Source organism: Lithobates pipiens, unplaced genomic scaffold (genome assembly GCF_037356315.1).
Source record: "Lithobates pipiens isolate NorthernLeopardFrog02 unplaced genomic scaffold, aLitPip1_a1.2 Scaffold_16, whole genome shotgun sequence".
NCBI lineage: Eukaryota > Metazoa > Chordata > Amphibia > Anura > Ranidae > Lithobates > Lithobates pipiens.
The window spans coordinates 460,599,213-461,752,645 of record NW_027507748.1 but is presented as its reverse complement, the minus strand read 5'-3'; the positions used below and the strand labels follow the sequence as shown (position 1 = coordinate 461,752,645).

The 1,153,433-nt window shown below is 42.0% G+C and overlaps 6 protein-coding genes across 10 annotated transcripts; 3 read left to right on the top strand and 3 right to left on the bottom strand.

The window, feature by feature from the left end:
* Window positions 1-353,653: 353,653 nt before the first annotated feature.
* Window positions 353,654-569,485, bottom strand: COL4A1 (collagen type IV alpha 1 chain). Its single transcript, XM_077482895.1, has 52 exons — window positions 569,272-569,485; window positions 481,976-482,032; window positions 463,329-463,418; window positions 463,202-463,246; window positions 461,829-461,873; window positions 461,676-461,738; window positions 458,379-458,432; window positions 456,899-456,925; window positions 455,162-455,233; window positions 451,297-451,359; window positions 448,072-448,107; window positions 447,948-447,989; window positions 447,128-447,199; window positions 445,918-445,962; window positions 445,702-445,761; window positions 441,878-441,922; window positions 440,306-440,359; window positions 439,311-439,352; window positions 439,071-439,164; window positions 437,842-437,877; window positions 436,134-436,289; window positions 430,387-430,482; window positions 429,089-429,178; window positions 422,698-422,768; window positions 421,745-421,936; window positions 406,501-406,669; window positions 406,306-406,398; window positions 405,908-406,012; window positions 403,088-403,185; window positions 398,812-398,962; window positions 393,233-393,346; window positions 390,251-390,418; window positions 388,700-388,789; window positions 384,774-384,920; window positions 384,380-384,478; window positions 384,135-384,224; window positions 383,803-383,942; window positions 379,237-379,363; window positions 379,072-379,152; window positions 376,873-376,971; window positions 374,406-374,456; window positions 367,952-368,137; window positions 366,892-367,025; window positions 366,726-366,798; window positions 366,267-366,338; window positions 363,784-363,912; window positions 363,589-363,687; window positions 363,263-363,475; window positions 361,775-361,952; window positions 361,221-361,335; window positions 360,961-361,133; window positions 353,654-358,254 (listed from the first exon to the last, which is right to left on the bottom strand). Exons 1-52 carry the CDS (start codon window positions 569,338-569,340, stop codon window positions 358,173-358,175), a joined length of 4,992 nt encoding a protein of 1,663 aa, XP_077339021.1. The 5' UTR covers window positions 569,341-569,485; the 3' UTR covers window positions 353,654-358,172.
* A 74-nt stretch (window positions 569,486-569,559) lies between these two features.
* On the top strand, window positions 569,560-839,039 carry COL4A2 (collagen type IV alpha 2 chain). The gene is made up of 49 exons (XM_077482894.1): window positions 569,560-569,699; window positions 581,871-581,946; window positions 584,517-584,568; window positions 635,087-635,167; window positions 723,868-724,002; window positions 724,106-724,150; window positions 726,176-726,292; window positions 727,481-727,552; window positions 728,900-728,935; window positions 730,426-730,488; window positions 733,836-733,871; window positions 735,142-735,183; window positions 740,859-740,906; window positions 744,130-744,216; window positions 749,302-749,346; window positions 752,727-752,786; window positions 754,885-754,929; window positions 755,904-755,957; window positions 757,969-758,035; window positions 760,685-760,795; window positions 760,876-761,022; window positions 761,640-761,732; window positions 768,136-768,299; window positions 769,411-769,483; window positions 777,199-777,305; window positions 778,339-778,522; window positions 779,587-779,634; window positions 782,821-782,907; window positions 785,340-785,447; window positions 789,195-789,416; window positions 789,814-789,975; window positions 792,078-792,248; window positions 795,075-795,218; window positions 799,984-800,109; window positions 802,886-803,067; window positions 807,982-808,045; window positions 808,129-808,203; window positions 808,776-808,883; window positions 809,420-809,527; window positions 813,123-813,194; window positions 813,282-813,407; window positions 817,008-817,124; window positions 818,854-819,015; window positions 819,105-819,203; window positions 822,616-822,762; window positions 823,217-823,333; window positions 823,971-824,162; window positions 828,813-829,099; window positions 831,637-839,039. The coding sequence occupies exons 2-49, from the start codon at window positions 581,876-581,878 to the stop codon at window positions 831,889-831,891; spliced, it is 5,214 nt and encodes a 1,737-aa protein (XP_077339020.1). The 5' UTR covers window positions 569,560-569,699; window positions 581,871-581,875; the 3' UTR covers window positions 831,892-839,039.
* Window positions 839,040-847,906: 8,867 nt separating this feature from the next.
* RAB20 (RAB20, member RAS oncogene family) lies at window positions 847,907-893,794 on the bottom strand. The gene is made up of 2 exons (XM_077482898.1): window positions 893,421-893,794; window positions 847,907-850,202 (listed from the first exon to the last, which is right to left on the bottom strand). The coding sequence occupies exons 1-2, from the start codon at window positions 893,593-893,595 to the stop codon at window positions 849,685-849,687; spliced, it is 693 nt and encodes a 230-aa protein (XP_077339024.1). The 5' UTR covers window positions 893,596-893,794; the 3' UTR covers window positions 847,907-849,684.
* A 190-nt stretch (window positions 893,795-893,984) lies between these two features.
* On the top strand, window positions 893,985-897,229 carry PDCD6IP (programmed cell death 6 interacting protein). Its single transcript, XM_077482897.1, has one exon. The coding sequence runs from the start codon at window positions 894,128-894,130 to the stop codon at window positions 896,723-896,725; it is 2,598 nt and encodes an 865-aa protein (XP_077339023.1). The 5' UTR covers window positions 893,985-894,127; the 3' UTR covers window positions 896,726-897,229.
* A 74,277-nt stretch (window positions 897,230-971,506) lies between these two features.
* NAXD (NAD(P)HX dehydratase) lies at window positions 971,507-1,018,456 on the top strand. 5 transcript variants are annotated; one of them, XM_077482891.1, is made up of 11 exons: window positions 971,516-971,581; window positions 988,545-988,913; window positions 996,719-996,869; window positions 996,973-997,018; window positions 997,781-997,869; window positions 1,001,655-1,001,763; window positions 1,005,099-1,005,149; window positions 1,005,225-1,005,329; window positions 1,006,440-1,006,560; window positions 1,011,072-1,011,192; window positions 1,016,940-1,018,456. In XM_077482891.1, the coding sequence occupies exons 1-11, from the start codon at window positions 971,554-971,556 to the stop codon at window positions 1,017,088-1,017,090; spliced, it is 1,341 nt and encodes a 446-aa protein (XP_077339017.1). In that variant the 5' UTR covers window positions 971,516-971,553; the 3' UTR covers window positions 1,017,091-1,018,456. The 5 variants fall into 5 exon arrangements, with proteins under 5 accessions (XP_077339019.1, XP_077339017.1, XP_077339018.1 ...); XM_077482890.1 differs by having other exon boundaries at window positions 971,573-971,684; XM_077482889.1 differs by lacking the exon at window positions 971,516-971,581 and adding an exon at window positions 983,039-983,826.
* Window positions 1,018,457-1,024,659: 6,203 nt separating this feature from the next.
* CARS2 (cysteinyl-tRNA synthetase 2, mitochondrial) lies at window positions 1,024,660-1,152,582 on the bottom strand. The gene is made up of 15 exons (XM_077482888.1): window positions 1,152,236-1,152,582; window positions 1,146,045-1,146,095; window positions 1,141,698-1,141,815; window positions 1,123,454-1,123,525; window positions 1,114,071-1,114,176; window positions 1,064,167-1,064,250; window positions 1,061,999-1,062,128; window positions 1,060,678-1,060,811; window positions 1,054,440-1,054,507; window positions 1,049,494-1,049,560; window positions 1,046,719-1,046,857; window positions 1,044,605-1,044,728; window positions 1,043,556-1,043,654; window positions 1,030,992-1,031,237; window positions 1,024,660-1,024,826 (listed from the first exon to the last, which is right to left on the bottom strand). The coding sequence occupies exons 1-15, from the start codon at window positions 1,152,442-1,152,444 to the stop codon at window positions 1,024,776-1,024,778; spliced, it is 1,698 nt and encodes a 565-aa protein (XP_077339014.1). The 5' UTR covers window positions 1,152,445-1,152,582; the 3' UTR covers window positions 1,024,660-1,024,775.
* Window positions 1,152,583-1,153,433: the final 851 nt, after the last annotated feature.

The following is a 1,153,433-nucleotide window of genomic DNA, read 5'->3' as shown; positions in this document are numbered from 1 at the left end:
TGGGCTAATTAGACTGCACTAATGTTACACTATACAACATCTCATTATCCCGACATCTTGCAGATGACTTTTCTGACCCAGATCTTCATTTCCTTTCTCAATTACAACACGTATTCTAATACTGCATATAGAGCATATGCATATACAGCATCAACTTGTCACATAAACTGCAGCGAGATCCCCTTCCCTTGCTGAGGACCCTCCCTCTTCAAATACATGCCAATCTTGCCACTTTAACCAATTAAATAGAAATTTGATATATGGTGGACTAATTGCTCCACAGATAAACAATACACATTTGTATCTAAACCTCATCAAACACATACTAGAATTGACTTTTTCTTCATTAACATCACAGCCTTAGGTACGGCAAGACAGTCTGCCATTCTCCTTTATTAGTTAGTCTGGCCACACAACCTTTACTCTCACCTTGGAACTACAATCACACCCACCCAGGAAATGTTGCTGGTGTTTTAACAGTTACCTGCTTAAATACAGACCCACTAGACTTAAGCTACAACACTAGAACTATACTTCATTGAAAATATAAATATGGTACTTCTACTATGTGGGAGGGCCATAAGTCGGCTTTAGGGGGCCAATGTGTACAGGAGTAATTGAACCCCAAAAATATATACTGCCTTTTAAGTTCCAGCTGGGAACAAAGCTTAGCCTTAGAGACTGATATGCATATCCACTCTTCAGTCCTCCCTCTACATGAAATTATAAATATTCGCAACAAGTTAAAAGAAATAAGCCTTGAAATAGTAAAAAAAAAAAGCTGCAGCAATGCAATTATGACAAAGCAGACTCCCAATTAGCCAGCACATTATGGGATAGAAACCATGATTCCACACTTTACACCATAAGGGACCCTACAGGAAAAAGCTTTGACAAAAATAAAAAAACAGAAATCTGCAGGGCTTATTACAAAATCCTGTACAACATGGGTAATAGCGGACAAAGGGTTTGCGACCCCTATCTACAGAACCACCTCCAAAACTTCCTAACAAACAGTGGCATCCCTATATTGTCAAAAACAGACAAAGCCACACTATAGTCCTATCACCCCAGAGGAAATTAATAATAAAATATCTACCACATCGCAAAGCCCCAGGCCCTGTTGGCCTGCCATGCCTTATAGCATATCCCCACCTAACTTCTTTATTTAATGAGTTCCTTAAGGACAAACAAAACTACGTAAGGACCTTCAAGAAGAGGCTGCTGTCTTGCCCCTTTTATCTAGGAGAATCAGTATGTGGTGTAATATTAAACCCCAAATGTGCTAATGTCAAAACACTTGCAGAGAATTTCTACTGTTTTCCTTCTTTCTGGGGCATGTCTGCAAGTAAATAACCTGACAAGAGACAAGCCTGACAGGGGCATGAGCAAACATGCTTGAGAGTTGCTTTTAGTGTTGTGCCTCTCCGTCCAAGGGAATGATGTTGTGTGTGTTGGTTCTCGTGTCCACTGTTTCACTGTTTAGGTGATTAAGAACATGTGTACTTGTGTCTGGCAACTTGAGGGCAGTTGAAGGTTGAACAGTCTCTGTGTCTGGTATTATTTGACTCAAGGTAAAGGGAAGACCCCTGCGTAAGTGCTGAGGTTCTATTCCTGTGTTTTAAGAAAGGTCTCTGATCCCTTGAAACTGTGATAGGGAAGACTGGTCAGCCTGGTGCTCTAAATGTTTGAAGCTGGTGCCCCTTTATGAGCCCACGTACACCACTTAGCATTATGGGCCATATAATCATATTCATACATGGACTGGACTGGATAAATTGCGGCTATCCTCAGTGCATCCAAACTCAATACTATGGAGCTCAACCTATAATGTTTCAGACATGGACACGGACACAGGGGACACTTTCAGCTACCATTGTGCTTTGCCGGGCTTCTGGTTTGTTCCTGTGCTTTTAAAGGGGTTGTAAAGCTTTGTTTTTTTGTTTCAAATATTTTATTGAAAAGTCAAGCAGGGTAAAATAAGCAAAACAATTTACAATAAGAATAGTGACGGAAGATAATCAGGTACGCTGTTACCTAAGCATTGCAAGAGTGAATACATCTGAACAATCTCAAGATAGGCCCTTAGTTCCTACATGCGTGAGGTAGGATGAGGTTAAAACAATTAAAAGGGGGGCCAGACAAGAGTAGGCCAACGAATTCCGATGAGAAAAAATCAGTAAACAATAATTTTTACACCAACAATCATTGCTCAGGGTAATAGCGAAGAAAAGTAGTTCCGCTTGAGGTATTTTACCATATATAGAAAAGAAAGTAAGGAAGAAAGGGTGTAGAAAAGAAAAAAGGAAAGAAAAAGAAAGAGAGAGATAGGGACACAAGGAAAAAGGAAAAGGATGTGAGAGGGTAGAGGAGAGGAGGAAAGGGGGAAAAGTATGGTCGGAAGGCCCACAGGAACCACGGACCACGAATCATTGACCGTTCTGAATTAAGGGGCCATAAGGCGAGTATCGAAGTCTTTCGGTAGGAAATGGTCCACCCAAGGTTGCCATATTTTAGTAAACAATGGGATCCTGTCTAACGTTATTGCTTCTATCTTCGCATGTATCATTGCCTGTGTGATTCTGTGTTTGGTTTCAGCTATATGTAAGGTAGGCGTCCTCCAGGCTCTCGCGATCGTTTGCTTAGCTGCAGTTATTACTTGGAGGGAAAGTCGAATTTGAGCTTTAGTAAAAGTAAAGCTTTGTTTTTTATTTTCTAAATAGGTTCCTTTAAGCTAGTGCATTGTTGGTTTCGCTTACCTTTTCCTTCGATTTCACTTCTAAACGTTTTTTTTCTTTGCTCGAATTTCTCACTTCCTGTTTCTCCTCAGTAAACCACACACCATCATCCGAGCGGTGTTTAATCAGCCAGAACAGCTTACTGAGGAGGAACAGGAAGTGAGAAATTCAGACAAAGAAAACAAAAAAAAAAAACATTTAGGCTGGATTCACACCTATGCATTTTTAGTGCTTTTTTACATTTTGCAGATTTGCACTACAGTCCAGTTAACATTGTTTCCTATGGAACAAATTCTGTAGTGCAAATCTGAAAAATGCAAAAAGCACTAAAACTGCATAGGTGTGAATCCAGCCTTAGAAGGGAAATCAAAGGAAAAGGTAAGTGAACCAACAATGCACTAGTTTAAAGGAATCTATTTAGAAAATAAAAAACAAACCTTTACAATCCCTTTAAGGAGGAATGGAATACATTTGTAATTGTTCTGCATCTAAAACCTCAGTTTAATGCAAATTGTTATGCAGTGTAATTTGTCTGTGTTGTCTTTTTTTTTTGGGGGGGGGGGGGGGGTTTGCTGGCTAGCTGGTAAGTATGTTAGGAAATATGGATTGTTTTGTTTGCTTGGTACAAAGCCCTTCCACGTGTACCTTCCTCTGAAAGCTATAGCAAAATGGGGCAGTTGCCATGTGTGTTAAGCCTTATTTCTGATATCTATAGAACACTTGAGGCTACACCCTGAAAACCCATTGCTGAGACATCCTTAGATGGGAGGCTGTTTCAGCTGGTGAAACTCAAGTGAGATAAATATATCACGTTCTATGAACCTGCACAGGTGTTATCCCATTTTGCCATGAGGTAGATAATCTTCTCTTTGACATTACTGTCCACTTTATAAATTAAGATCTAATAACCCATCTTCTAGGCCCACTCCATAACCAGGCTATCTAAACAACTGAAAAAACTCTCCACACATATCCTCGCAGCAGGCCAATACTGGAACATGAAAAGTCATCTATCCCCCAACCTTGTGTGATCTTTTCCACCAGATTAATGACATGAAATTGATGGAAATGCTGACTATTAGAATACATTTCGAGCTGGACAAATTTTAGGATGTATGAAATTACTGTGAGGTATATACTGTATACTGTACATCCAAAGTAAAAAATGTACCCTTACCATCTGAAATCATACTGGCCTCCTCCCTGCAGAGATTTTTCTCTGGGTTGGCCTCCATGTACTATTTACCCTACTCCTCTTCTTCATTATTTCTCTTTATATTGTTTTTTTCTCTAATGCCTAACAGCCTCCCTCTCTTATCTCCTTATTATGTATAATCTCATGTTAATCAGAGAACATTTTTGCTCTTTAATATTAAAGAAGTACTGTCACGAAAAGATAAAACTTCCATTTAATCCCCCAGGGGACTAAATGCATATAGTACTTGTTGCCATTCTGTTTGGTGGCTCTGTGAAAGCACCTATTTTGCTTTCTGTAGCTCTACTCCTGTGGATGGGGGGGGGGGGGGGTGTACAACCAGCACTGAACTCCACCCCCTCTTTAATCTTACTATTCTTTTATTCTTATGAATGAAAAATCTGAGTTGCAAACAATCATTCAGCTCTCTGCGTTGGTCAGCATACAACCATTATGCTCCAATAGAATAGCGTAGTATGGCTATCTTAAGGAAAGCATTGGTATGTTTTATATTCAAGGGATGCATTTAATTGCTGTTTCAGGATTGTAGAAGTCTGTTCTAAAAGATTAATGGTGAACTAGACTGTGTAATGTTAATTCCTGAAACTGAGTGGAATCTTTATAAGATAATACTTTAATGCTTGCCAAATTAAAGTACAAACTTCAGCAGGGTCACCCCTGGCTGCAATACCTTTCATCCAAATCTGCAGTTCTCTCTACATGAAGGCTGTAAAATAAATCATTTACAAGCCACCTTTCTTGAAATTCCTGATTCTGCGAAAATATGAAAAGACATTCTTTATCTCAAACCATAAAATCCTCTCTTCATAAAGAGTTAAAATAAACATATTGTATATCTCCTAAGAAAACATCTTATAACCACAAAGATCAATATATTGCAAAAAAAAAATGTGTGAACATCGACACAAAAGAATACATATACTGCCTTTCCATCATGGGATACATTACTTACAATTCACAATAATTTTAGTTTTGCTGATTCAGTTGTAAAACAACCCTCACAATTTCATAGGTATTGTAAAAAGACCATAAAGTAAAGTAAAGCACTAAAATAGAAATCAAATTGTATTCTCTCAAAAAATCACTGCAGTGGACAGAACGACATATAACATGGCATTCTGCCTGCCAGGAATGCGGATGGGTTAGATGATTACATACAATAATTCACCAGCCCTTTACTGCTTACTGATCACAGACTACAAACTATATGACTCCCTGCAGAATTTGTAATGTGTAAAATGGACCCTCGCGCCACTATGTACTAGACGTGAAATAAATCTACGTGCATAACAAAATATAATGTAACAATCTGTGGAATAACAAAAGTGCAAGTGCTACTAAATGAAACAGAAAATGCAGCGGGACAAAATAGTAAACACAAACTATCACTTGAATAATTAAAAAAGAGTCCTGCGCAAATAATGCCACAAAAATAAATAATGTATAAAAATGTGAAGAAAACAAGAGTCAATGTAAATATTTCAAAAATAAACACACCAATAGTGTAAGTGTGTAGTGAAAAAGCACTGGAGAAAGAACAGGACCAAATGTTCCAAAAGATCAGGCTCCCAGAACTCTCACCTCAGAGATGGAATAATAAGGCAAAAGAAAGTAATTCCAATGGACTTCTCCTTCACTTCTCTGTGCACAATCATCAAATGGTATAAACTTCTACCACTAGAGGGCCGATTCAATCTCTTATGAGTAATGCTGCAGCATATGTATCCTCGTGGTATGAAACTTAAAGAAAACACAGAGGGGAAGGGGGAAGGGAGAGAAAAAGGGGACTCCAATAGTGTAGTGGTTTCCAAAACTGAACAAATTTATTTAAGAGAAAGCAAATGGACTCTCACATTTAAAAAGAAAATATCAAACAGAAAGAGATCTGGCGTGTACAGCCAGTCTTACGCTCGTTCCGGTATTCCTACGGCCACTCCCTACGCGTTACGTCACCACGTGACTTCTTCATGGGGATGACGCTAGACCGTTCGTAACGTACTTATATACGAGAAAACCGGAAACGATCGGACCGGAAACGTCCGAACGACCATTTTGAAAGAGGTAAAAAACGTCCGAACGACCATTTTGGAAGAGGTAAAAACAGACATATTGGCCGGATATAGAAACTCCGCCATCTTGCTCCTCCAAAATGATGAAAGGGAAGTGTATGTACACCACCATTTTAGACCGGAAATGATTCTTCGGCCATTTTAATACAATATGGTGTACAAAAAAATATGCATTCTCCCTTTAAAGAGCAAAAAGGATCCGAACACAATATAAAATCCGAACGAAATATAAATACTACAAAATATAAAGCCTAAAAATCGAAAAATAATAAAATTGAAAAATAATTCAAAAAATAATATATATCCAGTAATTTATATTAAGATCATCAAAAAGTTATATATAAAAACCGCAATAGACATGAATGTATAAATAGCATAATATACAAAATAGGAATATATAAACCATGTGGATAAGGAATAAAATATCCTAGGGATTTAAAATATTCCGTCACCGTATAGAAAATGTATATATATAATATAAATAGCGGCAATAAATAAAATATTTAAAATATTTAAAAAAATATAATATAAATATATAAAAAATATGTAAAAATAGTAGATATAGTCAAATATCACTCAGACTGTTCACCAATTAAAGTGCCAAAAAAATATACTGGCATACCGGAAATAGAGCAAGACTTTACATGAAATATCCCATCATAATAAAAATGTATACAGTGTAATGCCATACAGAAGGCGTGGTATATTGTTTACAATGTAGTTGTAAATTACAATACATTGGAAGAACAAAAAGAGCACTTAAAGTAAGACTAAAAGAACATATACAGAATATCATAAAGGGCTTTCCACAACACAGTGTCTCCAGACATTTCGATCAAGTTCACAATAGGGACCCTTCCCATTTAGAATTCTGGGGTATTGAAAGATTTAATCCTTCATGGAGGGGTAGCCATAAAATTAGAACCATCAGTCAGAAGGAATCTAGGTGGATTTTTACTATGAGATCTTTTTATCCTGATGGTTTAAATGTTGATTTTGATCTTAACTGTTTTTTAAATAATTTTTAAATATTTTTTATGCATTACACTGTATACATTTTTATTATGATGGGATATTTCATGTAAAGTCTTGCTCTATTTCCGGTATGCCAGTATATTTTTTTGGCACTTTAATTGGTGAACAGTCTGAGTGATATTTGACTATATCTACTATTTTTACATATATTTTATATATTTTTTATATTTTTTTAAATATTTTAAATATTTTATTTATTGCCGCTATTTATATTATATATATACATTTTCTATACGGTGACGGAATATTTTAAATCCCTAGGATATTTTATTCCTTATCCACATGGTTTATATATTCCTATTTTGTATATTATGCTATTTATACATTCATGTCTATTGCGGTTTTTATATATAACTTTTTGATGATCTTAATATAAATTACTGGATATATATTATTTTTGAATTATTTTTCAATTTTATTATTTTTCGATTTTTAGGCTTTATATTTTGTAGTATTTATATTTCGTTCGGATTTTATATTGTGTTCGGATCCTTTTTGCTCTTTAAAGGGAGAATGCATATTTTTTTGTACACCATATTGTATTAAAATGGCCGAAGAATCATTTCCGGTCTAAAATGGTGGTGTACATACACTTCCCTTTCATCATTTTGGAGGAGCAAGATGGCGGAGTTTCTATATCCGGCCAATATGTCTGTTTTTACCTCTTCCAAAATGGTCGTTCGGACGTTTTTTACCTCTTTCAAAATGGTCGTTCGGACGTTTCCGGTCCGATCGTTTCCGGTTTTCTCGTATATAAGTACGTTACGAACGGTCTAGCGTCATCCCCATGAAGAAGTCACGTGGTGACGTAACGCGTAGGGAGTGGCCGTAGGAATACCGGACCGAGCGTAAGACTGGCTGTACACGCCAGATCTCTTTCTGTTTGATATTTTCTTTTTAAATGTGAGAGTCCATTTGCTTTCTCTTAAATAAATTTGTTCAGTTTTGGAAACCACTACACTATTGGAGTCCCCTTTTTCTCTCCCTTCCCCCTTCCCCTCTGTGTTTTCTTTAAGTTTCATACCACGAGGATACATATGCTGCAGCATTACTCATAAGAGATTGAATCGGCCCTCTAGTGGTAGAAGTTTATACCATTTGATGATTGTGCACAGAGAAGTGAAGGAGAAGTCCATTGGAATTACTTTCTTTTGCCTTATTATTCCATCTCTGAGGTGAGAGTTCTGGGAGCCTGATCTTTTGGAACATTTGGTCCTGTTCTTTCTCCAGTGCTTTTTCACTACACACTTACACTATTGGTGTGTTTATTTTTGAAATATTTACATTGACTCTTGTTTTCTTCACATTTTTATACATTATTTATTTTTGTGGCATTATTTGCGCAGGACTCTTTTTTAATTATTCAAAGAATTTGTAATGTGTTGCAGTATTTCTATAAATGGGATATCCTGGAAAAGACTGGCATATGGGAACTGAGAGCATTCTTTATGTGTATTTCTACATTATTATTTAATGTGACTGTTTACATACAGTATATACTGTATAGATATTAAACTCTATAACTTTGAGCTAATAACCCAAAGCATGTAAGCAGTTGAAATATAGGTAAAAACTGATACAAATATATAATACAAATTTGTACACAAAGCAGTTTTTTTATTGAAGAAATACTGAAATCTTGCCTATGCATGTCAAAAGTGACCATATTTCTGCAAAGGGTATCCTTAGCCTTATACTCTCCATACTTGAACTCTCTCGCAAACTCCTTGTTCTTCTTCAGATGACAAAAATACCTGGCACTTACAGGTATGAGCAAACATATAACTCGCTCCCTTGTGATGGTGCCTGAGCCACAAGACTGCTGAAGTGGCATCACTGTTCCCCTGTATCACCCAAACAATACCACGTTTTTTAATTAGCAAAAAATGTAGCAAAAACTGAGATTACCTTTGGGTGCCTACTTAGAGCAAAGGGTTATTGGGGGGGGGGGGGGGGGTCATCTTATACTTTGAGTAGATATTTGTTACAGGAAGAACATGATAATGCTACTACATGATCATGCTACTGTTGTATGTCTATTTGATATATATTCTGGGATATAAAGAAAATGGCGTCCACTGCTAAAATCACTCCATTACTAAATGGGCACATTTATAGGAAACATACATTTGAACCATTTTTTTTAAAAGAGAAAGTAAATGCTATCAGAGAAATCATTTGTAAACCAATTAAGGTTTTTAGTTTTTTAACTGTATTAAGAAATCTTTTGTATTCTTTGGGATGCAGCTATTTCTTGCAATTATAAAGGTTGGCGTTTTCATGTTATTACTTACCCACCCAAGCAGGTTTACTGTAGTAGATGGCTCCTAAAATAAATAACCAAGGTCTCTGAACTTTTTTGCTTATTAGGGTCCATTATTGCAGACAGTAATGGAAGCAAAAAAGTGAATTGCCTTGAAGTTGATTTTGTGTTTGTTTACATCAAATGCAAATTTCACATATTAAAGTGACACTAATCCTTTAGGTTAAGAGGCTAAATTTACTCAAGTCCCAACAGATTACTATAGTGCTTGGTCATGTAAAAATAGCCCCAGACAAGTAAAGCACATTATATAGATCAACTTAAGCTAATCACTCCTAAAATTGCTAAGACGATATTCTTTAAAACAAAGCATATTAGACAAATGCTATACCATTGCTTCATTCATTAAGATATGTCTATTGAAAAACAAGGAATATTTTTATTAAAATAGAATTAATTTATCTTCAGCAGTTACTATTGGTATTGGTATTAAGATGTGCCAATTGCAGCAGCATTTCCTACCTTTCTTTCCCTGCCCTGCAATATCAAATGTTTCTCATCTGTCCTTACACAAAGGAAATTAATGGCTGTAATGGTGCTTGCTGTGGTGCACTGTTCCCTACCCTCCTGTAATGTGTCCTGCTGTGTGCCCCACGTTGTGCCCTGCTTTATGCTCCATAGAATATGCCCTGCTGTGTGCCCCATGCAATGTGCCCTGCTACGTGACTAGTAATGTGCCCTGCTCTCATGTAATGTGCCTTGCTTCCATGTAATGTGCCTTGCTGTGTTGCCCATGTAATGTGTGCTGCTGTGTGCCCACTAATGTGCCCTTCTCTCATGTAATGTGCCTTGTTCCCATGGAATGTGACTTGCTCTCAAATAATGCGTCTTGCTCCTCCGTAGTGTTTCCTACTCTCATGTAATATGCCCTGATCTCCATCTCCATGTGTTCCACCCCCATGTAATGTGCCCTACTCTCATGTAATGTGCCTTGCTCCTGTATAATGTGCCCTGCTCATGTAGAAGACCTTTCTCACATATAATGTGCTCTAGCCTCAATTAATGTGCCCTTCTTCCACCATGTAATGTGCTCTTCTTCCCCCATGTAATGTGCCCTTCTTCCCCCATGTAATGTGCCCTGATTCTATTATTTAATGTGATTTCTAAAAATATTTTGTTGTTCTATCAACAGTTATCACACCAATGTTTGGTGAGCTGTAGATGTGAACATTACTTCAGGGGTTCCCTGAGAACTCAATGATTCGCTAATGGTTCCTCCAAGGTAAAAAGGTTGAGAAACCATGAATTAGATTATTATTATGTTATTTTTCTGACACATAATCTAAAAATTATACATATTTGCTGCACAGAATCTAAGTCTTTTACATTTAAGTCAATTCAAGATTAAATAAACCAGGCAGACTCCATCTTTTATTTAAAAACAAAAATAGATTGCGACAAAGCAGAAAACATTTGAACAGATTATCAGCATGTAATTCAAGAATGTTTTATAGACCACAAGTTTTAGAGGTCATGAATGAGACTGTATGGTTTCTAATTAAGGAATTACTGTTAGGCTACTGCTAGGTTATCACTGTAAACAGAGTGTATCCCCAAAAATGTGAGCTCATGCCAGTGCACTAAAGTAAACTCAAAAGATCAATACACACAGAGTGATGTAGCCTGCATCATTAAAGGCAAAAAAAAATCATCTGAGGAGCAGCATGCAGAAAAATGAAGTGCTGTAATGAAAACAAAAAAAGGTAAAACCGCTTAAGAACTTTTCACAGCTTAAGGCTGGGTTCACACTGCTGCGGGGGGGAGATCCGGATGTGATTCGCACCGCACTGCAGTGCAAATCACATCGGATCTCTGTAGCGATGCAAGTTCAGCCATACAGATAGTATGGCTGAATTCGCATCACTCCCGCAGCAAACTCGCACGGGACCCTTTTTTTGGTCCGCAGCAGAATCGGATCGCATGGGTGTTCACACCATGCGATCCGATTCCTGTGCGAGTGTGCAGATCGCACTGCGATATGCGGACGGATCTGGGGGTGTCATTAAGATTTCATTGACACTCCCAGCAGTCCGCATAGGGCAGTGTGAACTGCCGGCGGGAGTCATGCGATGCGGGAAAATGCCACGGATTCGCGGCGTTCCCGCATCGCTATAGTGTGAACCTAGCCTAAGGGCCAATTCCTGGAAATTTTCTCTGGAAATTTCAGCTAGTAGATCTTTCATAGTGCTTGCCTACTTTACTTGTCTTTATGGTCCAGGTCCTACACCTGAAAAGTCCACCAGAGTGGGCACTGTTCTCTCACTCCTGCTTCAGTCATTCAGGACAGCTAAAAGATGAGCTGGATTGAATCAGCATTTTTAATAGTCTGAACAATCCAATCTCCTCAAGTTGGCTACGCTGGGAGCACACAGAAGATAGGGGATTACCATCCCTCATGCCTCCATCTGAGATAGATCATAAGCCTCTAGATATCCCTGAGAGGATGCAGCTACCAACATCACCAACAGGCCAGTCTACAGTCTATTGTGGATCCCCAGATAACTTCCCTTGTAGTTTCTTATTAGGTCAGTTGTCAAACCAGCATCAGTTCTCAGCTTACTTTGGCCCTGTTGGTTTCACTTTTTCAAGTGTTGTTATTGCTTTCCGAGTGTTATTATTACTGTTTTTGCAGGTATTATAACCCTCTCTTATGCCGTGTACACACGATCGGAATTCCGGCCAGAAAAAGACAGATGAGAGCTTTTCATCGGAAAATGCGACCATGTGTATGCTCCATCAGAATTTAGCTATCCGAATTTCTGCTTCATGTTCTCAATTTTGAAAAACTGACAGGCGGACCTGAACGGATCGGTAGTGTGAAACTGGCCTAGTATAGATTGGTAGTAATGGATTATCTCACTAAAATGTTGCTATTCCTTCCAATAGAGGGTATTTCTTTTGACCCCTCTCACTGTCTACATCTTCTTAAAAGAGATTGTAGGCTTCCAAGTGACATTATTTTAATTTCCCCTCCACATTTTGTCAAGAACTGTACAAGCAATTGAAGATTCAGTCATTTTTGTCATGTGGCTACCATCTGCAAATGAAAGGTGAAATGAAAAGAACAAACCATACTCTAAGGGCTGGTTCACACCTGATGCAGTCCAGTGCATTTTTTTCTGCATCAAAACATATGGAGATAATATGAGTTCCAATGGCCTAGTTCACACCAGTGCGGACAGTGCGGTCAGCTCTAGTTTATTCCAGTGCAGGAAAAAAACTGAACGTGCTCCACTTTTTCTGCACAAAACTGTACTGAAACGCAGCAAAATGCTTTAAAAGCACACCAAAATGCATCTAAATGCATACAAAATGCAAGAAAACCTCCCAGGAAACTGAAAAAAAAGAGAGGAAAAAAAATGCAGTGAAAACACATCAAAAACGTTCATGCAGAAGCGCATCTGATATGCACCCGGAATACATTTCTGTAGTGTGAACCAGCCCTCAAACAAAATCTCTTCCACTACACAAAATAGTACAAAATAAATATCAGTAACACAAAGTGTAACTGATCCCAGCGCTCCATTTATTTAAGAGTCACGCACTATAGCAGCTATTATAAAAGTACAAAATATTAGAAAAAAATATGCATATATAAAAATCGCAGCGTTAACCACTTCAGCCCTGGAAGGATTAACCCCCTTCCTGACCAGAGCAGTTTTTGCAATTCGGCACTGCGTCGCTTTAACTGACAATTGTGCGGTCGTGCTGCGTGGCTCCCAAACAAAATTGGCGTTCTTTTTTTCCTCATAAATAGAGTGTTCTTTTGATGGTATTTGATCACCCCTGCTGTTTTTATTTGTTTGCGCTATAAACAAAAAATAGTGTCAATTTAAAAAAACGCATTATTTTTTACTTTTTGCTATAATAAATATCCCCAAAAAATATATAAAAAAACATTTTTTTTCCTCAGTTTAGGCCGATATGTATTCTTCTACATATTTTTGGCCCAAAAAAAATCACAATAAGCGCTTATTGATTGGTTTGCGCAAAAGTTATAGCTACAAAATAGGGGATAGTTTTATGGCATTTTTATTAATAATTTTTTTTACTAGTAATGGCGGCGATCAGCGATTTTTATCAGGACTGCGACATTATGGCGGACACATCGTACAATTTTGACACATTTTTGTGACCATTTGCATTAATACAGCGATCAATGCTATAAAATTGCATTGATTACTGTAAAAATGTCACTGGCAGTGAAGGGGTTAACCACTAGGGGGGTGGGGAGGGGTTAAGTGTGTCCCTGGGGCGTGTTTTTAACTGTCTGGGGGATGGGCTGTGTATGACGTGGAAACTGATCGTTGTTCCCGACTACAGGGAGCAGAAAATCAGGGTCCTGTCATTAGGCAGAATGGGGAGATGCTGTTTACACAGACATCTCCCCATTCTTGAGCTCGGTGACACGATCGTGGGTATCCTTGCGGCGATCGAATCTGCGCGCACAGCGGGTATGTTACTTTACCCAGTCGTGCCATTCTGCCGATATATATATGCCGACAGCGGTCAGCAAGTGGTTAACAGTGCTTGCAGAATATCCTAAAATATTCAGTGCAATATGATAGCATTCTGTGGGCTAAAAACATCAAATACACATAAAGTGAGCGACATGCAAAACTCCATGCAAAAGGCCTTAGATCAGTGTACGATGCCGTGTCCTATCAGACATGTTAAAACTTTATTTTCCTGAATACCGTCACCGATCCAGCATGTGAACTCCCCTTGATGATGCACTCCCCACAATTAAAAATTAGATAATCCTGGTATCTCCACAAGGATATTTGATAAAGCTGGCCCCTCTCCCAAGGTCACCAGAGATCTTTTCTGGGACGGCTCAGCTCAGCAGGTGCAACTGAAAAAATCTCCTTTCGAGTTCTGCCTGTCTGCTGATCATCTCTTTCCACAACTTCCTAGATTCCCTGCATGCTTTCCAGTTTCTCCTCTGATGTTTACTTTCAATTTCTAAGGACTACATGAAACTCCTCCTCTCAGCACCTCTTCACTCTATCTGTCCAGCCCCTGTCCAGCACCATTCTGCACACAGGCGGGAATGGCGGCTGCCGTAGTGTGCGCTCTCCCTATCACTCTCCTCTCCTCTGTGAAGCCACAGCCGGGCACCCACAATTACAATGCCAGCACCGTGGAGAGGAGGGGGAGAAGAGCGAGGCTTCCTGCGCCCGCATCACTGGACCGTGGGACAGGTGAGTGTCTGTTTATTAAAATACAGCAGCTACACTTTTTGTAGCTGCTGACTTTTAAATGGGTTCAACTCTGTTTTAAAATTGAAAACCTTTTATCACATATGAATGATCTGTGGTGCTTTTCTCTTTACACGTTTCACAAGGTAAAAAAATGCTTCCTCGGGAGAAGCACAATACATATCTGGAGATAGAAACAGTGGTAAGTAAAAAAAAACACCCCACACATATCTGACCAACCAATCCAGCCTTACAGTTGAACGATAATGACTATAGACCAGTGTTTATCAACTTATTTTCAGTCAGGGCATCCTTTAAAATTCCACACAATCTCGAGGCACCCCATTCTAAATATAAACAAATATTTTTGCATAATGTAGCAACATCCACATCCGTGGGACACCCAACATTAATAGTGATTTTTTCTTCCAAAGCAAATATACTTTATACTGATTAGTATTCCAATGTTTCTCTTCTAACTCAGTTTCACCCCCTCACTCAGATAATGTGACTCTGGTGCTGATTGAGAGGGGCAGGGAAGGGGCAAACAAGGATGCCGTGGAGGTGTCTGACAGCCTCCTTTTCAACCGATAACATTATTGATTGTTAGGACACTGGTGGCTAGACGGTTGCTGACTTGTATACAGTTTTTTGCCAATTTCATAGCATGTTGCCAAGGCACCCCTGAAGACACCTGAAGGCACCCAGGGTGCCTGGACACCCTGGTTGCAAAAAGGCTGCTATAGACACAGGTGCACATTGAAAGAAAGATAGGGGAGATTGTTCCAAGATGAAAATCCCTTTTTAGATATTTTTCATTATAACAAGTGTCTCTGTTGGAAGATTTACTCTATTCCTATGCTGGTCACCAGAACAAAGAGTGGGTGAATCAATTAGTGGGCACACAAACAACAATAAATTATGTTTGTTCTAGGTTAGCTGTTACGCTTGCGCCACCTACTGGCCAAACATTATTATAGTTTATAAGTGATATTATCCAGCCACTTGGGAAGTGATGTAAAAAACGTCATATCCTCTTTAGTCAGGAAGGGAAACAGCCACAGGGATAAACATGTTCAATCTCATGGTGGCAGCCTAGATGCTATCTCTCCCCATCGATGGCATCGGAGGTAAGCAATATTCTTTTTCCTCCTCCACGGGCTATAAGGGAAATGAGTTAGTCATTTTAGTTATTATTTGATATGACATTTACTATTGTATGGTAATGTTATATTATTCTTGTTTTTTTCAGTTTTTCTACATATCACATGTGTCATTCACGTGTATATTAAAATCTGCAACGTGCCAATAAAAGACACAGACAAGAAACAGCAGTCAATTATTGTGTGCGCAGAAAAAGGTTATCTGCCTGGATAGCTACCCATAGACTCCGGGAGTACAGGGGGGGGGGGGGGGGGGGCTAGGCCAGGACAAATAATGTAATAAAATGATGACGTCTGGTTTTGTTTTGATACAATGCAAAGATAATATGGGATCATGGATAACATGTTTCTATCATTGTTTTACATTTAGTTAAAAATAGACTTAAGCTATTCAAACTATGCATATACAGCGCTGTTTTTCAGACAGGCAGTAATACCACATGTTTCATCAGTGCTATAATTTTGCAATAAAATAGGAACAATGCCAGATTTTTTTTTTATACAACTCTTGAATGAAAAAAACAATCCACATCCCCACTAGAGTGTCTACTGATGAAAAAGCTGGTAATCTCCAAAATATATTTGCTAATAAGCTTGTTCATGAATCTGCAGTTACTTTGTGAAAGGTTATTTGTCACCTTTTACCTACAAAAGGGGAAAGATGAGAAGTAAAGGAATCTCCGCATTTTGCAGTCTGATGAAGGTAGAAATAATTCCTAACAATTATCTTTACAAAACTAGTGCATGAGAGGTATTATCCTCAGACATTTAATCTATTTTTATACCACATTGATATCTGATAACTGAAGCTGATTGCAAAGATTTGCTTTTTGGAGCGAGGTATTAAAAATTTGCTCATCTCTACCAGTGACAGAAGACATTTAGCACTGATATTCTATTGATTCAATTAATAGACTAGTTAGCAAACCATTATTAAACTCGTGTATATAATTACAAAGAAAAAAATCATCACCAGTGTGTAATCAGTAAGATGCTTAATTTGCAAATATGTTATAATGAAGCCTGCAAATAGATTACATTCTCTTGCCTAAAAACCCCGTTAAGATAATCCCAGTTTGTATTAGTGGAATTTTTCATTTTCTTAGAACATAGACTTCTAGTAAATTGATGGGTTCATACCAGATGCAGCCAAATAAAAATCCCTCAATCCGTTGCTTCTATCTGCCATTGGAAGCGTAAAAATGTGTATCAATGTTTTTTCGTATTTTACTTGTGGAAATGTTTTGCTTCAAAGTAGTAATTTACAAAGTAAAATAGAATGTATATTAAGATGATTGTGTCATGTAGAATGTATATTAAGATAATTGAGTTATGTGAGAAAAATTTAAAAAGTAACAAATTAATAAACTGAGAAAAACAAAACTTTAACAACTTGACCTCCCTTCACGACAAGAGGATTTTTGGCTATTCAGCACTGCACTGCTTTAACAGGAAGTTGCACAGGAATGCAACACTGTACACAAATTAAATTGTTATTTTTTTCACACAAATAGAGATTTATTTTGGTGGTATTTGATCACCACTGGATTTTTTGTTGTTTTTTGTTTATATAAACACTAACATTTTGAGAAAAAATATTATTTTCTACTTTCTGGTATAAAACATATCCAATAAAAAATAACATTTCTTCATGAATTTAGGCCAAAATTTATTCAGCTACATAATAATAATAATAATAATAATAATAATAATAATATGCCCTGTTTGATAGTTAAGGGGAGCACTGAACCAAAACCCACAGGGATGAGAAAAAACTATCACACATTGGCAACTGGAGATGGTAACAAGTGCCAAGTGTCTCTTCTGTCAGTTGTTGAATGTACTTCCTGGACACATCAAAGGTGCCTTGCTAAAGACCGGTTAGAAGATCTTATTCTTCATCAGCCTGGTAACTAACTGAGGTCACAATACTATTTAGGTTGCGGCACAGTCACAGAATCCAGAATTAGAAGAGCTATATATATAGCATTCTGTGCTTATTTAATAAGTAGTGCACTCATTTCCTGCTGTCTACACTTCCTGATTGTTTTCTTAATTAACTCAGGATTCCATAATGGGCAAAGACAATCAACATGCTAGTTGCCATAAGTCCTATGAGGCATTGCAAGGCTGACAGTTACAATCATGACTCCCAAAGGCAGAGTCATGATGAGACTTATAGTTCCACAAGGTTAAAGCAGGGGTAGGCAATCTTGGGTCCTCCAGCTGTTGCAGAACTACAAGTCCCATCATGCCTCTGTGAGTAATTGTAACTGCCAGCCTTGCAATGCTGCATGGTAAATGTAGTTCCACAACAGCTGGAGGGCCCAAGATTGCCTACCCCTGGGTTGAAGTAATAACTTCTGCACTATGCAGTGCTCTATAGTGGCTCTCTTCTATGTCTTTCAGTATATGAGTGCTCCACTCTTGACTACAGGGGCAGTGGCATTTTATATAGGCTTTTAGACCCCCCAAGTACAGCTGTACGTGCTGCATGTTCAAGACTTTACAACAGTAGCAGCCAGCTAATTAGGGGCACAGGGGCACTATCCCCCTAATCCATGCATCTGGCTCCTAATCTACATGTAGGGATGGATGTATTTTAATGGGGTTTTTTTAAGCACATTAACCACTAGCAGACCAATTCTTCTGCGGTCAAATCGTTGTCCGCTGGCGACCCATGATAGTGGTGAGGAGAGGCAGAACGGGGAACTGTCTATGTAAACGAGGTGATTCCCCTTTCTGCCCAGTGGCATGACAGAGATCTACTGTTCCCAGTGATCGGGAACATTAAATTCTGTCATGTTCCAGTAAACCCATCCCCCTACATTTGGAACACACCTAGGGAACACACTTAACCCCTTGATCGCCCCCTAGTGTTAACCCCTTCCCTGCCAGTGTCATTTTTACATTGATCAGTGCATTCTTATACCACTGATCAGTGTAATAATGTCACTGATCCCCAAAAAGTGTAATTTGGGGTCAGATTTATCTGCCGCAATGTCGCAGTACCTCTAAAAATCACAGATCACCACCATTACCAGTAAAAACAATAAAAAAGTCCCTAAATCTATTCTGTAGTTTGTAGACGCAACAACTTTTGGACAAACACAATCAATATATGCCTATTGTGATTTTTTTTTACCAAAAATATATAGAAGAATATATATCAGCCTAAACTGTTAAATACATTTGTTTTTTTATATATTTTTTTGGATATGTGCTATAGCAGAAAGTAAAACAAAATATTTTTTTTTTAATACAAATTTAATTTTTTTTTGTTTATAGTGAAAAAATAAAAGATACAGAGGTGATCAAATACCACCAAAAGAAAGCTCTATTTGTGGGTAAAAAAGGACTCCAATTTTGTTTGGCTACAGAGTGGCATGACTGCACAATTGTCAGTTAAACCGACGCAGTGCCATATCGCAAAAAATAGCCTGGTCATTAAGGGGGCAAATCCTTCTGGGGCTGAAATGGTTATTTGACCCTGAGGCTCCAATTGGCTTAATAAAAGGCTGGACTTGGGGTGACAATTGTGTGATAATAGCGAATTAATATTCTCTATCGTCTTCCTGATTCTCCTCCCGGCCAACCAGGAAGCGGGTCTTAAGAACCAATTGGCCATGAGGAGAAGCGATCGTATTGACAACCGAGAAAAGGAGGAGGGAAGCCGACATGAAGCTGGAGACGCAGGGTGAGATGCTAAGGAGGAAGCCACTCCTGAGGAGAAGGAGATGCAGGAAGGAGCTGAAGCTGCCCATAACCTAGATGGGGTAACTGCAGGGGTTGGTGGGGGGACAAGCGAGCGAGAGGGGGATGAGGAGTTTGACTGAGCATCCAACCGGCCGAGGGGGAGGTGGGTATCTTGTTTGCTGCCCCCCCCAAAATATAAAGCTCCAGGCACCACTGCTTTACAATATTTGTGAAAATCTATTTGAGTGCAGTCCTAAAATGTAAAAATGTGTGTGTCGGTCCATGTACACACTTCACATTATAGTCTGTATTCCTTTCATTGTCACCTTACGTGTCAAATACCTGGTTGATCCTACCAATACCCTATTTATTTGAAGTAAACTGAGCACAGCGAGCATGAAAATTGATTTGTGGTTCTGTGGTCAGTTTGCATCCGAAGGCTTGCTGTAAGGAGATACAGGATGCCATGTCAATGCATGGCATGCCTGTATCTACCCTAGTTAATTTCTCAGCCATGTCCCCACCATTCTCCCATGCATGGTGGGGACATAGTAGTGTACACAGATAGGGAGTGTAGTTCCTTATCTGTGTGTGACATAATCAAGTGCCCTTCACTAGGGATGAGCCGAACACCCCCCGGTTCGGTTCGCACCAGAACTTGCGAACGACCCCCGCGTTCGGTACGAACGTTAGAACCCCATTGAAGTCTATGGGACTCGAACGTTCGAATTGGAAAGTGCTAATTTTAACGGCTAATATGCAAGACAGTGTGCTAAAAAGGGTTTGGCGACCTGCCTCCTGCCTCAGGGGACATGGGTCACTGCAAAAAAAAGTTTTAAAAACTACCGTTTTGGCGGGAGCAGTGATTTTAATGACGATTAAAGTGAAAAAAAAAAGTGAAATATTCCTTTAAATATGGTGCCTGGGGGGTGTCTATAGTATGCCTGGGAAGTGCCACGTGTTTCCCGTGTTTAGAACAGTCCCTGCACAAAATGACATTAAACGGAAATAACACCATTTAAAACTGCTTGCGGTTTTAATGTTATATCTGGTTCCTGCAATATGGTTGAAAATCATTCAGAAAAATGGCATGGGTAGCCCTCCCTGCCCATTACCAGCCTATTTGGGTCTTGTACACATATTAAGGGGAACCCCGTACCCATATTAAAAAAAGGAAATGCGTGTGGCCCCCAGGCCCTATATACTCAGAACAGCAGTATACAGGCGGTGCAAACAAGACAGGGACTGTGTAGGTTTGTTGTGTTAAGTTGAATCTGTTTGTCATTTTCAACCGGTACATTTTTAAAGTGTAGCTCCAGTCAAAAAAAATATCTTTAAGCTTTTTGGAAAACATAGGGAAGGGTTATCACCCCTGTATAATTTTGTTTTGTCGTCCATCTTTTTTCATCTCACTTGCTGCTGTCTCCTTGCGTTTGCAAGTAGGAGATGTTTGTAAGTTGGATGTTTGAAAGTAGGGGCCTGCCCTATATTATAGCGGTATGTACTGGGTACAGAGCATGCAGACAGCACGCACTATCTCCTAACACTACTGACTGCAAGCTCTATTATTAACCACTTGTTAGCCCAATGTTTGCATAAAGTGAAAGATGAAGTTATGCTGAGTAAATAGATATCAAACATGTCACTCTTCAAAATTGCACATGCCCGTGGAATGGCGCCAAACGTCGCTACTTAAAAAATCCCCATAGGCGACGCTTTAAATATTTTTTTACTGGTTACATGTTTTGAGTTGCAGAGGAGGTCTAGGACTAGAATTATTGCTCTCGCTCTAACATTCTCGGCGATACCTCACATGTGTGGCACATGCGAGCACATGGGGACATGGGCGCTTTAATTTTTATTTTATTTTTTTATTGTTCATTTTACTTTATTTTAGTTTGACATTTTTTTTCCCAAAAATATATTTTTGATCACTTTTATTCCTATTACAAGAAATGTAAACATCCCTTGTAATAGGAATATGGGATGACAGGTCCTCTTTACAGTGAAATCTGGGGGGTCAATATGACCCCACATCTCACCTCTAGGCTGGGAAGCCTGAAATAAAAAATTAAAAAAAAGATTCTGGCTTTGATCGTACTGGCGAGTTGGTAGAAGCACCAGAGGGCGGTGAGGGGTGGGGGGCGTCTATGGCTGGGTACTTCAGGGTATCACCGAGTATGGCTGGGTATCTCTGAGTATGGCTGGGTATGGCAATTTATGGCAGGGTATTACAGAGTATTGGCGGGGTACTACAGAGTAATAGCAGGGTACTGCAGAGTATTGGGGGTACTGCAGAGTAATGGCGGGTACTGCAGAGTATTGGGGGGTACTGCAGAGTAATGGGGGTTACTGCAGAGTAATGAGGGGTACTGCAGAGTAATGGCGGGGTACTGCAGAGTAATGGCAGGGTACTGCAGAGTAATGGCAGGGTACTGCAGAGTAATGGGGGTTACTGCAGAGTAATGGGGGGTACTGCAGAGTAATGGCGGGGTACTGCAGAGTAATGGCAGGGTACTGCAGAGTATTGGGGGGTACTGCAGAGTAATGGGGGTTACTGCAGAGTAATGGGGGGTACTGAAGAGTAATGGCAGGGTACTGCAGAGTAATGGCAGGGTACTGCACTGCAGAGTAATGGCAGGGTACTGCACTGCAGAGTAATGGCAGGGTACTGCACTGCAGAGTAATGGCGGGGTACTGCACTGCAGAGTAATGGCGGGGTACTGCACTGCAGAGTAATGGCGGGGTACTGCACTGCAGAGTAATGGCAGGGTACTGCACTGCAGAGTAATGGCGGGGTACTGCACTGCAGAGTAATGGCGGGGTACTGCACTGCAGAGTAATGGCGGGGTACTGCAGAGTAATGGCGAGGTACTGCAGAGTAATGGCAGGGTACTGCACTGCAGAGTAATGGCGGGGTACTGCACTGCAGAGTAATGGCGGGGTACTGCAGAGTAATGGCGGGGTACTGCAGAGTAATGGCGGGGTACTGCAGAGTATGCACTGGTATCGCAGAGTATTGGCAGGGAATTGAGGGGTTAAATTCGGTGAGCAGCGATGTGGGCACTGCAGATGCAGCCCACATCGCTGCTGACACCGATCTCTTTCCCCTCTGCTGTACCGATCGGTACAGAAAGGGGAGGGAGGAACAGGCGTCATAACATGACGCCGGTTTGTTTCCAAGTGATCACTCCGTCATTTGACGGAGCAATCACGTGGTAAACGGCCGCTATGAGCGGCCGTTTACCGTGATGCGCCGGGTCCTATGGACCCGGCGGTCACGGATGCTCTCGAGTGCGCACACCTCGGGGCACGCGAGAGCAGAATTCTGGGAGGCCGTTAATTAACGGCCTCTCTGAGTTAAACAACCGCCCTGAAGCCGTTAATCGGCAATGGGCAGTTGTTAAGTGGTTAAAGCTAGATCACTAGCTATATAGGTGAGGTGAATATAGTGGTGTATACTGCAGTCAGGGCACAGACAACAACCACTACACAGCAGCAAGATAGGAAATCAGCCAAAAACGATTGGTGTGTACTGTGTTGAAGGTACACAGAACACCCACTGCTTCAGATGCAAAGTAACACACTACAGGAGGCCGCCTTAAAGGCGGCCTTATATAGTGTGGGGCGTGCACTACACAGTCTGAGCTATGATTGGCCACAGGCAGGATGCCTGTGGCCAATCATGGCTCTCCTCGCTGCCGGCGCTGCGATTGGCCAAGCATGCGGGGTCACAGTGCATGCTTGGCCAATCATCGGACAGCAATGCACTGCGCCAACGCAGTGCATTGTGGTCCGCGCGCGCGTCACTCGAATTTTGACGCGAACGGCCAAAACGTTCGGAATTCGCCGAACGCACGAACAGCCAATGTTCGAGTCGAACGTACGTTCGACTCGAACACGAAGCTCATCCCTACCCTTCACTTGCTATGCAGAAGGGGAATTAAAAATAGTGTGGTTATGTAAGCAAGCAGTAAAATAATTAAAAGGTTAAGAGGGATTGCATTTTTAAAGCAAGTATTAATATATTCCCCATATTTGCTTATTCACCATGTGTCTTAACAGTTGTGTGTTCGCATATACTTAATTTTTTTCCTTATTGGTGGTTTCCAATAATCTACACTGGGGTCAACCCATAATATTTGTAGATTTTTGTTGGTACTTTTCTAACCTTTTCTTCTTTATGTATTTATAAATGATTCCTTTATCCTCCTTTTTACATGCTTTGAGCTCTTGGTTTAAACAGAATATTTTGCTAATTGTACCCTCCCTGCTTTTAGAACACTGAGAATTAGTGGGAGGCACGCTCTTTCTTTGCCTGTCTCCACCAGAATATCATTACACCTGACACATGAAGTACAAGAAGAACAGCTCTTATTGATTCAGGAGAACAGAATATTTTATTAGCTTAGTTTGTTCTGCTGAGCTCTGCGGCACAGAAATTGCAAAACACACATGCTAACACTTAATTTTTGGTCAGTTGTCTTGGTATTTTGACATAACAACCAAACCTGCATAGCAGCTTCAAGCAGGGCCGTCTTTAATATTGATTGGACCCTGGGCGTAAATTTTCTTGGACCCCCCCCCCCCCCCCGCCCCACTCCATGTAGTTTAGCTCTCCACCTGCTCTGAGACATACAATAAATAGCAGCTAGACTCAAAATCCATTTACAGAATCAGATCAGGCAGTGAGGTTACAGTGTATCATTACCGCTCACTAACTGGTTGCTAGAGGTTACAGCACACATTACGGCTCACTGATTAGTTGCTAGAGGTTACAGCACATGATTTCTGCTTGTTGTTTGGCTGCTAGAGATTACTGTACAACAATACTGCTCACTGATTGGTTGCTAGAGGTTACAGTACATCATCGCCTCACTGCCTGCACACCATGGACTGCAGAGGTGAGGGGACCCATTAATAGACAGGACACTCTTAAGGATCCTAGAACTCCTGGGATCAGTGGCAGTGCTGGGGGGAGGGGAGGGTATGTTCAATGGCAATGCTTATTTTTTTTACCGACTGCCAATATAAAGAGGAGTTTCAACACTAGCCACCAATATAATAGGGGTTTACGCTGGCCACTAATGTAATAAAAGGATTCAAAGTAACCACCAATATAAGGAGGGATTTACACTGACCACCAATGTAAGGGGGACCTTCACACTGGCCACTAGTGTGAATGAAAGGATTCTACACTAGGCACCAATGTAATAACAAGATTTACACTGACCACCAATGTAACTGAGACATTTGGCTTGCGTTCACATTTGTGCGTGTTGTGTTCAAGCATGCTCCTTTATCTCCCCAGTGGACAGCATTCAGTATAGGTGATTGTGAATATGACCTGGGGGGGGGGGGGGCATGATATACATATGAATACCTCCTAATTTTACATTTCAATGCTGCCAGTCTGCCACTATTTACATATGAATTCCGCCTCTTATTTACATATCAATGCCAGTGCTTACATGTAAACACAGGGTCTGCAGGTAAGTCATCTGTACACAACAAGGTAGAGCTGGGCAGCATTAGTAACAGAACTTCACACTGAGATATCAGGACAAAGCACGGGACTAAAACCTCAAGGTACAAGGGGATTTAAACTTCAATAGTTGGCAAGTATAAGGCAGATGCTTTGAGCCCCACAACAATGACAGAACCCAGGGAAGCTGCCCCATTTGCCCTGCCTTAAAGACAGCCCTGGCTTCAAGAACATCACATTAATGATAGGTACAGTTTGCTTGTGGTTGACTTTTAATCACCAACAGTCTTCTCCATACCCTAAATAAATCCTTTAAGTTAAACAACAACTCAACACATTTGCAAAATTCTTTCAGTTCCACTTGTCATATAATGACAAATGAAAGGCTCTCCTGTTGATAGATGTATGTTTTAACAACTTTACAGTTGTAACAGCATCAGCACATGATGCCTGATATAATGTACATATTTGATCTTGTTCTCTTCATGGTTTTGGAGAATGCAGTATCAGTCATGAGAACAGTATGTAAACCATTCTTCACTATGCTGAAGCGGTTATTTTTCTGGGTGTGAAATATCTGGAGACTTTCAAAACATCACAGACTGGATGAACTGAACTGACATTGTGTTACCAGGCCAAATATTTACACGTACATAGAGAAATAGTCCAGAGAACACTCTAGGGATCTGCATTACAGAATTATATTGTCATTTGCAAAACACCCCAGGAGATAGAATTTAGATGAGGAGGAAGTGTTGATAAATGCACGTACCGTATGTGAATGTCTGTCACATGCTAGAAAAATAGAGCCTTGTACACTTGCCCTACAAAACCAATAACATTACAAGCAGCCCTCTTCAGGCTCTTCAATAAAGAAGACATAGATGAACATGGCTGTATGAGTATTGCTTTTATATGGTTATATGTTCTGGCAATGACCAGTCTAATAACCTTCCCAGGCAAATCAGCCTCTGCAGACTCTCCAAAGGGGAAGATGTGGAGGAACATGACTGTGTGAATCTTGCTTTGATTAAGCAACCAGAGATGAGGATAATGATACCTAACAGGTTGTCTTATTTATTAAAAAAGTGACCAATACACTCAAAGGAGTTATTCCCACTTACCCTTTGAAGGGGTTAAATTCTCTGACAAGGAGCAGTCTCATAGATTTCCCAAGCAAATCATCTCTTTTCAGACTCTATAAGAAGAAACTCGGATGGGCATGACAGTATGTATCCCACTGGCTCAAGCAGCCAGGGATAAGGATGACACCTAATAGGATGTCACATTCAATAAACACATTGTCAATACACTCTAAAGGAGTGGTTTCTGCTCACACTTTGAAAGAGTTATTGGCTCTGGCAATGAGAAGCTGCCTAGCCATACCAGGTGTAACGGCCCATTTTCCAAATTTTCTGATTGACATGACTGCATAATTCTGCTTTGTTCAAGCAACCAAGAATAAGGATGACGATACCCAACAGGTTGTCACATTCATTAATCCTGTGGTCAATACACTCTAAAGGAGTGTTTCTACTTTCCCTGTGAAAGGGAAACCAAGCAGTCAAAAGCCTTCCCAGGCAAACAATCTGCTTCAGATTCTTCCAAAGAGAAGACAGATGAGCATGACTGCAAGAATGTTGCCTTGTTCAAGCAACCAAGGATAAAGATGACAACGACAAATAACCGGTTGTCACATTCATTAAGCATGTAGTCAATAAACTCTAAAGGAGTCGTTTTCACTCACTCTATGAAGGGGTCATTTATGATGCCAGGGAGTAGTCTCAGAATCTCCTCAGGCAAATTAACCCTTTTCTACTTCTTCTCAAGTAGAGGTGTCATGGTTATTCAGTTATCTTCCTCTGTTTACTTAACTCTCCTCATGTGTTCTAACTAAGAGACCAGCCACTTCCACCTGGTGGTTTTTATAACCTCTCCTCTAAGCGTGGCTCCACCCTAGGCCCTATCAGGGAACCCTATATTAACCTGTGCACTGCAAGCCAGCGGTGCTGATCAACCATTGTGTATCATTGTGTGTTTGGCTTCCTGTTTCCTGCTTGCCATGTGCTCTATGTTTGACTCTGTTACCGACCTTGGCGTGTTCTCAACGATTCCTGTCTGCTTGCAACCTTGACCTTTTGCATGTCCCCGACCATCCCTGTCTGCCTGTGACCCTGAACCTTTGGCATGTACTCTGTTGTTCCTGTCTGCTAGTTGCCCTGACCTCTGCCTTATCCCCTTACTATCCTTGTCATTCCAGCCTGCTGCTTCCTTCTCCTGTAGTCTACTGTGAGCATGAGCTGTGAGACCCTAGGGGCCGCGACCTGGAGCCAGACTGTGGCGAAGTCCATCCTCACCACTGGAGGCTCTGTTGAACACCCTCTGGTTCTTAGACTCCGCGCCCTGGGGAATCTATGCTCCAGCTCCCCTTTTGATCTGTGTTAGTGATCCTGCAGACCTGTGTCCTGAATCTCCCTGGGTACAATCCGCTGCAGTCAGTCCTAAGGTCCACTACCTAGCGGTGCACTTCTGACTCCTACGGAATGCATCTGTCACCTGGTCTCAGGTGACCTGACAAGAGGTGAATGAACATGTGATTCCCACTTTGTTCAGGCAGGCTGTGATTAAGATGATGGTGACCAAATTGTCACAAGTAAGCATATGGTCAAGACACTCTAAAGAAATTGCTGAATTCATCTTCTGCAAGGGCCATCTATTCTGGCAATATCCAGGCTTCTATTCAGGGCCTTCTCAAGCCAATCAATCCTCTTCAGTCTCTTCTGAACAGGAAGATGAGGACGACCTTTGTCCAGATTGGTAAGGTTGGTGAAATGCCTTTAAATAGCAGTTACGCTTCGGAAGTAATTGAAGTACCTCCAGAGGACAGTTTGACAATTCCCTTATGTTGGATGGATCAAGTGCTCGTTCTACAAGATTGGAGTATGTTGTCACAGCAGGATGTGAAAGTTATCCCCTTTTGAACTGAAAGATGTTCAGGGGTTCGGATCGCCCCTCTGGACAGTGTGTGTCCCTTGTGGGATTGGACATATATCATGTACATGTCCTTACCATCAGAAGATGTTGTGGCCTTCAAGGACAAACGATATCACTGCATTTTTCCTGATCGTAGAAGGGCAAGCCTAAATATATTCGTGGTCAGTTTGGCTTCCTGCTTCAAGATGAATGTCTGCTGAGTTAAAGGAGACCCGAAAAACTCAAGAGTCAGTTTTCACGCTCCCTCTTGAAGGGATATTTAGCTTAACCGCTTTCATTCTTTAAGAAATTCGGTTTCCATTTTGTGTCTCTCTAACATCCACTTCTCAAATAGATATGCTCAAGTTTTGCTAATCTAGCTTCGTTTCTCATGTTACTGTTATCTTCTTTAGTTGTTTTGTTTCTTGGAAAGCACATGATTTTTGAGAAATCACTGGTTTCACTTTTGTTGTAGGCTGTACTTGTATATGATTGGATAATCTGTATGACGCGTTCAAAGGGCGGTACTTTCTGAAAGCCCCCTTTAAATATTCACACCAAATAATAAAGATTAAATTTGCTCGGAGAGACTTTGTTGTTTTGTGTTATTGTCTCAATGGGCTGTGGGGATTGGAAATCACACTTTAACAGACATCAGGGGGAAAAAAACACCTGTAGACAATCTACATTCACTTCAACTCTCACTCCAGAAAGGTTAGCTTCTGCATTTCTGGCTGGAAGTCCAGGAAAAACTGGGAAGCCAATTCATAAACCAAGAAGTCAGTAAAGAGTTCCATGTCAGGATGCTTTCTGTTATTTTGGAATTATGCCTTCCAAATACATGCCTTGGGGCATTATGTGGCTCCTCTTTGTACATAGGTACGGCTTTGGTGATTGACATGTGATCCATTAAGGCAAGCATTTTAGGCCATATTTGGAGATCTTTTATCCTTCACATCTCAGATTGAGCCATTGAAATTGCCTCGCTCCAGCAGCTCAGCAGCTCAGGTAGGCTTAGTTTAACTCTCGCTCCCATTCAAGTCGGGTTTCTGGACCAGTGGCCTAAATTTGTAGTTAAAGAAACTAGATCATCTGCAATGTTCTGGGGTAAGCCTGTCCTGGTAAAGTTGGGTAGTGCAACGACTGTGGTCTACATCTAGAAACAAGGCTCAGTCTCTCCCTTCTGAAGGAGATTTCTTTAATTCTGGAATCTGCCCAAGTCAATCTTCTGCAGCTATCTGCAGTCTATGTGCCCGGTCAGAAGAATCTTCAGGAAAACGATTTGTATAGGACAAGTCTGGATGACAATGAATGGTCCAGACTACTGTGAGTCTTTCGAGAACTAACAGAACTTGGTATTTTCCCCAGTCAACACCAAGTTACTGAAGTACCATTCCAGGGGCCCAGATTTTGCAAGCAATCGGGGTGAAGGTGCTGACTGCAGGGTGGATTTCCAAGACAGCTTATGCCTTTCTGCTGCTCCCTCTGATTCTTAGCTTCCAGGTGAGGCTGTGGCTGGGGAAGGTGACAGTTCTGGTGATGATCCCAGATTGGCTGAAGGGGCCTTAGTACCCTTTGCTTATCCTTATGAGTGTCAAGGATTGACTCCCTCTGGATGTAAAATCAAATCTTCTCCAAAATCCCATTCATCCAGCATCCGACAGGCTGAGGCTGATGGCCTGGGTCTAGATGATAGAGGCTAATGGATTTTGAATGCTCTGTGAAAATTGTAAATACTCTTACGAAAACAAGAAAGGACAGCGCTAACCGTGCCTATAGTAGAATATGGCATAAATTCCCTGTATTATTGCTGATCAAGATTTAATGCTGGACTCTTCAGAAGTCTGTTCTGAAATACCTGCAGGCATGGCTTGATTTAGATCTATGCGTAAGTATGCTATAGGCACGCATTTCGGCTATCTCTGCCTTCACCGGCATACAGTGGGGATCTAACAAGCATCAAGAGGCAATTTGGTTGAAACCTCGAATTGTTGTTTCCGAAATGGAATCTCCCATTGCTGTTAGAGGTTATTGCATCAGATGCCTTCAATCACCCTGTGGTACCTCTCACTGAAAACTGCTTTACTGGTGGCAATAACATCAGCCAGAAGAAAGTCAGCATTGGTGGCCTTGGGGTTTAACCACTTCCATACAGAGAATTTTGACCCCCTTTCAGCGCTGTCACACTTTGAATGAGAATTGTGCTGACATGCAACGTTGTACCCAAATAAATTTTGATCATTTTTTCCCCCCCACAAATAGAACTTTCTTTTGGTGGTATTTATCACCTCTGCAGTTTTTATTTTTTGCCCAATAAAATAAAAAAGAGCGACAATTTAAAAAAGTTTAGGCCAATATATATTTTCTACATATTTTTGTTAAAAAAATCGCAATAAGTATATATTGATTGGATTGCCCAAAAGCATCTACAAAATAGGGGATAGAATTATAGCATTTTTATTATTATTTTTTTTATTAGTAATGGCGGCGATCTGCGTTTTTTTTTTAATTGTGACTGCGATATTGCAGCGGACATATCGGACACTTTTGACACAATTTGGGGACCAGAGACATTTATACAGTGATCCGTGCTATAAAATGCATTGATTTTGTGCCTTAACTGACCTTCAGCGTCCATATCACACAAGAGATTGTCCTCATATGTTCCTTTTGGGGAGTACTCAATAAATTAGCCCATTGGATGTGGGCCAAGGTTTAAAATGTTTAATCAAGGCGACTTCTGCCATCAGGAAGTCAGAGCATCTGTTTGTCATTCCAGGTGGAACACATAATGATTTTATTGCTTCCAGAAAGATTATTGCCTCTTGGTTGGTAAAGCTCATCTCTTTGGCCTATGAGTTGAAAGGGCTGGTTGTACCAGGAAAATCACATCCCTCTTCAATAGAAGGGTCTCAAGCTTGAAAGTGGCAGCAGGCAGAGTGTCTGAAACTATCTGCAAGGCAGCTACGTGGGAACCAAAATAATCATATTCATGGCTTAATGACAGTTGAGTTTGGCAGAGGCATCCTGGCTTCTGTTTTTTTAATCAGAATTGAGGAGTGTGTAGCATTATCCCTCCCCTGTTTTCTCTAGTTAGTTCCCAGCTGTGCTGATATGGAGCGGTCAGGAAAACGGAAAATTGAATTCAAATACTTACCGTAATTTTTCTTTCCTGACGAGCTCCATGGCAGCACAGATCCCACCCAGCTGGGTAGGAATAGTTACAGAACGCCGAGGCTGTAGGTGGGCTCAAATTTATGAGTTAAGTCCTGGAGGCATGGGGGGCAGAGCCAATAACCAGCTGTGCTGCCACGGAGCTTGTCAGGAAAGGAAAATTACGGTAAGTATTTGAATTCCATTTTCGGTTTTTATACACAACTAAGACAAAATAATGCTCAGTTTTATAATTGCATGGAACTAGAGGCTCCATGCACACTAGTGTGTATTTTAAGCTAACAAATCTCTGGAAAATATGCTGGATAGAAAATGCTGGTAATAGCTCTTTAGACATCTTTTTAGGAGCGTTTAAGAGCATTTAGGAGCGTTAGAGTTTTATTAGTGTTTTTGCAGTAAAAGGGAAAAAAAACCGAAAAAAACGCTATAAGTAGCACTTGAGTGTTTAGCAGTGTTTAGGAGCATTTCTGCCTCAAAAAACGCTCCACAAAACTCTACTAAAACTATTTTTTTTCTGCTCCTAGATGCTGAAGCTCAAAAAAAGTTAATAGCTCAATGTAGTGTGCATGGACATATGGAATAACACTATATAGATTCTAGGAGCAGGACAAAAATGCTAATAACAACTTCTAGGAGCTTAAAAAAATGCTAGTGTGCATGGAGCCTGAAAGTCTTATGTTGCATACCTAATAAAAACACTGTGGGGTTGATTTACCAAAACTGGAGAGTGCAAAATCTGGTGCAGCTTTGCATAGAAACCAACCAGCTTTTAGGTTTTAGGCCTAGCTCACACTGGTGCAACATACGCGCTGACCTTGGGAGCACATGTTGCATGACATGTATAAATCAATGCTTCCCAATAAGAGCCATAGGCTTCATGTACATGGGATGTTTTCACAACCTCTCCTGAACTATTTAACTTGACAGATAGTAACCCATGTTTAAAACATCAGTTTCGCAGTGTTTACATGCTGCGCTTAGCAGTGTTTTGCTGCTTTTGCATTTAGAAGTGTTTAAAAAATAATTTTTTTTTACTTTTTTCAAAATAGCCAAACATGAAAAACGCCTGTAAACGAAACTCGGTTAAACATGAGTTACACCGTTTAACCACATTTGGAAGTGTTTGGCGCTTGAAATGCCTCTAAACTCAACTGCTGAACCCATTTATTTGCGCTCCAAAAAAAGCCACTAAACTCAACTGCCTATAAACGACTATAAACAACCCTGTGTACATGTATTGATAAGAAAACATAGAGGAGATTTCAGGAGAAGTTGAAAAAAAATGCCCAACTGCTCCTAAACATCCATTTAGCAGCAGCAGTGTACATGAGGCCTTAACTGGTCTGACACAAGTTGGTATGACTTTGAAAAAGATTCCTGCACTACTTTGTTCCAACTTGGGCACGATTTCAGCCCATTGATTTGAATGTAAGTCGCATCCAAGTCGGATCATCGTCTTAACTGATCCGCCTTGTGGCATGTGACTTGTGCTCTGAGGATCTTGAGGGTGGAACCCCATGCCAAAATAAAAAATAAAAACCTTTTGGAGTCCCCTCCCCCAAAATACATACCAGATCCTTATACATGCATGCAGACTGCATGTTAGGAAAGGAGGGACTGGACCAATACCAGGACACATGCCCTCAACATGGGGTTTGGGTGCTTTGGGGTAGGGTTAGCTCTCCATGTTGATGGGGACAAGGGCCTCTTCCCGACAACTCTGGGTGGTGGTTGTGGGGGTCTTCAGGCAGGGGGCTTATCAGAATCTGGAAATCCCCTTTAACAAGGGGGCCTCCAGATCCCAGCCCCCCACACTATGTGAATGAGTATGGAGTACATTGTATCCCTACCCATTTACCCCAACAAAATCAAAAATAAATAAAACCAGAACTCAGGTTTTTGACAGTCCTTTATTAAAGTAGCTCCAACGTGTCTTCTCCCTCCAGTCTTCTCCCTCTGCTTCTTCCCTCTCTGGTGATGTCTTCTACCTCTATTTCTTCTTACTCTGCTGTCTTCTTCCTCTGGTTCATCTGCTGGTTCTTCTCCCTCCTGATGTCTTCTCCAAACGCTAGCTCCCGCTGTTGTGTTAGCTCCGGCATGTGCCATTACTTATATAGCCTGGGGGCGTGGCCATCCAGTAATGTCATCCGGAGACCCTGCTCCCTTGTGATGTCACCGCCTGAGGCATGATGGGGCAGTGATGTCATCAGGGGGCGGGTTCTCCGAATGATGTCTCCAGATGCCATGTCCCATGGCTATATAAGTGATGTGTGCAAACCTGGTCACCAACTACAAGAAACGTCTTACCTCTGTGCTTGCCAACACAGGTTTCTCCACCAAGTACTAGGTCATGTTTTGCTTGGGGATAAAATACTTTTCTTGATCATACATCACGGGACACAGGAGCTCATTACATAGTGGGTTATATAGTCACCTCTGGTGATTGAAAACTGGTTAACCCCAATTAAGGAGAATTCCTCCCCTATATAACCCCTCCCATATGGGAGGCACCTCAGTTTTTTCGCCAGTGTCTATGGTGGTTGGTCACGTAAAACATGTGCTATGAAGAAAGCTCTGTGCAGGTCCCTGCGGGGGCCTAAGGGCTACAACAAACCGGATCCATATCTCGGGCCGATATTTGACTCCCAAGATGGTATGGTACCCGGGCCTCGTCAGCCGAAGAAACAAGGTTTGGCCTGTAAGTCCTCTCCTATTGGAAGACTGGGCTCTGGGAAAACCAGACTTGGTGTACTGTTTACACAGAGCGCACGAAAGTTTCTGGCAGAGTCTTTTACAAGGTCCAGTTAGGAGGCTCTTCTGAGAAAGAGCCCCAGATAAACCTGAAGGTTGGCTAACACTGCCCGCCGTGATGGGTGAAGGCTGGAATTTGTCTGTTTCAGCAATTCCTACGGCGAGGACAGGTAAGGGAAGTTAATCCTATATATAATTATATGATGGATTTCTTCATTTTGAGTAGTTGTATGTCTTACCTGGTTTCCACCATTAGAGGGAGTAAGAGCAGCTTGATGCATACTTACATGCCTTTCAATACACATGCTCAGTGAAGCCTGGTTCTCCAGAGGTCTCACGTCTCCACTGCAGTCCCTGCCACAACAAGGTAATACAGGGGTCCCTCGTAGTCTGGGGGTCCCACGCAGCTCTGATGAGACTCCTTTTCCCCCCCTGGATTCCGGCGGTCCTCGTGCATGTGCGGACACGTGCACGCGCGCCACGCACGCTCCCGGGCTAATGGAAGAGGGGGGAGTGTGGTTGTGAGCCGTGCACGTTGGTGTGCACGGTACTGTACTTCGCATGGGGCCAGGCAGCAGTTTTAAAAGCCCAGAGCGTCAGGGGACTGTAAGTGAGAGATACAGGAGCTGTGGGCAGTAAGCATCCCAGGGGATTGGATCCAGGCAAACCTTAGACACCTACTCAGAATCAGGTTGTGCAGTATTAAGCATATATATACCACATTCAGAATGCCTGCTGCTGAAGTCGCTACGTCCTCTGTTTCTTCCCTAGGAGTCAGGAAAATCCCACAGACTGCTTTTTCCTTCCCAATTCATCCCTTAATGGATAAATTGATGTATGAGGATTGGGGACATCCCGATAAACTGTTTACTCCTCCTAAAAGGTTTTCTATGCATTATCCTCTGGAGGAAAGTTTCACCAAGAAATGGGGGGTCCCATCTGTCGATGCGGCTGTTTCTTGTGTGAATAAAAACCTGACCTGTCCGGGGGCGCATGCGCGGAGCTCACCATGGCGGACGCAAGTCGTTAGAGCTCCGTACTCACCGCTGCTGATCCGGGACTTATAAAGCCTTATTCCGCCGCAATCGATTCCCTAATTTGCTCCGATCCTCGGACACCCCGCTGCCCCTCACCCGGGATGGTTCTTACGGGACAAAGAGGGAAACAGAAGCAGAAACCCATTAAAGAGGCCTTGGCGCGCGCTTCCACTAAAATGGCGGCGAAGGCCCTCGCTGCCGCGCAACAACACAGCCTCCCTCGAGACCGCGATAGCAGTAGCGAGGATGACGGAGAGGGACCTGAACCACCGGCCTCCCCAACGCTACCAGTCTCAGGCATGTCACAGGCCGATTTTTTGGCACACATGGACTTAATGCTTAAAAAAGCGCTGAAAACAACGTCGGATCAGATAACTGACAGACTTTCCCGAGAAATACGTGAGCTGGGCCAACGCACAGCAGACCTAGAAACCAGGGCCGACGACACCGAGCTCAGTTTACGTGAACTAGCACAAGAACAAGAGGCTCTCCGAGAGGAGAACACCGCTCTGCTCTCCCGACTAGAGGATGCTGAGAATCGTTTGCGAAGGTCGAATCTTCGTTTGAGAGGAATACCTGAATCAGTAGACGATCTTCAGTCCTTTACGACGGCTTTGTTTCAAGAGCTATCCCCCTCCATTCCGATCGAACGATTGGAATTCGATCGAATTCATAGAGCACTCACCAGACGTCAAGCAGATGGCCCACCTCGAGATATCATTGTTAAATTGCATTACTTCCGAACGAAAGAGCAACTTATGTCTACAGCCCGTGATAAGAACAACCTTCAATTCCAGGGCCATACCTACCAGTTATTCACGGATTTAGCCCGATTGACAATTGCGAAGAGACGTGCTATGAAGCCACAGTTGCTAATCCTCCAACAACACCAAATTAAATATGCCTGGCGGTTCCCATTTGCTCTCTACTTCTCATATCAGGGACAACAACATACCTGTTCCACACCAGCGATTCTTCAAACCCTCTTGGAAAACCTCCAACTAGCTCCGTCAGCCCCACCTCCTCCAACTGGTGATGTGGTGCCTCGAACCCCGGCACGGGCTGCACCCCATCCTTACATGGCTACTCCGAGGAGGAATCAGCAAGACCTCTCTGGTTTATCTGTGCCCCGGCGAGGCACACCCAAGCGCTCATCTGGTTTGGGCTTTCCAAGCCCTAAGGTATTCGTACCTCGCTGATCCCTTTTATTTAGTTACTTGTTTTTTGTTCTCCCCATTTTTAGTGCCGTAGCCTGAACGTATCGCAAGATCTACATTGACAGGCTTGCACACATTTAATGGTCCCTGCTGGATGCTGAGGTTATCCCTTCCTGGACGCTTCCACTTTCTTCGAAGTACTTTAACCATATTTTTACCTCTCAAACCATTTGTCCCCCCTTTCCCTTTTTTCCGCCCCCCTTTTTCTTCCCTACCATGAGTCATTTGTTAACGCTGTTAGCTAAGATGTGTTTTACCTTACTCTCTTGTTTTGATGCCCTTGACCTTTTCTTTCACATTGTCCGGCCGCATTATATGCTAAATTTGTAATGCTTTATACTTTTCCTATGCGCCAGATAGTAGCCCAGCTTGACCAGATGAAGTTATACCCTCCAACCATCCTAGATATTTTCTCGCGTGCTGATGATTTGGCCAGGACTAGCGAGTCATTGACTCGTGGGCCTGATCGTCCCCTCGCGAGTTAATTATTCTCAGTATGGTAGCGTTATACGATGCTTCTATAGCCTACGCTTGCACCTATCCTCCTGAAATCCATCCCTAACCTCATTCCGTTTCCTTTTTCCTCCTTTCTCTTCACCCTTTTTTCTGTTTCTGTCCCTAATCCCCTCCTCCCTTCTTTACTATCTGAGGTATTGTTGCCCCTCAAAATTCAACTCGTCCATAGCAAGGTTACATTGTCCTACACTACTTGATAACCTCAATGTTTCACTGTTTGTTTCCCTGGATATATTCGCTTAGTTTATGTTTGAATCGTATTCTGTTAGTGATACTGTTTTCTAATCGCAAATGTATGTGTTTATTTTACCGGTTCGCAGCGGTGAATTGTCACTGCTCCCCCTTTTGATGGTACGACCCCCTGTTGACTGGCGAGTTAACGGGTTGATTGTCGTTCCCCTTAGTTGTTTGGTTCGGTTGGTTCCGTTCCATGCAACGCTCTTTTTCTCTTTTTTCTTCTCCTTTCTCTTTCTCCTATTTTCTACTCTATCCCTAGTTCTCCCATGTCTTTTCCCTTCGTTTCTTCTTTACTCCTATGGTCGATCGGTTCGTGCAGCCCAGGGTAGGCTAACGTTCGCCTCTCCTTACCAACTCCCATGGCCCCCTTGAATATTTTATCACTGAATGTGAAGGGACTCAATTCCCCCAATAAACGAATTAAGGCCTTCAGAACTTTTGTCTCCTTGAAAGCCCAAGTAGTCGCTCTTCAAGAAACGCATTTTGCGGCCCATACCACACCTAAGTTTTTCAATACCAAATTCCCCCAAGTTTACACAGCTTCCTCCTCCACGAAGCATAGAGGAGTCATTTTAGCCTTTCATCATTCCCTTCTATTCTCTTTCTCGTCTGAAGTAAGAGACCCAGAAGGCCGCTATCTATTAGTCTTGGGACATATACAAGATACGGAGGTTACCTTTGTGTCATATTACGCCCCCAATACTAATCCTAACCCCTTTTTCTCGCACCTATTGCAGATAATCCAGACACATGCTAGAGGAGCGTTGTTTGTATGCGGCGATTCTAACCTAGTTCTACATCCGCACTTAGATAAATCTCCATACACGTCGGAACACTTTTCTCTCTCGAAACGACTAAGCAAGCAACTCGCTCATGCGACACTCATTGATACATGGCGTGAGTGTAACCCCCTCAAGAAGAACTACACTTTTTATTCAAACCCGCACAAATCCTTCTCGAGGATTGATCACATCTTTATCCCACTAACTGCTGCACCCACTCTTTTGCATTCCTGCATCCATCCGATATCCTGGTCTGACCATAGCGCGGTGATCACGACAGTTTCATCAATAATTCCGCAGAACTCAGATAGAACATGGTCCTTAAATGAAATTCAGCTTTCAAACCCATCCTACTGCCTGGATATTCAAACGGCTTTAAATGACTATATATCTCTCAATGACACCCCGGGAATATCTCCTACCCTTCTCTGGGAAGCCCATAAACCAGTTATCCGGGGTACATGTATTTCGGTATCTTCTCACCTTAAAAGATATAGACAAGCCCATCTACAACAGCTAGAAGACGATCATCAGCGTTCCTTTCTTCTCTTTCAGTCTGACCCCACAGAGACCAATAGACTTGCTCTAGATAAAGCCAAGTTGGCCTTGGATCTTGTGCTTGCTGAAGAAGCGGAAAAGTCAATTCACAAATCAGCGCATACAGTTTATACAAAGGCGAATAAGCCAAATACTTTCCTAGCACTGCGTCTACGGCAACCTTATAGATCCTTCAAACCTATTAAGCTTCGGCTAGCACAAGGTGGTCTGACCAATAACCCTGTAAAAATTTTAGCAGAATTTAGTACCCGACTGTTTAAACTGTATGAACCCGGTACTCCCTTCTCCAGCTCTCAGGCGAATTCTCTTCTCCACACGATATCTCTCCCACACCTTTCAGACACTGACCGTGCAACGATAGAAGCACCTATATCCAATGTAGAAATCCTTGCGGCTATTAAGTCCCTCAAACCCAATAAGAGGCCTGGCCCAGATGGTTTACCGGCGTCTTACTACAAAAAATTTGCCCACACCCTCTCCCCCCTTCTAACTAGATCTTTTAATTCTCTTCTTCGGCAGCAATCCTTTGGCAGAGATGCGTTAACGGCTATTATCTCAATGATTCCTAAACCAAACACCGATCCCACTTTATGGTCCAACTTTAGGCCGATATCATTACTTAACGTTGATATCAAAATTCTGGCCAAAGTCTTAGCACTACGGCTAAATCCAATTATAGGGAAGCTGATACATAAGGACCAGGTTGGGTTCATCCCCAAGAGACAAGCCAGTGATAATGTCCGGAGGGTCATTTTACTGCAGCATATTGCTAAAACGCGTAAGATTCCCATGCACTTGCTCTCATTGGATATACGCAAGGCATTTGATACAGTGTCTTGGCCGTATCTACAGTATATACTTCAATATTGGGGATTTGGTACTCACTTTCTCAATTGGATAGGAGCCCTATATACCCAGCCTCGTGCTTATGTATGCTACGCGGGCTTTAGGTCAGAATATTTCCCCATACAGCGCGGAACGAGACAAGGTTGTCCCCTCTCCCCCTTGTTGTTCGCGTTAGCTATCGAACCCTTGGCTGCACTAATTAGAGCGGACTCGAACATCCGGGGATTGGAGATAGCAAACACAACGCATAAGTTATGCCTGTTTGCAGATGATGCACTGCTGTTTGTCACGGCTCCCCATACGACCTTACCTAATTTATGTAAGTTATTGGAGAGGTTTGCCATTATCTCAGGCTTAGAGGTTAATCAGGCCAAGTCTAGAGCTCTAGATGTATCTCTGCCGAGGGATGAGCTTAATCTTCTTCGCAGCAATTTCCCTTTCCAATGGTCCTCATCCTCTATCCCATACCTTGGTATCCATATAACGAAAGACCCGTTACATTTGTTCCAATATAACTATCTCCCGTTAGTTAGGAAATTGACTGGTCTCCTTTCTTCCTGGCAGCCGCTTTGTGTATTGTGGCTGGGTCGAATAGTGGCAGTCAAAATGTCACTGTTACCTAAATTACTTTACCTATACCGAGTCCTCCCGATTCGAGTCCCACTATATTACCACCGCCTGGTTCAAGGTAAAGTATTCAAATACATTTGGGGAGCTATTAGACCCAGAATCTCTAAATCCACCATGTACCGCCACAAATCATTAGGGGGGCTAGGAGTACCAAACTTTAGATATTATTACTGTGCAGCCCAGCTTGCACAACTCACCTTGTACCATGCTAAAACGGAGGTACCGATTTGGGTCAGCCTCGAAGCTATAGACACTTCCCCGATAAATATATCCAATCTCCTGTGGCTCTCCCCCACGCAGAGAAACAGACTCAGTAACCCGGTCACTCTTCATTCCCTCAGAATCTGGGATGAGACCCACAAGTCTTTTCGACTTAAATCTCGGCATTTACCTTTACTTTCCATCATCGGCCACCCATCGTTTGTCCCAGCCTTTTCTGAGCCTGGCTTATTTGCGGCTTGGTCTAGGGCAGGGCTTGATCGAATCTGCACCCTAACAAACAATGGACGTATCAGGCCTTTCCCTATGCTCCAGGCCCAATTCCATATTCCTAACGGCGAGTGTTTTCGTTACCTACAAATTGCCCATTTCCTCAATTCGATACTGAAACCTACTAGCCCGCATGATTGTAACTCTGTTTATGAACAAATATGTGAAACAGACCCTCATGCTTCAGGCATTATCTCCCAACTGTACACCCATTTCTCCTCTCCCCCTACTACTCTCCCATCCTATACCAGCGGTTGGTCTACAGACCTCAATTTAGACCTCGATGTAGACACATGGACCACAATTTGGACTAACACTAGTAAAGCAACGCAGAATGTTATCGCCTCTGAAGCCAATTATAAAGTTCTCATGCGCTGGTACTTGGTCCCAGCCAGGATAGCCAAGTTTGTTCCGGGATATCCCGCCACATGCTTCAGGGGCTGTAACACTGCAGGCACACATATTCATATATGGTGGTCTTGTCCAGTAGCGCAACGTTTTTGGATAACTGCCTTTCAGATGGCATCGACCCTTGCGGGAAACTCTATTACACCGGACCCATCGTTGGCCTTACTCAATTTTACACCCCACAACTATACTCGTAGTCAATTGGCCCTGTTTCTACAACTAACCACAGCAGCTAAACAAACTATAGCCAAGGCCTGGAAAACCCCCACGCTCCCGGTGGCAGAAATGAAGAATAGGGTTACACGGGCCATGATTCACTCCAAATTAGAGGCGAAGCACCTGGACCGTATGCCCCAATTTTACAAAGTTTGGCAACCTTGGATACAACATTTTTTACCCCCGGATTTTGACCCCTATTTACTTGAGCCCTAAGTTACTCACCAATTTGTGGTGGTCTCCAGCTAGTGAAGGCCTGGGTCTGTGCGGAACGATTGACCAACTCTTCTTCTTTCCTTTCCTCTTACTCTTCATCTCCCCTCTTCTTTCTGTCTTACTTTACTGCTTTTATAGCTGTTGTGCTCTAGCTGTTCTTTCTTTCTTCTCTCTTCCTTTTATTTGAAAATTTTGTCCACGCAGTACCATTACTCTTTTACTCACTACTTATCTTGAGGTTGAGAGTAGCTTAACTCTTTGACTCCGATATTACCGGATTGTCTTACTTTTTGACTGTATGCTTAAGCAATTACTCTCCTAGCAGTTCTATGCGGCATATCCTTTTGCTTGTCTGTAACCGCATTATTGTGTATGATGTCGCTAGTTGTATGTTCCAATGTTTTATGTACTCTGCTATACCCAAACCCTGTTTGCAACGTACTGTGTACTCTGTCTGTAAACTGATAATAAAAATATTTGAAAGAAAAACCTGACCTGTCCGTTGGATAATGCTCAGGTATTTAAAGATCCAACTGATAAGAGGTTGGAAACATTATTAAAAGCCTCCTTTTCCATGACTGGCGCTGTAGTGCAACCTACAGTCGCAGCCGTGGGGTTGTGTCAGTTCCTCAAGGAACAGGTTAAGCGGATGCTTGGCCTCCTTCCCAGTGAGGAAGTGGAGAATTATGCAGAAATACCTCAACTCGCCCCTGCTCGGCCGAGTTCAGGGGAAGGCTTCGGCAGTTTGCGGAAGAATGGCGGGAAGAGATCCGGGACAAGTGGGTGATCTCTTCGGTGTCTCTGGGCTACAAGCTAGAGTTTCAGGAGATTCCACCTTCTCGCTTTCTAAGGTCAAGGATCCCCAGGGATCCAGTAAAGCAAAAAACGCTATTTCTGGCCTTGGATCACTTACTATCCCAGCGGGTGATAGTAGAAGTGGACCCAAAAGAACAGGGTTCAGGGTTTTACTCGAATCTCTTCACAGTTCCGAAGCCAAATGGAAGTGTCAGACCTATCCTGGATCTGAAGGATCTGAACCGTTTTTTACGCATCCGGTCCTTCCGAATGCAGTCAATTCGCACTGTGGTCTCCTCCCTGCAAGGGGGAGAGTTCATGGCATCAATAGACATCAAGGATGCATATCTCCATGTGCCAATTTTTCCCGCACACCAAAGGTATCTAAGGTTCGCGGTAGAGCGGCGCCATTTTCAATTTGTGGCCTTGCCGTTTGGGCTCGCTACGGCCCCTCGAGTCTTCACAAAGATTCTGGACCCTCTCTTGGCAAAGCTAAGAGCTCAGGGTATAGCCGTCATGGCTTATCTAGACGACTTGCTTCTCATGGAGAAAACAGTAGCGTTCCTGAACCACAGTGTTTCCAGAACACTAGAACACCTGGAACGCCTAGGTTGGATTATAAACGTAGAAAAGTCATCCCTACAGCCTGCTACCAGATTGGAATACCTGGGTATGTTTATTGACACCGCTCAGGGCAAGGTGTTTCTTCCAAGGCCAAAAGCCTTGGCCATAGGGGATCTGGTGCGCCTAATTCTGGGCAGGAGATCTTCCCCCATTCGGTTATGCATGAGACTGTTAGGGAAAATGGTCGCCTCCTTCGAGGCCATTCCATTTGCCCAGTTCCACTCAAGGCCTCTGCAAAGTTGCATCCTTGCGGCCTGGAACAGGAAGCCCAAATCCTTGGATCTTCCTATGAGTCTATCCCCAGAGACACGCAGGAGTCTCGTCTGGTGGTTACAAATCAAGAATTTGATGAAAGGCAAAACCTTTCTTCCTCTTCCATGGAAGGTTTGCCAGCCTGACAGGCTGGGGAGCAGTGTTAGAGGAGACATCCTCGCAGGGGAAATGGTCTGCGATCGAGAGGCTATTGCCCATAAATGTCTTGGAGATCCGGGCAGTTTATATGGCTCTCATAAGGTGGTCTTCCAGACTACGGGGTCTCCCTGTTCGGGTTCAGCCCGACAATGCCACAGCAGTAGCCTATATCAATCACCAGGGTGGTACCAGGAGTTTGGTAGCGCAAAAAGAGGTGAATCACATACTTGTCTGGGCAGAAAAGCATGTTCCATGCCTTTCTGCAGTCTTCATTCCAGGAATGGAAAATTGGCAGGTGGATTTTCGGAGCCGCCAGCAGTTGTGCCCAGGAGAATGTGCTCTGCACCCCGACGTGTTTTGGAACATATGTCGCAGGTGGGGTACTCAAGACGTAGATCTGTTTGCGTCCAGGTTCAACAGAAAACTGGACAAATTTGTGTCAAGGACAAGAGATGCACTTGCTCAGGGGTCAGATGCTCTGACAGTTCCCTGGGATCAGTACAATCTGATTTATGCCTTCCCCCCGTGCCGCTTCTGTCGCGGTTCTTGGGAAGAGTCAAGAGGGAAACAAAGTCAGTCCTTTTGGTAGCCCCAGCTTGGCCCAGGCGACCGCGGTACGCAGAGATCATGAAGTTGGCCGTAGGCAGGCCATGGATCCTCCCTCTCCGGCCAGATCTGCTCTCACAGGGTCCAATCTACCATCCTGCTTTACACAGTCTGAATTTGACGGTTTGGCTGCTGAGACCCACATTCTGAGAGACCGTGGGCTTTCAGGGCCAGTCTTTTCTACTCTGGTTAATGCCAGAAAGCCGGCCTCCAGGCTTATTTACTACAAAATCTGGAGGGCATATGTTTCCTGGTGTGAACTCAGGGGATGGCATCCTAGAAAGTATGTCATTAGCAGGATCTTGGCCTTTCTCCAGTCAGACCTAGAAATTAATTTGGCCGTAAGTACTATCAAGGTGCAGATTTCGGCCTTGTCAGTATTTTTTCAGAAGCCACTTGCATCGCATTCCCTGGTGCAGGCTTACATCCAGGGGGCTATGCGGATAAGCCCGCCAGTCAAACTTCCGGTATGCCCATGGGATCTAAATTTGGTTCTCTCGGCTTTGCAGGGGCAACCTTTTGAACCTTTGCATCTTGCTTCATTAGTTCTTTTGACCAAAAAATTGGTTTTCTTGGTAGCCATTTCCACGGCTAGAAGAGTGTCAGAACTAGCAGCTCTCTCCAGCAAAGAGCCGTATCTAATTGTTCATAAGGACCGGGTGGTCATGCGCCCCAACAGGTCCTTTCTACCTAAGGTGGTTTTCGGGATTCCATTTGAATCAAGATGTAATCCTAGCATCCTTTTTTCCGGACCCACAGTGCGCAGAAGAAGAATCCTTGCACACTTTGGATGTGGCTAGGACAATCAGTATCTATCTTCAAGCAACGGCTCAGATAAGGAAAACTGATTGCTTATTTATTTTAGGAAGGGCCAGGCAGCATCAAAATCCACTCTTTCAAGGTGGATCAGACAGATTATTTCTCAGGCCTATAGTGTTAAAGGGAAAATCCCTACTTTTCAAGTGAAAGCGCACTCTACTAGGGCTGTTAGTGCTTCTTGGGCAGTGCATCACCAGGCCTCCCTGGCTCAGATCTGTAAGGCTGCAACTTGGTCATCAGTCCACACATTCACCAGATTCTATCAGGTGGATGTCAGAGGGCAAGAGGATATCGCCTTTGGGCGCAGTGTACTTCAGGCTGCAGTTTAGGTCCTCCGGCCCATGGCGGTCTATAATTATGATCTGTGTCTCCCTCCCCTCAATCTGAGCATTGCTTTGGGACATCCCACTATGTAATGAGCTCCTGTGTCCCGTGAGGTATGATCAAGAAAATAGGATTTTTATATACAGCTTACCTGTAAAATAATTTTCTTGAGAGTACATCACGGGACACAGGGCTCCCGCCCCTCTTGGGTTTTACGTGGTTTCCTATTGCTTTGCTACAAAACTGAGGTGCCTCCCATATGGAAGGGGTTATATAGGGGAGGAATTCTCCTTAATTGGGGTTAACCAGTGTCCAATCACCAGAGGTGACTATATAACCCACTATGTAATGAGCTTCTGTGTCCCGTGATGTACTCTCAAGAAAAGGATTTTACAGGTAAGCTGTATATAAAAATCCTATTATTTTACTCACTGAACTGCAGATCAATTTATAACATTTGTATCATGTGTTTTTCTGGATTTTTGGTTGATAATCTGTCTCATTTAAAATACACCTATGGTAAATTATAGACCCTTAATTTCTTTGTAAGTGGGCAAGCTTACAAAATATGCAGGGGATCAAGTAATTATTTCCCCCAATGTATATACATAAAAAGCATATGAAAGGAAAGCTATCAAGGGAGTTACTATAGAAAATGTTGATGTAAAGTTCTCATTTATTAATAAAAAAAATTTTTTTTCTTTTTTTTCTTTTTTTTCTTTATTTTTTTTTTTTTTTTTTTAATTTTACTTTCAAAATATTTTATTTTACGAAAAAGGCACTTACATACGTATAACAGTATATAAACAATCTGCAGCAGGGAGGGCCTGCTGTCACAATGTAAGTAATGAAAACAGGAGACATCAGTGAAAGACAGAAAATATCAAAAGGGTACAGTCGGCATGCCCTTCCTCATCGAGGGGCTAAATAAAAATAGAGGTAAACAGAAGGTGACCCCCTAGGGAGAGCCCACCAAATAGAGCCAATAGGGATAGCCCCCAGGAGCCCCCATCCCGACACCCCTAATAGGGAACTTGCTGTGCCAGGATGGGGGAGTATCCTCCCAGGCCCCCCCCTCTCAGAGGGATAAAGCAGTTGGAGGACCGTCCGCAGTGGGCACCGCAACATTAAATTGGACTGTACGGTGAACCTGTCAATTACAGCTCTGTTGAGCAAACCAAAACCTTAGAACGACTAGAAGGACAGAGAAAAGAAGAGAAGAGGAGAAGAGGAGGACAGAGGGGTAAGGGGATGTAAGCTATGGCCTGAAAGGGTGGGAGGTTATAGCGGGAGAATGTTTAGCATTTGATGTAAGAGGGGCCCATGTAACGGGCCCAAGGGTCCCACACCTTTCGGAATTTAGGTGTGGTATCTGACAGAATACCTGACAGTTTTTCTTGGGACATTATCCACGATATCTTTCTCTTAACTGCGAGGAAGGAGGGTCTGGGTTGCTTCCATGCGGAGGCAATCGCAATTTTGGCTCCTAATAGGATAAAATAAGTTAGTTTCTGAGTGTTACCAGACATCAAAGGAACAGGGGTATTGAGTAACGCAACCCCTGGAGTTCTCGGAACCCGGCAGCCTGTGACTAAGTAAATCAAGTTGAAGATTTTAGTCCAGAACGATCGAAGTCTAGGGCATTCCCACCAGATGTGGATCATGGAGCCACGAAGTTGGCACCCCCTGAAACATAAGGGGTTAGCCGTGGGGTATATTTTGGCTAGCCTGACTGGAGTGAGGTACCACCTGGTTATCAATTTGATGCTAGCCTCCATCAGTGAGGTGTTTTGGATCCCACGAAAGGATCTGGCTAGGGCCAGCTGCCAGGTTTCAAGACTGCCAGAGGTCTGGAGATCAGATTCCCATGCCGTCATATAGGGGGATTTGCCCGTTGGGGAAGTGAGAGCCGCGTAGATCACTGAAATACCACCCCTCTGCTCCCCGATCTTACCACACCAGGCTTCATATTCAGTAAAGGAAGGAGGAAGGGGTTTGTCTTTCCAAAGTGAGTTCAAGAAGTGAGATATTTGTTGGAAGCGGAACCTCTCTGTGTCTGGTAGCTCTAAGTGTTCGATACAATAAGCTAGGGAAATCGGACCCCTGGAATTGAAAAAGTGACCTATCCGGTATAGTCCCTTGTCCAACCACCATCTGAAGGCTTCAATGTCCAGACCAGGGGGGAAGTCATGATTACGGAACATGTGAGCAAGGGGTCTTAAAGTGGAGACTAGGGAAGGCTCTTTGCGAAGACCGTCCCATAGGGCGCAGGAGTGAGATAGGGATGGGGACATGATGGGCGGCCTGGCTTTGGGCGGGCACCATAATAGATAATCTAGTGTAAAAGAGGGTACAGAACAGCGTTCTATGGACTGCCAATCCGGTTTCTCGTATTTGGAGTAGATCGAGGAAAGTTGGGCTAGGCGAGCTGCAAGGTAGTATTTGTGGAGGTTAGGCAAACCCAACCCCCCCCTGCGTCTGTGCAGGAAGAGCGTGTTTTGCGGTATGCGGTATCCCTTATTACCCCAGATATATTTCAGTATTTTGCTTTGCAGAGAGCGAAGGTGGTCCTTCCGAACTGGTATTGGCAGGGCTCGAAAATAGTAGAGGATTTTGGGGAGAAGGGTCATTTTTATGGAGTTAATCCGGCCAAGCCAGGATAGTTAGTGTTTAGACCATGAGGAGAGATCAGTTTCCAGCTGTCTGTATAATTTGGGGTAATTGTGGGCATACAACATCTCTATTTTAGGTGTAAGGAAGATACCCAAGTATTGGATGGCAGTGTCACTCCATTGGAACGGGAAGGATTGTTTGAGTGAGAGGACTTGGTGGGTGGGGAGAGAAATATTCAATGCCACAGACTTGGAGTAATTAACCCGCAAGCCTGAGACCTTGGCAAAGTCGTCCAGTACCCGGGATAAGTTGGGCAGGGTTGTGAGGGGGGAAGTGAGGAACAACAGTATGTCGTCCGCGAAGAGTCCACATTTGTGCGTTTGGCTACCGCATTGGACACCTCCAATGTCTATGTTGTGGCGGACTGCGATCGCCAGTGTTTCGATGGCTATTGCAAATATGAGGGGGGATAGGGGGCACCCCTGTCTGGTCCCCCTGGTGATGGGAATTGGCTCGGAGAGGTATCCCTGCATTCGAATTTGGGCCCTCGGCTGGGAGTATAAGGCCCGTAATAAGCCCAGGAAACGAGCCCCAAATCCCCACCTGTCAAAGAGCTGGAAGATGTACTGCCATGAGACCGAGTCAAAAGCCTTCTGAATATCTAAGGAAAGGAGGAAGCCAGATTGTCCGGGTCCCCCTTCCCAATTAGACTGCAAAATGGAGATAATATCAACCGCCCTCCGAATTTGATCAGGTCCCTGTCTGCTGGGGATAAAACCAACTTGGTCCTTGTGAACATAGCGTCCGATGAAGGAGGCTAGCCTATTGGCCATAACTTTCGTGAGAATTTTGAGATCATTATTAATAAGGGAAATCGGTCTGTAGTTGCTGACATCTTCCAAGTTCTTGCCAGGTTTGGGGATGACCGTGATATATGCCGTGTTAAGGTGGGGATCCAGAGGGCCTCCATTAGCTTTATGATTACCGAGATTGGCCAGGTGAGGGGCTAGCGTGTTGGCAAAGGCTTTATAGTAAGGGATCGAGAGACCGTCAGGTCCAGGGGCGGAGCTTTTGTTAAGATCCTTTATGACTCCCAGTATCTCCTCTGCCTGGAAGGGGGCTTCCATAACTTGTTTGTGAACGGCCGATAAGGCAGGGATGGGGAGTCCCTCCAAAAACTTTGGAAGGAGGTTATCTTTGGGAGATGGGGGGCTACTGTAGAGAGAGGTGTAAAAGTTCTGAAAGGCATTCAGAACTGTGACCGGATTAGACGTGGGCGGGAGTCCTGCGCTTCTGATCCGAGGGAGGGTGCTCAGCTTGGTTCTAGGGGAGAGTCTATTAGCCAGGAGTGTGCCTATTTTGTCCGCCTGTGAGTAAAACTTGTGGCCAGACCACCTAACCGATTTTTCTGCTTTCGTGGTGAGGGCGAGGTTGAGTTCTAAGCGAGTCTTGTCTAGTATGGAGGTGGGGGTGCGGAGGGGGTCCTTTTTGTGAAGGGCTCTGAGTTTAGAGTATTCCTCTTCTAGCTTCAGGATGGTTGAATGCCTTTCCCGTTTTATTTGAGAACCTAATTGCATGAGTTTTCCCCTAATAAATGCTTTGTGCGCCGCCCACAGGGTTTCGGGAGAGACATCAGAAGTCGCATTAATAGAGAAATATTCCTGCAGTGCTTTGTCGAGATCCATAACTCGTGATGGCTCCGAAAGGAGGGATTCATTTAACCTCCAATGCCTGGGGTGTCTCCCACTCGAACCCCCCAGGGCCGTCACAATTACCAGCGAGTGATCCGAGACCACTGTGTCAGTGATGGAGGCTTTGAGCATCCTGGGAAGGAGCGAGGAGGGGACAAGTATGTGGTCTATCCGTGCATATGATTGATGTGGCGCTGAGAAGTGAGTGTAGTCTCTCTTTGTGGGGTTTAATTCCCGCCAGACATCGGATAACCCATGAGCGTGAAGCAATTTGGCGATCCGTAGGCTTGCCTTCGTGGGCCTGGTTAAGCGGGAATGTGAGGGGGAGGATTTATCAAGTCCTTGATCAAAGGCGACGTTAGAGCCCCCTCCGACAATAACCGTTCCCTCTAGAAGAGGTGCTAAGGTGCGCAGCAGGGATTCGAAGAATTTGGCCTGACCCGTGTTCGGGGCGTAGTAGGAGACCAAGGAGTAAAGTTGGTCCCCCACAGTGCCCTTTACAAGTAAATACCTGCCCTCCGGATCCGCTTTTTCAAGACTTTTATTGAATTTGCATGTTTTGGCAATCAAAATGGCCACCCCCCTGGTCTTGGACTCCGCGTTGGCTAAGAAGAACTGAGGGAAGTGGGCATGTAGGAACTTGGGACTATACCGGATAGGAAGGTGGGTTTCCTGAAGTAGAATTATATCTAGTTTCAGGGATTTGTAGTAATCAAGGGCTTTTCTCCGTTTGATGGGGGAATTAAGACCCTGAATGTTATGGGAGGCTATCTTAAGCCTAGCAGCCTGTGGATCAGCCATGGAGCAGAGGGGGAGCCCAGCATCTGAAAGCGACCTCACTTACCCAATCCATAGCGGGGTTCTCGGTAAGGGCATTGGGATCGGTGGCCCGAGGTTGTCTCCCAGGATACCATGCCGACTGGGTTGGCTCAGCCCAACCTGAGGAGAAAAAAAGTAGTGTTATGTAAACATTCAACGGGGGTAGCTTACCATCAAGGGGGAAGAGAGGAGGAGAAAGGGCAAGGAAAGAAAGGGTTCCTGAGAAGAGAAAGAGGAGATCAGGGCAGGAGACACCCCCCGAAATCCCAAGAAAAAACAATGTAGACAACCGACCCATAAGGTCAGAAGTCCCGACCCTCAGACGCCTGGGAAAGGCCGAGGGAGGGAGAGTTACACATGTGGTCCCTCGCGGAACTGGGGACCCCTAGTCGGGTAACTACCCGAACTGTGATTTCAACATTAAATAACAGTAGCATATAAGCAGCAATATATAAAAAAAAAAATTTTTCTTGAGGCACGGCTAAACATAATGAGTAGAAGACACTGGGGCTAAACAAGGAATGCTGTTCTTTAGGCAGAAGGTAGGATGGTATATCCAGGGAGGGTGCTGGGGAATGCAGCCCCCTGGAAAATCCTCAGAGCAGCCTTAGGGCCCATTTCGAGGGGACGCAGACAAATATGAGGGGTTACGGGCAGTCCAGTAGATGAACGAAGTACTGCATAGCGTCCCGGAATATTGAAGGCAATGGGGAGAAGGGTAGCACAAGTCCTAGGCAAGGGGAGGGCAAAAAGGGTTGGAGGACCAAACTTTCAATGTTTGGGGAGCAGTCCTCCGGCCCTCTCCAGGACCTCGGACGGTCAGTCGCAGAATGGAAAGTCTGAAAAGGGGTCTGGATGTTACTCAGGTGGGTGCATTATCCTTGACCTTCTTGGCTCTTCCGGAGGTCCACAACGGGGATTGTGGGCTGTTAGGAGTTGGCCGTTTGTTGGAGCCTTGGCTAGGGTTAGAAGTGTCCATATCAGCTTCTTGAGAAATGATTTTCAGCCTGGTGAGGAGCTTTTCCCCCTCGGGGAAAGTGGAGAAAGCAAAAGACTTCCCTTTGTCCGTGAACCTGACCGCAAATGGGAATGCCCATTTGTATTTTATGTCTTTTTGTGACATTGCAAGCAAGAGGGGTTTTAGAGCTCTCCGTCTCTGTATAGTGGAGGGGGAGAGGTCCGCAAAGATCTGAACCTGGTGGCCCTGGTATGTGACGTGTTGCAGGGATCTGGCTCTCTTCATAACTTCTTCTTTCACCGAGAAGTGATGTGGCTTGGCCAGAACATCGCGCGGGGTGCCATCCTTCCTAGGGGGGCCGAGGGTTCTATGGACCCGGTCAAGTTCAAGCTTAGTAGCTGGGATGTCAGGGATTAGCTGTTGAATGAGGTCTTGCACCGCCCTGGACACTTCAGTAATTGATTCTGGAAGCCCGCGAATTCTGATGTTATATCTGCGTGACCTATTTTCGAGGTCATCGATACGGGCCATGGCTATGTCCAATTGCTCCTGTACTGAATAAATGTGCCTGGAGTTTTGGACGGATCTGGCTATGGTATCCTCCATTTTATGTTCGATCGTTTCGATCCGGGAGCCTAGGTTAATAAAATCAGCTTTCAATTCCCCCGTGATTTGCAAGGCAGTTTGGGAGAGGCCCCTTTCTAATAGTTCAGAGAATTTGCCAAACAGGGCATCCATGTGGGAGACTGGGTCTGCATGAGCAGCCTCATGGGGGGCCCTGGCGGCCTGGGTAACCCTGTAAGTCCCCGCTGGGGAGGGGGAGAACTCCTGGATGGTGCGTTCCAGCAGAGAGACCGTGGAGGCCGGGGACGGTGTGGCTTCCTTGGGGAGACCTCTGGGGTTGCCTGGGGTGGCGTGGAGGGGAGGGAAGTCTGTATCTGACCTGAAATCCACTGTGCCTGCGGATCTGTGATCCTGAGACAGGAGCTGTGCTGCGGTGGCCATCTTGGATTTCTCCCTCACGTCCAATGAAGCGAACAGCGGGCCCAGATTGCGTTTAGCCAGTCCACCGGTCATTCAGTAATGTGCCCCAACACTTCAGGAGTCCGTCCCTATAGCTCGGGGAGCGGAAGGGTAGCCGTGTCGTGCGGTAGGGGTTCCGTCGTTCCGCGAGGCAGCGGAGCTTTAGATGATCGCGGCCATCTTGGAAGCCTCGCGCATGCGCACCCCCAATAAAAAAATTTTTTATTAGATAAGTCACACATATAACAACTGCCCTGCTGCCCTGTGGATTAGGTGAATAGCACCTCCAAAAACCATTGTAGAACCATCTTCTTGGGAGAAATATTGTACCACATGTCAATAGTGAAAGACATTGATTTTGGATCACAGATCAATTCATCAAGATATCATCAAGGTATCAGTTACAGAGCTTTCCATGCCAAATCAGCAGAATTCAGGCTTTAGTGTAGCCAAGTGTCCATTTATTCACTATGTTCAGGTGCAGATGCAGGTTCTTTTAACTCCCTATGTTCCTGGACATGTCTTTTGGTAATTTGGTAATTCCTCAGCATTCCTCCCTCAGCAGCTCAATGATACCACACCTGATAGAGATAAAGTAGCTGGGCAAATGAGCTGCAGCCAGGTAGGGTGGTTTCCACTATGGGAACCTGCATTCAGTCCAAAGCCTAATAGCATGTGGCTTCTCTAGAAGACCCAACCAGAGTACTCTAGCTCCAGTGGATTGAACCCCCTGTGTTCTCCAGCCTCGGATCTTCCCAGCTACTCACCTGTGTTAGCAGAGCTACCCTGGACTTCACTGTGAGGATCATCACATGTAGCTGTTTGTGTTTTCTGAACTGGTTTACTGCAGTAGTGTTTCTCAGCTAGACTCTGTATTGTTATAGAGCAGTGATATGCAATTAGCGGACCTCCAGCTGTTGCAAAACTACAAGGCCCATCATGCTCTGCCTCTGGGTGTCATGCTTGTGGCTGTCAGAGTCTTGCTATGCCTCATGGGACTTGTAGTTCTGCAACAGATGGAGGTCCGCTAATTGCATATCCCTGTTATAGAGCCTATGCTATTCAGCCACAAATTACCCTAATGAAGCCATAGAGGCATTGCTGTGAAGAGTCCACGTTTAGGCAGCTTTCATAGTCTGTTTTGGATCATTCTGCTGTGCATGCATGCTTTTTGCTATTCTTACCCTGTTTTACAATATTGATTTTAACTACGCACCTATTTAGTAAACTGCCAGTTACAGTTGTTCTTTGTCTGATTATTTGTCTGATTACTCATCCTGTGACATTAGCAAAGGCTCCATTCACTGCAGTGCTTGTGGTGTTATGCGACCGGCATACTTACACATAATGAGCTGCATTACTATTGTGCAGAGGTGAAAATATTCATAACCAAACAATACATATTTTAATGGGTATCATTAAAAAAATGCAGTCATGTTAGAAAAAACCCAATAATTTACCTCTTATATAAGCCTTAAAGTGGATTAAATGAAAAATGAACAAAGCATATCTTTCTATAGAGTACACTTGCCTTGATCTAAAGCAACTATGATTGTGATTTCTGTCTCCTTGTTCATTCCTCTGTTACCGGCATTAGTCACTTCTGACAGTCTATACCAGTGATGGCGAACCTTGGCACCCCAGATGTTTTGGAAATACATTTCCCATGATGCTCCACTACACCGCAGAGTGCCAGAGCATCATGGGAAATGTAGTTCCAAAACATCTGGGGTGCCAAGGTTCAAGGTTCGATTTCAAAAGATTGCCCTGCCCCCCTCCAGCACACAGCAGGTGACTGACAGCCTCAGCTGTGCATGTTTGCCTATGGGACTGTGTAGAGGGGGATGTCCATTCCCTCAACTAAAAAAAATGCCTGGAAGGAGCAGTTACTCCTATGCCTAGGGGTCCTTGTAGCTGAGACAGTTGCTGTCCTTTACCTCTATGCCCTCCCTCATTGGTTCCACCTTTGGGCCCAACATGGCTGCACAATTCGATCTGTGAGACCATTCACCATCATATTTCCAGTTGTAGCAACTATTTGTTTATTTTGTAAGCACAGTTTCGATTGCTGCTAACTTAGATATGATAAGATATGTGCACCTTTTTTTAAATATATTTATACATTGATTACTACATCACTAATATACTATATATCTACATCATAGAACTTTCATGACCCAATGACATAAACCTCTGAAGAAGGACTACATTAGGTCTGAAACATGTCAGGTGTCACTGCCAGTATTCACATATGCTAGCCCACCAACTTTCCTCAGGGCAGCTTGTCTCCATACCGATGCGTGTATTTGGGTATATTGTATCTTGTGTTTTACAATGTTACTTCTTCCTATTTTACTATATTGAATGTTCATATGCAATAAAGTTTATTATTATTTTTACCTATTTAGCTGGTCTGCCTATTAAAAGCTTGAGGCGTTACACCGTACCTTGAGCACTAGGTTCTTTTTTCTGTTTCATTTTGGATTGGACAGACCAGGTTTTTGAATATACACCTACCAATTCCCCTGTTTTGCAATATAATCAGGCTCACCACCCACTTATCCCCTCAAATTGAGGTATTGGTAATGTGTATACACGTTAAAATTTATTTTATTACTAATTTGGGAAAGTGCCTAATCATTTGGTTTAACTATTATTTGCTTGACTATTGCATTTGTTGTCAGTCCTTCCAGTTGGAGTATTATTTACCATCCACATGGTGGTCTTCTTAGACCTCCTTCGGACACTGGTTTCATTATGGCAGATTACCTTGGAGATAAGTGGAAAACCTTGATGTCTAAAACTATTAAACAATTTGATACAAACAAATTAGTTGAGTCAGAGATCACATTTTCCTTTTCAAACCTCACTCGGTTGGTGGAGAAAAAGGCATCACTTTTCTGGCATATTACATTTTTCGAAGATTACAAGAAGTAAAGTATCAACCCTTTTGGTCTTTGAGTGCAGATCTTTCCATCGTTTGAGAAAATCGAACCTGATTTCAAAATAGCGTGGAAGAAAGTAGTAGAACAATGCTCTGCTGACTTAATGGCATTACTAATACAGGAGTACCATAAGAGAATGTCAGACCTTGATATTAGAATTGATTCTCTCAATATTCAGCTGATCAAGTTCAAAGCACATGCTTTGTATGATCAGTTGGAGAAAAAATTAAAAGACCACTTTGAAAAATTCAATAAGGAAATATCAATTAAAAAAGACAAACCATTTTTTCGGGACAAAAAAGCATTCCAAGAGGAATCAGCATATAGATCACTTGATGGCCCAAAATCATTTAGTAGGAACAATATTCACCCTATGGCACACACATATTCCACTAATATATCTAATATGTTAAAATCTGCTTCTATGTCTTCCATTTCCTCCCCACCTATGCCCATGCCAACGGACATAGATGTCACAAGCGTCATCGTCATGGTAACACCTCCAACGATGACGCTTCTGACATGCAAGACTCTCCTTCTTCGCACACCACTGGACACTCCAATGCCACACAGATCCCAGCCATCACACAACAACACTAGAACCTCACTACAATCTAGCACTTCCATACCCAGCCTACAACCAGGTACATCACAACGGAGAATTTTTAGATCGTATGCAGGCACAAACACAGAAGCACCAAGAATGCATCAAGAAACACACTCACAAATCCAACAAGACTCAGCCACCCAAAATTTATTAAACATCATCAATCTGTCTAACCACCCCTTAACACAAGCCGGAGTGGGAGTCCTCGAGAAAGGGCTAACATTTTGCCCTTTTACACAGATTGACAAATTTGAAGCCATCAAAGATATACATTTATTTGTATGTAATTTACTATTAAAAAGTCTATATGCTAAGAAACAAAATAATCCGGGCTCTACATATTAAAAAAAAAAAACTAAGAAGCTATTGATAATCTAACTGCACTGCTCGAAGAGAATGAACCAGATGACCTAATCGATTCTCTTGATCTCGAGACTATTCTAGCCAAAGTAGATGTTATTATTATGGCGCCGCCATCGCCTAAACCTAATAAAGTTGGTCTCAAATAGAAATCCAGCCTTTATCCAGTACCCAATTCTAACTCCAATGCTGCAGCATTCTTAAAACTAGTGTCCAGACATATACAAAACCTAAAATACTCTTCCAAATGCGAGGGAAATCTCACTAATCATAAACATAAAACATTACAATATCTAACACTTTTACATTTCCTCTGATCGCCACTAGATGTCACCATTCAGTTCCCACTGATTGGTTTCTATCTCTGGTGATCTATCCATACATCGAGGGTACAGCCATGACCCCATCTATGGTGAGGTGTTTCCCTTTAGGGCTTTGCCTCCCTGCCCAGAGCGCATGGGTCCCCTGTCAACCTTTTGGCCTCTGGGATCCGCGTCGAGGGACCCCGTGATGTACATAGTTGCTCCTATCCCTAGGGGTCCTTGTAGCTGAGGCAGTTGCCGCCCTTTTCCCTTACGCCCTCCCTCCTTGGTTACACCTTTGGGCCCATCATGGCTGCACAATTCGATCTGTAAGACCATTCACCATCAGATCTCCGGTTGGTTGTATCAACTATTTGTTTATTTTGTAAGTACAATTTTGATTGCTGCCAACTTAGATGTGATAACATATATGCACTTTTTTTGATACATTTATACATTGATTACTACGTCACTAATATACTGTATATCTACATTAAAGAACTTTCATGACCCAATGACATAAAGCTCTGAAGAAGGACTACATAAGGTCCGAAACATGTCAGGTGTCACCAAAGTATTCACATATGCTAGCCCACCAACTTTCTTCATGGCAGCTTGTCTCCATACTGATGCGTGTATTTGGGTATATTGTATCTTGTTGTGTTTTACAATGTTACTTCTTTCTATTTTACTATATTGAATGTTTATATGCAATAACATTTATTACTATTTTTACCTATTCACCAGGTCTGCCTATAAAAATCCTGAGGGGTTACACCGTGCCTTGAGCTCTAGATTCTTTTTTCTGTTATTTCCTCAACAAAGTTCTTAGATTACAATCAGCCACCTGCGCAGTGTTTGACACCCACCCCCTGCTTAATGAAGCTCAGAAATACTGCATAAATGGTATTCTTTAGGAGGCGGTAGAGGAGGGAGTGCCGCAAATAAACAAGTACAAATTATTTAAGAGGATTTGTTTCATCTTTTGTGTCATCACCTGAGGCTAGTTACTTCAGTGAGCATATGTATAGGTTTACAACCACTTTAACATGTTTATTTAATTTTAGACATAAAAATAAAGTTTTAGACATATTTTTTTTTTTAAATGTGAATCTGCTAACCTTAAAATAATACCTGATGATCCAACCGCAAAGGTCTTTGATTGGGTACTTCCTGTTATAGAGTGACCACTCTCTGTCCCTCTCATTCATGTGTTCTTATGTTGTCACCCTGCCACATTTGAGACTATAAGTGGTTGTTTTAACCCACATTACACAGACATGACCCACTGTTGTGAAGAACAATTCAGGGTGCAATCTGAATGTAGTATATTAACAGATAGTGCTTTGTACACTGGTGTGCAGTCATGTTGGAACAGGAAGGGGCCATCCCTAAACTGGGAGCATTACATTTTCCAAAATGTCTAGGTATGCTGATGCCTTAAGAGTTCCCTTTACTGAAACTAAAGGGCCAAGCTCAACTTCTGAAAAAAAAAACCTCACACCATATCCTCCCCTCCACCAAATGATTTGGACCAGTGCAGTCCTGACCTCAAACTGATCGAACACTTTAGGATGAATTAGAGTGGAGACTGCGAGCCAGGCCTTCTTGTCCAACATCAGTGCCTCACCTCACAAATATGCTTCTGGAAGAATGGTCAAACATTCCCATAGACACACTACTAAACCTTGTGGAGAACCTTCCCAGAAGAGTTAAAGCTGTTATAGCTGCAAAGGGTGACCTAACTCAATATTGAACCCAACGGACTTAAGCCCCATACACACTATGAGATTTTCTGCAGATTTTTTCCTTCAGATTTACCAAAACCATATAATATTAGGTCAAACCTTAGGACTTTCAATTTGTATGCAATCAGGCAGGCCCTTGCACTACATGGTTTTGGGAAATCTGATGACAAAAATCAGCAGAAAATCTGATAGTGTGTATGGGGCTTAAGACTGGGATGCCATTAAAGTTCATGTGTGTGTAAAGTCAGGCGTCCCAATACTTTTAGCAATATATTGGACTATTCAGTTAGGGTCAACATCTGCTATAATGAAAAATGTATGCACTACTTCTCATCATTGTCTATGTCTGATTTTGAATGTGACTGAGTTGTTCACTTGTCCTCTGTTTAAAAATCCTTTCCACAGTCTGCTTTTCTTTAATAACAGAATTCACATCTTTAAAAAAGACTGTACTGATGTACTGTGTATTACTATTATTGCCAAAGCAGCAGGAATAGAGGAAACACAGAAGAACAAAGATGACGGTGTCTCAGATATATTTTATGAGTTGCTGAATTGATTCTGTGTCATTTTGGAGGCATTATGACATTTACAGGAAGATAAGGAACACTCATGAAAATAAAGCGAGGCGCTACAGTGCTGACCTGCACAACAGCCAGTGATAATAATCCTATAATAAAAGGAAACGTGCTTAGTGCTTTCATGGTACTCTGTGTACTACTTAGACAGAGCAGACAAGAGGAGGCGGAAAATTTTAAATTACAAACCTACATCTAACTGTAACACTTTGTACCTTAATTATTGCAAAAACAGCTTTTATGTTCACCTGCTGCCACAGACATTTCCACTTTTTTTTTTTATTTGTGCTACAATGCTTACCTTGAAATACACAAGAACCTCATATGGTTTTCAGACAACCTTTTTGTATTTAATTTAAAAGGGATTAGACAGGATCCTCTGTAGAACAGTTGTTTTTTATGGGTCTCACTTTTCTTTTTAATATCTGTATTGTGCATTTAAACCTGCTTTGTGAACAAGCCATAAATGAACATTTGGTCTATATTGTTCTTTAACCACTTCAATACACCCCCATAGTCATATGATGTCCGCAGATGGGCTCTCCCATCCTTGGCGGGTGTCATATGACGTTCCCGGTGGTATATGGGGCCTCCTGTGTCACTGGGGGGCTGCTGCGCATGCCCGCCGGACCGCGATGTCCGCCGGGCACCTGCGATTGCTCGTGACAGAGCAGGACCGTGGATCTGTGTGTGTAAACACACAGATCCACATCCTGTCAGAGAAGAGGAGACCGACCGTGTGTTCTTATTATATAGGAACACCGATTGGTCTACTCCCCCGTCAGTCCCACCCCCCCACAGTTAGAATCACTCCCTAGGTAACACATTTACCCCTTGATTGCCACCTAGTGTTAACTCCTTCCTTGCCAGTAGGGATGGGTGAACGGTTTGGCCCGAGCATAAGTTCGGGCCGAACTTTAGTTGTTCAGTCTTTCGGCAAACAGACAAACAAACGGGTCATTCAACCATTTGCCCCTCAAACCGACCACAATGCATTGCGGCTCTTATCAGTGCATTGCAAGCCCTGATTGGCTAAAGCAGTGCAAGCTTCAGCCAATCAGGCACAGAGCATTGTCAGGGTCATGATTGGACCCTGTCATCATGATTTTATCCAATCATGGCTCATTCCCGTCCCACAGTGTAAACGTATTCCTTCAATGTCAACCATTTTTTAGCATGATTTTGGCTTGGAGAGTGATAGAACAGGACTCTGTTCTGTGCTATTAGTTAGTTAGTGTGCTATACTGTGCTATGTTGCTTCAGTTGTCAGTGTAGAATATTCATTTAGTGTCAGTATAGGGATAGTGTGAGTGTAGTGATGAGGACCATCATTCTAGCATCATAGCTCAGGTAGTTTCACTGTAGTGTAGTGAGACCGTGTCATTCATACATTCATTAGTGTAGAGAAGGGACAGCGTCAGTAATCTTTACATTAGTGTATAGCTAGAGTAGGGACAGTTCAGATAGCGTCAGTGTATTGACGGTTGAACACAGTCTATTTGATTGTGTTACTGCCAGTTTAACACCATTTTCTTCTGTGTGCGTTACTGCCAGTTTAACGCCGTATAGTTTTGTGCGTTGCTGCCAGTCTAACGCCATTTATATCTGTGTGCGTTACTGCCAGTTTAACGCTATGTACTTCTGTATGCGTTACTGCCAGTTTTTTTTTCAAATAACGTTTTATTAAAGTTATCATAAAGCAGTTGAACAAAGCCTGAGCATTGTGACATACAGGTATTGTTAGAACAAAGATTTAACCAGTACAAACTTAATAACAGCATAGGGTGTTCTGAAACGTAAGTGCTTGAATTCGTGGTACTGCATAAAGTGACTCGTTTAAAAGATGAACTATCAGCTTCCCTCTCCAGATCAAGAGAGATCAGGGGAGTGGGGGCAACAAAAAAACAGGTATATAGAATAGAAAGAAGGAAAAGGAAGAAAGGGAAGAGTGGGGGAGGGGTGGGTGGGGTGTGAGGGTGGAAGTCCCCCCTCTGGCTCACGGTGGATCCTCATAATGGTGCCATTCGTCCCAGATCATATTATGCATTTCCAACCTGTCCTGCAACCTGGCCGTCATTTTTTCCATGACTTCTACATCCTTTAGTACAAGTCCTCCTGAGAGGGGGGGCCTATTTCTTCCAGTGTATAGCAACTAAACATCAGGCGGCTGTAAGGATGTGTCTTAGCAACTTTCTGGAGGGTTTAGAGATCCTAGGAAGCAAGGCATCTAGTAAAAATAGTTTTGGGGACATGGGGACCTGGACTCTCAAAGAGACGGGTCAGCAGGAGCCTGGGTTTCGGTCCAAAATGGTACAATTTTGGGGCAGCTCCAGTACACATGTAAGAGAGTGCCCCTGTCTCTGTGGCAGCGCCAGCACCTATCTGAGCAGGAAGGGTATATAGCATGGAGTCTATCCGCCGTTAGATACCAAAAGTACAACATTTTATATGCATTCTCCTTGTATAGAGTACAATAGGAACTTTTTGCAGTCTGAGTCCAGATCCCCTGTCATGTTGCTTCCGGGAATTCCTCCCACTGCGCCCTCTCCCAACGGAGCATGTATGCATGTTTGCCCTCAGTATCAATAGAGTAGGAGTTAAGCAGCCGGTATATATCAGATATCAGGCCTCGGCTTGCTTTTCCTGCTAAGATTATGCTCTCGAAGGGGGATGGTACCGAGAACTGAAGGCTCGGGGCTATGGATTGTGCGTAGTGCCGTATTTGCAGATAACCATAAAATACCTGGCGAGGCAAGTCATATTTGTCACATAATTGGGTGAAAAATAACAATTTACGGGATCTAGGGTCTAACAGGTGACCAAAGTGAAAGAGTTCCCATGTTGCCCAGGGAAGAGACATCTAACGTGTGAGGCCCACAGGCATTTTTGGATTCTATAGAAAGGAGGTTAGAGGCGACATCTCCAAGCTGAGCCCATGGTTTCGAGAGAGTTTATGCCACAATGATCTAAGTAAGGTCATCGACCCCAGGAGTCTTTCTGGATCCACCTCTGCCCCCGCACTCCAGAGTAAGCTATTTGGACGTGTGTGTGCTAGCCATATCTTCTCTATCTCTGCCCATTTGTTGTACGGTCTTTGGGGGAACCAAGAGGTAATTGCTCTTAGTTGGGTTACTTGATAATATTACACCAGGTCCGGGAACGCCAGTCCCCCCTCTGATCGGGAGGCCACCATCACTGAGCAGGGCACTCTGTGTTTCTTATAGTTCCAGACAAAGTGCATCAGGTCTGCTTGGAGTTTCCGCAGTTGGTCATAAGGGACTGGGATGGGCAACGTCTGGAACAGATACAAGAGTTTGGGGAGGATAGTCATTTTTACTGTTGCTATTCTGCCCAGAAGAGAAATGTGGTGCATTTTCCATTTCTGTAAGAGGTCTCTGATGTGTCGGAAAAGGAGGGGGAAATTAGCTTGGTATAGGGATGGGCAAGATGGTGTAATTTGGACCCCTAGATATTTTAAGCCTACGGACTTCCAGTGATATGGGAAGCATCGCTGTAAGTGTTGTACCTCCGCACTCGGGATATTGATTGGGAGAGCTTCCGATTTGGATGCGCTAATTTTATATCCAGAGAGAACTCTGTATCTGTGTAATTCAGCATGTAGGTTGGGTAGTGAAATCCTAGGTTGTGTGAGGGTAAGTATAATGTCATCTGTGAATAGCACTAGCTTAAATTCCCTCCCTCTGACCGATATACCTCAGATGTATGGGTTTCCGCAGATGGACGCCGCCAGGGGTTCCACGCATAATGCAAATAATAAGGGGGATAATGGACACCCCTGGCATGTTCCATTCGATATCGGGAAGGAGAGGGAGAGGGAAAAAGGGGATTTGACCTGTGATGTTGGGTTAATATACAAATGTTGGATAGCCCGTAGAAAGGGCCCCCTAAATCCCATGTATTTCAACGTGGCGAACATGAAGGGCCACCCTAGGCGGTCAAAAGCCTTTTCTGCCTCCAGACCCAAAACCAAAGATGCCTGACCATCCCTGTTTGCCACATCTATCAGGTCGATGACCCGTCTAGTATTGACGAAGGGGAACGAAGCCCACCTGGTCTTTGTGTATCAGGGATGGCAGTATTGCGTTTAAACGTATGGACAGGAGCTTGGTTAAAATTTTCAGGTCTGAATTCAGAAGTGCGATCGGCCTATAGCTCACACATAGGGAGGGGTCCTTATCCGGTTTCGGAATCAGTGTGAGATACGATCTCTGAATGTTCGAGGGTATGGGCGTTTGGTGAAGAAAAGCGTTGACAAATGTTTAAACATGTGCGGCAGTAGGATTGGGAGGAAGGTCTTGTAATACTCGTAGGGGAAGCCATCTGGGCCCGGAGATTTGCGTGCTGGCATGGTTTTGATGACCGCGGTTAGTTCCTCCTCGGATATGGAGGAATTGAGGGAAAGGAGGTCCGAGGGCTGTAGCCGGGGGGATCCCACTATGTTCCAGATACTGGGTTAGTTGGCCAGTCAGGTCAGGAGAGGGGGGATTTTGCGGGATGTCAGGGTTATTGTATAGCGTGGTATAAAAGTCCTCAAAAGTCTGTGCGATGTCCTGGGGATGAGAGACCAGAGCCCCCTCTTTGTCCTTAGTTTGGTGGGGCGAGGATAGGTTCATTACTGCCAGTTTAACTTCATATAATTTTACGTGCGTTACTGCCAGTTTAACACCATTTACTTCTGTGTGTATTACTGCCAGTTTAACGCCACATCGTTTTGTGTGCATTACTGCCAGTTTAATGCCATATAATTTTGTGCATTACTGATAGTTTAATGCCATTTACTTCTGTGTGTTTTTTTGGCAGTTTAACACCATTTACTTCTGTGTGCGTTATTGGCAGTTTAATACCATATAGTTTGATGTGCGTTACCCCCAGTTTAGTGCCATATAGTTTTGTGCATTACTGCCAGTTTAACGCCATTTACTTCTGTGTGCATTACTGCCAGTTCAACGTCATATCGTTTTGTGTGCGTTACTGCCAGTTTAACACCATATAGTTCTGTGCATCACTGTACATTTGGCACATTATATTTCAGTATATTATAGTGTATCAGTGGAGTGTGAGTATTCAAATTAAAGTGCACCAAACAGAAGGAGAAGCTGGCATCGGGACCATGATCAGGGAGGGCCGTGGGTGGATATACTTCCAAAGGCGTGACTGGTCTGGACATCTGAAACTGTTGTGGCTAAGGAGAAGACCAAAGAGTACAGCTGGGAAATGGCCCTGGAGATGGATTGCAGGGATGCCTGCAGGGTGCTGGGCCCAGCTGAAGCTGGAGGCGGGAAGAGGAGCCTGAAAAGGGAAGAGAATGGGAATGTCCCTGCGTCTCAGCTCAGCTTTGAATTTGGGGATGGTCCATCCCCTGAGGGACTGCATGCTGCCACACCCGGAGCCCATGGAGGGTAACAGAAGGGCGGGAGTGAAGTCCTCGCTGCCGGCCTGTGCCATGGCTCCGGCTATAAGACAAAATGTGGGGCGTGGCCATGTTAAGAGGAGTCATAGCTGTGGGATAGAAAGCAGAGTAGAAATCTCAGAAAGAAGAAAAGGAGAAGTACAGAAAAGAAGGACAGGCATAGACAGGAGATGACTGTGTTCTGTTGTGGCAGAACAATATAGTATGGAAATTTAGAAAACTCAGGAGAGTGTGAGGTGACCGAGGCTGACCAGGAGGTGACTGGTCAGATAACAGATAGCCCGGGTGCCTGTTTGTGGCAAGCAAAAACTTGTAGACCAGAAACCCAGGGCATACTGGGGCAGGAAGCTGAAGTCTGCTGTGGCCTACGTAGCAAAGTGATGGTCTGTAGTCGGTGGCGTATTCTTGACCTGCTAACACTTGCACTGTCAGCAAGCTCAACATTAAGCCACCTTGTCTGCGAGATGAAGGGTTGTTCTTTGAAACAGAGTGCCATGTAGAGACATATGTGGCAGTAACTAACGCCTGGAGAGCACATCCAATGATGTATGTGAAGTAACGGTATAGTGAAAGGGTGCTGCAGGATAATGTGATAGAGGAACCCATTAACTACGCACCTGACTGGCGCTCTAGTAGCGAGGTCCTGGTTAGGATCGAAACTCGGTCGACCAGAAACACCTGCAGTAAGGGTGACATAAGTGCAATAAGATTTTTATTTTTTTTTGTTTGGAATGAGCTGTCCACCCTGTATGTGACTGGCCCTGGTGAAGATGCAATTGTTATGTTCTTTTTTTTTTAACCTGAGAAATAACGTTCAACCTGGTGCAAGATGGAACCTGACCTCAACTGACCTGAAATGACAGACAAAAAATAATGAGTGGCTCGTATTTAAGGGCCACTGGAGATGAGTGGCCCATTAAGTGCCACTACATGAAATGTGGCTCTGTGTGAGTGCTACTGAGTGTGCTTGAAGTGATAGCAAGAAGTATGATGTAGAAGTATGATGTAATGTGAGCTTGCAGCTATTGCAAGGAGTTTATGTTTGAGGTGAGTGTTTTGCAATGATTGCAAGGAGTTCATGCTGTGACATGAGTGCGCAGGGATTGCAAGGAGTTTGGACTGTGATCCGTGTCTGCAGTGCCAGCAAGGAGTTTCATGAGATGCGTGCTTTCAGCGACTGCAAGAAAACATACTGTGACATGTGCTTGCAACAATTGCAAGGAGTTTACATTTGAGAAGTGTGATTTCAGTGATAGCAAGGAGTCTCATGTTTAAGATGCGTGCTTGCAGTGACTGCAAGAAAACATGCTGTGCTGTGTGCTTGCAGTGATTGCAAGAAGTTATGCTGAGATGCATGTTTGCAACGATTGCAAGAAAGGTAACCTACTGATAGGTGAAAAAAAAGAGAAGGATAGCAGAATTCTATGTGTAGGAATGTTCTGTGACCCTGACAGCTGTGTCTCGTGAATGTAAAAAAAGCTTCCGACATAAATCGTTGTGCCGCTGATGCGACTAGACCCAAAAGGAGTGTAGTGGGTGTGCAATAAACCCGACACCACTTGGTAGTGGCATAAGAACTGATAGAAATTGGTGCGAGACACACCGATGCAAACCTCTGTGTCGCCGATGTGACTAGGTTTGAATCTGACTGTGATGCGTTTCAATGTAAATGTGACCCGAATCGGTTAGTAGAAGTGACATGGATAAGGAATCGTAGGGTATGGCAAGAACCGCTATGAATCTGTGTGTGGGATATGACCTCATGCGAACCACTGTACCACCGATGCGACTAGGTTCGAATCGCACTATGATGCATGTAGCTGCCAATGTGACACTAATCAGTTAGTAGAAATGGCATAAATAACGAATCGTAGGGTATGATAAGAACCACTACGAATCAGTGTGTGGGATACGACCGATGTGAACCGTTGTGCTGCCGATGCGACTAGGTTTGAATTGGACTATGATGCATGTAGCTGCCAATGTGACAGGAACCGGTTAGTGGGGTACGACAGGGACCGATATGAATCAGTGTGCAGGATGCACCCAATGTGAACCATTGTGCTGCCGATGCAACTAGGTTTGAATCTGATTTTGGTACATATGCAATGAATCCGATGCGAATAGGAGAAGAAAACAATAAACGGGCTGTGCCTGGCCAAGTGGTGTAGAGCCGTGCATGACGCTTTTAAACAAATATCTCTGGGGTTGGTATGTTGGTGGACTAACGACTGCGTAGTTGAGACCTACGAATGATTCGTAAGTTCCACAGTGGAAAACCGAACACAAGGAAATGGGAAACCTAACGAGAATTTAAAATGATTTGAACATGAAACGAAAATGGCGTTATGAATCCTACCTGTGACAGTGAGCAAGACAAACCACGAATAAACAACCGCAATGTACTGTATTCGGAACAACAGACTCACAAACACGCAGTGAGCTGATGAGTCGGTCTGGTGATGTAAAAAATCATGCACTGGAACCGACAAAGAGCAAGAGCGAGTGGTTGGCTTAGATACCCTCTGAGCTCCTCCAAAAAATTCAGGCCACCATCCACCATACTGGCCTTCTAATATATATAGGCTTTTCTTACTTTATTTTCAAATAGTAATCCTGCCATTAACATAATTCCTGTCCTAGGGTGATAACCCTCACTTACTGTGCTGTATCTATAGAGGACCCGTGTTGTCTCCCAAGGACAAGTAGAGGGTTAGGACCATAAAACACCTCTTCTTATCACCATTTCAGTAACCTGGGGGGGAGCTTTAACTACAAAAGTGAACTGAGCAGAGCTAATAACACTGTTTGGGATTACAGTGTAGCAGAAGCAGAGTGCATAGGGAATTTGGGTTTTTGCCAGGATCGCTAGGTGTTCTGTCTTTTTACCCAGTTTGATGACATCAGAGAACTTTAGACCAGTGGCCACTGGTCCACAAAGGGTGCCCCCCCCCCCCAGCCAGCACCATCTGCATGGCCGTGCACTGTGCCGGGCACCACACCAACAGGTCTCTACCAGGTCTGTCATCCCCTTACAGGCACGTGGCCACATCCCTAAGCCCCAATTAGCCATTTCAATATTGTCCTTGGGGCGCAGTACTGTGCTCCCCGAGAACACCCACGCTGCGATACCAGTGAATACAAGTGGCTTCTGGCTTTCTGGCTAATCAGGATGGGAAAACCCAGAAGCAGGAAATAATACCAGGTTAAGACAGAAGCCGTAGCACCGTGCACCAGGGGAGAGGAGCCATGACAGCTGGAGGTCTCCACCGTAGGGTGAGTGCGGACCTGGAGGGGCCCACCTGCACCCCCCAAAATCCTCCAGCATCAGCTGCCACTGCTTTAGACCGCTAGAGTTCAGGGAAGTAAAGGCTGTGAGGACTAGTCTAGTAACAGAGAGCCTACTGGAGTTGAGGACTGGGTAAGTTACATTTTAACAAAAACAATGAACAGAGAAAAAGATGTAGAGGATTAGACATATTTCTATTCACTAACTCACTGTTTTGTTTACTGGTTTAGTTATGTAAACCTACCAGGTTTTTGCAGTCTTCGGTTGTCTGTTTTACAGCCAAGAAAATCAATCAGAAAGATGATATAGTGAAGTAAAGGAAACTGATTGACTTTTCTATGAACACTCAAATGTCTGACTAATGACTGATTTATTGCCTATAAAAAATATAAGCAAGCTGGATCTTAAGAGGTAACTGCTTTAACCAGTTGTCGACTGCCGCACGCCGATGTACGTTGGCAGAATGGCACGGGTGGGCAAATTGGTGTACCTGTGGGCCGGGGGGGCGCAATTGTGTCCCCCCCATGCCAGCGGCGTTCAGATTGGTTAGGGGAACGATCAGTCCCCAAGGCCAGACCAATGATTTATGGTCTGGACCTGATGATCGCTCCTAACAAATGGAAACCTTCCCCTGTCTGTGTAAGTGTAAACACAGACAGGAGGAAGTTATGTCATCTCTCCTCGTGGGATCTTTTCGATTCCAGTGAGAGAAGAGATAACATCTAACCGTGAGTTGCACAACACTACACTAACACCAGTACACATAGGAACACTTGTCACCCCCCCAATCACCCCCTGATTGCCCCTTCCCCCCAGTTAACCCCTTCACTCCCTGTCACTGTGTCACCAATTGCAGTTTTCAGATTTTTCACTGATTACTGCATTGGTGTCATTTGTGACTGAAATAAGTGTTAGGGCAGTTAGTAGTAGTGCTGGTGACGTTAGTTAGCCAGTTAGTTGATTGGTTTCACCGTCAGGTTTTTATAGCGTCAGGTACCCCCATATACTACCTTTATTAATCTATTTTAACCCTCTGATTGCCCCCTAATTAACCCCCCCCCCCCCCCGTCGCCAGTGATCACTGTGTTAGTGTTACGGGTGACGCTGGTTAGTTAGTTTGTTTTTTTATAGCATCAGGGCACCCAACATATATTACCCCATAAAGATTTAACCCCCTTGATCGCCTGATATCAGTCAGGTTTTATCATCAGTCAAGGTCTGCATCGCCCCAAGCATCGTCAGATTAGGCCCAGTGGCGCTAACAGCCATGCACGCACCATATACCTCCCTTAGTAGTATAGTGCCCCCAGCAGTTTAGGGTTCCCAAAAACCCAGTGTTAGCGGGATCAGCCCAGATACCTGTTAGCACCTGTATTTAGCCCCTCCGCCCAGTCCAGCCAAGCCTACCCAAGTGCAATATCAATCGATCACTGTCACTTACAAAAACACAACATGCATAACTGCAGCGTTCGAGTCAGGCCTGATCCCTGTGAATGCAGTTTCTTGGTAGTGTTTGAATCAGTCGCTGACAGTCAGGAGCTCTTTTTCCTGTGAGTTTCAATAGTGTACCAGTAAATTTAGAGACCAATATGTCAAATCGACGGTGCACTAGTGAAGAGGCCTACACGTTTCTGAGCATGACAGATAGTGAAGAGGAAGTCACTCATCTGTCAGATTCAGGTTCAGAATACAATCCTGAAGACAGCAGCGGCACCCTGACAGATAGCTCTGACGACACAGTTGTGGTCCCTGCCAATGTCAGGCATACCAGACCCCATTCTTCTGCTGTCACTGAGGTGCAAGAACTGCAGGGCTCTCATATGGAGCAGAGAGCGAGTACTACTGCCGCTCATCCTTCTGGTGAACTGGCAAGCACCAGCGGCCTAGTACACCCTGGTTGTTGTCAAACCAGCACTGCAGTAACACGTGGTGACGTGGTGAGTCCCATAAGTGCAGTTCAAGCTGGTGAGGTGGCTAGCACAACTAGTATCCTGCAGCCACCAAGAAGACAAAGACAGGCCCATTGAGCCCATAGTGCCCTTCCTGCTGCATTTGCCAATCATAATTGGGAGCCCACCACTTCTGCAGCACCTGTACTTCCCCCATTCACTAGCCAACCTGGAATTCAGGTGGAAACAGTTAATTTTACGTCACTTGATTTTTATTCACTGTTTTTCATAAAAGATCTCTATAGATCTATTTTGGAATAAATTAATTTGTATGCTGGTCAATTCATCGCTGCTAATCCCCATTTGACCCTTGCTAGAGATTGAAAACCTATTATGGTTTCCAAATTTTAGACCTTTCTGGGCCTATCCCTTCTCATGGGCATAACTAAAAAAAGTGAGTTGCAGTCACATCGGTCCACTGACCCAATTCACCATATGCCCATGTTCTCTGCCTCCATGGCCAGGGCACGATATGAGCAGAAATTGCGGTTCATGCACTTCAGTGACAATGAACTCTGTTGTCCTCGGGGTGACCCTGGATACGATCGGCTCTAAAAAATTCTGCCCCTCGTAAACCGCTTCAACCAACAGTTAGCAGCCTTGTTTACTCCCCATCAAGTTGTCTGCATTGATGAGTCACTGATTAAGTTTTCTGGCCACTTGTCTTTCAAACAGTATCTTCCAAGTAAGCGCGCCAGATATGGGGTCAAGATGTATAAGCTCTGTGACAGGGCCACAGGCTATACGTATAGTTTTATGGTATACAAGGGAAGAGATAGTCACGTAGAGCCGGAGAACTGCCCAGATTACATAGGGAGCCCTGGTAAGATTGTGTGGGACTTGGTGTCATCCTTATTAGGAAAGGGGTACCACTTGCGGCTTGTAGATTTCCGTCTTAGGCTGGGGGAGAGAGCCTGCTTGAAGTGTAATAATTTGCTCGCTGTGAAGTGGAGGGATAATCGGAATGTTTTCATTCAGTCCTCCCTTCACGCAGATGCGACGGTCCAAATTCCTACGACGACTTGTGTTGTGGAGAAACCCCACTGTGTCCATGAATATAACCTTAATATGGAAGGGGTGGACCTTAATGACCATTTGTTGGCGCCGCACCTAGTTGCCCATAAGGTCAGACGCTGGTACCAAAAAGTTTTTGTATACTTATTTCAGTTGGCTCTGCTGGATGCTTTTGTGCTATACAAAGCTTCAGGACAAACTGGATCCTTCCTTAAATTCCAGGAAGAGATCATCACAGCTCTTCTATTTCCAGACGGTACTGTGGCCCAACTTCCAAATCCAAATGCAGTAAGCCAGGAGCATTTGCTCCCATGATACGTAAATCAGCGACTCCAGCGCTGTCAGAGGTGATTTCACTACCACGGTTAAAAGAAAGAGCATATATGCCGAAGCATGAGGGCAGGAGTGGAGGAGCGATTTGCTCCTAACATTAGGGGCTGATTGTCCCCATGATTTGGGATATATTTTTTAGGCACAGATTGCATTAAAAAATGTTTTATTTTTACCATGTTTTATTGTATTTGCTTTGCAGGCATGGTAAGTCTTACTGTTAAACTGTAATGTTACTTTGTTTTATTTTTAACCATCATTTGGTTAGCAGGTACGCCATTCAGCTTCAACACTGACTTATTTATCTTGACAGCAACAGTGTTTGCTCCCACGATATGTAAATCAGCGACTCCAGCGCTGTCGGAGGTGATTTCACCACCACAGTTAAAAAAAATTGGTGTATGTATGCCCATCATTAGAAGCAGGTGGATGAAGGGCGGTATTCTAATGGTGGGCATACCCATCGATCAATCTCTTTTTTTGTTCAGCCCACAGGCTGCATGAAAAAAAGAACATTACAATGTATGCCCAACAAGGACCAGCAATCTACTGGTATGTTGCTGGACTTTGAGTGGTTATACCAGAATGATGCCAGCAGGTTTAGGTATCATCTTGGTATCGTTCTTATCAGCCAGCGGTCGACATTTATATAAAAGCAATTCTAGAGGCTAATTAGCCTCTAGACTGCTCTTACAAGAAGTGGGAGGTACCATCCCCCCTCCCTCTATCTTCCATGGTTTTCTCGGGCTCTCTTGTCCCAATAGGGAGCTGACATAGAGCTGATCAGAGACCAGAACGGCTCCAATCATCTCTATGGCCTAAGCAACTGGAAGCTACGAGCATTTCATGACTTAGATTTCACTGCATATAAACAGCACCATTGCAAAATTGGCAAAGCATTTTATCACACTAATCTTGGTGTGGTCAGATGCTTTGAAGGCAGAGGAGAGATCTAGGGTCTAATAAACCACATTTTTAAAAAAAAGAGTATCTGTCACTACCTATTGTTATCATAGGGGATATTTACATTCCCTCAGATACAAATAAAAATGATACAAAAAATGCAAGGAACTGTTTAAAAATATAATAAAAAAGCATAAATAAATAATAAAAAAATATTTAAAAAAAGCATCCCTGTCCCCCTGTGCTCACGCGCAAAGGCGAACGCAAGCGTCGGTCTGCAATATGTCACATGTAAACAGCAATTGCACCATGAGTTGTCCCTAAATGATATATTGTTCAAACATGGCATGGTAATATGTGGAATTACACCCTAAAATACATTTTGCTGCTTCTCCTGAGTACGGGGATACCTCATGTGTGAGACTTTCTGGGAGCCTAGCCGCGTACAGGACCCCGAAAACCAAACACCACCTTCAGGATTTCTAAGGGTGTAAATTTTTGATTTTACTCCTCACTGCCTATCACAGTTACAGAGGCCTTGACATGTCCAGATAGCACATAACCCCCCAAATGACCCCATTTTGGAAAATAGACACCCCAGGGTTTTGCTAAGAGGCATGGTGAGTATTTTTCAAATCTCATTTATTTTTGAAAATTAAGAAAGAAAAGAAAAATGTATTTTTTTTTCTTTTTTTCAATTTTCAAAACTTTGTGACAAAAAGCGAGATACTCAACATGCCTCTCAGCAAATAGCTTGGGGTGTCTACTTTCCATAATGAGATAAAGTAGGGGGGGGGGGGGTGTTGTGCTATATGGGCATTTCATGGTCTCCGAAACTGTGATAAGCAGTGAGGAGTGAAATCAAAATGTACACCCTTAGAAATCCTGAAGGCAGTGCTTTATTTTGAGGGTCCTGTACACAGCTAGTCTCCCAAAAAGTCCCACATGTGTGGTATCCCCATACTCAGCAGAATATATTGTGGGGTGTAATTTCACATATGCCCATGGCATGTTTGAGCAATAGATCATTTAGTGACAACTTTGTGCAAAGAAAAAAAAAATTGTTATTTCCCACAATTTGAGGCAAAATATAAAATATTCCATGGACTCAACATGCCTAGTAGCAATTAGCTTGGGGTATCTACTTTCCAAAATGGGGTCATTTGGGGGGATTTTGTGCTATCTTGGCATTTTATGGCCTTCGAATCTGTGATATGTAGTGAGGAGTGAAATCAAAAATGTACACCCTTAGAAATCCTGAAGGCAGTGCTTGGATTTCAGGGTCCTGTATGCGGCTAGGCTCCCAAAAAGTCCCACATATGTGGTGTCCCTGTACTCAGGAGAAGAAGCTGAATGTATTTTGGGGTGTAATTCCATATATAACCATGGCATGTGTAAGCAATATATAATTTAGTGACAACTTTGTGTAATTTCTTTTGTTTTTGTAATCACTTGTGACAAAACAAAATCTAATATTCAATGGGCTCAACATGCCTCTCAGCAATTTCCTTGGGGTGTCTACTTTCCAAAATGGGGTCATTTGGGGGGGGGGGGATTTGTATTGCCCTGCCATTTTAGCACCTCAAGAAATGAGGTAGGTAGTCATAAACTAATTTGCGTAAATTTCCCTTTTCCCGTTTGTAGACGCTATAACTTTTGCGCAAACTAATAAATATATGATTATTGACATTTTTTACCAAAGTCATGTGTCTGAATAAATTTTGTCCTAAATGTATGATTTAAAAATTAACTTTATTAAAAAAATGTTATAATGTTATAAAAAATGTTATAAAAAAAAGTAGAAAATATAATAAAAAAAAAAAATCTGTCTTTTTGGGTACAGCATTGCATGACCACGAAAATACCAGTTAAAGCAGTGCAGTGCCAAATTGTAAAAAGTGCTCTGGTCATTGATCAGCCAAATCCTCCGGGGCTGAAGTGGTTAATATTGTGCCTTTGAGTGACTGATATGTTGGAGCTGCACCCATCAGGTGTGCTTCTTTTTATCTGAATCAATAGCATCTTGGCAGGGGACCATCAGAACTACCACTGTGCAAATAGTGTAAAATAATCCTGGTTTCCCACAGAGGGTGCAATACATGCTGCAATAAAATATATATATTAATAAGCACATTACAAAGTTATCTGCAATAATTATTTTCGTATTTATCATCTTACATTTCTACACTTTGCTGAGACAGCAGCAGGTGCCATTAGCCCCCACTACTGCCAATTACAGCCAGTGAGCCAATGGAGAGAGATTGGGGCAGGGCTAAGCCATAGATCCACCAGTGCCCCCAATGCAAGCAGCTTGATCTGGGGGAACTGGTCAAGGGTGAGAAGCCAGGAGTTCTGGGGGGGGGGGGGGCTGCGAAGAGGAGAACCAGGGATGCTCTGTGCTAAACTATTGCACAGAGCAGGTAAGTATGACATGTTTGTTATTTAAAAAAAAAAAATCAATCCTTTAATGCCACTTTAAGCACTGATCCTTTGATCTTAGTGAACCAGCATTTTTTGTTATTGCTTTACCAGCTTGTTGCATGCCATTATAAAAGGTGACAGTAATGGATAAACTTTTCCCTGGTGTGTCAGTGGTCAAAATAAAATTCATCCATGCCTTGCAGTGTTCTATTCAGGCTACTTATTCTTTTTTAGCCAATTACCAGGAAGATAATTATCGCTTTAACCCTTTCATGACTAAGCCTGTTTTTGGCATTTGGTGTTTACAAGTTAAAATCCATATGTTTTGCTAGAAAATTACTTGGAACCCCCAAACATTATATATATATATATATATATATATATATATATATATATATATATATATATATATATATATATATTATTAGCAGAGACTCTAGAGAATAAAACGGCGATTGTTGCAATATTTTATGTCACACGGTATCTGCGCAGCGGTGTTTTAAATGCAACTTTTTGGGGAAAGGGATACTTTCATGAATTAAAAAAAAAAGAAACAGTAAAATTAGCCCAATTTTTTTGCATAATGTGAAAGATAATGTTACGCCGAGTAAATAGATACCAAACATGTCACACTTTATAATTGCATGCACTCGTGGATTGACGACAAAGTACGGTACCTAAAAATCTCAATAGGCGACGCTTTAAATTTTTTTATGGTTACCAGGTTAGCGTTACAGAGGAGTGCTAGAATTATTGCTCTCGCTCGGACGATCGCGGCGATACCTCACATGTGTGATTTAAACACCGTTTACATATGCGGGCGCAACTACCGTATGCGTTTTCTTTTCTTCGCGAGCTCGCGGGGACGGCGGGCGCTTTAAACATTTTTTTTTTTATTTATTTAATTTATTTTAAAATGACTAAATTGTTAAAAAAAAAAATTGATCACTTTTATTGCTGTCACAAGGGATGTAAACATCTCTTGTGACAGTAATAGGTGGTGACAGGTACTCTTTATGGAGGGATCGGGGGTCTAAAAGACCCCCGATCCCTCCTTTACACTTCAATGTATTCAGATCGCCGAAAACAGTGATTCTGAATACCGTATATTTTTTTAAAACCGGCGCCATTGGCAGCCGAGTAAACGGGAAGTGACGTCATGACGTCGCTTCCGTGTTTACTATGAGGATACTGGAACTAAGCCGATTATGGCTTCGTTCCAGTTCCTCCCCAGCAGCCGGAGGCAGCGGATGTGGTAACAGCGGCGGGAGGCGGCGGGAGGGGGGGTCGTCCCCTCCCGCTCCTCCGGCATAACAGCCGAGTGGCTTTTAGCCGCATCGGTTGTTATGGCTGGATAGCCAATCGCCTGCTGGAAAAAACGGTACTGGGATGATGCCTGCAGGTGCAGGCATCATCCTGATGTACCCCCCGGAAGCCGAGTACGCACATCTGCGTACGCTCGGCGGGAAGGGGTTAAAGGAAATATATAATAAGAGAAGCATGAAGGCTGTCGTTGATTTCTTCTTCTGAAAATGCTGGTTCCTGGTTGTGAAATTTAATATCCTTGCTATAATAATTTGACCTGGAATATTGACTGACTTTCTCATCTGCACACTTGTTCCAAATCAATCACCCAAAAAGTATTGAAACCAGAGAGGTCAGTATAACAGCCAAGCAACAATTTTTTAGGGGGTCAGCAATGGTAGACCTTGATTTTTCTTGACATGTTTAGAACACAACAGAACAGAAAAGAAAACCTTTATCATGATTTTACAATAAACATTGAAAAATACAAAAAAATATGTATTTTGAGCTGCCAATGCTTTGGTGGCTCCACAGTTGTTACATTATTCACATATTGGTATGTTATATTTGAAATGTATATCTTTTAGCACTATAGAGAACATTTGTTTGTCTGTCAAAATTTTCCTACTTTTGCCTCATGTATTGTACATCTCTTATTTTAGTTGAAAACTGCTGTACCAGTAGGAATATGAATTCTGCTATGGTTCCAATGCTTTAAATCACTGTTGACATGCAGTATAGGGATCCCCTACTGATGTTCAAGAACTAAGCGAATACAGAAGTTCAACATGAAAGAACGTGACCTTGACTTGCTATGCTTACTGTAAATTACATAGCACTAAGCTTTGATCTGTCACTAGGGAAAATACTATTTTATGTTCACTTTCAGCACTTCTTAAACCACAGTTTAGTATCACAAGCAGGAAAGACAGCAATCTTGTCAACTGTAGGAAATTCACAACATGACAAGTGCATTTTAAACACAGCAGTTTAAGTGTTGAAAATTAACCTGTAAAAGGCGAAAATACACAAATCAAGAAAAATAATCGAACAAGCTATATTATTCTTCCAGAACTTCAGAACTTCATTTACTAAAATGGAAACGCTACCAGATTTTTTTTTTCTGCTGCTGGAAGCTACATATTGATGGTATCTACCTCAAATTTAACTATAAAGAGTTTTTTCTACCCACAGACTACTCAGCATGAATAAGGAAAGGATAATAGACCCTTTGGATTACTTCTCAAAAACCAGTGTCAGCCCCTAAAAATTCACCTAGCATCAAGTTGAACAAGGTATACAATGGATGCTTTAAGTAGATGCATTAACTTTCCACACAAGTCCCAAACCCAGTTACTATATAATGCAGAACCCTCAAAAAGTTAATAAAAAACATCCTTTACCTTCCCTAACGGAGCCAAATCCTCCTATATTTGTGTCTCACATGCTGCCCTTCCAGACACTGCAGCTCACAGTGGGAGGGTTTCAGTACAAAGGCAGTGCTGTCAATACAGAAAACAGTAGGCAAGACTAGGTTGGGCCAGGTGCAGGCAGACAAGCTACAAACTTGTGAATCAGCATTGCCAATGCCGATAGCTAGGCCTCCTGCAACATTTTTTCATCCCATAGTAGTGCAATCAACCCCACTGAAAACAATGGCTTGTCTCATGTGCATTTTGCTTGTGCTGGAAATTGAAGCAAAATGCAAGACAGTTCAGGAGATTTACTAAAGCTGGTGTACACAGAATCTCATTCAGCTGTACATAGTAACCAGTCAGCTTCTAGGTTTTATTGTTAAAGCTTAAGGCCCCGTTCACACGGGCTTTCCGATCAGGTCCGTCTGTCAGTTTTTCAGGCGGACCTGATCGGAGATTCAATTCACTCCTATGGAGCGGTGGATGTCAGCGGTGGCATGTCCGTTGACACCTGCTGCGATCCGATCCTTTCTGTAAAATCCAGATGGATGGTGATCCTATTTTCCATCTGTCTGGAGGATCAGATTGGATGAAAACAGACAGGTGGTCCCTTTTCATCTGATCTTCTAAAGGAGAGCATGGCTCTGGCAGGTCCGTCTCTGCACAGTGAGCAGAGATATACCTGTCATCTGCCTGCTCCGTGGGTATCAGCGGAGCAACCCCCCCCCCCCCCCCACGCTGAGCAAAGCGGAGTCCGCCAGACGGACCACCCATGTGAAAGGACCCTAAGTGAGAAAGCTAAAGTTAGAAGCTGATTTTTTACAATGCACAGCTGCACTTGATTCTAAGTGCACCAGTTTTAGTAAACCTCCTCCAGTGTGTCTACTGTGAGTGTGCTCCCTTCCTGTCTAACAACTTCTGATACCTGTGTAAATTAGTCTAAGGTGGCAATACACTAGTAGAATTTTATTCACATGTTTTCATTTTTGAAACATTAATTTGATTTTCTAATCTTTAGTGGGGTCAAATCAATGTTTTTTTTTTCAACCAGAATGATGGAAAAAATTGAAGCAGCAGAATGGGAAATTTTCTCAAATAAATACATTTCTAACAGTATGTGTTTTTGTTCAGGAAATTATATTCATTTCAAAATGTAATGTACTTTTGAATGGCACTCCTGAAGTTGAATGTTCTGATGAGATTTTTTTGTAGGAACATTCATATGAAAATCTACCTGTGTATGGCCTGCTTAAGTAGAGTAATGGTGCTTACCTCTTTTTATAATGCCGGACGGTAACATAAACAGTCATTATAGTAATTATTGTAGTAGAAATAAATGTGAGAGACAATAGTTGAAATATATATTACCCTTGCAGCTTAGTCTTATAAATAAAATAAAACTTGTTTTAAATTCAAAAAGGATGTCTGTGCTATCTTTTGCTATCTTCCAAACACAGTAGATCAGCTGAGTCAATTAATGTTAATGTTCTAATTAGGCTACTCTTGAGATTTTCCCGAAAACACAAGACATGGTTCTTGCTCAGATTGGAGTTTCTTTTCTTTTTTTTTGCTCTTTAAAAGGTTTTTATTAATTTTTCAATAAAACATCATTACAGAAAGAAAAATGACATTGACAAATTCAGTTAAACAAAAGACAGTGAAACAAACTTGTATTATAGTAAGCACGCTAACTATACAGGAGATATAATTTAACTTGATAGATGGAGAGGAGAGTAAACTGATAGTATGTTGGTGACCCTGACCCCTTCCGACGACACCCCTATTGGGTACACACTGTGTCATGGGGCAGTGGGAGAGATCACCAACCTTTGTCAATGATACTCAACATTACTCCATACAGTAGGGAGATATTGAGAAGTCTAGTGTGCTAAGTGAGTAAATAAAAATTACAGAGAAGAGAAAAGAATAGAGAAAAGTAGACGGAGGATCACCAGCTGCCAAAATGTTCACCCCCCTGCTTAAGAACAGCTGATACCTGGAAACCAGACTGTAGTTTCTAACCCCCTCTAACCTCTCTATGGTTAATGAAGAGAGCACACATCTCCAGGTATACAGGGACATTTTCATATAAGGTCAGTTTTTTCTTTCATGTTCCCTTACATTCATGGAGCCTAACAAGACCATTTATTTATAATTTTTTCCTCTTTGAAAATAAGTGCACATGTATATGCATTAAAATACCTAGCATTAAAATACCTATCTAATGGGCTGGACGTGTATGATTTGATCAGTGATATACTGGGAAAACAGGTGAAAACAGAAATATTAAATCTTCTTTAAGTGGTTTCACCAGTAAGAGTGCAGGTGCATTTATTGCTTAGTGTTCTATTAATTAATGAATAATATTCAGCTAGTTATATAGTAGTATTTTGGCCTATCTTGGCACACAAATAAATCCATCACTTAGTCTGCAAGTTTACAATTTTTGCCTGCTTTGTTTCTGCCTGACCATAAGCAAAATGCTAATTTTCCTTTATTCTTTCAGCTGTCAGTAGTTACCATGGAAACATTTATGTGTGGACATTTTAAAGCAGCAACCCCATCCCCCTTCCCAAAATAACATCAATTTTGCCTTGTTTGTAAGGGTTTTATTTCCTGAACTTAATTTTATGGCAAATTATTCAAATCTAGAGTGGTTGTTTTGTTGTTAGTGGTCTCTTGCTCATGTTTGTTCTTGTTCTGGACATATTTTCTTGGTAATTCTTCTTATTCTTAACAAAATAAATCCACATTAAACCTTTACAACCACTAATTTGTTACATTGTATTGCATAGGCAGACAACTAACTAGCTATATAAAGGTCAATTTTAATAAGATAGTATTCATTTTTACACTGAATGCCCCAATGGTCAAATTATCTGAAAAATAAATAATTTATAATAAAAAAAAAATTCAATAATAAAACATGAAATAAAAAGAATTGCAATAGAAAGCCTTATTTGCTCATACATGAAAAACTATAATTATGTGTTTTTCTAGCAGTATATTTGATAATATAATAAATATTTTATGATTCAAATTAGATTTTTACTTTAACTTTCAAGAAGTATGTGAAAGCACACTAATGGCAATTGCATTCACTCTCAATTTACCAAAATATTCTGTGGTCACAGGCATTCAGTAAACAATTTTCATAAACAGTTTAAATGAAGATGATTATCTATAATTAGAAACCTATAATAAACCCCTTACCAGCAACCGTATGCAAATATGCAGGCCGACTGGACTGGGCTTATTTCCGTGGGGCCGTATATTTGCGTATCTTCCTTTCTGCTGGTAGCGTGCTGCATGCCCCACTTCAAGCACAGAGAACAGGGTCTCACCGACAGCCCTGGGCCCCGTTATAATGATCAGGACCAGGAACGTCCGGTTCCCGGTTACCTGATCGCTGTAATACCCTCTGATTGGATATCGCAGTGATCAGTCTCTGTGAAGCCCGCCCCTGTATTTTCTATCTCTGTGAATGGAGGAGAGAGATACATTGTATCACGCGCTGTCCTTGCAGACATAGAAAAAAAAAGAAGTGTGTTAAGAAAAAAAAATTGAATCAAATAGAAAAATACCCTGATCAAGGTTTGGTCTAGGTCAGTGCCAGGGTTAGTATTTGAGTCAATGTTAAAGGTCGGGGTCAGTATTTTTTGGGCAGGATATATATATTTTTTTAATTAGTATTGTTGTCAGTGTCAGTTTTTTATGTAGGTTTAAAAAAAAAACACTAATGTTTCTGGGCTGTACTACAGGTACAAACAACAACTAACTTATACATATAAGGAGCAGGATAATTTATTTTGCGTTGTTCTTTGGTGGTAGGTTAAGGTCGTAACAAGAAAAAATATTTTTTTTTTTACTATTTTGGGACAGTTTTCCATTGATAATAAAAAAAAAATTATCAGGAGATATCCATTACAATTTATGACCAAATGAAAGCCTAATTTGTCCTGAAAAAAACAAGGTATAATCCATCTGGATACCTAAAGTAGTTGTGATGATATGTAGGGTTTTACTAACACATGTAAAAAATGCTAAATTGGGCTTAGGCATTTAGATTTGTTTTACCCTTAGGCACGAAGGGGTTAACCTTATAAAAAATATGAAAACTATTTACTGAATTAGTGAAATATTCCAAGTAGAGCACCCCATATTTCTCTCATCTTTATTAGAAAGCTAAATCATCTTTGTTTGCTATTGCTTACATACAGTACTATAGTTGAATGTTTACTGTATATCTACGTTCTTATTTGTCTTCATTTTCTTTTATTCTCTCTAAAATGACTCCCTAAAATTATCCTTTTCTCCTGGCTAGGTCTGTTTTTGTATATAAGGATCGATTTATGGATTTGTATATAAGAATGGATTTACTAATTCCCACAGTTATATAGCACTAACATATTACTAACATATTACAGAGAATGTACTGAAGAAGTATTTTTCACCTGTCCATTTCTAAACAGCTTTTTCCAGGAATTTACCGTTGTTTTATGGTTGATTCACATACCAGAATTATATTACTCTTATATCTATTCCCATGTGTCTTTCACATTTTCCACTCATTCTTTTTCTATGTAATGACATTGTAGTTAGTACTTAGTCTGCTAAATTGAAGATCAGACACGTGTAAGCCAGAAACAATGTTCTTGATCACTGTCAAACCAGTCACAGTGTCTCCAGACCAATGTAAGCTACCTCTGTCTGCCCCCCGAACTGACCTTGGCCTGGTTATAGACCATGTTTCTGCCTGCCACCTGGAAAGATCCTTTGCCTGTTTGCTGACCATGTCTCTGCCTGCTGCCTGAACTGACCTTAGCCTGTTTCACCACCACATCAGAGCCACTGTCACTGCCACACTAGTCCCAGTGTAACCAGACCAAGGTAACCTAGCAATAGTGATTCTGATCACTAACCACATCAGTACCAGTGTCACCAGACCAGTCTAACCAGCACCAGTGTTCCTGATCATTGCCACATCAGCCCCCATGTCACCATACCACTGTACACCAGCAACAGTGTTTCTGATCCCCAACACACCAGCTCCTGTGTTGCCAGACCAGTGTAAGCCAGCAATCATGTGGCTGATCACTAGCCACACCGGTCCCAGTATAATTAGTCCAATGTAAGACAGTAACAGTGTTCCTGTTTGCTAGCCACACTAGTTCCAGTGTCACCAGGCCAATGTAATCCACCAATAGTGTTCCTGATCACTCCCACACCAGTTCTAGTGTTGTCAGACCAGTGTAAATGAGCAAAAGTGTTCCTGATTACTGATGGCCCGAACGGTTCGCCCGGCTGTCGTTTCGCGGCGAATTTCGGTCGTTCGCGGTCCGCTCGTTCGCTCGCCTTTTTCCGTCGTTCGCCCCGGCGGACTTACGTGTTTAATGTGTAAAAGAACTTTGACCTATGATGACACGTCTATCATGGGGTACAGGACAGCCAATTGAGACATGCCAGCACATGGACACTTGGACATTCCCCCTAACCTATAAATACACCCGATCCGGTGGCCATTTTACATTCTTTCTTCTGTCACTATAGGGAAAGGTTGCTGTGTGGAGTAGGGACAGATAAAACGCTAGCTATTTGGTACACAAAAGTTCTTTTCAGGACTGGTATAGGTGTTAGGTGTATATAGGTTTGCTGTGCTACTGATTCTTGCAGCAGCCTGAGTGTCTTTTGTCAGTTTAGAGAAAGGGAAAGGACGGTGTGTGCTACAGGGAGAGTCAGTTTAGTCGTCATCATCATCATCCTCATCATCATTAGCTGTTACTATCAGGTCCACAAAAGATCTATTCCAGTAACCACTAATTGTTCCAGGCTCCTCTTTTTTGCCTTTTTGTATAGGGACAGGAAGGAAGCAGTGTGTCAGGCAGTGAGGGTCAGTTTAAAGACTTGCTGTTACTATTAGTTCCACAAAGGTTCTTTTCAGGACTGGTATCAGTGGTATGGTAATAGGCTTGTACACGTATAATATTCTTTCTTCCAAATATAGAAAGAATATTATACTTGACTGCTGCCCTTCTGCTGCAGTCTGCTAATCATTCACAACTCACTTGTTCCACAAAGCTCTTTATCAGGACTGGTAACTTGGTCTGTGTAGGGTGCTACAGTACATAGGGTTGAGTGAGGTACAGTCTGCTGTTCTGTAAGGACCGCTATCGGTCCACAATAGATAGGGTTGAGGTGCACCACTGCTGACCGCTGCCCTATACTGCAGCAGTCCTTCATTGGTATAGGGACTGACATACAGTCTGCTAATCACTAACACACAACCTGCTTGGTCCACAAAAGTTCTTATAAGGACTGGTAACTTGGTCTAGGGTGCTACAGTACATAGGGTTGAGTGCGGTACAGTCTGCTGTTCTGTAAGGACCGCTATTGGTCCACAATAGATAGGGTTGAGGTGCACCACTGCTGACCGCTGCCCTATACTGCAGCAGTCCTTCATTGGTATAGGGACTGACGTACAGTCTGCTAATCACTAACACACAACCTGCTTGGTCCACAAAAGTTCCTATAAGGACTGGTAACTTGGTCTAGGGTGCTACAGTACATAGGGTTGAGTGCGGTACAATCTGCTGTTCTGTAAGGACCGCTATCGGTCCACAATAGATAGGGTTGAGGTGCACCACTGCTGACCGCTGCCCTATACTGCAGCAGTCCTTCATTGGTATAGAGACTGACATACAGTCTGCTAATCACTAACACACAACCTGCTTGGTCCACAAAAGTTCCTATAAGGACTGGTAACTTGGTCTAGGGTGCTACAGTACATAGGGTTGAGTGCGGTACAGTCTGCTGTTCTGTAAGGACCGCTATCGGTCCACAATAGATAGGGTTGAGGTGCACTACTGCTGACCGCTGCCCTATACTGCAGCAGTCCTTCATTGGTATAGGGACTGACGTACAGTCTGCTAATCACTAACACACAACCTGCTTGGTCCACAAAAGTTCTTATAAGGACTGGTAACTTGGTCTAGGGTGCTACAGTACATAGGGTTGAGTGCGGTACAGTCTGCTGTTCTGTAAGGACCGCTATCGGTCCACAATAGATAGGGTTGAGGTGCACCACTGCTGACCGCTGCCCTATACTGCAGCAGTCCTTCAGCGGTATAGGGACTAAGAGTTTTGTCACAGGGTGATTTAAAAAATGACAGGCAGAGGAAGAGGCAGGCCCTTCCGCAGGGGTGGTAGGGGTAGGGCAGGAGCAACAGCCTTGAGCCAAAGTGGGACTGTGCTGTGCTGACTTCCTCCTGGGGGTTCTTATTATGAGGGGATCACACCATCCCTGTGCTGTGCTGACTTCCTCCTGGGGCTGCTTACGGTGCTGCTGTCAGTGCTGTATATCACGGTGCTGGTGTGAGTGCTTAATGTCACGGTGCTGCTGTCAGTGCTGTATATCACGGTGCTGATGTCAGTGCTTAATGTCACGCTTCTGATGTCAGTACTCTCTATCACGGTGTTGCTGTCAATGCTGTATGTCACGGTGCTGGTGTTAATGCTTAATGTCACGCTTCTGATGTCAGTACTCTCTATCACGGTGCTGCTGTCAGTGCTGTATATCACTGTGCTGATGTCAGTGCTGTATGTCACGCTTCTGATGTCAGTGCCCTCTATCACGGTGCTGCTGTCAGTGCTGTATATCACGGTGCTGATGTCAGTGCTTAATGTCACGCTTCTGATGTCAGTACTCTCTATCACGGTGTTGCTGTCAATGCTGTATGTCAGGGTGCTGGTGTTAATGCTTTATGTCACGCTTCTGATGTCAGTACTCTCTATCACGGTGCTGCTGTCAGTGCTGTATATCACTGTGCTGATGTCAGTGCTGTATGTCACGCTTCTGATGTCAGTGCTCTCTATCACGGTGCTGCTGTCAGTGCTGTATATCACGGTGCTGATGTCAGTGCTGTATGTCACGCTGCTGATATCAGTGCTCTCTATCACGGTGCTGCTGTCAGTGATGTATATCACGGTGCTGATGTCAGTGCTTAATGTCACGCTTCTGATGTCAGTGCCCTCTATCACGGTGCTGCTGTCAGTGCTGTATATCACGGTGCTGATGTCAGTGCTTAATGTCACGCTTCTGATGTCAGTACTCTCTATCACGGTGTTGCTGTCAATGCTGTATGTCAGGGTGCTGGTGTTAATGCTTTATGTCACGCTTCTGATGTCAGTACTCTCTATCACGGTGCTGCTGTCAGTGCTGTATATCACTGTGCTGATGTCAGTGCTGTATGTCACGCTTCTGATGTCAGTGCTCTCTATCACGGTGCTGCTGTCAGTGCTGTATATCACGGTGCTGATGTCAGTGCTGTATGTCACGCTGCTGATATCAGTGCTCTCTATCACGGTGCTGCTGTCAGTGATGTATATCACGGTGCTGATGTCAGTGCTTAATGTCACGCTTCTGATGTCAGTGCCCTCTATCACGGTGCTGCTGTCAGTGCTGTATATCACGGTGCTGATGTCAGTGCTTAATGTCACGCTTCTGATGTCAGTACTCTCTATCACGGTGTTGCTGTCAATGCTGTATGTCAGGGTGCTGGTGTTAATGCTTTATGTCACGCTTCTGATGTCAGTACTCTCTATCACGGTGCTGCTGTCAGTGCTGTATATCACTGTGCTGATGTCAGTGCTGTATGTCACGCTTCTGATGTCAGTGCTCTCTATCACGGTGCTGCTGTCAGTGCTGTATATCACGGTGCTGATGTCAGTGCTGTATGTCACGCTGCTGATATCAGTGCTCTCTATCACGGTGCTGCTGTCAGTGATGTATATCACGGTGCTGATGTCAGTGCTTAATGTCACGCTTCTGATGTCAGTGCCCTCTATCACGGTGCTGCTGTCAGTGCTGTATATCACGGTGCTGATGTCAGTGCTTAATGTCACGCTTCTGATGTCAGTACTCTCTATCACGGTGTTGCTGTCAATGCTGTATGTCACGGTGCTGGTGTTAATGCTTTATGTCACGCTTCTGATGTCAGTGCCCTCTATCACGGTGCTGTTGTCAGATGCCTCTATCACGGTGCATGTGTCATTGCTGTATGTCACGCTGCTGGTGATCATCTCCTGCACCCTCTTCTTTGCCTACCCTGGTCCCTGACCTTCCCTCTCCTCCATTGCCTTCATGCACTCCACAGTCCTGAATTGTCAGAACAATTTCCCATATAAAAAAAGAATGCTTGTAGTTATCGATCCCAAATTCACCTCATACATGTATTATGTCATTGGCCATGTGGTGGGACTATGTTTTCCCTGCTAATAATTACCTCGTGGCTGCAAATTCGACCTAAAGGTTTGAAACGTTCGCCTCCCATTGAAGTCAATGGGGCCCGCCGCGAACGTTCGGTTTCGCGAACGGTCGGCCTCGTTCGCGGTCCGCGTTCGCGAAATGTCTCGTCGGAGGTTCGGGCCATCACTATTCCTGATGATCACTACACCAGTCACAGTGTCACTGGACCAATTTATTCTAGCAACTGTGTTTCTGATTGCTGCCACACCAGTCCCAGTATCACCAGACCAGTGTAAGCCAGCATCACTGTTCATGGTTGCTAGCCACAGTCCCTGTGTCACCAGACTAGTATAGGCCAGCAACAGTATTTATGACCACTTGTCACACAAGTCCCAGTGTCGCCTGACCAGTGTAAGCCAGCAACACTGTCCATGATCACTGCCATGCTAGGTACATTGTCACCAGTAGGGATGAGCCAGACACCCCCCCGGTTCTGTTTGCACCAGAACCTGCGAACGGATTGAAAGTTTGTGCAAACTTTAGAACCCTGTTAAAGTCTATGGGACTCAAACGTTCGAAATCAAAAGTGCTAATTTTAAAGGCTAATATGCAAGTTATTGTCTTAAAAAGGGTTTAGGGACCCATGGCATACTTCTGTTCTGCCCCAGGGGACATGTATCATAGACATGTGCATTCGTTTTCGTCCGAATGCATTTTCGTCCGAATTTCAGCTATTTTCGTTTTCGTTTTGACAAACGATAACGAAAGCACAAAATCCGAAAAAAGAAAGATCCGACATAAATAAATGCTTTATTTTCGTTTTCATTAATACAACAGTTCGATATAGAATAGGAGATTCGACATGACTCTGACAATAACAATCTATCTATAGAACCTGTGGTCGAATGTACCTAACCTTACCTCTATTAGTCCAAGATTATATAGAGAAAATATTCGACAGAGAAAAAAGATTTGACAGAGAGAAAAGATTCTGCAAGTTACTGTCCTAAAACGTGTTTGGGGACCCGGGTCCTGCCCCAGGGGACATGGATCAATGCAAAAAAAAGTTTTAAAAACAGCCGTTTTTTCGGGAGCAGTGATTTTAATAATGATTAAAGTGAAACAATACAAGTGTAATATTCCTTTAAATTTCGTAGGGGGGGGGGGGGTTGTCTATAGTATGCCTGTGAAGGGGCGCATGTTTCTGGTGCTTAGAACTGTCCCTGCACAAAGTGTCATTTATGCAGGAAAAAAGTCCTTTAAAATCACTCGCAGCTATTATGAATTGTCGGCTCCCGTAATACAGAGAACACTCATTGAAAGTCATTGATAAAAAAATAAATAAATAAATTTAAAAAAAAGCGTGGGGGTCCCCCAAATTCAATTACCAGGCCCTTCAGGTCTGGTATGGATATTAAGGGGAACCCTGCCTCAAATTTAAGAAAAAATTTGACGTGGGGTTCCCCCTAAATATCCATAACCAGACCCTTCAGGTCTGGTATGGATATTAAGGGGAACCCCGCGTCAAATTTAAAAAAAAATTGACGTGGGGGTCCCCCTAAAAATCCATACCAGACCCTTTATCCGAGCACGCAACCTGGCAGGCCGCAGGAAAAGAGGGGGGGACGAGAGAGCGGCCCCCCCTCCCTCCTGAACCGTACCAGGCCACATGCCCTCAACATTGGGAGGATGCTTTGGGGGTCTGTGACCCCTCAAAGCACCTTGTCCCCATGTTGATGAGGACAAGGGCCTCATCCCCACAACCGTGGCCGGTGGTTGTGGAGGTCTGCGGGCGGGGGGCTTATCAGAATCTGGAAGCCTCCTTTAACAAGGGGACCCCCAGATCCCGCCCCCCCTGTTTGAAATGGTAAGGGGGTACAAAAGTACCCCTACCATTTCACAAAGAAAGTGTAAAAAATAGTTAAATAAGACAAACACACTTTTGAAAAATATCTTTATTAAAAAAAAAAAAAAGATTCCAGCGGTGGTAATCCACTCTTGCTATCCAGCGACGGACGGTCATCTCTCCAGCGATGTCTCATCTCATCCAGCGCAGCGAATACATCCTTCTTCTGTCTCCGCTGTGGAGACACTGCAAGGATTCCGGCGGCCTGACGTTTCTTATATACGGAGGGCGGGGCCACCCGTCACCTGACCCCGCCCCCCTCTGACGCAAGGGGAAACCCGGGGTTCCCTGTGACGTATGGGTGACCCCGCACCCCTCTGATGTAACACAGGCAGGTTTCCGTTACATCAGAGGGGGGCGGGGTCACCCATACATCACAGGGAACCCCGGGTTTCCCCTTGCGTCAGAGGGGGGCGGGGTCAGGTGACGGGTGGCCCTGCCCTCCGTATATAAGAAACGTCAGGCCGCCGGAATCCTTGCAGTGTCTCCTCTGCGGAGACACAAGAAGGATGTATTCGCTGCGCTGGATGAGATGAGACATCGCTGGAGAGATGACCGTCCGTCGCTGGATAGCAAGAGTGGATTACCGCCGCTGGAATCCTTTTTTTTATTTTTTTTATTTTTAATAAAGATATTTTTCAAAAGTGTGTTTGTCTTATTTAACTATTTTTTACACTTTCTTTGTGAAATGGTAGGGGTACTTTTGTACCCCATTACCATTTCAAACAGGGGGGGCCGGGATCTGGGGGTCCCCTTGTTAAAGGGGGCTTCCAGATTCTGATAAGCCCCCCGCCCGCAGACCTCCACAACCACCGGCCACGGTTGTGGGGATGAGGCCCTTGTCCTCATCAACATGGGGACAAGGTGCTTTGAGGGGTCACAGACCCCCAAAGCATCCTCCCAATGTTGAGGGCATGTGGCCTGGTACGGTTCAGGAGGGAGGGGGGGCCGCTCTCTCGTCCCCCCCTCTTTTCCTGCGGCCTGCCAGGTTGCGTGCTCGGATAAAGGGTCTGGTATGGATTTTTAGGGGGACCCCCACGTCAATTTTTTTTAAAATTTGACGCGGGGTTCCCCTTAATATCCATACCAGACCTGAAGGGTCTGGTTATGGATATTTAGGGGGAACCCCACGTCAAATTTTTTCTTAAATTTGAGGCAGGGTTCCCCTTAATATCCATACCAGACCTGAAGGGCCTGGTAATTGAATTTGGGGGACCCCCACGCTTTTTTTTTTTTTTTTTTTTTTATCAATGACTTTCAATGAGTGTTCTCTGTATTACGGAGCCGACAATTCATAATAGCTGCGAGTGATTTTAACCACTTCAGCCCCGGACCAATAAACACCTTAAGGACCAGAGGTCTTTTTCCAATTTCGCACTGCGCTGCTTTAACTGGTAATTGCGCGGTCATGCAATATTGCACCCAAACGAAATTTGCGTCCTTTTCTTCCCACAAATAGAGCTTTCTTTTGATGGTATTTGATTGCCTCTGCGATTTTTATTTTTTGCGATATAAATGGAAAAAGAGCGAAAATTTTGAAAAAAAAAGATATTTTCTTCTTTTTGTTATAAGAAAAATCGAATAAACTAAATTTTAGTCATACATTGAGGGCAAAATGTATTCAGCCACATGTCTTTAGTAAAAAAAATGTCAATAAGCGTATATTTTTTGGTTTGCGCAAAAGTTATAGCGTCTACAAACTAGAGTACATTTTCTGGAATTTACACAGCTTTTAAATTATGACTGCCTATCTCATTTCTTGAGGTGCTAAAATGGCAGGGCAGTACAAACCCCCCCAAATGACCCCATTTTGGAAAGTAGACACCCCAATGAAATTGCTGATGGGTATGTTGAGCCCATTGAATATTTTTTTTTTGTCCTAAGGGATTGAATAATGACAAAAAAAAAAAATGTACAAAAAGTTGTCACTAAATGATATATTGCTCACACATGCCATGGGCATATGTGAAATGACACCCCAAAATACATTCTGCTGCTTCTCCTGAGTACAGGGATACCACATGTGTGGGACTTTTTGGGAGCCTAGCCGCGTACCGGACCCCGAAATCCAAGCACCGCCTTCAGGATTTCTAAGAGCATACATTTTTTTATTTTACTCCTCACTACCTATCACAGTTTTGAAGGCCATAAAATGCCAAGATGGCACAAAACCCCCCCAAATGACCCCATTTTGGAAAGTAGACACCCCGAGCTATTTGCTGAGGGCCATGTTGAGACCATTGAATATTTTTTTTTTGTCCCAAGGGATTGAATAATGATAAAAAATAAAAATTTTTTTTTTTTACAAAAAGTTGTCACTAAATGATATATTGCTCACACATGCCATGGGCATATGTGAAATGACACCCCAAAATACATTCTGCTGCTTCTCCTGAGTACAGGAATACCACATGTGTGGGACTTTTTGGGAGCCTAGCCGCGTACGGGACCCCGAAATCCAAGCACCGCCTTCAGGATTTCTAAGAGCATACATTTTTTTATTTTACTCCTCACTACCTATCACAGTTTTGAAGGCCATAAAATGCCAAGATGACACAAAACCCCCCCAAATGACCCCATTTTGGAAAGTAGACTCCCCGAGCTATTTGCTGAGGGCCATGTTGAGACCATTGAATTTTTTTTTTTTGTCCCAAGGGATTGAATAATGACAAAAAATAAAAAAAATATTTTTTTTTACAAAAAGATGTCACTAAATGATATATTGCTCACACATGCCATGGGCATATGTGAAATGACACCCCAAAATACATTCTGCTGCTTCTCCTGAGTACAGGGATACCACATGTGTGGGACTTTTTGGGAGCCTAGCCGCGTACAGGACCCCGAAATCCAAGCACTGCCTTCAGGATTTCTAAGGGCATACATTTTTTTATTTTACTCCTCACTACCTATCACAGTTTTGAAGGCCATAAAATGCCAAGATGGCACAAAACCCCCCCAAATGACCCCATTTTGGAAAGTAGACACCCCAAGCTATTTGCTGAGGGCCATGTTGAGACCATTGAATATTTTTTTTTGTCCCAAGGGATTGAATAATGACAAAAAAAAAAAAATGTTTTACAAAAAGTTTTCACTAAATGATATATTGCTCACACATGCCATGGTTATATGTGGAATTGCACCCCAAAATATATTCCGCTACTTCTCCCGAGTATGGGGATACCACATGTGTGGGACTTTTTGGGAGTCTAGTCGCGCACGGCACCCCGAAAACCAATCACCACCTTCAGGATTTCTAAGGGTGTAAATTTTTGATTTTACTCCTCACTACCTATCACAGTTTCGAAGGCCATAAAATGCCAAAATAGCACAAAACCCCCCAAAATGACCCCATTTTGGAAAGTAGACACCCCAAGCTATTTACTGAGAGGCATGTTGAGTCCATGGAATATTTTATATTTTTCCACAAGTTGCGGGAATATTACAAACTTTTTTTTTTTGCACAAAGTTGTCACTAAATGATATATTGCTCACACATGCTATGGGCATAAGTCAAATTACACCCCAAAATAAATTCTGCTGCTTCTCCCGAGTACGGGGATACCACATGTGGGGGACTTTTTGGGAGCCTAGCCACGTACGGGCCCCCCGAAAACCAAGCACTGCCTTCCGGATTTAAATATAAAAAAACTGTTAGCGATCGCAGGGATCAGGCCTGACTCTGCGATCGCTGCAGTTATGTGTTTAGTGTTTTGTAAGTGACAGTGATCGATCGACACTGCACTTGGGTGGGCTGGGCAGAGGGGCAAAACGCAGGTGCTAGCAGGTATCTGGGCTGATCCCGCTAACAATGCGTTTTTTTGGAACCCTAAACTGCTGGGGACGCTAGTATAGATCTGATCAGATCAGATATTGATCTGTTCAGATTCTATACCACTACGGGAGGTTTATGCTTTGCGCGTGGGTGTTAGCGGTACTGGCACTAACCTAGCGCTGCCTGGGGCGACGCAGACCCTGACCCTAAAACCTAATTGATATCACCCGCCGGGTGATCAGGGGGTTAAACCTTTATTGGGTAATAAATGGTGGGTGCCCTGATGCTATAAAAAACAAACTAACCAGAGTCACCCGTTACACTTATACGGTGATCAGTGGTGAAAGGGTTAACTAGGGGCAATCAGGGGGTTCAAATTTTTATTAGGTAGTATATGGGGGTCCCTGGCGCTATATAAAAACCTGACGGGGAACCTAAATAACTAACTGGCTAACCAGCGTCACCAGTGACACTTATACTGTGATCGCTGGTGAAAGGGTTAACTAGGGGCAATTGGATAGTATATGGGGGTACCTAGCACTATAAAAACCTGGCGGTGAACCTAAAAAAATAACTAGCTACCTAGCGACAGTAGCGACACTGATGCAGCGATCAGAAAAATGATCGCTAAGTGACACTGGCAAAAGGGGGTGAAAGGGTTAACTAGCGGCAATCAGGGGGTTAAAACCATAATTGGGTAGTATATCGGGGTACCTAGCACTATAAAAACCTGGCGGTGAACCTAAAAAAATAACTAGCTACCTAGCGACACTAGCGACACTAATGCAGCGATCAGAAAAATGATCGCTTAGTGACACTGGCAAAAGGGGGTGAAAGGGTTAACTAGCAGCAATCAGGGGGTTAAAACCATTATTGGGTAGTATATTGGGGTACCTAGCGCTATAAAAACCTGGCGGTGAACCTAAAAAAATAACTAGCTACCTAGCGACACTAGCGACACTGATGCAGCGATCAGAAAAATGATCGCTTAGTGACACTGGCAAAGGGGGGTGAAAGGGTTAACTAGCGGCAATCAGGGGGTTAAAACCATAATTGGGTAGTATATCGGGGTACCTAGCGCTATAAAAACCTGGCGGTGAACCTAAAAAAGTAACTAGCTACCAGGCGACAGTAGCGACACTAATGCAGCGATCAGAAAAATGATCGCTTAGTGACACTGGCAATAGGGGGTGAAAGGGTTAACTAGCAGCAATCAGGGGGTTAAAACCATTATTGGGTAGTATATTGGGGTACCTAGCGCTATAAAAATCTGGCGGTGAACCTAAAAAAATAACTAGCTACCTAGCGACACTAGCGACACTGATGCAGCGATCAGAAAAATGATCGCTTAGTGACACTGGCAAAAGGGGGTGAAAGGGTTAACTAGCGGCAATCAGGGGGTTAAAACCATTATTGGGTAGTATATCGGGGTACCTAGCGCTATAAAAACCTGGCGGTGAACGTAAAAAAATAACTAGCTACCTAGCGACAGTAGCGACACTAATGCAGCGATCAGAAAAACGATCGCTTAGTGACACTGGCAAAAGGGGGTGAAAGGGTTAACTAGCGGCAATCGGGGGTTAAAACCATTATTGGGTAGTATATCGGGGTACCTAGCGATTTAAAAACCTGGCGGTGAACCTAAAAAAATAACTAGCTACCTAGCGACACATGCAGCGATCAGAAAAATGATCGCTTAGTGACACTGGCAAAAGGGGGTGAAAGGGTTAACTCTAGGGGCAATCAGGGGGTTAAATCTTTATTGGGGGGTGATAGGGGGCTACCCTGGACCTAACACTAACTGTCCTGACAGTTTTTACTGTCACAACTGACACTAAATGCAGTGATCAGTAAAGAAATGATCACTGCAATCAGTGACACTGTGACTGGGGGGGGCGATCGGGGGGGATCGGGGGGGGGTTTGTGTGCCTGTGTGTACCTACATGTCAGTGTAGTGTTGGTGCACACTTACTTTGTGTCTTCTCCTCGTAGTCCGGTCAAAAAGACCGCCCCGAGGAGAATGACATCACTTCCTCCTTCCTGTGTAAACAATACACAGTGGGAGGAAGCTTCTCATTGGCCAGGAGCGATCCAGAGGGGGTGGCCGAAAACCAACGGCCATCCCCTCATCACGGAACGCTCCCGGAGGGAAATGGACCGCCGTATCCAGCGGGAGGGGGTCTGATCGGACCCCCCACCCGCTGGAAGGCAGGCACGTACATGTACGTGCTTGTGCCTGCCTGTGCCATTGTGTTGACGTACATTGGCAATACGGCGGTCCTTAAGTGGTTAAAGGACTTTTTTTCCTGCATAAATGACACTTTGTGCAGGGACAGTTCTAAGCACCAGAAACATGCGCCCCTTCACAGGCATGCTATAGACAACCCCCCCTACGAAATTTAAAGGAATATTACACTTTTATTGTTTCACTTTAATCATTATTAAAATCACTGCTCCTGAAAAAACGGCCGTTTTTAAAACTTTTTTTTGCATTGATACATGTTCCCTGGGGCAGGACCCGGGTCCCCAAACACTTTTTAGGACAGTAACTTGCAAATTAGTCTTTAAAATTAGCACTTTAGATTTTGAATGTTGGAGTCCCATAGACTTTAACAGGGGTTCTAAAGTATGCTATATACTAGCTCCGTCGAATCTTCTTTATACATTCGACAGACACCATAAGCCTTCAAAGACAGATTCGACCGTAATTCATGTGGATTTTCGGACGAATGCAATTTTTGAACGAAAAACGAAATAAATAAAAACGAATTTCGGGAGTAACTAAATAAATTAAGTTTTCGGACGAAAACGAAATTCCGAAACGAAATATTTTACTCTGCACATGTCTAATGTATCAATGTAAAAAAAGTTTCAAAAACTAAAGTTTTTTCAGGAGCAGTGATTTTAACAATGCTTAAAGTGAAAAAAAAGTGAAATATTCCCTTAAATATTGTATCTTGGGGGTGTCTATAGTATGCCTGTAAAGTGGAGCATGTTTCCCGTGCTTGGAACAGTCCCTGCACAAAATTACATTTTTAAAGGAATAAAAGTCATTTAAAACTGCTTGCAGAATTAATGTAATGTCTGGTCCCGGCAATATTGATGAAAATCAGTAAGACAAACGGCATGGGTACCCCCCCAGTCCATTACCAGGCCCTTTGGGTCCCCGCACCCAAATAAAAAAAAGGAAATGAGTGGGGCTCCCAGGCCCTATATACTCTGAACAGCAGTATACAGGCGGTGCAAACAAGACAGGGACTGTGTAGGTCAGTTGTTAAGTAGAATCTGTTTGTAATTTTGAACTGGTACATTTTTAAAGTGTAGCTCCAGCGAAAAATATATATTTTTAAGCTTTTTGGAAAACATAGGGAAGGGTTATCACCCCTGTAACATTTGTTTTGCTGTCTGTGCACCTCTTCTGTCCCAATGACAAATGTTTTTTGAAAATCTGACAGAATCTGACGGAATTCCGCTCAAGCTGTCTTGCCTACACACGGTCACACCAAATTCCGATCATTTAGAACGTGGTGATGTACAACACGTAGGACGGGACTAGAAAAAGGAAGTTCAATAGCCAGCAGCCAATAGCTTCTGTCTCGTAGTTGAATCTGAGCATGTGTGATTTTTGGCGTGTCGGAATTGCATACACATGATTGGTATTTCCGATAGAACGTTTTTCAGACGGGAAAATTGAGAACATGCTATCAATTTTTGGCTTGCGGAAATTCGGACAGCTAAATTCCGATGGAGCATACAGAAGGTCGCATTTCCCTTCCATCATTTCATCTCACTTCCTGTTGTCTCCTTCCGTTTGCAAGTAGGAGTCGTTTGTAAGTTGGATGTTTGAAAGTAGGGGCCTGCCCTATATACTCTGCAGAAATTTGGGCCTTAGGTTACACAGTTACTCTTGGTGGGCGATGGAACGCCCTGCTGTGAACTATTATATCAAGAATTGTAATTACATGCCATTGTTGAACAGTGGTAGAAAAATTGGGCCTTTGGTGGTGGTGGTGCTGATGCCACAACACTGTAAGCCCTCACAGTTACTCTTGGTGGGAGCAGAAATGGGCACTGCTGTGAAATATTAGATCAAGAATTGTAATTACATGTCCCTATTGAACAGGGGCAGAAAAATTGGGCCTTAGGCACTGGTACTGGTGCCACAACACTGCAACCTTTCACAGATACTGTAGTTGGAGTGCAGAAATGAGCCCTGATGCAAAGTATTGCATACAATTTTTTAATTACATGCCCCTGTTAAACAGGGGCTGAAAAATTGGGCCTTAGGCACTGGTACTGGTGTCACAATACTGCAACCCTCACAGATACTCTAGTTGAAGTGCAGGAATGAGCCCTGCTGCAAAGTATTGCATCAAAAATTGTAATTGCATGCCCCTGTTAAACAGGGGCTGAAAAATTGGGCCTTAGCCACTGGCCAGGAGGAAGAGGATAGGCACTCAGCATCAGCATAGGCAGTCTTGAAAAGAATCTGACATTTAAAAAAAAATTATTCGGTTACATCAGCACCAGGTGCCTGGTAGCTGGTGGTGATCCAAGACGGATTCATTTTTATGAAGGTCACTTGATCAACCGAGACAGTGGACAGGCGCACCCTGTGATCGGTTACAAAGCCTCCAGCAGCACTGAATGTGCGTTCTGAAAGAACGCTGAATGCAGGACAGGCCAGTAGCTTAATTGCATACTGTGCAAGCTCTGGCCAGTGATCCATCCTCAAGACCCAGTAACCCAGAGGATTTTCGGTGGGAAAAGTGTCCGAGTCTGATCTTGCCCCCCTGATGCTGGCAATAGTTTCTGGAACTGATCATACCTTGGGGCTGCGACTAAAAAATTGTCTGAACACATCGGTCAGACGGCCACCTTCTCCACCGCTCCTTCTGTGACTGACCAAAGTCTCAGCAACACATTGTCCAGGACCAGGAATTTGTAACCTCACAGTTTCTGGGAATGCGTTGCACAGACCTTTCTGCAAGGCCTCCCAAAGATGTTTCATCCTCTGCTCCCTCTGCGAAGGCAAGATAAGGTCCGCAACCTTACCCTTGTAACATGGATCAAGGAGGGTTGCCAGCCAGTAATGCTCACCCCCCTTGGTCTGACGAATACGAAGATCCTTCCGCAGGCTTTTTCAGGATCAGGGAGGCCGTCTGGAGTCCTCTGGGTCACTAAGGACGACATGATCAGCAGCCACCTCCTCCCAGCCACGTACAAGTCCATGGGTTTCTTGGGACTGTAAATGATCCCTTAAAGACTGATGCTGAGTGCTAGGCTCCACCTCCATGCTTACTCAATCCTCCTCCTCCTCCTCTTCCTCCTCCTCTTCCTGTGTGATTGGCGGGCCAGCAGGAACACTGTCTGGATAAAGGGGGCCTTGAGAAGTAAGGAAGTCCTCCTCTTCCTGCCTCTGTTCTGTCTCAAGTGCCCTGTCCATTATGCCACGCAGCGTGTGCTCCAACAGGTGGACAAGAGGGACAGTACCACTGATGCATGCACTGTCACTGCTCACCATCCTTGTGGCCTCCTCAAATGGTGACAGGATAGTGCATGCATCCCTAAACATGGCCCATTGGCGTGGGGGAAAAAAAACAAGCTCCCCTGACCCTGTCCTGGTTCCATAGTCACACAGGTACTCATTGATGGCCCTCTGCTGTGTGTGCAGCTGCTGCAGCATGGCCAACGTTGAATTCCACCTGGTGAGCATGTCACAGAATAGGCGGTTCTTGGGTAAGTTAAATTTCTTTTGGAGGGTCTAAGATGGACGCTTGAATACACAGCTCTGCAGTGAGGGAGAGAACTGGAGCAATTGCTAGACACAGCGGATTCACGCCATCTGTGCTCCAGGACATCAGCACAATCCGGCCGACGATGTCCCGTAAACGCATTGGAGAGCACACTCCTAAAAAACCTACCACCTTCATGTTTCCAACGGAGGCCCAGGTCAGTAACATCCATGATGGCGGCAGCCTCGTGGCACCGCGGGAGGCCTATACGGACCTCCCTGACGATTGCCAAGATGAAATGGGCATAAAAAATATGCCCCAGTCCCCCACACAAGACACAGACTCAGATCCCCTCCCTAACAGTCCGGCAAAGGCCAGGATGAGGATGGATTCACCGCTGTCGTGGCCGCCTCAGGCGCCATTATCAGCCCAGGCCTTCATCCCATTCCAGTCAAATCAGGCACTTCACAACTCCATGGCATCCTTCCCTACATCAGGGCAGCCAGTCCTTGACACCACACTAAAGGACATGCGCATGTCCCTGCAGACATCCCTGATGACAGACCTCTCCTCCCTGTTTCATAAGATCCACAATGACATGAGTGCGATGGGACAGAGGGTCAATACTATAGAAAGGGGCATGGTGGAATGCACAACTACTGTTAATGACCTGATTGACACATATGAAGATGTTAAGGATGAGCAAATATGGGTCCGGGCCAAGCTGGCCGATTTGGAAGACCGATCCAGGCGCAATAATTTGAAGCTGAGGGGGGTACCTGAGACCATACCATCATCAGGTCTGCAAAAACACACCAAAGACCTTATACACACCATTCTACCTGATGCAGCGCCCAGGGACATTGTGGTAGACAGAATTCACAGAATTGCAAAACCCTCCCACTTAGCAGCTTCAGTGCCAAGAGACATTCTCATGAGAATACACTTCTTTCAGATAAAAGAAAGACTGCTGTATGAATCACGAAATAAATCACCTTTGCCTCGCCCATTTGAAGAGGTTCAGATATTCCCGGACCTCTCCAAGTACACGCTCCAGCTCAGGAGAGATTTGAACCCCATCACAAAAGGCTTCCACAACCATAAAATCCTTTACAAGTGGCGATATCCTGCGACTCATCACTAAGAATGGAGCTACCCACACTGTTAATGATCTGCAGAAGGGAATGCATCTTCTACATGAATGGGGCATCATCCTAGAACCTCCAGAATCCTCTGCATTACCCCTACCACAACGCAAATCACTGCATCCTGCCACAACGAGGGAAATAAAGGGCACCACCCGAACACCAGCACCTGATCAACATAGGCTGCCACTACCAGGGCATTAATAAACAAAAAAAAAGATTCTCCCTCACTGCCCAATGCTCATAGTTGAACACTCAACACTTATACTTCACTAACTGTTTCCCCACACAGCTGCTTTGCTTTTTACAGCTTGCGTTTGAGTTTATTCACACCACACCTATTCCTACATTGTGTTACCTGCACCTAACAGGCTAGTTCCCCTGGTTTATTTGTTATTTTTCTCTCTAACGTTACTCTGACTTGTTGCTTTTTTCATAAGCTCCAGCCCTGAGTTACATAGAATAGGATCCCCCCACCCAGTGGATACTCCGGCTCTGGATAAGTGAATTCCAACTCCAGCTCGCCTACTACCATCTAACTGTAATGTCGCGTACACACGATCTGAGTTCTCATCGGAAAAAGCTTTGATGGTTTTCCCAACAGAATTCTGATGGAATTCGGCTCAAGCTGTCTTGCCTACACACGGTCACATCAAATTCCGATCGTTTATAGGGCGGTGACGTACAGTACAACGGGATTAGAAAAAGGAAGTTCAATAGCCAGTAGCTTCTGTCACGTAGTTGAATCTGAGCATGCGTGATTTTTGGCGTGTTGGAATTGCATACACACGATCGGCATTACCGATAGAAAGTTTTTCCGTCTGGAAAATTGAGAACATGCTATCAATTTTTGGCTGGCTGAAATTCGGACAGCTAAATTCTAATGGAGCATACACACGCTCATATTTTCCAATGAAAAGCTCTCATCTGTCTTTTTCTTGAATTCCGATCGTGTGTACGTGGCATAAGTGTTTACTGTTGTGTTTACCATCCACACACCGGCACCCAGCAATGACAATCAACATTTTATCATTGAACGTCAAGGGACTCAATCATCCTGCTAAAAGACACTACCTGTGGCTCACTGCTGAAAAACTCCATAGTGATATCCTCTGTATCCAAGAGACACATCTACTACCCCAATCGACAAAACTTTGCTCTAACACCAAATATTCTCATATCTACCATTCCACATACTCCTAAAAAAAAAGAGGAGTCCTCATAGCTATCAAGAACAACATGGACTTCCACCTGACACGACAGATCTCTGACCCTCACGGCAGATTCTTAATTTTGATCTGCACAATCAACAACATCAAGTATACATTGTTGACAGTATACGCCCCCAATACCCGACATATTATTTTTCTTTGAAAGGCCATAAAGACGGTGCAAGAAGCCAGACATGGCCACCTATTGATCTGTGGAGACTTCCACTCAGTGATTGATGCACATATGGACATTACTTCCGCAGCAAAGAGGAAGGAATCTCCCCTGAGACACCTCCTTGTGTCACAAGATCTGTTTGACATGAGGAGATGCCATCATGGGTCCGAAAAAGATTTCACATATTTCTCTCTGTATCATAAATCATACTATAGAATTGATATGTTCTTAACTGACAAGTGGCTACAGCAAAAAATTTGTATATCTGTTATCCACACCGTGACATGGTCAGACCCCACACCAATAACAATATCTATCGCTGACAGTAAACGCCTGCAAAACACATTCCTCTGGAGAGCCAACAGCTATGTAATGCAACAACCAACCCGTTCTCAAAAAATTTAAGAAAGCTTAAAAGAATACTTTGAGTTAAACACTGGTTCAGTGGGGGACCCCGTCATGGTGTGGAATGCACATAAAGCTGTCATTAGAGGTATCATAATGAAATTAAGCCACCTATGTAAAAAGAAGAGGACGCAGCGTATAGATGACTTGACATCCATGATCGCCCGGGAAGAGACTCTTCATAAAAGTGACCCAGACCCAAAGAGTCTGGCCCAAATACTAACCTTAAGACAGGAGTTGAGATGACTACTCCTCAGTTCCTTCGAATGCATTCAAAGGAAACTTAGAGCCACATCCTACTCTACCTCCAATAAGGCAGGGAAGAGACTGGCACAACGACTGAAAGGGAAAAGGATTAAATCTAAGATTACCCAACTAATTCATCCCCATACCAAACAAAACCTAACCAACCCTCAGGACATAGCCAATGCGTTTAGTGACTACTATGGAGACCTGTACAACATAAACAAAGATCCATCCACACCACAACCTTCTCATACAGACATTGACATTTTTGCAGCAAATCTCGCTCCCCAAATTGTTCAAAGAACAACTGACCCTTCTAAATGAACCCTTTACTGAACTGGAAATTCTAGCCACAATTAACTCACTCCCCCCTGGGAAAGCACCCAGACCGGACGGCCTGACTGGGGAATATTACCGACAGTTCTCCTGTCAGCTACTTCCATAAATACTACACACATGAAATACCGCCACCTAGTGTGTCAACACTGCGCCAGCACCCAGCCTCCCCCCCAGCTGCCACTTAAATAAATATCAATCAAATAATTGGAAGGTGAATATAACCTCACACCTACACTGTGTTAAATCACTATCACCTTGTGGCGCTAAAATGGGTAAGATCACTCTCTCCGTAGTACATACAAAATTATATAATGGAGGTGTACAGAGTAGACTATCCCACCCTCAAATAGAGAATGTAAGTAGAAAATCAACAAATCAGGTGTATAAATGCAGTATCGAATGACCTGATTCATTCGATCATTCTAAGTGCAAAGATGTTTACACACCATATCGATGGGGTTACAAATGGCAACATCTTGTGTAACCAGCTGCGGATATTAAGAATTATTTAATTTAATATTTTTTTTTTTTAATTTTTAAAACAATTTTTTATTTTAGATTAACTTTCGGACAATGATGTGATGTACATATAATGATTGTTAGTCGCACTTGGGATTGTATGATTCTAATGATAGGATGTACACTGTGTAAACTTTAAGGCAATGGCAATACAGAGACACTGTGGGCATCTTAATGGGGATAGGGAGATGGGAGGTATGTCATAATCGCCAGTATCCTGGTATTCACCCTTATTACAATAGTCTGGGTAATACTGGGAGGAGGGCTGATATATGGTTTGGCACAGCCACCTATATGGGGGTGGTAGGTGCCTCATTACTGTACTACATGAATGCTGATTGATTGGGATGCTGGTATAGTAGCCTTCCTCCCTTAACTCGAGTTAAATGAGTTTCATATGAAAGGGAATTGAATGTGGCGATAGCTCCGTGATGTGTGAGATGCTGCATAAGACTGCCGTCTGTTGGGCGCGTGCGCGGTGACACAGGAGGGGTATTTCGGATTTCTCAGCAGGAATACGAGGGGTTGGGACGATGGGTGTCATTGATATCCCACTCTGCTCTGCGAGTGTTGACGCTTGCGCAGTAGTGGCACAGCCGTCTCTGACCTGGAGAACCCCTGTGGTGGGTGGAGCGAGAGGCTGGCGCCTACCTGCTGACGTCGCTTTGCGGTAGGAGAGGGGGATAATATCTGCGCATGCGTGAGTAAGATGTTGACGCATGCGCAGTGGTGGCACGGTCGGCTCTATCGCTGAGAGCCCCCGTGGTGGGTGGAACGAGGAGCGGGAACGTGTGTGTTGACGCTGCTCGATGGTTGGGGAGGGAGTTAACATATACGCATGCGCGGACATAGGAGTGTTTAGCGTCACACCATGCGCTGTAGTGGGGGGCGGAGTTCAGTTTCGGATTATGCGGTTGAAGGGGGGAGGAGAATAACACTCGCATAGGACACCCTATGAGGTTGAAGGGAGGAGGGGACTAACACTCGCACAGACACCGCAGGACTCATATGAGCTGAATTATGTTACAGCTGCTGGCCCGTAATCCTCGGATATCATGCAATCTGATTGGATCTGCATGGTGGAGGAGGACTCTGGTGGAAAGGTGGGTGTATCTGAGTGTTGAGATTGGTGTGATTAGAGGAATGGGAGTCACCATTTGAAGAGCAGGTGTGACTCGCATTAAGGGATGGTTGCCATTTGAATAAAAGGAAGCATTAAGATCCAGATAGCCAATCCCATGAATAAGTCCTAGTGACGAAACATGTCGGGGGCGTGGCTATCTGGCAACCATTGATTGAATCAAACTCTGCAAGCAAGGCGGGAGTGTGTGTGCCTCTCATACGAGGAACAGGATTGATTGGAGAGAGAGAGTGTCATTGAAGGTCTGGCTGTAGGGTACCATACAGCAAAAGGAAGGGTGAGAGATATCACTGACACCTCTAACTGCTACCAGTATCCACTGTAACCACCAATGCCTTAAAGTGAAGTTTTGCTGATGTGAAGCATTGCAGTGAATTTGAAGTGCCCTTTACAAAGTTTTTTACATGTGAGTGCATTACTGAGTGGTTTTTTAGTGTGCCATTAAAGTTATTTTATAGTATTACACCATGGGAAGCCTCTGCTTTTCTTTTTGAGGAACCTTGGGAGATAACTATATTGGAGTCTACAAAGAGGAACTAATACTCTCTGGATATTCTGTGTTGGATTTCTGTGATTCCTAATTGAGCAATTTAAAACGCCTGTTGAGCCTGGTGCGAGAGTGCTAGGCAATCCGTCTGGTGAGTGCTCCATCCAGAGGGGGTCACTGGTGGTGTGGTGAAGGAGTTTTTTTCATCGATTGGGGACACTGATAAGAAGGCATATATGAGAAGGATGTGCTGATTTTTTATTTATTTTTTTTTTCACTACCTGATGTTCTGCTTTAGGACACTTTTATTTGAGGACGTTCTTTTTTATTTTTTATTTTTTTTTTTTTTGTTCATGTGCTAAGAAATTGTGTTGTTTCACTTAAAAAAATGACCTGTTTTTTCTGGATGTTATAAACACATGTGGAGCGGGTATACACTTTTTGCACACATTTATATTATTTTCCCTTTTTTTCAATTTTTCACTATATTGTTTTTTTTGAGGGATATGCACATATTTTAAATGGATATGTAATATGCACATATTTTAAATGGATATGTAATTATTTGTTCATCTTTGCACTTAGAATGATCGAATGAATCAGGTCATTCGATACTGCATTTATACACCTGATTTGTTGATTTTCTACTTACATTCTCTATTTGAGGGTGGGATAGTCTACTCTGTACACCTCCATTATATAGTTTTGTATGTACTACGGAGAGAGTGATCTTACCCATTTTAGCGCCACAAGGTGATAGTGATTTAACACAGTGTAGGTGTGAGGTTATATTCACCTTCCAATTATTTGACAGCTACTTCCATAGCTAACACAATTCTGTAACGATGCTGCCTCCTCTTCTACGTTCTCTAAAGAATTGTTGAATGCTATTATTGTAACAATCCCAAAACCAGGGAAAGATCCAACCTCCCCCCAAAACTTTGCCCCATCTCCTTATTAAATTTGGATGTGAAGATATATGCCAAAACCATAGCTAGACACCTACTTGACATAATGCCAGATCTCATTCACTTAGATCAGTCCGGCTTCACTAAAGGAAGACAGGCCCCAGATGTCACGAGGCGGATGATCAACCTAAGCCCTTGTACACACGGTCGGACATTTCAACAACCAAATTTGTCTGACGGATTGTGTCCGAAACTGTTGCATACACATAGTCAGACAAAATCCGATCTTTCAGAACGTGATGACGTAATTTTGTTACGATGGGACTACGTTCAGGCTAGTAGCCAATAGCTTTGATGTAGGAATTTGATCTGAGCATGCGTGGCACTTTGTCCGATCGGAATTCTCTACACATGATCGGAGTATGACCAGTTTGTCGGAAAATATTTCCAGCAAGTTGGAAAATTTGGTCCGATGGATATTCCGACGGAAACAGTCTGATGCATACCACACCCAGTCGGATTATCCGACAAAGCAGTCCGATAGGACACATTCCGATGCATTCTCCGACCGTGTGTACAAGGGCTAATACACCATGCCGAGTCTAGTGGAACGCCTTCTCTGCTGCTCTCACTAGATACAGAGAAGGCATTCAACAGAGTCCATTGGTTGTATCTCCAAAAAGTACTCCTTAAGTTCGGGTTCAAGGATCATATCTTTAGGGCAATCATGGCACTTTACACCAACCCATCAGCACAAGTATACTCTGCCGACATGCTATCCCAACCGTTCAATATAACTAATGGCACACGCCAAGGTTGCCCCCTGTCATAACTGATTTTTAATTTACTGATGGAACCTTTAGCAAAACACATACGATCGAACCCCCTAATTACTGGCCTGCAGATAGGCAAAACCTCACACATAATAAGTCTCTTCGCAGATGACGTCGTCCTGATCCTATCCAATCCAACCACTTCTCTAGCGGAGGCATACAAACTGTTAGCCCACGTACACACGGTCGGAGATTTTGCCAACCAAATCCGTCGGATTTTGCCCGTCGGATTTAGTCCGACGGATTGTGTCCGAAACTGTTGCATACACACGGTTGGGCAAAGTTGGCGAAAAATCAGATCTTTCAGAACGTGATGACGTAATTTCGTTACGATGGGACTACATTCAGGCTAGTAGCCAATAGCTTTGATGTAGGAATTTGATCTGAGCATGCATGGCACTTGGTCTGATCAAAATGCTCTACACATGATCGGATTAGGTCCGTCCGGCCCAGTTGGTCGGGAAATATTTCCAACATGTTGGAAAATTGGGTCGGACGGAGATTCGGACGGAATCAGTCCGATGCATACCACACACAGTCGGATTATCTGACGACACGGTCCGATAAGACTCATTCCGACAGATTTTCCGACCGTGTGTACAAGGGCTGAGAGTGGTTCGGTAGAATCTCTTATTATAAATTAAACTCATCTAAATCTCACATATTAGATATCAAATTAGACATCATGACTAAATATTTGCTACAAGTCAAGCACCCGTTCTCCTGGCCGGACAAAAGTATTCCCTATTTAGGAATTCATCTCACCAGATCGCCCAAACACCCTTTCTTGAAAAACTACAAACCACTCCTGACAAAACTACAGTCTGACACTCAATCGATAACCAAACATGAATTATCTTGGTCCAGGAGGCTTGCGGCATTTAAAATGCTTCATCTACCACAAGTTCTCTACCTATTTAGGACTCTCCCATTCCCAAATACTTCTTTAAATCTCTTCAAATCCTCCTTAATAAATGCATATGGAAAGGATCTAAACCCAGATGTGCACATTTCAAACTACTAAAACACAGAACTGCTGGGGGATCAGGCACCATAGACTGGTGATGGAGTAACATTGAAAACATGTCAATGACCCACCCGAATCTAAAATGGTGGTTAATGAGTATCCCATTAGGAAACAAAATACCCTCATCACTATCCCCTACTATCTCAGCCACTGCTAAAGCATGGAAAACCCTGATCCATGAAAGCCCCACACATCCTACCAGCCCAAACATACCAATCCCTATAGAGTCCCTCCAATATTTTTTGCTGAATTTATCACTGACCCAATGACCCAAACATGGAATCCTACATGTCCACAATCTTCTCGAAGACTCCCATATAAAATCCTTTCCATCCCTCCAAAAAGAATTCAAACTACCCCCCACTGATCTTTACACCTATATTAGAGTTACACACTGTATTGATCAAATCCAGTTGCCTCTCTACACAATCCACCCAAGAGCATGGCAGCAATTAAATGACACCACGCACAAATCGAAAGGCATATCTGTATTTTATAACATTCTACACCAACAACTCCACTTTGTCAAGTCTTCCCCCCCCAATCACTGGAAAAAGGACTTAGGAACTACGTATACTACCCACCAGTGGCAACAAGCATTGCGGTCTATATACAAAGCCACTAAATGCTCTGCACTTTGGGAGCTTACACAAAAATTGTCCCTCCGTTGGTATTTGACCCCATCAAAACTGGCCTCGTTCAACTCGAGCACAACCGATAAGAAGTGCTGGAGGTGCAACTCAGCCAAGGGAGACATAATCCACATAATGTGGCACTGCAACCTTATCCAACCATATCGGAAGACTACCCTCCAAATATTGTCGGACATATCCAAACAACACATACCCCCCACACCCGATCTAGGAATTCTGAACCTCAATATAGGCCTGATACCACCACATGCTAGACATGTGATTACACACATTCTATTGGCCGCGAGATTAAGTATAACCAGATTATGGAAAACAAGCAGGACCCCATCTATAGAAAACATGTTAGATTTAACAAACCTCCATTATGGATATGAAATGACTATGGCATCTAGTGGTGGCTACTTGTCCACAAATCAGTCAAAATGGTTACCATGGGAAAGGTGGGCTGGAGCCGCAAAATTTCTTTGAAACTTATCTTACCACAATTGACTAAGTCATGACACAGCAACTAGTTAGACCTTATTTCTTTTTTTCTAACTCTGTTTGAATGTGGGTTATATACCGTGTATTTGTGGCATTAAGAGTTCCCATTAGGGGTCCCTGGGGGGAGACAACTTTGTGTTCATGTATATATTTGTATTTAGATGGCTTTCCCATATTTCCATTTACTAATCTCACCATAAGAATACCCTGTTAGTAGACTCATAATATGTTTATGTTTGTTTACCAATGTGCAAATCTCAAAGATCGAATACAATGTCTACATTGTATGTACATGTATCTGATGTAAACCAATAAAAACCTATTGATGAAAAAAAAATCCTGGAGGTCAGCCAGCCGAGCACTGGCATTATATGACCGGCGGAAATGCACACAGACTTTCCTGGCCTGCCTCAGGACATCTTGTAAGCCCGGGTACCTGCCCAAGAACCGCTGCACCACCAAGTTAAGGACGTGAGCCAAACAGGGAACGTGTGTCAGTTGTCGGAGGGCGGAGAGGAGGTTGGTGGCATTGTCGCAAACCACCATTCCTGGCTTAAGCTGGCATGTCGTCAACCACCTCTGAGCCTGCCCCTGCAGAGCTGACAGAATCTCTGCCCCAGTGTGGCTCCTGTCCCCCAAGCACACCAGCTCAAGCACTGATTGGCATCTTTTTGCCTGTGTACTTGCGTAGCCCCTTGAACACCTACGGAGCACCGCTGGTTCCAAGGACAAAGCACTGGAAGAGGCCATGGGGGAAGAAGATGAGGTGGGGTGGAGGAGAGAGGTGTGTCAGAATCACCAGTAGTAGCATTTTGGAGGCGTGGTTTCGGAACAACCTCCAACACTACTGCACCTTGTCCTGCATCCTTTAGACATGTGCAAAAGGAAAAAATTTGTTTAGTTTAGTTTCGTTTTAATTAGTTAATTAATTAATTTCGTTTAGTTATATTCGTTAAATTCGTTAAATTCGTTTTTGTATTTCATTTCGTTTTCTGACGAATTAGAAAAATCGGTCACATTCGAAAATATTTCAACCAAATTCGAAAATATTTCTACCGAATTTGAAATGATTTCAACATGATTCGAAATTATTTCAACCTCATTTGAAACTATTTCAACCGGATTCGAAAATATTTTGCGACCCGATTTTAGGGCCATGTATCTTGGGGTCACTTGGTGCTGTACAGCATATGACATACAGCATATGCACTTGCCTTGCGATCGACATCTGTGACTTCTTCAATCAGGCATGCTGACAACTTCATTGATACTATAAATATAAATGAAATAAGATGTGTGTGTTTTTTTGCACTGGTACACTGCAAGTATGAAAAGTTGATGTGACAGATATATATATAAGTAAGTATAAGTAACTAACCATCTTCCAATATTTCTAATTCAAATCGAAAAGATTAGAACAAAATTTAATTTAATAGAATAAAATAGAAAGAATATACAACCATCTTCTGAAATTCAAATTTGAATAGAATAAATTTGAATTTCGAATAGTATGAATTAAAATTTTTAAATGAATTCATTTTAAATTTGGATAGAAAAGAAAGAAAATAGAAAATAGACTAGAAAACGATAGAGCAGAACAGAATAGAATATATTATATTTTATTCTGTTCTGTTCTATTGTTTTTTCTAGTTTATTCTTTTATATTCTATTAAAATCTTTTCTATTAAAATCGAAATCATTATATACTAAATTCGAATTTCGGAAGATGGTTATATATATATATATATTTCCGACATTTGAATTTTGTATAGAATGAATTTGAATTTGAATAGAAAAGATTAGAATAGAAATAGAGAATAGACTAGAACAATAGAACAGAATAGAATATAGATACTATCTATTTAATTTTTAATTTTTTTGCAGATTACCATTTGTTTTAATAAGATCTCCTGCCGACCTTTTAGCATCTATTTAATTTTTTGCAGCTCTCCTGCAGACTATTAGTATCTATTTCGTTTTTTCACCAGATCTCCTGCAGACTATTAGCATCTATTTCATTTTTTTTGCAGATCTCCTGCAGACTATTAACATCTATTTCTTTTTTTAGTAAATCTCATGTAGACTATTAACAGCCATTTCACTTCTTTTTTTTGCAGATCTCCTGCAGACTGTTAGATTCAATTTCATTTTTCTTTTTTTTTTTGCAGATTACTATTTATTTCCATCAGATCTCCTGCATTATATTAACATCTATTTCATTTTTTTGCAGATCTCCTGCAGACTATTAGCATCTATTTCATTTTTATTTTAATTTTTTTTGCATTAGAACAGCCATTTCCTTTAGATATAGATGCTAATAGTCTGCAGGAGATCTGCAAACAATGAAAGATATGTTATTATACTGCAGGAAATCTGATGGAAATAAATAGTAATCTCCAAAAAAATGAAATTGATTCTAACAGTCTGCAGGAGATCTGCAAAAAAAAAATGAAATGGCTGTTAATAGTCTACAGGAGATCTGCTAAAAAATAGATGCTAATGGTCTGCAGGAGATCTGGTTAGAAAACAAAATAGATGCTAATAGTCTGCAGGAGATCTGAAAAAAATGTAAATAGATGCTAATAGTCTGCAGGAGATCTTATGGAAACAAATAGTAATCTGCAAAAGAAATTAAAAATTAAATAGATAGTATCTATATTCTATTCTGTTCTATTGTTTTTCTAGTCTATTCTCTATTTCCATTCTAATCTTTTCTATTCAAATTCGAATTCATTGTATACGAAATTTGAATGACGCAAAGAAATATATATATATTATAAAACCACCATCTTCCGAAATTCGAATTTAGTATATAATGATTTCGATTTTAATAGAAAATATTTTAATAGAATATAAAAGAATAGACTAGAAAAACAATAGAACAGAACAGAATAAAATATAATATATTCTATTCTGTTCTGTTCTATCATTTTTCTAGTCTATTTTCTATTTTATTATAATCTTTTCTATCCAAATTTAAAATTAATGAATTAAAATTTTTGAATTCATACTATTCGAAATTCAAATTTATTCTATTTGAAATTTGAATTTCAGAAGATGGTTGTATATTCTTTCTATTTTATTCTATTAAATTATATTTTTTTCTAATCTTTTCTATTTGAATTAGAAATTTTGGAAGATGGTTAGTTACTTACTTATATACATCTGTCACATCGACTTCTCATACTTGCAGTGTACCAGTGCAAAAAAACAAACACATCTTATTTCATTTATATTTATGGTATCAATGAAGTTGTCAGCATGCCTGATTGAAGAAGTCAAGGATGTCGATCGCAAGGCAAGTGCATATGCTGTATGTCATTGTCCACTTGCCAAAAGTTGTGTATTGTATTTGTCCACTTGCCACATCACCTGCCACAAGTTGTGTATTATCCACTTGCTCTTATTTCATTTATATTACTTTTCTGCAGAAGAGAATGAAATTTTGCGACCCGACTTTGGAGCCATGTATCTCGGGGCCACTTATAGCTAGGGTCGCATAATGTCAAGCATTTTTCTGTAGCAGAGAATGACATTTTGTGATCCGAATTTGGGGCCCCGTAACTCGGGGTCACTTGGTGCTAGAAACCCCAAATATATGTTGATATGTTGTAGTGCTAGTTATACTGTGTCAGCATACTAAATTTAGGGTTCATAGCTATAGGTGGCCCCGAGATACATGGCCCCAAATTCGGGTCGCAAAATGTCATTTTTCGAATTTCGTTTGAATTCGTTAGCATTGTAATTTGGTAATTCGGATGCATCCGAATGTCTAAATAATGAAAAATTGTCCGAATTTCGATTCAGAACGAAACAAAATGCACGTCTAGCATCCTTCCCAGCTGCCAGCAGAGTCACCCAAAGCGCCGTGAAAAATAGGTAACATCCCTGTCCATGCCTGCTGGACCATGAGTCGGCGGTAATATGCACCTTGCCGCTGACCGCCCTGTCCAGCGAGGCCAAGACATTGCCATCCACATGTCGGGAGAGAGCCAGAATCACCTTCTGTGAGAAAAAGTGGCGTTTGGGAACCTGCCACTGAGGAACCGCACATTCCACAAACTCACGGAAGGGGGCCGAGTCTACCAACTGAAAAGGCAGCAGTTGAAGTGCTAGCAATTTAGCCAAGCTAGCATTCAATCGCTGGGCATGTGGATGGCTGGGAGTGAACTTCTTTCGGCGGTGCAGCAGCTGGGGCAGGGAAATTTGCCTTGTACAATCTGACGTTGGTGTACGGAGAGCAGAATGCCCACAAGTACTTGGCTGTGACACGCCTAATTCTACACCTTCATTCCTCTCAGGGCAGGTTTCAGAGAAGTCTGAAGGTATAGTGAGGTTGGAGATCCCAGCTGATGAGGAGCAAGGAGAGGTCTGCTTTGTTCTTTGGTGTCATCATCCCCTTCCTCCTCATCACCGGAGCAAACCTGGCAGTATGCTGCAGCTGGGGGAACATGACTGCCAGATTTCTATCCCTCTTGGGCACCCCCTCTCTCTGGGCTAATGTTACTGCCTTCCTCTAACTGGATACCATCATCAGAGCCTTCAAAACGCTGGGCATCCTCCTACCCAACACTGTGGTCAAACAGTTCGGGGAACTCCTCTGGAGGACATGGTGGGGATAGGGAAGGAGTGACTGATGCCATTGAGCCGAGGGAAGAGGCTGCGTTGGTAGCTGCTTTGCCAGACAAAGTACCCTGAGCCTGGGTGTGAGAGGATAAGGAGGATGAGGACGGCTTTGTCATCCACTCTACCAAGGCATATTGTGGTTCAACACGGCCAGCTGCCGAAAAAAAGGACAAGCATGTCCCATGGCCATGTGCTGATGAGTATGCACCATGTCCACGACCAGCACTGTTGCCTCTAGACACAGAGCCTGATTTCCCTCTTTTATTGGCTTGTGACTGTCTGCCTCTCCTTGTTGGCCTTCCAGACATACTAATGGCCTGCAGGGAGATGTAGGTGCACAAAGCTGGGATGTATATATATATATATATATATATATATATATATATATATACTGATTATACTGCAGCTAGCAGAATCAACTGCCTGCCTGCCTGTAGTATTATTAGTATGAGAACAACAGCAATTGTCTTCAATTAGATTTAGTTGCACACTTTGCAGAGAAAACAGTACACTAACTGAAAATACTGCAGCTCCCTGCCTGTGGTATTAGTATGAGAACACCAGCAATTGTATTCAGGTAAGCTTTAGGTGCACACTGTGAAAAGGACACTAAAACAAAATACTGCAGCTCCCTGTCTCTATTTGTATGAGAACACCGGTAATTGTATTCAGGCAAGCTTTAGGTACACACTGTGCAAAGGACACTAAAGCAAAATACTGCAGCTCCCTGCCTGTATGTGTATGAGAACACCGGCAATTGTATTCAGGTAAGCTTTAGGTATACACTGTGCAAAGGACACTAAAACAAAATACTGCAGCTCCCAGCCTGTATTTGTATGAGAACACTGGCAATTGTATTCAGGTAAGCTTTAGGTGCACACTGTGCAAAGGACACGAAAACAAAATACTGCAGCTCCCTGCCTGAATTTGTATGAAAACACTGGCAATTGTATTCAGGTAAGCTTTAGGTGCACACTGTGCAAAGGACACTAAAACAAAATACTGCAGCTCCCTTCCTGTATTTGTATGAGAACACCGGCAATTGTATTCAGGTAAGCTTTAGGTGCACACTGTGCAAAGGACACTAAAACAAAATACTGCAGCTCCCTGCCTGCATTTTTATGAGAACACTGGCAATTGTATTCAGGTATAGTGATGGACGAACTTCCGACGGGACGTTTCGCGAACGCGAAATGCGAACGGACCCAAACGTTCGCGAAACCGAACGTTCGCCGCGGGCCCCATTGACTTCAATGGGAGGCGAACTTTGCAAACCTTCATGTCGAATTTGCGGCCACGTGGTAATTATTAGGGGGTAAAACGTAGTCCCACCATCTGGACAATGACATAATACATGTATGAGGTGAATTTGGGATCGATAACTACAAGCATTTTTATTTTATTTGGGAAATTGTTCTAACAATTCAGGACTATGGAGCTAATGAAGGCAATGGAGGAGAGGGAAGGTCAGGGACCAGGGTAGGCAAAGAAGAGGGTGCAGGAGATGATCACCAGCAGCGTGACATACCGGAATGACACATGCACCGTGATAGAGGCATCTGACAGCAGCACCGTAATACAGAGCACTGACAGCAGCACCGTGACATACAGCGCTGACAGCAGCACCGTGACATACAGCGCTGACAGCAGCACCGTGACATACAGCGCTGACAGCAGCACCGTGACATACAGCGCTGACAGCAGCACCGTGACATACAGCGCTGACAGCAGCACCGTGACATACAGCGCTGACAGCAGCACCGTGACATACAGCGCTGACAGCAGCACCGTGACATACAGCGCTGACAGCAGCACCGTGACATACAGCGCTGACAGCAGCACCGTGACATACAGCGCTGACAGCAGCACCGTGACATACAGCGCTGACAGCAGCACCGTGACATACAGCACTGACAGCAGCACCGTAAGCAGCCCCAGGAGGAAGTCAGCACAGCACAGGGATGGTGTGATCCCCTCATAATAAGAACCCCCAGGAGGAAGTCAGCACAGCACAGGGATAGTGTGATCCCTTCATAATAAGAACCCCCAGGAGGAAGTCAGCACAGCACAGGGATATCATAAGCAGCCCCAGTAGAAATATGACACCGCTCAACCTCTTCAAAGAGGAGGGTAGGGGCATATAGTACGGTGTGCTTTTTTGGGTCAAGGAAGTGAGCCAAATGAATTAAGAAGGTCTGTGTGCTTGATTAAAAAAATAGTTTATAGACATATACATGGTCTACTGGTCACATGTGTTGAATTCCTCCGAGATCCATGCCTCATTCATTTTTAGAAATGTGAGGTAGTTAACACTGTGGTGAGCTAGGCGAGTACGCTTATCGGTCACAATCCCCCCTGCTGCGCTGAACGTCCTTTCGGACAGGACACTGGATGAGGGGCAAGCCAACAGTTCGATTGCAAATTGGGCAAGCTCTGGCCAGAGGTCAAGCCTGCCCACCCAGTAGTCTAGGGGTTCATCACTCCTCAGAGCGTCCACATCGGCCGTTAACCCAATGTAGTCGGACACCTGACGGTCTAGGCGTTCCCTGATGCTGGATCCGGATGACACCTGTCGATGGGTCGGCTGAAAGAATGACCTCATATCCGAAGTCACCAACACATCTTCAAACCGGCCTCTTCTTGCAGGCGCTGTTGGATTGGTACCCGCAAATCCTTCTCTGGGAGTGGGAATTGCTCCTCTGCCAGCGCACGCAAAAGCAGAATGCAGCATTTCTCGAAGCAAGGCCTGGAAGTGCTGCATTCTGACAGCCCTCTGCGACGGCGGTAACATTTCCGCCATTTTGTGTTTGTACCGGGGGGTCTAAGTACGTTGCCACCCAGTACTGGTCCTTGACCCTCATGCTTTTTATACGGGGGTCCCTATTAAAACACTGGAGCATGAAGGCCCCCATTTGCACTAAAGTGGAAGCGGTGTGGTGGCCTGGCTCCTGCTCATCATCCAGGATAATGTCGTCCTCTTCATTCTCCTCTCCCCATCCTCGCACAACAGGGATCCCAGAAAGGTTTAAAGCATGCTCTTCTTGCTCCTGCTCATCCGCCCCGGCACCATCCTCCTCTGACTCCTCATCAGACTCCTGTTGTTGACTTGTCTCAGATAGAGTAGCCCCCCCTGGGAATTCATCCAGCATTGCGACTTCCTCATCTTCCCGCTCCTGCTCCTCCACAGCCTGATCAATGACACGACGCAATGCACGCTCCAGAAAGAAGGCATAAGGTACCATGTCACTGATGGCGCCATGGCTGCGACTGACCAGTTTGGTGATCTCCTCAAATGGCCGCAGAAGTCTGCATGTGTCGCGCATGAGCAGCCACTGGCGCGGTGAAAAAAAACCCAGCTCCCCAGAACCGTTTCTTTCGCAGAGTTCATACAGGTAGACGTTAACTGCACGTTTCTGCTGGAGCAGCCTATCAAGCATATAGAAGGTTGAGTTCCATCGCGTCGGGCAATCGCAAATAAGACGTCTGACCGGCAGATGGTGTCGCCGCTGAATGTCAGCAAGGCGAGCCATGGCCGTGTAAGATCTTCTGAAATGGGCCGAGATTTTCCTTGCCTGCCGCAAGATGTCCTGGACCCCAGGGTATTTGACAAGGAATCGCTGCACGACCAAGTTTAAGACGTGTGCCATGCACGGCACGTGCGTGATTTTGCCCTGTTTCAATGCGCTAAGCAGATTGGCACCGTTGTCACACACCACTTTACCAACTGTCAAATTGAGCGGTGTTAGCCACTCATCTGCCTGTGAACGCAAAGCTGAAAGGAGTGCCGGGCCAGTGTGGCTCTTTGCTTCCAGGCACAACAGACGCAGCACGGCATGGCAACGTCTCACCTGGCATGTGGAATAGGTTCTGGGGAGCTTGGGCGGTGCAGTGGAAGAGACGCTAGCAGCGGAAAAGGAGGAGGCAGCTGAGGAGGAGAGGGAGGAGGATGGAGTAGGAGGAGGAGAAGAAGAGTCAGGCCTGCATGCAATCCGTGGCGGTAAAACCAAATCTACACGGGTGCCACGGGTTACATGCTTGACGGCCGTCAGAAGGTTCACCCAGTGGGCAGTAAAACTGATATACCTTCCCTGCCCGTGTTTGCTAGACCACGTGTCTGTGGTCAGATGTATCTTGGCACCGACACTGTGTGCCAGAGATACATTCACTTGCCGCTGAACATGGCCATATAGCTCTGGGATGCCCTTCTCTGAGAAATACTTCCTTCCTGGGACCTTCCATTGTGGTGTTCCAATGGCCACAAATTTGCGAAAGGCCTCCGAGTCCACCAGTTTATATGGCAGTAGTTGGCGGGCTATGAGTTCTGACAAGCCAGCCGCCAACCGTTGGGCAAGAGGGTTATCCGGCGTCATCATTTTTTTACGCTCAAACATTAGGCCCACGGAAGCCTGCCTTTTTGCAGAAAAATGTGAGCTTGGCGTGATGGAAGGTGGAGTGGAGGACAATTGTGAGGAGAGAGGAGAAGGAGAAGTAGAAGACGAGGCTGGACGGTGAGAGCCTGCAGTGTGGCTTTGTGTGTTCCGTTGCTCCCACTGGGCTCGGTGATGGCTGCTCATGTGCCTTCTTAAGGCGGTCGTCCCTAGGTGAGTATTGGGCTTACCGCGACTAACGCGTTGACTGCAAAGATTGCAGATGGCAACGCTATTGTCAGCAGCGGACACGTTAAAAAAAGCCCACACTGCGGAGCCATGTGCCGGTGTCCTGGGAGCGCCAGATGTGACCGTACATGGTCGATGACTCGCTCCTGATACATTTGCAGTCTGCTTTGTCCCTGCTGTGCAATGTAAGTCATTGCTGCTTCTCCTCCCTATCTGCTGGTCCATATCTCCCTCTGAACTCCCCTCCTCTTCCTCTCTTGTGGGCACCCACGTGACATCACTAGACACGTCATCATCAACGTCACCTTCCCCACCGCTATAAGTAGAGATCTCGGAGTAGGCAGCAACACCGGGGACCAACCTCCTCCTTGGGCTGATCTGGGTACTGGCGTCAGACTGCTGAGTAGCGCTTGTTGCTACCTCCTCTTCCTGATCCAATACCAAGAGTGGCTGCGCATCAGAAATGTCCTCTTGATATGGATCGGAAAATAATTCCAGTGACTCAAGCGGAAGGTATGTGGTGGTGGTGGTGGTGGTCGTGTTGTTGGTGGTAGTGTCTTTGGGGGTGCACATAGCAGAGAGTGAAGAAGAGGGTGCAGATCGAGAGGATGAGGAGGGTGCAGAAGAGTAAGGCTGAGCGAGCCACTCAACCAAGTCTGGTGCATCCTTTAAAGTAATTGAACGCACCTTCTGCAACTTCCCACTTTGGCTCAAGCCTGTTGCTCCTGCCCTACCCCTACCACCCCTGCGGAAGGGCCTGCCTCTTCCTCTGCCTGTCATTTTTTAAATGACCCTGTGACAAAACTCTTAGTCCCTATACCGATGAAGGACTGCTGCAGTATAGGGCAGCGGTCAGCAGTGGTGCACGTCAACCCTATCTATTGTGGACCGATAGCGGTCCTTACAGAACAGCAGACTGTACCGCACTCAAGCCTATGTACCGTAGCACCCTATACCAAGTTACCAGTCCTTATAAGAACTTTTGTGGACCAAGCAGGTTGTGTATTAGTGTTTAGCAGACTGTACGTCAGTCCCTATACCGCTGAAGGACTGCTGCAGTATAGGGCAGCGGTCAGCAGTGGTGCACGTCAACCCTATCTATTGTGGACCGATAGCGGTCCTTACAGAACAGCAGACTGTACCGCACTCAAGCCTATGTACCGTAGCACCCTATACCAAGTTACCAGTCCTTATAAGAACTTTTGTGGACCAAGCAGGTTGTGTATTAGTGTTTAGCAGACTGTACGTCAGTCCCTATACCGCTGAAGGACTGCTGCAGTATAGGGCAGCGGTCAGCAGTGGTGCACGTCAACCCTATCTATTGTGGACCGATAGCGGTCCTTACAGAACAGCAGACTGTACCGCACTCAAGCCTATGTACCGTAGCACCCTATACCAAGTTACCAGTCCTTATAAGAACTTTTGTGGACCAAGCAGGTTGTGTATTAGTGTTTAGCAGACTGTACGTCAGTCCCTATACCGCTGAAGGACTGCTGCAGTATAGGGCAGCGGTCAGCAGTGGTGCACGTCAACCCTATCTATTGTGGACCGATAGCGGTCCTTACAGAACAGCAGACTGTACCGCACTCAAGCCTATGTACCGTAGCACCCTATACCAAGTTACCAGTCCTTATAAGAACTTTTGTGGACCAAGCAGGTTGTGTATTAGTGTTTAGCAGACTGTACGTCAGTCCCTATACCGCTGAAGGACTGCTGCAGTATAGGGCAGCGGTCAGCAGTGGTGCACGTCAACCCTATCTATTGTGGACCGATAGCGGTCCTTACAGAACAGCAGACTGTACCGCACTCAAGCCTATGTACCGTAGCACCCTATACCAAGTTACCAGTCCTTATAAGAACTTTTGTGGAACAAGCAGGTTGTGTGTTAGTGATTAGCAGACTGTACGTCAGTCCCTATACCGCTGAAGGACTGCTGCAGTATAGGTGAGCGGTCAGCAGTGGTGCACGTCAACCCTATCTATTGTGGACCGATAGCGGTCCTTACAGAACAGCAGACTGTACCGCACTCAAGCCTATGTACCGTAGCACCCTATACCAAGTTACCAGTCCTTATAAGAACTTTTGTGGACCAAGCAGGTTGTGTATTAGTGTTTAGCAGACTGTACGTCAGTCCCTATACCGCTGAAGGACTGCTGCAGTATAGGGCAGCGGTCAGCAGTGGTGCACGTCAACCCTATCTATTGTGGACCGATAGCGGTCCTTACAGAACAGCAGACTGTACCGCACTCAAGCCTATGTACCGTAGCACCCTATACCAAGTTACCAGTCCTTATAAGAACTTTTGTGGAACAAGCAGGTTGTGTGTTAGTGATTAGCAGACTGTACGTCAGTCCCTATACCGCTGAAGGACTGCTGCAGTATAGGTGAGCGGTCAGCAGTGGTGCACGTCAACCCTATCTATTGTGGACCGATAGCGGTCCTTACAGAACAGCAGACTGTACCGCACTCAAGCCTATGTACCGTAGCACCCTATACCAAGTTACCAGTCCTTATAAGAACTTTTGTGGACCAAGCAGGTTGTGTATTAGTGTTTAGCAGACTGTACGTCAGTCCCTATACCGCTGAAGGACTGCTGCAGTATAGGGCAGCGGTCAGCAGTGGTGCACGTCAACCCTATCTATTGTGGACCGATAGCGGTCCTTACAGAACAGCAGACTGTACCGCACTCAAGCCTATGTACCGTAGCACCCTATACCAAGTTACCAGTCCTTATAAGAACTTTTGTGGAACAAGCAGGTTGTGTGTTAGTGATTAGCAGACTGTACGTCAGTCCCTATACCGCTGAAGGACTGCTGCAGTATAGGTGAGCGGTCAGCAGTGGTGCACGTCAACCCTATCTATTGTGGACCTATAGCGGTCCTTACAGAACAGCAGACTGTACCGCACTCAAGCCTATGTACCGTAGCACCCTATACCAAGTTACCAGTCCTTATAAGAACTTTTGTGGACCAAGCAGGTTGTGTATTAGTGTTTAGCAGACTGTACGTCAGTCCCTATACCGCTGAAGGACTGCTGCAGTATAGGGCAGCGGTCAGCAGTGGTGCACGTCAACCCTATCTATTGTGGACCGATAGCGGTCCTTACAGAACAGCAGACTGTACCGCACTCAAGCCTATGTACCGTAGCACCCTATACCAAGTTACCAGTCCTTATAAGAACTTTTGTGGAACAAGCAGGTTGTGTGTTAGTGATTAGCAGACTGTACGTCAGTCCCTATACCGCTGAAGGACTGCTGCAGTATAGGTGAGCGGTCAGCAGTGGTGCACGTCAACCCTATCTATTGTGGACCGATAGCGGTCCTTACAGAACAGCAGACTGTACCGCACTCAAGCCTATGTACCGTAGCACCCTATACCAAGTTACCAGTCCTTATAAGAACTTTTGTGGACCAAGCAGGTTGTGTATTAGTGTTTAGCAGACTGTACGTCAGTCCCTATACCGCTGAAGGACTGCTGCAGTATAGGGCAGCGGTCAGCAGTGGTGCACGTCAACCCTATCTATTGTGGACCGATAGCGGTCCTTACAGAACAGCAGACTGTACCGCACTCAAGCCTATGTACCGTAGCACCCTATACCAAGTTACCAGTCCTTATAAGAACTTTTGTGGAACAAGCAGGTTGTGTGTTAGTGATTAGCAGACTGTACGTCAGTCCCTATACCGCTGAAGGACTGCTGCAGTATAGGGCAGCGGTCAGCAGTGGTGCACGTCAACCCTATCTATTGTGGACCGATAGCGGTCCTTACAGAACAGCAGACTGTACCGCACTCAAGCCTATGTACCGTAGCACCCTATACCAAGTTACCAGTCCTTATAAGAACTTTTGTGGAACAAGTGAGTTGTGAATGTTTAGCAGACTGCAGCAGAAGGGCAGCAGTCAAGTATAATATCCTTTCTATATTTGGAAGAAAGAATATTATACATGTACAAGCCTATTACTGTACCACTGATACCAGTCCTGAAAAGAACCTTTGTGGAACTAATAATAACAGCAAGTCTTTAAAATTACCCTCACTGCCTGACAACACTGCTTCCTTCCTGTCCCTATACAAATTGGCAAAAAAAGAGAACGATTAGTGGTTACTGGAACAGCTCTTTTGTGGACCTTGATAGTAACAGCTAATGATGATGATGATGATGATGATGATGAAAGACTAATCTGGCTGTCCCTGTAGCATACACCGTCCTTTCCCTTTCTCTAAACTAACAAAAGACACTCAGGCTGCTGCAAGAATCAGCAGCACAGCAAACCTATCAACACCTAACACCTATACCAGTCCTGAAAAGAACTTTTGTGTACCAAATAGCTAGTGGTTTATCTCTCCCTACTCCACACAGGAACCTGTCCCTATCGTAACAGAAGAAAGAATGTAAAATGGCCACCGGATCGGGTGTATTTATAGGTTAGGGGGAATGTACAAGTGTCCATGTGCTGTCATGTCTCAATTGGCTGTCCTGTATCACATGATAAACGTGTCACCAAAGGTTAAAGTTCTTGTATACATTAAACACGTAAGTCCGCCGCGGCGAACGACGGAAAAAGGCGTTCGAACGTGCGGACCGCGAATGTCGGAAATTCGCCGCGAAACGACCGCCGGGCGAACCGTTCGGCCATCACTATTCAGGTAAGCTTTAGGTGTACACTGTGCAAAAGACACTAAAACAAAATACTGCAGCTCCCTGTCTGTATTTGTATGAGAACACCAGTAATTGTATACAGGCAAGCTTTAGGTGCACACTGTGCAAAGGACACTAAAACAAAATACTGCAGCTCCCTGCCTGTATTTGTATGAGAAAACCGACAATTGTATTCAAGTAAGCTTTAGGTGCACACTGTGCAAAGGGCACTAAAACAAAATACTGCAGCTCCCTGCCTGTATTTGTATGAGAATACTGGCAATTGTATTCAGGTAAGCTTTAGGTGCACACTGGGCAAAGGACACTAAACAAAATACTGCAGATCCCTGCCTGCATTTGTATGAGAACACTGGCAATTGTATTCAGGTAAGCTTTAGGTGCACACTGTGCAAAGGACACTAAATCAAAATACTGCAGCTCCCTGCCTGTATTTGTATGAGAACACCAGTAACTGTATTCAGGCAAGCTTTAGGTGCACACTGTGCAAAGGATACAGTACACTAAGTGAAAATACTGCAGCTCCCTGCCTGTCAGTATATTATGAAGAGAATAACAGGAACGGATCTAGCTAACCTGAATACAGTGTATAAATATATATACAACACCTGGGATGCATATATATCCTCTACACACTGTAAATGAAGCTAACTGACACGCCTGCCAACTCTAACTCAAATTAAATGACACTGTCTCTCTCTCTCTCTGTCTTTAACCACCGCCACAACACACTACACAAGGCCGCCATGCAGGCCGCCTTATATAGTGTGGAGCATGTACTAAACCCCCTGAGAAATAATTGGCCAAAGCCACCCTGGCTTTGGCCAATTATGGCTCTCCATTTCTTCTGAGCTGTCATTGGTCAAAGCATGCAGGTCATTATTCATGCTTGGCCAATCAGCAGCCAGCAATGCACTGCGATGCCGAAGTGAATTATGGGCTGTAACGCGCCACTCAAATTTGGTGCGAATGGCCCATAATGTTCAGAATTCGGCGAATAGACGATGTTCGAGTCGAACATGGGTTCAACTCGAACTCAAAGCTTATCCCTAGTCACCAGACCAATGTTAGGCAGAAATAATGTTCCTGATTACTATCAGCACCAGTGGCAGTGTCACCACTCCAGTGTAAGCTGGCAACAGTGATCCTGATAGCCACCATACCAGTGCCAGGTTTGTCAGACTAGTGCAGTCAGAAACTGTGTATCTGATTGCCACCACACCAGTGCTGTATTACTTCTGCATGCCCTCTGACCTGACCCTGGCCTGTGTATTGACCACCTTTCTGCCTGTCGCCTGGACAGACCCTTTGCCTGTTTACTGACTACTTTTCTGCCTACACCCTGGACTGACCCTGGCCTGTTTATTAATCTTGTTTATGCCTGCCGCCTGGACCAATCCTTTGCCTGTATGCTCACCATATCTCTGTGTATGCCCTATACTGAGCCAACTGCAATTCCCATCGATTACATTCCTGTGAGACACCAGTCCCAGTCATCCTCCTTAGACAACTGCACTCCTGGAACCACAGGAACTCCTATTTCACCCTTTGTTTTGCCTCCTGCTTGTTTGGCTTAAAAGAACAGGGACTGCTATAGGTGACACTACACTAAGCTATATTCTCTGAACACTAATACAGAGGCATGCATTACAGTAACTTTTCATACAATATTGGTTGATTTGATGACACACAGATGTCATGTCAAGTACATAGTCAGTCTAAACATTGAAAGCATTGAGAAAGACTCACACATGTGGTATCCCCACAGCAGAATGTGCTTTGGGGTATAATTCACTGCCATGTAAGGTCATTTTGTGAGTGATTCTTATGCTCTGGCACTCCAGGGCCTCAAACATGTGATAGGTAGTCAGGAAATTTGTTATATAATTTATGCCCCCGTAAAGATTAAAGGTGCTCCTTGGATTGTGAGCCCCTTAATGTGGCAAAGCTGCAGGAAGGTCTCAAACATGTGGTATGTCAAATAGAGTATGTTGTGTGTGAGACATATCTTCTTAAATAAATATTTTTTTAAAATTAACTCCTTGGGAGGAATGAAAGAATGTATTTTGGGGTCTAATTGTAAGTATTTTTATGCTGTGCAGACATGTACTGGCTATCAGGACTACTGGGTGTTTCTCGGTGGGCTGATGGCTCAGTGAAGCGGTCAGGCGCAGTCCTTGAGCTTCTCCTCACTGAGAGAAATTATCGCGATTTCATTCCTGTCACCAAGGAATAGCTGCTGACATTTTCTGGAGTGAGGAGTAGGCTTTCTGCTCCCTCCAACCTGCAGGGGAAGAGAACTAATATAACTAATATAGATGAGGAGATTGTTAAATTTAGAGAGAAACTAGATCCATTTAAAGACCAAGCGGACTATAAAAAAAGATCTGATAAACATAGGAAGCATTTAGGAAGAGACTGAACAGAAAATTTAAAAGAAAATAAATATATCTGAGATATGGAAGACTATAAGAACAATACGGTTTTTAGATAGCAATGCAATGAGAAAGCCAATACCATTGGTAATAATGGGAGCAGTCACTTTTTGACCCCAGATCTCATATTTAAGAGGTCCTGTCATGCTTTCTTTCTATTACAAGGGATGTTTACATTCCTTGTAATAGGAATAAAAGTGACACAATAAAAAAAAAAAAAGAACAGTGTAAAAATAAAAGGTAAAATAAATAAGGAAAAAATAAATACATTTTTAAATGCGCCCCATCCCTCCGAGCTCACATGCAGAAGCAAACATATACGTGAGTAGTGCCCGCATATGAAAACGGTGTTCAAACCACACATGTGAGGTATCACCGTAATCGTTCAAGCGAGAGCAATAATAATAAATAGCTTAGCCCACCTCTGTAACTGAAAACATGAAAAACAGACAAGCAGCGCCAATTTAAATGCAGCAATATTGTAACATATTTAATTAAGTAGTAATGCACTCACTTGAAAACTGGTAAAAGCAGGCACATCATGGTAAATGTCATATAGACAGCAGGGTTCCAGAACGATCATCCAGGCAGCGCTGTGGTCTTGCTCAGCGGTGCAGTGGTTTCCGGTGTCCCGGGCTAGAGCGTACAGGGCGCAGGAGGAAGCCGTCACTCAGAAAGTCCCTGGTCTTAGTGGGGGAAGCTATGACGTGCATGCATTCAGAGCATGTGTGCTCCTTCATCAGGTGTAGTCGTCACCCATCTTAGGTGGGGTATATAGAGCTGGCAGGGTGGGCGGGCCAATCAGATCACAGGGCCGTCCCCCTTTTCAGTAATCACACACATCAGGGAAGCCAAGGGGCGGGGATCAGGCGTGAATAATGCAGAACATTTGGAATTTTTTTATATCGGAAGGGAGAACACATATAGACAGTGTAAGCCCTTGTACACACGGTCAGACATTCCGGCAACCAAATCCGACGGATTTTGTCCGATAGATTTTGTCGGAAAATCCGATTGTACATAACGTGATGATGTTATTTTGTTAGGACGGGACTACATTCAGGCTAGTAGCCAAAAGCTTTGGTCTAGGAATTTGATCTGAGCATGCATGGCACTTTGTCCGTCGGAGTAGGCTACACATGATCGGAGTATGTCCGATCGGAGCATTTTGTCGGAAAATTTTACCGGCAAGTTGGAAAAGTTGGTCCGTCGGATATTCCGAAGGAAACAGTCCGATGGAGACCACACACAGTCGGAATATCCGACAAAATGGTCCGATAGGACACATTCCGTTGGAATATCCTTACTTGCAAATTTTTTATTCACCATCAGAAATCATTCACTACCAAAGAAAAAACATGCCTCCTAAACAAATTTTATACTTGTTCTTCTGATTTTGTAATATATTGTATCTCCTGCCCCTATGGTCTGCTTTACATCGGTCATAATATCTGGACGTTACAAAAAAGGTTTGGTGAACACCATAGGTCAGTAAAAGAAGACTGTAACCTAAGTATCCCTAGACATTTCAAAGAATTCCATCAGGGTTCTACTGACGGACTTTCAGTCTGGTTGAAAGAACAGATACCCTTGCAAAGCATTTTAAATGTCTCTGTGAGAGGGAAACTTTCTAGATTTATACCCTGGATGCTCTCGTGCTTGGAGGCCTAAACAAAGCCATAGAGATCAATTTTGTCATATAAATTATGTTATCCAATCTCTCCATCATTGTACTAATATTCCCTTCTTTGTCCACCCCCCCCCCCCCCCCCATAAGGTCATCTCCAATTGCTCCTCTTTTAAATTTTCATTTAATTACAAGCATGAATATTGCTTACTAATCAATTCCGATCATATTTTTCACAGGATCCTTATAGTCTTAAGACACTATTGAATCCCACACATAGAAACAGCCCAAGTAAGTACATTTACTATATAGTATAGTTTACCTTTTATGACATTGTATATTCACAGATGCATGTGTTTATGCGTGTATGTGATGTGTGTATGCATGCATTTATATGCATGCACACATATATAGTTTTTTTTCTTATGTCTTTTTCTCATGTCTTAAAACTTCAAACTCCCCCTTTTTTTCTTCTTATTTTATATATATATATATATATATATATATATATATATATATATATATATATATATATATATATATATATATACAGTGGTGTGAACAAGTGTTTGCCCCCTTCCTCGTTTCCTGTTCCTTTGCATGTTTGTCACACTTAAGTGTTTCGGAACACCAAACCAATTTAAACAATAGTCAAGGACAACACAAGTAAACACAAAATGCAATTTGTAAATGAAGGTGTTTATTATTAAAGGTGAAAAAAAATCCAAATCCTGTGTGAAAAAGTGATTGCCCCCTAAACCTAATAACTGGTTGGGCCACCCTTAGCAGCAACAACTGCAACCAAGCGTTTGCGATAACGTGCAATGAGGCTTTTACAGCGTCCTGGAGGAATTTTGGCCCACTCATCTTTGCAGAATTGTCCTAATTCAGTTACATTAGAGGGTTTTCGAGCATGAACGGCCTTTTTAAGGTCATACCACAACATCTCAATAGGATTCAGGTCAGGACTTTGGCTAGGCCACTCCAAAGTCTTCATTTTGTTTTTCTTCAGCCATTCGGTGGTGGACTTGCTGGTGTGTTTAGGATCATTGTCCTGCTGCAGAACCCAAGTTCGTTTCAGCTTGAGTACACGAACAGATGGTCAGACATTCTCCTTCAGGATCTCTTGGTAGACAGCAGAATTCATAGTTCCTTTTATCACGGCAAGTCTTCCAGGTCCTGAAGCAGCAAAACAGCCCCAGACCATCACACTACCACCACCATATTTTACTGTTGGTATAATGTTCTTTTTATGAAATGCAGTGTTCCTTCTACACCAGGTATACTTGGACACACACCTTCCAAAGAGTTCCACTTTTGTCTCATCGGTCCACAGAATGTTGTCCCAAAAGTCTTGGGGATCATCAAGATGTGTTGTGGAGAAATTGAGACGAGCTTTGATGTTCTTTTTGCTCAGCAGTGGTTTTCTCCTTGGAACTCTGCCATGCAGGCCATTTTTGCCCAGTCTTTTCCTGATGGTGGAGGCATGAACGCTGACCTTAACTGAGGCAAGTGAGGCCTGCAGTTCTTTGGACGTTGTTGTGGGGTCTTTTGTGACCTCTTGGATGAGTCGTCGCTGCGCTCTTGGGGTAATTTTGGGCGGCCGGCTACTCCTGGGAAGGTTCACCACTGTTCCATGTCTTCGCCATTTGTGGATAATGGCTCTCACTGTGGTTCGCTGGATTCCCAAAGCTTTGGAAATGGCTTTATAACCCTTTCCAGACTGATAGATCTCAATTACTTTCTTTCTCAATTGTTCCTGAATTTCTTTGGGTCTCGGCATGATGTGTAGCTTTTAAGGATCTTCTGGTGGACCTTACTGTGTCAAGCAGCTCCTATTTAAGTGATGCCTTGATTGTGAACAGGTGTGGCAATAATCAGGCCTGGGTGTGGCTAGAGAAATTTAACTCAGGTGTGGACAACCACAGTTATAGTATGTTTTAACAAGGGGGGCAATCACTTTTTCACACAGGGCCATGATGGTTTGGATTTTTTTTCACCTTTAATAATAAACACCTTCATTTACAAATTGCATTTTGTGTTTACTTGTGTTGTCCTTGACTATTGTTTAAATTGGTTTGATGTTCCGAAACACTTAAGTGTGACAAACATGCAAAGGAACAGGAAATGAGGAAGGGGGCAAACACTTTTTCACACCACTGTATATATATATATATATATATATATATATATATATATATATATATATATACATACATACATACATATAGGTGTTTTATATATAAAACACCTATATATCACAAAATAAAAATACATTTTTATAAAAGATAGCTAGAAAAATATAAAAAAGGATAAAAAAGGATAAAAAAATGGCAAATATAAAAATCCATATATATATATATATATATATATATATATATATATATATATATATATATATATATATATATATATATATACATACATACATATAGGTGTTTTATATATATATATATATATATATATATATATATATATATATATATATATATATATATATATATATATATATATATATATATATATATATGGATTTTTATATTTTCCATTCTTTTATCCTTTTTTATCCTTTTTTATATTTTTCTATCTATCTTTTATAAAAATGTATTTTTTATTTTGTATTACTCTTTGTGTGCCCTGTCTTCTTTACACTGTGTGTGTATATGTTTTCTCTCTTCCTATATATAAAGTTCCAAATGCATTATTCACACCCGATCCCCATCCCTTGGCTTCCCTGGTGTGGATGATTACTGAAAAGGGGGATGGCCTTGTGATCTGATTGGCTCGCCCGCCCTGCCAGCTTTATATATGCCACCTAAGATGGCCAACGACTATACCTAATAAAGGAGCACACATGATCCAAATTTTTGCACGTCATAGCTTCCCCCCTCTGATTCCAGGGACTTCCTGAGTGACGACTTCCTTCTGCGCCCTGTAAGCTCTAGCCTGGGACACCGGAAACCACTGGCGCCACCAAGCAAGACACCACAGCGCTGCCTGGATGATCGTTCTGGAACCCTGCTGTCTATCTGACATTTTCCATGATGTGCCCTGCTTTTTTTTTTTTTAAACATATTTTTTATTTTGGAAAAAAGCTCAAAAATACAGACGAACAAATATTTCCAACAACAGGTTGAATACAAAATCAGCAGAGTCACATAGTAATAGAGTGCACATAATATGAAAACATAATGAAATTCACAGGACCAGATCTGTGTGGGAAAAAGAACCAACTAGGTGCACATCCGGTGGATAAGCAGACTACAAGCTATCAGGTGTGGTCCATAGCATATTACTCTGAGAGGAATTGCCCCAAGGTCTACTGGATGATCAATTGGAGGGAGGGTCAAGGGACTAATAATATAGTATGGTGGGTCAACCCTCGCGAGAACAAGGGGCCAGCGCGTGTTATGGGACATCGCAGGGGAAACCCCAAAGGGGGTCTACCTAGGATGGGAAGGGCTACGTGTTGTTGGGGGTGTGTGGTATTTACGAGAGATAACATGTGTGAACGTCTGTTTTGGGGTGGTCTGGTATCGGACTAGGATGGGGGAATGGAGCAGGGGGAAGGAAAGAAGAGGAAGGAGGAGAGAAAAAAAAAAAAGAGGGGGGGGGGAGGCATGAAGGGATCAAGTGAAGGGGGGAGGAGGGGTCCCCCTTTCCTATGACCCCCTCCCGAAGCAGAGCAATGGATATGTATCTTAAATTCCTACCCTTCTCTCGGTGTCCGTAACGAAAAGTTCAATATTGGAAAAGTAGATTAGGCCCCGTAGGGTAAAGGCAGCAAAACTGTGGACCTGAGGCCTTCATTTGTATACCTCTGCGTAGGTTGTGGTGGTCTGGAAGTGTTTCCAGCAGGCCCATTTCGTGCTAAATTTCGAGGGGGTGTCCTTGGAAATATGAATCAGCTCTTCCATTTCTGCTGTTTTGTTGATTCTGGTGAACCATTCTTTAATGGAGGGGACTCTGGGCGACCCCCCAGTGGATTGGGATACACTGTTTAGCCACGTTGAACATATGCATTGCCAGGGAGCCATAGTAGACTCGTTTAGATAAGGGCGAAAGGTGGAGAAGGCATTGGGACGGTGAGGGTTCAATGTTGTAGGTGGTAATTTGGGAGGGGATTCTACATACTTCTCTCCAGTAGTCCTGAAGGAGGGTACAGGACCACCAAATATGCAGTGGCGTACCCTTGTCCAGGAGACATCTCCAGCAAATGTCGGTGGTATTAGGGGTGAATTTGTGTAAAAGAGAGGGGGTGCGGTACCACCTCGATTGGATCTTATAATTATTCTCCTGAGTGCTAACATTGGAGGAGCCTCTGTGGATAGTCTGGAAAATGGAGCTCCATTGTTCGTCGGTTATTGACAGGGAGAGATCTTCCTCCCAGCGTTTGCAAGCTAAGGTGGATCCGGGGTGTTCTCCATCCCATATCATGTTGTGGGTGAGGGCTATTACATGTCTTTGGGGGGTTGCTTGAGTGCAAAGCTTCTCAAAAGGAGATAGTGGTCTGGAGCATTGGGAGTCCCTGTTTAAAGATTGCAAAAAAAATACAATTAAAAGGTAAGTCCAAGGGGGAATAGGTGGTCTAGCTACGGTGCTGGCAAGGGTTGGGGCGGAGATGAGTTTACCTCTGTTGTACATATGGTAGGCGTGTAAACTGTCCCGTGGCCAGTGTACCGACAAAAAGTCGGGAGACAAGCCGGGTGGGAAGTCTGGGTTACACTTGATTGGAGTTAGGGGCCCGGGGATCGAGGAGATTTTTGTACGGGAGCAAATTTGTTGAAAGCATTTCAGAGTGGGATGTAGAAGGGGGTGTAGGGTGGCGGAAGCAGGAATGTGGGCAGGTCGTATCCAGGGTAGTGAGGCGAGTGGTATAGCTGAAAAAGATGCTTCCAACGGAACCCATTCTTTACAGGGGTCCTGGACATTCCAGTCTACAATCCTGGTCAGGTGGACCGCTCTGTAGTAGTTAAGTATATCTGGGAAGCCCAGGCCTCCCAGATGTTTTGGGCGAGAAAGAGTCTTAAGTGAGATTCTGGGTTTCCGGTTTCCCCATACAAATCTGGAGCAGATGCTATTATAGGTTGTGAAAAAAGATTGGGGGACTTGTATGGGTAAGGTTTGGAGGATATATAATAAGCGGGGTAGAACGTTCATCTTGAGAACCGCGATCCTGCCAAACCAAGATAGAATCTGTTTGTTCCATCTCTCAAGGTCCGTCGTCAATTTATGTAGGATGGGGAGATGATTTTTCAAATACAGGTCAGTTAGCTTCCGCAGGATTTGGGTGAATAAATAAGTAATAGAATCATGTATAGGGGAGTGGAGAAAGCACAATAAGGCAAGGAATTATCAACGCACCTCATCCCAATTGTAACAGATAAAGAAAAGCGAGAAGAGACAGGCGGGACTGTTACGGTGCTAATACTAGTAAGAGAGGAGTATATAAATGTATAGATAAAAGAGAATATTTTATTAAATGTAATAAAAGCGATCAAGAAAATACAATAAGATCAAATTTAACAAAATTGCATATATTAGCTACCATACAAAACAGTATACAGAATCCAACAATTAGTTTAGATAACCATATTCTTGGCAGTTCAGATGGAATATTCCCGACATGTTTCGCCTATCATTAGGCTTCTTCAGGGGAGCCAATAATTGGTGGAAGAGAAATTATTTTGTTTAGAATACAAAAAGGGTACACTATAAATGGAAAAAAAAACAAAAAATAAAACAAAGTTAATGGAGCCGGTCACATACAGAAAAGCACACTCTTAGTCCTTAACATCGCCCAACTGTCTCCAAGGATTGGTGGATATAAAATGACACAAAAAGTATATGTATGTCTTTGGAGAGTATAAACGAATTAATACCTACCAATTTAAAACAAATGCGTCTAGTCCCTAAAAGGAGGACCCCACCCGGGATTGGAGAATGGACCGATCACAGACAACCGCCAAAAAGGTGACTGCAGGAGACAAATCAAGCGAACAGACAAGTCTAGTATTCAACAAACTTCACGGGGAGCTTGATAAAGCTTCCATAGGGATTATTGGTTAATCAATGAGTTTAGAGAGTCCATAGCGATAAAGAATAAATTTAAACCATACCTGTGCTGAATTAAATGTAAAGTATGTTGCACATGAAAAGTTGAGGATTGCACAAAGGGAGGTCCTTGGAATTGTGTCTAGAGGCCCGTGAGGTGATCTTGGTTATAATAAGGTAGTTTAAGAAGAACACAAGGATAGAAAAAATGTTCAAAAAAATATAAAAGAAGCCCTAAAACAGAGCAAGAGAAAAAAAAAAAACAGAAGAAAAAGGTCAACTGGGCAGTGTGCTCAAGAATAATTTTTGGTCAATTAAAATAGTTCTTGCTTACCAAAAGCATGTAAGAAGTGCAGTCACAATTGTTGCTGTATCACACAAACGGCAGCCCAAGCGTACCACAAAGCAGACAGCACCAGAGCCACAACATTCAGGCTCTGAGCAGAGCCGCCAAAAGAGTCAGTCTAAGATCTAAAAATGACCAGAACAAGTTTAAATAAATTAGGCAAAAAGAGAGGAAGGAAAGGTTGGAACAGCAGCCTAGTCTGTGTGGACAGACTATGTGCTAGTTCAGTGAACTGACCTTGCGGCGAAAAACATCTCACGTGGACTCGGCAGGGCGGACATGCCTGCAGCATTGATGAACGCTTTTTTATCTCCCTCACCACCCGGCGTCTAATCAGCGACGCCGGATGTGAGCGGACAATGAGTGCGGAACTGCGCATGCGCGCGCCCCCGCGTCACACAGGAAGCCTACAGTCCCCATAATGCCCTGCGGCGGCGTCTCCGTGACCTAGGAGACCAGGAAACCGCGACAGGCAATAGCGGGGAACACGGGAGAGACACTCGAGAGGGCTCAGAAGAGCCCTACAGAGACTGTCAATCCGAGGACCTAGTGAAGCGGACGCGCACGCCCAGCAACCCGCATGTTAACAGGTCCAGCATATTTTTTTAGTTCAGACTCCGGAACCCAAAACACACCCACCTTCACTACCTCACGTACACATGCACTGAATCTCGAGGTTGTGAACTTATCCTCGGTCTCCTTAACTAAGGAACAAATTGAAGTTCTGAAATTTGGTTTATCCTTTTGTCCATCTACTGATTTAGACAAATTCCAATTTGTTAAAGATATACACCTCTTTGCCAGACGTCTTCTTTTTAAGGTACTTTATGATAAAACTGAACACACAACTGATCCCAGTATCATCTCTGTGGAACCATCATCCAGTGAGCTTCGGGCTATGGAAGACCTGATGTCACTGTGGGATGATGGAAACACAGATGTTGAACAGTCTTCAGAACTAATCACTCCTCGTGTATCAGTTCTGGGAGTATTATTCCCTGCCCCGGCTATGTTTAAACCAATATCAAAAACATTCCCTTTGCTCCAAAGCAACCCAAACATTTGGGCTTTTGTAAGCCAATTAACTCTTGAAATCAAGCATCTAAATCTGAAAACACAAGAACCCCACAATCTTTCTTTTAAACATCGACAGGCACTTCAAAACCTTCAAAATAACCCTGATATAATCATTAAACCTGCTGACAAGGGTGGCAATGTATGCATTATGGATGTGGGGGCATATAAAAAAATGTGCCTAGACATCCTTAACAATAGGGACTGGTATCGTCCAATATCCCAACTCATCATTGAGAATTCTACCACCAAGTATTACCATCTTATCTTTCATGCGTACCGAAACGGTACCATAGATCTTAACACATGGAAGTACTTAAATGTAAAAAACCCACAAACCCCTACATTTTATTCGTTACCAAAATTACACAAATCTTTAGTTAATCCACCGGGTCGACCCATAGTATCCGGTTGCCAATGTTTGACTGAGAACGCCAGTGCTCTTATTGACAAACACCTTTTTCCACATGTACTATCCCTGCCATCCTACGTGAAGGATACGATTGATCTATTACGGATTTTAGATGGAAAACAACTTCCCCCAGGCACATGGCTAGTGGCCCTAGACGTTGAGTGCCTTTACAATTCCATCCCGCACTCAACAGGCATCCAAGTCATGTACTCCTTCCTTCGGGAACGGGGTTCTATTTCTCAGAACTATGACAAATTTGTGCTTCAACTTTTGGAGTTTATTCTGACGCACAATTATTTTATGTTTGATCGTTCCCACTACCTCCAGGTGCAGGGCGTAGCTATGGGCACCAAATGTGCCCCTACCTACGCCAATCTGTACCTGGGGGGGTGGGAACGACACATTTTCTCAGGTGACCAACCCCGGGATTGGAGTCAGTTCATCCTGGGCTGGCACCGTTACATTGATGACATTTTGTTATTATGGACGGGCTCTCTTGATGAACTACACGAATTCTTTGATAATTTGTCCATCAACCAATTTAATCTTAAATTCACGATGGAATTCAGTCAGACCCAGATCAATTTCCTGGATATATACATTAAATTGGATAAAAATGGCGTCATTGATTCAGCTCTGTATCGTAAACCCTCTGCGGGTAATACCATTCTTCATGCGGAAAGTGCTCATCCCAAATCACTTTTAGATAGTATCCCCTACAGCCAATACCTTCGTTTGCGTCGCAACTGTTCTCAAGACGCAGACTTTGAATTGGCTGCACGGGATCTTACCACACGACTTTGCCAACGGGGCTACAGTAAAACATTACTAAAACGCACCTATAATAAAGTATTAAAATTGAACAGAAACCAGTTAATTTACCCCAAACCTAGATCTACCTCTCATACACCCATACGCATTATAACACAGTATTCACGTCAACATCATCAAATGCGAGCAATCCTAGACAAATATTGGCCTCTATTAACTGCGGATCCAATAATTCATAAATATATCAAGCCTTTTCCCCAATTGACATACCGCAGATCCCAGTCCATGAGAGACCGACTAGTTACAAGCCACTTTAACACCCATCGATCCGTCAAACCCAATCGCACTGGCACCTATCCTTGTGGCTACTGCGATATGTGTCGTTTCATTCTAGGATCAGCACAAGTCACACTGCCCAATGGTTCCATTCGTACCATTAAACATAATGTTACTTGCAAAACTGTGGGGATTGTCTACATTGCTAATTGCTCTTGTGGATGTTTCTACATTGGAAAGACTAAACGCCCTTTTTATAAAAGAATTAGAGATCACATGTTGCCTTTATCTAAACGATTATGCACCACAGCATTAAACAGACATGTGGGCAATTCCCACAATTTTGATTCCAACGCTGTACGTTTCGCAGCTCTGGAGCATGTGCCTACTCATGCTCGGGGTGGTGAAATAGACACGCGTTTACTTCAATTGGAAACCCAATGGATATATACTTTAGAAGCCACTAACTATCCAGGTTTAAATGAATACATTACATTCAAACATTTTCTCTAAAAATCATTATCTTCTATACTATTTATTAATTAACATGTTCAATCCTGAACCCATGAAATTCTCCATGGGGGGCCTAATCCTTTGGAAATAGGGCTACCCACTTTCTGCTAAATTGTCAGTACTTTCACATTCTTACATCTTTGTTTCCCCCCCCCCCCCGTTTTTATTTATTTATTTTTTTTTTTTTTTTTTGTACTTATCCTGGCTACTTTTTATTTTCAGTTTTCATAGTTTAAATACAAAATTCTATATACCTACTCTATAATGGTCAGATTGTTCATTTCTCATTCATTTTTCTTCTGTTTATGCATTAATCCACTGGATCCATTTTTCTAATATTATTGATTTTTTGTTTACACTCTCTAAATAATGCAGTTATTTTTACTGATGTTCTGCAATGATATATAAAAAAATGTAATTTTTTTTTTTTTTTTTCTAATTAATCACAATCTGTTTATTATTTTTTGTACATTTATGAATCTGTATGGTGTCGGTCAACAAGCACAGTTCTTTCTCCTTATTTTTGTCCATATGTCTCATGAGATTTAGTTGAATTCAGATTAAACAGCCATTTTCTGACTGTTAGTCACTTAGACTAAGTTACATAGGCTCCAATATAGTACATTATTTTTAAATTCTCTCTTGGTCCTTTTGTTCCCCTTTGGAAAGGCCCCCCCTTTTTTTTTTGGGATACGTCCGATCATCTTATTTCCGCACAGTTTTGGGTGCCTGTACGGACACACAGGTCCAGCTATGTGGAAGCTGGACCTGTTAACATGCGGGTTGCTGGGCGTGCGCGTCCGCTTCACTAGGTCCTCGGATTGACAGTCTCTGTAGGGCTCTTCTGAGCCCTCTCGAGTGTCTCTCCCGTGTTCCCCGCTATTGCCTGTCGCGGTTTCCTGGTCTCCTAGGTCACGGAGACGCCACCGCAGGGCATTATGGGGACTGTAGGCTTCCTGTGTGACGCGGGGGCGCGCGCATGCGCAGTTCCGCACTCATTGTCCGCTCACATCCGGCGTCGCTGATTAGACGCCGGGTGGTGAGGGAGATAAAAAAGCGTTCATCAATGCTGCAGGCATGTCCGCCCTGCCGAGTCCACGTGAGATGTTTTTCGCCGCAAGGTCAGTTCACTGAACTAGCACATAGTCTGTCCACACAGACTAGGCTGCTGTTCCAACCTTTCCTTCCTCTCTTTTTGTCTAATTTATTTAAACTTGTTCTGGTCATTTTTAGATCTTAGACTGACTCTTTTGGCGGCTCTGCTCAGAGCCTGAATGTTGTGGCTCTGGTGCTGTCTGCTTTGCGGTACGCTTGGGCTGCCGTTTGTGTGATACAGCAACAATTGTGACTGCACTTCTTACATGCTTTTGGTAAGCAAGAACTATTTTAATTGACCAAAAATTATTCTTGAGCACACTGCCCAGTTGACCTTTTTCTTCTGTTTTTTTTTTTTCTCTTGCTCTGTTTTAGGGCTTCTTTTATATTTTTTTGAACATTTTTTCTATCCTTGTGTTCTTCTTAAACTACCTTATTATAACCAAGATCACCTCACGGGCCTCTAGACACAATTCCAAGGACCTCCCTTTGTGCAATCCTCAACTTTTCATGTGCAACATACTTTACATTTAATTCAGCACAGGTATGGTTTAAATTTATTCTTTATCGCTATGGACTCTCTAAACTCATTGATTAACCAATAATCCCTATGGAAGCTTTATCAAGCTCCCCGTGAAGTTTGTTGAATACTAGACTTGTCTGTTCGCTTGATTTGTCTCCTGCAGTCACCTTTTTGGCGGTTGTCTGTGATCGGTCCATTCTCCAATCCCGGGTGGGGTCCTCCTTTTAGGGACTAGACGCATTTGTTTTAAATTGGTAGGTATTAATTCGTTTATACTCTCCAAAGACATACATATACTTTTTGTGTCATTTTATATCCACCAATCCTTGGAGACAGTTGGGCGATGTTAAGGACTAAGAGTGTGCTTTTCTGTATGTGACCGGCTCCATTAACTTTGTTTTATTTTTTGTTTTTTTTTCCATTTATAGTGTACCCTTTTTGTATTCTAAACAAAATAATTTCTCTTCCACCAATTATTGGCTCCCCTGAAGAAGCCTAATGATAGGCGAAACATGTCGGGAATATTCCATCTGAACTGCCAAGAATATAGTTATCTAAACTAATTGTTGGATTCTGTATACTGTTTTGTATGGTAGCTAATATATGCAATTTTGTTAAATTTGATCTTATTGTATTTTCTTGATCGCTTTTATTACATTTAATAAAATATTCTCTTTTATCTATACATTTATATACTCCTCTCTTACTAGTATTAGCACCGTAACAGTCCCGCCTGTCTCTTCTCGCTTTTCTTTACAAGTAATAGAATCAGGTTTCCAGCGTATCTGGAAATTTGATTCGCATTGTGTCTGGAGTGTTTCTGGAAGGGAAATATTAAGAGCATACGACTTGGAGAAGTTTATCTTTTTTTTATTTTTTTATTCTTTATTTAAATTTTTCATTTAAGTTGCGTACAAAACATAATCAATTGGCGCAGGAACTGGAGAATCCAATCTCAGTCCAAGAAGTAATACAGGCAATAAAAGAGACCAAAGGAGGAAAGAGCCCAGGGCCTGATGGCTATATAATAGAATATCTAAAAAAGTTTGGAGACATACTAGCCCCAATTTTATGTGCATATTATAATGGACTAGGTACAAAATATGGACTGAGCGAGGAGGCCTCCACTGCGACAATCTCCACGATATTGAAAGAGGGAAAAGAGAATACAATATGCTCAAACTATAGACCGATCTCACTACTCAATACGGACGTTAAATTGTTCGCAAAAATATTGGCCGCTAGAATAAAGAATCAGCGTCATCGGCGAAAGCTGCGTATTTAAACTCTTTTAGTGGAGTGTGGACGCCCTTGATGTCACTATTCAAGGTGAGGGTCTGGAGGAGAGGTTCTAGCGTAAGAATAAATAGAATCGGGGAGAGGGGGCATCCCTGCCTCGTTCCATTTCGGATGGAGAAGGCGTTTGACAGAGTGCCGTTGACCCTTACCCGTGCTGTCGGTGTGGAGTAGAGGGACATGATCATATTGGTTATGTGAGGGCCGAGTCCTAGGGGGGTGAGAACTGCTTCCATATAGTCCCAGGCCACTCTGTCAAACGCCTTCTCCGCGTCCAGGGACAGGAAGAAGGCTTTCTGTTTAGATTGCGTGATCAAATGGTGAATATTGATGGATTTCAGGGTGTTATCCCTTGCTTCCCGTCCGGGGACGAAACCTACCTGATCGGGGGATATAAGGGTCGGGAGAAACGGGAGGAATCTATTGGCGAGAATTTTTGCAAATATTTTCACGTCCACATTAAGTAGGGAGATCGGCCTATAGCTACTAGTGAGTGTGAGGTCCTTATCTGGTTTGGGTATAACGGTAATGTGGGCTTCTAAAATACCGCCGGGGAGGGATTTCGAGGTGGGAGTGGAATTGAAGGCCTTCAGAAAGGGTGTTTGAAGCGTCTCCGCAAATAATTTATAATATACTGAGGTTAGCCCATCGGGGCCAGGGCTCTTACCAGGTTTCAGTTGTTTTATGGCTTGTGACCATTCTGCCGAAGAGATAGGGGCTTCAAGGGATTGGAGGGTATCCGAGGGGATAGTCTTAAGAGGGAGCTTAGAGAGATACGTCTGGATGTCACCTTAAGTCGTTTGTGGGGGTCTGGAGTTTGTGGGTTCGAGAGGTTGAGGTTGTAGAGGGAGGTATAATAACGTTCGAATTCCAAGGCTATATCTGTATTGGTATCGAGGACCGAACCCGTGGGAGAGTGTATACGATGGATTGTTCGTTTAGCTGTTTTAGTTCTCAGGGCTTGGGCCAGAAGAGGGCCTGACTTGTTCCCATGCTCGTAGAAGAGCTTCTGGGATAGGGCGAATCTCTTTTTCGTCTGGTATCCTAAGATATCTTTGATCTGGGTGCGGACGCTCGTTAGTTCAGCATGCGTGTCCAACGCAAGAGTTCTCTTGTGTTGGATTTCAAGGGACCTAAGTTTCGAAAACAGTCCCGTTAGCGTGGCAGCTCTTTCTTTCTTGAGGGCAGCAGCCAGGGAGATAAACTTTCCTCTTATGACACATTTATGTGCCTCCCATTGGGTAAGGGAGGAGACATCTGGTGTATCATTTTCTGAGAAATAGTTGGTTAAACAGTCTCTAATTTCGTTTGCTCTGAGTTCGTCTGTGAGAATGCTAGCATCCAACCTCCAGATGCTGGACCGGTCAAGCTTTTCAGGGAAAGTGAATAGGGCTGTGATGGGGTGATGGTCTGAGATCGTCATAGGTTCAACTGAGGCTTTGGTCAGATTGTGTAAGTTCTGTTGAGAAACCATGAGGTAGTCAATGCGGGAATACCTATTGTGCGGGATGGAGAAAAAGGTGAAATCCTTGTCTTTGGGATACAGTGATCCCCATGTGTCATGGAGTAGTAGTTCCTGGAGACTTTTCTTGATTTGTTTAAGGGCACGGAATGTCAGGCTGGAGGACCCTGAGGAGGTGTCCATTAAGGGATCCAAGGGGGCGTTAAAATCGCCACCGAGGATCAGCATTCCTTCCATGAAAGATTGCAGTTTGTGCACCACTTTCCGAAAGAAAGGTACTTGAGAAGAGTTGGGGCTATATATATTAGCGAAGGTGAACATTCTATTTTTATATGTTCCTTTGATGAAAAGGAATCTCCCATCATCATCTGCTAGGGTACCCGAAAGTTGAAGTTCAAAGTGCTTGGAGAGGAGTATGGAAACACCTTTGCATTTAGCAGATGGACATGTCGCGTGAAATTCTACAGGGAAGGCATGGTTGGACAGTCTGGGGGTAGATTTAGCACTGAAATGGGTCTCTTGAAGGAGGACCACATCTGCCTTCAGTTTTTGCATTAGCGACAGCGTCTGGTGGTGCTTCTCTGGAATGTTTAGGCCTTTGGCATTTAGGGAGACAAGCTGCAGTGACACATTTTTTTTTGTTCTGTAGTGGCGGTATCATTGTGAGAGAGGTAAGTTTAGCTAAAGAGCTTCCGGGAGGGGGGCCCTAGGGGAGGGGGAGAGAAGAGAGAGAGAGAAGAAAAAAAAAAGGGGGGGGGGAGAGGAGGGGACAGGAGAGGGAGGGGGGGTGGCAGGGGGAGAGTGAGCCTGGGGAGAGGTACTGGGGGTGTGGGACCGGTGGAAGGGTTGAACCTGTCAACCCCTCGGAACTCCGAGAGAGGCACCGGCCGGGTCAACTCTGACTACCAGCGTCCGTTGTTTGGGGGTGGCGGGCGAGGTCACACGAGAGGTGGGAGATCTCCGTCACGGAGAGACCTAGGGAAGCAGAAGATCGGCAATTGATTAAGGTAATGAGTGGGGGACCAAGAATCATCAGTAGAGTAGCCACAAAGGGAGATCTATGACGAAGAGATAGGACGGTTGAATGTGAATGTGCCATATCTGGTCAGCGAAACCTGAGGGTCAGGGGCAAGCGATAAGGTCTGGGGTCAGTGAGGAGTTAGGTGGTGATGGTAGATGGGAACAATAGTTCAAGGGAATCCGAGGAGGTAGGATCAAGGGCTCGTGCGGGATGTGCTGGGGGATTGGCCATAAATTGACAGTTGAAAGGGTGGAATGGGTTAGACCTTCCGAGTTGTGTTTCGGGGGGAATGCTAGAGCGGGGTACAATATAGGTGCACGGACATAGCTACTGGTAGGTAAACGATAACTTAACAAATTTTATAAACAAAGGATCAGAATAACATAACATAATGCATGAACAAGTGAGACAGACACAAGGCAAAGAGGGAGGGTCATGTAATGGCAACTATAACTACACCCGTGTTATATGTAACAAACACCCGAGATCATTAAAAGGGAAGGCTGAGTACATGGAGTCGGGAGTGAGGGTTTGGCCAAATCTTATGGGTAGTGAATAACCCTTTGGGGAGTACACATTATAGTGGGTAATGTCAAACAATTACCAGTGGTCACTGCCAGTCTTTTGTGTATGGTCCCCGTACTAATGGACCTGAGCACTGCTTTCAACCCCCAGGCACAGAGGAGAAGCCTCATGAAACCGGTCATGTTGTAGGAAGGTTATCGATCAGGAGACTGGGTGACGACGTGATAGCTACAGGACAATGGGGTTAAAGATCCAATCTTACACGGTGCCTCACTCCCGACTCGCTGGGAGGTCCCGACTTAGTACGACTCATATCATAGTTATGCAGACAAATCTAAGTTTAGAGACTAATAAAGAAGAGAAGTAATGAAAAAGGGAATAGGGAGAAAAAGAAAAAGAGGGGAGGAAGGAAGAGGTGAGAAAATGATTGGCAGATATACCACTCAAGGAGAAGAGAGCTCCGTGACTACGTCCGTCTGAGGTGAGCTGAGGTGGGCACAACATGATGGCAAGCGGATGCCTGATGAAGTAAAGGTTTACGAGAGTCTCATGGGGCACTCCGAAGCTGTTGTAAGTAGGAGGCATCGCAGTAGTATAGTGGAAGTCTTTAAGGCCTCAAAGCAGGAACATAAGGGAGAAAAGTCAGGGACGGTGCAAGGCGTTCCAGGCATCACCACAAAAGTTGAAGAACAATGCGGCGGCATCCAGGCTCGATACGGGGACTGTCCAGTGGAGGGGACTAATTGTGTCTTCGCATGTGTGGGTGGAGTGGGGAGTCTTTGGGTTGGAACTGGGGATTCGACGATAGGTGGAAGTATCCGGAGAGTAGTCGCCAAGCGAAAGTTCTCGGTGGGGGGCAAAATACTCCATGGGTGTAGAAGTCAAATGGGTTGTGTCTGCAGGCCTATATGGCAGCTGGGTCCAGCATTATGAACAGTGGGTATCATTCAACAAATGGAGGAGGGTGTCAGAGCTCCCTCAACTATGGCGGGGTCTGCGGTGGGCAGGCGAAGCTGTGGGGCTGCCGTTTCTTGGCGGGGAAGCATTCCTCTGAGGTGAGTGAGGGAGAGGAGGTCGGTGTTCAGGTCTTCGGCGTCTCCCGATGGCGTAGTTGCCAGCTTTGTCCACCCCCTCCATGGAGGTTACTCTGCGGAGAGTAGGCAGTCTGAAGTCGCTGTACCAGTCAGGGAGGTCAACGGAAGGAAGGTCAAGTGCTGTACAGAAATGGTCAAGATCCTCCGGGACTCTCAGATTTTCTACGCGGCCCTGGTGAGAAACAGAGAGGCAAAAAGGGTATTTTCAACGGTATGGAATAGCTCTGTTTCTCAATACTTCCAGCAGTGGTCGGAGTTCCCGTCTGCGCTGCAGGGTTATGTTAGAAAGATCCTAGAAAATTTTGATGTTAACTCCTCTGTGGGTAATCTGGTTCCTTTCTCTCGCTTTACGTAGAATGTCTTCCTTCAGAGGGAAGTCTACCAGGCAGCATACCACGTCCCTCGGGGATCCGTATCACGGCCTCTGGGGCGCAGGGCTCTGTGCATACGCTCAAATACCACTGGGGTATCTGGAGGTCTTTCCAGGAGGTCATTAAAGATATGGGTAACTCTTTGGGACAGCAGGTTGGGGTCCAAGGACTCAGGTATGCCTCTCACCCTCAGGTTTCGGCGTCTCCCTCTGTTGTCGAGGTCTTCCAAGTGCCTGTTGATGTCCCTCAGGTGTATAGCGTGGGATTCGGTAAGCTGTTGAACTTGGCAGAGGGAGGCATCATGGCGGGTCTGCACAGCTTCTATTTCGTCCACCCGTAGCGACATGGAGTGGATGTCAGCCCTCAAGTCAGATATCGCCACGGACAAGGTATGTTTAATGTCGGCTGCTACACTGCGCAAGTCTTCTAGGCTTATCGCCGGCTGATCCCGGGAACTTGCATCGGGTCTGGTGCGCAGCGGGCTCCTGCTGTGCGAGCGTGACTCACTCGAGGCCGCGGCTCGGGAGCTGCTCGTAGGCCGCGACCGGAAGATCTCCGGAATTTGTCTATGTGGGTGAGCTTCAGGCTCCGAGGGTGAGCGGGGTCTAGCCGCCGACATGTTGGAGTGACAGGGGGCACAGTTTGGGGGTAAGGAATAGATTGTCACTTGCCTTTGCTAATATAGCAGGGTCTCGTGGATGGGAGCTCAGGGATTAAGCGGCCATCTCGGATCAGCGTCAAGCCACGCCCCCGATGTGCCTGATTTTATCCGTTTTCGAGTGAGGGCATTACTACTTAAATAAACATGTAACAATATTGCTGAACTTAGATTGGCGCTGTTTGTCTGTTTTTCTTGTATTCCCCCCAGAGGTTCTTCTACTCTTCAGTGTGCTGCCTTCCATGTGCCAGCTATACTCCCTATGGTAATCACCCAGGCTATGGACTGTCCTTAAAAACCCTGTACCTCTATCAGGAGTCATTCCAAACATAATTTTTATTTATTGACTCTCTGATGCTCATTTGAACTTTGGACTAAATATTCAGGATCCTGACTTTTTAACCATTCCCTCACCACCCCAGACAACACAGCTTTGTCTGTTGGAAATACCTTAGCGCAACAATCGTGTGTTCTCCGTAACCCAAAACATGCAACCTGTAGAATTTTTTTAAACATCGCCTATGGAGATTTTTAAGGGTAAAAGTTTGTCGCCATTCCATGAGCGTGCCAATTTTGACATGTTGGGTATCAATTTGCATAACATTATCTTTCACAATATAAAAAAAATGGGATAACTTTACCGTTGTCTAATTTTTTAATTCAAAAAAGTGCATTTTTTTCCAAAAAGTACGCTTGTAAGACCGCTGCGCAAATACGTGTGGCAGAAAGTACTGCAGCGATCACAATTTTATTCTCTAGGGTGTTAGAAAAAAATACATATATATAATGTTTGGGGGTTTTAAGTAATTTTCTACTTAACAGCTTATTTCAATTAGTAAATCAACCCCAACGTGTCTAAATCTTACAGAATGCACATGTATGTGGTTGAGCAGACTTAATGCACATTTCCGGGTTTTCCTTTCAAAGTGAAATTTCAAGAAAATTCACTAAACTCTGGAAAGCATTCCCTTGCAAAGTGCAACTTCCCTTGAAAAGCAAACAGCCTAATTGACTTTAGTAAATTAACCCCAATTGCTTGCATGTATATAGTCATTAGACTGACTTAATTATCTATGCATGACCATGGACCATTAGGATGACTTATTGAAGGCAAATAAGCTGTTCAGGATAATTTCCCTTACTTTAGTAAATGTCGTGAACATATATGTTTGCACATGACTGGATGATGGAAGTCAGCAAAGCTTCACCTCAGTCACTGAGCTAAGGGAAAATTCCCTTGCAACTTGAATGGCCTATTTGCCTTTAGTAAATTAACCTCCACATCTATGACTCCTACAGAATACACGTCTGTATTTGACCAGCTCTAATGCATTTCACTTCTATTGAAATGACATTAGTCACACATTTAATTCTATAATTAAACATAGCTTTTTGTCTGTGAGCATAGAGGCCATTGGTTAGTGCAGTCGGCCTAATTAACTGAGGTTATATGTTTGCTTTCAAAGCCATTGGCCTTGGGAGATGCAGTGACAACTTATGAATAACAGATGCAATGTACATGTATATCCTTGTGACATGCAAACACCCTTACCTCTTTCTATATCTATTTGCCTTTAGAAGAGCAGACATTCATGTATTTTAAAATGAATCATATAGAGGATTTTTTCAATGATTTAATACATATTATTGTTGAATATGCTTTTCCAGTTTGATGTACTTTTTGGGGATTACAAATTTGCCATTAGTACAGGTTAAATACAAATATCACATATTTACCATTACTTATTGATTTCTACTTATATAATAAATGCCCTTATTCTTAATAATATGTTATAAAAATCAGTCAAAGGGATTGCTGCACATAAAAATGTATTAAACAATTACACATTACAACACATTACAAGAATAATTTCCCTTACTTTAGTAAATGTGGTGAACATTTTTGTTTGCACATGACTGGATGATGGAAGTTAGCAGAGCTTCACCTCAGTCTGATGTACTTTTTGGGGATTACAAGTTTGCCATTAGTACAGGTTAAATACAAATATCACATATTTACCGTTACTTATTGATTGTTACTTATAGAATAAATGCCCTTATCCATAATAATATGTTATAAAAATCAGTCAGGGATTGCTGCACATACAATTGTATTAAACAAACTGTTCATACAGTTCAAAAGTTTTCCATAATTACAGTTTGGGGCTTACAAGCTCACTCCCTTTTTCAGATCAAAATACATCTAAATAACAAAATACATTCTACATCTTAAATATACTTCAAGACATTTGGAATTAATTATTCAATTATCAATTAATTATAGTAGCTTCCGTTATTTGTTAATTTTTTCTACTAGTAGGGAAATGGTTAACAAGACAGGTGCCTCCCCCGATATCTCTCCTGAAGCATCCAGTTATTTGCCTATCATCCCAAAATTAAAAATTTATCAAAAACCTTATGAATATAAGGACCCCTATAATTACATCTATATACAAATACACACATATATCTCAACAATAATAATCTCAAACTTTGCAATATCATATCCTTTATTCAGATGAGAGACACATTTTCCCCATATCATGGAGTTACATTGTATACATGACAAGCATGGATATGAACCTGTGTTCCTAGGTCCTAAAAAAGTAGTGACAGAATTAGCTGGACTATATTGATCAGTTTTAACTAATCTATCATGTACCATTTTAATAATATCTGTTATAAAGTACTTTATAATGCTCAAAATTTAAATGTGACTGTACATAGTAGAAAAGCCAACAACTCTGTTTATGTCACCTAAAATTATAACTGTGTGATAGGTGTCCAGGGAAATACAAACAAGTAGTGACTTTCCATAGAGGGAAAGTGAAGCCCAACTTTACTAAGTGAAGTCAAATGTTGTTCTCTTGGTATAATTCTCTTTTCTAGTATCATCACTTTGGGATTCTATTTTCCAATATATAAAGACTAGGTGAGGACATGTAAAGATGAGATGTCAAACTGGATCAGATAGCAATCTCTAGAACACTGTGAACAGCTTTCAGTGTCAAGTGTTTTTATGACGTCAAGGATTATAAAATTAGAAAAGAATGTGTTTTCACCCGTCTGAAATGTTGCATTTCCTCAATACCAGAGCACATACTTACCGGTAACAGTACATGATGTTTCAACTTGAGTTAGAAGCCTCTACTATTAGCTGTGCAGTGGAAGCCAGCCATTAACAAATAAATACTGGTGAATTCTGAACATTCTTACTACAAAAAAAATTAGTGGGGTTAATTTACTAAAACCGGAGAGGGCAAAATCTGGGGCAGCTGTGCATGGTAGCCAATGATCTTCCAGGTTTTTCTTGTCAAAGCTTAATTTAACAGCTGACATTAGAGGCTGATTGGCTACGATGCACAGATGCACCAGATTTTTCACCCTCTAATTTTAGTAAATCAAGCCCAATACTTAGTGGAGTTTGGTCCCTTTTTGCTGTCTGTATTCCTAAATAGTGTGCTACAATGTTCCAGTTTATTCACTACTGATAGTGTTTATGTTACTTTGCATTATTGCCAAACAAGGTGCAGACAAAAACAAGGGCTAATAATTAAATGATAGTAAGTGAATGATACAGTATGTGCAAAGCATTGGAATTCACATGGAGCTATTGCAAATCTACACATAAAAATTAAATCAATAATTAGAGTGTTCTGAGGGGCTGTGGGGATCCTGCAGTCATTTATATATGTTTCAGATATAGATAACTCACTGATGAGTGGTACCATCTACATAGTGAGTATTAAACCCCCTTATTGGGACTTTAATAGACCACCAACACCACCAAAAGTGCAGATAAGACATATATTTTTATTTTTACAGTACAAAATGATAAAAAGAGACACACAGAAAGAAAGTGTCTCCAGTATAATATACAGTCAACAAGTACAAGAAAAACATCTATACAAAGACCACTGATACTCTCATAGGTATCCCAAACCCGGCGCGTTTCCAGTTTCTGTTGTTACAGAACTTTCATCAGGGGTAGAGAGCAGGAAATAACAATATCGTGCTAATTCTACAGTAAGAAAAAAAAGAGATATGAGGAGAAAAAAAAGGGGGGGGGGGAACCCCAACAACAACACACATATATGCCCCTGGCATAGACTACTTCAGCAACATATTGGCCTAATACCCACTTTAACAACAGCGCTCCTCCATATATGTAAGATGGGAATGATTGAAGGTGCCAAGATCACTTAGCTGCAATTAAGGGTCTTTTGCTGAAATAATAACTCACAGCACAGTCCTCTAGAAGTATTTCAAAATAGAGGATGTAAAATATACATCCACTTCCCTGTGACAAAGAAAAAATGTAAATAGAAAACAGGACTAGTATAAGTACTCCCTGAAAGGAATTCTGAGAACGAGTATTCGACTTTTAAATCTACTATGTGAATAAAGAAGGCACACACTTGTGGCTTACTAGGCACTGTGGGGTTGATTTACTAAAATTGGAGACTGCAAAATCTGGTGAAGCTCTGCATAGAAACCAACTTCCATGTTTTGTTTTGTCAAAGGTTAATTGAGCAAGCTGAAGTTAGAAGCTGATTGGCTGCCATGCACAGCTGCACCAAATTTTGAACTTTTCAGTTTTAGTAAATCAACCCCTGTGCTCTAAGCTGTACACCCTGTGTCTGTAGCAACATCCCAAGCACCTATGTACACTGTTCCCATGCTTGTATAGGCTTCCATATATCCAAGTGGAAGTTGAAATCATTAGAAGTCAACTTTTCCAAGCTTTGTAATATAGACAGGAAATGTTGCACTCATTCAAATTTAGTTCCTAGAGACAGTAATCTTGGTGGTGGTACTTGGAGTGATAAATATTTTTTTGGGAGAAAAAAGGAGACACTCCAAATATGCCACTAAAAAAAGAGGAACAGATAGGAGAGACCTTATAGTAAAATACAGATTTTATGTTGATGGCAAAAAAATGATGGACAAAGTTATGATAAATGATTAATTTCTCCACAGAGTGGGTGATGGAGGTCATTTTCTATGCTTTGGATAAAGCCCAATCCTAGGTCTGGTATGAAGCCATCAGGACAGTTAAAACAAGTGGATATTGAAGAAGCTAAAAATCCAAACTAAGCCTGTGTTGCAGAAAACATTAAATGGCAAGAATATCTGACAAGAAGCAATATTCTTGATAAAACTATTAATGTAAACACCAAGAATAGCTTTCATGACCAATCATCACCTCATCCTTTCTTGAGTTTTAGGTGTGGCAGAGGTTCTACAATAAATAAAATAAGATGCAATAAAAGGGTCAAGGTTCATATATCGGTATATCAAGGTGAATATATCGGTATATCAAGGTGAATATATCGGTATAAGAGAAATCTGAAGCCAAACTTGTATACTACAAAAGGTAAATGGCAGTGTAAAAGGTTATCAAAATTAGAGTTAGGTGGAGTATAGACGTGCAAATTTGTTTCGGCACGAAAACAAATTCAGACACATTTTTGGTTTTTTGGAGAATCAGATGTATCTGAATCTCAGAATGAAATAGTAACTAATTTGACTGACCATTCTGGTCTCCAATAAGCTCTATGATCATCTGGTGGAACCACCAGCTGCGTTCTCGAGTTCCCCGGTGGGACCGGAGAGCCTGAGAAAACCATGGAAGGCGGGGGATGTCCTCTTCCACTGCTTGTGATAGCAGTCCAGTGACTAATTAGCCACTAGGATTGCTTTTATATGAAAACCGACCGTCAGCTAAAAAAATGATACCAAGATGATGTGTAAACCTGCAGGCATCATTCTGGTATAAATACTCAAATTTCAGCAACATAGCAGTACGTTCCTGGTCCTTGTTGGGCATATACTGTAATGTTCTTTCTTTTTATGCAGCCTGTGGTCTGAACAAAAAAAGAGAACCTAACACATTCCTCCATTCACATTGATCGATCAGTGTTATGCCCACCATTAGAATACCGCTGGCATCCACCCACTTCTAATCATGGGCATACATGCACCGTTCTTTTTTTTTTCATTCAGTCTATGGGCCTTATATACAATTATGTACGGCGCCATCATCTGGTCATTGAAGTCCAACCCTCCCATGTTAAGGTTGTATTCGTGGACACAGAGGGGCTTCTCAAAAACACCAGTCGCCACTGTAATTTGGACAGTCGTATCTGTGTGAATGGAAGACAAAACTAAAACATTCCATGTGTTCTTCCACTTCACTGCAAGCTATTTATTACACTTTGAGCAGGCTCTTCCCCCCGTCTAAGTCAGGCATCTACAAGCCGTTGGGAAAGCAGCCGAGCCACCTTGCCGCAGTAAAACTGTGGCAGGTGGTCGGCAACTGGTTAAAGGAATTTTTAATTTTTATTGTTTCACTTTAAGAGTCAAATCACATTTAAATTGACTTACGGTTCCAATTTTGTACCAGGCCCTTAGGTTTGGTATGGATTTTAGCAGCAAAAATTACCTTTTTAAGGAAAACAAAATGAGTCAAATCACATTTAAATTGACTCGCTGCTGCAAGGGGTGAGGCACTCGTGGGGGGAGGGAGGGAAGGCTGCATGCTTGGATAAAGGTGATCCCATGCTTTTTTTTGGCATAGGGTTCCTCTTAAAAATCATCCCGGAAGGACTTGCGGTTCTGGCGCGGCATTGAGAGGAGCTAGGAGAATTCAGTTCTCGCTGCGCTCCTTCCCACTGCTAAGCCTGCCAGCTCCGAGGTACTCCCCTTCTACTTCCCTCTCACCTATGAAAGCACAATGGACCACTTTGTGGAGCGATCTGCAGCCCGAACGGCCCCCAATCAGGGGACACAGCTCATGCTGCAGCCAACATGGAAGGCAGTAGACCATGTGGTCCTTAAAGGGCTAGAGCACCTACATAAGGAACTACAATTTCAAACCCTGACCAGGCAGAGGTGCGGATCTCCTCCATGGAAGACAAAGCTGCTGCAACATCTGCTGCTGTAGCCAGGCTCTCCTCAGTCCAAAAGGAACTCCAGGATAAAGTGGATGATCCCGAAAATTGCTCCAGACGCAATAATATGTGCATCATAGGACTCCCTGAATCTTATTCCTCCTCACTCACCTCCCTCTGCTCCACCACCATCCCGGAGCAGCTGGGGCTATGTATCCCTTGCCTGGTGGAACAGGTGCACCGTATCGGACAGCCATTGGAATCTCGCTCCAAACCCCATCCTGTAATTGTTAGGTACCTAAACCAAGCGGATAAACAAGCCATACTTCAAAAATTCCACCGTAAACGCAACCTCTCTGTGGATGACCACCCATTACTACTATTTGCTGACTACTCCCTCAAAGTTATTTGACAACGTAAGGCTTTCTCAGGGGTCTGTTCATCCCTCTACAACAACCACATCAAATTTACTCTGGCGTACCCAGCGATCCTGCACATCCAACCTGCCACGGGTGAATGTGTTTCCTTCACCTCTCCATCTGAAGCGGAGCACTACCTCAACCTGACACAACCTTCCGACATGGAACAGGAGGACCCTTCTGCCTCTGTCTTCGCTGTACAGGAAATCCCCTCTGTCCTCTAGGGGCCAGCAAAGTCCCCAAAATCCCCCCTACAAAAGTGTACATGTCGGCCTTCCAGGGGACCGCTGTGATTGCCGCTGACTACATGCTTCTGCTAACTCACACAGTTTGCTCCTTCTCTATTTGAGCCTGAGGGTTTAGGCCCTCTCTGACCTAGTGGTCCTAGACCACCATCTCTGAATTACCTCCTCCGGTGGGCAATAACAATAATAATAATTTTTGCCATATCTGGCTACTCCCAACTTGCTTAATACGTGCATGGGTCATCCTTATTCCCCTTTCCCTCCCCCCATGCCGTTTCCCTCCCCCTTTCCCTCCCTGGTCTCCTTCCTCTTTCCCTTACCCTCTCCCCCCATGCCCTTGAACCCCCCTGTTTGGAGCTACCCCATGTCGGCATACGCTGAGGAGCCGCTCCTTGGCAGGGGTGCTTTAGGTGGTGGCTCCATAGGGAAAAAAGGGAAGTTCACAGAATGTTTTTGGAGGCCTACCCTCCTGTTTGTTATTGTTTTATGTATCTGGTCATTTAATCTTTTATCTCTCAATTTATCTCTAAGATTCTGCCAAGATTACAATTGTTCTGGATCCGACGGGGTGATGACTATGGTAGCACCACCCTTTGGATGATGGGAATCACCTAAAGGTAATCTCGTGGATTGTCAAGGGGCTACGCTCCCCTCATAAGGGTATGTAGATTTTAAGACACCTTAAGTGTCTGCGAGCAGATGCCGCTCCTTTACAGGAGACCCATCTGGCCGCAGATGACTTCTCTCGCCTGTGCAAATTATGGGTAGGTGATGTTTATGGCTCACCAGCTGTGGGACATAAAGCTGGGGTAGCAATTTTACTCCACAAAAATCTCCATTATACCATTCGCTCCTTCGAGACGGATTTAGAGGGCACCGCATAATCACTCTCCACCTGACGGTTGCCTCAAGGCACATCACTATAGCTAACATATATGCCCCTATTTCCCCTGGACAGCCCTTCTTTAAAGATCTTGCCTCCTGGGTCTTACAAATTCCTGAACACTTTCATTTTATTGGGGGAGGACTTTAATACTGTCATGCATATGGCTGAAGACCGTACCCTGGGCCCTGCAAGCCGAGTTCACATGGGTGACACTCCCAACATCTCCCAACCCACTGATCATGAATTTATCTTTTTCTCCCCTCCCCATAATTAATTTTCCTGTATAGACTACCTTTTCTGCTCACCGGGTATACTCACCTGTATTGTCTCCTCATCGATCATCGAAGACATCTCTGACAACTCCCCTGTTAGTGTCCAGATCTCTGGGTTTTTAACCCCCTACAACACAGGCACCTGGCTTTTCCCATCTTTTTTTCTGACAACACTGATTTCTTACACACCCTATGCACCGTCTGGGAAGAATTTGTAGAAACCAACGGGGCTCATCTCTCCACCCCCAATTTGTTTTGGGAGAGACGGGGAAAGCTTTTCTAAGAGGATACATTATATCCTATACAGCTCAATTCAAGAAACAAACTTGTCTCCAATATTTGAAGGCCAGTGACTCCCTACGCCTGGCACACTGTGCCTTAACATTAAACTATACTGTAACCAACACGCTTGCATGACAAGCAGCCAACTGTGCCTTTGACCACTGGTCTGCACAGCAAGAGATCACTAGACAATCTTACACTGTTCTCCATTTTTATAGAGATGGCAATAAGGCAGGCTGCTCTTAGCAAAGCTATGCTCGGGATGCCCACAGGTCGACTCATATTGGAGCTCTATGCTCCAAATGGAGATATTACTAATGCGCTCTCTGAGATTAGTGCCATCCTTACTAAATACTACACCATCCTCTATTCGGAAGACCCGATCGACGTAGAATCAGCAAAAAAATTACTCACGACAGGTAAACTACCTACCCTATCTCCTGACCAGTTGGAGACTTTAAATGCCCTCATTTCTCCTGAGGTGAGGACATCTGCTCTACTTTTAAATCCTTCTCTAATGGAAAAGCCCCTGGTCCAGATGGCTTTTCAGCAGAATTCTTCAAATTGACATCCGAGTCCATTCCTATTACCCTATCCCATGTCTATAAAGCAATGTGGGCTAATGGCCCATACCTTCCCTCGGGTGCTCAGGCACACATCAAACGCATCATCAAAGAGGGTAAAGATCCCCTTCTACCGGGTTAATTTAGGCCTATATCTCTAATCAATGTTGACGCCAAAAAATTCTCTCCAAAATCGCATCCCGTCTAGCGCATATCCTTCCATCAATCCTCCATCTGGCCCAATCAGGTTTTGTCCCGGACGGTCTGCTACCCTCAACATTCGTAAAGGTCCTCCTGGCCCTTGAATTTGCTAAGACGCATCCTGGTCTTGACACAGTCATTGTCTCACTGAATGCTGAGAAAGATTTCGATAAGCTTTTCTTGGCTCTTCATGGTCATGAGCGCAATCAGAATGACTGGCCCCATATTACAATTTGTCCAAAAAATATACTCCACACCAATGGCCTGCCTTGGTACTCCTAATTTCATGTCCTCTGACATACCACTCACTAAAGGCACATGGCAAGGCTGCCCCCTGTGCCCTCTTCTTTTCAACATAGCCATTGAACCACTCTCCGGACTTCTAAACTCACCATCAAGGGTCAGTGGTGTCACAGTAGGCAACCAAGTCCTACGTTGGGCTCTATTAGCTGACGATGTTCTTTTATCCTCAACCAACCCTTCCTCGAATATTTCACTCTTCCGAGACCTGTTTGCGACCTTCCGGGCCTGTTCGGGGCTCTGGGTTCATTTTGACAAGAGCAAAATTTTGACTTTCTACCCAAAGCTGACTAGAGTATGGATGGGCTCATCCCCATTCATAATAGCGAAACATCATATTACCTCCCTGGGCATCCGCTTTGGCAAGGAATCCTCCTCTTTATATAGCTTGAACTACCCCCCGTGATAGCCAAGATTGTGCAGGAGTTTGTAGGCATGGGCAAACCTGCCCCTTTCACTATTTGGGAGATGCCACCTCTTTTAAAATGGTCTCATTCTCTAGACTATTGTATCCATTACAGACCTTACCTCTATTACTGAAACATAATGATGTCCAAAAGATACACACTGCACTGCTCGCTTTCATTTGGCACAGCAGACAACCTTGCATTGCCCTTCAAAAACTCTGTCTTCCGAAGGGTGAAGGTGGAGTGGGTCTGCCCAGTATCAGTTTCTATAATCTTTCCTGCCTATTGAAAAAAGGTATCAATTGGTTGTCCAAAAACTCTTGTTACTCTAACTACATGCTGGAGAGCGCACTTGTGTCTCCGTTTAATCTCCAGGATCTCCTTCACTCCAGGCTACAGGCCCTTCCCAAGCCCCTGATATCCAACCTCTTGATTAAGATACTGTGATTGCCTGGAGAGAAATATGGAAACTCCTGGGCCTACCCTTCACCATCTCAAACCATCTTCCTATACTTGGCAACCCAATGTTCCCCCTTCTATGGATCACAAGCCATTTGCTCAATGGTCATCCTGAGGCATAACAACCATCTCTAAAGTCATTGATCCTGCCCAAGGTTATTTTAGACCCTTTTCAGAACTGAACAAGCAGTACTCCCTCATGCCATCACAGTGTTTCACTATCAACCAGCTAAGTCAGATTCTGGTTCAGCCCACGCCAAAACCCTTTTCAATGCTCTTTTATTACTGCCCTAATAGATTGGGACCAATAGTCCATATCAGAGATATACTCCAACCTCATCACCCATCAGGTTTCAAAATACCACATTGTTCCCTTCAAACCCTGGATCTATATCTAACAAGATGCACCAGAAAAGATCCTTGCGGGATATCAAAAAATCAGCTGTCTGGTGATAACGTGATGAGAAACCCAGTTCAAAATCGCCCATCGGGCGTACCTCCCATGTGGCCATAGCAAAATTGACTCCTCTCTCTGCATGCCGTTGGTGTACTACTCCAAGGCCATCCCTGTTCCACAGATTATGGACCTGTCAAGCAGTCTCCACCTTTTGGGACCAGGTGTTTAAATACATTGATAAGACCCTGCATTTTCTCCTACCTAAGGGCCCTCTGCTATGCCTTTTCAGCTGTAACACCTCACAAGCTTCCTCTTCAATGCCTACCCGTGCTCTCCTCCTAAATTGGTCCATATGTGCCTTCTGACACCTAGTAGGGCAATAATGCAAGCTTGGATCAACTCTTCCCACCTCAAATTGCCTCGGTAGAACAAGCACTCTTAACAATATTTCACAGAAATTAGACACTATCACCCAACATTCTACATCACTGAAATGCTTCATTACAAGATGGCACCGCTTCATTGAACACTCGTTCTCTCCAGAAGAAATCTCTTCTCACATGACTCCCCTCCGCTATACGGACTGGTACCTGCATGCAGATCTTGCTAATACATTGGGAAAACTTAGGATCCAGGACACCTCCAACGCCTTAACCCCTCATATCCCCCCATACAACTGAGAGATCCCCTAGATCAGAGGTCTCAAACTGGTGGCCCTCCAGCTGTTGAAAAACGACAACTCCCATGAGTCATTGCAAGTCGGACAGTTACAAGCATGACTCCCTCAGGCGGAGGCACGATGGGACTTGTAGTTCTGCAACAGCTGGAGGGCCACCAGTTTGAGATCCCTGCCCTAGATGGTGCCAACTCTGCACACATCCCTGGAGAACCCCTTAGCAGCAACAGCAGGGGAAACCTACATAGAACTGAATCCACACCAGATGGCATGGTTCCCCAGGTGCACTCAATACCCATAGTGAGTTCTACTCTGACTCCCCCACACAACACAGCCCTGTCAAACAGAAGCAGAGGAAGGATGTGAGCAGAGGAAGGATGTGAGCAGCCAGATCCAGACAGCAGCAAAATCACTTCAACACAGCACCTTACAATTCTGTACAGGAAGGGATACCTGACTAAGCTCTTATACAAATGACAAGGGGAAATCATTGTTATCTTCTCCTTGGAAGCAGGTATGACTATTAAAATAATGGGGCTTTTTACCAAAGAACACTTCAATCCCCAAACAACTGAGCCCCCTCTAAAGTTACCTCTGATTGGCACTTACATTTTCATAACACCTACTACTCCGAGACTTAGCATTGCATTGTTATGAGAATGAGTTCACTTTGAGTGAGCTATGCTGAAGTTCTATGTCTATCATATAGATTTGATGTTACCCCACAAAGCCTGCAGCTTAAGCTGTACATTCATCTTGAGATTTTCTTCAAGAGATCCTTTCTGATCATTTGTACTCTCCTATTTTGCAACTAGTCTTAATACCATAGAACACTACAAACCAAAAATCCATTACATTGTCCCTCCACAGACTATGGACATGCAGCTGTTGACCTCTACCTAGCCTTGGGCTTCTGCCGAGAAGACCCAGAAAACCTTCAGCCTTTTATGTTGAATCTGTTTTATTAAGTTTTAAGCAAGATTAAACAATACAGACTGAAAGCATGGAAGTATCAACCCGACTCCAACAGATATACAAGTCCTACAGTGATATCACATCAATAACTATAGAACAAGTACGATAAAATATAGGTATTTAAGGCAAGGCTAAAATGAGCATACTGAATGTATTATTAATTAACCTATAGTCCACCAATAACAGTAAGTTTTAGAGAACCAGGCTCAACATACATGGCGTGTAAATATTGTGGTGCTGAAGATGACCATGACCTTATGTATATATAAGTGAAAGAAAAATGAGGAAAGAAAAGAAAAGAAGAAAGAAAGAAAAAAGAAAACAAAAAACACACATACATGCCATTTACACATGAGAGGGCCCAGGAGAAGAATCAGTAACTGTATCTGCTACAAAGTCATCAAAACTGGAGCAGAACCTGAAGTGCAACCATACAGTTGACATAATGTGTGATTCACTCTTCTCAGTATCCCACGCAACCATAGGCTCTAGGTGTTCAATCGTGTCCATTTCACAAGCTCAATCAGCTAGAGAAGGGATCGCCATTTGGTGCCACAATCTAGCAATAACTGAGCGAGAAACCATGATAAAATGAAGAATTATGCTCCTCTTGATTTGCTTATAGAAGCCTGGCAAAATAGACAGTATAGTTATGTGAGAATCATGTGATAATTTGTCCCCCACAAGCGTATCATAGACATGGAGAATTATATCCCAGAAGGGTTTACTTCTTAGGCAAGTGCTGCATATGTGTGTCATGGTGCCGGGGGGGGGGGGGGGGGGTCCGTAAACATCTTCAGCAGGTATTTGGCACGTTAGGATCAATTTTATGTAGAATAGTGGGGCAGCGATACCACCTAGACACGATTCATTCATTTCATCCTTGAGCATAGACATTTTAAAGGAAAGCGCCAATATTTTGCCCCATTTCATATCATCAGGAGATACATTAAGTTCCCATTCCCACTTTGAAAGGAATGGTGGAGGATCTGGGAAAGAGATCAGAACCAGAATCTGTTATATCTTGGATAATGCATGGTCCAGTCTGCTAGATTGGGACAGCAATGACTCAAAGGCTGTTTGTGACCTATTCAAGTTGGTGATGTTTGGTATTTTGTCCAGAAAGTGTGTCAATTGAGTGTGTTCAAGCCAGGCACTAGTCGGATTATGGCATGCAGGGAGCATGCAAGACAAGGGAATTCGTTTGCCAGCTCGGAGTGTATGGCTCAACAGAGGAGCATCAGATTTTTGCCATGAAAGAAACTGCATTGCCATAAGACCAAATCACGATATTCAGGGTTTTTCTATCAGCCAACCTCAATATAAGTTATCATTCTATGCAAATGACCTCTTATTGTATGTTTCTAATCCACATATATATATATATATATGTAAGCCATTGTCTAAGCATTTACGGAGTTTGGCTTAGTAAGTAACTTCAAAGCAAACTACGAGAAAACTGAGGCCCTCAACATATCTTTGCCCAAATATTCTTTATCGCAACTTCAGTCTACATTCATGTTTAAATAGCAGCAGAAGGCTATTAAATACCCTGGAATTCAGATTTCTACTTCCTTGTCTACCCTGACAGATCTCAATTATATTCCCCTAATGCGGACGATTCATAAATGGCTTAAAACATACGATAAATGAAACATCTCTTGGTTTGCCTGTATGAATGTCGTCAAGATTGACATTCTGCCTACATTTCTATACATTTTCCAGGTGATCCCCATCCCCCTCCATGAGTCTTCTTCCAGATGGTCAATAGGACTATTCTTAATTTTATCTGGCAACATAAGAGCCCTAGGGTTGGCTCTTCCACTTTAGCATTACCAAAGATTAGAGTTGTTGCTCTTCCTAACCTCTTGCTCTATTTCCATGCAGCATCGCTAATCAGGATAGCTGATTGGTATCAAGGTAAATCCACTAAGTTGTGGACATCATTAGAAAACTACCTGATTTCTCCCGATCTCATGTTGTTACCATGGACGGACCCGACACACAGACCCCCTACTAACCTACTGCCCCTTATGACTAATGCTGCACTACGAATTTGGGACCGTTACCTTACCAAAGGTTTGCTGTCCTCCAGATCTACCCCCCACTTTGGACTCCATTCTTTCTTTTCAACTTGTATTAACTCAGTGCTGAACTTTCTCCATTTATAGACAATTTGTCTCACCATAGACTGATGAACAGCAAGGCTTTTGGAGATACTTTTATAACCCTTTCCAGCTTCATGCAAGTCAATAATTCTTAATTGTAGGTCTTCTGAGAGCTCTTTTGTGTGAGGTATCATTCACATCAGACAATGCTTCTTGTGAAAAGCAAACCCATAACTGGTGTGTGTTTTTTATAAGGCAGGGCAGCTGTAACCAACACCTTCAATCTCATCTCATGGATTGGACTCCAGTTGGCTTACACCTACACACTCCAATTAGCTCTTGGAGATCTCATTAGTCTAGTGGTTCACATACTTTTTCCACATGCACTGTGAATGTTTACATGGTGTGTTCAATAAAAAGCATGGCAACATTTAATTCTTTGTGTGTTATTAGTTTAAGCAGACTGTGATTGTCTATTGTTGTGACTTAGTTGAAGACCAGATCACATTTTATGACCAATTTGTGCAGAAATCCATATCATTCCAAAAGGGTTCACATACTTTTTATTGCAACTGTAATAGGACATCTTTCTGAATGCTTGTAGCTCCCTCAAATGCCAGTCCCCTCCAAAAGTCGCTGTCCCGGTTGTGTCTATCACACCACCTATATATGAATGATAGCCCTAAACCTTTTTCGGTATAAGCCCAGGAATACTATTACTTATCCAACCGCACCTTTAGCGTTTCTTACAACTCTACTTCCTCCTCTCCTCTTCCTTTCTCTGTTGGGGTCCCCCAAGGTTCTGTTCTTGGACCACTATTATTTTCAATCTATACCTCCTCCCTGGGTCAACTGATAGCCTCCCACGGCTTCCAATACCACCTCTATGCTGACGACACCCAAATCTATTTCTCTACCCCTCAGCTCACTGCCTCTGTCTCTTTGCGTATCACTAATTTACTATCAGATATATAAGTCTGGATGTCACATCACTTCCTCAAAATCAATCTATCCAAAACCGAACTTATAATTTTTCCTCCCCCATATGCCCCTTCCCCTGATCTCACAGTCAAAATTGATGGCACAACCATAAGCCCATCCCCTCACGCCAATGTTCTAGGTGTAGTCCTGGACTCTGAACTCTCCTTCAAGCAACACATCCAATCACTGTCCAAATCCTGCCGCCTCAACCTCCGCAACATCTCCAAAATACGCCCCTAACCAATGAGACAACAAAGCTCTTAATTCATTCGCTGGTCATCTCCCGCCTCGACTACTGCAACTCCCTTCTCATTGGCTTACCTCTATATAGTCTATCACCTCTTCAATCCATCATGAATGCCGCTGCCAGACTCATCCACCTTACCAATCGCTCGGTGTCTGCTACTCCTCTCTGTCAATCCCTCCACTGGCTTCCGCTCAGCCAAAGAATTAAATTCAAAATACTAACAACTACATACAAAGCCATCCACAACTCTGCCCCCAGTTACATCACTAGCTTAGTCTCTAAATACCAACCTACTCGTTCTCTTCGTTCCTCTCAAGACCTCCTGCTCTCTAGCTCCCTCATCACCTCCTCCCATACTCGCCTCCAGGACTTTTCCAAAGCCTCTCCAATCCTATGGAATGCCCTACCCCAATCTGTCCGCCTATCTCCTACTTTATTAGCTTTTAGACGATCCCTGAAAACACTTCTCTTCAGAGAAGCCTACCCCACCCACACCTAATTCTATTTTCATGTTCTCCATCAGCTCATCCCCCCCACAGTTATTACCTTTTGTTTCAACTTCTAGATTGTAAGCTCTAACGAGCAGGGCCCTCTGATCCCTCCTGTATCGATTTGTATTGTAAGTGTACTGTCTGCCCTCATATTGTAAAGCGCTGCGCAAACTGTTGGCTCTATATAAATCCTGAATAATAATAATAATAATAATATCACTTATCACCAACAGATCACTTTATGTATACCCAGGGGTCAAGTCCTGGAGAAAAAAGTGTAGGAACTCCCACTCAAGATCCACTCCCCACCAAAAAAAAAATGATATGCTCATATGCACAAACACTTCAAAAAATTTATTTTTCATCCAATTTTCGTATTGTGTGTATGAAGCTTAATTGTACATAGAAAAAAAAAATCCTCAATAAACATAAATACGGTAATTCTCTGAATAATCAGCATTCATTCAATTGTGCTTCCTTACAAATGTGAACATCATTTTCTGATCTTTATTGGGGAATTTGATTTTGTATATAGAGTGTTTATGTGGTGGGTTTACACTTTTCATTGAACAGAGTTTGGATAACACAGGCTTAAATGGAAAGGTCATAAATTAACTGCACATTATCTGGACAGAATGCTTGGGGAGATAGTGATGTGTTCCTGCTTAGGAGATGTATGTTAACTTGGGGGGCTGCAAACTCTTCAGGGCTCCAACACACACTCGCTGCTATTCCAACTCTTCACATATTTCCACATAAACTACCCTCCTGGCATTAAACTTTGCCAGGTATTGTGCTCAGCTTATCACCCCAAACTGATGTTCCTGCCTCAGCTCACCTCTCTCCCTGCATGGCCTGTGAGCAGAATAGCTGTGCTCCTCCTTTGGGTTCTCTCATGATATGGCATTGAAGATAGAGGAGGGGGAGATTCAGCGGGACACACAGAGCAAGTATGCAAGAGACTGGGGGGGAGGGGAAGATGAGGAGACAGAAAATCAGGAGGGGCCGGGGGAGGAGCGCATCACGAGAGGTCTGACTAAATACAATCTCTTAGCAGCAGGGACCTGATCTACCTGTCAGCTAGCTGTGATTGACAGGTAGATCGAAGCAGAAGCTGTCACGGGTCCCCCTACTGGCAATGCCTGAATGGTCAGGTGTGCGGCACTTACTATTGCAAGCTGTGTCGGCAGCTGCTGGTATAGCACCTGCCACACAGCTCGCATACTTCAAAGTCTTGCAGGACACGGCTGCTAACGGGAACTGAGTTCCTGTTGTGGAAAAAGTACAGGATCTCCGTTCCCATGCGTTCCCGCAGCACTTGAGTCCTGTGCATAACTGAATCTCTCACTTATCAAATTCTGATCATGACCTACTTTCATAAACACTCAGTGTTCAAATAGACTCCTTTTTAACGACATTTTAACGAGCAAAAAAAACACTAAAACATGCTCGCTATTCTACCACACCTTAATGGGTCCCTTTACCATCCTTAAAACCATTACTATGTGTAACCGCTTCCCAACCAACCGCCGCATTCATACTGTGGCAGGTTGGCTCCCCCGCACGAGCCGTCACAGCTATACGCCGGCTCAAAGGCCAGGATAGCAGGCGTTTCACGGCGGGGGTGCCAATACTCGTGGCTAACGGTCACCATGACTGTTGGCCACGATAAATCCTGACCAGGAGACACTGAACAGGGACGAGTGTGTGTAAACACATACTTCTCTGTTCTGTTCTAACAGGAGTGACAGATTGTGTGTTCCTATTAGCTAGGAACCATGATCCGTCACTTCCTCTAATCAGTCCCCTCCCCCTTCAGTTAGAATCACCTCCCAGGGAACGCGGGTAACCCCTAGATCGCCCCCTAGTGTTAACCTCTTCACTGCCAGTGACATTTTTACAGTAATCAATGCATTTTTATAGCATTGATCGCTGTATTAATGCCAATGGTCCCAAAAATGTGTCAAAATTGTCCGATGTGTCCGTCATAATGTCACAGTCATGATAAAAATTGCAGATTACCATCATTACTAGTAAAAAAATTATAATAAAAATGCTATAAATCTATCCCCTATTTTGTATATGCTATAACTTTTGCAAAAACCAATCAATATGCTTATTGAGATTTTTTTTACCAAAAATATGTAGAAAAATACATATCGGGCCTAAACTGAGAAAAAAATTAGCTTTTTAAAAAAAATGGGGATATTTATTATAGAAAAAAAGTAAAAAATGTTTTTCAAAATTGTCGCTCTTTTTTTGTTTATAGCGCAAAAAATTAAATCCACAGAGGCAATCAAATACCACCAAAAGAAATCTCTATTTGTGGGAAAAAAGGACATCAATTTTTTTTGGGTACAACTTCGCATGACTGCGCAATTGTCAGTTAAAGCGAAGCAGTGCCGAATCGCAAAAAGTGCTCTGGTCAGGAAGGGGATACATTCTTCCAGGGCTGAAGTGGTTAAATTTAAACAGGAATTAGGGAAAATCTTTACAGAAACCTAGTGGCTAATTTCCATTAATACTACTTCTAAAGTGTCATCATCCATAGGTGGTAGATTATGCCCTACCATATGTCAGAATTTGCTAGCACTTTGCTTGCTAGTGGTCTTATAGGTTCCCTAGTACATATGTTTTTGACGTGTAAATCTCTGAAATCATATTAGAATGATGTCTCCAAACATGTCTCTGAGCTGGCATGTCACATTGTGGACCTTACAGTTGAGTTAGCCTTTTTACACATTGGCATAGAAGCATTTCAGCCATTCATCAGAACATGCATTGTGCAGAACATTTACTGTTAGCAGCAAAACTGACTACCGTATATTTTTTTAGTTTACCAGCACACCCTCTTTCTGAGATAGTAGGAGATCTTAACAGTGAAAGCTGGCATACAAGAACAAGAACTACAAAAAATCCTTAATAGTCTATGTGGACGCAACACAATGATTTATATTTTACTTTAAAGCGGAGGTCCACCCTAAAATGGACCTCCGCTCATCGGAATTCCCCCCCCTCCGGCGCCACGATTGGCACCTTTCAGGGGGGAGGGGGTGCAGTTACCTGGATAATCCAGGTAACTGCACCCACTTCCGGGATAGCTGTCTGCGGAAAGGGGCGTAGATTACGCCCCTTTCCGCAAGTGCCCGCCCCTTTGCGCAAGTGCCCCGCTGCCTGCTGGGAAACACACAGATCCCAGAGGCAGCGGGGACCGCCCTGATTGCACCGCGTGCCTCGCGCATGCGCAGTAGGGAACCGGGAAATGAAGCCGAAAGGCTCCATTTCCTGATTCCCATACCCAAGATGGCGGCGGCAGCACCCGAGTGTCGATCTAGAGATCGGCTTCGGGTGCCGACATCGCGGGCGCGCTGGACAGGTAAGTATCACTATTTTAAAAGTCAGCAGCTGCAGTATTTGTAGCTGCTGACTTTAAAAAAAAAAAAAAAACGCGGAGTCCCGGCGGACTCCCGCTTTAAATAAGAAGACTGTTTTTTAAATGAATGGTTACTAATATTTATTTTTTATTTTTTTGTTTCTTTTAAGAAATCACCTCCAACTAAACAAGCTCTAACACGGTAGATACTATCCACTAATGCCGCGTACACATGGTCGGACTTTCCGGCAGAAAAGGTTAGACAGAATCATTCAATCAGATATTCTGATCGTGTGTGGGCTTCAGCTGACTTTTTCTTTTGAAAATTCTGATGGATCTAGAAATAGAACGTTTTAAATGTTTCCAATGGAATCAATTCATATCGGGAAAACGTTTGTATGCTATTCCGATGGACCAAAAATGATGCAAGGGCAGCTATTGGCTACTGGCTATCTAACTTCATTTTTCTAGTCCCGTTGTATGTGTTGTACATCACCGCGTTCTAAACGATTGGACTTTGCTGTGATCATGTGTACGCAAGTCCCTTTCAGCGGAACTCCGTCAGAAAAACCATCAGAGTTTATTCTGATGGAAAAAATGGTCACGTGTACGCGTACGTGGCACAAGTGTCCATAACTAAATGGAAGACTTGCACATATATTATTCTGAAAACAGGTATATATGGCTTCCTACAATAATACTGTTTGTGAATATATGTTCTGTAAACTCATGGAGCTTAATGTTCCCAGTTGGATAATAACTGTGTATCTAAGTATTTACATTTTTGATTTCTTATAGATAAGATGAAAATTTTTAATTATTGAATAAAAAATAAATACCGGTAAATAGATTTTAACATTACATGGACCCCAAGCAGAGTTAATTGATAAATAATTAATAGTAAAACAATGGAAACATAAAAAGGACTCAGGAGCACACATGGTTCCCCATGATTAAACTCCAGTGGGCGAAGTGAAACCGCATTAGGTACATGGTGGGGGAGTGTAGGCTGAGACTGCCTTTCATTGTCATACAGCAGGTCTTGACTTGATGTGCAGCTCCGGGGACATCTAGTCACTCTCTACAAGTTTACTTGTTTTTTTTTATCTTTATTGATATCCAAATGTTCCTGGAGAAGCTACTTTGGTGAATCTCACATCAGATCCCCCGTGTCTTCTGACTCCGTATAAGCTACTACAACCTTCTCGATTAGCTTTTGTTATTTACACTCATAGATTTGGGAGCTGATCAAAGCTATTAATAAATAGCAATAATTTTAGGAACATTTTATACTGCAACTGCCAATCCTGTTCATAGGCTTTCCATTTCACAGGGAATATACAGAGCCTGTTTCGCTGTCCTGCAATTTTTTTGTCACTCTGCTTTTACAGATTGTTAAGTTTAATTTGTTTGTCACTGACGTAAAGTACCAAATAAAAAATGTAGACATGGATTTCATTGAGCCTCTGCCTTCCTTCATTATCTCATAATTAATCTTTTTTTCTGTCGTCAGAGACTGTTCTCCAGATTTTCCATGTAGCAGGTATAATTAACTGTGTAACCATTTTAGGTTGTGTCATCGTGTTTTCAGTGCAGGCAAATTTGTATTTATTTGCATAGATATTAACTGCTACCACTTAGCATAAGAACACTCTGTTTCTTTGGTTCATTGTAAATGTACCAAGGGGCCACTTTTTATTGCACCAGCTGCCTATAATTACAACAGTACATGAGATCATTTTATGCTGCTGCTGAATGTTTTGGCAAGTCATGTAATTGTGAACAATGTGGCCCGTTCACTGTGGCTTGTTATATGTAAGTCAGTAAGGTAGAGATGTCTTGTTACAGTTATAGAGAAAACCACACAGTTTATGAAACACTAGATGGATTTTATCCCTAGTAAATCCTCACAGTAAATTGATCCTGGCAATTTGGTAAATGTGGCCATCTGTGTGAAATTGTGCTTTATTGAATTCCATTAAACACTCCATCCTGTTGCCTTGAGAGGTTATGTGCTAAGCTCGCAATGGCTTCCTTTATGTCCATTTGTTTGCTATTGCGCATGTTTTGTATGGTAGAGACATGGGAAAGTCTTATGTTTTAACAAATGATTTCCCAGTAAATTACAGCACAGTGTTGATGCTATTGATTTTCTCTTTTTGAAAAATACATAGGTAGGATAAGGGAAAAACCAGCTGTCAGTCTAAAATATATACATCGAAGCTACATGGAACATTAAGCGCTTTCTAACTATTTGTTATAGAAAATGAAAGCTTAATTCACCAGTAGCTCTAAGTAGCTCAGTGTTAAAGTTACCCAGTGTCAAGACACATTGAAATATGCACCTCTTATATATAATGATTTATCTGTTTTGCTCCAATGTAGGTATATATTTCTTTTAAAAGATACAGAAGGTTGTAATAATCCAGTAAATAAATCTAGGTTGACAATGGCTTTTCTAGCTAAATCTGTTCACACTTGCATACATACAGCAATTTCAGCAGCTACTGTCACAATGGTTACAATTTTGTCAGAGCCATTGTGCCAGGGAGGACAGTACTTTCCATGTAACTTATTTTCTTGTAACAGAGAGTGCTGAACTTTGGTTTGCCATTTAGATGAGTTAAGCAGCTCAGAGGGCAGCAATGCTTTCCCATTTCATCCCTGCAAATGGCATTAGTGATGACCTGACCAAGGGATTGGATGGCACCTCTCTGTTCAACAGACTCTGTGCAAAGACTGGGAAAAGGCAAAGCTGTATTACAGGGGCAAAAAATGAAGGGCAAAACCCACCTCTTCTGCCACTACACCACTGCTACTGATGTCATGTTCATTGTTTATTAATAAAAACCATTAGACTATGTAGTGCTACCCCCGGAGGAGCCATATAAGTATACTTGGTTCTGTACTCTGTCTCTCAAACCCAAGAACAGTTTCAGCCCCCCGGCACACCCGGCAATAATGTTAGTGCAAACACCGCCAATGAGAGACACAAACTATAGTGAACCAGAAAATTTGTTTACTGGAAGACTTTCCACAGTCAAACACACAATAAGATAGTAACCCAGTAGTTAGAGATAACAAAACTCAGTTCTATAACAGTGTAAATCAGGACTATATGAAGATTTCAAATAGCACCGTTAAACACCTTAAATGGCTCTAATGTTGCCTATATACTCAGGCATGAAAGGAGAGAGGATTGACTTGATGTCAGTCTGTTTCCCTAAAATCCTGAGACCCCAGACCCAGTTGGTAAACACATAATACAATAGGCATAATGCAAGCTATCAACATTAAAATTAGGGTTAGAGCTCCTCCATAGTGAGTATAACTACTGTATTTCCACAGAGAAAATGTGGATGTAGGGAGAGTGGGATTATTGCGGTGCCAATTTAAACATAAAATGATGTCATGAAATTGCCAATAGCTCAAATGGTTAGATATTATACATAGAGATTTTTTTTATACAATTGAAAAAACACATTTTTTGGATTAAAATATTCTGTAGAATAACAGACGTTTTACAGAAAATACCACAATACAAGGATAAAAATTCAATCCACTCAGTTTAAATTGCTGGTCAAGAAAGGCCCGACATGTTTCGCCATAACCATGGCTTCTTCAGGGGATTTCAGTTCTTTAACCCAAAGGGGAATGAATAGCAACTAAGGATGGCAATAAACAATACATGATTATTTACATAACAAAAATGCAAAGTAACATACCGCCCAATTCCCCCCACCCGAAGCAGTCTACACCGATCAATTGAAACAAAGGAAATCACTGAAAATTAGTTATTCCAATTAAACTACAATTAGATACATACCCCTGGCTCATCCACAGGCCCACAGTTGGTGGAGCTATCCCACAAAGGGGAAAAAAGGAATGGAACAGCCAAGCCTTAAGTCTCACTTATAGTGACTGCCGGGGGCAGAGAGGAGGCCAATCAATATAAATTGTAAATGGATATTAATTAGAAGGTCAAGAGGAAAAATCTATAATATTACAGCTAAGGCATGCAAAAGAGATATACGTCTCATATACATACCGATCAAGGTTGGTATAAAGAAATTCGTATCGGGGACGCTGAGAGTGTTAGAACAAATTTATAGTAAAGAGGACATGGTGTCAAAATAACCTAGATGCAAATAAAGTAGAACAAAAAAGATTGTATAGAAAATAGTTCCCAAAAAAAACAAAAAAAAGGGAGACTTCAGAAATATGCTCATCTAAATCATAACCTAGGGATATTTAAGAATCTTCACCAATCAAAAACAATAGTTGGTATCCGACAACTGAGCCCAACCACGACAGGGCTAATTAGTAAGCAATTTTGCTTAATAGTATGGCCCCTAATGATAAAAGAAGGAACAAGAAAAAATAAGACATATATGTATGTAGATTGCATGTAATAGAAATGCTAAGAGGAAGGCTAGATAGGTGTGGAACACAATCAGCCTAACCGTGCAACTAACCTTGCCTGCCTGTGCAATAGACATCAGCGCCCCCAAAGAGCCAGCAACCAGCCAAAAGCTGGAGGGTCTTATATACCCCCCACCCTGTGGGCGCTAACACTCTGACGTCAGCAGCTTGTGACGTCGACGTCAAACCGCGCATGCACCGAGCGTGCGTGCCAGCAGAGAGCGGACAGAGCACTTTCCGCATAGGGGCCCGCCACACACAATATGCCTACAATCCCCAAGATGCCTAGCGGCTAACAAAGCGTCAGCATAGTGATGCAAGAATTGTCAGAGATGACTCAAGCGGGCGAAATTAGATGGTATGTTCCGGAATATAATACCGGATAGGGGACAAAAAGATAGGACAGATAGTAAGGGGCGTGTACCAAAGCTGGGAGTGTTACAACGGGCGCTGTTTCCCCAATACAGAGCCCGGGGCATCCATACAGGCACTGAAAGGCAGGAGCCAGGCTGGATCACCCAAGGGGGAAAGCAACACCATAGCGGGGCACAGGGGAACGAGCCAGGGGCAGCCATACCAAAAAGTAAATCCATAAAAATATCATCATAGACAAAGGAATTAACGCAATTTTGTGAGATTGGAGCGGTAGGGGGTTAGGCAGTATGATAGAGACTAAGTTATATCAATCAGTTTAAAGGGAATTACAAATATATGGACAAGATAAAAAAAGAAAAAACTAAAATTTATAAATAAGTTTTTTTACCAAAGTATTACCAATAATCATAATGGGGACATTAAATCATATATCCAAATAAAAAAATATAACCACATTAAACAAATTATAAATTAGATTATAATAAAGTATTCTAGATAGAAAATAATATTAAACAAACTTACAGTTTAATATATATAAAAAAAAGAAGAAAAAAAGAAAAAAAAGGGGAAGGAAAGTGAGTCATGGCGGATAGTCAAGTTGGGCAAGGTCCAGATATGGCCGAACGGACTAGATTATAAAAAATGTTTAAATGTAATATACTCATTCAAACCAGGATGCTGAGTAGCATCCAAGTTATGTATCCATTTTGTTTCAAGTTTTAATAGTGTGGAATCTATTTCCCCTCCTCGTGCATGCATTGGTACATGCTCAAGGGTGGAGAAACGTACCACATTTACATCAAAGTCATGATGATAGCCAATGTGTCTATTCAGTGCAGTGGTACATTGACGTTTCAGTAAAGGGGACATATGGTCTCTAATCCGTTTTAAAAAAGGGCGTTTCGTTTTCCCAATATAAAAACAACCACATGAACATTGGGCCAGATAAACTACACCAATAGTTTTACAAGTAACATGATATTTAATGGCATGTTGGGATCCATTAGGTAAGGGAACATATGGAGAATTAGAAATAAATTTACAGACGTCACATGATCCACAACAGAAGGTACCTTTTCTCGTGGGTCTGGTTGGTCGATCTGACACAAAATGACTGGTGACCAAGCGATCCTTCATGGATAGGGATCTGCGATAAGTAAGTTGTGGATAAGGTCCAATGTATTTCTGATTCGTCTGATCTGCCAAAAGGAGAAGCCAATACTTGGAAATAATTTCTTTCATTTGGGAGTGTTGTCGCGAATACTGAGTAATTATCCGAATAGGCTGATCGGTTGAAGCAATATTTTTGGGAAAAATAAGATCAGTTTGGTTACAATTAGCAACTTTGTTGAAGGTGCGTTTTAGAAGCGACTTGCTATAACCTCGCTGCTGGAGTCTAATAAATAGATCCCCCGCAGCCTGATAAAAATTAGAGTCCGAGGTGCAGTTTCGTCGAAGGCGGAGATACTGACTATATGGAATGCTATTAAGTAGTTGTTGAGGATGGGCACTTGAAGCATGCAGGATGGTATTTCCTGCTGATGGTTTGTGGTATAGTGATGAATTAAGTCTACCTTCATCATCAATCAGTATTTGTAGGTCCAAAAATTTGATCTGGGACTGGCTATATTTCATAGTAAAGCTCAAATTGAAGCTATTGATGGACAGTTGGTCAAAAAACAGCTTCAGCTCATCAATAGTTCCTGTCGAGAACAAGAGGACATCGTCAACATAACGATGCCAGCTCAAAATATGTCCGGTTAAGCTGGCTAACCGGTCATCAGAAAAAATTACCCCCTCCCACCCCCCCAGGTACAGATTGGCGTAGGAAGGGGCACACTTAGTGCCCATTGCTACGCCCTGTACCTGGAGGTAGTGGGAGAAATCAAACATGAAAAAATTATGGGTCAAAATAAATTTCAGGAGTTGAAGGACAAATCCATCATATACTTCAAAGGTGGAGCCCCTTTCACTTAAATGATCTTGAATAACTTGGAGTCCTTTTGCGAGAGGAATGGAGTTGTATAGACATTCAACGTCCAAAGCCACCAACCAGGTGTTCTTAGGTAGTTGTTTGCCCTCTAGACTCCTTAGTAGGTCAATAGTATCTTTGACATAGGAGGATAGAGAGAGTACGCGTGGAAAGAGATATTTGTCAACAAGTGCACTGGCATTTTCCGTTATACCCTGGCAGCCAGAGACTATTGGTCTTCCAGGTGGACTAGTCAGAGATTTATGCAATTTAGGCAGAGAATAAAAAGTAGGTACTTTGGGATATTTGACATTAAGATATTTCCAAGTATTGAGATCTATAGTGCCCAATTGATAAGCCTTAAAAATTAATTGATAATACTGTGTATTGGAGTTATCCACAAAAGATTTAGAGACCGGGCGGTACCATTGTCTGTTTCCAAGGATGTCGAGGCACATATTCCTATATGCCCCGACATCCATGATACAGACATTCCCTCCCTTGTCCGCGGGCTTAATCACTAACTCAGAGCTACTTTGAAGGTCTCTAAGAGCTCGGTGATGTTTGGGAGACAAATTAAAAGGTTCATGTTCGTCCAATTGAAGGTTCTTAATTTCTAGTGTAATTTGTTGAACAAATGCCCAAATATTGGGATTAGTCTGCAACAAAGGAAAGGATTTAGACTTAGGTTTGAACGATGCTGGGGGGGGAAAGGAAACACCAGAGACGGAGACCTGCGGCACAGCCGCAATAGTTAGGTCGTCAGTATCCGTGTGACCCTCCTCCCACAAGGACATCAAATCATCCATGGCTTGCAACTCATTAGAAGAAAGTTCAGGGGGCACGGATTCAAGCTCCAATGCATTTCGGGGTTTATCATACAAAACTTTGAACAATAACCGCCTTGCGAACAAATGTATGTCTTTAACAAATTGGAATCTATCTAAATTACCAGAAGGGCAGAAAGTCAAGCCCAACTTTAATACCTGAATTTGTTCCACCGTGAGTTATTGTTAAATGAAGAAAAACAGAACAAGGTCCTCACAGTGGAAATGTCTAGTATCTTCTGCTAGCCTTGCATTGGTGCATTTGGTGTCCTGTTTGGCATCATGATCAAAGTGTATTTAAAGGTATTTCGGCAGACAAAGTGATGTACAGTGTGCTGGTAGTATCTTGGAAAGTAAGATGGATAATGTGACTGCTCAGTAGGGTGTAAGTGTTCCTACAAGTGTGGGCACAGTTAAGGCAATGTTGTCTGCATGTGGTGACTTTAAGGTTGGCAAGTGCCCGCTCACTAATCCATGACCCAGGGCCCAAAAAAGAGATAATCTGGCTGGCAGTCTCTTCAGATAGCCCGATTGGCTACCCCATAACTGGAACACTTCACGCCTCAGGAATGCACCTGGAGATGCACCGGGGTCCCTCTCTGGTGGGATGTCGGTAAACTGCTGTGGTTGGCAGCACTCCTCTCCACCGCCCAGTCTTCTCCTCGCCTCACGGTCTTTACCTGTCACCCGGCAGACAAGATGGTGTCCTAACTTCTCTTCCCCAGAGCATGCTGGAATCTGTGGTCCTATTCCCATAGAAGGCTATGGGACCGCATTTGTGCCACTATCCTTTGCTGCAATCCTGCTGGCTGGTGATTGGCTCCCTTCTCCCTGCAAATAAGGAAGCAGGGGAGGGAACTTTGAGCAGGCGGCTGGGTCCCTGTGAGTGCTGCTTGCTGTACAGAGAGAGAGGAGGAGAGGGAGGGGGAGAAATCCCCCAGAGCTACTAACAGGCTTCTCTCCCTTGTGAGAGCATGTGTGGTTCCCGGAGGTGGCCGGTGGGAGATGCGGGGCCAAAAAACAGACTGGGAGGCACCCGCTACAACTACATATACATATATACAGTATATAGATCAATAGATAGGTAAATATTTATATTTATTTATATCTTAGTTCTAGATTATATTAATACAGAAATAAGAGCAGATTCAGCTAGTATCATTCCTGATTCAGTTACAAACAAACGGGATCAATCACGTTTATGTTGTAACATAATACAGAGTATTAATGATATGAAAAACATATATATTTTGGTTTTACTGTACTAAGTTAGTCATTTCTGATCAGATTACTTTGATTTGCATATCACCATTGTTCCTTTCATTACCATACTGAATAAACCTGTAAAAGTGTAATATTTAATTTATAGAAAAGTTTTGACTTTGCTTACATTCTGGCATTAAGAGATCAAATTCTAAATGTTAGAGTAATAATCCTTTTCTGCATAAAATAAATAAATAGATGCGGCGCTACCTAAATATACATAAATAATGAATAAAGCTAATATGTCCAAATAGGACTAAAGTGCAAATGGGATACTAACCCACTATGATATAAATGGTGAATTTACAAATAAAATATGTATTATGCAATAAATGAGAACCTACATAAATATTCCAAGTACATAAAAAGATTCAAAATATAAGTGAGTAAGTGAGAACATATATGAACCAATCCAGTGATTGTGTGCAAAAATGCAATATTAGCAAGTGATTGTCCACAAAACCATGCACAGATAATTATGAACTAATAAAAAACAAAGTCCATGCAGAAAATTGTAAAGTGATTTCCAGAGGTGACAGTCCACTGCAAACTTCAGTGCCTATTATGTGCACCACCTATTTCCCCCAGCCTCTCACCTCCAATATATGGCAAAAAAGCGCTGTATGTAATCAGAAATGCTGCTGAATCCTTATTCATCCAGTCTCAATGTTCTACCGCTGTTTAGTGTATCGCTGTATATAAGCAGTTAACATCCTCCCAATTTCTCCAAGGTATCCAGTAAATATGGAATGGAAGAACACAAGGGGGCTTTCATGTGTAGTAACAGGTAACAATTTATTAAATAAAAGATATCCGCACTTACATGAAAGAAAACACAGGAATACACTCGGCAGACGTGAACTTCCGGTTTCGGCCGTAACCGGAAGTGGTATATGCGACACCAAACTCCTTCCCTGACGCGTTGCGTCACAAAGGGTGAAAAAGTCACGAGGTGTGACGCAACGCGTCAGGGAAGGAGTTTGGTGTCGCATATACCACTTCCGGTTACGGCCGAAACCGGAAGTTCACGTCTGCCGAGTGTATTCCTGTGTTTTCTTTCATGTAAGTGCGGATATCTTTTATTTAATAAATTGTTACTTGTTACTACACATGAAAGCCCCCTTGTGTTCTTCCATTCCATATTTACTGGATACCTTGGAGAAATTGGGAGGATGTTAACTGCTTATATACAGCGATACACTAAACAGTGGTAGAACATTGAGACTGGATGAATAAGGATTCAGCAGCATTTCTGATTACATACAGCGCTTTTTTGCCATATATTGGAGGTGAGAGGCTGGGGGAAATAGGTGGTGCACATAATAGGCACTGAAGTTTGCAGTGGACTGTCACCTCTGGAAATCACTTTACAATTTTCTGCATGGACTTTGTTTTTTATTAGTTCATAATTATCTGTGCATGGTTTTGTGGACAATCACTTGCTAATATTGCATTTTTGCACACAATCACTGGATTGGTTCATATATGTTCTCACTTACTCACTTATATTTTGAATCTTTTTATGTACTTGGAATATTTATGTAGGTTCTCATTTATTGCATAATACATATTTTATTTGTAAATTCACCATTTATATCATAGTGGGTTAGTATCCCATTTGCACTTTAGTCCTATTTGGACATATTAGCTTTATTCATTATTTATGTATATTTAGGTAGCGCCGCATCTATTTATTTATTTTATTCACATACTTTTGGTGTTGAGATCACCGTTTTTTTGCTGGCTGCTTCCTGTGTATATTATATTAATTTATTTATTTAGTCGTATAGTTAACTACTAGGTGGAGCGCATTAGTATTTCTTAATATATTTGAATCCTTTCCTGCAGTCCACATGGTTAAACCAATTTTATCATTTTCATATAAACAACAGTGAATGACCTGAAAGCATTCATTTGAAGGCAGACAGCCCATTATAATATTATAAATATTGTATAATTAAATGTGAAAGAAGAAACTGTATAGCATTAAAAGAGTTCTAAGGACAGAGCATACACTTTTATTTTATAACATCAACATTGCATTAGAAAAACAAACAATGGTTATTTTTGACAATCCAAGATAAATTTACTTGAAAAATGTCCGTTTACGTTGTGAGTGCTGCCTGTCTGCTGGCCATTCCTTTACACAACTTCCTAGATTCCCTGTATGCTTTATAGCTTCTCCACTGCTGTTTCCTTTCAATTTCTAAGAACTACATATCCCATGGTCCATTGCTGTCTACAAGCACTGATTCCTGTACTGATTCCGCTTTCTAAAACTCTTCCTGTCAGCATCTCTCTAGTTCAGAAGGCAGGCTCTGTGAATTTTGTGACACAGCAGTGCCTATGACAGGGCATAGTGAATAAGTGTCACAGAATTCAAGGAAGTGAATATGTGGGTATCTTGACAAAGTAAGTGTAGCGCCGGCCCCTGAAGAGCACGCGCTATGTGTTTTTGAAATTTAACAGTTTAATCTGAACCGCAGTTTGGTTTGGGTTTGATTACTTCAAATTTTGACCTCAGCATCAGTCTGACTGGACTACAAGGTGTTCTACTTGGCCATGGGGGGCACTGTCACTTCTGGCAGGTATGGTAACACAGTCTGGTTGGGTGCTTTAAGGTTACTTTCTCTCTGAGTCAGCCCAGTGGGAGTGTCACTCTTGTTGTGCCTCCTGGGAGAGGGTACTTAAGATGCGGATGTCACGTGTTTCGGGGTTTCCGGTCCAGAAGTATGTTCTGACTGCATGGTCCTGGTCCTCCTGACCAGCCCCTAGGACGCCTATGGCCTGGGGTGCGGATCCCCCTGATTTTACACCTTGGGGCTAGCTAAACTAAAGGAAGGATTCAGAGGTGGTCCGGTGCCATCTCAGGTTGTGGAGAAGCCCAGCAACTTCGAAGTTATCCAGGGGAGGACTCTTCGGGAGAAGGCCACGCAACGACTGGCTTCTCAACAACAGCCTGGAAAAGCTGAAGGACTTAAGCGAATCCAATCTCGCTGGACCGGCTGCAAGATACTGGTACCACACGAGCGTTCTACAAGTTTTCAAGTTTCCTTGTCCGTGTTCTACAACAAAGTCTGTGGCAGAGAATTGTTCCTGACTAAAGCACCCTGTTGGCTGCTAGGCCTGGTGAGAGAAGGACTATCCAATCGGGGTGAAGATCCAGCTGTGAATGGCTATTCTCTGGATTTATTCAAAGTAAGAGAGTTCTTTTATACTGTCTTTGACATTAAGAGTACCTGGGCTTTCCACTTAAACCCTCTGATCCTATACTGAGAGACTGTTTGTTAACTACGTTTTTTCAAATAAAAATCCCTCTAAGCAGATCTGTCGTCAGTCTCTATAGTTCTTGGGCCATCTACCACGGGAAACCCCTAGACGCAAATTGAGGTGAAGAAGGTAAGCCCATTAAAACCAGCCGCTCATTCTGGAGTCAGAGCTACATAAGTTTACAAACTTTGACATTGTTCAGATTTATAGGAGTAGGCTGGAAATAACTGATATATGTGGAAATTAATATATGATTTAAAATGTTCACTATAGATACGATTTAAGACTTAAAGAGGAGTTCCAGGCTGCTTCAGAGAAAAATAAAAGTCAGCACTTTTAATATTAGGCCACTTACCTGTCCATAAATCCAGCGTTTTCCTCACCCAAGCTGATTTTTCAATCAGGTACTGGCACCGCCATCTAGACTAAGGGAAACCGGAAGTGAATCCTTATGGCTTCACAGTCAGTTTCCCACTGTGCATGTGTTTTGTGAATGGACTGGCTGCGGGGAAAGATTGGGCTGAACTTTTGGCTCAGTTTGCCAGGGGTGAAACCAGGTAACCCCTCCCCAAAAGGTGCCAAATGTGGCAGCAGAAGGGGGGAGGAGGCAGACAAGCAGAGCTTCCCTTTTTGGGTGGAGCTCTGCTTTAACAACGATATTTGGACATAGCATAGTGTTTGCTTATTAAACAATAAAAGAAAATGCTCAAAGCTGTAAAAAGGTGACTTTAACTGACCATATATTTGATAATCTGTACAGTTTGCCTTAGATCAAGCAACAATTATGTAATGTTCATGTTTATTAGATATAAACTAAATTGATTGTTAACCCCTTCATGATGGAAGGTAAAACAGATCTTTACATCTGAACACAGTTTTGCAACTTTGACATGTGTTATTGAAGCTGTACATATCATCGCAACTACTGTATTTAGGTGAATTATACCTTTTTTTTTTCAACTTTCATTTGTTGGCAATTTTAGGAAACCTGGCACAAAATACAAAAAAATTTATTTTTTTAAATGTCTCTATTTATTTCACACATTACCATAACCTAACACCAAAGAACAACCTGAGATACCACATACTGTATGTGTATATGATTTGTTGTTTGTAGCCATAGTAAGGCCTGAAGCAATAGGGTGCATTTTGCTTTTATTAATCCTATCTACTAACTGATACTGATACTAAATTACTTTTTTCTTTATACTTCCTAATATACACTGACTCTGACCTTTGACCCTGACCTTTGACCTTGAAATTTGTCTCTGATCATGATCTTTCATCTTAACCTTTACCCTAGCTCTAACTTTGACGCTGACCTAGATCAAACCCTGATTTAGCTATTTTATATTTATTTACACACAGGTTCCATTGTTTACACTTTTCTCCTCTAGCAAGGAGAAAAATATACAATGTATCTTTTCCTTCATTTAAGAGAAAAAAAAACAGCGCCAGGCTGTACAGTGACTGATCAGCCAATCTCGGTGACAGCTCTGTCTATGCTAGTGCTAGTAGTGTTCTGTGCAGCCTGCTGTTAACACAATTGCAGTGATACATACTGTATATGCGGCCCCACAGACCCACTTCCATGAGGCCACGTATATGTCCACTCACGTATATGTCCACTCAGCAAAAAGGGATTAAGAAGGTCCTTGCATTAAATAGTTATGGTGGACTAAAGGAGAATGCACAATTTATGAAAAAAATATCTTAAAGTGTAGTAAAGACTAAAATAAATACAAGGATATGTACTACGTGATTTATGTAGCTTATGGGATTTATGTAGATTTGTGTATCCTAATAGTAGATGTATGTGTGTTTTTTATTATTCATTACATTTTTTTTGGTTCTACCGTCTTTTTTTATTTATTTATTTATTTTTTTTGCTTTTGGCTTACTAAGGTGAAAGGTAACTGCTATGACTTCATTGAGATAATTATTACATCCATGGCTGCACAGGAAAAAAAACAGCCATTGTGTATCTATTAAATTCACAACAGAGAAATGGTCATGGTAGAAAACCTTCAATACTTTCTATGCATCAGCATTTTAACACAAGAATTTATGTAGGTTTTCTCAACTAAAAGAGTAATGAGTAAATGTTTTGTACAGTGGGGAAAATAATTGCCCACTTACAAAGAAATGAAAGGTCTATAATTTTTAGTAAAGGTGTATTTTAAATGATAGAGACAGAATAGCAACCAAAAATTCTGAAAAAAGACATAAAACAAATGCTATAAAATAAGTTGCAGTTCAGCGAATAAAATAAGTATTTGATCCCCAAGCAAAATATGACTTTGTGGAGAAACCTTTCTTGGCAAGCACAGAGGTAAGACGTTTCTTGTAGTTGGTTGCCAGGTTTGCACACATATTAGGAGGTATTTTAGTCCACTCTTCTTTACAGATTTTCTCAAAATCCTTAAAGTGGATGTAAACACGAACATGAAATTTGAGCTGGGTACATAAATCTGCAGTGTTTTCTTAACTCTCTTCAAAGCACTATGTCCCGTAGCTGGCTCCTGCTCCATTCTTCTGTTATCAGCATCTTAACTCCTGACAAGTTCTCCATCAACTCTGATAAAATAACCCTGAGATTTGTGGTGGGGAGGATGCTATAACTAGATTAGCAGAACCTTAAATGATTCAACGAACAGAGCTGAAAGTCTCTACCTATGAGGAGGGGGGCGGTGTAACTTTCCTCCAATTAGCTCTCTTGGTTGTATGCCCAGGCTTCAATGCAGTGTTGAAAAGGAAGAGAAAATCTCCTAACATGTGCACTTTCTAAACAGTATAAAAAAGCTGAAGACAGAAGATATACATGTACAATTTATGTAGGGAGATTTGTTTCATCCCTGTGTATCATCAGAGGCTATTCACTACACTGGGCATATGTGAGGGTTTACGTCCACTTTAGGGTTTCTTGGCTGTCTCTTGGCAACTCAAAGTTTCAACTCCCTCCATACATTTTCTATAGGATTATGGTCTGGAGACTGACTAGACCACTCCATGACCTTAATGTGCTTTTTCTTGAGCCACCCCTTTGTGGCCTTGGCGGTATTTTTTGCGTCATTGTCATGTTGAAAGACCCATCCACAACCCATTTTCAGTGTTCTGGCTGAGGGAAGAAGGTTCTCATTAAAGGTTTTATTAAAGGTTTCTCATTAAAGGAAGAAAAATGCTAACTATGACCCTAAGACTACCATCCCTACAGTCAAGCATGGTAGGTGAAAACATTATGCTTTAGGGCTGTTTCTCTGCTGAAGGTACAGGCCAACTTTGCCACATTAAGCGGCCAATGGACGGGACCATGTATTGTAAAATCTTGGATGAGAAACATATCACCAAGTAAAAATATTCTAACACTGATAAACACTCAAAAATGTTGCTCACCAGCGTTTTTTAATGTTTTTGATCTATTGAAAAAAAAAAAATAATTATATATTATATATATATATATATATATATATATATATATTTTTTTTTTTTTTTTTTTTTTTTAAAACGCTTAAAAAAGAACGTTGAGAAACGCTAAAAATACTACTAAATGCTAAAAAAAACATTGAAAAAAGTTGAAAGAAGTTTAAAATCTAACTGCAGGCATTTTTTTCCATTTCAAGTTTATTAACAGTAAAAGATAAACATATAAGTATACATTTGTTCACACGTGTGAAAGCAACTTTACAGGGTTTACATGTAAAATAAAGTAAAAAAAAAAAAAAGAACAATACATTTGTGGTTTCTTAGGATTCGTTCGTTATTCATGTATACTTCATAAGCAGGAAAACCATTAAGAATTTTGTTCCAAAAGCAATATATTCCTGTATTGATGGTTGATCTAGAGTGGTAATACTGTATGCATTAGATAGAGGGGGTCTAAGAGTATGAGGGGTAAGGGGGGAATAATTAGAAGTGAAAAGAGATATTAGGAACTTAGGAAGGTAGTGGTTGTGCTTCCTTGTGGCATATCGTTTGCCCTGTTTTAAAGGTTTATTAAACCTGCTGTGTTTTCAGTATGTTTCTTGGGATTCAGGAGAAGAAATGTGTTAGTCCTACTCACAGAGATGTTGAGATGCTCATTGGTCAGATCTCAATCGTTTGGCACATGTGGGAGACCTGAAGAGAAGGGATGGGGACATTAGGATTAATGTCACTAACTAAGACGAAGATCTAGTGCAAGTTCTTCCAGTCAAGTCCTCATATTTTTGTGAATACCTGAAGGTGAACCACGGTGACCACGTTGCATGGTATCTTTCAACAGAATCGTTGGATTGCACTATCGTTTCCTCCATGTCACATATATCTTTAATTTTGAGTAGCCAGTCTCTGATCGATGGGGTAATTATAGATTTCTAGTGCAGCGGCACAAGAGATTTAGCAGCGTTTAACAGGTGTTTACATAATGATTTCCTACACCGCTAAAGCAGGAAGGATGTGACATGGAGCAAGCAACAAGCCGCATCAAGTCTCATTGAGATTTCAGTAATGTGGCTTATCAAGTCTTTCACCTCAGTCCAAAACCGAGCTATCATGGGACACTGCCACCAAATGTGCAGCAGGGTTCCAGTCTCTCTTTGACACCGCCAACAAATATCTGAGGATTGAGGGTACGCTACAGCCATTTTTATAACATTATTTTAACGTCCAGTGTGCGTGAGGCCTAATAGAGAGACGTGTCATGTCCAATCAATTTAATATACCACAGGTGGACTCCAATCAAGGTGTAGAGACAGTAACAATCAAGAGAAATGTGAGGCACCTGAGCTACATTTCAAGTGTTGTTACAAAGGGTCTGAATACTTATGTCAATGTGATATTTTATTTTTTCCTTTCTTATACATTTGCAAACATTCCTAAAATTCTATTTTCATTTTGTCATTATGGGGTACTGAGTGTAGAATAATGAGAAAAAAAATGATTTAAGCAGTAGTATCAGGCTGCGAAAAAGACAAAGTTGAAAAAAGTGAAGGGGGTCTGAATACTTTATGAATGCACTGTATTCATTCCCACATTGTATTTCAATTATCCCTAAGCCTACTCATATTAATCTGAATTATCTTGATATTTGTAAATCTACTGTGTGAGAATCCTCACATTTTTACTTCCTTAAAGTGATTGTAAAGTCTTTTTTATTGTTTCTATAAAAATAACAAACGTCTTATTATTACCTGCCTTGTTGGGTTTGCACAGAGCAGCCCAGATCCTCCTCTCTTTGCTGCTCCTGGCCCCTCCTTCCTGTCAAATTCCCCCACAGCAAGCTGCTTGCTATGGGGGCACCTGAGCTTCCTGTGTGTATTCAGCCAATCAGGAGGGACTGTCTCGGGCAACCAAGACACTCGTGGACATCACTGGACAGAGATGGGCTCCGGTAAGTATTGGGGGGGGGGGGGGGCTGCTGCACACAGAAGGCTTTTTTTCTTAATGCATAGAATGCATTAAGATAAAAAAAAAAATTCTGACTTTACAACCCCTTTAAATTCTGTGACATGTATTCACTATGCTCAGTGATTAGGTACTGCTGTGTCACAGAATTCACAGTTTCGGACTTCTGACCTACAGAAGTGCTGAGAGGAGGAGTTTTAGAAGGTGGAACCAATACAGGAATCTTCGTTTAGAGGTATCAAGGTACCATTGGCTATGTAGTCCTTATTAATTGAAAGTAAACAGCAGAGGAAAAGCTGAAAAGGAGATTTTTCAAGCAAGCTTATATTGGATTGTCAATAATACTTATTGTTATTATCAACATTATTATAATAAATTGTTTCCATTGTTATTACATTGCTGATGTTATAACGTGAAAGTTTATGCTGTGACCATAGAACTCCTTTAACAAAATGAATGCTGCCGCTTCTCCTTTTCCTTGGCTATAAGTTAGCATGGATAAAGTTACTAAGCTTGCCAGAAGTGATTTTTCAGATGAGAAAAGTGCAATGATATTTAGCTGTGACATATGCATTAGTCAGTCAGGGCTGCGGTGCTAGGCAATTTGGCACCCTAGGCAAGACCAGCTACGTGTGCCCTCCCCCTCCCAAAAAAAAAGAAAAAATGTCCCTCCTGCATCCTTTGTTTCACTGAAAAAAAAAAGTCCCTTCATTGGTGGTTTCACTGGAAGGACGAATGTCCTTCTGTCCATGTTGTTAAGAAAAAAAATTGTCTCTGCGTCCATCATATGTGATGTGCACCAGTAAATTTAGGGGGTGGGGTGGTAGGAAGCTGGCAGTGGGGGATGAAGATGACCGGGGGTATGTTGGTAGGAAGCTGACAGTATGATACAGGGGGTTGAAGATGGCAGGGGGTGGTAGAAAGCTGAAAGGTAGGATGAAGATGACAGGGGGTGGTAGGAAGCTCATGGGGGGGGGGGGTGAAGATGACAAGCCTGGGGTGGTAGAAAGCTGACATGGGTGGTTTAAATGACAGGTGTAGGGTGGTAGGAAGCTGACGGAGGATGAAGATGGCAAGGGTGGGTGGTAGGAAGCTGACAGGGGGATGACGATGACAGGGGTGTGGTGGTAGGAAGCTGACAGGGGGGTGAAGATGACAGGGGGTGGGTGGGAGGAAGATGATGGGGGGATGAAGGTGACAAGGGTGGGTGGTAGGAAGCTTACAGGGGGAATGAAGATGACAGGGGGTGGTAGGAAGCTGACCGGGGGGTGAAGATGACAGGGGGGATGGAGATGACAGGGGGGTGATAAAATGTATGACAGGCCTCAGAGGTAAGGTGGTGGGATGCCAGATACAGGGGGATGATAAGGAGCATGATGATGACAGGGGACAGTAGGTAGAATCATATCATTAGGGCTGTGTGTGAGGTCATCACGGGCGCTGGTAACAGGAATGTTCTGGGCGCCCTTCGATCAGGGAGTGACATCACGAGATGCTGTCAGTGTCAGGCAGCGGACCGTCAGGTCTTCCACACTACGGCCGTTCATCCTGGAGAGGAGGTTAAGGAGCTGCTCAGCGGCGGCGGCAGCCATTATCCACGCTCTGCACATGGTAGGAAATCCAGTGGCAGAGACTACTAAGGGCTACTACTGTCACACACTAAGATAGGGAACCAGCGGCCGTGGCTGCACCCTAGGCAGCAGTGCGCCTTAGGCGGCTGCCTAGTTTGCTTAGTGGTAGCGTCGGTCCTGGCTATGATGACATCATCTTGTGACAGCTTTAGTGATGTCATTTTCAAGCCAGGTCCTTGAGCCTAAAGATCTACCTGTAGGACATACTGTATCTATCAACTGCCTGTTAGATTTTTTTAACAAAAATAAAAATATTCCAAATTGTACAGATATATAGAATCAGTTACTAAAGTGTGGTGTCATTTGAGATTATGCTTAATTGTTTAAAGCCCAACTGCAGCTGGAACTTTCTTTTATTTTTAATAGAATGGGGGAGGGTTAAAATTATTGTCAGTTTTTTTTTAATGTAGTCTGTGTCCCCAATGAAGAGATTTTCATTGCGGAATGGAAGCAATGGGAACTTTCCCCTCTGTGGAAGTGTAAGTGCGTTGAATCAATGTGAACATATCTATCTTAGATCTCACTACAAATAACTGCTGCAAGCTGAAATCTGATTGGTTGTTAGGGACACCGCCTATCTCTGTATTCATATTCTGATATTAAAGATAACTTGGAGTTTTTTATGAGTTATAGCACTTATGATAACATGTACAATAACCCTCTGCAACCAAAAATATTGCAGCTTGCATTAATTTAGACAGTGGCGTAACTAGAACCTTCAGGGCCCGATGCAGAAAACCTTGGAGGGCCCCCCCGAGGGCCCCCCCCCCGACCTCCGGACAGGGCTCTTTTCCCAAGTCCCAAGTGGGTGGCTTTAAAGGAACCGATTTAAAAAACATCAATTATAGCCACTGTGCCCATCAAACGCCACCACTGTACCATCACACGCCACAACTGTACCATCAAACGCCACCACTGTACCATCAAATGTCACCACTCTGCCCATCAAAATCTGCCGCTGTGCCCATCAAACTCTGCTGCTGTGCCATCAAACTCTGCTGCTGTGCCCATCAAACGCCACCACTGTACCATCAAACGTCACCACTGTACCATCAAATGTCACCACTGTGCCCATCAAACTCTGCCGCTGTGCCCATCAAACTCTGCTGCTGTGCCATCAAACTCTGCCGCTGTGCCCATCAAACTCTGCCCCGTGCCCATCAAATGCCACCGTTGTACCCATTAAATGCTGCCACTGTACCCATCAAATGCCGCCACTGTGCACATCAAATGCTGTTGGTGTGCCCATCAAATGCTGCCACTGTGAATCCCCACCACCCACTCTCTGTCTGCCCGCCACTTACCCTGTCTTGGTGGGGCAGCGGGTAATGGCCATGAGCGGGGTCCTCCATGCATCTCCTGCCATCCTCATCTCCCATCCTCTCCTCCTGATAGGCGTCCAATAGCTGCACCTATCATTTCAGCCAATCAGGTGATGGGTAACAGACCCGCACACCTGATTGGTGGAGAGGCGGTTTAGTGTTAGGAAAGTGTATATTAATTCACTTTTCTAGCACACCTGGGTTGACTGTGAGTGTCAAGCATGGCGCTCGCAGTTCACCTATTTTGAAGCCTATTAGAGCCCATGGCTCTAATCAGGTGCTGCAAAAACACCCCCCGCCGCTGTAATTCAGGCGCCCGGCACCCCAAAAGGGAGCAGACACCTAAATATGGGGGTGGCAGCGGTGGCCATGGATAGATTCATGCTATGCTATGCATGAATCTATCCATTGGTCATAGAGGGTGTGGCTGGAGAGAGGGGGCGGCACCTGTGCACCCTTTTGGATGCACCGCCACTGATAAACACATGCACATTCACATACATACATATGCATACATGCGCACACACACACATGCATACATACACAAACATATATGAACACACACACACACATACAAGCATGCTCGCACACACACACACATTATCACACACATACATGCTCACACACACACATACATGCATGCTCACACACACACACACACACACACACACACATGCATGCTCACACACACACACACACACACACACATACATGCTCACACACACACACATACATGCATGCTCACACACACGCACATACAAGCATGCTGACACACACAGACACACATACAAGCATGCTCACACACACACATACATGCATGCTCACACGCACACATACAAGCATGCTCACACGCACACATACAAGCATGCTCACACGCACACATACAAGCATGCTCACACGCACACATACATGCATGCTCACACGCACATATACAAGCATGCTCACACGCACACATACATGCATGCTCACATGCACATATACAAGCATGCTCACACGCACATATACAAGCATGCTCACACGCACGCATACAAGCATGCTCACACTCACGCATACAAGCATGCTCACACACACATATACAAGCATGCTCACACGCACACTTACAAGCATGCTCACACACACACACATACATACAAGCATGCTCACACACACACATACAAGCATGCTCACACACACACATACAAGCATGCTCACACACACACACACACACACACACACACACACACATACAAGCATGCTCACACATACACATACAAGCATGCTCACATATACACATACATACAAGCATGCTCACACACACACATACATACAAGCATGCTCACACACACACACACACATACATGCAAGCATGCTCACACACACACACACACACACACATACATACATACAAGCATGCTCACACACACACACACATACATACAAGCATGCTCACACACACACACACATATAAACACAAATGCAGTAGCTAGTCTTATAAAAAAAATGGCAGACATTTACAGTACCTTGGCTCTTCCTGCCGGGTACTGCACTGTAGGGGGAGACAAAGAGCACAGCACTTTACCCTAATGTGAGGAGCTCCCGCACAGTGCCGATTTCAGTTCGGCTGATGATCGAGGAACTCTTCTCAGCCTCCCCTCCTACGCAAGAGTACAGGGGGCCCGGTCGCCATGGCTTTCTTGGCGACCCCTATAATTCCGCCACTGAATTTAGAGCAAAAGCTAAAGTACATTGATTGCTGTTGTCATTGATGGCTATTAGGGATTTCTGCACATTGTTTCTTGCCATATTAAATTAGCCATAATGTGGTTTGAATTAATTTTAGGCTCTAGTTTAGAAATGCAAAATAAAGAGGCGCATGCGCAAGGCTGACTAGGCAGTATATGGCTATTTAGCGCTCTGCATCTACCGGGACCCGACGGCCAAGATACACCGAGCCACAGCAGTTTTCCATATATCCAAGGTATCTGATACACTACTCTTTCACTGGGGAACAACATACAAACATGTACAGTGGAAAAAAAGCTAAATTTAAGCCAGTAAAGAGCCAAGACACTCTGACTAGAACCGCAGCTAAAATGGCTGCAGCATCAGCTTCCCGCTCCACTCAGTCACTCACACAGAGAAGAAATTCACCTCCCCCTCCACAGAATGATTCTGAATATGATTTTGGAATAACAGCCATTTGTTTACAAAATATCTCTTCTGGAACTGACCTTATTAGTCAATTTGAAAGGATACTACAAAAAGCTTTACAAAATACCTCAGACGCCATTACTGAGAAACTGACAAGAGAAATCCGTGAGGTGGGCTGCCGCACATCTGTTCTGGAACAAAGGATGGATGAATTAGATGGCATTACCACAAATCATAATGATGAATTGGAAGCACTCAGAGAAGAAAATTCCTCATTACATATCCGCCTAGAGGATTTTGGAAACAGAGCCAGGAGATCAAATGTTCGTGTCAGAGGTATCCCTGAAAATATAGAAGACCTTCAATCAACCATTACAGTAACTTACCCCATACATCCCTATAGAATGCCTAGAAATGGATAGGATTCACAGAACATTGGCACCCCGAAAAGAAGATGGACCCCCCAAGAGACATTGTTATTAAACTACATTATTTCCGCACAAAGGAACAATTGATGGAAGCAGCCCGGAAAAAGATTCACTCATTTTCCAGGGCCACCGTTATAAAATCTTTAATGACCTCTCGCAACATTCTCTCATCAAAAGGAAAGCGATTAAACCATATTTACTAATCCAACATCATCACATCTCATTGCTGGAGTTTCCATTTGTAATCCGTTTATCATATAAAGGCACCTCTTACACCTGCAAATCAGAAGATAACTTACTAACCACAATTCAAGATCTACACCTATGACTTCCGGAAAATACCTCAGAAGGATCTAAACGACGAGTGACATCAAACTCCCCCAAAAATCATCAAGATGCACTTAACTATCAAGCCCACTCCAATATTCATAAAAGGAGCCGTTTTGCCTCTCCACCACCAGCTACAGAAGAACAAATGGACTGATGCTCCCTTTTCTTTGGTGATATTAATCTTCAGATGATTAAATGTTTTTCACACTACATTACATTCTAGACCAGTGGAATACCGATCACTAAGACAGAACTTTTACCCTGTTTTATATAAGATCCTATTCCCCAAGGTCAATACAACCATATTTATGACAAATTTACCAAATAAATATTAGAAAATCGAATACCCTCTCTTAAAACTATTAAATTGGATACTGAACCTTATGCTCTCTATACATAGGGACACAAAGTTCTAAATTAAATCGAATTTGTTCCAAAACCTATATCATGACCTCCTATGATGAATTGCCCCCCCCCCCCTTTTTTTTCTTTATTTATTTCCCATACTAACTTGATACCTCCAACCAAATACTACAATCATCCCTCATTTTCTATAATACCAATTCATCAACAGGATGTCAGTTTCACTAAATCAATTGAATTACACCCCACTGGATCTCACTTGGGTGTTATTCTTGTTTTACTTTGTAATTTATACGATTTATCAAATATTACAATATTAAGTGACTCGTTTTGTTTTAATGTTTAAAAACTATTTAGAAATTGTGTTGGCTGTTGTTGTCCCAGAAGACAGCTCACTGCTCCTCCCAGTAGTTCCTCGAGTGACCGGCATTGCTATCCAGACACTCTTTGGACTTATAGTATCCATCGATTGGTGACATATCATCAACCCTTGGATACTAGCTCCATATAGGAGCCACCCACTCCTGTCTTGCAAAACAGCTTCTCCCTCTCCACCCTAATTCCAGAAACTATTTTCTAAATCTAATTTACTCCTAACTATATCTACATCCCTCCTTCCCTAGTTTTCTTAACAGCTTTACCCCCCCCCCCTTTTTTTGTAAAGATTATTGCTCCAGAATTTAAGAATATAAGCTAACAACTAAATCATACTAACTCATATACCTCTCTAAAAATGTAAAAATACTTTTTAACTCTTAAGGTACAAGGCCTCAATTCTCCTCAAAAAAGAATTAAGGCCTTTCATTCCTTTTCCTCACTCTCAGCAGATGTGGTATGTCTACAAGAGACACGCTTTTCTTCACAATTTTCTCCCAAAATGTTTAGCCGTCAATATCCCCAGATCTATAAAGTCTCAGCCACAACAAAACAAAGAGGGGTTTTGATTGCATTCCAATTCAAAACACATTTTGCACTTCATAAAGAAATTATAGACCCAGAAGGACTCTATATATTAGTAACAGGTCTATTACTAGATTGTGAAATAACTATAGTTTCATACTACACCCCCAACAAAAACCCACTATCTTTTCTTTCACACCTATTTTCAGTTGCAGAATCCCACAAACAAGGTACTCTCATAATATGTGGGGGCTCAAACCAAGTACTATACCCAATTCTGGATAAATAATCTACATCTGAATCTACACATCGACCCACCTACCTACAACTACTCAATCAACACTCTCTTCTAGACTCATGGCGTGAACAAAACCCTAATAAAAGGCAATACACTCACTATTCCTAACCCCACAAACAATTTTCACGCATTGATCACTTAGTTACAAACATCAGTACCTCACCTCTCATACTAAACTCCCTAATGATCCCATGCTCCTGGTCAGATCACAATGCAGTCATGAAAACATTCTCCTCTTTAATTCCAAGATCTAACAATAAAACTTGGTATATTAATGATAATCTACTATCCAATTCAACATACAGACAAGATATAGAAAAATCAATCCAAGATTATATAACAAATAATACCTCAACAGACATAGATCCTCTGACAATATGGGAAGCTCTCAAACCATCTATCAGAGGGGTCTGCATCAGTCAAGCATTCTACCATCGCAAACTAAAACAAAAACTTCATACACAACTAGATGAAAACTTCTCCAAATCCTCTGAAAACTTTCAAAATAAGCCCTCTCCAGAAAATAAACTGGCCTATGATAAAGCAAAGCTAGAACTGGATCTTTTTTTAACAGACTCAGCAGAGAAGATTTTACGTAAATCTAAACATGCTTACTATATGAAAACAAATAAACCCAATACCTTTCTATCTTTATCATTACGCAGGGCTGATTATATACTAAAACCAATTTGACTTAAAATAAATAAAAATACCTACTCCAGTAATCCATTAAAGATCCTAACTGAATTTCGCAAAAAACTCACTGACCTTTATCAAGATTCACATACATTCAACCAAACACGCCTAGATAGTTTACTAACTTCTATTCAGCTCCCCTCTCTATCAACCACACAACAAGAAATTTTTGATAAACATATTACAAACTCAGAAGTCCAAACAGCAATTAAAGCTCTAAAACCACACAAATGCCCAGGCCCGGGTAGCTTTTCAGCTAAAATACAAACATTTTACAAGTTTATTATCACCCCTTATGACTGAAGCATTTAATTCTATCCTCAAAGATCACTCCTTTCGTATGGAATACCTTCTAGTATCCATTTCTATGATTCTAAAACCAAACTCTGAGGACACATCCTGGTCAAATTATTTACCAATATCTATACTCAATCTAGACATTAAAATACTTGCTAAGATCCTCTCCAACCGACATAATCCTATCATAGGAACCTTAATCCATAAAGACCAGACTGGCTTTATTCCTTACAGACAAACAGGGATAATATTCGTCGCACTACCCTTCTAGCCCACATTGCCCGTACCCGGAACATCCCCACCTGCTTCCTCTCCATCGATATTCAGAAGGCATTTGATTCCTTATCTTGGCCTTATCTCAATTCAATCTTGAACTGATGGGGATTTGGAACGCACTTCCTAAAATGGATCTCCTCTCTATATCATAACCCAAAAGCATATGTCTCATATATGGGATTCCGCTCCGATCCCTTCCCTATTGAAAAAGGAACCAGGCAGGGGTGTCCCCTTTCCCCTCTTCTCTTTGCTCTAGCAATTGAACCCCTAGCGCAACTCATAAGCTCAAATACAAACCTTAATTGCCTTGAACTAGGTGGTCACCAACAAAAATTATGCATGTTTGCTGACGATATATAAATATTTCTCACCTTACCTCTTATATCAGCTCCAAACCTTATTGAAACATTTACTAAATTTGGTATAATATCTGGACTTAAAATAAATCCCCAAAAATCTAAAGCCCTCAACATCTCACTTTCACATGAATTACAATCACAACTACAAGACTCCCTGCCTTTTATCTGGTCGACAACACAAATTACTTTCTTAGGAATAACATTAAAGTCTAACCCTGCATACCTATTTAAAGCTAATTACCCTCAACTACTAACTCAAATTACCTCTCTATTGAAAAACTGGTCTTCTCTACCATTTGCCTGGATGGGTATAATCACAGTAATCAAAATGTCAATATTACCCAAGATCTTATACTTGTTTAGAGTACTCCCTATATAAGTGCCAGCATACTTCATGTGCATCCTTCAACGCAAAACAGCTCAATTCACATGAGGCAAACTTAAACCCGCCTATCACAACACACTTTATACACACCCCGAACCCTAGGAGGACTGAGTGACTTTTCAAAATATTACTATGCAGCTCAACTAGCCCAACTACCCAAGTACCACGCCACCAAAGAAATTCCCCTCTGGGTTTCGAATGAATCAGTTGAATGTGACCCACTTTCCATTGCAAACCTACTATGGCTCTTACCTTCCCAATGCCATTCAATCAAGAATCCTATCACGAAACGTAGTCTCTCAATTTGGGATCGACTCAAAACATGTTTTAGCCTTCAATCACAACATAATCCCCTTCTCTCCTTCCTTAAAAATCCCTCCTTCTACACAGCCTGGATCTCTCCATCCTCCTTTGCTGTCTGGACAAAAGCAGGACTAACAAGAACACATCACTTCTATAAAACCAATGATATTACACCTTTTTCTTCACTTTGTGAAACACATGGTATACCTCATAATGAAACATTCAGATATCTACAAATAAAACAATTTCTGATTCAAAATGCTCCTTCACATTCAACAACCCCTGAATATACAATCTTTGAACAAGCATGTAAATCAGACCCCCATAGACGAGGACTTATCTCTGATATATATACTCAACTACTGTCACACACAACCACCACCCTCCCATCTTATACTACCAAATAGGAAACTGACCTAAACCTCCAATCAAACACACTGAACTGGCCCTAATCTGGCAAGCTACTGAATCAGCAACGCCTAATATCACAGCCCTTGAAACTAATTATAAGGTACTTACCAGATGGTACTTATTCCCGCAAGAATTCCTAAATTTCACCCTCAATACCCAGCACATTGCTTCAGAGGCTGTAGGGACCCTGGTACTCACTTACATATTTGGTGGACCTGTCCCATATGACTTACCTTTTGGTCTGAAATATTTAACATACTCTCATCCATGTTCGAATGCTTCATACCCCCTGATCCAATGATAGCTCTTCTAAATAATAAACCACAAACCTTGACACAACGTCAATTCAAACTTTTATTATATGAAATCAACCACACTATGCATAGTATCGGCCAAACACAGAGTGACACAAGCAATGATTCATGCTAAAACTGAAGTGATCTTACTAGATACATTTTCCAAATTCCAACCATTCTGGCATCCATGGATAAAACACCGCCTACCACCAGGTTTTGATTGTCCACTTTTACTACCCTGAAGATGTCTGATATTTACTATTACTTGTTTCAATATAAAACAATATATGATTAACCAAAGTATCAACTCCCTCTGGAGACCTCTCCCTTATTCCACCCCCCCCCCCCATTTCCCTTATTTTACATCTACTCTTAAAATTTTCTTCACATCAAAGACTTAATGATATTTTAATACAATGTAATCTAATCTTAATTTATCACAAATCGAATATTTTTCCTCTAGAACAAACCTACATTATACATAATTATTGAGATAGTCAAATCTTTTATTTGTTTCATTATTTTTTTTTATCTTTTTTTTTCTTCTCCAGGATAAGCCAAGCCATATAGCCAGATCTTGGCCCTGTTTATATTAAACCATTATCTAACTATCTCATTATTTACTAACTTATAGACTAATAGATTACATTGTTGTTACTCAACTCAATCTAAGGTTATCCTATAAACAATTAATTACTTTCTTTATTCAACTTTATACTAAATGTGTTGATTGTTTGAAAGATATTGATTAAAATCATATATGAATAATATCTATTATATTAAGAATTATAAAGAAAATAGCAAATAATATATGTTCATCTATATATATTGTTCGAGAAGCCTTTCACACATATATATTTACATATGTCTATCTTATTTAACTTCAAAATTTGTACTCATAATATGTACTGTATTGTTATCAATAAAATATTTTAAAAGAGAAATGCAAAATAAAATATTGATCTCAATGACCAGAAACAGATTGGTAATCATGGTTTACATGAGAAAATGATTACATCTCAAATAGCTAAATGATGCGACTTAATGAAAGTAAATGACATCAGTGCTTCTTGTTGGATAAGATCAGCCAGCCTAAACCAAGCTTCATTTGCTAGTTGTTTTTTTTTTTATTTTAGTCACACAAGAGTCTGAGAAGACAACATTTGATGTAATCCTCTTATGCTCCTTCCAGGAATTGGCTAGGTAAAGGTTGTGTGTAATAGAATGGTGCTGTACTTTCTATCCCTGGAAATCCTTTTAGTGTGATGGCAAGATAAACAAAGCAGACAGACATGTGTGTATGAAAATAACCAATGAACCATGCTAAACTGCTTTGGTTAAAAAGATCTAATTACTAGGCTTTGTCTCTATATTCCATGTGGGTGACTCTGTCAATTTAGGTATTATTCATTTTGGCTCATCAAAAACTCTAACATTTTATAATGATGCAATTGATGTTGCAATTGAAAAAAAAAAAGAGGACAACTTTCAGATATTATAGTGGGGACACATTTATTATAAAATAGTACTCACATTTTTATTTGAGTTTACATTCATTGTCTTATGCTGCGTACACGCAATCGGAATTTCAGCCAGCAAAAGACAGAACTTTTCATCAGAAAATGCGACCATGTGTATGCTCCATTGGAATTTAGCTGGTCGAATTACCGCCAGCAAACATTTGAGAGCATAGTCTCACTTTTTCCGACAGAAACTATCGGAAATTCCGAACGTGTGTATGCAATTCCGACAAGCAAAAACTCACACATGCTCAGATTCAACTTACGAAATGGAAGTTATTGTCTACTGAGTATTGAACTTCCTTTTTCTAGTCCCATCATATATGTTGTATGTCACCGCATTCTGGCCAGTCGGAATTTGGTGTGACCCTGTGTATGACAGCTTCAGCAAAATCCCGTCGTAATTCTGTCGGGAAATCCATCAGAACTTTTTCTGACCAAAATTCCGATTGTGTGTACGCTCCTTCTACTGGTTATCTTTACATCAGACAGATGTCATAGACATAGATTTAAAACGTGCTTAAATGTAGTGCAAAGATTCTACATAATGAGACATGTATCCGATTAAATCCCATCTCTGGGCAGATAAAAATTATTATAATTGTTTCTTCCCCAGCCTATGCAGAACATAATGTTATTTTCTTTCAGTGACTGATATTGCACTGAGAAAAGCTTACCTTATTTTATGGACCCAAACTCTTGCTTCAGTAGTGACAACCAGTCACACAAAGCCTCTCTTCTTGCTTGTCTTTGATTGGGCATGTTGCCACTTATCTTGCCAATGTCATCATGTACAATGTAGGCCACCGCTGGTTCTGGGTTGTATGTGATGAAGTGCTCACCCACATTCGATGGCAGGTGCAAAGAGGACCGGAGCTCCAGCTGGCACGGAACTGTGGAGAAACTGTGGAGAACTGTGGAGAAAATGAAGGGTCACTCATAATTTTAGGGGATAAAATTATACATGAAACATGTAACTTGGAGTTGAGTAATGTTTGAATCTAATGGATTTTATACCTCATTTGCTTTAAAACACAACAATAATGTTTTCTATAATTGCTGTTCCATACTCCCCTCTGGCCTAAGGTGAAGCTTGTCCATTCCAGCTGTGCTCCTTTTATGTTAAGGTGGATGGTCCATATATGTGTGGGTCTTTGATCTCCACATGTATTTTTTTTTATTTTAAATGAATAATGCTGTATATCTTACCAGTATATATTTATATTTTGTTAGTATCCTATATGCATATTTCCTGAAGAAGCCAAGTGTAGAAGAACATGCATAAAGGACCTTAATAACACCATTAATTCCAGAGGATGATGCAATGTATACTTTTTTGTAACTCATTTTGGATTTTAATATGAATTTGTAATAAATGCTATAAATTTTAACAGTAACAGTATGTCTGGATAATTCACCTTGAAAATCCCTATCCTGTTCAATGTTTATGTATGTACTATTACTTACAGGGATGTGGTGCTGATAAAATCCTCTCTCTTCAGCCGCACTTATATGTCTACTGTATGTAATACTGAACAGTTGACTTATGTGCTTTAAAGTATACCTTTCCTGAGCAAAAATATGTGGGTTGTCATTGCTTACTCCCTGAAATTGTTGGCTACCCAACTATTATGCATTTCCAGTGACTTTTTCTGTATGAAAAGTGTTTTATGAAGTTCTTCTTTAGGTTGGATCAAAGTATTAGCTGTCTGAACAAATTCTGCAGAAAAATATATCTGTAATAAAGGGGTTCAGTTTTAAAAATTAATATCTGTGCTAAGGTTTATATATTTTGTAAAACGTATTCATTTTTGCCACTGTTATTAAAAGAGACATCATCTTGTGACAGCTTTAGTGATGTAATTTTCAAGCCAGGTCCTTGAGCCTAAAGATCTACCTGTAGGACATACTGTAGCTATCAACTGCCTGTCAGATTAAAAAAAAAAAAAAGTATTCCACATTGTACAGATATACAGAATCAGTTACTAGAGTGTGGTGTCATTTGGCTTTATGCTTAATTGTTTAAAGCCCAACTGCAGCTGGAACTTTCTTTTATTTTTAATAGAATATTAGTATTTTGTGAGTACAAGGACTGCGGCATATGTGTGTTGCATATACACGTGTAGGCTCCGGCTATGTTAAGATACGTCCAATATTCTGCATAGTTTTTACCATGGTTCAGGTCTTCATAGGTTCACAGGTTCTTAAGTTGGGAGGTATATTATCATCGTCACTTATTAAAAGGAAACTTAAACTCAAAAAGTAAAGATTTGCTGTTACACATGGGAATATCTTGGTCTATTTGTCTGGAATTCCTTCTGAAAAATAGTAGTGCACTTCAAGGTATGTGGTAAGTGCCAAGGCCCACTTTTGACCGCAGCCTCATAGCTGTATATCTACCGTGTGATATCATAGGCACTGCTGCCTCTGACTGCTAGCCTCAGGATATTCGAAAGGAGAATTGGTGATCTCATTATTGTGTTGCCCGCTATCGTCGTTGTTGAATTCTTTCACATGAGGAAGCAAAGATTCTTTCACATGGCGGAATCCAAGATGGATTCCACCACAAAGTACAGAACCTTGGTGAGCAATGGGGAATGGTCAGCTGCTGGGAGACCACAAGCAAAATCAGTGACTAGTTCCAATACCTTTGTCTGCCTTTTTTGGACACAGCTTCCAGAGTTCAGTTGTTTTTTAATCAGCTTCCTCGCCTGGTTAGAGTCCAGACATTCTCAAATTTGCGCTCACTGAACTTCTCCCCTCATCCAAGAGAAGTAGCATATTGCTCTGTAGCTGCTGCCTCACTTCTTAACAACAGCCAAATCACTTACAGCTCTACGCCAGTAATGGAGGTCATAATAAATGTAAAAAATGCAGCGTCATGCAGATAAATCGGAAAGAGCAAATGCATGTATGTATACTTATTACTGTATCTGAACATTACCAAAAAAATAAGTAAGACTGCCCATGCTGTAAAATCACAATTACAGCGCTGGCACCTTTACTGAGCAGAGGTGCTCCGCAGTCTCATGCATCAGTGAAGAGAAGGGAGTTCTCCACTCCTCTGCCAACACCAATGCAATCATCCACTAGCCCACCTACCAAAAAGTAGTGAAATTTGAAAAACCTCCCCCAAGAGCCATCCCACTGAATACACCAGTGCTGAGGGATCCTGAATTGAGCACTGGCTGGACATATGCAAGAAAACATGCAGAGCACCCTGCTGGTGCCTCCCACCAGCCCTAGGGGCTTCAAGTGTTCAAAAGACCCAGTGAAGATGTTAATGGGTCTAAAATAAGCTTTAGCTTCTAAATGTGGCTTTCTAGGTCTAATTTTTTTTCAGCTTCTTGGGGGCCTACTGGTAAACTGTTAAATTTATGATTTTAACAGACAAGACTTCAGCTTTAATTATTAGTCTCAGGAAAGGTTTTGATCTTTCCTCTCCTACTAGAGCAGGCATCAAAGCAGATGTACTTTAGATGGACATTGGTTAGAATATGATTTAATCTATCCCATTAAAATGCAGGATATATTTACTAAGATTACCCGATTCATATTAATATATACTATCTTCAATGCTTGCTTTGATAAATGGGTGTAATAAAGCAAGGTCATTTACATTCACCCCCAGTACACACTATCAATGTAAAGCTAACATTGCTTCTTTTAGACTTCAAGTTCATATTTTATAAATAAAGATCATGTATCCTATATAAAAGTGTTTAGACAAAATCATGTCTAGAATTCTTAGTTACTAATTGATTTTATCCAACATGATTAAACAATGTACTGCTGTAGAGTCAGTATATCTATTAACACCTGACCTAGAAGAGCAAAAAGGTTAATGTAACTGGGAAATAAGGTCTATAAATCACCTAGAAAGAGGAAACATTTTGCTGAAATGAAGCTGAAGCAGAGTTAGTTACCTGCATTAATATCTGTACAAGAATCTATCTATGCTGGTAGAGTAGTCAAATATTTTACTGGTATGACATAATTATGTAATATAGATTTACCTGCAAAGGTGTATACAGTGATTATAATATGGGCATATAAAGCTTACACAGTAATAAAGCATAAAAAAATAAAAATAAATATTTCTCTGATCTGATCTTCTAGCTGTGAGAACTTGGTGCCACCATTATAAGGGTTTGACTCAGGAAACTAGAATAAGCATTTACTGTTAGGAAGGCTTAGGTTCTTCAGGTGAAAAAGGGTTAAAGTATATCTAAAGCCAGAACCATTTCAACATGTAGAGAATGGGAGGTTAAAGGAATCTCTCCAAAGTTTGGGTACTCTCCTCCCAGATAGGAGTATCCCCATTAAACGATCATTCCCCCCCCCCCCCCCAATTCATGTTCTTGTTTAAAATTTGGCATTTACCCTTTCTTTCAGTCTTGGTAACAATGGTCATTATGACAAATAGAGAGGCCTAATCTCACCAGTGAAGACACAGATATCACTTAAAACCAAACTGGGGTTCTTACCTTTCCTAGCCTATTGGAAAAAAAAAAGGTTTTGGCTTCAGATACACATTAAGGCACTAGTTTAGGGGTAGATTGTTGTTTTATCCAAGAGTTGAACCACGGTTTAAAAGTCAAATGTTGGAGGTGACTAAAAGTCAAGGCAATCGTTCCGAGGTTACATAGTTATATCAGCTGCTGGGCGATACCCGGTTTTTAACAGATAAAAGACAGTCTTTTTAACCAATCTGGTTTGCCTGATGAAGTCACGTGGGCATGACGTAACATGCAGGGTATCCTGGACAGAAAGTGATGTTGGAGATATTGTTTTTGCTGAGTATATGATATATCCAAGGTGTTTTTACTGATACTTTGATGTAAGAGTTACTCTTTTAATAAAAATTGCAATACTACACTATAGGTCACTTTGTTTTACCCTAACATATAGACAAGCGCAGTGGAGGGAGCCTTAAAGGAATCATCACTCTAGTTTTATAAAACTAACTGAAGAGGGCCAGGATCAGAAAGACATTGATGGAGAATTGTTTCTATTTGTAATCAAAAGCGCAATTGATTACTCACTAAGGTGAGAGCACTGGGAGAATCCAGGTGTCACAATGGGAGGAAGTACACCATTTATTATATAATGTTGTCACACAGCTACCATAAAAGGAATTGAACTGTGCATGCTATAATGTATTTTGGATATGACCTATTATGCACTTTTAACACATGTGCACCTGATTATGGACAGCACTAATGATATATATATTTTTGTAATATATCTATTTATTATTTGAAATCAAGCATTTGAATGAGTGGTTAGATCACTGAGGTAGCATAACACCATTTTCATTAAAGCGGAGGTCCACCCTAAAGTGGACCTTCCGCTCATTGGAACCCTCCCCCCTCCCGCGCCACAATTGGCACCTTTCAGGGGGGAGGGGGTGCAGGTACCTGTGCAGTACAGGTATCTGCACCCACTTCCGGCGTAGATTCTGCAGAAGGTACGCCCCTTTCCGCGGAATCTATGCCCCTTTCTGAAGGTCCCCCGCTGCCTGCTGGGAAACACATGGATCCCAGAGACAACGGGGACCATCCTTATTGTGCAGCGCGACTCACGCATGCGCAGTAGGGAACCGGGAAATGAAGCCGAAAGGCTCCACTTCCTGATTCACATACCCAAGATGGCGGCGGCAGCACCCGAGAGACGATCGAGAGATCGGCTTCAGGTGCCGACTTTGCGGGCGCGCTGGGCGGGTAAGTGTCATTATTTTAAAAGTCAGCAGCTGCAGTATTTGTAGCTGCTGGCTTTTAAAAAAAAAACGGCGGACTCCCGCTTTAATATTTGTTACTATCTGTCGGAAAGCAGTGGGTGCTTGCAGCAACTTCACTTATAGTTATTTGAGTTTTCTTTGTTTGTTTATACATTTTAAAGCACCACATACGTATACACTTATACCATACTTATACCACTGTACATATTTTGCACAAAGGTAGCACAGAGGTATACCCCACTACCAGTATCACTACATAGTTACATAGTTGACAAGGTTGAATAAAGACCCAAGTCCAATCTATGTGGGTGTTTACAAGAAAAACTAAATTGAAGGTTGGTACTCACAAAGTGCAACATTCTAAAATAACATAAAAACAAATAGTGTATGGACATGTGCAGGACCATAATATGGGGTAGAGCAGATGTGTTTCGGGCCACCCTCCCCCCCCAGAGCTAGGCTAATTAGGTCCACCATAGGCAAGCTCTTTTTATTTTTTATTTGCTATAAAAGTGCTTGCCCATGGTGAACCTGATTAGTCTCCCCAAAACACATCAGCTCTACTCCGTGTTATGGTCCTGCACAGGGCTTTTTCTTCAGCTGAAACGTGTGGGAACGCAGTTCCGGCACCTCCAGCACTAAATGTATGTAAGGGGTGTGATGGAGGGTCTATTGATGCTGGCTGCTGGGGGAATCTATTGTTACTGGGGATCTATTTTTGTGTGAGGGTCTATTGTTGCTAGTGGGGGATATATTGTTGCTGGGGGGTGTTTTATGTTGCTGGTAGGAATCTACTATTGAGGGAGAGGTATATTGTTGATGTATACTGATGGGTCTATTGATGCTGGCTACTGGGAGATCTATTGTTGCTGCTATGGGGGGGGGGGGGGGTCTGTCTAATGTTGCTGGGGTGGATCTTTTGTTGTTGGTGGTGATATTTTGTTGTGGGCGGTCCATTGTTGGTGTGTGTGTGTGTGGGGGGGGGGGGGGTCTATTGCTGCTAAGGGTGTTTATTGTTGTGTGAGGGATCTATTGTTGCTGTGGTGAGGTCTGTTGTTGCTGGGGGGACCTATTGTTGCCTGGGGTGGGGTCCATTTTTGCCAGGGGAGTCTACTGTTGTGCTAGCGATCTGTTGTTGCTAGGGTGGGATTCTATTGTTGCTGAGCAGACCTATTGTTGCTGGGATGGGGTCCATTGTTGCTGGGGTGGAGGTCCATTGTTGCTGGAGAGAGTCTATTGTTGTGTGAATGATCTATTGTTGCTGGGATGGGGTCCATTGTTGCTAGGGTGGGGGCCCATTGTTGTTGGGGGAGTCTATTGTTGTGTGAAGGACCTATTGTTGCTGGGATAGGGTCCACTGTTGTTGGGGGAGTCTTTAGTTGTGTGAAGGATCTATTGTCGCTGGTGTGGGTTCTATTGTTACTGGGGGATCTATTTTTGCTGCTTTTCTTGTTATTAGATAAGAGCAAATTTCCATACAAATTATTTAGCACCACAAAATGATACTGCGGGCAGTACTGAGAGGTGGTGGGTAGGAGGTGGGACCAAGGGACGGTGCTCAGAGGAGCATAGGGTGCATAGGAGCATAGGGGCAAAGGGGGAACTCAGAAGGGGGAGTTCCTGCACCTATTCTCTGACAAAAATAGAGAGTTGCAGTTTGTGAGTACCCACTTTATGAATTACTATTAAATTATCATTGGTAATGCACTAGGTGTGCACGCCTTTCATTTTGTTTTCCTTGTAGTTTCCATCGGATTACCCCATCTGAGGAAGGCAGCATCCACCCAGGCTTGGGATACCATTTAAACATTTTCCCTTTTGCCCTCTACTTCAGAAGACCCCTTAGCACTGGAAGTGACTGTGTTTTTTGTATCTCTATGTGGGTGTTTGTGTGTATGTGTGTGTGTGCACACATACAGTGCCTTGCGAAAGTATTCGGCCCCCTTGAACTTTTCAACCTTTTGCCACATTTCAGGCTTCAAACATAAAGATATAACATTTTTATTTTTTGTGAAGAATCACCAACAAGTGGGACACAATTGTGAAGTGGAACGAAATCTATTGGATTTTTTAAACTTTTTTAACGAATAAAAAAATGAAAAGTGGGGCGTGCAAAATTATTCAGCCCCCTTGTGTTAATACTTTGTAGAGACACCTTTTGCTGCGATTACAGCTGCAAGTCGCTTGGGGTATGTCTCTATCAGTTTTGCACATCGAGAGACTGAAATTCTTGCCCATTCTTCCTTGCAAAACAGCTCGAGCTCAGTGAGGTTGGATGGAGAGCGTTTGTGAACAGCAGTTTTCAGCTCTTTCCACAGATTCTTGATTGGATTCAGGTCTGGACTTTGACTTGGCCATTCTAACACCTGGATACGTTTATTTGTGAACCATTCCTTTGTAGATTTTGCTGTATGTTTGGGATCATTGTCTTGTTGGAAGATAAATCTCCGTCCCAGTTTCAGGTCTTTTGCAGACTCCAACAGATTTTCATCCAGAATGGTCCTGTATTTGGCTGCATCCATCTTCCCCTCAATTTTAACCATCTTCCCTGTCCCTGCTGAAGAAAAGCAGGCCCAAACCATGATGCTGCCACCACCAAGTTTGACAATGGGGATGGTATGTTGAGGGTGATGAGCTGTGTTGCTTTTACGCCAAACATATCATTTTGCTTTGTGGGCAAAAAGTTCGATTTTGGTTTCATCTGACCAGAGCACCTTCTTCCACATGTTTGGTGTGTTTCCCAGGTGGCTTGTGGCAAACTTTAGAGGAGACTTTTTATGGATATCTTTGAGAAATGGCTTTCTTCTTGCCACTCTTCCATAAAGGCCAGATTTGTGCAGTGTACGACTGATTGTTGTCCTATGGACAGACTCTCCCACCTCAGCTGTAGTTCTCTGCAGTTCATCCAGAGTGATCATGGGCCTCTTGGCTGCATCCCTGATCAGTCTTCTCCTTGTCTGAGCTGAAAGTTTAGAGGGACGGCCAGGTCTTGGTAGATTTGCAGTGGTCTGATACTCCTTCCATTTCAAAATGATCGCTTGCACAGTGCTCCTGGGATGTTTAAAGCTTGGGAAATCGTTTTGGATCCAAATCCGGCTTTAAACTTCTCCCTAACAGTATTATGGACCTGCCTGGTGTGTTCCTTGGTCTTCATGATGCTCTCTGCGCTTTCAACAGATCCCTGAGACTTTCACAGAGCAGGTGCATTTATACAGAGATTTGATTACACACAGGTGGATTCTATTTATCTCCATCAGTCATTTAGGACAACATTGGATCATTCAGAGATCCTTGCTGAACTTCTGGAGTGAGTTTGCTGCACTGAAAGTAAAGGGGCCGAATAATTTTGCACACACCACTTTTCAGTTTTTTATTTGCTAAAAAAGTTTAAATTATCCAATAGATTTCGTTCCACTTCACAATTGTTTCCCACTTGTTGGTGATTCTGCAAAAAAAATTAAAATTTTATATCTTTATGTTTGAAGCCTGAAATGTGGCAAAAGGTTGAAAAATTCAAGGGGGCCGAATACTTTCGCAAGGCACTGTATCTATGTCTCTACCATTTCTCATAACCCTGTATATTGTGTCTGCTAAGATGCCCATCTAAAAGTTTCTAGAAATTGTCAACACTCCATGCTGAAACCACCAATTGTGGAAGGGAGTTCCACATCCTTAGAAAAATCAGGAGATGGAGATGGAGAGCTCCACTTCCTCATCTAAGCTTTCATCCAGCCTAACATCTGGACTTTCCAGGCTGTAAGTTGTAGGAAAAAGCCCCTCATCCCAGATGCATGAGCCGACCGCTCACGGATTACATGCAAAAAGTGCCATCTCTTTTTCCCATATTTGGTCTGACAAGTTGACTGCTTCTGAGGACTGCTTCTCTGTTATATCTCCTGACCAATTGGACCATCTTCAATTCTGATCTGGAGCCCAGATGTGGAGGTCCTATACACTGGTGATTACACCACCTGCCTTGTTGACTCATTGAGCATATGCCCATTTGAGTCCCCCGATCTGTATTGAGAAGCGGTGAGGACACAAGAAAGATTGAGGCTCCTTCCCTGGTTCCCCCTTTAGGAGGCTATATACATGCTGTGCACCTTACAGCTGTAAGGTAATCACCCAGTGTGCTCAGTGAACATCCGGATACCACCGCTATTGCTTTGGATACTATGTCACATATGTGTGTTTCACTATTGTGTGGAGGATGTTATCCACTGTTTTATAGATCTTCACTTTGAGTGATACTATCACTTTGATTATTTATTTATTTCACCCTTTCTGCACTATATAATTCCATCTATTTTTATTAGCTTATATATATTTTTATGATATTTATAAGTGGGAATATCGATTGTATTTTGTGGTTTGTTTTGCACATTAGCACTTTATTGGTTTTGGACACTAATATAATAACCACATAGGTAACACGTTTGCTTTTATATTTGAGATTTGACTTTTTATTAATGATCGTTTTTTTACGTCTGATATTTATATATACATTCACGTTGGGAGCGCAATACCCCTTTTTACTATCACTAGTTCCACATCCTTACCACTCTTATGCTGCGTACACACGGTTAGATTTCTCGACGGGAAATGTTCAATGGAAGCTTGTTGTCTGAAATTCCGACTGTGCGTAGGCTCCATCAGACATTTTCCGTCAGAATTTCCGACAATCAAAATTTGAGAACTGGATCTCAAATTTTCTTTGTTGCCCTTTGCAGGACTGTCTACAGTTCAAGGATAACCTTCTTGAGGATCAGTGACCAGAACTGGAGGGCATACTCAAGATGTGGCTGAACCAGAGTTTTGTAAAGTGGTAGAATTATAGTTGTATCTGTTGAGTAGATACCCTTTTTAATGCATGCTAAAAGTCTGCTAGCCTTTCTTGCTGCAGCCTGGCATTGCATGTTATTGCTGATTCTGTGATCTACTTAGACCCCCAAATCCTTTCCCATCCTTGATTCTCCCAGAGATTCTTTCCTTGGCAAATAACTTGCACTTGTATTTTTAGCCCCCAAGTATATTGTTTTACATTCATCAATATTTTCAATATAGGGTGGCTACACTAGCTCTAAATTATCTCACTGTGTGTGTGATGTAGCCACCCTCCCCATTCCTGATATGGACTACATTGCTATGTGCCAACACATCCAGTGCTGTCACATAAAACCTTTTCCTATGCAAAATCTGCCTATTCTTCACAACCATACAGCATGCAGGTAATCTTCATAGGTATAGAAATAGAAGAGTAGTACATTGTACCCCTTACCCATTCACCAAAAAGTGTCAAAAACCTCTGACTCTGGGCACCTGGTAGAGCAGGAGTGCAGAGTTGCACAAATGCTGGTAAACATGCTTGCTGTTGGGCTGCTGATTCAGTCGTCCACCAGATGGCAGCGGGTCTCCGTGGGCAAGAACAGACTGGTACTTAGCTGAAGAGCAAGTCCAAAAGGTAGCTGGACAGGTGCTTGCAACTTGGTAGCTCTGGAGGGGCTGGAACGTAAGCAGAGGCAGACAAGCTGGGTCATGCACAAAATGATCAGATCAAGTACAGATGCGGAGGCAGGGGAATGGTCAAAGGACAAGCCGAGGTCGATGCAAGTGGAAAACATAAATAGTCAGGAACAAGCCGGGTCAATACTTCAAGAGCAGATGCAGGTAACAGAAAACAGATAGAAAGTTGTAGACGAGACAGCATTGATCATGGGTGCTGATCCAGCTTAAATAGCCTATTTGCCGCCTTTATCTGTCACGGAATGCACCACGCACATTCGCACATGTACATATGTGTTTGCATCTCCGCTAATGCGCATATGCGTTTGCACATTAGCACATGCTAATGCTCCTCTTATTCCAGCTATTCAAGGAATAGGGATTCTTCTGCGGCTATTATTCTGTCCTCTGACAGAGACTTCCTGACACCCACGATGTACATCCATCATCAATCACGCCAATCTGGACCCGAAAAATAGAAGAAAATATATATATTTTTTGGTGAATGGATAGGAGTACAATGTACCCGATACCCCTACCCATTCACATAGGGGGCGGGATCTGGCGGCCCCTTGTTAAAGGGGGCTTCCAGAATCCCATAAGCCCCCCCGCAAACCCCAAAACCAATGGACAGAGTTGTCAGGAAGAAGCCCTTGGGGTACCCCAAAGCACCCTCCCCATGTTGAGGGCAAGTGGCCTGCTATGGTTCAGGAGGGGTGACACTCACTCGTATCCCCTCCCCTTTCCTGGCCTTTCCAGGCTGCTTGCTCGGGTTAGGGTCTGGTATGGAATTTCTGGTGTAGAATTCCCCTTAAAATCTATGGCAGACCCAAAGGGCCTGGTATGGAATTAAGGGGGACCCACACTGTTTTTTAAATTAATTCTGTGATAGAGTTCCCCTTAACAACTTCAATGCACTTTATTATATACTCTGCACTAACTGCACTGAATGCACTGTATATATAGACTACACTGAATTGACTATATATATATATATATATATATATATATATATATGTATATACTACACGGTATATATATTAATACATAGTCTGTATAGTGCGTGGGTGCTAACAGGTTAGAATTAGGTGAAATTTCCAGTGTCTTACCCTGTTTGTTTAGGCCTGGTGGGTTAATTTGGTGGAGTAGTAGAATAGAGGGGGGTGTGACCACCTGTACTCTACCCTGGGAAACCCTCCCTTGCTTTCCCTAAGAATGTTCTGGAAAGGAGGCAGGTCAGGGACTGGAGTGCAGGCAGTGTATATGGCCTTGGCCCAATCATTAATTTGTATGGGCAGGGGCAGGACTGATATATATTCTGAGGTCACATGCTTCCTGAAGAGTATGGGAAGAAACTGAGTCCAGTGAAGCAGCCAACGTGTAACTCCAAGGAGCAGGCTTGAAGGCCTGGGGTTTCAGAGGCACCAGTGCTGGATGGTCTAAGCACATCAAGTCACCCGAGAAATCCTGGGGGATCAAACCAGGCATCCCGGCTGGGATGGTCCTATTTTCAAGAAACGGGAAGTAGCTGCAAAGCAGACGGAGTAGACCAGGATATCATCCGGACTTTCCTGAACTGGCCTGGGGAGGATCAACGGAGGCGAGATGGGCAGGTGAGGCCTGGGACTTGGAGATCCCACCGAGATATTTTACTGTACTGCTAACCCGTTACCCCTAGCAACAGCTAAAGACTGTCCTGCTTTAACAGATGGAAATGTGCTAGGAGTGCGCATGTTGCTGTAGCCCGTGGATAAAACATGGACACCAAGGGAGGTACAGCCGGGAACCAGGGAGATATTGGTTTCTTACAGTGAGGCATCGCAAGTGACATTTTCAACTGTGCTTTCAGTGATTGCTGCTTGACTTGAAGTTTCACAGTGCCTGCCACCAGGGGTCGCTGGCGCGCATTGTCGAAATGAACGGTTACAGTTCCTCACGCGCTGGACCAACAAGACAAAGAGCTGAGCCGTGCCCAGGAGAAAAGGGCATCACTCCAGCATCCTGCGTGCCACGCGATGCTCATACAGCGGAGGAAGGTGGCGCGGAGTGGTCAGAGCACACCCGCCGTTCAGCAGAACACTGATATGCAGGACCAGATCCTCAATGACACTGGTATTTGCCTGGAACCTACCGGTGGGCTGGCACTAGGAGTCATGGATGGAGTGGAGAGACTATGTTTGCTCTGTCCTGGTTGGCGGAGGCCTACTCTGGGGGTGAACGCCTGGGCACGGTGTGGCCATTGCAGCATGCAGCTGATGAGACTGGGACCTGCACAGCAGGAGGTGAGATACTTCTATGCCAGTATCACCACCGGACTCTGCCTGCCTCAAGTCCGGATGGCTCAGAAGGCCGGAGAGGGCTATGTAACATCTGGGACAACCGCAGGGGAGATCCAGACTGATTCTCAGGAGTCTGGAGTACCAGAGGTCCAGGTAGGATCTGTGGGGGAGGCCTGCGGCCTGGCCAGGCACCAGGAGACTGTGGAGGTTGTTGGGCAGTCCCCAGGGAAACCCCCAGAAGAGCCGGCCACCAGTAAGCCCATTGTTGAGCCTGTTCAGAAGGAGCCACCAGTAGTGGAGGGGGACCCCTCAGGTGAGCTGGACAGGGGAAGCAAGGGCAGGGCCATAGATTGGGGTTCACCAGAAGTGCTGTATTGGTGTGGATCACTGAAACATTTATTTGTGTGGTTCTCTTCTGAGGATGGTGGCTCAAGTGGGGAGGATGAGTGGTACCTGGAAAGCTCCACGTCATTAAGTGCTTCAACAGGGGCTCCGGAGAGCATAGCCACCTTCCCTGCACCCCCAGTACCACCTATCAAACACTTTTCGGGCACCCCCCAAAACAGGGCGCCCACCTTCCAGCAGAGGGCTGTGAGAGCCTCGGACGCATGTGTTCTGCCTGGGCGGGGAAGGCCCAAGGAGATGCCATGGCTGTCACAGTTTCAATGGGATGTCCAAAAGAGGGTTGCCAAAGAATGGGGATTAGACTTTCCCTATGTGCCGGACAAGGTCATAGAGACAGTGGAGGCATCCCGTGAGCGGTGGGAGAGTGACTTTGTCTGGGAATACCTACATGTGCCTAAACCCCAATGAACATCTGATCACAAGATGTGGGTGAGATTCCAGGACATCTTTTGTGAGTGGCGGCATGGAAGGGGCAGCTATAAAGACAGAGTCCTGGTTCAAAAGCCCGGCCAGCACACTAAATCTTACTCCATCTCAGTCAGAAGAAAAAGGGACACACGCAGAAGTTTGCCAGACCACCGGTATTACTTGTAATGTGATCTCACAGGTATGCTAGGCATGCCATGGACTGCAGGTATGCAGACGGGTTAGGGTGGGCTATCCCAATGTGACTTTCTACACAGGGTAACAGCATCAGTGCCTAACTGGCCAGTTACGGACACCATCACCTGCTGTCCCTGTTCATCCCTTTGTTTATTTTTGTTAAAAAGTTCTGGACTTCTGTTGAAGCCAATTAGAAAATAGTCTGGCTTCTTCATGTACAGTATACTGGCGTGTCTGCTCAGGCTGCATTCTGCAGGAGTCTACCTGACTCCTTTTGAGGGGATGGCAGCCCTGACAGGATCACACATGCCAACTAATGGTTGATTGGTATAGATAGTTTGTAGAGCAGGATGTGTGTTTATTTACAGGTACCCTCAGATGAGAAGACAAAAGAAAGAAGACCTAGAGTAATTGAAGTATTTCCCCCTAGAGGGCAGGGCTTCAGTTCTCTCTGTATTATTCATTAAGTATAGGAATATATAGTTAGGGTGTAAATATTGTATCGTGATCTTTTGTGTATATTTTTCAGATGTTACACACACATTACACTTTAGGGGTTATGAGATGCCTCATATTTAGGAGGTAGGTTAGGACTGTTCCTGGTTCATGGATTCCTTTTCCACTACTGGGGACAGTTGTGATTCTAGAGGGGGGTGTATGTAGCGCCCACCACCCTTAGGTGGGTACTAACAGGTTAGAGTTAGGTGAAATTGCCAGTGCCTTTCCCTGTTTGTTTAGGCCTGGTGGGTTAATTTGGTTTGGGAGGAGTAGTAGAATAGAGGGGGTGTGACCACCTGTACTCTGTCCTGGGAAACCCTCCTTTGCTTTCCCTAAGAATGTTCTGGAAAGGAGGTGGGTCAGGGACTGGAGTGAAGGCAGTGTATATAGCCCTGGCTCAATCATGAATTTCTATGGGCAGGGACAGGACAGATATATATTATGAGGTCACATACTTCCTGAAGAGGATGGGAAGAAACTGAGTCCATTGAAGCAGCCAAAATGTAACTCCAAGGAGCAGGCTTGAAGACCTGGGGTTTCAGAGGCCCCAGTGCTGGAAAGCAGGAACCTAACCGGAAGGCCATGGGTTTCAGAGGCCCCAGTGCTGGATGGTCTAAGCACATCAAGTCACCCGAGAAATCCTGGGGGATTAAACCAGGCATCCCGGCTGGGATGGTCCTATTTTCAAGAAACAGGAAGTAGCTGCAAAGCAGATGGAGTAGACCTCGCATCATCCAGACTTTCCGGAACTGGCCTAGGGAGGATCGCAGGAGGCAAGATGGGCAGGTGAGGCCTGGGACTTCCAGCATCCAATTACCAAGGTGCTTTTCAGAGGGGCACTGGTCAGTTCATTAAGGGAAAGGGATCTATCTACTCAGAGGAACTAGAAGGAGGAGGCAGCTCATATTTCTCACCATCACAATTAAACTTGGACTGCAGCAGAAGGAATAAAAGTTATCTGTTCAACCTTTATTGACTGTGTCTTTTGTGAATCATGCATGCTAGCAGTACTGTATGAACTACCCAGCAGCTCCCAAGGGAGTAGTGCGCTACATATATATATATGGCCAAGAGTGGGCGAAAGCTGACGAGAATGGCCGAAGGCGGGGCGAAAGCTGACGAGAACGGCCGAAGGCAGCCGAGAAATACCGAGCGCCGCCCAGATACACAGGACATCCGGCTCTGCATCTCGGCGGCGCCATTTAAAAAAAAAAGCTGCAAATAAAACTGACAAGGGTACAACGATGGACAAGGCTGCATGTCAAAGCTGCAATGATGGACAAAGCTGCATGACAAAGCTGCAATGATGGACAAGGCTGCATGACAAAGCTGCATATGACACTGACAAGGGTGCAATGATGGACAAGGCTGCAGATGGACACTGACAAGGCTGCATTGATGGGCATTTAAATGTAAGTTTTTTTTCCTTAAACCTCCCTCCTAAAAGTTTTTTTCCTTAAAATTCCCTCCTAAACTTGGGGTGCGTGTTATACGCCGTTGCGTGTTATACATCGATTAATACGGTATATACGGTATATATATTAAACTGCCTGCACACCACTAACTATCCTGTCTAATCTAGCTCAAGTTCTCAATCTCCAGGTATCACAATACATACGGCCACTGTGTAAGCAGCATTATATAGTGTGTGGCGTGGAATTAGACCCCTGAGCCAAAAGCACCCTCATGGCTCTCACAGCAGATCGCACTGTGATTGACCAAAGCATGCAGGTCGATCTTGCAGTGTATTTTGGGGCGCTCTACGGCGCTCAAATTTGCCGTGAACCTGCCCTATGTTCAGTTGGTTTGCGGAACAACTAACAACCGATGTTCGATTTGAACTTACATTAGATTAGATTAGATTCAAATATCAGCACCATCCCTACCCAGTGCTTGCCTTGTCAAGCAGCCGCTTTATTTAGTGGTAGGTGGCCATGTAGCAGTTCTGTTTAATTTTCCTCTTTTAGGCCACTCCCACTATTAGACGCAAGCTGGTCATGCCCATTGTTCTCTTTGGCATACATAACAGAACTTGTATTTCAACTGTATCCCAGCAGAGTGGCTGATAACTTGTCATGCTGTGTTGACTCTTTAAACAAAGTTACAGATTGTGTTTCAGTTTCAGTTTCAGTTCCAGTACTGAACAATGAATCCCCCCAGCCAAGACACAAATAGTAAAACATCCTAACAAGGCTTCTAAACCTTAGCTGCTCTTAACACAAACAAAAACTGTTTTTGCTTTAGATACACGTTAACATTTCTACACTACCCCTGCACACTTCCCTACCCACCTTTCACACACCTACCTGCTTGGAACAACAGCTCTTGTATATAGAAAACACATATCCAATGCAACAATGAAGACACTAAAAAAATGTGGCTCATGCTCAGCTTACTATGGAATAGTTTTAGTATCTCTATAGCTAATAATTACCAATTGCCGGAACATTTTCAGGAACCATGGCAGTTATAGTAATGATACTATTTAGGTTCATACCATACAATTCTTTAGCCAGGGAAAATAATGTTCATCAGTGAGGCAGTTTTCCAGCAGGGTTATGAAGTATACTTACAAATCACAAGATGCCAGAGGAGCCTTTCTCCTGAAGAGGCTATGCTATTATTGCATCACATTGCGATCCTTGAATGGCCCTGCAGATATATCTGGCTGCTGGTGGGAGAATGTTCCAAGAAGCTGACAAAGGAGACACCCTATAATAGAAAGCCTGTTATTTTCCTCCTTGGTGGCTACCTCTGCCTAATGTTACGCCTTCTCACTACCTAACCAGCAGGACTATATCCCTATCTTACTCCCACACTGCAGCAAATTGAATGGTGCATCATCTCCTATTTCAGGACTTCTGTGTTAAGATGGCTGCCCAAATCTTGTGGGATTCAGGCATCCAATAGAAGATGCTGTCCTCCACAAGAATGCAGCCTGGATCCCCCAACAGAGGATAGATTAGTCCTCAATGGTCTACTGCCAGCTTGACAAATGGCACAGTGAATATAATGAAGCCTACCTTCTGCCTACACTCATAAGAACTCCCCAGGCCAATCTTCTATTAAGGTGGACACTTCACCATTACCTAAAACCAGACTGTCACTTACCTGGTGGAGATTAAGCTGGAGAGTGCGCTACTCTTGCTCCTCTTCTCCAGCACCCTGGTAGTGCTGACAGAAAGTGTGAGGACACAGAGTAGACACGGGTCGATGTAGCGGGCAGCGCCAGCTGTTGGATGCAAGACATAGATGACCATGGCTCATCAGACAGGAACCAGAGGCCTGAACATGGTGACACTTGATCAATCAGCAGACAGGAGCATAGCCAGGACACAAGCTGTACACCACTTCCTCAAACTCAAGCTATCCAAAACATATAATTTTTCTTCCCCCACGTGCCCCTTCCCCTGATCTCTCTGTCAAAATCGATGGCACAACTATAAGCCCACCCCGGTATGCCAAGGTCCTGGACTCTGAACTCTCCTTTAAGTCCCACTTCCAATTAATATCCAAATCTTGCCACCTCAACCTCTGCAACATCTCCAATATACGCCCCTTTCTAACCAATGACACAGCAAAGCTCTTCATTTACTCCCTGGTCATCTCTCGCCTCGACTAGTGCAACTCTTTTCTCATTGGCTTACCTCTACCCTCTACATAGCCTATCCCCCTTCAATCCATCATGAATGCTACTGCCAGACTCATCCACTTTGCCAATCGCTCTGTGTCTGCTACTCCTTTCTGTCAATCCCTCCACTGGCTTCTGTTCACCCAACAAGTTAAATTCAAAATACTGACACCTACTTACAAAGCCATTCACAACTTAGCCCCCAGCTACATCAATAGCCTAGTCTCAAAATACCAACCTAATCATTCTCTTCATTCCTCTCAAGATCTCTTACTCTCTAACTACCTCATCACCTCCTTCCATGCTCACCTCTAGGACTTTTCCAGAGCCTCTCCAATCCTATGGAACTCCTTACCCCAATCTCCTACTCTATTAGCTTTTAGATGATCCCTGAAAATCCTCCTTTTTCAGAGAAGCCCATCCTACCCACATCTAACAATTGTATGTTTATTTTTCCATCAATTCATCCTCCACAGTTATTACCTTTTTTTTCACTTGACCCTCCCTTCTAGACTGTAAGCTCTCATGAGCAGAGCCCTCTAATTCCTCCTGTATTGAATTTCATTGTAACTGTACTGTCTGCCCTCATGGTGGAAAGTGCTGCGCAAACCTATGGCACTATATAAATCCTGTATAATAATAATAATAAGGTCATTAACAGCCAGGCAGTGAAGTATAGGGACACGAGGCAGAGACAGAGTCAGGATACAAGCTAGTATAAGTTCAGGCAGCCAGGTACAGAAATGTAAAACAGAGAGTCGGGGCGCAAGCTGAGGTTATAACAAGTAGGCAGGGATCCAGAGACAGGTCAGAGTCAAGCTGGATCATACACATTAAGGAAAATATTACAGGTCAGGTGACAGGTAAGCTGGACCTAGCCGAAGACCATTCAGCAATCTCTTCATGGCACAATCCAGCTTAAAAAGGTTGTTTGGAACCAACACCAGTGCCAAGTGTGCATGTGTGCATGCGCCACTCAGCGTGCACGCTAATACCTTTGCGTGTGTGTGCTAATACACGTCCTGCAGTGAGTCTTTGCTCAGAATCATGCGCATGATCATGCAACAGTCTTCTTGTGCCAATACCTATTGGGCTTTTGTTATACAGGTTTACGGGTTCTAATCTTCAGTTAATTTTACATTCTGCAGCAGTTTACTGCCATGTATATTATAGTCCCCATTTGTTTCTTAAAATATCAAGAGGCGAAGAAAAAACTCAGAAGAAGTAAAAAAAAGTGTTAAGGCATTCTATTTTGTTATTTCTAGTATCTACCAATGGGATAAATACATGAGCACTTATGTGAAAGGTAATGCTTGTTCATTTGACCGATTTCCAGAATTCTCTAAGGTGGAGAGCAGACACACACAGAAAACTACTTGTAACACATTCATGAGGTCTACTGAAAGCATATACTATGGAACAAATTGTCACTGCGTATTCCCAAAGATTACGATGCTGTTCTGTACAGTGTGCCACTATGTTGTTTTATGTCTCCAGGCAAGAGTGTAGTAATTGAATTTATTCAGCAAATTAAACATGTTATTCACTTTACACCTCCCCCTCTTTCCTTACCACTTTCCATACACCCATACAAACACACAGTGCTGTCATGCTCTCTTCCAATGCTTTTATGTCATTGGTTTTCTTATAACTCAGGAGGAGTCTTTCTGTCTAAACTTTATATCCATGTAGCCAAATGAGCCAGACTGGCACCACTATGATATTAACAACCAAACAATTCAGAACTGGGTAACATGAATGATGTGTTTTCATTAGAGAGCCACAGACAAAACATTAATTGTTATAACATTACTTTTTGAGAATGTTGTCTGCCTTGCATGATGCCGTCAGGGAATCCTGGCAGACTTTACTGACTTTGTTGCCACCAAGAGGTTGTTTGTGGAATTTTTACTATATCAGTTTCTGTCTGAAATGTCTAGACATACAAGGGTTTTTTTTATTAAAGGAGTGGAGAGCATTCACTTTGCAAAGTGAATGTTCACTTAAAAGATAACTAAAGCCAAAACATTTTTTTTTGTTTTGATAGAGTGGAGAGGGGTTAGAACACCAGTCATGTTTTAATTGCTGTGTTTGCCACCTTTAAGGAGGTCCAGATCATTTGGTGGGGAAGGGATTATGGTGTGGTGTTGTTTTTTAGGGGTTGGGCTTAGTCCCTTAGTTCCAGTAAAGGGAACTCTTATGCCCCGTACACACGAGCGGACTTTTCAACATCCAAAGTCCGACGGACTGATTCCGTCAGACTATTCGATCGTGTGTGGGCTGCAACGGACTTTTGATTCACCAAAGTCTGACGGACTTTAGAATATGGAACATGCTTCAAATTTTTCCGACGGAACTCCGCCGGACCCAGTCCCTTCGAAAAATTCGCTCGTGTGTATGCTATTCCGACGGACTAAAACCGACGCTAGGGCAGCTATTGGCTACTGGCTATGAACTTCCTTATTCGAATCCAGTCGTACGTCATCACGTTCGAATCCGTCGGAGTTTAGTGTGATTGTGTGTGGCCAAGTCCGCTCAGCCGAAAAGTCCGTCAGACCTCTGTCGGAACTCCGGCAGAACTCCGGCAGAACTCCTTCGGAAGTCTGTCGGACATAAGTCCTCTCGTGTGTACGGGGCTTTAAGGTGTCAGCATACCAAGACATTTTGGACAAATTTATGCTCCCAACTTTGTGGGAACAGTGTGGGGATGGCCCCTTACTATTCCAACAAGACTGCGCACCAGTGCACAAAGTAAGATCCATAAAGACATAGATGAGTTTGGGGTGGAGGAAATTGACTGGCCTGCACAGAGTTCTGACCTCAACCCATAGGGAAACACCTTTGGGATGAATTGGAGAGGAGACTGCGAGCTAGGCCTTTTTGTCCAGCATCAGTGCCTGACTTCACAAATGCTCTTCTGAAAGAACCGATACATTTGTAAATGCCAAAAATATTTGTTTTATACAGCATATTAGGTTCCAAACTACTATTTCATACAATTCAAAATGAAATTATATTACATAGAGGATGAATGCAGAAGAAACATGCTTTTTGATGCAGACGTGATGAGCACTTATTGGCAAGACAATTATGTCAACCTACTTTCTTTTAAATCACTTATCTTGACAGACCTCCTGGCACATCTCCTGGTTACTGCCTTTAGCAATCTCTTAATGGGTGGGACATTTCACCAGGAGACTCTTACAGCCACCATTTCTATGCTTCCAAAGCCTAATACCGACAGCATAACATGGGCAAATTACAGGCCGATCTCCTTATTGCATCTTGTTGTTAGGTTATTGGCTAACACTTGCACACTGCGCTTGAACTCCATCGTAGACTCTTTGATACATCAGGACCAGAGTTGGGTTTATTCCCCTCTGTCAGGCGAGCGATAACATATGTCAGTATGTCAATGTCAATAACATACTTCATTATAGAAGCACTACAGAGGAGGCAAATACTTAATGTCACTAGATAACAGGAAAGCCTGTGACTCTGTCTTGGGGCCCTATTTACACTACACACTGGGTCATTGGGGATTTGGCCCACATTTTCTCTTCTGGATCCCCTATTCCCTATAGTGCTGGGTACACGACAGGCCTGTCCCCTCCCCCCTTCTTATGTGCCCTCCCTATTAAGCTTTTGGCATAATTAATCCGGTCTTCCCCTGATGTCAAAGGTTAAACGGACATCACCGCAAATTTAGCATGTTTGGTGATGACGTTCTTCTTTTTATCACATCTCCTCATGTTACCACTCCTAACCCCTTCCAGATCTTTAATACATTTGCTGCTATCTCCAGCTTGGAGATTGAATCAGGCTAAATAAAAGACCCTTAACTTGACCCTCTCCCTACAACATTTTGCATCCCTACACCACTTACCTTGAACAAAAACTGACCTGGAATACATTAAAATGTTTGTAAGCAATACCAATATACATATTTCTTTCCTGTCAATCCATTTAACCACATTTGATCTGCCTTCACCACTATGGATATGACAACATTATTAAAGGAAACTAATACTAATAATGTGATATGTTGACAGTACCTGGTACTATATAAAACCTATAAAATAATAATAATACAGGAGCACACTTACAGTGCCTTGAAAAAGTATTCATACCCCTTGTAATTTTCTACATTTTGGCATGTTACAACCAAAAATGTAAATGTATTTTATTGGAATTTTATGTGATAGACCAACACAAAGTGGCACATAATTGTGAAGTGGAAGGAAAATGAGAATCTTGCCTCAGATTATCAATTGTATTTCGGTCTGGACTTTGACTGGACCATTCTATCACATGAATATGCTTTGATCTAAACCATTCCATTGTAGCTCTGGCTGTATGTTTAGGGCCATTGTCCTGCTGGAAGGCAAACCTCCACCCCAGTCTTAAGTCTTTTTCAGTCCAGTCTCAAGTCTCTAAGCCCTTGTAAACACGGTCAGAGATTCTGACAACCAAATTCGTTGGATTTTGTCTGTCGGATTTTCTCCGAAACTGTTGCATACACACGGTCGGACAAAGTTGTCGGAAGATCCGACGTGATTGCGTTATTTCGTTACGAGGGGACTACGTTCACGCTAGTAGCCAATAGCTTTGGTGTAGGAATTTAATCTGAGCATGCGTGGCACTTTGTCCGATCGGAATTCTCTACACATGATCGGAGTATGTCCGATCGGAGCATTTTGTCGGAAAATTTTACCGGCAAGTTGAAAAAGTTGGTCCGTCGGATACTCCGACGGAAACAGTCGGATGGAGACCACACACAGTTGGAATATCCGACAAACCGGTCTGATCGGACACAGTCCGTCGGAATCTCTGACCGTGTGTACAAGGGCTAAGAGGTTTTTTCTAAGATTGCCCTGTATTTGGCTCCATCCATCTTCCCATCAACTCTGACCAGCTTCCCCGTCCCTGCTGAAGAAAAGCATCCCCACAACATGATGCTGCCATCACCATGTTTCCTGGTGGGGATGATGTGTTCAGGGGGAGGTGCAGTGTTAGTTTTCTGCCACACATAGCATTTTGCTTTTAGGCAAAAAAGTTAAATTTTGGTCTCATCTGACAAGAGCACCTTCTTCCACATGTTTGCTGTGTCCCCCACATAGCTTCTTAAAAACTGCAAACGAGACTTCTTATGGCTTTGCTTCAACAATGGCATTCTTCTTGCCACTCTTCCATAAAGGCCAGATTTGTGGAGTGGAAGACTAATAATTGTCCTGTGGGCAGATTCTCCCACCCAAGCTGTTGATCTCTGCAGCTCCTCCAGAGTTACCATGGGCATCTATGTTGCTTCTCTGACTATTGCTCTCCTTGCCCGGCCTGTCATTTTCGGTGGACAGACCTGTATTGATAGGTTTGCAGTTGTGCCATACTGTTTCCATTTTCGGATGATGGATTGAACAGTGCTCTGTGAGATGTTCAAAACTTGGGATATCTTTGTATTACCTAACCCTGCTTTAAACTTCTCCACAACTTTATCCCTGACCTGTCTGGTGTGTTCCTTCATGATGCTGTTTGTTCACTAAGGTTCTCTAACAACCTCCGAGGGCTTCAAAGAACAGCTGTATTTATACTGAGATTAAGTTACACACAGATGGACTTTATTTACTAATTAGGTAACTTCTGAAGGCACTAGATTTTAGTTAGGGGTATCTAGTAAAGGGGTCTCTATATAAATGCACGCCACACTTTGCACATAAATAAAAATTAGGATGGCACTCGTCCGAGGCCTGCATGGAAAATATCAGGAGGTCAAGCGTGAGGATGTAGCTGCCAGCAGCATCTATGGTGAACTTTCAGAAAGACTTCCTGAGCCAGGACTCTACCCCTTATGGACTCTCACTTTTGGGGAAGGTACTCACTGGGCAGCCTGGGTCTAGTTAGCAAGGATTTTTAGTTTTTAAGGGGTTCGGCGCCACTGTAAATAGGCTCCAGTGGAGTGTGTGTATAGACTACAAATACACGCCCACCACTAGCCTTCAAAGACCACTCTAGGTATCAGGTAAGTAAACCCTGTCCAAAGGGGTATGTATATCAATAGCAAAGGAGGAGAAGGGAGGTATATATAAAACAGCTCTCAAGATACCTTCTACTACTGAAAGGAAAAAACACCAATGGTGTGCACCCATCCCTGTAATCATCCAATAAGGTGCTCCAGGTGGTTAACTATACGTCCATAGGGCTTAGCTAAGCATACACAGAACTAAACGCATGCGTGAACATCAAGGGTAATTAGTATGGTACATAACATACAGTTAAATGCATATCCTGCAAAAATGATGGATAGTGCAGTAGTGATGCACTGTGTAAAAAAAAAATGTAATAAGATTACCACATAAAAATGAAATAAAATAGCACAAGCTAATGGAAAACCAAAAAGTATATATATATATATATATATATATATATATACAGTGAGACACACTCCAATATATTCTCAAGTGAGTATATGAGAAAAATGTTATGAAAAAGATCTATTGTAAAAAAGTATTAATTGTGCAAACTGTGAAAAGGGGAAAAATGATATATAAATGAATAAGGAATATAAGATAAATGTGATATACAGTTCAAAAAAATGCATAATTCATATAGAACTCAGCAATAGTACATATAAACCCAAAATTTGCAATAATCTATGCAGTGCAGTCCAGAAAGTGAATAAACATAATTGATAAAAATTATTAGTAAAAACTTAATGGGAACATTTTTTTTTTTAAATAGTAGTCCACAAATTCTTCAGGAAAGTGCAATGGATGAAAGTGACAAGTGCCCGGAAACAGGAAAATTCAGGTGACTTCCGTGCTCACCCCCTTTTACTCCCCACTCACCAGAGCTATAAGCCCACGAAGGGCAGTCAGGCCCGTAGATATCACACAGCACGCGTTTAAAAACCATAAACTTTATTCACACATCAATGTCCAACCATAAGATGTGTTACAAAAATATATATTGACAAAAAATATATATGTTGACAAAAAATAGAAAATATAAAAGCTCACAAAAAAGGCTACAGGGAAAACCCTTGAAGGGTAGATAGTGCGACTTCTCAATTTAGCATAAATGGCAAGTGATCAGTGCCAAGAGATACAAATTAGTTTAAAAAACCAAAAAATTTAATAAAACCAAAAATATGTAAATAATAATGTTAAAAAATAAAAAATAAAAATCAATATCAAAAATATATAAGTCTATAAAAACTTTATATATGCGCAAGGTATAAGTATATGCACCTCTTCACTGCCGGAAGTCCTCTTGTGAGACCTAGTATAGTGCTCACTAAGGTGCTAACTCAAAAAATATATATGTATATGGTAGTAAGCAGGGTGGACAGCGGGGGTTCAATACATCTATCTAGTACCCAGATGTACAGTCCGCTATGTCCGAGGAGCTGCAGGCTGGAAAGAGAAAAACAGCTCCGCCGTCAGTCCTCACACGGGGGAAATGGATCAACCGTGTGGAGGATAGCAATGTCCAACCTCAGCACGAGGATAAATAAGAAGGCAACCGTGCCTAGCGTGCGGTCCTCCCTGCATTCCACCTGCTACAGCTGATAATGCGGAAGTGGCATGCGTGATTGCGTCATACGCGTTTCGTCATAAGACGTCCTCAGTGACGATATCACGCACTCACACAGCCACAGTATAAGAATCAATGGGCGGATCCACCCCCAGGCTTCAATAGGTCACTCTGTTTGGCAGCCCGCCTCCCATGGATGTTACATCCTACGGAGACGTTACAGCAGGAATGTTTATCACTTAACCACTCGGGTAGGGAGTCAGACAATTTTATGGAGGCATGTGTCCCGTTATATAGCCCAGCACAGAGACATATATACTGAGACAGGCAAAAAGAGGGATTTCAAAATTAAGAATGGAAAAAATAAATGAACATAAACAAAAAGATCATTGGGAGTGAAACATAATTTCCTTCAACCCCATAATATAAACACTACTACAGAATAGCCCACCTCACCAGGCGCCCCTCTAGTGGCTAAACCCCAGGCTGCGGGTTTAAAAAATAGTAAATAAAGCCAGTACAAAGCCAGCTATTGCCTAGTAAAGCTATCCAACTACGCAAAAAAATTGCCAAAATAACTTACATTTTTTTATATGTAATTAAGAGAAAACTACTCCTACAAAATCTAGAAGGGACTATGCCACAGAGCCTCATTAGAGGAATTTGCATATAAAAGTATCTATTTAGAAAAAGAGAAGTACTAAAAGATTATACTAGAGAAAAGTGAGGTTTAGGTGCATATATTAGGTCCTATCTTGATATCACCATCAATGGGGCCACCGTGAGTTCAAGTGGGTTACGCATGGTGGGACATAGGGGGGACTTGTCCAAGTTTTTGTCTAAAAGGATGATATATATATGTTTTGGAGGTTGGTATCAGAGAAGAAGGAGAAATTTAGTCTTTATGGCCAGGTGGGCCCCTATTTTGCAGGGGAGACCCCCAAGGCTAAACTATTTAAGGGTTGGCTATAAAGCAATTTAGATCAATATCCAAATTCAGCCCCTTAGGGGCTATAGTGTCAAGGCAATATATCCAGGCTGTTTCGTTTTGGGATATAAGTGTAGTGTTATTGCCACCCCTCCAGTTGTTCATAACGCAGTCTATCCCGTAGAAAATAAGTTTGGATGGGTCTCTTTGGTGGAACTGATCGAAATGTCGGGAAAAGTTATGATTGGGGAAGCCCTTTTTAATATTATTAATGTGTTCCCTTATCTAGACAAACAAGGGGCGGGTGGTTCTCCCCACGTATTGTAATTTGCATGGGCATTCTATCACGTACGTGACATGTGTACTTCTACATGTGATAAGCTTGCGTATTTTGTGCTCTTTTTGGTTCGTCCGGGATTTGAATGTGTCCCGTTTGCGGGGTTGGGCCTTGCTCACTCTACACGGGAGACACCTATTGCATCTATAAAAGCCCTTCAGATCGTCAAAAATCTTAATGGGTCTAGGGGGGTCAATGACATTGTGTTCCAGCAAGTTACGGAGATTAGGCGCTCTTCTGTATATGAAGGAGGGTTTCTTAGGGAGAATGTTGGCCAGAGTTTTGTCTTCTTGCAATATGGGCCAATACTTTTTTACGATTTTCTCCACATCATGGTATTGTGTATTGAACCCAGTGATGAAAGATAAATCCTTTGTTTGTTCTTTTTGTTGTTTTTGACAAAGAGGGATTTCCTATCCATAGTTGCGATTTTATCTTTAAGTTTGATTAGTGTCCCTCGGTCATACCCCTTTTCTATAAATTGTGTGATAAGCCTATCTGCCTGTACCTTAAAGTCCGCCACAGAATTGCAGTTCCTGCAAATCCTTATAAGTTGCCCTTTGGGGACATTTTCTTTCCACCTTGGGTGGTGGCAACTTGATTTAGGAATATAGCCATTTCGATCCGTACTTTTAAAGTAAGTTTTGGTACTCAAAATGTTCCCTTCTTTAAAAATTTTGAGATCAAGGAACTCAATTTTTTGTATGTCGGACTTTCCGCTGAAAGTTAGCCCATACTTATTCTGGTTCAGGCTATGGAGGAATTGGTTAAAGGACTCAGCTGTGCCCTCCCACAGCACAATAAGGTCATCTATGTATCTTCTTAGATATTTCAATTCTGGTATATTTCTGGCATAAATATATTCCTCCTCCCATAGGTCCATGAGCAGATTTGCCACACTTGGGGCATACCGTGCTCCCATGGCTACCCCCTTTGATTGCACATAGTATTGTTGTTTGTACCAGAAATAATTACATTCCATGGCTAGACGTAGGCCCTCAATTATGAACTGTGCCTGGTCTTGTCTCATGTCAGTCCGTTCGTGCAGCGCTTTTTCCACACCAAATAGCCCGCCACGTTGTACAATACTCGTATACAGGGAATTCACATCAATAGTTGCTAGCAAGTAGTTCTGGGTCCCGGAGATGGTCTGGAGGTCTTCTATGAGTTGGGAACTATCCCTAAGATATGATCTCCCCATAGGCACCATCGGTTTCAAGAATTTATCCAAATATTCACCTAAACGTGAGAACACGGAATTGATTCCGCTAATAATCGGCCTACCAGGGGGTTTTATCAATCTCTTGTGAATTTTGGGGGTATAATATATGACAGGGGTCTTGGTTGAATTAGAGACCAGATATTCCGCTTCCTGGGGGCTAAGAATGCCAGCGTCTTTGCCTTTTTGTACAAACGCTCTCAATCTCTGCTCATACTCCCATTTAGGGTTTTTCTTCAATACCCTATAGGTGTCCTTAATACTCAAAAGGTTCTCCATTTCCTCTTGGTATTCTCGCTTCCCCAAAATAACAAGGCCACCACCCTTGTCAGCCGGTCTAATGACCACATCCTTTTTCTTCCCTAGTTCCTTAATTATCTTCCACACTGCTTTTTCCTTCTTATCTCGGTTCTTTTCAAGCCTCCTCAGGTCATTTTCCACCATTTTGCAGAAGGCTCCCATACATTGGTTCCCTGGGGTGTTAGGGTTGAAAGTAGAGTTATTTTTCAGATTAGTTTGAGCGTAATATGTTGTAGGAGGTTCCCTGATGTCTGTATTGAGCGCAAAGTGTTTTTTAATGTTAATTTTCCTCATAAATTTTTTAAGATCGATGTAGGTTTCAAATTTGTCCAATTCTTTTGTATGGGCAAATTTCAACCCAAGATCTTTTACAATAGATCTTTTTCATAACGTTTTTCTCATATACTCACTTGAGGATATATTGGAGTGTGTCTCACTGTATATATATATATATATTTTTTGGTTTTCCATTAGCTTGTGCTATTTTATTTTATTTTTATGTGGTAATCTTATTACATATTTTTTTTACACAGTGCATCACTACTGCACTATCCATCATTTTTGCACGATATGCATTTAACTGCATGTTATGTACCACACTAATTACCCTTGATGTTCACGCATGCGTTTAGTTCTGTGTATGATTAGCTAAGCCCTATGGACGTATAGTTAACCACCTGGAGCACCTTATTGGATGATTACAGGGACGGGTGCACACCATTGGTGTTTTTTCCTTTCAGTAGTAGAAGGTATCTTGAGAGCTGTTTTATATATACCTCCCTTCTACTCCTTTGCTATTGATATACATACCCCTTTGGACAGGGTTTACTTACCTGATACCTAGAGTGGTCTTTGAAGGCTAGTGGTGGGCGTGTATTTGTAGTCTATACACACACTCCACTGGAGCCTATTTACAGTGGCGCTGAACCCCTTAAAAACTAAAAACCTTTTGATACTGGCTGCACCCCTCCGGGGTTGCGACCTTTAGGGGTGGCGACATTGGCTGTGAGTCCTTCTATTTGTGCCTGTACCTCATTATAGCCTCCGCAGCGCGGCCTGGGATCTGTAAGATCCAAGCTTTTTTCTCTACTAGTTAGCAAGGAACTGTCATTGCACTTTGAAACGGTTGTACAGTAGTGCAATTTCAACTGCTTCATGCATGGTCTGATGCCATTCAAAGGGGTATACAGAGGTATAAAGCATATTGAAAGAACAGGGCTTGCAAAGTACGTTTGGGGTGAAGAGGAAGGAACAGAAGGCCATCACAAAGAGTTAACGCACCCAAGGATTTGGTGGGACCACTGGGAATGAGATGGCAGAGGAAAGATGGACTGGTGGAGCGGGACATAAGCTCAAAACTGTCCCCTTCTAAATGCTACATTCAGAGGACAAGATAGGCAGTGATATGGAACAGAGTGTTTCACAGTAGGAAAATGTGTGTTAATATACAGCTATGCAAGGTGTATAGCTCACTTCTAAGCTGGGGTTCTGCTTTAATGTTGAGTTCACATGACTGCGGCCTTGCCTGGTCCTAGGCATTAGTGAGCATGAAGAGGAACCCCTATGTGCATGGCAAGTAGGCCCTGCCCATAAACTGTCAGAAAGTGAAAAAAAAAAATCTACAGCCAGCTTTAGAAGTTTCCACAGTCACCAACCAGATTCAAGTCAGCCTTCATAGTTTGATTACGATTGCTGTTACAGGGAAAAAAGGAAAAGGACATTACACATCATCAGGCTCCAATAAATACAGTCCTTCTGCTCTTCAACTGAAATTGTTAGCCCCTGTACACACGGTCGGAGATTTCCACAACCAAATCCGTCGGATTTTGCCCGTCGGATTTTGTCCGTCGGATTTTGTCCGAAACTGTTGCATACACACGGTCGGACAAAGTTGGCGAAAAATCCGATCTTTCAGAACGTGATGACGTAATTTCGTTACGATGGGACTACATTCAAATAGCTTTGATGTAGGAATTTGATCTGAGCATGCGTGGCACTTGGTCCGATCAAAATTCTCTACACATGATCGGAGTATGTCCGACCGGCCCAGTTGGTCAGGAAATATTTCCAACATGTTGGAAAATTGGGTCCGATGGATATTCCGACGGAATCAGTCCGATGCATACCACCCACAGTCGGATTATGCGACGACACGGTCCGATAGGACACATTCCGACGGATTCTCCGACCGTGTGTACAAGGGCTTAGATGGTCTGTGAAACCTTGCTACAGTAGACTACAGAGACGTCTGTAGTTTTGCTGAAGTGTTTACTGCATAGCATTTATACTGTTATGTCATTGTTTATCTTCCACCTATGTAATCACATAGAACTTAAGAAAGAAAAATACACAGTTAAGATCTAATAAAGCGTTACAAGGTGCTTTTGAAAACGATGTCAATCTATTACTCAATGGAAGATTACTTAACTTTACCAGTAAGTAGACAATTCTATTGTTGATGCATGTTCCAGTGTTTCTAATGGAGTCATTCTAGCTCAATGCACAGGTGTATCATATCATATCATATCATATCATAATTCAAATAGCATTGCAGTGTAAAAAAAAAAGATATATATATATATATATATATATATATATATATATATATATATATAGCATGTATACAAAGGAATTCTCCCACTTTAGAAAACAAAAACCTGCTGATGGGTAAACGTGCAGGCACTCAAAGGTTGCTGAACATACATGCAGCAGCTTTCAGTACATCCTGCCTTGCCTGAATTACAGGCAAAGCATTGACACATCCGGGTAGGCTGCACTTGTGCATTGGATCCCAAAAATAAATATAAATATTTCAAGCTGAATTGAAATTCATATTAGGTTTTTTTTTTCTTTTTTTGTTTTTTGTCACAGAAACCATATCTCTCCATTCCCATTAGAAAAGCTCATTAAAAAATTCTAGCACCCTGATCCCCCCTCAATTTATTTCTGGCAGTGTTGGAGGATTTATATAGCATGCTTTCATTGTTAATCTTTGCAACCATCCCTGTCCTAGAGGCTCCTCTTTAGCTTTAGGAATTAAGTTATTGATAAGCATCAGCTTTCCAGTCTCCCAATATATGGCATGCATACATGTCTCAACTATTAATTAGAAGTAATGCCTAATGTGAAATTGAAAATCCATTGAGCCTTTTTCATTCCACCCTTTTGTAAAAGCGGTTATCCTGAAAGAGGTCAGAGATTGCTGAGCAGGTACCAGCAGTAGAAACTCAGGAGAACACAGTGAGAGGGTGGGACCAACAACTGCATGAGACTTTCTAAACCCTGTTTGCCAAAACAGACAAAAACGTGACAGTTGTTAGCCCCATTGTTTCTGTAAGAGTCATTAAGGCTGGCCCCAATTAATTCCGTTCACACACTCAATGTGATGGGGGAATCCCTCCCACTCTGTCATTATATTCTACCAGTGTGGAGGTTTCCCTGCTGTCAGAATGCACTGATCAACATCTAGCCGGAGAAGCTGATCGAGAGAACATTTTCTAAAAGGTTAGTTGTGCACAAGTCATACAATAGATTGCCTTGTGTGCAATCAGCTCACCCATACATGGATCGAAATTCTACCAGTTCCTGCTGAACAAAGCAAATATCAATCCATGTATGGCTGGTTTAAGAGGTAGTCTCTCAAGAATGAGGCTGATGTATGAGGGAAGTAGGGTGTTCGTTTTACCCTTCACTACAAAAAAAGTGCAATAGCGCAGTCAGTGTGATGAAAACGTCTAGCTGAATTTGGTTCAGAGAAGAAAGATTGATGCTACTGCTACTAATAAACTGTTTCAGTTAATCTGTAAGTAAAGCTGACTGCAATCTCCTGCAATAATAATAAGAAATGTCAACATGTAAAGTGAGTCAATTTGTTTAACTGGCCAGTATCTGCTTTCTCTGGCCTTCATATTTCTGCATATGTCAGACATCTATGACCTTTCCACAAGCTCACCAAAACCCCACTACTGTCCTATATGTTTACAGCTAAAAAAGGATTAAAAGAATTTAAACTCCCACTTGCAGTCAATGACCATATACACTCACCAGCCAATTTATTGGGTACATCTTGCTAGTACTGGTTTTGACTTCCTTTTGCCTTCAGAACTGCCTTAATTCTTCATGGCATAGATTCAATAAGGTGTTGGAAACATTCCTCAGAGATTTTGGTCCATATTGACATGATAGCATTACTCAGTTACTGCAGATTTGTTGGCTGCACATCCATAATGCGAATATCCCATTCCACCACATCCCAAAGGTGCTCTATTAGATTGAGATCTGTTCACTGTGGAGGCCATTGGAGTACAGTGAACTCATTGTTTGAGATGATTTGATCTTTGTGACATGGTGCGTTATCCGTAGCCATCAGAAGATGGGTACACCGTAGTCATACAGGGATGGACATGGTCAGCAACAATACTCAGGTAGTTTGTGGCATTTAAACGATGCTCAGTTGGTACTAAGGGGCTCAAAGTGTGCCAAGAAAATATCCCCCACACCATGACACCACCAGGCTGAACCATTGTTAACATGCTTTCATGTTGTTTATTCCGACCCTACCATCTGAATGTCGTAGCTGAGACTCATCAGACCAGGCAACTTTTTTCCAATCTTCTATTGTCCAATTTTGATGAGCCTGTGCTAATTGTAGCCTCAGTGTCCTGTTATTAGCTGACAGGAGTGGCACTCAGTGTGGTCTTTTGCTGCTGTAGCCCATCTGCTTCAAGGTTCATGCGTTCAGAGATGGTATTCTGCATACCTTGGTTGTAATGAGTGTTTTTTTGAGCTACTGTTGCCTTTCTATCATCTCATACCGGTCTGCCCATTCTCCTCGGACCTCTAACCTCAATGTAGCACCCTGTACCTTAGGTAGGTAGGTACTACGGTAGTGTTTTTGTTAGTACAGCCAGACAGGAAAATTTGGGCAGGCATGGCTGTGAGCTAGGCCTGTTTGTTTTTGATCTGGAGGCTGGGGAGGGGTTTAGTGTAGCAGCAGGTGACTGACATGTACTTTATCCCTCCTTTGTTTTCAGAGGGTTCTGGAAAAGAGGCAGGGCGGAGCCTGAGAGTGACATGGCAGGTAGCCATGACCAATGTCAGGTAGCCATGACCACTCCCCAACTAGGATTGGCAGGGGACAGGCCTAATATATATACTCATGGCCAGCCTACTGGTGGAGGAGTGGTAGGGTGGAAGAACTTAATGATGGCATGTTAGACTGTCGTGGCCCTTGAGGAAACCCACTTTATGGGTAGGGGTGAACTCGGGTCTGGCGTTCAGGAGCTGGGAGAGAGCCTCACTCTACATGGTCATTGAGAGGTGTCCTGAAACAGGAGTAGGAGGAGTACAGTTGGGAGCATTGCTGACCAAGTCATTCAGGAGGTATCCATGCCGAGGTCGGTAAGTGAGAGGCACAGTGAGAATCTCTGGGAGAGACATGCCAGGATTTGATATGGAGCCAGAGGGAGAGACTGGTGTTGTTGAAGTCAAGTGTGCGATATAAAACCGGATGTTGCCTGTTGGTGACACTAAAAATGGCCACACATTCATTTCCGGCCATCGGGTAAACGAGATGCGGCCTGATAACCAAAAAAAGTGGCCGCACGCACACTTCCGGCGACCTGATACCGGAAATGGCCACCGCCGAGGTACTTCCGGGTCTTCACCAAAATGGTCGCTATATAATTAATTGCTCCTTCTATTTAAAGACACTTCCAATAGCACTAGTCATCCCCTGATGAAGTCACATGACCCGTGACGGGACGAGAGCTACCGGAAGTGAAGCATACCGAGCTCGTTGCTCGTTTGTACAGCGTTTTTAAATAACTTATGTTTGTGAGTACTTCATTTATTTTTTTAATAAAACGTTTATGGTTGAAACTACTACACTATGGGGCATCCTTCCTCTACATCTTTTTAGCCCTATACATATACCACTCGCTGAGGGACCCCCAAGCTGAATACTGCTGAGCTACCATTTAAAGGGGCCATACAGCGGAATAGGCAGGACACTAACGCCAGGATCTGGGGACACCACAGCGGGACCTTAAAGGCAAAGAGCACCAAGAACTCAGAGGATATACATGTCACATGCTGTTACCTTACAGCTGTAAGGTAAGGGGACATCCATAACCAGATCACACAGGATCACGAGGGATATACCCACCACCACCAGCATCCCCACCGATTGCATTCTGTTCACCACTATTTGCACATGTTATATTTAAGCACTGGCACTTTATGCGACTTTTTGGATGTAACCGCCACATTTTGCACAGTGTAACAGACATTTTGTTAATTTAAATTTTTTGGGCTTTATTTGCATTGTTTCAACATTGTATTATGGTGTAGAGGGATTATTCACTTGCATTATATTCTCTAGCACTGGCACTTTATGCGATTTTTCGGCAGTTGTAACAAATCGCATCTGGAATTGTTTGCTTCACATGTTTTAAGACATTTTATATATTTTTTTTTTTCTTATATCAGTTTTTGCCTTTTACCTGTAATGAATGTCACAGTGTTTTTGAGGGTTTGCATTATTCCCCTATAAGAGCATATGCTGATTAACATATACGTTCCGCATATTTTACAAGCAGTCTTTTATGTGACGTCAAATTAGCATCTGAATAACCTCCTAATGCATAATATTATTTAAGTGCCCACACAGTCCACCACCCCGTGAGGTTGGACCACCCCTGTCACAGTACAGCGTACCACTACCTCCCGTTAACTAGTTGAAGTCAAGTGCTGCAGCCAGGAGGGCTGGCAGGATTTGCATTGGACTTTCTGGTATCAGTAGTCCACCAAGTATCAGTTAGCACAGCTATTCTTTTCATCTAAAATGGTTTCTGCAAGGGAACTGCAGACCCCTGCCTGTAAATGGGTACTAGGAAGATGTTGGGACTTATTCAGAGTGAGGCCTAACCATGTGCTAACGGTGACAGAAATCTAATGCCGTGTACACAAACCGGACTTTGTGACAGACTAGGTCTGATGGTCCTTCCGACTGACTTTTCAGCGGAGTTCCAAAGGACTTCGGAAAGAACGGACTTGACCACACACGGACGGACTAAGCGTAATGCCGCGTACACACGAGAGGACTTATGTCCGGCAGACTTCCAAAGGAGTTCCGCCGGAGTTCCGCCGGAGTACCGACGGAGTTCTGGCGGACTTTTCGACCGAACGGACTTGGACACACACCATCACACCAAACTCCGACGGAGTCGAACGTGATGACGTACGACTGGATTCGAATAAGGAAGTTCATAGCCAGTAGCCAATAGCTGCCCTAGCGTCGGTTTTAGTCCGTCGGAGTAGCATACACACGAGCGGATTTTTCGAAGGGGACCGGGTCCGGCGGAGTTCCGTCGGGAAAATTTGAAGCATGTTCCATATTCTAAAGTCCGTCAGACTTTGGTGAATCAAAAGTCCGTTGCAGCCCACACACAATCGGATAGTCTGACGGACTCGGTCTGACGGACTTTGGATGTTGAAAAGTCCGCTCGTGTGTACGGGGCTTTAGTTTTGAACATGATGACCTAAGACGGGACTAAGAAAGGAAGTTCAATAGCAAGTAGCCAATAGCTTCCCTTGCATCGTATTTGGTCTGTCGGACAAGCATACAGATGAACGGTTTTCCTGATAGGAATTGTGTCTGTTGGGCAGATTTGAAATATGTTCTATTTCTAGGTCCATAAGATTTTTATAACGAAAAATGATTGAATTAGCCCACACACGATCGAATTGTGATCCCGTCGGACCTAGTCTGCTGGAAAGTCCGGTCGTGTGTACGCGGCATAAGATTACAGTGTGCTGGAGGAGATGTGAAGGTTGGGAGACTGTCAATTTAGATTCAACCATCTTTACTTCAATCAAGCAAGTTTATTCATTTGGGCATCCCATGTCCCTTTTCCCCATCCAAGTTTAATCCCCTAATAAAAACAACAAAAACACGTGAAAGACTGTTCATTGACTGACAAAGTGTATCTAAAATAGATGTCTGACCAAGCAGGGTGATGTGTGGAGCTAGAACATGCAGCGACCCTATGGGGGCACCGCTACATCAACAATGCATTTTCGTCTACACACCTGCCGCTGCTCACTGGATATTTTCTCTTTTTTCAGACCATTCTCTGTAAATCCTAGAGATGGTTGTGTGTGAAAATCTCAGTAGATCAGCAGTTTTTGAAACACTCACACCAACCTGTCTGGCAACAACAACCATGCCACTTTCAAAGTCACTTAAATCCACTTTCTTCCCCATTCTGATGCTCAGTTTGAATTTCAGAAAGTTGTCTTCACCATGTTTAGATGCCTAAACGCATTGAGTTGCTGTCATGTAATTGGCTGATTAGCAATTTGTATTACAAAGCTGTTGAAAAGGTGAACCTAATAAAGTGGCCAGTGAGTATATATATATATATACTATACATATATATATATATATATATATATATATATATATATATGCATTCTATTCTATAGTTTAGTATTTCGCGCCATCAAGCGGTCAAATGCAGGAAGTGGACTGGGAAAACTTTGGTTTTTCAAGCATTGAATACAATACAGGAAGTGACTAATTATTTACTTTGGAAGGTTGACTTTTACCCAGGATGCTTGGTGACCCACCCATGGACACCTTCTCTGACAGTGCATGCTGGGTAGGACATAAAAGTAGCCAGAGTGACCATTTTTGGTCTCTTGGGATCGCATGACCTGCTTGTGAGGATCTATGAGGAGGTCCTCCTGGAGAAAGCGGCCTACAGCTAGTGCAGAACGAGAATCCAGCAGTTTGTGTGAGTGATCTGACGGTGCCAGAGACACAGTGACTGGATTGGAGAGATCCAGAGACACTCATTTGGGCATCGGAGGACCGGACTCGATGGGCCCAGCTGAAGGGAGAAGCAAGCTGCAGTCACCAGACCAAAGTTACTACACGGAGCCCCGATTCAGTTGGTGAGCGGGTCACGGCCCACAGTTTTTTAACTTTCACATGCAGTTAGACTCATACACAGGTCTCACTGGGATTTATAGTTCCACGGAGGAGGAGCAGGGCAACTGACACTGAGCAGGCTTGAGGCCTATCTACTCTGACGTCCTAAGCCTTGTAATATAGTTACTGAAGTTACACCAGGAGCCCCTTTAACTCAACTTAACTTACTTTAACCTGTGGATTACAAATCACAAGGAGTTACTTTAGCTAGCGAAGACAAGAAGATCAAAGTACTTTACGTGAGATCTCACACATAGCTTCAAAAGTAGGGGGAGCTCCCGGGTATAGATATATATATATAATATATTGCAATTGTTTATGTTGAAATCCATTGTACTGTTGTCTTATGTTGGGATGACAGCACAATTACAGTAATCACCTTTTGAAACATATTCACAGTAAAATATATTTGGTTAAGTATCCAGTTATGTGGAGTGTTGTTTTCTCCCAGCAGGTGGAGCCAGTGAATCCTGAGGTTACAATACGGGTATATTGTATTACATTATATTGTACTGTATTATATTGCACCACAGCTGTGTCAAGGGGACTGAGCCAATTCAGGGAGGGTTCATTAGCAGAGTGCAGGCCCAAATCAAATTTCAGCAGCTCCTTCGGGGGTCAGTGCTACATATATATATATATATATATATATATATATATATATATATATATATACATTACTTTCTGGCAACCTATAAACCACCACCACACCAAGTACATCCCTTCCAGCAACCTGCATTCACTCCCAGATCACAGCACACCCTCCCGACAACCTGCATTAGGCCCCAGCTCATAGAGCATCCTTTCTAGCAAAATGCATTAACCACCTCTGAGAGTGCATCCCTCCAAGTAACCTGTACTAAGCTCTTGCTCACAACATATTCTTCATAGCATTGCCACCCACCCATCCTCCTCCCTGATTACAGTGTTTCCCTCCCTGAAAACCTGTATTGATGTATAAAAGAGATTATGTATGCTTTCTAACTTTCCCTCCAACCCCACACTTTACAGTGCATCTCTCTTGGCAACTTGCATTCACCAGCTCACAGTACATCCCTGTGCAAATAGTAAAAATCAATAAGATTTTAAGGGTTCATGTTGAAAGGTGTTTTTGTAAAGCCCTGTGTTTTAAATGTAAATGCATACAGTTGCATTTCAGTGAAAAATGCTGCTTTTTGCAAGAAAAGGTTGCATTTGACCTGCTTTGCTTGCAGTTCTCAATAGGACATGCTGCATCCAAAGAAACGGCAAAGAAGTGCAATGCAAAGCAGATTAAACTCAGCCTCTGAACTATCATGGGAAATATGTTGACCTGTGTTTCCAATCATGGCAAAAACCTGTGGACATGAGCCCTAAGGTAAACGAGCTTGAAGAAGTAGAAATAGATATATAGTCAGTGGCAGCCTGTCCATAGGGGGCATAGGGGCGCCACCCATAAAATAATTTGCCCTTTAAGTGTGATATCTGCACAATCACATGATTGTGGCTGAGGCGCTTCATTGGCTTTTTTGGAGTGTCTTCAGGGCGCAGAGCAACGCGACCCAAACACTCCTACTCTAGCATTATTCTGCCTGTGGGGTTTGGGATTGGCGTGGTCCATAGGACATGGGTGGTGTACATCCTATGGACCAGCCACTGGATGGAACACAAGGCCTGAGCCTCTTCTCTGTTTCTCGGCTGGACTGGTAAGCAGCGGAAGCGTGAATTACAAACTGAGAAGATGTGTGACCTCCCCACCCTGTGATGTGAGGCGGGGAGCTGATCACTGATGAGGATCACACTGATGCAGTGAATAGTGGCAGAGCTGGCAGTGCAGAGCCCAACACTGAGCGCAGTGTGGCCAGAGCCTGGAGGAGAGTGCAGGGGTCGGTGCAGGGGTCGGAATGCTGCCCATCCAGCCGGGGGGATTAGGCTTACCTGAAAGTGAGAATAAGAATAATCCTTATCATTGCATGGCCAATGACAGATCATCCTGGTAGGACTTGCTACAAGTGATATCAGGATTTAATTACAGTTTGCCTGTGTCCACATCTTAGGCTGCATTATATAAGAAGGCTTTAATGAACAGTATTGCTGTTTTTACATATTGGCTAATCGGAAACAAAAGGTTTTCTCTTGGCGCACTCTCCTCTGTTATTAGGGACGGCTCGCTGAATGTCAAAGCTTGCAAAACTCTTCTGCGTTTTAATGAGATAGACGTGATTAATTTCATTTATTGTAAGCAGTGCAGGAGACCCATAGCATCCCTCATAGCATCCAATCACAGAAAAAGGTAACATCTGATCCAATGTCTACATGGCATGTCATTGCTGGTTGTATTCTGAATTAGGAATAGAGTCTCAGAAATATTTTGTTTTCTGTTTCCCTTTGAAAGTAGTCATCATGAAAAGTTGATGGTTTGTAACAAGGTAATGTACAGTATATTGGATGAGACCTGATATATTCAGAGGCAGCACATGTTGAAGAAATTAGTATTAACTGATCGTATCTCAGCAGACTTCCACTGGAATCAGCAGAAAGCCAAAAATTAGACTTGTGAAGCCTTCTCTTCCAATTCCCCCTCCACACCTCCTCACCTCTCTATCATGTCCTTTGATGGAAACAGTGAGGCTGAATTTGATGGGCACAGTGAGGCTGCAATTGATAGGCACAGTGAGGCTGTGATTGATGGGCACCGTGAGGCTGCATTTTATGGGCACAGTGAGGCTACAACTGATAGGCACAGTGAGGCTGCAATTGATGGGCACAGTGAGGCTGCATTTGATGGGCACAGTGAGGCTGCAATTGATGGGCACACTGAGGCTACATATGATGTGTACAGTGAGTCTGCATATGATGTACACAGTGAGGCTGCATATGATGTGCACAGTGAAGCTACCATTGATGGGCACAGTGAGGCTGCATTTGAAGGGCACAATGAGGATGCAATTGATGGGCACAATGAGCCTGCATTTGATGGGCATGGTGAGGCTACAATTGATGGGCATAGGGAGGCTGCAATTGATATGCACAGTGAGGCTGTGAATGATGGGCACAGTGAGGATGCATTTGATGGGCACAGCGAGGCTGCAATTGATAGGCACTGTGAGGCTGCGATTGATGGGCATAGTGAGGCTGCATTTGATGGGCACAGTGAGGCAGCAATTGATGGGCACAGTGAGGCTGCGTATGATGTGTACAGTGAGGCTGCATATGATGTGCACAGTGAGGCTGCATATGATATGCACAGTGAAGCTGCCATTGATGGGCACAGTGAGGCTTAATATGATGGGCACAATGAGGCCACATTTTATAGGCACAGTGAGACTGCATTTGATGGGCACAATGAGGCTGCTTCTCAGGAAAGGCTTGCTGGGAGCAACAGTTCTATGCGGGTGTGTGCGTGCGTGTGTGTGGGCTATTTAAACTCTGCCATGACAGGAGAATCTTGCTGCTTGATCTACAGTGTTTCCTGAGAGATTCCTGTGTTCCTGATCTGTTCCTAAAATTATCGGCTTACCTTGTGACTATCCGCTGCCATCCGCCTGCACCTGACCTCAGCCTGTCCACGACCTCGCTTCTGTCTAACCCTTTGGCTTACCTGCACCAGTCTGTTACCAACCCGGCTTGTCCAGTGACCTTCCCTCAGCCTTTTGCATCTGTTCCAGTACTGCTCTCCTGTGCATGACCCGGCCTGCCTGACCTTCCTGTGTCTCATGCCTGGGACCATCCACCTACATCCTGTGAAGTGCCTGCCTTCTAGCTTCCAGTCTGCTATATCCCACCTGCTGTTCCAGTGTCTCAGCTGCGTCTGGAGCATCAGTCCGGCCTATCAGTTGTTGATCCTGCCAGGCACTTGTGCTGTCCTGTACTCCTGTGACTCCTGTCTGCTCTACCAGGGGCCACGAGTCAGGATCGTAAGGGAGGCCTCCCTCTGCATATTGAGCTCAATAACCAGATACATGACACTGCTTATTATGTGCACAGTGAGGCTGCAATTGATGGACACAGTGAGGCTGCATTTGAAGGGCACAGCGATGCTGCATTTTGAAGGGCACAGTGATGCTACATATGATATACACAGTGAGGCTGCATATGATGTGCACAGTGAGGCTGCATTTGATGGGAACAGTGAGGCTGCATTTGAAGGGCACAAAGAGGCTGCAATTGATGTGCACAGTGAGACTGCATTTGATGGGAACAAGGAGGCTGTAAGTGATGGGCACAGTGAGGCTGCAATTGATGGGAATGGTGAGGCTGCATATGATGGGAACAGTGAGGCTGCATATGATGGGTAGTGAGACTGCATATGATGGGCACAGTGAGTCTGCATATGATGGGCACAGTGAGTTTGTAATTGATGTGCACAGTAAATCGGCATATGATGTGCACAGTGAGGCAGAATTTGATGGGCACAGTGATGCTGCATTTGATGGGCACAGTGAGGCTGCAATTGATGGGCACAGTGAGGCTGCATTTGATGGGCACAGTGAGGCTGCAATTGATGGGCATAGTGAGGCTGCAATTGATGGGCACAGTGAGGCTGCATTTGATGCCTACGGTAAGGCTGCAGAGGATTTATTTTAATTTATTGCATTCTTTAACAGTTGACTTAACATTAAAAATGTCAATATTTTATCTGGCAGTAATGATACATAATCACCTGATAGATGGCCTTTTACAGTCCTGCATTACTAACAGTTTAATTTTTTAATTTTTTGTGCCCCCCCCCCCCCCCCCCAAAAAAAATTAAATAAAATAATAAATTTATAGTAGCAGATAAAATCTTGCAAGCAATGGTACAAAATTCCAATATGTATATATTGACTAAGTCGGCGGCATTAAACACACATTCAATAACAATGTGCAAGACAATATACTAATATAATGTGAAAACTTTCACTTATAGCGCAGCATATTCTATTTGTATATAGAAATAGATATATACGACAAAATATTACAGCAAATACATTGATTAATGATACAGACGTTGATGCCATTTTAACCAATTCTTTGGGTTTTGAAAGTAAAATTCCTTACGCTAATTTCAAAATGTTCAAAATTTCTTTATAAGCGATTATATAATCCTAGGGCATTCTAAAACTCAGCGCATACCCTACCTACAATATTTCTCCAATTTTATGTGACACTTTAATGGAAGTTTGTTTTTTTCTGTTTAGGGAAGGTGAATTTTCCATGCTGTAATAAGGTCAGCATGTGTATGTGTGGGTGGTGATTGGATGTAGGAGTATTATAAACATCTTGGAATTGAAACTATTTAGGCTCGCAGATTTCCCAGATGACCCATCCTCAAGACTTTCGTGCCAATATTTGCAGTAAATGTGCCAACCTGACACAGAGAGCTTTTTTTCAGCAACCTTAGAAAACTTATGTTTAGTAAAGTATTCTATAAAATGAAACTCAAATTTAAAATTCAGAAGGTTGACAGCTACAACGTACAGTGCCTTGAAAAAGTATTCATACCCCTTAAAATTTTTACAACCGAAAACTTGAATGTATTATATTAGTATTTTAGTTTCAATAATTTTTATTGAATATCACATGTTTATACAATGGCACAATATCGTACAAAAGTCAGGTATTTATACAGTCAATTCTTGCAATTAACCAACATGGAGTAAGAGCTAGTGATATTCGGTAACACAAGAACAGTGAAAAGGAAAAAAAAAGGAAAAGTAAAATAAAATAAGATAACTGGATGCCTTTTTTTTTAAAATATATACACTATACTATGCGTATATGTATTTTGACAAAGGATATCAGCAAAAACTTTACTTCAAGATTTATAAGAAAATATTTTGACCCTATTGTATTCAATATTACTTGCAGGAAGCGGATTTACCCCAATCTATCCAGGGCTGCCATAAAACTTTCTTGGTCGCTAGGTTGCCTTGAGAAGCTGCAAACATTAATTCGTATCGTATGTGTAAATCCACCTCTCTAATGATCTCGCTTAGCTGCGGTACGTCTTCAGTTCTCCATCGTCTCGGTATCACTAATCTAGTACTCGCTAATATGTGAAAGACTACCAGCCTGTATTTTTTCGGGAATCTGTCTATCCCTAGTGTCAACACCGCCAGACCGGAGTCCCCACCCGTAAGAAAGCCGGTTATTGTGGAAATCAAGTTGAACACCTGGCGCCACAACTTATTTAATTTTGGGCATATCCAAAGTATGTGACCCAGCGACCCCCTGTGTCCGCAAAGTCTCCAGCATAGCGGTAAAACATGGGGATGAAAACCCGTCAGCCTCACCGGAGTTAGATACCATCTTAGAAGGATCTTAGTAGAAAGTTCCCACAGATTCACTGATTTAGTCGCCAAGTAGACAACCTTTATAGATTCTTCCCATTGTTCCTAAGAATAGGGAGATCCCAGCTCTAGTTCCCAAGATCTCATAGATGGAGACCTCCGAGACTCAGATTTGTGATTTAAGAGGTTATAAAACAATGGTATGCCTTTAATTTTTGTCTGATCATTTCGGTAGTACATATATACTCTTGCCGGGAGGGGTATTTTGGTTGTAGGGACTGTACTAAGTAGATGTACTATCTGCATGTAAGTGTATTGATCCCTAGGCTCCAACCCAAACTCTAGTTGTAGCGCCCTGAATGTTTTAATAGCTGGTCCTATCATAATATCTTGCACTGATAAGATCCCCCTCCTCTGCCAGTTTCTAACGGATAGTTGAGGGATGAGGAGTCGCAGACTTGATAGTGTTAAAGGGATTGCCTTGGTGGGTTGATCTGGGCTAGCATTACCTAGAAGTATCTTACAGGCCACCAGCGTGGCTCTCATAGGGGGAGACAAAATACCCACCATCCTCGGGATGAGTGAGCTCGTTAACAATAGATCTGCAATAGAGTGCTGAAGGCATTGAGCTTGTTCTAATTCTATCCATCCAGGACCCTTGCCCTGTACAAACCAATATCTTGCCTGAGCCAAGATAGCCGCCAGGTAGTAATCCCGTAGCAAAACATGTCCCACCCCTCCCGCTCTTTTCGTCTGAATCAATTTCTTGAAAGCGCACCTAGCTTTTTTACCTTGCCATAAAAAGGAATTGATCCTAGATTGTGCCTTAGAGAAAAAGCCATTCGGGACTGGAATAGGAAGGGTCCTAAATAGATATAAGATTTGAGGTAATATCATCATCTTAAAAGCAGCTAATCTGCCTGACCAAGTCAATTCTTTTTTAGAAATAGACAACAGTTTGGATTCTAGACCCTCCAGGAATGGCACATAGTTGTCATTGTACAATTTACCTATTTTATCAGAGAGCACTATGCCCAAATATTTGATACCAGTGGAGCTCCAAGCATAAGGGAAGATACGCTGCAGTCTGGATTTTGTTTCATCATCTATCCCCAGTCCCAATATCTGGGATTTACCCTCGTTTACCTTGTAATATGAAACCCGATTGAACAGTGTTAGAGATCCATGTGCCTCAGCCAGGGAAGTCTCCACATTAGTCAACATCAATATCACATCGTCAGCAAACAGGCTGATACTATGACTCCCCGCCCCCACCCTGAATCCTGCTATACGTGGATGAGATCTAATGTGGATGGCCAGGGGTTTCATCAGTAGATTAAATATCAATGGAGAGAGAGGACACCCCTGCCGTGTCCCATTCGAAATAGGAAACTGGGAGGACATAACCCCTGATATAAAAACTCTAGCCGAGGGTTTAGAATATAGTGCCTTAATTGCCGAATCGATGCCGCCCTCAAATCCGAAAGCCCTCAGAACCTCACTGAGGTACTTCCAGTGAATGCAGTCAAAGGCCTTCTCTGCATCCAGTGATAGAAGCAGAGAAGGCCTTCACCTCGTCTCGGCCAGATGGATTAAATTAACAAGTCTACGAGTCGCATCTGAGGCTTGCCTATTTTTCGTGAAGCCCGTCTGGTAGGGGTGAATGATTGTAGGTAGTATATCCACCATACAAGCAGCAATTATTTTGGCATATAATTTTAAATCACTATTGAGTAAAGAAATTGGCCTAAAGTGTGGCGGAGATATTGGATCCTTCCCAGGCTTAGGCAAAGTTATGATCAGAGCTTCTAACATCTCTGGCGGGAAAGAGGCAGAGGCAGCAGCTTTATTGAAAATTGTAGTAAGGTGCGGGGTGAGAGTGTTTTTGAACATTTTATAGTATTCACCACTAAAGCCGTCCGGTCCAGGGGATTTATTGGGCGGTAAGGAATTAATTGACGTCTGGACTTCAGCATCAGTGAATGGGGCATTTAGCAAGTCCAGTTGCTCCTGAGTCAGTCGCAGGATTGTGAGTTGGGAGAGGAAATCAACAATGTGTGCCTGATTTGGCTGGTGAATCGTGGGGTCGTCTTTAAGGTTATAAAGCGAGCTATAATAGGAGCTAAAAGCGTCCGCGATTTTCTTAGGGTTGGTTTCCTTTATGTTAGAGGTAGGGTGAATGATATATGGAATTTTAGTTCTATACCTGTGACCTTTGATTTTATGGGCTAAGAGTTTACCAGCTTTATTGTCATAAGCATAAAACGTCATTTTCCTACGCTTGCTGTATTTCTCAAAGTTTTCAAGTAGTAGTATGCGCAGATCATGTCTGTGCTGAGCTAGTTTTTGGGATAGGAGGTCTGTCGGTTTAGACTTGTTGAGCGACTCTAGCTTCTCGATGTCCGACAATAAGCCTGTAAGTTTGCTTTGCCTCTGCCTCTTTAACCTCGCTCCCATTTGAATGCAAATTCCCCTCATAAACGCCTTATGGGCATTCCATAACACAAATGGATCTGTAACGGAATCAACATTGTCATTAAAAAATTCAGTTAGATGCTTCTGGAGAACCTTTCTGCACTCCTCCCTCTGCAGCACGTAGGTGTTGATTCTCCACAGTGGGCTTGCATTAACAGCTTCCGAGCCCACCATGGAGAGCACCACCGGTGCATGATCAGACCAAGTCATTGGTTTAATGGCCACCGAAGATGTCCGCATCAGAGTCTGCTGGTCAACCAAAAACAGGTCTATTCTAGAGTAGACCTGGTGTGGGAGGGAAAAGTAGGTAAAGTCCCGCTCGTTTGCGTGCAGGCATCTCCAGGCGTCATATAGTCCGCGTTGATGTATAGCGGGCTGCATAGCCGGGCGCAGCCTTGTGGACTGTGACGTAGAGTCAAAAGTAGGGTCTGGGGTCAAGTTGAAATCCCCACACATTAACAGCAAACCTTTTTGGATTTTCCGTATTCTTTGCATCAGGCTATTAAAAAATCTCATCTGGTGATTGTTGGGGGAGTACACGTTCACAATTGTGTAGGTAGTCAAGTTCACATCACAGATCAATATCAAGAATCTGCCATGGGGATCACTAATAGCTTTGTGTAAGTGAAAGGCCACAGAGTCCCTAAAAGCTGTTAGAACCCCTTTCCTTTTGGTGGCTGCATTAGCTGTGAATATGTGCGGGAAATTTTTATGCGAGCACTTGGGTGCTTTGGCAGTTACAAAGTGGGTCTCCTGGGCACAAACAATGTCGCATTTGTGTAGCTCCGCTTCTTTCCAGAGCGAGTGGCATTTCACGGGGTGGTTAAGCCCCTTAGTGTTGATAGACAAAATATTCAGAGCCATAGGGGGAATGTGTGCATGGAATGCAGAAAAGTGTGCTGATCAGCCCCGCCAAAGATGGGCTCCCCTCTCCATGGGGGTTCCGTAGACCCTCCGAGTACGTCACATGGGCTGCTAGGAAAACAGTACTCAGTATTGCGAAGAGGAATTCTCCGATCCTGACTCCGTGTAGGCTCTTTGATTCCCTCTATGGCACAAGCTGTGGTGTCTGTCGAATCACCCATCCTCCATATGGTAAGCAGGCTGCAGTTATCAAGTGGTTCAGCATCCAAACAACAAAAAAAAAAAGAAAAAAATAAGAAGACGTAATAGAAGAAATTGAAATAGAACATCAGTTAGTGAGTGAATTAGTAACGACCGCTCTATGAGCTCTAGAGCTGGACTAACAGAATAAAACCGTGGGCAGCGGGTGCTGCAAAATTAACTAGGGGGAAGAGTTCAGCCTGAGGCTCCTCAGTAACAGTGACAATGGGATCTCAGATTTAGATGAATACATCCGTCCCAACTCACGAATGCGACTTGGCGTTCCGTGACGTGACAGTTTTCCATTCCTGGTCTACCAATTTCGGAGCAGTAGACAATGCTGCGCTCACTTCCGATTCCGAAAGTATTCCCCACTCTCGTAAGAGGGTAATGCCTTTGTCCAACGAGGTGATGGAGTATGTACGATTGTCCTTAGTCACAGACAGTTTCGTAGGAAATCCCCACTTGTATACAATTTTATGGTTTCTCAAAGCTTTGGTAATGGTATTCAGGTTTCTTCTCTTCTGGAGAGTATATTGTGAAAGATCTGTGAAAAACTGCAAGTGCTGAAGTTGTGGCAGAATACGCTCTTTTTGTTGCATGGCTGCCATAAGGTCCTCCTTCACATGGAAAAAATGTAGCCTTAAAAGTACATCCCTCGGGACCTGATCAGACAAGTGAGTCGGCTTGGGAAGACGATGAATCCTGTCGATCGTCACATCAAGATCCGACACTGCTGGCAGTATTTGTTTAAACACCTTCACCACATGTGCGTTTAGGTCGGCCTGTAAGATCGTTTCGGGGATTCCCCTAATTTTGATATTGTTTCTTCGTGATCTGTCTTCCAGGTCCGCTAATTTCTCCTTAAGCTTCTCCACCTCCCCCTCCCTCTCCTCATGTGCATCCACTAGATCGTTTATGGTCCCAGCATATTCTCCCATCTTTGTTTCTATATGATCCACTCTATCTCCAATAGCATTAAGATCGTTATGAAAACCGTGCATGCAGGCTGCCATGTCCGACTGGATGGTGCTGCGGAGCGATAATAACATGTCTTTCAAAACAGTATCTACCACCGGTTGGTTTTGAGTGGGATAGGATTCGATGGGTTCGGGTAACTCCCGGGTGTCATCCCCTGAGTCTGTGGACGGGCTGCCCTCCCCACTCAATCCGCTGCCATCCAGCCTGGGTTTCGACTTAGCTGGGCTGCTAGTGGAAGGGGAGGAGGGGTAGGAGTGCTGGCCAGTGGTGGAGGCCTTTTTATGCTGCCGGTTACCTGGATCTGCTCCCCTCGTGTGCGGTGAGGCTCTCTGCAGAGAGTAGGCCCGGGCGCCATCTTGGGACTCCCTGTCAGGAAGCCTGGAGTAGAAGTCCGTAAGCCGTTGCGGTTTATCCGCACCTCGGCGCTTACCGGGCATGATCCCGAGGGGATGGGAAGACTGTCCGCTGCCAGGCGATGCTTCCAAAAGGCACGAATGGTGTCGCTTTTAGCCGCTTGAGTCCCCTGTCACCGGAGCTCCGGGATTATGCGACCATCCGGAACTCGCGTCAGGCCACGCCCATTTTATTGGTATTTTATGTGATAGACCAACACAAGGTGTCACGTAATTGTGAAGTGGAAGGAAAATGGTTTTCAAGTTTGCAATTACAGCTGCAAGTCTTTTTGGGGATGTCTCTACCAGCTTTGCAAATCTAGAGAGGGACATTTTTGCTCAATCTTCTTTGCAAAAATGCTCTGTCAGATTGGATGGTGAGCATCTGTGAACAGCAATTTTCAAGTCTTGCCACAGATTCTCAATTGGATTTCGGTCTGGACTTTTACTGGACCATTCTGGCACGTAAATATGTTTTGATCTAAACTATTTCACTGTAGCTCTGGCTGTATGTTTAGGGTCGTTGTCCTGCTAGAAGGTGAACCTCCATCCCAGTCTCAAGTCTTTTTCCAACTCTAAGCCCTTGTACACACGGTCGGACATTCCGACAATAAAATCTGTCGGATTTTGTCCAATGGATTTTGTCCGAAACTGTTGTTGCATACACACGTTCGGACAAAGTTGTCGGAAAATCCGATCGTTCAGACCGTGATGACGTAATTTAGTTACGACGGGACTACGTTCAGGCTAGTAGCCAATAGCTTTGGTCTCGTAATTTGATCTGAGCATGCGTGGCACTTTTTCCGATCGGAACTCTCTACAAACAATCGGACAAAGTCCGATGGGATCATGTTGTTGGAATTTTTTTTAGCCCACCTCTAAAACATTGTCGGTCAGATATCCCAATGGAAACAGTCCGATGGAGCCCACACGCGGTCGGATTATCCGACAACACGGTCCAATCAGACATTTTCCGTTGGAATGTCCAAACGTGTGTACAAGGGCTAACAGTTTTTTTTTCCAAGATTGCCCTGTATTTGGCTCCATCCATCTTTCCATCAACTCTGATCAGCTTCACTGTCCCTGCTGAAAAAAAAACATCCCCACAACATGATGCTGCCACCACCAGGTTTCACGATGAGGATGGTGTGTTCAGGGTAATGTGCAGTGTTAGTTTTCTGCCACACATAGTGTTTTGCTTTTAGGCCAAAAAGTTTCATTTTTGCCTCATCTGACCAGAGCACCTTCTTCCACATGTCTGCTCTGTGCCCCACATGGCTTATCGCAAGCTGCAACTGGGAGTTCTTATGGCTTTATTTCAACAATGGCTTTCTTCTTGCCACTCTTCCATAAAGGCCAGATTTGTGGCATGAATGACTAATAGTTGTCCTGTGGACAGATTCTCCCACCTGAGCTGTGGATCTCTGCAGCTCCTCCAAAGTTACCAATGGCTTTTTAGCTGCTTCTCCGATTAATGCTCTCCTTGCCTAGCCTGTTCGTTTAGGTGGACGTCCATGTCTTGGTAGGTTTAAAGTTGTCCCATACTCTTTCCATTTTCGGATGATGGATTGAAAAATGCTCCGTGAGATGTTCAAAGCTTGGTATATTTTTTTATAACCTAACCCTGCTTTAAACCTCTCCACGACTTTATCCCTGACCTGTCTGGTGTGTTCCTTCTCCTTCAAAATGCTGTTTATTTTCTAAGGTTCTCTAACAAACCTCACTGGTGGACTCTATTTAAAAGCATAAATGCACTTTGTTTATGGGTTCACTGCAAATCGGGTGTTCCAAAATAGATATTTAAAGCACCCATATTGGGGTTTTTGTATGTGCCAGCCGCCTCACTATAAAGGCCATTTGTAGGTATGAGTTGGAGCAGTTTAGGGAATGCAAACAGTCTGTATAGGGAGAGATGTGCTGTGCTATATGGTGCTATTTTGTGCACAATTCGGCTTGATTCACACTACTGCATTTTTGATGCATTTTGCAGAAATGCAGGTACATTTTTTAACATGGGTTTCTATGGAACATGTTCACATCAATGCATTTTAGTGGAAAGGGTCGGGGACTTTTTTCCCACAAAATGCATGTAATAGAATTCTATAGACCCGCAACCAAATCGCAAGTACTGCATTTTTACCACAATTTACTGCGATTTTGCTGCGATTTTGCCACAGTTTGCATTTTGCATTTTTTTTTACACTGTATATAGCTGGTTGCTAAGGAGAGGGCTGGGAAGCCGGCCGCCATATCATTAGTGACTCCCCGCTGAATGTAAAAAAAAAAATGCCGGCTAGAAAGAAAAATCGAGAAAAAAAATGGCATGGGGTCCCCCCAGGTCCATACCAGGCCATTGGGTCTAGAATGGTTTTGGAGGGGACCCCTACGTCAATTTTTTTTTTAAATGGCGTGGGGTCCCCCTAAAATCCATACCAGACCCTTATCCGAACATGCAGCCCGGCAGGTCAGGAAAGGGAGGGGACGAGCAAGCCCTCAACATGGGGGGATGAGTGCTTTGGGGTGGGGGGAGCTCTGCGCCCCTTGTATAACCCCTCTGTTCACAGTTCAGAGACCCAACAGTCTTTTTTTAGGACTACCTTTTCATATGTGTCAGTAACTGCTGTAGTTGCTGTATAACTCCTGGGCCCCACCTAATTTTATTTTTCTGTTGTTGTTTTGTTAGGGTCTTTTTATTTCACATTTATCCATATTTTTGGATTTTCTGCTAGATTAAAAAATGCACTTGAGGTTTAGGGCTCCATAAAGCATATTGCATGCTGTATTTAGGTGATTTGACAAATTTTTCCCACATTTCACCTGGGATGCTGAAAATGTAAATTCCTTATCCCTTTGCAGTATTTATCTCAAAAACCAAAACCGCTTGTTAAATACCCCATATAATGTCATTACAGTCAATTCACTAAAGGAAATATATAAATAAATGGATGCGATAAATTAGTAGTGGTTCAATCATGTGATATTTAAGGAATGTAAAAATATAATAGCTAATTTGGAGTAGTCTTTTCTTTCTTAGATCAGGAGTATCTCAACAGTAATACATTGAAACCTAAATATGGATAAAAACACAGAAGCACTGGGATTGATTTACTAAAGACAAATAAACTGGGCACTTTGCACATGTAGTTGCCCCAGAGCTTAGTAAAGGGGGAAGGTTCATTTTACAAAGATACCCAATCACATGCAAGCAAAATAAAATAAAATAAATATTTTCTTGCACATGATTGGACGATGGAAGTTAGCAGTGATCCCCCTCATTTACTAAGCTCTGGAGCACTTATGCCTTTAGTAAACTAACCCCATTACATGTTTTGAAATATATCCATTTTCTACTTAATTTTTTTTTTTGTGTGTATATACAAGCATATACATAATTTGCGGCAAAAACCTCCCAATCACTCCAAACAAATACATTGTACATGCAATTACAATGGTCTAATCCTTAGTTAGAACATATGTCATATATAGTGAGAATACGTTCACAAATATTTTTGGAGATATCTTTGGCAGAACATTTCACAAGACAGAAACACTTTAGGAATAGACAAGTATTGTAACAAAGGTGTGAGACTTGAGGCGTTAGGAGAAGGGTATCATCAATTTAAAGGTTTCGCAGATGGATACCAGAGTGACACTTTCAAGAACATCAAAGAATTATGACAAAACGGACATGTCCAAAGATATAGCAATGACTGCCACAGATCACATAGCAAAGTATGTAACTAAAGACATACTTTATTTTTCATTTTGGATAGAGTAATGCAGGGTTAGAACTCTTGTCAGCTTTTTTTATATCTGTATCCCCTTGGGGAGAGTTCCCCACTATTAGCATTCAATGTCAACTAAAAATGGGGAATTTATTTTCCTTTTTTTTTCATTGATAAGGAGAAACAGTAAAAATAAAGAGAGTGAATTTCCCTAATGGAGGCACAGACAGGCAATAAAAACTGACAAGTGTTTTAACCTTTTTGCTGCCAGAGCCATTTTTGCATTTATTGCACATTTGTTTAACCCCTTCCCGACCAGCCACCGCAGTACAACTGCGTCAGGTTGGCTCCTCTGGGAAAACCAACGTAGCTGTATGTCGGTTCGCCTTTTGACCACTGGGGGCTCGTGCGCTCCGAAGGAGCTGATGCCCGCAATCGCTCCACACAGAGACAGAACAGACAGACAGACAGAACATGATCAAATACCACCAAAAGAAAGATCTATTTGTGGGGAACAAAAAGACACCAATTTTGTTTGGGTACAGTGTTGCACGACTGCGCAATTGTCAGTTAAATTGATGCAGTGCTGTATCGCAAAAAATGGTTTGGTCATTGAGCAGCCAAATCTTCTGGGGCTGAAGTGGTTAAAACTTTTTTTTAGGGCTGAAGATGACACAAAATCTTCAAACATTATATGCATTCTAAAAGCAGAGAACCCTAGAGAATAAAATAAAGGTAGTTCCAATTTTTTATGTCACGCGATTTTACCACAAAGGTCTAGGAAAGGCAAAATTTCAGTAAAAAACACACCAAGGTGAATTTTAGGGCAAAAAAATGAAATAAGCTATCCAAATTATTGATAAAATATAACAAAAATTGTCAATACTGTAGATACCCAACATGTCAAACCAAAATTTGTGCAGCAATAAAATGGGCACAGACTTCAGTACCCTATATTTTCTCGAGGTAACGCATTAAAAGCTCCCTATAAGGGGATCAGTTTAGTGTTACAGAGGTGATCTGGTGCTAGATCTATTGTCTTCTCTCCGGTGTGCACGGAGATATGTAACATGTGTATCGCAATCACCGTTTTCACGCATAGGCACCCAGAAACATTCATTTAGCTTCATACATGCATATATGCGGGGGGGGGGGGGGGGGGGACTCACATTTTTTTGGGAAGGTGATTGTATATGCCTGGGTGTAATTTTTTTATCACATAGGGGCAAAAAGTCCCATATGTGATGAATTTTAAGTGACAGGTTCTCTCTAATAAGACATGCAGGGTCACACTGTTGACATCCCTAGAAACTGTCCCAGAGGAGACTCCTACCAGCCCTTTATACATAGCTGAGTGTTCTCGGCTCGGCTCCGCTCACAGTCACGCCCAGTCCCACCCTATGATGGAAATAACACAGAGACTAGGCGTGACTGTGAGCTGAGCCGAGTACACTCGGCTACTCTCGGTTCCGCTTGGGACTGCGAGAGGACCCGAGAGCCGCCAAGAAGACCAGAGAGCCGCCAAAATACAGAGTTCTGTGTATCTTGGCACCATTTTTAAACTGCAAGACTGCAATGACAAGGCTGCAAATGACAAGGCTACACTGACAAGCCTGCAAATGACTCTGGGGCAAGACTGCAATGACAAGGCTGCAAATGACAAGGCTACACTGACAAGGCTGCAAATGACACTGGGTCAAGGCTGCAAATGACAAGGCTGCAATGACAAGGCTGCAATGACAAGGCTGCAAATGACACTGGGGCAAGGCTGCAAATGACAGGGCTGCAAATGACACTGACAAGGCTGCAGATGGACACTGATATGGCTGCATTGAAGGGCATTTAAATGTATTTTTTTTCCTTAAAATTCCCTCCTAAACTTGGGGCATGTGTTATACACCGGAGCATGTTATATGCTGATAAATACGGTAAATGGGAACTCAAGTTCCACCTGCCAATACACTTATCAACATTAACTCCTATTTTCCATCTAGCTGGACGATCAATCAGTGCACTGAGGCCTGCTTGTAAGTTGGAGACATCTTGTAAGGACACTATCTTAATACATTTAACCTGAAACTCTAATTTAAAAATAGGTTAAAAAGTAAAGGTCCTAACACTGAACCTTGGGGTACACCACTAATAACCTTAGATCATTCAGAGTATGTATTATTAATCACTAATCCTTGAATCAGTTTTTTTAACCCAGTTTTCTGTCCATTTACCCTCTAACAACAGAGGGTTCAGAGGCTTAGGATATGTCACATCAAATGTGAAAGAGAATTATTGGGCCAATTGTGTAAAATCAAGAACCACACCTCTGCAGCATTCTCCTACAGCCATCCCACCACTCCAGCAACATTCTTTCCAAGTCAAGTATCTCTTCTGCAGCTGCTAGAGAGAAATCAACTGGCATATTAATGCCAGATTGGCAAAATTGCTGGCTTTGCAGCTGCTCCTATTCCAGCTCATAGAATCAGCCACCCACCATGTTTCCTTCTTGGCTAATTGTCTCTTCCAATTACCCTGTCTCCAATTCCTCTTCATTTTTCAATACTCCAGAAGTGCAAACCACTGGCATCCTTAGCATGGTGGCTGGCAAAATGTTTGACACTAAATGTCCCTCGAACCCATTTTTTATATTGCAAAGATGTTCTCTAACCCAAACCCCTAATCTCCCTGAGGTTCAGCTCACATATTGTAAACCACAGGGGCATTGAAGTAGGTATATTAACCCCTTCAATATTATAAGAAATAAAAGCATCAAAAAAGAGAAGTTTCTTTTATTTCAAGAATCATACTTACTCGGGTTGATACAGCATTGGTCCGAGCTCTAAGACTGAGAACTGAGAAATTAGAGACCACTGAATGCTCAGTTCCCAGTGCTCTGACCATCAGTCACCAGATCTCTGCTCTGAGCCCCCCCGAGCAGTTGGCTCAGGCACGCTGAGAGTCTGAGCCAGGTGCTGGTCTAGGCTTCTGGGTGGATCCCAACCATATGATCACTATTCAGCCCAATGTTGGCAGAAAATGGGTCACAGTAGTGCAGAACGAACTGCACTCCTGTGATCCACAGGAGTAGTACAGGGAAACAAGCTTTACCATAACCAGCTCTTGTCTTGTCACCTCTTCTGTCCTTTTCTGGGGCTGTGGGGTAAGTTCTGAAATGTGTCTCAAAGTTTGCGTTCTGCAGCTTGACTTTAGCTGTACAATTTCTAATGTTTCTAATCTTACCATGCCTTCAATTTTGTTTAGGCACAAGGTAAAGGTACAAAATTTCTAATGATTGCTATAGAGCAAATTATGCTTCATGACTCAAGGTTTGCAACCTATCTCTGTGCTCTGGCACTCTTTCCAAGTCTCGACCTCAGGTGCAAAATTTCTAATGTTTACTCTAGAGTAAATCCTGCATTGTGCTTATGCTGGTGCTCGGGTTCTATCCTGCCACTCAAACATTTGTGGCTTTTGTCTCAAAGGTAATACAATCTAATATTTATTTCCAAAGAAAATCTGCTTCATCTAACTGTATTTCATATAGCAGTATTGCCCAGCTGCTTACTTATTGTCCAGCCACTATAAAATATGTGTGGCTATTGTCTCTCAGATAATACAATCCAATTTTTATGCAAGATAAAACCTGCAGTGTATTTGCAGTCTATTAAACCACTCATGTACTGTCCTGATGCTGCCCAATTTCTACCAAAAGCATACCTGAAGTATGCTAAAAGTGAACTTTCACAGTACAAATGCAGAGTAAAGTAACAGGATTATTTACGTCTCTATTGCTCTGTTTGTCCACCAGAAAAGTGCTCGGTGTCTCAGTGGCCAATCGAGAAGCACCAGCACTGTAAGGTAGAAAGTCAAACTTGAATTGCGTGCTTCTACTAAGAAGCACTGAGTATTTTTTCACCTCCAGAAGCACAGTAGAATGAATGGGAGTTAAGTAGAGGTGAGTATATGCCATTGGTAGGGTCATCATTGAAGAGAACCTGTTGAATTGCCTTAAGGTTCTCTGTACTAAAGAAAGATACTCTATAAAGTATTCATACAATATTTCATGGTGGAACATCAGGTATCAATGTGTGAAAATACGTGACCAGCAAGTAAAATGATTGTTTAATATGCTGATAGCCCTACGTATTTTCTCTTACAAACTATATTGGAAAAGGATCTGTATTAGAAAAATGCTAGAAGGAAAACATCATGCTGTGTTTTAGCTGAGCAGGCATCAAGTATTCAAATAACTGATCCACAAGAACTCTCCTTGCTTCTGATTTTCTAATGTTTTTCGCTGTCCTGAGTATTATGAGAACTGTCACAATAATAACTTAACCAGACTAAAAATGGCAAGCATTTCTACAATGATCTTAGTTTTAACAGAATTGTGGCTTTGCTTGTTTTATTTTTTTTTGAACGTACTCATCTAATACCTTTTTATATAATAATTAAGGATTCCAACTACAGTTTGAACTTGTGATCATAAATGTCATTTAAAGAAACTGGTTATATATTTGTCCCTATAAATAAAATGTGGGCACAATGAAGAAAGGTATTTTTGAATATTTCTTTCGGATTGCAATGGAGCTATCTGTTATATTATTACATAGGTACAGTTCTGGCAAGGTATTAAATATTTATTTATTTTTAAAAAAATGGACCGGTTATTCCCCTTGATTACATCAAGAGTAAACTCAGTTGGATTGTGGTTAATGATAAGCTCACTCATATACTTCCCAACAATTCTAAAAGGTTTGATAAGATATGGGATCCGTGAATTTGTTATATCTCGGTTCCCCAATAAACTCTGGGTTAACCTTCTTCTTCTCTATTTCTTTTCCCCCTTTCTCTCTTATCTACATTTTACATATATTTGGTTGTCTTTAGGGCCTTAAACAGTTGTGTGCCCAACTATACACTCAGGGATTAGTCAGGGGTTTTGGTGCCCTTCTTTGGACTCTCTCCAGTTCCAGCACATCCCTTCTGAGGACTGGTGACCAGAACTAGACAGAATATTCCAGATGTGGTCTAAGCAGAGTAAAGTGTAAAGTGGTAGGATTATCATTCTATCTCTGGAGTATATCCCTTTTTATGCATGCTAATATTCTGCCAACTTTGGTAGCTGCAGCTTGACATTGCATGCTATTGCTCAATCTGTCATCTACTAGGACCCCCAGATCTTTCTCCATCCATGATTGCCTCAGCAGTTCACCCCCTACTGAGTAGTTTGTTGGATTTTACTTTTCCTTACGGTTCATACCTTTATTACAGTGGATATATTGAATCTACACACCACTGTTAAAATGTGAGGTTTCTGTGATGTAAAAAAAATTAGACAAAGATAAATAATTTCAGAACTTTTTCCACCTTTAATGTGACCCATAAACTTTACACTTCAATTGAAAAACAAAGTGAAATCTTTTAGGAGGGGAAGTAAAAAAAAATAATAATAATATGGTTGCAAAAGTGTTCACAACCTTAAACTAATACTTTGTTGAAGCACCTTTTGATTTTATTACAGCACTGTCTTTTTGGGTATGAGTCTATGGTTGCATAAATGTGCACACCCTCTTATAACTTGGGATGTAGCTGTGTTCAGAATTAAGCAATCACATTCAAACTCATGTTAAATAGATGTCAGTACACACCTGCCATCATTTAAAGTGCCTCTGATTAACCCCGAATAAAGTTCAGCAGTTCTAGTCTTTCGTGAGATTTTCTTAGTCACATTCTACAGTAAAAGTCATGGTCCGCAGAGAGTTTCCAAAGCATCAGAGGGATCAGAGAAGGGTACAAAAAAATTCCCAAGGCATTGGATATACCATGGAACACAGTGAAGACAGTCATCATCAAGTGGAGAAACAATGGCACAACAGTGACATTACCAAGAACTGGATGTCCCTCCAAAATTGATGAAAAGACAAGAAGAAAACTGGTCAGGGAGGCTCCCTAGAGACCTACAGCAACATTAACCACTTGCCGACTGCCGATTTAATGTTGGCAGAATGACACGGGTGGGCAAATGGGTGTACCTGTACGTCCCTCCCTCCCCGTGTGTGGGGGGTGCGATCGTGCCCCCCAGTGCCTGTGGCGGTCGGATCTGTTAGAGGACTGATCAGTCCTCAGGTCCCAGCCAATGATTAATTTCCTGGACCTGCTGATCAGTCCTAACGAATAAAATCATTTCCCTGCCTGTGTAAGAGTAAACACAGATGGGGAAGTGATGTCATCTGTCCTTGTGGGGTCTTTTCGATTCCAGTGAGAGGAGAGAGAACATCTAACAATGAGTTGCACAACACTACACTAACACCAGTACACATAGGAACACTTTTCACCCCCGATCCCCCCGTTAACCCCTTCACTCCTTGTCACTCAGACTCAGAATATGATCCTGTAGACAGCAGCAGCACCCTGACAGATAGCTCTGACAACAGAGTTGTGGTCCCTGCCAAGGTCAGGCGTACCCGACCTCTTTCTTCTGCAGTGCTTGAGGTGCAAGAACTGCAGGGCTCTCGTATGGAGCAGAGAGCCAGTACTGGTGCCGCTCATCCTGCTGGTGAACTGGCAAGCACCAGTGGCCTAGTACACCCTGGTCATAGTCAAATCAGTACTGCAATATCACATGGTGAGGTGGTGAGTCCCATGAGTGCAGTTCAAGCTGGTGAGGTGGCTAGCACAACTACTATCCCACTGCCACCAAGAAGATAAAGACAGGCCCGTCAAGCCCAAAGTGCCTTTCCTTCTGCATTTGCCAATCCTAATTGGGAGCCCACCACTTCTGCAGCACCTGTACTTCCCTATTCACCCAACCCAGAATTCAGATGGAAACAGTTGATGTTATGTCACTTGATTTTTATTTTCTATTTTTTTCAAGGAAGATCTCTATAGATCTATTGTGGACCAAAGAAATTTGTATGCTGGTCAATTCATCACCACTAATCCCCATTTGAGCCTTGCCAGAGAATGGAAACCTATTACGTTTTCCGAATTTAAGACCTTTCTGGGCCTATCCCTCCTCATGGGCATAACTAAAAAGAGTTATTGGTCCACTGACCCTGTGCACCATATGCCCATGTTCTCTGACTCCATGGCCAGGGCACGATACGAGCAGATCTTGCGGTTCATGCACTTCAATGATAATGAACTCTGTCGCCCTCAGAGTGACCCTGGATACGATCTGCTCTACAAAATTCTGCCCCTCGTAAACCACTTCAACCAACAATTTGCAGCCTTGTTTACTCCCGATCAAGTTGTCTGCATTGATGAGTCCCTGATTAAGTTTTCTGGCCGCTTGTCTTTCAAACAGTATCTTCCCAGCAAGCGTGCCAGATATGGGGTCAAGATGTATAAGCTCTGTGGCAGGTCCACAGGCTATACATATAGTTTTATGGTATACGAGGGAAGAGATAGTCATGTAGAGCTGGAGAACTGTCCAGATTACATAGGGAGCCCTAGTAAGATTGTGTGGGACTTGGTGTTACCCTTATTCTGAAAGGGATACCACTTGTATGTGGACAAGTATTACATGACCATACCACTTTTTAGTCACTTGTTTTATCACGGAATTGGTGCATGTGGCACCATGCGATCTAATCCCCAGGGGTTTACCCCAGCGACTTGTATATTGTGGTCTTAGGCTGGGGGAGAAAGCCTTCTTGAAGTGCAATTTGCTCGCTGTGAAGTGGAGGGATAATTGGAATGTTTTTGTTCTGTCCTCCCTTCACGCAGACATGATAGTCCAAATTCCTACGGTGTCTGCAACTGATGTTGTTGAGAAACCTCTCTTTGTCCACAAATATAACCTTAATATGGGAGGGGTGGAGCTCAATGACCAGTTGTTGGCACCTTACCTAGTTGCCCGTAAGGCCAGACGCTGGTACAAAAAAAGTGTCTGTAAACTTCAATTGGCTCTGCTGAATGCTTATGTGCTATACAAAGCTTCAGGATGAACTGGATACTTCCTTAAATTCCAGGAAGAGATCATCACAGCCCTTCTGCTTCCAGATGGTGCTGTGGCCCAACTTCCCAATCCAAATGCAGTAAGCTGGCTGCATGAGAGGCATTTTCGTAATGTCCTCCCGGGTACCCTATCCAACGAGCCCCCCAAAGAAAATGTTGTGTCTGTAGAAAGCGTGGATATAGGCTAGACTCACACTATTATTGTCCCTCCTGTCCTGACCATCCTGGTCTTTGCCTTGGTGAATGTTTTGAACGCTACCACACACTAGTGGAGAATTAGCGTAGGGCACAGCACTGCACAGACTGGGATACACATTCACAGGGTGTCCAAAGATGCCATCACATTTTTGGAGACCCAAACCTGGAACTGAACTGTTACAACCACTACAACCATTACAGTTACAAATAAAAGTGTAAAAAAAAATAAAAAGAAAGTAAAAAAATAAATAACAATATATAAAATGATTTTTTTTTTTTTTTATCTAATAGACCCCACATTTTTCAAAATCATAGGGGATATTTACATTCCCTGAGATAACAATAAAAATGATTTAAAAAAATTAAAGGAGAAGTTTAAGAATGAAATAAAAAAGCAAAATAAATAGGGGCGGCACAGTGGCACTGTGGTGTAGTGGGTAGGACTCTGGCCTAGCAGTAAAAAAGGGTTGCTGGTTCCAATCACGACACTACCTGCCTGGAGTTTGCACGTTCTCCCTGTGCCTGCGTGGGCGGGCTTCAAAAACCCCAGAAGAAGGAAGTGGACAGAAAATCTTAGCTACATGTCCTGTCAATACTGCTTAACCCAAGCCAGAAGGGATTGTTATGCAATAATCCTATGTTTTAATAGTTGGACTGTGGCTGCTGAGTGTTTATCAGAATCCTTGTCACATGGGCAGTTCTAGATAGCTTGGTCTGTGCTATTGTATGTGTGTAGGGGCTCTATTGCAATAGGAACAGCAAAAAAGGAACCCTCTGATGGGACTTTGAAAGACAATAACTCCAAAATTGTGTATATAGACAATAAATGTAAAAATATATATACGTTTAATAGTACAAATTCTAAAAGCATAGATACATAGAGAGTTTGTATCACAAGTTTACAAGTACAATAGTATATATCCACATAAAATCATAGAAAACCACTTAATTTACATCACTCTTGTGCAAATATACAGAGTGAAACTCATTTCAAGATTATACATCAGTCATCTTCGTCAGAAGAAAGTGATATAGAAGTTTATGATATCCACAATTAAAAAATTACAATGACTGCAATATATATATATATATATATATATATATATATATATATATATATATATATATATATATATATATATATATATATATATATATATATATTCATATATATATATATATATATATATATATATATATATATACACAACTGTTTAAAAAACAATTTCTTAGTTTAACAGATATGCACCTAATTGCAGTTTGATAAGCATGTCTATTAACCAGAGATGTAGAAGCAGGTATTTTGGATACAAAGAAAGGGTTGAAGACAGCAAATAAGGGAAGAATTTGGCTGCGTTGACCCCAATGGTAAGCAGGAAAGGCCAGACAATAATGAAGATCAAAAGGGGGAGCCAAATGAGAGGGGAGAGACTCGACCCACAGCCAGACTGCCTGCGGCAGGGGTGTAGCTAGCCCAAATCTGAATAATCATATGGAAAACATGGATAAGGTAAAAATTTACACTCAGTCTTTACAGAGAGAGACATGCACATGAAGGTCAGTGCATGTAAGTTTAATCAGAAAAGACATGATATATTCAAAGGATGCTGGTAGCTAGACCTACCTCACTTTGGAGTAATTAATATGCTGGACTGAAGGGTGTCAGAGTGGGTGAAAAAGAGGCAGGTCACCTGGGAGTGGGCCCTAGGCTAGTGGATGGTATGATGACAGGTTTAACCGGACTTTTGGGTTTTTGGGGCCCGGTTTGGTGTTCGGTGATGTAATGGCTCTTTTTTAACAGCTGCAGGGCATCCAATTAACATTAATTTAACTTGTGTGCCCTTAGAAGCCATCACAGCCATGCCTACTAATGGCATGGCTGTGATTGGCCAGTGCAGCATGTGACCCAGCCTCTATATAAGCTAGAGGCACACAGCACAGCACGTCACTCTGCTTTAGATAGTGTAGGGAAAGGTTGCTGCTGCTGTTTTGAGGGAGAGAATTATATAGGAGTCCTGCTTCAGAAATCAAATTACTCAGCGATCTTCCTTGATTTTCTTGTGTGGGGGCAGTGCACAATCTTTTTACACTGCCCTGAGCCCAGTGCCAGAGAAAAGATAGATAGTTTAGGGAAAGGTTGCTGCTGCTGTTTTGAGGGAGAGAATTAGATAGGAGTCCTGCTTCAGAAATCAAATTACTCAATGATCTACCTTGATCTAGTTGTGTGGGTGCAGTGCACAATCTTTTTACACTGCCCTGAGCCCAGTGCTAGAGAAAATATAACTTTTATCCATCTGTTAGTTAGGTTGGCGTTGGCAGGCATTTTATGGAAGCTCAGTGCACCAGCACTGCATATGTTACTGTGAGATACACCCTTTAGATACTGTTGCTATATTCGGCTATTCTAAAAACACCCATTTAGGGCAAAAAAAATATTTTACAGTGTTTTCTTCATATCTGTATGTGTGAGATACACACTTTAGATACTGTTCTTCTAGTGTGCTATTCGAAAATATAATAATTTAGGGCAAAAACAGATATTTTGCAGTGTTTCCTGCATATCTGTACGTGTGAGATAAACACTTTAGATACTGTTGTATTGTGCTATTCAAAAAAATTATAATTTAGGGCAAAAATGTTTTTGTTTGAATAGCATTTTCTGCATATCTGTATGTGTGAGATACACCATTTACATACTGTTGCTCTATTCTGCTATTCTAAAAACACCCATTTAGGGCAAAATAATATATTTTGCAGTGTTACCTGCATATCTGTACGTGTGAAATGCACACTTTAGATACTGTTGTTTTATTCTGCTATTCCCAAAAAAAAAATTTAGGGCAAAATTATTTTTTTGGTGCGTTTTCTGCATAGCTGTACATGTGAGATACACCGTTTAGCTACTGTTGCTCTATTCTGCTATTCTAAAAACACCCATTTAGGGCAAAAACAGATATTTTGCAGTGTTTCCTGCATATCTGTACATGTGAGATACACACTTTAGATACTGTTCTTCTATTCTCCTATTCAAAAAATAATAATTTAGGGCAAAATTATTTTTTTTGAATAGCATTTTCTTCATATCTGTATGTGTGAGATACACCCTTTAGATACTGTTCTTCTATTCTGCTATTCAAAAACCACCCATTTAGGGCAAGATCCTAAATTTGAGAAATATGAGGAAAACGTCAAATAAGGGACGTGGCCCCCGGTCATGTTGCTGCTGGTGGAGCTCCTGTTGCAGGGAGAGGACATGGTCGATCTGTGCCAGCTACATGAACAAGTGAAACACCTTCCTCAGGTGGTAGTAGGTGACAGAGCCTGCAGTCGTATTTGGTCTGGCTTAATGCGGCTCTACGAATGTTGAGGCCAGGTCCAAGGAGATCCCTAGCGTGGCAGTTCTTCAGACAATGCGATGATGACAAGACACAAGTGTTTTGCACACTGTGCAATCAGAGCCTGAACGAGGCATAAACATTCTCAACCCGAGCACAACCTGCATGACCAGGCATTTAAGTGCAAAGCACGAGCTGCAGTAGACACCTGAAAAACCAAGAAAGGTCTCTGGCTCCTCCTGCTTCCTCTTCTGCTGCAGTCTCGGCCTCTTCATCCACCTCTGTAGTGACAGTGGCACCTGCCAAACCGCAAGCAGAGGATCTGCCAGCAACACTACCACCTGGGTCACCAACCATCTCCACAATGTCCCATGGAAAAACCCCACACCACGCAGGAGTTGTGGAGGGACATGGAACAACAGACCGATGAGTGGTTGGTGGCAGTGATAATGGGCGAAATCTCGTAGCACCTCTGGGCCTATCCGGTTTGACGCACATTCCTTGCCTGGCACATGTGCTGAACTTGGTGGTCCAGAGGTTCCTTAAAAATTACCCCCATATGCCAGAGCTGCTGCAGAAAGTGTGGGCCGTCTGTGCGCACTTCAGGCATCCTCGCCCTGCTGCTGCTCGCCTGTCAGCTCTGCAGCATAACTTCAGCCTTCTCACCACCTCATATGTGACATGCCCACAAGGTGGAACTCCACCTTGCACATGCTGGCCAGGCTGTGCGAGCAGCAGCAGGCGATAGTGGAGTTTCAGCTGCAGCATGCGCCGCTCTGCAGAACAGCACCACTTCATCACCAATAACTGGGCCTCCATGCAAGACCTGTATGCCTTGTTGCACTCTTTTGAGTACCCCACCAACGTGTCCAGTGCCGATGATGCAGTTCTCAGCGTTATTATCCCAGTTCTATGCCTCCTTGAAAAAACGCTTCGGGCGATGATGAAAGAGGATGTGGCACAGGAGGAGGAGGGAGAGGGATGATTTCAAAGGCTTTCAGGGCAGTCATTCACAAGTGGCTCTGAATGTGGGTTCCTGCACCAACAAACACCAGGTACACAATTATCCAACAAGGGCACAGTTCTGGAGGATTACGAGCTGGAGAATGAGGAGATGGAGGAGGAGGAACCATGTTCACAGCAGGGTGGCACCCAGACCAGCTCATGGCCATCACTGGTGCGTGGCTGGGGGGATACAGAGGACACAGACGATACACCACCCACAGAGGACAGCTTTTCGTTGCTTCTGGACAGCCTGGCACACATGAGCGATTACATGCTGCAGTGTGTCCGCAATGACCGCCAAGTTGCCCACATTCTAACTGGTGCTGATTACTGGGTGGCCACGCTGTTGGATCCCCGTTACAAGGACAACATACCGTCCTTAATTCCCTCACTCGTAAGATGAGCAAGTACAAGCGCACGCTGGTAGATGTGCTGCTGGTGGCATTTCCACCTGACAGCGGTGGCACAGTGAAAGCAAAAGGCGTAGGCAGAGGAGGAGGAAGAGGTCGCCACCGCAGCCGGGGCACCACCAGCACCTCAGAAGCCAGGGTTAGCATGGCCAAAATGTGGAAAAGCTTTGTCAGCACGCCACAAGAACCAGCACCACCAGCTGATATGAAACGTGTTAGCAGGAGGCAGCATTTCACCAACATGGTGGAACAGTATGTGTGCACCCGCCTACATGTACTGAATGATGGGTCTGCCCCCTTCAACTGGGTCTCCAATTTGGGCACATTGGCTGAGCTTGCCCTTTACACCTTGGAGGTGCTGGCCTGCCCTGCAGCCAGTGTATTATCTGAATGTGTATTTAGCACGGTGTTATCACAGACAAGCACAGCCGCCTGTCCAGAGCCAATGTGGACAAGCTCACGTTCATTAAAATGAACCAGGCATAGATCCCACAGGACTTGTCCGTACCTTGTGCAGAATAGACATGTATACCGGCCTTACCCAGCCATTGTTGTATTTTTGCTCTTTCTCACTCTTTTGGGGTGTACCCTAATTTAAAGAAAAAAATAATTAAAAACAAAAACCAGTGTTGGCTACCTCGTCCTCCTCCACCGCCGCTTCCACCTACACCACCACATTCACCGCCATCTCAACCTCCTTCTCCATATGGACCTCGTCCTCCTAGGTCAAGATTGTTATTTTTTTTTTTTTTATTTCAAAGTATTTTATTTTGTATCACAACAAGAATAATGCATTTGAAAGTGACATTCAGAATATCGATTCAGTCAAAACAGAAAGGTTACAGGCAGCGCAACAAGGTGAATCGAGTGTAACACGTCAGATATAAAATGTAAAATCATTTTAGACAGACATGATAGTGTTAGAGTGAAGGGTTGGTATTCCTGTTAGTGGTCAGAGGTGTACATCCTCCCTGGACACCCCCAATGGGAGCTAGCTGTGCAGAGAGGAGGAACTTAACCACCGACCCCTAGGTGTGAATGTAAGGAGAGGGACGGAAATGACCACATGTCTTTTTCCCCAATATAGGAATCCATGACTAGGCATCGTGTTTGTCGTCGGCAAACAGGCCACATTTGTGAACCTGAGAGCCACATTGAACGCCTTGTATGTTGGGGTCCTGGCGAATGGAGATGGCGAACGTCTCAATTGCTATTGCAAAGATTAGCGGAGATAAAGCACAGCCTTGTCTGGTGCCTTTGGCTATATGTTTTGGTTTGGAGTAGTGGCCATGAAGCTTAATATAGGCTTTAGGATTCAAATAAAGAGCTTGGATCAGGCCCATAAACTTGTCGCCAAAGCCCCAACCTTCAAGGATTGTAAAGATGTATGGCCAGGAGACTGAATCAAAAGCCTTTTGAAGGTCCAGTGATAAAAGCATGCCTGATTGTTTTGGACCTCCTGGTCAGTTTGTCTGGAGGATGGAGACTATGTCTATGGCTCTTCTGATCTGATCAGGGCTCTGTCTGCCTGGGATGAACCCCACTTGATCCTTATGAACATATCGGTTAATAAAGGAAGCTAGATGATATGCAAGGAGTTTGGTAAGGATTTTTAAAGTGGTTGTAAACCCTTACAAACCACTTTGACCTACAGGTAAGTAGTGATGGACGAACTTCCGACGGGACGTTTCGCGAACGCGAAATGCGAACGGACCCAAACGTTCGCGAAACCGAACGTTCGCCGCGGGCCCCATTGACTTCAATGGGAGGCGAACTTTGCAAACCTTCATGTCGAATTTGCGGCCACGTGGTAATTATTAGGGGGTAAAACGTAGTCCCACCATCTGGACAATGACATAATACATGTATGAGGTGAATTTGGGATCGATAACTACAAGCATTTTTATTTTATTTGGGAAATTGTTCTAACAATTCAGGACTATGGAGCTAATGAAGGCAATGGAGGAGAGGGAAGGTCAGGGACCAGGGTAGGCAAAGAAGAGGGTGCAGGAGATGATCACCAGCAGCGTGACATACCGGAATGACACATGCACCGTGATAGAGGCATCTGACAGCAGCACCGTAATACAGAGCACTGACAGCAGCACCGTGACATACAGCGCTGACAGCAGCACCGTGACATACAGCGCTGACAGCAGCACCGTGACATACAGCGCTGACAGCAGCACCGTGACATACAGCGCTGACAGCAGCACCGTGACATACAGCGCTGACAGCAGCACCGTGACATACAGCGCTGACAGCAGCACCGTGACATACAGCGCTGACAGCAGCACCGTGACATACAGCGCTGACAGCAGCACCGTGACATACAGCGCTGACAGCAGCACCGTGACATACAGCGCTGACAGCAGCACCGTGACATACAGCACTGACAGCAGCACCGTAAGCAGCCCCAGGAGGAAGTCAGCACAGCACAGGGATGGTGTGATCCCCTCATAATAAGAACCCCCAGGAGGAAGTCAGCACAGCACAGGGATAGTGTGATCCCTTCATAATAAGAACCCCCAGGAGGAAGTCAGCACAGCACAGGGATATCATAAGCAGCCCCAGTAGAAATATGACACCGCTCAACCTCTTCAAAGAGGAGGGTAGGGGCATATAGTACGGTGTGCTTTTTTGGGTCAAGGAAGTGAGCCAAATGAATTAAGAAGGTCTGTGTGCTTGATTAAAAAAATAGTTTATAGACATATACATGGTCTACTGGTCACATGTGTTGAATTCCTCCGAGATCCATGCCTCATTCATTTTTAGAAATGTGAGGTAGTTAACACTGTGGTGAGCTAGGCGAGTACGCTTATCGGTCACAATCCCCCCTGCTGCGCTGAACGTCCTTTCGGACAGGACACTGGATGAGGGGCAAGCCAACAGTTCGATTGCAAATTGGGCAAGCTCTGGCCAGAGGTCAAGCCTGCCCACCCAGTAGTCTAGGGGTTCATCACTCCTCAGAGCGTCCACATCGGCCGTTAACCCAATGTAGTCGGACACCTGACGGTCTAGGCGTTCCCTGATGCTGGATCCGGATGACACCTGTCGATGGGTCGGCTGAAAGAATGACCTCATATCCGAAGTCACCAACACATCTTCAAACCGGCCTCTTCTTGCAGGCGCTGTTGGATTGGTACCCGCAAATCCTTCTCTGGGAGTGGGAATTGCTCCTCTGCCAGCGCACGCAAAAGCAGAATGCAGCATTTCTCGAAGCAAGGCCTGGAAGTGCTGCATTCTGACAGCCCTCTGCGACGGCGGTAACATTTCCGCCATTTTGTGTTTGTACCGGGGGTCTAAGTACGTTGCCACCCAGTACTGGTCCTTGACCCTCATGCTTTTTATACGGGGGTCCCTATTAAAACACTGGAGCATGAAGGCCCCCATTTGCACTAAAGTGGAAGCGGTGTGGTGGCCTGGCTCCTGCTCATCATCCAGGATAATGTCGTCCTCTTCATTCTCCTCTCCCCATCCTCGCACAACAGGGATCCCAGAAAGGTTTAAAGCATGCTCTTCTTGCTCCTGCTCATCCGCCCCGGCACCATCCTCCTCTGACTCCTCATCAGACTCCTGTTGTTGACTTGTCTCAGATAGAGTAGCCCCCCCTGGGAATTCATCCAGCATTGCGACTTCCTCATCTTCCCGCTCCTGCTCCTCCACAGCCTGATCAATGACACGACGCAATGCACGCTCCAGAAAGAAGGCATAAGGTACCATGTCACTGATGGCGCCATGGCTGCGACTGACCAGTTTGGTGATCTCCTCAAATGGCCGCAGAAGTCTGCATGTGTCGCGCATGAGCAGCCACTGGCGCGGTGAAAAAAAACCCAGCTCCCCAGAACCGTTTCTTTCGCAGAGTTCATACAGGTAGACGTTAACTGCACGTTTCTGCTGGAGCAGCCTATCAAGCATATAGAAGGTTGAGTTCCATCGCGTCGGGCAATCGCAAATAAGACGTCTGACCGGCAGATGGTGTCGCCGCTGAATGTCAGCAAGGCGAGCCATGGCCGTGTAAGATCTTCTGAAATGGGCCGAGATTTTCCTTGCCTGCCGCAAGATGTCCTGGACCCCAGGGTATTTGACAAGGAATCGCTGCACGACCAAGTTTAAGACGTGTGCCATGCACGGCACGTGCGTGATTTTGCCCTGTTTCAATGCGCTAAGCAGATTGGCACCGTTGTCACACACCACTTTACCAACTGTCAAATTGAGCGGTGTTAGCCACTCATCTGCCTGTGAACGCAAAGCTGAAAGGAGTGCCGGGCCAGTGTGGCTCTTTGCTTCCAGGCACAACAGACGCAGCACGGCATGGCAACGTCTCACCTGGCATGTGGAATAGGTTCTGGGGAGCTTGGGCGGTGCAGTGGAAGAGACGCTAGCAGCGGAAAAGGAGGAGGCAGCTGAGGAGGAGAGGGAGGAGGATGGAGTAGGAGGAGGAGAAGAAGAGTCAGGCCTGCATGCAATCCGTGGCGGTAAAACCAAATCTACACGGGTGCCACGGGTTACATGCTTGACGGCCGTCAGAAGGTTCACCCAGTGGGCAGTAAAACTGATATACCTTCCCTGCCCGTGTTTGCTAGACCACGTGTCTGTGGTCAGATGTATCTTGGCACCGACACTGTGTGCCAGAGATACATTCACTTGCCGCTGAACATGGCCATATAGCTCTGGGATGCCCTTCTCTGAGAAATACTTCCTTCCTGGGACCTTCCATTGTGGTGTTCCAATGGCCACAAATTTGCGAAAGGCCTCCGAGTCCACCAGTTTATATGGCAGTAGTTGGCGGGCTATGAGTTCTGACAAGCCAGCCGCCAACCGTTGGGCAAGAGGGTTATCCGGCGTCATCATTTTTTTACGCTCAAACATTAGGCCCACGGAAGCCTGCCTTTTTGCAGAAAAATGTGAGCTTGGCGTGATGGAAGGTGGAGTGGAGGACAATTGTGAGGAGAGAGGAGAAGGAGAAGTAGAAGACGAGGCTGGACGGTGAGAGCCTGCAGTGTGGCTTTGTGTGTTCCGTTGCTCCCACTGGGCTCGGTGATGGCTGCTCATGTGCCTTCTTAAGGCGGTCGTCCCTAGGTGAGTATTGGGCTTACCGCGACTAACGCGTTGACTGCAAAGATTGCAGATGGCAACGCTATTGTCAGCAGCGGACACGTTAAAAAAAGCCCACACTGCGGAGCCATGTGCCGGTGTCCTGGGAGCGCCAGATGTGACCGTACATGGTCGATGACTCGCTCCTGATACATTTGCAGTCTGCTTTGTCCCTGCTGTGCAATGTAAGTCATTGCTGCTTCTCCTCCCTATCTGCTGGTCCATATCTCCCTCTGAACTCCCCTCCTCTTCCTCTCTTGTGGGCACCCACGTGACATCACTAGACACGTCATCATCAACGTCACCTTCCCCACCGCTATAAGTAGAGATCTCGGAGTAGGCAGCAACACCGGGGACCAACCTCCTCCTTGGGCTGATCTGGGTACTGGCGTCAGACTGCTGAGTAGCGCTTGTTGCTACCTCCTCTTCCTGATCCAATACCAAGAGTGGCTGCGCATCAGAAATGTCCTCTTGATATGGATCGGAAAATAATTCCAGTGACTCAAGCGGAAGGTATGTGGTGGTGGTGGTGGTGGTCGTGTTGTTGGTGGTAGTGTCTTTGGGGGTGCACATAGCAGAGAGTGAAGAAGAGGGTGCAGATCGAGAGGATGAGGAGGGTGCAGAAGAGTAAGGCTGAGCGAGCCACTCAACCAAGTCTGGTGCATCCTTTAAAGTAATTGAACGCACCTTCTGCAACTTCCCACTTTGGCTCAAGCCTGTTGCTCCTGCCCTACCCCTACCACCCCTGCGGAAGGGCCTGCCTCTTCCTCTGCCTGTCATTTTTTAAATGACCCTGTGACAAAACTCTTAGTCCCTATACCGATGAAGGACTGCTGCAGTATAGGGCAGCGGTCAGCAGTGGTGCACGTCAACCCTATCTATTGTGGACCGATAGCGGTCCTTACAGAACAGCAGACTGTACCGCACTCAAGCCTATGTACCGTAGCACCCTATACCAAGTTACCAGTCCTTATAAGAACTTTTGTGGACCAAGCAGGTTGTGTATTAGTGTTTAGCAGACTGTACGTCAGTCCCTATACCGCTGAAGGACTGCTGCAGTATAGGGCAGCGGTCAGCAGTGGTGCACGTCAACCCTATCTATTGTGGACCGATAGCGGTCCTTACAGAACAGCAGACTGTACCGCACTCAAGCCTATGTACCGTAGCACCCTATACCAAGTTACCAGTCCTTATAAGAACTTTTGTGGAACAAGCAGGTTGTGTGTTAGTGATTAGCAGACTGTACGTCAGTCCCTATACCGCTGAAGGACTGCTGCAGTATAGGTGAGCGGTCAGCAGTGGTGCACGTCAACCCTATCTATTGTGGACCGATAGCGGTCCTTACAGAACAGCAGACTGTACCGCACTCAAGCCTATGTACCGTAGCACCCTATACCAAGTTACCAGTCCTTATAAGAACTTTTGTGGACCAAGCAGGTTGTGTATTAGTGTTTAGCAGACTGTACGTCAGTCCCTATACCGCTGAAGGACTGCTGCAGTATAGGGCAGCGGTCAGCAGTGGTGCACGTCAACCCTATCTATTGTGGACCGATAGCGGTCCTTACAGAACAGCAGACTGTACCGCACTCAAGCCTATGTACCGTAGCACCCTATACCAAGTTACCAGTCCTTATAAGAACTTTTGTGGAACAAGCAGGTTGTGTGTTAGTGATTAGCAGACTGTACGTCAGTCCCTATACCGCTGAAGGACTGCTGCAGTATAGGTGAGCGGTCAGCAGTGGTGCACGTCAACCCTATCTATTGTGGACCGATAGCGGTCCTTACAGAACAGCAGACTGTACCGCACTCAAGCCTATGTACCGTAGCACCCTATACCAAGTTACCAGTCCTTATAAGAACTTTTGTGGACCAAGCAGGTTGTGTATTAGTGTTTAGCAGACTGTACGTCAGTCCCTATACCGCTGAAGGACTGCTGCAGTATAGGGCAGCGGTCAGCAGTGGTGCACGTCAACCCTATCTATTGTGGACCGATAGCGGTCCTTACAGAACAGCAGACTGTACCGCACTCAAGCCTATGTACCGTAGCACCCTATACCAAGTTACCAGTCCTTATAAGAACTTTTGTGGACCAAGCAGGTTGTGTATTAGTGTTTAGCAGACTGTACGTCAGTCCCTATACCGCTGAAGGACTGCTGCAGTATAGGGCAGCGGTCAGCAGTGGTGCACGTCAACCCTATCTATTGTGGACCGATAGCGGTCCTTACAGAACAGCAGACTGTACCGCACTCAAGCCTATGTACCGTAGCACCCTATACCAAGTTACCAGTCCTTATAAGAACTTTTGTGGACCAAGCAGGTTGTGTATTAGTGTTTAGCAGACTGTACGTCAGTCCCTATACCGCTGAAGGACTGCTGCAGTATAGGGCAGCGGTCAGCAGTGGTGCACGTCAACCCTATCTATTGTGGACCGATAGCGGTCCTTACAGAACAGCAGACTGTACCGCACTCAAGCCTATGTACCGTAGCACCCTATACCAAGTTACCAGTCCTTATAAGAACTTTTGTGGAACAAGCAGGTTGTGTGTTAGTGATTAGCAGACTGTACGTCAGTCCCTATACCGCTGAAGGACTGCTGCAGTATAGGTGAGCGGTCAGCAGTGGTGCACGTCAACCCTATCTATTGTGGACCGATAGCGGTCCTTACAGAACAGCAGACTGTACCGCACTCAAGCCTATGTACCGTAGCACCCTATACCAAGTTACCAGTCCTTATAAGAACTTTTGTGGACCAAGCAGGTTGTGTATTAGTGTTTAGCAGACTGTACGTCAGTCCCTATACCGCTGAAGGACTGCTGCAGTATAGGGCAGCGGTCAGCAGTGGTGCACGTCAACCCTATCTATTGTGGACCGATAGCGGTCCTTACAGAACAGCAGACTGTACCGCACTCAAGCCTATGTACCGTAGCACCCTATACCAAGTTACCAGTCCTTATAAGAACTTTTGTGGAACAAGCAGGTTGTGTGTTAGTGATTAGCAGACTGTACGTCAGTCCCTATACCGCTGAAGGACTGCTGCAGTATAGGTGAGCGGTCAGCAGTGGTGCACGTCAACCCTATCTATTGTGGACCGATAGCGGTCCTTACAGAACAGCAGACTGTACCGCACTCAAGCCTATGTACCGTAGCACCCTATACCAAGTTACCAGTCCTTATAAGAACTTTTGTGGACCAAGCAGGTTGTGTATTAGTGTTTAGCAGACTGTACGTCAGTCCCTATACCGCTGAAGGACTGCTGCAGTATAGGGCAGCGGTCAGCAGTGGTGCACGTCAACCCTATCTATTGTGGACCGATAGCGGTCCTTACAGAACAGCAGACTGTACCGCACTCAAGCCTATGTACCGTAGCACCCTATACCAAGTTACCAGTCCTTATAAGAACTTTTGTGGAACAAGCAGGTTGTGTGTTAGTGATTAGCAGACTGTACGTCAGTCCCTATACCGCTGAAGGACTGCTGCAGTATAGGTGAGCGGTCAGCAGTGGTGCACGTCAACCCTATCTATTGTGGACCTATAGCGGTCCTTACAGAACAGCAGACTGTACCGCACTCAAGCCTATGTACCGTAGCACCCTATACCAAGTTACCAGTCCTTATAAGAACTTTTGTGGACCAAGCAGGTTGTGTATTAGTGTTTAGCAGACTGTACGTCAGTCCCTATACCGCTGAAGGACTGCTGCAGTATAGGGCAGCGGTCAGCAGTGGTGCACGTCAACCCTATCTATTGTGGACCGATAGCGGTCCTTACAGAACAGCAGACTGTACCGCACTCAAGCCTATGTACCGTAGCACCCTATACCAAGTTACCAGTCCTTATAAGAACTTTTGTGGAACAAGCAGGTTGTGTGTTAGTGATTAGCAGACTGTACGTCAGTCCCTATACCGCTGAAGGACTGCTGCAGTATAGGTGAGCGGTCAGCAGTGGTGCACGTCAACCTTATCTATTGTGGACCTATAGCGGTCCTTACAGAACAGCAGACTGTACCGCACTCAAGCCTATGTACCGTAGCACCCTATACCAAGTTACCAGTCCTTATAAGAACTTTTGTGGACCAAGCAGGTTGTGTATTAGTGTTTAGCAGACTGTACGTCAGTCCCTATACCGCTGAAGGACTGCTGCAGTATAGGGCAGCGGTCAGCAGTGGTGCACGTCAACCCTATCTATTGTGGACCGATAGCGGTCCTTACAGAACAGCAGACTGTACCGCACTCAAGCCTATGTACCGTAGCACCCTATACCAAGTTACCAGTCCTTATAAGAACTTTTGTGGAACAAGCAGGTTGTGTGTTAGTGATTAGCAGACTGTACGTCAGTCCCTATACCGCTGAAGGACTGCTGCAGTATAGGGCAGCGGTCAGCAGTGGTGCACGTCAACCCTATCTATTGTGGACCGATAGCGGTCCTTACAGAACAGCAGACTGTACCGCACTCAAGCCTATGTACCGTAGCACCCTATACCAAGTTACCAGTCCTTATAAGAACTTTTGTGGAACAAGTGAGTTGTGAATGTTTAGCAGACTGCAGCAGAAGGGCAGCAGTCAAGTATAATATCCTTTCTATATTTGGAAGAAAGAATATTATACATGTACAAGCCTATTACTGTACCACTGATACCAGTCCTGAAAAGAACCTTTGTGGAACTAATAATAACAGCAAGTCTTTAAAATTACCCTCACTGCCTGACAACACTGCTTCCTTCCTGTCCCTATACAAATTGGCAAAAAAAGAGAACGATTAGTGGTTACTGGAACAGCTCTTTTGTGGACCTTGATAGTAACAGCTAATGATGATGATGATGATGATGATGATGAAAGACTAATCTGGCTGTCCCTGTAGCATACACCGTCCTTTCCCTTTCTCTAAACTAACAAAAGACACTCAGGCTGCTGCAAGAATCAGCAGCACAGCAAACCTATCAACACCTAACACCTATACCAGTCCTGAAAAGAACTTTTGTGTACCAAATAGCTAGTGGTTTATCTCTCCCTACTCCACACAGGAACCTGTCCCTATCGTAACAGAAGAAAGAATGTAAAATGGCCACCGGATCGGGTGTATTTATAGGTTAGGGGGAATGTACAAGTGTCCATGTGCTGTCATGTCTCAATTGGCTGTCCTGTATCACATGATAAACGTGTCACCAAAGGTTAAAGTTCTTGTATACATTAAACACGTAAGTCCGCCGCGGCGAACGACGGAAAAAGGCGTTCGAACGTGCGGACCGCGAATGTCGGAAATTCGCCGCGAAACGACCGCCGGGCGAAACGTTCGTCCATCACTACAGGTAAGCCTAGATTAAGGCTTACCTGTAGGTCCAAGAAATATCTCCTAAACCTATACGGTTTAGGAGATATTTGCCTGAAGACAGGCACCGCTGATTTGAGGTTCTTAATGACTTCCTGTACCTCTTCTTCTGAGAAGGGAGCCTCCAGCATATTATTTTTTATTTTTATGTATTTTATGTTATTTTAAGTTATATCCATGTCCATGCTCTTAACAACATTTTGCTGCCATTTGCAGCCCTCTAGCCCTTTCCGTTTCCTTTTTTAGAGCCATTTTAGTCCTCAAAAGTTCAGGTCCCCATTGACTTCAATGGGTTTCGGGTTCGGGGTCAAGTTCGGGTCAACTTCAGGTCTCGAACTCGAACTTTTTTGCGAAGTTCGGCCAAACCCGTCGAACCCGAACATCCAGGTGTCCGCTCAACCCTATTAGTAATCTATGATTGAAAAATATATATGAATAAGATATTTTATAGCTGCTACCCATATGAAGGTATATTTGCACCAATATCGGTCAAATATGAATATATGGAAAATATGCTTACTTATAACTTACTGTCGCAAAGGTGCGATATCCAATGGGATGAACGTCAGTAGATGGGATCACCCAAATGGATCAGTATGTAAACCTTGAGATGGAAAGCATAAGCCTAAAATCAAGATAAAGATAAATATAGTGAATGTCAGTGTATAAACTATAATAGTTAAAGACAATGGATGAGCACAAGGGTCGATATGAATACATAAGGGGCATGGACTTACCTGGTATCTTATCTTAGTAGGATGACTATAATCAATATACGGCGGATATCCCCACTTAGAAAACCACAGCATGAACAGATATACCAAAAACTGACCTTATATACCCCCATAAGGTGGGAGGGGTCAGAAAGGTGGGAGGGAAGATGAGGTTGGAGGGGGGGAGCAGACACACCCACATCACTAGACCAGAAGGGGGCATTACACTTGAGTGCCACCCACAGTGAGAGTAAGGGGCGGGCATCTACAGGTTGCTCCACCCTGGTTTGGCGGCATGCAAAACTGCCACATGGTGAAACGCAGAGACCACACGGTGGTGGATATCCATGGAGGAGCATGGATATCACTGGGTGGGTGAGGCAGTGGAGGCCCGCGTCAACCACCCACCAGCGTACACAGATGCCAGCACTACAGGAAGGAGATCCCGGCATAATGACGTGGTCATTTGACGGCCTTGTGCAAGCGCCGCCAAAAAAATGCAAAAAGAGTATATTAGCAAGCATGTCAGGATGGTATATGGTGAAAAAAATACCATCGAGTCATGTAGGCATAAGAGAGATGGACAAGAAGAATAAACTCCAGATGGCAAACAACCAGGCCAGTCATTCAGTGCCTGCCGGAAAAGAAAAGAGAGAAAAGACATAACAAAATAGAACATAAAGACAAGCAGATTAATACCACCATAAACATAGAAATAATAATTTTATATATATATATATATATATATATATATATATATATATATATATATACAGTGCCTTGCGAAAGTATTTGGCCCCCTTGAACTTTTCAACCTTTTGCCGCATTTCAGGCTTCAAACATAAAGATATAAAATTTTTATATTTTGTGAAGAATCACCAACAAGTGGGACACAATTGTGAAGTGGAACGAAATCTATTGGATTTTTGAAACTTTCTTAACTAATAAAAAAATGAAAAGTGGGGCGTGCAAAATTATTCGGCCCCCTTGCGTTAATACTTTGTAGAGCCACCTTTTGCTGCGATTACAGCTGCAAGTCGCTTGGGGTATGTCTCTATCAGTTTTGCACATTGAGAGACTGAAATTCTTGCCCATTCTTCCTTGCAAAACAGCTCGAGCTCAGTGAGGTTGGATGGAGAGCGTTTGTGAACAGCAGTTTTCAGCTCCTTACACAGATTCTCGATTGGATTCAGGTCTGGACTTTGACTTGGCCATTCTAACACCTGGATATGTTTATGTGTGAACCATTCCTTTGTAGATTTTGCTGTATGTTTGGGATCATTGTCTTTGCAGACTCCAACAGGTTTTCATCCAGAATGGTCCTGTATTTGGCTGCATCCATCTTCCCTTCAATTTTAACCATCTTCCCTGTCCCTGCTGAAGAAAAGCAGGCCCAAACCATGATGCTGCCACCACCATGTTTGACAGTGGGGATGGTGTGTTGAGGGTGATGAGCTGTGTTGCTTTTACGCCAAACATATCGTTTTGCATTGTGGGAAAAAAGTTGGATTTTGGTTTCATCTGACCAGAGCACCTTCTTCCACATGTTTGGTGTGTCTCCCAGGTGACTTGTGGCAAACTTTAGACAATACTTTTTATGGATATCTTTGAGAAATGGCTTTCTTCTTGACACTCTTCCATAAAGGCCAGATTTGTGCAGTGTACGACTGATTGTTGTCCTATGGACAGACTCTCCCACCTCAGCTGTAGTTCTCTGCAGTTCATCCAGAGTGATCATGGGCCTCTTGGCTGCATCTCTGATCAGTCTTATCCTTGTCTGAGCTGAAAGTTTAGAGGGACGGCCAGGTCTTGGTAGATTTGCAGTGGTCTGATACTCCTTCCATTTCAAAATGATCGCTTGCACAGTGCTCCTTTGGGATGTTTAAAGCTTGGGAAATCTTTTTGTATCCAAATCCGGCTTTAAACTTCTCCACAACAGTATTATGGACCTGCCTGGTGTGTTCCTTGGTCTTCATGATGCTCTCTGCGCTTTCAACAGAACCCTGAGACTATCACAGAGCAGGTGCATTTATACAGAGACTTGATTACACACAGGTGGATTCTATTTATCACCATCAGTCATTTAGGACAACAGTGGATCATTCAGAGATCCTCGCTGAACTTCTGGAGTGAGTTTGCTGCACTGAAAGTAAAGGGGCCGAATAATTTTGCACACACCACTTTTCAGTTTTTTATTTGCTAAAAAAGCTTAAATTATCCAATAGATTTTGTTCCACTTCACAATTGTGTCCCACTTGTTGGTGATTCTTCACAAAAAATTAAAATTTTATATCTTTATGTTTGAAGCCTGGAATGTGGCAAAAGGTTGAAAAGTTCAAGGAGGCCGAATACTTTCGCAAGGCACTGTATATATATATATATATATATATATATACACATATATATATATATATATATATACACATATATATATATATATATATATATATATATATAAATATATATATTGTATTAAGGGTGGTCAATTTAGTATAATGTCAGGGCTGACTTAGCCCTTCCTCCTCTGGGCTGGCTGCTCAGCTGTTGGCTAATTGCCAACTCTCATCTATCTCCATAGACACCCAGCTGATGCTGATCCTACTCATCTCACCTGCCTACTTAAAGCTGTCCAGCTCACTTCATCTCTGCCTTTGCATTGGTCACATCACAAGAAACCATCTCCTGCAGTTCTGTTTAAAGACTGGCTTGCTGACATCCCTTCTGGCTCCTTACCCTGCTTGCTGTTGCTCCACTTGGATCCCTGACTTCTGGCCTGGCTGATTACCCGATCTGGTTATTGAACTCTGGACTGGCTGACTTCTCGATCCGGTTACTGGACTCTGGCTATGCTTTGACTACGCTTACTCTATTTACCTTTTTATTTTTTATTAATAAACAAGTGTGATTTAATTGTACTTCTGTCTTGGTCTGGTTTCTGACATATAATTGCAGTCAGATGAGTAAAACAAAATAAAATAAATTAAACATAATTGACAGATGAAATCAAGAGACTCTATGGTAATGACAAAAAATAGCAACAATGGGACAGAGATAATGCCAGATACACCAAATATTCATTTCTGAGACCCCTTATTTAAAACCTTCCAAAAAGGGTCTGAACATAATCATTTAATCCTGAGGGGGAGGTGGCATTGAGATTGAATATCCACTTCTGCTCATGCTGCAGCAGAATCTTGTTCCAGTCCCCATCATGAGTCCCAGGATGGACTCAATCCAGGATTAAAAATGAGATCTTAGGAAACCGGCCCCCATGCACTGTCTGACATGTCGCCCTAGAGGGAGATCGGGATCACAAGTCTTCATGGCATGAATGTGCCTATAAGCCCGTTGCCAAAACTCCATCTTGCACTTACCCACATAGAAACAAGAACAGTCATAGAGAAGCAAATATACCACGCCTTTTGTTTTACAGTTGAAGTAGTGTTTTGGATGGTATTTTTCACCATTGGGCAAGACGATGTGGGATTTAGTATGCATATACATACAATAATTGCAGCCTCAACATGTGAAGGTGCCCCATCTTTTATAGGAGTCTTTGCCTGAAGAGTCTTTAAACTCACTTGACACTAGGTTGTCTTTAATCAAATGAGCTTTCCTGAAGGTAAATGCTGGGGTAGAGGTGACAAAAATACCAGCAATAGGGTCCACAGTGAGCATGTGCCAATATTCACAATCCTTTTGATTTCTTTATGTTGATTGAAGAACTGGGTAATGATCCTGATTGGACCGGTGGTTTTGGGTATAGAGGTTTTGTTAAATAGAAGATTGTGGCAAGTAATGACACATGCATGTTTGAAGGCCCTTTTTAAACATGTATGGGAATATATGCATGCCAGGAGTCAAATTTTTAGGGCATCTGCCTCTTTTTTGAAAATAGTATCATCCATACAGTTGCACCTGATCCTCAGGTAATGACTATGAGGTATTGAGCTAACAAGAGGTCTGGGATGAAAGCTGTCAGCATGTAAAATACAATTGCCGGTTGCAGGCTTGCGGAAAAGGCTGCTGATTATGAGGCCATCACTGTCCTTGTGTATCTGGACATCAAGGAAAGTGATGGAGTCACTATAGTAGTACATAGTGAAGTGCAAATTGAAAGTGTTGTCATTAATGGACTGAAAAAAGGAGTGAAGTAGCTCAGAAGAACCATTCCAAACCAAAAATATATCGTCTATATATCTGTACCAGAGCAGTGTACAGTCATGGAATGCAGACATACTCTTGAACACATTTATCATAAGTTCCCACTCCCCCAGATACAGATTGGCGTAGGATGGGGCACAGTAAGTTCCCATCGCTACGTCCTGTACCTGGAGGAAGTAGGAACCATTAAATGAGAAATAGTTGTGTTGTAAAATGAAATGCAGTGCATCAATGACAAATTGGTTCAATGTGTGATCGTCCTTACTGGTCTGTGAGATAATCCGGCTAATGCAGGCTAGACCCTGCTCATGGGGTATAGAGCTATATAGTGCCTCAACATCAATGGCAACTAGTAGAGCCGAGGGAGGGACATGAAGTCCATCTATTTTTTGCAGAAGGTGTATTGTATCCCATATGTAGCTGGGCAGATTAAGTAGGTATAGGTATACGTCAACAAATCTACTTAAATTCTCTGTGAGATCTCAGTTCCCTGAGATAATTGGTCTACCTGTCAGGTATGGAAGACTTTTATGGATTTTGGGCAATGAGTAGAACGTTTGAGTACGAAGGAAATCTGTGCGTATGAATTTCCAATCACTTTTGGGTGTTGCATTGTTGGCGTGTACATCATCAATCAATTGGTAAAATTCTTTTTGAAAGCTGGCAATTTTGGTACTCGAAATGCAACAATACCACTCTATTTTTGGAAATTTTTTCACATATATCAATATATTTTTGATGGTCCATAATCACGATGTTTCCCCCTTTGTCGAAGGGTTTCACCGTGATTGTGGGATTTGATGCCAGTGATTGAAGAGCATTCACCAACAGAAAGATTATTGGGACTCCCGAATTTTACTGTTAATCTTTTGATCTCTTTGCATGTTAATTTGATAAATGACAGGACATTAGGATTGACATTGAGTGCTGGAAATTTGTCAGATTTTTTCTTGTTAATGGGTCTTATGAGGTGCATGTTTCTTTTAGGTTGATCCAAGTTCTAAAGCAAAAGCTCCAAGTCGATTCGAACGTTTCAGTCAGGGGGATAATTTTCCTTCAGTAGGGCAGTCAGGGAGTCAATGACCTGTAATTCCTGAGGTTTAAATTGGGGATTACTTAATCCCTCTTTTGAATATAGTTGTTTGAGGATAATTTTCCTTGCAAATAGTTGGAGATCTTTTATCACCTCAAATTTATCAAGGTCATTACTAAGACAAAAAAATTAAATCTTGTGCTAAAACTGCAGTTTCAGCTGATGTGAGGGTGTATGTGGATAGGTTAACAATATTAGGTGGTTGCATCAGTGTGTGTGCAATGTGATCTGAACATAATTCAGTGTTCGATCCAGAGGGATCCCTTCATGATGATGTAGAAGGTGTTGGAGCCTCTGTGTGGGGTACAGTAGATTTCAGGAATGCATTAAAAGATATGTTAGTAGCTGAAGGAACTATAGAGGTAGAGTGCATAGAAACCAAACCACCAGAAGAGTTACCTAGCACCATGTGTGCACTTTTGCTTGTGCTGCTCTTGGGATGTTGTTCCTTAATGTGTTTTTTATTTTGATTTGCATTGGTCCTGCCGCCCGGTGACTTCCTTTTGTTTTTTCTTGATTTAATAAATCTGGATGACACTCTGGAGGAGATAGAAAGAGAAGACATAGATGAAGCATCTGACAAATCCTGCCCCTTGTTACTGTAATTTGGTCTGATTTTAGAGTGTATATCTTTCCAGGAATAAGCCTTATTTTCTTGAAATGTAATCCTATCTCTAAGGAATTTTTTCTCCTTGGAGACTAGGATATCATGGTTAAATTATTCTAGATGTTTGTTTAAATCTTTTCTCTGGGTGTGCCAGATGGCCTTTGAAATTGGCCAGCTGGAAGTATATCAGATCAATCTCCCTATCTAAATATTTTAATCTTCTCTGGTATTCATTGATCAAAAAAAATATATCTATGCTTTTAGAATTTGTACTATTAAACTTATATAAATCTTTACATGTATTGTCTCTATACACAATTTTTGGAGTCATTGCCTTTCAAAGTCCTGACAAAGGGTTATTTTTTTGCTGTTTTTATGCTTTATTAGGGATGTGGGAAATTTCTCAGCTTCCCCACTAGAATTGAGCTATTCTTTATATACTCTATTGCAATAGAGGTTATATACTGTACTGTACAGCACTAGTATAGTGATTTTAGTTAACCCTGTCCCTTCTGGTTTGGGATTCTATATCTAGTTTTAGATAAGAGCTAGATAGCCAGCATAGGCTAGAGTGGTCCGGTTGCATGATAGACAAGAAACTCCTAGGGAGGAACTAAAGTGCAGAGTAGATAGGCTGACTCTGAGTGCTGGTTTCTGTCTGTAAAAAGCTACTTGCCAGGCATGGGTAGGCAATGGCTAAAGGGTCTCCCCATCAATGCAGATCTTGTCTTCAAGTCTCCAACACCAAGATGAATGCCACATCATGATCACCCTCTGAGGACCCTGCAAATGGACTTTCCTGCATCATTCATCAAGTTAGCTCTATTAATTGCTATATACATGTAACGGATGACATTTGGGACCAAATGTCACACGCATTGTAAATTTAGTTTTTGCCTCAGGACCCTACAGTTCTGAGGGTTAATTGTGTAGGTAGGCCTTGACACCAGTCTGGCCGGCCCATGTTTGAAGTTCTGCCTGGTCATGGGGGCGGTGAGGTGAACATGACAGGCTAGAACCTGGCCTGGTTGGATGTTTGGGTATGGCCCTCTCGGAGCCAATCAGCCAGAGTGCCGGGCCCACTGAGGAGTGTGGGAGGGGGTACTCAAACAGGTGTGGGTCATGTGTTCGAGGTTCTGGAGTTGTTTGTGAGACCAGTGTGGTCTGTTCTGGTTACAGGATCGGGTAGCCCTGTGAGGGGTCCCGGTCACGGGGTGTTCGACATCCCGCAGCATTTGGGCCATACCCAAAAATCCAACCAGGCCAGGTTCTAGCCTGTCAGTGGCTCCTGATAGACCGGTCTGGTCTGGGGTAGGCATCAGTCGGTTCCTGCGTCTCGGAACCTGCTGGTCCGAGGCACTGTAACTGAGGGAGGATTCAAAGTGTCTGGGTGTGCTCTCGGCTTGAAGGGACACCACAGCTCGTGGAGGTGACTGGGGAGGACTCTTCGGAGGAGGGCTGACAAGTGGCATCCTGAGAAGTGCCTGATTACTGAGTTGGGAAGGACATTGATGAATTCACACTTTTCCAGTACCTCAAAGGAAGCGGGAAACGTTCCAGGTGCAGTTGGAAAAAGGTTCCTGTTCATCTTTAGTTGATTGTTCAAGTTTTGAGTCAACGTGCTGACTGCCATGATCTCTGGCTAGAGACCTGTTCAGCCTTGAAGTGCCCATTTGCAAGTGGCTACTCTCTGGGTGGAAGTAGAGACTTGTTAAACCTGCAGTTCAAGGTACCTGACTTCACCCGTGCCCTCTGTTCCCTAAGAGACTGTGTTTTGTGAAAGTTCTACTGCAAAATAAAACCTTTTGAAAGGACTTTATCTGTGTCAGTGTGCAAGTCGTTGGGTATCAACCCTGGGAACCCCTAGACGCGGAAGAGCAGGCCAGGAGAAGGTAACCAGTAAGCCCATTCAGTCAAGGCCGCCCTCCAACGGGTTATGGCCGCTACATACAGTATACCTGGTTATATGTGCACAATTCCACCAAGACTCTTGTTGGGCCCTTTGCTGGTAATATTCAATTGTACATTGGATATAATGTATGTACAGTTATTAAACACTTGCCAACCTGCCCACAGTACTTTTACTGCGAGCAGACGGCAGATGCACATGGGCACTGACCCACTCCCTGGAGCACACAGTAGCACAATCTCGTGACCACAGTGAGCGGTTGGAGTATCATATGATCACTATAATTGGCTTCCATTCATGACTGTTTTGCTTAATATTGTGATGCTGTGATTGGCCCTCAGCTATCACATGGTACTTGTGCCAATCACGGCACCCAGTACTATGTGATTAGCTGTAGCCAATCACAGATCACAAAAGTAAGCAAGCTGTCATGAGTGAAAGTCATTCATGACAGCTAAAACTATTGCTTATAACAGTGATCATCACTGTTATAAGCAATAATTGTGTTAAATCCCTGATCACCCCCCAGAGTAATACAGTGTCGCGATCACTCTAATGAGAGTATGTAAAAAATCTAAAAATGTTTTTTTACATACTATCACCTGATCTAATGCGACAATTGTGACAAAAAAAAATCACAACTTCATAAAACCCATCATACCTCTTACTAAATACCTTGGATTGTCTACGTTCCAAAAAGGGGTCATTTGAGGGGTATTTGTACTGTCCTGGCATTTTAGGGCCCCAAGAAATGAGGATTAGGCAGTCAGAGCATTATGACTGATCAATTTTCAAATCATAGTTTGTAGACTCTATAACTTTAATACAGGCTAAATAATATATACCAATTTGGGTTATTTTTACCAAAGAAATGTAACAGGCTACATTTTAGCCTAAATCTAAGAAAATATTTTTTTTCTGCACATTTTCTTTTTGTTGTTGTTAATATAGCATATATCTTCTGTGTCATGAGTCACAGATTCAGTGAATCCAGTGAGGGCATAGGGAACTCTTCCTCATTGGGACAAGGCACAGGAAGAAGACAGGGCATCCCTGCAGTGAAGATTTCTCAAGGATCCAGCAGTCCACATGGTGTGAGATATACTTAATTACAGAGTTTACTACAGGCAGACTCCCTTCTAACGAAAGGAGGAGTGGATGCCATATGGACAGAGCTGGTGCAAGGATTTTTGACACCCTAGGTGAAACCTCATTTTGCCACCTCCCCTTAGCTCCACCCCTGACTCCACCCCCTTTTCCCTGCGCATGTAAACCCCGCTTTTTTGAATGAAGCGCCCATCAAATGCTGCCTCTCCAGTGCCCATCAAATGCAGCCTCTCCAGTGCCTATCAAATGCAGCCTCACCAGCGCCCAACAATGCAGCCTACCAGCGCCCATCAATGCAGCCTACCAGCGCCCATCAATGCAGCCTACCAGTGCCCCTCAATGCAGTCTCACCAGCACCCATTAATGTAGCCTATCAGTGCCCATCAATGAATGTTTGCTTGCTTCCATTCATTCAGGAGTTGGGACACAGATACAGTCCTCCGCTGCTGCTGTGCCTCTGACAATATGTGCGAACGGAGCAGCGGTAGTCTGCTGATACTGAGAATTAGTTGCTTGCTGCCGAGAGAAGAGAGTATGAACACCAGTGGCTGGGTGCCCTAGGCAGCAGAGCACCCTAGGCAGTAGGGCGCTCTAGGCAGGAGGGCGCCCTAGGCGGCTGCCTAGTTTGCCTAGTGGTAGCACCGGCCCTGCATATGGAAAACGGAATATTGGCCAATTGGAGATGTTATATTTCTTTGTCCGCTGGAAAAACCCTGGATGTATAATTCATATTACCTAATATTATATAGCCTCAACATGGAAAAAAAAGGGTCCTACTGTTTGATCGCTTCATGTGTCTAATGGACTGAGTTATCCTGCCTGCCTTTTGGTTCATCACTGTGAGGTTGACCTATCACTGCATTGCCTACTGGATGTCCAATGATTTGCAAGCTTGTATAAGCTTGCCTTCTGGTAAGCGTGTATTTTATGCAGGCCTGTATTGGCCATCGGGACTACCGGAAGTTTCCCGGTGGGCCAATCGGCTCAGTGGGCCGGTTGTCAGACAGTGTGTTATGTGTTTGAATCACTGCACTCTCCCTGGACTCTCCGTGTCTGTCCTGTGTTACAATAAGGCTGGTGGCGGCAGCTCCGTTCCTGCATTCGGCACACAAGCACCACCCCCTCGTGACGCTGCCATTTACTCCCCTAACATTACAGGCTGCCTCCTTGTCCCGGCGCCATGATGTCACTCACGGCCAGAGGGCGGAGGCGGCCCAGGGACATGGGAGGAGCCAGAGCATAGTAAGCTGCTGCCCAAGCTTAGCTGCTTGCGACTGCAACCAAGTGGAGCCAGCACCGCCGAGGAGGAACCTGGAAATTCCTTGCAGCAAGTCCACTCCAGACAGCAGCACAGACAGGGTCAGGGGACAAAGAAAAGTCGATCAGTGTAATTCAAGTAAGCACTAAATAATCAGCTAATCGGATGCTATATGGGATGCCGGCTGCATGGCAGCATGATTAATAATAAATTGAGAGTCTGACTGTTACTGTCAGTGTCTGTGATTTCTGTAATATGCAGCATGGCGGGGGGAGGGGGAAGGGGGGGAAGGGTAAATGTACTGCCACTGGTCATGATAACTGATGAATAATTTAATGTCACTGGTCATGGTAACTGATTATTATTCATCAGTTACCGTGACCAGTGACATTAAATTATTCATCAGTTACCAATCCCAGTGCTATTAAATTAATAATTGACCAGTGGCATTAAATAATAATTAGTTACCGTGACCAGTGACATTAATATTAATTTAATGCCACTGGTCAATTATTAATTTAATGTCACTGGTCATGGTAACTGATGAATAATTTAATGTCACTGATCACGGTAACTGATGAATAATAATCAGTTACCATGACCAGTGCCACTAAATTATTCATCAGTTACCGTGGCCAGTGCCATTAAATTATTCATCAGTTACCGTGGCCAGTGACATTAAGTTAATAATTGACCAGTGGCATTAAATTAATATTAATGCCACTGGTCACGTTAACTGATTATTATTTAATACCACTGGTCAATTATTAATTTAATGGCACTGGCCATGGTAACTAATGAATAATTTAATGGCGCTGGCCACGGTAACTGATGAATAATTTAATGGCACTGGCCACAATAACTGATGAATAATTTAATGGCACTGGCCACGGTAACTGATGAATAATTTAATGGCACTGGCCACAATAACTGATGAATCATTTAATGGCACTAGCCACGGTAACTGATGAATAATTTAGTGGCACTTGTCACGGTAACTGATGAATAATTTAATGGCACTGGCCACGGTAACTGATGAATAATTTAATGGCACTGGTCACAGTAACTGATGAATAATTTAATGGCACTGGCCACAGTAACTGATGAATAATTTAATGGCACTGGTCACGGTAACTGATGAATAATTTAATGGCACTGGCCATGGTAACTGATGAATAATTTAATGGCACTGGCCACAATAACTGATGAATCATTTAATGGCACTAGCCACGGTAACTGATGAATAATTTAGTGGCACTTGTCACGGTAACTGATGAATAATTTAATGGCACTGGCCACGGTAACTGATGAATAATTTAATGGCACTGGCCACGGTAACTGATGAATAATTTAATGGCACTGGTCACAGTAACTGATGAATAATTTAATGGCACTGGCCACAGTAACTGATGAATAATTTAATGGCACTGGTCACGGTAACTGATGAATAATTTAATGGCACTGGCCATGGTAACTGATGAATAATTTATTGGCACTGGCCACAGTAACTGATGAATAATTTAATGGCACTGGCCACGGTAACTGATGAATAATCTAATGCCACTGGCCACGGTAACTGATGAATAATTTAATGCCACTGGTCACGGTAACTGATGAATAATTTAATGCCACTGGCCACGGTAACTAATGAATAATTTAATGGCACTGGCCATGGTAACTGATGAATAATTTATTGGCACTGGTCACGGTAACTGATGAATAATTTAATGCCACTGGTCACGGTAACTGATGAATAATTTTATCTTATTTTTTTACGCAATTGTGTATAGTTTACATACTGTTTTTGTGCGTGTTTGCAAAATTAAAGTGGGCCAGTCTGAATGAAGTCCAGGGCCAAATTTCTGTCCCAGTCCAGCCCTGATTTTATGCGGTGGTGGATCACATCATATGGTGCTATCTGATTTTTATTCACTTCACAGAATAATGATCGTATTTCTTTCCACGGATTTATTTCATTTATTTCTTTTTTTGGGACGTTATATTTGGGACTATTCACTTTTTTTCACTTATAATAGGGGGTTATTTACTAAGGGAAAATCCACTTTGCACTGCAAGTGCACTTGGAAGTAAAGTCGCTGTAGATCCGAGGGGGACATGCAAGGAAAATAAAAAACAGTATTTTAGCTTGCACATGATTGGATGATAAAATCAGCAGAGCTTCCCCTCATTTCCCATCTACCCCTTAGATTCAGAGAGACTGCACTTCCAAGTGCACTTGCAGTGCAAAGTGGATTTGCCTTTCGTAAATAACCTTCATATTGTCACCTTAATTATTTACTACTATCAGTTGTAGTATTATTATCAATGATATTTGTCTTTTTGGATTTATTATGGGTGCCTCACGGATTTCTTCATTCAATTATTTTTTGTGTTTTGATTAATAAGCACAGCTTGTTTTTTCCTTTCCATATCTGTTATTTGTGTATATCTCACAATTTTGAGTTGCCGCTATTTATGTACATTTTTGTTTATTTTTATTCACTAGGGAGTGTGATATTTATTTTCTGTTTTTTCATATAACTTTATTATCAAACCCACTCTTCCACTTAGCGTAGGTTCTGGATATCTTATTTACCTTCAGGCTTAGCGCAATATCCTGTTTGGGGAGGGTCCTTTCTTATACCACCCAAAAGAGGGCTACATTTGTTTCTAGTTTTATTTGTATAATATATGTTGTATTTTTCAGGCTGCACATGATTAGTAAGTATAGACAGTCTTAATTATATGTTGCATTTGTACATCACTGGGCAATAAGTATTTTACTGAATCAGCATCTCCAAGTCACTAGTAAAGGTGAAATGGTAACCCTATGACTGTGAGAAACTTGTGTTTTATTTCTATGCTTATTAAGTGTCATCTCTGCTTGTTGAATTATTTAGACAGAAAACAAAAAGAACAAGGCTTATTATGTTGCTTCTTGTATCTGATCGCTACAAGTTCATTCAAGTTCTGGCAAACTGCAGCTTTCTTTAAGGCAGTGAATGAAGATGAGTCATTGGCAGCTTGACTAAAATGGATAATCCTCTTCTAATCTTAATGAAAAACATCCTGTCCACATTGTCATTTTCTAGGAATTGTTCTGTCAGAAGCAATAGTATTAGCTGCTTAATCCAACACCACTGGGTCGTGTTTATTGTTAGGGAAGCCTATGAAAAGATCCAGGCTTATTTGAAAATGTGTAAAGTGAAAAGGTGCAGTCGTTTAGTCGTTTTTCTCTTCGCTTTATGTTTCTATAAACATTCCACATGAATCACTAAGAACATACGGGTTCAATAATATTTGTATTTACATTAATTAAAATGTGTTCATTGTATTTCTGGAATGCACTTTTACCGTAGAGATTAAAAATGTTATGTTAGCTCAAAACTTTTTCAAAAAGGTATTTGGCACCAATGAGTGTGATCTGGGCCTGGACTATGGGTGGGTAGAAGGGACAGGCGCCCCAGTCACAGCAGCTAAATGGTGAAGGGGTGCAATGTACCTGTTAGGAGTGCTGCTGCTACAAAACTGCTTTTAAATTTTGCCCAATATAACACTAGGGCAGAGAAATATTGGTTACTTCTACGCTACTATGTGTGATCTCCTATATAGGCATGAATAAACAGTGTAAAAGATTTACCAAAACAATATAATGTGAAAAATAAGTGCAACAAGGTTGCTGCTCAACATCAATTGTGTTCCCATTCAAATAAACCTATAATCAAAAGTGAAGCGCTACCTCACCAAATGATATATCCTATAATGAAGTACCCAAATGTTTAAACAGTTTACTGGTAACAGTGATCCCTGCTGGAGTCTCAATTAACTGCAAAAATTACATGCAGCAATACATTTATAATCAAACTATAATATTGTCCATAAAAAAATACTAGCCTGAAATAAAAGCTTCAAAACATAATTCGTCCAGTCCATTTATATTGTGGATTCATCTGTACACATCGTGCAATCCTTAAAGTGTCCAATCATGGGTAATCAATTTGCAGGTAATTGGGCACTTCAATATAGGATATCATCAGCACTGCATTAGTGACCATTGGTGGCATTTATTACCCCTTCATGCTGCATTAGTGGTCACTGGTAGTGTTTATGACCCCCTTTAAGTATTATGGTTAAATTAATGCTTTCATCAGTGGAGAGGGATGCTTTAAATAGCACCAATGTGGGGGGTTATTATTACACAAACGGACAACGATGCTGGGGGGTTATTATTGCATAGACTTGCAGTAGTGCTAAGGGTTAATATTGCAAAACCTGGCACTAATACTGGAGGTTATCTTTGCATAAACAGGTACCAATGTTGGAGGTTATTATTCAGTAAACTGAAACCAATGTTGGAGGTTGTTCTTCAGTAAACTGTCACCAATACGGGGTCGGGGGTTATTGTGGAAACTGGCACAATGCTGGCGGTTATTTTTGTGTAACGTGGCACCAAAGCAATGGGTTATTATTGCACAAACTGACAACGATGCTGTGTTTTTTTTTTTAAGAAACTGGCACCAGTGCTGGGGGTTATTACTGCATAAACTGTCACCAATGCTGGGGGTTATTATTGTAGAAACTAGCACCAAAACTGGGGGGGTATTTTTTCGCAGAAACTGGCATCAATGCTGGGGGTTTATTATTGGGTAAACTGGCACCAATGCTGGGAGATGTTATTGCAGTAACTAGCACCAATGCATGAGGTTATTGCTTCTACTGACACCAATTTTGGAGTTATTTGTATGTCTGCTGACATCAATGCACGAGTTATTTGTATGTCTACTGACATTGATGCTGGGGGTTACTATAACTGCAACAATGGGGCGTATTTTACTCCTACCATCTCTTTAGTGTGCTTTGTGGAAAAAGATACAGCAGAATTGACATTTTACAGCATATTATGCACCCAAAAAAGTAGAGCAGTGTTAAACAAAACGTCAGGTAGTGAGCCCACCATTTTGTTTAACTCTGCTTTACTTTTTTTGGGAACTACTAAAATAAATATTGTTAAAGTGTATGGTTATGAGTGAATTGTTTTAAATGAATGAGTGAATTAATTCAAACAAATGTACATATCATTTTTTAAATACTAACTTGTAATAAACCTGGGAGGGGTAGCAGTTTAGCATTTTTGCCTTGGTCACCGGATGACCTTGTCCCAGCAGGGAGTGTGACACATTGTATACAGGCACTGAAGTTTTCATTATATGGCATTTCAAATGTGATGTAACGTGGCCTCTTGGTACTGACAAGATGATTTTTATAACTGTGAAGTAGAAGTCATGGGACAGCAGGAGGGAGAAGAGGTCAATGATGAAGGATCAAGCTGGAACAGGAGGAGGCAGTGTGGATCAATGATGGATTTGAATAGAAGGGCTGGAGGCTTGTGCAAGATATTCCTGATTAGTGATGGACGAACTTCCGACGGGACGTTTCGAAAACGCGAAACGCGAACGCGGCTGAAAGTTCGCAAACCGCAAAGTTCGCGGCGGGCCCCATTGACTTCAATGGCAGGCGAAATTTACAAACCTACAGGTCATATTTCCCAGAACCTGTTCTGCCGCAGAGTTCATACAGGTAGACGTTAACTGCATGTTTTTGCTGGAGCATATAGAAGGTTGAGTTCCATCGCGTCGGGCAATCGCAAATAAGACGCCTGACCGGCAGATTGTGTCGCCGCTGAATGTCAGCAAGGCGAGCCATGGCCATGTAAGATCTTTTGAAATGGGCCGAGATTTTCCTTGCCTGCCGCAAGAGGTCCTGGACCCCAGGGTATTTGACAACGAATCACTGCACGACCAAGTTTAAGACGTGTGCCATGCATGGCACGTGCGTAATTTTGCCCTGTTTCAATGCGCTAAGCAGATTGGCACCGTTGGCACACACCACTTTACCAAATGTCAAATTGAGCGGTGTTAGCCACTGATCTGCCTGTGAACGCAAAGCTGAAAGGAGTGCCGGGCCAGTGTGGCTCTTGGCTTCCAGGCACAACAGACGCAGCACGGCATGGCAACGTCTCACCTGGCATGTCGAATAGGTTCTGGGGAGCTTGGGCGGCACAGCAGAAGAGACGCTAGCAGCGGAAAAGGAGGAGTCAGCCGTGGAGGAGAGGGGGGAGGATGGAGTAGGAAGAGGAGGAGAAGAAGAGCCAGGCCTGCATGCAATCCGTGGCGGTAAAACCAAATCTACACGGGTGCCACGGGTTACATGCTTGACGGCCGTCAGAAGGTTCACCCAGTGGGCAGTAAAAGTGATATACCTTCCCTGCCCGTGTTTGCTAGACCACGTGTCTGTGGTCAGATGTATCTTGGCACCGACACTGTGTGCCAAAGATACATTCACTTGCCGCTGAACATGGCCATATAGCTCTGGGATGCCCTTCTGTGAGAAATACTTCCTTCCTGGGACCTTCTATTGTGGTGTTCCAATGGCCACAAATTTTTGAAAGGCCTCCGAGTCCACCAGTTTATATGGCAGTAGTTGGCGGGCTATCAGTTCTGACAAGTCAGCCAACAACCGTTGGGCAAGAGGGTTATCCGGCGTCATCATTTTTTTATGCTCGAACACGGAAGCCTGCCTTTTTGCAGAAAAACGTGAGCTTGGCGTGATGGAAGGTGGAGTGGAGGACAATTGTGAGGAGAGAGGAGAAGAAGTAGAAGACGAGGCTGGACGGTGAGAGCCTGGAGTGTGGCTTTGTGTGTTCCGTTGCTCCCACTGGGCTCGGTGATGGCAGCTCATGTGCCTTCTTATGGCGGTCATCCCTAGGTGAGTGTTGGGCTTACCGCAACTAATGCGTTGACTGCAAAGATTGCCGATGGCAACACTATTGTCAGCAGCGGGCACTTTAAAAAAAGCCCACAGTGCAGAGCCATGTGCCGGCGTCCTGGGAGTGCCAGATGTGACCGTACATCGTCGATGCCTTGCTCCTGATACATTAGCAGTCTGCTTTGTCCCTCCTGTGCAATGTAAGTTATTCCTGCTTCTCCTCCCTATCTGCTGGTCCATTTCTCCCTCTGAACTCCCCTCCTCTTCCTCTCTTGTGGGAACCAACGTGACATCACTAGACACGTCATCATCGGCATCACCTTCCCCACCACTATAATTAGAGATCTCGGAGTAGGCAGCAACACCGGGGACCAACCTCCTCCTTGGGATGATCTGGGTACTGTCATCAGACTGCTGAGTGGCGGTTGTTGCTACCTCCTCTTTCTGATCCAATGCCAAGAGTGGCTGCGCCTCAAAAATGTCTTGATATGGATCGGAAAATAATTTCTGTGACTCAAGCGGAAGGTATGTGGTGGTGGTGGTGGTGGTGGTGGTGTTGGTGGTAGTGTCTTTGGGGGTGCACATAGCAGAGAGTGAAGAAGAGGGTGCAGATCGAGAGGATGAGGAGGGTGCAGAAGAGTAAGGCTGAGTGAGCCACTCAACCAAGTCTGGTGCTTCCTTTGACGTAATCGCACGCACCTTCTGCAATTTCCCACTTTGGCTCAAGCCTGTTGCTCCTGCCCTACCCCTACCACCCCTGCTGAAGGGCCTGCCTCTTCCTCTGCCTGTCATTTTTTAAATGACCCTGTGACAAAAGTCTCTAGAGAAGTGCAGTATGTATGTGGAAGAAGGTATGTAACACCCCGCTTCAATCTGTTGTTTTTGGGGGCCACTGGTCTATCACACCAGTTACAATACTTTTTTTTTGTATTGCGTTTGTCACTCTTTGTAGTATCGCTGCAGAACCGCTCCGCAGTCACAATGATGCACAGTGGAAACGCACTATACTATGCTTTCTATATGTGCAAGTATTTTATACGTGTATTACACAACTATATACTGCACACCAAATAGTACACCTATACCAATCCTTAAGGACCTTTGTCGAACTAGTAGCTAGTGTCTAGCAGACTGTACCTCACTCAACCCTATATACTGTACTACGCTATACCATACCAGTCCTTATAAAGACCTTTGTGGAACTAGTAGCTAGTGATTAGCAGACTGTACCTCAGTCCCTATACGGATAAAGGACTGCTGCCGAATAGGGCAGCAGTCAGCAGTAGTGCACCTCAACCCTATATATTGTGGACCTATACCAGTCCTTAAGGACCTTTGTGGAACTAGTAGCTAGGGATTAGCAGACTGTACCTCACTCAACCCTATATACTGTACTACGCTATACCATACCAGTCCTTATAAGGACCTTTGTGGAACTAGTAGCTAGTGATTAGCAGACTGTACCTCAGTCCCTATACTGATAAAGGACTGCTGCCAAATAGGGCAGCAGTCAGCAGTAGTGCACCTCAACCCTATATATTGTGGACCTATACCAGTCCTTAAGGACCTTTGTGGAACTAGTAGCTAGGGATTAGCAGACTGTACTTCACTCAACCCTATATACTGTACTACGCTATACCATACCAGTCCTTATAAGGACCTTTGTGGAACTAGTAGCTAGTGATTAGCAGGCTGTACCTCAGTCCTTATACTGATAAAGGACTTCTGCAGAATAGGGCAGCAGTCAGCAGTAGTGCACCTCAACCCTATATATTGTGGACCTATACCAGTCCTTAAGGACCTTTGTGGAACTAGTAGCTAGGGATTAGCAGACTGTACCTCACTCAACCCTATATACTGTACTACGCTATACCATACCAGTCCTTAAAAGGACCTTTGTGGAACTAGTAGCTAGTGATTAGCAGACTGTACCTCACTCAACCCTATATACTGTACTACGCTATACCATACCAGCCCTTATAAGGATCTTTGTGGAACTAGTAACTAGTGATTAGCAGACTGTACCTCAGTCCCTATACTGATAAAGGACTGCTGCAGAATAGGGCAGCAGTCAGCAGTAGTGCACCTCAACCCTATATATTGTGGACCTATACCAGTCCTTAAGGACCTTTGTGGAACTAGTAGCTAGGGATTAGCAGACTGTACCTCACTCAACCCTATATACTGTACTACGCTATACCATACCAGTCCTTATAAGGACCTTTGTGGAAATAGTAGCTAGTGATTAGCAGACTGTACCTCACTCAACCCTATATACTGTACTACGCTATACCATACCAGTCCTTAAAAGGACCTTTGTTGAACTAGTAGCTAGTGATTAGAGGACTGTACCTCACTCAACCCTATATACTGTACTACGCTATACCATACCAGTCCTTAAAAGGACCTTTGTGGAAATAGTAGCTAGTGATTAGCAGACTATACCTCACTCAACCCTATATACTGTACTATGCTATACCATACCAGTCCTTAAAAGGACCTTTGTTGAACTAGTAGCTAGTGATTAGAGGACTGTACCTCACTCAACCCTATATACTGTACTACGCTATACCATACCAGTCCTTAAAAGGACCTTTGTGGAAATAGTAGCTAGTGATTAGCAGACTGTACCTCACTCAACCCTATATACTGTACTACGCTATTCCATACCAGTCCTTAAAAGGACCTTTGTGGAACTAGTAGCTAGTGATTAGCAGACTGTACCTCACTCAACCCTATATACTGTACTACGCTATACCATACCAGTCCTTAAAAGGACCTTTGTGGAACTAGTAGCTAGTGATTAGCAGACTGTACCTCACTCAACCCTATATACTGTACTACGCTATACCATACCAGTCCTTAAAAGGACATTTTTGGAACTAGTAGCTAGTGATTAGCAGACTGTACCTCAGTCCCTATACTGATAAAGGACTGCTGCAGCATAAGGGCAGCAGTCAAGTATAATATTCTTTCTATATTTGGAAGAAAGAATATTATACGTGTACAACCCTATATACTGTCCAACTCATATACCATACCAGTCCTGAAAAGGACCTTTGTGGACCTAATAGTAACAGCTAATGATTAAACTGACTGTCCCTCCCTGCCACACACAGCGTCCTGTCCCTCTCTACACTGACAAAAGACAGGCTGCTGCAACAATCACTTGCACAGCAGTGCACTCAAACCTATATCCTGTACTACCCCTACACCATACCAGTCCTTAAAAGGACTTTTGTGGACCTAATAGCTAGCGATTTGTGTCACTGCAGTCTCTCCCTGCTCCACACAGCAACCTCTCCCTATAGTGACAGAAGAAAGAATGTAAAATGGCCGCCGGATCAGGTCTATTTATAAGTTAGGGGGAATGTCCAATTGTCCATGTGCTGAAATGTCTCAATTGGCTGTCCTGTACCCCATGATGGATGTGTCATCATGGATCAAAGTTCTTTCACACAGTAAACACGTAAGTCCGCTGGGCGAACAGCGGCAATAGTCCGCCGATCGGGCAAATCGCGAACAGCTGAAATTCACCATGAAACGACCACCGGGCGAACAGTTCGGCCATCCCTATTCCTGATTAGCCAAAGTAATTCAGTTTTAGGTAATACTTTTTTGTCCAACAACTGAGCTCACAGTTTTGAGTGGAGCTTTCACATAAAAGAGATTTAACTGTAGGTGTACATATAGTATATTTTCAAGAAAGCTTCCTCATATTCATACTGAGCCCTGCCAAATGTCAGGGATTTAACACCTAGTTGATCTATAACTTCAGTGTGGCAATTCTAAGTAGCCGGCTAAACTGTAAGATGAAGGCCAAAGAACAACAAAAGTAGGATACAGATTGGGGTGTGAGAAGAGTGTGAGAGATGATCATAGAGGAGAAGGGGTGAGTGCAGTTGATTGGAGTGGGGTCTGAACAGGAGACAAGGGAGGGGGAAATGTGCTAGTAAGAACATGATATGGAGCGTGGAGGTGTGGGGAAATTGAACTAGGTGCAGGCAATAGGGTTTAGGAGAGGAGAGGCATGTGCAGGAGATAAGGGTTAGAGGAGAGCTAAAGTGATTGCAGAAAATGCGAAGTGGAGGAGAGTAGGGGTGAATACAAATGAAAAATACACTCATTTTTCAGTGGGCAGGAAAAGGGGATTTATGGGAGAGAGCAGCATGGAACAGGTGGTGGAGGCTTCTAAACAGGGCATATGCCAATCCGCTATGCCCCAATCTCTCAAAAAAGATCTGAATATAAAGGATGGGCAGGTACCTAATTGTAACAAATACTGTATTCTAACAGCTATTTGCTGTTGAAGAGGCCCTGTCATTCAGGGCAAATTAACAGGTTCTTTGGTGAGAACAACATTTGTCTAGGCCAGTAGTCGCTTCACATGGAGGCAGGCTTGGTCCCTAGATGGGCTGTATGAGTTTAATGACACACATAGCGTGGTTTGCCCTGTACCCTGCTCCCTCCAACCTGGATTTGATTGACAGCAGCAAGAGCCAGTGGCTCGATCCACGAGTCAGGTAAGTGAAATATGAACAAAGCACAATTGGGATTGTAGAGATCAGTATGTGTATGGCAAGCATTGGTCTGTCAAATCCAAATGAATACACGAACAAAAAACACCTGGTACATATAGCACAGTAAAACCCCTCATGGATTTTTTGACAGGCAGACCAAAATGTAGGTAAAAAATATATATATTTTATTATAACAACATGATAAAGAGTACAAATCAACAATGAACATCATATAGTATTAATGCAATTGTGAATATAAGATAATGATACAGAATACCCAAAATAGCGCATTCTGTATGTCTGGCACATACTGCCCATAAATACTGATGGGCTAGCTGTCGTAGATACTGGCGTAGACACCTTACATGTTTCAGATTAATATTAGTCCTTCTTCAGAGGTTTTATGTCAAATCCGTGGTAGTAGTTCTACAATATAAATATATCATATTAGTAACCAGTGATGTAAGTAACTCAGTTAAAATAAACAGAGTTACTTAACGCAGTTACTTTAGAGGGTAAAGAGTAATCTAACTGATTATTCTATCCCTCATGGTAACGCCGTTTCCATTACTTGGGCGGCGTTACTGCAATTACATCCTGTCTTGACCGCCTCATCCTGCCCTGCCTATCCAGACCCCCGGACAGTGGCGGCGATGAAGGAGAAAGCCAGGCTCCTCCGCTAGTAAAAGAGCTAGCAGTGAAAGAGCAGAAGATAGCAGAGGAGCCCGGTGAGAAGACCCTCGAAGTCGGAAGAAGACCCCCGGAGCTGTCTAATAAAGTACTTTAAAAACCTATGTTGTGTTTTTTTTTATTAACACTTTTTTCCCCAGGTGAATGGGTAGGGGTACATTGTACCCCATACTCATTCACATAGGGTAGGGGGCCAGAATCTGGGGGCCCCCTTATTAAAGGGGGCTCCCAGATTCTGATAAGCCCCCCGCCCGCAGACCCCGACAACCAATGGCCAGGGTTGTCGGGAAGAAGCCCTTGTCCTCATCAACATGGGGACAAGGCCCTTTGGGGTGGGGGCCCACCTTCGCCAAAGCACCCCCCATGTTGAGGGCATGTGGCCTGGTAGGGTTCAGGAGGAGAGCGCTCGCTCGTCCCCACCCACTTTCATGACCGGCTGGGCTGCCTGCTCGGATAAGGGTCTGCTATGGACTTTGAGGGGACAGCCACACCGTTTTTTTCGCCGTAGGGGTTCCCCTTTAAATCCATACCAGGCGACGGGGCTCGCAAGGTGTCAATCTCTGATGTGTTTCAGACAGTCGCTACACCTGGCAATGTGGCTAAGTTGGCTACTGCATCAGTTATGCCAGTCCAGTCCATGCCCATTGAACTTCCTGTTTTTTCTTATTTAGGACTTTCTGGTGATGCGATTCAGACAGTTGCTGCTCTTGGCAATGGGGCTTGGTCGGCCACTGCATCAATTGTGCCGGTCCGGTCCATGCCCATTGAGCATCCTGCTTTTTCATATTCAGGGCTTTCTGTAACCTAGCCTCACCCTACTTCTACAACATCCATTCTATCCAGTCTAAGCCCTTGTACACACGGTCGGACATTCCGACAACAACATTTTGACAGATTTTGTCAGATTTTGTCCGAAACTGGTGTTGCATACACACGGTCAGACAAAGTTGTCGGAAAATCTGATCGTTCGTAACATGATGACGTTATTTCATTACGATGGGACTACGTTCAGGCTAGTAGCCAATAGTTTTGGTCTCGCAATTTTATCTGAGCATGCGTGGCACTTTGCCTGATCGGAATTCTCTACAAACGATCGGATAAAGTCCGATCGGATCATGTTGTCCGAAAATTTTATAGCCCAACTCTAAAACTTTGTCGGTTGGATATTCCAACGGAAACAGTCCGATGGAGCCCACACACGGTCGGATTATCTGACAACACGGTCCGATCGGACATTTTCCATCGGAATGTCCCACCGTGCGTACAAGGGCTTAGAGATTCAATCCACCCTTTGGATAAACTGCCTCATTCAGCCAGGTGGGGCTTTCCAAATTTTTCCCAGTGCTCTCTGTATTCCGTATTTCAGCTGTCCAGCTTGATCCCTGTGACACGTCCCCTGCTAACCAGCCTGACCTCGTGGATCCACAGACCTCTGCCCAGTCTGATGGTCCTGTGCTGGATGTCCAGCTTGTCTTTGATTGTCCGGGGGTCCCTCTTTAGAGGGGGAGTAATGTCAGGATCACTTTAGTGCTCCTGCTCCTCATTCCAGCATCTGGGTGTTGGCTGTTACATTCTCCCTGTCTGTCACCTGCAAGATGATTGATGGTCATTCACCTGTTAAAGCAAACCAAACACTCTATCCTTGCTTGTGATAGAGACAGAGTTACCTGCATTGTTCCTGATCAAGCCTCCCGTTTGTCTGCGCTGCTTTGCTGTAGGATTATTGTAGGATTTCCCTATGTATGACCTGGATCGGATATTGGGCTATTCCTTGAACCCAGCCTGCCTTTACCTGGACTGTCATGGAACCACGCTATCTGTTTGCTAAGCTGAAAGTAGTCTGTTGTTTGCTCTGCTCACGTCTGCCCTGGTGTTGTGGCCAGGCACTATAGCATTGTGTATAAGTCCTGGGGGCAACCAAGTACCGGTAGGCCTGCTTGCCTTAAAGGGGCTACAATAGGTGAAGCACAGAGTTGCTAGCTATAGTGCACCTGCACCCACCATGTATTACCAAACAGACAGTTAGTAATTGGTCATTGGAGAGTTTATTATGATGCTCATCTGTATAGATAAGCAGGTATAGAGAGTTGTTAATATGATGTACAGGTATGCAAGGACTTAGAGACATTTAAATTGTAATATAGTCATAAGCAAAGTACTTACATATCTAATCTGGCTAGTATCCAGTTATATATCTCATGATTAAAATCAAAATGATCTTCCTCATAGTTCAGCATACCAGACCTCCACAGTCCGCTCCAATGCAACCTACTCCCAGTTGTGGCAGAAATGACCACACAGGAAGGAGCAGATATACCCAGCTGGAGGACTTGATGATTCAATCCCTAATTGAATAATAGGGGACAGCTGATAAGATGGAAACGGTGCCGTAATCTGGGCATCCAGCGTCCATCATGGATCCCTTTGGCAGCATATGAACCACGCATATACCTCTAGTGTGTGCTTGTCTCAATCCAGAACACTAAGTTTAATTTCTGTCCGCTGCCTTGCTCCTCTGCTATAAGCATGAGTCCCCTCTGAAAAGTTTTCCTGACACCAAGAGAAAAATAGTAACAGGGGAGGGAGCTCCAGGTGATTGACAGCCTCAGCTCTGTTCCTGTGTGCTGTGTAAAGGGGAATGTGTCCCTTCCCACCAATCAGCTCTCAGAGGTACAGGGTGTAACTTCAGTTCTCTCCCCCCACCTCCCTTGCTTATCAGAGCTATGGGATTCTGTGTAAATTCTGTGCTTTGAATAAATGTAGGGGAATGATTGGTGTAGATAAAAAAGTACAATTGATGTAGGTGGATTTGTTTAATCTCTGTGTATCACCTGAGGCCAGTCACTTCCCTGGGTATATGTAAGAGTTTGCAACCACTTTAATGCCGGGAATGCATTACGTTAAAAACATTTTAGTTTTATAACTACTTTAAGAATAAAATATTTCCTTATTAAATTTAAAATAGAAGAGCAGGGCCTCAGGAGAGCTATGTGAAAGCATACATTTCCAATACGGTTCCCAAAAATTGTAAACCAGTTGCAAACACAGAGAAAAGGGCAGCCGAGAGACTGATAAAATACTGAAGCTGAGCAATGGAGGAGAGACCACTGCATAAGATGGTAACCTCATTGATATGTGGCACTGGTGAGAAGCAAACGATCACATGGGGAAATGTTAAGAGCAGGAAAAGACTGAGGATTTTGGAGATCTGACCTGCAGTGGCACCCATAATCCTACTAGAGAGTCTCAGTGGCCACTCAGGGTGCTCTGGTTAGGTGATGTGAGGGTTTGCATAAAGGAAATTCCAAAGGCAAAAACTGAGTGATATATTCCTGTTTTGTCTGCTTTAAGTACTTATAGATAAAAAATAAAATAACAAATCTGGACATTTTTTTCAAAGAGGATATGGCAAACATACCAAAAGTATATTTTGTTCAAAACAAAAAAAAATCGAATTGGCTTTCTTCATTGCCATAATATGAGGCATAAACAGTTCAACAGCTGAAGAATTTCCTATAACAGCAATACAGATGTAGCTACATCTGCTTTAATGTGATAAGCAATGATGTGTGCTCTAACCAAACCTTTCAAATACAATTTCAAATTGAATTTTATATTGACAGCATTGACTAAATGCATATACTCATTCTTTAACCATGCATGTTTCATGATTCGCTTTTGTGAAATATTTCATCTTGAGCTTATTGATTTTATTTCATTTTCTATTTTTGTCTAATTCCTCGTTTTCCTGAATCGGCGATGTATGATGCAACCGATTGATGTCATTTGGTTATTTAGTGCAGATCAGAGACAAACAAATCTGACAGTACAATAGCTAGGTTCGCCATTATGTTTTTCGAGTGATGTGTGCAGCAAGGCAGGAGACATGTTTGTATAGGATAAGCCAGTAGTTTGAGCTGTTGTATCTTCCAATTATTCCATGTCTCAGATGACTGAAGGTTTGATGTTGATCTTTTGAAACATTTATTGGTGAATAGCTATATCCTGCCAACTACATTCTTACACAGCAATACAGGGCAGAGGATATTAGGATGTAGCCACAGGAAACAGCAATTGTGTATCTCTAATTGGATGTACAGATTTTTTTCTGTGTTCAGTACTGGTGTGAACATGCAGCACACACATTTAGCTCACGGTCCTGTGCTTGCTAAGAATTTGAGGGAAAACAAGAAGGCCACTGAATAAAACTATAAAAAAAAAAAAAAAAAAAAACTGAAAAGTATACGGCATGATGTGCTAGCACTTTGCTTAATATTTTTTAAAATATCACATTTAGTTATTTATAGAGCCAAACCTGTCTCAATAGCTCCCTACAGAGAACATTAAAGCATTCTCCAAAGGAGAATTATAATTAATTGCACCAACCAGTCACTTATGCAATGGGATGACCTGCGACTGTTAACATCTTTAGGGGGTTGTTCACGGATAAAATGTGTCCCTGGATGTGCTTGGAGAGAGGAGGAGGGATGGAGGGGTTGGATAGGGCTGAGGCATGGAAACAGAGTGCTTGGATGGGATGGCAATGGGTAGAATTGGACAGGGGGAGCAAGCTTGTGCTTTCATATCAGTTATATAAGTGAGTCATTGTGTTCTGTTTGGAACTGCAATATCTCCTCTGTTCCTACTTTGTACCTAGTCCCCTCTTTGTCCCTCTCTTGTGTTCTAACCACTTACCTCTTCATACTTAACCTATTCAGCTACCTTCTCACACCTGACCTGTCCAAATCTCTCCTCATACCTGACCTGTCCCGTACATCCTCCTAACTGACCTATCCACCTACTCCTATACCTAGCCTATCTACCTATTTCTTATGCCTGACCTGTCCACCTACCTCTTCATATACTGGGGCGTTGCAAGAATTTTTGTATACACAGGCGAAGGTGCATTTTGCTGCCCCCCCCCCCCCCCCCCATCCTCTACGATGCAAAGAAGTGAGTGTGGCCAAACTGTTAACAGTGTGAAGGGCTTAAGGGGCACGGTTAAACAAAACCCCATCTTTCTTGTACCTACAAAATATGCTTTGATTGCTGTGCCATAAGCCAGAGTCTCATAGACACATATAAACCTCAGCACAATAATTAAAAAATAAAGCAGAGCTTCCATTACATATGGCTTTGCACAAACTAAAAAATAGACAAAGAGTTAACACTTTGAGCTGACCTTAAAAAGAAACTACATTAAAATAGTCAGGGGCTGCTTAGCAACCAGCAACTGTGGAGACAATGAACACTGGTGAGAAGTATGTCATGTACAATATACTGTATATAGTGCAGGAGTGTGTAAGACAGGAGTCAGTGGTGTGTAATTCAATGTGTTCAAGGACCAGAAGTATGTAATGCACAGAGTGCTATCGTCATTGTTGGGTTTAGCAATACAGAATGCAGAGTGCAGGGGTTCAGGGTATGTAATGCACATAATGCAGGGGTCCGGAGTATGTAATGCACAGAGTGCTAAAGTCTGTAATATGTTAATGCACAGAATGCAAGGGGACAGGAGTGTGTAATGCAAGTAGGGTCAGGAGAACAAAATAAAAAGTGCAGGGGTATGTAATGTACAGTGTAGGGGTCAAAAGACTGCAAAATCCCCCACCCCCCGCAAGCAATACTGTCCCCCACTTTACACTTTCTGCAAAAATATTTACCCTTTCCCCCCCCAAAAAAAATCAAGCACTAATCTACACAGGATAGATAATCTTCATCCCACCCCCCCCCCCCTCCCAGAACAATTGCCCCACTCAAATCCTCTTACATCCCTCCAAATTCCCCTTCCAGTACAATTCCATTTCCTCTCCAGATCCCCTCAGCAAAACTCTCTCCCCAAAATACCCCCTCTAATTCACCCTTCCAGCACAAATCCTCCCTCCCTCCAAACCTCCAAACTCTCCTTCCCAGTAGAAATTCCCTTCCCTTTTCAGCACAAATATCCCTTCTCATTTCCCCCTTCTAGTATGAATTTTCTTCATCCTCAACTTATCCCCACAGCACAAATACTCCCATCAATCCCTCCATCTAACACAAATCCTCTTATTCCCCCTGCCTAAATTTCCCAATCCTAGCACAAATCCCTCCTCCCAGCAAAAATCTCCCCTCAACATAAATCCTCCTCCCCCAAACTCCTCCTTCTAGCAATAAAACTCTTACCCTTCCAAATGCCCCCTCCCAGGAAAAATCCTCCCCTCAAAACCTTTCCTAGTATAGATAATCTTATTTTACTCCCCAAATTCCCTCTACAAGAACCCCCCCCAATACAAATGTCCTTGCCTATAAATTCCCCACCCCCAGCACAAATCCTTTTAGTTTCTCCTAGCATAAATGACCTCCACCCACCTTCGAGCAAACTTCCTCTCATTCCCTATTCACTAAGCACAAATCCCCCCCCCCCCCCCAGTGTAAATGCTCCTACAACTATCCTCCCAGCATGAATCCTCTTATTGCCTCCTCCCCAATGTCCCCTCCCAGTGCAGATCGCAGATGCTGGAGCCTCAACATTAGAATATCTCTTTCCACCTAGGCTCCTCCTTCTGTTATTTTACAAGCCTATTACATACAGCTATTACATGCAGCTTTCGGGGATCAATGCTGGCTATTCCTGCACTGGTGACCCGGGGCAGCCTGCAGAAGATGTGAACAAATGCCCTGGGTGATTTTCATTAAATTAATTGTCCACCTACCTCCTCATACCTGACCTGTCCACCTACCTTCTAACACCTGACCTATATTTATTCATACCGAATCTGTACACCTACCTCCTCATACCTCATCTGTCCATTTACTTTCTCATTCCCCTGGTCTATCCACCTATTGCCTCATACCTTACCTGTTCACCTATCTCCTTATACCTGACCTATCCACCTAATACCCCAGACCTGACCTATCCACCTACCTCATCATTTCTGATCTTTCCAGTTACATCCTCATAGCTGACCTATCCACCTACCTCCTCATACCTGACCTATCCACATACCCCCTCACACTTAATCTGTCAACCTACCTCCTCATATCTGACTAGTCTACCTACAGTATCTCCTCATAGGTGAGCCACCAAGGGACCACAGCATATCATTATAACCCCCAATCTCCCCTGTATTGTCACATATACCTGTTTGATGGGTTGTAAACAGTACTCATTTGTTGTCCATGTATTCTAGTATAGTTAGAATAAAAAAAAAAACACTGGTGGTTGTGGCATTGGGACCCAAGAAACTCACCAGCAGATGAAACCAAATGCCAAGGTCGATTTAGTGCAATGCAGAGGAGGGGGGAATTTTTGTGCTGGAGGTTCTTTTGTCATGGGGATGGAGGGGGTTGTATTGGGGGGAGATAGTTTGTTTGGTAGGCACTCTGCTTTACCTAATTCTATTCTTCTATGCATGACTTACTCTGATCCCTGCACACTATAGAAACTACCAAATCTCTCTCTTTATCCTTCAGATCACCCCTTCAGTCCCATTGTGCATCACTCAATTACTAACTGACATATTTTTATGGATGTCACACCATTTTCTAAAAATCAGTCTTTCCAAAACCCCGCTCATTATGTTGCCTTCTTCCCATATTTTTCTATTGAGCTGAATAATAAAATTATCAGTCTCTCTTTTCATACCTGGGCAATAGGTGTGATCTTAGACTTGGACCTATCATTTTAGCCCCACATCCAGTTGCTGTCCAAATCCTGCAACACGCATCTTTGTAGCACATAAAATGTCCCTTACTAACCAATAATACCACCAAGCTACTAACTCAGTCCCATGCTATCTCTTGCCTCATTAGCCTATCACTAAAGAGTCTATCCCCATTCATTTTACCTTGAACACTGTTGCCAGACTCATCCACCAGCTGCTCAGTATTCATCACCCCTGTCTGTCAATCTCTCCAGTGGTTTCTGCTTGATGGCTGAATGCGAAAAGTTGCCTTTTGTATTTAGTCTAATATAACAGCTGATGAGAGGGAATTTTACCCTCTGCAACGTCTTGTTTTTGTTGGTTCTTAACTGAGAAGTGTGGGAAAACAAAAAAATAAACATACCCTGTTTCCCTGAAAATAAGACCTAGCGTGATTGTCAGTGATGGCTGCAATATAAGCCCTACCCCCCAAATAAGCCCTAGCTAAAGTCCTTGTAGGTCTTATTTTCAGGGTAGGGATTATTTTGGGGGGGAACAGGGTAGGGCTTATTTGGGGGGTAGGGCTTATATTGCAGCCCTCACCGACAATCACGCTAGATCTTATTTTTGGGGAAACAGGGTACATACTCACCTCTCTGCTGCAGCATCGGTCTGATGCTGCAACTGTCCCCTGCCATCTGTAAGCCAAAGAACTAAGTGATCATCTGACTGCTGATTGATCAGTTGTCTGTGCACTCTGAGCAGAGAGTGGTGTTTGTCAGTCACCACTCTCTGCTCTGCCCCTCCAGTGCTCACTGGAATGTGGGGATTGGGTGAGATTGGCTTGCTCATGCTCTCAGTGATGTGCTGAGAGGCTGAAATAGCTGCCGATTAGGCATCTGAGTGGATCCTGCCATTATTGGAAAGGCTGATTCTGGAAAACTGGAGAGCACTCCTATGACCCATAAGAAAAGTACATCTCTTTTAAATGACTGCAAATTCACATTTGATTGCAGGCTTTTTACTGGTCAGCCTGGACATTTGCCAAAGGGCTGCTGTATCCGACTGTGTTTGTGGATTGTTTTAAACTCTTGTGATATGCTTAGCTCTAATGAGCATAAAAGAGACAGAGAGATATTGAAAAAAGACTGAGACACTCATGTTCTTTATAGTCAAACTCAGTGTACTCTACTAAATAGTAATCACCTTAAAGCGGAGGTCCACCCTAAAATGGACCTTCCGCTCATCGGAATCCTCCCCCCCTCCGGCGCCACAATTGGCACCTTTCAGGGGGAGGGGGGTGCAGTTACCTGGATAATCCAGGTAACTGCACCCACTTCCGGGATAGCTCTCTGCGGAAAGGGGCGTAGATCACGCCCCTTTCCGCAAGTGCCCGCCCCCTTCCGCAAGTGCCCCGCTGCCTGCTGGGAAACACACCTTATTGCGCAGCGCTACTTGCGCATGCGCAGTAGGGAACCGGGAAATGAAGCCGAAAGGCTCCATTTCCTGATTCCCATACCCAAGATGGCGGCGGCAGCACCCGAGTACCGATCTAGAGATCGGCTTTGGGTGCCGACATCGCGGGCGCGCTGGACAGGTAAGTGTCACTATTTTAAAAGTCAGCAGCTGCAGTATTTGTAGCTGCTGGCTTTTAAAAAAAACGCGGAGTCCCGGCGGACTCCCGCTTTAACCATAATATTGCTACATAAGCAATTGTTGTTAAAAGGACTTCCTGTCCCAGTCTTCAACTAGCAATAGCCTTTCTTTGCAAACCATATCAGCAGTATTCATACTAACTGTAAAATGCCTTACCCATTGTTTCTATCATTTACACAATGCTTCTTCTAGAATTATATGCAAAACCTTGGATCAATTTACATGCAAAGTATTATTATAAACAAGAATAAAAAAAATCCTTTCAAAGTTACTGCTTTTCTAGAAAGTCAGTAGTATTTTAGCCATAATTGAATTTAGCATTCAAGCAATACTGCGAGAAACATATTTACCCTGTGCATTACAGTAAATAGTAGAGCTAGTGTCTCAAAATTACACAATAACCACCTTGTGATATGTGAGAATGACAAATAAATATATACATTTTAAATCATAATCCGTGATTAAATAGTCCATAAATAAGCCATAATGGCACATGTAGATTATAGTCTTCAAAATCTTCCACCACACCACATGCACTTGGTGATGCCAATCCCTCTAAGAAATGCACTCACCAGATAAAGATGCCTTGCATTCTCATGCTCAGCAAATAAACATCAACGCTCCCAGGGTTAAATCCTCCACCGATATCCAATCGTGCATCAGATGTCAGATCTTCTCCACATAATAATGAAATAAAGTGCTCGGATAGTGCATTACCGTTATGATAAATGCATTAAATAAAATTAAAAAGCCTTCAAACATTGCACTCATATGCAATCAATAATAAACAAGCATGTATCTTATCCAATAGTCGCAGCAAGAACTGGCATATGTGGTCACAGCAGACCCAACATGTGTGTCCTGTATCTCACCCATGCAAGATCATCAACCTTGGAGCGTTACTTCCTGGTTTAGCATCCAACTGGTTGCCATACAGCCACGTCCCAACACATTTCGTCATCACCACTTACTCATAGGATTGCGTTTATCACATTTAATTTATGTAAAGGGACAGCTTTTCATTTATTGCATTATGCTTGGTGCAGTGATGGTACTTCAAGTGCAGGTGTTCATATCTTGTGGACCATCTGCTTTTATAATATTCAAGCAATACCTGCTAAACAAATAAAGCAGAGTTCCACTCTTTAACCACTTGGGATCCGCGCTATTGCAAAATGACGGCAATAGCGCGGACCCACATTTTCGGGACTACGTCTATTGACGTAGTCCCGGTTACGAGCGGCCTGTGCGCCCCCTGAGGGGCGCGCGCGGCGCGATCTGTGATCGGCGAGTCCGTGAGACTCGCCTGATCACCGATCCGTGTAAGGGGTCGATCCCGACCCCTTATCACGTGATCAGCTGTCAGCCAATGACAGCTGATCATGTGATAAAACGGAGCCGGTAATCGGCTAGTATTCCTCCTCGCGCTGACAGCGCGAGGAGAAAAAAAAAAAGCCGATCGCCGGCGGCCGTGTTCGGGACATCAGTCCCGATCACGGCCAGCAATTTAAAAGGACACCTGCCCCCTGCCAGTGCCCACCTGCCACCCGCAGTGCCATCCTGAAATAAAGTAAGTGCCCCCCTGTCAGTGCCACCCAGCAGTGCCCATAGTGCCCACAGTGCCACCAAGCAGTGCCCACAGTGCCACCCAGCAGTGCCCACAGTGCCACCCAGCAGTGCCACCCAGCAGTGCCACCCACAGTGCCACCCAAAATCTGCCTCAGGTGCTGCACCCCAGTGCCGCCCATCAGTGCCCAGCAGTGCCGCCCATCAGTGCCCAGCAGTGCCGCCCATCAGTGCCCAGCAGTGCCACCTATCAGAGCCACCTATCAGTGCCACCTATCAGTGCCCATCAGTCCCATCTATCTGTGGTACCTATCAGTGCCCATCCGTGCCACCCATCCGTGCCACTTATCCGTGCCACCCATCCGTGCCATCTTATCTGTGCCCATCTTTGCCCATCAGTGCCGCCTTATCTGTGCCCATCGGTGCCGCCTTATCTGTGCCTATTAGTGCCGCCTTAACTATGCCTATCAGTGCCCACCAGTGCAGCCTATCAGTGCCCACCAATGCAGCCCATCAGTGCCCACCAATGCAGCCCATCAGTGCCCACCAATGCAGCCTATCAGTGCCGCCTAATCAGCGCACTTCAATGAAGGAGAAAAATGACCCGTTTGCAAAATTTTATAACAAACTATTAAAACATGATTTTTTTTTTTTTTTTTTGCATCTTTTTTTGTTTGTTTAGCAAAAAATAAAACTCCGAGCTGTAACTAAATACCACCAAAAGAAAGCTCTATTTGTGGGAAAAAAATGATAAAAAATTCATTTGGGTACAGTGTTGTATGGCCGCGCAATTGTCACTCAAAGTGCATCAGCGCTGAAAGCTGAAAATTGGTCTGGGACTGAGGGGGGTTTAAGTGCCCAGTAAGCAAGTGGTTAAGTAATCTTGACCCCCTGACATGCCATATTTGGCATGTCATTTTTTTGGCGGTCAGGAGCGGGTACCTAGTTTTCACAGGTACCTAGTTTTCACATGTACCCAGTTCCCACTTCCACTCCGAGGCACCACCTAGGCAACTCCTCCTCTCCCCCTCCCTCCCAGTAATCTTCTGGGATATGTCACAGGTCCCAGAAGATTGCCTGTCCAGTTAGGACGCGCAGAACAACTCGTGCATGCACAGTGCATACCCGGCTGTAAAACCATAAGCTGTCACAGCTGGGTGCCTACAGTAGTGATGCTGGCGTTGTGGAGAGGAGAGGAGCGAGAGGTTCGGGCGGCTGCATTGTTGGACCGTGGGACAAGTAAGTGTGTGTTCATTAAAAGTCAGCAGCTAAAAAAAGTATGTTAACATTTAGGACTAAGGCCTGATGCACACTAGACGTTATAATAATGTTATAAAAACATCAAAAGCTTTGAAATGAGTTTTCCAACGTTTTTCAGCGTTGTTTTGCAATAGTGTTTTTTTAGCTTTTTTCAGTGTTTTTTAGTGTTCTGTTGTTTTTTTGTTTGTTTTTTGAGCGTTTATCAGCATTTATCTGCATTTTTTGTTGTTAGATCATTTTTACAGCTGAAAACTCCTATTAGAACCCACTAGTTTTTTGTTTTGTTTTATAGCCAAAAAACGCCCCAGCCAAAAACAAATTGATAACAGTCTATGTGTGCATGGACACATAGGATAATATGCTGGAAAGTTTGACTGTAGAAAAAAAATGTCTGAAGCCAAAAACAGCAGCTGTAAAAATGTCCAAAACGTCCAGTGTGCATGGGGCATTATGCTTTACCCTAACAGGTTTACTTTTGCACAAAACCTGAGCCAAAGCAGGATATTGTCTGTCTTTTTCTGAAGCATGGTTCGAAATGTAAGTTGTGTTTTGGTTTTCATGACATCTGCCATAACTAATCAGTGCAGAAAGTACAGTGAATTACAAAGCTGAATTGGAGCTAACCCTAAACCCTAAGGCTGTCCTTTAACCTTTAACGCTATCTCTTTCCCTTGTTATTTCCCTAGGTTTTGTCCCTTGTATTCTCTATCTACATCTCTTCCCTTGGTCGGTTGATAACCTTCCATTGCTTTCAGTACCATCTTCATGCTGATGACAACTCTATCTCTCTAATTCTCAGCTCACCCCTTCAGTCTCCTTATGAATCCCTAATTTACTAACTAACATATCTATATAGATGTTACATCATTTCCTAAAATCTTTCCAAAACTGAGCTCATGATATTCTATAATGATATAAAAAACAATAAGAAAAAAAAATTATTTTCAAAGCTATTGTTTTTCCTAGAAGGTCATTCGTATTTTAACATTAATTTAATTCCACGATTCAACCAATTCTAATGTGAAAGGACTAAAGGAAACTAAACAATTAAGCATGTTATACTTTGACCTTTTAGACTTATCCTTTACCCTAACACAAGCAGGTTTACTTTTGCACAAAACCTGGGGCGAAGCAGGAAACGATCTATCTTTGTCTGAAGCATGGTTCTAAATGTGAGCTGAGTTTTGGTTTTCATGACACCTGCCATAATGAATCAATGCAGAAAGTGCACTGAATTGCAAGGCTGAACCTAAGCTAAAAGCAGCAAGCAAGTGAAGATAATTTCTCTGTGATTGTCAGGGTTAGCAAGATGTAAATCTATCAAAAGCTATTAAAATACTGGAGTATTGACAATCATATCTCAACACAAAGAAATAACTCATTATCCAAAATTAGAAGGACTGAAATCATTTAAACTGAGAAGCTCTGTTACAGGCAGTATGTGTGATAGTACAATACAATGCCATAAAAATGGCCATTCAAGATGGTCACATAAAGTATATTAGATTAGGTTCCATGTGTACAGAACTATAACCCACCAAAACATTTATATTTGAGGCTTATAAATCCATAGAACAATTTTAGGCTCTATTTGTCATAACAACTTCAGTTTTCATTAATGATCTCCATTGAGAGTTGACAATCAGTCACATTCATGAAAATAATGATCGTTATGCGACATATCATAGACATTATAACTCATTAAATTTGTTTTTTTTTGCCTGTCTTTCAATACTGAGCATTGGGTTGTAAGTGGTGTGTCTAAAAAGTTTTACTAATGGTCCGATATCTCAACAACATGGGGCATGTGTGCACATGGCTATCTGGAGACACGTAGAGAAGTGCCACCTATCATGGAGTACACATGACCACCATTGTAAACCCGCTGCAGGTGGTAAAATGTAGTCAGTATGAGAGGTAGGGTCACAGTGCAATGGAGCAATGAGTGAACATCAAATCCTGCCACAAATTGTGGAAAACGATGACAGACGCATGAAATGTTGGTAGTGTACAGGACAGGATCCATGAGCAGCAAATGTGTTTACAACTGGTTCAAATGCATTTGCGATGGGAAGGAAATGACTGAGGATGAGCCACATTTGGGTCAGCCGTCGACAAGCAGAACCCCAGACATGATTGAGCAGGTGTGACAAATTCTGGCAGAAGATTGATGATTGATTCTACAATTGATGGCAGAGGAATTGGACATTAGCAAGATCACGGTGCGCACCATCGTCCGCGAAGATTTGGGTAAATGGAAGATCTGTTTCTGGTTTGTGCTGCACAAGCTGACAGATATACAGAAAGCAAAAGGGATGGAAACCTCTGGAGATTTCATTACCATTTGTGACCAGGATCCATCCTTTCTGTGCAGATCTGTGTCAATTCTTGGCTCAGCGCAGTGTACCTGTTCTCATCCACCGTACTCCCTTCATCTGGTGCCTGCAGACTTCTTTCTGTTTCCCCATCTGAAAAGCGCCTTGAAAGGAGCACGTTTTGCGGACATGGGGGCAATCCAAGCATCTGTGACAGACTCAAGGGCTTTGCTGACAATTTCCAGAAGCTTTATGAATGTTGCTAAAAGTATGTTGTGAAGGATGGCAATTATTTTGAAGCCCAATAAAGGTAATTTGTTTGTATCTTCTGCTTTGTTTGTTTTCTAATACCATTCACCAAACTTTTTAGACACTTCATATATTAAAGCAATGACATGTATGAACTGTACTTCGAAATCAGATTCACATGTATAAAACATGGTCATTTTAAATTTGACCAATTTTTACATATGTTAAAGATATATGTTGCACTGGCTCTGTAATAGACCCGGTAAGTTAGTATGGTGAATATCCTGAAGGGTCAATTTAGCTAAGTCTCTGCACTCTCTAGATAAGGATACCCTTGACTCATTTGGATAAAACCGTTGGCAGACTGACAGCTTTTGGCAGCTGTCAAACAGATGGCATCAACCCAGAATTAGCATTTTATGCCTATTAAACTAGCTAATGAGATATCCACTGATAACTTTGGTTCAAACATAACCTTACTGAGACCTAGCCTTATCGTTTTTCACTTATTTTAATATTTATTAAATATGCTTAGAAGAAATGAATTGTGATTTTCATAGTTGATGTATTATATCTACAGTAAATATAATTTTTCTATATACTCGATATTGGATGGATAGCTGTAACCAATTCAGAAAAAAAAAATAGTTTTAAATTTATATACAATTCCTAAGACATATAAAAAATAAAAAAAAATGGATCAACTAATTTTTAATTGTTCCATTGATTCTTATATGCAGCTCAAATCGCATCTTTGATATTGTGTGTCAGTTCCCCTTCTTCACGTGTATAAAGTTTTGTGGGGGCTGGCATAGGCCTATACATTTATTGTGAGCTGAAATACCTTCTGGCCTCTCTGGCAGCAGAATCTGCTCTCTATTCTCTCATTTGCTGCCTGATAAAACTACAATATTGTCAACAGGACAGAAAGTGAGAGGATATTTCTGTTACTGAGCCCTAGATAGTAGTAAAATCCCAACAGAGGCTATAATATTTCACTGCTATATCCCAACAAAATTTTTTTAAAGACTGGACCTATATTTTAAGGGCCCAATTGAGGTAAAAAGGCACAGCCTGTGCTATTCATTATAGTGCAGTGAAGGGGGGAGGTTTTTCTGCCTATTGACTGGGTATAGAAAACCATTTGGAAGCGATAAGTCTATGGAGTTGTATACAGCAGAAGTGTGGCATTCAATTTGTCCAACAGAGTCGGGACAAGGGGTGGACAAAACAGCAGGAGCCCCGGACACAACAGCTAAATGAAGAAGGTGGTGCATTGTGACCACTTGGAGTGAAAATGCAGTGCTTATACTATACTACCAAAATTCTGATAAAGTCTGCCTTGATGATGCCCATAATATCATAAGGGTAGACTTTAGCAGCGCAGCATCTTACAGAGTGACAGTGGGGTGCCAAGTGCTGGGGCATGCTCTGTGCTCCTGCTACCGGAACTAGAAGAAGCTTCAACACTGTCAGTCGGAATGATCTTTGCTCAACAAATGAAGGTTGGTCCTGGCCTGCTTCTCTGACATGACAGTCAAAGGCCAGGAAGAGAGCAGTGCAGTATAGATGTAAAGTGAGCTGAGGATAGTATTTAACAGTAGTTAGTATTATTATATAGTATTTATTGTTATGCAGTCATGCTACTCAAAACCTAATTTGCTCATATGCAGCTTTTTGTGAACTGGCACCAATATTGGGGGTTCTATTCAGTAAACTCTCACCAAGGCTTCAAAGAAAACCTGAAAAGGCACTGACTAATTTGTGATAAACCAGGAGGGAGGGGGTTAAAGTTTATAATTTTCACCCTAGGCACCAGGTGACCTTACCTGGCACTGCCCCCCACACTGCAGTTTTAGATATTAAAAAGGTATAAAGTATGGTTTAGTAAGTGATACATTACCTTCATGCTTTCAAATATTACATTATCTTCACTTTTAAACCTGAAAAAAGAAATACGATTCTTGTTCCATTTAATACGAACATGCCTTCAAGTTATCTTCTGAAATTTCTAATGACATTTCAGTTTTATGAGCCTTATATGGATACTTTTTTGCTAATGATGATTTATTATGTCATTTACTTAATGATAACTGCCTTTGTCAATGCACTAAAATGTGCATCACGTATGAATCACATATAGTTCTCATATCCTCAGTTGCTTTATTCTACCCTCTGATTATGAGTGAGTTGAATGCTTTTGTGACTTGATGAACGTGTTAAATGAATCACTGTCTAAAATAGTTATTTCTGTTTGACAGGTATATACAAAGAACCTGTGTCTTCTTGTCTACAGTGCATAAGAGACATTTTTTGCATTTCATTGTTTTTTTTGGATTACCAAAGGATAATTTGGTATGTCATAAGTAACTGGAAACTCCAAAAAATGGAAGTTAATTCATGCCCAGTCAGAATGTATAACCAATGAATGGGGAGATTTCACAACCAGTTTTACTACAGTACCATGTATAAATAGCTGAGATAAGCTAAAGAGCCTTGTTATGCTTTATGCAAAACGTATGTCCTCACAGTTCATGCATATGGGATCCGTATTTCTGTCTTGTTCAGAGGATTTTAAAGTTAAATACAATACCATAAGAATTTCCACAGCACAGGTACCTCCATATACATAGAGTAAAATAAAAATGCTAAGGAAACAACAAAAACAAAATGTTTGGCTTCCAACAATGGTATGCTAAAAGCAGACAAGGATAATAGCAGTCTGTCATGGCACATCTGTGAGATGCTAAATTTATCCCTAGTACTCAGAACACAAATAGAAGCTAGTTACAGCCCCCTGTTCTCAAGCACAGGAATGTAGAACATTTCATCACAAAATGTACTCACGTTCAAGCTTTCATAGTACTAAGACATGTAGCTTAAAGGAAACATTGACGGAAAATGCTAGTTTAAGATCCCCAATAAAATGTGTCTTGTTGTTCTCAAAAAATTACTTGAGACAGTGCCTTGAAAAAAGTATTCATACCCCATTGACATTTTCCACATTTTGGCACGTTACAACCAAAAACGTAATCTGTAACCTTTTACGACTGCGTTTTGTCCAGCTTGGATTAACAGACTGTACTCTACTGTTCATTAATATATGTTCATTAATATATGTACATGTTATTTGTTCTACAACAATGTTTTTCTTGCCCTGTAAATGGAAAATCTAATAAAAATATTTTGAGTAAAAATGTAAAATGTAAAATTTCCTATCAAATACTTACTGTAATTTTTCTTTCCTAATGGACTCCATGGCAGCATTGGGGGGTGGGGGGGGGGGGGGGGAGTTGATTCTTGCTGCCATGGAATCCATCAGGAAAGGAAAATTACGCTAAGTATTTGATAGGAAATTTTCCGTTTTCCAGACAGACTCCATGGCAGCAAACGTATGGGAAATAACTAGCCATACACCCAATGGGCAAGCAATGCTATCCCAAGGCTAAGACTCTACACAATAATGACTCAGATATGTATTGATTGAGGACCACAAGGCCGCCCTACATACTACTTTGAGAACCACAAGCTGCAAAGCTGCCCAAAATGTAGACCTACTCCTGGTGCTAGTAAGCAGACACTACCTCCAAAAGGAGCCCAGCCCTTGGCTCTCTGAGCCTGTTTGATGGCGTAGGCAATCTGTGCCACAATCATCCTAGATGAGGCATGTTACATAGTTACATAGTAGGCGAAGTTGGAAAAAAGACACAAGTCCATCAAGTCCAACATATGTGTGTGATTTTATGTTAGTATTACATTTTATATCCCTGTATGTTGTGGTCATTCAGTCGCTTATCTAATAGTTTTTTGAAATTATCGATGCTCCCCGCTGAAACCACTGCCTGTGGAAGAGAATTCCACACCCTTACTGCTCTTACAGTAAAGAACCCTCTAAGCAGTTGAAGGTTAAACCGCGTTTCTTCTAATTTTAGTGAATGGCCACGTGTCTTATTAAATTCCCTTACACGGAAACGTTTTATCCCTATTGTGGGGTTACCAGTACGGTATTTGTACATTGAAATCATATCCCCTTTCAAGTGTCACTTCTCCAGAAAGAACAAGTTCAGTGCTTGTAGCCTTTCCTCATAACCAATGACCTCCAGTCCCTTTATTAGTTTTGTTGCCCTTCTCTGGACTCTCATCCTTCATGAGGACTGGTGCCCAGAACTGGACAGCATACTCCAGGTGTGGCCTGACCCAGAGTCTTGTAGAGTAGGAGAATTATTGTTTTATCTTTGGAGTCAATCGCCTTTTTAATGCATGCCAATATTCTGTTTTCTTTGCTTGCAGCAGCTTGGCATAGCATGCCATTGCTGAGACTGTCATCTAGTAGAACTCCCAGGTCCTTTTCCATCCTATATTCCCCCAGGGGTTCTCCAATCAGTGAGTAGATTGCATTCATATTTTTGCAACCCAAATGTATTATTTTACATTTCAACATTAAACCTCATTTACCATGTAGTTGCCTACCCCATTCATTTGTTCAGGTCTTCTTAGAAAGTTTCCACATCCTGCGGAGAAATTATTGTCCTGCTTAGCTTAGCATCGTCCGCAAATACAGAAATTTAACGGTTTATCCCATCCTCCAGGTCTGCATATCGGCGATGTGTAGTGTATTCTGCCGATAGAGAGAGAGTGTCATTTAATTTAATTTAGTTGAGCAGACAGTTGTTTCATTAGCTCCAGCATATTTAGTACATATATATATATATATATATATATATATATATATATATATACACACATTCCAGGCTTTGTATATATATATATATATATATATATATATATATATATATATACTGTATACAGTTTAGCTAGATCTCTCTGCAGAGCATTCCTGGACTGGTGTACTGTTCCTAATATACTACAGGCAGTTGATTCAGTTAGCTACAGTATATTCAGTACTGTATCCTGTGCATGCAGCTAGATCTCACTGCAGACCGTTCCTGTTGTTCTCTTCCTAATATACTACAGGCAGGCAGTTGATTCAGTTAGCTGCAGTATATTCAGTATATATATATATATATATATATATATATATATATATATATATATATATATATATACATATACACACACACATACACACACACATATATATATATATATATATATATATACATCCCAGCTTTGTGAAGCTACATCTCACTGCAGGCCATTCCTGGTGTACCCTTTCAAATACATTACAAATACATCAAATACAGTATGTTTGGAAGGCCAACAAGGAGAGGCAGACGCTCACAGGCCACTAAAAGAGGGCAAGCAGGCTCTGTGTTACAGCCAACATTGCTGGTCATGGACACGGTGCATCCTACGCACGTGGCTGTGGGGCACACTAGTCCTTTTTTTCGGCAGCTGGCCATGTTGAGCCACAACATGCAGAAGAGTTGGTAGAGTGGATGACCAAGCTCTCCTCATCCTCATCCTCTGTCAACCAGGCTCAGAGTACTTTGGCTGCCAATGCAGCTGCCAAAGTGGCCTCTTCCATTGGCTCAATATCATCAGTTACTCCTTCACTAGCCCCACCATCATGCCCTGAGGAGTCCCCCGAACTGTTCAACCACAGTGTTAGGTACATGCTGCAGGAGGATGCACATTGTTTTGAAGGCTTCTGTGATGGTACCCAGATTGAGGAAGGCAGCAACGTGAGCACAGAGAGAGAGGGTGCCCAAGAAGGACAACAAACTGGCAGTCATGTTCCCCCAGCTTCAGTATACTGCCAGGTTTGCTGCAGTGACGAGGAGGAAGGGGATGATGAGGTCACTGACTCTACGTGGGTGCCTGATAGGAGAGAGGAGGAGGAGAAGGAGGAGCAGGAGGCACATCTCCAACGAGGTAGGATTCCCTCCAGGGGCCAGCTTAAAGGCAGCTAACCAACTGCATCACCCCGCAGAGCTCCGCATGTGCAGGGTGCTGCTGGCTCCGTGCGTTTTTTCCAAAAGTTCTTTGGTGTGGGCCTTTTTTGAGACATGTGCAGCAGATTTCACCATTGCTGTTTGCAACATAACAGCAGCCGCTTGGGCACCACATGCTTGACCAGACATATGTCGAACTCCCATGCAGTCCGTTGGCAAGCTTACTTAAAAGACCCACACCAAAGAACAAGGTGGACCTCTCCTTGCTCCTCATCAGCTGGGATCTCCAACCCCACTATACCTTCAGTTCTCTCAGAAACCTGCACTGAGAGGAATGAAGGTGTATAATTAGGTGTGCCAAGTACTTGTGGGCAATCTGCTATCGCTACACCAACGTCCGATTGTAGCAGGCAAATTTCCCTACCCCAGTTGCTAAACCGGTGAAAGAAATTTGGTCCCAGCCATCCACATGCCCAGCAGCTGAATGCTAGCTTAGCTAAATTGCTAGCACTCCAACTGCTGCCTTTTCAGCTGGTAGACTCTGCCCCCTTTCGTGAATTTGTGGAATGTGCGGTACCTCAGTGGCAGGTTCCCAAACGCCACGGAAGGCGATTCCGGCTCTCTACCGGCATGTGGAAGGCAATGTCTTGGCCTCGCTGGACAGGGCGGTCAGTGACTCATGGTCCAGCAGGCATGGACAGGGACATTACCTATCTTTCAGGGTGCACTGGGTGACCCTGCTGGCAGCTGGAAAGGATGCAGGACAGGGTGCAGTATTGTTGGAGCTTGTTCCGCCTCCATGCCTCCAAAATGCTACTAGTGGTGATTCTGACACACCTCTCTCCTCCACCCCTCCTCTTCTTCTTCCTCCATGGCCTCTTCCTCTATAGATTTGCTCCGTAGGCGTTCAAGGGGCTACCCAAGCACTCAGGCAAAAAGATGCCATGCGGTGCTTGAGCTGGTGTGCTTAGGGGACAGGAGCCACGCTGGGGCAGAGATTCTATCAGCTCTGAAGGGGCAGGCTCAGAGGTGGTTGACACCACACCAGCCTCAGGCAGGAATGGTGGTTTGCAACAATGGCACCAACCTCCTCTCCGCCCTCTGACAGGGACACTTCACCCATGTTCCCTGTTTGGCTTACGTCCTTAATTTAGTGGTGCAGCAGTTCTTGTGTAGGTACCAAGGCTTACAGGATCTCCTGAGGCAGGCCAGGAAAGTTTGTGTGCATTTCTGCCAGTCATATAATGGCAGTGCTCGGCTAGCTGACCTCCAAAAGGAATACAACCTGCCCACCAGATGGAACTCAATGTTGGCCATGCTGCAGCAGCTGCACATGCAGCAGAGGGCCATAAAAAAGTACCTGAGCGACTATGGTACCAGGACAGGGTCAGGAGAACTTGGCCTTTTTTGACCACGCCAGTGGCTCATGATGAAGGATGCATGCACTGTCCTGTCACCATTTCAGGAAGCCATGAAGATGGTGAGCAGTGACAGTGCATGCATCAGTGATACTGTCCCTCTTGTCTACCTGTTGGAGCACACGTTGAGTGGAATAATGGACAGGGTACTTGAGGTAAAACAGAAAGAGGAAGAGGAGGACCTCCTTACCTTTCAAGTCCCCCTTTATCCAGACAGTGTTCCTGCAGGCCCACTGATCACACAGGAAGAGGGGGAGGAGGTGGAGGATTGTGTCAGCATGGAGGTGGAGCCTAGCACTCAGCATCAGCAGCAGTCTTCGGGGGATCATTTACAGTCCCCCAGAAACCCATGGACTTGTACGTTGCTGGGAGGAGGTGGCTGTGGATCAGGTTGCCCAGAGGACTCCGGACCAAATTCCTCAGCAAACCTATGCTGCATGGCCTCCCTGATCCTGCAAAGCCTGTGAAAGAACCCTCGGATTCGTGGTATCAAGGAGAGGGGTCATTACTGGCTGGCAACCCTCCTTGATCCACATTACAAGGGTAGGTTTGCGGAACTTATCCAGCCGTTGCAGAGGATGAAAAATCTTCGGGAGGCCTTGCAGACAGGTTTGTGCAACGTGATTCCAGAGCCTGAGAGGTTAAAAATTCCTGGTCCTGGTCAACGTGTTGTTGAGGCTTCGGTCAGTTACAGAAGGAGTGGTAGAGAAGGTGGCCGCCTGACAGATGCGTTCAGACAATTTTTTAGCCGGTAGCCCCAAGGTCTGATTGGTTCCAGCAACCATCGCCAGCGTCTGATTTACATGGTGCAGGAATACCTAGGGGCAACATCAGACTTGGACACCTTTCCAACCGAAAATCATCTGGGTTACTGGGTCTTGAGGATAGATCACTGGCCAGAGCTTGCACCGTATGCAATTGAGCTACTATCCTGTCCTGCATACAGCGTTCTTTCGGAACGCACATTCAGGGTTGCTGGAGGCTTTGTAACCGATCACAGAGCCTTTCCACTGACTCGGTTGATCGGCTCACCTTCATAAAAATGAATCAGTCTTGGATCACCAGCTACCAAGCACCTGATGCTGATGTAACCGAATACATTTTTTATGAATGTGAGATCCCTTCAAGACTGCTGATGCTGAGTGACTATGCTTTTATACTGAGTGACTATCCTATTCCTCCTCAATGTTTATGTTGATAGCTTGTAAGAACATTTTTGGTTCTGGACACTATTACCAGTGCCTAAGGCCCAATTTTTCTGCCCCTGTTTAACAGGGGTGTGTAATTAAAATTTTTGCTGTAATATTTTGCAGCAGGGCTTGTTCCTGCGCTCAACTAGAGTATCTGTAAGGGGTTGCAAGGGGTTGTGGCACCCGCACCAGTGCCTAAAGCCCAATTTTTCTGCCCCTGTTCCACAAGGTCATGTAATTACAATTTTTGCTGTAATATTTTGTAGCAGGGCTTTAACGGTGTTCGAAAAAGTTCGTGCAAACTTTCGGCCCATCCGCATGTTCTGGATGCGAACCGAACCAGGGGGTGTTCGGCGCGTCCCTAATCTTGGCCTTTTTTAAAAAATATTGGTGCTACATTGGCTTTTCTGCAATCTGCTGGTTCCATTCCAGTCAGTAAACTGTTCATAAAAATGAGAAACAATGGTCTGGCCATTACTTGACTGAGTTCCTTAAGGACCCTCGGGTGAAAGCCATCTGGTCCCGATGACTTATTAATGTTAAGTTTTTCAAATATATTTCTAATTCTGTCCTCTGTTAGCCATGAGGGTGATTCTTGTGACATGTCATGAGCATAAACATTGCAGTTTTGGTAACTGAAGCCCCCTGATTCCCTAGTGAAAACTGAGAATAAGAAAAAATTCAATACTTTCACCATCTCTCAATCCTTAGTAACCAGATTACCTTCATCATTCTTTATGGGACCAATACGATCTGACCTCCCTTTCATACTATTTATGTACTTAAAGAATATCCTTAGATTTTTCTTACTCTCCTCTGCTATGTGCCGTTCGTGTTCTATCTTCTAGCCGCCCTGATTGCCCCCTTATATTTCTTGTTGCATTCTTTGTAAAGTTGGAATGCTGATGATGACCCCCTCAGCCTTGTATTTTTTGAAGGCCTTCTCCTTTGCTTTTATATGCATGTTTATATTGAAGTTAAGCCACCCGGGACTTTTATTAGCGCTTTTAAATTTATTTCTCATTGGGTTGCACTGTATAATACCCTTATTTAATATGCTCTTAATGCATACTCATTTCACCTCCGTGTTCTTTGCCCCTAAGACTTTATCCCAATTTGTATCTTCTAGCAAGGCTCATAGCTTAGGAAAGTTGGCTCTTTTGAAATTCAGTGTCTTTTTATTCCTCTCATGTTTCCTATTAGTGTGATTTATACTGAAACGAATTGACCTGTGCTCGCTGTTTCCTAAATTGCCCCATATTTCCACATCCGTGATCAGGTCTGTATTGTTGGTAATCAGTAGGTCTAGCAACGCATTGTTTCTGGTTGGTGCGTTTACCATCTGACCCATGAAATTGTCCTGCAAGACATTTTGGAGCTGGCACGCCTTAGATGAATGTGCGGTTCCTAGCACCCAGTCTATGTGTGGATAATTAAAATCCCCCATTATGATGACACTTCCCATCCTTGCCGCTAATCAAAATTGTGATAGAAGGTCCACCTCTGCCTCCTTCCTCTGGTTAGGGGGCATATAGCATACTCCCAGTATTACTTAAACCCCTTAGTTTCATCCCTTTGCAGCTCTACCCATAAGAATTCCACCTCCTCCCTTACTCCCTTGTCATCTCACACATTTACTTGTACATCATTTTCGATATCCAGGCATACCCCTCCCCGTTTCTTACCCTCTCTATCCCTGCGATATAGGGAATACCCTTGAATGGCTGCCAGCCAATCATGACAGTTGTTGAACCAAGTCTCTGAAATTCCTACAAAATTGAAATCCTCCTCATGCAACAGTAGCTCCAGTTCTCTCATCTTGTCTTCCAGACTCCTGGCATTTGTGAACATACCACATAGTTTAGACCGGTTACATACTGTCTCCATATTGGGTGTTCTGAGGTTGCAAATAGGGGTTATTACAATACTTACCTCGGGTTTAGGTGCTTTAGTCAACCTACCACTAATTCCCCCAATACTTACCTCTGGAATATGTTCCCCCCCGTTGCCTAGTTTAAAAGCCCCTCTAACTTTTCGCCCACCTTCACTTCCATCAGATCTACACGCTCCTCATTTAGGTGGAGTCTGTCCCTTCTATAGAGCTGGTGACCGACTGTCCTTTCTGACAAAATAATGAACAGGCATTTTGAAGACTGAAGGGAGTTGTAGCTTTGTAGATATAACTTCACAATATCTGAGGGATTCCTAGAACTGAAAGAAGGCACTGCTGCGAGTCAACTCAGGACTCCCTATTTACTAGACATACGCTTTAACTAAGTAAGCCACAACGAGCCCTCTCCCACATGTAAAGGACACCAGCTAACACTCGAAGGTTGGCAGAAAAATTTCTTGGCTCCCATGAAAAACTCATGCACCCTTAGGAATTGAGTCAAGCATAGGTAACAGCACCGCTCAAACTGGAAAGAACGTTAAGACCATGACCAATGAATTAACCACTGAGGCTTTTTATGCCAACGTGATAGCCTGGAAAAAGGCGAACATGACAGAGAGGCCTTTAATGGAGACAGCTCTGGAACACTCTGGTCCAATTCCTGAGGGGGAGTTGAGAACAAGAGAAGGGAGACTCCATTTGGAAAATCTTTCCTTACTCTGAGGTCTAAGCCTAGCTGCTCCCTTGAAGAATTGTTGAACAGGAAAGATGCCTAGATTGGGATACACATGTGAAGGCCAATAAACTTGACACTTGAACTCTGAGGGAGCTAACCAATAGAGCCAGAACTAAAGTACGACTGGAGGCAAGTCTAGAATATTTAGAACTTCTAGATCACTACATGATCTGTCAGCAGCAGACGTGTATTTGAACAATCTTTGATCAGATTCTCCCGTAAACTTTGTTTGCATTCATTCTTCTAGTATTCAAAAGAGCGGAGATAACTCTACAGCCGAGGACCTCAAATCTCGAAAAATAGGCCATCAGAGGCAACCGTGCTGGTCATCGATTTAGGATTGCACCCAGTGACAGAAGGTCTGGCCTAAGGAGAAGGTCCACTGGGTTCCAGAAGCTGAACTGTGCTAGCAAGGGAAACCCTAGCTTAATTGGCCAATAAGGCATCATCACAACCACTACCTCCGCAACCTCTGTTCGGAGTCTTTGTAGAAACCAGAGGTTTACCAGGACTTGAAGACATGCAACGTTCCTACTGCATTTCCAATGAGCCATCAGGGCATCTATGCCTGAAAACCTACACATGCAGAGACCGTTCGCTGTTGTCCAGCTGGACTCTGGAAAGAAAGTCTGTTAGAATATTTTGGACTCTGGGGACATAGGCCACTGAGATGTAGGTTTGTATCTTCTGAATCCAAGATGTAATCGGCTCCGCTTCTTGTAATAGAGAACAGGCTGTGAGTCCCCCTTTGTCTTTTAACATAGGAGACTGCCATAGTTTCAGAATGTTCGACACAGCCTGTGAGACCGACCGCCTCGCTTTCCTTGAGCTATCCCCAACAGGCTGCAAACCCCTCATTCCATATTGCTTAGTATAATGATTGTGAACCAGGAAATGGGGCGATGGAATGGTAAATGAGCCAGTTTTCCATTGCAGCTACCAGGGGACTCATGACTGAGGTTATGTAGATGACCTGAATTCTGCTTCCTTTCTCCCACTGCTGGAGAAACCCCTTCCAGAAGGGCCACCTTCCCTGGCTTTCACTTTACTACTGGAACCATAGACCCCATAGTGCCAATCATATTAGACACTGAAAGGTACAAAGGTGGGCCAGGAGTAATCTGTTCCAGAACATCAGGATCCAGAGTCAAGGCAATGGTCCTCTTGATTATATTGAACTGAGCCCTGAGGCACACAGGAGACTGAGCTGCCATACGAATTTGAGGAGCATTGCAAAGACCTGAGCTCTGGGCTCCAGCAGCTGCCCTTTGTTTTGGGACAGTAGGAGAAGGACATCCATGTAACTATTTAGGCGTATGCTCCTTGTTTTGATAAAGACCATAACAACCAATAAGACCCTGCAAAAACACAGGGTGATTTTGAAAGCCCGAATGGCTGGAGCTGGCGATGGTCTTGACCTCCAGCAAACCAAAGGAACTTGCGGAAGTCTTCTACAATGGACAAACATGATATTTGGCAGGCCCACCCTAAAATAAAATGCATAAAGATGGTGCTCCCATAAGACCATACCACAGAACAAAAATATTACAGCGCACACATGCACTCCCTCAGTAAGTACCTCTCATTGGTAACCACCTGTGTCATGGTGGAGACCTCATGTTCTCCCATATAGAGGAGTATAGCTCCCATGGTTCAGAGAAGCAGGATCTCCCAATCTATGGATAGTATAGGACCCATTAATTATGGGGTATTTTGTTGCAGTAAGTGGGCTTAAGCACTATATAGCAATATGGTGTGACCAAATCCCCATATTTTTTGATAATGTTTTTTGAAAATGTCTAGGCCCCCATACACACGGTCGGACATTCTGATCACCAAATCTGTTTTATAATTTCCAACGAATTTAGTCCGGAACTGGTGTTGCCTACACACAGTCGGACAAAGTTTTCAGAATTTCTGGTCGAAAAGAATGCGGTGATGTAAACCGCATATGACGGGACTACAAAAGGGAAGTTCAGCACCACATGCAGCACCCTTTGGGCTGCTTCTGCTGATCTCGTGTTTATCGCGTGTTAGTAGAAGTTTGGTTACTGACGATTCTTGCTTTTCAGATTTGTGCTTCAGATCGTTATTGCTCTTCAGTTTGTGCTTGTGGGTGCGTGTCTGCTTATCAGTGCGTGTAGACAGTTTGCATTTGTTGGTCATTGCGGACTATATCTTGGTATAGTATGCTTTAACTTTCAGTGCTTATTGTCCGCTCATTTCTAGTTTTCAGTTCGTTCTTTGAGGTCTTGCTGTTTATCGGTGCTGTCTGTTCTGACTAGACGACCGCTTTGAAGCCATGTTTCGTGTACGTACTCGTTGTAGAGTTCGTGCTGTGCAGGGGCTTGGTGTTGGGCTTTTAGCTTTGACACAAGCCCAGTCCATGCAGAGTGGCAGAGGTTTTTTTTTGGTGGGCCAAACTCATTAGGAAACCCCCTCCCCCAACTGCTAGGTCAGCTGATAGCAAAACTCTATCTGCTGACTTTTCCAAACCCAATACACACTATACCTACCTCTTTTGTGGTCAGATTTATGGATGAGTTCACCAAAGCATGTAGTGCAAGGGCCTGCCTCAATACTTTCAAATGCTACTGTTTAAAGTATTTTTTTCTTCTATTATTATCTTGAGGTAATAGCAGAATGTACAAATGTGCTTCCATTTGTTCATTTTTTTTTTTTTTGTATTATGACACTTCTTACCTGTCCGGTGGGCTGCCAATAGTGTAAGTAAGGAGGGTCTGGCCAAAGTATCACACATTATTTATGCATTCAGCTCTCAATGAAGTGGAGAGGGTTATCTGTCCAAAACACCCCCCCTAATTTTTTGCTATGCCAGACTATGTCTGGTAGGCATTTTTCTTTCAAACTGCAATAATCTTTGTTTTCATTTACTGCTTGGGTTTGTTTCAATGTGTCTCCTAGCTTTTTTTGTTTTTTTTTCAACAGTGCAAACCAAATTTCTGGGCGAGATGAGGTGACAGTCTCTTCTTCAGTTAATATTATTATTATGTTGTGGGTCTGCTACACATCGTTGGTAATGCTACACATTGTTGGTAATGTATGTAGTGCATTACTGACAAAAATATTGGTCATTTTCAGCACCATGACAGAAATGTGTGGAGTCATGAAAATGGAGTGAGGCAAATTAAAAAGTACTGTGGGTGTTATTTACCAAAGGCAAATCCACTTTGCACTACAAGTGCACTGCAAAAGTGCACCTGAAACTGCACTTGGAGTGCAAAGTGGATTGGCCTTTAGTAAATAACACCCATTGTCACAGAAAACAACAACTTTACTACAAATACTGCTTTTGCGCATTGAAAAAGGAAGCCACACATTGTTGATAATTAAACTTTTTACTCAAAGCACATTCACATGTGCGTTTATAAAAGGGTTTTACAACAAACCAACATATTTGGTGTATATAACATTATTTTTGGTAACATTAATATAACTTGCCGTTTTGGTGTAAACAGGCATGTATCAAAGCATAACATACAGAACACAGGAACTTACAAAGTTCAACTTTGAAAAGTGAAGACAATATCAGATATGAGTCTGTACAAACTGTGTTGATATTGCCTTCATCGGATGGGGTGTCATCCCTGTAAAAGTCAAATTTGGAAGATGCACACAAATTGTGAATCAAACTGGCCATTTTCCTCCTGATCCCATGCCTAATGTCAACATGTGCTATCTCCCATCATGAGGATCAATGTATGTGTTTTGGGGGTGCAACCCCTTCATCTCAGCCACTTTAGTAGCAAGGAAGGGGTTGCTCCCACAAAATGCGTACATTGATCCCCCATGATGGGAGATTGGCTTTTCTAAAAATATAAAAGTGTTTTTGAAAAATGAAAATGGATGCTAGCTAGTTTTGGGTGTTTCAGATTCTCCCTAAAACATCAATGATTCAGTTTTTGCTGCACATCATTGATGTTTTTCTTGATATTATCTAAATTGCGATTGCACCCCATTATCTCCCTGATTATGATCTGGGCACTTTCACTGGTAAAATGTGATTCTTCTTCCACAACATCCACATCACCTAAACATAAACCAAAAAAAAAACTGTGTATTATAAATATGCAGGCATACATTGATTACCTTACCTGAAGCTGTGGTCTCAGACACTCACCTGTTGTGGTGCCAAGGGCAGAAATATGAATATGAAACATTGCTTGGAAGTGTCGTACAATTCTGTTTTTTGGCAGAGTTCAAAGCTGAAAACATTATTTATATATTTTATATATTATACTTATACTTTCTAAAGCTGGAATACTTACCTGTTTTGTGAACAAATGTAGTCAAGTGCAACTTGCCAAAACATTGTCTTTGGAGTGGGCTAACAAACAATGTTTATTACGAACGATTGAACATGAAATTGGCCATTTTAAACTGTACAACATTAAATCAAAGCACATGCAGCAGTATGCAAGCAATAATAATAATATGAACACACGACAACTACTTACCTTTATGAAGAACTCGCTTGATCCTTCTGTACTGATCGTGCTCCCTCAGTTTCAGGTCTGACCAGCATTTTCTCAGTTGATCCATGGATCGTTGTACCCCAAAATTCTTCTGAAGACTCTTCACAACTTTAGTCATGATCTTGGCCTTTCTGACATTTGGGTTTGGTTAAGGTCCATACTTCCCATCATAGTCGTTCCTCTTCAATATGTCCACCATCTCCAACATCTCTCTAAAAGACATATTTGAGGCCTTAAATCTCCTCCTCCGGGATCGGGACGTTTCTGGCTCTGGGCTTTCCTAGTCTCCTCCTCCTCCTCTTTACTAGTATGCTTTATGCGCACCTGCTGTGTCTCCGCCATGTGCTCTACCCACTGCGCTAAAAGAGAAGGATAGACTAGAAAGAACACCAGGGGCGGGTGGAGTTTCACGCATGTGCACTGTATATAAACCGCAACACGCGTGTGTCGTACGCACGATCTGTGAGCAGAGGGAGGAGCTCATGCGCCGATCATTCAAACAAAGGTACAATTTTAACTTGGTACATCACTAGCCTATACTGCTTCTAGATTGAGGCCTATATTGGGACAAGATTAGGAGAGTTTAGCCTGACATTAGGGTTTGCCTTGTGTTGTGTCTTGCAGATAATAATATGGAGGAGTTTAACAATCACAGCTTTATCCCCCTGTTCATCAACAAGTACAGGGAGCTGCCCTGTCTGTGGCAAGCTAAACATCCCCACTACAGCAACAAATTAAAAAGGCAGGCAGCGATGGAGAAACTGCTGGAGTTTGTGAAACCGGTGGTCCCCAGGGCAGACATCACCTATTTAAGAACGAAAATTGGTGGCCTGAGGAGTACATATCTGAGGGAGCTCAAGAAGGTGCAGGAGTCCATGAAAACTGGAGCAGCAACAGATGAAGTTTATGTCCCCAGGCTGTGGTACTATGAGAGGATGCATTTTCTGTCAGACCAGACTGAGGTCAGGGAATCCCTCTCTACTCTTCCTTCCATGCTTCCTTCTATGCTTCATTCCACCCCTGCTGAGTCTTCTGACGCCTAACCTGGGCCTTCCAGTCAGGAAGGTGTGGAGGAGCCCAGCTTGAGCCAGGTATAATATTGTTCTAAATATGTTAACTTGATTTTTGCTCACTAATTGCTGATTTTAGAAAGCGTTTTACATATCAATAGACAGTAGTGGCCAAAATATTTTGGCCAAGAATGAAAAATGCTGGGCTCAGAATGATAGTCTTTTCTATTTGTTAACAATTTGCAACAGTCAAGAGCTGAAAATTGTGTGTGTTTGATGAACCAAAAACTAAAACTATGTCCCTTTTTCATACACAGGAAGACCTCAGCCAGGAGGAGGGTGTGGAATGTGGCAGCCAGGAGGAGGCAGGGGTAAGTGGCAGCCAAGAGGTTGGCAGGCCTAGGAGCCTGATTCAATCACAAGTCCCTCCCCTCCGCCTTCCACCCAAAAAGGCCAGAAAGGGGGAAATGTGGAGGAGTCAGCGCTTAAGCTAATTGGGGAGACTTATGCGGCCCTCAAAGCCACCCCCACATATAATTTGCTGCCTGGGCTGCGTGCAAACTGGACCAAATGGAGGAGGGGCAACACCTCATGTCTGAGGAGTTAATCATCCAAACTGTAAATAACGGGTTGAAGGGCCAAATGACACAAACAACACACTTGTGTGATTTGGACCATGGTCCTCCTCCTCCTTCTGCCACACCTCCAGCACCACAGCCTCAGCCTGGAAGGAAGCATGGAAGGAAGTGTGATGACCTGGGTTCAGTCTGGTCTGACAGAAGATGTAGACTCTTGTATGACCACAGCCTGGGGACATAGATGTCATCTGCTGCTGTTCCGGGTTTCTTGGACTTCTGGACCAGACTGTTCTCCCTCAGATATGTACTCCTCAGGCCACCAATGTTTGCCTTGAAATAGTTGATGTGTGCCCTGGGGGCCAAAGGCTTCGCTAATTTTCCCAGTTTCTCCAGCGCTGCCTCCCTCTTTATTTGTTTATGACACCTAAATAAAGTTTTTTTTTGATTCAAGAAATACTTGCCTATGTGTTTTACTTCAAAAAGGACAGTTTATTTGTGAGTAGGCAGGTGCATTTCAAAAATACAAAGTCAAATTAAAACAAGGGGCACCAACACCAAACCTAATCCTAGATCCTAGAGATTAAAAAAGAAAACAATAAAATAAAAATATAATAATGGTGTTGTGGTAAGTTGACACACAAAACACACCCAAAAAATTACGAAGATGAGCAAAATGTCAAAAAAGGAGATCTTGATTAAAAAACCAACCACAAAATTTAAACAATAAATAAATAAAACATGATTGGGGAGATCTGCCGAATTAAAATATTGTATTCATGAAATCAGGAAAAAGAATAAAGAAATAAGTTTTGGAGAAGTGTGTGTGAATATTAGCAGCAAAACAACTTCATTCTTGTAGCATTATAAAGAAAAAGAGAATGCACTGTATTAAAAAAAAATTTTTTTTTTTTTTTTTTATGCTACGTCAGCGAATTCTCTAGAGGGACGTAAATCAACTTTTCGTTCATCACTGTCTCCTTTCATCTTCACATCATTGTAGCATCTCATTATATATCAGGAATTATCAATAACAATTAAATTAGATATGTTTTCCTTTATTAAATTCATATCTTTTATTCATCGTACACCTCTTTATTATTTCCCTTCCCATTACCCATCCCCCCCCCTCCTTACCCCCAGCTAAATGTCAGCGTTTTCCCGTCTCCTCTTATCCTCCTCCCATATAGGTCTACTATGGTCTTAAATATTCTGCGTAACTCCAATCCTTCTTAAAATCTTTCCAACATTCCCATTTTTTTGTTACTGCTTCTCTTTTATTATCTTCTCCACTACTCAACTTTTCCATCTTATATATCTCTTCAACTGCATCTACCCACTCCCACATCGTTGGACTTTCCACCTCCTGCCACTTTTTAGGGATCAATTTCTTCGCTGCGTTAAGGAGGTGTGGGATAATAGATTCTTGGTATTGTTTTTCGTTACTCTTTGTTCCGTAGAGAAGTACAATCCAAGGATCCCCCTTCACGCTTATTTTAGTTATTTCTCTTATCTTTTGCAAGATCTTACCCCAATAGATTTAGATTTTTGGGCATCCCCACCTTAGATGTGCCATTGTACCTGTGGTTTTACAGCCCCTCCAACATTCTGCCGATCTTCCCTGTTGGTATTTTGCAGTCTTATCCGGCGTGTTGTACCATCTAGTTAGGCACTTATAGTTCATTTCGGCTGTTTTACTGTCTATTGCCGAGCAATGTGTTAATCTTAATATTTTGCTTATTGTGTCTTTATCCCTCTGTGTTCCTAATTCCTTTTCCCACTTTTTGATATATGGCGGGGTCTTCAGCTCTCCCACCGACATCAACAGACCGTACATCCTGGATACGATTCCTTTAGAATTGTCTGTTGTACAGAGTCGCTCCAACATGGTCAGCTCCTCTCCAGATCTTATTGGTTGAGGTAAGCTTCCAATAAAATGGGCCAGCTGGAGATACCGCCATTCGCTCATTCCCATTAAGCCCTTATGTGCTAATTCCCTTAGTGTTATAAGTTTCCCTTCTTTCATAATATCTTTTATTTGTATTTTTTCTTTTTTTATCCAATTACCTCCTATTTCCTTTTTTCCAGGGGGAAAAAACTCATTTTCCTTCAGTGCTATAAACGGTGAATTAAAGTGCCCATTTAATTTTTTGTACTCCCCATCCCAAATTTTTAATGCTATTCGTGTCAGCTCATTTGTGTTCGCATCCAAAACCCTAAATTTTGGAGGGTTCCATACTATTTTATCTAATTGTGCCTTACTATATGTGTATTCTAAGTGTATCCACCTTTTCTCATTTCCTGTCTCGCTCACCCATTCGACAATTCTAGACAGCACTATTGCCTTATAATAATTGTATATATCCGGGACTGCAAGCCCCCCTCGCTTTTTTCCCTGTTTTAATATTGAATAGGAAATTCTTGGTTTTTTATTCTTCCAAATAAATTTAAGCAATATGGATTTCAACTTTGAAAAATAACCAGCAGGGATTTCAATCGGCATCATCTGGAATTTGTATAAGATCTTTGGGAGGATAAACATCTTTAATGCGTTTATTCGTCCCAGCCATGATAATGGACTATTACCCAGTCTTCCAAGTTCTTTTTTAATTTCGTTTAAAAGTGGGATATAATTTAGTTGATATATCTTCTTTAAGGAATTTGCCAGTTTTATACCTAGGTATTTCAACCCTTTACTCCATGTATATTTGCATTCTTTTTGGATCTGTTGTACTTCTTGTTTACTAAGGTTGATGTTTAAAATTTCAGATTTTATTTGGTTAATTTTAAAATTCGACAATTCCCCATAATATTCCAGGGCCTTATTTAACTTGGGTAATGTGTTCTTAGGGTTGCTAATATAGAACAATACGTCGTCTGCAAAGGCAGCCAATTTATGTACCTCTTTCCCCACTTCAATTCCTGTAATTTCCGGGTTATTTCGAATCGTAGAGAGTAATGGCTCTAACGATAATACAAATAAAAGGGGGGAAAGAGGGCACCCCTGTCTAGTCCCATTTTCCATCTCAAAGGGCAAGGAGAGAGACCCGTTTATCTTTATAGTTGCTGTAGGGTGATAATATAATGTTTTGATCCATTGGATCATCCTTGGTCCAATTCCCATTTTTTCCAATGTCTGGAACATGAATCCCCAGTCCACCCTGTCGAAGGCCTTTTGAGCATCCGTCGACAGTAGAAGGACCGGGGATTCTGTCTCCTCCCTTTGAGATAGCAACAGAAGAGTTCTCACTCCATTGTCCTTGCCTTCTCTCCCAGCTACGAACCCGACCTGGTCCGGATGAACCAGTGAATTCATCAATGTTTTAATTCTTCCTGCTAATATTTTAGCAAATAATTTAGTGTCTGCATTCAACAGCGATATCGGTCTGTAGCTGGAACACATAGTCTTGTCTTTTCCCTCTTTTTGGATTACAGTAATTGAAGCTGTCAGTGCCACTTTGCTCATTTCATATTTTAGCCCTAACCCATTCATGTATTTACAAAGTCTAGGGATCAGAATATCTTTAAATTTTTTGTAGTAGTAAATTGTTAGTCCGTCGGGTCCAGGGCTTTTCCCGGGGGCTGAATCTATCAGTGCTTTATTTATTTCCTCCTCCGTAATGGGACTTTCTAAGTTTTCTTTTTCGTTTTCAGTAATCGTAGGTAATCTAGCATTGTTTAAATATTCATCTATTTTACTTTTTTTTTTCCTCTTATTTCCCTTTCCTTTTCCTTATTTTTTTGTATTTTGTATTAAACAATTTTTAACATTGCAGTGTGACAAATGTGCTATATCGATTATGCTATATCGATTATGAACTATATGTGCTATATCAATTACGAACGCTACTTTTACCTGACCGATCGCTTCCGTCTCAGAACTTTGTCCATTGGACTAGGCTACACACGATCGGAATTGACGCGCATCGGATCATGTTGTTTTAAAATTTTAGATCCAGCTCTCAAACTTTGTTGGTCCGACATTCCGACGGAAAAAGTCAGATGGAGCCCACACACGGTCGGATTATCCGACAACGCGGTCCGATCGGACATTTTCCGTCGGAATGTCCGACCGTGTGTACAAGGGCTTGGTGTTTTTAAAAAGCCTTGTTAGTTCTGCACTGTATGCGCTGTAATATTTTTGTTCTGTTGTATGTTCTTATGGCAGCACCATCTAGGACCCACTAATCATAGGGTACTTTGTGGCAGTAAGTGGGCTTAAGCACCATATAGCAATATGGTGTGACCAAATCCCCATATTTTTTGATAATGTTTTATGAAAATGTCTAGGTGTTTTTAAAAAGCCTTGCTGGAGGTAAATGTTAGTTTTGCATGTGTGTACTGTAATATTTTTTTTCAGTCTTCTACAATGGGAACATGAAAGTAAGCATCTTAGGTTTATTGGAAACAAGCCAGTCACCTGACTGGACCCCCTATGAGTCAGGGACAATGTTTCCACCTTGAACTTCTACTTTGTTGAAAATTGTCTCAGGTGAGCAAGGTCTAAAACCGGCCTCCACAAGCTGTTCTTCTTAATGACCATAAAGAGGGGCTGGTACTTGCCCTGAAATCTCTTGTTTTCAGAGACTGGCACTGCAGCAATTTGCGACACCAGTGACTTATGAAAAGTATGAGTATATGCTTCCTTATCTCAGAGTGAGGAAACAACCATTGAAATGAATCCTAGATAAGGAGAACATCTGATGGACCATGCATGTCCCAAAAGACCATTTTGATGACCCAATAGTCTGAGGCCCAATAGTCTGAGGTAGCTTCTTGGATATCCAAGTTCAAAACTTCTAGCATACGTCTGAGGGGAAATCTGGTCTTCACACCAGCTTTTCCTAAATGCCTGACTTGGTCTGTAAAATGTGCGACCCTCGTATGCTCAGAACTTTATTCTCTAGACTGTCATCTTCTGGTCTATCAGACGCAGGACCCCAACTTGCCAACTGTGGCCTGGGACACGGTGCTATCCAGCTTACCCAAGATGAAGCTCTCTCAAAGAGAATGCTATAAAATGCCTGTTAGGGGAGGGATCAGCAAGCTTAGACCCCAGCCATAGCACTTATTTGCCATAACTGTTGAGAGCATAACCTGTGCCAGTATGCGGATGATGTAAATTGGAGCCTCACTATTGAAACCGACACCAGCTAACCTACAGAGTTTCTAAAAATGCTCTTACTGCGTCCAAATTCTCCAACCATGTTTTCATCCTTTTTAACATTGCCACAAGAGCCCAAGCCGACTTTCGGCTATTCACTGCATCTTTTAAGAAAAAGCGACATGTTTGCTCAGAAGGGAGGTATACCTCGCAACCTTGCTTCACTCATCCAAAACGATGTCCCCTAGTCCTGTTAGGAATGGGGAAAACAGAACACTCTCTCTAAGGCTTCCACCATTGCGACTCCAAAGTCGCATGATTTAGAGTGCGACTTTGGAGTGTGACCTTGATACAATTCTGAGTGCAGCCCAAACCAACTTTGCAGTCTTTGGGTCAAAGCTGCATGAAAAGTCGCACTAAAGTAGCGCAGGTATCTTTCCAGATTTACTGCAACCTTCCAAAGTCACATGACAAGTTGCACTAGAGAAAAATGGAGCCCAACAAGCTTACAGAACTTCCTCTTGCTTTGCAGGAGACTCTACAGGTTCTATTCATCTAAACCCCTCATAGCCTTAATCAAAAGGCATTACGAAGCTCATCTAAAGAGACGCATCTCCCTCTGCCTCACTGTCTGAGGTCTTCATAGATGGATGTCTTGATTGGGACAGTTCCAGTTATTCCTGGTCATCCTAGCGGAAGAACATGCCACAATGGCTGTTGAACTTTTCATGTGTCTGGCATTCCACTCTTTAGGGGTTCTTGCACACCAGAGATTCCATTTGCTAGAAGTCACTATTCCTGTTTTCCAACCACCTGGGCTTAGCATTTCTCCCACAGAGACTTGCCATCTGAGAATGGGGTCCCGCATCCTCAGTAGGCTCCGTTCTTGGAGAAGCTGACATAGCGGTAGGTGGATTCATAGCTTCTACTATGAAAGCTAGACTTTGTCAGTGCCATATTCCAAAAACATTTTGAAGAGAAATGCTGTGACCTAATGAGGTCTTTATCAACCCATGCCGTGTCTTGTCAATCTGGCCTAAAAAAAAAAAAAAAGAAAACAAAATAGGATAAAAAGGAAAAACTCAAAAGAGAGTACCCAGGTCAGCGAGGAAAGGAAAGGGTTAAACCCACCCTCTCATACTTGCTACACAAGGGCTGAACACAAGGGCTGGCCACAAGCGGGGGGGGGGGGGGGGCAGTCAAACATTCACAGTAGACATATGCACTTTGTTTCTTTCTGAATTAATATTCGGACAAATTTTTCATTATTTGGAGATTTGGATATATCCAAATACCCGAATTACAATATAAACAAATTTTACTGAATGAGACAAATAACGTAGTGAAATTTATTCGAAATTCAGAAAAAAAAATTGAATCGAATTTTACACTGGTCTCCAGTCAAATTCTAGCTACACGTATTACTGAAATGAAAGACTGTGTGTGTTATTAGAGTACCATTTCTAAATAATACTGTTAGTGTTAGGTCGAAGGGTATTTAAAGAGTCATTGTAATCATATGATGAAGATTTTTCTTTTTTTTGTTCACTTTGCTGCATTCAAAATCGAAAACAATATATTTTCATTCTGACTGAAAATTCGAAATTCTAATTTGACTTCGAAAATTTATCAATTTGAACGTTTTGAAACGAAAAAAATCTGTAAATTCAAAGAAAATGTGAAAATTCTGAATACGAATTGAACGAATTAACCAAATTGAACGAAAGGAAATCACTAGATTGATGAATCAAAACAAAACTAAATTAAACATTTTTTCATCATGCACATAACTAATCCACAGTGTAAACTGCACAGGTAATCAAATCATAGCAGAATCACACAGGCAGCAGAACAGGGGTGTTATTGCAGAGCATATACCTGTGATGATTGCACACAGCATTTAGAGAACTGCCCACAGCGCAGGAGTAACCCAAGGGTGCCAGGCCTGAAGAGAGAGCGCTGGCTTGGAACGCAAATGCACTGCAGTTACCATAGGCTGAAATACACTAGAGCCAGGGAAGAAAACAGACAAACACACAAAACTGCTGCCATGGAATATGCGATATAAAAGTATACATCACGGCATCCCTCACAACCATGCCTGGATCCAGAAGACGCTGCTGCAGGGGCCCAGGGCATTTAAGGCCTCCTGCTAATAGCTGGAACATTTGGCCATACTGCCACTTTGCTTGTCAATGGCCAGGCTTAAGATATTCATAGCCCCGCATCCATCGTCACCCTCTATCCCGCTTATAGCTGGGAACTGCTGGAGACTCCACATGGCACTGCATCCATCACCCTTCTCCACCCCGCTAATTGCTGGGAACTGCTGGAGACTCCACACATCTTTCGGGGCACAGCTTGCCGAACAACCAGGCCTCGATCATGGACACTTTATCCAAGGTAAGACTTCAACCATTCTGGTCCTTAGGGGGAGGACAAAAAAGGAAGGCTGCCTCTTGCTAATGATTTATGGGAGTGGGGTCCTATAGGGGAGGAGTTGAGGTGGAGTTAACCCATACATATGCTGCCATGGAGTCTGTCAGGAAATGTATTTTATTGGGATTTTATGTGATAGACCAACACAACATTGCACATAATTGTGAAGTGCAATGAAAATGATAAATGGTTTACATTATTTTTTACTAAGAAAATATCTGAAATGTGTGGGGTGTATTTGTTTTCAACCCCCCTGAATCAATACTTTGTAGAACCACCTTCCGCTGCAATTACAGTTGTCAAGTCTTTTTGGGTATGTCTCTACCAGCTTTGCACATGTAGAGAGTGACATTTTTGCCCATTCTTCTTTGCAAAATAGCTCAGGCTCTGACAGGTTGGATGGAGACCATCTGTGAACAGCAATTTCCAAGTCTTGCCACAGAATGTCAATTGGATTTAAGTCTCGACTTTGACAGTCTAATACATAAATATGATATATATCTAAACCATTCAATTTTAGCTCTGGCTGTATGTTTAGGTTTGTTGTCCTGCTGAAAGGTGAACCTCTGCACCAGTCTCAAGTCTTTTGCAGACATTTACAGGTTTTCTTCTAAGATTGCCCTGTATTTGGCTCCATCCACCTTCCCATCAACTCTGACCAGCTTCCCTGTCCCTGCTGAAGAGAAGCATCCCCATAACCTGATTGTCAGAAACCATGAATCAGACTGAGACAAAAGTACAGTTAAATCTCACTTGTTTAATAATAATTAATAATAATTTTTTAAAAATGATTAAAAAAAGGTAAACATAGTCAAAACATAGCCAGAGTTCAGGAATGGAATGGAATAGTCAGACAAGCCAAAACATCAGGGAGCCAGAGATGAGCGTAGTAGAACAGCAAGCAGGATCTGGAGCCAGAAGGAATGTCAGCCAAGCAGGTCTTTAACAGGAACACAGGAGAGCGTCTCTAGAGATGTGACCAAGACGAAGGCAGAGATCATCTTGGCTGGACGGCTTATGTAGGCAGGACTGACTAGTAGGATATCATCATCAGGTGAGTCACTGTGGAGAGATAGGAGCTGGCAATAAGCCGACAGCTGAGCTCCCAGCTGAGAGAAGGAAGAGCTGAGCCCAACCCTGACAATGATGCTGTACAAGGTGATGGGCAGTCTTGGTTTTCCGGCACACATATTGTTTTGCTTTTAGGCCAAATAGTTCAATTTTGGACTCATCTGAACAGAGCACCTTCTTCCACATTGCTTCTTGCAAACTGCAAATGGGACTTCTTATGGCTTTCTTTCAACAATTGCTTTCTTCTTGCATGCTTCCATAAAGGCCAGATTTGTGGAGTACACGACTAATAGTTGTCCTGTGGACATCTCCCACCTAAGCTGTGGATCACTGCTACTCTTCCAGAGTTACCATGAGCCTCTTGGCTGTTTCTCTGATTAATGTTCTCCTTGCCTGGCCTGTCAGTTTTGGTGGATGGCCATGTCTTGGTAGGTTTGCAGCTGTATTTCTATTTTCGGATGATGGATTGAACAGTGCTTCATGAGATGTTCAAAGCTTTGATTTTTTTTTATAACCTAACCCTGCTTTAAACTTTACCGCGACATTATCCCTGACCTGTCTGGTGTGTTCCTTGGGCTTCATGATGCTGTTTGTTCATTAAGGTTCTCTAACAAACCTCTGAGGGCTAAATACAGCTGTATTTATGCTGAGATTAAATTACACACAGGTGGACTCTATTTACTAATTGGATGACTTCTGAAGGCAATTGGTTCCACTAGATTTTAGTTAGGGGTATCAGAGTAATAGGGGCTGATTACAAATGCACGCCACACTTTTCAGATAATTGTTTGTAAAAAAGAATTGAAAATCATTTATCATTTTCCTTCCACTTCACAATTTTGTGCCACTTTGTGTTGGTCACATAAAATCCCAATAAAAGACATTTACGTTTTTGGTTTTAACATGACAAAATGTAGAAAATGTCAAGGGGTATGAATACTAATAATAATGAAGGCACTGTATAAATGCATATCAAATGAAATCCATAAAATTCTCTCTGATCAACAGGGATAAATCTCGGACTTCCGAATTCACACAGCCAATATAGGAGCTGCCTCAATGAAAAATGGCTTACATGTTTGTAGCCATTTTGCTGCAGAGTTGTGAATACAATTCAGTATCGGCCTAGGCTATATATACAAATTTTTGAGAAGATATTTGGAACAATTTTGGATTCTGTTGAATCTATTGACTTGTATCCTTTTTTACATTTGAGTGCAGACATTTTTGCTTTGTTTAATTAACCGCTTGCCGATCGCCTCACGCCAATATACGTCGACAGAAGGGCTCGTACAGGCAAACTAACTTATCTCTACGTTGCCCTTTAAGAAGTGGCCAGCTCTGTGAGTTGGGTCGGGGGTCCCGCAGACTCAGTCACCATGGGGATAACCACTATCATCTCACGGAGAGTAAGAACAGGGAGATGCTAATGTAAACAAGCATCTCCCCGTTCTGCCTAGTGACAGTGTCACTGATCTCTGCTCCCTGTGATCGGGAGAAGAGATCAGTGACGTGTCAAACGTAGCCACGCCCCCCACAGTTAGAATCACTCCCCAGGACATGCTTAACCCCTACACTGTCCCCTAGTGATTAAACCCTTCACTGCCAGTGTCATTTACACAGGAATGGGTGCATTTGTATATACTGATTGCTGTATAAATGACAATGGTCCAAAAATGTGTCAAAATGTTCAATGTGTCTGCCATAATGTCACAGTTATGATAAAAATAGCTGATCGTCACCATTATTAGTAAAAAAAAAAATTATTAATAAAAAGTGCCATAAAACTCTCCCCTATTTTGTAAACGCTATAACTTTTGCGCAAACCAATCAATAAACACTTATTGAAATTTGTTTTTATCCAAAATATGTTGAAGAATACATATTGGCCTACACTGAGGGAAAAAATGTTTTTTATATATTTTTGGGAGATATTTATTATAGCAAAATTGTCGCATTTTTTTGTTTATAGCGCAAAAAATAAAAACCGTAGGGGTGATCAAACACCACCAAAAGAAAGCTCTATTTGTGAGGAAAAAAGGACATCAATTTTGTTTGGGAGCCATGTTGCACAACCGCACAATTGTCAGTTAAAGTGATGCAGTGCTGAATTGAAAAAAGTGCTCTGGTCAGGAAGGGGGTAAATTCTTCCGGGGCTGAAGTGGTTAAAAAAGCTAGTTGCCTGACTGTCATGCTGATTCTCTAGTTTCAGAACTTGAAGGAACTGTCCTGGAACAACTAAGAAGGTATGGAGGGCTGCCTTTTCTTTGACTTTTCTATTCCGTTTTACTTGTTCTAGGTTAGTGAATCAGAAAGTACTAAATCCAATAGGGAAACATACAGAAGCAGTCAATGCTAGCATTTTTCAAAGACAAAAGCAGCTTCCATATTTCTCTAAGGCCTCACCCATACCATGTGCAGAGATCTACTATGTGCAGAGACCTACGTTGTGCAGAACTTGCGTTTTGCAACATGTAATGTCACGTACACATGACCGGACTTTCCGGCAGACTGGGTCTTCGAAGGAGTTTCGATGGAGTTCCTATGGACCTTCCGAACGAACGGACTTGCCCACACTTGAACAGACTAAGTCTGTTCTAAAGTCCATTCATTTTGAACGTGATGATGTAAGACGAGACTAAAAAAGGAAGTTCAATAGCCAGTAGCCAATAGCTTCCCTTGCGTTGTATTTGGTCCGTCGGACCAGCACACAGACAAACGGTTTTCCCGATAGGAATTGAGTCCGTCGGAAAGATTTGAAACATATTCTATTTCTAGGTCCATTGGATTTTTTAAATGAAAAACGCTCGGATTAGCCCACACACAATCGGATTGTCCGACGGACTGATTCCGTCGGACCTAGTCTGCTGGAAAGTCTCTGTGAGGGCACAAAGAAATCATATGGATTATTTTGTACAGAAAAAATGCACATGACAGAAGCATTGCCGTGTGAACAATGAAAAAGTGTATTCTTTGTGCCCATGTGCAGAGACCTATGTTAAAAAAATGCAGGTCTCTGCACATGTTGTGAAGAATCCCTAAAATATTCTATGCACGCCAAATTTGTGGGGTTTTTCTTGCCTTTTCATGCATGTATGGTGTAAAAAAGAGCAATAGAGGAAATAATAATGTATACATCTTGTCTGTTTTTGTATTTGTTGTCAGGTAGTGGAGAACAGTATTTATTTTACCAATTTGGATGTAAAATTAGTACAGAATAGATCATTAATTCTGTGCTTTGTATTGTAAAAATGTTGTATTAGAGTCAGTCAAGTTTACCCTCTTCATATGCACATGTCCCCTAGGACATGATAGTTTGCAATTGAATATCTATTTGTTGATTAACAGTTAGTCTGCATTGGAAATTTGTAGCTACTTGTTGTTACGAGATTAATGACCCTTTGTTGTGTCTTTTGCAGCACATTGATTTCTGCAAGATATAATTTCACACATTCTGTTTTCAAGTAATTTTAATCTCTTTGTGCACTACATTTAACTAGCCATACCAATCGCTACATGACTATTTTAATCTCCCATGAATGGGATGATCTCCGCATGCCAAATCAGCCACATTGTCTGAGTCTCAAGTGGAATTATTCCACTGATCACATACAGCATGTTCACCTAACATGACACTGGGAGTCTTGTTTTGTAGTTTCACAATGTAACACTTTGGGGGGGGGGGGGGTGTATATATATATATATATATATATATATATATATATACTGTATATACTGTATATATAAATATAAAACAAAGAGAGGACTGCTACACTTAAAATATAATGTAGAAAAACAACATACAAAAGAAAATTCATATTCATTGTTTATTTATTTTTAATATGTCGTATCTCTACAGTAAATTTTAAGTGCAACAATCTTCTCTTAATTTTTTTCCATATATGGCCTGTGGAAGGGCCTGATTGCTTGGCACTGAGACCTATTACCATTGTTCAGTTCACCCAGAATGTATATCTATCTATCTATCTATATCTATCTATATATATATATACAGTATATATATATATATATATATATATATATATATATATATATATATATAGATAGATAGATAGATAGATAGATAGATAGATAGATAGATAGATAGATAGATAGATATAGATATATCTCTATATTTATATATGTATATAGATATAGTTATATATATATATATATATATATATATATATGTGTGTGTATATATATATATATATACAATATCTCACAAAAGTGAGTACACCCCTCACATTTTTGGAAATATTTTATTATATCTTTTCATGTGATAACACTGAAGAAACTACACTTATAATGTAAAGTAGTGAGTGTACAGCTTGTATAACAGTGTAAATTTTCTGTTCCTGATTTTCATAGTTTTTTTGCATATTTCTCACACTTAAATGATTCAGATCATCAAACAAATTTTAATAATACACAAAGATAACACGAGTAAGTCCAAGATGCAGTTTTTAAATTATTATTTAATTTATTAAGGCAAAAAAGCTGTTCAAACCTGCCTGGTCCTATGTGAAAAAGTAATTTCGCCCTCCCATGCTGAATCATGAATGAACTGTGATTAACCACAATTTCTTTGGAAAGCAGAGTTAAATTTCACTTGCTACACCCAGGCCTGATTACTGCCAGACCTGTTAAATCAAAAAAAAAACTTAAATGGAATCTGTCTGACAAAGTGAAGCATGCTAAAAGATCTCAAAAAGCAACACATCATGCCGTGATCTAAAGAAATTCAAGAACAGATGAGAGACAAAGTCATTGACATATATCAGTCTGGAAAGGATTACATAACCATTTCTAAGGCTTTGGGATGCCAGCAAACCATTGTAAGAGCCATTACCCACAAATGGAGAAAACTTGGAACACTGGTGAACCTTACCAGGAGTCGCCGGACAACCAAAAAGACTCCAAGAGCATAACGGCAACTCATCCAGGAGGTCATAAAAGAACCCAGAACAACATCTAAAGAACTGCAGGCCTCACTTGCCTCAGGTAAGATCAGTGTTCGTGATTCAATAATAAGAAAGAGACTGGGCAAAAATGGCATCCATGGGAGAGTTCAAAGGCCAAAGCCACTGCTGACCAAAAAGAACACAAAGGCTCGTCTCATATTTACCAAACAACATCTTGATTATCTCCAAGACTTTTAGGCAAATATTCTGTGAATTGATGACACAAAAAATTAGCTTTTTGCAAGGTGTGCGTCCCGTTACACCTGGCATAAAACTAATACAGCATTTCATAACAAGAACATCATACCAACAGTCAGACATGGTGGTGGTAGCGTGATGGTCTGGAGCTGCTTTGCAGCTTCAGGACCTGGACGTCTTACCATAATTGATAGAACCATGAATTCTGAGCTCTACCAGAAAACCCTAAAGGAGAATGTTCGGCCATTAGTTCGTGACCTCAAGCTCAAGTGCACTTGGGTTATGCAGCAGGACAATGATTCGAAAAACAAAAAACAGCAAGTCCACCTCCAAATGGTTCAAACAAAGCAAAATTTAGGTTTTAGGAGTTGACTAGTCAAAGCCCAGACTTAAATTCAATTGAGATGCTGTATCATGACTAGTGATGGACGAACTTCCGATGGGACGTTTCGCGAACACAGACCGCGAACGCGGCCGATCGTTCGCGAACCGTAACGTTCGCGGCGGGCCCCATTGACTTCAATGGGAGGCAAACTTTGCAAACCTACAGGTCAAATTTGCAGCCACAAAATAATTAATAGCTGTGCAAACATAGTCCCACCACATGGCCAATGATATAACACATGTATGAGGTGAATCTGGGATCGACAACTACAAGCATTCTTTTTTTATATGTGAAATTGTTGTGACAATTCAGGACTGTGGAGCACATGAAGGCAATGGAGGAGAGGGAAGGTCAGGGTAGGCAAAGAAGAGGGTGCAGGAGATGATCACCAGCAGCGTGACATACAGCAATGACACCTGCACCGTGATAGAGTGATCTGACAAGTTCCCTGCCCGTGTTTGCTAGACCATGTGTCTGTGGTCAGATGTATCTTGGCACCGACACTGTGTGCCAGAGATACATTCACTTGCCGCTGAACATGGCCATATAGCTCTTGGATGCCCTTCTCTGAGAAATACTTCCTTCCTGGGACCTTCCATTGTGGTGTTCCAATGGCCACAAATTTGCGAAAGGCCTCCAAGTCCACCAGTTTATATGGCAGTAGTTGGCGGGCTATGAGTTCTGACAAGCCAGCCGTCAAACGTTGGGCAAGAGGGTTATCCGGCGTCATCATTTTTTTACGCTCGAACGTTAGGCCCACGGAAGCCTGCCTTTTTGCAGAAAAACGTTAGCTTGGCGTGATGGAAGGTGGAGTGGAGGACAATTGTGAGGAGAGAGGAGAAGGAGAAGTAGAAGACGAGGCTGGATGGTGAGAGCCTGGAGTGTGGCTTTATGTGTTCCGTTGCTCCCACTGGGCTCGGTGATGGCTGCTCATGTGCCTTCTTAAGGCGGTCGTCCCTAGGTGAGAGTTGGGCTTACCGCGACTAATGCGTTGACTGCAAAGATTGCAGATGGCAACGCTATTGTCAGCAGCGGACACGTTAAAAAAAGCCCACACTGCGGAGCCATATGCCGGTGTCCTGGGAGTGCCAGATGTGACCGTACATGGTCGATGTCTCGCTCCTGATACATTTGCAGTCTGCTTTGTCCCTCCTGTGCAATGTAAGTTATTCCTGCTTCTCCTCCCTATCTGCTGGTCCATATCTCCCTCTGAACTCCCCTCCTCTTCCTCTCTTGTGGGCACCCACGTGACATCACTAGACATGTCATCATCGACGTCACCTTCCCCACCGCTATAAGTAGAGATCTCGGAGCAGGCAGCAACAGCGGGGACCAACCTCCTCCTTTGGCTGATCTGGGTACTGTCGTCAGACTGCTGAGTAGCGGTTGTTGCTACCTCCTCTTCCTGATCCAATACCAAGAGTGGCTGCACATCAGAAATGTCTTTATATGGATCGGAAAATAATTCCTGTGACTCAAGCGGAAGGTATGTGGTGGTGGTGGTTTTGTTGGTGGTAGTGTCTTTGGGGGTGCACATAGCAGAGAGTGAAGAAGAGGGTGCAGATCGAGAGGATGAGGAGGGCGCAGAAGAGTAAGGCTGAGCGAGCCACTCAACCAAGTCTGGTGCGTCCTTTAAATGAATTGAACGCACCTTCTGCAACTTCCCACTCTTGCTCAAGCCTGTTGCTCCTGCCCTACCCCTACCACCCCTGTGGAAGGGCCTGCCTCTTCCTCTGCCTGTAATTTTTTTTAATGACCCTGTGACAAAACTCTCAGTCCCTATACTGATGAAGGACTGCTGCAGTATAGGGCAGCGGTCAGCAGTAGTGCACCTCAACCCTATGTATTGTGGACCTATACCAGTCCTTACGGAATAGCAGACTGTACATCACTCAACCCTATGTACTGTAGCACCCTAGACCAAGTTACCAGTCCTTATAAGGACCTTTGTGGAACAGTAGGTTGTGACTGATTAGCAGACTGTACGTCAGTCCCTATACTGATAAATGACTGCTGCAGTATAGGGCAGCGGTCAGCAGTAGTGCACCTCAACCCTATGTATTGTGGACCTATACCAGTCCTTACGGAATAGCAGACTGTACCTCACTCAACCCTATGTACTGTAGCACCCTAGACCAAGTTACCAGTCCTTATAAGGACCTTTGTGGAACAAGTAGGTTGTGACTGATTAGCAGACTGTACGTCAGTCCCTATACTGATGAAGGACTGCTGCAGTATAGGGCAGCGGTCAGCAATAGTGCACCTCAACCCTATGTATTGTGGACATATACCAGTCCTTACGGAATAGCAGACTGTACCTCACTCAACCCTATGTACTGTAGCACCCTAGACCAAGTTACCAGTCCTTATAAGGACCTTTGTGGAACAAGTAGGTTGTGAATGATTAGCAAACTGCAGCAGAAGGGCAGCAGTCAAGTATAATATTCTTTCTATATTTGGAAGAATATTATACGTGTACAAGCCTATTACCATACCAGTCCTGAAAAGAACCTTTGTGGACCTAATAGTAACAGCTACTGATTAAACTGACCCTCACTGCCTCACACACAGCTTCCTGCCTGTCCCTATATAAACTGACAAAACAGAGGCTGCTGGAACAATAACTTGAATAGCACTTTTGTGGACCTAATAGTAACAGCTAATGATTAAACTGACTGTCCCTGCAGCACACAGCGTCCTGTCCCTTTCTCTAAACTGACAAAAGACACTCAGGCTGCTGCAACAATCAGTAGCACAGCAGTGCCTCAAACCTATATCCTGAACTACACCTAACACCTATACCAGTCCTGAAAAGAACTTTTGTGTACCAAATAGCTAGCGATTTGGGTCACTGCAATCTCTCCCTGCTCCACACAGCAACCTCTCCCTATAGTTACAGAAGAAAGAATGTAAAATGGCTGCCGGATCGGGTCTATTTATAAGTTAGGGGGAATGTCCAAGTGTCCATGTGCTGTAATGTCTCAATTGGCTGTCCTGTACCATATGATGGATGTGTCATCATAGGTCATAGGTCAAAGTTCTTTTACACAGTAAACACGGAAGTTCACCGGGCGAACGGTGGCAATAGTCCGCCGATCGGGCGGACGGCGAACGTCCGAAATTCGCCGCAAAACGACCGCCGGGCAAACCGTTCGCCCATCACTAATCATGACCTTACACAGGCCATTCATGCTGGAAAAACCTCCAATGTGGCTGAATTAAAACAATTCTGCAAAGAAGAGTTCGCCAAAATTGCTCCACAGTAATGTGAAAGACTCATTGCCACTTATAGCAAACAGTCGATTGCAGTTGTTGGCACCAAGGGTGGCACAACCAGTTATTAGGTTTAGGGGGCAATTACTTTTTCACATAAAGCCAGGCAGGTTTGGACAGCTTTTTTGCCTTAATCAATGAAACCATCATTTAAAAACTGCATTTTGTATTTACTCTGGTTATCTTTGTGCAATAATAAAATTTGTTTGATGATCTGAGTCATTTAAGTGTGACAAATATGCAAAAAAATAAAAAAAATCAGGAAGGGGGCAAATACTTTTTCACAGCGCTCTCTCTCTCTATATATATATATATTTTCAGTAGTGTGATTTTTCATATATACACAGTATATATTATTATTTAAAATGTCCATCTGCTATAATGGCAATGAATTTAATTGTGAATTCATACATTTTTACATCTTTTTATATCTCATCTGCTAAACAGCAATCCTGTGGGGTAACCCTAAAATGTATCAATATTAAAAATGAAAAAAATATATATATTCATTGAATGTTTTATACCTGCAGAAAACATTAACTTCCAGGGTGAAACACAAGAAACAAGAGAGGTTGTAGTGCCACCTGCTGGATATTGAAGACATATAATTTAATGGAATGCCGACTAGTAATCCTAAGAGTTACTTAAAAATGGAATTGAATGTTTTTCACATAAAAATCAATTCTGTTTAGGTGAACTACATATGAACTTTTTTTTTTTTTTACACAAATTCATAACTCTGTTCTGAAGACACTAATTGAAAATGGAAAGGCAGTGTTAATAACATTAAAGTGGTTGTACACACTTCAGACATGAAATGTTAACAAAGCATATCCCATAGTGTTTACTTGTCGCAATCCAGAGCACTGAGTGTCATTTCTGTCTGCTGCTTCCTTCCTCTGCATGAGTCACTCATGACAAGATTTTCTGACACTAATAGGTAAAAAGGTGACAGCCTAAGCTATGTTCCTGTGTGCCTCCTGAGGGAGGGTGTGTTCCTTCCCTTCAGTCAGTTCTGCAGAGTATAACTTGAGATTCCCACCCCGTGCTTTCTGAAATAACAGACAAGCTTTATAAATTCTGCACTTTGAACGACTATAGAGAAGAGAATACTGCAGATAAACAGTTTCAACTTATGAGGGAGGATTCATTTAATCTCCGTGTATCACCTGAGACAAGTCACTTAACTTGGTGTCAGGAAGCTTCTGTCAGAAGCTTTTGTCAGAAGAATCCCTGTTCCCAAACGACTGGAAGAAGAGGAGCGTTAGCGTGTGCTATACCAATTTAGCAAACAGCACATAATATGGTATTTAAAAATGTGTAGTTTTATAATTTTATAATTGAAAAAAATAAATATTCTGAAATAATAATAGGTACAGTAAGGGTTAGATAGGCAACATTCAACCGAAAAAAAATTATATTTTGATCCAACAAATGAAACTTTAAGTAACTCCCAGCACAAAAACTTTTTTTTTTATATAGTTCTGAATAGCCACAAAGCCAGCAGAGCTGTGGGAGAGACTCAGTAAGCCCACTCACTAGAGGTAGCCTTCAGAAAACATTAGAGGCCGCCTCTAGAAAAAGACACAAGACAAGCCACCCTTCACAAGTAGAGAGAGAAACTGTGCACTGATGGTTGGCGGGTTTTTCTTTTTAACAGCACCCCCCCTACAGCACCCCCCCAGTGGTGTGGCACAGCTCTGATAGCACCCCCTCCCCAATGGGGCTGTGGTGTTCTCTACTCCTATCCTGGAATGCGGGCAGTGGCAGCTCTGGTGTATGCTCCTCCAGCTTCCTCTGCCATGCGCCCTGATTGGCGGGGAGGAACTTAATGTGAAAATAGCGAAAATTCATTCAGTAACGCCACACAACTGGGTGGGCTCAAAGCACAATGCCCTTCACTCTGAGGCCACCCTTGTTTAAGGCCTATTAGAGGATCTAATCAGGTGCTTCAAAAAAACACCCTCCCAGCATTGGAATCCATAGTCCGGTACCCTGAAATGTAGCCGGATGCATGGATAGGGGAGGGGGTGCCCATGTACCCTCTATGGATGGGCCGCCACTGGTGACTGGTCTTTATTACAGGAAGCTTCTGTAAAGAGGCAAAGTTTTATGCTGGATCACTGTACAGATCTGGAAGAAATACACAAAGCAAAAGAGTCCAGTAAAAATACATATGTCCAGGCCTTTTTTGTGCCGAGGCATACCTGCACCTCCTGGCACTGGTCCTGTAAGCTATTATGCTCCGTACACACGTTCAGATTGGAAAATCCGATCATGTGTGAACACTATTGGATTTTTCCGTCGGAGATTCCGATGGAAAAAATTTGAGAGCAGGATCTCAAATTTTCTGACAACAAAATCCGATCGTACTTTGTCCAATCGTTTGTAGAGAATTCCGACCGGACAAAGTGCCACGCATGCTCAGATCAAATTACAAGACCAAAGCTATTGGCTACTAGCCTGAACATAGTCCCGTTGTAATTAACGACCGTCATCAAGTTCCGAATGATCGGATTTTCAGACAACTTTGTAAGACCATGTGTATGCAACACCAGTTTTGGACAAAATCCGATGGAAATTATCCAATGGATTTTGTGGTCGGAATGTCTTAAACCGCGTACACACGGGCGGACTGTCTGGCCTACTTAGTCCGCCGAAACACATTTCAGCGGACAGTCCGCTCGTGTGTGGGCTTCAGCGGACTTTTTCAGCGTGCAGTCTGGTGGACTAAGTATTTCGGAATGTTGGAAATACTGTCCGCTGGACTCGCATTTCGGCGGACAATCCGCCCGTGTGTGTGCCAGTCCACCGTACTTTTGAAATGAGCGGACTTTTCCCGCCCGGAGAAAAGTCCGCTCATTTCGAGCGGGTCTGCAGGTAGGCAAAAAAAATCGGCGTGGGGTCCCCCCCAAGTCCACAACAGACCCTTGTCCGAGCACGCTACCCGGCCGGCCAGGAAAGGGGGGCGAGCGAGCGCCCCCCTCCTGAGCCATACCAGGCCGCGTGCCCTCAACATGGGGGGGTGCCTTGGGGAAGGGGGGGCCGCGCGGCCCCCCCACCCCAAAGCACCTTGTCCCCATGTTGATGAGGACAAGGGCCTCTTCCCGACAACCCTGGCCGTTGGTTGTCGGGGTCTGCGGCGGGGGGCTTATTGGAATCTGGGAGCCCCCTTTAATAAGGGGGCCCCGGATACCGGCCCCCCACCCTATGTGAATGAGTATGGGGTACAATGTACCCCTACCCATTCACCTGTGAAAAAAGTACAAAAAAAACACAACACAGGGTTAAAATATTTTATTGCACAGCTCCGGGGGTCTTCCGTCTTCGGGGGTCTTCTCGCCGGACTCCTCCGCTATCTTCTTGTAGCTCTTTTGCTAGCGGAGGAGTCCGGCTTTCTTCCTCGCCGCCGGCCTCTTCTCCCGACTTCGGGGGTCTTGTCCCCCTCTTCGGTTCTTCTGCCGGGCCACCGCGCCTTCTTATAGCTCTTTTACAGGCGGTGGCCCGGTCTTCTGTCGCCGCCGTCGCCATCGCCGCCGTCGCCGTCGCCGTCGCCGCCGCCTTCCGTTCTTCTTCTTCTTCTTCTTCTTCTCCAGGAGATGTTGCCTCGACGCTCTCTCCGGCCGGAATGCCAGGGACGCGCTCCGCTGCCACTTATATAGGGACAATGGGGCGGTGTCACATGGCTTTATGTCACATGGGTTGGTCACATGGGTTGATGTCACATGGTGACTATGACATCGTAAGGGGGCGGGGTCACCATGTGACCAACCCATGTGACATAAAGCCATGTGACACCGCCCCATTGTCCCTATATAAGTGGCAGCGGAGCGTGTCCCTGGCATTCCGGCCGGAGAGAGCGTCTAGGCAACATCTCCTGGAGAAGAAGAAGAAGAAGAAGAACGGAAGACGGCGGCGACAGAAGACCGGGCCACCGACTGTAAAAGAGCTATAAGAAGGCGCGGTGGCCCGGCAGAAGAACCGAAGAGGGGGACAAGACCCCCGAAGTCGGGAGAAGAGGCCGGCGCGCGAGGAAGAAAGCCGGACTCCTCCGCTAGCAAAAGAGCTACAAGAAGATAGCGGAGGAGTCCGGCGAGAAGACCCCCGAAGACGGAAGACCCCCGGAGCTGTGCAATAAAATATTTTAACCCTGTGTTGTGTTTTTTTTGTACTTTTTTTCACAGGTGAATGGGTAGGGGTACATTGTACCCCATACTCATTCACATAGGGTGGGGGGCCGGTATCCGGGGGCCCCCTTATTAAAGGGGGCTCCCGGATTCCGATAAGCCCCCCGCCCGCAGACCCCGACAACCAACGGCCAGGGTTGTCGGGAAGAGGCCCTTGTCCTCATCAACATGGGGACAAGGTGCTTTGGGGTGAGGGGGCCGCGCGGCCCCCCTTCCCCAAGGCACCCCCCCATGTTGAGGGCACGCGGCCTGGTATGGCTCAGGAGGGGGGGCGCTCGCTCGCCCCCCTTTCCTGGCCGGCCGGGTAGCGTGCTCGGACAAGGGTCTGTTGTGGACTTGGGGGGGACCCCCACGCCGATTTTTTTCGGCGTTGGGGTTCCCCTTTAAGTCCATACCAGGCGGCGGGGTCAGCGACGTCTCCTTCACGGGCCCCGCCTACCTGGAGACGCGTTTGAAATGAGCGGACTTTCCTCCGCGTGTGTGGGCGAGTCCGTTCATTTCAAAAGTAGGGCGGATAGTATGGCGGACTTAGTCCGCCGTATTAGTCCGCTCAAAAAGTGCCGTGTGTGGGCAAGTCCGTTCATTCGAAAGTATGACGGACTGTCCGTCGGATTGTCTAACGGACTAAGTTGGCCAGACAGTCCGCCACGTGTGTACGCGGCTTAAGTCTTGTGTAGCAAGCTGTCTGGTATTCCCTTTTCCAAGCAACAATTTTGTTACTTCCCACAGAAATAATGAGTGTTTCAAGGAGGAGCCATATTGAATGTTCAGGGGAGTTCCCTATTTCCTAAGCAGCAGTAAGAAGCATCTGAGAGTAGGGAAGTTGTGGTTGCTTTTTTAGACTAAGCCCTTGTACACACTGTTGGAAATTCTGACGGAAGCGGTCCGATCGGATTATATTGTCGGAAAATCAAATCAATGTAAACATCCCTTGTAATAGAAAAAAAGCATGACAGGACCTCTTAAATATGAGATCTGGGGTCAAAAGACCTCAGATCTCATATTTATACTAAAATGCAATAAAAGAAATTGTAATTTAAAAAAATAATTTAAAAAAAAGCCCTTTAAGAGCTATGAGCAGAAGTGACGTTTTGATGTCGCTTCCGCCCTGCAATGTCATGAAGATGGGTGGGGGCCGACGGCTCCGGTAAGCAGCGGGGGCCATCTCCCGCCGCCGATAAAAGTGATCTTGCGGCGAATCCGCCACAGAGAATACTGTTATCTTGAAGCAGACCACCGGCCGAACAAAAGGATACCGGGGTTATGGCAGCTAGCTGCTGCCATAACAACGATATGCCCCATCAAATTTAGGATGTATATCGGCATGCGGCGGTCCGGAAGTGGTTAAGACAGATAGTGTAGGGCTAAATTGACCCTTAATGGTACTCAACATGCCGTATATTATTCCAGACTAGACTGGAGAAATTTAAGGATTCCTAAATCAAAAATTATGTACCACACTGGAAAACTACCATTAACCAAATCCAATGAATTTCCAGGTAATCAGCAGTTATAAATCAAAAGCCAATCATTCCTAAGAAAAATATTAACAATGAACTACTAAATATAAAACACTTGTAGCTGTAGAATAAACTCTATAGTGAAGGATCAATTCTACAAATATAAAAATAAATAAATTAAATGTGAGTATCAATATATTAATTCATAAAAGTTCATAAAAAAGCCCAACTTCTCAAAAGGTCAAACAGTGAAGAAAGATGCAGTATTACATAACCATGGTGAATGAAAGGACAGACGGTGTTTGACCCTTAAATTATAAAAAGTCTATCCAGGCTGGCTTCCTTTCTAATAGCCAGGATCAGCTGCAATGGATCTTCTATTCTAATGGGTCCAGTAAAGATGAAAATATTTAATTTCCATCCAAATAATATGTAGGATACCAACATACTGCTCACTGTGTCATAAAATGAGGCACTGATAGTCACAGAGTGAGATAGCTCCCGCAGCTCAGCACACTGGGCTGATCCAGCTAACAGCTGCACAAGTGCCATATATGCTGGGCCACTGCAAAGTACAAAAAGTGCTTCTTCCACTGATGCTCTGCCGATCAACATTTGAGCCAAAGGGTCTTCTGCATGTACACTGAGAGGGGGCCCATTCTGGATATTTGGTATATAAAATCGACACAGTAGATGCCACAGACATGATGTCATGAAAATCGCATGAAGAGACTGACCTCCAGGACTTCTGATTTACGATCGTCGCAGGTACGCACGATCGTACGAACGTGCATGCGTTCGTAGGCAGGTGCGCGTGCGCGGGCACGTGCGCGGTCGCGTGCGTGCGTCCGTGTTGGCGCCAAACGGCCTATTTAAACTAGCCTCTGGCTAATGGTCCCTGCTGTCTGCTCTACAGCGTTATACCTGTGAGACCTGATCCGTAGTGTTTGTTCCTGTTTGACCCGGCCTGCCTGTGACCCATCTGCTATCCGCCTGCACCCGACCCCGGCTTGTTGTGACGATTCTCCTGCCTGTTCCCTTGTACTTCGTTTCCTGTCTGATATCCGACCCGGCTTGCTTTGACCATCCGTCTGCTAAAGGTGAACCTGCTTATACTGAACTGTGTCATCTGCTGCAAGTAACCTGCTTGTATTGAACTGTTCACCTGCTACAAGTGCCTGCTCATATTGAACTGTTTATCTGCTGCAAGTACCTGCTTATATTGCGCTGTTTATCTGCTTCAAGCCACTTGTCATATTGCGCTGTTCATCTGCTTCAAGTCACCTGTCTTATTGAACTGTTCACCTGCTGCAAGTGCCTGCTCATATTGCACTGTTCATCTGCTACAAGTTGCCTACTTTCCTGCACTGCTTATCACCAAGTTACCTGCTCCTTTGAACTGTGTCATCTGCTATAAACTACCTGCTGATCCATTCACTGTGATTACCTGCTCCACCGAACCTCCCCTACCCATCCTACCCATCTGTTGATCCTGCCAGGCACCTGTACCCCTCCTTACTCCTGTGTTCCCTGTTACATTGCCAGGAAACCGGTAGTGGGAGTCGTAAGGGAGGCCTCTCTCCGCAATCCGGGCTCGCTACTAGAAGGTACGTGACAGTAGCAGACAGCCAATGTCTGAGCCCGAGCGGGGAGCCTCCGCCATGGAAGAACTTTGTCAGCACCTGGCAGGACTTTCTGAGGCAGTTAAGGGCCTCCAGCAAGGCTACACCCGGCTGGAAGAATGGGTGATTGCTCTTTCCAACCCCTCCGGATCCTTGGGGGCCCCTCAACCATCAGTTTCTTCAGCTGAAGCAGGACCAGCACCTACAGTTGTGATGTTACCACCAGAACCTAAAGTTCCCACACCCGAGCGATTTTCTGGGAATCGCAGTGGCTTTAGGGCCTTCCGCAACTCCTGCGAATTATATTTCGCCCTCCAACCACGGACCTTTTCTCTAGAGGCTACCAAGGTGGGTTTTGTGGTATCTTTACTCTCTGGAGACCCCCAGACCTGGGCCCACCGCCTATTAGAACAGAAGGACGCAGCGTTGGCTAATCTTACCACTTTTTTGATGCAATGGCTCAAATTTACGAAGATCCCCAACTTTCAGCGACTGCAGAAACCGCCTTGCGGACCCTCCAGCAGGGACGAAGGGCGGTGGAAGATTATGTGGCCGAGTTCAGGCGATGGGGCGCGGATACGAACTGGAATGATGCTGCCCTTCGTCATCAGTTCCGCATGGGACTCTCTGATTCTCTGAAAGATGAGCTTGCTAGAGTCGGTGTTCCACAGACCTTAAACGCACTAATTGACTTGGCGATACAGATCGATCTTCGTCTGAGAGAGAGGAGAGCCGAGAGGGCCACAGATTTCTCTCGCCCAACCTGGATGCTTCCAAAGGCCCCAAGCCATTTACATCCAGTACCTGCCGCCCGACCCGGGGCCACGCCTGACACACCTGAGCCTATGCAACTTGGGGTCTTGCGACCATCTCTTACCCCCGAAGAACGTCAACGTCGGCGGAATAACAATCTATGTCTCTATTGCGGGGAATCTGGACATTACGTCAGGTACTGTCCTATTAAGCTCCGTAAGTGTCCATCTATGCCTCCTGATCTCCCAGACTCTTTAATAAAGTTTTCGTCTCACCTTATCATTTCTGTCTCCTTCCAGTTCCCAGGAAAGACTTTACAGACGTCCGCCATTATTGATTCCGGGGCATGCAGCTGTTTTATGGATTCATCCTTTGCTGCCCAACATCAAATTCCTCTCCTACCTAAGACCCATGGACTCTCTATCCATTTGGCCGATGGCTCCGCTATTAAATCTGGTCCTGTAACTCACGAAACTGCACCTCTATCTACTGTTATCTCTGGTTCGCATCGAGAACTTCTCCGGATGGACATTATCACCTCCCCACTTTTTCCTGTAATACTTGGGATGCCCTGGCTACAGGCCCACAATCCAACCATAAATTGGGCTACAGGAGAAATTACTTTTTCTTCACCCTATTGCCAGAAGTTCTGTGGTTCCTCTGGTTTCCTGAGACCAGCAACCTTATTATCTATTGACTCAGAGATCGATTTACGTCAGGCCATTCCCGAAGTCTACCATGAATTCCTGGACGTATTCAGTAAACAAAAGGCAGAGGTGCTCCCGCCCCACCGAGCTTATGACTGCCCCATTGAGTTACTTCCTGGAGCCAAAATTCCGTTTGGAAGGGTTTTCCCTTAACAGAGGTAGAGCAGGAGAAACTCAAAGAATACCTCGAAGAAAATTTAAAGAAGGGGTTCATTCGCCCGTGTACGTCCCCAGCAGATGCGGGTATTTTTTTTGTTGAGAAGGACCACACTCTCCGACCCTGCGTGGACTACCGTGAATTAAACAACATCACTATAAAGAACCGGTACCCTCTTCCTCTATTTCCAGAGTTATTCCAAAGACTGGGCACTGCTACGGTTTTCACTAAACTCGATCTCCGCGGGGCTTACAACTTGATCCGTATCAAGGCCGGAGATGAGTGGAAGACCGCTTTCCGTACCCGATTCGGACACTTTGAGTATTTGGTGATGCCCTTCGGTTTGTGTAATGCCCCCGCTACTTTCCAATACTTTATCAATGATGTGCTCCGGGACTTTCTGGACTTATTCGCTGTCATTTACTTAGAAGATATTTTAATTTTTTCTTCCTCCCTTGAAGCCCATCGCAAGCACGTCAAAAGCGCGTTGGGTCGGCTCCGCCAACACGGACTATATGCAAAAGCAGACAAGTGTTTGTTTGAACAGGAAAGTATACCATTCTTGGGGTTGATCATTTCTAGTAAGGGTATAAAAATGGACCTCCAGAAGATCGCTGCGATTTTGGACTGGCCAACTCCTGTAGACAGGAAAGGAATCCAACGTTTTATTGGATTCGCCAACTTCTATTGCAAATTTATTAAGGGGTTCTCGGCTATTGTCGCACCCATCACACAACTAACCAGACAAGGAACCCGTTTTCATTGGACCTCTGAAGCTCAAGAAGCATTCGAGACTCTCAAGGGACTTTTCACCTCCGCTCCTATTTTAAGACATCCAGATTCCTCCCTGCCATTTGTTTTAGAAGTGGATGCATCCGAAATCGCCGTAGGAGCTATATTATCCCAAAGACAAGGAACTAAGGCCCTGCTCCATCCTGTGGCTTTCTTTTCACGTAAACTATCAGCAGCCGAGCAAAATTACGATGTTGGAGACCGGGAGCTATTGGCAATTAAATCTGCATTAGAGGAATGGCGCTATTTGTTGGAAGGAGCTCCTCATCCAATTTTAATATTTACCAATCACAAAAACCTGGAGTACTTAAGATCTGCAAAAAGACTAAAACCAAGACAAGCCAGGTGGGCACTCTTCTTCTCCCAGTTCTCTTTTCATGTGACGTATCGCCCAGGGTCTAAGAATATAAAACCAGATGCCTTGTCACGGATGTTCCACAAGTCCCAGGAAATTTCTCCTCCAGATACCATTCTCGCTCCTGGGAATTTCCTTCTGCTTCAGGAAGATCTTCTCTCCCGGCTTAGACAAGCCTCCATGGGACGAAGACCTTTTTCAGAACCAGAACTACAAACCAGAGGTGGGTTACTGTGGTATAAAGACAAGATCTACATCCCCGAAACTCTGCGGGTATCTATCCTTAAGCTGTGTCACGACCACGCACTCGCCGGACATTTTGGTATCACTAGAACTATTGATTTGGTACAGCGTACTTTTTGGTGGCCTCAGTTACGGGAGGATTGCAAGAAATACGTGAACACCTGCACTACGTGTATTAGAAGTAAGAACTGTAAAACTAAGGCCTGGGGCCTCCTTAAACCATTGTCTGTTCCGGACAGGCCATGGAAAATGCTGTCTCTAGACTTCATTGTTGAATTGCCTCCGGCAGGCGATCATACCACTATCTTTGTGGTGGTTGATCGTCTGTCAAAGATGGCACATTTTATTCCCATGAAGGGTACCCCCTCAGCCTCTGAAACTGCACAAGTGTTCATCAAGGAAATCATTAGGCTCCATGGGGTACCAACCAATATAGCGTCGGATCGAGGGGTACAGTTCACCTCTCGATTCTGGAAGTCCCTCTGCAAGGGCTTGAATATTGAACTGTCTTTCTCATCCACCTATCATCCTCAGTCCAATGGGCAGACTGAGAGGACGAACCAAACTCTCGAACAATATTTACGTTGTTTTTCCTCTTTTGCACAAGATGATTGGATCTCCCTGCTTCCAGTAGCTGAGTTTGCGTATAATAATTCTCTCCATTCCGCCACCAAACAGACACCCTTTTTTGCCAATTATGGCTTCCACCCTTCGTTTCTACCCAACTCCCTTCCTGAATGCTCAGTACCAGCAGTCCAGCATGAGATGAACTTTTTCTCAACCAACAACAAACTTCTGCAAGAAACAATGACTAGAACTCAAGAGCACAACAAGGCAACCTTTGACAAGAAGAGACGAGGGGAGTTAGTACTGGTACCTGGTGATTTGGTGTGGCTATCCACGGTAAACTTGAAAATGGCGTGCCCTTCAAGGAAACTAGGTCCCAAGTTTTTAGGACCTTTCGCAGTCAAAAGGAAGATTAACAAAGTTGCTTTCGAACTAGAACTTCCAGACTCACTAAGGGTCCATCCGGTATTCCATGTGTCCTTATTGAAACCTTTCACTCCCAATCCATTTCCTAACCGAAAGATCACTCCTCCTGATCCAATCCTAGTAGATGGTGAAGAAGAATTTGAAATAGAAGCCATCCTAAATTTCAGAAGAAGAGGAAACCAGAACCAGTTTTTAATCAAATGGAAAGGATATGGTCCCGAAGAGAACTCCTGGGAGCCCGAGGACAACATTCATGCAAAACACTTAAATCAATCTTTTAAAAGGGCCCATCCGGAAAAATTTGCCCGAAAGGGCATCCGGAGGCTGCCCCTTGGGAGGGGGCAATGTCATGAAAATCGCATGAAGAGACTGACCTCCAGGTCTTCTGATTTACGATCGTCGCAGGTACGCACGATCGTACGAACGCGCATGCGTTCGTACGCAGGTGCACGTGCGCGGGCACATGCGCGGTTGCGTGCGTGCGTCCGTGTTGGCGCCAAACGGCCTATTTAAACTAGCCTCTGGCTAATGGTCTCTGCTGTCTGCTCTACAGCGTTATACCTGTGAGACCTGATCCGTAGTGTTTGTTCCTGTTTGACCCGGCCTGCCTGTGACCCATCTGCTATCCGCCTGCATCCGACCCCAGCTTGTTGTGACGATTCTCCTGCCTGTTCCCTTGTACTTCGTTTCCTGTCTGATATCCGACCCGGCTTGCTTTGACCATCCGTCTGCTAAAGGTGAACCTGCTTATACTGAACTGTGTCATCTGCTGCAAGTAACCTGCTTGTATTGAACTGTTCACCTGCTACAAGTGCCTGCTCATATTGAACTGTTTATCTGCTGCAAGTACCTGCTTATATTGCGCTGTTTATCTGCTTCAAGCCACTTGTCATATTGCGCTGTTCATCTGCTTCAAGTCACCTGTCTTATTGAACTGTTCACCTGCTGCAAGTGCCTGCTCATATTGAACTGTTTATCTGCTGCAAGTACTTGTGTATATTGCACTGTTCATCTGCTACAAGTTGCCTACTTCCCTGCACTGCTTATCATCAAGTTACCTGCTCCTTTGAACTGTGTTATCTGCTATAAACTACCTGCTGATCCATTCACTATGATTACCTGCTCCACCGAACCTCACCTACCCATCCTACCCATCTGTTGATCCTGCCAGGCACCTGTACCCCTCCTTACTCCTGTGTTCCCTGTTACATTGCCAGGAAATTGGTAGTGGGAGTCGTAAGGGACGCCTCTCTCCGCAATCCGGGCTCGCTACTAGAAGGTAGCTCTAGTTGCTTGAGGACAGAGGTATCTATTAGTAGTGATCCAAGGTCTGAAGACATGTGTTGGATCAGATGCCTAAGACTCCTGGACACTGCAATAGCCAGTTGCAGAGCAAGATCTACAGGAGAGACTATAGCTTTGGCTATAGTCTTTTAACCACAGGGTCTTTAAACACTGGGATGTCCTCTACAGGGAGAGTCAGAGTCTTGTTGAGACAGAAAATGGCTGGGTCCATTACACAGATGGCACACTTTTTTAAGGCCCCCTCATCAAGATGGTATTGCTGCACAAAATATTTACATAGTTGGTAAGGTTGAATAAAGACACCAGTCCATCAAGTTCAACCTGTGTGGTGTAGGTGTGTGCATGAGTAAATGTCAATAATAATTCCCATATTCCTGTATTTTGCGTTTGTTAAGATGACCATGTAATAGTTTTTTGAAACTACTGCTGTCACCACTGGGAGGGAGGGCTAAATAATTTTTGAGAGGAATCATATTAACCAGCTAGGGTTTTTTAGGAGAACCCAGGTTGGTAACTTTTGGTACTGTGGATGCAGGTAGCTGCAAGTCTAGATTAGAGCGAACTGGGCCAGTAAGGACCTAGATGGTATCCTTAAGCTTTGGAGTTATGTTCTAAGTCAACTAACATCGCTGAAATTTTTTTCCCACAAACTTTGAAAGCAAGGAGTTTCGCCTTTGAAATGAAAGAAAGAGGATACCACCTAAAGGAGTTCAGATAGGCGCAGAGGTTGTAGGCAAGGGACCTGATGTCATCAGTGTGGAAAGTGCAAATATGTGGGTGTTTTCCACATATGGATGTAGCTTAAAGTAACATTATAACATTGTCTGTAGGTGCAGTACAGATTATTTGTACAACATATGTTTAAACATATGTTTATGGTGGTGGAAGACCCAAGACATTGGGTACTTAGCAAGTGACTTGTGCACCCAGATTACCCTGGCCTAGAGATTCCACTGCCCTAAAATCATTTGACTGGGACCACCATGTAGTAGTCGCTGTATTGTATGTTATTGGGTATGGATTTTATGTTTTCACATTGAGCTGGGGTGACTGTGACCTATGAGTACATGCAGCATCTTTTTCAGGGATATTTATACTTTTGTGGATATTTAACATGGCAGGTAACATTTTAATAGTGGTATTAGTACCAATACCATATGGCATTTAGTCAACCAATAAAAAATACGCAAGGGCTTTATTACAAACTGGAGTTTTTATGTTATGCACATTCAGAAAAAAGAAAACACAAACACTCTTTAACAATTTTTAAAAGTGGTTTAGCATTTAAAAAAACTGAAGAAGAAAAATAATTAGCAAACACTAATCATATATTAAGGCACAATTGTGATGATGAATAAGGTAGCAATCGTTATATGGAAGCGTTTGTTACTTTCCTTTAACCCCATTAGATGTTTAATACAAATACAACATTTCTGGTGAACCTCCAGTACATCACTAATTTGCGTGAGTAACATTCAGAGAACTACAACCTAGGATGGCATTTGTTTTGAAATTGCAGAGCTGTATTCAAGCAATCAGGGACAGACATGCTGCCTTTGTGGCTTGTGCTACAGCACAGATCCCTGAAATGATTGTAGAGCCTATTCCGGTACCTCATGTGAGTCATCACAAGAGAAACTTGTTGCGGATTTGGTCATCTCTCAGTTTCCAACCCTCCCTCCATTGCTGATTATCTAGGATCTTTGTAGAGGGAGCAGGACCACAGTCAATAAGCTTTAAGAGAAACTATAGTATTTTCAATGTCTAAGATAAATTGTACATGTCAAAGTGATCAACTGAGTGAAATTAATCTAATCACTGTGAGCTAAATCAAATGTACCGTATATACTCGAGTATAAGCCGAGATTTTCAGCCTCTTTTTTGAGGCTGAAAGTGCCCCCTCGGCTTATACTCGAGTCACCGCTGTCTGACTGCTCGATCAGCGTATCGAGCAGACAGACGGCGGACATTAAAATTCAAAAGCCGCGCCTCCTTCTCCGCCTCCGCCTGTGATAGGCGGAACACTGAATTTCCCAGCAGTCAGTGTTCCGCCTATCACGGACATCCGCTCATTCTCATACTACGGACGAGGATGAGAGGATGTCCGTGATAGGCGGAACACAGGCTGCTGGGAAATTGAGTGTTCCGCCTATCACAGGCGGAGGCGGAGGCGCGGCTTTTGAATTGTAGAATGGCCGCCGAGAAGAGCGGCGATCCTGGAGCGGCGATCCATCGGCACGACACGGGACGGAGGAGGCACGGGACGGAGGAGGCACGGGACGGAGGAGGCACGGGACGGAGGAGGCTCGGGACGGAGGAGGCTCGGGACGACGGCGGCTCGGGACGGAGGCTCGGGACACAGGTAGGCTGGACACACACACAAGGCTGCACGGACACACACACAGGGATGGATGGATGGATGGACACACACACACACACACACACACACACACACACACACACAGGGATGGATGGATGGATGGATGGATACACACACACACACACACACACACACAGGGATGGATGGATGGATGGATGGATACACACACACACACACACACACACACACACACAGGGATGGATGGATGGATGGATGGATACACACACACACACACACAGGGATGGATGGATGGATGGACACACACACAGGGATGGATGGACGGACACACACACAGGGATGGATGGATGGATGGACACACACACAGGGATGGATGGACGGACACACACACAGGGATGGACGGACACACAGGGATGGACAGCCATGTCTCACCCTCGGCTTATACACGAGTCAATAAGTTTTCCAGTTTTTTGGGGGTAAATTGGGGGCCTCGGCTTATATTCGGGTCGGCCTATACTCGAGTATATACGGTAAATAAAGTGTTTCTATGAATACTTTGTTATTATAAATGTGAATGGGTTCACTTCTCTGTTTCTTGCCTTGGTGGGCTAAATAATGACTCTGCCTTACTGTTCATCTTCCTTAATTCAAGTTTCAGCCAGGTTTGACTTACGGAAAATAACACATACTTTGTGCCTGAGATCTTTTTCTTAGCAGCTGTTAACCAAGGAGTATGAATAATTTCAGTGAAACACAAACCATTTTCTAGTGACTATTCTATAGATCTGGAAAAGGTTCTTGTGATAACTCTTTATCAGTTATCACAGTACTGCAGATACATTGTTGAGTAACAGTTTGTGATGTTCAGGATAGGCAATTTAAGGATTTGCACTTAGGAGGAACTTTTTGGTGGATGCCCAGATATTTTATGGAGGAAATGGGCCAGGACTGACTCTGAAAAGACATCATTGATATAAGTATGGTTCAGTGAGGGATGTTGGGAAATTTTCAGGAGGTCTTCAACAATCAATATGGCCATATTCATACTTCTTGCTTCCTAGACCAACTGTCTTGCGCTGTCACTGTCCTACCCCAGTTAACTGGCTACACTTTTAGTATTACACTTTTAGTATTACACTAACAATATCATAGGGCACATCAAGGCTGGAGGCAGAAAAGCTAAATGAGACAGTTTGCCTACTCTCCTACACCCAGAACTGATGATTAGGGCAAACTGTTGTTTGAGTCTGTTTGTAGTTCAATTCTAGCTATATAGACTAAAATGTAAGAACACAATACACTATCCTAGCAAAAAAATAAAAAACACAAAGTTTGCAATTACAACTAAAATGGGGATTTGGATTGTACTGGCAAGACAGCAGTCTGTAACCTTTCATAATACTTGGCAATTCATTACTGATAATAAATAAGATTACTGTGTGCTACTCTCGGCAGCTATTCCATCCTAGGCTGTGGCCTATGTTGGCTATGCAGAAATCAGGCCCTGAATGTACCCCACTGGCAGTAATATTACTTGCTGGGATTTAATAACTTAAAAACATAAGCAGATCAGTAACCTTTTATCAAAATATGCCTATTTTAATGTAAACTTGTATGATAAGGAAAAATTTAAAAACTATTGTAGAATTTAGATACAAAACTATGAGTGAGCGTGGGACAGCCTGAAGTTGCTGCAAAATTGATTGAAAGATGCTGCAGAATACTGATGGTGTTTACAGCATGGAATGTATCATATTTGACATAATAACATACGTTTAGTGCTGGACTAGACTCATGGTATATTTAATATGCTAATATCATTTATAACAATGCAAGTGGCACAATCATTTTGTAAACTATAAAACCACGTTGAACAGCAGGGAGCCTGGTTCTTTAGTATTACATTGTACATTATATATATATATATTTAAAACATTTACATAAAAACAATCACAGTTAGTGTATACTTGTTTTATTTTAAACATAAATTACTAAAATATAGGATCGGTGCTAGAAAAATATATTTACTATAAGTGGGTTTTTCATTTGGCAAATGTATTTTATATAATTATAATAAGTGTTCTGTTATATGATGTAAGCGAATAGCATAGTTTTATTGCTGAGAAAAGAAAAACAAAAAAAAACTAAAACAAAATGAAGCAATGCAGTCTTCTAGGGTTAGGAACCTGAATCAAACTGAGCTTTTTGGTGGATGGCAGATATTTGAAAAGCTCCAACATATCTTTACTCTGAATATTCTGGACCAAGTATGGCTGAGAAATATAGGGATTCGTTACAGTAAAAAGGAGTGCCGTATTCTGGAGGCCTGCAAGATCTGGTTTCAACGCTGATGTATTCAATTTGGTCATTCATTTCTTTGATATTTTTTTAAAATAAATGAATGAAGTAATTAAGAAAAACAGCTGGAATCCTTGAGCATCCCCTTGAATCATATGTTCCGAAATTCACAGAAGGAGAATATGGGGGAGCTCATCAGCAGAAGAACTTGATGTCTGGACTAGTTTTAAGGAGGACACACCACTTTTTGGAACACTTTACTGTACGGTCCACCAATTACTGGAGGGTTTGTATGCAACCCATAAACCCTGTCTGTCAAGGTTTTTATTTAGCGGAACGGGAGACAGGATAATAAAATTATATTGAGAAAGCTGAATCTGAAACCTTAATCTGAAAAGAAGTTGCTTCTTTTAAAATATTTGGCTGTGATATTTCAAACTGACATTATGTTATGAAATCTAACGTGACCTGCAAAAAGAAGCACAAATTTGGGAAAAAATAATACATTTGGTAGCATGTATTTCAGACGTGCACTTACATGCTATCGCTGCTGTCTTAAATTATGACAAATTGATAGTTGTTTAGTACTTCTTTGTTTAAACGTCCAGCTACAGATTATCTCAGTTTTACTTTGTACAGATAGTGGACATACATCAGTAATCAAAAAAATTATACAAGAATTTCAAAATACTTATACAACGTTGTATCTATGAAACAGAAAATAAAATATAATACAAGAGAAGTAAGAGGAGTCAACAGCATAAGGCACTGTATAGCTCCTAGCACCTTATGAATTAAGAAATCAGCTTCTGCTGCTGTAGGGAATCAGTGCATTATTTTATTTACTTTATAACATTTCAAAGTGCCATAAAGAGATCTGATTGTCTTTTCTCTGTAAGTAGGCAAAGACCAGTAAAACAGAGTGAATGATGTGCTTTCCTATAATGCACTTTACTGTTTTCTTTTTGTACAATAGTGAGGTACATGAATATAGTATTTGGCTTTTCATGTTAGAAAAATAGCACCATATTTTGTATTCAAATATGATTTTTGATGTTTAATTGGTGTTTGATATTATTAAGTCCTTCTCATGCATACTTGACAACGGCTGACATGTGTACGGAGATCTCCAGCTTTCAGAGTTGAAGGTATAGGTTTTCTAGGGAAATAAAATAAATGTATTACATTAGTGAATAGAAATTATTTTTCTTGTAGCGCAGGTCACAAAGGGATATTCTATGTACTATATAATCAGTATAGGATAATGCCTTTGTAACTTTAGAAATAAGAACAAAGTAGAGTTCCTTGATTGTAAAAGGTCCTGTAGATAGTGTCTGTGTGTTCCAAAGCAATGTTCATACACTCAGAATTTTCTATTTTCATCTGTCAGGTATGAGAGGCACTTATAAGAGCCCTTTCACAATGATGCATTTTTGAGGCGCTTTTTCTGCAGCTTAAAGGCACTAATGTGCTTTTGATGCATTCCTATTGACTTACAATAGAAGGTGCCTTTTGGGTGTGCCTTTGAAAAACTGCATCTAAGATGCAGCTTGCAGGACTTTTCAAAGGGTGTAGAGTTCCATAGAATTTAGAGGTATACATTTGTCATGCATTTTTGTTCTGCTTTTTAAACATCAAAAGAACATCAAAAACTGATCAGTGTGAAATGGCCATACAGCATGTGAGTCATCTGGTACTTTCTAGCCTTGCTAAATTAAGCACTGCTAGTCAACTTTTAGCTAAGATGAATTGGTGCGTAAATGTGTTGATATTGTTTGGATCATAAGATTGTTTTACTTTGTTTAACAACTTCCAGATTTACTGCTAGAGGGCATTTTCCACATTTTATCATGCTACAACCAAAAAAACATAAATGTATTTTATTGGGATTTTATGTTATAGACCAACGTAAAGTGCCACATAATTGTGAAGTTGAAGGAAAATGATCAATGTTTTTTACATTTTTTTTTTACAAATAAATATCTGAAAAATGTGTGGTGTGCCTTTGTATTCAGCCTCCCTGAATCAATACTTTGTAGAACCACCTTTCGCTGCAATTACAGCTGTAAGTCTTTTGGGTTATGTCTCTACCAGCTTTGCACATCTAGAGAGTGAAAATGTTGAACCATTCTTCTTTTAAAAATAGATCAAGCTCTGTCAGACTGGATGGAGAGCATCTGTGAACAGTAATTTTAAAGCCTTGCCACAGAGTCTCAATTGGAGTTTGGTCTGGACTTTGACTGGGACATTCTAACACATGAATATGCTTTGATCTAAATCATTCCATTGTAGCTCTGGCTATATGTTTAGGGCTGTTGAACTGTTGGAAGGTGAACCTCTATCCCAGCCTCAAGTCTTTTGCAGACGGTCGGATTTTCCGATGGAAAATGTTTGATGGGAGCTCTTTGTCGGAAATCCTGACCGTGTGTAGGCTCCATTGGACATTTTCCATTGGAATTTCTGACACAGGAAATTTCAGATCTGGATCTCAAATTTGCCGACAATAAAATCTGTTGTCGGAAATTCCGATCGTGTTTACACAATTCCGAAGCACAAAGTTCTGCGCATGCTCGGAATCAAGCAGAAGAGCCGCACTGGCTATTGAATTTCAATTATCTCAGCTCGTCATATGTCACCGCATACTTGATGTTCGGAATTTCCAACAACATTGTGTGACCTTGTGTATGCAAGACAAGTTTGAGCCAACATCTGTCAGAAAAAAATCCCCTGGATTTTGTTGTCAGAATGCCTGATTGTGTGTATGCGTCATAACAGGTTTTCTTCTAAGATTGCCCTGTATTTCACTCCATCCATCGTCCCATCAACTCTGACCAGCTTCCCTGTCCCTGCTGAAGAAAAGCTTTGCCACAACATGATGCTGCCACCACCATGTGTGACGGTGGGCATGGTGTGTTCAGGGCGATGTGAAGTGTTAGTTTTCTGCCACACATAGCATTTTTATTTTAGGCCAAAAAGTTCAATTTTGGTCTCATCTGACTAGAGCACCTTCTTCTACAAGTTTGTTGTGTCCTCATATGGCTTCTCGCAAACTGCAAATGGGATTTATTATGGCTTACTTTCAACAATGGCTTTTTTCTTGCCACTCTTCCATAAAGACCAGATTTGTGGAGTGCACAACTAATAGTTAGCATGGGCCTCTTGGCTGCTTCTCTAATTAATGCTCTCTTTGCCTGACCTGTCAGTTTAGGGACGGCCATGTCTTGGAAGGTTTCACAGAACAGCTATATTTATACTGAGATTAAATTACTCACAGGTGGACTCTATTTACTAATTAGGTGACTTCTGAAGGCGATTGGTTCCACTAGATTTTAGTTAGGGGTATCAGAGTAAAGGGGGATGAATACAAATGCATGCCACACTTTTCAGATATTTATTTGTAAAAAACATTTGAAAACCATTTACATTTTATTTTATTTTACATAAAATCTCAATAAAATACATTTATGTTTTTGGTTGTAACATGAAAATTTGCTACAAAAAGGGCCAACTAGAACTTGTGCTTCAAGTGTTCTGCAAGTGTACAACTTGCCAGTGAAAATATGCAGCAAGTTAACAGACTTACTGTACAATTCAACACTGCCACAAACTTGTGGCAAATTATCCTTTCTATCTGGGATTATACAGATGTCTGGTGTGGCTACCAAACATGAATAGTCCCCACCATGATTTGTCAAAATCCAGTGCCGGCTGCACAGTCCCCGGCCTATCTGCTCATGGAGGGCCAACCTATTGGAGGAGCATCCATCCACACTATCATCCAGACCCTGCTTATTAACACTTTTAAAACCATTTTTTGTAGCTGTATTGTAACATATTTCCTGACAAGGTATGGACTGTAACTCACTTGAACATTTCATCTCTCTCAATTGTAGCCAGCCAAAAGCTGTATGTATTGGCATAGTAGTTACAGGTTCCTCGTCCATGACACTCGATGAATGGTACACTACGGAATTCCTCCAGACAAGAACCTGGAGATGCCAAAGCCTGACCAGAACCTTCAGCACCAGCGCTGGTTTGCTAAAATTAAAAAAAGGTTACTTGTTATGAAAGTAACAAAGTTACAACATATGCAATGCAGTTCATATGTGAGATGACAAAACTTACCATTACAAATGAATATCCAATCCACAATGAAATCCACCCATCTGGACATGTAGGGATCTGAATTGTTTGACTGTGAACTGCCATCACCATGGCTGGTGCTTCACAAACACTGCATCTATAATATTAATGGGAGAATCCAACTTATGTCATCTTATTAACAAACAAGACCATGGTACAAAAAATCACGTTTAATATGTTGCCTTTTTGGATATGATTTGAAAAGATAATGTAAGACTATACATGATGAACATCAGTCACCTATTTGTATAAGTGTAGGTTATAAAAAGCAACATCTACCTATCTATCTATCTATCTATCTATCTATCTATCTATCTATCTATCTATCTATCTATCTATCTATCTATCTATCTATCTATCTATCTATCTATCTATCTATCTATCTATCTATCTATCTATCTATCTCTCTATCTCTCTATCTATCTATCTATCTATCTATCTATCTATCTATCTATCTATCTATCTATCTATCTATCTATCTATCTATCTATTCTAAGATCATTTTCTAAAGTATAAAATATTAAAGGTCTACTTACCTACTAATGAAAGGCTTGATATTTTCTCCTGTGATAGGAGCCATGCTCATTGGCATTGGTTCAGGTGTTGAGAGCCAGTAGGAATAATCGTTTCTTGATGCAAAGTTACATACGTTATTAATATTACAGAACAGAAAAGGCATTGTGCTGAATTTACGTAGACAGCTTCCAGCAGCACCTATAATCAAACAACTGCATTACTACAGTGAAAGGGTGCGTATAGTGTGATTTCAGTGACTAAAATGATTATGTATTTTTTCAGTGTTTTAGTAATTATTTTTTATATGACTTTCAGTTTAACATCCTTTAACTTTCTTACTTTTATTATATTACATATATAAATGGATAATCAATAAGAGAGAATGTGCTGGCTCAGTGAAATAACTTTATTTGTATTAACAATAGCAGACAGGATAACAGCCACCAAGGAAGTGGAATGTTTTAAATATCCAAGATGGCTCATTGTATTGTGAGAAGCAGCAGTATAGCACAGCCAGGAAAAAACATGGTTTTGTTTACTTTTTCATGCTTATCCAAATACAGTGAAAAGGCTACATATTACCTTGGGCTCTTGCACATGACTATAAAGTACAGCGCATGAGCATACTGTACCATGTAAAATGCATAAGCTGTTGTGGTGCCTGGGAACCACAGCTGCAGCATATTTTTTCTCATGGGAATGCATTACAGAAAACACAGTGCCTGCATAGGTGCAGGCACTGGCATTTACCCGTCTATGGATGTATTTTTCAAAGTGTAATATGTTACATTCACTTTCTGTCTTGGTGATAACAGACCAGAAGTGAAGGAAAATCTTTAAAAGCAAAACAGAAAGAATTTTTTTTTTTCGGGTAGAGTAGAGGAAGGCTAAAACCCCTGCCAGCTTTGTGTTTTTAAGGAGCCAGCACAGTATTAACTCCTTCTGTGACTGTTTATTTTCTAAGATCCCTTCCCCACTGATGTGGTGCAGTTTAACCACACCACAGGTGTAATGCAGTGTACCACTAAGTTTGGTATGGGTTAGCTGCCCTTTCTCATAGAGTCCTATTCTGTGCCGCGGTTTTGGTATGCTTTCTAAAAGTGCACCAAAAGTCCTGCATGTGAAAAACAGCTTAAAATAAACATGTTATACTTACCTGCTCTGTGCAATGGTTTTGCACACAGCAGCCCCGATCCTCTTCTTTTCGGGTCCCTCACAAGCGCTCCTGGCTCTTCCCTCTCCAGCAGTGCCCACAGAGAAAGCTGCTTGCCCTGGGGGCACCATTGCGTGCTTGCCCCCAAGCCACTGCTCTATGCCCCTCGCTCTTTTCTCATTGGCTCACTGGCTGTGATTGACAGCAGTGGGAGCCAATAGGCTCCCTCTGCTGTCTATGCCAATGAGGAGGGACCCCATCCAAGGCTATCCAAGGCTATCATGAACATCGTTGAATCAAAGGGGGCTCAAGTAAGGATTTAGAACCTCTTTAGGGTTAATTACACCAAGCTTACCTAAATCTTGACCATGCGCTCTTTCATTTCCTTGTACATAGAGAAGTGAGTAACCAGTGTATACTGGGGCTGTGCCTAGAGGACAAGATGGCTCCTCAATTGTCTGGCTGTGTCTTGTAACCAGGAATCCATGAGCCATAGATGGAAGTCCAGGTAAGCCAATAGGACCAGGTAAACCATCTGAACCTGGTGGGCCAGGATACCCTCTTGGGCCTTTAATATAAAAAAAAAATGAATTAATGTGTTATTGCAGCAAATGTATTTAAAAAAATAGTAACTTATTTGTCATTTATTTGTTTAAACACATTACATTAAAGATAACATACCTGTTGGCCCACTGGGACCAATTTCACCTTTTTGACCTGGAATACCATTTATTCCCGGCACTCCAGATGGTCCAGGCAATCCTACAGCACCAATAAAACCTACATAGGAAATTTAGCGTTGTTAGTATTTGTTTCTTAAAACTGGCAAGTACGTTATTAGTAACTAGCTTAGTCTAATTTAGTCAATATTCTAACCTTGCTCTCCCTTAGGACCAGGATATCCTGGTAATCCTTTAGGGCCATGGGGGCCTGCTGGCCCTGGAGGGCCAGGATCTCCTTTAATTATCTGAAGTTGACCTGCGGGCCCTGGAAGACCTTGTAAACCTAAAAAATAAAAAAGTTAATCAAATAACTATAATGCATCTTCAAACCATCTTTTTAACAAATTAGTAATTCATAAGGTAATAACCCTTCAGTAATTCTGCATGCCCTAAAAAAACATTTTACATAAATAAATCTAGAACTATTGGGAAAAGTTTTACCTTACTTGTATGCTTCTAGAATAACAGTCAAAAACAAAATAATTGTTAAAAAGTATAAATTTAAAGCTTGCTTGCAGACTATATACTTACCATTAAAGCCCAGTTCCAAGCTCTTTTTCACGCTTACCTTTTTTATTTTATTATTTATCTTTGAAATATAATGACATTCTGGGTAATTTTCTTCTTGAAATGTTCTCCGGGCTGGTTGGTCCTCAGTGATGGAAAGAAAGATGCTTACCACAGCCTGCTCTCTGCACCATTACACAATGAATTCATTGCACCATGGTGACCCCCCTACAAAGAGGCACTCTACACTTGCAGTATGTAAGTGAGTGATGCTGGCTGTCTATTGGCTACTGGCTATGAACTTCCTTATTCTAGTCCGGTCGTATGTCATCACGTTCAAATCCTTCGGACTTTGGTGTGATTGTGTATGGCCAAGTCCATTCATTCGGAAAGTCCGTCAGAACTCCGCCGAAAGTCAGTCGGAATGACCGTCAGACCTAGTCCCTCGAAAAGTCCGGTCGTGTGTACACGGCATAATTTTAATGAGTAGCCATGTGTCTTGTTAAACTCCTTTCTGCTAAAAAGTTTTATCCCTATTGTGGGTTCACCATTAGGTTATTTGTAAATTGAAATCATATCCCCTCTCGAGCGACTCTTCTCCAGAGAGAATAAGTTTAGTGCTCGCAACCCTTCCTCATAACTAATATCCTGCAGACCCTTTATTAGCTTTGTTACCATTCTTTGTACTCACTCCATTTCCAGTACATCCTTCCTGAGGACTGGTGCCCAGAACTGGACAGCATATTCCAAGGTTTTATACAGCGGGACAATTATTGTTTTATCCCTGGAGTTCATCCCCTTTTTAATGCATGCCAATATTCTGTTTGCTTTATTAGCAGCAGCTTGGCATTTTATGCCATTGCTGAGCATATCATCTACTAGGACCCCCAAGTCCTTTTCCATCTTAGATCCCCCCAGAGGTTCTCCCCCCAGTGGAATTTATTACAAGCTACAGAAAAATGTATATCACTTGAAGCTGCATTTTTTTTTTTGAGGCAGGTGGTCAGGGGCGGGGTCAAGGGGCTGTATCGGGTAATCTGTACAGAGCCCCATGATTTTTAACAGCGGCCCTGCTGCTTATTACTGTATATGCTTATTTTGTGCTTTTAAGGTGTCTTACTCTGCTCTTTTTGCTAACCAGCATGTACATTGCATTCTAGAAACAATAATCCAGCTATTAATTTATGTATTTGTAAATAATTAAGGGCTCTTTTACACTGGTCAGGTTCATTGTGGTGTGTTTATTACATGCACATTATGTAATGTATCAATATGCATTAAGACAGCTCATTAGATGACCACAATGAACCTAAAATCATACTTGCTGTATTTTTGATATTGCTGCACACTGCAACATACGATTGTAAAGGCAAACATTTTTTTGTTTGTTTTGGTTTTAGATGGAGTAAGAAAAGGATAGAACATTAAGTGTCCTGGTTTGGGAGATTTATTCCTCTATTTGCCCTGGTGACTAATATCATCATGACAGAAAGTGAGGGAAAATCCTACATTTTAAAATTGTCATAATAGCAAAAGTTGAGGGATAATCTTCCAACCAGGTTGCCTGTTCTGGTGACAACTGCCTAACTTTGAAACTGCCTCACTATGTTGTGTCGCCAAGACAGGAAGTGAAGAGAAATCTCCTCAGCAAGATACAGACGGCCAATATAAGCTCTAATCATCACCTACTCTGTTAAAAAACTGAAAATCAAAGTTTTGGCTATACAATCACTTTAAGCCTGGATTTCTCCAGTCACTTAGCCCTGTCTCTTGATGGTTACTTGTCAAAGCCAGAATCCAGAGTGAGTAGTGAAAGCTCTGGCTGCCATGGATGACTTAGGGCAAAATATGAAATGAAATGATATGTAGTTTATTTTATTTGGATAATGTTGATGCATCATTTGGTATATTATTTTATTTATCTGCAGCTTATAGCTGCAACAAAAATTTTGTACACCCTGTAAAACAAATGGTTTTCTAAGAAACCACAGATGCCAGTGTTGGATGCCTCATTTTTTTCTTGCTAGAATAATATTTAGAACCTCCACTACATTAAGATATACTTCTAATACTAAAGTTATGAGAAAAATACCATTCCACATAAAACTCAAGCAAAAGTTATGAAAATACCTTTTGGTCCAGGTTCACCCCGTTCTCCTGTTTGTCCTTTCTCTCCTATGGGTCCTAGTGAACCTTTCGCACCTTAGAAAAGAAAAACGCTATTATATTATACGATTGTAATACAGTATACCGTACATACTTACAAATCCAAAAGTAGTATAGAGGCATTCACGGGCCTTGCAGAGGAGGTAGATCAAAAGAGCAACATTTATTTTTTATTACTATTACTATTTTTATAACGCTATACAACTTTTGGATTTGCATAGATCGCTTTGTGGGTAAGCACCCAGGCATTCATCTCAAACATAGAGTGCTGTGGCTAACCTTGGGATTGTTACATACTGTACATACAGAAATATAACTTTTTGCTGTATTTATATATGATAGATAGATAGATAGATAGATAGATAGATAGATAGATAGATAGATAGATAGATAGATAGATAGATAGATAGATAGATAGATTACCTGGAAATCCTGGTGTTCCTTGAGAACCTCCATCACCCTTCTGTCCTTCTATTCCTGGAGAACCAGCATTACCCTAAATATGAACAGAAAGGCATGAAGCCTCCTTCCTGCCATTGAAAGAAAAAGACTCATACAGAATATAAAATGTAAAGTGTTCAAAACTTACAGGAAGACCTTGTATTCCAGGATTGCCTTTCACTCCTGGGGAACCAATAGCTCCAGGCCAACCCTGTTCTCCTCTTTCTCCTTTTACTCCATCCTGTCCTGGAAGGCCTGGAACACCCACAGCACCCGGAGAACCTTAGGCAAAAATATATTGTTATTGACAAGAACTTGTGTATACGTTTTTCCAAAGGTTATTCAGAATAAACAAAACGTCATAGAACAGGTTAAAGAGACCCTACTTGAATATTCTGCTTTAGGCAGAATAGGGCAGGAATCGATTGCCATTCTGGTTTCACAATGATCTAGGACCCAGGTCAAAATATATCTGGCACATCTAAGAAGCGTTCAATAATGTGTACAGAGCACAATATTGCTGTATCATCCTACCCTACTGAATTTAAGAAATTCAGGATATATAGAGAGTACAGTTGTGCCAGGTCAGGGGAGGGAATGCAATAAAGAATTAACACGTGCGGTAGGAACCCAGTATAGGGATAGCATTGTGGGCACATCACTAAGACATGTTGTACATCAGGAATCCTGTCAAAATAAGTTTTTAGCAGAAGTAACTAGCAGTATAGAAACACATATGCCACGTACACACGATCGGACATTCTGACAACAAGATCCTGGATATATTTCAGATGGATGTTGGCTCAAACTTGTCTTGCATACACATGGTCACACAAATGTTGGAAATTCCAAACGTCAAGAATGCAGTGACGTACGATGAGCTGAAAAAATTGAAGTTCAATAGCCAGTGCGGCTCTTCTGCTTGATTCAGAGCATGCATGGAATTTTGTGCATCAGAATTGTCTACACACGCTCGAAATTGACAAAAACTGATTTTGTTGTCGGAAAATTTGAGAACCAGCTCTCAAATTTTTGTTTTCGGAAATTCCAACAACAAATGTCTGATGGAGCCTACACACTGTCGGAATTTCCGAAAACAAGCTCACATCGAACATTTGTTATTTGAAATTCTGATTGTGTGTACGCGGAAATAGTATAACATTATACACATAGTAGAATACAGTATAAACATTTTTAGTATTTCTTACCTGGAAATCCAGGTGGTCCATGATTTCCTCTTTCTCCTTTTGGACCTTCCATTGCCACTCCAGGAGGTCCAGGAAAACCTGCTGGCCCTTGAGGTCCTTCCCTACCAGGAAACCCTTGATCACCTTTAATACCAGGAAAGCCAGGGAGACCAGGTGCGCCAGGTAAACCAGCTTCGCCTTTGTAACCTGTTACAACACATAAGCTCAGTTTCTTCAAAAACAACTCTATTGTCAAAAATGTTTGAGTACATTCTTACAAAAAGGCATTTGCTGATCAAGAAAAGTAGAGCTGCTTCTGCTATTGGTCACTTTATGCTTATATGAAAATATTTCATAACAGACTGATACAATTTAAGTAAAGTGATGAGGTTCGGGTTTGCCTCCAGCATGGTGAAACCTGCAAGAGCAGCCAAAATGTCAGTGTATTAGAAGTTGCTGTAGGGAAACCTGACAAACTGCATAGGGAAAAAATGAAGGTCACTTAAGAAAATATTATTTACTTCTGATTATTAGCTCTTTAAGCAACCAACCCATTTGCTGCCTTTGTGGCCTATTCTTATTATTGGCAACGTTTATAATTATGTCTTTGTTTTGAGGGTAATAGTCACTTGTAGCTACTGTTCTGTGCATAGCAAGTTTTTTTTTTTTTTTGCCAAAAATCTTGCTTTTAGAAAAGCTTTAGTTTTAGGAGTTGCTATTTTGGGGTTTTCATTCATTTGTGATTTTTTGTTAATTTTATGTTAATAAGGCTTTCTATAAGTTTGGGGTGCTCAAAGCAGAGCATTCTCTTATTACTGACCAATGCTAAAATAGTAGGCACCTAAACCACCTCGCATTATATCACACACATTCACCAAACCCAGCCCTCCAATCCCATTGGTAACAAAGTTAGACATACACCAGTTAGGCCTATTATTATAATAGAAATTGTCCTGATACTGGCTGGTTTTAAACTGCTATATCCTCTATAGTATATAAATTATTTTAGTAAATCTGCAGTCTTTTTGTCTCTAGTAGATGTGGACCTAGCCTTCCTTAATTAATAAATCTGTTTTGCTGCTGGCCAGTTTTGCACTGCAGTGTCTTTGAAGGATTCTTAATTTTTGTAGTAAAGCACTTGCTTGTACTTTTTGCCTCTGTTGTCTTTTTGCCAATATCCCCTTATTAACGACTTAAAGACTGCTCACCGCACGACTGTGGCAGGGTGGCTCCATTGCACGAAACAATGTACCTGTACATAGTTCCATGCAATAGATACTGTGGGCATGCACATACCGATTGCTGTGGGCGATCACTCCACAGAGAGGCATGTTGTCGGTCTTTTTTTACTTATAGCGCAAAAAATAAAAACCGCAAAGGTGATCAAATACCACCAATAGAAAGCTCTAAAAAGGACATCAATTTTATTTGGGTACAATGTCGCATGGCTGGGCAATTGTTAGTTAAAACAACACAGTGCCGTATTACAAAAATGGCCTGGTCATTAGGGGGGTAAATCCTTGCGGTTTTAACCAATTGCTGCCCGCCATATAGCAAAATGACGGTGGAAAAGTGGTTTCAATATCCTGACCGGACGTCATATGATGTCCAGTAGGACATCAAGTAACTGCGTGCCCCTGGGGGGTGCGCATCGCGGCGATCGGTTTAGCGGTGTGTCAGTCTGACACACTGCAATGCCAATATAGGTAAAGAGTCTCTGATGGAGACTCTTTACCATGTGATCAGCCATGTCCAATCACGGCTGATCACAGTGTAAACAGGAAGAGCTGTTGATCGGCTTTTCCTCACTCGTGTCTGTCAGACACGAGTAGAGGAGAACCAATCAGCTGCTCCTCTGACAAGATGCTCTGTGCTGAATAATTATTATAATATGCCCGCACTGGACCACCAGGGACACCACTAGGCCCACCAGGGTTGTCACCACCAGGTATGCCACCCTAGACCACCAGAGATGCCAATCAGTGCCCACAATGGATGCCAATCAGTGCCCAAAATGGGTATCACTGATTGGCAGACATTATTGTTTATCACTGATCGACCTCGATCCATACAATAAGTGCCCATCCATGCCCATCCATGCCACCTATCAGTGCCCATCCATGCCGCCTATCAGTGCCCATCTGTGCCACCTTTCAGTGCCCATCAGTGCCACCTATGTGTACCCATTAGTGCTGCATATCAGTGCCACCTATCAGTGCACATCAATGCCGCCTATCAGTGCTCCATCAGTGCCACATATTAGTGCCCATCATCAGTGCCCATCAGTACCACCTCATCAGTGCCACTATCATTGGTGCCACCTCATCAGTGCCCATCGGTGCCGCCTTATCAGTGCCCATCAGTACAGCCCCATCAGTGCCTATCAGTGAAGGAGAAAACTTACTTATTTACAAAGCTTTGTAACAGAAAAAAAAAAAAAACATTTTTTTTTTCAAGATTTTCAATCTATTTTTTTTATTTGTTTAGCAGAAAATAAAAATCCCAGAGGTGATCAAATACCACCGAAGAAAGCTATATTTGTGGGAGCAAAATGATAAAAATTTAGTTTGGGTACAGTGTTGTATGACCGCGCAATTGTCATTCAAAATGGGACAGCGCTGAAAGCTGAAAATTGGTTTGGGCAGAAAGGTGTATAAGTGCCCTGTATTGAAGTGGTTAAATGGTTAAAATTGTCTTGATGCTGAAGAATTTTACACTGCTGTATCATCTGTGTTTTTTTCATTCTCACTGAGAGTTTAAAGCGGCAGGACAATTTAGCATCAACAAAAACAGTCAAAGTGGGTCTATTGCCATTTTTTCTAAAAAGCATGTAACGTCCATAAGGCTACCTGAAAAAAAAGCTTTTTTTTTCAAACTCAAATAATCAGATTGGGATGCTGCTGCTGTATGCAAGCCAAGATAATTCTAAAAGAAACATTCAATCACACAGCCAAATATGCCAGCACACACTGGGCTCAATTCACAAAGTGGTATTTACCGCTTTAAGAACTGCGATCAATACCTAGCATTTTCCAAAAATGATTTTCAATTCAAAAAAAGATGTCTGTGTGTGTGGGGGGGGGGGGGGGGGTTATCAGAATCTGGAAGCCCCTTTAACAAGAGGGCTCCCAGGTCCAGACCCCCCAATCTGAATGAGTAGGGGCACCCCTACTCATTCACCAAAAAAAGTGCAAAGTAAATAAAAACACAGCCAGTTTTTGACAAGGCCTTTAGTGAACCCCCCCGCCCCCCAAAATAAATGTTGATCCAGCGTTAATCATGATGAACACTGGCTACTGACCCAAACGGGAAAAAAAAACCCTACCAGTACAATGCCGAACAACTGCTCCGCCACCTTCTGTCACTAAATAAACTCCACCCGATGTCACCAACGGGTGACCCCGCCCCTTACAATGTCAATGACATCATCGGCCCAGCATGCCCCGATCAGTGACATCATAAGGGGGCGGGGTCGCCCAGTGACATCACCTCCTTTAGTTTATATATCAGTGGAGGAGCAGTAGAGCTGTCATTTGGTGAGAGCCAAGCTTTAGTGCGGGTCCTTTTTTCTTTGTTTTTTGGGGGGTTTAAATAAAGATCAATAACTGGATGTGTTTGTTTTGCACGTTTTTGTTGAATGAGTAGGGGTATGTACCCCTACTCATTCACATGGTTAGCAGGATCTAAGGGGCCCATCTACCCCATGTTGAGAGCATGTAGCCTGCTATGGTTCAGGAGGGGGCGGGCGCTTAATCACCCCCCCCCCCCCATTCCCAGCCTCATGGGCTGTATGTTCGGATAAGGGTTAGGTATAGATTTTGGAGAGAACTCTAAATCATTTATTTTTTTAATTTTAGCTTGAAAATCCCCTTAAAATCCATACCAGACCCAAAGAGCCTGGTATGGTTACCCCGTGCTTTTTTTTTTTTTTTATGTAATCACGGTAATTCTTTTGTTTACATTTGGAGAATCCACTGACAGCAGATGAGGCATGGCTGTTAACTGGCTGTTAACCTCCCTGGCGGTATGATTATTTCAGATTTCAGGTGCTGAAAGCGGTACCATTATTTTGCATGTAAATTTGTCCAAACAAGAGTCTAGTAGACATCCCGGGTATGATAAAGTTTGAAACACAAAATCATAAATTATAATATAATAAATAACTATAAATAATTATTACAGATAATAATATAATAATAATAAAAATAATTCAATAATGTAATCAAATCAAAAACACAGAAATTTGCTCAGGTGCAAAATTGTCGCTGTCATTACTTTTAATGTTTGGTGATGAATTTCCCCACAAATCACTCAATTCAATTCATCGCTCAATTTTGCGAGTAATTCAAATTTATTATCGCTGTTTTCTAGCTGGTCTAAAACCATTTTTGACGTAAACTGACATCTCCAGTTTTCTGGCAAAAAGAACAGTATTTATAATATAAAACTGCATGCAGGACACTGGACAGACCACTAGGGACAAAAGGGATGTGTAATTATTTGATACAGTACTGTAATCTGTAAGATTACAGTATACTGTATCTATACTGTGTTTTTTACTTTTTGAATTTGGCGACGAGCTCCGTCCCTGTGCGTCGCAGCGCTCGCAGGGAATGGAGCTCAGCACTGTGACAGATCGAGCGAGACACGGCGGCTCAAAGATCACAGCGGGGAGACATCGCAGGATACAGGGGACAAGGTAAGTAAACCTCTACATGGATCCTGCGATGTGATCCCGAATCTGGCTCGGGAATACCGCTTTTGATACTGAAATCTCACCCCGAGCCAGACTCAGGAATACCACCAGGGAGGATAAGGACACCGGTGGGTGCTGGCACCCTAACATGCAGCACTAATTGAACATATTCCTTATATAATAATATATGATAATTATAATAACGTGTGCCTAGACCACGACTTGTTCAACAAATGTATTTATTTAGTTTAGCGAATTTACCTTAGAGTCAGTTTATGCAGTATTTATCAGGCATTTTTTACTAGTGCGATAAATACTGTGTAAACTGGCAGTGAATAGAAATTTTGAATATCGCATGAGATAATTGGAAAAAATGTGTCACGTGATCCAGTTATACCATGCAATATTCTTTAGTGAATTAAGCCACTGTCACTAAGCTTGTCTGTAAAAATTGTACTGTTCCCAAAAACCATTTACAGCTTAAATATATACCCATTGGTACATGCCCCCGATGAGAGTACCCAGCTTCTCATGCATTTTTTACAGTGTGAATTAAACACTTTGGTTGCCACCAACCTGGCTCATGTCAACAGTAACAGCTGGGGGGGGGTTCTAGGTATTGTTATTGGTCAAGCCTACAGGTATGTATACTTGTCAAGCGGACTGTCAGCTTTCTAATAGTAGTGAATTGGGTGGTCGTAATGCACTTCTGCAACTACTAGATCATTCAGAATATATAGAATATATAATATGTTTGCAGTTTAACTAACCTTTAGCCATAAAATGTGAATTTTAAAATGGCTCTGACAGCAAAAGGGTTAATGTGATTGTAAAGTTTCCTTTTTATTCTATTAAAAAAAAAAAAACATGTTATACTTACCTGCCCTGTTTAGTGGTTTTGCACAAAGCAGCCTGGATCCTCCTCTTCACGGGTCCCTGCCTGGAGCTCCTGGCCCCTCCCTGCTCTTGAGTGCCACCACAGCAAGCAACTTTGCAATAGGGGCACCCTTGCCAAGCTGTAGCTCTCTATGTCCATTCAGACACAGAGCCAATGCTCGGCCCCACCCTGCACCATCCTCTCTCTCTTCTCATTGGCTACCTGAGTTTGATTGACAGCAGCGGGAGCCAATGGCCTCAATGCCATGTCTCAGCCAATCAGGAGGGAGGGATGGCCAAGGCATTCATGGACATCGCTGGATAGAGAGGGGACTCAGGTAAGTATGAGGGGGTCTGCTGCACACAGAAGGCTTTTTATCTTAATGCATAGAATACATTAAGATAAAAAAACCTTTTGAGTTTACAACCACTTTAACACCAAAATGCATTCTATAGCACTCTCCTATAAGATCAATGTTAGTCAATGCTAACTTCAGAAGATACGCCAAACTATTGGTGAGTCAAACAAGGGTTGATTCACCCAAAACTATTCAAGTAATGAAAATGTTAATATATATTTATGCAAATGTATTCAATAAAGTAATAATAAATAATAAAGTTTAGTAACTAAAGTATAATTGAAAGCATAAATGAAATGTGAATATTGAATATTTATATATGACTTTGCTAGTCATTATGTCCAAATTGATGTTAACTTCTCTCTCCTAAGACAGAGAAAAGAGAGTCATACAAATGTAGGTGTTTGTTTTTAAGAACTGTCTTATAGATACTGTAAGTTTAGGAGCATGTAAACTGACAAAACATGACAGAATGAGGACAAGTTGCTACCATTCCAGCATAAATCCTTGGACGAGATCATCATCCCTTCAAATAATATCATACCTTTCTCTCCCTGTTCTCCAGGAAATCCAGGCAGGCCTCTTCCTGGTAAACCTTAAGATAGGGTACAATATTATGTAAGTTTCAAGAAAAAGTCAAAACTCACTAATTTAATAACAGTGAAAAACATGCAAAACAAAAACAGTAAAATATAGCTGGTCAGTATAACAATATTAAAAGGCTCATTTTCAGTCCATATATGCAGTATATATATATATATATATATATATATATATATATATATATATATATATATATATATATATATATACAGTATCTTACAAACATGAGTACACCCCTAACATTTTTGTAAATATTTTATTATATCTTTTCATGTGACAACACTGAAGAAATGGCACTTTGCTACAATGTAAAGTAGTGTAAAGTAGTGCTTGTATATCAGTGTAAATTTTGTGTGGCCAACACTATATTCCAGCACTGCCTTAACTCTCATGGGCATGGAGTTCACCAGAGCTTCATTTTCATTTTGCCACTGGAGTCCTCTTCCACTCCTCCATGATGACATCACGGAGCTGGTGGATGTTAGAGACCTTACGCTACTTCACCTTCCGTTTGAGGATGCCCCACTGATGCTCAATAGGGTTTAGGTCTGGAGACATTCTTGGTCAGTCCATCACCTTTACCCTCAGCTTCATTAGCAAGGCAATGGTCATCTTGGAGGTGTGTTTGAGGTCATAATCATGTTGGAATACTGCCCTGCGGTCCAGTCTCTGAAGGAGGGGAATCATGCTCTGCTTCAGTATGTCACAGTACATGTTGGTATATATATAGACAAATCCAAGGATTGCTGCACTTAAAAAATGTATTCAAGTATTAACATACAAGTAAATTACATATCGTTCCAGTTCAACAGTTTCGGGCTCTAAGGCTTGCACCCTTCTTCAGGTCTAAACAAGCTTTTACATACAATTTACTTGTATGTAAATACTTGAATAGATTTTTTTTAAGTGCAGCAAACCTTGGATTCGGATCTATATATGGCCATTTGGAAAGGCCTCATTGCTTGCACTGGAAGACTACTGTAGTGCCGTTTTGGAATAGAACGGTTGTCTCACTGGCCCAGAGGAGGTGACATGGAGGGAGAGAAGGCTACTGGGGAGAGAAGCATGGTGGATTCTTAGACTAAAAACTAGATCGCCTCAGGAGTTAAACCTGAGGTGGGATCTGCACTTACATTATGAATGCCTTACCCCAGAGACTCCTGTCTCTCTTTTCCTTTCTCTCTTCTGTTTTCTTTTCACATATCCAGATTATTATTTTCATCTTTTTTATTTCATGTTTTTTATTTTATTTTATGGTGTGCTTTCTTATGCAAATGTCTATGAATGTATGCACGTGTGAGTGTATGAATGTATGCACGTGTGAGTGTATGAATGTATGCACGTGTGTGTACATGCATGTGTTTACATGCATGTGCATATTATCACAACAAGGTGTGTGAAAATTAGTAGTATACACATGGATCACCCTATACGTATTGCAGCTGATTCTCTTTTTTGGATAATTGCCTGTGGTCAATTAAGACAATGAATGGGTGGAGCCTGTGATCTTTGGAGCTACTATTTATTTCAAAGTTTTATGTCTGTAATGTGGTTATGACTAAGGCCTTATAGGCTGAAAGGCATCAACTGACTTAATCTGCATTTATTCACTGTGGCTATTGCATAAAATGAAGAGATTTTAAGAGCAACAACCAGTGTGCGGATCATTTTTTCTACAGTACTGTTTGTTGTCTCACCTGTGAAGCTATATATATTATATATATATATATATATATATATATATATATATATATATATATACAATATAAGGCATACATGCACACATATCAATCTGTATATTTTTTGTGGTTATAAATGATATATGATACACAGATAGGCTTTGCTTCACCAATAATTAAATGTATCTAATGACAGGTCTCACCTTTGTACATCAACTGCAAAGCTACTTGCCAATGATCTAAAGTGATTTGCTAGCAATTAATCTGGCATGGTTTCCATTCAATTTGTATTGCAGTAAAAATGTAACAAACCCCACCTCCCACCACCACCTCCCACCACCACCTCCACACTCCAAAGATTTCCATGCAGCACACCAGGCACACAATGGTTGATAGTATTATATTTCTGTATCCCTTTCAGCGTAAGGTTTTCATGCTTTGAGAGGGATGTCACATTATCTAGGCATGCCTCTTGAAGCCAACTGCTGTAAAGGTAGAGAATCTGTATGCTTATGGCAACCAAGACTGAGATGAGGTGTTATATTTATTGTGTGGACAGTATATTTATTCTTTTTTCATTGTCCAAAGACACAATTATTTCTTACTGGTGAATTAGTACAGGGCCACGAAAATGGGTCAGCAAACTGCTAGTGGGTTGTAATTTACCCTATTTGCCTTTTTCCAATTGGCAGATGCCTTATATGTGGAAAATAACAGATGTCAACTTACCGTGGTCACCCTTTTCACCAGGTGCTCCTGGGATTCCATCATAACCAGACTCACCCTTTTCTCCAATTGAACCAGGAGGTCCCTGGATTCCAGGTTCACCTAGAGGGATATAAAACCATGCATGAAATCCATCAAATAAAAAACAGGCATCTACAAATTTGAAACAATATGCTTTAAAAAATAGGTATGGGGGGGGGGGGGTAAAAACACATATGCAGCACATCTCTGCCAAACAAGCATATTTCTTCATGTTTTATTCCTAAAAATCTGCAAATACAGAAAAATACCTGGTAATGTATCAGAAATCCACTCAGCTCTCCTAATGTAAGTTTACAGAACAGCATTTTGGTGGACAAAATAATGTCAGCTGTTTTTTTTTTGATAAACGGATAAACCCCACCAATTTTTCTTATCTACAGAATATATGTCCTAATTGTTTTGTAAGAACTGGGAGGGCTAATTAGAAAGTGTGAACAGAACACAGGACAGCTCTTAATTTCTGAAATGATTAACAGGCATTTTTTGAACTTATTGAACAGATATACTATAACTAAATAATTTCAATTGTATATTTACCCACCCAAAAGGGAGCAAATAAGAGAAACTCATTGTTAGGGTTTACATACACTCTAATGTACAGTGCGCCTACACTGTCACAAAGCACCTACTGGGCTGCAATGGTAGCAGTGATTTCCTAGCTCATGTGCACATACTAGCTCTGAGGCACTCAGACTAAACCTGATTCACTGCAATAGAACTAGCATGCAGCATGTGAATTGGCAAAGAGGTGCTTCTATGGTCAAAAGGTGAAAGGTGATTGCTTACTTTAGGTTATTGCACTTAGTATACAGTGGGGTCCATTTATAAAAATGTACTGTGAGAATACCTCAAGCATACACACAGTCATCATAACTAATCCCCGGTATCAGCTAATATGTTTGTTTCTGTGATCAGCAGCTCCATCTAGTGGTCAATATGCAGTATCTTCCTAAAATACGCCATATATTGGGAAAATATTGCACTATGGCCACTAGATGGGGCTGATGACCATAGTAGACAAATTGCAGGGAATACTTGTGATGGCTTCTGTTTTTATGCCTTGAAGCAGGTAATGGCACTAGTTAATTAGCACTGACCTTGGTGCTGTATGCTGACGCAATGTAATAAATATGGTGCCATTGAGTAAATAGTACTACATATGGTACATGGGCTACAAACACTTATATGGTCTGACTAGTCAGGATGCATGTTTTTATTCTTATCAAAGTAAACAATGGCTTAAACAAGCTTTATAAAACAAAACGTTGATTAATCTCACTTCCCAATCTATCACCTCCACTGGACCCTTGGATTGTATCATGTCACTTGTTACAGTATTGCCCATATGTTGGTTAGAAATGCTTGACAATCAAAAAAATGTAACAATGAAATAAAAACATTCCAGAAAAAAAAAAAGAAAAAAAAAGTTAAAATTAGCCAATGTTTTCATGGATATATAGAGATTTTCCCGATCTCTTTTTAATTCTTTTTTTTCTTTTATTTTTATGGACTGAATTGCATGGTCACAGGTATTTTTGTATAAATACTTTATAATATGATATCACTAAATCCATAGGTGCCAACAGGCAGGGAGCATTTGGAGGACATTTTCCTGCCACAGCAAATGACATGCTACAAGACTATAACCCAAAAAGGGACATAGGCAACTATGAATATCTAGTTACTTTTTCTTCTGATTAACAAAAATAGACAGTTAATATTATTTGAATATGTACAGTATATGTCTATACAAACCAACAATTGTTATAGATTGATTGTTATAGGCATATATATTATCAGCCAGGACTATAGCCCTAATGGCCCATATAAATGCTTATGCTATCTCATATGCAGTGGCATAAATATAGCCATAGTGGTACACACAGTTACTATAACACCAGGGGTAGGAGGGGGGCCTCATCAGGGAGGCACTCAAGGAAAAAATATCCAGGAGAGAAGGACTGAAATCAGGCTTCAGGATAGTCATCACAGATTCATCTTTGTGCAGTAAGCTGTCTTACAGGCCCCATGATGTATAGTTACGCCCCTGCTTATAGCCATACTAAAAATGTTTGTTGGTTGTAGGTTGGGCATTATATGTACCAGCTTTCAAATGATCACAGTAATGATAATTTGATTTGATGGAAGAAATTACTTTACCTGTTTGACCTTTTAATCCAGCAGCACCATCCAGTCCAGGGAACCCTTTAGCTCCCTTCTCTCCAGGAATTCCTGGACTACCTGTAAGATAAAACATAGTTCAAAAAAAGTTAAACTTCCACCAACTTTTCCTTATTATGTTTGAAGACAGAAAATATAACTTACCTGAATGTCCTGCAGGACCTGTTGATCCCTTTAAACCTGGAAACCCAGGCATCCCAGGGGCACCGCTGTCACCTTTTTCTCCCCTTTCACCTGGAAAACCTTGTTGACCTGGGACTCCAGAATCACCCTGTAGTCAAATGTATTGATAAATACACTTTTCTCAATTCTTCTCATATAGTAAGTAAATCATAGAGAATGTAGTCATTAATACATAGACATTACAATTATTGAAATTATTGTTTGGTGTCCAACTTATTTTAAGTTTTATCAAAAATAACCTACAAATTCAATCCTGCAAACAAATATATTGTCATCTTTAAACAGTCTTTACCCTAGAGTGTCCCCTAAATTTAGTTATAAAAAAAAAAAACTTAATGTGATTGTAGCTGTTTTAGTGCAATTGTGACAGAGAAAATTGAGTACTGTCCATGATACTTTTTTTATTTGCACTAGCATACAATTTTTCAGGACAAGCTTTCGGGGTATGTCCCCTTCTTCAAGGTCCAAGGGGACATACCCCGAAAGCTTGTCCTGAAAACTTGTATGTTAGTGCAAATAAAAAAAGTATCACAGACAGTACTCAATTTTCTCGAAAAAAAGAAAGAAAAGAAAGAAAACAACAATTAACCAAAACTCAAGTTTGTCAAACACTGGAACAGACAGAAATGGGCAAAACGTGAATCTGCCTCAGTAGTTGATAAGTTACAGGCAAATGCCACAGGATCACAGCCCACCACTACAGTAGCTATGTTGAGAAGAGCAAGTGCAAGTAGGAGAAAAGGTGGGCAGGTGATTTGGCCAAAATATTAAAGTTTATGTAATCTCTTGATGTATTTTTCAGTTTGTTTGACTTCACAGTATCCATTTTTATTAAAGTTTATGCAAATGCTAACAATTAACTTGTGCTATCTGATACATTTTGGTCTGTCTACTATTAAAAATATATTCCGGATCTGTTGGATAAGTGCAAAAAAATGCCTGCTGATCATGAAAGGCATTCAAAGCTGTCACGTTGTTTGGGTTTTCTATTGTGTTTTCTCTTTTTGTGAGTCTGATTAGCCCTCCTAGTTGTTATACTGGACAACAGAATGATTGATGTCTATGTTTCAGAGACTGGGAGAGAGGAAGGGTTTAAGTAGTTTACAAAATATAACCAGGGAGAGATGACACCACTCAGTTCACATAAAAGGCTGTGTGTTGTCAGCCAACAACAGGACCTGTTTGCTGAGTGCATTTCTGGCAAACTTTTTAAGGGTCTTCAAATGGATAAAACATGGGGCAATGTGCACACATTGCAGAAATGTGTTGCATATACTTTTTAAAATTTTGCTTTGAATTACATTTTGGGCTTTCTTTTTTTTTTGTGACTCTGCTGTGATGTTTCTTAGCTGGAGATTCTGCCTGTGAAAAACTTCTTGATGCTGACTGACAATTTTAAGACGCTACTTCCCAATTAGCAGCACCATTGCCAACTTGCCGTATGAGCTCATTCCTTTGGCTGCTGGGCTGAATATCACAGGCAGCCCAATGACCAGCCACAAGAAGTTGCATGGCAGGGTGACAATGCTGCTAATTACAAGGCACTGCCATAGCATTTTCACTTTGCACCAGAAATACGCAGATTTACTAAAACTGGTGCACTGAAAATTTGGTGCAGCTGTGCACGGTAGCCAATCAGCTTCTAACTTCAGCTTGTTCACTTGAACTTTGACAATGACACCTAGACGCTTGATTGGTTTCTGTGCAAAGCTGCACCAGATTTTATACCATGACGTTTTAGTACCGTATATACTCGAGTATAAGCCGAGATTTTCAGCCTCTTTTTTGAGGCTGAAAGTGCCCCCTCGGCTTATACTCGAGTCACCGCTGTCTGACTGCTCGATCAGCGTATCGAGCAGACAGACGGCGGACATTAAAATTCAAAAGCCGCGCCTCCTTCTCCGCCTCCGCCTGTGATAGGCGGAACACTGAATTTCCCAGCAGTCAGTGTTCCGCCTATCACGGACATCCGCTCATTCTCATACTACGGACGAGGATGAGAGGATGTCCGTGATAGGCGGAACACAGGCTGCTGGGAAATTGAGTGTTCCGCCTATCACAGGCGGAGGCGGAGGCGCGGCTTTTGAATTGTAGAATGGCCGCCGAGAAGAGCGGCGATCCTGGAGCGGCGATCCATCGGCACGACACGGGACGGAGGAGGCACGGGACGGAGGAGGCACGGGACGGAGGAGGCACGGGACGGAGGAGGCACGGGACGGAGGAGGCTCGGGACGGAGGAGGCTCGGGACGGAGGAGGCTCGGGACGACGGCGGCTCGGGACGGAGGCTCGGGACACAGGTAGGCTGGACACACACACAAGGCTGCACGGACACACACACAGGGATGGATGGATGGATGGACACACACACACACACACACACACACACACACACAGGGATGGATGGATGGATGGATGGATACACACACACACACACACACACACACACACACAGGGATGGATGGATGGATACACACACACACACACACACACACACACACAGGGATGGATGGATGGATACACACACAGGGATGGATGGATGGACACATACACAGGGATGGATGGATGGATGGACACACACACACAGGGATGGATGGACGGACACACACACAGGGATGGACGGACACACAGGGATGGACAGCCATGTCTCACCCTCGGCTTATACACGAGTCAATAAGTTTTCTAGTTTTTTGGGGGTAAATTGGGGGCCTCGGCTTATATTCGGGTCGGCCTATACTCGAGTATATACGGTAAATAACCCCTGAAGTATTGATAATGACCTTCAGGTAAGAAAATTTGCAATGGATTCACAAAAAACATTTTGCTTAGGAAAAATTTATATATTAAGACATGATGTCAAACATACTGCAAATAGATTTTGGGTTTACTTACACTTAGATTACCACAGATTCAACTCCTCACATGTATCTGTCGTTAATCTGACATGACAATATTTGTTTTTTTTATAGGTAACTGGACTTTGAACGGCGATACTGCTCTTTGCACTAATAAATAAGCCCAACAACAATGATCTAGTATATTTTCTGCTTCTATGTTTTGTATTGTATGCACAAAGTTAAAGTTTACCTTTCCAAAAAAGATACCATGCGTTTAATTGTCCCCAGTAGATAAAAAAAAAAAGTTCATCTTTGAAATAAGGAGCTTATTTTAAAAGTCATGAAGGTTGTGTGAGGTTTTGAGTGGCCCTCCCTGTCATGTCTAGATGGCAGGATGCACTGGAGGCTGGGCGCACACCCCCAGTACCACAACAACATGTGCACTGCCTTGTTCAACCCCCCTCCCCATGGTGTGGTGTGCTCTGTCACACAGCTCTGAGCTTGGGCACTGCTACAAGAAAGGAATCACAGTGGATAGAGTATAGAACGCAGTAGAGTATGAACTAGTGCAAGTCATGGGCCAGGAGAGACATTTGCAGCAAAATGCATAGATCAGCCTTTCTCAACCTTTTCAACACAGAGGAACCCTTCAAATAGTTCTCTGGTCTTGGGGAACCCCTGCTAAAAATTTGAAAACTATAACTCATGATATATAAGTGTGATGGTCAGTGAGAAGAAAGGTCCTTACACTTGTGGTCATTGGGAAGAATTACCTCCTTACAGATAGCTAAAAAGTTCAATGGTGTCAGTGGGAACTTATCTGAGAGGTAGAAATTGCCCAATGCTGAAGGAACCCCTAGCAACCTTTGGTGGAACCCTAGGGTTCCACTGAACCCTGGTTGAGAATCACTGGCCTAGATAGTGTGAATGTCAAGGAATTGGCAACATGTAGTGTCATAGTTTATCAATACCTGAAAAGGTAGAAGTTTCCAGAGAGAATTTGTGGTTGAACATGTAAAATTACCCATAAATCTTCTAAATGGTTGTTGAGTAATTTACAGTATTTTTTACTCAAATGTGAAATAAAGAGATCCATCTTCTGAAGCCCTAGCCTAACAACAGCATTGGACTAGTATAGAATACTTGGTATGTGGCTGTATTCATACAGTGCTTTCAGCAAAAAAATGTGTACTATCAGTAGCCAAATAGTAATAGTAGGGATTCTCCTTATTTGCTTCTGAATACCTTTTAAGGCCACTAAGAAGACTGATACAGCATATAATGTGTCTGTAAACTATGATTCATTTTTGGTGAGGCAAGTGTTTTAAAGTTGATATAATTGCGGGATTGATTTAGCAAGTAAAATAGACAGTTCAATTTACAATTGAAGTTGTACTTTGAATGAGAATTTTTCCAAGTGCCTAATGAATCCACTACTGCAAATAATGTATATTTTCTTTGCACACAATTAGGTATTCTGTTCAAAATGAAATTTCACTACATTCACTAAGCTCTGGAGCATATTCCCCTGTAAGGTGTAACTTGCCTTGGAAAGTGTACAGTCAATTTTCTTTCAATAAATCAGCCCCTAAATATATATCACTGTACGTACCTTTAATTTTATATCAATATTTCAATCTCACTGTATTTAAGTTAAGGTTTGTATCAATATATGCATCTTACAGTACTTACCTTTGACCCTGGAGGTCCAGGAATGCCAAGACCTGGAGGCCCATCTTCACCTTTCAGCCCCTTTTCACCTTTGATCCCAGTTACACCTGGTAGACCTGGAGTGCCTTGAATACCATGTTCTCCCTTTGGTCCAGTGGATCCTATATATAAATTTAGCTTCAGCAATAAACCATGACATAATACCATCACTGCTCCCCTAACACTTATGTTAAAAATAAAAATCAAGGTACATATATTAATGATATGTATTATATGTACTACTTTTCATACAAGATAATATTGCCTTATAATGCTTAGTTTACAATTATACTTTGATAGTAAATTATCTCTACCTGGTAAACCCATTTCTCCCATGGATCCTTTTGGACCTGCAGTTCCTGGACTTCCTGGCACACCATGACTACCCTTGTCTCCTTTGTCTCCTGTAAATGTATTACATTAAAGTAAAAAAAGAGAAAGCAGACATTTAGAAAAACTGCTTTCTCAAAACGAATCTGACAGATAACAAATGGACATATTGAGTATTGAGTATATTGAGTAAAAAATAAATATACAGTATGCAGGAAATATAATTTACCTGGTTGCCCTGGCATTCCTTGATCTCCATCCTTTCCAGGCATCCCAAAGCTTCCTATTTCACCCTTTGTCCCCTTTTGTCCTTCAATACCAATGACACCTAGAAAAAAAGCAACAATGTACTGTACTTAACTTTTGGTTAGCATAGGGAAGGGTTAACACCCCTGTAATTTTTGTTTTCCTAGTCTGGACCTGCTTAGTTACTCTATGAAGCTTTTTATCCAGGATAGGCCACAGCCTGGTCTTAATTTTTTTTTCTAATATTTTTATACCTGTTATAAATATGGGGAGCACATAAAGTATAACACTGGATTTGTTTAGTGCCCAGTTAGATGCAAATGTGCTTTGTCAGATTATTTATGGTGTAGAGTGACACATTTTTGCCAAAACTTTACCTCTGTCTCCCTGATCTCCCTTTTGACCCTTCATGTTTTCCATGGGTGGAAGAGATCCTGGTGGTCCTTGCAGTCCTTCTTCACCCTTTTCACCTTTAAAACCAGGAAACCCTGGCTCGCCACGGATCCCGGGAGAACCAGAATCACCTGAATACCATAAGGACAAACAATTCAGTTTTCATGATCCTACATCAGTTTACACACATACCAACATTCACAATATGCATGAAACTGAAAACGTTTCATCTGTCTTTTTTCCCAGGACCTTGCATTTAAAAACTATTAAAATAATCTGAAATTATAAAAACTGTGGCAATACATTGTTCCTTCAATCTAAATTCTTACCCTGCTTAGCTAGTATATAATCTTTCTTTGCAAGTTGTGATATAGGTTTTGTTTAAAGCCCTCAATGCAACAATATACACTCACCAGACATTTTATTAGGTACACCTGTTCAATTGCTTGGTAACAATAATTGCTAATCAGCCAATCAAATGGCACCAACTCAATGCATTTAGGCATCTAGATGTGGTAAAGACGACTTGTCCCAAAAATAGAAAATATCCAGTGAGCAGCAGTTGTGTGGAGGAAAATGCCTTGTTGATGCCAGAGGTCAGAGGAGAATGGTTTGAGATGGTAGAAAGGCAACAGTGACTCGTTACAACCAAGCTATACAGAATACCATCTTTGAATGCACAACACATTGAACCTTGAAGCATATGGGCTACAGCAACAGAAGACCAACCCGAGTGCCTCTCCTGTCCGCTAAAATTCAGACAGGCTCACCAAAATTGGACAATAAAAGATTTCAACTGTGAAAATCTGATTGTAGAGTCAGAATCTGGCTTAACCCCTTCCCGCCGAGCGTATGCAGATGTGCATACTCGGCTTCCGGGGGGTATACCGGGATGATGCCCGCACCTGCAGGCATCATCCCGGTACCGTTTTTTTCAGCAGGCGATTGGCTATCCATCCATAACAACCGATGCGGCTAAAAGACGATTGGCTGTTATGCCGGAGGAGCGGGAGGGGACGGCCCCCCTCCCGCTGCCTTCCGCCGCTGTTACCGGTGCTCCCGCTCAATCGGGAGCACTGATTCCATGTCCGCTGCCTCCGGCTGCTGGGGAGGAACTGGAACGAAGCCGTAATCAGCTTCGTTCCAGTCTCCTCATAGTAAACACGGAAGCAATGTCATGATGTCACTTCCCGTTTACTCGGCTGCCAATAGCGCCGCTTTAAAAAAAATATCCGGTATTCAGAATCGCCTATTGAGATTTTTAGGTACCGTACTTTGTCGTCAATCCACAAGTGCATGCAATTATAAAGTGTGACATGTTTGGTATCTATTTACTCGGCGTAACATTATCTTTCACATTATGTAAAAAAAATTGGATAATTTTACTGTTTTGTTTTTTTTTAATTCATGAAAGTGTCCCTTTTCCCAAAAAGTTGCGTTTAAAACACAGCTGCGCAAATACCGTGTGACATAAAATATTGCAACAGTCGCCGTTTTATTCTCTAGAGTCTCTGCTAAAAATATATATATAATGTTTGGGGGTTCCAAGTAATTTTCTAGCAAAAAATATGGATTTTAACTTGTAAACACCAAATTCCAAAAATAGGCTTAGTCATGAAAGGGTTAAACAACATGAAATCAGCATGGATCCATCCTGCCTTGTATCAGTGGTCCAGGCTGGTGGTGGTGTAATGGTGTGGGGATATTTTCTTGGTGCACTTTGGGCCCCTAAGTACCAGCATCATTTAAACTCCACGGCCTACCTGAGTATTGTTGCTGACCATGTCCCTTCCTTTATGAATACAGTGTACCCATCTTCTGATGGCTAACTCCAGCAGGATAATGCCCCATGGCACAAAGCTCAAATAATTTCAAATAATTTCTTGAACATGACAATGAGTTCACTGTACACCAGTGGCCTCCATAATCACCAGATCTCAATCCAATGGAGCACCTTTTGGATGTTATTGAATCGTGGATGTGCAGCCGACAAATCTGCACAACTGCGTGATGCTATCATATCAATATGAGCCAAAATTTCTCAGGAATGTTTACAACACCTTGTTGAATCTATGCCATAAGGAAATAAGGCAGTTCTGAAGGCAACAGGGGGTCCAACCCGGTATAAGTCAGGTGTACCTAATAAAGTGTCCAGTGAGCGTATTGTGAAATCAGTGAGTTCTGTTTGTGTTATTTATATTACGATGTGTAATATATTCTTCAAGTCCAAAGCCCACTGACTGATCAAAAAAAAGAAGTTTAATTTTATTCAACCGAGCAGGCTGAATGAAAAAAAAACATACAGATTGTCGTACTAACACATTTGATGTTAGTGTAGCGATCTCCATGCTGAGCTATTATGTTCTGACAAGGGGCTGCCCCCCCCCCACTAGAACACACTGATCAGCACTCGCAGACATTGGTTTCTGTCAGACAAAGAGCTGAGTTCCTGCTGAACCAAGTATTTTTTGCTGATTTTTGGCCCACGTGTATCCAGCTTTAATTTTGACACAGCTTGTTTTTACAAGTTTATTTATATTTGCTATTGCAATAAACATGTAGATAAGCCACTAAAGGGTGCTTTAGTCCAATTATTCTGTCTCTGTCTACTAGCACACATGTTCCGAAAATCTGACAAATAAATACTGCTTTTGATGCGATCGTACGATAATCAGATTGTTAGTACAGAGCTTTCGAGAGCTGATCATGACAGTTCATCCGCTATTATTCGATTAGACAGGCACAAAAATTTTCCTTGTGCGATACCAGATCGTACGATTTTCGTTTAGTCAGTACAGTTGTCATCCGAAAATACAATACTAAAGCCGCCTACACACGGGCGGACTGTCTGTCCAACTTAGTCCGCCGAAACACATTTCAGCAGACAGTCCGCTCGTGTGTGGGCTTCAGCGGACTTTTTCAGCGTACAGTCTGGCGGACTAAGTCTTTCGGAATTTCCGTAATATTGTCCGTCCAACTTTGGTTTCAGCGGACAGTCCGCTCGTGAGTAGGCTAGTTGGACGGACTAAGTATGGCGCATGCTCAGAAAGGATTTACACGGCAAAAGGTTGCATTGCTGTGTATTGGACTTCCGATTTCTAGTCCCGTCGTACGTGCTGTACACGTCATCGCGCAAGCTTTCAACGGACTGTTTGTTCATCGTGTGTGGTCAAGTCCGTTCATTCGAAAGTAGGATGGACTGTCTGTCGGATTGTCTGACGGACTTAGTTGGCCAGACAGTCCGCCCGTGTGTACGCGGCTAAACACATTACAACACGTGACATCAATTCCGATTTTTTTTTTTTCTGTCGTACGAGAATTTTCATGACTTTAGTAACCAATTCAATTTCTACTTGTGACTATTAAGTGAAAAAGGTCAGACAATCTGTCGTCCGATTTTCGGATCGTGTGTACAGGCCATTTTCGACTGTTAGATATCAGTCACATGGGAATGCATTGTTTTTAATGAGTCAGCTGTCTCAGAGACTTGAAGAATGTCAGATTGAGCTGCAAATCACAACTATTGCTCAGCATTGTGAAGGGGGAGGCAGAACCTGTGTATGCAATGAGCAAATGTGACTGCCCCCATGTACATACAGTATATATCCTACTATATTGGATGAGATTGTATTCTGTACTGCCCTCATGTTGTATAGTGCTGCACAAACTGTTGGCTCTATATAAATACTGTATTATATTATTAAAATGACAAATAAATAGAGAAACAAGGTCTTCAATAGATTAACAATTAATACTATTAAAGGCTATACCAAACTGATCTCTTAACATATTTATCTAAAATAAAAGGTAAAAAAGACTGCACATTTATTTTCATATGAGAAATCTCTGCTTTATAGCTTTTATATTGTGGACCAAAACACCATTCAATAAATATGAAGATTTAATTTACCTTTTTCTCCGGATAAGCCTGGATTTCCTGGGGAACCTGGCTGTCCAGCGATTCCTGGAACTCCCATAAAACCCATTTCTCCTTTTTGGCCTAAAATGAAAGACAAAAAAGCAAACATTTTCTTTACATCACATGAGCACGATGGACCCCAAATATAAAATATCCATACCAATAGACCGCAGATTCTCTGTTGTATACTAATGCACACTATGCAGGTATGGGAAGCTCATAAACACTCTGCTGCTTTGCAGTCTCCATGAAAACCTCCTATGTCATCCCTTAATAACCCAGCATTTGGCCCTGCTTTCAATTCCCGCTCCTGTTTTCAGGCATGGTCTAAGGTTGGGGTAACCAAAGTTTCACAACTTATTTCTGGTCAAAAAATTCTTCAATTTTCTTCATTACAGCATACCCTTTAATTACCTTTAATCGAAACATATAGATATCTTCAAATATATATATTTTTTTAAGCATTATAAGTTCCCTAACAGTCCATTGCTTTTGTCTCCATTCAAATCTAGGTGTAAAAATTATCCACACTCCCTGGGAATGAGATCACTTATTTACACCATGTTACTTACCCCGCTTACATCTTACTCCCAACTTATACTCAACAGTGATTGAGAGTCCTGGGGATAAATTAAGAAATGGAGACTAGTCCCGTATAGGGGAAACCGTGAAATCTTGCTCCCACAATGTACTTGCAATAGAAACTACTTATAAAGTTATGACTTGCTCATATTTGGTTCATACCAAAATTGCGCACTTTGTCCCTGGTTATCCACTCACCTGTATTTGAGATTGAGGACAGATGTAGACTTTCTTTCACTTATGGGTGTCATGCCAGCTGGCTCAGCAGTTCTGTTCTGCTGTTTTTTACTCTTGACTACACTAATGGGAGAGGAAATCCATCCCAAGGAGGAATACGCTCTTCTTTGTAATAGCCACCCCAGCACATTCAAGGTACAATTTAAGTTTATGATTCATGACCGCAGGGCTTATGCTACATGAGAAGGTGGAGGCCAGGATATCTGATATAATGCAAAAATATTCAGCCATTTGCTATCCTTTGTTCACGCTTTTTCTTCTATTCGGAAGAGACAGAGGCCTATTTATGGAATCTAGTTTTTTATTTAAAAATAGATGAAATGACTAGTCTACACAGAAGAGAACATAGGTGTATACTGCATATCCCAATTCAACTTTTCACATGTTCTTTTTTAAAATCTGTGCAGCATAGAAATGTTTTTCAAATGCGCATAACCACGTTAGAACTAATATTTTAAGAAAGAGGAATAGGAGTATCTGCTTCAAATGTTAAAAATAAAGATATTAAAACGTTATCTAATTCTTCAGATATTGGGCTTGCAAGCTGTACCGATAAAAGAGTCATGGTTAACATTGGCACTAATGTGGAGCTGTGTTTACACCTGAACCTGGCTTGAAAATTTTATATTAGCATATACACATACTATATATGATTTAGCAAAGGTGTTATTAGCTAAGTGGCATGATGTTCCAACTGATGATTGGTATGAAACATCAGGTTACCTTGAAAACCTGGAGCCCCGTCTTTTCCTGGTGGACCCGGTTGTCCAAGCAAACCTGGCATACCCATGGACCCAGGCATGCCTGCTTTTCCCTTATCTCCTTTTGGTCCTGGCATATCTGCTCCAGGGAATCCAGGATATCCTCTATCTCCTTTCTGTCCAACAGGGCCTGTAAGTAACATTGCATGGGGATATTATGTGCTAAATAAACAGTATCTGATTTTCAAATCTGTGACAAATTGAGTAAAATACACCATATACAATGCACAATTATTAAAGGTATACTAAACATCAAAGAAAAGTAATACTACTAACATGAGCAACTAAAACACTAAAACATTAAAATCAAGATACACTGGTGAAAAAGTACAGCAAATATAAATATCAATTTTAATATGTAATTTTTTCCTAGGTACATTTTCAGTTCTAATACACTTTGCATCCATTTATATAGATTCAAGTTTTAGCATAATTTATGTTTTTCATTTAAAAATGCAGGCTAGCTGCATGGAAACTTTGGAATATGTCTTTCCAAATATTGTTTATTTTTTTTTGCTATTGAAATTGTAATTGAGAATCCTTATAAAAAATGAAAAAAGAATCACATCACGTCATAATAAAACCTTTATAAAAATTGCAAAACTGGTGTTCACAAGTGTTCTTTAAACCTTGTTTTTTCATATAAAACAACATCCAAAAAGAGAGCAGGTCAACCGACATCGTAAGAATAAAGAGTGAAGAAATCCTTGTAGTAAATCCTGTTAGACAGCATGCAGCTGCTGTCTCTAGCATGCATCACAACTGACAAATTTTAAGGACAGACCCGCTTCATCAGAGCTCTTGTGAACAGAGTCCACCCCCAGTGATGGTGCACACTGGAGACAGCGGCTGCTTGTCATTTGCGAATACTGTTTTTCCTTTTGTGTTATGCAATACTTGTGTGCTTTCTGTTTATTCTATAGTGTTGCAATAAAACAACACTGGCATTATACTAAGCTTTTATTGTGTGTGGCATTTCCCTGCAATACCCAGCATGAATCCTGGAGAATTTTTAGGATGCATTAAAGATACTATACATAATTTCAGCCCAGATCAGGTCTGTTATGAGTAGCTCCTGAAATAAATTAGGCAATTGTGCTTTAAAACAAGATTGTACTTTACCAATACTAGCCAAAATAACTTTTTTTTAAATAAAAGGCACAAAGGAAGACTGCTAGTACAGCGCTAGGTGCCCACACAGCCAATCACCTACAATAAACAATCCACAAATTACAAATAGGTATTGCAATTTTGAAGTCCATCTCACCATTATACAGGGATTCTGTTTCTAGTTTTGTTAGTATCTTATGCCTTGTACACACGGTCAGAACTTCTGACGGAAAAGGTCCGATCAGATTATATTGTCAGAAAATCAGATTGTGTGTGGGCTCTATCGGACTTTTTCCATCGGAAATTCTGATGGAAAAAATTTGAGAGCAGGATCACAAATTTTCAGACAAAAAAATCAGATCGTACTTTTCTGATTGTTTGTAGAGAATTCAGATGGGACAAAGTGCCTCGCATGCACAGATCATATTACGAGACCAAAGCTATTGGCTACTAGCCTCAACATAGTTCCGTCATAACGAACGAACAATCGGATTTTCCAACAACTTTGTCCGGCCATGTGTATGCAACACCAGTTTAGGACAAAATCCGTCTGAAAAAAACTGACGGATTTTGTTGTCGGAATGTCGACCGTGTGTACAAGGCATTATAATGTAAATGTCTCAATTTGTGGTATGTTTTTTGGCTTGTAGTTTTTTAATACAGTTTTCTTCTGGGTGCACTGCAAATGTATCTCTTAGCACCAGTGTATCAGATTCAATGTATCCCACTTACACCGCAAGTGTTCACCATTTAACACCACATCATCTATGCATTTTCCTATTCACCAACCCAACACTTTTAAAATACCTGATTATTGTTCTGCAAAAAAGAATGAGTTTATTGGCAAGTTAAGCCGGCCATACATACATTGAATCATGGCCAGTTGGGACTGGCCGAATTTTCGATCCATGTATGGGCACCCTGATTGTACTCAAGTTGATCTACCAATCAACTTGTGCACAACCAACCTGTCGGGTTTTTTCCACATGATTAGTGCCGCTGGCTATAGCCAGCAATGCTATTCATTGTGTTCTACCAGTAGGGAAGGCTCCCCATTGGCAGAACACAATAGCGTTGCTGGAGGGATTCCCCGCATCAACACAGTGGGGGAATTTTCTTTCCTTCCCCCCACGGTGGACTTTGTGAGTGAATTTTTGCTTTCCAAATAATTATTTAGCTTTGTGAATGAGGTGAATCTCTGCTGACCTCCATCACCTTAATCATGTGCAAGCAAATATATTTATATATTTTTACATTTTCCTTGCAGGTGATTTGGTATACTTTGCAAAGTGCATTTTCAACACATTTACTAAGCTAAGGAAAATTTCCCCTGCGAAGTGAACAGCATCTTTGCCTTTAGTAAATCAACCTCTAAGTATATATTATGCTATATTGCTAAGCTATTTTAAAGTTAGTGCAATACTTACTATTCTGTTTTAATAAAGTGCATCTTTTACTACACGACAGGAAGTGTATTTTTTTTCTCTGTCCCCTTATTTATTACAATATATTCTATCACTTTATGGATATTAAGGGAAAAAGAATGGAGTGTAATAGATAGAAAATAAGATCGGGTGACTGAGTCCCTTGATCAAATTTTAAAAGAACCAGGAAATGCTCCCAGGATAGTGGAGTAGGAGGACAGGAATACATCTTCTCAGGTTGGTGCCTAACAGTTTGGTGCCACTTCAAGGATCTGAAGGCTGGATTATAGACAGTATGATATGGTGCTAACTGGTGAGCATTTTCTGGGTAAGAGAGATAAAATCTATTTCCTGTAACCCTTAAAAATCTTTTAAAACCATTCAACTGTCCACTACTAATATTTAGTTACCTGGAACTCCAGGAGATCCCTGTGATCCTTGAGGCCCTGGTTCTCCATGTGGACCAATACCGGGTGCACCAGGATTACCTCTCATGCCTGTTGCTCCAGCAGGGCCAGTCTCACCTTTAAGGAAATATATACATTTTATTTTCTTTGAACCACAACATATAACAAAGATGCAAAACTTTAGAAGATAAAAACCATATGTCACTACTGTAGAGGCTCTGTGATACAGTTAAAAGTAAGGTAATTTATATTTTCTATAGATGCAAAATAATGTCTCTCCCTCTCAAATCTTTGCTTTTTGCAAATTGGCATTGTGTGCTGTTGTTTTACGTTTGTGGTCTATAAGGACACTCAATATTTCTCTATCATTGATTGCAACCGATGCATAACTTCACATTTATCCAAACAGAACCTCAATTGCCATGTAGTTGCCCAATCAACCAGTGTGTCTTTGACACATTGGTTGAGTCATTGACCAACTAATTGACCGACTGAGTACATAAGGTCTCTAAGGGAGTTTTGTATTCAGTTACAAAATTGTTTTCACATTTTTTTTTAAATGACATACTTTCCAGCTATAAGGAGTTGCTATAAGGCTTTATCATAGTCCGAATAAATGATATTTGTTTTTGCTTACTTCCACATGAAAATATAGATTTCTTGGAGACAAATAAATAAATGAAAAACATAAATCACAATATGCTGGCTATTGATTATTTATTTGTTTTCTTTTTACATACTTATAAAACCCCAAACATATGTTTCCTGCAATGAAAGCTAAACTTTCAGGTCTATAGCTACTGAGTGGAGATCATTTTTTCAACATAGGTGGGGTATTTGCTTAATGCCAACCTATTGGCACCAAGTCAGTTTTTCTTTTTTAATTCATTGTAACTCTCAAATGCAAGAAATATGTTCATTTTATGTTTAGTCAAATTACAGTTTCTGGTCATTTTTTTTTTTAAAACTAGATGTCACACATTTTAATTTCAGTCTTTCATACTTATTGCACATATAAATAAATTGTTTATTGTTTTTAAATGCATTGGATACACTCCCATTTATTTATTAAGAATATTTAATTGAAAAACATTCTTTCTAGGCAATGTCCTTCAAGCTGATGCATTTGTTTTACATTAAAGTGGTATTAGACCCAAAAGCAAACATTTATTGTATTGTATTTTAGCAATTTTTATTTTATTTAGATGTGATGGCTGCATTCATTTTCTTTTTTAGGTTTCCTATTCTATTTTTCACTGGATATCCTGCAATTAATTCTGTTCATTTTAAACAGAACAAGTTGTGGATGTAGCAGTTGGAGGGTTGAGACAAACCATTTAACAGAGACAGGGGGGCTTATAATGACCAACTTCATCTATTTAAAACCTTTATCCCGAAAGGAAAAAAAGCTGTTTGCTGTAACTGCTTATAAAGCATTAGCTGGAGTTTGACTTCAATTTGTTAGTGTATTTAAATCTGCTAATACATTTAACATTACCCACCCCCTAGACTGGCAATGCTGCTGTTCAAAGTTGCCCCCTGTGCTTATTCATCCTGAGTGTAGACACTCTAATACAGGAGGTATGCTATGGGCCAGATCAGGGCACAAAGCCTAAAATATACCGTACCTAATGCAGCCACTACATCTAATGATTGGTAAGCTGCGATGGATTACATTTATAGTTTTGTATTAAAAAAACATTTTAAATGATGTCATGTCACTACAACCCAGATTTCCCTAGTATGGACATTCAAGCTAACATAAAACAAAGCAACATTTCTATCTGGGGATTCTATAAACCATCCTACAATAAGGGTTTGTAACATACATCAGTTTTAAATATATTAGTATTGGCACCCAAATGCCTTTTTCATGCATAATACCTGATCATCATCTCCATCAACATGAATATCTTATGGTATTGTTAAGAGGTTAACATGATTGTGCTGTATATGATTTGATTATTAGATAAGCTGGCTGTACTGGGCTGTCGGGTTACCATTTTTTGATACCCTCTTCCTTTCATGTCCTGTCTTTGTTCGTGAGTGTTGGAAAGCAACATCCTTTTTGTGTTTTAATATCAGATGTTTCTGAAAGGTTGAAACCTGATTACACCTAGTTGAGTTGTTCTTGGGGGCAGTCTGGAATGCCATTCAGCAGGTTACCCAGCAGGGTGTTGATAATGAAGAGTCATAAATGGAATTCATCTCTGACAGGATGTTCCCACAGACCCGCTGCAGAGGTGCGAATTAAAATGTCCTGAGTTCCTGAAGCTCCAAGGCAAGTTGTCACTGAAAGATGACCCGGCTCAAATAGTGGTGATTCATGGATGAATGCTGCCCCTAGTGGACACTACAGCACACAAGTAAAAGAACCACTGCCCCAGGTGTATGATCAGAGCCTAAAATTGAGTATCAGCCCAGACCCACCTCTGTGGAAAACTTGTAAGAGAAGAAAGAATTGGCTGCACATCCAGAAATCCCAATTGCCTTTTATTGTTCACAATGATAACACCAAAGAAACCAACATAAGGTCACGTAAGATCAAAAGCCAGTTGTCACTGAAGGATGACATGGGTCAAGTAACGGTGATTCATGGACGAATGCTGACCCTAGTGAACACTACAGCCTGATTCCTGGAGAATGGACAGATATTAAGAGGGACTGTCTCTCAAAGATTCTTATTAGATACAGATGGCTAGATAGGCTGGCAGTGAGTGTTAATGAATGACCGGAACATACAAGAATATACAATGTAATACTGCCATATAATTACACACATAGGTTGGACTTGATGGACTTGTGCCTTTTTTTTAACCTCACCTACTATGTAACTATATTTTAAGAGGTTGGTAGAGAGTGTGGTGGAACAGGGCAAAAATATGTAGTGGGCCCTGGCGTGTACGCAGGGGCAGGCAGAATTATCAACCAACATCAAGCTGATAGTACAGTCTCTGTATCAGGAATAGTGGTCTTATGAGTTAGCATTACAGTTCAGTAAGATTTTGCCAAAAACACATTGCTTATACTAATTCAAAGTGATGGTCGAATGCCTGGATGGGCTGTGCTAATTTGGATTATGAAAAGTGTTATGCTTCCTCATTGATCCCATATACAGAAGTGCAGACTCGAGCTGTATATTCGGCTGTATCAATGGGCTTACTGACTGGATATTCTACCTTGAGGCTAAATTACCCTCGTGTGATTAGAGAGGATGGAAGCTGGAGGAAGGTTGATATTTCTCTCTGTTGGAGGCATGACCATGATGTCCTTTGTATGCCAGGTCAGTACATGGTGATGAACGAGCATTGTTGGGAAGATGTGCTCCGGATGGAGAGATCATTGCTGTGAAGGAAGCACCTGGGTATTATTTGGGAAATAGACAAGTTTGTTTCTTTGCCCTAAACGATACCGATGTAAAGTTAGTAATGGAGCTAGGGATGAATTAACGGTAAGGTTTCTTCGGACAAGTTAGAGGCTTTGCTGCCAATTCAGAGTCCTGACATGCCAAAACTGCAGTAGAAAAGGCCATATTGAGGAAGCCTGCCTAATCCCAACCCGTATACACAATGAAGGGTTATAGGAGGTTGGCGTGGGATGCTTAATTTGGTGGGTCGAACATATATGTATATATTATGGTAATGGATGATTTGTGTGATGGTATAGTTTGACATATGTGTATTTTAGGCTAGTAATATGGGTGAGTAAGACCCTCCTTGAGGTTCTGTATCTGAAAGCTGGTGGATATATGGCTCTGAGTGTGTGTTGGTGAATGGTGAGTGAATGGATACCCCTTGCTTGTATTGCACTCCATCGTGAAGATACCGAAAGGGAGAAGACACAGAATGGTCCCGTGGAAGCTGTTGCTGAAGAATGGTGGTGGTGTGTCACTCAAGGGCAAAGCGGCACATGCTGGGAAGCACAACACCTTAAGATAGTTATGGACTGTTCCATAGGAGCTGTTTCTGAGGAAGAGTGATGTGTGCCCTTCAGGCGCAAAGCAGACTATGTTGGAAGGCAACATGGTTTTTGTGTTTTAATATCAGATTTTTCTGGAAGGTTGAAACCTGATGACACTTAGCCACATCATTCTTGGGGGTAGCAGGGAATGCCATTCAGCAGGTTACCCAGCAGGGTGTTGATAACGAAGTGTCATAAATGGGAATTCATCTCCAATAGGATGTTCCTGAAGACCCCCTGGAGAGGTGTGAATTAAAATGTCCTGAGTTACAGAAGATCAAAGGCCAGTTGTCACTGAAAGATGACCCAGGTCAAGTAGCAGTGATTAATGGATGAATGCTGCCCCTAGTGGACACTACAGCATGCTTCCTGGAGGATGGACAGATATTAAGAAGGATTGTCTCTTAAACATTCTTATTGGATATAGATGGCTAGATAGGCCGGCATTAGGTGTTGTCTAAGTGGGCTTTAAAAGTACTGTGCAGCTGGAATTACGCCCTCTTTCCATCGAGCGCAGCCTAGACAACATCTCAAGGTGGACCTTGTGTAAAGTATCTTTATGTTCTTTTGTTTATATGCTCTGTAATATTTTCTTTTAGTGTTTTATGTTAGCATTCCTATTTTCTTGGGAAATAAATAAGACCCGTGTTTAATTATGCAGTGTGTTTATTTTTAGTAGCTAACCTTATTATTGTACCATCACCATTAATTATAACAGAGCTTTTATAGTCTAGCTAATCATAGGAATAGTCAAATTAATACATAGTTATAATAAATAGGTGGAATCCATAACACCTCAATATTTATTTCAGTGAGATATGTTAAGGTCATCTTATATGATGGTGTATTATTTATTTGTGTGGGGAAGTGTAATAAAAAAACACTGCTACATCATCTATTTTATGCAACATCCATTCAATCAGAGTGCCCTTCAAGCACTAGAACCTCAATCCTGCCAGGCTTCTTACTTACATAAACATGCATTTTAAATTTTCCAGTAGGTCAAGTCTGTACTGTCAACTTCTGCCAGCTCTTCAAGGGGTTCTTAATGCCAGAGACGTTGCCCTGGGATTCCTGGTCCTGTGATCACTATGATTGGCTGTTTGAGTGTTGTTTTAATGTTTTGTAACACCTGGATTTCTTTATCATTACCTATAAACCTTTCCCCCATTATGTAAGATTTGCTCCCTTCAGATGCATCTGGCCCTTCTGATTTATGGGCTCCGTAATAAATAAATAATAATAATAATAATCTTCCAGTCATCCCAGAGACCTCTGTTTCAGGTGGGAATAGCCTTTACTGTATAAGATGTCCCCAAAAAACTTTTAAATATTTGAATTAATTAATATTTGAATTAATTATATTATTATGATCCAAAATTCCTTCTGAATGCTACTGTACTGGTATTCCTCTGCACTCTTAATTACTACTGTAGGTATCTGATAGAAAACTAAACAATAAATATGCCAACTGTATGACTAGCATTAGCTTACCACAATGTTCTTTCATTGCTAAGACTGAAATCAATTCTGACTTTTTTGCTTAGTGTTGCACTAAAGAAAACCATTTTTATGTACCAAAAATGTTACTGTAGCGCAAGATTTATTTTATGTTACGTTACCTTTAGTGCCCGATTGGCCAGGAACCCCTGAAAAGCCCTGTTCACCAGGGACACCTGGTGGTCCTGTATTTCCTTTTTCTCCAGTAGGGCCAGAAGGACCCGGTGATCCTTGCAATCCTTTAGGGCCTGGAAGACCCAGTCCTGGTTCACCCTAGATATGTTAAAACAATATTGTAATTTTATTGTGAAAAACAAGTTGAACATTAAGTTCTCAAAAGAACCACTTATTACATGTGACAGGAAGGTTGCAAAACAAAGATGTTAACATTTTTTTCAAACAGTACAACAGTATGCCTTTGCTTTAACACAGAGCCATTGAGTACATTCAGATATTTTTAACAATGCCCATGTATTACCCTGTTTCCCCTAAAATAAGACCTAGCATGAGTGTCGGTGATGGCTGCAATATAAGCCCTACCCCCCAAATAAACCCCATCCTCTTTCCCCAAAAATAAGCCCTACCCTGAGAATAAGACATAGAAGGACTTTAACTAGGGCTTATTTTGGGGGTAGGGCTTATATTGCAGCCATCGTCGACAATCACGCTAGGTCTTATTTTAGGGGAAACAGGGTACCACAGAAACATGCACTGTTGCCAGTATATGCTGTAATGATTCTGACCTTAAGGAATGTCTGTGACACATGCTTTCACATCAGATAGGAATAGGACAGAGATTAAAATATAGTTATGCTCTTCAAAGAAACAGGGATTCTTTAAGTTCTGTTTTAGGGCATTTTGAGATAAAGCCTAATATTTTTAAATATCATTTAATGAAAAGTGAAGAAAACCAGTGCAAGACAAATATTCACAGAAAAAGATATTACAAAAATAGACAAACAATGACAACAGCAAAATAAATGGCAATAAAAGCAAAAACTACTTAACAAGGATTTGCCCAATATGTAGTGGTTGTGGTTTGTTGTGGTTGTGGCTTTGTGGTTGAACTGGATGGACTTGTGTCTTTTTTCAACCTGACTAACTATGTAACTATGTAGTGCTGGCAGAGTGCAGTTCAATACATCTGGTATGTCAGAGTCACTGGACCACAATGATGACTCTGAGCTCTTGTGTGTACCTATGATGGAAAATTGAGAAGCTCCAGCTGCCAATTGCAGCAGCTTTTTGTGAAGCTTTTAGAAGGTGTCAATGACGTAGCCTCCACCCAATTAAAAAAGCTTAGGGGTGTGAGATGGGAGAGCTGAGAGTTTATGATAAATTCAGTGACCCCTCCCACAATGTCAGTTTTTCTAGCTGTATCAGTATTTTCATATGACTATGTTGTACAATCTGATAACCAATATATGAAAATTATAACAAAATTAATTATCCAAATTCTAAAATTAATTTGAAATGGAAACATATTGCAATAAATACAGTAAAGTATAAAAGTGAAATAAGGTGATCATTGTTTTTTAGGCTGCTTAATAGAATAGAAGAGAATAGAATAAAACAGAACAGATAAAATAATAGAAGAGGATTTAAATAGAATAGAATAAAACAGAATAGAATATAAAAGATTAGAAGAGACTAAAACAGAAAAGAGTAGAAAATAAAAGAATATAATATGTTCTATTCTATTCTATTATTTTCCTTTATTTTCTATTCTGTTTTATTCTTTTGTTTTATATAATATTCTATTCTGTTTAATTCTATTCTATTCTGTTTTATCCTATTCCATCTTATTCTTTTATATTATATTATATAAGGCAGCCTAAGCAGGAATCATCTTATTTCACTTTTATACCATATTGTGTTTATTGCAATATCTTTCCATTTCAGTCCCTTTAGAATTTTAATTAGTTTTGAAAATAACAAATATACTAAACAAATCCAAATATACAAAATGAATTATGAAAACAAGTCATTCTAACATAACGAATATGATGAAACAAAATGATTACCTAAACAGACGAATATGAAATTAAACAAATGCTTCCGTTGTGCACATCCCTATGTCTAGTCACTCTCCTGCACCTCATAATATGGGGGTATTAGGTCCTAAAATTATTGCAATTCTTAGGCCCCTTTCACATGAACGATCTGTTCAGGTCCACCTGTCAGTTTTTCAGGCAGACCTGAACGGATGCTCCATAGAGCTCTATGGAGCATCGGATGTCAGCGGTGACATGTCCGCTGAGATCCGTGCTGATCCGATCTGAAAAAGTGGAAAAAAGGAAAAAGCTATTTTTCATCCGTCATCGGATCAGATAGGGTGACGATGGACACTGAGGTCCGTCATCACCCAATCTCCCATAGGGGAGAGCGGTGCTGTGACAGGTCCGTCCCTGCGCAGTGTGCAGAGACGGACCTGTCATCTTCCTGCTCAGCGGAGATCACTCCGGCGATCCCCGCTGAGCAAGCAGATATCCACGGGGTGGATCAGCACTGAACCGCCCCGTGTGAAAGGACCCTTATACATTTGAGTGTATGCTCTTTATTAACATCATTTTGTCGTATGCGGATTTAATAATTAAATGTAGATGTTGGTCCTGCCAGTAAAACAGACAGGAAGTTGGATTGCTTTTTGTTACTCTTTGCTGCTCTTTTGCTTTCTTTCTTTTGATTTTACAAATTATTTATGACATGCCATAAAGCCTCTGCTAATGGAGGCTTAACCTCCCTGGCGGTACGATTATTTCGGATTTTAGGTGCTAAAAGCGATACCATTATTTTGCATGAAAATTTGGCTTTTTATATTGTAGTCCTGTAATTCTTAGGAATAACTCTCTTAAATCTGTCCAAACCAGAGTCTAGCAGACATCCCGGGTATAATAAAGTTTGAAAAATGAAATCATAAATTATAATATAATAAATAATTATAAATAATTGTACCAAATAATAATATAACAATAATAAAAATTATTCAATAATGTAATCAAATCAAAAACGCCAAAATTTGCTCAGTTGCAGAATTGTCTCTGTCATTACTTTTCAATATTTGATGACGGATCTCTGCACAAATTGCTATCCCTCAATTCTGCGAGTGATTCTAATTTATTATCGCTGTTTTCTAGCTGGTCTAAAATCATTTTTGATGTAAAGGGACAGTTTTGGTTGCTATGGACAATCTCCAGTTTCCAGGCATAAAGAACAGTTTTTATAATATAAAACTGCATGCAGGACACTGGGCAGACCACTAGGGACAAAGGGGATGTGAAATATTTACATACAGCAATGTAATCTGTAAGATTAAATTATAATGTATGTATACTGTGTGTTTCACTTTTTGAATTTGGCGCCGATCTCCGTCCCCGTGTGCCGCAACGCTCGCAGGGAACGGAGATCGGCTCCGTGATAGATCGAGCGAGACACGGCTCGCTCGTACAGTGGGGAGACAACGCTGGATCCGAGGGAGAAGGTAAGTAAACCTCCTCCTGGATCCAGCGATGCAGTCCCGAGTCTGGCTCGGGGTTACCGCTTTTGGTCTAAAAATTCCATCCCGAGCCAGACTCGGGAAGACCGTCAGTGGGGTTAAGATGTTACTAGTAGGCTGTTGGCTTAAAAAATATTTTAGTAATGGGTTCAGATATTTGGGCCCAGGTCATGTCAGAGATGCTCTGAATTGGAGTGTTTTTAATGAGTAGTTTTATGATAGGGTCATTAAAGCGCTCTGGTTTTCAGATTCTACTAAGTGCTGTTAATGATAGCCATTTAGCTGTTTACGGTGGGCTCATTGGCAGCTATGTAAATTCTGGCTAAGCAAGATTTATATAACCCTGTCTCGAGCTGTCTCAATAGAATTCATGATACTCTACTTGTGTCTGCACAAGTCTTTATGCTAAGTGCTCAATCTTGCAATTTGGTTGCATGATTATACATTTTGGGAATAACACTTAGTCCCACTTAGTTTGAGATCCTCAGACCTCATTATCATCACAGGTGGGTACCGTTGCCCATTTGCCATGTGGCCAGGTACCCATCTCTGAGTGATACTGCCTCAGCCTTAGATAACATGGCTTCTAGTGCCCATATTTCAATGCTGGTTCCAATTAAAGTAAGTTATGCCTCATTAGGATTTGGAGCCTGAGAAGATAATGGGTGCTAAAATGTAGGTAAGAAACAAACTAAAAATTTTCAGTGGACTTTCACTGCGTGTTCCTTTTCTCAAATTGTGCGGAAAAGGTGTGCTTGGACTGTTCAGTTAAATTCTTTGCCTTATTTATTTGCCATTTGATACAAATCTTCTAAACCACATAGACTTATAAAGAGTTAATCCTATGCATCCGGTATACAGTAGCTACCCTCTAGATTATATAAGGGAAATCTGCTACTTACTTTCTCTCCTGGTAGACCTTGCACTCCAGGTAAACCATCACGACCTGGCTGACCAGTAATGCCATCTACTCCCCGCGGGCCATCCATTCCAGGGTAGCCTAAGTACATACAATGCAAATTAAAATGCTTCAAGATGAAATCTTAAAATGGCAAATGACTATTTATACCATAAAAGATGGTATTCAAAAAGATGAAAGTGAATGTACCAGAAATAACTACTGAATAAGTTATAACCTAAACTGATCTTCAGAGATGTATACAATGTCAACTGTAAAAAAAAAGAAATTTTACTCTCATTACTGTTTTATTTAATATGATATATGTTTGTATATGGGCATTTTAAAATGACAGTGTCACTCCCGCGTTACCTCCTATATAATAACAATACCATGTGAAAGATATTAGGAATGTATATGGGTCCTTTCACACGGGGCGGATCAGTTCTGATCAGCCCCGTGGATATCCGTTTGCTCAGCGGGGATCACTCCAGGGAGATGACAGGTCTGTCTCTGCACACTGCACAGGGACGGACCTGTCACAGCGCCGCTCTCCCCTATGGGAGATCGGATGACGACGGACCGCAGTGCCCGTCGTCACCCGATCCGATCCGCAGACGGATGGAAAAATAGCTTTTTCCTCCGTTACACTTTTTCGGATCGGAGCGGGTCGGATGTCAGCGGACTTGTCACCGCTGACATCCGACGCTCCATAGAGCTCTATGGAGCACCCGTTCAGGTCCGTGTGAAAGGGGCCTATGTGTGCAGGTAGCTGCAATCATCAAAATGTGTTGCCACAATAGCCTAATAAAGCAAATAAATTATAGGATGCTTAGCTACCTATCCCTAGCCAAGTCCTTCTAATTACATAATACCATGCATTTGTTTTGCATACCACCTTAATATAATCCTGGGAATATTGTAAAATCATATCTATAACTGATACATATCCAATTTATGGATAACTCCAACAAATGTTGTTTCCAAAATATTCAAGAAAATAATGAAAGTATTTTTTTATATTAGGCCATTTATTGTCATTCCCACAAGAATATCTTGAAATTCTTCTTTGCTTTGTATCATCCGTACTTCAATATGTCTACTTTTTATTTCTGGTATCACATAATTTGTCTTATATTCTATACATGTAATTTATTTTAACATAAAATAAAAAATTCTGAACGAGAGAAAGTATTTTTTTAAATCATTTGTTATATTCCTGTGTTCCAAGTATTCACATGCTGGTTTTCTAATACAACACATGATTCCACATTAATTGTGCACTTCTGTGTTGGTTATTTATCCTCCACCTCTTCATCTGCCACCTTTTCAGTGATTTCCATCACCTTTCATACAATGCTCTCACCTTCAAGCATAGAGCTAATATACATTAGGTCTGGCAGCGCTTTCCCATTGAGGAATCAATATCACATTCCTCCTCTTACACTCCTCACTCCATGGGGGTGGAGCGATGGACAATTCTCACTTCAATACCTCTGATTAAGTAACATCTGCCAGTCCGCCAATCCAAGTGTTTACCCAAATAAGGAGTCGAGTCCCCACTTAAGTGCACTGTAAATAGGCACATAAAACAGGGGTGCTCTTCGCATCATAGTAGATTAAAATATTAATTTTCACTTCTGGTTTCGGCTAATACATTGTCCATCGCACCACCTGAAATGGACTGAGGAGTGTGAGAGGAGGAAAAGGATATTGATCCCTTAAAGGGAAAGCACTACTAGACCTGATGTTACATTTTAGGCCTATGCCTGTATGAAAGGTGGTGGCAATCACTGAAAAAGTGGTGGATGAAGAAGTGGAGGACAAATAACCAGCATAGAAGTGAACAATTAATTTGGAATCACGTGGTGTTTTAGAAAACCAGGACATGAATAATTGGGATGCAGGAATATAACAGGCAATTCAATGAAGCTTTTCACTATGTTATTGAATATTTTGGAGAAAAAAATGTGATGGAGTTTTTTATGTTGAGGTGATATACATAGCACATGCACAGTATATATGTAATTAGAAGGACTTGCATAAGTATAGGTAGTGCAGCACCTTATAATTTATTTATTTGTTTGTATACAGGCATTGCTAGACCCAGATGCAGGATCACAGTGTTCCTTCTCGGTTCCATCCAGCTTACAACCACTGCTAGACTGAGTGAACTCTTTTTTTTAGCTCTGGGAAGGTAGATTCAGACCCCTTTCACACTGGAAGAGTTTTTCAGGCGCTTTAGTGCTAAAAATAACACCTGTAAATCGCCTGAAAAAAGCCTCATCTGCAATCCCAGTGTGAAAGCCTGAGTGCTTTCACACTGGGGTGCTGCGCTGGTAGGACGTCAAAAAAAAGTCCTCCAAGCAGCTTCTTTGCAGCGCTTTAGGAGCAGGGCATACATCGCTCCTAAAGCCCCCCTGCCCATTGAAATCAATGGGCAGCGGCGCCAAAGCGCCTCTGTAGCAGCACTTTGCGGGCGCTTTTAACCCTTTATTCGGTCACTAGTGAGAGTTATAAGTGCCCCGTCAGTGCCCGAAAAGTGATGCAAAAATGACGGCCGACGCCTGGGCGCTGTCATGTGAAAGGGCCCTTAAAGTCAGTGGCTGCCAATGGTAAGCAAGCTACCAAGCTCTTATTTTTTTTTTCATTTACCTAATGTCTAAGAGACTTAAATAGATGAAGAGTTCATTTTAAAATGATATTTCTAAATCTGCTCATGGTTGAAGAGAAACTTTGTATTTCCAATTAATTGACACAAACAAGAAATTAAAAAGACACGTTTAAAGACTAAAAAGAATCACAGAAAAATACAGTTTTTTACCTTTTTCTCCAGGGGGTCCAGGAAGTCCTTTACCCTCTATACCAGTGTCTCCCTTTTCTCCTGGGAGCCCAGGTCTTCCTGGAAAACCTGCCGAACCCTTCTCACCTGCAGTGAAAATTTAATTTTATTTTACATACAGTTTATGGATTTATTTTATTTTATTAATACCATTAGTAATCCTATATAGCAAAAATGCAAATTGCTTAATTTATCTCTTCTAACTGGAGTAAAATGTCTAAGCAAAAAGATATGAGTGGATGTGAGTGTCAAATGATGGACTCACAAGCACTGATGTGATCAATTCCCAACTGTAGCAAGGATCATCAACAAATAGTTTTTAAAGGAGGATAGATTCAACACCGGTGCTAAATAAAAAAATAAAAAAACAAGTGGCGTACCTTGCTCCCCAGGTAATCCAGGAATACCTGCAGGTCCCATTGGGCCTGGGGCTCCAGCTACAACTAGAGCTTTTCCAGGTTCACCTTTATTTCCTTGTAAGAAAACAAACAATGTATTAGTTCGACTTGATTATCAGTAAGCAATTTTATATGGGACAGTTAAGAAATATGACAATATAAAACTATTTTGTTTACCAGGGCTTCCTGGTAATCCTACAAAACCAGGGGTTCCTGGGTCTCCTCTGTCTCCAGCCGGTCCTGGTTGCCCAGCTCCCGAAACTCCTGGCAAACCTCTGGCTCCAGTAAGCCCAGGAACTCCGCTGTCGCCAGGTGGCCCACGATCTCCTTTTGTACCAATTGTGCCCTAAATAGGTTAATATGACATGTATTCCTAATTAATTTTGCAATTGTTACTGTATTTACACTTAAAACAATAATACATAAAAACAATACAAATTCAATATAATTTAACAAAACAGTTGAGATTAATTTCTCACTATATAATTAGTGTATCATGCTGCACCTATGGTGCTCTTAGCTCATACTTATTGATCCATTGGCCTTTTTATATCTCAACATATTACACTTTTATTTAAAACTGGTGTACAAAATGCACATAGACAAAATGAAAGCTACCTTAGCTCTATAATGCTGTAATGTAAGCGCTTGAAGAAGATCAGGACCCGCTTCAGGTCCGAGGCCCATAAAGGATAAAGACAGAGGACAAGACCCATAGGTGTAATAAGGATGCCATCTCTGCCTATATGTAAAGTTAACTGAACTTGGGTTCGCACCAAAGATACCAACACTAGAGTATGCCTCTGAACGACTGTAATTGCTGGACTACATTTTAGAAGCTATACTGGGGCAGCACTGGAGCCTGCAGTTATAACTATGGAATTAGGAATGCCCCAAAGATACCAACACTAGAGTATGCCTCTGAACGACTGTAATTGCTGGACTACATTTTAGCAGATATACTGGGGCAGCACTGGAGCCTGCAGTTAGAGGAATGCAGATGCACACAGCGGGGCTTGCAACAGAAAGTACACCTCCATATCACCATATTGTAAATAAAAACAGGGGAGAGGTGCATGTCTACATTTAGAATGCTGTTTATAAACAGCACTTCAGAAATAGCCCGTGTATAGCTAGTTCAACCCTTTTAATTAATTATTAAGCGATCATCATATTGCTTGGCCTACAGACACAAAAATTGATTAACTAAGGCTGTATTCACACCTGAGCAGAGCGTTTTTCGGGCATCTTTTTTTTTGCAAGCGTATACAAGCATTTTACTAGTGTATTGCAAGTGTTGTACATGTGTATTCAAGTTTTAAGTGATTTTATTTCAGCTAATAAAAAGCACTAGGGGGAGGAGATTAAGGGTAGAGAACTACCAAAAAATTAGCTACAAAACGTATGTAAATAGCTCATGTTGTGTATTTTTCAGGCCTTTCCATTGAAGTCTATGGGACAAAAATGCCTCTAATCTGCCAAAAAGAAGCGTATGTACTTTATTGAGTGACGCGTGTTTTGCTACAGGTGACAAAGCGCTCAGATGTGAACGGGGGCTATTGATATGAACTGAATTTGGCTTGTTGAGCACAAGCTTCAAGCAGAAAATTTCTCAGGTGTGAACAGGGCCTAAAGGCACATAAGCATATGTTTACTTTTCAATGGGAATTTCTTTGAATGTGGTGAAATTTCACTGTAGGGAATAACCAATCACGCACAAGGAAATAAAACTGTATTTTTGATTGGATGATGGAAGTCAGCACAGCTTCACCTCGTTCACTAAGCTCTGGGGATAATTATTTTAGGAAGTGAGCAGTCTACATGCATTTAGACCCCTTTCACACCAGGGCATTTTGCAGGCGCTATAGCGTTAGAAATAGCGCCTGCAATCTGCCCTAAAAAAAGCTGCACTGTTGTCTGTAGTGTGAAAGCCTGAGGGCTTTCATACTACAGCGATGCGCTGGCAGGACATCAGGGAAAAGTCCTGCCAGCAGCTTCTTTGAAACGGTGAAGGAGCGGTGTGTTTACCGCACCTCCACCGTTGCTCCCCATTGAAATCAATGGGGCAGCGCTGTAATACCGCCAGCAAAATGCCGCTATTGCCGGTGGTTTTAACCCTTTCTCGGCCGCTAGCGGGGGTTAAAGCGCCCTGCTAGCGGCCGAAATGCGCCACAAATCTGGCGGTAAAACGCCGCTAAAAATGTTGTACAGTGCTGCTCTGTACCATGCGATTGCTGTGATGACCAATTAGCAATATGAGCAATTTTTCAGTGTTTGTTGACAGTATTAAGGATTATATTTTTCTTAATCCTGACAAGTTTTTTGTTTTGTGTACATTATTATTTTTACTTCTTTTTTTGATAAATCAAGTCTGATCTTGATCTTTAAGATCAACCCAAGTTATCTTTTATACAGCTAGCATTAGGTACATTCTCCAATATTATTGAGACCCCTCTTGATTTGCCAGCTATATTAAACGATTAATTATATATTTTTTTTATAATTATTGACTAGGGGGGAAATCCATTCCATATATTTGGGAAAACAGTGTAATAGAAACAAAAGTTATCATATGTAACTTAAAGCTGAACTACAGGAAAACAGCTAAATACACAGATGAAACACATATACTGTAAGTCTAGAGCTATCCCAAGGAGCCATTGGATGTATTGGGTCCCCTTCTGCCCTGTATCTATGATGACCCACCCTGACCTTGAGTCAAGAACACCATCACAGCTGTAATACATTTTAAATTAGCTTTATTTATATGCAAATCCCTAAAACACACACTAGATGGGCATGTGAGAACAACAATGGTATGTAATGCAAAACAGTGCATTAATACAACTGATCAAACAATCATAAGCACAGTTTACTTCTGCCTAGAGATGCCCTACCCAAAAATGCTTACAGTGATCATAAATGTTTTTATTTCTTTTTAAATAGGAAACAGGTTTATACTTACCTGCTCTGTGCTATAAAATGGAGCAGCCCAAGGTCCCCTCTTGTTGGGTCCCCCGCTGGCGTTCCTGTCCAGGGTGAGGAAGGATACTGATGCCTGAACATTTTTTTACCATAATGCAAGGAGTGCATTAAGGTGAAAAAATATTTAGACTTCAGAAGCACTTTAATATACTAAGCCAATAAAGGGTTACATAATAGGTAAACTGCTGTTTGAAACACTGACATTTTTATTACATAAAGTATCAAAAATAAACAAAATACATCCGTATCTCTTTGCCCTGTATAAAAATGACAGCATTGTCATAAAACACTGTTACTGATGGACTGGACCTAGGTTATACCCCTGATTCATGCAAGTAAGGACTAGTGAACCCCTTGAATAACAGTAATAATATAGAGAAAAAACGCCTTTTGAATTTATTTTTGATGCCCTACCTAACCACTGGTCACTGGGACAATGTAAACATTTTGCCAGCTAGGAGACTCCTGTGTTGGATTGCTGAATTAGGTAAAAAAGATGATGGCCACAGGCCACTCACAACTAATGGAACCAATTCTGGTCCTAAGTGGTCCCTCGGTGACTGGCAAAAGGTCCTTTCTCTTCTAATCTAGCTCTCTACAGCTGTAGCAGGCAATGGTAGCTCTGGAAAACTGGAGCACTAAAACGCAAACTACAAGTATAACACTCAAAAAGTGTAGTGCATGCAGCATGTAGTCCTCTCCCAGCAAACAGTTTCCCCTGCAGCAGCACGTCTCTCAGGCTCAGTCCTCCAGCAGTGAAAACAGCAGCAACAGCATTAGCACTGCGGGTGTCGATTGCCTGCTGGTTTTCCAGCATGTCGTTCAACATGAGCTGGACAGCTGGCTTCTGTTGGGCAGACTGATGTGCATACAGGCTGAATGTTGCCTGGTTTCTGTTATAGTGGCCAATATCCACTGACATTTAGCCCGTGTGTACCAGACTTTTTAAAACACAGAGTTCCTTCTTATGTTCAACTGAAACATTTCTTTATTTCATAAAAGTAGTAAACTGTATTTCAGACCAAGTATTTGAAAATGCAAAAGTCCTACTAAAAATTACTTTGGAGCAAGTAATAATAAACTATACATTTTCTATATCCTAAATAAGATTCTCATGCTGAAGACACAGTAATGGTGTGTTGGATAGTGATGGACGAACTTCCGACGGGACGTTTCGCGAACGCGAAACGCGAACGGACACAAACGTTCGCGAAAACGACCGTTCGCCGCGGGCTCCATTGACTTCAATGGGAGGCGAATTTCGCAAACCTTTAGGTCGAATTTGCGGCCACGGGGTAATTATTAGGGGGTAGCACGTAGTCCCACCACCTGGACAATAGCATAATACATGTATGAGGTGAATTTGGGATCGATAACTACAAGCATTTTTTTTTTATTTGGGAAATTGTTCTGACAATTCAGGACTATGGAGCTAATGAAGGCAATGGAGGAGAGGGAAGGTCAGGGACCAGGGTAGGCAAACAAGAGGGTGCAGGAGATACAGAGCACTGACAGCAGCACCGTAATACAGAGCACTGACATCAGCACCGTGACATACAGCGCTGACAGCAGCTCCGTGACATACAGCGCTGACAGCAGCTCCGTGACATACAGCGCTGACAGCAGCTCCGTGACATACAGCGCTGACAGCAGCTCCGTGACATACAGCGCTGACAGCAGCTCCGTGACATACAGCGCTGACAGCAGCACCGTGACATACAGCGCTGACAGCAGCTCCGTGACATACAGCGCTGACAGCAGCTCCGTGACATACAGCGCTGACAGCAGCTCCGTGACATACAGCGCTGACAGCAGCTCCGTGACATACAGCGCTGACAGCAGCTCCGTGACATACAGCGCTGACAGCAGCTCCGTGACATACAGCGCTGACAGCAGCTCCGTGACATACAGCGCTGACAGCAGCTCCGTGACATACAGCGCTGACAGCAGCTCCGTGACATACAGCGCTGACAGCAGCTCCGTGACATACAGCGCTGACAGCAGCTCCGTGACATACAGCGCTGACAGCAGCACCGTAAGCAGCCCCAGGAGGAAGTCAGCACAGCACAGGGATGGTGTGATCCCCTCATAATAAGAACCCCCAGGAGGAAGTCAGCACAGCACAGGGATGGTGGGAGCCCCTCATAATAAGAACACCCAGGAGGAAGTCAGCACAGCACAGGGATGGTGGGAACCCCTCATAATAAGCAGCCCCAGTAGAAATATGACACCGCTCAACCTCTTCAAAGAGGAGGGTAGGGGCATATAGTACGGTGTGCTTTTTTGGGTCAGGGAAGTGAGCCAAATGAATTAAGAAGGTCTGTGTGCTTGATTCCAAAAATTGTTTATAGACATATACATGGTCTACTGATCACATGTGTTGAATTCCTCCGAGATCCATGCCTCATTCATTTTTAGAAATGTGAGGTAGTTAACACTGTGGTGAGCTAGGCGAGTACGCTTATCGGTCACAATCCCCCCTGCTGCGCTGAACGTCCTTTCGGACAGGACACTGGATGAGGGGCAAGCCAACAGTTCGATTGCAAATTGGGCAAGCTCTGGCCAGAGGTCAAGCCTGCCCACCCAGTAGTCTAGGGGTTCATCACTCCTCAGAGCGTCCACATCGGCCGTTAACCCAATGTAGTCGGACACCTGACGGTCTAGGCGTTCCCTGATGCTGGATCCGGATGACACCTGTCGATGGGTCGGCTGAAAGAATGACCTCATATCCGAAGTCACCAACACATCTTCAAACCGGCCTCTTCTTGCAGGCGCTGTTGGATTGGTACCCGCAAATCCTTCTCTGGGAGTGGGAATTGCTCCTCTGCCAGCGCACGCAAAAGCAGAATGCAGCATTTCTCGAAGCAAGGCCTGGAAGTGCTGCATTCTGACAGCCCTCTGCGACGGCGGTAACATTTCCGCCATTTTGTGTTTGTACCGGGGGTCTAAGTACGTTGCCACCCAGTACTGGTCCTTGACCCTCATGCTTTTTATACGGGGGTCCCTATTAAAACACTGGAGCATGAAGGCCCCCATTTGCACTAAAGTGGAAGCGGTGTGGTGGCCTGGCTCCTGCTCATCATCCAGGATAATGTCGTCCTCTTCATTCTCCTCTCCCCATCCTCGCACAACAGGGATCCCAGAAAGGTTTAAAGCATGCTCTTCTTGCTCCTGCTCATCCGCCCCGGCACCATCCTCCTCTGACTCCTCATCAGACTCCTGTTGTTGACTTGTCTCAGATAGAGTAGCCCCCCCTGGGAATTCATCCAGCATTGCGACTTCCTCATCTTCCCGCTCCTGCTCCTCCACAGCCTGATCAATGACACGACGCAATGCACGCTCCAGAAAGAAGGCATAAGGTACCATGTCACTGATGGCGCCATGGCTGCGACTGACCAGTTTGGTGATCTCCTCAAATGGCCGCAGAAGTCTGCATGTGTCGCGCATGAGCAGCCACTGGCGCGGTGAAAAAAAACCCAGCTCCCCAGAACCGTTTCTTTCGCAGAGTTCATACAGGTAGACGTTAACTGCACGTTTCTGCTGGAGCAGCCTATCAAGCATATAGAAGGTTGAGTTCCATCGCGTCGGGCAATCGCAAATAAGACGTCTGACCGGCAGATGGTGTCGCCGCTGAATGTCAGCAAGGCGAGCCATGGCCGTGTAAGATCTTCTGAAATGGGCCGAGATTTTCCTTGCCTGCCGCAAGATGTCCTGGACCCCAGGGTATTTGACAAGGAATCGCTGCACGACCAAGTTTAAGACGTGTGCCATGCACGGCACGTGCGTGATTTTGCCCTGTTTCAATGCGCTAAGCAGATTGGCACCGTTGTCACACACCACTTTACCAACTGTCAAATTGAGCGGTGTTAGCCACTCATCTGCCTGTGAACGCAAAGCTGAAAGGAGTGCCGGGCCAGTGTGGCTCTTTGCTTCCAGGCACAACAGACGCAGCACGGCATGGCAACGTCTCACCTGGCATGTGGAATAGGTTCTGGGGAGCTTGGGCGGTGCAGTGGAAGAGACGCTAGCAGCGGAAAAGGAGGAGGCAGCTGAGGAGGAGAGGGAGGAGGATGGAGTAGGAGGAGGAGAAGAAGAGTCAGGCCTGCATGCAATCCGTGGCGGTAAAACCAAATCTACACGGGTGCCACGGGTTACATGCTTGACGGCCGTCAGAAGGTTCACCCAGTGGGCAGTAAAACTGATATACCTTCCCTGCCCGTGTTTGCTAGACCACGTGTCTGTGGTCAGATGTATCTTGGCACCGACACTGTGTGCCAGAGATACATTCACTTGCCGCTGAACATGGCCATATAGCTCTGGGATGCCCTTCTCTGAGAAATACTTCCTTCCTGGGACCTTCCATTGTGGTGTTCCAATGGCCACAAATTTGCGAAAGGCCTCCGAGTCCACCAGTTTATATGGCAGTAGTTGGCGGGCTATGAGTTCTGACAAGCCAGCCGCCAACCGTTGGGCAAGAGGGTTATCCGGCGTCATCATTTTTTTACGCTCAAACATTAGGCCCACGGAAGCCTGCCTTTTTGCAGAAAAATGTGAGCTTGGCGTGATGGAAGGTGGAGTGGAGGACAATTGTGAGGAGAGAGGAGAAGGAGAAGTAGAAGACGAGGCTGGACGGTGAGAGCCTGCAGTGTGGCTTTGTGTGTTCCGTTGCTCCCACTGGGCTCGGTGATGGCTGCTCATGTGCCTTCTTAAGGCGGTCGTCCCTAGGTGAGTATTGGGCTTACCGCGACTAACGCGTTGACTGCAAAGATTGCAGATGGCAACGCTATTGTCAGCAGCGGACACGTTAAAAAAAGCCCACACTGCGGAGCCATGTGCCGGTGTCCTGGGAGCGCCAGATGTGACCGTACATGGTCGATGACTCGCTCCTGATACATTTGCAGTCTGCTTTGTCCCTGCTGTGCAATGTAAGTCATTGCTGCTTCTCCTCCCTATCTGCTGGTCCATATCTCCCTCTGAACTCCCCTCCTCTTCCTCTCTTGTGGGCACCCACGTGACATCACTAGACACGTCATCATCAACGTCACCTTCCCCACCGCTATAAGTAGAGTAGGCAGCAACACCGGGGACCAACCTCCTCCTTGGGCTGATCTGGGTACTGGCGTCAGACTGCTGAGTAGCGCTTGTTGCTACCTCCTCTTCCTGATCCAATACCAAGAGTGGCTGCGCATCAGAAATGTCCTCTTGATATGGATCGGAAAATAATTCCAGTGACTCAAGCGGAAGGTATGTGGTGGTGGTGGTGGTGGTCGTGTTGTTGGTGGTAGTGTCTTTGGGGGTGCACATAGCAGAGAGTGAAGAAGAGGGTGCAGATCGAGAGGATGAGGAGGGTGCAGAAGAGTAAGGCTGAGCGAGCCACTCAACCAAGTCTGGTGCATCCTTTAAAGTAATTGAACGCACCTTCTGCAACTTCCCACTTTGGCTCAAGCCTGTTGCTCCTGCCCTACCCCTACCACCCCTGCGGAAGGGCCTGCCTCTTCCTCTGCATGTCATTTTTTAAATGACCCTGTGACAAAACTCTTAGTCCCTATACCGCTGAAGGACTGCTGCAGTATAGGTGAGCGGTCAGCAGTGGTGCACGTCAACCCTATCTATTGTGGACCTATAGCGGTCCTTACAGAACAGCAGACTGTACCGCACTCAAGCCTATGTACCGTAGCACCCTATACCAAGTTACCAGTCCTTATAAGAACTTTTGTGGACCAAGCAGGTTGTGTATTAGTGTTTAGCAGACTGTACGTCAGTCCCTATACCGCTGAAGGACTGCTGCAGTATAGGGCAGCGGTCAGCAGTGGTGCACGTCAACCCTATCTATTGTGGACCGATAGCGGTCCTTACAGAACAGCAGACTGTACCGCACTCAAGCCTATGTACCGTAGCACCCTATACCAAGTTACCAGTCCTTATAAGAACTTTTGTGGACCAAGCAGGTTGTGTATTAGTGTTTAGCAGACTGTACGTCAGTCCCTATACCGCTGAAGGACTGCTGCAGTATAGGGCAGCGGTCAGCAGTGGTGCACGTCAACCCTATCTATTGTGGACCGATAGCGGTCCTTACAGAACAGCAGACTGTACCGCACTCAAGCCTATGTACCGTAGCACCCTATACCAAGTTACCAGTCCTTATAAGAACTTTTGTGGAACAAGCAGGTTGTGTGTTAGTGATTAGCAGACTGTACGTCAGTCCCTATACCGCTGAAGGACTGCTGCAGTATAGGGCAGCGGTCAGCAGTGGTGCACGTCAACCCTATCTATTGTGGACCGATAGCGGTCCTTACAGAACAGCAGACTGTACCGCACTCAAGCCTATGTACCGTAGCACCCTATACCAAGTTACCAGTCCTTATAAGAACTTTTGTGGAACAAGCAGGTTGTGTGTTAGTGATTAGCAGACTGTACGTCAGTCCCTATACCGCTGAAGGACTGCTGCAGTATAGGTGAGCGGTCAGCAGTGGTGCACGTCAACCCTATCTATTGTGGACCGATAGCGGTCCTTACAGAACAGCAGACTGTACCGCACTCAAGCCTATGTACCGTAGCACCCTATACCAAGTTACCAGTCCTTATAAGAACTTTTGTGGACCAAGCAGGTTGTGTATTAGTGTTTAGCAGACTGTACGTCAGTCCCTATACCGCTGAAGGACTGCTGCAGTATAGGGCAGCGGTCAGCAGTAGTGCACGGCAACCCTATGTATTGTGGACCGATAGCGGTCCTTACAGAACAGCAGACTGTAACGCACTCAGGCCTATGTACCGTAGCACCCTATACCAAGTTACCAGTCCTTATAAGAACTTTTGTGGACCAAGCAGGTTGTGTGTTAGTGATTAGCAGACTGTACGTCAGTCCCTATACCAATGAAGGACTGCTGCAGTATAGGGCAGCGGTCAGCAGTAGTGCACGGCAACCCTATGTATTGTGGACCGATAGCGGTCCTTACAGAACAGCAGACTGTAACGCACTCAGGCCTATGTACCGTAGCACCCTATACCAAGTTACCAGTCCTTATAAGAACTTTTGTGGAACAAGCAGGTTGTGTGTTAGTGATTAGCAGACTGTACGTCAGTCCCTATACCGCTGAAGGACTGCTGCAGTATAGGTGAGCGGTCAGCAGTGGTGCACGTCAACCCTATCTATTGTGGACCGATAGCGGTCCTTACAGAACAGCAGACTGTACCGCACTCAAGCCTATGTACCGTAGCACCCTATACCAAGTTACCAGTCCTTATAAGAACTTTTGTGGACCAAGCAGGTTGTGTATTAGTGTTTAGCAGACTGTACGTCAGTCCCTATACCGCTGAAGGACTGCTGCAGTATAGGGCAGCGGTCAGCAGTAGTGCACGGCAACCCTATGTATTGTGGACCGATAGCGGTCCTTACAGAACAGCAGACTGTAACGCACTCAGGCCTATGTACCGTAGCACCCTATACCAAGTTACCAGTCCTTATAAGAACTTTTGTGGACCAAGCAGGTTGTGTGTTAGTGATTAGCAGACTGTACGTCAGTCCCTATACCAATGAAGGACTGCTGCAGTATAGGGCAGCGGTCAGCAGTAGTGCACGGCAACCCTATGTATTGTGGACCGATAGCGGTCCTTACAGAACAGCAGACTGTACTGCACTCAGGCCTATGTACCGTAGCACCCTATACCAAGTTACCAGTCCTTATAAAAACTTTTGTGGACCAAGCAGGTTGTGTGTTAGTGTTTAGCAGACTGTGCGTCAGTCCCTATACCGCTGAAGGACTGCTGCAGTATAGGGCAGCGGTCAGCAGTAGTGCACGGCAACCCTATGTATTGTGGACCGATAGCGGTCCTTACAGAACAGCAGACTGTAACGCACTCAGGCCTATGTACCGTAGCACCCTATACCAAGTTACCAGTCCTTATAAGAACTTTTGTGGACCAAGCAGGTTGTGTGTTAGTGATTAGCAGACTGTACGTCAGTCCCTATACCAATGAAGGACTGCTGCAGTATAGGGCAGCGGTCAGCAGTAGTGCACGGCAACCCTATGTATTGTGGACCGATAGCGGTCCTTACAGAACAGCAGACTGTAACGCACTCAGGCCTATGTACCGTAGCACCCTATACCAAGTTACCAGTCCTTATAAGAACTTTTGTGGACCAAGCAGGTTGTGTGTTAGTGATTAGCAGACTGTACGTCAGTCCCTATACCAATGAAGGACTGCTGCAGTATAGGGCAGCGGTCAGCAGTAGTGCACGGCAACCCTATGTATTGTGGACCGATAGCGGTCCTTACAGAACAGCAGACTGTAACGCACTCAGGCCTATGTACCGTAGCACCCTATACCAAGTTACCAGTCCTTATAAGAACTTTTGTGGAACAAGCAGGTTGTGTGTTAGTGATTAGCAGACTGTACGTCAGTCCCTATACCGCTGAAGGACTGCTGCAGTATAGGTGAGCGGTCAGCAGTGGTGCACGTCAACCCTATCTATTGTGGACCGATAGCGGTCCTTACAGAACAGCAGACTGTACCGCACTCAAGCCTATGTACCGTAGCACCCTATACCAAGTTACCAGTCCTTATAAGAACTTTTGTGGACCAAGCAGGTTGTGTATTAGTGTTTAGCAGACTGTACGTCAGTCCCTATACCGCTGAAGGACTGCTGCAGTATAGGGCAGCGGTCAGCAGTAGTGCACGGCAACCCTATGTATTGTGGACCGATAGCGGTCCTTACAGAACAGCAGACTGTAACGCACTCAGGCCTATGTACCGTAGCACCCTATACCAAGTTACCAGTCCTTATAAGAACTTTTGTGGACCAAGCAGGTTGTGTGTTAGTGATTAGCAGACTGTACGTCAGTCCCTATACCAATGAAGGACTGCTGCAGTATAGGGCAGCGGTCAGCAGTAGTGCACGGCAACCCTATGTATTGTGGACCGATAGCGGTCCTTACAGAACAGCAGACTGTACTGCACTCAGGCCTATGTACCGTAGCACCCTATACCAAGTTACCAGTCCTTATAAAAACTTTTGTGGACCAAGCAGGTTGTGTGTTAGTGTTTAGCAGACTGTGCGTCAGTCCCTATACCGCTGAAGGACTGCTGCAGTATAGGGCAGCGGTCAGCAGTAGTGCACGGCAACCCTATGTATTGTGGACCGATAGCGGTCCTTACAGAACAGCAGACTGTAACGCACTCAGGCCTATGTACCGTAGCACCCTATACCAAGTTACCAGTCCTTATAAGAACTTTTGTGGACCAAGCAGGTTGTGTGTTAGTGATTAGCAGACTGTACGTCAGTCCCTATACCAATGAAGGACTGCTGCAGTATAGGGCAGCGGTCAGCAGTAGTGCACGGCAACCCTATGTATTGTGGACCGATAGCGGTCCTTACAGAACAGCAGACTGTACTGCACTCAGGCCTATGTACCGTAGCACCCTATACCAAGTTACCAGTCCTTATAAGAACTTTTGTGGACCAAGCAGGTTGTGTGTTAGTGATTAGCAGACTGTACGTCAGTCCCTATACCAATGAAGGACTGCTGCAGTATAGGGCAGCGGTCAGCAGTAGTGCACGGCAACCCTATGTATTGTGGACCGATAGCGGTCCTTACAGAACAGCAGACTGTACTGCACTCAGGCCTATGTACCGTAGCACCCTATACCAAGTTACCAGTCCTTATAAGAACTTTTGTGGACCAAGCAGGTTGTGTATTAGTGTTTAGCAGACTGTGCGTCAGTCCCTATACCGCTGAAGGACTGCTGCAGTATAGGGCAGCGGTCAGCAGTAGTGCACGGCAACCCTATGTATTGTGGACCGATAGCGGTCCTTACAGAACAGCAGACTGTACCGCACCCAAGCCTATGTACCGTAGCACCCTAGACAGACCAAGTTACCAGTCCTGATAAAGAGCTTTGTGGAACAAGTGAGTTGTGAATGATTAGCAGACTGCAGCAGAAGGGCAGCAGTCAAGTATAATATTCTTTCTATATTTGGAAGAAAGAATATTATACGTGTACAAGCCTATTACCGTACCACTGATACCAGTCCTGAAAAGAACCTTTGTGGAACTAATAGTAACAGCAAGTCTTTAAAATTATCCTCACTGCCTGACACACTGCTTCCTGCCTGTCCCTATACAAATTGGCAAAAAAGAGTAGGCTGGAACGATTAGCTGGAACAGCTCTTTTGTGGACCTGATAGTAACAGCTAATGATGATGATGATGATGATGATGAAGAAAGACTAATCTGGCTGAGCTGTCCCTAAAATAGCAGCATACAGCGCTCTGTCCCTTTATCTAAACTGACAAAAGAAACTCAGGCTGCTGACCTAACACCTATACCAGTCCTGAAAAGAACTTTTGTGTACCAAATAGCTAGCGTTTTCTCTGTCCCTACTCCACACAGGATCCTTTCCCTACAGTGACAGAAGAAAGAATGTAAAATGGCCACCGGATCGGGTGTATTTATAGGTTAGGGGGAATGTCCAAGTGTCCATGAGCTGTCATGTCTCAATTGGTTGTCCTGTAACACATGATAAACGTGTCACGAAAGGTTAAAGTTCTTGTATACATTAAACACGTAAGTCCGCCGGGGCGAACGACGGAAAAAGGCGTTCGAACCCGCGGACGGCGAAAGTCGGAAATTCGCCGCGAAACGACCGCCGGGCGAACCGTTCGGCCATCACTAGTGTTGGATGGTACTTGTAATGTTTCAACCTAAACTTAACTACACACACAATAACCCCAACATATATATCACTGCGCTGACAGTAAAGGTGATCACACAAAAATAAATATTACAACATTGATACAGGCAGCTGCCTATAGGATGACACCTTAGTATAAGGTCTCAATTTCTGCAGCGCTCATCAATCTATGTCAATACTAGTGTTCAATATACAGTATATTAATACAAACAGAAATCATTATTAAAACTCACGTATTGCACACTCTCACATAAATACCCCCATTTTTTTGAATAGTGCATATAGTACAAAAAGACCTTCAAGAAGAGAATTACTTCTTGAAGATCTTGATAAATAAGACTTTCATTCATATGTATATCAGGAGCATGAAAAGTTTTAATAACTATTTCTGTTCACATATATATATATATATATATATATATATATATATATATATATATGTGTGTGTGTGTGTGTGTGTGTGTGTTTTGGTGTGTTCCTTTGTAGAGATAATAGTTAAAAAATGTGTTGAGCGCTGCATTACTTGAACTCTAAACTACACATGTGATTTTTGCTTGGTGTCCTGTGGAGTTTGCAAAAAATGCAAAATACAATTTATTGTTTTAATGATGGCTCTAGTCATAAACGATTGGTATACATAGACATTATTTTACGCTCCTTTTCTTTGGCATAGTCCTCCAAAAATTAAAATACCATTAGACTTGGAGTAAGTAGATCTAAATAACATATATATATATATATATATATATATATATATATATATATATAAATAAAGTATATTGCGCAGCATAAGAAAGCAATTATTCTAGGATGCTTATTTTCTTTAAAGCGGAGCTCCACCCAAAAGGGGAAGCGCTGCTTGTTTGCTTCCTCCCCCCTCCGCTGCCATGTTTGGCACCTTTCAGGGCAGAGAGGGGATGGGGTACCTATTTTTGACAGGTACCCAACCCCACTTCCAAGAGACCTTGTCGCAGACCTCTTCATGGAAGTTTAGCCCCCTGCTCCTTCCTTCACCGCTAGGCCATTCAGAAAGCACAGTGCGCTTGGCACATGTGCTTGGCTTGGTGCATGCAGGTTTCCCTTACAAGGAATGGTGGTGGCAGCACCCAAAAGCCAGTTGAAATATCGGCTGGGGGGCCAACATCGCCAGACCCCTGTACAGATAAGTGTCCTTATATTAATGTCAGCAAGTACAATATTTGTAGCTGCTGATCTTTCATTTTTTGGGGGGGGGGGTAGAGCTCTGCTTTAACCCACACTACACAAAGAAGATACCCTGTTTCCCCGAAAATAAGACCTAGCGTGACTGTCGGTGATGGCTGCAATATAAGCCCTACCCTCCAAATAAGCCCCACTGTTTCCCCAAAAATAAGTCCTACCCTCAAAATAAGACCTACAATGACTTTAGGGCTTATTTGGGGGTAGGGCTTATATTTCAGGCATCACCGACAATCATGCTAGGTCTTATTTTCGGGGAAACAGGGTATATTTTTAGGTTATCAGGATAACATTTTCTGTATGTATGTCTTTATATTCTCCATTGTATCAGGTTATGTTTTATAGATGATACTTTTTGAGGGAAGGGTTAGTACACTAGGACTCCCCTTCCTGCTCCAAATGCTGAACAAGCTATTTCAATGCAAACTTTAATTTTGTAGATACTTTTTGTTTTAAAAGTTCATTCTTACATTTTTAATACAATAAAATAATAAACATGAAAAATATAACTTCAAAACAAACATACCAAAGCACCTTTGGGACCAGGCTGACCCGGTTGTCCATCTTTTCCAGGTCTTCCTTCTTTTCCAGGAGTTCCTGCTTGTCCTGGGAAACCTGGCTCTCCCTTTTCGCCCTTTAGTTTTGGTTCAAAAAAAACTTGCCCAGGTTCTCCCTTTGCTCCAGGACTCCCTACCAGACCTGAACTACCTTGTGGTCCCTGGAAAAGTAAAGTAAAATGGTTTTATTTTATTAGCTTAGGACCTCATAGGCCTCAGACCTTCACTGGACGAAGCCTTCATTTACTTGCAGTGAATGAGCAGGATACAAATACTGACTACAATGAATATTGGTCTATGTTTTATATAAGGGCAATAAAGTTAATCTTAAAGTCACACTAAACAGAGATTTTTTTTTTTCTGGACAAAGTGAGTTTCCAACACAGTCTCTGACTTTGTTGGAGAGCTTTCTCCTCACTCCTGTCCAAACAGAAGTCTAAACAGAAAGTGACAAGCTAAACTTTTCAGTGAAGACACAGACAACAACAAAACACGTCTTTTTTAATTAAAAGGAGAATCCTCCTGTGGCATTGACAACTGCTCCCCTCATTTCTTGTCATGCTGTCTCAGGCTCTCACAGAAAGAGGAAATGAGCTGAAATCTCCCCAACAAGGTCACTGACAGCAATAAAAACTTAACAGAGGTATAGTATATACTGTACTAACCAAGATAAAAAATAAAATGTTTTCGCTGGAGTATGACTTTATTAAATTATTATTCAGCCACAATCTATCTATATGGTCTGATTTAAGCTAAAAATCAATTCACATATTTTTTTAGTTTAAATTTCAAAATTAATATCTGACATTTTGACACTTTCAACACTATACAAACTGCAATAAAAAAATATATATTGCCATACTGTTAAAAACTTTATCATTTTTGTGTTAATAACTTATATTTATAATAAAAAGCCACTTACTGGTGCTCCTGGTAAGCCATCAAAACCTGGTTCCCCTCTGTCTCCTTTGCTACCTTGCTGACCAGGATATCCTTAGGAAAAAACATATAATGACGACAAAATGATCCTTTAATATAAATAGTGCAGCCAGAAGACTGTTTCCTCTAGAATTTTATTTTTAAAAGAGAAGGTTTTTTTTTTCTTTTTTTTGGTAACCATACTTACCTAAGTGTATGCTGCATCTGTACTCCATTGCCTCTAAGCCCTTGTACACATGGTCAGACATTCCGATCACAAATCTGTCTGATTTTTTTCCGATGGATTTTGTCCAAAACTGGTGTTGCATACACAAGGTCGGACAAAGTTGTCGGAAAATCCGGTCATTCGTAACGTGATGACTTTCATTCGTTACCACGGGACTACGTTCAGGCTAGTAGCCAATAGCTTTGGTCTCGTAATTTGACCTGAGCATGCGTGGCACTTTGTCCGATCGGAAATTCTCTACAAACAATCGGACAAAGTCCGATCAGACCATGTTGTGGGAAAATTTTATATCCAGCTCTCAAGCTTTGTTGGTCGGGCATTCAGACGGAAAAAGTCTGATGTAGCCCACACGATCGGATTATCCCACAACATGGTCCGATTTGACATTTTCCATCGGAATGTTCGACCGTGTGTACGGGGGCTAAAACTGAGAACCGAGCGATCAAACACCACCCATCACTTAAGAGACAAAAAGAAGGGGGGGCCAAAGCGGGTTGGGGAGTACCAACCCAGGGATTTTTAATCAGATCAGCAAAGTATGCAATCAACTGGTAATTGCTAAAAAAAAATGTATTTAACCAACATCCATCAATGGTATACAAAACTAAATTATACAGTCATAAAAACCATGTCATAAGTGCATTTTTTGCAGACATATCCTCTCCTCTAACTCAATCCTACTACCGAATAAGCGTGTCTACAAACCTAAATGTTCGGTAAGTTGCTAATCGGTTGGAATTGTCTACATTATGATTTGTCAGTGTGATGCCTTTTATGTGGGGAAAATTAAACATCTGTTTTTTCACCGCATCAGGGACCATGTGTCCCTGATCCGGTCTAAGAAGATGGAAACCCCTATTAGTTGTCACTTTGGACTTTTTCACAACTTTGATGACAGCTTAATGCACTTTTTTGCATTGGAACATATAGCCCCAGGCGACAGAGGTGGTGATTTTAATCAAATTCTACTACATCGAGAGGCTCGCTGGATTTTTGATCTTAAAGCAACTGAATTGCCGGGCTTGAATGAGGTGTTCAGTTTTAAGCCATTTCTTTAAATTGGTCTAACAAATCAGTTTAATTTTTTTTTTCTCTCTTGTCATGAGTATCAGAGTCTCCCCAGTCGGTAATATTTGTAAATAATTTGCATACTTGTTATTACTCTATTTATCTCTGGCCTTATGTGCATGAACTGCTAAATATGACGCTTCCCCTTTAATTCACTGGTCTGTATGGGCGCCCGGGGGACATCACTGGTCTTCCCTGCTAATCAATCAGGTATACAACCAGTGTGTCCCCCTTTTTCATTCGGAATATAAGCTCACTTGTGTTTACATAAAATATTTTTTCCCACTAATATTTCTTCACCATACAATGGTCTTATTATTATAAGTTAATCATCCTTTTAAGGATTCAATTGAATTGAGTATATGGATGGGATCTCGCTGAGGCTGATGACGTTTTGGACCATTCATTTCACCTCATTTACATTTCAAATTGATACCTCTACACTAAATCTAAGTGTATTGTTAAAACGTTGTTTTTGTTTCTTTTTCGATACATTCCCATGTTTACATCTAAGTTTGATCTGAAGATGTGGTCCCGTTGATGTTGCTGACGCCGTTCGGTGTCATGTGGCACTTTGTGGGTTGATCTCTAGGCATTTCCTATGTAGATCACTCACAGTAAGGGCATTGACGAAATCAAAGATGGCCGCGGGGTGGCCGCTGACACGATCAGCACCGCCCGCGCATGCGCACTAGAACACTGATGTTAGATTTGATGTCATGTGACATTTTGTGGGTTGGCCTCTAGGCATTTCCTATGTAGACCACTCACAGTAAGGGCACCAACGAAATCAAAGATGGCCGCGGGGAGGTCACTGACGCGATCAGCATCGTCCGCGCATGCGCACCAGAACACTGACGCTAGATTTGATAATGAGTGAGAGACTTTCCTTTTCTGAATCCGCCCACAGCCCGGCGGTGACGTCAGATGCCGCCGGGCTGGAGAAAACGTATAATCTCATCCCCCAGTCAGTTGTCTGTTGGCAATTGACAGAGGATGAACTGCTGAATTGGCTATCCCACTAGTTGTGTCTCTATATACATATTGACAGGTATATAGGTTTAGCCTATACACTATATTTATCCATTCTCATTACCTTCCTTTCCTTATTAAATTCACTCAACTTATTTGACTGAGTCCAATTCTCCTAGTTGATAGACTTTACCTTACCTGTTTATTACAGTGCTTACTTTAATAATTCATCTGGCAACACTGCTGGCATTTCTTCATACTGGCCTTTTGAAACCAGTCTGCACTAAGATTGATTCAATTATCCAGGTAATATGATGTTGAGATTTCTTTATATCTATGAGAGTTTTCTTACTTTAAACTAAAATATTACTAGGACTAATCCATCACGCTTCCATATATAAAATATAATGTTTTTCTCTACAGACTAGATTTCTGGTTGACGCATCACTATCCAGTCTGTGCATTTATTGGTCAGTAGGTGCATTGATTGCACCTTCCTTTCAACTCTTTACTTACCTACCACTAACGGCAAACATATTCACAGACCTGTGGGACTCTGATACAATTGGTAAGATCAAATTAAATGACATAGTTACAAATCTTTGCTGTTATTTCAGATATGTTAATTTTTGTATCTCTAAATATGGAATCTGTGCCTGGATATATTTCATATCTATTTATATACATGACCTTTATAATCTCTTCCTATGTATACTCATTCTGCAAACAATTGTTGTTTTTGTAAATGTCTGTTATACTTTTGGATATATTATTTATAAATTTAACATCTGTTGTTTTTCTTACTTTAATAGTTATGATCTGCTGCTGCGCCAATTCCTGATGAAGCTTGAGCTATGAACGAAACACGTTGAATAATCGCAGCGTAGCATTTATGCTTTTATGTACCAAAGTGGGGTAACTCTGGAGATGCTTGATACCTAATCCGGCCTCACTAGTGGTTTTTATGACTGTATAATTTAGTTTTGTATACCACTGATGGATGTTGGTTAAATAAAAACATTTTTAGCAATTACCAGTTGATTGCATACTTTTCTGATCTGATACCATTAAAAATCCCTGGGTTGGTACTCCCCAACCAGCTTTGCCCCCCCTTTCTTTTTGTCTCTTATAGAATTTTGGGATGTGGTATCCTTGTTTTTTCAATCCTGTCTTCTTAATCTCTCATCACCCATCACTTGGTCCTCAGACCTCTCTGCTCTGTCCCCCGCGCTTACTGAAGCGATGGGCTGTGGAAGGGGTGGGAGCGGCTGGCTCAGCCTCTTAGTGGCTCTCTGAGAGGCTGAATCGGTTGCCAGCCCAGGCATGTGGGCAGATCCTGACCATATGGTTGCAATCTTTTCCAAGCCTGAACCAGCTCTGTGACATCAGCCGACAGGGGGTCAAAGGAGTGCAAAATGAACTGCACTCCTGTAATCCACAAGAGAAGTACAGCCAAGCGAGCTTTGGCTGTACTTCTCCTTTAACTTTAACTTCTCCGTTGTACTTCCTTACTGAATACAGTGGTTAGTTTTAGGATGCAGTGGTAGATATGTTAGTTTCTAAATAGCTAAATCAAGGGCTTTCAAAAGTATTCTGAATTAATGTGATTGGATCTAAGCACAGCTTGTCTCAGAGCTGGGACAACCATCCCATGTAATTTAGGGCTATTCAGGATCACTGGTGTATTTGACTCAACACTCAGATATTGATCAAGAACACTGGCATCTTTGATCCACACTCAAAGGGCTGGCCCATATTACAATACTTGGGTCCTGGATTCCCCCCCCCCCCCATTCCTCTAGTTGCATACACTTCATCAGAAAAACCTAGTATAATTATTAAATGTGTTGGGCTCACTTACATTAATAAGACTTATATATAAATCAAATTGACTACATTATAATGTGTGATCCTTAACCACTTTCTGCCTAGGCCAGAACATTTGTTAGAACCCCCATAATTAAATATTTTCTGAAAGCAAATATGGTGGTTGTCATTTTTTTATGTTGCACCATATCTGTGCAGTAGTTTATTGAACACAAATTTTCAGGAAAACATACTTTATTGAATTTTAGTGCCCAAAAACACAGTATGATACACACTTTTTTCTAAAATATAAAATATGATCTTACTCCAAATAAATAGATACATAACATGTCACGCTTTAAAATTGTGCACGCCCATAGAATGGCACCACTCTAAAAGCATTTACAGGTTACCATTTTAGAGTTAAACAGTCTGGTGCTAGTGTTATTACTCTAACTCTGATGTTCACAGATGATACATCATACTATTTTTTTACAATCACTGTTTACAAATACGTGCACGAGCACAGGGGGAACGGTAGTGCTTAAAATCTTATATAATTTTTTTTTTACACTGTCTCTTTATTTTTTTTAAATTTAACTTTATTGTCATAACAAGCCAAGTAACAACATTCCTTGCAATAACATTGGCAGTTACAGGTACTATAAAATATATAAATACAGCGCTCGCAAACATAAATATATGTGAGAAAAAATTATATATAATATTATATATAAAATTATATATAAAGTGAACCAACATAAAGTCCAAAAACAAATCCAAACTACCGGAACTGACGTCAGTGTTCCCGGAAACAGCGCCAACGTTTCGCCCTCCCACAGGGCATCATCAAGGATCTCATCGGGAACACTGTCGTCAGTTCTGGTCGTTTGGAAAGCATGTTTAGAATGCACACTACTAACAATGGTTTCATATAATCTGTTCCATGCTTGATGCTTGTTAATCCCTTTGTTTTGTAAGTACTCATCTTTTGTTCAAATAAATTGTTTTTTGATGGTACTTCACTATTAGTTCCCCCTTTCTTTACTTCTGGGTACATGTCTATTTGGCTTAAACTCTTCATTGAGGAACCTTGGATCTGCTGACCTGGCTTTCTGCATACCATCATAAAGACATCTATACCAAGCCTGAATTGACCCTCCAGACTGAAAAGCTGGGGGTCATGTGGATCTGGTGAGTGGGGACTCTCAAGGGGGTGTTGTGCACCTGAAGTTTTTATTCATTTTGGATTGGAGCACTTTCAGTGATTTGTTTTTGGACTTTATGTTAGTTCCCCTTATATATAATTTTTTCTCACATATATTTATGTTTGCGAGCGCTGTATTTATATATTTTATGGTTTTCAAGTGATTAGTACTTTGTGTATAGCAGCTGCAATTGTTTTCACATCATTGATTTTGTTTTTATATCATCAGTTCAAGTTTATATTTAGTTTATATACAGTATATTTTTCAAGTTACAGGTACTAGTTATGGAGAGATCCGGTGTCTATTAGGCTCCTCCTGATCTCCCCTCTGCTCTCAAAGGCATTTGATCAAACTGCGATTGGTTTGATCATAATACTTGCCTTGCCAGTCACAGCTAGTAAACAGCGAACCGGATCTTGAAGTGATGAAATCTTCCTCAATTCTGGCATCATTTGTCACAGAAGAACACACGTTCCTCATTTTCATCATGTATGCAGCTGGCTTTAGTGTGTGTGGTGATCCTGTGTTCCCCGTTGAAACAGGAGAGCCCGAAAATGGCTGCGGCAGAAGGGGGACCCTTTCCGCGCCCCTATAGAGTAATTCTAATCACTTTAACAGGAACACCCATCACCAGCTGCAATTTTTGATGCTGCAGCAAAGATCCTGGTATAACCATTTCCTTACAAGGATGTTCAGTATATATACATACAGTACAGCAGTTGGGAAGTGATTAAATAAAGCTTTGGAGATCATAGAATGAACTTCTGCAGTGGTGTAAGATAATTAGTAATTGGTCCGAAAGATTCCCTCACCAGTTCACTTTACTGACTGTAACATGCTATATGATCATATGTTTTCTACATTATTGATTCATTTCAATATTGATTGTACGTTAACGAATGATTTTGTTTCTTTCTAGTTTTAATTCTTTTTTTTCTGGATTTTGCATATACTTATATTTATAGTTCTAAATACCAAAACGGCCATATGATATCTCTGCACTAATTAATATCAAATCCTTTAAACATACAAATATATTAAGAAATGTCGTTTCAGACACCATCACCATTCATTTGTAAAAATGTATGTCTTACCTGGTTGCCCAGGAGGGCCCTGAGGACCTGGTGGTCCAGGAAGTGGTGATGGCATTGGTTCGCATATTGCACATGCATCTCCTCTGTCACCTAAAACAATTGTATGTATAGTTAAAGCAATGTACAAGAGGTGACAAATCTCTATATATAAATCTGTGTCATATTTACATATTTTTTTCAAGGAATTATCCTTTTAGAGTCAATGCCTAAAGACAAAACAGAAATAGTGGGTTCCAGAATCAGGGTATCCAAACTACAGACTGCTACAAGATTCCATCCAACCTACAAATAGGGACATTTGCATATCCTCGATGTGCACAGATTGAGGATTAAGGATTAAGGTCAGTGATGGCTATCTATGTTAAATTAACCACCCCCCCCCCCCTCCAGTCTCCAGAGCAGGTAACACTCCCCACCCCAACTATGCTGTCATAATCCCTTTTTTTCCCCAGCATTGACAGGTAAATAGAACTTCCTCCATTCAGACCTTCTCCACCTCAAGACTCCAGTCCTGCTGCTACAGCCACACTGTGAGCCTTACATTGGTGAGGAGAACTCTGATGGGGCACTGATTTAATGGGGAATTCTGATGGTAACCCTCATATAAGGGTGTCTCCTATTGGGACCAGGTTTAAGGAGAAACCTGTTGTAAAGGGGGACTCTGTTGGGGGCCCTGATGTAAGGAGAGACTTTTATGTGGACTTTGGGCTAAGGAGGACTCTGATGGGGACAATGATTTTATGGGGGAATATGATGGGGGCCCTGATGTAAGGGGGATTCTGGTGGGACCCTTATTTAAGGGGGGACTCTGATGGTAACCCTGATATAAAGAGGTCTCTGATTGGGACCATATGTAAGGGGGGACCTGATGTAAGGGGGGGGGATTCCTATGGTAACCCTGATGTAAAGAGGATTTTGATGGGGACACTGGTGCAAGGGGTAAATTTTATGTAACAGGGGCTCTGAATGGGACTTTGATGTTACGGAGACCCTTAGTAGGACCTTAATGTAAGCAGAGACTCTACTGGGGACTCTGATGTAAGGGGAGATGCCAATGTGGACTCTGGTGTAAGGGGGATTCTGATGGGGATCCTGATGTAGGGGAGACTCTGATTGTAACCCTCATGTAAGGGGGAGGCATTCGTTTACAAAACTGATTTTTTTTTCAGCCTGTGAATATTTATAAAAGATATGATGAGGCCCTTGTGCTGAAAAGTTTGGTGATCCCTTTTCCATCACAAATGACATTGCAGGTAGGACAAAATCTAAAAAATTCAATGCCGTAAAAGAAAACATACCTTTCTGTCCCCTTTCTCCTTGAAATCCTTGTTGGCCTGGCTTTCCATCAGATCCACGATCACCAGGGTGCCCCGGAATGCATGCTTGGGTTGGATCTGTTGTTAAGTGAATTCAAGTTTTTTTAAAAGAAAGCAATTAACCAACATATCTCAATAAACAAAAAGTAGAACACATCTTCTATAGCAGGATTACTGGCAACTGACAAAACCATAGAGAAGCAGAAGTCTAGAAGGAACCAATGGTAATCAATGCAACAGAAAGTATGACAGACCCTAGTGGTTCAGTGTGCTAAAGTATACTTTTATTTATTTACTTACTGAGACACCTTGACTAAGACAGCTTAGATGGCTATGTGAATTCAGTCAGTACCGTATCTGAATTTAACAGTGTAAATTTTTTTTTTTCAGTAACTAAAAATCCAGCAGGATGGTAGAACTGCTTATTAAATTGCACCTGCACTGGATACATACGTAAAATAATACCCGAGTGAAGGTAAGAACTACTCAAAAATCCCTCTCTTTATGCACATACTACTGCAATGTTCTATTCTTAAAACTATAGGTACACACCCAAAAACTTTTCAGAAACCTTCAGTGATACAAAATCCCCTCCCCCCCCTTCCCAAATAGCCTCAAAAAATACTTTGATGTGCCCTGATGGACAGAGAAGAATGGCATTGCAACTAAACTGCCTCAGATAATGGTAATTGACTATCACCTATGCCTGATCCCATAACTCCTGAAACTCTTTTATACAAATAGTTTGCAATGTCTGCACTTTCTTTCTAATTTGCTTTTACTCATATTGGAATTCTATAGTGTTAGCATTGCATATGCAGCTCTACAGTTGATCCAGCTTTATGTTCTCAAATCTGAACCATGACACTCCTGAAATGTACTGCCTGAAACGTAAGAGATTCTGTGATAAATTTAAGTGACCCACCAAATTACTGATTGAAACTCACTTAGAAGGCCACTTGATCATCCATAGAGTGCCCATAGGAGGGCTGAACCTGTTATCCAAAAATGTCTCATTTGAATTGCTGGCCCCTAAGCTGGATAGGCATGGTATGCTTCTCTACGTGCATATTATTAATACTTCACTTATTGCTATCATATTATGTACCACTCACTCTTCAACTCCACAGTTTTACAGGGGGGGATATATTTAAAGGTTTACTACCCTTTCAGACAAGCTATTTGGTTGGGAGACTTTATTATGGTTCTAAATTTTTATTTGGACAGACTACCTAATGATACTGAGGATTCTATATGCACTTCTGTTACTATATTTAATAAGTGAATGTCTAAATTATATTTAATAGCTGCACGGAGGCACAAATATCTGAATAAATGTATATCTTTATGTTCTGTACCATGCCTTAAACCATATCATAGATAGAATTGATCTTGCTTTGTACCTTATTACTTCCCAGGCTTTTAGACCTAGATAATACATGTTATCTCTGACCACTCTTCTTGCTATTTGACTATGCGATGATCTCCAAAACCTCCAGATTCCACATGGAAATTAAACCCAAAACTGACATCTTAAAAGTCTGGAAACAGGTTAAAACCCATTTTGCCTTTGCCGATTTCCACTCATATAAACTCCATTAAACGGAAGAAGAGTTTAATGGGGGAGGTCAAGCTGAAGGAATTGACTGCCACATTAAAAAAATGACAATATTCAGGCCAAAACAAATCATTTAAATTGGCCTTTGATCTCTCCAAGCTTCCCCTGTCCATGAGACAAGCAATGGTAATCCTTCTTCCTAAACCTTAATCTTATAAGCCTATATCTCTTCTACTGGTGGATTCTTCTGGGTTTTACCCATATGCCTCGTACACACGATCGGACTTTCCGCCAACAAAACAGTGGAATTTTGTCCAAAGGGTGTTGGCTCAAACTTGCCTTGCATACACATGGTCACACAAATGTTGGTCAACAATTACGAATGCAGTGATGTACTAGACATACTGTGTGTTTTTCAGGTCTTTAGCGCCACCCTTTGGGCTCCTTCTGCTAATTTCGTGTTAGTAGAAGTTTGGTGAGTGTTGATTCGTACTTTTCATGCAGATAGCATGTCTAATTATTATTATTTTTTTTTAGTGCACAATAAAAAAAAACGTGGAGAATAATACTTGGCACATTTTAAAAAATACAATGTAAAATTGACAAGGGACACCAACATAGTTGTATCTTTGATCTTATAAACTAGGGGATAATGGTGTCATGGTAACTTGTACAAATAAAAAATAAAAAACACAATAATATTATTCTTGATATCACTAGAAAAAAAAGCCTTTCAAAATTTGTTTGCAATAACTCCATCAGTATCACCAGCAAAGCAGCTTCATTATTATCTCATTAAAGAAGAAGAGAATTGTGCGCTGTATTTGGAGATTTCATAATTTGCTACGCCACGACTGTTAATTCTCCATTATGGACGCTAGGTTACAAGACCGACCGCTTCTACTTCCGAGCATGCGTGTTTGTACTTTGGACTTTTGTCCAATGGACTTGTGTAAACATGATCAGAAAATCCGACAACACACATTTGTTGGCAGAAAATTTGAAGACATGCTAGCCAACATTTGTTGGCGGAAAGTCTGACAACAATTATCCGATGGAGCATACACATGGTCAGACTTTCCGCCAACAGCCTGCCATCCAACATTTCACATCGGATAATCCAATTGTGTGTACAGGGCTTTAGTGTTGCTGGAGAAAGAGTCCAATCAGGATACTTAGCCTAAGTCGCCTCTTCCTAACAGGCCATGACCATCTGAGCATTACCTGTCCTCCACACTCAGCTGTAGCCAATCAGAGCAGCCTCATCCTTTTAACTTCTTCAAGCTCAAGAAAGCTCCCATTGACAAGTAAGAAACATAAAAACATCTATTGACATAGCAACTATTTTTATTAACAATTCTTTGCTCTGTTAATGCTTACATCATTCCAACTAATTTACCACAAGAAATATAATAAACTAAGGACACCCATTGTTGCTGCTCATACTGATATGTGCTTCCCACACCTGACAGAATAAATGTGATAGAAAGTGAAGTGCTATCCTATACCTACTGTATACAAACAGAAAAATAGTAAAGTGCTCCAAAATATAAAGTAAATCCAAAAAAGTGTATCTATGAATTCTCAAAGTGAATCTCAAACAAATAAAAATATATAAAGATAAATAAATATATGTGAAAAATGCAAACTAAGTGTCTATACTTAATAAACAGACATCATATATATATATATATATATATATATATATATATATATATAAACAGAAAACATTAATTGCTAAAAAGTGACAACATATAAATATACAAGAGGTGATAGTTCAATAGTCATACATCCAATTCCAGTGTGCATATTATTCCTTCCAATTTTCTTAAGCGATACTAGAAAATCTCCACCAGTTTAAAACACTAGCATGCCCATTACCGTACCCCCTGAGGGTATTCTCTTACCTAATAATGCGGACCCCTTAATGTAATTGGAGGTCAGGGATATTTAAAAATATAGCTGGAACTGGAGAAACCAAACAGCTGATTCTCCTCTTCTGATCCTCAGCCCTTGATGGTTGAACTCAAGCGATACCGAATCTTCCTGTGCCTTCCCGTTACCAGCAGCTTCTAGAAAGATCACTTTCAGTACCAGTGATATTTTGCAGTGATGGGCATGCTGGTTTTTTAAACTGGTGGAGATTTTCTAGTATTGCTTAAGAAAATTGGATGAAATAATATGCATGCTGGAATTGGATAATGTATGGAGCATTTTATTTGATTGAACAATTATATTGGAATTACTCCACACTTTTTATATATCACCTCTTGTATATTTATATGTTGTCACTTTTTAGAATTTCATGTTTTTTTTTTTTTTTATATATATGATTATATGATATTTGATTATTAAGTATAGACACTTAGTTTGCATTTTCATATATATTTATGTATCATATGATAATATATATGAGTCAACTTTTCTATATGTGTTGTCATTGTCAAGAGAGCACTGGACAACTGATGTCAATACATCTATCTTCCATAAGAAATGTATCTAGGTCATTTTCTTCATAATTTCTGTATGAAGAAAGGGGATCCTCAGTGATACTAGACCCTTGGTTATGCCTCTTGGATACTGTGGGAAAACTTGAGCTAAAGTAATTATTACTTTCTAAATGGCTTAAAAAGCTCTGGTCCGCTTCTCCAACACCCACCTTTTGTGGCGTTGTGATAAGGAGCCTCACTAACAAAAAGTAAAGCATGTGAACTGGCAGACTACAGCTCAACTGTTATAGTATTTCCAGATATTAGAGCTTCTAGGGTGTCCTGACCCAAAGCTTAACCTGCATGTAGAGGTATATACTTTTCCAAGCAATTGTGGATTTTGGCACTTTAAATTAACTACAAATACACTATAGTATTGTTTACTAATACTGTTTGGCTTTACATTGAAACCAGGGTCAGTGTTTTCTAGACTGTAGCTAAGAGAATGCATCTCTTTAGTTATTTATGTTTTTGATGAAGCTGAGTCCTCGCTTAAAACAGGATTATAGTGTACCATCTTAACCACTTTCAGACCGGACCATTTTGCTGGCTTAAGACCAGACCACTTTTTGCAATTCGGCACTGCGTCGCTTTAACTGACAATTGCGCGGTCGTGCGACCTGGCTACCAAACAAAATTGACGTCCTTTTTTCCCCACAAATAGAGCTTTCTTTTGGTGGCATTATATCACCCCTGTGGTTTTTATTTTTTGAGCTATAAACAAAAATAGAGCGACAATTTTGAAAAAAACGCATTATTTTTTACTTTTTGTTATAATAAATATCCCCCAAAAATATATATTAAAAACATTTTTTTTCCCTCAGTTTAGGCCAATACGTACTCTTCTACATATTTTTGGTAAAAAAAATCGCAATAAGCAATTATTGGGTTGCGCAAAAGTTATAGCATTTACAAAATAGAGAATAGTTTTATGGCATTTTTATTAATATTTTTTTTTTATTAGTAATGACGGTGATCAGCGATTTATATTGTGACTGCGACATTATGGCAGACACATCGGACATTTTTGACACATTTTTGGGACCATTGTCATTTATACAGCAATCAGTGCTATATAAATGCAGTGATTCCTGTGTAAATGACACTGGCTGTGAAGGGGTTAACCAGGGAGTAGCAGTGTAGGGGTTAAGTGTTCCTAGGGGCGTGTTACTAACTGTGGGGGGCTGGGCTTTGTGTTAGTGAACACTGATCTCTGCTCCAATCACATGGAGCAGAGATCAGCATCACTTGTTGCTAGGCAGAACGGGGAGATGCTGTTTACAACGGCATCTCCCCGTTCCTCCGCCCCGTGAGACGATCACAGGTATCCCCGCTGCGATCGAGGCCGCGCACATTATGGCAGGGCGGCATATAAAAATGAACGTACCTGTATGCCAATATTCCTGCCCGTGCCATTCTGCCTGTATTGTATGTACAAAATTAGGTTGTTGTGTCTGTATAACTGTATAACCCTTTATTACCAATGCATTGCATGAGAATAAATACAGAGCAATATAAATATATTTTGGCAATGCAGACAAATTATTTTACATTTCAGTAATTTTTGTAAAAATAAACCTGTAGAGAATACTTACATTACTGTAGTAAAATCATGTACACCATAAATACTGAACAGTTTAAATGTTGATGACAAAAGTTTAACTGTTGTTTCCTGTCCTTACCGATGGGGCCTGGTGGGCCTGGAGGTCCTTGAGGTCCAGTTGGACCTTGGCTGCCCTTCTCCCCTGGTAGGGATAAACCAGGCAATCCAGGATCACCTTTCTCACCCCTATCCCCTGTAAATCCTTGTACTCCAGGTGATCCAGGAATAGATGTCCCTAAAATAAAACACATTTTTAAAATGTAAATAAACCATTATTATGCACTTCTCCTATTTGTTTTGTTAAATATACCATTGAAAAGAGAAATGCCTCTTGATCGAGGGACTGTCCCTCATTCAGAAACAATGTTCCTCTGTCCCTCTTTCTTCCTCGTGTGTCCCTCATTTTGGTCTGATCTATATAGTTTTTTTATAAAATGTACTACTTATCTATCAAAAAGTGTTTTAGAATGCTAAACCTTTCACCCATTCCAAAAGCCAGTATAAAGGAATAATAGTGGTAAAAAACACCAATAATTTATTTTGTTTAACCAATAATTTATTTTGTACAGTTCTCCTTTAAGGGGGGCATAGCAGGGAGTGTGTCCTATACCTACATATCTATTCTAATAGGTGTCCCTCATTCCCATCTGAGAAAGTTGGGAGGAATCAGTGGAGGCTGCGTTTTTTTTTTTTTGGGTGGGGGATGGAGGCATAAAAAAAATAGCTGCACCTCAACCCACCCACCCTCTCCCTGTCTTACCCCATCTAGGTGGCAGGTGGCAGGTATTGGCCAGTAGGCATTGGCAGCGGGCATCAATAGCAGCATTGGGCATTGGCAGTGGGCATGTCCTCCATCTCCTCTAGTCTTCCATCTCAGCAGCTGTGCATCTCCTCCCCTCCCCCTAGGCTTCCAATAGTCTTGCCTGTCCTTTTCAGTCAATTGGGTGACGAGTCTCAAAACCTGCTTCCTGATTGGCTGGAAGGAGGATCAGTGTTACAACAGTGAATATTCATTTGCTGTTGTAACACACCTGGGTGGGCTCTGTTCGCATTCTATGTGCTCCAAACCCACCCTATCAGAGCCTCTGGCTCTAATCAAGTGCTTCAAAAAAACACCCACCCCGCATTGGAATCCATGCATCCGGCATCCTGAAAGGGGTGGACAGATGGATGGAGGGGTGGCTATGGATAAGTGGGGTGGCGCTCGTACACCCTTAATGGACTGGCTGCCCCTGGGAGGTAGGTATCTGTGCTGCATTCTTATCAGTTTAATTGTTTCCAGTATGCTCTGTTAACTACGGAACACCTTACCCATATGTCATAGAAAAGAGAGGTATGTGTACTGTTTTTTGGGGGGAAAATGCTGATCTACCATAGAAGCAGTATGGCAAATGAGTGTTGTCTCCATAGGATAAGAAGTGTGTTACTGACGGGATCAACAGTTGAAAGTGAGGGCAAAAAACATGACAAATAAAAAGGAATATAGCCATCACACCTAAGGAGTGATACGCTGCAAATTGTTTCACTTGTGTTGGTGGGTTTAAATATGCTTTAATCCTTTTGCCACTGACTTATGCCATACATTGGAAGCAGCTGGTAAAGTGTGACAAGCAAACTGTCAGCTGTCATGTGGAAGTGCAGTCAGTTTGCTCCCCCACGCATGCCCTGTCTATGTTTCCCGGGGAGTCTTTATTCAGGACTGACATGGTGGTAGAAAGGCATAATTTATTTTACTATATTTATGCACAATATTTATTTTTCAGAAATATGGCATTTTCAGAAGTTACCTGGTAGTCCAGTTAATCCTCGTATTCCAGGTTCACCTAAAAACAACAAATACGTTTGAGCTTTTTTTTTTAGCCAGTAGTATAGCAAAGAATCTAACCTTTTTACAACTTTAATATGCAGCAGCTGCTTATCTCTACTGTTAATAAAAAATAAGACACAAAAATAAAATAGTATAAAAATTTAAAAAGTGTACATTTTTGTAGGTATTAGAGTCAGGAAGAACAACTAACGTTTATTTGTGCAATGTATAAATTGTGTTTATTTCACAAGTTGATTACCAGTTAGCAGTATATGTCAACTAAAAGTGAGGTATGTTAACTTGCACTTTTATATGTAAGTTTCCAAAGCCATGGGAGACATTTCAAAAATGTCAGGGGGGCCAAATGGTAACTGTGGGAATTACAATTAATTACAGCAACCCAAAAACACAGAATAATGTCATCAGAAAATAGAAACAAATGGCACAAGTCAAAGTTTACTAACAAATATATATGGACAATAAACTGGATCTTGCATGAAAATGTAGGGTCCAGTTCACTTACTGCCTTCCATTCCCTAAATAAAAAATGTTTTAAAAAAGTGCCAAATACAAAGCTTTAATATATTTTTTTTAAAAGACATCAACATGCCTTACCTTGGCTGCTCAAAATACTGCAAAAATTGTGCTCCTGCACTGTGTTGGCCGCATGTTTACGGTAAAACACCCAGATCCAAGGGGGCAACAGTGAGGCACAATGACATCATCAGTAAAACACCCAGATCCAAGGGGGCAACAGTGAGGCACAATGACATCATCAGCATCTCCAGAAGACGAATGGCAAGGCCAAGATTTTGTTTTGTTTTTCTTAGTAGGAGAGTTGGTGAATTCCCAAAAATTACAACCTTCAAAGAGAGTCAGCACTTCTTTGACATACTGTAGTCTCAACAACCCATTAGACCATGGAAGACTTGTTTATATTCAAGGCCAATGTGCAAAGTCATATCCAAGGTCACATGCTACAGAGTTACAAGGGAAGTCTAGTAACACTTCTCCTGATATACCAAGTGGACATTCTGACCAGGTCTGAGTAAGCAGCTAGACAGGAAAAACAAAGACTACTGATTGCTGAGCCAAAGGGGCACACAATAAGTACCATGGGGCTGCATGTGGCCCTTGGGGCCACAGGTTGGAAATACAGATGTAGGACCTTCAGTAAATGCTCGTGAGAAAAAAATCAAAAAACTCTACCTTTAGCACCCCTGTCTCCTTTGCTACCAGGATAACCAGGTGGTCCAGTGTTTCCCTTCTCTCCAAATACAGAAGGCTGGCCATCGTTTATTATCTGGAAAAAAACAAATAGCAACAAAATATCAGATTTGCTGATCAGGATACAGAGTTGTGCACATATTTATTATGAAGCTTTTCAGTAAGCAAAAAAGTAATTTTTAGAAATTGCAGTCCTTTGGAAAATGTATTCATATTACTTACATCTCCTGGAGGTCCTGGAAACCCACGTTCTCCTTTGTCTCCCTGTAAATAGGTGGTAATTTAAAACCCTGATAGATTTATTTCATGTAAAATATCTTCTTCAAAGTATATATGAAAAAAAACAAAAACATTTGTACAGAAATCATGAGGACAGGTCACGTATATGTACTGCTGCTCAGTGTGACCAAAACTTATAACTGGTTAGAACTTTTGTCAGTGTGTTATTGCTGTCTGTGTCTCTCTGGGAAAATCACCAGTGGGAACACACAACCTGGCAGAGGTTCTAGTCCTTTCCTGGTAAATTTCCTTTGTTGCTTCTGTGTCCCTGTTGGAGAAGTTACTTGTTTTAGTCAACACCATTACTGGTATAGGAAATATGGGAAAACTCAAACTGTCACAATGGATGCAATAAAAACCTGAGCAATTGTGCTGTAAATAAATTGAATGAATCTCCCAACTAGGATAATATGTGCTAGCTATTCACCACAAGCCCTTTGCCTGTTACAAAAGAGATCAAACCATCACGTTGATATATATAGGTCCCATATAGGTCCCATATGTACACTGTATGCATTTGGAGCTATTCAACCGCACCCACACAGATGTCAGATTTGGTGCCGAGTCTGTGTCCGTACAGCTGTTGCATCCCAATTGACATCAATGGGGATACAAGGAACACCTGTGCATCCCCATGTGATTAAATGGGGATGCACAGGCATATGCTTTAGTATGTCCCATGTGAACGAGACCTTATTCTTGTGTTTACAAAAGTATTTAGGCTGAGCACTGAAATGTGACAAAAATAAATCACAAAAATGCTAATTCAAGAACGTTTTGGTTTCTTGCTGCTGCAGTATCCGAAATATACCTTTCGTGTACAAAAAAAATTGTAACATCTGTAAAGTATTTGTACTTCATAACTACATCTACCATAGTGTGTTCATGTGTTATTACATGGAACTGTCATTTATAGAAATAATTCAATTTAAACTTACTTTATGACCTTCCTGTCCAGGAAATCCATGAAAACCTGGGCTACCTGGGATTCCCTTTAAAAATAAAAAAATGATTATTTGTCATTGGTGTGAGCATTATTAGAAGTTAGTTAAACTTCATACACAAACTGTTTCTGAAATGTTTCTGTGTTTTGTGATTTTTTTACTTTTTTACTATTAATCATTTACAGTACGGTAATTTGTCTACAAGTGCAGGAATATCCTATATATTACTGCAGGAATATTCAAATGCAATGAAACCTATGTATCCTTGGAGAATGAAGGCCTGCAACAATGCTCCTTAGGCTTTGCACTTTAGGCAAGTCTTTGCCTACTAAAGACCATGGAAAACTAGCAACTTCATAGCAGATAGCTGCAGAGCAACAAATATCACAGATCACACATCTAAAGAAAAATATTTTCTCTGGTCATTTGATTCTAACTACATAGTTGTTTCTGATTATAATGCATATCTAGTCAACTAGTGTGCAATACTTATCAGCAGTTGCACTGGATAACATAAGTAGCTACTCTGGTTTGGCCACATCTTGAGTATTTAGGTCCAATTTTGGTCACCAAACCTTAGAAAGGATATCCTTAAACTGAATAGAGTCCAGAGAACGGCAACAAAACTAACAAGTAGACTGGAAGGCCTTAGTTATAAGGCATGACTACACACATTAAACGTATTCTCCCTGGAAAAGAGGGGATAACAATCTCTTACAAATCTCTAAATGGGAACATTGGGAGGAAATTTATTAACCTAAGATCTCTAAATAAAACATGTGGCCACACAATGAAGCTGGATGAGAATCAGTTCAATCCTAAACTGCATAGGCCGTTCTTTATTGTTAGAGCAATGAGGATGTAGAACTCACTTTGCAAAGTTTCAAAAACTACAAATTGCTGATGAAAAAGTGTGACTTTATTCTAATACAGAGGATTGTTAATAACTTGTGCCTTTTTATTTCATTTCATGAAGTGCATGGGAAATTGAGTGTTAGAAATGAAAGCAACACTGGACTGCCTAAAGACCTTAGACAGTAAAGCTCCTGAAGCAATCAAAACTGACAGATTGGTAATGTGTTTGAATCAGCTTAAGACCTTTGGAAAAAAACACAGTACATCTGATATTTTTATCTAAAATATAACGAGAATAAAATCTATTTTCATTTATTAACGGTGACACTTCTTTATGATAGGTTGAGAATTACCAGAATTTAGTAATTAACATTGGCTATAGCTAAGTGTATAGTCTAAAAGTGTATCATTTTTACACTAATGTAAATACAGCTAGCTGTACATATCAAAGAGAAGTTTTCATCATCATTGCAAAATGCAGTGCCAAACTTCTCCAGTATTTTTATATAAGGATTGCGACTGATATCATAGGTCTCTCTGACTTGTACAGGAAAACAGGGCACTAGGGAGCCTTCTAGAGGTCACCGGGAACTGAAAATGGTACGAACTGTTCTGGTAAATTAAACACTTAAAGGTACTTGTATCTGAGCAAACCAATAACATTTTGTACATTTCAGATACTGTAAAAAAAATGTTTTAAAGTATACTTACAGCAGATCCCTTTTCTCCTAGATCACCATCTTTTCCAGGTTTTCCCTAAAAAGAAAATACATTGAATGAATTGACAGTCCCTGTATGTAGAGAAGTCCAGTGGTTAGCATCTGCATTCTTTGTATGCTGGGTATTCTGTTCACTTAAGTTTACATATTCTTCCCAGTTTTAAACCAGGCAAGTCACAAATCTAAAATTACACAAGTAAATTATATTTTCTTTGAAAGAAGGAATAATAAGAAAAAGTTATGAAAATTTATAAATTCCTCTTTGGCTTGACTGAAAGGTAATTATAATTGTTTTGGCTATAGAGCAACTTACAGAGGGTTCATTATTATTTGGTACTGCATACTAAAACAAAGGATTATAGTGGTGGTATTTCCATGTTCAGTATTTTGGTGATAACCTTAAAGGGGATCTTCACTCTCTCAATCAACACTGACTATTTTTAATGCCTATGCTGCTAGCATTATTAAAAAAGATAGGGAAATGTATCATATTTACTTGTTTTAAACTTTTTTTTTTTACATTTATTCAGTTACTTCCTGGTTTCCAGACCTAGGCAAATGATATCATACATCCCAGAAGTCTTCAGGAGAGGAAGAGGGGTTTTCTCAGCTAAGCACAACCCCCTGCCTGCATGCCTGAGCTAAGGACAGATGGATTCCAGGAAGTAAATGCTACATGAATCATCTGTCCTTACTCAAAATGGCCATGCCCATAAATGCTAAGGGGTTGTTTTTCAAAGTAATTTCTCAACAAAATAAAGCAAGGGGTCATGGATGGATGGGTGAATTTGCTTTGAATATTATAAATTAATTAAATGGTGTTTTTGGTTTGTGGTGCTCAGATGCAGTGTAGTTCTGATTTAAAGTGAAACTATGATCAAAATCAAAAATGACATACATTAATCATCAGTCTGTCAATAGAATTAGGGATGAGCGAACTTGAAGCGAAGTTTGGTTCACAGGAAGTTTGGCAAACCCAATGGTTAGTGCACAAAACGTGGAACCCTTCTGAAGTCTATAGGAGCCTAATCTTGCTGTTTTGCTGTTCTTTTCAAGGTTATTTTGTAATGCGATTATTTAAAAAGGCATGGGAAGCTTGACATAACCATGGGAGACATGTAACAATACATTTTTTTTTTGTTTTTTTATACCAAGGGTATAGCGGGGTGAGGGTCTTTTCAAAATGGCAATTTTTGAAAGTGCACTAATCCTTTACATAGCATGCTTGGGGAATTCCTTAAAGCATGTTACAAAATAATACAATGTAAAAAAAAAGGAAAAAAACTGAGTGGAATTGCCCTTGAAATTACAACCAGACCCTTATCCAGGAATGCAGGCAAAGAAAGAGAGGCAAGTGAGTGCCCCAACTGCTTACATTTTTTTTTTTTTTTTTTTTAAGTTAACTTTTACTTTAACCCTGGGCATTTTTATGACCATGAGAGAAATACTAAGCTGCTAGGGAAGAATGTGCTGAGAGTGGAAAAATTTACAAAAACAGATGTAAAAGAAGCATAACCCTGGAATATTATGATGATCCTGGTTGAAATATTTCTGATTCAACCTCTTTTTCATCACATTTTTAATTTACAGGGGTATGTATTAATTTGTTGTTTTTTATTTTATTGTTATCTAAACTTATATAAACATAATATTAATTAATAAAATGTGCATGTTAAAGTGGTTGTAAACCCTTACAAACCACTTTGACCTACAGGTAAGCCTAGATTAAGGCTTACCTGTAGGTCCAAGCAATATCTCCTAAACCTATATGGTTTAGGAGATATTTGCCTGAAAACGGCCACCGCTGTCTACGGCGCATGCGCCGTAGACAGCGGCGCGCAGGCGCACTGAGCGCGGCATTCTCAGCGACGGAGCTGCCGCGCGTGTCAGCTCCCGTGCGCATGCGCGGGAGTGACGTCATTGCGGCTTCGCCGAATGACAGCGCTGGAGCTCTGAGACCCCACCAACAAGATGGATGCGGCGGACTACAGGGGACAGCGGCGACTTCCTGACACATAATGGGCTACTATGCGATGCATAGTAGTCCATTATGTTTTGCCTTTGCAGGGAATGAAAGAGTAAGTAAACTCATCAGGGTTTACTTCCTCTTTAATGCTGTATGTATAAAATGAAAAATAACATTAAAATAAAACAAAATAATCCATTAAATAAACTAAAACATATATAAGATACTGCATCAGTATAAAAATCATGCCTGGGTAAGTCATATTTGCACCTATTTATCAAGGCAATGCAAAGGCCAGGGAAGAGAACAGTGCAGTTAACCAAAACAACCAATATGATGTAATTTAATTATTGTACTCAGATCAGAGTAATATGAATTTTAATTGTCACCTATTGGTTACTATAACTTTCATTCTGTCTCATAAAATAAAACAGTGTGTCTATAGACAAACGTTGCATGATAGATATTTTTTACATCTAAAGCTGGCAATACATTATACAATTTTCTTATTAAATTTTCGTTCGATTTGCATACAAATTGAAAGTGTTTAGGTTTGGCCTTATAGTATATGGCTTTTGTTAATCTAAAGGAAAATTGTACAAGAGAGTAGTATAATGTATGGCCGTCCTAAGTTAAAATTAAAAAAACACTGCCAGCTCATTGTCTTTGGTTTTCCAATAGACCAGTGGATTGCTTTATCAATCTTTTCTACTAAATAATCTGGAGATGGTGAATCAACACATTATTACTGTGCCTTTTCCTAAATTATTTCTACAGATGGGAATTTGGAATTTCAATCTAAAATGAAGCCAGTGGGGTCTGTTAAGCAACACATGAAGCAACTAGAAAACCTTGTATAGAGATATCCCAAATTTGATGGACGACATTTTTATTGTACAATCTGGATCTCTGGATAATTTAGATGTCATACCCTTAGAAGCAAATAACAGCAATAAACTACTAATCTGACAATAAACTTTCACTGATTAATGCAATTTGTAAGCTACTTTTGCACTTCTAAGAGGAAAAGGCTTCATAAAGAACTGTATTTGTATTACACATTGCTGTGTACATTTGAAATATAATATGTACTACATAATATAGATATAATCTTTTATTAAAGTTGTACTTTAATTCATTATAATAATATATAGTGAGCAATAATCCCAATGTTTTTAATTATTGCATATGGATTGTTATATTTTATTTTATTTCAATTATTTAATATATTGACATATTTATTATCCTTTCTCTAAAGTTCAACAGAAAGAAGTGGGCATGTGAAGTGCATTGATAGAAGGCAAGCGGAAAGCCACTAAATACTGCAAACTGACACTTTACTGCATCCCATGTGTTTTCCCTTGATTAAATAATGACAAAGACAGTGTAAACCTGGCCCTCTTCTTCAGTACACTGATCTTATCTGATTAATTACTTTTATGTGTGCTTAATGAGCTATTGTCATGTATTAATGCACTATATTTCTGGCAAGCATCTTTGTAATGACACATCAATACATACATTTTTCTATTTTTGTTTATAATATTTATGATTCAGTGACTTATCCTTACAAGGACAAGAATTAATGAATAAGTCTAGCTTTTATAATAAACTTTATTCTTTTATGATAATATATATTCTTACATGAAAGCACAATTAATACTACATGATCACAATTATGTCACATTTACTAGTGATACTTTTTCATTGTCACACAATGGTTTTAGTTACACTACTACTACTACTACTACTAAATTAGGATTTTTATTCTGTATGTTAAAAATCTTGAACCACACACTTCTAATAAACTGCAATGTGATATTTATGCTGGAAGAAGCAATGATACTTACCCTTGGCCCTGGCTTTCCATTCTCTCCTTTTTCTCCTTTGATGCTCTGTCCAGGACTCCCCTAAACCAGAGGAAGAGAAAAGCACTTTAACCAACATAATGTAGAGGTCACAAAAGACAACAACACAAAAAGTTAATGTAATAAATATAAAGTTTACAGATAAAATAGAAAAAGCAAGATTTATTTCATACTAAATACAGAACATAGTTGACTCACTGTAAATCCTCTGTCACCTTTGTCACCTGGTGCACCCTTTTCTCCCTAAATATAAAAGATAGATTGAATACATTAGATAATTAAATGAATAAAAGCAGTTAGATTAAATATTGGAATTTATCATTCTAGTCAGTGCTTCTTTCTTTGTATGAAGAGTTAGGAAACTGTAACTAGAAAAGTAGGTAGTAAATTTGTTTTCCTTCACCTGCTATCTTACAATTGCAATGCATTTTTTAAAGGTAATCAATTAGAGCACCAGCTTATGATTTATTTAAATCAGTGTTTATGACTGAACATCTACAATTTTTGTGAAATAAAAAAATAATATATCCTCAAGTTACCCTAGTTATAAAACATACGTTGTTTGGTCCCATTGGCTCTCACTGCTGAAAATATTGATCCTTATGACAAACAATGATCAATATAGATTGGTAAATTCAACCTGTTGTCCGAAAGGTAATTTCTCAGTTAAGCTCACCATATGCGTTATAACTTGACTGTACAATCTCTGTTAGATCTTCCAAGAAGAATGTAGTGCAAGGCCTACTTGATTGTATACAGACTGACTGACTAGTTTAGGTAGGTTCTCATATTATAAATAATTTTGATTGATTTAAAGTTGACTATATGGTCAGAATGTGTACGGTGAGCCTTACACTGATTTTGATGCTCAGATGTTATAACTTGACTGTACAATCTCTGTTAGATCTTTGAAGAAGAATGTAGTGCAAGGCCTACCTGATATGTATACAGATTGATTGACTAGTTTAGGTAGGTTCTCATATTATAAATAATTTTGATTGATTTAAAGTTGACTGTATGGTCAGAATGTGTACGGTGAGTCTTACACTGATTTTGATGCTCAGACATGGCGAGGCAGCACAGTGGCTTTGGGGTGATTATTTCTGCTTTGTAGCACTAGTGTGCTTGGTTCAAATCCTGCTCAGGATTCTATATTTCACAACATTCTCAAAGAGAACCCTACAACAAAATAGAATCACTGACAAACTCATTAAACACCTAGATAAGCTGTGAGAAACCCGAAGTTGAGTGAAGCCTCAACTACTTGGACATCATAATCCAAATGAACCTCATGAATGAATAGATTGTGTTCATTCAGGTACCACTAAATAGTAATAATGTCAAACAGACAATGGACTATTCTCATTTAAAACATAAAGCACTGTATAAACCAATATAAAAAAATTACCTTTACTCTGTAAACTTCTGGTGAACCTTGTTGACCTTGGGGACCAGGGGGACCCTGAGGACCAGGTTCACCCTAAAGAGCATTGCATGGAAACACAAACTGTCAGTCAAGTCACTAAAACATCACAATAATAACTCATAGCAAAAAAAAATGAATGTCCATAGAATTTGGCCAAATTCGTAACGATGTTTCTGCAGTGTTGGTCACTTTAAGTACAACAACTATACAGCTTGTATTGAGTATATATAGACAGTTTCACAGATTCCACTGTAGACTTTAAGTGCAGAACTTAATTTTTAATATAGATTTAGAATTTAGAATGTAATATCATAGCTATCTCTTATCTTTGCATATTTCCCAGCTATCAAAAGCATGCATGTTGCCACTGACAAGTGTCATGTAACTGGTTACAATAGGCCATCTAGGTGAGATTTTCCCTAGGCCTGACTGAAGCAGGCCATAGATGTTTTGATTATCTTTCCTTCCAACATCCGTGGAAGGAAAGAAAATCACTTGATTTCCTTTGTTGATGGGGAAATGGCTCCCACAGAGCTGGGGAAGGTCATTTGGGGGTGTGGGGAGCCCTTCCGGCTGGCAGAACACAATTATAACTGCTAGTGGCTATATCTGATGGGAGAAAATCCGACAGGCTGGTTCTACCAAAGTCGGTCAATGGGTTGACTTGGGTACAATCAGACTGCCCATAGATGGATCCAATCTCAGATGGTCCCTGCTGAACCGTCTAAATTTTGGTCCATGTATGGCCAGCATTTGTGAACTGTCTATTTCTATGACCAGCACATGTAGTATATTTACTCACTTTTTCACCCTGTGGTCCATGAAAACTCAGACCCATAGTGCCCTATAAAAATGCAAAATATGAGAGCTTAAAAAAAGAAAAGTTTTAACATTTAAAATATTAAACAAATATAATATACACTCACCTTTGGTCCTGGTAGACCTGGTGGTCCTGGTGGCCCCTAAAATAAAAATAAAGAGATCATTCAGAATGAATCACATTTACAATATGGTAGATATGCAATGAAAGGTGTTTTTGTTAACTTGGTAACAGCAACAATTTGACATAAATCAAAGTTTTTATATCAACACAGTTTACATGCAATAAATAGTATATTTCACCAAATAAAAAGGAAAAATGATTAATATGTTTTAAATTAATCAGAAGCACCATTGCTAAATGTTGAAAGTTTATGTCAGGAATATGGAGCTCAGCCAGAGCACCTGCTGGTGGCACTGTAGTTTATAGACAGGAATGGTGCAAAGCTGGTGTACACCAGCAGATGTTTTCCAAATGCCAGCTGAGTTTAATTACGCCCCTTCACATCTAATCCCAGTGTCCCTTTTAAGTGGACTTTAATGCCCAGGCGATGGTGTGGCTTCTCTATCCTTTGACTGCCATGATTGGCTCTCACAGCAATCACATGATCAAGAGCCCGTCATGTTTGCTCCTGATCAGAAGCTGTAATCAGGAGCTGTCAGTGACAGCTCAGACAGCGAGCTAGGAGTGCAAAGTAAGTACAATCTCAGCTCGCAACCTCAGGCCACCATGGACACATATGTGTGGTTTCTGAATATAATAGCCCATTTTTTCCTGCCACTGCATATACGTATTACGCTGTCAGCAAGAGGTTAACCATAACCGGGGAACCTGGTTGCTGGGAGGCATTTTTCCCACCCTGCTGTATGTCCCTTGCCTTAGCATATTGCCCCTGCATCCATTACATTACTGTCTAGTGATCCTCTTGCTTGCATAGGCAGGGGGTTGTTCCAACACTGTCTCAAAGTACTATATCTATTTAGGAGTAGATATTGTTAGTCTAGGACAAGAATACAGATCTGTGGAATATCCGATTGCCTTTTGGGGGATCAGGAAGGAATTTTCTGCCTTCCTCTGGATCAACTGTGAGTGTAAGATTGTATAGATAGGATTGTGTGTGTATATATACATATATATATATATATATATATATATATATATATATATATATATATATATATATATATATAATATTTATTTTCCTTTTATTGGTTGAACTAGATGGACACTCTCTTTTTTCAGCCAGACTAACTATGTAACTATGTAACATCTCCTCCTCTCCTCCTCTTCATAAAATAGAGTGGAGATGTTTTGTAGTCCACAGAAATAGCTGGGAAAAATAAAACTGATAACAGTTAAAAGAGGCAGAAAGCACAGAAAGTCATCATCTCACAAGATTTTTGGCAGGATCATAAGGTATGTGTTGCACTTATCAAACAGATATAACAAAACAGTTTAAAATGTACAATTTACAGGCCAAAAAAGAGGAAATATATGTTGTTGTTTACATTCTTTAAACCTATTTATTTCAAGAAGATCAGTCAGTTTTGGAATAGCGCTTAGTGAAATAATACATCATCTGTTTTGTCTTCTACAATAATGCTGCATTTCTTGCTGTATTTACTTCCATGATATATTATTTAACCACTTGCTTACTGGGCACTTAAACCCCCCTCAGTCCCAGACCAATTTTCAGCTTTCAGCGCTGATGCACTTTGAATGACAATTGCGCGGGCATACAACACTGTACCCAAATGAAATTTTTATCATTTTTTTCCCACAAATAGAGCTTTCTTTTGGTGGTATTTAGTTACAGCTCGGAGTTTTATTTTTTGCTAAACAAACAAAAAAAGATGCAAAAAATAAAAAAAATAAAATCATGTTTTAATAGTTTGTTATAAAATTTTGCAAACGGGTCATTTTTCTCCTTCATTGAAGTGCGCTGATTAGGCGGCACTGATAGGCTGCATTGGTGGGCACTGATGGGCTGCATTGGTGGGCACTGATGGGCTGCATTGGTGGGCACTGATAGGCTGCACTGGTGGGCACTGATAGGCATAGTTAAGGCGGCACTAATAGGCACAGATAAGGCGGCACCGATGGGCACAGATAAGGCGGCACTGATGGGCAAAGATGGGCACAGATAAGATGGCACGGATGGGTGGCACGGATAAGTGGCACGGATGGGTGGCACGGATGGGCACTGATAGGTACCACAGATAGATGGGACTGATGGGCACTGATAGGTGGCACTGATAGGTGGCTCTGATAGGTGGCACTGCTGGGCACTGATGGGCGGCACTGCTGGGCACTGATTGGCGGCACTGCTGGGCACTGATGGGCGGCACTGGGGTGCAGCACCTTTGAGGCAGATTGGGTGGCACTGTGGGTGGCACTGTGGGTGGCACTGTGGGGTGGCACTGTGGGTGGCACTGTGGGTGGCACTGTGGGTGGCACTGTGGGCACTATGGGCACTGACGGGGGGCACTGACGGGGGGCACTTACTTTTGCGTTTTATTTTACTTCAGGATGGCACTGTGGGAGGCAGGTGGGCACTGGCAGGTGGCAGGTGGTCCCTTGTATTGATGGCCGTGATCGACTTTTTTTTTTTCTCCTCGCGCTGTCAGCGCGAGGAGGAATAATAGCCGATTACCGGCTCCGTTCTATCACATGATCAGCTGTCATTGGCTGACAGCTGATCACGTGATAAGGGGTCGGGATCGACCCCTTGCACGGATCGGTGATCAGGCGAGTCTCATGGACTCGCCGATCACAGAGCGCGCCGCGTGCGCCCCTCAGGGGGCGCGCAGGCCGCTCGTAACCGGGACGACGTCAATAGACGTAGTCCCGGAAATGTAGGTCCGCGCTAATGCCGTCATTTGGCAATAGCGCGGATCTCAAGTGGTTAAAGCATTAATAAACAGTATACATGCTTACTTAATATTTATTTTAGTATTGGGTTGTGTAAAGGGAGGGTTTGATCAGGTATTTTCAGCTATCTGTTACCACAGTTGGGAGCAATATGCAGTCTCTTGCCCCTAATGGATTATCTGTAGTAATATATTGGAGAAAGCAATCTACGGTAGATGGAGTCCTTCCGCAGAAGAAGTACATTCTAACCCTTACAAAAGAACCCAACTGCTTATTGTAAAATGGGAGAGACAACAAGACTCTCCACTAACCTATTATGCAAAACACAATACATGTGCACCAAGTAAACCTTTTTGTAATATAGCTTATATAATTAGTGTGCAGATATCTAGTTTTATATAGAATCATTGATATTTATCCACAATGGGAAATACTTTCTAAATACAAAAAAAACACTTACTAGACGACCTGGTGGTCCAGGCGGTCCTATTGGTCCTTCTAATCCGGGGAGTCCAGGTGTACCCTGTGTAAATAGAAACAGGCAATTTTACCCTAGAGAAAGAGGACTATCCCTGGAAATGGTTGGAAAAAAATACATGATTTTAATTATTCAAAATAAATAATAGGAAAGTTTATTAAATTTTCACATACTGTGAGTTATCATGCTAAACCTAAAGTAATCTTTGAAGTGACCATTTTTACAAACTTCTTTCTTTCTTTCTTTCTTTCTTTCTTTCTTTCTTTCTTTCTTTCTTTCTTTCTTTCTTTCTTTCTTTCTGTATTACATAGAAGTATTGCAGGTAAACTATAGTCTGGCCCAGGGTTAAACCTGAGCCATGGCATCTGGATCAAGGCTATTAGAGGTTAGGGCTGAATGACTCATCCAGGCAACTCTCTGGTGTTTACCTCTTGTTCTAGAAATTAGTGGGCTTCAGCAAGGAGGGTTATCCTGCATATTTAGGGGCCCTTAGCCAATCCCTACAAAGTGGGCCTGGCAGGGAACTATAGAGCCATTAAAGCAGAGTTCCACCCAAAAATGGAAGTTTCGCTTTAAGGGAGGTGACCCCCTGATGTGCCACATTTGGCATGTCATTTTTTTTGGGGGGAGCCGATACCCTCTGTTCATTGGGTACCAGCTCCCACTTCCTCCCAGCGCACCGCGGCACCGGAAGGGAGATCACCTCTCCCCCCTCCCTCTTGGCAATCATCTGCGACAAATCACAGGTCCCGGATGTTTGCCCGGCCTGTCACGGGCATGTGGCAGGTGCATGTGCAGTGGGTTCCTGGCTGTGCAGCCACAGCCGGGAACACACACATACAATTCTGGCGCCACAGAGAGGAGGGGAAGACGAGCAGGGCTTCGCTCCCCCACATCACTGGACCCTGTTTGTAGCTGCTGACTTTTATTTAAATTTTTTTAGCAGAATTCCGCTTTAAATTATCATGAGCCATGCCAGCCAGAAAGTCGGGTGGAAGATGGAGAAGCAGTGTTGAGGGAGTCTGTTGGTGGCCCTTGAGGGACCCCTGCTGGGGATGGGTTTTACCTTGGGCCAGAGCTTGGGTGGCTGGCCTGGAAGGATCCTACCACAGGAGGCAGTTGAAGAAAAGTTTTCTGAAAAGACAGCAGGCGCAAAGAGAGACAGAGTGAGTAGATCAGCATGGTGCAGGGACAGACAAGGGGAGAGACTGCCATCTGTAGCAGGTCTCTCTTGAAGACAGCGGTGTGCTTAAGTCTTCATCCAACCTTGCTCTGGGAGATCTCCAGTGTATGTCAGTCAGGTAGACTGGAAAGAAGAAGCAGCCAGGTGGGCTGGTGGAATGGCAGCCAGGTGGGCTAGCATTTCTACAGGAAGTAGAGTTGGGACCAGTGTCTACAGGGAAGCATAAGGTGATGCAGGATGCAGTTCACTCCACATGTGCTATTTTACAGCATAGAATGGGAAAAATTACACTGCAGAAGCACTATGCTAATGCACAATTTTTTTTAGCCTATTTCCCTTTTTTTACTTTTTTTATTGTCTGCAGCCTGCCTTTCTCTGTATGAGTGGCAATAAGCGTCCATTCACACAGGGGCAACTTTGGATCCGACTTCAAGTCGCACTACATGAAAAAATTAATGTAAGTGAATAAATCCGTCTTAATGCGCACTACTGCAGTCACTTTTACTTCAGAAAAGGTTCCTGTACTACTTCAATCCGACTTCTAGGCGACTTGTACCCATAGAATTCAATAGAAGTCACCTCCAAGTCGGATCTCCATCTATATTGAAGTGACTTTACAGGAAAAGTCACCTCTCTAATAAAAACTGGCATGGGTTCCCCTCCAGGGGCAACCAGGCCCTTAGGTCTGGTATGGATTTTAAGGGGGAACCCCCTACACCGACAAAAACTGGGTGGGGGTCCCCACAAAAGCCATACAAGATGCCTATCCGAGCACGCAGCCTGGCTGGTCAGGAAAGGGGGTGGGGACGAGCGAGGGCCCCCCCTCCTAAACCGTACCAGGCCGCATGCCCTCAACATGGGGGGTGGGTGCTTTGGAGAAGGAGGGCGCCCTGATCCCTGCTTATTGGAATTTGGGGCCCCCAGATCAAAGTGTCAATAAAAAAACACACTAGGCAGGGTTTTAAAGTAATTTATTAGGCCGCTCCGGGGGTCTTCTTCCGACTTCGGGAGTCTCTTCCAACTTCTCCGCTCTCTTCTGCCTCTCCTCCTGGTGTCCGGTTGTTCTCCCGGTGTCCGGCCTCTTCTTCCACTCTCCAGCCTCTTCTTCTGCTCTCCGGTTCTTCGGCCGGGCTCCTCCAGATGATGTCACCCGGTGACCCCACTCCTTATGACATCACAGTCCCGGGGCATGCTCGGGCTGTGACGTCATAAAGGGCGGGGCTCACTGGGTAACATCACCCGGTGACCACGCCCCATGCCTATATAAGTCATTGCTTACATGGCATTACAGCGAGAGAGAGCGTTGTGTCAACATCGGAGGAAGAGAAGAACGAAGAAGACGAAGCAGAAGACCGGGCCAACGTTAGCAAAACAGCTGGAAGAAGATAGTGGAGTAGCCCAGCAGAAGAACTGGAGAGTGGGAGAAGAACCGGACACCAAGAGAAGAGGCTGAAGAGAGTGGAGAAGTCGGAAGAGACCCCTGAAGTCGGAAGAAGTCCCCCGAATCTGCCTAATAAATTACTTTAAAAACCTGTCTAGTGTGTTTTTTTATTCACACTTTTTTCCCTCAGGTACATGGGTAGGGGTACGATGTACCCCATACTCATTCACATAGGGTGGGGGGGCAGGATCTGGGAGTCTCCTTATTAAAGGGGCTCTCGGATTCCGATAAGCCCCCTGCCCACAGACCCCGACAACCAATGGCCAGGGTTGTCGGGAAGAGGCCATTGTCCTCATCAAAATGAGGATAAGGTGCTTTGGCCTGGTACAGTTCAGGAGGGAGGAGCGCTCGCTCGCCCCAACCCCCTTTCCTGACCGGCTGGGCTGCATGCTCAGATAAGAGTCTGGTATGGATTTTGGAGGGAGCCCCACACCATTTTTTCGGCGTAGGGGATTCCCTTTAAAATCCATACCAGACCTAAGGGCCTGGTATGCTCTTGGAAGGGAACCCATGCCGGTGTTTTATTTAAAATTTGGCGTGGAGTTCCCCCTCGAGAGCTGATTATTCTGTGATTGGCCACAGCCAAAGTTGCCTGGCCTGGGGGCGACTTGAAGTCGTGTTGTAAGTTGCCCCAACTCGCGTTGAAGTCGCCCCAAGGCACGCTGTGATTCATACTCAAGTCGTGTCCAAGTTGCCTCCCAAAGTCTCGCTGCAAGTTGTGTTGCCGCTGTGTGAATGGACTCTAACAGCCGAGCTGGCAGGTTGGTTTGTAAACAAACCCATGTAATCATTTTCTTTGGTAGTCATATTGATGACATGCACTGAAACCAATTCAAGTTGTTTCTCGCTCATTAGTGTGGAATAAGCCCTGTCTGTGACAATGCAGTCTTTGAATTAGGAGCCTGCACTTTTGTGAGCTGTGTTCCTAGTTCCATGATGGATTGCAGATTAATGTTCCTGCAGCACTATCATGCCTAAGATCTACAGGAATTAACTGGTAAACCAGCTAAGGACTACAAGGGGGAGCATGTATCCCGAAAAATAAACAATTTAACATGCCTGCACCAGAGGTGTATAGCAGATTAGCTAACATTATATATTTAAAAATATTATTTGCATTAAGTTGATAAGTTTAAGATATAGAACTAAAGAAAATTTTCAAAAACCTTTTAATGGCTCATTTAATTGCATCAAACAAGTACATAAATACTGAAACTACTTACTGGTAAACCATGACTTCCAGGAAATCCTTTTTCACCTTTTGCCATAAAACCAATAATGTCGCCTGGTTCTCCCTGAAAAAAATAAAAATAAATAGAAGATAATCTAAAATGTGTTATATAGATAGCAGGTGGATTGTTTTTAATCCTGTCATCTAATGAAGTACAGGCCTTTTCCAAGCTTTGAGTAAAGGTTGCCAGGTTGTTTCATCGAATATAATATATTGCTAATGCCCTAGTATGTTTTCCTGTATGTAATGGCCATTTCAGTCTCAGAATGGTTTTGAGAATGGTCTTCTATATGCACACACCCTACTACTGAAGTCTTGAGAAAATGTGGCCAAATATAAGTCTGTCCTGTGTCTCTCTGATGGATAAGGATAGTAATTACTGAAATTGCACTTAACATGATCAGTAGCCTAGGTTTTGCTGGTGTAACATCATCTTTTAAATAAAAAAAAAATGTGTATTATATTGTGTTTGTGTGCAATAATATTCATTAAAAATTATTTATTTTTAAATTGCGTTTGAAAAACCATTGCCTAAATACGTGTGACATAAATGTGTGATGGGCAACACCCATCATTTTATTTTATAGGGCCTTGGCTTAAATATATATATATATATATACATATATATATATATATATATATATATATATATATATATATATATATATATATATATATATATATATATATATATAATGTTTGGGGGTTCTAAGTAATTTTCTAGCAAAAACATGTCGATTTTTACATGTATGTGAGGAGGGTCAGAAATGGCCTGGTAAGGAAGTCTTTAAAGCTGAATTTAGTATCTGACATTCACATTTCAACCCTCATTCATATTATATACTGAATTTATGATATTCTCTTTCATCACCTGTTATCATGGGCAGCATAATATGTTTGCACATATACAAATGTTCTTTTTTTTTATTTGTTGTTTAAGAATAAAGAACCACTAACAGTCTATGTATTCAAATTTAGAGACATCAAAAGATCACATTAATGAATGCCATGACGTGAACTAGAAGAAGTGCTTGTTAGGTGGCCCCTGAGGGATGTATTCAGAAACACGGGTTTACAACTATAGCTTCATCATATTTTGAAATATCTTTTGTGCTTATTATTACATACAACCCAAGTAAAGTTAGACATGATATGCAGTCTAACATCACAACTATTGTAAATACCTTGCCTAATACCGTAACTGTTGTACACATAGTATAGGAACTTACTTGTAATTGCTTTAAGCAGGTCTGAAATGTTACCTTAAGATTATATAAACCATTCTTAAAGCACAGTGTAAACTAGTGCTAAAACCCCACTGAGTGGTGACTTCATTGAATCATGTCTACTGTGTTTGAACACTATAAATACATCATATTAGCTTAGATATTAAAAAAAAAATATATATATATATATATATATATATTCTTTTGTTTTTCTATTATACACTGTTTTTCCCCCCAAAGTTTACAACAAAAAGTATTTGTACAATTTCCAATACAATATTGGAATATAATTACATGCCACACCATTCAATACAACAATACATTTCCCACGTTATTACCCTGTTACAACCATAGTACAGCTTCACCTGCCTTCACTCTTTAACATTAATTTACACCAATTTCTATTTTCAGCTATAGGCCTTGTACCTCTGCACTTCAAGAATTTAACTACAAGATTATGTGTTACAACTGTATTCACATTCAAAATGAGAAGTGCAACATACCTTAAGTCCTGGAGGTCCTGGAGCACCCTAAAAGAACAAATACTGTTATAACTTTCAGAACGATTTTTTTAAGGCACATTTTGAAGCTACTTTTTGTGGCAACTGAGACATACCATTGATTTTAAAGTGGACATGAAGGTAAAAGTTTTTCCATTTGTAACAAATTCTTACTTAAAATCAGTTAGCATCACCTTATTACCACTGAATTATTGCTGTGCAGGCAGTATTATTGATATGTAATACGCAAAGGGGTCTATTGATAAAATATTCAATGCAATAATGTCAGAAACATTTATGCAAACTGAACTAAATGTCAAGATATATTTTTGAATAGATTAACTCAGGTATCATCAGCACCATCTAGTGGCCAATAAGTGGTATATTTTCTCAATATGACATTTCAGAAAACTACACTATACCGTAATTTGGCCACAAGATGGAGCAGATGATACAGAAGTTAAACTATTTAAAAACATATGGCGGAATTGAATGCAGTGCAGCTTACACAAATGTTTCTGAAATTCCTGCAGCAAATGTTTTATAAGTAGAACCCTTAATTATGTTGCCATGTTATTGGTGACACCACAATAAAATGGCAGTGGTTCAGTGTCACGATTGAGAAAAGCACCTTTCCACTTCCCCTTTTTCCCGAAATGCTGGCATCTATGCTCATAGAGGCTGTTTTCCAGCATAGTACCTCTCTATGTTATGCCTGCTATGTCCCGGTGTCTAGGTAACAGTTTACAAAATAAGCATCTCCTTCCATCCTTTCTTTTGGGCTCCAGCTTTTGAAAGAGGAAGTAGGGCAGGAGGATCATGACTTTTTTTCTCTAGTTTACTAAGTCTATATTCTGCTTCTCTCACTTCTGTTTTAGCACCAAATCTGAAACAGTAGTCTTGGATGAATTTCCTCCCACTATTGCTATCTCTTCAAATCACTAAGTAACTTTGGTATTGAGTAATAACTTGCTTATCCATTTAGTATATTATCATATCTCCCAAACGTCCTGGATTTGGTGGGACTGTCTTGAGATTTGAACCAAATCTCATCTTCTCACAAATATGGGCTGAGTCTTGGAGCCTCTCTCCTGGAGCATCTCACCTGATTAGAGCCTCTGGCTTTAATCAGGTGCTTCAAAAAAACAACATGCCACATTGGAATCCATGGTCCAGTGCGACTGATATGTAGAGGGGGCCGGACACATGGATAGGGGACTCAGCGCTAGTGTGCCCTCTATGGACGGGCCGCCACTGTGCAGCACTCTATGCACTGCACACCCCCTGCACTCTACCTTACAGACTCCTGCTCTATATACACAATGTTGTACATTACAATCCCTAACTATTTTAATGAAGTTCTTCTTTAAGGTAGGCTCCGAAAGAGTGCTAGCTCTCTGGCTATTTTTTATGTGTGCAAAACAACAACACCTTACATCATCAAATGAGACATTTCAAACACTGAGAAACACGTGGTACTTACAGGATAACCTATGAGCCCCGGTAGGCCAGGAGGTCCAAAAGGTCCTAATTCTCCCTAAAAATCAAAGCCAAGAAAAGTCCTAGGTTAATATACAGATTATACACGTGTAAAGAAATATTAAAGAGATGATTAACTGCTTCAGCCCTGGAAGATTTTACCCCCTTCCTGACCAGAGCATTTTTTACAATTTGGCACTGCGCCGATTTAACTGACAATTGCGCGGTCGTTCGACACTGTACCCAATCAAAATTTGCGTATTTTTTCCCCACAAATAGAGCTTTCTTTTGGTGGCATTTGATTACCTCTGCGCTTTTTATTTTTTGCTCTATAAACAAAAAGAGAGCGACAATTTTGAAAAAAAACTATATTTTTTACTTTTTGCTATAATAAATATCCCTAAAAGTTTTTTTAAAAAACAAATTTCTTCATCAGTTTAGGCCAATATATATTCTTCCACATATTTTTAGTAAAAAAAATCACAATAAGCATATATTGATTGGTTTGCGCAAAAGATATAGCGTCTGCAAACTATGGGAAAGATTTATGGCATTTTTATGGCATTTTTTTTTTTTTACTAGAAATGGCAGTGATTTGCAATTTTCTAGTGGTACTGTGACATTGCAACAAACAGATCGGAGACTTTTGACACTTTTTTGGGACCATTGGCATCTATACACGATCGGTGCTATAAAGATGCTAATAAAAATGTACACATCAATGTGTAAATGTCACTGGCAAGGAAGGGGTTAACACTAGGGGGCAATCAAGGGGTTAAATGTGTGTTCCCTCAGCATGTTCTAACTGTGTGGGGATGTGAGTGACTAGGAGAGGAGCCATGTCATTTTTTCTGCCTCCTATATGGCGATATGGCTCCTCTCCTCTGACAGCACAGGGATTTGTGTGTTTACACACACAAATCCCTGCGCTGGCACTCGCGCACATGATCGCGCGTGGCCATCGGCGATTGTGCTCGCCGGCCACATACATCAGGTCCCCTGCCATGCAGGGGGCACGAGCGCCAGCACAGGGATTTGTTCAAATCGAATTGGCTGAAATTAGGGTATATTTAAATTTTTATAAACAAGGACTTGCTATACATTTGGGTCATAAAAAAGCAGCGAGAGCACAAATAGTGATGAATGAGCTGAGCAAAGTTCAATTTGCTGTATGTTCACCAAACAATTGAAAAAAATCCCCAAACCTCAAACATTGCACCTGAACCCTATTAAAGTCTATGGAAGCCCTTTTTAAAGCCATGTTGCAAGCTTTTGCGAAAATATGTAATAGGTAGCTGGATGCCATTTGAGACAATGCTACATTTAAAAAAAAAAAATGACCATTTAGTGGGGAACTGATTTTTTTAATAAGACTTTTAGACAAGGCATAGGGCTCAAACACATGACCACAAAAAAAAAGTTTTTACCAGCAAACTTTCTTGTTTTCTGGATCTGAATTCAGGCGTAATGTTTTTTATGGGCCCAAGCACATGGCTGAATAAAGATCAGTAAACTTGCACTGTGTTCAGATCAGTTGAAAAAAAAAAATATAGAAACAAATTGCATCTGAGGTGCTACATAAGGGCTGTAATTTACCTCTTTGAATATACATGTTTGTGCTAATACTGACAGTGCACAGAGCACTTTTTGTTTTGCAGGATCTTGGTGCCAGTATCTGCCAGCTCGTTCATAATAGTTAATATGTTTTCATGCAGCCGTGTACATGAGCCTTTAAAGGGCAACATTAAAATACATGATTCCTTTCAATAACATGCTTGGGAAATGCCTTAAACCTGCATGTAATGTGGCACACCTGTATTATAGCAGAAAGAAAAACAACATTTGCCTGTAAATGATATTTCCCGGATGTTTCATTCAGTTTGTAAACAAAGAGGCCTGAGATTTTTCTCAACATCCATGCCACCCTTATCCTTACCTGGCTCATTTACAATTTGAAACAAGGCAGCTGTCAGTTTTGATAGGATGTTGGTGGCCGCCTGCATCCTAGCAACCAATGATGTTGTGCAGCCTCCTGCGTTTGAGAAACCAATGAGGCTTGAAGTTCCCACAACTTAAGGCTGACCCGAGCTCAAAGCTCATTCCTTTATGTCAAATACAATAACAGAAATACAGTTTTACCCATTCTCCAAAGTATTATGTGACACTTGGCAGCTTGACTGTGATGGGGTTTAAAATTTAAACTAAATATATTCGACAATGTTCTTTTTTGTTGCTATTTTATGTGCTGACCTGTTGAGCGAGGTACTGTATGTACTGTTGAGCCAGGTACTGACATATTTATAGTTGCTACCACATACATAACCCCCCCCCCCCCCACCTCCCCATACCGGACTATCTGCTTACCCATGCTGTAACTCCTATTGCCTCAACCAAGACATAGTATAACTGACCTTACATCAATTTCTGTCTAGAGCAGGGGTCTCCAAACTTTCTAAACAAAGGGCCATTTTACTATCCTTCAAAATTTAGGGGGCCGGGCTGTGGCCCCCAGGAGTATAAAATGTCCTGGTGTCAGTGGGAGTAAACAATGCCCCATCTTTGGTATTAGTGAGAGCAAAAGTGCCCCATCATTGGTGTCAGTGTAAAGAATAGTACCCCATCATTGATGTCAGGGGGAAGAATAGTGCCCCATAATTGGTGCTAGTTGGAGGAACAGTGCCATGTTGTTGGTGTCACTGGGAGGAATAATATCCCCTTATTTGAAATTGACTTGGTATTGGTATCTTGCAGTCTATTGTACAGTACAGAGCTCAGAGAGGGAGAGGAAGATGCAACACATGGAGCCAAGTGGATTGGAGGAGAGAGCAGAATGTCACAGAGATTAGATCATCTGTGTATTGCTTCTCCTTTTTATGTCTATTCACAGGGTGGTATGGTGAGGGGACCCATAAGTGAAAATTAAACTGAAGGGAAAGGTCAAGTTCCCTACCCTGTGTGAAAGGACTGAGTTGTGGGGTAGAGCTGTGTACATCTCAGAACTGGATCGACAGAAATACAAATCCTTTGGCATCTCCCATATATGTATTTAATAAAATATAGAACTCAAATATCCCCCATATAGCTGTATGCATTTTATATGTGATTTTAGCTGTTTGTCTGGAGTTCAGCTTTCATTTCTTAGTGTTTGGTAATTTTTTTACCCAAATAAACTTCATGGTAAAATATGATGAGACATGAAATGGGTCTTTTTTACAGCAAGGCAGCCGAACATATGATGATAGACATTCTGCCATTTTGCTACAAAAATTATCATATATCCCGATAATTTAATAGAGCTTACCTTCGTGCCATTGCAACCTGGAATACCTGGTGGACCAGGTGGGCCATCTTGCCCAGGTATACCCTGGTAATAAAAAAATATGTCTTAAAAAAACATTGAAATATTTTCCTATGTATGATAAATGATTTGTCCAGCTTGCCAAAAAGTACATACGGGGAGGCCTGGGTTTCCTGGAAATCCAGCTGATCCGGCAGGTCCCTGAAATGAAAGACAAGAAAAAAAATGACTTCACCAGACTTCACACAAAATAAGTACCAGCATATACTATTGTAAAGGTGAATGCCTTTGTATTCTGTATTTTCCCAGTACAATTGTGTAGTAAACACTGAGATTATTTGATGCTTCATAATTAAAGATGATATGTAAAAGAAGGCCCACCCACAAGGATCCTCATGGTTTTCCCTGAATTCATTTTTGCTTTCTCAGGTTCTGTGTTACCTCTGCTTGCTGTGCTATTATTATTTCTATCTACCACCTCTGGTTTTACCTCTACTGCCTGCATATTTCCTGTCATTTTGGAAGACCTTGCCCAATCTATGAACCTTTCTCCTTTACCATTGGCGGCAAACCAGTCAACCCCACTCCCCCTTTCCCTCCCCATCCTTTTGTGTCTGCCCTATCTGTCATTTTGATTTAAGACTTGGCTTTTGGTGAATATACTTTATGAATCTCTACAGCCCGCATGTTTCCTGTCATTTTGGAAGAGCTTGCCCACACTATGAACCTTTCTCCTTTCTCCTTGACTGGTGGCTGCGTACCAGCCAACCCCACTCCTCCCCCATCCTTTTGTACCTGCCTGTCATTTTAATTTAAAACTTGGCCTTGGGTGCTTATCCTTTCTGACTCTAGATCATCGATATATCCCTTGTTGTTACTATTAGTTACAAACCATGATTTGGCCCACTGGTTATGATCGTCCGATTCCCCTAACCCTCACCAGAAGTGTCTTGTGGGTCATGATGCTATTCTATTTTATAACTAAACATAATCTGCCTGATTAGAAATGTGTGATATGTTTATGATAACTGTAAATTTAACATTTGGCTTTAACAATGCCTTTATTTAGATTTAACAAATAGCCATAATTGCTTTTTTGGAAAAATATGACTACACTTTATAAACCATTAACAAAAATCCATCAAACTAAGCTGGCTTCACGTTTCTGTTGTCCATGATCAGGGACAGGTCCTAGAGTAATGTTAAACAATTACTAATTTTTGTTTTTATCAAAGGGCAAACAGAGCTGGGCTGATGCCACTTAGTGAGCTCTACATGAAGCGTAGCGGTAGCATACACAGGTATGTTTGCTTCAACATCATCATCCAAGTCAATAGAACAGCTTCTTCTGACTTTCTGCTGATCCAGACAACCGTGCACCCTGGGGCAGTGATCAATAAATCCTATTGGTGGTGTCAGTTCAGCTCTGTTTAATGAAATCTAATATTATTTATGGTTGCAGAATAGTTAAATATTATTAATATTCTAATAGTATAACAGTAAAAACACACATATGTACTATGGCTTACTCTGTTTCCTTTTGTTCCTGGAAGTCCTGGCTCACCAGTATCACCCTGTAACAGAAAAAAAAAGTTTTTTTATTACTATTATTGTTATGATATAACTTTACTATTTACAGTATTATGTATTGTTTACCTTATGTCCCAGTGGTCCAGGTGGCCCCTCAGGTCCTTGAAGTCCAGGAAATCCAATGATGCCAGGTAGACCAGGTAAACCTCGTTCTCCCTTTGAGAGGCAAAATAAAACTACTTTTAATGCCACGCCTTACATACAAAGTGTAGTCAAACTAAATTTTACTTTTCAATTTATTTTTTACTTTAATTTTTATTAAAATATTGTAAGAATGTAGAAACTGGTAATTTGTTTCCCAAACTTCATTGAAAAATAGGGTTATGGAGCAAGAAGAAATAATACGTATATGTATGACTGACCTATCAAGCAAGTCGGGACTTAAAGTAGAACTATAGGCAAAAGTTTGTTTTTCATTTTGGGTAGCGTATGGGAGGATTTATAACCCCTGTAAAGTTTATTTATGCCATCTTTGTCCCATCGGGGAGATTTCCCTTCACTTTCTGTCCCATAGCCAGACAGGAAGTGAGCAAAAATCTCTGCCAATTAAGAGAATCTCTTGGGGACCCCCAGATCACTAGAAGCAATGTCCCCATTGGAGGACTTCTCCTCTATTACTTTTCTGGGGACAACTGAAAATATGTGATTTTCTTTTACTTTCACTTTCAATTATAATGGTAAACAGGACAAATGGAGAGGGAGAATTGCCCTAATGGGGGCACAGACAGCAATAAAGACTGACGTGTTCTAATCCATCTCTCCTCTATCCAAAAAAAAATGCCTTTATTTATAATTTAAGAGAAGTGAGTTTTTAGCTTTGCCGGATTCTGTGAAATACACTATGTACATGAGGAAATCTTAAAATAAACTTGCCAGGATACAAATAAAACTGTCAGGGCTGACTTATTTTTCCAGAGGAACACTCCTGGATCCTTATCCTTCTTTACCTACCTAGAAGGTAATCAACCTCAATTAAGCAGGTACATAGCATGTGTATCAGAATGACTATGCCATGAGCAGTTATAAAAAGCCCAACCTTGCATAATGGTTCATACTGGTTGTGCCTTATGCTGAATCTAAGTGGGGAAGGTGCAACTGCTACTGAACCCCATACATCAGGGAGCCCAAATCTAACTTCTACACCCACCATATCTCCCAACTGTCCCTGATTTTGAGGGACTGTCCCTGATTTAGAAATCATCTGTCCTTCTTTTCTCCTCATTTGTCCCCCATTTTGGTCTGATCTATAAGGTTTTATATAAAATGCACTATTTATCTTTCAAAAAGTGTTCCACAGTGCTAAACCTTTCATCCTATTTCTAAATTGCTACATTTATAAATTTCAAATGCCAGTATAAAGGAATAGTAAAAGGTAAAAAGCACTTGTGGTTTTAACAATTTTTTATTCTTTTTTGTTTAATTCTCCTTTAGAAGGTGTAGCAGGGTGTGTGACCTATGCCTACATACATTTGTTAATAGGTCTTCCTCCTTCCCATCTCAAAAAGTTGGGAGGTATGGCTCCCACCCATATTTATCAGCCATGTGCACCTGTATATGTTCTGTACAGCGAAAGGCATTTCCAGCAAAGATACCTTTGTACATGTATGCAGAAGGGGGGGACACCCTGGTTAACAATGAAAAGAAAAATAGGGCTGTGCTCAGACATATCTGGATCCTATTCAGAACCCACCTGAGTGAACCCACCAGGATGACATCACCTGTACTGGGCCACAATCATAAGTGGCCAAGGCATTCCCTGGCCCGCAGCCACCCTTATACAATGGGTGTGCATACATGCGGTTGTGGGGCAGGGAATTCCCCAGCCACAAATGATTGGCCCAGATGACAGCATTCTGGTGGCCTCACTTTGTGAGTTCAGACTAGTATTCAAGCACACCCAAGCTTATCCCTAGCTACAAATCTTTAGGAATTTCTGTAACACAGGCCTTTCATTGAATGTAATTTAGTTATTAGTTACATTAAATTAAATTAATTATTTAATTCCAGGGATTCGTTTCTTTTTAATAATTAAAGAAATTATGTAGCTGCTACAGATAACAGGTACATTATTCCTGGTGTAACATGAACTTCTGGCTGCACTGCTTGACTGAAAAGCTGATCTCACCATAAATGCACGGCCTGTTTGCAAGATAGGGATCTCTGTGTTAGTTAACGTGGTAATAAACTCTGTTATACCACTTGTACCTACAGGTAAGCCTATAATAAGGTTTACCTGTAGATACTGTGAATATTTCCTAGATTTGTACAGTTTAGGAGATTTTCAGAGTGCATACAGTCGATGACATCACTGGCAGATGCGCTCTGAAGGTCCGGTACCAATGCCGGAAGCCGCAGCTCCCGCACATCATGGAGCCGGAGGCCATGAACACAAAAGGGAGATGGGGGAAAATGTCAGCCATCTCGGTGACATTGTGGTGCTGGAGGGCTTCATTATAAGGTAAGATTATTATAACGTGCTAGTATGTAATGCATACTAGCACATTAGGACAATGACTTGGAGGGATTTTTTTTTTAATCACCTGTGGTTTACTGCCACCATAGTATATGTTATTTTGGTCACAAAACATAAATGCATTCATGCTAATTAGCATAGTGTTTTAAAGTAGTATAGGGTAGAATTAGAGTCATGTTTTTTTTTGTGTCCCATTAGAGAGATTTCTTTTCTCTTCCTGTCCCATAGCCAAAGCAGGAGGTAAGTGGAAATCCCTGCAAAACAAGGAACGATTTTTGCCTACATTCCTCTTCTGAGGATAACCCAAAAATATGTTTTTCTTTAAATTAGAGATTTAAACAGGGAATTCTACAACAAAAATTGAAAATAAATCCAAACGAAGTTGACATAACCTTACAACTACTACAATTACATAACATTTACTAATGATTTGTATTCTTTACAGGGCAGCAGTTATGAGGAAAGTATTTGCACTAGTGTTACTGACCTCCTTTGCAAAATTTCAGTTGCCAAGTGGTCTCAGGTTTTATCACTTTGAATAACTAATCTGAAACAAGCAGTGCCACATGAAGTCCAAACTCATATTCTGTGTACTTATGACTATGTAGTGAAAGCAAAGGATCATCATGACAATCAAGCAGTCAGCATGTTTAGAAGCAATGGCAGCCTGACATATAAAGACAGAATTCTTGTAACGAGAAAAAAAAATAAAAATAGCTCTACCATCTATCCACAAGAGGGAGCGCTGCACCAGAAAATCATGAAATCGGTAATAACTGAAGTTTATTTGAGTTATTGAATGTGCAGTTTTCTATGCTTTATTTTCCGGAGGCAGTTGCAGCAAGGCTTTGCAGCAAGCTCATTATTCATTTAATAAAATTGGTGTAATTGTATTTATCATTCCTAAATGCATGGGATGAATCATAAGAAATAGACAACTAGATGAAGTTATCAGGGGCGGCTGGTGCTCCATTTCTTTTAGTGGTCGACAGATTACTTGGTCGGTCACCTTGCTTGATCGTCAGTCCACCAGCCCTACACTTATCCTAGCTAGGTCTCAGGAAGAGCTTCCTCCCCGTTCACTCAGCGTCTCCTCCTCCTCAGCTTCATGGCAGCTTCCCCTGCGTCTTCTCCTCCTCCCCCTCGGTGGCTAATACGATCGATCCTCCTCTTGGCCAATTGGGTCTCAGGACCCACTTCCTGATTGGCTGGGAGGAAATTCAGGACCATAATAGCGAATATTAATTCACTATTGTCACAAAACTGGGTGGGCTCAGGGTGCAGTGCTCTGCGCCCCAATCCCACTCTTTTTTTAAGCCAATTGGAGCCTCTGGCTCTAATCACCTGCTTCTGAAAAAAAAAAAAAAAAAAACATTGAAATCCATGCATCCGGTGCCCTGTATGTAGATTAGGGGCCGGGTGCATGGATTAGGGGGGTGGCGCCCCTGCATCCCGTATGGACTGGTCACCACTGGATGTTATTATATCAGACTGTAGATGCTATGGTGGGAGAGGAGAGTCCCCCTTAGGTCGCAGGAAGGGCTTCCTCCCCGTTCATTCAGCATCTCCTCCTCCTCAGCTTCATGGCAGCTTCCCCTGCATCTTCTCCTCCTCCCCCTCGGTGGCTAATACGATCGATTCTCCTCTTGGCCAATTGGGTCTCTGGACCCACTTTCTGATTGGCTGGGAGGAAAATCAGGACCATAATAGCGAATATTAATTCACTATTGTCACAAAAGTGGGTGGGCTCAGGGTGCAGTGCTCTGCGCTCCAATCCCACTCTTTTTTTAAGCCAATTGGAGCCTCTGGCTCTAATCACCTGCTTCTAAAAAAAAAAAAACCCCATTGGAATCCATGCATAATGGACATGTGACTCAAAAAATTATCCAAAAATACACCTGCCTATTTATTACAGCGCTCCTTCAGTGTCACCTACAACTTTAAAAATCAAACAAATGGTGTTGCGCTACCTGAGCTAAATACAATTAAAGTGCCTTATACTTGTGTAAATAATGGCAGTATTATTGAGTGAAAAAATATATTCGTAATACACTACCTACAAAACGTAAGACTAAGCTATGCTAGATTGAAATTAAAGTGCCTTGTGCTTGTATAAAAAATAATATTGTTAAGTGAGTGACCCACTCACAGCAGTGTCTCCTTCTTCTTAAGTGATAGATAAATATGTGATAAAGATATATGCACAATTACAAAAAAAAAATAAAAAAATATTAAATCAAAAATTGTAGAATTTCTCCAACAAATTAATCAATAAACAGGGATATCCAGTGTGTTACAAATCATAAACTGAAAGTATCATGTGCTTTAAATAAACATAAATATCTCCAAGGGGGAGAGAAACATTCCATAGAATATTTTTCCTTATATTAAAACGTGCGACACACAATACATGCTTAAACACAAAAGTTCTGTAATAGAGTCTTTGGTGAAAATAAATAAAATATAGTGACCAGTGATTGTTAATTCAGTGATCTTCTTAGTAGGGAAAATGCAATAAAACAGTCTATATGTGAGCTGGAATGAATAAAGTGACCAGTGACTTATTCAGTGCTTATTAAAAAACAGGTGCCAGCAACCGTGTTTTGTGATTCCTGTGTCTCCAGTGTACACGGCACACCAGGTAGAGTGGCCCCTTACCTTACTGCTGTAAGGTAAACAGCAAATCAAGCAACCAACAGGGTCCAGGGGTTATGCCCTAATTCCTGGTAGACAGATATTGGCCCCCTCAGCTGGGTTTTCCCTTTCAGATAATTTCCATATGGATCTTAGGCTTCAATACCATCCACAGAGGTTTATTTGCAAAGTTTTGAAACTTCTCTGCTACTTCTTCCAGTAATGGCTTCTCTAGGAAGTAGAGAGAAGCCATTACTGGAAGAAGTAGCAGAGAAGTTTCAAAACTTTGCAAATAAACCTCTGTGGATGGTATTGAAGCCTAAGATCCATATGGAAATTATCTGAAAGGGAAAACCCAGCTGAGGGGGCCAATATCTGTCTACCAGGAATTAGGGCATAACCCCTGGACCCTGTTGGTTGCTTGATTTGCTGTTTACCTTACAGCAGTAAGGTAAGGGGCCACTCTACCTGGTGTGCCGTGTACACTGGAGACACAGGAATCACAAAACACGGTTGCTGGCACCTGTTTTTTAAGAAGCACTGAATAAGTCACTGGTCACTTTATTCATTCCAACTCACATATAGACTGTTTTATTGCATTTTCCCTACTAAGAAGATCACTGAATTAACAATCACTGGTCACTATATTTTATTTATTTTCACCAAAGACTCTATTACAGAACTTTTGTGTTTAAGCATGTATTGTGTGTCGCACGTTTTAATATAAGGAAAAATATTCTATGGAATGTTTCTCTCCCCCTTGGAGATATTTATGTTTATTTAAAGCACATGATACTTTCAGTTTATGATTTGTAACACACTGGATATCCCTGTTTATTGATTAATTTGTTGGAGAAATTCTACAATTTTTGATTTAATTTTTATTTTATTTTTTTGTAATTGTGCATATATCTTTATCACATATTTATCTATCACTTAAGAAGAAGGAGACACTGCTGTGAGTGGGTCACTCACTTAACAATATTATTTTTTATACAAGCACAAGGCACTTTAATTTCAATCTAGGATAGCTTAGTCTTACGTTTTGTAGGTAGTGTATTACGAATATATTTTTTCACTCAATAATACTGCCATTATTTACACAAGTATAAGGCACTTTAATTGTATTTAGCTCAGGTAGCGCAACACCATTTGTTTGATTTTTAAATTTACTATCTGGGGGTTAGGGTTTATACCCCTGCCGGTGGTTTGCTGCAACCTACCCTTATAAATAGCTTAGGCCCTTGGCGACAGCGCGGGGATACTCTAACTTAATATCACCTACAACTTTGTCTCCTTCTCTCCATTGCCCCTTTCTGTGGGTCCCCCAAGGCTTTGTTCTTGGACCCCTTCTCTTATCTATCTACACCCCCTCCCTTGGTCACTTGATAACCGCCCATGGCTTCCAATACCACTTATACGCTGATGACACCCAAATCTATCTGTCTACTTCTCACCTCACTCCTTCAGTCTCCTCTCGCATTACGAACTTACTAACTGACATATCAGCTTCGATGTCACACCACTTCCTTAAACTAAATCTCTCTAAAACTGAGCTAATAATATTCCCCCGCCCGTTCCCCCCTCCGTGACTTTCCCATCAAAATCAACAATGCAACCGTTAGTCCCTCCCCTCAAGCCAGGGTACTAGGTGTAATCCTAGACTCTGACTAGTCATTTCAGCCTCAAATCCAATCATTGTCAAAAGTTTGTAGCTTTCACCTCCATAACATCTCTAAAATTTGCCCCTTTTTAACAAGTGAAACCACCAAGCTCCTCATTCACTCCTTGTTATCTCTCGCCTTGACTATTGCAACTCCCTTCTCATTGGCCTGCCTCTCCATAGGCTATCCCCTCTTCAGTCTACCATGAATGCTGCTGCCAGACTTATCCACCTTACCAACCGCTCAGCGTCTGCCAACCCTCTCCTCCAATGCCTACACTGGCTCCCAATCAACCAGCCAATTAAATTCAAAATACTAACCCAACATACAAAGCCATAGACAACTCTGCCCCGAGCTACATCACCAATCTTGTCTCCAAATATCACCCAAATCGTCCTCTCCACTCTTCTCAAGACCTCATACTCTCAAGCTCTCTCGTTTCCTCCTCTCATGCTCATCTCCAGGATTTCTCCAGAGCCACTCCCATCCTTTGGAACGCGCTACCTCCACCTGTCCGGCTATCCCCTACTCTTGCTAACTTCAGGCGATCCATGAAAACTCATCTGTTTAGGAAAGCCTATCACGTCTCTAACAAATTTTCTACCACTTCCATCAGCTCATTGCCCACAGTTATGACCTTTTGTATCACCTACCCCACCCTATTAGATCGTAAGCTCTTCTGAGCAGGGCCCTCTTAATCCTCTTGTATTTTGTTGTATTATAACTGCATTGTCTCCCTTTTATATTGTACAGCGCTGCGTAAACTGTTGGTGCTATATAAATCTTGTATAATAATAATAATAATAATAAATTAATTATAATAACATACAAACATTAGGTGGTCCCTACAGCAATCAAGACAGATTCCATTCGTTTTGGCTGGTAAACCGTGGAATGAAGGACATTGGTTGGAAAGTAAGTTATTAGTTATTTAGTTAATTAGTGCATGGAGGGACAGTCAGAATTTTTGGACAGTGAGGTGAATTTACTGGAGAGTGCAAAATATGGTGCAGCTCTGCATAGAAGTCAATCAGCTTCCAAGATTTTTTTGTCAAAGCTTAATTTAACAATCTGAAGTTGGAGCTGATTGGCTACTATGCACTGCTGCACCAGATTTTACACTCTCCCGTATTAGTAAATCAACCTCAGTGTGTAGGCTGGCTTTTTTTAAATCACACTTTGAATCTTTAGTACATACTTTGCTCAGTTTCCATAACCAATATCAACCCTTTATACCCACCTCCTGCTGTGCCTATGATCTGGATAGCCAGCTGCTTGTTTGTTAGTACGGTGCACTATTAACTTTTTTTTTGTACTGAATACATTAGGATATATTGTAAAAACGCAACTAATGAGAATTTACAGCTCTGTTACAGTGATCAGAAGACATATGTTTTCCCAATTTCCTCCATTCCATGGAACATTGTGTATATTTTGTTTAAATGGCGCATTGCTTGGAGGTAAGGACACAACTCCAGGAAAAGATTCTACTATTATTGTTGCCATAAATAACTGTTCCATCTGGATTACCCATTCTATTGTCCGACAACAGGAAAGGGCAGAGCGATAGATAAATAAAAGCTGTTCTAGTTTTGTTTGGTAAAGGTAATCTGATGCATTGCTTGGCCTAAAGTATACACTGACATCATGTTTTGTTAAACTGACAATTTTGAAAAAGTAGGCATGTAATTAATACCTAGAAGAGTGCCAGGATGTGAAGATTAAGTATCACATAATGCTGCAATATGGCATCTAGTGATTTTAAATAAACACTAAAATGGCACATTTTTTTTTTTTTTTTTGCATCTATGTGTTTTAGGAATTCTTTATAGTACTTTCGGTTATGCATGAAATATTTCAGAAAACTGAATAATATACATTTTTAAAGTACTGAGTGAAAATGCTGCAAAGAAAAGTGATTACCTTTGGGAGATTTACTAAACCTGGAGCAGACAGAATCTGGAGCAGATGTGCATGGTAATCAACCAGCCTCTTGTATTTCCAATGCATAAATCCAGCCATAGACGGTTCAAATCTTGGCCGATTCAGCAAGAACTGGCCAAGATTCTAACCATATATGGGCAGGCTGATTGTACCCAAGTTGCTTGATCAATCAACTTGGGTACAACCATCCTGTAGAATTTTTCATGCAATTATTGACAGCCGCTATAGCCTCTAGCAATAATCACTGCACGTTCTCCTGCCGGGAGAACACTATAGTTTCGAGGGAGGGATTCCCCCATCAACAGTGGCTGTTTTGATGAGGGAATTTAGCAATTTCCTGTGGTTGCAGGAAAGAAAATAGTAGCTGAGCAATAGTAACTTAGCAAACTGAAGACAGAAGCTGATTGGTTACTATGTACGGCTGCTTCAGATTACATAGGATTTTTATTTTACTCTTCAGAGTAAGCTACATGTGCACACTGTGTTGATTTATTTGCTTTGTACATGTACTATTTCATACGGTAGTACACATACACATACTATAATATTCATTGATATAGTAGTAAATTTAACTTTTCATTCATTGCAGCTTCAGAAAAAGATGCAAACTCTTGCCAGTAGAAAAAAAGACCATAACAAATGTCATATCCAGACTGGTATTAATGTGTAGTGGGAAGCCAAAACATCTATTAAGGCCTCCTGGGATACGATGCAGCTGGAACACTGATATGAAGAATTCATTGTATGATCTCAGCCAGCCAGCTGCCACGATTATTTCTCTGCATTATCATACATGGAATTCCGTGGTACTGGAATTTTAAATCAATTTTACGGTTGCAGAGTGGGAACAATTATGATTTTGCCATAGAGATTTTAGCTCATACCGATTATATTGTCTTCTAGTCAACACATTCTTAAATTATTTTTAAAATAAAAGGTATTATGGTTTGCAAATCGTTACTTCCATTTAAGTCTACTTGTGATGAAAGAGAATCAAATTGTGTTAAAAAGTCGGTCTATGTCACTGAAAAATAAGCCAACCAAGACTGGATTTCAATTGTTCTAATGCACTTTTCAAAGTGCACGTACCCCTATTTTTTCATATCCAGATGTACCCATAAGGGTGACTATAGTGGCACATATTCTCGAAAAACAGGAGAAGTTGCACATTAGGCATCTGCTTTCAATTTTCAGAAGGAAACAAGATACATTTATTTAATAGTTGAATGGGCATTTGTCCTAAGTTAACCATTAGATCATAGTTAACATATATCAAAGGTCTCAAATCTATTTGTATTTCATTTTGTGGAGGTTTGGAGAAGACATGTGTTGTTTAGTCTTAAGTAGTAGCTCAAGCATTGCTTACAAAAACATGAGCACTTAAGAGCACTTGAAGGCATCAAGTGCTGCTCACAGTTAGGCAAAGAAATTTTCCAAACATGTTAAAAAAAATTCTATGATCATTAACAGATAATTCCCCTTTTTTCTATAGAAAAGAGATGTATCCCATTACAGCATGTATTGAATGTAGATGCCAAAGCTATGGTGGGTCCCACTCTAACTGAGCATAGTCAGATCTCAATGCACATTTTAGCAGGTGGCAAAGGATCCTAAGATTAAATTCTCTTCCACACATTAAAGTAGTGTTCTATGTGTCATATAATGTTTGGACACTGAGAGAACAGCTTACATTTACAGAAGGCTCTAATAAAAAATGTATATTAGAAAAAAGACATACTAATAAGTAGCTGGTTAATGCAGCCATGTAAGTTCTGAAATTTTTAGACAGATTTACTAAAATTGTTGCACTCAGAATCTGGTCTAGCTGTGCATGGTAGCCAATCAGCTTCTAACTTCAGCTTGTTCACCTAAGCTTTGACAATAAAACGTGAAAGCTGATTGGTTTCTATGCAGAGTTGCACCAGATTTGGCACCATGCAATTATAGTAAATAACCCCCTTTTATGGATGGCCTTAAAATGGGATGTCTTCTACTTTATGTCAACTTCTGGATTAGATACATAAGTACAATTTATCTTCATGTCTGCCTGTACTTAGTGAAAGCATACAAACCCAACCAGGTGATAGTGGGCACTATACAGTGCCTGCAGTCTGTAGTAAGAGCTTTAAACCAATCCTCTGCAAACGTTGCCCTTTTCAGAAAGCCAGGCACAAATACATCCCCATCCCATTCCATAATTCAATGTGGGTGCCTCCCCATTAATTGCAGAGATACCCTTATTAAATAGCATGAAACAGTTTTGGAAGATCCCAGAACAAAGATACTTTTAAACTTAGGCTAGGTTCACACTTGTGAAGGCAAAACACACTGTTCTTTTTAGCAGACGCATAGGTGTACCATTAATTCAGCACCATGTGACTTGTGGGGCTGAATTTAAATAGAAGAGCCAGGGACATCTTTCCCTGCATTTCTGTGGGTAGGGCGGCCTATTGAAATGAATGGGTCATCTACACACAGAACTCATTTTGCATAAGTGTGAACCTAGCCTTAGTATTCATGGTCTGAAGACATGGCATAGTGCCCCCTAACAATGTAAACATTACGTTTAGTTTGGTATTCTTTTCCTAAATACAGTTTTTATTGATGCCAATATCTACAAACCATGCTAAAACGCCAAGAAAAGTTATGGTTCTCAATAATAATGTTTTTGGTAAGGCCTTCTGATACAGATGTCAGTTAACACAATATATTAACAATTCCTTACTTATGCCAGAATCAGCCAAATTTCCCTCAAGGCAGAACATGTCAGGACATACAATTACTTTCCAGTTAGTTAATTATGTTTATAGTTGTATTCAGCAGAGCAAAAAGAAGTCAATTGTACCTTGGTTTATACAAGTGAATTGTATTAGGAATATATTATTTCTTCACTACAACTGTACAATATTAATAATGTAAGGACATGTTACACTGATACAGGAAAAGGCATACTTTCAAGCATTGGTACCACGCATGATAATTCTGCTTGATTTATAAGAGAGTAAAATGTTTCAGGTATAATTATCATTTTATTAATTTTTATTTTTATTTTTTTACAAGTAAGAAAAAATGTGTCCTCTTTTCAAGAGTTTCTAATCTAGTTCACTAGACACAAAGCCTGGTATCCCTTTTAAAAGGAGTACCTGCAAGTGTGTGACCCCAATTATGCTGATAGCAACCAACATACATTTTATTATCAAGATAGACCTTAGAGAGTGGTCCCTGAAATGTATAACCATTTCAAAGTACTGCACTAAATGATGTTAGGCACAAAGCTATCTCTTATAACACACGACCGGACTTTCCGGCAGAAAAGGTCTGAAGGAATCATTTCATCAGATGTTCCGAACGTGTGTGGGCTTCATTGGACTTTTTTTTCAAAAATTCTGATGGATCTAGAAATAGAACATGTTTTAAATCTTTCCGACGGAATCAATTCCTATCGGGAAAACTGTTCGTCTGTATGCTAGCCCGATGGACCAAATGCGACACAAGGGCAGCTATTGGCTACTGGCTATTGAACTTCCTTTATACAATTCGTGAATCATAATTCTAAAATTGAGTAAATCCTCCAAGGGCAAATTAGGCATGGGCCTAGAGTCAAGTGGGTATCTAGGGAGTCCAGCTACAGCCTTCATGCTCCTGAAATAAAGCAGGAGTATAGCACAATTGATCAAACCTGTGCACCTGCCATTAATTACAAGGAAGGAAGCTCTTGTTGTAGGTAGTTGGTTTAATAGGGCCATGTCAGCAAAGAGAAAGCAAATGTAATGCAATGCTTCCCTGTACCTGTTACTATCTTTATGAAATATCAGTTGAAGAGAATGGGATGGGGGTGGCAAAGCTGCTACCTCGCGTAGATTGGATAGAAAATCATTAAGTGATTAATCTGAACTGACTTAAAGGAGAAGTATGGGCACATCTTTTGTCAGTAAGTATTGCACTTTTGTGACCCAATTTCAGCCTACAGCGGGCAGAAGCCCATGTCGGTTGACGTCACAGACCCGGTCCAGGCTCTGAAAAGATACCGACCATAGGGTTGGGATCTACCCAGAAGCTGGGTCATCAGCTGCCCTCACCTCCTGAACAGCCCAGGGGTCCAGTGAGTGCTGGAGGGGCGAGCAGAGAACTGGTAAATGACAGTCAGTCGCTCAGTTCTCAGTCTTAGAAGCGGCAGGGGACAGCTGCAGCTGAGATCAGTGCAGCAGCCATCTAGGTGAGTATTTTTCTATTTTTTTTTTTTAATTCACGAACTTCTCTTTTAATTCAGTAGCACCTATTCCTTTTTATGTCTGAATAAGTGATTTAAAAAAAACACATTATTTTGAAATATTTTACTGAGACTGCCCTTCCCCCCTTCTATGGTATCTAGTTCATATATTTAACAAGGATTAATCTCAGGGTCATCCACCCATCTTCAACATCCTGCTCTAAGTCTACATCCTGCTTTAGGTCTCTCTTTCCTTCATAAAGCTTCAGGGATTTATTCTGGAAAACATATTAATGTTCCCTCATAGGATGAATATTTCCTACTGAATTATTCCAGTAATTAGAGAACGACTGCATAGGAAATATCCGTAAATCAAAATACAATGAAACAATCTCAAATTTAGCGTCAAAGTCATGGGGAACAACCTATTTTGCATATACTGTATTTATCCCCTACAGATTTTATACTGAAAGTGGAGAATAGTGCTTTTAATGACCTTGTTTTTGTTCAACTTATCTCTTTCCTTTTTTGTAGTGAATAGGTCAGCAGTAGAGATGGGTAAACCTGAACAGGTTCTATTCGCTAATGATTTGGTGCATCCTGTTTGAAATCCAGCTTAAAGACAATAGAACAGCAGTGCGGGATCTTCATTAGCATAGTAGTGTCAATTTAATAAATTAAACAAAATAGTACACTTACATGTACAATTCTCTACCATAAAAACAGTTTGTCCACCAGGAAGGAAATAACATCAGGCTGTACCCAGCATCAGCTAGTCACACTCCTCGGCTGGCAGGGAGAGAGCTCTGATCTGACAGCTGTCAAGAAATACCGCCGATATCTAACTCCACTGATTGGAATCCTCAGTACACTGATGGAAGGAGAGGGGACGTGTAGGAGACGGTAACACGTTTCAAAGGGAAACTCCTCCTTTGTCATTTGTCTATGTCCTGCTATCCAGCTCCTGGCTAATTTCTATCAAAACTTCATAGTTAGAAGACTACAGAACATACAGCAGTGTAGACATAGACGACCAGCTGCAAGATGCTCTTAAATGCTCCCTTTGTTATTTTTTCTACAGAAAAGCCTATAAGAAGACTTACCTGTAGGTACAGCAAATATCTCCTAAACGTGCACAATTTAGGAGATAATTACATGCATAGCAGCTGTGTTGCGGCATTGACTCATGCGTGCATGCATGGGAGTGATGTCCTCATGGCTCGGCCATTAAAACAGCTGGCGCCCGCAAACCCAGAATATGGTGAAGATGGATTCGCTGTCAAGGGTGACAGGGTGCTTCTAGATTGCTTAATTCTTTAGGTAAGTCTGTCAAAATGAGCTAGAATGAGGTGCACACTAGCACATTATGACATTATTCTGCGGGGGGGGGGGCAGTTCTTTTTTTTTATGCAGTTTACTAACACTTTTATGATGTAGGATTGACTGAAATGTAATAGAGAAAAAAACAGGCAGTTTTTTTTTTTCCATCAAGGATTAGGAGACAGCAGAAGACACAGCAGTGTACAATTGAACAGCTACAGGACAATTGTAAGTAGGCTCAAATTTCCTAGAGACAAGGAGTACAGGATGGTGCTTTACTACAAGAATTAAGATCCTGCAGAGTATAGTGCATAATAAATTTGGTTGGCAGCAGGACCATTTCTTACAGGGCTAACATGCCTAACTGGTGTATGTCCATGAATTACCCTGCATTCCAGAATATTGATCAGAAATAGAGCTTTTTCTGGCTGCTAAGTCCCCTACATCGAGCATACCCAGCTCAGCCTGATAAGGCTGATGTCCACCATGAGAACCATTGGGAGAAAGGATTGTTCCTCCATCAGGCTTATAAGACTGAACAGAGACGAGGGATAGGCCGAACACCCCCCGTTCGGTTCACACCAGAACATGCGAACAGGCAAAAAATGTTTTCGAACACGCAAACATCGTTAAAGTCTATGGGACATGAACCTGAGAAATCAAAAGTGCTAATTTTATAGGCTTATATGCATGGTATTGTCATAAAAAGTCCTAGGGGACATGTATCAATGAAAAAAAAAGTTTTAAAAACTGCCTTTTTTCCGGGAGCAGTGATTTAATAATGTTTAAAGTGAAACAATAAAAGTGTAATATTCTTATAAATTATGTACCTGGGGGGTGTCTATAGTATGCCTGTAAAGGGGCGCATGTTTGCCATGTTTAGAACAGTCTGACAGCAAAATGACATTTCTAAAGGAAAAAAAGTAATTTAAAACTACTCGCGGCTATAATGAATTGTCGGTCTGGCAATATACATAAATGTTCATTGATAAAAACGGTATAGAATTTCCCCACAGGGGAACCCGAACCAAAATAAAAAAAAAACACGTGGGGGCCCTTCAGGTCTGGTATGGATATTAAGGATATTAAGGGGAACCCTGCACCAAATTTTTTTTTTAAAATGGCGCTGGGGTCCCCCTCAAAATCCATATTAGACCCTTATTCGAGCACGCAACCTGGCAGGCCGCAGGAAAAGAGGGGGGACGAGAGAGCGCCCCCCAAACTGTACCAGGCCACATGCCCTCAACATTGGGAGGGTGCTTTGGAGTAGGGCCTCATCCCCGAAACCCTTGCCCAGTGGTTGTGGGGGTCTGCGGGAGGGGGCTTATCGGAATCTGGAAGCCCCCTTTAAAAAGGAGACCCCCAGATCCCACCCCCCCTGTGTAAATTGGTAATGGGGTACAAATGTACCCCTACCATTTCACAAAAAAAGTGTAAAAAATGTTAAAAAAGACAAGAGACGGTTTTTGACAATTCCTTTATTAATTTCTTCTTCTTTTCCCGCTTCTTCTTCCATCTCCTTTCTTCTGGTCTTCCTTCGGTGTTCTTCTTCTTCCTCCATCTTCTTCTTCCCCCACTTCTTCTTCTATCTTCCTCCGCTTCTTTCTCCGGTTTTCTCATCTGACATCTTCCACCGGCTTCTTCTTCCCCGCTTCGTCCTCCGCATGATCCGCCTCAGTGGGAGTCTTCCTCTGTGTGATGCTTCTGTTCGCTGACAGTTCTTATATAACGGAGGGCGGGACCACCCAATGACCCGCCCCCTCTGACGCAGGGGGACTGCCCTATGGATTTCCCCGTGTTGTCAGAGGGGGGCGGGGTCACCCATTTATGGGAATTTGGGGGGACCTCCACGCATTTTAAAAAAAAAATGGCTTGAGGTTTCCCGGTGTGGGGAACTTTCATGTGTATTGCCGGACCGACAATTCATTATAGCCACGAGTAGTTTTAAATTACTTTTTTTCCTTTAGAAATGTAATTTTGCTGTCAGACTGTTCTAAACACGGGAAACATGCACCACTTTTATGACAATAACTTGTATATTAACCTTGAAAATTAGCACTCATGATTTTCCCCATAGACTTTTAAAGGGTGTTCCGTGGCTTTTGAATTTGCCAAGAACCCCCCAAATTGTTCGCTATTCAGTGAACAGCCAATGTTCGAGTCAAACTCATGTTCAACCCGAACATAAAGCCCATCCCTACCAGAGACTACACTCTAACGTCCCACACTGCCAGATTTCAAGTTGCAATGGCCTTGATTGGACATTTGGAACTGGCTGAAAGCAAGAAATTGTTAGACCCAAGGCCCCTTTGGGGAAAAAAAGGAGAGTTGGATGGCTCCTGGATTGCAGACTACTGAATGTTTGAGACTGGGAAATTGTCCTGCTGAAGGAAAATCCTTAGACAGGACCATGTCCACAGTCAGGCTCAGATACAGTTCCAACTCTGATTCTCTCCCAAAGAAGTGTAAGCAAGGAGTGACCATGTCAATTCTGTTCAGAACTTTTTTTCATAAATGAAGTTTTTAAAAGCTTTTAGATCAAAAATGGGGTGATTGCCCCCTTCTGTTGCTGGGACCAGGAAGGATGTGATAGCAGGAAGTGGGGAAGAGATGTAGTTAGAAAACCTCTAGTTAGAAGCCTCTGGACCCCTGCCCCTCACCTTTGTGTCTGAAAGGCATTAGGTTCAGGTGGATGCAGAAGCAAACAAATGCCCCCCAAATTAAGGTAGTTGAGGAGTACCTTTATTGCAAAGTACTGGTTGAATGGTTTTGGCATTCAAGGCAGCAAGGTAATGAAGTCTTGGCCTTCGACGTGGGCTTAGAGATCTGCGAAGGATGAATGGGGTAGGAAGGTACGCTTTCCTCCCGTGGCATCTGTAATAAAGCTGTCCAGGGAAGCTCCAAGGAGATGTTTTCCCACAAAAGGTTTACACAATTATGCCCTGTACACACGGTCGGACATTCCGACGACAAAATCCATCTGTTTTTTTTTTAGGCCAAAATCCCAACGGATTTTGCCCTAAACTTGTCTTGCATACACACGGACGCACAAAGTTGTCTGAAAATCCGATCGTTTAGAACGAGGTGATGTACAACACGAATGACAGATCTATAAAGAGGCCAGTAGCCAATAGCTTTTGTCACGTAATTTATTCTGAGCATGCGTGGCACTTTGTGCATCGGAATTGTCTACACACAATCAGAATTTAAGCAATCTGATTTTGTTGTCGGAAAATTTTAGATCCAGGTCTCAAACTTTGTGTTGGAAATTCCAACAGAAAAAGTCCGATGGGGCCCACACACGATCGGAATTTCCGACAACACAATCCAATCGCATATTTTTCGTCGGAAAGTCTGACCGTGTGTACAGGGCATAAGAGTTGATGCACTGCACTTCAGCAGACCAACTTTTAAGCTAAAAAGTCCTTTGCATTTACAGTATGCAGACATGAGACTCATTCAGGATATCAGATGTACAATATCCATAAGCCCTTCAACTGCGGGAATGTAGGGCAACAGGCAAGAACTCCAACAGTTGCAAAACTGAAGAATCACTTAAGAAAGATTTAGGGGACATAGACACATCCTTAGCCCAAACCCCCATGGTTTGGCAAATGGACATGACAGCAATGGTAGGTAGCAGAGTAGAGCCAGGACCAGAGAAACAAAAAAAGACTTCAAAAGGACTTCCAGTCCTTTGTTTACTGGGTCCTTATACACCACAACATTCTTGACAGGGACAGTCTGCATTTTGTTTACATTTTTCAAAATGTGCTGCTGTAAACAAGATGCCCAGGGGTGCCATTAATTCTAAATGGCAACTCCATGCACCTGAAAAAGCAGTGCTTTTTCAGGTGCATGAAACTGCTTGGTGTGAAAAGTACCATGCAGTTTCCTTCTAGTTACAGTTTTGAAAAGTTCAATAGAATGGGCTTCTGTGCCTGTGCAAATTCGACACACAAGAAACAGCTAAATATTAACCTAGCCTTAAATGGCATGCAATGTTGAATAATATTGGCAATGCCACTCATGTTAATGACATTTAATGCAGCAGGCCCTGTATATGACAGCAAGTTTCACAACATGTACAGTATTAGTAAAGAAAAAAAGCATATTTTATTACCTATACATTATGCATTGTTTTCATTCATCCTGCGAGTTGAACGAAAGAAAATGCCTTGATTCCGCCATCCACACATTGAATGTGGATGGGGGAATCATTATCACTGTGGTATTGTTTTCTAACAGAGAGAGCACTCAAACTTTGCAATAAAGTTGCTCAGTGTAGTAATTGCAATGGCTGCCACTGCCAAAGGCATTTGCAATAAAAGGTACTACTGTGTACAACCAGCCTGGCCATACATGGATCAAAATTTGGCCAGTCCCTGCTGAACCAGCCAAAATTTCGACCCTCGAATGGCCAGTTTAAAATGGATCCCCTGTAAATAAAGAACTCATAAACACTTACTTTTTGTCCTTTTACTCCACTGCAGTCACATTTGCTAGTTCCACATCCATTGCATGCCTGTAAAATAAAAGAGAGTTAGTTAAATATGTTACAATTTACAATGTGCTTTTATTGTCTTACACTGTTTGCTCAGAACACATACAAAAAAAGACTTGGTGAGCAAAGGGGGTTATTTACTAAAACTGCTTGGTGCAAAATCTGGTGCAGTTCTGCATAGCAAACCAATCAGTTTCTAGGTTTTATTGTCAAATCTTAATTGAACAAGCTGATGTTAGAAACTGATTGGCTACCATGTACGGCTGCACCAGATTCTCCAGTGCTCCAGTTTTAGTAAATCACCCCCAAAGCAATCAAAATCATACCTACATTCCCAACAAAGTCATTCAGTGCAATAAATGTGATGGCTTTTTGTAATAAAAGGTACCACTGTGTCAAGGCTAAATAGTCAAAAACAAATGTTGGTGAATGAATGGTGTTCTTCTGAGCATGCAGTTCCTGACAGCCCCTGACAACGTAGCACGGCTTACAGCTCCATCACTGCATCATCCTACATTAATCCTTTTAAGGTAGTATTTGACAGATGTTTAAAAAAAAGTCTTGTGGCTACTAAATTAATAATACTTAATGATGCTGAACAGCACCACTGCCATCCATAGGACACCTTGTATTTTTGTTCAATGAGCACAAGGTGTTCCGTGAATGGTGGTGGTGCTGAGCAAGCGACCCCCTGTGGTTAGTGTGCAGTGGGGCAGCTGCTCCATAGAACCCGTGGCTATCACTGTACAAGAGCCAACCACAACAGGGATTTTCAGCTTCCACAGCAATCCATCAAGTATGAGTAGTATATATTTACATTGTGTCAACTTGGTCTAATGTTAGTATGAAATACAAACAATTCCTGGAGTTCAGCTTTAAAGAAGGAGTATGGCCAAAGCTATTTTTACTGAAATCCTCCTGATCCCAAGAGTACAGTTTGTTCTGCACCCCATTTTTAGCCAACAGCAGGCTAAAGCTGCTGATGTCACTCAGCCAGTCAAGGCTCTGGAAAGATCCTGACTTTACAGTAGGGATCTACCGAGAAGCCTGGACCGCCACCTGGCTCAGCCTCTCAGCGAGCCACTGAGAGGCTGAGCCAGCCACTCCCTCCCCCTTCTAAGCCTCCAGGTGACTGACAGTCATGACTCTTTGCTAATAATGGAAGGGAGAACTGAGCGATCGGCAGCGTTTGATCACTCAGTTCTCAGTGGAGAGCTGGCAGGGGACAGATGCAGCATTAGATCAGTGCTGCATTCACCTAGGTGAGTATAAATCTTAATTTTTTTCAAAAGCCATACTTCTCTTTTAATCATATAGACAAAGTGAAGTATTCTGGTGCAAAGGGCATTATTCTCTTATTCTCTCATTATTCTCTTGCCTTATTTCATGATGCAATAGTCCAGTGATTAAAAAAAATGTGGTTGCTTTAGGTTATTGCATTTGCACTTGTGTGCCCAGTAATCTTTTGAAATGTGCTTAGATTTTCTACTGCAGGTCATCATCAATTCTTCCATAATTATGTTAGTCACAAACTGGTACAGAATTATGGTTTATAATACATGTTTAGATTTTGAATCCATTTCATACCACATTGTATACAAATGTTAACATTCTGAAAATAGTTTGGAAGAAACATCTGCTGATGCAATAACGGGTGTTTTACTTGTCTAATCATTTGCACTATCTGACGTTGATAGCGGATGATCAATGAGCAACACTCACTATGAATTCTATCTGTATGAACTGTTACTGACTGATGTGTCCAGCATCAGGCCATATTTTTTTATTATTATCTTTTGGGACCGTTCCTTTGCATGCATTTTCATTCATTCCTTTTGCAAATACCTGATTAGGATGTTCTTAGTACTTTGATGTAGTGTGCATTGTGATGCCTTCAATCTGCCAGCATCCCAACCAAATAAGGAGCTATGGATGTGCTACTCAGCTTATCTCTGGAATTCCTTCAAACCTCTTCACTATATAACATTCTGAAATATGTCGGGCCTGGCTGCCGTCCTAGCTGGTGGCCTATTACTAGAGATTCCCCAGAATCACATGCCTTACCTAAAATCAAAAATATGTTTGTATATAGTGTCTGCAATGTAAGTTATTTATTGATTTTACAGCTTTCAGATCAGAAATTTTCGTTTTTAAAATGCAGCCATTTCTAGTCTGTATGTGTGCACTACATAGTTGTAGAGTTATATAAAATGGAATATGAAATAGATACTTTTGGTCCAACTCTAAAAAGTGCATGGAGTAAAATGCTTAACCCTTTCATGGCCACAGCGAGTCAAAGTTTAAGGTGACACTAAACAATATTCCTATTGTCCAAAAATAATCCTGTTCTGTGCCCCTTTTATGTAATTGTTCTATGTTTCATTGAACGGCATGAGGTTATTATTGTTCAGTAGTCTGCTGTAATCCAGTGACATTTCTGGGCCACTAAAACGTATGTAAATTGGTATATACCTCTGCCCATCCCTCCTATTTACTGCTAGTTAGTTTAGTCCTAGATAGACCCTCTCCATGTTTCCTCCATGTTCTCTCAGTCAATGTTAGTTCCTCACAGGCACAGGGCTGAGGAAAATAATTGTCTTATTACACTTCAATGGACTGGAAAAACATTCTCTGTATTGCAATTAGCTAAAGTCAAATTGTGTTGAATTAACTTTTCTGTCTTATGAAAGAGTCAAGCTGCCTATGGATGAAGCCAAGTCAGCAGGTGATCATACTGTCTGGACAAACTGCGTCTAATGGGATATGTTAATACGAAAGCGCCATTTTAAATAAAACAAATCTTTAAAGAGGAAGTAAACCCTGATGAGTTTACTTCCTTTTTATCTCCCTGCAAAGGTAAAGCATAATGGGCTACTATGCATCGCATAGTAGTCCATTATGTGTCACTTACCTGACACAGGAGCCAGCGATGTCACAGCCGTCCCCTGTAGCACGGAGCGTCCATCTTCTTCCAGGTATTGCTGCTCCGGCCACTCACAGCGCCGGAGCAGCGATGACGTCACGCCCGCATATGCTCACGGGAACCGCCGCTAACGGCATAACGCCCTTAGAAGCGCCATGCTCAGTGCGCATGCGCCGTAGACAGTGGTGCCTGTCTTTTTGTAAATATCTCCTAAACAGTGTAGTTTTAGGAGATATTTCTTGGACCTACAGGCAAGCCTTAATCTAGGCTTACCTGTAGGTCAAAGTGGTTTGTAAGGGTTTACAACCACTTTAAACATCTACTACCTAATGGCCCTGTAATCTGATTTCTTATTGTATTTTACTGCCTCCTTGTATTGTCCTTCATAAGCTTCTGAAGCTTTTCTTTTCCCAATCACTTCCATTTGTTTGCAACAACAGTGCATGCTAGTTGTGGACAACTGCATCGCTCTATGCACACTACAAGGAAGACATCCTGAAGAGCCATTCACAGCGAAACATATGTCGGAGCAGGGGATTCGTCATTTCCGGGTCCATATTTGATACCCCGCACCAAGCTTTGCACCTTAGGAGTGAGACGTGAAATGCACGCTACCCCCAGGGATCAGCTGACTCACACACGCTGTTTACACTTAGTGCCAGGCCAGGCACTATCACATGTGAGTGTAACTGCTATCATTGCTGTTTTTACTTTATTAAAAATGACTACACTATGAGATTTTCATGTCTCCTGTGGTGTCATTTTTTTTCATTCTTGCTCCTTCCTGAGTGGCTATTGGAGTGGATTCATGCCACTAGTGGAATCAATCTGGGGTTCCCAAAGTGTTTCTTGACCATCTTGTAAAAAGGGGTCAAACAGCTCTGGTTAGTGGCCATCTTCATACTGAGCACTCATGGTGGAAGATCTAGAAGTTTTATCTCAGAGTATTCCATTTTGATGTTGGGATGTATTCACTTATGGACTTTATTCTTGCTTATTTTCTCATTAAAGTGGTTGTAAAGTGGTACCCCACATGTAAGCCTAGATTAAGGCTTACCTGTAGGTCCAAGAAATATCTCCTAAACCTACGCGGTTTAGGAGATTTTTGCCGAAAGACAGGCACTGCTGTCTACGGTGCATGCGCCGTAGACAGCGGCGCGCAGGCGCACTGAGCGCGGCACCCGTCAACGGCGATATGCCGCGCGTGGTGGCTCCCGTGCGCATGCACGGGTGTGACGGCTTCGCCGAATGACAGCAGCGGAGCAGCGAGACCCACTGAGAAGATGGATGTGCCGGACTACAGGGGACAGCGGTGACTTCGCTGGCTCCTGTGTCAGGTAAGTGACACATAATGGACTACTATGCGATGCATAGTAGCCCATTATGCTTTACCTTTGCAGGGAATGAAAGAGGAAGTAAACTAATCAGGGTTTACTTCCACTTTAATGTGCACATTTGAGTTTGATGCCGTGTTTTTCTTTGTGACAGTTTTTTAATATGAACATGTATAGCGCCTTTTTCTTTATTTTATAATTTCGCACAGTTCCAGTGATTCTTCACTTTAAAGGGGGCAGCTGTTTATATGTTCATATCCACACAAGGCGCCATTTTTTTGGTATACATTTTTTACTACTCTATGTAATGATTCCACAAAAATAAACTATACATGGAACATAAAAGTTGGCTTGAAAACCTGGAGATTTATACATTTTATATTCTCTGCAGATCATACACATCTAAATGAGAATCATAAAGTGATGAATCAGTGACTTTTCTGAATCCATTATCCCTAGTTCTAAAAACACAGCTTTAAAGCTAAACCCTAGGTAAATATAAAGGCACAAATTAATGCAGCTATGTCCTGAATGATAAATCATGAAATGTATGTCTAAATACAAACAGTATAAATATATGACCTTGGATCAGCCTATTTAAGTCCCTGTGTAGCAGGGCTGGATGGGACAGGAAGAAGCAGTACAAGGAGCCAATCAGTTTATCTTCAGACAAGTGGCAAGCCAATAGGAAGAGAGAGCAAAAAGACAGAGGAGTTTATCACTCTGCTGTTTCTGCTTTACTGCCCAGTTACTAGCTGGGGCTGGTTCAGGACAACCTGGGCTCAGAGGGAGTGGGGTTAACTGATGCTTGCCATCAGAGGACATCTAGCAACAGTAAAAAAAATACTACAGGATAAATCTACAGAATGAAGCTGAATATTGCAGCAATGTCTTGTTTTGGCATCTTATCTTTTGATGGGCTTTTTTTTTACTTATTTTGGCTAGAGTTCTACTTTAGGAAGATGTCTGAAAGCACATGGCAAACAGGGTATAAAATGAATGCTGTCATAAGTATTCATATTGCACACCTAAAAATGTGTTTCTACGTTAAGGAAACCTGTCCTGAGAGTAATAGGAAATCTTCCAAGGCTGGCCCCTTCTTGCTGAAGATGTCTGGTGTCATACTGATGTTCTGGTGTCAATCCTTTCTAGAATATGAATGCAGAATGAGAGTTCTGACCCTCAGGTCACTAGGTACACACCTGTTCCTGGTTTACTGTAAGAGCTATTGAAATTAAAGAATCTTCCTGTTTGTCAGAAATATTTCTGCTACTAGCAGAAGGTCCACAATAGCAGTTCCATATTTCGCTCAGCAGGAGTTTCCTCTAGCGGGAGTTTTTACAATGCTATGCTCAAATTTACGTTCCTGTCATAGATTTTATTGTCTCATTACAGAAACACGTGAGCATTGAATATCCAAACAAGCTCCTAGCATAAAATGAGGCAACCCTGGGGTGAGGAATGCGGTAGTAAGGTTTAGGCCTTAATCACACTGGTGTACATAGGGCATTTTTTTGTGTGTGGGATGCACTGGTGTTCCATGCAGCTCCATGCAGGAAGCCTGTTCAACTCAATGACAGGCAGCTGGACAGACCTGCAAGGATCTCCAAGCACATCTGGTAGAATACATACATGCAGGTCCAATGCACAGATCGGGAAAATGTTCTGATCCATGTACACATACACTATATTGTCAAAAGTATTGGGACCCTTGTCTTTACACGCACATGAATACAAGAAGCTTTATAAGCTTCAACTCTTCTGAGAAGGCTATCCACAAGGTTTAGTAGTGTGTCTGTGGGAATGTTTGACTATTCTTCCAGAAGCACATTTGTGAGGTCAGGCACTAATGTTGGACAAGAAGGCCTGGCTTGCAGTCTTCACTCTAATTCATGCAAAAGGTGTTCTATCGGGTTGAGGTCAGAACGCAAACCAGTCAAGTTCCTCCACCCCAAACTCACTCCTCCATGTCTTTATGGACCTTGCATTGTGCACTGGTCCAAATCATTTTCTGGAGGGGGGATTATAGTGTGAGGTTGTCTTTTAGGGGTTGGGCTTGTTCCCTTAGATCCAGTGAAGGGAACTTTTAAGATGTCAGCATACCAAGAAATTTTGGACAATTTCATGCTCCCAACTTGGTGGGAACAGTTTGGGGATGTCCCCTTCCTGTTCCAACATGACTGCACACCAGTGCACAAAGCAAGGTCCATAAAGACACGGATGAGCGAGTTTGGGGTGGAGGAACTTGACATTCAAACATTCCCAAAGACACACTCCTAAACCTTGTGGACAGCCTTCCCAGAGGAGTCAAAGCCATTATAGATACAAAAAGTGGGTCAAATCAATATAGAACCCTACGGTGTAAGACAGGAATGCCATTAAAGTTGGGGCGTGCATAGGTAGGCATTCCCAATACTTTTGGCAATATAGTGTATATGCGGCACCATGGAAGAAGACCTGCTTCTATGATGCCACATATATATGCAAATGTGGTACAAAAGGGTTGGCAACCATCATTCAGTCTCCTACCCCTACCAAAAGAGAATGAATGAAACCAATAAGATTTCCTTTGCCATGCTATTCGGTGCAACTCAAATCCCATCAGTCACAATTTTGTGAATCTGGTCTAATTCTGCTAGTTACATTTTCCTAAACTTTTTCTCGTGGGATCAAATGTAAGAGAATGCTACGTTCACCCTGCAAAAATTAAAAAATATAAACTGACATTACAAACATCACAGGTATTATTTGTGACTTTTGCGCAAATGCTTGGACATTAACAAATATTTTTTTTTATAAATAGACCATTAAAGTAGAACTACAGGACAAACCTTTTTTTTATTTTGAATAGCGTAAGGGAGGGTCATAACCCCTGTCAGTTATTTATTTTAGATTTTTTTTGGCAACTGGTGTTCCATTGGGGAGATTTCCCTTCACTTCCTGTCCCAAAGCTAAACAGGAAGTGACAGGAATTCCCTGCATATTAAGGTAATCTCTTGGGGACCCCCAGGTCACCAGAACTAGTGTCCCCATGGGAATATTTACGCTCAAAATGTGGGATTTTCTCTTATTTTCATTTTCAATGATAATTGTAAACAGGACCAATAGAGAAAGTGAATCTCCCTAAGAGGGGCACAGACAGAAATAAAAACTGACTGATGTTCTAATTTATCTTCACTCTATCCAAAACTAAAAAAATGTTGTCTTTAGTTGTACTAAGTTGTACTGTACTTGTACTCTGCGTGAGACTGTGAGTCTGGTACTTATAGACTGAAACCTAAGCATAACTGTATCCTATTATATGAGTATTCTTACCAAAATATAAACAATCAAATAAATATACCATGTATTTTATGAGGGCTCAATAAACTATAAATTTACTAACTTACTAATTTACTGATTTACTAACTTACTAACTGACATATCAGCATGGATGTTGCACCACTTCCTTAAACTAAACCTCTCTAAAACTGAGCTATTAATTTTTCCCCCCTGCCCGTGCCCCCCTCCATGACTTTTCCATCAAAATCAACAATGCAACCATCAGTCCCTCTCCTCACGCCAGGGTACTAGGTGTAATCCTAGACTCTGACTTGTCATTTCAACCCCAAGTCCAATCGTTGTCAAACGTTTGTAGAATTCACCTCCATAACATCTTTAAAATTCATCCCTTTTTAACAAATGAAACCACCAAACTCCTCATTCACTCCCTTGTTATCTCTCACCTTGACTATAGTAACTCCGTTCTCATTGGCCTACCTCTCCATAGGCTATTCCCTCTTCAGTCTATAATGAATGCTGCTGCCAAACATATCTACCTTACCAACCGCTCAGTATCTGCCAACCCTTTCCTCCAATCCCTACACTGGCTCCCAATCACCCAGCGAATTAAATTCAAAATACTAACCACAACATACAAAGCCATTCACAACTCTGCCCTGGGCTTCATCACCAATCTTGTCTCCAAATATCACCCAAATCCTCCTCTCCGCTCTTCTCAAGACCTCCTACCCTTGAGCTCTCTCGTCTCCTCCTCCCATGCTCATCTCCAGGATTTCCCTAGAGCCTCTCCCATCCTCTGGAACTCCCTACCTCAACCTGTCTAGCTATTCCCTACTCTGGCTACCTTCAGGTGATCCCTGAAAACTCATCTCTTCAGGAAAGCCTATCATGTCTTCAACTAATCTTTTACTACTTCCATCAGCTCATTCCCCACTGTTACAACCTTTTGTATCACCTACCCCACCCTATTAGATTGTAAGCTCTTCTGAGCAGGGCCCTCTTAATCCTCTTGTATTTTATTGTATTATAACTGTATTGTCTCCCTTTTATATTGTAAAGTGCTGTGTAAACTATTGGTGCTATATAAATCCTGCATAATAATAATAAATAAATTGAAGGACACAACAAGTACAGTCTAGTCATGTTTTCCAAATAAATTGCCGGTAGAGAAATCAGTGGTGCGGAATGGGGCTATAGGTCATTGCTGTTAATGATTGTACATGAAGGTCAGTAAAAGACGCTGAAAGAGGAACAGAAACTAAAATCTTCTTTGGAGGGATAACCATTACTGTTAATAAGAAAATATCTTGGTGTTTTTAGGAGCAGATTTATTTAAAAAAACTGCAAGGTTTAATAATTGTTTTAATAATGTTGTGGAATTATTGGTAGCAGCTTAATATTGTTTTGAGTTTATAACATCTTATAAAATCAAGGCGGACTACAGAAGCTTTCACTGTAAGAATTAACAAATATGCTAAATTTCTTATATCCATATAGCTACATAGTGTTTGGTAATAGGAGGTAATAGGAAAACTTATCTGAGTTACTAGTATTTTCACATGAATTAGGGCATGTAAAGTGATAATACACCTGCACATATACCCAGTAAAGTGACTTGCCTCAAGGAAATGCACAGTGCTGAATCAAATCCTCCTACATAAGTTATACCTTTTTATCTGAAGGCTGGTGCCCAACCTGCATGCCATTCTTTGTGCTGCCCTCGGGCACCCTGCAGACCATAATCTGTGTATCTCTGTTATAGTAATGATATCCAGCAGTCTCATATAATGTGTCTCCATTCACATTACTATTATATATTTTTATTATTATTATTATCATACATGATTTATATAGCGCCAACAGTTTACGCATTACTGTCTCTTGAAATACATCCCCTGTTTCCAACAACCTCTCTGTCATGTTCACAGTCTCTGACTGCATGTTTGCAGTCACTGACCCTTGTATCATGCCCTTAGTCTGTATTGGCACTGACGTGATGGTTAGCTTCCCCAGCGGCCCTTCAGGTATGAGATATGCATACTTACAGTGTGCCAGGCACCAATGTAAGCACACCTCCCAACATTTTGAAATAGGAATGAGGGACACCTACTAACAGACAAATGTAGGCATAGAACATGCCCCCTGCCACACCCCTTTAAAGGAGAATTAGCCAAAAATGTATTTCTATTCCTTTATATTGGTTTTTAAAATGTACAAATGCAGCAAATTAGAACTTTAATAAAAGGTTTAGCACTGGGAAACACTTTTTGAAAAATAAAAAGTGCATTTTATATACAACTAAATATATCAGAGCAAAATGAGGGACAAATGAGGGAAAGAAGGACAGAGGGACATTACTCCAAATCAGGGACAGTTGGGAACTATGTGTAAATATGCAATAAAGATCATACTTGGAGTCTAGCTTTAACTTCTTCACACTGGCCGCACACATACTGTATATGCAGCCACTCGGTATGTGGACCTTTAGCCGAGCAGCCGCATATATGCCACCCTGTATGAACCACTTACCATGCTCCCTGCACACTCCCAGCATGGCAGCTGATGGGTGCCAGAAAACTTCAGATGCATACTAGTGATTGAGAGCTTTCCAATCATGTGCCCGCTGACAGCTAATCACAGCGGTCACATGACCCGAATGCCCGCCTCCGCCTCCCGGTGTTTAGAACCATTAAAGGGCTGGGAGGCAGTCGGCGGGCAGGGTGAAAGAAGAATTCTCTGTAAGTTACAGGAGTCTGTGCTGCCTAAATCCCTCCATCTGTCAACCATTGGATTCAAACTTCCATGGCAGTTTTGAATCTGGCTGGTGACTGTGAAAAACTTCTAGCAATAAAGTTGATTTACTAAAACTGGAGAGTGCAAAATCTGGTGCAGCTGTGCATATGAACCAATCAGCTTCCATTTTATTTATTTTTTGTCAAAACTTAATTGAACAAGCTGAAGTTAGAAGCTGATTGGCTATCATGCACATCTACACCAAATTTTGCACTCTCTGGTTTTAGTAAATGAACCCCACAGTAACATGTGAATCTTTCTGTATGAAAGAGACAACAAGGAGCCTACAATGGATGTCCTTGGAGCCTTATGGCCTTTTCTGTTTGAAGGAGTTTGGCTGTAATCCTAGAAATATGGGCAAATGACTTGGGGGGCGGGGGGGGAGCAAAAAATGTTCATGGATGCCACAATAATTCCTTTTTACATGGTATTCTTTAATTGCATTTTAGGAAAAGACACGTATTTGATAAACGGATATAGCCAATCTGTCTTTTCCAGTGAATGTGTTGTAAACTAGATTAAATGTAAACATTGCATTAATGTGGACTTATGTAATACAAACTGATTCTCTTACATCTATAATTTTTCCTGTTTATTTAGCATTAACATTCCCTGTGAATATGATATTGACTCAGCTATATAAACATATAGGTTTACACTTAAAGCCCACAAAGTTTTCTTTATGATCTGTAGCCCATAAAAATGCCAGTCAATGTATGATTTAGCACAGTATTGATTTTCATCCTATGAATAGTCATTGTCATGAAAAAATCAGCATGAACCATCTGTCAGTGTATGTTATGATTTTTTTGTTGTATTGTAGTGTAATCATGATGGGGACTAACGGATGCTATTTCTAAAGTTGTACAACTGTTTGAATGATATTCTTATAGTAATTTTGTGCAGGTATATCAAGTCCATTGCAGCCCAGGTAGTAAGCAACATCTAGCATTAAACCCATATGCAAATGCTAAAGCCCACCTCCAGGGATTTAAAAAGAAATGCTCCCTTGTAGGGGGACTCCCCTCACACTGCAAGGGCTAGGGGGGAGCAATCATACTTGCAAATGCACCTGCAGACTGATTACAAGACCCCCACCGGGTGTTCCTGTGATTAGTTGCAAGAGGCAACACTATTGAAAACAATGGGAAGCTGCCGACTCTTGTAGCTAATCGCACCTACTTGCATGTAATCATGGCTGAGTGTGCAGGGCCGATCGCTTGCATGTAATCACAGCATAAGAAATAACATGTGAGTGGGCGCAGTTAGCTGCGAGAGTCAGTATTCTCCCATTGCTTTCAATAGGCTGCTTCTCACAACTATTCCCAGGAGCCCACGTCGGAGTTCTCACAGTTGCATTTGCAGGTGTGAATGCACCCTAAATGCTAATTTAGGTCTCGTTTAGATCCAATCCCCTGCTTTCCCAGCAGCCAGCACTCTTTTCTTCTTCCCTACCTGGTAGTGGACTGTCAGTGGGCATCCTCATGTCCAGTGCTGAGTAATGGGCTCTTCATTGGACTTGAAATCAGAGGACCTGTGACCTCTTGAGCATAGGGGAGACAAGGCAATGAGGGCTGGTCTTACAGCCTGGATGGAGTAAAATTACTTTTTACAGACCTAGACCTAAATCCTTATTAACCCTTGCAGTGCATGGGGCAGCCTCCCTGCAAGGGAGAATTTTTCTATTCCCCATCACAGATCAGTATGACAACTGGCAACTGTAGTCAAAGCCACAGATTCACTTAGGCCCTTACCCACACTGGGGCTGATTTACTAAAACTGGATAGTGAAAAGTCTGGTGCAGCTGTGCATGGTAGCCAATCAGCTTCTAACTTCATCTTGTTCAATTAAGCTTCGACCAAAAACCTGGAAGCTGATTGGTTTCTGTGCAGAACTGCACCAGATTTTGAACTCTCCAGTTTTAGTAAATCAACCCCTTATGTCCTGTATAGCAGGGACTGCATGAATAGAGCTGCATGCTATGTACCTGCAGCCTATTATGGCTTTACAGCAGCCTTAATTGCACAATGTCTGTGTTTGGGGCATGATGCATGGTTCACAGGCACAGTGCCTGTGTGTGAATGAGCTCTTACCCCCTGCCAAGCTACACATACTCAGGTGTGTAGCTTGGCAGGAGGAAGCCCTGTGTAGCTTCCAAGTCATTATTCAGGTCTGAGGACTCCTTCCCAACCCCCATGTGACATCATGGGATGCCTGAACAGCCAATAACCAGGTACCTGTACAATCACATGGGAAGAGTGAGCCAATACTCCCCATACACAGAAGTAATGTTTTCTTTGCTCCTGGTGGGGGATTGACCTCTAGTACTAGTATGCAGTTCTCCAGACTACTGACAAAAGAAAAAGGGGGCACTGCTAGCCCAGAATGAAAACCTTAAGGCTTAATTATGATGGGTGTTGACACCCATTTTGCGGGCAGGCCGCATTTATTATTGCTCTCGCATCTGCCTCAAGCTGCATGCCGGCAGTTTATAGAGATGGATTCTGCACAGACATAGCCGGACACAGTTGCATGTGAAAATATGACATGTGTGCAGAAGTAGGTGCACAGATTCGAATGCAGGCACACATCTAAAATTTTGACATGTGGCTGTGTCTGTGTAGCCACTGCATTTGCATCCACCTGTCTTGAATTGTATTATAATGTCTGCCCTAATGTTGTAAAGCGCTGCGTAAACTGTCGGCGCTTTATTAATCCTGTATAATAATAATATTCCACCTCTATAGACTGCCTGCTGCCTGCATGAAGAATGGGTGTCAATGCTCATCTGAATGAAGCGGCATATCACTATTATGTATCATTTCAAAACCTCAAAAATTTTAGATGTGCATTAGAACTAGCTTATCTTTTATAAATACACACTGACACATCCCATGTGGCTCTTTCTAATATTTCTTTAATAAAACAGAAAAGAATGTGTGCACACAATGTTATATTGTATTATTTACATAAGCAAACCTCATTTAGGAGTTTTCACATTTTGCAGTGATTACGTATACTGTAATTACGTACAATAAGACAGCAAAAATGTACTTTTCTGTCCAGTAATACATTTTTTCTCTTTTTTGGAAATTAGGTTTTTGTCATTTAAATCTCACTTAATAGATGCTGCCTCTGACAGACTGTGTCTAACGCAAATTAATTACGTAACAACAAAACCCAAGGCTACAAGCCTAAAGCTGGAGAAAGATAAATAAATGTGTTTTCCGAAACACAACTTAGAAAAACAAATAAGACCACCATGATAGAGAACATTCTGCATTGGAATAGGGTGTCAGTTCTGCTCTGGGTTTTGTCTCGTTTTATTCGCTTCCTGAATTCCATATCCTTCAACCTTCTCCTCAACATTAACAAAGGCTGATTTTACCAGACAATAATCAGATTTATAATTTAAATGCTGAGAAGCTTAGTTTGTGATAACAGCAAAGCTAATTTCAGTCTTTAAAGTGCACCTGAACTCTACTACATATGGAAAATCTTGAATTGTTAATCATGCCTCAGCATTACCCTGAATATGTATTTTTTGACTTGCAGCAAATATATGGGCGGTGGACAACAAATTACGTAAATGTTGCGCTATTAAAATAAATGAAAATGCTATTTATTTCCAATATTTCCATTAAATACCAAGTAAATAAATATAGGTATCCAAATTTGCTTCCAAATTAAAGCCATATTTGTCCCCTTCAAAAAAAAATTATAATAAGTTAGAGTAGGCTAACAGTGCTAAACAGGTATAATGTATGGAACCAAGATATGGCCAAAATAAGAAAAAAAACACTCTGGGACTTAAGAAGATATAAGGAGGAAAAAACAGCCTTCAAGTCAAGTGGGTAAGGTAAACCGGGGGAGGACTGGGCCAGTTGGGGGGGGGGGTGAGAATTGCCTCATAAAAAGGTCACAGACATGCCTAAAGGCTTCCTGGTAAAAAGAAGTAAAGTCCTCACTGGTGTCCTACCGATTGTGGCATGAGGACAAGGACAGAGCGCAGGCAGCCCCTCCTGCAAGGATAGTGCATGCCGTGTCCAAGCAGAGCCTGGCTCCTTGCCCAATCGGAGGCTCTCCTCCCCCAGCCAGCCCGACCGAGCTGCCCCAGCGACCCCTGCAACCCCTGTCCATCCTCTGCTGACCGATTCATTACCCCGGAGTCAGTGCAGCAGACGCTGTCCAGCCACACCCAGCCTATGAGCAGAGAGTACCTGGATTGGAGCTTCAGCCTGGGATAGGGTCAAGAGGAGGCAGGGAAGAGGGAGAGCAGGAGGGGGCACAAGTCGCTGCACCATGGGCCTTTGGGTTGTACTTGCCCCTTGGGCCAAACGTTTGCAATCAGCCCCTGAGGTAAACCTGTCATACAGAACAAGTTTGTAGATCATGAAAGTAAGAAAAAAAACAGAGATCCTTGTCTACATACTTTTTATGGGTCAATTACTTTTTGAAGCCAAAAGTTCAGCATTACAGTTAAACAATTTTTTTTTTTTCAGAAGCAGATTAGAAATTGTAGCCTCTGTGTATCTTTTATTAAAGTTTTTACATACTTGTTCTAAATATTAAAAAATTGCCATGGGGTATCTTAACCTTTGTCACTGGTGCAACAAATGCTTCCCTTATTACTTGTAATATGATTATCTCCTATGATCTTCAGCTCCATCTAATAATGCAGTATAATGCCATAATGCAGTATTTTGCTGAAAAAACCTCTAACAAAAATTCTGTCCTATGGGCATTAGATGGTGCTGACGATCATTAGAGATAATCATATTACCATGAATTTGGCGAGCACTCATTGTGCCTGTGCAAAATTTTCTTGGTGAATAATTTATACATATACCCCTAACGTTTACCCAGCTCCAGCTAGAGTTTCTAAACATCAACTTCATGGTTGTATATAGTGACGTCCAGCTGCTGCTCATCCATCCATGTTTGCGTAGGTTACTAAATGCCAGTAAGAGTATTCCAACAGCTACACTTTTAATTACAAACATATACCCATTATATTCAGCACCCTATTGGAAACATCAGACCTGCAATCCTTAAGGTCTACAAATACGTGTTACAGCTACATGATCATCGGTTCTCAGGTAATTGGCAGTAGCAACAGCAACCGAACCATATTGCTTTTCCTTCTTCTAGCTCTTTGATCATTGTCGAGCTCCATACCAACATAGACATAGCATCAAATCACCAGGAACTTTCACCTCTTTCTCATCCCTCTCAGGAAAGCCTCCTCCAGTATATCGAGCAAGAGCTTGATGCACAGTCACAGCGTTTAAAGCAAAATTAAACCAACATAGTGCAAACACAATTACAAAGGCAAGCTTCAACATGGCTAAGGTGTTCCATCGATTGACTCCGTCAGAGACGTTATGCTGGAAAAACAATTACTCTAGACTGGAGGAGGCTTTCCTGAAAGGGGTGAGAAGCAGGTAGTAAGTCCCAGGTGAACTGAAACAGTAATCCTGCATGTCTGTGCTGGTGTAGAGGTCAGTGGTGCTCAAAGAGCTGGGAGGAAAAATAACAGCAGAGGAAGGTTGGTGTTGCTAATGGTGGTTTAGCTGGAGATCAGGAGCAGGAGGCTGTAACACATCTGGTGAGTGCTGAATCTGATGGGTATTTGTTTGTAATTGAAAGGGCTATTGGAATACTATTACTGTTAGAAATGGCTAAAATATACTGTGGCTTTGATTTATTAAAGGATTTGCAAAGTAAATAATGACAAATAAGGTGAAGCAGTGTTTGCAATGAACACCTGACTTTGCTAGGTGAACACTCCCCAGCGCTCCTGGCTCCTTCCCCACCTGAGCTTGCGTACTCCTTTCCAAGCCCCTCTCTGTGTGTCCATTGACACAATGCTGCTGTGATTGACAGCAGTGGGAGCCAATGGCTCCCACTGCTGTCTCTAAGCCAATGAGGGAGTAGAGAGCGGAGAGAGGCACTGCTCTCGTGCACAGTGCTGGATCAAGATTGGATTTAGGTAAGTATATGGGTGGGGCAGTTGGGAGGGAGCTAAACTCAGAAGGTTTTATACCTTGGTGCAGAGAATGCATTAAGGTAAAAAAGCTTCTGCCTTTAGAACCACTATAATGACATGAACTTAATAATGGAAATTTATTTTGCAACTTCATATTTTCTTGGCTCAGTCTTTACAAAGTTATTCATCAGCCATGGGAAATGAATATGATTTCCAAATCAGGAAATCCCTTTCATTATTCTCTGTCAATGCTAATTAGAGAAATGCTAAAGCAAAAATATTGTATTCTAATCTTCATAGTTACCTCTAATAAATGCAATGACCATAATCAGTATATTAATTATTTTTTATATCACGTTTTATTTATTTTACATTTACTTTCTGACCAAGCTGCTAAGGAAAAGCGACAGTTAGTGGGGTTGGGACAAACTATTACACTATCTGTATGACGATTACAATAAATTACTGAAAGAGACACTTCAGCTTGCCCATTCAGGGAGCATGAAACTATGTCTGCAAAGGGCTTCCCCTGACCTTCTTCAACCACGTTTACATGGGTGGACCAGGGTTGGTAGAAAAAGATGGTTGAGCCACACTTTTATTGGCCCCTGACTGCTCAGCTGTAAATTAATATGACCGGCATTTATGTTGGTAAACACTGTCATGTTCACAGGGTGGTGCTGTAAAATCCATCACAGATTGGGTTTGACAGACAGTAACGTGACCCATTCAAGTGAATAGGGCTGTGCAGCAACAACAATGCGATCACATGTATTGCAAGCAGTGTGGCACAACAGGCTTCTAATGGTTAACACAGACATGACGAGATATATACACATATAAACATATCACATCAAAGTGCATTTAAAAAGCAATCCACTGTAGATCGCTTTTTCAGAAGGGCAGCAATGATGGTTGCACATGCAAACTAGCCCCAATATGCACCCTACCTGTGCTCCCTAATAGCTACTTGTTCTCTGGGCTCCTTCACACCGGCAGCCCGGGGGTGGTAAAATTAGGCACCTCCCCAGGTACTCACCTAAATGCTAACATTACAGGCAGACAGGTCTGAATACATGCTGCTTTAGGACAGTGGCAAGCAGCCCATTGAGGCCAACGAGAGCATGCCATAACTGTGGAGCAGTGTTTTAATCCAAAATCCATCTTGGGAAAAAAAAAAAAGACATTCAGTAGGCGACCTGAGTGCCTGACGGTTTCCACATGAGATTTCCAACACAGGTATTATCATTGATGTCAGATTCTTTAAAATTTGCAATATACAGCAATGTGTATTTAAATATTTAGCTACCGTATAATGCCTGATTTAATGAATTCTGCATATGCTAATAGGGCCAATAAGAAAGCAGAAATGTGCTATAAACATGTTACTGGATTATGATTTGTGATTTTGTTTGTGAAAATTACACTAATTAATTTAGTCGCTTATAATTAGAACAGCATCTAGTACCAACTTGTAATAATGTTTTTCACATGATTAGCATGTAAGTGCTGCTTGGCATGTTTATTAATTCCAGATGATTATATTGCAGTTGAGTTATTGCCCAGCGTGACACATGTACGTGTTTTTTTCAGTTTCCATGGGTAAGCAAGTCTCAAAATGTGATTTCAATTTCTAGTAAGATTGTGGTAAATAAATCATATTACATCATTATCCGTCATACCATGCTGGAGAGAAAGCAATTGCATTGACTATACTGTCTTCATATATCAGCCAAATTCTTGGTACTGTATATGGTAAATTGAAATAACAACATATTTTGTTAAATATATACAGTATTACTGCTAGAACCAGACATAGTATTGTAGGGGATTGGCACTTGAACTATAGTTTTTGTTAATATAATGTATGTATTTTACTGCAGAAGAATGAACTCTGAACAGATCCTAATTTTAATGTGCAAAATCAATTACAGACCAAGGCAAGATGAACTCTGATTGGTTACTATGGATTTTACCAAGCTTCATGCCCCATACACATGGTCGGACATTCTGACCACAAAACCCATCAGATTTTTTCTGACGGATTTTGGCCGAAACTTGTCTTGCATACACACGGTCGCACAAAGTTGTCGGAAAATCCAATCGTTCGGAAAGAGGTGACGTTATACATGTACGATGGGACTAAGTAGAGGCCAGTAACCAATAGCTTTCGTCTCAAAATTTGTTCTGAGCATGCGTGGCACTTTGCGTGTCGGAATTCTCTACACACGATCAGAAAAAGTCTAATCGGATTTTGTTTTGTCTGAAAATTTTAGATCCAGCTCTCAAACTTTTTCCGTCAAAAATTCAGACAGAAAAAGTCTGATAGAGTCCACACACGATCGGATTTTCTGACATAATCTGATCTGACTTTTTCCACCAGAATTTCCAAATGTGTATATGGGGCATAGGCAATAACACTGGGTTTTCACCAGCAGCAAAGTGGCAAGTGATTGATTTTTTATTTCCCACCACCAAACATGGTGGCCACTTTGCTTCACAGTGCGCCAACTGTAACTCAGCATGTTGAGTTTGATGTGCAGCACTGCCTGTTACACTCATCCAATGAAGTCAATATACATGCACTGCATCCACAAGCCAAACATTTGGCTTGTAGTTGAGGTGTATTATTTGAATGCAAAATCCAACTTTACATGGCAGAAAAAACAAGCATTCTGAAGGCGGACTGCCACACATGAAAAAAAGGCCTTAAGCTGGCTATAGATGGTTCGACTGGCTGAGATTCGAACCATGTATGGGCAGGCTGATTGTACCCAAGTTGAACAATCAAATAACTTGGGTTAAATCATCCTGTCAGTTTTTAAATGCGATTATTGCTAATGGCTATTATCACTCTGTTCTCCCAGTGGGGACGGCTCCCCCCCCCCCCCCCATCAAGAGAACACAATGGCCTCGCAGGGGAGATTCTTCCATCAATCCATGGTGACAGGAAAGAAAATCACTCCATCTATGACCAGCTAGAAAGAGTTCTTTATTGAAAAAGGCTGAAAACGTAATTGGAAGTTTATAGAATGTTTAAAAGTTAGAACCTCTGTCACGTTTTTATTGGCATCTGTGTCTCTTCTGGGGAGAAATACCATCACTATTGGTCCTGGTGACCATTGTTTCCAATGCTTTGAGTTTTCACCTTAACCACTTAAGGACCAGGCCTCTTTTTCGGACTTGGTGTTTCCATGTTTAAAACAGTTTTTTTTGCTAGAAAATTACTTAGAACCCCCAAACATTTTATATTGTTTTTTTTCTAACACCCTAGAGAATAAAATGGCGGTCATTGAAATACTTTTTTTCACACTGTATTTGCGCAGCGGTCTTAGAAGCGCACTTTTTTTGGAAAAAATTCACTTTTTTGAATAAAAAAATAAGACAACAGTAAAATTAGCCCAATTTTTTTTATACCGTGAAAGATAATGGTATGCCGAGTAAATTGATACCCAACATGTCACGCTTCAAAATTGCGCCCGCTCGTGGAATGGCGTCAAACTTTTAGCCTCAAAAATCTCCATAAGCGACATTTAAAAAATTCTACAGGTTGCATTTTTTGCGTTACAGAGGAGGTCTAGGGCTAGAATTATTGCTCTCGCTCTACCGATCGCGGTGATACCTCACATATGTGGTTTGACCACCGTTTTCATATGCGGGCGCTACTCACGTATGCGCTCGCTTCTGTGCGCAAGCTCGTCGTAACGGGGTGTTTTTAAAAAAATTTTTTTTTTTTCTTATTTATTTTAATTTATTTTATTTATTTTTACACTTTTTAAAAAAATAAAAATAAAATGGATCACTTTTATTCCTATTACAAGGAATGTAAACATTCCTTGTAATAGAAAAAAGCATGACAGGTCCTCTTAAATATGAGATCTGGGGTCAAAAGGTCCTCAGATCTCATATTTGGGCTAAAATGCAACAAAAAAAAAAAGAAAATCTGACATTTAAAAAAAAATATATACCTTTAAGAGGTATGGGCGGAAGTGACGTTTTGACGTCGCTTCCGCCCTCCTATGGTATAGAGACGAGTGGGGGCCATCTTAGCCTCACTTGTCTCTATGCCCAGCCGACAGAAGGACCCGATCGCCTCCGCCGCTACCGACGGCTCCGGTAAGCGGCGGAAGGTGCGGGAGGGCGGCGGGAGGGGGGGTGGCACCTCTCCCGCCGCCGATAGCGGTGATCTCGCGGTGAATCCACCGCGGAGACCACCGTTATCGTACAGCCGACCGCCGCCTGAAGAGATGGACACCTCGGTTGTGGCAGCAGCTGCTGCCGTTACCGAGATATCCCTCTTCAAAAAATGGACGTACATCGTCGTGCGGCGGTCGGCAAGTGGTTAAAGTGGAGTTCCACCCTCAAAAAAAAAATTATTACTGTTCTTAAAAGAAATTAGGAGAAAATTTTTTTTTTTTACTCACCTCTAAATGCCTGTTACTAGAGGGTCCCTCGTAGTCTGCGCCTTCGGCCTTCGGCGCCTGGGCTCCTGATATCACTTCCCTCGGCACAGGAAGGGAAATCGCTTCTCTCCCCTCCCTCTTGTCAATCATCTGGGACACGTGACAGGTCCCAGATGATTGCGCGGCCAATCACGGCATGTGGCACACCTCGCTAAATATGCAATGATGGCATAAGCATCCTCCTCTTTTTAAATGTAGCTGCGGGTCGGTGGAGGTGCCATTATATGACAGCTTCCCTCTTTCAAATTCAGGAGAACTGGGTTTCGACCTAGTTTGGACAGCTGAGTCTCTCATGCAACATTGCTGGATTTAGATGGGGCTCAGGTAAGTATTAGGGGAACTGGGTTTCGACCTAGTTTGGATCTAAACTCAGCTCATTCCTAGACTTAAATGTTCCTTTTTCTATCCAAAACTTAAAGTGATACTAAAGTCTCTGGGTTTCTTTCAGTAACAATAACAAACATGTTATACCTACCTGCTCTGTGGTTTTTCAGAGAGCAGCCCATATCCTCCCTCCAGCTTGCTATGGGAGCATCCGAGCTGACCCGCAGCTTCGTGTTTCTATTCAGATATGTAGCCACAACCTGGCCCCGCCCCCTTTCTCTTCTGATTGGCTGACTAACTTTGATTGACAGCAGTGGGAGCCAATGAAGGGAGGAGTCCCGGACAGCTGAGTCTCTCATGCAGCATTGCTGGATTTAGATGGGGCTCAGGTAAGTATTAGGGGGTTTGAGGGGGCTGCTGCACACAGAGGGCTTTTTATCATTTAATATTTGAGGTGGGATGGCAAACCAACGCTTCCCCCCATCCCCGCAGAAGACGGGCGGGGGGGCATTGTTCACCCCTCCTATGAGAGATGGATTTGAAGGCGGCGATCAGAGGCTAACCAACGAGGTCTCTGGCTTGACTCGCCAGGCTGCTCTGCAAGTGTCTCCTCCGTGAGTTGGGACTTCATCACCGCCTGAAGATTCTCTACCATGCCCATTCGGTGAGAATGTGGTTTCTGGTACTTGCTTCATTTACTCAATATTGTCCTTGGTAAAGGTGATTGGTCCCTTTGTGATGACAGTTTCCCTTTTACCTCTGACCACTGACAGGTTCTCCGGCCGGCAGAACGTCACTTCTGGTTGGACTGCAAGCCACAATCCCAACCCTGCACTGTTCTCTTACTTCTGGATAGGTCCTCACACAGGCTAGCAGCCAGATGCCCCCAGGATAGGCCCATTCGTCAGCTTAGCAATCCATGGTGCATGACACATGTCCACCTAGACGGCCGTCAAGGTGGCACAGAACATAGATCACCTGACCTCATCCGGCTATATAGGTTCTCCCAGCAGGCCAAGGGATTAAAAAAACCCTGCCCATTGGCAGAGATACACCATACACTCGTAACATGATCTTGGGTTGCCTTTCTCATATTTAGTACCAAGTACCCGGCCACCTAGTGCTAGAAGTGGTAGAAGAGAAAAGTCCAACAAGGCTAAATTTAGGGAGAAATCAATAGATCTCTATCAATCAACCAAGATAACTACTCTTGGCAAGTAACTTTGTGAGGGGCTCCCTGCCTAAGCTACAGGGTGCTACACAAGTAATAGAGTACATCTCTTGTTATTGTTTTACTTTTTTTTATGTCTGAAAAGCTGATAATAAATATTTGTCTCCAATAAATGGAGTATATGTTGAGGAGGGTATGGGAGTGTGAAGGGATAAGAGAGGGCAAAGTAGATAAGGGAAGGTAACTGGGGAGAGATTAGTAAATGAGAAGGAATGAAGGGATGTATGTTGATTTGAGGATGTGTGAATAGAGGAGGTGGGGGGACAGAGTGTCTGGACCAATGTCACAAACAGGCATTGGAGGGACTGGCATGTTGGACCTTGATATTCACTCTTGGAACTGAAGAACACTCGTGGTGTGGTCTCAGCAACAGGGACAGAGGGAGAGAACAGTTTTTATTGATTAACAGAAGAAATGTCAGTGAGAGTCCACGTTATAAAACAAATTTAAATTTTTTATACTATGAAAAATTGCATGGAGAATTGCCCAATGAAAGAGCATGCACATTCCTTCTGTGAAAAGCGGGGCAAAAAAACAAACAAATGTTATTAAGCTATTTCCTGTGTTGGATGAATGTTTTTCATTAATCAAAAAAATACTGCATTTAGCCAGTAGATGTCACTAACCATCATAGGAATTTCCCATGATACTTAGCTCCATCTAGCATCGGAATGCAGTATTTTCCCTGCCCCATTCACACAGAATGAATGCACATGCATGTTCACTGGGCAAATTTCTATGCAAGCCCTTTTTTTTATTACATTGCTTCATTTTTTTTTTTTGCAACATAAATAGTAATTGAAATACAATTGGAAAATTTTATATATTTGAGCAACCGTAGAAAATGGGTTCTTAACAACCCTTGACAACTGAAGTGTCTGCTTCTATTTTATATAACAGTAAATTACTGGATGCACGAGTCAACGTCAAGTTTTCTTTGATCAGTAGAGCAAAATAAAAGATATAAAAGTATAATTGCCAAGCATTCATTCCCAACAGGAAAACCGTTTTGATTATTCTGTAAATAATAAAAATCACCGGAGAAGACGGAAACATGTTCATCCTCAATGACTAGACAGGAAAAAGGTGACTTTCCTGACACAGTTCATTGTGTTTTGTTCTTCATCTTGAACTTTGTCTCACAGCTCTGGAATTAAGTTACCCTATAAACTTTGGAGGACTCTATATGCAGTATACGTTGCAGAAACGTATTATAGTAATACAGCAAACATTACTGTATAATTTTTCAGCATGACCGCTATGTTATTTTATTTTAATTTTTTATACTTGACTTTTATTTTTTAATTAAAGTAGATATAAACCTTATCATTCTATATCCTCTTTAACATGTTAAAGTGTTACTAAACCCACAACGGTACAATCAGTCTGTATATGCCGTAAAGCATGCTTGTTATACCCCCTGTGGAACCTAAAGTGAGCATTGTGTAAAAGGGTTGTTTGATCCTGTATTCTCTGATCCTCCCTTTCTTCCACAGTCCCTAATCATCTCCTAATAGTACAGAGCCTGGGGGCACTCTGCAAATGCTCAGTTTGGGGTGTATTGCTAGTAGTTTTATTTTTCTTGGGAGGGTGCATGTGATCAGCACAGGGCCAATCAGCATTGTCCAGACAGAGGGTCAGGGGTCTCTGCAGTCTCAGAGGACAATGAAAACTCTTCCTACAAGCTTTAACCAGTGCTCAGCTGGACATTGATAGAAGTCACAAGACTGCTATATACTGCTGATGAGAAAAAGTATTTAGCAGTTTATATTTACTAAAATAATTGCTTTTCCATGTACTGCGTACTGAACTGTGGGAGACCAGATATAGTGAATGCAGGGTCCTGGGAATAGAAACACTTTAATGTAATATCAAAACTTAAAATCTTTCAGAATCTGCACAATCTATTAACTTAATACCTGTAATCCTACCATGAAGGTCTTCAGCTAGCCATTCACACCTTGAAAATCAATCAATTCCCTATCAAATCTCCACTGCTGGCCATTGTACAAGCATACCCCACTTTTAAGTACGCAATGGGGTTTATTTACTAAAGCTGGAAAGTGCAAAATCAGGCTCACTGAGGTTAGAAGCTCATTGGTTTCTATGCAGAAGTGAGCCTGATTTTGCACTTTCTAGCTTTAGTAAATAAACCCTATTGTGTACTTAAAAGTGGGGTATGCCTGTATTTGACAACTGTAGTATGTGACGCTGCCGAATAGTGACCGTGTCTGATAGGATGCAGTCGCTGTTTGGCCACTAATTCTCCACTTTGCCCAGATGATTTTTAAATCGACCTTTGTTGATGTTTGTAGGGCCACCCACAGCTTGAATTTTGTCCAATTCTTGCTGAAATGTGAGTCACCATTTTGCTCGAATTTCATCCAATTCTTGATGAAATGTCAGTTGGCAATGGCCGGCCTTAGGCTAGCCATACACTAGGTGGAAAAAAGAGGTGGAAGGCGTGTGATCAAACGCTTGGATCAAGATAATACAATTTATTCATATGCAAATTAGATAAATGCATATAAAAAAATGACTACGTATTCATAAAAGCTAGGTTACAAAATATACAAATTAAAAATTAAAAGTTAAAAGTTAGACATGCCTATACAAGGGCAATATCCAAATTGATATTTTCCTTATGGCATTGTTTTAAACAATACCATAAGGAAAATATCAATTTTGAAAGGCATTCTAATGTTTTAATGTTTTAATATTTTTATTACTATTTCAAAACCTAAACATGTTTACATGTCATGTATTTTAACATATTAATTTGAATTCTAATTTCTCTGGTGTGTATTGTGTAGTATACAATTCGAACATTTTTAATAGGTGCTCTGTACTATACACATATTTGATCTCTATTCCATCTAGAGCGCTGGGATGTGGACAGGTCGAGAGCTAAGGAGAACCAATCACTTACCATGTGATCTACCTCCCAACTAGCCACTCCTCTTTATGCATATATCGGCGTGCATTCCGCACGCCGATATACGTCGGCAGAATGGCACGGACAGGCAAATGGGCGTACAGGTACATCCCTTTAAATTTGCCACTGTGCGTGCCGCCGGTCGGAACCTCAGTGAGTCCGATCACGGATCCCATGGATAACCGCAATCGTCTCACAGGGAGGAAGAATGGGGAGATGCTAATGTAAACAAGCATCTCCCAGTTCTGCCTAGTGACAGTGTCACTGATCTCTGCTCCCTGTGATCGGAGCAGAGATCAGTGACGTGTCACACGTAGCCACATCCCCCCACAGTTAGAAACACTCCCCAGGGCTCACTTAACCCTTACACTGCCCCCTAGTGGTTAACCCCTTCACTGCCAGTGTCATTTACAGAGGAATCAGTGCATTTGTATAGCACTGATTGCTGTATAAATGACAATGGTCCCAAAAATGTGTCACAAATGTCCGATGTGCCCGCCATAATGTTGCAGTTATGATAAAAATCGCCGATCGCCGCCATTACTAGTGAAAAAAATATTAATAAAAATGCCATAAAACTATCCCCTAATTTGTAAACACTATAACTTTTGCACAAACCAATCAATAATCGAGTATTGCGATTTTTTTTTACCAAAAATATGTAGAAGAATACGCATGGGCCTAAACTGAGGAAAAAAAATGTTTTTTTTTTTTATATATTTTTGGGGGATAATTATTATAGCAAAATTGTCGCTCTTTTTTTGTTTATAGTGCAAAAAAAAATGCAGAGGCGATAGAAAGCTCTATTTGTGGGAATAAAAAGACACCAATTTTGTTTGGGAGCCACGTCGCACGACCACGCAATTTTCAGTTAAAGCGATGCAGTGCCGAATAGCAAAAAGTGCTCTGGTCTTTGGCCTGAAAAATGGTACGGGGCTTAAGTGGTTAATGGAGTTAGTTAACATGTATTGACAAGCAGAGAAAAATATTGAGGTTTTTAATGTCATTTGACTATTCTTAAATTATTTCCAGCCTGGTCAGTAAGTAAATGTATTCTTCCTAAAATAACCCTATTATATTTAGTCAGGCTGGTATCTGCTTTTTTTTTTCTTGTGTCTCTTTATTTAAAACATGCTGCCATATGTTTATTTCACACAAAGAATGACAGGTGAAATTTTACAGCTATCACTTTAAATACAAAGGGGGTTATTTACTAAAGGAAAATCCACTTTGCACTGAAAGTGCACTTGGAAGTAAAGTCACTGTAGATCTGAGGGAGACATGCAAGGAAAATAAAAAACAGCATTTTATTTTGCACATGATTGGATGATAAAATAAGCAGAGCTTCCCCTCATTTCAGATCTACCACTCAGCTTTAGAGCGACCGCACTACCAAGTGCACTTGCAGTGCAAAGTGGATTTGCGTTTAGTAAATAATCCCCAAAGTGCTATATGTGTAAATGTAGCTACGCACTTTCATTCAGCTTCCAATGAAAACATAATTTATTGATGGGAGTGCATGACAGATAAAATCAGCGCACACAACTGTTTCTAATATTTAGTATTACTTTTAGCACAGCAATAGTGCATATTTTATTGTGCTTGGCTGCACTGATATTTGGCAGTTTTCGTTTTTCTGGAAATAACAAAACATTGTTACTATGCACGTTTGACCAGTTTAATTGGCCAAGAATGGGCAAGGAACCATTCACATACATCCACACACAAGACTGCTCGAAATACAAAAGTTTGGTCAGTTGCAGTTTGCTTTCCTGGCAGGTAAATATGTTTCCTGGGAAAACAAAGACACAAGGTTAAAGGAAAAATATCTGGATGCTGAAGATGCTATTGTGTTCAGAGAGTTCTTAAATCACTGCCTTTTTTTTACACTTTAAATGCAGCCATTATAGAAGAACTATCATTTAAAATGTTTTACATTTTATTTAAGGTGTATGTGACCCTAAATATTTTCTATGTGTGTGTTCACATATGTGTTTTTTTTTTTAAATCAGTCGCCAACATTTTCATGTACTTCTTCCATATGAAGTACCAGATTGATCCTGCCAGTGACCATTCTTTTTTGTTCTAAACTGCCCGCACAAAGCAGAGAAGCTGATCTGTCCTTGCTTGGTGAGTTTTCATCGGTTGGCTGGCCATTCAGAGGTACAGGACACTGTGCAGACACACAGAATTCCTGTATTGGGTAGTTTGTTCAGCCACCACACCCCCAGACCAATCACAGCCTGCCTCTGTGACATAGCTCCTCCCAGTCACACCCTCACTCTTGAAAATGCCCAAGCACAGCCCGCATCTTGCCTTAAAGTGGAAGTAAACTCCTCTATTTAATCTTCAACTGCTATGGTGCTGCACATGTGATTCGTTATGACACCAGCCACTGGATGGTTTGATAGTTTGGCTGAGAGCACAGCCAATGTGCAGTTAGCATTCCCGGCATGCCTTTTTTTTTAACTGTTTAAATCAATGGGTTTACTTCCACTTTAAAGTGTTTATAAACCCAGGACCCCACATTCATTACCTTTTGTACCACCCCCTCCCTTTAGAATGTAAGCTCTACAAGCAGGGCCCTCCTGTACCCTTTGTATTGTACTGTAATTGTGTTGTCCCTCCCTTTACATAGTAATGCGCTGTGTAAACTGTTGGCGCTATGTAAATCGTGTATAATAATAAATCGAGTATAATAATTCACTATATTTGGTCTTCCAAAGTACATGGAAATGCAGTTATTTTAGTAATTATAAGCTGCTACCCTGTTTCCCAGAAAATAAGACCTAGCGTGATTGTCAGTGATGGCTGCAATATAAGCCCTACCCCCAAATAAGCTCTACCCTGTTTCCACCAAAAATAAGCCCTACTCTGAAAATAAGACCTACAAGGACTTTAACTAGGGCTTATTTGGGGGGTAGGGCTTATATTGCAGTCATCACCGACAATCACGCTAGGTCTTATTTTCCGGGAAACAGGGTAAGTACCTTTTTTCATCAGCAGTATATCACAGTCTGTGACTTCTATCAGCACTGGTTAAAAGCTTGTAGGAAGAGTTTTCATTCTCCTCTGACTGTCCTATGAGGCTGCATGACTCCTGACCCACTATCTGGACAGTGTTGATTGGCCTTGTACTGATCACATGCACCCTCCCAAAAAAAACAAAAAAAAAACTCTCTAGCGATACACAGCAAACTGAGCATGTGCAATCAGGAGATGAATCGGGGACTGTGTAAGAAGGGGAGGACCAGAGAAGACAGGATCAAACAGCCTTTTTACACAATGCGGAGGACTAATCCCTTAGATCCCACAGTGAATACAACAAGCATGCTTTACTGCATATACATACTGATTTTACTGTTATGGGTTTAGTAACACTTTAAGCTGAATAGATCATGAAATAGTGTGCACTGTTGTTAGAGAGGAAGTCAAAAGGAATGGGATGCCTCTATGGTTTCTTGTGTTACTGGGGAAGCTATCCTATTGGATGCTGCCTTCCCCCATGTGACTCTGGTGGTCATCTTGGGTCTATTTAAAGTCCTAGCTCCCAGATTTGGAATTTATTTGGGAAGTGGGCAGTGTAGGAAAAGATACCCCGCCTGTTAGGGACAGTACTAGTGGTAGGGAAAAGGTTCCAGTTGAGGAGGGTAAGGGTCTGCAACCCCTCAGGACATCTTCCTGATTGGGCACAAGACAGCCAGGCCGCATTCTGCCCTCTTTACGGGCGCTGTCAGTCCAGCTTAGTATCTCTTCATTCACATTGCTGGAAACCGTGAGTGGTCACTGTTGGGCAGTCTTCCCTCTGTGTTTTGTTGTGAACTGTTACTGCATTATTTCAATACAAGTTCTCTATTGCACCTGATTGTGTAAATTATTGCCGCTGCACTATGTTGCACACCACCTACACACACTACTTGAAATAGTACATGAGTTTCTTGTAGGGCAGTGCCAATAAACTTCAATGGGCATTTTTTTACATTTTCTTTTCGTTGGTTAAAAATTATTTTAAAAACTGCTCAAGCTTAAAACACAAGCAAAAATGCCTGTAAAAAAGCCCACTTAAGTGTGAATGAGGCCTTTGTCACTTATGCTCTCAACATCCAGGCAGTAATTTTGTTTCTATAAGTGATACACATGTGAAAACAATGCCCATGACATTAGCTGGCAACTAACATATAAAGAATGAAGTACAGATAGATACACAGTGTGAACAGTATGGTGAAATCACTGTTGCAGGCTTTCTTCTACCTTCTAGGCACCAGGCCAGCTATTGTCCCTGGCCCAGTGATATCCACAAGCACTTGATATTTTAGAATGTCAGAGCTAACATGGATTAATAAGTACTTACCACCACTAGCGTATGAGAGGTGAAAGTGCAAAGTGCAGTACAATTTCAAACAATTGAACTATTCATGCAGAAGGATAAAATTGAAGGTTACTTTTAGTATTAAAGGACAACTACACATTTATAGCTTAACTCCAGGAGCAAAGCATTTGATTTATATACTGTGTATTCCTTACTAGCTAGAACGGAAATAAATCCACTTTGATTGCAATACATGCTATTGAAATCTGACCTTATACAATAGAATATGTCATCACTGTGCTACACATAGCCTGTACACAGGAAGTAGAGCTGTGGGAGAGACACAGTATCTACATCCTGCCTGCAGAAATCTACAAGAGGGGGCGGAGACAAGACCAGTCACCTTCTACAGGGAGAGAGAGCAGCAGTGACCGGTCTTTATTACAGGAAGCTGCCACACAATGTTTCACACCGAATTACTGCACAGATCTAGAGCACACCAAGATTCACGTAAGTGTAGCAGCATCCCCATCCTCCAAAGGCCTAATGGTGACCTCCAGAGTCAGGGAAAGCTGACATCCTTCCTTGTAATGTGGGTTATTAGGCATGGTGGGTGTATTGCAAGTTGCAAACATGGGCGCCAGTCACTTTTAGGAATGCAAGAAAAGAGATTTATTGTCTCTTAACAGAACTGGGAGAGAGGGTTAGGGCCAGTATACCCTTAGGCAGATGCAATAGTAATTGGCAGACTCTTAGACAGCTATACAGGTAGAAGGCCTTTAAGCTGGAGGCAGCAACTGTATTTGTAGAACTACTGTCTCTTATGGCAACTGAACTTTGAACAGTCAATAGAGATCCATACAGGTAACTCACAGTAACCCGTTATATACCTTCTTTCACATCTCACAGTATTCCACTGTAGATCTTCACTCACTGAGCTCCTGGTCTTTCACTGGACTTCAAGATCGTAGACATCACTGGATCCCCTGAGCTCTTCCACAGCTAACCCGCTGTAAACTCCTCAAGCTTCACCCACGCTAACCCGCTGGGTCCCTAGCTTGGCACTCTGCTGAAACTTTCCCACTTCTTCACCATCCCCGGCTGGTGAAAAGGCTGCTCTGGTACCCCTTCAGACTTCCATATACTTGCCATTGATAACAGTAATGGTTGTAACTTGCTGGCGACTATTCCTCCCTTTACTTCTAGCCTTAATCATCACTTGCCCCTGGCGGCAGAAGCAGTCATCCCTTTTGGCAAATGCTTCTCCACTGGCAACGATCCAGTTCCCCATCTGATGGAATCTCTGCAACTTGGTTGGGCTTCCAGCCTGCAGCCTCAACCCCACTCTGCCTCTCTCAAACCTGGATAGGCCTCAGAAGGCCTAGCAGCCAGGTGCTCCTGGGATAGGCCTCAGGCTTCTGACCTAGCAACTTGAAGCCTTGTGACACACGTCCACCCAGACAGCTATCCAGGTGGCACAGAACCCTGATCACCTGACTTCTCCAAAATAAGTAGGCGCTCCCAGCAGGCCAAGGGACCAAAGAGACCCCCTGCCAATTGTCTGAGTTAACCTACTCACTCCTAGGCTGGATCCCCTATGCCCTTATCATTCTACTGCCACAGGCCACAATGCCACCTAGTGACAGAAGAGAGAGGTGCATCAAATTCAGAGTTAGGGAGAAAACCAAAGAATCCCCTATCAATTAGCCAGGCTAATTACCACCTAGCAAGCTAAATTTGTTAGCAAACCTGCCTACTATCAGGGTTCTACATAAGGCTTTTTTTTGTAGACTAATATTTGACTTATGCTGGACTTTACCATTATCTAATATAATATTAGGCTGCATGTAAGCGTGACTTATTTTGTGTAGCATCAGCTATAGTACTTAACTACTGAAAGCTACAATTTAAAAAAACTGCTTCAAACAGATGTTGGTAAGTTGCTAAGAGCCCATTGATACCACAACACTGTACACTGCAGTGCACACATTGTCATGCATTGACACAAGTGGTGTGTCAAGCAGCCCATTGAGAATGAATGCATTGTGCCATGCTGCACTGTATTTCAGAGCACATGTGTTTTGCAGCTGTGTGGGGTGCTATTCAAAATGTGTTACGATAACAAGCATGTTACCACAGCACAGCAATGTGATTGGGCTCCAACTGCTTATAGGGAATGATTCACTGCTGAGTCGATTTCCATTGTATATGATGGTTACTTTCCTGTCTAGAACCCATAGAAGTAATACATTATTCAATTCAGGCATCATATCCTTATATGGGTCAAAAATATGGAACATAATTATGGAACATAATTATTTTTTCTGCATGGTGTAGTCAAAAAAACAGGTAACAAATGCAGGCAATTTGTTTTTTTATTAATTTGTATTTGGAATATTGTGCTTGCCTAGGAATACAACCTGTACTGAGAGAAATATAGAGGAAGCCATCACTGACCTCCTTCTAAAAATGCTAATTCCCAGGCTTCAGGATTCTGAATCTCTGATCCAGATAATGCATGCATATTAGAAATCTAGCATGCAGTTAGACCTTTTGACCTGTATACTCTTTCCAGGTCTGTGTCTTTGATAAAAAGGAAGGCACGCCAAGTGTCCAGAGAAATGTGACTTTAAAATTCTGGTTCATGGATCTTTATAAAAAAATAGCAATATGTGCATCAAGCCAATGCATTTCAGGGGAACAGACTCCCCCCTTCTTCAGGGCTGTTGCTATGTTCTATTTGGTGGGAACAATTGCCATAAGTGGATATGTTGAATCAAGGTTCCTGAATGTCAGGATGCCGGCAAGATTGATGCCTATACAACAAAAGCTGGCATTCAGGAACCCTAATCCAACATAACCACTTATGGAAATTGTTCCAGCCAAATAGAATGCAGCAATAGCCATAAAGAAGGGGGACATATTGGCTTGATGTACATGTCGCAAATTTTTAATAAAGATCCATAAACCAGATGTTTGAAGTCACATTTCCCAGGACACTGGGCATGCCTCCCTTTTTATCCAAGTCTACATGCTGAAACAACCTTAAAGTCACTCAGAAATGGCAGCAGCCCAATCCCCGAGAGGGCCCATCACCACCATTCATCACTGGGCACTATCCATTGGACGGCATTCCTTCCTTTTTGCCAACACGAATACTCACTCAGGATTAGTGACCAATCCAGTAAGTCCAGCGCAGTCTCCAACACAAGCTAGGTCCATGTCTTAGGCTAGGTTCACATCTGTGCAGGTGTGGGAACACATGTAAATCACACACATCCTCACAACAGCATGCAGCCGCACACAAAACACAGTGTTTTCAAGAAAATATGAAACATTGCCATTAACTCTTAATGGTACTAATGCTCTTTTCTACATTGCGCAAAAAGCACAGTACGCCTTCCATGCAGCTGTATTTTATAAAAGGCGCAGGGACTCCATTCATATGCAGCATACAGAGCTGCATAGATGTGAACTGGGTCTTAGACAGCTTTGGAGCAATTGGGTCAGTAAGACAGCTGGGCATCTAACATTTTCCTAAGGTCAGCAATGGCAGACTTAATGTTCTAACATTGAGAGTATGACTTCCCATGTGGATGTGCCGTGGCAAAGGTTTATCCTCTCCCGCAGTTGTTTTTTACACAATTCTTGCACCTGCACTACCAAATGTTGGCCGTTTGTCTTCCTGAAACCAATTAATAGTATCAATAAACAGTTGTTTTTGAATCTCTGTGTTATTTATTAGATAATTTGTTCAAACACACAGTACGCCTGGTTTTCTAATTTTTGCCAGGACATCTGTACAAATTCCTAACAGAATTAAAAAGTTCACAGTGTACTCTCCACAATCCTGCACTTGGCAGTGTACACCTCATAGCAGATGTACTTGTACAATTAAAACCAGAACAGTTCATGCCTACTGACTTGTGTATTATTTGAACTGTATGTAAAATGTAACAAAAAAAAAAAGCAATTCATAGGCTAAAGCCTTGTACACACAATCAGATTTTCCGCAGATAAAACCTCAGACTGTTGTCTGAAGGCATGTGCCTGGATTTTGTCTTGCATACAAACGGCAAGGAATTGTCAGCCAACAAACATTAGTGACGTACTACGTGTTTTTTTTTTCAGCTCTTTAGCGCCACCCTTTGGGCTCCTTCTGCTAAGTTCGTGTTAGTAGAAGTTTGGTGAGTGTTGATTCACGCTTTTGAATTTTAAAACCTGCCACCCAACATTTGTCTGCGGAAAATTTGACAACAATTGTCCGATGGAGCATACAAAATGTCGGATTTTCCACCAACAGCCTGTCATCACACATTTCCCATTGGAAAATCCAATTGTGTGTACGCAGCTTAAGTTTACATTTTCAGTTCGGGGGGTATTAGAAACAGACAATGGAACCATTTTTATCTCCCCTTAAAGAAGAAGAACTAAATTCTTTAAGTCAACATTAACTATGTTTCATCCTTATGCTGCTAGCATTTTTAAATAGGTTAGAAGGTATATTATATTTTCTTGTTTTAACCTTTTTGAGTTTTTTTTTTGCATTTCTTCAGTTGCTTCCCGGTTTCTGGCTTAGGTCAAAATTATGTTATACATCCCAAGAGTCTCATGGGCATTTTTTTTTCTTTAATCCTCGGGGGAAGGAGGGTCTTTCTCAAGTCAATTACACCCTTCTGCCTGCACGCCTGAGCTAAGGCCAGATTGATTCCAGGAAGTAAATGCTACTTGAATCATTCACCCTTACTCAATTTGGCCATGGTCAGAAATACTAGGAGGTGTTTTCCATGTGATTTCTCAACAAAATAAAGCATAGAGACATAAATGGATGGGGGAGTTTGCGTTGAATATTAAGAATTAATTAAATAGCATTTTCAGTTTGTAGTGCTCAGATAGAGTTTAGTTCCACTTTAAGTTGCATAGGCAACTAAAAGAATTGTACAGTATATCCTGTAGTACCTCCCACTGAATGTGACCCATTCAAGCAAATGGGGCTGTGCCACAACAACCCTACAACCACGTGGTGCTGCCTTTTAGCTGATATGCAGTGCAGCATGGCCAAGAGGGCAATTCTCATTCAAGCAAGCCTTAAATGGTTGTAATTTTTGTACATAAGCTGCATGAACAAAATATGAATTAAAAATAGTAGTTGAGAAAAATGCTTTAGAAGAGCAATTAGGTTATTGTCACTGTAACAAAACTAGGGTCCAAAATCAATGTAGTATTTTGGTTAATAGGTAAGCAAGTGGAAGAAAAGAAGGCTGTTGTCCATAGTAATCCACAGCTTTCTCATCTTTTCAAGCCAAAGTGGGAAAAAAATATAGCTTGAATCTCATTGGTTGTCATTGGCAACCATATGTTTCAGTGCACTAATGTTAGGGCCCAGTAAAAAGAGCAAAATATCATCAACACACCAATTATACCAAAAATTTCTCAGCCAATAGTGACCACTACGGAATGAGGTCAATAGCAGCCCCAAAATGTTGCATTAATCACTTGCCGACTGCAATACATATATATATATACCTTGTGGTTTTCAAGTGGTTTACCTGGATTATCACTGAAGATATCAGCCATAACCTCTGGTATTGTTTTTTTCAGCGCGCGGCTCTTGAAAGCGTCCTGAGCGGCTCACAGGTGTCTCTCGGGCTTACCATTTCTGCCGCCTCACCCAAGAAATGATCCAACGGCACTAATGGCTGGTCACGCAAGACGATAAAAGAGTAAATCCACTTTGATCGCCTCTGTAGCCTTGGAGAACAGGAGTGGCATCATGACATCACTTCTGGTCCAGGGCGGAAGTAAACAATTTTTTTTTAGAGCTAAAGATCAAAAAAAGTGCCAGAAAAGGCTTGGTCATCAAGCGGTTCAAGCGGTTAAAGTGGTTAAAGTTTGTAACAATAAATGTCGCTATTTTTTTATTTATTTTTTGCTTTAATTGGCGTGCTGCGGATGCATTGCTTGTCCTTTTTTCTGGGTTCAATGGTGACAGCCCCAGTTGTGTTCACCTTATTACCCCTATGATAAGGTTCCATGCTATAACAAGTGTGCTGCATGATACTGATTTACACTATTAGGGTTAATTCACACGAATGCGATATGACAATGCACATTAAAATGGACATTACTGCAGCATATGCTGCCATGCTATTCCTTTAGGATGTAGCGCCAACATTCTTTAACAGTATCTGTGAACACACCTGCGATACAGTGCATCACCTGGCACTTGGGGTGTGCTCTGTTTCTGGAAATGCTGCAGGTGCTTTACTATACAAGAACACATTATAGGCACAGCCAATGAGACCAATGCAATTATCAGGCAAAGACAACTATACAATGCAACATTGCCATAAATAAAATCAAAACCGCGCATTAGCCCTTACAAAATATCCTAAAAAATAAAAAAAATGATTTCCAGTGGCATATGGACTATGTCTACCCTGTCCATCACAATAAACAAAAAAAGAATGCGGCTTGTGTTTGAGTTTAAATTACTGTCAGATGATGGAATGGTGTCAAGGTTCCACACCCAAAATCAAGTCTTGTTTATGACTAGACTTATTGTTCATACCAAAAAGAAAATAACTAAAATAGTTCAAAGCAGATCTCAAACAAATCAGTAAAATAAAGTGACTTTGTTTAGCAAGACAAGTAACTGATCACAGAACCTAACTAAAAAAAGCTCCTTTTAGAAATTAGGGTACATGTACAAAGAGATGCATTTCTGAATCCTAATATAGGATTACAGTATACATTAAGGGAAGCTGTATAATAGTGTGTTAAATAAATCATATAATCTCTACTTTGCATTAAACAATCATTTTGGATGCAATTGTGGATGTTAGATTTCTGGCTCATTTAAAAAGGGTTAGCGAAAAAGGTTTTCCCACGATCATAAGGAAAAAGAAAATTATGCTGAGAAGTACAATCCAGAACTATGAACATATGACAGTTAGTGTCATGGCTACTAGGGTGGCTTTAAAAGGATAAAGGAATCAAAGGTAATGTAGCAATTGGGAAATAATAACCTGTCAGATGGATAAAAAAGTAACCATAAATTGTCCACAAAACTATCAAGAAGGATGTGTAACAATGTAGTATCAAAACACAAAGGGGGTTATTTACTAAAGGCAAATCCACTTTGCACTACAAGTGCAAACTACAAGTGCAAAGTGCACTTGAAATTGCACTGAAAGTGCAGTCGCTATAAATCTGAGGGGTAGATCTGAAATGAGGGGAAGATCTGCTGATTTCATCATCCAATCATGTGCAAGCTAAAATGCTGTTTTTTATTTTCCTTGTATGTCCCCCTCTGATCTACAGTGATTGCACTTCCAAGTGAAATTTCAAAAAAGCCTCACAGGATAGTCATGTACTATATTAAGTGAAATAAAATCAATGTATTATGTGGAGAGCTCCGTTTTAAGGCGAGAACTGCTGCTGGGCTGGTTGACATTGAAGCCGAATGCTGGAAACCACCAATCCTGATATAGGTGCTGCTCGAGTCTCTGCTCAGGTCTCCTCCTAACATTGGCAGAGCGAAATGAATGTTGGGATACTCATTTTGAGGAGAAAAAACACCACTTCATCAGACAGACGACTGAGACTGATGAAGAGAAAGTTTCTTCACCTCAAAACGCATAACCCAAGATTGTTTTAATTTTGGATGGATTAAGGAAAGATGGCAGGGATTTCTGGCTTTTTTTTTTGCTTTTTTTTGTTTTTTTGCTGTCTGTGTATCATCTGGGAAATTTACCTTCACTTCCTGTCCTAGAGACACAACAGAAAGTTAAAGAAATTGTCACAAAGTTAGCTCCCCTCTTAAATAGTTGTCCCTGGAACAGGTCTACTATGAATGATTTTTCCTCGTTCTTTCTTTTTTTCTTGCTGAAATGGTCTCTAGTACAGAGGAGTAAATCTCCCCAGGGGGGTACAGACAACAATAAAAACTTGACAAGCGGAGCTTACCCTTCACACTCAATCCAAAACTAAAGCTGGCCATAAATGCCTCCATTTTTTTCAATAGCCAGTGGGTTGATCAAAAAAAAAAAATGGATTCCCTGTCCACATAATCGAGGTGGGTGAAGGAATCAACCAATCTGTGGTATGTATTCTAACAGCGGGTCTCCTCTGCTGTCAGAATACACCGATCAGCAGCTGCAGCTGGCTGATTGACACATATTTTCCAAAAATCCTGTTTGCTAGAAGTTGATTGCTAGATTAACTTCTGTCAAGAAGGAATGGCCATAGATGGATCTAAATTCAACCGGTCCCTGCTGAAACATCTGAATTTTTATCTATCTATGAGCAGTTTAAGAGATTAGCCTAGAGAAACACTTTGATTGGTCAACACCTTTATTTCTATCGATCCACAGTGAAGGGTGATTCTAAGTAGGGCTAATCAAATTTTTGTCACTTTAAACTTAATTTCACATTCATCTGTACCATGTGATAGCTGTGGCCAATCACAACTTCACAATAGTACACTCTGGATGAATGGATGGCATTCATAAAAAAAAGTTGATTATACCAGTTATTATTACTGTTAAAAGCAATCACAGTGTGTAAAAAAATAAAATAAAATCCTGATCACCTCCACAGAGTAGTACAGTGTCACTATAATAACACGTTACTACTCTGGTCACAGTATGTAAAAAAAAAAATTTTAATAAAAAAAATGTGTAGATTAGATCTAAAGAAGTTATGTATAGCAACCTGACGATCATTCCCACAACCCATGAATTGCATGCATTGCTTACAGAAGCATGGATAACCATTGATGACATCTCTGGGTCTAAAATAAGATATGTAAAGATGGAAAGCATTTATTTATAAATTGTCATTAGCATGCTAATGATGGGAGGAAGGTGGAATAATGGAAGACAAAATAGAAGCAGATTAAACTTTTGCTTTCTTGGAGTTTTTTGGAGTCCTGAACAGTTCACTTCAATGTGTTTTTCAAGCCTCTTACCTGTAATCAGGGTGAGAAATTTTGTAGGGAATTATTTTAACATACTTTTATGTTTTATGTTACCGTAATTAGCCAATTTGCGTATTTATTTAGGTAATCAAGTCTTCTTTATCACAAAGTCTCAGGGAATCAAGTTGCATGGTCAAACATTTAAATCCCCATTGGCTTTCTTATTCTGTCTGAAAACAAATAGGTCTGGAGGTCACATACAGGTTCCAGTGTAACAAGCTGGTAATAAGGCCAAAGGTTCCCTCACCAGATTGTTCTTGGGGGTGTTGAGTTCAGTAGATTGGCCAGCTTGGAAGACCAAGTAGAGATTTACCATAACTTTGGAGACATTTCCACTCACCTCTTGTTGTGTCTTCTGGGCAGGAGGTGAATCTCGCAAATGCACACAGACAGCACAAATAAAGAACACTAACAATAGTGCTAACAGTTTCTTACTTAATCCAAAGCTAAATATGTACTTGAAGTATCCAATTCTTTCAACTTCCATATGTATTACATTTTTGTATATAATGGTTTCAGAAATTAAAAGAAAAAAAAAAAAAAAAAACATTTACTGGGAAAAAAAAAACATGGGTGTATTTTTGCATTTCTTGCAAGTCTATTAAAAAAAATATATATATAAAAAAAAATAGATAGATAGATAGATAGATATAGATAATATATATATATATATATAAATAAATATATATATAAATATATATATATATATATATATATATATATATATATATATATATATATATCAGACTCTATCCTCATATGTTGTTTTTGTTATGTTACATTTAGATTAATCAAAATTATAAGACCAACTATTACATTTTTTATTCACACAGTAATTCATATCTTCCATCTGCAGATATTGTTGTGGAATGTTCTGGATTTCTATTCAACAAAAGTACTATTTATATGGCAGACATAAAGACGCTGGATCCATCTCACAAAATAGCCAGAAGTGAATATTTCAGACAAAGGTCAACATGCAAATCCACTAAAGAAAAAAGATTATCCAGTTAATGAATGGGGTCCTTTATCGTCTCTCTTAAAAAATTATGAATGTTCAATTATCCTTTATGCTAAAAAGAGAGAATCTAATAAATGAATATTGCATGCTTACATGATAACTACTGAAAATTGAATTTATATTATAGCTGTATGTACAGCATGTCAGGCATTTATTGTACAGGCAAGTATGTGGTAAAAACAATTAGTAATGTAAAAAAAAAACATTTTTTGAAAGAGTACTAAGAAAATGGTTAGATGCGTATATTGTAATATAATTCATCTTAAACAATTTCTAAATACTGCTAGAGGCATTTATCAAGCCACTCAAAAAAGATGCAAATCAGGCTGCCTGTCATTTAGCAAAGTCTATGCGACATTTTTTCTGTGTATTGCGACCCCTGCACCTGCAATGCTGGGCAACCAACAGAGACAGATATGCAAAGGTCAGAGACAGATTTAGCATTTAAGATTACATAGAATGTCACTTTGCACAGATGTACAATTAAGAACAATTAAGAATTGTAGGGGTTGATTCTGTTGCAGAGTTGCTTAAGAGCAGAAAACTGCGGTATTGTTCAAGCTGCAATCTCACAGCAAATTTGTCTCATAATTTGTCTCACTGCTTCTGCTTAGCATTGTCTTGCTATGGGACAAAACTGTAAATGTCCCATGTGCAGTACAGTATACTTAAAGGGTAACTCCACTTTTGTGGGGGAAAAAATAGCAAATAAAGAAAAAATAATATAGCGCATAAAATTGTGACACTAACCATAGTGTAATTTAATGTTATTAAAAATGACCTTTCCTTTTCAATCTGCGGTCAATGAAATCTTCTGATAATATATTCCAATATGGCTTCCTGGAGCTGTTCTGTACACAAAGTGTGTACTGACCACCCCTCAGAAACATAATTTCCTGCTTGTGTAATTGGCTCAATTTTCCCAGAAGTCTGTCTAAGATACAAATTCGATTTCAGACATCCCTTGCAACAAAAATGTCATTTTTGGAGAGATACCGTATTTACCGGCGTATAACACGCCCCCCCAAGTTTAGGAGGGAATTTTAAGGAAAAAAAAACTTTTAGGAGGGAAGTTTAAGGAAAAAAAACTTACATTTAAATGCCCATCAATGCAGCCTTAACAGTGTCCATCTACAGCCTTGTCAGTGTCATTTTCAGCCTTGTCATGCAGCCTTGTCCATCATTGCACCCTTGTCAGTGTCATATGCAGCTTTGTCATGCAGCCTGTCTATCATTGCAGCCTTGTCCATCGTTGCAGCCTTGTCCATCATTGCAGCCTTGTCCATCGTTGTCCCCTTGTCAGTGTCATTTTCAGCCTCGTCTGTTTTATTTTCAGGTTTTATTTTTAAAAATGGCGCCGCTGAGATGTCCTGTGTATCTCGGCGGCGCTTGGTAGTTCTCGGCCACCTTTGGCCGTTCTCATCGGCTTTCGGCCACCTTCGGCCCTCCTCGTTGGCTTTCGGCCGACTTCGGCCCTTCTCGTCAGCTTTCGGCCGATCTCGGCCTTTCTCGCTGAGAACGGGCAAAGGCAGCCGAAAGCCGCCGAGAAGGGCCGAAGGCGGCCGAAAGCCACCGAGAAGGGCCGAAGGTGGCTGAAAGCCGCTCAGAGGCTCCAAAATAGTAGAGAATCGGCGTATAACACGCACCCGCGATTTTCCCCTGATTTTAAGGGGAAAAAAGTGCGTGTTATACACCGATAAATACTGTACTTCCAATAGGAATGCATCTAAAGGGATGCAGGCCCAGCAGATTTCCTCATTGGTGCCCTACAGCTCCACACCTGACTGATAATTATGAAATCACTCCCATTAGACCCACTCAGAACCGAGGCACAGAGGAACATACATGGATTTCTACAGAATAACAAAAGGTAGGAATCTGCAACAAAGGTTGTTATAATCCTTGCAATGCACATAGATCACCCAGAGGGGAATGTTTTTTTCTCAACAAAAGTGGAGTTACACTGTAACTAAAGTAAATGTTAAAATATTGCTGCTGTAGCTTACAAGTGTTAGTTTTGCTAAAGTCCTTCACTACCGAATTACAGAGATTATAAGAGATCCTACCCTCACAACTTATCAGGGAGCCGTAAAACCCCTTAAATAACCTAATCTTTAGATAAATTAAAAAAAAATTGGTGGGTTGTGTGCACAGGCACTACATCCTAGTTATACTAAGTTATACTTCAACTTTTTTTTTTTTTTTTTAAGTGGACTTTATAGGACTACCTGACATAATTGCTTTTTTTTTTTTTTTTTATGCGAGAATGCATTTAACAATGAAAATGGCCACATTTGGTTTCTAGAGCAATACAAAATTGATAGCATACAGTTTGTCAGTATAGTTTGAGAACCAGGTATCAGTTCTGGTTCAAAGGATGGACATTAAGAAACAAAAAGACAAATGGCGGTTGGTCTAACAACTAGCAGATGATGGTAAGAGTGGAGACCTTAGGTGTTAAAGCGTGAAATATATTTTATTTTAAGTGTAGGGTAAGATATCAATGGAGGGTCATTGGTTAACAGTCTGGTTTGAAACCATTGGGTATATTGAAAACATTGTACTATCAATTGTTGGGTATCTGCAGGCAAGGTTTGAGTGAAAGAGTCACTGATATCAAAGAATTTTAGGCCACCCCCCATTCCATGCTGAAAAAAATAAGAGGGTTTGTCTATAACAAAAAAAAATGTGAGTGGTTGTGGATAGATCCACTTATGTAAAATTATTTTTTGTGCTGCAAGGGATATGACAATTAGGAGTTGTTTACATCCTCTTCAGATTTTAACACCTAGGATGTTGATTAAGCCAAAGAGTGCCCATTCAGGGATTAGAGGAAGGTAGTTTACTAAGTATGTGGTAGCAAATGCACAACTGTATTCCAAAATTGTTTAATTACAATTTCCGAATTTCCCACACCACATCTTCATTGGGAAAAGCACTGTGCCCCCACATGCTGTAAAAAGATGGGAAACATTGTTTGGTTCTCTAACTTTGCTGTAGCTGCGACTGTCAGCTTTTGTGATGGGGAAGAGATTGGGTACAGTTCTGCTCGGGGGGGGGGTCCATGTTTTCAGGAGGAGGAGGACCGTCTTGGCTACTGCTAAAGCCAATCACGGTCCCGCTAGCCCCATCCACCATCTGGAGTTAGATAACTCACTTGGTTGCCACTACCCATCTCAGAAAGAAGGGATTTCACTGTGATTGAGAAAACCGCAATCAGGTGACGGTTTGTGGAATTACTGTTGAGCGTCTGAAAACTTCAAAATTATTCCTGAACCTTTGTGTCACTTATTACTGAACCCCTGCACTCTGTCCCTTTAAGCCACAGCCAGTATTCAGCGCAATGAAAATCACACCCAACCACTTTTTCTCAGCCATGGGGGCCCAACTTATGATCCTGAACCCAAAAAATGCTCCTGATCTAAACCCATTATTGCACATCCAATCCATATGCTTGTATGTGACATCACATACAAGCACGTGGGCCTAACATGTTGGCTGGATGCAAGAGGTGGATCAGCAGGATGAGTGTGCCAGGACAGGTAGATGTGTCTCATCACTACTTCATTTTAACACTCTACATATCACGCATATCATAGATAAGAAGAGGGTACAGCAGTGGAGCAGATGAGCAGGAGGGTACAGCGGTGGGTAAAATGAGCAGCAGGGGTTCAGAGGTGGAAAAGAAAAGCAGGAGGGTACAGAGGTGGAGAATCTGTGCAGGGAGGTACAGTGGTGGAAGAGATGAGAAGGGGGTTTAGCAGTGGGACAGAAGAGCAGGGGGGTTCAGTGTTGGGCCAGATGAGCCGAGGGGAAGAGCAGCGGAGCAGATGTGAAAAGAGATGTATTGGTGGGGCAGATAAGCAGAGGGTTACAGTGGTGGGTCAGGAGAGCCAGGGAAACAGTGGTGGGCAGTGGTGACTGCAGGGAGGCTGAAAGGTGGCTGGAGCCACGAGTGGATCCCCAGAAAGCCCCGGGTCTTGAGCATGCTCAGTTCTATTATTAGCACTGAGCCGAAGAGCTGCTGCCGAGCGGAGATTAATCTGACCAGAGCGAGGCCGAGTGACATAGCAGGTCCCACCTTCTGGAGCCTGCAGCGCCTATGATGAATGTCCCACTGGTCTAATGCGGGGACCGCGGGACGTGTGACGTCCATCATAGGCGCTGTAGGCTCCAGAAGGCAGGAATTACAAAGAGGCCACAGCGCCACAGTGAGAAGATCCCCACTCATCGCTCGGGTGAGTGGCTCTCCTTTCCTCTCCTCTTGTGTGTCATGGCTCTGGCATTCGACTGCTGTCTAATGTATGGGCATGCCACACACTATGGCTGAACTGCAGGAGGAGATCATGTCACCTGAAGTCAGGTAGGTCAGTCAGTGTATCATGTCAGTATGGGTAAGGTAGGTCAGTGTGTGTCAGGTAGGTCAGTGTGGGTCTAGTAGGTGAGTGTGGGTCAGGTAGGTCAGTGTAGGTTAGGTGGGTCAGTGTGGGTCAGGTAGGTGAGTGTGGGTAAGGTAGGTCAGTGTAGGTTAGGTGGGTCAGTGTGGGTCAGGTAGGTGAGTGTGTGTCAGGTAGGTTAATGTAATGGTCAGTGTATGTCAGGTAGGTGAGTGTAATGGTCAGTGTATGTCAGGTAGGTGAGTGTAATGGTCAGTGGGGGTCAGTGTATGTCAGTGTGGGTCAGGTAGGTCAGTGTATGTCAGGTAGGTGAGTTTAATGGTCAGTGTGGGTCAGTGTATGTCAGTGTGGGTCAGGAAGGTCAGGTAGGTCAGTGAATGTCAGGGAGGTGAGTGTAATGGTCAGTGTATGTCAGGTAGGTCAGTGTGAGTCGGTGTATGTTGGGTAGGTGAGTGTATGTCAGGTAGGTGAGTGTAATGGTCAGTGTGGGTCAGTGTATGTCAGGTAGGTGAGCGTATGTCAGGTAGGTGAGTGTAATGGTCAGTGTAAATCAGTGTATGTCAGGTAGGTGAGTGTATGTCAGGTAGGTGAGTGTAACGGTCAGTGTGGGTCAGTATATGTCAGGTAGGTCAGTGTATGTCAGGTAGGGGATTGTAATGGTCAGTGTGGGTCAGTGTATGTCAGGTAGGTCACTGCGCGTCAGGTAGGTTCCCAAGAAGCAAGCATAGGGGTGCCTATACCTTTTTCTTTTTTTTCCCCTCATCTTCAGTTCCACCTCAAATGTGCTCCTATGCTTGCCTCTATGAATCCGTGGTTCAGTGTTTATTCATGTGGACTTGTATGCACAAATTTGAGTATTATTACTTATTAAGATAATTGTTATTCTCAAAGAAGACTACAAGATATTATTATTGTATTATCTTTGATTTATATTTTTGCACGTTTGCTGATTTACTGTTCTCTTTCATCCTCCTGAGAAAGAGGGTTACACCCCACAAATTATGTCAAAGAAGCAAGATCCTTTGGATATTACAGTAACAATAAATAACGATAACGACTGAGTTTATCATCTAATCTGTTTATTTTTCGCTATGTTACCAAAAGTATTGGGACACCTGCCTTTACGCTCACATAGCATCCCAGCATCCCAGTTTTCATCTGTAGGGTTCAATGTTGAGTTGGCCCACCCTTTGCAGCTATATCAGCTTCAACTCTTCTGGGAATGCTGTCCACAAGGTTTAGGAGTGTGTCTATGGGAATGTTTAACCATTCTTCCAGAAGCGCATTTGTGAGGTCAGGCACAGATGTGGACAACAAGGCCTGGCTCACAGTCTCCGCTCTAATTCATCCCAAAGGTGTTCTGTCAGGTTGAGGTTAGGACTACAGGCCAGTCAAGTTCCTCCACCCCAAACGCAAGTCATCCATGTCTTTATGGACCTTGCTTTGTGCACTGTTCCAAATCATTTGGTGGATGGAGGATTATGGTGTGGGGTTATTTTTCAGGGGTTGAGCTTGGCCCCTTAGTTCCAGTAAAGGGAACTCTTAAGGCGTTAGCATACCAAAACATTTTGGACAATTTCATGCTCCCGACTTTGTGGGAACAGTTTGGAGATGGGCCCTTCCTGTTCTAACATGACTGCACACCAGTGCACAAAGCAAGGTCCATGGATGAGCGAGTTTGGGGTGGAGGAACTTGACAGGCCTGCACAGAGATATGACTTTAACCTGATCGCACTTGATGTGAAAAAAGGTTGCATAGACAGACATCACATTTGAAAACTGCAAAGCAATCGGACACAGCAGGCCCCTGACACACAATGTTCCTGCTCAATCAAGGTTGCAGAGTAGCTCAGCACAAAATACAAGATAAAAATACAATGCAACACAGAGGTAAATTAAGAAAAGTAACAAGATGACATAAAGGAGGCTGTGATTGCAGACTCAAGACAGAAAAAAATAACAATGATCCAGCTCCATGCTAATAAGAAAACACACTGTAAAATATCCATAGACAAAAAAGTACCATTAATGCACAGTTGTGGTTAGGTGAAGTAGGTAAGAGAAACATAACAGGGGGAGACACAGAACACATGCTGGGAGGAGTGCATAGAAAAGATAGCACAGCAAGCAGGGAATACACACTACCCTATCCTACCCTATCCTATCCTAACAGCTATGCTCATGTCTGGGATACTGTACTGGGAATGAGCAGCCCTAATCCTTTAGGTTTAACAGTACAGTAGGGGATAACTAAAATGCTTTTTTATTGTGACCCTACCATTGCCCCCCAAAAAAAGATAAAAAAAATAAGAGATAGAATACTTACCTCTTGGCAACCTGTGTGTCTAGCCTTCAAGAGCTGCAGCCTCCATTCATCTCTTTGGTGTTCAACACTTAGCCCTTGTACACACGGTCGGAGATTCCGACAACCAAATCCGTCGGATTTTGTCCGACGGATTTTGTCCGAGACTGTTGCATACACACGGTCGGACAAAGTTGTCGGAAAATCCGACGTGATTACGTTATTTCGTTACGACGGGACTACATTCACGCTAGTAGCCAATAGCTTTGGTGTAGGAATTTGATCTGAGCATGCGTGGCACTTTGTCCGATCGGAATTCTCTACACATGATCGGAGTATGTCCGATCGGAGCATTTTGTCAGAAAATTTTTCCGGCAAGTTGGAAAAGTTGGTCCGTTGGATACTCCGACGGAAACAGTCCGATGCAGACCACACACAGTCGGAATATCCGACAAAACGGTCCGATCAGACACATTCCGCCGGAATCTCCGACCGTGTGTACAAGGGCTTATGGGAGTGTTATGCCCTGTTGTTCCATACTCCAACCCAGGGCCGGGAGAAGGGGGAAGAGGTGGGCAAGAGGAGGGGTTGCCCTGGGCACAGCGGGGATTTGGGGGGTTATGCTAGAAGGGGTGCTTTGGAAAGGGGGGGCATGAACTAGGAGGGTGGATTTGCGCTAGGAAGAGGGATGGGGGGTGATTTGTACTAGTAGGAATGATTGAGGGGATTTGTGCTAGGTGGGGAAATTTAGGGGGGATTAGTGCTAGTAGTGGGGATCTGAAGGGGTTTTTTTGCTGAAAAAGGGAGATTTGTGCTTGGAGAAGAGTATTGGGGTGGGGGGATTTATGCTGAGATGGGAAATTAGAGGGGTAGAGGACTTGTACTAGATGGGGGGATTTGGGGAGGAAGATAATTGGAGCTGGGAAGCAGGATTTGTACTGGAAGAGGGGGGAATTTTTGTTTGGGCAAAAGTTTTTGTTTGGGAGAAATTTTGATTTGCAAAGAGAATTTATGCTTAAAGGGTAAGTGTAATGATTAATGGTAGATTTTTTTTGGGGTGGGGGAAGGGAGGGGATATTTTCTGACACATTATGCTCACACTTTTTTTGGGGGGGGAGCGGGCGCCATTTGGCATCTTTGCCCTGGGCTCTAGATGACCTTGTCCCAGCACTGCTCTGCCCCTATGTCACTACTGTGTGTGTGGCATGGGACCCAGTCATCTGACACACCCAGAAGTTCTGAATGCTAAACAGTCTAACAGGCTGTGATGCTTGAACAGAGAGAAGATAAGAGACACAAGGGCAGCTGGAGCAGTACTTATACCTCTTTAGCAGAGAACTGCTTTGGTCCACAAATGATCGTAGGGCAATAGCAGAATCATTTTATGAGATAATAAAAATATAATATTTTTCAGAAAACCCTGCTGCATAACTTACTGTATAGAGGGCCTAGTGAGGATTAACAATGAGTTACAAAATTATAGTGCCTCTTGTTTTACCATTTTACCCAGTATCTACACTCTGTTCCCCCTCCAATCAGAAATCTGTACTGCCAGCAGTCAGTTATTTCTTTCATAGTCTCATAGGCGCTTGCGCCTGTGTGCAAGTGTTGTACCATAATACATTCATCTGTTGAAAATAAGCATTTTACCCCTGAGGTCTCCCAAGATCTTGGGGGAAGGAGTAAACCGGGCTGATTGTTTGGGATTACAGCGTTGCAGAGGCACTGTGCTGTCAGTTTAAACAGGAAGTTAGGAACACACTGGATTTCTGGCAGATCACAAGATATTTATTGTTTGTACTAATAGCATAGACATAGGGAAATCTCTCCCTGCAGAGATGTACTGAATATGTTTTTTATTTTATTTTTGCCTAGACATACACTTTGAAGTACATATAAAGAACTAGAATAATATGATGGGGGTAGGGTTAGATCTCTGTCAAGTTGTTATTGTCATCTGTGTCCCAGCTGATGAGATGTACTCTTTATTTGAAAGTGATGGGAAATCCTAAATTTCAGAGTTGTTACAAGAGTTGAGGGTAAGTTATACAACTTGGACAAGTGTTTGGTGACAGCTGTCTAATTCTAATGGGAATTGCCTTAAATTTTCTCTTTGCAAATCTCTCAAGCAGGGCAGACAACAAGCAAGCTTATTGTGATTTTAACCTGTTGTTACTCAAACCTAAAGAAACTGTTTTGGATATAGATAAACTTTTACTACACAGCCTAATATTAAATGGCATTTTGCCATATCTACCATATCTACAACACTATGGGGCTGGTTTATGAAAGGAGTAGAGGGCAATGTAAATCCTCACTTATCTTAGGAAACAAGGTGGAGCTTTGTACACTTCCATCAACCTGTAATGTTCCAGTAAAACTATGTTTTATCTTTAAAGCTAAAGTTTAGGTATGGCAGTTTTTTGCATAGTTACGTTGGTCCAGCTTGGGCCAGTGTAAATATAAATGTTTAATACCTGAGGAATCCCTGTGGAAGCTGGAAATCACTGTAGTAGACACAGCTACTACATTGCTGTCTACTATCATCCGGGTCCTGGGCCAAGTGGCTGCCCTGCTGTATTGTGAACAAAGGAGGGTGTTCACTAGAGATCGGTGCCATTCAGAGCAAACTTTGTAGTTTCTCAGTTAATGCAAAGTGTTCTCTGATTGGATGAGGTTGAAATTTTGACGTCATTGACTGGCCTTTGCACTTGTCCAATCAAATAACTTTTTGTATTTATTGAGAAAATGCAAGCTATTCCCTGAATGGCACCCAAACCTAGTGGTCACCCTCCTATGTTCACCATGCAGCAGGGCAGCCACTTTGCCTGGGACCCGGATGATAGTGGAGAGCAATGTAGTAGCGGTGTCCACTGCCATGATTTCCAGTTTCCGCTGTCTGCCTGCTCCACTGTTTGATAGCTCTTAAATAGCTAAGGAGCAGGGCCACCTGGCAACATTACTGGATGACCCCACCTTCTTGTAACGTCATCACCCAGGGCATGCTGGGTTGCGGATGTCACAAGGAGGCAGGCTCACCTGATGACATCATTAGGTGACTCCAGCCCTTAGTTATTTAAGAACTATCAGACGGCGGAGCAGGCAGATGGCAGGAGCCTTCAACAAGACCAGAGGTTTTTTGTTTCATTTTTTTGGATCCAGCGGTGCAGCAGGCATCGTGACTGACAATGAATCTACACCAAGTGAATTTTTTTTTTTCATTTTTTCTTTTTTAACAAAGGAATTGTTATAAATTTGTGCTGTCTTTACACTTTTTTGGTGAATGAGTAGGGTTACTATGTACTCCCTACTCTTTCACTGGGGGGGGGGGCGGGATCTGGGGGCCCCCAACAGATCTCCACAAGAAAATTTGGAATTCATTAGAAAATGAATAAACAAAACATAATTAAACTAAGTGAATGAACGAAACTAATGAACAAAACGTAATTAGTGACATAACGAATCTATCCGAAACTAAACATATTTTTACATTCTGCACTTGAACCAAGTGTAAACTAAACTAACTAAGCTAAACTTCTGATTTCATTTTCCTCACACATAATGAGGTATTCAAACTGAACACATGTTCACCTAATTAACTAATTAAACAATTTGCTAAGTGAACAACCTTTTTTTCATTAAAAAAATCTATTCCTGTGTCAAGATTCAATCAAAGAGTCAGCCAAGGAAACTGGCTTCAATATGACCTTTTTACTGCATCATGTCAGCATAGAGAACTGATTATATTTTGTCTATTGTTAGGACAAGAACATGTCATTCAGCTATTTTTGAATTCCATTGTTTTGTCTAACCAAAAGGAATTTTACACTTTACACAATTACAGTATATATATTTGAAAGTGCAATACAGCATTGCACACATTGTATGGAAAATGTAATTATATAAACATATCCAAGCACTGAATACTGCACTCCTATGCTATATTTCCTAAATGTTATAGTTAAAATCAACATTATCTCTAGTATTCCTAAATATTTTCTGTGCAGGATAATTATGCACCAAGCAGCTATTCACAATGTCAAGACTCAAGCTGGCCATAAACGTCTCAAATTTCAGCATATACAATGCTGTGAAAAAGTATTTGCCCATTTCTGTTTTTTATTTTTTTTTTTGCATATTTGTCACACTTAAATGACTCAGATCATCAAACAAATTGAATTATTACACAAAGATAACCCGCGTAAATACAAAATGCCGTTTTTAAATGATGGTTTAATTTATTAAGGCAAAAAAGCTATCCAAACCTGCCTGGCTTTATGTGAAAAAGTAATTGCCTCCTAAACCTATTAACTGGTTGTGCCCCCCCTTGGCGGCAACAACTGCAATCAAGCATTTGCGATAACTGGCAATGAGTCCTTTCACATTGCTGTGGAGCAATTTTGGCCCACTATTCTTTGCAGAATTTGTTTTAATTCAGCCATATTGGAGAGTTTTCCAGCATGAACAGCCAGTGTAAGGTCATGAAGGAGCATCTCAATTGGATTTAAGTCTGGGCTTTGACTAGGCCACTCCAAAACCTAAATTTTGCTTTGTTTGAACCATTCGGAGGTGGACTTGCTGTTGTGTTTCGGATCATTGTCCTGCTGCATAACCCAAGTGCACTTGAGCTTGAGATCACAAACTAATGGCCAGACAGTCTCCTTTAGGATTCTCTGGTAGAGCTCAGAATTCATGGTTCCATCAATTATGGTAAGTTGTCCAGGTCCTGAAGCTGCAAAGCAACCCCAAACCATCACACTATCACCACCATGTCTGACTGTCGGTATGATGTTCTTGTTATGAAATGCTGTATTAGTTTTATGCCAGATGTAACAGGACACACACATTCCAAAAAGTTAGTTGTCTCATCAGTCCACAGAATATTTGCCTAAAAGTCTTGGGGATAATCAAGATGTTTTTTGGTAAATGTGAGATGAGCCTTTCTGTTCTTTTTGGTCAGCAGTGACATTAGCCTAAGAACTCTCCCATGGATGCCATTTTTGCCCAGTCTCATTCTTATTGCTGAATCAGGAACACTGATCTTACCTGAGGCAAGTGAGGCCTGCAGTTCTTTAGATGTTGTTCTGGGTTCTTTTATGACCCCCTAGATGAGTTGTCATGCTCTTGGTGTCATTTTTGTAGGCGGGCCCGACTGAGAAGGTTCACCACAGTTCCAAGTTATCTCCATTTGTGGATAATGGCTCTCCCTGTGGTTCACTGGAGTTCCAAATCCCTAGAAATGGCTTTGAAACCCTTCATTGACCGATTCATGAACATTTCTTTGTTTCTAATCTGTTCTTGAATCTTTTTAGATTGTGGCATGATGTCTGGCTTTCTGTGATCTGTTAGCGTGCTTCACTTTTTTCAGACAGCTTTTATTTATATGATTTCTTGATTTTACAGGTCTGGCAGTAATCAGGCCTGGGTGTGGCAAGTGAAATTGAACTCAGCTTTCCAAAAAATTATGGTTAATCACAGATCATTCATGATTCAGCATGGGAGGGGGCAATTACTTTTTCACACAGAGCTAGGCAGGTTTGAACAGTTTTTTTCCCTTAATAAATGAAATAATAATCTAAAACCTGCATCTTGGATTTACTTGGGTTATCTTTGTGTAATATTAAAATGTGTTTAATGATCTGAATCATTTAAGTGTGAGAAATATGCAAAAAAAAAAAAAAAAAAACAGGAAGGGGGAAAATACATTTTCACAGAACTGTACCTGCATCTGCCGGCACCATGTGGTTTGAAAAAACTTGACCGCAAAATCAAAGAACCCCATTGGAAATTGTCAGCTGCACAGTGACTGCATCCAATATAGTATGTGTGTATATAATATATATGAGGAAAAAAGGGCCCGGGATAGATACAGGGTTTGTTCACATATGAGGCCTGGAGGGTCCTTAAAAATAGGCAGTTGATCTGCTGTTTTAACTCACCCCCTTTTCTGCCCATCCCCTCTAAATGGTATATGCAGCAGAATGGGGCTGTGCAGCAGCCATTACTTGGTTTTGGCAGATGACAGAGGTGAGTTCTGCTGCCTGAGAGTATGCCCATGTGAATGGGGCTAAGTTCACATTGTTGCAGATGTAGGACAAAGTGTAACGCAAGCACCTACAGCTAAAACTTATCTTATGTTCTTATTCGAACACCTAGCCTTAGATTGCAACTCTAAAATATGTTTTATCGGTGTACACTTCCCTGATATTGCTATATCCTATTGGCTCTAATTATATAAACATAATCACACTAGAGTCTCAACACTACAATTGATGTTTCAAAACAGAATAAAACATCATAAATTACATGATGAATTTGAGATTTGATCCTTTACACAACATAAATAGACCACAAAGTGTACATCCAACATAATCTTTTAAACAGATCCTAAATTCTAGGTAATTTGTACAGCCTAAGGTTGACCAAACACTACAACACTGGTCAATGTAAAGCAAAAAGCATAATAGTCCTGTAGATTTCCCATCAAGTTAAATAGTTAAATTCACAGTGACATATATTATTTTCACAATTCAAATATTTATGTGGCACACCACATAAAATAAAGGAAGAATGTATCCAGTAGCTTAAAAATTTGAGTTAGAAATCCGAGATAGTCCTTTAGCTTGCAATTTACTCGACCTCAAGTTGCAGTTAGTGAGATGTACCCAAATTCAAATCTCCCTTATACAACGTTAAGGCTACCAATAAGCACGTGATGACCATTGCCCAATCTTCCTGAGAAGAACCGGTTTTAGAAATGGTCACATGTCTCTAGACAACCTGCAAGCCATTCACATAACTTTTAGCTAAATGAGCTTATGTAAAAAAAAAAATGACAATGTGCATGTTTATCAAAAGTTCTGTAGTAATTTCCAAGGCAAGTATCAGGTCCAACATTTGATTTAACAATTGAAACTGGAAAGGTGTTGAAAACTTGTCAATTTTTTTTTCCAACTCAACCAGTATATATTGTGCTTATTCCATTTCTATAAAAAAGTGTATAGCTCAATCAAGACCACGTACACTCGATCGGAATTCTGGCCCAAAAAAGAAAGATGAGAGCTTTTCAATGCGACCATGTGTATGCTCCAGCGGAATTTAGCTCTCCGAATTTCTGCCAGCCAAAAATTGATAACATGTTTTCAATTTTCCCGATGGGAAAACGTTCTATCTGAAATTCTGATCGCGTGTATGCAATTCCGACACGCTAAAAATCACACATGCTCAGATTCATCTACGAGACGGAAGCTATTGGCTACTGGCTATTGAACTTCCTTTTTCTAGTCCCGCCATACGTGTTGTACGTCACGGTGTTCTACGTCATGGTGTTCTAAACTATCGGAATTTGGTGTGACCGTGTGTAGGCAAGACAACTTGAGCGGAATTCCGTTGGGAAAACCATCAGAGCTTTTTCCGACGAGATTTCCAATCGTGTGTATGCGGCATTACACAAACAGACTAAAGCATCGTTTTTTTCCAAAGCTGTACTATCCATTACTCCATCATATATCCAGAATACTAATGCATCTTGGTATTTTATCTTTTACTGTATATGTAAATATTGTTTGTAGCCAGGTACTCGACCAGCTACAGAGTCCGGGAGGCTGAGTGCTGGGACACCTTGGGCATCATCACTGTGGATTAAAGAGACTTGCTTTTGCAGCTGCTCCCCCCCCATGATTCAACCACACAGAACTCTGGGAAATGTAGTCCATGAAGAGTGCTGCACTGTGGAAGCAAATGGGGCTTTGAACTAAAAGAGCCAAGGACACCTTGTAATACGAGCAGAGTAGAGCACATTTTGTTCCCAGGCTTTTAAGAAGAAGGTCTTGCAATGCAGGGGGCTGGGTAAGTATTGAGCTGTTGCCGGTGTGTGACTGTACCTACATTAGGGAGAGAGAGAACCACTAAGGACCAGAGGGCTGAGAGCTGATCCTGTGAGTACTAGATTATAAAGACTGAGATAATGAGAATTGGGTCCCTAAGGGCTGCAACCTGACAAGAATTCAGGACAAGGTTTGCTGTATGTCAGGACTGGTGAGCAGATTCATCAGTGCTTACTTCACTACTGTTAGCAATCCAGTACAAAAGGAGATTGTCCTTTTTGCCTAGCAGCCCCAAAGCAAACTACTGCATGCAGTCTTAAAGACAGGTAATAAGTGCACCAGATTAGGCCCCACCATTACCCGGCTGAAACTACAATTCAAGCATCATACACTAAACAGTTACCTTCTAGGGGTACCCCCTCGCATACACATATATATCTAACATTTATATATATATTAAATATATATAACATTTACCATTCGTGACTTATTGCAGATGAGTTGCCCTATGCTTTTCTTGTTTATAAGGTTCACTGTTTATTTGGTTATTATTAAAATTGCTGGTGATATTAGGTACGATTTTTCTTATTATCACTGTGATCTGGATTAACAGCCATGCTATAGCATGGTATCCATGTCAGTTAGTTTATTATATTCAAATGGAGTCATTCATCTACTCAATGCCTTTTATCTTTTATCATTGCCCTTTTATCTTTTTGCCCTGCTATATTATACTTACTTTTTTACAATCAAGCAGTCTGGTGTGTCATGCACCAATATAGTGGTGGCAGATAACGTGTTATTTATTATTGGCCCTGGAGTTATTGCTTTGACATTATTTTTTTGTTTGAACAATGATTTGATTTGGTATATTTTCTATATTTTTGGATGCATAGAATGCACTTTTTGGTTAAGTTCTATTGGCAGATAGCATGTCTAATTTTGTTTGTTTCCTTTTTTTTAATGCACAATAAAAGAATTGTGGATAATAATACTTAATATGTGTTTTACTTCAAATGACAGTTTGGGAGTAGGCGGTTACATTTAAAAAAAATACAATGTAAAATCGACAAGGGACACTAACATAGTTGTATCTTTGATCTTAAAAAACTATGGGATAATAGTGTTGTGGTAACTTACCTAAATAAAAAAAAAACAAAAAAAAACATAATATTATTCTTGATATTACTAGAAAAAAAAGCCTTTGAAAATTTGTTTGCAATAACTTTATCAGTATCACCAGGAAAGCAGCTTCATTATTATCCCATTAAAGAAGAAGAGAATGTGCACTGCATTTTGAGATTTCATCATTTGCCATGTCACAAATGTTAATTCTCCATTACAAATGCTAGTTTACAAGACCGACCGCTTCTGGCTCATCCTTGCTTCCGAGCATGCGTGCCTGTACTTTGGACTTTTGTCTGACGGACTTGTGTACACACGCTCGAAAAATCCGACAACAGACATTTATCCGTGGAAAATTTGAAAACGTGCTAGCCAACATTTGTTGGTGAAAAGTCCAACAACAATTGTCAAATGGAGCATACACACGGTGGGATTTACTGCCAGCAGCCTGCCAACGAACATTTCCTGTCGGAAAGTCTGATCGTGTGTACGGGGCTTTAGAGTTCAGGGACCATAAGCCAAAAAAAACAGCCTAGAATGACAGTTTACCTTTGAAAGAAACAGGCAATATTTTAAACCTTGGCTTGATGTTAAAATTTAAATGTATGAAACTGGATACCCGTGTGAATGGTAGCATCTTGTGGAAAACAAAATGCAATAAACTTGTGTGACAGATTTAGGAACATCTGTATTAAATTTTACAGGGATTCCAAGAAGATCTATTAGCTATTGTCATTTCCCCCCCACATGTACTTTCAAAACTAGCTTCCAGCCCCATAAAATGGTAAGGTAATTTATATAATCACAACACATCATGTCCAAATGTTCTTTTATTTGATGTTAAATGTACCTAATTTCAAGATCCCTTCTTATAAAAGCCGAGTCATATTTACACAGAGGTCCAAGTAAGGTTGTCTAGGAATCTCTGACAAAGCTATATCCTCTGTTACACATTATGGCTATAAAGTTCCATCTGGAAATCTTTTCAGATCTTGTTAGATGTCGGAGTTGCCCGGTACTGGTCTGCAGCAGCCAAGCAACCACATCACAGCAAAATAACACATCCTGCTCCATTTTACTGTAAGATGAGCCAGGTTAATAAGAACGAGGCCTTTTTACATGCTTGGTAACAACAGACATCTTTAGTGTATTTTGTAGCATGAAACATGCAGGAACAGCTGCTTTTCAGCAATAAAAAAAAAAAAAGAAGCTGGGAATTTCTATCATTCATGCATATTTCTTACATTACGCAGATAATCAAACAGGAAAAATAACTGGAGATGTCTTGTAAAATACTTTATATGCTTGTAAAAAATAATCCATTACCATAATGAAAGTAAACCCCTTGCATTAAAAGATTATTATTCAACGTGTAGAATAGTGTAAAAACATGCCTGTGGACCTAAACTGCAACCTGATTTATGTAAGACCTGTAAAAGAAGTTCTTGCAAGCACATAGAAGGGTGGTGCTAAAATAGTAGTAGTCCTGGAGCTACAGAGAAAAAAATGAAGAATCCAGTCCCACCTTGATTCTTCAGAATTATACCTGCACCATAAGACTATTGTAAACTGTGCCATAAGTACAGGTAACACTTCCGCGCTTTAGTGCTGTCCAGTTTTCAAAAATCTATAAACCTAAATGGTAGAACACAGTAGAGGATGCCATCCCTTTTTCCTTGGTAATGCATAAAAAAAGTGTGTTTTAAAGAAACACTCACTTTATTCTTTCAGACCAAGTAACAGACATTTCCCCCCCTGGCATTTCTACATACCCACCCACACCACCTCAACACACTGGAAAAGGATAATGGAGTCTTTTGGGTATTTTGTGAGCACGTGTTCTCCCCTTTAGGACAGTAGTCAGGCCTGAGCATCCATTCACCAGGCTCAGAGCTGTCATGCCAGGGTGTGCCAAGACATCATCCTCTTGTCTAAGATCTGACAGCACTTGATACCCCAGCTTAGATAGCAGGAGGGCATGGCTGGGTAAGTATAAATAACTAACAGGATGGGCATGAATGGACAAAGTAACAATTTCTTTTTGATATAGCCAATAGCTCCCACTGCTGTCTCAGCCAACGAGGAGGGAGAATACCCAGAGAGCTGAGACACTTGTGCACATCATTGGATTGCAATGGAGCTCAGGTGAGTATTAGGGGGGCTAGGGGGCTGTTGCACACAGAACATTCAAAACCTTCAGCCTTTATAACCACTTTAAACATAGAAGTGATATTATTGCCTGTTAACCAGAGCAAGCCACAACTAATTTTACGTAATATCTTAGCATGGCCATAATACCAAGGATGAAGAAAGATTAAACTACATAACATTTTGTTGAGCTTTATAAGATTAAAAAATACAATATATTGTTAAAAGTATTGGAAACACCTCATTTACACACACATGAACGTTGGCATCCCAGTCTTAGTCTGTAGGGTTTAATATTGAGTTGGCCCACCTTTTGCAGCTATAACAGGTTCAACTCTTCTGGGAAGGCCGTCCACTAGACATGTGCATTCGTTTTCGGCCGAATGCATTTTCATCCGAATTTCGGGTATTTTTGTTATCGTTTTAACAAACAATAATGAACGTGCAGAATCCGAAAACCGAAATGCTTTATTTTCCTTTTTTTTGTGATAACAGTTCGATATAGATAGGAGATTCGGCATGATGCTGACAATAGCGATCAGTGTCATTTGAACCTGTGGTCGATTGTACCTAACCTTAGCTCTATTAGTCCAAGATTATTCTACACAGAGAGAAAAGATTTGACATAGAGAGAAAAGATTTGACATAGAGAGAAGATTCAACATTATAGAGACAATAGCAAAAAAGGTCAAATGTGCCTAACCTAACTATATTAGTCCAAGATTATTCGACATAGAGAGAAAAGATGTGACAAGAAGATTCGACGAAACAGTCACCGCGATCTGACATTTATGGTCAAATGCTCCGCCCATAGACTATAGAGGAATTCTAATGTTGGTTGACTAGTAATAATAATTAATACATATAATTAATACTAGTGTCATACATCATAAATATTCTACTTTTTATTGGAGATGTTTTATAGCAGAAGGTAGAATTTATTTTATTTTATTTTTTTAATTGTCAGTCTTTTTTTGTTTATAGTGCAAAAAATGAAAAAAGCAATGGTGATCAAATACCACCAAAAGAAACTTCTATTTGTAAAGAACAAAAGAACAAATTTTATTTGGGTACAGCATTGCATGACTGCGCAATTGTCGATTTTGCTGTATTTCAAAGAATGGCCTGGCCATGAAGGGGAGGGGGTAAATCTTCCGGAAGTCAAGTGGTTAAGGTGCATTGACCTTAAAATCTTTTTTTAATTTTTTTTTTCCCAGTGACAAATTTGAACACCTTCCTATAGGTCTTAAGTGAAGACAATAATTCCTGCTCCTGTAAGCAGTCAGTGGTCTGTATGTTTCCCCAACAGCTACTCACTTATCACAGCAAAGACAGGAAAAGCACAGATAATCTCAGATGCTAGTAATGAAATTCAGCTCCAATTTGACATGTTTAAATCTGCAATCATGTTCAACATATAGCATTTTTTTTTATTCTTTAAGTAGTACAGGAAAAGCTTTTGAAAACAATGGAAGCATCACAAACTCAGTATTTCTTGTTCTGTGTTATACTGTTTTATATATATATATATATATATACATACATATATATATATATATATATATATATATATATATATATATATATATATATATATACCTAATTTTATCTTGGGAAGACTTCAAAACCTCTATATATAAAATGTTTGCAAATATATGGCTGGTCCTTTCTATGGTAGACAAATCTATCTGTCCTTGTATACACATGAACATGTTGCATACATTCCAGTGACATCATATGGGTGGGAACACATTTGGGAGGTCAGAACATCAATGGTTTGGAAACACATCATATTACTGCCTTACGCAGCAATGGCGTAATTACATCAAGTGTCTAATTACTGTGACATCTTTGTGTTTTATAGAAAGATGAAAAAATAAATTCTCATCCAGTATCCAAGCATATGGTAATGTTTTGCAAAGGTACCAAATATCAAAGAAGTTTGTAAAAAAAGAAAAAAAAGAAAGAAAGAAAAAAAAACAAAAAAAAAAAAAAATATATATATATATATATATATATATATATATATATATATATATATATTTTTTTTTTTTTTTGCCCTGGGAAGATTATTACGGTAAGCTGTCATTCTCATTATCAATTTAAAGCTTTTATGACATGCTGAAAAAGAACAATACACCGACACACCGTTTTTCTTTTGTTCGTGGACAATACGATTTCTGTGCGAATGCAAATATATGCATGTGGAGGGTTTCCATTAATATTCATGCATACATTTGAATACCATGCCTAAATTATCAAAACCAATTGAATTTTTTGCTCATTATTTATCTTAAAGAGTAAGCCAACCAAAACGTGTATTTCATTGTTTTTTTTTTATAAACTTGGAATGATCATTCACCTACCATCTTATATTTTATTTTACACTTTGGACATAGTAATTAAAAAAGTACAATGCACCCTGCTTTAAAAAAAGTGAAAAAAAGCACTAAATTTATTTTAAAAGTAGGTAGTGTAAATACATGAATTTGGCTTGGTACTTGCCTCTTGCAATTTCTTGTACAGTAGAGCTCAGACTGTACAAGAAAAAGAAAAAGCAGCACAAGGCCTATGAATGAATATGCTAATAGAGGAAGAGAGCAGAGTAATCAGTCCACTGCTGCTCTTTTACTGTCCAATCACAGTCTAGGGACAGAAGCGAGTCCTAGTAATACTTACCTGAAGTGTCTTGCAGGGCTGTGTAAATATCATAAAAAATCCTCTGACAAATAAAGCAGAGCTTACTAATACATTAGTATAGTAGATTCTGATCAGTTGCTATGGGTTACTGAACGTCAGAATTAGCACCGAGGTATTAGCAATTTGGATTAAAAAAGAACAAAGTTTGGTATGTTCTTTGAAGAAGAACTCCTATTAACATAGTTTGTAAAATCACCATATTTTTGGACGTCCATATCACTGGTGGATTTCTAGCAGCATGCACTTTCCTTCCATGTATTTTCTAAGATGCGGTCCTAGGTCTAATATTTTGCCATACAGACGAATAATCATTTATCCCTGAAGAAGAAATTTATTGTGTGCTCATTTTGAAATGCGTTGGGTTTCATTTTCTGTCTCTCACACCCAGATGGATTTTTATATATTTTGGTCTTTGCCTTTTAAAGTCCCATTCAGAGGTTTCCTTTAGTTCCATAGTTTAATAGTACATAAGTACAGTAGATTCTGATCAGTTTCTATGGATTACTGAACTACAGAATTAGTACAGAGGTATTAGCAATTTGGATTAAACAAGAACAAAATTTTTGTATGTTCTTTGAAGAACTCCTCTTAACATAGTTTGCATGTTAAATCAACATATAACATATAAGTACAATTTTAGTTTATTTTTTATGGCCTTCTTCTATGCCTCTAGGTCTAGGAGATAGATATAGAAAAGGTAAAACATAAATAAATAGGACATATAATCTCCTCCTCTAGATATTCAGGGTAGGGTGGCCAAGGAATGGCATATCTACGAGTGATTCCTAGTTTACACCAACTAGCCTTAAAACTGTCACCTCCTGCTAACACCTATGCTAATTAACCTGTGTAACAAAGAGGTGTATGGTTATCTATTTTAAAGCTGCTCTGGTCTGGTCATGTGATCCAGCTCCCCTGTGTCCACCAGTGCAACTGCAGGGGAGAGGAGGGAGTGCCGACAATGGATGACCTATTCAAACCTATGGGTGGTGTCACTGCTGCAGACTTTATAAGCCATTGTCAGAATACTCTCCTCTTCCCTGCAGCTGCCATCGCAGGACGGGATTGGCATGACAATAGGTAAGTATATACAACACATCAATCTTACACAGGTTAGCTAGCATAGGTTTTAAAATGGGGAGAGAGCAGTTTTAAGGCTAGGTAGGTGTAAGCTGGAAGTTCACTTTAAAGTGTATCTGCTTTGCCAAAATTAATATCATACCAGCACTAGGAAATAGCTTCTGTTTACCTAGCATTATCTGATGTCCTTCCAAGTCCTGTATTAAAATAATACCTTTCTCAAAGAAGATATATTCATTAACTCTAGTACATGACCTACATCACATAACTAGGGTTGACACCTGTCCAGGATTCACCCAGACAGTTCAGGTTTGGAATCATGCGTCCGGGTTTCAGACTACCTGAGAACTGGACACATTATTTAGACTGGACTATGGCTTCCTAGCAGGGTTGCTGGCTGCAGTTGTCTAAGCTGAGAGTGTCTGTTACATTCTTTCACATTGCCCAAAGCCAGCACTAACAACCCCCCCCCCCCCCAAAAAAAACACAGATGGGAGAGGAGAGAGGGTTCGATCTGCACCTCCCCCCCCACCACTACCCCTCTTTGTCTGCCCACACTCCAATCCCAGAGCTGTGCCTCAGAAAAGGAAAGTGTGGGCCGGAAATTTGAAGTCGAACAGCCTCAGATACATCTGTCCATCCATCTCTGTCTGTGACTGAAGTCTCCCCTTTCTCTCTCCTGCCTCTAATTACACTAAGGAAAATTGGGGTTCTCAGAGCACCCCTTACATTAGAGTTCCCCTTTACACCAGAGGACACAGTGTTTCCCCTTACATCAGAGTCTTCTTCGTACATCATTGTTCAGTGCTCCCCCTCAAATCAAGGTTCCCAATCTCCAATCGGACATTTTCCGTCAGAATGTCCGACCGTGTGTACGGGGGGTTAGAATAATAGGTACTTGATCATAATTTATGTTTGCAGCTAGTTGATTTGTGCGCGCTGTTATAGTTTGATGAGCACACAGGTTTGTTCAGGTAAGCGAGTATTCCAAAATCATTAGATTTCTTCATAAATACAGCTAGTAAAAGTATCCAAATCTGTCTTCAAAAAGAACCAGTAATTTACTTGAGCTTATGAAGGAATCTGGGGACGTAGTTATCACAAATGTGCATGTTTACCAGTAAATGATGATTCTAACATACACACACAAATAAATTATCAGTGCGAAGAAGTTCACAGCCACCAACTCATTTCTGAAAAGGTTTGAAAGTGACTGATGACCCAGGAAGCAGAAAAAAATGAACACGCTGTATGTTGGGACCTGTCCTCCTATTTCTTTGAAGAGCTGATAAAGGAGCTAGATGCAGTGAACTGCACAGAACTCCAATCAGACTTTTTAGGCAACAAACAGTGACGTTTCAATGTGCTGACGACACTTAAAAAGAGGACGATCAATTACTCCAGTGCCACCTTTGGTCAACTTCTGTATTATTGTCTGATCTTTTGCATTGATTCTGAGCATGCATGTTTGTAAAGTCTGATGGTTTTCTGTACACATGATTGGACTTTGCTCCATCGGACTTATGTTGTCAAAAAGTTTGTCTGTTAGCACAGTCAACAAAAGTCAGATGAAAACCGAAAAAGTTTGTCCAATGGAGCGTACACACAGTCGGATGATGCTCCAAAACAGCTAATTTGCATGTTTGTTGTCAAAAAGTCAGATCATGTGTACGGGCTTTTATACCTACTCCGTTGCAGTTGAATTTGCACAGTGCAGCCTGGATCCTCCTCTTCTCGGATTTCTCTTGTTCCTGGCCCTTACCTCCTAATTTCACTGCCCCCACAGCAAGCAGCTTGCTATGGGGGCACCTGTGCCAAATCACAGCTCCCTGTGTCCATTCAGACACAGAGCCCGAACCCGGCCCTGCCCCCTCTCTCTCTGAGTGGTTAGCTGACTTTGATTGACAGCAGCGGGAGCTAATGGCGTCGCTGCTGTGTCTCAGCCAATCAGGAAGGAGAATCACGGATGGCTAAGACACTCGTGGACATTGCTGGACAGAGAGGGATCTCAGGTAAGTGTTAGGGGGGCTGAGGGTTTCTGCTGCACACAGAAGGCTTTTTACCCTAATGCATATAATGCATTAAGATAAAAAACCTTCTGCCTTTACAACCACTTTAATTTTGAAATAAAGCTGAAACCTGTAGGGATTTACATAATATGAAAGTAAATGAAAGCACCTAGTCCACCTAAACCAGACAATGTAGTTCATGTATTTGTACTATTCCTAGCCAAAGCTGGTTATACATGGATTAAAATTCAGCAAGAACTGGTTACATTTTGATCCATGTGTGGCTGCTTCCACTCGATAGAAGTTGATGTTCCATCCTCCTCACCTGTGTGGATGGGAGAATCCTTCTGATCAAAAACAAACCAGTTATCTACATAGTTGGAGGACCACTGGAGTATTTACCATTTAGCTGGTCAAGAGTGGAGATGGATTAGAATGCTTGTCAGTTTTTATTGCTCTCTGTGCTCCTGCTAAGGAGAGTCACTTTCTCTATTTGCCCTGTTTACCATTTTCATTGAAAGCAAAAAAAATCCCAAATTTTGTGTTGTCCCCAGAAATTTAAGGGGAAATCTTCCAATGGGGTCACTAGTTCTGGTGACCTGGGGGACCCCAAGGAATTCCCTTAATTTGCAGGGATTTCCTTTCACTTTCTGTTTGGCTTTGGGGACAGAAATTGAAGGTAGATCTCCCCAATGGGACAAAGATTGCAAAAATAAACCTTACATGAGGTTATAACCCTCCCATATTCTGTCCAAAGTGAAAAAAAAAAAAGGTTTTGCCTATACAGAAGTTCTACTTTAACCAAATGCCGACCGGCGCCTGCCGATATACGTCAGCAGAATGGAACGGACAGGCAAATGGGCGTACAGGTACGTCCCTTTAAATTTGCCATCGAGTGCACGCGCTCCAGTCTGGACCTCCATGAGTCCCGTGATCATCTCAAGGGGAGGAAGAATTCGGAGATGCTAATGTAAACAAGCATCTCCCCATTCTGCCTAGTGACAGTGTCACTGATCTCTGCTCCCTGTGATCGGAGCAGAGATCAGTGACATGCCATACACAGCCACGCCCCCCACAGTTAGAAACACTCCCTAGGGCTCACTTAACCCCTACACTGCCACATAATGGTTAACCCCTTCACTGCCAGTGTCATTTACACAAGAATGCATTTGTATAGCACTGATTGCTGTATAAATGACAATGGTCCCAAAAATGTGTCAAAAATGTCCGATGTGTCCGCCATAATGTCGCAGTCATGATAAAAATCACTGATCGCCGCCATTACTAGTAAAAAAAAAAATTATTAATAAAAAAGCCATAAAACTATCCCCTATGTTGTAAACGCTATAACTTTTGTGCCAACCAATCAATAATCCCGTATTGCGATTTATTTTGCCTAAACTGAGGAAAATAATTTTTTTATATATTTTGGGGGGATATTTATTATAGCAAAATGTAAAAAATAATGTGTTTTTTTTCAAAATTGTCGCTCTTTTTTTGTTTATAGCGCAAAAAATAAAAACCGCAGGGGTGATCAAATACCACCAAAAGAAAGCTCTATTTGTGGGGAAAAAAGGACGCCAACTTTGTTTGGGAGTCATGTCGCTTGACTGTGCAATTGTGAGTTAAATTGACACAGTGCCGAATCGCAAAAAGCGCTCTGGTCTTTGCCTTGCAAAATGGTCCGGGGCTTAAGTGGTTAAGCCATAGCACTGATTGGATTTCTCTGCCTGTGCACCCAATCAGAGTATCTACAAGCACATAGATCCCATCTGCCCTGTTGTAGCCTGGTCCCAGAAATACCGGTGTGGGTAAATAGGAGGAAACATGACCATGCTAAAATGTAAATATTCCAGCATGCTTTCTATTAGGTTGGGTTAAGGAGCAGCTGCGTAAAGTCTTACCATGCTGTCAACAACTTCATAAAAAGTATAATAAAAAGCACAATTGGGGTTGAGATGTTACATTACCATGATTTTTTACGCTTGTATTTTTTAAACCACATTGCAATGATTTGCAGTATGGATATTCATCATTACCATGCCATTCTTATGACAAATTAATTGTGTTATTCTTGATTCCATGTGGCGTTCTTACTTTGAAAAACTGTTTATTTCTTTATGCTCGGTGCTTCCTTTGTGCTTTTGTATAAAAAAAAATTGTAGTTTGTTTGCACTGAGGCAAAACCACTTCCAAAATGCTGGCCAGAACATGCCTGTTACTAAGACATCAAAAGTAACAACAATTTCCAAGAACAATGAGGCAGCCCTGCACTACAGTCTCTATTGTTCTCTGAAGTTCAGCACACTTTTCAGATGGAAACAGAGAGGAACTTCTTGCCAGGTCAAAGTTATTAGATTTATCATACACAATGAACTATTGAGTCATGTCTGCTCCATAGACAGGTATTGTCTGTTTAAATAGCGTATGTATTGTACAGTATATTATAGATCACAGTATTTCTCAAACAGAGATGGCAGCAGAGTATTGGGAGGCTCTAAGCAGCCAGGTCCCATCCTACAAGTTACTGGAGAGCCCAAACCTTCTTGAAAGTCATTAAAATGCCACAACATGCCAGGAAATGCAGAGACACATTTTAAATTATATGTGTTCAGCATCATTTCAGCATCATTTTCATGATTTACCACTAAATCCAATGACCCATTAAAGGGTCAAGCCACCCAAATGTTTTGGGTATAGGAGGACTCTCACCAGCTGAGACAGCCCTGGTTTCTCCAACATCACTCTGCTATTATTCACAATGCTGGTCCTGTCCTTCTGGGAGGTTTTACTAGTTTTCACTCTCCATTTGCATTTCCTCCCAGGTCACCAGGTGTTTTCACTTGGTGATCTGGCCATGGCCAGTAACACATCTCCTGTATTAGAGTGCCTGTAGAGTGCCACATCTCCTGTATAAGAGAAATAAGAACAGGGGGTACTATTGGATAGTGGCATGTTAGTCTGGGGAGAGGGGATAGTTAGATGCACCTGCTGTCAGAAGCATGTAGCGCTCCTGATCCCTGATATCTACTGCTCTCATTCCAGCATCCTGGTTTTGGCTGTGATACATTCTCCCTGTCTGTTTGTCCACCTGCAAGGTGATTAATGTGGCCAGTCTCTGGGTGGAGACCAAACCTTATTTAAAGGGGTTGTAAACCCTCAAGGTTTTTCACCTTAATGCATTAAGGGGAAAAATATACTTTCGTTTAGCAGCCCAACAGTGCCCCTGTTTTACCTCCCTGAACCCTGTCTTTCTTGCACTAGGAACAAGCACACCAGCTCCAGCCGGTGTCTTGTGTCCTGATTGGATAGCAATGTACAACTGCAAGTGATCTCTGTGCCTGGAGTCTTGGAATTTCAAAATACCAAAACATGCTTTTAACAGCAGCAGGACAGATGCCCATGTGAAAGAGGCCTTATGCCGCATACACACGATTGGAATTCTTGTCGGAAGAAGCTCTGATGGTTTTCCCGACGGAATTCCGCTCAAGCTGTCTTGCCTACACACGGTCACACCAAATTCCGATCTTTTAGAGCGTGGTGATGTACAACACGTTTCACGGGACTAGAAAAAGGAAGTTCAATAGCCAGTAGCCAATAGCTTCTGTCTCGTAGTTGAATCTGAGCATGCGAGATTTTTGGCGTGTCGGAATTGCATACACGCGATCGGAATTTCCGAAAATTGAGAACATGCTATCAATTTTTGGCTGGCAGAAATTCGAACAGCTAAGTTCCGATGGAGCGATACACACGGTCGCATTTTCCAATGAAAAGCTCTCATCGGTCTTTTTCTGGCTGGAATTCTGATCGTGTGTACACTGCATTATACTGCTTTAAACCTGATGGAATTTATAAATACCAAAAACGGAATTTTGAGTGACTACTTTTAATATGTACCTAATTGTCAAGGTTAAATATTAATGATTAAAATGTCTTTATGCACACTCAAGGAAAGGTCCCTGCCAGATTTTAGAACATATCCATGAATAAATTGAAATAGAGTTATTTCACTAGGTGTAAGCTTACCACACCAATGAATGAACATTCTAAGAGTGAACAGCATGTATGTTTATTATGTACATAATAAGAATTTTGGGTTCTTTTGATAATTTTCTGTACACATGCTAACATATACTAGTTTAATTCTGTGCATCCCTTTAGCAGCCTATCCTAATGTAGGCGTGTTAGCATTTACAGATTAATAGATCCGATATAGGTACAGGAGTAACCTTCCCTTATAGGTCTGCAAGAATGTCTCACCACCTAGCGCCATAACAAAGAATCATGAGCTTCTTATGCCATGGCCCAAGAAAACTTCTGTTGGCCCATACTGTAAACACGTTGCTGAGCTTTCACAGGTCACAAAAGTCACCTTTGTCACTCCAGGTGGTCTTGATAGAAATTAATTTGTTGAATAAGAATAGGACTTCTCTGGTCTTTTGAATAGGACTTCTCTGGTCTTTCCAATGGCACAAGTACTTAATAGTAAAGAATTCAACTTAGTTATCAAAAAGCTTTTTAATACAAATGTAAGATATTTTCCATGTGCCAATGTAGGCAGACTGTCCTATTTTCCTATGCGTGACCAGCAAATGCACCAGGGCCCACCTACAGACAGAGCTTCAGGCCAATGATTGTTTCCTACTCCAAGTGGGCACCCTGTCTACATGCATGGATGCACGCTTAAAGCCTCTAACTCATCTTCTTGGTCACCAGTCCTGTTAACCCCCTATAGCCCAGAGCACCTGTACACATAGGCCTATGTTTTCCGTGATCCAGGTTAAAGTGATTCTAAAACAAAATCATGTTTTACTTTATTGCCCTCCCTGCATTCAATGTCTTCCCTCATCCCTATGGGCAAGGGAGGGGGCCAACCCAAGGGGCCATATCTCAGGGGAGTGATCACTGATAAAAGGGAGATACCAGGTTTAACCCCTCCCTTCACCAAGGTGAGCTGGTTTTCCCTAAAAAATAATGCTAATCTTTTATAAAAGATAACATAAATACAAAGCCAAGTACTGTAAATGCCCCTTGCACAGTGAGTGCTTCACTACACGCCCTAGGTATATAACATACTGTTACAGAAAAATAGTTCATATCTAATGCAATATTTGAATTTTGCAGACTGAGTCATGTTTAGTTTTTTTTTTCCTCCCATATAGCTGATCTTAAGGAAACACTGGTGGCTTGGCCAAGACTATTTGGGGGCGAGAAGCATGTTACTGATTTTCTCCTACGCATAAAAGCCCTGAGGGGGTAAGTGAAGGAAAGAATAAAATAACTTCATCAACACTAAACCGTATTTTCCCATATAAAACAATTGTAAGAGTCACTAATGTGCCAAAAAGTAACATGAGAACTTCAGAATTACTGAATTTCTCAGCTGAACTATGCTTACTAAGCTATGCTTTGCATTTGGTCTCAGAAAAGCAGTACCAAAAATTGTACTTTCTCAGGGAAGCATCAACAATTACTAAATGTCATCCAGAAACGTGATCAGCCAGACAACACACTGATTTTACAGTGTATATAAATATATATATACTGTATATATATATATATATATATATATATATATCGCAATTTGATGTTGGTCAATTTAGTTCACGTATCCTTACTAAAAAGATATGCAAATAATTGCATATCGCTACAGACTTAGTTCAGACACCATAATAAAAAATGTATTTACTCATCAACCAACTCTCTACTTTTGAAAATATACCCTGGCCGAATACAAGGAACTGACTATATAACTCCATATAGCACTATAAGCAACCACAGGATGACCTTCAGTATAGTAATCCTATAAACAGTTTTATATCAACTCAGGCAATTTAAAACAAATTGCTGAACAAGGAAGCATAATTTCCACAGAAAACACAAAACCTAATCTACCTACAAAGAGAAGCTAGAATTTCTGAGAATTAGGTGATCTAAATTAGTTCTTTGATATCATGCTGTTAGTTTGAACCATAACAATACAAAGACAGCCAACCACATGTGCAACCACAGATAATTATCAAGAAAAATAAACCTGAAAGATTTGTTGCATAGGCAGATCATTACAGTAATGAAACAATTTTGTCAAAAAAAGAGGATTACATGAAAGTCACGGTTCAAATCTTACGACAACACCCACACAAAAGCCATAATTGATGCTGCTGAGTCCACAGAAGCTGCATGCCATCCATAGGAAATAAACACCAGACCTTGCCTATACCAAAGTCTGGCTCTTTAAAAGCATCATTAACTAATGCCATCCCTCTCATGTAAACTGATTTGTTGTGACAAATTTGTTACTAATTTAGTTAGTGTCTTTCAAGAACCATGAACTGATTTAAAGTGGCTGATTAAAAGGCAATATGAGGACTTACAGCATAGCCATATCTACTATTGGCTTCTACAAAACTGTAATATTGTATATATATATATATACATACACACACATATATATATATATATATATATATATATATATATATATGTGTGTGTATATTAGGGCTGTTACTGATTAAAATTTTCGTGTTCGATTAATGTTTTTTTTTAATTGATTAGTTGACTAATTTCGATCAATTATAACGCACATACAGATCCAACTACTTTTAGCTGATCTCCTTGCATTGCAACTCTGCATTAGTCAGTGTGGTAAATGTGGTATACACTATATACAATCACCCGACACTAGTTAGTTTCCACAATCCATGACTTAACTTCACAGTTCACACAAATACGTTTTAAATTCAAACTGTAGCACTGACGTAAGTATTTTTTTCCACAGGAGCGTGACAATCCCTCCACCTCCGATCTAACTAATCACTCTCGCCTTATGGCATGGACCCCTGTGCAAACAGGTGGTCATGCAAGTGGGTATCAAAAGGGTTAACACGGACCATAAACTTCTCTCACGTCTCCTTAGATCTCAGCAAAGATGCCAGGTCATGGGTAGAAAGAAAAGATCTAAGTGCTCACCGCTTAAGTATAAGATTTCATTTTTGTGTTCAAACAAAAATTACTCACATAAAGATGATAAAAACACAGCATGTAAAGCCGACAATCGTGTTAGTTCCGTATGGCAGCAGCGGGTGACATCATGTGTAGCTCCTCCCCCATACACATTACATGCAATCACAACTTCAACGTCACCGTACTCCTCCCCCTTCCCTTTGTTAGCAGACGGAGGCACTTGGGGAAGGGGGGAGGAGTCCAATGACCTTGATGTCCGTGATGTCACTGGATCTCCGACGGAACTCCCTGAAGACCCTGAAGCCAGCGGAAAGGTGAGTATCGATCAAAAGAATTTTGATCGATCAAAAAAATTAATCGGTTAATCGAGGAATTAATCTTTAATTTCCACAGCCCTAATATATATATATATGTATATTATATATATATATATATATATTTATATATTAATGTGCAAAAGTTTAACCTAGGTTTGAGAAAATGCTGTAAATTAAGTATGCTTACAGAAGTCACTAGTTTATTTCCATCAATTAACAAAATAGAAAGCAACTGAACAACAGAGAAATTCAAATCGAATATCTGGCATGACCACCCTTTGCCTTCAAAACAGCATCAATTCATCAATTCTTTTAGGTACACTTGCACATAGTTTTTGAAGGAACTCAACAGGTACGTTGTTCCAAACATCTTGAAGAACCAACCATAGATCATCTGTGGATGTAGGCTGCCTCAAATCCTTCTGTCTCTTCATGTAATCCCAGACAAACTCATCAGTGTTGAGATCAGGGCTCTGAGGAGGCCAAACTATCACTTCTAGGCCTCCTTGTTCTTCTTTGCACAGAAGAAAGTTCTTAAAGGAGAAGTATGGCCAAAGCTCTTTGGCTACACTTCTCCTATGGATCACAGGAGTGCAATTCATTCCAACAGTAGGCTAAATCCCGCTGTCAGTCACTTCACTCAGCCGGTCCAGGCTCAGGAAAGATCTGATCATATGGTCCGGACCAGCATCTGGCTCGGCCTCATAGTTATCACTGAGAGCCTGAGCAAGCCCCTTCCCATCCCTTCTGCAGCCCAGTGCTCTAGTGAGTGCTGGAAGGGAGACCAGAGAGCTGCTGACTAACCGTCCCGGCTCTCTGCTCAGAGCGGAGAGGGAGAACTGAGCGATCAATGATGTTTAATCACTGATTTCTCACTGAATAGCCAGCAGGGGACAGATGCAGCATCAAATGGATCCTGTATCAACCTGGATGAGTATAAATGTTTTTTTTTTTTAAAAACTCAACTTGGCCTGCACAGTGTTGTAGTGGTTAGCACTCTCACCTAAGAGTAAGAAGGGTCATTGGTTCAAATCCTGACCATGACACTACCTGCCTGGAGTTTGCATGTTCTCCCTGTGCCTGCATGGGTTTCCTCCGGTTTCCTCCCACACCCCAAAGACATGCAGGTAGGTTAATTGGCTTCTGTCCCAAAAAACTGGCCCTAGTATATAAATGGGCTCCTTGAGGGTAGGGACTGATGTGAGTATGCAATGTACAGCGATGGGGACAATTGTAGACACTCAGGATGGACTGGTGTCTTTATTCAACCTTCGTAACTATGTAACTTCTCTTTTAATGACAGTGGCTGCATGATAGGAGTCGTTGTCCTGCTGCAGAATCAATTTTGGCCCAGTCACATTCATTTCCCTATCACTTTCTATCTTGTTTAGTGGTAAATAGAGAGAGTCATCTTCCTAGCAGAGACACTGACAGTAATAAAAACAGACAGAGATGTCATGTGTTAATATATTCCTCCAATAAAGAAATCTGTAACATGTAGCATGTTGCAAAAAGGTGAACTTATCCTTTAAGTAAAAATTATTTTCATAAAAAAAAATCTAGTGATCATGCTATGAATGTCCTTGTTCAGACACTTCCTGTTATAGGGTGACAACGGTTTGTCCCTGTCATCCTGTCACATTGGAGACTACAAATGGCCATTTCACCACACATTACTAAGGAATGGTTGTCATCACAAGAAAACATGCTCTGAGAAATATGTAGCCATCACTGAAGAGGCTGCAGAAGATAGGCAGCACTGGCAATGCAAAAAGAGGATAAAAGTAGGTGAAAAGATAAATTGTATAGTAAAAAAGAAAAAATGATATCCAAAAAAAGAGGATAAAAGTAGGTGAAACAATAAATTGTATATTAAAAAATAAATAAAAAGTGATACGCAGTGCTTTTGAAATCTAAATTTTGTTCAATCAGATTTTTCATCTTCTTTACGGGCCATCTGAATCAGTAGTTTAACAGCATTGCTGAAACATTATTTACTCACCTTTACCTCCATATAAAAGTTTTTATAATATGAAGTCTTGCTCTCAACATTGCAGCTCAACTATAGTCTTACTATATAGTGCTAGCTGAAATATGACATCATAACACTGAGTTATTTATTTTACATTGTTCCATTACATTATTATTATACCGGATTTATATAGCGCCAACAGTTTGTGCAGCGCTTTACAACATGAGGGCAGACAGTACACTTATAACACAAATCAATACATTAGGGATCAGAGGGCCCTGTCCGTTAGAGCTTGCAATCTAGAAGGGAGGGTCAATTGAAACAAAAGGTAATAACTGTCGGAGGTAAGCTGATGGAATTACATTGCATATGCTGATCATTTTTCAATGTGCACTAGACCTAGTAACATATGTAGTATCCGTTTTCAGTAACAAAAGACATAAAAGTTCACATTCAGAACATAAGCTTCACATCTCAGTACTGAGCCCTTTATATTGTCATGGAGAGGTTTTAAGACAGCCAGTAAAGTGTTATTATATATGTTTATACTCTACTAAGAGCATAATATATACAACACCAAATAGGCTGCCCTGTAACACACGCTCCGCTCTGACTTTTCCTTATAGAGTTGATGGTGCAGGATATTTGCGTCACTGTGCGTAACTACAGGCTGCAAGACAGTGATGAGAAACATCTGCCCAAATGTTGCCACTGGCAAGCACTGTGTTTCCTTTTCCAGGTTAAGTTTTACAATATGGGAAATAAAACAACCTTTGGGACCTTCTATAAACAGCTAAGTGACCTTGTAATAAGCTATAAAGTCATGCATCTGTGAAGCCTTTGTGCAGGGGATACCAAGTACTAATTAGATTAAATAAAGACAGTATGTGAACAAGAAGTTTTTTTAGGCCTTCCCAAAAAGTTGCCATAGCCACAGATTGTTTCATAAAGCATACCCTCATTAAATAAAAAACCTAACTAGAAAACCTAGAAACCTTCTGAGTTCTGGACAATACTAATGTCCGGTACCACATCCTATATATAGACATGAAAGGAAAAAACCTAACTAGAAAAATCAAGACTTTGTTAGTACCACGAATATTATAAAAAGTTAATTTTATTCTTACAAATGTTAAAACAATTGAGATGTATTAAAATTCTGGAAATACATATATTATTCTCATACATTTTAGAAAAACATCTTGTCTATAGCAGGCCACTATTGGCAGGCAGCCATGGCCTTTTGCTGTCTAACAATCTGTCCTTTGAACCTGTTTCTGTAGCTCGCACAGAATATCCTAAGGACAGGGCAATGGCTTTTTAAGGACAGTTTTTGGATAAACTGCCAGTGAGTAATTATCACAAACACATACAGAGTGGTAATAGAATTATGTTCCAGTAAGTATTATACTAAATAACCTAAAATTTCTCTTTTACAGGACCATCTTAAAAACAGCCATACTGTTAAGACTCATTAGGAACAACTTGACATAAATGTACCTCTTTCCCTTCCATGAAAATCCCCCATAAGCAAATGTGGGAGCATTACTGGATTAAAGTATTTATATTATCTCCCCCTAGATCGGAACAGCAAGTATTTTCTGGTTCCGCAATATCTGTATTAGTAAAGTATCTTAATGCAAGGATAAGGACACTGACATATCTAGTAGCTTTGAATTTTAATTCAAGTGAAACATGAGATTTGGAATGGGGAACGAAGACAAGATTACAGAAAACACAGAAAGTACTGGTAGCTTCTCAATGTTTTTTGTGTGCTGGGGCTGTTTATTGCAGTTGAAGGCCACCTTTAAAGTGGTTGTAAACCCTTACACGCACCGCCCAGTGAAATGATACACAGAGATGAAACAAATCCTCCTACATAGGTTGTATCTGTTGGTTTACAGTGGTCTATTCTCTACATCCACTCAAAGTGCAGCATTTATAAGCTTGTCTGACAGGTTAGAAAAAAGGGGATGGAGAGCTGAAGTTACTCTCTGGAGAGCTGAAGTTATACTCTGCAGAGCTCAGTGAGGAGAGCTCTGAGAGCTGATTGGAGGAAAGAGACATACCCCCTTCACACAGCTCACAGGAACAGAGCCGAGGCTGTCAGTCAAATGGAGGTCCCTTCCCTGGCACCTTTTTTCCCTTGGTGTCAATTGTCAGTAGTGATTCATGCTGATAGCAGAAGTACAAAGACAGAAATGACACTTAGTGCTCTGGATTGAGACAAGTACATACTATAGAAAGATATGATATGTTCCCATTTCATGTCCAAGGTTTACAACCACTTTAAGGAGAATCCCCGGTAAAGTTGCTGCAGGTATAAATGCAGGCACCCAACTCCCCTTCTCATTCACATTTCTTTTGGCCAGAGAGCCAGGCCATCATAGTAATATAGATAAAAGGATTGTGTGAGACATAGCAACAAGCTTGATCACTATCAGGTAGTTTCAGAACTTTGCTTGTCAGAGTGGCCCAGCATTTAAAGCAGATGGCTGCTACAGTAGTTTTTTTTTTTTTTTTAATAAAAGGGTCTCTTTAAAGGCTCATCTAGCTGCAGATGAATGAAAAAGTGCATTCAGTATCTGCTGCATCAAATCATTTTCAATACAATATAAACTGTTTGTCAAGATTGGGGAGCCCACTCAATTCAATAATGCAAATAAATAGATACTGCAGCATTAATCTCCAGAGGTGCTTTAACCACATTCCTTTTAACACAATGCAAAGCCAAGCTAACATTTTAGGATTGCCTATGTGTACTGATGTGTTTGGCTTGTAAAAGGGTGTTCTACTTTAATGTATGGCCACTCTTGAGGCATGTTCTCTATAATAGTCCAGCCCTTGAATAAGTCAGGGAGGGGAGCTGCTCTGTTAATGGTCTGCAGAGGGAACAGCAAAATGCAGCCCTAGAGAAGAAGCACTCCCACTCTGGAGAGGGGAAAGCCGTGATGTTTCGGGCCTGGAGAGGACACTATGAGGCCTAGGCCCTTGAGAGGACACCATGAGGGCTTTGCTAACCCCTCCTGTATAGTCAGTGGGACTTTAGATCTGTTAAAGGCAGGATGTGGATGTTTTCATGTTATGTACCATCTACTATACCTTGGAATGAATCATACCAGACTGGACAGTATTACTAAGTAAGCATTTAGCTGATTTTGTTGACACTTTAGTAAGGTTCACAGAAAAGACATTATAATCCCTCTTTCTGGATGAAGCCTGCAAGTATAAAAGTATAGTATAGAAACCCCCATTGCACTGCTGAGGTAATTAAGGAGATTGTGCTCACCAGATCTGGTTAGCTGGTGATCTGGTGGTGGTTAGGAGAAGTGGTTACCCTCCTGGTGGTTTGAGTATAGCTCCCCCTCAGTATATCATGCACCATGTTCCCTGGGCCCCCCGTGTCACATGGGTCTCAGGTGTTTGGACAGATAATGGACCCCGAACTTGGGACCACGTTAATATGCAAGACCTCCCACAAAATCAAGCTTTGGGCACTTAGGGAGGTGCTCAGTTTATAGAATGGAGAGGGGTGGTCTAGGACCTGCCATTGTAGAGGGCAGTGTTTGTATACTGCAGCGAGTGGCAGTATGGATGTCTCCATTTATTGTAAGGCCCTGGCTGCATGATATGGCTATGACCGATTTCTAGGGGATGCTTATAGGGTTATTGCACTGTATTTGTGCCAGGAGTCAAGTAATGCTTGGTGAGTGATAGGAATGAGTACCCCATTTTGATACCAATGTATGCAGGGTCTAAAATAAATATAATCTGGCTTTTCTCAACCTTTTTACCTCAGAGGAACCCTTGAAATAACCTCCTCACTACCTGTCCAACATACTAGGATCAATTATTAGGGGAGCAGCAGTGCCTAAAATGAGAATGAGCCCTTAGTGCTCATTCACACATAAAGTTAGGGGGTGGTAAAACCCTGCGTTTGAGTTGGCTTATGCGGCTCTTGTTCCCTACTACAGATCCAACTTTACGAGTAGTCCCTCTGCATTGCACTTTGATGCTCTGGAATGGCGGGTCAGCAAGTCCAGACCGTGATCTACCAGTCACCTGTCCACGATCTACTGATTACTGACCCCCGATCTATTGCTACAGAAATATATACAACACTGTGGAATTATAAAACATATGATTTGGGTATAATGTAGTTAGTACATGCACACAGGAAAAGGCTTTTAGAGGTAAAAGTCCACATATGTTAGGCATTTATCACAGGACCTGCGGCCTTTCACAGGCTTAGGTACAGATTGATGTGAACAACGGTATTCTGTCAATCAGACAAGCATGTTAGCCTACATCCAAACATCTGCAGCTAGTTTTACTGTATTAATGACTATCTTTGGGTTCACTGCCGGGGAAACATAGCAGTTTGTTTCTCCTGTAAAGAGACACTATCATTTCTAAAAGGAAATGAAGTACACTGTGGTTCACTTTGTCTGCTTCCAATAACAATGCTATAATCAGTGTATGGTGTACAGTAAAACAAAATGCAGAGGCAATTTAAAAGCACATTTCAGAGTTTCCCAGGCATGCCTCATCCTATCAATGACTTAAAGCAAAACTTCAGTCATTTTTTCATCTTTCCATCTATAAAATCTTCTGCCCTTGTTGTTTTAACTTTGATAGTAAAACTTTTTTTTTCTGCCTTTAAATACCTTATACAGCCCACTTCCTGTTTCTTCTCTGGTCGTTAGCCTAGGCTTATGACATCTCACTCTCGTGAAAGATTGACAGGAAGGGAGGGGGGGAAGTCATAAGAGGGCCAAAGAGAGCTGCAGGGCTGCATAGCTGGGGGTGTGCCTCTGTGTGTCTGTGTAAATCCAGGAAGTGAACAGGCAGCAGCTTCCGCTGCCCACAGTTAAAATGGTTGCAGCCAGACTTAGTGGAGGGAGATTTCTGCAGCATATTTGGCAAGTACAGAACCACAGTATATATAAAATAATATGCAAAGTGGTTGGAGGGAAGCTTCAGAAGGGCAAAGATGTTTTTATTACAAATTATGTGAGAAGACTGCAGTTCCACTTTATGTGCTTTTTAGAGATTATAAACCAGTGATGTCTTAACTTAGGAACCACCATAAATGAATAATTACAGAAAGATACAGTGGTGTAGTGGTTAACACTCTCACCTAGCAGTAAAAAGGGTCATCGGTTTGAATCTCAACCATGACACTACCTGCCTGGAGTTTGCATGTTCTCCCTGTGCCTGCGTGGGTTTCCTCCGGGTATTCTGGTTTCCTCCCACATTCCAAAGACATGCAGGTAGGTTAATTGGCTTCTGTCCCAAATTGGCCCTAGTATATTAATGGGGACCTTGGATTGTGGGCTCCTTGAGGGTAGGGACTGATGTGAGTGTGCAATGTACAGGGATGGGAACAATTGTAGACACTCACTCAGGATGGACTGGTGTCTTTATTCAACCTTACTAACTATGTAACTATATATAAGGGCAACACAGTGGCTTAGTGGTAAGCATTTATGTCTTGTCGCATTGGGGTCCTTGGTTCAAATCCCAGCAAATATGCTATCTGTATGTACTCACTTTGCTTGTTGGGTTTCCATCCACACTCCAAAGTGCTATATTGTATGAGCTTAGATTGGAACATCCTTTTTGTTTCCTTTTTCAGCATGATTTTCATAACTTAAGCAAACTTTTGTCCACAATTAAGCATGCATTCTAAAGAGCCGGCAGTACAAGTGCCCACACACATCCATAGATTGCCCTGAGGACTGGTACACACACCAATTCTTAATTGCACCCCAATTCATATAGTAAATGTGAGTGCATCCACAGCCATCAAAATGCATAGTACCTCAGTACCATGTGTTTTGGTGCAGCACGATATTAAAAAATTGTGCCTACAGTACTTTTTGCACTTTCCCATGTGTTTGAAATTTATGGTCTGTCCTAAATGTGCCATGTGGGTAAAGGTCGAAATGTACAAAAATGACTTTCAAACGCACTTTTTATGGTGTGAACCAGCCCTCAGACCCCCCCCCCTTGTAACCCCAATGTTCTGTTATACAAAATGAGCGTTACTGTGCTCAGAACAACCCTCTCTGCCACTTTATCTCCCCACCTTCCTATAAGCTAGCGAAGTCACCTATCCTATTTACTAGCCAATAGACAGATGTATGGAATGGGAGGGAGTGGACTAGAACTTGACCACTCTCTAATCACAAATTTGTACAATGGAATTCTCCATGTTTAAAGACTCTAGGTAGCTTTTGAAATAAACTATGGCTGTGTACTGGTACCTTGAGTTCCCCGCTTTACAAAACAGGGGCAGGTTTTTAGGCCTTGCAAACAACACTGTATAAGTTAAGCAACAATAAACTTAAATCTGAAACACCTAAAAGTGACTCTATGGATCAATATAAAAAAAAAGACTTAGTACCCTTTCACACGGAGACTCTTTACAGGCACCATAGCCCTAAAAATAGCGCCCGCAAAGCGCCTGTAAAGCTCCTCTCCTGCCACTCCAATGTGAAAGCACTGGAGCGTTGCTCTGGTAGGACATCAAAAAAAGTCCTGCAAGAAGCATCTTTGAAGCGCTTTAGGAGCAGTGTATACACCGCTCCTAAAGTGCCCCTGCCCATTGAAATCAATGGGCAGCCCCACCGCAGCGCCGGCAAAACATCGATTTGCAGCGCTTTGAACCCTTTTTCGGCCGCTAGCGGGGGGGTTAAAAGCGCCCGCTAGTGCCCGAAAAGTGCCGCTAAAAGGAAAGTAAAGCAACGCTAAACATAGTGGCGCTTTACAGCCAACACCCCCCAATGCCCCAGTGTGAAAGGGCTCTTAGTTAAGTGTTCATTAAAAATAATAAAACATACAGCATAATAAAACACTGATATTATAAATGTCTGAAAACTCTCTACATTGTGCCTCTCACATGCACAATAGAAATAAGACTGAGAATGGAAAGGTATCCACTATGGGGTGTATTTATAAAAAATAAAAAAACGAAAAAAAACGCAGAGCTTTTTGTCCAATGAAGCTGCCGTTGTTTTGTGCAAATGGTTGTAAAAACAAACATTATTAGGCTAGTGCAGTGATGGCGAACCTTGGCAACTCAAATGTTTTGGAGCTATATATCCCATGATGCTCAACTACAGTGCAGAGTGCATGAGCATCATGGGAAATGTAGTTCCAAAACATCTGGGGTGCCGAGGTTCACCATCACTGGGCTAGTGTCTTTCCAGGTCTAATGTTATTCTTCAAACAGAATAGAGTGGATTAGGAAAAGCACTAGATGGTGCTGATGTTCTTAGGCATTATTATTATATTTACTATCAACATCGGCTCCATCTTGTGGCCATTATGCAGTATTTTCCTGATTCACTCTATTCTGTATGAATGGAAAACCTACAACCAAGAGAAAAATTTGTTTTACCCCCATTTGTACAGAAAGGATGTGCATGCACTTCAGAGTACTTGGTATTGCAAGCACTATAGATTTCTGAAAAAGTTTACATTTCAACCTTACCTGGAATGGAAAAACATTCACCTAAATACACCTTACATTCATGGTCCAGTGACCTGTTACATTTTATAGTAGTCCCAATAAAGTATTCCAGCTATCTGACCTTACAATGGATCTATTAATATTTTACTTTGAGCGGTTAGTTTGGTACACTACAGTTACTAGACCAATGATACGTAGTTATTCAGATCTGTGCTGCTGTAAATAGTTTAACAGATCTTTTCATCTGTTCACTTTCTGACCATTGGAATGTGGATGAGCAGAAGATGGTTAACATAAGCTGACTTAAGAAAAGTTGAGCAAAAAAACTTGTGAGGCTTTTGTCCTAAGCAACCAATTAAATGCCCGGTTTCTTTTTTTTTTTTTTACTAAAATTAGGATTTTGGCTGTCATAGATTTCATTTTCTTTCTTGTACTTCTGATCAATTAGCCTTCTAGATTGTAAGCTGTAACAAGCAGGGCCCTCTGATCCCTCCTGTATTGATTTGCATTGTAAGTATACTGTCTACCCTCATGTTGTAAAGCGCTGCGCAAACTGTTGGCATTATGTACATCCTGCATAATAATAATAATAATAATTAGTCCTGCTTTATTCACAAAGTACAGGATTTATTTATGAAATCTGAAGCAATATCTCAACAATGTTTGGTTATGTTTGAAAAAGAAAACACTGAATCCTTTTGGATTCTATGGGAAACAGATCCACTTTTGCTTCAGTTTCCATATCTCACTACTAAAATTCTCAGTGAAGGCATTTGTTACAGAGACACAATGACTAGCCAATGATGACATTAGGGATGAATGAAATCAGTCCTTATTTATGCAAAGCATGCCGAGGAAACTCCAGTATCTGACTTTTGGCAAATACTTACAATAGGCTGGCCAGATAGTTTATTATAAGACTTGATGAGAACAGGGCTGATAGCACTTCCTCCCAGCTTCTGTTATATTATCCAGAAACTGTAATGGAATAATGTGTTATACATATGATAGGGGGTTCTACAACCCATTGATCTTGATCTACCTGTCAACTGCTTGTCGGTGCCAGGGCACCAGTAGGCTGCACTAGGGTGCTGGCTGTAATGACAGGTCCTCGGTGCCGGGCTGGCAGTTATAAGAGGAATCCACAGTTTTCTGCTGCCCTGGGACTCTGCTTTACATACTACAGACCTTGGCAATCTGTATCAGTTGCTCTTGACCAGGGGTCTGTCCTTCAGGGGGATGCGGACTGTGGCCATTGGGATAAGAAAAGGTCCCGACATCACTGAGAAAAAACAATGCTGCATCTTTGGTGTCAGTGGGAGCAATTGTGCCCCATCTTTGGTGTCATTGAGGGGAATTGCACCCCATCGTTGGTGTCATTGGGAAGGATTTTGCTCTTTCATTGGGCTCTGTGGGGGGGGGGGGGACATGCCTTGTTGTTGATTTCAGTGGATGACATAGTGCCCCAAGGACTGGATAAAAGCAAGCAAAGGGCCACATCTGGCCCCTGGGCAGAAGTTTGGAGACCACTGCTCTTGACCCCTGCACCCTGTTACTTACTCAAGACCTCTGCATTGTGCATTGCATTCTACTGATCGCTGCACTGCAAGCTACATACTGCTTACCTGTAAACTCTGCTTACATACTACTGACCCCTGCATTATTTACTATTGACCTCTGAGCTCTGCACTGCATACTACTAGCCTCTAAACTCTGTGTTACACCCAAGCCCTGCATTCAATGTTACACACTACTTTTTCGTGAAGTCTGCCTTACTTATGCCTGGCCTCTGCACTCTGCGTTACACCCTCCGGACCCCTAAATGTTGTGTTACTCCTAACCTCTGCACTTTGCATTACACACTACTGACCTTAGAATGCTGCACAACTTACTCCTGATTCATGCACTCTGCCCTACATATAAACCTATGAACTCTGTGTTACTTATTCCTGACCCCCGCATTAATTACTACTGACCTTTGTGTTACATATCACTGGCCTCTAAACTCTGCATTACTTATAACTAACCCCTGAACTTTGCATTACTTATCACTAATCCCTGAACTCTGCATTACTTATCACTAACCCCTGAACTCTGAATTACTTATCACTAACCTCTGAACTCTGCATTACTTATCACTAACCCCTGAACTCTGCATTACTTATCACTAACCCCTGAACTCTGCATTACTTATCACTAACCCCTGAACTCTGCATTACTTATCCCTAACCCCTGAACTCTGCATTACTTATCACTAACCTCTGAACTCTGCATTACTTATCACTAACCTATGAACTCTGCATTAATTATCATTCACTAACCTCTGAACTCTGCATTACTTATCACTAACCTCTGAACTCTGCATTACTTATCACTAACCCCTGGACTCTGCATTACTTATCACTAACCTCTGAACTCTGCATTACTTATCACTAACCTCTGTACTCTGCATTACTTATCACTAACCCCTGAACTCTGCATTACTTATCACTAACCCCTGAACTCTGCATTACTTATCACTAACCTCTGAACTCTGCATTACTTATCACTAACCTATGAACTCTGCATTACTTATCATTCACTAACCTCTGAACTCTGCATTACTTATCACTAACCTCTGAACTCTGCATTACTTATCACTAACCCCTGAACTCTGCATTACTTATCACTAACCCCTGGACTCTGCATTACTTATCACTAACCTCTGAACTCTGCATTACTTATCACTAACCCCTGGACTCTGCATTACTTATCACTAACCTCTGAACTCTGCATTACTTATCACTAACCCCTGGACTCTGCATTACTTAATACTGACCTCTGAACTCTTAAAATCTTCCTTACTTTTTAATAGAGTCTAACTAGGTTATATTATTTAAAAAAAAAAGCACTTGCATCCTGTTGATCTTTGATTTCTTTCATGTTATTCAAGTAGATACCACCTCTCGTGTTTTAAGGAGTGCTCTGTTGGCCTTCATAAAGATTTATTCAGGCAGCAATGTAATTAGTAAAATATAGAAAATAAAAGTACATATATATATATATATATATATATATATATATATATATATATATATATGTGTGTATATAAATATAAATATATATATATATATATATATTTCAGGAACATTTTACCCCCCCCCCACCCCCTTAAGGCCCCTCCCTCCCTTCCTGTATTTGTATTTTTTTTAAACCCCTATACTTACCTTTTTTTTCTAGAAGTCTTCTTACCAGTAAAATAAGCCTCTTCTTTTTCTGGCGACATCCTGGGGGCATCCTCCTAGGACTTAACTGTGCGCACACAATGACGTGAGAGCGCCACTCCTGGAATACTGTGAGCCCAGCCTGCATGATCGCAGGCCCCCCTAGGGTAGGATGTAAACAACAAGCTGGGCTCAGAATGAAAGTCGTTCTCCCGTGCATAGAATTGCTGGAGCTGATCTAGGGAGCAAGTTGGACCCAGAGCTGGAGAAATTAGTTTTTTTTTTTTAACACATGGTGACGAGTTGAGAAAAGTTAAGGAAAAAAAAGCACTTTAACTGTCACTAATAAAAAAATTTATACAGTATGTATGTCTTTTTTTAAATAGAGATTAACATACAAGTAGATCACACATTGATGTTGATATTAGGCCCTGCCTTTTTTTGCATCCCAATTTTAATTACTAGTCTTTGTTTAGCATTGCATATGAGTTTAAAACTGAAGTCCTGGTATAATCTTCATTGTATCAGTCCAAAATGGACCAAAGAATGCATATTTCTTACCTGAGGAAACACTGTGGAAGCTGGAAGTCACTACTACTACAGTAATCACCACAATTGCCATTGTCCTATGTTGAGTGGCTTCCCTTCTGGATACTGACCACAGGGAAAGATGGTGGGGGGGTTTGGCACTGACATCATTCACAGAACGCCTTTTATTTTTTCAAAAGATACAAGGTGTTCTCTGATTGGGTGAGGTGGAGATCATGATGTCATCACACCACCTCTTTGCCTCATCCAATCAAAGAATGCCTTGTGTTCATTAAAACAATATATACAAGGCATTCTGTCAACAGTGCTGAGTGAGCCGCACCCTGTGGTCACTATGCAAAAGGGAAGCCACTCAGCACAGGACCTGGAAGATTGTGGTGATCACTTTAGTAATGGTAACTACTACAACGATGAGGGACTCCAAAGTAGTCCCTTATGTGTGATATATGCTTACTTGCATCGGTCCAAGCTGAACCAATGTAAGTATCAAATAATGATCACGCCTGGAGTTCAGATTTATGAAAACTGGTACTTACCCAGATGTGAACTGGCTGCAATAGGAACAAGCAGTCAAATTATCAACAGTACAAACTTATCTAGTGCTACAATGAAAGTTTGAGCCTATCAGCACTGATCAGAATGAATAAAATCTACACTGCATTCAATACCCTTAAAGGACCACTAACCTTAAAATGGACCTCGCAACAAATATTGCTATAAATTCTGAAGGCAAAAAAAGTTACCTCTTGTCACAAGGTGTAAAATGTTCACATTGCCTTTGTTTACTGTTTGATTCATTTAGAAGTGTATATCAAATACAACAGCCAGTGCTGAACTTACAGCATTGTGGCTACAACTGCTTTCGGTTCTCATACATTAAAGAGATCCAGTAGTTTTACCCGCCCTTCCCTTCCCTCTTGTCCATTCACAGAACACCCTATATCCTGTTCACTAAACACAAGGTGTGCTGTGAATGGACAAGGCTCCTTCCTCTTCCATACAAATAAAGAAAGCAGTGTGTCGCTCCAAATTGACCCACGTATGCCTGCCCTTAGTCCGGTGCCCATCCAGCTTGTTTTCTGACAACTGCTATACATACTGGATGACCGCACAGAACCTATTTACAAACTCCTTCTTTATATGTTCATAAAAGCGAAACTCCACTTTTGTTGAGAAAAAACATTCCCCGCTGGGTGTGCTGATCTATGTACATTGCAAGGATTATAACAACTTTGTTGCAGATTCCTACCTTTTGTTATCCTGAAGAAATCCCTGTGTGTTTATCTGTGCTTCTGTGCTTAGTGGGTGTAATGGGAGTGATTTTCCATAATTATCAGTCAGCTGTGGCAGCTGCAGGGCACTAAGACTAAGACCCCTTTCACACTGAGCCACCCCGGGCGTCGCCGGTAAAGTGGCACTATTTTTAGCGGCGCTATTCGGCCGTTAGCGGGGAGGTCTTAACTCCTGCTAGCGGCTGAAAAAGGGTTAAATCCGCCTGCAAAATGCCACTGCAGCAGGGCTCTGCTGGCAGTATGGCGACGCTGCCCCATTGTTTTAAATGGGCATGAGCGGTGGAGGAGGTGTGTAGGAGCGGTGTATTCACTACTCCTACACCGCTGCAAAGAAGCTGCTGGCAGGACTTTTTGTGACGCCCTGCCAGCGCACCATTCTGAGTGCTTTCACACTGGGTTTGCAGCTGACGCTTTTTTCAGGCACTATGCAGGTGCTATTTTTAGCGCTGTATCGCCTGAAAAACGCCTCCAGTGTAAAAGGGGTCTAATGAGGAAATCTGCTGGGCCTGCATCCCTTTAGATGTGTTCCTATTGGAAATATCTCACCAAAAATGACATTTTTGTTGCAGGGGATGCCTGAAATCTGACTTGTATCTATGGTAGAAATCACACAAGCAGGAAATTATGTTTCTGGGGTGTTGTCAGTATACATTCTGTGCACAGAACAGCTCCATGTAGCCATATTGCATTAATAGAAAATTACAGTGGCTGCAGATTGAAGGGGAAAGGTCATTTTTATTAACATTCAATTACAAAATGACTTTTATCGCAATTGTACACGCTATATTATTTTTTCTTTATTTGCTATTTATTTTCCCCCCACACAAGTGGAGTTACCCTTTGAATGAAAATGTCATTTTTCCAGTAGCAGCCATCTAGACCCAGGACACACTCATAAGAGGTAACATCTGAATTGTGCTGTTCACAATCAATTTTGCTGCAGTTCAACTTTTTAAAGATGTCTGTGGCTAGATTCTGCTGACAACTGATGAAATAAACTAAAATATATACTAGAAATAAAAACTGATCTACAGTATATGCAATGTCCCCTTTCTGTGATTTCATTTGTGCAATTGTATGCCATGTACTCTATCTGATGAGATAGTATTGCCCTTGATCATCCATCATTGTGCCCATGTAAATAAGGATGATGGATTCTAAAATAAGCAAAAATATTGAAGTTATTGGAACATTTGCTACATAGTACAATCAGTTAGAGCTTTTTCTTTATTTCAGTCACTTTCCTTATCACAAGATGAGCTATTATTATTGTTATTATTATTATGATTATGATTAATTCATATACCACCAACAGTTTGCACAGCACTTTACAAAGTGAGACAGTACAGTTACAGTGCAATTTAAGTCAAGAGGGGTAGGAGGCTCCTGTTTGTGACAGCTTACAATCTAAAGCTGGCAATACACTATACATTCTGATTGTACAATCTCCTTTAAGTTCACCAAAACTATGTGACATGAGGGCAAACCTAAACAATCTATTCGGTTTGTATCAAATAAGGCATACCCTTAGAATGCATAGTTGATGGTAGATCATAAGGTGGCCATACACGTAACGTTCTGATTTATTCTAGATTGTAAGCTCTAAGGAGCAGGGCTTGTTGATTCCTCCTGTATTGAATTGTATTGTAACTGTACTGCCCTCATGTTGTAAAGTGCTGCACAAACTGTTGGCGCTATATAAATCTTGTATAGTAATCATTTATTTATTATAGGTACTTACATAGCACCATAGATTTATCTAAAGCTTTTCATATATATTGTACAATCACATGATTTCAGAATTCTTTACAGAATCAGACAATATGATCAAATAAATTAAATGTCTATTAAATATTGAAAAAAGACACATTTTTCCTGTGGGCAATAAATAAATCATCAATGCAATCATATATAAAATCAGTCCGTCTATGGGCACCATGAAGGAGATTGTACAGTTAGATTGTACAGTGTATGGTCAGCCTAAAGGGGAGAACAATAAATCATGTAAAAACGAACATCCAATGGCTGTCAGTGACCAAGAATACTGATACATCTGCACATTGCCCTGGCGATCAGTTCATGCAAAACTTTCTATAAGTTCCTTTTCATATCAGTGCCCACGGTACTGGTAGTGGGTAGTGCCCCTATGATATTCTTTTGATTTGCACTAACGGTTCCATTTCCAGGACAAGTTTTGGCTGTAGTGGAAATGTTGTGGTAGGGGTGATGAGTGATGCTCAGTGCTGTGGTCAGTGTGTTGTATGAGGGTTATAGATGCAGTGTGGTCTATGTGATGGGGTTACAGTGTACACTCACCGCAGATTCGGTGCTACTGATGAACCCCTGCAGGAGGAGAAGCACTACAGCCAGCAGATCCCAGTTCATGGTCCAGCGCCGGGGATGTCCTGTGCCCTCACAATACACAATGCAATTTCTTCAGCTTGTATCCTTCTTATTGTGCTGGAGTGTGGTCTGCCACCATCTCTTCAATGTTCCCTGAAGCAAAAACTGAACATGAAGTGAGCTTTGAAGAAAGTTTGCAGTCTGATGGTGCTTGACACTCCACCCACCAAACCCCCACCCAGCACACACAGAGGATCTTCAATGAGGCTCAATCCATCCTGTTTGCCTGTGCAGTGCACAAGTCCCCAGCACACGGACGGTGTACACATAGGTGAAAGCTTAGAGCAGAGCCGGATACTTTGTACGGTCCGCACTGACATGAGAGGCGCACACTGCTGCTGGTGAGTGATGGGGGGGGGAGACTGGGCGACAGATAGGGCTCAGGGCAGGCAGCTCTTTACACTGATCATAGAGCTTCTAAGACCCCATACACACTATTAGATTTTCTAAAGTCAAACCTTTCAGAGTTTCAATTTGGATGCAATCAGGCACGCTCTTGCACTACATGGTTTTGGTAAATATGAAGACAAACATCTGCAGAAAATCTATTAGTGTGTATGGGGCTTTATACTCAATTCACAAAGCTTTAACATAAGGATAAGAATCATTATTTAAGCCAAGTGACTGTCATTTTCAAATCTCATTGGACTTAGCTAAAAATAACTGTCACTTTTTTGAAAACTATTATTATTCTATTAATAATATTCAAGAGTTATATAGTACAGCAGTTTGCACAGCACTTTTGAATATAAAGGGAGACATTACAGTTATGATGTTAATTCAAAACAAGAGGGCTAGGGAGGGCTCTGCTCATGAGAGCTTACAATCTAATAGGCACAGTGGTGTAGTGGGTAGCACTCTTGCCTAGCAGTATAGAAGGTTGCTGGTTCAAGTCCCAACCACAACACTACCTGCCTGGAGTTGCATGTTCTCCTGTGTCTGCATGGGTTTCCTCCAGGTACTCTGGTTTCCTCCCACACTCCAAAGACATACTGGCAGGTTAATTGGCTTCTGTCTAAATTGGCCCTAGTATATGAATGCGAGTTGGGACCTTAGAATGTAAGCTCTTTGAGGGTAGGGACTGATGTGAATGTACAATGTGTATATACAAAGCACTGCATAAATTGGCAGTGCTGTATAAGTACCTTAAATAATAATAGAGAAAATAACAGTGTTTTAGCTTTGGTGAATTTAGCCTATTGTGTTATATAGAGAAATAGGTGTTTATGTAGTTTTAATGACTATTACTAATGGTGTTGGGATCAGAGAAGACTTATTTGTCTGACCCTGATCAGGGGTTATTTATTATTATTATTATAATACAATATTTATATAGCACCAACAGTTTGCACAGCACTTTACAACATGAGGGCAGTACAGTTACAATACAATTCAGGAATCAGAGAGCCCTGCTCGTTAGAGCTTACAATCTAGATTTATACTGGTTAATGATTGTATGTATAACTAGTAACACCAAGCATTACTGCTGTAGCATAGAAGCAGTGATATAAAGAAGACTGGAAGTCAGTAGATGCTAAACAAGTACAACAGCTGATAAGAAGTGCTGAAGTTAGATAAGATGATGAAGAGATGTCACCTTTGTATATGATAGCAAACATGTATCCAGTGCAGTGCTACTACTATTTCCAACAATGCAGTTTAATAAGGGCATAATATAACCTGGTCCTGATGCACCCCATATGTGATTTACATTGGTGAGTGCTGCATTATCACTAAGCTGATTTACAAAATGTAAGATTACTGTGATGATGCTGTCTGATGAGTAATCTGGAAATATCATGTTATGGTGGCCATATATGTGTCAATATTATTATCCAGTTGATATGGGATTCGATCAAATTGGCAAACAATCAATGATGCATAACTTTACTTCCAATCGGTTTAGACTCGATTTCAATCAGATTTGATCAAATTAGCCAGAGCAGAAAATTATCAATCATGTTGCATCAAACAGCAGCACTGAGATACTTTGTTCATGAATTCAATTGTATTTATCAATCAAATTATGAGATTGCATGGTGACAATTGAGATGCGATCAATAACGTCCTTGAATGGGTTGTTGACCATAAATGTATGATTCCTATCATTTTGGTTGAATTGGCAAACAATCAAATAGGCATAACTTCCCTTCTGATCAATTTAGGTCAGATTCAGCTATTGATTGATTATTCCTATCAGGAGAAATTGATTGGAAAAGTAAATTGATTATTTATCAAAGCATATATGGCCACCATTAGAATGATATTTGAAGTCCCCCACATGAGTTTCAGAGTGGAGTGAAAGAACATAAGGGTTTGTGCAGCTATACCTTATTATATTTTTTGTTTATCCTTATTAGAAAACCAATTTTCATACACAATATTTTAAATTGAAATGTAAAGCCAAAGTTTTTCCTTTAGCTTTAGATAGAGTGGAGAAGGGCTAGAACCCATCAGGTCTTTATTCTTGTCTGTGTCCAAATTGGGGAGATATCTCCTCCCTATCCTGGGTGGTCACTGGAACAGGACGTGATGAGACTACAGGGAAGACTTTGACAGCAATAATTACTTTCTCCACTTTCTAGAGTAAGGGTGAATAGTGTGTCAGTTTTTGTTATGCTATCAGTGTCTTTTTTGGGCTGGCATTTATTCTGCCTCTGGTAGTAAATCCCAATGTCAGTCACAAATAGGGAAGGATTAGAGCCTCTGCCAGGCTTTTATTGCTAACTGTATTCCTATTTCTGCTCACTTCTTTTTAGTAGGGTTAGAACTGATATTGTTTTTTTTTATTTACCCAGTGACATGCTCATGCCCCATTTATTGTAAGGGCATCACAGGGACAGGAAAGAAGGGCACAATTTTAACAGGGGGGGGGGGGGGGGGTCACAGACAGAAATAGAACCCTGAAGATAGTTTTTCCTACTCTATACACAGAAAAAAAAGTTGACCTGATCCCTTCTAGATTGTAAGCTCTAACGAGCAGGGCCCTTTGATCCCTCCTGTATTGATTTGTATTGTAAGTGTACTGTCTGCCCTCATGTTGTAAAGCGCTTCGCAAACTGTTGGCGCTATATACATTCTGTATAATTATAATAATAATTTAGGCTTTAAAGCGGAGTTCCACCCAAAAGTGGAACTTCCACTCATTTGTCTCCTCCCCCCTCCGGTGCTACATTTGGCACCTTTCGGGGCGGTGGGCGGACCTCCGCTTTAAGTGAGCAGAAATCTTCCGAGGAGGGAATAGACAGCAGAAAAACCTGACAGCAATCCTAACACTTTCTCTTCCTGTATAGAGTTCCACTTTCAAGTAAATTTGTCATCAGTTTTGCATTTCTAAAAGTCCTGTCTGAGAACATTATTACATTATTTATATAGTACACAAAAATGTACAGACTGTTTTACATACCGAACACTCACATCAGTCGCAGCCCTCAAGAAGCTTACAAATCTAAGGACTCATATTAATACACCAATAGAAGGCCCCAGGAGCCAATTAACCTACCAGCATGTCTTTTGAGTGTGAGAGGAAATGAGAGTACCTGGAAGTTACTGAAACAAGCACAAACACCTTATGCGGATAGCATCCTGACCAGGGATCAAACCAGTGACTAAGCCACTATGCTGCCCATATATCCTAAAAATTATAAAGCTTCTCTTAGCCCTTGTACACACAGTCGGACATTCTGACAACAACATTTTGTCCGAAACTGGTGTTGCATACACACGGTCGGACAAAGTTGTTGGAAAATCAGATCGTTCAGAACACGATGGCGTTATTTCATTATGACGGGACTACGTTCAGGCTAGTAGCCAATAGCTTTGGTCTCGTAATTTGATCTGAGCATGTGTGGCACTTTGTCTGATCAGATCATGTTGTCGGAAAATTTTATAGCCCAGCTCTAAAACTTTGTCGGTCAGATATTCAGACGGAAACAGTCCGATGGAGCCTGCACACGGTCGGATTATCCGGCAACGCGGTCTGATCAGACATTTTCCGTCGGAATGTCCGACCGTGTGTACAAGGGCTTAGTGTGCTCCTCTGAAACTGGTTTAAATTTTTTTACCAGGGGTTTGACATCAATGCCCTTGTAACTAAGACCTACCCTCCTGCCATGCACTTGTACAAAGAGAGTACATAAGTGGCCATTAAAGTCTTTTCTCATTGAACATGGCTTGAAGTCAACCAGTAAAGTAAACCAGTTTGTTGTATTATAAAGGCAACATCAGACAGTTTCTGATGTCTGTTCTTATGTTTGGTAATGCTTCTACTTTTGAAAGTTCAGACCGCCTGCAAACCTCACTTTAATCAATTTAATCAATCAAAACCTTTAAAGGTTACATTATATATTTAATGGTCAAGAGTATGCCCACAGTATACTATATGTAGGACTTTGTCTTCACTTGTGTTTTTTATGATGACTAATTTTAATAATTGGCTTTATGAATAAATAAATGTTTGTTTTAGTCAGTGTGACACTTATTACATACAATTATATTACAATACTGTAGCGAAGCGCTCATTTATTTACTCTGCATAGATGTGGGCACATATCCCTTTATCTCCATTTCCTAGGTTCCTGGGGCACGCCCAGGCAAGATAAGTTCCTCAGTTTCCCTCTCTCAGCAGCTCAGTGAGGTCATACTGGATGAGGCAGAAGTAGCTGGGTAACGTGCTCTGCAGCCATGTGAGTGGCCCCCCACTGTCAGAACTGGTGAGCCCCTCAAGAAGACCCAGCTACTGTGGGGAGCCCCTTTACGATTGCTACCAGAGTGTTGCAGTTGCAATGGGGTGACGAGTTGTTCTTGGGCTTGTGATCCACACATCTGAGCTACCCTGGAATTTACTGAGAGGTGTGCTGTTTATGAGGATAGTCACAAGTACCTCTTTTTGTTATGAACTGTTTTACTGCAGTAGTGACTCTCAGCATAACTTTCTGTTGTTACAGATTCTGAAAGAGCCTATGCTATGCAGCCATATGTTACCCTGTCAGAGAAACATTGCTATGATGAATCCATTTTTTTGCTATCATTATTTTGTAGTGTATGCATGTTTTTAAACATCTTGAATCTGCATTGCGTTAATGCTTCTAGCTTTGCACATGCATGTTTTTTAACAACTTTAACTTGCGTAACATTGTTACTTCTAGCTTTGCACCTGTTTAGAAAACTGTAAGTTATGCCCCATACACACTATCAGATTTTCTGCAGATTTTTTCCCTTCAAATTTACCAAAACCATATAATATGAGGTCAAACTTTAGGAGTTTCAATTTGTATGCAATCAGGCAGGCCCTTGCACTACATGGTTTTGGTAAATCTGAAGGAAAAAATCAGCAGAAAATCTGATAGTGTGTATGGGGCTTTACAGTTAACCCCAATCTGAACATACAACCTATTTTGCTAAATATGGTGTCTATAAACAGGATTGGCAATACCAGACAATGTCAGTGGGAGTGGCACAGCATGACTACTCCAAAGGGAAGCAAGCAAACTACCACCCGTGTACACACGGTCGGAAATTCCAACCACAAAATCCGTCTGATTTTTTCAGACGGATTTTGTCCGAAACTGGTGTTGCATACACACGCTTGAAAAAAGTTGTCGGAAAATCCAATCGTTTGGAACATGATGACGTTCGTTCGTTACGACGGGACTATGTTCAGCCTAGTAGCTTTGCTCTCGTACTTTGATCTGAGCATGTGTGGCACTTTGTCCGATCGGAATACAAACAATCGGAAAAAGTCAGAACGGATTTTGTTGTCAGAAAATTTGAAATCCTGCTCTCAAATTTTTCGGAGTCTCCGACGTAAAAAGTCCAATAGAGCCCACACACAATCGGATTTTCCGACAATCTAATCAGATCGGACAGTTTCCGTCTGAATTTCCAACCGTGTGTACAAGAGCTAATAGTAACCCACTGATTTCTGGCAGGATTCCTGCTGAAACAATTACCCAAGTACAGAGGGCCAAGTCAGAATTTAGGGGACTGAGCAAAAATATTGTGGGCCCTGGTCCAATGATATGGGATCTCACCTGCTCAGCAGGCAGGACTTAGAAGGGGAAACAAAAGGTTATTCCGGCATCTCCCAGCAGAAGACCAGGATTCTCTTGACAAGATAGCTAACAGCTTATAAGTGGTGTATAGCCACACAGTGATGTTAAGCGACCTTAGGGCCCATTTCAATGGCAGAAAGATGAGAGTGGTAGAATCCATTCTGCAAGATGAACTGGAACTGCAAGACATAGCAGCATACATATGCCATAGATAAAGGGGCCGATTGGACTGCGGACAGATGGCTGAAGGAACATTTTGAAGATGGACTGCTGTCTGAAAATGTAAGACAGACCTTGTTTAAGTAAGATAGAAGTAATCCCAGTTTGATGTTCCATGAACTGTTAGAAGCATTCATAGCAGGGCTGGACTGGGACAGAAATTTGGCCCTGGACTTCATCCAGACCGGCCCACTTAGATTTTGAGTGTCCAATCAGCACTCCCTTACATCAGAGTGTCCCATTACCAGCCCTCTTACATCAGAGTGTCCCATCACTAGCCCCCTTACAGCAGAGTGTCCTATAAGCACCCCTTACATCAGAGTGTCCCATCAGCTGCCCTCTTACATCAGAGTGTCCCATCACCAGCCCCCTTACAACAGAGTGTCCCATCAGCACCCCCTTACATCAGAGTGCCCCATCAGCACCCCCTTACATCAGAGTGTCCCATCAGCACCCCTTACATCAGAGTGTCCCATCACTAGCCCCCTTACAACAGAGTGTCCCATCAGCAGCCCCCTTACATCAGAGTGTCCCATCAACACCCCCTTACATCAGAGTGTCCCATCAGCACCCCATTACATTAGAGTGTCCCATCAGCACCCCTTTACATCAGAGTGTCCCATCAGCAGCCCCCTTACATCAGAGTGTCCCATCAGCAGCCCCCTTACATCAGAGTGTCCCATCAGCCCCCCCTTACATCAGAGTGTCCCATCAGCACCCCCTTACATCAGAGTGTCCCACCAGCAGCCCCCTTACATCAGAGTGTCCCATCACCAGTCCCCTTACATCAGAGTGTCCCATCAGCACCCCTTACATGAGAGTGTCCCATCAGCAGTCCCCTTACATCAGAGTTTCCCATCAGCAGCCCCCTTACATCAGAGTGTCCCATCAGCACCCCTTACATCAGAGTTTCCCATCAGCAGCCCCCTTACATCAGAGTGTCCTGTCAGCACCCCCTTACATCAGAGTGTCCCATCAGCAGCCCCCTTACATCAGAGTGTCCCATCAGCACCCCTTACATCAGAGTTTCCCATCAGCAGCCCCCTTACATCAGAGTGTCCTGTCAGCACCCCCTTACATCAGAGTGTCCCATCAGCAGCCCCCTTACATCAGAGTGTCCCATCAGCACCCCCTTACATCAGAGTGTCCCATCACCAGCCCCCTTACATCAGAGTGTCCCATCAACACCCCCTTACATCAGAGTGTCCCATCAGCAGCCCCCTTACATCAGAGTTTCCCATCAGCAGCCCCCTTACATCAGAGTGTCCCATCACCAGTCCCCTTACATCAGAGTGTCCCATCACCAGTCCCCTTACATCAGAGTGGCCCACTGAGCCGTCGGCCCACCGGGAAACTCCCGGTAGTCCCGATGGCCAGTACATGCCTGATTCATAGCATGTCAGGAGACATACAGGCTCAGCTGCATCAATCACCATCATAGATGTAAAATCAATAGACTCACCTGCAACTGAACAAACAGCTTCTTGGGAGGTGGCTCATCAGAAAACTGACACAAGGGATGGCTCAGATCTAGACAGTTATCTACCATGATGCACAGACAGGAATACCCTTCTGAGCAGCAAGAAGGTGGGCACTGCCTTTTTCATGCTGTGGCTGTCAAGTTAGGCCATCTTCAAAGAGACTACCCCAACTATACACAGTCAAAACTGTGAAACTAGCACACCCTAATCCCAGGACAATAAAAGTGAAACAACTCCCCATCCAAGACCTGAAAATGTGAATGAAGAAACTAAGGGGACAGAAGTCCCTGACTTGACTGGAGAAAGGTCTCGACCTAAGAATTAACCTCAGGTGAACCTCATCCACATATGGGGAGAATACAGCTGGTGTCAGAGATCTGCTCTGCTATGTTTATCTTTACAAGACTGCAAGGTTACTCTGTTACCTGTAGTTCCACAGACATGAGGGACTGTTTTGTTGTAGTGTTGGCTGCTGCAATAGTCTGGCAGTTTTTTAGTCATCGCTGGATCCCTCCTGCTGATTGCCAAAGCAGCTTCTGGCTAGTTCTTGCCAGTACTTGCAAAAGTACTTGCAGATTCTCTGCCAGTATGGTACTTCCTGAATCCCTGACATGACTTTCAGAGTTCCTTAAAACAACTCTGGTCATGTCTAAACAAAAGGGTATTTATGCTCTAGCCCTTGAAGTGGCTAATGCTGTGTCTTCTCAACAGCTACTCCTTGTTACAAAAAGCTATAATACCCATGAGACTACTTGACCATTGCTGACCCAGATTGACCTGACAGCTCTCTTGTTTACCATCTGCCTTAACCCATGCCTGATCCTGACTACTCTTTTGATTGCTACCTGACCGTACCTGACCTTACTATTCTCTTGCTGTTCCCCAAGGGTACAGTCTCTACACCAAAGCCTTTTCTGTTCTCCCTCACCCCTTGTTGGGGCGATTTTGGGAGCCACAACCTGTTACCAGCCTGCAGCAAAGAGCTCCAGAGGCCATTATCCCTACCGGCTCATCTCTAACATCATGAGCTTTATAAAAAACAGTTGGTGTTTAGACTCCCAGATACATGTTTATATACAAATGAATGCATAAAAAGCTCATTCATCGCTCAAATTATATGCCCATATAAGAAAGAAAATTAAAAGGAAGTCCATATAAGAGTCTCTGATACAGGTGCAATGACCAAAGGGGAATCCTGCAACTCCTTGGTCAAGATCCAGGACCAATCATATCAGCACACGTGAAAGAAACAAAGTAGCAGGTTACAGGAATTAGTAAACATATTTCAAATGTATTGACAAAACATAGCATCACTTACATAAAGTATGTGTCTAGCATACAGTGCAGAGAGACAGATGTATATGCACCTGTTCAAGTTCATGAGCTACAAGTGTCTTTGTTACCAGAGATTCATTAATGGCTGCCTTCTGCTCTTTTACCATAATTTCCAAGAACCCCAGAAGAAGTCATGAATCCATCCATAATACACAGACCAAGAGTCACCCAGCTCAGGCATATGCTCCCGCTGTGGTGCTCTCTGAACCACCATCCATTGACGCATCTGAAGGCAGAGACACGTTGCCTCTTATCCCAGAGACCTAACTTCAGGAGACTCCCTGTACACTTTGCATAGGATGAATGAATGCAAACGTGCAAAGGACAGCTTGTTCAAATGGAGTGGCCTTTTGCTCACTATGCTCAGATGCAGGCACAGGCCCATTTAAAGCCATAATAAACCCAAAAATGAATATGTAATATATTGCAGCTTGCCAATCCTTAAATGTGGTTGCTGCATTCATTTTTTTAGGCTTTTCTTTCCTTTATTTTCACCTGAAGATCTGGCTGGTAATTCACTTCCTGTCTTAGCCCTTGTACACACGGTCGGAGATTCAGACGGAATGTGTCTGATCAGACCATTTTGTTGGATATTCCGACTGTGTGTGGTCTACATCGGACTGTTTCCGTCGGAGTATCCGACGAACCAAGTTTTCCAACTTGTTGGTAAAATTTTCAGACAAAATGCTCCGATCAGACATACTCCGATCATGTGTAGAGAATTCCGATCGGACAAAGTGCCACGCATGCTCAGATCAAATTCCTACACCAAATCTATTGGCTGCTAGCGTGAACATAGTCCCATCGTAACGAAATAATGTCATCACGTCGGATTTTCCGACAACTTTGTCCGACCGTGTGTATACAACAGTTTCGGACAAAATCCGTCGGTCAAAATCCGACGGATTTGGTTGTCGGAATCTCCGACCGTGTGTACAAGGGCTTAGGGTGTTTCCGCTCCCTGGAGAAGCAACACCCTTGGACAGCAGCATTGTCCATCTGGGAAGAGGGTAATGTTAGATGCACTACAAGATTGGATGGACTTGAGTATAGAATTAAACCTGAACTCCACCTAACACTTTTAAACAGTTACAGCAACAGTTAATTTTCATTTTGGGATAAAGGTTTTACATGAATTAAAAAAGCTGACCATTGCAAACACCCCTGTTAGCATGAAATGGTTTCAACCCTCTAACGACCACTTTTGTTAGACTGGTCTGGTAAAGGAAATGATAAAACTAAGAGACTTATTGGATGGATCACCAGGTGAAAATAAAGAAGAAAAAGAGAAAAAGCCTAAAAACGTAAATGAATGCAGTCACCACACCTAAGAATTGGTAAGCTGCAACATATTTCATTTTTGTTTGTTGGTTTAATACCACTTTAACTCCATTTCCCACAACCTCTTGGGTTCCTGAACATGACCAAGGGAATATAAGTTCCTCAGTTTCCCTTCCTCAGGTGCTCAAAAAGGCCATGCCTGGTGAGACAGTGATAGCTACATAAGTAATCTGCAGTAAGGTTAACAGTCCTCTGTCCGAATGCAGGCAGCTTGGCCAGAGCCAAATAGCTCATAGCTTATCCAAAAGACCCAGCTACCGTAAAGAGCACTTTTCCACTGCAGTTCCAGTGGGGTGTTCTGGGTCTTGAAGGGCTCCAGCATTTCACCTGTGTTACCAGAGCTATCCTGCGCTACACTAAGGCAGATGTTGTTTATAAGGGTAGTTATAAGTAACTTTGAGTTCCAAACCATTTTACTCAAGTAGTTATTCTCAGCTAGAATTTTTGTTGTTTTATAGAGACCATGCTATGCAGCCATGTTACTTTGAATGAGTAACAGAGACATATTTTTGTGAGGAGTCCATGTCCTTTGCTGACTTAAACCCGTTTTTCATTATTCTGCAGTTTATGCATGTTATTTAATACCCTGAACCTCTGTAACATTATTGATTCTAACTTTGCATCAGTTTAGTAAACTGTAAGTTATACTTTATTCCTGTCTCTTTATTTGGCCATTTACCTATTTTGTTAAACTACTACTCTGCCATACACCAGTAACATGGCAGCTGGAATGCAAGTATGGCAGGTAATGGTGCCACTGTTGCTACATTTATTCAGATGCTGGAAGTAGATGAGCATCCACTAGTCATGGTAATGGACAAGTAGTCCGCCCATGTTTGCAACTGGTCTCCTGATGGCAGAAATGGAGAGCTAAATAGACAGCTGCAGTCCAAATGCTGTAGCCACATTTTCCCATTAGCTTGCATATGTGCTCAGCCAATCAACTCAGTACACTAAATTGTACAGAAATCAGCTGGCAGGGATAATAGCCACCTGCCAAGTGCCTTCTTTTCCAGCCTATGTGACTGCAACCATCAATGTACTTTTGTAACTGTTAGCCCTTGTACACACGATCGGAGATTCCGACAACCAAATCCGTCGGATTTTGTCTGAAGAATTTTGTCCGAAACTGTTGCATACACGCGGTCGGACAAAGTTGTCGGAAAATCCGATCGTTCAGAACGTGATGACGTTATTTCATTACGACGGGACTACGTTCAGGCTAGTAGCCAATAGCTTTGATGTAGGAATTTGATCTGAGCATGCGTGGCACTTTGTCCGATCGGAATTCTCTACACATGATCGGAGTATGTCCGATCGGAGCATTTTGTCGGAAAATATTTCCGGCAAGTTGGAAAATTTGGTCCGACGGATATTCCGACGGAAACAGTCCGATGCATACCACACACAGTCGGAATATCCGACAAAGCGCTCCGATCGGACACATTCCGTCGGAATCTCAGATCATGTGTACAAGGGCTTAGTGTTCAATGGCTGTGCTGACGGTTCCCATTTAGCCATTGTTCACACATCCAATATAGTGTACCTTATAGGGCACAAAGAATATAATAAACCAAATTTTTGCTTTGCTTTATGCTGCATCACGCTGCCCAGAATGTTTCCTGCCACATCTGACCCTTATCTGATTCCATAGACCAATGTACTTTCTCCCTCCCCCATCCTGAGAAAAGCTTTGCCATGAAAGCATTTACAAGCTGCCAGAATGCCACCCAAGGTCATACAGGTGGTTGCGCTTAATGTATATGACTACATCCAGCTCCTGTATTTAGGCATCTGAAGCACATGATCCTATTGTTCCAAAAAATATTGTAACACTATGCTTAATAGATTTAAATCTGTTGACTCATATTTATTTTATTTATTGTATTGTATTATTTGTCATCCAACTAATAGTTCTTAGAAAAAAACAACCAGTTCTTTGTAGCTGTACAAATATCCATTTGGCGCTCCAGCAGTGTATTCCAGTGTGCAGTTAATAAATTCCAGTGTGCTATTAATAACGAAAATTACAAATTATTATATGAATTAAACTGTGAGTATTCTCTTTGTTTCTGCATACTAGTTAATATGGAGACATCTGAAAACAGGAAGAGATGCCTGAGGTTGCATCCATTATGGAAGCAGAATTTTTTGCCATGGTGAGTACAGGTTTTTGTATTCATATAGCATTACTCTCAATTCACAAAGCCTATCACATAGTGTTTTCAATCCCGTGTGTTATTTGCAAATTATTATTCAGGTTTCCATGTGTGTTATATTACTTATTTTTGTGGCATATATTTTTGCATGTAAAAATCAGTTTAAAGTGGGTGTAAAGGCACAAGGTTTTTCACCTTCACGCATTATAAGCACAAAAGTAAAAAAAACTTCTGTGTGAAGCAACCCCCCCAATACTTACCTGAGCCCCCTCTTGATCCAGCAATGTCCCTAGAGCCTTGCCGTGCAAAATCACTCCATAGAGCAGGTAAGTATGACATGTTTTCTATTTTTTTTTTTCAATAAAAAAACAAGACTTTAATATCACGTTATCTAAGATGATTACACATGTTTTTGACCTAAAAATATTGGTAGCTTCTAGCCATCGACTATGATGTGTCTATTGAGAAGTTGCGGAAAGTGGAAACATAGTGCTGGATCCATAGGTTTATTTCATTTTTATTGTTATCCTAAGGTATTAATGTTGGTGTAAATGACCTGGTTCCTGGGCAGGCGACTTCTACACCCCAGAGGATCTCCGTAGTGTCCTTGGCTTGTAGTGCAATGTAAGAAGTGTTGAAATGTAAGAGCCATGCCACTGCTAAGAGGTCCAGATACGAATTTATTCCATTAAAGGACAAGGGTTCAGATAAAGAATAGCCAAAATGTTTCGGGATCTATGTGCCCCCTTCACCAGGGCTTGACTGGCAACCAAGTGAAGAAGCTAGTAGTGAACTGGTCCTACGATGGTGTTTATCCCAGTGTGAGTTGAACAGGATAATTAGCAGCTTGTTTGACCTATTGACAAGAGAAGGAAAAGAGCATTTTAATGTGGTGTTTATGTGATAATTTTTGTGATTTCAATAGTTTGAGGTAAAAACTATAGTAGAATAAAATAACAAACCTAACATATCTCATATATCTTTGGGCACGTGTCTGCTACAGGAGAGGCAAGTAAGTTACTTATTTTTAAGATTTTTAAGAAAAATGCCTACTCTATCCCTACATGAAGGTATAAAGGCAGGCATTTTTCACTGGAAGTCACAATGGATTTCTCATATACAAAAGTTGATATTATTGTATAAGACATTTACTGTATGTGCCAGCCATAGCAGTAGTAAGAACTAACTGAATCTGGCACATGTGTCAGTGCTCGTATTAAAATTGGTGCAAAGCTCTCATGAATTTGGCACAAGTCATGTTACAGGGACAATACCTCCAAAAATTATTATTTTCACTTTATTCATCTCCTTCTTCTCAAGTGTTCATGGTGCAGAGGTCATAGTTCATACTCCTAAACCAAGAGAAAGGGCAAAAGGGCTATCATCAGTGGATGCAAACATGCTCCAGTGGCAATGGTCAGTGGGCGAGAAAAAAATCCAGAATTGGGCAGCCACTGCCACTCTGCTTAGTGTTGTGGACACGTTATATAATTTGCCCCACTATGGGACAGTTTATTTAGCTCCTCGCTGCACATATCAGGGGCCCAGAATGCTCCTCTGAACTGGGCTTCATAGCCATTACATGAGCTGCTATAACCGTAGCTTCACCAGTGGTTGTCTACATTAAATCACCCAACTACACACATGCTGCCCAACTAATCTCCTTATATTGGTCCCATAAAAAGGCTCCCCTCCACAAGGAAATCATTTGAAATGTGTAGTGGTGTTTTTTTTTGGCACATCTGAATTGTACATGGATGTACCTTGAAACGTATTATAAAAGGTGGAGTGTGATTTTAAAGCGGGAGTCCGCCGGGAGTTCCGCCGTTTTTTTTTTTTTTAAAAGCCAGCAGCTACAAATACTGCAGCTGCTGACTTTTAAAATAAGAACACTTACCCGCCCAGCGCACCCGCGATGTCGGCACCCGCAGCCGATCTCTCGATCGTCTCTCGGGTGCTGCCGCCGCCATCTTGGGTATGGGAATCAGGAAGTGGAGCCTTTCGGCTTCATTTCCCAGTTCCCTACTGCGCATGCACGAGTCGCGCTGCGCAATAAGGATGGACCCGCTGCCTCTGGGATCTGTGTGTTTCCCAGCAGGCAGCGGGGGACTTTCGGAAAGGGGCGTAATCTACGCCCCTTTCCGCAGAGAGCTATCCCGGAAGTGGGTGCAGATACCTGTACTGTACAGGTACCTGCACCCCCCTCCCCCCTGAAAGGTGCCAATTGTGGCGCCGGAGGGGGGAGGATTCCAATGAGCGGAATGTCCACTTTAGGGTGGACCTCCGCTGAATTGCCTTTAGTCTTTTAGAGATGTTCTAACCCTTTTACAATTGCTAGATTTTTGTGTTCTTATTGGTGAGAATTTCTATCACTTACTGTTCTGACAGTTTCTTGTTTTATCCAAAATGAAATACAGAGCCTTGGTTGTAGTTTGGCATAAACACGAATCCATATTTCCAGTAACTTTTTGGGGGTTTTAATTCATTTTAATGTTAAATTCTTTGTGTAATTTTTGTTTAAATATAATGAAAGAAAAAACCCAATCAAATGTGCTTATTTCTTTCTCCAGGGTTCTGCTGTTGATTGTGCTGGTAATGGGGTTTCCAGGAAGTGTTGATGCTGTGAGTATACGTCATTTTCAATTCATGAATTCGGTATCATTAAGAGAGGACTTAGAAACATTGAATCAAGAATTACACTTTAGGCTATAGCAACAAAACAAATATACTTTTGTAAAAACTATACTTTCTTTGTTTTACTTCTTGAGCAATAGTGAATGCAACTAATTGTATCCCAGGAATGTTAATCAATCTGTCGCGTTTTGTTTGAGAAATTGGACAGCAGGTATATGATTCATGACTGTGCCATATAATTGATGATCACTTGTGTGATTAATAACTATGCTTTTAAGCTCAGCCAAATATCCAAGTTTGCCTATCTACTGTATCTACTTACCTATATTTTTGCAGTCTAAGTTACCATTTATGTGTCTGTACTGTCAGGTTTGCTAGATGCCCTCTACTATTTCTTTAAATATGTGCTATTTAAAATGATGGGATCAAATTTTCCCAGTAAGCTGTACTTCCAGGGTGTGGTAACATCCCATGATACTATGTAATTAATAGGGAGTACATACTGCTGTGAGTGCTGTAAACTCATGATGTGAATAATGGATAAACATTTTGAAGGAGTTTTTCATATAAAATTCTGGATACCCATGCCCAGAATTTAAACGTGGATGGCCCCTTTTTTTAACATATTTGAAATTTGAAATGTGTTAGCATGAGGCCTCCTCAAATAAAAGGTTAAAAATGATACATACTGCTCATACCTGATGCCACCCCCCTCGGTCCATCAATTGGGTCACAGGAACCCCCCCCCCCCAGTCAGTCACCAGCAACACACTTACCCCATCTAGGTCGTGGGTAAGAATGAGCTGAACACCCCCCTGTTCGGTTCGCACCAGAACCTGCAAACAGACCTAAACTTCGTGTGAACTTTAGAACCATATTAAAGTCTATGGGACTCGAATGTTCAAAATCTAAAGTGCTAATTTTAAAGGCTAATATGCAAGTTACTGTCCTAAAAAGAGTTTGGGGACCTGGAACCTGCCCCAGGGGACATGGATCAATGCAAAAAAAAGTTTTAAAAACTGCAGTTTTTTCAGGAGCAGTGATTTTAATAATGATTAAAGTGAAACCATAAAAGTGTAATATTCCTTTAAATCTCATACCTGTGGGGTGTCTATAGTATGCCTGTGAAGGGGCGCATGTTTCCTGTGCTTAGAACTGTCCCTGCACAAAGTGTCATTTGGCAAGGAAAAAAAGTATTTTAAAATCACTTTGAATTGTCGGCTCCTGTAATACAGAGAAAACTCAATGAGTGTTCTCTGTATTACAGGAGCCGACAATTCATTCATTGATAAAAAAAAAAGTGTGGGGTTCCCCTAAATTCCATTTTAAGTCCCTTCAGGTCTGGTATGGATATTAAGGGGAACCCCGCGTCAAATTAAAAAAAAATTGACGTGGAGGTCCGCCTAAAAATCCATACCAGACCCTTTGGGGGTCTGTGGGTTGTGGGGATGAGGCCCTTTCCCCATCAACATGGGGACATGGTGCTTTGAGGGGTCACAGACCCCCAAAGCATCCTCCCAATGTTGAGGGCATGTGGCCTGGTACGGTTCATGAGGGGGGCACTCTCTCATCCCCCCCCCTCTTTTCCTGTGGCCTGCCAGGTTGCATGCTCGGATAAAGGGTCTGGTATGGATATTTAGGAGGACCCCCACGTCAATTTTTTTTAAAATTTGACACTGGGTTCCCCTTAATATCCATACCAGACCTGAAGGGCCTGGTAATTGAATTTAGGGGAACCCCACGCTTTTTTTTTTTTTTTTTTTTATCAATGAATGAATTGTCAGCTCCGTAATACAGAGAACACTCATTGAGTGTTCTCTGTATTATGGGAGCCGACAATTCAAAGTGATTTTAAAATACTTTTTTTCCTTGCGAAATGACACTTTGTGCAGGGACAGTTCTAAGCACGGGAAACATACGCCCCTTCACAGGCATACTATACACACCCCCCAGGTACGAAATTTAAAGGAATATTACACTTTTGTTTCACTTTAATCATTATTATAATCACTGCTCCTGAAAAAACTTCAGTTTTTAAAACTTTTTTTTGCATTGATCCATGTCCCCTGGGGCAGGACCCGGGTCCCCAAACACTTTTTAGGACAGTAACTTGCATGTTAGCCTTTAAAATTAGCACTTTAGATTTCTCCCATAGACTTGTACAGGGTCTTCAGGCTTTTCGAATTTGCCACAAACAGCCCAAATTGTTCATTGTTCGCTGAACAGGCGAACAGACAATGTTCGAGTCAAACATGAGTTTGTCTCGAATTCGAAGCTCATCCCTAGTCGTGGGCAGTGCTTCCTCCGGGCAGTGTCTCCTCCTCCTGGTGCTTCACGCGGCTTCCTCTGTGTCTCCTCCCTCCTTGTCGTGGCAAATTGGGTGACGGATCTCAGAACCTTCTCCCTGATTGGCCAGTAGGAGAATCAGGAAGACAATAGCGAATATTAATTCGCTACTGTCACATAACTGGGTGAGCTCACCCTTTTTTGAAGCCTATTAGAGCCTCCGGCTCTAACCACGTGCTTCGAAAAAAAAGGAAAATAACATTGGAATCCATGCTTCTGGCACCCAGTGTCGGGACAAGGTCCCCCAGCGCCCAGGGCGAAATTTTCAAACTGCGCCCCCCCCCCCAATCATCTTGCCTACACATGATCATTATACCTACAATTGGAGTGCAGAAGTCAGGATGGGATAAATTACAAAGTGGAAGGAGCAAAAAGAAATGTGAGTGCAGTAGTCAGGAACAGGGTTATTTTTTAAATAATAAATTGGGCCCTGCTTCTAGAGGATGCGGCTTTCACTGTGCTGGCTATTGGGTGAGCCTTAAAGGGATGCACAGTGCAAGGGTTCAGTAGCAAGTGATGCAGATATTTTAGTAAAAAGATTTTACTTAAATATATGCTGACCATTGTAAGCACCCCCTGTCAGTGGTAAATGGTTTGTCTCATCTGTGTATCTGCAAGCAAGCTTGTTCTTTTGAAAAACAACAGACTTGCTGGCTGGATAACCAGTTAAAAACAAAAGAAAGAAAGCCTAAAAAAGAAAACAAATGCAGCCATCACATTTAGGAATTGGTAACCTTCAATATAATAAATGTTTGTTTGTGGGTTTAATGCCACTTTAATGTCTATTACACACTTGTGACCATGGTACTGGTGACAGGTTTGCTATTGAGAGCAGAAAATGTCATCACCTGACATTGCTACCATGCTGACAGGCTAGTCCTGCTGCTGGCTAGTTGACACCAACAACTGGATCATGATTGTGACATAATGTACTTGGAGTCTGGTTTGCTAGGAGTTAGGTAATCCTTAGGCCCTTTTCACACGGGACGGATCCGTAATGATCCGCCCCGTGATGATCCACTTGCTCAGCGGGGATCGCTCCGTTGACCCCGCTGAGCCGGTGGATGATAGGGTGTGCAGGGACCGCCCTGTCAGCTCTCCACTCTCCTCTATGGGGGATCGGATGAACACGGACCATCTGTCCGTGTTCATCCGATCCGCTCTGCAGACGGATAGAAAAATAGGATTTTCCTCCATCTGCAGAATCGGACCATAGCGGAGACAGACGACATCGGGTGTGTGCGGATGTTCATCCGCAGACACCCGCTATCCCATAGGAATTCATGTATGTCCATATTTCATCCGCAAACAGATGGATGAAATACTGACATACGGTCCGCATGTGTGAAAGGGGCCTAACAGTTTTATCTGTTACTATATTCCTGGTAGTTCCTAGGCCAATTTAGAACATACTGTTCATCATAAGCCTATGGAAAACAGGATCCACCATACCACACTTTAGCACACCTCTACTTTCTGCTCACCTATTCCAAGTGAACCTGGGAAAGAGAGCGAGGAGGGCACACCGTGACATGGGGGACTCTGATTTCCAAAGAGGTTTATGGCATTTGCAGCTTGCTGAAATAATGTGTTTACACATCTGGAATCTCCCAGCCTTTCTCCCAGCGCTGCCCCAGTCTGCACATACACAGAGCTCTGTATTTCCATCTCAGGACATCTCCTCCATCTCTGCTGACAATGTGGGGGGCTGTCAGAGCAGCTCTGTCTCTGTACCTTTTCCTGTGCTTGCACTGAGCTGTAATTTAGAGGCAGGGGATGAATGAAGCAGGACATACTGACAGAGATCAGGGGAGCTGACTGAAATGTTTACACATACAGAGCACAGAGGAAAGCAACTTACATTTTGGCTGAGTTCCTTACATGGCAGCAAGGGATGGGGGCCATCTAACACTGTGCTCCATAACCACTGCATCCATCTTTGCTGCAGCTACAAGTGTCAGTCACAGATGCAGCAAATAAATGGAATGAAGTTTCTGCACACTCCACACGTTTTAGAACACTCAAAACTTCCTGCATATCACACCTTATTAAACAGGTTTACTTTTTTTTCTTTTTTACATTTAGTGCAGAGTAAAGCAGGTTTACAGCACAGCCAGACAGAGTTTAGATTTCAGAATAGATCAGGACTTACAGGTGCAGAAGACAGAAACTATCCATCCATCCATCCGCTCACATGTTCACTCCACCCTGTGCTGAGCTCTGCTGTCTGCAGTGCTGGAAGGGAAGCAGTGATCGGGGCTGCAGTGTAGTGTTATCTTCTTGCTCCGCCCCTGTAGAGAAGCTCTTCCTGTGACAGCCCCAATGGAAATGGCAAGACTGAGAGGAACTCGAGGCTGGCCTGGGAGAGATCGTCCCACTAGCTTCTGAGATAGAACATGGATGTCACTGTACAGAGGAGGCACCAATGGGTGTGGGCACATTGTTAGCCCCGCTTCTGGGCCGACTGTAGCAGCAACAGAGGATTAGAGCAGTGTGAAAGCCTGACTATTCTGTTATTCTTATTACTGGCAACCCGGCGCCCCTCCCACACTCCGCCCAGGGCATCCCTGCGCCCTGAATTACAGGCCGCCACTGCCTACTACACACTGCTAGTTTTTTTTTCGTTTTTTCGTGCTGAACGAAAAAAAAAACCTGACAGCTCAAGTCAGAGGCGCTATACTAACAATATTATGTTAGTACAGTGATCTTCCCTGCTGTGCTATTGTGTTCTGACAAGGGGATAACACTCTGGTCAGTGCCCTTAGCCATTGGCTTCTGTCAGACCAGCTGCCGTACACATGGGCCGAATGTCAGCTGGTTTCTATTGAACCGGCCAATCCGACCCAACTTTTGCCGCCTGTGTACAGGGCTTTAGCATGTTTTACACCATGAAATCCATTAAGGATTAGAAGGTTCTTGTGTATCTACAATAAAAAGATTTGTGAAACATATACTGGACTCTGTAATAAAAACAATGCTGCTCTAAGCAACAGTGGGGTTGATTTACTAAAACCGAAGAGTCTGGTGCAGCTGTACATGATAGCAAATCAGCTTCTATCTTCAGCTTGTTCATTTAAGCGTTGACAATGAAACCTGGAAGCTGATTGGTACAAATTTTGCACTCTCCAGTTTTAGTAAATCGACCCCACAGTGTGCCCTCCTGGAGACTCCAGCCACTGAAAGGTGCAGGCATCCAAAGGGCTCGTCCAACCTGTTCCTGGTAAAAGCAATAGGAATAAATATCAGGCTCATTCTTAGTATGTGGCTCCCCTTTCTTTATTACACATGTTGGGCTGTTGCTGTTATCCGTTTTCTGATTGGACTTTATCTTGAATCGTAGGAGGTATGTTGAATTGCAAGTTGTCAAATGATGATCAGTTATTGAGATATCAAATATAGGGAAAAGAAAATGTATGGTTTACAAGGGAGAATACACTCAAATTTCTAAAGACACAGTGTAGAAGCAGCCATTTTGAATATGGGTGATGTTATTCTTGGTTAGAATTTGTAGAATAATAACTCATCGGGAGAATTCTAGCTCTCACAGAAAGTATTTGGCCCAGGTTAGTTTAAAACTGCAGCTGTGTAATCTGGATCGATTTCAGAGTACTGAAAGGAAATGGTTTAACCTAAGAAAGGTTCTCTAGGCTCTTTGGACATTGTAGTAACTTTGGTGTATAGACTGTGTTTACAGAGATAAGTGGGAGCCAAATCCGTTTGCTAAAAGAGGGACAAAGCAAACTACCACAAAGTATGTTAGAAGATTTTGAGGCATACTGCTGGTGAATTCCTGGAACAACTGTGATGATATACACGTCAAACTAGGAGTGACTAGTGATAATGGTTGTTGCCATTTTGCTCTCAGGTCAAACTAGGTCATTCACCATTTCACCAAGGGCAGAATTTACAACTGTGTTGCCAGCTGTATAATTGAAGCAGAGACACGTTAGAAAAACATATATGACAGCATTATCTATTCACTAGGAAACAAAAAAACATGGCCAACCAGACTAAGTGACTTATAGTATGTGTTGAGAGAAAATCCAATTTCATTTCAGTTACTAAGTCATGTGCGTTTAGTTTTTTTATCTAGTAGGAACACTACTTACATGATTACAATAGATTTTTTATATAATTGGCAAAACAAGATACAGCTAACAATAACACATATGTTCTTTAGTTGAACGGTGTGGTATACCAGCCCATAGCTTTCATTATAAAAAATAATTATAGAAAATAAATAAATTCATTATTAATTCATTAAAAAATACAATTTATAGATTAAGATCATGTCTAAATCACTGTAACAAAGATTATATCACCTATCTTAATTTTTCGTATTTAACAAAATTTAATGCTGTCACATATGTATGTTATATTGTCCATGTGTATATCTGACTCTCTGTAACTTGCATTTTACTTATGCCATATCGGTTTTGTACCATCGGTTTTTGTACCATCTTTTGTACCCAATAAAAAAGTTTGTAAACAAAAAAATACAATTTATTCCTTCAAATTACGGAATGTAATTTGTTGAATAATCTGTAAATAAAATGTAAAATCTAAATCTGAGCTCTTAATATTTGCACCCCCACATGTCCCTTCCCCTGACTTCTCTGTCAAAATCAATGGCACATCTATCAGTTTGTCCCCACATGCCAGGGTGCTAGGGGTAACCTTAGACTCTGCACTGTCCTTTCAGGCCCACATCCAATCCCTGTGCAAATCATGCCGCCTTAGCCTCCGCAACATCTCTAGAATTATGCCCCTTTTTAAGTAATGACACCACCAAGCTTCTAATTCACTCCCTGGTTATCTCTCACCTTCACTACTGCAACTCCCTCCTCATTGGATTACCTTTACTTCAGTCTATAATGAATGCCACTGCCAGACCTTACCAACCATTCAGTGTCCTCCATCCCTCTCTGCCAATCCCTCCACTTGCTTCCAATCACCCAATGAATAAAATTGAAAGTACTAACAATAATTTACAAAGCCATCCATAACTCTTCCCCCAGCTACATCACTAACCTAGTCCCAAAATACCAACCAAGCCACTCTCTTCGGTTCTCCCAAGAGCACCTACTCTCTAGCTCCCTTGTCACCTGCTCCCATGCACGCCTCCAGGATTTCTCCAGAGCTTCTCCCATCGTTTGCAACTCCCTACCCCAATCTGTCCGACTGTCTCCTAATCTATCCATCTTTAGACAATCCCTGTAAACCCTTCTATTTAAAGAAGCCTATCCTGCTTCTAACTAATACACAGTTTACTTTGTCCCTCAGCTCATCCCCCCCACAGCTATTTCCTTTTGTACCAACTGACCCTAGCTCTTAGAGCGTAAGCTCTAATGAGCAGAGCCCTCTAATTCCTTGTGTACCCAATTGTAATGTAACTATAATGTCTGCCTTCATTTTGTTAAGCAATGCACAAACTGTTGACGCTATATAAATACTGCATAATAACAATAATAATAACGTTGAAGTACCCGAGACATGAGCTCATATATGTAAACTGAAATATTAATCTTTTAGCATTAGGTTTCTCCACTTTCCCAACATAAAACCTGTTTATGACAGCCATAAAACATCAGGGGTCAGTGAAGGGAGTTATTTTAATGGAGATGGGGCACACGTGTGAATAAAGGCTGCTCTGAAACAGTCATGTGATACCTATAGCACAGCTGACAAACCTTTAGCTGGGAATAGTAATAGTGGAGTCTGAGAATCTTAGAAATGCTTGTTTATGCAAGCTAAATATATCAAAGAGCTACAAAAGGTCTATACACTGTTACTATGGACTGCCATTTGACTAAAAGCTCTGTCACGCTTATGCATATCAATTAAACCCAAAACTAAAAACTAACTATGTATATATTGCAGTTTACAAGTCCTCAGATGAGGTGGCTACATTTGTTTGCTTTCTCAAGCTTTTATTTCTTTAATCTTACCTGATAATCCTGTGAATAGTATGCTACTTATCCTTGGGTGGCTACCAGGATTGCCAACCTCCCGCAGCATTTTTTACTGGTGGAGCACATTTTTTACTGGCAACCGGAGAAATTACAGAACTCCTATTGAAAATGAACCCAGTGAATATTTAAACAGTATAAACATGATATGGAAACTCTGACAATACCTACAACAAAGTCATTTGCTTGATTCACACTTAAAAAAAGCCAACACAGCATGAAATTATCAGCCCCTGATATTTACTGACAGTTGTAAAAAATCACAGATTTTTACTATTAGTAAATTCACTTGTGGTTGGCAACCCTGGCTGGCTAACTTCACTCCTGCCCTGTAGTAACCATGAAGGGAGCTATAGTCACCCAGGCTGGGCTTCAAGCCATTACAGTAAGGCTGATAGAAGAACTAGTTTACAGGTACCAAGAACACTGCACTTATGACAAGATCATCAGGTATGTTCTGTATTTGCTAAAAATGTTCTTAGACCCGAAAACTAAGGCAGCCATCACATATAATATTTTAACAAACATTTTAAGATTTGTTACACTCTAGATGCTTTTTTGGTTTAGAAACTTTAGGAATAGTTTTTTTTTTTCGATGTGCAGATATGGTAAACATGGACCAAACTGAACAATATATATGTTGTTGTACATTTCTTATTCCTTTTAATGGGCCAGATTAAAGTGGAAGTTCAACCTAAAGTTACTCCATGAACATTAAACCGCCAAATAATACACATATCTTGATAAATGCAAAGCACCATGTTTGACTTCTGTCTGTGCTCTGGGTGTCCAGCAATTTCTAGCCTTTTTCAAAGCAACTTGTGGTGCTGCTCACCCCCCCCCCCCCCCCCCCCCCCCTTATGTTATCTATATCTTTCAAGGCATCAGGGCAAAGAGGAAGCATTTTTTAGTCAGGCTTTGCCATCACAAGATGTAGGTAGCATTGGAAACTGAATGATATGAGTTGCATTGTGTTGTTGGTAAATGGCAGGCAGTTTCTAATGCTGGTTGCTGGACAACCAGAGCCAAAACTGTACAGAAGTCAAGCATTGTATTATTCATTTATGAAGATTCAGTACATGTGTTCATAAAATAATAAAAAATAAAATAATACAATCCTGACAGAAATTGTAATGCCCCGTACACACGACCGGACTTTTCGAGGGACTAGGTCCGACAGACTTTCGACGGAGTTCTGACGGAGTTCTGACAGAGTTCATGACGGACTTTCTGAATGAACGGACTTGGCCACACACAATCACACCAAAGTCCGACGGATTCGAACGTGATGACGTACAACTGGACTAGAATAAGGAAGTTCATAGCCAGTAGCCAATAGCTGCCCTAGCGTCGGTTTTTGTCTGTCGGACTAGCATACACACGAGGGGATTTCTCGGTAGGAACTGGGTCCGGCGGAGTTCTGTCATAACTGTTCAAACCAAAACTAAAAGCATTTGGCTGGATTTGTTTCAAGGTGTTACACAAGGGCATACACTAGTATGCTGCTGTGCACACAATGCATTTTTTAAACCAAATAGTTATACCAAATGTTATTCAAAGCCCAAGGAGAAAACTTTAGGAAACTGCAGAATCTGAAGAGCATTGTAGATCTATTGGGCTTTATTTGCTAAAAGCAAAACAAAAAGGTAGCTGCATGGTGCAAGGGGATTTTTTCCAGGTCTTAGTTAACGAGGTGAAGCTCTGCTGACATCCATCATCCCGTCATGTGCAAGTATATAAATATTGTTTTTATATTTTTCATTGGATGTGATTTGGTTTTCTTTGCAAAGCAAAACTTTGGGGTTTATTTACTAAAGTAAGAGAGGGCAAAATTAGTCACAATTCTACATAGAAACCAATCAGCTTCCAAGTTTTATTGCCAAAGCTTAATTGAGGAAGCTGAGGTTAGAAGCTGGTTGGTTTTATGCAGAAATGTGACTAATTTCGCCCTCTCTAGCTTTAGTAGCTTTAGTAAATAAACCCCATAGTCTCTCTCATTCACTAAACTCTGGGGCTTATAATGAGCAACTTCCCTTGCAAATTGAACAGCCCATTTGCCTTTAGTAAATCAACCCCATTGTACTTATATTAACCCCCCTGGCGGTATTTCAGAGTCTGGCTCAGGGTGAAAATTCAGTACCATTAGCGGTAACCCAGAGCCAGACTCGGGTTCACATTGCTGGATCCAGGATGAGCTTACTTACCTTATCCCCTGGATCCAGCGATGTCCCCCCCACACTGTGAGCGGCTCGTCCTCCGCTCGATGTATCACATCGCCGAGCTCCGTTCCCTGCGAGTGTTGCGATGCATGGGGACGGAAAACGGCACCAAATTCAAAAAGTAAAGCACACACATTACATACAGTATAATGTAATCTTACAGATTACATTGCTGTATGTAATTATTTCACATCCCTTTTTTCCCTAGTGGTCTGCCCAGTGCCCTGCATGTAGTTTTATATTATAAAAACTGTTCTTTCTGCCTAGAAACTGGAGATTGTCCATAGCAACCAAAACTGTCCCATTACTTCAAAAGAGGTTTTAGACCAGCTAGAACAGTTTGGATGGCTATTGGGTTTTCTATTGAATATCAACATCTTCAGCAGATAACCTTAGGGAAATGGCGTAGGGGAAGAGCTGAAAGGGATGCACATTTTCATAGAGGATTGAGAGATAAGTGAAAAGTGCAATCCAAGTCTTCCTTATTTATACCCACTTACATAATGTAAATATGTTTGAAACAAAAGTTTATAAAAAAGACTGCTACCAAATGTGTATTAGTAGGTTTAAATAAGAGAATTTCAAAACCTTTTGTTTGTTTTCTTTAAAACTGAACTCATGCTTCAGTTATGGTGTGCTTTGCATATTCCTTTCATATCCTTACAGTAATCCAGTGCGAAACTCTGCTTCTGTTCAAAAGCTTCCTGTAATACAGACTAGTCACTGCTGCTCTCTCCTTGCGCAGGATGACTGGTCTTGTCTCCGCCCCCTCCTGTAGTTTTCTGCAAGTAGCTTATAGTGGGTGGAGCCTGCTGGTCCCTCCCACAGCTCTACACTCTGAACAGGCTATGTACAGTACAGTGATGATACCACTGTTCCTTTTGGGAGGTAATTACTGGGTTTGTAAAGGTATTTGGTGCACACAAAGTGAATTTATAGCTTAAGGGATTTATTTAATTGAAAGCTCTGCATGGAGTTCGAGATCAGACTGAGATTTAAAGTGTACTTTTTGTAGTTTTGGATAGTGTAGGGAATATTTGGAGCCTCTGTCAGGGTTTTATTGTTTTTATCATTATATCACCCTATTTGTCCTGGTGACCTTTATCACTGAGACAGAAAGCAATTGGAAATCCAAAATGTTCTGTTTGTCACCAGGGGTGAGGTGGGAGAAAATCTTCCAATAGGGATACCTACAGTATTCCACTGACAATTGGAGGAATTTCTAATTTCTCTCACTTTCTGTTGCATTTGTAAGACAGGAAGTGGAGGGAAATCTCCCTAGCAAGAGACAGCTAGCTAGAGAAATACCTGTCAGAGGTTCTCACTCTGTCCTTCTCTATTCAAAATGTAATACAATTCAGCTAGAGTGGGGCTGGGACCCATCTATCATGGTCCACCTGTCAATCGCCTGCAGGTGATAGGTAGACCACAAACAGTTTCCTGTGCCACCGATCCCTGTCTTCTAGGTGCTGGCCCTTGTCTTTCCTCCCAGCCTCCTCCGTGGCTCTGCCACACCTTCTATGTCCCGGTCATGGTCTCTCTCTCCCTCCCACCTCTAGCCATCTCCTTATAAGTGAACAGCAGGAGGAAGCACAACTCAGGACTGTGGGCGGGGGGAGGGGGGAGCTGGCCAAATAAACTTTTTAAGCTAAACTGCTTGTGATTGGTTGCTAGGACACAGGGTGTTCCTAAACAACCAATCGCCAGCTTGCTAATATGAAAAATTTACTCTGCCAGCTCCCGCCCTCTGTCCAAAACTGTGCTGCCTCCTGGTCTCCACTGTAGAAACAGGTAAGACACTGCTATGGGCGGGTAGGGGGGGCAGAGGTTACTGCTATATGAAAAAGGGGAGCAGAAGACACCACTGTGTGTGGGGGGTGATGTGAAGGGGGCAGAGGACACTGTTATGGGCAGGGTCACCCCCATAGCAGTGTCCTCTACCACCCTTCACATAACCCCCACCCCCCTAAACCCTGCATTCTGAGCCTAATACATTTCTTAACCCTGTATTCTGAGTGCAACGCACTCCTGAACCCGGTATTCTGAGTGCAACACATTCCTGAACCCTGCATTCTGAGCGCAACACACTCCTGAACCCTGTATTCTGAGCGCAACGCACTCCTGAACCCTGCATTCTGAGCACAACGCATTCCTGAACCCTGCATTCTGAGCGCAACGCACTCCTTAAAGTGTAAGTAAACCCCCCCATTGTTTTCAGCCAGGGAAACTCCCATTTTTGCCTCTGTTCAATCTACAACTGCCATGATACTGCACATGTGATCAGTTATGACACCAGCCATTTGATGGTTTGACAGTTTGGTTGAGAGCACAACCAATGGGAGTGTTATATTTCAGGCACGTGCTGTAAATGAAACTGTTTTATGGATGGGTTTACTTCCACGTTAACCCTGCATTCTGTGCGTAATATACTCCTTGACCCTGCATTCTGAGCGTAATATACTCCTTGACCCTGCATTCTGAGCATAATATACTCCTTAACCCTGCATTCTGAGCGTAATATACTCCTTGACCCTGCATTCTGAGCATAATATACTCCTTAACCCTGCATTCTGAGCGCAGCGCACTCCCGATTCCTGCATTCTGAGCGTAATACACTCCTTAACCCTGCATTCTGAGCGCAGCACACTCCTGATTCCTGCATTCTGAGCGTAATACACTCCTTAACCCTGCATTCTGAGCACAGCGCACTCATGAACCCTGCATTCTGAGTGTAATGCACTGGTGAACCTTGCATTCTCTGCATAGCGCACTCCTAAACCCTGCACTCTCTTGTAATACTTATTTTATTTTTGTTCTGAGTAAAAATATTTTATCAAAAAAAAAAAAAGGTATTACGGTCTATTTAATTTAATTTAGGGGGAAAGGGGGGTGGTGATCTTTGACTTCATTAGTATTGTTCAAGTAGATCTCCCTAGCTCAAAGGTCCCTGAGCTAGAGATATACTTTAATTTTTAAAAACACATAGAAAATGGGGTTACTGGGGTTACTGGGGGTAACTGTTATATCTCTTCATTCAGTGATTTAACAAATGGTGATAGAGAGGAAATTTTAAAATGCATTGATTCATAGTGATGATTGTGAAGGGACTGTGAAGGTATGAGATACGTGCGCATTTTATGCTACAAAATAAATAACTTTGGTAGATGGGGAGTAATCTTTAACCTTGCAGGTCAGTCAGCTCCCTTCTGTTTTGTATTAGTGGAACAGAATCTTGGCTGATTTAGCAAGCAGGAAGAGTTTCCGTATGAGTTTCACAGATTCTGTCATGAGAAATCTGATATCTTAATTTCAATTGTCATGTTCCTTGCTACCATGTGGGAGAGATAGAGAACAGGCTGACAGTCTTGAAAAACATTCATCTATTTATGCTGTGTACAGAATTAATTGTTATAAAAGGTAATATGCAAATGTTATTAAAAGTCATGTTTCATTGAAAATAATGATTTGCTTTTACTTAATATTGTGTAGTCTTCAACCTCATAGTATTTGGGTTACTAAATAAATATGTAAACATGCATTACATATTTCATACCATGCTTTTCATATGAAAATGTTATTTCATAACCCATTTAACTAACAATGTTGTAAATTTAAATTATTCCAGGCCATTCTAATTTAGTTAGTGGTATAGGCATGTGTTTTTTATTACCATTTGAACGTTCTTTTTTTTCTGGTTCCAGATAATATAAATGTGATTGCAAGGATAGAAAAGGCATAGTAGTACCCAGGCCTCATAACCCCCGGGGCTCATTCAAATATTCAAATATGGGGATGTTGCAAACTAGCAAGTCCAAAGCAGAATGTGAAAGTACGATATACTTATCCTGTAGATTATATAAAATACAATAATATAATGTATAAAAAACTCTCTGCTCTTTGTGTTAAAATTATATAAGTGAATAAATACAATTAAATTGAAACGAATGAGTATGAAATAATTGATTATGAATTGTGAGCTGCACTTTTAAAAACTGTCGGAATACAAAAAAACAGCTTAAACAACCCATAAGGTGAGCTATCTCTTTAAAATGAATTAACCAATAAAACTAAAATCCCAAATAAAGTAACAATTTATGTGTGTCTCAAGCATATAGCAAATATATTACCACCTGTGTAAAGTGCAGGGAATTAACTAAAAGTGCCTGGCGCGGTAAAAAGTGACTTGTGCAATAAATACAAAACAACTAAAATTTCATAAAGAAAAGTCCATCCAAATGAAGCCCAAAAAGGTGATGAAAAAATGGAAAGTGAATACACTGCTGACTTTGTACAACTACTTCCATGCCCCTTCAGCCACCAAGTGAGCAGACCAATCGTTTACCAGAGCAACTAGGCCATATGAGATAGCAGCAATTGGCGTCTGAACCAAGCAGAACTGCAGAGGTTAACACTCTTTTCTGCTACAACTGGAGCATTCAATGTATCCACTGCTTGCCACACTGTACAGAGCAATCAGCCCAAATAAAGGTTTAAATGTACAAGAAACTGAAAAACTTGATTGTGCATTACCCAACAAAATCAGATTTTATTAATAATCTATGTACTTACAATGAGATGAAGAAACAGGACAATGGCTGTGCGCATTGATACAAACAGGAGGACTGGGGCTTTAAATGAAGCAGGCAGGTGTAAAACGTTTACATTTATTGGAAGTCGTGATAAGTTACATGAGGGTAATCATGAGTACACCAAGAAAACCAATATATTTTGTTCAGAGGATAAACATACAGCAATGACAATTAACCACTAATAATACAAATCACATATTACAGGTGATCATTAAGTACCGTATTTATCGGCGTATAACACGCGCCGGCTTATAACACGCACGCCAAGTTTAGGAGGGAATTTTAAGGAAAAAAACATTTAGGAGGGAAGTTTAAGGGGAAAAAAAAACTTACATTTATATGCCCATCAGTGTCATCTGCAGCCTTGTCCACCATTGCAGTCTTATGCAGCCTTGCCCACCATTGCAGCCTTATGCAGCCTTGTCCACCATTGCAGCCTTATGCAGCCTTGTCCACCATTGCAGCCTTGTCCCCCATTGCAGCCTTATGCAGCCTTGTCCAACAGTGCAGTCTTGTCCCCCATTGTAGTCTTATGCAGTCTTGTCCCCCATTGCAGCCGTGTCCCCCATTGCAGCCGTGTCTATTTAATTTTTCAAAAATGCCGCCGCCGAGATACAGAGCCGGATGTGTATCTCGGCGGCGTGCGGTAGTTCTCGGCGGGACTTCGGCTCTTCTCGGGCAGCCTTCGGCTGTTCTCGAAAGCTCTTCTTTCGGCCGCCGAGAAGAGCCGAAGGCGGCTGAAAGCTTCCGAGAACGGCCGAAGGTGGCCAAAAGCTGCCAAGAAGAGCCGAAGAAGAGCCGAAGGCGGCTGAAAGCCGCCCAGAGGCTCAGAATCTCGGGGGATCGGCGTATAACACGCACCCACGATTTTAAGGGGAAAAAAGTGTGTGTTATACGCCAATAAATATGGTAGATAAAACATATAGTTGGCATAAAAACATGGCATATAATAGCTCTATGCGTTTCATGGATTCATCCACTCTTCAGGAGCATGCACGTGGAAAATTGAATGCTGTAGTATAATAGTAACAAGAATATCTGTAAGGTCTGGCCCTGTCACGGAAGGAGATTAAAATAAAATAATCAGAGGTAATCTTGCCTAGGATAAACCTCCCAAAACCACTGTCAAAAGTACTTACGTTGTCTGTGTCTATGCAGTAGCAATGTGCCAACATGAATCAGAAAACCCCTAGGGGTATCACTTGTGGGAGCTGAGGTGGTAATGACAGACCAGGGTGGCGTACAAGTTTTCTGAAAGAGCTTTTGTTCTTCATCATCTCATTGTAAGTGCAATTAACAAAATATAAATTCTACAAAAATATGTGTATAAACATGTAAAAAAAAGGTGATTAAGATGGGTAACTGAATAATGGAGCAATGGTAGGTAACTGTCTTGAAACTGAAGTGTTTATGTCTTTTCATGGCTTGCATGAGTGAATGAAACCAGAATACACTCAAGGGACTGTTTACCACATTTCCTCCAAACTCAACTTAAGTTCTGCCTTTGATTTTGATCACATACAGATTCTGTTCCCCAGATCTCACTGGAGTCATAGATCACAATAACACTGCACGTTCTTTCCGCAGATGCGCTGTTGACATACTATATCCACATTATGGTATGCTTTGATCTCAGAGTTTATGATATTTAAATATGAAGTCCAAACTCAGTGTTGGGTGAAAGCATGTTAAAGAATACATTGGTTAATTATTTGATTCCTATTGAAAAGCAAAGCCAAAGATCCATTGGCTGAGGATTGAATCCCCATCACTGCCATTACCAAAGACATGACAGTAATTGTCCCCTTTGCCAGCTCTTCATTTTCCATATAGGCTGCTTTAGATACATATTATAGCAGCCCTTGGTTATGTTGTTCATGTTGAACTAGTGGCTGTGGCTCATGGAAAGAGTGACTATTTTATCTTAATATTTATTTTCTACGGCTAGGGAATTCTGGAATTCCCTCCTGCTTTCAACATGTCAAAAGGTATTGACAACCTCTACGGTTTTTATTTTTTGCACTATAAACAAAAAAAGAGCTACAATTTTGAAAAAAACGCATTATTTTTTACTTTTTGCTATAATAAATATCCCCAAAAAATATATATAAAAATAATTTTTTCCTCACTTTAGGCCGATACGTATTCTTCTACATATTTTTGGTAAAAAAATTTCAATAAGCGATTATTGATTGGTTTGCGCAAACGTTATAGCATTTACAAAATAAGGGATAGTTTTATGACATGTTTATACTAATTGTTTTTTACTAGTAATGGCGTCGATCAGTGATTTTTATTGGGACTGCAACATTATGGCTGACACATCGGACATTTTTGACACATTTTTGGGACCATTGTCATTTATACAGCAATCAGTGCTATACAAATGTGTAAATGACACTGGCTGTGAAGGGGTTAACCAGGAGGTGGCAGTGTAGGGGCGTGTTGCTAACTGTGGGGGGCGTGGCTGTGTTTTACGGATCACTGATCTCTGCTCCAATCGCAGGGAGCAGAGATCAGTGTCACTTGTTTCTAGGGAGAACGGGGAGATGCTGTTTACATCGGCATCTCCCCATTCTTCCTCCTTGGAGACGATCGCGGGTATCCCCGCAGTGATCAAGTCCACGGGACCCACGGTCTGACTCAAGGAGGTCCCAAGGGACGTGCATGCAATGGCACGGCGGCAAATTTAAAAGGGACATACCTGTATGCCCATTTACCTGTCCGTGCCATTCTGCCAACGTACATCGTCGTGCACCGGTCAGGAATCGGTTAAGCACTTCCTGCAGCCTTGAGAAATGGTTGTAGCCATTGCTGGATTGCATGCATGTATACATGAAGTACTATAAACAGGTTACAGGATATCAGCAGCACTGAGATGCAGTGGTGTACGGAAAAAAAAACGATTTTTTTTTTTCATTTGTATTGTCAAAGCTTAATTAAACAAGCTGAAGTTAGAAGCTGATTGGTTACTATAGATAGTTGCACCAGATTTTGTATGCACCTGCTTTAGTAAATCTCCCCCAACAGTGCTTTAGCAAATTAAATGTCAATCAGTGAGAGTTTGCATCTACTTTAACCTTTGCTACTAATAGGTACTTTATACAGTGCTATGGGAGAAAAACATTATATAAATGATTTATCAAAAAACTATGGATATGCAGAAAGCTGTAGTGCAATGAATAAAACAGAGTAAGTTATGTAGAGATCCATTACAATTTATGAGCTGACTATACCAAATTTCACCAGCAGATGGTGCTGCAATTGGCATCTGTATTTTCGGCACTTCTATGAACTGTTTAAAGTGACACAATGGGGGTTATTCACGAAAGGCAAATCTACTTTGCACTACAAGTGCAAACTACAAGTGCAAAGTGCACTTGAAATTGGACTGAAAGTGCACTTGGAAGTGCAGTCGCTGTAAATCCGAGGGGGATATGCATGGAAAATAAAAAGCAGCATTTTAGCTTGCACATGATAAAATCAGTAGAGCTTCCCCTCATTTCAGATCTACCCCTCAGATTTACAGCGACTGCACTTCCAAGAGCAATTTCAAGTGCACTTTGCACTTGTAGTGCAAAGTGATTTTCCTTTCGTAAAAAAAAACCCCAATGTCTTTATTCTCCAAATGCATCTACTATTAAATAGCCTTGTAATGTATATTTCATTAAATAGTTTTTCACTGTGTTATTCTTCCTCCTTGTACAGTCCACTGTGAGCTCCCAAACCTCTGCTTTTCCCCCTTAATTTTGTTTGTTTGGAATAAGCAATACACGATAGTTGCTGTCATGTGCACTGCTGTATGCACAGTACAAATCTCATACTCCATAATCCAGAGTACCTAGTTATTCTCAGGAGTGAGCAGGAGAGGGTGGCTACATTCCTACATACAGTGGGACCATGGAGAGCAAATGTAGTCACCCTCTAACAGGAAGGTGGATTAAAGCACCAAAAAAAAAAGATGTGAGTTGCAAATGTATATTATTTAGACCCCTTTCACACTGAAGGCGTTTTTTCAGGTGTTTTAGCGCTAAAAATAGAGTCTGTAAAGCGCCTGAAAAAAGTCTCATCTGCAATCCCAGTGTGAAAGCCTGAGGGCTTTCACACTGGGGTGTTGCCCTAGCAAGACGTCAAAAAATTCTTGCAAGCAGCTTCTTTGAGGTGCTTTTGGAGAGATCCTAAAGTGCCCCTGCCCATTGAAATCAATAGGCAGCGATGCCGAAGCACCTGCATAGCGCCTCAGCAGCGGCACTTTGCGGGAATTTTTAACCCTTTACTCGGCCGCTAGAGTAAAACTAGCTGGATTAACTCTTCGTAGCAAGACTGGGCACAGATGACATGAAATCCTATACTGTACAAGGTGCAAGGCTTAATTAAAGAAAAAAATGGGGTTTACATCCACAGAAAGGCAGTAAAAGCTATGAACACTTATGCCTGCGTACACATGACCAGACTTTTGGACGGAAAAATTTGATCCTGTGTGGGCTTCATCGGACCTTTGCTGTTGAAAAATCAGACGGACTTTAGATTTAAAACATGTTTCAAATCTTTCTGACAGACTCAAGTGCGGTTGAAAAATCCTTTCGTCTGTATGCTAGTCCGATGGGCGAAAACCGATCCTAGGGCAGATATTGGCTACTAGCTATGAACTTACATATTCTAGTCCGGTCGTACGTCATCACATTTGAATCCATTGGACTTTGGTGTGCTTGTGTGTGGCCAAGTCCGTTCATTCGGAAAGTCCGTCGGAACTCCACCAAAAGTCAGTTGAGAAGACTGTTGGACCTAGTCCGTTGAAAGTCTGGTCGTGTATAGGCATAAGGCTCAGTTCACACTGATGTGACATAGGATCCGACTTGTGAGACCCCCAAGTCGGATGATGTGAAATTCAATGTTTCCCTGTGAGAGTTGTCTTAACTGATACTACACAAGTCTGTCCGACTTTAGAAAAGGTGCTTGCACTACTTTGGTCCAACTTTGATATGACTTCAATGCCACAGAGTGTAAAAAGTCACTTCAAAGTCATATCAAAGTCACACTCCAAAGTTGCACTGAAAGTCATGTGACTTTGGAGTCGGGCTAGTGTGAACCGAGCCTAAATTCACGTAACATCTTCACCTTAGCAGGTATTGGCTGATAAAGGGGTCTCTGTATAAGAGGCATTCCCAGAAAATGTTTAAAAGATTTCCGGGGTTTTACTTACACCTCCAACAAGTGAACGGCTTCTGGTCAGAACCGGTGAAGGCCAGTAGGCTACTTCTTAATTGTTACATCAACAGGATATTTATATAGGTGTCAAGTAATTACTTGTAATAATTTAGTGTGTATAATAATTAGCTGTATTAAACTGGTTTCTGTCCTGAAACAAATTTAAAGCAGAGGTCAGCCCACCCCATGAAATATTAAAAGTCAGCTGCTACAAATACTGCAGCTGCTGACTTTTAATATATGGACACTTACCTGTCCAGGGAGCCCACAATGTCAGCACCCCAGCCAATCTTCAGATCGGCTGTCGGGTGCAGCCGCCGCCATTGCCGGTAAAAAGAAACATCAGTGAAGCCTTTCAGCTTCACAACCGGTTCCCTACTGCGCATGCGCAAAACGCTCTGCACTTTCTAATTGGCCCAGTGGCGGAGAAAGGAGGAGGGGGGCAGAGTTTTGCAGCGGTGCTGTCTCCGGAGTGGGAAAGGGGACCTGTCATAAACAGGTCCCCATTCCTCCCTCCCCCCTGAAGGGTGCCAAATGTGACACTGGAGGTGGGAGAAGAAACGAAAAAGCAGAAGTTCCACTTTCGGGAGGAACTCCACTTTAAACATTGGGTCAAATATAGATCTACACTGATGATTGAAATATTAGAAACAAACAAAAATAATAATAAAATCAAAAAGGGGCAGACTTGATGGATCACTTGGTCTTTTTCTGCCATCATCATCTCCCATGTATATAAGGTTTCTATGGTAAATATTATGAATCCTTAAATGGATGGAGTTTATCTTGAACACATCTGGTTTCTGTATGCTCAAATGCATCTTCTGAGAATTCTTTTTTCTTTTGTTGCTACATTTACAGGTATCACAACATATAATGAAAACCATATAATGCAATTGTTACCATACTTTGTTAAACCCTTTAAAGAGAACCCACATTATATAATGCAAGCCATAGGAAAACTGTATAAAGGGTAGCATGTGTTTTCATGTATGCATGCATTCCAATGACAGTGCACAATAAAGCACATTATAATTATCTTTTATTCCCTTGTGAAAATAAACACATATTCATTCAAACACATATTTCCTTAACCTTGTTGTCTGATTATAGATCTATGTTTATCCCAAGCCTGCTTGAAGCCATTTACTGTTGACTGTCTCACTACCTCTGCTGGTAGTTTATTCCAATCATCAACTACCCTTTCAGTAAAATAATACTTTTTAAGATTAGTTTTGAGTTTAGTTTAAAGTGTTTGTTTATAGTGTTTGTTAAAATGTTTGTTACCCCAGCATTTCAAATTCCTGATCAATGTACCATGTACTTTATGAAAAAGTTTCCTGTTCTATTTGTATTGCTTTCTTTGTGCGAAATACCTGCTGTTCCTGCTAGTCCCTCTGCTTTCCTATTAAGAATTTACCACACTAAGTAGGAGAGCATATCGTGGTCAGTTCTCTAGCTGTACTGGGAACTCAGTGTACTCTCCTTCAATGATCAGACTTATCCTGACATGCCCGCACTGCACAGCCTTTTACTGGGAAGATTAGTGTCCTGTTGCTTCTCCTCCCACAGCTCTTATGCAGCTGAAAACAGAGGGAATGTGATCACTTATAAAAAAGGGAAAAAGAGTATTTATTATGCTTTTTTATACCTATACATAATAGTTTGCCTTTCATTTCCATTTTAAACTGAATGGGTTGTTTTACCAAGGTGATCGCTTACAATCACTTTAATTCACTTTGCTAGAATACTTGAGGCTTTGCTCTGCTACTTGCCTCTCTTTTAGCAACCTAAAGTAAAATGTCACATGTTCAGCCTTACGGATACAAAACTTCCTATATACATGATCAATCACTCCAGCTATCTCTGTATGCACTGGGAGATCAGTCCAATCAATACCCCCTTACTTTTTTTCTTGGTATTGCTTGAGATGCAGAGAGCATTAAATTTGTAGAAGCAGTCTCTCCCTGCTCAGAATCACCCACCTTTGCTTGCCCAATCCACCTCTACTGCTCTCCCCAGGTCAGTGTCCTGTAATTGTAATGCTGGGTATACACATATAGCTGAAGATTAACTCCACTTTTGTGGGAGAAAAAAAATAAAAATAAACAAATAATAATATAGTGTATACAATTGTGACACTTTAATTGCTTGTTTAATTGAATGCTTTTTCTGTACAATGCAAAGCAATATGGCTACCTGAAGACATAGAATGTGTACAGAATAGATATGTCATTTCCTGCTTGTGTTGTGTTGGCTTACTGATTTTTACCAGAAGTCTGCACTAACATAACAAGTCAGAGATCTGCTGTGGGTGTCAATACAGAGTTAACAACACCCCAAATGCAGGACGCAAATGCAGTGCATTTACCTGCATCAGATTGCACCGGATTGCATGGTACAAAGCGACCATGTGATCTGGTTGTGGTGTGGCTCTAAAAAGGTCCATGCACTTCTTTGGTGTGATGCAGTGCAATTTGAGCCCATTCAAAATGAATAGGCTCAAATTGCACTGCACTGAATTGCATGTGAATGTCAGAGGAATGCGGTGCAGTTCCTGTGCGATTTACATGTGATTCATAGTGTGCGCAGAGCCTTATTGGCTACAGAACAACCATCTCTTCATAATTAGCACAGGAGAGAGAGAGTTGATCTGTATATAGTAAATGAGACATATAAACGGTTGTCAAAATTACAATGCAGAGCATGCCTGCAGTGAATGAGCTTAATACAAGTGCAAGAACCATGTATTGTACCACCACTAAGGTAACACTGCTCTCTCCTTCTTAACTCTGGAGCAATCGATTGCTGCAGGACACTGAGTTGTGAGAGCAGTAATTGTATCTTCTCCTTTTCTCCTTGCACTGACATGCCCCTGTCTCTGATTGGTCACTGGTCATTGAGATTAGGCTTGTAAATAGATGTAGGGTGCCATATGGACCTCTCCTTCTGGCTCTTGAGGATAGAAGGTGGTATGAAACCCCTGTGATGGTGTCACAGGGGGTAAATAAGGATAACACAGCATAGCGACAAAGTAAATAAAATACAGCACCCAGAACATAATACTTTCCACCACTACACTGCAGGACCTTTTTCACCATACCAGGCCTCCAGCTGTATCACCAGCTCAGAGACAACCCCCTTCCCGCAGTGCAACCATTACCTTATTCCAGCTAACCGTTCCACTGGAATACACCAGAGGGGCACATACCACCGATGACCCCCTCACCACTTCCATCACGTATGATTTTTCCACCATCAAAGACACAGCTGTTACACAGCTGCTATGACGACCCAATTCCATGGTTCCTGAAATAAAAGGAAACAAACAGACAACACACAACCACAACACAGGGTGAGTGGGAAAACTGCCTCCTTCTGTCTCTCTCACAAACTGCTCCCGGAAGTCCCCGACTCCCCTTTAAATAAACGCTCCTCCCAATCACATTTGTTTTCTTCCCAAATCCTCCCCCTAAGACCTCTTACACTTTTAATACCATGTTGTCTCCCTTTCCACATAGTCATGCCCAGCCCTGCACTATTTAGTTTCTCTTTTTTTCTGTTCCGGGCCTCACTCTAGACCTGGGGGAGTAGGTTTGCAGGTAAATCAAGGTGGTAGCTGGAGTTCAGCTTTAATTAATTATACATAGCCAAAATCTTTCTCTTGTTTCATTATACTATGACATTTCTTTCTTATGTAATCTTGAAATGATATAATACTAAGATGTTAGAAATTATTTGCATCCATAATATGTCTGCTAAATAGGTATGCATTATATTAAATAAGTGGCCTCAAAGACTTGAGTTCATCCACAGAGCAAAGTCATTTAGGGCAGAAAACTCTAATATGGCTCTGTCAAAAACTCTCAGAACAGGATCTCCTTACTAAACAATGTTCACAGTGCTGTAAAGCGCCACTAGTTTTGGCGGTGCTTTACCGTCGTTTAAGCGGCGCCTTTTGGCCCCTAGTGTGGCGCGTTTAACCCCTGCTAGCAGCCACAGAAGGGGTTAAAAGTGCCCATGTTGCGGGCGCTGCTGAAGCACTTTGCAGGCGCTAGACCAGAGCTGCCCATTCATTTCAATGGGCAGGGCATTTTGGGAGTGGTGTATACAACGCTCTCAAACTGCCCCAAAGATGCTGCTTTTCAGGCCCTTTACAGGTGCTATTTTTAGCACTAAAATGCCTGACAAACACATCAATGTGAAAGGGGTCTAAAAGGTATTTAAAAAATAACAATATTTGGTGTCCTTGCCTTGGACAGTCTCCAACTGGGGGATTTGCTAAAACTGGCACGCTCATAATCCGGTGCAGCTGTGCATAGTAACCAATCAGCTTCTAGGTTTTATTATCAAAGCTTAATTGAACAAGCTGAAGTTAAGCTGGCCATACATGGGTCGAATTCCAAACAAATTTTCTTTTGCAAATCATAATTATGAATTTTCATTTAAATTTTGCACCAGCAGTGGGCCGCAGCAACAGACGATTTTTGTACAGACATCGAATTTGAGTGAACCGGCATGTTGGAAATTTTTTGAAAAGTAAAGGAATTTCTAACCAATGATGGGAGAATTGTGCTAGAAATATAATCAAAAAATAAATGCGCATAAGCTGTGACCTGGAAAAAAGAGAAGATTCCTGGTTCATTTCTGTAGCAACATCAGGTGAAATTGAAGGCTTGGTTGATCTAATTTCAAAATCAATGTTGGCACCATCAGATTGCAAAATGCAATGATTACAAATGATTGGGAATTCGACCCATGTATGGCCTGCATTAGAAGCTGATTGGTTATTATGTACAGCTGCACCGGATTCGGTGTGAACCAGTTTTCTTTGAAAAAAAAGGAGTGTGAGACTGAAACTGATATGCTAAATGTCATTTCCTTGTTTATTAAAACACAATCACTCATATTGTTATAGTAAAAAAAAAAAAATGCTATTTATAGATCACACTCTGAGGAAGTGCGCAAAATTATGGAAATACCATGTGAAAAAATAAGTTTACATTTTAGATAGGCATCTCACAATTAATTACACATCTGCCAAGATAAGCCATGCTAGGGCAATTACAAGTTAGCAATGTATATCAGTTGTAAAAGTATTGTGTTATCTAACACATTTGAATACATGAGCTTTCACAGGACCTACTGTAGATGATCAGAAATAATGCCAAATACAGACAAATCACATCGGCAAACATGAAACAATATATTCACATCCAAGCTCACACCAACATACATAAACAGCAACCAAGTCTAAATTCCACAAAAGTACAATTTCCAAATAAAAGAAACAGCCCCTCTGTGATCTAATGATCTAGAACTGGAGGTTGTGAACTTCACAAAATAGACATTTATGTCAAGGCTGTCATTCAGAAATCAGTTTTGTCATAGATTAGTGGACATTGACACACAACCCAGCGTAAGGAGCATAAACCAAGAACTCTTAGAAATGGACAGATTTGTGGAAGACCAAAGGATGTCCTCCACTAATAATTTTACTTATCAGTTTTTCAAACTTGTAGGGAGTATAATAGACAGACATTCTGAGGGAGCCATTAGGCCTAATGATTGCATGGTCATATAATGGCTAAGGGGGCATTTCAAGATCTTTGCAACCTGTGGTGTAAACACTTATTCATGATAGGACTCCCAAATGTTTGGGTAAATAAATTCAAAAATGTTTGGATAAACATTGGGAGGAAATTTGACATCTTCCATGCTAAATCACCATATCTAAACATCCAATTAACATTTATAGTCAGAGTCTTCACTTTGAAATGTGATACCATAACTATCAAGGCCTGAGCTGTGCCTTGGCCTAGCTGGTTAGTATGCCTGAAAAGAGGGCATACCCTGAATGTATGAATAAGAAAAATGTACGATGTGTTTGAGTAAGTATGAAGGTTTGGGGGAAACAGGTGGGTGGTAACCCTGAATGCGAGGCCAACATTGGAACAGCCAGATGAGGAGGTATATATACCCCTCAGACTCCTCCCACAAATACCGGCTGGACTCCGGCCAGGCTTCTAACTTGTAGTCAGAGTCTTCACTTGGAAATGTTATACCCTAACTATCAAGGCCTGAGGTGTGCCTTGGCCTAGCTAGTCAGTATGCCTGAAAAGAGGACAAAAAGACACAAATTTAGGTGTGATAAGAAAGCTTGATGAAGGGTAGGTAACAACTCATGCAGTAGATTAGCGTGCACCTGGATGGCCACAGTATGTGTCTGTATGTATCTGCTACAACAGGAGAAAAACCACTGTCTCATGACTGGATAAGAAGGGACCCCCTATTGAAACCTGCAAAGCTGCCCAGAACACAAATACACGTCCCGTGAAATATTGGATTAATCCTGATGCCGAGAACCCGGACATGGGAACGAACTGCTTGTAATGAGAGGATACATGGGGAAAAGGGAGCAAGTGCTGGCCCGAGGAGCCTCTGAAAAATAATTTCAGAGAATATCGAACACTTCAAAACAGACACCAGTTAAGTAGTCCTGTGAAATCCCCACAAACCCCTGGCCTACCTATACTTAGTATACGGAAGTGAGAGGGTAAGCTGCAAAAAAAATGGACGAACTGACAGGAGTTGCACGGGTCTGGACTGCTGGATACCTGATGGAAGTGTTTGGTGGAGTCGGCGGATAAGGCAACATACATCTTTAAACACAGAGAAACCACACCAGACACACCGAAACTGGTCCCACATGATTTGGGCGGGTCGTGCTTCTGCTTGTAACCTGACAACTGTGTCGGAGTCCTAAACAGGGGAAGAAGGGCCAGACACTATCCTCAGAAATAAGTCTTGTGGCATGATTCAGAATTCCAAGTGACTGTACACCCCCCTTGTTGGAACAGGCGTACAAAAAATGAATGGTCTGACGCACCTGCCAACTACCACTTGTGGGCCATCAAGAGGATGTTGGCTCAGCACACACCCTGAGAGTGATTGTAGATCCTTGGGCAGTAACCAGGGTCTCCACACAACAGGAAATCAACTAAATTAATTGAACCCCTGACCCCCCTGCAGGAACCTAAGATCCATTTGGGTGTCGGTGAAAGGTTTTTGAAGCAGGGACTGCTTTCGACCCAAGTGTAACCCAATGGGGAAACAACATATGCACCATTATCCTGACCTCCCAACGGCAGATCTGATGGAAGTGGCTTCAAGCATTGGTGGTATCAGCTTTCAAAGCTAATATACCACCCCCCCCCCCCCAACTGTAGCAAGTGCTGAAGTGTGAAAACCCCCAGATGAGTACTACAATGAAAATGTTTCCACAGGAAAAGAGGGCGGCCAGAAGTAACAAACAATATCGGAAACTTGCCATTGGACACCCCAGTGAGCTGACCCACTACCTACTGAACGAAGGTGAATAACCAGACCGAGCACCTCTTGGAAATTACTGCCTCCAGTACCTTGATCGGCAACAAAAGTATGACTGTTTGCTGAAACCAAGACGAGATAGTGATGAGGCCCACGTGCAGGCCTGAAAAAATCTTCCAGCCGGAGCTGTCTGCTTACTGGGTGGGGGATTCCCACACAGCCCCTGCCAAGGAATATTATTTAGCTCAAAATATTAACCAGAAGGCTTGATAAGACTGGTGGACTACGCTGATGCTGACTTGCCTGCAGGAATGTTGAAAGAGCAGGCGCTGGGTGTGTGCTGACCTCACGCCTCTGACTGAGCGAGCTACGATCACCTCCATCTTGTCTAGCAATCGTAACAGGTCGTGGTAAGCATATTGGCCCACACAAATCTGCGTTAAAGAATGATGCCTGGAACATGTTCCACGCTGGTAGATGAGAAGCTGGGACAAAATTGGAAACAATCCGAAATGTGCCATCGTCCCGGCTATGGCCAGGAGAGAAAACCCCCTGTGGCAAACTCCACTATGTGCTGAAGTATAAACCAACTCCTGAATGATGGAGTGATACCATGCTCTGAAGCCCCACGTGAGGTTGAAGGGATGAATGTGAATTAGTTGCTTCCGAACCAAAGAAACACAAATTAAAGAAAGTGATAACAGACAACCAGATATGAGAACACCACCCCTCTGGGACTTAAGCAGAGTAATAACAAGACCACAGTGTGTGAATTACCAGATGACCCCCCCCCAGTGTATGTAGCGAGTGAGCCCGAAAAACCTGCAGCGCAGAGACAGGTAATTAAAAACTGAACACTCAGGGCCAGTGTACCCACAGACCGTGGTGGGTAGTCGTACAGGTGTAATGAATTGAAACGCGCATCGTATGACATGTGGTATACGGGCAAGACGATTGTGGTCATCAATCATTTAAAAAAACGAAACCTCAGACCGTATGGTTTTGTAGACGTGACAGATACTGAGATGTGAGCACTAGCTAACTAAACCCAAGTGTACGAAGAACACCGAACGAAGGTACGATGAGACATGGAAACAAATGAAGATGAAACGGCTATTGGTGTATGCCATAACTGCAATTGCACCGACAGAACATGCTATGGCATGATCCCTATGACAGAAACACGCTATGACAGAACTGCTGTGACTGGAACTGCTATGACTGCACCCACTATGACTGCACCTGCTATGACTTCACCCGCTGTGAGAAAACATGCTATGAGAGTACCGTTGTGACTGAACATGCTATGACTGAAAACGCTGTGACTGACCATGCTGTAATGGCACCCAATATGACTGAACATGCTGTGATGAAACACAATTCAACAGAAACACGTTATGACTGAACATGCTATGAACTGAACACACTGTGACTGAACATGTTGAGACTGAATACCAACTATGAACTGAACATGCTATGAACTGAACACACTATGAACTGGACATGCTATAGACTGAACATGCTGTGACTGAACACATGCTATGACAGCAACTGCTATGACTAACACGCTATAACTGAACACGCTATGAACTAAACACACTTTGACAAAACACGTTATGACAGAACATCCTACGACAGAAACACTATGTCAGCAACCGCTATAGCTGAATATGTCATGACTGAACATGCTGTGACTGAACACATTGAGACCATTGAGACTGCAACACACTATGACAGCAACCGCTATGACTAAACATGCTAAGACTGAACATGCTATGACAGAACACGCTGATAACAGAAACACTGAGGCATGAAACATGAAATGAAGATGGAAGTGGAGCTAATACACCAAACAGTCCCCTCCCAATTACTTGTCCTCAGTGACGCTCCTCCCCAGAAGCTTGCAGGAAGAGATAAAGCAAACTGAAGGTGGACTTAGAGCAGGGGTTCTGCAATGGGGGTGACAATACCGCTTGTGGATATTGGTTCCAAATGATGAGGGGTATGGGATGGATCTCTGAACAGTTAAATAAAAATCGAAATGGCATGCTCTGCTGTGCTATGAGCAGCCCCCCTGCACATGCCAGTACTAAAATGCTAACCAAATGCTAACTAATGCGGCCCCCCCGCACATGCCAGGACTAAAATGCTAACCAATGCACCCCCCCCCCCCGGGAGGAGTGAGTGGGCAGTGAGCACGCCCCCATGATGTCCAGTGTGATCCCAGGAGAAATGAGCAGGCGGGTGGGTACCCCCGATGATGCCAGTCTGAGCACCGGGAGAAGTGGGCGAGTGGTCAGCCCCCCCATGATTCCCAGCAATGAAAATGTGCATGTACAGCGTTGCATAACCACACAACTGCCACCTGAACTGCGACAGCACCGAAATTTGTCTTGGGCAGGAAGGGGGTGACAGTGCCACATACCAAATTATATGATTGCCAATGGTTAATGATGTACAGTGTCTCAGTGAAGGGTTTACAGCTCCTGGAAACTAAGGCCATTTGTAGTGGGTAAAAGGAAACTACAGCCATTTGTAGAAGGCATTGTGGGCTGCTGCCAGGAAAGGCACACAGCATCCACTCCCTATTTAGATTCCCACATACATTCACAAGAGAGAGAAAAGGAGGCGATTCCACCATTGTCCTTTCTGTCCAGAGAGTAATACTGCACAGAAATTGCATAATAATTAAGCATCCCAGTAGTAAAGCTAAAGCTTTAAAATAACTTTTTAAAGTAGCGAAGCTAGGGCCGTGCTCTTTTCCTAACCAGCAACACTAATCTGCTGTGTCGCTCCGCTGATGTGTCAACCCAACAGGACTCTTGTAAACATCACACAGCACTGCATTCAAGAAGCGCGTTCCTCCTCAGCAGTGCACTGTACCCTAGACCTTGTAGTTTCTCTCTAAGGCTGCAGCACTTCAAGCGCTACCCGGGGGAACTATGATTCCCATAAACCATTGTGCTCGGCGTTCGGCTGGCACCCTACACCAACCAGCTAGCTGCATACTGGCAACTTCACCCGCCACCTGATTGGTCGCCCCAACATTCGGTGCATGCCCACACCCCTCACCGTGTGTTTTTGCCAAGCCTCTACTACTTTGAGTGGTACGGGCGAGCACAGCCCTAGCACCCATACCAGCCTAAGTAGGGGATCCCTAAAGAGCCTGAAGGAAATCAAATGGAAATGCCAAACACAAAACCCCAATCCCTGTTTATCCAGCAAACTTAGCACAAGGCCAACAAGCCAGGAGCGCACACCTGACCGCACACCCCAAACGTGAGGCCAACACTGGAATAGCCAGGGGAGGAGGGGTATATACCCCTCAGACTCCATGCTCCCACAAATACAGGCTGGCCTCTGGCCAGCCTTCTAACTTATAGATGGTGACATTTTGAAAAGCATAGCACCTCCAAAATGGTGCAGAATTACAGTTTCAAACATTTATGACAGTATTCTAAGAAGACAAACACTTCTTGTTAGGTTTGAAAATAATACGTTTCTACCCTGTTCAATGGTTCAAGAACTTGAGGCTTCAGGAGACAAAACCCCTACATCAAAACATGTTGAAGACAGATCAGATAAAGCTGTGTTGTAATTATGGGTATTCTGTGGAGAGCACTAAGCTGTTCCTATGTGATTACACAGCAAGAATCTTGTTTTATATTTTGAAAGTCTCCAGCTGACCTTAGAATAAAAAATGCACATACAACTAGTCTTGATCAGTTAATGGATTTCCCAATCTCTATAGAAATGTTTATTTTATAATCTGACACTTGCATTGCATTAGATTCTCTCTCTGTATTCAAGCATATATTCAAGGAAAGCTGCCATGTGAAGTCTCCACATAAATATACACACACTCAGCCCCTAATGGCCATCAATAAAAGCTGATCGTACCCTTTATTATATACGAGGTGAAAACTCGGCATGAGATCCCTGAACTCATACAATCTGAGTTTCAGCTTTCAACTTCATATCAGTGTAATCTTTGTTATTCAAGCCTTGGTACAGTATATTGGATTCAGCTCCCCTCTGAGGTTTTCACTGAGTTATAATTCTAGGCTACATCTTTTGTTTCCATAAATACGGGAACTGAAAACTAAATGGAAAATACTTGCTGCTGTTGTATATATATAAAGCCTCCCTACTTGGTAATGCCTATATGAAATTAGAAAAAGGACGTTGGAAACTAAATTATTATTCATTATACCTTATATAATCATTTAAATAACTACTGTACCCAAATGGCATAATCTACATAAACTGAGTTACGTAAAAGAAGTTTTAACAACATTCACAGATCAAGATGTAAACATGTCAAAAGGCTTTTAGCACAAAATATATTTAAAAGCAAGGTGGCACAGCAGGGAACAATATTTGCTATCTGTGTGTGTTACTGCCAATTTAACGCCATATAGTTCTGTGTGCATTACTGACAGTTTAACATCATATTGTTATGTGCACGTTAATAACAGTTTAATGCCATATAGTTCTGTATGCGTTACTGACAGTTTAACGCCATATAGTTCTGCGTGCGTTACTGACAGTTTAACGCTATATTGTTATGTGTGCATTACTGACAGTTTAACGTCATATAGTTCTGTGTGCGTAACTGACAGTTTAACGTCAGATAGTTCTGTGTGTGTTACTGACAGTTTAAAGTCATATTGTTATGTGCGCGTTACTAACAGTTTAACGCCATATCGTTTTGTACGTTACTGGCAGTTTAATGCCATATAGTTCTGTACGTCACTGTACGTTTGGCGCATTATATTGCAGTATATTATAGTGAGGTGTGTCTGTGTAGTGTGAGTACTCAGCTTAAAGTGCAACAAACACCTCTTTACAACTCTTGATTAAAGTGCATTTACTTATAGATTTCATCTTCTTCTTTACATTTGCTTATAAGCACCGCCCCCTCCCTCCCAATAATTTTATCAAAAGTACCTCTATAGGGTTACAGTGGGAAGGTGCCCCTGACACCCAAAGAGTAATTTTTCTGCACTTGTCTGACAGTTGCATATCATTATAATTTTTTACAGCAAGGCCAATTCTTGCTTTCATGAAGAGTACCTCTATAGGGTTACGGTTGGAAGGAGCCACGACACCCAAAGACCAATTTTTACCCACCGTTACTTCTATACAATGTCAAAGTGACGCAAGGATGTATCCTAAAAATCTCTCATCTTGTTCCCGGTGCACTACATTGTGGCCTCATCATACACACTGGCTCCCCAGCTGTTGCTAAGCAAAATAAAGGCAGCTTGCAGGGAAAATGTTATTTGTTTTGGCTTTATAAATGCAATTATTTCTGCAGCAGATTCTAGTGCCCCCCCCCCCCCCCCCCCCCCGGAACTATATTGGAAGGAATTGAACATTTTTAGGCTTTCACTTTAAAAAATCAAAAAATCAAAAAATCAATGCTCATTTAAAAATGCTGTTTTTCACAAACTTTTTTTACATTGATACATATCCCTCGGGGCAGGACCCAGACCCCTATAACCATTGTATGCCCAATTACTTGCATATAAGCCTTCAAAATGAGCACTTTGGATTTTTGATGTTCAGGTCCCATTGACTTTAATGGGGTTTGTTATTCGGGTCCGAACTTTCACGGTGTTCAGAAGTTCTGGTGCGAACCGAACAGGGGTCTGTTTGGCCCATCCCTAATTGATTGGTTTGCGCAAAAGTTATAACGTCTACAAAATAAGGGATATATTTATGGCATTTTTATTATTATTATTATTTTTACTAGTAATGGTGGCGATCAGTGATTTTTAGCGGGACTTCAACATTGCGACGGACAGATCAGACACTTTTGACACTTTTTTGGGACCAGTGACATTCATACAGCGATCAGAGCTGAAAATAGCTACTGATTGCTGTGTAAATGTCACTGGCAAGGAAGGAGTTAACACTAGAGGCCAATCAAGTGTTCAGTAGGGAGGTGTTTCTAACTGTGGGGGGAGTGTAGTGACTGGAGGAGGAGACATCGCTGTTCTTAATCACTAGGAACAGCAGATCTGTCTCTCCTCCAATGACAGAATGGGAATCTGTGTGTTTACATTGACAGATCCCCATATTGTCTCTCTCAGGAGCAATCGCGGGTGGCCTGCCAACATCGCAGCCGCCTGGCCACATGCGACAGCTCCAGGGTCATTCCGTGGATGTGCCCCCTAGAGCTCTTAAAGCGGCCGACGTGCAATGATGGCGATTTGCCTAGGAGAGCCAACCTGCTGCAGTACAATTGGTCTTTAGGTGGGTAAAAGTGTAAGTAAAAGACCAAGTTTGAGTTGTCACCAAATCGGTAATAGAGAGGAAATTTTCCAATGGGGACATTAGTTATGGTGACCTGAAGGGCCACAAGAGTTTCCCTTAATTTGCTGGATTTCCTCTCACTTCCTGTTTTGGCTATGGGCTCTGAGACAGGAAATGAAGGGAAATCTTCCCAATGGGACACAGATGTTATAACCTTCCCTTACGCTATTCAAAATGAAAAAAAAAGTTTTGCCGATACTTCTACTTTAAAATCTGCTTCTTCAAGATGACATAAGGTGGTCGTAGATGACCATATATCTGCACTTAGCTAACTAAGCAATAGAAATCTAGATTATTGCACCAGTAAAATTCCCCAGGCACCCTCCAAGTTGTCACCACACTATCCCTCCATGAAGCAGAGAGAGGGAGTGAAATCTGAGTCATTACTAACTTATCTTAAATATTTCCATTATCCTGGTTCTTATTATCATACCGAAAGCTTTTAGTAAGTCACCGACTTGGGGCAAAAAAAGTTATCTGCTCCGGCTGCATGTTGGTTCCAAGTCAGAACTTCACAAAGGAGCAGAGCTGGAAAATCGAGAACTAATTAGGCAATTAATAATTTCAGGTAACAAGTCAGCAGCCACAAATTTTCGTTTATGACAGAAAAAACAAATAAAAAAAAACGTTGTTTATAAACGTTTTCATGGCCCTTACAGATACCAGCAGCCTGCTTTTTTACAAGTTGACCACAAAGCAATCGTGCACTGTTGTTTATGCGAAGTTTGCCTCTCTACAGAATGTCTTATTTACACAAAAGCATTAAAAGAACTTTGAGAATTGTCTTGGTATATTATTTAATATCATGAAAGGCATAGCTGACAGCAACTGTACCTTATATTACAGCCTTAATATGGTTTGCAGTACTAATCATTGCCATTTCATTGTTGCATGATATGTACATCCTTTCCTCCCATCAGTACTACCACAACACATAGCGCATCTTATTCTTTGGTGTTTATTTAGTTCTTCATCCAAAATTTTACCAAAGACAGCTGTTGTCCACCATTATTTACAGTTTACTTTCCTTATACAGGTGTTTTTCCAGCATGTTTATTGTCTACTGCCTAATAGGAAAGCCTTCTCAAAATAAATAAAGGATGAGAGCTTAATGAAATGGATGTGAAAGATGTGTCAGCTGACATGGTTTGGATTAAACTGAAAGGAAGTTAAATATTTATCTGTTTATGTGTCTTAATACAAGTGGTTTGCACAATAATAACAGCATTCTTGGTTTCTGCACATAAACATATCTTGTCCCTAGGAGTATTTCATAACAATTTTTAGTATTTTAAATCATGTAATCTTTATTTAAAGAACAATTTTATTTTTTATAAATGCATCCATTCAACACATTTGTCTTATAAATATATTCATATTACACTACTTCCCATAACATTATACATCTTCACATTGCAATTTCCCTATCTAATTAAACACAAATTGTATTAATTGACACTCTATCAATTCTATTTTATAATTTATAATTCTATTTCAAATTCAAAGCTTGTACCAATACTCCCTTCTATATTTTACTAATTTACTCATATTACTTTTTTTATAACTCCATCTTAATGGTTATTTTCTTGATTTAGCCAAGATTCCCATATTCTCTTTAATGTCTTAACATTTCCTCTTTTAATATATACAGATCCTTCTTTCCGAATTGTGTCATCTACTTATTTTATCCACTCCCCATTTTCTCACTATTAGCTTCCCTGCTAAAAACAAACACCTAATTATTGTCATATCTTTGTTATTCACAGTGTTGTCATCTATTATACATCCCAAGGTACATATCATTAGTATTTTAACTCAATTATCAAGCATACTAGTCGTTCCTGGCAGCCATTTTGTTCAGTAGACCAGTTAATCACAATACAATGCAACCTATATTTGTTTTTGTTTTTTGTTTTGTTGACATAAATAATGTCACTCTTTCTTAATTACAGTAATTCAATACTTGTTTCGGTTATATTTTATTGAACCCATATATAAAGATTTTTGTTCTTTTAAGTTCTTTTTATTTCAATTGGCATTATATAGATTGAAGTAACAGAATAAAACATCACACTATTGGTGCACATAAATATCACAAATCTAGCTGTAGAACTAAATATTAACTGAATCTATTGTCTTGCCACATTACATTGTAAACAGCATGAATAGTTACATGAGTCTGTCTTTCCTCAACATTTATCAGAAATACATTTGCTATTTTTCTTCTTCTTCCCTGCAGTTCCCCCTCCTGAGTTTATAGGACACACACAACAAATAAATTGCAAATGAGATTACGTCCAATAAAGTGGTATGAGATGCGTGTTACTAGTAATAGGTATCCATTGGGATAAAAATATATTAAAAAAAATATTTTTAATAATATATTAAATAATGTACTAAATTTAGCATTAGTTCACCAATTAACCTTGCTGTGTTCCATTGAGTTTTAACAACATAGGGCACTATCAACTCAAAAGCCCAATATCTCAATAAATATATGTTTTATCCTGGGATGAGAAGTAACACAGGTGGTACAATACTTCATTGTTCAGTATGGAGAGTACGTTTTCAGTCTTATTCACACCTTGCATATGGTGTGTTGACCAATTCATGCCACATTGTTTTGCATAAGTACTTCTGAAAAGTGTTGGTGGTATCTGGGTTCCTACATTTAAAGTATAACTAAGGTAAAACTTTTTTTTTTTATAGAGTGGAAAGGGATTGGAAATCTTTTGGGGTTTTTATTGTTGTCTGTTCCCCATTAGGGAGATTCGTCCTCTAGATTTGTCCTGTTTACCGTTATCATTGAAAGTGACAGTAAAAGGAAATCCAACATTTAGGGCTGACACCAGAACAGGCATAGAGGGAAGCTCTTCCAATGGAGACACACCAGAACAGGCATAGAGGGAAGCTCTTCCAATGGAGACACACCAGAACAGGCATAGAGGGAAGCTCTTCCAATGGCGACACACCAGAACAGGCATAGAGGGAAGCTCTTCCAATGGAGACACACCAGAACAGGCATAGAGGGAAGCTCTTCCAATGGAGACATACCAGAACAGGCATAGAGGGAAGCTCTTCCAATGGAGACACACCAGAACAGGCATAGAGGGAAGCTCTTCCAATGGAGACACTAGCTCTAATGACCCTGGGATTTCCGGCTATGGGATAGGAAGTGAAGAGAAATCTCCTCAATAGGACACAGATGGCAAAAACTGACAGGGGTTATACTATCTCTTGGTCTGATCAAAATGAAAAAAAAAAGTTTTGCCTATATTCTACTTTAATAATAATAACTTTTCTTACATAATAAATTGGTAGGCTTAAGAGTGGTTTTGTTGCTGAGTTGTTTGCTAAGTCCTCAATTAGACCAAGAAGACATAGGTGTTTATTTACTAAAACTGGACAGTGAAAAATCTGGTGCAGCTCTGCTTAAAAACCAGCTTCAATGTTTTTTTGTCAAAGCATTTTTCACTTTACAGTTTTAGTAAATCAACTCCAAAGAAACACTAGGTGAGAACTGTAGAATGATTTTATATATATATATATATATATATATATATATATATATATATTTATTTATTTATATATACATATATCTATATATATATATATATATAGATATATATATATATATATATATATATATTGAATCAGATACTAACTGCACAAACCATAAGTAAAGCAAACAAAAACTTAAAATAGTACTGTTCTATTAATTTGTGTTTGCTGTATTGAGGGTACTAGAGTTTGATTTAATAAAAGCGTCTACACTTGCCTTGCCCATATCAAATTATTAATTTTTATTGCCATTTTAAACAACCAGCCTAAGTAAGTCAGGGTGCAAATCTTTTAGTTACTCCAGAAATCATATTGCTTTGCACTGCTTTTTTGAATATCCTATAACTCTTTAATTAGACTTTCGATTTTTAAATAGTTTATACGTGTTGAATGTTTGCCTCCTGCCTTCTACATATATTGATCAATCCTTACTGACATGAACTCACTATACAAAATAAGACCTGTTAATAATAAGTCCAGAAGTATCCATTCTCCAGCTGTTATTAAGTCCAACCTCTTGGGACAATGACACTTAAAGCTGAACTATGGACAGGTATAAAAAAAAACATATATGAATAAAACTCTGTAATGATGTAATACATCATTAAATATATTTTTAAATGCAAGCAGTATAAGTACCTGATATTAGCCTTTTGCATCCTCTGTACAGTAGGGCTGAAATGTGAGAGGAGAAAGCAGTGCAAAGAGCCAATCAGTTCATGAAATGAACCATGCTGATAGGGGAATAAAGAAGAGTAACAACGAGATGAGCTTGTCACTGTGCTGCTTCTTCTTTCACCGTCCAGTCACAGGTTAGGGCAGGTCCTAGACACGGGGGAATTGTGTTGAATGATGCTGGCCATCAGACTGAGGACGCCTAGTTTCAGAAAAATTAGTGTGTGTGTAATTTCTGGATTTAAAGTGAATATTGCATCAAAAGCTAGTTTGTTTTTTGCTTTGTTTCGTTTTTTTATGTTTTATGGGCTATTCATTTTATCTTGTTATTTGGGGCTGTGGTTTAGCTTTAATAAATCAATACAGTTTGTAGCAAGAGGAAAATGTTAAATATGCAATTTATTTACGTGCACTGTTAGAACACACTATTTATAGTCAAAAGGCATCTTATATTCCATATACTGGAACAAAATGTGCTGTCCTGATGACAGTAGAAGGGGAACTACATTAAACGTGCCTTCAAGATATCTTTGTACCTTGAATTCACACATTGTATTAAAAGTGAGCAAAAGACAATAGATCATTCTTACATGCAACGAATGAAACAAAAGTCTAGACACGCTTTCTACTTTTCTTGTGTAATTTTAATTTTATCAGTTTGGTCATGTTTAGTATATGCGCTGTTCATGTTAGAGGTTAAAATGAAATGTCAGTTAAAAAAATAATACTTCTGCCCTGTGGTGCAATGCTTCTGGGCAACAATATTCCAAATGCTATCCACTATGTTCCGGGAACCGATAACCCCTGACCCCGCACTGGCTCTTTTGAATTTCTATCCGGATTCCCACACCACGGCGCAAATGCGCCTATCCCTACAGCTTACTACAGCAGCCAAGCAAACAATTGCCAAAGCATGGAAAAGCCCAGTCCTTCATATAACCGAAGTGAAAAATCGGGTCACGCAAGCTATGATTCATAGCAGAATTGAAGCCACTGTTTTGGACAAGATCCCTCACCACACTAAATTTTGGCAACCTTGGGTTGACCATTACCTGCCACCGAACTTTGATAGACAGTTACTGAACCCTTAAACATACATATCCCCTGATCCAGTTGTTAGTGTATGTCCTTCGTTTATTTGGTGTGAGTCGGCCGACCTCCTCCCTCTCCCCCCTCTTCTTCTTCCTGACGCCTCTGTCCTTTTTCCTCTTCTCTTTCATCTAGTTCTCCTACTCCTCCTCTTTCCCCGATCTTCCTACCCCCTCAGTTCCCCTATCCTCCTTCTTTACTGCTCTCTGTTTGTGTATATCCTCCATATCTCTTTGATACCTATTAAGGTAACATAGGTTATTGGCAGCCCTGATTCTGTTCTTGCACTGTTTCCTGCAAGATTACAATAAACTGCACTTCGTGTGTTAAATTCATAGGGGTCCCCGCCCTGTCACGTAGCAGGCCTCCCTTGGAGCCCATGACAGCTCTGAGACCCATTATATGAGCACTTTAAAAAAAAAAACGCCATATGTGTTAACATGCGCTTATGATGTACTCTGTCTGGCCTTATTTGTTACGCATCAGACTCTCGCTTTTTATTCTCTACTGATACTATATGGCTGATATCTTTGTATCCTTTGTTCCTGTTACCAATAAAAAACTTTTGAAAAGAAAAAAATAATACTTTTTTAACTGATAATAATGTTCCCATCAACATGCCCAGTTCACAAATATATTTTTTACTTAAATTTGTTGTTTAACCATTCTAATGAATGAAGTATTTTACCATGAATCATCTTCACTTTGAATGGCTGCTTTTTCCGTTCTCAATAGACACCTTAAATTTACATTTAAAATAAAAACTGTGATAAACATAAGCAACTTAAACTTGCCATATGTTAATAACCACATTAACAGATGTTTGCTTCTGTGAAAACTGCATGCCTAAATGGTCAGCAGATCCAAAGACAGGTAAAGCTATTTTTAAATATTGACTTTTCCTGCAAAAGCCAAGCTTGACCCAATCCTCTACCACCTCCCAAGCTTCCCTATGGGACCTTTAACAATCATTGGGAAACTTTAACAACCATTGGGAGACTGGAGAGGGCCACTATGCTCAGTCTTTAGTGGAAAAGCTAAAGCTGAGGTATGACCAAATTTTTTTATTTTTTTTTGGCCATTTGTGCAGTAAAAATAATCTGTAATGATGTATATGACCCATCTCTGGCTGCTGCATTGTTTGTTACATATCTTACTTTTACGTGGTCCACAGTCTCCTGTCGGTGCCAAATGTCCAGTGCTGAGACTCGTAGTTCTGGCTGAAGCACACTTAGTACACTGATCCCTGTAGGATGCTCTTTCAGATTGTACTCTGTTCCTAACATTCCTTTTTCATCAATAGTCACAAATCTTGTTGTAAAAATGGACTCCAAACTCACTTTTTCAGTTGTACTGTGCCACTCCCGGTGGCTCCCGTGCATGCATAAATCACATAAATCGCATAAATCACCTATATAAGACTTCTTTCTATCACCTCTGTAATATCTCTGCACTCCGTTCCATTCACTCCCTCTCAGATGGCAAAAAGTTGGTTCATGCTTTTATCTCCTCCAGACTGGACTACTGTAATGTAACGCACTTCTCATTGGGATTCCTAGAAAGAGTCTGCAGAGGCTTCAGTACATCCAAAACTCTTCAGCAAGGATCCTGATGAGAGTGCGGAAACATGAGCACATTACCCCCATTCTCCACTCACTCCACTCGTCTCCACCAGGATTGAGTACAAGGTTTCTCATCTCACACACCAGTGTATCCATGGATATGCCCCTTCCTACCTTAAAGAACTTCTCAAACCATTAAACACAACACGTTCCCTCCGCTCCAATCACTCAAACCTTCTTCATATACCCAGAACTAGACTCGGGACAATAGGAGGCAGGGCCTTTTGTGCAGCTGCCCCACGCCTGTGGAATGCACTACCTGACACTTTGAGTGCTCCCCAATCTACTGACTGTTTTAAAAAAGGTTTTAAGACATTTATTTTTAGCAAAGCATTTTGTCCATTTTAGATGTTTGTTTCATTGTATAAATTGTTAAATTTTCTTTTTTGTTTTAACCTGTAGCACTTTGAGATCTTTTCATGAAAAGCGCACTATAAATAAAATATTATTATTATAAAAAGTCTTGCATTCTTTTAAATAAATGCTAAGTGTTCTGTGATTGGAGAAGGAGAAATCATCACATTCATCCCCACCTCCTCCAATAACAGGGTGCCTTGCATTCATTTCTCAAAAATATTTGATCTTTTACGTATGTCTGTACACTATGCTCATGTTTATGCATGCATCAGAATATACCCAAGTACATCCATTATTCTTATGGACGATTTATATAGCGCCACCAGCTTGTACAGTGCTTTATAATGTAAAGGGAGACAATACAGTAACAATACAATTCAATACAAGAGAGTTAAGATGGCCCTGCATTCGAGAGCTTACAATCTAATAGGGAGGATAGTGTAATAAAAGTAAATAACTGTGGAGAATAAGCTGATGGGAGAAATAAAAGACTCAGTTGTTTAGATGAAGGCAGTATAGGCTTTCCTCAAAAGATGATTTTCAGGAATCGCCTAAAAGTGGACAGAGCAGGAGATAGCCAGACATACTTGAAATAGAGAAGACATTTGTGTTATGATTAGTGAACTAATGTTTGGCATAATGATAAATTATGTGAGAACTAGCATCAAGCGGTAGAGCTTTTAAGGACAAAGCCACTTGCTTTTCTTCTTTTTAAGGACTTTTCTTGCCCAATTTTATTAAAATAAAGTTCAAACAAAGTTCCAGAGATCAAAACAATGAATTTTCCTCACAGAGGTATTCAGCATTGCTTTTCCATCCAAAACCAAATGACATTCAGCCTCCTGGCTTACACATTCAGCACTGTTGCTCTGGCCTTACCCTTTAAGCCTAAGGGGCCATGCACACTATACAAAAGGACCCCAGAAGAGCAGGTTCAGGCCACTCTGGGCAAAACAAGCTGCACAGTGGAGGTAAGTATGATATGTTTGTTATTAAAAAAAAAACTTTAGTGCCACTTTAAGAGCTTTGTATGAAAGCCTGTAGTTAATGTTAACAGCTTAAGAGATCCTCCTGTGATTCGTCCTTCCTGTGGTAGCTATTTGGCTCAAATTACGGATCAAGAACAACTCCTTCCTCCTGGTTACCAGTGACCTCCTCTCATATATGTCACATGTGGAAACAACAGAGACTTGCAAAAGTGTGATATTGTTTTTAAAAAGATTTATTACAACTTAAACTCCACAGGAATTAGACTCACATTTCATAATAAAAAAAACACGCCTTAGTATATTCATGTGTGATGGGATAATAGTGTCACCTGAAACCGGATCTGCAGGCCCGGTCAGCGGCATTCACCCCATCCTAAGCCAATGCTCCAGAGAACTTCCTGATTCCTCCTTGAGGAGCTTGATCGGCTGACATGAAAGGAATCAGGAAGTGTTCTGGAGCACAGGCTTAGGATGGGGTGAACGCCGCTTACCAGGGTTGCAGATCCAGTTTCAGGTGACACTATCTAGGGACTATGGGATTCTTATGCTTGTACTGTTCTTATTGCAACACACATGACTACAACGAACTTTCACTGCTCATGAGCGAGGAAAAAGACAGGTTCAGAAGGTCACAGAGGAAGTTACAAAGAGGCAAAAAAACACAGTAGGAAACAATTTCATGAAATATAGATTACAGGGCCACTAAAGTGGTGGTAATCCCCTGAAATGAAAAATGAACAGTGCATATCCTAATGTGTGTAGAGTGTAGATTCTAATGTGTGATGCATGTAGATTCTGTCTGCTCTCTCCTTCTCCTGCTATATGAATGAGTCACGTCTGACCGTTTTTCCAGACACCATGCAATTCTTGTAGACAGCCTCAGCTGTGCATGTGTCCCTATGAATCTGTGTAGAGGAGTGTATGTCTATTCCCTCCACTTAGGTTTCAGATTACACTCCATTCTCCTCTCCCTTCTGTGTGGTGTGTGACATCAGATCCCTGCCCCCTGCCTGCTGTAAGCTGAGATATACCCTTTGATCTGTGTACTATGGAAGGCTGTAGAGGAGAGAGGCTGCAAATAAACAGGTACAGCCCATGAAGGAGGATTTAATTAATCACTGTGTATCACACAGGCTAGTCACTTCAGTGGGCTTATGTAAGGGTTCATTATCACTTTAAGTAGTGGATGTGTATTATTTATTTTTGTAGAATAAAGCTGGCCAGCTATGGGCGACAACACTGACCAGTGTATGCTGATATCAAGGAAGTCTCCCGCTGTCACATTGCAAAAGCACAGCGGGAGGATTCACCCATCCCCATCGGGTGTATGGAAGGGGTAACCAAGCTGGTTGAACGAAAAAAGAAAAATAACTAATTTACGAACAGCCTAAGGATATTGTTTAGTGTCACTTTAAACATAGACAACATAATTGAACAGTAGTCTGGGACTTTTAAGGCACAGCATGTGTTTTCAATAAAAAATATATTTTAATAATCACTTTAAAATATAGTACTGCAACATAGAAAATTTAGTGTTACTTTAAAGCTGAGGTCCACCCTAAAGTGGAACTTCCGCTCATCGGAACCCTCCTCCCCTCCGGCGCCACAATTGCCACCTTTCAGGGGGGAGGGGGGTGCAGATACCTGTACAGTACAGGTATCTGCACCCACTTCCGGGATAGCTCTCTGCGGAAAGGGGCGTACATTACGCCCCTTTCCGCAAGTGCCCGCCCCTTTCCGCAAGTGCCCCGCTGCCTGCTGGGAAACACACAGATCCCAGAGGCAGCGGGGACCGTCCTTATTGCGCAGCGCGACTCGCGCATGCGCAGTAGGGAACCGGGAAATGAAGCCGAAAGGCTCCATTTCCTGATTCCCATACCCAAGATGGCGGCGGCAGGACCCGAGAGACGATCTAGAGATCGGCTTTGGGTGCCGACATCGCGGGCGCGCTGGACAGGTAAGTGTCACTATTTTAAAAGTCAGCAGCTGCAGTATTTGTAGCTGCTGGCTTTAAAAAAAAAAAAAAAAACGCGGAGTCCCGGCGGACGCTTTAATTGTAGTAACTCCTAAAAAAATAGGGCTTTAAAACATGTTAGGTTCTGATGATGTTATCAAAACAATTGAAGAGTACAGTATGGAAGACAGATGGAATTTTAATCTGTTCTTTTACAGTTAATTTATAGAAACTAATCTGAAACAACTTTGAAGCTGCAGAATAAACAATATGTGGCCCCCAGGGCGCATGTGTTATATTACGTTGAAACTTTTATAAACATTGCATCCCGATTACCATTGCTTCTGAGGTTACAGCTGAACTAATTTGAACATGTTATTTTTAACTGAATAGGCACATTTTTAATTTCAATCATTTTTTATTAAGCAATAATCAGAAAATACACACTAGAAAAGCATCCAGGTATTATTCCAATACAATTTCCATGCAAATAATGGTTAGTTCTATTCTGTGCCGCCTGAAGCGTATAAAGACATTGAACAAGAAGGCTGACAGTACGTGGTCACATTGTCATACAATCATCATAATCTTTGAAATATAAGTTTTAGCTGGATACATTCCAAATAGAAATCCACTTTTCAACAGGAAACATAAATGAGCCAATGGGGCTCGGAAACCAGAAGGTCACGAAATAATGAAAAAAAAACAAAAAAAAAACAGAAATAACAAATAATAATTACATAAAAAAAAAAAAAAAGAATAAAGACAAGAGCTTCGTGAAAATTCTGACTGTATTAGTTGGAGTCTGGCCTCCATGGAGACCAGTTCTTATCATACTTGTCTAGGCTACCATCTCTGTATGCTAAAATACGTTCATATTCTGTAATTACATTCAGTCTGAATACAATGTCTCTGACTGCTGGGACCTCTGAGGACTTCCATCTACTTACAACCATAGATCTCACTGCTAATAGAATATGTGAAACCACTGATCTAAACTTTACTGGAATTTCACTTACAATCATCCCCAAAATAGCTTGTTCCAATCTGGGTTGCACTTCCTGGCCTATACCCTCAGAGATCAGCTGGTAGACACCCGGCCAGAAAGACTGCAATTTTGGGCACGCCCACAATATGTGTATTAGAGTCCCTACTCTTCCGCAACTTCTCCAACACAGGTTGGAATTTTCGCTAGAAAATTTAGAAGTAATGTAAGGAGTATAGTACCATCTCAGTAGAATTTTTTGCATTAATTCTTCGTAATTTGAACATCTAGAGTGCATGTAGTTGTGTTTAATTGCAGTCTTCCACTGAAGATCGGAATACACCTTGCCAATCTCCATTTCCCATTTTAAAAACGGTTTAGACTTAGTAAAAGCATCCTTTGAGTTCAGTGACTGGTAAATTAATGAAATGCCCTTGAGTGTAGTGGAGCATGACTGAAGGAACATCCATACTTTTTCCACAATTGGGATATGGGTAGTTTTAATAGTAGGAAAATATGAGGCTAATTGTGTGTAAGTTAAAAATTCAGAGTCTGGGATATTGAATTTTTGTTGAAGTACTGCAAATGAGAGTATACTGTCTTCTTTAGCTATGTCTGCTAACGTCAAAATATTGTAGTCTATCCACTTGTTAAGCCTAATGTTAGGAATTATCCCTTTTGATGGACTCCAAGGGAATAGGGATATTTTTCGTTGGGTAGAAGGCATTGCCGTCAACCCTAATCTCTTTCCATGCCCAGACGGCTGCCTGTATAGTAGGATGTACCAGAATTATACATTGCTTATCTAGACTGGCCGCCATGAGGAATGCCAAGGGTTGGGAGTAGTTCAGCCATTCCATTTCCATTCGACACCAGGGTTTAGCCGCGGGATTAATAAACCAATTCTTTAGTTGGTCCAGAACTACCGCTTTATAATAGTCTTTCACTATCGGCAGACCCAGCCCACCTGTCGATTTGTGTTTGTACTGCATAGTAGGTGAGCATCTCGGTCTCTGCCCTGCCCAGATGAAATTCGCTAGTTGCTTTTGTACTATAGAGAAGAAGGAATTCGGTAGTGGAATAGGCAGTGACCTGAAATAATAAATAATTTTAGGAAGTATAAACATTTTATATGCTGCCGCTCGATCGGACCGAGTGAGATAGAACTTTTGAAGTTTAATTATGTCCTGCTGGAATCTGTGTATCAACGGGGAGTAATTACTTTCAAATAAGTTTTTTATGGCAAATGTGAGATTAACTCCGAGGTAAGTGATATGGGAAGTTGCCCAAGGTTATGGAAATTATTTTCTGAGCAATGATTCTGTTTATTTACATGCATTCCTAAAATATTTGATTTAGTGGCATTAATTTTATAGTAAGAGACCATACTGAATTGGCCTAGTACTTCATGTACGGCTGGTAAGGAGGTGATTGGGTTGGATATTGACAAAATAACGTTGTCCGCAAATAATGATATTTTATAATAGCCCTCTTTGAACCGAATACCTGTTATACGTGGGTCTTCTCTAATTTTTTCCGCCAGGGGCTCCATAAGTAACGTGAAAATAATAGGGGACAGGGGACACCCCTGTCGGGTTCCATTAGTAATATGGAAAGATTTAGAAAATAGGCCTTCGGTATAGACGTAAGCTGATGGCGACGAATAAAGAGCCAGGATAGCGTTCCGTATTGGGCCCTCCAAACCGAATTTCGTCAATACTCCTCGAAGATATCCCCAATGAACTCTATCAAAAGCCTTCTCTGCGTCTAATGAAAGAAACAGAGAAGGCTCTTTCTTCTGCTCCACCAAGTGCATGAGGTTCACCATCCTCCTCTTTTGTTGTCTGTCGTCCTAGCACAAAGCCCACCTGGTCATAATTTATTAGTTTAGGTAGTAGGATCGATAATCTATTGGCAATCAATTTAGCATGTAACTTCACGTCAACATTCAAAAGGGAAATTGGCCTAAAAAATTTTGTGGGGGCCTAAAAATAAATGGGACTCTCTCGGAGCCAGTGCAAATACACAACGGCACGTGTCAAGGCTGCCCTCTGTCCCCGACACTATTTATTCTCACACTGGAACGGTTTATTCGAATGATAAATGCCAACTCATCGACCAAAGGTCTCTCGCTAGGACACACACACTTCAAAATAGCCGCATACGCGGATGACCTCCTATTCGTCCATACACAACCTCACATATCGATTCCCAACCTATTGAAAGATTTTGAGGTATTTGGATACCTTTCCAACTTCAAGATTAACTATGAGAAATCCGAGGCGCTTAATATATCCCTAGGCCCTAGATTACTGACTGCCAAATCCAACTGCCCTTTTAAATGGGTAGACCGTAGACTCAAGTATCTAGGGGTCTGGCTCACGCCAGATTTGGATAGTCTGTACACACAAAACTTCCAGCCCCTTTTACTTAACCTGCGTCGGGACCTCCAAGTATGGAATCTCAAGCCATTATCATGGTTCGGGAGGGCGTCGGCAGTAAAGATGACGATACTACCCCGGGTGCTGTACCTTTTTCCCACCTTACCCATTAAACTACCCAAAAAGTTCTTCGCCCAACTGTCTACAATACTGAGAGACTTTATATGGGCCGGGAAGAAACCCCGTATTAGCATATCAACCCTGACCTCACCAAAAGCTAAGGGGGGGATTAATTTACAGAAATTCAAGCACTACTATTATGCGACGCATCTGGTGTGGATACTGGACTGGAACTGCCATGACACTGCTAAGGATTGGGTAGGGGTAGAAAGCCTACAGACGGAGATCCCACTGAGATTCCTGCCTTGGGTCACTAAAGAAGCATGCCCAGCTGACTTAGCATCACATCCCACGATAGGCCCAACTCTGGAAGTCTTCAGAGCAGTCACACAACAATGCAACGCTACTGCCCTGGGTATATTTCTACTGGTTATGGTATATTTCTACTAGGTATGGTAGTAAGTCATTATGATATGGTAAATATAGGCTTACTTATCTTATTATTAGGTAATAGATGGTATTTCTAAAAATATGTCCTAAGGAAGTTTGCATAGCCTGAGAAAGTACTGAATTATTTAGTTATTGGTTGTTTAAGTGCAGCAACAAAACAGAACTCTATAGGGCAATAATATTAATAAACCCACTAACTTGCCCATTACTACTAATCCACACTAGGATTGATTTACTATAACTAGAGAGTGCAAAATCTGGTGTAGCTGTGCATGGTAGCCAATTGACTTTTAACTTCAGCTCGTTCAATTAACTGCTTAAGGACTGCCCCGGATACATATACTGCGGCAGGACGGCCCTTAGCCTCCCTGGCGGTATGATTATGTCAGATTTTTGATGCTCAAATCGGTACATTGTTTTGCATGGAAATTTGTCATTTTATATTGTAGGCCTGTAATTCTTAGGAATAACTCACTAATATCTGTCCAAAAAAGAGTCTAGTAGACATCCCGGGTATGATAAAGTTTGAAACACAAGATTGTAAATTATAATCTAATAATTAACTATAAATAATTATAACAAATAATAATATAATAATAATAATACAATTTATTCAATAATGTAATCAAATCAGTTTCAGAATTGTCACTGTCATTACTTTTAGTGTTTGATGACAAAAGCACAAAATCACATACTTTTACATGATTCCTGTTTTCGGCTCTGGGGCATGCACGTGCGCCGATTGGGCCCTTATTCCACTGTGATTGGACACAGCAGTAGCCAATCAGCGGCGATCATTCTGAAATAGGCAGAGTGGCGGTCTGCCTAGGTAAACAAGGCAGATCGCCGTTCTGCTAGTAAGAAAGACAGATATCTTGTGTTTCTACTAAGCAGGAACACAGATATCTGTCTTTCTTCAGTTAAACCACCCCCCACACAGTAAAAAAAGATCTCCCAGAGAACATAGTTAGCCATCTGAGCGCCCTTGATGTTAACCCCTTCACTGCTATAGTACAGTGACAGTGCATTTTTTTAGCACTGATCACTCTATTGGTGCCACTGGTGCCCAAAAAGTGTCACTTAGCATCAGATTTTTCCCCTGCAATTTCACAGTCCTACTAAAAAACCCTGATTTCCGCCATAAGTAGTAAAAAAATTAAAAAGTCCATAAATCTATCCCATTGTTTGTAGACACTATAGCTTTTGTGCAAACCAATCAATATACGCTTATTGGGATTTTTTTTACCAAAAACATGTAGCAGAATACATAATGGCCTAAACTGATGAAGAAATTCGATTTTTTTACAGTTTTTAATTGGATGTGTTTTATGGCAGAAAGTAAAAAATATTAGGTTTTCTTTTTTTTGTTTATAGTGCAAAAGATTAAAAAAACAGAGGTGATCAAATACCACCAAAAGAAAGCTCTATTTGTGAGAAAAAAAGGACATCAATTTTATTTGGATATAGTGTCTCACGTCAGTTAAAGCAACGCAGTGCAGTATGCAAAAAATGGCCTGGTCATGAAGGGGAAAAAAGTTTCCGGAGCTGAAGTGTTTAAGCTTTTACCCCCAAAAAATGTAAGCTGAGTGGTTGCAGAGCTGCACCAGATTTTACACTCTCCAATTTTAGTAAATTACCCCCACTGTGTTCTACTGGGCCCAGAACTTGTTAGCCATAGGGGAGTTTCCTTTTATCTTAAGTGGACCATCCGTTTATACAATGAAAACATGTTGGAAAATGACTGGAGCAAGAAATGCTTGGAATTATATATTCCAATCTCACTTTAACACCCCCCCCCCCCAACTTTAATTGTTTGATGAAATTAACCTTAAAGTGTATGTCAGGGTAAAATAAAATATATACAGTACATCCCTGCAAAAAATGTACATTTCCACATATACAGAAAGTAGAAAAATGGCTGTTAATCTGTAGTTCCAAGATACCAACTGGGAAGTCCAATTTACTTTCCTTGGGATAATACAGGAAGTGTGCAAAAGACACAGGATAGCTCTTAAAATTAAAAAGGGGTATTTTCTGAAATGAACAAATATAAAAAAACAAGTCCAATGGTTTATTTAACAGACCAAAAGGGAGAAAGTAAGATGGACTCATTGGTGGGGTTTTCATACACTTTATGCTAATTTATTTCATTATATCTTTTCTTTAAAAAAAAATAAAAAATTAAAAGCAAAATGATTCATCTACATGTATGTTTTTTTGAATAGAATTTAAAGAACAAATATAGCATATACACCAAGATGATTTTAGATTTCTGTACACATTTGTCACAAATGTATGCATCATTGTCTCTTCATTAATATTATTTATCTTTTTGATCTTAGGGTGGAAAGTCTTACACTGGGCCCTGTGGTGGACGGGACTGCAGTGAAGGATGTCAATGTTTTCCAGAGAAGGGCAGCCGTGTAAGTAGCAATTGTCATTTTTCTTTGAGCTTGCACTAAGGTTTTTAGTCTTTGGAATTAATCTTTCATCTGATAGTAATTTTGCCATTTGGAAAGTAACACTGGCAGTCAAAACTAGCATATGAATGAAACAAATATACTTATCTGCCTTTTCTGGAGTATTTTATACTGAATAGATGCATTAAAGCAGATGTATAACTTTGTAGATCTGTGTGAACAAATTCCTGATAAGTCCCACTATGCAGCATTTGTTTAAGCTCTCAACAAAAAAAAATGAGAAAAATATGTTCTTTGTGAAAAGCAGCTATTGTGCTCCAGATAAGTGATTGTGCCTAAGCATGAAAGGCGTGCACACCTAGTGCATTACCAGAGATAATTTAATAATACAATTTTTGTATAAAAGTGGGCACTCACAAAATGCAACTGACAAAAGGCCATAAACACAGTGCATGGACATGCACAGAACATGGGGTACAGCTAAGGTGTTTCCGGGGTGCACCCCCTTCCTCAGAGCTAGGCTAGTCTCATACACCATGGGAAAGCGCTTTTATAGGGAATGGTGGAATTTAATACACCCTCACACACAATTACTTTGTGTTTCAGGATGTGTATTACAGAGAAACCAAGGGCACAGCCATGGGGGCCAGGTTCGCCCCAAGTTATGCCAAACTCTTTATGGGGTATTGGGAGTAGTTTCACATCTGGTCCAATAATCTCTTTGGGGTAAACCTGGTCCTTTATGCTCGCTATATTGATGATATCCTGATCATCTGGGATGGTGAAGATAGCCAGTTGGAAGCATTTTTGGCCCATTGTCAGAATATTCCCTTTGGGATTGAATTCACCCATGTGCTAGAATAGCCAGAAGTTGGTATTTTTAGACCTTGAACTGATGGTGGATGATGAATCGTATTTTTTCTCATACCCACTTCAAACCATCAGCAGGTAATTCATACCTTCATGCCCGCAGCAATCACCACCTCTGATGGATCAAAAACGTATCTCTTGGTCAGTTTTTCCAGCTCCAAAGGATCTGCTCTTGTCTAAAAGAATATGATGAACAGAGCAGTGTACTGATTAAAAAAATGTTTGGAAAAGGGCTATGATTCAGCCACCATTGAGGATGCACACCCCAAATATAGGCTGAAAGACACTGAGTTTGCTGGGAAGGTGAATTCCCAGCATGAAATTGGGCGTACCAAATATGATGGGAATGGCTCAGTCAAGGAAAATACTGGTACTTGCAGCTATTCTGATGGGACTTTTAACACTCAGTAGGCAAACAAGGCCTTCCCTATTAAGCGGCTCATAGAAAAATATTGGTGTATTCTCCACCGAGATCCTTGTTTGACCAATGTTATTCCAGAATGCCAGAATGTAATTTTCCGTAGACCCAAGAAGTTAAAGGGACATATTGCCCCAAGCAGAGCCGTAAACCCAAAACTGTGGCCAACCAATGTTGGAGCAGTTTATGTGACCAAAAGGGCAGCTTTAAGTGTGGTATCCCCAACTGTGGAGCATGCCAATACATGTGACATAGGAAGAAGCAGGTTACGGATAAGGATGGCCAAACCCATGCCATTTGACAATTCATCAATTGTGGTACACAATTTGTAGTATATTGTCTGATATGTCCCTGTGGCCTTCTTTACGTGGGCCGCGCCATCCGGGCTTTACACACACGGTTTGGGGAGCATAAAAGGAATATACTCAAAAGTGTCGACAACCATTCACTACTATTACATTTTTTGCATCAGCATGATCATAATCCATCTGGTCTTGGATGTTATGGGTGAGGATACTGGCAGTCGCTTTCAGAGACTTTGTAGAAGAGAAATCTTTTGGATACATCGCTTAGAAGCCTTATCGCCTAGGGGTTGGATGTTCAGACCCTTGTGTGACCCCTCCGTTCCTCTTCCCCCTTCTGTTTTTTTTCAGTTTATTTCCTTTATGTGGGTGTCCCAGGAGCTCATTATACCTACATGTCCTGTTTCTTTGGTTTCTTATTTCTTCTTTTTCATCCAAGTATTTGTGTACAATTTTATCTTTATTTTAATTTTTCTTTATTTTCATATTTATATATTATTCTTATTACAATTTTTACTTGAATCTACCATTGTTCTTAATGACTAGCTGCTATTGATTACCAATTACAAAAGCAACAAACTTTTATAGATTTTTTTGTAGGGTTGGCTTTCACGTACTCCAGGGCTCAGCACTTTTCATTAATTGTTACACATTGGGGAATCATTATTATGGTTGTGCAAAATTAATCGCAATAATTTATTTATTTTTATTATAAAAAAAAACATGTGATCTCCGGTGTCCAATCACAGCTGGTCACATGTAAACACGAAGATTCGGGTAATCTCCTCTCCTCACACTGTCAGAGTCAGCGACATCTCCTCACAAAGGACATCTAGGGATGTAATCAGGGCACTGATCATCAGTGCCCTGATTACAATAAAGTGCCACCAGTGCCAGAACTGTGTGCCTACCACTGCAAGCAATCATTGCCAACCAGTGCCCACAATGGTCACCAATCTGTGCCCACAAGTGCCAGCAATCAGCGGCCATTAGTGATGCCAGTTAGTGCTGGCTATCGGTGCTGCCCATCAATGCCCACCACTACTGCCCATCAATACTCATCACTGCTGCTCATCCGTGCCGCCTATCCATGCCCACCAGTGCCACCTATCTGTGTCCAGTGCCCACCAGTACCAGCCACCAGTGCCACCTATTAGTGCCCATCCCATAAGTGTGGCATATTTGTGCCTCCTCATCAGTGTCACCCAATCAGTGCCCATAAGTGCCACCTCATCAGTGCCCATCAGTGCAGCCTATCAGTGCCCATCAGTGCTGTCTCATCAGCACCCATCAGTGAAGGAAAAAAATTACTTGTTTACAAAATTTACTGACAGAAACTAAGAAAAACTTTTTTTTCCTGAATTTTTGCTCTTTTTTAGGAAAAAATAAAAAACCCAGGAGTGATTAAATACTACCAAAAGAAAGCCATATTTGTGTGAAGAAAATGATAAAAATTTCACATGGTTACAGTGTAGAATGACCGCGCAATTGTCATTCAAAGTGTGACAGCGCTGAAAGCTGAAAAATGGCCTGGGCAAGAAGGGGGCGTAAGTGCCCTGAATTGAGGTGGTTAAAGACAGAAGGTTAGAATGTTAAATGAAAATAGTGTTGAGGCATGTCTGTGATTATTTTAGCTTTTTCTGCACAATTAAACAATTGAGTGAACATTTTACTAGAGTGGCGATTCCATACTTTTTTTGCCAGGGGTTGTAGTTTCCTCATTGAACGATTTCTCCTCTATTGCTTTTATGATGACAACCCAAAATTTGGAATTTTTGTTCAAGGGATAGTAAAGTCTTCTTTTTTTTAGTTAAAAATAACAAACATGTTATACTTACCTGCTCTGTGCTGTGGTTTTGCACAGAGCAGCCCAAATCCTCCTCTTCTCTGGTCCCTCATTGGTGCTCCTGGCCTCTCCCCCTGTTGAGTGCCCCTACAGCAAGCAGCTTGTCCATTCAGACATGGAGAAGTGACCTGGCCCCTCCCCATTTTTCTCCTCATTGGCTGACTGACTTTGATTGACAGCAGCCGGAGCCAATGACACTGCGCTGCTGTCTCAGCCAATGAGGAGGGGAGTCCCGGGCAGCTCAGAAACTCTTGCACCATCGTTGGATTTAGATGGACCTCAGGTAAGCATTAAGGGGCTGAGGGGAGCTGCTGCACACACAAAGCCTTTTATCTTAATGCATAGAATGTATTAAGATAAAAAAAAAAAACTTCTGCCATTACAATCACTTTCACTTTCACTCTCAGTGATAATGGTAAACAGGACAAATAGAGAGGGTCAATCTCCTTTACAGCGGTAGAGACACAAAGAAAATCTGACAAGTGTTCTAATCCTTCTCCATGCTATCCACAGTAAAAAATAAAAAAAAGATTTGCTTTTGGTTACACTTGACAAGTTTGAACCCTGACAAGTTTGACTGTGGGGTTATCTATTATTAATCAGACCATAATTGCAATCCTTGACTGAGATTGAAGAAGGATCATGAAGTAAACTGAGGTACGTCCTCAAATAGACATTGTTTAAGTGCGCTCCCTTGCTTTGAGCTTTGCTTGAGTATTAGTGGGCATATAGCTTGCATCCAGCATGCTATGAATTGTAGACATTCAGAAACCAGCCCTAGAAGAACATGTTATTGGTAATAAACACATAACTGTAGCATTGATGTGAACCTGCCCAGAGAAGAAATCAGTCCTGTCTATGAACATCTGCCAGTAACAGCACACAGCCACAGATTTCAGTGCTTTCATTGGGGATTGAGTTACATCATTTTATAGAGGACAAAAATAGGTAAAATGCATCTCATTATTATATAGCTAAGGATATGCTTTCACATTTATCCAACAATATCGGAATTTCCTGTTAAATCTGGCAGTTGGTCAGGAGGTGGGCAGCCTTCCTCCAGCTGTGTCCTGTCTCTCTACATCAGTAGATCATTGGTAATAATGACATAATGCCTACTGATAACAACAGAGAATAGGTTGCTAATAAAGCACATGAATGACTGGGGTGGTACAGTTTCTGTACAAGCTCCGATTAGTTTTCCACTAATTGTGCAGTTAGCAATTGAAGAAGATTCCTCCAGGAATGTAATTTCCTGCACACCCGATTAGGTTCCTCCTGTTCCCAGGGACCGATCTTGTGACTATAGGAAGGTGGTTCCACTCAGTGAGTTAGAAGTGGCTGAAGGGAGTAGAAAGTGAGTAGAACCCATGTGCATGCTTTAATATTTATGAAAGCAGGTGGGATTGTGTAAAAAAAATAAAAGTGTGTTAAATCCTTTCAGTGAATGTAATTGACCTGGGGAAAGTTTTGTTTCTCGGCACAAGTGAAATTAAACTTTAAAGCTAGTGAGACACAAAGGGGTCGATGTACAAACAGCAAATTAACTGTTCATTTTACAGGAGGATTTTCTCTTAGCTTAGTGAACATGGTAAAATTCACTTTGCAAAGAACACTCAGCAAGAAGCAAGAAAAAAGTATTTGTGCTTCCTTGTCATTAGATAATGGAAGTCAGTACAGTTTCTCCACATTTACTAAACTAAGGGAAAAATCCTTTGCAAAACACAAATTCCCTTGCAAAATGATTGGCCAATTTGCCTTTAATAAATGAATCCCAAAGTATCTGAAGAGAGCTAATCGTGCCTAATAAGCACATTTGTGAAACATTTCAAACAGTTTTTTTTTTCCAGCCAAGAACTTATTCTTTCAACTTAAGGGCAATTAAAAGAAACAATCTGTCAAATCTCTCATAAGGAAGATTCTTGTATGGCTGTTGCGGCCTCAACATCAACTCGCTGTCTCTGTCCTCAATGACTCCACTTTTGGCAAGAATATAGTTTGCCTCTTTAAAGTAAACATTTTTTCTGAGAATTGGATGCATTTGTATAATATATTATGACATTACAGAAACATCACAAAGAAAATGTCATTGATGGAATATTTAGGACATGTCCCACTTACTTAACTAGGTGCAAGCGACTAAGTTCACATATGTTTTACTGTGCTTGTAGCCTGTCTGCATGTTCAGTATTCTCCAAAGAAAAGTTATTTCAGTTTTCTATGTAACTTTGTTACCATGTGGAATGTACATAGCCAGAATCTGACCCGTTTGGCTATTTGTGCACAAATGTTAAAATGTTACTGAAATAACACACATAGTCATATCAGTACAGTCCTGTTTGGTTTTACAAAACATTTCTATAATATTAGTCTATAGAATGTAATCATTTAAATAAACTATATTACCAAAAGTATTGGGGAGCCTGCCTTTACACACGCATGAACTTTAATAGCATCTCAGCCTTAGTCTCTAGGGTTCAATACTGAGATGGCCCACCCCTAGCAGCTATAACAGCTTCAACACTTCTGGAAAGGCTGTCCACAAGATTTAGGAGTGTGTATATGGGAATGTTTGACCCTTCTTCTAGAAGTGTATTTGTGAGGTCAGGCACTGATGTAGACGAGAAGACCTGGCTTGCAATCTCCGCTCTAATTCATCCCAAAGGTGTTCTATCCGGGTGATGTCAGGACTCTGTACAGGCCAGCCAAGTTCCTCTACCCCAAACTCGCTCATCCATGTCTTTATGGACCTTGCTTTGTGCACTGGTCCAAATCATTTGGTGGAGGAGGGATTATGGTGTGGGGTTGTTTTTCGGGGGTTGGACTTGCCTCCTTGGTTCCAGTTAAGGGAACTCTTAAGGCATCAACATACCAAGTCATTTTGGACAATTTCATGCTCCCAACTTTGTGGTAACAGTTTGGGGGTGGCCCCTTCCTGTTTCAATAAGACCGAGCACCAATGCACAAAGCAAGGTCCATAAAAACATGGATGTGAGAGTTTGGGGTTGAGAAGCTTGACTGGCCTATGCAGAGTCCTGGCCTCAACCTGATAGAATACCTTTGGGTTGAATTAGAACGGAGACTGCGAGCCAGGCCTTCCCTTCCACATCAGTGCCTGACCTCACAAATGCGCTTCTGAAAGAATGGTCAAACATTCCCATAGACACCCTCGTAAATCTTGTCCCCAAAGTGTTGAAGCTGTTATATCTGCAAAGGGTGGGCCAACTCAATATTGAACCATACAGATTAAGACTGGAATGCCATTAAATTTCAAATGCGTGTTAAGGCAAGCATCCCAATAGTTTTGGTAATATAGTGTTTATATTTCTTGACCATCAAAAGCAGCTTAAATGTATGTCTTCTTAAGGAAAAGTCCTTAGTTCCATCAGAGCCCCTACACCTAGATCACTTATGGGTTCATTTACTAAGGCTGGAAAGTGCAAAATCAGGCTCACTTCTGCATAGAAACCAATCAGCTTCCAGGTTCTATTGCCAAAGCTTGATTGAACAAGCTGAGTTAGAAGCTGATTTGCTACCATGCACAGCTGCACCAGATTCTGAGTGCACAAGTTTTAGTAACTGTACCCCTGTTCATAAATCAGACATGTCTAATACCATGCAATAACCATAACATTATTAGAGCAATATTTTCTGACATATAGCTTACACCCATTTCAATAATCCTTACTTCTTACATTTCTGAAAGTCGTCGGCTTTATGTGCTATGTGGATGGTCAAATTCAATGAAAAGTAAAGTGTGATGAAGGTGAATTATAAAATCTAAGGGGCGCAGCCATTACACAGCAGGATCCAAAAAAAAAACAAGAAACAATTCTAGCCTATTTAGAAAGGAAAAAGTGATGTCACTTCCTAGAGAGTCACACATGCTGGAAGACGTATGACATTGTTTGACTTCCTGTTGATAGCAGAATCATACATCCTGGGTTTCAAGTGTTTTTACATTGTTTATCTCTAAAAGAATGACTTGTGTGTTTGTCTTCAGAAAACCCGATTAGTAAAAATGTTTCCACATGGTCCAACTGATTTTCTCCAAGAAAATAGTATCCTAAATATCAATTAGACTTCTCTGAAACATCCCATATGTACAAAACAAATAATACTACATTTCTACTAATTTCTTTCTGCTCCATTATCCTGCATTAAAGCCTTCAGCTGCCAAGGTATCCTATGACAAGGCCCTCCCTCCTGTTTGGCTCTGTTTATCTCCTTTCTTTTGATGTACCTCATATCTGCTTTAAATAGGCAAACTGGTGTACAAATAGCATATTGTGTATTCTGGATCCAGTCAAACACAGCATTGTTCCGGATTCTTACAAAATGCTTCTTAAAAATACTGTATATCAGAAAAACACAAATGACTGGGTATTTGTGGCCATCTAAAAGTCCAACTGTCCAACTTTGATATGCCAGGGGGTGTAGGTGTTTAGTTCCGTTGCTGGGGGTTGATATTCGAGCTCTGGTGAGCATTTCAGATCAATTACTTGTGGCAGACTACTTCTGAGTTTGTTTCAAACAGCAACATATAGCACTTGTGTTTTCCATTACCATGATGCCAGTTGTAAATTCAGCAAAATCCAAGTTCATAGTTTGCTCTTTTTGTATGTTCTCTTTGCTTCTGGAAGTTTGGTTTCTTCTCTCAACCTTTTTTAATAACAACCTACTGGCTTTTGTTGGCTCTAGTCTGTCATTTCACTTCATCTGCATGACTTATCTGTTCCTTGTTTGTGTGTTTTTAGGGCTGTCATATTGACTTTTGATTACTATTGATAATGATATTGCTATTGACTGTGCCAGTCTATATTGGCTCAGCCTCCCAAACAGTTTCTGTTTCTGCATTTGAGCTGCATTTTGACCTGTATGATTCTTGACCTGGCCTGTTTTTGTCATCTGCATATGATCCTGCCTGGGTATCTGGACCTGCTTTCACTGGTTGTGACTCTCCTTAGTTCTCTGACTATGCTGGTCTGGCAATAGGGGATTAAACCAGACTATAATTTTGATTTACATCTTCGCATGACTCCATTTGTACTTTGAGCTGCAAGCAGCAAGTTAATCCTGAAGGATACAGACCAAGCACTGTGCTGCCCCTCAGCTGATTCCTGCCACTTTTTATTGAATATAATGCACAATTTGAACTTGCCTATACATGTATATCTACATTGCTCCTGAGCTTCCTCTTCAGTCTGTGATTGTCTGCACCTTTCCACTTAATCTGTGTCAGGTCACCCGAAACCAGGTGATAGATGCACTCTGTAGGAGTCGGAAGTGCACAGCTAGGTAGTGGACCTTAGGACTAACTGCTGCGGATTGTACCCAGGGAGATTCAGGACACAGGTCTACAGGATCACTAACACAGATCCCAATGGGAGCTGGAGCATAGATTCCCCATGGTGCGGAGTCTAAGAGCCAGCGGGTGTTCGCCAGAGCCTCCAGTGGTGAGGATGGACTTCGGTGCAGTCTGGCTCCAGGTCGCGACCCCTAGGGTCTCACAGCTCACGCTCACAGTAGACTACGGGAGAAGGAAGCAGCAGGCTGGAACGACAAGGATAGTAAGGGGATACAGCAGAGGTCAGGGCAACTAGTAGACAGGAACAACAGAGTACACACCAAAGGTTCAGGGTCACAGGCAGACAGGGATGGTCGGAGACATGCAAAAGGTCAAGGTCGCAAGCAGACAGGAATCGTAGGGAACATGCCAAGGTCGGTAACAGAGACAAACGTAGAGCACACGGCAAGCAGGAAAACAGGAAGCCAAACACACAATGGTAAACAACTGTTGGCTTGCAGTGCACAGGTTAATATAGGGTTCCCTGATAGGGCCTGGGGTGGAGCCATGCTTAGAGGAGAGGTTATAAAAACCACCAGGTGGAAGTGGCTGGTCTCTTAGTCAGAACACATGAGGGGAGGTAAGCAACCAGAGGAAGATCACTGCATAACCATGATAATCTGAACCATACTTAACCACTTCCCACCCGGCCAACGCACATATACGGCCGGGTGGGAGCCGTCTACTCCTGATAGGACGTTCAGGAACGTCCATCAGGAGGAGCGGGATCGCGCGCGCGCGTGCCCGCGCAGCGGCGCGATCCCGATGCGCCCATGTCACCGGGACACAGCGCATCTCAGATCGGCAGGAGGGCTCTGTGATTGGCCCTCCTGATCACATGACGGCCCTGTCCAATCACGGCCGTCATGTGATGTAAACAAACAGCCGGTTGCTAGGCAATCGGCTCCTCCTCTCCTCACACAGAAGTCATCGCTGAGGAGAGGAGAGCAGATTGCTGCAGCCGGCTGATGATCAGTGAGTATGAGCTGTTTTTTACAGCTTTTTACTCACTGATCTTCACTCTAGTGTAAACACACAACACACCACACAGTGTAAACACAGTCCCCACATATGTCCCCATAACACAAAGGTCCCCAAAACATACATGTCCCCAAAAAATAAAAACACATGTCCCTAATAATAAAAACATGTCCCCCACATATGTCCCACTAAAATCACTTGTCCCAATGATTATGTGCACATATATGTACGTGATCACCTGCACACATATGTACATGATCATTTGCGTACATATGTCCGTGATCACACAAATCAATTATTATACACTTAACGGAATTTTTTTTACCAAAAACATGTAGCAGAATACATTTTGGCTTAAATTTATGACAAAATTTGATTTTATTGGATTTCTTTTAAAATAGAAAAAAGAAAATATTGTTTTCTTTCCAAATTTCCGCTTTTTTGCGCTTATATCGCAAAAAATAAAAAACGGAGTCGTGAATAAATACCACCAAAATAAATCTCTATTTGTGCAAAAAAAATGATAAACATTTAATTTGGGTACAGCGTAGCATGACCGCGCAATTGTCACTGAAAGCGCTAGAGCGATGAAAGCTGAAAACTGGGCTGGGAAGGAAGGGGGCGAAAGTGCCCTGTATTGAAGTGGTTAAAGTGGATTCTCCCAATTTTTTTAAACCCCTGCATATGGATTGGTATCTTCTGCGCAATTCAGATACTTACACACCCAGCAGATCCAGAATTGTCCTGCTGAGATGCTCTTCTCTTCTACAACTGCTGGGTCCTGTGCTACCAGGTTTTTCTGAGATCATCATTGTTAGACCTGCCTCCTCCTCCTTTACTGAATGAATGCCTCGTAATATTGTAATTGTAATATTCATATACCAAGAGGGAAAGGCAAATGACGTGCATGGGGGAGGTGGCAACCTCCAAAAAAAAGATAAATATAGAAAAAAAGTGCAATTTGTGTAGAAGAGAGGAGGAGGGGTGGATATGAGGTATGGTTACTTTGATGATGAAGATCCACTTTAAGTTCCTATTTTGTCTACACTGATCTTGTACTTGCCCTCCAGTCCTAGTAAGTCTACACTCAATTTCTATTGCCTCTCTAAATACTTGTTCCTGTTTTGTCATATATATCTACAAAACTCCAGCCATCAGGTCCCCCTCCCTAGAATCCTTCCCAAAAATTTCTCCAGCTGTTTGTGACAACAAAACGGGTTAGGACCCCATTTTTTATGGATGTCAGAAATATGAAAATATGTCCATGCACTGTATACAAATGCTCACAATTCACAAGTCGCCACTACATTTTTGCTGTCTATATAAGAGACAGATGAACCTCTGCCACTTTACAAGTAAAATGTGTGGCTTGTGTTTTGGTTTCAGTCACATATGATTAAATAACTCTAAAATTTTCATTTACTCAAGGAATTCCATAGTTTTTCTCATAGCCACAAGTCATTACTAAATAATCGCTTGCAGTTTTTCGTAATAATGATTTATAGTATGCATTATGGTATCTGGTTTTAATCTTTCTGCTTTAAAACCCACTTTAAAAATACACCTTCTGTAGACAGAGTTTGATGGACGAAGGGATTACCATGAAATGGGGCCTACTATGGGATCCTGTGGAATGTTCCAGTCTTTTTATTGCTTATTTTGCAATTTAGAAGCAGGGATGCTTTTTGTTTAAAAGGCTATGCCATATGGAACTGGGACTTGAGAATGAAGAACATGCTACTTGTAGATTATCTGTTCTTAGATACAGAAATATTTATACTCTGACACTTGACTGGCAAAGATATATGGTGTTTCTTATATTATTTTAGGCAATGAAGGACAACAAATTTCTGAAGGAAAAGAATCAGTAAAAATATTAAAACCCTTATCAACTACTGACTTTATTTGTTATTTTTTCCCAAGAAAATGCAAACTGGCAAATAAGTCGCCTTCAATTAAAAAATTAAACCAATGTAATCTATACTTAAAAAGTAAGACTGCCTCAAAAGCCCAATATAATAATCATGAATTTGGTTTAAAGCTTGCATTCTGATGTTCTAAAGGGTAATTATCACAGAGATCTTCTTAAACTTGTTGGAATGTCTTCCTACGAGAAGGCTTGATCTTCCACTCATCTATAGAGAAGAGTGAAGAATTCAAAGGACTGCATGTGGTGTCACAATCCAAGGGCAGATTAAGACTTTGTAATGAAGTGTAAAGATGAAGGTTTTAATAAACTGAATCAATAATGACAGTAACTACAGTATATAGTTGATGAATCTGTTACAAGTGTCTGATGATTTTCAGTTGTAGATAAAGTAGGGAAATCTCTGCTGGGTTTTTACTACTACTAGGGCTCAGTTAGACAGAGTTTTGTATCATTTTATGTCCAAGTGACAATCATTTTTCCAGACAGGAAGTGATGGTAAATGAACACGAAAAGCAGTAAGCTGCTGATACTCAACAAAAAGTGCCTTTCTTTCCTCTCTGTGTTGCAATTTGATAGTTATCCTCACTTCCTATATAGTGATATCAAATCTCTCCGAAAGCAGTGAAAAAAGATTCTAATACTCCCTTACTCTATTAAATGAATGCAAAAAGTTTTGATTAAGCAAACACTAAAGTAATGGTGAGATATTATTTTTTAGTCTGTTATTTGTTAACCCTTTGTTGTCATTTTTATGATCGTATATCCCAAACAATATACATTAGTTGAACAGCACTCTCATCTCTAGTGATTGCAGACAGGATACTTCCCTAACCTCAATGTGATTTCCCTACATTCTGACCACCCAATAAAAATATGCAGTCGTTGGAAGATGAATATATGCATAATGCTAGTGTATATAAACCCTTAAAGCTGAAATGTAGGCAAACAGATAAATACACAAATGAAATACATTAATGGTTGCATTTTTACCTATCAAGCAATTTGTTTTTCTGTGTATCCAGCTTGGAGATCTTCACAGATCTTTTAAACAACACAAAAGTGTATAGCAGGGCAGGACACCTGATTTTTCTTTGCTGCAGGTAAGTAACACTAAGGGACCATTCACACCAGAAACTGCACATAACTGCACATTTTTTACTGCATATCCACCAGCAGTGACTATTGTGTTCTGCTGGCAGGGAAGACTCCCCACGCTTATAGCATCTACAAAATAGGGGATAGTTTTAAGGTATTTTTATTAATAATTGTTTTTTTACTATTAATGGCGGCAATCAGCGCTTTTTATCGTGACTGCGACATTATGGTGGACAGATCGCACACTTTTGGCGCGATTTTGGGACCATTCACATTTATACAGCGGTCAGTGCAATTAAAAATGCATTGATTACTGTGTAAGTGTGACTGGCAGTGAAGGAGTTAACCACTAGGTGGCGCTGTAGGGGTTAAGTGTTTCCTAGGGAGTGATTCTAACTGTAAGGGGAGGGGCTATGTATAACACGACACTGATCACCGCTCCCGATTACAGGGAGCTGTGATCACTGTCAGTGTCACTAGGCAGAACGGGGAAATGCTTGTTTGCATCAGCATTTCCCCTTTCTTCCTCCGTAAGATGATCGTGGGTATCCCCGTGGACATCGAATCCATGGGACTCCCCGATTACACTCACGGTGGTCGCAGCAAGCGCGCCCGCAAACCCCTTCTTAGAGGGCAACGTACAGGTATGTTAATCTGCCTGTGCGTGCCCTTCTGCTGACGTATAGCAGCGCGAGCCGGTCGGCAAGTGGTTAACATGTACAAAATATTCAGGAATAAAATAGTTATTGTGATGAGCCCACTAAAGATTTTATTGTTCTCAGTAAATTTGAGAAAGGAAAACAGTACAACATAATCATTGTGCAGCAATACTAAGCAGGAAGTTTAGCATGGTCATGTCATTGTATGAATATAAAGTAGATGCCCAGGTAAATATTTAAAGTGGAAGTTTAGTCAAAATTGAACAAAAACTAACTAGTTTAGTAGTCTAAACCTACTCTCTACCACATTCTAAGCCTAATCTATCTAGTCCTGTAAATAAAAAAAATCACTATCCTTGCTCGTCCTGAAGCCGCTCTGATGCGGTCCTATGCTGCACTGTCAGCAGCGGCTTCAGTGTGCAGGCGTGTGCAGGAGAGGCAACCAAAAATGTAAACCCCATAATAATTCTACAGGCGAAGTTACTTCCCAGGCATTTCACAGCTGTTGTCGGCTCTCTCTTGCACATAGCAGCTGCCGCTGGAGACCAGACCGGAACGGCTGCAGAACAGGTAAGTATTGCAATTTTTTCTTTACAGACAGATTAGGCTTACAGTGCCTTGAAAAAGTATTCATTCCCCTTGAAATTTTCCAAATTTTGTCATGTTACAACCAAAAATTTAAATATATATTATTAGGATTTTATGTGATAGACCAACACAAAGTGGCACATAATTGTGACGTGGAAGAAAAATAGTAAATGGTTTTCCAAATTTTTTACAAAGAAATCTGTGAAAAGTGTGGGGTGCATTTGTATTCAGCCCCCCTCAGTCAGTACTTTGTAGAACCACCTTTCACTGCAATTACAGCTGCAAGTCTTTTTGGGAATGTCTCTACCAGCTTTGCACAACTAGAGAGTGACATTTTTGCTCATTCTTCTTTGTAAAATAACTCAAGCTCTGTCAGATTGGATGGAGAGCATCCGTGAACAGCAATTTTCAAGCCTTGTCATAGATTCTCAATTGGATTTAGGCCTGGACTTTGACTGGGCTATTCTAACACATGAATATGCTTTGATCTAAACCATTGCATTGTAGCTCTGGCTGTATGTTTAGGGTCGTTGTCCTGCTGGAAGGTGAACCTCTGCCACAGTCACAAGTCTTTTGCAGACTCTAATAGGTTATCTTGTAAGATTGTCCTGTATAATTGGTTCCACTAGATTTTAGTTAGGGGTATCAGAGTAAAGGGGACTGAATACAAATGCACACCACACTTTTCACATATTTATTTGTAAAAAAAAAAAACTGAAAACCATTTATCATTTACCTTCCACTTCACAATTATGTGCCACTTTGTGCTGGTCTATCACATCAACTCCCAATCAAATGCATTTGCATTTTTGGTTGTAAAATTAAAAAATGTGGAAAATGTCAAGGGGTGTGAATACTTTTTCAGGGCACTGTAGAATGTGGCAGAGAGTAGGTTTAGCGTTAGTTACATTTAGATTAAACTTCCACTTTAATACTACAAACTATAAATAGAAACATGAACACAAACATGTTCAAATCCCTTTACTATGAAAATGCACTTCCAGCCACTGTAAGTTGCTTTCACAATTTATATGTATTAATTGGGTAGACCTTTTTTTTTCACGTCCGAATTGCATACAGATGAACGTATTTTCGGGTAGGAACTTTTTCCGACCGAAAAATAGAGAACCTGCTCTCAATCTTTTGCTGGCTTGAATTCTGACAGTCCGATGGAGCATACACACGGTTGGAATTTCTGACCAAAAGCTCACATCCGACTTTTGCTGGCAGAATTTCTAATCGTGTGTATGGGGCATTAGATGTTTTATTCTCCTATAAAAATCTGGACCTTTTTTAGCCTTTTAATAAGTGGGAGTCTGTTCCAGAGCTCTGGTTTATGGGCCACATGTTCCTGGCAGAACAGTCTGCATCATCTGTATTATCTACAGGGACTCTGCAATTTCACAGTACCCGTACATTAGACATCGGAGTTATCACATGAATGGAGAACACATGGGATGTCTGTATAGCTCTGAATTGCACTCATTTTGCCTAAACATTTTTCGGAATTACTCACACACAGATGTATTTGTGCACCTGTTTTTTTTTTGTTCCCAGTGGATACAATTCTTTCCACATTGCTCTGAACTAAATGTAAAGAGGAAATGCCGAATGGTTTTTCTCAGTAGTTTGTCATTTATGTGTAAGAAAAAAAAGATTAAATTGTGCATATGTTCTGACTGGAAATCTTGAGTTCAGTACAGGGCTGAACATACGACCACAAAGCTTTCAGCGGTAAATTTGATTTGAATTCCCCAAGTGTCATCTATCCCTTGTTCTTTAAGAGCCGGTTCACACAGGGGAGACTCGTCAGGCGACTTAGCCACCTGACAAGTCGCGTCCCGCTCTGTGCAATGGAACCATTCTAATCGGAGCGACTCAAGTCGCTCCGACATAAAAAAAGGTTCCTGTACAACTTTCGGGGCGACTTGAGGTGACTTGTATTGACTTCTATACAGAAGTAGTTTTGCAAGTCGCCGCAGTGGTCACGTCCAGGTCGCCTGAGGCAGTCGCGCTGTAAGTTGTGCTGCCTCAGTGTGAACTGGACCTTAGGGTAGTACATCATGAACTTTAGCAGTGCATCCCACTGCCCTTCACAGTTCATCTAATACAGGCTATTATTAATGTATATATTAATACCTGGACGAAATACCTGCTGAACATGCCAGTACCCCCTAAACCAGGGGTAGGCAACCTTGGCACTCCAGCTGTGGTGAAACTACATATCTGAGAATGGTCCCTTCCGCCTCTTGTTTTGTGTAAAAGCAGTTCCAGTGTTCTCGTGGATGATATCTGAAGGTAGGATTTCTAAAAAGATCCTGCTCTTATATCTCCTGTTTAATCTTTCAGAATGGTTGCTGTGTTCTAGAAACAGATTTTGTTTATTAACATGAGTGTTTGGATTATGAGGAATGTAAAAGTAACTGTCTTAAGCCTTTGAGGCTATGGAAAGAGTAAAGCTTTTTTTCCCACATAAACGAAAAGTCTAGAAGCGTGTGGGTGTGGCGAGCCTAGTTTCCATGTTGTTAGACCACAGTTTTGGAATTGTGGTGATTGGTTCAAAAGGCAGTTTCTCAAATAGAGGTCAGGATCATAGTTGTCTGATTTTAGTGCAGTAATTGCCCATGTTTTGTCTATGTTTATTTTTTTAGCATGCTCAGATATAATAAAGATTTTCTCATGACATCTGCAAGGCTGCAAATAGAGCTCCCAGCCTGGCTGTTTATGAAAAAAATAAATAAAAAAAGAAATGATCCAGAACACCATGAAGAATACAAAGCACATAGAAATGTATGGGGACCACATTAATTTGGCTTTCAGCTGAGCTCTCGGAGAGTTATGGCCATTTCAGTGATGTCAGGAAATCTCCCTGCAGAGGTCCTGAACAGCTGTACAGTGGGATCATACTTCTCAGTGTTGTTTAGGTGGTTTTGACATTTTCAAAAAATACACTCATGTTCTTACAACTAAATTTCACAGATTTGTACCATTTGTACCATCAGTAATATAGTAGAACCGATAAATGCTTGTCATGGAGTACTTAAGTTTGTCCCAGAATACACCCAGGTAAAACTTTAATTGCTAACAACAGCTTACAAAATACCAAAATAGGAAATATAGTTGTGTATGCACGATACTTGAAACCAGCCTCTTATGCCCTGTACACACAGTTGGACTGGTGTTGTCGGATCGTGCTGTCGGAAAATCCAATCGTGTGTGGGCTCCATTGGACATTTTCCATCAGAATTTACGACACAAAAAATCTGATTGTTTAAATTCCGATCGTGTGTAGACAATTCCGACGGACAAAGTGCCACGCAAGCTCAGAATAAATTAAGAGACGAAAGCTGTTGGTTACTGGTCAGTTTATAGTGCCATCGTACGTGTTCTACGTCACCGCGTTCAGAAAGATTGGATTTTCCGACAACTTTGTGCAACCGTGTGTATGCTAAACAAGTTTGGGCCAAAATCCGTCAGAAAAAATCAGACGGATTTTGTCGTCGGAAAATCCAACCGTGTGTACAGGGAATTAGAGTTGCCTATACCATTTATTAAGCAGGTGGACTGGCTGGTATTGTAAATGTAACTTTTCCACATTTTCCACAAAAGATTTAAAAACACACAAAATCATGAAAAATGTCTTTGTATTTTGACCAAAATAGGTAAATTCACCACCCACCCAAGAGTCCTCATGTCTGGCAAGTTTTGCGCTAATCTTTCCTAAGAACATAAAACTGACACTTTTTATTTGTTAACCGACCTTGGTTCCAGTCAATAGTAAAATTGCTATGGAAATATGTTATTGTGTGTTTTGCCTTTGTCAGTCACATCTTCAAAGATTTAGTATATTTATGCTCATGTAAATTAAGGGTAATTTAACAGTGCTTTCCAGCATAATATAGTAATGCTGACCATACAATCACACAATATTCTCCATTGTTAAGCCTGAGTTTAGGGTGTATGTATTAGAGCGGGAATTGAGATAAATTCAAATTGACATTGCAGTAGGTTTTCTAGCTACTGACACTCAACTATTATATTTAGCATTACATGTCTTCCAGACAACCTTCCTTTCCAGTGTGGAGTATGGGACTCCCTTTCAGATTGTCCTTAAATGACACTTGAAAACAGTTATATCAGTATTCTCTTGATAGAATGCTGGCAACATTTGAACATGGAATTTGTGTGGTTTGACATATAAACTCTCTCATATTGGCAACAAAGACATTATCTCCTTTCAGCTATCAGAATTTCAGCTGGGATTGAATATTCCAGGGTCATTTCTCTCACACATATTAAGCCATCCTTATTTCCTGCTTTAGGACGAATGGTCATTAACCACTTAAGCCCCCGGACCATTTTCCAGCTAAAGGACCAGGCCCCTTTTTGCGATTCGGCACTGCTTCGCTTTAACTGACAATTGCGCGGTCCTGCAACATGGCTCCCAAACAAAATTGGCGTCCTTTTTTTCCCACAAATAGAGCTTTCTTTTGGTGGTATTTGATCACCTCTGCGGTTTTCTTGTTTGCGCTATAAACAAAAATAGAGTGACAATTTTGAAAAAAATGCATTATTTTTTACTTTTTGCTATACTAAATATTCCCAAAAAATATATAAAAAAAACATTTTTTTCCCTCAGTTTAGGCCGATACGTATTCTCCTACATATTTTTGGTAAAAAAAAAAATCACAATAAGCGTTTATTGATTGGTTTGTGCAAAAGTTATAGCGTCTACAAAATAGGGGATAGTTTTATGGCATTTTTATTAATCATTTTTTTTTTTTACTAGTGATGGTGGCGATCAGCGATTTTTATTGTGACTGCGACATTATGGCACAGACGGACAATTTTGACACATTTTTGGGACCATTGGCATTAAGACAGCGATCAGTGTGATTAAAAATTTACTGATTACTGTAAAAATGTCACTGGCAGTAGGGGGCAGTGTAGGAGTTAAGAGTGAGTGTGTGTGTTTTTTTATTGTTGGGGGCGTGGCTTGGCATGTAACATCACTAATCGTCTTTCCCTATAACAGGGAACAGGCGATCATGACAGCCACACTAGAAAGCACCTCGTTCTTCAGCTCTGTGACCTGATCGCGGGACACCGGCAGCGATTGGGTCCGCAGGTCCCGCGGCCACAGTCACGGACCAGTTCACGAGTATGCCGCCGGCTAATTAATATAGATATTGTCAATATGATAGACATGGGTGTCTAAAAATTAATAATACAAGAAAAAAGAGAATATGTATCCAGGGAAACCTAAGGGCTACATCTCTGAGAAAAAAAGGGGGAAGGGGAAGGAAAAAATGTGGGGAAAAAGAGAGAGGAAGGGCAGGAAGGGAGAAGGGAGGGATGCATACTGGAACAATGGGGGTGAGAGGGGAGTGTAGAAAGACATGGAAAAATGAAGTGAAAAGGAAACCACATATGAGGAGGTGGGGGGAAGGGTAAAACGAAAAAGGGAAGGAACAAAGGGGGAAAAAAAAATAAGGATTTTTTAACAAAAATGGGAAGGGAAAGAGGGGAAAGACTACATAAAAAACTATAAGCACTGTAACCAAAAACTAAAAGGCAAGTGTGTGGTGCCAAATGTGTATGTGTGAAGAGGAAAAGGAACTAGCTAAATGCAATTGTCCCCCCACCTCCCCAAAAAATTGTGTGCATTTCTTAGGTTGGAACTCAGGCACTGTTTATTTAGAGAACGTTATTAAGGGAAATAACAGAAAAATTACATAAATTACTCTTCAGTCTCCATGCTCTGCCCTGCTAACAGTCCTTCAATACTTACACTTTAGTCCCACAACAACAGTTCAGCAGCTACACATTGCCCCACAAGCAATTTATCAACTCCTGAACTCTTGTTTTGGTCAGAAAAAAGTCCTCTGTGGTTGTATATTATACAGTAAATTGCAAGGATCTGACAAATGTTTACTGCAGATATTCACCTGCTTTTTTATGTGCATTTTGATGTAGGCCATGTTAGCAATTAAAAAACTGACTGCTAATAATATCTGCCTCCATTGCACAGAAATCACATGATTAGGTCCAGATTTATATTACGAAAATCTGGAAGCCCAGAACCCCTTTACACATGCAAAAGTCTTTGAAAGTCTTTGAAAATGTGACTTGAAGCTTTGTGCAATCTTCTTGGAAAAACAGTGAGCCAATTACATGAATAAAGAATAGCAATTCTGAGCACTCAGGCTGCATTCACACCTGAGCATGGCCTTTTCATCCATTTTTTAGCATGTCTTGTCAAACGTTTGTATACCTTTTGCTTATGCATTTTTATACATTGTTTTCAACTGTTTTGGAGCTCTGGTGTTTTTATATTAGCCAATAGAGAAAAATATCATCTGTGTCATGATTTGTTGCTGTCTTGGGTTATTTTCACCTCCTTCCTGGTTTTCCTACTATCCAAACAATGATGGATAAAATGGTGTGTTGCATGGCAGCAGCCGCAATAACGTCATATTTCCTAATGGAAGAATAAGAGAGAAAGAGGAGGAGGACATGAAGATACTGAGTCCATCCTGTTGAGAACAGAGGGGCCAGTTCTTTGTCATGTACGACTTACGTTCACATGAAGAGAAATATGTCATATTTCCTAATATTAAAAATATATATATGATTAATAATACATAAACAATTAATTAAAAAAGTTATTAATGTTTTGTGCATATTTTTAGGTATAACACATAGCGTTCAATTTTCTGGGGGGGGGTAGGGGCTGTCCGGTAGGCTGGACAGGGCCACCTGATTTCAAAACGCAGCCCTGAATGTAAAGCAGACTAATGCACAGGTTGCAAGTCTAACCAACCAGTGAGGGAGACCATAAAGTGTCATTGCTAAACAGATGCAAAACATTAAGTTTAGCTTCATCATCCTTCATCCTGCCAGTCAAAACTTGCCCATCAGTCTGTTCCCATGCCCTCCTCTTGCTAACTTGTAACGGGAGTCCTGAGAATTGTACAGGCGGGTACTCCCTCACAATCCTAATAAAGATCTCAGGAACAAAAAGAGACACTGGGTGGATTTACTAAAACTAGAGATTGCAAAATCCAGTGAAGCTCTTCATAGAAACCCATCAGGGTAATTAACTTAGTAGGTTGCCACCTGGCACCTTCAACAGTATGTTAACAATAGCAACTACCTTTTTCTGTTCTAATTAATATTAATGAATAAAATATTAATTACAAAATTCAACAATAATATATATATAATTTTTAACAAACGTTAAAGTGGAGGGCCACCCTGAAAAAAAAAATACATAAAAAATTTGAAAAAAATCATTAAAAAAAATGAAAAAAAAATTTTTTTTTTACTTACCAGAAATGCCCGTTGCTAGGCACATCATCCTAATCTGCCTCTTCCTCCTCCGCGGAGATCTTCTTTCTTCTCTCCTCCGTGCGGCGTCTTCTGGGTAATGGGTCGCACTGTGTTCTGGGAACTGTGTGTCCCAGAACACAGCACGTCCCATTCACAAAGCGCTGCGCGACTCGCGCATGCGCAGTAGGAAACGGGCAGTGAAGCCGCAAGGCTCCACTGCCAGTTTCCCTTAGATCGAATGGCCGCGCCGGGACCCGAGAGCCGAGGGATGGGTCGGCCTCGGGGGGCCGACATCGCGGGCGCCCTGGACAGGTAAGTCGGCTTATTAAGTCAGCAGCTACAGTGTTTGCAGCTGCTGACTTTTATTTATTTAAATTTTTTTAACCGGCCCTCCTCTTTAAGGTTTCCTTCAACAACTCTTTGGTCCCTATGCTCAGTGTTCCAATAAGTACTCAGCCCTTGGGATTTCTCTGTCCGTATCCTGGTAATAATAAAATAATGTAGTTTAACATAGTTTAGCTCATAGTCAGTCTTGAAGAAGTTACTCTAAATACATCTTAAAAGTAGTATAACCATGCTTTATATCTTGCCAATTTTTCTCTGCAGTACCATTTTGTTGTGGAAATTATCTCAAAGAAGGACCCAAAAATTATAAACTACATTTTTTTGGGTTCTGCCTTCCCTTGCCCCATGCATTATGTCTGTCAAAAAACTGGCTATAAATACAGCCCTGGTACTTTCCTATCAAATTGTCAACTTATTGGCTCCTTGATGCCACAGCCCATGATGGACTTTGGTGCCTTGATTAGACTTCACAACAGTTTTTTTTTTATTTGTGTTACAGAATGGGATTGTAAGGCCCATGTCTAACCCCAAACCTGGAGGGCCACACTTTATATTTAAGGGTTATCTTCAGAGAACTTCCAACACGGGGGTTTCTGCTGATACTTCTATAATTCTAAGGATCATTTGACTATACAATCCCACTGCTATATCAAAGTAGAATTACCATCAGGATAACGTGGGATTGGATGCATGAGATTACAAACACAGAACAGAAATAAAAGGAAAACACTTTGCAGGCCTATTACCCAGACCAGGCCAACAAATAGTAATGGTAAAGTGTATATTTGGGGTTTTTACCTCTACTGTAACTTTTCTGGGGCACCAGGCATTGTCTAGTAAATACAGCCCTAATTCTTTTCTGTCATACTTTTAAACATTTTACAAAAGGGAATGAAAACAACTGAAAAGGGTACAGGCTTAAACATCTGAAAAGGCACATTTAAAATAAGCAGGTGGATCTACACACATTCATATGCCTAGATCAGGGGTCTCCAAACTTTCTAAAAAAGGAGCAAGTTTACTGTCCTTCAAGCTTTAGGGGGTCCAGACACTGATCAATAAAAGTAAGCAATGCCCCGTTTTTTAATTTATCAGGAGTAATAGTGTCCCATCAACACTCTCAATGGGAAGAATGATGCCTCATCAATGGCATCAGCTGGATGAATGGTGTCCCATCATTGGTGTCAGTTGGAGAAATGGTGTCCCATCATTGGTGTCAGTTGGAGAAATTGTGTCCCATCATTGGTGTCAGTTGGAGAAATTCTGTCCTATCACTGATGTCAGTTGGAGGAATGCTATTGCATAATTGGTGTCAGGTGGAGGAAGGGTGTCCCATCATTGGTGTCAAGTTGGAGGAATGGTATCCCATCATTGGTGTCAAGTTGGAGGAATGGTGTCCCATCATTGGTGTTAGGTGGAGGAAGAGTACACCATCACTGGTGTCAGGTGGAGGAATAGTGTCCCAAGGGCCAGATAAAAACAAGCAAAGGCATCTGACCACTGGCCTAGATTAATCTGCAGTCATTAGCATTTGCCTACGATTAACCTCCCCCCACACATCTGGAAAAGTTATAAGCTTTCCCACTTGTGAGAGCAAAGGGTTAGTGCTAACAAATGCAAATTAAGATTTTCCCAGGTGAAATCCTTCTTTGCAGGGCATTAGATCAGATGTAAACATAGAAGCAGAGAAGCATGACAAATCTGCCATCAGAATAAATAGATTAATTATTAATAAAATCCAGTTGCTGAATGTCAAAGGACAATTTGAACCTGAAAGCTGTAACATGTCCTATATTCATTATATTACTAACACCTGGAAATACCCATTAAGGACAGGAAATCCTAGTGTAGAGAAGATGGCATTTAATCCAGCAAATGTATGACAATTGAATATTCTCCATAACTATGGCAAACAAATCAACCAGCAACAAAATAGGAAATAATCATGTAACACTTTAACAATGTGATCTTAGATCAGTGTCAGTTTTCACACTGACTGATCTGCATATTTGCTTTTTCCCTCCAAAATGGGTGGCTGACGATGAAATTAGCAACAAGGCTAGTTTTATTGCATACACTACATGTTGTCCACCTTAAAAATAAGTATGTCACAGAAAATCATTTATGCACCTAGAAGTCATTTCCCTTAGCACCTTTAGTATATGTAGGCATTGTAGTTACCCTGTTAGAATTTATTTTATGCTGATAACGCAAATACTTCACATCGTACCCCGCGTGGTGAAGCTGAACAGGTGAAATATCTAGGGAACCTATGAAGAATTATACTGTGTAGTGTTCTTTTCTTTTTTACAATTCCTTTATTGTGCCTTACCCGAGCCTTTGTCTTGAATGATTGTCTGTATTTCTCTGTGTTTTCTTAAAACAATAAAAATGAATTGAAAGGAAAAATATGAACAACATATTGTTAAGCATTTGTTTAAATTGTTTCCATAAACTGTGCTGCAAACTATATTTCTCTATGAAGATTCTCGCACTTCTTATAATCTGTAAGCATTGTGAAGGGTATAAGTGCACTATGCATTACTAGAAAAGGGAATGATTCTGAGACTTGTGGCATTGTGCATTAGTCTCTACCAATCCAAGTAGCAGGAATGTATTTCTAAGCATTCACTGTACGTAGGGATATCAGTCCTGCATACTGTCACACATTTGACTATTCTTGGAAAGAATGTGCTGAGACAAGGCTTATGCCTTCTATATCCAGGCTAAACAGCCTGTCAGATGAGAGGCAGGCAAGTGCAGGGTGGTAACTGGCTTATGTCAAAGGGGCATTAGTGCTGACTAAAAGCCAATTTATATAATATGATTATTTAATAAAGCATTTAACTTCAATGACCTGTTGCATGGTGACACCAGAAGAAACTGACTTTAGGTTCAATTCAGTAAGCTGTAGCAATCATTAATTGCCATAACTAGCCTTATTTTTATTAACAGTAGTTTAAAATAACAGTCACATTGCTGAAAGCATTGCACTGTTAAAAAAACACATGCAATAGGCTGCATTCATACCTTTGTATTCTAGGAATGCGAGAAAAATTTGGTAAAATGGGCATTGCGCTTGCGGTGCCATTATTTCCTAATGGCACCCCAAACGTGGGAAGTAGTGTTGGGCGAATAGTTGAGGCTGAGCATGAATTCAGGCTGAACATTGGCTGTTCGTCAAACACCCGAATTGTTGGGTAGTGTGCTATTGTGATTCTATTATGAGTGTAGCATGTAAGTGTAGTATAAATATAGTGATAGTACAGTGTGAGTGTACCGCAACCAATTTATTTTTACTTTAGTGTCAGTTTAGTCTGAATATAATGGCTTGCTGACCACCCGTCCTTGGTTGGCGGTGACAGAATGGCACTCCTGTGCAAATCGCCGTATTTGTATGGCGTGCGCTTTAAGGAGTATAAGCTGCGTACTCGCCACTACATGACATAGGAGCCTGTGCAGGTGGCTGGTGGCCACAATGGCTGTCAGCTACCTGTGATTGCTCCTGAGAATTAGAGAATGGAGTTCTGTCAATGCAAACAGACAAATGTTTGTTCTATCAGGGGTAAGGAGAGCGATCTGTTGTCCCTACTGCTTAGGAGCAACAATCAGTCTCCTCCCCCAGGCAGTCCTATCCCCCACAGTTAGAATCACTCCCTAGGACACAAATTTAACCCCTTGATCGCCCCTAGTGTTAACCCCTTCCCTGCCAGTGACATTTATACAGAAATCAATGGCTATTTATAGCTTTGATCATTGTATAATGTCAATGGTTCCAAAATAATGTGAAAAGTAAATTATAATTAAACCACCAATGAGGACCATAAGGTTCTCTAGAGTTGTTGCCAGCATCTCAACATTCATTTTAGAAAGAATCCCTAAGTAAAAAGGATATCAGTACCCCCCCCCCCCCGGTACAGTGGGACTTTTAAGGCGAACAGAATGTATTTAATATAAAAAATATGTTTATTTAAAAAATATATTTTGCATAAAAAAGAAGACGACATACACATAGACATAAAAATCCATGCACAGTGTCAATGCATGGATATATATATATATATATATATATATATATATATATATATATATATATATATATACAATCTTTGAACAGAATAAATTGTAAACTCCAGAAGCCTGAGATGTTTCAGGAAGAAATTCCCTTCTTCAGAGGCATATTTGTAGGAGAACAGATATAACTACAATCAATTTAATTTTGTTCAAAAAATGTTTTATACAGATGTTTTCCTTCAAAGTTTTTTTTATATTTATATCTATGGAAATATGTTGATTTGCTGCCAAATTCCCAAATTCACTGCTCAGAGACGCAAGCCAGACCATGCCAAGGAACCAAAGGTGGCAATCACCCCACCAACACACAAGTCTCCAATTAGGACCAAAACAATGCTGGAAACATACACTGTATCTGTCTTAACAGGCAACAAATTAGGGATTCTTTCTAAAATAGTGTGAAAAGTGTGCGATCTATCCCCTATTTTGTAGATGCTATAACTTTTGCGCAAATCAATTAATATACGCTTATTGCGATTTTTTGTTTTACCAAAAATATGTAGAAGAATACATATTGGCCTAAACTGATGAAGAAATTCGTTTTTTTTATATATATATTTTTGGGTATATTTTTTATAGCAAAAAGTAAGAAAATATTGCATTTTTTTTCAAAATAGCCTGTCATTTTCTGTTTAATAGTGCAAAAAATAAAAATGGCAGAGGTGATCAAATACCACCAAAAGAAAGTTCTATTTGTGGGAAAAAAAGGATGTCAATTTTGTTTGGGTACAGCGTTGCATGACCGTGCAATTGTCAGTTAAATCAACGCAGTTCCATATTGCAAAAAATGGCCCAGTCAGGAAGGGGGTAACTTCAGGGGCTGAAGTGGATAATGTAGTGATAGTGCACTGTGAGTGTAGTACGACCATTCATTTTTACTTTAGTGTCAGTTTAGTGTTTCAGTGCAGGTTTACTGCAGTATATTGAGGTGCATTAGTACACGTTTACTACAACAAATTGACATGTATTAATGCACGTTTACTGCAGTAAAGTGAGATGTAGTAATACATGTTTACTGTAGCATATTGAGATGTATTAATGCACGTTTACTGCAGTAGATTGAACTACGTTAGGGCCCAATTACTGCATTATATTGCGGTGCGTTAGTACACGTTTACTGCAATATATTGACATGAATTAGTGCGCGTTTACTGCAGTATATTGAACTGCGTTAGTGCACATTTACTGCAGTATATTGAACGGATGTCTGGAACCCATAGACATCAACAAAGACTGGGTTTCCTCCTTTCGGATGCTTTGCCAGGCTCTAACTGCAGCGGCCTTTAGTTGTTCCTTATTTGTGGGTCTTTCTGTCTTTAGTTTTGCCTCGAGCAAAAGTGAAATGCATGTTCAATTGGGTTGAAATCAGGAGATTGACTCATCCATTGCAGAATATTCCACTTCTTTTCTTTCAAAAGCTCCTTAGTTGCCTTTGCAATGTGTTTTGGATTATTGTCCATTAGTGCTGTGAAGCACCTTCCAATCAACTTTGCTGAATTTGGCTGAATCTTGGCTGCCAGTATATCGCTAAACACTGCAGATTTCATTCGGCTGCTTCTGTCTTCTGTCACATCATCAATAAACACCAATGACTCAGTGCCACTGGAAGCCATGCACTGCCTCCACCATGTTTTATAGATGATGTTGTGTGCTTTGGATCATGAGCTGTTCCAAGCCTTCTCAACACTTTTTTCTTCTCGTCCTTCTGGAACAGATTAATCTTAGTTTCATCTGACCAAGGAATGCTTTTCCAGAATTGGTCTACCTTTTTTAAATGTTTTTTGGCAAAGTCTAATCTGGCTTTTCTATTCTTCAGGCTTATGAATGGTTTGCACCTTGTGATAACCCTCTGTATTTGCTCTCATGAAGTCTTCTCTTGATTGTAGACTTTGACAATGATACACCCACCTCCTTGAGAGTGTCCTTCACTTTTCTGGATGTTGCGAATGGGTTTTTCTTTACCATAGAGAGGATCCTGCCATCATCTACCATTGTTGTCTTCTGTGGACATCCAGGCCTTTTTATATCGCTGAGCTCACCAATGTGTTCTTTTTTCCTCCGAATGTACCAAACTGTTGGTTTGGCCACTCCTAATGTTGCTGCTATCTTTCTGATGGATTTGTTTATTTTCTGAAGCCTTACAATGGCCTGTTTCACTTGCATGGACAGCTCCTTGATGAAGAAATAACAAAGGAGTAGCCCACACCTGCCATTAAACAGCTTTTGATTCAATTGTCCAATTACTTTTGGGCCCTTGAAAAATGGGGAGTGGTTTTTCTTAAGGGCTTTAATTCCTAAACCCTCTGATTTGGATGTACATACCCTCAAATTAAACCTGGGAGTGTTAACTTTCAGCCCATATCTATTATATAACTATAGATTGAATATGTTTTGGTAAATACCTGAAAAAAAAATGTGCCTGTGTCCAAATATATATAGGGGTTAACTATATTACTTATTCACAGCTACTTGTAGTTATAAGTGGAGACCAGATTTGTCATGAAGGACCCCCGGAAAGACAAACCATTGAGCCATTTTGCTTTAATAAAGGCTGACTACACACAATTACAAGCATGACACCAGCAGTTTCTATTGCTGAATGCACATTTAGCTCTCTAATAAAGAACTCAGACAGCTGTACCATATGAAGGAATGCGAAGACATGCTGTAATGGAGCATGTTACAGGTTGTGCAGTAAATACATTATTCCATTGCACTATAGTGCAGTCTTTGCCTATTCATTGGGGAATTGACAATGGATTCTCATGCCCTTTAGCTTCCTCAGTTTAACTCAGACTGTCACATTCCTGGAATATATTCAAAAAAATGATCCTTTATATCACAGATCTCAATGTAGAGTAGGACAGACAACTGCATTTTAGCTTAGGTTGGATATAATTCCCTGTTGTTTTTTATTTTTTGCGGTTACAGATTCCCACAGCATCTAACCATTTGTCAGCATGGGTCATCTGAACTATTTAACATGTACAATTCTGCTCCTCTTGAAAATAAATGTCCTTGAAGGAATAACAGGGAAGCTGGGAACAATTAATTGCACAGCTGCTATGTACTCAGCACTGAAGACATATTTCAAAATGCGGTTTTTGAAAGGGAAACAGCATTATCTAAGTCCAGATATGGATATTTGTTAGCAATGTTATTGAAGGAAAATGCCACACACAATAATTGCTAATAATTTGGGTAAAGCATGTCTAGTGCACCTAGTGTAAGTTACCTAATAGTGAAGACATTTTCTGGGACAAATGGATGATGCGTTGTTCCTCTGTATAAAATCCCCCCACCACCACCACCGACACCCCCTCACCACCACCGACACCCCTCCCCCACTGCTTTAAGTGGTTACGTCAGTTGGCCCTATTGTCATGTGAAGAGATTAGCAAAATCAGGGGGGGGCAAAACATTATTCCAAAAGTTCTTGTCACAGACCTCTATTTCCCCAGGCAGAGGAGAAAGGTAACACAATCCTATCCAAGGCTCTTTGCCCAATAGGCCCCAATGTATTTGTACAGGCTGCTATTATGACACCCTGAAAACTGATTAAAGCGGAGGTCCACCCTAAAGTGGACCTTCCGCTCATCGGAACCCTCCCCCCCTCCGGCGCCACAATTGGCACCTTTCAGGGGGGTGCAGATACCTGTACAGTACAGGTATCTGCACCCACTTCCGGGATAGCTCTCTGCGGAAAGGAGCGTAGATTACGCCCCTTTCCGCAAGTGCCCGCCCCTTTCCGCAAGTGCCCCGCTGCCTGCTGGGAAACACCCAGATCCCAGAGGCAGCGGGGACCGTCCTTATTGCGCAGCGCGACTCGCGCATGCGCAGTAGGGAACCGGGAAATGAAGCCGAAAGGCTCCATTTCCTGGTTCCCATACCCAAGATGGCAGCGGCAGCACCCGAGAGACGATCTAGAGATCGGCTTCGGGTGCCGACATCGCGGGTGCGCTGGACAGGTAAGTGTCACTATTTTAAAAGTTAGCAGCTGCAGTATTTGTAGCTGCTGGCTTTTAAAAAAAAAAAAAAAAAAAAACGCGGAGTCCCGGCGGACTCCCGCTTTAAAGCAAATCTCATTACAGATACAGCACAGGTCTCCAGATAAGCCTGTTACAAGTCTTACACAAGTCACAAGGATTCAAGTTTTACACAAGTCAGGCTATTGGCGTTATGTTTTTAAAAGTGGAAACAATTTTATACATCTATTATAAACACCTTTATGTCATAGTCATTTTTTAAAGGAACTCCAGCCAAAACATTTGTTTTTTAGGTTTTCAGTAAATGGGGAAGGTTTTTAGTACGGTCTATGTTCCCTTTGGAAAGAATTCACTTCTGGTAACAATAAATGAAGCAAGAAAAACATCATCAAGGTCTAGTGAAATCTCTCCTTTGACAGCAGTCACCTAAACAATGGTCCTTCATTCCCACTCCCTCCCACTCGAGTGACAACTGTAAGAAATCCTAAATATTATGTCAGAAAAGTCTGTTTAAACATTGATCCTCCTGACACACTGAGAGCAGTGGGAGCCATAGGCTCCTGCTACTGTCAGTCAAATCCTGTGAGGATGGAATGGAGGGTGTGGCCAAGCAGTGCTGTGTGTGTGTCTATGGACACACACAGGGCAGCTCAAGAGTGCACCTGTATGGGTGCCCCCTCAAGCACTACACTTGCTGAAGGGGCATTTGGAAGAGTGAGGAGCAAGACAGCCCCAGTGGGAGACTCTAGAATAGGAAGCAGGGAACAACATTGCACAGAGCGGTTAAGTATAATATCTTTTACATTTTAAGTAACAAAAAATTTGCATTTACAATCACCAGACATTCTTTTTTTTACCTTTTCCATATTCAGTCGAAAAGGTTCAAAACTCATGAGGTTTTAAAATTCCATCAGCGTCCTTGTTGAGATTTTTCCCTCACTTCCTGTTTCTGTGAAAAGTGCAGATCCAGGTCAAGGAGCTCCCCATGTGCACTGAAGAGGATTTGTTTATTATTAAAATGACATGCAGGCACCATGCAATTAAGAAGGGCTCTTAGCGTTCATGTTCCCACACAGGGCCATCTTTAAGGCAGGGCAAAAGGAGCAGCTGCCCTGGGCACCATCATTGTTGTGGGGGCCAAAGCAGCAGCCTCATACTTACCAACTTTCCCAGTTTAAATTCTCTTGTCCCTTGAAGTTTTTGTCCCGTGCTGTGTTCCAATATCTCAGTGTGAAGTTCTGTTACTAATGCTGCCCAGCTCTGCCCTATCGTCGTGTACAGATGATCCACCTGCAGACACTGTGATTACATTTAAATAACATGCATTGATATGTAAATTGCGGCAGTATGAATATGTAAATAGATGCGGACCAGAGGCATTGATATGTTAATTGAGGCGGCATTCTTATGTATATCATGCCCCCCTGAGATCATATCCACCATCACTTCTGCTGAATTCTGCCCACTGGGGAGGTAAAGAGGCATGCTGGAAAGTCCTGCCTACAACTGTGGCGATTTTGCATGCATTCCCAACACACAAATGTAGGCTAAATGTCTGTTACATTGGTGGTCAGTGGGAATCTTCTCATTATGTTGGGGCTTGATGTGCAATCCTTTCATTCACATTAGTGGTCAGTGTGAAGATCCCCCTTACATTAGTGGTCAGTATAAATTCCTCCTTACATTGGTGGTTACTGTGAATGCTCCTATTACATTAGTGGTCAGTGTAAATCCCTATTACATTAGTGGTCAGTGTAAACCCGCATTACATTGGTGGCCAGTGTAGAAACTCCTTTTTATATTGGTAATATGTTAAAAAAAATCCAAACTTGCATTTGTAGCCAGTTTTGAATCTTCCCTTACATTTGTGGTCCTTGTAGAAGCCCCCTTTAAATTGATGCTGAGCATAAATCCCCCCTTACATTGGTGACCAGTGTAGAGATCCCCCTTTATGGGTTGTTGATGTAAAATCCGCCATTACATTGGTTGTCAGTGTAAATTCTTTATTACATTGGTGATCAGAGTACATTTCCTTTTACATTGATGGTAAGTGCACAATTGCCCTTACACTGGTGGTCAGCGTAAATCTCCCCTAACATTGGTGGTCAGTGCAGAAGTGTCACGTTACATGGAGGTCATTGTATATAGATTTCCAGCTTTGCTCTACATGATTCAGAATTTGCCACAGTGTACTGCCTCCTAACTAATCCCTAACTAATCTTATAACCCTTACCACTGCCACTGATCCCATCAACCACCCAGCATTACCACTGATCACTCCCCCCCCCCCCCAGCATTGCCACTGATCCCAGGAGTCCTATGAAACCCTAGAAGTTTTTTGCCTATTGATGGGTACCCTCATCTCCCCAGTCCATGGTGTGTAGGCAGCGAAGACATGATGTGCCATAAACTTTAGTAACCAGTGAGCAGTAACTTCTGGCAACCAATCGCAATCGCTGCCTAATCTGATTCAGTAAAGAGATTTTGAGTCTAACTGCTATTTACTGTATGTCTTATAGCAGGTGGAGAGCAAAATTGCATAGGTGGGGGGCCCAAGAAAATGTTTGTCTGGGGTCCACTCAATATTAAAGATGGCCCTGTCCCACTTGACAGGTAAATTTTTTCTTTATTCTACCAAATGCTGTATAAAAAGAGTGATTTCAAAATATGTTTAGGATTCAGCTACCTTTAATATTTCAATAAAAAAAGACCAAGATCTGAAACTTCCTGTATAGCAGCACAACTTATACTGTTTTCCCTTAGAGCTCAGGGGATTGTGCTAGAAATTCCAACACAGCTGCAGCTATGTTACAGCACATTACACAGTGTATGCTCAGCCAAACATTTTTTTTTTTTTGGGTTTTGGAAAGGATAAGGTGGGGAAGCATTAAAACTTCTGTTGTATTTTTTTTAGTGTATTGGTTAAAGGCTAGAGCCCCTGTGGCATTTTTATTGCCATCTGTGTCCCTATTGCAGATGTCCCTCACTTCCTGCCTGGTGAATCCTTTGGTTATGTGCCAAAAAGTGAGAAATCACTCAACAAAGCACTAATAGGAGTAATATAAATCTATTGATCCAACTTTTGGATTGACTTTCTCTGTTGCCAATAGCTGACCTTGTTAGTTATTTACACCAACAATATAGCATTTGGATTCTCATATCCGGTTTCCAATACTGGTACCAGAACTCCATGCCTTTTTGATGTAACAGAAAAATCTTAAGAGTATAGGGGACCAAGTCACACCATTGCTTTGTGGTAATGAACATTTTATTTGCATTGGTGCACTGTGTTCTATTAATTCCGAATGGCTTCTCACACCTGAGTGGCAGCTCCCTGCAATGCATGTTAATAATTACAAGGTATTATGATGCATTGCACTGGAAATATACTGCAGGTACATTTTCTGTTCATTCTGGTGTAGTCTATTTAAAATGAATGTGTTGCCTTAATGCAATACAAGTTATCACACCACATATTGCATTTTAACAGATGTGCATTATTGCAATGCGGCAAAGAGGACTTTAAATGGATCAAGTTTATAAGGTAGCCTTTTGTGAAATGGATGAAACTTTTGGACTTTTTTCAGTTAAAGTGGAAGTCCAGTCAAATACTAACTATACTTAAACCTGTTCTCACACCCATTTAAAGCCCTATTATAACTAGCCTGTAAAAAAAAATGTCTATACTTAAAGCAGAGCTCTACCCAAAAGGGGAAGCTCTGCTTGTTTGCTCCCTCCCCCTCCGCTGCCACATTTAGCAGGGGAGGGGAGCGAGTACCTGTTTTTGACAGGTACCTGTCCCCACTTCAGGGAGACCACGCCACGACGAGGTCCCTTGCAAGTTCAGACCCCCTCCTCTTTCTCCCGCCACCAGGCCATTCACAAAGTGCAGCACGGTTCGCGCATGCGCAGTGGGGAACTGGCTGTGAGGCCGCTCTAATACATCTGATCGGGAGCTTGCACAGAATTGGGACTCCCAGCTTCCAGAGGGGCAAGTGATTGTGGAGAAAGGGCCATTTCATGGGGTTAAAGCAGGGGTGCCCAACCTTTTGAAGAGTGAGGGCCACTTAAGTGACTTGGTAACCGGTCGCGGGCCATAATGAGCGGAGCAGAAGGATGACAGTTCCATGTTCACTCTGCATATGCAGAGCGGACACGGATACAACCCACTCTACTCTATGGGCCCTTGGATCCCATCTGCCCAGATAGAAGTGGATGGATCGGATTGAGGTAGGTGGGGTGTAAACGGCCACATATCCGTTTACATCTGCGGCTCGATAGAGGTGGACAGAGGGTCAGACCGATAGTGTAAATTGGGCCTAAGGCTGTTTTCACACTGATGCGCTGTGGTTTACCCACACAGAGGGTGCAGGCAAGTGCACCTGTGGCTTTTCTGCAGGTTAGCTGTACTTTGCCATAGACTTCCATTATATCCTGCAGGTGTGGTGCACTTTCTGAAAGTGCACTAAACTTGCAGGTAATAACAGAAGTCTATGGCTCAGTGCAGGTAACCCGCTAATGTTCTGCACTGCACCTGCGGATCAGTTTGAAAGCAGCTCAGTAACCACCGCAGAACAGATATGCCTATATATATATTGTACAATATTATACATTGTGATTTAAGTAATAAACTTACCTTTAAAAAAACAGTCTTCAATTCAGGTATATCGCAGGCTGTTGTCCCAGGCCATAGTGCATTTGGTATCACTCCACCTGTGATAGGAGTTGGCACTATACAGGAAGAACTGGCTTATGTGGCTTTGCAGCCGCTTGCTTCCTCTACCAGTGGCTTTTTTTTTTAACAGAAGCTCTAAAAATGGTTTTATTCACAACACTGATGCTCTGGGATGGCAGGTTGGCAACCCACAATCTGGGCTTGCCAACCCGCTATCCCAGAGCAGGAGTTCGCGGGCCACATCAGAGGGCTCCGCGGGCCACATGTGGCCCCCGGGCCACTGGTTGTGCACCCCTCGGTTAAAGTGATAGGAAAAAATCTATCCCCCATGCTAAGGGTACTAATTAACAATTAGGCCTGCCGCTGCTGTACATGACATGGAAAAAAGAGTATGAGTACCACAGCGCTGACAGCCTGAATAAATACAATAAAGTGCAACTAATTGTAGTGCATACAAAATTAAGTGCAAAATGAAACCAAAAATACAAAAAATATATCAAGCATGTAGCCAGTGAAAACGTAAAAACACATGAAAATAAGCATAAACTTCTAGTTGGAATGTTCTTTCACGAGTGTTGCTATGCTAGAAATAGCAATACAAAGAGAATAAGATACTTTCTCATACAAGTACATGGCCCAGCAGACACATATCAGGAATAGGAAGTGTTGGGGTTACAAACGCTGGTTGTTCTTTCAAGAGAACCTGCCGCTTTGTCCTGAATGGACAAGGTGACAGAGTCTCTGTATACTTCGGTGCTCAGAACCCGTCCTTCTAGAGAATTGTCCACACATAAATACAAGAGCAACAAGTGCTTACTTGTTTTGGAAGGTTCATTCTCTAGAGCAACCTTTCTTATCCCTATGCCACTAACTATTAAGCTACTACATGGAACAAGTATGTGTACATTTGGAGCATCAGCGCATAATCTATATATGTATGCTCCAGGTCAATAATTCACCTAGCATCGAAGGAAAAAATTAAAAATATGACAGTGTCAAAACACGCACCTTCAAAAACAAGTCAGCGATAACTGCCTCTATATTTGTTTCCTGGAAAGTTCCTATGATGGGTTCAGGTTTTTTCTTCTATTCAATACAACTAAATGAAAATCACTTGTGACCTAAGAAAAAATCCAGATGTTGACTCCTGTGTTTTCTCTAATATCTTCGCTGTTTGATGTCTGTATGTCATATAGTATTATACAGAACATTCTAAAACATACACAACTTGTTCCAGTAAATATAAAGCATTATTTGACATACTTTTCAATGCCATTTTTTATTTGGGGCCAAGCATCAAACAGCGGAAGAAAGAAAAACCTGATGTCATTGTCTAGAAGTAGGCTGCGTTTCTTGAAATAAATCTATGTAAGCACATTATGCCATTTATAGTAGTACAGTAGTAGTGAGAACTATATATGGCAATACATTACTAATGTCTTGGTATCTGTGGCATCTGTACAGACAGCAGGCACAAGTTAAAACTGAAAGGTTAACCTTGAAAAATCAGTTTGATTCAATTAAACCATAAGTAACATTCCGGAACTTCCCGGCGTTTAAACATTTCACATTAATTGCAAATTCAGCTCTGTGCTGGCTTTAAAAAATGGGCAATAGTGCATTCTTATATATATTATATCTTAAAGGGAATCATGTATACAATTTTACATCTGAGGCCCTAAACCTATATCATATTTGGATCTTCTGGAAAAACATTTTAAAGCAGCTATATACCTGCATTGTTTAAAAGCCTTTTTTAAAGGGGAACCTGGAAGTATGATTGCTATTCTGTATAATGCTCCACGGCTGCCACCCTTATTTTTCTTGACAAATTATAGAGACCCTACTACAAGACAAGTATGTTCATATCAGTGCCAGTCTCTGATTGGCCTCTGCAGCATGTCTCCTGTCTTTAACCGTAACATGTCCACCTTTTCTAATTAATTCCAGATGCAGCCCTTTGCTAGCCCTTTTCTGGTCCTTGGGACACTATTCCTCCTAATGGCACTAACAGTGGGACATACTTCCTCCCACTGCAATCTACAATGGGGCACTATTCCTCCCACTGACACCAGTAATAGGACACTATTCCTCCCAATGGCACTAACAGTGGGACATACTTCCTCCCACTGCAATCTACAATGGGGCACTATTCCTCCCACTGACACCAGTAATGGGACACTATTTCTCCCACTGACACCAGTAATAGGACACTATTCCTCCCAATGGCACTAATAGTGGGACATACTTTCTCCCACTGCAATCTACAATGGGGCACTATTCCCCCCACTGACACCAGTAATGGGACACTATTCTTCCCACTGACACCAGTAATAGGACACTATTTCTCCCACTGACACCAGTAATGGGACACTATTCCTCCCAATGACACTAACAGTGGAACATACTTCCTCCCACTGAAATCTACAATGGGGCGCTATTTCTCCCACTGACACCAGTAATGGGACAGTATTCCTCCCACTGACACCAATAGCAGGGCATAATTCCTTCCACTGACACCATTGATGCAGCAAAATTCCTCTCACCGACACCAATGATGGGACGCTATTCCTCCCACTGACACCAGTGATAGGGCACTATTCCTCCCACTGTCACCAACAATGGGACACTATTCTCCCACTGACATCAGTGATGGGGCCCTATTCCTCCCACTGTCACCAACAATGGGACACTATTCTCCCACTGACACCAGTGATGGGGTACTATTCCTCCCACTGTCACCAACAATATGACACTATTCTCCCACTGACACCAGTGATGGGTCACTATTCCTCCCACTGTCACCAACAATGGGACACTATTCTCCCACTGACACCAGTGATGGGACACTATTCCTTCCACTGACACCAATGAGGGAACACTATTCCTCCTCCTACTGACCACAAGCACTATGTAATGTATTTACTCCCATTGGCCACCAAGACTGGAGCATTGTTTATTCCCTTTTAAATTCAGGACATATTCCTCCCACAGACACCAGTGATAGGGCACTATTCCTCCCACTGACATCAATGGTATGGCATAATTTCTTCCACTTATACCAATGATCTAGCAATATTCCTCCCACTGACACCAATGATGGGACACTATTCCTCCCACTGGCACAAGTGATGGGGCACTATTCCTCCCACTGACACAGTGATGGGGCACTATTCCTCCCACTGATGCCAATAATGAGACACTATTCTTCCCACTGACATCAATGCTGGAACACTATTCCTCCTTCTACTGACCACAAGCACTATGTAATTTATTTATTCCCATTGGCCACCAAGCCCGGGGCATTGTTTATTCCCAGTGAATCCAGGACATTTTCCACTCCACTGGCCACAGTCTGCCCCCCCCCCCCCCCCCAAAGTCTGATGGACAGGAAATTGGTCCTTTATTTAGAAAGTTTGGAAACCCCTGAATCTATATGTAATGTGTATATTCAGTGTGTGTGTATGTATATATATATATATATATATATATATATATATATATATATATATATATATATATATATATATATATATATATACATACGGTATATATACAGCAGTGATGGCGAACCTTGGCACTCCAGATGTTTTGGAACTACATTTCCCATGATGCTCATGCACTCTGCGGTGTAGTGGAGCATCATGGGAAATGTAGTTCCAAAACATCTGGGGTGCCAAGGTTCGCCATCACTGATATACAGTATATATATATAATTTTTTTATGGCCATATATACAATTATATACAATTATTTTGTTATTTTATACATGTTTCTGCTGGTTTACAATAGTATGAGTTTAGTTTAGTTCAGTTTATTTTGTTTTGTTGAAACCCATACATCAAAATAAATGTAACTATTCATTTCTATCTTTTTAAACATAATGTAATAATTTACATGCAGTGTCACAAATATTTTTTTTTTGTTTTTTACAATGAAAATAAATTATTCTAAAGGGACTGAATATCTGCTGCACTGCCTACCTAGCCAAAAAAAACAAAACCACTGTTTGAAAAATTCTTGATTTCACCATGCAGATTTTTATTGGATGGGATCCTAAACTTCTGTCCAACCTCTGCTTCTGGATTCAATTATTTATTGCTGTGCCATTGGAAAGATCCAGTTTGTTTACTTCATAACACATGCGCCATTGACTTTGTCTTCTCTTTTTTTTTTCAGTCTTATTTTATTTTCTTCTGATGATATAAACATTGCTTTTTTTGTTAGTTTGTTCTGTACTGCTTTAGTTCTGGTTCCTTGAAAGAAAGGACTTTGTTTGGAAGTGGGACACAGCTGTTATACATGTTATGTTAACAGTAAGGCCATTTCCTAGGCTGCAAAGTTCATAGGAAATATGCTGCATACCACTAGGTTTCATCAGTGTGACATAGCATTGGTTCATGATGGATGTATTGATAATTATTATTATTAATAATAATGTTAATTTTATAAAGGACTTATATAGAGCCAACAGTATGCACAGTGGTTTACAAAATGGTATAATCCATGATCCGTGATGTAATGGTAAGAGAATAGGTGGCTTTTGGATACTTTCAGAACTAGGCTGAGGCATAATCCATAGGCAGTTGTATGGTGTACAGTTTCTTCTAAAGCCGCATACACACGGGCGGATTGTATGGCCTACTTAGTCCGTCGAAACACATTTCAGCGGACAGTCCGCTCGTGTGTGGGCTTCAGTGGACTTTTTCAGCGTGCAGTCTGGCGTACTAAGTATTTCGGAATTTCCGAAATACTGTCCGTCATACTTTGGTTTCAGCGGACAATCCGCTCGTGAGTAGGCTAGTTCGACGGACTAAGAATGGCGCATGCTCAGAAAGGATTTACACGGCGGAAGGGTGCATTGCTGTGTATTGGACTTCCTATTTCTAGTCCCGTCGTACGTGCTGTACACGTCATCGCGCAAGCTTTCAACGGACTGTTTGTGCATCCGTGTGTGGTCAAGTCCGTTCATTCGAAAGTATGACGGACTGTCCGTCGGATTGTATGATGGACTAAGTAGGCCATACAATCCGCCCGTGTGTACGCGGCTTTACAGAAAAAATATGACATATATTTTCATTGTCACCCTAAAGTGGAAAATGTCCTTAAAGGGTAACTACATAAATCAGTGGAATGGGAAAAAGTTATTGTCCAACCAATGCAAATTACTTTTATGATATTGATTTACTGCTCTACGAATCCTTTAGCCTGTAGTCTCATATTTCTAGGTTTGGAGTTTATAAAAGTCAGTGCAGAAATGTTTGACACTTTGATTGTCACCCTAAAGTGGAAAATGTCCTTAAAGGGTAACTACACAAATCAGTGGAATGAGAAAAAGTTATTGTCCAACCAAAGCTCGCCACAGCGCCTAGAGGCGATTCAGTTCGCATTGTGCGCTATATAAGTATTTCATTCATTCATTCATTCATTGCAAATTGACCCATCAAAATGAAGGAATAGTCATTGGAATCCAAAAGTATAAGCCCTTGTACACACGGTCGGAGATTCCGTCGGAATGTGTCCGATCAGGGCGGTTTGTCGGATATTCCGACTGTGTGTGGTATGCATCGGACTGTTTCCATCGGAATATCCGTCGGACAAAATTTTCCAACTTGCTGGAAATATTTTCCGACAAACTGGTCCGATCGGACATACTCCGATCATGTGTAGAGAATTCCAATCGGACAAAGTGCCACGCATGCTCAGATCAAATTCCTACATCAAAGCTATTGGCTACTAGCCTGAACGTGTCCGACCGTGTGTATGCAACAGTTTCGGACAAGATCCGTTGGACAAAATCCGACGGATTTGGTTGTCGGAATCTCCGACCGTGTGTACAAGGGCTTAGAGTGGATCACCAGAATTTGACATGGAGCTCAACCAAAACATTTCACTCTTTTCCTGTTTTGGTGTTTGGTGGCACTGTCTTGTAATTGTGGTACACTTTTGTAAATTTTGAGTTCTCCTATCATATGAGCAGAAAGTTAAAACCTGTAGGCTAAACATGAATTGCAGCTAACAAGAAATGAACATAATCATGATCTTGGTTGGCCCTGAGAAAAAGTAGCATTTCTACAAAAAAACTGTTCAATACACAAATCTCTGAACACTGAGACTGTTGGCAGTTGACTACAAAAACACATCCACGTGAACTGGTTTTGCGCAACACTATTTTCCAATAGTTAAAATGATATCCTAAATCTCATGCCTAAAAGTCACAAAAAAATACAAAAATACAATATTATGTGGGAGTGTTTTTCCTTGTTAGCCTACCAGATCAAATAATGGATATGCCAGAAACAAACTTTCTACAACTAAAATAAGTTGTTTAGCAGAAAAGAACATGGGATGGATGTAGCATTTCTGAATTATCTGGTGTATTCATATGAACTTGTTTGCCATGATGAATAGTCTTTTGTGGGAAACATTAATGAAGGAGTACATAGGAATTGGGTGTGGGAGTTGTTTCAGTTCAGTGGTTGCAATGTATATTAACACTTTCATAGACATAAAAGTACCCCATTTTACTATATATCGTACTATTTTATCAGTTATATTTTCATATATATTGCATTTCAGAACTTCCTGGCACTTGTTATACAAGGCAGGCCAGATTGGATGGCTCATAAATACTCTTTTTTTTTCTTATGTTTTCAATACAAACAGTTGAAAAAGCATCTTGATTGCTAGCATTTTATTTTAGCGCACATTTCAGTGTTATATCACTGAGAAATGTCTTAGAAAATGTAAGTATGAGGTTTACAGATGTTCCATTTCATTTATTAGGATAGCCCAGAGTGCAATGATTATGTGCAACTTTCAGTAACATGTAGCAAAATCGTATTTCCATACAGATTTACTGTGGAGATTATTCAGAAGAATGATTGTGATATGTTTCTGTATCTTGCTCTACTTTCATGTTTACTAACTGAATAAAAATGTATATGGCCATAGTCATTAAATAGTGGTCAGATGCGTGGGCATGATGTAACCAGTAATAGATATTTTATCCGCCAATAGTTTTTTAAACAAACATGCTTGGTGCGCTTGACCGTGCACATTCATGAAATAAGTAGAAATAAAATCCCAGGCCCATGGGAAAATCATTGGAGTTAAGCTAATAGGTAATTCCCCAACGTCTTTTGTCTTGCACCCAAATTAGTCAAAATTGTTTATTTTTGGCAATATTCATCTTATGTTCACAGTACCTAAACACTGATTTCACCTGAAAGCTGTATGAGACACATCTGTCTCAATTAGCTACGTTTGACCATATTTAACCACTTGCAGACCGGACCATTTTGCTGGTCAAAGACCAGACCACTTTTTGTGATTCGGCACTGCGTCGCTTTAACTAACAATTGCGCTGTCGTGCGACGTGGCTCCCAAACAAACTTGACGTCCTTTTTTTCCCACAAATAGAGCTTTCTTTTGGTGGTATTTGATCACCCCTGCGGTTTTTATTTTTTGCGCTATAAACAAAAATAGAGCGACAATTTTGAAAAAAACACATTATTTTTTCCTTTTTGTTATAATAAATATCCCCCAAAAATATATAAAAAAACATTTTTTTCCCTCAGTTTAGGCCGATACGTATTCTTCTACATATTTTTGGTAAAAAAAATCGCAATAAGCGATTATTGATTGGTTTGCGCAAAAGTTATAGCGTTTACAAAATAGGGATAGTTTTATAGCATTTTTATTAATAATTTTTATTATTTTTTTTTTTACTAGTAATGGCGGCGATCAGCGATTTTTATTGTGACTGCGACATTGTGGGGGACCCATCGGACATTTTTGACACATTTTTGGGACCATTGTCATTTATACAGTAATCACTGCTATATAAATGCAGTGATTCCTGTGTAAATGACACTGGCAGTGAAGGGGTTAACCAGTGGGTGGCAGTGTAGGGGTTAAGTGTTCCTAGGGGTGTGTTACTAACTGTGGGGGGGTTGGGCTTTCATTTAGTGAACACTGATCTCTGCTCCAATCACATGGAGCAGAGATCAGTGTCACTAGTTGCTAGGCAGAATGGAGAAATGCTGTTTACACGGCATTTCCTCCATTCAGCCGCTCCGTGAGACGATCGTGGGGATGCCCGCGGCAATCGAGTCCGCGGGTCCCGCGACCGGACTCACGGGGGTCCCGAGCAGCGCGGGAGCGTGCCGCCGGCGGCGCGCTCCTGATGGCAGGGCTGCATTGAATATTGGACATACCTGTATGCCAATATGCCTGCCCGTGCCATTCTGTCGACGTACATCGTCGTGTGCTGGTCGGGAAGTGGTTAAAGTGATACTAAACACACACTGCTTAATTTATATTGTCCCTTTTATTTCTGTATGTGGATGACGGCACTGTAATTCATTTTATATAAAAAAGGTACCTTTTTCCTCATCGATATACAGCTGTCACATTACCCAATTTTTTCCCAGCCTGTCTGCAGAGAAACATAAGCAGGAGGAACTTCTAGTCCTCTGCTGCTGGTCACATGTTCAAAATTAAAAAACACCCTTTGGAATACAGAGTGAAAATAAATAATTAATATCAATACATTGTTTTAAAGTGTCATACAAATATATATTTGAAATCAAATCTTTATTATTTTTTATGGTGTGGGCAGATGTCTACCAGTCATAGGCTATGTCACACCCTTTCTGCCTGTATATTAGAATAAGAGGGAGGTGAAGCCTCCATTAATCTACATGTAACATTCTGCCCCCATTATGTTTAGCTAGTTAGAGGGCATGGAGGAGGAGTAAGGGAGTGGGCTGTCATTTACCACAGTGTATATTTCCACATGTGTGACTTTATAGTCACATGGGCTACTCAGATGTAATAGGGAGGGAATGCTCATCATAGAAACTCAATGAAAACTGAGCATGTGCAGAGTTGCCACCACAGCTACAAAATTCCCAGCTGAATTGGGGACATGAACAGAAGGTGGAAATAGAGAACAGCGTGTAATACACCGTTAAGGCTTCATGTACACGGGACATTTTTACAAACTCTCCTGAACGATGTAACTTGACAGATAGTAACTGACGTTTAAAATGTCAGTTTTGCTGAGTTTGCATTAAGAAGCATTTAAAAAAAAAATAGTCAAAAATGAAAAACGATTGTAAATGGAGCACGGCTAAATGCATTTACAAGCTGTTACAGGCATTTTTAGCATTTCAAATGCCTCTGAAAATTTGTGCTGAATGCATTTTTTTGCATTCCAAATTTTTTTTCTAAACTTAGCTGCCTAGAAATGACTATAAAGGACCCTGTGTACATGTACTGATAAGATGACATAAAGGAGAGTTCAGTAGCAGCTGAAAAAAGTGCCCAACTGCTCCTAAAAGTCTGTTTACCAGCAGCAGTGTACATGAGGCCTAATTGATAGATTTTTATGATGTGGTTTAGTGAAAAAAAACATAAGACATTAATAGAGAAAAGTGCACAATTAATATAGATTTACCCTCTTAATTTTTTCCTGTTTACCATTATCATTGAAAGCGAAGGTAAAAGAAAATCCCAAATTTTGTGTTGTCCCCAGAAAAGTAATAGAGGGGGAATCTTTCAACGGAGACACTATTTCTAGTAACTTGGGGGTCCCCAAGGAAAACCTTTAATTTACAGTGATTTTCTCTCACTTCCTGTTTGGCTATGATACAGGAAGTGAAGGTAAATCTTCCCAATGGGACACAGATGGTAAAAAAAATCTGACTGGAATTATAACCTCCCTTGCTCTATCCACAATAAAAAAAAAAAGTTTTGCCTATATTTCTACTTTAAAAAAAATTTAAGAAAACTGTTTGAGATACTTACTGCAGACCTCAGCTTCTGTTCCCCTCAATTTGGCCTGGTGACACCACTCATCTTTCTGGCAGGGACCTGGGAAAGTCGAGGATCTCAAATTCTTGTGAGAATGCACTCCTGCACTGTACAGAAGTGAATTCTCACAAGATTTGACATCCTTAACATTCCCAAGTTCCCGCCGGAAAGCTGAGTAACATCACCAGGCAAGTGAGGAGGACAAAAGCTGAGGTCTGCAGTAAGCATCCTAAAAAAAATTCTTCAAAATTTTTTCGATCTTTAACTTTTTTAGATAGTCATCATCTGACTATGATGTCGGGACTAATATGCTGGGAAATATTTAATAATACAGATAAATAAAAATGGATCTACATTACTGTCAACTAGGGTCAAGGTTACCTTAATATTTTCTAGACAGTATTTTTAACACAACGAACACTCTGTATTACCACAACTGGTAACCTTTAATGAGAAAGTTACACATGGGAAAGCAACACTGAATGGGGACATCCAGAAAAAAAAGATATATGGCTCAGCTGCTTCATGGTATCATAACAGAATACAGCACAGATGTGACTTCCAGCAATTATGATCCATGTCGGAAAGAAGTTCACATTAATAAGAGCATAACACAGGGGAGGATCAATCTTCTTTTTCTTTTACACTTGCCTGGTGGAATGCTTTGTATATTTTATAAAAGATACCGGCTGTGAGGAAACAGAGTCTCCAGGAACGAGCTGCAATTGTTGGGCCTCCTGTGCACGTCATACGCATCTCATCATTATACGGCATATCATCAGTTCCCCCCTTACATACTGCAAGCTCATAATCTCCCCCTGAACTTGGAAACATGTGGACTGGCAGAAAGCTGCCAGATGTCTGCAATGAAAGTATATATTTTTCATATTTTCTTAACCAGGGAAGTTTATGTTGTACGTGGGAAACTTCACTAATTGTTTTCATACACATACCATAACACAAGAAAAATTATACTTGTGCTATGCAGGCCAACTCCCATAGTTAAAACTTGTTTTATTCTGAGTGCATGCCTGCCATAGCTATGTTAAAACTACCTCATAATGTAAAACTAAAATTTATTCCAGGCTATGCCATCAGAGCAATATTTTATGCAGTTTTTTTGTTTTGTTTTTTCATTTTTCCCTAGCTTTATCCCAAGGTTTGTTTTTTTTCTTTCCAGAGCATTATACTTTATTTTTATTTTTTATATGGGGGCACTATACTTTAAAACACCATGAAAATGAAGTTAACAAAGAAAATAATACAGTTAGGATGTCAATAAACCCAGATTATCAAGTCTCTTATTACATGCTATATAACAGAGTGTGGATACCCATAAAGCCACTAAAGCATTTGTTTTGTGTAGAGTGAAATATACCTAGTTGATCCTGCATTCAGCTGCCCCACCCATCTTTTCTTTGTCCCCACTGCAGCCTGAGATTTTGTAGACCAGCTGTTCTCTACTGAGCATGATCCAGTTTCAGTTCCCTTCTAAGCTCTTTATTTCCTCCCTTTTCTTATTGGTACAGCCCATGGGACTATAGAGTCATACATGGAGGATGTGTACACAGTAGTAAATTAAACTCCCCTCCCTCCTCCTTCATGTCATCCTATTCCTAAACACTATGGGTGCTGGATATAGTATGCTGATTGATTACATTCACTAAAAAATGAAAGCTAGTATCAGTCATCTTTGACTCTGCCTACACCGTATTAATGCACAAAAAATAAACCTTTGGTGTTCAATAAATATTTATAGGGAGTTGTAAAACTGTTATTTTGATAGTTATAATCTAATTTGAATAACCCTTTTTTAGCCATGTGACTGGTACAGCACCAATCAGGTCTGACAGAGCATGCATCCATCAGCAGAGTAATAGAAGCACCCCCCCCCCCCAGGATCTTTCCCTGCAGATACCAAATAATAGAAAAAGATCATGTGACCACACAACAGTGCTGCAGGAATAAGGATTTTATACAAAAAAAAAATACAGTGGGATTATGTACAGTATATTATTTTCACATATTGTCAAAAGTATTGGAACACCTGCCTTTAAACGCACATGAACTTTAATGGCATCCCAGTCTTAGTCCATAGGGTTCAATATTGAGTTGGCCTACCCTTTGCAGCTATAACAGCTTCAACTCTTCTGAGAAGGCTGTCCACAAGGTTTAGGAGTGTATCAATGGAAATATTTGACCATTCTTCCAGCAGTGCATTTGTGAGGTCAGGCACTGATGTGGACGAGAAGGCCTGGCTCGCAGTCTCTGCTCAAATTCATCCCAAAAGGTGTCTAAGAATACCTAACCTGCAATATAATACATTTTTATTTTTGGGTTTATTGTTACTTTAAAGAGGTTGTAAACCCCTGGAAAAAACACTCCCCAAAAAAATCTGCACGACAAAGATATAATGAGCTAGTATGCGATGCATAAAACTAAGCTGTTACAGTGGTCCCCATACACCGATGTCATAGCCAACATCTTTCCAGGAGCTTCTTCCATGTCTGTAAGTTCTGGCGCTGTGATTGGCCAAAGCCATAATGAAGTCACTCCCACCCATGCACGTGGTAGCCGCCGTTCAAGGCATTTGGCTCAGAAGGAACGGAAGCTATGGGCTGTTCCTTCAAAGCGCATGCGCCAGTGATGTCACTGGCTGCATGCAGTGAAAATATCTCCTAAACTGTACAGGTTTAGGAGATATTTTCAAAATCTATAATTAAACCTTATTAGGTAAAAGTTTGCAGAGCAAGTATACTTCTTCTTTACCGGCAGCAGAGAAAAATCAGGTGTCCTGCCCTGTCAGACAGACCTGTATGGCACAGCTGTGTAAATCTTACTAACATATTATTATAGTTGGTAAGGTTGAACAACAACACTAGTTTGTCCAGTTCAACCTGTGTAGGTGTATGTGTGTCAATGTCGATAATCATTTCCCATATCCCTGTATGTTGTGTTCACTAAAGCCACGTACACACGTAGCCGTCGGTCCGACGTACTTAGTCTGGCGGACTTCCCCCCAGACTGTCCGTCGGACTTTCCGAACGGGCTACTTGCTCACACACGGCACTTTTTCAGCGGACTAATACGGCGTACTAAGTCCGCCGTACTATCCGCCCTACTTTTGAAATGAACGGACTCGCCCACACACGCGGAGGAAAGTCTGCTCATTTCGAGCGCGTCTCCAGGTAGGCAGGGCCCGCGAAGGATACGTCGCTGGCCCCGCCACCTGGTATGGACTTAAAGGGGAACCCCAACGCCGAAAAAAAACGGTGTGGGTGTCCCCCCAGGTCCACATCAGACCCTTGTCCGAGCACGCTACCCGGCCGGCCAGGAAAGGGGGGGCGAGCGAGCGCCCCCCCTCTTGAGCCGTACCAGGCCGTGTGCCCTCAACATGGGGGGTGCCTTGGGGAAGGGGGGGCCGCGCGCCCCCCCACCCCAAAGCACCTTGTCCCCATGTTGATGAGGACAAGGGCCTCTTCCCGACAACCCTGGCCGCTGGCCAGGGTTTTAATAAGGGGGCCCCCGGATACCGGCCCCCCACCCTATGTGAATGAGTATGGGGTACAATGTACCCCTACCCATTCACCTGTAAAAAAAAGTTAAAAAAAGTTAAAAAAAAACACAACACACAAGGGTTAAAATAGTTTATTGCACAGCTCCGGGGGTCTTCCGTCTTCAGGGGTCTTCTCGCCGGACTCCTCCGCTATCTTCTTGTAGCTCTTTTACTAGCGGAGGAGCCCGGCTTTCTACCTTGCCGCCGCCCTTCTTCCGACTTCGGGGGTCTTGTCCCCCTCTTCCGTTCTTCTGCCGGGCCACCGCGCCTTCTTCTAGCTCTTTTACAGGCGGCCCGGTCTTCTGCCGCCGCCGCCGTCACCGCCTTCCATTCTTCTGTCCTTCTCTTCTTCTTCTTCTTCAGATGTTGTCTCGCCGAGTCCTCCGCTCACAATGACGGGCACCGGGCACGCGGCAACTTATATAGGGACAAGGGGCGGGGTCTTCGGTTGATGTCACATGGGTTGATGTCACATGGTGACCCCGCCCCCTTACGGTGTCACAGTCCCGGAGGATGCTGGGACTGTCGCCATGTGACATCAACCCATGTGACATCAACCCATGTGACATCAACCGAAGACCCCACTGTTCCCCTTTAAGTCCATACCAGGCGGCGGGGCCAGCGACGTATCCTTCGCGGGCCCCGCCTACCTGGAGACCCGTTTGAAATGAGCGGACATTTCTCCGGGCGGGAAAAGTCCGTTCATTTCAAAAGTACGGCGGACTGGCATACACACGGCCGGATTGTCCGCCGAAATGCGAGTCCGGCGGGAAGATTGGAGTGTAAAACTACTTTCTAAGTCCGCCGTACTTTCGGGTCAAAAAAGTATGCCGGAGGCTACACACGGGGGGATTGTCCGGCGGACTTGAGTTTGCCGGACTTTTCCACCCGCTTGTTTGATCGTGTGTATGCGGCATAAGATGCATGTCCAAGAGTCTTTTGAAATATCTATAATTCCCGCTGACACCACCATTTGTGGAAGAGAGTTCCACATCGTTATTACCCTGACAGTGAAAACCCTCCTACACAGCTTAAAACTGGATGGCATGTAAAATATTATTATTATTTTTGTGTTTCCCCTTTGTAGTTAGCGATTTGCCTGGAAATTCAATTAATGTACTCCTTGCACTGTATTCAGGTCTCAAAGCAGTGCTTCATAAAAAGGCCTCTATTAAACGCTCAGATTTACAGAGAATATACCTGTATGTAGTAAACATAACATTTTTATCATAACTATTTAATGATTTATATGGCCTACAATGGTTACATTTCTTGAATTATAAATGAGTACATTTTGGATATTGCACATGTGCAGACACCCTCCCATTGGACTCTCATCCTAGGTATTCCAATTTATTAACATTTCACTGTTAGACCCAGGGAACTAAAATTAATGTTTCTGCTGCATAAAAGAGACCTGCAAAGGCAGAATTTTTTAGGACTCTCGCCTTTAACTCTAGAGCTATGTGGTTGGTTATTGCTAGAGATACTGTTTGCTTGGAGTTTGCAGGGGCCCAAAATCTCAACTGATTTTGTTTATGAAAAAAAAAACTTGTACTTACTATAAACTGACTCAGGAAGCATATACCTGTAAAGAAGTGTTTCTATTCATATTTATCTTTAGCACTGTCTGTATTGCTGAACACCGTTTTATTCCAGAGAAGTGGTCCACCAAAATCCACACGGTCTCTTCCAGTAGTGTGTAACTCTGTAGGCTCCATGCCCCCAGCAGTGACCAGTACAGATCTCAGTGCCCCCAGCAGTGACCAGTTTAGATCTCAGTGCCCCCCATAGTGAACAGTACAGATCTCAGTCCCCCAGCCGTGATTCACTGTAACTGAACATTCAGACATTCATGTTCCAACTGAGTACATAAGAACAGCCTGAGCTCCACCTTGTCTTGCCTGTTGTGTTCAACTCCAGCAGGATGATAGTGCACAGTAGCTAGGGCAAAAGGATAGATTGTTTGACCCAGCCTCACGCATCAACAATGAGTGTAGCCTCTAAGGCACTTACATACTGAGCGGCTGAACAGTCTGTCAGTCTGTCCTTCCAACTCCTGTCAGACCTAGCCTTGGGTTGAAAACTGCAATAGCAGTGGGCGCTATGCTTCAGAAAGGATGGGTTGAGCTGGACTTCAGTGCCCCATTATGGGAATGGCCCTGGTAATGCTACTGGTCCTGTAGTTAGGGACAAGAATAAAATCTGGCAGATGCACAGTCCACTCCAGCACCACTCTAGGTCAGGCCCTAAGGCATTGATTTCTCCCTTTGATCTCCACATGCAAGTCAGCCGGAGGAAGAGGTCAACAATTCCCGATTGTTGGTCTCCCAGCAGACTTATGGGATCATTCTGGAGCAGAGTAGCAACTAACAACGCAAGCAGTGGGTAAGGTAAGTATGTACACTGTTATTTTTTTTATTTATCTTGCCTGAGTAACATTACAGTACCAAACAGGGTCGTTTATTCATGCATGTTTAGACATTCATCCCAAAATTATGGAAACAAATCTGTTTTCCCAATTTCAGGTCCCCTTCATTCATTTCCAGATAACATGACCTTGAAAACTTTACAGCATTACCATGTGTAATTATAATATATAACCCCAAGATGATAAATCATATTATATTTGAGCAGACCACCAGTCATCAAAGTAATGAAGGGCTATTAAATCTAGTGTAAGTATTTGAGGAATTTCTGTGTGGGCTGTTTGACATTTCTGGGTATCACACTGTGCAGATGTTGTTAATTTATGAATGGAGGGCAATGTGTTTATTGGAGGAATGTTATGAAATACAAAGAGCCATGTCAAGTGCTCCAAGATCAATGTACTGATATCTTACATTGGTTATAACACGAACTAGCAAAATAATAAATATATTAAAGTAATATTCGAATGCAAATGTGATTTTGCGTAACAAAGCCATGACTTCTGGGCATGATTTTTGACTGGAAACACATGTATTTATCAAATTATCAAAATATTGTTTGTTGGTCCTAATTCTTGACATGCCATACCATTTTTCTTACGACAAACGATAATGCTGACTGTGTAGATGGAGGAATTCCTTTCTCATTTTCTTACTGTGAGAAAGTTCAATCTCTGTAATGTATTTTCAGCTGCATCAGTGATTTATATGGAAATGGAAAGTTAAATCAATGCCAGGACACATGGGAGAATTGATATAACAGTCAATGTCTTGCATGCTTTGTACCACATTAAAGAAGGTTGTTTGGCAACTCAGTTGTGATTACAAGAAAAAACATACATGGAGCATAAACTCTAAAAGGATGATAAAACATTTCCTAAACACCAACATCTTGTATCAGGATAAAAAATACAGTCTTTGGCTTGTAGGGTTTAGTGTAGGGTATTATAATGATAAAAGTCAGTCACTCTATTCATTGGGTTTGATTTACTAAAAAAGAAAATGTCTCTTACCCTAGTGAATAGGGTGAAGCTTTGACCACTCAATCATCCAACCATGTGCAAACATGATTTTATATCACAAGTGAGCATAGTTCACTAACTTTGTAAAATTGACATTTTGTAATCCTTTTGGTTAGGTTTAGACGTGTGGCAGCTCTTGCCATGCCTCTGAAATGCAGTCTGTGGTGAATTGTGTTTAACACACAGTGAGGAGACGATATGTCGCCCTCTTGCCACCTGTTTCAATCTTGTAAATGCTACACCACCAAATGTTGCTAATTTAACTCATTCATTATTGAGTTAATTGTGCCCGCTGGAAAAACAGGGGGTGATTGGGGGAGGAGGGTGGTAGAAACGTGACTCAACCACTTGTTTTTGTTGCTCCCCAAACTGCAAGTATAAATGAGCCCTTAGTTCCCCAAAATATTTTATTACCAGCAGAAGGTATATTGAGTTGCTGGAAGTGAAAAATGTATGTAAAAGAGAATAATAATAACTGGAGGAAAGTTCAAAATGAATATTAGAAAGTATTATTTTACTATTTCATTTATTATTTTTATTTTTGAAAAGGTAGTTGATTGAAATAAACTACCAACAGAGATAGTGAGGCAGTCAATGGTAAATAGCTTCAAACATGCTTGGGCTAAACATAGATCTATAGTCAGACAACAAGGTTAATGGAAAAAAACACACACAAAAAAACAAAACAAATAAATAAATAAATAAAATGGGCAGACTTGATGGACTACTCAGTCTTTTTCTGTCGTTACTTTTCTATGTTTCTATGTTTCTAGAACATACTACAATTACTAAGTAAATACATTCTTCTCTGAACTAAAGGACCTACCTGTTCTCCTGATGGTGCCTGATATCACACTCACCCTCCTATGTTCATAAGCATATCCCACTCTATGTCCCCATGCATAGATCTTCTCCTCTATCCATCCCGCTCTTTTTCACTCTCACCGTATTTTATTATTTTTATTATTACACTGTTTTCCCTTTCTTTCCTCTGTGATCAGCTCCTTCTTTACCCTCTCTGCTTTCTAATGTTTCATGGTCAGCTGCCATTGCTCTCTCCCATTTACCCCTGCCATGTTTGGCTTCCATTCTGCCTCCTCTATGCCAATGTAGACCACAACAAGATGTCATTATGCTTTCTCTGAACCCATCCCCCACCCACGTCCTAGTAGTGCATCCTCTTTCTTCCCTCATTGTCCAGCTTAGCCAATGTTTTGCCTCTTTTTCCTATGATTAGCTCTCACCACCTCTTATACTCTCTCAGCCCCACAATTACTTTATACTCTGTCTCCCCTGTGAAAAGTTGGAGTGAGATGGCACACTACACCAGATAATAAAATATTGCCCGATTAGCCAGTAATGCATACCAGTATGTTATGACCAAAAACCACTAAACATAAATTAACATATTTACAAATGGACACAAACTTTCTAGTATAAAATAAATGTCATTACAAAACAACAAAAAATACTTAATTGTGCTGTGTATATATACACATATTAAGGATTCCCATCATCTGATTAACCTTTTGTTAGAGTACACTCCCAGATTAGGTATGTGGATGGTGACGGCGGAAGTAACTTCCTTTTACACCGTGATATCACATAATTTGGGATTGTTTGCTGTAGAATATTTTTTGAGGTGCGACTCAGGCCTCCTTGATGAACAGATTTGTTTCATCATGGAGCTATTAGATTATGCGGCACCACCACACAATTCTTTTTGGTTTAATGGTCAATGGTGTTGCAATGGGGGCTAAATATGCCCCCAGTTTGGCTAATCTATTCATGGACCTCTGGGAGGAGGATGTTGCCAATGCTAATCGGAGACTGCAATTGATTTTGTGGGCACGATACAATGATGACATCCTCTTCCTGTGGGATGGTAGCCAATCTGACTTGGACCTCTTTATTGAGGACCTTAATGATAACACCAGAGGTATTATCCTCAAGTTTGAGGACAGTCAGTCAGAGACTAATTTTCTGCATATAACTATCACAATTAAGAATGGATCATTTAATACCTCAACTTTCTTTAAAAGTACTGATAGGAATGCATTTATTCCTGTTAAAAGCTGTCACCATGTGTCATGGCTCAAGTTGGTGCCAAAAACCCCGTTCATACGGCTGAAGCGCAATTGTACCAATGAGACTGAGTTTTTGATGCAAGAAAAGTCCTGCACTTCCAGGAAAAGGGATACTCTAAAGAACTGTTAAGTCACACCCTTGAAGAGGTTGTTGGTATGGAGAGTGGGGATTTACTTAAACATAAGCCCCCCTTACAAATAGGGCACCTATAGTGCCTTTCATTAGGACCTATTCTGTCCAACACATGAGCGTCAAGAAACTTATTAATAAACACTGGCATGTACTGGCCAATGACCAGGCTTTAAAACCAATTTCACCCAATAAACCCCAAGTTATTTAAAAGGGAGCCCTGCCCTTCAGGCAAAAGTGACACCCAATATTCTCAACCCTCTATCTATCAGGAGAGGCTTTTTTCAAGATCTTACCAGTTTTTATCAATACAAGAGGTGTAGGGTGTGCTGCCTTAATGGTTGTAGCCATAGAAGAACGAAAAAATTCTTCTCATTCAGGACTTCCATTGAATATGAAATAAAATCGTTCATTACTTGTTCCACCGAGGGGGTGATTTACCTGCTCCAATGCCCTTGTGGCCTTCAATATGTGGGCATGACCAAATGTCCTCTCTCGGTGAGACTTAATGAGCATATTACCAATATAAAAAATGGTTTCCTGAAACATTCAGTTTCTAAACATTATTCATTAGTCAATTATAAAAATCCTGTCAAAACTATATTCCTGGGGATTGATAAGTTCTGTCCCCAGTGGAGAGGGAGCTCTTTGGAGCGAGGTATTTCGAGATTGGAAATGTCATGGATACATAACATCAAATGCTATGTCCCTTTCAGACTCAATGTTGATGTAAACACATTTATTGATCATTCCTGATGGTGCAATATATGCAATGCAATATATGGGTATCATTCGCCTAATATTTTAATCAATGGTTTATAAATATAGTTATTGCTGTGAATTCATTTTGAGCCTTGGGTAAATTCAATTAATATTTTAATTTTATATATATATATATATATATTATGTATTCATGGTTAGAATTAGTCTGTCCTCTCTATGTCATTTTGATTTCATGTTATACTCATGTTTATGACACAATATGTGACCAATCCATTTTGAAACCATTTATATACTATCTATCAACATTTTGTTAATGACTGTCCCCATAGTTTGCCCTTGTAGGTTATTTATTTTAGTGTATTATATAATTTATGTGGTTCGTTCTGTGTTCTGAACGCATCATGTCCTATATCCCCCTAGTCACCTATATATTGCCTTTTCGGGTGAGAATATGAGTGTTTTATCGCGTAACTTCCTATGGCCTTTTTTGCCTGATGTGAGCTTATTTTGGGTGCCTCAACTAACTTTATTTGTCACCTTTTTTTACCTGGTTGTAGGTGTAAATCATAGTATTTTTTTTGGTGCCATTTGAGCATTATAATTTAATTTGTTCCACTTTCCACCGTGAGTCATGTCATGGTTTGTTTTTTGTTTTCAGTTTTAAAAAAAGTTGTCTCTTCACAGACTGTCTCTATGTCTTTTAGGGATGTTTGGGTTCCCGCCTCTAAGACTCACATTAAGGTGTGGTTCCATCATTACACTATTTAGCACAATGATTCAGTGCATTGTCTGAGCCTCAAGACGATGTTAACTTATGACAAAACGCACGTAGGGAGGTTGACGCGCTGATGTCATCAAGCTGTACTCAGTGGATGGGTGTTCGCTTGCTGGCCAGCTGTGTTTTATGATCGTTTTTATCTTCCATTTTGTAAGTGCAATCCTTTATCCTATCAAATCGTTTTGGTACGGCGTGCACTATGGAGTCTCTGTTTATATTTTTTGGGTAACACCTGAACTCTTTCCTTGGTGGCCGATGCTTGAGTTTCCCAAGCGATTTGGTGCTCTATTTAATTTACTTCCCAATACTAGCTGTGGATAACCATCTTCCTTTTCGATCAAGTCCCTGGCTGGGTATTTAGCTGTAGACTCCTAAAAACTTGCCTTCTGGTAAGCATGCAATTCATGTGGTGGAGGTGCACTGTTGTCAAGAAGAGTAATATCAGAAAAACTCACTTGTATGTGTTTTCTATGGACTGGTCATCTATCACTTATGTTGTTTGTGTATATTAATTTATACACAACCATTGATTTGAATTTTTGTTTCACTTTTTTATTTTTTAGTTTATTTTTCACATATTTATTCACGTTTATTTTTATCTGCTACTTTGTATTATTTATATATACAAGTGATTCATTTCTGAGAATTTATCACACATATCTTTCAATTAAAATTTCTGATCTCTTTTTTTATCCACATTGTAATGGTTTGTTTGACTGAAACATTCTTCTCATTGTTCAGAACATATTCTCACAAGCTGTTGTTAATTTTGAATTTATAAGGGCATTACATTAGCTGGCTCTGTTGCACTGCTTATCACAGAGAGAAAAACAGCATGAAATCTAATAATTAAAACCATAAAAAACAAGTTTTCCAAATAATTAATTGTATCGCTAGCTTAAATCTGTCTGCCACTAATAGAAAAAAATAGACATTGCTCTCAAGATGAAAGAGATCCTTTATATAGGGGTATTTAAAATGTCTCTAGTGTTTATGACCAATGTTATTAAATTGGGTAAATGTGCTAAGTCCTACCTTTTATCAACAACACAGAGGTTTATATCAGCATTACTAAACTGTTGTTGCATTATCTGCAGCACATTTATCTAAGAGCACAAGTTGCCTTGGACACAAAGCAGCCATCTGATACCATGCATTTTGCCATAGGAGTCATGATGGTTGGGTGCAAGGGTGTTTGGGGGACTTCATGTGCCCATTCAACAGGATAGCATGTCTGTCTTTACTGCATGCACAAACCAGGTAGGGTACAGTTACACTTATTCCCAGGAATCTTTATCAGTGCCCTTGGAAAATCCACTGCTCACAATGCTACTAGTTTAGAGAAACAGTTTTTGGTAAATTATTATTATTAGTGAATTATTTTCCATTCAAGCCCCCCTTTTGCCCTTAGCAGTCATTACATACGCCTCACTACACACAGAATCAAGCCCCGACCCCTTCAACCTTGGCAAACAGATGCCACTAGAAGTCTGAAAAAACGTAGTCGTGCTCATGAGCGCCTGTGCTGCAAGATCAAGTCTCAGAGAGATTTCAACCAATATAAATCTGCCCTCCAAAATTACAATTCTAGCCTCCTCTCTGCCAAGCAGAACTTTTTTATCACTCTCATCAGCAACCTATCATCCCGTCCCCGTCAACTCTTCTCTACTTTCAACTCTCTACTTCGTCCTCCACCGCCTCCACCCGCCAACTCACTCACTGCCCAGGAGATTGCTAATCACTTCAAACAGAAGATTGATACAATTCGCGTGGAGATTTCTACTGTTCTGATACCCTCCACGCTTTACACATCATGCCCACAGGCACAATCCTTACTTCCCTCTTTCAACCCCACCACTATAGACGAAGTTACTAAACTACTTGGTAATGTCCACCTTACCACCTGCCCTCTGGATCCTGTTCCCTCGCAAATGCTGCGTTCACCCTCTGACTCTATGCTACACTCTCTAACACACATCTTCAATCTCTCCCTCTCTTCTGGCATCTTCCCCAACTCTCTAAAACATGCACTTGTCAAACCCATACTTAAAAAACCCTCACTGGACCCATCCAATCCAAACAACCTACGCCCCATCTCCTTGCTCCCCTTTTTATCCAAACTACTCGAACGTCTGGTCTACAACCGACTGAGCATCCACCTCGCTGATAATAGCCTTCTTGATCCCCTTCAGTCTGGATTTCGTCCTCAACACTCCACAGAAACTGCTCTCCTAAAACTAACAAACGATCTACTAACGACCAAAACCAATCGACATTATTCTGTTCTCCTCCTCCTGGACCTCTCTGCTGCCTTTGATACGGTTGACCACCCCCTCCTTCTCAAAAAACTCCACACCTTTGGTCTCCGTGACTGTACTCTACGATGGTTCTCTTCCTACTTATCCAACCGCACTGTTAGGACCTGGGCTTGAACCTGGGACCTCTGGTGTGTCTGGCAGTGACTCTGCTTGCTGAGCCACCTGGAATGCTGGACAGCTCCTTGGACAATTCCTTTAGTGATCATGTCTTGAATCTTGTTTGCCTTGAACCTTGAACCCTTTGCTCCTCCCATGAACTTCCTATATAAGCCATGTCTCTGCACTTCCTCCTTGCCAGAATATTGTGCCTTTACCAGCCAATATCTTGCTTCTATCTCTCCTGCTGCCGACCGTATCCTTGCTACCTTTCGTTACCGACATTTGGCTTGCTCCTGGACTACGCTTCTGCTGAATCCCAACCTGCAACTATTGGTTACCGACTTTTGGCTTGTTTCTCAACTACGCTTCTGCTTGATCTCTACCTGCTATATCTGCTACCAGACCCCCGGCTTGCTCACCTCCTGGTGGGGCTATCCTGAGGACCGCGACCTGGCACTAACACGCAGCCAAGCCCATCTCCACCTTTGGGAGCTCTGGTGAATACCGGTTAGTGCTTAGACCCCGCACCTCAGGTGAACCCGTGCCATCAGCCAGGGTGACCTGTGTGAATATCTGCTCTGCTGCTATAGCTATTGGTCTCTGAGCCTGACTCCAGATCGTGACAGAATATTCTGGCCAAAAACATGGAGGCCGTTGTAGCAGCTGCCGTGGCTCCTCTCAGGGTTCAAATCGCTGAGTTACAGGCATTTGGTGTTGACTACCAGGAAAAATTTTCTGAGTTACAAATTGAAATGAAAGGTCTACAAGAGGAAATCCTTGATCTACACAAACAATTGCGGGATTTTCATGCCCGAGATACTGCTGCCATAGAAATTAATGCACGAATGCCCCTACCACTCAAGTTTAGCGGAGACCGCCGCCATTATAGAGGATTCCTTAATCAATGTCGTATATACTTTCAGATGCAACCTGCTGCATTCACTTTTGACAGGAAAAAGGTGCTGTTTATTATCAACCTCCTGACTGAGGAAGCCTTAGCCTGGGCCTCCCCTTATGTGGAGAAAGATGATGTCATCCTGGATAATTTTGATTCTTTTGTGACTGCGATGAACCAAGTTTTCGATGATCCTAACCGCTGTGCTACTGCTGAGGCAAAATTGCACAATTTACGTCAGGGAAGACGCTCTGTTGCAGAGTACACAACTGAATTCCGACGTTGGATCTCAGATACCAATTGGAATCCAGCAGCACAGAAGAGTCAGTTCCGTCAAGGACTCTCGGAACAAGTAAAAGATGAGCTTGCCAGAGTAGAAAGTCCTGATGACCTTGAAGCTTTTATTAAATTATGTATTCGAATTGATCAGAGACTTACTGAAAGGAGAAAGGAGAGACTGGGAATCCTAGGCAGTAATGGTGGCATGCGTTTTTCTACTACTCAGTATCCTCCTAAGGTTCCAAGAGTTTTTCCTGATTCTGACACTCCTGAACCTATGCAGGTGGATGCTATTAAAAGATCTATTACTACTCAGGAGAAAGAAAGACGACGTTCAGAAAACTTATGTCTTTATTGTGGAGACTCTGGACATTACGCAGTTAATTGTCCCAATAAATTTAAAAGAACAATTGCAGCAATGGATGTTACAGTATCTGAACAAATAAACTCAATTTCTCAGTCCATCTCTCCTTTGATTCAGGAAGCAAATAGAGTTAATTCTTTATCAACTCATTTTGTCATCCCTATAAAGCTTATTGTTGAAAGCAATGAAATACCTTGCTCTGCTATGCTGGACTCAGGGGCTGGGGGAAACTTCATCGACATCGAATTTGCCCAAAGTAATAACATTCAAATAAGAAATAAACTTGCCCCAATTGATATGGAAACTGTGGACGGCTCACCTTTGACTTCAGGCCCTGTTACCCACGAGACAATCCCACTTAAACTCCTAATTGAAACTGACCATCAGGAGACTATCAGCTTTGAGCTGATTACATCACCCAAGTTCCCTATTATCCTGGGCATTCCTTGGTTCTCTATCCATAATCCCTCCATCAACTGGGAGACAAGTTCTTTAAGCTTTACATCTGACCATTGCAAGAAACATTGCAAAGAATCTTATCAAATAAGCCCTCCACCAACCCAAGATTTACAAGCAGTTTTGGCAACTATCCAGTCATATGACAAGCTACCTCCACAATATCTTGAGTTTCGGGACGTTTGTGATAAAAAGAACGCAGATCAGCTGCCTCCTCATCGCTCTTATGATTGTCCCATTGAATTGCTTCCAGGGGCAGAAATACCATTTGGTCGCCTTTATTCTTTATCAGAACCTGAACTGAAAGTGCTCAGGGAGTGGATTAATGAGAATCTTGAGAAGGGTTTTATCAGACACTCAACCTCTCCTGCTGGCGCAGCCTTATTCTTCGTGACGAAAAAGGACTCCACCCTGCGTCCGTGTATTGACTACAGAGATTTAAATAAGATCACAATTAAGAATCGCTATCCACTCCCACTGATTCCATAAATGCTTGAGAGACTCCGCTCTGCCAAGCTCTTTACCAAATTAGATTTACGGGGGGCATACAACCTTGTCCGCATTCGTTCCAGTGATGAATGGAAAACTGCTTTCAGAACCAGATATGGACATTTTGAGTCTTTGGTCATGCCCTTTGGGCTTTGCAATGCTCCTGCAACTTTTCAACATTTTATTAATGATGTCTTTCGAGATTTGCTTGATCAGTTTGTAATAGCATATTTGGATGACATTCTCATTTTCTCTGATACTTTGGAAGAACACCGCAAGCAAGTCTGTATTGTTTTCGAGAGATTAAGGCGAAATCAACTTTACATAAAATTAGAGAAATGCGAGTTTGAACAAACTCAGATTCAGTTCTTGGGATACATAATCTCTTCTGAAGGGGTAAGCATGGATCCCGATAAGATCAAAGCTGTGGTGGATTGGCCCGCCCCTAAGAATGTTAAAGAGATACAGCGATTTGTTGGTTTTGCCAACTTTTACAGAAGATTTATAAGGAATTTCTCTAGGGTAATTGCTCCAATCACACAGTTGACAAAGAAAGGGGTGCCCTTTTTGTGGTCTCCTGAGGCACAGGCTGCCTTTAGTAAACTGAAAACTCTCTTCACTTCTGCACCAATCCTGGTACATCCAGATCCAGAACTACCTTTCATCGTAGAAGTTGATGCTTCTAATTCTGCTGTAGGAGCTATCCTTTCTCAGCGAATGGGAGAAAAAATGTAGCTTCATCCTTGTGCTTATTTCTCTCGACTGATGTCTTCAGCCGAGATGAATTATGACATTGGAAACAAGGAGCTGCTGGCAATTAAGGAAGCATTTTCTGAGTGGAGGCATCTGCTGGAAGGAGCTAAGCACCCTGTAACCGTTCTCACCGATCATAAAAATTTAGAATTTATTAGGTCTGCTAAAAGGTTGTCATCTAGACAAGCACGTTGGACCCTTTTCTTTTCCAGGTTTAATTTTGTTATTTCATACCGCCCTGGGTCAAGGAATGGTAAGGCTGATGCCCTATCACGGATGTTGTCTGGGCCTCTCCAGGAAAGCACCTCTGAATGTACAATCCTGCCTCAAAAGAACTTTCTAGGGGCCATGAGTTCAAAGACATTTCTTAATCTTCTCAAGGAGGGGTATGAGAATGACCCACTTCTTAATAATCCTCCTAAGGACATTAACCTCAAGTACAACAATGGTTTTTGGACTCAAGTGCATTGCCTCTATGTACCTGAATCAGTTCGGGTAGAAGCCCTCAGGTTGGTACATGACTCTAAGCTTGCTGGTCATTTTGGGGTTTCTAAAACAGAAGAACTCTTATCACGTTCCTTTTGGTGGCCTGGGTACAAGAAAGATGTTAAGAGTTATGTGGCTTCATGTCTAACCTGTGCTCGCAATAAGTCACCTCGATCTTCTCCTCTGGGGTTACTTCTACCACTACCTGTTCCATCAAGACCATGGGGGTCAATTTCTATGGACTTTGTGGTTGACCTTCCTCTTTCAAAAGGGATGACCACCATTCTGGTAGTCGTTGACCGTCTCACTAAGATGGCTCATTTTATTCCAGTTAAAGGGGTACCCTCCGCCGAACATACTGCTGAGGTAATGGTTAGAGAAGTTTTTAAACTTCATGGAATTCCTGATGATGTGGTGTCTGACAGAGGGGTACAGTTTACCTCAAAATTTTGGAGAAGTTTTTGCTCAGCTTTGGGTGTAACAGTTAATCTGTCCTCGGCTTTTCATCCGCAGTCTAATGGTCAGACCGAGAGGACCAATCAAACTCTGGAGCAATACCTTCGATGCTTCGTGAGTTATCTTCAGGATGACTGGGTGGACTACCTTCCTACGGCAGAGTTTGCTTATAATAACTCTAAACATAGTTCCACATCCCAAAGCCCATTTTTCTTAAACACGGGGTATCATCCAGTTTTTATTCCTGATCTCCCCATCTCAACTTCAATTCCTGCTGTTACCAACAGACTAACTTCATTACATGAGATCCAGGAGAAATTGACTGATACATTGAAGGAGGCGCAGGAATATTACAAGAGGGCTGCTGACAGACATCGTAGGTCAATTCCCACTTTTCAAGTAGGTGAGAAAGTTTGGTTATCTACCAAAAATTTAAAAGTTCAAGTTCCATGTGCTAAGTTGGGTCAAAAGTTTATGGGACCTTTTGAGATTTCTGCTCAAATCAACCCGGTCACTTTTCGCCTAAAACTTCCTGACAATATGAAGATTCACCCTGTGTTTCATATATCACTACTCAAACCATTTCATGAAAATACTTTTTCTGGAAGAATTCATCCTCCTCCCCCACCTGTCGAGGTACAGGGTGAAGAAGAATTTGTGGTGGGAAAAATTCTTGACTCCAGGATCTCTAGGAACAAATTGCAATATTTGGTTCAATGGGAAGGATATGGGACAGAAGAAAATTCTTGGGAGCCTGAGGAGAATGTTCATGCCCCTAGATTAACAAGGGAATTCCACCAGAGGTTTCCTCAGAAACCTGGCCCTAAGACGTCCAGGGGACGTCCTGGGAGGAGGGGAGTACTGTTAGGACCTGGGCTTGAACCTGGGACCTTTGGTGTGTCTGGCAGTGACTCTGCTTGCTGAGCCACCTGGAATGCTGGACAGCTCCTTGGACAATTCCTTTAGTGATCATGTCTTGAATCTTGTTTGCCTTGAACCTTGAACCCTTTGCTCCTCCCATGAACTTCCTATATAAGCCATGTCTCTGCACTTCCTCCTTGCCAGAATATTGTGCCTTTACCAGCCAATATCTTGCTTCTATCTCTCCTGCTGCCGACCGTATCCTTGCTACCTTTCGTTACCGACATTTGGCTTGCTCCTGGACTACGCTTCTGCTGAATCCCAACCTGCAACTATTGGTTACCGACTTTTGGCTTGTTTCTCAACTACGCTTCTGTTTGATCTCTACCTGCTATATCTGCTACCAGACCCCCGGCTTGCTCACCTCCTGGTGGGGCTATCCTGAGGACCACGACCTGGCACTAACACGCAGCCAAGCCCATCTCCACCTTTGGGAGCTCTGGTGAATACCGGTTAGTGCTTAGACCCTGCACCTCAGGTGAACCCGTGCCATCAGCCAGGGTGACCTGTGTGAATATCTGCTCTGCTGCTATAGCTATTGGTCTCTGAGCCTGACTCCAGATCGTGACACGCACCTTTAGCGTTTCTTACAACTCTACTTCCTCCTCTCCTCTTCCTTTCTCTGTTGGGGTCCCCCAAGGTTCTGTTCTTGGACCACTCCTATTTTCAATCTATACCTCCTCCCTGGGTCAACTGATAGCCTCCCACGGCTTCCAATACCACCTCTATGCTGACGACACCCAAATCTATTTCTCTACCCCTCAGCTCACTCCCTCTGTCTCCTCACGTATCACTAATTTACTATCAGATATATCAGTCTGGATGTCACACCACTTCCTCAAAATCAATCTATCCAAAACCGAACTTATAATTTTTCCTCCCCCATATGCCCCTTCCCCTGATCTCACTGTCAAAATTGATGGCACAACCATAAGCCCATCCCCTCATGCCAAGGTTCTAGGTGTAGTCCTGGACTCTGAACTCTCCTTCAAGCAACACATCGAATCACTGTCCAAATCCTGCCGCCTCAACCTCCACAACATCTCCAAAATACGCCCCTTTCTAACTAATGAGACAACAAAGCTCTTAATTTACTCGCTGGTCATCTCTCGCCTCGACTACTGCAACTCCCTTCTCATTGGCTTACCTCTACATAGTCTATCACCTCTTCAATCCATTATGAATGCCGCTGCCAGACTCATCCACCTTACCAATCGCTCGGTGTCTGCTACTCCTCTCTGTCAGTCCCTCCACTGGCTTCCACTCAGCCAAATAATTAAATTCAAAATACTAACAATTACATACAAAGCCATCCACAACTCTGCCCCCAGCTACATCACTAGCTTAGTCTCTAAATACCAACCTACTCGTCCTCTTCGTTCCTCTCAAGACCTCCTGCTCTCTAGCTCCCTCATCACCTCCTACCATACTCACCTCCAGGACTTTTCCAAAGCCTCCCCAATCCTATGGAATGCCCTACCCCAATCTGTCCGCTTATCTCCTACTTTATTAGCTTTTAGACGATCCCTGAAAACACTTCTCTTCAGAGAAGCCTACCCCACCCACACCTAACTGTATTTTCATTTTCTCCATCAACTCACCCCCCACAGTTATTACCTTTTGTTTCAACTTGACCCTCCCTTCTAGATTGTAAGCTCTAACGAGCAGGGCCCTCTGATCCCTCCTGTATTGATTTGTATTGTAAGTGTACTGTCTGCCCTCATATTGTAAAGCGCTGCGCAAACTGTTGGCGCTATATAAATCCTGAATAATAATAATAATAATAATTACATAACTGTTGTATAGATATTTCTATTTGAGGAACAAGGGATTCCAATAGGCAACTTGACCAAATAAAAAAAATGATAAGCATTACTTGAAATGTTTTATTATATTCAACAAGTTTTGTCTATTAGGATGGCAGAGATAATCCTGGTGCTTTACTTATAGTTAAAAGCTTGTTCACATGAATAAACAATGTTATGTATGCCAATCCTACAAAAGTCTTGATTAGTTTTCTATAGTGTAACCATCATATGTAAGAGTACCCCTTTAATCCCTTTTTGACCATTGACAGTGAATCTGGGACCTTTTCTGTAGAGCATTGCTGTGGAATGCCACTGGTTTACTGTCTGCTTTGCACTACAATATCTGTACAGTTTCAGAAACATTTGGGTTTATTTACTAAAGGCTAATAAACTGTTCACTTTGCAAGAGGTGTTGCACTTTGCAGAGTAATTTACCCCAGAATTTAGTGAATGAGGCGAAGGTCTGCTAACTTCCATCATCCAATCATGTCCACTCAAATATGCTGTGTTTTTTTTTTCCTTGCATGTGATTGGGAATACTATACAAAGTAAAACTTCACTACAATCACTCAATTCTGGGGTAAGTTCCCTTGCAAAGTAAACAGCCTGCATAAATCAATAAATCAACCCCCAAAAAGAATAGCTCCTGGTTACAAATCTGTCTGCTTTGTCATAGATCATGTGACAAAGCAGTGCGGTGAATACCGGATTTATCGGCGTATAACACACACTTTCCCCCCTGAAAATAGGGGGCAAATCACGGGTTCGTGTTACACGGCAATAGTCACTGAGCCATCATCTCCTGTATAATCGTCTCTCACTCAGCTCTGATGTCACACACAGCCCCGCCTCTGCCACTGGCATAGGACCAGTGTTCTGTCAATCACAGGAGCTGGTCCAATGCTGATGGCGGAGGCGGGACTGTGTATGTGACTGCCGCCTGAGAGCCGAGTAAACAGGAGATGACGGCTCAGTTATTTCCTGCATGATTTTATTGCATGAGAGTTGGTGAGGCTGCAGATGGGCATCCGGCTGCATTGATGGGAGATGGGTGCAGATCAAGCTGCAGATGGGCACATATCAGGCTGCATTGAGGCTACATTTGGGCATAGATCAGGCTGCATTGCTGGGTATGTCACATGATCGACCTGTTTACACTATGCAGCCACTGCAGACACAGGACCCGGTAAACCAAGGTGATCATTGTAGTAGTGGTGAAAAAACAGATTCTCTGCCTCCACAGCAGTCCCATAGGTATGGGATATGTATATTTACAATAGTCCGAGCTGAATCAATATAACTATGAAATAAAAATATATCTGGAGTTCTGCATTAGGTGCTTTAGAAATGGTGTCAAAGTATAGTTCTACATAAAGTTGTTTTTGGCTGTTACTAAGTCCCTATCTACACTTGAGTGAATTGAAGTATGTTTTCAGAAGCGCTTCAACACTTGGCCCCCAGATTTCCATGTTATTTTATTGTGCCTGAATGATATGCTGTTGCTTAGCACACAAAAAGTACAAGAGTCTCTTTGAGGCATGATCATACATTATATACCTGTAGCCTTTAATGGAAGCACCTGAAAAATGACTGAAAAACATGCTTAATGCAATTTTTTTTATTCCTAGTAACTTGCTATCGATAATCGGGCACAGATCAGGCTGCATTGAGGCTGCAGATGGGCACAGTTTAGGCTGCATTGAGGCTGCAGATGGGCACAGATCAGGCTGCCAATGGGCACAGATCAGGCTGCATTGAGGTTGCAGATGGGCACAGATCAGGCTGCAGATGGGCACAGATCAGGCTGTATTGAGACTGCAGATGGGCACTAATCAGGCTGCATTGAGGTTGCAGATGGGCACAGATCAGGCTGCATTGTGGCTGCAGATGGACATTAATCAGGCTGCATTGATGGGCACTGACCATTATTTTACTTCAAAGTGGTTTATTTAAAAAAATACTTTTTTTACCTAAAACTTCCCTCTTAAATTGAAGGTGCGTGTTATACACCTGTGTTTGTTATACGCTGATAAATATGGTATACGTCTTCTCCCAGCCCAATGTCTGCGTTCTCCAGCAGAGGAACATAGACTAATATAATATACAGTAAACACTTTGTACTTGTAATAAAATATTTTTAGATATAAATTTTGATAGAGCTAGGGTTAAGGTTGGGGTTATGGCTAGGATTAGGGACAGTGTGCATTAGATTTACAGCATAACTCAAAGGATTTGAACTACTAAAACTGGAGGGTGCAAAATCTGGTGCAGCTGCGCATGGTAGCCAATCAGCTTCTAACTTCAGCTTGTTCAGTTAAGCTTTAACAAAAACACTGGAAGCTGATTGGTTTCTATACAGAGCTGCACCAGATTTTGCACTCTCCGGTTTTAGTAAGGATCCTTTCACATGGACTGTGCTTTGCTCATCAGGGAATCGCTCCGCTGATCCCCACTGAGCAGGTGGATGACAAGTCCATCTCTGTGCTGAGCATAGATGGACAGAGTCCTGCTCTCCCCTATAAGGAAATTGGGTGAAAACAGACCGCTGGACCGGATAGCGGCGGGTGTCAGCAGACATATCACCGTTGATATCTGCCGCTACATAGAGGTGAATGGAGGGTCCGATCTGGCCCGCCTGAAAAACTGACAGGCAAAGCTTTTGAAAGAACCCCAAATCAACCCCAAAGTTGCACTCATTCTACCAATCCCCTTACATAAGGGCACTATGTTGACATTTATGTTACATAGAGGTATGCAACCTGTATAGAGGTATGCAACCGGTTACTTCAGTCATTCATGCATGCATACAAAACACTGCACTTAACAAAGTATTTAATCTGTGCTACACATTACACCTGTATTTTAAATAACTAATGCACAAAAGAGTTGATTTATATACTATATGAAGAGATTGTGCAACTCTGATAGTTTTAGTTTTCGTTTTTGGGGGGTTTTTCTCCTGAAACAGCAAGCTATTTACACAAATCGAGTGCAAGCTACTTACACAAATCGAGTGCAAGCTACTTACACAAATCGAGTGCAAGCTACTTACACAAATCTGGTGTTTTTTTAAATCAGATTCCAAATGGCAGCTATGGGATACATATGGCTCAACTTCAAGAAAATTCATAGACAAAATGGTTGTATTTTTAAAAGTTTCTTTTAACCCAGTAGCACATTATTTCCAGGGATGCCACATATCCTCCTAGGAAGGTTAATCACTTGTGTCTGAAAATAATCACATTTCCGTTTTAATTTTCCTGGAGGGATTTTAGATTTCACATCCGCAGTGGCTGACTCATCTGAGTATTTTTTATTTTGAGAGTCTCACTATCATTCTGTACGTTGGCGGTGTTTAAAAATTTCATTAGGGAACACTTCTGGTAGAAAAGAATGTTCTCACAAATATCAAACCCAGGACAGATGTACTATGGCCCTTGGAGCTCCCATCGCCTGCTGACAGAAAACATCTGCTGGATGCTTTGTGAACGCTTGAGAAACCACCCAGACAATACTATAAAACAATGGTTTTGGCAGCACTTCTTTCTCAGTCAGTTGTTGACATTACTTCATCAAAACAGGTGTGCAAAAGTACTAGTGAGCTCTTGTGAAATTCTAATCAAATGTTGCTAAGTTTTGTATATCCCAATAATTCTATTATCGTCTTTTCCCAACTTAACAGGTCATTAGCCATACACATTCCTTACACATTAGGGCTTTGTTTTTGAAAAAGTTGACAGAGCTATAATAGTTAGGAAACAAGTATGACTCTGGTATTCAATGGGCACATTTAATACACATAGATGTAATTGGATTTAATAGGTTAGTAAGGACTACTCATCAAATACCGTATATCATGAAATATCATATGATTATATGATATATTATATCAGTAAAGCGAGTATGTATAACCTCTCTTGCATGAATAAATGTAATGCTGTTAAACAGAACATTCTTCCTTATATACTCTAATTTCAAACAATCCCTATCCATAAACCTATACACTATTATTATTATTAGTTTTCAGGATTTATATAGTCCCCACAGTTTGTGCAGCCCTTTACAACAACACAAGGGCAGACAGCACAGTTACAATACAATTCAATACAGGAGGAATCAGAGGACCCTGGTCATTAGAGCGAATATAAAAGGTATGGCTACTGGAATTTCAACAGGGCACCTCATGGCAAAGAACTCTCTGAGTATCTGAAAAAAAGAATTGTTGCTCTACATAAAGATGGCCTAGGCTATAAGAAGATTGCCAAGACCCTGAAACTGAGCTGCAGCATGGTGGCCAAGACCATACAGCAGTTTAACAGGACAGGTTCCACTCAGAACAGGCCTAACTATGGTTGACCAAAGAAGTTGAGTGCACATGCTCAGCATCATACCCAGAGGTTGTCTTTAGGAAATCGAAGTACGAGTGCTGCCAGCATTGCTGCAGAGGTTAAAGGGGTGGGGGGTCAGCCTGTCAGTGCTCAGACCATACGCTGCACACTGCATCAAATTGGTCTGCATGGCTGTTGTCCCAGAAAGAAGCCTCTTCTAAAGATGATGCATAAGAAAGCCTGCAAACAGTTTGATAAAGACAAGCAGGCTAAGGACATGGATTACTGGAACCATGTCATGTGGTCTGATGAGACCAAGATAAACTTATTTGGTTCAGATGGTGTCAAGCATGTGTGGCGACAACCAGGTGAGGAGTACAAAGACAAGTGTATCTTGCCTACAGTCAAGCATAGCGGTGGGAGTGTCATGGTCTGGGGCTGCATGAGTGCTGCCGGCACTGGGGAACTACAGTTCATTGAGGGAACCATGAATGCCAACATGTACTGTGACATACTGAGGCAGAGCACAATCCCCTCTCTTCGGAGAATGAGCTGCAGGACAGTATTCCAACATGATAACAACCCCAAACACCCCTCCAAGGTGATCACTGCCTTGCTAAAGAAGCTGAGGGTAAAGGTGATGGACTGGCCAAGCATGTCTCCAGACCTAAACCCTATTGAGCATCTGTGGAGCATCCTCATACAGCAGGTGGAGGAGCGCAATGTCTCTTACATCCACCAGCTTCATGATGTCGTCATGGAGGAGGACTCCAGTGGCAACCTGTGAAGCTCTGGTGAACTCCATGCCCAAGAGGGTTAAGGCAGTGCTGGAATATAATGGTGGACACAAAAAATATTGACACTTTGGGCCCAATTTGGACATTTTCACTTAGGGGTGTACTCACTTTTGTTGCCAGCGGTTTAGACATTAATGGCTGTGTGTTGAGTTATTTTGAGGGGACAGCAAATGTACACTTTTAAACAAGCTGTACACTCACTACTGTAGCAAAGTGTAATTTCTTTGGTGTTGCCACATGAAAAGATATAATAAAACATTTACAAAAATGTGAGGGTTGTACTCACTTTCGTGAGATACTGTATAAATGTATTATATTGCTACCCACCTAACTAGAGGATTGGATTGGTCCTGACGCAAACCCCTTGAACGATGGGTGCCACTTGAACTAGAAGCCTCACCTATTCCAACAAGATCCTACATCTGAATTACATAAATATCCCACTAAAGACATGACCTGGAAATTGTCCTACACTGGCTTTAGATCCTAGGGGATAGCCCCATTCCCCTCAACCTTATTTCCTATCCTGGGTATTTCCAATGTTTTACTGGGATTGCAGGACAAAGTGTTCACCCGTATTAGGCATGAAACGAAAAACAAATGGTGTGTGTGAAGCACTTTCTACATTGCTCCAACTGGCTATGTTCTACTCAACACACAACAGACCCATCATTCCCCTCTTTGGGTACCCTGCAAATATTGCAGCTCATGCATTTTTTGTGCTCATTGCCTAGCCTGGAAAAATATTCACATATGTTGATTCCATTTGAAAAGGAATGCCAGGCTGATGGACCAATTAGCCATGTTCTTTCCATGATTTAAAAATGGCTCCTTATAGAAGCTTTGAAAACTCCATTGCATTTTCTGGAACACTAGAAACAGGAGTTAGGAGATACCTTCCCTGTAGAAGCATGCTCAAAAATATTTACCATGTCCTTCAGGTTTTTATAAGCAACAACTATCAAGAATCAGGATAAAAGACAATTACCCATTGGTACTGTAATCCTGCATGATCTCTACCTCATCCAATCAGAGAAAACCTTGTTTTCATTGAAAAAAATGCAAAGCATTCTGTAAATGGTGGGTATGTCACATGAGCGACCTGTTTACACCATGCAGCCACTGCAGACACAGGACCCGGGAAACCAAGATGATCACTGTAGTAGTGGTGACTACAACAGAGATTCTCTGCCTCCACAGCAGTCCCATAGGTATGGGATATGTATATTTACAATAGTCCGAGCTGAATCAATATAACTATTCAATGAAAGCCATATCTGGAGTTCTGCATTAGGTGCTTTAGAAATGGTGTCAAAGTGTAGTTCTACATAAAGTTGTTTTTGGCTGTTACTAAGTCCCTATCTACACTTGAGTGAATTGAAGTATGTTTTCAGAAGCGCTTCAACACTTGGCCCCCAGATTTCTATGTTATTCTATTGTGCCTGAATGATATGCTGTTGCTTAGCACTCAGAAAAAGTACAGGAGTCTCTTTGAGGCATGATCATACATTATATACCTGTAGCCTTTAATGGAAGCATCTGAAAAATGACTGAAAAACATGCGTAATGATTTTTTTTTTATTATTCCTAGTAAGTTGCTATCGATTTTCTAAAAACAAAAAAAGGATCAAGCCTGAAAATGTTTACAAATTAACAAGAAAGCATGTGAAACAACCAAAAACTCCAACACTGATATGTGAATGCAGCCTAATTCTTAATTATTGCTGGTCTTAGGACTAAAAATGCAGTCATTATATGAGAATTAAAGAAAGATTAGCTTGTTAAAAGTACACTATATTATCAAAGGTATTGGGACGCCTGCCTTTACAAGCACATGAACTTTAATGGCATCCTAGTCATAGTTCCTAGGGTTAAATATTGAGTTGGTCCACCCCTAGTAGCTATAACAGCTTCAACTCTTCCAGGATGGCTGCAAACAAGGTTTAGTAGTGTGTCTATGGGAATGTTTGACCATTCTTGCAGAACCACATTTGTGAGGTCAGGCACTGATGTTGGACGAGAAAGACTGGCTCTCAGTCTCCACTCTAATTCATCCCAAAGGTGTTATATCAGGTTAAGGTCAGGACTCTGTACAGGCCAGTCAAGTTCCTCCACCCCAAACTCATTCATCCATGTTTTTATGGACCTTGCTTGGTGCACTGGTCCAAATTATTTGGTGGAGGGGGGATTATGGCATGGGGTTGTTTTTCAGAGGTTAGGCTTGGCCCCTTAGTTCCAGTGAAGGTATCAGCATACCAAGACATTTTGGACAATTTCATGCTCCCAACTTTGTGGGAACAGTTTGGGGATGGCCTCTTCCTGTTCCAACATGACTGCATACCAGTGCAAAAAGCAAGGTCCATAAGTCCTGACCTAGAAGACATTTGGGATGATTTAGAGCGGAGACTACGAGTCAGGCCTTCTCATTAAACATCTGTGCCTGGCCTCACAAATGAGCTTCTGGAAGAATGGTCAAACATTCCCATAGACACACTCCTAAACCTTGTGGACATTCTTCTTGGAAGAGTTGAAGCTGTTATAGCTGAAAAGTGTAGGCTCACTCAATATTGAACGGACTAAGACTGGGATGCCATTACAGTTCATATGCGTGTAAAGGCACGCGTCACAATATTTTTGGTATTATAGTGTATATGGTCATGGAAAACATTATATTTTACAGCATAAAAGTGGACCAAAAAATTAACTTTACAGCAGCTTATGAAGTCAGATTGGTCGTAGGGGAAACGATGATCAATTTGACTGAGGCTCTTTAACCACTAAGTAGAGAGCTCCCACCCGGCCGTATATGTACATTGGCCGGGTGGGAGCTCTCTACTTCTGAGAGGAAGTTCCGAATCCTGAATGTCCTTCAGAAGGAGGGGGATCGCGCGCGTGCCCGTGCAGCGGCGCGATCCTGATGCGCCCGTGTCACCTGGACACGGCGCATCTCGAATCGGCAGGAGGGCTCTGTGATTGGCCCTCCTGATCACATGACGGCCGTGTCCAATCACGGCCGTCATGTGATGTAAACAAATAGCCGGTTGCTAGGCAGTCGGCTCCTCCTCTCCTCACACAGAAGTCATCGCTGAGGAGAGGATAGCAGATCGCTGCAGCCGGCTGATAATCAGTATGAGCTGTTTTTTTACAGCTTTTTACTCACTGATCACCAGTCTAGTGTAAACACACAACACACCACACAGTATAAACACAATGTCCCCACATATGTCCCCAAAACACACATGTCCCCAAAACATACATGTCCCCAAATAATAAAAACACATGTCCCTAATAATAAAAACATGTCCCCCACATATGTCCCACTAAAATCACATGTCCCAATGATTATCTGTACACATATGTCCGTGATCACCTGCACACATATGCACATGATCATTTGCGTACATATGTCCGTGATCACACAAACCAATTATTATACACTTAACCAAATATTTTTACCAAAGACATGTAACAGAATACATTTTGGCTTAAATTTATGACAAAATTAGATTTTATTGGATTTCTTTTAAAATAGAAAGAAGAAAATATAGTTTTTTTTTCCAAATATGCACTCTTTTTTCGCTTGTATCACAAAAAATAAAAAACTGAGTCATTAATAAATAACACCAAAATAAAGCTTTATTTGTGCAAACAATATGATAACAATTTAATTTGGGTACAGCATAGCATGACCGCGCAATTGTCATTGAAATTGTGAGAGCGATGAAAGCTGAAAATTGGGCTGGGAAGGAAGGGGGCGAAAGTGCCCTGTATTGTAGTGGTTAAATATGAACAGGATGCTAGGTCAGTCCTCAAAATAAACTATTACTGAACAAAATCAGTCTGTATCAGCCTGTCACCACTCTGTGTTTCTATGTATTCCATTTTCTGTCTCTAATAAGCTTGTAATCTTATCTAGAGTGGTTTATTTTTGCTGACATGTTTAGCAGGACCGATTGAAGACTGGGAGTAGTCATAATCACATACATTTCAGTTTAAGTAATGATGTTAGTGACTCTTCAGGCTCTTAAAGATGGATACAAAATGCTATCCATGCATTTTTATAAGTGAAAGACTTCAGTCAGTACAAATTGACTACATGTGACGTGTATAGTTTGTATTACCATACAAAACTTCTCATTAAAACATACATTAACTTCTCCTAATGGAAATATGGGAAGTACTGAGACAATTAGAGAATCAGAGGTCTTCTTGACATTTAACACTTGCTGGAATGTCAACTGTCAAACCATCAGATTTCAGGTGACCTCCCTCCCCGACACTCCAGCTAAAATAAAAACACATAATGTTAAGCTAAATAAAATGGGAATGAGAAAGCTTCAAAGATCAGCTTTCATAGTAATGATTGAAGAGCTACAGCCATAAACCTAATGCATTAAAGAAAAAGTTGGGGCTTGCATCTACCTTGGTGGGGATCCACCTGACTATTACACACCTAGAAATGAAAGGGACTAATGGGAAAAATAATTGCAAATGAGTGACTGTATAAAGTCTGCAAATTTTGGAGTATGACACTTGAAGGCAGCCCAGTGGAGATGAGAAGCAATTCTCTGGAAAGCCTGGGAAAAGAAGCACAAGGCGCCACTCTAAGTGCGGTAAGTTATGTAATTTTAATAAGCAAATGGTGCATTTGTACTCATAAGAGTAGGTTAAAAACAAGCATGTCAGAAACGAGGGAACAGCCGTCTGTGAGGGAGTCCATCCAAGGCAGAACGCTGGTGAAGTGGAGCTCCACTTCACCAGCGTTCTGCCTTGGATGGACTTCCTCCCAGACGGCTGTTACCTCCTTTCTGACATGCTTGTTTTCAATCTACTCTTATGAGTACATATGCACCATTTGCTTATTAAAATTACATAACTTACCGCACTTAGAGTGGCGCCTTGTGCTTCTTTTCTCATAAACCTAAAGCATGGTTAAATTACACATAGGTTTACCTACCAAAAATGTTGTATTTTTTCTCAGCCACTCTTGTGATTTAGACAATTCTGACACATTATATAGTCAGGGATACCATTCTACCATTGCTGTTTTAGCTTTACTGGTCCCTAAATCCCTTCCCTACTGATTGGACCAAGGATATGATGCTGATTCACTGCCCAGTGGGATAACTGGAAAGGTGACATAAGAAGCCACACTGTTGTGTGCACCTGCCTGGCTGTTTAGGCCCCTTTCACACTGGGGTGGGAGGTGCCTCGGCGGTAAATCACCGCTATTTTTAGCGGTGCTTTACCGTCCGATTTGCATCGCTATTCGGCCGCTAGCAGGGCGGTTTTACCCCTGCTAGCGGCTGAGAAAGAGTTAAAAATCACTGCAAACGCCTTTGCAGAGGCGCAGTGCCGACGGTATAGCCACACTGCTCCATTGATTTCAATGGGCAGGAGCAATGAAGGAGCAGTATATACACCCTTCTTTCAAAGCTCCAAAGATGCTGCTAGCAGGATTTTTTTTTTACCGTGCTTTCACACTGGAGAGACAGCAGCCGCTGTTTCAGGTCGGTTTGCAGTCGCTATTTTTAGCGTAATAGCTCCTGAAAAATGTCCCAGTGTGAAAGAGGTCTTATGGCGCATACACACGAGCAGATTTTCCATCGGAAAAATCTTGGATGGTTTTTGCGGCGGAATTCCACTCAAGCTTGCCTTACATACACACGGTCACACAAAAGTTTGCTGAACTTTCGACCGCCAAGAACGTGGTGAAGTACAACACTACTTTGAGCCGAGAAAATGAAGTTCAATGCTTCTGAGCATGTGTCAAATCATTTCCGAGCATGTGTAGGAATTTTGGGCATCGGAATTGCTACAGACGATCGGAATTTCCGATCAAAATGTTTTTCCGAACATGCTCTCAAACTTTTGCTGGAGGAAATTTAGCCAGCAAAAGTCCGATAGAGCATACACTTGGAGGAGAAGCTCTCATCAGTCTTTTGCTGGCTGAAATTTTGATTGTGTGTACGGGGCTTCAGTGTGGTAGATGCATGGAAATCAAGACTGGATATGCAGAATACTAACTATTCAGATTCCTGCATAAGCCAAGTCAGTACTTTAAATGTATTATGTTATAAAGAGTAGACATTAAAATACACACTTAGTAGAGCTATCAATGCATAGTTTGAGTAATACTTCAGAGTAAAGACAGAGAGAACAGTGTACAATATACCTCTTAAAAATTCATATCCGAGTGGGTCATGAACATTTGCATATTTGTGGAATACACTATTCATTCCAAGTGACTAAAATGGTATTTGTCTTGTGCATCTGGCTGACCTATTCATAAAACACATATGGCTAATTGTATATGTGTTGTCTGTACAGCCATGAATATGAGCCAGAACACTGGCTATCTACCAACTCTAGTTTACTGAAAGGGGGGGGGGGGGGGTGTTCAACATAGAATCACGTGACAAGTTTTGGCAGAAAAACCTAAAAAACAGATAAAATTAATTGTGAAAACTTTTTTCTAATAATTCATGGATAGCATTAGCGGTTCATTAATTTTTCATCTTTCTTAAAGTTACTTTTTACAGGAGTGGCAACGTTGAAAAACAAGCTTAATAAAAATAAAATCTCAATAAAGCCTATAATTGGATAGTGCTATACAAATTTTTGTATTGTAATTGCCATGTTCTAAGCTTATGGCAATATGGAGACCATGCAGCTATCTTGTACATCAATAAAGGGCATTTTTTGTCACATGGCTACAAATGTACTACAGTATTCTGCTACGATTGATCAATACTCTTTTACTCACAGATTTCTGAAAGAGTAGAAAAAGACATTTAAGTTCACATAAGGCTTATGTCATTACTTTGCATTTGTGAAGCATTATACAGTGGTGTGAAAAAGTGTTTGCCCCCTTCCTCATTTCCTGTTCCTTTGCATGTTTGTCACACTTAAGTGTTTCGGAACATCAAACCAATTTAAACAATAGTCAAGGACAACACAAGTAAACACAAAATGCAATTTGTAAATGAAGGTGTTTATTATTAAAGGTGAAAAAAAATCCAAACCATCATGGCCCTGTGTGAAAAATTGATTGCCCCCCTTGTTATAACATACTATAACTGTGGTTGTCCACACCTGAGTTCAATTTCTCTAGCCACACCCAGGCCTGATTATTGCCACACCTGTTCACAATCAAGGCATCACTTAAATAGGAGCTGCTTGACACAGTAAGGTCCACCAGAAGATCCTTAAAAGCTACACATCATGCCGAGACCCAAAGAAATTCAGAAACAATTGAGAAAGAAAGTAATTGAGATCTATCAGTCTGGAAAGGGTTATAAAACCATTTCCAAAGCTTTGGGAATCCAGCGAACCACAGTGAGAGCCATTATCCACAAATGGCGAAGACATGGAACAGTGGTGAACCTTCCCAGGAGTGGCCGGCCGCCCAAAATTACCCCAAGAGCGCAGCGACGACTCATCCAAGAGGTCACAAAAGACCCCACAACAACGTCCAAGGAACTGCAGGCCTCACTTGCCTCAGTTAAGGTCAGCGTTCATGCCTCCACCATCAGGAAAAGACTGGGCAAAAATGGCCTGCATGGCAGAGTTCCAAGGAGAAAACCACTGCTGAGCAAAAAGAACATCAAAGCTCGTCTCAGTTTCTCCACAACACATCTTGATGATCCCCAAGACTTTTGGGACAACATTCTGTGGACCGATGAGACAAAAGTGGAACTCTTTGGAAGGTGTGTGTCCAAGTATATCTGGCGTAGAAGGAACACTGCATTTCATAAAAAGAACATTATACCAACAGTAAAATACGGTGGTGGTAGTGTGATGGTCTGGGGCTGTTTTGCTGCTTCAGGACCTGGAAGACTTGCCGTGATAAAAGGAACTATGAATTCTGCTGTCTACCAAGAGATCCTGAAGGAGAATGTCCGACCATCTGTTCGTGTACTCAAGGTGAAACGAACTTGGGTTCTGCAGCAGGACAATGATCCTAAACACACCAGCAAGTCCACCACCGAATGGCTGAAGAAAAACAAAATGAAGACTTTGGAGTGGCCTAGCCAAAGTCCTGACCTGAATCCTATTGAGATGTTGTGGTATGACCTTAAAAAGGCCGTTCATGCTCGAAAACCCTCTAATGTAACTGAATTAGGACAATTCTGCAAAGATGAGTGGGCCAAAATTCCTCCAGGACGCTGTAAAAGCCTCATTGCACGTTAACGCAAACGCTTGGTTGCAGTTATTGCTGCTAAGGGTGGCCCAACCAGTTATTAGGTTTAGGGGGCAATCACTTTTTCACACAGGGCCATGATGGTTTGGATTTTTTTTCACCTTTAATAATAAACACCTTCATTTACAAATTGCATTTTGTGTTTACTTGTGTTGTCCTTGACTATTGTTTAAATTAGTTTGATGTTCCGAAACACTTAAGTGTGACAAACATGCAAAGGAACAGGAAATGAGGAAGGGGGCAAACACTTTTTCACACCACTGTAGATGTTTTTCATAGGCATCAGAAAGAGTCATATCATAGCTTTCCATTGACTGGAGTAATGGCATTTGGCAAGATTTTCAAATTAAATTGCCTGCCAAATGTTGCAAGTAAGATCAAAATGAGCACAAATCAATGCAAATGCACGGCATGTAGTTAAACATTTGCTATCCATGTAAAGAACAGGCATTGCTTTTGCAAAGTGCTTGGAGACCTCTATTAAGACGAAACAAATGCCTGCTTTTCATGCCCATGTGAACAAGGCCAAAGGTTATGTGTCCTTTCTTTTTACAACTTACATTCCCAACTTCTGTATCCTTCCCATTAAATCTTTCAGTGGAAATACAGAACTTTAAATTCACCAAACCTATATTCTCATTGCTCAGTCTGTCAATAAGCAGCTTATTGTTTATGCTGTACACTGCTCCGGGGCTCTTTAGGGCATTGGCCCAGGTTGTAGAGAACAGTAGTCATGCATGGCAGCCTGTAAACTAAGCATAAAGACGAATAGTGGAGCCTGAGATCAGATATGAGTTATGCACAGTATTTCAGAGGCCAAACAGTGAGGTTTAGAAAAATTAGAGGTATGCACCTAAAAAAGGTGGATTTAATGAGCAGGTCAGGGAAAATGTAAATACAATTTTTGTCATTTTGTTCCAACAAATAGAGCTTTCATTTGGTAGTATTTGATTACTTCTGCTGGTTTTATTTTTTGCTAAAGGTATCTCCTTCACTGATTGGCACTGATAAGACGCACTGATGGGCACTGATAAGGTGGCATTGATGAGGTGGCACCAATGAGAAGGCACTGATGAGGTGGCACTAATGGGTATTGATGATGGGCACTGATAGGTGGCACTTATGGGTGGCACTGATATGCAGCACTGATGGGCAATGATAGGTGGCACTGATGGGCACTCATAGGTGGCACTGGTGGGCACTGATGGGCACTGATAGGCAACTCTGATGGGCAATGAAAGGCTGCACTGATGGGTACTTATGGGTGGCACTGATAGGAGGCACTACTGGGCACTGATGGGCACTGATAGGTGGCACTGCTGGGCACTGATGTGCACTGGTGGCTGGCACTGATACATTGCACTGATAGGCATCACTGATGGCACTGGCAGGCATTTTTAATGGGCACTGATTGGCATATTCCTGGTGGTCCTGTGTGGTCCTGGCGGTCCTGGGCAGGCATTCGTGGGGGGCTGTGCTGATAAACAATCAGCACAAACCCCCCCATTGGGGGAGCCATCGATCGACTCTCCTCTACTCGCATCTGTCAGATGCAAGTGAGGAAAAGCCTCTGTCAGAGACTCTTTACCGAGATTGGTGTAGTGGTGTGTCAGACTGACATGCCGCACCACCGATCACCGCACTCTGTGCCCCCACGGGAGCATGCCAGCAGTTATCCTGAAAGACATCATATGACGTCCAGTCAGGATAACTGAACCACCGCCCGGCTGTCATTTTGCTATAGGCCGGGCGGGAAGTTGTTAACCACTTTTACCACTTTAAATTAGGGCTGTGGAAATGAAAGATTAATTCCTCAATTAATCGATTCTTTTTTTGATCGATCAAAATTCTTTTGATCGGTACTCGCCTCTCCGCCGGCTTTCGGGTCTTCAAGGAGTTCCGTTGTAGATCCGGTGACGTCACGGACAACGACATCACTGGACTCCTCCCTCCTTCCCGAAGTGCCTCTGTCTGCTAATGGAGGGAAGGGGGAGGAGTCCGGACACATCGAAGATCTGATTGAACGTGTACGGGGGAGGAGCTACACATGACGTCACCCGCTGCTGCCAAATGGAACTAATAAGATTGTCGGCTTTACATGCTGTGTTTTTATCATCAGGATGTGAGTAATTTGTGTTTGAACACAAAAATGAAATCTTATACTTAAGCGGTGAGCACTTCGATTTTTTCTTTCTACCCATGACCTGGTGTCCTTGCTGAGAGCTAAGGAGATGCGGAAGTTTATAGTACATGTTAACCCTTTTGATACCCGCTTGCATGACCACCTGTTTGCACAGGGGTCCATGCCATAAGGTGAGAGTGATTAGTTAGACCGGAGGTGGAGGGATTGTCACGCTACTGTGGAAAAAAAATTACTTACATCAGTGCTACAGTTTGAATTTAAAACGTATTTGTGTTAACTGTGAAGTTAAGTCATGGATTGTGGAAACTAACTAGTGTCGGGTGATTGTAGTGTATACCACATTTACCACTGACTAATGCGGAGTTGCAATGCAAGGAGATCAGCTAAAAGTAGTTAGATCTGTATGTGCATTATAATTAATCAAAATTAGTTGATTAATCGATTAAAAAAAAAACGATTAATCTAACACGAAAATTTTAAGCAGTAACAGCCCTACTTTAAATTAGTTGTTAGCATAGTAGCAGTTGGTATAAAATGATGAAAAAGACTGTAATATTATTTTATGCATACACATTCAAAATAGAAGGATACATTATCATAAATGTATCTTCTCTAGTTATAACGATTCCTAGTTATGCATGTGCTTTAGTTACATGGTTAATGTGGACTTAGCATAATCTTTTCAAATGTTGCAATAGTATAGCCAAATATCACAGAAATGTATTCAATTTCTGACTTTTGAAAGTATAAGTGCAAGTCTTAAACATGGACAGAACATTTTTAACATTATATTTGTACTAGAGTATTTCATAAATGTTTATGTAGAGGATCAAAGTTCTGCTTCAACCACATATAATTAAGGTTATTTCATCAGCAAGACACTCAGATAACATGCTTTAGCTTTTTATTTGTTTAGTTTGCCATATACAATATAGTATATTTACTGTATTTTTGACATATTATTAGTTATTGAGGGTCAAACAACATACAAATGAATTTCAGTTGCTTGTTAACCACTTTCAGACCAGACCAATTTGCTGGTCAAAGACCAGACCACTTTTTGCGATTCGGCACTGCGTCGTTTAACTGACAATTGCGCAGTCGTGCGACGTGGCTCCCAAACAAAATTGACGTCCTTTTTTTCCCACAAATAGAGCTTTCTTTTGGTGGTATTTTATCACCCCTGCAGTTTTTATTTTTTGCACTATAAACAAAAATAGAGCGTCAATTTTGAAAAAAACGCATTATTTTTTACTTTTTGTTATATCTTTTTTTTTACTAGTAATGGCGGCGATCAGCGATTTTTATTGTGACTGCGACATTGTGGGGGACCCATCGGACAATTTTGACACATTTTTGGGACCATTGTCATTTATACAGTAATCACTGCTATATAAATGCAGTGATTCCTGTGTAAATGACACTGACAGTGAAGGGGTTAACCAGTGGGTGGCAGTGTAGGGGTTAAGTGTTCCTAGGGATGTGTTACTAACTGTGGGGGGGTTGGGCTTTCATTTAGTGAACACTGATCTCTGCTCCAATCACATGGAGCAGAGATCAGCGTCACTAGTTGCTAGGCAGAATGGAGAAATGTTGTTTACAACGGCACTTCTCCATTCGGCCGCTCCGTGAGACGATCGCGGGGATGCCCGCGGCGATCGAGTCCGCGGGTCCCGCGACCGGACTCATGGGGGTCCCGACCAGCACGGGAGCGCGCCGCCGCCGGCACGCTCCCGATGGCAGGGCGGCAAATTTAAAGGGACATACATGTACGCCCATTTGCCTGCCCGTGCCATTCTGTCGACGTACATCGTCGTGCGCTGGTCGGCAAGTGGTTAATAAATCTGCAAATTACTTGGGAAAAAAGATGTTTGAAGATTTGAAAGATACAATCCCTGTTTATAATTCGGGTTTCCTATCTGGAAAGGCATAGCCTAACTATTGTTTCATTTCTGTGAGTTTCTGGTTAAAAATAGTTAAAAGAAAAACTCTCTTGACCCTCTTTTTCCTACAGTCATTTTACATTCTGCAATATGACAAATATTTATTAAATATGATAGTTATATTATGTTATAACAGTTAGGTTTGACTAATAATGGCAAGCAACATCTGAAGTCAATATGCTTTAAATATACAAATAAATCAATATGCAAAAATCTCAATTAAAGCCAAAAATATATTTTGAAATATTTGATTAGCATGAGGAAGGGTTAGAACCTCTGCCAGGATTTAGTCTGTGATGCTGCTTGGGAGATTTCGGATCATTTCCTATTTGAAGTGCCAAACAGGAAAATGTACCGTAATTAAAATTTTCATCAACAAAACAATATTTTTATTAGAGTGAGGAAGGGTTAAAACTTTCTTCAGGTTTACAGTAGGAAGAAGAGAGCCCTGCTCTTAGAGGCATGTATTATATATTATGGATAAAGCAAGAGATGTAGTGAGAGCACCATTGTTGTAGAAGGACAATCCAAGATGTGTAGGGACAGAGCTGAAACTATTTTGGAGAGATCCCAATGCTGCAGTTCCCAAAAGTATAAGAAACCAACAGCTTCTGCCTGAGTGTCAGTGGGAGTAGACAACTTAGTAGGCTTTGTGGTCAGTGGAAGTAAATAAATTATACCCATGGTCAGTGGGAGGAGAAATAGTGCCCAATTATTGGTATTAGTAGGACGAATAGTGTGCCATTATTAGTATAAGTGGGAGAAAAAGTGCCTCATCAATAGTGTCAGTAGGAGGAATAGTGTCCCACTCTTGGGGTCAGTGGACGGAAACCTGCCTCATCATTGGTGTCAGTAGGAAGAATAGTGTGCCACTCTTGGTGTCAGTGGACGGAAACCTGCCCTTATCATTGGTGTCAGTAGAAAGAATAGTGTCCCACTCTTGGTGTCAGTGGACGGAAACGTTTGGTGTCACTGGGAGGTATAGTGCCTCATTATCAGTGGGAGTAACAGTCCCCAAGGGCCAGATAGAGGCACACAAAGGGCCACATGGGCTACTGTTTGGAGACCACTGCATTAGAAGATTCATAGCCATCAATACTGGTCTGAATTGTTCCTGACGGGTAATGTTACTTAATGTTATTTTAAGTATAAATTATACTGTGTATACTATGGTTTCTTTATAATTATACAATAAAATGGAAAAGCTTTGTCTTGAATTGGTTTATGGCTAAATGGAAGAAAATGGTACAGAAGGCTTTCTAAAGTTGTGAACTACAGATGTTTTCCTAAGAGGTCTAAAGCTTTAGTATAATATATGCACATTCGTAAGCCATGGTTAGCTGAGGGCACCACCTGCTGGGGAAATATAGAACTGTCATAACTACAGAATTGTTCTACTTCTCATTTTAGAAGCCTAAATGAAAACTTGTTTTAGAACTTTAACCATTGTAGATAATGCAAGTGTGAGTGTAAGATTGTAATCAATGAACATTTTAAAACTACATAAAGACAAACTTATAATTATGCTATAGAAAACTGCTTTTCATTATCAGTGAACCACCAGTCACTGTTTTGGTCATTTGTAACACCTTAGTAGGCCCGAACATACCACTCAGCTAGATTACCAGGCACCTGTCAAAATGTTTTTACTTTTGCCTCTTTTGTCCCAAAACCCAGGGTAAAATTACAAATGATCAATCGACTTCAAAGATCTCTTTGTTAATTTCATGTACGTACGGTATATGGTTAGGTCATACTACCCCAACAATTCACACCAATCCATGTCTCTTGAAGGAGTCCACAATCTATTTTTCCAACCATAAACAGACACCTCATAAAAACATTTTGGGAGGAAATCAATTAACTAGCCAGTAAGTTTTTGGATTTACAAAATCATATACAGAATTAAGAACACCTCACTTATTTTTTTACACACATTTGAACTGGTAAGCATTTGGATCTTTATTCAAACAGTGCTACAGGTAAAAGTGAAATACTTAAACAAATGTCAAAATTTACATAACAAACAAAAAACTCCAGCGCAATTATGTCCAAAACTCCTTTCTAGTGCTTTACTTTTTCCTACTACTGACACTTGTGTTCCCACAGATGCCAATAAGTATTTCAATAGATAAACAGTGCCGTGCAATCTCTTTTAAAGCTATCAATTGTGTTATACCATAAAACCAATAAACCGTATAAACTGAAAATAGATAATAAAGTAAATATATAAACATATAACGCGAGTCCCTATATTTATGTGATCAGTCCACCAACTTCTTGTGTGTCAGTGTTATTTTTTCCTCTATATCCCCATTATCACATTTAATAAATTACACAATTATTGCAAATTTTTCTGGTGCAATTTTGTTCCAATGTACACCATACATTGTGCAATTCCTGTCACAAAAATTGAATTGTCCTTGCCACTTGTATATTACCTAAATGTATTTTAGGTTCAATGCACTTTCCTCTTTAAACCGGGATCAGAATAGCCATGACTGGTTTCCCTCTTAGCAGCCTCCAGTTATCTCAATCCATATCCACACTCGCCAATTCAGTTCTAAGTGATGCTCTGATCACATTTATTGAATGTGATATTGTGGATATAGAGGAAAAAAGGACACTGACACAAGCACATGGTGGACTGATCAATATAAGGACTCACATTATATGTTGTTTATTTGCTTTTAATTATTTTTAGATTTATATGTTTTATTGGTTTTATGGTATAACACAATTGTGAACTTTAAGATATTGTGCAGCACTGTTTATCTATTAAAAAACATACTAGCTAAATTGGCCTGATCTATTCAGCCTCACAATCTAAAAAATTAAAATGCATATTTATCACATGGAAAAAGTAAATACCCCCCTACATTTCCCACCACTTCAAACTAATAAAATGATAATCAGATGTTCCAGATTAGGTGCCAGTGATTAGAACCTTCTTATGGGGTATTATGTAGGTAGAACCTGAAAAATGTAAATCTCATATATCTACTGTCTGGTGCTCTCTTAGTTATTGTTTAAATTATTTTTATTCATTTTAGAAAAAGGATGTATAAAAACAATACTCCACAATAAATACCCAAGACAACATTCATAAAATAAGCAAGAAAAGTTAAAACCCGTACACAACATTACATACAAACTATTACTAACATATAAAAAAGGTTTATATCCCACAGTATAACTCCATCATATCGACCAGATCTATCATATTTACTCCTCACAGAGGAGGAGAGAGATATCTTGAGAAGTAGAAGTTCCCCAGATCAAAGCACTGATGATCTAATTGATCTTTCTTCCTGATAGGTATAAGAGATACCCGGCCTCCCTACCAATTCTTGCCTCACACATCCTCATTCCCCCTCATTCTTTCCTCTCCCACTAACATCACTCCAAACCACACTTTACTACATGTGTTTGTGACAAATCAAAAAAACACACACATGTGGTGTCATCATGTCGAGATAGAAAGGGACTTCAGAAAAAAAATTATGAATATCTATGTGTCTGAAATAGGATTTAAAAAGATCACCAATTTATGTGACATCAATCACTCCAGTGAAAGGATAATAATCTACAGTGTACATTATAAAAGTCTACAAATTTATCAAGGTCTGGCCAAACCAGCAAATGCAGCTCAAGAGCAGATCATTTAATGCTTAAAGAGTCTCCAAGAAACCCAATATTTCATTGCAGCATCTGCGGACAACTCTTACAACAGTCAGTGTCGAAATGCATGCATCTACAATCAGGAAAAGTGTGCACCAATTTAACTTGCATGGGGTTGTGACAGTAAAAAGTTTTTGCTGTCCAAAAAAAACACTAGAGCGAGAATATAGTTTTCCATTAAACATATAGGCAATGATTAAGTCTTCAGTAACTAAGCACTGTGGACTGATGAATCAAAGATATTTTGGGCCACAGTAATAGTAGACATGTTTGGTGAAAAATAAAAGACAGCATTTGAAAAGAGGAACCTCATACTAACGCTGAAGCATGGTGGTGAAAAAGTTATGGCTTGAAGTTGCTTTGCAGCGTTGGGGCCTGGGCAGCATGCATTCATTGAGTCAACTGTGAATTCTGCATCGTTTCAAAGTGTGCTTGATGAAAACTTGAAACCATCTATCCAATAGTTAAACATAAACTAAAAAATTTTTTTTCAACACAATAATGATCCAAAGCACAATAGAAAGCCCACCAATGAATGTCTCAGAAAGAACAAAATTAAAGGTTATTGACAAGGCTTTGGTCTAGGAATTTGGTCTGAGCATGCGTGGCACTTTGTCCAATCGGAATTCTCTACACATGATCGGACAAAGTCATGTTGTCGAAAAATGTTATAGCCCAGCTGGAAAACTTGGTCCGTCGGATACTCCAACGGAAACAGTCCGATGGAACCCACACACTGTCGGATTATCCGACAACACGGTCCTATCGGACATGGTCCATCGGAATGTCCAACTTTGTGTACAAGGGCTAAGACCTGCTCTGCAACACATCGCTGCTGCATTCTGTGAGTGTTCCTGGTCAGATTCATTCCCGCTGGGCTTCTTGAGAATTGAAGAACTTTAACTTCAATACAAGTTCTGTTTTCTGAAACTGGACTCCGAGGGGTTGATTTACTAAAGGCAAATAGACTCTGTACTTTGCAAACTGCAGTTGCATTCTGTAAGAGCAGTTGCTCTAGAGCTTATTAAATAAGCAGAAGCTCTGCTGACTTTCATCATCCAATTACGCGCAAGCAAAACGCATTTTTTTTATTATCCTTGCACATTATTGGGCGTTATTTACAAAGTGAAGTTTTACCTCATTTACTAAGCTCTGGAGCAACTGCCCTTGCAGAGTGCAATGGCACTTTGCAAGTGCACAGTCTATTTGCCTTTAGTAAATCAACCCCTGAGTGTTTACTGCTTCCTCACCAGGCTACAGCTCCCCACACATGTAATGTTTGTAGTAATGCACAAATATAATAGTGTACAAATGGTTAATTCTCTATTAAATGTTATTTGCTGACCAGCACATGTTGTAGTGTATAAATGTATGCCTGCTAGGTGGTGGTATACTTAAATAAAATAAAAAAAAATGTAATTAAAAATTAGAATAGAATTTTCTCTGTGTTTTGGGGCTGACATTTGTTAGTTATTTTAAATGTGTATTTCATTAAGAATATAAAAAAAAACGAATGAAGTATGCACTATCACTAAATTCCCGAGTTCCTAGGCCTTTGTTTAAGTCAGAACTGATGTGGCTGCAAAAGCAGCTCTAAACAGGTTGATGCCACTTAGAAGGAGGTCAAATGCGGATCAGAAGCAGGCTAACTGCAGGTCAAATGTAACTGTCAATGATGTGTCAATTTTCTCAAATGCAAATAAAATGCTCCTGGAAACAAGGCCTATCAACACAAACACAAAGGGTGACTGTAAAAATCAAATGAACCAAAAAATGGCTACAGTGTGTACTTTGCAAGGATATCACAGTTTACATGTGCAAGCTTTGGCTACAGCAAGCCCACATACACCCAATCATACCTCTGCTGGCGAATTAATGTTGTAATGATAATATACTAATAAGAAAAATAAGATTTATTGAAATTAGTTTCCCGTTGATTCTATTCTTTTTAACTTGGGAAATAGGACTTTGAAACAGAATATTTGATTATTCAAATTCAAATATTTGGTATTTGAATTTGTGAGCATATGGGGTGTAAAGGAAAAAAAACGACAATATTCTCATGGAATAAGTTATGGCATTGCTATAAATTACATATGCACTATCAATATAAGAGTAGCACACACTAGAATATATGAGCATATGACACACAATGGAAAGAAAAACTCTGATGCCCCTATGGAATGAGCTACTGTAGCCTTGTGATGAATCTGAAATGATATGTGTACCACTCTAATATATGGTACTTGCCAGAAGGACAAACAAGAATAAACAAACACCAGAAGGACTAATGACAAGAAAAAACATTTATGTCAAAAGTTGGGAATGTTGTTATAAAAATAATGCAATCATTTACAAGGATTTTCTACATAGTCTTGAAGGCAACATAACAAAACACGTGTGTATGAAGCTCTAGAGAGCGTGATAAAATATTAGATGAAAAACTTGGCGCTTATTTCATTTTAGAATACATCATAGATAGTTACAGAAGCTAATCCATGAACTAAGAGAAAAGGGGAATAGTCTTATTAAATGTTTTTCATGTGTTCCCTATTTTTGAAACGTTTATATAAAATTAGTTTATTTGGAAATGAGTGGACTTGTTATATCAAGGTACAATGAGATGTACAATGTTGAATGAATTCCCATAACAGAGTCAATCCACTGAGGTGTAATAATTCATAAATATCATTTTAGTGATACAATAAGTAGGATTTTCTTAACCATTTTAAATTCCATTCCTTTACTGCTTACTTCCCCAATTACACAGATATTGAGGGGTATATTAAATAAAAAAATAGAAAAATGTAAGGTTTTTGCATTATATAATTGATCAATTTCTGATATGTTTTAACATTACTACCTTCATTATATTGTGTCTGATTTGTTACTACATAAAAACTATAATAAGAATTATTGATATAGTACATTGCAGATAAAACACCAGTGCAAGCATACAACATTGGTGCAATGGGAGAACGTTAAGAAACATGTAGAAACAAATCTGCTCAGAAGATGGTCTTTAATCATGACATATAGCAGAGATTATAACTAACTTCACAGAGTTCTCTATGTATTCTTAACAAAAACCGATATTAACTCTAAACCTGAACAATAAGATGCTAACCAAATAACTGTAGGTTTCACTAGGCGTCAAACAAGAATAAAAGCCAAGTAAACTTGTGAAGTAACATTTAAAACATTTTTTACTAGCATCTTGTAGGGTACACATTTCTGCAAAATTATGTTTTAACTTGTAAGTGCACTAATTTACATTTTAACTTTTTCTTTAGGGACAACCTGGGCAACTTGGTGGACAGGGGCCCCAAGGGCCACCAGGAATCATTGGAATAGCAGGCTTACAAGGACGTAAAGGAGACAAAGGTGAAAGAGGTCACCCAGGTATTTCTGGACCGACAGGAGATAAGGTACATATGCAGATTTATTTCTTTAGTATAAAAGCATATTTTCATTGAAGGTTACATCCTTAACCTTAGGTTGATGTTAATGAAAATACTCTTTTTTACACAGGGCCAAAGTGGTGTCACAGGTTTTCCAGGAGCAAATGGTGTGCCTGTAAGTATGGCAATGCTATACACCTGACAAAAATGCATACAAGCTAAAGAATGTTTTCCTTTAAAGCTTCCTGCCATGTAAGTTATAAATGGTACAGGGCGTATACATTCTCAGAAAATTGTGCCTATAGGTACCACAATTGCCAACATTTGGGATCCAAATCGAATCCAAATCTAAAACTACCCCACACCTAGTCTGACTTTACCTAACTCAATTTCCAGGTAAAACTGCTCGTGATTAGATATGGCTCCCAGGGAGTAGCCTGTCAAAGTATGTGACCTTTTTGTCATGCATTTTGCTACTTTTTCCATTGTAGAGAAAGTGTATAAGCAACCCTCTGTTTAAGTACACTTACCAATCCAATGGGACTGATTAAGTAAAGGCGAATGAACTGTTCATCTTACAAGTGAAGTTGCATTCTGCAAGGGAATTTTCCCCAAAAATGTAATGAATGTGGTGAAACTTCACGTTGCAAAGAATATCCAGTCACATTCACGACAAAAAAACAGCATTTTTGCTTGCACCTGATTGGATGATGGAAGACAGCAGTTTTTCATTTCGTTTACTAAGCTCTGGGGAGCGTGCAACTTCCCTTTCAAAGTGGACAATCTGTTTGCTTGGAGTAAATGTAAGAGCAAAGAGCAAAGGATTGGAATTGGAATAAAAGTCCTGTATTCTATATTTTTGGTATGCTAACCTGCCAATGCAAGCGATTTCTGCTTTCACATGAATATTAGAGCCATCAGCCAATCCTCCCTGGCTGTAACTCAACCGATGGCAACAACAATTAAAGCTCAGCTGACAATAGTTAAATGGTCACGTACTCCTGAGGCCTGGTCTCCTAATACGCCTCTCTGGGACAACCCTATGCTCCCTCACCTAACTACTATTACTAATCCAATTGTTTGCCAGAGAGTGGGCATTCAAACCCTCAATCATATCTTTCAGACAGGCAACCTCCATACTTTTGACTCATTTGAAGAGGAATATGACTTCTCCAACTGGCATTTATTCAGATATCTTAGGGATGTCATTAGGGCCCAATTCCCCCAAACACCTACTCTTCAACAGTATCCCTTACAATCTATGTTGAGAGCATCTGATCTGACTAAGCCCCTCTCCTTGGTCTATGCTCACCTTATACCAGGGCCATACAACTAATTTAAATTAAATTAAATTAAAGTCATGATCTTTGCTAAGGACAAATTTGTCCTCTTGAAATTTTTGCAAAGGAGATATTACACACCTCAGAGGCTACCTCAACCCAGCCCTCTTCCCCCTTTGCAATAAATGTCAGGGTGCCACCTGTAGGTTCTATCACATGGTATGGCGTTGCTCCCAGGTTTTTGATTGCTGGAATCAAATCTCGATCAGACTGTGCAGTTATCCTGGTGGTAGGCTGCCCTTAACACCAGATCCATTTATACTATTGCTAGGCATTTATTTGCTCATTCAAAAACTTACTAAATTACTACTTTTTAAGCAGCTTACTATGTTAGAAGAGAAATTCTTCTTAAATGGAAACTCTTCTCACAGCCATTCTGTAATGACTGGTGGCTGTCTGTCAGACATGCACTTCCTATATACCACTTGACATATATGAGCAGAGGCTGCCCGGCTTGTCAGCATGGATAGGTTCCATTTAAACACCCCCTCGCCTCTCCTCCTCCATCATCCCTTATCCTTACCCCTCTCCCCTCCCCTATCTTACCCCCATTCCCCACTTTCCCTCCCTGTTTATTTCTCAGGGATTTAAAATGTCTTGATTGTTGATGATGTTTCCACCTTTAATATGGGTTTACAAAATGTCATTAACTATGGTTTCTGTGAGGTCTGTACAGATACTTAACTTTTTTTACATAATATTTTTTGTATGTTGGCTGTAATTTGTAGTACAACTTTTGTCTCTGTCTTTTTGTTACATTGTAATTTGAAAACTTTTAATAAAGTTTTTAACTGTTAAAAAAAAGTTTGAGCCATTTTAATAGCTATAAAGTCTAACACATTTTATAATACTATTTGAAGGGCCATGTTGGGCAAGGTGGTTCAAGAGGAAAGCCAGGGCATGATGGCTGCAATGGAACAAAAGGTGATGCCGGTTCGGCAGGCTTCCAAGGCCCAAGAGGACCTTTGGGGCCTTTGGTAAGTACTGTATATTTTCTGTATGGAGGAAATATTTTCAGACATATGAAGGATGTAACATGTTATGTGCCTTGTATATGTAAAATACATACTCTATGTTCAGGTTTGTGTACTGGTGCGCCTATTTTTTTTTTATATTGTTAGGTTACCTTTGAACATTAGATGATTATTGCCCCTTAGCAGTTGGCAACAATTAGGCTATGTGAGGCTAATTCCATACTGCGGCAGGCTCTTTATGGAACATCTAATGGGCCTTTCACTGAGTTATACGTTTTTTGGTCAGTGGCCCATTGTTCCATGGGATAACCTCAGAAAAATTGGATTTTTTAGATCAGGGATCCTGAAACTACGGACCTCCAGCTGTTGCAAAACTACGCATCCCATGAGGCATTGTAAAACTCTGACATTCACAGACATGACTAGGCATGATAGGAATTGTAGTTTCTGAACAACTGGAGGGCCATTGTTTGAGGACCTCTGCTTTAGATGATATAAATATGCACATTGCTATGTTATGATTATGCGTGTTTATTTGTGATCTGGGGAAAAGAAAGGTCAAACTTAGAAATTGGTTAATTTGCTGATGTGTTACTGCTAACTGTTGTCTCTTGCCAGATATTGTGCCCCACCTAAGTGTACATTTTCCCTAGTGTTAATGTAATATAACATTTATGCTTTATGCTTTAGTAACATTGTCACTTTTATTACCTCTTTTTTCTGGCTTTTTAAATAACTGTTGTGCCTAATGATAAATGTTCACAAATTTGGCATTGCTACAAAGCGACTGAAGACTATAGAATAGACTTCCCCCTTCCAAAAAAAAAAAAAATAGAATTAGCAACATTTCAATGTCATTCATTGTACACAGAGGCTGCTTAAACATGTTGTACAAACAAAATGGAAAATATTATATCTACCTTTTTAAGTTTGTTTCACTGACTACCTTACAATATAACATTTTTGAAGGAAGAATTACATATTTCATCAACAGACTGTGTTGATCCTGGCCTAGTCAGATCTTCTATAATATTTGGCTGCATTGCATGATAATGTTATTATACTATAATTTACAGCTGCTGCTGTACTTAATTTAATAATTGGTCACAAAGTGCATTTGCCACAAAGAAACCTGGAAATAACAGAGAACGTGTTGTGATGGAGCTTAAGAATTTTCTTATTATTTCACAGGGTAACCCAGGTGTCAAAGGTCATAAAGGAGAACCCTTCTATATATCAGAAGACATGAAAAAAAAAATAAGAGTAAGTAACACTTTTATGACAACATCCAGTCTAGTCTACTTCCATGTTTAGTGTTCACAAGTTCTAATTTATTAGTTGTTTTATATTTCTGAAAAGCAATTGGTGATTGGTACTATCAATAATTAAACATCAGAGACCCAATTTAGTATGATACTGACAGGTTCCTGCGCTTCAATGCAGACTCCATGTGGGCTACAGTTGGGGGTTAAACGGGTTGCATATAATTTGCCCAAAGCAAGAACTGCATACCAGGGTGCTTTGAGAGGAGTTTCCTTTCTTTTAGAAGCCCTCTGTCAAAGCATTCTCAGTGATAAAGCCCTCCAAAACTGAGGTTGCCTATCCACATGTAAAATAGATGAATAAAAAAATGTATTCTCTAAATGCGAAAAAACTCTAAATTTGCAAGTTCAGCAGTATGGACATTTTATAACAGTTCACTAATTACTTTACATATTAAAAGAACCCTCTCATGAAAGAAACACAGGGGAGACCATCAGTGATGTCTCCTTATACCCAGATGTCTACATGGACTACATTGAGCCACACACCAGAAACACGCATACAGATAAATGCTACATTAGACCGTATATATGCTGCACTTAAGTTGATTTCCTATTGTCCAAGCTTAACATGGGTGGTTGGCACCCAACTGGACTGGCTTGTCAGATCGGGCCATTACTGTTTAAATTGAAATCCTGCCACAAATAGCACAGAGTCTAATTTGTCTGTGCGTGGTGATATTCCAAGTAAAGATTGCAGTGAGATGTCAATCATCTATTAGTGTAAGCAAACTTAAGTATCTTAACGCTGGGAAGCTTTCAACCTCATGTTGAATGTTTATATAAAAATTAACGTCAGAAATTAAAATTTAAATAACATGCTTTTGTTGTTTTTTTTTTCTTTCCAGAAGCTCTAGTTTATTGTATCGTTACAACAATGAACAATTAAAATAACAATTAAAATCCAACTCTTGGCTTGCATTAATGTATAGAAAGCTGTGCCAACTAATATCAACTTACAGCTACAGTATTAACAACTATCAACTTCTAACTATCTTAGACCTATTGATCCTATGTTTTTCCTTTTTGCTTTTTTACAAAAAAAAAAAAATGATTTCAAAAAGTATTAAAAGTAGGAGTAGGAGCAGTTTTCATCCAGGGAGTTTAATGAGTGGGCTCTCTGAATTTTGAAGACATTGTAAAATCAATTTTGCACAAATCAATTTTAGCAGTTACAATCTATACATACATTATATCCACACAATAAAATGTATCTTAAGTGTACTGAACTATGTACAGTATTGATTTATAAGCTTTATAACCTTGTCTGACTTTTGTTTTATCTTAGGGTGAACCTGGTGAACCTGGATTAGCAGGATACCCAGTGAGTATTTGTATATCTTTTACCACTAAATTCAAAGAGCATAAAAGACATTCTATCAATAAATTACTTGTTCTTTCCACTTCTCTCTGCTTTCAACACATATTCTATCCTAAACTCCAAATAGTGGGGATTTCACATTCTTGCTCTTTTTACTTCCTCTAATAAAAAAAGTGTATTTCACTGGGAAAGCATCCCTGTTTTAGGGGTATTGATGAGTGTATTGTTGCAGTAGGGTTCTGAGTTCAGTTCTCACCATAGAAGCAAGTTTCTATCTTTCTATTTTTCCACAAAAAACGTACACTTCTGAACGAGTGTAAGACTGTTAGGTCTGTGCAAGAACTGATGAGAATAGCTTGTGCAATTTATAAAGTGATGGGGAATCTTCTAGTCCTGTATAAAAGTATTAAATTGCACCAGAATTCCTGCTCTTACAAAATATGTACATCTAAAGAGATATAAAGATCCTTCCTTCACTCATTCCTTCCTTCCTGGTTGTTTCTGCAGAGATCTAAAAAAAATAGTTTCCTCCCATCTCCATGCATTCCATTTTTTTTGGTACTTTGATAATAATGTGTTAAGCTGGCTATAGATAGAGTGATTTTCTTTCCTTCAACCAACAAAATTGCTTGATTTCCCCATCAACACAGTCACTGTTGATGGGGGAATCCCTGCCGTGGAGCTATTGTGTTCTCCTGGCAGCAGGGCAGGGGAAGCCTTCCCGGACACAGTGATTATTGCTATTGGCTATAATAGCCACTGGCAATAATCGCATGACAAATCCAATGGGTTAGTATTACCCAAGTTGATCAATCGATCAATTTGGGTACAATCAGCCTGCCCATACATGGTTCAAATCTCAGCTGGTCTCTGTTGAACTTGCAGAGATTCGAACCATGCATGGTCAGCTTTACTTTGTTGAGTCTATGCACAAATTTTCTCTTTGTATACACTTGCTATTACTTAGCTTAAGCAAACCATAGATGGTTCAAATCTCGGCCAATTTAGCAGGGACCACCCAAGATGCAAACCACATATGGGCAGGCTGATTGTTCGATCAACTTGGGTACAACCAGCCTGTTGGATATTTCATGTGATTATTGCCAGGGGCTATAGCTGCTAGCAATACTCTGCAATAATCTCCTGCCTCTCAGTCTCAAGCACTGAAGACATTATCAGATTGTAGGTTGAATTTGCTATACCCAGAGTATATGTACAGTCTCTGTGCAGATTGCTCTCCTAGTATAAATGAACACAGGTTCTGTCTCTGCCAGACAATGATGATGTCTATCAAGTCATACTACAATATTTGTTTATTTATTATACTATGATATATGTGATAAGGTAAAAGGACACAGCACTGTAATAACATCCTTTCTACTTTTCTGCTGTTAAGCAAGGGGCGATTTGCTTCCATATAATGTACATGCCCAATTATTCTAGTTATCATTTACTACATAAATACTGTTTGATTAATTTTTTTACTTTTCCAGGGTCCCAATGGTCAGCCAGGTGAAATGGGATTCATCGGTCCAATGGGTGAACTAGGATTACCTGTAAGTACATTAATGACACAAGTCTGTTCTGTACAAACAGCACAGAAGATGAATAGGCTAAACTTAAAAGGGATGTGCAGTGTTTTAAATGTATTTTTTAATATATTATAATCTAGATTTAAAAATAATTAGAATATATATATATATATATATATATATATATATATATATATATATATATATATATATATATATATATATATATATATATATATATATATACAGTATATGCTTCCTATGAATATTTGCATTCTTATATCCAAACAAAAATTTCAGCAACAGGCAACTTTTCACATTTTCCAGGCTATCCTTAACTGCTGTGTTGAAAAATATCTGCTGTTTAAAGAGTTCAATAATTCCAATTTACAGACAGCTCTGCGTGAGTCTAAGGAGTCCTGCTCTCAGTCGCTCAATACAGAGTTTCTGTCAGAAAGAGACTAAAGGCAAAGAATTTCTGCTGTTCTCCCTTTGTAGAAAACGTAGAAACGTAGAAAGCTGTGTGTGTCAGGGAGCTCCTTAATAAATAATAATTTTATAATCAAATATTTAATATCAATAGTAAAAACAAATGTAAAATATTGTTTTAAAATCATATAAACTTTAAAAACAAAAACCTTCAGTATGAAGCTTCCCCCACAGACCCCCCAATACTTACCAGAGCCAAAACCCAATCCAGCGATGAGCAACTGCTTCCCCCAGTCTCTCTTACCTTATTCTGTCAATCATAACCAGTAAGCCAATGAGCTTGCTATTGGGGCACTCGAAGAAGAAGAGGAGCCAGGAGCACTGGCAGGGGACCCAAGAAGCAGTGGCAGTGGCTGCTCTATGCAATGGTTTTGGTAAGGTAAGTATAAGATTGTTGTTGTTTTTTTGTAATAATGTAACCTTTAATATCTTTTTAAAGCCTTCTGGTTTGTGATATCAGGCCATATAATGAATGACTTAAAAGAGTTTGCAGGCTGTAGCAGCAGCCCAGTTTTTTATCTTCTCTTGAACTCTCAGCAGCCTGCAAACACATTTCTCCTTGCTTTGTTGCATTAGCTAATCAAGTCCTCCAGTATCAATCCAGGCCCAGCCAAGATGGCTGCCTCCTTGCACTGGAGACATTTCATAGATGAACATTGCAAAGTGGTCTCCTTAAAGTGGAGCTCCAAAAGGGGAGGCTCCACTTAAAGTTGTGATCATGTTTACATTACCCTGGCAGAATTTATGATTTCTTGGCCATTTTTCAGAGAATATGAATGATAACATAAAAACATGTCTTTCACTCATGGTTAGTGTTTGGCTGAAGCCATTTATTATCAATAAACTGTGTTTACTCTTTTTAAATCATAATGACAACAGAAACTACCCAAATGTAGCCCAAACAGTTCCCGTGACAGTTGTGGCTGAAATCTTTCTTGACCTACCTGACCTTAGCTTGGTATCAAGAGATCCCCACATTTTTCACTTCTTATTAAGTGATTGAACAGTACTGACTGACATATTCAAGGCTTTGGATATCTTTTTATATCCTTTTCCATCTTTGTAAAATTTCATTACCTTATCACGCAGCTCCTTTGACTGTTCTTTTCTACCTCCTCATGGCTCAGTGTCTAGCCTACTTAGTGCATACATGTGAGAGCTAACAAACTCATTGACTATTTATACACAGACACTAATTATGATTTAAAAAGTCACACATGTGGGAAATGAACCTTTAATTGCAATTTTAACCCGTGTGTGCCACCTTCTGTTTCTGTACCAAGGCAAAACATTCCAGGGTATGTAAACTTTTGTTCAGGGTCATTTGGGTAGTTTCTGTTGTGATTATGATTTTAAAAGAGTAAACACAATTGGTTGATGCTAAATGGCTTCAGCCAAACCATGAGTGAAAGAAAAGTTTTTGTGTTATCATTTATATTCTTTGAAAAATGGACATGAATCATAAATTCTGCCAGGGTAAATAAACTTATGAGCACAACTGTATTTGCCTCCTCCCCCCTCTGTTGCCACATTTGGCACCTTTCAGATGGGTGCGGGTACCTGGTTTTGACAGGTACCCACTCTCACTTCCGGCTGACTTTGCCATCTCAAAGTCATCCGGAAGTTCGGCCCCTTCTTTCTTCCCCTGTCGCCGGACCATTCACAAAACGCAGCGTGCTTCGTGCATGCGCAGGAGGGAACTGGCTGTGAAGCCGCAAGGCTTCACTGCCAGTTTCCCTTAGCTGAAATGGCAGCAGCAGCACCCAAGAGCCGATTGAAAAATCAGCTTGGGTGAAGACACCGCTGGATTCGTGGACAGGTAAGTGTCCTACTATTAAAAGTCATCAGCTACAGTTTTTGTAGCTTCTGACTTTTAATTTTTTTTTTTAAAGAAACCTGAAGCTCCACTTTAAAGATGACTGCTGCACATCTAAATTAAGGAATACTCCGTTTAACCCTGTCTACACTGCAAAATAATAATATAGCAGCAACAAAGGAAGAATTTCCACAGCAGTTATCAACTATAGTCCAGGTTACAAGTGCAAGTGTTTTTCTCTGGCAGCAGCAGTAGAATATCCTTAATCCTGCTCTGAATATCATTCATGCAATGAAATTGCATACAATATTACAGCAAGCTCAGACCATGATAATGCCCCCAAAGGTGGGGGGGGGGGGGGGGTCCGCAATGACCTGGGCTGAGAGGAGATGGGTTGAATGATAATCAGCATAATTCAACCCACAAAACTAGCAACCTCTAGCTGCAGAAAGGAATACAATGGGGTGGAGGCAGCTCTGGATTGGTGAGTATTGCTGCAATTAATTTTTTATTTTTACATTTAATAGGCTATTTATTTTAGTTTTTTTCTGCAGCTTTAATTTGTGCCGAGACTATGCATACTTAAGTATTTTCGTATTCTGAACAAGCAGTAAAAGCGCTTTAAAACAAGTCTTTGTTCACCTCTGCAGCTATAGGCATTGTGGAAAATTAATTTTCAAAATTCATACATGAGGCACAGAACGCTTACTTTTTTTCCTATGGAGAGAAAATCTTGGCAGATGTTTCTAAGATGTAAAAAAAAAAAAAAGCTCACTAAAACACCATTTCTGAATCTTTGTAATCCCTGAGGATCTTTGAAAATGAACTACCTCAGAGGAAAAGCAGCTTGAGTGGAGGGTGGGTGCTTGTTTTGAAGCTTTACTTTACTGCTTAAGAATATGTAAACAGTGTAATATACATAGTCTGGGCACAGGTGCAATTTGAGCATATGTATTTTTTTTATGTACTGTATTAAGACAAAAGGACAAAATTTGCAGTGGCAGAATTATGGGGACAGGCACCTGTTTAATAATGACCTTCTTACCTAATGGAATTGTTTTTACAGGGGCCAGCGGGACCACCTGGATCACCAGGACCACCAGTAAGTTTTAACAGGCCAAAATTGTTTGTACCATATATTTAATTAATATATCTGTTATACACTGCAGCATAACTCTCACCAAGCAATTTATTAGAAACACTATACTAGTAGACTAGTAGTAGGGCCTTTCTTTGCTTTCAGATAACCCTTTTTTTTTGTGATGTTGATTCCACATCTCAACTAGAAACTAGAAAGACGCACAGATGGTTACTAGCTTCAATGTTCAGAAAGGTTCTCCCAGCACAGGTCATTGTCTGTAAAGCCAGAAAGAGATGTAACGCGTTCATGAGATGGTTACTGTGACAATTCTGTATAAGTTTTACTATGAGCAACATTAGTGCATTTTCAGCCTAATATGAGTGGATTGGTTCATGCAAAACTTCTTTTTTTTTTCAAAACACCTCTACGGCAAGTTGCAAGACCCAAGGCTTTTATACATACCGACAATTATTCTCCTTTACAATGAAGCCATCCGTTTGTCCTATTTCTAGCGCTACATTATTTTCATATACAAAAAAACTGTTAAAGTTTTCCTAAACCCAATAACAAAATGTATATTAAATGCACAAACACGTTAAAGGATTGAGCTGGCAACTCTGTAATCCATATAGTGTTTTTAATGGTTGGTTACATGAGGTGACAAGCAAAACAGCTGACACATTTTAGCATGCTATGACTAAGACTGATGACGAAACGCGTCAGTGTTTTGCCTGTCACTTCATGTAATCAACCATTAAAATCGCTATATGAACTACAGAGTTGCCGGCTCAATCCTTTTACTTGTTTGTGCTGTGGTGTGTAAGGACACACTGAGCCTGAGTACCTGAAAGAAGATCTTGCAAATTGAACTGGGAGTTCCCTGTTGTGTGTGCTGTCTTTCTTCAAACTTACCTAATGTATATTAAATGCAGCTTGCCAGTTCTTATATGGTGGATGTTTAACTTTTGTTTCTTATTTTTTCCTGGTGATCCTGCCAGTTAGACACTCCCTGTCCTAGGGTGGCAATACATACCCTAAGCTGCTTCCCAATTTATACCACATAAGCTAAGAAAGAGGGGCATTTATAGGCAGGAAAAAAAAAACATCAAATGCCCTTCAAAGCTGCGTTTTTGACCTAGTGTGCATGAGGCCTTACATTGAGCAGCTGTAAATGTTTAATTTTGCTACATGAGAAGGCAAATGTTTTTCACCTGCTGTAAGTATGTTTAATAATGCATTTCAACTTAGTTTCCATACAGTGTTTTCTAACTTTATATTTGTCATTTTATAGGGCAGCAAAGGGATTGGATTTTTTGGACAGAAGGGAGAAATGGTAAATAACGTATTCTTCGTATATACATTTTTTTTTTATTAGATCTTCTTCTTGTTTGATTTACCAAGTTCTATTGGAAATCACATCACATCACCCATTTAGACTATGCATTGTGTTGACACATGTGTTGTAACGTACAGCATCATCATGCATTATGTTGCACTGCATTAAGCCAACCCACTAATGTGCTGGCAGAACATCATAATACACTGACCCTTGATTTTTTATGCAGCAATGCAGTGTGAGTTTGTTGCCTGCTACTATAACAGAGTGAAGGGTTTTATTTTAAAACTAAATGACATCATAACACACTGCAACATGGTTCCTTTGTTTTACTGAGTGTTACCAGTGCAAAAAGGTACCGTGTTTCCTTGAAAATAAGCCCAGAACCTATACTAATTATGGCAACAAAAGACACAGTAGGGCTTATTTTCGGGTTAGGTCTTATCGTATTATGTGCTGTCTTGCCTCCCCCTCTCCCTCCCTGCCTGTCAAGAATCTGCAGTCCCTTAAGGTGGTGGAATCACACTGTCTTTTATCCCACGAAGATTTGTCACAGGGTGTTGCAATTTTATCATCAAGCTGATTTTAAACTGTCACAGACTTTTTGTTTATCGTGTTTGCACACATTTATTTTGAGCATTCAGCTCCATAGACTTCGGGTTCGCAGGGTTTATCCACATTATGAATACTTTTGTGTAACGCACATACGTATATTTTCTATTCATTTTGTAGTATTTATTTGTTTGAGTTATTTTGGTTTTCACACCATAATTTTTTACATCATTTTTGTGTTTATATCACAATTTTTTATCTTACCATAGCGTAGCTCCCTTTGTTCCATTATTTTAAATTTGGTCTTGTATTCATGACAAGCTTTATTATAAAGTTGATTGCCTGTTAATTCAATTGATATTGATTTCTCTTAGTAATCTATTTCTAGTAAATGGTGCATATGTATCCCTTATTTTCAATTAATTATCTTGACCGCATAATATTTCTTTCCTATTATATATATTTAGTTATAAAAGAGCAGACTATCTGGTGACTTCATAAAGGGTGACCTTTTAGAATACCCTCAGAGCCCAGCAGCAAAAGAGACAGATAAATGAATCTGTGGATGCTGGCACCAAGGGAGAAGTGTCCATATTGGACTCGGTGTGTTCCCTCCCATCCAGGTCCCTGCTCCATCACACTGACCAGGACAAGACTGAGGAGGTTTAAAAAAAGAGATGGGCAGAACCTGATGTGGTCCCACTGCTGTGCACTGTCAATCACAGGCAAGATGGACTTGATGGGGAACTAGTCTCAGAGTTCCCCATCAGGCTCCGCCCACCCAGCAGGTGCAGCAGTCCTGAATTTAAGTTGTCAGGTGTGTGGAACCTGATGGGAACTGTGAGAGACTAGTTCTCCGTCTGGTTCCGCATTGCCTTTGATTGACAGCTGATGGCAGTGAGAAGATTCCAAAGCTGCTATTTGACTAACTAGTGGCTATGGATTTGCCCACTACAATCTACCATAAATCCCAGACCTGATGGAGTAACTAGCCTCTCACAGTTCCCCAACAGATTCTGCCCACTGTTAGTTCAGTGTGACTTGCATCATTGGTTATTAAGACATCCCTTGTCCAACAGCCAATGTTGCCAATGTGTAACATATTAATAAAGTAATGGGCACACAACACCCTCCTCCAATGTGCGCCCACTTTGTGTTGATCTTAATTACTGCCATTTTGCTTATCTGTAAACTGGCAGTAATTCCTTTAGAATCTGTTACATACATAATGACAGATTCTAACGATGATAGTAGTAAAAACAACTTGAATCTGGCATGTGTGTCAGTACCGGTACCAAAACTGGCGCAAGGCTTTCATGAATTAGGCATAAGCCATATTAACCACTTGCCGACCGCCGCACGACGATATACGTCGGCAGAATGGCACGGGCAGGCATATGGGCGTATATATAAGTCCCTGCCTGCCCGCGGGTGGGGGGCCCGATCGGGCCCCCCCCCGGTGCCTGCGGCGGTCGGCATTTCTTCGAGAGCGATCCGGGATGAGGGGGCGGCCATTCATTCATGGCCACCCCCTCGCGATCGCTCTCGACGAATGGAAATCCCCGGTGACATCACTTCCTCTCCTGTAATGTAAACACAGGAGAGGAAGTGATGTATTCTCTCCTCCGTGTCGGTATTTTCCGTTCCGACACGGAGGAGAGCGGATCGGCGAGTTGCACCAACACTCTACACACACAGTAGAACATGCCAGGCACACTCACACCCCCCCTTTACCCCCCGATCACCCCCCCAATTACCCCTGCCCCCCAGTCACAGTGACACCAATGTCATTTTTTTTTTTTTTTTTTTTTTTTTTGCATTGGTGTCATTTGTGACTGTAATAACTGTTAGGGCAGTTAGAGTTAGCCCCCTTTAGTTCTAATGTACCCCCCTAACCCCCCCAATAAAGGTTTAACCCCGTGATCACCCCCCGTCGCCAGTGTCACTAAGGCTGGGTTCACATTGCAGCGGTTTATGAGAACGAATGTGATTCGCACCGCACTGCAGTGCAAATCACATCCGATCTCTGTGCGATTCGAGTTCAGCCATTCGCCGCACCCGCCGCACCCGCCACACCCGCCGCACCCGCCGCAAATTCGCACGGGACCCTTTTTTTGGCCCGCAGCAGAATCGGATCGCATGGGTGTTCACACCATGCGATCCGAGTTTGCAGATCGCACTGCGATATGCGAACTGATCTGGGGGTGTCAGTAACATTTCACTGACACTCCCAGCAGTTCGCATAGGGCAGTGTGAACTGCCGCCGGGAGGCATGCGATGCGGGAACCCGCCGCGGATTCGCGGCGTTTCCGCATCGCTCCAGTGTGAACCCAGCCTAATAAGCGATCATTTTTCTGATCGCCGTATTAGTGTCACAGGTGACGCTAGTTAGGCAGGTAGGTATTTAGGTTCGCCGCAGCTTTTTATAGCGCCAGGGACCCCCATATACTACCGCATAAAGCCCCCTGATTGCCCCCTAGTTAACCCTTTCACCAGTGATCACCATATAACTGTTACAGGTGACGCTGGTTGGTTAGTTATTTTTTTATAGTTTCAGGGCACCCGCCATTTATTACCTAATAAAGGTTTAACCCCCTGATCACCCGGCGGGTGTCATTTGTGACTAATAACTGTTAGGGCAGTTAGGGTTAGCCCCCTTTAGTTCTAAGGTACCCCCCTAACCCCCCCAATAAAGGTTTAACCCCGTGATCACCCCCCGTCGCCAGTGTCACTAAGGCTGGGTTCAGATTGCAGCGGTTTGAGAACGGATGTGATTCGCACCGCACTGCAGTGCAAATCACATCCGATCTCTGTGCGATTCGAGTTCAGCCATTCGCCGCACCCGCCGCAAATTCGCACGGGACCCTTTTTTTGGCCCGCAGCAGAATCGGATCGCATGGGTGTTCACACCATGCGATCCGAGTTTGCAGATCGCACTGCGATATGCGAACTGATCTGGGGGTGTCAGTAACATTTCACTGACACTCCCAGCAGTTCGCATAGGGCAGTGTGAACTGCCGCCGGGAGGCATGCGATGCGGGAACCCGCCGCGCATTCGTGGCGTTCCCGCATCGCTCCAGTGTGAACCCAGCCTAATAAGCGATCGTTTTTCTGATCGCTGTATTAGTGTCACAGGTGACGCTAGTTAGGCAGGTAGGTATTTAGGTTCGCCGCAGCTTTTTATAGCGCCAGGGACCCCCATATACTACCGCATAAAGCCCCCTGATTGCCCCCTAGTTAACCCTTTCACCAGTGATCACCATATAACTGTTACAGGTGACGCTGGTTGGTTAGTTATTTTTTTATAGTTTCAGGGCACCCGCCATTTATTACCTAGTCTCACTAGTGTACCCCTAAATTTAGGGGTGTCTACTTTCCAAAATGGGGTCATTTGGGGGGGGTTTGTGCCATCTTGGCATTTTATGGCCTTCAAAACTGTAACGCCCTTAGAAAGCCTGAAGGCGGTGCTTGGTTTTCGGGGCCCCGTACGCGGCTAGGCTCCCAAAAAGTCCCACATATGTGGTATCCCCGTACTCAGGAGAAGCAGCAGAATTTATTTTGGGGTGTCATTTCACATATGCCCATGGCATGCGTGAGCAATATATCATTTAGTGACAACTTTGTGAAAAAAAAAAAAAAAAAAAAAAGTTTGTAATTTTCCCGCAACTTGTGGCAAAATATAAAATATTCCATGGACTCAACATGCCTCTCAGCAAATAGCTTGGGGTGTCTACTTTCTAAAATGGGGTCATTTGTGGGGGTTTTGTGCCATCTTGGCATTTTATGGCCTTCAAAACTGTAATAGGTAGTGAGGAGTGAAGTCAAATATTTACGCCCTTAGAAAGCCTGAAGGCGGTGCTTGGTTTTCGGGGCCCCGTACGCGGCTAGGCTCCCAAAAAGTCCCACATATGTGGTATCCCCGTACTCAGGAGAAGCAGCAGAATTTATTTTGGGGTGTCATTTCACATATGCCCATGGCATGTGTGAGCAATATATCATTTAGTGACAACTTTGTGAAAAAAAAAAAAAAAAAAAAAAAGTTTGTAATTTTCCCGCAACTTGTGGCAAAATATAAAATATTCCATGAACTCAACATGCCTCTCAGCAAATAGCTTGGGGTGTCTACTTTCTAAAATGGGGTCATTTGTGGGGGTTTTGTGCCATCTTGGCATTTTATGGCCTTCAAAACTGTAATAGGTAGTGAGAAGTGAACTCAAAAATTTACGCCCTTAGAAAGCCTGAAGGCGGTGCTTGGTTTTCGGGGCCCCGTACGCGGCTAGGCTCCCAAAAAGTCCCACATATGTGGTATCCCCGTACTCAGGAGAAGCAGCAGAATTTATTTTGGGGTGTCATTTCACATACGCCCATAGCATGTGTGAGCAATATATCATTTAGTGACAACTTTGTGTAAAAAAAAAAAAAAAAATTTTTTTTTGTCATTATTCAATCACTTGAGGCAAAAAAATAAAATATTCAATGGGCTCAACATGCCTCTTATCAATTTCCTTAGGGGGTCTACTTTCCAAAATGGGGTCATTTGGGGGGGTTTTGTACTGCCCTGCCATTTTAGCACCTCAAGAAATGAGATAGGCAGTCGTAAACTAAAAGCTGCGTAAATTCCAGAAAACGTACCTTAGTTTGTAGATGTGACAACTTTTGCGCAAACCAATAAATATACAATTATTGACTTTTTTTTTACCAAAGACATGTGGCTGAATACATTTTGGCCTAAATGTATGACTAAAATTGAGTTTATTGGATTTTTCTAATAACAAAAAGTAGAAAATATCATTTTTTTTCAAAATTTGCGGTCTTTTTACGTTTATATCGCAAAAAATAAAAATCGCAGAGGCAATCAAATACCATCAAAAGAAAGCTCTATTTGTGGGAAGAAAAGGACGCAAATTTTGTTTGGGTACAACATTGCATGACCGCGCAATTACCAGTTAAAGCAGCGCAGTGCCAAAGTGTAAAAAGACCTCTGGTCATTTACCAGCAAAATGGTCCGGTCTGAAAGTGGTTAAAGGAGCCATACAGCCAAAAAAATGAATTTACTGCTTTATTGAATTCCGCTGTATGTATTGTAAAGCCTTATTCTTAATATTTTTGTGTAATTACAGGGTGACCCAGGCAAGCCAGGGCCCCCAGGTGTTCCATGCCAAACACAGGTGATCAAATTAATTGTAATAGCGAATGTGCAAGTTATTCACTGTATTTATGCACATGATACATTTTGTGCCAGTCTGTGTTGAGAACAAATGGAAATTTATTGTGTTTCACTAAGACATACGCATTGGTGTTGATTTACTAAAACTGGAGCATACAAAATTTGGTGCAGCTAAGCATAGAAAGCAATCAGCTTCCAAGATTTTTGGCAAAGCTTACTTGAACAAGCTGAAGTTAGAAGCTGATTGGCTACCATGCACAGTTGCACAAGATGTTGCACTCTTTTATTCTTTTAGTAAATCAACATCATAGGGTTCGGTTTTCTAAAGGTGCAGAGCATTTTCATCATTAAGTAAAAAATAAATTAAAAAAATTAGGCTGTGCTTATTTCAATTATATACATCTTGCTTTCTACATTCTTGCACATAATTGGGCTTTCTTTGCAAACTGTATTTTCAACCAAAATAATTTTAAAAGCTATTTATTTTTTATTTTTTCACTGATGTGAACCCTTACCTTTTATGCTGTTTTTCAATATGTTGAATTTATCCTTTCTTCTTGAACCATGTGACCCTGTTGCATTGCTTTCCTGTGTGAAATTTGCTCTTTTACCTAAAAGGTTCTATTGGAACTTGTGCACGCTCCCTGGAGAAACTGTAAAAATATTGGTGCTGCATTCACAGACAGACACAGGCAGCCTGAGAGCATTTAATGAAGCAGCTTTTAAGCACTACTGGGCGGGCATTGTGATGTATGGGACATGTAGTCCCAAGGAGGGAGATCAAGAGGCTGGGAAAAAAGTAATGAATGTGCGCCCCCCAACTGGAAGTTCAGCGAAGTTCAGGAACCCACACTTTGGCTGTGATAAAATATAGGAGTAGTAGGTCCTAACACTTTTTTTTAAAATGAAAACGTATTGTGTTGTGCTAAATTGTTTTATAAGGATTATACAGATTGATTGTTATTTACAAAAAAAAACAGAGCTTTTAGTACAGTACTACATTCAATTCTTTAAACCTGAGGGCAGAATCCCTGACTTCTTTTGCTGAAAAAATTGGGCACCAGTCACTTTAGAACAGAGAAAGAGTTTATTAGGGCACGATAAACTCGAGGAGAGGGTTAGGTCACAGGATACCCAAAAATAATCCAACAATGGCTCCTGGTGTCTCTAGTCCACTACCAACAATCATTACAGAAATAAGAACTTTTAAACTGAGACTGGTAATCTGTACTCTTCAGGCAATGTCAACCGACAGCAGCTTTTACTCATCTGTCCAGTAAACTCTTCAGCATTGAAGCTCTTTCCACTTGTACTGTAACAAGGATTCAGCTTCATTCCTCCTGTATGTACCCTCCAGCAGGGCAGTGAAAGTCACTCAGGCCCAATCTTTGCTTTACCCTTCCCAGGCAGTGGCCTGAGAGGCAGAGACCTCCAACACCCTTTCTTATGGCAACAGCCCAGGAGGAAGGAACCCAAAACCCTCCTTGAAAGCCATTGCAAATATTTATATCCTTCCCCTTTATGTACCAGTGTCAATAAACCTCCCAATGGTTGGCCAGGGAGACATTCCTAACTTAGCAACATTGTTTCTTATTACAATATCTGCTGAGAAACAGTTCCCAGCAACAGGCATAAGCAAACAATACCCTGAACTTAGAGAAAATTCAATAAAGCAAAACTGTAACAATTCAAGCCAAGGCTGACTACAGCCTGGCTGCATTGAGCTAGTCATGCTACTGCTTAGGGCATGGTCCTTACATTTCAAATTAATAGATTTATTAAGTTACACTTTTTCGCTTATTCTACTGTTTGAAGGCTTCAAAGAAAAGGATTAAAGATAACATGAAAATGCTCATGGCCATTTTATTAACTTTTCAATAGAATGAAGAGTTAAAAGCTGCTGAGGGCAAGCAGCAATCTTGAAAGAAGTTTTACATTGCTAAAGGATGAAGATGTAATGATGGGTTTCATAGTGATAAATGGACAGGAAATGGAGGCCTTTCTTAATCCTTTATTAGAAAGGAACTGCTATTTCCTTTCTAATAAAAAAGGAATGAAAGCAAAAATGAAGTATGCCCATTTCAACACACTGTTAATGTCACTACATCTAATATTTCTGTGCATTTTCATGCTTGAGAAAGTTAATTTGAGTTTTCATTGGAGTAATTCAAGGTGTAGCATGATGTTACTTTTATGTCAACCGATATATATGACAATAACTTTATATACAGTCAACACTATGTAATGAGTTAAAACGTGGCTGTACAGTAAATATTCACTAGCCATTATTATGACAGATAACAAATAAAGGCTATTAGTGTCCTTAAAGAGCTGAAGCTTACATTAGTTAAAGAGGACCATACATTATTATGCCACACACACACACACACACACACACACAAAAAGCCTCAGTAAAAGGACAAGAAAGAAAAAAAATACCTACCTTATACCTTAACTTCTTGACACATTTAGGCACCATTGATGGCATAAGGCTTTACCGTGGCATCCTGTGAATGCAGAGGATTCCAAATCTCATAGCTATGTAGGAGCAGGATTTTCTAGGATTTGGGACCCTCGGATATTCCAGGATCCTATGGTGAGGTGCAGTTATGTCACCACCTCTTGGGGAAAGGTACCAGAACCCAGGGTGTAAGGTAAGGTATTTTGTCACTATATTTCTTTCAATTTAATTGGAATTCCTTATTTTTCTGATTTATTATTTCATTTTTGCTTTCTCTTTACTATTTTAAATAGAAGGTTGCAAGGTAACCATCAAAGCCTGCCTTAAATTGTGCCTACAGTATCCACTAGTGAGACAACTGATTAAAAGCATATATCAGCTTTTTCTAGTGGAAGTTTGTACCTGAATACCACAATATATACACATTCATTATATTCTAGAACAATTTTCATACAGGGTCTGAGGCTAAACAAAGGTGCCTGGTGACCTACACAAATGAATGGTCAGATGAAAGTTACACTGTCCCAGGATGGTCTCAGTTGTCCTAGTTGAACCAATGCTCTCTGGTCTTGTGCTCATGAATGTCATTGATCATGCTCACTGTCTTCTTATTTTCTTTCCCGATTGAAAAAAAAAAAACATAGCAGGAATAAGACTAGGACATGGAGATGGAACATTTGTCCAGTGACAATGTGAAGATACCAGAAAAAGAAAGAAATTAAAGTTGTATATAACCTCTGTTTTTCTGTCCCATACGCCACAGGGTGAACCTGGAACAACAGGACCCACGGGTGCACCATGCCACTTAGAGCAGGTTAAGCCTTCTGATACTTCCATAATAGATTACTTGGTAAGAAACTTCACTGATATGACATGACCTATTCATGAACAAAATAACTTGATTATTCTGCTATTGTATTTCTCCAAGTTGTAAGCACAATAGTTCTCATCGTTAGTGGTGAATTTAATATCAGACTAGCTATACACGTGTAGACTTCATATGTTTATGGTGTTACCTATAAATGGTAATATCCAGTTATATTTTGTGTATTTTGTACATAGTTTGGTGTCACCTGCAAACACTGAAATGTTATTTTTAATGCCAAACTCTATATCCTTTATAAACAGGGTAAAATGTAAAGGCATCAAACTGAAACTAGGGGTACATCATTATTAACCTTAGACCATTCAGAGAATAAATCATTAATCACTAAATCACTACTCTCTGAATATAGCATTTTAGCCAGTTTTGTATCCATCTACAAACTGAATTCTCCAAGCCTATAGACTTTAACTTACACATTAGCTGTGTGTGGAGAACTGTGTCAAACCCTTTGGCAAAAAAGTAAGTCATCAAAGAATCTCTAAAAATTTGTAACAAAGGCTTTGAAATAACAAATCTCAACTCATGTGTGCAAGCCATCTAGTCCAGGTGCTTTATTCACCTTTGTTTTGTCTAAATGTTTCTGGACCATATCAAACCATTAAAGGTCAAAATTCTCCAACCCCAATATCTCCTATATAAAACAACATCTGAAGGAATATATGTGAAATGGGAATAATAAGTTGCTGCATATCATATAAAGAGTTAAATAATACAGGATGCCACAATACCTAACTCCTTTGTGCCTAAGGGTAAAACAAATGTTAATGCATAAGCAACATTTTACGACTTTAACATGTGTTAGTTAGTAAATCCATACATATCATCACATCTATTTTGAGCATCCAGGTGGATTATACCTTGTTTTTTTCAGGACGAATTGGGCTTTCATTTGGTGGTAAATGGTAATGGAAAAAAATCCTACCCAAAATGTACTGACCATGACCTTTAACCCTGACCTTTGACTCTGACCTTGACTTTTGTCCCTTACGACCCAAACACTAACCCTGGCACTGATCTAGATCAAACCTTGAGGAGAGAGAGAGATACAACCTATATTTCCTCTCCATTCACAGAGATAGGAAAACAGGGCTGGGATTCACAGTGACCGATCACTGTGATAGCCAACCAGAGGCGTTCCAGGTCCCGATTGTTAGTATGGGACCCGGGGCTCCTGATTAGGCTGAGACCCCGGTCTCTGTGCTAGGAGCACACTGTGCAGTGGTCCCAGCACAAAGACGGATTTTCATATATGTGGCCCCACAGAAAAAAAGGCCAGTCCAGTGGGGAAGCATATATGTGTACTGTTGACGCAAAGGAGTTAACATCAATCAAATGCTATGATCATAAATACGCCACTTTTTTGGTGCATGGGTAGGGATACTATGTACCCCATACTCATTCATATGGGGGGCTGGGATCTGGGGGCCTCCTTGTTAATGGGGCCTGCAGATTCCAATAAGCCCCCCCACCTAGAGACCCCTACAATCACAGCCCAGGGTTGTGGGGAAGAGACCCTTGTTCCCATCAACATTGGAACAGAGCCCCCCACCCCAAAGCACCCTCCCATGTTGAGGGCATGTGGCCTGGTATGGTTCAGGAGAGGGGAGCTTTCCAGACCTGCCAGGTTACATGCTTGGATAAGGGTCTGGTATGGATTTTGGTGGGAAACCCATGCTGTTTTTTTTTTTTTTCATTTTGGTGTGGGGCTCCCTTAAAATCCATACCAGACCTGAAGGGCCTGATATGGACTGGGGGGGTATATGGTTTGTATTACTTTTTGACACTTTGAGACCCCCACAATAATAGGTCAGGGTTGTGGGGAAGAGACCCTTGTCCCCATCAACACTGGGGAAAAAAAACATTCTGTATCTTTTCATTTTGCCGTTTTTTTGTTTTGTTTTTAAATAGCCGGGTGCAGACAATTGCAACTGGGTGTCAATTTAAATGTGATTTGACTCATTTTTTTCTTTAGAAATGTAATTTTTGCTGTAGCATGTTCTATACATGCTGCAGATGTGCCACTTTGCAGGCAGACTAAGGGGACCCCCAGGTAGTATATTTAAAGGAATTTTTCCTTTTTAATATTTCACTCTAAGCATCATTAAAATCACTGCTCCTAAAAAAATGTATTGTTTAAAAAAAAAAAACATTTATACATGTCCCCCAGGGCAGTACCTGGGCCCCCACACCCTTTTTATGGCCAATGACTTGCATATAAGCTTTTAAAATGGGCACTTTTGATTTCTCATGTTCGGCTCCCATAGACATCAATGGAGTTCGCTGTTCAGGGCAGAAATTTTCCCCTGTATTGAAGCTCAAACAAACTGCCTCCTGCTACAGCCAAATATTTTAAGTTTTGACTCATCAATCCAGGGCATCTCCTGCAAATTTTCTGCACCCCAGTTCCTATGTTTTGATGTATAGTTGAGTCAGCATTGTTTCCATGTCAGAGGTATGGCTTTTTGGGTGCAATTTTTCCATGAAAACCACTTCTGCGGACAGTAGATGGGTGTATCTGGCTCCCACTGGTTTCCACCATTTCTGTGCTGATGGCAAATCTTTGCCTGGCAAAGGCTTTGCTGATGCAGTATAACTACCTTGTATCTTGTTGCAGTGCTCTGCCTCGGAATATAAATAGGACAGGGTAGATTAAAGACAGAGGCAGTAACCCATAAACATCAGAAAACAGTTGATTTTAGTCTAGTGAGTGAAAATTGCCAGAATTTTATAGAATCCTTCATAGGGCTGTGTCACATACCTGAAAGGAGACTGAGATGATGAGGTCGGCCTCTCTTGTCTCTCCAACCCAGCTCCCGCTGAGAGTGGAACAGAGGGAGCTGAGGGACAGGAGGAACACGAGTACCTGCAGGTGTAGACCCGGAAACTTGATTAAAAAGGGTGGCCATGCATCATAGGTTAGCTAGGGTTAAAGAGGCACTCTGGTATCGGCGATGTAGAGTTTCTGGCAGGTTTGCAGCAGGAAGTAGCAATAGGTCGCAGGACTGTAGTCGCAGACACTCGGATGACAGTGTTGAGCCAAGCAGGGAACAGGAGCGAGGTCACTCGGATAGCCAGGTTCAGTAGCAGGCAGACAGCAAGTTACCAAGGCATTAGGCAGAAGCAAGGTCAGAAGGAAGCCGGGAACAAAGAACCAGTAGTCAAGAATGTAGCAGAGTTCAAAAGCAGGGTCAAGGAAAGCCAAATTCAGAAACGGGTATCAAGTAGGATATCAGCACGATTCAGGGTATCAGGACACAGCTGAAGACCAATCAGTATTGATCAGGACTCGCACGCTTTAAATATTCCATCTGGCGCCGATTGGGACTAGGGACAAGCTCCCACGTGTGCACGCAGTCCATCGAGCATGCGCATTGGTGCCTATAGGCATCTGTAGTCACCCGTAAGCACGCGGATGCTTACAAGTGCACGCCGGGCATATTCTAAGACCCCTTTCACACTGGGGCGTTTTTCAGACGTTTTTCAAGCGCTTTAGCGTAAAAAAAAGTGCCTGTAAAGCGCTTGAAAGAAGCCTCATCTGCAGTCCCAATGTGAAAGCCCAAGTGCTTTAAGAGCCCTTTCACAATGTCAGCGCCCGAAAAACGCTCGTAAAGCGCCACTTAAACTAGCAGCGTTTTTCAAGCGTTATTGGGGTGCTTTTAACCCCTGCTAGTGGCCAAATAAAGGGTTAAAAATGCTGCTGCCAATAGCGTTTTTCAGGCGTTTTACAGGCGCTTCCCATTGATTTCAATGGGAAGGGGCGCTTTAGGAGCATTGTATTCACCGCTCCAAAAGCGCTGCAAAGAAGCTGCTTGCAGGACTTTTTTTTGGCGCCCTGCCAGTGCAGCGCCTCAGTGTGAAAGCACTCGGGCTTTTACATTGGGATTGCAGTTGCAGCTTCTTTCAGGCGCTTTTTTTAACGCTAAAGCGCCTGAAAAACGCCCCAGTGTGAAAGGGATCTCGGTGTGAAAGCACTCGGGCTTTTACATTGGGATTGCAGTTGCGGCTTCTTTCAGGCACTTTTTTTAACGCTAAAGCGCATGAAAAACGTCTGAAAAACGTCCCAGTGTGAAAGGGGTCTAATAGTTCTCTTACAGGCTGCAAGAAAACCCATTTCTGGACACAGGAGTAAAAGGTGACACTGTGTTCACTTCAATCATACAGCCATGTGCTTAAAGTGGTTGTATACCCGCTGAAGTTTTTTTTTTTTACTCACCTGCAAAGGAAAAGGCATAATGAGCTAGTATGCACCGCATACTAGCTCATTATGAAATACTTACCTTAGAACGAGGCCCCGACATCTGGCCTGATCCACGCCGAGGGAGCTGACATGTTCCCTCTGCGTTTCTTCCGGGTATCGTGGCTCCGGCACTGTGAGTGGCCGGAGCCGCAATATCCTCACTCCCGCGCATGCGCGCGGGAGATTTCATTCCCGCAGGGTCCATCGTCTGCCGGACTTTCAGCCAAGAATCCCCTGTGCGCATGCGCCGCTGCAGTCAGCAGCGCATTGCGAGGGGAATATCTCCTAAACCGTACAGATTTAGGAGATATTTTTTTACCTACAGGTAAGCCTTATTATAGGCTTTCCTGTAGGTAAAAGTCCCAAAATTGACTATACAACCACAAGATGTCTTTTTTTGCCCTTGAACATGGTTGTTTATTAAAAGTGAGCACATTCTTTACTAATCGCAGTGGACATCCTGTTATCTCAATAAATAATATCTACTCCTTTAGTAAAATAAACCCAAAGACTTTCACTGTGAAGCAGTAAAGCAAAACCATCAGGAATGCACAAATAAGTCAAATACTTGAAACCGTAGTAAAAAATCACAAAACGTGGATGCCATATGGACAATTTAATTGATAAATACTAACATTGATGACACATTTTACATCAAGGTCTTTTGCAAACAAATCTGAAAAATCATTGAAAAGTCTTTTAATTCCCTGTGAAGGTTATATATCACATTTTAACTTGCCAAAGATGTTATTAATGGAAAATACTCTTATTATAAAAAGATATGTTTTTAGTCTGTGATCTGTGCTTTCTAGGCTGAAAAAGGTGAAAAAGGAGAGAGGGGGGACTATGGAGCACCAGTAAGTAATTTGATTTTATGACACACTTTGGTATCATTTGGAAGAGGGTAGTATTTGTTCCTAGCTGTTCCTAGCTGTCTTATGGTTCATTTATATACATAACAGTATATTGATGACATAATATTAGAATATCTCTTATAAACTAAAAAATGGTTGTAGACTGTATTACTTCTGCATTACAATGGTTGTAGACTTCATTACTTTATGTTAATAATTTGTCACACATTAGCATTTAGAATGGAATTTTATATATAACAAAATGTCAGTATGTCCTTTTTTATTAGTAATACGTTTTAATTTTATGTATTCTATATTCCTTAATATCCTAAAAATCAGCTGTGGCCACTTCTATATACCCACTGGAGTCTACGACTCTCATTTACAGCACATCCAGTAATCATACTTCCTCCAAACCCACCACATACTTTGCAGCCCAAGCCCAAGAAAATGTGCTTACCAGAGATAGCTCATTACCTTATTACATGAGTTCTCTGGCCAAGGAAGGTTGCAGAAGTCCCACCCAGATCCCATGGCAAGGAAAGACAAGGTGTAGTCCATCGACTGGAATACCAGAAACTGAGGGCTAAGTGGAGGGTTTAATCTCAAATTTACAAGGAGAGTGACAGCCAAGCAAAGACAGCTTTTGGGCACTGAGTGTAGTATACATAATTTAACAGAAAGTGCAGTGTGAATGCATGCACGGTTGTGCTGGAAATGTGTACAGTCACAATTACACAATGTGAGTGGCATCCAGGCACATAAAGGCTGAGGGTTTGGTATATTGGGCAATCTCAACTGTACAATCACAGTGATGTCTACACTGGCTGGGGACAGATGGTAGTGCACAAATGCATTTATAAAGCTGCAGTCTTAGCTGCAGGGTAGGCCAAGTGGACAATGTAAGTGTGTGTTGTCTACAGATGAATCTTGCCAACACACCCTGTATTACTGCACTTAAAGTCCTGCACAACAAAACATCAATGTGTGCAATTTAAATATTCCTTCCTAAGCTCACTAATGCCTGTTGATGGTCCTACATTGGTGCAACCTGGGAAACAAGTTCCAAAATAGTTCTGGTTTTGTCTTATTCATCATTGGCCCCTGTATAGGGTCCAAGATGGTGATGGTGTAGGCACTCCAAAGATGCTGCCACACCCAGAAAAAGATTTATTTTTTATATATATATATTTTTTTCTCCTCGTGATTGACCTACCTGACGGTTAATATGGAAGCTGGCTAATGTGCTTGCTATGGGTGTAGGCCATTTACATGCCTCGTGAAGCCTGACTGAAAAAAACTCCCAAAGACTGCATCTCCCTGTTCTGACTTTTTTTCTAAAGATTCTGCTAAGATATGCCCAGCTTTTATTGGTCACCCCCACCATCACAGAAAGAAGCTCTCAAATTCTGAGCTCAGAACTGGTGTTTGGATCAGAGATGGTGGTTGCTCCTGTGATGGTGGATGTGAACAGTAACAGCTGTGAGTCTCCTAGAGATGTCCTAGCAACAAGGCAGGATGGGGAGATGCAATCCCTGGTAGATTTTCAGCAAGGGCATTATTCAGCTGTGGTCGAAGATGCAGTTTGTTTTTATGTTCAGATAAAAGGCAGCTGTGATGTTTTATTTTTCATCATTGTTTTCATGATCATTATTGTTATTATCTTCTTTTTTTTTTTTTTTTACAAAAATGTATTATATATATATCTATATCTATATCTATATATATATATGTTAAACCATTTAAGTTTTTCTCTGCACAACAACTGCTTGTACTCCAATTTCCCTACCACAGTTAAACAAGCATACATGTATATTAGAGCTGGTTATCTACTGCTATATTTTAGGATGTGGGAGGGAGAATAACATATAAACTCTAATCACATACTGTTGGTGGTGGAAACTGAACCATGGATCCCCTCTACCTAGATGATTCCCGATGCTGATAGTGATGTTTTGCTGCATTAAGCAACCAATTCCATCCAAAATGGAGTGTTGGTAAACACTGCTCAGAAGCATAATTCAGAAATACAATGTAACAATATTGTTATATAGTTTTAATCTGTAGATCAAATGGTGACATACATATGATAGTTAAAGCAAAAAAAATAAAAAAAATAAAGTGTTCCTATTTCACTCCTTATTAACCCATAGTTAACCTTGCATTAAAAAAAAACTATTTTATTTGTACTTAAGACAATATATTCAAAAGAAGCATTTTGTCCCAAAAATAATAATATGTATTATTTTATTACCTTAATAAATACATATTTATTGCTGAATAAATAGACTCATAGCAGAAATGTGAAAAATGCTCTGCCATGAGCTTGCTGCTGTAGCTATCCCAAACTGTAGTCTGCAAAAAAATATTTATGCCACCAGTTCAGTTTTTGTAGGACCAATTTCAAGACTACTCCCCAAAATGAAAAAAACTGTTTCTAATTGTCCTTAAAATATTTTTTCACATACATTTATATATATTTTCAATGGGTGTTCAGATCAAAGTGGGCCTAAATATGCCTTTAAAATCTATAGAGGGTCAAAGTGATTCATGGGGTCATTTTGGGCTTGATGTATTCTGTGTATAATGCTGTGATTTTGATACCTTTGCCCTTAAAGCTCGTTACAGCTCGTTTGGCTCTACTCCTCCTATGGATCATAGAAGTGCAGTTAGTTTTTTCACTCCTGTGACCTGTTTTAAGCAGAGAGCAGGCTGAAGTCCTCTCTCTTCCGACATCACAGAAGTTGGTTCCAGGCACCGTGTCACTAGAACAATAAAGCCTGGATCCACCAGGTCCCAGGACCAACACCCGGCTCAGCCTCTCAGAGAGCCACTGAAAGGCTGAGCTGGCCGCTTCTGCTGCCTCCACAGCCCAGAGCTCCAATGAGTGAGGAGGAAGCAGAGCAGAGAGCTGTGACTGACAGTCAGCAGCTCCCTGCTCAAGGAGCTCTGAGAACCGAGCCATTGGCGGTGTTCGATCGTTCGGTCTCAGTGTTAGAGGTGTCAGGGGACAGATGCAGCCTCGGACCCATGCAGCATCCACTTAGATAAGCATGACTGGGGGGAAAAAAATTAACCCATACTTCTCTATTCATTTTTATGTACCTTCTTGTGTATTGCTTTTACATGGTCTGGGATTTACCTTGCAAAACTTGCAAAAATAAAATCTTTGTAAAATAAAGTCGATAGAGAACACTTTCCACCAGTTTCTACATGAGCAAGAGCCCTGCTAAAATGTAGGATGCACTGTAAATACAAAGAAAATCACATATCAAGTAATCTGGTAGATGATCAATACAGCAGATTTCAGGAAGCTGACACAGTCTGGCTAATCAGGGAAAAAAGTATTATTTCTTTTTACTAAAATGCACTTTCCTTTGTAGGGGCAAGACGTTTTAGGAGAGCATGGAGAAGAAGGTATTATGGGCTTCCCCGGAGCAAGGGTAAATGAAAGCAATATAAAAGATTGCATACAGTAAACAAAAAAAGATGCATGTTACCTTTCTTACACCCTGTGCTTATATGGGCAATTGACATGTGCCATTTGCTACTTATATTTAAGGGTATTTCCACTTTTGCTGTTAAATTTGAGAAAGCCCCACATTATTTTTATTGTGTTCCCATTCACACAGCATACCTAAACATTCGTTTTAAATCTCATTTTTATTTTTACTATTTCCTACGTTATTTTATGTTAACTTTTAGTCCAAAAATGTATAAGCATATAAGGAATTTTAAGCAAGTAAAAATAATTTTAAAAAGCAATTATTTTTAATTATAATTTTTTTTTTTTATATATTTTTTAAGTTATGCAATGGTAATCAGAATATATGACAAATACTGTATAAAATGGGTGTTATTCCATTTTGGCTACAAAAACAGAAACAAAACAATGAAAGTGTAACCAATTCTCTGTAACTTTGCTGCATTTATTCTGGGAATGTTCATTACTAAAAAAATTGTTGCCACGAGAGACCTAATCTTTAAACTGACAATGTCAGCCTGAGAAACAATCTGGTTGCTTTCCTCCCCATCACCTAGATCACTACCTAGAAAGAAATAATTTAAAAAATATTGTGGGTACACTTGTTAAATACAGCAAAAATATGCATACCGACTCTCTGGAAGTAAAGCCTCACCTCCTACCATGAACCTATGATTCTCAAAATTTATTGAACACATAAATATGGAAGACTTAAGGGATTCTTAAAAAAAAAAAAATCGATAGGACAATTTCAGAAAGACCTGGTTCTATCGGTTAGAATGTTCTAACTCTCAAAATTACCATCCACCTCTTTCCCAGGAGTAACAATTTAGGTTCAATGTTGCTCTCAAATATAATCTGAGGTCCATGATTTAAAGTTTTTCTATAGGCAAAACTTTTTTTTAACGCATGGATAAAGTGGGGCGCGGTTGAAACTTCTGTTGAGTTTTTACTGCTGTCTTTGACTCCACTGGGGAGATTAACTTTCTCTGTTCTGTTGACTACTTTTAATGGAACTTAAATTGATGGGAAATACAAAATTGTACAATTTGTCACCAGAACAAGAGGTCAGGCTAAATCATCTAAAAAGGACACTAAGAAGAGAAATTCCCTAACTTTGGAGTCATTTCTACTCACTTGCTCTTGCATCTCAGGAGAGAACGTAAAAGGAAATCTCCCCAATGGGAAACACATAACAAATCATAAACTGTCAGGGTTTCAACTCTGCTATACTCTATCCAAATTTAAAAAAAGAGGTTTTAGGTATACACACACGTAAATGATTTTTAAATTATACTTATCTCCCCTTTTCATTTTTTCTTCAACTTTTCAAATGAAAAAAGTAAACTTTGGGCACCCTCTTAAAAACTCTTTAAGGTTCCTGGAAAACGTAACCTAATAAATGTCACCATAACATTGGTGGAGAGATCAAAAAGCATTATGGTTGTCAAAGTAATAAAAATGAACGTCACTTTCCCCACCCCTGCCCTCCTACCTGTTATTAAGACCTATCTTCAATTCACATACTTACCTGCCCAGGATAATTAGCATTGTTCTTTTGTGATCCACTGCACCTCTGCCATCATTGGGTATCAGCTGCCTCTTTTTGGCTCAGACAGCCCAGTCTCCCCATGAGACATGCTAGTCTGGCCTTCCTCTGGCCGCTGTGATTAGAAAGTGAAGAATCTGGGGATTATGTAATGTACAATACCCATTAGGGTTTAGAGCTGTGGAGATATCATTATCACCTGGGAGAGGTAAACATAGAAAAGGAAAAACAGTGCAAACAGAGGGTGAAGGTCTGATTTATAGCTAATGTGCCAATTGTGATGTGGAAAAAATGTAAAATTATTTTGTACTCATGCCAATTAACAAAAATATAATTAAGAGGAAAAAAAAGCAAATATAAAGTGACAGCAAGTGAACTAGGCTGTAAAGAAAAAAATAGAAATGTTGATGGTCATCTTCATGCCTGAGCTATACATTCAGATGCCACTGTACTACATTAACCTGTTTTTGAATGAATGAATTTCATAATAATCAGATTAATTTTTCAGGGACCGTCTGGAAATGATGGTGCACCTGGACAAAAAGGAGAAAATGTAAGTTAAACATTTTTTTTATCTTTATAGGTTTCCCCTTTCTAAAACAGAGACAGTCAACTTGCATATTATAATTTTACAGCCCCATCACTTGTATGATGTCAGCTCCATTTTCTGTAGCATTGTATTTTGAGCCCAGGTCAACATGATGATGCACACCCAGGGGGCATATCCCCAACAACCAGAGCTCCCTGGGAAATGGTCTGGTGCTGGAGGATGGAGGAAGATATGGAGGGAATTACTGGAGCGAGGAAAATCTATTCTACTTTCCAACCTTTTTTTGGTTAATAGTGGGGGACAGGGTACAGAAACAAAGAAAGGATGGGCTTTGAGATATGTTTTATATATATATATATATATATATATATATATATATATATATATATATATATTTATATTTATTATTAAGTATACATGTATGGCTTGATAAAAGTAGAGAAGGCTGCCACCCAATAATTATAAAAGCCTTACAGTGCCCATTAAACCCTATGTCCTATGGAAATGGTTAGCATGACTGGCAAGCAGAAATGTTGGGCTTATTTTTTTTACTATGTTTCGTCTGCTTTTTTCAATACAATTCATCAGTATACCAAAGGTAAGAGATGGAGCTGCAGTTCAGAAAATAAAAAAGTCATATGCAAACTTTATTTTTTCTACCTCTATGTTATGACATAAGTACATTTTAGTTAGTGAGTAGTGGTATCATTATCAGTATCAAGTCCTATGATCTTATTCACACTGACAGCTTTGAACTTTGTGTCCATTAAAGCTATATCTTTGGTGTAGCTCACCCAGCTATATTAATCCTTTAAATTCCACATTTTTCAATGAGTTAGCGTGACTCAAAATGTGCGCTACCAAACGGTGGAGCAGAACATTAAAGGGTTAATACCCCATTCAGATTATTCTTTTATTTTGAGTTTTGTTTAAATTTAATTTTCAACTCAATCTTTGTTTTTTACATATTTTAATAGGGCTTGCCTGGACTTGATGGTAATCCTGGAATACCTGGCTTTAAAGGACTGAAGGTAAAACAAAATGTTTATGCATATATTATTATCCAGTCGTTCTTCTGTCCAGTCTCCCTGTATGCAAATTAAACCAGGCCAATAGACTTCAGTGCTGGTGAATTTCTCAGCCTATTTTGTATATTGCTCAGCTGAGAACATACATGTTACTTAGCCTCCACTTTATTTCCATTAGATTTCATGTACATGGGTGCATTTACCTATGCATCATAAACACACTGCATATTTCTAATTCCCAAGATGTCCTGGTGCTGCGTACAGCCGCCCATAGACATGAATGGGTGAAGGTGGCTGTATGCAGCTACGCACCGCTATTAGCATAAAGTAGTGCATGTGCAGAGATGTAACATCCCAAAGTGTGTGTTTGAGACATTACGTCTTGTCTGTGTGCGTGTGCTACTTTGTATTAGTTGCAGCACAAAGCTTTGTACAGCTGCCTTCAAACATTCATATCTATGGTTGGCTGTATGCAGCTCCAAGACATCCGGGGCACCAGAAAGTGTATGCTGCGCAAGAGGCCTTAGGCTGGATTCACACTTATTTTTTTGTGCTTTTTACATTTTGCAGATTTGCACTGCAGTCCATTTAACATGGTTTCCTATGGAACATGTTCTGTAGTGCAAATCTGCAAAATGCAAAAAGCACTAAAAATGCATAGGTGTCACACACCTTAAGGTGAGCCTTCATTACACGTGAGAACACAGCGTCTGATTATCGCATCACTTTCACAGCATACTGAATTGCATGGAGTGTGGAGCACCTGTGAATTGGATCAATTTGCACAGTGCACTTAAGCACTTTTTATAATTCCAGTATTTGGATCTATTTAGAGTTCCACAGATTTATTTGCTTTAATATTTTTCATCACTATATGAATGCACATTGTCACTTTATTATTTGGCTATTAAGCACTTGTTATTTTATATATTTTTCATCATATATTTCATACATTATTATTACCACGGTGTAGATGATATATGCTTTATGCTTATACCTTTGATAGTGCAGTGTTTTTAATGCGGAATTAGGATATATTGATCCACATTTCAGAGCAGAAATTTGAAAGCATTTAGATTATTTGCTGCTACTTTGATTAATAGGATGTTATGTGCCTTTGTTTCTGTTGTTTTGCCTAGATTGTAAAATACATTTATAGTCTCTTCATTCTAGGAGAGCTGACTTTTGGAATCATAGTCAGTGGGCATAGACAGGTTATTATGAATGATTTAATTGGAATACCACATCAACCCACGCAATTTCCACAGCGTTTGTGTGATTTATTATCATGATATACCACATCCCATGAAATACTAATTCTATTTCAAAAGTTTATTGCTGTCTAGGGTAAAGAGACTTTTCAAAGGGAACTTTGCTTTGTGGGAATCCCCATCTGTTTTACAGACAAATCATAACTGCCTAAGCAAACAATTAGAGCATTAGTCATGGGACTATCATCTATTGCCTAACGCTGCAGAGTTCCTGTTCTCTGCTTACAACTGACATCTCAGACAAAAATATAACTTGTACACCACTCTAAAGCACCAGTAGCCTTAGATTAGAAACAGATAACTAAAGAACAAAGCATGCACATACAATGATTCACAGCTCATTGTGTTAAAAAGGGTTGTTAATTAGTGGTACCTAGATCCATAATGATGGACTTAATAAAATGATGGACATCATTAAACTTTAGGTAAGTGAGTGTTTTATATCATTCATAGATACATGTATGCAACCATTTCTACATTAGTGCAGAAGCCCAAAAATGTAAAATGCAATTACATTTCATATAAATCTGTTGCTCAAATCAATCACTTGCTCTAGACATTCTACAATTAGGCTGCTGAATCAGGCGTCAGCTGTCCATAAATTTGGGCCCGCTGTCAAAAAATTCCTTTTTTTACCTTCTGAAAGCGAAAACTACTTTTATTTATATATATATATGTATGTTTATTTGTATTTTACTGTTATGCGTATTATGAAATATTTTTTCTCTGGCAAAATTGAATAGGGAGAAGAAGGTGATAGAGGTGCTCCTGGACCACCAACCTATGTTACAAATCTTAAAACACAGAAAGGTAACTATGTTTAATGCTAACATCAAGCATGCACAGATAACATACCTCCATATTAATACCTATATAGGGTTTCTGCATCATCACTTTAAAATGGACACATATGAATAACTCAGTTTGTGTGGCTGATGATGTTAGTAATTTAACTTTAAACAAAAAAAGCTATAAGTTGGACATTTCAGGGCAAAAAAATGTTTGCTCTTACGCAATGGGGTTGATTTACTAATGCCAAATCCACTGTGGACTACAAGTGTACTTGGAATTGCAGTCGCTGCAGATCAGAGGGGGACATGCAAGGAAAATAAAAAACAGCATTTTTACTTGTACATGATTGGATGATAGAAATCAGCAGAGCTTCCCCTTGTTTCAGATCTACCCCTCAGATCTATAGCGACTGCACTTCCAGGTGCACTTGCAGTGCTCTTGTAGTGCACAGTGGATTTGCCTTTAGTAAATAAACCCCAATATGTCCCAGCAATCTCATGGTCCACTGGATGTTTCAGTGAGTACCACATTATCTCAATTTTGCTCAAACTTTGAACACCCATTCCACATGGGATTTTATGTCCAATAAATTGCTACTTATACAATATACTCCTACATGCAGTCCCACAGCTGTATATATTGTTCCTATAATAAATAAATTGATGTGGTTTATATGAGTAATTGGATTCAATCTGTACCTTAACTGCATTTAATTGTCCACATAGCTTGTGTAATTCATATGTTTATAATTTTAGGGGATTAAGGGGGCAACCCTACCCATCTATGGCAACACACTAACAAAGGATTTATTAAAAGTGAATTTTGATGTATGCTATGCTCTTCCCAAACACCTACAAAACAATGAGATTACGCTATTTAAAGTGGTTGTAAACCCTGTCATATACCCAGTGAAGTGAATAGCCTCAGATGATGCAAAGAGAAGAAACAAATCCCCCTACATAAGTTTAAGGCTGGGTTCACATTAGTGTGAATTGCATGCAGGGTTTCACACATGCAATTCTCATGACGGTAGAGTGTGACTGGCACTCAATGTAGCCGGTTCACACATCTCCGTGGCGGCTGTGGAGCGGATTTCACAGGAGTCCTGTGCATCTTTGGCTCTGTTTCGGGCCTGATTTGTCCCTAAAATGGAGAACAGGGAAGCACCAGACCCCTGCTGTGAGCAACATATGCACTAAGTGTGAACCCAGCCTTACTTGTTTATCTGCAGTCTTCTCTTGTCTACAACCCTTCAAATGAGCACAATTGTGATAAAATCCTTCTGCATCTGTGAGGAGTACAGAAGAGGGGGTAGATAGCTGCAGTTACAACTCTTATGCACTGTGTGAAAGTTGATAGGAGGAGAGGGACACCCCCCTTCACATAGGCAGAGGAACAAAGTATTGGTACTCATACTTGGTCATAAAAAAATGGTATTGGTGCATCCCTACTGTGAATGGAAGATGAGCAGTTGAATAACAGGATCTCACTTGCCCATCAACAGAACTCTGTGATGTGATAATAGGAATACAAGTTTTTTAAATGTAAAGCTTATTGAAAAAATTAAGTGCCCGTTTGATATAATTTACTAAAGGAATTGAGAATATTTATTCAAAAACTGTGTGATAATTTACCTTTTTTCAATTAACCAATCATATGTAAAACATATGCACATGATTTTATATGTAATTTTGTACAGGAATTTGCTTTTCACGTGACGTCACGTGGATAATTGATGTAAAAATTCACACATTTTTTAGTGCAGAATCGCAACTTTTTTTTTGTAGTAAAGTCTTCTTAGTTCTAAGCTAGGGACAGAAAAGTGACCTTGCATTTAAACCCACCTTACAATTACAAAAGTGGTTATGCAATAAACTTGCTATGAAAACATTTACCCAGTGTCAGTATTGTTCTGTATGAAGATAAGATTTTGTACCACATCCTAAAATGTGCCCAAAGGGAATGCATAGTGGTTTATTTATTATGGTCAGTGTCTTATAAAAATAAAACTTCATATGTATTTGATGAGTCATAAACTTGTTTGTAAATGTAGCCTGTAATTTACTTTGTAGGTTCGTTCTATATACCTGGTGATCTTACCAGTTCCCTGTGGTTCCTGTTTCAAACTGACCGTGCTAAGCATGGAAGCAGATCTATACTGGCTTGTCATCTTGCCTCTTTAGGATCCCTGCAAGGATATACAGAATTCCGAGCAGTTGTACAGTTGTACAGCGTGCTGGTATCTTGTAGTCAGTTTTGTGCCCCCGGGACTTCTATTAGGAGATACTGGATGCCCTGCATTGTCCTGTATCTCCCAGTACTTAAAGCTGCCACGCCCCTTCCAGCCCCACAATGTTGATTTTCAGAGGCTCCAAGCGGGAGCCTCTCTGTCTTAAATTCTGTGCTCACAGATGTGGAAGTACCCTCCCTCTGTGTGGAGCTCACCTGCTTACTCACATACCCCGCAATGATCCACCTGCAACATCACCAAAGGAAGGGCAAACACAAAACACAAAAAAATGAAATAAGTTGCAAACAAAGTCTTGGTTTAAAGCAAGCTTATAGTGATAAATTTAAGCAGGGAAGCTACAGAGGAAGAAGCAATCATAACTGACAATATTTCTAGTGGTAAAAACGAACTGCTCTCAATCTGTTACATGCTTACAGGAGAACAAGGAGATACAGGATTTCCTGGTAATGTTGGTCTTGATGGAGAAACTGGAGAGAAAGGGAGTCCTGGCCCTCCGGGCTTAATGGGTTTACCCAGCCCTTTCCCAGGTAATTTTTGATGTGACATCATTGTATTGTGTTTTTCATAATTTTATTAGGTCACTGACTAAATATTCTTTCTTGCATAGGTCCTCCAGGATTTCCTGGATTGAGTGGTGAAAAAGGTCAAAAGGGATATCAAGGAAACCCGGGATTACCTGCTTTTCAAAAAGGGAGAGATGGAGAACCAGGAGAGCCTGGCCCAAGAGGACCCAATGGTTTTCCAGGGTATCCAGGTAAGTAGCAATTGTGTATTTAAGTCAAAAGAAAGGCTACACCTGTAGCCATTCGTTTCTTACTAAATGTGAACGACTTTACATTTCTTTCTAAGATAGTCTTAAAGGAAATCTGTACTTTGAGAAATGGGGCTGTCATTGCTTAAATGCCCAGCAGTCATGGTGATCATCCAGCTACAATACTTTCAAAGACACTGACCTGGAGCTATTATGCACAGGGTTAAGGAGTTTTGACTTCACTCTGACAGTGACTCAGTACAGACATCAGAGGGTCAATCTCTCTGCTGGGCAACTTTTCCAGAAGCAGATCAGCAATGGCAGTCACAATATTTATCTCAGCACAAGTTTTTTTGACTATAGTATAAATATGTTTCTACAAGTATACTAATATAGTGAGGTCAGAGCTATAATGTCCTCCTTTTTTTTATATCAGAGATTCATCCTGTTCTCTCTTTGCTTCTCTCTATCTTTGTTCCTCTCTCATTTATTAAATAAGTACTTATTGATACAAAGAGGCAGTTTCACCTACATTCAGTTCCATTAGTAATGGAAAAAAGCTAATCTTGGAAATTAATTGTATTCAAATTACAGCACACAGCTTCATATTGCCTTTTTAGGTGGACGCATTGGAAGAAAAGGTGCTAAAGGATTCCCAGGAAATGATGGATCGGATGGATATCCTGGCTTTGCTGGTTTAAAAGGGCTTAAAGGTGATTATATTTATATTAGTGTTATAAAGTGCATGTCCAACCAAGACTTGGTTTTGCAAACAGTATATAAGGGTAAACACCTGTATCAGATTTTTTTACGGCTTTCCAGGGGTCCAGGGGTCTAAGAGAATTACTCAAATTTTCTGCCATGCTGACAATATTTCACCAGACAGGAAGCGATGGGAATGCTACATCAGCAACACAGAAACAAGAAAAAATGCTTTTCTCTAGCTTGGAAGGGGAGGGCCTGTCTGGTTTTATCTGGTTGTATCCCTGATTCACATTAACACCCAACAGGGTTCTAATCTTTGCCTACGTCATCCAAAACTAGAAGTAAATGTTGGCGTGATATGCACTTTAAATAATTTTAATGTGGTCATGAAACATTAATATAGCTACTGCAATTCATGATTTTTTTGGCACGTTAATATGTATGCAATGGCAAAACGTTTTATTTTCTGTATTCCTAAAGTGTGGAAAAGGTTAGATCCTCTGCCAGTTTTTAGGCTTTGTTCAAACAGTCATACTATAGTGTACGTAGCACTCACCATCAAATAGGTCATTGAGAATATGCCCAGGTTTCCCATGCTGGTACAGAGGCTGCCAGTCACAAGAATGGTTCCATGCACACCAACCATAGGGGCTCAGTCTAGGAGATGTAATTTTAGAATTTATTGTTGAGTAACATGAAACAGGAAAGGGGTTCAGGATACTCAAAAACAAATAATAGGAGGACAAACCTCTAACACAAATAGCTGCAGGCTCACATGAAAGTCACAAACACAGGTCTTACTCACAAGGTCCTAGGGATTATCTGCCATCCAGCTTCCACAGATACTGTAGATCCTCAGTGAGGGAGCCAAAACATCATTCACTAGACCAGGACAGTACCTTCCAGAAAAAATGCATCAGTAACCTTCACTAGGCCCTCAGCTCAGCACTTCCTGAGGCCCAAACAGCAATCCTTGACTCAGCATAGCTGCCTCCCAGGTGCAGTAGCTCCATGAGAACTGAAACCCTCGCTAAAGGAGAAAGAACAGTAAGGAAAGGCCTCTCATGCATTTATCGTGTCCCCAGCCACCGTCTGGATGCCTCCTTCCAGGAAATGGCTGGGACATGATAAATATTCATACTGGACATTTAACTCTCCCTGCTCTGTAGCAAGGAGAGCAGGTGAGAGAAATCAAACACCAGCTAGGAAACCCTGACCAGACAAAAACAATAGATTAATGTTCCACTGACTTCAGTGAAGCAAAATAGGAAATTTTGCCTAGCCGCCTAAATGAATGAGGGTGCTTCACGTAACCCCATGCAAAGGCCTGTGCTTGCCCACAAAGGATGCACAGGTGTTCAATGCCTCCACATTTGAGCAATCCCATTCATGTTATTTGGAATGCAGCAACTGCCAGGACATGGCCATTGCTCACAATTTGACATCTGTGTGGATGCCTGTCCCCAGGTGTGCTAGAATCTTCCAATGGGGACAAATTTTCTGGAGGAAAAGGAAATCTCCCCACTAGGATACAAAGAGCAAAAAAGAACAAGCTGATAAGGGTAATAATGCTTTCCTACCCCATTGAAAACTAAAAAGAAAAGTTTTTCCTTTACATGCACTTTAAGTTTAGTTTGGCTTGTAAAAAAATACCTGTCAGCAACAGATACATTGTAAGCTGGCTACAGAAAACATTCCAGACACCTATTCAGGTAATAGCAAATGCAGTTTGTTTGCCTGCACTGGATCGCATGGTACCAAAGTGATATGTAATCTAATTGCAGTGCATTTTTAAAAGTAGTGCATGCACTACTTTTGGTGTGATGCAGTGTGATTGAAGTCCATTCAAATGTAAGCTGTAATCGCTTTGTGCAGTGGACACAGCGGATCACTGTAATGCCGCGTACGCGCGACCAGTTTTTCCATCAGAAGTCCGCTGAAACGGACTTGCCTACACACAATCACACCAAAGTCCATTTGTTTAGAATGTGATGGCGTACGACGGGACTAGAAAAAGGAAGTTCAATAACCAGTAGCCAATAGCTGCCCTTGCGTCGTTTTTGGTCTGTTGGAATAGCAAACAGAAAAACGGTTTTCCCGATAGGAATTGATTCCGTCGGAAAGATTTAAAACATGTTCTATTTCTAGGTCCATCAGAATTTAAAAAAAAAAGTCAGATGAAGCCCACACATGGTCGGAATATCCAATGAAATTATTCTGTCTGACCTTTTCTGCCGGAAAGTCCGGTCGTGTGTACGCGGTATTACCGATAACCAACAACCGGATATCAATCACCTGATAACGTTGTAAACAACCTGTCATGAATGATTTTCCATTCAGGAACAGCTTGTTTACTGTCATGATCTGTGATTAGCTCAAAGCAACCACTGGCTACCTGTACCATGTGATTAGCTTAGCTAATCATAGATCACAATCAAAAGTAAGCTGTTCATGAATGAGAAACCCATTCATGACAGCTAAAGCTATTGTTTATACAGTGATCATCACTGTATAAGCAATAACAGTGTAATTGCTGGGGACAATGAACTACTCTGATGACAGGATGTAAAAAAAAAAAAAAAATAGTTTTAACATATATTTATTTATTTATTTTACATACTATCAGCCATTAGTATCTCCAATCACTGCCACACCAGTTATATAATGGCGCTGTACTGCACTGGTGACAGTATGTAAAAATAAAATTGTGGGGAAAAAAAATTATTTAATTTCTCAATTTTCAAAAATTGTGTCAAAAAATGACAACTTCAAAAAACTCGCCATGCCTCTTACTAAATGCCTCCGACTGTCTACTTTCCAAAAAGGGGTCATTAGGGTGGTAATTGTACTGTCCTGCCATTTTAGGGCCTCAAGAAATTATATAGGCTGTCACTACACCAGGACTGATCAATTTTCAATATATATATATATATATATATATATATATATATATATATATATATATATATATATATATATAGTTATTTATATATTTACCATAGCTTGTAGATGCTATAACTTTCACACAAACCAGTTAATATACACTTATCATTTTTTCTTTACGAAAGAAACTTGTGCAGAAATTTTACTTTATTGAATATATTTTATAATAGGAAATAGACAATATCGGGGGGGTGGGGGGGGTTCAAAAATGTTGGTCTTTTTTTATGTAGCAAAAAACAAAACAAAGTATCAATCAAATACCACCAAAAGAAAGCTCTATCTGTGTGAAAATAATTATATAAATTTAATTTGGGTAAGGTCTTGCATGACCAGTTAAAGTAGCACAGTGCTGAACAGCACAAAATGGCCTGGTTATGAAAGGGATAAAACCTTCTGGAGTGGTTAAATACGATGCTTATGGAGGGTCATAAAGCTGCATGTTGTGCACCCAACAATGGTACGGAATTCTGCTTAATATTCCAACCAAACCCTCTAGGCATTCAGGCTGGGTGGCCAGAAAATGAAGGACAGAGAATGTGTGCTCCCCTCCCTCCTTTTAGACACCTTGCACTAACGTTGAGGTACAAGACCCTCTTCCATACATCTGTTTCCACAAAAAGGATGTGGGGCTCATAAAGGAATCTGGAAGCCCCCCTAAATAATAAAGGGACCCCAAGTTTTCTACACCCTCCCAGGGAAATAAAACAATAAGTGAAAATAAACACACCAAAACCTTAAAAAAAAGTCCTTTAATTGCAATACATTAAATAGTAAAATAAACAATGTTTACACATAAATCCAATCCCTACGTGACAGATCCCTGACACTGCAGAAATGTGAACACAGTGATGGGGTTCCACTTGAGCAAATACAGTCATGACCATATTTGGTCAATGACATCTCCCAGCATCTCCTCTGCTGTGTTTACATTGCAGCTGTGGCGGAAGTTCAGGCATTATCTTGTTATTATGTTCCATGTGCATTGCAGCCATCTGTAAAGAACACATTTTTGTCTGACATCCTGGTAAGCGGTTTCTTTGAACAGATATCTTTTACACATGCACAGGCGTGTGTACAGAGTATGCCGGTGTGCACACCCTAATCACCCCATGCACATTCGCATTATCGCTCAGTACTGGCAGGAAGATGGGAAAGACCCCACTCTTACTGGCTCTGCCATAAGAGAAGTGTTTACACACTTCAATTTCACTGCGCCAGCAGAGATCAATGTGGTGGAGTTATATATATATATATATATATATATATATATATATATATATATATATATATATATATATACATATATATATATATATATATAGAGAACAAACAAAGGCATAGTTCCACAGACACATGTGGGTTTGAGCTTTAGGGTGCACACCCTATTGCAATAAGCTGTGCAGACCTTTGCATATTCAGAGTGCAGAGCAGTGGAAGGTAAAAATTATATTCTTGATTGGTAACAGAGGCTGGCAATGTATAGTAGCTAAATGTCACTTAAAGATTCTCATTACAAATAGATTGTATTGATAAATTGTTTATACATTAAAGCAGGGCTCAAAATGTCAAGTCCTGAGTAGAGGTCGACCGATATGGGTTTTTCTCTGGCCCATGCTGATGCCGAGATTTAGAAATCATGGTGGCCGATGGCCCATTTTTTTGGGCCGATATGTTATGCCGATTTTTTATTTTTTTTCCTTTTTATTTTTTTATCCCCCTTCATCTCATAAAATCTAACAGACCCCTTTTCCACTGGGCATTTTTCAGGTGCTTTTGGGCTAAAAATAGCGCCTGTAAAGTGCCTGCAAAACAGTTCCCCTGCAGTCTATGTGAAAGACAGAGTGCTTTCACACTGAGGAGATGCACTGGCAGGATATTAAAAAAAGTCCTGCAAGCAGCACGTTTGGAGTGGTGTATACCGCTCCTCCACCACACCTGCTCATTGATATTAATGGGCACCACTGCTGAAGCGCATGCAATGCAATGTGGCAGCGGTGCTTCACAGGCGCATTTAACCTCTTCCTCGGCTGCTAGCTGGGTTATATGCACTAGCAGCCGAATAGCACCGCTAAAATTATGGTAAAGGGCCGCTAAAACTAGCAGCGTTTTATCATCAACGCTCCAGTGTGAAAGCAGCTTTCATAAGTGATACAGATTTTTTTTTACATTTAAACATTTATTCAACAAAACAATCCTCCAGTCAGGTTTACTTGTATGTATGATTTAGATAAAAAAAAACAAAAAAAAAACTATATATTAAATAAAAACAGGTAGTCAAAACTTTTGTACGAAAAAAAATGGGCTAACTTTACTGTTTTCATTTTTTTTTTTTTTTAAATCATTAGTGTATTTTTTTCCCCAAAAAATTGCATTTGAAAGACCTCTGCGCAAATGCCGTGTGACATAAAATATTGCAACAACCGCTATTTTATTCCCTAGGATCTCTGCTAAAAAATATATTTATCATTTTTGGGGGGGTCTAAGTGATTTTCTGGCAGAAAATACAGGATTTTTACTTATAAGCAACAAGTGTCAGAAAAGATTTAGTCTTTAAATGGTTAAACTGAGAACTCTGCACACTGAGTTGAGTTTGATGGAACAGGAGTCCCCTCCCGCTCCTCCGGTATAACAGCTGCGGGCATCATCCCGGTATAACCCCCGAAACTCGAGTACGCACTTCTGCGTACGTTCGGCGGCAAGGGGTTATTGCAGAATTAAGTTACAAAAATTAATATTAACAACAACTTTATCAGCGCCCATTATTGCAGCATGACCTGTGCCCACCATTGCAGCCTCACCTGTGCAGACCATTACAGCCTCACCTGTGCCCACCATTGCAGCGTGACCTGTGCCAAGGAAGAGAGAGGGAGGGCTGGATCATCACAGGGGAAGAGAGAGTGGAGGAAGAGGACAGCCGCTGGATCACAGAGCTCGGATATAGCCCGCTGTAACAGCATACATTGCTGTCTGCTCGTGGTTACAAACAGCCCCGCCTCCTGACCTGTGCCTGTAATAGACAGAATGGCGGTCAAATGGTGGGATGCGTTCTATCTATCACAGGCTGCAATGGACAGAAGGCATCCCAGCATTGGACCCGCATTCTGTCTATCACAGGTGCAGGTCAGGAGGTGGGGCTGTGTGTAACCATGAGTAGACAGCAATTCTAATGTAAGCTGTTACAGCGGGCTATATCCGCGCTCTGCGACCTGATGGCTCACCTCCTCCGAGCTCTCTTTCCTCGGGGCAGTCACTGGGAGAACAGCTCCCTGCCGAAGGTGCTTGCCCCCCGCCCAGGCAGCCCATGCTCACAAGCCCTTATTTTTACTAGCAAAATGTGAGTAGGCGAATAGAAAATGTGAGGGCTGCATTATAGTGTGCATTTTTTACTTTCATGCTGCTAATACGTTCATGATTTTGTATTACAGATTTCTGTGTGCTCTTTGCCTTTACACTTTACATATATTCCAGGTGAACAGGGAGAATGCAAATGTTCGGCTGGTGATGAAGCTACAAAGGGACCTGCTGGGGATCCAGGCCCCATGGGTTTTGTTGGCCTTACTGGCGAAATTGGTCCTAAAGGTGAAAAAGGGGACAGAGGAGGTCCTGGTCTTCCAGGTGCTCCTGGTATTAAGGTGAGACATTTTATTTGATGTTATATAATCTGATACCTCTAAATCAAGTTTATATAGTTGAATGATATGGTTGAGTAAAGCAATATCAGTCAAAAGCAATCTTTTAAAGATATATGTGTATTTTCAAAAATATGTCAACAGAATTGTCCTATTAAGGCATGTGCCAAAAATAATTACGGATCCAGTACAAATAAAATTATCTTTGTTAATCAACCCAGTTGTATAATTTGTTACATGCATCTATTATATCAACTATTATATCATAGTACTGCTTGCAAAGTGAAACAAATATATGCTCAATCTTAAAGTATGGCTGTCAATCAACCTTATTATTATTATTATACGGGATTTATAGGACAGACAATGCAGTTACAATGCAATTCAATCCAGGAGGAATCGGAGGGCCTTGCTCATTAGAGTTTACAGTCTAAGAGATTATGGATTAGGATTATGACCTGGGTCCTGGGTATTAGAAAACAAATTCTGTTAACATTATAAATGTATATAGTCATTATGAGTAATCTCTCACATCTCCAGCCTCTGTCAAGCTGAATCACCAGCAAAATGTCCATATAGTGGCTAAGGTACAGAAACCCTTTGTCAGGTTTTTATCTTTGTGCTCATTTGGAAAGTTTACCCTCACTTCCTATCTAGGTAACCACAAAGGAAGTCAGGGAATATCTCCCCAGTAGGGCTGGAATTAAAATGTTCTCCTTCACTGCCTAGGTATACTTCAGTGTCCCCTACTCACTCTGTTGACATATTAGATTTGAAATCCATGTATTAGGTTAGTAGACCTCAGTGGGATATAAGTTTCTTGAAGTATTTCAACTATATTTGTTATTACTTATATGATATATTGTTATTTGTTATTTCTTGATCCATATGTTTTATTTTTGGTTTTAGTTCTATTGTAAAAAGGTATATGGTCTATAAAACAGCGCACTATACGACAAATTGTAAAACCTTAACAATGAAGCAGTACTATGTTGGTTGCAAAAAAGGAAATACAGTATATCCATCTGCATACCATGTCACATAATGAAAAGTGGATCATTTTAACATATCTTTATGAACCATTTTGTAAGTAACTGATATTATCTGCTCAAAGGGGCTTGCGGGCTTTAATGGTCTTCCTGGTCCTGTGGGAGAGAAAGGAGACAGAGTAAACGCTACCGAAAAAGGTAATTCTTCCTTTCAAAATTCTCTCTACCTTATTAAAATAAATTATCGGTCACAGCACATACAATACTTTTTTTTGTAACATCAGCATTTTAATAGCAATACAAACAATAGTTATATTTGACAATTCAATTTAAACTTCTCGTTAATCCTAACTTAATCTCCTTTCCTGTTGTGATTGCTGCCTCTATGCTAGACATCTCTTTCTACAAATTCCTGGATTCCATGCATGCTTTCCAGTTCTCCTATGCTCATTACTTTGTTTACTTCCAATCCTAAAGACTGCATTTTCCATGGTACCTTGCTGCCTGAAATCTGTAGTTCCTGTTCTGACTCTACCTCCTGAAACTCTCATCAAATCTGAAGTTCATAAGGAAGGCTCTGTGAATTCTGTCACACAGCAGTGCCTATTTACAAGGCATAGTGAATATGTGTCACAGAATTCAAGGAAATAAATGTGTGGGGATCCTCACAAAGTAAATTTAAGAAATACAGCATCATTCATAATAATAGGATTAAAGTGGTTGTAAACCCTTACAAACCACTTTGACCTACAGGTAAGCCTAGATTAAGGCTTACCTGTAGGTCCAAGAAATATCTCCTAAACCTATACAGTTTAGGAGATATTTACAAAAAGACAGCCACCGCTGTCTACGGCGCATGCTCTGTAGACAGCGGCGCGCAGGCACACTGGGCAGGTCGCAGATCGCAGCGATATGCCGTGAGTGTCGGCTCCCGTGCGCATGCGCGGGAGTGACGTCATCGCTGCTCCGGTGAATCACAGCGCCGGAGCAGCGAGACCCGGAAGTCACCCCGGGATCCATGGCAGTGGCGGACATGAAGACGGAGGACCGCTTCGGGGGCTTCGTTCTCAGGTAAGTTATTCATAATGAGCTAGTATGCTATGCATACTAGCTTATTATGCCTTTGCCTTGCAGGTTGCTTTTTTTTTTTCCCACCCATGGGTTTACAACCACTTTAAGCTACAAATAATTGAAATACAACATGGAAATTGACATCTGATTTTGTATTTGATCATAGATACACTTTATTCCGATAACCACGTACTCCTCTGGTGATATGATCCACAGACACTCAGTTTACAGTGATAAATTAGACTATCATATATGAATTCTGCTAACACATGCATATAGGAAGCCAGGGAGAAAAGTAGTAAATGCATTCTAGACTACATTCACCTACATAGTGATACACTGCTAAAACAATTGTATTATTGAAGTCATAGGGCTGTTTAAACAATATTACACATTTTTCATGGCAATGACTGTGGGGCACAACGTTAGAGCTGCTAAAATGTCAAGGCTACCACTGATCTGCTATTAATTCGTAGACATGCACACTGCTGAAAAATTCATTTATTTTTTTTCGTTTTCGTTTTATCCGTTTTTGTAGGGTTTTTTTTTTTCATTTTTCAGATAATTCGTTATGATCAAAATTAGTTATTTCGAATAAATTTGTAAATTCTGGAAAATTCTAATTCGGTACGTTCCATTCTTATAGATGTGGTTTTCGTTATCTTGGTAATTCGTAAAAATTCTAATTCTGTATGTTCCAATCGTATAGATACAGTATTCGTTATTTCGGTAATTTTGAAATTCGGAAAAATTTGAATTCAGTACGTTGCATTCTTACAGATGCATTAGAAATCCGACTATTAGTGAAAACCTTTAAGGATAGGAAGAACACCACCACCACCATAGTTATGGGGGAGGCTTACCAGATTATGTTGACTTAGCGGGGCTGTCACCTCCTAAGTCACAGCAAGTGAGTTGGGAGGAGGTAGAGAAAAAATTTACTGGAAGTGGCAGTAGAGGAGTTTTTGCCCTTTGTTTGATGTTTCTGGAAACCATTAACCACTGGCCACCGATGATCTGACGGTCTGATATCGGGGGATGAGAGATAGGATCTGCTTTACTAGGTTGATTTAACCAAACAAGCCTACTGTGACTTAGGAGCTGACAGCCCCGCTAAGTCAACATCATCTGGTAAGCCTCCCCCATAACTAAGGTGGTGGTGGTGTTCTTCCTACACTTGTCCCTTGGAATATGCTTTCACTTGAACTATAATTGAATTCATACTTTGGAGAGTGTCCTTGGAACAGTCACCAGAATATTAATATTGAACTTTTTCTTTCTGTTTTCTCTTTTTCTGGTGGACTCATTCATCATTTATGGTTGATATTTAGCACTTTATATACACTTATGTTTCATATGTATTTTTATTTATATATTGCAACATAGCACTACACTTTTTTGTTTCCATTATAACTATTATTATAGTTTTTATTATTATTATCATTATTATTATTATTATTATTATTATTATTATTAATAATAATAAATAATAAATAATAATAATAATAATAATAATAATAAAACTATAATAATGGTTAATAAACGTAATAATTTAATTATAATAGAAATGATCTGAATGTTTTTTGTTCTTTCGGATTTTCGGATTTCCGTTCCTATTTTCAGATTTTCGTTCTTTCAAATTTTCGTTCTTATTTCCGGATTTTCATTCTTTTGAATTTTAGGGTTTTTGAATTTCGGATTCTCATTCTTCTGAATTATCAAATTGCTGGTAAAAAGTTAAAAAAACACATAAGCTGGTCAACAGTTAAGCAAAAGTCCAACCTAAAATAGGATAGAGGCTTGTAGCATTGTTCTACATGCTTCAATTGTCCAGTATCATTCCTTACAGTTTACTCCCAGCACCAGCCACAAATCTACTCCTTAGCAAGGTTTGTTGATTGGTGCTGATATATTGACGTACAGTATGGATACAACTTCTCTGACAAAGAGAGCCGCAATATATCCATGCAGCCTGTTTTACAGATATGTGTCTAGTGCTAGAAGATGCAGCAGCACTGGAGGGAATGATTCTGGGCAGTTAAAGCTTGTCGTACAATGTTACCAATAAGTGTTGTCACTATTGAACAGGAAGTGTCTTTGCATATGCCTTTTTAATATAATTTGCTTCTAAAATAAGAGGATTAAAAATTTTGACATTACAGGTACATGTGCAACAACATATAGCATGCACACCTTCAGTGTAGATACACATATATTGTAGTCCATTCAGCCCGAGACCCTCCCTGACAATCTTATAGTCACCTGCCCTGTGGGCAGTAAGATATTACCAGCAATGGAATAGTCTGGATAGTTAGTCCAGAGTACAAGCTTGCACTCCTAAGCTCACCTTAGAAGTAAATAGAAGTGCAGAGAACACGAATGAGCCGGGCCAATATTATTTTGACAATCTGGTGTACAGCCTTGTCAGAGGTATTTTATTCGATGTGGGACATGTGAGTATAATACTGGCTGTTCGAAAATGAAGGCAGGAGGGGACAATCAGCTGCAGTTACACTTTAAATGTTTGGCCATAGGTACACTTTAATTTGTATTCCACGTTTCCATTGTGTAAGGTAATATATTAAAAATCAACTTGTACTCTGGATCCTAATTTACTTGAGTTATTATTACAAGAGGAGCATTTTCCTTTGGCCTTATACGTATGTGTTATCCAGCTTAATCTAGATGTAGATGTCCTTTCTCTTGTCATCGATAATTCTTTCTTAACAGTATGAAGGGATATTGCTACTGTGATTGCAAGATCTAATCATTTTCCTGTTGTGTTGTCCCAGGCACTGAGCAACATTAGAGATAAATTTATGATTACAATAATGTTAGTAGACCTTGATCAGCCATTTGTTACAGTCTTCTCAGACTTCCCCTAGTATCACATCATACTATGGGTTTCATTTACTAAAACTGGAGAGTGCAAAATCTGGTACAACTCTGCATAGAAGCCAATCAGCTTCCAGTTTTCTAGTCAAAGCTTTATTGAACAAGCTGAAGTTGGAAGATGGTTGACTACCATGCACAGCTGCACCAGATCTTGCCCTCTCCAGTTTTAGTAAATCAACCCCAATGCCTCCCAATTTTGATTTGGGCAGAAATAACATATAATGTCAGGGCTCATGCAGGTATTTTTGTAGATTACCCAGGAACTTGTAGGCTCCACAAGGTGCAGCACTTCAGCATTGTTGTTACCTCAAACATTTTTGGCGAGGGCAGATGTCTGGTGCTTCCGGACCCAACCAGGTTTAAGAAGCTAGTTGCTGTTCCAAGCTATAGAGCATCTATACAGACTTCATTGTTATGGCAACTGACTGGCCAGCATGCAGAGTTGCCATTTGGCAAGTATTGTATCAACTTGGTTAGTAAAGATGGGATGTCTAGCTGGTATAATTTCCCATAAAAAGTGTAAGGGGGTGTAACAGATACAGAAGCGTGTGTGGTAAAATCTGAAGTATGTAAAAAGTTGTGTGTCAAAGGAATTTTGCAGTTAAAAAGGATCATACTATAAATTTCTAGGGGCCATAAATATGTTCTACAGTGGTGTGAAAAAGTGTTTGCCCCCTTCCTCATTTCCTGTTCCTTTGCATGTTTGTCACACTTAAGTGTTTCGGAACATCAAACCAATTTAAACAATAGTCAAGGACAACACAAGTAAACACAAAATGCAATTTGTAAATGAAGGTGTTATTATTAAAGGTGAAAAAAAATCAAAACCATCATGGCCCTGTGTGAAAAAGTGATTGCCCCCTAAACCTAATAACTGGTTGGGCCACCCTTAGCAGCAACAACTGCAACCAAGCGTTTGCGATAACGTGCAATGAGGCTTTTACAGCGTCCTGGAGGAATTTTGGCCCACTCATCTTTGCAGAATTGTCCTAATTCAGTTACATTAGAGGGTTTTCGAGCATGAACGGCCTTTTTAAGGTCATACCACAACATCTCAATAGGATTCAGGTCAGGACTTTGGCTAGGCCACTCCAAAGTCTTCATTTTGTTTTTCTTCAGCAATTCGGTGGTGGACTTGCTGGTGTGTTTAGGATCATTGTCCTGCTGCAGAACCCAAGTTCGTTTCAGCTTGAGTACACGAACAGATGGTCGGACATTCTCCTTCATGATCTCTTGGTAGACAGCAGAATTCATAGTTCCTTTTATCACGGCAAGTCTTCCAGGTCCTGAAGCAGCAAAACAGCCCCAGACCATCACACTACCACCACCATATTTTACTGTTGGTATAATGTTCTTTTTATGAAATGCAGTGTTCCTTCTACGCCAGATATACTTGGACACACACCTTCCAAAGAGTTCCACTTTTGTCTCATCGGTCCACAGAATGTTGTCCCAAAAGTCTTGGGGATCATCAAGATGTGTTGTGGAGAAATTGAGACGAGCTTTGATGTTCTTTTTGCTCAGCAGTGGTTTTCTCCTTGGAACTCTACCATGCAGGCCATTTTTGCCCAGTCTTTTCCTGATGGTGGAGGCATGAACGCTGACCTTAACTGAGGCAAGTGAGGCCTGCAGTTCCTTGGACATTGTTGTGGGGTCTTTTGTGACCTCTTGGATGAGTCGTCGCTGCGCTCTTGGGGTAATTTTGGGCGGCCGGCCACTCCTGGGAAGGTTCACCACTGTTCCATGTCTTCGCCATTTGTGGATAATGGCTCTCACTGTGGTTCGCTGGATTCCCAAAGCTTTGGAAATGGCTTTATAACCCTTTCCAGACTGATAGATCTCAATTACTTTCTTTCTCAATTGTTCCTGAATTTCTTTGGGTCTCGGCATGATGTGTAGCTTTTAAGGATCTTCTGGTGGACCTTACTGTGTCAAGCAGCTCCTATTTAAGTGATGCCTTAATTGTGAACAGGTGTGGCAATAATCAGGCCTGGGTGTGGCTAGAGAAATTGAACTCAGGTGTGGACAACCACAGTTATAGTATGTTTTAACAAGGGGGGCAATCACTTTTTCACACAGGGCCATGATGGTTTGGATTTTTTTTCACCTTTAATAATAAACACCTTCATTTACAAATTGCATTTTGTGTTTACTTGTGTTGTCCTTGACTATTGTTTGAATTGGTTTGATGTTCCGAAACACTTAAGTGTGACAAACATGCAAAGGAACAGGAAATGAGGAAGGGGGCAAACACTTTTTCACACCACTGTAGCTATTGAAACCCATTCCATTGTTTATAGACCCCCTAAGGTTGTCAGTCTTTGGGTTAACATCCTGTTATCCTTACTTTAGGCAGTAATGCTCTATAACATAAAACCATCCTCCTTTTTATAGATCTTTAAAAGTTGAAATCAAGCACACGTGCAAACGAAGGCTTTAGGGCAGGGGTCCCCAACCGCTGGCCGTGGGTTACATGTGGCCCATGGCGCGCTATGTGACCACCTCTTGCTTTCGGATGGCAAGTCGGCAAGCCCAGATCGCGGGTTCTAAACCCGCCATCCCTGAGTATCAGTATGAAAAATTAAGCCAGCGCTAGAGAGAGCAGAGCCAATGCTTCCTGTATGGCACTGTTTCCTGTCACAGGTGGAGTGATACCAAATGTACTCTCCTCCTGTGCTGGCCCCTGTCACACTGATGCATGGGGATAGTGGGTTAGGAACCAGCCGGAAATACCCACCAACAGTATCCTGAGGAAGGAGTGGAGATTGAGGTCAATTAAGGTGCAGGTAAACCGCATCACATCTTTAGTCCCCTTTCACACGATTGGCCTGTTTGGGTCCATCTGTCTGTTTTTCAATTGAACCCAATCAGATCCTCCATTCACCTCTATAGAGCGGCAGATGTACATGGACTTGTGTCCATTTGAACCTGCCTATCTCCAATCCGATCCACTTAAAAAAACAGCAGTGAATCAGTCCCCTTCTGTCTGGGCTGATCAGATCAGAGGGCCCATAGGGTAGAGCGGGCTGTGTCCATGTCTGCACTGCATATGCAGACCTGTCATCTGCCCGCTTCACTCATTGTGGCTCACGACTGGTTACCGAAGTCAATAAAGTGGCCCTCCTCGCTCCTCAAAAGGTTGGTCACCCCTGCTGTAGGACCACAAAATTTTGGAGTGCACTGCTCCTTCATCATTTTCTTTTTTTAATTACTGAATGCACTTCCTAAAGTAAGACTCTGAAATGTAGTTCCCCGGGTACCTTTAAGGGCTAATACACCAGCCGCTGCTCTACAACAAGGTGCAGTCTGGCGGATTCATTGCAGTGCAGATTCATATGGAGAGAAATGGGAAGCTGAATGATTGCAGTCTCTGGAGACAAAAACCAAGAATGGATAAGCTGAAGTGGGATCTGAATATGATCAGAATATGTGTAGTGTTTTGCATCTCTGTCTCCTTCTCTTAGGCTGGGTTCACACCAGAATGTGTGATGTTTGTTGCATTGTGCTAAGGGTTTTTATTATTTGAACACTTTAATTTACGTATGCAGTACCTTTTCTAAATTTAATGCACTGAAGTAAACAGGTTCTATGGTGTGTGCAAGTCCTATTAAAAACAACAAATTTGATCTTGTCTGTGCATTTTTTCGCATTTGAAAACAAAGCAAAATGCATGGCAATGCATGCAGGATAAGCAAGCCCTGAGATCTCAAGTCAGTGCAGAGAGTTATGTTATGTTGAAAGAATTAGGCTGGTTCTTATAGTCCACTAGAAACCCATTGCTTTACACTAACAATCAACATTGGCTAAACTAACAAGTTAATTGTGTATTCCGCTTATCTCAACCCCTACAAAAGGAACGTATCATATTTTTTTAGTTTAAAAAGGAAATTCATAACCCCATTACAAACTACATTTTAATAAATAACCACTGACTATTGTATTTAAAGGTGCAAAAGGTGAGCAAGGAACCCCTGGCACCCTAGGTGCTGAAGGATTTGAAGGATTTCCAGGGAAGGATGGATTATATGGTATTCCTGGCTCCCCAGGTCCTCCTGTAAGTATATTTATCTGATCAAAAATGAAAATAATGTAATATGTGCATTCATGTGGACCTGTACTTTTACTGCATTGGCAACCTTTTATCAAAGAGAAACAGGAGTTTAGTCACAAAGCTAATACACCAGAATTAGAAAAATGACAGGCAGGTTATGTCAGTGATATTTTCAGGCTGCCTGCTGAAACTTTCCAAGTGTAGTGTGTGAAACATTCTTGTTGCCTGGCTGTTGGTGCTATGTGGGGGGAAAGGCCTGAATTTTAGCGGCTGCTTCATAGGGTAGCACTACACCCACTACCAAGATTGAATTGTTTCTAGAAACCTTGGTCCTGGACGTCACACTGAGAGACAAATTGACTTCCATAATGAGAGTGCTCTGACAAAGGGTGGACATATCATGTGACAATGCATAATACACATGCAAGGTCCTTATTTTACATGGCAATTATTTTTCTGGTCATTGTGTTCAAGAGTGAGTTTAGATGAATTTGTATAATCAAACAACTCAAAAGAAAAAATATCACTCAAAAACAGCTGTAGACAAAACTGCATTTTTCTTATTTCAAATATACATTTACACGAAAATAGTTGGTACATGAATTTAAATAAGTCTAATTAAAATTGGTTATCTAGTAATGCTAGTAATGTAAAAGATTAATGTGATTTTGCAGTGTAGATCCTTTTTGAGCATGTAAATTTGGTTTGCAAATGAACATATGAGACCAAATAAAACACAGAAAAATGTGCAATACCATGTGTGTATATTGGTATCAGCATCAATAAGGATTCAATTGCTGTATCTGGGCATTAGAAATTGCTGTTTACAAGATTCTGGAAAAGGAAGAAATTGTATTGTTCTATTTCACAATATTTCCCTGCATAAAAATTTTTTTTTTGCTACCAAAAAAAATGAATAGCAATTGAGTCTACACAATGCAAAATGGAGGCATGAAATAGCTGTAAGTCATGAAGGGGATAATAAACAATTCTATGTGTAGCAAGGTTAATGTAACATATGTGATTTTTGTTATAGGGTGATGCTCCAAAAGGACTAATAGGAGAGCCTGGATCTGCAGGTTTTCCAGGTCTTGAAGGAGCTCCAGGTGTGCCTGGGTTACCAGGTGTAGGATTTCCAGGGCCAAAGGGTGCACGTGGGGCTCCTGGACAGCCAGGGAGAGATGGAGCACCAGGAATCCCAGGACTTCAAGGTTTACCAGGTAAGAAATATAACCCCAAAATTCAGGGTTCATGTACTTTCTGAAACTGCACTGGTATGTTACCTTTTTATTATGTGACCAATGTGCATAAGCCGGTATATAAACGAGGGGAATGCACCCATAGACAGCACGCCTTAGCCACTCCCTCCTCACAAGATTTAACTGACAGCAGCAGGAGCCCTTGGTTTTTTAACCTAATGCAGGGAATGCATTAAGGGAAAAAAAACATTTGAGTTTAGAACCACTTTAATGTGTATGAACTTCACCCCTGCACAGTTTATCTTTGAAGCCTGTCTAGGTTAAAGCATATCGGTATTCCCATTTATATTTAGGATGCATCTGGCTCTATGATAAAGAAGGCACGTCTCAGGGCCTAGACAATAGTCTAGCTGAAAAACCTTGGGTACTGCATCATATACCAGCTGGTTCCCAAGAATGCAGTCTTAGCATACTGCTATAAGAACCTAATTTGTAGACTCATTGCTCAGCACTGCTGTCTATTCTGCACATCTAAATACACTCACTTGCTTGACTCTTTTTTCATTGTATTGTAGTATCCTGCTTTTTACTTATTCATTTTGTATGAGGATTAGTTAAAAAAAAAAAATTCTATCTGTATACAATATACTATTATCAAATGGTATGTTTAATAATGTAAGCTTGAAAGGGGTTATGCATGTTTTGTGATCTGGTCTGTGACACACCATCTGCTGGAAACAAGTGGTAGTGCAGTAGTGGTATACAAGTAATATTTTCTGAAGCGGACCAAAAAACAAAGGTGTAGATTAGGAGTTCTGACCATTTCTGACTTTCCTACAATACTTTGCTTTTTTTCTAAGCCTCACAATACAATTTTAAGCATTGCATTAAAGATTTATTGGATGCATGTAAAAAAACACAAATCCTGAGAATCTGTGTTTTTATTTTAAATAAAAAAGAAATGATTTTTTTTTTTTTTTACTAGGAAAAACAAGATATTGTTACAGTAATAACTTTTGAAATGTCATCTGGGTGTTTTTCACCAACTGTTGCTTCACAAAGATCATTCAATTTTTTAATCACAGGCGACTGCTTTAAGGAGCCCGGAGAAGACAATGAAGTAGGCCAAAGACGTAAGATGACCTTTTCATAAATTGTAAAATGATGAGCCAGTCACCAAATAGCTTATAATTCTTTTCAGTTACGTAACACTTCCAGCAAGGTAGTTATGAAATAATAAAACATGTAGCAATGTAGCATATTAGTGTTTAGGTTTCATTTACTGATTTGATAAAAAAAAAGATACAGTATGGTTCAACTGACAAAATAGCATGAGAACTGCAGCTCTATATTAGACAACCAGTTGAAATTTTATTGAGCTCAGTACAGCAGGGAAGTAAAAGACTTTTTGAAATAAATACAGAATGATGCCACAGTGAATCAATAGTGAGGAGAAATAATACCTGAGGAGCAAGTAACAAAATTCTGATGGTCATACATAAGCATGTCAAACTAGTGTTTCTGAGCCACATGCAGCCCTTTCACTTCGGAGCCCTAATGTTTTAGGGATATTAACTCAGCAAGACTCAAACTGTTCTCCATTTCAAAAAAGAAATACGTCCATGCATAATTTTGTAATGAAATTCACCTGGAAATGTTTTATGGTCATTTTTTGCGGTTGAAATGTTGTATGTATCAATTTTAGCTATAATATTAAAGCGGACCTTGAGCAACGAGCAAGATCCCCTTATATACCAAGTCTCTCATGCCAAAACACCACAGTTATCTAATAAATAAATAAATAAAAAAGCCACTTGCTTCTTTTATGCACGACATTGTTTCTATAATTATATAACCTATACAAGCCTAGTATTTTTTTCAACGTTTTTGTTTTTTTAAAGCTTTGATTACCACTCTCTTGTGTCCATGGCTACCTTTGTGCTGGGAGTTTCACACACCGAAAGATACACAACAACAAGTACAAAGTAGCTGAATAAACACAAAAATAAACTTGGTGCATAATCCTAATTTTTCATACATGATGGTGTTTGCATAAAGAACAATACACTTGTAGCGGCCATGACCCTTTGTAGGGTGGCCTTGACTTATTGGGCTTACCAGGTACCTCCGCTTGGCTGGTTCTTCCACGTCTAGGGGTTCCCAGGGTTGATACCCAATGACCTGGACGCTGACACCAATAAAGTCCTTTTGAAAGGTTTTATTTTGCAGGGGTAACATCCAATAACATAGTCTCATATAGGAACAGAGGGCAAGGGGGAAGAACTCAGGCACTTTGAACTGCAGGCATAACAAAGTCTCTAATACCACCCAGAGAGTAGCCACTCACAGCTGAGCACTTCAAGGCTAAACAGATCTCTAGCCAGAGATCATGGCAGTCAGCACGTTGATTCAAAACTTGTCAAATCCTCTGAACGTGTACAAGTTATAACTGGAAGTGAACAGGAACCTTTTTCCTCGGTACCTGGAACATTCTCGGTCTCCTTGATAGTACTGAAAAAGGTGTGGATTCATCAATGTCCTTCCCAACTCAGTAACCAGGCACTTCTTAGGGTGCTGCTTGTTGGCCCTCCTCCGAAGAGTCCTCCCCCGTTCACTTTCATGAGCTGGGGTGCCCCTCCAAGCCGAGAGCACACCCGGACACCTTGAATCCTCCCTCAGTTACTGCACCTCGGACCAGCCGGTTCTGAGACTCGGGAACAGACGGATCCCTACCCCAGACCAGGCGGGTCTATTGGGGGTAACCAACAGAAGCATGTTGCGGGATGTCAAAACACCCCGTGACCAGGACCCCTCGCGGGGCTACACCGGTCCTGGAAACAAGAACAGACCACACGGGCCTCACAAACTCCTCTACTGAACACGTGACCTCAACATCTTAAGTATCCCATCCCAGACTCCTCAGTGGGGCCCGGCACACCCACCGATTGGTTCCGAGAAGGCTGATACCCAAAACGTCCAACCAGCCTTGGTTCTGGCTTGTCATGTGCAACTCACTGTTCACATGACCAAGCAGAACTTCTAGCACAGCCCAGTCAAACTGATGTCAAGGTTAACCTACATAATTAACCCTCAGAATCCCACTACTGTTCTGAGACAAAAACTAAATTTCCATGTGAATGACACTTTGTCCAAAATGTCATCCGCTACACCCCCCCCCCCCCCCCCCCCAGTTATTTAGACGATGTCCCCATCGTCTAAGTAACAACTAGGGTAAAGATCCTATCAAAAAAACTATGCAGTGCCTGAGTTGTTTTCTTTGGTGTTGGGGAAGGGAAAACATACTCAAACATTAACGTTTTTCACAATGACATATTCAATGCTGTACACATACCACCCAGCTGACTGACTAAACCCACCCAGTCTCCGGTGAACTTGACAGTCGATCTCGGTGCATCCTGAAAGAGAACATAATACAAAAGACAACACTGTACACTATACATTTCGCCTTGAAGGGCGAAATTCCATTGTTAATACAACGGAACTTCCTCCTTCATAGCCACATGAAATATCTCTCTAACATGTTCTAATTGCTTGTAAGAGAAAAAAAAAGTAATTGCCTATTACCACTCTTTTCCTGCCGACTGACGCCACCTAGTGATCAGAGCCGCTGTAACTACAAGTCTCTCAATAAACAGAGCACGGTGGGCTAAAAGCGGTGACTCTGAGACCTTAGAATGGTCCCGAACATTTTCCTTATGTCACTTCTTTCACAATGTCTATGACTTCACCCAACACAGGAGAGATCAAGTCCATACTCTGTTGCCGCTCGCTTATAAAAAGTCTCAGGGGCTCCAACAACCACGAGCTGTGGTGCCCCTCCAAGCCGAGAGCACACCCGGACACCTTGAATCCTCCCTCAGTTACTGCGCCTACATAATTAACCCTCGGAACCCCACTACTGTTCTGAGGCAAAAACTAAATTTACACATGAATGACACTTTGTCCAAAATGTCATCCGCTACACACTATTCACAGATATACTGTACATCTATTAGTCTGATGTCTGTGTATAATAGTTTTTAAAGTGTTGCAATTCACCAATATCCCACTTTGATATTGTATGCTCACTTTTTAATTCACAAAGGTTAATATAAATCTGCTATTCCTTCAGTAGCAACAGATGTTAAACTCTTATGTAACAAAGAATGTATGGGCAGATATGATATAACATAGTAAAATATATTGTTTACTTCCAATTTCTGTATTACTGAGTGTATAAAGTACATAGTTATTAACATCTGCAGGAGCTTATTTTATCAAATTTCGACCACAAATATCACTAATAAATATCTTTACAGCTATATTTCCAGGCCGTGGGTGCACATTAACTCCACCACCAGCTCCGGCAGGAACAAGAGGCCCTCCAGGATTACCAGGCTTTAACGGTAGGAATGTTTTACTGCATTACATGGAAAAAAGACTTTGGTTCATTCATTAATGGGGAAGCCTAGGTAAAAATATAAAATCAAACCCAAGACATTGGTAACAATACCAACATAGATATGTGCTTTCCTCAATACATTTATTGCTATCCTTGCCACCAACAATAACAATGCTACATTGTAGCACAGTCAAATATATATATATATATATATATATATATATATATATATATATATATATAGACACATATATACATAGACACACCAGGTGTGCAGGGGAAAATACTTTTCTCATCAAGTAGATATCCAATATATATATATATATATTTCTCATCAAGTAGATATCCAATATATATATATATATATATATATATATATATATATATATATATATATATATATATATATATATTGGATATCTACTTGATGAGAAAAGTATTTTCCCCTGCACACCTGGTGATCTATGATGAGGATGAGGAAATAAGAGACAGCTAATGGTCAGCAAGTGCCTCCTTACCCAGTTTTTTCTGGTGAGTTTGCCCCCCAGAGGGAGTGTGCAGCATGTAGTGAATTGCATATCTGGTGACAGGTGCACCCTTACGGTATTAACCCTGTGTTTTCTAGTCTTTACCAACTCTTCATATGAACTGTATATCACTTCACTATACATCCAATTTCGATTTTAAGGTGGATGGGACATTATTGAGGATTTTCATGATTGGACTAATCTCAGATTTTTTATTCTCAGCATTTTCACTGCGTTTATATTTTTTACTAACCCTTTGAGATTTTATACGTTTTGACGTTTTAAACAGCAACTGTATATTACCTTTTTTTATATTACTATACCAAAAGGTTATTGTATTATCAGGTATCTGCTCTGTCTGTTCATTTGTTTTGAGGTCAGAATTGGCGCTGAGGTGGGATTTCGTTTGGTTGGGCCTTTATATATCCCTTATTCTATATATATATACACACGCACACACATATCTCTACAGTATGCAATAAAGAAAATTAGTCCAGCACCACCCCTTACATTGCTTTGTTTAGAATATCTAGTCCTTGCAGTCCAATATTCATGTGATCATTAACACTACAGCACACCTCCTTTTTCTGTATGAATATTTATTTGGCTTCAGCACATACACAAGCTTGTTTCTCCCAGTGCCATCAGTAGATCTTTCACAATTCAAACTCTTTGAATATACAGTTTAATGTCTCATTCACACATAGTGCAGTGACTGACATTTATTCACACTGGATAAATGCCAGATGCCACTATGGCACATTGAAAATAATTGTTTTCTATGTTCCATGTTCACACTGCAACGTGGTGGGATGAGCTGTGGTGAAATCAGATATATAGCATTTTACTGCAATGCACACGAAGAGCACTGCATATCACCTTACAACTAAGCAGCTCTGCAGAAACGTGAATTAAGTGTCACTTAGTGCATTTCAAATCAGTTTAAAAAAAGTAAAACAGTGAGATGCATTGAATCGTACATCACACCGCCTCCTTCACCACGCCTAACTGCTTTCAAAAACTGACAGCTGCCTACACACTAGAACAGAGTGTTTAGAGAATGAGCCCTGAAACAAGTCTATTTCAGAGGACTCACAGCCACAAAATTCTGTCATCACCTCTCCTGGATATTGGGATATATTTCAATACCTGAAATCTCAGCTGACTCTAGGTATCTCAACAAAGTGGAACTTCCTTCATATTTAACCTTGTAGATGACATATACAGTATGCTAAAATGTGGTCCTTTAAGCACTATGTCATTTCGCCAATGTATTGTAAACCACAAGGGCATTTCAGTGGGTAGACTACATACGCTGTATCACAAGGGACTAAAATCTTTAAATGTAATTCATTATGTATTTAACTTAAAGAGATGCTAAAGATGCTACCTGGAGGTTCATACTTGCAGCAGCCAAACTCCTTCCCCTCTTCTGTTCTTATTGGTCCATTACTATGTTGTGACATCTTAATGGTTGAAAGGTATGTGCACAAGACAGAAAGGCAGAAGCAAGTGTCAACACTGTCAGAAAGTTTTGTAGCTTTGCCTGCCAGAACAATGTGGGATTGTACTGTAGGGGTAATGTTTTGGGGGCCATTGCAGGTACGTGCAGGAACTTTTAGGTGCCCTAGCTTTATACATGACTTCAATTTTTTGCTGGCCACCTAATGTATTATTAAAGTTCTAAAATTCATACAAAATGAACATTTTGTAAATGTGTATTCAGCAAGGTGAAATTATGTTCACTTTGAATAACCAATCATGGACAGTCTAGTTAAAATTTAAAAAAAACAACAGTTGATTTGTGTGAACACAATTTATGTTTTTACGTAAAAATTGAAAATTATTTTTCAGTAACTTATCCTGTTATCTAACTACATTAATTTCTGTTGTGTTTTTGTTACATTAGGTGTAAGAGGCGTAAAAGGTAATATAGGTCAGTCAGGTACAGATGGAACCCATGGATTTAAAGGAGTCAGAGGTGACACTGGACCTGATAGCTTGCCTGGTCCACCAGGTAATTGTTTATTCACTTATTACTGGAAAATTTAATTTACCTTGAAAGGTAATGCAATATACAGGTCATTTTCCTGTGTCTAGTTTTTTTTCTTTTGTTATGTCATAATCTCTATAAATCTTATGTTTATCTTGATATTCTTTTTATTGTTCCTTCTTCCTTTCAATCACTAACATTATTGTTACTTGACTTTCGCCCTGGTCTGGCAACCCAGTACCAGCTGCTGTCTGATATAAGACCAGTACTTGTAAAGGCTGGAAATCAGTCTCTATATTTAAGTTGTGCTCAGATCAGCCATTCATGCTAGAGCAACATTTGCCCATGTGCCGCCAAGCGCTGTAATTTTTTACTCCTTTTCCCTGGGAGCCCGATGTGCATGTGATAGGGAGCAAAAGCTGGGTCCATGAAGCTGCTGTGTCCCAATTGACATGAATGGAAATGCCCTCATGGGGATGCACAGAACACTTGTGCATCCCTATGCAGGTAACAGCCATTACACGGGGCACGGATTCATACATCCTCATGTGAATGAGGCCTAAACGAGTCACAAGCAGGCATCAATTGAGGGTGGAGAAACTCCTAATCAGAAAATCTGAAAATATGGTACTGTAGCCCGAGGATGAGTATAATAGTATTTTCTGAAGAAGGTCGGTGCATATTTCTCTCATTACACAATTAATCTTCGCTAATTACATCTGAAGAGAAAAGAAACAAGCCATAAATCGGCTCTGAAGTGTACATTAATCCAGTGCATGCTGTCTTCCTTGTGTACATTTGAGCAATATATTATCTCACCAAAGTAAAGCCTAAGTTGTTGCCAACATCCCTAAGTATAGAACAATACTTTACTGCCAACTCAAATATTAAACCAACATATAAAATATAAAGTTTTATTCATAACAGATAAAAGGAAAAAAATGTAAACACGGTAAAAATAACTGGTGTAGAGCTATATGTAGGAGTGACTGTCTCTTCTCATAGTGCCCTATGAACAATATCTTTGCATATAGGGGGGGATTTTCATATATCCATCCCTGATTCTTATAGGCCTAAACATTTAAATAACCAACCTTCAGCCAGTGTCAAAACTATGTACATTTTTTTTTCATAAAGTAATTTTATCTAAACCAACTAAAAGTTCATACCACCTAAACAGACAGGAACCAATGCCTCTACCAACCCCATAGAAGATTTTGGGGTTGAACAGTGCTGGATGTCGAGCTCCTTGATATCCTCTGGTGACTGGCAAAAATTCTCCTCAGCTCTCCCTTTAAATAGGGGCTCATTCAGCTTCTAGAAGATTCCAAAGGGGCAGCTGACCTTTTTTCCACCTATCACAGCTGACCCTTCCCAAGCCTCCAGAAGGTTCTTAACATGTGACCTCTCCTGACCTATCATAGGCCACCCATTGATTTTAAAATCAATGGGGAACCTTGAAACTTCCCAACCACTATGATCCCATTAGGGAAGGGGAGCCTTAAGACAGGCGTACCCCTTCTTTTCCCATTCCCATCATGCCTAGTCATGTCTGTGAATGTCAGAGTTTTACAATGCCTCATGGGTAGTGTAGTTCCGCAACAGCTGGAGGGCCATAGCTTGGAGATCCCTGCTAGTGGAATGGGGGAGAAAAAACATTTAGCCTTTACAATCACTTGCAGTGAGAGTAGGCCCACAGTGCTTGTTTCGTTTTTGCACTTTACCTTACTTGATCCTCTGCTCCCCAGCAGATGACGCTCCCCTAAGCGGTGGACTGTCCTTTGGCATCATTACATCCAATGCAGGGCTGTGGGCCTTCCATTGATTTTGATGATGTCATGACCTTAAAGTATGACTAAAGGCAAAACTTTTTTTCTCGTTTTGGATAGCGTAGATAGGGATTAGAGCACCTGTCAGTTTTTATTGCTGTCTGTCTAACCTTTAGAGAGATTGACCCTCTCTATTTGTCCTGTTTACCATTATCATTGAAAGTGAAAGTAAAGGAAAATCCCCAGAAAAGTAATTGGGGGGATATTCCAATGGGGACACTAGTTCTGGTGACCTGGGGTCCCCAAGAGAGTCCCTTAATTTGTAGGGATTTTGTCTCACTTCCTGTTTGGCTATGGTAAAGGAAGTGAAAGTAAATCTCCACATTGGGACAAATATGACAACAATAAACTTTACATGTGGTTATAACCCTGCATTACTTTATCCAAAAATGAAAAAAAAAGTTTTGCCTATAGTTCTACTTTAAGAGCATGGGGGAGAAAACACTGCAGAGAACGGTCTAGCAATATGAAGGAGAAGAGGATTGGGTAAGTAGATCTTTTCTATGAACAATTTTACACGGGGGGGAGTGGGTACAGGATCTCCTTTTTTTTGTCCAGTCACTACTGGATTTGGTTCATAACCAGGCTGTGTTGCTTAACCACTTCCCGACCAGCGCACGACGATGTACGTCGACAGCATGGCACGGGCAGGCATATTGGCGTACATGTACGTCCAATATTCATTGCCGCCGTGCCATCGGGAGCGCGCCGGCGGCGCGCTCCCGCGCTGGTCGGGACCCCCGTGAGTCCGGTCGCGGGACCCGCGGACTCGATCGCCGCGGGCATCCCCGCGATCGTCTCACGGAGCGGCCGAATGGAGGAAATGCTGTATAAACAACATTTTCCCATTCTGCCTAGCAACTAGTGACGCTGATCTCTGCTCCATGTGATTGGAGCAGAGATCAGTGTACACTAAATGAAAGCCCAACCCCCCCACAGTTAGTAACACACCCCTAGGAACACTTAACCCCTACACTGCCACCCACTGGTTAACCCTTTCACTGCCAGTGTCATTTACACAGGAATCACTGCATTTATATAGCAGTGATTACTGTATAAATGACAATGGTCCCAAAAATGTGTCAAAAATGTCCGATGGGTCCCCGACAATGTCGCAGTCACAATAAAAATCACAGATCGCCGCCATTACTAGTAAAAAAAAAATGTAGAAGAATACGTATCGGCCTAAATTGAGGGAAAAAAATGTTTTTTTATATATTTTTGGGGGATATTTATTATAACAAAAAGTAAAAAATAATGCGTTTTTTTCAAAATTGTCGCTCTATTTTTGTTTATAGCGCAAAAAATAAAAACCGCAGAGGTGATCAAATACCACCAAAAGAAAGCTCTATTTGTGGGAAAAAAAGGACGTCAATTTTGTTTGGGAGCCACGTCGCACGACCGCGCAATTGTCAGTTAAAGCGACGCAGTGCCGAATCGCAAAAAGTGGTCTGGTCTTTGACCAGCAAATTGGTCCGGTCTGAAAGTGGTTAAAGCTGAACACCTGGAATTAGGTAAAATGTACCCTTGCAGTGAGCCCCCTGCACTGCAAGGGTTAAATACTTGTTGACTTTAAGGGGGAGATAAAGTTACCCTTGCAATACAGGGGGATTCAATGCAAGGGTAGTTTTTGCCTAATTCTCAAAGTTCAGCTTTAACTACAGTGAAGTTGTCAGGAAGGTCGTAAACTTGTCTGTGCTATGTATTAGAGGTTCACTGGCTAAAAAAAAAAATTACAAATCCTTTTCCAGATAAAACAGTTCCCATATATGCAATTTAACAGTTTTAGATGTTTGTCTGTTAGCATAGCTTTAGAAAAAGACCTGACCTATTAGGTTCAATTATTATAGTTAGAATTGTACAATTGAATTTAGTACATACAGTAGATGGGGCTCATACATTTCTTTCTGCATTGACATATATACCTTCTTCATGTTTTCAGGATTCCCAGGTCGAAGAGGAGATCGTGGTAAACCTGGAACACCAGGTTTACAGGGAGAACATGGTCCATCAGGAAATCCAGGTGCACAGGGATATCAAGGTAAAAAAGGTAGCCCTGGTGATGTGCTGGGAGCTCCATCTGGACCCCGAGGCGATGTTGGCTGGCCTGGCTTTGCAGGCCCGAAAGGTGTACAAGGTGACGCAGGCTTTCCAGGATTTCGAGGTACATACTGTTAATACTGTATATTTTTTCATTTTCTGTATCTTTGTAATTGTTCTTTTACCAAGGGATCTATTTATAAAAAAAAAAAATTGGATGAATGTCAAAAACATTCCCCCCATTCATGATAAATTCTGACCATATTGTGCTAAATATAAAAAAATTCTATGATATACAGCTCTATCTAGTGGCCATGACGATTTTTTCCTGAATTCAGGAAAATACCTCGTTATGGCCACTAGATGGAGTTGTAACAGAATAAAAATGAATAGTCCTTAAAAATAAGGACAAATCATTTTTATTTAATAAAATCCATTATTGTGCTCAGAATATGTTTGGAGGAAACGTTACTTAGCAGCTATTGTTAATCTTGTCATATTCCTATTTATTTTTATCCTAGGTATCAATGGAAGACCTGGGACCCCAGGACTGAAAGGTATATCAGGTGATCCTGGAATTCCTGGAACTCCTGGATTACCAGGTCCAGCAGGGAATGGTGGTTTTCCAGGAATGCCTGGGAAACCAGGGAAGCCAGGAACAGTGGGTCTCTCCGGACTTCCAGGTAAGAGTGCAGTGCTCTGTTTTTTGATTTACATATAATCCTGTAAAAGTGTTACTACTGCCAATGCCATAAAACATCTAATGCTGTGACTCATTTTAGGTGATTTTGAAATATCTGACATTATTAAAATCTGAACTATGGGAAGTGGTGATCCAGTGTAAATAGATGTTCCTTTAATTGTATGAAACATAGATATGTCCTGTGCAGTTGGGGGAGATCTTTATTGTAGCACTACCCCGCAAGGGCTGGGGATAACAGGTTTCCCACTCCTGCACAGCCAGGTGGCGCACAGGCGCACTGAACGTGCCTCTGTTAACGGCGACATGCCGCGAGTGGCGGCTCCCGTGCACATGTCCGGGAGTGACGTCATCGTGGCTCCGTCGAATGACAGCGCCGGAGCAGCGAGACCGACCAAGAAGATGGAGGCTCCGTACACAAGGGGACATCGGTGACTTTGCTGGCTCCTGTGTCAGGTATGTGACACATAATGGACTACTATGTGATGCATAGTAGTCCATTATGCTTTACCTTTGCAGGGAATCAAAGAGGAAGTGAACCCATCAGGGTTTACTTCCTCTTTAAGCAGCGCTTTTTGGCCACTAGCGGGGCACTTTTAACCCCCCGCTAGCGGCTGAAGAAGGGGTTAAGAATGCCCGTATTGCAGCTCTGCCAACGAGCTTTTCAGGCGCTTTAGAAGCACTGCCCATTCATTTCAATGGGCAGGGCGTTTTGGGAGCCCAAACCACCCCAAAGATGCTGATTGCAGGACTTTTGGAAAAAACGTCCTGCAAGCGCACAGCTGAAATGAGCGCACAGCATTGAAATGAATGGGAGGTGGTTTTTCATGTGCTTTACAGCCACTATTTCTAGCGCTAAAATGCCTGAAATCCACCTCAGTGTGAAAGGGGGATAAACCTAACCAGTAGTTGGTCAGGCACAGGAACAACTGAGGACCAGGTCACACCACATGCAGTCCAGTGAGTTTTTCTTTCTGCATCAAAAAATGGAAAGTAGATTATATGGTTTTCAATGGCATAGTTCACACCAGTGCTTGCAGTTCTAGTGTGTTCCATCGCATTTTTTCTGCACTGGACTGTATTGGAATGTGGTAAAAGGCACCAGGAACACACCAAAAACGCACTGGAACACACATGTCCTTATCTGAAGTTAAGAAAAAAGAGGGGAGAAAAACACACTGGAACACATCAAAAACGCGCATGCAGAAAAGCATCCAGGCTGCGTTTCTATGGTGTAAACTGGCCCTGAATGTCTAGCAGTCTTCCTGAACACTTTCTTAATTAGAGCAGGTGTGCAGTGCAGAGACCTGAGCTGCATTGCTGAGCACTGATGAGCAGATGGCAAAGGCACAAAGCTGATCAGTACTTAAGCTGGCCATACACTATGCGAAAAATTGTCCGAATCCATTTTTTAAAGCAAACGATAGTGCCATCATGTAATGACCGATAAATCGCTCAGTGGACATAAATTAATAAAAAAAAAAAATTAAATATACCTAGTGCAAACAGTTCGGACGTGAAACACTTTAACCTTTCAATTCATTGTTCGTTCAGCATAAAATTTCCAAACGTCCTTTGTTTTTTTGGTTCAAAATTATCCCAACGATTATCGATTTTGTGCCCATTAACTGGCTCAACAAAAGAACGAACTGGCGAAATGACCGAATTTCGGTCGTATGGCCGTATGGCCAGCATTAGATGAATGCATCATTGTGTTTATGTACTTATACAACCATATAAAACATCACAAGAACGGTCAATTAGGAAATATCTCTATGCCACAGACAGCAAAAAAAAAAAAAAAACAGCTGACAGGTGTTTCAACTATTTCCTACTCTATCCAACAATAATAAAAAAAAAGTTTTGTCTGAAGATATTCTTTGAATTTGGTTGAAGTACTATATACAGTATATAAACATGGCAAATGTGAACACGCCAGTATTTATGATATCCATAATATGCAAACAAGTTCTCTGCAAGAAAAAGAGGTATTCACTAAGTATAGGCAAAGCGATAAAACAATCATAAATTTAGTATAAAGAGAGACTTTGTCTATACTTTAATTACCTTTATATTTTAACACAGGTTCTCCTGGACCACGAGGTGACATAGGAGAACAAGGAAACCCAGGACAACCTTGGATAAAAGGTGAAGCTGGAGATGAAGGAGAATTGGGAATTACTGGAATAAGAGGAAGAATTGGAGATCCAGGTTTCCCAGGGTTGACTGGTATGGGTGGACACCCTGGTGTAAAGGGTAAGTAAAACTCAGTTCCTTTGTTGGTTAATCATAGAGGTGTGAGGGCAAGCAAAACCTGGTCAGAATAATGAAGATGACCAAAACGAGGTTCAGTATAGTGGTTTGGAAATATTTTTTTTATTATGTTTATAGGCAGGTGTAGCATGGCCTCCTTGCACGGGTGGCACAGTGACAGTCACCGCTATGCAAAGAGGGTGGAGGACAGGAGGAACTCTTGTTCCTCTGAGGCCTCCGTAGGTGTCATCAGGAAAGCAGCTGTCTGATTGGACACTGCTGCCCTGGAGGACCTTGGCAGCCATCTTTAGTGTGGGCAGTGGTAATAAATATCACTGTCACACTGCAGTTGATGCACTTTTGCGAAATGGCTAGGTAAGGGACAGGAGCCCGCTAGATAGGGGCAGTGTGCCGAGCATAGGGAAAGGTTTCAGTGGAGAAGGGACAGAGTAGTAACTGCCCACCTATGTCGCCAACTAGGAGCCCTTCTCATCTTCAGTTGCCTTATTGAAAGACCACCATCCAGCCACCTCCTCCATCAGATGTTGCGGGCATCGTAAGCTGTTTAAAGAATCTTATGTAATACTGAGACTGTATTAAAGTTTATAACAAAGAACAACCGCCCAGTTTAATGTATAAACACAAGCGCTCACACACTAAAAACGTGTGTGTTTACTGGGGGCTGTGGAATTTTAATACAATTTAGCAGACACTTTACATTTATTCCTACCCGAATAAATCACAATAATCATAAAATAAGATCCATAAATAAACAAATATATACATATAATTAATCACGTATAGATCTAGCAGCACTGCTAGATCTATACGTGATTAATTGTATTTATATATTTGGTTATTTATGGATCTTATTTTATGAATACTGAGACTGTGTTTGCAAGACCTTCTGTAAAGTTCTGCTGTGCTTGGCTCAACCATGTTAAACAGATCCTGTTATTACCTTGTCGTAACGTTTGTGTTAATACACATTCCTGCATTCATTGGCCTCCGTATGCATTCTCTCTACTTCGGGTACCAAATGCCAGGCCCCGTCTACATGTTCAGGACTAGAAAAAAACTATAAGGAAATGTAATTTTATGGCAGCATGTCGCGCTCTAGGTTTTGTTTTATATGTTTACCTATGCATTTGTAGCTGCTGTGTTGAAAAAATTATTGCTGTTTAGAGAGCTCAGTAGCTCAGTGAAAAAATGTACACACATAACTGTATGTGTTAGGTGAGTGAATCCTGCCTGCTCTGTTCTTCCTGGACTTTCATTTAGACAGAGCCTAAAGGGAGACAGCTTCTGCTGTTCTCCCTTCTTAGAAACCCCCTAATGCTCTGTAGACCCCGTGTCATGGGTGTGCTAAATGTTTATTGTTAAGCAAAAATTGTATTCATAAATTATTACATTTGCAGTTTACTTTTGAAAAAGGTAAGCAACATTATGGTATATGTTTAAACTTTTTATACATACCTTTTAGTGCCCATTATTCATGTTCTCTTACACCACACTGTTGGATATACTATTCAGTGTTCAACAAATAGAACTGCAGAGGGCTGTGCAGTCCAAGGAAAGGACTGAATCCAGAGTCCAGGTGGTGGATCTAAATGTGGTCACTAAAAATTCATATAAACTTTAACATGGTATTGTAATTTGAAAGGTCGTTTTCATCTTTTGTAATCTGCTCTTTCATTACAATAATACCTGACAATCGTGTCATGAAGGTCCTTCTTCATCTATTTGTCAAGGGATGACAGCTGTATAATGGTCCTGTATTGTCATACATTGTGCATGATCCATGATTCACTATGTTAGCTGGTCCAGCATGATGGTGTAAGATAATGTTGAAGCATATGGATGTAGACAGTAAGTGGAGAGAAAGAAGAGATAAACTGCACAAAAGATGCAAAAAAGAAATGAAAAAGATAAAACTATGTTTTGTGGAAAAAAAATGACACACGTTTATGATACAAAGTATTTAGCCAACTAATTGTCATCTACTTTGGGACCGTGACCACACACAACATGTGAACACACATATATCACAGAGCTCCTATTTGTGATCCTCTAAAAATCGTTTGTTCTCAAGCAAGCCTACCGGCTAAAACTTTATTTCACATCTTGATTTATTCTTACATTATAGGAAAGCTGAAGAAAACAGCTGAACGGCCACACTTCGAATAACACGTTTTATTCATGGCAAAACAGTGTAGAAGATCCAAAATCTCTTACATTATGGTGATGAAAGGTACAGACAGGCTAACGCTTTTCTCATCAATATAGATGCTTAATCATAGCTATGATTAAGCATCTATATTGATGTGAAATGCATTAGCCTGTCTGTTTTCAGCTGTTTTCTTCAATTTTCTACACCATTGCAAAGCCTGCACCTGAAGTTGTGAGTGGGGAGGATGGTTATTAGAGACACCAACATGCTTGGAGCACCATCGCTACCTCATATATAGGAAAGCTCTTTTCTTACAGAAAGGAACCACAACAGTGCTCAGAGCTTAAGGTCCATATTTGAACCTAACAAAGGGAAAAAAAAAAACACTGCAGATATACCATATCATCCATTTCTGGTAAAAATTCAGGCTTTCACAAGAATGCACAAAACTGATGAATGTAACATCTGTAGTATGACATAGTTTTACCTGTTGTTGTGAGCACAACAATAAACCTGATCAATGTTGGTGAGTGTGGAACCTGTCTTTGTTGTCTCCTTATATTTGTATGCTGTCCTATTTTGACTTAAGATTTTCTTCTTCTATAAGCTTTCCTTGACTGCGTAATGACCTTTTTTTTTTTCAATTACAATTAAAATAGGAGTGAAAGGTTCTCCTGGAATGGCAGGTTTCCAAGGAATGAAGGGTGAGAAAGGACAGCCTGCCTTAGATGGTCCTAAGGGCCAGTATGGCAACTATGGCTTACCAGGAGAAAGAGGAAATCTAGGAGTATCAGGACACAAAGGTATTAATAATTAAGCTTATGTTTATGTAACTGGCTTTCTTTATCTTGTAATCCACTAAAATTGATTGAAAACACTGAATTGCTACAGTAATACACCAGCTCAAAGCCTGTTATTATACCTATGCTAAGTAGTATTATGTTAGGTGGATGTGACATGCTATTTTACTTATCCATGGATTATTGTGTGTCCAAATCAATATTGCTTGTCACTATTGGTAAGCCCCAGAAATATTGTAATTAATGCCCATTCCTGGAATTCAGCATTTATTTCTGATGAGGAACTGTCTAAATTCATATAATGAGAAATCAGCATATCAAACTATCTTATTGGCTGTCAGATTTAATCCTAATATTCCGTAATATCTATTATTTTTCTCTAGTTTTTATAAAGTACTACTATTTCAGGTATCAATGTACTTTTCTATAGAATTCACATACATTACAAATACAACAAACTAAGGCAGCAAGTTGAATAAGTTGAATCCATATTATAATAACTTTACTTAGGGTGACTTCAGTGGGTACTGTATAATATGGTGTGGGCACTTGTAATGCTGTACATGAGACAATAAGAACCAAATATTGTTGCTACTTTTTTTATTTTCAGCTGTGTACTCTGTATATCACATACAGAATGAAAACAAATTGGTGACCATCACAAACCTGACTTTAGGATGTCAGGGCTTCATCTCATATGTCCTCACTTTGAGGTTCCGTCCACACTAGTGCGACTTGTCATGTGACTTTGGACACATAAAATATTTTACTGGCACGCGTTCTAATCAATACAACTTAAAGATGAAGTTTTACTTCCTTCCTCTCCCCCTGCAAAGTAAAAGCATAATGTGCTAGCATGCATCGCTTACTATCACATTATGTGATACTATTATAGTATCCTGCAAACGAAACCTGTGCTGCCCCCTCTACAGGCCACATCCATGTTCACCCCTCTTCCTTTCCAGGGCCACGGACTCCAACTCTGTGACTGACCAGAACCCTGTGACGTCAGTCATAGTACTCACTCGTGAAGAAACAGCACAGGACGCCTTTTCTTCACAGCATATGCGCCGATGATATCATCGGCGCAAAACACAGTAAATATCTCCTAAACGTCACAGGTTTAGGAGATATTTACAGTACCTATAGGTAAGCCTTATTCTAGGCTTACCTATAGGTACTACTTCCATAGAGAGGTTTACAACCTCTTTAAAGTTGCAGTGATTTTAAAAAGGTTCCTGCGCTACTAGGATGCAACTTTCTTGCGACTTGAGTGCCTGAGAGTGTAAAGTTTTACTCCAAAGTTGCACTGGAAATCATGCAACTTTGAAGTTGCACTAGTATAAACCAAGCCTAATTATCTGGGCTTCTCATACACATCCTAAGTGAGCACATTTCCTGACCTGAAAGTCCATTACTAGTGTAGCACTAACCCCCGAAGGAGCTGCTGGTTTTATTTGGGCTTACCGTTACCTCACCTGCTCACCTCTCTGTCACAGGGGTCCCGCTGGAAAGTAGCCCAAATGATGTTGAATCCGACACTTTTTTTTAACATTTATTCAGGGTAAGCACAACAGTCCTTCAATAGGGTCAAAGGATAAAGGGGGAGTTCAGGCACCTAGTAATTGCAGGTTAGAGGTATTAGTGAGATGCAGAGGACAAACAGCTCCACAGACTGGATCCAGCAACAATCGGATAAGCCCCTCTCACTTGACCTAGCAGCCAGTGAGATGCTCAACAAAGTCTCTGCCACAGACTTGTCAATTGAACTAAGAAATCTTGAGAACTACTTAAAGAACTACCATACAGTACCAGTTTATTTTAGCCAACCCAGCGATACTGTATGGGTGTTGATCCGGGTTGCGTCCTCTAACTGATTTTCCAGGCTCCACCAGCCTTGCGCTCGGTCCTCTCCTAGAAAAGTCCTCCCTTGGATACTCCAGTTTTCTTGGCTTCTCTCCGCAGGCGAGACAGCACAGGACCACCCCTGGATCAGTAGGCATCAAGACTTTTCTGGGCCTACCCTCTCAGCTGCAGAGCCTCGAGGCGCAGGTCCATGCAACACAGACCCCAGGCCAGGAGGGCCATGAGGTTGGGATAGCGGACCCCGAAAAACGAACCACCAAAAATGGTGTTGGTACCCTCTCCCAGAATGCACAGCAGGCAAACCACTCTCACCGAGCTATTTCCGAGCAAGAGGTGGTATTCATACATCCAGCCTGCTGCATTTCCACATCTACCGGCGGTGACAGCGACTCCTACGGTCAAGTGAGAACCCAGCTGGACTGGCAGAGAAACCAGAACTTTTAGGAAAAATTAGCCTGAGCCCAACTACAGCTTCAGACGACTAAATTTGAAAAATAATAGCGTCTGCTCATTAGGAGCAGGGCGCTACACTAGGACCATGACTTTTACAAGGGAGCTCCTTCTTATTCAGAAGACAGACATAACCTACTCAATTCTAGCATGTTAGCTGATTTCTACTTCACCTTGTGCTGAATGGTTGCAGCAGGCTTACATTTCGTTCATGCCCCCTCTTTCTCACATTCATCGGTGCACGCTGAAAATTGCATACATTTTTTCATGGCAATAGGAATAACCTATAAGTACAAGTATGTGGTCCCTGTTGCATTACCTTACATATAGTCACATAGTTACATAGTTTATATCGTTTGTGCTAAAATAATTTAGAATTTAACTTTTTTTAGTTTCTCATCTTAATAGCATACATTCCTTTTACTGGATCTCACAAAATTCTCATGGCACACCTGATATTTAAATAGTGCCCCCAGGTTCTTCTCACGTCTAGGAGGTTCTTTGCCAGAAAATGGGTATACTTGTAGCTAGAAATGCCTTGACAAAGAGAAGAGGTTAAAGCAGCATTAAACTCAAAAAACAAAAACCTAGTATATTGTAATATTTTGCAATCAATCCCTAAATGTGATCATTTCTCTTCTGCTTTTAATGCATCATGGGGCATACTTGTAAGCACATTTGAACACAAAAGTTTGTATTGAGGAGGATTTACACCATAGAGAGCTGTAACCATATATGAATTATGGTCTACATTTGTATTGATTTTATTTGCAGAATTAAAGTATAACTTAAGGCAAAACTTTTTTTTTATGTTTTGGACAGAGTGGAAAGGGATTGGAACACCTATTGAGTTTTTATTGCTATCTCTGCCCCCATTAGGGAGATATACCCTCTCTATTTGTCCTGTTTACCATTATCATTGAAAGTGAAAGTAAAAGAAAATCCCAAATGTTGGGTTGTTCCCAGAAAAATGTTCCAATGGAGACACTAGTTCTGGTGATGAGGGGGTCCCCAAGAAATTACCTTAATTTGCAGGGATTTTCACTTCCTGTTTGGCTACGGGGAAGGAAGTGAAGGTAAATCTCCCCAAAGAGACAAAGATGGAAAAAGTAAACCTTACAGGGGTTATAACTCTCCCTTACTCTATACAAAATGAAAAAAAAAGTTTTGCCTATAACTCTCCATTAACCTATACCGGTGGTGACCAACACACGACCAGTGCTCAATGTGTGCCCACTGTGCTACTGACCCCCCCCCCCACGTGAGTCCCAACACCATTTAAATACTTAACCACCTCCCACCCGCCGTATAGTAAAATTACATCATATGACGTTGCCCCAGTGTCACCACTCTTGCGCGCTCCGCGGGGGCATGCTGCACTGTGATCACGGTAGTGCATGTGTATAGCACACAGTGTGACCCCGATGTCGGTAAAGAGCCAATGACATGGCTCTTTACCCATGTGATCGGCTGTGTCCATGTAAACACGGAGGTGCCGTTTATTGGCTCTCCTCGCCTCACACTGACAGAGTATGAGGTGAGGAGAGCTGATCAGCGGGGAGATCTGAACAGGTAAACATCAGTGCAGCCCCAGCAGTATCCATCAGTGACATCAATCAATGTCCATCGTGAAACCAAACAGATCAGTGCCCATCGGTGACACAAATGAGTGCTGCCTTTTAGTGCTTGCTCATCAGTGCCACCTATCCACGCCAGCTATCATTGCCCATAAGTGTCCATCAGTGCCACCTATCAGTGCCTATCAGTACCTATCAGTGCCGCATATCAATGCCAGCTATCAGTGTCCATCAGTGCAACATATTAGTGCCCCCTCATCAGTACCACCTAATCAGTGCCCTTCAGGGCCACCTCATCAGTGCCCATAAGTGCCGCCTCATCAGTTCCCATCAGTGCAACTTACCAGTGCCCATCAGTGCTGCCTCCAGAGTGCACATCAGTGAAGGAGAAAAATTGCTTATTTACAAAATGTACTTACAAAAAAACCAAGCAGTGATTAAATAACACCAAAAGAAATCTCCATTTATGTGAAAAAAAAAATGATAAAGGTGTAATTTGGGTACAATGTTGCATGCCCGCGCAATTGTCATGGCCTGGGCAGGAAGGGGGTGAAAGTGGCCAGTATTTAAGCAGTTAAGATAGATAATAAATTAATGTAAACTACAACAGCTAATACTACGGTTCTAATAAATAATAACAGCACATTTATAACAAGCAAACTATTCTGCAGCCCTCTAAACACATCAGAAGCCATACTTGAGGCCTCTTATACTGTATATTAATATGACCACCACTGATCTAGACAGTATGAACAAAAGAGAGTTTATGGAAATTATACTTTTTCACCCTTGACCAGAATGAGTATAGACATTTTTGAGATTCGTTTAGTATTTAAGCAAAGTTTATGTTAATTCTTACTATTGAATGTATTTAGGTGATCGAGGGGAGGAGGGACCTCCGGGACCACAACCAAAAATGGAGGAAAGTATGCTAGACAAGATGAAGGGAGAAAAAGGAAATGTAGGTGTTACTGGATTTCCTGGAGTTCCTGGGCTAAATGGTAAGCATATTATACTTTCCTTCCTATTAAAAATGCATTTCATAATGAGGTTGATTTGCTCAAACTGGAGAGTGCAAAATCTGGTGCAGCTATGCATGGTAGCCAATCAGCTTCTAAATTTAGCTTGTTCAACTAAGCTTTGCCAAAAAAATTAAACCTGGAATCTTTTAATAATATTACCTGAAAGTGAAGCTCCGGGCTCCTTCAGAAAAAAAAATAAAAGTCAGCAGCTACAAATACTGTAGCTGCTGACTTTTAATTTAGGACTCTTACTGGTCCATGAATCCAGTAGTGTCCTCACCCAAGCCGATTTTTGAATCAGCTCTGAGGTGCTGCCACCGCCATCTCTGCTAAGGGATACCAGTAGTGACACAGATGGTTCTCTACTGTGCATGCGTGAAGTGCGCTGTGCTTAGTGAATGGCCCAGCGGCGAGGGAAGGAGAAGGTGGGCCGAACTTCTGATTGAGTTTGCCATGGCAGGCTCAGCCGAAAGTGGGAGCGGGTACTTGCAAAAACCAGGTAGAGGTAGAGGTGGCAAACAAGCGAGGCTCTCTCTTTTTTGGGTGGAGCATCACTTTAAAAGGCAAGAGCATGTAATAATAAACACAATCTTAGGAGGAAGTCCTCAAAAAACAGGATGGAAAAAGAAACCACATATATGGGAGGTTACTGCAGTGTAATATACTGGGATGAAAAACTACATTCATGAAAAATGAATGTTATGTTCTTAACCACTTCCTGACCTGCGCGCGCTGATGTACATCGGCAGAATGGCACGGGCAGGCATATTGGCATACAGGTAGGTCCAGTTTTAAATGCCGCCCTGCCATCGCGAGCTCGCCGGCGGCGGCGCGGTAGCGTGCTGGTCGGGACCCCCGTGAGTCCGTTCGCGGGTCCCGTGGACTCGATCGCCACGGGCATACCCACGATTGTCTCACAGGGCGGCTGAACGAGGAGATGCCGTTGTAAACAGCATCTCCTCGTTCTGCCTAGCAACAAGTGACGCTGATCTCTACTCCATGTGATTTGAGCAGAGATCATTGTTCACTAAAACAAAGTCCAGCCCCCCACAGTTAGTAACACGCCTCTAGGAATACTTAACCCCTACACTGCCACCCACTGGTTAACCCCTTCACTGCCAGTGTCATTTACACAGGAATCACTGCATTTGTATAGCAGTGATTGCTGTATAAATGACAGTGGTCCCAAAAATGTGTCAAAAATGTCCGATGTGTCCGCCATAATGTCGCAGTCACAATACAAAATTGCTGATGGCCGCCATTACTAGTAAAAAAAAAAATTATTAATAAAAATGCCATAAAACTATCCCCTATTTTGTAAATGCTATAACTTTTGCGCAAACCAATCAATAATCGCTTATTGCGATTTTTTTTACCAAAAATATGTAGAAGAATACGTATCGGCCTAAACTGAGGGAAAAAGGTTTTTTATATATTTTTGGGGGATATTTATTATAACAAAAAGTAAAAAAATAAAGCGTTTTTTTTGTTTTCAAAATTGTCGCTCTATTTTTGTTTATAGCTCAAAAAATTTAAAACGCAGGGGTGATCAAATGCCACCAAAGAAAGCTCTATTTGAGGGAAAAAAAAGGACGTCAATTTTGTTTGGGAGCCACGTCGCACGACCGCGCAATTGTCAGTTAAAGAGACGCAGTGCCGAATCGCAAAAAGTGGTCTGGTCTTAAGCCAGCAAAATGGTCCGGTCTGAAAGTGGTTAAAGTGATACTAATCAGAGAAGGACTAATTGCCATAATTCATTCACCTGAGCCAGCCGCCCCCTCTCCTACCACAGCCCAGCGCTCCAGTGAGCATTGGGGGGGGGGGGGGGGGCAGAGCAGACAGTGGTGACTGACAGTCACCAGCTCTCTGCTCATAGAGCTCTGAGAACTGAGTGATCAAAGATCTTTGATTACTTGGTTCTCAGTCTTGGAGCCGGTGGAGGACAGATGCAGCATTGGATCGATGCTGCATCCACCTAGGTAAGTGTGATTACTAAAAAAACAAAAATGGAACTTCTCTTTTATTATGGTAGGTAGAGTCAAGGATGACTTACACTAGCTTTTATTTTATTTAGACAGCATCTGTATCCAAGGCAATTTTTTTACTTTCCAGGTATTAGCAATTACATTTGATATATTTAATACTAATTTATATTAAAACTAAGTGAGTTTCTTAGTGAGCGTAATCAATCAGCATACTATATCCCACCCTCATAGTGTTTAGCAATAGGAGTATATGGATGAGGAGGGAGGAAGGGGAATGTAATTTAGCAATGTGCATACACCCACATGTCATGGGTGAAAAGTATGCTTAATGCGAAGTATGCTTTAGGCTGCATTTACACCTCAGTGCATCGTTTTCAGGCAGAAAGTCACATGATTTTTATCACAATTTTTGCTGCGATTTTGCCACAGTTTTGTACAGGTCAAAAGGTCACCAAAGTAAAAAAAAAGAAAAAACGACTGTAATCAGCCTAAAAAGAAGCTCATGTACTTTTTTGTGCTTCAGGCATTTTGCTTCAGGCGACAGAACGCTCAGATGTGAACAGGGGCCATTTAAATGAATGGGGTTTTGCTTGTTGGGCCTTTTGGCACTTTTGAGATGAGCGTTTTCCAAGCTGAAAACACTCAGGTGTGAATGGGCCCTGAAGGTAAACAACCTTCTGTCTTTATAACCACTTTAAATGGATTGAGGCTAGGAGGCTAAACTTAAGTTTTTACCTATTTATGTTTTATATGTTTTTAATTACTTTTAGGAACTAAAGGAATGCCTGGCCACCCTGGAAATCCTGGACAAGCTGGTTCACCTGGAATGCCAAGCTTTGAAAAAGGGAAAAAAGGAGATGTTGGACAAAGTGGGTTTGTTGGTTTTCCTGGTTCCCCAGGACAAGTTGGTCCTCCAGGCATTCGTGGATTCCCAGGATTTACAGGTCCTAGAGTAAGTATGTCACCTTCTTGGAGTATAATGGATTTAAAAACTTTTATGGCACTGTTATCCCAGAATGGGAACACAGTAGTCTCGACCCAGGGACGTAAAATGTTTTAATCTTCATATGCTCTGGAAGTCGCAGACATTGTAAATACAACAAGTTTTGCCCTTTGTAACCAAGTATGATTACAGTTACTGTATTATTTCGCAAATAAAGAATTTGGAAAAAAAAAAAACTTTTATGGCTAGGCAATAACTATAGTCTGAGAACAAGTGAAATACAAGTCTGCAACAAGTGAAATATTTAGCTTTGTTACTTAAAATATTCCTCTATATTTAGAAACATAGAACTTAGAAGAATGATGGGAGGTAAACATCATGTAGTCCATCAAGTCTGCCCCTTTTTGTTTTGATTTATTTTTTACATTACATTTTCATCTGAGTATAGCACTATGTTTGTCCCAAGCATTTTTAAATTTGCTTTACCGACTTACTACCCCTGCTAAAAGTCTTCTCCAAGCATCACCTAACCTTTTAGTAAATAGTCAAATCCATATCTGCAGTTTCCTCATCCCAGCTTGGGGGTGAATTACAAGACATCTCCAGTGGCTGTGGCTTACTAACATCAGCGGGATGGGGACACTGCAGATATGGATTTGACTAGATATTTACTTTGTGAGTTGTTGTAACATTTTAATAAACTGCTTATTTGGACACAAAAAGCACTGCAAAGTACTCGTTTTGAGAGCATTTCCACACTTAAGCCCCGTACGCACTATCAGATTGTCTGCTGAGTTTTTCCTTCAGATTTACCAAAACCATATAATATGAGGTCAAACCTTAGGAGTTTCAATGTGTATGCAATCAGGCAGGCCCTTCTACTACATGGTTTTGGTAAATCTGAAGGAAAAACTCAGCAGACAATCTGATAGTGTGTACGGGGCTTTACGAGTATTTGGGCATGTTTTTATGGACTTGTTGAAATAAAGGTAATTTTACTGGACGTGCTGGCCAACCAAAATTCTTGGTCTGCATGTTAGTGGAGGTGGAGATGGGAGACTGATATAAAGCGGTGTTAACACATATCTACACTCAGGAAAATACTCTGTATCAGCACCGATAACGGTATCAGTGCATCCCTAGTAAATACTTTTAGTTTTAAAAAATCAGTGCTAATACAATGATAATAATAAATAGAAGGCTGCTAGCAACAGGTAAGCATACAACAACAAAAATGGCATATGACAGTAATAAAGGTGCAGCACCCTAATTTAGGAACAGCAAATTAAATAATCACGTAAATAATAAATAAAGCACCACTATAAATCATGGACATAAAAACGTGAAAGTGAAAATCACACACAAAAAATGCACAAATAATCTAGAAAGCCCTTTAAGTTTAAAAATGCCTGTGTAATGCTTCTACCATCCAAAAAAAGGGACACCATGTGCAACCGCGTAAAACCACACTCACCAGCTCATAAGCTGCCAATACAGCAAGTCATGCTTTGGGAATTAACAATCTCAGCTTCCAATCTATATCCATCCAGCTCCATCCATCCACCTGAGGTCCTCTGACAGAAGCAGCAGCAGCCCACAACTGGGGGCTAGGAGACAAATACCAAAATAAAAGATAAAGCATACCTCCCAACTTTCTAAGATGGGAACGAGGGACACAAATTAGCAAAATGGAGAGATCTGGGGTCTATTTGACCCCAGATGTCTCCTCTGCCCTTAAAAGCTCCTGATCACGGATCTGATCAGATGTTTCACTATTAAAAAAATTATGCTGTTTACTTTTGGGGAAGGTGGAAGTGACAAAAATGCTAATCGCTTCCAGTCTCCTAGACTGTAGAGGTAATCAGAGATTGTATTGTAGGGGGGAGGGTGGCGCCTGTAAAAAGCAATCTAGCTGCTATTTGGTCATTAGGATTGCTTCTACTTTCTAGAGCTTCGCCGGCTCTAAAAAAAAAAAAATGCAGGGTTATGGCTGAAAGCTGCAATCATTGCAGTCAATCACGTACATGTATGTCATATGGTGGTGGTTAATATAGCGCTACCCATGCAAGACCCGCTATAGATTCAACAGGTTCTTTACTAAAACCGTGCAGAGGCAGCCAGGCACACAGTAACAGCCCATTCACTCTGGATCATTGAACAGTCTAGGGGTTTGTCTTTTTGTATTTTATTGCTTGTAGAAACTGGTGAGGGGTTTAGGGGTGATGTGGAAAACTCCAAAGGACTTGAGTACAATTCTGCAGAGGACATGTCTCTCTCTCAGTAACAGAAGCACAAATACAGGTAGACTGGAACAGTCTATAGCAGGGATATGCAATTAGCGGACCTCCAGCTGTTGCAGAACTACAAGTCCCATGAGGCATAGCAAGACTGACATCCACAAGCATGACACCCAGAGGTAGAGCATGATGGGACTTGTAGTTTTGCAACAGCTGGAGGTCCGCTAATTGCATATCCCTGGTCTATAGGTTCACAGCTGGGAACCATGAAGTACCGTATATACTCGAGTATAAGCCGAGATTTTCAGCCTCTTTTTTGAGGCTGAAAGTGCCCCCCTCGGCTTATACTCGAGTCATCGCCGTCTGACTGCTCGATCAGCGTATCGAGCAGACAGACGGCGGACATACTACAATTCGAAAGCCGCGCCTCCGCCTCCGCCTGTGATAGGCGGAACACTCAATTTCCCAGCAGTCAGTGTTCCGCCTATCACGGACATCCGCTCATCCTCGTACTATGAGACGATGTCCGTGATAGGCGGAACACAGGCTGCTGGGAAATTCAGTGTTCCGCCTATCACAGGCGAAGGCGGAGGCGCGGCTTTTGAATTTTAGAATGGCCGCCGAGGCACCGACGAAGAGCGGCGATCCTGGCAAGGCACGGGACGGAGGCAAGGAGGCAAGGCACGACACGGGACGGAGGCAAGGAGGCAAGGCACGGCACGGGACGGAGGCAAGGAGGCAAGGCACGGCACGGGACGGAGGCAAGGAGGCAAGGCACGGGACGGAGGCTCGGGACACAGGTAGGCTGGACACACACACACACACACACACACACACACACACACACACACACACACACACACACACATGGACACACACACACAGGGATGGATGGATGGAGACACACACACACAGGGATGGATGGATACACACACACACAGGGATGGATGGATGGAGACACACACACACAGGGATGGATGGATGGAGACACACACACACAGGGATGGATGGATGGATGGACACACACACACACAGGGATGGATGGATGGATGGACACACACACACACAGGGATGGATGGATGGATGGACACACACACACACAGGGATGGATGGACGGACACACAGGGATGGACGGACACACAGGGATGGACGGACACACAGGGATGGACGGACACACACACAGGGATGGACAGGCATGTCTCACCCTCGGCTTATACACGAGTCAATAAGTTTGCCAGTTTTTTTGGGGGTAAATTGGGGGCCTCGGCTTATATTCGGGTCGGCCTATACTCGAGTATATACGGTAGCTTTAAGGTGCAGCACAGAAAGGAGGCTCTACCCACTGAATCCTAGAACAAGATCAGTCCATACTTGAAGCCTCTTGTAATGTAATCCAGAATCCAGTCCAAAGGGTGCCAGGATGCAGGCTGCCCCCTCCTTTCAGGTCACAGATCCATTCCCTCAGGAGGGAAAAAGGCAATCTCCTCAGGTCTCCAGACTATGTAACAGCATCGAAGACACCTTCTGGGCACACCTTCCCAGGGATTGGCTAGGCTAAGCTCAATATTTGGGCTGGTCATTTGAAACCTCCCTCCCTGAGCGCTAGAAACTTCTTCTAGAGGCAGAGCGAAGCAATCAGACTCCCAGTCTGTGAAGCCTTGAATGGACCAGACTAAACAATTGCTGCTCCTCCGACTACAGTAGGAGTCAAATACTAAACATACTTAGCAGCCTAACTAAGAGGGCAGTACATTAAGTTCCTGCATTAACTTCTGATATGTTTTATTTCTCAGGCCTTTCACCATTTTTGTTGTTTGATTGCTTGTATCTTATTGTAAGTGAGGTCTTCAGGACTGGATGCAGTATTTTAACCACTTGCCGACTGCGCTATAGCTGAATGACAGTTCTTGGAGGGAGCCTATTGATGTCCTACCAGAACCAAGCCCTCCCTCACATGCCCTGTGATTGCTGTATCCTTCAGACACAGCTTTTCAAAGATCGGGGTAAAGGGCCAATTGGGGCACCCATTTACCACATGAACAGTTGTTTCCAATCACAGCTGATCACAATGTCGGTGTCCTGATTATCAGTGCTGCCCAACAGTGCTCCCAATCAGTGCCACCTATCAGTGCCTCCTCATCAGTGCCTCCTCATCAGTGCCACCTATCAGTGCTGCCTATTAGTGCCCATCAGTGCAGCCTCATCAGCGCACATCAGTGAAGGAGAAAAATGACCTGTTTGCAAAAAATTTTAACAGAAACTAAAACAGAATTTTTGGTCTTTTTTCATTTGTTTAGCAAAGAATAAAAAACCCAGTAGCACAACCAAAAGAAAGCTCTGTTTATGTGAAAAAAATTATAAAAATTTCATATGGGTACAGTGTTGCATGACCGCGCAATTGTCATTCCAAGTGCTACAGTGCTAAAAGCTAAAAATAGGTCTGGGCTGGAAGGCGGTGAAAGTGCCCGGTACACAAGTGGTTAAAGGGGCTAACTAAAGTTCTTTAGGGAGGAGATCTATTGTATATTGCTGGCTACATATAAATAGCTTTGTAGACAACTTACATGTATACTAATGTAGTGTGGCTACTAATAATATAGTAGACAGAAGAGTTTATATATATGATCATCATTATGTTTTGAATGTCCTGAGTGTCCTGGAAATCACTCATAAATTTCTCATACAGGGTTCAAAAGGCATGCCCGGTTTATATGGAATTCCAGGTTACAAAGGATATTTTGGAGATAAAGGTAAACCTGCAATATATGATATATATGTTGTATGATTTAAAAAGTACACATATAATGACTTGTATGTACATTCCTCCATCCAGGTGAAAAAGGAGATTCTATTGATTTACCAGGAGAGAGAGGGAACAAGGGCGTGATAGGTGACCATGGGTTTCCTGGTATGTGTCCCATATATTTTATCAGAATATATATGTTCATTTTTTGGTGCTTGTTTGTGAAAAAACTACATGAGACTAAAGACATGGCAATAAAAAGTGTATAATTTGTCATCGCACTCACAGCGGAAGCTACAGATAAACTGACAGTATAAACATATATACATCTTCTTATTGGCAAGTGATAACTTTTAATTACCAAAATCTATAAGGTTTGGTTATTTTTCAGCCAGTCACTTTTTAAGAGGATGAAATGTAAATTGATGAGGATGACATAAAGCTGGTTCTGGCTTCCATAATTGTGGAGGGCATTGCAAAGTTTGAATATCAGGGCAACCAAGATTTTACTACCATTGACTACTTATACATTGCAATACAAATAATATAGACCTCAGCAATAAAAACAGAACAAACATCATAGTGTGGTTTTCTACTTCTCGGAGCAAGAAGTCATCATAAAATTGGTGTTAATAAAATATACATTTCGGGAATGAAAATCTTGAAATCTTTGAAATGCATGCTGTACAAATTCTATACTGCTTTTAAAATTTGTGAACATTTTGTTGACATTGCAGGACAAAGAGGAACACATGGAGAAAAGGGATTTTCAGGAGATGGAGGTTTTCCTGGCATTGAAGGAATGAGTGGAGATCCTGGACAACCAGGACAAAAAGGAGAAAGAGGTATCTATTGAATACAAGACAAAAAATATTGTTGCCTTTGTTTTTGTAATTGGTCTTAAGCAATATTTGTCAGAATGCAACATACTACTTATTTATCTTTTGCAAAACCTGACAATATTATAGACAACTTTTATGGCCAAAGCCCTTTTTGGCCATACTTCTCCTGTGAGCCACATGAGTGCACTTTGTTCTGCACTCCTGTGAGATTAGATTGATCAGATTAAGCCCACAGCAGGCTAAATCCCACTTTTGGCTGACATCACAGAGCCGGTCCCGGTTCTGCAGGGATCTTGATAACAATGTTGAGATCCACCCAGATGCCTGACCAGCAGCTGGCTCAGCCTTTCAGTGCGCAGCTGTTCCTGCACCCACAGCCTGGTCATGTGATCATTAGATCGATGCTGCCGCCATCTAGGAGAGTATGTAGGTTTATTATTTTCCTATCTACCATTTTCCACTTCTTTTCTTTTATTGCAATTTGACTATTTTTATTTCTTATGTGGATGATGCTTATTTGGTCATTTCATTTTATTCAGGTTTACCTGGCTTGTTAGGCATACCTGGATCCCAGGGGGATCCTGGATTTCCAGGAGTCCATGGCGAAAAGGGAAGTTCTGGTATCTTTGGTTTACCGGGTCAACAAGGTAATGGAATGAAAGTTTGTAAATGCATAGCTCCCAACTGTCCCTCATTTGGAAGGACTTTACCTCTTTCGGAACCAAATCTAGCTGTCCCGCTTTCCCTCTCTGTTGTCCCTCTTTTTGGTTTGATGCGTAAACTTCTATGGAAAAAAGTGTTATACTACACTAAACCTTTAATCCAACCTTTAAATGATTGAAATTGATATTTTTGATGATGGAGAAGGCCCTGTGGATAAGGACAATTATTTTTGATTATTATTTTTTTATGGGCTATGTAAGTTGGGGCATGAGATCTTTGTGTCCCTCTTTTTCATCTCAGAAGGTTGGGAGGTAATTAAAATTTTGCAATATTAATTATAGTTATCACTCAATTTACATTTTACTTTATTCATCCTTGTTTTATAAACACATGTTCTCAGTAGAAATTAATACAGTCTATAATCAAGAAAAGTATTCCTATCATGGTCTCTAAAACAAATGCTCTGCAGACAATTGAAGTCATTAAAGTGGTTGTTACCTTTAAACAGACATTAACTGCCAGCCCCTCTAATTTAACTTAATTTTAAAACAAAGCTTGTAAATACCCTTTTTTCAGATATATTCAGGTCGGTCACGTGACTCCCAGACGCTCTCCTACTCCAATCCAGGGCTACAGCAGGAAGGGCCAAGATATCCCTCTGACACCAGCCAGGGGGGTCACATGATCGGCCGCTTAGTCCCTCCCACTGTAGCCCTGGATCAGAGTAGAATTTTCAGGAGTCACGTGACCGGGCAGAATATTGCTGAAAAAAATAGTTTTTTACAGGTTGTTTTAAAAAAACACTTAGGCTCGGTTCACACAGGGGGCGATGCGAGGCGACACGACTTGCCTCGCCGCGACCTGCCGCGACCTCAGCGGCGACTTGCAAATGACTTCTGTATAGAAGTCAATGCAAGTCGCCCCGAGGTCGCCCAAAAGTAGTACAGGAACCTTTTTTCTAAGTCGGAGCGACTCGAGTCGCTCCTCTTAGAACGGTTCCGTAGTACAGAACGGGGTCGACTTGTCAGGTCGCGGCACGGCAAGTCGTGTCGCCTCGTGTCGCCCCCTGTGTGAACCGAGCCTTAGAGTGTGTTATACCTTGATAAAAACAGAGGGTCTGGCAGTCACAATGTTTGAACGTTTCTTTTGTACTAATAGCAGCAGGAGGGGGGCAGCACACACAGACAGGGAGCTGGCAGGAGCTGACAGACAGACATGAGTGGACAGTGAGGGAAGGGTGAGGAAGATAGAGGAGAGCTGTGGATGACGGAGGCATGTAAACTGACCACGGTAGTCAGAGCTCAGCAGCCATAATTATCATGGTGAGGACACAGAGGGGGACACAGGAACTGGCAGGATCAGCCAGATTTTTACAACTTAGAGAGGGGCAGATTAGACAGCACAAGCACAGTGCTGTCCAATCTGCTATAAGGGACAGGTTTAACCTTTGATGAAGCTAGTAATGCTCTTCTTGGATTCGAATATTTCATGGCAGACTTGTGATTCTTGGGCTCCATTCACATGTGTATTCTCCCAACAAGCTGAACGTTCTCTTTTGGGTAAAATTCCGCTTTAAGCATATGTAACACTGCCCCCTTGAGGGCTGCTCAGAGTGACATTTTCATCTGCACCTCCCTGACCCTGTGAACCCTCCAGCCCACCTGACACTCTAGGTTCAGACATTTTGCAGGCACCTTTCAATGACACTCCAACAAGTTAGATAAAATAATCTCGTAGGTTTTACTAGAACAAAGATATATGGATAGGAGGATATGAATCCTGAGTGACAGCCAAGACTCAGGTGAGGAATTGCCCAAAACAGTGTAAACAGATATTAACAGATGTACTGTGTCTTATGTAATGTAATAAAGTGATCCTTGATCCTATGGGCAAGGTGTCTGTGCACAGTGTCCAAAAGATATAACAAGGCAAAAATTGTGACTGGCGGTTGGCAGCCCTCTCCCCAACTGAAGGAATCTCCCGAACAGCGATTCTGGATGAGATGTCCTTCTGTAGAACAAACTGAGATGGCCGACCAATGGCTGAACTCAGGCTGTCGTTGGATCCATCTGATGGGGTGGTGCTGCGGTAATACCTCGCAAAATGCAAACAGAGTTGGGCCCTCCGGGGGGCGGCTGGAGTTGCTCGATTGCCACCTGGTAGGCCGCAGCCCTCTTGCACAGGCGCTGTAGCGCTAAAAATAGCACCTGTAAAGAGCCTCTCCTGTGTCTCCAGTGTGAAAATCCGAGTTCACACTGGAGCTGTGCGCTTGCAGGACTTTTTTTACTGTCATCTGTTTACAGCATCTTTTCAGCACTATAGGAGCGGTGTACTTGCCGCTCCTAAAGCGCCGCTCCCCATTTAAATCAATGGGCAGCACCGGCAAAGCGCTGCCAAACCACCAGCAAAGCGTCGCTGCAGCGATGCTTTGTGGGCAGTTTTAACCCTTTTCCGGTCACTAGTGGGGGTTAAAAGCACCCGCTAGTGGCCGAATAGTGCCGCTAAAATGGCGGCAAAGCACCGCTAAAAATATCGGCGCTTTAACACTGAAGCCCCCAACGCCTCAGTGTGAAAGCACACTAAATGTTTTTTGATTGAGTACTGTCTGCATCAGAGAGAAGGGAGAGTGCAAAACTGTAAGTGCTGGAACATGGAAACTTCAAGTTAACTTTGCAGTAAAATGTATAATGTCATATTATGTTCTCCTGTCATATGCCCAGCACTCAGCTCTTCACAGAAGAATCTGCTAGGACTGCCATTGTAACATCAAATATTATAAAGACTTTTGGCATAATCTACTGAAAACTTCTATTTGCAATATACATTAAAGTGTCATACCTTGGGGTGTAGGACATGAAGAACAGTCAGCTTCGGGTAGAGCAAACTTGGGATGCTCTAAAATCACATTCCAATTCACCTACATATACAAGCAGCACCTAGTGGTAGGAACAGAGAAGTGCATGTCTAGAGAGAAGCCAGGGATGGTGTCTATTTGATAACACTGGGAAGGGAAGCTGCAGCGTGTCAGCTCAGTAACATTCCATCACTCAGGCTGCTCTGCCTTTCTGAGTGAAAGGCTCAGCCAGGAGATCGCCCAGCGCTCGCGCTCGGTATCCGTGAGCCTGCAGCCAAATGCAGAAGTATCAGGCAATTTGCGGGAGACTTGAGATGTCTGTTTATAGTTCTTACCAGAGGTTTTGGTGTTGCAGAGAGCCCTCTGGGATGTGTAGTCCAAGGATAGTTCCACAACTCCAGAATGTCTGCTTAAGAGACTACTAGTCCCACAATCTTCCCAGCTTTCCCGTTTCATATTGTATTCTGCAGCATATCCCCAGACAAAAATGTAGCATGCCCATAATGACACTCATTTCGTCCATTGGGTCTGAAGTTTCTGACAGGCCTCTCAAGCACTATATATATTGTAATGGGGAACATTGTGTGGAATCCTTTGGTGAAATCAGGGGTCGCATTTGAGGTCCCTTTTAGCTCATAAGTTGACAACCACTGCTAAAAGCTATTCTCTAAGCATTGCATAAATTGCTATATAAAATTCATACCACATATGTAACTCTTTTACAGGTTTCCCTGGATTGAGAGGACGTTCTGGACTTGATGGCTTGAAGGGTACAAAGGGGCTTAAGGGACCAGCAGGTACAAGTTACATTAATTATCTCTAGTAGAATAGCACATTTCACCCTATAATATGTTTTGTTAATATATATGCATTATTTTAAATAGGGATGGATGTCTTTGGCGTACAAGGTGTTAAAGGAACTCCTGGGCAAAAAGGTGATCAGGGAGAACAAAGCAATGTAGCTGGACTTCCTGGTAACAAAGGTGGAATAGGTGCCAGGGGAGAGCCAGGTTAGTGCAACTTTCTGTACCACTTAAACAGGTTATGTAATATTTTGATTCTGCTCTTTTAGTATTTGTGTTTGTGCAGCATGCTTACTTTCTGCAGATTCAGTTTATACTGAAAAGCAGCATGTTGGTCAAGAAAATTTGTGTTTATTGCATGCGTGTCATTCCTAGTACAGGTTATGGTCTTCTCAGGTTACTCACATTTCAGTTGTCACTTACTGGCTCATGCAAGGCTGATACATGTTTAACAGCACATTAAAAATGTCAGCTATAATGTTTGCTGCAATTTCCGACTCCATCAGATCAACATTTTGCTAAGTAGGAGTTTATTTATCATAACATTTATCCAGGACTTCACCCGAGCCTCTCCCATCCTCTGGAATTCTCTACCCCAATATGTCCAACTTTCTCCCACTTTGTATTCTTTCAGAGAATCCCTGAAAGCTCATCTTTTCAGAGAAGCCTATCTAGCCCCTCACCTAACAACTGTACATTTATTTTCTCCATCAGCACATCCCCCACACTTATTACCTCTTGTATCTCTTGACCTTCCCTCTTATATTGTAAGCTTTAATGAACAGGGCCCTCTGATTCCTACTGTATGAAAGTGTATTGTATTTGTACTGTCTCTCCTCAAGTTGTAAACTGTTGGATATAAATCCTGTATAATAATAATAATAATAATAATAACTATCAGATTATAAAACAAGTACTGTGAAAATCAGCCATATCAGTCAGTGATTTGAAATATAAACTGCTTTAGTCCACATCATTTTTACAATCATACTTGTATAGCAAAGCCCCAGGTCTCTCTAGGCCCAATAGTGACCTCCAGAGTTAGGGAGAGCTGACATCCTTCAGTGTAGAGCGAGTTACGAGGCATTGTGGGTCTAATGCAAGATGAACAGGTGGGCACCAGAAACTTTTTGAATGCAAAGAGATTTATTGTCTCTTAAACAGAACTGTGGGAGAGAGGGTTGGGGCCAAGACACCCTTAGGTAGATGCAATGTTAATTGGCAGACTCCGAGACTTCTATAGATAGACAGCTATACAGCCGGACACCACTTCTGTATAGGTAGGACTGCTGTCTCCTATGGCAACAATCTTGTAGCTCTTACTAATGGCAAAAGTATTCAACTATCTGCAACACAAACAGTTCTCTTTAACTAACACTCATTCACTGTGAGTCTTCACTCATTCAGCTCCCAGTCTCTCTCATTAGACTTTAGATCCATTAGCCAATGTATCCTCTGAGCTCTTTCACTGTAGCACTCAGTATCTTCCTCAACATCACCCCCGCCTCACTGCTGGGTACCTGACTTGGCACTCACAGATGCTCTTCAAGCTTCCCCTCTGCTGACATGTTAGGTCCCTGGTTTGGCACTCCACAAACGTCACCTCTGCTGTCCCGGCCGGGTCCCTGATTTGGCACTTCCTGAAGCTTTCCCACTTCTTCACCGTACCTGGCTGGCAAGAAGTCTGCTCTGGTACTGGCCTCAGCCTACTCACAATGGTCTCCAGTAGAAAGGTGGATGGTCCCTTAGTGGCAACAGCTTTCTTTCTACCTCCGACAACGACTGGTTTCCTGGCCAACGGAACTATTACTTCTTGTTTGACTACAAGCCCGCAGTCCCAACCCTACGCTGCTCTCCTACTTCTGGATAGGCCCGCAGACAGCCTAGCAGCCTGATGTCCCCGAGATAAGCTTTGGGATTCTGGCCTAGCAGCCTGTGGCAATACAACACATGTCCACCCAGACAGCCTTCCAGGTGAAACAGAACCCTGATAACCTGACTCAACCCAAATAAATAGGCTCTCCCAGCAGGCCAAGGGACCCAAGAAAATCCCTGCCCATTGACTGAGACACCCCATTCATTCCTAATCTGTCCTTGCAATGCCCTTGTCTTATCTAATGTCATCAGATACCCGACCACCTGGCGACAGAAGAGAGAAGTGCAGCAATTCCAGAATTAGGGTGAAATCAATTGATCTCCTACCAACTGGCCAAGGCAACTATCACTTGGCATATAAATTTAATAGTAACCCTGCCTAAACATCAGGGTGCTACATCTGCACTAGGTGAACAATATATTAAGAGTAATAGAGGGTAAATTCACATGGGTTTCATCAGAAGCCAACTGAAATTACTTAAAGTGGTTGTAAACCCTTACATATACTCAGTGAAGTGACTGGCCTCAGGTAATACACAGAGATTAAACCAATTCTCCTACATAAGTTGTACCTGTTTATCTGCAGCTATTTCTTCTCTACATCCATTTAAAGTGCTGGATTTTAAAGCTTGTCTGAGAGTTCAGAAAAAAAGGAGGTGGAGCGCTAAAGTTACACTCTGCAGAGCTCAGTGAGGAGAGCTCTGAGAGGTCATTGGAGGGAAGAGACACACACCCCTTCCACACAACACACAGGAACAGAGCTGAGGCTGTCAATCAGCTGGAGGTCCAACCCCACCACCATTTTCCTCTTGGTGTCTGCTGATATGCTTTCTTCATATTTCATGTCCGAGCTGTCACATATAACAATGTCATTTACATCAATGCCATTCATTATGATGCCAAAATCAGTAGTGAATAATATATTTAGTTTGTATAAAATCAGCAGATAATTCAAATGCATCATTGTATCAGAACAGAGGGCCTAAAAAAAGCACTCAAATCAAACCCTGAATATTCCTGTAGACTGTGCTGAAAAACATTCAAAAACTATGATAGTCAGATGACCCAGCCAATTTCAGGTTGATTCTGTGATTATTACATGAGTAGCTTCATTTAACATCTTTAGTGAAAAATGTAAATGGAACCGACGAGCTGGGTTTGTTTTCTCAATTTGTTGATTTGATTGGGCCCTTGGGTTATACATTGTTCTGGTTAAAAATCATTTGGTAATGAGTTTGTGCATGCGTTAATGTCTATGAAGTTTTGTACTCTAGTACACACATGCACTATTCCATTTAAGTTGTTACTAAACCTACAACAGCAAATCCGTCTGTATTTGCAGTAAAGCATGCTTGTTATAGCCGCTGTGGCGTCTAAGTGGTTAATCCTCTGAATTGTGTAAAAAGACAGTTTGATCCTGTCCTCTCTGATCCGCCCCTTATTTTACTGTCCCCAATCCATCTGCAGAGCCTTGGGGACACTCTGCACATGCTCAGTTTGGTTTGTATTGCTAGAGAGTTTTTTTTTTTTCTTGGGAGGGAGCATGTGATCAGCACAGTTCAGAAAGAAAGTCAGAGGTCATGCAGATTCATATGTCAGTCAGATGAGAATGGAAAATCTTCCTGCAAGCTTTAACTAGTGCTTGACCAGACTCTGATAGAAATCACAAGACTGCTATATAATGCTTATGAGAAAAGATATTTAGCAATTTACATTTACTAAAATAATTGCATTTCCATGTTATATGTACAGTGGGAGACCAGATATAGTGAATGCAGGGTCCTGGGTTACATAACACTTTAAAAACAGTTAATAAAATTGTATTATGGTATTAAAATATTATTATTATTATTATTATTATTATGTAACTGATTGCTACATTATAAGTTACACATATTGATAATAAAAGTTTCAAATCTCTATTGGTTTTAGGTTTAGCAGGCGTAACTGGTTTGCCTGGATTACATGGAGTTCGTGGACTTCCAGGTGCATCAAATGTGTCCGGAATCCCAGGAGATACTGGGCCTGCAGGGCCTACTGGACAGCCAGGTAGCTTTTTTTCTTTGAGACAGCTTTTCTCAGTCTTTTTATTGCAGGACCCTTGAAAGATTGCAAATGAAAATATATATTAGTGCGCTAAAAAAATTATAAATGATCAAAAAATTGAATTAAACACAATAATTAAACACAATAATGTGTCTACACTTCACATGGATTTATAGGGTACACCCTTTTCTCATATCCACGAAAAAGTGCTCTTGTGCATGATTATGTGCAAAAACTTGCATATATAAAGTGCCCAATGTGCAAAAAATATTAATCTTAAAATGTGATCACTTGTGTAAATTCTCAAAAAATTGCTTTAGGTGCTACAAGTGCACAATTCATAAAAAAATACCAAAGGAAAAAAAATCAATTCACATAAACTTAAAATACATTGACATCACATATTGTATAGTGTGTGGGCTTCATACAATCAATGATAAGGGGCTCTCGTGCATAAATGCGTCAGAATAACAATGAGAAAGATCTCAATCAATAATAAATTGATCTTGTGCATAAAAAGTGTCAAGATAACAATCAGCAGCAATATCAATGAACTTTTTCCATCTTGTGTCAAGCAGACTGATAGCACAGCAAGAACTTGTTCACTTCATGCAGAACACCACTGCAACCGAAAAGCTTCACGTCACTTGGCTCCTCCTCCCGACGCGTTGCGTCACAGGTCACGTGATGTTTTCAAGGAAACTGACAGTTCCCTTGAAAATGTCTGCTCCATGATAAGTTCCACCTAAGCTGGGTTTTAAAAGATAAAACACAGGGGCAACAAAGTGGCCATTTGCTACAACTGGATACAAAAGTAATTCAGCATCAGTTTAGCCAAGTCAGGGAGCCCAATGTCCACAGACATGTTACATGCTGATGACTTCCTGGGGACTTGTGTATTACTTTGATAGAAGTATAGAATAGAAGTCGGATAGAATTCGCCTTGAAGTAGTACAGGAATCTTTTATAAAGTTGGAGCGACTTCAGTAGTGCTAATTAAGACAGCTCTCATTGACTAACATGGGATTTATGATTTCACGTGACTTGGGGTCTCACAAGTCGGATTCCAAGTTGTGGCAGTGTGAACTGAGCCTTAGCCTAGGTTCACATTGCTGCGGGTTAGAAATCATGTTTTTCAGCTTAACTTGCATGATTTCAATCCGGCAATGCAGTCCAACTTCGGGGGCGATTTGACAGACATCTGTGCAGTACAGGAACTACTTTTGGGAATCGTTTCGGACGGTGCTATTGCCGACAATAGCTGCCGATTTGGCATGCGATTTAACATCCCATGCCAAATAGTACCAATGTGAGGCTAGGCTAAACCTAACTTGCAAAACAGTAGTGACTCTTTGATAGTATTTATCCTTAAATCTGATAACATTGGGCTATATAATTATTTAAAACAGTAGTAAATTGCCTACATGGTATGTGCTAATATACAGTAGGTGGTCAAGTATATTCATACCATATGGGGGAACATTGCAGAAGCTAGACACCACACTTTAGCTAAAAAAATTGTAAATATGTATATAGCTGACAATACAAAGAAAGAGAAAGTCATGGTAACGTCACACATTCTGACTTCTTTATGAGAATAGGCAAATCTTTTCCATGACAGAGATCTGTCTACATATGGCCGGCTGTACCATTTGAAGGATTTCTGTGAGAAACTGAAAAGCATAATCAGAGTAACCAGTATTTAATACATGTTTCTTGGATTTGTTTTCAGGCTATCCAGGGCCGCAAGGAAGACCAGGTGTGTCCGCTCAACCTGGTGCGAAAGGAGAGCCAGGACCATTTGGAATACCAGGATTTGTTGGTGAGAGAGGAGCTCCTGGTGACAGAGGATCGCAAGGGTTTACTGGGATTCCTGGTTACCCTGGGTTGAAAGGTAGTGTGGACTATCAATATCCTGCTGTTCCTAACCTTTTTTTGTAATGCTGCCCTGCATAATAATGTTTTTTATTTTAATATCAAAAGGTCAGAAAGGTGAACAGGGCATTATTGGGCACTTTGGAGTACCTGGACTTTCAGGAGACACAGGGCCTAAAGGACCAAAAGGTGACAGAGGGGCTACAGGTCAGTACCAAAACAATTTTACAAAATCTGTGCTTGGAATGTATTTGTAGTCATGTTTTCTATAAAAATTATGTTTTTGAACCAGTTATTAGGAACTTACCACACTGGAAGCACCACTATGTAAAATGACATCCCCAAACATTGTTTCTTGAATTCTATGGCCACCTTAAAAAAAAATGAAGGCCTATATGACAGAAACACTACATGAATAGAAAATGAACACAAAATTGTTGAATCTTGCTAATAAAAACAATTTGGTTTTCGGAAAAAAATTAAAATGGCAGTTTCAGCTTATTTTCCTTCCTCCGGGTTTAATGACCAGCCCCCAAATTTCTATAGGTATATTGTTAAATAGAAAAAATAAAGGGGAGAGAGGCAGCCTACCTGCCTAGGGTTTTGTTTCCTCAGCCTTCTGAAGAACTCCTTGTTTTGTACCTCCATTAAATTTTTCTTAAACTGGTGTTCTTCAAACATCCAGTCCCAAGCCTGTGATGCAGACATGTATTTTCAACTTCTTTCAACACTTTCTATCAAAGACCTTCTGCAGTCTCCCTGTGTACAGCACTGATGCAAATACAAAAAAAAAAAACTCTGTACTCTCTATAATGATATTATGCAATGTGGAGCTCTCCTCTAAATGCTACACTGCACCTATATTATAATTTTAGTGCATTTATAGACTATAAGCACAGCAATTGTGTCAATTTAATACTTACATGAAAACATCAGTTTTGGTTACAAAAACAAACACTCATATGTATTGGGGTTGATTTACCAAAATTGGAGAGTGCAAAATATGGTGCAGCTGTACATGGTAGCCAATCAGCTTATTACTTAAGCTTTGACAATAAAACCTGGAAGCTGATTGGTTTCTATACAGAGCTGCACCAAATTTTACACTCTACAGTTTTAGTAAATCAATCCCATTGGGGAAGATTTACTAAAGCTGGTGCACACAGAATCTGGTGTAGCTGTGCATAGTAACCAATCAGCTTCAAGATTTTATTGTCAAAGTTTAATTGAACAAGCTGAAGGTTACTATGCAGAGCTGCACCAGATTCTATGTGCACCAGTTTTAGCAAATCTCTCCCATTGTGTCCAAAACAATCCCATGTCGTAAATGTAACAATGTGTCTATAAATAAAATGTATATTTATGGATGTATTGCTACGTTTATTAAATAAGATTATTATTGACATAATGTATATTATAGTATTGTAGGATTTGTGAGGTTTTGTAAACCAAATGGGTTTTGTTGTGAGAATAGTATTTAATAGGTTAATAGGATTGCACTCACTGATGCAAACTAATTGTGCACATTCAGATCATTAAAAAAAAAGAGCCTTTTATGTCTGCTAATGGGAAAATTTGTCAAAAACCTAGATTCCAGTAAACTAAGTCAGCCACATGTCTTTGGCATATTTTAATCAGATTTGTATTAGAAACGTACAAATTGATTTTCTTTACTACCGGAATTATTCTGTAAATGCAACTATAATATCTGACTTTTTTTTTTTACTGATGACATATAATACTGTATATATATATATATATATATATATATATATATATATATATACACACACACACAGTGTTTGTATACATACACATATATAGCATTTACTGTACAGTCATATATATACATACATACATACATACACTGAGCAAAATTGTAAACGCAACACTTTTCTATTTGCCCCTATTTATCATGAGCTGAACTTAAAGATCTACAACTTTTTCTATGTACACAAAAGGCCCATTTCTCTCAAATATTGTTTATAAATTTGTATTAGTGAGCACTTCTCCTTTGTCGATATAATCCATCCACCTCACAGGTGTGGCATACCAAGATGCTGATTAGACAGCATGATTATTGCACAGGTGTGCCTTATGCCACATACACATGATCGGAATTTCGGCCAGCAAAAGAATGATGAGAGCTTTTCATCAGAAAATGCGACCGTGTGTATGCTCCATCGGAATTTAGCTGGCCGAATTCCCACTAGCAAACATTTGAGAGCATGTTCTCAATTTTTCCAACGGAAGAACTTTCTATCGGAAATTCCGATCGTGTGTATGCAATTCCGACGTGCAAAAACTCACGCATGCTCAGATTCCACTACAAGATAGAAGCTATTGGCTACTGGCTATTGAACTTCCTTTTTCTAGTCCCGTTGTAAGTGTTGTACATCACCGCATTCTTGACAGTCGGAAATTGGTGTGGCCATGTGTATGCAAGCAAGTCAGAAACTGTCTCAGGGAAGCTGATCTGCATGCTCGTCGTCCTCATCGGGGTCTCGACCTGACTGCAGTTCGTCATCATAACTGACTTGAGTGGGTAAATTCCCAGTTCATGCATGGCCAGCATACTCACTGGACATGTCACCCACTGAGCTTGTTTGGGATCCTCTGGATCGGCGTATACGACAGCGTGTTCCAGTTCCTTCCAATATCCAGCGACTTCGCACAGCCATTGAAGAGGAATGGACCAACATTCCACAGGCCACAATCAACAACCTGATCAACTCTATGCAAAGGAGATGTGCTGCACTGCGTGAGGCAAATGGTGGTCACACCAGATACTGACTGGTTTTCGGGACCCCCCCCCAATACAGTAAAACTGCACGTTCTAGAGTGGCCTTTTATTGTGACCAGCCTAAGGCACACCTGTGCAATAATCATACTGTCTAATCAGCATCTTGATATACCACACCTGTGAGGTGGATGGATTATCACTGTAAGGATGGGTTCACACTGGAGCGATGCAGGAACGCCGCGAATCTGCTGCGTTTTCCCGCATCACATGCCTCCCGCCGGCAGTTCACACTGCCCTAAGCGGACTGCTGGGAGTGTCAGTGAAATGTTAATGACACCCCCAGATCAGTTCGCATATCGCAGTGCGATCTGCAAACTCGGACAGAAATCGGATCGCATGGTGTGAACACCCATGCGATCCGATTCTGCTGCGGAACAAAAAAAGGGTCCCATGCGAGTTTGCGATGGGTGCGATGCAAATTCAGCCATACTATCTGTATGGCGGAACTCGCATCGCACAGAGATCGGATGTGATTTGCACTGCAGTGCGGTGCGAATCACATCCGTTTCTCGCTGCCGCAGCGGTGTGCACCCAGCCTAAAGGAGAAGTGCTCACTAACACAGATTTAGACAGATTTGTGAACAATATTTGAGAGAAATAGGCCTTGGACATGGCTCTGTAATAAGAGGTAAGGAGAACAATTAACAATATATTCCCCAATGTTTAAACTTATGGCAAAAATGAGAATGCTAAATATTATTATGCACTATTTCATATTTACTTACTAATTCACTAAATAGAACAAATATTTTTTAACAATTGTATTTATTGTCCTAACCATAGAAAAATAAATACATATTTTTTTCTTTTTAAAAGGTCTACAGGGTGCTCCTGGACAGCCGGGATTACCTCCAGTGCCCTTGCACATGAAAGTGGACTCAGGTCCTGTTGGTGCATTTGGAATTGTTGGTCCACAAGGCATTCCAGGTGATATGGGACCTCGGGGTCCTGAAGGTGCTAAAGGTATGGCAGTTTCAAGGACATTAAATGTCATGCATTTGCAATGCAATGTGAGACAGTGTTACCAGTATGTTTCAACAGTTGACATCTTTTACACGTGTATGAAAAAACTATCTGTGATATATTTACCAACTAGTAAGATTCTGCCCCGCAGACATAAAATCGAGAATCTGATTTTAATGAACAACAAAAACATTCCTCGAAATGAAATGTTAAAATGTGTAACCTTCAATAAATGTAATATCTATGCAAAATGCTGATAATATCTAAACCAGGTAGGACATTCAGCTATTGAAATATATTGAACATGGAGGCAAATCTTTCTTGAGATGCAGTTCATTTATGCTCTGTTAATCTTTCATGTTCAATATAGAGTATTAGTAAATATGTATACTTTTAGGAGCAGACAATAAACAATAGGATTTTGAAATCTTTAAAAAGGGTATCTGTTTTGCAGGTGTTCAGGGTCCACAGGGTAAGGTAGGAGTACCTGGAATACCTGGAAGGTCTGCTGCCCCTGGTGTGAGAGGAGACATGGGTTCAATGGGACAAAGAGGACCTACAGGAGCTATTGGTATGTACATCATCTTTGACTGTTATCCAATAACTTGCTGGACTGAGTGCCAATGAAGAAAAAAAGGTATAATATTTAAGTATTGCTTGTCATTAGGTTGCATCACGCTTTTATTGTAAAAATAATAACTTTGTATTTTGCACTAGACCACTTGATAAAAACGTATGTTGATCAGTATGCAGTGCAAGTTAAAACTACATCTACAATCCTGTTTATAAAAAAAATGAATATACTGTATAGAGCATAAAAAGGAACCCAGTCAATGTTATAAAACTTGAAGATGACCTCTTTGTACATACCCCTATACAAAGACTGTAATATAAAAACGAATACAGGCAGAGGCAGACTAATGCTGCCTGATTGTCAGTTAGATATAGTCAGTGGATAGGAAGTCATGTTATTGTGATAGCCTGGCAGGAAATTGTCACTGTGATTTCCTCTATGACTGAGATCAGCATATGACTGACTGGTCAGCACTAGAGCAAAGTGGGGCCATGGCAGTTGTGAAATCATGAAATTGTCATTCTGTGTTTAGTTTTAGTGCACATATGTACAAGTCTAACCCTTTGCAATCTTACTAATATACATCTATGTACACACGGAAAAACATCATGTCACTTTCTCTTGTGTTTTGTAGGATCTTCAGGTGTACCTGGTAGTGCTGGACATCCAGGGATGCCAGGAAGAAGTGTGAACATTGGCTATCTTCTAGTGAAACACAGCCAGACTGATCAAGAGCCAATGTGTCCTGTCGGCATGGCCAAATTATGGAGTGGATACAGTCTATTGTATTTTGAAGGACAAGAGAAAGCACACAATCAAGACCTAGGTACATTACCCTATGTATTTTGCAATATTTTATATAATTGGGATGTTAAGTCAGGTCTATGAGATTTTCATAAAACTGACGGAAAATGGTACTAACGGTAAAATTGAAAATGACATATATGATGCAGCCTTCCCCCGTAAATTAGTTTCAGATTTCTTTAACAGACTAAACCATGCAGAAAAAGTGGCAATTAAATGGTTAAAACAAACCATTTAACACTGACAAGGATTCTTAAAATTGACAGTTTTTCTTTTTATTTATGTGAAACCTTTATCCCAAAAAGCAAAAGAAAAAACGATTTTTGCACCTGCCTAAAAAGTATTAGCTAGAATTATGCTTATGCTTTAATTAGTTAGTCATTTATGTAAAGTCAATCTAACACTACACTATGCACCACAATGAACCAGAAAATACAGTATACTAGCCCTATTTTAGTATATTACTGTTCATTATGGTGAGTTGCAATGCAGGTTCATCCATTCAGTGCATCGATTTCGGATAGCACTGAAACATTACTAATGCTGATTTACTAATACTACTACATTAGTAATAGGTGTGAAGCCGGCCAAACACTTTCACTGATGTGCGCTTATGAGGCGGCACTGATAGGCTGCACTGATGAGGTGGCCCTTATTGGCACTGATGCCGGCCCAACACTTTACATCCCTAAAACTTAACCTTGACTTCACCCTTAAAGTGATTGTAAATGATCACTTTGTAAAACAACCCATTCAGTTTAGCCACTTCAGCCCCGGAAGAATTTACCCCCTTCTGGACCAGAGCACTTTTTGCGATTCGGCACTGCGTCGCTTTAACTGACAATTGCGCGGTCGTGCGGCGTGGCTTCAAAACAAAATTGACGTCCTTTTTTCCCCACAAATAGAGCTTTCTTTTGGTGGTATTTGATCACCCCTGTGGTTTTTATTTTTTTGCGCTATAAACGCGCAAAAGTTATAGCGTTTACAAAATAGGGGAGTTTTATGGCATTTTTATTACTAATTACTAGTAATGGCAGCGATCAGCGATTTTTAGCGTGACTGCGACATTATGGCGGACAACTCAGACATTATTGGGACCATTGTCATTTATACAGCAATCAGTGCTATACAAATGCACTGATTCCTGTGTAAATGACACTGCCAATGAAGGGGTTATCTACTAGGGGGCAGTGTAGGGATTAAGTGCGTCCTGGGGAATGTTTCTAACTGTGGGGGGGGCATGGCTACGGTGACACATCACTGATCTCTGCTCCCGATCATAGGGAGCAGAGATCATTAACACTGTCACTAGGCAGAACGGGGAGATACTTGTTTACATTAGCATCTCCCCGTGAGACGATCCCCACAGCGATCGAGTCTGCGGTACCTGCAACCTGAATCATGGAGCTTGCCGCGGGCATGCCCGCAGGCCGCCTCTTAAAGGGCAATGTACAGGTACGTTAGTTTGCCTATACGTGCTTATTGTGGTCAGTTTCTAATAGTAAACAGAGGGACTGGCAGGAATACCAGGTATTTCACACAAAGGAAGCAATACAAAGAGAACAGGATACTTTCTCATACAAGTACATGGTACAGCAGGCACATATCAGAAATATGAAATGTTGGGTTTACATACTCTTTAACTAAACCACTTACCGAAACCTGGTATTGGTGCAACACCAAAACAAAGATGCCAAAAATCACTGTGAAGGACCAGTGCATTTTGAAACAATTGGGAACATATTTTTTTAAAGCGGAGCTCCACCCAAAAGGGCAAGCTCCGCTTATGTGCCTCCTCCCCCCCTCCGCTGCCACATTTGGCACCTTTCGGGGGGGGGGGGAGCGGGAATCTGGTTTTGACGGGTACCCGCTCCCACTTCTGGCTGACTTCGCCAACTTTGGCCCCCCTCCTCTTTACCCTGCCGCCGGGTCATTCACAAAGCACAGCACGGTTCGCGCAAGAGTAGGGAACCGGCTGTGCAGCCGCAAGGCTTCTCCGTTGGTTTGCCTTACCTGAGATGGTGGCGGCAGCACCTGAGAGTTGATTGAAAAATCGGCTTGGGTGAAGACACCACTGGATTCGTGGACAGGTGTCCTAATATTAAAAGTCAGCAGCTACAGTATTAGTAGCTACTGACTTTTATATTTTCCTGAAGGAGCCTGAAGCTCTACTTTAAACAGTGAATTTGATATTTGCTACTTAATAAATAAGTCCATTAGTATAAAATCTGGTCCCATGACACTTTGGTTCTGAGTCATGTGATTTGAAATCAGACTGCAAGGCTACATTTACACTTGAGCTTGAGCTTATTTTAAGCGCCTTGGGAGCATTTTTATACATGTCTGTACATGCATTTTTCTTCAGACGTCTGAATCTTGAGCATTTTTGGTTTTAGCCAATAGAAAGTTAGTACTACTAGGAGAAGGATAGGCAACAAATTCCACAAAAAAAAAATTACTATATATATTTTTTTAGGGCACTCCAACCGAAGTCTATAGGGACCAAAAACCTATGCCTCTTCCTCAAAGAAGCACATGTACTATTTCAAGCTTTGAGCAACATGCTTCAAAAGACACTAAAGCCCCATACACACTATCAGTTTTTCTGCTGAGTTTTTCCTTCAGATTTACCAAAACCATATAATATGAGGTCAAACCTTAGGAGTTTCAATGTGTATGCAATCAGGCAGGCCCTTCCACTACATGGTTTTGGTAAACCTGATGGAAAAACTGAAGAGTGCAAAATCTGGTGCAGCTCTGCATAGAAACTAATGAACTTCTAACTGCAGCTTGTTCAATTAAAGTGGTTCTGCACCTTAAAAAAAATATATTAAAAGCCAGCAGCTACAAATATTGCAGCTGCTGACTTTTAATAAATGGACACTTACCTGTCCCAGGGTCCAGCGATGTCGGCGGCAGTTGACGAGCGATCGCTCGTCTCTCTGCTGCCCCCGCCGCCATCCTCTGTCAGGGAATCGGGAAGTGAAGCGTTGCGGCTTCACTGCCCGGTTCCCTACTGCGCATGCACGAGTCGCGCTGCTCGTCTCTGCTGGTCCCCGCTGTGTCCTGGGAACTGTGTGTTTCCCAGAACACAACGGGGGGCAGGGCATGTGCGGCAGTCTGTCCCGGAAGTGGGTGCAGATACCTGGATTATCCAGGTAACTGCACCCCCTCCCCCCTGAAAGGTGCCGATTGTGGCACCGGGGGGTGGGGGTCAGATGAGCGGAACTTCCACTTTAGGGTGGAGAACCGCTTTAAGCTTTGACAAAACATCCTGTAAGCTGATTTATATTTATGATTTATAAACAGAGCTGCACCAGATTTTGCACTCTCCGGTTTTAGTAAATCAACCCCAATGCTCACGTACCATAGGATGCAATGAGAACCCTTATGTTGAGCATTGAAGTGCTTCTAGACAAGCACTTCAAATCACTCAGGTGTGAATCGGGGCTTAAGGCCTCATGTACACTGATGCTGGTAAAGGGACATTCAGAGGCAGTTGGATGCTTTTTTCAGCTGCCCCTGAACTCACCCAGTGTTATCTTATGTGTATATGTACACAGGTTCGTTTAATGTTGTTTTTAGGCAGTTGAGTTTAGAGGCCTTTTTTGGAAAGCAAAAAAATGAGTTCAGATGCTGAGTTTAGAGGCATGTCAAGCGACAAATGCAGCAACTCGCAGTTAGCCGTGTTTCGTTTACAGGCATTTTTCATTTTTGGCTATTTAAAAAAAAATATATATATATCTATATATATCTATATATATCTATCTATATCTATATATATATATATATATATATATTCAAACGCGGATAAATGCGGCAAAACTGACGTTTTAAATGTGGGTTACTATCTGTCAAGATAGGTTGTTCAGGAAAGGTTGTAAAAACATCCCATGTACATTAAGCCTAGTATACACTAGTAATTTTTTTGTTCAGCCAAGTAAGGTTGAAAGAAAAAAAAACTGACAGCTCAGGTCAGAGCCGCAGTAGTAACACTCCGATGTTAGTACAACGATCTCCCCTGCTGTGCTAGTGTGTTCTGACAGAAGGATGGCCCCACCCCCTGCCAGAACACTCGAATTGACCGGCAGACCTTTTTGGTCATGCCCCATCGCCAGAAGCTGGTCAAAGGCCCGACATTCACCCCAATATTCGGCCTATGTGTACTAGGCTTTAGGGTGCTATTACCTAATTTTAGGCCTTGACTGTAGCAGAATCTTCATTCCACTGAAGACTCTAATATAAGGAAGGTCAAGCCATTTTGGATCTGGGATACATGACCTGGAACTGAAGTTTAACAGACTTAGATGTGGTGAAAGCATGTTTTTAACTTTTTTTCCTTATATTTATCTGGTGATTCTAGCAGTAAAACACTTCCTGTCCTAGGGTGACAATGCTAGCCGTGTTATCACCCTAGTATCATCTCCATAGTATAGTGTTTGGTGGAGAGAAATGGGAGCAATGCTAAGAGTGCAGTAGAGGTAGACAACCCAGAACATGATCAACTCACAAGCCTTGTGGCAGCATCCATGGAATATTTTTTGCAATAATAATGTATGATTTAATGCACAAAATACAAGTGATCAATCTATTCGTTACAGTTTGTCATAGTTTACAAAAATAAAATCCCCGGTATCTTGAAAATTAAACCACAGATATTTTGTTTCATCAGGTCTCGCTGGATCTTGCTTGCAGCGGTTCAGTACAATGCCTTTCCTGTACTGCAACCCAGGTGATGTGTGCTACTACGCCAGCCGTAATGACAAATCCTATTGGCTGTCAACCACTGCTCCTCTTCCAATGATGCCTGTGGTTGAAGATGAAATCAAGCCTTACATAAGTCGTTGTACGGTCTGTGAGGCTCCTGCAGTAGCAATTGCTGTTCACAGCCAAGATAGCTCCATCCCGTTCTGCCCAGAGGGCTGGCGAAGCTTGTGGATTGGATATTCATTTCTTATGGTATTTCATTTCTTTACCCTTACTTTTTTCATTTACAAAGCAACCCTATGTACGTGTAACAAGTATTAGTACATCGTTTAACTGTGGCACTTTGGTAAGATCAGGCAAGAAGTTTCTCCTCTCCATTTATCTAGTAATCATCTTCAGGTTTTTTTTTTTATTAGATCCTTGTGAAAGAGTAGGCATACATAATAAAATAGAATCACAGATTGCACAAGCGCAGGAGAACAAGACAGATAATACAATTTACTAAAAGGAGTTATCGTGTGCTGTATTTTGTATTATTTGTCAGAACAATGGAACCATGACCATGTAGGAACAGTAGGTGCAGGCATATAAGAGGCAGTTTTAAAACTGAACTCTGTGAAACACACTTGAAAGTCTTATTTTAGAGCTGTTTTACCTTCCACAGGACCCGTATTTCTGTTCTTTTAGTGTACACAGCTCTGGCAACGACTTTTGTCTACTGCAGTTAAGTGAGACAGCTGGGTCACTTACCCACCCACAGCCCACGATTGGACAATGAAAGAGCAGCAGATTGATGAAGTCTTCCTTCTCCTCCTGCCAATGTGTTCCTTGTAAGCACATGTGCATGCAGCACACTTGGTTGGTCCCTAGTGCTGCCTCTCCCTTTCCCAATCAGCTCTGCTGTAAATGGGGATTACATTTAAACAGAAGTCCCGCCTGAGCTTTTGTGGCTGGGTTTCTCCTATGGCTCACAGGAGTGAAATTCGTTTTGCACTCCTGTGACCTTTTTTAGCAGAGCATGCTGAAGCCCGCTCATTGCTGACCTCACAGGAATCAGTCCAGGCATCATGTCAATAAAGTCTGGATCCGCCAAGTGCCTGGACGAATACTTGTCTCAGCCTCTCGGCAAGACACTGAGAGCCTAAGATGGCCACTCCCTACCCGTCCACAGCTCAGTGCTCCAATGAGTGCAGGGGGGCAGAGCAGAGAGCTGTTGATGAACAGTCAGCAGCTCTTCGCTTGGGGAGCTGTGAGAACCGAGTCATCGGCGGTGTTTGATCGCTCAGTTCCCAATGTAGAGTCGGCGGGGGACAGATGCAGCATCGGACAGGTAAGTATGATGGGGGGGGACAGTACTTCTCTTTTAAGGAGTTTTTAATACATAACATTAAATGATGTGTTTTATATCAGGCTGGGGTTTAGCATAAAATGAAAGTATCAAGCACATCTTTAGAGTTATTTCAGTCTTTAATTCATATCTTTATGTACTTGCTCATCCAACCTTTCTGCTAAAAGTAAATTTGTCCCGAGAAAAAAAAAAAGGTAAGCTGTCATTATGACCCCTTCCCGCTAAAAACATTTGTTGTCTGGCAGTCATGCTAATACTTTGGCTTCTCCGATACTTTTTTTACTTCCTGGCCTGGAAAATGTATAATGTATGTAAGGAATTCTGACCTCACATAAGTTTTTTATCACCACATGCCTTCCAGGCTCATTATTAAGCATATTGAAGCCATACACGGCCATTCTCAGGAGTATAGCGATAGCACCTCATATATTTCTATGATGGCAGGTGTGGTGTTTTTAACAACCCTAACCCCTTCGCGCCAACTGCCTCCCAGCCCTATAAGAGTTCTAAAAGCCAAGAGGCAGAGGTGGGAATATGGTCATGTGTCAGGACTCCGTGCAGGCCAATGAAGTTCCTCCACCCCAAACTCGCTCACCCATGTCTTTAAGGACCTTGCTTTGTGCACTGGTGTGCAGTCAAGTTGGAACAGGAAGTCCAGCACCAAACTATTCCCACAAAGTAGGACGCATGAAATTGTCCAAAACATCTTGGTATGCTGACGCCTTAATGCCTTGTACACACGGTCGGAGATTCCGACAGAATGTGTCCTATCAGACCGTTTTGTCGGATATTCAGACTGTGTGTAGTCTCCATCAGACTGTTTCCGTCGGATATTCAGACGGACCAACTTTTCCAACTTTCCGGTAAAATTTTCCGACAAAATGCTCCGATCGGACATACTCCGATCATGTGTAGCCTACTCCGACGGACAAAGTGCCACACATCAAATTCCTAGACCAAAGCTATTGGCTACGAGCCTGAACGTAGTCCCGTCGTAACGAAATAAGGTCATCACTTTATGTACAATCGGATTTTCCGACAACTTAGTCCGACTGTGTGTATATGCAACATCACTTCCGGACCTCTTCCGGAATTAATCCGTCGGAATTACTCCGACGGATTTGGTTGTCGGAATCTCCGACCGTGTGTACAAGGGCTAAGAGTTCCCTTCACTGGAACTAAGGGACCAAGCCCAACCCCTGGAAAGCAACCCTACACCATAATCCACCCTTCATCAAATGTTTTGCACCTGTGCACAAAGAGTTGCTAATAACAGTATTATAAAAGAAATGTGTCAAAATTGGGAACAAATGCATAAGAAATGCACATGATTTATTCAAACTATTGAGTGAACTGTTGAATGTTTAAATAATGATTGAGGATGAATCTATGGGCTGTTTGTTTATCAACCAGACTAACATTTGCTATCATTGTGTTCCAGCATACAGCCGCAGGTGACGAGGGAGGAGGACAGTCCCTTTCTTCTCCCGGGAGCTGCCTGGAAGACTTTAGAGCGACTCCATTCATTGAGTGCAATGGTGCTCGTGGGACTTGCCACTATTTTGCCAACAAGTACAGCTTCTGGCTTACCACTATTGAGGACAACTTCCATAGCTCTCCGTCTTCAGATACACTGAAAGCTGGCCTGATTAGAACTCATATCAGTCGCTGTCAAGTTTGCATGAAATACCTGTAAAATATATATTTTTTTATGTGGAAAAATCTAATTAACAGAATTAATATTGGTGCTATATTTTTTAACTTATTACCTCACTAAATACAAGCTGATCACACATTTCTTACTCCTACATATAATGTTCCTTTTTTTACTTGTTGCTGGGATCAATGTGTCTTCCAGAACATCCATTTAGAACATAGTATCTGAAGCCATAAACATGTATAGCTAAAGTTAGCCCAAGCATATTTATATACAAGGTGTTTTTCATTTGTTATATTACCAGACAAAATAAAAAATGAAAACCCATGTATTTTTGGCTGATGCACTGTTTCTTGCATTAGACCATTAGGGCAACTACATAGCATATAATAAGTAAGGTGAGTACAGGGCATGTCCACCCAAACCTGCTAATTAAAGTGGAACTTTACCCATAACAACTTGATAAAAAAAAAATAATAATGTTCTTTAGCAAGGCACATACATTCCATATTAACAATTGTGCTACTAAAATTACTGTGTGCTGTAAATTGACTCCAATATTGCTTGTGTGTCTTCTTGTTGAAGCTCAGAACCCTCTGAACAGCAGCAAATTATAAAGTAGAACTAAGCCCAAAAAACTGTTACATTCCTGGAATGCCGGGATTGATAACTGTCTGTTGGCTCCTGTTCTCAACCAAACTGTCAAACCATCAAATGGCTGGTATCATAACCATTCATAACCAGTCATATGTGCAGCACCATGGCAGATCAAACAGAAGCAGCTTTCTTGGGACTTGTAGTTCCGCAACAGCTGGTGTGCCACAAGTTTGAGGCCCCTGCTGTAAAGGATAGCAGGGTTTAATTCTGCTTCAAGGCAGTCAGCAGATCAGCCTCTACACACTCGGCAGTACCTAAAAATGGAGAGTAACTGAGCATGTGCAGAGTAGGGTGAGACAGTGTATTACTGGATTTTATACAGTATAGTCACTTATTTTTAATGTTTTACATATCTACAAAAGGGACCAGCCTGATGTGATCTAGCAGGACTTAATTTTCTGACTAAAGTTCCACTTTAATTTTGAGCTGTATCATCTGAAATGTTGCCACTCTCAAACACACTGTGAACCAAGGATATGTGTGTGAGCCGCTCAGGCTGTATGGGAATGAAGTCCTGTGCCCATCGCTGTGAGTGCTGGCTGGGAAGGGAGCTCTTCTATGCTCCAGGCAATAACAGAGAATGTCTAGGTGTCCTGGGAGCAGCACATCAAGTTAAGACCTGCTGTATAACAGTGAATGGCAGTCTCAGCCTGGACCCCTACCAGGCCATGCCCTCAACACGTTTCACTCTACCCACCGGCACTTACACATGGGGGATCATAATTATCTCTTAGCTCCTAAAACACATCTGTTGAGTTGAATTTCTCCTGCTGCATTCTCTATAATGTAGAATACACAGGAACAAAATCCTGCAGAGTGAATGAGAGCTGTTGAGCTGCCATGGATCTGGAGACTCAAGGATGGAGATTTCACAGGTGGCGTTCTAGAGGGACAACATGAACCAGTAGGTGATTCAACCTCTCAGCATCAGTTTTGTGTGGACAGGCCCTCTGCAATTTTAAAAGATTTATTCCAATTCTAGATTTCTTGGCATCCAGGTTCATCTTGCATAGAAACAAGGAGATAATTATATCCCAAACAAAACCTATTTAAGAAAGAAAAAAAGGAATAAAAATATTAGGCTAGGTTTGTGCACTCCCAATGAAGTCAATGGGGCCAAAAAAAAATGTACGGCCATACCAAAGAAGTGCCTGCACCTTTTTTCAAGTTGCAAAGAAGCATGTTGCATAGGTGCAAACTGGCCCCATGAACATGCATTTCATGGGTACATATATTGTCGAAATCATTTCCCATTCAATTGCACACTTGTGAGTTGTGAACAACATTACTAGAATATAATTCAGGCACACAGTGGACATGCCAATGATTGCAAATAAGCCCACCTGCTGCAAACTACTGTTTGAGCTCATTTAAAGAAATATCAAATGGTTGTAACCAATATAAGTTTGCTTGTGATTTGTGTAGCTTCTAGTTTTTTCATTGCCTAATTCTCTCCATCACTCCGGCTATTCATTGTACTTGCATGTGTTACACTGTTGTAATCCTACTCAGTATCAGGACCACAGCTTTTTCAGGATTGCCAGTCTGACGCAAAATGGTGCCACTAAATTTGTAGTTGTGTATGGGCACTGGAGAGCAACCATATCTTTTCACTCTGATTGATCTGGATTACTTTACTCACAAAGTAGAAATAAATCTATCTGCTATAATGTATATAGTATTTGCTTAAAACATGTAAATAAGATTTGATTGCCATTACCTGACAGTATTCACTACAGCTTAATACATAGTAACATTTTGCTTACTGTTTAAATATATGCCTGAAAAATGTTATCCTTTACCTTGTTTAATATCACATAACATGTTTTGTATATCATCATGTGAACATATATGTACAAGCAATTGAATGTAAATATGGCGCTTGCCTAGAAGGCTTTTGTTTACAATCTGCAACCAAACAACTAGGAGATATGGAGGTAAAAAACGCCACCTATTTCAAATTGTACAACATTTACTTGGACAACATTTTCACCAATTGTATTATACCTTACACACAAAAAAAACTTTTTTTATGGGTCCTGTTTTTTCTGACAGTTTTTCCTGACATTTATAAAAACTAAAATGGTAACATTTGTGAGTTTGTTTTAAAAAGTCAGCAAGTACAGAAAATCTCAATCTGAACATTTGTTGGAGTGTTTCAGGACATTCTTGTCCACTAGGGGGCGTTTCAGAACAAAATCAGTTTATAGGGGAACGTGAACAAAATTTGCTCATTCAAGTTACAGTTTTTATATTGTAATAAGTGTATTAGGAAGCGATTAATTAAAGCAGTGTGATTTGATCTACACTGCATAAAGATTTAGACACCCTGGACATAGTAGTGTCATGAATTACTTTAGGATTGTGCATATGGGGGGCTTGATTTGCTAGAGAGGAAAGCCAGATGAAGTGAAGCTGTCTTAATTTCAAACATCCACTTATTTTCATTGAAACCTGAAAACACAATACGGGGAGGGTAAATTTATCAATTCTTTTTCTCAGCCATGCAATGCTAACAATGAGCAGTTAAATAGATTTACTACATGGTTGCATCTTGATTCAGGAATTCCTCCCTCAGCTGCTTAAGGCCTCTTTCACACTACTGATCCCTTCAGGTCCACCTGTCAGTTTTTTTTTTTGTTTTTTTTTTTTTTTTTTAGGAGGACCTGAACGGATGCTCCATAGACCTCTAGATCATAGACCATCAGATGTCCACTGACATCGGACCCGCTCCGATCCGAAAAAGTGTGACGGAGGAAAAACCTACTTTTCCATCAGTCATCAGATCGGATGGGGTGACGACGGACACTGCGGTCCTTGGGCATCCGATCTCCCATAGGGGAGAGTGGCACTCTGAGAGGTCTGTCCCTGCACAGCGTGCAGAGACAGATCTGTCATCTTCCTGCTCGATCCCCACTGAGCAAGCGGATATTAGTGATGATCTACCCCCATGTGAAAGGACCCTTAGGCTGGGTTCCCATATATGCAGATTTGCATCCAACCCGCATAGCAGGAGATTGTGGAGCCGGTTCACACATCTCTACAGCGGCTCCGGAGTGAATTTCTCAGGAGCCCTGTGCATCTTTTGGTCTGTTTTAGGTCCGAATTCAACCCAAAATTCAGGCTGAAATCGGACCTGAAAGCGGTGAATGGAGACACACCGGACTCCTGCTATGAGCCACTGCGTGTTCCAGTGTGAAGACAGCCTTAAACTTTTTGCTGCCAGAGCATGTACACGTTAGGCCTGAAGATTTCTTAAACCACAAAACATTTTAGGCAAATTTACTAAAACTGGAGCAGACAGAATCCTGATCAGCTGTGCATATTAACCAATCAGGTTCTATCTTCTCCTTGTTCAGTTCAAATAGTATTAAAGTCTTTTTATCTTAAATCAAATAAAAAATGTTAAAAATAAAGTTTACCTCGGAGCTTGGTTTTACAATTGCCTCCTGGCTGTGCTGCTTGATGCCCATTCTCTGCCAAGTGGTAGACAATTGAAAAACCAAGCTCCAAAAAGGTCAACTTGGTTTTTTTTTTTATTCTTTATTTATAGCAACAATCCATACAGAGTACAAAGAACGCCAGACAGGTTGGCAGCATTTCAGGTCCTTTCATCAGAGGTAATAAAACATATTTAGGGACATTAGGCCAACTTAAACAGCAATTGAGCCAAGACATAAATGTTTAATGTCCAAGACTGAAAAAACAGAGGAGAGACCTTGACCTAAGTATCCAACATCAGGCTTGCGACCCTCAGAAGAGAAACATATGTCGCTAATGGGGAGACACAGGGAGGGATCCTCATTACATTATATGGCGGGTAAAAAGTAAATAGTGCAAAAGAAGGAGGGAGCAAACAAAACACAAAAAAGAAATGCAAGCTGTCTCTCTATCCCAGATTGGAAGGCAAGAAATCCATGTCTCTATCAGAACATCAAAATTGTGTTCAATAAAACCACATTTTTCGAGAGGAAGAGAGCATGTTCCTCCGTCACATAAATATCATTTACAGATTTAATCCAGCGACTGATCGTGGCGGGTGAGGTGGACTTTCATTTTACCAAAATTACATACATGTGAGTTTTCTTACTTTTTATGATTTAAGAAAAATAAATTGACTTTAATACCACTTTAGAGCCACTTTCAAAGCTTAAAAGGCAAAAAGTATTTTTTTTACTGTAATACAATCTCTGCATTAAGGCAAAAAAAAAAAAGTTGCTCCCCCCAGCACCCCCTTAAACACTTACCTGAGCCCATTCTCGATTCATCACTGGGCCCCTCTACAGCAGCCCTTCTCCCCTCTTACAGGAGACTCAGTACAGGCCCTGGTGGTGGTCATTTATTTTATTAAACTTTTTATATTTTTTTTATCTTAAAGGAGCTGTTGAAACATGGTTTTTAGGTGTAACATTTTACTTTAGAGCAGCCTTCTGCACTCCCACAATCCACTGTGACATCAGCCAGGGGTTCTTCTCCCCACACACGCTGTCACATCTTCAAAATAGCGAGGCTGCGCGGGGCTCTGCCAGGGATCTGTGAATAAACAGACTACAAGTCCCCTCTAATACCACACCAGAGTGCCTGTAGCTCTCAAACTGTGATTATGAGCACCCTCGTAATTCAGTGACATTCCTGCACTTCAGTAACTGTCTGCCCATAAAAGAGGTACAGGCAGGCAGCTGTACCGAGTGCCTGCCATTGCACCCGCATACCACTCATTTCAGGTGAAATGCTTTGCAGCCTTGTTTACCACAAATAGAGCTTTCTTTTGATGGCATTTGATTGTCTCTGCGCTTTTTATTTTTTGCGCTATAAACAAAAAAAGTTACTATTTTGAAAAAAAAAAAAAAACAAACAATATTTTTAACTTTTTGCTATAATAAATACCCCCCCCCCCCCCCCCCCCAAAAAAAAAAAAAAAAATTTCTTCCTCAGTTTAGGCCGATATGTATTCTTCTACATATTTTTGGTAAATAGTAATTGCGGCAATCTGCATTTTTTATTGGGACTGCAACATTGCGGCGGACAGATCGGACACTTTTCACACTATTTTGGGACCATTGACATTTATACAGCGATCAGAGATAAAAATCGCCAGTGATTACTGTATAAATGCCACTGGCAGGAAAGGGGGTTAACAATGGCGATCAAGGGGTTAAATGTGTGTCCTAGGGAGCAATTCTAACTGGGGGTGGGGGTCGGACTGCCTGGGTGAGGAGACCGATTGTTGTTCCTAAGCAGTAGGAACAACAGATCGCTCTCCTTACCCCTGACAGAACGGAGATCTGTCCATTTACATGGATAGATCTCCGTTCTCTCCATCTCAGGAGCAATAGCGGGTAGCCGACAGCCATCGCAGCCACCAGCCATGTGCACAAGCTCCTTCATCATGCGGCGACACGTATTCCTTATACTTCTTAAAAGCTATTAGTGGAGGTGTGCCATTCTGATGGCGGGTGGTCGGCAAGCAGTTAATGTAAAAATTATGTTCATTTATTTTTATTTAATGGTGAGCCCCTATAATAGGTTGTTATTACAAGGGGGGTGATAAGCCCCTATGTGCTAGCATACTGCAGGTGAGCGGTTCTATTTAAAGCCTGATGTCCACCTATGCATTTTTTTGTGCATTTTCAGTTTTGCAGAAGCACACTGCAGTCCATTTCCCATGGTTTTCTATGGATGTAGTTCACACCTGTGCATTTTATAGAAAGGGCCCGGGATATATTTTTCTGGTATTGGGTTCCATAATCTTTAATGGATCAAAACCGTGTAATAAAAAAAAATGCAAAATGCACCTGGAATATGCAAACTGCAACCTGCATAGATGTGCATTAGGCTTCAGGAGACATCAGGGATCTATTAGAACCCTAATGTTGCCTCTGCACTCTGTTAAAGCTGATTGAGCAGCTTTTTCCCAGCTCTGAACCCAGAAGTGCTCAGAGCTGAGTGCTTGCGGGTTCATTTTCACCAAGGTAGATCAGCTAAACAAACAAACAATCTGGTGACCCTACACCTTTTTACAGCTACCCACTACATCACTTCTACAAGAAAGCCAGCAGAGAAGAGTTAAAATCCAGCTGTTATACATATATATTTCAGAGTATCGTCTAGTCTACCCACTGATATCCTTTACAAACCTGAGGCACAACCACGTTTGCATTTCTTTTTCTTTACCAACTACTATATACCTGCAAATGAGCTCATTCCCATACTGACATTTTTCATGGGAAATTCCCTGCAGAGCGAGGACACAAAAAAAAACGTTTGCAGCTGTTTTTCTACTTGAAGTCCTAATCACCTGTGAAGCCCTGAACAATGCTCACTGTGTGGAAGTAAACTGTAGACAATACTGCTCTTTATAAAACAGCAATTCTGCCCTGCACTGCAACAAGCAGTCAACCTTCACTAACATACCTAGCGCATGATAAAAAAACGACTGCATTTTCTTATATTTGTTACTCCGTTTTGTTTTTGTTTCATTCTCAAGTATGTTGTAATTATCTTGAATAAAACTATATTTTATAAAATTACTTATCTTTCTTACGCATTACGTAAAAATGGATTCTACCAGCCCAATTAAATGACAGTGTCTGATAAGATCATCTTCTGTGCTGTCCATCAGCAACCAAACACACTTTATCTACTTTCACTTTAGGCCTTGTGTACACTATGCTTTTAGGACCAGTGCATTAGGCTTCCCTATTTAGGTATGGGTGAAAAGTACAAGGTGCATCATATAGCCCTGCAGCCCGTCAAACTCTGAGGGGCAGTATGCTGCACCAGGCAAGTGTAATCCAAGAGGACTGGGTGGACTAGGTGCTAGCCCCAGCTCGCTTCCATAGCAATAGTGAAGACAAAAAAGTATTCAGCTGCACACCACCGTTGGTCCAACAGTTATTATTGACAAGATATAGTACAAGTGACTCCCACCAGGACATGGGCATGAATGAGATTGACGCGTTTCATACTAAAATTGTGCTTCTTCAAAACCAGAGCTCGATACATAGACTCCTTAGCATCACAATGTGTGAAACGCGTCAACATGTCTGTGTCCCATGTCCTGGTGGCAGTCACTTGTACTGTATAGTGTAAATAAGTTCAGTTGGACCGGCGGTGGTGTGCAGCCAAATTCTTTTTGTCTTCTATGATATGCTGCCAGCTGCTGCACTGAGTAGTACTTATGTTTAGTGCAGTATGTGCCCAACGACGAATGCCCAGAACACAAACTGCTTGACCTTCAGGCATTCGCCCCTGGGTGTATACCACACTAAATGCAAGTACTGCTTGGTGCGTTGTCCAGCAGCATCTCTGAGTTTGACAGACTGTCGACAGTGGAGCTGGATGGTGCATTTGTACCTTACACCCACACAGACGCTGATGCCTCATGTACTGGGGCTGAACACTCAGTGTGCATGAAGCCTTACTGAGAGGATGTGTGGACTGGTTTCTATGAAGGATCCAAGACTGTTCAAAGACTCAGTGGGGTCCATTTACTAAAGGCAAACAGACCATTTACATTACAAGGGAATATTCCCCACAGGCTAGTGCAGGTTTTTTTTTAACCTGACCCCAACAGCTCAGCATAATAAAAATATATATTTTTTGGTAATATTGGTTATTATAAAAGTAAGAGGGCAACATAAAACTAGTGCGATTTTTGATACGCTAGCTAGCACATCAATATCTGGTTTGATGGATGCAGTAGTAATTCTCAAGGTGCTCAGACATTTTGCCCTTCGTGTGGTTCATTCACTCACAAATATAGGTGCTGCCAAAAAACGGAAGACATGAATAAGGCATGATTGTGAAGAGTGGTTAATTTATTTTTTTTTTTTTGGAAAGATAATACTTCTAATGCCACGTACACACGATCGGATTTCTCGTTGGAAAAAGATACGATGGCTTTTGACGGGATTCCGCTCAAGTTTACCTTGCATACAAATGGTCATGCAAAAGTTGACGCTGAAATTACGAGCGTCAAGAACGCGGTGACGTACAACACCACGACAAGTCTAGAAAATGAAGTTCAATGCTTTCGAGCATGCGGTGAATTGTTTGCACATGCATAGGAATTTTTCACGCCGGAATTGCCACAGACTATCGCATTTTCGGATAGGAATTTTTCCCGACCAAAAAACCGAGAGCATGCTCTCAATTTTTTGCTGGCTGGAATTCTGCCAGCAAAAGACCGATGGAGCATATGGTCGCATTTTCCGACGAAAAACTCTCATCCGTCTTTTGCGGGCCGAAATTCCGATCGTGTTTACGCGGCATATGTTTATTAACCAGTTGCCGACCGCCGCACGACGATGTACGTCGATAGCATGGCACGGGCAGGCATATTGGCGTACATGTACGTCCCTTGCCTCCCGCGGGTCGGGGGCCCGATCGGGCCCCCGCCCGGTGCCTGCGGCGGTCGGTATTCGTGCGGGAGCGATCCCGGACGAGGGGACGGCCATTCGTTCATGGCCACCCCCTCGCGATCGCTCCCGACGAATAGGAATCCCCCGTGACATCACTTCCTCTCCTGTAATGTAAACACAGGAGAGGAAGTGATGTATTCTCTCCTCCGTGTCGGTATTTTTCGTTCCGACACGGAGGAGAGCGGATCGGTGAGTTGCACCAACACTCTACACACACAGTAGAACATGCCAGGCACACTCACACCCCCCCTTTACCCCCCGATCACCCCCCCAATTACCCCTGCCCCCCAGTCACAGTGACACCAATGTCATTTTTTTTTTTGCATTGGTGTCATTTGTGACTGTAATAACTGTTAGGGCAGTTAGAGTTAGCCCCCTTTAGTTCTAATGTACCCCCCTAACCCCCCCAATAAAGGTTTAACCCCGTGATCACCCCCCGTCGCCAGTGTCACTAAGGCTGGGTTCACATTGCAGCGGTTTATGAGAACGAATGTGATTCGCACCGCACTGCAGTGCAAATCACATCCGATCTCTGTGCGATTCGAGTTCAGCCATTCGCCGCACCCGCCGCACCCGCCACACCCGCCGCACCCACCGCAAATTCGCACGGGACCCTTTTTTTGGCCCGCAGCAGAATCGGATCGCATGGGTGTTCACACCATGCGATCCGAGTTTGCAGATCGCACTGCGATATGCGAACTGATCTGGGGGTGTCAGTAACATTTCACTGACACTCCCAGCAGTTCGCATAGGGCAGTGTGAACTGCCGCCGGGAGGCATGCGATGCGGGAACCCGCCGCGGATTTGCGGCGTTTCCGCATCGCTCCAGTGTGAACCCAGCCTAATAAGCGATCATTTTTCTGATCGCCGTATTAGTGTCACAGGTGACGCTAGTTAGGCAGGTAGGTATTTAGGTTCGCCGCAGCTTTTTATAGCGCCAGGGACCCCCATATACTACCGCATAAAGCCCCCTGATTGCCCCCTAGTTAACCCTTTCACCAGTGATCACCATATAACTGTTACAGGTGACGCTGGTTGGTTAGTTATTTTTTATAGTTTCAGGGCACCCGCCATTTATTACCTAATAAAGGTTTAACCCCCTGATCACCCGGCGGGTGTCATTTGTGACTAATAACTGTTAGGGCAGTTAGGGTTAGCCCCCTTTAGTTCTAAGGTACCCCCCTAACCCCCCCAATAAAGGTTTAACCCCGTGATCACCCCCCGTCGCCAGTGTCACTAAGGCTGGGTTCACATTGCAGCGGTTTATGAGAACGGATGTGATTCGCACCGCACTGCAGTGCAAATCACATCCGATCTCTGTGCGATTCGAGTTCAGCCATTCGCCGCACCCGCCGCACCCGCCACACCCGCCGCACCCGCCGCAAATTCGCACGGGACCCTTTTTTTGGCCCGCAGCAGAATCGGATCGCATGGGTGTTCACACCATGCGATCCGAGTTTGCAGATCGCACTGCGATATGCGAACTGATCTGGGGGTGTCAGTAACATTTCACTGACACTCCCAGCAGTTCGCATAGGGCAGTGTGAACTGCCGCCGGGAGGCATGCGATGCGGGAACCCGCCGCGCATTCGTGGCGTTCCCGCATCGCTCCAGTGTGAACCCAGCCTAATAAGCGATCGTTTTTCTGATCGCTGTATTAGTGTCACAGGTGACGCTAGTTAGGCAGGTAGGTATTTAGGTTCGCCGCAGCTTTTTATAGCGCCAGGGACCCCCATATACTACCGCATAAAGCCCCCTGATTGCCCCCTAGTTAACCCTTTCACCAGTGATCACCATATAACTGTTACAGGTGACGCTGGTTGGTTAGTTATTTTTTTATAGTTTCAGGGCACCCGCCATTTATTACCTAGTCTCACTAGTGTACCCCTAAATTTAGGGGTGTCTACTTTCCAAAATGGGGTCATTTGGGGGGGGTTTGTGCCATCTTGGCATTTTATGGCCTTCAAAACTGTAACGCCCTTAGAAAGCCTGAAGGCGGTGCTTGGTTTTCGGGGCCCCGTACGCGGCTAGGCTCCCAAAAAGTCCCACATATGTGGTATCCCCGTACTCAGGAGAAGCAGCAGAATTTATTTTGGGGTGTCATTTCACATATGCCCATGGCATGCGTGAGCAATATATCATTTAGTGACAACTTTGTGAAAAAAAAAAAAAAAAAAAAAAAGTTTGTAATTTTCCCGCAACTTGTGGCAAAATATAAAATATTCCATGGACTCAACATGCCTCTCAGCAAATAGCTTGGGGTGTCTACTTTCTAAAATGGGGTCATTTGTGGGGGTTTTGTGCCATCTTGGCATTTTATGGCCTTCAAAACTGTAATAGGTAGTGAGAAGTGAACTCAAAAATTTACGCCCTTAGAAAGCCTGAAGGCGGTGCTTGGTTTTCGGGGCCCCGTACGCGGCTAGGCTCCCAAAAAGTCCCACATATGTGGTATCCCCGTACTCAGGAGAAGCAGCAGAATTTATTTTGGGGTGTCATTTCACATATGCCCATGGCATGTGTGAGCAATATATCATTTAGTGACAACTTTGTGAAAAAAAAAAAAAAAAAAAAAAGTTTGTAATTTTCCCGCAACTTGTGGCAAAATATAAAATATTCCATGAACTCAACATGCCTCTCAGCAAATAGCTTGGGGTGTCTACTTTCTAAAATGGGGTCATTTGTGGGGGTTTTGTGCCATCTTGGCATTTTATGGCCTTCAAAACTGTAATAGGTAGTGAGAAGTGAACTCAAAAATGTACGCCCTTAGAAAGCCTGAAGGCGGTGCTTGGTTTTCGGGGCCCCGTACGCGGCTAGGCTCCCAAAAAGTCCCACATATGTGGTATCCCCGTACTCAGGAGAAGCAGCAGAATTTATTTTGGGGTGTTATTTCACATACGCCCATAGCATGTGTGAGCAATATATCATTTAGTGACAACTTTGTGTAAAAAAAAAAAAAAATTTTTTTTTTTGTCATTATTCAATCGCTTGAGGCAAAAAAATAAAATATTCAATGGGCTCAACATGCCTCTTATCAATTTCCTTAGGGGGTCTACTTTCCAAAATGGGGTCATTTGGGGGGGTTTTGTACTGCCCTGCCATTTTAGCACCTCAAGAAATGAGATAGGCAGTCGTAAACTAAAAGCTGCGTAAATTGCAGAAAACGTACCTTAGTTTGTAGATGTGACAACTTTTGCGCAAACCAATAAATATACAATTATTGACTTTTTTTTTACCAAAGACATGTGGCTGAATACATTTTGGCCTAAATGTATGACTAAAATTGAGTTTATTGGATTTTTCTAATAACAAAAAGTAGAAAATATCATTTTTTTTCAAAATTTGCGGTCTTTTTACGTTTATATCGCAAAAAATAAAAATCGCAGAGGCAATCAAATACCATCAAAAGAAAGCTCTATTTGTGGGAAGAAAAGGACGCAAATTTTGTTTGGGTACAACATTGCATGACCGCGCAATTACCAGTTAAAGCAGCGCAGTGCCAAAGTGTAAAAAGACCTCTGGTCATTTACCAGCAAAATGGTCCGGTCTGAAAGTGGTTAACCACTTCCCACCCGGCCAATGCATATATATGGCCAGGTGGGAGCAGTCTACTTCTGTAAGGACGTTCAGGAACGTCCATCAGAAGGAGCGGGATCGCGCGTGCGTGCCCGCGCAGCGGCGCGATCCCGATACGCCCGTGTCACCCGGACACGGCGCATCTCAGATCGGCAGGAGGGCTCTCTGATTGGCCCTCCTGATCACATGACGGCCGTGTCCAATCACGGCCATCATGTGATGTAAACAAACAGCCGGTTGCTAGGCAATCGGCTCCTCCTCTCCTCACACAGAAGTCATCGCTGAGGAGAGGAGAGCAGATCGCTGCAGCCGGCTGATGATCAGTGAGTATGAGCTGTTTTTTTACAGCTTTTTACTCACTGATCACCAGTCTAGTGTAATACACAACACACCACACAGTATAAACACAGTCCCCACATATGTCCCCAAAACATACATGTCCCCAAATAATAAAAACACATGTCCCTAATAATAAAAACATGTCCCCCACATATGTCCCACTAAAATCACATGTTCCAATGATTATCTGCACACATATATATGTGATCACCTGCACACATATGTACATGATCATTTGCGTACATATGTCCGTGATCACACAAACCAATTATTATACACTTAACAGAATTTTTTTTACCAAAAACATGTAGCAGAATACATTTTGGCTTAAATTTATGTCAAAATTAGATTTTATTGGATTTCTTTTAAAATAGAAAATATTGTTTTTTTTCCAAATTTCCGCTTTTTGCGCTTATATCGCAAAAAATAAAAAAACGGAGTCGTGAATACATACCACCAAAATAAAGCTCTATTTGTGCGAACAAAATGATAAAAATTTAATTTGGGTACAGTGTAGCATGACCACGCAATTGTCACTGAAAGCGCTAGAGCGATGAAAGCTGAAAATTGGGCTGGGAAGGAAGGGGGCGAAAGTGCCCTGTATTGAAGTGGTTAAAGAGACTGTCAAATTTTTCTTCTGTCTCATGTGTAAAAAATAAAAATGGTTTACGATTCTGTGTTGGGTTGCAGATTGGACAACCCTTTATTAAAAAATAAATAAATTTTGTGTAGCTCAAAGAAAGCGGATTCTACTTTTATAGACTATGTTAGAAGATAAAAACAGTTGGTTAGGCTAATTAACCAAGACCAGAAAAAACTCATGCACAAGGTTCAATGTGCAGACAGTCACTACATTACAAAAGCAAATGCATAGCACGGGATGCTCTGCGAGCGATTCCAAAGACGTGAGCTAATGTTTGACCAACAGTTAGATGGAATGCTAGTCACAGGCTATCTTCTAGGGTACATATGTTAACATTTTCTACTACCACTAACACTAAGGCCAAGACTGCAATAATGTGTGTGATATAATAGAGTTGAAAATTGCTTTTATAACAACTGAAAGAGAAACTACAGTAGTAAAATTAGGTTTATCTGTGCAAGTCTTCAGATAAATACCAACAGATCTTAGCATCCCTTGGCACCAAGACAAACTCCCGACCACCCAGTTGTCAAATTCCAGAGCCTCAGTGGGCAGTAGAGGCTCTGGCATTTGACACATGAATGACAGGGAGTAGCAAAGCTCAATTCCAACTTGGTGAAAATTGATGCCTTCTTTACAGCTAGAGCCTAAACATTACCCTTCACGTTAAGGTTTTCTTGGTTCAGCTAAAACGAGAAAAATCTTTCAAATTTCCCCACACACACACACACACACACACACACTAAGGGGGTCTATGTATTAAAAAAAAAAAAAAAAAGAAGTTTAGACAAATGTCACAAGCATTCGTCTAAAGAATATAAAATTTGACCGTAATTTACTTATTATATATTGATTTATATATTTTTATTATGGGTCTAGATTTAACCAATTGCTTACTGGGCACTTAAACCCCCCCCTGTCCAGATCAATTTTCATCTATCAGTGCTGTCACACTTTGAATGACAATTGCGTGGTCATACAACACTGTACCCAAATTAAATTTTTCCCCACAAAGATTTCTTTTGGTGGTATTTGATCACCTCTGCGGTTTTTATTGTTTGTTAAAAAAAAAAAAAAAAAAAAAAAAAAGTAAAAATATATATTTTTTTATATTTTGTTATAAAATTTGAACTTTTAATTTTTCTCCTTCATTGATGTACGCTAATGAGGCGGCCCTGATGGGCACCGATAGGTGGCAGTGATGGGTACTGATGGGCAGCACTGCTAGGTGCCATTGATTGGCACCACTGGTGGGCATTGATAGGTGACACTTGTGAGCACTGGCAGGGGGTACTGGTGGGCACAGATGAGGCATAATTGCCTCTATTCGGAACAGATGTCCCTTGCAGATGAGCCTGTGATTGGCTTTTTTTCTCCTCATGCTGTCAGCGTGAGGAGAAAAAATAAAATAAAAATAAAAAACGATTACTAAGCTTTTGTTTACATCATGTGATCAGCTGTCATTGGTGATCACCCGAGTCTCAGTGACTCGGTGATCATAGCGCATAGGGAGCGTGCACAGGGGAGGCCACCATATGGAACTAAACTCTCTCAATCAACATTAACCATTTTTAATTGTAATGATGAAAGCTTTAGTAACAGATCGGGAGATATATACTTATATTTACTTGTTTTAAACTACGTTTCTTCATGGTTTTTGGAGTAGGCCAAAATGATACCATACATCCCATCAGCCTTCATGGGCATTTTTTTTGCTTTCATCTTAAAGAAAGGGTTCTGCTAAGAAAATTCTCCTGCCTGAATGCCTGAGCTATGGGCAGATGGGTTCCAGAAAGTGAATGCTATATAATTAAACTGTTCTTACTTAACATGGCCACCGTTAGTTATGCCAAGTGGAGTTTTTTTTCAAAGTGATTTCTCAGTAAAATAAAGCATGGAGACATGAATGGACGGGTGAGCTTGCTTTAAATATTAAAAATGAATTCATTGCATTTTCAATTTGTGGTGATCAGATGCAGTTAAGTTTCAAATTAAGTAAAATACGGTAAAATTTCTACTCTGGTAGAATGCTCATGACATTTGTCCAACAAAACTTTTGTGATACATTTTATTCTGACAACCAAACCTATGAAACTACTACTGAGGATTAATGGACCCATATAAATTCTAATTTTGTGGACTATTTCACATACGCGTTTCTGGTGGAGACATGGCTACCCTATACCAGGATTCACACATTTTTCCAAATAAATAGACAAATGTGTGAATTCTGCGTGAAGATCATTAAAAAATAAAAAAAAACAATTTTTTTTGTTTTGATACTGCATTAAAGTTTTTTTTTTGTTTCCCATGTTTGATTTGGCCACTTAAGCTCCAACAATAGATAACATTACCCAAATATTGCTGTTCTTGCTCGTTAGCATCTGGCCATGTGCTTAATTAACAATATCACAACTGATAAAATAAAAATAAAATATATTTGAAGTTCAGGTCTGTATTTTAAAATATTCGGTCTCAGATTAAACATTGGTATTTTTGTTAGTGAGAAATCACTTGTCAAGGATGATAAAATATTTTTTACATAGGTCTTGATTCCGCTGACACACATATACATCTATGATGTACAAAACAAGTCATAAAAGCATTAAAGGCCTGGAAAAAACACACATATGTCAGAAAACAAACCAAACACTAATATTGGAAATGAAATGTTATAGGTTAGGGTGAAGATACTAAGACATTATTGCGCACACATTTTCTTTTACAGAAAAAAAAACAGTAAGTTTTTAGGTATATACAAGATAGACAAACGGCAGAAAATATTTTCTTGTCGGATCGTATCAAAGTAAGAAAATAAAGGCACAAAAAGCAGCACTTTGAAGTGTCAATTCCCATGACGTAAAAAGAACAGTGCAGTAATCTATAGCAACCAATAATATTTAATCTTTTATTGCTCTGATTAAATATTTGTGAAAGCCATTGATTACTGCACATAATCAATAATGCACAATACTATTGCTTGCTGCCCGTATTAAATAAACTAGGTTTTGCTTATTTCTACGCTGACAGTTTTTTTTTTTTTTTTTTTTAAGAATACGAAGGTTAAGATTGTCAATAATTAGGTAGTAATGTGAGAATTCAATAAAATATGATGTCAGATTCTGCGCAAAATTCTGTTCACGTCTATTGCAGCATTTGGTTCTCTTCTGATATCAAGTCAGTTTTGTATTTAGTCCAATAATTGTGCTCGCATCCATTCCAGCAACAGGGAGGTGTTCGGAAGCCTGTGATAGAAACTAGGGATGCACCGATACCGGTGTGGACACCAAGCATTTGCGCGAGTATCGGTACTCACCCAAATGTCCCCCGATACCACAACCGATACTTTGCGTTGAGATTCGTGTCAACACAAAATGAATGGGCGCAAGACCCAATGCAAAGAATTGCATATGTTTTAAACAATAATGCGATTCCTGTTCAAAATGCATCCGATTTCCCCCACCGTGTGTGTGTAGGAAGGGATTACCATCTAGTGGCCAGTTTAAAAACGGTTAGAACTTGCAATACATAGAGCCTCCATGCTCAGGCTGCTGGAGGTGCTCACAGGGCTGGAGGAGATGTAGATGTGATCCTACTTCTCATCCAGCCCTGTGAGTACCTGCAGTGGCCCTGATTTGTTACCATTGGTGGACCGGGGCACGTATGTAGGTTATGTTGCATGTGGCCAGATGTACTGTGAGTTTTAACATTTTATAAACTGCCCACTAGATGGCGCTTTTCCCTCCATCTACGAGAGAGAGAGAGAGAGAGAGAGAGAGAGAGAGAGAGAGAGAGAGAGAGAGAGAGAGAGAGAGAGAGAGAGAGAGAGAGAGAGAGAGAGAGAGAGAGAGAGAGAGAGAGAGAGAGAGAGAGAGAGAGAGAGAGAGAGAGAGAGAGAGAGAGAGAGAGAGAGAGAGAGAGAGAGAGAGAGAGAGAGAGAGAGAGAGAGAGAGATCATATATACACATACATGCATAGGAGCAGTGGGGGAAATCACATGGGATTCATGCAGGAATGACATTGCATTCCTGTTTAGGTCGCATGCGATTCTTTGCACTGCGGTTTGCGCCAATTTTTTTTTGTATTGACACGAAGTATCGGTTCTTGGTATTGACAAATAGGTAGCTGAAAATATCGGTACTCGTACTTGCTGATTAAAAAAAAAAAACACTATTAGTGCAACCCTAATGTAAACACTTAACAGCAGCCACTTTTGGACTTGTTCTCAGTATTGTTCTGTGCAAGATTGACAGTGTCATCTGGTCCATTTGCTCTCTTCTTCAAAATCAATGGTATAACCATTTTGAAAACACTTTCAAATAGATCATCGACATTGTGTCCAGTCTTTGCACTGGTTTCAAAACACATCTTCTCTGCAGCAGGTGCATAGCTGTCATCCACCATTCTGTATTTCATTATGCGTTTGTATAGGGCATGGGCATCTTCTATATTGACCTGTTTGCGAACTTTGGAATTACTAGAGGTGCGAGGCCTTTCACCATTAGATTCTACTTCTCCTTCTTCAAAGCCATCAGTCAGGTCAACTTTATTTCCCACCACAACAAAAAGGCAATCACTGTTGGCTGTGTCGGTGAGGCCTAGGAATCGATCTTCAAGCTCCACAAGGCTCTGCATATTGCCAACATCGTAGGTTAAGATAATGGCAGAGGCTGATCTACAGTACATAGAGCCCAGGCCATGAAACTGTTCCCTTCCTAGAAGACAATGAAAACACAATGTTAATAAGCAGGATATAAAAGAGGTGTATTTTTTATTTATTTTTTTGCATCCTGCTTTATGCCATGATGTTTCGCCAACTACAAAACACACAAGGCAAGTCCAACTAGTTCAAGAAGCTATTTTTAGAATCCGTTCTTTCATGATCCTTAACAGAGGCAAGCATGTTTAGCGAGTTGGTTTACTTTTCCTTCAAGACAATGGAGTCAATTTACGAAAACTGGAGAGTGCAAAAATCGAGTGCAGCTGTACATGGCAGCCAATCAGCTTCTAACTTTAGCTTGTTCTATTAAGTTTTGACAATAAAACCTGGAAGCGGATTGGTTGCTATGCAGAGCTGCACCAGATTTTGTACTCCAATGTTTTTCATTATAACATCATGGATGCCCCATCACTTGTATTTTAGCAGACACTGTTACAACACAGATTTGAAACATTTGTCACTTTTTCAGAGATCTCACAAACCAAAACGAACAAGACAATCACAAGCAACCTTCACTAAACATGGTCTCCTGGAGTTTGGTCCTTCCATTGACCTCCTGAGAAGGTTTCTCCTGATCCCTTCCTTGCTTCTGACCCTTCTTAGGTGAAAGTTTTTAGCCTTTCAGCTAAGAATTCAGCTCGGGTATTGATCCTTCTAGTTGTCCTGTGTTACAGACTGTCTTGTCTGGTTCCTTCTGGTTCTGTAAGCCAATGGTTCTCAACCCTGTCCTCAAGTACCCCCAATAGGCCATGTTTTGGGAATTTCTCTTCGAAAAAATAGCTGTCCAAAATACTAAGCCATTGACTCCAATTTAAAGCACCTGTGCAAGATAAAAAGGAAAACCTGCAAACATGGCCTGTTGGGGGTACTTGAGGACAGGGTTGAGAACCACTGCTGTAAGCGACAGCTGCTAACCCCTCAGCTGCACTGCTTTTGGATATGCCAACCGCTTCTGAATGCCTGTGTCCCCGAATGAATGATGGGCAAAATAAGATTTTGGTACTTTCCCCAAAAATCTTTCTTTGAGTCCATTAAGGGATGTAGGCCTCATCTCTGTTTTTTACTGGCTCTACATACTGCCTACTGCTCTCACAACTGAGGCATGATGAGTAGCAAAGGGGTGATGTAGAGGATGGCTTACAACCTTTTCTGTTGGCCAATGTCCTAACTTCCTGTAGGTAGCAATATAACCCAATAGTCTCTAAATTCCGGTGTCCCACAATGGACTTGAAGAAACAGATTTTTGATATGTGCAAAAGTCCCTAGACGTGGGGGCTGTATTCGTTTTATTCTTCAGGCCAAGAACCTACAAAAAAGAAGGGTTAATTTTTGCAGAAATGCAGTGTCCTTGACATTTCCTGCAGATGAACTGGAAGCATAAATTATAATCTTTCTTCTGTAAACACTTACTCTCCCCATCCCTATGCAATGAAGATGAACAAAGGCAGACATGTTTAAAAATGACATGAGTTGTTATTCAAGGCAGTACTACATAAAAATAAAGTTAAAAAAAGCCAAAAAAACGAATGCAGTCACCACATCTAAGTAATGGTAACCTGAAATATATTAAATCTTTGTTTTTGGATTTAGATATGCTTTAACACACCTGGTCTGCTGCACATATAGTCCAAGGTATGTAAAGTACTGAAAAGAAGTATCAGAGTACTGATCCCATCATGCATAAGGGATATCTTTTCTGATATAGGACTGTAAGCGTTAAACAGTGCGAAAGTTGTTAAAAGCCTAAAACTGTATAGATTGGGGAAATAAGGGGTTAGCGAATAGAAATCTAAACAACTGATATACAGATAAAATACCAAACTAGAACGTTAGCCAAGTGGTTTGGATTCAGTATCTGAGGTTTTTACTGCTTGAGTCATCTCGAAAGTTTATTTCCCCATTTAAGCCGGCCATAGACAGCTTGAATCTCAGCCAGTTCAGCAGGAACCATGGATGAGCAGGTTGATTGTACCCAAGTTGATGAATCGGCCAACCTGGGTACAACCAGCCTGTTAGATTTTACATGCAATTATTGCTAGCAGCGATTATAGTCGCTAGCAGTAGTCACATTGTTTTCCCAGAGACGACCGCTTCTCCTGCCAGAACACCACAATGGCCCTGCGGGAGGGATTCTCCTATCAGACTTGACTGTTGATGGGGGAATCGAGTGATATGGTACAATAAAACAGGAACCCAGGGTGCAGGGAAAAAAAAACGAAAAAAAATAAAAAAAAATTCGCTCCATCACCAAGTAGGCCAGATATAGGCATGAATATGTATGCTAATAGTGCGTTTACAACTACAGTCTAAGCTTCCAAAGTGGCATGAAGCTTGTAAAATGCATTGTATATGCTAGCTGAATTCAACATTTCTACAGACAACTGTATTCATGCAAAGAATGAGAAATGTCCCTGTCTTTAGAAAGATCATATGACAAGGGTAATTTTTCATGCAACTCTTATATAATGGGGGTTACAAACATAGCAAATAGAACCTTAGGAGAACAGAGTTAGCATCAAAGGGAGTTTGCAAAACAAATGATGCCCCATTATTTGCCTGACACAGGTGAGCGGCAGATTTACATTGCATTTGCAAAGCAGCCAGTTCCTCGCATTCAAATGACTTTATTTACGGTCACATGTGTAGTCAATATCCCCGAGACATTTATGGGGTTATTTTACTAAAACCGCAGAGCGCAAAATCTGGTGCAGTTCTGCATTAGAAGCATTTGAAGCCAATCAGCTTCCAGGTTTTATTGCCAAAGCTTAATTGAACAAGCTGAAGTTAGAAGCTGATTGGCTACCATGCACAGCTGCACCAGATACTGAGTTTTAGTAAACCTCCCCTTGTGTGTTCATATTTAAGGCCTGGTTCACATTATTAATTTTTTGGTGCTTTTTACAGCAATAGACTACAACCATTTAACATAGATTTCCTATCGGACACGTTCACGTCTATGGTTTTTTTCAGCCGCTGCGTTTTTGGAAGGGTCAGGGACTTTTTTAAATGCAAAACGGCGCATACTTCAATGGAGACACTTTAGCATGTAGTGTGTTTGATACATTTGGATGTGTTTTTTAATCTGCCCAACAAGTTGGCCAAAAAAAAAAAAAACCCCCACCATCAAAAGACTCAAAAACGCATCAAATTTATGTTCAAAATGGCACTGCAAAAAGCATTGCAGAAACGGATCAAAAGCAAACTGCATAGTTGTGAACCAGGCCTAACACATGATTTGCGTAGAAAATAAGAATTTCAAGGTTTATCTTTATATCTCGCTATTAGATCGTAAGCTCTTCTGAGCAGGGCCCTCTTAATCCTCTTGTATTTTATTGTATTATAACTATTGTCTCCCTTTTATACTGTAAAGCGATGTGTAAACTCTTTGCGCTACAAATCCTGTATAATAATAACAATAATAATAATAATAATAATAATAATAATAATAATAATAATAATCTCACTCCTCAACCCCTTCACACTGTCAGCTGATGTCACAGAGCCAGTCCAGGCTCTGAAAAGATCCTGACCATATGGCACCTGGCTCAGCCTCTTTCCAGTGAGCGCTGGAGGGGAGAGCAGAGAGCTGGTGACCGACAGTCTCAGCTCTCTGCTCAGAGTGGGTGGGAGAACTGAGAGATCAGCGTTTGATCACTCAGTTCTCAGTGCAAAGCCAGCAGGGGACAGATGCAGCACTGACTCAATAACATCCACCTAGGTGGGTATAAATGTTCTTGTTTTTTAATCCATACTTCCCTTTTGGCAGCATTCTATAAAGTGGACGAGGAGTTTTCTGCTGAAAGGGAAGAGGAAAAAGGCCAAAACTTTTTAAGGACAGCAATATGAAGTTTTGGCCTTTTGTTCCTCCCTGTAGTGATATAATGTATATTCCATCAGAAAAGGTCTGGTCAGCTTTATAGATAACTTTTCCCCCAATAAAAGCAATGTCTGCTTGCTCTGGAGAAGATCTTGGCTGATATGTGACGGTTTTTTATTACAGCCGATATCAGTGACTCTGGTTTAGTCACATTTTTTTCCACATGACTAAAACGAACCAAGACTGGGTGACAAGAGAAAACTGTATGAGATCTTATAAAACTAAAGTGCAACATACTTCCTAAATCATTACAGGAGAACTGAAAACGTTGCATAACATGACATCTGCACAGTATTGTGACTAGTAAAGGAGTCATGTAAACTTTTGGCCTGTGATTTGGCAAATGGACGGGTTTACATTTCTAAATAAATATACAAAGTGGAGTGCTAGTATCGTAGTCACTCTAATATCAACAAATCGTGAAAATAAAATTACAATCATAATCTCATTATAATCATCATATATACACTAGATCACCAAAAGTATTGGGACACCTGCCTGCACATGAACTTTAATGGAGTCTTAGTCCATAGGGTTAAATACTGCGTTGGCCCAACCTTCGCTGCTATAACAGCTTCAAATCTTCTGGGAAGTCTGTGCACAAGATTTAGGAGTGTGTCTATGGGAATATTTGACCATTCTTCCAAAAGTGCATTTGTGAGGTCAGGCACAAATGTTGGACCAGAAGTCCTGGCTCACCGTCTCCAATCCAATTCATCCCAAAGTTTTGCTATTGGGTTGAGGTCAGGACTCTGTGCAGGCCAAGTTCCTCCACCCCAAACTTGCTCATCCATGTCTTTATGGGCCTCGCCTTGTGCACTGGTGCAAATCATTTGGTGGAGGGGGGATTTTAGTGTAGGGGATGTTTTCAGGAGTTGGGATTGTTGGCCCCTTCGTTCCACTGAAGGCGTCAGCATAACAAAACATTGGACAATTTAATTCTCCAAACTTTGTGGGAACAGTTTGGGGATGGCCCCTTCCTGTTCCAACACGACTGCACACCAGTGCACAAACAAGGCCCATAAAGACATGGATTATCGAGCTTGGGGTGGAGGAACTTGACTGGTATGCATAAAGTCCTGACCTCAACCCGATAGAACACCTTTGGGATGAATTAAAGTGAAGACTGCAAGCCAGGCCTTCTCGTCCAAATCAGAGGCTGATCTCACAAACGTGCCTCTGGAAGAATGGTGAAACATTCTTATAGACACACTCCTAAACCTTGTGGACAGCCTTCCCAGAAGAGTCTAAGCTGTTATAGCTGCAAAGGGTGGGCCAAATCAATATTGCACCCTATGGACCAAGACTGGGATGCCATTAAAGTTCATGTGCGTGTAAAGGCAGGTGTCCCATATAATTATATATATATATATATATATATATATATATATATATATATATATATATATATATATATATATATATATATATATAACACACACACACACACGTTTGTTTCCAGCTTCTAGTAGAAGATTGTTCTTGCTCTGTTGACAGTTGTGAACATCAGAATCTCCCAAGTCAGATATATATTGTGGTTTATCACCTGGATGAAAGCATGCATTATAAAGTGTTCTATGGCTTAGATCCAGACACATTCACCATCGCCAGCTGCCAAGTACTCAAGGAACAACAACAACATATTTTATTTTACTGAAAACAATACTCCCCCATTCACCTTAGTTGCCCCGAGAGTTCAAAGTGAAAATAACTTCTCTTTATTGCTTTACCCTGAAAGGACACCAGTTGTGTTCTTTTCCCTCTGCAGGGTAATGATTTCTATTGTTACAAGACTAATTTCACCGATGTGACCAACCTGGCCTGTAAAGGTTATCCTTGAAGGCTAAATTTACCTTTTCCAAAACCAGCCTGTAAAGTCAAGGGAGCCAGGTAGATATTCAACTCAAAGAACTGTGCAGCTTCATAAAATGTTCTTTTTTGTCATCCCGGTAAGCTATTTGGGCCCCATTGGAAGCCTGGCTGGAGAACTCCCAGTTAGTAACCCTCTCCTTCTCGTATCCTGTTGTCAAGACCTGAAAATTTTTGGGGCGCTCACTTATTACAGGAAGGAAAACTAAAGCCGCGTACACACGGGCGGACTGTCTGGCCAACTTAGTCCATCGAAACACATTTCAGCGGACAGTCCGCTCGTGTGTGGGCTTCAGCGGACTTTTTCAGCGCGCAGTCTGGCGGACTAAGTATTTCGGAATTTCCATAATATTGTCCGTCGTACTTTGGTTTCAGCGGACAATCTGCTCGTGAGTAGGCTAGTTCGACGGACTAAGTATGGCGCATGCTCAGAAAGGATTTACACGGCGAAAGGTTGCATTGCTGTGTATTGGACTTCCTATTTCTAGTCCCGTCGTACGTGCTGTACACGTCATCACGCAAACTTTCGACGGACTGTTTTGCATCCGTGTGTGGTCAAGTCCGTTCATTCGAAAGTAGGACGGACTGTCCGTCGGATTGTCTGACGGACTAAGTTGGCCATACAGTCCGCCCGTGTGTACGCGGCTTAACAATTTTTGGAATTTGGGGGGTTTGGAAATTTCTTTCCAAATTATTGTCCCATCTCTGTGGTCAGTGCTTCACAGGCGTGATAATTCCGATTCTAGTAAAAACACCACATGGTACTGCCATTTGTCAAGAAACAGTCATATAAATGCAGGTATATGTCTTAGAACTTTGGGCCAGATCAACTATGACATGCACCTCATAACACAAAGGTTCACGATTACCAAACACTGAATTAAGCTTAGTTTACACCAATGTGTTTGGTGCAGCCTGCGTTTGTGTGTGCACAGCAGCCCATTCACTTGGGTGGGCCGCTGTACCTGCGGGAAACGCAGGAAAAAAGGTCCCTGCACCTCTATAAAACCAGAGCTCCAGGAAACTTGCATGGGAGTTTTTTCCCCATGCGATTATGCACCTGCAAACACACTGCGTGTCTGAATGCGTGGGGGCGCCATTAAGAATGAATGTCAGCTTAGGGGGTAACGATCTTTTTGTATGCAAGTTAAAATTTCCAGATAAGTGAGTAAATTAAAGTACAATATAAGCCACGATGATGTGAAAACGAGAAGAGACCAAAATTTGAACTGAAAAAGTTGAAATGAGTCTCTTGGGAAATTTTGCTGAAGTGGTGAGAAAAAAACCCCAAATATGAATGTAAGCTCTGTGCATCTGTAAAGGAACAGCAAGTTTTGGCATCGGGTGGTTGCGGGTGCAGGAAGAGGTGCAATTCCCACACTCTTAACCAAAAAGTAGGAACCGTCCTAGCCTAACGGAGACCGAAAAAATGTAACAAATTCTTTAAACACCGGAGATCCGATCGGGTATGCCCGTCAGTTTTTCAGGTGGACCTGATCGGATGGTTCATGCATACCTATGGAGTGATGGGTGTAAATGAACTTGTGCCTATTTAGGGTGAATATATTTTTATTTTATTTTTTTCAAGTTTTTTATTATCATTATCGAAAAAAATTACAGTATAATCCTAGAAAAATCATTACAATATAATTCACAGTGAAGTCTAAAGATGTGTCCACAGTCTATTGGTTATCTTACCATTGTCACAATTAGAACAATACAAAAAAATTCAATATAAAATAATATGAATATATAATATATTTATTAAATATAAATAATATAAATGTGACTTTGACTGCATCCATTCAATTTCATGTTGTACACCTGACCATTTTAAGATAGGTTAAAGCCTCACTCCCCCTCCGACAACCCAAAAGGGATCACGCTGTGTCTGAGGGGTGAGGGTTCTCCCTCTCACCATCCAGTATGTTCTATAAACTTGTTATCATCCTGCCATATCCAGCTCAAGGGTATTGCAGATTTTAACAGGGGTACAATATAATGTTCCCAACCTACTAGAGCAAAGTCTAACATCCTGACCTTAGTATAATAAGCTAGTATATAAACCTGAGAATTCCTATGTAACTTAAGGAAAAGCTATACTGTTCCTAAAACAGAAAAAGAAAATATTTTAAACAGAAAAGGACTAGAGGAGAAGAAAAGATAAAGGAATAGTAAAGAAGAGAGTATAGAATGCCTTTCTGTCCGATGTAAAGTGCAAAAATAAGAGATTCGTGTTGCTACCTATGCCTGGTAACAGAGAAATTCCCAGAAACCGAGCCCAGGGTTCCCATGTAGCTTCAAATTGTATGGTCTTGTCCAAGAAGGAACTGGCCATTTTTTCCTGTTCCATTATCCATGAAATCTTTCTTTTCATGGACAATAGAGATACCGAAGACCTCTTCCATGTTTTGGCAATAGTTAACTTGGCTCCCGTCAATATAAACAGAATCAATTTACGGGTGATTTTAGGCACATGCGGCAAGAATCCATTCAGCAAGGCAATCGCTGGTGTTTGGGGGATAGCACAACCTGTGACCTTTCGTATGATGTGGAAGACCCTATTCCAAAATCCTTGGATTCTGGGACATGCCCACCATATGTGAATCATAGAACCCATTCCCTGGCAGCCTCTAAAGCATATAGGTGAAGAGGAAGGGAACATTGCTGCCAATCTTGTGGGAACCAAGTACCATCTCGTGAATATTTTGACATTGGCCTCTATGAGTGAAGTATTGTATATGCCTTTAAATCGAGCGAAACTAGTTCTCCTGCCGAATATATTTTTATTTAATAAATTTTTGCAGATAAAGCAATAGGCGGTACAAAAGAGAAAGGAGGGAGAATAGTGGTAAACAAATACCACTGCATAACAGAAAAACAAACATACATTGAAAATGGTAAATCGCAAAATCGGTAAGTGAAATTGGGTAGAATATGAGCAAGTATGCGCAGGAACAAGTAAAGATAAGAAAATCAAGAAGGGTGGGGAGTAGACAGTATTCGGTATGCAGTTTCATCAGAATATTTTAAAATCTTAGCAACTCCACGTTGACTACCTGGGACTCAATCTCTTCTACATGTAGTCTGCTATGGCAAAGGAGAATCCAACTTGCAAACACAGAAAGATTATCCTTTTAAACAGAAAGTTTGCCCAGAAGCATGTCAGAGGAAGAATAATGGAGCCAAATATAGCAGTTTAACCACTTCGTTTACTTACTATACTGCAGAACGTCATATGAGACCCCGGGGTTTCAGTGGGGATATGTGAACAATGCCTGCGGTTCCAGGCATCATTCAGATATCATTTTCTTCAGCTGAGCATTCCCTGCACCGTAAGAACAATCATAGTAGCTAATCAGCCACTTGATTGTGCTAACAAGCGGTGAGAGGCGACTTCTCCTCCACCCTCTCCTGCCGCCCTTTGGTGCTTTCACCAGCTTGCCCGTGCGATCGGCGAGCCAGAGAAGGAATCTGCTGGAGCTGGATGTTAGCCATAGAGAAAACCAAGGGCCAGATGGTCCCTGGCAGTCACTGACTCCGAGGCCTGGTCGTGACGTTATGACGTCCGGGCCGGAGGAAGTAAACAATGCTGAGGACTCGGCAGGAAAGCCTGAGATCGTTTATTTTTTTTATCCTGGAGGAGAGATGTGGGGTCTTATAGTCCCACATCTCTCCACAAAGAGAACCTGTCATGCCCTATTCCTGATACAAGTGATGTTTACATTCTTTGTAATAGGAATAAAAGTGATAAAAAAATAATAATAATAATAAATAATTCAAGCACCCCTGTAAAGGGTACATAGGTTGCGTCCGCATATGTAAACGACATTCAAATCACACATATGAGGCATCACCACAAACGTTAAAGAAAGAGCAATACTTCTAGTCCAAGACTCCCACTAACTCTAAACAGTGGTGGGCCGCTGTCAGGAAGTACAGGTTTGTCGTATAAGGATGTTAGTGGGCAGGGATCTGGACAGTGCATAGGAATCCTGCCAACGGTACTATAGGGACAACGTTGCTAGGATCAAGGGGGAGATCCTTGACATGGTGTGGAATTTAGCAGTATAACCCCATAGTAGCGCACAGAGAACCACTGGTGCATATCTTGTTCAACCACTGTGAAGGGTTTGGTCAATGAACAAGGAAACCATTCAAGTAGTCTGGAGATAATAACTGAAGCATGATAGATTTCAAAGTCTGGGAGACCTATACCCACCAATAATTTTTTGGAAACATAACACTTTATATCTTGGTCTGGAGGGGTGATGTTGCCATAGAAACTTAATTGCCAAGGAGCGCAGTGTTCGGAAAAAGGCCGTCGGAAGAGTTATAGGGAGAGCGTGGAACAAATAAGTGTAGGAAGAATATCCATCTTAAAAACATTAATGCAGCCAAACCATGATATCTCAAGATGGTGGCAGGATTCCAAGCATCGCCCGATTTTGGTCAGCAGAGGGCTAAAATTCAGGGAGTATACAGTTGTGCTCATAAGTTTACATATCCTGGCAGAATTTATGATTTCTTGCCATTTTTCAGAGAATATGAATGATAACAAACATTTTTTTCACTCGTGGTTAATGTTTGGCTGAAGCCATTTATTATTAATCAACTGTGTTTACCCTTTTACAATCATAATGGCAACAGAAATGACCCAAATGACCCTGATCAAAAGTTTACATACCCTGGTGATTTTGGCCCGATAACATGCACACAATTTGACACAAGGGGGTTTGAATGGCTATTAAAGGTCTCCATCCTCACCTGTGATCTGTTTTCTTGTAATTAGTGTGCGTGCATAAAAGGTCAATGAGTTTCTGGACTCCTCACAGACCCTTGCATCTTTCATCCAGTGCTGCACTGACGTTTCTGGATTCCAAGTCATAGGGAAAGCAAAAGAATATAAAAAGATATCCAAGGAATTGAGAATGCCAATCAGCAGTGTTTAAACGCCAATCAAGAAGTGGAAAATGAGGGGTTCTGTTGAAACCAAACCACAGTCAGGTAGAACAACTACAATTTCAGCCACAAAATAATTGTTCAGGATACAAAGAAAAACCCACAAATAACTTCAGGTGAAATACAGGATTTTCTGAAAACGTGGTGTTGCCATTTCAAGATGCACAACAAGGAGGCACTTGAAGAAAGATGGGCTGCATGGTCAAGTCGCCAGAAGAAAGCCATTACTACGCAAATGCCACAAATTATCCCACTTACAATACGCCAAAATAGCACAGAGACAAGCCTCAAACCTTCTGGCACAAAGTCATTTGGAGTGACGAGACCAAAATTGAGCTTTTTTGGCCACAACCATAAATGCTACATTTGGAGAAGAGTCAACAAGGCCTGTGATGAAGGGTACGGAGGTGGATCGCTGATGTTTTGGGGGAACATTTGCATTTATCAGTCAGCTGCACATGGGACAAACTTGGGCATTCTAACATGACAATGATTCAAAACACAAGGCCAAGTTGACCTGTCATTGACTACAGCAGAATAAAGTGAAGGTTCTGGAGTGACCATCTCAGTCTCCTGACCTCAATATCATTGAGCCACTCTGGGAAGATCTCAAACATGCAGTTCATGCAGGACAGCCCAACAATTTACAGGAAATCACAAATCAAGTGACATATGGTGCAAATAAATAAACAGTGAACGTTCAAAAATTTATAAACACAAAATAGATGTGTACATATAAAAAAAAAAAAAAAAAAAACTTGATAAGTGATAGGAATCAAAGTAAATGGAGATATAGAGAGATATATATATATATATATATATATATATATATATATATATATATATATATATATATATATAAATAAAATGTATAAAAAATAAATGAAAAAAGTCCATTGAGATAATAAAATAAATAAGAAGGAAAAATCCTTTGGAGGTACAAAGTTCTAAGGGTTATCCACCTTCATCAACAGGGAAAGAGGGGGAGAAAAGGAAAGGAGCCACTCAGCAGGGTATAGCAGGAACAGACCAACAGGCACTCCAACCTGAATTCTTTTCCATTCCATTGCCATTTCCACATTCATGTTCCTGACTTCAAAGTCTGTGGAAAAAAACTTTGGGTCGGAGTGTATTCCCCCGTATTGGAGTGCCTGTTGATCTGTTCCTGCTATACCCTGCCGAGTGGCTCCTGTCCATACTCGGAGGATCCCGGAGGCATCAGATACTTACCAGTCCCTCTGCGTCGACTTGTGCCCATTTACACCTCTGGGTCCGATCAAAAAAAAAATGGAGGTCAGTTTGGGCAGACCGGATCAGAGGCAGCTGGGTGTAAAACGGACTGCTGAGTCTATTTACTCCATAGAGCAGGGTCCATCTGTGTCTACGCTAGAAACTTGAGCAGACACGGACCTGATCGGAACAAAAGGCACTTGTGTAAAGGGCCCTAACTATATAGTAGAGCTGCACGATTCTGGCTAAAATGGGAATCAATTTTTTTTTGCTGAGAATATAGATCACGATTCGCTCTTCATTCTTGCGGCGTAACATTATCTTTCACTTTAAAACAAAAAAATTGGGCTAACTTTACGGTCTTGTTTCTTTTTATTATTCATTGAAGTGTTTTTTTTCCTAAAAAAATTGCGTTTGAAAGACCGCTGGCCAAATACAGTGCGACATAAAATATTGCAGCAATTAACATTTTATTCCCTAGGGTCTCTGCTAAAATATATATAAATGTTTGGGGGTTCCAAGTAATTTTCTAGCAAAAAAATATGGATTTCAACTTAAGAAACAAGTGTCAGATAAAGATTTTGACTTTAAGTGGTTAAAATTCCTGCATTTAGGCCCCCATTCACACAGAAGTGGTTTTCAGGCGCTACAGCGCTAAAAACAGCGCATGCATAGCTCCTGAAAAAATCCGGCATCTTTCACTCCAGTGTGAAAGGCCTCCGGCTTTCACACTGGAGCGGTGCTCTAGCAGGACGGTGGACGCGGCTGAGCCTCATGCACGGATTTAGAAAATTGCACACATAGTCCCCACCGTGGGTGTACGTCACATGCAGAGTGCGCTCCCGGCCCCCTCAATGCACGCATGTCAGAGCTAACCAGCAGCTGCTTGGACATACTCCCCTGCTCATGCATGAGAGAAATACGTCAGATGTCAGTCACAGCAGCAGGGGTGTACCGACACAATTTTTCTGATGCAACGGCTTTTAACCGCTTCCAGACCAGCCGTTGCACCTATACTGCGGCAAGATGGCACCGCTGGGCGAGCTGTCATAGTTGTAAGTCAGCTCTTTAAGATGCTTTAGCAGGCCCGCAGCGTGTCCTGAGCCGATGTGTGTGCCCGCCGAGTAAGATGACCGCTGGGCACACACGATCACTCATGTCAGAGTGAGAACCAGGATTTGTGAACACACAAATCCCGGTTCTCTCAGGGGAGAGGAGACAGATCGTGTGCTCCTACTAAGTAGGAACACCGATCGGTCTCCTCCCCTAGTCAGTCCCATCCCCCCACAGTTAGAACACACCTAGGGAACACAGTTAACCCCTTAATCTAGTGTTACCCCCTTCCCTGCCAATGAAATTTATACAGTAATCAGTGGCTATTTTTTAGCTCTGATCGAGTATTCACCCCCTTGGCTATTTACCTATTTCATTACATTACAGCCTTTAGGTCAATGTTTTTTTACATCTGAATTGTATGTGAGGGATCAGAACACAATAGTCTAAGTTGGTGAAGTAAAATAAGAAAAATATATACATAAAACTATTTTTCAGAAAAAATAAAATAAAATGATAATTGGCATGTGCGTATGTATTCACCCCCTTTGTTATGAAGCCCATAAAAAGCTCTAGTGCACCCAATTACCTTCAGAAGTCACATAATTAGTGAAATGAGGTCCACCTGTGTGAAATCTAAGTGTCACATGACCCGTCATTACATATACACACCTTTTTGAAAGGCCCCAGAGGCTGCAACACCTAAGCAAGTGGCACCACTAACCAAACACTGCCATGAAGACCAAGGAACTCTCCAAACAAGGGACAATGTTGTTGAGAAGTACAAGTTAAGTTTAGGTAAAAAAAAAAAAAAAATATATCCACATCTTTGATGATCCCTATAAAATCTATAAAAAAAAAAAAAACAAATGGAAAGAACATGGCACAACAGCAAATCTGCCAAGAGACGGCCGCACACCAAAACTCACTGACTGGACAAGGAGGGCATTAATCTGAGAGGCAGCACAGAGACCCAAGGTAACCCTGGGAGGAGCTGCAGAGTTCCACAGCAGAGACTGGAGTATCTGTACATAGGACGACAATAAGCCGTATGCTCCATAGAGTTGGGCTTAATGGCAGAGTGGCCAGAAGAAAGCCATTACTTTCAGCAAAAAACAAAATGGCACATTTAAAATTTGCAAAAAGACATGTGGGAGTCTCCCAAAATGCATTGAGGAAGGTTCTCTGATCTAATGAGACTAAAAATTTCCTTTTTGGCCAGCAAAAAAAAAAAAGCCATGTCTGGCGCAAACCCAAACACATCACCCAAAGAACACCATAATGGTGGCAGCATCATGCCGTGGGGATGTTTTTCAGCAATGGGGACTGGGAAACTGGTCAGAGTTGACCGTCAGAGAGGACTGTGAATGAGTGACACAGCCAGGTATGACAGCTAGCGGGAGGGAGGGGAAGATCAGAGCGGACATGCTACACCCTGAATATGGGTGTAACATGTTAACGAAAGGTGAACTCAATGGTGTCAAAGGCCACATTCCGGAAGCAAGTTTAAACAAGCCCTAAGGGCATTGGGTACAAATTGACATGTCGGCCTATATCTGCACACATTGGGTCAGATCTGCAAACTCGTGTTCAGGCTGACGAGCCTGAACAGACCTGCATGTAAATGGATCCTATTCTAGCTGCACACAGGGATAGGTTGCAGTGCGTTTTTAAAAAAGGGGCCTTATATGCAAACTGCTTACATCTTAACATTTTCTTCCTATAAAACAAGTGTTATCGACTAGAACAGCACAAATCTAAACTTACGTGCAGTTTTACATGTATTTATTGAGTAAACGTAAAAGAAAAAAAAAGAAAGGACTTGCTGTAATATTAGAACCAACATCACAACACATCATAAGTGTGCAGAACAATAAATAAGAAGGCTACTACACTTAGCTGTTTTTCTTATAACAATCTAGCATTGCTTTTAATCCCACATTTTTACAAATCATCATATATACACAATGGGAATACGCAGTACCATAGGAGTGTTAACAAAGAAGTTATTTGCCTGAAACGCCAGTGGGAAGGGGAATATTTCCAGCAGTGGGAAGCTTTCTCCAGGAATGCAGGACATGTGAGCAGTACAGAGCATGGCCAGAAGTATATTTATAGACTACATGATAATGATTCTGGTTATTCTAGAACATTCACTAGCAGACTGCTAAGCATCAATGGTCTATCAGTTTAAGGTGTTCAAATTTCCCTGTGCACACAACCATGCATGTGTCGCGCATTCATTATCGGTGACTAGCCAAGATCACTAGTTTACCACAACATCTCAAACTCCTTTCTTGCAGCCCTTAGGCAAAACAAATGGGGTCCCAGTCTTTTCCATGAATCACTATGGTGAAGTTTTCTTGCATTATATTACAGGTATACAATTTTACAAAGTAACCAAATACAATAATTCTAAAGCCGAAATCCAGCCAAAAAACCTTTTTAGTATATTTGCACAGCAAGAATAAAAATGATCACTCTGGATGCCACAGCGTTCGTTGCGATTGTTACATCTCTTATCAAAAAATTAGTTTATGATGTCACTTCCAGGTCCAAGTCCCGTTGACAGTTTCACTGGCCACCAAGGCCGCAAAAGAATATAATGCAGTGCGATATGCATTACATTCAGTGGAGGGAGACCCTGGACGTCTCATTAAAGAGAACCTGTTACCAAAAAAAAAAAAAAAAAAAAAAAAAAAAAAATGCAATACATAGGGGACTTATGGTTTATGCGATGAAAAAAATAAAAAATAAAAAATAAAATAAAATAAAAGAAAAAAAGAACAACTGAGTGTGATAAACATGTTACATATTACCACACATGCCAGAATGAGAGCAATATTGCCAGCACCAGACCTCCTTCGTAAATCTAAAACTGATGACCCATGGGGGCTTATAAAGCCTTGTCTATGGGAAATATAGGGTACTGAAGTTTGTCCCCATTTCATGGGCGCAGGCAAATCTGTTGAGTATCAATTTACTCAGTGCAATCTCGGATTTTATATTTTACCAAAACAAATAAACAAATTGGGTAATTTATTATGGGTTGGGCAGGATGATAACTTTCACTTCTGATCACCTAAGGCGACCGGAAAGGAAGTGGCTGCGGGTACATGTAAAAATCGGGGTACCCGCTCCCCCCCTCCCCAAAAGCTCCGTTTCACCATGGAGGAGCTGGGGAAGAGGTCATAAAGCAGAAGTTCCACTTTTGGGTGGTACTCCACTTCAGAAAAAACTGGCTAACTAACTTTTTAAGCTGGCTCCTAGATTTAACACTTAAAGATCGTCCACTGCATATATACTGCGGCAGGGCAACTATTGCGCGAAATGATGTACCTGTACACCATGTCATGCAATAGACAGCGGTGGCGCGCGTGTGCTGATTGGCCAGAGGAGGAGCCAATCAGCACATCTGGCGGACATAGTCAATCGTTCCCCAGTGACGCAGACCAACAAGGCTGATCACCGTTCTGACAGGGAAGAACACAGTGATCTTTTGTTCCTGCTAAGCAGGAACACGGATCTCTGTGTTCCCCCAGTCAGTCCATCCCCCACACAGTTAGAAAGCATCCCCTGGGGACACACTTAACCCTTTGATCGTCCCTGGTGTTAACCCCCTTCCCTGCCAGTGTCATAAGTATAGTAACCGTGCAGATTTTTAGCACTGATCGCTGTTAGAATGTCTCTGGTTCCCCAAAAAAAAAGTGTCAAAAGTATCAGATAGGTGTCCGATTTGTCCGCTGTAATGTCACAGTCCCGCTAAAAATTGCTGAATCGCTGCCATTACTAGTAAAAAAATATATATAAAAAATGCGATAAAAAATATCCCATAGTTTATAGATGTGATAACTTTTGCGCAAACCAATCAATACACGCATACTGGGATTTTTTTTACCAAAAATATATTCAGCAGAATACATATTGACCCAATTGGACGATTTTTTTTTTATTGGATTTTTATTCCAAAAAATTTTTTCAAAAAATTGTCACTTTTTCTGTTTATAGCGCAAAAAATAAAAACCGCAGGAGGTGATCAAATACCACCAAAAGAAAACTATTTGTGGGAGAAAAAAAGGACGTCAAAATATATTTGGGTAAAGTGCCGCACAACCGCGCAATTGTCGGTTAAAAAAATTGTGCTGCCTGGTCATCAAGGGGGCAAAACCTAAAATTTGTCAAGCCCTTCTGCAGCGGACAACCCACCTAATTTACAGAGTACCACTACACCCATGCTGTGCGTTGTGATGATCTGCGTTAAAATAAAATAAAAAATCTTGTCCATGTTTTTGCGTGTCAGAAAGTAAGGGCTACCTTAGCACACAATAACGCACTGCACTAAGCACACTCGACAATGCAACACAAAATATGGTCCCTAAATGGGAAACTATTTCATTTTCTTTTTTCAGTAGCATGGACTGTTGGACACTCATGGCTCTAATCCATCAGCATATCTAGCATGGTTTCCATTCACTGAAAGGGGAGTCTAGTGTCTTCCAAGAGGAGATACGCACAGGGAGCACCCCATGAATATCTAAAGAGACACAAGCAAACTGGAAAACGTGTTTAGTTGCTGGCTGGTTTCCGAAAAAATTCAGACAGGCAAACATTTTTTCTAAATTTTTGCATCCTTAGACCTCATTCACACAGGGCATACTATACTGTACACCCTCTCACAGGGGTGTGTTTACCCACACAGGCATGCACACGTTTCCTATGAATCCCTGTAAAGTTAGTCGCATTGATTTCTATTGGGACACAGCCGCTGTGTCCCAATAGGACATCTGCATGGGTGCGGGTGCATGTCCCCGAGCTCACACTGTTAGGGGACGCGCACCCACACAGATGCCATACTGGGTTGCAGCAACAGTGTCCAGGCAGCAGCAGGAACTACATGCATGGGGATGCGTGGAACACCTGTGTATTTCTGTGCAGGTAAACATGGCCCTGTACGGGCACAAAGTATAGTACTTCCTGTGTGGATGAGGCCTTACAATTACTTCTCCAGAACTTGTCACACCATTTAGACAACCTTGTTGAAAGCAAATACAAACATTTCTATGGCACCCTAAGGCCTAATGTACACGGGACACTCAGGCAACATCTTCTGAATGTTTTTCTTGACAGCTTTTAGCCGCGTTTGCATGCTACGTTTAGTCGCGTTCGTGTCTAGGAGCCTTTAAGATAACATCATTAGACCCTCAAATAAAATAGCATCTTTAAAAATGCTTCTAAACGAAAGCGGTACTGGCGTTCAGGCGCGTCTGGACCCATTTTTTTTGCCTTCAAAGAAAAGCCTCAGTACACATAAGATAACATTGGATGAGTTCAGGGGCATCTGAAAAAAGCGTCCAGCTGGCTCTGAAAGTCCGTTTACCAATAGCAGTGTACATGAGGCCTAAATATCCTCAACTCAAGCTGCTGTATAAATAGCTGACTGATATTTAAAAGAAAATAAAAAATAAAAATAAAAACTTTATATGAAACATACAGCATATATAAACCCTGTTGAAAGATCATCTGCAGAGACATTTCTGCAAGCTCTACTAGATTAGAATATAAGAAACTCTGCAGCCTATGTAGTCTGTGGGCTGTCTTTGCAAAGAGACTAAGGAACATCAGCAGGGTGAAAAGGACAGAAAAGGTATAATATTAGACAAAAAATACTTGCTATGGAGTAACTATGGGAAAGTTTTCACAGGCATTTCAACATCAGATTTCCGAACATGGAACAAGGGGCATCTGACCTCACACAACTGTTGACTGCTGTCTCACCAGTTTGGTAATTTCCCCTTTTGCTAAATTGCCTTTTTTTGTTTTTTTCAACTGCCTGTTCTGCTAAATGTTTTTCTAAGTACATAAGCCAGTAATTCGCAACTCTATTTTGTTTGCTCATCACCCACGTTTACTCACGGCATCTCAATGAAAGCACAGTGTAATAGGGCAGAGATGCTTGTAAATTTTCTCCTATATTTTCCATCACCTACAATTTTCTACATCAGGGGTGTTAAACTAAATTTCATAGCAAGCCGCATCAGCAGTATGCTTCCCCTTAAAGGGCCAGCTGTATCTGGGGCATGTTGCGTACAGAGTGCAGGGTTCAGGAGGGCGTTACCAACAGAGTGCAGAGTTCAGGATTATGGCAAATACAGCGTGCAGAGATCATGAGTGCATTATGTTCAGAGTGCGCTACTTACAGAGTGCAGCGTTCAGGATTACGCCAAGTACAGACCTCAGGAGTGCATTATGTACAGAGTGCAGGGTTCGGGGGTGCACTACTTACAGCGTGCAGGGTTCAGGAGCACATTATGTACAGAGTTCAGAGGTGTGCTGTGTACAGCGTGCAGGGTTTGGGGGTGTGCTATTGCACAGTGTGCCATCACAATCTCCCTTCTCCAAGTTTCTACTCTCTCCTACCTGGCCCAGTTCTAGTACAGTACCTCCCTGTGTAGGCAGCTCTGCTTTCAACGTATTCGGCTCTAGTAACTCCCCGTGTAGGTGGCTCCGGCTTGCTCTATAGGGAGATCTTTCTCTCTCAGATTCTTGAGATCTGTCCCACTGTACCACTGCTAGTGTATGCAGAGATCTGTTAGATCCGGAGAGCCACTAACAACAAAGCTGTCCATTGTAAACAGAAAAGGCTTCTGTGTTTACAAGTGACAGCAAGGAGCGGGAACGCAGAGTGAAAGCCGGAGGTGGCGGAATTGAGTGTCACCACGTTCTGGCTGCAAAACTTGAAGTGGGGCCACATGACAAGGCCTGGTGGGCCGTATTCGGCCTTTGGGCCTTGTCTTTGACATGTGTGTTCTACACAAAAGTAATTACTTACCGGTATAAAGAAAAACATCCACATGTACACGGATCCTGATATACAAATTATGAGTGGATGTCTTCTCAGCTTAAGAACAGCCGGATAAGGTTAGATAAGGGAACTCCAGCCTGTGAATAAAGCAGGTGGAACCCAATATGGCCACATGGCTATATATGGTCAATGACATTGACCAAATATGGTTATATGGTGTATTAGGTCGATGTCTGCCCCTTCATTATGCATGACTTCATCATTTATTCCATCACAAACTGTGGGAAACCAAGTCAGAATAAAGGGTCTAGGGTTGGCAGGAAATGCCCCAGCCCTACAAAAAAAACAAACAAACAAAAAAAAACGTAATTGTAAAATGTTTCCAATGATTTGATAAGCTTGTCTGCAGCCCTCTATTCTCTACAGCTATTCAAAGTATCGAGTTTCCAAAACATCTCAGCTACAGGAAACGGGGTGGGGATCCAATGCCACACACTGTACAACATAGAGCCCAGTGTAATCTGACACCTAAGTGGAGGACAGACCTCTACACAGTCTCATAGGGAAACACGCACAGCTGAGATTGACAATCACCTGCTGTGTGCTGGTGGGGAGATGCAGTTATGACTCCGGATTGCTTGTGGTCGTGGAAAAGTGTCAAAAATGAATCATGCAGATAGCAGAGAAAGGAGAGAGCAGGTAGGAAACAAACGGTCGGATTTTCCTATGGAAAATGTTCAATCTGAGCTTTTTGGTCGGAAATTCTGACCGCGGACATTTTCCCTCTGAATTTCCATCACACAAAATTTGAGATCTGGTTCTCAAATTTTCTGACAAAAAAATCCATTGTCGGAAATTCCGATCGTGTGTACACAATTCCGACGCACAAAGTTCCACACATGCTCAGAATCAAGCAGAAGAGCCGCACTGGCTATTGAACTTAATTTTTCCTCGGCTTGTCGTATGTGTTCTTGACAGTCGCAAATTCTGACCAACTTTGTGTGACTGTGTCTATGTAAGACAAGTTTGAGCCAACATCCGTTGGAAAAAATCCCATGGATTTTGTTGTCGGAATGTCCGATCAATGTCTGATTGTGTGTATGGGCCATAAGTGCTTTGATTTGAGGCTAGTAAACCCTATAGAAGGATATGCTTTGTTCATTTTTCATTTCAGAGGTTTACAACCACATTAAGGCCGCGTACACACGCGCGGACTGTTCGCCCAACTTTGTCCGTCCAACAGTTTCGGCAAACAGTCCGCTCAAACTTAGCATGGACGGACATGGCCACACACGACAGGAGAAACAGTTTGCTGAAACCGTGCGCGATGACGTGAACGGCACGTACAACGGGACGAAAAATACGACGTCCTATACACTGCATTATAGCTTTCGGCGTGAAAATCCTTTCTGAGCATGCGCGAGACTTAGTTGGCCGAACAAGCCTACACACGAGCGAACAGTCTGCTGAAACCTTGTTTCAGCGGACAGTTTTTCGGAATTTCCGTAAGACCTTGTCCGTCCAACTGTCCGCTGAAACTGTCCGCTGAAGCCCCACACACGAGCGGACTGTCCGCCCAAACACTGTTCAGCGGACAAGGTTGGGCGAACAGTCCGCCCGTGTGTACGCGGCCTAAGTCTTTTGTTGTGATATATGTGGAAGAGGTTATAAAACAATTCAGTCAGACAGAAAAATAAAAATAAAAAATAAAATAAAAAAATAAAAATAAATTAAAAAAAAAAAACTTTTCTGAAAATTACATTTGACATTTTCTTTTTATGGCGAGTCAACAACCAAAAAACGAAACAACTGAATTCAACTATACCACAAAGGTTTATACAGTCAATGTTTGTAAATCACAAAGATCATCAAGAAGCATACCAAAAAGTTCACAGAGGACAGACAATAAACTAGCCCAGAGTATAATCAGCGCAAACTGCAAAAATGTGAATAAGCCCAAAACACTTATGCACAGGATTTCTCCACAGTATGCTGTCCTAAGAGATTGGGTTAGAAAGTTATTTTAACACCCAGGTCTCCAAGGTAGTTAAATCCCCAAATCCCTCCACAAGAAAGAAACAATGTGCCAACCAAATGCGTTTTCATAAATGTTTAAAATGCCAGTCTGTAAAATGATCAGACAGGAACTACTCATACAGTGCCAGAGGTAAAACAAGTATTCATTGTTTTCAGGTTACCAAGAAAGCTGAACCCAAAGAAAACAAAGATATTATTGTTGCCCATTTAGATCTATTGTGTGCATTATCTTCTCATATAAAGAATGCATTTCTATGGTGTATTTCACCTTCCGATTCTGTGTTCTGCAGATATTGATTACTTTAGGAAGAATTCTCAACCAATGGCAAATGTACCACTAAAGGATACGACTTGCACCTACCTATAGGAGAGCCATCTGCTTATTAAATTTACTAGAACAGCATAATATTTTATAAAATACAATGGGGCTAATTTACGAAAGGCAAATCCACTTTGCACTAAAAGTGCACTTGGAAGTGCAGTCGCTGTAAATCTGTGGGTTAGATCTGAAATGAGGGGGAAGCTCTGCTGATTTTATCATCCAATCATGTGCAAGCTAATATGCTGTTTGTCCTTGCATGTCCCCCTCAGATCTACAGCGACTGCACTTCCAAGTGCAATTTCAAGTAAACTTTGCACTTGTAGTTTGTATTTGTAGTGCACAGTGGATTTGCCTTTAGTAAATAACCCCCTATGTCAGGGATATGCAATCAGCGGACCTCCAGCTATTGCAAAACCTCTGCCTGTCATGCTTGTGGCTGTCAGAGTCTTGCTATGACTCATGGGAATTGTTCTGCAACAGCTGGAGGTACACCAATTGCAAATCCCTGCCCTATGTGTTTAATTTAAATTGCCAATCGCACACTTCCTTAAAAATCCCCCAATACTTGGGGCACGTGTGGTACGTCCTTGTCAGGTCACCTGAGGCCAAGTGACAGATGAACACTGTTGTGGTCAGGAGCGCACTGCTAAGATAGTGGACCCTAGGATTGACTGCTGCGGATAGTACCCAGGGAGGTTCAGGAAGCAGGTCTATTGGATCATTAACACAGCTCCCAGTGGGATCTACAGCATAGATTCCCCAGGGCGTGGAGTCCAATGCCCTGTACACACGGTCGGATATTCCGACTACAAAATCAGTCGGATTATTTCTGACGGATTTTGGTCCAAACTTGTCTTGCATACACACGGTCGCACAAAGTTGTCGCAGTGGCGTAGAACACGTACGACGGGACTATAAAGAGGGCAGTAGCCAATAGCTTTCGCCTTGTAATTTATTCTGAGCATGCGTGGCATTTTGTCCATCAGAATTGTCTACACACAATTGGAATTTAAACTATCAGATTTTGTTGTCGGAAAATTTTACATCCTGCTCTTAAACTTTGTATGTCGGAAATTAGTTGGAAAAAGTCAAATGGAGCCCACACACGATAGGATTTTCCGACAACAAGATCCAATCACACATTTTCCGTCGGGAAGTCCGACCGTGTGTACAGGGTATAAGATCCAGCAGGTGTTCAGAGTGGTGAGATGGACTGCGCTGCAGTCTGGCTCCAGGTCGCGGTCCCTAGGGTCTCACAGCTCACGCTAGACTACAGGAGAAGGAAGCCACAGGCTAGAACAAAAAGGGATAATGCAGAAGTCAGGGCAACTAGCAGACAGGAACAACAGAGTATACACCAAACGTTCAGGGTCGCAGGCAAGCAGGGATAGTCGGGGACATGCCAAAAGGTCAGGGTCACGAGCAGAGAGGAATAGTCGAGAACACGCCAAGGTCGGTAACAGAGACAAAAACGAAGAGCAGAAGGCAAGCAGGAAACAGGAAGCCAAACACATAGTGAATACACAATGGTTGATCAGCACCGCTGGCTTGCAGTGCACAGGTTAATATAGGGTTCCCTGATAGGGTCTGGGGGGAGCCATGCTTAGAGGAGAGGTTATAAAAACAGCCAGGTGGGAGTGGCTGGTCTCTTAGTTTGAACACATGAGGAGAGGTATGTAGAAGAATACATATCGGCCTAAACTGAGGAAAAAAAATTGTTTTTTTAATTAAAAATGTGGAATATTTATTATAGCAAAAAGTAAAAGATAGTGTTTTTTTCAAAATTGTCACTCTTCTTTTGTTTATAGTGCAAAAAATAAAAACCGCAGAGGTGATCAAATACCACCAAAAGAAAGCTCTATTTGTGGGGAAAAAAGGAAGTCTATTTTGCTTGGTTACAGAGTCACACAACTGTGCAATTGTCAGTTAAAGCGACGCAGTGCCGAATTGCAAAAAAAATGGCGTAGTCATTGAGCAGCCAAATCTTCCAGGGCTGAAACAGTTATTGTTGCCAAATTGCAACTGGTTCAATCATAGATTAAAGGGTTGCCCGTGATTACATAGATGCCTTGCAAATCGACTCCCCCCCCCAATCACCGGTGCTTTTATCTTCACCTGGTCTTCTGGGGTTGAGAGTCTACAGCAAGGATGAGCTCATGCGTGTTCGCAAAACAGCACGTGCAGAGCCCGCCAGGAAGGGGGCACTGCGGAGCACTAATCATAAGCAGTGACACGTTGTCCTGATGCGCGGCTGTAGAGATCGGGAAATGTCTCACTGTTCTGAACCAAATAAGTGCATCTTGGTCTCATCAGACCACAGGACATGCTTCCAGTAATACATGTCCTTAGTCTGCTTGTCTTCAGCAAACTGTTTGCAGGCTTTCTTGTGCATCATCTTTAGAAGAGGTTTCCTTCTGGGATGACAGCCATGCAGACCAATTTGATGCAGTGTGCAGTGTATGGTCTGAGCACTGACAGGCTGACCCCCCCCCCCCCCACGCCTTCAACCTCTGCAGCAATGCTGGCAGCACTCATACCTCTATTTTCCAAAGACAACCTCTGGATATGATGCTGAGCACGTGCACTCAACTTCTTTGGACGACCATGGTGAGGCCTGTTCTGAGTGGAACCTGTCCAACCGCTGTATGGTCTTGGCCACCGTGCTGCAGTTCAGTTTCCGGGTCTTAGCAACCTTCTCATAGCCTAGGCCATCTCCATGTAGAGCAACAATTCTTTTTTCAGGTCCTCAGAGTTCTTTGCCATGAGGTGCCATGCTGAACTTCCGGTGACCACTATGAGTGAGAGTGATAACACCAAATTTAACACTCCTGCTCCCCATTCACACCTGAGACCTTGTAACACTAACGAGTCACATGACACTGGGGAGGGAAAATGGCTAATTGGGCCCAATTTGTACTCACATTTGTCGCCAGCGGTTTAGACATTAATGGCTGTGTGTTGAGTTATTTTGAGGGGACAGAAAAGTTACACTGTTATACAAGCTGTACACTCACTACTTTATATTGCAGCAAAGTAATTTCTTCAGTGTTGTCACATGAAAAAATATAATAAAATATTTACAAAAATGTGAGGGGTGTACTCACTTTTGTGAGGTACTGTACATAGTTGGCAAGGTTGAAAAAAAAAAAAAAAAAGACACGATTGACTCCCCCCCTCTCATGGGCCGCACTTTGCCGCCTGGGGAGGGGGGAGGGAGGGGATACGGATTGAAGATCCTCCCTCCACATGCTAAGATTTATATTTTGACGATTGTGTTGCCGGTTCAGTGTATTCAATGTAATATACATAAGCTGTACCCTGTGTATTTTTTTTTTTTTGTTTATAGATCCTGCTGATTGACCTGCTTTCTTTTGTTCAAACAACGATCTTTGTTACATGTTTTCTTTTTGAAAAATAATAAAATCTTTGTGGAAAAAAAAAAAAAAAAGACACAAGTCCAACCTGTGTGTGCGCACTTTTATGTCAATATTACATTGTATGTTGCGGTCGTTTAGGTGCATAATACATTTTTTGAAATTATCTATGCTCCCTGCTGAAACCACTGCTTGTGGAAGAGAATTACACACTCTTACCGTAAAGAGCCCTCTATGCAGTTTCCAGTTAAATCGCTTATGTGCCCCATTATTAGGATTAATGGGAGGACTAATGCCCCCTTGTTGGTATTGATGGATTAGTGTTCCTTTATTAATATTAGTGAGAGGAATAGTGCCCCATTATTAGTATTAGTGGGAGGACTAGTGCCCCATTATTAGCGGGAGGACTAGTGCCCCATCATTCATATTAGTGAGAGGAATAGTGCCCCAATATTAATATTAGTGGGAGGAATAGTGCTCCAATATTAAAGGGGTTGTAAAGGTTCGTGTTTTTTCACCTTAATGCATTAAGGTGAAAAAACACCTCGCTGTCATGGGCCCCCCAGCCCCCCCCCCCGTTTTAGTTCCCGGAGCCCGTTCACATGCTGTGCATGTCCCCCGGCGTCCTCTTCTCCACTGAGTCTGCCCGTTGATCGGATAGATTGATACCAGTGCAGCCATTGGCTTGCACAGCTGTCAATCATATCCAATGACGCGGACCGAGTCATACACTTGTCGTCATCTATGGGCGCCAAGTGTATGACACAGGAGCTCGCCCACAAGCTAACACCCTTGGGAAAGAGCTTCCCAGAGGGGATTAGCTTTAGCGGGGAGGAGCCGAGACAGCTGCCGTGGGACCCCAGAACACCAGGATCAGGGCCACTCTGTGCAAAACGAACCTATAACATTGATGGGAGGCCCACTAGCTCAATCATTGGTGCCAGTGGGAGGAATAGTGCTCCCTCCTCAAAGCCCAATTTAGCCCAGTCAATTCTGCACCACAATTTCCCGTATTGCATGTGGTTGCAGTGCAGGCCCATGCACTTTTGACATGTTTGGGTGCCTACACTCTTAGCCCTTGTACACACGGTCGGAAATTCCGACGGAAAATGTCTGATCGGACTGTGTTGTCATATAATCCGACCGTGCGTGGGCTCCATTGGACTTTTTCCATCGGAATATCCGACCAACAAAGTTTGAGAGCTGGATATAAAATTTTCCAACAACATGATCCGATCGGACAAAGTCCGATTGTTTGTAGAGAATTCCAATCAGACAAAGTGCCACGCATGCTCAGATCAAAGTACAAGAGCAAAGCTATTGGCTACTAGGCTGAACGTAGACCCATCGGAACGAACGAACGGCATCACGTTCCAAACGATCGGATTTTCCGACAACTTTGTCCGACCGCATGTATGCAACACCAGTTTCGGACAAAATGCGTCTGAAAAAAATCCAACGGATTTTGTGGTCGGAATTTCCGTCTGTGTGTACAAGGGCTTGGAGGAGCAACGGAGACACCTTTGGACTACAGAATTGTCAGTCTGGGTGACTGGGAGACACATTTAGACGCACTTGACTAATACTTTAAAATATAATTCCAGCTAACAATTTATCAGCAGTTACAGCAAGTCTTGTTTTCCTTTTGGGATAGAAGTTTTACATAAATAAATAAAAGCTGATCATTGTAAGCGCCCCGTCTGTGTTTAAGTCGAACTAAACCCTCCTATACTTTACAGCCAAGGAAGCTGGCATTTGGCCTGTTTGCTCTGCAGTTGCCATAGTGCTGTTCATGCGATCCGTTATGACATCAGCCATTTGATTGATAGTTCGTTTGACAAACACAAGAACTGTGACAGTTATCATTCACGGCATTCCTTGAGTGTAATTTTTCTGAGAAACAGTTCTGCTTTAAATGGTTTGTCTCAACCCTCTAACTGGCACTTTAGCTGGAAAGCCTGGTCTGGTAAAGGAAGTGGAAAAACAACTGACTTTACAGGCCAGATCAGCAGGTGAAAACAAAAAAAAAAACAAATGCAGACATTACATTTAAGGATTAAGGTGCAATATCATTTTTGTTTTTGGATTAAAAACTATTTTAACTACATGACAGGTTTTACAGTCTTGCTATCCTAGGTATTAAAGGCAACGAACAACTGTTAAGTGAGAGTTCATGACAGATGGCCTACAGCTGTTTTATAAAAAATGCCAACACTGCTACTCTTAACCTTCTGATGTTTAGGTCACATGATGCATGCATTTGCAAATCCACATTGATGCCAGTTCCTAGATCATAAAGCTATGCTTCAAATTAACAGTTGGTCATTCAAACTGACGGACCATTAATATGTGGTTAACCTAGCTAAAAGAATGATTAAATCACTGCATCAGACACTCGCTCCTGTATACAACTGCATACACTGAGTCAGCTAAATAAATGTATTTACACTCCAAGAATGAATCGCACCCAAGCATGACAAACCTAGGTCCACACCCAGCAGACAGGTAAAGGGAACCTATTCTTAGAATAATAAAGAGGCTGCCACTGCCAATCTCCTTTTGAAAATACTAGCAGTCTCCAGTTTTAATATTTCGAGTTACATGTCCTGAATAAAGATGCAGAAACTGCAGCATAGTGGCTAGCACTTCCGCCTAGCAGCACTAGTGCTGTGGGGGACTATCTGCCTGGAGTTTGCATGTTCCCTCCGGGTACTCCGGTCTCCTCCCACACCCCAAAGACATGCCGGTAGGTTAATTGGCCCTAGTATGTATGAACATGAGCTAGACACCCTAGGATTGTAAGCTCTTTGGAGGGCAGGGACTGATGTGAATGTAAAATAAATTTTATAATTATATATATTATATATATATATATATATATATATATATATATATATATATATATATATATATATATATATATATATATATATATATATATATATATATATATATATATATTATATACACACACACAGTTGTGCTCATGAGTTTACACACCCTGGCAGAATTTATGATTTCTTGGCCATTTTTCTGAGAACATGAATGGTAAAAAAAAAAAAAAAAAAAAAAAAAAAAAAAACACGTTACTTTCACTCGTGGTTAGTGTTTGGCTGAAGCCATTTATTATCATTCAACTGTGTTTACTCTTTAAATCATAATGACAACAGAAACTACCCAGATTGTCCTGATCAATAGTTTACATATCCTGGTGATTTTGGCCGGATAACAAGTAGACAGAAAGGGGGTTGAATGGCTATGAAAAAGGGAACCATTCTCACCCGTAATCGGTTTGCTTGTAATGCGTGTGTATATATATATATATATATATATATATATATATATATATATATATATATATATATATATATATATATATATATATATATATATATATATATATATAAAAACACGAGTTTCTGGACTTCTGACAGACCCTTGCATCTTTCATCCAGTGCTGCCCTGACTTTTCTGGAATCTGGGAAAGAAAAATAATTGTCAAAGGATCTGCGGTAAAAGGTAGTTGAGCTGTATAAAACAGGAAGGAATTGAGAATGCCAATCAGCAGTGTTCAAACTCTAATCCAGAAGTGGAAAATGAGGGGTTCTGTTGAAACCAAACCATGGTCAGGTAGACCAACTAAAATTTCAGCCACAGTTGCAAGGAAAAACCCACAAATAACTTCAAGTGAAATACAGGACTCTCTGAAAACATGTGGTGTGGCAGTTCCAAGATGCACAATAAGGAGGCACCTTAAGAAAGATGGGCTGCATGGTCCAGTCGCCAGAAGAAAGCTATTACTATGCAAATGCCACAAAGAATTCCGCTTACAATACGCCAAATAGCACAGAGACGAGCCTCAAACCTTCTGGCACAAAGTAATTTGGAGTGATGAGACCAAAATTTTGCTTTTTGGCCACAACCATAAACACTACATTTGGAGAGGAATCAACAAGGCCTATGATGAAAGGTACACCATTCCTACTGTGAAACACGGAGGTGGATTGCTGATGTTTTGGGGATGTGTGAGCTACAAAGGCACAGGAAATTTGGTCAAAATTGACGGCAAGATGAATGCAGTATGTTATCAAAAAATACTGGAGCAACATTTGCATTCATCAGCCAAGAAGCTGCGCATGGGACATACTTAGACATTCCAACATGACAATGATCGAAAAACACAAGGCCAAGTCGACCTGTCATTGGCAACAGCAGAATAAAGTGAAGGTTCTGGAGTGGCCATCTCAGTCTCCTGACCTCAATATCTTGGAGCCATTCTGGGGAGATCTCAAATGTGCAGTCCATGTAAGACAGTCCAAGAATTTACAGGAACTGGAGACTCTTTGTCAAGAGGAATGGACAGCTTTACCATCTGAGAAGATAAAAAGCCTCATCCACCAATACCAAAAAAGACTTCAAGCTGTCAATGATGGTAATGGGGGCAATACACGGTATTAAGAACTGGGGTATGTAAACTTTTGATCAGCGTCATTTGTGTAGTTTCTGCTGTCATTATGATTTAAAAAGAGTAAACACAGTTGATTGATAATAAATGGCTTCAACCAAACACTAACCATGAGTGAAAGAAAAGTTTTTGTGTTATCATTCATATTCTGAATTAAAAATGGCCAAGAAATCATAAATTCTGCCAGGGTATGTAAACTTATGAGCACAACTGTGTAAATCACAGGGTGGATTTGATTTAAATCAGGATTTAAATCACTAGTAAAAAGGCTTGATTTAAATCATTTTTAACCACTTAAAGTGGAGGACCACCCTGAAAAACAAAAATACATTAAAATTTAGCAAAAAATAAAAATAAAAAAAATAAAAAAAACATTTTTTTTAAACTTACCAAAAATGCCTGTTGCTAGGCATATCGTCCTAATCTGCCTCTTCCTCCTCCGCGGTGATCTTCGGTCTTCTCTCCTCCGTGTGGTGTCTTCTGGGTAATGGGACGCTGTGTGTTCCAGAACACAGCGCGCCCCATTCACAAAGCGCTGCGCGACTCGCGCATGGGCAGTAGGAAATGGGCAGTGAAGCCGCAAGGCTCCACTGCTTGTTTCCCTTAGCCAAAATGGCGGCGCCGGGACCCGAGACCGAGGGACGGGTCAGCCTCAGGCGGCCGACATCGCGGGTGCCCTGGACAGGTAAGTCTGCTTATTAAAAGTCAGCAGCTACAGTGTTTGCAGCTGTTGACGTTTAAAAAAAAATTTTTTTTAAAGCTGGCTCTCCTCTTTAAGCCCAGAGCATTTTGCAGCTAAAGGACCAGGCCCCTTTTTGTGATTCGGCACTGCGACACTTTAACTGACAATTGCAGACGTGCGACGTGGCTCCCAAACAAAATTGGAGTCTTTTTTTCCACAAATATAGCTTTCTTTTGGTGGTATTTGATCACCTCTACGGTTTTTATTTTTTGTGCTATAAACAAAAAAATAGAGCAACAATTTTGAAATACTTTTTGCTATAATAAATATGCCCAAAAAATATATAAAAATACATTTTTTTCCTCAGTTTAAGCTGATACGTATTCTACATATTTTTTGGGAAAAAAAAAAGAAAAAAAAAAGAAACAAACAAACACAGGGAACAGACGATCAGTGACAGGCTCACTAGGAAGCATGTGGAGAGGTTGGTTTACACTTACCTCTCCCTGTTCTTCAGCTCTGCGACCCGATCGCAGGACATCGGCGGCAATCAGGTCCGCGGATCCTGCAGTCAGAGCTCAGGACTGGGTCGCGGGTGCGACCCACGGCTGAGCTGTTAAAGGACAACGTACCTGTATGTGCCTGTGCCCAGCCGTGCCATTCTGCTGACATATGGCGTGAGGCGGTCCTTAAGTGGTTAAAGAGCAACTCTCATCTCTGTCCCACAATTGCTCCTCTGACACGCTGTTGACTCACCTACAGTCCCATTCACTTTAATGGGATGGCTCATGATGCGGCAGTGGCGCAACAAGGTAAGGGACATGGCGGCAGCAGGTGAGTGAATGCCCACTTACAGGCGCTGCCATGATGCATCTGAAATTCTTTTTAAATATAAGGACTCATTCTTGCTGGTAGTTAGAATCGTTAATATTTGCAAAGAAAATGAAGTTGGTCAATTAGAAACCCCTTCCAGCCTTACTCACTGATATTTTGAAGGGAAGCTTGAGCCATTATAATTTTTCTTCAAGAAAAGGAAAGCACAGGTCTAGAATGTAGTATACGTTATTGCATGGAAGCTACCTAGGTGCATTTTTTAGATTGGACATATGCTGGATAATGTAGTTGCTCTATGCTTGCTATGACATGAATGGCAAACAGGACTCTGGCAAGTGCCATTCATTATAATATTTACAAAAAAAAAAAATAATAACACAAACAACTTTGCTGGATTTTGTCATTGGTTACAAGTACTCTGTGGACTCTTATGTGCTGGGGCTCAATAAATGCATCTCTCTGGATGAACCAAGTTCTGCAGGAAAAATTCATTTTTTTGGCTGGGGAAGCTTAGCATTCCATACCGGCTAGCAAACTCTTGCCTCAACAACAATTATCATACAACATAATGGTTCTATAGAAAAGAACCACTGAACTCGTTGCTGCGGAGATTCCTTTTAGAATGGTCACTCATCATACCTATAGGACAACAAGGTCTAATGCAGCTACAAGTGCAGACTTTAGAGAAGCCAAAGGAAGAATGTATGACTTTTATAACTCCCCCCCCCCCCACCCCCATTTTGGATTGGAGGTGGCAGAGTTAAACCCGGACATTTTTTTTTATTTTTTTTTTAATATGCACCATTGGGAACATGTTCTGTCTGTCCCTGAGATGCAAGAAGTTAGAGGAATCTTCTAAAGCGAGAGACTCTTGGACAGCTCTTTATTACAGGCATCTACAATTTAAGCAATACTTGCCATACTGCTCATTCAGATCAAGCAGCTTACAATCCAAGGTCCCAATCACTCATTAATACATACTAGAGTCGCACAATTCTGGCTAAATTGAGAATCACAATTTTTTTGCTTAGAATAAATATTACAATTCTCACGGCGTAACATCACCTTTCACATTATACAAAAAAAATTGGGCTAGCTTTAGACCCCCATACACATTAGATTGTCTGCAGATTTTTGTCTTCAGATTTACCAAAAACCATATAATATGAGGTAAAATCTTAAGAGTTTAAATTTGGATGCAATCAGGCAGTCCCTTGCACTACATGGTTTTGGTAAATCTGAAGACAAAACTCTGCAGAAAATCGAATAGTTTGTATAGGGTCTTACTGTTTATTTTTTTAATTAATCGAAGTGTATTTTTTCCCTCCAAAAGCCACCCACAGGCTCAGAACTGCGGGGATCGGCGTATAACACACACCCGCAATTTTCCCCTGCTTTTAAGGGGAAAAATAAAAAAATGAGTGTTATACGCCGATAAATATCATACATATACATATCATACATATACACACACAAATTGTGGAGTTCTAAGTAATTTTCTCGCAAAAAAATACAGGATATTTACTTTGTAAGAAACAAATGTCAGGAAAAGGTTTAGATTTTAAGACTTAGCAGGCATTATCAACCCTTTATTCGGCCACTAGCAGGTGTTAAATGCACCCCACTAGCAGCCGAAAAGCGTCGCCATTAAAGTGCCGCTAAAATTAGCGATGCTTTACCACTAATGCCCCCCCGCATCATTGTGAAAGTAGCCCAAGTGGTTAAACTTCCCTTATTTACACACAGAAGTTAATTCCTTTTATCCAAGAACAAAAATGTTACAATGTTTATAGTTATCTACCAAGGAGGGCAATGTGAAAAACTTGACAAGCTGCCCATTTTTTTATTTCTTTTTTGACAGCTGAGTGAGCAGCGAACGCTCTACACTTGCTACATGAATGGGGAAATTCTGCATAGGGATCGTGAGGGGGGGTTGAATCGAGATTGTGATTTTTTTTTAACCATTAATCGTATTAATTGCAGCTCTAATACATACATGCATGTACTAGGGCAAATTTAGACAGGAGCCGTTTAACCTACCAGTAGGTTTATGTGTGGAAGGAACTCAAAGTCCCCAGAGGAAACCCACACAAGCACAAGGGGATTATCCAAAATTCCATGCAGGTAGTGTCCTGGTTGAGGTTTAAAACCGAAGAGCCCAGTGCTGAAAGGCAAGAGTGCTAACTGACTTTCAACATCTCAAAGAACTTTAGACATGACTACATTTGAGACTGTGTGCCAGAATTACACAACTATGTGCTTCCAAGAATCTGTTTCTAGAGTTTCCATGATATGCATTGCAATATGTTTAGGACATTAAAAGAGAAGTATGGTCAAAGATTTTTTGGGCTATACTTCTCTTTTGGGTCACAGGAGTTGACTTACTTTTGCTTTCCAGTGACCCAGAATCCGCTGACAGTGGGCTAAAGCCGCCATCACAGAGATGCTCTAGGCTTTGGAAGAATCCTGACCATATTGTCGCGATCCCCCCAGATGGCCTGATCAGCAGCTGGCTCCAGCTATCAGCGTGCCACTGAGAGACTAAGCCTGCTGCTCCCGCTCCCACCCCCTTCCCGGCCCGGGTGCTCCAGTGAGAGCTGTCACTGCTCTCCCCTCCAAGCTGACTGAGAAAAGAGCAATAACTGGCCATATGATTCCTTAGTTCTTGGTCTTAGAGCCAGCTGCAGCGTGGAGGTATGCGTTTTCTTTTAAAAACCCTTCAAAGAGGTTTCCCTATGACCAAGGGCTAGTTTAGTTCATGTGCATTGCATTAATGCACTTTATGTAACATGTTAATATGTATTTTGTTAAAGCTGAATGGATTTTTTTTTTTTTTTTTAAATAACAGCCTTTCTAAAAAAAAAAAAACACACACACACACACACACACACACACACACACACACACACACACACACACACACACACACACACACAAACAAACATTCAGAAAAGTGGAAAGATAGCATTGAACCCAAAGTGTTCTTACTGATATTGTGATTTTAAAGGATAACTAAACCTTCATAAAAAAAAAAAAAAAAAAAAAAATGAATAATTTATATATTTTTTATTATTATTATATTATTTTTATTAATAATAAACATGTCATACTTACCTCCTCTGTGCAGTTGTTTTTGCACACAGTGGCCCCAAACCTCCTCTTCTGGGGTCCCTCAGCGGCGCTCCTGGCTCCTCCTCTTCTTGAGTGCCCCCCAGAGAAGTGCTCTCCATGCGGGCGCACTCCCGAAACCTGCTGCTGTGTCTATTGACACAGCAGGTCTCGGCTCCGCCCCCCAGCTCCCATGTCAATGGATTTGATTGACAACAGCGGGAGCCAATGGCTCCTGCTTCTATCAATCTATCCAATGAGGACCCCGAGACACCGGCTGGAGTTGGTGTGCTCATTCCCATTTCCATTTCAGATGGAAAGCGATAACATTACAAACAATTAACAAAACATAAAATTAAACACAAAAGAAGAAAACTGGCTATAAACAGGAAATGTTTTTTCCTAGCCATTCATTTCTCACATAACAGTCCTGTTTTTGGTAGATGGATCGGACCAAATGAATTCCTTTGGACTCTCCACCAGCACCATCTCCTCACTACAGTTCCTAACTCTGCCCGCACTCTAAATGTAGATATCAAAACTCCAGAGTCTCCCTTCTCCAGCTGCATAGAAAAAAAAAAAAAAAAAAACACCACCCCTGAACAGTGGTAGTAAAACACATTTGTAATGATTGGTGCAAGTGGAGAGAGTTGGGAACACCAGAGAAACCTCACTGATAGAGGCTTTAAAAAAAAAAAAACAGTGGATACCGTATATACTCGAGTATAAGCCGAGATTTTCAGCCTCTTTTTTGAGGCTGAAAGTGCCCCCCTCGGCTTATACTCGAGTCATCGCTGTCTGCCCGCTCGATCAGCGTGTCGAGCAGACAGACAGCGGCCATTCTATAATTCAAAAGCCGCGCCTCCGGCTCCGCCTTCGCCTGTGATAGGCGGAACACTGAATTTCCCAGCAGCCTGTGTTCCGCCTATCACGGGCATCGTCTCATCCTCGTACTACGGACGAGGATGAGACGATGCCCGTGATAGGCGGAACATAGGCTGCTGGGAAATTGAGTGTTCCGCCTATCACGGACATCCGATAGGCGGAACAGCAGTCAGTGGGAAATTGAGTGTTCCGCCTATCACCGACGGAGGCGCGGCTTTTGAATCCTAGAATGGCCGCCGACGAAGAGCTGAAGGACGGAGGCTCGGCTCGGGACGGGACGGGCCGGGCCGGGACGGGACGCAGGCTGGACGGGACGCAGGCTGGACGGGACGCAGGCTGGACGGACACAGGCAGGCTGGACACAGGTAGGCTGCACGGACACACACACACACACACACACACACACACGGATGCATGGACACACACACACACACACACACACACACACACACACACGGATGCATGGACACACACACACACACACACGGATGCATGGACACACACACAGGGATGGATGGACCCACAGGGATGGACGGACACACAGGGATGGACAGGCATGTCTCACCCTCGGCTTATACACGAGTCAATAATTTTTTACAGTTTTTTGGGGGTAAATTGGGGGCCTCGGCTTATATTCGGGTCGGCCTATACTCGAGTATATACGGGAAATGATTTTCTAACCGTCATCCAGCCAAAAAAGAAATATCCGTTCTGGTTGGATGTTCTCTTTGACGCAGATCTAAAGTAAGGGCTAAAATATCCTATATATATTCGTGAGACTTCACAAGTTATTTTTAATTCTGCAGCTTTCTTTTAAAACTCCTGGTGATCCGGCCCAGAAGTTCTTGTTCAGGCACTTCCTGTTATAGGGTGACAACGCTCTGTTCCTGTCTCCTAATGGTGCAGGTGTTGTAGCACCTCGAGACAAGTGGCCACTTCAATGCACATTACATAGGCATCGTCTACTAATGTCAGCATCAGGAAACCCACCCAGGCAGCTGCCACTGGCGTGTATGCATGTAGATTAGACTATGGACTATGATCTATCCCTTTGGACAAGAAAATGTGTGTCCATTTGCTTCCTACCTCACTGGACTGATCACTGTGTCCGGTTCTGGTTTTGTAGATGTGACTAGATACAGGAAGATGCATATTTGGATAAGGATTACATAGGTTTGTTTTCCTCTATCACGAGATGGAGGGTGGGGAAAAAAAAAAAGGGAACCTACACAGATGACATACAAATATGTTTCCGTTCTGATCCAACTCATAACTGAATCAGACCCAGGGCAGGACAGAATGCAGGAAGCCTGCTTTAAGGACGCTATGGCTGACCATACACTATACAATCTTTTAGATCTACCGCCAACTATATAGTTTCAAGACCTGCCTGATTTGACATTGAAGTAGTTGTAAACCTCAACATGAAATATGAACAAAGTGTTCCCTTCATTCAGAAGCAGTCATCACTTCTGACAATTTTTCTTCACACTTAAGAGAAAAAAAATGTGACAGTGGAGGCACCTCCAGCTGATTGACAGGCTCAGCTCTGTTCCCGTGTGCAAAGGGGTGTGTTCCTTCCCTCCAATCAGCTTTCAGAGCTCTCCTCACTGAGCTCTGCAGAGTGTAATTTCATGTCTCCACCCAAATTTTTATCAACTCTCAGAAAAGCTTTATAATTCAGCACTTTGAACAGATGTAGAGACACGAAGACTGCAAATAAACAGGTATAAATTAGGTAGGAGGATTTGTTTCATCTATGGCCAAACACTTCAATGGGTACATGTAAGGTTCACAACCACTTTAAGTAAAATGGTTTGCTTAGGTTTGTGCTCATAATAATTAGTAAATCTAAAGGACATTGTACGCTGAGATTGTATTATGTATGGTTAGCCTAAATCCCTGGTACACTAGGTATGTTTTTTTTTTTTTCGTTCAGTCCAGGGGTTTTCTGGCATGCTAGTTCGACCGAAGCTGGTCGTGCGATGGGCTTCTGTCAAACAAGAAACTGTACACACGAACCAAAATGTTGGCTGGAATCTACTGTACCAGCTGATTTCAGCCAATATTTGGCCCATGTGTACAGGGCTTAAAGTGCTACTAAACCCAGAACATGCCTTCACTATATTCACATATACACAATTGGATTTTCCGACAGGAATTGTGTGATGACAGGCTGTTGGCGGAAACGGAAAATCCGGCCGTTTGTATACTCCATCAGACGATTGTTGTTGGATGGGAGGTTTTAAAATTTTCCGCACACAAATGTCGGTTGTCGGATTTTCCAAACGTGTGTACAGAAGTCAGTCGGACAAAAGTCTGAAGCACACACGCATGCTCGGAAGCAAGGACAAGCCAGAAGCAGTCGGTCTTGTAAACTAGCATTCGTAACGCAGAATTAACATTTGTGACAAGCCAAATTATGAAATCTTGAAATGCAACACACATTCTCTTCTTCTTTAATAGGATAATAATTAGGGCTGAAACGATTAAGCGATATTATCGATAATAAAAAATCGTTGTCAACGATTTTCATTATCGATTAGTTGGTCCGCACCATGCGATCCGCGGAGCGGGCCGCGGCCTTAGGTAAGGCCACGGCTTCGGCCTATCTCCGGAGCTGACGGCCATCTTGGTACACCCGGCGGCGGCGAGCTGCGCGCTGACGTCACCCCCAGCGCGGTGTTCAGCCTGTGTCAGCCCAAGTGAAGGAATTCTGGAGGAGTCACGCTGGATGCCTTGCCTGCCCTCATTCAAAACTTTTTATGCAGGTACCACTACATTTATTACCTAATCTAACCTAATAACTACTATCTATTAGATATTAGTTAGTTATTATCTAATCCTATCTAAGCCTTTCCACTTGCTCGGCACAGCCACATTGTTTATTTAAATAAAAAGGTACAACACTATCTCTCCCCCCCAATAAAATGCAGCTTATTACAAGCATAAAAACATAGCATATCACTGACGATTTGCGCCAATAGGCATCCCGGGACTCATTACGGCGCTCTGTTTGGAGGAACTTTGATCGGTGGGCAGCTTGGCACAAATTATCAGTGATATGCTGACTATGTTTTTATGCTTGTAATAAGCTGCATTTTATTGGGGGGGGGGGGGATAGTGTTATACCTTTTATTTAAATAAACAATGTGGCTGTGGGGGGCGGGGATAGTGTTATTTTTTTTTGCTGATCCGAAAATTGATCCGATTCGTGACTTTGATGCGAGGAACGATCCGATCCGTGAGTTTTTTGATCCGTTGCACCCCTAGTCTGCACCTTCCCCCCTGCCCGTCCGTTAGAATCCTGTGTATCCTCCCGTGTCCTACGCATGCACCACGTCCATGAGCACGCAGCTACGCCTGCTTGCATTCTCCACCCAGCTGACGTCCCGCTAGCAACTCGCCTGCGCTGCTTTCAGCTCCTCCTCCCCCCTCTACCCAGCAGCCTTCCGATAGACCCGCCGCAGAGCGCAGGCGCTGCAAGCCCTCGCCGGGCCGCTTTCCAGCGCTGCCATGATTGGAGGTTGTGCTCTGCACATGCGTCTGTCATCCAGAGATAATTCCGAAAATCATCTGGATTATTCTCATGGAGCTCCAGCAGCAAAGGCATGTGACATAATTGGTCATGATTAATAAAGCAACCAATTTTTGGTCCAAGAAATCCTCTTCCTCCTCCTGTTCCTGTACTGGACTTTGGTCAAAGCAATAAGTCCAAGGCCAATAATAAACAACATGTTATCTCCTCCCATTCGGCAACATGGCTGGTTGATGAACGGCCATTCAGAAACGAACAGAAAAGTGCAAAAAAAAAAAAAAAAAAAAAAAGAAAAGCGTGAATCAACACTCGCCAAACTTCTACCAACACAAAATTAGCAGAAAAAGCCCAAAGGGTGGCGCTAAAAAGCTGAAAAACCACATAGTACGTCACTACATTTGTGTCGGTTGGCCGACAATTCCTTGCAGTTTGTATTGAAGACAAAATCCAGGCGCACACCATCTGCAAAAAAGTCTGAGGTTTTGTCTGCGGAAAATCCAATCGTGTGTACGAGGCTTAAATCTGGTCTCTTACACAGAACATGGAAATGCAATCATTTTAGTAAACAAACTGCTTGTAGGAGGAGATTTAATTCTCCTCTGACTGTCCTATGAGGCTGCATGACCCCTGACCCTGTGTCTGGACAGTACTGGCTGGCCCTGTGCTGATGGATTGGGGACTGTGGAAGAAGGGGAGGCTCAGAGAAGAAAAGATCGAACTGCCTTTTTATACAATGCGCAGCATTAACACCTTAGGTCCCACAGTGAGCATAAAAAGCATGCTTTACTGCATATACAGACTGATTTTATGGTTGTGGGTTTAGTAATACTTTAACCACTTTCTTACTGGGCACTTAAACCCCCCTCATGCCCAGACTAATTTTCAGCTTTCAGCGCTGATGCACTTTGAATGACAATTGCGCGGGCATACAACACTGTACCCAAATGAAATTTTTATCCTTTTTTTCCCCACAAATAGAGCTTTCTTTTGGTGGTATTTAATTACAACTGGGAGTTTTATTTTTTGCTAAACAAACAAAAAAAGATGCAAAAAGAAAAAAAAAATTATGTTTAATAGTTTGTTATAAAATTTTGCAAACAGGTCATTTTTCTCCTTCATTGAAGTGCGCTGATGAGGCTGCACTGGTGGGCACTGATAGGCATAGTTAAGACGGCACAAATAGGCACAGATAAGGCGGCACCGATGGACACAGATAAGGCGGCACTGATGGGCGAAGATGGGCACAGATAAGATGGCACGGATGGGTGGCACTGATAGGTACCACTGATACATGGGACTGATGGGCACTGATAGGTGGCACTGCTGGGCGGCACTGGTAGATGACACTGATGGGCACAGATATGTGGCACTGGGGTGCAGCACCTTTGTTGAGGCAGATTGTGGGCACTGCTGGGTGGCACTGTGGGCACTGCTGGGTGGCACTGACAGGGGGGGGGACACATTTTTTATTGATGTGGCACTGGCAGGGGGCAGGTGGGCACTGGCCGCCGGTGATCGGTTCTTTTTTTTTCTCCTTGCGCTGTCAGCGCGAGGAGGAATAATAGCCGATTACCGGCTCTGTTGTATCACATGATCAGCTGTCATTGGCTGACAGCTGATCACGTGATAAGGGGTCGGGATCGACCCTTTGCTCGGATCGGTGATCAGGCGAGTTTCATAGACTCGCCGATCACAGAGCGCGCCGTGCGCGCAGGCCGCTCGTGCATGGGACGACGTCAATAGACGTAGTCCCGGCAAAGGAGATCCGCGCTGTAGCCGTCATTCGGCTATAACGCGGGTCTCAAGTGGTTAAAGGCCCTTTTCACACATGCTGTCCGATCAGGTCCGACTATGGAGTGACGGATGTCAGCGGTGACATGTCCGCTGACATCCGCTGCTATCCAATTCGGTCTGCCAAATCCAGACGGATGGTGGTCCTATTTTCCATCCGTCTGGTGGATGAGACCAGATGAAAAAGGACAGACGGTCTGTTTTCATCCAATCTCACATAGAGGAGAGCAGGGCTCTGACAGGTCCATCTCAGCACAGTGAGCGGAGACAGACCTGTCATCTGCCTGCTCAGCGGGGATCAATGGATCGATCCCTACCGAGCAAGCAGGGTCTGTCAAAATGAACATGCCCCGTGTGAAAGGGGCCAAAGGCTCATCATACACATTTGAATCTAACTATACAATCAACTTCAGATCTACAATATCCATGTAATATGAGCGCCTACCTAAACTATCCAATTTTTAACCAATCAGGCAAACCCTTGCACCACATACTTCTTGGCAGATCTAAATCTGTACAAATACTATTCCATCGGATTGTTCACTCTCCTTTAGGCCCCTTTCACACAACCATTCCAATCAGGTTCCACTGTCAATTTTTCAGGTGGACCTGATGGGTTCTTTGCTGCGTTTTCAATGCATTTCAAATGGGAAGGTGCATTTTTTGGTGCGGTTTGCCAAATATGCAAAAAAAAAAAAAAAAAAAAAAAATTCAGCAAGCAGGATTTTTAACACTGCTTCAAAAAGGATACATTCAAATTCATGATATTATTTAAAAAGGCACATACATTTATAAAGATATATATTTTTTTTAAACTGTCAATATCGGTGCATTCTGAATATTTTGGTGCACCACTTATTGTAAAATTATCTACCAACAAGCAGTGGAAGGGTCTTCTTGGTTGGATACAGATTGATGGGCTAGTTCAGTTAGGACTTCATATTACATAGTTTTAGTAAATCTAAAGATTGACACACACAGTACAATCTGATCGTACAACCTCCTTTAGATCTAGCAACAAGTATGTAGTGCAGCCTCTCTCAACACTGGGGAACCCTTGACATGACTTTCAGGTCTCAGGGAACCCCTGCTAAAAGTTACTATATCTACGACTCATGATACATTAGTGTGATGGACAGTGAGAAGAACGCACCTTACGCTTGTGGTCATAGTAATGAATTTCCCCACTTGCATATAGCTAAAAAATATCAATGGTGTCAGTGGGAACTTACCCAAGAGGCAGAAATTGCTAATTTCTTCAGGAACCCCTAGCAACTTCTGGAGGAAACGTGGTTGAGAAACCCTTATGTAGCAAAAGGATCTTCTTGGTTGTATACGAAATGATTGCCTAGTTCAGGTAGGACTTCATATTACGTAGTTATGGCAAATCTGCAGCTCACCATTCACATTGCAATTTGATAGTACACATTTCCTTTGGATCTACCAACAAGTGTGTAGTGGCCAGGGCCTGCCTGATTGGATAGATGAGGTAGGTGGTTACATTGCATCATTTTGGTAGCGCTAAGGTGGATTGGACTAATCCATTTTAGCTCTACCAAAAATATGCAAAGTGAGCATCTACCTCATCTATCCAATCGGGCAGGTCATCCAATCCACCTTAGATCTACCAAAATTACGTAACGGGAGCACCTACCTCATCTATCCAATCCACTTTAGATCTACCAAAATTACGTAACGTAAGCACCTACCTCATCTATCCAATCCACCTTAGATCTACCAAAACTACGTAACGTAAGCACCTACCTCATCTATCCAATCCACCTTAGATCTACAAAAACTACGTAACGTAAGCACCTACCTCATCTATCCAATCCACCTTAGATCTACCAAAACTACGTAACGCAAGCACCTACCTCATCTATCCAATCCACCTTAGATCTACCAAAACTACGTAACGTAAGCACCTACCTCATCTATCCAATCCACCTTAGATCTACCAAAACTACGTAACGTAAGCACCTACCTCATCTATCCAATCCACCTTAGATCTACCAAAATTATGCAACGTAAGCACCTACCTCATCCATCCAAATCGGGCAGGCCATACAATCCACCTTAGCGCTACCAAAATTATGTAATGCAAGCACCTACCTCATCTATCCAATTCACCTTAGAGCTACCAAAATTATGTAACTTGAGCACCTGCCTGATCTATCCAAATTGGGCAGGCCCTGGCACTACATACTTGTTGGTAGATCCCAAGGAGATTGTACAATCAGATTGTAATGTGGATGGTGAGCTGTAGATTTAGCAGAACTATGCAAGATGAATTCCTACCTGAATTAGGCAATCTGAACCAAGAAGACCATTGCACTAGCATGCACCATGATTGTAGCATGTATGATAGAAGTGAAGTGGTTTACCTGCAGTATCCCAGATAGAGATGTTGTAGGGTCCCCACTGTTTGAGGTAGAAGGCTCCCCCCACAGTGCTGACGGTCTCCTGGAACCTCCTCTCCATGTACCTGTGTAGTAGGGAGGTCTTCCCCACATTCATGTCCCCTAGGAGGACCACCTTCAGGTCTGGCTTCTTCATCATCCTGCCAATCAGATGTCCACTGAGCCAAATCTGAGGCTCAGATCCCTGCTCCCTGCACTCCCACACAAAGCATTGCTGCACTGCCTGTCTCCGGCGCCGTCCGACCAACCAGCGATCACTTCGAGGAAACTTTGCTAACTCTGCAAAACAAGGAAGCAGTGCAGGAAGTCTGGGGCTCTCCTTCAGGCCCCGCCCCAACATGAGCCCTGACTCCTCCCCGCCCTTGGCTCCTCCCCGGGCTGTTCCATGACTGGCCGCTGCGTATTAGGGAGCAGTAGGTGAGCTCGCTGTATTATTCCGTCTATATAGACAGAGTTGTAGCGCGCATGCGTGGTGTGTGCGAGCGCGAGAGAGCGATGACATAAGAGCAGGAAATGACAGTGCGTTCTCGTCTTTCAGGTGACTCAGACAGCCGTGTGATGTGAGGAGGGAGAAGGGGGCGGTACCCGGAACACATAGTCTTCTCCTTCTCTCGGCCGATACTGACGGAGGGTCGAGGCAGTCAGCAGACGTTCCAGTCGCCGCCGCCGCCATGGCCACGTTTATCTCGGTGCCGCTAAAGAAGTCGTCCGAAGTGGACCTGGTGAAGCCGCTGTCTAAGTTCATCCAGAACACGTACCCGGCCGGGGAGGAGCAGGCCGAGTACTGCCGGGCGGTAGACGAGCTGAACAAGCTGAGGAAGAGCGCGGTAGGCCGGCCGCTAGATAAACATGAGAGCTCTCTGGAGACCGTCATGCGTTACTATGACCAGCTGAGCTCCATCGAGCCCAAGTTCCCGTTCTCCGAGGGCCAGCTGTGCCTCACCTTCACCTGGAAGGACGCCTTTGATAAGGGCTCCCTGTTTGGCGGCTCTGTCAAGCTAGGCCTGCCCAGCCTGGGCTATGAGAAGACCTGTGTCCTCTTCAACATCGGGGCCCTGGCCAGCCAGATCGCCTCTGAGCAGAACCTGGACAACGATGAAGCCCTGAAGGCCGCCTCCAGGTACTACCAACTGGCCAGTGGGGCCTTCGCCCACATCAAAGACACTGTGCTGTCCGCCCTCAGCCGGGACCCCACCGTAGACATCTCCCCGGATACCGTGGGCACCCTCAGCGTCATCATGCTGGCCCAGGCCCAGGAGGTCTTCTTCTTAAAGGCCACCCGAGACAAGATGAAAGACGCCATCATCGCCAAGCTGGCCAACCAGGCGGCTGACTTCTACGGCGATGCCTACAAGCAGTGCCAGTATAAAGATGCTCTGCCCAAAGAGGTGTACCCAGTGCTGGCCGCTAAGCACTGCATCATGCAGGCCTACGCTGAGTACCACCAATCTGTCATGGCTAAACAGCAGAAGAAGTTCGGGGAGGAGATCGGCAGGCTGCAGCACGCCGCCGACCTGGTCAAAACTGTCAATTCCAGGTACGATGAATACGTCAGCGTCAAAGATCTGTCCGACAAAATACAGCGTGCGCTCACTGCTGCAAAAAAAGACAACGACTTCATTTATCATGACAGGGTGCCCGATTTAAAAGATCTGGAGCCTGTGGGCAAAGCGGCACTGGTCAAGCCGACTCCTGTCGCAGTCCCGCTGAGTCAGAAGTACACCGATCTCTTTGAAAAAATGGTACCGCTAGCTGTCCAGCAGTCTTTGAGTATTTATAACCAGAGGAGGGGCGATCTAATCAACACAACCATTGCTAGAATGAGAGATGCCACAACCTTGTGTAACGGCGTTCTTGCCTCCCTGAATCTTCCAGCGGCCATCGAAGATATGTCTGGTGACACTGTACCCCAGTCAATTCTACAAAAGTCCAAGGCTGTCATTGAGCAGGGTGGCATTCAGACTATTGACCAGCTGATCAGAGACCTGCCTGAGCTTCTGCAGAGAAATAGAGAAATTCTGGATGAGTCACTGAAGTTTTTGGATGAAGAAGAAGTAACAGATAATGACTTAAAATCCAAGTTCAAGGAAAGATGGCAAAGAACACCTTCTACTGAGCTCTATAAACCCCTGAGAGTCGAGGGCAGCAATCTCCGTAACGTGTTGGACAAAGCCATCAACGCTGATGCTGTTGTGAAAGAGCGCTACCAGTCTCAGCGCGAAGCCATAGCCATATTATGTAAGCCTGAAGCTGAGCTCAATGCAGCCATCCCATCTGCAAACCCTGCAAAAACTATGCAGGGCAGTGAAGTGGTGAACACTTTGAAATCCTTGTTGGCCCAGCTGGATGAGATAAAGAAGGAAAGAGAGCAGCTTGAAAATGACATTAAATCGGTCAACTTTGACATGGCAACCAAATTTCTCACTGCTCTGGCACAGGATGGTGCCATTAACGAAGAGGCTTTATCTGTGACTGAACTTGATCGGATCTATGGTGGCTACACCGACAGAGTACAAAGAAACCTGACTAAACAAGAGGAAATAATCAGCAACATCCAAGTTTCCCACCAGGAGTTTTCCAAAATGAAACAATCAAATGGCGAAGCTAATCTGAGAGAAGAGGTCCTGAAGAAATTGGCTGCAGGGCATGACAGCTATGTGGAACTTGTTGCTAACCTGAGAGAAGGAACTAAGTTCTATAATGACCTTACAGAAATTTTGCTGAAGTTCCAAGGCAAGTGCAGTGATATTGTTTTTGCCCGAAAGACAGAAAGAGATGAGTTGCTGAAAGATTTGCAGCAAAGCATTGCCAGAGAGCCAAGTGCACCATCCATGCCGGCAGTACCAAGTTATCAAAATGCTGCCTCTACAACTCCTGCTACTGGTACATCAAGTATGCCAACTCCGGCACCAAGGACTGTCTATCCTGCTAAACAACCTCCACCACGTCCTCCTCCACCTTCAGTACCTGCAAGTGTCCCTGTTAGTGCAGCGCAGAATGTTGCTCCTCCAATAGCAAATGCCTCAGCTCCAATGCCCTCACAGCCTGTTTCCAGCACCATTCCATCGCAGGCACAGGGTCCCCCATTTGCAACCTACCCCGGATATTCAGGGTATTATGGAATGCCCATGCCTGGCTATAATCCATACATGTATGGCCAAACCATGCCTCCTTATCTATATCAACCACAGTCAGGTCAGGCACCTTACCCAACACAGCAGGCTGGCTTCCCAATGCCACAGCCACCTTATTACCAGCCACCGCAGTAGGAAGCGTGTAGACCTAAATGCTTGTAAACTGAAAAAGTCACTTTCAGTTGCAGTAAGTGCACTGTGCAATTATATCCAACTCCCTAATTTTCTGGGTTTTCTGACCTGTTTAAGGTAATCTTCTGATTGCACTAAGCTGTTTCTGCCTTCCCATTTGCAAATGCGTGATCAGAATGAAAACCAACTTAGTTTTGCCTGGCAAAATGACCTCCTTGAGCTGATAAGGGGGTTCTTTGATAATGTGCAAATCTCCCCAGTAACACTATGCTCTTTCAAATGTAAAATGGGGTTGGGAGATATATTATATATATTTTTTTTTCCTTTTCTCTGTTTTTACTTTTTCATTTTCTTTATGGTTTAGTTTATTGTATGCTATTTTTGTCTATTAATCAAAAGCCTTGTAAATCATAATGAAAAATAAATCTAAACAAGCACATCATTGTTTGCAGATGCTAGTTTAAGGTTGATTTTGTTCTGTTTTAGTTTATAAAACCTATGACTTTATTTCCAGGTGTTTCCCATTTTATTTATTTGTTATTGATTTATATACCTTATTAGAGTAAAATATAGTTAAGCACTAATTGCGATAGTGTAGCACTGCAACTGCTCTATTTTTCCCTAAAAAAAAAAAAAAAAAAAAAAGTTGCAGGATAATTTTGCACTTGCTCCACAGCTTAGTACACACGGGCCAAATATCATCAGGTAGCATTGTCCAGTTCAATGTAAACCGCCCGATATTTGGCCCATGTGTATGACAGCTGATCTGACCCTTGTGAATAGATATCTGTTGGCTTCATTGTGTAAAAAGATAGGTATACGTTCTTGATCCTGGACTCCAGCAACATTGAAATAGATCTCTTAGGGATAAGCAAATTGGCTTACAAATCAGGCAAATTAAGGCTAGCCTTATAATTTGTATGGCTGAACAGAATCACTTGATAACTGCACTAAGGAGTGTGTGTAGCCAACATGTTTTCATTGGTATTGGATAGATTGTCGGAGAGTTAGAATCCCTGTCGGGTTTTTATTGCTATTTGTGAAATTTAGATCGGGGTGCAGCAGTTCCTGCTTGACAGAAGCCAACTGATCAACATTTATCAAGGGCCATGTTGGTAAACTTGTCACTTGGTGGATGCAGCTGCTAATCGGTGTGTTGGGACAACGGTGGGTTAGAATACAATTTCCTGGTGGGGGGGGGGGGGGGATTTATTAATTTACCTTGTTTGTGTGGATGGAGGAATTTCCCCCCCCCCCCCCCCCCCCCCCCCCAATTCAATCTGCTGACATCGGATTCAGCAATTGTTCCACAAGTTTCCCCCTGAATCTTTATTTTTATTTTCAAGTTAACAGTTTAAGCCTGGTGGTGCTGACAGGTCCATCCATGGCTTTAATTTCAGCCGGAAGTACAAGCCAGATATACATTGACTGATAACAGAGCAATGTGTGCAGAAATAAAAATGCTTTTTCTTTGGTAATCAGGTCAGATTTTTATTTTCTGTCTGTCCCTGTTGCAGTTTTTTACTTCCTGTCTGGTGAAATTGTCAGCAAAATAAAGTGACAGTAAATCTCTAACAGAGCCCTGTGGCAGTATGAGGACACTAACCCCCACACTATCCAAAACTAGGGGAAAAGGTTTTGGTTTGTTTAAAATGCAAAGGCAGAGTTCTTAGCAGAAACTTTAAAGTGTAATTCCAGTCAGAACTACGCCGAAACCTGCTAGCCTCCACCTATGCTTAAAGAGGAAGTAAACCCTTCCAAACAACTTGGACCTACAGGTAAGCCTAGATTAAGGCTTACCTGTAGGTCCAAGCAATATCTCCTAAACCTATATGGTTTAGGAGATATTTGCCCGAAAATGGGCACCGCTGTCTACGGCGCATGCGCCGTAGACAGCGGCGCGCAGGCGCACTAAATGCGGCAAATCCATGAATGGATTTGCCTAATTTGTCGACTCCCGTGCGCATGCGCGGGAGTGACGTCATCGCGGCTTCGCCGAGTGGCAGCGGCGGAGCTGCGAGACGCGACTCCCGTGCGCATGCGCGGGAGTGACGTCATCGCGGCTTCGCCGCTGTGATTCGTCGGAGCTGCGAGACGCCACCAGCAACATGGATGCGGCGGACTACAGGGATCAGCGGCGACTTCGCTGGCTCCTGTGTCAGGTAAGTGACACATAATGAGCTACTATGCGATGCATAGTAGTCCATTGTGCTTTACCTTTGCAGGGAAAAAAAGAGGAAGTAAACCCATCAGGGTTTACTTCCTCTTTAACCTAATTTGAAGTCACTCCAATCATAGGATCAGGTCCCTGTACCAGCTTCAGTGTAGAAGAGAGACAGCTGACAACGGATGCCTCATAGTAAGCCTATGGGTGATGTCATTGCCAAGGCTCTGCAGCCATTGTCAGTGATCTCACCCTCTACACTGAAGTCGCTGCTGGAGAAATCGTGACCATAATGAACCAACTTCAAAATGGGTAAGTCTAAAGCCCCATACACACTATCAGTTTTTCCTTCAGATTTTCCAAAACCATATAATATGAGGTCAAACCTTAGGAGTTTCCATTTGTATGCAATCAGGCAGGCCCTTGTACTACATGGTTTTGGTAAACCTGATGGAAAAACTCAGCAGAAAAACTGATAGTGTGTATGGGGCATAAGACCTTTTACGGAATAGATGGAGTAGGCTTCAAATGTGAGTGGGAGTAGATTTAAAGTAGTTAAATCTTGAAATAAAAAAAAAAAAATCCTGTAGAATGGATCCCTCCAGCGGTACACAGAGTTTCCATCTTCACCTATTCTTCCTTCCAGGTTCATGGGCTCTGGCCATTTGAATGACTATGCTGCAATATCACAACACTCTGAATTGACAGCACATTGGGGGTTATTTACGAAAGGCAAATCCACTTTGCACTACAAGTGCAAAGTGCACTTGGAAGTGCAATCGCTGCAAATCTGAGGGGTAGATCTGAAATGAGAGGAAGCGCTGCAGATTTTATTATCCAATCATGTGCAAGCTAAAATGCTGTGTTTTTTAAAGTGTGTGTGGTGTCCGTACCCCATGGATCTACAATGACAGCACTTTTAAGTGCACTTTGTACTTGCAGTGCAAAGTGGATTTGCTGTTAGTAAATACCCCCCATTGTGTACCCTCAATTCAGATTGCGGTCCACATGCACCAGTGGCTGCATAACGTGAATATCTCCCTAACTGGTGCACGTTTAGGATATATTTTACCTACCGGTAGTCCTAGCTGTAGGTAAAAGTGACAAAGTGGAGTTTACTATCGATTTTAATGCAGTAGTAAAGTCTTTAAAGCAGTAGTAAAGTGGAGAAAAAAAAATCCCTTTGCAAGACAGTGTGTTATAATGCTGCTGTTACCGCTGACAGCTTCCATCTTCACCTGGTCTTCCTTCCGGGTTTGCAAGCTCGGCCTGCTTGAATGGCTGAGCTGCAATTGATGTCACGGTCAAAGCACAAAGCTCTGGAGGGATGGCACAAGTATGCCGTCTCTTCAGAGCGCATGTCCCACTGACCTCACCAGCTGCTGCTCACTGATATGTCTCATAAAGTCTGCACGTTTAGGAGATATTCATTTTACCTAAAGGTAAGCTTTGTCTATAAGCTTACCTGTAAGTAAAAGTACTACAAAAGGGCTTACTACCACAAAAAAAAAAAACTGTCCCCTGCAAGTTAAAGCGGGAGTTCGGCGTTGAATTTTTTTTTTTTTTTTTTTTATATTAAAAGTCAGCGGCTACAAACACTGCAGCTGCTGACTTTTAAAATAAGGACACATACCCGCCCAGCGCGCCCGCGATGTCTGCACCCGAAGCCGATCTCTCGATCGTCTCTCGGGTGCTGCCGCCTCCATCTTGAGTTAGGAATCAGGAAGTGGAGCCTTGCGGCTTCACTTCCCGGTTCCCTACACCGCATGCGCGAATCGCGCTGCGCAATAAGGATGGTCCCCGCTGTCCCTGGGATCCGTGTGTTTCACAGCGGATAGCGGGGGACCCGCAGGAAGTGGCGTAAATATCCGCAGATTCTGCGGATATTTATGCTGGAAGTGGGTGCAAATACCTGTACTGTACAGGTATCTGCACCCCCCTCCCCCCTGAAAGGTGCCAATTGTGGCGCCAGAGGGGGGGGGGGGTTCCGATGAGCGGAAGTTCCACTTTAGGGTGGAGCCCCGCTTTAATGGTAAATGCTTGTATGCACCATATATATATATATATATATATATATATATATATATATATATATATATATATATATAACAATAACGATAATTGACACTGTAAAAGGGATCCCTCCAGTGAAACACTATTACTGTTGATAGGCCTTCCACCTTCATTCATTCTTCCATCTTCCCTAGCTCTTCCATGTGGGCTGCACATGCACACAGAAGTCAGGGCAACGGCACAGTGCTCTAGATTGATGGCACATTGTCGCATCCTACATAAATTGTGAATATCTCCTAAACGGTGCACAATTACAAGATATTCATTGTTCCTACAGGTAAGCTTTATCATAAGTAAGTGACCAAGTGGTGTTTACTACCGCTGTAGGCTTAGTTAGGTTTTGATTTTAATTACACTATAAAGCAGTATGAAACGTATTTATTTTTAATTTTTCATCTGTCCCCCTTGTGCCATTATGCCATAATGTGCCAGTATGCAGCGGATACTGGCACATTTTGGCTGACTTGCCTGTCAAAGGAAGACCTCCAGCGTTATGCTGTCAATGCTTGGACACTTCCATCTTCACTTGGTCTTTCTTCTGGGTTTGCTAGATTCCGTCTTTTGAATGGTTCAGCGTTGATGACCTCGCTCTTGTGCATGCACACGGAAGTCACATCGTCACGGCGCAGACCAGGTGTTGTATTGTACTCTGAGTGTGGCTCAGTGTACATTACAGCTGACAGGTGCAAGTAAACTGCTTTTTTTGTTTCCTGCAAAGTAAAGGCATAATGTGCTAGTTTACATTGCATACTAACATATTTTGTGACACTTACCTGCAAGTAAAGCCCTCATCGTCCCTGCTGGAGGCTAAGTCCCTCTTCACCTGTCTTCCTTCCAGGTCCGCGGGAGCCGCTAATCACGGCACAGGCGGGCCGCTCCTTCAGAGCGCATGTGCCGAAGACGTCGTCTATGCAGTATACAGTAAATCTCTTAGACGGTGCAAGTTTAGGAGTGTTTACAGTACCTGTTTGTACAGGTACAGAGGGACGTTTACTTCCTCTTTTAATGGCATAAGACCAAAAAAAAAAAATGTTGGTCGGCGACTTTTTTTACGTTTTTATTACCGCTTTAAAATAGTAACGTGTTAGTTTGCCCTTCAGTAATCTGCTTGCACATACTGCACCATCCGATATGTTTTAGTGTGAAGGTGATTAACAGGTCAGTTTTGTATGAATAAATGTAAAAGGAGCTTATCAGAGGAATTAATGCGTGATAAAATTCTGAGCGAATATATTTTCCTATGCACAACATAGCTGACATGTCAAAGTCTGCAGTCCACTGAACTAAAATGGTGGCTAGTCAGATCATGTTAAAGTTTAGTAAACTAAAAGCTTGTTTCATTATTGGAACTTTTTTAATGCCTGTGTAAGCCGTATTATTTACTGTAACAAACCATCAGACGGATTAAAGTAGGAAAGGCATCATATTACCTTGCCTGTTAAATGATGCTCCCCTTTCCTCTGGTCCTCTCTGCCTACATTCTTTTTCTATGTGGTTATGATTGCAGAGCTCCAGGGCTTAGGCCCATCCTCACTGAGGCTGGTGGACAGAGCTCTTCTATCCTGACAATGCTGAAAGCTATAGACACCAGTGGGATGACGTCCAGTTTCTACTGTTGTCGGCATTCCACAGGGCACAGATCAGTCAGAACTTTGGGGTTGATTTACTAAAACGGAAGAGTGCCAAATCTGGTGCAGCTGTGCATAGAAACCAATCCGCTTCTAGGATTTAGGTCCGGTTCACACCGCTGCGGGTGAGAGATCCAGATGTGATTCGCACCGCACTGCAGTGCAAATCACATCCGATCTCCGTAGCAATGCGAGTTCAGCCATACAGATAGTATGGCTGAATTCGCATCGCTCCCGCCGCAAACTCGCACGGGACCCTTTTTTTGGTCCGCAGCAGAATCGGATCGCATGGGTGTTCACACCATGCGATCCGATTCCTGTGCGAGTGTGCAGATCGCACTGCGATATGCGGACGGATCTGGGGGGTGTCATTAACATTTCATTGACACTCCCAGCAGTCCGCATAGGGCAGTGTGAACTGCCGGCGGGAGGCATGCGATGCGGGAAAACGCCGCGGATTCGCGGCGTTTCCGCATCGCTATGGTGTGAACCTAGCCTTATGGTCAAAGCTTAATTGGCTACCATGCACAGCTGCACCAGATTTTGCAGTCTCCGATTTTAGTAAATGAACCCTATTGTGGTCACATGATTACATAGAAAAATGTAAGCAAGCACTCCGGAAGTGATGTATTGGAAAATGTGAGTAGAGAGAGTCCAAGGAAAATAAATTTAATTTTAACAGATAACTTATTGTGATGCATTTCCTTCTACTTTTAAGGTCAAAAGCACACTTTATTTTATTTTTTTATGACTAAATGTAAATGCAGCATCACTAGCCAAGTATCTGACTCACAGTTGCAGGGTAGCCTCATTTACTTGAACACGTTGTTTGCTGGCAGTACTGCCCCCACATTGTTGGGATAATTTTTGTTGCAGCGTGTGTACAGCCCTGAGTGTCTTAATTTTGCTCTTTTTTAAGGGCTCATGCACACTGAATCTCAAGGAAGCTGGCTTTTGAGCCTTTTCAAGCTCTTTTTTTTTTTTTTTTTTTTTTCTTCCTTCCTTGGAACTGCCCTCAATGTTGGCCAATGGGGTTTATTTACTAAAGGTAGAGCGTGCACAATCAGCTTCCAGGTTTTATTGCCAAAGCTTAATGGAACAAGCTGAGGTTAGAAGCTGATTGGTTTCTCTGTAAAAGTGAGACTGAATTTGCACTCTCCGTCTTAAAGTAAATCAACCCCAATGGGGTTGATTTACTAAAACTGGAGAGTGCAAAATCTGGTGCAGCTCTTTATGGCAGCCAATCCGCTTCTAATTTCAGATTGTTCTGTTAAACTGGATGTAAACCCACTCTCCTCCTTTCTAAACTACTACCATAGTGGTTATCTATAAGGACATAGAAGCCTACCCTCTGTCTGTTATGAGACCCGAAAAACTGCTTATCCTGTGGGTTGGTCTGTTGTCCAGGGTTCAGTGGGTGGAGTCGTGATGTCAGTAGACACTCTCCTTGTCAACATGCATTTTCTCCTGTGTATTTCTTACACTGAACTTCTGCTATGATCACCAACATCCAGAAAAGTCACCACATGACTTCAGCATGTACAATTATGCTGAGATGTGGCGCAGCCAATCCTGGGGGAGCTGGAGAAGAAAGGAGGAAGGGATCTGAAGTACACAGAATGTGTGTTTCTCTCAGGCTGGTGCATGAGATAAGTAAATCACCTGTCACTCACAACAAGGGGGAAGAACTGACTTTTATTTCTCTGTGTCAGTTTTTATTTCACTGGAAAAAGATAAGGGGACTGCTCAGAGCTGGATTAACTCTTCGTGGCAAGTCTGGGCACAGATGACATGAAATCCTATACTGTGCAAGCCTTAATTAAAAATTTTTTTTCAGGTTTACATCCACTTTAAAGGGGAAGAAAACCCTGATGGGTTTACTTCCTCTTTGATTCCCTGCAAAGGTAAAGCATAATGGACTACTATGCATCGCATAGTAGCCCGTTATGTGTCACTTACCTGACACAGGAGCCAGCAAAGTCACCGCTGTCCCCTGTAGTTTCCGAGCGTCCATCTTCTTGGTGGGTCTCCTTGGTTCTCGCTGCTCCGGCGCTGTGATTCGCCGGAGCAGCGATGACGTCACTCCCGCACATGTGCACGGGAGCCGACCCTCGCGGCACATCGCTTCGATCTGCGGCTTACCCAGTGCGCCTGACAGTGGTGGCTGTCTTCAGGTAAATATCTCCTAAACTGTATAGGTTTAGGAGATATTTCTTGGACCTACAGGTAAACCTTAATCTAGGCTTACCTGTAGGTCAAAGTGGTTTGTAAGGGTTTACAACCACTTTAAAGCGGGAGTCCGCCGGGACTCCGCGTTTTTTTTTTTTTTTTTTTAAAAGCCAGCAGCTACAAATACTGCAGCTGCTGACTTTTAAAATAGTGACACTTACCTGTCCAGCGCTCCCGCGATGTCGGCACCCGAAGCCGATCTCTCGATCGTCTCTCGGGTGCTGCCGCCGCCATCTTGGGTATGGGAATCAGGAAATGGAGCCTTTCGGCTTCATTTCCCGGTTCCCTACTGCGCATGCACGAGTTGTGCTGCGCAATAAGGACGGTCCCCGCTGCCTCTGGGATCTGTGTGTTTCCCTGCAGGCAGCGGGGCACTTGCGGAAAGGGGCGTAATCTACGCCCCTTTCCGCAGAGAGCTATCCCGGAAGTGGGTGCAGATACCTGTACTGTACAGGTATCTGCACCCCCCCTCCCCCCTGAAAGGTGCCAATTGTGGCGCCGGAGGGGGGGAGGGTTCCGATGAGCGGAAGGTCCACTTTAGGGTGGACCTCCGCTTTAAGCTTTGGCAATAAAACCTGGAAGCTGGTCTCTATGTAGAGCTGCACCAGATTTTGCACTCTCCAGTTTTAGTAAATCACCCCAATGTGTCCATGTATACTATGACTTTTACAGGCAGAAACCCCCCCACCAAACTCGTTATTTTGAGCTGCAGTGAGCATGAGCCCTTAGGTGGGTGAAACAATGGCTTAACTGCCTGTTTTACAAGCCACCCATGTGACTTACTAAAGGTCATTAACTATCACGGCTACAGTGTACATACACACTATCAGAGTTTCTGATTTTTTTATTTTTTTTTTCCTTCAGATTTACCAAAACCATATAATATGAGATCAAACCTAAGGAGTTTCAATTTGTATGCAATCAGGCAGGCCCTTGTACTACATGGTTTTGGTAAATCTGAAGACAAAAATCAGCAGAAAATCTCATAGTGTGTATGGGGCTTTACAGAGACCTCAAACACAGGACTTGCCTCGTGATTGTGCTACCCCACTGGCCAATCATAGCCTGGAGAAGTCCTGGACAAGACTGTACTGCTAACCGCTCAACTCTAGCCAACAACTTTTTTTTTTTTTTTTTTTGTTTGGGTGGATATAAAGACCAAAATGCTTTATTATCCTAGCTCCATCCAAAAATGAGATGTTTGTTTTGGTTGACGATTGATTTTAACTATGTAGTCTTCAAGAAACTGGCAGTGTGAAATGTTCATTTTGCAGTTTGCCTGGAGGTCATTATTAATGAACACTTAGACTCGGTTCACACCTAAACCGGCCGTGGATCGCACAGCAACTCTGTCTGTGCCTGTTCTCCATATCGGCAAAATCTTTGCCTGAATTCAGCCCTGAAATAATAGACAACTGTTGCCCAACTGGTGTGACTTTCATGTGACTTTTGAGGGTTTACATTGCAGTCTATGGCACTCAAGTCACATGAAATTTGGACCAAGTATTGCAGGAACCTTTTTTAAAGTAGCACATATTTGGTGATATGAAACATGGGGTACAACTGGTCATGCAACTTTAGTGTCCAAAGTCGCATGAAAAGTCACACAAATGTGTATAGTCTTATAGGCAACTGGGGGGGGGGGGGTCTTCTGGTATCGGTGTATGCCTTTTTTTTTGTCATAGCTCCAGCACACTGGATATACGCACCCACAACTATATTGCAAAGGCATGGGAGTCAGGAAAGTATGTCTGTCAACACAGTTACTATTTGAATAGGGATCTTGGCTAGCAGTGCTGAATGGAATTATTATAAAAAAGGTATTTTCCTAAAAGCATTTAGTTCCTGAGAGCCACAGTTAGAGGTTTGTACTTAGCAGATCCTGGAGTCATTTGCTTACTTTAAAGTGATTGTGTGTGTGTGTGTGTGTGTGTGTGTGTGTGTGCGCGCGCTCATGATGTTCTACTATGTGCAATGATTTTGCACTAACGTAGTAGGTGTTGCAGACAATGCCTTTAGGTAAAAAAGACTTTGCCTTTACAACCACTTTAAGTTCTCAGCACATAAGCCTCTGTCTGAATACCACATGATATTATATATATCAAATTGCCCCACACTGATGTATACTATAATTTTTACACACACAGTACACTGTTGTACATTATATACCGCATCCGTATGTATACTGTGCTGTTCTCCACATAACTCTTCACTAAGCTGTGGATTCTATATTTTACTCTCAGAATTGGACCCCTTCCACACAGGGTGCTTCTCATTTGGAATCTGCCTGCTCAGCGGGGAATCTGTCCACTGATCCCCGCTGAGCAGGTGGATGGCTGGTCCGTGTCCACTCCATTTATGCAGAGCAGACACGGCCCACTCTCCTTTATGGGCGCTTGTCTGTTTTTAGTGGATCTGATGGTGGGAGGCAGCGAACATGTCTGTTGACACCTGCCACTATATAGATTAGAATGGAGGGTCCACCTAAAAAAAAAAAACTGACAGGCAGACCTGATCGGTCTGCTAGTGTGAAAAGGGCCTTTTGCTATATGTTGTGCTCCGTACACTGCAGGTCCCCTTTCACACAGGCAGACTGATAGGGTCGCTCCTGTCAGTTGTGTAGTGTGTTTCCAGTCTCCTCTATGTAGCAGGCAGCATCCAATACTGTCCGCTAAAAACAGATGGCTGGGGACTGGTTTCCCCCATCTATCTGGTGGATTGGATAGCAGTCGGGTATAAAAGGGCAGGTGGTTTGTTTACATCCAACCATCCATAGAGGAGAGCAGGCTGTGTCTGCTCTGCATAAGTGGAGCAAACATGGACCAGCCATCTGCCTCCGCAGGGGGGGATCAGCGAACAGATTCCTCACTGAGCAGGTGAACTCCAGCAGAACCTACCCCATGTGTAAGGGGCCTTACCACTGTGTACACCTTGGTATATACCCTGCTAATGTCTGTGGTCCCCCTTTATCTCGCCAGACTGTATTTGTTGCCATGGATCTCTTGGTGCACAAACCAGTACCCTTTTGCTATTTATCATGAAGGAAAGCAGAATCATGTTTAACAAAGTTGCCTAGGGTCAAAGTTTCATATTTTCTGACCTCCAAAATTTGTGAATTTCTTAGCATAGTTTGGTTATTTTAAGGGCCAATTCACGCTGTTGTGGTGCAAAAACATGCACAATACCATTTGCGTTCTGTGATGTGGTGACATTCATTCTTAATTGCACTTGGCACACGTTTTGGCACAATGAAATTAAAAAAAAAAGTCTGTTGCAAGCCTTTTCACACTAGTCCACTAAAGTTGTGTGATTTTTTTATTTTATTTTATTTTTTTTTTCAGCTCAACTTTGGAGTCACCTTTGATAAGACTTTTTGGTTTACACTGTGACCTGAAAGGTGTGTAACTTACCGTGCGACTTTGCTGGGCAACTTCCTGGTGACTTGAGTACTACTTTGATGGGACTTTTATACTGGAGCGTTTTTGCGCTAGAACTATCTCCTGAAAAATGCCTCCCCGATGTAAAAGCCTGAGTGCTTTCACAGTGGGGCAGTGTGCTTGCAGGATGTTAGAAAAAGTCCTGCAAGCAGCATGTTTGTGAGCAATGTATACAGCGCTTCTAAAACGCCCCTGCACATTGAAATAAACGGGCAGTGCTGCAACACGGTTGCTTTTTACCCTTTCTTCGGCCACTAGCAGTGGTTAAAAGCGCCCCACTAGGGGCTGAAAAGCGCCACTAAAACTATCGGAGCTTTTCCGTTGACGCCAGGCATTTTCAGAGTGAAAGTAGCCTTAAGGAATGCCTGAGTAATCTTCCTGTAATGTCAGATCCTAATCCCATCAATATAAATAAAGATCAAACTTGGAGACTACTTCCATTAAAGTTTATGGGCATAAGTCTGATAGAAGTCGTCTTAAACCCCATACACACTATCAGATTATCTGCTGAGTTTTTCCTTCAGATTTACCAAAACCATATAATATGAGGACAAACCTTAGGAGTTTCAATGTGTATGCAATCAGGCAGGCCCTTCTACTACATGGTTTTGGTAAATCTGAAGGAAAAACTCAGCAGATAATCTGATAGTGGGTATGGGGCTTTAACCACTTCAGCCCCGGACCAATAAACAGCCTAAGGACCAGAGGTCTTTTTACAATTTCGCACTGCACTGCTTTAACTGGTAATTGCGCAGTCATGCAATGTTGTACCCAAACGAAATTTGCGTCCTTTTCTTTCAAACAAATAGAGCTTTCTTTTGATGGTATTTGATTGCCTCTGCGATTTTTATTTTTTACGATATAAAGGGAAAAAGATCGAAAGTTTTGAGAAAAAATGATATTTTCTACTTTTTGTTATAAGAAAAATCGAATAAACTCAATTTTAGTCAAACATTTAGGGCAAAATTTATTCAGCCACATGTCTTTAGTAAAAAAAATGTCAATAAGCGTATATTTATTGGTTTGCGCAAAAGTTATAGCGTCTACAAACTAGAGTACATTTTCTGGAATTTACACAGCTTTTAATTTACGACTGCCTATCTCATTTCTTGAGGTGCTTAAATGGCAGGGCAGTACAACCCCCCCCCCCCCCCAAATGACCCTATTTTGGAAAGTAGACACCCCAAGGAAGTTGTGGAGAGGCATGTTGAGCCCATTGAATATTTTTTTTTTTTGTCCCAAGTGATTGAGTAATGACACAAAAAAAAAAAAAAAGTTTACAAAAAGTTGTCACTAAATGATATATTGCTCACACATGCCATAGTTATATGTGGAATTGCACCCCAAAATATATTCTTCTACTTCTCCTGAGTACGGGGATACCACATATGTGGGACTTTTTGGGAGTCTAGCCGCGTACGGTACCCCGAAATCCAATCACTGCCTTCAGGATTTCTAAGGGTGCAAATTTTTGATTTCACTCCTCACTACCTATCACAGTTTCGAAGGCCATAAAATGCCAAAATAACACAAAACCCCCCCAAATGACCCCATTTTGAAAAGTAGACACCCCAAGCTATTTACTGAGAGGCATGTTGAGTCCATGAAATATTTTATATTTTGCCACAAGTTGCAGGAATTTAAAAAAAAATTTTTTTTTTGCACAAAGTTGTCACTAAATGATATATTGCTCACACATGCTATGGGCATAAGTCAAATTATACCCCAAACTAAATTCTGCTGCTTCTCCCGAGTACGGGGATACCACATGTGGGGGACTTTTTGGGAGCCTAGCCACGTACGGGACCCCGAAAACCAAGCACTGCCTTCCGGATTTAAATATAAAATGCTACCAAAAAAACTGTTAGCGATCGCAGGGATCAGGCCTGACTCTGCGATCGCTGCAGTTATGTGTTTAGTGTTTTGTAAGTGACAGTGATCGATCGATACTGCACTTGGGTGGGCTGGGCAGAGGGGCAAAATGCAGGTGCTAGCAGGTATCTGGGCTGATCCCGCTAACAATGCGTTTTTTTGGAACCCTAAACTGCTGGGGACGCTAGTATAGATCTGATCAGATCAGATATTGATCTGTTCAGATTCTATACCACTACGGGAGGTTTATGCTTTGCGTGTGGGTGTTAGCGGTACTGGCACTAACCTAGCGCTGCCTGGGGCGACGCAGACCCTGACCCTAAAACCTAATTGATATCACCCGCCGGGTGATCAGGGGGTTAAACCTTTATTGGGTAATAAATGGTGGGTGCCCTGATGCTATAAAAAGAAAACTAACCAGAGTCACCCGTAACACTTATACAGTGATCACTGGTGAAAGGGTTAACTAGGGGCAATCAGGGGGTTCAAATTTTTATTAGGTAGTATATGGGGGTCCCTGGCGCTATATAAAAACCTGACGGGGAACCTAAATAACTAACTGGCTAACCAGCGTCACCAGTGACACTTATACTTTGATCGCTGGTGAAAGGGTTAACTAGGGGCAATCAGGGGGTTAAAACCATTATTGGGTAGTATATTGGGGTACCTAGCGCTATAAAAACCTGGCGGTGAACCTAAAAAAAAACTAGCTACCTAGCAAAACTAGCGACACTAATGCAGCGATCAGAAAAATGATCGCTTAGTGACACTGGCAAAAGGGGGTGAAAGGGTTAACTAGGGGCAATCAGGGGGATAAAACCATTATTGGGTAGTATATCGGGGTACCTAGCGCTATAAAAACCTGGCGGTGAACCTAAAAAAATAACTAGCGACACTAATGCAGCGATCAGAAAAATGATCGCTTAGTGACACTGGCAAAAGGGGGTGAAAGGGTTAACTAGGGGCAATCAGGCGGTTAAACCTTTATTGGGGGGTGATAGGGGGCTACCCTGGACCTAACACTAACTGCCCTGACAGTTTTTACTTTTACAACTGACACTGAATGCAGTGATCAGTAAATAAATGATCACTGCAATCAGTGACACTGTGACTGGGGGGGGGGGGGGGGTGATCGGGGGGGGGGGTTTGTGTGCCTGTGTGTGCCTACATGTCAGTGTAGTGTTGGTGCACACTTACTTTGTCTTCTCGCAGTCCGGTCAAAAAGACCGCCCCGAGGAGAATGACATCACTTCCTCCCTGTCTGTTTTATACAATACACAGTGGGAGGAAGCTTCTCATTCGCCAGGAGCGATCGAGAGGGGGTGGCCAGAAACCAACGGCCATCCCCTCATCTCGGATCGCTCCTGAAGCGAACCGGACCGCCGTATCCAGTGGGAGGGGGTCCGATCGGACCCCTCACCCGCTGGAAGACAGGCACGTACATGTACGTGCTTGTGCCTGCCTGTGCCATTGCGATGACGTACAATGGCAATACGGCGGTCCTTAAGTGGTTAAAGTAGTACAGTGGAACCTTGGATTATGAGCATAATCTGTTCCAGGAGAATGCTTGTAATCCAAAGCACTTGCATATCAAAGCAATTTTCTCCATTGAAGTCATTGGAAACAAAGATAATTAGTTCCACATTGACTTCTATTGTATGCAGTACAGCATGTGGCCGGAGAGACTCGGAAATATTTGGGAGACCACTGGGGAACGGAGTGTTTCCGAGTGCATCCAACGGCTCCTAGTGTCACTGGCTCCCCTGCACCTCTGGCCAAATGCGGTACTGCAGAGGCTTGAATCCTGCTCATTTTGGCACTTTGTGGTGGTTTTTAACCCTATCTCAGCTGCTAGCGGGGATAAAACCGCCCTGCTAGCGGCCTAATAGCACTGCAAATCCGATGGTAAAGTGCCACTAAAGATGGCGGCGTTTTACCGCCGACGCACCCAGCGTGAAAGGAGCCTTAGATTTCTTATGAGAAGGTAAACCACTTGGTTGTCATACAGATCCTCTGGTATCAGCAAATCCTGAATCTCTTACTCGCAGCAAATGAGCAGATCAGGAATGCTGACTTTATTTCGGTATACGTGTTTGCAGTGAAAGAAAGTGCTGAACCCAGACAACTTGTCAGGAGAGAATTATTTTCAGTAGGAACAGTGTCCTTCTATTGCTTTTAATGCACACACACTGTTTGCATATACTTTGAATATTTTACCTCCAGTTCCTTGCCAAGGTTTGCAGCTCAGAAAGTATATTGAGAACCAGTGCTCCTTAGTATTATCCTGCTCTGTATTAGTAGTACACCTTTCTAGCTCTCATGTGAGTGAATACTAGCAATAAACCTTAATAATACCAAATTATATATATATATATATATAAGTGACTCCGTACATAAATAAAAATTGATTGATTAGATCATATTTTAAATAGTCCACTGTTTAAGGTGATTTTCAAACATGAAATTAAACCAGGATACACACAAGAGTCGTGGTTATAAGAGATAAAGACCTCCACCTCTGCACACATTGCCGCTTACAGACTCCAAATGATATCCTATTACAGGAGATGACACTCGCTTGTGGCTTAATACCCAGCCCGGGCCTTTTGAGAGATGGAAGAGTGATCCAAGCATCTTCACAGAATGTAATCTTTCAGGGGCACGTGTTGCCCATTGATCCCCAAAAAGACATAAAAGCTTCCATAGTGTAAAATCCTAGGTTACTTTACTAGGTGCAAAGTGGATTTGCCTTTCGTAAATAACCCCCTATGTGTCTTATGCACACAAGAAAGGAAGCATTTACATAGTACACCTAGAGCTCGATGACTAAAAGAGCTGGATAAACTTTCACTCTACTAGCAATTTGGATATAAGCATAAGAACCCAGAGCATACAAACTCTAGGAACACAGTATAAAATTAGAAAATCGAGGTAACAAATGTGATTATGAGGACCAAGCTGATTTGCAACTGGCCAGCAGGCTAGGCTGACTGACAGTTTAGAACATTAAATTCACTGAAAGCCAACATTTGCATGATGTTATGTGCTGTCCTATGCAGAAATCTAGCCCCGAATGAAGTTGTTAAAGCTATATGCTTATAGTGCCTAAAATTATTGCAACAGTAATGGAGTTCTAGTAAGGTGACCAGATTTTTACAATGAAATCCGGGGACATATTTATTTTTTTACTAGTAATGGCAGCAATCAGTGACTGCGATATTGCGGTGGACAAATCGGACACTAAGGCCGCGTACACACGACCGGTTTTCCCGTCGGAATAAACTCCGAAGGTGTTTCCGACGGAGTTCCGCTGAATGTATCTTGCCTACACACGATCACATCAAAGTCCGACTGTCTAGAACGCGGTGACGTACAACACATACGATGGGACTGGAAAAAGGAAGTTCAGTAGCCAATAGCTGCCATCTCATACTTTCTTCAGAGCATGCGTCTTTTTTGGTCCGTTTGAACAGCATACAGACTAACAGTTTTCCCGATGGGAATCGGTTCCGTCGGAAATATTTAAAACGTTCTATTTCTAGGTCCATCAGAATTTTCGAAAAAGTCAGATGAGGCCCACACACGATTGGAATATAGGATGAAAATACTTTTTTCTGTCGGACATCCCGCTCATGTGTACGTGGAATTAGTGACACTTTGTGGGAACCAGTGACACTAATACAGTGATCAGCACTAAAAATATGCACTGTCACTGTACTAATGACACTGGCTGGGAAGGGGATAACATCTAGGGTAATCAGTGGGTTAAATGTGTGCCTAACAAGTGTGCCTAACAACACCTCACTGTGGGGGTGGTGATTTTACTAAGGGAAGACATGGATCCCTGTACTTGCTTTGCGAACAGCATTGTTTACATAGGCAGACCACTAGGCGAGTCCGCCGGATCCGCTGATTGGCTCCGATACCCAGAAATGAAGGATCACGTGTATAAGAGATCCTGCGCAGCGCGACCGCCCTGTAGCAGTAAATCTGCTATCAAGCGATCGGAAACTGGTTAAGATCATCATCATTATGATAACTCACAGGCAGCGGGCACTCTATCATGGCTCTGACTGGCTCTGTCACATACCATGGCTGCTGAGTGCTGATTTTGTTAACTTCTGACCAATAAGTGCCTGCTGCCTGTGAGTTCTGATACCATCCATTGTGCCAGAGAGACAGACACAGTGCAATGTAGTCTATTCACAGACACCCCCAAAGCACACCTGTGTTGAAGCCTTGAAGGCACTGGCATCCCCACGATTGGAACTGCTTCCCCTCTATTCCTGCTGCTGGACATAATCAGCTGAGCTCAGCTGCCTCTCTCTGCCCGTTGCCTCCGCCGGCCTCACAGCCTCTCAGGTCTCACTCTCTGGGCCCCAGGCTACTACTGGGTAGGGATGAGCTTGATGTTTGAGTCGAACATATGTTCGACTCCAACATTGGCTGTTCGCACGTTCGGCGAATACGAACATTATGGGCCATATGTGCCAAATTAGTGTGGCGCTTACGGCCCACAATGCATTGCGTCATTGCAGTGCATTGCTGGCTCACGATTGGCCAAGCATGCACTGTGACCCCACATGCTTGGCCAACCACAGCGCCAGCAGCGAAGAAAGAAATAATTGGCCACAGGCAAGATGCCTGTGGCCAATTATAGCTCAGGGGTTTTAGTACACGCCCCACACTATATAAGGCCGCCAGCATGGCGGCCTTGTGTAGTGTGTTCCGACATGCAGGGAAAGAGCAGCATAGGCAGGGACAGTGTGTTCTTTTCTCAGGCATCTGTAGGAGTTAGTGGGTGTTGTGTGCCTCCAGCGCCGTATACACCTGTATCTACCCTCTATTGCTGGTGTTCTCTCATACAGGCATCTGCAGTAGTTAGTGGGTGTTGTGTGCCTCCAGCACAGTATACACCTGTATCTACCCTTTATTGCTGGTGTTCTCTCATACAGGCATCTGCAGTAGTTAGTGGGTGTTGTGTGCCTCCAGCACAGCACAGTATACACCTATATCTACCTTTTATTGCTGGTGTTCTCTAATACAGGCATCTGAAGGAGTTAGTGGGTGTTGTGTGCCTCCAGCACAGCACAGTATACACCTGTATCTACCCTTTATTGCTGGTGTTCTCTAATACAGGCATCTGCAGGAGTTAGTGGGTGTTGTGTGCCTCCAGCACAATATACACTACCCAGTTGCTGGTTTTCCCATCTCCCTGCAGCTCATTACTATGTCTGGAAGGCCAACAAGGAGAGGCAGACAGTCATGAGCCAATAAAAGAGGGCAATCAGGCTCTGTGTCTAGAGACAACAGTGCTGGTCGTGGACGTGGTGCATCGTCATCAGCACGTGGCCATGGGACACGCTTGTCCTTATTTTCGGCAGCTGGAAGTGTTGAGCCACATCATGCGGAAGATTTGGTAGAGTGGATGACCAAGCCCTCTTCATCCTCCTCATCCTCTCTCACCCAGACTCATGGTACTAGCAAAGCAGCTACCAACACGTCCTCTTCCCTCGTCTCAATGTCATCAGTCACTCCTTCACTAGACCCACCATGTCCCCCTGAGGAGTCCCCTGAACTGTTTGAGCACAGCGTTGGGTACATGCTCCAGGAGGATGCCCAGCGCTTTAAAGGCTCTGATGATACCCAGCTAGAGGAATGCAGTAGAGTGAGCGCAGAGAGAAAGATGCTCAAGAAGGACAGCAATCTGGCAGTCATGTTCCACCAGCTGCAGCATACTGCCAGGTTTGCTCCAGTGATGAAGAGGGAGGGGATGATGAGGTCAATGACTCCACGTGGGTGTCTGATAGGAGAGAGGAGGAGGAGGCACATCTCCAACGAGGCAGGATGCCCTCCGGGGGCCAGCTTAGGGGCAGCACACCGACTGAATCACACTGCAGAGCTCCGCCTGTGCAGGGCGCTGCCTCTGCGCATTATTCCAAAAGTTCTTTGGTGTGGGACTTTTTTGATGCATCAGATCGCACCGCTTCTATTTGCAACATATGTCTCAGGCGTATCTCGCGTGGCCAAAACATCAGCCACTTGGGCACCACATGCTTGACCAGACATATGTTGACCTGCCATGCAGCTCATTGGCAAGCGTACCTTAAAGACCCACACCAAAGAACAAGGCGGACCTCTCCTTGCTCCTCATCAGCTGGGATCTCCAACCCCATTAGACCTTCAGTCCTCTCTGAAACCTGCACTGAGAGGAATGAAGGTGTGGAATTAGGTGTGTCACAGCCAAGTACTTGCAGCACTCTGCTAGCAGTACACCCACGTCCGATTGTAGCAGGCAAATTTCCCTGCCCCAGCTGCTGGACTGTCGAAAGAAGTTCACTCCCAGCCATCCACATGCCCAGCGGTTGAATGCTAGCTTGGCTAAATTGCTAGCATTTCAACTGCTGCCTTTTCAGTTGGTAGACTCGGCCCCCTTCCGTGAGTTTGTGCAATGTGCGGTTCCTCAGTGGCAGGTCCCCAAATGCCACTTTTTCTGAGGGAAGGCAATTCCGGCTCTGTACCGGCATGTGGAAGGCAATGTCCATGCCTCACTGGACAGGGCGGTTAGAGGTAAGGCACATATTACCACTGACTCTTGGTCCAGCAGGCATGGACAGGGATGTTGCCTATCTTTCATGGCCCATTGGGTCACTCTTCTGGCAGCCTGGAAGGGTGCAGGACAAGGTGCAGTAGTGTTGGAGGTTGTTCTGCCACCACACCTCCAAAATGCTACTACTGGTTGTGGCACACCTCTCTCTTCCACCCCTTCTCTTCTTCTTCCTCCATGGCCTCTTCCAGTGCGCTGTCCTCGGAACCAGCAGGGCTCCATAAGCGTTCAAGGGGCTACTCAAGTATGCAGGCAAAAATATGCCATGCTGTGCTTGCGCTGGTTTGTTTGGGGGACAGGAGCCACACTGGGGCAGATATTTTGTCAGCTCTGCAGAGGTAGGCCGAGAGGTGGTTGACGCCATGCCAGCTGAAGCCAGGAATGGTGGTTTGCAGCAATGGCACCAACCTCCTCTCCGCCCTCCGACAGGGACAACTGACCCATGTGCCCTGTGTGGCTCATGTCCTTAACCTGGTGGTGCAGCAGTTCTTGGGCAGGTACCCGGGCTTACAGGATTTCCTGAGGCAGGCCAGGAAAGCCTATGTGCATTTTCGCCAATCGTTTAATGCCAGTGCTCAGCTGGCTGAGCTCCAAAAGGAGTTGAACCTGCCCAAGAACCGCCTTATATGTGACATGCCCACCAGGTGGAACTCAACGCTGGCCATGCTGCAGCAGCTGCACATGCAGCAGAGGGCCATCAATTAATACCTATGTGACTATGGCACCAGGACAGGGTCAGGGGAGCTCGGTTCTTTCTCACCACGCCAGTGGGGCATGATCAGGGATGCATGCACTGTCCTGTCACTGTTTGAGGAGGCCACAAGGATGGTGAGCAGTGACAGTGCATGCATCAGTGACACTGTACCTCTTGTTCACCTGTTGGAGCATATGCTGCGTGGAATAATGGACAGGGCACTTGAGGCAGGAAGAGGAGGACTTCCTTGCCTCTCAAGGCCTCCTTTATCTAGACAGTGTTCCTGCTGTCCCACCCATCACACAGGAAGAGGAGGAGGAGGAGGATGATTGTGTCAGCATGGAGGTGGAGCCTGGCACTCAGCATCAGCAGTCTTGTAGGGATGATTTACAGTCCCAAGAAACCCGTGGACTTGTACGTGGCTGGGAGGAGGTGGCTGCGGATCATGTTGTCCTTAGTGACCCAGAGCACTCCGGACAGAATGCCTCAGCTAACCTACGCTGCATGGCCTCCCTGATCCTGCAAAGCCTGCGAAGGATCCTCGTATTCTTCGGATCAAGGAGAGGGACCATTACTGGCTGGCCACTCTCCTTGATCCATGGTACAAGGGTAAGGTTGCGGACCTTATCTTGCCGTCGCAGAGGGAGCAGAGGATGAGACATCTCAAGGAGGCCTTGCAAAAAGGTCTGTGCAATGTGTTCCCAGAGACTGGGGGGTTACAAACTCCTGGTCCTGGACAACGTGTTGCTGAGGCTTCGGTCAGTCACAGGAGGAGCAGTGGAAAAGGTGGCCTTCTGACCGATGGGTTCAGACAATTTTTTTGTCCGCAGCCCCAAGGTATGATCAGTTCCAGCAACCATCGCCAGCGTCTGATTTACATGGTGCAGGAATACCTAGGGGCAAGGTCAGACTTGGACACCTTTCCCACCGAAAATCCTCTGGCTTACTGGGCCTTGAGGATGGATCACTAGCCAGAGCTTACACAGTATGCTATTGAGTTACTGGCCTGTCCTGCATCCAGCGTTCTTTCGGAACGCACCTTCAGTGCTGCTGGTGGCTTTGTAACCGATCACAGGGTGCGCCTGTCCACCGACTTGGTTGATCGACTGACCTTCATAAAGATGAATCAGTCTTGCATCACCGCCAGCTACCAAGCACCTGAAGCTGATGTAACCGAATAATTTTTTTTTTAAATGTCACATCCCTTCAAGACTGCCTATGCTGATGCTGAGTGACTGTCCTGTTATTTTGACTGACTATCCTCTTCCTCCTCAATGATCCCGCTGATATCTTGGAAGAAAAATTTTGGTTCTGGGTGATGCCACCAGCCCAATTTTTCAGCCCCTGTTTAACAGGGGCGTGTAATTACAATTTTTGATGCAATGCTTTGCAGCAGGGCTCATTCCTGCACTCCAAATAGAGTATATGGGAGAGGTTGCAGTGTCGTGGCACCAGCACCAGTGCCACCAGCCCAATTTTTCAGCCCCTGTTTAACAGGGGAGTGTAATTACAATTTTTGATGCAATGCTTTGCAGCAGGGCTCATTCCTGCACTCCAACTAGAGTATCTGGGAGATGTTGTAGTGTATAGGCCCAATTTTTCAGCCCCTGTTTAACAGGGGCATGTAATACAATTTTTGATGCAATGCTTTGCAACAGGGCTCATTCCTGCACTCCAACTAGAGTATATGGTAGAGGTTGCGGTGTTGTGGCACCAGCAAGCAGTGCCTAAGGCCCAATTTTTCAGCCCCTGTTTAACAGGGGCATGTAATTACAATTCTTGATATAATATTTCACAGCAGGGCCCGTTCCTGTGCCCACCAAGAGTAACTGTGAGGACTTAGAGTGTTGTGGAACCAGCACCACCACCACAACCACCAAAGGCCCAATTTTTCTACCACTGTTCAACAGTGGCATGTAATTACAATTCTTGATATAATCGTTCACAGCAGGGCGCTCCAGCTCCCACCAAGAGTCACTTTGAGGGCTTACAGTGTTGTGGCAACACCAACACCTTAGGCCCCCATTTCTGCAGAGCATATAGGGCAGACCCCTACTTTCAAACATCCAACTTACAAACGTCTTCTACTTGCAAACGGAAGGAGATAACAGGAAGTGAGATGGAAAAAGATGGACGGCCAAAAAAAATTATACAGGGGTGATTAAAAAAAAGCTTAAAAATAGATTTTTTGACTGGAGCTACACTTTAAAAATGTATCAGTTCAAAATTACAAACAGATTCTACTTAACACAACAAACCTACATAGTCCCTGTCTTGTTTGCACTGCCTGTATACTGCTGTTCTGAGTATATAGGGCCTGGGGGCCCCACGCCTTTCCTTTTTTTATTTGGGTACGGGGTTCCCCTTAATATCCATACAAGACCCAAATGGGCTGGTAATGGGCAGGGAGGCTACCCATGCCATTTTTCCTCAATGATTTTCATCCGTATTGCCGGAACAGATATTACATTAAAACCGCAAGCAGTTTTAAATTACTTTTTTTCCGTTAAATGTCATTTTGTGCAGGGGCTGTTCTAAACACAGGAAACAAGTGCCACTTCACAGGCATACTATAGACAACCCCCAGGCACGATATGTAAAGGAATATTTCACTTTTTTTTCACTTTAATCATTAAAATCAGTGCTCTTGAAAAAACAGCCATTTTTAAAAACATTTTAGGCATTGACCCATGACCCCTGGGGAAGGAGCCTGGTCCCCAAATCCTTTTCAGTACACTATCTTGCATATTAGCCATTAAAATTAGCACTTTTTATTTCAAACGTTCGAGTCCCATAGACTTCAATGGGGTTCTAAAGTTTGCACAAATTTTTGGTCCGTTCGAAAGTTCTGGTGCGAACCCAACCGGGGGGTGTTAGGCTCATCCCTACTACTGGGTGGGGAGCTGGGGAAGGCAAGGTGATAATCAGGCAGGCGGCTGGCCGGGATTTGAGTCAAGGCAGAAGAACATGTGAGCGGAGCTGAATGGGCATGTGAAGGGACAAAGATAATGGAAAAAATACACCCCCATAAGCTAGTAGGAGCGGGAGTGTGTAATTCAGAATTCGTTTTTTTTATTCTGCACTGACTGTCTATGAAAATTGCCCCAGCCCCTGTTAAAGTCAAATCCGGGACAGACTTGGTCCAGGGACAGTGTCCTTAAACCGGGGACTATCCCCTGAAACCGGGGACATCTGGTCACCCTAACTTAAGGTCTTCCTCAGCAATTTTACTGCTACAGGGTGGCACCTCTGCACCAGATCATGTGTGTGTATATATATATATATATATATATTAAAAAGGTATTTTCATGCTTTTCAGCGACACACAACACAATGTCACGAATAGACATCATATTAATCTCCTGAACTCTGCTTCCCAACCTAGGCAATGTAGGTTTTAATCCCCGGATTATATCTGACCATGCCCGGTATTGGATAGAACTTAAACTTGACACCCCCCAAACATCATACTCATGGAAACTCAACCCATTTTGGTTGATGGTGGTCCCGGACCTCGAAACCGCTAGCAGTGAGTGGGAATTTTTCTTCCAGACCAATAAGGATACTGCACCGGTCGAGATGGTTTGGGACTCCTTTAAATCCCATGCCCGTATGTATCTGGCCCAACGCATCGCTAGGTACAGAAAAACCTCCTCGCAGGTGATTAGACAGGCAGAGCAAGCACTCTCAAGCGCAGAAACTGACTTCACCAATAACCCATCTATAGCCACAGCAGATTTGCTGAAAATACAATCTAGAGTAGTGACTAATTTACACTTTGAAAGAGCCGAAAGAAAAATATTTTATAACAAACAGAGGTCATATGAATGTGGAGAGCGGGCTGGACACCTACTGGCCTATTTGGCCCATGCTGACCATAGACCCCCAACGGTGGTTAATCTTCATTCCTCAACTGGTTCCCTAATTTTGAAGGCTCTGTCCCTACTTAGCCCATCTAAACGCCTGGATCAGATGGCCTCCCCCTCGAATTCTACACAACATACAGTGAGACCCTCGCCCCTAAACTCCACAACCTATTTACACATACATATATTTGAATCCAGATCCCTGCCCCCCTCTATGTACGAAGCCCATATTGTTCTTATCCCCAAACCCGGCAAAAACCTAGAGCTCCCCGGATCTTATCTACCTATATCCCCACTCCAACTGGATATCAAGATCCTGGCCAAGCTCCTGGCAATGCATCTCAACGCTAACACTAATTCACCCAAACCAGATGGGATTCATGCCCGCTAAGAACACGGCCTACAATACAAGACGGCTTCACATGAACATACAGGCTAGGCATGACCGAATAGGTTCCAGGGTAGTGGTATCCCTCGACGCCGCTAAGGCTTTTGAATCAGTCTAGCGGGATTACCTTTGGTCATGTCTGGCTAGATTTGGTTTTGGGCCCCACTTTATTAGATGGATCCACCTCCTATATCAGAATCCTTGTGCCAGGATCTTGGTAAATGGACGGAAGTCTGAACTCTTTCCCCTTACTAGGGGCACACGTCAGGGGTGCTCACTGTCCCCCCTTCTATATGCTCTTGCGGTAGAGCCCCTTGCCTCTGCACTCAGGTCACACCCGGACATTCAGGGCCTACGTGTTTGGGGACCTGGAGGAGAGAATCAGTCTATATGCAGATGATATGCTGCTGTTTCTAGCTGACACAGGCCCTTCTCTGCATGCAGCCCTTGAGACTATCCAAACCTACGGTAACTATTTCGGATTAAAAATTAATTGGGATAAATCCCAAGTCCTACCCATAGATATAGGCGCTCCCTCAGCATATCAGGCCTCATCCCCACTGCTTAGAGTCAGTTCCGTAAAATATCTTGGGATTATAAACACAGTGGTGTAGTGGTTAGCACTTTCACCTAGCAGCAATAGGGTCACTGGTTCAAATCCTGACCATGACACCATCTGCCTGGAGTTTGTATGTTCTCCCTGTGCCAGCATGGGTTTCCTCCGGGTACTCCGGTTTCCTCCCACACTCCAAAGACATGCTGGTAGGTTAATTAGACCTTGTCTAAAAAAAAAAATGGCCTTAATATGTGTATGTGTATGTTGTATGTGTTTGTAAGCGTGTCAGGACCTTACAGGGTAAAGGACCACGCAAAAAAGCCGCAGATGGACTCTGGTGGCAAGAAAGCGCCCTGAGGCGATACAGTTCACATAGGTAGCGCTATACAAGTCACTCATTCACTCACTAGATTTTCAGAAGACTTTGTCAAACTTAATATAGAACCCCTGATAACGGCTCTGAAGGCCAACATCCAGACATGGGCCAAATTACCCCTTGGAATGATGGGCCAGATAAACCTGGTTAAAATGGTTGTCCTGCCTAGGTTTTTGTAAGTTTTATGGAACTCCCCGGTTTATCTACCCCTCAGACTCTTTAAATTCATTGAAGCCCTCCTCAATTCCTTCGTTTGGGGAACCACCCGGCATAAATTGTCATGGCAAGCCCTGAAGAACCCCACTGAGCTGGGGGGCGCAGCTTTCCCAGATCTTAACCTATACTATCAGGTGGCACAGCTCTCCCATTTCTTCTATCTAGATAAATATGACAAAACTCGCTACCTAACACTGATATGCTCCCCTAGCGCCCCCCCCCGGCTTTCCCACCCCTTCCAAATTAATTTTTGGGACTCCAATAGTGCCGCTATGCTTGGGGGTCAACAGGAAATATTATACCACCACTGTAGGATATGGGAAATAGTGAAACGTAGATTGAAATTACCTCCCATGCACTTTCACACACTTCTTTGGAACAACCCCGGCCTGCATGAACTCTGGACTGTACCCGATCATACCATATGGTTAAGATACGGGGTGAGATACTTATCAGACACATACAACAGTGCAGTTCTTAAATCATTCCAGCAGTTTAAGGATGACTTCTCTATTCCCAACTCCATGTTTTTCCATTACCTCCAGCTCCGCCATGCTCTCCAGGCACAATTTCCTACTGCTCCCCCTAATACAAACCATTTGGACATTGTCGACATCATGAAGGGACAGGAGTCTCGCAAGCTGATCTCAACGTTTTATAGTTCTCTTCTCCGCCCTTCAGCGGTGACAACTGCATATAAGCTAAAAACTAGGTGGTCGGGAGACGTGGGGGAGCTGGAGGATGATGAATGGGAGGACGCTTTGGACTCACGTAAGAAAGTTTCCACTAAGTTGTCAGACCGCGTCACACACCTTTACATGCTACATAGATCATACATAACCCTGATCCGTCTGGCCAAGTACAAGCCTAGTCATAACCCACTTTGTCCCAGTTGCAGTACTCCTAATAGTAAGTTTTTTCACATCCTCTGGTCCTGCCCAGTGATACAGGACTACTGGACACACATTGTAAAATTCATCCATGACGAAATGGGCTCACCTCTAACACTATGCCCCAAGCAGTGTCTACTGGGAATATTTCCAGACCCCGACTCTGATAAATTTCATAAAATATTTCTCCAAGAATCATTATTTACAGCTAGACTGCTTATAGCGAGAAAATGGCTTCAGATTACATCACCATCACTTTGAGAATGGATAGTGGCGGTTAACCAGGTTCTTCCATACAAAAAAAGAAATCTATGTTCACAGAGGCGGTCCAGCCAAGTATGGCAAGGTATGGGACGCCCGGTTGGGTAACGCTGCTACATGTAATAAACCTGAATAAATTGCTGACTATTTCCCTATGATCTCTCCATATCTTCATATCTATATAGGGCAGTGTTCTGAGACTCCTCCCCCAGCTGTCACTGGTTGCTAGGACCACTGGTATCCTAAAAACCAAAGACATTAGGTGCTTGCTCCTCCCCCTAGCTTTCAGAGAGGAGAGAACTTCCCCCATTCATCCTCCCAGAGCCCAGCCTGACCCTACAACCCTTCTGTGTGAGGTAAGGTGGGGGGGTAGTAATGTATGGGGGAGGGGGAGTAATGTTAGGGGGTTCAATGATGTATGGGTATAGGGGCATGTTAATGTATGGGGTGAGTGGTGTAGTAATGTCTGGGGGTACAATGATGCATGGGGGGCAGTAATGTTGGGGGGGTACAATGATGTATGGGGCAGTTGTGTATGGGGGGCAGTGGTGTGGTTACTATGCAGCAGGGCAGCCCCTCAGCATAGGATCTGGAAGATAGAGAGGATCACTGAAATAAGCTGAGCCAATGTAACTATGCAAATATGGATTGCATTGAAATGAATGTATTTATCTGAATGTATATTTGTTATTGTAGGTCCAGTTGTTATTGCAGGTCCAATTGCCTCGAGAACCAGGTCTTGATTCTCTCTGGTGGGTCGTGCACCGGACCTGCTGCCAGCGAGATCCAGGAGACGTCAGATCCCTGTGGCCAGACAAAGGGATGGAAGCCGTTCTCCGGCACGTCCTGACATCTGCACCATCTGTTTGGAGGATCTGGAAGAGGGAGATTGAACTTTCCGGCTCTCCTGCTCCCACCGCTTTCATTCCCCCTGCATTTGAACGAAGAGCGTTGGCCCCAGTGCCCCAAGTGCCGGGCTTGTGTCCCTCTGACTCAATGGGTAAGTAGAACATTCCTCAATGTTTTGGATCTGTATTTTTCTTTAGGAAACCCTTTATTAAATGTCATTTATTTTTCCAACAGTCTCATTATCATATCACCCTTGTCGGAGGGGTGCGAAATATTCAACTTTGTATGCTTGACCAACTCTGAGAGGAGTCACCATGTGGTCCAGCACCTACAGATGGATCAGTAAGTCTTCATTTTCTATTTCAATACATTTTCAAACAAACAACATGTGTGCTGTCTGACCATTTCTTGTTTTTCCACTGAGTACACAGTTTAATCTGGCCATAAGGAAATTCAGCTGGTTTAGCAGGAACTGGCCATATTATTATCCATGTTTGGGCAGGCTGGTTGTACTGAGGTTGATCCATCCATCCCCTTCAGTACAACTAGCCTGTCAGATTTTTTGTCATGCGATCACCGCCGTAAGCTATAGCAGCAGTGATCATTGTATTCTGATGGCCAGAAAACCTCTCGCTGTCAGAATATAATAGCTCCACAGGAGTTATTCCCCCATCAACACTAAATGTATAAATAGGAAATTTGAGCAATTTTCTTTCAGTATATAAAAAAATAAATGTGATCATGCAAAAAAACTATATAGAATATAAATGTGTAAATAAAGTGCCTCCTTGCAGAATATCCTATACATTGTTAAGAAACTAATGACATCAAATCAAATAATAAAGTGCAAGCGTGCAAATGTACAAATACTTTGTATGTATACAACTGATAACCAGCATTCATCAGCAAGACAAAATTAGAAAGTCCATAGACAGTGAATAGTCCATAGATGAAATAGATCAATCCATCCAGAAAGTGCACTATGCAATGTAAACTGGTAAAGGGATCCGTCACCAGCAACACCCTCTTAAATACGACTCTTACCAGATATGCAGGACCATAAATTATAATGTTATAAAAATCTAGTATGAACAGCTGATAATCCAAGAGAACAGCCATCAATGGACAACACATGCCAATGAGTGACTCCAAAATATTAAAGAAAAGATACTTCCATAGTGAAGTCCATCAGATGGGCAAAAGCTTAACCAAGCCACCTTTTGCTATTCAGGGCAGACACATAGGGGTTGATTTACTAAAGGCAAATAGGCAGTTGCTCCAGCGCTTAGTAAATAAGGTAAAGCTTTACTTTGCAATGAATACCCAATCACATGCAAGGAAAAAAAAACTGCATTTTTGCTTGCACATGATCAGAGCTTCTGCTCATTTACTAAGCTCTGAAGCAACTGCACTTGCAGAGTGCACAGCCTATCTGCCTTTAATATATAAACCCCATAGACTATGACCTGGTTTGATTTGCTGGAAATAATAATTTTCTTTTATCAGCCCGTGGTTGAAGGGAAAAAAATGGTTAATGTATTCCCTGCCTTCAGCAGCCTATAGATTACTTGATTTTCTTTCCTTCCACCTAAGACTGGAAAAAAGAAAATTGCTTGTTTCCCCCATTAACACAGTCAGTGTTGGGGGAATGCCTCCCGCCGGTTATTGTGTTTTTCCTGCGGGGTGCGCCTTCCCGATGGGCAGAACACAATGATTACTGCTAGTGGCTCTACCTGCTGGCAGTAATTAAATGTCAAAAATCTGACAGGCTGGTTGTACCCAGTTGGATCGATGGATTAACTTGGGTGCAATCAGCGTGCCCATGCATGGATCCAATCTTGGCTGGTCCCTGGTGAATCAGCTGAATTCCTATCCATGTGTGGCCAGCTTAACTGATGGGCAGAAATGATCGTGCCCACCATAATATTCCAGAACGCATTCAAATAATGAGATGAAATGATTTAGGCATTTCATACACAAAGACATTATAAGCAAAGTTCCATTTGTAAAGGACTTTTATATGTTAAAGATACACAGCCGCTGATATCAAAACCATCCAACTACCATTGTAGAGTTAGATTGTTCTCCACTCTACTGCCCCTGAAAATATGACATTTCATTAATGTGCATCATGGAGAGTCACCCCATTATAGAAGATTTAAGGTTCAGACACAGAACAATTACATGGGTAAGAAAAGAAGAATAGAAAGGGTCTCCAGAATGGGGGGCTCCTCTGCACAACCATTTACCATTACAGCATTGTGAATACAAATACAATATTCAATGGAAATATGAAAAACATAAAACCTCTCATAGGTGAAAGAACACTCTGAAAAGCGAGCTCAATAGTGAAGAAATAACTAATATCCCTCTGAAGGGTGAATCCAACTCTCTGAAGAGCCAGCTCAGTGACCACTATAAATATAAGATTCAGTATTCAATAACACAAAAGTTCCTCTGAAAAGTGAACACCATGCAAAGCAAAAGTCCTCTGAAGGGTGAGTTTAAAACTGCATACGTGGGATATCTTGATAATTCCACTCTCAGCGTGCCTTCTCCACACACACAGAACTTTCTGAGGCTTCCCAGAGCATATCCCACCTCCACATGGGAAGTCACTGACAGCTTTTGTGTCCCCCGAGATCCCCCCCATGTACCCCGGTGCTGAGGAGCATCTTCCTTGACACAAAAGCTGTCAGTGACTGTGGAGGTGGGATATGCTCTGGGAAGCCTCAGAGAGTTCTGTGTGTGGAGGATCCACGCTGAGAGTGGAATTATCAAGATATCCCACATATGCAGTTTTAAACTCACCCTTCAGAGGGCATTTACTTTACTTTTGTGTTATTGAATACTGATATTATATGTATAGTTGTCACTGAGTGTAAGATTCACCATTCGGAGGGCTACTAGTTCTTCTTTTCAATATTGAGCTCACTCTTCAGAATGTCATTTCACTTTTCAGAAGTTGTCATAGTTCCATTGAATAATGTATTTGTATGCATAATGGTTAAATTAACAAAATAGAAAGTAAATGAATAAAATAGAAATCCAAATCAATTCGATATTTGGTGTGACCACCCTTTGATTTCAAAACATCATCAATTCTTCTAGGTACACTTACACAAAGTTTTTGAAGGACCTCGGCAGTTAGGTTGTTCCGAATATCTTGGAGAACTAACCACAGATCTTCTGCGGATAAAGTCTGCCTCAAATCCTTCTGTCTCTTCATGTAATCCCAGACAGACTCCATGATGTTGAGATCAGGGCTCTGTGGGGGCCAAAACATCACTTCCAGGACGCCTTGTTCTTATTTACACTGAAGATAGTTCTTAATGACTTTGGCAATATGTTTGGAGTGGTTATCCTGCTTCAGAATACATTTGGGGCCAATCACATGCCTCCCTGATGGTATGGCATGATGAATAAGTATCTGTCTGTATTTCTCTGCAATGAGGACGCCACTGATCCTGACCAAATCTCCAACTCCATTTGCAGAAATGCAGCCCCAAACCTGCAAGGATCCTCCACTTCCCTCTTCCCTGCAGACACTCCTTATTGTACTGCTCTCCAGCCCTTCGTGGGCAAACTGCCTCCTGCTACAGCCAAATATGTCACATTTTGACTTATGAGTCCAGAGCACCTGCTCCCATTTTTCTGCTCCTCAGTTCCCATGATTTTAGGCATAGGTTGTGTAAATAAGGCTAAGCAACTCAACCAAGCATGAAAACATAGGAACTGAGGTGGATAAATGGTAGAAGGTGCTTTGGACCAATGAGGTTCCTTAGAAGTTTGGGGCTGCATTTCTGCAAATGGAGTTGGAGATTTGGTAAGGATCAATGGTGTCCTCAATGGTGAGAAATACAGGCAAATACTTATCCATCATGCCCATACCATCAGGGAGGCATTGTATACTAGTACATTATGCAAGACTTACCTTAAAATGAAGCCCTCCAGCTGACAGGGGTTCCATCTTCCCCTGGTCTTCCTTCTGGGATTGCGGCCTCCGGGCTACATGAGTGGCCCACAACCACAATGACGCCACTCCCGGGCATGCACGCAGGAGCCCTTGGTGTGTTATGCCAGACTTTCATAACACATGCTCTGGTGACATCACCGCCTGCAGGCAGTGTGAATATCTCCTACCCAATGCAAGTTTAGGAGATATTCACTGTACCTACAGGTAATCCTGGTAGGCTTTCCTGTAGGTATAAGTCAAAAGACTGAGTATACTACCACTTTAACCCTCACCCAGAATCTCCACATGCCCGCTCTATAGTACAAAATAGGAGACCCATATAGAACAAAGGCAGAGTGCCCCTTCCTTCCCCACCAACATAGCAAGCAGCTGATGGATAACAATAGGACGAAATGCACATGATCTTTACAAGGTATACTAGTTTGATACAAAAGACAACCAAATAATAAACAATCAAATAATTTGCAAAATGAAATAGTGCAGCTGTACTGGTGTTGTCCCCATTTTTCTAAATCATATAGGAATTAAAATTGTTAGAATGATAAAAACGGTTCATAGCTTAAAGTCTTGTTTAGACCTGGGGGATTGGTGCCCTCAAATCTTTGAATCTGTTTTGTTTCTCTCTGAAGCTCTACCTTATCAAAATCATCACCACAAGGGTCTTATGCCGCGTACACACGAGCGGACTGTATGGCGTACTTAGTCCGTCATACAATCCGACGGACAGTCCGTCATACTTTCGACTGAACGGACTTGACCACACACGGATACCCAAACAGTCCGTCGAAAGCTTGCGCGATGACGTGTACAGCACATACGACGGGACTAGAAATAGGAAGTCCAATACACAGCAAAGCACCCTTCCGCCGTGTAAATCCTTTCTGGGCATGCGCCATTCTTAGTCCGTCGAACTAGCCTACTGATGAGAGGATTGTCCGCTGAAACCAAAGTACGACGGACAGAATTTCGAAAAATCCGAAATACTTAGTACGCCAGACTGCACGCTGAAAAAGTCCGCTGAAGCCCACACACGAGCGGACTGTCCACTGAAATGTGTTTCGACGGACTAAGTACGCCATACAGTCCGCCCGTGTGTACGCGGCATTAGAAGACCGGCTCCAAAGCTACAAATCTCATATGTGATGTGTCAAATTTGCATTGTGTGCCAATGTGCCCATTGATAGGCATTTTCCTATTACTGGCAAAGTATACACAATCTCCAATCCTTTGCCCGAAATGTCTAATAGTTTAGCCAACGTAAAATGCTCCACAGGTCCATGACATTCAATATAAGACACCCATGTCATCACAGTCTATATACTGCTTAGGTACAAAGATCTCCCTGTTAGGGATTAATGCACCTTCATATGAACGTGTGTAGTAGCACAATACGGGACAGCACAGTAATGTGCCAAAAGCACAACATGATAGTGTGTGGTGTGCTGCCAAAAAATGGTCCATGCATGCACCATTATTCACAAAACACCACAATGTATGTCAGTGTGTTGATGTGCTACAATACACCTCCATCAGAAGTTGTGTTGGGGTGCCATTCAGAAAGAATGAATGGCATCAGCACACTTAACATGCATGGCACTAATGTTACTGGAATAAACACGGTGTGAACAGACCCACAAGTCACAAACAATTGTGAAAACAAAACACAGAAGTGTATCTCGATGCTTCCACTCTCTGCTGATCTTCATGGCCATATATCTACGGGTGTGAGGGGGACCTCTGCAATGGAGTTCCCTGGTCTGCACACCTATGACACCAATTACAGAGGAGCAATTATAGAAAGCAGAATGTATTTTATATTATAAAGAACATAACTGTTGGACACTCTGTGCTGCTGAGGACTATTGTCCCAGGATTGCCACCAAAACTGAAAAATTATGAGTAAACCTATGCTTAGAAAAAGTGTCATATCATATGTTTTCTGCATTACCTGTTCAGACAATATTAACGTATCGATTTCATTGCAGGTGCAGATTGGACAGCAAGATCTACAGCTACCCTGATCATCTGCATCCCTGGACTGAACCAAAAGAGCGACATCCATTCAAACCCCCCCCCCCCCCCAACAAAAAACAAAAACAAAAAAAAATTCTCCCTCTCTCTCTTTTTCTCTTCTATGTTTTCCATGTTCCCATTAATTATTTTTTTATTGCAGGTATAGAGAGGCCCGGAATAAGGAGAGCAGGGACTAATGGAGGGCTGAGCATGACAAATGGGGACAGTGAGTAGGAAGGGGTTAAGGTTAGATAAGAAGGAGAAGGAGGAGAGACAGGCAGGGGCGGTTTTTGGACTGTGGGAAGAGCGGTATAAAAAAAGGGAGGCGGGCTTCGGACGGGAAGCAGGGAGGAAGAGAACGTGGGGAGATAGGAAAGTTTGGAAAGTTTTTCTGCAGCATCCGGCGGCATTTTGAGCGGAATTCTATGGCGGGCATTGATCTCTTACTAGCGAGGTTGCGGACGGCGGCGGCCATACGGGGACCCGAGTGGCTGCAGGCACAGGTAGCCGTGATTACCACGAATGAGGCGAGGGGTCAGCGGGGGCGGGGAGCAGCTCGGAGGTTGGAACGCGCCCACCCAGACTCGATCACCCAGCAGGCTGGTCACGCCTATGCGGTCTGCCGCAGAAGTGCTGTCGGATTGAGAGGTGAGGGGTTCGAAGGAGGAGGACCAGCGGGCACTCGTGACAGTGGGAGAGACCAGTGCAACGGCTGAGGGGACCATGCCCAGGCAGCCAGGTAAGATCCTTGATTTTTCTTCTGCTGAATTACACTCTGCTCTACATAGCTTGTTGGATGGTGGGAATAGGGGTAACTCTGGGGCACGGGGGGTGGCGGACACGGTTGAGGGGGCCACTGACCTGCATGGGCCGTCACAGGTGGTGCCGGACAGGGTGGGGAGGCAACAGACCCGCAGGGAACGGGCGGTGAACCCGCAGCCCTGGCACTCAGGAACCCTTACAGGAGCTGTTGGGGAGGTTACAGGACTTAGTAAAACGATTTTCGGACGCACAGGAGAGACCCCCGCAGGCGGCTCCATGGGTTGAGGGACAGTTCGGCAAGGAGGGCATTGCTGCGCAACCCGGGAAGACGGTGGAACCCTGGGCGGCAACGGCAGGGGATGTGCTGGAAAAACCGGCTGGGGCTGAGAAGGTGGTGGAACTGGTGATTATGGCCAGGGCAGATGTGGTCAGATTGGCGGACACGGCGAGATGTGAGGTATATGTCTGCTTCTAGGGATCGTTGGGAGCATATCTGAAGCAGGAGGTTAGGGTCAAGATTGGGAAAGGTGAGTACGTGGAAATTTTTCCTTGCTCCCACTGGAAAAGTTCAACCTGAACAGGGTCAAGCCGGATGATTCCAAGAAGGAGGACGAGAAGAGGAGGTATCGGCTGATACCGCAGACGTTCTCTAACTGGTTGCAGGCATTTGCAATCATGGCCAGCGTGATTGGGAAAAAAAACTCCGGAACATTGTTCCGCCTTGTTTTGTTACATGGATGCGATCGGAGAGGTGCATCGAGTGTACGGTGGGACCGCGTGGCTGAGCTACGATGAGCAGTTTAGGCAGCGCAGGGCGGTGAGGCCGGCTCTCAGGTGAGATCACAAAGACATCAGTCTGTGGATGCGGTTGATGTCGTCTGCCAGGGCCCTGAATACATTTTTTTCAAAAGTGGGGCCGGGGGCACACCCTCCTCTGGGCTCTCGGTCGGAAAAAAATGGGGGGTGTGTTGGCAGTTCAATGAAGGGTCCTGCAAGTTCGGAGGGGCATGCCACTTTAAACATGAATGTTCAGGCTGTGGAGGGAATCATCCCCTGTCCCGGTGCTTCAAGAAGGCGAAGCGTGCCGGAGAGGCTGCTCCAAAAAGGGACTACGCCAGTGATGGAGGTAAGGATGCGCCCTTTCCTAAATAGATATCCAGACAGGGAGGCAGCCCAGATCTTGGGAGAGGGATTTTCAGTGGATTTTCGGATTCCATACTCCTTGACGGTGATCTCCCTGATGGAACGGAATTTGAAGTTGGCACTACAGAACTCGGGGGTGGTTTCAGAGAAGTTGGCCAAGGAGGTAGCTTTGGGGCGCATGGGCGGGCGTTGGTGGTGTCCCCTTTGGGGGTTGTCCCCAAGAAGGAACCGAACAAGTTTAGGCTGATACATCACCTTTCGTTTCCGAAGGGTGGTTCAGTGAATGATGCCATAGACCCTGAGGCTTGCTCGGTTTCCTATACTTCATTTGATGCAGCGGTCGGGTGGTTTAGGCGGTACGGACATGGGGCACTCATGGCATAGTCTGACATTGAGTCTGCGTTTTGGCTGTTGCCGGTGCACCCGGAGAGTTTCCACCACTTGGGTTGTTACTGGCAGGAGCAATTTTATGTTGATCAATGTTTGCCCATGGGCTGTTCTATTTCATGTGCCCTGTTTGAGCTGTTTATTTAATTCGTGGAATGGGTGGTGCGGGATGTGTCGGGTTTGGATTCGGTAATTCACTATCTGGACGACTTCCTGGTGGTGGGCCCCCCTTCCACTAACGTGTGTGCACCTGTTGGCCATGTTGCAGCACGTTGCGGATAGGTTTTGGGTCCCACTGGTGGTGGAGAAGACGGAGGGCCTGACGACGGAGCTTAGTTTTGAGATTGATACCATTGCAATGGAGTGCAGGTTGCCGAGGGACAAGGTCGACGGGCTGAAATTGGACATTAGGGAATTGCCGGGGCTGCGGAAGGTTCAACTTAGTAAGTTACAGTCGGTCTTGGGTAAGTTGAACTTTGCGTGTCGCATTATCCCAATGGGCAGAATTGTTTGCCGCGGCTGTCAGCAGCTACAGCAGGAGTGCAGGTTCCGACCCATTTTATCCGGCTTACCAGGGAGTTGAAGGAGCACTTAAGAGTGTGGTCTACATTCCTGGAGACGTACAACAGACGATCGGTGTGGATGGCTGGGCCGGTGAGTAATTGCGACTTGGAGTTATTCACTGACGCAGCGGGGTCGACAGGGTTTGGGACGTTTTTCCAAGGACAATGGAGTGCGGAAGCATGGCCGGAATCCTGGGTAGGCGCAGGCTTCACGAGGAATCTGGTACACCTGGAATTATTTCCAGTTGTGGTGGCTATGGAAATATGGGGAACCGCTTGTCAGAATTTGAAGATCAGATTGAATTGTGACAACATAGGGGTGGTTCAAGCTGACTCCTTGTCTCGGTTTCAGTGGCAGAGGTTCAGGGAGTTGGCACCGGCAGCAGAGATGGAAGGGACACCTTTCCCAGGATGGCTTTGGGAGATTGCTTTGGAGTCGCCGCAGGATGGATCAGGAGGTCGGTGAGCAGACCCATGTGGGCAGCATATACTAAGGCAGGGATATGTGATTAGCAGACCTCCAGCTGTTGCAAAACTACAAGTCCCATCATGCCTCTACCTCTGGGTGTCATGCTTGTGGCTGTCAGAGTCTTGCTATGCCTCATGGGAATTGTAGTTCTGCAACAGCTGGAGGTCCACTAATTGCATATCCCTGTACTAAGGTTTGGAGGGAATGGCTGGTTTTTACACGGCTGGCGCGCGCCGAGCTGGGGGGGGTTTGAGTGGGGTTTGTTGGTGCTGTATTTTGTCACCAGACAGATGGAGAGGAAGGGGTCGATTTCCGCTATCGAAAGGAAGCTGACGGCCTTGGCGTTCTGGGATTTCTGGGTGTGTCAGGCAGTGAAAGGGTACAGGAAATGCTACCGTCAGCAGGATACACGGCGCCCGGTGTCCTTTTCGGGCCTGAATCGGATTTGCAATAAGTTGGGCGAGGTGTGCGTTTCAGCTTATGAGGTGTTGTTGTTTAGGGCGGCTTTTTCAATTGTGTTTTTCAGGGCATTTCGAGTGGGCGAACTGGTCAGTCTGGCAAAACGGGTAGCCGGAGGTCTGTTGATTAAGGATGTGTCCGTGAGGGAGGACAGGCTTGTGCTTAGGCTGTGGAGGTCCAAGACTGACCAAAAGGGAAAAGGGGTGGATGTACAGCTGTTTATGTTCCCGAGGTCACAAGTTTGTCCAGTAAGGGTGGTATGTGAGTTTAATGGGGTATGCCCAGGGGGTGTGGGGCCTTGGTTGGTACATCAGGATGGGTCTTTTTTATCAAGATTGCAGTTTGTAGCCGTTTTTCGAAAATGCCTCAAGGCTGCGGGATTGCAGAGTTCACAGTTTGCCTCCCACTCCTTCCGCATCGGGGTGGCTACTGAGACCGCCAGGTGTGGGCTGGATGAGGCAGCTGTGAAGAGGATTGGGAGATGGGAGTCGTGGAGATTTAAGTCATATGTGCGACCTCACTTGCTGTATGATAATAATAAAAAAAATTTAAAAAGATAATAACGTGACAGTTTAGTTGGGATTTTGCTTCGGGTGTTGAATGGGGTCACAGGGCCAGGGGATCGGTGGGTCTGGGGAGTTGGATGGACAAGGGGATTATATTTTACTGGTGTTTTGTTATGTCATTACAGATGGAGGTCACATACGCCTCGTCTGGATTCTCGGGCATTCGTATATCTTTTTGGGAGCCAGGAGAGCAGATGTCAGGCCAGACTGTAGGCAGTTGGGGATTTCCTGGAGAGGGGCGTGCATCAGATGGTTGGGCATTCCAGGGATGGGTTGGAGTAGGGTGGTGCCGGAAGCCCAGCGTTACGCCAGCCTGGATCGGCCACCGGACGTGTTGGTCATTCACGTGGGAGGGAATGATTTGGGGGCTAGTTCTACTAGGGATCTCATTGCGGACGTGAAGGGCGATTTTTTTTTCTTCTACAGAGAATTTTTCTGGGAATACTACTGGTGTGGTCTGACATAGTTGCTCGGACTTCTTGGCGGATGGCACGTTCGGTTTTCCGGATCAATAAAGTGCGGATTAAAGTTAACAAAGTGGTGGGGAGATTTTTTAAGTGCAACGAAGGATTGGTGATTTGACACATGGAGTTTGAGAAGGATGTGGGAATGTACCTGAGGGGGGGTGGGGTGCACCTTTCGGCAGTGGGGATTGACTTATGGGCATTGGGCTTTCAGGATGGGATTCAAAGGGCCCTGCGGGTGTGGCGGGGCCCTAAAGGCTAAGGGGGTCATCCTTTGCGGGCTGTGGCGGGGTCTTTGGTCTTTGATGGTGGCAAGAAAACTGATGTGATGGAATGGAATGAAATTTGGGTGCCGTCAAAGACCAATAGACTGGGAGAAAATACTGTTGGGGAAAAAGACTGTACATATGTTAATGAGGTTCATTTTATATTGGTTTTAAGATATTGGTTAATAAAAGGCTGCTATGGCCAGTTACACTCCAAACTCCTGTGTCGCCTATTTTATTTAATGTAAAGGTTATTATAATGGTAAAATAAGGAAAAAAGGTAGTAGGAGAAGGGGGAGGTTGTTAAAAGGTTGGAAGGAAGGATATCTGGAATACATTTAGTCAACAGAGGCCCGGAATAAGGAGAGCAGGGACTAATGAAGGGCCGGGCATGACAAATGGGGACAGTGAGTGGGAAGGGGTTAAGGTTAGAGAAGAAGGAGAAGGAGGAGAGACAGGCAGGGGCGGTTTTTGGACTGTGGGAGGAGTGGTATAAAAAAGGAGGTGGGGCTTCAGATGGGAAGCAGAGAGGAAGAGAACATGGGGAGATAGGAACGTTTCCACCCACCCTCCCATTATTAAGGGTTTGGTGTTGTTTTCTGTGCTGTGTTGTGTTCTTCTCTTTTCAGGTTTCGGGAGATCGGGTCGTCATAGCAGTGATAGCAGCGGGGTCTTTCGTCTTTGATGGTGGCAAGAAAACTGATGTGATGGAATGGTGGGGGGGCTCATAGGTGGTATGTGCCTACTTTTTGGTGTATCCCAGCGGAAGGGTAGGCTAGAATACGGGAATGGTTGCACTGCGGAAAAGGGTGTTGTCTCCGTGCTGATAAACGGCTGGTAAAGGCTATGGTAAAGTTGGTCCCGCAGTGTACTGATGGAAAAGTGTTAAGTGGCTGTTCCTTTAGAGCACATGTCCCAGTGATGTCATCAGCTGCATGTACAGTAAATATCTCCTAAATAGTGCATGTTTAGGAGATATTTACAGTACCCATAGGCCGGAGAGGCCAGACCATTAGGGGCACCGCCCCCCTAGTTTGCATGTGGGAATGCATGCAGGGCACCAGACTCAAAGCTTTTTTTTGAGGAGTTGAGGAGTGGAGAGATAGATCTGGGTGTCATCAGAGGTCATAAAAAGAACCCAGAACAACATCTAAAGAACTGCAGGCCTCACTTGCCTCAGGTAAGATCAGTGTTCGTGATTCAACAACAAGAAAGAGTCTGGGCAAAAATGGCATCCATGGGAGAGTTCCAAGGCCAAAGCTACTGCTGACCAAAAAGAACACAAAGGCTCATCTCACATTTACCAAAAAACATCTTCATTATCCCCAAGACTTTTAACCAAATGTTCTGTGGACTGATGAGATAAAAATGTAATTTTTTGGAAGGTGTTTGTCCTGTTACTTCTAGCATAAAACAAATACAGATTTTCATAACAAGAACATCATACCAACAGTCAGACATGGTGGTGGTAGCGTGATGGTCTGGGGCTGCTTTGCAGCTTCAGGGCCTGGACAACTTACCATAATTGATGGAACCATGAATTCTGAGCTCTACCAGAAAATCCTCAAGGACAATGTCCAGCCATCAGTTTGAGACCTCAAGCTCAAGTGCGCTTGGGTTATGCAGCGGGACAATGATCCGAAACACAACAGAAAGTTCACCTCCAAATGGTTCAAACAAAGCAAAACTTTGATTTTGGAGTGGCCTAGTCAAAGCCCAGACTTAAATACAATTGAGATGCTGTATCATGACCTTACACAGGCCATTCATGCTGGGAAAATCCTCCAATGTAGCTGAATTAAAACAATTCTGCAAAGAAGAGTGGGCCAAAACTGCACCACAGCAATGTGAAAGACTCATTGACAGTTATCACAAACGCTTGATTGTAGTTGTTGAGCTAAGCAACTCTGTATCCTGGCCTAGGCCGACAAGGCCGAGGCCTAGGGCAGCACTTTGTAGGGGGACAGCATGGAAAGAGTCCCCGTCGGCTTGCGCTACACTGTTAATTGTAGCGCCAGTCTTATGGGGCGGACTGGGCTGAGAGGCAAATTAGTGTAGCGCCCCCATAAAGTGGCCCCCACTGCTTCCGGTATGCGGGCAGCCGGCACCCCAAAACTGTGGGGGGGGGGAGGCGCCGCTTCTAATTTTGACTGTCCTGTCATCTTGGACCACAAACCTTCCTGACTGTGCTGTTTTCTGCTGCACCATGGTTATACCTTCTTAGGTCTCACCATAAAATTATCAGAAATTCAACTTAAAGTAGAACTATAGGCAACACTTTGTTTTTTTCATCTTAGATAGAGTAAGTTGGGGTTATAGCTCCTGTCAGTTTATTTTTTACCATCCCTGTCCCATTGCAGAGATTCCACTTCACTTCCTGCCCCATAGCCAAACAGGAAGTTAGAGGAAATCTATGCAAATTAAGGGAATCCACCCCCCCCCCCCCCCCATGCCTTCAGAACTAGTGTCCCCACTAAAAAATGTCAGGGAAGGTCTTAAATAGCAAGGGGTGTGGCCTTGACAGGAAGGTGTGGGTCATATTTAAATTAGGGAGTACACGAGTTTAGTCAGGCCCAGGGCAGCACAAAGCCTAGATACACTACTGGCACTAAGGGTGACACAAGCAGTTATTAGGTTTAGGGGGCAATTACTTTTTCACATAAAGCCAGGCAGGTTTGGACAGTTTTTTGTCTTAATATATGAAAACATCATTTAAAAACTGCATTTTATATTTAGTCGGGTTATCTTTGTGTAATAATAACATTTGTTTGATGATCTGAGTCATTTAAGTGTGGCAAATATGCAAAACAATAAAAAAATTAAATCAGAAAGGGGGCAAATAATTTTTCATATAACTGTATATTTCAATTGAATTTTTTCAAACAGTATAACCTGCCAGAGAAGCCCCAATGTGTTACAATTAGTTTCTCACAAATCTTCATCAGGGGACAGAAATGGTATCGAAGTTTAAAAAACAAGATTACATGATGATGACCAGTCAAAAAAACAAATCTACATAACACTATACTACCAAAAGTATTGGGACACCTGTCTTTACACGCACATGAACGTTAATGGCATTGTAGTCTCAGTCTGTAGGGTTCAATGTTGTGTTGGCCCACCCTTTGCAGCTATAACAGCCTCAACTCTTCTGGGAAGGCTGTCCACAAGGTTTAGGAATGTGTCTATGGGGGGCGTGTCCAAGATGGCGACCGGAGTGGAGGCATAGTCCGGGAGCTCCGTGACCTGCACTGCTAACTATCCTGTTTCCCTGCGGATATAGCCGACCTTGAGGTCCCTGGAACCCGGCTACTGACTTCCTGGTGTGGTATGCCCAGCAAGAAGAAATCCGGGACTCCATTGAAAGCTGCCACACCGCGTTCCCTGCCTCGCGGTGGGGGACCTCAGCCTTGCACGCTCTCAGTTATGGCGTCGCAGGCCGCTGACACGGACCCTGCTGACCCAGCACTCCAGGACCAGGACAACTTCTCTGCCCTGATGCAGGCCATCGGTATGTGCCAAACCACGCTGACGGCAAAGATTGATACCGTTCAGCTCGAGATGGGACTGATCAGGAAGGACATGGATAAATTTAGATCCAGGCTGTCGGAAGTTGAGAACCGCGTGGGGACTGCAGAGGACACTCTGGCTGAACACACTGCCTCCCTTCATGCTCTCACTACTAAGGTGTGGGCGCTGGAGTATCGCGCAGAGGACGCCGAGAACCGCAATCGGAGGAACAATCTCCGGATCATTGGCCTACCAGAGGGATCTGAGGGTTCTAACCCTGCTGCCTATGTGGAGCGTCTGTTTCGCCTGCTCTTCCCCCAGGTGGCCTTCTCGCCGTTTTTTGCGGTTGAGAGAGCACACAGAATGCCGGCGGCTAGGGGGCCTCCTGGAGCCCCCCCTCGCACACTTATTCTGCGTCTCCTCAATTACAGAGACCGAGACCTGGTGCTACGTGAGAGCAGGAATGTGGAGGAACTCCGCTTTGAGGGGACTCGCCTCATGCTATTCCTGGATTTCTCGGTGGAAACACAAAAACAACGGAAGCAGTTTGATCATGTGAAGATGGCCCTGCGGCAGAGGGGCCTGAAGTATGGCATGCTCTTCCCGGCGCGCCTTCGAGTCCAGGATGGGGAGACCTCCAGATTCTTTACCTCGCCCGAAGATGCCTCCAACTGGCTGGAATCCCTGCCGCGACGTTAATAGGTGAAGCTGCCCTCGTCCTTTTTTACCTGGTTCTTACTTTCTTTGCGGGCTCCCTCCTGCAGTTGATGCTGACTGGATTTATGCTGCGCTTTTTAATCTGACCGGAGGGTAGTCTCGCTACTGACACTGGGTTCCCTTATTCCTATCCGTGGCCCCTCTTCTCCCCTTCCCTTTCCCCATCCCTCCTTGGCGGGGCTGTGGGACTGGGAGTGCTGACTGTGACTGTTATGTGCCTACCATCTATCCTCGGTGCTGGAGTGAGGGGTTTGTACTGTTCTATTTTTTGTGGGATTATTCCAGCCGTTATGCCCAGCGCTGCTGTTCTGTTTATATTTACCCCACGATCCACCAATTTTAAGAACTGTGCCCCCGGACCTCTCTGTCCGGGTGACTCCCTTTCCGCAGGGAGATCGATACTGCAAGACTCTTTATCCGCCTGACTATGTGGTGGCAGGATCATCATGGTTGACTTCTACTGTGCCTTCTAGGCGCCCTCTTGGGGCACTGCTTCCAAGGGTCTGAGAGACATGTACTTTTTTGGGATACAAAGGTGCCCAAGTTGGGGGGGTAGCGTGGGGTGGGGGGCGGGGGGTCGGGTGGGTTGTTTTGGGTTTGTTATCTGGGCCCGTGTTTTGGGTAGTTTGTATGCACTTTTCTCAGTACATTGTAACGTGCAGGAGATCTCCTGTTCTGGGTTTAGGGTTCTGCTCCTTTTTTTAAAATATGGGTTATGGAGGGTGGGAGGGGGTGATGGGATCCGGACTGCTGTATTTTTGCTCTCACTATCATGGCTCCCCTAAGGTTGGTGTCCTGGAACGTGCGGGGATTGAACTCCAAAATTAAGCGTTCCCTGGTTTTTTCTTATCTGAAGAAGTTCCTCCCGCACATCTGTATCTTGCAGGAGACTCACCTTACGGGTTCTCGTATTCTAGCACTTAAAAAGCCCTGGGTGGGCTCTTACTACCACTCCACTTTCTCCTCTCATTCTAGGGGGGTCAGTGTTTTGGTACATAAGGCGCTTCCCTTTCAACTGCTTAATTTACATCTAGATCCTGATGGGCAATATGTTATTATGCATGCAATGTGTGATGGGGTGGAAATGGTGGTGGTGGGACTTTATGTCCCGCCGCTGGCAGGCCTCTCGACGCTTAGGAAAATTCTTGCTGTAGTGGCCAGCTACCCGGTGACTAATGTCATTCTTGCTGGGGACTTCAACATGCCTCCAGATCCGAGTGTCGACAGGCTTGCGACAGGGCGGGTGGCGGATCCGGGTTTAGCCAGTTGGGCTGCAACATTCGGGCTACATGATCTGTGGAGGTGGACACACCCGGTAGCCAAACAATTTACGTGTCATTCAGCTACTCATGCCACTCTGTCCCGGATTGACCTGATATATGCGAGCACTCCTCTGTTGCAGAGGGTCTCCGAGGTCTCCATACTGTCTCGTGGTATCTCAGATCATGCCCCGGTGATGCTGACTCTCCAGACTGACTCGGTGGCGGGGATGGGGCTTTGGAGACTTTCCCGGTACTGGATTACGGATGAACAGGTGGTCCCGCTGGTGCTGCCGGAGCTGGCGGATTATTGGGTACATAATGTTGACTCTGCATCGCCGGCTTCGGTCTGGGATGCGTTTAAGGCATATGCCAGGGGCAGATACCAGTTTACCATTGCTCAGGTCCGTAAGGCCTCAAGATTGATGCTATCGGAAGCTGAGCGTAAAGCACTACTCCTGGAAGACCGCTATGCCAGCTCCCCGAGTCCGAGTTCCCATGCGGATATGCTCACCGCATATAGGGAGCTGGCGCTTATCCGCACCGCTTCCTGCCGCCGCTTCCTTCTTTCCCAGACACAGAGAATTTTTGAACAGGGTGAACGCCCGGGAAGGTTGCTGGCCTGGCTGGCGGCGGAGCGGACGGGGAGCTCCTGCATTGCGAACATTAGGGGGGCTGATGATACTATTCTCTCTGATCCCATTCAAATCAATACTAGGTTTGAGCAATATTATACTCACCTGTACGAATCTAAGGCCACGTATTCCCAAGGGGAATTGACCTCCTTTCTGGACAGTACCCTTGGTAGAACGGGTGTCGCTATATGCGGACGACGCGTTACTATACCTTGGGGATGCTTCGGAGTCCCTTGCGTCGGCCCTATCCATAATTGATGAGTATGGTCGATTCTCGGGGGTCCGGATCAATTGGAGTAAGTCGAGTTTGTTTCTGCTCTCTGATTCTACACCCCCCCCCGCCCGCCTCGTCCCCACTGCAGAGGGTATCCCGTTTTAGATATTTAGGGGTTGAGATCTCTAGGGACTTCTCTCAATTTCTAGCTAACAACTTATATCCTGTCCTGAATGCTTTAATAGCGAAATGTCAGATCTGGAAAACGCTGCCCCTGACGCCGGTAGGACGGGTTAACTTACTTAAGATGACGTTTCTTCCGAAATTTTTATATGTATTCCGTAACACACCCGTTCCGATCCCTGCCATTTTCTTCCGCAAGTTAGATGGGGTAGTTTCCTCCTTTGTGTGGGGTGGTAGGGTTCCGCGAATTTCTAGGGCCAAACTACAGATGCCACTGTCCGCGGGCGGACTGTCGTTGCCCTGCTTCCGGCGGTATTATTGGGCCGCAGTGTTGGTCACAGTCCGTTGGTGGTTCACCCAGCCTAAATCTAATCCGGCGGTTACGCTGGAGGCGGCGATCCTGGGTTCCTACACAGCCTTGGCGGGGATAGTCTATCGGGGAATCAAATCCAGCCCGCACGTAACGATCCCAATGCGGACTACCATCCAAGTTTGGGACAGAGTCACGGCCACTGTTAAGGCTGCGGACTCAGTCTCCCCTCATAGCCCGCTGTGGGGCAACCCCAGGCTTCGGCATTTTGGTTCTATCCCAGACCCGGGACTCTGGACTAGGTTTGGTATCACTACCCTTGCTCATATTATGCCTAGGGGGTCTATCACCCCCTTTCCGGACCTCAAGGAGGCCCATGGCCTTCCCTCCTGGATGCTGTTTCGGTTCCTTCAGCTGAAACATGCCTCACAGGCCCAATTTCCCGGGAGGGTACTAGTCGAGCCTCATGGGATAGAGAGGTTTCTCATGTCTCGTGGGGTAGACAGGATTCTCTCTTCCATATATCTACGCCTCACCTGTGAAAAACCGGAGGGGGACTCACCCCTGTTCCTCGTGTGGAGGGGAGACATCCCTTCCCTCTCGGAGGAGGAGTGGGAATCGGCCCTTCAGAGTTACCTCCCTGGGGTAATCTCTGTGAGGGATAGGTTTATTCAATTAAAATTTTTGCATATGGCCTACTACACCCCTCAACGCCTGGCCAGGATCTATCCCGCCCAGTCCGAACTTTGCCCTAAGTGCCAACGGGCAGTAGGTACATTCTATCATGTTACTTGGGAATGCTCAATCATCCAGGATTATTGGCAAGAAATACTGGTGGGAATTAGCGCAGTCACTGGCCTCGCAGTGTCCATGGATCCGAAGGTGCTTCTCCTTGGAGTCACGGATACTGTGGTGCAGGCTACATATAAGAGGCTCCTACTCTTTTATTTATGTTTCTATGCTAGGAAAGTGCTTTTGCAGATGTGGAAGGATTCTTCTCCCCCTACGGTGTCCCAGTGGCACTCGATGGTGGACTCGGTGCTGCCACTTTATAAGCTCACATATATGGGGCGGAAATGCCCCAAGAAGTTTGGCGGCATCTGGGATCCATGGTTGAGTGCTCGCTCTCTTACGGTTTAATTTGTGTTACTTTTCCTGTCCCCTGCTTGTGATCACTAGGATTGGAGGTCTGAATTCTGTAACCGACTGTGCTTGTATTGAGATCTGTGCATAAGTTGTATTGATAACTTGTTTTGATCAATAAAAACGTTTCTGTTAAAAAAAAAAAAAAAAAGGAATGTGTCTATGGTAACGTTTGACCATTCTTCCAGAAGAGCATTTGTGATGAGAAGGCCTGGCTCGCAAGTCTCTGCTCTCATTTAATCTAAAGGTGTTCTATCAGACTGAGGTCAGGACTATGGACCTTGCTTTGTGCACTAGTGTGCAGTATCGTTGGGACAGGAAGGGGCCATCCCCAAACTTTTCCCACAAAGTTGGGAGCATGAAATTGTCCAAAATGTATGCTGATGCCTTAAGAGTTTCCCTCACTGGAACTAAGGGGCCAAGCCCAATCCCTGAAAAAAAAACCCACACCATAACCCCCCTCCACCAAATGATTTGGACCAGTGCACAAATCAAGGTCTAAAGACATGGATGAGTGAGTTTGGGGTGGAGGAACTTGATTAGCCTGCACAGAGTTCTGACCTCAACCTGATAGAACACCCTTGGGATGAATGAGAGCGGAGACTGTGAGCCAGGCCTTCTCGTCCACATCAGTGCCTGACCTCAAAAATGTGCTTCTGGAAGAATGGTGAATCATTCCCATAGACACACTCCTAAACCTTGTGGACAGACTTCCCAGAAGAGTTAAAGCTGGTATAGCTGCAAAGGGTGGGCCAACTCAATATTGAACCCTACGGACTAAGACTGGGGTGACATTAAAGTTCATGTGTGTGTAAAGGTAGGCGCCCCAATACTTTAAGTAATATAGTGTATGTTGGGATGAGAAATGGTACTGGAAGAAAAGAAGCAAAAAGACAAAGCTAAAAGTCAGAAGCACTGAGCCATACTTGACATATCTCTCCTCCGCACATTTATTCCCGGAAGTTTTCTCTCTTGTAATTGTTCTTTCCTTCCTTCAGAACTCTTGAACATCAGTGTAAAGGACACGGAACCCTCTACAAGGAGATCACCTAGCTCTGCCATTCAGAATCAGAGAAAAGCTGTTCTTACAAGGGAAGAAGAGTCAGAAATGAAGAGCGGGTCAGCATAGCTTCATAAAGTGTTCATCAAAGAAAAAAATAAGGGCAGCGCCTATTATACCTGTACCCCTTCCCAAAATATTTCCCGGCCTTCCAGCACTATTATACCTAAATGTACAGTTCTGAAGCCGTCAGTCTTAATAAAGGCCCCTTCACACTATGAGGTGTGTCTGAGCTTGCGTTTTCTTTTTGGGTTCTTGTGCATCACATTTAGAGCAGCGCACTCATTTCAATGGGCTGCCCTATGCGCTTGAAACTTTCAAAAATAGCGCAGGCACCATTCTTAGAATTGGCACTGTGGTAACATGCATTTGGTGCCCATAAACTCACCCACTTTTGCTAAATGTGTAGGGGTGCCCTTAAGAATTAATCACTTAAGGTAAGGTGACCAGATTTTTAAAATGAAATCCGGGGACATATTTTTTTTTTTACTAGTAATGGCAGTAATCAGTGACTCATAGTGGGACTGCGATATTGCGGTGGACAAATCGGACACTAATGCCGTGTACACACGACTGGTTTTCCTGACGGAATAAACTCCGAAGGTGTTTCCGACGGAGTTCCGCTGAATGTGTCTTGCCTACACATGATCACATCAAAATCCGACTGTCTAGAACGCGGTGACGTACAACACGTATGGCGGGACTAGAAAAAGGAAGTTCAATAGCCAGTAGCCAATAGCTGCCATCTCGTACTTTCTTCAGAGCATGCGTATTTTTTGGTCCGTTGGAACAGCATACAGACGAACAGTTTTCCCGATGGGAATCGGTTCCGTCGGAAATATTTAAAACATGTTCTATTTCTAGGTCCATCAGAATTTTAGAAAAAAAGTCAGATGAGGCCCACACACTATCAGAATATAGGATAAAAAGACTTTTTTCTGTCGGATATCCCGCTTGTGTGTACGTGGAATTAGTGACACTTTTGCCACTTTGTGGGGAAACAGTGACACTAATACAGTGATCAGTGCTAAAAATATGCACTGTCACTGTACTAATGACACTGGCTGGGAAGGGCATAACATCTAGGGCAATCAATGGGTTAAATGTGTGCCTAACAAGTGTTTTCCCACTATGGGGGAGGTGACTTTACTAAGGGAAGACATGGATCCCTGTACTTGCTTTGCGAACTGCCTTGTTTACATAGGCAGACCACTAGGCGAGTCCGCCGGATCCGCTGATTGGCTCCGATACCCAGAAATGCAGGATCACATATATAAGAGATCCTGCGCAGCGCGACCGCCCTGTAGCAGTAAATCTGCTATCAGGTGATCGGAAACTGGTTAAGATCATCATCATTATGATAACTCACAGGCAGTGGGCACTCTATCATGGCTCTGACTGGCTCTGTCACAGTGTACCATGGCTGCTGGGTGCTGATTTTGTTAACTTATGACCAATAAGTGCCTGCTGCCTGTGAGTTCTGATACCATCCATTGTGCCAGAGAGACAGACACAATGCAATGTAGTCTATTCACAGACACCCCCAAAGCACACCTGTGTTGAAGCCTTGAAGGCACTGGCATCCCCACGATTGGAACAGCTTCCCCTCTATTCCTGCTGCTGGACATAATCAGCTGAGCTCAGCTGCCTCTCTCTGCCCGTTGCCTCCGCCGGCCTCACAGCCTCTCAGGTCTCACTCTCCGGGCCCCGGCTACTACTGGGTGGGGATCGGAGGAAAATGACTCTGCCGGGGAAGGCAAGGAGATAATCAGGCAGACGGCTGGCCGGGATTTGAGCCAAGACAGAAGAACATGTGAGCGGAGCTGAATGGGCATGTGCCGGAAACTGAAGGAATAACCCATCTGCTCTAACACATCATCATCAGAAAGGGACACAGATGATGGAAAAAATACACCCCCCTAAGCTAGTAGGAGTGGGGGGGGGTGTAATTCAGAATTAATTTTTTTTATTCTGCACTGACTGTCTATGAAAATTGCCCCAGCCCTTGTTGAAGTCAAATCCGGGGACAAAATCGGGGATAGACTTGGTCTGGGGACAGTGTCCTCAATCCGGGGACTGTCCCCTGAAAACAGGGACATCTGGTCACCCTAAGTTATAGTGGACCTTTCCCTAAAAATAAGTAATCCTTCTAATCTCCCCCCCCCCCCCCCCAACAAAATTGCTGGGTTTATTTTTTTTTCTTCTGGTGGCGGGGGGGAAGAGAGTATCTTTTGGGTGGTACCCGCTCTCACTTGCTCATTATCCCTCTCCTAGGTGAGGATGACGTCTTACCAGCCCGCTAGCTGTATTCTTGCTGAATCGTCTGAATTTACGAACCACCTTCACCGCCCAGCTCAACAAGTATACTAAGAAAATGGAAGGAGCTGGGTGAAAAATGATCAGCTGTGACTGAATACAAAAGCAGCAGAGGGGATTCCTCCATCCATCTGTTTAGCATGGATGGGGAATTGACTGATTTCTCAATAAAAAAATAATAATAATATCTTTGTATGGCTAACCTTACACTGGCAATAGATGGATTTTTTTATTTTTTATTTTTTTTGTTCAGCCAGTGAGCTAAATGAAAAAATAAGTGAGTGGATTCCTCCATCTACAGGAGAAGTGCCTATAGGAATCCTCCGTGCTGAGACAGGCAGCAGGAACGCTCCACTTTCTGAATACATTCATAAGCAGCTGCAGCCACTGATCAACAAAGTTTCCAACAAGCCAGCTCAACAGATGTCAGTCCTTAAATTGATTTCTGTTGACTAGGAGCGGCCAGGGCTGTCTTTAAGGCAAGGCAAAAGGGGCAGCTGCCCTGGGCCCTGTCATTGTTGTGGGGCCCAAAGCAGCTGCCTTATACTTGCCAACTATCCCAGTTTACATTCCCTTGTCCCTTGAAGTTTTAGTCCCGTGCTGTGTCCAGATATTTCAGTGTGAAGTGCCCAGCTCTGCCCTATTGTTGTGCACAGATGACTCACCCTCAGACCCTGTGTTTACATGTAAATAACCAGCATTCATATGTAAATAGAAGTGACATGCATATGTAAATAGCTGAGGCCAACGGCATTGATATGTAAATAAAGGCGGCATTCATATGTATATCATGCCCCCCTCCAGTGAGGAGATGATGTGCTGTAACCAATAGCATCCAGTGATCAGTATTACTGTACAGTAATCTCTAGCAGCCAATCAACAAGCAGAAATCATGTGCTGTAACCTCTAGCAACTAATCAGTGAGCCTTAAGGAGTGCTGTAACCTCTAGCAACCAGTCAGTAAGCAGTAATGCTATGCTGTAACTTCTGGCAACCAATCGCAATCGCTGCCTGATCTGATACACTAAAGTGATTTTAAGTCTAGCTGCTATTTATTGTATGTCTCAGAGAAGGTGGAGAGTGAAATTGCATGGGGGTGAGGGGGGCCCTAAGAAAATGTTTGCCCAGGGCCCAATCAATATTAAAGACGGCCCTGGGAGCGGCCACACATGGATCAAAATTTGTCTGGTCCCTGCTGAACCAGCCAAATTTCAATTAATCTATAGTCAGCTTTACAAAAGTTTTGTAAGGTATAAACAATCACATCTACCCATATTTTATAAAAAAAAAAAAAAAAAAAGTTCTCTTGTGCGCACATTGTATAATGAGAGCATGATAACAAATCCGACACAGTTTGATAGCCTGACCTCTGCATTATGAAACGGGAGAAAGGGAAATTTCCAGAGACTTGTGCTAATGTTAAGCTACACATCCGTGTACAGCATTACCGGCTTTGCTATGATACCTCTATTTATTTCAGGTACTTATACTGCACCGTCAATTTACACAGCACTTTACATATACATTGTACATTCACATCAGTCCCTGCCCTCAAGGAGCTTACAATCTAAGGCCCCTAACTCGCATTCCTAAACATACTAGGGCCAATTTAGACAGGATCCAATTAACCTACCAGCATGTGTTTGGAGTGTGGGAGGAAACCAAAGTACCTTTCTACCAGTGTTGTCTGCCACAATCCTTTGCTAGCAGTGCTTTATGCTGACATGTCTCTGTTGGTACCTGGGCACATTGTAGTGTGCTCCAATTGGGTAAAGAGCTCAGCATAATTTGCTTCCCCCTTCTGGCTACTTCAGTCATGAGAAAGTGTATTATTATTATTATACACAATTTATATAGCGCCAACAGTTTACACAGTGCTTTTCAATGTATAGGGGGGACAACACAATTACAGTACAGTTCAATACAAAAGGTACAGGAGGGCCCTGCTCGTAGAGCTTACATTCTAAAGGGAGGGGGTGGTGGTACAAATGGTAATAGCTGCATAGAATGATTTGATGGGGGTATCAGAGCTGCTATTGAGTTTCTTGTCCTAAGGCTGATGTCAGATGAGTGATTCTGCAACTAAAGACAAATCCACATGGGTTATTTACGAATGGCAAATCCACTTTGCACTACAAGTGCAAAGTGCACTTGAAATTGCACCGAAAGTGCCCCTGGAAGTGCAGTTGCTGTAGATCCGAGGGGGACATGCAGGGAAAATAAAAAAAAAGACAGCATTTTAGCTTGCACATGATTGGATGGTAAAAACGGCAGAGCTTCCACTCATTTCAGATCTACCCCTCAGATTTACAGCGACTGCACTTCCAAGTGCACTTTCAGTGCAATTTCAAGTGCGCTTTGCGCTTGTAGTTTGCAGTTGTAGTGCAAAGTGGTTTTGCCGTTCGTAAATAACCCCCAGTGTGTCCCTATGGAATCGCTTTCACTATAGTTCAGATACAGCGAGCTGTGGCTCTGTCTTCAGCTTGAGTGTTGCTAAATCTCAATTGCTAGTGACAGAGGGAGTAATTCCACAAGACAAACAGGTAGCCTATTAGCAGGCCTGCCGCTGGCAGTTTTGACAGATTGCTAATGTTCTGATTGCTTGCAGCAGAGTCGCCCATCTGACAGCCTGAAAGTAATATGTCCATGACATCCTTCTGGGACTCTGAATGCCCAGTGGTATCAAATGGGTGAGCCCCATGGATTATTTTTCTTTTTTTTTTCACCTTGATGTATCAGGTATTTCTTTTTTATTTTTTTGCCTCTTGTCTCTGAATAAAGTGATTGAGCAGTGATGGAGCAAAGTAATATATATGCTGGGGGTGGGGGGTAAGGTTAAGCAAACTTGTTACTTTTCCCAGAAAGATATAGTACAGATTTGCTTTTAAGACTTGTCTGTATCCCCTCAGGTTAGTGGCCTCTGAGTACTGTCAGTGAAGATGACAGTAATATGTCTAGAGGTGTCACTGTTCCCCCTTTTCATTTATTTTAAAATTCTGTGTGGAGAACCTCGCTAGGCCTAAGTTTACACATATGTGGTCCAGGAACATGTACAGTGCCTTGAAAAACTATTCATACCCCTTGACATTTTCCACAGTTTATCATGTTCATGATCATCAACCAAAAATGTAAATGTATTTTATGTGATCGACCAACACAAAGTTGCACATAATTGTGAAGTGGAAGGAAAATTATTAGGGGTGCATCGAATGGGTTTTTTGGTGCCAAAAATACGCTAGGCCGAAAACCAGCACCAATACTGAAAGTGACTATTTTTAAAAATATTTTTATACAGGAGATGGTCAGAGACTGCAGAGATGGTACAGGAGATGGTCAGAGACTACAGAGATGGTACAGGAGATGGTCAGAGACTGGGGACATGGTACAGGAGATGGTCAGAGACTGGGGACATGGTACAGGAGATGGTCAGAGACTGGGATCATGGTACAGGAGATGGTCAGAGACTGGGGACATGGTACAGGAGATGGTCAGAGACTGGGTTCATGGTACAGGAGATGGTCAGAGACTGGGGACATGGTACAGGAGATGGTCAGAGACTGGGATCATGGTACAGGAGATGGTCAGAGACTGGGGACATGGTACAGGAGATGGTCAGAGACTAGGGACATGGTACAGGAGATGGTCAGAGACTGGGGGACATGGTACAGGAGATGGTCAGAGACTGGGGACATGGTACAGGAGATGGTCAGAGACTGAGGACATGGTACAGGAGATGGTCAGAGACTGAGGACATGGTACAGGAGATGGTCAGAGACTGAGGACATAGTATAGGAGATGGTCAGAGACTGGAGACATGGTACAAGAGATGATCAGAGACTGTGGACATGGTCAGAGACTGCAGGCATGATACAAGAGATCAATGCAGCCTCACCAGTGCCTGTCAGATGCAGCCAGCCAGTGTCCCCGTTGCAGCCAGTGTCCCCAGTAGTGCAGCCAGTGTCCCCAGTGCAGCCTGTGAAGGGAGAGGAGAGCCGCCACTGCCTGTTTGATTACAGTGCCGGGAACATTACAGCTTTCATTTCAATAGCTTTGTGTTCCCCGCTGCACGCCGTTTCATACAGCCGCTCCCCCTTGTCCGGGCACTTTGATAGACAGATCACCTGTCCAATCCTGGGACGGGTGATCGGTCTATCAAAAGTTCCCCAGAAAAAGGGGAGGGGCTGTATAGGACGGCGTGCAGCGGGGAATACACAGCTATTGAAATGAAAGCTGTAATGTTCCCGGCACTGTAATCAAACAGGCGGCGGCAGCAGCTCTCCTCTCTTTTACGATATAGGAAGCCCCCTGATAGGCGGCACCAGGGGCGGGGGGCAGAGCCCCGTCCAGGCCCCGTCCCATTTTCGGGTCCATTATCGGCTGTTTTTTTCTTTCGGCAAATTGCATTTTCATCTGAAATGTTTCGGCGGCTGAAATTTCGGTGCATCACTAAAAATGATAAATGGTTTTCAAAGTTTTTTTTTACAAATAAATATGTGAAAACTGTAGTGTGCATTTGTATTCAGCCCCCCTGAGTCAATATTTTGTAGAATCACCTTTCACTGCAATTAAAGCTGCAAGTCTTTTTGGGGATGTCTCTACCAGCTTTGCACATATAGAAAGTGAAATTTTTGCCTATTCTTCTTTGCAAAATAGCTCAGGCTCTGTCAGATTGGATGGAGAGCATCTGTAAACAGCAATTTTCAAGCCTTGCCACAGATTTTCAATTGGATATAGGTCTGTACTTTGACTGGGCCATTCTAAAGGCCCATACACACGATCAGACTTTTTGACAACAAACATGCAAATTAGCTGTTTTGGAGCAACATCCGACCGCGTGTATGCTCCATCGGACAAACTTTTTTGGTTTTCATCTGACTTTTGTTGGCTGTGCGAATGGACAAACTTTCTGGCAACAAAAGTCCGATGGAGGAAAGTCTGATCGTGTGTACAGAAAACCATAGGACTTTTGTACAAAGTACAAACAGGCATGCTCAGAACCAATGCAAAAGATCAGACAACAATACAGAAGTTGACCAAAGGTGGCGGTAAAAAGCAGAAAAAACACGTGATTTGGTGAAAGTTGGCTGAAAAAGTCCTGCTGTGTGTATGCAATACAAGTTCACGGCCAACGCCCTTTGTACAAAAATCCATGGGAAAGTTTGTACAAAGTCCTATCATGTGTATGAGGCTTAACACATGAATATGCTTTGATCTAAACCATTCCATTGTAGCTTTGGCTGTATGTTTAGGGTCGTTGTCCTGCTGGCAGGTGAACCTCCGCCCCAGTGTCAAGTCTTTTGCAGACTCTAACAGGTTTTCTTCTAAGATAGCTCTGTATTTGGCTCCATTCATCTTCCCATAAACTCTGACCAGCGTCCCTGTTCCTGCTGAAGAAAAGCATCCCCACAACATGATCCTGCCAGCACCATGTTTCATGGTGTGTCATAGTGATGTGTATTGTTAGTTTTCCGCCACACATAGCGTGTTGTTTTTAGGCCAAAAAGCTCAACTTTGGTCTCATCTGACCAGAGCACCTTCTTCCACGTTTGCTGTGTCCCCCACATGGCTTCTCGCAAACTGCAAACAGGACTTCTTATGGCTTTCTTTCAACAATGGCATTCTTTTGCCACTCTTCTATAAAGGCCAGATTTGTGGAGTGCACGACTGTGGACAAATTCTCCCCCCGAGTTACCATGAGCCTCTTGGCTGCTTCTCTGATTAATGCTCTCCTTGCCTGGACTGTCAGTTTAGGTGGGGGGCCATGTCTTAGTATGTTTGTAGTTGTGCCATACTCTCCCTTTTTGGATGATGGATTGAACAGTGCTCCATGAGATGTTTAAAGCTTGATATATATATATATATATATATATATATATATATATATATATATATATATATATTTTTTATTTATTTATTTATTTTTTTGTAACCTAACCCTGCTTTTAATCTTCTCCACAACTTTATCCCTGACCTGTCCGGTGTGTTCCATGATTTCGGTTTATTCACTAAGGTGCTTTAACGAACCTTGGAGGCCTTCACAGAACATCTGTATTTATACTGAGATTAAATTACATACAGGTGGACTCTATTTACTAATTAGGTGACTTCTGAAGGCAATTGGTTCCACTAGATTTTAGTTAGGGTTATCAGAGTAAGGCCGGGTTCACACTATAGCGATGCGGGAAAGCCGCGAATCCGCGGCGTTTACCCGCATCGCACACCTCCCGCCGGCAGTTCACACTGCCCTATGCGGACGGCTGGGAGTGTCAATGTTATGTTAATGACACCCCCAGATCCGTCGGCATATCGCAGTGCGATCTGCTGACTCGCACAGGAATCGGATCGCATGGTGTGAACCCCCATGCGATCCGATTCTGTTGCGGACCCAAAAAAGGGTCCCGTGCGAGTTTGCTGCGGGAGCGCTGCGAATTCAGCCATACTATCTGTATGGCTGAACTCGCATCGCTACGGAGATCGGATGTGATTTGCTGTGCGAATCACATGCGGATCTCCCCCCGCAGCGGTGTGAACCGGGCCTAAAGGAGACTGAATACAAATGTACGTCACACTTTTCAGATATTTATTTGTGAAAAAAATTTAAAACCATTTATCATTTTCCTTCTGCTTCACAATTATGTGCCACTTTGTGTTCTCTCACAAAAAAATACATTTACGTTTTTGGTTGTAACATGACAAAATGTGATAAATTTCAAGATGTTAACTGTAATTCACACATATTCCCAGAGACAAAACGTGCTTCTCTTTAACGGACGCATAAGGTTGCCATCAAGTCTTAATGGCACCCTCCCTCACACATATGAAAATGCAGCGCATTTTTGGGTGCATAAAACCGCATTTGGGTGCATAAAACCGCATTTCCTGCAGGTACAGCAGCCCATTGTGAGCCTAGCCTAACTGGACATGTTGGGCCACTGAACTTAAAAAACATTTGACCTTTTTTATATATTTTTTCCAACATATTACATAGGCGTTTAAAGGCATTCAGAATGGCTGAAGAGTGGAAAAACAAATCCATGAACAAGCCTAAACGTGTGTAAATGTGCCTAAATGCTAGATGTGGCTAGTGCTTGAGTGTTAATGCAATCCAATGGCCAGAATAAGTCAATATTCTGCCCAATGGGTTTGACATGTCTAAATGTATGTGCACTACAAGGCTTTAGCTCTAGCGTTCCGAGGAGCAAAGTAAATACCCTGTGTGCATGAGGCCTTCAATGTACATTTAAATTGTATTTAGTACATTCATACAGGAGTATAAATTACCTTGACTTGTCAGGTGCTCTGAACTCTTTTTCACTCTACTGACAAGAGACACACCTAACTTGTGACACATCGGTTTATGACTGTGACACACAAATGTGTTGTGACTGATTGCGTTAGTCAGTTAAAGTAAACTTTTAAAGGATAGGGTTGGTTTAGACTTATGTGATGGTGTGGTGACCATAAGGCTCTATTGGACAGCTATGAGGTCAATTTTAAAGCGGTATTAAAACCAGAAACAAAAATGTAATCTACTGCAGTTTACCAATCCTTTAAAGGCTAGGTTCACTTTTATATAAAAAAATAAATAAATACATGTTTATGCTGAAATTTTTTTGTAATTAATATCATTTTATACAGGAGCATGCAAAGCATTGCAGCCGCAATCAGTGGATCACGGATTCAATGGCAGACTTCTGCAAACCCTTCTTCTCGCTCTTAGGCTGTCAGTTGATAGCTGGGGGAAGATTCAGTGGACTACAAGTATGCTGATTATCGTGGTGTAAGGGTGGAGGGGAGACATTTGCACCATGTTACATCCTAAATATGGTGCAAAAGGTGAACTTAGCCTTTCAATTTAGTGCCTTTTTAATTTTTTAGATATTTTTCCATTTATTTACACTTGGCGATTTAGCCCATACACTTCTCTTAGGCTACTTTCACACTGGGGCGGACAGGCATCTGCGGTAAATCGCTTCTATTTTTAGCGGCGGTTTACCATCGTTTTAGCGCCACTATTTGGCCAATAGCGGGGCACTTTTACCCCCCGCTAGCAGCCAAAAAAGGGCGCAAAGCGACACCACTCCTACAGCTTGTAAAAGAGCTAGAAGAAGGCGTGGTGGCCCGGCAAGAAGAACCGAAGAGGGGGACAAGACCCCGGAAGTCGGAAGAAGAGGGTGGCGGCGAAGAAGAAAGCCGGCCTCCTCCGCTGGTAAAAGAGCTAGCAGAAGATAGCGGAGGAGTCCGGCGAGAAGATCCCCGAAGATGGAAGAAGACCCCCGGAACTGTTTAATAAACTATTTTAACCCTTGTGTGTTGTGTTTTTTTTTACATTTATTTCACAGGTGAATGGGTAGGGGTACATTGTACCCCATACTCATTCACATAGGGTGGGGGGCCGGTATCCGGGGGCCCCCTTATTAAAGGGAGCTCACGGATTCCGATAAGCCCCCCACCCGCAGACCCCGACAACCAATGGCCAGGGTTGTCGGGAAGAGGCCCTTGTCCTCATCAACATGCGGACAAGGTGCTTTGGGGTGGGGGGCTGTGTGGCCCCCCCTTCCCCAAGGCACCCCACATGTTGAGGGCACGCGGCCTGGTACGGCTCAGGAGGGAGGGCGCTCGCTCGTCCCCACCCCCTTTCCTGGCTGGCCAGGTAGCGTGCTTGGATAAGGGTCTGGTATGGATCTGGGGGGGACCCCTTAAAATCCATACCAGATCTAAGGGCCTGGTATGCTCTCAGAGGGGGAACCCACGCCAATTTTTTTAAATAAATTTGGCGTGGAGTTCCCTTTTGAGAGTTGATAATTCTCTGAGAGTAGCCTCCGTATAGACAGAGATCCAACTTGGAGGTGACCTCCATTGAAATCAATGGGTACCAGTTGCCTACAAGTCGGATAGAAGTAGTACAGGAACCTTTTCTGAAGTCGGAACAACTTCAGTAGTGTGCATTAAAGCGGGATTCCACTGACCTATCGTTTTTTTTTTTTGGTGTCATTGATATCTGAGTATACTATTAGTCTAGCACTCACTTGTTGCTGTTTTTTTTTTTCCCTGGCTTGCCGATTTCGTCCGTGAGTTTAACTTTTAAAAATTCCTCCTGGCCGTTTCCATTTTTCTTGTGGGCATTTGAAGCCCACAAGCACTTAGTTCCGGGATGCGGTGAATGCTGTGTTCCCAGCATTCACCGCTCGATCCAGCGCATGCTCAGTTATATCAGCAGGGCCATTCAGTCCTGAAATCTCACGAGATTTCGGCAGGACTGCGTTCCCCACTGATTCATGGGAAGAATGTGCGAAAGCTCCCAGGGGACTTTGCGGAGCCAGGGAATGGCGATAACCACGCCTACTCCCATGGGAGGAGAGCCCGGAAGTCACTTTTAGAATCGCAATTAAAAGGTAACTACGGCCATCTGATTTTTTTTAAGGGTCAATTGCACATCTATGGCAGAAAGAGATTGGCTTAGGATGTTGTTGAAAATGTGAGTACAAGACCGCTTTAAGATGACTCTCTTTCTCTTACATTGATTTTTACATGTAGCGTGACTTAAGGCGACTAGGGGCGACCTGAAGTCGGATCTGAGTCGCCCCTGTGTGAACCGGCTCTAAAGGCAAATCCACTCTGCATTACAAGTGCACTGCAAGTGTACTTGGAAGCGCAGTCGCTTTAGATCTGAGGGGAAGATCTGCTGATTTTAACGTCCAATCATGTACAAGCAAAAATGCTGTTTTTTATTTTCCTTGCATGTCCCTCAGATCTACAGAGACTGTACTTTCAAGTGCACTTATAGTGTAAAGTGAATTTGCCTTTAGTAAATAAACCCCTTTGAGATCATGTCATGACTATCTGACAAACTCACAGAGACAGTCTGTTTATCCCCATTGAATCGCTCCCTCTATAACAGAGGCAGCAAGATGTCGTCATTATTGATGGTCCTAAACCTGTGGAATATTTGGAAAGGCACAACCAAGACATCTTGACTTACTTTGTTTGCATTCCTGGAAGCATCAGGGCCAAAATACACTTTTTCCATATAGATGTGGTTACCACAAAGCATGTTCTTGCACGCTGTGTGCTGCATGCCTATTCGTGTACTTTTGAAGAGGACGCCTTAACACAACATATGTTAATGCAACGCACAAGAATGTAAAAGTGTGACTGGACCCTTAAAGTTAATACAAAGCCAAAACCATTTTTATTTTGTATTTTTGTGGAAGTCCAGGATCAATCTAAGATTAAATCTGCTCCCACCACCTTCTAAATTCTATGCTAACTGCCCTGTAGAAGAAAGATGCTCATGCTTACCTGTTCTGAGGGTGCTCCAGTCTGGTCGCTTGATCAGCTCCCAGTGGCTGGCTTTAGGAGAGAGGCAAGATCGCCGACAATGAGTGCAATGCCTATGCAGTGATGTCACCCACAGACTACTATGGGGCATCCATTGTCGGCTGTCCCTCCTCTCCCCTAAAGCCAGCCACTGGGAGCTGATCATGTGACCGGACCAGAGCGCCCTGAGAATAGGCAAGTATAAGCATTTTCCTTCTACAGGGTAGTTAGTATAGAATTTAGAAGGGGGGTGGGGACAGATTTAAAGTGGTTATAAAGGCTGAAGGTTTTTTTATCGTCATGCATTCTATGTATGAAGGTTTAAAAATCTTCTGTGTGCTTCTCCCCCCTCCCCCCAATATTCACCTGAGCCCCCCTCTCGATTTAGCAATGTGCACGAAAGACTCGGCTGTCCCGGGACTCCCTCTCCTCATTGGCTGAGACAGTAGTGGCTCCCACTGCTGTCAATCACAGACAGTGGGCCAATGAGGAGAGAGTGGGGAGCAAGGCTGAGCCACAGTTCTATGTGTCCCACTGGTTTCCCTTCACCTCTTGTCCTGAAGACAACAGAAAATTAGAGGAATTCACATTTTGGAGAGTGGTCACTAGAACAGGCCTTCCTTTTCTATGATTTTTTTTTTCCTTACCTCTTCTTCTGGTAAAACCTCAACAAACTTGGACTTCTGTCTTGTGTGACATCTTGCTTTCTGTCTTGTGTGACAGTGATCACCAGTTCAAATGAAGAGGGTGAATCTCGCCAGTGGGGACTAAGACAGCAGTATTAACCTGATAAATGGTCTTACCCATACCTATTCTATCTTAAACCAGAAAAAAAAAATCCTTTATGTACAATCTAGATCCAAAACTGTTTTGTTTTAGTCTTCGATCGAGTGCTAATACCCTTGTCAGATATTTGTTGTGTGTCCTCACTCATGTCTGGTTGACCTGGTGACTATTGTTGGGAAATCCATAAAGGTATAATGGCCTCCAGAACAGGAGGAGAGAGTGGAGGCGGGGAGGGAGTTAAAGAAAAATGTTAAAGAAAACCCTGTAAGGCAAAGGCATAGTGAGCTAGTATGCACAGCATACTAGCTCATTATGAAATACTTACCTTAGAACGAGGTCCCTGTATCTATTGCAGGCTGGTCCATGCCGAGGGAGCTGACATTTTGCCCTCAGTGTGCCTTCCCGGTTCGCGGCTCCGGCTCTGTGAGTGACAGGAGCCACGATGATGACGCTCCCGCACTTGGGTACGAGAGTCTTCTTCCCAACAAGGTCCGGCAGTGCCTGCCGGACCTTTAGCTGGGCATTCACAGTGCATGCGCCACTGACGTCAGCAGCTGCATGCAAAGTGAATATCTCCTAAACCGTACAGCCTGTAATAAGGCCTACCTGTAGGTAAAAATGTAAAAAGTGGGTATACAACCACTTTAAGATTGCTGTGGCAATCTACGAAGATGTCTGGCCCCTCCTCCTTCCTGATCGCAGACTTCTGGGACACACGCAGGTCCCAGAAGACTGTGGGACCATTCACAAATCACAGCGTGACTCGCGCATGTGCAGTTGGAAGCTGGCAGTAAATGCAGGCTCTGTGCAAAGTCACATAGAAAACAATTGTCTATATGTGCCATGCTTACTAGCCCTGCTTTATATTTGAGGATGGAAAAGGTGTGTCCATAATTTTAATTAGGAACATGATCTTATTCTTCTATTCTCTAGACGACATGTGTCAAACACAAGGCTTGCAGGCCAAATCCACACATTTATATAGTCTTAAAGATACAAGCGACCCTTTGAGGGCAACCATGATGCCGATGTGGTCAGTAAAGAAATTGAGTTTGAAACTCCTGCCCTAGTCCGAAATAGCAATTACCTCTGTAGTGCATTGGGGAGGGGGTAATTTCTGCAATTGGACTTTAAAAATGCAAAACCAAAACTCCCCCCCTCCCCCCCCAATACAGTAGTGAAGGTTGCCTATCAGGTTAGAATGCATTCATGTAAAAAACCTTTAGTCTTTAAAACCACTTTAAATGCACATTTAGTGTGAAGGTAGAGTAATGGGGCGTAATACTTACCTTAATCCCCACTTTGTCAGACTCCATCACTCTCTCCAATGCTCTGGGGTTGTGGGCAGGCCTTCACCATCCTTGCATACATTGCAGGGCTATTGGTCCTGTGTTGTACTTGATGTCAGTGTGCAACCAGTTGCACAGATGGAGGGAGCCTGCTGGAGCAAAGAACAGGGAACCCGATGACTGAATAGAAAGTGTATAGTGAATTGGAGAGGAGAGGTGAGCTGTGGCACTTGTGTGCGACAGAGCCACTGCTTGTTGGAGTGCTGAAATTATTGTGAAAAATATGCTTCCTGGCATGAATAAAAGTGTGAATTGGAAAGAACAGCCATCCATCAGTGGCACACACCTCATTACGCTTGGGCCTTCTTTACACTTGCAATTGAGGGGCTGTAAAACCTCACAATTGAGCTACATTTTTATTGTCCATTAATGCCCCCCCTGTTGCTCTGGCTGGGGGTGTACATATGCTAGAACTATGATCTTTTGCTTTGTGGCCGTGGCAGAAAATAATACCCTCTGATGTTCTCGTGGGTGGTACCATCCGCCAAGCTTGACCCATTCAAGTGAATTGTGCTGCGCTGCAACTGCACACAGTGCATGTGGTTGAGCTGTGGTTGTCCTGTAAATCAGAGGGCTAAAACTGGCAGTGAGGAGATACGACACCTCCTAACTGCTTGTCTATTGCGGTCTGAAGCACAATCCGAACATGGAGGCAAGGCACGTCTAAATGAGGCCTTACAGTGACAATAAACAATATCCTCATTCTCCAGAAATGATCTGAACACATTCACTACTTAGCGGCCCTGTAATATATTTCTAATAAAACTAGATTCTTACTGTGATTGTGATTTTCTGCCTCTTTGTATTGTCCTTCTTGAACTTACAACCCTCTCCTTTCCCCCCTCACGTCTGTTTGGAATGAGCAGCGCATGCTAGTTGCGGTCATGTGCACTGCTCTATGTACACTACACATCCCATATTTCATATTCCACAGTCCATCTCAGGAGCAAGCAAGAGAAGGTGACTAAGCTCCTACATACAGTGGGACCATGGAGAAGAGCGTAGACACCTCTAACAGGAATTGGATTACGACTGCAAAAACAAAAAATAGAAGATTTGAAGGAGGCCGACTGCAATATATGTACTTTTTTTATCAGTTAGTAATACATACTTGATTTTTTTTTGTTCTTAACTAGCTTCGCTTCTAAGACATACAGCCAGGTATGACACTACAGTCACACAACTGTGGATCCGACTTTGCCCTGCGACTTGAAGTCCAACTTTAATGGACAGGGATCCCGACAATGCAGGCACTTTGTGTCTGGTATGAATCTCCACGCCAAATAAAAACAAAAAAATGGCATGGATTTTAAGGGGAAGGCCCCATAATGAAAAAATGGTTTGGGGTTCCCCCAAATTCCATACCAGACCCTTATCCAAGCACACAGCCGGTAGGTCAGGAAAGGGAGTGCGGACAAGTGGAGTTCACCTTCAAGATCATCAGAGCACAAGTCGAATGCCAAAGTCGGATGAAATCAGACTGCGATCTGACTTTGATGCGACTTCAGTGATAATCAATGGGCTGAAGTAGGATCAAAGTCGGACCAAAGTAGTGCAGGGAGCATTTTTAAAGCACCGACTTGTGTCAGACCAGTTAAGATGGCTCTCATAGGGAAACATTGACTTTCACACGTCATGTGACATGTGCTCCCAATGTCGGAACGTTTATCCTACCACTGTGAACCCGGCCTACTACATACATGCTGCTACTGCAACCATTAGCCTGTATTGGTTTTATTCAGCCAGCTCCTGGCTTCTAAGTGATGTGGTAGCTGTCCAAGGTCTCCCGATCTTACGGGGAGCCCGGGGGTTTTCAACCCACCAACTTCCAGATGGAGTGTGAGGCAAATGCATACCTTGATAAAACATGTAAACAAAGAAACCGGAACTAACAATGATTTTTATCATTTCCGATTTATTTCAGATCCACCACATACTGTCCTTTACAGCCAGGGGACACCTCTAACTGAGCTGATCTGTGTTTGGTTTGATGGTGTAAAGGGCAGGGGTCACATTGGAGACTCTTTTTAGGGATCTAATAGACCTCAAACAGAGTACCTGCCCAATGCTATCACATGGGGGTTTACTAACCCCTAGTGATAGCAATCAAGTAAAAATAAAAGAAAAAAGTTTTCAATAAACTAATTATAATAAAATGTATTTTAAAAATTGCTGTAACCGCGTGCTCAGGGTGCGCACATGTATGTAAACTGCAGTCGCACCACGCGTGTGATACATCGCCACAAACATCAGAGTGAGAGCAGTCATTTTAGCACAAGAACTCTTGGTTAGCTCTAAACCAATGAGCTGTAAAGGCATTTAACCACTTGCCGACCAGGTTATAGCCGAAAGACAGCTACAGCACAGTTGTGTTGCAGTCTCGCACGCCCCCTGGGGTGCGCTCCCGCAAACATCTGTGACCGCTGGGTCCGAAAGGCCCGGCGCATCATGGATGGCGGTAAACAGCTGGTAGCGGCCGTTTACCACGTAATCCCTCCGTCAAATAATGGAGCGATCACTTGTAAACAAACCAGCGTCATGTCATGATGCCGATTCCTCCCTCCCCTCTCTGTACCGATCGGTACAGTGCTGGGGGAGAGGGGGAGAGATTGCAGCAGCACTGTGGGCTGGATGCGTAGTGCCCACAGCGCTGCTCTGTGCCCATACTGTGCAATACTCTGTCAATACTATGCAACACCGTGCAATACTCTGTCAATAAATTTTAACAGAAACAAAGATTTTTTTAATTTTTTCTTTTTTTTTTACCGAATTTTCAGTCTTTTTTGATTTATAGCGCAAAAATTAAAAAACTCAGCGGTGATTAAATACCACTAAAAGAAAACTCTATTTGTGTGAAAAAAAGGACAAACATTTCCTATGGGTACAGTGTTGCATGACAGAGTAATTGTCATTCAAAATGTCAGAGCACCGAAAGCTGAAAATTGGTCTGGTTAGGAAGTGCCCAGTGGTCAAGTGGTTAAAGCGGTTGTATAGTCTTTTTTTTTTTTTTTACTTTTACCTATAATAAGGCTTACCTGTAGGTAAAAAAAAATCTCCTAAACCTGTACGGTTTAGGAGATATTCCCCTCGCAATGAGCCGCTGACTGCGCACAGGGGATTCTCAGATGAAAGCCCGGCAAACACCGGACTGTGCCGGAAAGAAAACTCCAGCGTGCATGCGCGGGAGCAACGATATCGCGGCTCCGGGCCACTCACAGCGCCGGAGCAGCAATTCCCGGAAGACACGCCGGAGGAACATGTCAGCTCCTTTAGCGTGGATCGAGTGAGATGTCGGGGCCTCGTTCTAAGGTAAGTATTTTTATAATAAGCTAGTATGCAGTGCATACTAGCTCATTATGCCTTTTGCCTTACGGGTCTGGAAAAAAAAAAAGGTCAGCGGGTTTACTCCCGCTTTAAGCATTGCCTAAGGAGATTTTTGGGTTCTGTGATTTTTTTGTGATCTCATATGCGCATGCTATTTTAAGATTTGTCACGTTCGGTATCTATTTACTCAACGTAACCTCATCTTACCAAAAAATGGGTAGTATATTGTGTGTGTTTTCAATAGAATTTATTTTATTTATTTATTTTTTCCTAAAAATGTATGTTGAATAAACAGTTGCGAAAATATCTTGTGACATAAATTTGCAACTATCATCTTTTTATTTTCTTCAGGACCTCTTCTTTCAGAAAATACATACAGCTCTGGGAGTTTAATAGCCAAAAATGAAAACAACATGTGATCAAAAAAACAAAAAATAGAAACTGGTTAAACCAGAATTTAGTGTCACTTTATTCTTAAGCCTGCTATATAACAAATATTTCAATGTTTCAAGTAGGAAGAGTCTTGCTGTGTGTTATTCAGTGAAGGAGTTGATACTTTGCACTTTGTTATTTAAAAACCCCAGCCATTGATTAGATTCTGTTTATTTATTAGTACGGCTTGGTGAGTAAGGACTACATTGATTTGCTGGCCTGACCAGTCCTGTACAAAGTTCACAGCGACCTCATCATCATCACATGACAGTCATATAAATCTTATAATATTTACGCAAATACTGCCTAACTATAGACATGTTTGCTCCATCACCCCATGTATAGCACTTGTGTTCGAGGTGTGCTGTGTTTTTTATTACTTGTATAATATGTACCTGTAAGCTGAACAGGAAACTTTAAGTGTGGAACTTGTAGTTTACAGACTTACACCATAAATCCACGAACAAGTCATTAGTCTCACAGACCTTGTACGTTTTAAGCTTCATTTAAATCTGCAGCTGGGTGGGTGGCAAAAATATGCAGCTGAGCTGTGTTTTTGCCATCCACCAACTGCTCCCCCTTAACCACTTCAGCTCTGGAAGATTTTACCTCCTTCATGACCAGCCCATTGTTTGCTATTTAGCACTGCACTAATTTAACTGGTCATTGCATGGTCATGCAACACTGTACCCAAACTAAATTTATATCCTTTTTTTTTTTTTTTTTTTTTTTTTACACTAGAGCTTTCTTTTTGTGATCACCACTGGGTTTTTAAAAAAAAATTTAATGATATAGATGTTTAAAGACCGAAACATTTGAAAAAAAAAACAATATTTTTTACTTTCGGCTTTAAAGCGGGAGTCCGCGTTTTTTTTTTTTTTTTTTTAAAGTCTGCAGCTACAAATACTGCAGCTGCTGACTTTTAAAATAATGACACTTACCCGCCCAGCGCGCCCGCGATGTCGGCACCCAAAGCCAATCTCTCGATCGTCTCTCGGGTGCTGCCGCCGCCATCTTGGGTATGGGAATCAGGCTTGCGGCTTCATTTCCCGGTTCGCTACTGCGCATGCGCGAGTCGCGCTGCGCAATAAGGATGGTCCCCGCTGTCTCTGGGATCCGTGTGTTTCCCAGGAGACAGCGGGGGACCTTCGGAAAGGGGCGTAGATTCTGCTGAAAGGGGCGTAGCTTCTGCAGAATCTATGCCTGCAGCCTCCTCCCCCCGGAAAAGGTGCCAATTGTGGCGCCGGAGGGGGGGAGGGTTCCAATGAGAGGAAGTTCCACTTTAGGGTGGAGCTCCGCTTTAAAACATATCCAATAAAAATTTTATAAAAATGTAATGTCTTCAAAAATTTAGGCCAAAATTTGTCTTTGGTAAAAAAAAAAAAAAAAAAAAAATCCATTTAGTATATATTAATTGGTTTGTGCGAAAGTTCTAGCATCCACAAACTATGGTGTGTACTGTGTATATTTACAATATATTGGATTTTTTTTAATTTCCTACTAATGATGGTGGTCGGTGACTTATAATGGGACTGTGACAGTGCAACGGGAAATCTGACAATGACACTGGAGGGGAACTGACTAACTGATATCACCAGTGACAGCAATACAGTGATCAGTGCAAATAATATACACTGTCACTGTACTAATGACACTGGCTAGGAAGGGGTTACCATCTAGGGTGATCAAACAGTTAAATGTGTGCCTAACAATGTTTACTGTGTGTGCTTTGCTAAGCAATTGTCTGGTTTTTACTCCCTACTTTGGAGTAAAGTGAATGGCAGCATAGCCAGGTCAGGGGAAGCGCTCTGCTGCAGTAAATATGTGGTAGACGGTCGCCAAGTGATTAAGCTGCAATGTGCAGCGTACGGCAGTGCTTAAATGCTGCAGGCAGGCGCAAGTGAAGTTTACTTGACATGTAGCAATCTGTGGGTGGCGAGCCCACAGATCACTATACATTCAGGTAAATGGGGAAGCGCCACAAATGCCCCACAACTGCATGCAATGCACACGGTTGCGGTATGTTTGTCAGCAAAAATGGGGTTAAAACAGATGGAGATAAGGCATTGCATTGCTTCCTCAGCGCCTGTCATTAACCTCAGAAGCATGATCTGAACACAGTTCAGGCTTCAGAGGAAAGGGAGATTTACAATCATGTCTAAATCTACCTTTAGGCTTGTTTTAGTGTATCTTAAAGTGGTTCTAAAGGCTGAAGATTTTTTACCTTTGATCCATTCTATGCATCAAGGTAAAAAAAAAACAGTGTGCAGGGGCGTAACTAGAAATCACAGGGCCCCATAGCAAAATGTTGTATGGACACACCCCTCCCCCACAAAAAAAATTAACTAATGCCATTAAACAACAGATTACCGCACTCATGTGGCACAGTACCCAGGCAACAGCTTATAATTATATTATATTAATTTCGAACAATAAAACAAAAATGTAAATAACCATATAATAAATAAAATGCAAAATTCAAAGCATTCTGTGTACTACTTTTATCACGTCACTTGCCACAGGTTGCAGATTGTCCACTTGCCACAGTACCTGCCACACATTGCAGATTGCCCACTTGCCACAAGTTGCAAATTGTCACTTGCCAAGTCTAAACTCTAAACTGCAGCAACAACTGTTCCCCTATTTGAGGCTCCAGCTCCTGTCACGTCAGCTCTGGGACTCGAGTCCGACGTGACTCACTGTGACTGACATCAATCGTTGCTAGATGCCAGACGGCCCATGCGCTAGCAACAAGTGCAGGGAAGAGGCTCCACCCACCTCCTTCGGTCAGTGCAGCTGTGGCGTAATAACACTAGACGAGTCTCTCTCTCGGCACTGCTGATCAGCTGATGTGAGAGAGACTCGGGCAGGGGCAGTGCAAGTGACAACATGTCAGTGTGGTATCCGCCCCTGCACCGGGCCCCACTCGGCTGCGGGCCCTATAGTGCCTGCGTGGGTCACTATAGCGGTAGTTCTGCCCCTGCTTCTGTGTGCAGCGCCCCCTCCAATCCTTACCTGAGCTTCCTCCCATCCAGTGATGTTCTGGATAGCCTTGGCTGTCCCAGGACTTTCCCTCCTCATTGGCTGAGACAATCACAGCCAGTGAGCCAATGAGGAGAGACTGGGGGCAGGCCCAAGCACGAAGCAAGCACGAAGCTGTGCCCCCAGGACAAGCGGCTTTTTCTGGGGCACTGCTCGAGGGGGGGGGGGGCAGCAGGGGGCCCAAGAAAAAAAAAAAAAGAAGAGGATTGGAGCTGCTCTGTGCAAAACCACTGCACAGAGCAGATAAGTATAACATGTTTGTTATTTAAAGAAAAACAAAAAACAGAGCTTTAATACCACTTTAAATGTCACCAAAAGCACATGGATGGCTCTGTACTATTTGTGTTATTCTCAGTAAAATAGTTCTAATCTTATGTTTTAGTATGATCTGTATAAACTGCTTCTGCTGTACTGAAATCTCAAGCATTGTTATCAGCCCTGACCAGTTCACCGCTGTGGGCTACAGAGCACCTCCTCCTATCTTATGGAGATAAAGAGAGGGGTGTGTTTGGTAGTTCTCTTTTAGGGTGACAACACTGCTCTTCCTTCATAGGCGTGTGCAGGGGGTGTGCCAGGTGTGCTTGGGCACACCCTAATCACTACATGCTTCCCCCGTGTTGCACCTTTTCCTCCAGCAGTGCTGCTGGCTTTCCTTCTCTCCCCCTGCTTCTGTGGGGGAGGTGCAAGTAAATGTCTTTTTTTTTTTATATATAGAATCCTTATTTGTAGAACATAGAAAACAAATAAAACACACCATAATGCACAATGCCATATGTATACCAATTTGGACACATTAGGGCAAAGGAAAATATACCAGCATTTAAAAGAGAGAGGAAAAGGAAAGAAAAACAAAGGGAAAGGTAAACATCATCAATGATGAGGTTACCCCTAGTTTAACCCTGGGGATTCGCAATAAGGGGATAAATTGACCTAGCCCCGCATTAGTCCTGATCTGAAGGCCAAAGGGTTAGCCTTAGTAATCCTTAGGAGCCTCACATCAAGATGGCCACAGGGTGGCCCATCCCGCACCCACCTATGTCCTCCATACATACCGTATAGTGAGTAATAGTTCTCATCATAGGACAGGATTTGTGTTACTGGCTGGATCACCAGGTAAAACTAAAGGAAGAAAGACACCCCATCTTAGAACTGATAAGTAGCAATAAATTACTGTACATTTTTATTCTTTGATTAGATACGCTTTAAATCACACTTAAGGTGAACCACCTGTCAATGAAGCAATTTGAACTGGATGTACACAAATATGCAATTTACAAATAAAGGGTTGGCAGTGCCCTACCCCACATCACCTTACTCTGTGTGTACATATAGGTAATAAAGTGAGGTGTGTACAGAGCTCTGATTTCTGACCAAGCAGGAATTCTGAGGATGAGTAGGAGCAACAATACCTTCCAAAAAGAAACAAAGGGAAAAGGGGATTGGGCCGCGATATGGACTGAATATTGTAACCTAATTCATTATGACAAGCTGCGACCCCCACCATGTACTCATGTATCACTCGTGCTTCCCCTACATTATTGCACTCACCAGCTGATTCTCCCCACTCAAGGGGTAGTGCTCATAAACAATAGTGTGTAATATTGTGCGCCCCCTTCTAATAACGCCTTGACGAAACACGTAAGTTGGAGCTAGGAGCGTCATTTCGTCACATCTGATTTTGGTCTGTGGTGCGCAGCGAGCCCCAGACTTCCTGGTTTCTATATGCTTGATGGTTTTTTGTTTTTTTTACCCGCTGGAAGTGAAATATTTCATTTCAAATAAAACGGTTTGCGGACTTACGCTATGGAGACTTCTTATTATCCCTACATTGTAACGTTGTGATTGAGGCAATTGCTGGGAGATCCACACACTATTGTGTATGCGCGTTACCCCTTGAGTGGGGAGATTCAGCTGGTGAGTGCAATCACATAGGGGGTAACAGGTAAAAAAAACATCAAACATATAGAAACCAGGAAGTCCAGGGCTCACTGCGTCCCACGGACAAAAACTGGATGTGACGTAATGATGCTCCTAGCTCCACCCTATGTGTTTCGTCATCAAGACATCATCAGTAGCGGCCGCACACTATTACACACTATTGTGTATGCGTGCTACCCCTTAAGTGGGGAGATTTAGCTGGTGAGTGCAATCACATAGGGGGGAGCACGAGCGATATACGAACACTGCTTGCCTGTGTGGAAACTGCAGGACCTTGTGTCTACTTACCAGATTCAAAGACTTTATATATTTTCTAGTCACTTTTTTATCACGGTTTTTCAACCAATGGCCTTTATGAATTTTATCTAATTTTGCATGTTTTAGATTAATTTATATAATTAGCTAGCACTGTGGAACAATTTATTATGTACTTGTTTAGTCCATACCGGTTCATGTGCACTGTATTTTGCTATTTGCACGATTTTAGTAATTGATGTTAGAGTTCTAGGTACTTATTGCATTTTGCACACTTTATGGAAACATTTTTTTTTTCCTTTTGACTTTGCACAATATACATATCATTTACCCATTAGCAGTGCCATTACCGCTTTTAAATCCTTTTCCCAAACCTTCCAAGGCCTGCTATTATACAGTTGTGTCACATCTCCTTCCATCACACATTCAGGTAAATGCTGCCCTGTATTGCTGATGTTCTGATACATTGTTTCTGTAATATTTTAACTTGCATAAAACATATCTTTTCAGATTCATTTTTCGTCACATTCGTTTCTCTTCTACTCCTGTGGGTAGGGTTCAGATAGTCTACTACTCATGACCTACAATATCAGCTACGACTCTCAGAAACCTGATTCTTTTGTTTAAAAACTTGTATTAGAAACATGAGAGCAAACATTGGGTTGGTTGTTAGGTGGTAAACAGACATTTGAAACTGTTACTAGGTGTAATATGTTGGCCTTGCAGAATCTCTGTTTACCACAAATGCACAATGCTGGCTGATGATAACTTTATTATGCACAGGCATACCTCATACAAAGTCATTAGAGCTCAGCGTATATTCAGGGCTCTTTCACACCAGTACAGAGTGCAAATCATTGTTAAAGGCTAAGTCCATCTTTTCCAGAAAATAGTCTATAAAGTCAACAGGTCCAAGTAAATATAAAAACCAAAAAAAAATAAACACAAAAAAAAAAACCACTGTGCAGCTTTGTAAAATGTTCATTTATTTTATTGTCATACCTGACCATCTGCGACCCCCCCTCCAGGCACCTGGCTGAAAAACTCCCAGGCAGCAATCCCCACTTGCTGTCTTGTTGCTAAGACATGAAAATGAAAGTGAGCATCCAATGGTCAACAGTGGGGATACTTTTTACCAAGCCACGATGCACACTGCTGCGACATATGTACACCTCCCAGCACTGCCTTTGTAGCTTAAAGCGGGAGTCCACCGGGACTCCGCGTTTTTTTTTTTTTTTTTTTTTTTTTAAAGCCAGCAGCTACAAATACTGCAGCTGCTGACTTTTAAATAGTGACACTTACCTGTCCAGCGCGCCCACGATGTCGGCACCCAAAGCCGATCGCTCGCTCGTCTATCGGGTCCTGCCGCCGCCATCTTGGGTATGGGAATCAGGAAATGGAGCCTTTCGGCTTCATTTCCCGGTTCCCTACTGCGCATGCGCGAGCCGCGCGGCGCAATCCGGACGGTCCCCGCTGCCTCTGGGAGCTGTGTGTTTCCCAGCAGGCAGCGGGGCACTTGCTGAAGGGGGCGGGCGCTTGCGGAAAGGGGCGTAACGTACGCCCCTTTCTGCAGAGAGCTAGCCCGGAAGTGGGTGCAGTTACCTGGATTATCCAGGTAACTGCACCCCCCTCCCCCCTGAAAGGTGCCGATTGTGGCGCCGGAGGGGGGGGGGATTCCGATGAGCGGAGGTCTATTTTAGGGTGGACCTCCGCTTTAAGTGGTTGAGAGTGGTAAAAACACATTTTTACTGACCGCCCAACCATAAGTATAAATGAGGCCTAATTGCCCTGCTCACCAAGAGTGAAAGGTGATTCCAAAATTTTGGGTTGTCACCAAAACAGGAATAGAGGGGAAATCTTCTGAAGGAGACGTGCTCTCATGAAAACTTAGGCAGGCCATACATGGTGCAAATTTATTCCCCCATCACCACATGCAGTGCTGACAGGGGAATCAGCAATTGTCTTCTCCCGGCAGGGGGGGGGGGGAGGATGGGGGAAGACAATGATTATCGCTAGTGGCATATTCACAAGCAAATCCGGCAGGCTGGTTGTACCCAACCAGCCTGCCAGATGACAGCCTAAGACAGAAACGATCGGCTTTTGTTGTTGGAAAATTTTAGATCCAGCTCGCAAACTTTGTGTGTCGGAAATTCAGACGGAAAAAGTCTGATGGAGCCACACATGATCGTAATTTGTTGTCGGAAAATTTTAGATCAAGATCAAGAACAAGATCCGATCGCACATTTTCCGTCGGAAAGTCCGACTGCGTGTACAGGGCATTAGTGAATTGACCCCTATTTATGTTAGTTCCACCACCGATATGATCCATACCTCAAGTTCAACTTTCACTCCTGTAATCATGGCTGGCCAATGTGGATGCTGAAGACAAAGAACCCAGAAGATGACTGAAAGTTGTGGTACTGGAGGGGGCTTCTTGATATTGTATCTCTGGCACATGCATTGAAGCCCATTTATTTTCAATGGGTACTGTGAGGTGCTTCAACACATGAACAGGTACGCTTTGCAGAGCACAGTGTGGTGTGCCTGTCCTCTTGAACCCTAGCATTCTTTTATGCGTGACGTTCCAGTTTACAAACAAATCACGCGCGGCCAGTCACATGATCCTGACATCATGAACTCCTCTGGCTCCTTGATGCAGAATTTACAGCGCACGTTCACACTAATGTGACAGAAGACAACTGTCAAAAACTCAGTCACCTGGTCTCGGGGATCGCTTTCCGATTGGCTTCCTAATCAGACGCCTGCCACGCCCTTTCGTGGTTCTGTTAGCCGTGCTTTCTGATTGGTGAGTCGCGCTGTCGCTCTTTCAGGTGGGCGGTGCCGCTGCTCCCGGAAGTGTCCTGATGCGGTTTGCTCGGTGTGGGATTGTAGGTAAGGAGCGGGCTGCCCTCCATGTCTTCCTGCAGCGCCTTCATAGCAGCAGCCATTGTGGGGGTCCTGGCTGCAGGTCTGCTCTATTGTCTACAGGATGCAGGTACCTCACAGGACGCCGCCACCAGCTGTGATAGTGGGGCAGGACTTTCCTAATGTCATTCCGGGGGTTAGCATTTTAGTGCTATTACTGTTCCCACTGGGGGAGAGTGAGCTTCATAGGAATGGTGACCATGGACAGAAGTGAGGGGACTTCACTAACACCAAAACAACACTTCTCTGGTGCTGGCTTCCTCAGGGACTCCCGGAGCCTAAAGCCTCGTACACACTATAAGAAAATCGGCCCAATCTTTTCATCCCACAAACTTTTCCTATGATTTTTGTATAGTGTGTACACAACTTTTGATAACCTTTTTTTTTTTCATTTTTTTTTCCCATATGAAAACATCAGTTTTTTTTTCTTTTCCCCGAAAACGTCAGTTTTTTTTTTTCCCCGCACGAAAACGTCTGATTTTTATTTTATTTTATTTTTTTTGTACGAAGACGTCTGAAGGGACAAACAAATTTTTCACATACGGGAACAGAACTAACAATTTTCGTGTACCGATTTCATACAAGAGAAAGACTGCGCGTGATCAGAAACAATAAAAAAAAAAAAACCTTTTGTCGTACGAGAATTTTCATACAAACTTTCCTTCATCGGTTCCGATTTCCTGTGAAAGAATGAGGAAAATTAGACGAATATTCGTTCAATTATCTTATAGCGTACCCCACTTAATACAGACAAACCTTTCCACCAGTATTGGGAATGTTAGGCAGAAAAGTCTTACTACCGTCACTTTAAGAACCTGACGTGGCAGCAACAGATTCTTAAAGCCGGGCTGAAGGCATTTTCATAAAGATTGTCTCTTCTGCAATAAAAATGTAACCTCTTGCGGACCAGCCGCTGCAGTTATACTGTGGCAACATGGCCCAGCTGCGCAAATAGCTGTCATGTTACGTTGGTAACATAAGACGGCCACTAGGGGGGGCCCCCCTCTGCTTGCCCACGGAGCCGGTGCAAGTGCCCGGCGGTCGCGATCACCGCCGGGCTCCCGCGATCGCTCAGGGCACACGGAGAACCGGGATCTGTGTGTTTCCGGTTCTCTGAGGGGAGAACAAAGTATGAACAACGATCTGTTATCTCCCTTGCACAGTCCCCTCCCCCCTTCAGTTAGAACACACACTAGGACGCACTTAACCCCTTCACTGCCAGTGACATTTTTATAGTAATCAATGCAGTTTTATAGCATCGATCGCTGTAAAAATGGCAATGGTCCCAAAAATGTGTCAAAATTGTCCGACGTAATGTCGCAGTCCTGATAAAAATCGCAGCCATTACTAGGAAAAAATTAATAATAAAAAAGCCATAAAGTATCCCCTATTTGGAGATGCTATAACTTTTGCGCAAACCAATCAATATATGTTTGTTTTTTACCAAAAATATGTAGAAGATTACATGTTAGCCTAAACTGAGGAAAATAATTGTTTTTTTTTATAGATTTTTGGTTGGTATTTATTATAGCAAAAAGTAAAAAATGTTTTTTTTTTGTTTATAGTGCAAAAAATAAAAACCGCAGAGGTGATCAAATCCCACCAAAAGAAAGCTCTATTTGTGGGAAAAAAGGACGTCAATTTTGTTTGGGCGCAATGTCGCACGGCCGTGCAATTGTCAGTTAAAACGACACAGTGCCGAATCGCAAAAAGTGCTCTGGTCAGGAAGGGGGTAAATTCTTCTGGGACTGAAGTGGTTAAGTAAAGAGCAATACTCTTTTGAAGCCCTGAGACAACTAAGGGATGAATCAACTCGCAGGTTGCTTAAAACAGACCCCCACAAAAAGTTTTAAAATTGCTTTTACAGGAACTAGTCAATAGGGGTAAGGATCAAGCTTAGTAGGTGCCAAAACAGCAGATTATCTATTGATTTATAACAGAATTATGGCCATCTTTAATTTCTTATTGAAAATAAGAGAGGGAGAGCTGACGAGGGGCCCTCCTATAGGGGCTGGCGTTGGTTACCTCTTAGAACATCTGGGAGAATGGATTGATAAATGAATACAACCTTTGGTATTGCATTTGCTGGATTGTAATAAAAACACTGGAACTGTTCTTTCTCAAATCCAGAATATTAATTGAGCTCCAAATTTTCCGGGGCTGAAGTGTTTAAGATATACTAAAACAAGCCTAAAGGTAGATTTAGACATGATTGTAAATCTCCCTTTCCTCTGAAGCCTGAACTGTGTTCAGATCATGCTCCCGAGGTTAATGACAGACGCTGAGGAAGCAATGCAATGCCTTATCACCATCTGTTTTAACCCCACTTTTGCTGACAAACATACCGCAACCGTGTGCATTGCATGCAGTTGTGGGGCATTTGTGGCACTTCCTTAACCACTTCCCACCCAAGGTACGTTCAGGGACGTCCTTGACTTTCCGGGGGTATATCTGAATGATGCCTGAGGCCACAGACATCATTCAGATATCGGCGTTTTCAGCCGGCGATTCCCTGCACCATAAGAACGATCATAGCGGCTATTCTGCCGCTTGATCATTCTTGCTGGAGGGGACGCCCCTCCCGCCGCCCTCCAGGGCTTCTACCAACTCTCACCGCTTCCATCGGTGAGTCGGTCACAGGATCTGCCGGCCCCCGGATAATACCTTCGAGATTTCCGGCGGACCAGATCGTCCCCGGAGGCCGGGCGCGATGTTATGACGTCACGCCCAGCCTCTGCATTCAAAATAACGGCGCCGATTTGGCTAGGAAGCCGTGATCGTTTTTTTTTGTTTTGTTTTTTAGGCTTCCCAGCCTAGAGGTGAGATATGGGGTCTTATTGAAAAAAATATATACTGTTTGGGGGTTCTATGTAATTTTCTAGCAAAAAAATTATGAATTTTACATGTAGGAGAGAAATGTCAGAATTGGCCTGGATGCGAAGTGGTTAAAAGTAGTTATCTGTGGGCTTGCTACCAGCAGATTGCTACATGTCAGGTAAACGCCACTTTGCGCCTGCCTGTGGCATGTAAACACCCCATGCAGCTTAAAGTGGAGGGCCACCCTGAAAAACAAAAATACATTCAAATTTAGAAAAAAAAAAAATTTCCTTTTTTTTCCTAACTTACCAGAAATGCCCGTTGCTAGGCACATCGTCCTAATCTGCCTCTTCTTCCTCCGCGGTGATCTTCTGTCTTCTCTCCTCCGTGTGGCGTCTTCTGGGTAATGGGTCGCGCTGTGTTCTGGGAACTGTGTGTCCCAGAACACAGCGCGCCCCATTCACTAAGCGCTGCGTGACTCGCGCATGCGCAGTAAAGCCGCAAGGCTCCACTGCCTGTTTCCCTTAGCTAAAATGGTGGCGCCGAGGGACGGGTCAGCCTCGGGCGGCCGACATCGCGGGCGCCCTGGACAGGTAAGTTTGCTTATTAAAAGTCAGCAGCTACAGTGTTTGCAGCTGCTGACTTTAAAAAAAAAAAGAAACAAAAATTAAAAACTAGACCTCCTCTTTAATCACTTGCACATGTTGTTTTTTTGTTTTTGTTTTTTCAAAATTGTCGCTCTTTTTTTTGTTTATGAAGCAAAAAATAAAAACCACTGAGGCGATCAAATACCATCAAAAGAAAGCTCTGTTTGGGGGGGGAAAAAAGGACGTCCATTTTGTTTTGGAGCCACATCTCACAACCGCGCAATTGTCAGTTAAAGCGACGCAGTGCCAAATGGCAAAGAGTGCTCTGTTCAGGAAGGGGTAAAATCTTCCAGGGCTGAAGCGGTTAAGTAAGAATTGTGTAAATTCCAAATATAGCTAAATCAACTAGATATATTTGTAAGTGGATGGTACACTGGGCACCCCATACCAGAGTATACAGGGTGTATGTAGTATGCCCTGTCCTGCAACTCTCATAGTTCCTGACTGTTGACAGTTGGGAGTTGCTGTGTAAATACAGTACCTGTAGAAACTGCTGCTGTCTTCTGACACAGTAGTTTTAAACTCTGTTCAGACTTGGGATAGAGAGATACAAAGTAACATTGTTGGTTTTTCATCTGCCGATCAAAGGGATGAGCTTCTATCTGCATATGTCACTTAAAGCGGAGGTCCACCCTAAAATGGACCTCCGCTCATCGGAATCCCCCCCCCCCCTCCGGCGCCACAATCGGCACCTTTCAGGGGGGAGGGGGGTGCAGTTACCTGGATAATCCAGGTAACTGCACCCACTTCCGGGCTAGCTCTCTGCGGAACGGGGCGTACGTTACGCCCCTTTCCGCAAGTGCCCGCCCCCTTCAGCAAGTGCCCTGCTGCCTGCTGGGAAACACACAGCTCCCAGAGGCAGCGGGGACCGTCCGGATTGCGCCGCGCAGCTCGCGCATGCGCAGTAGGGAACCGGGAAATGAAGCCGAAAGGCTCCATTTCCTGATTCCCATACCCAAGATGGCGGCGGGACCCGGCAGCCGAGCGAGCGATCGGCTTCGGGTGCCGACATCGCGGGCGCGCTGGACAGGTAAGTGTCACTATTTAAAAGTCAGCAGCTGCAGTATTTGTAGCTGCTGGCTTTAAAAAAAAAAAAAAAAAACGCGGAGTCCCGGTGGACTCCCGCTTTAAGAGAAAAACTGTTTTTTTTATTTATTTTTATTTTTGCATATTCATACTTGCCTAGGTGGATGCGGCATCGGTCCCCCGACGCCTCTGCACTGAGAACCGAACTATCAAACATTCCTGATGGCTCTGTTCTCCCAGATCCTACAGATGTCAATCAGCAGCTCTCCCCTCTGCTCCTCCATGCTCATTGGAGCGCTGAACTGCGGAGGGGTGGGGAGTGCCCGTCTCAGCGGCCCACTCAGAGGCTGAGACGGGCATTAGTCCAGGCACCTGGCAGATCCAGACTATATTATCGTGATAACACGGTGCCTGGACTGATTCCTGTGGGTTCAGCAGAGAGTCTGTTCTGTGCTGAAAACGGGCCATAGTAGTGCAAAACGAATTGCATTCCTGTGACCTATAGGAGACGTGCAGCCAAATGAGTCCTGGCTGGACTTCTCCTCTAAATATGAACTTTTATTTACAATTGAAAAATGAAAAAAGAAAAAAAAAAAAAAAAACTTTGCACTGCTTTGTACCAGAATTTGTGTCCTTTTTTAAATGGGACAGATTATAGAAAATAAATCTGTTTTTTTGTTTTTGCAATAACACGGTTTAAGCTAAATCTGATCAATATATGAGGATATATTATTATTATTATTCTTTGAATTGTTACTTTTTTTTTTTTTCTACTGGTTGTATTTAAAAATAAATCATTTTGCAAGAATATGTCGCCAAACAAAAGCCTTGTTTGTCCTTTAAAGTAATGCGTAGATCATTAAAAAAAATGTATTTTTTTTAATCTTGCAAAATGACATGGCAAGTTTTTTCCAAATCAATAGGCCATCATGGATATTTAAATAGTTCTAGTCCATAGGCAGTGTACAGGCATGGGAGCTGAAAAGGTTAAAATTCCATGAAATACAGGGAAAACTTACAGTACCCAATATTTTAAGTAGGCAACACAATAATACCGATACAGTCAATTTACAGGGGGGTGGGCAGAACCAGGCAGGATCAGCCAGGTATTTCAGGTGATGGAAAGGGCCAAAATACACAGCACAAGCACTGTGCTGCATAACATGCTTTTTTGAGTAACAAACCCTTTAACCAATTACGGCACGCCCGCCGCAGTTTTACGGCAGCTGTTTGAAGGAGGATATCGTTATGGCTAGCTGCCATAACCCCGGTATCCCCTTCTTCAGCGGGCGGTCGGATGCAAGATAAGTGGTCTCTGCGGCGGATTCGCTGCGAGATCACTTTTTTATCGTGGAGGAAGAGGAGCCGCCCTCCCGCCACGTTCCGGTGCCCTCCGACGCTTACTGGACCTGTCTACAATTGCTGGGCAGAAGCGACGTCAAAAACATCACTTCCGCCCACAGCTCTTAGAGGGCCATTTTTTTTAACCACTTGCCGACCGCCTCACGCCGATGTACGTCATCAGAATGGCACGGGCAGGCATAAGCACATATATGTACGTCCTTTGCCTCCCGCGGGTCGGGGGCCCGATCGGGCCCCCGCCCGGTGCCTGCGGCGGTCGGTTTTCGTTCGGGAGCGATCCCGGACGAGGGGACGGCCATTCATTCATGGCCACCCCCTCGCGATCGCTCCCGACGAATGGAAATCCCCGGTGACATCACTTCCTCTCCTGTAATGTAAACACAGGAGAGGAAGTGATGTATTCTCTCCTCCGTGTCGGTATTTTTCGTTCCGACACGGAGGAGAGCGGATCAGTGAGTTGCACCAACACATAGTAGAACATGCCAGGCACACTCACACCCCCCCTTTACCCCCCGATCACCCCCCCAATTACCCCTGCCCCCCAGTCACAGTGACACCAATGTCATTTTTTTTTTTTTTTTTTTTTTTTTTTTTTTTTGCATTGGTGTCATTTGTGACTGTAATAACTGTTAGGGCAGTTAGGGTTAGCCCCCTTTAGTTCTAATGTACCCCCCTAACCCCCCCAATAAAGGTTTAACCCCGTGATCACCCCCCGTCGCCAGTGTCACTAAGGCTGGGTTCACATTGCAGCGGTTTATGAGAACGAATGTGATTCGCACCGCACTGCAGTGCAAATCACATCCGATCTCTGTGCGATTCGAGTTCAGCCATTCGCCGCACCCGCCGCACCCGCCACACCCGCCGCACCCGCCGCAAATTCGCACGGGACCCTTTTTTTGGCCCGCAGCAGAATCGGATCGCATGGGTGTTCACACCATGCGATCCGAGTTTGCAGATCGCACTGCGATATGCGAACTGATCTGGGGGTGTCAGTAACATTTCACTGACACTCCCAGCAGTTCGCATAGGGCAGTGTGAACTGCCGCCGGGAGGCATGCGATGCGGGAACCCGCCGCGGATTCGCGGCGTTTCCGCATCGCTCCAGTGTGAACCCAGCCTAATAAGCGATCATTTTTCTGATCGCCGTATTAGTGTCACAGGTGACGCTAGTTAGGCAGGTAGGTATTTAGGTTCGCCGCAGCTTTTTATAGCGCTAGGGACCCCCATATACTACCGCATAAAGCCCCCTGATTGCCCCCTAGTTAACCCTTTCACCAGTGATCACCATATAACTGTTACAGGTGACGCTGGTTGGTTAGTTATTTTTTTATAGTTTCAGGGCACCCGCCATTTATTACCTAATAAAGGTTTAACCCCCTGATCACCCGGCAGGTGTCATTTGTGACTAATAACTGTTAGGGCAGTTAGGGTTAGCCCCCTTTAGTTCTAAGGTACCCCCCTAACCCCCCCAATAAAGGTTTAACCCCGTGATCACCCCCCGTCGCCAGTGTCACTAAGGCTGGGTTCACATTGCAGCGGTTTATGAGAACGGATGTGATTCGCACCGCACTGCAGTGCAAATCACATCCGATCTCTGTGCGATTCGAGTTCAGCTATACAGATAGTATGGCTGAATTCGTGTCGCACCCGCCGCAAACTCGCACGGGACCCTTTTTTTGGTCCGCAGCAGAATCGGATCGCATGGGTGTTCACACCATGCGATCCAAGTTTGCAGATCGCACTGCGATATGCGAACTGATCTGGGGGTGTCATTAACATTTCACTGACACTCCCAGCAGTTCGCATAGGGCAGTGTGAACTGCCGCCGGGAGGCATGCGATGCGGGAACCCGCCGCGCATTCGTGGCGTTCCCGCATCGCTCCAGTGTGAACCCAGCCTAATAAGCGATCGTTTTTCTGATCGCTGTATTAGTGTCACAGGTGACGCTAGTTAGGCAGGTAGGTATTTAGGTTCGCCGCAGCTTTTTATAGCGCCAGGGACCCCCATATACTACCGCATAAAGCCCCCTGATTGCCCCCTAGTTAACCCTTTCACCAGTGATCACCATATAACTGTTACAGGTGACGCTGGTTGGTTAGTTATTTTTTTATAGTTTCAGGGCACCCGCCATTTATTACCTAGTCTCACTAGTGTACCCCTAAATTTAGGGGTGTCTACTTTCTAAAATGGGGTCATTTGGGGGGGGGGGGTTTGTGCCATCTTGGCATTTTATGGCCTTCAAAACTGTAACGCCCTTAGAAAGCCTGAAGGCGGTGCTTGGTTTTTGGGGCCCCGTACGCGGCTAGGCTCCCAAAAAGTCCCACATATGTGGTATCCCCGTACTCAGGAGAAGCAGCAGAATTTATTTTGGGGTGTCATTTCACATATGCCCATGGCATGTGTGAGCAATATATCATTTAGTGACAACTTTGTGAAAAAAAAAAAAAGTTTGTAATTTTCCCGCAACTTGTGGCAAAATATAAAATATTCCATGGACTCAACATGCCTCTCAGCAAATAGCTTGGGGTGTCTACTTTCTAAAATGGGGTCATTTGTGGGGGTTTTGTGCCATCTTGGCATTTTATGGCCTTCAAAACTGTAATAGGTAGTGAGAAGTGAACTCAAAAAATTACGCCCTTAGAAAGCCTGAAGGCGGTGCTTGGTTTTCGGGGCCCCGTACGCGGCTAGGCTCCCAAAAAGTCCCACATATGTGGTATCCCCGTACTCAGGAGAAGCAGCAGAATTTATTTTGGGGTGTCATTTCACATATGCCCATGGCATGCATGAGCAATATATCATTTAGTGACAACTTTGTGAAAAAAAAAAAAAAAAAAAAAAGTTTGTAATTTTCCCGCAACTTGTGGCAAAATATAAAATATTCCATGGACTCAACATGCCTCTCAGCAAATAGCTTGGGGTGTCTACTTTCTAAAATGGGGTCATTTGTGGGGGTTTTGTGCCATCTTGGCATTTTATGGCCTTCAAAACTGTAATAGGTAGTGAGGCGTGAAATCAAAAATTGACGCCCTTAGAAAGCCTGAAGGCGGTGCTTGGTTTTCGGGGCCCTGTACGCGGCTAGGCTCCCAAAAAGTCCCACATATGTGGTATCCCCGTACTCAGGAGAAGCAGCAGAATTTATTTTGGGGTGTCATTTCACATACGCCCATAGCATGTGTGAGCAATATATCATTTAGTGACAACTTTGTGTAAAAAAAAAAAAAAATTTTTTTTTTGTCATTATTCAATCGCTTGAGGCAAAAAAATAAAATATTCAATGGGCTCAACATGCCTCTTATCAATTTCCTTAGGGGGTCTACTTTCCAAAATGGGGTCATTTGGGGGGGTTTTGTACTGCCCTGTCATTTTAGCACCTCAAGAAATGAGATAGGCAGTCGTAAACTAAAAGCTGCGTAAATTCCAGAAAACGTACCTTAGTTTGTAGATGTGACAACTTTTGCGCAAACCAATAAATATACAATTATTGACTTTTTTTTTACCAAAGACATGTGGCTGAATACATTTTGGCCTAAATGTATGACTAAAATTGAGTTTATTGGATTTTTCTAATAACAAAAAGTAGAAAATATCATTTTTTTTCAAAATTTGCGGTCTTTTTACGTTTATATCGCAAAAAATAAAAATCGCAGAGGCAATCAAATACCATCAAAAGAAAGCTCTATTTGTGGGAAGAAAAGGACGCAAATTTTGTTTGGGTACAACATTGCATGACCGCGCAATTACCAGTTAAAGCAGCGCAGTGCCAAAGTGTAAAAAGACCTCTGGTCATTTACCAGCAAAATGGTCCGGTCTGAAAGTGGTTAATGATTTTTTTCAATTACAAATTTTTTTTTTTTCTTATTGCATTTTAGTGTAAATATGAGATCTGAGCACTTTTTGACCCCAGATCTCATATTTAAAGTGGTTGTATACCCTTTTTTTGTAACTTTTACCTACAGGAAAGCCTATAATAAGGCTTACCTGTAGGTAAAAAAAAATCTCCTAAACCTGTACGGTTTAGGAGATATTCCCCTCGGTATGCGCCGCTGACTGCAGCGGCGCATGTGCACGAGGGGATTCTCGGCCGGAAAGAAATCTCCCGCGCGCATGCGCGGGAGTGACGATATCGCGGCTCTGGCCACTCACAGCGCCGGAGCCGCGATACCCGGAAGAAACGCCGAGGGAGCATGTCAGCTCCCTCAGCGTGGATCGTGCCAAATGTCGGGGCCTCGTTCTAAGGTAAGTATTTCATAATGAGCTAGTATGCGGTGCATACTAGCTCATTATGCCTTTTGCTTTGCAGGTGTTAAAAAAAAAAAAATAGAGGGTTTACTACCGCTTTAAGAGGCCCTGTCATGATTTTTTTTTCTATTAAAAGGGATGTTTACATTCATTGTAATAGGAATAAAAGTGACACAATTTATATTTTATTTTTACACTGTTCTTAAAAAAAAAAAGTATTATTGATTTTTTTTTTATTTTTTATTTATTTATTGATTTTTTTAAACGCGTCCCATCCCGCCGAGCTCGCCCACAGAGGAGAGATGATAGGAGTCAGTGTATAATGTAAGAGTACACATGCAGTGTTGCAGAGGAGTCTGTGTGCAATGTATGAGTAAACATGCAAGGTCGGAGAGGAGTTGGTGTGTAATGTATGAGTACACATGCAGGGTAAGGGAGGAGTCAGTGTGTAATGTATGAGTACACATGTAGGGGAGGAGTCAGTATGTAATGTATGAGTACACATGTAGGGGAGGAGTCAGTATGTAATGTATGAGTACACATGTAGGGGAGGAGTCAGTATGTAATGTATGAGTACACACACAGGGTAGGGGAGGAGTCAGTGTGTAATGTATGAGTACACATGTAGGGGAGGAGTCAGTATGTAATGTATGAGTACACATGTAGGGGAGGAGTCAGTATGTAATGTATGAGTACACATGTAGGGGAGGAGTCAGTATGTAATGTATGAGTACACACACAGGGTAGGGGAGGAGTCAGTGTGTAATGTATGAGTACACATGTATGGTAGGGGAGGAGTCGGTGTGTAATGTATGAGTACACATGTAGGGTAGGGGAGGAGCCGGTGTGTAATGTATGAGTACACATGCAGGGTAGGGGTGGAGTTGGTGTGTAATGTATGAGTACACATGTAGGGGAGGAGTCAGTATGTAGTGTATGAGTACACATGTAGGGGAGGAGTCAGTATGTAGTGTATGAGTACACATGCAGGGTAGGGGAGGAGTCGGTATGTAGTGTATGAGTGCACATGTATGGTAGGGGAGGAGTCGGTATGTAATGCATGAGTACACATGTAGGGGAGGAGTCAGTATGTAGTGTATGAGTACACATGTAGGGGAGGAGTCAGTATGTAGTGTATGAGTGCACATGTATGGTAGGGGAGGAGTCGGTGTGTAATGTACGAGTACACATGCAGATAGGGGAGGAGTCGGTGTGTAATATATATATATATATATATATATATATATATATATATATATATATATATATATATATATATATATATATATATATATATATATATATATATATATATATATATATATACATACATGGGAGGAGAGGAGTCGGTATCGGAGAATAAGGATCGCTGTATAATAAGGGAAATTATGAAGTGTGTCCGGTGTCATGACGTCACGCCCTCGTGATGTGTTTGTTTACTCGTGTATGTGTTGGTGGTTTGATGGGACGAAGCTTTATTGACAAAGGGCAGGGTGACAGCATGGCGGGGGCCATGTACGAGTGCCGTACAGTGAGCTTGCAGTGAGTGAGTTGGGCCCACCATGTCGGTGTGTATGCGGCGTCTGATCTCCAACACTCGGGGCTTCCTATGGTCGGACATGGAGACCCGAGCCTTGCTGGACATCTGGGGGGAGGCGGACGTGCAGTCGGCTCTGGATGGCAATTTCCGTAACAGCCATGTGTACCGGGACGTGGCCGGCCGCCTCAATGAGCTGGGCTTCGAGCGGACCCCCGAGCAGTGCCGCATCCGCATCAAGGGCCTCAAGCGCCAGTACTACCAGGCCCGGGAGGGCTTCACCAAGAACGGGCACGCTCGGAAGATCTGCCGCTATTACGATGAGATGGATCGGATCCTCAGTACGAGGGCCGGCCCGGCCTGCAGCGCTATGGAGCAGAACTGTGCAGCCATCCTCCTCCAGCCTGATCCCCCATGTACGAAGGTAGAGTCCCGGGAGGAGGAGGACGAGGACCTGGAGGACGAGGAGGGGGGACCCGAGTCATCCCAGGACAACTTCACCGAGGACTCCGGGGAGGGATCCGAGCACCCCATCAAAGTGGAGGATGGAGGGGGCTTTGCCATCCCTCTGCACCCCGGGGAAGGTGAGACCCTAATAATCATACGACATACAATTCACCCCCCAACACAAGGACAGTGATCGGCCCATCCGCTGCACCTTTCACTATATACACCACGATTGGACGCAAAGCAGCTCTTGTCATGTATGTGTCATAACACAGACCAATGCTGCAATTCCATCCATTATCGTACAGATCTCCATCTGTATTGGTCTGAGATTGTCCTGTGCACACCTAGGCAGGCCATACACCAGTAGATTTTCATTCCTGTTCTTTTGTCACAGAAGTCAGTGGGGGGATATGACCCCACTAATGATTAGAAAATTGAACAAACGTTCCTAAAACATAACTATACTGGTGTATGACAAGCGCTATGGTCTGAGCATGCCTCCTTCAATACCTATCGCTGACATACATGTGAAGAGTTGCCCCCTTTAAATCCACTGAAGACACTAAGAGCTCATTCACACCCTTGTGGTGTTCTAAAATACACTCCATGTATGGCCTAGCAGCTCAGTGCAAATATCAACCATCTATACTAGGGATATGCATTCAGCAGACCTCCAGCTGTTTCAAAACTAGTCCCATCATGCCTCTGTCTCTGGGTGTTATGCTTGTGGCTGTCAGTCTTGCTATGCCTCATGGAACTTGTAGTCCTGCAATAGCTGGAATTCCACTAATTCTATATCCCTGATCTATACGCTGTGGTGCAGTGTATGGAGAAAAAGCAAAGGTGCAGGGCCACTTCTTTTGTACATTGAGGTGAGCCATCACACCATTCTTAATAAGCTTTTCATCAGTGTGCTAAATGCAAAGAGTGTGTTACAGTAACAAGAAGGGGGGGATTTACTAAAACTGGAGCGCAGAATCTGGTGCAGCTGTGCATAGTGCATAGTACCCAATCAGCTTCCAGGTTTTATTGTCAAAGCTTAATTGAGCAATCTGAATTTAGAAGCTGATTGGCTACCATGCAACGCTGCACCAGACTCTGTGCCTCAGGTTTAGTAAATCGCCCCCAGTGTGATCCAATATGATTTGCTCACTGCATGGGTGCAGCGCATTGTACCTGTACTTTCCCATAGACTTCTATTATGTCCTGCAGTTTTGGTGCTCTTTCTGAAAGTACAGTAAGTCTTTTTGCAAGATTATTTTTTATTTTTTTTGGTTCAGGGACATAATAGAAGTCTTTTTAGGAAAATGCAGCTAACCTGCACAAATGGCACAGGCCAAAGCACAGCGGATCACTGTAAAGCCATCCTAAGGCTTGTGTACATGATCATTTTGTTCATGTATTTTTATTTTGCCCCATACAAAAGTCAATGTAAAAAACATCTTCATGCAGAATATTATCTCTTCAAAATGTCATCCTCTTTTTATTTCCCAGATATGTTTTGTTGTTTGAATATCTATATTGGCTCTGTAATAATTGTGTGTTTCCTGTCATCCTTATTGATCCTATACCTTCCATGAAGTTCAATGTAAATCCATATATTTTATTTAAAAGTGCTGAATTATTACTAAGCTGAAATTCCAAGAATTTTACTTAGACAAATAATTCCTGAACTGTTTTCTTAAAGCAGAGGTGTGTTTACTGATCCCATTTAGTTTTTCTTTTCCTGTTTTTACAAGACAACCATTGGATAGATGAATTCTTCTCCTGGCAGAGACAGTGGCTTCAGTTCTTGTGTCCATGTAGTATTATTACAGCAACCTCTACCTCCCTGGGTCCTGCTAATTTTGGGTTTCCTGGGCAGCCGTCAGACTAGTGCTTCAAAAGCATGTTTTCTCCTTTTAGGCTACATCTCCATTTTGAATGGCATGTATGTCTTGGTATTGGGATTCAATTTCTTCTCCAGAAGTAAATGAGGGATATTAGATGCCACAACCCAATGACTGGTGGGACATTTGGCCTAGAAGTGATGTCGCATGCCACTGGAAGTAGATTCTGTTCTAGAATGAACATGTTTAGCCTGTGGAGTCCAAGGCCTGCTGAGTGAGTAGTCCATTAAACTATGACACTTCCAGCAGTAGTACATGGCCTTCATAATATGGGCATAAAAGGCTGTTATATAGATACTTTTCAGATCTCATGCACACACGTTCTCCTCAGCGCTTGAGGTTCTAGCGTCTAGGTGCGGACAGAAAGCACAGATGAACTGTCAACCTCCTCTGCCAGTATTCTGTCAAAATAGCCAATAAATGGAGCTCTCCAATCATGTCGCTTCCTGTTATTGTAAAGCATCAGTAATTGGAGATTTAGACAAATTGCTGTCTTGATCCAACACCAGCAAGCGTATACACTCCAATACACAATGTTATGAATGGACATTTAGTCCGCCCGATACGAACCAACAACATGGCTGCCCTCAAGGCGGTGACAACTTTTTCCTCCTTAGCCGCTGTTCTGTCAAAACAGCAAACTCTTCCTATACAGGAGTGTATACCCTTGCTGGAGATGTGTCAAAACAGCAATTCGTCTAAATCTCCAATTACTGATGCTTTACAGTAACCAGAAGTGACGTGATTGGAGATCTTGATGAATTTGCTATTTTGACAGAACACCAGCCGTCTGCTAAACTTTGAGAGGCTGAAAAGCTGCTGCAGCTGGACAGTGCACAGAATGCCACTAAGGTTTAGTGTAGTAAGATAAAAATAAAGAAAAGTCTGAATTAAAAAATAAAAATAAAATTTTTGTGCTTTGGGATGAATGCCTGGAACACACATTTCTTGCATCTGGAGCAGACAGAAGCTGATTGGTTGCAATGCACAGCTTCTCCAGTGTTGATAAATTGCCCTAAAAGTGTTTATTGTTAAACAATCTTCTATCTATTGGAGGTAAAAGTGGTTTGATTGTGGATTAAACAAACCTTTTACATGTTTTTAGGGTTTTATTTCACATTTCCCCGTAATTCGGACCCCAAGCACTCCTATTCAGCTGTACCTGCTGCTGCTACTACCACTAATAAGTAGCAGGATTCAAATTCAGATAATTCTAAATGGTGTGGGGGTGCAGAGGATGAAGTGTTAACTGATCCAGCTGATCCCTTGTCTCTCACTAAGCACCACAGGGTAAACTAGAAGCTAATTATACTGAGACACTGCCTAAAGCGGATCTTCATCCTCTCCGTTTATTTTTTATTTGTTTTTAACCCCTACTTACTGGCTTGTGGGTTCTGCAAAGTTTCAGACATTTGCCCACCCAGTGGATTTAGCGTTGTCCTACAGAATCCTCTTCTCTTCTGCCACCAATCAGGTTCCACACCACCATGTTCTTGTGATGTCATTAGAAGGCTGCTGACTCTTCTGCACTCAGCCTGCTGGTCTCCCATTGATGCACTGCTAAGCCTGCTCCCCTCCTTCTGTGAATGGGAAATTATGCACAGAGAGTACAGTGTACATCATATGCCTAGGTGGGTGATGTGCATGCGGGGCGGCAAGCACTGTACAATAAAATAAACAAAAAAGAGTGCTATTTGATTTGCATAGTGGTGTGGAGAGGAGGGAAGTTTGTTTTGAGTGAGAAGATCCATGTTAATTTGTCAGATGTAATTTGAGGATTGAGGTTAAAGCTGATCTCCATGTTTCATTAAAGTGGCTGTAAACCCTTACCTACACCCAGTGAAGTGTCTTTGGGTGATACACAGAGATAAAATCTTCCGACATCAGTTGTACCTGCAGCAATTTGCCTTGTAAATCCTTATAAAACTCAGAGCTGAAAAGGAACTTTTACAGACTCGCAAAGTAGGGATGAGGAGCTGCAGTTGTATACTGTACAAGAGCTGATTGAAAGGACAAGACACCCCCCCCCCCCCCCCACCTCCCTATTTTCTTCAAACAGCACACTGTAACAGAGCTGAGGCTATCAATCAGAGGCTGTGTGCTGGAGATTGCTCTGCTGTCTCATAAATTATTATTTTTTTTTTTTTTAGCTCTTGGTGTCGGGAAAACTTGTTGGAAGTGACTAGTGCTGATAATTAGGCAGCAGAGAGAAAGTTAAATGAAACCTAGAGATAAGCTTTAAGGATACGTTCTTGACTATTTTTCCTGGTAAAATGGGTTGTTCAAAAGCCACAGGTTCCTTCCAAAGCTGTCTTGAAATATTCATAGATTTTTTTTATTTTTTATTTTTTCACAATTCTTTCAGTGAAAAAGAAAATACTTTCCATGATATGCTAATTAGAAAACACGTTTTGGCTTATCTAGAATTCTAAAACTGGAGTAAGAGAATTCTATTCACTGTTAAAGAGATTTAGTGATCGATTCTTCCATGTGGAACAGACTATGTATGCTTGAAATTTTGTCGTGGGCAGTTGAATCCCCACTTATTAAATGAAGGCCCCGTAGGATTCAGCTCTTCTTCCTCTCTCTGTTTAATTGAAATTGTACTGTTACTTGTATCTTGGCTTTTGTCTTTGGTAAAAAGAGCCCTCTCTCCAGTGGTTGTCCTGAAAGACTGTGAAAAGGAGTTGCAGAGTAACCTCTTCTCCCTTCCTTCCTTCTATCTATCAAAACAAAAAATATATATATATATATATATATATATATATATATATATATATATATATATATATATATATATATATATATATATATATATATAATTTATTTCATATTATTCAGGAAATATATTATTTTTATTATAGTAATTACTATTGTATCTTAAACTTTTGATCTGTTTTTGTTTTTAGAATTAATCGTACATGTATTGTGAGAAAATAATTTCCCTTTTTTTGCCCTCTCAGGTTATAAGACTATTCATGCCAATTCAAATCCACCTCAGGTACCTCAGCTTAAAAAGTCCAAAAAACATCACTCAAACCCAACTTTGGACAAAATGATGGAGCGCTTCCTTCAGCAAAGCGTGGATGCTGAAGAGAAGTTCTACAAATATGAGGAACAGAGACTGCAAATAGAGGAGAAAAGGAGAGACGCTGAGCACAACCGTGAGATCCAAATGTTGCAGATGTTAGGACAAATGCTTAATGGCATCTCCTCTGCCACATCTCAGATGACTACGCCCGCCAATGTTATCAGCCCCCGCAGAGGAGATATCAGAACGTTTGGGGATACAATGCACTTTAATACTACAGCATCTTATTCTTCTCCTATAGGTATAAGATGTCCAAGTCCCCTTGTAAAAGCAGATGTGTAATGTCCACTTTTGTATATTGCTCGTATAAAATACATTTTGTGGACTATAATAAAAGGACAATGTTTTGAGAATAACCTATTCTGATGCACACTACCCATAGTTCCCTTCCTTGAGACACGGTGTGAGAAAAATTATTGGACTTCTGTGACCCAAATCCTTTGTTGTGGTGAAACCTGATACAAAGGTTATGTTAAGTTTAAGGTTGGGCATCCTGATTTTGGTAATCTTTAAAGTGGAACTAACCTTCCTGTCCTTATCATTCGAGGAAGCTGCCATCTTGGACTCTGATCTTCAACTGCCATAGTGTTGCACATGTGATCAATTGAGACCAGCCATTTGATGGTTTTCCAGTTTGGTTGAGGACACAACCAATGTGACAGTTGCATTCCTGGCACGTTCCGGGAATGTAAGATGAGATATATATATATATATATATATATATATATATATATATATATATATATCTATATATATCTATTATAAATTAAACTGTTAAATTGATGGTTTTATTTGGGTTTGGTTCCACTTTAAATCAATCCCAGCAGAGGCACTTTGGATCCTAGGTCCATGTTGTACAGAAGGCAAACTTCTGCTATGGTCAGGAGGTTAAGACTCACCTCTGCTGCCTACTTAGCTTCTGGAATTTGAAATTTGCATGGCTAGGGTAAAAAAAACGGATCGCTTTATCTCCATCAGCTAGGCGTTATGTGAACTTGCTTGCTTTGATGTACATGTTTGTGAGTTAAATGAGAAAGGTGGGATGTGAATGGAATAAGAAATGTGGGTATGCTGCTTTATCTTGAGGGAAGAATAGTGTGTAGTTACATTATCTCACAAAAGTGAGTACACCCCTCAAATTTTTGTAAATATTTTATATCTTTTCATGTGACAACACTGAAGAAATTACACTTTTCTTCAATGTAAAGTAGTGAGTGTACAGCTTGTGTAACGGCGTACATTTTCTGTCCCCTCAAAATAACTCAACACACAGCCATTAATGTCTAAACTGCTGGCAACAAACGTGAGTACACCCCTAAGTGAAAATGTCCAAATTGGACCCAAAGTGTCAATATTTTGTGTGGCCACTATTATATTCCAGCACCGCCCCCTCTTGTGCATGGAGTTCACCAGAGCTTCACAGGTTGCCACTGGAGTCCCCTTCCACTCCTCCATGACGACATCATGGAACTAGTGGATGTTGGAGACCTTGCACTCCTCCACCTTCTGTTTTGAGGATGCCCTGCAGATGCTCAATAGGGTTTAGGTCTGGAGACATGCTTGGCCAGTCCATCAGCTTTACCCTCAGCTTCTTTAGCAAGGCAGTGGTCGTCTTGGGTGTTGTGTTTTGGGGTCGTTATCATGTTGGAATACAGCACTGCGTCCCAGTCTCTGAAGGAAGGGGATCTTGTTCTGCTTCAGTATGTCACAGTACATGTTGGCATTCATGGTTCTCATGAACTGTAGCTCCCCAGTCGTGCTGGCAGCACTCATGCAGCCCCAAGCCAGGACACTCCCACCACCATGCTTGACTGTAGGCAGGACACACTTGTCTTTGTAATCCTCACCTGGTTGCTGCCACACACGCTTGAAACCATCTGAACCAAATAAGTTTTTATCTGGGTCTCATCAGACCACAGGACATGGTTCCAGTAATCCATGTGCTTTCTTGTGCATCATCTTTAGAAGAGGCTTTCTTTTGGGACGACAGCCATGCAGACCAATTTGATGCAGTATGCGGCGTATGGTCTGAGCACTGACATGCTGACCCCCCCCCCCCCCCCCCCCCAACCCCTTCAACCTCTGCAGTAATGCTGGCAGCACTCGCATGTCTATTTCCCGAAGACAACCTCTGGATATGATGTGGAGCACATGCACTCAACTTCGTTGTTTGGCCATGGCGAGGCCTGTTCTGAGTGGAACCTGTCCTGTTAAACCACTGTGTGGTTTTGGCCACCATGCTGCAGCTCAGTTTTAGGGTCTTGGCAATCTTCTCTATAGAGCAACAATTTTATAGATATACAATATTTATCTTCTTCTAGAGCAGAGGTGCTCAACCTTTTTGAAGAGCGAGGGCCACTTAAGCGACTTGGTAAACAGTCGGGGGCCACAATGAGCAGATGATAGGTCCGACGTCCACTCTGTGTATACTCTATGGACCCTCTCATCTGATGAAATGGAAGGGGACAGATCCACTTGTTTTTTTTTTTTAGCAGATCAGATTGGAAATAGGCAGGTGTAAATGGACACAAGTCTGTTTACATCTGCCGCTCCATACAGACAGGGTCAGACAGATCATGTTAAAGGGGCCTAAGGCTACTTTTACACTGATGGTCTGTACAATGCGCCTGTGGCTTTCTTGCAGGTTAGCTGTAGTTTGCCATAGAATTCTATTATACCCTGCAGGTGTGATGCACTTTCTGAAAGTGCACCAAACCCACAGGTAAAACCAGAAGTCTATGGCTCAGTGCAAGTAAGGTGCACTACACCAGTGGATCAGTTTGAAAGCAGCCCAGTAACCACTGCAGAACAGATAAGTCCATTTATACACTGATTTTAGTAATCAACTTGCTGTCCCAGGCAGAGTGCATTTGGTATCACCAATGACAGGAGCCGGTGCCTTAAAGAAAGCATTGGCTTATGCAGCTCTGCTCCGCAGCTGCTTACTTTCTCTACCACTGGCTTCATTCACAGCACTGTCGCTCTGGCATGGCGGATGGGCAACCTGCAATCTGGCCTTGCCTACTCTCCATCCTAGAGCAGGAGGTCGCGGGCCACATCAGAAGGCTCCGCGGGCCATATGTGGTCCCCGGGCCACTGGTTGGGCACCCTTGTTCTAGAGCAACAATATTCTTTATGTAGAGCAACAATTCTTTTTTTTCAGATCCTTTGCCATGAGGTGCCATGTTGAACTTCCAGTGACCAGTATGAGAGAGTGAGATGGATAACACCACATTTAACACACCTGCTCACCATTCACACCTGAGACCTTGTAATGGCTAATTGGGCCCAATTTTGACATTATCACTTAGGGGTGTACTCACTTTTGTTGTCGGTGGTTTAGACATTAATGGCTGTGTGAGTTATTTTGAGGGGACAGCAAATGTACAGTTTCAGGGTGGATTTAACCACGACACTAAATCACTAGTAAAAAGGCTTGATTTAAATCATAATTTTTAAAGAGCAACTGTCATTTCTGTCCCGCAGCAGCTCCTCCTCTGACCTGCTGTTGACTCACGGATTCACTTTAATAGAATGGCTGGTGATGCGGCAGTGACTCAACATGGTGAGGGACATGGCGGCAGCAGTTGAGTGAATGCCCATTAACGGACACTGCCATGATGGATCTAAAATGACAGGTGCTCTTTAAGGCCCCTTTCACACCGAGGTGGTTTTCGAGCGCTACAGCACTAAAAATAGCGCCTGAAAAAAAACAGCCCCTTTTACTCCAGTGTGAAAGCCGGCGGGCTTTCACACTGGAGCGGTGCGCTGGCAGGATGGTGAAAAAAGTCCTACTAGCCGCATCTTTGGAGCCGTGAAGGGAGCAGTGTATTCACCGCTCCTACCCATTGAAATCAATGGGGCAGCGTGGCTATACCGCCAGCAAAGCGGCGCTTTGCGGGCGGTTTTAATCCTTTTTTGGCCGCTAGCAGGGGTTAAAACCGCCCCGCTAGCGCCCGCATACTGCCGCTAAAACTATGGTAAAGTCCCGCTAAAAATATCGGCGCTTTACCGCGACGCCGCTCCTGCCCCAGTGTGAAACGGCTTTAGTGTAAGGACTTATTCTTGCTGAGAATCTTTAATATTCGCAAACAAAATTAAGGTTTCCTATTTAGAATAATAAGCTGTCAGGTTAGTAAAACAACATATCAGAACTGATTTTAGGTTAATAGGTTGATCACACATAGTTGAACTACTCAAATAATTTTATTTAATTAAAACAATAATGTTATATTACCTATTTTTGTATTTGCTTAACCGTTTAAGGACCGCCTCACGCCGATGTACGTCGGCAGAATGGCAGGGGTGGGCACAAGCACGTACCTGTACGTTGCCCTTTAAGTAACCAGCCGTGGGTCGCGGGCGCACTCGCGACCTGGTCCTGAGCTCCGGGGCCACGGGACCCGTGGACCCGATCACCGCCGGTGTCCTGTGATCGGCTCAGAGCTGAAGAACGAGGAGAGGTAAGTGTAAACAAACCTCTCCCTGTGCTTCCTGCTGAGGCTGTCACTGATTGTCTGTCTGCTCCCTGTTATAGGGAAAGACAATCAGTGAGGTCAGACGCCAAGCCACGCCCCCCTAGAGTTAAAAAAAACACACACTTAACCCATACACTGCCCCCTAGTGGTTAACCCTTTCACTACCAGTGACATCATTACAGTAATCAGTGCATTTTTAATTACACTGATTGCTGTATTAATGCCAATGGTCCCAAAAATGTGTCAAAATTGTCCGACATGTCCGCCATAATGTCGCAGTCGCATTAAAAATCATTGATTGCCGCCATTACTAGTAAAAAAATAAAATAAAAATAAAACTATCCCCTATTTTGTAGACGCTTTAATTTTTGTGCAAACCAATGAATAAACCCTTATTGCGATTTTATTTATTTTTTAACCAAAAATATGTAGAAGAATACGTATCGGCCTAAACTGAGGGCAAAAAAAATTTTTTATATATATTTTTGGGGGATATTTATTTATTTTATTTTTTCAAAATTGTCATTCTTTTTTTGTTTCTAGCACAAAAAATAAAAACCGCAGAGGTGATCAAATACCACCAAAAGAAAGCTCTATTTGTGGGGAAAAAAAAGTACATAAATTTTGTTTGGTAGCCCCTATGCACAACCGTGCAATTGTCAGTTAAAGTGACGCAGTGCCGAAACGCAAAAAGGGGCTTGGTCCTTTTGCCGGAAAATGGTACAGGACTTAAGTGGTTAAACATCAATAGTTAGTAAACAAAATATCTTTGGAAAAACAAACAAAAGAACTTAAACTGAATATATCAGCTGGGTCCACATAAAAAAAAAAAAAAAAAAAAAAAAACTTCAAACACGGTACTTTCATCACAACACGTCTTCTCGTGATGTTTGATTGGGGCCACCAGGCCTTGCATATGTGTTGCATTTTGCACACATACCTGCTTTACCCATAGGTAGAGGAATTTCATTAAAATATTCCCAAACTTGGTCTCTCTTACGGCCTGCTGCCATTTTGCTTCTCAAGGGCAGAATAAAGCACTTCAAGCTATGTGGAGAATGAGCACAAGGTTTATAAGTCACTTAGGTTATACTTTCATGTTTACTGCTTGCCCTTACTCCTCACATTTAGAGCCTGGTGCAGATGCATTTATCTTCCATCATACAGTTTGTAGTTTACATAGATTTGCAGAACCATGGGGTAAAGGAATATTCCTGAACTTTGTATTAATCTCATGGTTACTGTGAAATTGTGTGGATGCATCAATGCAGTGCATGTTTTCTCAGCTTCCGGAGCTTAGATTCATTGAATGAGTTTACTAAAAATGTAAATATTGCAAAATGTACATAACTAAGCTCCATTTCATGCTGAATATATTAATAATGCATCTTAAATAGAAAAGTATTGTTTTCTTTTTGTTCCAAATTAGAGCTGCACGATTAATCATTAAGAATCTTCATCGTAAAAAAATAAAAATCACATTTTTTTTATTTTATTTTTCCCCCCTTGCGATCTTGACAAAGTATTTAATGATTCTTTCTATGCAGATAATTCTCTCTGCTCTGCTGAAGCCAACAGCCATCAAAAGAAAAGGGGGAAAAAAAAAACTGGGCAGTCTGCCAAGTATCACAACATTTTTTTAGCATTGGAACTAAGTATAAACATTGTAAGAATTTGCCCTTTACATCAAAGGATTACACTTTGGTGTGTAAATGAGGAAAGTTTAACCACTTAAGTCATAAAAAGTTTTAGTGTTTTTGTTTTTTCAAGTTAAAATCTTTTTATTTTTATTTTTTTTTTTTGCTAGAAAATTACTTTGAACCCCCAAACATAAATATTTATAATATAATTTTTTTTTTTTTATTATTAGAGACCCTAGAGAATAAAATGGTGGTTGTTGCAATATTTTATGTCGCACTATTTCCACAGCCTTTCAAATGCAATGTTTTGGAAAAAAATGACACTTTAATGAAAAGACTAACCAGTAACGTTGGCCCATATTTTTATTTTTTAAATTTTTTAGATTTTATGCTGCGAGAATCATGATCTTTTATTCGAACCAAAAAAAAAAAAAAAAAATATCACAATTCTCATTTTGTCCAGAATTGTGCAGCTCTACTCCAAATAATGTATTTGATTTTTATCCCCCCTGGCTATTTTTCACAGCCCTATCCAATTTGGACTTTTCCCATTCGCTGGTGGGTGCAAGATTGTTGCACCCACCAGCTGGTCATCTCATATCATGCCTCATGCCTATGGCCAGCTATAGTTTTAGAATTCACAGTCAGACAATCTTGACATACTGATATTAAGATGTATATGGCACTAATTTCAGCATAGTGGTTAGCTGTCTGAAATGTTTCTTTTCAGTGAAAGATGTGTTTCTGTACACACAAACACAATGATGTATACATTTGCAGGTACGTGTGTATGTATGTATATGTGTGTGTGTGTATGTATGTATGTATGTATGTATGTATGTATGTATGTGTATATATATAATTATATTAAGTGTGTGTATATAACAAAAAACACAACAAATTTGTAAGTACCAAATATATCTAGGCTCCCGTTCACTTGCAAGAGTTCAACATAATGCCTTAAAATTTACAATGATGCCTAGTATGGTTTGCGATAGTTTTATGTATGTAGGTGTATGCTTTTGTGTTTTGGGTTTTTATTTTATTAATATTTTTTTCTATTTAATATATATATTTTTAAATTTTTTTTTTTCATACTATCGAAAGGTATTTTTCTAATCTCCCTATGTGATGATACATGCACAGTGACGGGCACATTTTATGGAGGCATAAACTCCTCCTGATGTCTTCCTCTCTTCCAGCCTGTGCAGATCTGAGACATGCTTGCCTGTCTGGTGCCAGGACTTGACAGATCCGGAGCCCTAAATTGTTGACGTGACAACATTTTGGATTTATTTAACTAAGCCTAGTTTGGGGAACTAGATTGTTCTACTCCTGCTCTCCATTATGATTCCTTATCACTGGTGATCATAGCGACCTTAGGGAAAAAAATTATAAAGTGGGGGGGGGGGGGGGGGTAGGGAAAAATGTCTGCAGTGTTCTACCAAGGGGTTAGCCACCAAGAAGGGAGAGCGCTTCTTCCACTGGACAAATAAGATTGTAGCTATGAAGATGGAATGTATACTTCTACTTTAGGTTGTAAAGTTACCTAAATACCCAGTCCTAGTCCCTTGAATTGGGCTAGTCAATCAGGTTAGATATTACTGGCTAGTCAAGTGCATAAACCTATACAATCAGGTCTTTACAAGCATGCACGCTTATATACTTCTCATTTTTAAAGAATGGATTTTAAGTTCATGACTACAATATTATGTCTATTTAACTTTTTTTAGTTTCTATAAAATCTAGTGGGAAAACATTGTGTGGGGGTTTTCTTTAGGCTTTTAGTCTAGAGCTTTTTTTTTTTTTTTTTTTTTTTTTGTGCACAGCAAGTATTAAGTAGTTTGCTGGCAGTTATACCCAAATTACTATGGAATATGACTAATAATATGAGAATTGTATTATTTATTTTATTTATTTATTTTTAGTTCTGGAGAGAGCCTTCTCCTTGCGCCACACACGCCCATCAAAAGACATGGAAAATATTTTCCAGCTGGTGAGAAATGTTATCCCTCCACTTGCTTCTAAGAAACACAAGGGCCAGGATGGGAAGATTGGAATTGTAGGAGGCTGTCAAGAGTGAGTACAATTCTCAGTCTGCTTCCTTTTTTTTTTTTTTTTCCCCCACTACCAACATAACATTAATGAAATAACCGGTAGTAATATCCCTTTCCTGTTACAGATATACTGGAGCTCCGTACTTTGCAGCCATTTCAGCACTCAAAGTGGTAAACCCATGATTGCTTCAATGTGGTTGTTTTCCTTTATTTCTCTGTGTGATTTAACTTTTTTACCTTTTTTAGCTTGTTGGTGTTCAGGTTAGAGCTGGTTTAACTGTTTAGGGCGAGATGGAGGATTAGCGATAGGTTGGAGGTAAGGCTGATCATAAACAGTGGATCGTTGCCCCAAACCTTTTAGTCAATCTTGCACTCGATTTGAAGATTGAAGCAGCAAAGGAAAAGATCAGCTTGGTAAAATGTGCTTCTATTTATTTTTTTCCCCACCAGGACCACTAAGGTCACTGGCACACGGCCATGTTTTCTTCCCCCATGGAAGCCCAGGTGTAGTTTACAGCCTCCTAATAGACTTGAATGGTTGTGTGCTGTTGTACTCAGGTATGCGCCGGTGCGATCATAAAAAGTATACACAAATTATTTGTGTATGGGTGTATGCAATAAACATGTAAAGTTTAGTTAGTTGTTTTGTTTAGTTGTTGACCAAACCAGGCAGTTAGTCAAATAATCATTACATCTGACTTTATCCATTGTGTGGCCAGTATTAGAGATTGGGAGCACAGCCTTGCATACTTTAATTCACATTTGTTGTTTGTGCTGAAAGCCACACAAACATGGCTAATGTGACTCTTCTGAACATGAGGATTTCTTAGTGACCCCTCCTGATGAAATACTGTGGCAATGTAAAATTAGAATGCCTGATCTGTACAGTAGTTTGACATAAGCTTACTTTAATCTGAACTTCGTTTTCTTTAGGGTGCCGACTTGTCGCACGTATTTTGTACCAAAGATGCAGCAACTGTCATTAAGTCATACAGTCCAGAGCTGATTGTACATCCAGTTCTGTAAGTTTCTGATTTTAGAAAACCATGTTTGTATTTTTATTGTATGTAAGCCATCATCTCTAGATGTTCACATCTGCTAACATTTAGGAGCACTAAAAAGCATTTTCTTTGTTAGAAATGTGGTCATTTGGGGGGTACTAAAGGCATGCAGTAGAGCCATGTTTTAATGTCCTCCCAATCGCTCCCCCCTTAACAGGTTTGTAAAGGCAGAAGGTTCTTTATCTTAAGGCCCTTTTCACAGGGCTTTCCTATCAGGTCTGCCTGTCAGTTTTTCAGGTGGCCCCGATCGGACACTTTCACCTCTATGGAGCGGCAGATGCCAACGGTGACATCCGCCACTATCTGATCCTGTCTGTGAAATCCAGACGGATGGAGGCCCTGTATTCCATCCATCTGGAGGAACGGTGGAAAACGGACAGGTGGTCCATTTTCATCCGCTCTCCCCATAGAGGAGAGCAGGGCTCTGACAGGTCCAGCTATGCACAGTGATCCGAGATGGACCTGTCATCTGCCTGCTCAGTGGGAATTGGTGGATTGATCTCCCGCTGAGCAAAGCGGAGTCCGTTGAGCAAGACCGCCCATGTGAAGGAGCCCTAATGCATTCTATGCATTAAGATAAAAGCCTTCTGTGTGCAGCAGCCCCTCTCTGAACCCATCTCTATCCCACAATATCCATGACTGCCTTGGCCATCTGTGACTCCCCTCCTCATTGGCTTACACACAGCAGTGGCGCCACTGACTCCCACTGCTGTCAATCAAATTCAGTTAGCCAATGAGGAGAGAGGAGTTGGGGCCAAACCGCAGCACCATGTCTGTATGGTTACACGGAGCTGCAGCTGGGCTCGGGTGCCCCCATAGAAAGCTTGCTGTGGGGGCACTCAAAGGGAGGGAGGAGTCAGAAGAGCTGAAGAGGGACCTGAGAAGAGGAGTATCTGGGCTGCTCTGTGCAAAACTATACATGTTGTTTTTATTGAGGGGGGGGGGGAAAGATTTTACAATCACTTTAAAGAGGAAGTAAACCCTTCCAAACAACTTGGACCTACAGGTAAGCCTAGATTAAGGCTTACCTGTAGGTCCAAGCAATATCTCCTAAACCTATATGGTTTAGGAGATATTTGCCCGAAAATGGGCACCGCTGTCTACGGCGCATGCGCCGTAGACAGCGGCGCGCAGGCGCACTAAATGCGGCAAATCCATGATTTTGCCTAATTTGTCGACTCCCGTGCGCATGCGCGGGAGTGACGTCATCGCGGCTTCGCCGAGTGGCAGCGGCGGAGCTGCGAGACGCGACTCCCGTGCGCATGCGCGGGAGTGACGTCATCGCGGCTTCGCCGCTGTGATTCGTCGGAGCTGCGAGACGCCACCAGCAACATGGATGCGGCGGACTACAGGGATCAGCGGGGACTTCGCTGGCTCCTGTGTCAGGTAAGTGACACATAATGAGCTACTATGCGATGCATAGTAGTCCATTATGCTTTACCTTTGCAGGGAAAAAAAGAGGAAGTAAACCCATCAGGGTTTACTTCCTCTTTAAACCTCAAAGGTCCACATTTGCATTGCTATGGCAAAAACGATCTTCCCCACCCCTGGCATTTTTAAAGCGGTTCTTCACCCTAAAGGGGAAGTTCCGCTAATCTGATCCCTCCCCCCCTCCGGTGCCACAATCGGCACCTTTCAGGGGGGATTGGGGTGCAGTTACCTGGATAATCCAGGTTTCTGCACCCACTTCCGGGCAGACTGCCGCAGACGCCCCGCCCCCGTTGTGTTCTGGGAAACACACAGTTCCCAGGACACAGCGGGGGACCAGAAGAGACGCGCAGCGCGACTCGCGCATGCGCAGTAGGGAACCGGGCAGTGAAGCCACGATGCTTCACTTCCCGATTCCCTGACAGAGGATGGCGGCGGGGGCAGCAGCGAGACGAGCGATCGCTCGTCATCTGCCGCCGACATCGCTGGACCCTGGGACAGGTAAGTGTGATTTTATTAAAAGTCAGCAGCTGCAATATTAGTAGCTGCTGGCTTTTAATATTTTTTTTTTTTTTTTTTTTTTTTTTTGGTGCAGAACCACTTTAACCACTTGCAGACCAGACCATTTTGCTGGTCAAAGACCAGACCACTTTTTGCGATTCGGCACTGCGTCGCTTTAACTGACAATTGCGCGGTCATGCGACGTGGCTCCCAAACAAAATTGGCGTCCTTTTTTTCCCACAAATAGAGCTTTCTTTTGGTGGTATTTGATCACCCCTGCGGTTTTTATTTTTTGCGCTATAAACAAAAATAGAGCGACAATTTTGACAAAAACTCATTATTTTTTACTTTTTGTTATAATAAATATCCCCCAAAAATATATAAAAAAAACATTTTTTTCCCTCAGTTTAGGCCGATACGTATTCTTCTACATATTTTTGGAAAAAAAAAACGCAATAAGCGATTGATTGGTTTGCGCAAAAGTTATAGCGTTTACAAAATAGGGATAGTTTTATAGCATTTTTATTAATAATTTTTATAATTTTTTTTTTTTTTTTTTACTAGTAATGGCGGCGATCAGCGATTTTTATTGTGACTGCGACATTTTGGGGGACCCATCGGACATTTTTGACACATTTTTGGGACCATTGTCATTTATACAGTAATCACTGCTATATAAATGCAGTGATTCCTGTGTAAATGACACTGGCAGTGAAGGGATTAACCAGTGGGTGGCAGTGTAGGGGTTAAGTGTTCCTAGGGGCGTGTTACTAACTGTGGGGGGGTTGGACTTTCATTTAGTGAACACTGATCTCTGCTCCAATCACATGGAGCAGAGATCAGCGTCACTAGTTGCTCGGCAGAATGGAGAAATGCTGTTTACACGGCATTTCCTCCATTCGGCCGCTCCGTGACACGATCGCGGGGATGCCCGCGGCGATCGAGTCCGCGGGTCCCGCGACCGGACTCACGGGGGTCCCGACCAGCGCGGGAGCACGCCACCAGCGGCGCGCTCCCGATGGCAGGGCGGCATTGAATATTGGACGTACCTGTACGCCAATATGCCTGCCCGTGCCATTCTGTCGACGTACATCGTCGTGAGCTGGTCGGGAAGTGGTTAAGGGGCAGTACCACTTACCCATTCAACTGAATGGGGGTGTGCCACAACTGCATGCAATGCCTCAAAAAAGGGGTTTAAAGAGGAAGTGAAACAGCAACAGAATGCCTCCTTACTGCCTGTCAAATTTCCACGGGAGTCTATGCCTGGCAGTGGGTGAAAATACCTGTATTATACAGGTATTTGCACCCCCCCTCCCCCCTTTTTTTGGTGTGTGAACCTCCGCTTTAAATGGCAACAGAGGAGGGGTGTCTGTTCCCAATTGTCTCATCCCTCTTCATGTGGGGTGCGGCTCAGTATGCAAAACAAAAAAGTCCGAATGGCCGCACTCCAATGAAAATAATTCCTTTATTTAATGTGGATCCATACATTCGAGATAAAACTGCTAATAAGGATTTAAATAGCAACAGGAGTCTTCCACTGCTGCTGGAGTCTCCTGTGAGAATAGGAAGAGGGGTAAGAAGACGCGCAGCCGGGCACAGCACTCAATTTACAACCACTGTGTAGCTTTGCATAGCCTTGTAATGCGCAAATATGTAGAACTACAAATTATACATAACATTGCTAACATTATTTATTCATGTGTATTTTACATATATCTAAAATAACATTAAAAAGACTATACATTGCTTGCTTTTATTTTTTGCCATTCATGCAATTCAATTCAGTTCAGTTCAGCTTTAATCTTTTGTTCACACAGGGATCACCCAAATGCTTTACAGGAAATTGAAAATTGGCTGCCAAGATTACATACACTTGTAATAGGGCCTGGCCTTGGAAGACACGATTCTATACTGGAAACAACAAAGGTATTGCCCCATATAAGACCACGCTGACCTGTGGCATAAAAATCATTCACTTATGGCAAACTACCTAATATAAATGTTATGTTGTGCTGAGTTGGCCCCATAAACATCCTAGAATTTCAATGTAAAAGTCAGCAGCTAAAAAAAATTGTAGCTGATGACTTTTAAAAAACATACACGTTCAGCCCCATCCTCACCCAAACCATTTTTCTCCCTGGTCTTCAGGTTACAGCGCCAGCAAGTTAACTGTAGGCATCCGGCTGTGATTCCTTATGGCTTCACAGACCCCCCACACAAAAAATATTTTCTTAATGTGTGAAGGGGTGGGGGGGGGGGGGAGGAATGTTCTAATTGCTGGATTTTAAGTTACTGTTACAGTGTACTTTCTGATGAAAACTGTAGTACTTTCTTTATGATGTGATGGTATGTAAGTCACTCTAGTCTAACATGAAACACGGGTTCCTTGTCATCTGTGGTGCTCCCTCCCACATATTACTCTCACCTAAGCAAGGATTTTGTAACCCTCAGGCTTCTTGCGTAAATACAATACACATCCCAGGAGGCCTCACAGCAGTCTGCTGTTAGCCTTCTGAATTTGTGCAGGTGCCAGCTCTGAAAATAAGTAAGTGACAGCCCGCTCCCAAAAACAAGATGGTGGTACAGAAGAAGATGGAAGCTGCAAATACGTCGGGTGCTTTTAGTACTCATGGACTGGAAGTACCTGCCTTTTTATTATTGAATTTAAAACAAAACTGCCAGCAAAAATAAGCTAATCAATAAATATATATATATATATAATTTTTTTTTTTTTTTTTTAAAGATGTTTATTTTTTTGGTTGCATAAAGAACAGACACAGCAACAGCTGTGCCAAGGCATCTATAGTTAATCTGGATAGTGTCTAAAACAATAAGAATATAAGAAACATTGCACAAACAATCACTCATGCATTCATACACTGATCTCTCCCATATATATGCCAAGGAGTAATAGGAGCACGGGGTGGAAAAGGGGAGATGGGCATGGATTTGCAGGTACACAGTAAAGAGACTATACTAATGTTCTGTGGTAATGAAAAGTTAATCAACCAGCAAGTCCAAGGTTGCCAAATCCCAATACATTTTTATGAGATGGGCCAAACCTCTGTAGATTATTTTGTATTTAGGAAGGTCTGAATTCACTTGACAAAAGACTTGTTGCAAAGTTGGAGGAGCAATGTTTTTCCAGTTAAGGAGGATAGCTTTCCTGGCTTTGAAAGTAATGAGTCTGAACATAGTGTAAGTAAGAGGCACAAAGTCTCTTGAAATGCCTAAGGGACCAACATCCTGTTTATGCAAGCAATGCTGCGCTGTGAAAAGTTCTTAGTGTTTTTTTTTTTTTTTTTTGGGGGGGGGGGGGGGTTTGTACAGCTCCGAGGAGCAGTAGGTTGGCTGGCATGGATACAAGACACCATTAAAGCGGGGTTCCACCCTAAAGTGGAACTTCCGCTGATCGGAACCCTCCCCCCCCCCTCCGGTGTCACAATTGGCACCTTTCAGGGGGGAGGGGGGTGCAGATACCTGTCAAAGACAGGTATTTACACCGACTTCCGGGCATAGACTCCCACGGGAGTCTATGCCTCTTCCTGCCCCTGCGCGCTGTCTGCTGGGACACACACGGGTCACAGAGACAGCGCGGACAATTCCTATTGCGCTGTGCGACTTGCGCATGCGCAGTAGGGAACCGGGAAGTGAAGCTGCAACGCTTCACTTCCTGATTCCCTCACCTAGAATGGTGACAGCAGCAGCCGAGAGCCGAGCGATCGATCGGCCTTGGCTGCCGGCATCGCTGAACCCGAGACAGGTGAGTGTCCATTTATTAAAAGTCAGCAGCTGCAGTATTTGTAGCTGCTGGCTTTTAATATTTTTTTCCACAGTGCAATCCCGCTTTAAGAGTGATTTCAGGTTTTAGGTACCTTTTTTTTAAATAGTATAAATTTCATCCCAAATTTTCTTTTTTGGTATGTTTGTTTTTGTATCACTTTATTTTCAAAAGTGCACTTATCTTTTCTCTATGGCCCCACTCACGTATTCACTTAGGGTTCTTGCTAGCGATTTAAAAAACATGATTCACACTTCCACATAGGTCTGCCCACTCACTTGAATATGCTGCATTTATTGGCAATTTTACACACGCAGTTTGTTGCAATGCTTGTGCGACAATCTCAGCAAAATCGCACTGTTCAGGATCAATGGCACCCAAATGCGCATTGCATGTTTGGCTGCAATTTGGAATTGTGGGCAGAATTGATTTTGCCTGCAATTGCTTATTGCTCAAGTGTGAACAGGGCCTAAAGACTTTCTCTGTATTGTCCAATCATAAATCCTATTTTAACAGATGATTGAATTTGGTGCCTGTCAGAATCGGTCCTAAAAGCCCTTATTAAAATAAAAACCCAATTGGGGGTGGGAATTAAAGTGATTGTAAAGGATTGTTTTTTTTTTTTTGTTTTTTTTTTTTTTCATACTGGTTTCCACTGTGCAGCTCGTTTTGCCCCAAACACTGTCTTCTGGGGCCCCCCCCCCCCCCGACGGCTCCTCCCTGCATCAGATAACCCTCTAGGAGAAGCGCGCTCCTGAGTCCAGCACTTGCATCCACAGACATGAATGCCAGACTTGATCCCACCCCTCGGCACACGCATGATTGGATTTGATTGACAGCAGTGGGAGCCAATGGCTGCGTTGCTACCAATCTATCCAATCAAGAGGCGGGATGTGTCCCCGCCAAGGAGATGAAGGGTGTCAGGTAAGTAAAACGGGGGGTAGGGGCTAGTGACTGCCAGGTGTGCATTAAGGTGAAAAAACAAGGGTTTGCAACCTCTTTAATAAAGAAAAAAGAAAAGGTGTCTGAGACAAACTGTCTGAACTGGAGCGCAGCCAATCAGCTTTAAAATTATTATAATTTTTTTAAGTGGTGTGGAAAATGTGAAAGATGGAAGTCTGACACACACGAGATCCCTCGTCGGGGTCAGCACCTTTTTTACATGGCTTCCTTCAGGTATCGGTCCTTGTCAGTCTTGATTGACCGGTTCAGGATGATGCCATTGCAGCTTGGTGAACATTCTACAGGGTATTGTGAACAGGCAGGCAAATGTATTTTATTGCAGAAGAGACATTGTATGTCTCTTCTGCAATAAAGAGCCTGACTGTTCACAATTTTTACTTTTCCCAACTTTAAAAAAAAAACAACTTGTCTTAAGACATTTTTTTTTTTAAATGTAAGCCATATACATAGTTTGTCATTTTTGTAAATTCTTTATATTACCTATTCTTGTGTCATTAATATTTGCCTTTTCTTGTAGGGTATTATAGAAAAAGCAAAGACGAAAGGTATTCCTCTAGTGATAGATGCAGTAAGTATCCTACTGTGATTCTGGTTCATGATTTAGTCTGTGTGGTTCAGTACTAAGCATTTTCTCTCTCTTTAGGATGGACTATGGCTTATTGCCCAGCAACCATCTATCATACAAGGTTATCAGAGAGCTGTGCTCACTCCAAATTTCATGGAGTTCACCCGGCTGTATGAAGCAATGGTAAACATAAGTATGCACTGATATAACATTTTGCTGCTCAGGTCTGGGAGGAAAAGTAATGGCAGTGTCAACTAGCTCTATATGGATATAAAACACTGTGGGAGAGCTTTACTAAAACTAGAGCATGCAAAATCTGGTGCAGCTGTGCATAGAAATCAATTTGCTTTCAGGTTTTAGCCTGGGTTCACACTGAAGGCAGGTTTGAAATCGTGTGAGTTCATCTGTGTGGGTTGCTGCACAGATGCCTATTGAAATCGCCCCTGAAGTCACCAAAACTAGTGCAGGCACTACTTTTGAGAATCGGTGCAACGCCGCAAAGTCGGCATCGCACCGATTCGGACGGTGCTATTGCCGGTAATTTGACATGTCAAATTGCCCCGATGTGAACGGAGACAAATTGTCAAAGCTTTATTGAACAAGCTGATTCGCTACCATGCACAGCTGCTCCAGATTATGAGTGCTCCAGTTTTAGTAAATCTCCCCCAATGTATCTCTGAAAATCTTTAGGAAAATTATAAGCCATTTCTTTAAAACCAAAGGTGTGCAGTGAAGTTCACTTTTCTGTGGTGACACAAGCACAGCAGATGGCAAAAAACTGCTTGGCATAACTTCCACTTGACTTGTATATTGTAGTAATAGAAGCATTGCTAACTGGATTTTAGGTGTATATGCTTGGGACTGTCATCCTTATTCATTCTTAACAAATAATTGTGTTACTTAACCAAAACAAGTTTGTACTTACTAGGTGAGGGGCTCTTCAAGCAATGAATGAAGGCAAATTGCAGATAACACCCGTAAAACATTCACTTACAAAATCAAGTCTTCAGTGGTGCCTTCTTTATTTTTGTCTTGTCAGAAACAATGGCTTCTATTGAGGACCCGCAGCTCTTCACAATGTTACTCCAAACTACTGTCTGATATGATTTTTAAACCATTTTATATGGGAACACTGTATAATTAGTACCAGAATTTGAAATTCATTTCGGATCAGAAAATGCATAGCTCAAAATTTTAGTGAACTATTAATTTTAATTGAATGGAATCTGTAAAACTGATCAAGTGTTCCTCTTTATGGCACTATTAAAAGGCAACATTTGATTTTTCTTTCAGCTCACTGAACCTGTAGATGCCAGTGACCAGCATGGAAGCGTACTGAGGCTAAGTCAGGCAATGGGCAATATAACTATAGTGCAGAAAGGAGAGAGGGATCTGATTTCTGATGGAGATAAAGGTTTGTATTCATACAGGCTTAGCTTTGTACATCTCACTCTTGTAGTGTAGACAGTGTACCCTTTTCAGGTACTGGGCTTTGCATTGTGGCACTTGCCAAACCAGTGTGTACTTTGTTGTTGAGCACTTTCCAGTATCAATCCTGTGGCACAGCACCAGGTGTGGCCCTGTCCCTCAAGACTTACTTTGTGAGTCAGGGCTAATGTATTCTAATTTTTTACTTTGCAAGGTCATTCAGGTTGAAGCACCAGGAGCTTGCTGTTTTGGAATTTTGCTTTTTGGAATTTCCCACTACTGCTGGTTTTACTGCAGTAAAACGTGGAGGGTTCCTGCCTTGACTATGTACTGTGCTCTAAGCTCTTTCCCACCATTCGGACTAGAGGAAGTAACATCACCCGATGCATCAGGTGGATCTCCAGTATAAGTCTACTGCTTACCTACAGTGACCTAGTTATGGCTGACTGGCAGAAGCTCTCATTAGCACCAGCTGCTAAGGTTTGTGAGTATCTAAGGCCTTGCCCAATATTGGACTTCGTTGCATCACTACTACATAGAAGCAATGTATCTTTGCTAAGACACAGAAAAAAAACATTCTGCTGCTACAAATGACCTCAGCCCATACTTCCCTAATGACTCTGGGGTCATTTACTCAGTATCCCCAGAAGAACCCAACGCTTGTAACTTTACAACCTGGGACACCTATTCTAGGGTCATCCTCGGCTCCATCGGGAGAGGCTGAGGCCTCCCCCCATGTCTACAGGGACCTCAAGTCCATTCTGGACATTTTAACTGTTTGTGCTCAGCTACTGGAGCATTCTGCCTGTAGAGGTTAAAAGCACGCTCCAGTGCCATTTTCTGCAGACTGTCTGTGACCCTCCTGAGCCTGTAAATCATACTGAACCTGTGGCCCCTGTCACCATCTCGGACTTCGATTCAGAGTTTCAACAGTTTATCTCTGAGGAGACTGTTTTTTTGGGAGGCATCCCAGTCTACTGACATTGACTCAGATTTACAGGTAAAGGGGGTTGTTTTTAAACCTTATTGATGTAGTGTGTCCTAATCTGCATCTGGGAAATAAGCCCGATTGTTTCAGGTCTTGTAGAGCCCCTGCAGCTGCAAAGATCTTTACGCTATGCCTGCTTTTTTACGCCTTCTTTTAGGTCAGGAATTCTTAGCCTGGGGTCTATGGATGGGTTTCAGGGGGTGTATGAGGGTCAGTTTAAAAAACATTTACATTCACTACACAGCCCTCCCCTTTGTCCCAATCAATGACAGGGGTGCTTGCAATGATCAGCTTTTATTTATGTAAAACCTTTATCCCAAAAGAAAAAAAAAATTTGCTTTAACTGCGTAAGTGTTAGCTGGAGCTTGGCTTTTTTTGTTAGGTGCACTAGCAGATTTGGGAACACTAACATTCCACTTCCCCAGATTATTCATGCAGCTAGGGGATGTGTTACTGATCATCCTGTGAGAACAGAGAGGTATCCTAAAAAAGAAAGAAAATCATGCCGCCAGGGGGTTAGGCCCCCTGTTCAGAGCAGCTGTAACATCTGTTTGTAGCCTTGTGCTTTAGCTGCGATGACATGTTGCAAGCAACTTAAATTCTAGTACTACTGCATGTACAAATGCAGAGCGCACTCTGGCTACGTGTTTTGGGATGCTGATGATGCATCTAAAGAGGAACTGACTTGTTTAAAGAGGAAGTAAACCCTGACCGTTCCTCTGTCAGGCACTTGAGGCGCCTCTAGGTGTTTAGGTGGTTGTGTTCATCATCTTGCTCTTCTGGTGTTCACTGCACCAAGCTTGGGTTGCAGTTTAAATTTTATATTTGCCTACCTTTTGATAGGGGTATCTCCAAAACACCCCCCCCCCCCCCCCGTCTTCATCAAGACTGATATGATTTTAAGGTTGCTGTGTGTGTGTGTTTGTTTTTTGCTTTGTTTTTTAAACCAGTTTCCGTATGGGATATTGCAATGTGAGAATTTTTACATTCCTTAGATATTTCATTGTGAGATTGGTTGTCTGGCATATTTTTTTGTGGACCTGTTTGTCTGTCTTATCCAAGGTTCACTCTGGGGTTCTGTCCCCATGGGGACTTGTTCCAGTGATCTTTCTGTTGACCACATCACATTGTTTGCTTGATTCTTCATTAACAGGTAGTTATGTTCACCTGTTTTGCTGGGTTCAGTACACTGCTTCTCGCTGGTGTTCCTTCAGGGGGAGTAAATCTTATTGGTAGTATTCTCTTCTATCCTGGTCTTGGGCAACAGATTGATCCTCCTGTACCCTTTCCTTTGGTCTTTTGGCAGCTTCCCTGTCTTCCAGGGGACTTTACCTCATATGGTTCAGCTTAGGGCAGGGGTACTTCAGGTAGTTCTTGGCGCAGAATGTTCCTAGCTGCTTCTTGGATCTCTCATTGGCTGTCACCCATTCCTCCTCGTTTGGGCTGCTTTTGGATGTCCTGACTTCTGAATTTCGGTGCCCATTATTGGTGAGACAAAATTCTGGATATTTAGGTGTCCATTCAGTGACACCTGTCCCACTCCTGCCATTTGGCTGGCAAAAAATAGCACATTGGTAAAGGGGTCATTTTGTAAATTCATGGCAGCAAAACGTTTCAAAGTTGGGACAGGGCAACAAAAAGCTGGCAAAGTGGTACGAAGAAGGAAGAGCTGGAAGAACATTTTGCAACTAGAGTGTCTCAGAAGTAAAGTTGGGTAGAGATTCACCTCTCTGAAAAGCTACGTCTAAAAACTGTTGAACGGTTTCAGAATTTTCCTCAATGTAAAATTGCAAAAACTTTGAATCTATCATCATGTACAGTACAGAATATCAGAAGATTCTGAGAATCTGGTGAAATCTCTGTGCACAAGTCTTCAGACAACAATGAAAACTGGCATGATTTTGTAATGGGCATCACTGCACGGGCTCAGGAATACTTCCAAAAATCCCGGTCTGTGAACACGGTTTGCCGTGCCATCCAAAAATGCAAGGTAAGCTCTATCATGCAATGAATAAGCCATATCTGAACATGATCCAGAAACACTGCTATCTTCTCTTTGCCCAATGCGCCTTTTAAAATGGTCTGTTGCAAAGTTGAGAACTGTTCTGTGGTCAGACGAATCGAAAATTGTTCTTTTTGGCAACTATGGGCACTGTGTCCTGTACTAAAGAGCCTGCATCTCTGATGGTATGGTCGTGCATCAGTGTGCATGGAATGGACAGCTTGCACGTCTGGAAAGGCACCATCAGTGCTGAAGGATATACCCAGGTTTTATAGCCGCATAAGCAACCATCCAGATGACCTCTTTTCAAAGAAGGCCTTTCATACATGTTTCAGCAGGACAATACTGCATCTATGACAACAGCATGGCTTCGTAGTAGAAGAGTCCAGGTGTTTAACTGGCCCTCCTGCAGTATAGACTTTTTGCCAGTTAAAAATATTTTTACATCTTAAAATGAAAAATTTGACACAGAACCAGGACTGTTAACCAGTAAGAATCCTATATCATTTAGAAATGGGACAACATTTCTCTCCCAAGATTCCAGCAATTGGTCTCCTTAGTTCCCAAACGTTTACAGAGTGCTGTTAAAAGAAGACGGGATGCTGCCATCAATTTCAAAATTACTTTTTTTTTTTTTCCCTTCTTCTTCTTAAAATGGTAAATTTTTTTTTCAGTTTAACCGGTTCCCGACCAGCTCACGTGTATTTACGGGGACAGGATGGCTCCCCTGTGTGAAACCCGGGTACGGGGTTCCTTTTTAAGAGCCGCCAGAGGGCGTGCCCACTGCAAGGAAGGGGGACCTGATGTGCGTAGCGGGCAGTCCTGATCGACGCCCACGCGCGATTGTGTGCACGAGTGCCAGCACAGGGATTTGTGTAAGCACACAAATCCGTGTGCTATCAGAGGAGACATGTCATTTGTTCCTAGTAAGTAGGAATAGCGATCTGTTTCCTCTCCTACTCAGTCCTATCCCCACACAGTTAGAACACACGTTTAACCCCTTGATTCCCCCCCCCCCCAGTGTTAACACCTTTCCTACCAGTGTCATTTACAGAGTAATCAGTGCCTTTTTATAGCACTGATTGTGGTAGAAATGTCAGTGGTACCAAAAATGTGTCTGATCTGTCCGTTACAATATCAATGCAGATCACTCCTATTACTAGTGAAAAAAGAATAAAAATGCCATAAATCTTTCCTATAGTTTGTAGACTTTTGCGCAAACCATTCAATTGCGATTTTCAAAAGAAAGCTCTATTTGTGGGTACAGCATTGCATGACCGTGCAGTTAAAGTAATGCAGTGCCAAATTGTAACAAGTGCTGTGGTCAGGAAGGGTGTAAAACCTTCCGGGGCTGAAGTGGTTAAACATATGTTTTCTGCTGTGAATAAAATATGGGTTTATGAGATACGCAAACCATTTAATTCTGCTTTTTTATGTAGATTTTTTTTTCAACAACTATTTCTCATCGTCCTGATAAATTACTAAACTAAATTTCTTTATATTGAAGTGTTCATATGCACTCATGAAGGAAGTAACCGTCGATGTGGAGGACAGGGAGATCTTCTGGCTGGTTCTCTTGGTGTCTTAGTACATTGGGCAGGCCTTGCTGGACCAGAAAAGATAAATGGGTATGTTGTAACAATCTTTGACTCTAAATAACTGTACACATATGATGCTAGGGCTGCACAGGCAAATTTAATCTCTTGCTATAAAATAACTTTTTTTATGTTTACAGGTATTAAACTTTGATAAAACTGAAATGAATGTGATCCTATTGAGTGGATCTCTGAACAACAAATTCTCTATTTGAAGAATCCTAATGATATCAAATATATTAACCCCTTGGAGCCGGCACTTTATGGGATTTGGGATACTGGGGGAGGGTGGGGTTTATGATTGCGTGACTGCCGTGGCTGGCTGTCATAGTGTTCACATGATCGGAAAGCTCAAGCTTGGTACTTTCCGGTAACTGACCCGGGGGCATGCGAGAGGCCGTATATTTGCGTGTGGCCAGCGCCAAGGCGGCAAGGGTTTCAACTGAAAATTGCAGACCTTTTACTAGAAGATTGCACCTGCATTCAGTACACTTTTTGCTACCTTTAAGTGGGAGGGAATGCCTACTGCAATCACAAATAAGAGAAAAACTGTTTTGAAAAAAAAAACCTGAATACAGACGGTGTACAAAACACCCTCCAGTAGCCATATTTAAGGGCATTACATTTCTAAAATGTTTTTGCAGCAATTTTATGTTGTATAATTTTGGAAGTGGCCTTTACATAGTGCCACTTGTATACTGTGCTTGAACGTAGAACTGTCAGTTGTGGGGGCATAATGGTATAGATCCCAGATCCCTCCCATAAAGAGGACCTGTCACTGCCTATTACTGTCACAAGGGATGTTTACATTCTTGGTAACAGCAAAAAATGATTAAAATTTTTTTTAAAGGACAGTATGAAAATAAAAACTTTAAATGTACAGAATATTGGCATTTGATATCGGCTATTGGCCTCAAAGGTATCGGTCCTGAAAAAAACCCGATTATCGGTTGACCCATGATGGCTATGATCTACAAATTCACTAGATCTGTATTACCATGCAGCTGTTACTTCACATGTGTAGAAAGTTTAACCACAGAGTCTGAGCCCCATGTTGCATGGGGATACATTTCCTAACCGGGTAGGAAACTTATTTGTAATAAAATAATGGTGTACATTGGTGTGCCTTTTCAAATAGGCTGAAAGTTGATCTCCAAGTACATAAAAACAAAGTGTACCTATAGCCTAAACCCCCCCCCCCCCCTTTTTATTTTTTTTATGGAGTGTAAAGGATTAGAACACCCGTCAAAATAGTCAGGCTTTTTAATGGAAGCAGTGGCTGAAAAGTAAATACGTACAGTATGAACTACATCTAGGCAGTGAGGGGAAATTTCCTGATTATGTACTGGAGCTGAACAGAGGGATGGAAGGGCAATGTTAAGGTGAATAGCAGAAACATCAGCATCCGGACACCAGGGGAAAAAAAAGATATCAGAAGAGTATGCGGCCTCCTATCCATGACTGCGCTGCACCCTGGGCACCTGCATCTCCCTTTTCCCTGTCCTTCACTCAGTGAGATCTGCTCAGGGGGTCTGACTGTGGCAGACACTGGGAGACAAGCTATCGCTTGTAAACACAGAAGCCGGACTTCTGCGTTTACAAGTGATTGTGGTGCGTAGGGAGCAGAGAGCCTGAGCCAGAGGTAAGACCCACCAAGTTCTAGCTTGGAAAAAAATAAATCCCTGGCTATGTGTGAGACACCCTGTACTAAGGTTTTAACTAAAGCTTCAGAGGCTAGTGGTCTTTGGAATAAGTTTGCAATGGCTAAAATTTTCCACTTGATGGTACATGGAGCCAAATGTTGGTTCTGGCCTTATTGTCGAAAAAGTGTGGCAAATTATCTGGCAAAGGGAACCGTCTATTTGCCTTTAGTAAATCAACCTCTATTCTACTGAACCCTATGTCCCTTACCCAGGCATTTTAAATGCTGTTGGAGCAGGTGTCTGCAGGCTTAGGACATTTACAGGTGCAGGCTTTTTAATTGAGCAGGGCCTCTGACTTGGGTTCAGTGTTGGAGAGCGAACCGTGGTTTCACTAGGGTTGGTGTTACCTGGTGTCACCCCTGCCTCACTGGAGGGGGGGGTATGTGTGACATCATGTTGTCCTGCCACTGCTCCTAGCACAAATCTCCCCCCCCCCCCCTTCGCATAAATCTTCCTAATCCCATCTCATCTGTCTAGGCCTGTCACTCCACTATATTAGGCAGGTTCTTGCCTGGGACCTTTCTCCACAGTAATCCAGCCCCTGGTCTATACTCTGTGTATAATCTAGGTGTCCCCCTGATGTCCTGCCTAAAATAGGGGTTCGCCCCCATCCATATCAGTGACAATAGATGGGACAGGACAGAGGAGGGGTCAGTAAGGTTCGAGCAGCTCTCGCATGTCTAAACCGATCCCAGTCACGGATGTGGAGGGCTCACCATGGGGGAGGAGGATAGCTGGACTGGTCAGAGCTGCTCTCTGATGATGACAAACAATGGTATGGGGGATCTGGGTAGGATGGGATCTGTTCCTGCAGACAGTGGCATTGATTTGGAACTGACCAGTTTGTGCTATAATCGAGATGTGGATAGGATGGCTGCGGGGAGGATGCTGTGTGCACGCCCGCAATCACAGTAGTCAACCCTCCCTCGTATCACAAGGGCTCAGCTACACCCAAACGGGGAGGATTCATGCTGCCCGGAGAATTGTATGCTCGCTTCTAAATACAAAAGCCAGGCTTCTGTATTAGAAGTGACAGCAGTGAAAGGAACACGCAGGTCTAGCGCCAGCTGAAAGAAGAAAAAAAATTCCTGCGTCCGGAACCTGGGACCCTCGGCATGGTGTCTCCCGGTTTTGGCCCGCATCCCCATAGCAACGCCACTGAGCACAAAGCTTTGTGCACAAAATGAGGCAGGATGAGTTTGAGGCCAAAGCTTCTATTCCTGGGGAAAATAGTTCTTTTTTACCACCAATAACTTTCTTCCCGAGATTATTTAAATACTCACCAGACATGTTTACCACCATGCTCTTTTACCGTTTGCTGTTTCATAGACCATCGCTTCAGCCAAGTAGAGTAGTTTGTGTGTTGGAGATCCCAGACAAATAACAGCACTAGTATTCATCTGAGACTGTTTTCATTTTAAAGTGATACTAAAGTCTCGTGTTTTTTTTTTAAATTTTTTTTTAATGTTCTACTTGCCTGCTTTGTACAGTGGTTTTGCACAGAGCAGCCCAGATCCCTGTCCCTCCTGTTGAGTGCTGCCACAGTAAGCAGCTTTCTATGGGGGCACCCGAGCCATGACCTGTCCCTGCCCCTCATTGGCTCACTGAATTTGATTGACGGCAGCGGAAGCCACTGGCCCTTCACTGCTGTCTAAGCCAATGAGGAGGGAGAGTCCTGGGCAGCCAAGTCTCGTGCAACATAGCTGGATCTAAATGGACCTCTGAAGTATTGGGGGTTGCTGCACAGCACACAGAAGGCTTTATATTTTAATGCATAAAGATAAAAAAACCCTCTGACTTTAGAACCACTTTAAGATTTACTAAATCTGGCGCAACTGTGCATGGTAGCCAATCTGCTTCTAAATTCACTTGTTCAGTCAAGCTTTGACAAACAAACCTGGAAGCTGATCAGTTTCTATGCAGAGTTGCACCAGATTTTGCACTCCAGTTTTGGTAAAAAAAAAAAAAAAAAAAAAAAAACCTTGCTGTCCAGTGGACGTATATATAAACATCCTGGAAGACAAGTGGTTATACAAAATTTGTGGCTATGGCTGCAACCATTATCCTGGTATCACAATTTTCAACTGGCAATGGGCTTTCATGTACAAGTGATCTGAGCACTCTATAGCCACCCAATCATTTTTACAGGGCTCAAAAGCAGCATCCTTTCCTCCCCCTCTTCAGTGATAATTGAAACTGGAAGTGGCGGATTAACATAGGTTGAAAAGACACAAGTCCATCTAGTTCAACCAATAATAAAAATGTCATCACTTCCCATTTCAGGTCTTTGTTTGCTGGCCATTACCAGCCAATGAATAAACCGCTCAAACTGATCTTCATCTGATTGGGTGCTTAGAAGGGCAGGGGAGGGATTGGGGTCTCATAGACTAAGTGGTTAAGTTGGCTAGTACAGCATCAGTATGAACTGATCCTTTTGTCTTTTTGTGAGTTACATGACTTGATTGTGGCTCCTCAGGAACAAAATTAAATAATAAAAACCCATTTTGTGATATTTTGCCATCTGACAGCAGACTAAGAAGCTGCTAGACTGTCAGAAGGTGTAGAAGTATGCTTGTATCTACATTCCATGTCAGCAATTTTGTCTATAGAATTACGCATAGCTGTAGACTTTGATAAGGAGTCTGGTAATGTACTCTTATTAACACCATACAAGGGGTCTGGAAAGTGCTACAAGCATAGCCTAGTGTCCCAAGGTTATGTTTCAAGCTTACTCTGCCTGGAGCTGGGCTTCAGAGACTGTCAGCCCAGAGCCTTGGCTATGGTTTAAGCACAGAGCATAGTCCAGGTCCAAACTAACTTATACACTGTACAATTTTCCTTTTTAGATTTACCAAAACCATATAATATGAGGTCAAACCTAAACATAATGAAAATTGTATAATATATGGCCAGCCTTTAGTACAATAAGGTCTAGGAAACCACATAAATATTGCAGGGCCTGCCTCCGGGCAGGCCCTGCAATATTTGGTCCAGTGGGATGTGGCCACCAAAGTGTCATTGAGGAAACGCCAAGTTTTATAACATTGCATGAAGCGTACAGTTCAGGTAAGTAATGAGGTGGGGGGGGCAAACCTAAGGGGTGGCATGAAGATCTGCTTTTACATGGACTTGGCCTGCATGCACTTAACATGACATTTGATGCAAAGTAATAAGGTTACACTAGATCACGTGCCAAAGGCAAGGCCCGCGGGTCGAATCTGGCCCAGAAGTAGGCCATTTTATGTGGCCCTAATGCCCCTTCCAGCTGCGGCACCACCTTGTCCCAGCAGTGGGCAGCAGAGAGGAGGACAGAGGTCCTTCACTAGATCCTGTGCGTCTCTGTGCAGCCACAGAAAGGCTCATCTCTGCCTCTCTACGGTTGAATGCTGTGATGGCAGACAGAACTCCTCCTACAGATCCTGTGCCTCTCTGTGCAGCCATAGCATCCCCTTATCTGTGCCTCCCTTGGTCTCAGACTCAGGCAGCTGACTCCAGACCCTGCACTTTCTTCTTCCCAGCACAATGTTAGGGTGGTGCACTGTGATGTAAGGGAGGGTGGGACTCTTGACATCTTATGTAAGAGGTGTGGGGTGCTCAGGACATCTAGGCTTACAGATGCAACCCACCCTTTGGGGGCAACCATAATGCTGAACACCTCTAGACGTGCATTCTTGTTCAGGTGTCATCCAGGATCAACATCTATTCTTGGACCGAGGTGTTGGCTCAGGTCAGTATACACTAAAACATGGTGTGGGAGGCCTGTGTTTCATGCACCACATTCTCAGTGTTGCCAAAAGTAATTCCTGGCTTTGTGATGTGCTACGTAGTTAGAATCTGATCATTGGCAGGGAAATGCCTCTTGTCTGCAACAGGTCTAAGGACATCCTCTCAACCTAATCGCTGGTGCTTCTGAACTTCTTGTTTTTATTTAAAAAAAAAAAAAGTTTACTGTTTTATATTTTGTGACATTGATTTCTGCTGACTTGTGAAGTTGTTCGATATATTAAAATCTGTAGTAATGGTACATAGAAAATGTACCACTGTGGCAATATTCATTTGGACTTTTTTTTTTTACAGCCACAATCCTTTCATGGTGGCAGCATTTGGAGCCTGTTCCTTGACAAGACAATGCAACCAGCAAGCGTTCCAGAAAAATGGGCGTTCCATGACCACAGGCGATATGATCTCAGAAGTTGGAACAGCTTTTAACAAACTGTTTGAGACTTGATACTACTTAGGCTGTGTATTTTAAATAATGATGGCTTTCTTCAAAAGACTTTCAAACAAACCTTCCTGGGTTGTAGCACCATTTGAAATATGGGACAAGCAAGTAATCCTTTCTGGCTTTAGTAAAACCTATATAGGTGTGTTTTACATAAGAAATAATGGCTGGGCTAAGAACTGAATGACTGTTGCAGACACAATCCCAATAAATGTGGGCCCGGATCTACTTCTTGCCATGGATGAACAGCTTACTAATTATTGATGGGGTTCAGCACAATGATTCCCAGAATAATGTAACCGATTCATCTAAATCAGATCTGGAGTTGCCCTTAACAACCAATTATTCTAATATAATTTTTCCATGGAGTGATGGATGAAGCCTGATTGGTTGCTGTAGACTACTGTTTTTTTTTATTTTTCTTTGACTGGGTTTTAATAAATTGGCAGCAACTGTACAAAATTAGAAGAATGCCCATTTATTGGTCCTTTTGTGATCTTGCCCCATAACGAAACAATAGTCAGTGCTTTGATTTTGTGAACATATAATTAGCCTGGACATGCCTGGGTGCATAGACAAAGGCTCTACATAGAAAGGCATCGCTGACCCATGCGGCCCCTTGCACGCTGAGCGTTTGGCCCTGATGCTGGCAGCCCGTCAAACACTTTGCGATGACGAAAGCTACTGCAGCTTGATGGGGCACCTACCAGTATCTATGTTTTAGATACTCACCAAGGGATGAATGTCTGGAAAATAGACTTTGGAGTTTTTGCTTCTAGGCGCATGCTGCCCTAAATGTTTGTACTACTAGGTTCCCTGTCTAGCCACAGTAGCTGCCAATCTCTGAAAGAGTTTTTATGGGCTGCCCACAGAGGGCTGGATGGCACACATGTGCCCTCCTCCTGCAGCTAAACACCAGGGCCCTATGTATCACAGCTAAAAGGCCAGTGTGCATGGGACCTAATATGTTTATATGAAGCATAGATGCAGGTTTATTAGGTAGCTTTCAGTTCTTACATTACTGTGAGAAGGGCCCTACATGGAGCAGTCATGCTTTTTAAAGGTCCTTCAGTGCAACACATGGATGGCATTCTCTGTGTTCTTGTTCACTGGAACGCACATAAAAATGTGTCCAACCTCCTGCTTCACGGTACAGTTCTTAATTTCTATGAAATTGTGTAAGAAAAGTTATTAGTATACTTTTATAGAGAATCCATTGTTCTCCCTGGCCCCACATTTTGAGAACCACCGAGTTACATAATTGTTTGTTAATCTAGGACAGCTTTATGTTCTTTAGAATGTTTGTGTTTGATATTAAATAGGAAATCTTATGCAGGTTTTCACTACCAATAAACATCCTGGATGGACATCATCATTGTTCAAATGGTTATTTAGCAAGAACAGAATCATTTTGGTATTCAAGGCCCAGCCTAAAATGTAATTTTTTGCATAAACCAGCAGCATATAATGTACCTACGTATTCAGACATTCTGGCAAAGCCCCTGGTGCCCAGCCGGGGGGGTGCAGCAATGCACCCCTCCACTTCCTGACATGCCGGTACTCTGTTATTTGACCAACCTACACTTTTCCCTGACATTCTCTCTCCTCTCTGTTCCAGCTAATCTATTGCCTTTCTTTGGTCTCTTCTTTCTCTCCTCCCCGTCGGTAACGCTACAGCTCCGCAGCACTATTTTCCAGCTCTCCTCTCCGGCGGTAGCAAGTCCGATCTGGACATACACCTGTGCTTTCTGCAAAACTGTCATTGCTAGCCGCAGAACTGCGATTTCTGTATTAGTGAAAAATATTTGGTGAGCACTCCCTAAAACAGTGGTCAACCCTGTCTTCAGGGCCCACTAACAGGCCAGGTTTGCAAGATAACTGAAATACATCACAGGTGATATAATTTAGTGCTCAGTGATTGCAGTATTCTAGTCTGCATTTTTCCAAGGTAATACATAAAAACCTGGCCTGTTAGTGGGCCCTGAGGACGGGGTTGATGACTACTGCCCTAAAAGATGCATTAAAGATGGTGCAGCCATAAAACAGAACAAAATATTACAGCGCGCACACATACAAAAAAAAAACAAAAAAAAACTTTTACCTCCTGCAACACCAGAAAAATTTCTCAAAAATATGGGGATTTGGTGACACCATATTGCTATATGGTGCTTAAGCCCACTTACTGCAACAAAGTACCTCCATTCTTAGTGGGTCCTACACTATTCATAGAATGGAAGATCTTGCTTCTCTGAACCATGGGAGAAATACACTCATCTATATGGGAGAACTAAAGGACTCCCATAACACAGGTTGGCACTGATGAGGGAGTGTCTCTTTAAATATAAAATAGTATCCTGGATTACTAGCAGTAGGTCTTGTCTAAAGCCTCGTACACACGATCAGATTGTTGGCCTACATGGAATTTCAGCTCTTGAATGCCACCCTTTTAGCAGAAGGTGCCCAATGTCGTGCTTGGTGAGCGTAGATTGCAAGCATGTGTATTTGTACTTTGGCCTTTTGTGTGATGGACTGGTGTACACACGATAGGAAAATCTGACAACATACCGTTGCCTGCGGAAAGTTTATTAGCCTGCCATCCAACATTTGTTGGCAGAAAGTTGGACAACAATTGTCTGATGGAGCGTACTAACGGTCAGATTTTAGACAGTCTGTCATCACACAATTCCCTGCCGAAAATCCAATTGTGTGTATAAGACTTTAGGCACAGCATGCGCTCAGCACGTATATATGAGTAATTTTCCTCACTGCCTGAAACACTCAATTTCACCGAGCAGCAAGGCAGAAACTAGTGATCCTGTCTGATGTGTTGCCACCAATACTAGGAACACTAACATGAGATGAACCTTAGAAGTGAGGCCTGACTTTAAAAAAAAAAAATATATATATATATATAGTACAGACCAAAAGTTTGGACACACCTTCTCATTCAAAGAGTTTTCTTTATTTTCATGACTATGAAAATTGTAGATTCACACTGAAGGCATCAAAACTATGAATTAACACATGTCCAATTATATACTGAACAAAAAAGTGTGAAACAACTGAAAATATGTCTTATACTCTAGGTTCTTCAAAGTAGCCACCTTTTGCTTTGATTACTGCTCCGCACACTCTTGGCATTCTGTTGATGAGCTTCAAGAGGTAGTCACCTGAAATGGCTTTCACTTCACAGGTGTGCCCTGTCAGGTTTAATAAGTGGGATTTCAAGCCTTATAAATGGGGTTGGGTCCATCAGTTGTGTTGTGCAGGAGGTGGATACAGTACACAGTTGATAGTCCTACTGAATAGACTGTTAGCTTTTTTTCTTGCCATAATACAAATTCTAAGTAAAGAAAAACGAGTGGCCATCATTACTTTAAGAAATGAAGGCCGGTCAGTCCGAACAATTGGGAAAACTTTGAAAGTGTCCCCAAGTGCAGTGGCAAAAACCATCAAGCGCTACAAAGAAACTGGCTCATATGACGACCGCCCCAGGAAAGGAAGACCAAGAGTCACCTCTGCTGCAGACGATAAGTTTGTCCGAGTCACCAGCCTCAGAAATCGCAGGTTAACAGCAGCTCAGATTAGAGAACAGGTCAATGCCACACAGAGTTCTAGCAGCAGACACATCTCTAGAACAACTGTTAAGAGGAGACTGTGTGAATCAGGCCTTCATGGTAAAATAGCTGCTAGGAAACCACTGCTGAGGACAGGCAACAAGCAGAAGAGACTTGTTTGGGCTAAAGAACAGAAGGAATGGACATTAGACCAGTGGAAATCTGTGCTTTGGTCTGATGAGTCCAAGTTTGAGATCTTTGGTTCCAACCACCGTGTCTTTGTGCAACGCAGAAGAGGTGAACGGATGGACTCTACATGCCTGGTTCCCGCCGTGAAGCATGGAGGAGGAGGTGTGATGGTGTGGGGGTGCTTTGCTGGTGACACTGTTGGGGATTTATTCAAAATTTAAGGCATATTGAACCAGCATGGCTACCACAGCATTTTGCAGCGGCATGCTATTCCATCCGGTTTGCGTTTAGTTGGACCATCATTTATTTTTCAACAGGACAATGACCCCAAACACACCTCCAGGCTGTGTAAGGGCTATTTGACCAAGAAGGAGAGTGATTGGGTCCACAGTCACCGGACCTGAACCCAATCGAGATGGTTTGGGGTGAGCTGGACCGCAGAGTGAAGGAAAAAGGGCCAACAAGTGCTAAGCATCTCTGGGAACTCCTTCAAGACTGTTGGAAAGCCATTTCAGGTGACTACCTCTTGAAGCTCATCAACAGAATGCCAAGAGTGTGCGGAGCAGTAATCAAAGCAAAAGGTGACTACTTTGAAGAATCTAGAATATAAGACATATTTTCAGTTGTTTCACACTTTTTTGTTCAGTATATAATTCCACATGTGTTAATTCATAGTTTTGATGCCTTCAGTGTGAATCTACAATTTTCATAGTCATGAAAATAAAGAAAACTCTTTGAATGAGAAGGTGTGTCCAAACTTTTGGGCTGTACTGTATATTCAAAACTCAACTACAGAACATAGGTGCCAACATGTGGTGGGGTAGCAGATATTTGACACATCTGGAAATGTGTTTTCAAGTATTTCCACTCTACTTCACTGCAATAATCATGTCCACTGTTGTATTTACAGCTCTGGTCAAAAGTTGAGAATGACACAAATATGAATTTTCACAAAGTCTGCTGCTTCAGTTTTTATGATGACAATTTACATACAACTCCAGAATGTTATGAAGAGTGATCAGATGAATTACAATTAATTGCAAAGTCCCTCTTTGCCATGAAAATGAACTTAATCCCCAAAAAACATTCCAACTGCACTTCAGCCCTGCCACGAAAGGACCAGCTGGCATCATATTTTTTTTTTTTTAAAACAAATTTTTTCCTCAGTTTAGGACGATAAGTATTCTTCTACATATTTTTGGTAATAAAAATTGCTATAAGTTTTTATATTGATTGGTTTGCGCAAAAGTAATAGCATCTAAAAAATGCCTCCGGTGGTGCGCATTCGCCCCCTAGTGGCCAAAAAGGCGAACTGACATAAGATAATGTTTCGCCCAGAGGAGCCAACCTGCCGCAGTACATCTGCGGCGGCTGGTCTGAAAGGGGTTAAAGCCTGAATGTTAAAAGCAAGTGAAATTTTCAAACAACATTCTTTCATTCAAAAAATGTACAACATTTTTTCGTATGAATATTTTCATCCAAAAATCGATACGTGTATGGCTAGCAAAAGGCTTGGTTCACACCTAAGCAGTTTGCCTTTGATCAATTTCTGCAGTCCTCTTTGCTGTGCGTTTTTGCACAAGAGATTTTGCAGAAATTAGCGTTTTGTATTTTTTTTTTGGGGCCAATTTGTTGTTGGGCAGATTCAAAAATGCTAATTGTGGCAAAAACACTATATGCATTTCCGCAGCTTCTCCATTGAAGTCTATTGAACCAAACAAGCAAAAAAAAAAAAAAAATACTTTTTTGCATTGAAAAAAGTCCCTGATCTTTTCCCAAATAAGCAGTGGCTGGAAAAAAAAAAAAAATCATAGATGTGAAAAGGAAACCCTGTTAAATGAACTGTAGTCAGTTTCTACAAAAAAAGCACCAAAAACCAGGCCCAAGACATTTAGTAGCAGTAGCATGTTGTTGTTTTTTTGTTTCAGCTGTCATAACGGGGTTAAAAAAAAAAAAAAATAGCCCTTTATAGTACAAAGAGCAGATAATTGCTTCTATAAGGGGTTAATTTATACTGTGAAAGTAATAATAGAGATTACTTATATCATATATAATTATAATAAATACACCCAGACGTAGGCTATATGGACATTATAACTAGGAGACATGATATGAAGGGTGGAAGGGAGGTCTAAATTCATTATATTAAAGTGGTACTAAAAGCTGAGAGTTTTTTTTCATTGATATGATCATTTTAAATATAATACACAATACTGGTAAACTTTTACTTTAATTGTAACGCCTTCTATTACCTCCAGTCTATCAGCCGCCACCTTCTCTGGGTTTAGATGCTGATCTTCCCTGCACAGTGCACAAGTGATCATTTTATTTTTTTAAACAAACATATTATACTTACCTGCTCTGTGTAGTGTTTTTTCACAGAGCAGCCCTGATTCTCCTCTTCCTCCATGATACTTCTGGCTCCTCCTGCCTTCAGAGTGCCCCAATAGCAAACTGCAAAGTATAGTATATAGAGTGTCCTTATATCAAGGTAAAAAAATAAAAAAAATCTGCCTTTAGAACCACATCCTGCCCAGGACTACATGTCCCATGAGGCATTGCTCCTCACACATTCACATGTTCTCAGGCACTTACTGACATGTATGGACAGTGTACTGAGCTGTATGAGTGCTGCACTGTATTTCCGGATATGTAAACAAATAAGGCATTTTGTATGCAGTCCAACTAATCGGCTAATCAATTATGAAAATATTTGATAATCGATTAATTGTTTCAGGCCCCAGGTCAATTGTTGTGAAGAAGGCTTCAGGGTGCCCAAGAAAGTCCAAGCGCCAGGACCATCTCCTACAGTTGATTCAGCTGTGGTATCATGGCACCACCAGCACAGAGCTTGCTCAGGAATGGCAGCAGGCAGGTGTGAATGCATCTGCATGCACAGTGAGGTGAAGATGTTTGGAGAATGGCCTGGTGTCAAGAAGGGCAGCAAAGAAGCCACTTCTCTTCAGGGACAGACTGATATTCTGAAATGATACAGGGATTAGACTGCTGAGGTCTGGAGTAAAGTCATTTTCTCTGATGAATCTTCTTTCCGATTGGGGCATCCAGAAAAAAAAACCTATACGGAGAAGAAAAGGTGAGCGCTACTACCGGTCCTATGTCATGTCAACAGTAAAGCAGCCTGAGACCATTCACATGGGGGTTGCTTCTCAGCCAAGGGACTGAGCTCACTCACAATTTTGCCTAAGAACACCGCCATGAAAAAAAGAACGGTACAAAAACATCCTCCGAGAACAACTTCTCCCAACCATCCAAGAACAGTTTGGTGATGAACAATGCCTTTTCCAGCATGATGGAGCATTTTGCCATAAGGCAAAAATGATAACTGATTTGGGGAACAAAACATCAACATTTTGGGTGCAGAAAACTCTCCAGAACCTAATCCCAAATTGTGGTCGATCATCCAGAGGCGGGTGATCAAAAAAAAAAACACACAAATTCTGACAAACTAAGCATTGATTATGCAAGAATGTAGGATGTGGCCCAGAATTTCATTGACAGCATGCCAGGGCAAATTGCAGAGGTCTTGAAAAAGAAGGGTCAACACTGCAAATATTGTCTCTTTGCATAAACTTCACGTAATTGTAAAAGCCTTTGACACTTATGAAATGCTTGTAATTATACCATAGTAACATCTGACAAAAAGAAAACACTGAGGCAGCAGACTTTGTGAAAATTATGATTTGTGTCATTCTCAAAACTTGACCAGGGCTGTACAGTGACCATTGTGGAGGTAGACCAATAATTTACTAACAAAAGTTCAAAGAATTTGCAACCTGTATGGAGGTAGGCACAGCTGTGCCATCAAACATGTAGTGAAACATTTTCATTCTAATAATGAACACATCAGTCATTTTATTAAAAAAAAAATACAAATATATTTAGGTGAAATAAATACATTTACAAAAAAAAAAATTATAACTTTTACTAGTCCGTTTTCTTATGTGGCAGCTTCCATGTAGAAATATTTTCACGATCCTTAAAAAAATAAATAAATAAATAAATCAAGTGAATAGTAATATTTTAGTGCAAGTTTATACCCCTGTATCCCAGCAACATATAATAATAATATCCCTGTAGAAAATATAAGAATTGCCTTGTGTAGTATTCACAAAGCTTGAGCAGTATTAAACCTAGAAACAAAAATATAATATATTTCAGTTTACCAATCATTTGATGTGCTGGCTGCATTTTCTTTTTTTTTCCTTTAATCGCTTGCCGACCAGCTGCCGTCATTATACTGAGCACGATCCCGCAAGCCGTCATAGCTATAAGTCGGCTTCTTTAGTTGGGATAGCAGGCGGGCGCATGTGCCCGCTGCACTGTGGGGTGCCAATGCTCATGGTCGACAGTCGCGATGCCACGAGCGATCAGGGGCACGAGAGGCAGGACAGGTGTGTAAACACACAAATCCCTGTTCTTTTCGGAGAGACAGATAGATCGTGGTTCCTAGCTATTAGGAACTCACCGTCATCCCCTCTACGTCAGTCCCCTCCCTCTACAGTTAGAAACACACAGGGAACACAGTTAACCCCTTGATCGGTCCCTAGTATTAACCCCTTCCCTGCCAGTGACATTTTTACAGTAATCAGTGCATTTTTATCACAGTCCCGATAAAAATAGCAGATCACTGCCATTACTATTAAAATAATAATAATAATAATAATAAAATGCTATAAATCTATCCCCTATTTTGTAGACGCTATAACTTTTGCGCAAACCAATGTATATACGCCTATTGCAAATTTTTTTTTTTTTAACAAAAATATGTAGAATACATATCGGCCTAATCCAAGGAAAAATTAGCTTTTTTAAAAAAAAAATGGGGATATTTATTATAGCAAAAAGTACAAAATATTGTGTTTTTTTCAAAATTGTCGCGCTTTTTTGTTTATAGCACAAAAAGGTAAAAAACCGCAGACATGATCAAATACCACCAAAAGAAAGCTCTATTTGTGGGGGGGGGGGGGGGGGAAGGACTTCAATTTTGTTTGGGTACGTCACACAACCATGCAATTGTCAGTTAAAGTGACGCAGTGCAGAATTCAAAAAATGGCCTGGTCCTTCAACAGCCAAATCTTCTGGGGCTGAAGTGGTTCATTTTCCTGATGATCCCACCAGTAACACACATCCAGTCTTAAGCCTCGTACACATGGTACCATTGTTGGCCAACCAAGCGTCTAAATTTTGTCAAAAGGGCATGTGGCAGGATCTTGTCTTGCATACTAACAGTAGACAATTGTTGTGCCACAAACATGAATGTAGTGACGTACTACAAAGAATTTCAACTCTTGAGCGCCCCTCTTTGGGCCCCCTCTGCTAATTTCGTGTTTGGTGAGTATTGATTAAGAGAATGGGTGTTTGTACTTTCAACTTTTGTGTGACTGATTTGTGTACTGACCATACAAAAATCTAACGTCAAGCTGCTGTCCCCCGAAAATTTACTAGCCTGTCATCCAACATTTGTTGGTCGAAAGTTGCACAACAGTTATTAAAAGGAGTGTACTAATGGTCAGATTTTAGGATAAGTCTGTCAACGGACAATCCCCTGCCAGCAATCGTACCGCGTGTAAAGGCTTAAGGGTATCTGCATTCTGAATGACACAGTAAAGCTGAAACCTTTGAACAGCAGCATTGTCAGTCTAGGAAGTGGGTAGTAGACTAGCAGATTTAGATGGACTTCGGCTGGATTCACACCGATGCATTTTTTGTGCTTTTTGCATTTTGCACATTTGCTCTACAGAACGTGTTCCATAGGAAACCATGTTAAATGGACTGTAGTGCAAATCTGCAAAAAGCACTAAAAATGCATAGGTGTGAATCCAGCCTTAAAGTGGTTGTAAACCCTTACAGACCACTTTGACCTACAGGTAAGCCTAGATTAAGGCTTACCTGTAGGTCCAAGAAATATCTCCTAAACTTACACGGTTTGGGAGATATTTGCAATTAGACAGGCACCACTGTCAGCGGCGCGCAGGCGCACTAAGAATGCCGCTGCTAGCGATGTCATCGCGACTCCAGCCAATCACATCGCTGGAGCCACGATGCCCGGAAAGAAGATGGATGTTCTGTGGAAGAGGGGACAGTGGTGACTTTGCTGGCTCCTGTGTCAGGTAAGTGACACATAATGGACTACTATGCGATGCATAGCAGCCCATTATGGTTTACCATTGCAGGGAAGCAAAGAGGAAGTAAACCCATCAGGGTTTAATTCCCCTTTAACAATTCATAAGTAATTACAGCAACTTTTTTTTTTTTTTTGGGATAAGGGTTTTACATAAATGAATAAAAGCTGACCACTGTAAGCTCCCCTGTCATTGATAAACGGTTTATCTCAATCCACTAACTGCTACTGTGTCTGGACAGCTTGGTCCATTAAATTAAAGGTGAAAATAAACACACTTACTGGCTGGATCACCAGGTGAAAATAAAGGAAAAAAAAACTAAAAAAAGAAAACAAATGCAGTCACCACAATTAAGAGTTGGTAAGCTTCAATTTAAGAAATGTGTGTTTTTGGGTTTAATACATCTTTATAACTGGACCCAGGCAAACAGTTACACAGTTAAAGTATACGAGAGGCATTTTACATGCTAAAAGGTTTGCTTTATTTTCCAAACAGTTCTGAGCTTTACAAATCTTTGCCCCACAGCACAGTCCTGTATAGCACTGGCAAAGGACCTGATTCTTCTTTATACCTGTTCCAACAAAACCTCACCCACGTCCTGAAAAGGTGTACCAGAAATATGGCCCTCCACAACAGAAGAGTAAAGAAACATTCTCATCAACCAGGAAACCTGATCCTGTACTCCAAAATGGTGCAAAGAAAAAGCATGCAGTTCAGAATGTAAAATCTGCTCCAGATAGTAGGAAATAAACAGAAGTTAGGGAGAATCACTCCTGTGCCCTTGTCCCAAAGAGAAACAACAGTTCCTCTGTATACAGCCTATGCACCACCATAATGTAAATCCTCAATGCCTATACAGATTGCGGGAGAAAGATGGCCACTGCAGTGACTATTGGAATCTAGGAATCGGATAAGACACAAACATTTGGGGTTGATTTACTAATGAAATAGAGACTGTTCACTGTGCAAGGGAATTTCCCTTTGGCTGCTGTGATGAAGATCTAAGATCTGGGTATCTGGAATGACACGGTCAGCAGCTGTTAATAGCGGAATCTTCAACTCCAACATCTTGATCCACTAAAACCTAGTCAATTTATTCAAACTATCCAGTCAGCAGAGCCTTGTACTATATAGTTGGTAGTAAATCTGAAAGATATTGTACAACAAGATTGTACAGTTTATGGTCAGCTAAATTGAACTTATTCTGTACATGCACACATATAGCCACTAGGCAGGGCTGTGCTTTGAACTTGCTTAGCATACAAGCACCTAAGCTTATACAGTACCTTGAAAAAGTATTCGTACCCTTTGAAATCTTCCATATTTTTTTCATGTTACAACCAAAAAAGTAAACACATTTTACTGGGATTTTATGTGATAGACCAACACAAAGTGGCGCAAAAATGATAAATGGTTTTCAAGTTTTTTTTACAAATATGTGAAAAGTGTTGGGTACATTTGTATTCAGCCCCCCTGAGTCAATACTTTGTAGAACCACCTTTCACTGCAATTACAGCTGCAAGTCTTTTTGGATATGTCTCTACCAGCTTTGCACATCTAGATAGTGACATTTTTTCCCATTCTTCTTTGCAAAATAGCTCAAGCTCTGTCAGATTGGATGAGAGCGTCTGAAAGGCAATTTTCAAGTCTTGCCACAGATTCTCAATTTGGATGTAGGTCTGGACTTTGTCTGGGCTATTCTAACACATGAATATGCTTTGATCTAAACCATTCATTGTAGCTTTGGCTGTATGTTTAGGGTCGTTGTCCTGCTGGAAGGTGAACCCAGTCTCAAGTCTTTTATATACTCTAATAGGTTTGATCACCCTGTATTTGGCTCCATCCATCTTCTCATCAACTCTGACCAGCTTCCTTGTTGAAGAAAATATCCCCACAACATGACGCTGCCACAGCCATGTTTCACGGTGGGGATGGTGTGTTCAGGGTGAGGTGCAGTGTTAGTTTTCCGCCATACATAGCGTTTTGCTTTTAGGCCAAAAAGTTCAATTTTGGTCTCATCTCACCAGAGCACCTTCTTCCACGTGTTTGCTGTGTCCCCCACAAGGCTTCCCGCAAACTGAACTTTTTATGGCTTTCTTTCAACAATGGCTTTCTTCTTGTCACTCCTCCATAAAGGCCAGATTTGTGGAGTGTACGACTAATAGTTGTCAGATTCTCCCACCTGAGCTGTGGATCTCTGCAGCTCCTCCAGAGTTACCATGGGCCTCTTGGCTGCTTCTCTGATTAATGCTCGCCTTGTCTGGCCTGTCAGTTTAGGTGGACGGCCATGTCTTGGTAGGCTTGCAGTTGTGCCATACTCTTTCCATTTTCAGATGATGGATTGAACAGTGCTCCATGAGATGTTCAAAGCTTGGGATATTTTTTTATAACCCAACCCTGCTTTAAACTTCTCCACAACTTTATCCCTGTCCTTTCTGGTGTATTTTTTGGCCTTCATGATGCGGTTTGTTCACTAGGGTTCTCCAACAAACCTCGGAGGGCTTCACAGAACAGCTATGTTTATGCTGAGATTTTAATTACACACAGGTGGACTTTATTTACTAATTAGGTGACTTCTGAAGGTAATTGGTTCCACTAGATTTTAGTTAGAGGTAAAGGGGGCTGAATACAAATGCACGCCACACATTTCACATTTATTTGTAAAAAAAAAAATTGAAAAAACATTTATCATTTTCCTTCCACGTCACAATTATGTGTCACTTTGTGTGGGTGTATCACATAAAATCCCAATAGAATACATTTACATTTTTGATTGTAACATGACAAAATGTGGAAGATTTCAAAAGGGGTGTGGCTACTTTTTCAAGGCACTGTATAACCAAAGCAGTGGCAAAATATGTTGTTAAAGCGGAGTTCCACTCATTCTTAAGTGATGCATCCCAGAAGATTGCAGAGAGGGAGGGAGGGGGAAAGGAGGAGTTGCCTAGGTGGCGAGAGCGGAAGTGGGAGCTGGGTACCTGTCAAAACTAGGTACCCGCTCCCCCCCAAAAAAATGGCACGGCAAATGTGGCATGTAAGGGCGAGGAGTGCTTAAAGCGGACGTTCCACTTTCGTTAGAGCGAGAGCAAAAATTCCATTGCAAGACCTCCTCTGTAACTCACACAGTTAACCGTTAAATTTTTTTAAAGCATCGCCTATGGAGATTTTTAAATACCATATTTTGTCGCCATTCCACTAGCCTGCGCAATTTTAAAGCATGACATGTTAGGTATCTATTTACTTGGCTTAACATCATCTTTCACATTATACAAAAAATTGGGCCAATGTTATTTTTTTTATTTTCATCCTTTGAAGTGTATTTTTTCCCAAAAAATTTAATTTGAAAGTTCGCTGTGCAAATACAGCGAGACATAAAATATCGTAACAAACACCATTATATTCTCTAGGGTCTCATGTTTTTATTGCCAAAGCTTTATTGAACAAGCTGAAGTTAGAAGCCGATTGGCTATAATGCACAGCTTCACCAGATTTTGCACTCTCCAGTTTTAGTAAGGCCCCTTTCACACATGCGGACGATATGTCCGTATTTCATCCATCCATTTGCGGATGAAATACGGGCATACATTCATCCCTATGGGATAGCGGGTGTCTGCGGATGAACATCCGCAGACACCCGATTTTGTCCGCCTCCGCTACTGTCCGATTCTGCAGACGGAGGAAAATCCTCATTTTCTATCCGTCTGCAGAGCGGATCGGATGAACGCGACAGACGGTCCCTGCTCATCTGATCCCCCATAGAGGAGAGCGGAGAGCTGACAGGGCGATCCCTGCACAGTGTGCGGAGATCGCCCTGTCCGCAGCCAGCTCAGCGGGGACAACGGAGCGATCCCCGCTGAGCGAGCGGATCATCACGGGGCGGATCATTACTGATCCGTCCCGTGTGAAAGGGGCCTAAATCAACCCGCATCTCCCATTGAACATTTGGAGAAAAGCAAGTTTTCCTTATACGTATATTTTACATACACAAATATACATCTCAAAAGCACAGAAAACTAACCTTAATATTAATACCATATCCAGCTAGATTCTGGCGCAGAGTATCACAGGCACGTAGGAGTGGCTCACGTTCTTTAAGAATTCTTTTCCTTCTCTCCTTTCTATCGTTTAATTCTTCTTTTGTAAGGCTCAAATCTTGTCCCATCTCTTCAGATGACAGAGCATAGCTACGCACCTTGCTTCTGAAGTCTACAATCTCTTCTACCACATTGCAAAGAAGGGCAGAACTTTTGTCTTCTGCTACAGACTGTAAAAACCAATATGAAAAACACGTCAACATACAAGAAACCACAGAATGAATGGCATTGTGTAGAACAGGTTAACTAGCAGGCCAGAGGCAACAAAGCATGTCTTAAAGCGTTTGTTGAGCCCAAAAAAAAAAAAAAACAGATCCTATTCCCTTAACCACTTCAGCCCCAGAAGGATTTAACCCCTTCCTGACCAGAGCACTTTTTGCAATTCGGCACTGCGTCGCGACATTACACCAAAACAAGATTGACTTATTTGTTTTCACACAAATAGAGCTTTCTTTTGGTGGTATTTGATTACCTATTTTTTGCGCTATAAACAAAAAAAGCATCAATTTTGAAAAAAATAAAAATAAAGCAAAATGTTTAACTTTTTGCTATAATAAATATCCCAAAAAAAGTGTATATAAAAAAAATGTTTTCCTCAGTTTAGGCCAATATGTATTCTTCTACATATTTTTGGTAAAAAAAGAAAATTGCAATATGCATATATTTATTGGTTTGCGCAAAAGTTATAGCGTCTACAAAATAGGGAATAGATTTATGGCATTTTTATTATTAATTTTTTTATTAGTAATGGTGGCGATCTGCGATTTTTATCGTGACTGCGACATTGCTGTGGACACATTGGACACTTTTTCAGGACCATTGTCATTTATACAGCGATCAGTGCTATAAAAATGCACTAATTACTGTGTAAAGGACACTGGCAGGGAAGAGGCAAACACTAAGGGGCGATCAAGGGGTTAAGTGTCCTAGGGAGTGATTCTAACTGTGGGGGGATGGATTCACTACAACATGACAGAGATCACTGCTCCCGATAACAGGGAGCAGTAGATCTCTGTCATGTTGCTAGGCAGAACAGGGAAATGCCTTGTTTATTTACATAGTCATCTCCCCGTTCTGCCACTCGGTAACACAATCACAGGACACCGCCGATTATAGAGTCCTCGGGACCTGCGGGCACGGTCACACAGTACACGGTGGGCGCACGCCCATTAGCCCCGCAAATTAAAAGGGATGTACAGGTACGCCCATTTGCCCACTGCTGCCATTGTGTCAACATATATCGGCGTGTGGTGGTCGGCAAGTGGTTAAAGCATGGTATACAGCACAGTGCTTGTGCTCTGCCATTTGGACCTCTTTATACCCTAAAAAACCTGGCTGATCCTGCCTGGCTATACCCTCCCCTCTGCAAACAGACCACGATAATCATGGCTCCTGAGCCCCGACATCGTGGTCCGTTTGCGTGATTTCGTCAGCTGCAGCCCTGCTCTCCTGTGTCCTCCTCCCCCTCCTCTCCCTGCCAGTATCAGTGCCCGCTCCTGCTGATCTCAAATCTGCTACTAAATGCTGCCATCCTCTCTGTACCATTATAAGAAGTTTTCCTGTGGCTGTTCTGTTAAAAATCTGCCGGAATGTACATGTATGAGCATGGCTACAGCCGCTCAGCTGATGCGTGGCTCTCTCTCTACCCCTCCTCCCCGCCTGACGTCAGCGGGAGGGCTTGGCCTTGCCCACTGCAGCTGTGTGCCTGAGAGACAAGGAAGGAGAGGAATCAGCTGAGCACCCAGAGCGGAGCTCATACAGGTACAATCTGCCGTTTTTCTTACAGAACACAGGCACAGGGAAACTTCTTATAATGGTACAGAGAGGATGGCAGCATTTAGTAAAAGTGGGTTAACAACCACTTTAAAAACCAACTCCAGCCAAAACTTTATTTTACGTTTGGATAGAGTGGGCAGAATTTGAAAAGCAAACATTTATTATTTTGCAGCTTACCAATTCTTAGATGTGATGTCTGCATTCGTTTTAATTTCTGGGCTTTTTTTCTTGTATTTTCATCTGGTAATCCAGCCAGTAAGTCTTTTGCAGATGTAACTGATATAGGGTTGAGGCAAAAAATAGGATTTTTTTAACAGCTTACCTGTAAAATCCGTTTCTTGGAGTACATCATGGGACACAGAGCCATAGTATTAACTTAATGGGTATATAGGCACCTTCAGGTGATGGACACTGGTATAACCAATACAGGGATTTCACTCCCCTATGTAACCCCTCCTTCTGCCAGGAGTACCTCAGTTTTTGTAGCAAAGCAATATACTTAAACCCCAAAAAGAGGGAGGGACCACTGTGTCCCATGATGTACTCCAAGAAAAGGATTTTACAGGTAAGTTTTTATAAAATTCCTATTTTCTTTATCATACATCATAGCACACAGAGCCATGGTATTAACTTAATGGAACATCCCATAGCAATGCTATTTGAGGGAAGGGAGATACAACCCATAGGTTACCCCCGGACTTGAGGACCTATACTGCTGCCTGCAGCACACTGCGCCCAAAGGCGATATCCTCATACCTCCTTACATCCACTTGATAAAACTTGGTGAATGTATGTACTGAAAAGTTGCGGCCTTACAGATCTGAGCCATGGAGGCCTGGTGACGCACTGCCCAAGAAGCACTAACCGACCTGGTAGAGTGTGCTTTGACTTGAAAAGGGGGAAATCTTACCCCTTAAATTATAAGTCTGAATTATAACTTGCCGAATCCACTTAGCGACAGTGGATTTTGATGCTGCCTGTCCTTTCTTAGGACCCTCTGGCAGAATAAATATGACATCAGTCTTCTGGATCTGAGCAGTCGTCTTTAAATAGACTTTGATTGCTCTCACCACATCAAGACAATGTAGCGACTTTTCTTCCCTGGAACATGGTTTTGGAAAAAATTATGGCAGGATAATGTCTTGGTTCAAGTGGAAACCTGAGACCACTTTTGGTAAAAATCCTGGACCAGGGCGCATCACCACTCTGTCCTCATGAATAATCAAATATGGCTCTTTACAAGAAAGAGCAGTCAATTCTGAAACCCTCCTTGCTGAGGATATAGCAACCAAAAATACCAACTTCCTTGTTCAGCCTAGTGCTGGGAAAAATATCCTTCCTATATTAGGAATGCCACTTGCAGCCCTTAAGTGCCCCACTGCTCCTGTATCCCATGTGCAGCCTGCTTGCTCCTCCTCGCTATCAGCCAAGGAGACTGCTCCAGCTGATTCTTAGATCTACTTGTCTTTCCGTGCATCCTCGTGGACATTACATGGCGCTGCTCCTAGGCCCCACCCCCTTGTAAACCCACCCCTTCCTTTCGTTTGGAAAAATATTCTCGCTGCTTTCGGGTCTGCAGACCCACCACGAGGGGGGGGGGGGGAGAGAGGCAGAGCCCATGACACCAGCAAGCAGGGTGAACAACTGTGGGATCAATTTTCAAGACCTCCACACCCCCCACGGCTGGGGGGATATTATAAGGGGGGTACACCACTGATATTTCCCTAACCCTCTGGTCCCTTCAGGGGGGAGAAAAAGCATCGTCAGGTCTCTTACCTTGAGAGGAATCCCCCTGTGCATGCTGCTGCGGCCACACACAGACCGACACTGAGCTTACAGTGAAGACAACAGGTTAAGGTATGTACATATACTCCCTCTAGGGGAAATTTAAGGAATGACAACATTTTTTCCCTTGAAGAAATCATAGGTGGTCTTTTTAGCTCCTAAGTTTCTTCCCTTACCTTATCCCCGCCGCAGGATTTGCTGATTTAACAGTCAATCTGCATTTAGAACATGGGAAAATACTGCGCTTTAAATCTAAAAAATACAAAATACCCTAAGGCTGCTTTCACACTGGGGCGGTATTCAGGCGTTACAGCGCTAAAAATAGCGCCTGTGTAGCACCTGAAAAAAACCGGCCCCTTTCAATGCGCTGGCAGGACGGTGAAAAAAGTCCTGCTAGCCGCATCTTTGGAGCGGTGAAGGAGCGGTGTATTCACCGCTCCTATACCCCTCCTACCCATTGAAATCAATGGGACACCACGGCAATACCACCGGCAAAGCGCCGCTGCAGCGTCGCTTTGCGGGCGGGTTTAACCCTTTTTCGGCCGCTAGCGGGGGTTAAAACCACCCCGCTAGCGCCCGCAGCTAAAACTACGGTAAAGCGCCGCTAAAAATAGCGCCGCTTTACCGCCGACGCCGCTCCCGCCCCAGTGTGAAAGCAGCCTAAATCTCAGGAGCTGCAGTTACTAAGATTTGATACACATCAAACAAGTCAATACGTAAAAAAGTGTAGCTGTGCTATCTAGCTACTCCCACTCAACTATATTAAGTGACTAATGTTACTGCAACATACACAACATCACCAAAGGATCAATGCTTTACCATATAATTCCTCAGCATATGAAAAAATTATATAAATATATACTAATTAAATAAATAAATATCATACAACACTCAAATACTCTTGTAAAAAAGTATGAAAAATGATCAGGGTGAAAATGTATTTTATTATATTATAATTATATATATATATATATATATATATTATAATAATTTTTCACCCTGATAATTTTTCATACTTTTTTACAAAAGTATTTATGAGTTGTGTATGATATTTATTTATTTGATTAGTATATATTTATTTATATAATTTTTTCATATTCTGAGGAATTATATGGTAAAGCATTGATCCTTTGGTGATGTTCTGCACGTTGCAGTAACATTAGTCACTTAATACAGTTGGGTGGGGGTAGCTAGATAGTGCAGCTACACTTTTTTACGTATTGCATTTAGAAAACCTTCAAGGATGGGTCCTTTTTTTTTTTCATCAGGGGGTCCACTCCCTTGGACCTGTAAAAGCACCCTGGCAGAAAAAGCTTTTAGGTAATGTAGCATGACCAAAGCCCTGGGTCCCGGGGTCCAGCTCTGCAAAGAGAAGCGATACAGGCAAAACCTTGAGCTTTGTATACGGGGTACAATCCACTTTGGCCTCAGTGGCACTTTGGATGGATCCGGTCTATGGAGGCTATTTAAATCAAGCAAGGATACCTCCTGGAGCTCTTTGGAGCACATCTTCACTCGTGACCAACACCTTAGACACTGGCAAAAAAAAACTGAGGTACTCCTAGTAGGAGGAGGGGTTATATAGGGAAGTGAACTTCCTGTATTGGGTATACCAGTGGCCATCACCTGAAGGTGCCTATATACCCATTAAGTTATACTTGATACTATAGGCTCGGTGTCCCATGATGTATGATAAAGAAAGTTTATTTATGTCAAATCTTTATCCCGAAATATAAAAAAAAAAAAAAAACCTTAGTTAGACTTACCGGTGACGGTATTTCTACAAGCATTTCTAGCTCCACCTTTTCACAGGAAACACTGCGTGACAACGCCCCTTTAAAATCAGCTGTTTCCACCATGCCATCAGTTGTTACCGAGAATTCCCCCATGCTGGAAGATATAAGCAGACAATACCGAGCACCAGCGATTATAAACCATACATAATAACCTAGGGAGGGAAGCAGATGCTGTCCTGAAAGGCTAGTAGAAATACCGTAAACGTCAAGTTTAACTAAAGTTTTCTCCCTTCACCTTTCAAGACAGCACCTTGGAGATGATAACCGAGAACTTACTTCAGGGTGGGACCACTGCTTGTAAAACCTTCCTGCCAAAAGACTGGTCTGAGGCTGACAGCAAATCCAACCTGTAGTGTCTTATGAAGGTCAAAAGGCTGGACCAAGTGGCAGGCTTGCATATCTGCTGTGGTGATGCCCGGTCCTCTCTGCCCATGAAGCTGCTACTGCCCATGTAGAATGAGGCTATATTACCTCCTGAGGTTCTTCCCCTAAGGTCAAGTATGCTGCTTTAATAGCCTGTTTTAGCCACCTTCCTAAGGTACTCTTGGATGCTTTATCTCCATGGGACTTCCTTCTACTAGGACAAAAAGGAAGAGGTTTTCCTGAGACACTTCATTGCAGCCAGGTATCTCAGGAGACACCTTCTAACGTCCAGAGTATGGAAGGTTTCTTCTTCCGGCTCAGAGGGCATGGGGCACAAAGTAGGGAGTATGATCCCCTGTGTGCATTAAGACCGAAGACACCTTAGCTAGGAAGGCTGGATCTGTCCTCAGCACTATTCGGTCCGGCAGACACCTCATAAAGGGCTCATTGATAATGCCCGTATTTCACTGATTCTATGTGCAGATGTCATTGCAACCATAAGCATTGTCTTTAAGGTCAGGAACCTTAAAGATGTGTCATCAAGCAGCTCAAAATGTGACTTAGTGAGTCCCCTTTCTACCTTCTCTTGTGGGAGGATTCTTTGTTCTATTGAATCAATTTCTTTTCCAGGGAACCCTACTCACTGAGATGGTACAAGGTTCAATTTTTGAAGGTTCAGATGCCAACCTAAGCTGTTTTGATGTCCCTGGGTCACTTGCAGGTTGACCACTACCTGATCTTTTGATTCTGCAAACAGTAGTAGATCATCCTGATGAGGCACTAAGGAGATCCCCTTCAGTCTTAGGGGCTCCAGAGCCTCTGACATCACTTTCATGAACACTCTGGGAGAGGAGGAAAGGCTGAAAGGCAGAATCCTGAATTGAAGGTGCCAAATCTCACCCCCCCCCAAATTGACTGCTAGTCGCAGGAATTTCTGTGATGAAGCTGCAATTGATATGTGAAGATATGCATGCCTCAGGTCGATGGATGCCATGTAGCAGCTGGGAGTAAATTCTTCAGAGAAAATCATATCCATCCGGAACCTCTTGTACTTTATAGGTCAGTTCAGAATCTTCAAGTTAAGAATCAAAACAAAATTTCCTTGATGGCTTTTTGACCCGAAAAACGTGGGACTAAAAACCCCTCCCTTCCTGATCCTTCGGGACTTGGGAAATAACACCCTGTTACATCAGTTCTCTCAAAAGAGACATCATAGCCAGGGCTTTCTTCTGATCCCTCGGAAGATTTGTAATGTAAAAACGACTTGAGGGCGTCTGTGAAAATTCTAGCTGATAGCCTTGACTGATTAGATTTAGAACAAACGGGCTCTTTGTTGCCTTCTCCCAACCTGGCAGGAAAGCCTGCCGCTTTTCACCTATCGGGAGATGGTCGTCATTGCTTTTTTAAAGCTTTGCTTGGGGGTCTAAAAAGCACCCTTCCTTTACCTCTCCCCCTCTGGGGGTTCCAGGGTCTTTTTTAAGTCTGATCTTTTTCTTTATAGGCTTGCAGAAGGAAGAAAATTCTTCCTTTGCTGCACCACTTTCTTTTTCTGTGGAAATGCTTTCTTATCCGTCGTTCTATCGAGGACGGTGTCTAATTCCGGCCCAAACATCAGGTCTCCTGTAAAGGCAATTCCGCACAACTTCACTTTTGATGCAAAGTCCCCTGACCAGGTTTTAAGTCAGAGAGCCCTCCTGGCTGAGTTAATAAGGGCTGAAGATCTGCCTGACATTATGATGGATTCTGCCAAGGCGCCTGCCATGTACTTGCTCGCTCTTAAAAGGGTAGAGAGACTCTAGCAAATCCTTCCTAGAGGTGCCTGCTATCAAATGGCCTTTAAGTTGTTCCAACCAGCATTCCATGTTTCTGGCTACTACTGTAGAGGCCATTGCCGGTTTTAGGTTAGACAAGGACGAATCCCAAGCTTTCCTCAAAAGAGAGTCTGCCCTTTTGTCAATGACGTCTAACAGATTCCCGACCGGTTACTGTCTTTTTACGGGGACAGAATGGCACCCCTTCGCGAAACCCCATATGGTTTCCCTTTAAGCGCCGCCAAAGGGTGCACACGTTCCCGCTACACAGTGGGGGACCCAATGCGCATGGCCGGCGGTCGCAAGCGATCACACGGACGAAAGCCAGCTCGGGGATATGTCTCCTCCCCAAGTCAGTCCTATCCCCATACGATTAGAACACACATTTAACCTCTTGATTGCCCCCTAGTGTTAACCCCTTCCCTGCCAGTGACATTTATACAGTAATCAGTGCATATTTATAGCACTGATCTCTGTATAAATGTCAATGGTCCAAAAAAATGTGTCAAAAGTGTACAATCTGTCGGTCACAATACCGCAAAAAATTGCAGATCACCGCCATTACTAATAAAAAATAAATTTAAAAAATGCCATAAATATTTCTCATAGTTTGTAGATTCTCTAACTTTTGTGCAAACCAATCAATATATGCTTTTTGCTAATTTTTTTTACCAAAAATATGTGGAAGAATACATATCGGCCTAAACTGATGAAGAAATGTGCTTTAAAAAAAAAAATGGGGATATTTCATTATAGCAAAAAGTAAAAAAAATATATATATATTTTCAAAATTGTCACTTTTTTGGTTTATAGAGTAAAAAATAAAAACCGCAGAGATGATCAAAAAAGACCAAAAGAAAGCTCTATTTATGGGAAAAAAAAGGATGCAAATTTCGTTTTGGGTACAGCGTCGCATGACCGCACCAATTGTCAGTTAAAGCAACGCAGTGCCAAATTGTAAAAAGTCCTCTGGTCAGGGAGGGGATAAAATCTTCCAGGGCTGCAGTAGTCAAGTATGCCCATGTCCTCAAATGCAAGCTTGGTCCGTCTTGACACCTAGGAAAAGGCGGCATCAATTTTTGATTTTTTATTCCAAATTAACGCCTCGTCCTCCTGAAAAAGAAACCTTCCTTAGAAAAAAACTGGCCTTTTTCTGGATCCATCCACTCCTTCCTAATTGTGTCGGCCAATACTTTATGAACTGGAAAGACTCCGTGTTTGGCTTCCTCTAGCCCCTGGTACATTTTGTCATGTAACGATAGTTGGGTTTTTTCTTCTTGAATTTCCAAGGTAGTATAGACTGCTTTCAGTAAGTCATCCACCTCTAATAGCATCAGTTTATAGCTGGACACTATAATTTCCTCCTCCCCGTCATCCTCCTCCGAGTCGATAGTTGAGGGGGAAACACACTCTCTCTTCATTCGACTCACTTTCAATTGGTCTAGAAGTGATAGGAAGATTGTCTGGGAGCTCTGTTCTTGGCTTGAACTCTCGCCCTACTTCTTTATGAGGGAACGTACTGTCCCTAGGGTCTCTGACAATTCTTTTCTCACTGAGGAAAAGAGCACCTTACACTCCTGTGCAGACCCTTACTCGTCCTGCAATAAAAGATCTGCAAATCAGTTTGGGCCATGAGTCCCTTAGTGGGTTCTTGCATGAGGGGCATTTTCTTCCCGTGGTTTTCTCTGTTTTGGTAGTAGCTCTCTATAAGACAGAAAAACCCACAGACCCCCCTGGCGAGATCTACAACAAAAACAAGGAACAGAGAGAGAGAGAGAAAAGAGTGCCCAAAGCAACCACCACCAAAATGCCCCAGAGTTTCCCATCCACGCTGAGCTGCTAGTATGATGTGCCCCTATAACAGACAGCTTCAGGTTTAAATCACACATCAATAACAAATAAGCCCCTGTGAAGAAAGGAAAGAGGCACCCCTGCACCTCTCCTACCTGGGCCTGGCTGGGATTCTGGGTGCCTGCATCCGCCATCACTGCTGGCGACTCTGCCTCCTCCATCACCAACGCTGCAGCAGCCGACCTGTATCCTTTTTAAATGAGTGCTTCTTCCAGCTTCTCCGTGCTTGAGGGGAGGAAGGAAGGCCCAGCCAGATGACCCGCCCCTCCCTCCTGTGTTCCAGCAGCAGCAAACACTCGCTGCTATGCCCCACCAGAAGTTCCCACCCCCGGAACTGACGTCACATGCCAATCGGGACTCTGAGCCAACATGTTAACATCTGGCATGTACGCTCAATCTGAGCACACTTGCGGCCCCCCAAGCGCAAGGAACAGGCAAAAACCGGCAGACCCTTACTGCTGTGAGCCGGCAGAAGAAGTGGGCACCGGAGCAACCCCCCCTCTCATGCAGGGGGGGGGGGAGCTGGGCTGGTCTGATGATCAAAAAATGAAAAGTACTGCCAAAACCGCCTCCTTGGAGAGAGCACAGCCCCTCTGGCTCCCCAGCAGTGCTTCCGCCATGGCAGAGAAAACACTAAAATTAATGGCATGATGGTAGCAGCTGATTTTAAAGGGATGTTGTCACATGGTGTTTCCTGTGAAGAGGTGGAGCTAAGCTCTCTCCAAGGTGCTGTCCTGAAAGGGCGAAGGGAGGAAAAACTGTAACTGCTTATAAAGTATTAGCTGGAGTTCAGCTAGTTTGTTTGTGAATCAAAATCTGCTAGTACATCTAACACTCCCTCACCCCCACACTGACAATGCTGCTATCCAAAGGTGCCCCTGTTCTGCTTCATCCAGAGTGGGGGCACTCTAATACAGGAGATGTGTTACTGACCAGATCACAAGGTGAAAACAGAGGGAAAGAGCTTAATAAAAGAAAACTAAATGCAGCCAACATATAGAATCGGTAAGCTGGAATATATTACATTTTTGGTTTTGGGTTGAATACTGCTTTAAAAGAAAAAATTGGAATTTAAAAAACAAAAACACAAAAAAAAAAAAAAAAACACATTTATACGGACCTAGGAGGATGCAGCACTGGATCAATGCTGCATCTGTACTCCACCAGCTCTGTAGTGAGAACTGAGCGATCAAACACTGCTGATCCCTCAGTTGTCCCCCCTCCGCTTTGAGCAGGAGCTGTGACTGTCCAGCCACAAGCGTCACCCCTCAATCGCTCACTGTGGCTGTGGAGGAAGTGGGAGGGGCTGGCTCAGGCTCTCAGTGAATCGCTGAGAGGCTGAGCCAGGTGTCAGTGGCAGATACCAACTATCTCAAAGAGCAAGCAATTGAGCTGCATGTTTGAAAATGACTTGCTAAGCCAAGGATATGCAATCAGCGGACCTCCAGCTGATGTAAAACTACAAGTCCCATCATGCTTCTGCCTCTGAGTGTCATGCTTGTGGCTGTCAGTCTTGCTATGCCTCATGGGACTTGTAGTTCTGCAACAGCTGGAGGTCCGCTTATTGCATATCCCTGTGCTAAGCTAATGCTAGACTTGCCAGGCTCCACAAGTTTGTAGCACAATTGCAGCAATTCCGCATTGCATGACTACAGATCAACTTTCTTTACAAACATTCTGTAAGTTCTGAAAGTTCTGGTTCAGTTACGTTGTGCAGAAGTCATCTCACCACATGGGTCACTGTGGCTGAAATTTCATGCTCAAGACTCGCAGAGCTCCCGCTGTAGACTCAACACTGCAATTTTGCTCTTGCTAGAGACTTGCCATGCAAATTTGCTACAAATTGAAGTGTCAACTAGAACTTAGAAATGCTCTGCAAGTGTACAAAGTGCCAGTGAAAATGTGCAGCAAGTTTACAGATTTGCAATTCAACACTGCCACAAATTTGTGGCAAGTTATCTTTGCTATCTGGGATATGATCGGGATCTTTCTCAAGCCTGCAACGTCTGAATGACTTGGCTGAAAATGGTCACAGGAGTGCTGAACGAACTGCACTCCTGTAATCCACTGCAGATGTGTTCCACATGTGACCAGATCACCAAAAACTTTGGCCATTCTTCTCCTTTAAATGAAATGAAAGCTTTTGGGCACAGAATGCTAAATCTATTTGACACAAAAGATATTGGCCTCAATGTTAATCTCTATTTTCAAAATCACCATCAGATATTTTTATGGCCATTCTCAAGTATAAGTACATTTTCCCTACGCTTAGTGCACGAGGTGAAGCTTAGTGAAAACTCTTTTTGCAAAGAATACCCAATTAAGAGCACACAGGATTGGATGACGACATCACAGCTTAACCTTCATCAATTCAAGTTAGGTGAAAATTATTTTCGCTAAAGCTGGCTATAGATGCAATTTGCTTTCATTCGACCATGGGCTGAAGTAAAGAAAATTGCTAGACTCTCCCATCAACACAGTCGTTGTTGATGGGGGAATCCATCCCACAGGATGACTGTATTCTGACAGCAGGGAGGTTTTCCTGCAGTCAGAATATAATGATCACTGCTGGCAGCTAGAGCCGACAGCAGTGATCGTACAAAAAAAAAAAACAGACAGATTGGTAGCACTGAATGCAATCAATAGATCGACTTCAGTACAAGCAGCCTGCCCATAGAGGGATCAAAATTCTGACAGTTACTGCTGAACCTGCCACATTTTGATCCGTCTATGGCCAGCTTTAGTAAATGAGCTGTTGAAGTCGTCATGTAAATTCAAACATCCTGTTTTTTTGTTTTCTTACACATAATTGGGCTTTTAGTAAATACATCATTACTTTATCCATTATTCATTTTTATCTTTTTAGTAGTCTGTACACAGTTGTATTCCAAAGATATAATTCATTCAACTGAAGAGAGTACAACTAATAAAAAGTTTGTCCAGAAAAAAACTATGCATTTATAAAAATGACCATTACTATTTTATACAAAGTAATAAGCAGACATGCAGTATAAAGGTAGAGTAGAAATATACATAAGGAGGAAATGAAATACATACAGTATGTGTGCAGAACTTGTGCTTGTATGGTCATCACAATGGGTGTTACCTGCTTTTGCTGCATAGAAATTCCCAATTGCTCCAGGACCTGCTCTATATAAGTCACCATAGCACCATAAACAAGTGGACTACGGGCATGCTGAACTTCCTGCAGGGAACAGAAAAGAAAATGTACTTTTATAATATTACAAAACACCAGAACCAATATAAAGAACTATAAAAAAAAAGCAGTCTCCTTATATTCTTTAGAAATCTAAGACTCCATACACATGATTAGATTATCTGAAGATTTTTGTCTTCAAATTTATGAAAACTGTATAATATGAGGTCAAACCTTAAGAGTTTCAATTTGTATGCAATCAGGCAGGCCCTTGCACTACATGGTTTTGTTAACTCTGAAGACAAAAATGTGCAGAAAATCTGATAGTGTGCAAGACTGTTTTTTTTTTTTTTTAATTGGGTCTGGTCTGTGTCTGAAAGGGCTCAGTGCTAATGGTGGCCATACATTATACAAGTTTCTTATTCAATTTCCTTTAGATTTACCGTTAACTATGTAGTGCAAGGGCCTGTCTGACTGCATACAAATTAAAAGTATTTAGGTTTGGCCCTTATATTATATGGTTTTGGTAAATCTAAAGGAAAATTGTACAATGTATGGCCAGCCTAAGAGTGTATCTAAAATATAAGAGAAAAAATTATTCATTATTAGAGTGTGAATGGGAATGTCTTGAAAAGATGCACATCATTAAACGTCATAAAGCCTGGACACATTATCATTCCTCTCAAAGCCAATTAAATTCACAGTAAAGATAGCTTTTTATTTTATTTTTTTATTTTTTTGTTAACAGCGTCTTGTAAACCGTTTAAAGTTTTATGCATATGAAATAAAATTAAGCTAGTCCTGCAAATCTTTATATGTAATGATATTTTGAGATACATAGTAGAGTATATAGCTGAATATATTAAAAACTCACAAAATGATATCCAAATATGTACTTCAACTAAGCAGAAGGGAAGATGGTTTTGGAGCTAAAGGGCTAACCTTAAGCCTGCTGCCATGGACAGCAGCCATCTTTAGATTATATGCTGATGGGTTACCTTGGAAACAGTCTTAAGCTGTCGGTTACCATGGTGAATGAGGTCCATAACGGCATCAACAGCTCGCAGGGTGTCAAAGTCATCAGCAAGTGCTGCCTTAACATTCACTTTTGTTTTATTCAGGCTTTCAACAATGAAAGAAAAACATTTACAGTGAGCAGAGCATGGCGTAGCGTAACACAGTATTAACATTGTCACGTGGATTAAAGGCATATAACAGCAAATCAGTGTAGTCCACAAACACTGCTGTGAAAGGGGAAGTAAAATGTACAGTCAATGGGCAGTAAAATGTTCAATTGTGATGTGCTCACAAATAAAAGACTAAAACAAGTCCTGAATACATTAGATCAGTTTATTTCAATGGTTGGATCCCCCAAAACCATAATAACTAGTGCAACAAGGACTGAATATTATAGTGTGGGCAGAGGGAGGCATATAAGATTTTAAGCTCATTGTATTTTAAGCTTTTAAGCCATATCCATTCTGAAGGCACTGTAGGCATTATATAGGAATGGGGAACATATTAAAGAGTAATGCATTAATACAGAAAATAAAAGCTAAAAATAGAACAATCTTTTCTATGTATGTATAAATCACCCCAAGGCAGAAATTGTTTAATTGTTTTTATTAATATAAATGGTCACCTAGAATTTTTTCTTAAATCTAAATTCCAGACAACACAATTATCATATAAGCCATCTCATGGCTTACCTTAATTATTCACAGTTTTTTTATAGCTATTCAAATTATCCAAAAATCCATCCATTACATCTGCTTCACCTTCCTGCTGTTCCATTCTTTCATAGACACATAAAGAAGAAGCCTTGTGAGGGCTCTCTGTGATTGGAGCAAACAAAGTGCTAGGCACTTTCTCTCTGGATTAATGTAAAGGCACTGGTGCCTGGGTATTGGTTGTATCCAGAGCAACATTATGGTTGCAGCATTAGATTTAGAAAAAGCCTCATGCCATGGCTGAATTATGTGCCATTTTGTGAGCAAAGTTTTGACACTTCCATGTAGTGTCATAGCTTGTTGCTCAGCCCCAGCCCACACATACCTATTGGCCCATTACTATGATTGGCTGTATCAGTAACCAATAGAAATGTGCAGGAAGGTCCAGAAAAGCGTTGGTTAGAGTATACCAAAGCTGTATTTGTCAGAACAGCCCTGCACTTATCTCCAACAGCGGAGTTTGGGAGGCTGCTGCAGTCTTTAGGCACCTGTACGTTAAACCTACAACACATATGCCCCCCACCTCTCCTACTCATGTGACAGGGTCTCTTATGTTCCTCTGCTCATTAAAATAAAATCCTTAGCAAACACTGACAGGCTAATTTTTAAAGTGATAATAAAAAAAAAAAAAACTGAAGGTTTACTAACAAACATGCCTATACTTACCTGCTCTGTGGTCTTGCACAGAGCAGCCCAAATCCTCTTCTTCTAGGGTCCCCCGCTGGCACTCAAGGCCCCTTCTCTCTCCCTGGGGGGCACCCATGCGAGCTCGCTCCTGAGTCCTGCTGCTGCGTCCATTGACACAGACAGCGGGACTCTGCCCAGCCACCCGCTCCTGGGTCAACGGATGTGATTGACAGCAGCTTGTGCACATCGCTGGATAGGATGGGCTCAGGTAAGGAAAAGGGGGGGGGGGGGGGGGTCTGGATGGCAGCAGCACCACAGAACTTTAAGGCTTTAGAACCACTTTAATCAAAAATGGTACTAACGTATATCAAAAAATCCATGCTTGCCCATGTATATGTACAGCACACATTTTACTAGCACGAATAAAAAAAATGTATACATTGCAAAAAAGCATGTTCAAGCACAGCATGGAATTTCTGAATCATAATATTAAGCATTATTTTAAATCCACTAAATATTATACAGTTCTATCACAGTATTCAAGGCCGTGCACCATACATCCAAGAGACACACTATGCTCAAATCACTCTATTTTTAGCCATGTGACTGTAATAATAAATGTCATAAGACTCAACTGAAGGTAACTGTCACTTATTTTGCAAATAAGCATCCTCATCCTGGTGTGCTAATATTGTGAATTCATTCCATAATATGGTACATTATTCATAGGAGTACAAATGCTGGTCATAAATTACCTGTCCCAGAGTATATCCTCCTGAATCGGCTCGCAAGTGAGCTGACCTTTTAGATATGCATTGGCATCATCAATAAATGACGAAATTATCTTAAGGATACTTCTTGCTTCAGTCATGGAATCTTGGCTGTACTCTACAGCTAAACATGTAAAACAAGCAAGAACACAAACATGTAATTATTATTATTCAGGATTGATAATAGTAATACTTTTTTGGCAATATAAAACGTATTAGAGATCACTGTTACAAATCAGCTACCGGGTTTAATAGGCAAAACAGCAATATCCACGTTTTCAATTTTTCAAAAGGATCTCAGTCTTTTTTTTTTTTTGTTTTAGGTACACCAGCCATGAGAGGAATACCAAGGTCTGCTGTTGCTGACCTCCTGTAAATGGTCTCTGTCTGTAATCTGGCCCAGAAAAAAAGAAAACAAAATGAGAAAAGGTTTTTATAGCTTATCTTTATGCCTGTTGTAGGTGAGTGGCTCAGAGGCATCTATGGAATAGTCAGGTATATGTTCTTTTTCTGACTAGCCTCCTGCTAACACATAATATGCCATGGTTCTCCAATTCCAAGATCTACCTTCAGAGATTTTTATAGACTGGAAAACAGAGTTACCACGATGGCAAGGCAAACGTTTTTATGAAGCAGAACCTCTCTCAGGTTTAAACTGACAAAACACTATTTGCTTCACTTTTACAGGAGTATTAAAAGGCCATTATACCCAAACTACAGAACATTTATAAACTGGTCAATGTAAAACTGACTTCAATGACATTTAAGGAAAAAGAAAACGTGTAAAGAAATGATCAGAAGAATAGATATTTGACACCAAAATAATATACTGTGTAGTAAAATTTTTCAGCACATGGCTAACTTCCTATTCAGTAATGGCTAGTTTACATCAATGCAATTTAGCACTTTTACTGGATAATGGGAATTGGAGGCACTGCACGGTACGCCAGGTAATCCTGCAAGTAATAGCACTTTCTGTTGCAGGCTGAAAATGCTAAGCCACTGCCTCACAATTAGCAGCAATGTTGTCAGCCTGTCCTCAAACTCCTGCAGTTGGTCATTGGGCTTCATATCCAATAGGCTTGGCAGGCAACCCAACAACCAACTGAAGGAGATTGCATGGCTGGCTGACAATTCTTCTGTCAATTGTGAGCTTAGTGTTGTCAACCTGTAGCAGTAAATGCACAAAGTGCTGTTACTTGCAAGAATAATCCATACAACTTTGCAAAAGATTCCCAAAAAAATGATTTGTGTAAAGTGTATGTAAACCCTAACAAGTAACGTATTTGCTCCCTTTTGGTTTGCTAAATATCCAATTGAAAGTGTTCTGTTATATCTATTGAAAAAGCACAAAATTAGGATTTTTGGTTTACCTGTAAAATCCTTTTCTTGGAGTAAATCACAGGACACATAACAGTTAAGAACCTTGACCACTTTATCTGCTTCTTCCTGAGCTGCTCAGAAAGAATATACTTTTGCCTGAAGTCACCTCCTGAATATAGGCATTCAAGGATGTTTCAAACAAGGGCAACCACTCAATTGACTTCTTCCAGAGAAGTTCCACCAACCAATCCTTGAGCCACAGGACCCTCCTCAACTAGACCAACATAGTGCCCACCCATGGAAGCTGCTTCATGGAGTCTTCCAAGGTATCCACAAAGCAATTCAGAAACCTCAGAGTTCTTGGAAAATCTTACAGAAGCTTCCAAATGGCATTGCCCACCTGATCTGATTTTGTGGACTGAGAACATGGTTTGCGCAAACATCAACATCTTGACAAACTCCCACCGCAGCCACTGCAGGCTGCAGAGCTGCTCCCACCAGAGAGAAGGATGACTTAAAGATGGCCCCTAATCACTTGCGAGGGATCTCGTCCACTGGGACCATCAGAATCCTAGAGATAGGGTCTTAGAGGTGTAGATAAGAAATACCCATTGTAACTGCCAGAGAATACAATTTTTTGTATAATTCTTTCTCCATGGGGTACTGGAGAGCAGATTGCTTTGGTGGCGAAAGCACCTTCTAAGCCAGGACCCAAACCAAATACTTTTGAGGAAGAAGATTCTGGTAGTGGTAACTTATAGTTAGTGCACATCTGCTAGGAAGGCTACTATGGTCTCTCGTGTCCGAGACCCTAAAATTTCTCCTGTGAAGGCTCATCCACAGAGGATTCCTGACCCTCAAACTTCTACTTTTACTTAATTCAGAGGGATTTCCTCCGACACCTTATCCACCCTAAATAGAGGGAAAAGAGAGTGCCCACTTTTGTATCCCAGGTGAATCACAAAAAATTTTGTGAAAACCCCTGAGAGCTGGCCCCAAATGCAGATTGTGCACCTGAGACAGGTGAGCCATTTGCAGGGTGAACCTTGCCAGGGGGACCTCCCTACCTGAAAAATAGGATTTTTTCAGGTAGGCCCATCCCATTGTCCTCATTTTAACCTCCCTGCCTGTGTGAGGGCAGTGCTTATTGATGATTAATCTGGCCTATGTATCCCAAAGGGAAGTGGCCACTTAGCTGAGAGGAGTGTTGACCTAAGCCAGAACACCTTGCATGGCAGTCAATAGCAGTGCCTATATAGGGAATGCTGCAGTAAGTTAGGGTAAAAGGCAGGATGGTGCTGAAGAAAGGTCAGTTTTCTTGAAAGGCAGGAGCACAATATAACATCAATATTTTTTACTTGCAGTGTGTTTAAAAGGGATAAAGCATAGGGAAATGTGCATGTATTGCACAGAAATTATGAATTGCATCAACATTACCTGATTTATATTTAGTTCGTAAGCAAAACATACGAAACTCTTCTGCCGAATAAGTCTTTAGGTAATCCTAAAAAGTAAACAAGATTTCACAATCATTTTGTTCTGGAAGGAAAACGCCAGTTTTAAAAAATATATAGCTTTTCATGGAAAAACATGTTATAGCTCTAAATGAAACCTTTTAACATTTGTATATCTTTAAAGTTGGGAGGGCTGCTTATAAGACTAGAATTCCTAAACCACAGACCCATAAGAAACACCCGTTAGTGCCTGTCCTATTTTAGGATACATGGGTGTCCGTGGGAGGAATGCTGCGTCTGTGCCCTCTCTTCACCTTTATATTAGCAAGATTGATGCATGAAACGCAAGGAGGAAAGTCCCCAGCCTTGACTTATTTAGTTATTTCCAACTCAGGCATTATAAAGAAAGTATTCTATATCAGCCTTCTTTCTTTATCTGGCTTTGAACATAATAGTCACTATGTTCCACCCTTGGGATTGATACCTTCATTAACTGCTCTTTCCTAACATCCATTCAGAAGTCGAAATACACTAACATTTGAAGAGGATTTGTGGTGGGAGGCGGGCGCAGAGACTCTACTTGATAAGGAATACACAGATACACAATCTGGCACAGACAAGAGCTTAATACATATTCTATCCTTGAAAAACTGTACTTTTTGGTGGCACATCTTCCTACTCTAAAATCTGTTTTCATAGATTGAATTTCCCAGCTTGATTGATACATACTGTATGTGCTGGACCTGCCCTTAAGCACAATAAATTTGGATAAGAGTAGACTCTATACAGCATTACAGATTTACGGAAACATTCCTGTGATGCTTTCATCCACAACATTTTCATTTATCCAACATGAATACACCTTGATGATACATATTTTTAATATGACAAAATCATTTTTTTTTGTTAAAATTGTTATAAATGAACAGCAGCCTATTTAAAAACCATATGGCCAGCCTCCTTGACAAACATACAATATTCTTAGCAGCTTGACAACCATGGGTTGGCTACAACCATCCAAAGGGCAAAACCACAGGCTTCTCTCCCTATGCAGTTGCTAGGCTTGCTGCCTCCAAAGCAATAAAAAAGGTGCCATAAACAGGTGAGGAGTGAACAGCCTTCATTTTTTCTCTTTTCTTCTTTCTTTTCTTTGTAGTTGCCATATGCCATTTTTCTTTTCAATCTCTCTTTTTTTTTTTTATTCTTATAATGCTTACATGGATGTGCTTTATTGTGTGTCCTGTTCTTTGCTATACCTAGTATTTGCTCTGCATTTTTTCCAATATCTGGCATCTAATATAACTTCTGTAAAAGGGGAAAAAACTGCACAATTAGAGATAGCGTCTTTATGGGAAAGAAAATACACCAGGAGACATGCATTGGAAGTACTCATGTATTCTACTTTGAAAGTAGTGTACTAACCCAGTAAGTTTGAATTTAAATTGTTAAAAATCAGCAGAACCTCAAAGAGGTGAATAATGGAGTTGAAACGGCACACTACACTATTGAACTATTAAATATATTTTTGTAGAGAAGAAAAAAAAACTAATTTCACTTAGCTATAATGATCATTACTGGTCATAACAACATTTATAGGACCCAATGGAAGCTGAAAATAGCAGTCACGTGGCTGAAAATTACAACCAATCTAGAAATGAAAGGATAAGTTCACCTATGGAAACATGTTACATGTTCCACCCGTTTTTAGGGTGGAACATGTAACATGTTTCCAATGCTGCAGCTGCTCCCCGCTGCTCTATCTACCTGTGACAGCAGTATAGGGAGAAGTTCCCTGTACTAGCTGTCACTTTTTGAAAAGGGCGCACAACATTCATTCTCAGAGCTCTGTGTATGAATGAACTACAAGTTCTGACATTCTTTGCACTTGTAGTTTTCAATGAACTACCACGGCACTGTTGAGCGCTGTGGTCATTCATTGAGTCTTCCTGTCAGTGTGAAACTACTTGGCCGTGTGATGTACGAGACAGACAGCTCATACCTGCATAGCATCAGTGATCTGCTGATCCCTGGTGCAATGCTTTCTAATCTCCTGAAAAAAAAAAAAATAGTACATGCACATTTATTTGCCTGTATCATTTTTTTTTAAAGTGAACTTATCCTTAACACATTTATACAATAGCTTAGCAAATGGTAAAAATTTGAGAAAAAAAGCCAAGCTGTCAATTTTAATATAAAACAGATATATAAAATTTATAGCAATACTTGGTTTTTGCACATATCGCTCTTCTTAAACCCCCCCCCCCCCCCCCACCTGCACTGTACCTACCCTTTATGCAAAAATATTTATAAATACTGTAGAGTACTATGTGGACCCTTCATTCCTCTAGACCGATCCCTGCGGTCTCTTTTCCCCTACACTCTGGCCAGATGCCCCTGACATAATCAAAACCAATGCAGGGACCATAGTCCTACACTAGCCACGAAGAAGTCAACGGACAGTCCACTGCTGGTGCTCCAAGAGAGAACTTTATACTTTACCTGGAGTTGGCTTTAAGGTTTCCACCACTTCAGTTTATAAATTATACAGAATCTTCTGAATGTGAACAATAACAAAGCTTAAAGCAAATATTTACCATTTCATATTAATGCAGTGTCATTGCGTTTTAGGTCCCATTCACACCAGAAACTGCACAAAACTTTTCATTTTTGACTGCATAATTATATGCATTTTAAGAGCGTCTGAATGAATGTTATGTGCTGCATTTAGCACTGCGTATGCAGTGCATTTTTCTATATGTATTTGGGCTATAAGGGGTACAGTGTGGTGCGTTTTAAGCAAGTTTGTAGTGCTTTTTCTGCATTTGTGGTGCAGAAAAAAGAAGCATGCTCTACTTTTTTCAACTGTGCTGAACTGCACTGCAATGATGTGACCAGTACCCTTAGGATTGCCTTGGTTTTAAGTTGTCTATGCAGTCTGAGTGCAGTTCAAAATGCATCCAACTGCGTTCGGTGTGAAAGGGCCCTTCCAGCCATGTTCTCCTATAAATACTGAACAAGCACTACAGTCATGTAGATATAATCCTCTAGGTATTGCCAAGCCTCTCCGACCCCAGCTTCTGATCAGGCTTTAAACTCCCACTCCCTGCATCAAGCCTCTTTCCCTTTACCCATTGGCCTTAAAACCATGCTGTAAAGAAGAACTAAAGGAAGATTATAATCTCGGATTAGGAAATCTCCCGCAGACAAGCACTACTTCAGAAGATTTTGTGTGAAAGCTTGGTAATCATTCTCATGAGATTAGTCTCACGAGTTTTCACCTCAAAAATGGGAAGACTCAAGCAATCATAAAAAAAATAAAAAAATTAAATCTTCCTTTCTTTCAAGCCTATATAGAGGAGAGGTAATTGCTAATACTTTTTGTGGAACTGTTACTTGACTTCTAATCTCTTGGGCAGCAGCTCTCATAAAAACTGTGATAGAAAGAAAGCAACCAATTGGTTTCAGTAGCATAACTAAGCTAAAGAAACTTGTAGGTGAGCCACTCAGGCTTGGCTTTCAGGAGGGGTGCAAATTGTCATGATCAAGCTCCGAGGGGCAGAGCAAAATGTGTTGGTGGCATGGCTTGGTTGGAGCCCAGGCTGAGGTTGCCATACACCTAACTACTATAATACTAAAATGTCATATGAGCTATACCATTATAATGCAATTTAAAAAGTCATTTTTATTCTTTTTAAATTTGCAGCTTTCAATAAAATAAGGCAATATTGCCATGAGGAACCTTGTCAGGTACATCCTTTGGAAGAGTAAGAACTCCCCATCACATTTACTGCCAGTAGAGACTATAAGCAGCTATGTAGAGGCTTATTGTGCCAGCATGCCCTGCCATTGTCACTATAATGAATTTCATACAGAAAACTGACATGCTGCCATCACTGTGGTGCAATGCAAGTAGGCAGGAAGTGGATGCCAACAAGCTTGCAGGTCATCAGCAGCATCGAGATGCACAAATATATAATAAAAAAAGTCAAAAACAGTTTTCTAAAAAAAAATGTTGAAAAACAGATATTGCCCATGATACATGGTGCTTTAACCAACTAGAGGGCATCTGGTTAGGTTTTAAATCTATTGTACCCATGTACAGATTCCAATGAGGCAATCACCACCAAGTGATTAAATCTCTTAGGTGAAGGAAACTAAAAAACGGTTCATGTAGGCCAGTCCTGGGGCTGGATTCACTATGTGTTACAGCAACATTATGTGCGTTGGTCCACTGTGGACCATTTATTTGTAATGGAACCCTAATGCACCGGTTTTGCAGCACACTATTGTGAGATCTGGTACTACATGTTACTATTGTCCATTGTGGTGTGTTGAATAGGCTTCTTAAACATAACACACATTAAAGTGCATGTGTTAAAGCAACGTACCAGATTGGACAGGTGCAAATCCAAAAAACATTTGCTACAGTAGTCAACTAAAAAGCCTAAAAAAATAAAAATAAAAAATAAAAAGGACAGTCCTCTGGCTACCTGGCTTGGACATTATTATTCTGAGAGTAGACTGGGATAGAAGCCAGCCTAGGGAGATAATGCTCTAGAGGGGAGGGAAGAAACAAAGCAATGATCAAGGATATACTTCAGTTAGTTGTGAATGTTTACAAATGACACTTGTCCTGACGGAAGTTTGGCACATGGATCCATAGAATGCATTTATAATGTACAAAGATTCTCACCTCAGCATACCTCCAAATTAAAACTCATTTAAATGCTAGACAAGGCAGCAGGCTTTGTTCCCAGACAGATAACAGGAAAACAATACACTCTCATATGAATTATTTGTAGCTTATATACAGCAGATGTCATTCCCAAACACCGCCAGTCAAGCCATATAGGAAAGGCTCAGTCATTAGCTGAAATCAGTATGGGAATAAAGGAAGGAAGCACTAATACCAATGGGCACAGGTATTACCTTCACTGTGATGTAGTTTTTTAAAGACTTTGACATTTTCTCCTCATTTCCTTTCAGATGTAAATGTCCTAAGAGAGAGAGAAAAAAAAAAAAAAGAATGTCCTCATTTTGTCATACAAAATAAATCTGATTGAGAAGACTTTACTTAAAATACAATTAAAATGTGATGACACGCAGGAGCTGGAGAGTAAGTAAAGAAGGTAATAAAAGTACAAGTGGTCCATGAAGTCACCTTCATAGTGCAAGGAAAGCAAAGAAATACTGTTATAGAAAAAAATGATTAAAGCGCAGAGAAGGGAACTGGGAATAAGAAATCCACATGGACACAAGACAAGATTTAAGGAGAGTTGGAATATCCTCAGGTGTGTTTAAATATGCATTTATGAGTAATACACACTAGAGAAAGTGTGGAACTTATGAGGAAGTGGTCTATTAACCAACTAGAAGCAGCAGCATCTTGGAAGTATGAGCAATGCCACAAAATGGCTGACTTTTTATCAGAGATGACAGGAACAACTTAACTAGCTAGCTAACTAACTAGTTTAACAAGTGTTAACTCCTTTATCTCCTATAGGAGCAGTAAGCACGAGATGCATCGGTGAGCGGCGAGAGAGGATGTCCCCCTCCCGCCGCTTGGAACGATTTCACGAGAACGCCGGCCATCTGTTAAAAAACGGTACTGGGGTTAGGGATGATATCTTCAGCCATAATCCCGGTAAACCACTTGCAAACCGCAACGTATATATATATATATATATATATATATATATGTATTGCGGTTGGCAGGTGGTTAAAAATGCATGCGTTTTTGGTAAGATGCAAAGGTTTAAAACTGGCAAGAATGGGAACAGAGGGGCGCCAGACTGAGTGCAGTATAAATCATATATTTAATAAAAACAAGTAGTATCTCACAGGTTAAATTAGATGAGTTCAGTATGTGGTGAAAATCGCTAGTCCTGGAGTCTCATAAAAGTCTTCCCTTTGCAGCCTGGGGCACTGGTGTGATCTTACAGGGATCCAGAGAATGCTGGGAACCAGGAGGCAGGAAACAAGAAGCAGCTGGTCGTGACTTCACAGGAACAGGAAATGTGATTATTCACAGTGGCAAGGAAACTACAGATGGTCTGATGAAGAAGCTGTAGCTTCGAAATGCATTACCATTCCTTGCCACTGTAAAAGTTCTTTTAGAATGTTGCTATCACACAATGCAAAATTGCTGCATGCGGAGATGTAGTGCCACATACCTTCTTATATCGCCTGTGACATGCTGGAGGTCTGCAGAGGAAGGACCCCCCCCCCCCCCCCCCCCCCCCCGAGATCCCCTGCTGACATCTTGGAGAGGGAACGATTAGCTAAGGGCAGCCTGCCACTTCCTTAGCCCGCTGAAGCTCTGCACAGGGAGGGGGGGCTGAGATCCCGCCTGCTGACATCTTGGAGAGGGGGAGATAAGCAGAGTGCATCCTGCCACTTCCTTAGCCCGCCAGAGCTATGCACAGCGAGGGGAGCCGAGACCCATCCCCCAACATCTCAGAGAGGGGGAGATAAGCTGAGTGTATCCTGCCACTTCCTTAGCCCGCCAGAGATTTGCACAGGGAGGGGGGCCGAGATCCTCCCCCCGCTGACAGCTGAGAGGAGCAGGAGATCAGCTGATCGCAGAGTAGCTGTATTCCGAAGGTAATTGGCACAACTGACACACACAGTCTACACTATACACTACTACAATGGAGTAGTATATACACTATATACACAAGCACTCTACACTAGGGCTTATTTTCAGGTTAGGGCTTATATTGCAGCCCTTCCCAAAAATTGCAGTAGGTCTTATTTTCGGAGAAAAACAGTATTTAATCCCCTGCTGATTTTGTACGTTTGCCCACTGAAAAAGAAATGATCAGTGTATAATTTTAATGGTAGGTTTAGTTTAACAGTGAGAGACAGAACAACAACAAAAATATCCAGAAAAACGCATTTCAAAATTTTTTTTACATGAAATATGTATTTGACCCCTTTGCAAAACATGACTTAGTACTTGGTGGCAAAACCCTTGTTGGCAATCACAGAGGACAGGCATTTCTTGTAGTTGGTCACCAGGTTTGCACACATCTCAGGAGGGATTTTGTCCCACTCCTCTTTGCAGATCCTCTCCAAGTCACTAAGGTTTTCGAACCTTAAGCTCCCTCCACATATTTCCTATGAGATTAACCTTCAGCCCCAGAAGGATTTACCCACTTCATGACCAGGCTATTTTTTGCAATACGGCACTGCGTTAATTTAACTGACAATTGCATGGTTGTGCGATGTTGTACCCAAACAAAATGTATGTCCTTTTTTCTCCACAAATAGAGCTTTCTTTTGGTGGTATTTGCTCACTTCTGCGTTTTTTATTTTTTACGCTATAGAAACACCAAAAAATTTGAAAAAAAACTATATTTTTTGACTTTTTTCTATAAAACATATAAAACGTAAAAAAACGAATCAGCACACACACATAAGAATCAACAGATACTTGCAAGCTGAACACCTAAAGGAGCAAATCACAACACCCCAACAATATAATGTAAAGTAAAATGGTGCAGTGCAAAATAAACAAATGTCCATATATCAAATGGTTAATCGGTAATGCAGAAAGACAAGATGACGCAACCACATGATGAAGGCGATCTTCTTATCAAAGTGATATAGCCTTCCACCAATAAAATATACTCTTACCAAATAGGTTGGACCACTGAGTAATCAAATGGTCAAAAAGGCGTATGAGGGATGGACCAACCGAGCAGCACCAAGTCAAAGCATAGGCAGGCTGGCATCAGGTATACATCTCCAGCAGTATCACAGGCATTGATAATCTCGGATGATCAAGTATGTAGGCTGTGCATATGGATTTTTATATATCAAGTACCGTAAATCCGACCAGTTGGATGCAAACACACAGGTCACTAAAATGATTCAGCTCCCGGCAAAAAATATATATGAAAGAAATGATCTAAGTGTAGCTGATAAACGATTGTTTATTAAATAAAACCTTCACCAAAAAATTCTCAGTTCAATGAAAGTACTCAGTTCCATAAAAATAATCAATCAAAAGTAGCGAATTAAACATACAAATAGCCACAAGATGACACTGTAGCATTTGTAAAATGTGAAAGACAGACAGCGGGTGACATCCGCAGAACAGCTCCTCCCCCCGTACGCACGTTACGTCCTACAGGGACTTCGTCAGCGGTGGGTGGAGCTGTAGGCGTCACCCGATGCGGCTAAGTACTTGTCCAGTTGCCACGGAGAGCATTGTACACAGCGGTGGCTGCGACTGGAAACGGAAGCCGGCCAGACCTCCGTGACACAAACAACAGCCTCTCTTATGGGGACAGGGATACAGCGCATCTATATAGAAGGCAATGTATGGAATATAATAATAAATAATCCATCGGTGATATACTCATGGCAACAAGGCAGCCCCCTTGTCTGCGGGATGGACCACCACATTTTTATTCCTTTCCAAAGTTGCAATACCAGCTTTGAGATACTGAGGATCCCTTACTTTCTTAATTTTCATGGATTCCAAATCACTAGTAACCATGTTTTTGAAAACCTCAACGTGCCTGTGGTCATTTTTTCCGTGGGTTAAAAACTGACTTGTTAGCTAAATTAGAATGGTAACGCCCCCCGGATACAGCATGTACAGAAGCCAGGGGAGGTTCCCCAGGTTTAGATAAAAAATATCGTTTGATATTTAAAGAGCAAACAAACTTTTGTAGACTGATATATGTCTGAAATGTATTAAAATTCCAGATAGGAGCAAACTTAAGACCCTTATCAAGGAGCCCAAGTTCATCTTCCGTAAGATCTGTACCACTAATATTATAAATCCCAGTACCTATCACAGTCTTTTGAATTCTTCTCCCTGCTCTTCTTCCTCTCTTAACCTTCTTTTGCCCCCGTTTGTTGTTTGTGGGCGTTTGTCCCCACGGATCTTGCCAATGTAACTGGCGTGGACCTAAAAAACCTTCTCCTTGAGTCATATCATCCTAAATGAGTGGTGAAAAATGATTCTGAATGGGTACAGAAGCTTGATCAAAACATTGGTCATTACCCTTAGGATACTCATTCACTCTACCTTGTTGATTGTAATTACCCAGGTAGGAATTTCTATGGGCGGGACAGTTGAAATTACGGCCCCTGAATGATCCCCTGTGTAAGCAGTGCAAACATAATATTAAAAGACGGAAGGATTTTACTGCCCCCACCACAGGCAGAACCTACCCAATTGAAAACCTCATAACTTGTAACACTACTGGTGTGGTGTATGCGCTCGAGTGCGATTGTGGGCTGCAATATATAGGGAGAGCCTCTAGGCCCCTTAGCGTCCGCATCGCCGAGCACGTTAACATTAAAAGGGGTTTACGGTCCTATAATGTGTCTAAGCATTTTAGATATTTTCATAATAGGCATCCCCGATGTTTAAAATGTTGGGGTTTGGAACAGGTCAAGAAGCAATGGAGAAGGGGTAATTTTATTTGTGCACTGAGTCAACGTGAATCCTTCTGGATTCACGGGACCCAAGTTCTTACCCCTGGAGGACTGAACATTGACTTTGATTTGAATTGTTTTATTTCAGACAAATAATATTTAATATGTTTTACTATGTCTTTTTCCCCTTTTGTATATAGACAGACCGCGGGTGTATGTTTTAAATTAACTTAAAGCGGAGGTCCACCCTAAAATGGACCTCCGCTCATCGGAATCCCCCCCCCCCTCCGGCGCCACAATCGGCACCTTTCAGGGGGGAGGGGGGTGCAGTTACCTGGATAATCCAGGTAACTGCACCCACTTCCGGGCTAGCTCTCTGCGGAACGGGGCGTACGTTATGCCCCGTTCCGCAAGCGCCCGCCCCCTTCAGCAAGTGCCCCGCTGCCTGCTGGGAAACACACAGCTCCCAGAGGCAGCGGGGACCGTCCGGATTGCGCCGCGCGGCTCGCGCATGCGCAGTAGGGAACCGGGAAATGAAGCCGAAAGGCTCCATTTCCTGATTCCCATACCCAAGATGGCGGCGGGACCCGGCAGCCGAGCGAGCGATCGGCTTCGTGTGCCGACATCGCGGGCGCGCTGGACAGGTAAGTGTCACTATTTAAAAGTCAGCAGCTGCAGTATTTGTAGCTGCTCGCTTTAAAAAAAAAAAAAAAAAAAAAAAAAAAAAAAAAAAACGCGGAGTCCCGGTGGACTCCCGCTTTAAGGAGTGGTTATCCACTGAATGAACCGAAGGCCCTTTATAATGGTGAAGTTTGGTGAGTGGCCATTCTACAAGGTGGTGGTGGCACGATTTGGCTTTTCCAGCGATATATGAGAACAAAAGGCCTTAGGAGAAAATATAAAAGTGAAATACTAATCAGAGGGTGAATTGGATTCAGATTGAAGTGGGGGGATTTGGTTTTAAGAACCATTGCATACAACGACTATTATTTAATTTGTTACACATTTTTTTCCATTGCTAATTTATGCTGTATTGTTTTTGTTAATTTTGTATTTTTCAATACAATATTGGATTGTGATTGTTTGGAGGGGTCCTTAGGGGGAATAATATTACACCTCGAGGATTATATGTTGTGAATATGAAATGGTAGATGGGAATACATTGGGTGGTTATAATATATATATATATATATATATATATATATATATATATATATATATATATATATATATTATATATTTTTATTTATTTTTTCTGGGTAGATATATATTTTCACATTTTTATATATAGTACATGCACTTTAGAAATTTTGGGTAATTCGCAAATAGGGAGCGCAATCCCCAAACATAGGTTATATACAATTGGTTGCACCAGAGCTTTTTATGGGCTTCATAACAAAAGGGGTGAATACATACGCACATGCCAATTATCAGTTTTTTATTTCTGAAAAACAGTTTTATGTATATATTTTTCGAATTTTACTTCACCAACTTTTTGTATTATTGTACTATTTTTTGTACTATTTTTTTTACATTTTTTATATTTTTATATTTTTGTACTATTGTATTCTGATCCATTACATATAATTCAGATTGAGAAAAAAAAACACACTGAACTAAAGGCTGTAATGTAACAAAATAGGTAAAAAGCCAAGGGGGTTGAATACTTTTGCAAGGCACTGTAGATCATGCCCCACTGCATTCCATAGTGAGGCCACTTTGAGAATGAACACAAACATTTATCTTGTACTTATTCTGTCAGGATACATACCACTATGAAGAAAATAGTTTCCCCACCGTTCACACTGGTGATAGGCCTCACACTGAGCAATCTCATTTTCATGATGAGGAAAGGCTAGATCAATCCCACCGGTGTGAATGTCAAGCTGTTTCCCAAACACAGAACTGTAAGGGAAAAATAAAGTACCGCCATAAACAAGTATACTTCACTGTACAATACCTAAAAGAGATTTTACAGCTATTTTAGAAGCCAAATGGTCATCAATAGCTTATGATTGCTTGCATTTAAAGGCATGGTAAAACTATACAGGTACTCTTCTTCTACTGTGCACTGTGCTCCAGCACTGCATGTGCAAATAATTGTTTTCACACGTATTCAGGCCCTCAATATATTTACATATTGATTCCAAATGTCCTCTTCTGCGCCTTACACATAAAACAAGGATAGCAGTTTTCATCAGACTGCCCAAAAAAAAACATTGTATTTACCATAAAATGGTCTAGATGCAATACGTTTCTACTTACATAACTCAAGATTTGTTCAAATTGTGTTTACATGTGTTCAAGATAGAGCAACCAGTTTACTGCATTTTGTTATTTTCAAATGACACTGCATATCATCAATGTATTCATGTAATATTTACTGCTGACAAAATACCTGGATCAAGGTCTCCAGTTACTGGTTGCTATTACTGGTACTATTTGCAACATCCCTATTTTTCTATATTTGGACAGGCCACTATAAGCAAAAACGTTAAGTCATTCAAATAAAGGTAAACCGCTGGGTATTACTGCTAGATTCCTGAGTTCCTGGCTGCAAGTGCTAACTAGTAAAAATTGGATCAATATTGCTCTAATGAATAGAATAATAAAGGTATTGAGACATTCCTAATGCAATAGAATAGCTTTCAGCCCTGGAGCAAGGAACTAACCCTCCCCCCTGTACACTACTCCTCTATTTACTAAGAGAAGAAAAACCCATGGGAAACGAAAACTCAATAAAAAAGGCAAAATAAAGTTGTCTTGCATTTGCTACTGGTGTCACGTCACATTCGGCTACCCTTCACATTTTGCTACCCGCTGGAGTGCACATGCGTGACACCGCCATATGCGTTCCAGCACAGGGCCCATCGCGGGCTCACTTCGCTCGTCATTATTATAATCTGACTATATGTCCACTTGAATGGTGGGGCTTGAACCTGGACTCAGGGATAGAACGCATATGGCGGTGTCACGCATGCGCAGTCCAGCGGGTAGCCAAATGTGATGGGTCGCCATATGTGACGAAACACCATCCCATATGGTGACCCATCACATTTGTTCAGGTGATGTGAACTTCTACATTTATGTACCTTGCAACTGTGGAACATTCAATGTGCCAACCAGGTCTTCCTTTTCCCCATGGAGAAACCCAGAAAGGCTCTTCGGGTTTAGCAGACTTCCATAATGCAAAATCTCTAGGATACCTCTTGTCACTTTCAGCTGTCAGCAACATAAGAGTTGAGAAATGCAAAATAATTATCAGTAGTAATGTAACCAAATATGTTTAACAGCTTATTAACAGATGAAGCTAAGGTCAGTTGATCAATACCTTCAAATGTAAAATGATGTAGTATGTTCACAAACCAAAGTCTGGCTAACATAATGTCCAATTATGATTATAGCAGAATAAAGAGAATGAAGTCAATGTAAACCTGTGTAAGGCAGCCTTTAAAATGGCATGCATTCACTAGGAGAAGCCATAGACCAGGGGTGCTTAACCTTTTAAAGAGCAAGGGCCACTTAAAGTGGAAGTCGAGACAAAAACTAAAATCCCTGCATCTATAGCCACCAGCATTCTAACACTAACCTTTCTAGCCATATAAAGGAAAAAAAAAAAAAATCACTATACATACCTTTCTGCAGGTGAACCGACCCAATCCCACGCTGAGCTGTCAGCCGTGGCTTCACTGTGGAGGCAGGTTCAGAGGATACATTTGACAACATAAGCCCCATAGTAAGTCTATGGGTGATGTCACTTCCCATTAATTTCACAGCCGTTGTCGGCTGTGTCCTTTGCAGAGCTTCTGCCGCTGAAGATCGGGTCGGATCGGCTTTAGAAAAGGTATGTATACATTTTTATCCTTACAGGGCTAGATAGGTTAGTGTTAGATTGTGGGAGGCTCTAGATGCAGGGATTTTAGTTTCAGCATGGACTTCCACTAAAAGTGATTTGGTAACCAGTCGTGGACCACAATGAAATTAAATGGTTCAGAATGTCACATTTTTTTATTTTGATTAGCATAATTAACATTTTCCTTCTGCAGCCACTGAATGCCCCTGGAAAGGAAGACGAGAAGGAGGAATGGGCTTGCAGGAGTTGCAGGCGGAAAATAGAGAGGATTGATTCCTGTATATACTGTCTCCACCACCCCTCCTGTCTAAGTATAAAATAGAATATGATAGGGAGGACACACTGACCCCCCCCCCCCCCCCCCCCCGGAGCATAGGGTGGGGTCGGCAATACGACCCCTGACATACACCAGTGGTTGGGGGTGTTTGGTAAAAACACATCTCTAATGTGGGTTTTTACAATCTCCCAAACTGCAATTGTAAATAAGCCCTCACTGTCCTGAGCCCCCCTATAAGGCTACTTTCACACTGGCGCTGCAGTTTACCCGCACCGTGGGTGCAAAGAAGTGCACCTGTGTCTTTCCTGCAGTTAGCTGCACTGAGTCAAACTTCTATTATGTCTTGCAGGTGTGGTGTACTTTGTGAAAGCACACCAAAACTCCTGCATTTTTTGACCCGGCAGGCCAAAAACAGGCAGGTTTTATCAGACTGGCCATAAAAGGCATTCTTTGGAATCTTTCAAGCGATATATGGAAGGTTTTTAGAAATAAACATTGTACATATATTGCTCAATATTTGTATATTATTATACGGAATTTATATAGCGCCAACAGTTTGCGCAGCGCTTAAAGCAAAGTTCCTCCCATTTAAAAGTCAGCAGCTACAAAAAAGTGTAGTTGCTGACTTTTAATAAATCAGATACTTACCTGTCCCATGGTCCAGTGATGCGGGCAAACAAAGCCCTGCTGGCATTGTAATCGTGGGCGCCCGGCCGTGCCTTCACAGCCGGGCATGCACTACGCATGCACGAGCCTCATGCTGTGAATGGCCGAGCAATCTTCTGGGACCTGTGACATGGCCCAGAAGATTGCAGGGAGGGAGGGGGAAGAGGCGATCTTCCTTCTGGGAGAAAGTGGGAGCTGGGTGCCTCTAAAAAGAGGGTATCCACCCCCCTCAAAAAAATGACATGCCAAATGTGGCATGTCAGGGGGTCATCATCACTTAAAGCTGAAGTTCCATTTTTGGGTGAAACTCTGCTTTAACAAAATGAAGGCAGACATTACAGTTACAATACAATTTGGTACAAGAGGAATAGCTAGTGTGCACATCTGTGCAAGGTAGCCCACCACATTTCATGAACAATACAATAACTATACTATAATATGTTTATGTACTACTAACAAATTACCTGGTTCAGAGTTTAAATCTGAAGAGGTACCAATAAACTTCCCATATCTTTCTCCAACAGACTGGACATCGAAGTAAACATTTCCTGAAAACACAGAAAAGTAACAAGGCATACTATTAGACATTAAGGTACCATGCTGGTATTCGATTATTAGCTATTTTCAAAGATAACCTCAGCTTTGGTGGGACTTCTCTGAACACTATATCAAGTCTAGCTGTGCAGTCATGGCTGATGAGATAAATACTCCAAGACATAGACTTCCTTTTCTTCACTAATCAGATCCACAAAATGGATTTACACGTACAGTGTGCAGTCAATCAGATAAGAAAATCCTAGTGCTCAGCCAATATTTCAGTCTTAGCCAATTAGACTGTTCCATTGGTGACAAGTTTCGATATCTGAGTCTTCTCTAATCCACCACCAAAGAATATGGAATTTATTTAATGCAGATATTTTTCCCTTACAAAGCACAAGAACAAATGACGCAACAGTTTTATCAAACTAGCAATTGTAACTGTCAGAAATATTGGTACGAAGTGGAAATAACATGGAACTGTTAGTGTCAAGATGAGATGTAAAACAGTAACACAGCTGCATTAAAATTGGTCATATCTTAAAGAATATCTGACCATATATGACCTGCTGAAACATTACCTGCCACTCAGTGTCATTCCCATAGCAAATTTGTCACCATAACTTTAACGCAGTTGTGCATACAGTACCAAGAAAAAGTATGTGCACCCATTGGAATTAACTTGTCTTCTGACGTAATTTTCCATAAAATATGATCTGATCCTCACCTAAGTCACAATGTCCTTAAGCTGATTACACCCCAAAATTCGAATTGCTCATGTCTTTATTGAACACACTCATTAACCGCTTGCGGACCGCGCCATGTTAATATACTGCAGAAGGGCAGCGTTTCTGGGTAGGGGGTGCGCGCCCACTGCCCCATCCGTGCTGTGATGCATTACAGCACAGGTCGTCAGCAGGTCCTGGCTGATCATTTATGGCCAGGACCTGCTAATCAGCTTAATGAGTCACATTACAGAGCCCTGTGTTTACCAACAACACAGGGCTTTGTACACGGACCAGTGATGTGGCTTTTTTTCTCCCTGCAAAGCTTGGTAAAAGCAGCACACATTACACATTGTTACTTCTTTGATTGCCCCTAACTGCTAACTCCTTCCCAGCCAATGTCATTAGTACAGTGATAGTGTATAGTATTACCTCTGATCACTGTATGTGCCTGGCACACAATCATGGTCCCTCTATAGGTTGCTGATCCCCGCCATTGCTAGTATTAAAAAATAAAAAATTCCAGTGTATATATACACATCATCATTTGTAGACACTATAATTTTCACACAAACCAATGAACACTTATTGGGATTTTTTTTTTTTACCAAAGACATGTAGCAAAATACATGTTGGCCTACATTTATGAAGAAATTAGATTTTTGGCATTTTTTTACTGGATAGGTTTTATAGCAGAAAGTAAAAAAAAAATGGTCTTTTTTTTTTAATGTTCAATCTTTTTTCGTTTATTTAATAAAAAAAATAAAAAAATAAAAATAAAAAAACACAATGTTGATCAAATAGCACCAAAGGAAAGCTCTATTTGTGTGAAAAAAATATATGAATTTAATTTGCATACAGTGTTGCAGGACCACACAATTGCCAGTTAAAGTGGAGCAGCGCCGAATAGCAAAAAATGGTCTGGTCATGACAGGGGTTAAACCTTCCAAAGCTTATGTGTTTAAACAGTCACAGCATCTGAGGAAAAAGTAAGTGAACCCGGAATTAATAGCTGGTTGAAACTTTGGCAGCAATAACCGTACGCAATCTGTTCAGAAAGAATTTTTGACCATTCCTCTTTACAAAACTGCTTCAGGTCAGACACATTTGTAGAATGTCTGGTGTGAACAGCTCTCTTGAGGCCATTCCACAGCATCTCTATGTGGTTAAGACCTGGGCTCTGACTGGGCCACTCCAAAAGGCGTATTTTGCTTTTCTGAAGCGACTAATATGACTATTAATATTTAAGACCAGTAAAAGGAGTCTATTAGAATAGTAAATCTTTTTATAACATAAACTGCTGCTATTGTATGGTAGAAGACAGTGAAAAAATGATTGATGAATTTCAAATAAATGAAGGGGAAAATAAAGACAACAGAAATGTCTCCATAAAGAAGTGATCCCTCACCTCAGGACACTAGCAAAAAACAGAGGACTCGCAGAGTTACATAGTTAGTCAAATTGGAAAAAAAATTAAAAAAGACACAAGTCCATCTAGTTCAACCAACAAAACAACCACACAATCCCATATACACAAACCTTTACCCACAGTTGATCCAGATGAAGGCGAAAAACCCCAGCAAAGCATGATCCAATTTGCTACAGCAGGGGAAAAATTCCTTCCTGATCCGACCCCCCCCCCCCCCCCAAAGGGCAATCGGATTTTCCCTGGATCAACTTTACCTTTTAAATATTAGTACTCAGTTATATTATGTACATTTAGGAAAGAATCCAGGTCTTTTTAAAGCAATCTACTGAGCTGGCCAGAACCACCTCTGGAGGGAGTCTATTCCACTTTTTCGCAGCTCTTACTGTGAAGATACTTTTCCTTATTTGGAGATGAAATCTCTTTTCCTCTAATTGTAAATAGTGCCCCCTTCTTTAGAGTGGGGTAGGAATATAGGAATATGCCCAGGGGACACGTGCCCAGCAAAGCTTTTGCCAGTGTATAGTCACCTGAAGGTAGTAGCCTATAACCCAGAGTCTATAAACATCCAACCTGTGTCCTGTACTTTAAAATATTACCTTTGCTGTTGAAACCTTTGTGTTTTTCACATGTAAATCTTGTTGGGTCTGAAAGTTTCTGTATCCCAAAATACAACACCTAATTTATATCCCAAAAAGTTGTCATTAAACATGTTTCTACTTCATTTGTAGATAAGAGAAGAAAAGTTCCTCAGAAAATATGGCTGTTCTCACCCCCTATACTAGATTCACAGACAGCAGAATTTACAAACTACAGTGTAACCTTGGATTACGAGCATAATCCGTTCCAGGAGAATGTTTGTAATACAAAACGCTTGCATATCAAAGCGAGTTTCCCCACTGAAGTCAGTGGAAACTAAGATAATTTGTTCCGCATTGACTTCTATTGCATGCAATACCGCACATGGCCAGAAGGGGGGGGGGGCGGCACCAGAGAGCCTCAGAAATACTTGGGGACAGTCTGGCTGAACTCGGAAACACTCAGGACGGAGTATTTCAGAGTATTTCCGAATGGCTCTGAACCATTCCGAGTGTCACCAGCGCCCCCACACCTCTGGCCAAATGCGGTACTGCACACCCCATTAGCTTGAATTCTGCTCGTTTTGCTTGACAACACTCGCAAACCAAGTCAGGATTTAAAAAGTTGCTCGTCTTTCAAAACGCTCGTTAACCACGTTAATTTTTAGCCAAGGTTCCACTGTACAAGTAACTGAAAGCTCCAGTAGCTAAAAACGGTTTCCTTGTTCAGTCCTATTCAGCTATGGAAAGTTCTTCGGGAAGGAATGATCATACAAAAACAAAAAAGTCTAAACATTTCCATGTTTCCTGATAGTTGGAGACATTTGGCTATAGTAAAAAGTAAGCTTGTGCCACAAAAAAGGTGCAGTTGTCTAAACATATACTCCAAAAGCGTCCTTGTCACTTACTGTAAGATGAACAGACAGCAAAAAAAATTGTATCTTTTGCCTGTAAACCGCCAAGCCCCTCACCCTCATATAATGGAGATGAACAATGGTATAAATGGTTGAAGTCCAGCCTGGCTGCATACAATGGATCCCTCCATACATACAGTGGAGGAGTGAATGTAGCAAACCAGGGGCAGGAAGTGTGTTAGTCACTGTATAATCATGTGCAAAGGCCCGATGGGATGTAATGTGTAAATGTATTTGTTTTAGGGTTTAACCACTTACCCATTGGGCACTTAAAGTGGAAGTAAACCCACTTTTTTAACTTTTACCTACAGGAAAGCCTATAATAAGGCTTACCTGTAGGTAAAAAAAATATCTCCTAAACCTGTACGGTTTAGGAGATATTCCCCTCGGTATGCGCCGCTGACTGCAGCGGCGCATGCGCACAAGGGGGTTCTCTCCGCGAAAATCCGGCAGCGCTCGTCCGGCCGGATTTAAATCTCCCGCGCGCATGCGCGGGAGTGACGATATCGCGGCTCCGGCCACTCACAGCGCCGGAGCCGCGATACCCGGAAGAGACGCCGAGGGAGCATGTCGGCTTCCTCGGCGTGGATCGGGCGAGATGTCGGGGCCTCGTTCTAAGGTAAGTATTTCATAATGAGCTAGTATGCGGTGCATACTAGCTCATTATGCCTTTTGCTTTGCAGGTTTTAAAAAAAAAAAAATGCGGGTTTACTACCGCTTTAAGCCCCCTTCCTAACAAGACCAATTTTCAGCCTTTCGTGCGCTCACATTTTGAATGGCAATTACTCGGTCATGCAACACTGTATCCACAAGCTATGGTGCCAATCTCTGAAAATTGATCACACTTGAAGTACTGACAGCCTATCTAATTTCTTGAGACCCTAACAAGCCAGGAAGGTAAAAATACCTCCCAAATGACCCATTTTTGGAAAGTAGGCATTCCAAGGTATTTAGTACGAGGCATTGTGTGTTTTTTGAAATTGACATTTTTTCTCACACAACTGTCATATTAGCAGGTTATTTCTCACAAACAGCATATGCATAGCACAAATTACACCCCAAAACACATTCGGCTACTACTCCTGAGTATGGTGATACTTTTACACAGCGTGGTCACATACAGAGGCCCAACATGCAGGGAGCACCTTCAGACATTCTAGGAGCAGAAATTACATTAATTTCCTGACTACCTCTTGCACTTTTGAAGGACCTGGAGCACCAGGACAATGGAAAGGCCCCAAAAAATTACCCCATGTTGGAAAAAAAAACACAAGATATAATGGCATAATGAGTCCTTTGAACATGTAATTTTTTCTACAAGTTTTTGGGGAAAAAAAAGGAAAACACTTTTTTTTTTTTTTTTTACACAAAAGTTGTCCATTTATACAATATTTCTAACACATAGCATGTACATACCAAAAATTACACCCCAAAATATATTCTCCTACTCCTGCTGAGTATGATGATAGCACATGTGGGAGACTTTTCTACACCCTGGCCACATACAGAGTTCTAGGGGCATACATTTCTCAAATCTAATTTGACTACCTATTTTGTGAGGCACTGTAGTGGCATAGATAAGAACTGATGTGGCATGGATGAACAGTGGATGGGGATGGCTGAGAATGGTTGAGCCATAAATGTGGATGTTTGAGTATGGATGGGATGACTAAGCATGAATGAGTATGGCTGGGTATGCCCGAGTATGGATGGGGGCGGATGGGATGGCTGAGCATGGATGGATGAGTAATGCTGAGTATGAATGGTCAAGCATGGATGGATAGATGAGTATTGCCGAGTATGGATGGAGGAGTATTGCTGAGTGTGGATGGCTGAGTATGGATGGATGGATGAGAATTGCCGAGTATGGATGGATGAGCATGGATGGTTGGATGAGTATGACAGAGGGATGGCGATGGATGAGTATGACAGAGGGATGGCTAAGCATGGATGGATGGATGGATGGATGGATGAGGCTGCAGTGGGCACAGAGCAGCACTGTGGGCACTACATATCCAGCCCACATCGCTGCTGCAACCGATCTCTCCCCTCTCACCGATCGGTACAGAGAAGGGAGAGAGGAACCAAAGAATGACGCAGTTTGTTTACAAGTGATTGCTCCATCATTTGACTGAATGATCACATAGTAAACGGCCACTGCCAGCGGCCATTTACTGTGATCCAGTGGTCACAGTTATTCCCGTGTGCACGACCCAGGGGGTGCGCGGGAGCACAATTCTGGGAGGACATCAATGTACACCCTCCTGGAGTTATCGAGCTGCACTGTACCCATCATTCGACTATAGTGTGGTTGTTAAGCGATTAAATACACTTTAAAGGATATACAGTTGTGCTCAAAAGTTTGCATACCCTGGCAGAAATTTTGAAATGTTGGCATTTATACTGAAAATATGACTAATGTCAAAAAACTTTTTTTTACGATCACATGAAGCCATTTATTATCACATAGTTTTTTGGCTACTTTTAAAATCATAACAGAAATCATCCAAGTGGCCCTGATGAAATGTTTACATACCCTGGAATGTTTTGTTTTGGTGCAAACACAGAAGGTGGCACACACAGGTTAAAATGACTATTAAAAGTTAATTTCCCACATTTGTGGCTTTTTATATCACAATTAGTGTCTGTGTATAAATAGTCAATGAGTTTGTTAGCTCTCAAACGGATGCACTAAGCAGGATAGATGCTAAGCCATGGGGAGCAGAAAAGAACAAAAGACCTGGGTAACAAGGTATTGAAACTTTACAAAGATGGAAAAGGAGATATCCAAAGCTTTAAATTTGCCAGTTAGTACTATTCAATCACTTAATAAGAAGTGTAAAATTTGGGGATCTCTTGATACCAAGCCAAGGTCAGGTAGATCAAGAAAGATTTCAGCCACAACTGCCACAGGAATTGTTCGGGAAAAAAAGAAAAATGCACAAGTAACCGCAAAAGAAATACAGGCTGCCCTGGAAAAAAAAGATGGTGCATTTTTTTTTAACCACTTGCATAAAGGGCACTAACACCCCCTTCCTGCCCAGGCGATTTTTCAGCTTTCAGCGCTGTCGCACTTTGAATGACAATTGCATGGTCATGCTACACTCTACCCAGATGAAATTTTTATAATTTGCTTCGCACAAATAGAGCTTTCTTTTGGTGGTATTTAATCACTGCTGGATTTTTTATTTTTTACTATATGCAGTATGTTAGTGCAAATAAAAAAAGTATCACAGACAGTACTCAATTTTCTCTTATTTTTTACTAAAAAAAAAAAAAAATGGACCAAAAAAAAAAGTGAAAAAATATTCTCTTTTACTTACTTTCTGTCAGTAAATTTTGTAATTAAGTATTTTTCTCCTTCACTGATGAGGCAGCACTGATAGGCTGAACTAGTGGGCATTGTTGAAGTGGCACTTTTGGGCACTGATGTGGAGGCACTAATATGCCTCACTTATGAGCACTGATATGGGGCACTGATGAACACCGATAGGTGGCACTGATGGGCACTGTTAAAATGGCACCGATAGGCGGCAGGAATAGGCATTCCCGATGGGCATTGATGGGTGGGACTGATAGCACAGACTGGCATCACTAATGGGCACAGATTGCTGGCAACGGTGGGCACCGATTTGTGGCACTGGTGACGCTATTGTAATCAGGGCACTGATGATCAGTGCCCCAATTGCATGTGTAGATGTCTCTCCTGTGAGGAGATGCCACTGATCGGCTCTCCTCACCACACACTCTGTCAGTGTAAGGCGAGGCGTGCCCGATTACTGACATCTCCGTGTTTACGTGTGACCGGCTATAACTGGACACGGACACGACTCTTTACAGATATCGAGGTCTTGCCATGTCCCAGCAACACAGCACGGCCACATTAGATGGCACGTAAGGGTGACCGTTCTGGGACGCCGTCATATAACGATGTCCCAGAATGGGAGCTGCACCGGCCCACGGTCATTTGACAAATAGTTAAAGGAGCACAATACGACGATACTTGAACAAAAAAGAGCTGCATGGTCAAGTTGCCAGAACGAAGCCGTTACTGTACAAGTTCCACTAAAAAGCCTGGTTACAATATGCCCAACAACACCTTGACATGCATCATTGGGCTTTTTGTGGCATTGGCATAGTAAAGGCTTCCTTCTGGCAGCTCAATCATGCAGCTCTTTTTTGTTCAAGTATCGTTGAATTGTGCTCCTTAAAAACAACCAAGCTGTCTTTTTGGAGAGCAGCCTGTATTTCTCCTAAGGTTACCTGTGGGGTTTTTCTTTGTATCCTGGGCAATTCTTTCACCAGTTGTGGATGCAGTCTTTCTTGGTCTACCTGACCTTAGCTTGGTATCAAAAGAGCCCTGAATTTTCCACTTCTTAATAAGTGATTAAACAGTACTGACTGGCATATTCAAGGCATTGGATATCTTTTTATATCCATTTCCATTTTTGTAAAGTTTCATTACCTTGTTACTCAGGTCAAACTCATTGACTATTTATACACAAACACTAAATTTTGATTTTTAAAAGCCATAAATGTGAGAAAATAACCTTTAATTGCCACTTTTAACCTGTGTGTGCCACCTTCTGTGTCTGTACCAAGGCCAAACATTCCCAGGGTATGTAAACTTTATATCAGGGCTATTTGGGTGATTTCTGTTATTATGATATAAAACGGATCCAAAAAAACGATGTGATAATAAATGGCTTCATGTGATCACTATCTTTAAATAAAAGTTTTTTTGGCAAAACATTTGTGTATAATTTAAAAAAAAAAAAGTTATAAATACCTTTTTTTCCTTTTTTTGTGATTACATATTCTCTGTTCTCAGCTGCATAAGAGCAGTGGGAGGAGAAACTGCAGAACACTGAGCTTCCCAGTGAAAGGCTGTGCAAGAAGGGTGTCAGTAGAAGTCTGATCATTGGAGGAGCGCAGGTTGAGTTCCCAGTACAGCTACAGAATAGACTATGGTATGACTATGGTACGTTCTCCGACTTAGTGTGGTCAGTTTTTAAAAAGAAAGCAGAGGGACTGGCAGAACACCAGGGATGTCGCACAAGGGAAGCAATACAAAGAGAACAGGATACTTTTTCATACAAAAACATCTTTCAGCAGGCACATATCAGGAATATGAAATGTTGGGTTTAAATATGCTTTAACCACTTGACTTCTAGAAGCTTTACAGCCCTTTAAGACCAGGCCCTTTTTTGCTTTTTGACACTGTTATTTTAACTGGCAATTGCTCAGGCATACAACACAGTACACAAATGAGATTTACATAATTTTTTCCCCCATAAATAGATCTCCCTTTTGGTGGTATTTGTTCACCACTGGGTTTTTATTTTTTGCGCTATACACAAAAAAAACGACAATTTAAAAAAAAAAAAAAGAAAAAAAAAAAACAAATTTTTTACTTTCTGCTATAAAACATATTCAATAAAAAAAATAAAAAAATAAAAAACGTAATGCACGCAGACTGGCACTTTTGACATTTTGTGGGAACCAGTGACATGAATACAGTGATCAGTGCTAAAAAATTATCACTGTCCGAATGACATTGGCTGGGAATGGGTTAACATCTAGGGCGATCAAAGGGTTAAATATGTGCCTAACAGTGTTTGGTGTGTTTATTGTGAGGTGCTTTTATTAAGGAATGTGCTGGGTTTTTATTCTCTGCTTTGCAGGGAAACAAAAAACAGCATATCCCCGCTGGCAGGACAGAGCTGTGTTGTTTACATACACAGAACTCTGTCCGGTCTTCCTCCTCGCCGATCAGCGGGCATCAGCAATCATCCATTGGCCGGGACCCGCTGATCGGCATGTGCTATAACTGATCGCAGCTGCGCGTGCACGCCCCCTACCCAGAAGTGCTGGATCATGTACTAGGTACGTGATCTGGCACAGGAGAGCCACTCTGCCGCCGTATTCATACGTGTGTCAGTTGGCAAGTGGTTAAAGCTGTACTCTGGGCACAAAATATTTAATTTAAATACATTTCTCAATAGTCACAAAGCATACAAATGTCCTTTGTGTGTACCAAATGCCTCTGCAAACACAGATAATACCTTGTAAAAGAAGTAATGACATCACAATACTGCACATAATCTGTGAAGAAAGCAGAGCTGTGGAAGGGGCCCAGCAGCCCACTACATGTGGCCTTCAGAAAAAAATACAGAGAAGGGGGTAGATACCAGACCAGTAACCATGCACATGGAGAGAGCAGCAGAAGCTGGTCATGAACACAAAGTTTCATACTGGATTACTGCCATATCTGGATAAAATACACAAGATTCAAGTGAAAATACACATGCATTTTGTATTTAGATACTATTTGGTTATGCAAGAGTTCAAATTTAATAAGCGCCAAAAATTGCAGCACTTTTACAAATGTGCTGGCATATAAGGGGCTAAGTCCAATGAGGTGTTTGCCACATTTTGGACTTAACCCTTTTATTTATGGTTTACATTTTTACTGTATCTCGGGAGTCTAGCTATATTTCAGTGCTTTAAACACTGGTTGTCTCTCCTCTCTTCTTGCCCATTCACAGAAGGTTTGTATTACATTAATCACTTTTACAAGATAATCTGTGAATGTACAACAGAGGGGAGAGGCAAGCAATGTGGCTGCTATGTAGCAGAGTGCACCTCTACTGTCATAGCACCAGGAGTATAGCAATAGCTGTACTTCTGGTGCTCAGTAAAAATGTAACTATTAAATACAAAAAAACTAATTGTAAACGAGGTGGCATACACCTCATTGGACTTAAATCCCAAAGACATGAAAGTGAAAAAAAAAAAAAAAAAAACACCCTTTCAATAGGGCCCACCACACAGCAATGGTTTAATTGCTTATTACTTCTAAGGGCAGAAAATTAAGGAGAAATGATTTACCTTCTTATGCAGGCCATACACGGTCGAATTTTGAACGAATTTTCTTTTCAAAATCAGAAAATGTGTTTTTTTTTTTGTGATCCGATGACGCCACCATTGATTTTCGAAATCCGGCCGACCAAGCCTTTAATTTCACCTCATATTGCTACAGAAAAGAATTTTCTTGGCTGGGAATCTTCTTTTCTCTCCATAAATTTTCTTTTATCTCCGTACATTTTCTTTTATCTCCGTACATTTTCTTTTCTTATTAAGTTTCTCGCACGATTCTCCCATCATTGATTAGAAAATCATTTGTTTTTCTAAAAATTTCCAACATGTCCGATTCCTCAAATTTTATTTCTGCACGAAAATCGGCTGTTGCTGCAGCCCACTAATGGTGCTAAATTCATACGAAAATTCTTAGACACGATTTTCGAAAGAAAATTCTTTCGAAATTCGAACCGTGTATGGCCGGCATTAGTCACTTCATCAGACTTTCCTGCACTACAAGGCCCCCACAGTTCCCCAGTAAGCTGCAATCAGCTTTGGTTGCCAAAAAATACAATACTATGTACAATGCGGTCCAGTGCGACGGTCAGAGCGGGAGAATGCTGGAGCTGGCCAGAGCTGGGAAGACAGGCTGTTCTCAAATACCTTAGGCATAACGAGCAACTGCTTTTCTTTTCATCTTTCATGGAGTTTTTAAAAGAGCTGTCATTTCTGGAATTTTGCTTTAAAACAGAAGTATGCATTTATTTATTTTTTTCTATTTATACTTGCCTAGGTGGATGCAGCATCGGTCCAATGCTACACCTGTCCCCCAGCACCTCTACACTGAAAACTGGGCGATCAAACATCACCAATCACTCGGTTTTCAGAGCTCAGTCACAGCTCTCTGCTCATCTCCCTCAGCGCTCACTGGAGCGATGAGCTGTGAAGGGCACGGAGTGGCCATCTTAGCATGGCTGAGAGGCTGAGCTGGGTATCAGTCCAGGCACCTGGCGGATCCAGACTTTGTCGCACTGACGCGGTACATGGACTGATTTCTGGGACATCAGCAGAGAGCGGACTTCAGACTGCTCTCTGCTGAAAATGGGTCACAGGAGTCCAAAACGAATTGCACTCCTGTGCACCATAGGAGAAGCCCAGCCAAACAAGCTCAGGCTGGACTTTTCCTTTAAGATTTCCATCCAGGCATCGTTGTAGTGCAGCAGTACAGAAAATAAGTAATAGTAATTTGAAGAACATTTTTTGCTTTAACCGTTATGATACAAGAGAGCTATTCCCAGTACACCTACTGCAGACTTCTGAGTTTTCTCTCCTAGAGAAAGCCTGATATACCCAAGTGACAGTACTGATAAGTTTCTTGAAGCCACTTATTCAAATCATTCCTGCCAGGGAATGTTGGACCCGAATAGAAATTCAATAAGCAGAGAAAATTAGAGATGTAATCAAGTTTTAGAAAACTGGAGTTAGTACTTACCGGTAACTCCTTTTCCGGTGGTCTTCCAGGACAGCCCTTGAGAGATGGAGCTCCTCCCATCGACACAGGAAACACATTGCCACAGTTCAAAAGGCGGTCCCTCAGGTCCCTGGTCAGTCATTCACCAAGAACCGAAGGATGGAACTGAAAAACATATAAACCATAACAGGTAATAACATTAGTACATCACTACAATCAAATAAAGGGTGGGATCGTGCTGTCCTGGAAGACCACCGGAAAAGGAGTTACCGGTAAGTACTAACTCCAGTTTTCCCAAGTGTTCTTCCAGGACAGCCCTTGAGAGGATCCCCAAGTACTTACCAGATTAGGGGGGGACCACGGCCTGGAGGACTTTCCTCCCAAAGGCCTGATCCTGACTAGACATTAAGTCCAGTCGGTAATGCCTTGTAAAGGTGGAAAAGCTTGACCATGTGGCTGCTTTACATACCTGCTCCGGGGTGGCACCAGCTCTTTCTGCCCAGGATGCCGACAACGCTCTTGTTGAGTGAGCTTTAACACCCTCAGGAGGATCTCTATTCAAGGCCTTATACCCCTCTGCTATAGCTAGCCTAATCCATCTAGCTATGGTTACTTTTGAAGCTTTCTGTCCCCTACGCTGTCCGGAAAAAAGGACAAAAAGGGAGTCTGAAATTCTGAATGGATTTGTTATTTTAAGATATTCTAGAATACACCTCCTCACATCCAATAAATGAAAACGTTCCTCTTTCTCATTTGCTGCATTTTGACAAAATGAAGGGAGGACAATATCTTGGGACCTATGGAAGCTAGATGCTACCTTTGGTAAGAACCCAGGGTCTGTCTTTAGAATGACTCTGTCTTCTAGGATCTGTAGGAATGGTTCCCTGATGGAAAGTGCTTGGATTTCACTGACCCTACGGGCTGAAGTGATTGCCACCAGGAGAACTGTCTTAAAGGTAATAAGCCTTAGGGAGGCCTCTGAGATAGGCTCAAAGGGTGACCCCAAGAAAGCTTTTAACACAACTGCTAAATCCCAGGATGGGACTTTTGTGATTCTGACTGGCTTGCGTCTAGCGACTGCCTTACAGAATCTAGCGACAAAAGGATTTTCCTGTAAGCGTTCATCTAGGTATACACTTAAGGCAGCTATCTGTACTTTAATAGTACTTAGAGTTAAACCCTTGTTTACACCTTCCTGTAAAAACTGTAGAATATTAGCCGTATTTATGTCCCGGCCATTCAGCCAGCTATTGAATTTTTTCCAGACTTTTTTGTAAATAGCTCTCGTGACTGGTTTGCGACTCTGTAGTAAGGTCGCAATTACCTCGTCTGACAGGCCCTTATTCCTTAAAATTTCCTCCTCAGTAACCACGCTGACAGCTTCAGTGTGGCGACCTGCGGATGGTAAAGAGGTCCCTGCGACAGGAGGTCCTGTCTGTAGGGAAGTCTTAGAGGCGGACAGTCTGTCAATTGTAGCAACGTTGTGAACCACGGTCTCCTGGGCCAAAAAGGTGCTACTAGAATCAAACAGGTTTTTTCCTTGAGGAATCTTGCTAGGACCCTCGGAATGAGATGAAGAGGGGGAAATGCATACGCCAGACTGAAAGTCCATGGAGTTTGCAAGGCATCTACCGCCAGGGGTTGATCTCCTGGGTTTAGCGAGAAAAAATTTGGAACCTTTGCATTTTTCTTGCTCGCAAAAAGGTCTACCTCTGGTTCTCCCCAGTGAGCTGTTATGAGATTGAATGCCTCTGGGTGTAAGGACCATTCTTTGTTCGAAATCCTCTGTCGACTCAAGAAGTCCGCCTTGTTGTTCAGCTCCCCTTTCAGGTGAACTGCAGAAATGGATTCCAGATTGGCTTCTGCCCACTGGAGAATGCGTCTGGCTACCAACATCAAACGAGGACTTCTGGTTCCTCCTTGTTTGTTTATGTATGCTACAGCCGTCGTATTGTCTGAACGGACTTGTAGATGGTGACCCTGTATTGCGGGGTGGAAAGCTAGAACAGCTCTCAGGATTGCTGTTAGTTCTTTCCAATTGGAAGAGAAACATTTCTCCTCCGGGGTCCACTTGTCCTGGACCCAGCTTGAGCCTAGGTGGGCTCCCCAGCCCCAACTGCTCGCATCCGTTGTTAGTGTTGAAGTGATAGGAAGGACCCAATGAACCCCTTTGTTTAGGTTCTCCCTGTCCTTCCACCACCAGAGGGAGCGTTTTACCCTTGAGGGGATCGATACCTCCTCCTCCAGATCTCTGCCTTTTAATTGTTCTAACAGAAAACCCTGAAGTTCTCTCTGATGGAACCTGGCCCATTGTACGGCTGGAATGGCTGCCGTCATAAGACCTAAGACCGACATTACTTCCCTCACCGTACACTTGGGGCTGCATTGAAGAAAAGATATTCTCTGCCACAGATTCAAAATCTTTTCTTCCGGCAGTATAATTTTCTGATCTACAGACTTGATCCAGTACCCCAGATACAGGATCTCCTGTGTTGGGGTTGTCTTGGATTTCTCCTGACTGACAATCCACCCTAATCGACTCAGACTGAGTTGAGTCAATTCTAGGTCCTGAGAAAGACGACTCTCTGAGTGGGCTGTTAGGAGCAGATCGTCTAGGTAGGGGATAATTGAGACTGACTGAAGCCTCAGTGGAACTAAAGCCTCTCCGAGAACTTTGGTAAAGATTCTTGGGGAGGATGACAGACCGAAGGGAAGCGCTCGGCACTGAAAGTGGTAAACCTTTGTGTCTATCTGCACTGCCATCCGAAGGAATTTCTGGCATTCCTCCCTTATTGGAATGTGCAGATAAGCATCCCTTAGGTCCAGGGTTGCCATAAATGTCTCTTTCTGCAGGAGATTCTTTATGGAATAAATGGACTCCATCCGAAATCTCTTGTAACGGATGGAGCGATTCAGTGGACGGAGGTTCATAATTAGTCTGAATCTCCCTGACGGTTTTCTTACCACAAAGATGTGCGAGTAAAAACCGTCCCCTTGTTCCTGAATAGGGACTGGTGTCAATACTTCTTGATCTACCATTTCCCCTATTAGTAAAGGTAAGGCCTTGGCCTTTTCTGAGTGACTTGGAAGCTTTGTCACCAGAAACTTGGAAGGAGGGTTGCTGTGAAATTCCAGCGCATGACCCCTTTTTATTATGTTTAAGACAAACTCGTTTGAGGTTGTCTCTTCCCATTGAGGAAGAAATTTGCTTAATCTTCCTCCCACAGGAACCCTGACGTCACTGGGGTTTGGGATCCTGATTGGGGCGGCTAAACAGTATGCCCCCTTTTCCTTTCCCTTTATGTCCCGACCAATGTTTTTTGGGGGTTGAACTCTTCTCTGATTTAGAGGGTTCCTTAAAGGGACGAAAAATTTTTCTTTGAAAATTTCTCTTTTTTGCAGGAAAGGTTTTCTTTTTGTCCGCCGTCCTTTCTAAGGCGGAGTCTAATTCAGGCCCGAAGACTAAGTCTCCTGTAAAAGGGACGCTGCACAGGCGGGTTTTAGACGCCGTGTCTCCCCCCCAGGTTTTCATCCATACTGACCTCCTTGCTGCCACTGAAAGTGCTGCAGATTTAGCCGTAAATTTAACGGAGTCCGTGGAGGCGTCAGAGATGAAACTGGTGGCCTTAAAAAGCATAGGGAAGGATTTCAAAAGCTCCCCCCTAGGAGTGCCTGCCTTTAAGTGTTCTTGTAGTTGCGATAACCAGAACTCCAGGTTTCTAGCTACACAGGAAGTGGCTAGAGCTGGTTTTAAGCCTGCCATAGAGGCATCCCAGGCCCTCTTTAAGACAATGTCTGTTCTCCTGTCCATGGGATCTTTCAGGTGGCCCATATCCTCAAAGGCCAGATCAGCCTGCTTTGAGATTTTGGACAGAGGGGCGTCTAGTTTTGGATTTTTATTCCAGACCGCCTCTGGGCTCTCATCAAAAGGGAACCTTCTCTTAAGGGATTTAGGAAAGAAAACCTTCTTGTCTGGTTCAGACCACTCCTTAAGGACAAGGTCAGAAAGCACCTTATGTATAGGAAAAACCCTTGCTTTCTTTTTCCCCAGAGCCTCATACATTTGATCATGTCTGGATAACTGAGTTTCTTCCTCCTCAATTTCCTGCGTATCATAGATAGCCCCCATTAGCTCATCTACTTCCTCGAGAGATAATCTATATTTTGAGGCTTTAGATGCTGCTTGATCCTCTTCCTGACCTGAGTCAGTGTCAGAGGATTCGGGGCTAATCAACGTGGGGCTAGGCTCCCTGACCATACGGGGCTCCCCTGAGCTGGGTGTTGTAAGGCATGGTGAGGATGAGATTAAAGCTGTTTTACTCGTGGAGGCAGCTGCAGCTGATCCCACGTCAGTGATTAACTCCCGGAGGGACTTAAAGGTCGACGCCATTTCCTCTTTAAAGGAGCCCAAAAACTTTGCTAAAGGGGAATCTGCCTCAGATTTAAGCAAGCTTGCAATGCATTGCTTGCATAGGGCTTTGTTAGAGCCAGAGGACAACCTATTCCCACAATTAGGACACTTTTTGCGGCCTGTCTTGTCTTCCCTTGGCATCTCTTTAGCCTGAAAATAAGAAGACAAAGGATTTCTTAGCGTCAGCACCATGTCCCTCTTAGAATCACCACTAACAAACAACCTCACTGTGAGTAAACCGCCACCGTGGGGTACTACAGGGCCCAGCCTACAAACACCACCACTCCACCAGAGTAATAGCATGCCCAGCAGCCTACCTGGGTTTGGCTGGTGCCTGTCTCCGCCGGAGTATCCTGGGGAATAGCCTCCATGGTCCCCCTCTGACGCTCCGAATCCCGCCGCTAATCCGGTATAGCTGGACGCTGGTCGGGCTTTACAGGCACAGCGCTGGCTCTCCCTCTCCTCCTTGTACCCTTAGAGACCCGGAACCGGAAGTCTCGGCACGCAGTGATGACGCGGTTCCGCCGGAAGTGAACGCTCGGCGTCTCCGACCCCCTGCAACGAGGAGGGAAGATGGAAGGTTCCACTCACCACTCCTGGGGGAAACCGGCGTCATTCTGCCCCTGGCCACCTCGGCACTGGAAGGAGGAGGGTAACGGGTCTGCTCCGGTTCAGCTGGACGGTACCCGAGCCAAAGAAAACAAAAGGTATGGACCCAAACTGCAGCCATAAACCAGGACCCGGTCCCTTAGGCTTGCAGGTTCTCAGGCAGCCCCTGAGAGGGGCCTCCAGGTTCCTGGCAACATGTTCCTCCGACGGAGGAAACACAAATGACTGACCAGGGACCTGAGGGACCGCCTTTTGAACTGTGGCAATGTGTTTCCTGTGTCGATGGGAGGAGCTCCATCTCTCAAGGGCTGTCCTGGAAGAACACTTGGGAAAACACTCTTAAGACTCGTCTTAGGGTACCTGTGGTGCCTTAAAAGAGCCATACACAATGGTGGCTTCAAGAGCCACATTTCAGAGGGTGTCCAACAGGTGGTGGTAAAAAGCCACATCTGCATGCATTGCAGATGTTGCAGGGCAGTTGTGGTGCTGCCCCATTCAGGTGGATTGGGTCACATTCGGCAGGCAGTACTGTCGACCAAGCTCAAAAAGGAGATCGTTTTTGTCATGCCATGTTGCAGCATGTGTATACCCCCGTTTATAAAACATTTGTTGATTGAACATCACAAGCATTCGTCCAGACTTCACAACAATTTCCCCATATTTTCTCTAATATAGGTCTTCCTATGACTGTCAGCTCCACCTAGTGGCCAAACCGAGGTATTTTTTTCTGCAATGTCACAATCAGAAAATATACTGCATTTTGTCCACTAGATGACGATCATGGGAAGTCATAGAATTTGAGAAAATACTGGAGAAAATTCATGCAAAAATGTTATCGACTCATTAGTGTGCTGTGGAGTTGCAGTAGAGTATAGGCAATTCAAGTTTAGGCAATTGTGTGATTTTAGCACAACTGCATTTGTTGTTACAAAGTAAACGCAGTTCATTGAACCGTTTTTCTGTCTGCCATTAGGTGCTTATGCAGTATGACTACTTTAAAACCAAAAAATGTGTTTAGCGGAGTTTCTACTGATGTATGTACCATCAGGCAAGCACAAACACTGTTCATCACAGATTGTGTAAATTCTCTATAAGCAACATTGAAAGGTACTTGCTTATATCTACAATATAACATCAGTTGAGATTTTCCTACCAACCAAATGACTGTATTCTTTAGTGCAGGAATCCCAAACCCCCAGGCCACAGACTTACCAGTTCGTGGCAGGTTGATGGCTGGGCCGCACAGCATAAGGCGTTGGTGTTGATAACTGGGCTGTGCAGCCATGCATTTGTGTCCTCTCCCTGCTCTCCCCATCAGCAGCGCAGAGAGTGGGAGGACCTGGAGATCTGCACAGAGTGGGAGTCTTTCATATTAACAAGCGGGTAATCACCCTCTTGTTAACATAAGTTGGGTAGCTCCCAGTCTCCATCCAGATCTGCAGCTACTCTTGCCCCCTGACTTGCTGATAGGAGGACATCATCGGTGGGGAGGTAGGCCCTGGAGAGGACACACAGGCTGAATCCTGCCTCTACCCTGCCAAAGGTAGGACTGTGCAGGAGAGGCAGAGAGTGAAAGGGGGCACTGTGACCTTAGAGAGAAAAGGGGGTGGGTAGCATGACTGCAAGGGCATAGTGATTGGGAGGGGGGTGGGTGATTTTTTAGGGGCACTCTGATATAAAGGGGACTGCACTGTGATCATTACACAGTGCCCCTTTACAGTGCAGTACCCTACCCGTCACAGCTCTCCATTACAATGGAGTCCTTGTTACAGTAAACGGATATTAAACTCATGTTTTTTTTTTAAAACATGTTATACTTACCTGATCCGTGCAGTGGTTTTGCAAAGAGCAGCCCAGATCCTCTCTTTGTCGTGTCCCTTGCCAGAGCTCCTAGCCCCTCCCTCCCGCCCAGTGTCCTCACAGCAAGCAGCTTGCCACGGGGGCACCCGAGCCGCTACTCTGTGTGTCCATTCAGACACGGAGTGGCGGTTCGGCCCCACCTCCAATGAGGAGGGAGAGTCCCTGGACTTCGTGGCTCTTGTGTAACATTGCTGGAACAAGATGGGCTCAGGTAAGTATTAGGAGGGCTGCTGCACACAGAAGGTTTTTTATCTTAATGCATAGAATACATTAAGATAAAAAAATCTTCTGCATTTAGAACCATGTTAATGTAAAAGGCACTGCACTGTAAGGGGGCACTGTGATGTAAAAGGGGGGCTGTGAAGGGGACTGCACTGTAAAAGGGGCACTGTAATCTAAAGGGGGTTGTGATGTGAAGGGAAACGGAGGACTGCTTTAAAAGGGGGAACTGTAATGTAAGGGGGGACTGTGCGGCAAATCTGGGTTGTGGTGTGAAGGCTCTGGAAAATGAAGGGCTCTGAATATTCCATCGCCCACAACCCCCCCTCCCCCAGGTCCCTGGAAAAAAAGGCTGCAGCAAAACCGGTCTCTGGTACCAAAGAGGTTGGGGACCACTGCTTTAGTATATGTAATTTCATTATTATCAAATTTTCATACAATTGTACTAGAATTATTATGTTAATAAATAATAATAATTATTGTATTCATTTATTGTTCAAGAAAATATTTCTAAACATAAGTTTCTGCAAATCCACAAAATAAAGCTTAATAGGTAGAAATGCTATGGTTTCACTATACAAGTCCTTCTTAAAACTTCCTTCTTTATTCTATTCAATGTTCACATGATACTGTAGAGAAAACATGCTTGGAGACAAAGAATAAAAACAGGGAAGGCATGCGTGTTCCCTTTAGATGAGCAATACACAGATTGTGTTGGGACGGGCTGGCTTTCTTCTCCAGTTTGTGTTGCCTTTCTTGAATGACTACATGAATGCAGTGCAGTGTCATCAAACCTCTCCAAACCCAGAAGTACCAAGCTTTTCTCAGGGCTACAGCAGTAAAATGTAAAGTAATGTTACCAGACCAACCTTTTACTCTGCCCTGAATGGGCAAAGCACCGGTCCACTTAAACTGAGCCGCTTTAAATGCACAGTAATCCTTTAATGAAGCAAAATCCCTCATACAGATGCTGCAATATGATAGAATTCATAAACATGATCTACAAAACAGACTACAGTACTGTTAAAGACATTTAACCTAATGAATGTCATTGGAAAGTGTCCCAGACTGCAGTAGACTTCCTATAAAACAAAATACATTATCAGGTCATATTGCTAAAAAAAGAAAAAAAAAAAAAAAAAGTCCTTGACATAACCTAATATTTTACAGGCAACTTTAAACAGAACCTTTCACCATCACCTACCTGTCATTACTGTCCTGCTGTAAAAATTACAGAAAATGATCTAATATCTTAAGACTATACTGCAACAGCTAGCAGTCCCTGCATATATCTTCAGATGTCCCTTCACTGTCCCAGTTGTTCTAATGAACAATAATGTTGAAATATCACTATGATAGACAGGCTCACTGACCATCAGGATGCTAGAAGAGGTGGGACAGTTTTCACCACTCATAGGAGGTATCAGCATTTGAGTATCACAAAAGTCAGGGATCAAGGGGAGACTTCTAAAAAGGGACTGCATTTGGTCATGGTGCCAGTTTTCAAGAGGCAGAGAAAGAGCTGACTGTTGCATTTTCATATCAGTACAATAAAGAGACTATGCATCAACATGATGTAATTGTCATAAAATATTTCCCACTTACTGAAAGGTACAGTTTGTATTTTATGGTAAGCATGGTTCATAAAATCACTGTGTCATAAAGTTTTCAGTAACAAACTAAACAGCATGACTGCACCACAAACATTAGCCTAAAATATATAGTAAAATATATTGCCCTGCACCATTTACAGACTATAAAAATCTTGTGCTAGCATATTAAAAACCATAATGGCACAATTCTGCTTAACCACTTCAATACCAGGCACTTAAACACCTTCCTGCCCAGACCAATTTTGAGCTTTCAGCGCTGTCGCACTTTGAATGACAATTGCGCGGTCATGCTACACTGTACCCAAATGAAATTTTTATCATTTTTTTTCCCACAAATAGAGCTTTCTTTTGGTGGTATTTGATCACCTCTACGGTTTTTATTTTTTGCGCTACAAATAAAAAAATACCGAAAATTTTGAAAAAAAAAATGTTTTTTTTGTTTCAGTTTCAAAACTTTGTAAATAAGTACGTTTTCTCCTTCACTGATGGGCACTGATGGGGCTACACTGATGGGCACTGATAAGGTGGCACTGATGGGCACCAATGTGGCACCAATGAAGTGGCACTGATAGGCGGCACTGATGGGCGACACGGATGGGCGACACGGATGGGCGACACGGATGGGCAACACGGATGGGCAACACGGACGGACACTGATAGGTGGCACAAATTGGCACTGATAGCTGGCACGGATGGGCGGCACGGATGGGCGGCACGGATAGGCGGCACAGGTGGGCATGGATAGGCGGCACAGGTGGGCACTCATAGGCGGCACAGGTGGGCACTCATAGGCGGCACAGGTGGGCACTCATAGGCGGCACAGGTGGGCACTCATAGGCGGCACAGGTGGGCACTCATAGGTGGCACAGGTGGGCACTCAGGCGGCACAGGTGGGCACTCATAGGTGGCACAGGTGGGCACTCATAGGTGGCACAGGTGGGCACTCAGGCGGCACAGGTGGGCACTCAGGCGGCACAGGTGGGCACTCATAGGCGGCACAGGTGGGCACTCATAGGCGGCATCGGTGTTATAGTAATGGATGCCAATCAGTGCCAAACAATAATGCATGCCAATCAGTGATGCCCATTGTGGGCACTGATTGGCATCCATTATGGGCACTGATTGGCACCCATTGTGCTGACTGGCATCCCTGGTGGTCTAGGGAGGATTATGGATTTTATTACCTTTTCCCTGGTGGTCTAGTGGTGTCCCTGGTGGTCCAGTGTGGGCATCCTCGGGGGGGCTGTGCTGATAATCGATCAGCACAGACCCCCCCTGTCAGAGGAGCAGCCGATCGGCTCTCCTCTACTCGCGTCTGACAGACGCGAGTGAGGGAAAGCCGATCACCGGCTCTTCCCATTTACACTGTGATCAGCCGTGATTGGACACGGCTGATCACATGGTAAAGAGTCTCCGACGGAGACTCTTTACCGAGATCGTAGTTGCCGGGTGTCAGACTGACACCCCGCAGCAACGATCGCCGCGATGCACGCCCCCGGGGGCGCGCAGCGGCTCATAATCCTAATCACGTCATATGACGTCCGGTTAGGATTATGAAACCACTTTGCCGCCGTCAATTCCCTATAGGGCGGGCGGCAAGTGGTTAACCACTTGCCTACCAAGCCAATTCTGACATTTGTGTCATGCATTCTTTTGCTACAAAATTTCTTAGTGCAATATAAATCATATATATATATATATATATATATACATATATATATATATATATATATACACACACATACATACACACACACAAAATTGTGGCAGCAGGCAGGTAAAATCACCTGGTTGCATCCAGGATGGAATATATCTATGCCCTAGATTCAGGCTGTATGCCGACTTATGCCACTAGAGGGTGTGCTGGGAGCCTACAGGGGAAGAGTCAAGGAGCCCAGCTGAAGTAAGTGGGCTCATTAAGACCTCTACAAAAAACCCCAGCATGCTTAGGGAGATGCTCTATCGTCCCGTCCTGTCCGTCAACGCCTGTGTGGCAAAACTTCTAAAACAGGGAGCTAGGGACTGGGGCAGCACAAGGCTGCATGTAGTTGTTAGATACGTGTGCAATAGGTGGTCAAGCTGACCAGGATTTATTTCCAGGTTTCTTTTTTTGTTTTGCAGTTATAATTTTTCACTGCATATAGTATAAATAAACTGCACCTTTGTTTTTTTAACCTACGACGCTGTCTGCTGTGCCCAATTTTGTGTGGTGAAACTATTCAGGGGGTCATACACACCAGCTGCAGAGCTAACCCCCTCACAGTATTATATAAAAAAAAAAAAAAATGATTATATATATATATATATATATATATATATATATATATATATATATATATATATATATAAATTTAAACACACACACACACACACATACACACACACTACCCTTGTGCTCAAAAGTTTACATACCCTGGCAATTGTGACATTTTGGCATTAACCACTTCCGGACTGCCCACCAGCGTTATACGTCGGTATTTTGAAGGAGGATATCGTTATGGCAGCAGCTAGCTGCCATAACCCCAGTATCCTCTTCTTCAGTGAGCAGTCCGGTTTAAGATAAAGGTGGTCTCTGAGGCGGATTTGCCGCAAGATCACTTTTAATCGGTGGCGGGAGAGGGGCCGTGCTCTGTGCCCTCCGCTGTTTACTGGATCTGTCGGCAGTGGTGGAGGTGATCGGGTCCTTCTCGTGGCCTGACATGGAGATGAGTGAGGGGAAGATGACCCATCTCCATATCATTGCAGGGCGGAAGCGACGTCAAAACATTACTTCCGCCTATAGCTTAGGGGCCATTTTTTTATTTATTTAAAAAAAAAATGTATTGCATTTCAATGTAAGAATGAGATCTGAGGTCTTTTTGACCCCAGATCTCATATTTAAGAGGTCCTGTCATGCTTTTTTCTATTAACTACTTCCTGACCACCGGCAGTCAAATGACAGCCAGGCAGCGCACATATTGTGGCGGGAGGCCGTCATATGACGGCCTCCCGTTTAAACAGGGAATGCGCGCGATCATGCGCACGCATCCCTGTTTCTTCGGTGGCGGCGTGTCAAGGAGACACCGCTCACCACCGAAGGGGGTGAACAGCCATTGGTTATGGTTGTTTACCACGTGATCGGACGTGATGAAGTCACGGCAGATCACAGATGTCACACCCCCACTGTGCACAGGACACATCAGAGTACCCGAGTACCTGTCACAGGACACATCAGAGTACCAGAGTACCTGTCACAGGACACATCAGAGTACCCGAGTACCTGTCACAGGACACATCAGAGTACCCGAGTACCTGTCACAGGACACATCAGAGTACCCGAGTACCTGTCACAGGACACATCAGAGTACCCGAGTACCTGTCACAGGACACATCAGAGTACCCGAGTACCTGTCACAGGACACATCAGAGTACCCGAGTACCTGTCACAGGACACATCAGTGTACCCGAGTACCTGTCACGGCCCACCAGAGTACCCGAGTACCTGTCACGGCCCACCAGAGTACCCGAGTACCTGTCACGGCCCACCAGAGTACCTGTCATGGCCCGTCACAGTCCATCTGAGTACCCGTCACAGTCCATCTGAGTACCCGTCACAGTCCATCTGAGTACCCGTCACAGTCCATCTGAGTACCCGAGTACCTTTCACCGCCCTTCAGAGTACCCAAATACCAGTCACCAAGCCATCAGAGTACCTGTCACCAGGCCATCAGAGTACCCGAGTACCTGTCACCAGGCCATCAGAGTACCCGAGTACCTGTCACCAGGCCATCAGAGTACACGAGTACCTGTCACCAGGCCATCAGAGAACCCGAGTACCTGTCACCAGGCCATCAGAGTACCAGAGTACCTGTCACCAGGCCATCAGAGTACCAGAGTACCTGTCACCAGGCCATCAGAGTACCAGAGTACCTGTCACCAGGCCATCAGAGTACCTGTCACCAGGCCAGAGTACCTGTCACCAGGCCATCAGAGTACCTATCTCCAGCCCATCAGAGTACCCGAGTACCTATTTGCAGCCCATGTCTCATAGAATATACGTTGGGGTGTTTGCTTTCCAAAATGGGGTCATTTTGTGGATAAATTTCACTGTCCTGGTGGTCCAGGACCTTCAAAAGTGTGATGGGTAGGAATGAAATGAGATGTGTCATTTATGCTCCTAGAACGCCTGAACGTACTATTTCAATGTTCGGCCTCTCTATGTGGCCAGGCTGTGTAAAAGTCCTAAACATGTGGTATCACCATACTCGGGAGGAGTAGCAGAATGTGTTTTGGGGTGTAATTTTTGCTATATACATGCTATGTGTTAGAAATATCTTATAAAATTGACAACTTTGTGTAATAAAAAAAAATGCGTTTTAATATTTTTTCCACATATTCCAAAAACTTCTGGAAAAAAATAAACCATTCAAAAGACTCATTATGCCTCACAGATTATACGTTGGGGTGTTTGCTTCCCAAAATGGGGTCATGTTATGGGAAATTCCATTGTCCTGGTACTCCAGGGCCTTCAAAAGTGTAATAGGTGGTTGAGAAATGAGATGCGTCATTTTTGCTCGTAGAACGTCTGAAGGTACTACATCAATTTTGGTGCTCTGTATGTGGCCAGGTTGTGTAAAAGTCTCACGCATGTGGTATCGCCGTACTCGGGAAGAGTAGCAGAATGTATTTTGGGGTGTAATTTGTTGTATGCATATGCTGTGTGTGAGAAATAACCTGATAATATGACAATTTTGTAAAAAAAATAAAAAAAAAAAATCTTCATTTTGCAAATAATTGTGGGAAAAAATTACAACTTAAAAAAACTCACCATGCTACTTACGTAATACCTTGGAATGTCTACATTGTAAAAAGGGGTCATTTGGGGGGTATTTGTACTTTCCTGACTTGTTAGTGTCTCAAGAAATGAGGTACACCTGATGTACTGAAGGCCTGATCAGATGTGATCAATTTTCAGCGATTGGCACCATAGTTTGTAGACTCTATAACTTTCACAAAGACCAAATCATATATACTAATGTGAGTTATTTTTACCAAAGATATGTAGCAGTATAAATTTTGCCCAAAATGTATCAAGAAAATTACTAATTAGCAAAAATTTATGACAGAAACAAAGAAAAAGGCATTTTTTTCACAAAATTTTAGTTTTATTTTATTTATAGCACAAAAAATAAAAAACCCATTGAATAACACTAAAAGAAAGCTCTATTTGTGTGGAAAAAAGGACGCAAGTTTCATATGGGTACAGTGTTGCATGAATGAGTAATTGTCATTCAAACTGTGAGCGCCGAAAGCTGAAATTTGGTCTGGTCAGGAAGGGGGTGTAAGTGCACTGTATTGAGGTGATTAATAGGGATGTTTACATTCCTTGTAATAGGAATAAAAGTGACCGTTTAAAAAAAATAAAAATAAAAAATGAATAAGTGTAAAAAGGTAAAATGAATAAGAAAAAAAATATTTTAAGCGTGCCCCGTCCCGACAAACTTGCGTGCAGAAGCGAACGCATTCGTGACTAGAGCCCTCATATGAAAACGGTGTTCAAACCACACATATGAGGTATTGCTGTGATCGGTAGAGCAAGAGCAATATTTCTAGCTCTAGACTTAAAACATGCAACCTGTAGATTTTTTTTTAGCGTCGCCTATGGAGATTTTTAAGGGTAAAAGTTGGTCATCATTCCACAAGTGGTTGCAATTTTGAAGCGTGACATGTTGGGTATCAATTTACTTGGCGTAACATTATCTTTCACAAAAAAAAAAAAAAGGGTCAACTTTACTGTTTTATTTTTTAATTCAAAAAAGTGTCTTTTTTCCAAAAGAAGTGCACTTATAAGACCGCTGCACAAATACGGTGTGACAAAGTATTGTAACGACCGCCATTTTATTCTCTAGGGTGTTAGAAAAAAAAATGTATAATGTTTGGGGGTTCAAAGTCATTTTCTAGCAAAAAAAAAAAAACTGTTCAACTTGTAAACAACAAATCTCAGAAAGAGGCCTGGTCTTTAACCACTTCCCGACCGGCGCACGATAATGTACGTTGGCAGAATGGCACGGGCAGGCAAATTGGCGTACAGGTACGTCCATTTGAAATTGCCACCATGCCATCGCGTGCGCCCATGGCGGCGGACGCCGGTCGGGACCCCCGTGAGTACGGTTGCGGGTCCTGTGAACTCAATCGCTGCGGGGATACCTGTGATCGTCTCACGGGGAGGCTGAATGGGGAGATGCGGAAGTAAATAGCATCTCCCCGTTCTGCCTAGCAACAAGTGACACTGATCTCTGCTCCCCGTGATTGGAGCAGAGATCAGTGTTCACTAATACAAAGCCACGCCCCCCACAGTTAGTAACACGCCCCTAGGACACACTTAACCCCTACACTGTCACCCCCTGGTTAACCCCTTCACTGCCAGTGTCATTGACACAGGAATCAGTGCATTTGTATAGCACTGATTGGTGTATAAATAGCAATGGTCTCAAAAATGTGTCAAAAAATGTCCGATGTGTCCGCCATAATGTCACAGTCACAATAAAAATTATTAATAAAAATGCCATAAAACGATCCCCTATTTTGTAAACGCTATTAATTTTGCGCAAACCAATCAATAATCACTTATTGGGATTTTTTTTAAGCAAAAATAAGTAGAATACGTATCGGCCTAAACTGAGGAAAAAAAATGTTTTTTTTATATATTTTTGGGGGATATTTATTATAGCAAGAAGTAAAAAATAATGAGTTTTTTTTTCAAAATTGACGCTCTATTTTTGTTAATAGCGCAAAAAATAAAAACCGCAGGGGTGATCAAATACCACCAAAAGAAAGCTCTATTTGTGGGAAAAAAAGGACATCAATTTTGTGTGGGAGCCACTTCGCACGACTGCGCAATTGTCAGTTAAAGCGACGCAGTGCCTAATCGCAAAAAGTGGTCTGGTCTTAAGCCAACAAAATGGTCCGGTCTGAAAGTGGTTAATATTGCTGTTTACAACGGCATCTCCCAGTTCAGCCGCCCCGTGAGACGATCGCGGGTATGCCCGCGGCGATTAAGTCCGCGGGACCGGACTCATGGGGGTCCTGACCAGCACGCAGGGCAGGGCGGCATTTAAGATTGGACGTACCTGTACGCCAATATGCCTGCCCGTGCCATTCTGCCGACGTACATTGGCATGCGCTGGTCGGAAAGTGGTTAAACTAATACTTTGTTGAAGCACCGTTTGATTTTATTACAGCACTCAGTCTTTCTGGGAATGAGTCGGTCAGAATGGCACATCTTGACCACTCTTCTTTGCAAAAACACTCAAAATCTGTCAGATTACGAGGGCATATCCCGCATACAGCCCTCTTCAGATCACCCCACAGATTTGCAATCGGATTCCGGTCTGGGCCATTACAAAACTTAAATCTTCTTCTAGTGAAGCCATTCCCTTGGTTATTCGGATGTATGCTTTGGTTCACTGTCATGCTGCAAGGTGAAGTTCCTCTTCATGTTCAACTTTCTAGCAGAAGCCTGAAGGTTTTGTGCCAATGTTGACTGGTATTTGGAACTGTTCATAATTCCCTCTACGTTGACTAGCTAGGGTCCTGTTCTTTTGGTGATTTGAAGTGAAGTGTTGTTTTTGGACCAAACACATTTTTTGGGAATTTTGGGCAAAAAGTTCAAACTTGGTTTCATCAGGCCATAACACATTTTCCCACATGCTTTTGGGAGACTTCAGATGTGTTTTTTTTTTTTTTTTTTTTTTATTTAGACAGGCTTGGGTGTTTTTCTTCATAAGAAAAGGCTTCCATCTTGCCACTCTACCCCATAGCCCAGACATATGAAGAATACGGGAGATTGTTGTCACATGTTCCACATAGCCAGTACTTGCCAGATATTCCTGCAGCTCCTTTAATGATGCTGTAGGCCTCTTGGCAGCCTCCCTGACCAGATTTCCTCTCGCTTTTCATAAATTTTGGAGGGAAGTCCAGTTCTTGGTAATGTCACTACTGTGCCATATTTTCTCCACTTGATGATGACCGTCTTCACTATGTTCCATGGTATATCTAATGCCTTGAAAAATCTTTTGTACTCTTCTCCTGGCCGATACATTTCAACAATGAGAACTTTCTGATGCTTTGCAAGCTCTCAGCGGATTATGGCTTTTGCTGTAGGACGCGACTAAGACAATGTCAGGAAAGACCAACTAGAACAGCTGAACTTAATTTGGGGTTAATCCGAGGCACTTTAAATGATGGCAGGTGTGTACCGACTCCTTTTTAACATGAGTTTAAGCCTAGGTTCATATTAATGCGATTTGGCTTGCGATTTAACATGTCAAATCGCATGCCAAATCAACAGCTATTGAAGTGAAGGGAAGGACCTCCAAGGTGATATTCTCTAAAATATTGCCTGTGCCATACGCAACACAGGAAAGGCAGGTGGTTATAAGAGAGTTGAATGCAGGGCTAAAGACTTGGTGTAAGAAAGAGGGGGAATTGGGTCTTTAGAGCACTGGGCTGACTTTTCATTTGGGTTTAACCTATATGCTAAAGACAGTTTCAACATAAAAATGGAAGGGGGTCTACTGTGCTGGGGGAAAGGTTTATGGGAAGGTTGGAGAAGTATTAAACCACTTCAAACAAAATGATGTACCCACTCGTCAGTACTTTGACAATATGTACCGGGATTATGGCAGCAGCTAGATGCCATAACCCTGGTATTTTCGGGAACGCCGTGCGTTTCTCTTTAAGATAAAAAAGGTCTCCGTGGTGGATTTGTCACAAGAGCACTTTAAAATCAGCAGCGCGAGAGGTGCCCACCCCCCTCCCGCTGCGCTCCGGTCATTTCCGCCAGGCTCCAGACCCGCCGGTAGCGGCGGAAACGTTTGCGTCCTCTCCAGTGGATGCCTGGCTGCCAACTGAGGGGAAGATGGCCTCTGCTCGGCTACATAGCATGGGAGATAGGAGGGCGGAAGCGACAAACATTACTTCCGCCCATAGCTCTTAAAGAAGAATTTTTTATTTTTTTATTTTTTTTCCAAGTTCGGTCATGTTTTTTTCTATTACAAGGGATGTTTACATTCCTTGCAATAGAAATAAAAGTGACCCAAAAATTGTGTCAAAATAAAAAATTAAAAGTAAAATAAATAAGAAAAAATTAAATGTTTTATTTTTTTTTAATTCTAATTTTATAATAATTAAAAATAAAGTATTACACATGATTAAACAATTTCAAACATATACATTACTTACATACATAGTAATCACATTATTTTCTTTCCTTTTTCCCCTCCCATACATGTCTTGGATACTTTAACACATAAAAGAAAAAAATAATAATAGAGGAGGTAAAATATAATATAATATTAATTTATATAAAAAGCAAAAATAAACACACAACCCCCCCCCCCTTTTTCTCTCCTCCTTTCTACCCTCCTCCCCCTAGCGAAATCTTTCCTTCCATTTGTTCCCTCCTTCCTCAACTTTTTACCAATTTCCTATGCTGTCTCAAGGGAGTCCAAACCAGGAGGCACCTTTCGTACGTATCTAATTCTTGTGCTAAAAGTATCTCCATTCTCTCTATATTATCCATTTCTAGGGCCCATTCATTTATTGAAGGAGACTGAGTTGATCGCCAGTGCTGCGGTATCACAGTTCTTGCTGCCGTCAACCAGTACCCAAGAAGATTCTTTTTGATGTTTTTATATGTTCCTGGTAACAGAGAGAAGGGTGATTTGTGGCGTGTTTGGGATTACCTCCCCAGTAACTAATGTGTATAATTGCATAATCTTTTCCCAAAAAACTAAAATTAGGGGACATTCCCACCAAATATGAAGCAATGAGCCCTTGTCTGTATGGCACCGCCAACATATATCTGATTTTTCTGGGTATATACGATGGAGTGTCACTGGGTTCCAGTACCATCTTGAGAGCAACTTATAGTTTGTCTCTTATGCTTTAATTGTCGGTGATAAACAGTGAGAGAAATTAAATGCCTTCTCCCATTCCCCAACCTCAATTTGAGCATTGATCTCATTAACCCATTTATTTATATATTCCGGGGGCTCCGGGTGATTTTTAATAATAAACATCTTATAAAGTGCTGATAGAACATGTTTTGGTTTTTGATCTTGTGTCAGGAGAATTTCAAGTTGAGTTAAATCTCTACCCAGAGACTTACTTGAACGAATTGTAAACCAAAATGACAGTAACTGCCAAAATTCCAGCATTTGCATGAATGATGGTCGCTGTGTAGGAAATAGGTTTAATAAAGACGGAATTGTCCCCTGGCATAAAATATTGCTCAATCTATAATGGGATTCCCGATTCCATATAAGAAAACTTGTCCTATTTAAAAAAAAAATTATGTTTTAAAGTGCCCGTCCCAGCTAGCTCACGCGCAGAAGCAAACGCATACGTGAGTAGCACTTGCATATGAAAACAGTGTTCAAACCACACATGAGGTATCGCCACGATCGTTAGAGTGAGAGCAATAATTGTAGACCTCCTCTGTAAATCAAAACTGGTAACCTGTAGAAATTTTTTAACATCGCCTATGGAGATTTAAGGGTAAAAGTTTGTCTCCATTTTGAAGCGTGACATGTTATTAATTTACTCGGCGTAACATTATCTTTCACAATATAAAAAAAAAATTCTGCTAACTTTACTGTTGTCTTATTTTTTTATTAAAAAAAATATTTTTTCCAAAAAAGTGCACTGCGCAAATACAGTGTGACCGAAAGTATTGCAACAACCTCAATTTTATTCTCTAGGGTGAAAAAAATATAAATAATGTTTGGGGGTTCTAAGTAATTTTCTAGCAAAAAAAAAAAATGATTTTAACTTGTAAACAACATGTGTAAAAAAGAGGCTCAGTCCTTAACCACTTGATCACTGGGCACTTAACCACTTCAGCCCCGGACCAATAAACACCTTAAGGACCAGAGGTCTTTTTCCAATTTCGCACTGCGCTGCTTTAACTGGTAATTGCGCGGTCATGCAATATTGTACCCAAACGAAATTTGTGTCCTTTTCTTCCCACAAATAGAGCTTTCTTTTGATGGTATTTGATTGCCTCTGCGATTTTAATTTTTTGCGATATAAATGGAAAAAGAGCGAAAATTTTGAAAAAAAAAAAGAATTTTTCTTCTTTTTGTTATAAGAAAAATCGAATAAACTAAATTTTAGTCATACATTGAGGGCAAAATGTATTCAGCCACATGTCTTTAGTAAAAAAAAATGTCAATAAGCATATATTTTTTGGTTTGCGCAAAAGTTATAGCGTCTACAAACTAGAGTACATTTTCTGGAATTTACACAGCTTTTAATTTATGACTGCCTATCTCATTTCTTGAGGTGCTAAAATGGCAGGGCAGTACAAACCCCCCCCCCCCAATGACCCCATTTTGGAAAATAGACACCCCAAGGAAATTGCTGATGGGTATGTTGAGCCCATTGAATTTTTATTTTTTTTGTCCTAAGGGATTGAATAATGACAAAAAAAAAAAAAAAGATTTTACAAAAAGTTGTCACTAAATGATATATTGCTCACACATGCCATGGTTATATGTGGAATTGCACCCCAAAATATATTCTACTTCTCCCGAGTATGGGGATACCACATGTGTGGGACTTTATGGGAGTCTAGTCGCACACGGCACCCCGAAAACCAATCACCACCTTCAGGATTTCTAAGGGTGCAAATTTTTGATTTCACTCCTCACTACCTATCACAGTTTCGAAGGCCATAAAATGCCAAAATGGCACAAAACCCCCCAAAATGACACCATTTTGGAAAGTAGACACCCCAAGCTATTTACTGAGAGACATGTTGAGTCCATGGAATATTTTATATTTTGCCACAAGTTGCGGGAATATTACAAACTTTTTTTTTTGCACAAAGTTGTCACTAAATGATATATTGCTCACACATGCTATGGGCATAAGTCAAATTACACCCCAAAATAAATTCTGCTGCTTCTCTCGAGTATGAGGATACCACATGTGGGGGACTTTTTGGGAGCCTAGCCACGTACGGGACCCCGAAAACCCAAGCACTGCCTTCTGGATTTAAATATAAAATGCCTGACTCTGCGATCGCTGCAGTTATGTGTTTAGTGTTTTGTAAGTGACAGTGATCGATCGATACTGCACTTGGGTGGGCTGGGCAGAGGGGCAAAACGCAGGTGCTAGCAGGTATCTGGGCTGATCCCGCTCAATGCGTTTTTTTGGAAACCTAAACTGCTGGGGACGCTAGTATAGATCTGATCAGATCAGATATTGATCTGTTCAGATTCTATACCACTACGGGAGGTTTATGCTTTGCGTGTGGGTGTTAGCGGTACTGGCACTAACCTAGCGCTGCCTGGGGCGACGCAGACCCTGATCCTAAAACCTAATTGATATCACCCGCCGGGTGATCAGGGGGTTAAACCTTTATTGGGTAATAAATGGTGGGTGCCCTGATGCTATAAAAAGCAAACTAACCAGAGTCACCCGTAACACTTATACGGTGATCACTGGTGAAAGGGTTAACTAGGGGCAATCAGGGGGTTCAAATTTTTATTAGGTAGTATATGGGGGTCCCTGGCGCTATATAAAAACCTGACGGGGAACCTAAATAACGAACTGGCTAACCAGCGTCACCAGTGACACTTATACTGTGATCGCTGGTGAAAGGGTTAACTAGGGGCAATCAGGGGGTTAAAACCATTATTGGGTAGTATATCGGGGTACCTAGCGCTATAAAAACCTGGCGGTGAACCTAATAACTAGCTACCTAGCGACACTAATGCAGCGACCAGAAAAATGATCGCTTAGTGACACTGGCAAAAGGGGGTGAAAGGGTTAACTCTAGGGGCAATCAGGGGGTTAAAACCATTATTGGGTAGTATATCGGGGTACCTAGCGCTATAAAAACCCGGCGTTGAACCTAAAAAAAATAACTAGCTACCTAGCGACAATAGCGACACTAATGCAGCGATCAGAAAAATGATCGCTTAGCGACACCTGCAAAAGGGGGTGAAAGGGTTAACTAGGGGCAATCAGGGGGTTAAAACCATTATTGGGTAGTATATCGGGGTACCTAGCGCTATAAAAACCTGGCGGTGAACCTAAAAAAATAACTAGCTACCTAGCGACAATAGCGACACTAATGCAGCGATCAGAAAAATGATCGCTTAGTGACACTGGCAAAAGGGGTGAAAGGGTTAACTCTAGGGGCAATCAGGGGGTTAAACCTTTATTGGGGGGTGATAGGGGGCTACCCTGGACCTAACACTAACTGCCCTGACAGTTTTTACTTTTACAACTGACACTGAATGCAGTGATCAGTAAATAAATGATCAATGCAATCAGTGACACTGTGACTGGGGGGGAGGGGGGGCTTGTGTGCCTGTGTGTACCTACATGTCAGTGTAGTGTTGGTGCACACTTACTTTTTGTCTTCTCCTCGTAGTCCGGTCAAAAAGACCGCCTCAAGGAGAATGACATCACTTCCTCCTTCCTGTGTATACAATACACAGTGGGAGGAAGCTTGTCATTGGCCAGGAGCGATCCAGAGGGGGTGGCCAGAAACCAACGGCCATCCCCTCATCACGGATCGCTCCTGCAGCGAACCGGACCACCGTATCCAGCGGGAGGGGGTCCGATCGGACCCCCCACCCGCTGGAAGGCAGGCACATACATGTACGTGCTTGTGCCTGCCTGTGCCATTGTAATGACGTACAATGGCAATACGGAGGTCCTTAAGTGGTTAAACACCCTTAAAGAGGAAGTAAACCCTGATGAGTTTACTTCCTCTTTCATTCCCTGCAAAGGCAAAGCATAATGGACTACTATGCATCGCATAGTAGTCCATTATGTGTCACTTACCTGACACAGGAGCCAGCGAAGTCGCCGCTGTCCCCTGTAGTCCGCCGCATCCATCTTCTTGGTGGGGTCTCGCAGCTCCGCCGCTGGCATTTGGCGAAGCCGCGATGACGTCACTCCCACGCATGCGCACGGGAGCCGACGCTCCATCGTTGAGAATGCTGCACTCAGTGCGCCGCTGTCTACGGCGTGCCTGTTTTCGGGCAAATATCTCCTAAACCTATATGTATATATATATATTTCTTGGACCTACAGGTAAGCCTTAATCTAGGCTTACCTGTAAGTCAAAGTGGTTTGTAAGGGTTTACAACCACTTTAATAACCAGACCAATTTTCAGCTTTCGGTGCCCTCACATTTTGAATGACAATTAGTTAGCGTTTATGGGCATTTTTAATAAAAATACACAGAGGACACTCCAAAAATCCCACAGTGCATTCCAAACTCCCACAATGCTTTGAAAAAAAAAAATAGAACACCGAACACTAATTAACGCGTGTTTATGCGTGTTTATCAGCGTTTGTTGTTTTTTGGCGGTGAAAAACTGCACTTTGAACGCAAATTTCTGGCGTTCAGAAAAAAGCCCATAAACTCCACTGCTCATTAAAGCTAAAAAACTTTCACGTGTGCATGGACACATAGGCTAACATAGAGTGGAGTTTATGGGCTTTTAAAAAAACGCCCAAACTCCAATAAACTGTAGTTTATGAGCTCCAGTGTGCATGGAGCCTTATGCCGCGTACACACGATCGGAATTCTCGTCGGAAAAAGCTCTGATGGTTTTCCCGACGGAATTCGTCTCAAGCTGTCTTGCCTACACATGGTCACGTCAAATTCCGATAATTTATAAACGCAGTGACGTACAACACATACGACGTGACTAGAAAAAGGAAGTTCAATAGCCAATAGCTTCTGTCTCGTAGTTGAATCTGAGCATGCGTGATTTTTGGCATGTAAGAATTGCATACAGACGATCAGAATTACCGATAGAAAGTTTTTCCGTTGGGAAAATTGAGAACATGCTATCAATTTTTGACTGGCGGAAATTCGGACAGCTAAATTCCAGTGGAGCATACACACGGTCGCATTTTCCGATGAAAAGCTCTCATCAGTCTTTTTCTGGCCGGAATTCCGATCGTGTGTACACGGCATTAGAGTCCACAAGCTATGGTGGCAATATCTGGAAATTGATTGCACCTGAAGTACTGACGGCCTATCTCATTTCTTGAGACCCTAACATGCCAGAAAAGTACAAATACCCCCCAAATGACCCCTTTTTGGAAAGAAGACATTCCAAGGTATTTAGTAAGAGGCATGGTGAGTTTTTTGAAGTTGTAATTTTTTCCCACAATTCTTTGCAAAATCAAGATTTTTTTTTTCCTTTTTTTTTTTTTTCAAAAATTTTCATATTATCAGTTTATTTCTTACACACAGCATATGCATACCACAAATTACACCCCAAAACACATTCTGCTATTACTCCCGAGTATGGCGATACCCCATGTGTGAGACTTTTACACAGCCTGGCCACATACAGAGGCCCAACATGCAGGTGTTCTGGAGCACCCAGGCCAATTCTGACATTTCTCTCCTACATGTAAAAATCATAATTTATTTTCTAGAAAATTACCTAGAACGCCAAAGCATTATATATGTTTTTTTTTTAGCAAAGACCCTAGAGAATGCAATGGTGGTCATTGCAACTTATCTCGCACGGTATTTGCGCAGCAATTTTTCGAATGCGTCTTTTTTGGGGGAAAAAAAAAACAGTTTCGTGCTTTAAAAAAAACAAAAAAAAAAAAACAGTAAAGTTAGCCCAATGTTTTTGCATTACGCCGAGTAAATAGATACCCAACATGTCACCCTTCAAAATTGCACACGCTCGTGGAATGGTGCCAAAGGTCACTACTTAAAAATCCCCATAGGCAAGGCTTTACATTTTTTTTTTACTGGTTACATGTTTTGAGTTATAGAGGAGCCAGAATTATTGCTCTCGCTCTATCATTCACAGCGATACCTCACATGTGTGGTTTGAACACCGGTTTCATATGTGGGCGGGACTTACGTATGCATTCGCTTCTGCATGCGAGCACATGGGGACACGGGCGCTTTAAATTAGGGGACAGGGGCACGATGAGTGGCCGTTTACGGATGCTCTCGTGCTCTCGAGCCCCAGGGGGAGCGCGAGAGCGGAATTCTGGAAGGACGTCATATGACTGCCTCCCAGAGTTAAGCAACCGCCCTGTAGCCATCATTCGGCTATGGGCCAGTTGTAAACCGGTTAAAGGGGTTGTAAAACCTTGTGTTTTTCACCTTAATGCATCCTATGCATTAAGGTGAACAAACACCTGTCAGGCCCTGGTTTTATTCACCTATTCACCTAAGCACCTTTCCATCAGCGGAGACGCGCTCTCCCTCTCTCCACAGGTCCCGGCTCTTGATTTCATAGATTGATAGCAGCGCAGCCATTGGCTCCCGCTGCTGTCAATCAAATACAATGGCGCCGGGGGCCTGGGTCGAGTCCAGCATTCGTGTCTATGGACGTAAATGCTGGACTCAGGAGCACGCCCGCAAGGTAACCCCCCAGGAGAGCATTTCTCCTAGGGGGTGATCTAATGCCAGGGGGAGGAGCCGCGAGAGCCGCGAGGGGACCCCAGAAGAAGAGGTTTGGGCCACACTGTGCAAAACTAACTGAACAGCGGAGGTAAGTATGATATATTTGTTATTTAGAAAAAAAAATTGAGCCTTTACAATCACTTTACGTGGTTAAACTGGGATTGTGGGGGGGAAGGGTGAATTTGATTATAATGGTTAGACAGAGGTCAGCCCCTAGTGGTGGGAGGAATGGAGAAAGAAGGGGGGAGGGCTATGGCAGATGATATGAAGGTTCCTATGTTATTTTATTTATTTCAGGGACTTATATAGTACCATCAATTTATGCAGCGCTTTACATATACATTGTGCATTCACATCAGTCCCTACCCTCAAGGAGCTTAAAACCTAAAGTCCCTAACACACATTCATACATATACTAGGGCCAATTTAGACATGATTTGATTAACCTACCAGCATGTCTTTAGAGTGTGGGAGGAAACCTGAGTACCTGAAGGAAACCCACGCAGGCACAGGAAGAACATGCAAATTTCAGGCAGATGGTGTCGTGGTCGGGATACGAACAAGTGACCCTTTTTGCTGCTAGGTGAAAGTGCTAACCACTACACCACTGTGCTGACCATATGTTATAAAACAACCATTGGAAATGGTACTACTATTTGTACTAAAATATAAAATATGCAACATACGTTTGCAAAATGTGACAATGAATTCAAGTGTTTGTTCATCAATGCCAGAAGTCTGCCAAGAAAAATAGATGATTTGGAAGCTTTGGTGCACAAGGAGAACTAATAATCTAATTGGTATTGCTGAATTTTGGCTTCATTCTTCACATGACTGGGCTATTAATATTTCTGGCTAGGTTCTCTTTTCAGAAAAACAGGGTAAAACGGAGGGGTGGTGGGGTCTGTCTCCATGTGAGCAGTGATCTCAAAGTGAGTGTGAAAGAGGACCTAGTTGATGGAGAGTGTGATGAGTCTGAAGCATTATGGGTGGAACTGTACATTGGTGTGCGTACTACAAAGGTTATCATTGGAGTTTATTATAGACCTACCGATGTTAAAGAGGTGGTGGAGACTCAGCTCCTTGCACAGATGGAAAGGGCTTAACTACCCAGAAATTGACTGGAGAAATTGACTGGAGTAACGGCACTGCTGGGACAGTTAAAGGGCAAAAATTTATAAAGCTATTACAAGACAAGTTTATGGTCCAGTTTATTGAGGCTCCGGCTAGGAATGACGCTCTGCTGGACCTGGTAATCTCAAACCATGCAGAGCTTATTACCAATATTCATATAAAAGAACATCTGGGTAGCAGTGACCATAACATGATTTCATTTAATGTTAGCTGTAAGCAACAAACATTTAACGCTAAGAAAGCAAATTTTCCAAGGATGAGGGATGCTCTCCAAAACAGAGGAGGAAATATTGGCATCAACACACACAGAACAGAAACAGTAATTCTTCAAAAAGACTGTATGTGAACTCACTGCTAAGTATATTCCCATGGGCAATAAGTTTAAAAGGCTAAAAATAAAACCTAGGTGGCTCATGGCCAAAGTTAAAATGGCTATAAAAAGAAAATAACTTTTAAAAAATATAAAAATGAAGGAACACCATCATAATTTAAATACTACAAAGACTATAACAGAATATCAAGGATGCAAAAATTCTAAACAAAACAGCTGATTGCAAAAGATAGTAGGACAAACCCCCAAAAATGTTTTCAAACATATTAATAGTATAAAAAAATCAAAAAAGTGTAAATGGATGAATAAAAAAAGACAAAAACTGAAAACTCACAAAAGTGTAAAAAAAACAAAAAAAACAAAAACACATTCCCGTCCCACCTGCCCCCCAAGCCCAACACAATGGCTCAAAAGTGATATGAGTGATATGGTCCAGAAATATTTAGACAGAATAAAGGCGGATAAAGCACCTGGACCAGATGGCATACACCCACGGATCCTAAAAGAATTGAACTCTGTCATTTCAAAGCCATTGTTTCTCATTTTTAGGGACTCGTTAATGACTGGAATGGTACCACTGGATTGGTGAACAGCCAATATGGTGCCCATATTTTAAAAGGGATCAAAGTCTTTACCAAGTAGCTACAGACCTGTTAGTTTAACTTCTATAGTCGGGAAGATACTGGAGCGTTTAAAGCAGAGTTCCACCCAAAAGGGGAACAAGTACTCCTCACTCCCTGACATGCCACAATTTTGAGGAAGGGCTGGGTACCTGGTTTGGAGTGGGACTTCCTGTCCCACTTCCTCCTTCTAAGTTTTGGCTGCCTTGGCGACTCCTAGGTGGCCCCCTCCCTCCCGGCATGTTGTGGGACACGTCACAGGTCGCAGAATATTACCTGGCTATTGACGGAGCACAGAGCGGCTCGCACAAGCAAAGTGCATGCACGGCTGTTAAACCGCAAACTGTCACAGCCGGGCGCCCACACTCACAATGTCAGCGCCGCAAAGAGGAGGGGGAGAGAATGGAGGATCGCTGGACTGTGGCACAGGTGGGTATCGGTTTATTAAAAGCCTGCAGCTATACTTTTTGTAGCTGCTGACTTTTAAGAAAACTCAAAAACCAGTGGAACTCTGCTTCAATAATGACCACATAGATGAGTTCTTGCTGGAAAAAAATATTTTAAGCAACAGACAGCATGGATTCATGAAAGACAGAAGTTTTCAAACAAACCCGATTTCTTTTTATGAGGAGGCAAGTAAAACCTTGGACAGAGGGTGGATGTGGTATACTTGGATTTTGCAAAAGCATTTGACACAGTTTCCCACACATGACTAATGTGTAAGGTAAAGTCTACAGGCTTGAAAAGATCAATTTGTAAATGGATAGTACCCCAAGGTTCAGCGCTGGGACCCTTACTTTTTAATTTCTTTATGAATGATATTGGGTCTGGGATTGAAAGTACCATTTCTGTCTTTGCAGATGACATTAAAGAGGAGGTTTAAAAAAAAAAAAAAAAAAAAAAATTAAAAAAAAGTCAGCAGCTGCAAACACTGTAGCTGCTGACTTTTAATAAGCACACTTACCTGTCCAGGGCGCCCGCGATGTCGGCCGCCCGAGGCTGACCCGTCCCTCGGTCTCGGGTCCCGGCGCCACCATTTTCGCTAAGGGAAACAGGCAGTGGAGCCTTGCGGCTCCACTGCCCGTTTCCTACTGCGCATAGTTGCGCAGCGCTTTGTGAATGGGGCACGCTGTGTTCTGGGACACACAGTTCCCAGAACACAGCGCGACCCATTACCCAGAAGACAACGCGACGAGGAGAGAAGAAAGAAGGTCTCCGCGGAGGAGGAAGAGGCAGATTAGGATGATGTGCCTAGCAACAGGCATTTCTGGTAAGTAAAAAAAAAAAAAAAAATTCATTTTTTTTAATGATTTTTTTCTAATTTTTAATGTATTTTTTTTTTTCAGGGTGGCCCTCCACTTTAAGCTATGCAGTGGAATAACGTCCTTATATGATGTCTCCAATTTACAAACTGACCTCAATGCACTAATTGGGCAACTGAGGTTTAACCACTTGGCGATCAGCAGGTTGGCACAGCTGCGCGAATAGCTGTAGGTGTACGTCGGCCACTTTAAGAGCAATAGCAGGCGCACCGATTCACATGGGAATCTGTCAATGTAAACAAACAGATCCCCGTTCTGACAGGGGAGTAGAGAGATCCACTGTTCCTCGTAATCAGGGACAGTGATCTCTCTCTCTACTGTATAAATTACACTGGCAGGGAAGGGGTTAACAGGGGTGATCAAGGGGTAAAGTGTTCCCAAGGGAGGTGTTTCTAACTGTGGGGAGAGTAGACTGACAGTAATCAGTGGCTATTTTTAGCACTGATTGCTGTATAAATGTCACTGGTCGCAAATATGTGGAAGAATACATATTGACCTACACTAATGAAGACTTTTTTTTTGGAAATTTATTATAGCAAAAAGTAAAAAAAAAATTGGGGTTTTCTTCAAAATTGTCGGTCTTATTTTGTTTATAGTGCAAAAAATAAAAACCGCAGAGGTGATCAAATACCCCCAAAACAAAGCTCTATTTGTGGGGGGGAAAAAAGGACATACATTTTGTACACAGCGTTGCATGACCAGGCAATCATCAGTTTAACCACTTCAGCCCCGGAAGAATTTACCCCCTTCCTGACCAGAGCAAACAAAATTGACATCCTTTTTTACCCCCACTTTTGGTGGTATTTGATCACTCCTGCGGTTTTTATTTTTTTCACTATAAACAAAAAAATGCGACAATTTTTAAAAAAAAAACATTTTTTTACATTTTGCTATATTAAATATCCTCAAAAATATATAAAAAAAAACATTTCCTCAGTTTATTTTATTTTTATTTTTTTAATGGAGGCAATCTGCGATTTTTATTGTGACTGCGACATTATGGCGGACACGTTGGACATTTTTGACACATTTTTGGGACCACTGTCATTTATACAGCAATCAGTGCTATACAAATGCACCGATTCCTGTGTAAATGACACTGGCAGTGAAGGGGTTAACCACTAGGTGGCAGTGCAGGGGTTAAGTGTGTCCTGGGGCGTGGCTGTGTGTGACACGTCACTGATCTCTGCTCCGATCACAGGGAGCAGAGATCAGTGACAGTGTCACTAGGCAGAACGGGGAGATGCTTGTTTACATTAGCATTTCCCCATTCTTCCTCCCCGTGAGGCAATCGCGGGTATCCCCACAGTGATCGAGTCCACAGGACCCGCAACCCGACTCACGGAGCTTGCCGCGGGCATGCATCTTAAAGGGCAACGTACAGGTACATGATTCTGCCTGTACGAGCCCTTCTGCTGACGTACATCGGCGTGAGGCAGTCGGCAAGCGGTTAAGCGGCGCAGTGCCATATTGCAAAACATGGCCTGTCATTAAGGGGTAAATCTGGGGCTGAAGTGGTTCATGTTGATAAATGTAAAGTTATGCACTTGGGGGCTAAGAATATGCATACATCATACATACTAGGGAGAGTACAACCTAGATCATAAGCTCAATAATAGCATGCAATGCTAAGATGTGGTTTCCAAAGTGAACAAAGTCCTTTGGTGCTTGTGCCCTCTGTTGGCCCTTAAAGAAAACACCGTAACCGGATGGGATTTTGCACAGGGGTGCAACTCTGCCCGCGTAAAAAGTCGTGGACTGGTCGGGAACCGGTTAAGGTCATCACAGAGGACAAGGGGGCACCCTTTATGTCTGGAGAAAAATATTTCATCTCCAAATACGGAAAGGTTTCTTCCCAGTAAGAGCTATGAAAATGTGGAATAGCCTCCCTCCAGAGGTGGTTTTGGCAAGCTCAGTAGTGTGCTTAAAAAAAGGCCTGGATTCTTTCCTAAATGTACATATAACTTGGTACTGACATTTACAGGTAAAGTTGATCCAGGAAAAATCTGACTGCCTCTCAGGGGGATCAGGAAAGAATATTTCCCCCTACTGTAGCAAATTGGAGCATGTTTTGCTTGGGTTTTTCAACTGTGGGTAAAGGATTATGTATATGCGACTAAGATTTTTTTTTTTTTGGTTTAACTACATTTATTGAATGAATGTAGGTTGAACATTTTATATCCACTGTGTAGAGAGAGCTAGAGAGATCGAGAGTATATATTTTTTTATATCCTAAAGGTTTTTTTTGGAATTTATGTACTACGTGGCCGCTGGCCCCTTGCTATCTTGCCTGTTGCCATATGTTCTAATTATGACAGCTGCAATTAAAGCAAATTCCCCCTTGAGGAAAATAAAAATAAAAAGTTAGCAGCTACAACTACTGTATAAATGTCACTGGCAGGGAAGGGGTTAACACTATGGGGCGAGCAAGGGGTTAAGTGTGTTCACTAGGTATGTTTCTAACTGAGGGGATGGTACTGAATAGAGGAGGAGCCAGATCGTTGTTCCTACTGAGTAGGAAAGACAATCTGTCTCTCCTCCCCTGCCAGAACAGGGATTTGTGTGTTTACGTACAAAAATCCAAATTTTGGCTCTCTTGCCTGCGATTGCGCGTGCCTGCTATGGCTCTTAAAGAAGTCATCGTACATATACGGTGATTCACACAGGAGTGCCAACCTGCAGCTGTATATGTATGCGAGTTGGTCGGGAAGTGGTTAAATAAATTTCAGTTAGCATGTTCAATACCCTTTCCCTGTCATTAAAATTTTAATTTAATTTATTAACTTATTTGTTTTGGTTTATTTGTATGCATGGATGTATGGATTGCATGGGTTGTTACCAAGTTTAGGAGGGAATTTTAAGGAAAAAAAAAACAACTTACATTTAAATGCCCATCAATACAGCCTTATCAGTGTCCATTGCAGCCTTGCCATGCAGCCTTGTCCCCAGGGCAGCCATCGCTTGGCTGAATTTAAAATTGGTGCCGCCGAGACTCGTCGGAGCGAAGCAAACGCCGCTGAGATCGCAGGGACTGGGTGGAGTCGAGATACACATAGCCAAGTGGACTCGGCTCCACTCGCAGTCATATGATGGACATAAACGCAGGTCCAATGGCAGGACTGGGCATGACTGTGAATGGAGCAGAGTACACACGGCTATGTGTATCTCGCAGCGATCGCTCCACTCACAGTCAGCGGAGATCAGCGGGGGGGGGGGGTGTTGTCGTATAACAAGCACCTACAATTTTCCCCTGATTTTAAAAGGGGAAAAACAGTGTGTGTTATACGCCAATAAATATGGTATATGTGTGTGTATATATATATATATTTTTTTTATTATTTATTATACACACATTCTCAGGATGCAATATAATCCCTACACCAAAAGTAAGCCCTAGTTAAAGTCCTTGTAAAAATATTACATATACACACACACATATATTTTTTTTTTTACAAGGACTTTAACTAGGGCTTACTTTTGGTGTAGGGATTATATTGCTAATATATATATATATATATATATTTATTGAGCAGTGTATCTCCTTTTGTAATTTTGTCGTGGAAAATACCTTATTTACAGAGCCACTGGGCGCTCATATGACCTGCCGGAGGTCTTCTCTCCTCCCAGCTGATGTCAGCAGCCCCTCCCACTGCAGTGCTTGAAGCGGGGCCGACATCAGCGGGGATCTCGGCCCCTCCCTCTGCAGTATTCGGAGCAGGGAAGAAGAGTTCCAAGGGATCATGTGAGCGCCTATTGGCGCTGTAAATAAGGTATTTTCCACAATAAAGTTACAAAAGGAGACACACTGCACATTATATAATCTTTTTACAGAACAGATTACATGATTTGACAGTGACTTTAACCAAGATTTATTTTTGGGATTACAGAATGTCATAATGCTGACTTCTGAGCTGACAGCAGAGAGGGGGATAAGAAGGGTGGAGAAGACAGAGAACATGGGAACTTTTAAAAAAACATTTTATTGGTTTATTCCAGCTTTTTTAGAACACGGAGAGGGGTAAATGACACAGCCCAATCACTGTGCTGTCTATTATGCTTTAAAGGATCGGGATATATATATTTAAGGTTACAAACACTTTAAGATCATCTTTGTACATACCATAAATAAGACATCCCCTGAAAATAAGCCCTAGTGTGTTTTTTGTAGCCAAAATGAATATAAGACCCAGTCTTATTTTCAGTGAAATTATAATTATCTATCTATCTTAAGAGTAGATTTTAGGTCTACTTTGAAGCTCAACTCCACCCTCCCCACATGCAAAGGTCATACGCTCATTATAAATTCACATTACCTTCCACTCTCAATTCTTCACTCCCCTCTACCCAAATGGCTAGAGAAAAAAACTTGCCTGGATAATGCAAAAATCTTTAAAAATGGATGAGCGTTATACTCCCACAACCAAATCAATGTGTGCATTCCTCACAAACAAAATGTTCCATTAAGCTTATACTAAAGTCCATAAATCACTGAGAGGAAACAAACATCCATAATCGGTGTGTGATAACAGCAATCCTCCTTCCCACATAATTCCACTGTGTACAGTGCTCAAACACTCAAAAAGGCTCATCAGATGGTTATGACATCTTATTTTTAAATAAGTTATAAAGCGTAACATAAAATGAACCAAGGAACCTTGTCTCTGGCATAGGATTAAGTACGGCAGCTCCTCTCTCCACCATCACCATACTCCATGCAGTTAAAAAACAGACAGACAATCTCCATAGTGCAATGATTTTTTTTTAAAGTGTTTTTTATTAAATATCAAATGCTTACTCACAAACTTTTTTCTAAATATGCACCTATACCCAGCCAGAATTCCCGCATATACAAAACTCAGTACTTATGGGATCTCCCTAGCACCTGACATCACATCCACCTTAACGTGTTTCACCGGGACGTCCTCAGGAGATAGTATGTGCAGGAATGCTAGTTGGGTACAAGGGCATGTTTTAAAAAGTCTTATGCAAGTAAGCATTTAGTAATAAAACCCACTTTTTACATTATTCCACTATAGAGATTCTCTGTTTTTAACTGGAAGGCATATGGTGATGTGTGGAGAGGGGACCTGAAGTACTGAATTTTTACTGGAGATGAAGCCGAGAGGAGAGATGGGTTGGAGGTTTCTTGGTCGATTTATCTTGTGCGTTATGGCTTGCTTAAAGCAGAAGTAAACCCACCTATTGTTTTCAGCCAAGGAAGTTGCCATCTTGGCCTCGGTTTACTCTGCAACTGCCATGGTGCTGTACATGTGATCCGTTATGACACCAGCCATTGGATGGTTTGATAGTTTGGTTGAGAGCACAAGCAAAGGTGACAGCTAGCATTTCCAGGATACCAGGAATGTTAACCGTTTTTTTGAAACAATCAAAAATCAATAGGTTTACTTTTGCTTTAAAAATAAGAGGCGATACCTGGTGAGCCTTTTTGAGCATTGTACACCGTAGAATAATTTGGGAAGAAGCATTTCTGTTTTCAAACAACAATTATAGACTTAGATGTTTTTTTTCACAGTTTATGGACTTTATTATAATCTTAAAGTGTATACTACACTAAATATATATTTTTTATGTTTGTGTTCAAATATGTGTAATTTATAAATCAGTCTATCACTTTCATGTTCTTCCATCTAAAGTACCAGGTTGATTCTGCCAGTCAGCATTCTTCCGTGTTCTAAACCAACAACACAAATGCTTGCATGGTCCATTGGCTAGCCATTTAGCGGTACAGGACAGTTTGCAGACACATGTCTGTATTGGGTAGCTTGTTTAACCATCATATCTCCTGACCAATTACAGCTTTCCTCTGGCTCACACCCCCTCCCAATCACAGCCTGTCCCTCGAACACACCCCCTGCTCAAGCATATATTCTTTGTACATCATCACCTTTATGTGAAAATCCCTACAAAATGATAGTTGGTTCTGTAGTCTCTAAACCCAGGGTCGGCAAGCCGTAGATCGCAGGCTACCTGTTGACCGTGGGTAGGTGACATGCAGACCAGGAACAGGTCTGCGCCGCCGTGCCAGTATGCTTCAGATGAGTCAGAATAATGGACACCCAAATGTATGTATAGTATGACATCATTCCCCAACCGGCCAATCAATAGACCGGAAAACCCGGCACCCAGAAGTAGCCAGGGAGACAATGACCGTGGCCGGTCAGAGATTTAACTGCCACATCACTGGAATGAGGAAGTGAGTATTTCTCAGAGTTTAGATCCACTTTATGGCCGACTGCCTAACATTACCCAGTCTTGCACAGTTGTACAGGCTCCTGTATTGAAATTGCTGGTTGAAGGACATGCAGCCTCATCTAACCATTTCTTGACCGGCCTGAAGGTCCCTGGCCAACCTTTCATTCATTGGATTTCAGGTCTTTTAATAATGAAGGTAAAGCATAACATATGGGTGGGTTACTTAGGGCCAAGGATGAGCTCTAGCGTGTTTGCACACTCCACATGCAGAGCCCGACAGGAAGTCGGCACTGCACTAATCACAGCCAGTGAGACATTTCCCCATCTCTGCAGCCGCACATTGGTAAATGTCTCACTGCCTGTGATTAGTGCAGCACAGTGCCGACTTCCTGGCAGGCTCTGCACGTGGAGTGTGTGAACATGCCGGAGCTCATCCTTACTTAGGCAGGCTGCATGGTGACCCCGCCCCCTTATGTCACAGTCCCGGAGGATGCTGGGACTGCCACATCATAAGGGGGCAGGGTCACCATGTGGCATCAACCGGTGACCACGCCCCTTGTTCCTATATAAGTCGCCGCACACCGCGTCCCTAGCATTGCGGCCAGAGAGAGAGCGTTGAGTCAACATCTCAAGAAGGAAGAAAAAGAAGAACAGAAGAACGTAAGGTGGAAGACGACCGGGCCACCGCTAGTAAAAGAGCTGGAAGAAGGAGCGGTGGCCCGGCAAGAAGAACCGAAGAGGGGGACAAGACCCCCTAAGTCGGAAGAAGGGGCAGCGGTGACAGAAGACCGGGCCTCCGCTAGTAAAAGAGCTAAAGGACGAAAGCAGAGGCCCGGCAAGAAGAACCGAAGAGGGGGACAAGACCCCCGAAGTTGGAAGAAGACCCCCGGGCGGCGGCGAGAAGACCCTCCAAGACAGAAGACCACCAGAGCTGTGCAATAAACTATTTTTAACCCTTGTGTGTTGTGTTTTATTTACTTCCTTTTTCACCAGGTGAATGGGTAGGGGTACATGGTACCCCAATACTCATTCACATGGGGTGGGGGACCAGTATCTGGGCCCCCCCCTTCTTAAAGGGGGCTCACGGATTACGATAAGGACCCCGCCCACAGACCCCGACAACCAACGGCCAGGGTTGTCGGGAAGAGGCCCTTGTCCTCATCAACATGGGGACAAGGTGCTTTGGGGTGGGGGGGCCGCGCTCGCCCGTCCCCACCCCCTTTCCTGACCGGCCGGGCTGTGTGCTCGGATAGGGGTCTGGTATGGATTTTTGGGGGGGACCCCACGCCGATTCCCCTTAAAATCCCTACCGGACCTAAGGGCCTGGTATGCCCCCGAAGGCATGCAGGTTTCATTGGTGAGGCGACATTATCACAGCTCTCTCGCTCGCTACTATAGGAAAATTACATTTTCCTATTGCAGGCAGCGTGAGAACCAGCGCAACGGGATCGCGCTGGTTAGAGAAGCCTGTCGCCGGGAAAAAGCGTGACAAATATCGGCGGCACCTACTGTATAAAGCACATGAATAGGAAAAGGAAGATAAAATGACCTACAACACATTCCTAAATATCTAAAATAGGTATCCCTAGGAAAAGAAGAATGTCTGAACCTGCAGATGTCTCACAGGATCAAAACCATCTTTTACTGATTTCACACAATCATGATATATTAATCATTAGCTGATATAGCAATTATCAGATTTTTTTTTTTAACCACTTCAATCCTGGGAACTATTCACCCCTTTCCTGCCCAGGCCAATTTTCAGCTTTCCACGCTCTCACACTTTGAAGGACAATTGTGTAGTCATGCAACACTGTGCCCAAATTAAATTATCATTTTTTTTCACACAAATATAGCTTTCTTGTGGTGGTTTTTACCACTGGGTTTTTTATTTTTTGCTAAACAAACAAAAGATCACAGAAGGCGTGCTCACCCCGGGGCCTTTGAGGTCAGATGTCAAGTGGTTAATCACCACTGAGTTTTTATTTTTTGCTAAACCCATTTAAAAAAAAAAAAAGTTTTCTTAGCTTGTTACAAAATGTTGTAAATAAGTATTTTTTCTCCTTCACTGATGTGTGCTGATCAGGCTGCACTGATGAGCACTAATAGGCTTCACTGGTGGGTGCTGATAGGTGGCACTAATATGCAGCACTGATAGGCAGCCCTTATGGGCACTTATGCCCCGTACACACGATCCGAATATCATACGACCGTTTACGGTTAATAATCGCAAGTAGAAATTGAATAGCTAAATAAAGTCACGAAAATTCTCGTACGATAGAAAAAAAATCGTAAGTGATGTCATGTGTTGTACTGTATTTGTATTGTATTTTTGGATGACAACTATACTGACTAAACCAAAATCGTACGATCTGGAATCGTACGAGGAAAAGTTCAGTGCATGTCCGATCTAATAATATCGGATGAACGGTCGTGATTGGCTGCCGAAAGTAGTGTACACACGATCCGAAAATCGTACGATCCTTCCTTGGATGACCGTTTTCGTACGATATTTGGATCGTGTGTAGGGGGCATAACAGATGGCATTGATTGACTGACAGGCAGCACTGATTGGCCATCACTGCTGGGGTACAGACCCCCATCAGGAGAGCTACTTATTGGCTCTCCTCTACTCACACCCTGTCATCAGTGAATAGAGGAATGCCGATAACCAACACCACCTATTTATACTGGGATCACTTGTGATTGGACAAAGCTGATCACGTGGTAAAGAGCCTACGTCATAGGCTCTTTGCCGTGATCGGAGATGCGGTGTGTCCAGGGGACACAATGCACCATCGATCTCTATGCTGCACGCACAGCGGCTTGTTCTGCCAGACGCCATATGACTTCCAGTCAGGACAATGGAGTCCCCGTCTGGCCATCATTCTGCTATAGACCGGACAGGAAGATATTAAAATGGTAATAAATGCTCTCATATTACCTTATCTTTAGTGATGACCATTTTAACCTACACTGCCCCGTGCTGGCCACTGATGCACAGTAGATTCCCCACTTCAATGTAGTTCACCAAAAAAGAAAAAAAAAAAAGAAAACCATAAAACACTTACCTTGTAATGTAGCATAGGCATGGCCATTGGAAATAATTTTTTGAACAAAAGATATAATCTCTGGAATGTGTTCTGTAACTCTCATGTATATTGTGGGGGGAAGTACCTGAAAAAAAAAAAAAAAATACCCAAATATTTTATTTTATTTTAGTTATTAGTTATAGGTGGAGCCTGGTGGGCTGAAGAAGCCTCTGACTTCTTATGCAATTTGGATACTCCAACAATGTGGTCTCCCTGCCATTATTTTCTCTCCCTGTCCACCTAAGAGTTTTACTTTTCCTACCTGCATTTGTGTTTTCATGCTCACGTTGCACTCTTCATATTATATAAAATACTGCAGGGATTGGGAGCCCCTCATAATGACTACAGCTGGTGTTTAGAACCAAGAACTCAAGCACAGAAATCTCACCCATCGACCGAAACTGTCACAATGCTTTAATCACTTGCACACTGGGCACTTTTACCCTCTTCCTGCCCAGGCATATTTTCAGCTTTCATCGCTGTCACACTATAAACAACAATTGCATTTAGGTGCTACACTGTACCTACAGTATATGAAAAAAAATTTTTTTTTTCAACACAAATAGAGCTTTCTTTTGGTGGTATTTAATCACCACAGTTTTTTTTTTTTTTTTTTACTTAATAAAATGGGATAAAAAATAAAGTTTTCATAGTCTGTTATAAAATTTAGCAAACAGATACATTTCCTCCTTCACTTATGTGCACTGATGAGGCTGCACTGGTGCGCTCATTATCAGTGTAGATGTCTCTATCACACAAGCTAGTTATCAACTCTCCTCTCCTCATGCTACGAGTGGCTGGAGCCGCGATGTCCTCACTCCCGCACGGGAGTTTTCTTCTGGCGTCTGCCGGACTTTCAGCCGAGAATCCCCGGTGTGCATGCGCCGCTGAAGTCAGCGGCTAATTGCGAGGGGACTATCTCCTAAACCGTACAGGTTTGGGAGATATTTTTTTTACCTAAAGGTAAGCCTTATTATAGGCTTACCTGTAGGTTAAAGTCAACAATTTGACTATACAACCGCTTTAAGCATGCCATACAGAGCTTGAATTTTGGCACTGGGGAGAAAAAAGAACTGCTAAACAAATAGATGGGCTGACATAGGAACTCCTATTACTTTTAGAAAAATAGATATTCTTTCAAGGACAGGGATATGCAAATTATGAATAAGAGCTGAAGGTCTGTGTGAACGAGTGGCAATCTCAGCCTGGACTCCAGCCAGGCCACGCCCCTAACATGTTTCAGTTCGGTGGAGTGAAACATGGCCTGCAATAGATTGTTTGAAACTTGGTCAGTTCAGCAGGAACCAGCTGAGATTCAGACCATGTGTGGACAGGCGGAAGGTACCAAGTTGATCGATTAATTAACTTGGGTACAACCAGCCTGCCAGATTCACTTTTGATGAAATCACTAGTGGCTGCTATAGCACTGCCTTCTCCCAGTGGTGACGGCTTCCCCTGCCGGGAGCTCTGTGTTGATGGGGGAATCATGCAAATCATGCAAGGAAAGAAATTTGCACTCTCTATGGCCTGTCTTACTCAAACTTTGGAACCGTGGCTCCTACTATTATCAAAAAAAACAAAAGAAAGAAAGTCTAGATATTGGTAAAAACAACTGTACTTGTTAAAGACATTACTCATACCTCAAACGAGGACAAATTGCTTCTGGGAAAAACAGAAGATAGAAAAACATTCAATTATGTAACAGAGCGACAAAACAAAATGACACCTTAATGTAATTATGTTATCAGTAATAACACTTGATATTACCATTTAAAGACATTCAGAAGCACCAGAGAGGCATTGATGCTCCCATTTAAGTGTGAATTACAAAGAGCATTGTCATAGAAACTATGAAAAACTTAGAGCACTGTAAACAATGTCTTACATCACCTGCCATAAAATTAAACCTATAAAAACATGACAAAGGGAAAAATCTTAACATTGACACTATGTGCTGCATTTAGCAGAAATACCCCGCCACAAAACTGATGTCTATATGGCACCTTACCTTATTTTCTAAATACATGTTTTTGTCAACACGGCCTTGCAACTACCCGTGTTAGCCACTAGCATAATAATGGCAGATTGCCTTGGCACATATGCCAATAAACTGCCAGTTGTTTTGTAGTAGTTCCCTGCCATCACCCAGTGCATGTGCCAAACTGTGTGCTTCGAAAATTTTGGCAGAATGGACTGGCAGCTGTGGACAGGTGATGCAGACCCAATTTACACTTGAAACAGGCAGAAATGTTGAGGCTTTTAGAGATTATTTATGCTCAGGTAAGGGCTGGGGCATTCAAATGGTTATTAAGAAGACTGCATTTATCCAAAAACCTAGGTCAGGGATCTATTTAGAATTTTTTGCAATGGTCAAAATCATGATAGTACAGGTTATTAAAAAAGGAACAAATAAAGCAAAAAAAATATATTTAAAAGTCCGTATAGTGTAGATCACGAGCACCAATGGTGAAAATAAGTGTATAAAAACAGTGGTGTAAATCCCAGGATTAAGGGCTCTCAGAACTCTCACCTCGAAATGAAGGAAAACGAGCACATCAGAGAAAAACTAGCCAACTCCACTCCTCGTCTCCAACCACCAGGGGGGTCCTTTACTGTAGCAGACTACAAAGCGATGGTCTCCATACCGGGCCACTAGGGGGCCATATACTGCATGTAAACACTACTGTAGTAGCCAGGAATATATTCTCCGTGGTATGCGGCTCAAATAAAAATAAAAGATAAGGAGAGAGAAGGAAGGCTCCAATAGTGTAGTAATTAAATTAAAATGATGATTTAATAAAAGAAATACAAATCGGACTCTCACATTAAAAAAAGTAAACAACAGCACAAGAAGTAAAAATGGTGGTATGGCGTCTTCCGCCAGTCCTACTTCACTTCCGGTACGACGTACGGCCACTCCCTACGCGTTGCGTCAATCACGTGACTTCTTCCGGGGCTCTGAAGAAGTCACGTGATTGATGCAACGCGTAGGGAGTGGCCATACGTCGTACCGGAAGTGAAGTAGGACTGGCGGAAGACGCCATACCACCATTTTTACTTCTTGTGCTGCCGTTTACTTTTTTTAATGTGAGAGTCCGATTTGTATTTCTTTTATTAAATCATCATTTTAATTTAATTACTACACTATTGGAGCCTTCCTTCTCTCTCCTTATCTTTTATTTTTATTTGAGCCGCATACCACGGAGAATATCTTCCTGGCTACTACAGTAGTGTTTACATGCAGTATATGTCCCCCTAGTGGCCTGGTATGGAGACCATCGCTTTGTAGTCTGCTACAGTAAAGGACCCCCCTGGTGGTTGGAGACGAGGAGTGGAGTTGGCTAGTTTTCCTCTGATGTGCTCGTTTTCCTTCATTTCGAGGTGAGAGTTCTGAGAGCCCTTAATCCTGGGATTTACACCACTGTTTTTATACACTTATTTTCACCATTGGTGCTCGTGATCTACACTATATGGACTTTTAAATATATATTTTTGCTTTATTTCTTTATATATATTTATCCGTTTATTGATTCAGCACTTAGCTTTTTCAAAGGACTATTTTTTTGGCATATTTGCGCAGGACTTTCTTTCTCTTATCTTTTTATTGGGTAGTTTATGTATACTATCAGGTTTTGCTGCATTTTTTTGCACCTTATATTTGCACTTGCACTTTTTGATCATCTATATATATTTTCTATATTTACTTACACTGATTAGTTGGAGAGGTATTTTTACCCTGTTTGTATATATATTTTTTATATAGTAGCGCGAAGGCCCTTTTTCAATATTAAAAAAGGAAAGTTTGTAACGTTATGATTTTTAGCGGGTTTTATTTAAAAAAAATAATATAAAAAAAATAAAGTAGTGCATTTATTTTATTTTTTTATACTGTAGCCTATAAAGCTTTGCACTCACGATCAGCAGATTGCAGGTAAAATGCCAAGATCCTGCAGACTCTCAGTACACTGTCCGCCCGTACCCCTCGATATGGGCAGGTAGTTAATGAATTGCAGGAAGAATCAATGAACAGAGCATTCACCAGCGCCCTTGCAGTTCATTGAGAACTACAAGCTGTCGGCTGTCATGGCAAACGGTACTTGTAGTTCATTCAATCACAAAATCAGGGGAGAGGAGGCAGGAGCTGGAACATGTAACATATTCCAAAGGTGAACTTAGCCTTTAACCACTTGAAGACTGCAAAACTCTTATATACGTTGCAGGTTTGAAGTGGTTTACTGGGGTTATGGCTGCAGCTATCAGCCATAACCCGGTATTAAAAATTTCAGTCAGTGATTCTCTTTTTCTCTTTTTCCTAAAAGCAATCCAAGCAGCCGATTAGCCACTGGATCTCTTTTAGAAGCAGCAGGAGGGGTCTCTCCCCCCCCCTCCCCGGCCAAGAGCCGTTATTTCTTATGCCATGTACACACGATCGGAATTCTCGTCGGAAAAAGCTCTGATGGTTTTCCCGTCGGATTTCCGCTCAAACTGTCTTGCCTGCACAGTCACACCAAATTCCGACTGCCAAGAATGCGGTGACGTACAACACGTACAATGGGACTAGAAGAGGAAAGTTCAATACCTAGTAGCCAATAGCTTCCATCTCGTAGCTGAATCTGAGCAAGCGTGAGTTTTTGCGCGTCAGAATTGCACACACACAATCCAAATTTCCAATAGAAAATTTTTCCATTGGGAAAATGGAGAACATGCTATCAAATTTTTGGTGGCGGGAATTTGGCCAGCTAAATTCCGATGGAGCATACACACGGTCGCATTTTCTGATGAAAAGCTCTCAGTCTTTTGCTGGCCAAAATTCCAGTCATCTGTATGCGGCATAAGGCTTTCCCGTCTCAGCGGGAAGCCCGGGATCCGATCCAGTAGTTCGTGCATGGAGGTGAAGAGAGATCATCTCTGATCACCTCTATGATCTAGGAGGCCAGAAGTGTCATAATGTAAATTTTTTTAAAGTATGGGATTCTTTCAAGGGTGGAAGAGAGATCAGGGGTCTTATAGAAAAATTCAAGACTAAAAGGTCCTCAAGGAAGTCACAAAGGATTGGTTGGTAGAAAATATAAAATCACAGCTTTATTAATCACAAAGAATTACAAAATGTTATACCTCCACCAATTCACATTAAAATTAGGACAACGTTTGTCATAACAGGCCTTACAACTGCTCACACTGAGCATACACACAACCAGACACAGTAGTGTTCCTGTGTGAACATAGTATATAGTGTAGATGTGTACAGTTAGACCCATATATATTTGGATACAGGAACAATTTTAGTTTTTTTAAGTACAGTATTTACCAAAACATAATAAAGATATAGTTCTATAATGGATATTGCCTGAAAGTGCACATTTTAATTTAAGGGTATATACATCCAAATCGGAGGAAGGATTTAGGAATTACAGCTCTTAAACAGCCATTCCCCTTTTTTCAAGGCAGGTAAAAGTTCTGGAGTTGATTCTAAGTGTGGTATTTGCATTTGGAATCTATTGCTGCGAACCTACATCATGCGAAAAACAATAGAAGCAACATTAGGAGTGGCCAAATCAACAGTTTTGTACACTCCGAGGAAAGAAGAATACACTGGGGAGCTCCACAACATAAAAAGGCCTGGGTTTCCAGGAAAGATAACAGTGGTGGATGATTGCTGGATCCTCTCTATGGTAAAGAAACATCCAGACAAGTGAAGGACACTCTCCAGGAGGTGGGCGTATCATTGTCAAAGTCTACAATCAAGAGACTTCACAATGAGCAAATATAGAGAGTTCACCACAAGGTGCAAACCATTCATAAGAATGAAGAATAGAAAAGCCAGATTAGACTTTGCAAAAAAAAAAAAAACCTCTAAAAAAGCTAGACTAATTCTGGAAAAGCAATCTTTTGACAGATGAAACGAAGATTAATCTGTACCAGAATGACGGGAAGAAAAAAAAAAAAAAAGTGTGGAGAAGGCCTGGAACAGCTCATGATCCAAAGCACACAACGTCATCTGTAAAACATGGTGGGTGGCATGGGCATGCATGGCTTCCAGTGGCACGGGGGTCACTGGTGTTTATTGATGATGCGACAGAAGACAAAAGCAGCCGGATGAATTCTGCATGGTTTAGAGATATACTGTCAGCTAAGATTCAGCCAAATGCAGCAAAGTTGATTGGACGGCGCTTCACAGTACAGATGGACAATGATCCAAAACACACTGCATACATAACCCAGGAGCTTTTGAAAGAAAAAGAAGTGGAATACTCTGCAATGGCCAAGTCAATCACCTGATCTCTGCATTTCACTGAAGGCAAAACTAAAGACAGAAAGACCCACAAACAACCAACAACTGAACACAGCTGCAGTAAGAGCCTGGCAAAGTATCAGAAAGGAGGAAACCTAGTCCATGGGTTCCAGACTTCAGAACAACAGAATAAATAAATTAAAAAAGCCCTTAGAGACAAACGCATACTTACCTTATGTGTGGTACAAATACATATAAGTCTATCGCCACCATCGAACGTTATATCGAGAGCAATAATTCTAGTTCTAGACCTGCTTTGTAACTCTAAACTGGTAACCTGTAAAAATGTTTAAAACCTTGCCTATGGAGATTTTTAAGTATTGTAATTTGTCTCCATTCCACAATACGTAAGGTATCTATTTACTCGCCATATCATCTATTACCTGTTACCAAAACTTGGGTTATATATTGCGTTTTTTTTTGCATTAGAATTTGTATTTCTAAAAAAAAAAAAAAAAAAAAAAATAATGCACAATTACTGTGTGACATTAAAAAAATGCGACCGTCATTTTATTCTCTAGGGCCTTTGCTAAAAATATATAAAAGGATAATTTTAAAGTGTTTTTAGATGACCTTCATCTGTCCATATCGGTTTCTGTATCTGATCTGTACTTTTGTTATTAAATGGACTGGATTATTTTTGGTGTGACTGTGACTTGTAAATTCATCCCCGATTGTCTGCTGGCTGTCTTGTGCCATCTTGGCACTGCTGGCATTCGGCCTAGCAGTTCAACCATTTATGGTCCTGTGCTGCTTGCCTGGCCTAAATTTGCAATCCTTTGCTGCTAATCTTGAGAAAAATTACCTTTTAGACATTGATCCTGTGGTTTATGATTCTGTGCTGTCCTAACTGTAGTATGTCTCTAGACCAGGCGTCAAATGGCAGACCGAGTGAGACAGTCCTGTCCAGACTGGAGCCACACCGCTTAGTAACCTGGGTGGACTCTTTCAAATTAACAAGCGGGTGATGGGTTGCTAGGATGTGAAGTGTGCCAAGCAACCAATTCCTCACTTGTGAAGAGTTGGGCCGCTTCCGCCACTTGTGATTGCAAGGGTGAGTCTGATTGCAGAGGGGGCTATTATGTGAGAGGGGAGCTGTAATGTGGAGGGCTGTGATGTGAGGAGGGGGGTCTGTGATTGCAAGGTGGACCAGGATGTGAGGGGGGAGCTGTGATAAGTGGGGTTGTAATTGCAAAGGGGGATTGTGATGTGAGGAAGGGGTGAGCTGTGATATGAGGGAGGGGTCTAAGATTGCAAAGGGGGGCTGTGATTAAAGGGGAAACAGTGATGGGGGGATGTTATGATGTGGGGGACTGTGGCGTAAGGGGGGCTGTGTTGTGAATGGGACTGATGTGAAACAAGGAGTCTGATGTGAAGGAGGGGACAGAAAACACTCATGTAAAGAGGGCTGTGATGTGAAGGATCTGAGTCATAGAACAAAAATGAGATTCAGACTTCTGCAGGAAGAAAATTTTACTGACCGTACCTGCGTGAATTTTAAATTCAGTGCACCTGTTCTAGATTATGAGCTGTATTTTGTGCTCCCGTTTCACCATGCACTCACATTGTTTCACTTTCAGGGGTCACTGCAGTATTTTTGCAGCAATCCACATGCAATGTGACAGTAAAAACAAAACTATACACCAGCCATTATTTTATGGTACATACATTTGAAAAAGTATTTATACCCCTTGAAATTTTTCACATTTTGTCATGTTACAACCAGAAATGTAAATTTATTTTATTGGGATTTTATGTGATAGACCAACACAAAGTGGCACATAATTGTAAAGTGGAAGGAAAATGATAAATGGTTTTCAATTTTTTTTACAAATAAATATGTGAAAAGTGTGGGGTCCATTTGTATTCGGGCGCCGTCGCCCCGAGTCAGTACTTCATAGAACCACCTTTCACTACAATTACAGCTGCAAGTATTTTTTTGGGTATGTCTCTACCAACTTTGCACATCTAGAGAGTAAATATTTTGCCCATTCTTTTTTTTACAAATGGCTCAAGCTCTGTCAGACTGGATGGAGAGTCTTGCCACACATTTTCAATTGGATTTAGGTCTGGACTTTGACTGGGCCATTCTAACACATGAATATACTTTGATCTAAACCTTTCCATTGTACCTCTGACTATGTTTTGGGTCATTGTCCTGTTGGAAGGTGAACCTCGCCCCGTTTCACATTTTTTGTAGACTCCAACAGGTTTTCTACTAAGATTGCCCTGTATTTGGCTCCATCTATCTTACCATCAACTCTGACCAGCTTCCCTGTCCCTGCTGAAGAAAAGCCTCCCCACAACATGATGATGCCACCACTGTTTCACAGTGGGGATGGTGTGTTCAGGATGATGTGCAGTGTTCGTTTTCTGCCACACATAGCGTTTTGCTTTTAGGCTAAAAAGTAAAATTTTGGTCTCATCTGACCAGATCACCTTCTTCCACTCTTCCATAAAGACCAGTGTTGTGGCATGCACGACTAAGTTGTCCTGTGGACAGATTCTCCCACCTGAGCTGTGGATATCTGCAGCTTCTCCGTAGTTACCATGGGCCTCTTGGCTGCTTCTATTATTAATGCTCTCCTTGCCCGGCCTGTCAGCTTAGGTGCACAGCCATGTCTTGGTAGGTTTGGAGTTGTCCCATACTTTTTCCATTTTCAGATGATGGACTTAACAGTGCTCCGTGAGATGTTTAAAGCTTGGGATATTTTTTTATTTTTATTTTATTTTTTTAACCTAACCCTGTTTTAAATATCTCCACAACCTTATCCCTGACCTGCCTGGTGTGTTCCTTAGCCTTCATGATGCGGTTTGTTCACTAAGGTTCTCTAATAAACTTCTGAGGGCTTCACAGAACAGCTGTAGTTATAGTGAGATTAAATTACACACAGGTGGACTCCATTTACTAATTATGACTTTGTGTTGGCCTATCAAATAAAATCCCAATAAAATACATTTATGTTTTTGGTTGTAACATGACAAAATGGGGAAAATTTCAAGGGGTAGGATTACTTTTTCAAGGCACTGTATGGGCACTTTTTCTCTACAACATGCCAGCTAAAGTTACCTTCAATGCCATCATGTCTTGTTTAAACTCCTGTTCATAAGCTCGAGCTAGAGACACTGGCGACATGTTAAGCTGTAATAAAAACAAAGGAAAAAACATGATTACAATAAAACAAGGATGGAAGATACATGCAGGGTTATTCATTGCACCAATCTTTTATTTTTATTTTTTACTGCAGCAGTAACTACATGAAATAAATACAGATGGTTACTTTTTTATCTAAGAATATACATTAGTTACATGGACTGCAGATTTGTTTATTGCTGAGGCACACTTTTCCCATTTCCACTAACACCACCATTCCACCTTACATGTTCAAGGAGCAGGCACTAAAGGAAGCTCAAGGTTTTCTTAAATGGTCAAAAATAGACAATTAACCAATACTAGTCTTTGAAATGTGCTATCAGCCTGGACCCTGGAACCTGGTAATTACAATACTAATGATTTATCATGTGACTGTAAATGGTGTTCTGTTAGCAGCATTCAGCGCTTTGGTACTGTGATTTTTTTAGACACCTTCATAAGCCTATCAACTAAAATGACAGGCATTTCCAAAGCTCAGAAGTTTTGGTTTGATCTTGGAGACTGAGCCATTATTGCTCTGAGACAAGATTGGATGTCTCTATTCGCTTGGCTACATTTTATATGCAATAGATTACTATAGCTGTAAGCTATGAATAAAATATTCTGTGCATGTCGTCTCAGCTATCCAAATGATACCTGGTATCTTCTTCAATGTTAAGGATTTAAAGCAGGCTAAAGACATGAAGTTCTAAACATATGAATCTTTTTAACCTTCATAAAACCAGTACAGTTACAAGATTCATTCATTGAAGCAATGCTCTAGTTGTCTTTTTTACTCTGCTAAAAAGAAAAAGAACCATGGCTGGTTGACAGCCAAATGGCATGGGTTGAGATTTAGCACTGGCAGGGAGCAGCGTTTAATCTCTGCTTGCTGAGAACCCAAGGCCATGGGGTTGATTTACTAAAACTGGAGAAATTTGGTGCAGCTCTGCGTAGAAACCAATCAGCTTCTATCTTCAGCTTGTTCAATTAAAGGTGAAGGTCACCTTTGCCGCTGCTGCCGATGCCCACACAACCTGTGACAGCAGTACGGAGAGAAGTTCCCAGTACTAGCTGTCACTTTTTTAAATCAGTGCGGTCATAGGGGGCTGATTCATTCATTCATTCATTCATTCACACAACTCTGTGTGTACACGCACTACAATAACCGACATCATTTGCAGCTGTCAAATTGTAGTTCTCAATGAACTACCACTATGCTGTGAGCACTGTGGTTGTTCATTGATTCTTGCTGCCAGATTGTATCTGCTTGTCTCCTTTAAGCTTTGGCAAAATACCTGGAAGCTGATGGATTCTATACACAGCTGCACCAGATTTTGCACTATCCAGTTTTAGTAAGGGCCGGTTCACACAGGGGGCGACACGAGGCGACACGACTTGCCGTGCCGCGACCTGACAAGTCGCCCCCGTTCTGTACTACGGAACCATTCTAAGAGGAGCGACTCGAGTCGCTCCGACTTAGAAAAAAGGTTCCTGTACTACTTTTGGGCGACCTTGGGGCGACTTGCATTGACTTCTATACAGAAGTCATTTGCAAGTCGCCGCTGAGGTCGCGGCAGGTCGCGGCGCGGCAAGTCGTGTCGCCTCGCATCGCCCCCTGTGTGAACCGAGCCTAAATCAAACCCCATGTATATAGTCCGGACCTAGACTGGATTTGAAAGCATCAGTTACATTACCAGTGTTAGTTTATGCAGTTTAAAAGACATAACAGGATCACTTTAACGTTGTTTAATTTTTTAAAAAAAATATTAAAACAGAACATTTTCACAAAAGTATGCAAAAAACTTTGGGAGTGAATATATTTAAAGATCACAAGACAAACATAAATAAAATACATAAAAATTGTGATTGATGATAGCGAAGGAGATGCATTGACCTAAGGGCCTCCATACAGGAATGCTCAGTGGGAAACATATTTAACAGCCTTCAGCTGAGTACAGTAAACCTCAAAGGGGGTATTTATTGTATGTTTTGAAACTAAGTCTGGGTTCACACTGAAGGCGGGTTTCAAACTCGCATTTCAGTCCAACTTTGGGAGCGATTTCAGAGACATCTGTGTGGGTTCCTGCAAAGAGGTCTATTGAAATCGCCCCTGAAGTTGCCAGAAGTAGTGCAGGAACTACTTTTGGGAATCATTGCGGTGCTGCAAAGTCGGCGTTACACCAATTTGGACAATGCCATTGCCGGCAATAGGCTGCGATTTGACATGTCAAATCGGCCCAATGTGAATGTGGGCTTAAGGGCAAATGGACTTCCGCCAAAAAACAAAACATTGATTTGCATTATCCTCATCACTTGTGTACATTGCAGTCAAAGTTCTGATATGGTTCCCATCATGAACCCCATAAATGGTATAACCATGTTTCTTCAGGAAACAAAATCTAGATGCCGATTGTTTTTTTGTATACAGTGATACTCAGAAAGCACAGTCCTAACTCATTAGGACCCTGGGACTGTGATATGCTCTTTATTCTAAATGTCCTACAATCAGGCTTTACTTATCCAGCTATTCTTGAATATATGTTTGTGATGTACCTGCAACTGCTGATTCCCAAGAGCCAATATTGGATATATTGTGTCTAAAACACAAGCTGTAACAAGGCTAGAACAGAGTGTGCTTGTCGTGGAACATTTACAGTAGGTCTGGTTCACAGTTCACACAGATAACAAAACATGGCTTTCAGCAAGCAGGTGTCAGCCCTATCAAGCACCTCCTAAACATCAGGTGTTATGAATGGTACTAAACCAAATGTACAACACGTGTGGGTAGGTCTGTTTTTACAGTATGGCAGTCTGAACACTGCATTTTATCCCCATGGTGGTCTACCAAGATAAGCTGCTTGCTTGCCCTTTCCAGCCCATCCCTTATCACAGTGGGGAGTGGTTCAATTACAGTGCAAATGCGGTTGCAAACAAGGACATTGGATGCCCTTCTATATCCAGTGCCCAAGTCTACACAGCCTTAAAATGATACATTGCGGGACAGCACATCCTGCCTGCCCAATCCAAGTCATTCATTTCCTAACCGTCCTGCAGCCAAAATGTTTGCCCAGAAACCCTGCAGTTTCCAGAAGGGTTATAAAACTGAGAGAATGAGTAAACCGCAGGTACACAGAGAGGTCTATCAGGATCTTAATCAACTTTTCAAAGACACACAGGAGCCAATAAACCAGGGACAATCCATGATGCAAAGAGCAAACTCTAATGTAAAGCTGTTGCTCCTTCATAGCTTACTACTGGTGTAGAACTATGATGATCAATCTCACAGACCAATGGAGGAGCAGGAGTTGGGAGAGGTGGGTCACAACTCCAACTTTGCAAAGTGGCTATTTCATAAGAAGACTTGGGTTTGGCACCTCTTTTGGGTCTACTAGAAGGCATCAGAAGGTACTGTAGGTGCAAGTAGCTCTAAGTGCCTTCAATTTAAAGCCTAAGTGTAGCCACAATTAAAAACAGAAAAATCAACACATTGAACATAACTTACATCTAATAGGATGTGTCCCTTGTGCCGATTCCTCTTCTTTTAGTTGATGGTAACCATCCTTCCTCCCTGCCCTCCACCATAATAAAGACAGCCCAGCTATGCCCACCCTTTCTACCTAGCTGCTCTATTTTTTTTTGTATAATCTCTTTTTATTAACAATTTTACAAGTACATACCAATAAAAGGAAAAGAAAACAAGAAAAAGGAATAGAGTACAATCATAGAAAAGGTACAGGAAAAAAGAGGTCTGGTCAACAATAGGTCCAAGAGACATTTACAGACAACTGAGTGTCTCAGTAAAATGTTGCGCTATATAAATCCTGTATAATTATAATAATGATACATACTATAAATCGAATACAACATTAATGTCATAACCCTCCCAATGTTGCATTGCGACAAGGAGGATTGTATAAGTAAATCTCCATATCCAATACATGTTGTGAAATTAATTACCAATCACTGACCTCTGAGTTTAAGGAGATGTACAAGAATGAATAACATGAAGAAGCAGAAAAACAAACAAAAAAACACACAAACAAATTATAATATATATATATATATATATATATATATATATATATATATATATATATATATATATATATATATATATATATCATGGCATGGTCAGCAGGATGTATAGGAATCAAAGTGTTGACAAAGCAGCCTAGTATCAGGCCTTTAGATGGTGCTGCCACAGGCTTCACATGGAATTGCGCTCATCCAAGGGAGTGTCACAAACAGTGGTACCTGAAAAAAACGAGCCGCTCAAACATCACCCACACTGCTAACCACTTGTCGACATGACACGAACATCTGAACTCCATGGGACCAAATAACAGTTATGTTACTAGTTGTACAGTTGTCTTTTTTTCATTGATAGCTTTTGCTCTACCCTCAAGGGAAATGTTACTTTCCCCATTTGTTTACCATGACGGATATATTCGCATCCATGTAACCACCTGCTTACCTTTCTTATTCTCAAATGAAACTGCATAATCACAATGAGGTGTGTTTGCTCCCCGCCCCGACACAGCTTGCTCCCGGACTGGATGTCTTGGGGTATGGGACAACGCGCCTCACACTACGTTCGTTACCCAGTATAGCTTATGCGATACACCCATATCTGTTACCTTACCCTGTCACACAACCTTACTCAATTGTATACCCCCCAGCATGTTTCATTATATGACAGACTTTGTTTCACTGCATTTCTTTGAAAAATTTCAATACACAGCATTTACGGTAACCACTTGCTTACTGGACACTTAAATCCCTCTCCTGTCCAGACCAATTTTCAGCTTTCAGCGCTGATGCACTTTGAATGACAATTGCAAGGTCATGCTACACTGTACCAAAATGCCATTTTTATAATTTTCCCCACAAATAGAGCTTTTTTTTGGTGGTATTTGATCACCTCTGCGGTTTTTATTTTTTGTTAAAAAAAAAAAAAAAGTAAATATACCGAATAAAAAAATAAAATAAAAAATTGTATTATAATAGGAGGTAATAGAAAACTGGAATTGAAAATAAGAGAAGTATACTGGATAAACCGCTTAGACTCTTTGCAACCCAAAGGGTTAAATACAGATTTTGATCTTTATTTATTTTTTTAATGTTTTTGTGCTCAGATCGTCAATATGTGGATCGGTCGGCTGAAAGTCGGGCAATATGACAACACATTATGAGATTGTTTTGAAATTTTACTTTTTTGTCCTAAAAGTGTATATATAACATGAATTTGATTGTTAATTGATTATGTTTTATACATCTTTTTATAGATGAACTATATCACCAAGTATATTTTCATCTAGGGAAGGTTCCTATTGACCAGTTTTCAGCAGTCGTTCCAAATGTATATAGATTGAATGTGGAAATAATGAGATACAAAGTGTTTGCCATAAGTAATGATTCCAGCTGACTTGAATTAACTGATTAGTAGCACTTGCTAGCTATGTGTCTTTATATATAAAATCTGTTATACTATTAGTTGTAGGTATGTGGTCATGAGGAAGGGCGATATCATGGTTAGCCCGAAACGTTACCTGAAATATACCTGATGTAATGTAATTTTTACAAATACATTTTCAGTGGTTGTGCAGCAATCCCCGTTTGCTTTTGTGCATATATTATATTTTATTTATCGGCGTATAACACACACTTTTTTTCCCCTTAAAATCAGGGGAAAATCATGGGTGTGCGTTATACGCTGATCTCCCACTGATTGTGAGCTTTTCGGCCATTCTCGGAAAGCCGAAAGCTGCCGAGATACACAGGTCATCCGCTCTGTATCTCAGCGACGCCATTTTTAAACGGCAAGCCTGCAATGACACTGACAAGGCTGCAATGCAAGGCTGCAAATGACACTGACAAGGCTGCATTGATGGGCATTTAAATGTAAGTTTTTTTTTCCTTAAACTTCCCTCCTAAAAGTTTTTATATGCTGATAAATACGTTTAAAAAAAAATGGATAGAGAGAGAGATATATATATATATATATAGCTATAAAATTTTGGAAACAGGTAAGTTTTCCCCTTCATTGATGTACGCTGATGAGGGGGCACTGATGGGCACCAATAGGTGGCAGTGATGGGCTCTGATGGGTGGTAGTGATAGGTAGCACTGATTGGCACCACTGGTTGGCATTGATAGGTGGCATTCATGGGCATTGATAGATGGCACTCATGGGCACTGGCAGGTGGCACTGGTGGACATAGATGAGGCAGAATTGCCTCTTCCTCTTCAGGACCAATGTCCCTTGCAGATAAGCCGGTGATCGGCTTTTTTTTCTCCTCACGCTGTCAATATTACTGAGCTTTTGTTTACATCATGTGATCATTTGTCATTGGCTGACAGCTGATCACGTGGTAAGGGGCTGCAACCACCATGCATGTATCCAAAGACGCAATCAGGATAACTCATTAAACTTCAGGCTCCAGCAGTCCAAAAAGTTTACATATGACATGTAAAGCAAAAAGGTGAAGCAACAAAACATAGTGAAGCCCGTAAATAAAAATATATTAATTTTATTGTAGTGCACTTACAGTATTGAAGTTACACACGGGCATCTAAAAAAGCAGTAGATAACATCAGAATTCCATATTCAGCATGCTTGCATCAGTCAGCCTTACATGTTTCATCCAAGGGGAATATCGTCAGAGGCATGACCAAAAGATGCAAGCATACTCTATATATAATAACCCAATATGAATGTCGGGTGCTGAGTTTAAAATTCCATGCAGCAACTGTATTCAAGTATGTCAGCTTAGGCGTCAGAACATGTGCACTGTGAGGCTGAAAAACTCACTTACTCACCAAGGTGTCTCAGGAGGGCGGATTCTTAAACCAATGGGTGCTTTCCTACAAACCTCCCCCATTGAGTAAGAGAAGCAGGAGATGATGGTCTCCGGAAAGTCCCCATATTAAACAGGATGTAATCATTAGACAGCGCCAGCCTGGAGGAACGGGCCAAGGTGGAGAATACAAGACTAGAAGCCAGTGCAGAAGAGCAGGGAGCACTGCTACCAACCCCTTCCTCCAGCCACCTGGGTGTAAGTAATGCTACCCACCCAGCTGCTAAAGCTGGCGCCAGGCCCTACACATAGGGGGGCTGCACGGGCCCCCTGCAGTATGGGGCCGGGTCACAATTGTGACCCCTGTAGCTACGCCCCTGCTAGTATAGATCCATTCTCACAGGTTTACTTTGAGGATAAACTCCCAAAAAATTAAAAAATTAAAAATAAAAAAAAGTGCAGAAACCTTTGCATTATGTCTGTGAAATTTCTAAGTTATCCAGTGCATAGGATATCTAGTCCAAGAAGTTTCTTCATCCAGATTATTCCTAATTTAAGTGAGCAGTAATGAGCAAATGGCTTAAATTCCTTTCACTGTGTTATTGTAAACAAGACATTTTCCTAATTTTAAGGAAACATACACTACTCAAACCTTTTCAGAATAGCAAGTGATGACAAATCTTACAATGGAGGTCTTAAAATCACAGATCAAGTCCAGCTGAATGTGACTTAAGCCTAGTACACATGGGCCGAATGTCAGGCAGCATCAGCTGGCTCAATAGAAACGGGCTGACATTTGGCTCATGTGTACTGCAGTTGGTGCGACAGTATTCATGCGGCTTCTGTGAAAGGGGCATGACCAAAAAAGGTCTGCCGGTTGGTCGGCTGCCGATCAAAGCCCTTAGCCAATTTCATTGGACAGAGAAAAGGATTAACCCCTAAGAGTGCCTTAAAAGTTCACTTAGGGGTTAATCCTTTTCTCTGTCTAGCTATTTGGATGTGGCACATTTCAGAGACATTTTCCGACAATACAAGTTTTTTTTTTCGTTCAGTCTTGCTGGTTTAAAATTTAAAAAAAACTACTAGTGTGTACCAGGCTTAAGGCTGACCATACACTATCCAATCTGATTGTACAATCTCCTTTAGATCTACCATGTACAGCCAGAGCTTGTCTGGATAGATACAAAATGAAAAGATTGCTAGGTTTTGTCCTCCCATTATTTTTGGTGTCTCTAAAGAAGATTGTACAGAGATTGTACAATCCGATTGTATAGTATATGGCCAGCCCAATTACTAGCATTTCTGTTTTGCATATATGAATATGAGAAGATAAAAAAGACAATGTATTTGGAGTCGACCGATTATCCACGTGGCCGATATTCACTTTTTTTGAAGAATCGGTATGGGTAACAGACTTACCAATATTACCGATATTGATTCAAGTGGGTGTACCAGGGTGATGCATGCAGCTGCAGGCATTACCCCAATAATATTCTTTAGAGCGGCTTCCTTGTAATAACAACCAATGCCGCTAAGCAACCTATCAGCCGTTATCACAGGCCCCCCCCCTCCCCCCACCTTTTCGTCTTTCTGCCCGGGTCTCCGGGGCGGAGCGGTGGAAGGAAAGGGGGGCATCTTCGGGTGAAAGGGAGACCCGAGCATCCCCCCCCCCCCCACTGCTTGTGATAACAGCCGAGCAGATGCGTAGCTGCATCAGTTGTTATTACAAGAAAGCAGATTGCTTTGTTCGGGTCTTGGATCTAGTAACCCTGAAGCGATCTCATGACATCACTTCCGAATTACCGGCATTCTAAAGGCGCCAGTTTAAAAAATATAAAGTATTCAAAAACGCTGATCTTGGTGCTTTGAATACTTTTAAGCGCAGTGGAGGAGTTTAGGGTCTTATAGACCCCCAGATCCCTCCATTAAGAGGACCTGTCACTGCCTATTACTGTCACAAGGGATGTTTACATTCCTTGTGACAGCAATAAAAGTGATAAAAAAAAAAAAAAAAAAAGTAAAAAGGAAAGTGTAAAAAAACAAAAAAAACAAAAAACAAAAAAAAAAACACATTTTTAATCTACATAATATCGGCATCTGATTTCAGCTTTCAGCCTTAAAGGCAGCCAAAAAATAGGTATCGGTATTGGCCCTGAAAAAAAGATCCCTACACTGTATACCAGGGCTCTACTTGTAATGTTATATAAAAGCCCTGAATCCATCCAGCATGAGCATTTCTAAAGCTAAGAAAGTCACGCAATCCCAAATCACCAATATTATAATAACTTCTTGCAGGATATCATATTGTGATTTATTTTAGCTCTGAAAATGCACAAAAAGACCCTGCTTTACCTGAAATGTCTACCTCATCATGCAGAAAATACCGGAGGAAAGCAATTACAGAGTGTGAAGCAATAAAAAGTGAAATTGCTAAAATATAAACCATTTGTATCCTGTACAATCAAGAGGTTGAAAATTAGGTTTGAAAAAAAAAAAACTATATTTAAAGTAGAAAAATTCTTTAAATAGAAGCAATAAGATACAAAGTCCCCTTCTCATAATCTGATTATTGCTACAAAAGGCCTGTATCCCCTGTGGGGGGGTAGCTCAATGGAGATCACCTTCCCTGGGAAAAGGGTAGTCCAAACGGCTGTTTTTTCTTAAAATCTAACTTGTAGCCAGTTTCATTTTAAAAGATTGCATGAAAATCAGATTAACAAAAACAGAAAATAAACCCTTGCCATCCAGGCACTAACTAAACATTGCAGGTTTGCCAACTCACAGGTGAAGGGCTTCTCCCAGTCACCCACAAAAAAAATATGAAAGGAGCAAAAGGGTGGGCTTTTGAATGAAGCACGTGGTTGAATTGAATGCAATGATGGATATTAAAAATGTTTAATATTCTGTAAATCTCTGATTACATGCATACATTCCATCTACATAGAAATACACACTAACCGTAGTGTCATTTTCTAGAACGGTGGTAACTGATATTAACATAAGATTAGAGTCCACCAAATGTCACGATTGGGTACACATATATTGCAAAATAACATCTGCATGCATGGCCTATGCCCTTGCTGATCCCTATCACGAAAAGTGATGGTAAAAATATATTGTCATTAACCACTTAAGCCCCGGACCAATTTGCAGCCAAAGGACCAAGCCCCTTTTTGCGATTCGCCACTGCGCCGCTTTAACTGACAACTGCGCGGTCGTGCGACGTGGCTCCCAAACAAAATTGGCGTCCTTTTTTTCCCCACAAATAGAGCTTTCTTTTGGTGGTATTTGATCACCTCTGCTGTTTATTTTTTGCGCTATAACCAAAAATAGATCGACAATTTTGAAAAAAAATTCAATATTTTTTACTTTTTGCCATTATAAATATCCCCAAAAAATATATAAAAAAACATTTTTTTTTCCTTAGTTTAGGCTGATACGTATTCCTCGACATATTTTTGGTAAATTAGCAATTATTGATTGGTTTGCGCAAAAGTTACAGCGTTTACAAAACAGGGAATAGTTTTATAGCATTTTTATTAATATTTTATTTTTTTACTAGCAATAGCGGCGATCAGCGATTTTTATTGTGACTGCGACATTATGGCAGACACATCGGACATTTTTGGGACCATTGTCATTTATACAGCAATCAGTGCTATTTAACCACTTGCTTACTGGGCACTTAAACCCCCCTCAGTCCCAGACCAATTTTCAGCTTTCAGCGCTGATGCACTTTGAATGACAATTGCGCGGTCATACAGCACTGTACCCAAATGAAATTTTTATCATTTTTTTCCCACAAATAGAGCTTTCTTTTGGTAGTATTTAGTTACAGCTCGGAGTTTTATTTTTTGCTAAACAAACAAAAAAAGATGCAAAAAAATAAAAAAAATAAATCATGTTTTAATAGTTTGTTCTAAAATTTTGCAAACGGGTCATTTTTCTCCTTCATTGAAGTGCGCTGATTAGGCGGCACTGATAGGCTGCATTGGTGGGCACTGATGGGCTGCATTGGTGGGCACTGATGGGCTGCATTGGTGGGCACCGATAGGCTGCATTGGTGGGCACTGATGGGCTGCATTGGTGGGCACTGATGGGCTGCATTGGTGGGCACTGATGGGCTGCATTGGTGGGCACTGATAGGCATAGTTAAGGCGGCACTAATAGGCACAGATAAGGCGGCACCGATGGGCACAGATAAGGCGGCACAGATAAGATGGGCACAGATAAGATGGCACGGATGGGTACCACTGATAGATGGGACTGATGGGCACTGATAGGTGGCTCTGATAGGTGGCACTGCTGGGCACTGATGGGCGGCACTGCTGGGCACTGATGGGCGGCACTGGGGTGCAGCACCTTTGAGGCAGATTGTGGGCACTGTGGGTGGCACTGTGGGCACTGCTGGGTGGCACTGACGGGGGGCACTAACTTTTATTAAATTGGCACTGCAGGGGGCAGGTGGGCACTGGCAGGGGGCAGGTGAGCGCTTACATTACTGGCCGTGAGGAGGAATAATAGCCGATTGCCAGCTCCGTTCTATCACATGATCAGCTGTCATTGGCTGACAGCTGATCACGTGATAAGGGGTCGGGATCGCCCCTTTGCACGGATCGGTGATCAGGCGAGTCTCATGGACTCGCCGATCACAGAGCGCGCCGCGCGCGCCCCTCAGGGGGCGCTCAGGCCGCTCGTACACGGGACGACGTCAATAGACGTAGTCCCGGAAATGTAGGTCCGCGCTAATGCCGTCATTTGGCAATAGCGTGGTACCGAAGTGGTTAAATGCACTCATTCCTGTGTAAATGACACTTGCAGTGAAGGAATTAACCACTAGGGGGCAGTGTAGGTGTTATGTATGACGTTATGTGTTTTTTTTATAGTAGGGGGCGTGGCCTGGTATGCGACGTCACTGATCATCTTTCCCTATAAAAGGGAAGAGACGATCAGCGACAGGCTCAGTAGGAAGCATGGGGAGAGGTTTGTTTACACAGACCTCTCCTCGTTCTTCAGCTCTGTGACCCGATCGCGGGACACCAGCAGCGATCGTGTCCGCTGGTCCCGCGGTCACTGAGCTCAGCTTTTTAAGTGCTCATGGCTGGGCACTTAAAAAGCAACGTAAAGCTACGTGCTTGTTCCCAGCCATGCCATTCTGCCAATAAATATGTGCAGGAAGCGGTCCTTAAGTGGTTAAGATCCGGTAGTGCTATAGTACCATGGTACATGGTAGCTCAATGCGGAGTAGGAAATAGATGTTGGAATAAGTAAACTTGTATCAATAAAAGGGGGGAAATGAATGGGAACTCCCCCTCCCCAATAAATCACTTACAGAAATATGTGCAATCGGGGGCGCAATGACTTGGGCTGCGGGCCACCCAAGGGCATCAATGTCAGGAGCTGAGGAGGCATGTCCAGTGGTGGCACCCACCATGGGTGGCAACTCAAGCAGGGCAACACAGAGCACCCGTGGCATGAACATGTGACAAAATGGTGATGAAAGAGTAAATGAGCAAATTAATAGCAATGCAAAGGCTATGTGACTGGGAATGTGAATACAGTGAAGGCTGTGCTATGTGGCAAGGACAAGTTTATATGGGGGGGGGGTGACAATTGCTGGGGGTAAATGAAAAAAGTTGACCATTTTATCACGGGTTCATACCATGGGTGCTGTGTGCCCAGTCCTGCCTGGGTTGCCGCCAATGGTGGGTGCCGCTGCTCGACATGCCTCCTCAATTCCTGATTAGGGATGAGCTTCGAGTTCGAGTCAAACTCATGTTCGACTCGAACATTGCCTGTTCACCGAACTATTTGGGGTGTTTGCGGCAAATTTTAAAAGCCACAGAACACCCTGTAAAAGTTTATGAGAGAAATCTAAAGTGCTAATTTTAAAGGCTTATATGCAAGTTATTGTCATAAAAAGTGTTTGGGGACCTGGATCCTGCCACAGGGGACATTTATCAATGCAAAAAAAAGTTTTAAAAACTGAAGTTTTTTTGGGAGCACTGATTTTAATAATGCTTAAAGTGAAACAATAAAAGTGTAATATTCCTTTAAATGTCGTACCTGGGGGGTGTGTATAGTATGCCTGTGAAGGGACGCATGTTTCCCGTGCTTGTTTAAGCATTATTAAAATCAGTGTTCCCAAAAAAAAGGCAGTTTTTAAAACTTTTTTTGGATTGATACATGTCCCCTGGGGCAGGACCCAGGTCCCCAAACACTTTTTAGGGCAATAACTTGCATATTAGCCTTTAAAATTAGACCTTTTGATTTTGAACATTCGAGTTCCATAGACTTTAATAGGGTTCTAAAATTCACACGAAGTTTAGATCTGTTCGCAGGTTCTAGTGCGAACCGAACCGGGGGGTGTTCGGCTCATCCTTACTACTGACATTGATGCCCTTGGGTGGCCCGTGGCCCCCGTCATTGCAACCCCGATTGCACATATTTCTGTAAGTGATTTATTGGGGGGGTTCCCATCCATCTTCCCCCTTTATTGATACAAGTTTACTTATTCCAACATTTATTTCCTACTTGCAGATACATTGCGTGCTTGGCCTGATGAGTGGCACCAAGCCACGAAACCCATTGAGCTACCAACTGCTGTGTACTATAGCCCTACTAGATCTTATTTTATTTATTTTTTCCCATCACTTTTCGTGACAGGCATCAGCAAGGTCATAGGCCATGCAGATGTTATTTTGCAATATATGTGTACCAAATTGTGACATTTGGTGGACTCTAATCTTATCATGTTACCCTTTTTTTACCCATGTTAGTATCAGTTACCACTGTTCTAGAAAATGACACCATGATTAGTGTGTATTTCTATGTATATGGAATTTATGTATGTAATCATGTATTTACAGAATATTAAATATTTTATTATTCACCATTGCATTCAATTCAACCACGTGCTTCATTCAAAGTCCCACCCTTTTTGCGCCTTTTATATTTCTATATATTGATAGGGATGGAAGGCACATGACCTTACCAGGCCATGGCTTCACTCAAAGTCCCAAGATTTTCCCCTTCCCCCTTTCTCTCATTTTTTTCACCCACAAAACAAAGATAATGCAAACCTTTTCTTTCGCTCACAAAGCAAACTTCACATAAGCAGCTCTCTCAGGTTTTAGCTTCCTGAGTTCCAGGCCAAGAGCAATCTCTTGCTCTAGTCCTGCTTTATTTATACCACCCGATGGTGGACACAAGTGGACCACAAAATCTGGTCTGGAACCAAGTTCTGCCAAGTTGGCTGGTAAAACCTGGACCAGATTCCACCTTAGTTCCCTGCAAATGAGCGCACGTGAGGTGAAGCATAACCTTCACTTAGCCTTTCATAATGTCAGTGGAGGTCGCCATAGCCTCCATCATTGGGTAGAGTATGTAGATGTCCAAGGTCCAGAAAATCAAGAATGTGCCCTTTCTACTTTATGTCCCCCAGGGGTTCAGGCTTGGTCCCCTCTTTTTTGGTCCATCTTTCCTGTCTACTTTTTACTTCCTGTCCCCCCTCCCCCCATTCTTCCCCCCTTATCTATTATATTTGAACATCTCCCTGTACCCATCACTCTCTTTGTTAAAGAGGAAGTAAACCCCGATGAGTTTACTTCCTCTTTTTTTCCCTGCAAAGGTAAAGCATAATGGACTACTATGCATCGCATAGTAGCCCATTATGTGTCACTTACCTGACACAGGAGCCAGCGAAGTCGCCGCTGTCCCCTGTAGTCCGCCGCATCCATCTTGCTTGTGGCGTCTCGCAGCTCCGCCGAATGACAGCAGCGAAGCCGCGATGACGTCACTCCCGCGCATGGGCACGGGAGTGGCGTCTCGCAGCTCCGCCGCTGTCATTCGGCAAAGCCGCGATGACTTCACTCCTGCGCATGCGCACGGGAGTCGACAAATGCGGCAGCTCCATTCTTGGAACTGCCGCGTTTAGTGCGCCTGCGCGCCGCTGTCTACGGCGCATGCGCCGTAGACAGCGGTGCCTGTTTTCGGCCAAATATCTCCTAAACCATATAGGTTTAGGAGATATTTCTTGGACCTACAGGTAAGCCTTAATCTAGGCTTACCTGTAGGTCAAAGTGGTTTGTAAGGGTTTACTTCCTCTTTAAAGCATATTTCAAAATTTTAAAGTGGAAATTTAGTCAAAACGCTAAACCTACTCTCTGCCACATTCTAAACCTAATCTAACCCTGTAAAAAGGAAAAAAAAAAAAAATCATACTTACCTGTTCTGCAGCCGTTCATGTCTGGTCTCCAGCAGTGGCTTTTGTGTGCAGGAGAGTCGACAACTCCTGTGAAATGCCTGGGAAGTGACATCACCCATAGAGTTACTATGAGGCTTCCATTGTCAGCTCTCTCTCCTGCACACTCCTACACACTGAAGCCGCCGCTGACAGCTCAACGTGAGACCAGATCGGAGTGGCTGCAGAACAGGCAAGTATAGATATTTTCTCTATAGGGTAAGATTAGGCTTAGTTAGTAAATTTCCACTTTCAGTTTTAAAATATACATTGACAACGAGAGGGATGGGTACAGGGAGACAGTCAAATATAACTCAGGTGTTAAGACTGGGGCCATGGTAAGGAAAGAATTAAATAAATAAATAAATAAAAAAGGGGGGAGGAGGAATTCAATATATCCAATACAACAAACTATGAGGTATAAAAGTTATTCATTATATATATAGCTGTGTGATCTATCCACACAATGCCTACTCATTGCTCTGTTCAGGATGTTGTAGCTTTTTTTGTACCCATGCAAATTATAATATAGTTGCTTCATCTTCTTTCTCAGGTGACAACCTGTGTTGCATCCAAAAATGTCTGTCAGTAAAATATAATGTAAATCTGTGCTCAGGATTACTAGCAATGTATTTGGTTCAGATTGTATGTTCAATAGCTGAAGCACCTAGCATTTTAAATTAGGCTACTTGAAAAAGTCATTTAAAGTTTTTTTTACTCCCAAAGAGAAGCAAACCTTGAGTCACCTATTAAGTTCACAGACTGAATAAGTAGGCGCACTGCATATTATATATATTATATATATTTAATGCCAGGGTCTCTAAAGCTTTCAGTACAAGGGCCACAACATATTTTACAATAATTTGCAGACAGAAAAAAAAAATGTTTTATAAATGAATGAATATGTTTTACATGGAGTTTTTATTTTATTCTTTATATAATCAGAATGATCTGATTCAGAAAAACAGAGAAGGCGTTTCAGAAAAACAAAGCAAAGAAATTCCATATAAATTTAGGTCCATAAGTGTTCTACTTACATCAGGGTCCTTATTAATGTCACCCTTTTCATGAGAGTTTCCATCAGAGCCCCATTTTAGTTAAGGGTACTCATCAGAGTCCACTCTTACATCAGAGTCCCCTTACAGCGTGGCTGGGAGCCTGGGGAGCCCAGCTGTAGCAGCAGGTAGAGCAGGTCAGGATGGAGGAAGTGCTGTCCTCCTATGAATCCTGGGTCAAGCACATGATTTGTTTATTGGATGCGTGAGTAACACCAGTATGACGTGTCAACAGGTATACCTTTTGTATTGCACCCAATTGCCACTGGTGAATTCTTACATAAATGATTATTAATTTTCTCAGTTACTCATGTTCATGAGATATTAAAGCCTTTGTTATTAAAAAAAAAAAAAAAGTGATGTTATACTTACCTGCTCTCTGCCATGGTTTTGCACCAAGCAACCCAGCTCCTCCTCTTCTCGTGTCCCACACTGGTGCTCCTGGTTCCTCCGTCCTACCAGGTGCCCCCACAGCAAGCAGCTTGCTGTGGGGGAGAAACCCAAGCATGCACACTCCCGAGCCACGGCTCTGTGTGTCTATTAACACACGTAGCTGTGGCTTGGCCCCGCCCACGTTGTCTCCTGATTGACAGCAGTGGGAGCCAATGGCTTCCGCTGCTGCCAAAAGCCAATTTAGGACTGCTAGTCCCTGGAGAGGCAAGGCTCTCATGGAAATCGCTGGATTGAGAGGTGGCTCAGGTAAGTATTGGGGGGCTGCTTCACACAGATTTTTTACCTTCATGTAAAGAATGCATGAAGGTAAAAAACCCTGTGCCTTTACAGCCACTATAATTTGCAAAATCTGCCAGTTGTCACACATGTAAAAGGATCACAAGTATTAGTCCACAGTCCCAAAGTTATAAGGTTTTACATATACACAGACTCAGCAACAGTTCCAGTGGGGTAAGGCAGCAATTCAGATTTGAGAGCAAGAGTGACAGATTTTAAATCAGGAGATGTCTAATAACACTTGGACTCCACAGATGCTACAGCATGCTCACCCTAAACCTAACACCAAAAGTCAGCAGGCTCCTGTATTATAATTTAAACACCAACTACAGAAGAGTTGTAAGGAGGATTCACAACAAAACATCACAATAGAAAACTTCATTCAGGAATGGACGTTCTGCAAAAAGATCCCCCCGAATGCTGGCTGTACTTAAAGTTGACACTAAACAATATCCGTATTCTCTAAAAATGATCCGTACACATCAACTACTTACTGTGTTTTAATGCCTCCTTTTAAAGAGGAAGTAAACCCTAATGGGTTTACTTCCTCTTTGTCTCCCTGCAAAGGTAAAGCATAATGGGGTACTATGCATCGCATAGTAGCCCGTTATGTGTCACTTACCTGACACAGGAGCTAGCAATGTCACCACTGTCCCCTGTAGCACGAAGCGTCCATCTTCTTCCGGGTATCGCTGCTCCAGCCACTCACAGCACCGGAGGAGTGATGACGTCACTCCTGGGCATGCGCCACGGGAGCCGCCACTAACGGCATACCGCATGTGCCGTAGACAGCGGTGCCTGTCTTTTTGCAAATATCTCCTAAACCATGTAGGTTTAGGAGATATTTCATGGACCAACAGGTAAGCCTTAATCTAAGTTTACCTGTAAGTCAAAGTGGTCTGTAAGGGTTTGCAACTACTTTAACAGCATCTGTGCGCTCCCAATTCTCTACTTTCCCCCCCTCGCATTCATTTGTTTGGGATAAGCAGTGCAGGTTAGTTGCAGTCATGTACACTCAGGGATGAATACTAGGTATGCTCTTTGCATACTACAAATCCCATACTTCATAGTGCCCAGTGCATCTTGTGAGTGAGAAAGAGCTACATTACAGAAAGTCTAATCACAGCAAAAAATAAATACATAAATACATTTTTTTTTTAAAAGGAATTTGCAGGGAGCCGACAGCAATATAAGCTACACATACTTGAATACAATGTTGTTTTTTAAAACCAAATTTTAGTGTCACTTTAAATGATATTTCAAACAAAATAATCTACAGTACATGCTGGAGCAATGACGATTACTAAAAAAAGAACAGTATAAACAAAACTCAGATAAAGCCATGCGTCATTTACCTCTTTAGACCTCTTGATTATCTTGTCATCAACATCTGTTATTACCATCACCATAACAACATTGATGCCAAAGAATTGGGTCATAATCCTCCGAATTATGTCAAATCGAACATAGGAGCTAAAAAGAAATACAAAAAGAGGGGAAAAAAATAAAAAATAAAAAAAAATCTAAAAACGACCACAGCTAGATTTAATTTGAAAAGATCAGGGTTATCAACCTCAACCAGTTTTCCCAATCAATTATATTAATCAAAGCCGATATTTACAAATAAAATAACCTAAGTATGAACAGCTATAGCCTCTAACTGATTACCAACAGAGGTTTCCTGAAAAGATATTAAAGTAGATCTAAAGGCAACACTTTGAAATCAACACACACACACACACTGAAGAACAAAAAAAAAAAAAAAAAAAGAACCTTGAACAAAAAATACTTGAAAGCAGTGCTAAAGAAAGTAGAAGGGCACAACTTTGTTTGCCATTTAGGATAGAGTGAGGGTTATAACACCTGTAAGGCTTATTTTGCCATCTGTGCCCCATTGTGTCAATTTCCCTTCACTTCCTGTCCCATAGCCAAAACAGGAAGTGAGAGAAAAGGGAATCCTCAGTTGCCACCAGGATTACTAGAACTAGTATCCCCATTGGAAGATTTCCCCTCTATTATGGTTCTGGAGACAAGTGGGATTTTTTTTTTACTTTCACCTTTGTTGATAATGGTAAACAGTAGGGCTGAAAGAACTAGTCGACAATCGATTATGAAAAAAAGTTGTCAACTATTTTTATAATCAATTGGCTGGTCAGCCGATTTTTTGGCCTGCATACAGAATGCATTATTTGTTTACATATCAAGAAATACAGTGCAGCACACCATCCATGTCAGTAAGTCCCTGAGAACTTGTGAATGTGAGAAGCAATGCCTCATGGGACATGTAGTCCTGGGCAGGAGAAGGAAGCGAGTGATTATAAAAAAAAAAGGCAGACGTTTTTTTACCTTGCTATAGGAGCACTCTATACTATACTTTGCGGCTTGCTATAGGAGCCCTCTGAAGGCAGGAGGAGCCAGGGGGACCCAAGAAGAGGGTTATCTGTGCTCTGTACAAAACCATTACACAGAGCAGGCAAGGATGACAAGTTTGTTTGAAAAAAAATAATCCAACATTTACACTTTAAAGTGGTTGTAAACCTTTACAAACCACTTTGACCTACAGGTAAGCCTAGATTAAGGCTTACCTGTAGGTCCAAGAAATATCTCCCAAACCTATATGGTTTAGGAGATATTTGCCCGAAGACGGGCACCGATATCTACGGCGCATGCGCCGTAGACAGCGGCGCGCAGGTGCACTGAGCGGGGCATCGTCGATGACGGCAATGCCGCGAGTCTCGGCTCCCGTGCGCATGCGCGGGAGTGACGTCATCGCTGCTCCGGAGCAACGAGACCCACCAAGAAGATGGATGCTCGGAACTACAGGGGACAGCGGTGACTTCGCTGGCTCCTGTGTCAGGTAAGTGACACATAATGGACTACTATGCGATGCATAGTAGTCCATTATGCTTTGCCTTTACAGGGAATGAAAGAGAAAGTAAACTCATCAGGGTTTACTTCCTCTTTAAGGGCTTTGTGCAGAGAAAAATCAGCATCTGAACCCAGATAAGGTGGAGGCTGATAGACCAGAGGCCACAGAAGGCGTTACAATTACATTTAAAGTAAAAATGTATTAATTTTTGTGTAAAAAGTAAATTTTTATTCCTTTTTTTAGTATTGTGCATTATATTTAAAAAGATTATATCCATGCAAAAAAGTCTCAGCCTTGAGTACTAACTTAATACAAAAGGTTTTATGCTGTTTCACAGTATAAATTAACCCCTTATAGTAGTGATAATAAGCGTTTTTTATACTATAAAAGGCTAAATTTGTTTTTGTAACCCCATCATGATAAAAAGATAAAATAAATAAAAGCATGCTGCTGCTAAATGTCTTATGGTGGCCATACACATTTCAATTTTTGGACAGGAATATACAAGATTTTTAAAAAAATTTCACCTGCTTTTAAACAGGCAATTTGAAAACAAATGCCATTTCAGAACGAAACCACATACCCTGCCTGTAAATTTGTTCAATCTAGAAAAGTTTTCTATTATGCTCCTTTGAATTTTCCAGTCACTATATGTTTGACCCCTAATGTTGATTTGACCCCACTAACTCCTCGAAAATCGAATGGTGGTTCTTAACCAGTTCCCGATTGGCGCACGCCGATGTACATCGGCAGAATGGCACGGACAGGCATATTGGCGTACAGGTACGTCCATTTTTAAATGCCGCCGGTGTGATTGGAGCAGAGATCAGTGTTCACTAACACAAAGCCCAGCCCCCCACAGTTAGTAACACGCCCCTAGGAACGCTTAACCCCTACACTGCCACGCCCTGGTTAACCCCTTCACTGCCAGTGTCATTTACACAGGAATCAATGCATTTGTATAGCACTGATTGCTGTATAAATGACAATGGTCCCAAAAATGTGTCAAAAATGTCCGATATGTCCGCCATAATAAAAATCGCTGATCGCCGCCATTACTAGTAAAAAAAAAAATTATTAATAAAAATGCCATAAAACTATCCCCTATTTTGTAAATACTATAACTTTTGCGCAAACCAATCAATAATCGCTTATTGCGATTTTTACCAAAAATATGCAGAAGAATACGTATCGGCCTAAACTGAGGAAAAAAAATGTTTTTTTATATATTTTTGGGGGATATTTATTATAACAAAAAGTAAAAAATTATGCATTTTTTTCAAAATGGTCGCTCTATTTTTGTTAGTAGTGCAAAAAATAAAAACCGCAGAGGTGATCAAATACCACCAAAAGAAAGCTCTATTTGTGGATGTCAATTTTGTTTGGGAGCCATGTCGCATGACTGCGCAATTGTCAGTTAAAGCAACGCAGTGGCGAATTGCAAAAAGTGGTCTGGTCTTAAGCCAGCAAAATGGTCCAGTCTGAAAGTGGTTAAAATTTTCAAAGGAAAACTTTGTTCATGTGGGCCAGCCTAAGTAACAGCAGGGGCCGGTTGCATCAAGCTACCTGCCTATGACAAAGGAGTCTGTCATGCCTATTGATCTCCGAGTCTGATTATATGTACCAGATTTAACCTCCAAGTGTATATTTCTCTTCTCTTTTTGTTCCCTAAACATATAGCTGGTTATTTATATGACCCCTTTCACACTGGGGCCATGGCCACATTAGTGCTAAAGTACCATTCGTTTTAGCACTGCTTTTTGGCCGCTGGCAGGGCATTTTTAACCCCAATGTAGGGGTTAAAAACTCCCATGTAGCAGCCCTTCAGGAGCACTGCCCATTCATAACAATGGGCAGAGCATTTTGGGAGCACTACATACAGCGCTCCCGAACCGCCCCAAAGATGCTGCTTGCAGGACTTTTCATAACATCCAACAAGCACACCGCCCCAGTGTGAAAAGTCATACTGGAATGAATGGGAGGCGGTTTTCAGGCACTTAGCAGAGGCTATTTCCAGCGCTAAAAGGAACCTGAAAACCACCCAGTGTGAAAGGGGTTTAATTCCCACTGCATATAGATATTCAAGAATAAAATGTATTTTTTTAAACTTTACATATTAAATTATATGCCACTTTTTTTTAGGTTTTTATCTGAATAATCGATCAAAACAATAAATTGTCCAACTAATCGATTATGAATATAATCATTAGTTGCAGCCCTAATAAACAGGACTAAGAGAGGCTGAACCTCCGTGAAGGGGGGCCCAGGGGTCCCCCAATAAAAGCCTGACAGGGGTTCTAACCCCCCCACCAAAAAATGTTGCTTTAGTTATACTTTAATGTCAGTGCTAAAGGTAGTGGAGGTACCATGGAGCCAAGTACAAAGATTGTTTTACCACGGGCCAGCACAGTGATGATAACATTGTGCATGAACATCAGGAGCTTAGAGTCATTGCTCTTGGGCAAGGGTGATCTATCTTCACACTCATATAGATCAGTTTAAAGCTCCAAATATGATAAACACCCTACACACTACCAAAGTGAACTATAATCACAAGTAGAAAGTGCGGTAACTATTGCATTTTATTATAAGAGCAGCAGCACAAAGGAGTAAATTCTATGCATCCAGATTTTCACAATACAAAAGACTTTGGTGTGAATTCTAGAAGCTATGTAGGGTCTATATCATATATACATTTACACCAACCTAATAATCATTTAATGGGATTAAAATCCCACTAACAGTTTAACAGGGATGTTTCTATTATAAAATTCCCTGGTCTGATACAAGTGTTCCTTGTATTTGATGGGAAGGATGGAAAGGAATATCTCACCATGCATGTCCGAGATGTGCGTGATCATAAACTGTAGGCCCACAGCTATACCTGGAAGGAAAAATATACAGTTAAACCCTGGGATTTTATGTATTTTATATAAAAAAGAATTAACATGAAAAGAGAGCGCAGAAGGTAAAAAGGTAGAACTGTCACTGGGAAGAGAAGAGAGCATGAGAGGAAATCATAAATCCTATTGCCTTGAGCTCAGCTTTGACTTCAAGCACAAATGTACACTGACAGTCACATTAGCCGTAGGATTTAATATATCAGGATCATACGAATGTGCCAGATCAAAGTCTAAATCTAAACGCTTTCTGTGAAGCCATACAGGCAGCTCTTACTAGAGACACTGCAATAGAAGGCCCATTAAAGCGGACTTGTTAGTTCATTTAGAAGTCAGCATAAATTGCTAACAGGTCTCAAAATACAGCAACTGTGAAATAAAAAATTTTAAATGTACTTTTTTGTTATTGAAAAATATCGCCTCTCAATCAGCAGCATTGTATTTTTCTGTAAAATTCAACAGAATAAAGCAGTGATGGAGAACCTTGGCACCCCAAATGTTTTGGGAACTACATCTCCCATGATGCTCAACTACATTGCAGAGTGCATGAGCATCATGGGAAATGTAGTTCCAAAACATCTGGGGTGCCAAGGTTCACCATCACTGCAATAAAGCAACCTTTAGGCCTTCTGTGCACACCATTTGTTTGTTTTTTTCCTTTTTCTTTACAGTTCTCCTCTAGTGGGGAGAAAAAAGGATAAAATGTGGAGGGTTTGTATGAATACAAATCAGTGTGGTGCATTTTCTAAAAAAATAATAAAACAAATAATATGAAATAAAAAAACAAGATTATAAATTATGATTCACTTTTGTGTATATTCTTACTACCTAAAACGTTGTTCCTGTATATTCAATACTATGTGAATTTCAAGCCTTAGTGTTACAACACCAAAATAAATGACAAAACTACAATCTAATAGTGTTTACTCCAAACAAATAATCTTTTAATTCCTACTGGGTATTTTTGCCAAAAACCCAGCAAAGAAAAATGTAATTCAGTGCTATGCCCTAAGGCCCCTTTCACACTGTCACACCGTTCAGGTCCGCCTGTCAGTTTTGATGGCGGACCTGAACAGGCGCTCCATACTGGTCTATGGAGCACCGGATGTCAGCGGTGACATGTCAGCGGCGACATGTCTGCTGACATCCGACCCAGTCAGATCCACCAAAAGCAGATGGATGGCCCTACGTCTGGATCCGTCACGATCTAATGAAAATGGGCATGCTGTCTGTTTTCATCCGATCTCTCCATAGCAAGCAGCGGCGCTAGACAAGCCCCTCCCCGATCACTGAGCAAAGAGGGACCTGTCATCCGCGGCTCAGTGGAGATTAACGGAGAGATCTCCTGCTGAGCCGGCGGACAGAGGTGGACTCCGAGGCAGCGGATCCGCCTCGTGGGAATGAAGCCTAAGGCAGGGTTTCTCAGCTAGGGTTCCCCCAGAGGTTGCTCAGGGTTCCTTGAGCAACTTGTTTTTCAGATACATTTCCACGGACATTATCCACTTCAGCCCCGGACCATTTTGCTGGTCAAAGACCAGACCACTTTTTGTGATTCAGCACTGCGTCGTTTTAACTGACAATTGCACGGTCATGCGATATGGCTCCCAAACAAAATTGACGTCCTTTTTTTCCCCACAAATAGAGCTTTCTTTTGGTGGTATTTGATCACCCCTGTGGTTTTTATTTTTTGCGCTATAAACAAAAATAGAGCGACAATTTTGAAAAAAAAAAAAAACGCATTCTTTTTTACTTTTTGTTATAATAAATATCCCCCAAAAATATATAAAAAACAATTTTTTTCCCTCAGTTTAGGCCGATACATATTCTTCTACATATTTTTGGTAAAAAAAAAAAAAAAAAGCGCAATAAGCGATTATTGATTGGTTTCGCAAAAGTTATAGCGTTTACAAAATAGGGGATAGTTTTATGGCATTTTTATTAATAATTTTTTTTTTTTTACTAGTAATGGCGTCTGTCAGCGATTTTTATTGCGACTGCGACATTATGGCGGACACATCGGACATTTTTGACACATTTTTGGGACCACTCTCATTTATACAGCCATCACTGCTATATAAATGCAGTGATTCCTGGGTAAATGACACTGGCAGTGAAGGGGTTAACCAGTGGGTGGCAGTGTAGAGGTTAAGTGTTCCTAGGGGTGGCTGGGCTTTAATTTAGTGAACAATGATCTCTGCTTCAATCGCATGGAGCAGAGATCAGCGCCACTAGTTGCTAGGCAGAAAGGGGAGATGCTGTTTACAACGGCATTTCCTCGTTCAGCCGCCCCATGAGACGATCGTGGGTATGCCCGCGCCGATCGAGTCCGCGGGACCCGCGACCGGACTCACGGGGAGGCTGAACGAGGAAATGCCGTTGTAAACAGGGCAGCAAATTTAAAGGGACGTACAGGTATGCCCATTTGCCTGCCCGTGCCATTCTGCCGACGTACATCGGCGTGCGCTGGTCGGGAACCGATTATTGAGCTTTTTAGCTATCTGTAAGGGGGTAATTATTCACAGTGACCACAGTGAAGTGTAAGGAGCATTCTTCTCACTGACCATCACACTATGTATTACGAGTTGCAGATATTGTAATGTTTAGCAGGGGTTCCCCGAGACCACAAAAGTAATTTCAAGGGTACCTCTGTGTTTAAAAGGTTGAGAAGGACTGCCCTACAATGTATTAATCCAAGATCTCAGTGCTACAAAACAGTTCTCCATTAGCGGGGAAACGGATATAATGTGGAGGGTTTACCAAGACCGCAGCAGCCAGAATCTGGAGCTGCTGTGCATGGTAACCAATCAGCTTCTACATTTAATTGTCAAAGCTAAAGCTAGAAGCCAATTGGTTGCCATGCACAGATGCTTCAGAGTTTTTTCTACTGCAGTTTTAGAAAATTCTCCCAGCGTATCTTTTTCTCCTCACAAAAGAGTATTTTCTCTTTCCAAAACTAGTGAGCACTGTGATTGGCTATCACTGCGATTATCTAATTGTCCTGAAAGCTAAACATGAAGTGGAACTTTATCTTTCAACATGACAACGACCCAAAGCATACATCCACATCAACAGAAGAATGGCTTCACCAGAAGAAGCTTACAGTTTTGGAATGGCCCAGCCCGAGCCCAGACCTGAATCCGATTGAAAATCCGTGGGGTGATCTGAAGAGGGCTATGCAAAGGAGAAGCCCTTGCAATCTGACAGATTTAGAGTGTTTTTTCACAGAACAGTGGGCAAATATTGCCAAGTCAAGATGTGCCATGCTGATGGACTCGCTGATACCCGCTACTTCTAAGCCTAACCTGCTCTTTTGACCTAAAACAATGGACACACACTTCTACTCACTCTGTTGGCAACTGCCTTGACCTCATATTCTCCTACCAAGGGGCGTTGCTAGGTCGACAAAAGATCTAGGGCTAGAGCCCATAGTAGTGAAGTAAAGAAAGTCATATACAGTATAAAAAAATTGCAAAATCCATCATTTTATTTTATAGGGTCAAGGCTAAAAATGAGATTCTATCTATCTAGATAGATATATATAGGAAAAAATAAAAAGTGTAAAAAAATAAAATGAAAAACTACTGACACCATTCCCCCCTGCCCTACCAACACTGTCCACTGCCCCAACCCCCTCCCCCAAAGAGCATTGTGAAAAAAAAAAAAAAATTATAAAAATAAAATTATATAAAAAAAAAAAAAAAAAAAAAAAAACTACTGACAAAAAATTTAAAAGTGATTTAAAAAATATTTTGCCATTTGAGGGGGTTGCAGACGACAAGCGCCACCTCCCTGAAATTCATTTTTGCAGGTTGGGATGTTTGGCAGGTATACATACCGCCCAACATTTTGAGATCAGAATGAGGGACACCTACTAACAAATGTATGTAGGCATAGGATTTTTTTTTTTTTTGGGGGGGGGGGGTTAATTCTCCTTTTAAAATGGAAGTAAAGGCATTTAAAATAAAAAATTAAAAATGCAACCTGCAAGGCAAAGGCATAATGAGCTAGTATGCATAGCATCATTATGAATAACTTACCTGAGAATGAAGCCCCTGAAGCAGTCCTCTATCTTCACCACTGCCATGTATCCCAGAGTGACTTCCGGGTCTTGCTGCCCCGGCGCTGTGATTCGCCGGAGCCGCAATGACGTCACTCCCACGCATGCACACGGGAGCCGACACAACCTCTTAAAGGAGAATTAACCAAAAAAAATAAAAAAGTTAACCACTTCCGGACCACCACATGCTGACATATGTCCTTACTTTGAAGGAGGATATCGTTATGGCAGCAGCTATCCTCTTCTTTGGCTGGCGGTCCACTTAAAGTTAAAGTGGTCTCCGCTGCAGATTCGCCGCAAGATCACTTTTATTGCCGGTGGGAGAGGGCCACTCCTACCATGCTCCAGTGCCCTCCGTCACTTATCGGAGCCGTTGGCAGCAGAGCTTTCCTTGGCATAGAGACGAGTGAGGGGAAGATGGCCCCCAACCGTCTCCATGACATTGTAGGGCGGAAGTGACGTCAAAATGTCACTTCCGCCCATAGCTCTTCGAGGGCCATTTTTTTTTTCTTGCATTTTAGTGTAAATAAGAGATCTGATGTCTTTTTGACCCCAGATCTCATATTTAAAGAGGAGGGCCGGTTATACAAAAAAAAAAAGTCAGCAGCTGCAAACACTGCAGCTGCTGACTTAATCAACACACTCACCTGTCCAGGGTGCCCGCGATGTTGGCCGCCCGAGGCCGACCCGTCCCTCGGCTCCCGGTGCTGCCATTCCTTGTAAGGGAAACAGGCAGTGGAGTCTTACGGCTTCACTGCCCGTTTCCTACTGCGCATGCGCGAGTCCCGCAGCTACTGCGCATGCGCGAGTCCCGCAGCGCTTTCTGAATGGGACGCGCTGTGTTCTGGAACACACAGTTCCCAGAACACAGCGCGACTCATTACCCAGAAGACGCCGCAACGAAGACAGAAGATCTCCGCGGAGGAGGAAGAGGAAGATTAGGAGAAAGTGCCTAGCAACAAGCATTTCTGGTAAGTAAAAAAAAAAAATGTTTTTTCATTTTTTTTTTTATATTTTTTTGTAATTTTTAATATTTTTTTTGTTTTCAGGGTGGCCCTCCACTTTAAGAAGTCCTGTCATGCTTTTTTTCTATTACAAGGGACGTTTACATTCCTTGTAACAGGAATACAAGTGACACAATTTGTTTTTTTGTTTTTTTTTTAAACAGTGTAAAATAAATAAGGAAAAAAAAATGTAAACGCGCCCGTCCCACCAAGCTTGCGTGCAGAAGTGCGAGTAGCGCCCACATATGAAAACGGTGGTCAAACCACACATGTGAGGTATCACAGCGATCAGTAGAGCGAGAGCAATAATTCTAGCCCTAGACCTCCTCTGTAACTGCAACCTGTAGAATTTTTTAAATGGCGCCTATGGAGATTTTTATGGGTAAAAGTTTGTTGCCATTCCACAAACAGGCACAATTTTGAAGCGTGACATGTTGGGTATCACTTTACTCAGCATAACATTATCGTTCAGGATATAAAAAAATAAAAATAAAAATGGCTAAATTTACTGTTGTATTATTTTTTAATTCAAAAAAGTGTATTTCCCCCCCCCCCCCAAAAAAGTGCTTGTAAGACTGCTGTGTGCAAATACGTGTGACAGAAAGTACTGCAACGACTGCCATTTGATTCTATAGGGTGTTAGAAAAAGAAAATGTATGGTTTTGGTTTCTAAGTAATTTTCGAGAAAAAAAAAAGAGTTTAACTTGTAAACAACAAAAGGAAGCTCAGTCCTTCTTTTTTTTACCACTACTATTACTTTATATTGGCTTTAAAATGTACAAGTGCGACAATTTAGACATTGGGTGAAATAGTTTAGCACTGGAGAACACTTTTTGAAAGATAAAAAGTGTATTTTATATAGAACTATATAGATCACACCAAAATGAGGGACACATGAGAAGGAGAGAGGGACATTGCTCCAAATCAGGGACAGTTGGGAGCCAGGCTGTGCAATATTCAAGGGGTTCCAATGATTGTGTTTCCATGTTGCAGAACTCTGAGCACCTCCCTCCCCCCATACAACAGACAGCAGCGAAAGGTACATGACAAGCAGACATCTAACCATGTGGCTGCAGCCGCTGAGTGCAGTATGAGCGCTTCCTTCTTCCTGCTCAGGCTGTTGTACACCTGTATTTCCGTGTCATGTCCACTAGGGGTCGCCCCACGTCCAGCAGCGGCAGATGTACAGAAGCTCCCGGGCCGGAAGTGTCCGGCTTTTCCGTGTAACAGAGCGGAGTGCAGCCTCCAGCTAGCCCGGGCAAGGCGCTGCATCCTTGCGCAGACTCCAGGCGGGGCGCTCGGACTGTAGTATGACAAGTCGTAGAGATGCAGTAAAGGAGAGTGGAAGGGTTGTCACACTATAGTATCTTCACTCACAGTGTCAGTGTGGAAGACAACTCCTCCTCTTCCTCCGCCCCGCCCATCATTACCCTGTGTGTGTATTAGTAATGCACAGTGTCACTACTGCATGCCACCTTCGTGTCACTCACTGCTCGGCATCTCCCATACTAAATACTCAGTAGACACAGGAGCTCCTCATGTTTCTCCTCAGACAGCAATGGAGGGGGACAGAGCGAGCAGACACTGAAAGCAGAGCTTCACATAGCTCACTAATTGAAATATTTGTTCCATCGTTCTCTGGGCATTCCATTTTGTTCCATCATTCTCTGGGCATTCCATTTTGTTCCATCATTCTCTGGGCATTCCATTTTGTTCCATTCTTCTCTATGGTCATTCCATTTTGTTCCATTCTTCTCTATGGTCATTCCATTTTGTTTCATTCTTCTCTATGGTCATTCCATTTTGTTTCCATTCTTCTCTATGGTCATTCCATTTTGTTTCATTCTTCTCTATGGCCATTCCATTTTGTTCCATTCTTCTCTATGGTCATTCCATTTTGTTTCCATTCTTCTCTATGGTCATTCCATTTTGTTTCATTCTTCTCTATGTTCATTCCATTTTGTTCCATTCTTCTCTATGGTCATTCCATTTTGTTCCATTCTTCTCTATGGGCATTCCATTTTGTTCCATTCTTCTCTATGGTCATTCCACTTTGTTTCCATTCTTCTCTATGGTCATTCCATTTTGTTTCCATTCTTCTCAATGGTCATTCCATTTTGTTCCATTCTTCTCTATGGTCATTCCATTTTGTTCCATTCTTCTCTATGGTCATTCCATTTTGTTCCATTCTTCTCTGTGGGCATTCCATTTTGTTCCATTCTTCTCTATGGTCATTCCATTTTGTTCCATTCTTCTCTATG

Bases quoted from the DNA above. Each gene is read 5' to 3' on its own strand.
- COL4A1 (XM_077482895.1), bottom strand. From the start codon at position 569,340: ATGAACTGGGATCTGCTGGCTGTAGTGCTTCTCCTCCTGCAGGGGTTC. The intron at 461,739-461,828 runs GTATGTACTTTT...TTTTATTACCAG, and splicing joins CAGGAAACCCAGGCCTCCCC to GGTATACCTGGGCAAGATGG. The intron at 458,433-461,675 runs GTAAGCTCTATT...TTTGATTTTTAG, and splicing joins CAGGTTGCAATGGCACGAAG to GGAGAATTAGGACCTTTTGG.
- COL4A2 (XM_077482894.1), top strand. From the start codon at position 581,876: ATGGAGACATCTGAAAACAGGAAGAGATGCCTGAGGTTGCATCCATTA. The intron at 789,976-792,077 runs GTAAGAGTGCAG...ATTTTAACACAG, and splicing joins GGGTCTCTCCGGACTTCCAG to GTTCTCCTGGACCACGAGGT. The intron at 829,100-831,636 runs GTATTTCATTTC...ATTGTGTTCCAG, and splicing joins TTGGATATTCATTTCTTATG to CATACAGCCGCAGGTGACGA.
- RAB20 (XM_077482898.1), bottom strand. From the start codon at position 893,595: ATGATGAAGAAGCCAGACCTGAAGGTGGTCCTCCTAGGGGACATGAAT. The intron at 850,203-893,420 runs GTAAACCACTTC...ATTGTCTTCTAG, and splicing joins CTCTATCTGGGATACTGCAG to GAAGGGAACAGTTTCATGGC.
- PDCD6IP (XM_077482897.1), top strand. From the start codon at position 894,128: ATGGCCACGTTTATCTCGGTGCCGCTAAAGAAGTCGTCCGAAGTGGAC.
- NAXD (XM_077482889.1), top strand. From the start codon at position 983,268: ATGTCGGTGTGTATGCGGCGTCTGATCTCCAACACTCGGGGCTTCCTA. The intron at 996,870-996,972 runs GTGAGTACAATT...TTCCTGTTACAG, and splicing joins ATTGTAGGAGGCTGTCAAGA to ATATACTGGAGCTCCGTACT. The intron at 1,001,764-1,005,098 runs GTATTGCCCCAT...CTTTTCTTGTAG, and splicing joins CTATACTGGAAACAACAAAG to GGTATTATAGAAAAAGCAAA.
- CARS2 (XM_077482888.1), bottom strand. From the start codon at position 1,152,444: ATGCAGCGCCTTGCCCGGGCTAGCTGGAGGCTGCACTCCGCTCTGTTA. The intron at 1,060,812-1,061,998 runs GTACATAAATGT...TTTCCCTTACAG, and splicing joins GAATGTTCCACAGTTGCAAG to TTCTGTGTTTGGGAAACAGC. The intron at 1,054,508-1,060,677 runs GTATGTATCCTG...TCTCTCTCTTAG, and splicing joins AAACTATTTTCTTCATAGTG to GACATTTACATCTGAAAGGA.